This window comes from Suncus etruscus, chromosome 14 (assembly GCF_024139225.1).
Source record: "Suncus etruscus isolate mSunEtr1 chromosome 14, mSunEtr1.pri.cur, whole genome shotgun sequence".
Classification (NCBI taxonomy): domain Eukaryota; kingdom Metazoa; phylum Chordata; class Mammalia; order Eulipotyphla; family Soricidae; genus Suncus; species Suncus etruscus.
The window spans coordinates 72,761,943-73,915,375 of record NC_064861.1 but is presented as its reverse complement, the minus strand read 5'-3'; the positions used below and the strand labels follow the sequence as shown (position 1 = coordinate 73,915,375).

Genomic DNA, 1,153,433 nt, shown 5'->3' with positions numbered 1-1,153,433 from the left:
CCTCTGCTTTCCCATCCTATGGAAACTAAATTAGCAATGAACCCCCAAATCCCCACTGCCTGTCTGCACGCAGAGACCCTTGAAGAGGCGCTGTCCCCTTCATTTGCACAGGGCAGCCTGAGAGGTGCTCCTAGCTCAGGGGACTGTTAGGTGCTGGTAGGTGGCTTGTCCTGCTCCAAGGGAGACACATCTTCTGGAACACCAATGCATAAGGGCAACACATGGCCAGAGAGTGAAGGCCAGTCACACCCAGGGAAAGGAAGTGCCAAGTGCCTCAGCCCCTGGATTCTCCCCAGCATCCTGTTGAGTGCAACTGACCAGCTCAACCATCCAGGGAAGGTGATAAGAACGTTTGCTGGGCCTTCAACAACTTGCCCAAGATTGTACCACTGGCAAAGGCAGAAGCTAAATCAGAGACAAGCCCAGACACCCCTGTGCTAACCAGGGATACAGAGCCAGAGAGAGTGAGTCCAGAAAGACCGGGAAAACAGCTACAGGGATTGTAGGGAGCTTAAGGTATCTCCGGAGGACAGGCAGCAAAGCATGGGGGGAGAGTTCTGACCAAGGGGTCCTAAAGGGCACTATAGTCCCCACAAAAGGCCGACAGCCTGGCACCTTCCTCTGTCCCCTGTACCTCCCCCACCCAGTCATCTCCATGGCACTGGGCTCCTGGCCCGATTCCAGACTCTAACCCCAGTACTAAAGTTGCCCGTCTTCCTGCCTGGAGGGGCACCGGGAGGAAGGACGCCAGCCTAGCCCCCAAGTCCGCACAAGAGCTTCTCTCCCCATGAGGCACCCAGGGCTTCAGTAGTCTTCCTGCACCCCTGTTTCGATTCCTCCCTTCTGCTGGCCCTGCCTTGGTATACCCACCCACTTGTAGGCTGCCAGCTCTGCTGGAGCCCCAGAGACTGCCAAGAAGACCCCTGGGGAAAACTGGGAACAACAGGCCCAGAGCAGGGCGAGGCGTGCCTTGCCCGGGGCTGGATCTCGGTGCGCAGGGTTTCCCGACACAAACTTCCCGCTCCCCGAGGCGCAGGGGTGGCCAACGTGAGACCAAGGGTGCCTTCGCCCTCCCTCATCCTCCTCAGCGCTCTGAGGGTTAATGGGCAGCTGCAGCGGATGGGCAAGGCTGGAACTTTTCTCTGCGCTCTGCGCCCGCCCGCCCGGGCAAACCGTGGCGGCAGTAGCCAGGGCTCAGGAGCTGGAGCTCCAGCTGGCTGGACAAAAGGGGGGCGCGGGGGCCGGGGCCTGCTTGCAGACTGGAGAGTGCGCTCTCCAGTCCTTCAGGGTCGAGAAGAGAAGGGACCCCGATGCGGGTGCCCCCGGCGCCGGCGCCTTTGAGCGACAGCGACTGCCGGGCTGCTGCGGGGGGCTGCGGCGCTCGGCGCCTTCCAAGCTACTAGGGGCGCCGCCGCCGGGCTGGGCGCGGGAGCCTCTCTCGAGCCCCGCAGCCCGCAATGTGGAGCGGAGCTGCGGTACCCCGGCTGGGCGAAAACGGCCACGCGCTCGAGTCGACCCCCCACCCCAAAAATAACCGAACCTTTTCTCCCAGGCAGGAGCCTAGGAAGAATGTGAATCAAAGTTCCCCCCACTTGATGTAGGCGAGAATGTCTCTCCAGCTTGCCCCCCCCCAAAAATAAATAAAAATTAAAAAAAAAAAATAAAGACTCAGGAGCCCTGGAGCTCTCCGTCTGCTCCTCCATGGAGCCGTGCACACGCACACACACACACGCACACACACACACACACACACACACACACACACACACACACACACACGCCCCCCACCCCTTGCGCCCCGCCCCAGGGTCTCCAGGGCTGCCACTGACCTCTCCTTCAAGCCCCCGGCTGTTTTCGCAGCCGCGCCCCGTAATCCCCAGACCCCTGCCAGCCCCCCCACCCCACCCCCTTGTCCGCAGCCGGCGCTCAGAATGCAGAATTGGGGGCGCGGGGGGCGCCCGGCAGCCCCGCTTCCCTACCTGGGACAGGAGGACGCACAGGACGAGCGGAGTTGGCGGCTGCATGGTGCCCGACTAGACGCGCCCCGCGGCGTTCGCCTTCATGCACGCGGCGGCACTGAGCATATTTTCCGGGGGAGCCCGGCTTTGAGCGGAGGCTCGGCCGCGCCAGGCAGCCAACTTCCCAAATAGATCAGCAGCAGCATCACCAGAGCATTGGGTAGCGCCTGATGACCAGGACCAATGGCTTTACAAGACGGATTCCTTCAGAAAGGCGCCCTCGCTCTGCCTGGCAGACGCGGCCAGCACCCCGCGCCCACCAGCCCCTCCGACCAGGCAGCTCTGGGCTTTTTTTTTTTTTTTTTGATTTGGGGGTGGGTGGGGGGAATGGTTGGTTACGCCGGGCGACGCCAGCCAGCCCTTGCCACTTTGCCCGGGAATGGAATGGCACAAGCAACACAGGGCCACGTTCAGCCCCGTGCCAACGAAGGTTCTCTGTACGAAAAGGTTGCTTAGGTCCCACTTTCTGGCCAATAAATCAAATCGAATGAGCCCAGTAGTGAGTGCCAGCCCTGTAGTGCCTCGGTGGACCTGCGTGCTAGTGCTTTTTCTTTAGTCTTTCTTTCTTTCTTTCTTTCTTTTCTTTCTTTCTTTCTTTCTTTCTTTCTTTCTTTCTTTCTTTCTTTCTTTCTTTCTTTCTTTCTTTCTTTCTTTCTTTCTTTCTTTCTTTCTTTCTTTCTTTCTTTCTTTCTTTCTTTCTTTCTTTCTTTCTTTCTTTCTTTCTTTCTTTCTTTTCTTTCTTTCTTTCTTTCTTTCTTTTTCTTTCTTTCTTTCTTTCTTTCTTTCCTTTCTTTCTTTCTTTCTTTCTTTCTTTCTTTCTTTCTCTCTCTCTCTTCTCTTTCTTTCTTTCTTTCTTTCTTTCTTTCTTTCTTTCTTTCTTTCTTTCTTTCTTTCTTTCTTTCTTTCTTTCTTTCTTTCTTTCTTTCTTTCTTTCTTTCTTCCTTCCTTCCTTCCTTCCTTCCTTCCTTCCTTCCTTCCTTTCTTTCTTTTTCTTTCTTCCACTGTGATCCAAACAAATCATGATGGTGCCCATCTTCCCCTGCTATGTCACATATCATAAAGACAACAGTTTTGCAGGAATTCTAGTTTGCAGGAAAAGACAAAAATCACCCAGGGTGGGCAACAGATTTTTATTAGATGAATTGGGGGGGAGGGAACCACAATGCAACAACTGCTGCAGAAGTCAGCAGAAGGGTCAGGATTTGAAGAAACATTTTTTTTTTCCCTAGATGAATGGAATCTGGCAGAAACTCAGCCCGACTACCTGGGGACTTGGAACAGTAGTGGTCACTGTTCAAGGTATTTTAAAAGTGGAGTACAAAAAAAAAAATGTGGAGTACAATGGGAAACAAGGTAACACAGAAAGCTAAACTTGTGAAGTCAACTCTGTTTTGTCGTTTCCATGCGATCCTCCCTCTATAAAGACCTTAAGGTGTTTTACAAGAATAAAGGGTGTTTGTAGCAGAAGATTTATTTCACTAAAACGGAGATGCTGAACCAGGAGGAAAAATCCAGAAAACTGACCTGCTTAAAACCAAACTTGGCAAAATCTTGCTCTGATTTGGACTTGAGCTTCCAAAGCAATAAGAGAAACAAGCTTTATATTCTCGGAGCATGTCTACAATTGTCTTCTGACAAAGTTTCTGCCAGAATAAATACATAAATACTAGCCTACATGCTTGATATTGAAAAGGCAGAGCTCTGAACAATGGAGAGGACCTGGACCTGAAGTCAGGCAGAGTGTGTGGTAAGGGCATGGTGGGGCTCAATCATGGAACAGCAGTCAGAAGCCAGGGAAAAGTCTGGAACCCAGTTGCCTAAGCTTAACTCCCTACTATGTGATTGGCTGGTAAATTAATCCAACTCTTCGCCTCTGTGAAATGAGGCCAAATAAAATACAACTTGTATTTTAACCATAAACGTGTGGCAGGGATTAATTGGCAAGATAAACTCTCAATGTGACTTAAACTGGAGAATTTTTAGAAACAATGTCAGCTATTTGGCCCAAGGGTCATTGATGAAGCTACAGGGTGTAGAGAGCAAAGGTTGACTTGAGTTTCTTTAGCTTCCCATTGCCTCTTCCCTAAGCACATCTCACTCCACAAGCATCTCTCAGAAGTACAGACCTGGGGTGAGACAGATATGGGAACCCGCTTAAATCAGTGAGTATAAAGATACCAATCCATGTTGTCCATCAACCTGACTAAAACAGTACATTCAGAGTAGCCATACAGCCCAGCATTTTTAAATAGCCAATTTCTCTCCAATCCTGGTCAGGAGCCATCTTAGAAGCCAAGGCAAGCGGAAATGAGCTCAGGGACTAAGCAGACAAAGCAAGAGAGAGCAAGGGGAGCTTTGGCCACAGGAAGACTATGAGGGAAATGGTTGGAAAGAAGATAATATTCTAGTTGTTTCCACAAGCAACCACTCAGGTTGGGCACATTTAAGGCTGTATTTTCCTCATCACAGGGCTTTGTGATAGCTTTCTACTTCATCATTCTAGCACTCACTGCTCCTCAGAAAGTTCCAGATTTCTCCTCTTCTTGGAACCTGGCAGGATTACATTTACTGTTCCCATAGCTACCAGGAACTATGACTAAATTTGACCATTGGTGCTGTGATGCCCAGGATGGTGCCAGGGCACAAAGGTGTAGATCTGGTGGTTAAAATCTTGTGACTCTAGCCCTTCCAGGGTCCAAGCCAACTCAAGGTCATGGATATTTTATCTTCAGTTGGTCTCTGACAGCAGAATAACCAAATTCTCCTGACTCTATGTAGGCACTTCTCTTCCTACATCATGCCCCACAACTTAGGTCTGAAGAACCAGAAACTCTGGCCTTTAAGGATCTTCTTAAGCCTTGCTAGGAAAAGTGGCAAAAATTTGTCAGCAAAATGAGAGGTGGATTGGGATGTTCAGATTTCACTTATATTGGATAAGTACTTTTAATCCCCCTAGCCTAAATTTCTTCTATAATAAAATGGGAATAGTAACATATTTTTTTTATCTTTATTTAAACACCGTGATTACAAACATGATTATAGTTGTATGATTACAGTCATGTAAAGAGCACCCCCCTTCACCGGTGCAACATTCCCACCACCAATTTCCCAGATCTCCCTCCTCCCCACCCCCCTACACCTGTACTCGAGACAGGCTTTCTACTTCCCTCATTCATTCACATTTTATGATAGTTTTCAGTGTAGTCATCTCTGCAACTGCACTCATCACTCTATGTGATGAGCTGCATGTCCTGAGCTGCACCTACCAGCCCTCATCTCTCTTGTCTCTGAGATATTGTTAAAAATGTCCTTCATTTTTCTTAAAGCCCATAGATGAGTGAAACCATTCTGCGTCTTTCTCTCTCCCTCTGACTTACTTCACTCAGCATAATAGATTCCATGTACATCCATGTATTGGAAAATTTCATGACTTCATCTCTCCTGATGGCTGCATAGTATTCCATTGTGTATATGTACCACAGTTTCTTCAGCCACTCATCTGTTGAAGGGCATCTTGGTTGTTTCCAGAGTCTGGCTATTGTAAATAGCGCTGCAATGAATATAGGAGTAAGGAAGGGTTTTTTGTATTGTATATTTGTGTTTCTTGGGTATATTCCTAGGAGTGGTATAGCTGGATCGTATGGAAGCTCAATTTCCAGTTTGTGAAGGAATCTCCATATCGCTTTCCATAAAGGTTGTACTAGACGGCATTCCCACCAGCAGTGAAAAAGAGTTCCTTTCTCTCCACATCCCCGCCAGCACTGCTTGTTTTCCTTTCTTGTGATGTGTGCCAATCTCAGTGGCGTGAGGTGGTACCTCATAGTAGTTTTGATTTGCATCTCCCTGACGATTAGTGATGTTGAACATCTTTTCATGTGCCTTTTGGCCATTTGCCTTTCTTCTTTTTCAAAGTGTCTGTTCATTTCTTCTCCCCATTTTTTGATGGGGTTAGTTGTTTTTTTCTTGTATAGTTCTGTCAGTACCTTGTAAATTTTGGATATTAGCCCTTTATCTGATGTGTATTGGGTGAATAATTTCTCCCACTCAGTGGGTGGCCTTTGTATTCTGGGCACTATTTCCTTTGAGATGCAGAAGCTTTTCAGCTTAATATAGTCCCATCTGTTTATCTCTGCTTCCACTTGCTTGGAAAGTGCTGTCTCCTCCTTAAAGATGCCTTTAGTCTCAATGTCCTGGAGTGTTTCACCTACATGTTGTTCTATATACCTTATAGTTTCAGTTCTGATATCAAGGTCTTTAATCCATTTGGATTTTACCTTTGTATATGGTGTTAGCTGGGGGTCTGAGTTCGCTTTTTTGCAAGTGGTTAACCAGTTGTGCCAACACCACTTGTTGAATAGGCTTTCCCTGCTCCATTTAGGATTTTTTGCTCCTTTATCAAAAACAAGGTGGTTATATGTCTGAGGAACCTTCTCTGAGTACTCAAGCCTATTCCACTGATCTGAGGGTCTGTTTTTATTCCAATACCATGCTGTTTTTATAACTATTGCTTTGTAATACAACTTAAAATTGGGGAAAGTAATGCCTCCCATATTCCTTTTCCCAAGGAGTGCTTTAGCTATTCGAGGTTGTTTGTTGTTCCAGATGAATTTCAGAAGTATTTGATCCACTTCTTTGAAAAATGTCATGGGTATCTTTAGAGGAATCGCGTTAAATCTGTACAATGCTTTTGGAAGTATTGCCATTTTAATGATGTTGATCCTGCCAATCCATGAGCATGGTATGTGTTTCCATTTCCGCGTGTCCTCTCTTATTTCTTGGAGCAGTGTTTTGTAGTTTTCTTTGTATAGATCCTTCACATCTTTAGTCAGGTTGACTCCAAGATATTTGAGTTTGTGTGGAACTAATGTGAATGGGATTGTTCTCTTGATGTCCATTTCTTCCCTATCATTATTAGTGTATAAAAAGGCCATTGATTTTTGTGTGTTAATTTTGTATCCTGCCACTTTGCTATACAAATCTATTATTTCTAGAAGCTTTTTGGTAGAGTCTTTAGGGTTTTCTAAGTAGAGTATCATGTCATCTGCAAACAGTGAGAGCTTGACTTCTTCCTTTCCTATCTGGATTCCCTTGATATCTTTTTCTTGCCTAATCGCTATAGCAAGTGCTTCCAGTGCTATGTTGAATAGGAGTGGTGAGAGAGGACAGCCTTGTCTTGTACCAGAATTTAGAGGAAAGGATTTTAGTTTTTCTCCATTGAGGATAATATTTGCCACTGGCTTCTGGTAGATGGCTTTGACTATATTGAGAAAGGTTCCTTTTATTCCTATCTTGCTGAGAGTTTTCATCAAGAATGGGTGTTGAACCTTATCAAATACTTTTTCTGCATCTATTGATATGACCATGTGATTTTTATTTTTGTTGTTGTTTATGTTGTGTATTATATTGATAGATTTACGGATGTTAAACCATCCTTGCATTCCTGGGATGAAACCTACTTGATCAAAGTGAATGATCTTCTTGATGAGGCACTGGATCCTGCTCGCCAATAACCCAAAGATTGTTGCAAAAAATGTTACTTTGCTTTCAACTCCACATACACCACTACTCTTGGTGAACTTCCATTTGCCAGACATTATATCTAATTTTGTTCAATAAAATGAAAAGAAAAAAAGATTCCACTACAATGATAAAAGGCCTTTGAAGAAGAAATACATTATTGTTTCTTTTGCCTTATTTTCCTTTCAGCTCCCAAAAGAGGATCTTTGACTGATGGATTGATTGATGGCAAGTAAATACAAAAGCAAAACCCAAGCCCAGCCTATTCCTCATTTCTTCTCTACTCCTCAACCTTAACCAGGCCTCTACAGCTGTGGGCTGAACCCGCCTTCTCAGAAAGCTTTTTTCTCAGTTACCCTATTTCTTCTCTAGGAACAGCACTTTGACTTGGGAGTACATGGCCTCAGTCACAGTAAGCCAGGTGCTAATTCCTGGAGTTCAGGGGTTGAGTTTGCTCTCTTTACCTGATAGGCATGGCAACTTCACTTATGAGTATGTGGAGGTAGATGTGTGGTGTGTGTAATGCATATGTGTTGTATATGTATGCACATGGTGGACACTTGTGGACAGAAAAGAGGTAACTGGAATTCAAATTGGTGGCAGTAATTGATCCCATAATTATGGCCTTTGAGTATGTTGCTGATATGAGGCTTGGAATGGAATAGTCACAGGTCAGAGGGATGCTTCCATGAGCCTGAACCCTTAGCCCAAACACAAGGCAGGAGCTTTCGGTTACTAGTGTAGACTTGAAGAAAGGATGCACACATCCTAGCAGCACAGTAGGACACAATGCAGAACTACATCCCAATACACCCATCTTATGCATGATGACAAAAATACATCATCTCACAAAGTCTGATCCCCTGAAAGATGAAAATAATACACCATCTCACAAGGCCCAATCCCCCAAAAGAAGCCCCCAATCGTTCTTAAGCCATGAGACTGCTTTAAGTTTCTTCATGTCCTCTTATTTATCTTGGCCTATTTTGTCATCAAACATGATATAGCCGGGCTGGAGAGAAAGCATGGAGGTAAGGCATTTGCCTTTCATGTAGAAGGTTCAAATCCGGGATCCTATATGGTCCCCCGAGCCTGCCAGAAGCAATTTCTGAGCGTGGAGCCAGGAGTAACCCCTGAGCGCTGCTGGGTGTGACCCAAAAACCAAACAAATAAAAACACCAAAACAAAGAAACAAACAAAAACATGATATAGCACTACCATGTCCATTTTTTTTCCCATTGCAGATACCTTCACCCTAGGGTTTTGATTGGGCCCCATGAACTGTGGGTGGCCAACAGAAAAAGAGAGGGGTAATAAAGTGCTAGCTATACGAGGCTCCAACAGACTCCCTGGAAAGTTTATCAATAGTTTCAAAAGAGATTTTTGTGCACTAGCTGGTTGTTACTATAAGGATAAGCAGTTTTGTCGCCCCAGAGATGTTTGAGCAAAGCCCAGAAAGGTTCTACTCAGCTCATTTGACCCGCAGATGAGCTAAAAATAAGTGCTTCTCTAAATCAGGGAGTGAGGAAGGGTTATATTAATATATACCAATGGCTAACTAATAATTGGATTTTTTTGTTGTTGTTATCTTTACCTATTTAATAAGAAAGCCACATCTTTCAATTTGATATTGTGTGATGAGCTTCTAGAACAGTGTCTGATATGAGGCAGGCATCTCAGTGATTTTTTAGGAAGATAAACTAAATAGCTTTTGTGATTTAAAAATAAAAAGTGAAATGCTGATAGAAAGCCCTACATCTACCACACCTCCCAGTGGCTCAGTTCTCCCACAGGACAGGCTCTCTCTCTATGCAAAGATCCTCTGATTCAAGCCACAACAAAGCTGGGTCTTAGGAGGAAGTTCCTAATTGAAACTGTGTCCAGGATTGGACACAGTAAGGTATGCCCCAGAGGCCAGTGTGAACTGTGAGGTGCTTTGAGATCTTTGGTCAAGGGCACATAGGGTGTGACTTCTGAATTTCCTCAGGGGGCAGAATGAAGACATCTAAAGTTAAAAGAGAAAATATTATTTGACTGCTGAGAAAAATATTTCCTTGGCATGAACAACCCGTTGTAATAAAGTTATAACTTTCATGAGATAGAATTGGGAGGGACTTTAGACCTTCTTAGTTCCAAAGGCCTCTCTTTAGACTTCCATCCCTCCTTAAAAGTAATATTAGGCATTAGATACCACTTTTACCCTGTGAAATAGAAGCAGTAAAAACCCCCCTCTAGGTGTCTCCCTTACCCAAAATTAGTGGCTGGGGCTATTTATACACAAGAATATTCCCAGCATCACTTTGGAAGAGCAGGACGTTTTCCAAGTACAGTGTCTGGAGCAGTGACAGCAATGTCACCAAGGAACTTGTTAGAAGCGAAAATTCTCAGGTCTCACCCCAGATGTGATTCAGAGACTCAGGCATCAGGCCTGACAGTCATTGCTTTATGAGCTGTTGACATATAGAGCTTGAGAACTACTGCTCCAAACATTCACTTACGATGGAGCATACTCCCACATTCATTTGTTCATCTAGTTATTCATTCAAGAAACATTCATAAAATGCTTACTGCATGGTAACCACCAACCAGAAGAGAAATGACAAGGCACATCTTCTGGGAATGGCTCAGAAATGGAACTTGTTGAGAGAAACCCTTGATCTATAACCAAGTGTCCCTAGGGTACTGAAAGAATCAAAGTGGCCAGAGCAAAGGAGATGGGTATAAGGATGTGTGAGAAAGAGGCAAAAGGTCCAATATGATTGTTTTCTATGTGCATTCCCCAATAATGCTTTTAGCTCATTGATGGTGGACATGATGGTCATAATGAGCCAAGATCTTTAGAGATTCCTTGTGCTGCTGTGTGTTCACTGACTCCTCAGACTTCTCCATGAAATGAACACTCCCTGGCTCTCCACTAGTCCAAGGATGATGAGAAGCATGAGACTAAGGCACCCACTGCCTCCACAGATCTACATTGATAATCAAAATCTTGCTGCCTGATCAGCCAAACAGACCCCAGGAATCCTATGTACCTGTGGGGATGATGGTGCCACAAAGCACAGAGATAGTTGTGGGTAACTGTTCTCCAGCAAAGGTCACTAATACATAAATGAACTCCCTCCTTAGAACTATATATACAACTCAGGGAGGTGTTGAAAGGTGAATACTTAAATCTAGACTAGACATTTATATGGGCCCAACTAATATTTAATGTTGACCACAAATTCAAGCTTAAATGATTTCTCCCCAAATATTTCTTTCCTTCTAGCAACCTCCTCCAAGCTAGCTGTCTCCTGTTATAATCCTAGGTTCTTTTTTGAATATTTATTGTGAAGCTACTGAATCTCTTTCTCTCTCAGGTTGTTTTTCTTATGCCAGCATAATTGTAAGGCCATCACTTAACAATTACTTGGGGAAATTTATTTACAATGCAATGCAGATCCATGTATATTTGTCAGGGATAAATTTATTTACACTGTAATCCAAATCTGCCAATGCTTCTTTAGAGTAGATAAAATTGTGCTATTCCCAGTTAATGGTTTCTGTGGTCTTTTATGAATAAACCAAGGTCAGGGCCACCATAACGAGTTAGGGAAAGTTAATCTGTAGAAGCAAGTAAAGCACAGAAAAACATATTTTAATGATTTTGCATGTGTGACAGCTGCCTGCATGTAACCAAATGAGAGCCAGAAAAGAAAAATTCAAGACTCTTTTGTTTCTGAAACTGTGCTTTGGTGAGTGAAAATGGCTGCCAGGCAGTTTCTGGATGGTAGGAGATGACATTTGTCTTCCCTACTTTGGACAGCCCTGAGCACTCACCCAATCCTGTGGGGGGGGGGGGGGATCATGCAAGTATTCAGGAAGGGTCCTGGTAAGTCCTCATGTGTACTCCCAGATTATTTCCATGTACTGCAGCAAAGTGGCAAACAACAAACCTCTAGAAGCTCTGCATCATCTTCAGTAGGGTTTCAAAGTATGGTCTTCTCCTTTGGCCCAGTGAAGTTCCAACTTGCCATTTAGAAATTTCCATTGTCCCTACTACTCCTGTCCCTCTTGAATGCAAGTTAAAAGCAACTATGTCTTTTGACTTGTAATCATAAAAAAGTGGCTCCCAGCACATGAGAGAAAAGGGAAGCTTTCCACACCCATCAGACCTTAGGAAGATCCTCCCCTTTCCACTCCATATTTTCCCCACAGGCTCACAATACAGGCTCATCTCAATATGCCAAGTTCTCTTCTACCCATCTGCACATTGCAGCTATTTGTCTGGAATGTTCTTCTTTCACCTCTAGTTATTCCCATCCTTCCAGAATTGTTTATATGTTATGCTTTTTAGAAGGGAGGGGTTATTGTCCCTTATCAGTTTTTTTTTGTATTTATTTACTTCCTGGTGCTTTATTCTTTCACTCTTTTCTTTATTTTCTTGTTTCCATGTTTGTCTGCCTCATAATGGCAATCAAATATCTGCTCTTTGTCTTTCAGGACCTAGACCATGTTTAGCCTATGATAATTTTAAAAAAATGAATTTATAAGATAGATTTCCAGATGATCAGAGCAGATATCCCAAGGGTCTTCTGGATACATGCATTTCTTTAGCAATATTAAGGAGCAGACAGATAATTAATGACTCAAAGACACTGCCAGGAGGAGTGAGTGTGCAAAAATTAGGCCTGGATGAAGTGGGAACACTTTAAAGCCTGTGTTGCAGAAAACATAAGACCAAAAGGGGTCCAAGAGCTAAGCAAACCAGAATCAATTCTCTATGCTCAGACCAAGCTCTTATAAGCCAGTTGGCATACTCACGTGAACTGAAGACCCACTATTCCCACTGAGAATCAGAGAGATCCATGCAGGCCAGGGTACACCTCAACAAAACATGGCGGAGATCTCTCAGAGCTGTTTCCTCTCACATGACAGGTCAGGAATACACTGCAAACTATTACCAATGGCCAGGTTCTCGTTCATGTAATGAATCTATTGATTTACTTTCTGTCCCCAGGAAACTCTAAAGAACACAGAGTGTCAAGCTGGAAGACAGAGAATTCTCCTCACCTGACTTGGAGACTTCTGGGGGAAGAGACAAGGCTCAGTATAATCCCAGGAGATACTCCTGACCCAGTTATTATTCCTGGTGGGTTTTCTATGTAAGGATTCACCTGCCTTCTTGCTTTCAAGAGAATAAGCCTAGCAGATCCCCAAATCATCTCTCTTAACAAAGAAAGTAGAATTGTGCAACTACCAACTCATTCTTTTTTCATTCATTGTTTCCCTCAGCAATTGTTTTGAAAAACAAGCTCCAAAATAGGGTAAAAAAAAAAACTACAATAAAAAGTGCTTTGATGGAATCAAGGTAATCTCTAGATTGCCACTTTTCTTCAATTCCCGATTCTAACTTCTCTATTATTGCCAAAGCAATTTTTCTTAATGCAAGCAATATCAAGTATCTACTATAATCCAGGCATCATTTTATTCAGGAATAAATAATAGCAACTATGTTACTCTACCAGTTCCTGGTAACACAAAACCTTCAATGACTCACCAATGCCTTTAAATCAAAGCTCCTAACCCATGCATCAAGATCTGACACAGGGATCTTGCTTCTCTCTCTCTCTCTCTCTCTCTCTCTCTCTCTCTCTCTCTCTCTCTCTCTCTCTCTCTCTCTCTCCCTCCCTCCTCTTTCTGTCTATCTCTGTCTCTGTCTCTGTCTTTCACCACTGAAGCCATCCAGAACATTCAGCCCCCAATTCATGTCACATGACGCAACTTCATTCCACCATACCTCTGCACAGATCATCTTCAATGGTCCTTCCTAGAGGAATTCAACCCCAACCTACCCATGCTAAATTCATTACACTTGGAGTCTGTCATTTTTCATTTTACCCATTTGTCAGCTGCTTGAGTGAGGTACCATATCTTTATCTCATCTATATCTTTAATAAGCCCAGAGCCAGGCATACATAAGAGCCTCCAAATAACATCACTGCACTAATACACCAACGCGTGCGGCACTTCCTGAGAGCTGTATAGTTTATGAAGGGCCAGCCACTTCTCTGAATGTTTTGTCACTGACTCCTACAAGCTCCATCAGAGATCATATTATCCTGCTTTACTGGTGGCCAATAAGAACCAAATATGCCCTGGAGTGAAGCAAGAGAAACATTTACTCTGGAGCCTGAGCACATGGGCCCTCAGCCGGTCTCCACAGCCTGTTTGTGCAATAATGGAGAACAGATTGGTCTTCTGTTCATGCCCCAGATGCCTTTCTTTTAATAAGCTCGGCCCTTGGAGTCAGATAACCTAGGTTTATATTCCACACTGTCACTTACTAGAGCAATACTTGGATAAGTTACTTAACTCATCATCACTGAAGACTTATCTCTCTCCCAAGGACTGGGCTCCAAAAAGAATCACCAACGTGAATGGAGAAGTGTTTCATTTCTTACGTTGTGCTATTTTATCATTATTTATTATTTTATTTTTATTTTTCATTGAGTAGTTATAATTATAATTAGCTGCAATCAACTTTCAAATGATAATAGCCGTCGTTTGAAGCACTCAGCACTTTTGATGTGATAGATTGTTTAATACAATAATCTTGTTTTATGGGCTCTATTACTAACCCCACTTCATAACGGGTGAACGAAGCTGAGTCATTTAGTGAGTCGAGAAGAGGCTTGAAATCAGACCCTTGGCTCTAAAGCATAAACTCATTGATCAGGATGCCGGGCCTCTTTTATTCCTCTTTATTTTCATGGGATTACAAAGACAGACCCACTCTGCCCTTCCACTCTGAGACTCAGATGCCCCTACACAAAAGATTTGATGATGGAGTCTACATCATGGACTGTTATATGAATCAGTTACTTGATTCATGCAGAGTGCAAGGGAGACCTTCTTATGAGTAGGCTAGTTTCATTATTTTGAGCTTTCTTCCATCATCCTGTTCTCTGACCTTAAAAACCCTACATGCACCCTCAGCCCCAGCACCTTTAGAAGGAGCTGTGAATGAAGTGTTTCTTCTTAGGAGCGAGCAAGAAGCCTCTGTGGAGTAGATGGTCACCAAAGGTTTCAAATCAGCCCCCAGGTGGCAGAATTGAGCATCTACATAATCTATCGGACTGTGCACTGAAGTTTCGACATCTTTCATTCTCAGTCAACTCTGTCATGACAAAAGTGAATGTATATGAACAATGGCAACCTGTCATAAGAGGGTGCCTGTTTATTTCAGGGCATCCCCACCATGGAGCTATGGCCCTATGACTTGGTACATGGTTTCACCATCCTCATAATGGAAAGAATCAGATAATCAGATTCTAGAATCTTGATTGGCTTCCCACCTCTCAGTGCCATCACTTCCAAATACATTTCAAAGGTTGGGAACTAGATGTCTCTGAGGAGAGAGTACTCCATGCAAATGATGTCACTGACAGGTAGGACTGAGAAATTTACAGATATTATGATCTTTAATCTTTTGAATGCAGGTTTCAGTTTTAAAAATGATCATAAAACACTATTGCTGACAGTGCCTGGAAGTTTTAGTAATATGGCTCATTATCAGAGTTGATCAAGAATACAACTGGAGTCCACAGGGTAATGGTCCAGCCATTAGTTTGCTCATCCATTGGTTCACTCCATTATTGAGAAGTATCAACCCCCTTTTTTTAATCAGGCACTATTGCAAAAAATCTATATCTGGAAATACAGTAATGGTAAATAAAGCACAAAAGTTCTGGACTTCAAGAAATGATTTCTAGTGCTGGGGAAGCAATAAACAACACTTAAAAATGGGATAAGATAAAATGGTGGCAAGTATTTTCACTAGAAAATGAGAGGACATATGGGGAGAACTTTAGGATCCTTTCAATGATGCCATTTATTTCCTAGCTTCTCTGTGTATTCTGCATGCATGCATGCAGCCAGCCACTGTGAAGCTAAATCCTATTATAAGATGTTGTTCTAGATGCAGCGAGGCACACAGCTAGATGTCTTGCCAAAGGCTTTATAGCTAACAAGGAGCAAAGCCATTACTGACCCCGAACAGAAGCTTCTCTACTACTATAGCTGGAGATAACCAAGCTATGTGGTAACTTTTGGCCAGGATGGCACTAATGCCTTTAGATGCCTCTCAGTTGATGCCCTTGAATGTCTTATCTTTTGTTTGGACTCTTCTTTTCTGGGGCTTGCCACCTCTTCCTCCCAGGCTTTGAGCTTGAGGCCCAAAGTCCTGTCTATCATTTCTTGGACCCTAGTCATAACCCACAGAGAGGCTCTGTTGGGTCTTTACAACCAGATTGTAAGATGTTTCAACCAACCAATGTCCTCTCTCAGATGTTAAACCCATTGCATTCTAACCAGGTAGCATGTGAGGGGAAAGGTTTACTCTGTACCCAGGCTGAGAAAAAAGCCTCATTCTCAGGGCCACTGAGGGATAAAAGATGAAGAAAGTGATGGAACCCATCCTGACTGCCATCATCCTGATCTTCCCAATGAAGGAAGATGACTTCAAAGGTCATGAAAACCTGGGCCTGGAGTGGAATAATAGTACTGTGGGTATGCTTGACAAGCAGCCAACCTGTGTTCCATCCCTGGAATACCATATGGTCCCCCTGAGCATCACCAGGAGTGATTCCTAAGTGTTGAGCCATGAACAACTGCTGAGCAATGCCAGGTGTGGCCCCCAAAACCAAAAATATATAGCGCTGAAAAATGAAAACCTTTTCTATTATTTGAATGCAGAACCACTTCACCCTGAGGCTCTTAACCACCAAAGTTCATTTTCTAGAGCAACAATATGCCAGGTGGAAAATTGGTGCTTAATTCAATACCAACTTAAAAAATGAAGCAGCAGATGGACCCGTGACTGAAAGACCCACAGAAATGAACAGATGTGCAGAGCACAGGGGTCAAATAAAGAACTAAAGGCAGCATGTATGTATGACACCAAACACAGCCAGTTGACAGGCTACAATTTGGATGCCCAGAACCCAATTGTGGTCACTGCCAATGCTGAAAATCTAAGTCTGCATTCTCGTACTTGGGCAGAGTGTGCCTGGCTTACCCAAGTGCAGTTCTCTGAGGCTTCCTTGCTGGCCTTTTCCCTGTTATAAACAAGGATAAGTGCAATGGGAGGACATAATTTGAGGGACCGCCTGGTCAAGCTGGGACCAACCTCTGGGAAGAGAAGAATGTGCCCTTGCAAGGAGCAGAAATGCAGAGACGACAGGAGAGAGAACAAGGCAGCTAATCCCTTCCACGTGATTTTACCAGCTTCTAATCGCCTAATAGTAGGGCACATAATTGGCAGAAAAGATTGCCCTGCCCTTTCCACATGTGTCTGCAATTACTCTCCAAACTGGGGAGATAAGTGGCATGATTGGTTTCCTTGTGCGGTTGCCTCGGCTCCTTGGAGATGGGGGGGCCCTGTGGGTCATGAGCAGTGCAGCCCCTGCAAATGTGCATCTTCCATCATTGAGGGGAAAAAAAATCCCTAATTCTGTGCCTGGTGCAGCCTTCTCATCTGCCTCTTCTGTGTGCCCATCTATCCCTGCTTACCAGAGCCACTGGTTCTTTTGGAACTCTCTGCGGGTTTGAGTTCACACTTCACCCCTTATGAAGGAAGCCTGCCATTTGCACCCCATTTCAGGATAGTCTCTTCCCCTCCGTAGATCACTGCCTGCTTATTTCTTCTCCATCTTCCTTACATACCATGTACATAGTCTGATGCCATGTCTGAACTGTTTCTTTATCTTTTAACTTTTTGGAGCTGCGAACTCTCAAAGCAAGGAGCCTTCTGTATTCATGACTGTATCCTCATGGAGAACTCATTGAGAGAAATGAGTGGCTTATCTCCTCAGCTATCCAGAAATTGGGTGGGGGGAATTCAACACCGTGCACTCCAGTGAGGTCAGGGGAGTTTTCAGTGAAAATGGAACCACGTTCTTCACTTATTGTTGTACTCTGCTTTGCTCTGTGTCCTTCAACCACTCTTGTGCCCATCTGAACCTGTTTCATCATCAGTAAACTGAGGACAAACAGAAGCCACCTCCCTAGACTGCTGCTTGAATTAAATGACACCAGGATTTTATATTGTATGCTATCCATTAGAGAGTAAAAATTTTTCAGAGTAGAATTGAAAAATGCATGACAACAGCTACTCAATAAGGACAAAAGGCACTGATGTTTCTGTTCCTATGGTAAGAAGGGAGAGAGAGGGTGGCAAAAATACTAGTTCAGAGTTTGTTCTTCTTCCCTAAGAGAACTTGACCTAATCGATTTAACCCAGGATACTAGATCTGGAAGCAGTAGCATCTGGAAATCCAACAGTTGGCCACATATCATGCTGCAGCAGACATATCCAGATCTCCAACACCAGCACTCATCAGGTTTGCTTCCTTGAATGTGAACACGGATCACACAAAACAAATAGGATACACTACAAGAAGCCAGAGGCTCTGGGATATTTAGTTTGAGGCTCAGTTTAAAGTCTCCTGAATTTGAAGGGAATTGAAGGCCTTGGATGAGGGAGTTGCTTCCCATGACTTTCCTTCCCTGAAGCCTGAAATCTGCTGCTTCAATGTGGACACAGGATAACTTCAGCTATTGTATTGGCTTGAGCTGCCAGGTAAAAATATAGGAAGCCCAGTCAAGTTTGTAACTCAAAAGAATATCAAGAATTTTAACATAAGTATGTCACAACTGCATGTCATATATGATAATTCCTCCCCTTTTGGAGGGGGCTAATTCTTACTGGCCTTTTGTTTATTACAGTTCCTCACTGTGTGCGTGCTTTTGAGAAAACCAGCACTGATGTTTGTAGAAGGCATTTGGTGCATCGGTACAATTAATAGACCTTCAAACTTGATTGGCCTCAACCACAGGGGTAGTGCCTACCAGCACTATCCTGCATTCATGGCAAGAATCAAGGCCCACCTCTGAAAATCTACTTCTCTCTGTTGAGGATGTGATTAAAGAGACATGAGAGCAGCAGAAAGGAGCTAAGTTACTATGGTTTAGCTCTGTTTAATAAATTCCTCATTTTTTTATTTTTGGTTTGATTTGATTTCTATTTTGGTTTTGCTTAGGGTTTGAACTTTTGCAACCCAATCGCTCTGAATTAGCCCAGACTGCTCTTGTGGTCATTTTTCTTGCCAATACAAGTTGTAAACAGGTCCCACATTTTATGGGTGCTAAATGAAGGCATGTCTGCCTGTTAAAAATTCCCTGTTAGTTTGTTTGTTTTTAATTTCTCAGATAGTTTTCATTTTATTTTTAACAGGAAAAAAAATACTCTGTCAAGAGGCCAGTCTTTGAGAAAGGCAACGTAATGGCTTAAAAAAGAAGAAAAACTCAGTGTCATTAGCCTTGATGGACAGCCTGCATCTGGCCCTTTCGTCTGGAAGGCTGAAGCACATAGCGGGAGGGGAAAAAATCCACCTTCTCTGAAGAAAAATTTGCCTAGGCATGAGGAAACTACTGCCTCTCTCCTTCCTGTTTGCTATGTCCAGGCCCAGCCTTCCTGCCCAGGGAGTCCTCACAGACCACTGGAGTAGGGAAGCTCTATTTGAGCTGTGTTCTGCTCTGAAGATGTCTGCCCTGAGCAGCCCTGGCAGAAGCAGCAAACAGCTTAGCCCTTGTCAAATGCTTCTCAGTCTCTCTAAAAATATCTGAGCAACCCTGTTTGTAGCAATGCTCAAGTCCTCTGCATTTGACCTCCTGCTCTGGCCTTGCCACCCTAGCTCTGCCCAGTTCCCACTCTTCCTGGCCTGGCTTTTTAGTTTTGCCCTTGTGCTGATGACCAGCTGCAGGCCACAGGAGTTCAGGTCATGTGAAACAAAACTGAACCCTTCAACTAGCAAGAGAGCAGTGTGTTGTGCCACTCAATCCACACTATGACTCCCTGAAAGATTTTCAAAGGTTTCCCACTGCTGCAGAAATGCCAGCACCCATTTAGACACCCTGTCAGAGTGTTTTCCTCTGGACAGATATAGTGACCTCTTACAAAGACATGGCTTCTTTATAGATTTCCAAAGTCCTTGTGAACTTTCCTAACTTACAGCCAGGCTCCCCAACCCTACTCTCCTCTGCTGAGCATCATGAGGCTTCACTTCCACACTAAAGGCCTCTGGTCCCCTCCTCTGACCAGTATAAGGCCCTTCAGGAACTCCTCACCTCTCACTGGTGTCTGGCAGTTGTTCACTGAATGGTTGTCCCTAAACTCAGGGACTTAAAATAATAGCAAACAATGTTTACTACTCCCCTTTCTTCTCACCACAATAACTTGAGGATTGTTGTTGGGGTAGGGGGAAGATTGACCAAGACCAAGAGATAGGGTTGAAACATCTTCTGTCAAAGCAGCTGCCTCCAGTTGTTAGAGACATGACCTGGTGCTGGCTCCCGTTCTCACCTGAACCTTTGCTTAGGGCTCTGTGGGCCTCCTTGGGATATGGCAACAATTTTCCACCAGAGAGATCTAAGAGGCCAGAGTTGTGATTTCTTTAATACTGAGACATGTAAGTCACAGGGCCAGAACCAGCCTCTAAGCCATGATTGAATATCACTACATAAAACTGTATGTATCTTTCAGGGAAGTCATGGAGGACTTGAGCTTGCCAGTCAACATACGATCCTTCCCTTCTTTCTCTGCTTTGGGTGATACTGTGCCAATCACATAGAAAGTCCTGTCTACCCACTTAAGGCTCTGTCTACCTCACTGGTCTCCTATTCAGAAATGTCTGTTTATGCTGCCAACATTTTACTTTACTAAATGAAACAGTATCTATTTTAATTGGAAATCAGTGAGAGCCATATTGTTGTCAGTTGATGAGAAAAAAGATGGGTCTGCATTGGTTGACCATAAGTTGAGTCTCAAGTGAGCCGTGACTGTCAAAAAAAAGCAGAGAGAAAAAGTGGTGATTACAATTCTAGGCCCTATTAATAAAAGAGTATGTTTTTTTTAAAAGAGATGATAATTTTTACAAGGCAGTCTAGATTTTTGAGTTTGAGCCTTATACCATACCCTGAAAGTCTCTGACAAACCAGAGTCGGTTAAGACATCAGAGAAGATGTTCAAACTGAAAGCACAATATGGATTCCAAATAGCTCAAAATCATGCTCTGTTCAGAATACTTGGCACCTCCAGTTTATTGATCAAAACTTTGCAAGGAGATGGAGATGCAGAGCTTCAAAATGGTGCTCAGGGTCCCCGGGGTCACTCCTGGGAATTCTCAGTCAATACACCTTGACATTTCAATGCCAAGGCCTCAGGTTGCTGTAATGTTGCCTGGGCCCTGCAGTTCCAGAGACCACCCAGGCTACTGGAAACACTCAAGAGCCCCAGGATCATATCCAGCAATGTTTGGGCAGGGGGTGCTCTGTGGTACTTATGGGTACCTAAATCTCTGTACTATCTTCCCAGACCCTTAGTTTATGTCTCAGTATTTCAAGTGATGATCACTAGGTGGGTGTTTAGCAGAGCCACTCCAGATGGTATCATTGCTTTCCTGACAGGTTCCTCTCCATGCATGAGCTACAAGAAAACTGTGCCTTGAGGACTGAGCAGCTTCTTCACCCTGATCCAGCTGATACCTCAGACTTGCAGCCTCCAGAAGTATGAAGGTTTACTTCTCCAACTGACATAGCAATCTGTGTGTGGTACTTGGTTACCAAAGCTCAAGGACAAGATGATCATCCTCTTCATGCCATTGTCTGGCATGTTCTCTTACCATCTATTACTTCCCTTAGTCTTCCCCTCCCAGCTTCTAGCCCATTTCATGCTCTTCCTTCAATGGCCTCTCAACAGAGCTTCTCTTCCTTCTCCCCTCAACAGCCACCATGATCCCACTGCTGACTTAGGAGCCATGTTGCATCCAGGTACCTTTCAGTCTTCTGTTTCCCTAGTTACATGATGGTGCTTTTTTCTCTAGTCAAGTCAGGTGAATCTGTTCTCAGGAGTCCTTTGGGTTACTAATCAATGGCAGGCACTTTGGGGATAAAAGAGGAGTGCCATCTATTTCCTTTTTACCCCTAAGAAGAATGTCTTAGATGATGAAAGGAGTTTACAGGTTCACTTTAGATAGAAGCAGTCCAGAAAGTGACTTTCCTGGGCTGCACTCACAGATGCAGACCCCAGTCCAGAGGCTCCCTGGGCTTCCTCCCCCTATGCCATGGCAGAAAGTTCCTTTAGGGAGAGGTAGAAGACTGGGTAGGGCAGCTTGTCAGTGTTTCCTGTTGCTGTGGGCTGGAGTGTGGATGGTGGTCCCCCTCTGTGCCAGTGTGGAGGAGCTAAAGGCATTAATGGTTTGCACTTATCAGTCCTCATTCATCTCCCCATCCCTCTGTGACATTCATTATCGGAAACACAGGCACCAGGGAAGGGCAGGAGCTGGGATCAGAAGAAAGCGCAGGCGCCCTTTGCTGCTCTTAGCAGCTTCCTTTCCTTTCCTAATACACTCTGCTAAAAGCCTGTGCTGGGGAGGGGGGGAAAATGGAGCAGGAGGAACAAAGGCAAACATCTATTTTATTTGTGTGACAAAGGCTCATGGGAGAAGCCGGCTTTGGCATAACAACACAGCTCTTCTCCTGGATGCTACAGGAGCAAGAGAAATCAAAAGAGCTTATGGGGAAACACAGGGGATTAGCTGGAGGCCTGGATGGTTTAGGGAACAAAATCTGACAGACAGGATGGCTGGCCCTGAGACAGACAAAGGGGGCATCAAGTTTGAGCAAAGCAAATCACAGCCCCAGGTCCCCTGGGAACACGGGACAGAAGGGGGAAAGGCCAGAGGATGTTACCAGAAGAAGCAATTGGCTGAACATGAGGTGAAACTCTCAGTCTCTCAGGAAAAAAAAAATGTGGAGTGGCTTTGTCTTCTGCAACCCAACCACACCAAGTGGCACCTTAATGCATTGTAACACAATTGCAGAGCAATCATGACAGGGTCACGATGAAAAGAGTCTCTTCTGCCAAAGTGGATGAAGCAGAAAGTGGGTGCTGGGGAGATCATGTGGATTGGCAGCTAGATGACCTGAATGATCCACATTCAGTTGCTTCTCCCAGAAGAGGCCTTCAAGAATAAGGGTGTCTGGTTCATCTTGGTTCCACAAATAACACCCCAGATCAGGCAACTGCTCAGCTGAGGATGTGAAAATTACTCAATGTTCCATGAGCTGCTTGGGCGCATGAACCAAAATGCAGGTTCAGTAGAACAAGATGAAGAGTTTAGATGCCACGTTTCTGAAAGCTCCCATGTGATACAGAAGTTGTGGGCCCATAGATCATACTAGGGGGAACAAGACTAGGAACCTCACCTTTGTCTCCTGGGAAATGGATGGGTTAGTGGTTGGTGGCAGAAAGTGTTTAAAAGTGATCTAGTGACTAGCAACACTCCATTTGGCTAGAGTTCTGTCATATTCAGAAGCAACAAATCATCAAATCATCAGAAAACAAGTTCAAACACTAAGGTGTCACTCAGAAAGTGGCTCTATATAAACCTTCAATTCTCAGCAATCACTGCAATGAGTATGTGAGCAGCAAACTAGGTACTGGCCTTAGCCAGGGCAACAAAGAGGATGAGAAAAGAAAAAACTAATCAAGCATTTGTTTCAAAAACACCCTAAAAATGGCAAGTTGAAACATGTCAAGCACCTTCATAAGTAGATAACATTCCTGGATGTGCTTAGGACATCACTCAAATACATCTGAAATCCAAAAAATGTGTTCAAGAAAAGCAAAGGCAGGGAGACATTGTGTCCCAGATGTTGTCATTTGGGGGGACAGGAAGAAAATTCATTTCTACAATCTTGTTTCCCAATTCATTTCTGATTTTTCTTCTTAACCATAATGGAGATGGGAGCAAATTGATTCCCTGTAGAAACTCACCAACATTCTCTTCCCTGAACGTTAAGGTGTGTGGAGGGGTATTGTGGGCATCTCAGTCTAAGAGCACAGGAGCATTTCTGGGATCCAGATTCCTGGAGAGAAATGGGAGTCAGAAGAACCATAGCTGGCCCGGTTGATGTCCAGAGACAGGGCCCACAGTAACAGACTCTCCTCTCCACACTCTTTTGCACTTGTTAGAACATTCTAATAAGGAAAATCCACAAAGGCTCCTCTGCCTGTCTCTGCAGCAACAGCTCTTTCCTGCGGTGCACAGGGTGGGCTGGCAGTGCCAGACTTGAAGCCTCCAAGGGTAGCTATAGAGCACTGATTGATTTATTTGGCAAAGAATAAATATCTTTGGTTCTTGCAGGTTGAGACAGCAGGGAGGCATGTTCAAGGGGCTTCCCATAGCCCAAGGTCCCAACAGGAGGAGCTCATCAGTGTCATCCGCCTGCTCCAAGTAGCAAAATACTGCTCTGCACTCCAGGTTCCAGGCCTTTCTGACACCTTCTGAGCAAACCATCATAAATTGAGTGTGGGCAACAACTATCCCTCTAAAAACCACAGTTGGGAGAATCAGTTTACCCTGGTAAAACAATAAGGAACTTAAAACACAAAGGGTTGACAAACATGCACCAGGAACAGGATAACAGCAAGCAAAACTGTGCCCAGAAAAGAAGAGGATTAAAAGTTAGGGTCTTTTAGCTGCCCTCTGATTGGCTCTGTGAAATAGCCCTGCTTCTGCCCCATCCAGATTGTATGTTGATGTACTTACTAGCTGTTCTTAAGTGTTGAGGGCATGACTGAAGGAATAATATTGGATTGAATAAATGGCCTGACTTGTATTTGGTTGCTTAGGTGACTCTAAAGCTTGGACAGTCGGTGTGTGTGTGTGTGTGTGTGTGTGTGTGTGTGTGTGTGTGTGCGTGCGCGCGCGTGCGCGTTAGACATTTGGGAGCTAAACACAACAGAGGCTTAATTTCTCCTGGTCTGAAGGCCCAAAGCTGTCAGTGCCACTCTCCCTCTGCACACTCTTAAGAGTCATCAAGATCGTTGATGGGTTATTGGTATCGCTGCAGTCTCTGCCTCCACAGTCACATGCTTTTCCCCATGTGTCAAATCCAATCCCTAGGGCCTCTTTCTTCTAGGGAGGCATTTCTTGTATTAAGGGCCCACCCAGATAATCACCTCTGTGCACAATCACCTTAATACCCACAGGTTCTGGGAAGTGGGGTGTGGCAATCTCTTGGGTGCTGCATTTCAGCACCCCTCTCCTATGTCACTTTCTGACCCTTTCTGTGAATGCTGGGAACCATTGCCCAAATAAATTTTCCTGCACTCAAATATGACACTTGGGGCTTAGCCCTGGGGAAAATTTTCCTGAACTGTTGGAAAACATGGGGAAAGAGTTGTACCCTCTTTGAGTTACATATTTTTTTGTTTGTTTTTTTGAGCCACACCCATTTGATGCTCAGGGGTTCCTCCTGGCTAAGCGCTCAGATATTGCCCCTGGTTTGGGGGGACTATATGGGATACCGGGGGATCGAACCCCTGTCCTTCCTTGGCTAGCGCTTGCAAGGCAGACACCTTATCTCTAGCGCCACCTCTCCGGCCCCTGAGTTACATAGTTAAAATGCAAACTCACTGTGGCACCAGAGATTTCAGTGTCCCAGCAAGGAAAAGGGAATCTGCCTCAAAGCAAAGTTTTATTCTGCTTTTATTAGTAGTATTATTTATTAATTTATTTTGTTTATCTGGAAAATTGTGGTGTCTTTCTCTTCTCTGGATTTGAGCTCTATTGGTACTTCCCCACTGCCCTGGCTGTCAGTGCTCCTGTCTTCTGAATCATAAGAAAATTCCCTAGCCTTCCCCAGATTTGGAAGAAGCACATGCTGGAGGATGAAGAGGCTGGTGAAAGGTGACAGCTCACATCACTTTGCTTTCTTCTCTAGCTCTAGATTTTTGTTTGTTTGGTTCTGGTTTTGGAGTTACATCCACAAGTGCTTAGGAGTTATTCTTGGCTTTGCACTTTGGAATCACTTTTGTTGGCTTTAGGGGACTTTATTGGGTGCTAGAGTTCAAATTTGGGTCAGCCATGTTCAAAGATAATGCCCACCTCACTGTGCTATTGCTCTGGCCCCCCAAAACTTACTCTTGTCTCTTCCCTTAGATCCCAAGTTTATGAGAAGTGCCAAATAAGGACAAGGAAACACAAGTGGACTTCTCCATCACTCCAATAGGGCCCTTAATGTTTTTTTGAAAAACTATTGTAGAGCAAACAAATTGTACTTAGGAGAAGGTGGCATAGATGACATCATACATGCTGATACTCTGCTAAGCACTTTCTCTGCCAACTGGACTAAGTAAATCCTCACCTTTAGGACTTGTATTCTAATTTCTAAAATCTCCATTACACAATTCCATAAAATGAGTCTTGCAGAGATGAAGAAATTAATTTAGGGGATAAATTAAGTGAGTAGGACATTTTCCTTGTACACCTGTGACCCAGAATTGATGCCCAGCACCCTATATAGTCCCCTAAACACTGCCAAGAGTGATTCCTGAGTTGCAGAGTCAGGAGTAACCCCTGAAATCACTAGGTGGGGCCCATACACCCTCCCCCAAACAATCTAATTAGGCCACCCAACTAAAAAATGGTGTAGCAAACACTTCTAGTAAGGCCACTGGACTTCTGACCACTACTAGCACATGATGGGCTCAGCTCTATGCTTCAATTGTGGCCAGATTGGGTAATGTGGAAGAGTGCAGGTTCAACTCATGGAGCTATGATTAATGATCAGTGCCATGGTCTCATCTTCCCACTAGTTACCTCCCAGGCTCCTCTTGTTTCCTGGAAACACTCATCAAGGTTGAGTGACATTGAGTTTTACCACCAGAAAGAGGATAAAGGAGGCCTGAGTCCAGCAAAGGAGTGTCTACGCCCCTCTTGGCACACTCAGCAAGCCAGCACCTTATTATGCTGTGTGAGTACTCACAGGCCTCTTAGGCCCATTCATCATTGTTCTAGAAAGTCCATACTTTGATGCAGCAGTCTTGAAAGCACCCCCCAACACATAGAGACACACAGATACACACACAGACACACACGCAGAACTCCCAGCCTTGGCAATATAGAAAGTAAGGCAATTGGGAATAGGTCTCTTGGTCCTTATAAAGGTTGAGAGAGATTCCCCCTTGGACCAATTGGCCTTTGATGTATATGTGTGAAATGGCAATCTGGGCTTTAATCAAATTTGACACCCAGGAGGCCTGTCTCCTACATAGGCTCTATGACGATGAAGGTCTTGAAGCCTGGAAGCCCAGTAAGATCCTTCTGCTTAGATCTAGAGAGACTGGGAAGTGTATGATGGTTCATGCACAGAGAACTTAGTCACTTGATTTGGGAATGACAAAAAAACATTCACTGGATTCCAGAAATGACCACGAGAAAGCCAGAGAGATAATCCAGTAGGTAAGATACTGGCTTTACATGTAGCTGACCTTGGCACCTCATACGACTGAGCCTTCTAGGAGTGATCCCTGAGTTTAGACCCAGTAGTAAGCCCCAAGTACCATCAGTATGGCCCCCAAACTACAACAAAACCAAGAGATGACCTTTGGGGGGGTTTGATGGCACCTGGAGATTAAGCTAATGATGTGCTCAGATACAAACTCACAGAAGCATTGGAGTTCATCCCTTAATGTGGCCTCCACTATGACTTCCCCACATGTCTAGATGAGCAATGTTGAGCATTTTACTTACATATGCTGACCTCAGATTTCCTAAACAGAGAAACAGTCATGCTAGGCATCATTGATTTAGACTAAAATGAGATACATTGTTCAATGAATGATAGCTGACATCAGTCTCATGAACCTGTGAGCCTCAACAATCAGAGCAGTCTTTTGTGCCATAGAGGTAGGAAGGACATGTCAGAACCTCAGATGGTCCACAAGATCAAGGCAAGTTTTGGATGCAACAAAAAGCAAGTGAGTTTTATTGTAAGAATAAGCCTTATTAATATAAAACTAACTACTTTAAAAATCAATCTGAGTAATGGAAGTTTCTTTCTGACAGACCACAATTGGGGTTCCTTGTTAGAACCCCTAAGACAAAACCTCATTATGAAAACCAATCGTACTACTACCTTTAACTTTTGACCCAACATTTGAATCAAGAAGGCCTGAGAATGCAGCCTGTCCTATCCACACATATTCCATTGGCTAAAACTGAGTCACATGATGTCACTGAGTGGCTAGAAAGGATAGGATCTAATCTGTCCATGTGCTCTAGGGAAAGAGGAAATCAGTTTTGAACAAAAATGGACAATTGGAATAAGTCCATTCCTGAAGTTTTGTCTTCAGGACCTTGGAAAGAGTCAATGTGAAAAGGCACTTCTGTGCCTGAATCTCTATTATAGTCCTGTGCCTTCCAGCCACGCTCTTCCTTCCTTTTGCTGCCTTTAGATCTCAAGACTATTCACATAGCAGGAAAAACTATCCTGAAAGTGTGATACAGCCAAGACACGACAGGAAAAGCTGACCTGAGTTTTTTATAAAGATGGAGAAAGATAGTGTCAGAAACTGAGAGGGGAGACAACTAGGCAGCAATCCTCAGTCTTCCCTGGGAAGCCACAAGGAGATATGTGCCCCCATTATCTCAGTAGGCTGACAGAACCAGACTGGTTTTGAAACCAAACTGCTGCCAGACTCTTAGTCATCTTGGCACATAGGATAATGGGAATAGATTCTTGAACAAGTGTGTGAAATAGTGTCATAATTTAAGCTTGACACATAGCATACTTGAAGGCATAAGATGGCCATGCTTGGATCTGGGAACAAGACTTGGCTTTAACTAGGCTTTCACTGATTTTGAAAAGACGAAACCTCATCATGGAAACCAATCATAAGTCACCATCTAAATAACCTGAGTCATTCTGGTTAAACTTCAACTGCCCCACTAGGTCACTATATGATCAGTTCCATAATTATTTTCTGCATAGCAAGAGAATCACTTTAGTCCTTTCTATAAAGAAGTGTATCCGGGGACCCAGCATATAGGGATACAAAATAATAGCCTAGTGTATATAACAATTTTGATAATCAATACAAAATGCTTTCTCTAAATTTCAACTGAAAAAAGCTGCACTGAGATGGTATTGATCTCTGGGCATGTCCATTTCGCCATCTGAAAATAATATTCCCTATATAGATTAACTTATTGTCTGATAAATACCCTTTCTCCTCAACTTTCATGGGAGAACTGTTCTTCCCTTCCTCCTTAACTAATTATAGGACTTTGGCAAACGAAATGTAGATGGAAATGACAGAGCAAGTCTTCTGAGGTTAGACCTTAAGAAATGTACCATCATTCTGCTTATTTCTAAGTTTCTAACCTTCACCCAGGGAAGACCTTCCCCATAAATAACTGCTACCTCTTCATTCCAGGCTTAAGAGTGGAATTATGTGGAGCAGAGTCGTTTTGCCAACCCCAGTTGCCACGCAAATATAGAGGCAAGAAAGAAATACTATGATTATTTGTCTCTAAGCTTGGGGCTGGCTTGGTACAGAGCAGTGTAGTGGTAACAGTCAGTGATAACAGTCAACTGATACAATGACAAGAAGACAGCAGCATAAAGTGTGTAACAAGAAACAATTTAGGCAGAACATAGCCAAATTATTATCATTAATTTCTTCAAAGACCCCACAGTTGGCCCAGATCTTTGAACAGTACTCTAGGGGAGCACATCCTGTGTGTGCTCAGATCCTGGGAGCTTGCTTTCCCTCCTGCAGAGTTTTGTGGTTCTATCCTCACTCCCCCCTCCCCCCAAATCAGTGGAACTTGAGCTCCTCTTGTTTATAGTTTGGAATTTTGTTTTATCACTTAATATCTTTTAAGGAAGGTTGGCCACATACATCCCTTTGCTGATTGTACAAATTTCCTGCCTTCCAAGGAAGGCAGAAATAAGGACTTGGGCACAGATGGAGGATATTTCTTGAGGGAAGGAAAACAGCATTTAGGTTGGTTAATGCCTTCCCTGGTGAGCCATTGTACTCTTGTTTGGGGTTTCTGGTCCCTCATTTTCCATACAGCAAGACTCCTCAACTGCGATTTATGACATCCAAACAGTCAACAAGAGCAAATGAATCAATCTGGGAAGCCATCTTGCCCTCCACATAGTGCACTTTCTTTGGCTTCCCCCAAGTATTTACCCTTTTTGCACAATCATTATTTATCCTGTGGATGTGCAATAAAGCTGTTTCCTGAGTATACTCAGGCATAGGGTGTCATAGTACACATGTCATTAGGACCACTGCCTTCACTTACATATGTCTTTATCTCTTTAAAAAAGCATCACGTCTTTCAATATGAACATCAGTTAGGGTACAGCCACATTCCTCACTGTGGAAAACAATAGATAGCTAAGAAACCTCCTTTGTTGTTAAGTACTCACAGACACACACACACACACACACACACACACACACACACACAATTTAGTGGCACTCGTTTCCTGCCTGAGTTCCAGAAAAGAAGGATTAGTGCTAATATTGGCAATTGTACATGGAATCCTGCCACTCTCCCACCCCAATCTGTGCTTCCCTTACTCTGCTGCTTCTCGAGGCTGCCTCATGGTTCTAAGTACCATCTTTTCACTGACAACTCTTATATTTAGACCATAAACCCTAAATACTTCCTAGAGCCCCAGATTCATAAGGAAAACAACTATTTGACACCTCTACTCTGGTGGTGTATAGACATTTTAAATATAGTATATCCAAATGGATCCATTCTCTCCTGCTCCATATAGACATCAAAGCTCCAAAACTGGTTCTTCTCTAACTTTTCCATTCTCAAATAATACTATTTCATCCTTTGCAGTGGGTCCTCAAACTTTTTAAACAGGGAACCAGTTCACTGTTCCTCAGATCGTTGGAGGGCCAGACTAAAGTAAAAACAAAAACTATGAACAAATTCCTATGTACACTGCATATATCTTATTTTGAAGTGAAGAAACAAAACAGGGGCTGGAGAGATAGCATGTAGGTATGGCATTTGTCTTGCATGCAGAAGAATGGTGGTTCAAATCCCAGCATCCCATATGGTCCCCCTAGCCTGCTGGGGGCGATTTCTAAGCGTAGACCCAGTAGTAGCCCAAGCACTGCCAGGGGTGACCCAAAAACTGAAAAAAAAAGAAACAAAATGGGAACAAATTTAATATGTGGCCCACAGGCTGTAGTTTGAGGACGTTTGAGGACGACTGTATCAGGGGATTAATAAGCATTATGTATGCCCCCCTGACTTCCTTAACCCTAACAATTTCTTTCACACTAAGTCTGAGATTGTTTTCAAAGCTCATGCAGAATCCATCACTGCTCTCCACCATTTCTAGCTTATACCAGAGACTACAATGTTTTCAATCTTTTTTCTTGGTCTTTTCCACTCCATTCTCTACCTGTTAACTTCAGGATGTTTTAAAACCTATGTTGACATTTACTAATTCCTTTTCCAATTTTTGCCACTAATAAAAGTTAGTGGCAATTTTCATCAAAATTCATCAAGCTAATTGAAAATTACAATTTGATCATCTTGTCATTTCAAGGCATCAGTTTGGCTTACTGGTTCCTCTTGGAGGTTCCTATGGTAGGGGTTGGGATATCTTCCTTGCCTCTTATAACTTCTAGAGCCCACTTGAGGTTTTACTTGTTTGGGGGCACACCTGGTGTTTTACAGGGTTTACTACTAGCTCTACATTTAGGGCTCACTCCTGGCCCAGGGAACCATATGAAGTGCCAGTGACTGAACATGGGTCAGTTTGTGCAAGGCAAGTGCCCTACCTGCTATAACTATAGTTCTGATCCCCAGGCACCTACATTCTTGATTCATGGTCACCAACACCCCAGCCTCTGCATCTGTCATCTGACATCACAATGCCTTCTCCAATGCTTATCTCACTCTTATAAGAACCTTGTGGATTACATTGGCTACATTCTAATAACTCTTCGCTTTATCACATCTTCAAAGTCATTTTGCCATTTCAGGTGAGTCTGAGCATTAGAACATGGCCATCTTTGGGAGTTATGATTCTGTCTTCCACACCTATTCTTCCACTCTGCACAAGATTACAAAATTGTTTCTCTAGACTATAAGACCAGATATAATCAGGAATCTTGAAATGTCTCACCTCACTCACACTTTAGCACTAGCTTTCTTTCTGCTTAATCAACTCCAGTAGCTTCTTTGTTATTTCCAAACAATATATACTTTCTCCCTAGAAAAAATTCCCCCAACACATATTTAATACATTTCTTCAGTCAGGTTTCAACCCAAATGAACCTTCACTGATCAATAATTTAACATAGGCCAGACACCACCCCAGCTCTCCCCCTGTACCCCTTGCTCATACACCAGTAACATTAGTTCCTTAGCCAGTTTTATTTTTATTTGTCTCCTAAGCATCTGTTAGAGTTTGCATTTATTTGTTTATTTCTTCCTTATTAACCCTCTCTTCTAAATAAGAGTTCTAGTAGATTGAAGACTTTGCTTGTATTCATAAATTCCTTACTTAGTGTTCAAACAGAAAAGTGCCTGGTACATAAGGAAGTACTAAGTATTTTTTTTTAGTGAATAAGTGAATGATAGAATTAAAAAGGCTATTATATAAATGCAATGAGTCATACACAAAGGGGTTGACTATCATGAGACTAGAACGAGGCAGGCAAATTTTTGAGGGTCAAATAAACATTAAGCTGGTAGACACATTTGAATCCTTCCAAATCTCATAATCCCGGGTGCAATGGAATGAAATAAACTGTAGAACAGGAAGTCTACAGGCTCACTTTGAGGATGTAAACAGGACTACTTATCTTAGATTATGTCTACTGCATCGATATATTTTAGCTGATAGTTTAGTTTTCTTCACTTCTCCTAGGGTTGTTTGTCATTGCCAAACAAGGCAGTAGAAAAAATTAAGTGTGACCTAGGACAATGCATGCTGCATGAAGAGAGGGGTCTTTCTGTGAGACATTGATAAAAATTAATTTAGAGATTCCTTAGAACTAGAGAATCTGTTTTATGTCACTCTGCCACCAAGTCTGCACCAGGTTCCAGATATGGATGATGCAATTTCAATTTGTTCTGTACTGTCCATGGAATAGTGACACTATTCATAATAGTGTCTCAGTAGACAGTGAGGGTCATAGAGGATAAGATCTCGTCTTAGCAGAGGCAAGTAGAGATGGTTTAATTACTCTGTCTCAGACTGCTGGACCCCAGTTACCTCAGGCAGCTGAAGATAATAATAAATGGACAGTTTGTAGAATTAGAAATTGATTAAACCAAGACACTAAGTTTACATCTCTCCTTAATCTAAGTTGTTATTCAAATCTCTCACTCTGTTATGACTTGCTTTGAATGAAGGGTCTAGATTAACTAGTTTGAAACTAGATTGAAGATTACCCTAGATTAACTAGTTTCAAACAGACCTGCCCTTCAACCAAAATATATTAGTGAGATTAGTCCAGATCAGCCAGGATGACTAGGTCAGCAGAACCTCTGAGTTATCATTTAGTTATAGGAAAAAATGGAGAATTGTTGTGTAAGCCACTAAGTTTTGGTCCTATTTGTCATAAAAGTAGCTAAGTCATAGTGGGTAAAGACAGAAGACTTGTCTTCTGAAAGCCATCCACACAGAAACGTAGGCAATGAATTGCTCCAATGACCCATAATTATGTTGGCCACTACCAAGCCCACCATACACTGGATAAAATTACCAGAGGCCCACACCTAAGAACTTCTGGAGAAGTGAGGCACTGCCTGCTAACATACTGAACTAGCAACACTTTCAGTATTTTAACAGCTCAGTAATTTAATTTTAACCATCTGGAAAAAGAAGTCTGTGCTGATGTTGAGTGTGGAACAAGTTCTCCCTCCACACATAAAAGCACCAATGAGTATTCTGGGAAATCCAAGAGTTTGCCTTTTCCTATAAATTCGACAGCCACTGGAGACCTTTAAGAAGCCTCCTTGACAGAAAGCAAAGCAGGGCATGTTTTCAAATTGTTCCCCCTAAAGTTTTAGCAGGGTTTGAGGGACAAGAGAGTCATTCTTTAGATGGCGCTGATTGTTCTCTCAGATTCATCCTCTTGGAATACAATCAATTGGACAGAAAGACTTTTTCTTTCCCCATGTAAAACACTGTTTCCAAACAAAGAGAGTGAGATGTTTTCTACAGCTGCTCCACATCTATTATGCCTTGCGAAAGCATTATTCATGGGTTTTTATGATGCAAAAAAAAATAATTAAGATGAGAGGCACTTCTTGTCTGGGAATCTTTTTTGTTTAAACATGTTTTGCAAATGGCCAATATTTCCTTTTACTTAGGTTAGCATCCGGAAAATGTAAGCACTTGATTAAAAAATCAACAGCTAATATGCTTAATGACTTTTCATTATACCTAACAATAGTCACAGTGTACTTGAAAAATGAATTTGTATTCACAGTCCTTTGGTCTCTCTCTTAGAACCTGAGGCAACCATACACTAAATAATGACTAGTAGTTGTTCTGGTTAATCTGAGGGCATTGATTTGTGGTGGGGTACCCAGAGAGAGAAGGAAATGCCTTTTGGAAGGAAGAACAATTTCTTGGGCTTACAATTCACTTTGTATCCCTGCAATATGAGTGGCCATCTTTTAACTCATGAGTAGTTCCTAGACTTAATGGTGCACAAGTCTCCATGGGGAGGGTGGAATGAGAAAAGGTTCAACTTGTTGATCATGACAATGTCCAAGTGGGTAGGAATAAGGAATAATAAGGACTATTGAGGTGTGTCTGGGGAAAGAGGGTGGAATCCACTGAACCCACCTTCTCTCATAGTTCAAATATTAATGTACTGAGAATCTGAGGTACTCCAACCTCAGACTAAAACTATATTTGGAGATAGGATTTGTAAAGAATTATATGAAAATGAGTTCATTAGGGTACACCTTAATTCAATAGGTCTGGCATAGTCCTGGATGAAGAAATCTGAAAAAGACACAGAGAAAATTCAAAAGACACAGAGATGACCATTTATAAGTCAAGGGGTGAGGTCTTTCAATCAACCGTATTTTCAGTGTGCCTTCAAAATGGGAAGGAAATGTGTTCCTGATCTTTAAACCACTACTCTGTGGTGCTTTGATCTGAAGCCCAAATGAACATCTGTAGACTGCATTAGTCTCTACACTGCCAAAACAGCAGATACACCACCAGCACAGTGACCTCGTCAGATGTGTCATTGTGGTTCCTCTAGATGCCCATTCCAGTCCCTAGAGATTTACATGCAAGAAAGGCCCAAGCTGCCTGAGATCTTAGGTCTGCATAAACTGAGTGGTTACTGGCTCCAATCCCTTCACACTCCTTATTTCCTCCCATCCGTGCCCCCATTTATCTTCCCATCCATCTCCTCATCCGTTCCCCCATTCATCCCCTTGTTCATCATCCTGACATCTCTTTCTCCATTTTCCCTCTTACCTTCTAGCTCAGCTCTTGGCTAGTCTGCAGTTCTATGTCTTTCTTTTTTTTAAATTTTTTTTGTCACACCCGGCAATGCTCAGGGGTTACTCCTTGCTCTATGTTCAGAAATTGCTCCTGGCAGGCTTGTGGGACCATATAGGATTCGAAACACCATCCTTCTGCATGCGAGGCAAACACCCTACCTCCATGCTATCTCTCCAGCCCTAGTTCTGTGTCTTTCTTTTCTCTCTCCCCTGCTCATTCCCTTCATCACTATTCAGTCCCTTATGATCCCCTTGGTTGGATTCAAACTTGGAGTCTCCTGGTCCCATAGGCAGTTCTCTGAGACAGTGTGGTGGAAATCTATGATAACTGGGGTGGAAGAGGCAAGCACTCACTTCATACATCAGAAGTGTAAACTGTATTGTAACCATATTACTTAAACTCTTAAAGTCAAGCCACAAAATTTCTAAAAATTAAGTAAATGTCTAAAAATAAGTCAAGTTAATTTATATAATTACTAAAAACACTATAGGAAAAATAGATTTTTCTCTAATCTGCCCTTCCGAAACCTCAAGCCCTTGTGAAAAGAGGAAATGTGATCAAGACCGCCTGGTGTGCCCTGACTGTCTATATTTCCAGCAAGCTCCCTAGCCTCCCTGAGGTTGCTGGGAAGAGGTAGAATGTTTGACTCCAGGCCAGACTTTCCCAATTTAGCTTTGTTGACTTGAGGACCAAAAAGTTCTTTATAGTCAGGGATCCATGGACATTATAGAGTTTAGCAGCATCTCTAACACAACAGGTCTCAACACAACAGTTGCCAACAGCAATTAACAGTTGTGATGAGCAAAATTATCTCTCAACATTGACTCTCTAGGGGTGACAGAAAGGTTCCTAGTGAGAATCCCACCTCCAGTCTAATTTAGAGCTTAGCTGAGAGCACTGTGGCCATAGGCTTTTTCAGATGGCAGCTCGTGTTGACAAGGAAAGCAAACTAACAGCCCAGCTGTGCTGCATGATGGAAGAGGCGAGCAGCCCTTTAATGACATTCACTGCCAGGATTACCCATAGTCTACCAAGACACATTCAGGAAGTGATATCAGCCAACCCCGAAAATTCTTATGGAAGGAATGTTTGCTGTGTTGGAAGATTGACCCTAAGGGCTCTGCTATCTCCACCAATAAAGTCAGGATAACCAACAAACCAGAGAAAATTGGATGAGCAGATCATTGAAAGAACAATGTCCTGTTTTGTTCAATTTGTTGCTTAATATTTTTCTCAACAAGCAAGTGTAGGCCTTGATTCCTTTTTGAAAGTACCCAACTGATAACAATAAAGGCTCTCTACAGGTGCCAAAGAAGTTTGCTCTTAGTAAAGTCATTTGGAACAATGAAAAAGAGGCCATTTTGTGTGTAGTGAAAATTGAATTAGTGATAAAAAGTTTCCCCCAGGAAATTCCTCCTGAGTAGGAGAAACAGATTTTGATGGGGTTGGGCTAATGCACAAATAGAGATCCTCAATCTTTTCTTAATTTTTCTGTACCAAGATGGATGAAGAGTTGGAGGTGGGAGTTGGACTAAAGGGGAACCCAAGTGATGAGGCACAGAAGCCTTCCTTGAGAGTTCAAGAGGGTTGACATAAGCATCATTCTCCAAAGGTCCACCTGCCGGCTGGAAGAAACTACAGCAAGTCAGAACATTCCCCATGGCTAGAATTTTTCTGGTGATCAATGAATACAAGTTGCATTTAACAAGGCCTTTCCAATGTTTCCTGTGGATGTGAGTAGAAGGGGGTTGGCCAGGTACTCTGAGAAATGTTTTTCTATGATTGGTGTGGGTAGAGAAATCCCTGCTTACGGCCACTAAATTGAAAGGAAAAGCCGCAGGATGTGGGAGAACCAACAAAGCTTCCAAGTCAGGCTGCCCTGGTATTAGAATTCTGGGTCTGCCAACTGGTTATTAAGTGACCCAGCAGCAGAATAATTTGACCTCGACTCTAAAATCAGAGACAAAGACAAATACTTCAGAGAATCAGAGTAGGAATTCAAAGACATGTCAAGGAGCAAGTGTCCAGCTAGACCTGGTCCCAGAGTGGAATGTGACTGTGTGGATGCTGAGCCTTGCCATGTGACCACCTCCTGAGAGGGGGTCATGTCTTTCTTGGCCTTTCATAAGTAAGAAACTCTAATTGGCATTGACAAAGGGCAGCAGAGAGTATCAGACATGACATATTGGCCTTTGAACTTTTGGGGCCCTTGTGTCCCTTGACCTGGGACAGGATTGGGTACAAATTCTTTCCAAGCCTCTATAGTAAACAAACATCAACTCACATCTTTCATTTTATTTTTTGTTTTGTTTTTGGGCCACACCTGGTGATGCTCAATGGTTACTCCTGGCTATGTGCTCAGAATTGCCTCTGGCTTGGGGGACCATATGGGACACCGGGGATCGAACTGAGGTCTGTCCTGGATTAGCTGCGTGAAAGGCAATTGTCCTACCACTGTGCTATCACTCTGGTACCAACATCTTTCATCTTTTAAGGCTTCTGTGTTAGTGCAATTGCCTCAAAACCTACTTAAGCATGATTCTTTATTAAAGAATGAAAGTTTGCTCCCTTTTCTGTTCTGTTTTGAACCCAAGCCAATGGCACTGAAAGAAGTTTCAAGAATTCCTTAAAAGAAAATGCTGGGCCAGAGCAATAGCACAGCGGTAGAGCATTTGCCTTGCACGCAGCTGACCCAGGACAGACCTGTGTTCAATCCCTGGCGTCCCATATGGTCTCCCGAGACAGGAGCGATTTCTGAGCACAAAGCCAGGAGTAACCCCTGAGCATCACTGGGTGTGGCCCAAAAAATGAAGAAAAAAAGAAGAAGAAGAGGAGGAGGAGGAGGAGGAGGAGGATGCCCTTCCCTTTCTACTGTCCTCTGACTGGTTTCATCTTCCAATCCTCTTTTAACAGGTCCCATCTTCTCTCTTTCTGTTTCCTATCTTCAGCCAACTGGTCATACTTTCCTTACTAATCACAGTTCTGAATGCTAGGGACAGTGCTTCACATTTCCTGGGGTGAATCAGATGCTAAAAATAGTGTGCATCCACCCTTCTCGTAAAACCTAATCCTCTATCCACCCTCTTGTCTCTATGGCACACTTCCCATGTGCTGTTGCTCTCTGCCAGCAGCCTTTGCCACCCCATATTGTGTTCCTAATCCACAGACCACAGGAAAAGGGCCATAAAGTGGAACTGAACATTTCAGTGCCTTGAGGCCTTTGCTATACTTATTCTAGCACAATCCAGAGACTGGAAAAGCAGGTAAGCAGTGGGCAGGCTGTGGAGCTTGTTGTTCAATTATATAAGGTGCCTACAATACCCGAGATAGCACCTGGCACTTTAGGGTGGTGGAGGTGGTAACCTCCCCCACTTCCCTCCTCTCCTCCCTGCTTCCTTTCTCAATTAACTCCCTCCCTCTTACATCCTTCACTCGATTCTGTCCATTTTTTTCTTCTTCTATTTAACAGTAAAGCCACAATCACTTCTAGTGCTCAGGCCCTAATCTTAGCACTTGCTTATAGCATGATACAATCTCTAAAATGCCTGTAAGAGAGGCATTACTGGGCACTCTGACGGAACCAAAGGCAATAATTAATTGGTAAAACATTGGGCCCATGAGTCGAAAAACCTAGGTTCAAATTACCACCTGCCACGCATTAATTGCTGGTCCCTAAGAAAAATCATTTCTCTTCTGGGAGACTCCTCTGAGAAAAAATGCAAAATAAACACAATAGCCAGAGCATCGGGCTGCTACAAGGTTTGAGTTCTCACATCTGACAAACAGGGTTTCTTCTCCAGCTGTCCTCTCCCACCTAGTTCAGATGGTGCTCACATTCAGAAACCAGTCAGCTGATCAAATAGTAGACACTCATGCTTTAAATGCAAGCTATATTTAGTGCTAAATTTTCTAAGTGGTCACAGTTAAGGTGTGGGTATGGGGATAGATATATACTTGCAGGGCTCAGGAACTAGTCCTGGTTCCATGTTTAGAGGATGCTCAGGAAGCTATATGGAGACTGAGATTTGAACTGGAGGTGGCTGTTCACTGAGGAAACTTAATCCCTGTAACTCTGGCTCCAGTGGTCACTTTTTTTTTTTTTGAGCAGAGGAAGAACACAGCCATGATCAGGGGTTACTCCTGGCTTTGTACTCAGGAATTACTCCTACAGGCTTGGAGGACCATGTGGGATGCAGGAATCAAACCCAGGTTGACTATGTGCTGTGCTATTGCTCCATCCACAGTGATCACACTGTTCTTTCCACTTAAAGCCACACCTTGGCCAGTCTGGGTGTCTGCAAAGAGTTGAATGACTAATTGGTGCTGATCTCTGGGGAGAGTATTCCACTTGCTTATTCATCACAATGAAGAACACATAAGCCTCACTAATCTCTTCAAATCACTTTGAAATCCTTAGCTCTATTCCCAGCATCTTTATTCCAAGACTCAAATTTTTGATCCAGGGCCATTTTGGAAAGCATGTCAGTCTGAAGTGATTTGGAGAAGACAATGGGCCTCTCTTCACCCTACTGGTACACTCTTTCAGAGAAGGTTTAGAGGAGGAGAAAATTATTACCAAAGGTAACCAACCATTTCTAAGATCTCCAGACCACTATTCATTCCCAAGAACTTTTTGAAAGTCTGATTTCTGTTTTTTCTCAACAAATGGACAGCATATAAAATGGTCATTCTTAGTGTTCTGGTAACAAATTTTCTATCAACATTGTGACCAGTATCTATTAGGGTTGGTGCCCTGAATGGTTTAGCCTATTTCGGTGAAAACTTTAATTCTACTGAATCTGAACTAGGGAAACCAGATGCATACATTATAAACACCTGAACTAACCAACCATAAAAATGAATGGAAAAAAAAAAAAGGAAATTTACCACTCTGTATATGGTTTTCATTTTCTCTGTGAAATGGTGATGGCTATTTGTCTTCGAAATAACTTACTTGACATGATATGAAAATGACAATCTCATTTAAATTCCTCAGAGTCAGATATTTGTGTAAGTGCTTGCAACCAATATTGCATTTAATAGTTAAAATTACTTTGCAATATAGATATTGCTTGGATATATACATTTCCATGTCTGGGAACTACTGATATAATACTTTCATATTAGCTTGGGCTATGGAAACCCTTCTTCACAGAAAATGTCCAGAGGAACCACTTGTTGGAGTGGCAGCAAAAGATGATTGGAACAGCCCTTCTCCACCACTTCCAGAGGCTCACTACTTAGTCTCTTCTTCGACACAGGTGGACCCACCACTTTTCACTGCAACATCTAACAGTGTGTTGAGCACCTTGTAGATCGACTGTGTGCCTTGCTAGCTGCCAAAATAATTTCATTATATAGAAATGTTTTTCAAAAGAAGATAAAAAATTCAAGGGGCAATTTATCCAAATTTGTACAGCTAGTAACTGGCAAGGCTCCAATTAAAACCCAGGTAAGTCTTATTTAAAAACCTGTGTTTATAAGCATTATACTATAGTAAAATATACTGTGTGTAGAGCTATTTGGGAGCAAATTACACATTTGCAACATGAAATTCATATAGAGTATTGCGGGTTTTCCCCTTTTTTGTGGATAGTTGGTGTCAGTGTTTGAAATATATGCTTTGGAGATGCCAAAAACTCTGATTTCAATGTGTTAGAAGTTACTTATACTTTCCTGTACCACATTGGGCACCCAGGTTGAGTGACACTGAACCACAAGGAACAGAAATAAGGGGTGATAGGTGGCCAGGCAAGTATCTCAACTCCTGCCACAGTGCTCAAAGCACATACCCTACTGCAGAATGCTATTAATTAACTCATCTTTCTCTAGTCAACAATCTTACTAGGTGCAATACACAGCGTTTTTTGTGTACTGATTATTTTGTCACCACATAACCTCCAATTCTCATGACAGGAATTGTTATAATTACATTGGAAGTATGAGTTCTAACGGAGATGGAGTTAAAATGGAGCCTACATTTGTTATATATCCTTACTCTTGCGTTCATTGGTGATTCTTCGCATACTTGTACCAGCCCAAAGAAGAAAGTGAGCAGATTTAGACCATCCTACGGTGGATTTGACAGCACTTGGCTTTGAAGGGGGATTAAAAGGAACTCAATTGATGAACATGGAGAATCCCATTGAACACAGTTCTGACTTAGATAATTGTTCAGTCGGCTCTGGGCACGATTTGAGCCTCGTGTTATAACACCAGAAAATAGACTTGGTTTCTGCCTCGCTGGAACCAATCTTGGCCGCTGAGGATCAAAAGTGAGAGAACCATGTATTTTCATCTACACGACCTTTATTCATATCTATCTAGGGCTTGGTACAGGTCCAGGCACAAACTTGAATTAAAGGTTGAAACTGATGACTCAGAACTTAGCAAGAAATGCAGGGTGGTTGTGGGGAGGGGGGAGAAACTGGAAACGGAGAGTAAAATGTGTCTCAGGATGAGAGTGAGAGATAATGTCCAGACCCACATCCCACCACCAAGCCCTGAAGTTCCCATTAAGCTACCCAGCAGATGGGCAGCAGAGGGCACTATTAACACATTCAGAAGTAAACAGCGCACTTGAAAAAAAAACAGCAGGGTTAGAGAAAGGTTGAGTGGGGCATTAGGGCAATGGAGGCTATAAAATTATACCTACCACCTTTGCTGCTTCCTGTTCTTAAACTTGGAGATTGTAGGACTCAAAAATGAAGACTGGAGTGCAAATCACTTCCGCAATGGACTACAAGTTACTAAGCTCTAACATTAAAACTAAACCAAACCACATCATGTTAGAGTGACTACTACAGTCCAATAACATGGTGTGAACTATGTCACACTCAGTGCTTTCATAATCTGCAGATTTTAGGAGGTAGGTCCATTACCCCATCCTACAGAAGAGGATCAGAAAAATCAGATAATTTGATCTGAGTTTTCTACTAGCCAGTGACAGAGTCAAATTCCACTTCCAAAGTCTACTTTTGTAACCCACGCACTATATTCCTTAACTGATATCACTTATAAAACATGAGGGAAAACAGTCTCCAAACACTAATAGGATTTGAAGGTGTCATGAATTAAAAGCTGCTTTATCCATGTTTGAGAAGTATAAACTGGAAAGGCACCTCTATATATCCTTCTGTGACCTCTCTTCTTCCTCTAATCAGTTCCTGACTTTGTTTCAATAAAAGTCCTGAGTTAAGAAGCAGATGGCTCTGTGGGACAGTTCATCCTGAAAATTGACATATAGCAGGAGAGTTTACTTTTAACACCAACCCTCACAGCAGCCTGATTTCTCAGGAATCTATAAAGTTAGACATTGTTTGGCCTTTACTATAAGATATAGCACATAGCATGGCATGCAGTAATGTTCAATAAGTGGAATATATACACATTAATCAACCAAAAAACCAATGATTCAAACAAATGTAATCAAGGAAACCATGGGTGCTTCACTTTATAGAGATAACACAAAGAGAAATAATAATCCTATCAACTCTGAAACAGATCACTTTCAAACTCATATATTACCTAGCTTCTAATCTTTCCAAATTCTCTCCTCTGGTGAAAATTTCTAAATGTTTTCCCATAAATTAATCAGGTTCTATTGAAATTAGGCAAAACAAACAAACAAACAACAAAAAAACCCAACCAGATATCAAGGCATCCAGATAGGAAAGAAGTCAAGCTCTCACTGTTTGCAGATGACATGATACTATATTTAGAAAACCTAAAGACTCTACCAAAAAGCTTCTAGAAACAATAGATTTGAATAGCAATGTATCAGGCTACAAAATTAACACAAAAATCAATGGACTTCTTATACACAAATGACAGACAAGAAATAGACATAAAAAACAATCCCATTCACAATGTGCCACAGTTTCAGTGCCACAGAAACTCAAATACCTTGATGGCAACTTAACTAAAGAGGTGAAGGACTTATACAAGAAAATTACAGAACACTGCTTCAAAAATAGAGGACAAAAGGAAATGGAGACACATACCATGTACATGGATTGGGAGAATTAACATCATTAAAATAGCAAAACTCCCCAAACCATTGTACTGATTTAAAGCAATTTCTCTATGGATACCAATGACATTCTTCAAAGAAGTGGATCAAACACTCCTGAAATTCATTTGGAACAACAGATAACCATGATTAGTTAAAACAACCCTCAGGAAAAAGAATATGGGAGGCATCACTTTCCCCAACTTTATTTTATTTCATTTTATTATTATTATTATTATTATTATTATTATTAGTTTTTGGGTCACACCCGGCAGCACTCAGGGGTTATTCCTGGCTCTATGCTCAGAAATCGCTCCTGGCAGGCTCTGGGGACCATATGGGATGCCAGGATTTGAACCACCGTCCTTCTGCATGAAAGGCAAATGCCTTACCTCCATGCTATCTCTCCAGCCCCTTTCCCAACTTTAAATTGTGTTACAAAGCAATAGTCATTAAAATAGCATCGTATTGGAATAAAGACAGACCTTCAGATCAGTGGAATAGACTTGAGTATTCAGAGAATTGTCCCCAGACATTCAATCAATTTATCTTTGATAAAGGAGCAAAAAACACAAAATGGAGCAAGGAAAGCCTCTTCAACAAGTGGTGTTGGGACAACTGGTCAAGCACATGCTAAATGCGAACTTAGACATCCATCTAAACACCATACCTAAAGAACAAATCAAAATTGATTAAAGACTTTGATATCAGACCCCAAACCATAAGGTATATAAAAAAAAGTGTAGGCAAAACACTACATGACATTGAGATTAAAGGTATCTTCAAGAAAGAAACACCACTGTCCAAACAAATGGAAGCAGAGACAAACAAATGGAACTACATTAAATGAAGAAGCTTCTATACTTCAAAGGGAACAGTGATTAGGATACAAAAGCCACCCACAGAATGGGAGAAACTATTCACCGAATACCCCCATCAGATAAGAGCCTAATATCTAAGATATACAAGGTACTGCAGAACTTAACTAACTTCATCAAAGAATGGGGAGAAGAAATGAACAAACATTTCCTTTAAGAAGAAATACAGATTGCCAAAAGGCACATGAAAAATGCTCCACACATCAAAGATATGCAAATCCAAATGATGATGAGGTATCATCTCACATCACAGAGACTGACACTCATCACAAACAACAAAACTATCAGTTCTGGTGGTGATGTGGGGAGAAAGGAACTCTCATTCACTGCTGGTGGGAATGCCATCTAGTCTAGCCTTAATGGAAAACAATCAGGATATTCTGTAAAACTGGAAACTGAGCTTCCATATGTATGACCCAGCAATACCACTCCTAGGGATATACCCTACGAACACAAAAACACAATACAAAATGCCCTGTACATGCATATGTTGCAGCTCTATTTACAATAGCCAAAATCTGGAAACAATCCAGATGCTCAACAACAGGTGAGTGGCTAAATAAACTGTGGTATATATGCACAATGGAATAACCTGAAGCTGTCAGGAAAAATGAAGTCATCAAATTTGTCTATGCATGGATGGCCATGGAAACTATTATGCTGAGTGAAATAAGTCAGAGGGAGAAAAATAGACATAGAACAGTTTCACTCATCTGTGGGATTTTTAAAAAATAAAAGACAGTATGGTATTAATATCCAGAGACAATAGCGATGAGGACCAACATGACCAGCCCATGATATGAAGTTTCCCACAAAGAGTGGTGAGCACAGTTAGAGAAATAACTACACTACGACTATCATAACAATCATAGTGAGTGAAAGAAATAGAATGTCTGTCTCAAAGACAGGCGGGAGGTTGGTAGGGAAATGGGGGATATTGGTGTCAGGTAGATTGCACTGGTGAATAGATGTGTGTGTGTGTGTGTGTGTGTGTGTGTGTGTGTGTACATTTATAACAGAAATCCAACTATAAACACATTTGTAACCATGATGCTTAAATAAAGATATTATTAAAAAATAACCCAACAGTCACAAAGAATATCATAAAAAATTAATCTGATTAGGATACAGAGGTTTCTCCTCTTGGAATTTTTCATGTGTAAAGTCTACTATGATCTTCTAATCCAATTCCTTTCCCAAGGGTAGCAAATGCATTGAAGTCTCTCATACTTCTCCTAGTCCCAGCAGTCAGGACAGAGCTTTATAATGCAATATGTCATTAATTCCTTGCATAGTGCCCTTGTTGCCATTCACTATTGTTCAGACATGTTCGACAAAGTCAACTTCATTAATTTTCCTGAGTTAAGCCACTTAGAAACAATCACTACTCATCCTGGTCAAGTGAGGACCCAGCTCATTCCCAATTACCGCTGTAGATCAGAAGAACATATTCCATCTACAGAATTCTATTAGAAGAAAATTCTTGGGGACCTATTTAGGTGAGCACAGAGACCAAACATATGTGCCTGCTATGCCTACCTCTTTCTAATTTTTTATTAAAATATGCTTGAAAATGAACAGCAGAGTGCAGCTGGACCTTGTAGGTGGAAAAATATGACAAAAAATCTAAGGGGAATTTTTCTCTAACTGAACTGATGATAGGATTGATGAAAAGATACAATTTTTAAATTCATACCATATGTCTTATACTTTCATTCAAAAACAGCATAAATGACCCCAAATAAAGTAGAGAACATTAAAGTCCCTATAGAATAGATTTCCCATCATGCCCTTATATAGTGTCCAGAAAACAAATGGAGGGTAATCCTAGAAACATTTCTTCTGAGCTCCCCAGAAGAAACCCTTTCTCCATGGATCCATGGAAACCCCTTCTCTTCCCATGAATTTATCTGAATTTATTCTAAGACAACAGCATTGGAATTTGCTGGAGTAAGTGTTACTTTTGATTCTAAGACCTTCAGATAATAAGACAAAATCCAGTTACTAGCAATGGCTTCCCATGCACGCAGTAGAGAATTAGGAACTGCATGTGGCAATGAGAACCGTAGTGAGGCACGAAAAACTCCTTTCTCATTCCCTCAGTCACTCATTTGCACTCAAGATTTCTCAGTCCACTGAGCATTAAAGGTGAGCTTGTTCAGTACACAGCTCTGAGAACAGACCTGAGAAGGAATGTCAACTCCCAGATGAACCTTCAGAGGCTTCAAAGAGCTAATTAGTTTACTAGACACCTTTTACCCTCTAAGAAAGTGTTAATAGCATTGTAACAATAGTGTACCTGGAGCAAAGAGGTCACAAATGAAATAAAGTGTTGGGAAATAAATTAAATAATGAGTAAATGAATTAAAAAAAACTAATGAGAAATGGGCATTGGGGAAAAGAACATGCCCATTGAATAAGTCCTAGGTGAAATAATTAGATAAATCTAGAAGATAATCTTCTAAAGATTATTGCTTTTTAAAAAATACTTAGTAAAGTTTATGTTTTAGATCACCCTGGAGGTACTCAGGTTTTACTCTTGGCTCTCTACTGAGGTATCACTCTGCCACAGTGCTCGGGACCATATGGGGCACTAGGGTTTTGAACCTAGGTTGGTCAATGCAAAGCAAATGTGCACAATTTCAATACAAGTTTTAAAAGTATAAAAACAACAATGTATTTAAATATTGAGTACCTTTAAATCTCTGAAACTTAAGCTAAATTTTTCTTTTTCTTTCTTTTTTTGATTTTTGGGTCACACCCGGCCGTGCTCAGGGGTTACTCCTGGCTGTCTGCTCAGAAATAGCTCCTGGCAGGCACGGGGGACCATATGGGACACCGGGATTCGAACCAACCACCTTTGGTCCTGGATCGGCTGTTTGCAAGGCAAACGCCGCTGTGCTATCTCTCTGGGCCCCTAAGCTAAATTTTTCAAAGTTCAAGTCACAGAAGTCAATTACAAAAGAAATTAAAATATTGAAAATTTTCTTTATATATTTCATAAAACTTGCAAATAATACAATAAAACAGAAGTGTATTTCATAATGTTTCTTTATACTAATCATGTTCTAGGCTTTTGGGGCCAAGAGAAGGAGGCTCTCTTATATCCTGGGAGGCCGAGAGTTACTTTTGAAAACCAGATGTGCAACTCTACTCTTTTTTTTCACTTCTAATCTATTTTATAAACCACTGTCAGAGTAATCTTCTCAAAGGGCAAATCCTCCCAGTCCATTTCCTTACCTAAAACCCCGCAAGGGCTTCCTTCTGCTACTAGTCTAAAGATCTAAATCCAAGCACAGCCTGGATAATCTCAGTGCTCTGGTCTAGTCTTCCCCTAAACCTTATAGTTAAAGATCCAGCCTCCACCAATAATATGTGGCTCCCTCTTTGTACTCTATGTCCCCTATTCCTTCTGATCTCACACTTGAAAGTTGTTGTTGTTGTTATTTTGCCTGTTATACTCATTTCCATCTCCCAACACATCTTTTTTTACCCTCCTCTCCCCATGTCTTAGTTCAATCTTCTTTTCCAGAGAAAATTTCTTTTATTTTCTCCAAAGAAGAGAGTTCTTTCCCAAAGCACTCTTTGCATACCAAAGACTTCTCCTTCCCGGCACATATTATAGGCTTAATTGTGTGTTGATTTTGCTTGATTACTTAATAGCTCTCTCCTTTCTAGACTTTCTGGGCCTCAGAGAGCAATGGCTAATCTCTTTGTGTTTGCTATTGTAGCCTGAGTACCTGGACCAGAGGAGATACTCCACAAATATTGACTGTGAGAAGCAAACTGCTCCAGTTCATCTGTTTTCTCCCCAAATAGCAAAACTTAGTATCTCACCTGCACATGCTTTGCAACAGCAGATAAATGCATAACATAAACCTCCTAACTAACTAAACAGAGACAGATAAAGAGTGGGACACTAGTGAAAATGTTACAGGTCAATGGCTCCAGTAGCCCATGGGTTCTCCTATTTTCCCATCATGGGTTTGCATTCTGGGACACTAAGGTAAGCTGTTACATTTATTCCTACTAAATTTTTTCTTGTTAAACTAAGCCCATCGTTTCAACCTTTTTAAGATTCTCTTGAATTCTGATTTTGCTCAATTCCACGTTTCCTCCTATTCCATGCCACCTATGATTAGTTTTCTTCTAAATAACTGATGAAGATTGTATAATTATAATGATGTCGACTGGAAATACTTATCATTTTCTGAGTCTTTGCTTGAAAGCACCCGATTCTGTGAGCTCTAGTTTTCACACTGATTCGTCCCTTCATAACAACAATTTGAGATGAATATGTTCATCTCCGTCTTCAGAGATATTAACTCTGGCTCTGAGGATCAGTTCACTTGAGACCTCAGAGAACATTATTTGGGGTGGGGGACAAGGATTTGAATACATGTATTTTTATCTCTGTCCCTTAAGCCTTTTTATAAGACTAGTATTTTCAAACATCTCCTATTCATGAAGTCTATTGTTTTATTTAATCTTACATGGAAGCTTGTCAAGTTAAAATAAAAAAGGAATCTCTGCTTACCAGCTTCATTATCACTACAGCACAATGGGCTAATTTTCAAGTCAGAGGCCAGTGGAATCCCTAGAAACCTATTGAAGATTCACATACAGTAATTAGTTACTTGTTGGAAAATATACTCCAATGTTCTAGAACATTCTAGAATGGTTTAAGAAAGACGATAATAACAAAAATGCTCTATTGTGTTTGTATAATACAATAGTCTCTGACTAATGTACTACTTGAACATTAGAAATGTAGCTAGCATTATTAAAAAACTAAGTAATTTAATTTGAATTAATTTACATATAAGTAGTCATAAAATTATGAATTAGCTTATTACATCAGCTTCTTGTATACCAATTTATACTTTTCAAAACCTGAAGAGTCATATAAAGACATGAAATAAATTTAAATGTATATCAGTAAATGAAAAAAGCCAGTCTAAAAACTAATCCCAAAGCTGTGACATTTTAGAAATAGAAAATATGGAGACATTAAAAGGAATAGTGAATTTCAAAAGCAAACCATAATGTAAACTATGGGACTTATGAACATTTTGATATGTCGATGTAGGCTTAGCAATGATGACCACTATACCACACTAGTGAAAGATATGGGTCTGGGAGAAGCTATCTCTGTATGGGGCACATATGGAAAATCTCTGTAAATTGCTCTTAATTTTGTTGTGAATCGAAAACTGTTATAAAATCCAAATATTAAACCACACATTAGAAGGAAAAGTATGATCTCAGGGCATTCAAAACAGTCTGGCGAAGAATGTTCATCAAAGGCCCATATGCTTCCCCTCCATTTCCAAGTTTCAGCTAGGCTGAAGCCACATCACTAGCTCTGTCTGAAAAGAGCTGAGTAAAAAAGACATGAAATTCCCAGGCTAAGGAATATATATTCTTGGAGTCTTCACATTTCAGGTGACTAGAAATAAGTGAGAAGTTATGATCATTGGAGAGAAAATAGTCTTTATTGTCTAAAGTCTATGGAATTTCAGGGTTAATTGTTATCACAGACTCGGGCTGCCTTGGCTATCTAATAACTAATAACAAAGAGAACATTTAGAATTTTTGGCAATAAAGAGCAGAAACTAAACAAACAAATAAACAAAAAACACCAGAAATTCAGCAAAAGCAGGAGTCAGAGAAAGAATTCCTAAGTAAATTATATTAGCAGTAGCGCTGATTTTGTGCCTTACTCAGGTGGATGAAAGGGGACTTTGATGACGATTGTCCACTCAGTTCTCTGTATCAGGTAATTAGGGCTAGTAACTCCATCCTGCTATCCTAGAGTTTGGTTTTACAGACAAGTTCTTCCCCACTAAGCACAATCTTGCTTCTTCCTTGGCAAACACATATAAGCCAATTATATAATGAAAGTAGAGATGATAAAACTGCATTAGCAATGATTCCACTGGCAGTCTCCTGTCCCTGGAGCTGTCACGTGGCAATTGTTTAATGGGACAGATGTCGACCTTTGGTATTAGGGGTAATATGGGAGATAGATATTTATGACTACAATTTCTGAGACAGTATTCCTTTGCCTGGAGGGAGTTCCTTTCTATGGTGCCTACTAAACTGGGCCAGTTTTCAGCTCTTTCTAACTTTTAATCTGTGGCCAGTTGAACACTAGTAGAGAAGACTCACCACATTCTTTATTTAGAAGGTGTGTGTATTCATTAAATGCCTACAAAACGCCTTTTCTCCCTACAGGCAAACCTTTCCAAAATGTTTCTTGCAGGATGCATCAGAATTTTCTTTCTAGGATAGAGTTCCAAGTGCTTCTTGCTATTTCCCTGCCTCCTTGAGGATTTAAGAAAAGGTGAAATCACTTTCTGAATTGTAAAATGACACCCAGATATTAAACACAAAACAAAGGCATTCTTCCATTTTACTATTTCCTGTAAATATCTCTTTTTTGATATGTAAAAACCCACATGGATTACTCGACCTTCCCTCACCTGGTATATGGGAATTGGTTGAATAAAAAAAAGAGGAGTTCTGGCTTTTGGCTCTGGGAGACACCTTGAGGAAGAAGCCACAAGAAACCACTGACTCCATTACTCTCTCCTGACTGGCTTGGCTTATTATTTCTTCACTGCTTCCCTGCTTCTTCAGACTTCTCTATGGGGGTTAGAAATATGGTGTGTAGAGTGATCTCACAGATTGTGGTTTTTGTTTTTGTTTTGTTTTGTTTGTTTGTTTTGGGGTCACACCTGGCGGCGCTCAGGGTTACTCCTGGCTCTATGCTCAGTAGTCGCTCCTGGCAGGCTCCAGGGACGCAATGGGATGCTGGGATTCCTGTGTTGGCTTTGTGCAAGGCAAATGCCTTACTGCTGTGCTATCGCTCCTGCCCTGTTTTTTTTTTTTGTTTGTTTGTTTGTTTGTTTTGTTTTGTTGTTTTTTTCTTTAAACAACTTCAAATGTCCTGATGAAAGTTCCCAAGTTCAGGTTAGCATGCCACATCTGAGATCAGAGTGTGCCTCAGCATTTGACAGTCTTGGCATGAATCCTGCTGATGTTGAGCGGCACAGTAACCATAGGAAGGTCTAAGTCCCTGTGTCTCTCTCTGTTCAGGGGACACCGAAATGGGACAGTGGAAAGCTGTTTAGATTTAGAGTGTCCTGCTGTTCCCTTTGACAGACTTTTTCCCTTCCCTCCAAGTTCTTAGAATTACCATCCCTCCCCAGGTGGCCAGACAAGGTGGGTGTCGGGTGGTCCCTCCTGGATGGGATCCCAAGCTTTCCCCGCCCTTCCCCCAGCACTAGGGTGGGAAGGGCACAGGGTGGAGGGCGGGCAGACCCTTACTTCCGGCTCTCTACCGAATTCTTTCTTGATGGAGGCTAGCTCTAGCCGGCATGGGGTTTGGGGAGACCCCATGTCGAAGACCTTCTCCCTAACTTGTTCTCCCATCCTCTTTTCTGCCCCCGGCCTCCAGGCCCTCCCTGGGTGCCAGCCCAGGCAGCCAGAAATGGTAGGTCCTATCTTGGGGTGTGCTGAGATTTGCTCTGTTGCACTAAGGTTGTCACTGGCAATTTCTTACCAGTCTACATGTTCACAATATATATTAAGAATATTTCCTATCCTTAAGTTATGTTTTGCATATGCAGAATGTCCATTTTGTATTCTGCCCTTTCACACACCCCAAAAAGCTCATTTTTACTCCTTAACTCTCTCTCCCCCGCAACCATCAGTAACCCACATTACTCTTTTTAACTTCAGTACTGAACAATCCTAATCACAGACCAAAACCGTGCATTGGATATAACAAACCCCAACTATTTCAAAAGATATAAAATGGACACGTATGTCTTTTGAATATTTTATGTGTTTTTTCTCTGACAGCTATATGTCTTACTATATATTTTCTTATGCAGTGACAATTCTAACCACTTTTTATCTTTTCTTCTCTTTGTGAGCTGTTCTATAAGGAATTTTGGTGAAAGAGTCCCCCAGTTTAATGCTTATGATTGTACCATGTCATGGGGATTGTTGGTCTTGTTTTTATGGCCCCCATATGTGCTGATAACACCACGTGGCATTGTTCCTTGTTTGCATAGGCACATTAAAATGGGAAAATACTATACATACAAATAAGATTTTATCTAATAGAGATTGGAACACACAAATCTTGTAGTGCAACAGGACCTTACACCCTGAACATTGACATAATGACCTGGCACAGGCCTCAGAAGAATGGGTATTCCCCATTCACCCCTTAACCAGGGAAGCCATCCACGAAACATCCAAGTTTGTCTATAACATCACCTGGAAGCAATCCTCTACCAAGGAAGACCCTACCACTGCTCTGACATCGACCTGCTCAAAAGAGACTTCCCTTAACACTGAGAAGACTTAACAACAACAACAACGACCTGCTTACAGAACAGGGCTCTCTGCATTGCCCTTTAATGGTGAGGTGAAACTAGAGGACGCTCCACATCCTGAATTCAATGTAGGATATGCAGGTTCCAGGATCTTTAATACAGAAACATGATACCAACAACAGAGACTGTGCAAAAAATAAAAGTGTGTTGGCACTAAAGACAATGTCTTGGATTGAACAAACTAGCTTGCCTGGAGCCTAGAGTTGGTCTTATGCCAGGAAACTTCAGGGATAGGGTCTCCTTATATTTAGGCCAATGTATTTCCTTTCCATGTCCCTCATATTTTGGTGGGCCTATGCAAACAATAATTGCCACTCTAACACCGTTTTTACTGTGCTCCTTTGACTCTAATCCTTAAAAAAAAATCCCACTTAAACTTTTGAGGTTAACTTAAACTAACATGCATGTGCATGGAAATGTAAAAAAAAATTATGTCTTTAATGTTTAAGGAGTTACATAAGTTTTATGGCTTTAGATTGCTTTGTGTGCTGCTAAGAAATATTATAATGTACTACAATCTGGGGACTTGAGGGACAAAGTAATTGTACATGGGTTCTGTTTTATTTAACTTAATATTCTTTGGCTGAAGGTTCAAAGTTAAGATATCAGCAAGGGGACTTCTGAGAATTCTGTTTATGGGTGATTGTCCTTCCACTGTAACTTTACCTTGTCCTCTTTCTTTGCATCTTTGTTCTCATAATTAAAAAAAAAAGAATTACCATCCCTCGACTTCTTGAGCTGCTTCCCTCAAACAGAAAGTCAAAGGTGCCTGAGAGTTTTCAACACCATGGGCAGCCATACTCAATAACTGAAGGTGGAGTATTAAAGTCCAGTGACCTCTACCCTTCGCAAGACAAATTTTTCTGTTCATTACACCACTGAGCTCCTGAACCAGCTCGGGCTGAAGCCGAAACTTAATCCTTGGGGGCCTATTTTCCTGCTCTCTACTGATCTTCTCTGTATATCAGTTTCCCAAAGGAGCACTTGGTTTCAATAAACTTTTAATTTTAGAGCATTTTGCTATCTACAGAAAATTTGCACTGATAATACAATCTATGTTTAACCATATGTGGAATTCCCGTATGCAGTTAACATCTCCCATTAGAATGATAGATACTAGTCCCGACCACTGAGTGAACACTGATAGCAGTTATTAAGCAAGCACCAGATTTGATTCAGATTTGCTGATTTTTTTAAAACAATTTTCTTTTTTCCTCCCCAAATTCCACTTTACATTTAGTCATTATGTCTCATCAACTCTGGGCCATGACTGTTTCTTAGATTTTCCTTGATTTTTGGATGACTGTCACTCTTTTGATATATGTATTGCTTATATATATACAAATTAAATATAGTTATATATGCCATTTATATGTGGGAGAGAGAGAGCCATTTTGGGAAGGGTTCAGCAATCATTTGCCAAGCCCAGGAATACCTACTCAATTTGCTACACTCACTCATGTTCATGGACCCTGTGTTTACCCACTCTCATACCTCCTTATCACCCCCCAAAAAGGATATATTAGCAGGTATGTTGCAGGCAGTCTTTCATTGGGTCCTGATTACACTGGGTTATGGTTGAGTGTAAGGTAATACTCAGCTATCAACTTCAAACAAAAGTGTTCCTGCCCCACTTCCTCTTTCTGGTAACCTTTTGATATGTAAAAGTATACCTGGATTATTAGACCTATCAGGGCTTGAGGAATTGGTTTGAATAAAGGAGTCTGGCTTTGGGGTGGGGAGAGAGGTCAAGAGGAGAGAGAGAGAAAGAGGAGATGAGAGAGAGGTCATGAGAGAGAGAGAAAGAGAGAGAAAGAGGACATGAGAGAGAGAGAAAGAGGCCATGAGAGAGGGGCCATGTGAGAGAGAGATAGAGAAAGAGGCCATGAAAGAGGGGCCATGAGAGAGAGAGAGAGAGAGAGAGAGAGAGAGAGAGAGCGAGAGAGAGAGAGAGGAGAGATAGGCCATGAGACAGAAAGGTAAAAACAGACTGACTGGCTAGTCTTTTGACTGTCTTGGTATTATTTCTCCACTGCTACCTGCTTCATCCACCTAAGGGATTAGAAACACGGTGCCTGGTGCAGTTTAGAATAGCCTTTCCAGTCACATCATGTGCAGGTTGCATGTTGCATGTATGGCTTATAGCATTGTGGTTTGACTCCTGCCTAGGGTGATGTTTACTGGGACCACCCTTCATGACAGAACCTTGGGGGTTGAGGTGACTGTATGTGGGTCATGGCTCTGAAGTAGGAAGCTCACACCCCCTCTTGGTAGAGGAGTATTTCTATCAAATTGATTTTAACATCCCCAGCTGCTCACTGTTGCACCCCCTTTTTCAGAAGAGCCCCTGGACTAGACCTGTCTGAGCCAGAGGGTTCACATTCTTCAGGAGGCTGGTCTGTGACAGCACCACTGCCTTAAACCAGCATGAGCCTGAGAGGAGATTTTCTATTCAAGATCGTGCTATGGCTGAGACTTATCTGAGGCCGTAATTTTGCTCCGTTTTTCCCCTTCTCTCTCCTCCAGTCCTATTCCTTCCAGGGTTTCTCTTCAGAGCAATCCCACAGTAAATTACATGTACCTGAATTCCTGATCAAATTTGACCTCCAGGAATTCAAGCCTAAGGCAGCTAGCAAACAAAAGTGATGGGGATAGAGAGGAGGGCATGAGTGATGCCAGCATATACTGGCTGATAGACAATTAAAGATTCAAGTTTTGCATTGGTCTGATGTGTGGTCGCAATGCAGACATAATGACTTGTACCTGGGATGAAATGGGACTAGCTATAGGGGATGGGGATACAGTAACCCATGGTTGTTCTGCATCTGAGATGTCTGAGGGTGGTAGAAATGCAGGGACCAGAGAATTGAATGGTTATTGCTCAAAACAACCTTGATTGATGCTTGGAGAAGAGAAAATGACAGAGAGAAGACGTATTTCCAAATTTCAGGAAAATAAAATTACCTGGAATGTGACAGCAGACATTCCTGGGTTTCGCATTCTATCCCTGAAGTTTCCCCAGTATGTCCCTCTGGCATAAATACTGATTTTATATGTGTATATATGTATATAAGTATATATAAAACACATCAAATACATAAGAATATGACAACAGTTTTTTTTAGCTTCTGGGAAATACATTAAAACATAAAATCAATCACATTGGTTGTTATATTCAATCCTACAGATGAGCACAAAAGAGAGTTGAAAATCCAAGTCTTTACAGGGAGTGGGTTTTTAGCAGAGAGAGTTCTTTCTTCTGTCATGGGGTTTATGGCCTCTCCCAATTCAATTAACTGGAATCTCACAGAAAAGCAAATGCTGTAAAATAAAAGACTTGAACATCTGGGGCCTCCAACACAATCAGTAGAAAGCACTAATATGATGCAGCCACAGCCTGTGGATGGGAATTTTAAGAGCCTCTATTTCTAAGAACCCCTTCTCAGAGAAAGGGGGGGTTTCCTTCTCCAGTGAGTCCACAAGGCAGGTTTGGACACATTTTTTTTTCTCAGAACACAATTTAGTAGCCCAGCTCCAATGCAGCTCATTCTGTGAAAGTAGATTAAATAAGTGTCTCTTGTGGCCAGTTCTAAGGTTAGAGTAGAAGAATGAGCACAGAGATACAGGCCATGATCGTGTCTGTCCTCACTGGGTTCAGAGTCTGACTATTTCAAAAACCACAGATCCAGTGGGAGACAGTCATGGCGAGAAGGTGATAATGAGGGGGCACATGACCTTTGGTGCAGGCACACAGCTGATCTAAGGCACTTTTCTACTCTTTGCTCATGCTGAGGAATCTCCACTGGCCAACCCAGCCAAAAGTCAAAGGGCAAGAAGCCCACAGAAGGAGTCGAGAGAGTTGAGCTTAAGGGCACTGAGCAGGACTCAAATTTGAATCATGTGGAAGGATTGGAAGACCCTGCTCTGAGCTCTCAGTGTGAGTAGTTACGGACTCATCAACTCCCCCTCTGAAAAGTTCTAAGAAAGCCATGAGGACACACTTCTGGTACCATTAAGGACTCTCTTCTGTAAAACAGAGCCTATCTTCTCTTATTTATAGTACCACATTTTGTCTTCTTACGTAGAAAGTTCTCTGGCTACAGAAGTTTCTTGGCAGATAAGGCTCACTTGCCCTCTCTATGAGTCCTATCTTTGGGGGAAACAATATCAGCACCTTGAAAAATTCATAAGAATCCCTAAAAGAGCATATCTAACCAAAATATTGGTGAAGATAAAACCTATAAAATACTAATGTGCCTGCCAAAATGTATGCTCAGAGTCACTTTCAAAGGAGATTGTTGAAGAAAAGGAAATTTGGAAATGAAAAATATATGCTTAAAGAATAACGATGCAGGGTCATAATTGCTAGTATTAAATGTTCACCAAGGAGCATAACCAAGGAGAGGTTTTCAACAAAGGACAACCTTGAAGCAATGTATTTTAACTCTGAGAAGGGTGTTGACTATAAAATGATAACAAAGATATTAGAAAAAAAAAAGGATCAGGCCTATGTATCATCTTTCAAGTACCTACTTAAGTGGCTGATCCTATTCTCAGCCCTTTGTCTATATATTAATCTCATTTAATATCCTATTAATATGCTTAGCATTAATTTATACACACCATTTAATACTAAAATTGATATTATTACAGGATTTTATTGTATGCATATTTATCTCACTAAGTAATTCAATTAGTTTTATTATTGCAGCATGCATACATATTATTATAGACACTGTGTGCATTTAATCTCATAGACGAATATTTTTTTTCAGAATTCTGGAAACACAAATTGGAATATCATTTGTCTCCCTTAATACTGAAATTAGTATTGTCATTCCAACTTTACAACTTAGAGTTGTAATGATGTACAGGGAGTGGGAATTACCCCTCAGCGTTCAAGTGTAAAAGCTGGTTATCCTGAAAGTTGCTGAAATGTTGGCCTGTCTGGGCTCCATATTCTTTTCCTCTAAAGATGCAGCTTCTTCCCAACTGCCAGTACTAATGTGCCGGGTCCTGGCTGCGGGCCAGGCACTGTGCTAACTATTTCTGTGTGAACTTTTTGCATTTTATCTTCACAACAACCCTCTGGGTGGGTTCTATTTTCAATCTCTGCCTTGCAAAGCTCAAAAAAAAATGGCATCCAGACAACTGATAGTAATTAGGGGAGACTTGTACTACCCAGACATCTGCTAGGAATCTAATTTGGCTAAAGAAACCAGGTCCAGTGAGTAAATTGCTGTGTTGGGAACTGGTTCAGCCTTTCGGTGTCCATGAGGCAGTGAGTGACCTGTGACCAAAGATGTAGACTGAAGTAAGGAAGAAAGATGAGAGGGACACTGGGATGGCAGAAGGCCACCACAAGAGTGACTCTGATTTTCTGCTTTTCTCTTAATCATACCAAGAGAGAAAGCAGCACTGGCAGGTACAAAACCGGCTTTCTCAGAAAGAAGATTTCTTTTTTTATTTTTATCTTAGTGTATCAAAGTTCATGGTTATATGTGATAGAAAGGAACTGTGGTTACTGCATAAACATAAACAACTCCTACCAAGATAAAAGTAGAGCCGACCGTTTTATGCAGAGAAAACATTGACTGCAATTTTACAGGCAAAATAGCAATAGAGGACTGAAAACTTAAGAGAAGATTCTCAGGAAAGGTTGTAAGACAAAACCCTAAACAACACCTGAAAGAAAATGGGTACAGGCAGAGCACAGCTGCCTGGGTGCTTGCTCAGACTTTGAGTGTTCAAAGATAAAGGCCCAGGAGCAGGAGCAGAACATGTGACCAGAGACCAGCATGAAAGGTCTCTGAATGAATGGAAGGGAATGCCTGGAGTTCTTATAGTCAACAGTCCAGGAAAGATAACTGAGACACACAGCACTGTTTCTGAACAGGGTTGAGGTGAAAACTAGCCTTCACTGTCCTTAGGGTATGACCTGCTTGTGTTCTAGAGTCTAGAGCTGGAAGCCAGATGCATAAGAAACTAACCTAGAGGTCTGATCTAGATGCTTCTGAGAGATGTTCATGGGCCTAAAAGTCTTGTTCCTTAAAAGTCTAGTTCACCTTCTCAATTAGATGACCTTCTCTCTCTTTATCTCTCTCTCTCTGTTCTATACATTGTTTTTTCTATAGAACTTATCTGATATATATATTTTTGGGACCACACCGGTTGCTAATCAGGGATTACTCCTGACTGTGCTCAAGGATCACTCACAGTGGCACTCAGGAGTGATAGTGACTGAATTTCGGCAGGCTAGGTGCAAAGTAAATACTATCTGCTCTCCTATTGCTTCAGCCCTGGGATTTCTCTAATACTCTAATATCTTACACAAGATTGCTATTATTAGGTGTCGGGTGTTATTATAAATACCAAATATATATTGAGGTCAAATATATAATGCCAATGTTATTTGTTATAAATGCCAAATGTGAAAGGGTAGAGGTTTTGCTCATTGTGTCCCTAGATATAACCCAAGTGCCTGGAATGGTACATAGCCCATGCTAGTTCTTTTTAAATACTTAATGATTGAATGGATGAAGTTCCTTAATCCTTCTGTCTCATCTATAAAGTAGAAACAATGTTCACTGGATTTTATAAGGATTAAATGAGATGATGCATGCAAAATGCACTTAACACAGATCCAGGCAAAACATGTTCAAGACATGAAGGTAATTATTGTGCTTCTTCTATGCAGTTTGACATAAAAATTTCTCATTTGATCCTTAGATTAACTCTGAAAAATAGCATTCTGCACAGGAGGATAACGTGATACATTATCAGATAAAGAGATAAAACCAGTTGTTAGTTTGATCTGAAATCACAGAGGTGTCATTTGTGAGAATGATTTAAAGAGAAAAAAAAAATTGCCTGGAATCACCAGGAAGCAATTCCCTGATTTTGCTCAAGCTTATGCTAGCAAAGCATAGTTAACTCAGGACCATGATTTAAGGCACAGAACCCCGAAACAGTGGTCATATATATAATCAATAAAATAGGTGACTATAAATTTTCTTTCCGTATCTGGAAATTATTCTGGGTTTGTTAGAAAGTTTTTGTACCAGATAATTACATTTCCTTCCTTGAGAATGTTGATGTGGCAACAGAAGACAACTTTGCAGGCAAAATATTAGCTTATTGTTCTTTTTATTTTCTGTCTCTCTGTCTTTTTTTTAATAGTTAAGATTACATTTTTAAGATAGAATTAACATTATGGCCTTAATAGTTACCATGCCTTATCACCAACACCCTTTACCAATGTCCTTTTGCTACTTTGGTCACTCTCCACATAGGTTTTAAGATTGGATCAATAAATCCACCAAGAGTAAAAAGGCAAGGTTAACTCTGAAGGGACAGGCAAAACACAATTAATATAATGAGGAACTAGAGGGTCCAAGGACCTACTGAGATGTGTTATCAGGAAAGTTTGCATTAAGAACTAAGAGTGAAGACCCTGGATCAAGTGAGAGATCCTGGTCACCATTTTAGGTCCTCAGGGTAGTAAAAACTATGCTGGTCTAGAATAGTTAGCGTATAAGCTCTACTAGAAAAATGCTTCTTTCAGGAAAAAATTTTTTGTTTTTGTTTGTTTATTTTGGGTTTAGCAGCCATATCCAGCACTGCTCTGGTTTTTCCTGGTTCTGAGATAAGAAATCACTGCTGGTGGGATTGGGAGACAATATGAAATGCTAGGGATAAAACACAGGTTGGCCATATGCAAGTCAAATGACATCAATACTATGCTATCACTCTGGCCTCAATTGGGAGGGTATTTTTATCTGTACCCACCTGCTACTGAATCATGTAGTAGATTACTCAATGACGATTTTCTGAATAAGTGGATGAAGAAATGAATTCAGGGATGTTTGAGCTAAAGGCTGAGAGATGTGAGGTGGATGAAGGGAGAATTGGGAAGACCCCAAAGACCCAAACCCAGCAGTATCTGATTTTATTTTGCCTTTCCAGTGCCCAGAAAGCCTGCCACCATATAATAATACTCCACAAATCACTGTGGACCAAATTATTATTTCTGTTAGAGGCTACACAGTACAGAGCCTGAGCTGAATTAAGATTCTCAACATTATCTATGTCCTCAGTAAAAGTCTATATTAGTTCAATCTCTGTGGTTTTTTTAGACCTGTTTTTAAAAGTGTTGAATTCATTCCAACTTATCAATCAAGGTCGAATTTGTCATTGGAGCATCTGTCTGCTTCCAAGGCCATGCCTGCATTTTGTTGAGGTTTCTATTTTTACCGGTCTGACATGTTTAGTAGATTTCCCTCAAACTCCAGGTTACTCTACTGTCCAACTTCACCCCTGCTTCCCAATGCAGAGGAAAATAGGACAGAGAAAAATATCATCTGGAGGGTTCTTTGGACACATGTGCCAGGCAGCCGCATGAAGAGAGAGACACAAAATGGGAACAGTAAATCCAGCCGCTCAACTGCATCCTAAAATAAGGTTTGATGCTGGAGGTTGATGACCTGGACACCATGTCCAATAGGACCCACTGAATTACAATCTAGAGCTGAGATTCCTGGGAAGCAATTGTTCTATACCTCGTTTATATCTTTGCCTCCCCAGGGATGGGGCCAAATGGTCCATTCAGGAAGGTGGTGAAGTAGATCACTCGTGTTAGCTTTTCTCCCCATCACATCCCTCCCATCGCTGAGCTCCTAGAGGCATCAGGCATTTAATTGTGCATGCCACTATTCATCGTGCCCAGGGCTTAAGCAGGGCTGCCAGCTTGAGCTTTTTTTTCCCACTGCAAGCTGATTGCCTACTAACTCCTGTCCTGTCTGCTCCATGAATCAGACTGCAGCATGTTCTCATAAATAGTCCATGCGTCCAGGCTTAAGCAGGCAACCCAAGGGTTGGGAAAGTGGCTTGGGGTCAAGCACATTCCTGGTAGATGCAAGACCCTGAGTTGGACCCATTACACCACTCAGACACAAACTCTCTCTGTCTCTCTCTGTCTCTCTCTCTGTCTCTCTCTCTGTCTCTCTCTGTCTCTCTCTCACACACATACACACACACAACACACACACACACACACACAGAAATCCTAGCTAGCTAAAGAAGAAAGCAACAGATTTATACCAGACGTAGAATCCAAGTCTTGTACAGACCCTTTGTTTATCAATCAGCAGCATATGGTCAGAGGCAAACACACTAATAAAGTTATAGGAAAAGAGAAGGGCCAGGAAAACGGCTGCTTCCTCAGAGACACAGGCAGGAGTATGTGTGGCTAATCTGTTTCCAGGACAGATTGTCTGAACACCTGCAGACATTTGAGGACCCTCCTCCTCTCTAGTGTCTCTGTCAACAAGCTTGTCTTCATTCAGAGGGAGAAATAGGGTTTAGGCTGATGAGGCCACGTGAAGAAAAGCTCAGCACACACACCATCCACCCGGGGAGGCTGCCAGCAGCTCTCTACAGAGAAATCTAGATGGGGGGCCATGCTCTTCTGACAGGGCAGGGTACTGGACCAGGAAGCTGTCTGTGCACATGCCCAACACCCTTTCCTGCCCAAGAAAGCTGCAGGCCTTGTGGTCTGTGGTCTGGGCTGATTCTCTGTCCTTACTATCTGGAATCTGATCTAACAATCAGATGGTGACATTGGTCTGGGGTTGATTCTCTGTTCTTACTCCCTAGACCCCGCTGTCTAAAACTGAGAGGGTGACGCTTCCCTTTTAGGCACATGGCGAAAGTCAGATGCTGTAGCATGGACAAAACTTCTTTAGGAGCTGAAAACATTATACATTCGGATCATAAGACTGTTCAAATATCCACAAAAAGAGTCTTGTGGGATCTCCATTACTATGGAAAAAGGTACACATCCCAGCAGCACTTCCAGTTCTCCCACTAACATGCAGGGACTTATGCAGCACGTTTAGTCTCTGCAGACAAGATATTTCCTATTGCCAAACTGTCAAAATGCCCAGCAAAAATGTTCAGGACATTGTCAACTGTCTGCTGGTGGCAAAGCTGGGACCATAGTCTGGGTCAGGAGCTTCTTGCGTCTGGCTGCCCATTAGATTCATCTGAGGAGCTTTTAAAGCTGAAACTGACACTGACACAGACAGGTTCCATACTTCGGCCAAGAAATATCTGTACGGGGCTGGAACAATAGCAAATGGGAAAGACATTTCTATCCCCTGCATCTTATATGGTTCCCACCATATATACACCACCAGGTATAATTCCTGAGTGCAGAGCCAGGAGTAATCCCTGAGCACTGCCCGAAAACAAAAAAGAAAAATAATTTCTGTTTGACTGCTCAGAAGTGAGTAGTCATTACAGAATCTGTGCCCAAGTGATTTCAATGTACATTCCAGAGCTGAGTATCACTGGTTTTTGCTTTTCAGTTTTGAGGCCACACCTGGCAGTGCTCAGAGCCTGAACTTAATCCAGGCTCTGCACCCAAGGGTCACTCCTGAGGAGTTCAGGGAACCATAAGAGGTGCCAGGGATCAAACTTGGGCTTGCTATTATGCATGATAAACATTTATCCATCCCCCAACTCTCTTCCCTTCTCCACCCCCCAGAGCTGAGGGTCTTTCATAACTCCTGTAGTATCCCTCCCAAGAGAGCACAGGTTTCCACCCCTGAAAATTACAGAGCACTCAGGACATTAGCCACGGGGGAAAGACCGAGAGTTCTCCCTGGGAGGAAGAAGCTGGCAGCAGCCCTCAGCCCCAGTCCAGTACATAATTTCCTCCTTCCATTCAACTCCACAAAATACCTTTTGGTGGAGGCCTTACTTAGCAATGTCTAGGACTTACTCCTGATTCTGTGCCCATGGATCACTTCTGGCAGGGACTAGGTAAAATAGGCAATGCTGGAAATAGAACTAGACCAGCCTCATGTAAGGCAACATTTTAACCCCTGCGCTCTCTCCAGTCTCTGGACTCTCCAGAATTCCGTATTTTGTTTTGTTTTGGGTCACACCAGTGGGATCACTCCTGGCTCAGCACTCTGATATCATTCTTGGAAGGCTTGGGGGACCTTATAGGATACCGGGGTTGAACCAGGGTCAGCCGAGTGCAAGGCAAACACCCTCCCCACTGTGCTATCACTCACAGCCCAAGAATTCCATTTTTTTTAAATGAGTACGTGAACAATATTTAGTCTGTTTTTGTAGGGCACACCTGGCAGTGCTCAGTTCTTACTCCTGACTCTATGCTCAGGGATTACTCATGGCAGGCCTTGTGAATCTTCTGGGGTGCCTGGAATTGAATCCAGGCAAGTTCCCTAGCAATTATGGCCCCTGAACAATATTCTTTAAAGGCAACTGAGGGCACTGAGTGTAGCCCTGAAGGACCGGGCACCTCAGGGCCTGAGAAACAGACCTCAGATACTAGCACACACTGAGTGGACTGTAACCTTAAAAGTCCCAGGAGTAACCCCCAGGTCCCCTTGGAAGTCGTGTCCAAGACAAATGGCTAAGAGAAGTGATGAAGAAGATAATTAAACATGGGATATGTCCATGCATGCTCATCTTCAAGCAGCTTTTCAGAGACCATGAAAGCCCTGATGAAACAGAGCCAGAGAGAAATACAGCAAGTAACATATGACTAGATACAAATGGTAAAATTAAAGGCAAACATTGTTGATGAGCTCACTAGAGCCTGAAGTATTGAAGCACAATATTAGCCTTGGTGGAAAATAACTTCATTGAAATATGTCCTTCCTGCTTCCCAGCTTTCCTAAGGCTCTGAACGCATGCCGTCTCTCTAGCGCCTCACTCTCTGTCACTGGGCATTTTCCAGAGAATACACAGAGACGAGTGTTTGGGAACGAACGTGGAGGATAATTGAAGCCTTGCCTTGATCTATTATTGCTGCCGAACAGGCAAAGACAAATCCTTGGTCCCATGGAGGCCCTCACTGGACCCCTCAGCTCCTGAGGCTGGTACAGCAGCCATTCAATCAGCATATACTTACTGCACTCGGGCCATAAATAAGTCCCACGCTATGCTCTCTTGGGCAAGCCAAGATGGAGAAGCCCACGGATCCTGCCCTCTAGCTGTGTGCAGTCTAGTTAGGGACCTACAAAAACAATCCATAATGCTGCCTGGCTAAGTCTAATAACTGGTCTGAAGAATAATTCAGAAATGCTGAACTGGGGATTTCCAGTGAAACCCAGTGGAACTGGACTAAGGGAGGGATCAGACAATGCAATACAGACAGGCCTGAAAGAGGTGACTGGTCCTCTGGGAGAGGGTGGCTGGGATGCTGGGAGAGGGTCAGGTGACTGACAGCCTCCCATCTCCTGGGTTTTACCTGCAATGCATGGCCCACGAGAGACAGGGTTATAGAAAGAAGTGAGGAGACTGGAGGAGTGGAGGGAAGGGCCATGCACCAACCCTGAGAATTGTGAATAGCCCAGCAGAGGAAGATGAATGGGCACCTCTGAACCAGAGCACTGTTTTCCAACAGAAGAATAAAGGTGTCAACATGGGGTGAGGATGTGACCAGGAAGCAGGTTCCAAGTGCAGAAGGGTAAGATTCTGGGGAGCAAGGGGTACTCATGCTGGACTCCAGGATCAGTGGAGCATCTGTTAAGAATTCTCAGCAGATATCTTCATTTAGAACTAAGGGGGGGGGGGAATTCTGTGTCAGCTTAGGAGAGCAGATAAAATAAAAACAAATTAGGAAACAAACAGACTGGAGCCTAAGAACCAAAGCCGCTTAGGAACAGGCCTAATTGTCAAACTAAGCATGAGGAAGTTGGGGCTACTATATTCCACAGTTAGGCTGGTGAAATGTGCAGGGGTTAAGGCATCAACCTTGCATGTAGCAGGCCTCTGCTTGAATTCCAGCACTACAAGGACCCAGGCACTGCCCGAAGCAGCCCTAGAAGGTCCACAAGTACCTGCATGGTGGCTTGGGTGAACCTTGAGTAGCAGCACATACCCTGGCCCTTGCACTAAACCACCAATAGAATCCCTAAGCTTTTTGAGCATGAATTGAAAGGCCCAACAAGAAAGAAAAGAATGAACAAATAACTGGCAGTACTTCAACTGAGACTGACCAGTCACTGTGGCCAAGAGCCACAGAAGGTCACACTTCGGCCACAGATTTCCCAGGGAGGCCTCTCCAGAGCCAGGAAGGCATTTGGGCTGGACTTAGTTCCTCTCTGACCCCATTACACCACCTATCACCCACTCTACCTGTTCCCCTAACCCTCAGCTGACACTTTATTTGGTGAGAATTAACTGCTAACACAAATACTGTTCAGATGAGACAAATACCCTGACTTGTTCGGTCATTGCTGTACAGCCCTAAGACTGGACAACTGTTCAGAGAACATGTGTTGTAGACCCACCGGATCAGCTAGGATTCTCTTGCCCCTATTTTTTGTCAGCTAATCTTTTGCAACCAGAGGCCAAATCTTACCTGTACTGAGTCTAATAAGCATTGCTAATTCAGCTCCAGAGGGTGCCAGGACCCTGACTCTGTCATTTGGTGTATAACGATTTTTCTGTCACAAAAACCTTGTCCAAAGCAGACACAGTGATGATGGCCATGTAGGCAAAGCCTCTCCCTCCTCCTCTTGCCTCCTGGGACTTGGGTCAAGTTTGGACAGTCAAGACAGAGTCTCAGTCTTCTCTAGCCCCACTCCAACAGGATACTCACAACTCTCTAGGGACTGGGGCTGGTGGAGAGGCTAGCCACAGTCTGAAGCCCACTTTGCCCACTTACTTGCTTGGTAAACCTTGCAATTCCTTTTACCTCTCAGCACCCGAGTTTATTTTATCTGATCCACAAAAGCCACAATTCCTACTTTTGGAATTGTGAGGACCGAACAATTACAATAGTTACAATGATCCCTAGACCATCACTCTGTCTCTGGCATTTAATTAATATATCATTTGTATACACTTAAAATCAACTGCTCTAACAAGCCTAATTTGGAAATGAGAGAAGAGAATAAAACCCAGAGATTGTATGAAGGCTGTTCTTGAAGTCAAGTAAAAGAGAATCAGTAGATGTATGAATTAGTGTCTCACCACAAATCACCTGGACAGTGGTGGCCACTGGTTTGATGCTGCCAGGAGAGTCCCCAGGCAGACCAGGAGTTGCAGAAGTGTTAGGGGATTGACACAGGAAGTGAGGACAGACGGTGTGGAAGCCTCCTGAGAGGCAGGCTGCAGACCCCCGCACTCTCACTCTCACTCCCTCATTTACTCTTTACAGCACCCAGACAGAGAAGGCTTACCCAGCTGTCATTTTTGCATTTACCTTTTGCTCATTTAAATAATAGGGCAAAGCAAAGATGAGGAGATGATCATGAAAAGTTCAGGGAAACTATGCAAATATAGAACCTACAAATTCAGAAGAGGCTGGGGAAAAAAGTAAAGATAATCAAGAGCATTATCAACCTTCCCCAGGTGTGCAGGCAGATCTGGGGGATTGAGGCAGAGAAGGACAACCAGGAGGGGGCAGGTCAACACCCACGAAAAAAGTCTGTTTCCCATCTTTTTACCTTTAGATCTTTCTCTCTTTCTCCTTTTCTCCCTCCACCTTCTCTCTTTTACTCTCTTTCAGTATGTAATACATTTGAGAGTGGAGGAAAGAAGAAATCAGGTGTATGTTGAAAGAATAAATATATGAATGAGTTTCCTAGGTTTCTTGAGATCCTATCACTGTATAGTCATTATTCTTCTTTTCCTACTCCCCTTCTGGGTAGAAAGCATCTTTGTCAAGCATTTACTCAGCATCTATGTTTGCTGTGTTATGTCCTGCCTGGGTTCCAGAAATACACATTCCACATCCTTGATCCTAACTGTCTAAGACGCCCCATTTGCTCCCTTGTCAAGAGAGACCCTGTCCTTTGGCACCTGGAGAGTTTTATCACATGCTGGCTTTCACTTTGAGTCCCGTTTCTTGTTTTCCCCTTTGTCTGAATGCTCTTTCCTCTTTCCTCGGGAACGCTTCTCCATCCTAAAGGAGAAATGGTATAGGAAAGTTGATTTCTATAATCAATCTTGAAAAAAACAAAGGCAGATCATATTAATATAGGCTTTAAAGAGACATTGGGTAAACATTTACAACCATTCCTAATATATATTCTAAGTAAAATTGTAATCAAAAGGAAATGCTTACATCTTAAATTTGACAAATATTTTAATAACAATAACAAAAAGTTATAGGGTTTTCAGAATAATACTGAGAGAGGGTAGGGTGTTAGCCTTGAGCTGCAGCTGACCCAGTTTTGATTCACGACATCCCACATAGTCCCCTATGCCTAAGCATAGCCAGGAGTAAGTCCTGAGCATTGCTGACTATGGCCCCCAAACAAAACAATACAGCAAAAATATATAAATTTTTAAATAAGAAAAAATTATTATAATCAGAAAATATTAAGAGACATGTCTACGATTGCTAATATATTAGAATTTTCTAAGTGGTTCTATTCTATGTAAGAAAATAATTGTATTAAGTAAAGCACCTAGAAAAATGAAAATTATTTTTCTACATGAGAAATTCCATATTGAGTATTTCCACACAAGATTAATTTAAATTCTTTATTATACTTGATAAGATTTAAGAAAATTAAAAAATAAGTGACAATTCCCTACATATTTAGAATAAGCACCTGAAATTGGAAATATTTTTCAAATTATAATGTTGAATTAAATATTAATTATAGAGTTCCTAATTTTCAAAAGGCATTATGTAAGGAAAAAAAAGGTGCAAATATAAATGTGTGTTTGTAAATGAGTGTTGGAGTGATGGATAAATAAATATTAGAATAAAAGCAACAACAAAAAAATTATAAAGAGTTCTAGTGGTGTGGCTGGATGGTGAGACCTTTTTCAGTCCTGCCCAGCTCCTGCAGCCCCTTCAGTCCATGGGTCTGTAGGTATCAGGGTAATGGCAAAGAAATGATCCACTGGCAGTCAGTTGAAGTTTCAGGAGAAATCCAGCTTTATTACAAGGCTCTAACTGCATTGTGCATATTATTCACATGGCCCCTAAGCTAAGCAGCCTCTCTGCATCCCTCCTGTGTCTCTGATCTCCTTCCTATTGTGTCTCCAGTTCCCCTCTCCCCAGGCCACTCTTACTTACCAATCACAGACCCCTCCCAGCTGTGGGAGTGTCTCACAATCCAGGTGAGGTAGGAAGGAAGTTGGGGGAAGGGTAACATTATAATAGTAAAATAAATCATGACAAGAAAGTCATAGAACCTATACAAAGAAAACAATAAAATCTTACTGAATGATATAAAACAGACTTTTAACAAATGCGAAGAAAATTAGATTCCTCATTAGGGAACTCTACCATTATAAAGGTGTCAAATTATTCAGGTACATATATAAAATTTAATGATGGTACCATTAAAATATGAATAGCATTTTTCTTTCTTTTTTCCTTGCAGGTAAAATAGTCTACTACTCATATAGATTTAAAATGCTCAAGAGTACTAAAATTTACACACACATATGTCAAAGACTGAAAATAGGGTTGTATTAAGAGATACCAAATTGATTACAAATCGATGTGTTATTAGTGCAAGAACAAAACAATTAGCCAGAGGGAGAAGTAGAGAGTCTATAGATAGAGTATAATAAGTAGAAAATTTTAAAATATGCCAGTATGCCAGAAAAGGACCTCCATTAAAAAAAGAAAGACTCATTTAGTGGATGGAAATACACAAGGGTGTTGCATTTAAAAATATGGAGTTAGGAACTGGAGTGATATTCCTATCAATACGAGGGCATTTGCCTCGTATGCTACCCACATGGGCTCAATCCCTGCATTCCATATAGTCCGCTGAACCCACCATGAGTGATTCTTGAGTACAGAGTCAGTAGTAAGCCCTAAGTTGTGTTGGCTGCAGCCCCCAAACAAACAAACAAAACAATATAGAGTTGTACTACTATTATCTTGTATGACATAAAAAATTAATATGAATGGTTGAGGTCTATACAAAAAGTCAAACAAAGAATATGTCTAAGGAGTATATTTATATATAATATATACTATATTATAGTCATATCCCTAAGGGAAAACATTAGTCTTTGAAAAATTATTTTATTGAGATACCATGACTTACAAATCATTCATGATTTTGATTCAGAGATAACAATGTTCTAACACTAGTCCATGCACCAGTGCCCATTTACCTCCACCAATTTCCCTCCCACAAGGACAAGTATCTCTGGGAATTTTCTCAGGGCCCCAAGCCCCACTAGGAAGATGCTTATATAAAAAATAAACTGACAATGCCAAGAACAATCCAATGAATATAATATGGTTCCATTTTCACAATATATATACTAGAAAGTGAAAACATAGTGCCTGACCTAATTTACCTCTTTCAGTTCCATCTCTGACAGAAATATTCACAGTAGATATTTGTTCAGTTGGTGTAGATTCTAGCTACTCCTATATAGTCTCCATGTGATACCTGTGTTAACATTTGCTTGTTAGTGTAAAGAGAAGAGTGTGGAAACATGAAAGAAATCAAATAGGATAGGATAGAGGATATAGGGAAAGACAATTCAAAACCCAGGAAATTTTTATGTTGGTTGTTAAATATATCTATAATTACAAATTTAATTATATGAATTTATAGCTGGTACAGTTAAAAATAAATTGGCAATATTTAGAAGTACTTAATTATTTTTATATTTTACCTTTTATCTATGATATTGGGGCTTCTTAACATCTAGTGTCTGTATGGTAAAAATACTGCATAATTGGTTGGTTTTATACATCTTTTTCCAGCTCCATGTTTGAAATCAGCCTTGTTGGAAGTAGTTACCCTACAGCAATCCACAAACAACATAAGTCAAGGTTTAAATTATGATTTGAGACTGTCTATAATTAAGAAAGTTCTTAAGAAAATATTTAAAATTCAGGTTAAACATAAAAAAGGGATTGCTGGTAACTATTTTATTATGAGTGGCACAAAACATTGACAAAGTATTTTTCAACTTAGCAAAAATTACTACCTAGTTCAGGAAACATATGCCTCACGTTGATGAGTGAAGTTTTCACATATGCTTTCATTATTTCACTTTGTTCTATATAAAATCATAATATTGCCTTAAATACTGCATTTCTTAGTATAAATGAAAACTTGAATATATTTAGCCAGCAGTTAAGTCATACATAAGATTTCATTAACTATACCTATAGGTTGGCTAAGGATACAAGAATTGGCAGAACTAAGGAAAAGCATTCCTTGAAACTTCAATCTACCATTAACATACAATTTTATGGTAAATAATATTCTATTATATATGTATATATGGTGGGGGGGGGGCTGTCTGTTTGATCCACTGTCCCCAAAGGGGAGGATAGAAATCCCATATCCCCTGGAAAGGATAGGAGATGCTGTTCTGGTTGTAATAGTCCTCAATAATAAGCAGATATGAAGGTTATAAGAGGTCAGAAACTCACTACAAGCTGTTCACCCACAAGCCAACAGCTTCACATGTGGACTGCAAGCCTAGAAGAAAAGCCCTCTCTCTAGCAATTCTGCCTCCCATTTATTTAGCACCAAACAAAACCCCTCCCTCCAAGGGGAGGGGAAAAGTCAGGCAGAGAGAACACAGATACAAATGGGAAATATATCAAAAGTCTCCAATTACCTCACATACATAAGATTTTCACTAGTACAAACGGGTTGTAATCAATTATAGCAGTGGTTCTCAAATAGTGGGGCACCCCCCAGAGGGGGCGCGAGGCTCCGTAAAGTGGGGCACCTTTGACCTCGGCAAACACTGTCAAAACAAGCTAAGCCCCGTGTTTATGACTCTATATGTCTCTGGAGTTGAGAGTTGCTGTTGTGCTGCTTCAAACTCCGCTTCGAAATGCTATGCATGCAAAACGTGCTCATTGTAGCCATTCATCCAGACATCATCTCTGATTAAAAAATCTCTGATTAAAAAAGCTCAAATTATTTTATATATTTTTGTTTTGCATATATATATATATATATATATATATATATAGTTTTTTTAAATAAAGATACTATTTACAGTAGCGCGGGCGCACGAAAAATGTTTTCTTCTTCCTGGGGGGGGCGTGACAGAAAATAATTGAGAAGCACTGAATTATAGGAATGCACATTTGAAAAACCATAAACAAAAGTTTAAATAAATACATGGCATTTCCATTGGGAAGCTTTCTCTTGCTCCCTCATACTCCCTCATACTCTAAATGTTCCCTTATACTCTAAATGTTCCAAGTATCATTTCAGTGTCTTTCTCAATGCTCCTCATACTCTAGAGTCTAAATGGTCCCAGTACCATTTCAGTATCCTTCTGTCAGTAGCAACTGTCCAATGCCCTGCAAAGGTTCTGTTTCCTGAGGTCAGAGAGATAGTATAGAGCACTAGCCTTACACTTAGCTGACCTAAGTTCAATCCCCATCCCAGATGGTCCCCAAGTACTGAGAGCAGAGCTAGGTATAAACCATGAGCACTGCCAGGTGTGACTCAAAGCAAGCAAACAAACAAAAAATAAGGTTTTTGTTCCTGTTGATCTTATAAGTTCCTTTGAGCAGAGAACGTGCACAACCCCATCTCTCACACTATCACATCACAGCAATGAAGGAACCAATCAGTTGGAGAATGAAAATGAGAGCAAAGCACAGAAAAGATATTGGGCCAGATTTCTGAAAGAAAGCATTTTCACAGGGCTTCCATGGAACTTAAAGAAAGTTCAGCAGCAACTGAGCATCCTCATTTGGCAGCTGAGTTCTTTTCATGATAAATTTCACAAACATGATCTGGGATCTTGCATTGTGCAAAGACACAACAATATTTATGGTCTCTTTGTCTCTTCCACTACTTTCTTTTTTATAACTGGAGTTTTAGGGTCTAGAAACTACTCCTTGCATGAAGATATAATCTCATGTTCTTGACAGGAAAAGTCCTGGTCCCTGGTAGGATTTTGTTATCTCTTGTTGATGGATAAACTAAAAAATTCAGGAAGAATGCTCATCTTGCCCTCGGAGAGTCTGGGAGCAGTGGCCAATCTGGATAAGTGTGACAGGGAGCAGAGATAGGCTGAGAAATGCATCCTTCGAGGGAAAAAGGAAACATCTTTATTTTCCTCCAGAAAGGCATTCTTCTCAGCATGGTAGGCGGGACTGTATGGGGACTCTACAGGGCTGTCAGATCAGCACATGACATTGTACGTTGCAATGTCAGGTAGTTGGTAAGCCTTGGTGGACCTCAACTTACTCCTTTGTTGAATGGAGATTATAATAGCATGGAGATTATAATAGCATGATGCCACCAATTTGTTGTGAAAATTCACATGGGCTATGAAATGAAAATATGCAAACACTATCACTTGTATGCAGATGTTCATTACAGATTGTATGTGTATTATATACATATTGGAAACAATCCAAACCTCTACCAACATGTGAATCGATCAAATTGGGGTATACTTTATATAATGGAAGAGTAATCAGCAAGAGGTAGAAGTAAATAGTTCTAGAGTGCAACATGGATGAATATCAATATGTTAGGTCAAACTAGGTCAAACCCAAAAGTTATAAACCCCCCAAAATTGTATTATTTCATTGGAATGCATTCTAGAAAATGCAGCTTGAATGACCGGAAGCACATTAGTGGGGGGAGGATGACCTTATTCTAATCTTCAGAGCACAGAGAAACAAAGCAAAGAGTTAGTTAATGACCCTGGAAAGAATTTGGAGAAACTGAAACAGTAATTTGATGGGAGGATCCAGGGGGTGGAGGAGGGAGAGTAAACTTGGGGATAATGGTTGAGGGATCAGTATTCTTCTGGTGGTGGGAGTGGGAGAGCAAGCCTACAAGTATAAAATAATACTGTACTATTGCAAGAAAATAAAATGAAAATGAATTAGCATGGGGTCAAGAAAATTTGGGGGGTAATTATTTTATTATCATGATCATGGTCTTTATTTTATTGGTATAGTCATATGTCAAAATGTAGCAGTTGTACACTTTAAATATGTAGAGTTTACTGAATGTCAATTATATCCCAGTGCATTTATTAAAAACCTAATAAAAAAAAAAAGGTAATAGGTGTAGAGCAGTCTCTGGTAGAGAATAAAAAGTAGTTCTGATGAGGAGAATGAGGACAAAGTTGATGAGAGTGATGATGACTATGCACTGTCAGGGTCACATCCAGGAGGGAGTGTTCATTTTCCTTTTGCTTCCCCACAAGCTATTTGGACTGTCAAAGTCCGGCATAGTTTCCACCTCTTCATTGCCCTTCATGGCCCTTACCTGATCTACCAATATCCATTGTATTTAAAGCCTTCTTCTTCACTCTATACAAATTCAAAGTCTTGACTGAAGAAGACATGCACTGAAATTGTGTTTGTTATTCCTAACATGACCCAGCCTCAGTTTCTCTCTCGTGTGTAAACCAGCAGTAACAAAGACTTTTTTTATTGCACTACACTCAGAGGAGACAGTGGTGCGAATAAAACGCAAAGACTCAAAGATTTGAGCACATACTTAGCTCATGGCACCTCCATGTTTTTTTATTCCATTTCATCTTTTTTTTTAAATTCCATTTCATATTCCTTTCATACCCTCTTCGCAGTAGTACCATCTTTTTTCAGCCTTTTGTTATTGATTGAAGTGCTGTGATTTAAAGTAAGTGTTCCCATGTACATAATTCTATGTTCATCACTCATGATTAGGGAAAGACCAATCAAGACTACATTGAGATATCACCACAGGCCACTAGAAATAGGACATGTCAGAAAAATCTGGAAGCAGCCAGTGTTGCCTGGATGGGGAAGAGAAAGGAATCCGCATCCACTGTTGTTGGGAATGTTGTCTGGTTCTGTCTCTATGGAACGAATGCATTAAGGAGGTCTCTTCAAAAAAATAAAAATAGAATTTCTCTACCACTCAGAAATGCCACTTCTTAAGACCCTCTTTTCCCCGAGTTTTGAAGACATTGAGACATAGATTGAGAGAGTGTCAGATGAAACACCAGAGCCCCGCCCCCACTTCCAAACAAGGCACTACTAGGGGATATCACATAAGGTGAAAGAAAACTCGATTCTTGACACCAAACTCCACCATGTGACAGATTGATCCACAAAGTGACAGTAACACTAATCTATAACAGCCTCCCCAAATTAGGGGAGGGGCAGGGGAGTATTAGTTACCGAGAAAATAGAGGAAGTAGAGGCAAAGGGTGTGACCTAATATTACAGCACATGGGTAAGACCCTGGTTTGAGCGCATAGTACGCGCGCGCGCGCGCGCGCGCACGCACACACACACACACACACACACACACACACACACACACACACACACACACTCCAGAAGGAATTAGGGACTAGGAAAGTGGCAAATATCAAATGTTGTTTTTTAAGACTAAAGGTTTATGGTTGTTTGTTACTTATCATTCATTATTGGGCAATAGATAACAAAAGTACTCCCAGATGAACCTACAAAAATTGTTTGTGGAATACTCAGGAATGAAAGATAGAAAGGCCTCCATCTAACCATTTCTCCTTATTGAACCTTGGGTGGTAGAGAAAGCTTGGTGAGTGACACAAAGATTCCCTTAAGTGGCTGACATGCTGGTCTAAAGACCCATACCTCAATATAGGAAAAGTAGGTCCTTGATGATTCCCTTGAATATAAAAAATTACCCTTTTCCATCAACAGACACAGAAGTCAAAACTCAGTTTGACACTAATTCACTCAAAATGGATGACAATGTCTATTCTCTTTCACTCAGAACAATTTTTACCATTTCAAGCTTGCTTTTGAAATATTAAATCTTGGGAGAGTTACAACTTTCTCTGCAGCTTGTATTTTTTTCTGTTGCGGAGAGCTATTTTAGATAGCCCCCCAACTTGTGTGGGAGTGCCAATTGGCCACATTTAATTGACCAGACTGTGAGGCGCTGTGCTGCAACAGTCTTCATAAAATTAAACAGAGACATGACTGTTACTTTGCTCTGTTATTGTGTCTAGAGAATGGCAAACTGATCTGTTGAAACTGGAAAATCACGCAGCTCAATTATCTGTCAGGCTTACACAGCTAAACTCCCATTAAATTTGTTTTCCTTGCTAGCTGAGCTAGAGACTGATTGAATCTAGTCACTTAATCAGAATTGTGGATGACCAACACTCACAGTTCCCCCCATACCTGTCAGTATCTTTTTTGTTATTATTTTTTAGAGAATAGGAATGGACTATTATGCAAATTAGAAATGTAAAAATAGTCAGCAGGTAAATTATATAATGACTGCTAGGAAATGGGACAATGTCAAAAGTCAACCAGCACGGAAGAGGCCATCAAACGACAGATTTTAGAATCTCAAGAACACTGTGAAAAAAAATGACAGTGCAGAGCAATGGCATTAACATAGGAAAATGCATCAGGTAAGAACAAGTGTTTGAGCCAAGGCTGAGACCCAACAATCTTTGGGAGATGCTAGGCTACAATTTCCTCTTCACATCCTTGTGACGGGAATGAATCTCTTCTCTCTCTCTCTCTCTCTCTCTCTCTCTCTCTCTCTCTCTCTCTCTTTCTCTCTCTCTCTCTCTCTCTCTCTCTCTCTCTCTCTCTCTCTTTCTCTCTCTCTCTCTCTCTCACACACACACACATTCTCTTCCCATGTTCTTTATATTCATAAAGCTTCTCTGTGAATTTTGAGGTGCACAGTGCAATATGACTCTGGTAACAGCTTTTCTACATTTTTGTATTTACAAAAGCATAGAAATTATTTTTGGGGGAGGTTCACACCCAGCTGCAATCAGGGGCTACTCCTAGCTCTACTCTCAGAAATTGCTCCTGGTAGGCTTAGGGGATCATATTCACTTCTTTAATCATCAAACTTTCATCCCACAACTACTCTACACAGAATTAGTGGGTGCTAGAATAAAGAAAAGTCAGGTAACAATGAATTAAATAAAGACTTAAAAATACAATAAAACAGTCCTATGTTCTAGGCTTATGGCTCTGAAGCAGTGCTTCTCAACCAGGGATAACTTGGTTTTTCTAATCATAGATATTTGCCAATAACTGGAAACTTTTTAGCGATTAAGACTCAAAAATGTTATTGAATTTTAGAAGAGACCAGACTTTCTGCTGAGCATCTTATAAGATGTACAACAGCCCTCATAACAACAGCAACAAGAAGATATTCATTCCAGAGTATTTAAAGTATAGAGATGAGCAATTCTCCTCCCAAACTACATTGGATTAATTTATTTAATTAAATACATTACATTGGATTAATTTTTTTAAGACAAAAATTTTTGCCTGACCTACTTGTCTCAGCACAGAACTAAGTGCATTCAGCAAGCTCTGACTGGTTGGCCTGAGAAGTGGCTGGATTTCATATTGTGAGGTGACATCAATATATGTATATAATTGTATTTACTTAGATATTTGGTCATTATAAAATTACTAGGTGGTTTAATTTTCACCCTAGCACTATGTTGCTCCAAGAAGAAAGATTATCTGAAAACTTAGCCGTTAGTTACAAAGAATGTGGTAGCCTGTTCTTTGTGATGACTCTGATCTTCCTTGACAACATGTCTAAAGCCTCTCTGCTGAATCTTCCCTTAACTCAGATATGATGTGCTGGGTTGTTCCCTCAAACCTCCTTGGCCTGAAGTGAAGATAATCTGTCTTCTTTTATTCTTTAACCACTGGAAATGAGAGTGAATTTGTCACATCCAACATTCTGTAGATTCATTTTGGCCAATTATTCTACTTCGGGTCTGAACTCATCCCTAGTAATGTACAATCTGTTTTAGATGTTAATTTTTAATGGTGTGATTTTGGCTTGTCCTTCAAACGAGTTGAGTAGAAACACTGATTTATTTTTATCCTTTTCATCAATGCCAGGGAACAGAATAAATTACTCGAGAACATGTTCTCTTGCCTTTGCTTCTCCCCTATAAGAAATTATGAAGATAAATGGCCAAGGGTTGGTCTCTCCTCTGACAGACTTGCTTTGCAACTTGACGATGGATGAGAGACTGGGTTGGTGCTGTGAAAGGAGATGTTCCAAAGCCACCAGGTTGTTGTACCTGCCTTTAGGAGGTCACAAAAATAAGAGACTCTGTGGTAAGGGATAAGTACTGGTAGCTGCATGAAGTGTCCAGGAAAGAAGTCCCAGTAGAACTCTGAAAATGTGTCAGCTTGTCTGGCAATGAATCCTCCAATCCTTAGGATAGAATCCAGGACTTTCATGAGTGCACTTCCCTACCCACCTTAAACTTGGCTTCTCATTCTAAATTTGTCCAGGAGACTCACATAATTGTAAAATGTCTCTAAAAACCTTTTCTCTTAAAGATTCCAATAAAATATGTGAGTTTTGCTAACACAGATCTGACCTACCAGTTACACTTGCCCAAAATGCCTCTCGGTACCTTAAGGAATGTCTGTTGTATTTAAGTCAGTGTTTGGAAACATAGCAGACAGCTGTCATCATACCTGTTGGGATGAGCCAGGCAGACGAGGCCCAAGTTAGAAAAGGTAAAAAGAAAGATTCCTTTGTTTGTTCAACAAACACCTTCTCTGCCAGGCACAATGCCAGCAACAGCAGACACAAAGAAGTAGGCATATATATTCACTGCTTTCAATTCCATCACTGCTTCCAATCCACCACTGGAATAGGCAGTAGGTTTGTGGTGTTTTTAGACACCACCACCACCCCCACTTCCTGAAAGCTATTATTTATCATTCCAACAAAAAATACGTTTTTTTTTTGTTTGTTTCTTCTTTCTGAAAACTTTTACTTTTCTAGTCCTTTCCCCCAAATTTTTGGTATCATCTTTGATAAAAACAACAACAAATAAAAACAACAAATTGAAAGCCTGGCTGTGGGAGGTTACCAAGATAAGTCCCTGGGTCACTACCATTCAAGACCAGAATTATCTGAGATTCTCTTATCCTTTTATCTTAAATCATTGCCTTCTATTACAAGATGGCTATAAGATCTCCAAATATTACACCTACAGGACACAAGAAGGAAAAAGAGAAGGAAAAACTAATGGTCTCTTGCATCTAAATATGACTAGCAATAAAGACTGAAAAATCATTCTAGAAAGTTCTTCCCTACAGGTTTTGGCTTATATTTTAGTTGCCTCAGCCTGGTCATAGAAATTGGTTCAGGGAAGTAGAATGCTTGTCTCAAATACAGGCAGGGAATGAGGGAGGAAGGAGATGGGAAACATTGGTGGTGGAAATGTTGCACTGGTGAGGGGGAGGGTGCCCTTTTTATGACTAAAACCCAACTATACTCATGTTTGCAATGATGGTGCTTAAGTAAAAATATTATTAAAAAAAGAATAAAATAAATCTTAACAATTAAAAAAATTGGTTCAGGGTGGTGGTTTCCACAATCTAAGCCATTTTACAAGTATCAGTTCTGAAACATATTAATGCAATTATAAATATTCTCTCTCTTTTTTTTTTTTTTTTTTTTTTTTTTTTTTTGGTTTTTGGGTCACACCCAGCAGCGCTCAGGGGTTACCCCTGGCTCTATACTCAGAAATTGCTCCTGGCAGGCTCAGGGGACTATATGGAATGCCGGGATTCGAACCACCGTCTTTCTTCATGCAAGGCAAATGCTTCACCTCCGTGCTATCTCTCTGGCCCCTGGTTTTTAACCCTATTGGTTGTAATGAGAAAAAAATGCCAGCCTGGAATTTCCCAGGGTAACCAAGTAATGAAGTTTGATGGATATAAAACCAGCATGATAGTAAAGAATGGAAATTCTTAGAATACCAGTTGACCACACCTATATTCGAGAGAATGTAACGTGTGTGGTCCAATCCATTCTCCCTTTCAACTTAAATTTTTTAAAACAGTCAATCCAATTCTCACTCAAGATATGACTCTCACTTGCTACCAAGAGAGAACCCTCTGGTGGATTTAGATTATTCCAGAAAGTAGAGTAGTTAATGTTTGTTAAAATCAGAGGCAGGTGAGAAAGAAAAACAGCAGCCAGAATTTATGGCAGACTTTGAACACCTAAAAACAAATCATATTTGACCTTGGCACAAAATGCACCATATCTGGGCCCTTCCCTAATGCCTGTCACAATGCCCTGCCATGCCTATTTTGCTAAGTACCCTTAAAAAGTTGTTCTTTGTTCAGCAGTCATCTTTTTACTGACTAGGAAAGTTGCCATTCTTGGGGTACGCATATCTCAACTGTAGATTGGAAGGATATCTAGCCTTTTTTGCAATGTATCTTTCCTGACACAATGATCTAGTGCTTAGGTCTTACTAGTTGACATAATGTAGGAAAATGCAGCAACTCTCAGCATTAACTCTGGTCCAGGCTAAACCCAGCCCAACTACCATCACAAGCATGAAAGCCCCATGATCGTTTCAATAGCATATCCACCAAAGTTTGAAGATCCTGAGTAGATCTTTCTAAGGGACCCTCTTCCAAAAATAGAACACACATCTCAGGAATGAAAGAAAGGCCATTTTCAAGGCAGAAATTGCATAATCTATGGACTGTAGCCAAAGGGGGACCCTCAAGCTCCATTACTTTGAAGGGCCTGTCAGTGTTTTCATTATAGTCCATTTTCCACCGTGATTTATCTTCACCCATGAAGCTGGGCCCACAGCTGGGGGCTTGGTGCCCACAGGCCCAGCCCAGGAGAACTGTGTGGAGTTTAATTTAGTTGGAATTGTCTGGCCAGTTCCACGCTGAGAACTTTCAAACTATGAATTAAGCCCAAGTTTAAGTCCTCTGGCATTACCAGAGCCTCCCCCAGTTACCGCCTATAAAGTGTACCTTCTGCTAGGCTGACATCTCTGAGGCCAGGGACAGAAGTGAGAAACTTAGCCTTTTATTCTCTGCAAGGGGTATTTTTGGTAGGGGGTAGAGAAGATGAGATTTAAAGCTGCAATCCATTAATATAGTTATATTGCTTTTCAAGTAAAAAAAAAAAAGGCAAGAAACAGCAGCATTGAAACTCAGACAAGCACTTCTAAGTTTCCTTCTATCCATGCTCTCATAATGACCCCCCTCACCCCACTCCTGCCTCTGGTTCTTTAATCTATTTGGGGAGGAGACATAACATGACGTGCAGCACCCCAGCCTCACACTGGTCATCACCTTCTTAGAAGGAGACTATGAGGGCCTGGTCCCCTAACAGAAATGCCCAATTTCAGAAAGCAAGAACAGCTCAGCATGATTCTGGACCAATTTCCTGTCAGCCAAAGTCTGGTCTGGAATCTGATGTTCAGTGTACATCTGCATCATTTCAGCCTTAACTAAAGAATTTAGCCAACAACTGCACAATCTCTCCACAGTTAGGCTAGGTGCAAAAGAAGTTGAAAATCAACCTTAAAATGGTGTTTCTTCTGCTCTTTTCTCCTGGGCCTTTCTGTCTGTGAATAGCTGAAAGCAAGCTCTGGTCTTTCTCCACAGATTGTCTTCCATAAGCCATGGTGTGTCCCCAACATGTCATTATATGGGGTCTTTGCACACATTGTGTACCATCCAAGACATTCCTTCCCCACTGTGATTGCTAACAACATCACTCTCATCAGGAAATGCTCTTGAGAACTTGTTTCCAGGCAGTCCTAGGTGACCTGCCTTTCAGGGGTGACCTTAGGCAATCCCCACTCTAAGACTATGTCAATATTTATATCACTATTTTATACGCCAGGACACTGAGGTTGGAAAAAGTGATTCCACATAACCAGGGCTACAGAGTTGAAAAAACAGTGGAGTGGTCCCATGTGATGTTTTGGAATCACTATGGAACAGAACATATCATCACAGAGCTGGCTCTCTCAGGCACAAGCCACCTCAAAGAAAGCATCTGGATGTCAACAAATTAATTCAAAGAGGGTTTGGTTGTCAGTGTGTAATTCATGGTATCCCTGGTATCATACCTGTGAGGCTAGTTTGAAAGCAGCAGCGGACAGAGAAGTCTGACACTGATACTAAGATCACTGTCTTTCTGAGCAATACCTCTGATCCATTCTGGATCTAGACTGATCTGCCTGTCAGATTAACCTGGTTTGTGCTAGGGTACCAAGTTTGTATACCTTATATCCTTTCCTATAGCAGGAAGATATTACAATAAACTTAGCGGCTTAAAATAACAGAAATTTATCATGAAACCATATCAAAGACCAAAATCTGAAATCAGTTTCACTGGATAGAATCAGGCATTGGCAGGAACACATCCATTATGGATTCTATAGAGCAGAATTTGTTTTCTTACTATTTCCTACCATGAGAGGTGGCCACATTTCTTGACCCTTAACCCCTCTCCACTGTCAAGTGCATCATGCCAACCTCTTCTGTCATCACATCTCTCTCTCTCTCTCTGACCACTCTCTCTTGCCTCCCTCTCACAGTTAGGGTTCACCTGGACAAACCAATAGTAGCTCCCCCACTCCCCACCCCTGCCTCAAGGTCTTTAACTAAATCAAACTACAAAGTTCCCTTTGCCATGTCAGGTAACAGACCCACAGGTTCTTTGGATTGGCTGCTCTGTTTACTCAGGGTCCCCCACAGTTACTCATTGGTTCCCCCCCCCCACAGAGGTGATCCCTTAGATGACTAAGAGCTGAAGCCACGAGTCCTTTCAGAAGGGGTCCTAGGAGAAGGGAATTTCCATGTATATCTCACGAACACATGAGCTCAACTCATTCTAGACCATCCCTCCCTCTGCTTTCAAGATCTACATTTATGGAAGAACTCTGAATCCTCAGTTTAAGCACAGTCTCAGACTCTAACACTACTAGATCTGCTTTTATCTCCCCTCTTGTGAATCATAATACTATGATTTTATATTTATGACCAACTGTTTAAAGTACCTCTTGAGCATCTGACCACAGCTCAATTGTCCATTACTGCAATAATCATCTGTCTCTTTGTATTCAGAAAGCAACGCGGATTAGGAAATGCAAAGACTGATTTTGGCATTGAGCAGTTGTGTTTTGAGGGGTGTTTCTCCCCCATTCTTCTCCTCAGCTGTAAATGTGCTATACTGAAGCATATTTCTATCCATCTGCAACCCTGCCATATTGCAGGTAACTGTGAATAAAATAAGCAATAAAACTGCAAAGGGGCTGTTGCCTTTTCTTCCATCTTGACTCACAGTTACCTGTACTAATGACAAGAATTCTTCCTCCTCAGTGCCTTTCTAATGCCCCCAACAAATGATAAAAAGAAAAGGCAAAATCATGCAATTTGCTGCTACAATGATGATGTGGTCAGTATCATGCTGAGGGAAGTTAACCAGAAGGAGACAGATACAGAATGATCTCCCTCCTGTCTAAGATCTACAGAAATAAAATACAAAGAAAGCAAATGCTCAAAGGTAACAGGAACTGAGACGTGATCTTTATTAAGGAAAAATGGCGCTGCCAGAGGGATGCGACAAGTTAAGGGGAACCTTGAACAATGGTAGGGGGAAGCTGACATTTGAATGGAGGTTGTGATGTTGCGAATGATTTATGCAAGAAACCCTGCAATTATCAAGCAAATAAATCATGGAAATCATGGTGTCAAAAATTAAAAAATAAGAGCAAGCTACAAGTAAGAATGGACACTGACGTGCCAACTCGTCACTCTAAGAGAGCTTGGAGGGGCCTCAGTACAGGATCCCTGACTTTGATACTGGTTGCTAAATGCCTAGAGACTAGGAGCTATTGGTGCAGTCACCAAGTATAACTTTCTCTCTTCCATTCCCACTCCTAGTCAACCAAGATGAATCTGGAGTTCCTGATGGCCATGACAGTTGACTATTCAGGACATATAAAGTCTGAAAGTCCTGATATCATCTTTGAACTTCTGAATTCCCATCATATCTAATCAGCTATCTGGACCAATATAGACTCCCTTGTTTATAATAAAAAATAATATAAGTTATTCTTAAAGGATTTCTACCATATAATAATGGGAAATTACCTTTTTAGAATATCCCTATAGATATTCCTTAGTAGCATCTAAGTAAACATGCTCCAAAATAAACTCACCATCTACGCACACTATCTCCAAACTTTCCTGGCTTTTCCCCCAAATTCTTCCATTTTCTGTGACATATTGCCCCTAGGCCTCCCATATTCTTGAAACTTCTGTATTTGAATCTTCCACTGTTCTCTCAGGTACAGTATTAGTCTCTTCTATCCATCCCTGTTCTTTAGTGGCCCTTTTCCAAATGCTTGTTTCATCAGGCCCTTCTCCATGCAAAAGCTCACTGTGGAATACAAGATCAATTCATAATAGGTGTTTGATCCCCAAAAGTAAAGTAAACATGCTAGTTTAGATCAGTGCCATACCAAGATTCCAAGATGAGCTCTGTCACTCATTAGATAGGTTCACTAGATCAAATTAAGTATCTTCCAAGGCGAACCAAGAGAATAGTGCTCACTGGGTATGGTTACCATGTGAATGAAATGAGTAAAGTACATGTTCAGTACTTAGCTTAGTACAAATATGAAAACAGCAATAGCACCAACACTTGAGCCAACAAGTCTTCATTGAGTGCATACAATATGTTCAGGAATGCAAAGACAGGTATTGTAAAAGCAAGACCAGACACAATCACAAATAGGAGTGTATGTGAACAGAGTTTTGACCTCTCCTTCATCTAATCAATGCCTTTATTTATTAATACGTTAAGCCTGGACAAAAGCTCCTGGTAATTCTGGACACCAATGATAAGAAAGTCAATGAGATATGATCCCAGTCAACAAGAAATGTGCATTCAATAGGGGAGACAGAAGATCAATCACTGGTTCATAATTGGAGCATCTAAGAACTACTGTTTCTAAGTTATTTTGTAAAAGATACTTCTAAAAATTGAAACAATAAACCCTGTGGAATAGGGACAAAACTAAAGGCTCCCTCAATTACATTTGTCCCACTTTCAACAATATCTTTAAGCAGTCTGGAAGAATTAATCTTTAGACCTAATCCTTGGGGGTTGATGGGTATGTTCACCATGATAAAGACTCCACAGAAAGAATAAGACTATGCAAAACAACTTTTGGAAAGTACCTTGTTCTCCTCATTATCTCACTGGCCCCTGTGTTGTGATCTGTTTGTTCTTATCGGAGAGAAGATTACCAGTCACTGCAGCCCAGATTTCACCTGTCTAGTCCAGTGTGGACTAGACACACTCTTTCCATGAAAGAGAAAGTCTAATTCTTCCATAGGAATTGGCCCTGTGACAGGAAGAAGAAAGAAAAAATAAGTAAATCCCAAGAAGCTTCTAGAAGACTGGGCAGCAGAGAGGACAACTCCTTCATTTTTGGCAACTGACATTTGATTGAGGCCAGATAATTCTTTGTTCTGTACTGCAGGGGGTTTAACAGGATGCCTGGCCTGTAGCCAGGAGATAGCATAGTCCTTCCAGTTTGGGGACAACCAAAAATGTGTTAATTACTGCCTGGGGGACAAACCTTCCCAGGATGTCAAATTATCCCAGACTGAAAATCCCTGGTCTGAAGCCAAGATCTCCTGGAGGGGAAAGAATAATGTAAGCTACAGAAAAGGCTCAGTGCAGACAGACTTGGGAACAAAGAAAAACATCCTAACAAAATAACCAGCTGTGAGGAAGAAGAAAGGCAGGTGGGTAACTCCAGCCCTAGGTCAAAGAAACTCCAGCCCTAGGTCAAAGACCTTGGAAACATAAGTGTCTCTGAATGAGTGACATGCTCCCTTCAGTCACCGCCCTGGGCAGTTTCCTGCAGCCAGGAGTAGCTTGAACATCACCCAACCCATCTGGTTTCAGAGACAGTGTTTGGTTTTTAATCAGGTTCTATAAACTACAAACTTTATTCATTGCAAAATGGAAAACCTGCATATTAATCCCCTCTCAACTACCATGCTTGTGACAGACATCACTAATCAATCAGTGCGCACTTTCCTCCTGAGCCTGAGCAAAAATCCTGAACTCTCTATACAGTGCTTTTGGAAGCTGCTACAGCTCCGCTAACTGACTATTACTACGATGTTTACTATTTTAATGCTGTTAGTGATGTTCAGATTGATTCCTTGGGGCCTCTAGAAAGCTTCCTCAGAGCGACTTTGAAGAAAAGGTTAGTAGGTATATAGGTAAGTCTCCAGGTTCCCAACCATACTTTGCCTAGAGCTTTTGTCTTGCTTAACATAATGGACTGCTTATTAAATTTCATTTAAACAAAGTAATCCCTCAGCTAACATGGCCACATTTGTATTCGTTTGTCACAGGCTGTCATAACAGAGAACTATAAAACGAATGGATTTACCAACATAAATCTATGGCTTCAAAGGGTGTAGGAGCTATAAGTCTAACACGGAGATGCAAATGTACCTCTCATGTACAGCCAGGCTATAATCCTGGCACGTGCCTCTTTCAAGGCTTCCTGTGAACAGCTCTATAATAGCTCCCATCCCTCTGGCCTGGTTACCATCAGACACCAGACATCATTCCTCCAAGAAATTCAAGTTCTTAGGTCTGTTTGTTAAGGCCCATGTCAGAATGTTAGAGATAGAATCTTCCCTAATCAAATGCATAGCTGATGTTGATGAAGGCACAGAGCATGTCTTTCAGTACTCTCTTAAGTGGTTCATTCCCTACCTCACTTTTAATCCTCAGCCTTGAGGGAATGGGTGAGAACAGGAGGAGGAAGGAGCAAGAAAGACATTTTTTTTACTTAAACACCATGGTTACAAAGTTGTTCATGACTGAATTTCAGTCTTCTCATCCTTTTTTATCCTAGACACTGTGTTTTGCACTATTGTTAATGAACAGTACCATGCATATCACTTTATCTCCATTCGACATCCCAGTCATTGTCCAGAGTGATGAGCTTTGTCTATCACTATCACAGTAGTCCTTTCTCTTCCCTAACTGCACTTTTCCACTATTTGTGGCAAGTTTCCTACCATGGCCTGATCCTCCTGGCTTTCATCTCTACTGTCTCTGGATACAAAGACCTTTTATTTTTTTCAAAATAACATTTTTCTTCCTTGCTAGTTTATGAGGATTAAATGTATGATGCCAGGTTCCCATTTTATGTGAATTCGGTGGAAATAGGCCAATGAGTCTTTCTGTTCATTCTAGACCATCCATGGAGAGCTGTGGGATTCACTGTCTTCAAGTACTGCATAAGGACAAGTCCTTAAAGCTGAATGACATTCAGTCATCAGAGTCTCTGGGGCCTTTTGCTCCAGTTGGAAAATGCACATAGGATTTTAATTAACCTTAATGTATGGGCTTTATACATTATTCAAGACATCTTAGAATCTCCCATGGAGCCTCTTGTTGACCAACACACTGTTGAAAACCCAGGTCATCTCAGCACAGTTCCAGGCCCTTGTTGGTATGCAGGGCAGGGGCTTCCAGGACAGAAGTCAATTGTGATTTGCACTCAAGCTGGATCTTTGAAAATTGGGCATTTTCTGTTCTACAGAAGCTCCCACAGCGGTTCTCTCTGTGCTTCAGCATTAATATCCGTTTCCAGGTAAACAATGACTTTTACAGTGATCGGAAAGGACATTTATGAGTAAATAACTCTGGGCAGGTGTGAGGAAATGCCCCAGAGACAAACTGCTCATCCCACTGCTCTGAAATGAGGACTGAGTCAGAAACCCAGACAGGGACTTCTTTTAAATTACTTTATTTAAACACTGTGGATGTACATGCAAAAGGCTGTGGTTTTTTTCAACTATTTTATTTAAACACCATACATTACACAGAGCTTTGCCTTTTTGAAATTACTTTATTTAAACACTATAGTTGTACATTGTACAGGGCCTGTCTTTTTTTTTTTTTTTTTTTGGTTTTTGGGCCACACCCATTTGACGCTCAGGGGTTACTCCTGGCTATGCGCTCAGAAATCGCCCCTGGCTTGGGGGGACCATATGGGACGCCGGGGGATCGAACCGCCGTCCTTCCTTGGCTAGCGCTTGCAAGGCAGACACCTTACCTCCAGCGCCACCTACCCGGGCCCCAGGGCCTGTCTTTTTTTAATTACTTGATTTAAACGGTTTTTGTAATTACTCTATTTGTATGTAAAATGGGAACTGCAACTGTCCCGCACACCTGACTTCAGTTTATGAACCACACATGGTAATATATTGACGCCAGATATTTTTTCCCATGCATGCTGCAGAGGACAAGCCAAACCAATGTAGATTTGCCTCGGCCTGTGCATTCTTCAGGGCTTGCTCCTAGCCTGGAGTAACAAAAAGAACAATTTCACTTGTTTTTATTAAGGCAACTTCCCACAAGTGTGGAAAACACACCTTTGGAAATAATGATTACTTAGTGATTGCAATAATTATGATGAAAGAGCTAACATGTGCCAGATCTTGTACCACATGTTTTGCAAGTTTCACAAGTCTTATCTCATTTAATCTTCATGACCTTGAAAGGGGGACTTGGAGATGGACAAATGAAGGCTCAAAAAAATGAAAAGAATGTGCAGCCTCACAGAGCAGCAGGTATATATCTGGATCCAGGCTCACCCGACACCAGCAATATTAGAGTCTCACTGGCATCACATTATACCAGAGAGAAGCAGTACATTATTGAACTTCTCAAGCCCAGCTTTAATGAAGGTGATTATTTTGGTTTTTGAGATAACTGTGGAACACAGGCTAAGTGTTGCATTTAAAGAACAGACTTTAAACCAAGAAGAGATGTGGCTAGGAATTTTGTGTATTTTTGCCAAACCCACTCCTATAAGCCCTCTAGGTTCTCATTGAAGATAAGGGGATCCTGCATTCAAGAAATTCACAGCGGCTGTCAGGAATTCTGAAAGTGAGGAGAAGTAGAGAATTTATATTCAAAACAGGCAAATAGGTGGAGAGAGTTCTCACCAACCCAAGAAGTTGGTCTGTGGGTCCAGGTTCTACCCAAAAGATGTTCAGGTCCATCTTTGCTCCTTATAATTCTTATAACTCTATGGTTATATTCTTAGACATGGCAAAGGGCCTATCCAGAGATAATTACATTAAGGTATTGGGAGATTAACCTGGATTATCCAGACCCAGTGTCATCACAAGTTTCTTTAAAAGGGGAAGCATAAAGCAAGACTGAAGATAAAAAGATACATGATAACTAAAATCAAAGTGAATATACTGGTATGTGCGAGAGATAGAGAGAAAGATAGAGGGAGAAAAGACCACTCAAAGAAGGCGCAGTGCTGCTGGCTTTGAAGATAATGGAAGAAGCCATAAATCAAGGAATGCAGGAGGCCTTTAGAAGCCAAAGATGAAGCGAATGGCGTTCCTTTAGAATCTCCAGAAGGAACAAAGTACTGCCATTTCAGACTTTAACCTCCAGAACGGCCAGAGAATAAATGAATAAATGGGGTTTGTCCATTTGGAGAAGGTTGAGTCACACCCAGTGGTGCTCAAGGGAGGCTTCCAGCCAGTTCTGTATTTGGGTTCACACCCAGTAGTGCTCAGGGGACCATTCAGTGCCAGTGACTGAACCCAGGCAAACCTCCCACAATGAAAACATGCACAATTCATTAAATGATCTTCTCTGACCCCAAATAGCATTTTAAAACCCCCGCCCCATTCACTTGTTACAGTGGCCATAGGTACCAAATACACTCTATCTCCAACAGAGCTAAACAGACATCAAAGTTCCAACCAGCACCAAGAGAAAGAGGACAAATCCCCTCTACACGGTGCCATTGTAGGAAATCATTGTACAGCTGGGCTTTCAAACATTCTGTTTTGTTCCAATCTTGTTGTTACATATTCAGAAGGAAAAAGAGACATGGCTCCATTAAAGAAAAGAATGTCAGCATTTTGCATTTGCAGAGAGCCTGACTGTAAAACAGGACGACGATATAACATCTCTTTGTAGTATTTGAAGTGATAGGCACATGTACTGGATTATTATCAAGATGAATCTTGAAGAGGCAGGAAGCAAGCTCCTGAAGTGGCCTTCTTCCTGATGTACCACCACCCACCCATCTCTGGGAGCAGAGAAAGCAAGGGGAAGCTGGCTGATAGGGCAAAGAAAACCCCCTTTTTGGGAAATGGGGGTCTTGTTGGGATTGTTTCCAAACCCGTCACATGAGATGAGGAAGTGTGAATCACTGAACAAATGTGCACTAGAGAAAAACCACAAGATAAGCTTAGACAGAATGCTAATAGTCAGACAAATAAGGGGAGACAAGTATTTGAATATTCATGAGTCTCTAATCAGGAGCACTGGATGAATACAGAGCTGTTCCACTGGGGAGAACGTGCTCTCTGGGAAGAAGAATTGGGCCTAGAAAAAAGCAGGAAGTGCATGAGCATCGGACTTGCCCCTTAGTTTGAGACAGGTACCACTGACACCCTCTGGACCATGATGCCACAATCACATTTTTTTCCTCACATGGCAATGCCATTTGCTTTTTCTTGCAATGTTTCTACCTTGAGAGCTGGAAAGTGAAAGATGGGGGGGGGGGGGAATACCAATATGCCAGGAGCATTACCCAAGTTCCAGGTCTGAACTGTGTCCTCTCTATATGTTCCCTTTCATGGGATGTAATTATCCCATTTTACAGAAACATTTCCTAACTGAGACTCTGGGAAAAAATATCACTGACTGATAATTTCATGAAGCTATTAAAGAGCACGGCTTAGACTTGAACAGCTTGTCTGGAGGACAATCAAATTTGTTTTTATTCATTTCCCATCACACAGGGTCCCCAGGATTCACTCTAGACATGAATCCTCATGAAATATACATTGAAACTGACTAGTTAGGTGCAAATGTGGTCTCTAGGGAGAGGAGCAGCAAGTGCAGGGAGCAGCTATGCAGTGAGAAGAGTGGCTTGGAGTAGTATTTAGAAGAACGACCTCTGAACCGGAAGTGAAAGGGGATAGTTTTTGAAAATAGGGGTCAGACAACAAGAAGGTTCCCCAGAGTCAGCCAGTGTGTTCAGAGCAGCAAGGAGGCTAGTACAGGCCAGACCAGAAAAAAAAATGAGAGAGAGAGACAGAGAGAGACAGAGAGAGAAGAGAGGAGAGAGAAGAGAGAGAAGAGAGGAGAGAGAAGAGAGGAGAAAGAGGAGAGAGAGAGAGAGAGAGAGAGAGAGAGAGAGAGAGAGAGAGAGAGAGAGAGTATAAGCACTCAATCGGATCATGGCCAGGCAGGATCCTCATTCTCAAGTCTTCTGAAACCCAGACTTAAGTTTTTTTGGAGGGTTGGACATTATTATCTCCATTTTCACTTTTAAAATTCTGTTTCTGTTTTCTTTCTCTCTTTTTTTTTATTTAAACACCTTGATTACATACATGATTGTGTTTGGGTTTCAGTCATGTAAAGAACACCACCCATTACCAGTGCAACTAAACTTGTCAGTTGATTCTGTCATAAAGCTGGAATCAACCACTTTATGTTCTGTCCCCCCTTAGGTTAACAAAGCTGAGAATATACATGTTTGTTTGCAGGCAGTTATATCACAATTTAACATTGACTAATAAGTAGGCTGCTTCATAAAAGCACAATACAAAAAAATAAAAGCACAATACAGTTTTATTTCTCATTAAATAAATGCAAATCAAAACAACAGTGAGATCCCATATTTTAACTGCTTAACTAATGGATATAATTTTTTTTCTTATACAAAAGGAGAAAGAAAAGAGGTAGAGGTGGAGCCTTTTCATCCTCTTGGTTCAGAGTATGACGGGCACAAGACCCTCTCTGTCAGATTGTACTTCTAAGATTTGGTTCTACAAATGCACTCTCCACTGAAGTCCATGTCACTTATTTAAACATTCTCATTATGATATTTTTCTAATAGCAAAACTTGAGTTGGGATAGATGTTATTCAGTGATAAAATTATATATAAATAATAATGAGGTCAGGAAATAGAATATTATACAGCTGTGAAAAAGAGAGCCTAAGACAATAATCAGATCCAATGGACATATAAAAGACAATAGTGTGTACACCTATATATAGAGAGTAAAAACAAACTTGTATTCATAAAATATGAGCATACAAATATTTGCAAGTAGATAAAAAAATATAAGAAACATCAGAACAGTAATATGGTTTTTCCATATTTTCCCCGGGAAACTGAGAATCTAAATTATTATCTACATTCCCTTTTGACTTTGTACTCTCTTATTGTACTTGATTTTTGTCTACTGCATGTGGGATTTTCTTATATTAATTAAAAATATGATTTATAGGGGCTGGAGAGATAGCATGGAAGTAAGACATTTGCCTTGCATGCAGAAGGACGGTGGTTCAAATCCCAGCATCCCATATGGTCCCTCGAGCCTGCCAGGAGCTATTTCTGAGCATAGAGCCAGGAGTGATCCCTGAGCGCTGCCGGGTGTGACCCAAAAACCAATATATATATATAAATATATATATATGACTTATAAAATCAAAGTGTCACTTTATGTCTGACAATGCTATTGCCCAAAACACTGGTCCTAGGGTGGGGGGGTCTCACTGTTGGTATGAAAAGCTTCCTTCCCCCCATCCATGGCATTAATGACAGCTCCCAAGAGCACTCTGGCAGGTTGTATCTAACTCTCTCACTTATAAGCGCTCAGGGCACTGTGAGTGAGAAGCCAGTGTTATTAAAAGAGAAGAGAAATCAATAATCCATCAAGGAGAGGGCCTTGGAGTCAGGTGAGAAGGCTCTGGAGCCTGGTGTCCCTCCAGCAGTGGGGAGACCTGGAAAGAAGCCCTGGAAGAAGGGCCATTGTGCTGAGCGGTCCTTGCATTATACACCAGATAGCCACTCCTGCAGCACCACAGTAGTGGTGGAACTTGCCTGCAAGAAAGACACCACATCCAGTCCTTTCTGGGAGGATTTGCTACTTCTGGTTTCTCCTGAAAGAGCTCAGCTGTCAGTTCCTCCTCATTGCCTCTCTACTCAGGGAGACTTGAGGCTTCTTCCAGAATCACCCTAGAGAGTCCAGCTAATGTCCTGGGACACATCCTCAAACTTCATGCCTCCTTTCTTCACCTCTAGCCCGGCCTTCAGCATGTCTCATAAATTGATGCTGTCAGCTGCATTCAGCATCTGTTGTTTGCTCTGCCCTTGATGCTCCTAGATACCACTGTTCCTGAAGCAGTCTCCACATGCTCTGCCAAGCACCAATGGTGCTGGCCCTCAGGCCTCAGCTACTAGGCCTGAGTGACTAGCTGCTTGTGGGGGCACTTCGGCACATCCCCACCTGCTCACTTAGCCTTAAGCTGACTGCTCCAGTGAGAAGAAACTTAAGCTCAATACACTTAACATTTTTTCCTAATATCACAGTCATTTCATTAAAAAAACGTTTTTAGTAATCTCTACAGTTCTCACTACTAGACATTTAGCAGAAATAATACCCTCAAGGCTCTCTGAGACTAGATCAAGTGCCATCTTATCCCAAGGGAAAGAAACTTTTATTGCAGCTTCCAGTAATTGTTTGTTTTTAAAGGGAATTCAGGGACCAGAAGGGTCAGGGTTTATGATAGGAACCCCAAATCTATTGTGCTTACTTAAAGAAAAAGTTGTAGGGTTTGAGAGAGGGATGTTTGACTCATACAATGAAGATGATGCGTCAGGTATGGTTGGATCCAGAAAATCAAATACTTAATAAGTATTCACATAAGCTTTCCTAAGTTAACTTTATTCCTGGAGAAGCAGATCACAACTTAGATAGACTTTACGAATAGTTGTACTCAAGGTTAGAATTAAGTATCCTTGAGTGAAACAGGGTTATTGTGGCTGGAGGATGGAATATACTGACTATATTCACTGAATATACTGCTGGGTGAAAGAGCTGCTGCTAGGAAAAGCCAATAGAAGTTTTAGCTGGATAAAAAGAAGAAATCTCTAGAGGCAAAGTTTCAGACTGCCCTTCATTCACGTTTTCACTTACGTGCTTGTTTAACTTAACTTCTGTGGGAGGTGCTGAAGCTGGCATCAGCTCTTCTGAAGCCTGGGTTAAGTTGAGGAGATGAAGAAAAAGAGAATAAAGATAGAAATGATGGTCATGGGCCCAGAGAGATAACACAGCAGCGTTTGCCTTGCAAGCAGCCAATCCAGGACCAAAGGTGGTTGGTTCGAATTCCGGTGTCCCATATGGTCCCCCTTGCCTGCCAGGAGCTATTTCTAAGCAGACAGCCAGGAGTAATCCCTGAGCACCGCCGGGTGTGACCCAAAAACAAACAAAAAAAAAAAAGAAAAGAAATTATGGTCATGAAGAGTGAAACTGGGGAGAAGGAAAAGAACAGGGAATAATGGAGCCAAGCCAAGGGGTCATATGTGTGCCCACATGCAATAAGGAAGCAGAAAAGAAAAAAGCCCAATGTGGAAAATTTGAAAATTCTGAAGGTTAGGCAGACATGCAGAGCAAGAGGGAAGAAGGAAAGAAATGAACAGAGGGAATATAAAGAATTTATAAGAAGTTTCATTTTAGTCTCAGGTGATATTCCAAATTTGTTATCGTGACTCCCTTATAGTAAAGTCTTAACTTAAAAAAAAATGCGCAAGAAACCCAATCTTGTTAGTTGCTTCCAATGCACCATTTTATGAATAGATCTATTTTTAAATAATGGAAAATACCACAACTTTTGAGGGAGTTCTTTAGGCCACTCCTGACTCTGCTCAGGGATCACTCTTGACGGGGCATGGGAAATTAGGCTATGCCTTGAATCAAACCTGAGTTGGCAGCATGCAAAGCAAGCGCCTTTCCTGCTCTTCTATCTTTCCCATTTCTCTCTCTCTCCCTCTCTTTCTATCTTTCTTTCTCTCTCTCTCTTTCTCCAGATACTCAAAACTTTACTAGGATATAGCTAAACAGTATTTATACTTAAAAAATGCTAGATGGGTAAACACATAGACATACAGATAAAGACAGAGAGAATATTTTAAGATTCAAGTAGATATGCGAACTGAAGCAATTGGTTCAGTGATTCACTTAATACCCCAAAATCACCAGGTTCGCTGCTTCTCTTTTTGTTTTTGTTTTTGTTTGTTTGTTTGTTTGTTTTGGGCCCACACCAGGTGACATTCATGGTTTGCTTCTGTCTCTGAGCTCGGGAATTGCTGCTGGTGGACTTGGAGATGATTAGGGGTTCTGGGGATCAAGCACAGATCAGCTTCATGCAAGGCAAGATCCAACTTGCTGTACCATCTCTCCAGCCTCAACAGGTCATTCCTTTGAATTGTCCTCACTAGAGCTTTAGACTTATAAGTCTACAAATAACTCATTATTAGTCCCAGAAGCACCTCATTCCTCTAAGGTCCACAAGCCAACAGCATACCTGGAGAACATATATGTCCTCTGGTACACACATATGCATGGGCATATATATACAAAATGCAAATATGTGCATGTAGCAAATATGCAGACATAAATCTACCCATGCACACATACAAACATGCGAAGAAAGCAGAGCACTGTGTTCATACAACAGCACAGCATTAATACAACAGGCACACTGTACAAGGTATATATGTGTAAAACTGCTGCACACAATTGGACATACTATGTGCACAGATAGTATACACATAGACATCATGTATAAATATGCATATATCACATACTCATATAAATATATGCAATGCACACAACACAAATATATAAAATATACAAAGAAAACATACAGTGTACAAGTAGACATGAATGTCAATGCCAAGCACTGTGGTTAGAGGCATTTTTCAGCCCAGCCATAAAAGCTAATCATCGAGTGGGTGCTTGTCAATCTTACTAGCACTTTCCAGGCTTCGTATTGTCAGTACCTACTGAAGAATTTCCTTCTGCAATGTAGACCCAATGGTATGCCCACCTCTGATACTTTCTTTTCCCTTGGCAGGCTATTTTAGGTGTCTGAAACTCCATGTTAACATCTATGTAAAATCACAGAGGAGAAGGAGGAAGGAGAAGGAAGAAGTGAAAGAAAGATGAGGAAGGAAGGAGGGAGAGAGGAGAAAAGGGAAGGAAGGAGGGAGGGAGAAAAGAAAGGAGGAAGTGAAGGAAGGAGGGAAGGAAGGAAAGAGGGAAGGAAGGAGGGAAAGAGAGAGGGAGGGAAGGAAGGAGGGAGGGAAAAGAGAAGGAGGGATAGAGGGAGGGAAAATGGGAAGGAGGGAGGAAAGGAGGAAAGAAGGAGGAAGGGAAAGAGGATAGAGGGAGGGAAGACAGAAAGGAGGGAGGAAGGAAGGAAGGGAAGGAGGGAAAGAAGAGGAAGGAAGGAAGGAAGGAAAGAAGAAAAGGAGGGAGGGAGGAGGGAAGAAGGGAGGGAGAAGGAAGGGATGGAGGGAAGGAAAGAAGGGAAGGAGGGAGGGAAGGAGAGAGGGAAAGCAGGAAGGAAAGAGGGAAGGAAGGAGGGAGGAACAGAGGGAGGGAAGGAGGGAGAGAAGGATGGAAGGAAAGAAGGAAGAAAGGAGGGAGGGAGGGAGGAAAGAAGGAAAGAGGGAGGGAAGAAGGAAGAAAAGAAAAAAGGAAGGAAGGAAGGAGGGAAGAAGGAAGGAAAGAAAAAAGGAAGGAAGGAAGGGAAGGAGGGAAGAAGGAAGGAAAGAAAAAAGGAAGGAAGGAAGGAAGGAAGGAAGGAAGGAAGGAAGGAAGGAAGGAAGGAAGGAAGGAAGGAAGGAAGGAAGGAAGGAAGGAAGGAAGGAAGGAAGGAAGGAAGGAAGGAATCGGTTGCCTGGTCATGCTTCTATAATATATTAGCGCCAAACACAGCCTGTCAGCCGTTCTCCTCACAGGACCGCTCAGGGCTGCTCTGCAGCATGTGCCCCGCCCTGCCACACCATGACAGCAACAGCTCAGAGTTGCCCCGTGATGTTGGCCTCGGCACATGTCTCAGCTCGGGGTATAAAACGGTGCTCACTGTGTTCTCGCCTGCTGACGCCATTCCAGATTTATTGCATTTATTTTAAAACAACAAACATTCTCAATTATTTCCACACTGCTCCGGCCCATAATTTACTCAGAGGTATGAGCTATCAAGTTTCTCAGGGATTGCTTCAAAATGTCAGATCTAAAAGATGACTCCCACGTTAGTGAATATAAAACACCCATTTATATTTTTCATTTTTACTTTGATTTAATTTTCAGACAATTCAACTTTCTCCCCATGCCTGAGTGCCTAAATTCATTCCACTTGTCAAAAGAGACAAATTTTCATAATTACAAAATAAAACATGGTGGCCCTTCTTTGGTGACCGCATATTTCACTTTTTTTTTTTTTTTTAGATGAAAATGTCTTTCCGAGTCAAGTTGGTTTACATCTGACATATTTTTATTCAGTCTCTGCTTAGAACAGACAGGGGGAGAGACTAAGCATTCGCCAGTGTTTTGTTATGTTAATGAACAGCTGTAAAGAGGGAGATGAAATTGCCCAGCTTGGCCTGTGATACCCACATCTCTCCTTTTCTATGATTTGCATGGGGGAGAAAAATAAAAGCCCCAATTCTGAGATTTCAAGCTCTCACATGAAATACATCTGACCCTCTAGTGGTTCCTTCTTTGACCAAAAAAGCCTTTGGGTCCCACCACCATCCCCAGTCAGGAAGCCATTTCAGAAAAGCCAAAAGTATTTAGGCTTTTCTTAACTGGAGCTCATGAAGGGACATCACAAAATGTGACAAGGGTATTTCTTCATAACTTTATTTTACAAAAAAATAATGCATATTTTTCATTTCAAAAGCTGGGAAATAAACATAAACAGGACAAGAAAAGTGAAACCATTAATAGCAAAAGGTGGATTCTTGGATAATTGAAAATTGATTATCTAATCAGAAGACATCTATTTGATTGTCTGAAAAGGCCAACTACTTAAAATATAGAGCTAAGAGCATATTTAGAGCAATATTAAAAAATAATAATTCTTTGAAACTGCTCACCTGAATTACAAAAATGTTTAGCTCGAAGACAGGTGAACTGATGACATCACCTGAACACAGCTTAATTCCCTAAGGAAGGTGCTTGGGTTTGAAATTCAGTGATTAACAAATGCTTCAAGGTGCAGAGTCGTGAGAAACTGTGGGATGAATGAGATGTATAAGGAAAGATGAGATATCACAAGGGTTGCCTTCTTTGGCGGCAGATTTAGAGGGCTAGAGAAACAGTACCGTGAAGTAAGGCTTTTTCTTTGCATACACCTTACCCTAGTTATATGCAGGGGACCCTGCATATGGTCCCCTGAGAACCTCTAGAAGTGATCCCTGAGCACAGAACCAGGAGTAAACCCTGAACACAATTATAAACAACTTTGTAATTACAGTGTTTAAAAAAAAAGAATAAATAAAAAATTAGTACTTTGAAAAGATAAATGCACTACTATATTTATGCTAATATTATTCTTAATACCTGAAATATGGATGTCTTTCAATAGATGAATGACTTTAAAAATGTATTTTTAGCTTTATTAAATTTTAAGATTATATTTAGTTGTTATTCAATTATATATATGATGAAATGTACAAAATATAAAAAAAATTTTGCCTGTATGACTCTAGATAAAACGAAATAATTATTTTTATTTTTTGCATGTGATTTTTATTTATAATACATTTAATTTTCTGTCTTAAAAAATAAATGAGGAGCCTGAGCAGTGGCATAAACGGTAAGGCGTCTGCCTTGCCCGCACTAGCCTAGGACAAACCACAGTTCGATTCCCCGGTGTCCCAATGGTGCCCCAAGCCAGGAGCGATTTCTAGCGGTTTCTAGCCAGGAGTAACACCTGATCATCACCAGGTTATGGCCCAAAAACCAAAATGTATGTGTGTGTATGTGTGTGTGTTTGTGGCCAGAGCAATAGCATAGCATAGTTGAGTGTTTGTCTTGCATGTGGCTGACCTAGGACGCACCTCAGTTCGATCCCCAGCATCCCATATGGTCCCCCAAGCCAGAAGCTATTTCTGAGCACATAGCCAGAAGTAACACCTGATCATCACTGGGTGTGGCTCCAAAAATCATAAATAAATAAATAAATAAATAAATAAATAAATAAATAAATAAATAAATAAAAGAACAGCAAACCCAGAAGCCTACTTAGAGCCTGAAAATACTGATATCTAAAATTTGATATCTAAAAAAAACATCTAAAGACACACACTTTAGACTGATTCTTGCCATTAGTTGGGGGATTCAAGAGAAGCAAACTTGAGGGTGAAGAGACACATATCGAATGTCATACCACTGAAGTCCTTATAGAATTGCCACTGCACTGTGTGAGGTAAAGCACAGGAGCAAAATTGGGTACAGAGCACTGGCTGGACATGGTCAGCAAGACCTCTGCAGCCCCTGGGAGCTCTGCAGCTAGGATAGCTCCTTAAACTCATGGGAGACAGTGCAGTAGAGTGGGCCTTAGCCACTTCCGTCAACTAGACAAGCCTGGGCTTTGTGCTCCCTAGCACAGGCGACACTCTTCAGGGGAGTCAACCTACAGCAGGTTGAAATCTGGATCTGTGTGTCAGGCCTTCAGGGAGGTTAGGAGGTAAGGAAAAATCCTTCCCTGTAGAGAGACCCCAGTCCCAGCCCAAATGAACAAGACACAGAGTGATCTGGTCACTGGGTCTACCCAGACTTCTAGAGAGTAGCCAGCTGGGAGTCAGAGTAATACAGAAACCCTAACTACAATTCCACCCCATCACAAACAAGAGGCAGGAAAGCAAAGGGTATGGCGACTATGGAACAAGACCTCTGAGCATTGCCAGTACCGGAGAGGCAGGGCAGAACAGGCCACAACACAGCCGCCCCAAAGCTATAAAGCTACATTTTCCTCCAAGCCCCATTTCTATTCCCTCCAGAGCTACACACGCTGAGTTAGTGCCAGCAAATAACAGTATTTCTTATTTTAAAAATGAATCAGCAAACCTTCATTTTGTCCCCATTATTCCAGCAGATATGCCAGTGCCTTGAACGGAGCTACTGCCTCACCCTGGACTTACTGCTCTGCTCCTGGGGGTTCAGAAACATGAGTCTCGGCAAGACCTTTGCACAGCAGACACGGGAGGAATTCACAGAGCAGCTCCTGAATTGCAGTTCCCTCAATCTGCACCTGTCTGCCTGGCAGGAGAGCACTACATTGTGAGTAAACTTTTCATTCACTGTCAGGAAAAGCTGTGCCCTCACCTCACTGAGACAACATAGCGAGGATTAAGTGTTGGATCCTACCCTCGCAGAGGGCCCTGTGCTGGCCTTATTCCAGTATGCATGGCTGCGGCTGGCTCCACTATTCATTATTCATATTTATGTTCACTGCCAATAGAGATCCTTTTCTGCCATCTGAGAGACAGCATTATTTTATGACCATCATTACTGCCTATTACAGAGGGTGTGGCCCCTGAGACAGAGGGATGGAGGGGTACCCATTAGCAGAAGAAAGTGCAGGGAAACACGCATTTTCCTCCTGCTTCACCAAGACAAAGCTGCACCTCTTCTGTTCTGAACCTCATCAGCTTGGCTTCTGACTATTGGGGAGAAGATGGGCCCTCTTTTGCTTTTGTCAAGCAGAATGTGTTCTATCTAACTTGAAGAATTGGGTTTTTCAAAGGATGATGCAAGAAAAGATTAAAAAAATAACTTTAGGGCCCGGAGAGATAGCACAGCGGCGTTTGCCTTGCAAGCAGCAGATCCAGGACCAAAGGTGGCTGGTTCGAATCCCGGTGTCCCATATGGTCCCCCGTGCCTGCCAGGAGCTATTTCTGAGCAGACAGCCAGGAGTAACTCCTGAGCACCGCTGGGTGTGCCCCCCCAAAAAAAATAAATAAATAACTTTAAGAATAAATAAGAGCGGCTGAAGAGATTGATAGCACAATGGAGAAGGTGTTTGCCTTGCACACAGCCAACCCAGGTTTGATCCCTGGTGTCCCTAGGATATCCAGAGCAGAGCCAGGAATGAGCCCTGAGTGCAAAGCAAGGAGTAACCCCTGAATACAGCTGAGTGTGGCCTCAAAACAACAAACTGGGGCTGGAGCAATAGCATAGCGGTAGGGTATTTTGCCTTGCACCTGGCCTACCCAGAACTGACCCCAGTTCGATTCACGGCATCCCATATGGTCCCCCAAGCCTGCCAGGAGTAATTTCTGAGTGCAGAGCCAGGAATAATCCCTGAGCACTGCCAGGTGTGGCCCCAAAACAAAACAAAAAATCCTGACAAAAAGAATAAACAACAACAATTTTAAATCAAGTTGTATTAGAAATACATTAACTTGCATGCCACTCGCATTCTGTAGCAGGACAGAGACCAGAGAAAGGTAGAATGAGTCCCTATTTTAATAATATCAGAAGGACACCAATTACTTTGCTTGTCAATTACTTTGCCAGGATAAACCTTGGTTTCTTTCTATAGAAAATATAAGGCTTAGACAAGGACATCAAAGATCTCCTTAGACTTATATAGGACTTCACCACCAGCATCCAAAGACCTCTATCTTGTTCTACATGCCACAGGGAGAAAATGTGAGAAAATATAAAGCATTAACACACCATTCCTTGCCAAAAATCAACAAGCTATCTTCCCTGCAATGTTGGGTATCTCCTAAGAGGACGAAGTGAAAAAATGCTTAAGTCAGAAGGTTGTTCTGTAGTTGTCTTGTTTTACTACGGATGCAGTAATAGACACATTATCAGACAAAAAACCAGAGCTGAAATACCCCCTAAAGCTCATTTAAATGTTTAGGCTATAAATTGAAATTAAAATTACAAAAATGACACTCCAGAAATTATTTTTAACACTAAAAACATCTAAAAAAAATTGAAATGGCATCCGACTCAGCGGTTCTGCAGACACCCCCGAGTTAGAGCGTCTCAATTATGGCAATGTGGCTGTTACCCTCTCGACTGGAATTGTATGTGAGAGCTGTGTGATTTACATTTGCAGCTTAGAAGACAAATTACACAGCAAAGAATCTCACAGTCTCGCGCACACGTAATCTCATTTGCTAGTTTACAGAAAGGTAATTTGACAAAGCATGTGGTCCCCACCGCAGTAAACAATGATACTAATGATCATCAGGTATGTTTATTAGAAGAAATCTGATGAACACATAGGTATTTCCTTCCAGATAACTCTTAGGAAATGGATGAGCAACTCAGACACACTCCCTCCTGAAATCAGAATCCTTGAAATCAAAATTGAAGGAATGCTCAGGGAAAGGCATACAAGTTGAGTGGTTGAGGTTCTGGATTGCCAGCCCTTGATAATACACTACCCTTTGGATTTTTTTTTGAAAGTCAATGCATTATGTTTAAGACTACACAGAATAAGACTATAGGGACCACTTTTTTTAACTGTCTAGCAGCCCCCATATTTTTATTACTGGTTCCCCATGGTTTCCCATACAGTAGTTGGCAAGATGCCTTTAAACTCTAGGTCAGTTTGTGTTACTCCTTATTTCAGTTTTATATATTCAGTGCGACAAATTTCTCAGGTCCTACATGACAGGGGCCCCAGGTATCTTCCTGATGTTATTTTCTACATCCTCCAATACTCCTTCTGCTTTAGCTATCTATCTCTTTGCTATTACTTAACATTTCTTAATGCTAAATGCTAATTTACTTAATCTCTAAATGCTAGTTAATTTACTTATTTAATACCTTTTGTTTAATATCTTTTGAGGGGTCAAGTTATTTATTTTGTGATGTATTGTTGAGGCCTACAAAGAGTAGCTGAAAAATAAATATGGGGAATGAGAGAACAAAGGAAGAAAAGGAGAAGAAATAGAAGGAAAGAGGTAGGGCAGAATAGAAAGAAGGAGAAAAGGAAATATGTATTCATAAAGAATTATCATATTTGGATAGTAAATATTCCTTTTTCTCATCACTAGTATTCTTTGCTGTTGTTATTGTTATTATTAAATCATATTCCAATATAATTACAAAACATGTATACAGCAACTTACTGGCATTTAGATATGTCTTGGAAGTGCTTTTTGGTTTTCAAATCAGTGGCTCAATTTGAGCGTGTCATTGAGAATGGTAAATAAAGAGCCTAAATTATAGTAAACTCTTGTAATATTAAGTTTTAGAAAAATATAAATCAGGAAATCCTGCGAGTATTCAATTCCAGGAACAAAGGCAGAGTTCTGGGAAAGAGTGTCATGCCCACATGAACCTTGGTTTCCCCTTTTTCTCCTCATCTTTGCTTGTAAGATGACATCCAGCTTTTAACCCAAAACAAAGGCATCCCCTCATCTTCCTCTTTTCTGTAAACCTCTTCCTTTGATATATAAAAAAGTCTACCTGGATAGGTACCTCTCTCTTCTACCTCTCTCTTCTACCTCTCTCTCTCTCTCTCTCTCTCTCTCTCTCTCTCTCTCTCTCTTTCTCTCTCTCTTACCCTCCTAATGAATTTTGTACTGGGTTTAATAAAGAAAGAGTAGCTCTAGCTTTTGTTCTAGCTTTTGGCTCTGCCAGATACAACTAAAATGAAGGAAAAGCCACAAAAAAACCACTGACTGACTCTATGATGCTTTTCTGATTGGCTTGGTTTATTAACCCTTCACTGCTACCCTGCTACCCTACTTCTTCAGATCCATCTACCTGGGGTTGGAGATACAGTGCCTCAGGTGATCTCACAACTCAGGAATTTTATTTTATACTTGCTCCAGAAAAGGTATTCCTGTGCAGGACCTGCCAGATTAAAAAAGGGCCTCTTGCCCCTGTCACCTGCCTGCTTCTGCCAAATCAGAACGCAAACCACAATCCTTGTCCCATATTGCAGGCAACTTGATCATGAGCTGCTTCTTAAGCTTTGCCAACTATTTCTGAGCCTCACCATAAAGTCCCTTAAGCCTCACTTCCTTGAATAATTTTGTACAATGTAAATACATATATTTGACCACGGAGGAGGTTAGGAAAAAAAAAGCAGAGAGGAGAAGGATGAGGAGGCAGAGAAAGTGTGATGTTTGTGAGGAAGGGAGATTCTTGTGTCTTGTTGGGGAATATTGAGTTTGTTTCCAATGTGCTTAATGGAGATGACAGATATAGAACTTGCTGAGTAATTCAAAATGATTTCCAACACTGAACATAACATGCGTGTGTGTGTGTGTGTGTGTGTGTGTGTGTGTGTGTGTGTGTGTGTGTGTGCATAAGCACAGACTCTGGTTTTAGGTCTACATTTGAAATGGGGCATATATTCCTGGGTTAATTTCCAAGGCCATTTTTCCTTGGCTCAGATTTTCTTTTCTTTTCTTTCCTTTTTTTTTTTTTTTTTTTTGGTTTTGGGGTCACACCCGGCAGCATTCAGAGGTTACTCCTGGCTCTATGCTCAGAAATCGATCCTGACAGGCTCAGGGGACCATCTGGGACGCCAGGATTCAAACCACTGTCCTTCTGCATGCAAGGCAAACGCCTTATCTCTATGCTATCTCTCCGGCCCCAGATTTTCAATTTTCACGTTTGCATAAAACTACAACTTGACGTCAATGTCATACTCCAGGCATTATTGCTCGGAAAAGGGTCCTTTCTATCCACAGATACAGCTGCTCAGCAAGTAATGGGTACAAATGTCATGTCCACGGTGGGTAACAGAGAACCAAGAAGTTGTGAACATCTGGGGAGGTGCTTGCTGTCAGGAACACTTAGAAAACTTTCAGGAATAGACTAAGAAGGAGTTATAGAAGGAAAAAAATGTATCCAATGAACAGACTGAAGCCAAACAGATTAAGTGCCAAAGTAGTGGGAAGTGTTATATCAATAAAAGAAAGTTAAACAAGTGGTTAATCAGCAAATACTGATGAGATGCTGTTGGAAAAGATGAGCTAGCTCTACAACTTTCAAACTAGTTATACTTTAATCAAATAAATCTAGCAACGTCCACAAACTATAGTGACTTTGGAGATTCAACAGCTTCTTGGCAAACTTTTCAAGTCAGTCTCTGTTCCCCTCACCGAAAATACTAGAAGAATAGCTCATATGTCCTCTGATCTGTTTATTCAAAAAATGTATTTTATGCAGCACAAAACTATAATTTAAATCCAATGCATTCAAAATTATTGTGATAAGCTTATTTATTCAACAAATACCAAGAGAGCAGCAATTTTACATCAAGACCACATGCCAGAACTTCTATTCAGAAACCCAGGCAGTTTTCTTCTACAGATATCACCAGCCTGCTGATGGGCACATTAAAAGAGACAAAAATCTATCTAAATTCCAATCCATGTGTTTTAACGTTTACACTAATTCCACTTTGTCCTAGAAATGTGGGAGGTACAATCTTTAAAACAAAGGCATCAAGGGCTCACTTCTCCCCAAATATATTAATCCCATTGCTCCACTATTTTCTCCCTTTGTCACCATACATCTTGAAGTCTCTTTATAAAGTCCCAAATTAAAATGTCAAAGTCAAAATAATATCAGATAGGGATGTGAACATTCTTAACTGGTTCTGTGAAGAAAAAGGGAATGCTGTATTTTTTACCTTGCTCTCAATACTTACAAATACAAATGTGAGAACTGACGCAGAGGATAAAGACAAGTTTTATATATATATATATATATATATATATATATATATACACACACACACACACACACACATATATATATATATATATATATATGTGTGTGTGTGTGTGTGTGTGTGTAACTGTTGGTTAGGTTTTTTTGGTTTTCTTCTAACTAGATAAAAGATGCTTCCCTCCCTTTTGTGAGTAATGAGTGACTCAGGTACTCTTGGGAAATCTTAAGTGGTCAATGATTTAACTGCATTTTTCTTTTGCTGTAAATACATCTAGAAATTAGAGCATAAAAGATAAACACTAAAAGGCTGTGAAATTCCAATGATTTTATTTACTTCTTTCCCAAATAAAACTACCAGGAGAAGATTTTTAATGCAAAATGTTCTCTCTTTTGTGTTGACAATTTTAAGTATGGCCCTAAAACTAACTGATTTTAGATGATATAGTGAATGTGGGGGTGGGGAACATCTTCTTTAGTAAGATTTGCTATAATCTGGATTCAATTAATTTATTTTATAAATGAAAATGAGTGGCTGGTTTTAACTTTTATACTTTGTCAATAAGATACCATTTTATCTTTATTCTGTTCCTTTTTCTCTATTAGATTCTGTTTAATAACTTATAAGTCCAAGACAGGTTCACTTTTGAGGAAAATGTACCAGAGAACTCTTTGAAATTCATTGTATCTCAAAGGCTGACAGCAAGAATATACTTTCTGGTACATAAGAAAGAAAGATGTATGTGGTGTGACTGGTGGTTAATATGTCATCAGGATAAATCATAAGTCTTATTCTTAAGAATCTTAATAAAAGTCACTTGAGACATGGAAAGTATAAAAATAATCATAGATACCCTCTATCTTTGACTGTAACCTGGGGAAATTTTGAAAGTGTTCACTCATAGGGACACTATAAAAGGCACTGCACAAATTTATCCTTGTCATAAATTCTTGCTGACTAAAAAGTTTCCGTGGAGTAATTTACAAAGCCCATCATAAAATACTTCATCAAAAGAAAACACTTAGATTTAACACAAAATCATAAACTCCCAAGGACTTGAGGACAATGATGTCTCCAGTCTACAGGGAAGATGTCTCCTGTCTGTGAGATTTCGTCTCACTTTTATTTTCTTCTCTTTTACCATGTCTTAAAAGATTACAATATTACCTATAATTAAATTTCATTGGAATATTAATATTTCAATACCAATCCCTCTCCACCAATGTTCTCTGTTTCCCTTCCACTTCCAGTTTTCCTGTTCTTTATATCTTAGTTTTCCCCATAATATGCTTCCTTATACCCCACATAAGTGAGATCATTCTGTGTCAGTCCTTCTCCTCTGACTCATTTCACTCAGCATGATCCTCTCCAGATCCATCCAGGTAACAGCAAATTGCATGACTTGATCTTTCCTTACGGCTGAGCAGTATTCCATTGTGTATATGTATCCGAGCTTCTACCATTCATCTGTTTGGGAAGCACTTAGGTTGTGACTAGATTTTGGCCATTGGGAATAGTGTCTCAATATACATAGGAGCAGAGAAACTTTTATACATATCCAATGTTCCTAACATTCAGTCGCCACACAACTTTGGTGGCATACATACCTACCTGTGATATTCCAGAATTCTTTTCTTTAAAATAACACTCTGGTTCTTCACTGTTCATCTTGGGAGAGAAGGCAGGAAACTGTGATCTGCATAGTATGATTAGATGGGCACAACGAGAAATCTGTGATAAAAAAGAAAACACCCTGAATCCATACTGAATATGAATAGCTGAGAAACTATTCCACACTACCTGTTTCTGGGCACCTTGATCATTCTATCAAGGCAACTGGCATCACTCTGTCTTCAGGAGAGGACAGCTGTTAGTTAGCTAATGTGCTTCTTAGAAGATCAAAGATGTCTACTGACTAAGGAAGGGAACCAACAGCTTTCCATCTTTCTGTTCTTTCTTACAAGCTTTTAAACAAATAATGAAACCTCTAGCACCAAATCTCTGATAATGCCCCACAATTTCCCCTGCAGCTAGAGTCCTCCATCTATATATTTCTGCTGACTTTTCAAATTCCTTTTCCTAAAAGAAAAGCCTTAACTGGCTATTCTGTCAGGGTCTTACTACCTCCCCATTTATCAGCATTAAAAATTCTTCCTTGGGGCTGGAGAGATAGTACAAGGTGGATAGTGTGTGCCTTGAAGGTGACCAATCTGGATTCAATGCCTAGCATTGCTTATGGTCCTCTGAGCACTGACAGGTTTTGTACAAACACCTAAATTAATTAAGTCAAATAGAACCTATTATGATAATCAGCTCCTTGGTCTCATTCCCCACTTCTTCCTGCAAACTACATGCAGCTGCACAAAACATCCCAACATTACACACTAGTTCCATTTCTCCTTCTCTAGAAGGAATAATCTTCACTCTTACCTGTAAAAATCATGCCATCCCTACCAGATCAATCCAAAGTATCATAGTGTCTAAAAATTTCTTTCCAAGTGACCCTATCAAAAAGAGCTGTTTTGTTTACCCATAAAACATGGATATGATACTGATTGAATTTTGCCTTACTCTATAATTTTCATGAATTTTTTTCAACTCCTATATTGGCTGTGAGCTCATTGAAAGCAAAGATTCACCTTTGCACTGCATCAGGTTTGTATTTTTCAATTAACATTTTATTGCTGGCTGAGTGGCTGACTAGAATTCATTACAGATAGAGAACTGAGACACAAAACCACAGAACACTGTGGTCTCTGTAATGAAACCTCCAACCCTGAGTAAACTGGCATCCATTTCCTCTGAATATCATGAGCAACAGATTTTTTCTAACAAAAATGTTGGTAGCTAAAGGAGTTGCTAAATCCATAGAAGCACCAAGAATATAGAGGACCTATTTGGAACTTGATGAGGTGTGACTATTTTTTCTAGAAATCTAAAGACCTTGCAAATTGGGAGGAGTATTAAGCAGACTAAGGCCTTATCTTTGTGTTGAATACAGAAAACTGAAAGAAAGAGATGTGTAGACAGGGTGGAGTGCAGACACAAAAACTGATTTGGTGCATGGCACATACAGGAAAATACAATAACTGGTGCGTGCATTTCCAAGAACTTGGTAATAAAAAATAAAGCAAAAGATATAGAGAAGACTATTGGAGGCCCTCTGTGATGCTGTTTCAGAACTGTCTGGCAGATGGAACCCCTGTAGATCTATTTGTTCCAGGGGACCCGTAGAGCAATTTTTGCAGGGATTCTCCTGGAGGCTGAAAGCTTAGAAAACACCACTGCACCAGAGATGGGGAGGAAGAACACAAAGAGGGGCACCATTCCCCATAATTAGTGATTCCTAATCAGGCTTACCCTCTGGTCTGTTTCTCCTTCCTCACAGAGAGCTCCAAGGGCATTCCTAGGACCCACTGTTCATGCTTATTTTCTCCCCAGCACCTCATTAACCACCACCCCCCGTCCCGTTTTTACCCTTTAGATATTCTAGTTCCTTTTTGGTCCTATATAAGCATTGTTAGAAGGGAATAAGCTCTCTATTGAGTTATCAGCTTTGGACCAGTTCCTGGTCATCAACTGGGAAACATCCTTCGTCCCTGAATGCACTGGGGGAACAGAAGTTGACCCTTGGTGACTAACAGGGTCGGCACAGAAGAACATTAAATATTGGCAACTTTACTGAAACTACCGTATTTCCGGCGTATAAGACGACCTCCTAATTTTGCAGTTAAAACATAGGTTTAGGCCTATATTCAGTATCAGACAGAACTTTCCTGTTCTGCATGTGCTGCATGTGTTCCTGTGCTCATGTACCACAGTGAGCCAATCACAACAAGCAAAGGTTCAAAGGTTATACTGTAATAGACTTCCTCTCTGACTCTGGCCAATCTGAGCAGGCTTTTTACAGTGTCCAGAACATTGTCTAATTTGCATGCATAAAAAGCCTGCTTGGATTGGCTGAGTTAGAGAGGCAATCCGAGCAGCCTTGCAGTGATTGGTGCAGGATCGAGTTGGAAAATTCGTTTTGTGGCAATATTCAGGCAATTTTCGTTTAGTGGCATACTGAAACATTTTTCGGGATATACTCGGCATATAAGACGACCTCCGATTTTCGGTTCACTTTTTCTTGTTTCAAAAGTCATCTTATACGCCGGCAAATATGGTACTTCCATGTACAATTTACCTATTTTTGTCTGAGCCTGGATTGCTTTCCTTAAAGATCAGTGCTAATGTCACTCAAGTGACTCTCTCCAAAGGACCAGTCAGTCAGGAGTCAGACAACTCTCTTTCTTGGTTGTCATTGAACCAAGAATGCAGTGAGCTCACTGAAGTGTTACATTTGGTGTGAAATTAGAATGGTTGCAATCTTTTGCCATACTATCACAACTAGTGGTGACAAGACTGAAGTGCTAAAAGAAAATTGGCATGCAGAGCCAATCACAATAACTAATTTAAAACTGTAGTTCATATTTTACAGATGAGGAAACTATCTAGGGATGAGGAAGTTACCTGGTGTTCGTATAGGAAATTCACTTCTGGGCTGGGATTCAAACCAAAGCAAAATTTATGCCTCAAAGTCCTAGAGCAGTTTGATTCCTTATTCCTTCTGCAATTTATAATTCAACTACTAAATTTACATAAAGCTGGTCTGGGTCATCTTGAGAACTGAAAAACAGGACTCACTGGACAAAGAGCAATTAAAAGACTATTGTTTTCCAGGCACTAATGATCTACAATCAGGTAAAAGAATCAGCTCAGAAGACCAGCAAGTTATCAACAGCTCTAAGTGTCTTCTGAGACCCACAATCTCGAAGACAAAGCTATAAATGAGTCTTGAAATGACTCCAGCAATTATCCATTTTTTAATACTAAAGAGAAATCAACAAATTATGGCAAGCCTGGTAACACATTTCTCTGTCACTTGCAACCCAGTTGTAGGCCTGCAACTCCCTTGCAGCGTTGGGGGAGAAGAATGAGAGAAAGTGATGAGGTGATAGTGAAATGTTGGAACCCCTTGGGAGTAATTTTTCATGTCCCTCTTCAAAGAAGTGGCACATGTCTCTAGAGTAATGTTGAGCACAGAAATTCTAGAGAGCTCTGAGTTGGAGCCTGAGCCCACTTCTCCAGCATTCACAGACCCTTTTCATATTTGAACACAAACCCAGGTTTCCCTGAAAGGCAGAAAGAATTTTTTGTTCTAGTTCCAGGGACAGCTTCCAGCACAGGAAACCAGGAACTGCCTCCTGCTAGGTCACAAATCAGAGTCAAATTGAAGCAGAGTGATGAAGACAGAGTCATTGAACCCAACCTGATGGGTCAAATAGACTCTAAAGCTACTAGGTTACAGAACAGCTCTCTGTCTCTTCCTCTCTCTCTCTCTTTCTCTCTCTCTCTCTCCTCTCTTATACTCTCATTTTTTCTCCCATTTTCTTTTCCTACTCCTTCCTTTTCTCCTTCTTCCTCTCTCTTTTATCCCCTCCCTCCCTCTCTCCCTCTCTCTCTTTCGCTCTCCCTCTTTGTACCTTCCTCTTCCTTCCCCCTTCCCTCACCCAACTTCCAAGTTGATCCCAGGAGTGTACTCTTATAAACATTCTGCATGCCAATTCTGTACCAGAGACCACTTCCCAAGGGCAGCCAGTCTGCCATGAGCACATTACTGTGATTGAACTTTACCCCTGGATTCCTCCTATATCCTTGGCTTGGTTTTATGTATATGCCACACATCCCTCTTTATTAGGCAACCAGAGTGAAAGATCTTCTGTGATATAAAAGAGAACCTAATGGGACAATAGGAGGGGGAACAAGAGATGAGCTTAATGCCCTTTATTATTATAAATGGAAGAAATGGGGATGAACACAAACAAATCCTGATATACCGGGAGTGGAGAAAAGGTTTCAAAGGTTGATTGATAGACAATAGCTGAGAGAAAGAGATTGTACTGGTATGATGATAAAATGGGTTTAGAGTCCCTCAAATTACAAATTGTATCCCATTAGAATTTTTTAAGAAAGGAATGTTAGAATCATTTTTAATTACTTTAGAGAACTAAACTTCACACAGAATTTGAGGATTTTACTTTGAGTGTATTAGTCAGGGTAATGAACAACAGCTGCTTTAACAAATAACCTCAAATCTCAGGGGCTTAGTAAAATAAAGACAAATATTTCTCCCTTGCATCAAAGTCTGGTTAGGCAGGTAGGTTCTTTAGACATTCTGCCTCCAAGTAGCACATCTTGTGATGTTGCCATTTCACACATCTCTGAGATTATCACCAAATCTCTGGATTCCTCTGGCACCACCCCACCACAAAGAAATACCTAGTCCTGATCTAAATTTCTCCCTCTTGCTTTTTCCCTCAAGACTTACTTATATGGCTAACAGATCACACGGAGTGCTGGCTAGTAGCTTCAGCTGAATGTGACCAATAGCATCCAAGGAGCTCAACGGAGAAAAGGGGAAGGGCTATTTGTTTCCTTAACTTCCTCACAACTGGATTATCTTGAGAAGGAAGAGTCTCTTGACAAAAGGCCACATTTCTTCCTAGTGATTCTTTCTATTATTTCCCTCATTATCTCAGGGAGCTTTACCCTTACTGTGTTGAGTCTCAGTAGTGTTCCTCCTTATATTTCATTCCCTGCTATATTTCATTTCCTGCTACAGTCGTGTCCAGGAAGGAAAGCTAGGAGAAAGAAAGTTCTGTTTGCCCAGAAAAGAGAGTCATGATTCAACACATTTTTTGCCTTCGATTTTTGTCTTTAGAGAAAATACTACTTACAACATAGTTCCTCAGTCTTTTTTCTGTTTTATGCTATAATTAGACATGTGTTTTGTTGTTGTTGTTGATGATGATGATGTTGTTGTTTTTTGCTTGTTTGCTTTTAGGTACATCCAGCAGAACTCAGGGGTTACTTCTGGCTCTGCACTCAGGAACTATTCCTGGCAGGGTCAGGGACCCTCTAGGATGCTGGGGATGGAACCCAGGTTGGCCACTTCAAGGAAAACACCCTACCCACTGTGCTATTGCTCTGACCCCTAGACATGAAATTTTTATCATGCATTATTTACTTTTTCTTAGAACCTTAAAATTTTGTCTTTGACCCATAGATGACTTAGAACTCCATTACTTAGAGTTTCCATGAAGTTTCCGCCATTATTTCTGCTATTTATTCTTAATTTGAGTCCATGTGATAAGGTGCCTGCCATATGATTTCAGTGCTTTCAAATTGTGTAAGGCTTTTTTTTTTTATGGCCCTATGGTCAATCTTGATTGATGTCCTGTAGGTACTTAAAAGTGTACTTTGCTGGTGCTGAGTAGAGTGTCAATAGACTGCAATGTTCTGTTGAATCAATGCTAAGTTCTTCTATATCCTTGCCAATTTTCTAGTTGTTCTGTCACTTGTTAAAAAGAAAGCTACTGAAGTCTCTAACTCTAATTGCAGACCTATTTTGTCTAGTATCAATTTCTGTTATGTATGTTTTATATCTCTGTTGATAGCTGTATTTATTTTTAGGATTTATATACCTTCTTGGTGCTTGAACCCTTTTATTATGCACATAATTGTAGGGGTCTCTCCTTGTCCTTGGTAATTTTCTCTGTACTGATATCTCTTTCATTTGGCATTTATATAGCTACTTCTAGTATGCTTAACTTTGATTCATGAAATACCATTTTCTGTCATTTTTCTTTCAACTTATAGACATAAATTTAAAATAAGTTCTTATGAATACATGCAGTTGTTTCAGTTTCCTTTTAATCTATACTCAATCTCTGCATTTTAATTATTGAACTTAGATGATTAAATATTTCATTATTGATACATAGGATGTAAGCCCACCATTTTTAATCTCATGGTTTCATTTGTTTTCTTTTTTCTGACTTTGTTCCATGAATATTTTATTTATTTATTTATTTTTTGATCATAGTGGCTTACATATTGTTGACAATGATATTTTAGGTACATATTTACATAAAATCAGGGGGGATTCCCATCACCAAATTGTCCTCCCTACACCTCCGTTTTTGTCCTACCACCCATATCCTCTTCCCTCACCCCCAGGGTAGCTAGGATGTGTGGTCTCCTCTGTATCTAGCCTACTGCATAGTAGTCTTGCACCTATTTGGTCCTGGTGTCTCCCTTGTTTCCCCCTCTAATTGGGGGGGGGGGGCAGGACTAGCTAGTTCAAGTTACGTGGTTTTGTTTAAAGGAGAGAAAGGTAATAAACTGGGGTAAAAGTCTAATACGCCGAAAATAAGTGGAATTCTTCCAGAGGCTCTCAACATCGGTTTGAGAAATGAAGGAGAGAAAAAAGGTGAAACATTCCACCAGTACAAAAAGAAGTGTCAAATATCCCGTGAGGACTCCAACAATAAGCACAAGCACCAAAAAAAAAAAAAAAAAAACAAACAACAAAAAAATAAAAACCCACAAAAACAAAACAAAACAAACAAACAAACAAACAAAAAAATGTCATGGTCTTGATATAGGAAACATGGCATAGCATACAAAGGAAGAACAGAAAGGAAGAGAAAGAATAAGTATAACTGGGGACAACTTCAATTATCCCACCCAAACAGAGAAATTGACCAAAAATAGATAGGTAAATAAAAATAATAATAATAAATGAAAATAAAATAATATGTTCCATGAATATTTTTCAACAATTTTCCCATAATACCTTTAACCTCCCTCCATTTATAATTGTTTTTATATATACAGTGAAAACCACAAGTTTATGCTTTAGTTTTTCTTCAAACATCAGATATAATCTAAAAAACTCAATAATAGAAGAAATTCCATTACATTCACTCATACTTTTACTCTCTTCATTTATCTTTCTTCCTAATGTTCTACAGTTACTTTTATTATTTCTTCACTTTTCAGGGAAAATACTTAAACCATTCTCATAAAATGGGTCTCCTATTACAAAGTCTTTTAATTTTTCTTCTTTGTAGATTGTCTTGATTAATTCTTCATCCCTGAAATATATTTTCACTGAAATATATTTCCTAAAAGGTTGTACCTTTTTTGAATTTGACTAATCTTTTTTTTTCAGCCATTGAAAAATTTCTGCCATTTTCTTTTGACCTCCATAGCCCTGATAGAAATATGCCATCATCCAAAATTATTTTCCTTTGAGATGAGATGGGTTCTCTCTGTTTATGAGAATACTTATCTTACATTTTCAGAACTTTGATTATGGTGTATCTTGGCATGCATTTCTTGAGATTATATTTCTTAAAAATTGGTCAGCTTCTAGAATGTAAGCTTTATGCCATTATTGCATCAAATACTTTTTACTCCTCCTTTCCTTTTGTGACTATAACATGGTTTTTTATTATAGTCTCTTTGGTCTATTTTCTATATTTATAGTCTAATTTTTATCTCTGTTGTTCAAACTGAGTCATTTTTAGTGTTCTATTTATAGAAAAATATTGTTCTAAGTATTTCCTTTGTTTCTTACATTTATTTTTCTGTTGAGGCTATCCATTGAGGATTTCTGAAGTTTCTATTACTATATATTTCAATTTGGAAATGTCCATTATTTGGTTCTTTTCTTTAGCATCTTTGTTTCTGGAATATTCTATTTCTTCACTGAAGTTTTTTATGTTTTCAATTTTATTCAAGCATTTTATAATATTTTATTGAAAAATATTCATGTTGAATATATATTGAAACATATATGTTGGGGCCGGAGAGATAGCATGGAGGTAAAGCGTTTGCCTTTCATGCAGGAGGTCATCGGTTCGAATCCCGGCGTCCCATATGGTCCCCCGTGCCTGCCAGGACCAATTTCTGAGCCTGGAGCCAGGAATAACCCCTGAGCACTGCCGGGTGTGACCCAAAAACCAAAAAAAAAAAAAAAAAAAAAAAAAAAAAAAAACCATATATGTTTAAATAAATAAATATATATTGAAACATTCACACTGGTACAGGTAAGTTCAGCAGCTGAGTAATGGTAGTGCTAACATCTATCAACTTTCTTCTCTTGTTCATGTTGAGATTTTTCAATTTTGGGTATCAGAGGTTTTCACTAATATGATAAATATTTTTCTATTATATTGTGATTCTCTAAATCTTAGTCTTATCACCATGCCTTCACCAACAGTCCAATCTATTTTGTTATTTTGTGGGAATGACAGAAATTCAAGTTCCCTACTGAGTCTCCAGAGGGGCAGAGATATAGTATGTGGTTAAGGCTCTTGTATACATCTACACTGGTTTCATCTCTGGTACTTCATATGGTCCCTTGAACACAGCCAAGAGTGAACACTAAACACAGAGCCAGCAGTCAACTCTGAGCTCCGAAGGATGTGATCCCAAAACAAAGATAAGTTTATAGCCTATTCAGCCTCCACTTAAGTACCCTTATTATTGCTAGAAGGTTTGACTCCTAGCCCCCAAACAGGAAAGGTGTCTAATAACAAAACCCTGGTAGAAGGGAGGACTACTTTATATTCTATCCATACCATATTGAGTATAGACACTTAGTATCTCTTTTTTAATTTATAAGTTTTGTGATACTTGGTAGTTTATGGTAGTTTACCTTCCTACCATACTCCTTTTTTTCTTGACCACTTTATTGTATAGAACAGTCTTTTCTTGGGAATTTTGGTCACCAACTCACTTTTCTAGATATGCTGATTTCTCCAGAAACCAAATCAATATATTTAAAAAGAAAACCCAGGGGCCAAAGCGATAGCACAAAGGGAGGGCATTTTGCCTGGCACGTGGCCGATCCATGATGGACTTCAGTTCCATCCCCGGCATCCCATATGGTCCCCCAAGCCAGGAGTGATTTCTGAGTGCATAGCCAGGAGGAATCCCTAAACATCACAGGGTGTGATCCAAAAATCATAAATAAATAAATAAATAAACAAACAAGCAAATAAAAGAAAACCCAAAAACCCATTATCTGTTCCAGGCCTCAAGATCAACTGATCTGCTTTCTCATTTCCATTGTTCAGAGTAACTTTAGGTTTTGCCGTGCCCTACTTATGCCCTAACATCCATGCTGTACTCAGCAAAAGTCATAAGTGGAAATGAGCTTTGTATTTCATAAAACATCCACATGACATAAAAAGACTGAAAGTTTGAAGCATAATTATAATAAATTATATGCAGCCCCCATATACAGTATTGGAAATCACTGCTTGAACACCAACTGAAGAGCAGAGAAGGGTCTTCATTATGCTGCCACTCCTTGGGTCTGGTGTCTATAGAATACAAAAAGACACCCCTTGGGAACCTGCTTTCCTTTTGCTCCAACGTGTGCCTTACACATGGCTACTGCACAGATTATGAAGAGAAGCTGCAGGTGTGACTCTCTCCCCTGCAGAGCACCTAGGAGGGAGGAATAGACTGGTTCTATCTGGTTTTAATATACCTTATAGGAATCAAGCCAATGATGTTGATAAACAGTATTCCAAAAAAGACCTAAATCAATCACAAAAAACTTTATGCAGTGCCTCTTTCTTCATAAGGTACAAAGGAGACTGCTGTTCAAAGCACTCAAAAATATCCAAAAATCCATTCCTAAACTAGATTCCTACTGAGTCTCTGAGGACTCCTGGAGACTTGGCCTTGTTCTTCAAAGAGGTGCAGGTGGCAGCTGCAACATTTTGTGTCTTTAAAAGACCTTTGGTGCAGGTAGTACCACCTCTAAGGAAGATCAATTTGGAAGGCCTTGGAGTTTCCAGTGGCTGCCCTGACTGTGCATTATAGATGTGATAAAACTGTCCTCTTTCCCTCCCTTCCCTTTTTATGTTCCTTAGGACATAAATGTTCGCCTGCATCTAGCAACTTTACCTTCTCTCTAAAAAGCTGAGCGTGCCACTAGCAGGCTCACCAAATTAGACTATAATCCCTCTTTGGTCCAGCAAAGAAGAATTTTTCTTCTTCAGCTCTATTGCTTAACTCCCTCAATGCACACAGGAGACACTACTAATCAATCATTCCAGGAAGCCCCATTAAACCTGGATTTGGCTTCAGGGTTCTTCTCAAGGTACCTTTACCTGTCATCACTCCCAACCAATAAGAGAGTTGGCCCTCAGCTCTCTTGTAGTCTCCAGTGCTTCTTCCCCAGTGCTATCTATTCTCAATTAGATCCTTTTGATAGTTTATGTAGAAGATTAAAAAAAGTCCACCAACAATCTTCTTGCCGTGTGATGCTGATTATCTGGAAATGTTCTAATTGGGGAAGACATGGTTTGCAGTTGATTAAGACTTAATGTGAATTATCCTGTGGAATTGTTTTTTAAATCATGGAAAAAGACATCTGTAATGCAGTGCTATCCTTTTTTCCTCCAAGGCAATATTATAAATTGAAACTACAAATATGAGATTGTTGACATTTAATGGATTGTTTTCTACCCACATATACATTTGTAGGCTTCCTTGGGAGAGCCCTACTTTATCCCATGGTCCTAGTGCTAAAGGGGGTTGAAACAATGGATAAAAAGCGACCATATATTCTCCTCTTGCATTTTTCTGGGCTAGTTTTCTATGCTGGATCATCAAGCTAGAGAAAGATGTCAGTCTTTGTAAATATAGTTCCATTCACTCATTCTCTGGAGAAGTATGTCTAATAACATATTAGTAACATTTTATACTAATAACAGCCTATGAATATTGACCAAAATGACAAGAAACATACATTTGAAGCCAAAACTGTTTTTCTTTAGCTCTTCTTACGATACCAGTTGATTCTCATTATTCATGGCACTTACATTCTGAAATGTCAACATGAACATTTAATAAGTGAATTTGATCCTAGAGGAAATACAAAATTGTGTTGTTGGAAGTTTCTGGTTACAGCCATCCGTTGAGCAATGTACAACCTTGTTTTATGTGTTTCTACTTAACGGCAGCATATTCCATATATTCTGTTGATCTCTGCTAACACTGAATTTATGCCCAACAGCTCTACAACTCAAGCTGAAAGAAATCTTATCTGACACACATGTTTTCTTTATAAAATAAATTACAGCCTTTTTTGTGCTTAGGAACCAAAGTTCTACATTTTTGGGGGGTGCTATTTTAAAAACCAAAATCACCAACAGAAAGGGACAAAGGGCCCTGAATTAATTGCTCCAAAGACACATTTGCAGAATGAGAGCGAACAGAAAACTGCCTGCAACCTCAGCTGTGTTAAATGATTTTAATTTTCTACAAATTTGTCTTTGAACATAAATAAATGTCCATAAATGTGCTGCAAGTATTTTAATTTGAATATTAAAATTATATTTGAGCAAGAAGGCATATTCAGGGCTGGAACGAGAGCAGAGTGGGCAGGGCATTTGCCTTGCATGCAGGTGACCTGGCTTCTTCAATCCTTGGCATCCCATATGGTCGCCCCCAAGCCTGCCAGGAGTGATTTCTAAGCATAGAGCCAGAAGTAATACCTGAGCGCCAGCAAACAAACAAACATAAACAAACAAAAAAGAAGGCATATTCCCAAGTGTCTGTCCATTTCTCTCTGCCAATATCTATAGCCTGGCAGGCACTCTAAAAGAAATTTTTAGTACTGAGGTTTCTAGGACTATTACTGGTGCAGCTTCATACTTAACACATCTTCACCTTTTAGTATCCCCTTCCTGAGTGACCACTTCGCTTCACCATTGTTGGGATCTCCCGCCATGGTTTAGATAACAATTCTATTCAGGACTTCATTGCCTAGACCCATTTAGGTTGTAAGGTTGACCTTTTAGTGAGAGAATCTGGGGTTCATCTATTGAGGTGAATATTACCATACTAATAACAGTTTTGATAGCTACACTGTTTAAAAATGTAAACCATATATACACATATATGTATACTTATGTATATGTGTAGATAGATGATGATGATGATGATGATAGATAGATGGATGGATGGATAGATAGATAGATGATAGATAGATAGATAGATAGATAGATAGATAGATAGATAGATAGATAGATAGATAGATAGATAGCTTTTGGGGCCACATTCAGCAGTGATAAGGGCTTACTCCTGGCTCTGCACTCAAGGATCAATCCAGAGTGGGGCTTGGAATTCGAACCTGGGTCATCTACATGCGAGGCAAGTGCCCTCTCCAGTATACTACCATTCCAACCCCAAGTAAAATAAAAATTTTAAAGAGCTTGCAAGAAGTTTAGGCTTATTCTAGATGGAAGTTAGGGAAAAATGAGACGAAGCTGTCTTGCTCTCACACCGGAGAAAGGCATTCAGGGAAGAGTCTCCAGAGAAAGTAAAGTCACAGTTTGGAATAGAAGCTGGGGTGGAAGTTGAGCTGAGGGAGAAGTGAATACTACGGGGCAAAGTGGGAGATACATGTAATCAGGACCCAGAGCCAGAGAGCCTACCTAAAATGAAAAGGTGTCTTGTCCTTCTGGCAGCCTGGGGGGGGGGGGGCTGTGTGTGTGTTAGAATAAGATTCCCCAGCTCACCAACACGCGGCCTGGTGCTGGGATAATATGAGGGGCTTACAGGTGGGCTACCAGTAAATTTCTTGCATCTCCAGAGGTGGCTGAGCTTAGAAGAGTGGGGATGCTTATGTGAAGGAGCAAGTGGTTTCCAAAGAGTCAAGCTGCCCTAAAATACCTGGTACAAAGCAAAAAGCTTTCTACTGGGAGAGCAGCGCTGCAGGAATGCTCCCGAGGAAAGAAACAATCGCTTTGAATGCCACTTCCTCCCACCTGATCCTGGGCGGCCACGCGGTGCCCAGGAGCCGCATTATAGGAGTGGGCTCCTGCTGCACACAGCAGCCTCTAATCATGGGCCTGAGGGCTTCCAGGAGGGCCGCCTCTCTGCTTTTCCCAGCTGGGAATTCTGCTCTAGCTGCACGTGCCCGGGCCCCAAATGGGTTTTTGGTGTGGAATTGTAGGTTCAGGCAGGTGAGCTGGCCCAGCCTGGCAGAAGCATCCTGGGATGCCCTGTGACCAACGCCAGCAGCCTTCGGAGGGGAGCAAGTAGTGGGGGCTGAAAAGAAGGGGCCATCGCTGGTCTAAATACAAAGCGCGCTGGTGGGAGCAGATCCCCTACTTATTGATTTCGTGTATGGATGCATGCATTGCCTGTTTCAGCATCACAAAGGGCAGAACTTCAGAGTGTGTGGAGAAGGCAAAAAGAAAAGCTAACACTCAGCGGAAAGTTAGTATGGATTCTGATCACCACAGGGCATCTCTCTGGGGGAAACAGCTGTGCATATTCTGGTCCCCACCTCTGCCTGTGCAGGCAACCATGATCATAGCCTACAGTGTTCTTTCTGGTTCCACTGCATCTCTGAAGTTTCTACTTCCAATGCTTTCTGCTTCCCAAGCTTCTCACCCCTGCCCCCAAGTGGGTCTCTTCAATCCAGAAAGGCCATTTACTGTGACAGCCACTTTGAGCCCATGCTTAGCAGCAACATTGCACGAGTGCTTGTTGGTGAAGCAGAGTGGCCTGGCATTTGGGTTCCCAGAGCATGTTTGCAAAACCAAAAGTAAACATATAGTCTGGCTTATCTAGTTAAAGTGACTTAGAGTCCGGCTTATCCATTTAAGGTGACTTAATAGAAGGATTCATGTAGGATGTCACTGATGCCCTAGTGAGTTCCCAGTGGTCACTCAGTTGTCATATGAACTAGTGTTATGAACACAGTGTTCCCATCCCTCCCTTTTCCACATTTCTTCTTAAACATGTAGCATTGTTTACAACACATTTTGTGGATTCTCAGCTGAAGGAGTTGGACAAAGCTCAAATCTTTCCCCCTCCCACCTCACATGAAGCTCCAGGATTGCCCTCCGAAGAGGATTTACCAGCTTTAGTGTCCAAAATCTGAAGTTTTCAGGCAACAGCATCCTGGGACGAGTGAGAGCAGAAAGAAAAATAGGGTGAACAGGATTCTCAGTGACTGTCCACAGCATCCTGAACTTCCTGAGAGGCAGGCAACTGGGACAAGGAAAAAAAATGTCAGCTTTGTTTCATTTATTCATTCATTCATTCATTCATATATTCATCATCTACAATGAAGAACTATTGCTCTCTCTTATTTTTTTTTCTTCTCATTTTCTTTTTTGAAGAACTGTTGTTTTCAATGCGCTTCCTTTTTGGTGTGATAAGACAGGCAGTGTTGCCATTTAAAAAAAATGAAAAACATGCAACAGAGTAGATTTTTTCCTTGCACATAATTTAAAGAGGGTAGTGTAACTGGTTACAGAATTGTGTCTCAATTGCACACCGGAATTCTATCTGTTAGTCTGTAAAACCCAGCTTCCCAGACTGATTTCCAACACAAGTCAATCAGAATCTGTAGTAGGTGAGAAGAAAACTTCAGGCTCCAAAATTAGGACCTGGAGAGAGACACAGGTCTAGAAGCAAATGTCAAAGCAGGAATTAATCCACACAGTAAAAGTGGGTAAAAACAGATTCAGGAATTCTAAAACACTAGCCTTATGCTCTTAAGAGGCAGGTAGCTTAGTGGAGAAAGACCAAAGAATACCTTCAGCTTTCCTGACACCAGGCTTTTTATTAGGAAGAACCAGACCACACCCTATGATGGAGATCGAATACTGAGTAAGGTTGAACTCAGTAATTCAACACCAGATTACACGTTGGGGTGGAGAATGAATGCTGAGTTGGGCAGGACCCAGTTGATCCAACAGTAGGTAGGTAGAATACAGTGTTAGCATTCTTAGAGCTCCTTCCAGTTATACCAGCATAGAGCTAAACTTGTAGGTCTCCCTGACAGAGAAGTACAGGCGCCTATCTTGGACTGACGTCTTCAAGTTTGACTCAGGGTAGCAGCATTCCACAGCAACTTCAATGTCCACAATGAGTAAGACATGAAAAGACCTGGAGTTAGCTCCTTGCTGGCCAGGGGAAATTCCTTGCATTCTAATGCCAAAAATCTAGCACATTTCTAGTAGATAGCTTCTAAGCTATTTTCTCCTAGCTAATACAGAGTTTTCACTGCCAGGATTTTGAGTTGCAGGCCACAGAAGCCAGATTTTGTGTTTTTAAGCAGGAAAGTAATTTAAAAAATAAAATTGGTTTCCCCCTCTAATTGGAGGGGCAGGACTAGCTAGTTCAAGTTACGTGGTTTTGTTTGAAGGAGAGAAAAGTAATAAACTGGGGTAAAAGTCTAATACGCCGAAAATAAGCGGAATTCTTCCAGAGGCTCTCAACATCGGTTTGAGAAATGAAGGAGAGAAAAAAGGTGAAACATTCCACCAGTACAAAAAGAAGTGTCAAATATCCCGTGAGGACTCCAACAATAAACACAAGCACCAAAAAAAAAAAAAAAACCCACAAAAACAAACACAAAACAAAACAAGCAAACAAACAAACAAAAAAATGCCATGGTCTTGATATAGGAAACATGGCATAGCATACAAAGGAAGAACAGAAAGGAAGAGAAAGAATAAGTATAACTGGGGACAACTTCAATTATCCCACCCAAACAGAGAAATTGACCAAAAATAGATAGGTAAATAAAAATAATAATAATAAATGAAAATAAAATAATATATATAAAAAAATAAATAATGTTTTGTGCTTTTTGTTTTTTTCCCTCCTGCCCAGGCACAGTAAATATTGGGGTCATTCGAAAAGGAATTCACTTGGCCTAAGAGATATGGGGTTTCTCCGCCCTTGGAGTGTATTGTCATGGGATCAACTATAGACTCTGTTCAGGATCATTTACTCTCCCGGTGGTGCTTTTGTGGTGTTTGTAAGACCTCTGCTCTGTCCTGGGTGATACTATCAGGCCTCTGTGTCTAGGGATCTCAGTATCTGCACAGATCTTGCGGTGGGAGTTATGATGAAGTCAGTCTTTGTGGTTCTAGAAGTTCTGTTCCATCAGTGTCATTTTAATTCATCTTCTGTGGTTGGTGATCTTGGTCTTTGCACTGAAGCTAGGATGGCACCTAGGACAGTGTCTTTCTTTGTGCTTCCAGAAGCCCCATTCCGTTACAATGGTCTCTGCCAGACCTTTGAAACTGGGGATCATGTTCATTGTGCAGATCGTAGTTCAAACCCTAGGTTAGGGCTTTTTTATTGGTCCCAGGCTGTATACAGTCTGGTCATGGTTCTAGCAGCAGTCATCTGTAACTCGAAATCTTGGCTTTTGGGCCTTCCAAAGGGTGACAAGTCTTCTGATTTTGTCTTGTCGTTAGCTAGAAAGGTAGGATAACCTTCACTTAGGTCAAGTTGTTCCCATTTTCTTCGTTGTCAGGATGTCATATTAGAGCTGGCATTTGTTGGTGACCTCGCAGTATTGCAGCTGTCCCGGATGGGATTTGTTTCCTGTAACAGTTGTGAAGAACTGTGCCGTTCCTGTGTCTGGGATCCAGGGTTCAAGGCTGGATTGATGGTATCTAAACACCTGAGGTCTAAGTTAATTCCACATGACATATTTTCACGGTAGGAGATATCCCTCTATTGTAAACAACTATGAGTTCCTATCTCTAATAGATAAGAGCTCTCTTTTCTTTTAATATATATATATATATATATATGTAAGAATTCCCCTTTATTTTAGTGTGCCTTTGCAGGGGGAAATGGTGCTAAACAGGCGCAAGACTACTATGCAGTAGGCTAGATACAGAGGAGACCACATATCCTAGCTACCCTGGGGGTGAGGGAAGAGGATATGGGTGGTAGGAAAAAAACGGAGGTGTAGGGAGGACAATTTGGTGATGGGAATCCCCCCTGATTTTATGTAAATATGTACCTAAAATATCATTGTCAACAATATGTAAGCCACTATGTTCAAAATAAAAAAAATATATAACTTTAAAAAAAAAAAGAAAATTGGCATTCACATGAAGTGAATGGATGAAAGAGCCATCTTAGAAATAGTCATGAACTAAATCTGTTTTAGTGGACTTGGAGGCAACTCTTTTGATGTTGAAAATGACGTGACAATCATGGTATAAGATTCTATAGCAACCACCATCAAATCATTCAAATTGTCCTTTTGCTGGCCCCTGCTAAACAACTGGCCAAACCAAACAAGCAAGAGTCCACTTGGCTTCCAGAGAGTTCCCTTGATCTAGCTCTAGGAGAAGGAGATATGGCACAGTCTGGACAAGGAGCTAAGTATGGGACATCTAAGAAAAGATAACTGTCTATCCAACCATTAGAATGTTCTTGCTTGAGTTATACAGAGGACTGATAATTCAGTAACAAAAAAGGAAAGTAATAGCATAGCCCTTTATCTCCTTGTCTTCTCATCAACTAGTTTGGCATGTAATGTGTAGTATTTTATTTGAAAACGGAATTTACCAAGTCAAGATTTGTTGATTGAATATTTTTCTATCTGTCATATTGCAAATGTGTTCAAATAAAAATTCAAAGGGAAAACCTAAGTTGCTTTGTCCCATTCTGTCAGTTCTCCTGTCAGTCTTCCACTCATCCTGTAAGTGGATCTTGCTCAAAGTTTAGGCCAATCTTGGCCATGATGCCTTTTCCCCAAGCATCACCCATCAGCCTTGCATCTGAGGTTGAAGTGAGGGTAGAAAACTGAAGGGTAGTGCCAGGCGCCTCTGAGCCCCAGCCCCTCTGTTTTCAATACCTCCCTGATGCGACTGCACCACCCAGTAATTTATTTTCCTTGTGTACTGAATAACTTGCCTTTTGAATGGTCCTGATTAAAAGACGAAAGAATTGCCTTCCAAATTTTGCAAGTGCATAATATTCTAGAAGAAATAAACCTGGAAGAATTAAAGTGTCATTTAAAAATAGAGTCTGAGAGACCTCAAGGTCGATTTTGACAGACACTTTTGACATTTAAGTAATGACCCCAGAACTGCCACTGACCCACCAGCACACTTCATAAAGTGACACTCTTCTTGATTTCTTCGTCTATTAAAATGGGAGTGACAAAGGGGGTGAGGGAGGAGAGATGGGAAGGAGAAATGTGGAGGGGGGTTGATCAAGATGTGGTTGACAAAATTCAAAAGTCCAGAACCCATGTAATATATTATGTGGCAATGAAAAAATTAGGCTTTGGCTAGAATGTATGCGTAAATTTGTGACATGTGAATTATATCTTAATAAAGTTGTTACCAAAAAGAATTATTTTTCAAGCAGAAAAGAAACCAGCACAAACCTGCCAAAGAGGACTGATTCCACTGATCTGAGGTGAGCACAGGCTGATGGTTGAAGTGAGGCTGTTAAGTTTAGTTTGAGACAATTCTGCTTTCAAAGATTGCTAATTGTGAAGACTCTTCTATCTATATAGCCAAAGCCCAGTAAGTAGACCTATCTCCCCTAAACAGATGCCTCCAACATAACTGAAGTCTATGATTCAAAATTGCTCAATCACATGGTCTTCTTTGGGACTCAGAGTTTTGTCAGTTCTGAGATGGTAAAGCTCAGACTAATAAATGGCTCTGCGTGCAGTGAGAGTACTAAATTCACTGACAAATGACCATGAAAATGAAATTGAGAGAGAGAGCAGTAGAATGCCTGTCCCAAAGACAGGCAGGAGGTGGGAGAGGAGGAAAATGGGGATCATTGGTAGCAGGAAAGTTACACTGGTGAAAGGTGGTATACATTCGATGACTAAAACTAACTATGAACATTTTTGTAATCACAGTGTTTAAATAAAGAAATTATTTAAAAAAAAAATAAAAACTGGCTCCAAATGAAACTACCCCAATGCCCCTTTTCACTTCATCACTTACTGTGATTCACAAAGTTCAATTTTTCTGCAGCCTAGAAATTAGGGGTGTGAGGATGATGCTAAAATGGGCTAGCCTTAGAGAGCAAAGAGAAATGTGGGGATTCTCCTTATCCCTTTTCTAGCTACTTTTGGAAGTCCAAATGCTCTTGGATCCCAACAGATAAAGAAAGGAGTGGGATGAGAATGGGATGAGAATAGGAGGAGTGTACATGCCTACAAGTGATCTTAAGAATTGCAAAGCCGGGCCCGGAGAGATAGCACAGTGACATTTGTCTTGCAAGCAGCCAATCCAGTACCTAAGGTGGTTGGTTCGAATCCCGGTGTCCCATATGGTCCCCTGTGCCTGCCAGGAGCTATTTCTGAGCAGATAGCCAGGAGTAACCCCTGAGCACCACCGGGTGTGGCCCAAAAACCAAAAAAAAAAAAAGAAAAGAAAAAGAGAAAGAGAAAGAAAGAAAGAAAAGAAAGAAAAGAAAGAAAAGAAAGGAAGGAAGGAAGGGGGGAGGGAGGGAGGGAGGGAAGGAAGGAGGGAGGGAGGGAGGGAGGGAGGGAGGGAAGGAAGGAAGGAAGGAAGGAAGGAAGGAAGGAAGGAAGGAAGGAAGGAAGGAAGGAAGAAAGAAAGAAAGAAAGAAAGAAAGAAAGAAAGAAAGAAAGAAAGAAAAGAAAGAAAGAAAGAAGAGAAAGAAAGAAAGAAAAGAAAGAAGAAAGAAAGAAGAAAGAAAGAAAGAGAAGAAAGAAAGAAAGAGTGAGAAAGAAAGAAAGAGAGAACGAAAGAAAGAGAGAGAGAGAGAGAGAAAGAGAGAGAGAGAAGAGAAGAAAGAAAGAGAGAGAGAAAGAAAGGAGAGAGAAAAGAAAGAGAGCGAAAGAAAGAGAGAAAAGAAAGAGAGAAAGAAAGAGAGAAAGAAAGAAAGAAAGAAAGAAAGAAAAGAAAGAAAGAAAGAAAGAAAGAAAGAAAGAAGCAAGAAAGAAAGACAGAAAGAAGAAAGAACAGAAAGAAAGGAAAGAAAGAAAGAAAGAAATGAAGAGAAAGAAAGAAAGAAAGAAAGAAAGAAAGAAAGAAAGAAAGAAAGAAAGAAAGAAAGAAAGATAAGTAAGAAAGAAAGAAAGAAAGAAAGAAAGAAAGAAAGAAAGAAAGAAAGAAAGAAAGAAAGAAGAAGAAAGAAAAAAGAAAGAAAAAAAGAAGAAAGAGAAAAGAAAGAAAGAAAGAAAGAAAAAAGAGAAAGAGAAAGAAAGAAAGAAAGAAAAGAAAGAAAGAAAAAAGAAAGAAGAAAGAAAGAGAAGAAAGAAAAGAAAGAAAGAAAGAAAGAAAGAAAGAAGAAAGAAGAGAAAGAAAGAAAGAAAGAAAGAAAGAAAGAAAGAAAGAAAGAAAGAAAGAAAGAAAGAAAGAAAGAAAGAAAGAAAGAAAAGAATTGCAATGCCCACAAGCAGACTCTGGTTCATCACTGTCTTGGCTCCTGGTACATAATTGTGGGGGATGTCGAACCCCTTGCTGGTGGTGTTAAATTCCTCTGTCCTCCTCTTAGAGGAGACCCCAGCAACAAATCCCCCACAAATAAACCACTCCAGTTAGAGAATTTAAGGGACCAAAGGTTCGGCAACAAAAGCTTTTTTCAGTCTCCGGACCATTCAATCCGCCTCCTACTCCAGCCGAGAGTTCTCAAAAAGCCCGTCTTGCCTCCCCCTCAAGCTTTTTAGTCTTTCTTAATCGCCCCCACCTGGAAGATCCAGGTGGGGCGACAGGCACAAATTACACAACACATGATACTTTTTGTTGTTGTTGTTGTTGTTTTGGGGGGCCACACCCGGTGATGCTCAGAGATTACTCCTGGCTATGTGCTCGGAAATTGCTCCTGGCTTGGGGGACCATATGAAACTCTAGGAGATTGCTATGGTTTGTCCTAGGTTAGCGTGTGTAAGGCAAATGCCCTACCGCTTGTGCCACCACTCTGACTCCCATGATACATTTTAAAAAATCCATATTGATTAATTAAATTAAAAGAGTGGCAGATAGTATATGATTTTACTCCTTTTCCATCTGCTGCCACTAGTCTCTGTATAGAATGTTATTTTCTAGCCATATGAATTATTACCATCGCCATTCCACCAATCCCCAAACTCAAAAGGCAGGAGACTTTTGCTGCAGTTTTCCATTACATTCTTGCACTTTGGTTTCCTTGTTAATCCCAGGAGAGATCAAGAGAGATAAAGCCCAGAGAGAGCACAGGAAAATCAGTGTAGCTGCCAAGTTTGGGAAGGTGGAGGGGGAAAGAACCTGAAATTATGTTCTTAAACCTGAAACCAAGAGTTCTGGGTTGGGGTAATTCTATTTAGTAGTTTAGACTATGTCTACACTTCTTGAAAAAGAAAGGCCAAGTTTCTCTCCTTTAAAGGTGTCCTGGAGCTAGTGTTTCTTTCACACAGTAGGACCTAGAAAAGCAAAGTGAAGAAAAAAGAGACTCCCTACAGACCCTTGAGGAGTCCACATCCCTAATTACCCTTTATTTTTAACCCACTGAGATCAGGACATCTACTGACAAAATTATAACAGATTAAATTGTTATTTTGGCTACTTGCTACAGAAGCAAGAAGAAAGGCATAAATCATAGTAGACCTTGCTTTTTCCATGTTTGCTTGACTCATCTGAACAGCATTGTAAAGATACTCAATAATTAAGAAAATGTACAAACCAGCTACCACAGCAGGGTATTAAAGCTAGTCCCACAGGGACCTCTATCAATCAGCAAGATATATGGACCTAAGTACTTTTACCCCTCCAGAGGGCCAGTGGAGTCGAGATGGGGTAAAGGGCAGAGCATTAATCAGCTTCCATCTATCACTAGTCAAAGAGTGCGTTTGGTATGAGGGTGGTGAAGGCATTTCCAGTGGACAAAGAAGCCCAGAAGAAATCCAGGTTACGGCTCTTGGAAATCAAAAGGACTCTAAGGTTCTGGCCACATCAAATGATTAAGAGCAAGTAAAGCAGAAGAAGAGTCAAAGCTGTCTACAGAATGATTAGCAAGAGTTCTCCATCATCATTCTTATATTCCTTACATATCCCAGGATATGCAGAATTCTCTCGAAAGAGAGCTATGGGGCTAGAGATGGGGTTTACATCACTCCCAATTTGAAGATACTGAGGTTCAATGAGCTTTACCCTGTCCTCCATTACCCTGGGTGCTGAGTACCCTAAGTGGCTCATCTCCAGGCACCCTCCCTGATGCTTCTGCATCCATAAGGGCACTGTCTTTAGTGCAGTAAGTTATGGCACTGGTCTGTCTCCAGAGAGCCAGTGCCCTTTTGGACTTCAACCCCCAATGCATGGAAGTGCCATGCTACATTAGCTCCAAAGGTCACCCGAAAGTCCACCTGCCTCTCATCAAGTGTTCACACCTCTGGGTGTGCAAATAAGCTCACAGTAGCCCACAGTGTTATCGACCTCAAAGAGGCGACCTTCCACACAGCAGGCCACGCACATGGGGCTCGTCTTCAGGAGTTTTACCAGCTGCCACCCCAGCAAATATTTGAAGTTTACCAAACATAAACCAAGTAAAACCTAAGTCAATCAAAAATGACTAAACACTGCTTTAGTCCAAATACATGTTTCGGAAAGGTCACAGCTGGTGTAATTATCCATGCTAGACTTAGCACGCATTCAGCTGTGTGCTTAAGCCCGCCAGGAATTGGAATACATTCAGAATTCTTAAATACAAGTCACCTTGTTTTCAGAAAATGCTTGGTTAAGTCAGGCTGGAGGGGAGGGTGAGGCTGGGGGCGAAGTCTATTAAAGTTTAATGACACTGAGAAAATGTACAGGAAAACTCCTTTGGAAAAGGAATAGAAATAGTTGTCAGAGCCAATTTCTCATAATATGTGGGTTGAAATACTTTTGCCTCAAAGAAAACAAGTTCTGACAAGTACAACAACAACACCCCCCCCCCAAATAAAGCATCACAGTGACAAAAGAGCAGCTTATAAAATCCTCTCCCTCAGCAGAGGGTAAAACAAGTAAGCAGGCTCAGATGGGGAGTTGGGTGGGGGAGAGAAAGTAGCAGCCCCTAGCCAATTGCCTTCCATCCTTGAGTACTTCATTAGGCAGAATCCCAGCCTCAAACATCTGTTTCAGTGCGTATGCAAACACTGACTATTAAACTGGGTTCCCAGGTACCCTAAAGTGCCTACACCAGAACCTCCAGGTTCACCATCGAAAATTATGAATTGGGGCCGGGGAGACAACACAGCGTTTGCCTTGCAAGCGCCGACCCAGGACCTACAGTGGTTCGAATCCCGGCATCTCCTATAGTCCCCCAGGCCTGCCAGGAGCAATTTCTGAGCTCAGAGCCAGGAGTAACCCCTGAGCACTACAGTGATAGTATAGTATGTAGAATGCTTGTCTTGTACACAGCTGGCCTGGCTGGGTTCAATTCCCAGTGTCCCAAATGCTGTACAGGCTTTTTGGAGATGATGTGAAACCCTCAAGTCTGTGCCATGTCTGAACCTCATGTGCGCCCTCATGCCCAGAGAAGATAGATACATTTTCTTAATGTCTCTCTGCAGAGGCATGGGTAAAAGATAAGAGAATCAAGACTGAGCAAAGGGTGCCCACAGTCTGCTGTTTAGTTTGCAGAAAATAGAACTTCAGATCATCTAAAAAAGAGGAGTGGGGAGATGTGAACTGAGAAGAGTAGGCATGTAACCACTCCTGTTTTGGGGAGGGGGGTAGATGTCAAGAAATGGAACCTGCAGATCAGATGGAAGTTGTATTCTTTTTTTTTTTTAAATATCTCTAAACTATTTTCCACAAAAGACATTCCCATCAAGAATAGATGAGGGAACCTTTCACAGCACCCTGCTAATGGTGTTCCTTCCCAGTCTTTTTTACATGTGCCATTTTCACTAGTGGGAGATGGTATCTCTCTTCCATTTTGATTTGCATTTTCCTAATAATCTGTGACAGTAAATACTTACTATGCCTATTGGCTATCTGGATGTCCTTTTGGAGGGGAAGTGTCTGTTCATCTCCTCTCTCCATTTTTTACATAGTTTTGCTTTGTTTCAGTTGGGGATGGAATATATATGTCTATGCTTAGAGTTTACTCCCAACTCTGTGCTCAGAGACACTCTTCGATGTGCTTAAGAGGACCATGTGAGGTGCAAGAGATGAAAAAAGTCGCATGCAAGGTAAATGCCATATCCACTATACTGTTGTTATATATACATATTGTTGTTGGGTTTTTTTGACCAAGTTATTAATTTTGTTGATGTGAGCTTTGTCACTGCTTTACGTATCTGATGTGTTGTGTGCTAATTTTTTTCTTCCATTCAGTTTTTATGTTAGCCCAGGTTGTTGGATATTTTGTTTGTTTGTTTGTTTGTTTGGGGGTATTGAGTGTGTGTGCTTACCATAAAAGGTCTTTTTAATTTGATGTAGTCCTGTTTGTTATATTTTGATTTGTTCTTTGCCAATGACATGAAATTGAAAACACCTTTAGGTTCTAATCTGGAGAAGTCTGTGTAAATTTTCCTCAATTTTATAAATTCTGGCTTACTCTCAAGGTCTTTAATGTCTTTTGAGTTAACTTTGGTGACTGGTTCAAGAAGCAGATTCAGTTTCAGTTGTTTTATTTGTTTGTTTTTGCATATGTCTATATGTCCAGGTTCCCAGCACCATTTATTGAAGATGGTTTCCTTGCTCCCTGTATGGTACCAGTTACTTTGCCATAAATTAACTGTCCAAAAGTCTGAGGATTTGTGTTTGGGCTTTCAATTCTATCACATTGTCTATCTTTATTCATCATAATTTTTATTAGTATAGCCTTATAGTACAATTTAAAGTCAAGAAATACAAAACTTCTCATCTTGCTTTTTCTCAGAATAGCTTTGGCAATTCTGGGAACTTTAAGATTGCATATACATTTTAGTGCCAGAGACACAGTACAGCAGGTAAGAAGCTTGCCAACCCAGGTTCAATCCTGACATTCCATATGGCCCCAAACATTGCCAGCAGTGATTCCTGAGTGCAGAGCCAGGAGTAACCCCTGAACATTGCCAGGTGTGACCCATAAACAAAGACAGGATAAAAGAGTTCATATAAATTTTATTAGAGCTTGTTCTAACTCTTAAAAAAAGACATCAAAAAAAATTTTTTCTTTTGGTTTTTGGGCTCAAAATTTTAATGGAAATTGCATTGACTTATTCTTCTAATTCATGAACATGACTATTTTCCCATTTCCTGGTATTCTCCTCTATTTCTTTCAAGAGTAAAACAGATTTTCAATGTGTAAGTCTTTTAGGGGGAAAATTCTAAAAATCATGAAATAGTGGAAATTACTGGAATTTTGAAAAGTATAGATTTCTTGTAGTAAGTCTCCCTGGGCTCAAAACTGAAATCTTGCTTCTAGTCATATATATTTGGGATAGTGTTTACTTCTTCCTGGGTTCCAGTTTTCTTTGTAAAATGGGGCCCATAGGAAAAAAGAGCATCCCCCAAACTGTTGTTAGAAGTAAGTTATACCACAGCAGTCACCTAGATGATCAATAGATATTGTTGAGTATGGCAAACTGCCAATATTTCTTTTTTTTAATTGTTTTTATTTAAACAACTTTATTACATACATGATTGTGTTTGGGTTTCAGTCATATAAAGAACACCACCCATCACCAGTGCAACATTCCCATCACCAATGTCCCAAATCTCCCTCCTCCCCACCCAATCCCCGCCTGTACTCTAAACAGGCTTTCTATTTCCCTCGTACATTCTCATTATTAGGATAGTTCAAAACGTAGTTATTTCTCTAACTAAACTCATCCCTGTTTGTGGTGAGCTTCATGAGGTGAGCTGTAACTTCAAACTCTTTTCTCTTTTGTGTCTGAAAGTTTTATTGCAAGAACGTCTTTCATTTTTCTTAAAACCCATAGATGAGTGAGACCATTCTGCATCTTTCTCTCACTCTCTGACTTATTTCACTCAGCATAATAGATTCCATGTACATCCATATATAGGAAAATTTCATGACTTCATCTCTCCTGACAGCTGCATAATATTCCATTGTTTATATGTACCACAGTTTCTTTAGCCATTCATCTGTTGAAGGGTAACTTGGCTGTTTCTAGGGTCTTGCTATGGTAAATAGTGCTGCAATGAATGTAGGTGTAAGGAAGGGATTTTTCTATTGTATTTTTGTGTTCCCAGGGTATATTCCTAGGAGTGGTATAGCTGAGTCGTATGGGAGCTCGATTTCCAGTTTTTGGAGGAATATCCATATTGCTTTCCATAAAGGTTGAACTAGACAGCATTCCCACCAGCAGTGGATAAGAGTTCCTTTCTCTCCACATCACCGCCAACACTGCTTGTTCTCATTCTTTGTGATGTGTGCCAATCTCTGTGGTGTGAGGTGGTACCTCATAGTTGTTTTGATTTGCATCTCCCTGATAATTAGTGATGTGGAGCATTTTTCCATGTGTCTTTTGGCCATTTGTATTACTTCTTTGTCAAAGCGTCTGTCCATTTCTTCTCCCCATTTTTTGATGGGATTAGATGTTTTTTTCTTGTAAATTTCTGTCAGTGCCTTGTATATTTTGGAGATTAACCCCTTGTCTGATGGGTATTGGGTGAATAGTTTCTCCCACTCAGTGGGTGGCTCTTGTATACGGGGCGCTATTTCTTTTGATGCAGAAGCCTCTCAGTTTAATATATTCCCATGTGTTAATTTCTGCTTTCACTTGCTTGGAGAGTGCAGTTTCTTCTTTGAAGATGCCTTTAGTCTCAATGTTCTGGAGTGTTTTGCCTATGTGCTGTTCTATATATCTTATGGTTTCGGCTCTGATATCGAGGTCTTTCATCCATTTGGATTTAACCTTTGTACATGATGTTAACTGGAGGTCGAAGTTCAATTTTTTGCAAGTGGCTAGCCAGTTGTGCCAACACCACTTGTTGAAGAGGCTTTCTTTGCTCCATTTAGGATTCTTGCTCCTTTATCAAAAATTAGGTGATTGTATGTCTGGGGAACATTCTCTGAGTATTCAAGCCTATTCCACTGATCTGCAGGCCTGTTCTTATTCCAATACCATGCTGTTTTGATAACTATTGCTTTGTAGTACAGTTTAAAGTTGGGGAAAGTAATTCCTCCCATATTCTTCTTCCCAATGATTGCTTTAGCCATTCTAGGGTGTTTATTGTTCCAAACAAATTTCAAAAATGCCTGATCCACTTCTTTGAAGAATGTCATGGGTATCTTTAGAGGGATCTCATTATATCTGTATAATGCCTTGGGGAGTATTGCCATTTTTATGATGTTAATCCTGCCAATCCATGAGCAGGGTATGTGTTTCCATTATTTCTTGGAGCAGAGTTTTATAGTTTTCTTTGTATAGGTCCTTCATATTTTTAGTCAAGTTGATTTCAAGATATTTGAGTTTGTGTGGCACTATTGTGAATGGGGTTGTTTTCTTAATGTCCATTTCTTCCTTATTACTATTGATGTATATAAAAGCCATTGATTTTTGTGTATTAATTTTGTAGCCTGCCACCTTGCTATATGAGTCTATTGTTTCTAGAAGCTTTTTTGTTGAGACTTTAGGGTTTTCTAGGTAGAGTAACATGTCATCTGCAAACAGCGAGAACTTGACTTCTTCCTTTCCTATCTGGATTCCCTTGATATCTTTTTCTTGCCTAATCGCTATAGCGAGTACTTCCAGTGCTATGTTGAATAGGAGTGGTGAGAGAGGACAGCCTTATCTTGTGCCAGAATTTAGAGGAAAGGCTTTCTGTTTTTCTCCATTGAGGACAATATTTGCCTCTGGCTTGTGGTAGATGGCCTTAACTATATTGAGAAAGGTTCCTTCCATTCCCATCTTGCTGAGAGTTTTGATCAAGAATGGGTGTTGGACCTTATCAAATGCTTTCTCTGTGTCTATTGATATGATCATGTGATTTCTATTTTTCTTGTTGTTGATGTTGTGTATTATGTTGATAGATTTATGGATGTTAAACCAGCCTTGCATTCCTGGGATGAAACCTACTTGATTGTAGTGGATGATCTTCTTAATAAGGCATTGACTCCTATTTGCCAGGATTTTGTTGAGGATCTTTGCATCTGTATTTATCAGCGATATTGATCTGTAATTTTCTTTTTTGGTAGCATCTTTGTCTGGTTTAGGTATCAAGGTGATGTTGGCTTCATAAAAGCTATTTGGAAGTGTTCCTGTTTTTTTGATTTCATGAAAGAGTCTTGCCAGGATTGGTAGAAGTTCCTCTTGAAAGGTTTGAAAGAATTCATTAGTAAATCCATCTGGGCCTGGACTTTTGTTTTTGGGCAGACATTTGATTACTCTCTTAATTTCCTCAATAGTGATGGGTGTGTTTAGATATGCTACATCCTCTTCATTCAACCATGGAAGAATATAAGAGTCCAAAAATTTATCCATTTCTTCCAGGTTTTCATTTTTAGTGGCATAGAGTTTCTCAAAGTAGTTTCTGATTACCCTTTGGATCTCTACCATATCAGTAGTGATCTCTTCTTTTTCATTCCTAATACGAGTTACAAGTTTCTTTCTCTCTCTCTTTCTTTGTTAGTTTTGCCAGTGGTCTATCAATCTTGTTTATTTTTTCAAAGAACCAACTTCTGCTTTCGTTGATCTTTTGGATTGTTTTTTGGGTTTTCACTTCATTGACTTCTGCTCTCAGCTTTGTTATTTCCTTCTGTGTTCCTATTTTTGTGTCTTTTTGTTGAGTACTTTCTAATTCTATGAGCTGCGTCATTAAACTATTCAGGTATGCCCCTTCTTCTTTCCTGATGTGTGCTTGCAAACCTATAAATTTTCCTCTCAGTACCGCTTTGGCTGTGTCCCATAGGTTCTGATAGTTTGTGTCTCCATTGTCATTTGTTTCTAGGAAGGTTTTGATTTCCTCTTTGATTTCATCTCGGACCCACTGGTTATTCAGTATTAGGCTGTTTAACTTCCAGGTATTAAAGTTTTTCTTCTGTGTCCCTTTGTAGTTCACATATAATTTCAGGGCCTGTGGTCAGTGAAGGTAGCCTGCAAAAATTTTATCCCCTTGATATTATGGAGGTATGTTTTATGTGCTAGCATGTAGTCTATCCTGGAGAATGTCCCATGTACATTAGAAAAGAATGTGTATCTAGGCTTCTGGGGGTGGAGTGTCCTGTATATATCTACTAGGCCTCTTTCTTCCATTTCTTTTCAGGTCTAGTATATTCTTTTTGGGTTTCAGTCTGGTTGACCTGTCCAGTGTTGACAATGCCGTGTTGAGGTCTCCCACAATTATTGTGCTGTTATTGATATTATTTTTCAGATTTGTCAACAATTGTATTAAATATTTTGCTGGCCCCTCATTTGGTGCATATATGTTTAGGAGAGTGATTTCTTCCTGCTGTACGTATCCCTTGATTAATATAAAATGTCCATCTTTGTCCCTTACAACTTTCCTAAGTATAAAGTTAGCATCATCTGATATTAGTATGGCCACTCCAGCTTTTTAATGGGTGTTTTTGCTTGGATGATTTTCCTCCATCCTTTTATTTTGAGTCTATGTTTGCTCTGACTATTCAGGTGCATTTTTTTGTAGGCAGCAGAAGGTTGTATTGAGTTTTTTGATCCATTTAGCCACTTTGTGTCTCTTAACTGGTGCATTTAGTCCATTGACATTGAGAAAAAGAGTTGTTCTGGGAGTTAGTGCCATCTTTATATCGAAGTTTATATGGTGTGTCTGTTGGTCAGTCTTGTCTTAAAGTAGGACGTTCAGTTTTTCTTTTAAGACTTGTTTTGAGTCTGTAAAGTTTCTGAGCTGTTGTTTGTCTGTGAAATTATGTATTGTTCCTTCAAACCTGAAAGTGAGTTTTGCTGGGTGCAGTATTTTAGGTGAAGCATTTATTTCATTTATTTCATTGAGTTTTGTCACTATGTTCCACGACTGCCTTCTGGCCTTGAGTGTTTCCAGTGACAGGTCTGCAGTAAATCTCAAGGATGTTCCCTGAATGTAACTTCTCTTTTCGATCTTGCTGTTTTCAGAATTCTGTCTCTATCTGTGGGATTCGTCATTGTGACTAGGATGTGTCTTAGGTGTTTTTTCTGGGGTCTCTTTTAGTTGGTACTCTTCAGGCATGCATGGTAGTTTCTCTTTAATGATGTTCTTGACCGTTGATTCTTCCTGGAGATTTTCTTCCTGGGTCTCTGGGACTCCAATGATTCTTAAGTTGTTTCTATTGAGCTTATCATAGACTTCTATTTTCATCTGTTCCCATTCTTTGAGTAAATTTTTCATTGTTTGATCATTTGCTTTAAGGCTTTTATTTTTCAATTTCTTCTGCTGCATGGAATTGTTATTCATCTCATCTTCCCGTGTACTAATTCTATCCTCAGCTGCTGTTAACCCGTTGGAAAGCTTAACCATGTTTTTCTTCAATTCATCTACTGAGTTTTTCAGACCTGTTATTTGACCTGAAATTTCAGTTTGGAGTTTTCTGATTTCTATCTTCATATTCTCTTGATTCTTATTAGTGTTCTCTTCTATACTTTCTTTGAGTTCTTTGAACATCTTCCATATTGTGACTCTAATCTTCTTATCTGAGAGACTGACTAGTTGGTTGGTCATGTTCAAGTCATCAGAGTTGCCATCATCATTCTCTATGTCTGGTGCTGGCCTGCGTTGTTTCCCCATTGTCACACTTGTATTGTGGGTTTTTCTACGTGTTGTGGTTGTATTCATTGGCTAAATGATGTGCACGGCTGGGAAGTGAAGCGGAGCCATGCTTCTCTGGCTCCATCCTTTCTGGGCTTGTAAACTCACCTCCAGGGAAGGCTCCAGGGAAGGTGAGCCGTCTGCAGATGAGCCACACAGATGGAAGAAATCATGCCGAAAAAGGAGCACAGCACAGAAGACAGGCAGATAGGGGTGCTGGCATCTGAGTTCCAGCAGAGTTCAGAGGCTTCCCCTTTCTGGGCTTGTAAAGTCAGCCATTTCTTACTCACTCGCTCGCTGGGTAGCTTCAGAATGCAGTTTTTGGGGGGTTGCTTCCCAGGGCTCTGAGGAGAGCTTCAAGGATTCAGAAAAGACAGAGAAGCACTGGGCAGGGCTCCCTTCAGGTCCTCTGTTTCCTCAGAAGAAGCACAGCAGGGTGGAGACTGAGCAGGTAGAGCAATCAGCACTCCACCTGGCAATCCCCACAGTCAGCCATTTCTTACACACTCACTTACTCGATGGGTAGCTTCAGAATGCAGTTGGGGGGGGGTTGCTTCCCAGGGCTCTGAGGAGAGCTTCAAGGATTCAGAAAAGACAGAGAAGTACAGGATAGGGCTCCCTTCAGGTCCTCTGTTTCCTCAGAAGAAGCACAGCAGTGCAGAGACTGAGCAGGTAGAGCAATCAGCACTTCACCTGGCAATCCCCACAGTCAGCCATTTGTTACTCACTCTCTGGGTAGCTTTAGAATGCAGTTGGGGGGGGGGTTTGCTTTCCAGGGCTCTGAGGAGAGCTTCAAGGATTCAGAAAAGACAGAGAAGCACAGGACAGGGCTCCCTTCAGGTCCTCTGTTTCCTCAGAAGAAGCACAGCAGGGCAGAGACCTTGGGAGGATGACTCAGCCAAGGTGCATTTCCTCTCTGCCCTGCAGCACCTGAAGATCTATTTTATTTCTCTGTAATAACAACAGCTTTGGGGTCTGGGGGTGCAGGTAGGCTGTAGAGCACATGCCTTGCCAAGGTGAGGCCCTGATTCAGGCCCTGGCATGAAGGGAAAAGGGAACCCGGATAGTGGGTCCCCGTGGCTTGGGAGAGGCTCTGGTTCTGTATTTTTTAGTTCTGCTTGGGCGCTCTGGTCTTCCCTCTGCCGCCGCACCTTCGATCTGGCCGTGGTGGGGACTGCTGAGGCGATCTCTCTCCATTATTTCTTTAAAATGGCAATCAGATAAAGGGTTGATATGCAGAATATATAAAGTACTTTCAACGATCAACCAAATAATCCAAAACCTATCCCAAAAATGGGGAGTGAAAATGAGCAGGGAATTCTATGAGGAAGACTAATGAACAGTCAATCGGCACATAACAAATAATCATTATTATTGATTATTTGAGAAATACAAATCAAGGTGGCAATGAAAAACCATCTCGCACTCTAGAATTAATCCTCATCAACTCCAAACAAAGGTGTTCCCCCAACTTTCTCCTTCCCTAACCTTCTTCTTTTGGTATGTAAAAGCCTACCTGGATTACTTGACCTTCCCACTCCTGGTATTGAGAATAGCTTTGAATAAAGAAAGGGAAGTTCTGGCTTGGGACTGAGGAAGAGAAAAAGCATGAAGCAAAATGCCAGATATATCATGATTATCCTTTCCTGACTGGTTTGGTATTATTTCTTTATAGCTAACCTGCTTCTTCCAACCCGTCTGCCTGAGGGGTTAGAAATACAGCATGTGGGATGATCTCACAACTTGTGGGGTTTTATTTTACATCCCACCAGTGAGAATATAAAAAATACTGGAACAATTGGGTGGGAGGTGTTACAAAAGGAAATCTCATCAACAGCTAGTGGAAATGTTGTCTGGATCAACCTTAAGGACAAACAATATGGAGGGTTCTCATTAAACTAAGAATTGAATTTCCATCTGATATAGCAATTCCACTTCTGAGTAGCTACTCCGAGGACACAAAAAAATTCACTGAACAGCATATATGCACATTATCATTAACTGCATCACTTAATACAATAGCTAAGTTATGGAATCAACCTCGGTATCTGAAAATAAATAGGTGAGCCATGAAGGTGTGGTATATATACACAATGAATACTACACAGCTATAAGGAAACATGAAATCATGCAATTTGCTGCAACATGGATGACACTGTAAGATACTATGTTAAATTAAATAAGCCAGAAGAAAGACAAATACAGGATGATCTCACTTATATGTGGTATATAGAATAACTAAATGAGGAAATTATGTGCTTGAAAAGAGGAATGCCTAGTATCACCTTGGCCCCAGAGTTTAGGGAAGAAAAGGATAGAACATGAAAGAAATCAATATGGGAAAGAGATAGATGGAAAGCAATGGGGACCAGGGGTCAAGGGGATACAAGTATAATGTTAGTGTAACTGCATGGGATAGTTAAGTATTTAAACCATAGAGTCAGCTGTTGAAGTAATTGGTTCTCACTCTAATTAGGATATTTTATTCTTTGCATGTGCTTATCTCTCCTGGACAGAAAATACCTCTGGAGTGGCATCCTACCCCTACCTGTTCTCTACCCATGGAAGTGGTCCTACTCTTCCCAATAAAAATCTCAGGTCAGAGAGACTTCAGCCGCTTTTGGTTTCACATCTTGTCTGAATGCCCGCTGGTGCTCTTTTGCCTGTTTGCAGCTAGCTTGTGGTGGAAGTTCCTGAATTTATCTCCCTAATCTGGTGTGGATCACTTCCTGTGTCAGCGTTGCTTCCAGATCCTCATTCCCCAATCCCAGGGGGATTGGCTTCCTCTACAGTCAGCAACCCTGACAATCAAGAGATCCAAATCTCAACAACCAAACTTAAAAATGTGTCTGTCAAGGGGCTAATATCTAAGATATACAAGTTACTGACAAAACTTAACAAGAAAAAAATCTAACCCTATCAAAATATAGGGAAAAGAAATGAACAGACAATTTCTCAAAGAAGAAATACAAATGGCCAAAAGGCACATGAAAAAATGTTCCACACCACTAATTATCAGGGAGATGCAAAACAAAACAACAATAAGATACCATCTCATGTCACAGATACTGTCACACATCACAAAGAACAAGAACAATAAGAGCTGGTGGAGATGTGGGGAGAAAGGAACTCTCATTCATGGGATGGGAATGCTGTCTAGTCCAGCCCTTATGGAAAACAATATGGAGATTCCTCAAAAAGCTGGAAATTAAGCTCCCATATGATCCACTATACCACTCATAGGGATATACCCTAGGAATACAAAAATGCAATACAAAAATGCCTTCCTCACACCTATATTCATTGCAGCAATATTTACAATAGCCAGACCCTGGAAACAACCAAGTGCCCTTCAACAGGTGAATTGCTAAAGAAACGGTGGTACATATACACAATGGAATATTGTGCAGCTGTCAGGAAAGATGAACTCATGAAATTTTCTTATACATGGCTGCACATGGAAACTATTATGCTGAGTGAAATAAGTCAGACACACACACACACACACAGAATAGTATTGCTTATCTATGGGTTTTAAGAAAAATCAAAGACTATTGTGATCATGCCCAGAGTTGAGGGCCGGAAGGATGGGCTCACAATATGAAACTCACCTCAAAGAAGGGTGAGTGCAGTTAGAGAAATAATACACTAACAACTACCATGACAATGTTAATGAATGAGAATAGAATGCCTGTTTCAAATACTGGCAGGGGGCATGGGAGGAGGGAGATGGGGGGGCATCGGTGGTGGGAATATTGCATTGGTGAAGGAGGGTGTTCTTTTGGTGACTGAAGCCCAACTACAATCCTGTTTGTAATCACAATGTTTAAATAGAATTAAAAATAAAATAAAATTTTATTTAAGAGAAAGCTAAAATTATGTGCCTGTCAATGTGGCTGTTTGAAGTGATGGGGCTTGGGGGAGGAGTGGAGGGAGCCTAGGAACCCTGGTAGGGGAAGAAGACACAAGTGGTGGAGTTGTGGAGTTGGTACTAGAACATTGTATGTCTAAAACTCAACTATAAATCATGGTGCTTTTACAAAATAAAATAATTAAAATGGGAATAAGCACAGCAGTGTGGATTGTAATTTTATGTTGGAAATAAGTATATTCAAATAAAAGAACTTTCCCCATTAGAAGCATATTTTTCTGGTTACACCCCAACTCAAAAGTGCATTCACCTCCTGAAACCTCCAGAGAAACACAGAAAAGAGAACAACATAGGGATCAGAGAGAGTGTACAGTGGGCAAGGTACTTGCCTTGCATATAGCAGGCCTAGGTTTAATCCCTGGCACCTTATATGGTTTCCTGAGTCCCACCAAGAGTAATGTTTGAGCACAAAGCCAGGAGTAAGTCCTGAGCACAGAAGGAAGAGACTGCCTGTGTTTTGAAGGGCCTCCAGGGGTCTGATGCATGCTTGGGCATCTTTCCCTGTTCCCACCATCCATCTCTGCCCTGAAATGGGAGATGTGTTCATCTCCTCTCCTGCAAAGGTGGGCATTTTTAGACATCAGTCTCAGCCTTCCCAGTGACTACAATGATTTTTAGACAGGGTACTACCCCCACCCCACATACACACCCAAATTATGTCAAGCTAGAAGAGCTAATTTCCAGAAGAAGCAGGGTGGGGGTGGGGTGGGAGAGAAGAGCAAAAAATAAAAAAATGCTCATGAAGCAGTGGTGAAACAGGATTTTCTCCTAATAAAATTAATGATAGTAAATTTCTGATCTAGAGAACCAGGTTGTGATTGCCCAAGGAAAGGACTCGAGGGGGGAAATTTCAAATGTCAGCAAAGTTAACTGCAAAGAAAGACCTTAAGTGGATCAAATTAGGGTTGAACTCCTAGATAGAAGGATTAAGTGGCTAATAAAAGGGAAGTTCTACTGACCTCTAACACTAGAGAGAGGAGATAATGAGATAAGTAAAGCTAGTGAGGATAATAAGACTGTAATTATGGCCAAGTTCAAACTCCTGACTGTATATTAGAGAACCTTCTGGATAGCATGGAAAGAGGGGAAATACTGGAAGTCAATGCTGCCTCCAATGCAAGAGAAGTTCCCTGGAGCATTTCCCTCTGATCAATATAAAAATCAAACAATCACAATTGAAGTGGTGTTTGGGTTTTCAAATGCTGAAAGATCAAAAGTTGGGACACCGGACAGCCAGGAGGGGTCTGTTGTGCTCAGAGAGTTCCAGAGCCATACTTGCCACAAAACTGTTGGGGGGGGGAGATGGGGGGCTCATCCATAGGTATTTGGTCAGCCTCTGCTATATGGAGGGTGGAAAAGTTGGCTCTGCACGTCTGGAAATGTTGGAGAAACAGGAGCTCATACAAAGAGTTCCCTGGACAGAGTTCAAATACAGCAAAGTTCCCCATGGATACTTTCTAAATTCGGGGTTCACTGATACTAAGAAATTAAATATATGAAGGGGAAAGAGCTTGATTGGGGACTAGCTATCTCCCTTTGCATCTGGAGTACTCAGTTTTATTTTTTTCCCCCAGAATGCTTGATATAATTGTTCACTTAATCTCCTGGGTGAGATAAACGTATGGCCGTTTTACTCCACTATTGATTCAAATTATTACTCTAATGACAGAGTTATCTGGGGAGTTAGCACTGAGTTTCCTGGAATGCTGCAGCAGCTGCCATGTATATTATTAAGGAAGATTCTGGAAAGGAGGCTCCTCTCTGCACCTCCTCAGCTAGCATCACAGGCAACTTAATGCTCATAAACCTAGTCTCAGGCTAGTATCTCAGGACCCAAAAGGGGTGCATTCAGGGAACTGCAGCTCTATGTTCAAACCCAGTGGGGTAATTGTTCTTTAGGGACTTGGCAGTCTTGTTTTAAGGATGCAGACCTGAGACATGATTGGATGGTCACAAAGATTGGTGGGAGAACTCTTTATGGGATAAGGAACCTAAAGTATGAGAGGAGATCCAGAATAATGAAAGGAAAACAGGGCCTATTTACAAGTTGGGGAGGAGACTGGCCAGGTATGATGGAAACAAAAAGGTCTCAATGATATGAAGGACACTGGGAGAAAACAGATCTCCCAGAGTGTGGGCACCTGAAATCCATAGCACAGGAGAAATACCTGGCCCTGTCAGCTCCTGCCTGTACCCCTCGTGTGCCCCCAGTCACTGAACCCTGATACATTCCAGAGGAGGCCCGTGAGGCTACACTCTGGGACAGGGAACCAGCTAGAAGAGAGCATAGAGAAATAGTGTACCCAACCTTTACATTCCAGGGCTCCGTGTACAAGAATGGGAGAGAGAAAGCCTAAAGGACATAAGGCAGACTTAAATGCTACCAGGTCACCCAGAGAGTCATGTTAATGCCACTGGGGCCCTGAACCAGCCTAAATGACTGAAAGGATCTTTGTCATGGGGAGCTGAGAGTTTACAGTCATGCAGACCAGCCTTGGATCCAGACTCAGCCATGTTCCACTGTGTGGCCCTGAGCAGACTATGACTGAGCAAAGCTCTGTCTGCACTTCTGGGACCAGGATAACTCAAAGGATTATATGATGCTGAATCGTGCTCAGGAAAAATCCAGCCTCTTCCTGGCTCACAGTCAAGAGAGCTCATTTGGAGTAAGTGAGGCCTTAGGCAGGGGCCTGGCTTCTCTCTCCTGTGGCATCTGTTCTCCTCTTGTCATTCTTCTTCCTGCACATGTTCATGCTCCTTCCTTCTCTGAGTTCGCATATGTCTTTGCTGTCCTTCTGGTATATTGTGACCACCCTCTATATGGTTCCTAAAGATGTTACAGTCAGAATCATTTCCATCAGCCAAAAATGCTCTCTGGTTACTTTCTCATTTTGACTCTAAATTCCCAGGAAAGTCATTTGTTTTAATTCTCTTTAAACCACCCAGTCCCAGTCAACCTAGGCATCAGCCCATCCATCTGGCCCTGGCACTAATGTCCTTCCTGCACTTGGGTTTCTGCTGGAGATGGTCAGTAGCAATGGGTAAGGCTGAGGTTCCTCCCTGCATGGTCAGGTCAGACTAACCAGGTTCTCTCCTTCCACCAAATGCAACAGGTTCACTCAGGGAGACTCCTATGACAGAAGGTCAGTCCCAGTTCCCTGGTCTGCTTCTCCTTATCACTTTGGGATTTCAGTCTTCTGACCTTGAACAAGGACATAACCCCTCCTAATCTCCCCATTCTCTACCTACATCTGGAAGGGCCCCCCTTTCAGTAGCCATGTTTGTGAATTTGAGATTAATTGTTCCTCCTTTGTTAAACTCATCTCAAGTTTATCTGAATATGCACCCATTTGGCCTTACTCTCACTAGAAATCAATGCACAAGGCATTGACCGAGGAATGCCTCATCCAATAAGACTTGAATATTGTGCTTCTCCCATCACAATATTCAAGTTCTTCACCTGGATTCTTTGCTTTTATTTTTTTTTATTTTGATGGTTCTTCATATACATATATATTTAGGAGTGTGGGTTCGAGATATTTTGATTTCTTCTTTGATAATTGAGATATGAACATCTGACCCTTACAGCCTTTTATAATTTGAAGTCTATGTTGTCATAATGTGAATATGGCATCTCCGCCTTTCTAAGAGAACTGTTTGCCTGTGATTGTTTTCTAGCCTTTTATTTTGAACCTGTGGATTCTTTGCTTTTGAAAAAAAAAATACAAAAGAGTGTTCTGAAAAGTCTTCATGAGACACAGCATCTTGTGTCAAGTGATGACATTGGCAGAACTTGGGGGACAGAAATAACCCAGCTTCCCAAAAACACAGGTTTTACATGCAAGGGGTCTGACCACTGGCAAGGGAGAGTAATGCCTTTGGGATCCATGTCATGCCACTTACATGCATCATCTTCTGCAGCTGGAGTTTCCCAAAGCCTCGGTCCTAGTCCTCTGCCTCTCCAGCTGATCGAAGACCCCTCTGCTCTTCTTCCTACCTGGAAAATATACTCTGTCGGCAGTGATTCAATAGACCATGAACCTGCTTCCACAATTAAGGAGAGGTTACTCCTATTTAACTGTTTACAATGTGCAGCAATCGCTAAGGGCACAGATACAAAATACAATCCTGGTTCCCCATTATCTCCTTCCACTCAGATAACACGTCTGCCATAAGAAATAGCAGGACCTCCCAGTATTGGGGTTAAATATGCACATTCTTGATGACAAAATATATCCTTCTACCCAGCAGAGGTCAGTTTTGTGAAATTAAAAGCAAGCATCAAGTGGGATCATTTTCCTGACCACAAAGAGACTTACAGGATGAAAATAAAAAGTGGAGAAATAGGGATTAATTTACTAAGGCGGTTATTGTTTAATGTTTCCCCTAATTTGTTTAGATATTTCTTATTCCGGCATGGTTTCTACTCTCCAAAGCTCAATGTTTCTATCCACTTGATCCTGCAACTCTGAGTGACAGAACTCGTAGCCATGGAAACAATGGAGCAGCTATAGGCCCAACACAGTGACTTTCCACGACTCTAGGAGAATTAGATCTAATGGAAAAATAGAATTTGTCACTAAATAGCGATGTGACCTTGGCAAATGATTGTACCTCTCTGATCTTCAGTTTCCTCATCTGAAATTATTGTTATACTAACTCCTTTTCAAGAATGATTTTTTAAAAATTAAATGAGACAATTGTTGAAATGTTTGGTCTGATCTCTGAGATTACAGGTGTCCAGTAAATTTTCAATACTTCTTCAAGTATGATAAGATATTATGCAGTCATTCATACAATCTTTCATTTGTTTCACAATGTATGTTACAGACATTGGTCTTGATGCCAAAGATGAAATAGCAAACAAACCTGACAAAAATTTCCCCTTCCTGGAGCATACATTCTATTGAGAGAGTTAGACAATTAACCTGCATGTCTGTGAAATGTATTTTTGATAAATGCTATTAAGGTATTTACATCAAGCCAGAAATGGCATGTGGTTGGGGTGAAGCAAGCTGTTTTAAAAAGCACCCCACAGGAGGAGGAGACATTTGAGAAGAGACTAAAAAGGTATGAGACTCAAGTCTTGTGACTTGTGAAGAAGAGCAAGGGCAGAAGGTGAGCAGAATAGCAAGTAGGCTAGCAAGAGAGGCCAAAGAGAATGAGTGAAAACACTCATAGGTCTTATCAGAAGGAATCAAGGGAGCCCATTGCATCCTGACCCTGTGGAATGGTGGAAAAAAGAAGGTCTTTTGAGCTGTCTCTGAAAACAGAAAAGTCTTTCCATGAAGGGAGGAAGCCCAGGAATCTTGACCCCTGTAGGAGAATCTCAGCTCTGCTCTACTCCAGCTCTATGACCCCAGCCCAAAGCCAATGAAATTCCCCAACCATGAGCAGCAGCCACATCTTAGACATGTGGGATCTCAGTTTCTACCTGGTCCTATAAAAATAGGACTTCTCATTTCAAATATAACCCCCAATAATTCATAAATTCATTAAAGCTCGAAAGCTACACTAGTTTAGGACTATTAATTCATTACTCTGGGTCTTGGAAACCCAACCTGTAAAATGTTTATAATAAATCTAGCTCCCTCATAAGTTTATCTGAATTTTAAATAAACGTTTATAATGAAGTGCTTAGCCTAGTTCTGGAGAATACACTGTGTTTACTCAGTAAGTCTTAGCTTTGGCATCTAAAATCTGGTGGGTAAACAAATTGGGTTGGGTAGAAGTGCAGGAGAGAGATCTTGAAGGTCTGAGTTAGAGTAAAATCCACAGGATGCTCAGAGAATGTTCCTTCTGGACTCCTGGGAACCATCCCTGTTGCTTGTCATTGCCCTGAATCCCACTTGAACCTGTACAAGAGGGATGATGCTCATAGAAGTTGCACCTGCTCCTGAGTCTGCTGACAGACCTAGCACTTCATATAAATTATAAAGGCACCTTCACAGATATAGAGAGAGCATGGACAGCCCTGAGGAATCTGCTGTATAATAATAAGGGTAGGAGGCAGGGCCCCACCCACCTACTTGATCCAATCCTCTGATGAATCATAGCTTTCATTAGTGGTTTTCCTAGATGAATGACTAGCTAATTCTGGAGAGGCTCCATGCTATGTACTGATCTGGACATCATTGTTTTTTCGTGGGCAAGATAGTGTTTCTCATCCAAGATGGTAACTACTAAGTCCATTTCTGCATCACTCTAAATCTCTAACCCACAAACTCTGTAGAAACACAAAATTTATTTGTTTAGTATGATCTTGTAATGTTCAGTGAAGCACTGTTGGCAACTACTATTGGAGTGGACTCTGACACACTGATTTCCAGCCTCAGTTCAGTCCCATTCATCCTCACTCCCTTAACATTCTGAGATAAAGTGGGTATCAGAGGATCCACTTCACAGGGACATTAAGAATGAAGTAAAGTAAGACTGTGATATAAAGAACTTTTAAAGATTTAATAGTAAGACTGGAAGCTACAAAACCTCAGGAGGACGCATAGAAGAAGTCATCCGGGACACAGATCCTAGAAGAGTTTGGGATGAAACACCTAACTCAGATGCAACAAATTATAAAACAAAAGAGTAGGACTACACCAAACTGAAAAGTTGCTATACTAAGCAAAAGTCTTGTTCAGCGAAATGAAAAAGGCAACCAGATTCATGGGGAAAAGCATGGGGGGATTAATATAGGGAAATGTCAAAGGACTTCTACAAATCAATTAAGATGTGTGAAACAAATATATATTTATTGATTGATTGATTTTTTGACTTCTTTATTTTGGTGTAGATATTGAAGTTGATGTCTCCAATTTTATTTTATTTTATTTTATCTTTCTCTTTCTTTTTACACTCTGAGATGATTTGATTTCAGGACCAAGACTATTGTGTGGTGCTTGTCTCTATTGCTGTAGTGCTCACTGGATATTTAATTTGATATTTCTTTCTGTATTGTGGTGGTGCTTCAATTACCTTTTTTATGTCCTCTCTCAAACTGAGGTTGAAAGCCTCTAGAAGGCCTCCGCCCATTTTTAGCTTATTTGATTTTTCTTTTTCTTTCTTTCTTTCTTTCTTTCTTTCTTTCTTTCTTTCTTTCTTTCTTTCTTTTCTTTCTTTCTTTCTTTCTTTCCTTCTTTCTTTCTTCTTTTTTTCTTTCTTTCCTTCTTTCCTTTTTTCTTTCTTTCTTTCTTTCTTTCTTTCTTTCTTTCTTTCTTCTTTCTTTCTTTCTTTCTTTCTTTCTTTCTTTTCCTTCCTTCCTTTCTTTCCCTTCCTTCCTTCCTTCCTTTCTTCCTTCCTTCTTCCTTCCTTCCTTCCTTCCTTCCTTCCTTCCTTCCTTCCTTCCTTCCTTCCTTCCTTCCTTCCTTCCTTCCTTTTTACCCCATTCTATTGTGTTTCTTTCCTTCAAACAAAACCACATAAGTTGAATTATCTAGCTCTACCTCTCAAATAAAGGGGGAAACAAGGGAGGGTACCAGGATCAAACATATATATGATCACTAACAGTAAGCTAGACAAAAAGGGGACCACCTATTCTAGCAGCCTGGGGTGATGGGTTGCAGGAAGGGAACGGGGATGGAGGGAGGACAAATTTGGTGATGGATATTCCCCTGATTCAATATTAATATGTACCTAAAATACTACTGTGAAAGATATATAAGCCAATATGATAAAAAAATTAAAAAATGATGTGTGAAACAGAGCTCTCTTCCAAAGAAGATGCACATGTGGACAAGAGATACATGTAAAGTATTACTTCCTTCCTTTTTTACTTCTAAATAAATTATAGAATCAATCTATATGATTCTACCAAAGTAAAACAAGATAATACACAACTGCTTAGTGTCATTTTAATAATATTAGCAGTTATACAAATGTCATTATTGTCTGAATTTCTAATTGTGCTGTGTGCTCAGAGAGGGTTGATGGTGTGTGTGTGTGTGTGTTAAGGGAATATGAAAAGGGCTATTCTTTCTGCTAGAAAGGTCACAGAATAATAAAATGGAACTGTAGCTAATCATGACGAAAATAAAAGGAAGCAAGCAATTCAGGAGATATTTCTGAAATAGGATTTTGTAAACTCTTATGTACAAGCATGAAAGGACAAAGACAGTCAGGAATTTTGACGTACTTTCATAAAATGGGTAGTGATGACATTGCATTAAGTGGGGGATGTATAGAAAGGCTAAGAAAACTTTTAAACTTTGGGGTGTACATCCCCTGAATGAGACATGTGTACTTGCTTAGAATTTATAAATGTTCTAAAATTAGCATACTTCCAGGCAATGCAAAGTGCAATAGAAAATGAAATACCAGCATAACTTGAATTCAAAAGGCCAGAAATATCAAATGCTGGTGAAGAACGGAGGAACTGGAACTCTCTTTCATTCACTGTGAACAGGGATCTAAATCAATATGACAACTTTGGGAAAATGCTTGCAAGTATTTACTGGAGCTAAAATGTTTAGTTAATTCCACTCCTGGGTACATTCCCAATTTAAATGATAACTCACAAAGTCTCCTCTATGAAAAAATATTCCTGGGGATATTATTTACAGTCAGAAAACTGAAAAAATAACCCTCGATATCCTAATAAAATATATAATATGTTCCTACTATGCAGTAGTGTATAACAATGAAAAGTAGAACAATACTTACTATCATAATGAAAAATACCAAAAGGAAATACTGAATTAATGCATTTATATGACATACAAGAACAGGGAAAACTAATTTAGAGGTTATGAGAGTCATGATGGTGATTAAATTTGGGGGAAATGATATGTGAGAGCATACAAGCCTCTTGGCGGGCTTGTTGGCAAGAATGTTCTACATCTTAATCAGAGAGGTGGTTATCTAGAGCTATACCTATGCAAAACAAAAAGCAAAAAATATTGAGCCATATATTTTATTTTTTGTTATTTTCTTTGGGGTCCACACCCAGTGGTGCTCGGGGGTTATTCCTGGCTCTGTGCTCAGTGGATTATAAGGAATGCTAAAGATCAAACCTGGGTCAGCCACATACAAGGCAAACTCCCTATCTGCTGTGCCATTGCTTCATCGCCTAGGTTACATATCTTCAGTGCATACCACTTGTTTTGTGAAGGCTGTACTCAATAAAAATTCATTTTATCAATAACACAGGTGAAATATTTTGGCAACTCCTGAATACAACATACCTGAGCAGAGTAAACAAGTCCTGAATGCACTGAAACTACATAGGTTAAAGTGATTATTTACTATTCAAGTAAGTTGTTGGCTCTAACAGGACTATCAAATATTGTTAAGGTCATTCTCTGAATTAATTGTGGATTTTGTATTTACTGTAGTCCCAGAGGAATCGGTAATAGGCTTCAGGAGGAGCTAAAAAGAAGCCTTAGGAGAAGGGTGTGCCTCATAAACTCTCATTATGAACCCCTGGGGAGCTTGAAAGAGCTTATTGGATAACACACGACTGCTATTACAGAGAACCAGTGAAGCTTTTTGCCAGGCCCAGTTCAGGATGTATGGCTCCTAATGTGTCCCAAAAGATAAAGACCCTCTTTGCTATCCACCTCAATAGTGACCCACAAGCTTAGAATTCCCAATAAGGATAGCAGATGAGATGTCACCCCAAGATGAAAGAGAAGTGGATTCTTCAGAGCTGTGTTTGGTTAAGCTGCTATTTAATCTGGACTCACCTTTAGCAGAGGCAAGTAAAAAAGTAGCTTAACCCAAGATAGACATCTTGGTCATAGAATATTGATTGCCTCCTCTGTACCTACAGATTCAATGATTTTATAGTGCATGTTTCTCTATCATAGGTTTATCTGACATTGTTAGCTCAAACAATAGGTATCAAGTGCACTGCAACCAGCGAGACAGAAATTGGCCCTGTCCATATAGAATGGTCCTTCCGAACAGACAGGAAACAGGATGTGTTCTGATTGAGTTTAGTGTTAATTAGGACAATTCAGAAGGTGGCCATTTGAGATTGGTTGATCACACACTGAGTCTCTGAGGAGGTGACATTTAAATAGAGGCTTGAATAATGGGAAGAAAGTAACCACCCCAACAGCCAAGGAGAAAGTCAGGAAGTACAAGTGCCTAGAAGAGAAGGAGGTTTGTTGGTTCTTCCTCTGCAAGGGCAAACGCCTCCCTATTACTTTGTACTGTTTACTGGTAAAAGCAGGAGACATTTTTCCCTGATTTTTCATCATTTCTCAGAAACAGAAAAAAAGAGTTTTGCCACCCCTAAACACTAGCATTTAGGAACTAAACAATTTAAGGGTGAAAACTCAACATGGGAACATAGAAACCTTGAGTTTGGAATGCATTTTCTCAAAAAGGTGATGCATAGACCTAGAGACAGCTCCAAGGGGAAATAACCCATGAATATCAATTCTACATGGGTCCCTAGGTGAGAAGATGTGCACAGAAATAGCAAGGGTTCTCAATCCTGGGGCTTCCCCTCCTCCCATACTCCCTCCATATCCAGGGATTATACCACCTCTTGGTAAATCTCACACTGGGTTGCTCTTATTAGTTTGCATGCCACTCTCTGTTCACTAGGATACTGTTATATTATACCTTCTTTTACCCCAAACAAAGTCAACCCCTGGTTGTTTTGTATCTATTTGTTAGCAACTTGGTTTCACCCAAAATAAAAATTGTTTTATACGTAAACCTGAGTGGGACAGGTTTAGGATAGCTTGAGCTATCTGCACTTAGTCTGTTTTCACTCCTCTGCCTGGGAATGGTCTCTATACTCAATAAAAACAGTTCTGGAAGGAAGCTTGCTCTCCATATAAGATAGAAGATTATCAAACTACATGTGTTTTATCCTCAGCCTGGTCTGGATTATTTCATGCAGGGACTCTGCTTTAAACTCATTCACTTGGGGTTGAAGATACGGTGCATGGGGTCACTTTACAGATATGAGTTGTTGAGAACAGAGAACATGTTGATCTTTTTGTTTATGTTTTCAGGGGTTCATTTTTGGGGGTGGGCCACACCTGGTGGTACTCAGAACTTGTTTCGGCTTATTCAAGACAAGAACTCTACCCGCTATATTATTGCTCTGGTTCCATACTATGGTGCCTAGTGCATTGGTTGGTGCTCTGTGAATGTTAGAGAAACAAATGCCTGCACACGTGTGCGAGTTCAGGCATCAATTTAATGCAACCAATTTATTCAATGCAAATAGATAATTCTTATATGTGCTGATATTCCTCCAGATACAGAGGAACCACAGTAAACAGAAAAGGGAAGAAATGCCTGACCTTATCAAACTTGCATGTACTCGAGACAGGGTTAAACACAATAAAATCAGTAAAGGTGTTATGCAGTGGGGGTTACTGTGGAATGAAGGAGAATGAGAGTAGAAATTTAAATGGTGAGGGGGAAGACAGTGTAAGCCTCTTACGGATGTAGACATAGTCAGTCTTGTTAGGATTTAGTCTTGACTCAGGTAGCTCTGAACAAGGGACAACATAATCTGACATTCTTTTAATGGATTAGAAAATCTCAATTTGGTTTTAGAACCAAGGGCAAAAACATCTATCCTTATAGTATTATAAGCACAAAAAAGAAAATCCTACTTAGGTAAGAATAAAAGAACCAGATGTCCAGGCTCTCTCTGAATTCTGTGGAGAAAATTTAGCAGTCCAAAGAGTAGTACAACAGGACTGGTAATAAGTTTACCTGTTTCCATCCCTCATCATTCATTTTCCCCAAGTTTGATTGGGTAAAATTGACATGTAACATTGAATTAGCTTTAGGCATTCAACATAATGATTATTCAGTTGAACAATAAATATGTGTGTATATATGTAAATATATATATATCGCAAATGAAAAACAGTTTAATTAACATGCATCACCTCACAGTGTTACAAAAGATTTTCTTGTGAAGAGAACTGTGGGGCTAATTCTCTTAGAAATTGTAAAATATAAAAAAATAAAATTGTAAAATATACAACCAGTATTAACTCTAGTCACATTCATTTATGAAATCAGATATCCAAGAGAGAGTGACTACTGTCCAACTCTTGTTTCCTCACCACCACCACACATACACACCACTACCAATCTAAGGTTATTTCACAGGCTAGAGTTCTCTGTCAAGGGTTGAGCATGGAGACAAAGGAGAAAAAAATGGACCTGTCTAGATGTGAAAATTGCCCCATAGAATTGTTTTTGAGTGGTGGTCCCACCCAAGAAGGAGCTGGGAAAGTTCACATGTATTCAGAGAAATTTCACTCATGACCATTTCTTTCTCCTTTCCAGAAGCAAGCAGTCTTTTTTCTTTAGAGCCAATGTTGAAATAAAATCATATAAAACCCACACACCTTCTATCTATTGTCTCTTGACTTCCTCTTATAGTCATGGTTCCCATTCACTGGCTCTCTTCTAGTCTCCAGGTTCACAATAACCATCAAAAATCAATTTCTTTGAGAGGTTTTGTGTTTTATTTTCCAGCTGTCTTTGCTGCTCACAGAGAAAGCTCCATTTAGTATTTTATTTTATTTTTTTATTGAGACCACTGTGTATCACGAGTCCTTCATAGTAGGATTTTAGACATACAGTGACAGTGAATTAGGGCCATTCCCACCACCAGTGTTGACCTCCATCCACCAAAGTTCCCAGCATCCATCCTATACCTCAACATTTAGCCCCCTGGCCTACCAGTGCAACAGATCCATTTTAAGTTTAGATTAAAAACCTCCATTTTTGTTTCTCAGTTCTTTCTTCTAAGCAGCCTGAGCCATGTCTAACGTTATTACGTCATGTTCCACCATGGACATGTTTTTACCTGACTGTTGAACTTTCTTTTGAGTTACTGAGGTTTAGGAACAAACTGTTCTGCAGAACAAGCTCTTCTCTTCCCGGCTTCCCATGAGATATGGCTGAAGACCCATCATTTCCATCATAACCATGATGGTGGGCTCATGGCTTGTACATTCATGTTTCTCTTAAGACATCTGCAGGCATTTTGTGGGTAAAAAGTGCTCTCTTGCTCTATCAGGTTTTCTGAAGTGCAAAAGTCATCATTTCCATCTTTTCATTATCAGGATCTTTGTGTTCATATCAGATACATCCAGAAAACTGAGGATAATCTCCTCTTCTCAGAATCCATAAATTAACCTCAGTTCCAAAGTCTCTGTAGATATGTAAGGTAAGGTGTGTATGACTTTGAAAGCAATGTTCAGCTTTCCAAAGAAACCAGTGTATTTTCTCTTGAGTTTGAGCCAGTTTAGGCTACAAATCTATCACTTAATGTGGAAAGAGTCCATAGAACATATTCTTAAATCCACATCTTACTTCTGAAGAACACACAAGCCCTAGCTTTCTACTTACCTAATTAGCAGTTATTTCTTTCTAATTCTTTAGCATTTTTAAATTTGGATGACAGTACAGAGTGGAGGTTAGGATCACAGATTTTGGATTCAGACAGTTTGGGTCTTGCAGGCTGACCTTTCCACTTACTAATCAAACCCTATAGTTCACTTGATTTGTCAAAAGCAGATAAGACAAGCACCTGTTTCAGACACGACTGTAAAAATTAAAGGAGATAATGAATGCATCATGCTTTCAGTGCAAGGTCAATGCATGATAAACAATGCTCTCCCCATTAGGATTGCAGACGAGTTCCTTACATCTGGCACAACACCCATTTTACCTACGTGCCTCAATTAACTGCTACATTTTTATTTGGTTCCTTTCAAAGTAGCTGCAGACGTGGAGAAAGAAACTCAGTGGATCTTCACACCCAACTCTTCATTTTAAAAGTGTTTTTGTCAAATCATTCCACAGATCAGACACCTAAATCATTTTTTTTTGCAAGTTGTCCATGCCTTCCTTCTTTATTTTTTTCCCCTTTTGGTTAACATCACTCTGCCTCCAGAGTAATTATAGCCTATGTGTTCGGTGTGTATTTTTCAGTTCTCTAAGAGGTCCACTTCATGCCTATGTACTTTGGGTCTTCTCCCTAGGTTAGCAAAGAACTGTGATATTTGCAGGTTCTTATGGAAAATATGAAATTGTTCTTCCTGTTAATCTCTATGATGTCTCCAGTGTCATTCTGCAGAAAACACCTCAATCCTGCACTCCCTGGACATTGCATTTGTGAATGGGCTACCACCTCAATGAAGTCATGGAGTGTTCTGGAAGTTGGCAGTCCATGCCTGAACAATATAACAGAAAACACAATAGGCAGTGACCTTACTGAGTTACTCAAGTTTGGATGAATCACCATGGACCTGCAAGGAGCAGTCATCCGTGACAAGTGCCAGTTATACTATGTAGAGGCCAATGCTTCAGTGTATTTTATAGCACTGCTCAAGACTAACTAGAGGAAACATGACAAGTCTCTTCTAACAGAGATCAGTTTATGCTGAACTTTAACCTCGACCATCCCAGCATGTCCAGCCTCACACCCAGTCCTCCCACTTTCTCCACTCTATCACCATTCCAACACTTACACTATAAAGAATGTCTTTGACATTAATTTTCTACAAATTTAGAAATATTTCTTAAAATATTTCATACCATTAATTTTCATATATTTAAAGAGATATGTCATTTATGCCTATCCAGATAATAAACCCCACATTATAGAAGTAGAGGACAAAAATCTCTTTATCTCATGGAAGGCAGAGTCCCTTCTCAGCTTCAAGGTGGTTTGTATTTTTATTAGTAACCCCTTCCTCTATGCCAGAAACTTGCCTAAAGTAGGCATATAATAAAGCTCTGTCCAAGGAGATCTGAGGGAAAATCTGCTAAAAAGATTTCACTTTGCTCACAAAACAACAGAAGCTCTCGAGAAGAAAGTCTTTGTTTCCTCACTTTTGTTTCTGCCTGGGGTATTGAGTTTAATGCTTGGAGCAGAGACCACTTTTCCCCATCAAGTAAATCCAAAATCATTCTAGAGACACTGAACCCCACTATGACATCAATAAGCTGCTAAATAAGCATCTTATTATGTGCTATATTTAAATACTCATACTACTAAAGGTACAATTTTTAGGCACTTCGTTACTTGTCACTAAATGCATTCTAAATGATACTTCCTTTTCGAGATAACATATGAAATAAAAAAAATACAACTCCTTTTTTAAAATTTCTTTATTTAAGCACCATGGTTACAAATACTGGTATGTTTGTAGTTGGGTTTTAGTCATAAAAAGTACACCTCCCTTTCACCAGTGCAACCTTCCTGCCACCAATACCCCCTTCTCTTTCCTCCCCAACCCTCTGTCTTCGAGACAGGCATTCTATTTCTCTCACTCACTACCATTGTCATAATAGTTATTTCTCTAATTGCACTCACCACTTTTGTGTTAAGTGTCATATCATGGGCTGGTGGTCCATTCAAACCTCATCTCTATTGTCTCTGGTTATTATTACCATACTATCTTTTATTTTTCTTAAATACCACTGATGAGTGAGACTATTCTGTATCTATCTCTCTCCCTCATTTCACTCAGCTTAATAGTTTCCATGTGCATCCATGATCGAAAGATTTCATACTTCATTTTTCTGACAGCTGCATAGTACTCCATTGTGTATATGTATAACAGTTTTTTAGCCACTCATCTGTTATTGGTTATCTAGGTTGTTTCCAGATTCTGGCTATTGTAAATTGAGCTGCAATGAACACAGGCATGCGAAGGGCATTTTTGTATTGTGTTTTTGTGTTCCTAGGTTATATCCCTAAGAGTGGTATTGCTGGGTCATATGAGAGCTCAATTTCCAATCTTTTGAGGAATATCAATATTGTTTTTCAGGCTGGACTAGATGGCATTTCCACCAGCAGTGAATGAGAGTTCCTTTCTCTCCACATCCTTAGCAGCACATGTTGTTCTTGTTCTTTGTGATGTGTGATAGAAGCGCCGATGAACCTAAAAGAGCCAACCACTTATTTAGCCTTTCAAATACAACTCCTCTTAACTCTTCTGATACCGGCTTTAAAACCTGAGCTTGTGAATAAGGTGACACCATCAGGTTTCTTACTGAACAACTTTTAAAAGTACATCAAGTGTTGAGAAGCACCCAAATGATAGTTATATGTCTTTGAAGGCTCAGTTTTCCCACTAAATTGGTTGAGCAATGCTTTTCCCTTTCTGAGCCATCTATTGAATATTTTGCTAGGTTTTATTAACAAACTAATTATAGCACTATGGGGTATATGACAATAATGTTACATTATTAGTGATCTTATCCCCTCTCTTATTTTCTAATTTTGACCATGAAGCAAAGCATTTTAAAATATATAGAAATTACAGAGAAAATCCTAACATTTCCACCTGCAAAAAAATAATAAGCATGGGGTTGATTTGAAGAGAGAGTGAGAGGAATAAGAATCAGGAGTTACATTTCCTGTGGATATTGCTAATTAAAATGACAGAACTAAAATGATGACAACTTTAACTGTGGCTTTGCATCTAATAGGGAAATAAATATCAGAATATAGAGTTATTACAGGACAAATATAAGATATTACATGGAAGGAGGGAATCACTGGATTGAACAGTTGACCTGAACTCCTAGTATCGTAACTAAAACATCATATCTCTAAGAGATAGATAGGACTATGTTAAGCACTTACCTTCCAATCCCTGGATTCACATGGTCCTCTGAGCCTTGCCAAGATCAGCCCTGGAGGCACCAGAGAATTACCAGGGAACCCTAATAATCCTACTCTTATCAGGCCTGAACTGTACTGCACCCTTGGGCTCTCACTTTGAACCACTGACTTGGTTGGCCCAAAATTGCTGGAAGGTGCACCGAGGATTCCTGAGCACTACTTGGGGGACACTCCCCTGTCCTTAAACACATACACACACACACACACACACACACACACACACACACACACACACAATTATGTCTATCTACAAAGTGTTCTGTATCTGGTGATACCTAAAAATATGAGCTTTGAAATAAGCATTATCTCCCAAGCATGGGAGTGTGGTGGGGCTGCAGTTGGAAATCAAATGTTCCCCACAGAGGGAAACTTTCCGTGATCCGCTCCTATCTGAGAACCTTGCAAGCATCACCTCATTAGTTTGGAAGATGGTCCTATTACCCAGGAAATTCCAAAGGATTTTAAGAGCTCTGTACTAGGAGTTAAGATCAAATATTAAAATGTTGGGAACTGACTTGTTTGAGGACATTTTGCTGTTCTCTCTGCCATAGCCCAGCTTTTCACCTAAAAGCTATATGCAGTCTTGCTGTAAAATTTTGAGCTAAGAGAAAAGAATGTGTAGCTGCAGGACATAATTTAGCTCTAAGCCCGGAGGAGAGTAAAAACTGCCTGGTCCAGTTATCAGAAACTAGGCCCCATTCCTTAAGACCACATTCCGGAGTAATTTAGGCTGTTATCAATAAGTATATGCTATATTGTCTGTTCAAGATCACTAGGCAAGCACATATTGCACCATTTCCTGATAGTCAAGCAATTAGGAATGCAGCTAGAAGGACACTAGAAGTTTCCATTGAAACAGCACGTTCAGTATAGCTTAAAGGTCATCCAGCCCTAGCCCACTGCCCACTTCCTTATGAGCCTTCGCGCCAAAAGTATGATTGACAACACCTTGTACTGCCCCCTTCTCCTTCACTATAAAAGAAGGGGTTACACCTCAATAAATGTCTTTGAGCAGTGAGACGCTGCCTTGGATCTTTTATTATTAACCTCTCTCAGATTTTTTACAGGTGTGGTTGTTCTTCTACTCAGCAAAATAGGAGTGCAGTCGTCTGAGAAGCCTTCCCAGCTAATTCCTGCTGGCCGGGTCCCCCCTGGGGGGTTTCTGGACCCTGCATTTTGGCGCCCAACGCTGGGCTCGAAGATCACCGCCACACTCCGAACGACTACAGGTCGGCGAGTCTAGAGCTCCTTCGTAAATCGCGGAAATTACCTCATCAGGGTAAGCGTTGAAACGAGTTAGCCTTAATCAAATATTTAAACTGCAGTTTTTCCAGTCGTTCCGATCGCCGCCCCTGATTGGCTTTTGGGGCTTAACCCATAGGATACGCTACCATGGGTAATTCTTTGAGTACTGAACTTAAATTCATTAAATATATACAGTCTGAGTTGAAAGCCAGACATATAGAGGTTACCAAAAAAGATATTTGTAATTTTTTAATATTTGTTCATGATGTTTGCCAAAAATCTAGTGTTCCTGGGCTCCCTCTCGCTCTAACTCTGTCTCTCAGTTTCCTTCCTCTTCTGACCCTTCATCTTTACTTCTGCCGCTGCACCCTCTGTGCAAAATCCTAAACAGCCCTTCACTTCCCTAGCTTCAGCTCCGTCCCTGTTCCACCAACTCCCCTCCTTAACCAGCAATTGCAACAATACAAAGCCTTTAATTGGAAAAGCCTCACAGCTGTTTCAAGCCGTGTGACCCCAGCCCCTTACACGCTCTCCTGATTGAAATCTATTGGGGGCGGCGCTGTCTCCCCCGCTGAAAAGCTGAACTCTTGCAAAGTTAACTTTTTCTCCGCAGTAAAATCTTTCCTTCCAGCAAGCAAGCACAGATTCTAATCTCTGAGCTCATCGCTGGCTTCACCTTAAAGGGACAGCGCCCATTTTCCAAATCCCAGCTTAAACCCGGTTCCACACGCGGCAACAAACTTTTGCTAACCCCCCCCCCCCCCCCGCCATCCTGGCCATGCGGCCGCTTCAGCAATTTTAGCAAGCAGGGCGAAAACCTCCCTTACAATACAAATGCCTATCTTCCCTCAGGCTTTTATAATTGTCTCTCTGGTGCTACAACTGTTCCTTTTTCCTGAGTTGGGATGCCTAAGTTGAAATGTTTTTCTAAGTATAAAGGCCACAGTTGGTAAAATTAAAAAGTCTTCAATGTGTTACAAAATGTCATAATAAGTTTAACCTACGCAAAGGTGACGTACCTGTTTTTAAAACTAAGTTTCTATGTAGCTAAAATGCAAAAAAAAAAAAAAAAAAAAAAAAAAGCCCGCCGTTTTTTTTTTTTTTTCTCTCTTCCCTGCGCTGTAAGCTCGGCCTCTAAGCTTTTAAAGGCGCAGTGTACATTTTCCAAACCCTAGCTTGTCAGCAGCTCTGTGCCTGAGTCACTCTCCAAAGTCTGTGTCACAGCAACAGGAAAATAACAGCAATAAACACCCTTGTTCATGCCTCTCAAAAATTTTAAAGTAAGGTCATAATTCTGTTACTTGTAATAACAAATTATCAGTAAACAAAAAACCTTTTCGTGCTTTAAAACTTAAACAAACACACAAATATTAAAATTTAAGTCTTTTTTAAAATTATTTTTAATCTTAAAAGTATATGAAGTTTGTAAAATAGTTCATGTCATGGGCATTTTTTAGTAGCTTAGGCTCCTTAATCTGCATTTAAATATTTCTTATATTTTGTCTTTTTAATTGCTCTTTCCTTCCCATGTTTGCCATTCAAATCTAATAGTTAAATAACATTTTGTAACATTTTTAACTTTGTTTTTAAGAACCTCTGCATTGGGAAAAAAAGCAAAACTCCTTTGTTAAAATTACTGCACATGTTTAGAAAGTTAATTTTTTAAGAACTAAAATAATACAAGTGAGCAAAATAAGTTGGTCAGCTTTCCTTAACAATAATGTATAAACATTCCAAAACTCTAAGCTAAGCCTAAGCTCTTTTGAATGCATATAAATATAGCAAAATAGCATTGCCATTTGAAAAACTTAAACCAAATAATCTAAACCTTAAAAGTGGTTAGGCAGTTCAAATAGTGGCATAAAAGCCATTTCAATAACAAAAACAATATGATAACTAGTTAAATAAATTTGTTCATAAATTATTGTTCATAAACTTAAACCTTAAGTAGCTTTATTTCTTTTCTTAATTTCAAGCTTAATTTTAAACTCAAAGGTAAGTACAAATAATTTTGCATTTTCCAAGTTTAATCTTAAGTTGTCTCTGTTCATGTTGTGGTTAGCCCTTTTTAAAATAATATTGTTAATTAGTATCATAAAAGTAACTAAATTTTATAAGCAAATTCACAAGTATTAAAAATAATTTTGGTCTTAAGCTCTAGGTGTGTAAATGCATCAAATGCCTTTAACTATATTTTATAATGTCTAAACATCTTGTTAATTTGGTATCTAATATTTTTTACAAATTATTCACTTTAAGTCTTCATAGTAAAAACAGTTGTTTGTTTTTTAAGTCAGTTTTTTATACCTTTAATAATCATAGTTCATACTCTTGTGTTTAATCATAAAATTTTAACACTTTATTACAGCTGTCTTACTGTTCTACTGTAAAACCAATTTATAACAAACCTGTTCATTTTCAGCACATACTATCATACTTCAGAGTGAAAACTTCTTCTACAGTGCTCCCCTAACCATTTCACTTAACAAAATTTTTTAACTGCTTACATTTTACTTCATGTTTTAAACTTCAAATTAAAATTGTTTTAAAAATGTTTTGTGTTAAAGCTAAACCTTAAAATTTATTTTCAGCAGTTCCACTCCAGCTACGTTAACAATTTTTTTACAAACATGCCGGCTAAATATTTAAAAGCGCTTGTTAATTTTTCCAATGCAAATTTTGAATAAGTCCTCTTGTCTGTTCATGTGTGTGTGTTATGCGTGAAAGTGGCCACAATGTTGTGTTTCGTGTTTGTTCTGTCTGTCTATTTGTTATTTTTGCATTTCATATAAATACAATTTTTAAAGCCTTATCCATTTTTAAAATTTCAATTAATTTTTTTTACCTGGCTTAGTCTCGTCATCTAACAAACTGTGAAATCCTGCCAAAAATCCTGTGCTAAGCTAGCTTTGTTCTATCAGCATGGCAAAAAAGGTAGGGGATGGTAAACCCCAAAAATTTCTCAAATGGCCATCAGGAATAACTTTTTCCTGGAGAATTTTTGGACTTTGCAATCCCCAGTTTTTCTGCTATGTGTAGTTAAGGCCAATAGAATAAGGCCAGATTTGGCTAGAAAAAGAAGCATCTAGCTTTAATATAATAACTAAGAAGTTTAAAGGAAATCATTTAAGTTCAGTTTAAAGGTTTTTGAACAATTGGCTATCATTAATTATAAGATTTTTTAAAAGTGCTAAAGTCTGGCAAAAGTCAGAAGGCATTCCTGTGGCATTCACAAATAATCATTTTACCTCCTGCCAAGTTGTTTTCTTATAGACCTCCTACAGCTTCCTGCAGTCCTATCTTCACCCACTGCTAGCCCACCATTCCTACCGGACCTGTTTCTAACTGACTCTGCCTAAAGGAAATGCTGAATGGTACTCTGCCTGGCTGCCACCAACCACCCCCTTCGAACCAAGGCTTCATTAATTTGTTTGCTCCACTTCACTCCCTTGCAAGACGATGGCAACACCTCTGGTTCCTTCCCTTCCCCTTTTATGGTGCCGCATACATAGCCAAACCCCTCCCACGCATCCCCTAACCCATCCTGGAAGTAGCCCTTTGTGCCCTCACCATGGGTGCTAAGGAAGAGTGAGCCACCCCCAATCAATTTTGCCACAACCTGGCCCATTCACCCATTCCCCAGGACACACTGGCTATGTCAGCTCAACCTCTCCCATGCCCTGAGCTCTTCAGGACTCTGCCAGCTTCCCCACCCTTCCAGCCCATGCTGTCCTCGGGACCCCCCCTCCTCTTCTCAGCTCATCCTTGTCATGATCAACGCTTCCGCCCTCCGCCCAGATGCAAACGCCTTCGGTACCTGCTATTCACCCACCTCAAACCTCATCCTACAGCTGGTCAACGCCTCCACCATCACCGACCCTGCCTGCTTTGGCAACCTCCTGCCTGTCTCTGACCCCTTCGCTCTGCAATCCAGCCCCAAGCCTCACTTCAGCATCACCTTCAAACAGGTGGTGAAACTTGAACTTTGCCTTTTGGTACCCAATATAATTCCCCCTATTGAAAATTGTAATCAAATTCTTGTCATTAATTCCTCCTTTCAGTTCATAATTGCCCCCAATTTAACGTTTCTTGCCTGTTTTACTGGTTTATCTCCCCACATTGTTTCACATTTGTTTTTTTCAGTCCTAAAACTACTGTGTTTTCATTGTTTTAATGCCTAACTTACCTGTCAAACCTGCTCTCACCCTAGCCTTAATCATAGGCCTGGGTGCTACCGCTGTAAGCACAATAATTTATTCATTGGTTCATACTCTAAAATCTGTCAATGCCTTAAGTATAACTGTTGTTAATAATGTTTACAAACTTAAACTAAGTTTACAACACTTAAAGCACATTGTTAAATCCCTAGCAAAGATAGTGCAGCAAAACCACCATGCCTTAATTTGGTTTCCTTTTTTTTTGAAGAAAGGGGGAGTCTGTGTAGCCCTTAAGGAACAATGTTGTATTTTTTTTTTTTTTTTTTTTTTTTTTTTTTTTTTTTTTTTTTTTTTTGGGCCACACCCGGTGACGCTCAGGGGTTACTCCTGGCTATGCGCTCAGAAGTCGCTCCTGGCTTGGGGGACCATATGGGACGCCGGGGGATCGAACCGCGGTCCGTCTCCTAGGCTAGCGCAGGTAAGGCAGGCACCTTACCTCGAGCGCCACCGCCCGGCCCCACAATGTTGTATTTTTAAAGACAAAACAGGTTTAGTTAGAGATAGCGTTCAACATATTGGTGATGGTATAAAAGATTTTGAAAAACATTTCGATGAAGAACAAGGTTGGTACCAGGATTGGTTTTTCTCTTCCCCTTGGCTCCACACAATCTTGTCCACCGTTGTGGGCCCTCTTATTAGCCTCATGCTGCTCTTTTCTCTTGGCCCATGGATTTTCCGCAAAATTACTGCCTTTATTAAAAACCAGGTAGATGAAAAGGCAAAAACCTCTATTCAGGTTAACTACCAGCGTCTAACCCCGCGTGACTCCTGTGAAAACTTGGCTTTAGTCACCAAGCCGCCTTTCCAGCCACTAAGTTTCCAGGAGATAGAGCGCATAGCTAACAGACGGAGCTCGCTCCGGCACTTGTGCTCTCGGCTGTGGAGACACCTACGACGGGATTAGCAAGGTCCCAGTTAGGGCACGGCCCAAAAAGGCTACAACGCATAATTCGGATCTCTGCGCGCACCCACGGCGCTTGTAGCCACCTTTTAAATGCGGCTTTGGCCGTGTCCGACCTGGTCAAACCTTGTATGCCTAAGACACGGTTCTTCCACCCGCTCACGACTTTCCTTCTTTTATTAGAAGAGAAAGGGGGAGATGTTGGGAACTGACTTGTTTGAGGACATTTTGCTGTTCTCTCTGCCATAGCCCAGCTTTTCACCTAAAAGCTATATGCAGTCTTGCTGTAAAATTTTGAGCTAAGAGAAAAGAATGTGTAGCTGCAGGACATAATTTAGCTCTAAGCGCCCGGAGGAGAGTAAAAACTGCCTGGTCCAGTTATCAGAAACTAGGCCCCATTCCTTAAGACCACATTCCGGAGTAATTTAGGCTGTTATCAATAAGTATATGCTATATTGTCTGTTCAAGATCACTAGGCAAGCACATATTGCACCATTTCCTGATAGTCAAGCAATTAGGAATGCAGCTAGAAGGACACTAGAAGTTTCCATTGAAACAGCACGTTCAGTATAGCTTAAAGGTCATCCAGCCCTAGCCCACTGCCCACTTCCTTATGAGCCTTCGCGCCAAAAGTATGATTGACAACACCTTGTACTGCCCCCTTCTCCTTCACTATAAAAGAAGGGGTTACACCTCAATAAATGTCTTTGAGCAGTGAGACGCTGCCTTGGATCTTTTATTATTAACCTCTCTCAGATTTTTTACAGGTGTGGTTGTTCTTCTACTCAGCAAAATAGGAGTGCAGTCGTCTGAGAAGCCTTCCCAGCTAATTCCTGCTGGCCGGGTCCCCCCTGGGGGGTTTCTGGACCCTGCATTAAAACAAGAAATATACTGAACACTGATCAGGTTCCTATTTCTTCTTTTTTTTTTTTTTTTTTTTTTTTTTTTTTTTTTTTTTTTTTTTTGGTTTTTGGGCCACACCCGTTTGAAATCGCCTCTGGCTTGGGGGGACCATATGGGACGCCGGGGGATCGAACCGCGGTCCGTCCTACGTTAGCGCTTGCAAGGCAGGCACCTTACCTCTAGCGCCACCTTCCCGGCCCCCCTATTTCTTCTTTATGAGTAATGCTTATATAGTGTGTTTTTTAGTTTAGGACAATCCATCAAAGCTATCTATTTATCAACTACATTAAGTGTCATTAATAAAGTTAGCTAAGAATACTGATTCACAACTTATTTGGTATTATTTATAACTTGACATAAATGGGATTATTATAGTGTATTCATTTAACAGACCATATTGAGTATCTGCTATATGCCAGGCACCATGAAGATAAAAGAGTTAATGAGCAGTGCACAATGGCCCTCCCATAGAGAATCTTTCCTTTCCAGTCAAATGGAAGATAGAACACAAAAATAAATGTGTAGTGATAAAGCAGAAAAGGAAAAGGGAAAAGAGAAATAATAGGAAGTCTTAGAGGCAGTGGTAAAATTCTGTGAGTTCATGTATATTGCATAGAAAAGAAAATATTAAATTATACATTTGACTATCACAAACATATGCTGAAACACATTGCATTGATGGCTAATAAATTTCAATGTGCTTCATAAAATGTTGATGTGGTTATATGTAATATATTGTCATTTCAAAATTTATTACTAAATTATTTAACAATTTAGAACTGTGGGATAGATCTCAATTTTTTTACAAAGTTGCGAAATATGTTTCTATTCCTAAAATTATTTTTCTTTTGACATTTTCTTGGTCTTTTCCATATAGAATATGTAAGGCAAAGACCTAGATGTAAAGAGTGGTAGATAGGTGATTATTACCTATTTTAACCATGTCACTTGTCCATTTAAAAACCTTCATCTACTAGTCTTCAATATATTTACTGAAATACAGTCAACCTAGCCTCATATCACAACTACTATAGTTTAATTAGGCATAAATTCAGGAAAGAAAAATCCCAATACAATTTAGTTCAACTGTCAATGACTCAAACCAGTTTCTGTTTTTAAACTTCAACATTGCCACCTATCATGTGATCTCAGGAAGTCATGACCTGTTTATGTTCTAGTTTTCTACTATGTAAAGTGAAGGCAATAAAGATATCATTGTCCTCACAATGTTATAGGATTGAATGACAAAAAAGAAGACACCTGAAAAGTGGGTCACAGTGTTTGGTATATCCTGAGTTCTTTGTCCCTTCTCCATATGACCCGCTGTTATCTGATATCAAACATTTTTCCCCACTCCCAAGCTTCAGTCCTTGGCTAAAAAAGTCTTTTATCCACCCAACCCTGAGTACATTCATCATTGATCACTTACTTGTAACTAGCAGATTCTTAATTCAATATATTTAAGCAGAAAGGCTGTTTAGTGGCTCTAATATGAATAGTTTAGGGATAGAACTAGATTGAGAAGGTCAACATGCCTGACAGATGTTCTCTTTTTTATGTGTGTTTTTGTCTGTGTCTCCCTGAATTTCTCTGTATTTCTGTTCACCTCATTTTTCTGCATGTATTCTATATGTTATGCCAAAGGTGGTCATCATCCATCCTAGGCTTACTCTTTGCCAATGGCAGAGCAGAGTGAAAGAGACCCCTTTCCAACAATTCCATCAGCAATCCCAGAACTCTGCATCTCACTGCACCCTACTGGGTCACACATTTAGACTTAACTCAATCATCATGAAAAAGATGTGAACTAACCCTCTAAGCAGAAATGGTAAGTGAACCTCACCTTATAATTAAAAAAAAGACCACAATACACAATTCATTCCCCCAAGGAGACTAAAATTACCATGTGCCTATACCAGATGCATTTCCCAAGAAATAGTTCACAGTCCCTGGCTCGTTCCCTCAAGTTATTTCTGTAATCAGAAGGTTTCAAAGAATAGTTCACAGTGATTACATTAGTTGAGTGTAATCAGAGGATATTGGAAAGTAGAGCTGGAACGTTGTCATGCCTTTATTCTACAGATGAGAAAACTGAAACTCCAAGAAGAGACTTAGTGTCAATAGCTGGTCACTGTCGGCGGCTAAAGTGCAAAATCTGTGGCATGCCCAAGTTGACATGAAGCCCTGGGACTCTGACTTTAAGTGAACATTAGGGTTGGGACAATGAACCTTTATATAATAATTTATTTTGGCCAAGAAACAAGTGAACTTTTTGGTGAAAATGCTGCCCAGCAATGGTACCCTGAGTTTTTGCAAGATCCTACCTTTAGGGCTGGGAGTAGAAAAATATCAGGTAAACAAAGAATAATTTCCTATTATTTTAGATGAAACTTAATGTGGAGAATGAAAAGAATATGACATTTTCTACCCAGTGGTATTGTGGAATAAAATGCAGCCTTGCTGCACAGATAAGAAGTAAATTCCTGAAGGGGGAAACTGGAGAGGGAGGACCTTGGGAAGAAAGCCGTGAAGTGAAGGTCCTAGGGAGAGGCAGGAGGTGATGAATCAAATTAGGCCTCTACACAGATAACATTCCTGAACAAGGCAAGATAAGAGAACAAAGGCATATCCTTGGCTGACTGGAGATAGGGGAACAAAGAAGAGACCATCCTGGGTGGCCTCCAGAGATGTTGACAGGCAGGAAGGGAGAAGGGGAGCTGCATGGGAAAGGAGAGGAAAAACTGGGAGAGAAGGTGATTACACCTGAATAATCAAGGCACCTTTTTAAATGAGCTTATTTGGCATCACTTTTCCCCCCACCCCTGGTGAGCTAAGAGAAAAGATAGGACTAATTGCAGATAGGGGGTGGGGGTGGGGGCTTGGTTCCATGAACCTATTCAATACCAGAATAGCCTCATTTTTCTAGCGATTAATATCAATGTCAAGACCGACAAAGTCAAAACCTACTATGATATGTCATCAGTGTCATTAAATCTAGAATGAATATAACAGAAATCAAAGAGCTGAATAGCCAAGGAGCTGGTAGTCACAGGGATCTCAAGAACAGATCCAGGCCCCAGTTTGGTACAGCAGAGCCTACTCCCATTGTTATGAGAGAGGCCAGTTTTGAGATTAGAGGAATGTGGAGACTCACTACTGAATTCCACTTCCATGATGAACAGATTGGGAGAAATGGGCTCATGGCAGGGATGGCAAGGAGGTGAAGAAATCAGAGGCTAGGCTCCCATAAACTCGATGGAGAGTTAATAAGGAAGTGAGCTGGCTCCAGGGGTATCCCAGTGCCCAGGGTTAGTACATGATCTATTAGAAAGGATCTGGTAAATGACATCTCTAGTCTTTTTATAAAGGGGGACTTGAGAGGGTCGCAAGTGGAACTTGAGGGGCTTGGGTCCCTTCCTGCAATTCTCAGCCAGCCAGATCTGCAGCTCAATACAAAAATGTGATGCTTGGGAATGACTTGAATCCTCCTCATTGCTGGACAGCACACTTGGACACCACTGTGGTATCAGTGATCAGACTGTGGTCAGTCACATACAAGGTATATGCTTTAACCTTTATACTATTTCACTGTCCCCTAATTTTACTGCTTCTAAATACCCAAACACAAATTATGTATTGTGTTCATAGGAAGGAGATGTGTGTGTGTGGGACCAGAGCAATAGCACAGTGGGTAGAATTTTTGTCATGAAGGTGGCTAACCTGGATTCCATCTCTGGCACCCCATATGATCCCCAGAGCCTTGCCAGGAGTGACTCCTGAGCTGCAACCAGGAGTAAGCCCTGAGCACAACTGGGTAGGCCACCCTCCTACACACACACACACACACACACACACACACACACACACACACATACACACACACACACACACACACTAAAAGTGTGAAAACACCTTCATTCTTTCAATAAAGAATCTAGCTAAATGTTACCATTCCTAGGTGAGTCGCTAACAGCACTATTCCTCTGGCCACAGCATGAACTTCTCAGCACTGCCACAAACACACAGAAAAACAACATTGGTCTCTCTCGAGGACACACTGTCCTTGGAGAGTGGCACTTTCTGGAGTAAAAGGTTGATTTGTAACCAAGGACAGCCATGATCACAGCACAAAGGAAACTGCTAATTAAAGACTTTTAAGAATGTGATTTCAATACTTTCCCCCCAAATAATCTAATACACCACCTCATTATATGCCATTTATTATAAAGAGTAATTTTCCAAAACAGAACAAGCTTTTAGGAAGAAGATGAGAAAATGAGGGAAAGAGAATAAAAGAGAAGATGAAGTAAAGAAAAATGTATGTGCATGCTATGGTAAATACCAAGGAATCAAAGGCATGCCAATGATGTTTATCAGGTAAATGTGGGTCCAGTTAAAATGACAACTATTTGGTACAAATATAAATGAATACTTTACATAATGACATGTAAACTGATCTAGATGACTTTCTATCTAAAGAATAAGTCAAACAAAATGGTTACTTTTAAGAACAAAAAATATTAAGAATGCAATAACATTCTATTCCTTTTTACAGAAATATATTTTATTGATAGAGCATTTACAAGGCTATATATTGTTTTAAACCATTTCATAAAGGTATGAGAATTAATAACACTGTTCCTCACACTTTTCGTGCATCATCGTTCCACACCAAGACCCATCTGTCACCAGAAAGCCCGCTTCCTTCCACCAGGGTCCCAAGGAGCCTCCCAACCCCCTCTCACATGTCAGCTGAGTTCAAAATCTTCAGTCCCAGTTACTTTAACCATTTGTTGTTCTCTTACTATATTTCTTTAGATCCCTAGTACAGAAGAAATCTGTGTGCGTGTGTGTAGGTGGTGACACACTTATAGATGAATAGAGCTAATCTAAAATTTCACAAATCTGTCAATAAAAATATTTTTTCCCTCCCTTATTTTCTTTAGATGACATTCTTGCTCTACTCCTGGCTTCAAGTATCACAATATGTCACTGCTCTAAGAAGAGAAAGATCATGGATATCAACCTAACATCTCTTCCAACCCAGTTGTATCTGTTTGGCCTCATACACTCTGCTCCTGAGAGAAAATTTGTTTCATTAAAATCAAAACACCTAACCAATGTCAGCTGAAGAGTGTGGGAGAGTAAGATTCAAAGGAAAGTTCTTGGGGCTAAAGAGCTAGTCCAGAGGTTATGGTATTTGCCTTGCACATTACCGTCCCTGATTCTGTTCCCAGTACCTTATATGGACCCCTAAGCATTGCTAGGAGTGTTAGCAGTGAGCACAGTGTTCTGAGCATAGAACCAGGAGGAGGCCCTGAGTACCTCCAGTTAAAGTCCCAAAAGACTAAGAAAGAAAAGTATGGAGGGGAGGTTTAAGAAAAGGTAGAATGTTCAAAAATGCTTTGTTTTCTTAAAACAGAAATGTTAATAAAGTTTAAATAATGATTATATGAAGAGTTTTTTTTGGGGGGGTGGTCAGGGAAATCTCAGTGGTCGGGAATGTCTGCTTGACATGTACAGGGACCACAGTCAGACCTTGGCATACTATGCCCCTCCTTCAGCCACCTCCACCAATAGCCTTGCTGGGTATAGTCCTGGTGGCTCTTTTTGGGTCACCAAGTAAAGCAACATAACATTGCTAGGACCAAGTATTAAACTGGGTGGCCCAATAGACAGAGTATTGCCAAGACTTGGCTCCAGGCCCCTTGAGCACTTCTATGAACTTTCCACTTCACCAAATCAGAGTTATCTTTTTTCAAAACAACAAAATATAAGATGACATACCACCCCCCAAGATATGTATTTCATACATCTGTTTAACAGCATGAATTACCTATAAATTTTGATACCTCTATCAGTTTTGGTATGAGCAGCACAGGGTAGGACAGAATAAACAAAATAGGTATAGAGTAGATAAAAATTCAGAGGGGAGACATATACTAGGTTCTATTATCTTAGCTACATTTATAGGGAGACTTAAAATACATAAATAAAGATCTGAGAGATGAATGGACCGAGTTAACCACTTCCACAATTAAAGGGTGTTTAGACAACTTATATTTTAAAAAGCACTGGTTGATGTATTTTTGTTTCTATATTAATGCATTTGAAACAAGTCTTGACAACGCAATGGAAAAATGCCCTAAGGAATAATTCCACAATGGAAATGTATGACCAAAGAGGTCTTTTTTAAAAACTGACATTACTTTTTCAAGAAATTAATTGCAAATTTTAAGAATTATGATCTTTCCTAAGTTATTTATATTAGGAAATGGACAGGAAAATGTAATTATTTTTCCCCTCAAATAATATTTGAGGTATGAAAAGAAGCTATGAGCTATGTCATATTTCTTGTATCTTTCTGACAGTTTGTAATTACTTTTAATGCCGCTGCTCTCTAAATTATTAATGCTAATCTGTCATGACAGGGGCTGAAGAGAACCAGTGATTATATACCTTGTTACTAGCAAGGCTGGTTTTAAATAAATGTCTTAATCACAAGAAATAGAAGAGTAGTGACTTTCAAGGAAATAGACATGTCCCTTCTTTGGGGTCCCTCCCATCCGTTAAAATCAAATAAATGCACATTGACAATAGTTCAGGTAGGATGACAATCTATGCAATAATTCCTGAAAAAGACTTCTTGAAGTGACTCCCATGATTCACAGACTCAGAGATGTAAGGTGTCTTAAAAGCTCATTGACTAGAGAACCTGTCTCCTGGTGCCTGAGCCATCACTATCAATCTGGCTGCCTCTCTCTGCTTGACTACCTTAGAAATGACAGAACTCACTACCACCAAAGACATTCCTTTCTTCCTTGTTTTGAACCCAGATATTAATTACTTCCTATAAATTCCATCTCCAAGATATACAGGTCAGACTCCTGTTCCAATACGTGCCTTCCTACCCTTCAAGTATTTGGTTATAGCCTTGGAATTCTATCTTGTCACTTCCAGGTTCAACTGCCAACTTAATTTAATAAGATTCAGGTAAACAAAACCCTCTTTTATTACTCATATATCTCCACTATTCTTTGTACTATGGACAATAAATAATCGTTTAAAAATAAAAATAAGACTATTCATCAGCTGTATTTTTTTCTACGTTTTTTTTTCATTTCCAAAGACAAATTTGGTAAGTTTTTTTTAATCATTGGTCAAGCACACCAAGATTCCCCATTAGATGATCTCACATCTGCAGCCAAAAAAAAAAAGGTGACCAATTACCCAGTTTTCTCCTACTGCTTTTTTTTTTCTTATGTTTCAAAGAAAAATAACTAAATTTCTCTGCAAATCTAATGCCACCATCTTGACACTTCTCCTGCCTATGCCTCCATTAGTTATATTTTTAATCTACCTTGAATATTTTTAAAAACACTTCCTCAGAGAGCCAAGAGAAAGCTCACAGGGCTTGAGCACATAGTTTGTATGCAGAGGCTCTGCCTGTGTTTAGAAACTACAACTCAGGGGCAGGTGAGAAAAATGGGTCAAGAGGATGAGTCCTCAATTCTTCATTGGCTTAGTTCCTTCAGTTATGCTGCCACAATGTGACTGCACATTTAAGAAGCAGAAAAGAACTAAATAAATACCTCTGTTCCTTCAGCATTTTTCTCCTATTACTTGAACAGCAATCTATATCCTTAAACACACACACACACACACACACACACACACACAAACCATGACAAACAGAGCAGAAGACACTCTTGATAACAGAGAGGAGTTATTTAGGTAGGCTCTAGCTTGTAAAACACTGAATCCTTTCCTTCCCTAAAGAGGCAAAAAAAATTAAATGACAACATACAAGGCTCTTACCACCACAAAAGTCACAGAGAACTTTTGCTGAGTTGTACAAGCAAAACATTTTTGCAGAACGCATTTGCATTTGAAAGTACCGCACATTCTAAATGTGCAGCGTTTGCACAGATCTGTGCAGTAGCAATTAGGAGCAGAAATAACTAGTGCAACTGAATTAGAGTTGATGAGGTTTGGGTGTTTAAGGCAGCAACATCCTTTATATGACTAATTCCTCCATGTTCTTGGGATTATAGGTTATTTTTTCCATGAAGTTTTTTCAGACCCAAAGTCGCCAGTGTTTTCCAGAATTAGTGATATCATATTTGGAAGGTGCTAGATCCATGCAGGAACACATTAATAGCCTTGGTTACAATTATGAGGTGCTTTCTTTTTATTTACACTAATAAAAGGGTAGATTTCCAAGGGAGCACTGAGTGACTTACTTTCTGAGAGCCAAAGAAGTAGAAGTATTCTGGTTACATGATCATATAAGGAACATTTCTCCTCATAGCAGCATCATATTGATTGGTACAAACTATTTGTTCATATATGTTTCCAAGCAGATGGTGAATAGAGATTGAGTATGGTACAATTACTTATAAAGCCTAAAACAATCTACCTAAGCAATTGTATACTGTTAGAAGACCAGAACATAACCAGGTTAGTTCTGGGCATAAAACTGAATAGGAAATGCAGAACCATAAAATGAATAAACAATAGATCCAACCCAGGGTGGTATAGCCACACTCACTCCTAGATCAGAAATCCTTCCTGGAAGCTTTATAATTACATAATAAAAAAATTAATTGGTTGTTCAAGGGAAAGGAGTAATGGAATGATGCTGAGAGATTAGTTACCAGAAATCACTTAAGCCAGCTACAAGGTTGTGTTACAAATGGAACAGGCAGCTCACTATGTTTACTCACTTCTGTTAAGACGTTAGAAAAGTAAAAGACCTAGCTAGAAATCTGAAATAAAAATATAAACCTAGGTGTGTGTGCCTAACTTATCAAAGTCAACTAGCAATCATCCATGACCCATCTATCTGACCACTTATTTACTACCTGTAACATTCTGCCTCCCTATTTCTGCATCTCGCTATCTACCAGTGATAGACAAAATGCTAAAGATATTACCCAAGATAACTGTACCCTGGTTAGTCAAAGAATCTAAGTACTGTCATAAAATTGTTTCAAGTATAATTAAAGTTCTAATAAATTTCCACATTTCCCTATTCTAAGGGAAATTTATTCTGTATTATCCTGGTGGGTCCAATGTAATTACATGAGCCCTTAATCAAAGAAGAAGTAGAAGTGAGGCATAAGGGGAAGAAGGAGATACAGCAGGAATAAGAGATATTTGGCCTTCCCTGGTGTGGGGTGGGGCATCAGGGAGGGCCATCTCAAAGAGCAAAGAGCAGACCCCAGAAAGAAAAAGGGAATCTCAGTGTTAAATCCATGATGAACAAAACTCAGTCAACAGCTTGAATGAGCATGGAAAGGAATTTATTTTCAGACAGTCTTGTTGACATCTTAACTTTGACCTCATAGTACCAACAGCAGAAAAGCTAATCTAACTGAACAAACTTGTAACTGATATAACTATGAGATAAAAATTCTGTTTTATTTGTGCTAAGTTTATGATAACTTGTTAAAGTACTCATTGAAAACTATTGCACCACTCATCAATCTATTAACTATTTGTTACGTGTATTACTTTTATTTGTATTTCTTTCACTCACCTATGATAAGCACTTACATAGTATCTATTTTCTTCCAGCTACTATCTATCTATCTATCTCTACCTATCTATCTATCTATCTATCTATCGATCTATCTATCTATCTATCTTTTAACTTTGTTACTTGAACTGGCTCAATTTCTTCAGCAACAGCCTTTCTACCCAACCTAGCACAGCTTTCCCCAAAAACACATACTTTCCTTCTAGGGAAGGTCACTAAGAATAACCAGAAAGTTTGGCTGGTGAGCCCATTGGTGATGAACTTTGTTTTATTTGGGGGACCACACGTGGTGATGCTCAAAGGTTACTCCTGAATTTCCATTCAGGAATCTCTCCTGGCAGTGCTCAGGAGATCAAATGGGTTCCAGGGATCAAATCTGGGTCAGCCACATGCAAGCCACATGCCTTGCTGTGCCATTCCTCCATCTATATCCCAGGTATCAGACACATATTTTTTCCTAAAGTATATGAAACATATATATATATATATATATATATATATATGGAATATAGATGGGATGTTAAAACAGTTCCTCAAGGTCACATAACTAGAACATAAAGGAATTGGGATATAAACCCAAAGCCTGTTCTCTCAACTACTGCAATACATTCTGCTAATATCAGCTAATATCATAGTGAAAGTCACAGGGCATGATAGAAGGAACATACTTGTTCCTTGGATGAATCTTTTCACATGTCTGCTTCCCATTTGCAATTTGAGGGAGATGGGCCATGAGATCCCTTGGGCTGCATCACCATGTAATGGTCTGCAGTTTCCAGGAGTGGCCTGTCATATTGGTTCCTCTCTAGCCACTGCATCAAAATGGATACTGGTTAATCTGTATCATAATAATCTTTTTCCACTCTACGTTAATCTCTTGATAAGATGCATACCATCATCCTTCCCTTTCTCCAATGACTGTTTAACACCTCCATTTAGTCACCTTGATAATTCTCTTCTTTCCAAAAAAAAAAAATCCTTGAAGGTGATTTCTCAGCAATAAGAGCACTTCATATTCTGGAGAGTAACCAGGTGTCATTCTTGGTCTGGAGCAAGTAGGTGCAAGGAAACAATATCAAATGTGGAGATAATTCAGTTCAATATAAGAGATATAAAGACAAGCACAACTTTATCAAAGAAGACAAAAGCTGGGTGACAAAACCTGATTCTAACATCATGTTGTTGGTACTGTCCCTACCAACCCCAAAACTACAGGGGAAGTAGTACAGTGTGATGTGAGGAGAGTAAAGAAAATTAACAGTAAGTCACTAACCTCATCTATTATAAGTGGACCTCTGGGGTGCTGGAGTGAAGCAGACTTCAAGACAGATTTCAGTTCAGTGAGAAAGAACATGGATTGGACTGAAGAGACAGCACAGCAGTAGGACGTTTGCCTTGCACACAGTTAATCCAGGGCAGATGGTGGTTCAAATCCCAGCATCCCATATGGTTGCCAGTGCCTGCCAGGAGCGATTTCTAAGCGCAGAGCCAGAAGTAACTGATGAGTGTCGCCGGGTATGACAACCCCCAAAAGAAAAGAAAGAAAGAAAGAAAAAGAAAGAAAGAAAGAAAGAAAGAAAGAAAGAAAGAAAGAAAGAAAGAAAAGAAAGAAAGAAAGAAAGAAAGAAAAGAAAGAAAGAAAAGAAAGAAAGAAAGAAAGAAAGAAAGAAAGAAAGAAAGAAAGAAAGAAAGAAAGAAAGAAAGAAAGAAAGAAAGAAAGAAAGAGAAAGAAAGAGAGAGAGAGAAAGAAAGACAGACAGAAAGAAAGAAAGAAAGAAAGAAAGAAAGAAAGAAAGAAAGAAAGAAAGAAAGAAAGAAAGAAAGAGAGAGAGAGAGAGAGAGAGAAAGAAAGAAAGAAAGAAAGAAAGAAAGAAAGAAAGAAAGAAAGAAAGAAAGAAAGAAAGAAAGAAAGAAAGAAAGAAAGAAAGAAAGAAAGAAAGAAAGAAAGAAAGAGAAAGAAAGAAAGAAAGAAAGAAAGAAAAAGAAAGAAAGAAAGAAAGAAAGAAAGAAAGAACATGAATCAAGAAGGTTGGAGGTTTGACAAAAAGCACCAGGATTACTGTCTATTCATAGGCCTCTACAAAATCAGCGAACAAACATCACAGAAAATATGCCTGTGTTCAACTCTTAGTTCCCCAAATTATTAATGGTTTAATAATCTGGGGATGTTTCTTAAAATTCTGAGTGACAGCTAAAATGGAATAGTTGGAAAAATACAGACATAAATGTTTGGGAGGCATTTGGAAAGGACATACTACCTCATTCACAATTCTCATTAGGTTTCTCAGATAAAGGCAGTGCCAAGAACACAGGCTAAATTTAGTAGAGTGATCTCTCCAAACTGGATTGGGTCAGAAGTCTCTAGTAGGTACAGGCCCAAAGTTGCCTTTAGATCTATTTTATTTGTTCCCTCTTGCTGTGCTTGCACAGTGTCTAAATAATTTTAGAATCAGTTACAAGGCTATTTCACTTTTTTTAAATCCATATTACATCTTATTTCTTTGAAGAGCTTGATACGACAACCTTGGCCCCATTCCCATTCATCAACATCTACTGGAGCTAATTAGTGACTGCTCCCTTTGAATGAGCTCTGGACCCTTTTCCCCATATGTCATAGAGTCAGACAGGTGGGTAATACAAGCATAGTTTAAAGAGCAATTAGTTTTAAAAAAAAGTTTAAAGATAACAACTATATAACCAAGGTCAAGAAATGGAACATACCAGCACCAGCATACCCTTCCCATGATAATCTCTATCTTCCATAAGGGTCACCATCATGCTGACATTTGTCATCATCATTTTCTTAATTTTTATCCTATTTTATATGAAAGCATATTTCCCCCAAGCAATATATTCAGCCTATTTGGAGAACTGAATCCCTTTGTTGGAGGGCCAAGATACTTTTTCTCCTCATGGTTGGAAGACTCGCTCAGGTTAATAGATTCTACTTATTTTCATTGCTATGTGAGTCAAACACTGTGCAGCTTCATCATCTGGTTATATTGTAATTTAAGTATTTGAATTCATAGTGATTCATCTGGCCATTGGGGCCAGAGTGGTAGCACAAGCAGTAAAGTGTTGACTTGCATGGGCTAACCTAGGACAAACTGTGGTTCGATCCCCCAAAATCCCCCAAGCCAGGAGCAATTTCTGAATGTGTAGCCAGGAGTAACCCTTGAGCATCACAGGGTGTGGCCCAAAAACAAACAAAAAACAAACAAAAGAACAACAAAAAAAAGAACACCTCCCTTCACCAGTACAATATTCCCACCACCAATGCCTCCCATCTTTCTACTTTCCTATTTCCTGCTTGTATTCAAGACAGGCATTCTATTTTTCTCACTCACTACTATTGTCATAATGGTTGTTAGTATAGTTATTTTTCTAACTGCACTCACCAATATTTGTGGTAAGCTTCATATCGTGAGATAATCCAAAAAGTTTCCAGATATGCAATCCAGAGTATCAGAATTACCCAAACTGGGAACTATGATGTCTGCTATATATGCATGATTTTATAACATAGAAAGGTGAATAATAATAACAAAATCATTTCTGAGAACTTCATCTTTTACAACAGATTCAGAGGATATAAATATTAGAGAAACTACAGGATTTATGTGAGCACAAGATAGAATGTTTAGGAGAAAAAAGTGAGAAAAAGAGAGAGAATTGTCTTAAATATCTTATCATAAGGCAATGAAACTTCTATTAGGAATAAAAATCTATAAAGATCTAAAAGAATGTGGATCCATGACCCATAAACCTGACTTATAAAGAAAAACTTGCCAAGAAAACTTGATTGCTTTTATTGATGGAATGGTTGAACTATAAGATGAAAGGATCATAGTATAAGTCATAGATGTTATTTTAGTGATGCAGCTGATATATTCTCTCACAAAATTTTTCTTGACAAATTAATTCAAATCGGTTTAAGAAACTGCCAGCCAGATTGAGGGCTGGATCAAGACTTCTATAGCCAAGATAATGACAAACAGTCATAGACGGAAGGCATACAAGCTACCTGAGATGTGACAACCTGTCTCAGGGATAATATGGCTTTAGATTCACTGAACCTTCAAGGTCTTTGTTGAGGGTATCTAACACATATAAGGTGATCAGCCTTAATGGCCAGACTGATATCAATGTAAATTGAGGAAGTTAGAAAGAGGAATTAGGTAGGTTGAACCTCTTTAGATGGATTCCTAATAGGGAACTGAGCAATACTGGAGTTGCAGAATAAACTGGGAGTGTTGGCCAGAGTTGGTAAAATTAAAGAATGTTCATAATAGTCATTATTTCTCAGTATCAAGGGAGTTGCATGTTCTACTGTATATTCATAAAAACATGAATTCACATAGGTAAAACACTCTGTGACATTGAGACTAAAGGCAACTTCAAGAAGGAAACATCATGTCCAAATAAGTGGAAGCAGAGATAAACAGAAGGAACTATATTAAGCTGAGAAGCTTCTGCACCTCTAAGGAAATAGTGATGAGGATACAAAGGTCACCCACAGAATGAGAGAAACTATTCATCCAATACCCATCAGATGAGGGGCTAATATCTAAGATATACAAGGTACTGACAGAACTTAACAAGAAAAATATATCTAACCTTATCAAAAAATGGGGAGAAGAAATGAATAGACAATTCCTCAAAGAAGAAATACAAATGGCCAAAAGGCACATGATAAAATGCTCCACATCACTAATTATCAAGGAGATGCAAATAAAAACAATCTCATGCCAGAGACTGGCACTCATCACAAAGAACAAGAACAATCAGTGTTGAAAAGAATGTGGAGACAAAGGAACTCTCAGTCACTGCTGGTGGAAATGCCATCTAGTCCAGCCTTTATGGAAAACAATATGGAGATTCCTCAAAAAATTGGAAGTTGAGCTCCCATATGATCCAGCTATAATGCTCATAAGGATATATCCTAGGAACACAAAAACACAGCACATAAATGCCTTTCTCACACTTATATTCATTGCAGTGCTATTTACAGTAGCCAAAATCTGGAAACAACCCAGATGCCCAACAATAGATGAGCTTCTAAAAAAACTGTGGTACATATACACAATGGAATACTTTGCAGTCATCAGGAAAAATGAAGTCATGAAATTTTCCTATACATGGATGCACATGGAAAATATTATGCTGAGTGAAATAAGTCAGAGGGAGTAAGATAGACACAGAATAATCTCACTCATCATTGGGATTTAAGAAAAATAAAAGATATTATTGTAGTAATACCCAGAGACAATAGAGATGAGGGCTGGAAGGACCGGCCCATGATATGAAGCTTACCACAAGATTGGTGAGTGCAGTTAGAGAAATAACTATGCTGACAACTATCATGATAATGGTAGTGAGTGAGAGAAATAGAATGCCTGTCTGAAATATAGGCAAGGGGTGGTTGAGGAGAGAGATGAAGGGCACTGGTGGTGGAATGTTGCTCTGGTGAAGGAGGAGTATTCTTTTTTATAACTAAAACCCAACTACAAACATGTTTGTAATCATGGTGATTAAATAAAGATCTTTAAAAAAAAAGGAATCTCTGCCTAGGTTTATATTTTTATTTCAGATTTCTAGCTAGGTCTTGTACTTTTCTAATGTCTTAACAGAAGTGAGTGAACATAGTGAGCTGCCTGTTCCATTTGTAAGACAACCTTGTAGCTGGCTTAAGTGATTTCTGGTAACTAATCTCTCAGCATCGTTCCATTACTCCTTTCCCTTGAACAACTGCACCAATATTGATGGTCTCCAAAAGGCAGTGCCTGTGGCTGTGGGGTGAGGATCTTGATAAATGCCCTGTGTGAGGCTGAATAGTACCATCCTATCTCTTGGTACACATGTCTGTATAATCTTTGGTGCTGTGAGTATGTTAAGATACTATTTTTATGCATACATTTGGGGGGGGGGGTTGGGTCACACCCAAAAAGGGGTTACTCCTTTCTCTGTGCTCAGAAATCACTCCTGGCAGGCATGGGGGAACCATATGGGATGCCAGGATTTGAACCACCATCCGTCCTGGATCAGCTGTGTGCAAGGCAAATGCTCTACCGCTGTGCTATCTCTCTGGCCTACCATGCTTACATTTTTATAATGAAAATGTATGGATGTGACTAGGTCCCAAATCATGGTCAGACCCATGAGAAGGAGTTAATCTGGGTAATCCTAACCTTATTACATTAAATTTAGGCCTGGTGGCAGCAACAGAAGATGTGCAGAGAAGCATCTTGACCAGAGTGAGTAGTGGATGGAATATGCCAATTATTACTCTATATCAGGACAGCTATATGTCTTGATATAAAAAAAACAAATTCAAATGTCTAAAATATGACATATAGAGGGAATTGGGTAACCAGGGACCCTCTTATAGACAAGGGGGCATGACCATAAATGTGGGTAGCCTCAGAGTACCCCGAATGACAGTTATCAAGACAGAAAATGGAAACTCAGCAACAGGGACTAAATTCTTCCCAAAAGAAGACCGGAAGTAGAGGAGAGCTCTATCCAACCAACAAGACTTTACCCTTTGTGGCAGGGAAATAAGGATGGAGTTTTACTGCACCAGACTTCTGGTCTACCAAAATGTAAGCTAACAAAGGTTATTTAAGACTCATTAAACAATAAGCTAAATCTGTGACCATGCAGTCAGAGAAAACAAATACAATCATGAACTGGCTCTAACCACATTAAACATCTCAGAACCTCTGCTAACCTCTGGATACTTTGATTCCAAGTATCTCCACTTTCCACACCTTTGTGACTATAGATGACACACTTCAAGCCTTGCAAGCTGGATCATCCCTGAATAATAGTTTTCAGACTTAAACTAAAGAAAAGTACTTCCTCCCACCAAGAGATTAACACATGTTCTTTAAAACTCTATTAACACTTAAGGCTACAGCTGACTTTAATCACCCAGTGATGTTTACTTTAAGAGCTTAATGTACACTAGTTCTGAAATAAGATGCAAATTCTGAATTTAAAAAAAATAAACAAGCAGTCACCCTTATGCGGAGCTTTACCTGGGTGCTCCAGTATTTCATGGCAAGCCTTTTCAATTATTTAAGATTCCTTTTGTCTCCAATGGAGGCTCTGAGGCTGAATGGAGATGACGCCTCAAAATTGTTAAACACGACTCTGGAATACACGTCTGAGACACATTCTGTCTGCCAGAAGATGTATGAGAGAGAGAGAGAGAGAGAGGCAGGGTTGCTCTATGATGATGTAACTCTGCTACTGAATCTCCAGCCTTAGTCACAGTAAAATTTAAAATCTCTGGGCCAAATGTTCATCTACTTATAAGGGATATTTTAAAAATTATCCACCAGGTCCCATTATAATTAGAGATACATATTGGAATAAAGTACTGGGACTTGAGAAGATGTTCTGATCATGAATTAAAATTTCATAACACTACTACAGCATTTCTGATGGAACTTTTGTCTGCCTGCGAAGCATTTCCCTTGAGTTCAGTTCTGCCACTTGCATATTAATATTCTGTTGTTCCTAACACATACACAGGCTTTGGGACCATGTTTAAAGTAGAACATTAAAATAAAGTATTGGTTGAACCTAGAGTGAAAATACAGTGAATAGAGCATTTGCCTTGCACGAAGCCAATCTGAGTTTGATCCCTGGCATTCCATATAGTCTCCTAAGTACCACCAGGGGTGATCTGAGAGCATAGAGGCAAGAGTAAACACTAAGCACTTCAGGGTGTGGCCCCCTATTAAAAAAAAAACTAGAAAAAAGTGACGTTCCATTAAAGCACAATTATCTAGAAAATGTGTGTTTTACTAGTGTTTCCAAAAGTGGATAATACTACCCCCCAGGAGGAGCTAGAATGATCCATGGGCCATAGTAGCCTTGAATGAAATTGGTATGGAGAAGGGAGTGATGGTGACTGGGCAGGCAGTTTCCTTCCTGTTTATTCACTTAAGAAAGATTTCCAGGGGAGCACTGAATGATTTTTTTTGGTTTTGGTTTTGGTTTTTGGAAAAGGGGGAATTAGGCCAATTAAGTCTGAAATCCTCTGGTTTACTGACAAAAAATTTAGTAAAGCTCTGGTAAAGCTATAACATCATATCTCCATCCTCAAGAGTCCAAGAAGAGGGTGTAGCTTCTAATTGGAAGTAGAAACACAACTTAACTGAACATATTCAATTGCCACAGGAACCCAAGGATTAGTCAGTTGACTCTCCAATGGTTACTAAAGATTGCCACAATGTGGGCTGTTAAACACCACTTAACAGACATTGGTCACTTAACAAACATTACTATTTCAAACATATTGACAATTATATTAATGTTCTTTAGTGAAAAAAGAAAAAATAAGATATAGAAATATAATGGGAAAAGTGGACAGAGAGATATGAAATTAAGCACAGCCACTGACTCACATAGTACTGAAGGTCCAGATGTTCCATAATCTGCCATATTCAAATTGGAAAGTCATAAAAACCAGCAGTGCAGTTGAATCTGAGTCCTGAGCCTTGGAAGCCACGGCAAGTGCTGAGTGGAAGCAGATTCCAAAGGCCCAAGAATTAGGAGAACCATTGTCTAGAGCAGAAAAGATTAATTTCTCAGCTAGATAGAGCTAGTAGAGGGAATTCACCTTTTCTACACCTCTCATTCCATTCAAGCCCTCAACAAATTGTACCAAGTCTACCACATTCATAAGAGTAGAGGCTTTTTTAGTCTACTGATCGAAATGTCAACCTTACCCAGAAAGACCCTCATGGAGTCACTCAGAAATAATGGTTTACCAGATATGGGTTCAGAGAGATAGTATAGGGGTAAAACACTTGACTTTCACACAGCCAATGCTGCTTCAAATCCCAGCATATGGTCTCTTGAGCATCACTAAGGAGTAATCTCTTACCCATAAGAACCCTATTAGAAAAAGGCATTTAAAGTTACTCTGTGTGGTATTCAGAGACCAAAGGTGTCCCAATGAGAAACCATTTATGTTTTTTTTCTAAGCAGTAAAAGAATCCATATGAGTAAATTTATCCTCCATTCTCTGCCTGGTATTCGCTGGAGAAAAAAAATCTTCACATCTGATTCTGATGGGGACCTTGATCTGAGGCGTTGCAGATGTTAACTCTTCCCTCATGACCCTTCTCAAGCATCCCAGCTGTGGTGATAGTGTGTCTAGTCTCACAAAGGACCAGAGTCCCTTTCAGCTGGGCAAACCCACAGAACAGTAAAGCAACCCAACATCCCCACTTCAGGCCTAGAAAACTGAGCTCATTATACACACTATTAGCCATTAAGACTTCAGGGAGTATTAGAAAGAAACAAAAGTTCCCTTAGTGGTTTCCATGGATGGTCAGAAATGTTTATGTGCTCCAATAACAGTATGTCACAAAGAATGTGATTTAGCAGAGTCTGAGCAGACCCCTGGCTCCTCGCTGGCTAATTTATGACATTTGTTTGGGAGCTTTTAAAGAACTGTTTTTCCAATCAGTCAAATACGCTGACAGAAGCGCATCATCAGCCTTCAAAAGCCAAAATCACTCATCTAATAAGTAACTTTTTGCTCTTTTATGGAGTTTTTTTTTTAAATGGTGTTCCATTGAAGAGAGAGAAATGATATGTGTGTGAGCATGAATCAAAATGCCTCCACATTTGAAGGAGTCATATGGGGTTCTGGTATCTATCAACAGAATGTGGTGGTTTATTTATGGAAATCCCATCATAGCTAATTGGAGTTAACCATTTAAAAAGATAAGGATGCCTAACAATTTCAAGATTATTCTGTAAAATGAGTCATACTAAAAATGGAATGAATTTTGCAAAGAGCATCACAAATCTACTCATCCCAATTCAACTCACATAAAACAATTAAAACTAAATAAATCTGATATCAGTGCAAAATGCATTTTATAATCTCTCTTTAAATACATCAAGCTTAGAAATCCTCACTACAAGGAAAACATATGCTGCACACTTATATATCAATGGCTATTCTCAAGCAATCTTCTTTAAGCTAGATAATTGGATGAAAATTTAAATGAACAGAAGGGCCGATAGTGCTATCATTTATAGAAATGGAAATTCCAAACATAGAGAACTTGAAAACTGGAGTAAAGAGTATCTTTGAACCTGTTTTTGTTCTACGTATTTAGTATCATCTCCAAGATCTCAGAAAGTTCTTCCAATTTACAGGGGGATCACAGCAATAAAATAGCTACTCTAAGATAGAATCAAATGAAAGTGATTCACAATGATTTTGGTAGCCTTAAAATTTTTTGCTAAAGCAATCTTATTTTGTCTCTGAAAGCTGATTATAGGAAAGTACAAATGTTAGAAGAGGAAATCGAAAAGAAAAATACATGCCAAAAGATGTTCAGCACAGTCTTGTTTATCATCATGGTGACGGTAGCATATAAATACTGGTAATGGGTGAGAGCATCAATGAGCTACAATACAATGAATTGGGATACTGTTTATGGGGAGTTCATACAATAACACAAAGGAGTACTTATTTTGTTAAGATTAAAATCAGGATATACAATGTAGGACTAGACTTTTCTTTAATCTGATAGCAGAAGACAGCTAGGCTGTAACAAAGCAACAGCAACTTATCCTTTTTTTCTATGGTCATAATGAAGTTTTGGAAAGAAATGACATCTTGCAAATCATTTTGTAGATGGAACTAGAGGATATCATTCCAACTGGATTCAGTTAGAGGGAGATATACAAATACAGAATCAGCTCCCTTGTGTGTGAAAGATAAAGAAACACAACAAGGGAATAACAAATGGCCAATGGAAACAGACCTAGAGAACCGGATTTGCCAAGGGTTTCAAGTGTGGGAGGAGACCTTGAGGCATTGGTGAAGGGATGCTGATCATTCAGTGGTGGGGGTGGTATTGGAACATTCCATGCCTGAAACTAGCAGTATGATAAAGCACTGTGCCTAAACAAGATCGTGAAGGTAAAGTATTTATGCATGAAGCTGTAGTTTCCTTGAGAGGGGCAATTATTCTAAGTTTCCTCACATGCTGAGCTTCTATAGACTAATGAAAATGCTTCTTTTTCTTTTTTCTTTAAAAACTAAACAAGCAGTTGCTTACATCCCAGTTACAAGTCCCCCAGTTTCCATGAACTCTCTGCTCATTTTGATTCTCATTCCTAATAAATGCTGTTTCACGACTGAGTTTTGGACTCACAAAGGAAGTCCCGTGAAGATTTTATGAGTTAACTGCACTTCTGCTTTCAGTTTGCTCTACAAATAAGCCTTATGCGCTGGTGAAGGGGTGTGTGTGCTCTTTTTATGACTGAAACTCAACTACAAACATGTTTGTAATCACGGTGCTTAAATAAAGATATTTAGAAAAAAATCAAATAAGTCCTGCATCCTCAAATCTATAATCTCTCAGGATCATAGTTGGTGATAACAATATGTAATACCATGTGCTAAAGGATAGAATTTAGAACGCAGCTTCCAAAATGCGAAGCACTCTAGGTCATCTAGGTCCAATTTTCATAGATATTAGTTCCCTAAAACTTTCTCGATCCAGGCCCCAGGGCAATGGTGCATGCTGTTCTCTCTTGCAGAATCTCTCTCCTCCTAAAGCCCACCTGATGCATTTAATCACTTGACTCCTTTTTGGTTCATATTTCCCCTCGTCAGAAGGACCTTTGCAAAAAGTTATCACCACTCAGATTCCAACACTCCTACATCTGCACCTGCCTCTCTTCTCACCATTTCAGACCATCATATTTACTGTTTTTTCTCCCACCTCCATCCTCTGATACTATGAGTTCCATGAAGGAAATAATACTGTGACTTCATTTTATGCAGCTAAAACTCTAGCTCCGAGATCAGCGCCTTGCACTTAACATAGAGGTACTAAATAATGTGGAATGAATAATGGATGAACGTTGGGATCCAAGGGAAAACTATAAATTATAGCAAGCATGTGTTCTTGTCATTTGCCGAGAACATTCACACACACACACACACACACACACACACTAGTTCAGTCTTCTCCCAAACTCTGTGTGATAACTAGCAATCGATTCATTTTACAAATGGAGAATGTGAGGCCCAGGAGTCAAATGCCTTGTCCAAGGTCATTTAAGTAGTGTATTGATTTGTGATGAGTACCATTTTAAAAAGTGCTAGAGACTGGAGGACTTGAACAACAGGAATTTATTTTATCATAGTTCTGGGACCTAAAAATGCAAGGGCTAAGATTCTGGTAGTACTGGGTCCTTCTATGGGAATTAGCAGAATTGCACCAGGCTTCGCTCCTTGAATGGCTAGGTAGCCACTGCTTCACCTGGTCTCTCTCTCCATGTGTGGCTCTGTCCCAAATTACTCTTCTTATAAGAGCTCCATAGACTAGTAAGTGTCACCTATATGACTTTGTTTACCAGACTATCTCTGTAAAGATCCCAGATCCAAATATCATAACTTTCGGAGGTACTGGGAGCCTTCACCATATACATTTTTAGCCCACAACTGAAGCAAAGCAGGTGCTAGTGTAAAAATATCACCATGAGTCTCCTGACACACACTACCAGAAGTGACAACCACCTCCCATGTGGATACTCCCCACTATTCTGCTTCCTTCTCCATATCCCACTATTGGTTTCCCCTTCTCTCTCTGCTCCACACCTGTATCTTGCCAGAGCCAGACAGCACAATTGCCCACTTCGTGGAACGGCACGCGACCCATTTCTCTCCAGCCTCCAATCTTATTACTCCAATTCTAGGGCTTTCGATTCCATTGTGAGTCGCGTGGGGACCATCCTCCGCGATGTGTCATGCGCACCAAGCATCCTTCTTCCTGAGGGCTCCCTAGGCGGCAGCAGCCCACGGCCCGAATGATTCCCTGGAGAACCGCAGAAGACACGTTGGAAGAGCCATTGAGAATTTTCTAGAATTACAGCCTGAGCTGACTGAGGCTCGTCATGCCACCAGGCTCTTCTAGCAAGCTGACTCCCCAAGGTCATCTTACTTCCTCTCGCAAATCTGTTTTATCTGTTTTCTGGTACTTTCTCGTTATGAATTTGTTCAGTTCTCTATAGTGTTTATCCTGTTTTGAGAATTAGATAGTCCACCCAGCAATCAAATACAACCATCAGGGTCCTTAGATCTTTGCTAAACTGTGAAACCTTTGCTGTTTCATTGCCAGTTGGCCCAGAGTTGAGGTCACTTTTTCAAACATCTAATTACTTAACCAAAAAACAGTATCTTTCTACCGTCTAGGTTTACAACTTAATCACACTGATTAGGCAAATTGATAAGATTAACTGACTAGTGATTAAGCATTAAGGAGGGTGTTTTTTGTTTTTAGTTTTTGTTTTGTTTTTGAGCAAGTACAACTTGCTATTCTCAGGAATCACTTACCTGAGGAGTTAGGTAATTGGGTGTGCTTACATAAAGTGTGTGCTTTTATTTTTTTTCTTTCAACCTCACACTCAATCCCAAACTAAAGTGGACCCCAAGGATGGTAGAAATACTAAAATAGAATGAGTCCAATATACGAGAATGGTTCTAGAAGCAAATCTGATTTCTGCTGGACTCTTTCTATCCAAATTTCAGTCCGTTCCCCACACAGATCCCAGATAGGCTCTATGAAATGGAGTCACAGAGTCTTCTGCCAGTTCCAACCCTTCCAAGTGCTTGGGTCTTATTCAAGACTTGGTGCCTCACAGATGCCTTCAGATTTGCCTCTGTTACCTCCTCTACCTGTCCTCTTACTGTGTGGTTTGGTCCTCCCTCTTCAAATGCTCCAAGTACTCCCCAACTCCTGGCCACTCTACTTGCTGTCCCTATGGAGCAGAACTGTCTTTACCCAGAGATCAGACGTTAGCTCTCCAATGAGGCCTTTTGGGGTTGCCCTCCTGCCAATGATGCTGCTGCTTCTCTACTTCCCTGGTTTTCTCAAGTCAGAGCTTTTAGGTCAGCTAATGTCTAGCATTCTTTTCTCCTCTACCAACTAGAGATAAGATAGCTGCTTTGGTCTATTTGAGCCACAGCTGTTTCTCCAACACCTTAGGAGGAGCTGTGAGAGAGAAACCCCACAAATAAAGGGCCAGAGGATTGGTTTGGCTTTAAATTGAACCAGGAGAAGGTACAGTATAGGACAGTGGTCTCCATACTGTGAGGTTCCAAACAAGTTCCTCAGAAACATCAGGGTAAGTGAAGAAAGAGGGAATGAGTGTGCAGGGTACTGGGGCCCCTTCTTTATCTAGGGCAGCAATATCACACGCATTTTTTGTTAAACCCAGAATTAAATCCAGAGTCTAAAACAAAAGGTAGGTACATATCCAGTCCCTGAATGTGTTTAGCTGCTTCAACTAGCACATGAGATTGCATCTAAAGAAATGTTTTCATTGCTTTAAACAAAAGTTTTCAAATCACTAAGGAGAGATGATAAAGATAAAGAGAGGGACAGAAATCGAGCCCACTTCCTCTAACAGTAAACATCCACGCTCCCTGTTTCATGAGCATCTGTTTATATTTGCGAACTTTGAGGCTGATGACTACTTCCAGGGATGATATTTTTGCTAGTTTTTTCTTGGGGGCCACAACCAGCAGTGCTCAAGGATTACTCCTAGCTTTGCACAAGGAATCATTCCTGACACACTTAGGGGACCCCATGGGATACCAAAGAGCGAACCCAGGTCAACTCTATGCAAGGAAAGCACCCTCCCTGTTGACAATCACCAGAGGATGCCGATGCTTGGGGCTGGTAAAGGGACAAACAGCCATGAAAAAGAAATGATGGTCTTCAAAACAAGTTAGGGTGAGGCTGGAGCATTAACACAGCGGTGGGCATTTGCCTTGCACGCAGCCAACCTGGGACAGACCTGGATTTGATCCCTGGCAACCCATATGGTACCCCAAGCCTGCCAGGAGGCCAGGAGTATCCCCTGAATACCACAGGGTGTAGTGCCCAAAACAAAACAAAACAACAACAACAAAAGTCAAGGCCTTCCCAGAAAATGTGAATGTCTCAGTGGTCCCTCAATGGAAAGGCCAAACTAACTTGGGTGAGCATCCAAAATGTTTGTAGGGCCTGGGATATACACAGTAGAGTACATGCCTCCTATGTGAGACTGATGGTTTATCTTCAGAACTGCAAATAAATCCCTACTTGTAACCACCTTTTGAATGCAGACCTCACGCGCTCCAGGAAAGAAAATTCAAAACAAGATTTTATCCACCTTTTTCCCTAGAAACCCTTGCCAGAGATTATACAGCATATCCCAAAGCCACAGACAAGTCATAATCTGCCCATATTTTATCTGGGCAGCATAATTAATGCTTAAATGGCATTTCTGCAATGAAACGTTTCTCTGCTAACCTGCACGAATCACAAAGAAGCAGTGGCTGTGTTTAATTTGATTGCAAAAGAGATTTCTAGTTAGTGAAGCGTGGCCGCCAATGGCCCCTTGCTGGACATAGCTAAACACAGCCAGTGACTGCATTTCCAATCAGAGTCAGAGCCTGCCTGGGACCAACAAGTCCCCCCTGCACACACTTCCTGGTTGCAAAAAACCCTTTGTTCCCTGCCTACTTCTGTGGGTGTGCTTCCTCCAAAGTCCCTGACTACTGGGCCATTTACCAGCCTCTCCAAGGAGCATCACGTGGTCGCCATGAAAGGCTTCTCAGCTGAGACTGCCTGATACTATACCTCGACTGAGTCATTCTTGCAATCTGGGGAGCTGATGAAATGCATCGATTATTTCAAAGCACTAATGTTTGACAGTTTCTTCATGAAATGAATATTTCAGTTTCTGCATAATAATAGAGGTGAATGAATTGGGATGAGTGGAAAATTTGGCAGGCCAGGTTTTTGGAGAAGGGTTTCTGTAATTCCTTCTGGGCACAACAGAGTTTCTCTAACCATTCCTTCCCTCTTCCTGTTTCCCGCTTCTCTGTGAGTCTGTAGTGAGAGTGACGGGGGTAGCTGGTTGGTCTCACCTAAGAACTGGCTGAACTTGATTCCTGAACTAGAAAATATGACCCACAAAATCCACGGGAGACACTTTCGGCCCCAGAATTGGCGACAAACCAGCTCATACTCTAGTACAGCTTTAGAGGTGTTGCTTCATTGCCTCTCTGCCCGCCGCTTCAGACTTAATTTGTAACTAATGAGAACTTAACCTGCTACTAAAAATTCCCTATCAGAAGTCATATATCATTTACTCATCTGTAAAAGTATAAGTTGGACTGAGTTAATAGCTACGCTATAATCATGTCTTTTATATTCGCATTCCAACATGCTTACTGAATAGGCCGTTGCTTCGTGGTTAAAATCTTGGGGCTCTGGGTGCTGGAAATGTGGTGCAGGGATAAAATACATGCATTGCCTACATGTGTCCTGGGTTTGATCTGAAGAAGAGGTTAAGAACCTGAGCTCTGTAATCAGAATTACTGGATTCAATTATAGCTTTTGATATTTCCTCTATGTCTGTGAAGTTGACTGTGTCAAGTAATAGGCATTGTACTCAAATTTCTATTCAAACCTTTGAATGCCAAAGAGCATTTATAGCACTTAATACTCAAAAACAAAATAAGTGACCTTGAGGAAATCCCCCAGCTCCCTTCTGAAGGGGGGAGATACTCTCCGATTCCTCAGATAGTCACAATAGCAATTTTTTGTCTTGGAATGTTTGACATTACCTCTCAGACTTCAGCTTGGATGACTTTCCCTCCAGGATAATCTGCCCTGAGCCCTCGTCTGTTCCTAGAAGTGATTATGCATTTCTGCCCTCTGTTTGCTGTGCTGTCGCTGCCACAGAGCTTTGCTGTATTGTTATTTGCACTTTGACTTCTGCCAGAAGGTTAGGGTTAGAGTGAGCACTGAGAAGCTCTAATAAGACAGGGAGTATGTACCCTGCTGACTACTATGAAGTTAAGTGGTTGAAAAGTGGGTATATCAAGTGGGTAGAGATAAAAAAAAAAAGTTTAAACTTAGATCCAGGTCCAGGGTCTAAGCACAAGCATTTTCCCTGCCTCATTTCAGGAGTATTGCAAACCATGCATGTGTCCTTATATCAGAGTGGTGTAAACTATGAGTTGGTCTATGTAACAGAATGTTGCAAACCTTGTGTGTGTGCCTCAGTGTTGCAAATGATGCTGTGTCTATATATCAGAATGTTAAAATGAAGTTTGCTATGTGTCTGTTTATAGGTCCTTCTGTTCTCCATCCTGGCAGAGTCCTAACCCTCCCAGAGTTGAAGCCAGCATATGAGGACAACTCACACTTAACAGCTACTTCTATTCATTCTCACTTTAAACCATCAGCTCTTGGAAATAGTGTTTTTTCCCACGAGGTAGGTGGTGTGTGGATGGGCTTGGGCAAGGCGCTAGCCTGTACTTAACCTTTGCATCACCTGTAAAATGAAAGAACTACTGACCCAGCAAAGCTAGGAAAGGATGATACATTGAAGAACTTCTTAGATTTTCTAAGGAGGAAAAACAACCTTCTGAAATGGAAAATTGCATGAAGGAAACTTATTGGGGGGCATCCTCAAAAACAATTCGTCTGAGGAATTGGGTGATATGAAATTAAGAGACTTTTAAGAGTGACTGAGTAGCAAAACAACCTCAGACAACCACACAGGAACTGTGAGACTGACAGGACTTGAGAATGTTGCCATCTACTGAGGAACAGGGCCAAACCTTGACATATCTCACACGTCAACCCAATCTCAACCCAACCTATGATTACTAGACATTGGCTGATCACAAAGAAGCATAATCTCTTGACAAGGCAATTCCCTATAGCCTGGGCAATGCTTGGGGAAGAACTCAGATGTGAACCATCAGCAGGCAACATATGTAGTAACGGGAAAACAAACAGCAGTTTCTCAAGGGGGAAGTGGAACAGCATTTACCATGATAGTGAATGAGATGAACAAGAGCTCTGCCATCATGGAGCTGATGTTACCCAGTGCAGAAGAAAAAATAAAAAGAAGAGTAAACAATTGATCAAGACTTTGCAGGACAGCTGCACCTTTAGATATGTCTACCTGATAGAGGCTCACCTTCTGGAAGTGGGAGTGGTCACTACCTCAGCCCCTTGTTTCAATCTAATCTCACAGTTTGCTTGGAATTGTGTCCTGTCTTCATTTAGTACAGGTGGGCTGCAAACACCTTCCATGAGAGCTTGACATTCACTAATAATTTCTTCTAGAGATTGATTGCACCTATTATTAATCAATCCCCCTAACTTCTAGAGCAGTGGCATGTTTCAGAGACTTTCCAGTTATACCTCCAACACCTGCTCTTCCTTGTTCTTCTTTTCTCTGACCAGGAGCCATTGTTAAACTATGTATCTGAGCATGTGGAAGAGGAAGCTTCAGTTTAGTCTTTCTTCAGGTTCTCTGAGGCAGCCCCAATATTAGCACCTGCATGCCAACCTCAGATATTATTCAGCACAAAGTAGACAATCCAAAACATATTGGTGGACACAGTCCCTTTAGGTTTGTGTTATAGGTGCTTAAAGAAAAACACCCTCAAGATAGTCAACCTCATCCCTGATGCTCTGTTACAGAATGACCTGCTCATGCAAGGCATGATGAAGAAGAGAAATGCACACACAGAGCAGGGAATTGAAGTTTCCTATAGAAAAATTTATCATTTCCATATGACTTAAGATTCAGAGATAAATGGCACTTATCAGTTCTGTATTTACACAAAATCTACAGAGATTCATGAACAACCTACAAAATGGCTCAGGTATGAGCAATAAGGAGCATTTGCTGGTGTAGCTGAGATCTAAAGGGGGAGTGATATTTAGGGGTTCATGGATGAGGGGACAGATTTCAGGACGTAGCAGCAACAGATGCCCAGCCTGAGGATGAGACAGAGTGTTTAGCACATGTGCAGAAAAAAACTTGTGAATGAGACACAGAAGGGGAGCAGGAAAGTGAAGAGAGAAGGAGTGGGGGTTAGACAGAGTTAGGTGCCTTACAATGAAGAGTAAGGAAAACTACAGAGGGCATTAAATAGGAGCAGGGAGGGCCAGGGTGATAGCACAGCAGCTAAAGTGCTTACTTTACACAAAGCCAACCCAGGTTCTATCTGCAGCATCCCATATGATCCCCTGAGCACACCAGGAGTGACTATTGGGGATCACTGAATGTGGAACTAAAGCCAAAACAAAAAATTAATACACACACACACACACACACACACACACACACACACAGGAGTGGAGAAAACACAAGACTAAGAGTTTTTGAATAAGGGTCTTTGAAAACAGCCAGGCTTTTCTTTATTTCTCTTTCTCTCTCTAAACCAACTCTCCTGAAACCACTTTTTCAGAGACAAAGATGTTTCTCCATCTACTCTAAAACCTGTGAAAATCAAATAATGGTTCCCTAGAAATTACAGCCCTATATAGTTGCAGTCTTTTATTATTTCACATATGTTATAATTTCATATGCATCAGATCCAGATATATTTTCCATATATTTTACAGAAAAAAATCTTGTTAGGTGGGCAGAAAAAAAGTATGAGTGATGAACTTTTAGATGTTATAGAGAGCAAACAGGTTTGGGGAAGATACAAACTGTCATTTTACATCTCAGGAATCAATCAGGATACAAAGCCAGTTCTCCAAGATCATTTATGGTATTTGCCAATAGGAAAGCCTTTTTTCAGGCACAAATATTATTTTTCCACCCTTTTTCTGTCATTGAAAGTACTTTTTCTGGAGCATGTTGAACTGATGATATACAAATACAGAAAAGAAAGTTCATATTATGGGGGCCGGAGAGATAGCACAACGGTGAGGCATTTGCTTTGCAGGCAGAAGGTTCGAATCTCAGGTTCCCTTTAGTCCCCGGAGTCTGCCGGGGGTGATTTCTGAGCATAGAGCCAGGAGTAGCACTGCTGGGTGTGACCCCAAAAAACCAAAACAAACAAACAAACAAACCAACAAAAAAGTTCATATTATGGCAGTGACCTATTTTCTAGCTGTAGAAAAATAGACTACTATGAATCACTATTTCCAGTCATTTATTCCATAAAAAAATGAATTAAACATCTAAAATGAGGCAGAATCTACAGAGAGGTAACCCAACCCTTCCCTCACTGGAAGAACACTAGTTTCTCTACTGCATGTTCTTTGACTGTTTCCTCATTTAAGAGATATAATGACTGAATTATTGTTTTTGTGTTATTTGTAGGGGTGAGGTGCACACCTGGTAGTGCTCAGGGGTTATTCCTGGCTCTGTGCTCAGGAATCACTTCTGATGGGCTCAGAGATGCCAAGATTCAAACCTTGTAGGCCACATGCAAGGCAAATGCCCTCCCCCAATGCACTATTGGTCCAACCTCAGAGACTGAATTAATCTCAGTTTGTTGTTATCCTGGAGCAGTGCTTCTCAATTATTTCTGTCATGCCCCCCTAGGAAGAAGAAAACATTTTTCACACCTGCTACACGACTGTAAATAGTATCTTTATTTAAAAAAACTTTAATCTGCAAAACAAAAATATATAAAATAATTTGAGCTGATTTTTTTATTGTAAGAATTTATTCAAGAGACAAAATTGATTAACATGATGAGGTAAACTAAAATAACATAATATAGTGACATAACATAACATAATATAATTGATATAATAATAATACATGTAAGTCAAAGAAAGTTTCTGATTAAAAACATATTTTTTCCATAATGGCTTACATATCTTTCACAGTAGTATTTTAGATATGAATTAACATTGAGTCAGGGAATACCCATCACCAACTATGTCCTCCCCCCATTCCAGTTCCCTTTCTACAACCCATATACCCCACCATCAACCCCCGGGCTGCTAGAGTAGGTGGACCCCTCTTTGTCTGGCTTACTACTAGTGATCACATGCCTGTTTGGTTCTGGAACCCTCGTTTCCCCTTCTATTTAAGAGGCAGAGCTAGAAAAATTGAGGTATGTGGTGTTGTTTGAAGGCAAGAAAAGCAATAAAATGGGGTACAAAATAGAGGGAAAAAAAAGAAAACAGAAGAAGTCAAAAGTCAAATATGCTGAAAATGGGCTGAGTCTCTCTAGAGGCTTCCAACCTCACTTTGAGAGAGGATGTAAAAAAGGTAATTGAAATACCACAACAATACAGAAAAAATTATCGAATTAAATAACCGGTGAGCACTACAGCAATAAAGATAGGCACCACACAATAGTCTCGATTCTGAAATCAACTCATTGAGCTGATTTTTTAATCAGAGGTGATGTCTGAATGAATGGCTACAATGAGCACGTTTTGCAATGTATAGCTTTTCGAAGCGGGATTTGAAGCAGGACACAGCATCTCTCAGCTCCAGAGACATACAGAAACATAAACACGGGGGTTAGCTTGTTATGACAGTGTTTGTCGAGGTCAAATGTGCCCCCCTTCATGGAGCCTTGCGCCACCCCTGGGAGGCGCACCCCACTATTTGAGAACCACTGCCCTGGAGTAACAACCACCTATATGTAACCCTGGCAGTGGGACCCAAATATTTCCTTCCTGTTGCCCCAGAGTTAATTCAGGTCACTTGATTTGGTTAATTAGATGTTAAACAGCATAATATCAACAGATTCTGAAGAGGCTTCACAATTACACCTTCATCTCCATAGGTGAGAAATCTGCCTTTGGTGGGCACAATCCAAGGAGAATAAGAAATATGTGCAATGACTCTGAACCATCCACAGCCAGATGCTCTGTCCAGCTAAGGAAGCTAAGCTGCAGCTTACATCCAATAAGATGGCCAACAGAAAGCAGCATTGCTATGCTTTTAGTTGCTGGAGGGGCTCCACCTGTGCAGAACATGCTTCAAAACGCACAGGGCTAACTCTGGAGTGTAGATGTGGCTATACAAGACTCAAATTAAGACCACTGAAGTGGTTGAGGGGCTCAGACTCTGCTACAACCACATAGTGCAAAAGCAGCCATAAATAATATATAAATCAACAGGAGAGACTTCTCATAAAACCCTATGAAAACAGGTAGATGAGTAGATTTAGCCAATAGGTCATAATGTTCCAACCCTGTAGAAACTTTTCATTATGGTCATTGTGGAAGTATAGACATATAATTTCTGTATAAATGAAATTGAACATAATTCCCAGAAAAGATTCAAATATATATAGTCTACTACTGTTTTTACAGTGGCAAGACTCTTAATCTATACCTATTTTTAAGAATAAGTGGTAGCTCTAAATGTAAATGCATCATAGACCTAAATTTAAAACCAAAGTTCAAACTTTTATGAGAAAAACTCCTGATTATGGATTAAGCAAATAATTCTATAAAACACAAACATTAAAATATAGAAAAGTTGCAAATGTTATGAGCTATGAAAATATTGATTTATTTGACTTTATAAAATGTAAAGCTTTTTAAATCAGTATTAAGAAAATAAAGACTTATTAAGACTTTATTTGAGAAAATAAAATGTGTGAGGCCCTGAATTGGATCCTATCACAACAATACAAAAAATATTAATGTCATAGAGTTAGAGAAGATATTTGCGAGGTATTTTTATACTAGTTAAAAATTTTATATGTATAACTAATAGAGGACTTATAGATGCCATAAAGAACTCTCAAAAATAAGAAACAATATAACGAACAATATTTTTCCAGCCCATGATGATGAACACATTTTATTTTTTCCAATAAATTATAATAATATTCATTGTTAATTATCTTTTCAGTTCTTAACACGTCATTTTTACATTATATCTATATTAATACCTTTATTTAAATACTTTCATTATAAATATAATTGTAGTTGAGTTTCAGTCATGTAAAGAACACCCCCTTCACTGGGGCAACATTCCCATCACCAATGTCCCAAATCTTCCTTCTTTCCCCCCACCCCCGCCTGTACTCTAGAAAGGCTTTCCACTTCCCTCATTTATTCACATTGTTATGATAGTTCTCAGTGTAGTTATTTCTCTAACTGCACTCACCACTCTTTGTGGTGAGCTTCATGTCGTGAGCTGGACCTCCCAGCCCTCCTCTCTTTGTCTCTGAGGATTATTGCAAAAATTTATTTTATTTTTCTTAAAACCCATAGATGAGTGAGACTATTCTGTGTCTATCTCTCTCTGATTTATTTCACTCAGCATAATAGATTCCATGTACATCCATGTATAGGAAAACTTCATGACTTCATCTCTCCTGACAGCTGCAAAATATTCCATTGTGTATATGTACCACAGTTTCTTTAGCCATTCATTTGTTGAAGGGCATCTTGGTTGTTTTCAGAGTCTGGCTATTGTAAATAGCACAGCAATGGATATAGGTGTGAGGAAGGGATTTTTGTATTGTATTTTTGTGTTCCTAGGAGTGGTATAGCTGGATCATATGGGAGCTCAATTTCCAGGTTTTGAAGGAATCTCCGTATAGCTTTTCATAAAGGTTGAACTAGACAGCATTCCCACCAGCAGTGAATAAGAGTTCCTTTCTCTCCACATCCCCATCAGCCCTGCTTGTTCTCATTCTTTGTGATGTGCACCAATCTCTGTGGTGTGAGATGGTACCTCATAGTTGTTTTGATTTGCATCTCCCTGATGATTAGTGATGTGGAGCATTTTTTTTCATGTGCCTTTGGCCATTTGTATTTCTTCTTTATCAAAGTGTCTATTCATTTCTTCTCCCCATCTTTTGATGGGATTAGTTTTTTTTCCTTGTAAAGTTCTGTCAGTACCTTGTATATTTTGGATATTAGCCCCTTATCTGATGGGTATTGGGTGAATAGTTTCTCTCACTCAGTGTGTGGCTCTTGTATCCTGGGCACTATTTCCTCAGCTTAACATATTCCCATATGTTTATCTCTGCTTTCACTTGTTTGGAGAGTGCTGTACAAACAATATTTTTAATGATAAAATATTCATGTAGACAATTTCACCAAAGAAATCTGGATTCCAGGAAGTCACATGAAAAGGTGTTCAACATCACTGAAAACTGTATAGCCAAGCCATCATAAATGTCTAAAATTTTTGAGCTGACAATACTAAGTTCTAGTGTAAAAAAAAAAAAAGAATCAATAGCATCTATTCATTGCTGGTCAGCACGCAAAATGGTACAGTCAAATTAGAAAGCAGTTTGACAGTTTCTTAAAAATTAATCATGCACTTTATATATCATGCAACAACTTCACTTAAGTATTTATGTAAAAGAAATTAAAACATCCACAAAAAACCTGTATGTTTATAGCAGATTTATTTACAATCTTCAAATACTGGAAAGAATTAGAATTGTAAACAGAGCTATACCCATCCAATTTAATATTACTGATAAACAAAAAGGAAAAAACTACTGACACATGTAATATCATGGGTTGATTGCAGAACCATTATCTGTACAACAGAAAGCAGGCATAGAAAATGGCAAAGACCAGTGTGAAAGATGCAGGTAAGTGGCTGCTATGAGTTTGGGTGTGGAACAAAGATATGACTAGAAAAAAGAATAAAAGAAGTTCTCGGGCTGATAGTAATAATTTCTATCATGACTGTAAAAATCTGGTGGTTGTGTAACTGTCTGCTTTGTTAAAACTCATAGGGCCTAAAATGCAGTTTTAACTATATCTAAAATGAATAGTGTATAAATCACTCTGAGAGATCAAAGCTTGGTCCCTTCATTCTCTCAGGATGACAACAAAAACACATATCAGCATTGTTGTCTATAAGTCCTCTCTGTCAATGTTCCAAAGACCTTGGCAAAATATAAATTACTCCAAGTTTACTTTGGAGGTAGCTCCAAGCATAAACATTACTAAGCAGCCCCTTGAAGCAATTCTGAAACTCTTCAAGTATGAAAACTCCTAAGTAAGAATGTCTGTTTCTGATACCCTCTTCACCTTACCAGTTTCATGCTTTCTTCCATGCACTCTGCTGTATGGACTTAGTTACACGACCTGACTCCACCCTCTTGTTACTGTCTCTAAGCCTCCTACGAACATCTTCCTGACAGTCCCAAAGTAGGCCAGATGCACTGAACTTATTACCAGGCTCCCTGCAGTTAGAAAGGGTTACCTATTATACGTTGGACTGACAGGAAGTAGTGGACAGCCCAATTCACCATTCCCAACATGTCTCTTGCAAAATATTAGTTCAATGGCAAAAACTTGTGCCTACTGATGCCAGAAGTGACTCTCAAGAAAGATGTGAAAATATTAGTTTATTTGATCCCCATAGCACCACTATGAAATGGATCCTCTTATATCCTTATTTTATAAATGAGAAAACTAGAGTGTAGGGGTGTGACATGGCTTGTTGAAGGCTTCCCAGCTGTCCAGTGACAAGCCAGAGAACACACTGAGAACCACTATGCTGGAGTAAATGTCTTTGCCAGGCATGTAAATGCTGAATGAAAAAGGAAAAGTGTTGATAGGTTCACAACCGTTAGTCATGAAGCAATACTAAAGGATAGTTTTGCTGAACCCCAACCCCAACTATTCCATACCCTTTCATGGATTTTCAAGCACCTCATAAAAAGGGAAGAAGAGAAATGTGTCCCACTTTTTCTCAAACAGATGAATGGACGTTTCCTATCTCTTAAAAATGTGTCATGGGGCTGGGGAAAAGAACAGTAAAGAGAAGGATTCGCTGACAATTGGCGACTTCCTGACAACCTACAAACTCATCCCCTCCACCTCATGTTTGTATGAGGAAGATAATCAAGTTTATCTACTAGGTACCTTAAAGAGCAGAGATGCTTTTAGTAGACATAGAAGCAAAGTCTAAACTAATTTGTTTTCCTTTATTAATACTTGGTAATTCTCTAACTGAATCCATTGGCAAATTTGCTGGAGGCTTTTGGGGTATGAGACAAATAATGATTATAACTGGCTGACTGGCAGCCACTGGGACCACAGACCTATAGAGAAGGGGAAGACCTATAGAAAAGGTCAGGTCAAAGGCACCAAATGGGTAATGGGTCTGCAGAGGCCAATTCAGCCTCTAAGTGGATAAGTCCAAAACTCAGAGGTAACCACTGTCTTTAAAGAATAATACAAGGTGAAGACCTTACTGGGTCCTAGACAGGCAGAGAGACAGAAAATAGCACTGTATCTTTCCCCTGGACTGCAATCCTAGGACAGGACAGTGATTCCAGTAATTCCAGGTGATGTAGTCCTGAACTAGATAGAGAAACTGCTGGTTTAACAAGCTCCCAGTTGTCACCAATTTTGCCAATATGGAACCACATTTGGATCACAAAGGGGCTAGAGGTCTATTGACTTTTCAAAAGAGTCAACTTCACTGATATATGTGCAAGGGCCAAAAAAAAATCCCTTTTCTAGGCAGTTAAAGATATAAAATCAAGACCAAAAACACAGCATACTCTTTCCTCATGCTTTCCAGACACATGAATTTCTCTAACTGGGCAATCAGTCAATGAAAGCTTATTGAATGTTTTCTGGGTGTTGGGAGATCCCAGGTTTACACTCAATCATCTGCTTCGATTATAATGACCCAATGTGGTGTGTAAGACTACAGCCAAAGAGAATCAGGATCCAGTCCAATAATATAAGTGTTGGGGTGCAATTCTTATCCCAGTGCAGACTCTCTGCAGAGAATTAGCTATTCTCTAGGATTTCCTCTGTGGTTCTTGAGATAGAAGCTAATAAGAGCGCAAGTGGGTGTAGCAGAAAAACTTTTTTCAAAATTTTCTGTTTAAAAAAATGTTTTAAGTAGCACTGCCAGAAAGAGAAACATCGTATCCTCATACCCTACTATTAAATTTCCAGACTAACCTTGTAATTCAATGAGACCCCGGAGTTCCTGGGCACTGCACAGAAGGGTCTACCTCCTCCAAAAATAATCTCCTGTACACTTACCAGTGACTGAAATGTTAAAAATTGTCCTTGAGTGAATAATATACATCTTACTTAAGCCTCAATACCAGGGAACAGGTCACTAGCATGACTAGTTCTGTGGTCTCATGGAAAAACAAAGGTTTTTTAGAACCATGTAAACTGTCTAAAATCACATGATTAGAACAAGCTAGGTAAAAGATTCAAATCCAGGCCCTGGAAGTCAACACTGAAAAACAAAACAAGAAAAAAAAAAACTGATTCTAACCCACTACATTCAGTGTGAATCAAGGAGAAGTTTAGGGATTAACCCAAAACTTTTCTCAGACATTTTGTTATTTAGCAACTACCTTGACCCCACACAGATTTTCTGAATTAGGTCCTAGGTGTTGAGGTTCATCAAAGGTGGCCTAAGGGCCTGGTCTTAGCCACAGTTCCACAGTGGACAGAACAAAACACAGCAGCTGTATCTCAAGAGAAATTTAGCAGACTCTGGGATTCTGTCTTCATTACCCCCAAGATTCTCTCCCTTTTTTGGGACTTTGCTACTCAGGACTCCTTCACTTCCTCAGACACAAGCATATGCTGTTCTCTGTTCTCTTGAACCAAAATCCCAAATACCTGCTGAGGTGATTGGCCGGAGCATAAAGCTCCTCTCATCAGTGTGTGGACAATCTGAGTTTCTACAGTTTAATTTCCAGCTGGTGCAACGTCCATCTCCAGAGGAAAACTCCAGGCTGAAAGAAAAAATAAATAGCTCAACCAAAACTGTAGGTAGGAGATGTAGTTAGGCGCAGGGTTTGATTCTTAGTAGAAAGAAAGACAGAGAGAAAGAGAGAAGAGATGTGTGGAAGGGAGGAAGGAAGAATCACAGATAGAGGGAGAGGGAGATACGTTAATGATGCTCTTTTCCATAACTGGCCCAGTTATTGGGTGAAAAGGCTCCCTGTCTTGACGTCAGGATATTTCTCACCCCCAATCAAAACCGAGTCAAAAGCTGCCACACACACACACACACACACACACACACACACACACACACACACACACACATCCTTTCCTGCTCCAGAGAAATCCAGGAGCAAAGAAAAGAGACTAAGGGTCTTTGAAATAGAAAACCAAGGAAGAAATAGGGTCATATAGGCATTACAGACTGGGTTTTGATCCTCAAGCTCAAGCCTCCAGTGGAGAGGGAGGAGGTATGAGATTGGGGGTGTGGAAGTAGAGGCAGATCTATGTTTGGAGCAGGAAAGGAGGCAAAATCCATGCTAATTTAGGAGAAGAAAGAAGCAACAAGGTGTGAGTATGGTAACTTGGTTGTCTGCCTAATCAATGCAAATCACATTTTCTCATGTTATTCTTAATTACCACTCACTATAACAACGATAAAGCATATCACTAAATAAAAATCTCAAAATAACTTTGTAGTTAGTTCCACTTGATTACAGCGACAAACTCTACATATGTCCAAGGAGCGATCACAAAATCCCGAAGGGGTTCCAAATTAATTCCTAAAAAGCTTGCCCTTTGTGACAGCCTAGACCTCAAACAAATCCACTCTTAGCACTCACTCTCCCAGTTGGGGTCACAGATCTTGAATTTTCTCAAGAGGTTCTTATTTATTTGGAAATGTCCCAACCCAGAGACCTCATCAACACTAAAAGACATTCCAGAATATAATTCTCACTTTCAGTTTGAAGGTCTGATCACTAGATTCAGGTAATGAGGATGGACCCATAAACGTTAGTAAGTCCGAGAACTGACCAACCGAGGCAGTCTGTGTGTCTTTGTCTTCCCCTAGCCTTGCCAGGGCAGCTTCCTGGCATGGCATTAGAGATAGGTGCTTAATTCATATTCACTTAACTAATGAGGGAAAATAAAATCAACCCCCTCGTTGTGAGATTATCTCACACCTGCGAGAACATGCATATTAACAAAATGAGAAAGAATAAGTGTTGGTGAGCATAGGTCATGGAGGGGGGATCTTTGGCTTCTGTCAGTAGGAACATATATGAACTAGTCCTGTCATTAGAGAAAATTTTATGGAGATACTTTGAAAAGTTAAATACAGAAATACAGTATGACTCATCTATTCCACTTCTTGGTATTTAGCCAAAGAATACAAAACCACTAATTTGAAAAGAAATGTGCATCTCTATACTCATTGCCGCCAATTAAATTTAAAAGCCAAGATGTGGTCACAACCTGAGTGCCCTTCAATAGATGAATAGATGGATAAAATGTGGTATATATACAACGAAAATACTTAGCTATTCAGCTATTTAAAAAAATAAGAAAAAAAACATTTTCCCATTTGTGGCAATCTAGATGGATCGAAAGGGTTTTAGCGAGTTGAAATAAGTCATATGGAGAAAAACAAATACAATAAAAAGTCATTCATAAATAAAGCAAACCAATCCAAACTCAACTCACGTTTAGAACAAAATGATCATTTTCAGTGGTAAATAGGAAGGTAGCTTGGTGCATTGAGGAAAGGTAGTTGGGTACATTGAGTACAGAGATGAATAAATGTAAGAGTTTGGGTGGTGATAAAAATGTACCATACAGAAGTCAAGTTATACTGATTTGTGAGCTATGCAATGCTGTCATTAAGCTATTTCAAAAAAATTTCTTTGAACCAAATGCTTTTACTAGGTTACCAGAGGCTGATGATTCCTACCTAGACTTTTGTATTTTGTAGACTTTGTACATTTGTAGATTTGAACATTCCATTCCTGCAAAATATAAGGATATTTTTGTTCTCCCCAATAAGGCATGAAAGCACTCACAGATGGGCCAAGTATGAGATTACTCATTGAGTAAAAAGAAAATTGTTTTGATGGGGACCATTTCCTGCCGTACTCTGAGAGATGCCTTGCTCCTTTGGCACTCTCTGAGGGTCTCAGTCTAATCCCATTCAGCCGGGGGCATTTTTGTAGCCACAGGCATTTCTGTACCCTATCCCATCACTCCTCCAAAGTACAAACTGAATCCAGTCAGTGGGTCCACATGAATCATTCAATTACAAAAAATTTTCAGATAGAGGAACCATTTAGACCACATAAACTCACTGCAGCTCTCAAGAGCTGGAGCAATTCCTTTCCTAGTCACCTCCCTTACAAATCATTGGTTCATCAGAAGTTATTTGTTTTGGAAGCCAGAAATATAGTACAAAGGGTAGAGCTTTCTTGCCTTGCACAACATCAGCCTAGCTACTACTATCTCTGGCAACATATATCGCTCCCTATACATATATGGTGATCCGAGAGTGCAGAGCTAGGAATAAGACCTGAACACCACTGGGCATACCCCACCCCAAAAGAAAGTTTTTATTTTGCTTTGTTATGAAGTACACCCAATGATGCTGAAGTTTACTGTTTGGAAAGGACTGTTTTTCCTGCAGTGCTAAGGCAATCACAGGTGCTGGGCACCAAGCCTGAGTCTCCCAAGGGTGAAGCACACTTAGTTCACTGAGCTCTCTCTGACCCACAAAATATCTTCATGAGGGTCAGACTTGACTGATTACAGTCAGGTGGAGACATAAAACAGAAATACTGCTTATAGCATAAAGGCTGAATACAATGCTTTTACATTCTGCTATAATTACTGTCACTGATTATAGGCTTATGTAGGACCCAGAATAGGCAATGAGGTAGGTATAGGGCCCAGGCTTCAGTTCTTTAAGAGCTGTGTGGACTTAGATTTTTGACATCATTCCTGAATGGGGTTATTTACTCAATACTTAAAAATTCTCCTATGTTTGTTAAAGCATTCATCTGAAAGCAGACATTTCAAAGGGTTTTTGTTTTTTGTTTTTTTTTTTGCAACAATTTTGGATTTCTTTATTTTTTAAATATACCCGGAGGCTAAACACATGTGAATTTGCTCAGGCAATAGAAACCTAAGAGTTCCTGTGCAGATTATGCATAAATTCACTACTTACCATTCTTTCTAATTCTCCTAACAAAATTTCAAATGAGGTGCTATTTGTATTATATAGCTGATATTAAAAAGTGGGAATGATGATTGCTGTTAAACATATAAGATTATTTGGGGCTGGCAAGGTGGCGCTAGAGGTAAAGTGTCTGCCTTGCAAGCGCTAGCCAAGGAAGGACCATGGTTCAATCCCCCAGTGTCCCATATGGTCCCCCCAAGCCAGGGGCAATTTCTGAGCACTTAGCCAGGAGTAACCCCTGAGCATCAAATGGGTGTGGCCTGAAAAAAAATAATTTAAGATTATAAACTAGGTTATATGATTTCTATTATACATACCAAATTGGGAGATAGAGATAATTTCCTTACAGGGATGGAAAGATTGGAAGAAGTTTATCAAAGAGTTTGTACAAGGGGCAGGAAAGATAGCATGGAGGTAAGGCATTTGCCTTGCATGCAGGAGGATGGTGGTTTGAATCCCAGCATCCCATATGATCCCTGAGCCTGACAGGAGTGGTTTCTGAGCATGGAGCCAGGAGTAAGCCCTGAGCACTGCTGGGTGTGACCGCCCCCCCCCCCAAAAAAAAAGAGTTTGTACAGGATTGGGCAGGTGAAATGACTGAATCTCAAGAAGCTGGTTCTGATGTAATTGTATGGGCTCCATTGCCCATAAACTGCTTTTGCAAGAACGTGTCATGAAAGCCCTGGCCTTTGCTGAGAAAGAGGAATCCACCTGTGAACCTCATGGAGGCATTGACCCCACTACTCTGTGCCCTTTTACCCATTTCTCCTGAGTTAACAGTGCCCAGAGACTTCTCCACCACCTTCATCAACCTGAGACCTGCCACAAAAGACCTTCACTAATGGATGGGGCAGGCCCTGATCTTTCAAAGTAATTTTGAAAAATAAATCTGAAATGATGCATGTCAAGGTTGCACACAGTGACGCGTCAATGACAAGCATCATAATAACCTGACGATCCAGTGGCCAAGCTAAGCAGAGAGACCTTCCTGTGACTGCAGGGTATTCATGGGTGAGTGCTGGTCAAGTTCCCAGCTCGGGGTCTATATACCATAGCCTCACCTTATACCACCAGTTTAGGAAAAACCAGCGCTTGCTTCCAAGTGACTGCAATATGACTGCTTCACCATGCTCAGCACCACCAGAGGGCACATATCCAGGAGCAGAGGCACAACTCCAAGTCTCCCCCCAGTTACAAACAACAAAGACTCTGTACACTTGCAGAATGATGCAGATATTTTCTGCTATTTGGTGTGCCTCTGAGAGTCTAGGGATGGGAAAACATGGATTAGAAAATGTAGATTTGTGCTTTGTACATTTGCAACTATCATAAGTTCCAAAGGTGAGGGACTAACAGAATCCTTTCTTTTGTATTTACTTTTTTTTTTTTTTTTTTTTTTTTTGCTTTTTCAGCTACACCCAGTGACACTCAGTGGTTACTCCTGGCTATGCACTCAGAAATCGTTCCTGAGTTGAGGGAGCATATGAGATGCTGGGGGATCAAACCGCAGTCTGTCCTAGGTTAGCACTTACAAGGCTTACTGCTTACACGACTGCTCCGGCCCCTGTATTTACTTTTTGTAAACTATATTTGCAAAGTTTGTCCAAGTTTTAGGCATACAGTGCTAGTCCCATTAGCAGTGTCAACTTCCCTCCACCAGCAGCTCAGGTTCCCTCTCAGCCTGACCTCTTGACAGAAGCACGTAAAGTCTGGCTGCTATAATTCGTACCTTGTGCTTTCAGTGTTATTGACTCTGTGGTTTGGTTAGAGGACTATTACCATTCTCCCGATACCACTCACCGTTGTACCAGAGCTCCTTGAATCCCTGTTCCTAGTTATTTCCCACACACCTTGATTTTTCCATCCTTCTCCTTCCTATGCTCTGGAGTCAAAAATGAGTTACCCTGTTTCTTCAACTGTAGCCTCTTAACCAACACTCTAAGCAGTAACTCAATTCTTGATCGACTAGAGATAGATTGGAGAGGAAAATGAGAAAAACAGAGCCAACATTGTAGGGTGGACACTGAATTCAATCTGAACCAACTCACTAACAGCTGGATCTTACACTGAACATATAATGTTTATATAATAACAGTGTCATTGCTATTTTTTCAAATATGGAAAGAAGTAGGAAGTATAAAGAATGCCTTTTTTAAAGGTTATACAGCTTTTAATTCTTTCATGAATGAATGACAGGTTCTTCCTTGGGGGGGTGTATAAATATCCTTCTCAATTAGGTGCCACTGCTTTGATTAGAAGCAATCTCCTCTGAAAAATATAAGGACGTCTGATCGCTCACACTCTATTATATGACTTCTGACTGCAGGACACTTCCATGAACTCTCAAACTTGTGCACTATAGAAGCCAGGTGGAAGGAGAGTAGAGAGAAGGGGTTGGGGGGGGGGACACTCAGTATTTTACATGTGAAGGCTGCTCACAACATCCCTGCAGGGTGCCTTAAGGCCAGTGCTGCCAGAATGTGTGATTTTGTGAAAGACATCAGAGTTCCAAAATAGTATGTGACTTTTCAAAGGATTAAATCATGATAACTCTTTAAAATAAATTTCAAAACTCTGGGCCAAACTGTAAGTTTGTGGCCCTGGCTGCCAAATCAGAGAACTGAAGCAGACAGATGGGTTTAAGGGGCCCATGGGGCTGGAAAGTGTCAACCCCATCACCACAGTTGATGGTCAGGGTCAGCAGTGCTGCAAGTTTCACCCTTAGTACAGTACACAGAATCCTGCTCACTTCCCTCCTCTTCACACCATCGATTTTTTTTTCAGCTTTCAGCTCTCAATTCAAATGTCCCATCTTAGAAGAAATCCTTCCTATAAACTAAGAGCCCCTCTTCCTGCTGGCATCCCAGTGCTATTCCCTGTGCTGTACTTTCTCATGAACCTATACAATTTGTTTTCCTATCCTTGATTAATTTTTTTTTATGAACAACTGTTGGAACAGTAAGTTGTTGCTACAAAAGAAGGTAATCCACTGTAAATTCCTCTTACTTTAATTCAGTATCTGTAGGGACTTGGAATTACCCTAAAATCCCAAAAATATAATGCAGAAAATCCCTCTGCCTTCCTATGTTCATACAGCACTATTCACAATAGCCAGAATCTGGAAACAAGGCATATACCCAAGAACAGATAAGTGGATAAAGAAAATATGGTACATCTATTCAATGGAACACTATGCACCTGTTCAGAAAAATGAAGTCATAAAATTGGCTTATACATGGATGGACTTGGAATGAATCCACAACATCTTGACACCTTGTTTTCACCCTACACGTTAGTTGGATACACACAGATCCCTGTCTGAAGCAGAAGCATCATGTCCCAATCCCAAGGGATTGGGGAGCACAGGCCTGGAAGCAAAATACCAACACAGGAAATAATCCTTGCAGATTAAAGGGAATAAAACAGGTTCAGGAAAATTCCACCACAAGCCTTCCACTCACTAGTAAGAGATGCCAGCAGGCAGGCAGATTAGCTCTGGAAATCAAAACTGCAATCAGTTTCTTCCAATAAAGACTGCTTTTATGGGGAAGAGAAAGACCACCCACGAGGATGGAGAACAGGTAGGGGTATGGGACCAATCCTGAGGTACTTTCAGTGACAAACACCAGCAAAGAATAATTAACCTAAATAAAATGAAAAACGGTTACTCCAACACCTTTCTAACTTCATTCTGCCTGTGGTTTTGCCTGGCTGAATCTCTTACTGCTTGTTGCTGGTTTCAGATCTGATCCCAGACCTTCTCTAACTTTTTATATATTAACTTTGGACTCTGTAGTAGCTTCATTTCATTGAGAGAGACAGAGACAGACCATCAACTCCATTTTACAAATAAGAACACAAAGCTTCTAGAAAGTTTGTGTTGGTTCAGTATTTATATTTGGGGCTCTTTGAGTCTAATACTAGTGTATTTTCTACTAGGTCCAATATTGGGGAAAATGACTAAGAAAATGTCCACAAATTCTTCATGATGTATGTGTGTGTGTTTACAAATGAACACTAATTGGCTATAAGAAAAGATAAAATCATGTCATTTGGAACAACATGAATAGAACTGGACTGGTCCATGCTTAGTGAATAAAACAGAAAAAAAAGAACACTAAATAATTTCACTTTATGTAAAGAAATAAAGCAAAAAACCAACAAAACCAAATGAAAACAAACCCTTTGATTCCCAACATGGAATTTATCACTGTGATGTGGTCTGCTTATATTTAATACGTTTTGACCCCTGCTTCCTACTTAATTCTTGTTTATTCATAAACATGCAGTCATATACAGCTCAGGTAAGCCTGAGCAACTAGGATATGGAATGCCCATTGCCATAACAAGAGAAGAAGTAACAGTAGGAAGCACAGGCTATCATTTAGCTAGAGATTTCTATGTGCCCAGAGACACATAAAAATTCCAATCTTATACATGCTGCTGTGGGTTGAAAAGTGTCTTTTAAATATCTGTGTCCACCTAGAAAATCAGAAGAACCTTGGGAAATAAGGTCTTTGCAGATGTAATTTACAATATTTATGAAGGAGAAGACCAGAGAGAGCAGTCATATGGAGGTAGAGGTCGGTGTGATATACAGACATCCAAGAGACAAGTGTTGTGGGGACACCCAGAAACTAGGAATAAGCAAGTTAAGACCCTCCTAAAGCTATCAGGAGGAAACTCAGTCCTGCTTATGGCTTGATTTCAGACTTCTGATCTCCAAACTGTCAGAAAATTCACTGCTGTTGTTTTAAGCCATCAAATGTGTTGCAGTATGCCTATAATATCTATGCATCAATTAATTTCTTTTCAGCCCTATATGACTTTGCAAGCAAAGAATCTACAGCTCAGAATTACAGAATCACCTCGATCCAGGTCACTCCTAACCCACTACTCTCTTCCTGGGACTTCCCCTGACTGAGCTGAGAGTCCCCAGTAAACATCCATGCTCCTTGCTGTGCTGTGATTCACAATGCTTACAAAATGAGACTTTTTTCAGAAAAAAAAAGAAATCTTATCTCTGGGCTTCTCTCTCTCCTCAATGCTCCAACTTATGCCATGGAGATTTAGCACACTGAGCTATGAGCTGGCTGACTTTTACTCCTCACTCTCCAAACAGAATATTTCAATAATTCCATCACAGCCTACCTCGATGGGGTTTTAAAACACCGCATGTGTTGCTCATAATCAAGCTTCTTCCTTCCAGTACTTTCCCTCCTCCTGCCACAAAAAATCTCTTCTAGTGGGGCCAGAGAACAGTGGGATATCAGATAACAGAAAACTCTACCACATCCCCACTTCGGTTTCAGCTCAGAACACCATCCACCTGAAACATGCTTTCCTCCAGCTTCTAATCCAGAGGTCAGGAGGGGTAAAGTGAACATGGTAATTTTTCTAAGTGTCTTATTAAATCTCTGTCAAGTAGCTGAACATCTGTTCTCTCTTCTGCTTGTGTTTTGAGGAGCAGTTCTTGCCCTGAATCACAGGCTTTGAGGGACCCCAGTTCATGGATAATCATACCAAAGTTTCCTCTCAGGCCTTGCCAAACCAATTAGCAAAGCTGCTTTTAACCAATTAGGCCCATCATTTCAGCCCCTGAGGCCCAGACTACATTCTCACTCCCCACCACTTGGCCTCTGTGGAAATAGTTTCAAAAGGCACAATTTGAACCAATTATGCCTGTCTTGTTATTATAATCATTAATCATCATCATTCTAATGGCAACTAATAGGCTACTTCAAATCCCTTTCTGGAACATGATGGGGGCCTATGTAAATAACAACAAATATTTTTTTGAGTGCTTCCAAGTTTCTCATAGACCCTTCACATACATGTTCCTGTTGGGTCTCTGTTAGGTTACACCTTATTTTATCTAAAACTAAGATCATCCCTGATATCTTTGTATGTTTGTTTACAACTTGGATTTACCCCAAAACAGAGATTGTCTTACTTGTAAACCTGGTTGGGACTGGCTCAGAATAGCCTGAGGTAGCTGCTCTTACTGTCCTACCTAGGGGTGGTCTCTGTACTCAATAAAAATGGTAGTTCTGGCAGGCGGATGGCTCTCCATATAAGGTAAAAGACTGTCAGATTACACATGTTTCACCCTCAGTCTGGTTTGGATTATTTCATGTGTGACCCTGATTCAGACTTGTTAACTCAGGGTTGGAGATACGGTATGTAAGATGATTTTACAGGTCCCTTCTGTTAGAAGGTGGATTACTAGTAAGCAAATATAAAAGCAGGCAGTCTGGCTCTTAGTCACCAGGTGGGGCCACCGACCATTATTAAACCACAAACAACACTAGCTAATAAAAAAAATAAGAGGGAGCCAACTGAGAGGAGTCTTGGACAGAGATAAGAAGATGCTCATAAGGCCTGCATTAGCATCATGACTCTCTGCTTCTACTTTCTTACTCCCCTCTTCTCATCTGTGAAATGGGCATCATGCTGCCTATTCCTCTCTAAATCATTGTGAAGGATCAACAACTTGGCTCTTAAAACAAAGCTAAACCAATGATATCCATCAAATACAGAAAACTTGGCACTTATAAGCAAAGATAAGCCAATGAGACTCATCAAATACACTATAAAAGAAATAGCAAGTAAATAGAATAAAAAGACACACCATGGGCTAGGAAAAAATATTTGCCCATCACTCACCTGATAAAGGTTAATACCCAATATATATAAAACACTGACAAAATTTTAAAAGAAAAAGACAACGAATCTCATTTCAAAAATACAGGAGGAAGACATAAATAGAAACTTCCTCAGAGAAGATAGACGCATGCTCTGAGGGGCCCAACAGATAGTAGAACAGGCAAAGTGATTGACTGCCTTACATCCACTGACCCAGGTTCAATCTTCAATATCCCATTTGGTCCTCTGAATCTGACTAGAAATGATCTCTGAGTGAAAAGCTTGTAATAATCCCTGAGCACCACTAGGTGTAACCCAAAATATAATCCCCCAAAAATGTTCTGTGTAACTTCTTATTCAGGAAATGCAAACAGAACAATAAGATATAATCTCACACCAGTGATACTGGCACACATCACAAAGAACTAAACTAAACAGAGCTGACATGCAGGTGGGAATGATGACTGGTATAGCCCTTCTAGAAAAAACTATGAACACTTCTTAAAAAACTGAAATTGAGCTTCCATATGACCCAGCAATTCCATTTCTTGCCATGAACCTAGATCCCACACCCAAAGCCCTAAAAATTCTAGTAAAAGACATGTGTGTCCCAGGATTATTAAAGCATTATTTGCAATAGTCACATTTTGGAGTCAATCTAGGTATTCAAGAGATGACTAGATTAGGAAATTATGGTACATATACACAATGGAGTACTATTTAACATCAACAAAAGATGAAATAGGGGGCCGGAGAGATAGCACAGTGGTGTTTGCCTTGCAAGCAGCTGATCCTGGACCTAAGGTGGTTGGTTCAAATCCCAGCATCCCATATGGTCCCCCGTGCCTGCCAGGAGCTATTTCTGAACAGATAGCCAGGGGTAAACCCTGAGCCCTGCTGGGTGGGCCCAAAAACCAAAAAAAAAAAAAAAAGATGAAATAGAAGACTGGCAGAAACCCTGAAAGACAAAGGTGTGAGTGTCCCCTCCTCAAAAGGACAAATTTAATCTGAGAGGAGATGCCCCTCCTCCACTAAAGGAACAAGGGCTTCTCCTGCTCAGAGACACAAAAGCTCTGATTTGCTCTGCAGCTGTGCTTATCCCCTAATCAATGTACACATGCACAACACGTAGGGAAAAAAACCACACTGAAAAGGACACTATGGGAAAGTATCACAGAACACCACCATATTTATAGAATAAAGATGATGAATCTGAAGACCCAACAAGTACCAGCCACCTAATTTGCCTCTCTGAGAAAGACTTTAGGGAGGAAATTTGGATGATGTTCAATGAATTCAAAGAATACATGATACAAACTGAATGAATAACAAATAAGAATCAAGGAGGGCATGAAAGTAGAAATAAGAAAGCTCAAAATTGAAATACTAGGGCTAGAAAACTTGATGGCCGAAATGAAAACTTCACTGGAATGTTTCACTAACAGAGTAACAGCTGCTGAAGACAGAATCAGTGAGCTGGAAGATGAGATGCATAACAACTTCATATAACAGAAGAGGCTGGAAAAGAGCCTTAAAACACATGATCAGACAATAGAAAATATACTCAAAGAATGTGAACATATAAAAATAGAGGTTTGCAATAAACTCAATAGAAACAACATATGAATCATTGGAGTCCTAAAGGCCCTGGAAGAAAATCTACATGAAAAACAGTCAAGGACATCATTGGAGAAAAACTCCCAGAGCTAAAAAATGCAACCAAATACTACATGCCCAAAGAGTACTGGCTTAAAGAGACCCGAAGAAAAACATCCAAGGCACATTCTATTCACAATGATGAATCCCACAGATATGGAGGAAATATTAAAGGCAACAAGATCAAAAGGGGAAATTATGTACAAAGGAGCATCCTTAGGTTTACAGCAGATTTGTCAAAAGTAACCCTTAAGGCCTGAAGGCAGTGGTGGGATATAGTGCCAAAACGCAATGCAATGAATACTTTGCCAAGAACATTTCACCCAGCCAGACTTACATTTAGATTTGAAGGAGATATACACAACTTTACAGATAGACAACATCTGAGGAACTTCACAGACTCAAAACCAACCTTAAAAGCAGAACTGAAAGGTCTATTTTAAGGCAAGATAGACCTAATAAACTTCTGGAAACAATAAATTTGTATAGCAAAGTGGCAGGCTACAAAATTAACACACTAAGATCAATGGCCTTCATATATACAAATAACGATAAAGAAAAATATACATTAAAAAACAATCCCATTCACAATAATATCACAGAAACTCAAATACCTTGGAGTTAGCTTAACTAAAGAGGTAAAGGACCTATACAAAGAAAATTACAAAACACTGCTTCAAGAAATAAAAGAGGACACAAGGAAATGAAAACATATTTCTTGCTCATGGATTGGGAGAAACATTAATAAAATGGCAATACTCCCCAAAGCACGGTACAAGTTTAATGCAATCCCTCTAAGGATACCCATGGTATTCTTCAAAGAAGTGGATTAAACACTTTTGAAATTCATTTGAAACAATAAATACCCACAAATAGTTAAAGCAACTCTTAGGAAAGAAGATGGGAGGCATTACTCTTCCCAACTTTAAATTGTATTACAAAGCAATAGTCATTAAAACAGCATGGTATTGGAATAAAGACTAACCCTCAGATCAATGGAAGAGACTTGGGTATTCAGGAAGTGAACTTCAGACATAAAACAGAGATGAAGGCAGGAGGTAGGAATCCATGGTAGGAATCTTTCCACAAAGAGCACGAGTGTCATTAGGATAGAGAAGGGTTCATATAATAATGATAGTTGAAACTGATCACTCTGGACAAGAACTGGATGTTGAAAGTTGCTTAAATTATATGCATGGTACTCCTTCATTAACAATACTGCAAATCACAGTTCCAAAAGGGAAAAAGATAAAGGGAGTGTTGAGGGAGTGGGAAGGAAATTAGGAACATTGGTGGTGGGAAAAGTGCACTGGTGAAAGGTGGTGTCCAGTATATGGTAGAAACTAAAATTCAATCATGAACAATTTTGTAACCATGATGCTTTAAGTAATTACACATTTAAAAATTAATTAGAAAAAAATTCTCCCTAATCCAGAGTTCTAGGTCTTGGCTCACCCTGGCTGGATTCATTATGACCTACCTCTATGGATTAACATTTGGTAATAAGTATATTAATGGGAAGGATTTTCTGGGAACATTTTTCATATTGAAAAGAAACACAGAATATAGTGAGTTTAAGAGATATGGAGATTTGGGACATTGTTTGTAGGAATGTTGCACTGGTGAAGGGGGGTGTTCTTTACATGACGGAAACCTAATCATAATCATGTTTGTAATTATGGTGTTTAAATAAAGATATTATTAAAAAAAAAGAAAGGATATGACCAATCTAACTGTTCTACTCAAGAACCTTCCTCATGGTTCCCAGGAGTTTGTGCCAATATTTCTCCAACATTTTAATATACAGGCTCTTTTGCGATTATAAAATGTATAAGAGACCCCAAAGAATTTTTATTTTTAAGGGTTCTGTCAACCAACATGTGGCATTTTAGAAATTAAAACTGTGGAAATGTAAATATTAATTGTTTTTAAAGGCCTAACAATAATTCGAGTGAAATGAAACTTTACTGATGAATAAATGTGTCATATCACTTACTGGTCCTTTGAAAAGTACTGGCTCAATGAATTATGTAACTTTTTTTAGTGTTGATATACTCCAAAATCTAATATAATATATTAAATAATCCACTTTAATTTTACATAATAGGAAAGAAATAAATTACTTGTAGTATCATTGGGTAATAGTGCTTTGATTACTCCTAAGGTAATAGCAATTTCAAATATTACTACTTTTACACTCCAGTATAAAAATTAACACAGTGGAAAAGGGAAATATTGCTTTATTGCATTTCTTCATCCTCAATCTCTTTCAAGACTTTGAAGGAGAGAAAAGGGTCAAGTACTATGCTGGATTATAAGCATTACTAGGGTAAAAATATTCCTTATTTATCCCACAGAGCTTAATACCCGTATATATAGTTAATGCTCCTTATCAGATCACAAAAAAGGCAGTAGCTTAGCTGAAACATTCATTTTCATTTAGTTGTGGATCTTTTAAAGCCTTTCTGTCTCTTGTTACAGTAACTATGCATTCATTACACCTAACTGACACTAATATTACTGTCACATGCTGAGGGGAGACTTCAAATTTAAACTTCTTAGAAGTCTCCTTTGCTATAAATAATAATGCACCTTATTCTTTTAGAAGTCAGATCAAAGACTGCACCTTTCCTCTAAAAATCAGCAGCAACTTTTTTTAGAAAGACTATCATGTCATCTCTGCACAGTTGAAAAGCAACCTAACAGTGTGTCTGGTTTAATACAGGACAAGGGAGAGTTATATGCCTGCCTGGATACTGAAATATGGAAGTGTTGCTTCTGAATGCTTCTACAGGGGTACCTGGTTAACCCCGTCCGGTTAATCCAGATTGCTGAGCCTCCCACACCCAACCTGCTGTTTACCTTACCCTGGCCCCATGACTCCCTATGGTCACTGCTATAGCTTCAGGCTTCCGACTTCCCAAATGGGCTGAAAGATGCTTTATTTGCCTCTTCAATCATCCAGCAAGCCCCATGATAAAGGCAAGCCTGTACCTTACAGATGAGTTGTGAGAGTCGGCACACAGAGCCTAAGAAGGAATTACTTCTGGAAAATGCTTCAGCCTCAACCTGACCCAGACAGAGATGCCTCACATGGGACTATCACTAGAAAAGACTGCAGTAGCACTGCTCTCATAAAGAACTAAAAAAAATTTTAAGTAATAAAAGTGAAATGTTTGGACAGGGACAAAAGAGTCACTTTATCTCATTTCACCAACCCACAGGCAGATGTCTGTCAGAGTATAAAGCTCAGGTCTACTAGAGCTTCAAGTAGCTCATACAAACTTGCAAAGACACAGATTCTTTGGCCCCAAACATCTTGTGATGCTGATGGAGAGCCCGAAATACCCCTGAAAAGTATTCCCTGTCAGCTTCAAGTTCCAAGCTAGAGAACATTTAGTCAACCCTGATTTCCTGCCTTTGGCAGCATCTAATTTACCCTTTCACTTAGAGCACATTTATCTAAAGTACCTACCAAATGACAAAGGATCATATATATTATGTATAACATAATATATAATGTTATTTGTGGTATATAATAAATGCTGCTTTCATTATGGAATTCTAATGAGATAAGTAAATAACATGTGGGACAAGAGCAATAGTACAGTGTTTAGTATGCAGCCAACTCAAGTTCTACCTCCGGGACCCTATGTGGTTTTCTGATCCTATCAAGAGTGATTCCAGGGGCTGGCGAGGTGGCGCTAGAGGTAAGGTGTCTGCCTTGCAAGCGCTAGCCAAGGATCAGGACCACGGTTCGATCCCCCAGCGTCCCATATGGTCCCCCCAAGCCAGGGGCAATTTCTGAGTGCTTAGCCAGGAGTAACCCCTGAGCATCAAATGGGTGTGGCCAAAAAACCAAAAAAAAAAAAAAAAAAAAAAAAAGAGTGATTCCAATTACAGAGCCAGGGGTAAGCCCTTAGCACAGTCACATATGGTCCAGATACCATATAAACAAATAGCATATAATGGATGTAAATAATCATTGCATAGTAATAGTAGGCAAGACACAAGAATAATCCAAGTGTTCATCAATAGGAGATAGATAAATAAAATGTGGTATATGTTCATAACATGGAATATTTTTCAGTGATAAAATAAAGCATGGAATAGTGGGAGTGTCTCTACAGTTGGGCAGCCTAACATGCTTCAACATTGCCTATGGGGAAGTTCATACAGATGCTACTGGTTCATCAGCCTAGAAGAAGCACCATCCGGGAAGATACTTTAATATCAATAGTGAAAATTCCTCCAACCCTTCTAGAAAAAGAAAGAAATGAAAGTGCCTCCGCCCACCTCCCCCATTGGTTTGCAGCAGCTTGTAAAATGGGTGAGGAATGGACTGGGCTAACAAGTCCCTGAATCCCCCACATGGACCTAATGGTGCATTTCCTTCATGTGACCCCACAGGCCACACCATGGGAAGTCCAGATGCCATCCAGGTCCTGGGAGTCCCACAGGAAAAACAGTTCAGGAGGGCCTTTTGGCATTGGATGAGTTGATGAGTAAATTATGGGAACTACAGGGTGGGAACAACCTGCTATTGTGGTGGGACTGACAGGAAGGGATAGAATTGGTATCATCCAGAGCCTTTGCTCTCCAACAGGTCTGCCAGGGAGCTGCAGCTGGCATAGGCATATGGGAACAAATACAGTTAGCCTTTCAGAAGGTCCATGCCTGTCCCACTGTTGGCAGAGATTCCAAGGATTAAAATTCACCTACTTCTTCCCTGACTTCCAGATTTATTGTTCTGTGGTGGAGAGGAAGGGTGCTCTCACCCATGCCCACCTTGTCTGCCTTCCCTACCATGTATCGTCATAGCCTCTGCCCCACTGGCCATACAGCCACGCCAGCTTTACGATCGTTCGCTCCCACTCTCCTCAGCCCGGGCATCATCCTGTCCCACATAAATCAATGTTACTATTCCTCCTGTTCCTCCTCACTCTCAGCAGGCATCTGCTCAGGCCATTTCTTTCAGATAATGAGCCAAGTGCGCTCTCGAGCTGGGCCTGTGCCGAGAGGAAAGGACTGCCACAACCACCTCCTTCCACATGGCCGCTGAGGAGCATGAGGAAGGCTGGAGAGAACATGAGGAAGTGAAAGAGCTTCCTCAGTAGGTCTCTAAAAAGACCCTGATGAGCTCCTAATAGGTCCTGGGTGTCCAGGCCAGTGGGTGTTACCAATACCATCCCCATATCAGGACTCAAGAAATCATTTGGTTAGATATTTCCAAAGCAGTGACTTTAAAGACATCCTCCTACAGTGAGTCCCAATATATAAAACATACATGTATAACATTTCACCAACCAACACAGGGAAGCTCTAAGAGTCTCCCTTTCTCTCCCATCAGCCCCAGAGTTATCCTCATTAGCCTGCTAAGGCTCAGAGAGAATCCAGAACTGTGGCCAACCTTCTCTTGGGGGCTTAAAGGCTTCTACTTCTGACCTTGGTCTTTTGTAGTCTCCACATACATATCTTTCTGTGAGTCCATCCTACCTGGTGTTTACTGCTGTTCTTGTGGCTAATGCCATCCTAGCCCACCGGTTTTGCTCCCTTCTGCTTCACTGCCACTTTTCACTCCACTGGCAGAACAGGTGGGCACTGAAATGAGGACACAGCACCTGCATGATGGCACCTTCTTTGCTGGGTATGTGATTTCCCAAAGCCTCAGACAGAACCACTCCATGGAGCCTGATGGTTAGGACAGGGGCTCTCTAATCAGGCTACATGGGTTCAAACTCTTATGCCACCCTTTTAAAGCTAGAGGACCCATTAACAAGTTTACTTTGCAGTGTGAGTCAATTCTGGCCTGAAAAATGGTTCTTCAACCAGCATCTCACGGCTTGAAGGAAGAATTAGCTGCATAAATATGTAAATTTATCATTGGCTCTTTACATAAACCTGGCACCTGGTGAACGTCAGTAATTATTACTCTAGGACCCTTCAACCCTGTTATGTTACACACCCCAAAGTAGCTCTACTGCTGGAGCTGGCCAAGAGGCAGGTTGCAGCCTTCCTGCTGCTGTGACACTCCTCACACTACACTGCCACCTGCTGGTGTCCTGCTCAAACTCCAGGGGCAACTAGTAATTGGTCCTTTTGAAACTCAGTCAATTAGTATTTATTGAGCATCCACTCAATGTCAGAAACTGCAGACAAGAAAAGATGATGCAGACAAGCAAAGAGACAAGAATTGTGCTCTTTGACATTTACACCATAATGACAAGTTCACATGTTTACCCCACAGGAACTCAACAGCCAGGCTAAACATGAAGACATGAGAGCTCACCAAAAGACTCAAGAAAATGCAAATCCAAATTCTGTGAGTACTTCGAGGAAGCCTTTCAGCAAAGAACAGAATAGTAGAAGAATTTATCTCGAGGGTGTTGGGCAAATCCTGGATGTTATTGACTGGAGTCTAGTCACAGAACAGGAAACTTCCTTTTTGGGATTCCCACAGGCCTCCATCTCTTTCTGGCAGTTTTCAGAGAAGACACTTGGCAGTGGTCCAGTGACTCAGTCATGAGGAATCACAAGAGAGTTGAGCCCCTGGAACCCCACATAGAAGAAATGCTGCTCAACCAGGAAACCTGCATTGGCATTTGAAAGGAAAACTAAACTTGAAGGAGAAAAGAGAAATAAGCTCACGCTTGTCATGTCTTGCTGAGCCTGAAATAATGTTGGTAGTCTGAAGTAGTGAGGGATTCAGTCTAGCCACCGAGATGGTAAATAAAAATAAGAGATAAATAAGGAATAACACATCTCAGTCATATGTTGTTGCTTTTGCGGAGGTTTCTGCTCTTTAACATTTAAAAAGTCGATGCAGTTTATTTTTCCACAGAGTTCAGTCATAAAGCATGAGTTACAAACTCATGGAATTAGTCTATTCCCACTGTGATGAAAAATAAAACCATAACTTTATTGTGACATGATTTCTTTCACAGATAAAAAAGAAGAGAAAAAAGGGGGAAAACACAAAGGAACTTTTCAAATTGGCTAAAGAATTTAGAGCTGAAGTCTTGGGCAACTTGGTCACTGTCCGCTTTTGTGTGCCCGCTATGTTTTTCTTATCCCTGTCAGATCATGGACTGCATCAGATGGCAATTATCTGGCGTCACTGCCATCTTCACTCACTTGGAAACTAAGCTAACACCATTGTTTATCACTCATGCTATCCTGTCCTCTCGCCACAGGACTGGGCAGAGAACAGCTCCTCAGTATTCATTTAAGTGAATGACTGAGTAAACGCGTTAATGAATAAACTCATTCTGGAAGCCTTAGCCTTGCGTTCAGGGAAATAAAAATCTGACAATAAAGACAAGTTTTTCCCCCTGTATCATATGGCTCATCTATTTTTGTTCATTTGCTCTGTAAGTGACATTGGGAATGTTTCCTTAATGTGTTTGTTAAGAACTATATTTGCCAACTTAATAAACAGACTTTTATAAACCTAAGCTGGCTGGACTGGCAATGTTGCTGCTGGGAACATGGCAGGAAGGCAGGCAAGGTTGACTCATCCCAGACTCACCATCCTGCCCCAAAGCCCAGAGAGCATGGTACTCTGCAACCATCAGAAAACCCGGAATGCCAACGAGCATTTTATTGTTCTATCCTCAGCTTGTTCTCATCACCACAACATGGAAAGCATATTGGGAGCACTTTGAAAACCTCTCTATTATGGGAAGAAACTGAGACTCAAATGCATTCAGATGTGCTGAGAGTACCAGGAGCAAAACATGAAGCAGTTACCACCAGGGAAATCTCTCCCATGTGCAATGGCTTTATGAAACTCAGACACTCATTCTCTGTGTCCTTGGGCTTCATTCTGATTAAGAATCGGAGAGCAGAGGCCTCTAACTTCATTCGGTGGATAAACAAGGACCCAAATCTGATTTTCCTAGGATACGAGTAAAGATTCTGTCGAGTATAAAGAAAATCTAGATTTTTAAGACTTTTTAACATGTGACAAGAATTATGAGTCCTCTTGCCAGGAAAGCAAAGTCATTTTTAACGGGTTTTTTTTTTTTTTTTTTTTTTTTTTTCAGAAAACCCAGGCTCTAGAAGGGTCTAGGAAACATTCAGGGCTCCCACCATTACATGAGTCATAATAACTCCTGGACTAGCTGGACTTAGAATCCTTCCAAATCTTGGCATTTCCATATTTATCTTTTATCATTTTATCTTTTTCTTTAAAGAGCAATGCTTATTATAGCTTATGACATAGGTATAACTGCTTAATGAATAAAATTAATTACTTATAATGATGGGATAATAAAGTTGAAACAGTTTCTTTTTATTGCAGTGGCAGGAATGCAGCTGAAATTGGCTCATACAAAATAAGGATTATCGGCTGTATCAAGGCCCAGCTAGGTCCAGCTGCTCATAGGAATCCTTCTAGAATCTGAATCTTTATTTCTTAGATCTCAGTTCTATTCTCAGCCAGACTCTGCCCACCAGCTTCTCCAAATTCACACCTAGTCTTTTAGGAACTCCTGCAGAAACCAAATTCTTTTCCAGTGCGCCAGTGAGCACTTAGGGGAGGGTTCTATCAGGTTTGCCTCCATGCACTCACTAGGCTTTGAACAGATCTCTCAACTTGGTTGGGAGCAGATCCTAACAAACAAAACGTGGCCTCAATATTGGACTCACATAAGATCTAGAAATGATAAGGAGACTATCCAAACTACCTGTAATGGGAATAGGCAGTAGGTGGCAACACAAGAAAAAGCAGTATGTTCAAATCCAAGAAAAGAGCCTTGTGATCCTGAGGGGCAGAGTCAATCCAGGGTCATGACAATAGCAAAAGAAAGCAAATATCCAGTAGACAACCCACCTCAAGGGTGACTCCAGCCTGCTTAGACTTGTCTTTATGTGACTTTTTACATACTCATGATTGTCCAAGGCAAAATAGGACAGTATATTTCAAAACTTGAATAGGCCATTGACTACCTCATCCCAGTAACTGGCTTGTTCATTTCCGGTCTTATCTCCTTTTGAGAGAGCAGCTCGGGTCATGAAGCCCTCCCATATTCTGCAGTCCAGTGTCAGGCAGCTGGCAACCAATGTTACAGGGAAAAGAGAAAAATCTCCAATTACCTTGACAGGCCTCCTGCAGGTGTATTTTGGCTCCATTACCTACCCCTGAAGGCTATCGTTATTTTCTTTCCTGCTGAGTGGTATGGCGACTATCTGCTTTAATCATTATAGAGATTGAGAAATTTGCTAGGGGGGAAACTCCAATCCTTACAGAACAGGGATACCTGAAGTGTTTCTTTTTTTTTTTTTTTTCCTATTAATGACCTCAGCTCTGAAAAGAAAGTGATTGATGGCCACCCTCTAGGCCCTAAGAAGGGGAACTTCGCTGCTTTGCCCCCATGTCCTCAATTAGCAACTGGCCCCGAGACATTGTTGGTCTGGATTAGGTAAAGAGCTTTCAACTCTATTTCCTCTTTCTAGCCCTCTTTGGTCAGAGTCCAGATCAAATAACATGTCTCCTCTTACTATAATCCAAACAGCCACCCTAGATCCCAGAAAGAAATGATCTGACTGTAGTTTGGAAGATATGAGTGTGTATATAGTTTTGTCTGAGGGGAGAGAGAGAGAGATCAGTTATATTTTAGGATAGGTTTGGATGGGGGGAAATATTTAATGCAATGAGAATTAAAAAGTAGATAAGTGACAAGCTGTCTTTTAGGCATCTGTCTTGGGTTTTCACTCAACTTAGAAGAGACTTCTGGAGCCTACAGAAGGAAAAAAGTCCAGTACTGATCCCCTCAGCACTAATGTCCCCTGATCAAAAGCCTTCTCTGGCTCCTCATTGTCTTCCATAGAATGCCAACCTCCTTAGTAGACCTTATAGACCCTATTTAATTTCCTATCTCAGTGCTCTTCACTTATCCTCTGCTTTGCTTAAGTCTTAAATAACAGATTTTGTTCCCTTGCCAGGAAGCTTACAAGATTGTTCTCTTTATAATGTCTTTTTCTACTTGGCTTCTAAATTAACTTCTTTTTTCCACTCTTACAAATTACCACAAACTCGGTGTCTTAAAACAACATAAATACACTTCATGCGATTGCAATTCTGGAGGCCAGAAGCCCATGTTGGGCTGAAACCAAGGTGTTGGCAGGGCTGTGCTACCTCCAAAAGCTCTGGATGGGGGGACTCACATCCTTGTCTTTTCCAGCTTCTAGACTAAATTTCTTGTTGCCCAAAGCTGCTCAGCAATTTTGCTTAGTTTTTCTCATAGCTTCTCTCTGCTTCAAATCTCCCTCTGTGTCTTTTTCTAAGCTGTGTGGTTATGTGAACATTCATCTGCCTACTCTTCCCTTTCAGTATTTTCAACTTAGCTATTTCAGAGAAACCCTTTGGCCATCATGTAAGGGAACACTCACCATTTCCAGGGGGCTAGGACCTGGCTGTCATTTAGGAGCTCATTACATCCTGCCACAACTACTTTCTCAGCATCTCTCTCGAGTCATTTTGGGTACCAACTGCTAAGGGAGGCCTTTGCCGTTCTGCATCTCACTCAACAGCTCCTCCTGCTTCCAGTATTGCGTCACTGTTGACTAAGTTCTGCCAGCATAAAGTGATATGCATGAAGTTTTATCAGTAACAATACTGTAAATCACAGTGCAAAAAGTTACCCAGCATAGAACAAGCTAGTTGGTGGGAGGATAACTGGAGGAGGGGAATTGAGAAAGAGAAGAAGGCACTGGGGAATTAGCGTTAAAACATCTTGTGTCTGAAACCCAATTAGGAATAACTTTGTAATCGACGGTCACTAAAATTATAATTCCTTAAAGAAGTATAAAGAAATTTCTTCCTGAAGGTCAGAGACTGATTCATAGAAATGTATGTCCTTTGTGGAAACACATGTAAAAACAAAAGCAGGATTAAATGAAGTTACAGAACAATTGGGTAGCTTGTGTGCTGGCTCCAGAGCCAATATGTCTGGAGAGATGCCCAAACTTGGATCTGCAGTTATCTCTAACAAGGAAAATTGATAAGGCAAACAAGAAAGACATGTATTCACCTCCTATGTGGTTTGTGCTTTTATAACTAGAATGTGCTATGAATTCCTTGACAAAATGAACAGTGCACATTTGAGATGCTGTGTTGTTTTCCTTTTTCCTATTCAAATGAACAAATTGTGTATGTGTCTATGTGTATATGTGCTTGTACTCACACACACTGCCCATGAGCCCTAATTTGAAAATATTTGCAAGAATCCTAACTAGTTTTCAATCTCCACTATTCAGAATCTTCATCAAAAATCAAAATGGATACCCCAAAGTTCCAAATATGGCCACTTACTGTTTTCTAAAGGGATCCATTTTGGGGTAGGATAGGCTAACAACACTCAAATCTCTAGATGGCCATATAATCTAGAATTGTAAGCTGTGAGGTCTGAGAATGCCACATAGAACTGGGACAACTTTTCCTCTTCCCAGAGCAAGGCAGAAGATATACAACCATCTCTTCATAGAAGGAGTATCCAGCTCACCAGCAATCAGTAGGCATCACCAAGCTTGAGTCAAGACAAATATTCTAATTAGGATATTCCTACAAAACACTGCCTCCACTCAGCTACCATTTGTCACTAACACATGGTTCAAAGAAATATGGGAAACCAGGAAGTCAGAGAAGGAGAAAAGAGACATCTGTGAGCAATCATGGGGAAAAAAAAAAGAAAAGAAAGCTGAAAATCAGAGGAGAATAAAGGCCTCCTTCACAATACATTTCTTATATACAAGTTAAGATGAGTAAGCAGGAAGAAATATTATTTGCCACTCACTTAAAAAAAGTAATTAATGAAAATAAATATATCTGGGCCCAGAGAGATAGCACAGTGGCGTTTGCCTTGCAAGCAACCAATCCAGGACCAAAGGTGGTTGGTTCGAATCCTGGTGTCCCATATGATCCCCTGTGCCTTCCAGGAGCTATTTCTGAGCAGACATCCAGGAGTAACCCCTGAGCACTACCGGGTGTGGCCCAAAAACCAAAAAAAAAAAAAAGAAAAAAGAAAAAGAAAATGAATATATCTTAGATTTTTCCCCAACTAAGAAAATGTAAGTGGGTCAACAATAAAATGAGTAAAAAATATGAAGAAGTGACACTGGAGAGATAGATATACAGTGGGTAGGGCACTTGCACATAGCCAACCCAAATTTCATCTCCAGCACCCCCTATAGGTCCCTGAGCTCCACCAGGAATAATTCCTGAGTACAGAGCCAGGAGTAAACCTTGAGCATTTTTGAGTGTGCCCCACCACCACCAAAACTTTAAGAAATAATTCACAGAGGACAGCCAAATAAACTTTAAGGACATAGAGGCAGAGGGATGTCCAAATTCATTAAATAATCAAGAAAATATAGATGTTGTGCTCATAGTCCATTTGCAGTAGAGAAAATTGTTACAGTTATTTTGTTAAAAATATGGCTATGTGTAAGAATTTTTAAAACGAATATATCCTTCCACCTTGCTAAGTATCAACTCTAGGGAAAAACTCACATATCCGTGAATAGAAGTAGAAAATAGAATTTCATTGCAACATTGCTTATTATTGTAAAAAAACTAAAATTCACCTAAAGGTGCACTAACAGATGAATTGCTAAGTATAAAACATCCATACTGGGAAATACCATGCAGCAGTTTTTAAAAATGAGAACTATCTTTTATATGATATAAAAAGATACCTCAGACATTATATAAAATTCTAAAAGGATATTGAGGAATTATATTTATACTTCCTTTCCAGACATCTATATTTAAGTATATAGACAGTAGTCAGAAAAAAAACTATAGACCAAACTGCTAATAGTAAAGACAAAATTCTCACCAAACTGTTTTCCCAATATAATCAATACACTTGTGGTTTAACAGCACCTAGGAAGAGAAATTGGAAGCATTAGTTGATTATATAAATTTAAAATCAATACCTGACTATCACAAACATTGGAGGGAGGTAATCCACATTAACAAAATAGAAAAATTAAAAAGAGGACTGGTTGGGAACTTTTGAAATTATACTAATTTTCAAAATCCATCTCTGCTCACATATTTCTATTATAGCACTTGATAAGTCAAATAAATTTTTCTCAATTTTTCTTTTGTCTTGTATTGTTTTGAGTTTGTCAGTTGTTGATTTGAGGGTGCCCCATGCAATGCTCAGGAGGCCCAGCGCCCCTCCTAGCAATTTTCTAAGAACTGAACCAGCGATTCACTACAAGGCTGGACCATTTAATGCTGTTCACAGCCTGGCAGGGCTCAGGGTCCTCCAGGGCTGAACCCAGCAATGCTCAGGGGACCACATGGTGTCAGGAATGAAACTGGGGTCAGCTACATGCACCTAAATCATTGACCTATCTCTTGGCCCCTTATTTTTCTATCAACTACTGAGATAATAATGATAAATATTCTAGAACTATATGAATATTTCCACTTACCACTTTAGTTATGTCATCTTTTTTATCATATAATTTAAAGCCATATTAATAAGTATTTACACCTTGTGGACTGATGACTCTACCTGAAATACTAATCTAATTCATACTAAAAGTTCTTATTTATTTCTGTAGTACTACTCTATCTTAAATGTTCTTATTTACCCGAGGGACACAAAAATGCCCTCTGCACTCCTATGTTCATCACAACACTATTTACAATAGACAGACTCTGGAAAATTCACAGGTGCTCAACAACAAATGAGTGGTTAAAGAAATGGTGATATATCTATTCAATGGAATACTATGCACTCATTATGAAAATGAAGTAATGAGATTTTCCTATACATTGAGAATATTATGATGAGTGAAATGAGTCAGAGGGAGAGATAAACATAGAATAATCTCACTCATCTGGAGAATATAAGGATAATAAAAGACAGTGTGGGGGTGATATCCAGAAACAATAGAGATGAGGATTAGAAGACCATTCCATGGCTGGCAGGAAGCATGCCACAAAGAGCAGAGAGTGCAATGAAAGTAGAGAAGGGTCTAATATAAAAGCAACATTCATGGCCACCTTTATTAGCAGTACTGCAAACCACAATGTCAAAAAAGGAAAGAGATAAAAAAAAAAAAAAAAAAAAAAAAAAAAAAAAAAAAAGGGGCCGGCGAGGTGGCGCTAGAGGTAAGGTGTATGCCTTACAAGCGCTAGCCAAGGAAAGGACCACGGTTCGATCCCCCGGTGTCCCATATGGTCCCCCACAAGCCAGGGGCAATTTCTGAGCGTGTAGCTAGGAGTAACCCCTGAGCATCTAACGGTTGTGGCCTAAAAAAAAAAAAAAAACAAAAAAAAACAAAAAAAAAAAAAAAAAAAGGAAAGAGAAAAAGAGAGAGAGCGAGAGGGAGAGGGGGAGGGAGAGAGAGAGAGAGAGAGAGAGAGAGAGAGAATGTGTGTGTGAAGTAAAAATGCCTGCCTTGGAGGCAGATGGGAGGGTGTGGGTAGGAGAAAAGGGGGCATCAGGGAGGGTGAGAGGAAAATTGTTGACATTGATGGCAGAAAATGTGCATTGGTGTAGGTACATTATATGACTGCAACTCAATCATGAACAGCTTTATCTGTAAAAAAAGAAAACTGTAGTATGAACAACCTTATAACCATGGTGTTTAAATAAATAATATTTTTTAAAAGTTCTTATTTACTTTGTAGTACTACTCTAACTGCATTGTACAGAATTTCTAAAACTAAATCTATTTTCTTTTTCAAAAGAAACTTAAAAGAAAAAACTTTTAATTTGGGGCAATACCTAGAGATGCTCGGGGGTTATTCCTGGCTCTACACTCAGGAATTACTTCTGGTGGTGCTTGAGAAACCATATGAGATACTGGGGATTGACTCTGAGTCAGCGGCATGCAAGACAAGCACCCTCCCTGCTGTACTTTCATCCCTCCAGCCTTTAAGTTACTTAAGTTTACTGTTATTCTCATACAACTTTAATTCTTTGTACTTTCAACCCTTTTTTTCATAAACTCTCTCAGAAATGACAAATAGTTATCTTTTCCTTTTTATATGATAACTTTTAGACTTTAACGTTTTTTCTTTAGATATATTTCATATTTTTCATGGGTTATGTTTTGGTATCCCATTTTAATAGTTGTTTATCCACTTTTTTCATTTGTTCCATCTGTTATATTTATTTTTTCCTTTGTTCCTTCATTGTTTTTTTAGTAAATTTACTATTTTGGAGTATTCAAATTTCTTCCCTTATATTTTAATTTTTCCCTTGTGTTTTATTTTAGTGGTTTCTCTAGTAGTTACTCTGCTAAAGCCTAGAAAATAGTGGCTCTAGAGATGGATAAATTGGACTTATCTCTCTAATATTCCGACAATAGAATATTTCTCATAGTACACTGAAATTTATCCCTTCCCATCCTTTGTGCTACCACTGCATTGCCAACTATCTTTTAAAACTTTATATTTCAGGGACTGGAGCGATAGCACATCAGGTAGGGCATTTTTTTAAATTTAGGCATGCAGTTGATTTGGGTTAGATCCCCAGTATCCCATATGGTCCCCTGAGCCTGCCAGCAGTGATTTCTGAGCACAGAGCCAGAAATGACCTTTGAGCACCACTGGGTATGGCCCAAAGCAAACAAACAAAAAAAAACTATATGGTTAATATATAGATAATGTAATTTATTTAAAAATTTGCTTTAGCTATGTCTGCAATTTTACTTTCATATTTTTTTGTCTTAAGACTTTATATAGATCTGAGTTGAATCATTTGAATGATTCCCATCTTGGATCATTTGCCTCTAACGTAAGGAACTTTCATTTAACATTTCTTAGAGTACAGATCTGCTGACATGCTCACACAGCATTTCTTTATTTATACATAACTTTATTTTTGTCTTCATTTCTTAAAATATTTCTCTTGATATAGAACTATACATTGAGAGTTTCTGCTTCTATTCCAGTCTTTAAAGATACCATTCTATTGTTTCCTAGTCCCTACTATTTCTGATGAGAAGTCTTTTTTTTATTCTTAAATTGTTCCCTTGTAATATTGTGCATGAGAACAAATTTGAATATTTTCTCTTTGACTTTAATTTTGTGAGTTTAGCTATAAGCTCTTAGAAGGACTTTTAAAAAATGTATCCTATATGGAGTACTCTTATTTTATGGTGATGGGCTGCTATTTTTTTGGATCCAATTTTAGAAGTGTCAGCCTATATTTTTTCATATATTTATCTTCCACCCTTTACTTCTAACTAACAATATTTTTTAAATGCGTGTTAGAAGGACGAGGGTGATAGTTCAAAGGACTACTAGCATTCATGCTTTGCATGCAGGACCTCTGATTCAACTCTTATCACAACCTGATCTTCTGAGCACCACTGGAGGTGACTCTGCTTCCCCCAAAACTATGTTTTGAACCCTATTGCCTATTCTGTTCAACTTTAAGTCTTTTTGTTTTGTTTTGTTTTGGTTTTGGGTCACACCTGCCAGTACTCAGGGGTTACTCCTGCTCCATGCTCAGCAATCATTCTGGCAAGCTTGGGGGACCATATGGGATACCGATGCATGCAAGGCAAACACCCTACCTCCATGCTATCTCTCCGGCTCCAACTTCAAGGATTTTTTAACATTCTCTTTTTGCATCAGTTTACATGAACTTTTTGTCACAAATGCTACATTTTTAGGATTTCCAACTGACTTTTTTAATCTATAGATTTCTCTTTTTTTAAATACACAAGCTATATTTTTTTCAAGTCTTTTAAATTTTTACTGTATAATATAGTCCTTTGTCTAGGACTCATTTTCCTCCTTGAAGTTAGATCCTTTCATATTTCAGTGTATCCACAGACCTTGAATGGCTTTATTTTTTTTAAGTCAAGATGTATTTTAAATAAAATAATATGCATCTATTTTTGTTCATTCAATTCAGGAACTGAGTTTTTCATTTTTCTTATAGTTTCAATAACATGCTTACAATACTATTAACCTTTATGGCTTTGAGGTACTATATTTGCTGGCGTATAAGACGACCGGGCGTATAAAGTGACCCCCTAATTTTGCAGTTAAAACATAGGTTTAGGCCTATATTAGCTGTATCAGACAGAACGTTCTTGTGCTGCAACTGTATGTACCACAGTAAGCCAATCACAACAAGCAAAGGTTCAGAGGTTATACTGTAATAGACTTCCTCTCTGACTCTGGCCAATCTGAGCAGGCTTTTTACAGTGTAGATTCTGGTCCAGAACATTGTCTAATTTGTATGCATAAAAAGCCTGCTTGGGTTGGTTAAGTTAGAGAGGTGGTCCGAGCAGCCTTGCAGTGATGTGTGCAGGATCGAGTTGGAAAATTTGTTTTGTGGCAATATTCAGACAATTTTCATTTAGCGGCATATTGAAACATTTTCCGGGATATACTCGGCATATAAGACAACCCCCGATTTTCAATTAACTTTTTTTTGTTTCAAAAGTCATCTTATATGCCGGGAAATACGGTATACATTTACTGCACCTTCACCAACAACGTCCCCAAGACTTTCCACTGCCCTTTCTTTTATTACTTGGAATGCTGCTACACCAAGCCTGCCACCAGAGTCCCAGGATCCCTGCACCATTATCTCACAGTTTCATCCCTCCATCCCTGGCTTCCCAAAAACCTCTCAGATTTGGATGGCTTTATAGAGAAATAGAATTTGGATGTTTTCCTTGTGATTTGTGGTTGTGTTATTTAGGATGAAAAGTCTTTCACATATTCCTTAACAAAAACAGAGTTAAGGAGCGTCATTTAGTTTTTGTTGCCTAATAAACTTTTTCAAAATCTAGTGGCATAACAATAAGCATAGTTTATCTCAAGTGTCTGTGGGTTAGTAAATCAGCCTAGATTAAGCTGGATGATTTTTTCCATTTGAGGTCTCCTTGTAGCTATGAGAAACTACTAGTAAGTTTGGAGGCTTCTTCACTTTTGAGCCTCCGGCTGGGAGGCTTATTAAATTGCCTATCAGTTGGTATACAGTGAGCAAATAAGTGACCTGTATCTCATCAACTAAGTGACCTGTATTTCCAGCAGGCAAGTTTGGGTTTGCTCCCATAAAATGTAGGCAACAAAATGAACCAGAGCACATGGTCTTTTATAAGGCCTAAAACCATGGCCTACAGTTACATGTGTGACCATATCTTAGCTCATTAAGACATAATAAAACCCAGATTCAAAAGAGGTGTGTATAAATTTTACTGTTTGGTGGGAGGAGTTGAAAAATCATAGCAATGACATGTATTATAGAAGAGTTGAAAACAGTAACATTTTTGTTATCAACAAAAGGTACAATGCTTCATTCTCTTTTGTGTTCTCTCAAATTTTTCTCTTTAATTAAGCACTCAACCTACCTTTTTTCAAAAGAACAACAAAATGTACTTTTTTTGCGTTTCTCAGAAAAATAATAAATCATGAATTACAATCAATCAAATGTGAAAATGCTCACTCCGTGAATACTAACAATGTAGGTAATTACATAATAACTTCAAGATCTTATAATGACTCCGGGAGGCAGAGGTAGGCTTTGTTCTACTCTGAATATATATTTGGTACAGTTTTGCTTTGGGGAGGGATAATAGAGGAACTTAGGACATAAGAAGATAAATGAATCAGTTTGGACCAGAACCCTAAAGGAATTAGAGATATTGGGTTTGGGGGAATTTTTTTAAACAGAGAATCATTAATAATGACAAACCAGGTAGTTCCAAATATATATAGAGAGAGATAGGCTTGGTTGAATATTTCACTTTAAAAATAAAGTATGATGCTGAGTGAAGTTAGTCAGAAGGAAAGGGATAGACATAGAATAATCTCTCTCATCTGTTGAATTTAAGGCTGGAGATATATAGTCTAGCAGAGAAGCTGTTTGCCTTGCGCATAGCTGACCCAGGTTCTATTCACTTACCATAATGTGTTCAATACTCACCCAACTGTAGCATGTTTCTATCAGTGTATACACATACCATTGTATAGACAGATCAGTTTTCAACTATTTATCAGTCAACAAGCACATATGTTGTTGACACTTGAGGACTATTGTGAATAATGACACAATGAAGCAACAAAAACTTTAAGTACTTTTCTTTTTGGGCCAATATATAGCTAGGTTGTTTTGGTCACTTTTGGTTTGATAAGATGGTACTAAGGGAAAGAGTTTTCTACCAAAGAAAATTATGTTTACAATAGAATGAGCTTTATTATAAGATAACAATCTACCTTCCCTTAGAATAGTAGAAAGATAGGAGGACTATTAAACTTGCTGGAGGTAGAAGTATGGAGTGTAGTTTAACTGTCCTACTTAAAATTTTATTTCTGGGGCTCGGAGAGATAGCACAGCGGTGTTTGCCTTGCAAGCAGCTGATCCAGGACCTAAGGTGGTTGCTTCAAATCCCGGTGTCCCATATGGTCCCCCATTCCTGCCAGGAGCTATTTCTGAGCAGCCAGCCAGGAGTAACCCCTGAGACCGCCGGGTGTGGCCCAAAAACCAAAAAAAAAAAAAATTTCATTTCTGGGGGTTAGAGTGATAGCACAGAGCTGACCTGGGTTTAATTCTTAATATCCCATATCGTTCCCTGAGCACCACCAGGTTTGATTCCTGAACGTAGAGCCAGGAGTAAGCCCTAAGCATTGTGTGTGGCCCAAAAACAAACAAGCAAAACACTTGTTTCTGATTCTTGTCATCTTATGACTTAGAAATCTATCTAATCTAGTTTCGTTTCTGAATTTCCTTCTATAAAATAAAGGCATATACCTCCTTGGGATTAAATGACTTGGTCTATGTAAAGCTTCTAACACAAGACTAGAATAAAGTAAGTAAACAATAGCAGTGACTTGTATTACTGCAGATCATCATGAAACTCGAGCTTAAGAAAACCTTTTAAAAATTAAAACAAGGAATGTCCCTTTATCACTTATTCTTCTACTCAGACACAATCTTGTCTCAGTTGCCTGATGATTTTTGCCTCGATGATATTTTGTTGGACAAAAATAGATTAAAAATCACCGGGAAACTAACCCAAATGCTACACCAATCATTCCACAGAGTACTACTTTACTGCCAATTAAAAGGAGGAAATTAAAAACTCTTGGGGAGGAATCCAGCAGTTGTTGGGCCAGATGTACTCACAAGAGTCCTTTCCAGTCCAGGAGCACATCTACAGCCCTAGACCCAAGGACCCTCCTTCTTTCACCCTGCAGGTAATTCTGATTCATCTTTATAAGTCACTCACACTGTCTCTGAAAATTAACACAGACCTATAAGACAGAGCTAATGGTTTTGGCCACTAATTGAAAAGCTTACAAAGCAAGCCTCTCAATTCTGACTGCTTCAAGATACCATAAGTAACTACCAAGACTTTTGAAGGGGTCTTAAAGAGAGGGATGGGGCACCATGGGATAGGGCCTCATCTACACTCTAAGTTAACTTGATGTTTATTCTTCCACCAGCCACAGGTTACCAGGCTCTAGGTCCCTCAGGCTAATTCAGTCTCCCTCCTTGATGTTCGGTCTCCCTCCTTGGTAAACTGTGACCAGAACTACAGCTTTCTGTCCCTTTTCATGCTGGATGATGCATGGCCCTTTGGGATGACCTCTGTTCAATCATGCAGCAAGTCAGGTCTTCCTTCAGCAGCAGGCTCTGGAAGCCTCTCTGAAAAGCGTTTGCTCCTCAGCATAACATAATTCAATTAGGCTCTGTCCTCCACAGCAATACTCGGAAGCTATCGTCTTAAATGAACCAAATGGCATCTTTGATGAAAGCATTTGAAAGCGCCTGCATTCAGAATCACTGGGTTAGTTCTAAACATTTTCAAAGCTGTGTTTGCATTTGAAATACATTTTACTTTTATATGACTGAGTTGGCTCATGCTGCAACCCCATTTTGTGGTTAAAGAGAATGAAGCTAAGAGGTTTTAAATTATTTACTTTATACTGGTGATTCTCAAATGTTAGTGTATGTAAGATTCATATTAGGAGAGCAACAAAAACAAATTAGTTTAGGGTTTTTTTTTTAATCTTAATTTTCAAAAAGGAATATTAACTCACTCCCTCTCTCTACATATTATTAATGCATGTCTATTCTTATCTAAGTAAGGTGGTCCACTGCCTTGAGAGATATTGAAACATAGTAAGAGAGTGTATGGATAGAATTTGGAGTGTAAGAAATAGAAAAAGTATTGAATATACCTATTTTCAGTATATTCTAATAAAATATGTGTGAGGTTAAAGAAATAGCTCAGAAATTGAGCATTTACCTGCACAGATGGTTCAGACCTTGGCTCAGTCCCCCAAATTGGAAAATAAAATTTTGTGCTTTCTTCAATAATAAATGAATGAAACAGACTGAGACTTGTGTAAGAAATGCCCATGAGTCTATAATTCATATAAATCACAGGTGTTTCTGTAATCACCCTTGTTTTGGTAGGTATCTCAATATATTTTATAAGGAACAAGGAGATAGTCCAGGCTCTTACATATAGTCAACACCAGGTCCCTGCTGCCACATGGTTTCCTGATCATGGCTCTGTGTAGTCCTAGAGGTTCCCAAATATCATCAACTATAGCCAAAGAGACCCACAAGTACTGCAAGTTCTACCCAAGTGGTCTGAGTAATCCTTTGAACAACCAAGGCTGAAGAGCCACATCCTCTGGCTCTTGCATTCAACTGTTGGCCCAACAGCCTAAGAATCACCCGGAGGAGACTTTGGATCTCCTATGTACAACTTGGGATATGTTCTGCCCAAAATACATACATAGCAACCTGCTGAGTTTAAAAAGCACATCACAAGAGATAGCAGAATAGCCTTGCTTACAGCTGACCTGGGTTCAATCCCCAGCACTCTATATGGTTCCCCAAGTTTGCAAGGAATGATCTCTGAGTGCAGAGCCAGGAGTAAGTCCAGATGTAGCCCAAAGACAAATAAAAAAGCACATCATAATTTTAATTTAATAATGTAATTGTAATTTAATAGAGTTGACTACCTTTGCAATCCAACACATAACTGTCTACATTTAAAAACATTATTCTGGGACAGGGTGGGGTGGCATTGATGGTGGGAATGTTGCACTGGTGAAGGGGGGGGGTATTCTGTTTATGACTGAAACCCAACTACAAACATGCTTGTAATCATGGTGCTTAAATAAAAATTAAAAAAATAAACAAAATAAAAACATTATTCTGAGGCAAGAGTAACTTTACAGTGAATAGGGCATTTGCCTTGCATGTGGCTGACCTGGGTTTGATTCCTTAACACCCCTTATGGTCAACTGAGAACCACCAGGAGGGAATCTCTGAGTGAAGAGCAGAAAAAAGCTTTGTGGCCCCCCAAATAAAAATAAATAGATAAATAAATAAAAAACATTTTCTGAGAAAAGATCCAAGGATTGGCCCAGACTACTAGGTCTTTTGCTGCATTTTCTTTTACATTTGGGAGCCAGGATGTAGAGCTCATGTTTTACATATATGAAACCCTACTTCTATTTCTAGCACACATACACACAAAATATCAGTAACTTCTATTCCTTGCCACCTCTAACTGCTGATTACAGTAATTAAATAAAATGATCATGACAGTATACCCAATTCATGGAAGCCAATTAGTTGGTCCAATTAGTTGTGTGTAGACAAAGTTTGTGAAATTCCCTTTCCCTTATGATACCTAATTGTGATAACATTGAAAAATATTAAAAAGAGAAAAATAATATTTAATAAGAATAAGTATTTATCATATTATAGCCAAGTGCCAGATACTTTGCTAACTAATACTCTCCTAAGATTCTCAAAACTGGGTTTAACCTCAGATTTTCCCTCTGGAGTTAGAGAACAGATCATGACCAGTCTGGGGGGACTAAGATGAATCTTGAGTAAGGGTTAAAATGTAGTCCACTGCAAACTACATCACACACCAGACAATGGTGCAGGGAGTCGGTATCAAAGGACTAATATCCCAAAGAGAAATTCCAGTAGGCTCAAAGGAGGAAGCAGAAACCATCTCCATAGCTCCAACTATGACACGGAGAAAGAACAGTCTAGTTGTTGCTGGCTTTATTTATACTCTTGCAATGGAATGAACAGCAGGAGATTTATCTCTCTATATATAATTTATTTCTCTTCCTTTCCCTGGTGTATCTCTGATGCTCATAAACAAGACTTGACTGCAAGTACCCATGTGCATCTAATTACCTGTGTCAATGTCTGTCTGTATTTGTCCCCATGATCATTCAGCTGCACTGTGGGGAAGTTGAGGTATTGAGTCAGGTTTCCTGAGTCGATTCCTTCGCCACGTTATGGTTATATAAACATAGACAAGTGGCCTGGATCTTTCTGTACCTCGGTGATTTTTTTTTAATTAGAATACTATGAGCATTCACCTAAAATGAGCATTCAATAAATGAATACATGTAAAACATGTATTAACACCTGGTTCAGAGCAAGTACTTGGCAATTGCCTACAATTATGATGCCCATTGCCCCCAAGTCATAGACCTTGGGCTCTGTCTGACTGTACCAACTCACCTCATTTTTCAGCACAACACTAATTGGAGCAAACAGTGATAGACAAGTATAGCTTGGTTCTCAGCATCTCCACAAATTGGAATTCTCCATCAGCAATCTGAGACTAACCCTCTGTAAGACATTTCCTTCATAGAGCTGTGATATTCTCTTTTAGAGCCCTGCTCAATTTTTAGAATGGATTTGCTTATTTATGAGGTAATTGTTTCTTTAGCACAGAGGTTTCCCCTCTTGTCTGGGCTGAAATGCATTATGTCCGCACTCTCAGATGTGATGTATCTCTGTTTTCAATGACTTGAATCCATGCTAATTCTGGGACAGACTGGAGTTGAAGACACATAAAGAGCTATACACCCCCACCAAGCAGTTATAAAAGTTTCCCTTATCTGAATGCAGCCACTCCAAGACAGGATGACTACCTCTCCATCTACTCTCCTATCGACACACATCTCTATGCACTTACTTCTTCTCTAATATGGCTCTGGGTGCTTCCTGTCCTATCCACAAACACCAGATTCAGATAACAAATAGATGGCAGCAGTTGGTGATTATTGGATATCCCTCTACTCTGTAGAGTGCAAAGAAGCAGCTGTTGAGACACCTTATGCCAAGAGTCCCATTTCAGATGGCAAATATATCTAGCCTAACCTCTGGGGCTTCATCACTGATGGAAGTCACCTGAAGGAAAGTCACCTGGAAGCTGGTGTGATATGCTGGAAGGACTAGTCTTAAATGTTTTTCCTAAACATCCAGCTGCTTCATTGTTGCTTCAGGGCTTAGTCGTTTGTTATGTTGTTTGAGTGATTAATGAAGGAGAAATGTTCTAAAGTTCAATTAGACCAAAACCCTATAACCAAAGGAGAATAATATAATCACCCAACATAGATGTTGGCCCAATTCTTAAAGCTGACTTCAAAGATTTTGAACCTCCCCATTTTCTTATTATACCTTTAAGTCATGCTAACATTGGAAACAGTATTAGTATAACAACAATAATAATATTAGAAATGAGGACTTAACAAATATAGCTCTGTACAATGCAATTTCCTACATTTGTGACATGTATTATATAGTTCATGTGACTTTCACCAAAAAAAGGAAAAAAAGTATTCTGATTTTACAAGCACCTTTCCCAGGAATTTCCTGAGAGTCCTGGAAGATCCAGGATTCAAGTTCAGGTTACTGGCTCCTGGACCATTGCCTGACTACAAGCTGATTCCATCTGCTCTGCATCCCTCCTGCTAGAAATTGAACCCATTTTCTCTTAAGTGTCTATGAAAGGCAGAAAAAAATGATAAAAAAAATAGATCTCTGACCTCAGAGAAGACAGCAGAGAAGCTCATTGACCTTTGATCAAATTTCTCATTAGAGTCTTGTCACTTCAGGGCAAGGTAGAGTCCTGCACAAGGCAGCCACACTCTTTTCTACACTTAAGTCTTTCCTATCAAAACAGGGTATGGGACCAGATATGGCACCATTCTTTCTTGGCCTTGACTTTTCAGAGAGAAGAAACACCTCAACCAAAGCACAAATGAGAAGCACTATGTAGTGATCATCCAATACCAGTAGAGCTCAAAAAAGAATGATCTCACAGTTAACAACCAGAGAAAAATGTGTGGTCCACCTCTACCCAGCTATCTGCGAAGCAGATGAGCAGGGACAGCCATTTCTTAGATTCCATCCCTCGGGGTCTCTCCGTAGCTCTCATCAGTGTTTGCAGAGTGTGACCTGCCTGCAACCTGAAGTCAACAGTCCAAATATCAGTGTCCTACCAAAAGTAATACCACTCTAATGCCCAATTGAGCTTATATTTGAAGATGGGGTTGACTGAGTCATGAAGTTAAGTCAGTGAGACCTAACTATTACTGCAACAGAATGTAGTCTCCCCTGACTGATGGACAGGTACACAATGGACCATCTGGAGAGCTTTAAAATGGTGCTACCTGCACCCAGCCCAGAGCCAAATAGTAATACTTAACCACTCTTTTAGGGAATGAGATGACCTCACTATAAATATATGAACTGAGTTATGGTGAGAAATTTTCCAACAGGCTTAGAAGGAGAAAGAAACAGTGAATTGGTGAGTTTAGATAACAATATGCTTACTAATGACCTAGGAAAACAAACCACAATTTATGGATATCTCTAAGTGCAAAAATGGTATGTTTATTAAACAACAAGGAGCACTGAGCTGTCTAAGTTGATTATGATTATTCTGAGAAATGTGACAGTTTTCCTGATCAACCAGCAGATACTTCTATTCCAGTCAGTTTAATTAACTTTTGTCATGTGGTTCACTGAATCTAAAAATTCAAAATTATCTGACTGTGTCCAGAGATTTGTCAAACATAACCTGGGGAGAAAAAATACATTTCATTTACTGTAAGGGTGAAAAGGAAGAAGAAATTCAAAAACACAACGTAAATATATCACTGCAGTTCCATTTTTCTAGAACCACCTTTTGTTTCAAAAACAAAGAGAAATTAGTTGGGCATGTGACAAATAGACAAAAACCCAAAATAATGAAAACCTGCTCTGGGGAAAAGAAAATCCCCATTATTAGTATGCCTGGGGAAATTGCATCTAGAAAGCAGCTGGGCTCAGCTCATCTCCGAAGATAAGCGAAGACAGAAGAAAGGCTGTTACCGAGATGCTGCTGAGACCCAGAAGAAAGCGACCCTCTTGATAACTGGCTAAGGTTTTAAAATTAAAACACTGCTCATTTGGTTGACCTAGAATTGCAGAATTACAAGTACATGGAAATTTTCCTTTTGTAGGAAAAAGTCTCTGAGCAGGAAAGATAGACTGATGCCTCTTGAAATTGAATAAAAATGCTAACTGCAATGTTCTTCGTGCATTTCCCTCATGCACCACCAGGCCACCAGATTCCCATGGATTGCACAATTGGTAGAGTGCAATTTCTTTGCAGTATCATTTTGCCACTTGCCGAATACGGACTCCCTGCAAGAAAGAGGAAGCCAGAAATGTGTGACCTTTTCTCAAAGGGCTCTGCAAAAGGCTAACAGGAGTCATAGAGATAAGGTGTCTATTTATAAATGGCCCACTAATTTTTTTAAGACTCCAAAATCTCTATTCAAATTTGAAAATTAAAAAAGCAACTGAAACCAAGAGCCAGAGAGATAGCTATGATTTGGGTGCTTGCCTTTGAAAGTGAGTAACCTTAGTTTGATTACTGGCACCATCTATGGCCCTATAAGCTGCCATGAATGATCTATAAGCACAGATCTAGGAGTAAGTTTCTGAGCATTGGTCATGGGAAAAAAAAACTGAAAGAAAAAAAAAGTGTTGGCACAAGATGTATAAATACTAGGCTTAATATTAAACTAATTATAAAAATATGTACACGTATTACAAAAACATAACCTAAAAAGCATGATAAAAAGAATTAGTCTGTGTAGTAAACATAATTAATTCTATAGTACTCAATTTCTTGATGTTAAAAATTGAGACTTTGGAGAATTTCCTTAAAAGGGAATCAAGGAGTTTGCTTTCTAATCAATAGTAATTGTGGTTTTTTTCCCCTATTTAATAGCATATTCAATGTTTTTGTTTGTTGTTGTTGTTGTTGTTTTGGTTTTTGGGTCACACCTGGCAGTGCTCAGGGGTTACTCATAGCTCTATGCTCAGAAATTGCCCCTGGCAGGCACAGGGGACCATATAGGATGCAGAGATTTGAACCACCATCTTTCTGCATGAAATGCAAACGCCTAACCTCCATGCTCTCTCTCTAGCCCAGCATATTCAATGTTAATTCAAGTGAGTTACATATATTTGTAGTTATAATTAGTTTATGTACTATATGTCTTTGGAGCAATTAACATTTGTTAGATTTTGATTTTTGTTTAAAAAAGTGAGTTTGCATGGAAGGAACCACTTATACTAGCAGCCTAAGAGGTAAGAGAGGGGGATAGGGGATACATGCTGGGAACTGGGGTTGGAGGAAGGACAATGCTAGTGGTGGGAATTCCCCTGATTCAATGTCAATATGTACCTAAAATATTACTCTGCAAGATTTGTAATCCACTTTGGTCAAAATAAAAATTATTATTAAAAAAGTGAGTTTACTCTCTCAATATACCAATTTATTTTCTTAACTGTTCTGCTACATGATGATTTGAATTTTGAAATTATGTTCATTTTGGGCTGGAGCAGTGGCTCAAGCAGTTAGGCGAATGGCCCACTAATTTTTAACAGCACATATGTCTACTTAAAAGAATGTGCCATAAGTAAAATCACAAGGCCTGAGAAATACAACAGTAAGAAAGGCACTTGCTTTGCATTCTGCCAACCTGGGTTAGATCTCCAGGATCAAATACGGTTTCCTGAGTCCCACCAAGAATGATTTCCCAAGCATAGAGCCAGGAAGGAGTAAGCCCTGAGAACAGCTAGGTGTGATCCAAACAAACAAAGCAAAACAAAATATTACACACAAAAAAATCAAAACAAAAACTAGAGTTATAAGCCGTCCTTCGAAGCAGAAAAATCTAGAAAGACCAAGTCAAAACTATTTATAACTGAAACCCAACTATAATCATGCTTGTAATCATGATGCTTAAAGATTTTATATATTTAAAAAAATTAAGGAAGATATTTTACCTCCTAAGTTCTCATTTCAGCATATGCATTCATCAGTCATCATCTGAGCTCCCTCACTACTGAGTCCAGATGGGACCAGTCTCCCCAATTTCTCCCAGGTCGTCACTGGCAACCATTCAGGTCAACATGCTTAATGAGCTCTAGTCTCCCTGCCTCCGGCTCTAGATTCCCATCAGTCAGAACTTCCCACATTGACATCCAAACATGTCAAGAGTGGCTCGGGGCGATGCTGTGGGCTACCTGCCAGACGAGACTCACCCTCCTGAGAAAGCTCCAGCTTTGCTGAGGCCCGTACTCCCTCTTCACTCAGCCTTGTGCCTGAAAGGAGATGGGCCTCAGTTTCCCACCCAGGAAAAGAAATTTCTGTGTGGTCTGAGTCCAGCAAGGTACTCTATCTCTTCTGCCAGTGAAACTTGAAGGAAGCCTTGGAGGGAAGTTTTGTTTTCCCTAGGAAGGAAAGAAGAAAGAAAGAGCAGGAAGGAGAGGGAAAAAGAACTAAAGAGAGGAAGAAACTCTCTTCTGCAACTGGACTCTCATCTTTGGATGGGGAACTTAAAGATTCTTGGAATAAAATAATTTTGTTAAATACCTGGATTTTCCCCCCACTTCAGGACTTCCAATTATAGGAGATAAGAAATCCTACTTACTGTTTAAACCAGCTGAGTTCAAGCTTTTCCTTCCTCTTGCTGAAAATAAACCAATTAATACATAGGAAAGCCTGAAGGCAGATGGGTAAAGCAGAATGTCAGTGGGGAGAGCAGCAGATGCTAAAGTTCAAGGAAACACTGCCACACAGTGCTGAAGGCTGCTAGCAAGCAAGACGACCTGCATTACCTAACCCTGACTCCCAGGCTGAGCAAGCTGTGGGGAAAAAAGGAACAAAGCCAGAACTGGGGTCTGTAGTTTGAAGTCAAGTTCTGGATTTCATAATTGAGGTCTGAGTAAATGAAGAGGACTAAGAAGGGTCAATTATATGCCCAGCCAGCTCTGGGCCAGGCACCTGTCTAGCTTAATGTTCTTCCAATCTTATGAGGAAAGTTAGTTGTCCTCATCTTGCATCGTGGAGACACAGAACCTGAATCACTTCCCACTGAGCTGCAGGTGACCAAGGAGTGAACAGAAGTTAGACCCTCATTTGGTCTTAGGTCTATTTCTGATGCTTGGAATCCTTCTATCCTATCACATTGTCTTCCAAAAACAAGCAAGTATTCAGGATCAATGCTGTAAATCTTCTGTTTCTAAGTTCAAAAGCAGAATTTCCTTCAATACCCTAATTTGGTGATAGTACTGGCCTGTCTTAACATGGAGGCTACTGCTGAGACAGTGACTGCCTAAGGAGAAAGAAGAAGATTCTGGAGCCAGCAACCCTACAACCCTGCTCCATTAGTGGGTGGTTAGCACAAGGTCAGACCACTTTGTGGATTTGCCACCCAGTGACCAGAAATCTACCCATCTGTTGTGTGAGGTGATTCTGAAGTACCAGGTCCCTGGCAACAATGTGTATTCTAGTGGCCCATTTGGATCAGTCACTAATGCTCACACCTCATAGTGATGGGTTTGCTGAGGAAAGGACAGAGCTACAAAAGTCAACAAATGGACCTGGAGTTCCATAATGTATTAGTTCCCTCTTATCACTGTTACAAATTATTAAAAACTGGGGAGGGATCTCAAAATAGTAGAAATATGTTCACACCTAGTTCTAGGGGCCAGAAATCTAAACTCTACATGTCAATAGAGCTATGATCCTTTTGGGGGGCTTGTCTGGCTTCTGGTATTTCTGGCAGTCTCTGTGCTACCTGGCTTAAACAGCTATCACTCTAATCTCGGCCTGCATGAGCTCACAAAGTGACTATTGTGGCTGAAGGAAACAAGTTCCTTCTTTTCCTGCCTCCTAGCAACTCCAGATGCAAGGGAGAGAGGGAAACAGCATAGTCAAGGGAGACGACGGGGTGGGGGTGGTGGTTGTGGTGGTGGAAGGGAGGCTGGAGCAAACAACTCTGGGAATAGGTCCCAGCCAAGAGAACAGGCTTTGAGAGCCGTTTCACTCAAAACTGATTTTACTTCCAACTAAGGCTGCGTCCCATTATCATTCCTTAATGTCAGTGGAACAGGGGAGTGATACTAGAGCTTTTACACAATCTATCATCCCTACAGACTCGGATGCTTGCAGGACACAGCAGAAATGCAGCATCCCAACTTCCAATGTGCCCATGGCCATCAATATTGATGGCACATCATCAATCAAGCCTGGCAGGCTTTTACGTGCTCTCGTTTTTAACCAAGCCTTACCGTGCATCATGATGGAATCTTTCAAGCCATGCACACATTTTATCAAGCTTCCATGACCACAAAATGCTCCCTGGTTTGCAACTCTAAATATTTTCATTCTAGGGAGGTGGGGTGCAGAAGAGAAATCCCACGGGAAATTAGTGTGATTAAGGGCAGGGATAGAAAAAGACACCCCAAGAATCGATTGCCTGATCTCCCTCAGACCACAACGAGCTCAAATTCATGCTCCTTTACCAACTTCGTGCTAAGCCTTAACTTAGCTTGGATCCAATAAAGAAAAAGTGGCTCAAATTCCAACCCTCCTCCAGCCTCATCTCCAAGGTGAGGATATGTGTATTCACTTGGGCATATTAAAGCAAATGTCGAGTTGGTGCAAGTCTTGGTTCCAGCATCCATATGCAGTGACATCTCCTTTGACACTCCCATTTTTATACTTAATTACTGCAACTTCATTGCCAAAGGCATGGCCAGTCCCAATGGCAATGATTTTCTGCCACCTGCCACTACCTCCTGGATGACTTCCTTGTTCTGCTTAGAACCCCAATTTTAGTCTCAGTTTCCAGAACAGTGCCTGGCACTTGGTAGCTCTGCTAATAAATGTCTGCTGGGTAAGTGAAAGCAAATAGAAGCCCTTAACAATGGTTCACATTTACAGGGCATTGGTCTACCAAAGTTCATGAACCAACGCATCAGCAATGACACATAGAGAGCCTGAGTCTGTTTCATATTGACTATGAGGTACATTGCAATGAGCTGTGTAAGCTTTTCTCACCCCACACAGAAGGATATTGACGTTTCCCACATTCCAGAGGAAGACTGTTGGCATTGTGTTCCAAGACTGCTGCATAGTCATGGTGAGATCTTGAGCAGCACTGACTTCTGACACATGTTTACACTGTGGCCTTTTAGATTACACCATATTTTACTTAAAACAAAGATCATATCTTGTTCCTTTGTATCTGTTTGTCTACAACTTGGTTTTACCCCAAAACAAAGATTGTCTCACAGGTAAACCTGGGTGGGACTGGCTCAGGATAGCCTGGGCTATCTCTCCTTACTCCCCCACCCGGGGTCATCTCTGTACTCAATAAAAACGACAGTTATGGCAGGAAACTCACTCTCCATATGAGGTAGGAGACTGCCAGACTATACATGTTTCACCCTCAGCCTGATCTAGATTATTTCGTGCAGTGACTCTGCTTCATATTTGTTCACCTGAGTTTGGAAATAAGGCTTTGGGGATAAATTTACAGTGACCCATTCTTGTGCTTCCCCCAAAAAACTCTGATCCTGTTTCTCTGCCAGATATACCACATTCTATCAACAATTCTACCCTCCTAATGGCTCAGAATCCACACAGTAGAACCCCTAGTTACCCATATCTCTATGTCCTTTATACATGTTAAGTTATTCCAAAATTATGTAATGAATAATTATTAAGGGCAAAGGAAGAACATAAAATAGAATAATCAGGGACAGCACTCATGATCTGTGTGTTGAACTCCTCTTCCCTCAACCTGGTACTCAACTGTAAGAAGCACTCACAGCCTTTCTTTCAAAGCACAGACTCAGCTTTGGAATCTCTATTCTTAACTCACTTCAAAAAGTGGTTCCCTTTGCACTGGAACTATAGTACAGCAGGCAAGGTGTTTGCCTTGCATATGGCCAACCTAGATTCAATCCTTGGCACCCGAGATAGCCAGGAGTAATCACTGAGTGCAGAGCCAAGATTAACCCCCCCCCCCCGAGCATTGTTGGGTATGACCCAGAGAGCCACAATGAAATTAAACAAAAGAGCTGTTACCAACATACTAGCTGTTTACAAAACAAATTAACCATGCCTAACATGGAAATCATCATACTTCCTCTTCTGCAGATCCACCCTTCTTTTTGAAGACCATGTCATGTGGCAAAAATTTGGCCACAAAATGTGTGACAGAATAATGTGCATTATCAGGGACTGGCCTGATCACACCTCCCACACAGGAGTCTGCTTGCTCCATCTGTGGGTGGATGCAACAAACACCATGAACTTAAAGGTCTCATCTGGAGGAGAGTGAACACACAATATATCAGAAGATGGAAGCCAAAAATTACCTCTCAGAGGAGAGCCAGGAGGATTTGTTGAAAGAGCGAAAAATAAATAGCACAAGAATCTTTGGTACCATGCAATTTGGGGTGTGTTATAGAAACGGGCTTTACCTTAATGAATACACCTGGGCTATTTTTTTTTCCTTCTTCTCTCCTCTAATTTCACATTTCTATAATTAAAACTTCATTCATTATCTAAGTGTCTAAAAGGCATTTGCTAGGAGCTAAATGAGCATGTACACTTTGGGCATATTTCTATCGCATGAGAAAGCAACCAGTGGTTTAAAGAAACACAGGAATCACTACAAAATACAACACCTGCCTGAAAAAAAAAATCACAGATAATCATCATCATCTTCTTCAAAATAACACACATCAATGAGACATGGCTATCAATGCCAAAACACTATCTGAAAAAATAGCAATAAATAAGAACCCATGACTTTGTCAAGTCTCTCGCCTTCACACATCTTAATTCCGCAGACCTCCATTCCCTCTTTCTAGCATAATCATGATTCTTTTGCAGACCTGAGTGGATAAAGACAGTCTGTAAATATAAGCAAGATATCAGGAAGTGGCACAAAGTAAGATGATGACCATGTTTAAAGGAAAACCAATCTACTCTGGAGTAAGAGGCTAAATGGAAAAGAAAACTGTGAAGACGACTTTGAAAAAAATGTGGTGGGGAAAGGTAGACAGAGCAGGAATGTAAATGTTTTGCTCAGAAAATGAAAGTATCAGTCTAGGTAGTTCAGAGATTAGGAGGCAAGGGATAATTCCTACCACAAATAGACTCTAAATTATTGAATAAGGAATTGTTACTTTACCTTGTTTTAGAAATGTGCAGAGTGAAAGAAGAAATAATAGATGTGGCTAAATAGAGGAAAGGGTGAAAAGAAGAAAGAAGAGAAATGTCAGGAGGAAAGAAAGGAGGATAAAGGAAAGAAGGAAGGACAAAAATTCATCTAGTATTTGACAATATGGATTTTACTTTTTTTTTTTTTTTTTTTTTTTTTTGGTTTTTGGGCCACACCTGGTGGTTCTCAGGGGTTACTCCTGGCAGGCAGGCACGGTGGACCATATGGGACACCGGGATTCGAACCAACCACCTTTGGTCCTGGATCGGCTGCTTGCAAGGCAAACGCCACTGTGCTATCTCTCCGGGCCCAATATGGATTTTACTTTAAAAAAAGAAACAGGGGCCGAGAGAGATAGCATAGAGGTAGGGCGTTTGCCTTTCATGCAGAAGGTCGTTGATTCTAATCCCGGCATCCCATATGGTCCCCTGCGCCTGCCAGGAGCGATTTCTGAGCATAGAGCCCAGAGTAACCCCTGAGCACTGCCGGGTGTGCCCCCACCCCCCAAAAAAACACATTAAGAGAAAGAAAATCTACCCCTGTGCCACAGGATGTAACCCTGGGAGTTCTGAACACCACTGGCTTCCTGGCCCAAATAACCCTGCCTCCCCAGGCCCTAATGTTGATTTGTCTGATCAAGTTGAACAAGTGTTACTGGAGGGGCCCTTGACCCATTAAGCACTGCTTGGGAGGCCTCTTACCAACCAAATAAATAAATAGAAGACCTGAGGGAAAATCCCAACTGTATTTTCTATTTCCATGAGATTTTGAGTTGACTGCTATATCCCCATTAGCCTCAGTTTCCTACTATCAAGCAGGAACCCTGAGCTCTGTATCATAGTTTCTTGGTGATGATTAAATGAAGTAAACACTATAGGATTTGGCACCATTTCTGCTAGCTGGGCCAGCTCCATCATTCATTCATTTATTCATTCATCACTTCTGTGGCACCACAAAGCCTTACAGATGGGATAAACTTAGGTCCTACCAATAATGACCTTCCCATTCCCTTGCTTGGTACTAGAAGAGCCTTGAAGGCCTGATGCCCCATCAGGTTTGAGCCATGACCCAAAGTGACTGCCAACTGGAGCCCAGAAAATTATGTCATTTCACCATGATCTGAATAGTGTTTACCAGGAGGACTTCATACATCATTACTAGGGTGAAGACCTGTAAGAGTGCCAAGGAACAGTGACCAATGTCTCATTCTTACAGAAAAAGACATGTTCCAGAACCTTTTCTCAAGTTACTCTACTGTACCTACCTCTCTTCCTGTGATCTGCCATCAAAAAAGAAGCACCTATTTGTCTTGATGTTTGAGGTAAGCTGCAATTCTAGATTAGAGTGATAGTTAAAGAAATGGGTTCTCACCTAACACCAGTGGGCCATGCCTAATATTTGTATAAAGAGTTGTCTAAGCTAAAGAAACCATTCTCTTTCCAGAAAGCCGGGATGAGCTAGTCTTGACATCCAGTGACTCCCTGACATCCAGTGACACCATGCAAGGCCACTTCCCTTGACACCTCCTGAGAAGTTTTCCTCTTGAGGGGTAGCAGCCCCAGTCTGGACTCTGCAGTGGGAACTCTTAGCCTTCACATCAGACACCAAGGCCAGTGTTTGAAGATTCTGGACACGTCTGTCTGTATTGTTGAAATGCCAGAAATGTGGGGGAAATAGTGGTGGGAGGGAAAGCGATAGAACTGGAGGAAGAACAGAATTTTCTTTAAAAATCGTCAGAGAAACAGTGACCTGAGTGGGAAATAAAACATAAAGCAAATGCTGCTTCCCACGGAAGTAAAGCTAGAGATGAGAAAATTGTCACAGGCTGGCAGAGAAAGGGCACTGGAGGTGACATAATTCTGAGGCCTGTGTGGCTCTCGGTAATGGTCACCTTTGCAGATCCAGCCACATAATTTTCAGGACTTGGGAAAAATAAAATGAAAGGTAGGGTTCCCTTCTCATAAAAGCAGAGAAAAATCCAGAGATCAGGACAGTGAAATGTAAAGTTTCTTTTTTCTTTCCAGTCTTAACTTACCATTGTGCTTCTTAGATACTATTTGAAGTTATTCCAAGTGAAGAGAAATTAAAATTGTTCATCATTAGCATGACATTTTTTTACCATCAATCTTTGTATTTTGCAGTTTGGGTTTGAAATGAAAATCTAAATGAAAATTAAAATCCAAAAGCATTAAATTCAGAAGTAGAATGAGAAAAAGTAGACAATACCTATTCTATAACTTGAACATGCTTATGGATTTCAGTCTCACTGAAACCATGGAAATACTGTTCCCATTCATGTGTCTATTAATCCTTCACATTTTGAACTGACTCCCTCCAGATCCCTGAAGAAAGAAAAAGAACAGAAAGAAAAGAGAACTTCAGGCTGTCTACATTTCCTTTTCTTCAGCCTGGATTCTAGCATCCATTGCTACCTTATACCATGACCTTGATAAGAAGGATTAATGGCAAGTGCCTGGGTCCCTGGAATTTCTGCAGATACCATCGCCTATTCCTTGTGTCTTTTATATGCTCTGGTTTGGTTGAAAACAGGATCTGCCATTCTATGGCTCCCCTCCTGAGTCAGATATAGATATGATATGCTTACCTGGCTTGTCCTATTGGGCCTCCTATGAGCCATCGCCTACTCAAGTCTAAGCTGATCTATGTAACAATTCAGCAGTAGACTTTTCCTAGAGTTTCATGCAAGAATAATCGAGTAAGAGCACAAGTGTGGAGCCCCTTCCAGAGCAGTGTGAGTTGCCTGGAAGTTGATTGCTCCCCAGGGCGCAATGCTGCAAACATTCATTCATTTCTCCTAGTTGTCTGGTTTCAGTACACCAATGAACCCCTTTTCCCAAATGAGGAAATCCAAACTCAGTAGAATAAGGTACTTTTCTGAAAGTCACATACCCAATGAGTGGCAGAGCCAGATGCTTCAATCAGGCAGATGCTGTATCAGACCCCTATGAAGCTTCATTTGCCTGGTTCTGATTCCTTCCATTCTTAACTACCATGTATGCACGCGTGCGCGCGCGCACGCACACACACACACACACACACACACACACACACACACGACAGCAACTACAATACTGAAGCTGCATATCCGTGAGTCCTGAAGGGGAGACCTGTGAGTGTTCATGTTTACATCTGCTCAGTACAAAAAAGTGTTCTGGGATATTGAAGTAAATGGGTCTTTTTCTTTATTTGTGAACAGCCCTACTGAACCTGCTAGCAAACTCATAGAGTTCATTCTTAGGATCACTATAATTCAACTAGGAAAAAACCCTCAGAATCAGGAAATTATGGAAGAATCTGAATATCTGGCAAGTGCCTGCATTCTTATATTTATTGTCATTTTCAAAAACTTTTCCTATTCCCCAGACATACTATTTTTACTGAACAGAGTAAGGGACTCAGCACTTAAGTTTAAAAATAAGAACCCTATGGAAATATGATGACAACAAATAAATATATGCCACTGCTAACTCACCACTTTTCAATAAATGGGCCAACAGGTGGCTCAGAGATGGAGGCAATGCCAGGAAATAAACTGATGGCCAGATATGCGAGCCATACAACTTGAACAATATCTCTGAACCCACAGGTCTTCTTGTTTTAAAATATGAGAATTCTTATAAAGTGCCTGTGTCCTCAGTCTAGGACATGAGCCAGAGAAAAATGTTAAAACCCTATCTATGCTATTGTCTTTAGGTATTCCTGGTTCAGGAACATAATAGAATATCCAGGCTCCCCCCCAAAACCTGCAATATCACACTCCCATAAATCTTTAAGTATACTTTGGGAATAAATTGGAAGACTTTTTAAATATATTTTTTATTTAAGTAACATGATTATAGTTGGGTTACAGTCACAAACAGAACACCCCCTTCACCAGTGTAACATTCCCCCCTCAATTGGGAGATATTTTTAATGTGAAAAATTAAAATTTCAAAAGCCACAATGAAGGGCCTCGTACATACCTTTCTGTTCTGCTTGTATTCAAATGGGTTCATCTATTCTGCTGTGTTCTGCTCTATTTATATAGCAATTTGTTTCTCCAGTTTTAAATGTGAGTTCTTTGAGGTTTGGGCAGCGTCCATTCTCACCACTACATCCTCGGAGTCTGGCACTGATATGCTCTCATGTACTCAATGACTGGCAGTCTTCAGTGTGATGCCAAGAGGGCTGAATGATGGCTGCTAAATCTGAAGCAATATCCATTAGCTACTGCTGCATTACTATCCATTCCCCAAACTAATGGCTTTAATTTACAAGCATTTATCATTCTCTGCAGGCCAGACAGCTGGGCCTGATGATCCAGGTAAGGCTTACCAAAACTCTCCCAGGCTGGCTCATGTGTCTATGGAGAGTTGGCGGGTTTTCTGATGGTCAAATGGTCTCAGATGGCCTCAGTCATATCTGTGGCAATTTAAGGATCATGGAAGTTCCAGGTCTACTATATTAACATACTGACCATTCTTCTTGCTATGTTGTAGTGACAAACTTGCCAAAATCTAAGACTTCACTTGAAACTAGATCACCATCACCACAACTATGCTGTTTAGGCCAAAGTAAGTCATGGGCCAGCCTAGATTCCCATAATTCCCAGAGACAGGAAAGTGAATAGTCCTTCCTAATGGGAGAAATTGCAAAGTCACTTTATAAGAAGCATATTACGGCCATATTTTACAGTATATGTTATTGGTAGATTTCAAAATCTATAGCTAAAAATATATTATTATGTGGCATTGCGGCTTTCTGGGGACCCCGGCCAGCAGGGTGAAGGGGATGAATGCCGCAACTTATTCGTGGGTTCACTGAAGCCGACCCGATCCGAAATATCTATGGGAAAAATCTGTAGAGGTTAGAAAGAAGGCCTAAGTCTTTTATCTGATCAAAGGCAATTTATTAAGCAGGCAAGCACTTATATATATTTTTTACACAAGGGGAAGTATGTCTTAAAAACTATTGGTCATTTCAAACCATCTCTTATCCAATTATATTCCAAGCATAGGCACATAACCAAAAATGAATAAAGGTACTAATCATTAAACTTATAGGGCATACAAGCATTGGTCAATTCAAACAAGCTTTTTACCAATTATATGCTTACTACAGGTATTTGGCCAAAAAGGGAAAAAGGATAGAGTGTGTCTTGTTAAGCACAGCCCATAGGAGGTGGGAAAGGGTAAAGGGGGAGGCATGACTCAATGACTGATCCTAGCAATCTTTAGCTCAACCGGAATCAGAGACATATAAGGAAATATTATCTTGTCCCTGGCCTCATGGCCCTGTGGTTAGTACAAGGGGCTATGTTGTTGCAAGATTTCCTATTTGCTCATGGGCTAGGAACCTGCCAACAGTCACGTATGCAGCTCAGTGGAACTATCCACAGAGATAGAGGCTAAGGTTGATAGCATCCATTTTGTGCAGGCTACAGCAGTCTCCCACATGGCATGAAGATAATACATGTGTTATATACATATTTATATGTATATATATAATATATATATAGTTAACTGTGTTAACTGGCGATTCAATGAAGGTCTTTATTTGTCATCAGCCTGCCTACGAGGCTTCAAGAGCATCAGTGACAAGGATTCAATTATCTGTACTTCTCATAGTCAGAGGAGAACATAAAAATAATTAGAATTACGATCATCACTATTTCTTTTATATCACTTGTTTAAAATGTTCTATAATAGTGTTACTGTTTATGCTTTTTGCATACAAAGTTGCTGCCAAATTATCAAAATCTCTTTCCCTCAGACCCTAGGTCCTTTCTAATGCAACCCCTTCCTCATCCACTTTCCCCTCTACCTACCCACTATTGGTAACCTCAGTTCTGCTATCACAGTCCAAAGGTTTTATTTTTCCTGTTGGACACTGTCCATTCCCTTATTCTATTTCTATGTCTTAATATTCTGCATGCAAGTAAGATCATCTGATCTTGGTCCTTCTTATCCCTCTGGTTTATTTCACTTACTATGACACGCTCTAGTTCCATATAAGTTATATAAAAAGGCAAGATTTTATAGTTTCTTATAGTTGAGAAGCATTCCTATGTATATACATTTTAACTGCTACAATACTGGCTAGTATATATAACACTGTAATGAATATATATAAGCATATATCTCTTTTAATTAGAGCAAATTTCTTTATTTTCCAAATCCAACAAATTAAATAAGACAAAGGTAAGGAGTAAAAGATATAATGACTTCTATTTTGGCTAAGATAAAGAAACTTTCCAATTGGAGAAATGATTCTGTGGGTTTGAAGAAACATGGAGATAGCAAGGATATATTTAAGAATCATTCATACATGTGGAATAGATCCTGGGAGCATTGTGAAGGGAAATCTGCACTAAGAGATGAAATAGGGGCCGGAGCAATAGCACAGTGGTAGGGTGTTTGCCTTGCATGCAGCCGATCTAGGACAGACTTTGGTTCCATCTCCAGCATCCCATATGGTCCCCCAAGCCAGGAGCAATTTCTGAGTGCATAGCCAGGAATAACCCCTGAGTGTCACAGGGTTTGGCCCCAAAAGCAATATATATATATATATATATGAAAGAAAAAAATATATATATATATTTATATAGCAATATATATAGCAATATATATAGCAATATATAGCAATATATATATATATGAAAGAGAAAATATATATGAAAGAGAAAAAATTAAGGGAAAATTTAGAAACTGGTTCATCATCTAATTTAAATGTGTTGTTCTAGACAAATCATGAGAATATACAGTACTGAACAATAACACAATGACCAACTCAGGTTTTTTGGTATTTTTGGTGGAAGGGGAGGGCATACCTGACAGTAATCAGGACTTATTCCTGGCTCTGCACACAGAGATCATTCCTGGTAGGACTCAAGTGACCATATGAGATGTCATATGGAATTTAAACCAGATTGGCTACATGCAAGGCAAGCACCCTGCCCACTATACTAACACTCCAAATGCCACAATGTCAAACTCTTGGCATTATAATACAAAACCTATTACCATGAAGCAAGGTGAGGAAGTGGAAAGAAGACCAGACTAGAGGCAACATGTGGACAATGGTAGAGGGTCATGGGAACTTTAGTACTATGGGTGCAATAATTTTGTCTTGATATCGTGTTAACACTATTGTAATTACCTAAGCTATAATTTATTAACTAAAATAAAGTGAGGTATTATTCAGGTAAGATTATTTGTTAGTGACAAATAAGACTCATTTTATCTTGTCTGGAAATATTATTAACAAATGTTTGCACAAATAAACATTTTCAAGATTAAAAGAAAAGATGAGCCAAGCTGTTAGGGTGTATGCCTAGCATGCACCAGACTTAGTTTTGATTCCAGCACCACATGGTTCCCTGAACATTGCAAGGTGCATTTTGGGTGGTCCCCAAGCACCACAGGGCCCAAGCACTATGCATCTTTGGATTGTACACTGAACCTCCCAAATCACAGGTGAGGCTCCAGATGCCTTTAACATGGGTTGGGAGCCCCCAAAATAGATAACTCACCCATATCCAAGTGCTTATTCCTCATAATCCACATTAATTATAATTTGTATACTTTGAATACCCATTTATTTTCCAGTGAAGGTAGAAGCATATTGTTATGAGTCAGAATATGGGATTTATTAGACACCCAATTAATTCATGGGCTACTTATGGAAAGGCATATCCTTATACCTAAACAATCCTTGCACTTGTTCCTGCTTCACCTGTACATATGACATGACCACTAGTCATACCAAACCTACCCTTCGACTCCATACATCACATTTCTTAATCTACACTACCTGATATTTCTCTTTGCCACCAATGAAAGTTAGTTCAGTTGGATTCTCAGGAGTAACCTGATGAATGTGGCAAAAATCAGCATTAAAGCCTGTTTGATAGTCCTAAATAAGTTCTAAATAGAATTAGTTGGGTCATTATAAATAATTTGGGAGGGTACAAAATGTTTTTATTCATATTACTATTATTTACTGACCTCCCACTAGGACCTACTCACAATTAGAGCACTGAAGTTAGAATGATATATAGTATTAGTTTACATGAAACTTAAAAGTCCAAAGTAAACTCAAATGTTAAAGTTCAAATTATTAAGTGCTAGGAGTGAGGATGATATCAATGATTCTTCATCCTTGAGAAACAAGATATTCTGACCCAGGCAGAAATAGCAAGGAAGGCTGCCTAGAAGAAAGAATCTCAGAACTGAAATCCAAAATCTCGGTAAGAATTAACCAGGTGAGTTTCTTAAATCTGGAAACACATTATAATCACCTGCAAAGTACTTAAAACACTGATTCCTGAACCATTTACATTCAGATATTCAGTAATGGGTCCTAGCACGCATATTTTTAGAACTACTCTCTCTGCACCCCATAAGATTCTTGAGAATAAAGAACAAGACAGAGCTCAAACGTGAATGAAGCTGTAAATGAAAGTGAACCATGCAGCCTGCACATGGAGTGTTTTGGTTTTATATTTTGGTATCAATAGGTATCAAGTGATTATATCATCATTATTGGTTATGATTAGATTTGCATTCTAGAAAGATTAATCTTACTTCCTGATAGAGACTGCATCAAAGAGAGTAGGACAGATGAGTTGTCCTGTGCTGTGTTAATGAGGAGGATAGGGGGTACCTCCCTGACCTAGACATGAGAGGATAAACCTTTCCCCAACCAATGGTTTGGGGGTGGGGGTGAGGTCCAGCCACAAGCCAGCAGCGCTTGATGGCAGCCTCCAAGAGCACTAATAAAGAAGTTTGGCTGAAACTTCTCTTTTGGGGAGCACTGAGCAACTCACTTCAATAGTCTCATTTGGCATGAAGAGAGGAGACACTGCGTGCTCCCCCCTTCCAGAAACCACATGGACTGCTTTATTTCTCCACAAACCTACTGCTGGCTTCCAGGAGACAGATGCAGCCTTAATCTGGTCACAACGCCTTAAAGTCCTGAAGAAGACGGCAGAGGGTGTTCCTGCCTGAGCTCGGTGATGGAAAGGAACATTGTCAGGAGTGATTCTTGGCTGAGATGGGCAACATACACTGTCACTTGAGCCTATCAATAGACCGCGATGATGATGTTTTTCACTTAACACCTAACGATGAGCCTGTCAGAAACTGGCAGGAGAGCCTGGCGTACCCTGCCAAGAGAGAGGCACATGGAAATCTGCTGAAATTCGTGCTTGCTAATAAATATACCCCTAGAATTCTTGGTTAAGGAACTCGGGATTTTTCGAGAGCTCAGCAACATTTGCCAAGAATTCTAAAAGTCTCCTCAGGCCCAGGAGTTTTCTTTCCTGCACCAGTTTTCACGTGACTTTGCCTGGCTGATAGACATAAGAAGGGGTGACACAGAGACAGAGACTACTGAAGGGGTGTCCACCAGAATACTATTGCTGTCAACATCAACAGAGTCTGCAGGCTGTGGGGAAACTGAGAAGACAGATGGCACTGCCCCTACACAGCAGGTTCCAACATCAGAAGTGGCCTACTGACCAGCATAGGATTCAGAGGAAGGTACAAGAACCAGAAGCCATCTGATTCTGTTCAGTGAAAATTCCCAGCAACGTCACACCTGCCTCTCTTCCTTTCCTCCAGGAAATGTGGTGAGGGCATGTGGCTTGCTTCAGTCAATGGAAACAGCACTTTACTTGAAGGTGGGAAGTTTGAGTCAATACACAATTTGTATGTATACTTTCCTCTTCTCTCTTTCTCCAGGAAATGTGGTGAGGCAGGTGGTGTGTTTTGGCCAATAACTAACACCACACTTCCTGTTAGGTTAGACTGTGAGTGGCAGCAGCTGGGTCCCAGATGAGAACAGTGAGCACGGCACCCTTGCTGACCTGCCATAAGTCTAGAGCTTGAGTGGAAAGTTAATGGCCACTTTAAGGTACTGAGCTATGGAAAATTCTACCACAGAAACTAAGTCCACATACTGTCTATTAGAGCCACTTAAATAACTCCTTTCTCCCCTCATGGTCCTCTTTGTAATGGGTATGTCATATTGCCTAGTGGTTTCCATCCAACATGCCTAAGCATTGATATACCAGTGAAGATTTTAGATGCTTTAACTCTTTAAGCCTTCATTTCTTCATATCTAAATAATGAATAGCAAGACCACCTATTAAAGCCCTCTAACAGTTAATATGATAATGCCCTATGATAATTAATATTAATCACATGCTTTCCAGAAAATAATAAGATGGAGAGATTGACACTGAATTCCATAGAAAGATCTACTTGCAAGATTGACCTAGGAAATTGGGTTTCAGGAGAGGTCTCACCACTCCAAAACTGATATAGGTGAATACTAAACATAAATTGTACAAACAATGTAGTTTAAGCATTAACATCAACCTTTCTTCTGGGAGGATGTACTTTCATATGAGCTTGGCAGAAGACAGCTGTATTCATCCCTTCTCCATAGGCTCTGTAGACTCTAAGTCTCCAATAGTTTCCTGTAGACTATCCTTTATACACATGTTGTCACAGTTGGCCATTGGGGGCATTACACATCCCCTCTGTGACTCCTTCTGAGGGAGAGGTCCCTCAGAAGCTTCTGCTTTCCTCTGGTCTTTGTCCCCATGTACTCTTTGCCTTGGCTGATTTCTCTTTTTTAACTTTATTTAAATACCAGGGTTTACACAGTTGTTCATAATACTGTTGTTTTCAGAATTCTATGTTCCAACACCAATCCCATCCCTAGTGTCATCTTCCCTCTATCATTGCCCCCAGTTTCCCACCCCACCCTCCAAGCCTACCCCCTTAACAGGCACAAAATAATTTATGCTATATTGTTTGTTCCAACAAAATGGCTAAAGGAATTATCAAAAAAACACTTCAATGAAAGAAAATTTGCAAAAATTGTTGTATCTCACAATGGGGTCGTTCAAGTCATTGTCTGAGGATTTACTAAACTGTTTGTTGCTATTTGAGCCTTCTGTGTTATTGTTTTCATTTATTGAGTTTACTCGGCTTTTAAGTCACTTCCACATTTCATTTGGTGTACTCATTCTAGGGTGTCAGTATTATGGAATTTGGAGGTGTCACACAGCCACACGCTCCAGGAACTCCAGGATCTGTAAAACTGGGCTGATGAATTTTAACGGTTTGGCTTGGCTTGCAACTTTCCCAGATTAGTCAGGAAACTGTGAAGATGGGCTGTTGTTTACATGATGCTAGCTGTGGGATGTGTGTGTGGCTGCTGTGGCTTCAAGCAGTACAGGGATGGGGTGGTGAGAGTTGAGGGTGGCTTTTTGCCCCACTCCATAATCCCAGAGTTGCTTGAAAACCAATACACCTAAAATTTTCATCAGCTATTGGCATCTGCAAAGCTCAGTCATGAAACAGTGAACTGGGGACATTTGTCTGGTTACAGCTGTTGGGTGTGAGTGCGACTGGCAGGGCTTCAGCAGTGTGGGGACTCGGCCCATCACCCTCCAAAGGGCACCCCTGAGTTTTCAGCCCCTAGACCTGTGTACCTGTAATTTTTAGCAGGTTGGCTTGCATCTCTTCTGACATTAAGTCATGAAACTGGGCTGCTGTTTACATGGCAGCAGCTGTGGGATATCCCCTTGGCTGATTTTTCTTTGTATTCTTTTGCTATAATAAATATGAGCCATAAATACAACTATATATTGAGTGTGTGAATCTTGTATATGATTCGCCACGCCTGGGACTGATCTTAGAAACTGAAAACTATGGTATATTCTAAATATTAGAATAAGTATTAAAATGCTAATGCTGAGTATAAGTAATGTCAAACTTAAAATTAAAATGAGATACTTTATCTTTCCTTTAGCTTACAGCTGACTTTATACTCTGGCACATAAATACTTCAGTTGAACTAGATTTTATCCCCTTTTCCTTTAAAGAAATAAAAATTCTTTATAGCTAACTACAAAACAAAACGTCAAGGACAGATTCATGTCCCTAAGACACTTATTTAATTATCAACTACCAAGTATAGTAACTTATCTAGTCTCAAATTTTCCCAAAGCACCCTCTTTATGGGAGTAGCATTAGCTATGGGCACTGAATATGTACCTGCCTGAGGTCTGTACATTAGTAACTCTTCCTTCAGAAGAACATGGGAGTAAACACTACATACAACAAAGCACTATATAGTAAACATGGATACACTCCTTCCACGCACATAATCTCACTCCATCCTCAGCACTCAGTTGTGTAGGCACAATTGTTCTTCTAGACTACAGGCAAGGAAAGAAACATAGAAAGGTTTAAACACTGAACTGTTTCACAGTTGTGACATCAGACTTAGAAGCCAGACGACCTAGGTTCCTTTATCCACCCAATTTATTTCCTGTGACTGCAAAAACAATTTGTCACAAACTGGTTGGCTTACAACAACAGAGATTTATTTTCTCACTGTTCTGGAGACAAGAAGTTCAAAATCAAGGTGTCACCAAGACAGTGCTTTTTCTTGAGACCGTAAAGGGGCTCCTTCTCATAACTCTACCAGCCTCTGGGGACTTCGGGGATTCCAGACTTGTGGCTGCATCACTCTAATCTCTACCCCCATCTTCACACTACCATCTTCTTTTATGTTCTTGTGATGAAATTTAGGGACCCCCACCCTCAGATCTTTCAGGAAGATCTCATTTCAAGATCTTAAACTTGCAGATAAAGTGCTTACTCATCTTAGACACAACTGATCCTGGCTTGATAACTGGAATCCCTTATCTTCCCCTAAATACTTTTTTAAGAGTCAGTCCTTGAGCACAGAGTCAAGATTAAGCCCTGAACACTGCCAGGTGTGGCCCAAAACAAAACAAAACAAAAAAATCTTAGATTTAAGTACCTTTGCAAAGACTCTCTTTACAAATACAGTCAGATTCACATATTCTGAGGATGAGAGCATGAGTATAACATTCTGAGACACCATCCAGACCACTACATGCATCAATAGTTAGTCCTATGCCATGATGGATCAATCACTTAACCTTTCAGCTTGTCATAGAATTGCTTTGAAGGCCAACAGAGTTAGTGCAAGAAAACATTCAATCTGTGATTGGACATACAGAAAGATTTCAATTATCACCAATTACTGTTATCATCTGTTATCATACAACTGGTGGAAGGACAAACTAGAATTTAAACTGGACACACATAACTGCTATCTAGTCTTACTACTCTCTTAGAATAGTTTGAAAGGGAAGCTCTGAGAAATATTTGTAAACCTAATGGACTCCCACTCATTACCATACAGACATTCTTGTGAGGACCTTTTGGCCCAGAGTTTGTAATGAACTTGAACTCCTTCATAGACCCCTTCCTGAGGTCCTCAAAGGAGAAATCTGGAGAAATCTTGGCTCCTCTGTTTTACCATCTCAAACACCCCGACAGTAATTACAGCTGCCACACTAGAGTGCATTGAGGGTTATTGAGTTAATGACTATAAAGTCTGTGGAGCTCTTCAGAGAAAAGAAGCTATAAAAATCAGATAAATAAAACAGTCAATCAGCACGTGTTTATTGTATCCATGGGGTGCATAGCACTGTACTTAGAAATAAAGATGAAAGTGGAGTAAGAAAAGGAAAAGGAGGAAAGTTAGTTCAACCAAAGTCTTTCTAGGCCATATTACAAGGCTAGCTATACACTGAAGAACTAGTGTCTTCTAAGACTTTAAAATACCAGAAATCCATACCAAAAAAGATAAATAACACAATAGGAGAAATGGACAATGAATCCAACTAGCCAATTCATGGGAAAAAAAAGCCAGCTGGTAAGCAATAAAAAGATGCTTCCCTGTCTTCACAATCAAAATAATGAGATCTATCATTTTCAGTCAACAAGCAGGCCTTCCACTGTTGGGGGGAGGGTTTCCCTGGGGCAACTCAGGGAGCCCCAGGGTCACTCCTGGTGAAATCAAATCCATTGGCCAGCAGCTCATGCTAGAGCCCAAGGATGTGTTGCTGTTCTGGTCCAATGAGGTCAGTGATCACCCAATGGTCCTCAGGGAATCTCTGGGGCCACACAGCATTTTCTGTGTGGTAAGAAGCCCTATGGTAGAATCATGGAAGGCAGGTACCCTAACCACTATATTATCTCCCAGCCCTGACAAGTATGTGATTCTTTAGTTTTCTAATACTCAGTATAGCAAGAATTGTGAAGAAAAGGGTACTCACCATTCAGTTCAAGGATGCCCTGAATTGTAGCAACACCCCTGAAGATCATAGCAATATCCCTGGAGAGCAATGAGGCAAGAACAATTACAATTACAGTTATGTGTCCCCTTTACCCCACTGCTAGGACCTCTTCTCAGGAATGAATTCACAAAAATGCACCTAGCAACTTGCTGTTGAACAAGAAAAGTGTAAAAGAACTCGGAGTACTTCATCTCCTGGATCCCAATGTGACCCCTCCACGCCCCAGCATTAGTGTCCAAAGTGTCCAATGTGACGCTCTCTGTGTCTCACCACCCAAAAGGACATGAAAAAATAAAAAAGAAACAGAAGAAAAGAAGAAAAAAGAGAGAGAAAGGAAAGAAAGAAAGGAAGGAAGGAAGGAAGGAAGGAAGGAAGGAAGGAAGGAAGGAAGGAAGGAAGGAAGGAAGGAAGGAAGGAAGGAAGGAAGGAAGGAAGGAAGGAAGGGAGGAGGGAGGAAGGAAGGAAAGAAGGAAGGAAGGAAAGGGAGGGAGGGAGGAAGGAAGGAAAGAAGGAAGGAAGGAAGGAAGGAAGGAAGGAAGGAAGGAAGGAAGGAAGGAAGGAAGGAAGGAAGGAAGGTAGGAAGGAAGGAAGGAAGGTAGGAAGGAAGGAAGGTAGGAAGGAAGGTAGGAAGGAAGGTAGGAAGAAAGAAAAAAGAAAGGAAGGAAGGAAGGTAGGAAGGAAGGAAGAACAAAAGAAAGGAAGAAAGGAAGGAAGAAGAAAGAGAGAGAGAGAGAAAGAAAGAAAGAAAGAAAGAAAGAAAGAAAGAAAGAAAGAAAGAAAGAAAGAAAGAAAGAAAGAAAGAAAGAAAGAAAGAAAGAAAGAAAGAAAGAAAGAAAGAGAGAGAGAGAGAGAGAGAGAGAAAGAAAGAAAGAAAGAAAGAAAGAAAGAAAGAAAGAAAGAAAGAAAGAAAGAAAGAAAGAAAGAAAGAAAGAAAGAAAGAAAGAAAGAAAGAAAGAAAGAAAGAAAGAGAGAGAGAGAGAAGAGAAAGAAAGAAGAGAGAGAGAGAGAAGAAAGAAAGAAAGAAAGAAAGAAAGAAAGAAAGAAAGAAAGAAAGAAAGAAAGAAAGAAAGAAAGAAAGAAAGAAAGAAAGAAAGAAAGAAAGAAAGAAAGAAAGAAAGAAAGAAAGAAAGAAAGAAAGAAAGAAAGAAAGAAAAAGGAAGGAAGGAAGGAAGGAAGGAAGGAAGGAAGGAAGGAAGGAAGGAAGGAAGGAAGGAAGGAAGGAAGGAAGGAAGGAAGGAAGGAAGGAAGGAAGGAAGGAAGGAGAGAGGGAGGGAGGGAGGGAGGAAGAAAGTTGTCTGTATATTCCATGAGCCACTCTACAGGATAAAGCCATTTTCTAAAGGATAATCAGACCTCCAATTGGTTTTCATTTTATTTAATTTTTTGCCTGCAGTTAACAAGCAAGGAGATTGTGTTACTTCCACAGCTACCAGCAGCAGAGCTTCCCAGTTTCCCCATTTCTATAGAAATCTAGAGAAAAGGAGAAGCCGGCTGGTGCTCACTGTTTTGATAGGAGGAAGCATCTCAAACACATTTTAATTTCAATTTATGTGAAGCTTTTGTATCAAATTATGAATCTGGGGCATGTTGCAGCTCAGTGAAGAATCCCATTTTCCATCAGTTTGGATGTGTGCATTGTGCTGTCAAGGGGTGAAATAATTAAAGCTGAAATCCTATCTCCACTGGAGACTGTCTGCTGGGGTCTCACTTCCTGTGCTGATGGAGTCAGGCAACAAACCAAGGAACAGCATTCAAGGGCCAGTGCTACCACCTTGAGGGTTACATATGAGTGGAAAATCTCCAGGCAAATCTACCAGACCAAGGGGAGTTTTCCTCATATTTGATCATGCCAGTGTTCTGCTACTAATTGCAAGACTTCCAATCACCTAGCACCAGCCAGGGCTGCTTGAATTAATAAAAGCAGAAGGTACACAAATTCAGTAAAGTGGCAGCATTCTGCAAAATCGCCAAGTAAGTGGTTACTAGGCAGCTGAATTCACTCTGCTACCGGACCACTCAGCATGAGTCTGCATTGGGGCCCAAAGCAATCAGGCTAGAAAGATCCATGCCATTACTTAAATATTTTTATTTTTCAAATTAGACATGTCAGAGGGGTCCCATTAGAGTGCCCCCATTAGGCCCTATCCTAAAGTGCTCTTTGCTAGAACTGGACACCCATCTCCAATTGCTAATTGCTCTCATGTGCCTTTCTTCTTAGAGAACTGCCCTGGAGGGTATCTACTGCTCACATGATCCCACATTAACAACTCAGGAGACCTCAATGACTGCCTGGAACAAGAATCAAAAAGCAGCCTCTTTGCTTCAAGAAAGAATAACTGCAATGTGACTCACATTCAGAGAGGCATTTACCATGAATCAGGATGAGGTGAGACGTTAACCAGGGCCGCAGGCTCCTTATGAATTCCCTTTAATCTTGTCTTCTTCATTCTCTTCCAGGGCTCTCCTGAGAACATTCTCTCCAACAAATCATGGACATGCAAAGCTCTGTCTCAACTACTAGAAACCATTTGTTCATGGCCCTGAAGCATTTTGATCTTTGCTTCCAACCTGTGTCACCTTCTCGGACTATGGCCAGTCCTTCTCTGACTGTGCATTGCCCTTATAATGACGCATACAACTGGATCTACTTGGATAGTCCAGAGTAACTGCTCCATATCAAGACACTTGACTTAATCACATCTTCCAAGACATCTTAACAGGTAACATTTTAGTATTTTGAGGGATAAGCTATGTGCAGATGTCTCTGGGACAAATGTCTCTTTATTCTATTTTCCACACTGACCTATGAGAATTGGTCTGAGAGGCAATCTTAAGAATCATACTCCAGGGCCCGGAGAGATAGCACAGCGGCATTTGCCTTGCAAGCAGCCGATCCAGGACCAAAGGTGGTTGGTTCAAATCCTGGTGTCCCATATGGTCCCCCGTGCCTGCCAGGAGCTATTTCTGAGCAGACAGCCAGGAGTAACCCCTGAGCACCGCCGGGTGTGGCCCAAAAAAAAAAAAAAGAATCATACTCCAGAAGAAATATAAATGGCCAAAAGGCACATGAAAAAATGTTCCACATCACTAATCATCAGGGAGATGCAAATCAAAACAACTATGAGGTACCACTTCACACCACAGAAAATTGGCACACATCACAAAGAATGAGAACAAGCAGTGTTGGCGGGGATGCAGTGAGAAAGGAACTCTTATCCACTGCTGGTGAGAATGCCGACTAGTTCAACCTTTCTGGAGAGCGATACGAAGATTCCTCCAAAAACTGGAAATTGAGCTCCCATAGGATCCAGATATACCACTCCTCTGAATAAACCCTAGGAACACAAAAATACAATACAAAAACCCCTTCCTTACACCTATATTTATTGCAGCACTATTTACCATAGCAAGACTCTGGAAACAACCAAGATGCCCTTCAACAGATGAATGGCAAAAGAAACTGTGGTACATATACACAATGTAAAATTATGCAGCCGTCAGGAGAGATGAAGTCATGAAATTTTCCTATACATGGATGTACATGGAATCTAATATGCTGAGTGAAATAAGTCAGAGAGAGAGAGAGAAAGATGGAGAATGGTCTCACTCATCTATGGGTTTTAAGAAAAATGAAAGACATTTCTCAACAGTTTTCAGAGGCAAAAGAGAGGAGGGCTGGATGTTACGGCCCACCTCATGAACCTCACCACAAAGAGTGATGAGTTTAGTTAGAGAAATAACTACATTGCGAACTATCCTAACAATGAGAATATAGGAAGTAAATAGAAAGCCTGTCTAGAGTACAGGTAGGGGTGGGGAGGGGAGGAGGGATATTTGGGTCATTGGTGATGGGAATGCTACACTGGTGATGGGGGGGTGGTGTCATCTTATATGACTGAAACCCAACCACAATCATGTTTGTAACCAAGGTGTTTAAATAAAAAATATTAAAAAAAAAAGAATTATACTCCAGGGCCGGAGAGATAGCATGGAGGTAAGGCATTTGCCTTGCATGCAGAAGGTCGGTGGTTCGAATTCCGGCATCCCATATGGTCCCCTGAGCCTACCAGGAGCGATTTCTAAGCATAGAGCCAGTAGTAACCCCTGAGTGCTGTTGGATATGACTCCCCAAAAACAAACAAACAAAAAAAAGGATCATATTCCAAAAAATGAGGATTTCAGAATTGGATCACTGATTAGTTATTAGAAGTGAGGATCCCCACGGAAGACCCTACACTGCTCAGACATAGACCTGCTCAAAAGAGACTTCCCTTAACACTGAGAAGACTTAACAACAACAACAACAACGACCTGCTTACAGGACAGGGCTCCCTGCATTGCTCTTTGATTGTGAGGTGAAACTAGAGGACGCTCCACATCCTGACTTCAATGTAGGATATGCAGATTCCAGGATCTTTAATACAGAAACATGATACCAACAACAGAGACTGTGTGAAAAATAAATGTGTGTTAGCACTACAGACAATGTCTTGGATTGGACGATCTAGCTTGCCTGGAGCCTAGAGTTGGTCTTGTGCCAGGAAACTTCAGGGGTCGGGTCTTTTTGTATTTAGGCCAAGGTTATTCCTTTCCATGTCCCTCATATTTTGGTGGGCCTATGCAAACAACAATTGCCACTCTAACACCATTTTTACTGTGCTCCTTTGACTCTAATCCTTAAAAAGAACCCACTTAAAATTTGAGGTTAACTTAAGCTAATATGCATGTACATGGAAATGTAAAAAAATACTATGCCTGTAATGTTTAAGGAGTTACGTAAGTTTTATGGCTTTAGATTGCCTTGTGTGCTGTTAAGAAATATTATAATGTGTTACAATCTGGGGACCTGAGGGACAAAGTAATTGTACATGGATTCTGTCTTATTTATCTTAATGTTCTTTGGCTGAAATTTCAAAGTTAAGACGTCAACAAGGGGACTTCTGAGAATTATGTTATGGGTGATTGTCCTTCCACTGTAACTTTACCTTGTCCTCTTTCTTCGCATCTTTGTTCTCATAATTAAAAACTAAAAATTAAAAAAAAAAGAAGTGAGGATCCCATTACTCATTAAAGATAGAGCACTATCCATCCTTGGTATCTAGGCACAGTGAAATTGCTAAGATCTTCACCTGTGGATAGCTGGGGCAGGATATGGACAAACTGGGCAGCCTCTCTGGTGCTGGAGAGAAATAGAATACATTATAATAATCAAAACAATGAAAATGGGGAGTTGTTGCTGAATAATCTAAATGCATTGAAGAGAAAAATGATAGCCTCGAGGAAATTACCCAACAATTTAGAGAAAATTGTGACAGAAGAGCCTCCTATGGTAGTATTTATTTTTCTCTTTTTGTTGCTGCTGTCGCATTGACCAAGGATTATACAAGCTTAGTTGTGGTACTTGCACCTTGTGGTGCTCAAAAGAGGTGACACATTTTAATTGTACTATTTATACACACCTGGTTGTGTGCCTGAGTTCCAGACAGCATGACTGCCTGAACTACGTTCAATATGTGAGGGTTGCAGAGGCAATCAAACTCATGGCCTCATGCTTGAAAGGCTGCTGCTTCTTGCCACTGAAGCATTCCCTTGACTGTATAAAAAGAACGTTTGCTTTCTTAACAATGAGAAAGAACTGGAGTAATCAGAGTGACACTATGAGAAAAAGAACAAATAGCCGGATTGAAGAATAGTATCCTTCTTTCAAAGCTGAACCTTCCTTGAGAGGGATCTAGAAACTTAGAATTAGGTAGGGCTTCTACAATTCCCAAATTTATTAAAAGGCTTCATTGTGAAAAGATATATGATTTATATTGAGCTCTGATTTCTTTCTGGAAAGAAATGTATATGCCAGGCAGAGAGTGCCAATATGACAACTCCCAGAGTAAACCTAGGCACTGAATTTCTCTGATAGACAATTTTCACATGGGTCACAACTAATTGCTGGGGGAAATAATTCCATTGTATGTGTGACTGTGCTGGAAAAGAACTCTTGGAATCATACACATGGTTACCTCCTGTCTTTCCCTCATGCATCATTTCCTGTGATGATTTTGCTTTAATTTTCTATAATAAATCACAACCATTAGTAACTTTATGCTTAGTCCATAAATCCTCCTAGCAAATCACCAAAATGGTCTGAAGCTCACTGACACACAGCATGATGGGAAGACATACTTCTTCTTCATGCATATTTATCTGGGTCCTCCTCAGGATAAGATACTTAGTGGACCATGGATAAAATGTCCCTTTGCCCTAAGAATTGTTCCTTTTCCTTCTACCACAGAAAGTTTGCTGCTCTTTGTTAATATGTTTCCTCTTGTACAGGATATAAAGATTTTGGCTTTATGCACAGAGATTTATATCTTTACCTTAATAAAAAGCTTTTTTCAGAACTTCTTGTAGGGGTTCCTTTCCCATTCTCCAAGTACATCTAGTAAATTATCTCACTGCCCCCAGACATGTCTGAAATATATAAAATTTTAATACTCTTTCTCCCAACCACAATTTATAAGCATATGTCCACAAATAAGAGGGACAAAAATACCTCTGAATAAATTCCATATTCCATAAATGAAGGAAGGAGAGAGAAAACTAGGATTCTGCCATGGGAGCCCAGAAAAACATCCCTATCAGATCAGCAAGTTATTTTTGAGCCTGTCCACTGAAGACAAAGCCCAAAAATTATCATGGTTGACCAAGTCTCATGGTAGAGAACATTGGCAAGGAGACCATTTGAGAAAGAACCAAAGGTATAGATGCCTTGAATCATTCCAAGAACATGCAAGGAATGCAAGGATTCTGGAATGAAAGGGCAGGAGATCACCTAGTAAGGTGCTTCCTCTCAGGGTATAAAAAAATAAAAATTATTTATCAATAACGATGCATATGAAAGTGAGCTTGAACTTTGCTCATATAACTTTGTTCATATAACTGAAACCCAGATCACTTGCACCCAGAGTAACAACTCTAATTTGAATTTATTTTTCTCTTCTACATTCAAGATGCCCCCCTCAAAAAAAAAAAAAAGACCCAACTAACTTTTCTTCATTTTTCCTCTGTTGTCTCAATTCCAGACCAAATACCTTAGCTCTCAGTTTTGCCTGCTCTCAGCTTGTCTCTGCTTCAGTCTCACTAGGTCAAGACAACAGTTTGAAGCTTCGTTGATTTACTTTCTATTCCACCCTTCAAACTTTAATATAACTGAATAGTATGGCTAATATATTCAGCACCTTATCAGGAAACATATGAAATGTTAAAGAGATATAAGAGAGTTTGCAAAAACTCTTCATAAAGATGTTAGTGAGCTGAGGGAAACAAAGACACACACCCCCAACCTCTCATTCCTATAAAACTGATAACATTCACTAGGGGACAAATGGAAGGAATTTTACCATAACTCAAAAAGAAACTTTGGAAGAGGATAACCTGATAGGAAATGTGCTCCACCACAGAGAAACAAAATCGCTACTATAGGAATGAATCAGGAATTCAAATATGCTTAACTTGGTTCCATCTTCTCTCAAACCCAGTGAGAAGTAGGAGGACAAGAGAACTCACCTATGGCTCTGGAGGAGCAAATGAAAATTTCCAACTTCATGACTGGGTATCAATCAAGTCAACTGCATTGTGAACAAGCACTGTACCGCTGCCCTTTCTTCATTCTCACCCAAAGATGTCTGTCTCTAAAACTCAGTGAATTCAAAACATATCTGTTGTAACTATCCTAGTCTCCAAAGCCTCTCCCTCCACAATAATTCTTCCAGAAGTTCATCTGGATCAGCACCCATGTGACCACTGACAGCGTATACTGGCCATGGGACACCACAGTTGGCCCAGATTATACAGAACCACCAAATTATGGAATGAAACAATGATACTTTTTCAAAGTAGTATCACTGTAATTTCCAAAGTTACAGGCCTTATTTCACATCATCTGAAGCTATGGGCCAGCTGCAAAGCTAGGGGGTAGCTCAAACTTGGCCCTGAGGTGACCCACAAGTGGTGCAACTGCTAGAAATTTATAAACTTGAAGGTTTTGTCATTTCTTAAAGGCCAATGGTTATTGGATCTGCACTTCTTTTTCCCAAAAAAGGATCAAAAATCTGGACACATATTTAAGGCATTTATATTTTCAAAATGAGAAAACACCTCCCTAATAAAGTACATAGGTAAGAGGATACATTTTACTAAATAAATGGCTGGTATGGACCAGACAAAAGCGATGATCAAAATAACCACCTTGAGGAGGACCATCTTAGTCTTATCAGTAGGATACAAGTATAAATAAATTCTAAGGTGTCTGAAGATTGTCAACCTCAAGTTCTAAGACAACCATCAATTAGCAAACATGATTGAGGCCTGGAGCTTTTAGCGATTTATTTTTATTTTAACAATAGAATGTATGTTTTCTATGTGATTTCTGAGTCTCTATCCCCACTATTGAAGGTGTTAAGCCACACCCACCATCAGAGTGCCCCTTTATCCCAAGATCCCCTGTTCTGCCTCCACCTCCAGTACCCTTGGGTCAAAGTTCTGTTGACTATATCTCAGGATTGTTCCACTGACAATTGATTGAGGTATGGTTTTTATATAAAAGGTTTAATATTTTTATGCAAGGCTCAGTTCTAGGAATATTTCAGACTATGTCTTTGAAAGCTAAAGCAAGGTCATACATAGGTCAGAGATTATGATGACTTGGCTCATTTTAAAGAATATTTGCTTAATAATTTCATGATTTATTCTGTTGGACACAAGCATTATAGTAAGGGACCAGAGATACTGTTCTTTGTCCTTAGGAGTATCAGAATAAATACAAGAGAATGTTGATAAGGAGAAATTGAAATAGGGCATACCCAAAAGAGAAAATACAAAGAAAAGAGCCATCAGATAGAGAGAAAGATGCTTAGCAGCAGCAGTGTTCATAAACATGCGAACTTAAAAGTATTTCATATGGACAAACATTAAGACATTCACATTTGTCAGTGGTGTGGGGAAATGACTAGTCGCAACACCCTGAAAGGATGCAGAATTTAGGACAGGCCTTGCAAGGGCAATTTACTAGTATTTATTAATATTTAAATGTACAAATCTCATTCTACTTATTCATAGCCATCATGAAGAAATACTCAGAGACCACAACATAACACATTCAAAGATGTTCACTGTCGTATTATTAGCAATAGCAATATATATATATATATATATATATATATATGTGTGTGTGTGTGTGTGTGTGTGTGTATATATATAAATGTAAACAATTTAGATGATGCTTAGAGCATTGTTAAGGCAAACTGTTATATGTGGTCAAATAATCTAGAACTGTGTGGCGCATAAACTATGTGGTTAATATGTGTGTCCCAACATAGAAAAGTCTCTAAATATAAGGCTGAAAGAAATGCTACACTCACACACCTATAATATTCTAACATACAAATCTATAGGTGAAAATACATCAAAGTGGACTTCATATATGAAGCAATTCTCTAGAGATTGATGATGAGGTGGCAAGACAGCTTAAGACTTATTTGTAATCTTTAAACTTTTATTGTAACTTGGTGATTTACCAAGTTGTTCATAATGCAGTCATTTCAGCCATTAAATATTCAAATACCACCACCCCCACCAATGCTACTGTCCCTTCATCAGTATCCCCAATTTCCCACCTATCACCTTAGCCTGCTCCCTTACAGGCACAAAAAATTTACTTCATAATGGTTTTTATAACACAAAGGCAAGTGAAATGATCAAAACTTCTATCAACAAAGTCAGTTTGAAATAATTGCAATATTTCTATGGTATTAAAACAGTCAGTGTCAAAGGGTTCACTGGGCTGTGGTTGGTGCTAATTGAGCCTTCCATGTTACTATGTAGGCTCGCTGAGGTTGGCAGATTTCTATATAACTTTCCCATCATATTTCCTGGGATACTGCTGGGCTGACACTACTATGAAATTGTGAGGTGTCTAGGATCTACAGATCTGACACAAACTGGGTGGCTTGTCAGTTTGATGAGGTTAAGTTGTGAAGCTGGGCTGTGTCTGTTGGCAGGTGTTGGAAGGCGTGGTGGTGGGCTTCTGTGGCCAAAAGGAGGATCTGCCCCCATTCATTCTGAGAATGCCCCAGAGTTTAAACATTTTTAAATGTTTATGTGTGGCTAAGACCAATAAAAATGTTCAACTGTTTGAGTCTATTACCAGCAGATATTCTTTACTATTCCACTGTGTGTCACAACCTCAAACTTCCATTGTTCTCTCCAACTCTTTACACCAACTGTAACAATTCACTACCATGTAACCCTATGCTTTCCTCAAAATTTCTGAACTAGTTTTGAGACCCACTTCTAGCAATGCCCACTTCTAGCAATGGAAGCAGGTCTTCCTGAGAGGCTGTTATGTCCCAGACTTTCAGGCAAGTTTTTGGGGTTGTACCTAAAATATCCCAAGTTGAGTCTTAGGCAATGTTATTCCTGGTGGTGTGGCCTCTACACCAATATCCCCATTACTCCATGAAATACTATGAACTTTCCAATATGATTTTGACCAATTTATTTTCTGCTGAAATTTATCAGGGTTGGTTCCTATTATTTGAAATCCAGAAATATGACTTACCAGGTGATCTTGGCAAATAACCTATTTTTTCTTTTCTTTATATATATTAAATTGTCTTCATAGTTCTTGAGAAAGAAAAGTACATGCAAATAATCATAAGTATATGCCATATAGATTAAATATATTCTAAATCATAAACATATTTTTTGAATATGTTATGTACATATATGATTGCATGAATACCATGTACCTACACATAGAAGCTATATCAAATGTCTGAACTTTCTTCTCTCTTTCTTCTTTCTTCTTTCTGCCTTTCTTCTCAGTATCTGGGGCAATGAGGCATGATGGAGTTATAGAATTTATAGGAAATCAAAGTGGATTTTGGATTTCCACTCAATATCTCACCAATACCTAGAAAACTATATAATATATAGCTTTTGAAGAAGGCAGAAAAAATAAACAAAATCAGTCATTTCAGACTTAAGTTGCATACAAATAACCACTTCAAACCACCTGTGGTTCATTTATTTTGCGTCTAATCTGAGCTGACCTTTTCATTGAAGGCCAATTTTCTGATATCAAATAACTCCTGACCACAGGATAGCTGCCCTGGTGGCATTCACAGAACTCACCCATTATAATATCAGTCACAATAAACGTCATTACGATGGAATATTTTCTGCAAAACAACTCTTAAGTCTTGGCATGAAGTCCACAGCTAAAATAGGTGTCACCAAGATTAATGACTCTGGTAGGTACCCACAACAACATTCATTTTCAGAAAGAGACAAAAGATGTGCTGGTTTGGAAGAACCTCAAAGATGCTGGTACAAAATTAGTCTGAGAACTAGATTTTCTGGAGCCTGAAATTCATCCTACTGGCTCATTCACAGCTAGTACCTAACACCCTCAACAGGTCCTTTTGCTCCTACATCAGCCAAAGAGTGAGATTGGGGGGGGGGTCCCCTCTTCCCCACTCTCTGGTAACTTCTAAATGATCATTTGACAGAAAACTAATAGACTTTCCTATCTCTCTCAGGGCCAGCTACAGAAGGAATAAAGAACTTTCTCAAAAACTACCTGAGCGCTGTCACTCACCTTATTAAAATTTTCCACCTGAGGAGTCAGGCTTCTCTAGAACATTCCATGCAAACAGCAGAAAACAAGAAACGGGAAGTATAAACCCAAATTGAAAAAGATAAAAGGCTGCGATCAGGTTTGGGCTGAATTCCAAGTGCCCTCTCTTATAATCTTAAAGTAATATTGATCAAAAAGAATTGCAACCATACTTCCTTCTTAACTCAGGAATTGGTTAATACATTGAAAGATCAAGGGGCTCCCTCGGGCATCTTTCTTTCCCCACCTGCTTTCCCGCACTCAACTAATTTCTTCAGGGAAAGGTGAGTTTTCAGATACATTTGTCTCCTTAACTAACTTTCCTTAACTTTTGTGTATAGAACCCCCATTCTTTCCTATGGGAGATACATTTCATGTGATTTATTTGTATCCATACCTGTTACTCACAGATATGCTCACACATCTACACAAGCACACTTTTACCACCACGATAAAAATTAATGTAATTTCTTAGAAGCTACTGAGGTTAAAGAGTAGCCAGATGACCTAATTCAGGCCAATCAAATAAACCTCGAATATAGGAACACTAGAAGAAGGCTTATCTAAGAAAATCTGTGATAATCCAGAGGCATATTTAATCTTTGGCTTCATATAAGCATTTCATACCAAAAAAAAAAAAAAAAACAATGGGAGAAGTTCTCTGTGGTAAGAGAGAATGACACTGATGTACAAAGATAAAAAGAAATAAATGAATGATCAGCAATATAAATAGAGTCTGACACTATCAAATGAGCCTTAAAGGAATCAAAATCAAATTTTGATTGTTAATCAAAACTAACAAAATTGGGGTCAAGCCATAGCACAGTGATAGGGTGTTTGCCTTATATGAGGCTGACTCAGGCTGGGCCCGGGTTCAACCCCCATATGATTCCTTGAGCCTGCCAGGAGCAATTTCTGAGCACAGAGCCAGGAGTGATCCCTGAGCACTGCCAGGTGTGGCCCAAAAATACATAAATAATCCATATCCATTCACCAGTAATAAGAAGTTTGGAGAATTAAAGGGTAAAAGAGTATAAAAAAGCAACTTTACCCCACAAGTAAAAAGAATTCGACCCATAGTGTGAATTCTGTAATTTATAAAGCTGTGAACTCTCAGGTACCTTTTGGTAGCATCAGGAGTTAGAGTATTCTTTATGATTCACACCAATTTATTTAAGAGTGTCTAAGATTACAATGGAGAGAAGAACTCAACAGTTGTGGGTTGGTAAATCTGAGAGACAGAAAGACTATAATCTCCCATAAGCTTAACATTGTGCTTCAATTCAGTTTAGAGCTTTTTATTTGTCATGTCACAAAATTGGCTCTAATTGACAATGAACTTTTAGGATGGAGCTCTGCTATCCTACAGCCCTCCAAATTATTTCCAAGGTCTGTTCACAACTGTAAATTTATTCCTATTTGAAATCATCCTTTACTTTTAACCTATCATCTCAGTCCATCAACATGATGTGGAATCCTGACTCCATTATACAACATATAATCACCATCCTTCTAGCTTTGAGTCATTTAGAAATATAATACTTTGACTACTACAACCATATCCCAGTCATTGAGAGACTCAAACAAGATAAAAATAGTCCCTCTGTGGCTGGTTAAGAAATCTCCCTTCTCTGCTCAAAAACCAAAGTGACTTTAGTAGCTATTCATATATAGTTATATATTCAGTTATAAATCAGTCTGTTAACTCATCCAACCCATGTTTCACCCTATTGATCATCGGAGTTTTATAAAATATTTGCCAGATGCCTTGCTGGGCATCATATACTTCATGCCTCTGGGCTGTTACAATAGTACAATAGTGTCATCATAATAACAATTAGAGTTGGTTCAACATGGCCAGTTCTTGGTGAACCCGTTCTGGCTTCTAGCAATCCCGGCTTCCTTTTCAACCACCTCACAAACCATCTGTTTAATAATAATTCAGTCTGAGAAAGCATCATTTACTAGTGTCAAATTCACTGGCTGGTAGCATCTAAAACAATCTTTCTTCTTCTTTCAAAACATCAAAATCTGTCTATAGGCAGTTTTCAGTCACCAATCCTTTTTATATTCTACAAATAAATATTGAAGGATGCTTACCATGTGGCTCCAGAAGGCATTTGGCATATCAAGAGAAGTAAGCAGACGGGACGCTATTCTTGGGGAGTTTAAATGAAGATAGCTGACAATTGTTTCAGTCAAGCACGCATAACACAGAAGAATCATCAGACCTATCTTTGGGGGGAAATAGATGTGAGTTACTGACTTTGGTCATATTTTCCCACTATTCACCACGTCTCACTTCACATGATCACCTCCTCCACTCCACACATACATACCAAGGAAATCTCTTCCTTTTCTCTGACAGTTCTACATAAAATCATGGGAAAACAGGGACTGGAGAGATAGCATGGAGGCAGAGCATTTGCCTTGCATGCTGAAGGATGGTGGTTTGAATCCCAGCATCCCATATGGTCCCCGAGCCTGCCAGGAGCGTAGAGCCAGGAATAACCCCTGAACACTGCCGGGTGTGACCCAAAAAAAAAAAAAAACATGGGAAAACAGCCAGTTAGCTGAATTGTAATGTTCACTGGAACAATTCTCAGAGGATGTTTGTTTCTACTCTGGAATAATACTTGCTACATTTATTCACAGTCTCACACCACCAAGGGGCAAAGGGATAGTACAGCAGCTAAAGTGCTTGTCTTGCATGTGGCTGACGCAGGTTCAACCCCTGGAACCTTATATGGTCTCCTAGAACATCTCCAGGAGTGATTTCGGGGTGCAGACCAAGACTAAGCTCTGAGCATTGCCAAGTATGGCACCCCAAAACAAAACAAAACAAAAACAAAAAAGTCTCACCATATAAAAGATGTGTTCACAGGTTACTTTGTTTTATCTCATATTTCTAATTTTCTATAAAACTAAGAAGAAAAAATGGATGGGTGCCAGGAGCCAAGTGGTCTCAGATGCATTGGTGGAGAAAAAAAGACAGAACTAAATATCCAAGCCAGTCAATGACAATAAAATCAAGTTACCTAAACTTTAACAATCTAAACTTAAATGAACCTGTTATACTTGCAGACCGAGGTATAAAAGGTGGTGGTGTAGGATACATTCTGGGTTCCTTGGTGGAGAGAGTTTGACACTGGTGGAGGGAGTGGCCCTGTTTCACTGTATATCTGAAATTCAGCTATGAAGGACTTTGGAGATCACAATGGTTTTAATAAAATAAAAAAAATTTTAAATGTGTCCAGCATGTTAGACAAACATTAGTCGTATATCAGCCAAATTTCACCTCAAGTTCAGTGGAGAGCACTGACCTCACTAAACTAGAAATCTGGAGTTCAAAGATATGCATATTTCCTACTCCAGAGCAATGCAATGCTTGGCAGGTACTTGTAAGAGATCAAATGAACTCCCTAGACCCCTTGCCATGTGACTTTTGATCTTTTTTTTTTTTTTTTTTTTTTTTTTTGGTTTTTGGGCCACACCCGGCGTTGCTCAGGGTTTACTCCTGGCTGTCTGCTCAGAAATAGCTCCAGGCAGGGGGGACCATATGGGACACCGGGATTCGAACCAACCACCTTTGATCCTGGATCAGCTGCTTGCAAGGCAAGCACCACTGTGCTATCTCTCCAGGCCTGACCTTTGATCTTTTTATGATAGAAAAAGAATCTATGAACATCTTGAGAATGAACTGGTGATTCAATTTTGCCAACAGAAAACAACAGCATTGTGTGTTTGTTCTGAGTAAAGAACCCAGTATCATTCATCCTTAAGCTCTTAAAGCTCTGGAGAACATATTGTGAGTAGTATATTCCAGGGTAGAAAACCAGTGAAGAGGAACCATGTTGCTTTTGTTTCCTATCAAGGTCATACCACACCATCTGCCCCTCTTAGTGAACCCCAAATATGTGAGAAGAACTATCAGGCCTGCACCAGCCTGAGTTGGGATACATGAGCAATCAAAAATTGTTGTTGCTTATTACAGAGCATTATTTTGGGTAGATAGCATACTTTTAGTGGCAGTGTTCAAATATAATAGTAATAATGAAGAGGGGGGATGTTTTAATACATAACTAGTTAATAAATTTTCCAATATGTGAAATATGACTTCCATGTTGTACAGATGTTTCTTGTGCTAAAGGACTCTCAGGGAATAAATTTATCCCTAGATATCATCAATATCATTAGAAGTATCATATCACACTAAGGAATATTCAGAAGTATAATATTTATATCCTCTGTAGCAACCAGCATTTTCTATTTTTCTGTTCAAAAGTACCAACAAGCCTGCACAATGAATTTCATCTAAGTGTGGAAACCTAAGTTCATACCTATGAACGCTGCTGGGTCCTACCTTCATAGCTAAAGAGTCCTGATTCTCTTCTCTTTATTCCACCTATTTCTATAGCAAGATCATTCTCCCTTATAGACAAGGCATAATTCAAACCTCAATCAAGTAAGTAGTTCTGCATCTTCTCTCATCTGTTAAGCACTCCCCATACGAAGCAGTAATTTCTTTGTTTGTTCTATTTTATTACCCAAATGGAAGGAAAAGCTCTTCTCAATTTGGATATATGTCTTTAGCATATTCTTTAAGTTTCAGCTTTTCTGGGTTTTAGATGAATTGAGATAGGAACAGTTTCTATAGGCATAACATGAACTTGTATCACAGATCAGCCACATAATAATCAAATGACCTTGGGCATGTTTCAGAACTTCAATTTCCTTTCTATAAATAGGATAATTTCATCATCCATGCATCAGAGGGTTGTTTGGATTATGAAATGAAAAAATACAAGCAAACTGTTTAGCAGGGTTCCTAGAATAGAGCAGGTACCAAAGACTGGAAGTTATCATGTTTCTGTAAGCCATTCTCAGGGCCATTCTTTTATATTAGAAAATAAATGGTTTGGTTTTGTTTGATCCTCTGTCACTTTTTCTGTTGATTATATGCCCTTTTGACATCTGGATTATTTTAGAGTTCTACATACAAATACAAGGTTACCTATAAACATTCTTCCTTTTAACAATAATTAGAATCACTCTATACTCTATATAATCAAGACTGAACTTTCTATACCTGGACCACAAAAAGCCAGATCAACCTTTCTTTACCTGGCCTCACAACTCAATGAATGAGGATAATGTTTTCACGATTGCCAATGCCCAACTTCTTCCCAACCTGGGCTGCTAGCCCCATTATCTAACTTGCTACTTCTGCTTCCTCCAAGTTTGGCCTATCCTTTCCCTAAACACTAATCTCACCCCAAAACCTAGGTCTCATTATCATCTCTCTTGTGATGATTTGTTATACATTGACATGGTGCAGTGCCCAGTGGTTCCATTAAGTATGAATGTTGCTGTGAAGGTTCTTTATACGTGTGCTTAATATCTGTAATCAGTTTGACTTTAAATAAGAGATATTATCTTTGGTAACTTGGGTGTACCTCATCCAAATGTTGAAAGGCCTTACATGCAAAACTTGGGTTTTCTCATTAAAAAATAAATAAAGTAGGGTCAGAGCATGTGAGTAGGGCATTTGTCTTGCACACAGAAAATGTGGGAGGAGGAGAAGAAGGAGGAGGAAGAGAGAAGGAAAAGGAGGAGAAAGGAGGATAAGAAGGAGGAGGGGGAAGAGGAGAAGGAGGAGGAGGAAAAAGAGGAAAAAGAGGAGGAGAAGGAAGAGGAGGAGAGGGGAAGAAGAAGAAGAAGAAGAAGAAGAAGAAGAAGAAGAAGAAGAAGAAGAAGAAGAAGAAGAAGAAGAAGAAGAAAAGAAGAAGAAGAGGAAGAAGAAGAAGAAGAAGAAGAAGAAGAAGAAGAAGAAAGGAGGAGAAAGAGAAGGAGAAGGAGGAGGAAGAGGAGGAGGAAGAGAAAGAGGAGAAGGAGGAGGAGAAAGAGAAGGAGGAATAGGAGGAGAAAGAAGTGAAGAAGAAAAAGAAGAGGAAGAAGAAGAAGGAGAAGAAGAAGAAGAAGAAGAAGAAGAAGAAGAAGAAGAAGAAGAAGAAGAAGAAGAAGAAGAAGAAGAAGAAGAAGAAGAAGAAGAAGAAGAAGAAGAAGAAGAAGAAATCCCAATTGCAAAGGCGGCCAACACACAACATGGACTCCAGTTTGAATCCTATGGTCCGCCAGAAGTGACTTCTGAGCATGGAGCCAGGAGTAACCCCTGACCGCTGCCTGATGAGACCCCCCCCCCAAAATTCAAAATCTACCAATTCCACATCTTTACCTACACCTATACCTTTATATGTTTTATGTAAATATATGTTTCTGGTCCCTGTACTTTGAAAGTACCTTCCCTGATCCATTACTTCTTTCCCAGGAATCCTGCCACCACTACTAGCACAGAAGCCATATCCAAAACAACCACACTGAAATGAATGTTCTTCACATCCATGACAAGACCAGCTAGCCCCTAATCACAATGCAACTGAGATAGATCAGATGCTTTGCTTGGGGAAACTCTAGTCTAAATTCCTATTCACTGCCTGGTGTCTTGAGCACTGTGCCAGGATGTCTCCAAGCACCACCAGTGTGACCCAAAACCAATAATAAAAAAAAAGTACCACTGAACGTTGAATGGACTCAACTATTCTGAGTGAAAGTAAACAATAAGACCCTTCATGTTACAGGTTTGCTGAAGTCAATACTGGAATTATTCCTGGTGGGGCTCAGGGGGTGCCTAGGATCAAACCCAGGTCAGCTGCATGCAATGTAAAAACAAACAAACAAACAAAAAAAAAAACCCTACCTGCTGTCCTTTCTCTCTAGCCCCTGAAGTTAGGGCTGAGAATAGCCCTTTCAGCTCAGTGTCCTAAACCTGGATGCAGTGCCAGGCAGACACATCAGATCTCACCATGATGCAGAACAAGTCTCATAATCAAAGACCTAAGGACACCAAAGCCCCCCTGCAGTTTCTGAGGACTAGAGCTGCCCTTGAAGTTTGCCGGATAAAAAGAAACTAACAAGTCCAGTCAGAAGGCTCACCAGAGGCACCTGGTAAAGTCATAGGCTTCCTGGTGTTCTGGTCCAAACTTAATAAGAACCTCTGCAGAGTAACAAATCTGTTTATAAAACCTCCGAATACTTCTTAGAATAAGCATGTAGGAAGAGAGTGTCAGGAAGGTTCAGTCTTGATTCACAAACTTTCCTATTCTAGAATCCCATTGAGTCTATTGATTTTCTAAGCATTAACAACTAGGAACAAGAGAACTTTTTGTTCAGTTTGTTTGGTTTGGTTTGGTTTGGTTTGGTGGTCATACTCAGTGATACTCAGGGCTTACTCTTGGCCTTGTACTCGGAGAACACTCCTCCAGGAGCTCAGGGGACCAAATGCAATGCTGGGAATTAAACCTAGGTCACCTGCATGGCAAGACAAGCAACCTACCCACTCTGTCATCTCTCTAGACCCAAAGGATATGGTTTTGCTGAGTTCAAGTAAAGAGTCAAGGTTAGGATAAAGTCTCAGAATTGTAAAGAAAGTTAAATTGTATATTTATGAAAAGCTTTGTTCAACAATACCATAAATTAAAACTATTATAACATGTTACCTAAAGTACAATAATTAATTTAAAAGACAGTAATGACAAAGTTTGAACACTGGTAGAGGGATATGTGGTGTTGAAACACCATATGCCTAAAGGCTCGTTATTAACAGTATTATAAATCATCGTGCCTAAATAAAAGTTAAGAAAAAATTCAAATGCCATTCTGAACAGAGATTATAAAAAGACCCTGTAACCCAGCCCTTTCATTGCCCCTCCAACCCATTTCCCAAAGTAAAGACAAAATCTATTGCTTGTTTTTAAGTCATGCCCAGTAATACTCAGGGATTATTCCTGTTTCTGTGCTCATGAATCACTTCTGGAGGGGTTTAGAGTACCACATGCAGTGCCAGGGACTAAACCCAAGTCTGCCACATGCAAGTCAAGTGAACAAGTCAAGTGAACAACTCCCACTGAACAACTACCTGGCCTTATCTTTCTTCTTAAAAGTTATATTTGAACATGTCTTTTCCCTGCCTGGAATCTATCAATAATGAATTCACTGGTCTAAGGAAACAACTCAAAATGATTTATCTGTAAGAACTGGAATATGAGGCCACCTTGATCTCATCTCATTGGCTTATATAGTCTCTGATTCTCAGTCTGCTCCATCCAGAATTATCTTACTGGTTTCTCTAAAGAATTGTATTCTATTTTCCATCAAGTCCTGTTCCTAGTCTGAGATGCCCTTTCCCAGATTAATTCTAAATTGTACTTTTTATTCAGACTATCACTTCCCTGACCTCTCTCCCTCCCAAGAACTAGCTCAGAATTCATCAGCTTCCCTACTTGATCCTTTGGTACATTTATCAAAAGCGTAGTGAACTAATTATCTGCATAATTATGTGTTCATTATCTGTCTCTCCCAAAAGGCTTGAACAGTACCACCAGCACAATGCCAGGTCCTATTCACCATTATATCCCTCACGATTGGCCTGAAGTCTACCAGGCTTCTGGTAATAAGTGATTCATATTTGTTGAACAAGTAAGCAAACAAAAGGATATCAACGAATTAATAAAAAGTTTTAGTAAGACCTCTTTCCCACCCCAAATATGTTCAGGGACTTCTGGGTAATTAAATCCTAGTCCAATATGCCCTAATACAACAAACTTCTTGATCTGCCTTTGAACACTCCACAAGTTCAAAAGGGCAACAATTCCAAATGGTTGTGATGTATGAATTTTTTTTCTTGCTTAACAAAGGAATTCTTAACTTTAGTAAGAAAAAAAATACCCTGAAAGGCATCTTTAAATAGTGCATTCCCTCCGGTGCCCATAAGCCGTATTAAGAGCTCATTAATTATCTGCCAGGGAGGCTAGAACTAAGAGGCAAGTCGTAAGGATGGTTGCCAGGGGGAGAAATGATGATAAATCAGCACTTAACTAAAAGTGTAAATCATGGGGGAAGTAGGACTCGATTTACAGAAGTGTGATTTGTGCACATCAGGAACTTTATTACCATGAAGCACACTGGGAGGGACACTGATTGGGAACCAGGTTTCTGCCTTGAAAGGCACCCCTTCTTTTAAGTCTGATGTTCTGAGAATCTGGACATATGACTAAAGGGAGTTGCTGTCCCACCAAACTCCAGCCCCTCAGAGCTCTGCTATTCTTTCCTAGCATCACTGTGGCAGCGTTGATAAATACCCAAACACCATCAGCCTAGGTCATGGTAAGAAAAAAGCAGGCCTGAGTTCCAGCACTCTATTCTGAAGGCACCATGTTGGCATTCAGGGATACTCTATAAGGAAATAACATGTGTTCAGTGATTAAAGGGGGTTTGAACTCACTTGTGTGACTCACTAGATAGCTTGGATATTCTTCCTATAAATTGCAATACACATACATACTTTCCATATATTTTAAAATAAAAATCCACAAATTGTGAGATCACCTCACGTACTGTATCTCTAACCTCCATGCAGATGGATCTGAAGAATCAGGGTAGCGTCAAGGAAATAATAAGCCAAGCCAGTCAGGAAAGGATGATCATGGTGTCCGAGGCCTTTTGCCTCTTGCTCTCTGCCTGAGCCAAAAGTCAGAACTGCCATTTTTTTATTAAACCAATATCCTTACATCCGGAGTGGGGGAAGGTTAAGTAATCCAGAGAGGCTTTTCATATCAAAGGAAGGTTAAGAAAAGAGAAACTAAATACCCCGTTATTTTAGTTTAATAGCTGGGTGTCATCTTAAACATACTCCCCACATCTTCCCTATATTTCCTATATATTACAATATGAAGGATGTGATGTGATCTCAAAAATGCACCAATAAGGGCCTGAGTGGTGGCGAAAGCAGTAGGGCGTTTGCCTTGCAAGCACTAACCTAGGACAAATGGTGGTTCAATCCTCCCACCTCCACATCCCAGATGGTTCCCCAAGCCAGGAACAATGTCTTAGTGCATAGCCAGGAGTAACCCCTGAGCGTAACTGGGTGTGGCTTCCCAAAATTTTCCAACAGTGGTAGTGGGAGGGGAAGGGTATTTCAAATAATAGTGGCTTAAATTGGAAATGCTTGGGAGAACAAGAAATACGCCCACATGAGACTGTGGGAAATCTATTCTTCCCTCCACAATGTAAATAACTAAAACAGTGATTCAAACATAATCATTATGGCCTAAAAGACTTTATCCATGTGCTGATACACAGTTACCACGAGGCTTTTGTTTGGAACATGGTAAGATGTTGCTAAGCAAAGCTCTATTCACCCATAGCACAGTCTATGTCTTTATTGTTGAGGTCATCTGACTAGGTCGAGTAAGAGTCCCTGAGCTGATCTATCTCCAGCAAGTCGCTGAAGGAAAATGAAAGCTTTGCACCCCCCCCCCAAATTGTCAGTGCTCCAATGTTTGACCATTTGTAAACTCAGCACCAGAGGGCATCTTCCTAAATAAACAGAGAGGAGGTGCCCCTCCAGTGCATTTCCCCTCCCATGCATTTCCCCTCCCCTGTGTGGTAACAGCAGTTGTTGCGTAGACTGGGCGATGATAATCACGACCCCGAGGCCTTACAAGATTGGGAAATGTCATCTAAAGCATCAAACAGAGATTAAATTGTCTGCCTGTAGTTGCAGCATTAATTTAAATTACAATTTTCTGAAAGCTGGTATTGGATCGTCAGTTCTCAAATGACAGGAAAAAAATTTATCTAAGGGCAACTCTACATGAAGTAGAATGTGATGAACACAAACGTCTTTTTACTCGGTCTTTCTGCATCTGGGAGATTCTTTTATTTTGTTGTTGTTGTTGTTAATTGGTAGAATATTAAAAAACTATCATTTACTTTGGAATAAAACATTACAGTTTTTAGTATTTCCACATGCTTACTCATTTGATGCCTATGTATGAGAAATGAAGGTCCCCTACTCCTATACACAATATCTCAACTCTGTTTTGGAGGACATCCTAGGGCTATTAGTTTTATCTTTTCCCGAAAGAGGCAGCCAACTCCAGTTTTCTTTCACCCTTTCATCCAGGCTCTAGTTGGTGATCGAAGTACAAGAGCATGAGGTCCCAGATCCTCTGGAAATCTTGGTCCACACTCAGAGTTACTCAGAAGGACCAGGCCCGAGCTTTCATCTGCAGAACTGGGCCTGTGGCCACATCCTGGCTCTTCTTCCTCCCTTTCCCCTTTTGATATTGTGCTCCTCTTCTCCCAGCTCCCATATGCATTTCATTAATATGTCACTAGAATAGGATTCCTTGTCAGTCTAACTCAGAGATATTTCCTAATCTTAATTTTAATGAACTGGAGGAATTAAATGTGTTGTCCAAGATCACATAAGACTATCCCCAAATCCAGGTCTTTTCATTAGTCATTCAATCAATATAATTAAGCAAAGACATTAAAACAAAGACACATACCAAAGGTATTCACCTCCATTTGAAAGTACAGGCTAGTAAAAAAGACAGACAAATCCAATCTGTTGTTTTGAACTGACTATTTTCCAACATAAAGAAGCTTGGAATAAAAGGGCATTCTATACATGTTTTTGCATTGATTTTGTCATGACTCCTCTTGAAGGCAGATCAAAAGAAGCAAGTACTTTCACTGAGTACAATATAACAAGCAAGGTATCTAGAGTCTAACCAGATGTTTTCACTGTCTGTGGGGATCTCAAGTTCAAGTAACTGCTAACAAGAGAGCTAATGGAAAGGGGGTAAATAGGCATTTAATGGACCCATTGAAATACGTCACAGAGGAATTAAATGGCTGAGTAGTATTCCTATTCCTTGATACCATCACTTCCCATGCAATTCAGGAAACTCTCCTTAGATGCCAGCTTCCTACGGTTGATACAAGGAGGATATAAGTGAGACTCTCCTTGTATAACTTATAATAGGACCTTTAAGCAACTCTGAAGCATCTCCACAACCTGAAAACCAGTGGTCTGAATATTTTATGTACTTAAGCCTGGTAAGACTCAGAATTTAAGTTATTCGTCCATGTTCATGAACTCCATGAATGCCCATGGTTTTTGTTTTGGCTTTAATTTTTTTAGCCACACCTGGCAGTGCTCAGGGGTTACTCTTGGCTCTGCACTCAGAAATTACTCTTGAAAGACTCAGGGGAGCATATGGAATGCCAGGAATTGAACCCAGGTTGGCCATGTATAAGATAAATGCCTTCCCTGCTGTGCTATCATATCACTCTGGCCGTGAACACCCATATTTTGAAGTTGGGCGCTCGTGATTGACTGACATAACCCATGCTTAAAAATTAGCCAACAAATAAAAGAAGGGGAAAGTGTTTTCATGCAGTTTTCCCTGCAGAATAAACCACACTGCTGAGTTAGACTGAGTGACTCCCTAAACATAAAGGAACATTTTTAAGTTCTCATTCAAAAACAAAAATAAATAATTAAGAAATAAAGTCTCCCAAAGGGGGTAAAAAGCAAAATATTAAGATGAAGCATATGACAATATAATGTTCTAAAATGTTAAAAAAAATTTCTGGTCTGTTATGTAGAAAAAGTTATATAGAAAAAAGTTAATGACAGACAATGCTGGAAATCATTAGGATGTGCTCACTGTTAGCTTAAGAGCAACCCCTTTGTAGTACCTGCTATAAAATAAAATAGAATTTTCTTGCTCAAAGGCAAGAAAGTGGTTATTAGTATTTTCCAATGTTTAATGAAAATAAGTTTAATGAGGATAGGTGAGGAGGGAAGAGGAAAGAGATAACAAAAAGTCAAAGGTCTTTGACTAAAATGGGTACCTAGGATGAATCCTAGAAAAACTGCACCGAGTTCCTGGAAGAAATGGTTAGTGGAAATGGTCAGTGCCAGAGAAATGGTTAGTGGAAAGCCCCCATTGTTTTTCATCTAACACAACAGTGATTTAGGTTTAAAGACACCAGTGAGATGAGGACAAGCTCCAAGAAGACATTTAAAATTGAAGGAAAAGTCGAGATCTTAGAGAGAACTTTGTAGAACAAAAAATAGAAACAAAATCCCTCCTACTTCTATTAATAGTAGATCTTAGACTTTAATCAAAGAAGATTCCTTGGCCAACCCTGGTTCAGTACCTGGTATTACATATGACTTGTCACCCCCAAGCACTTACAGGAATAATCCCTGAGTACAGAGCCAGGCGTGAGCTCTGAGTATGTGGTTTAAAAAAAAAAAAAAAAAAAAAGAATCCTAATTCTCTGGAGGACTTGTTAAAGTCTATATTATTGATGAGCCCCAACCCAGCCCCTCTGATTCAGGTGAAATCCAAGAATTTGTCTTTCTAACAAAAAACAGTTTTCCTCATTGAAAGCACTGCTGCTGGTCCTGGGATGACACTTGGAGGATCACTGACCTCTATCTTCATTTAATAACCCTAGAAGAAATTCCCAGCCTACAGCCAAATGTGACTGGGTGATTCATTGCTCTCTTGATACCCAAGCTCTGAGCTGAACACTGTGCTGGATGACCTCTACAACCCTTCCTACACCGACATTCTCTGACTTTGCCAGTCCAACCATTTCTGTGCATTTACTTCCTGGTTCTGGGCCAGAAGTATGAGGCATTATTAAAAGACAGAGAGAGATTCTCCAGAATAGGGAAGGAGCAAATACCACCTTGCTCTAATTTTCTTCCTTATTCTAAAGTGCTCTCCTGACTTCAATTAAAGTTGCCTTGGGCTTCTGAGCTTGGCAGGTATTTAAAGTAGAGTTATTTGGCCAAGCCAGGTAGTTTTCCTAAGAGTCCTCACCTGAAGGATTCTCGGGTCCTTCAGTTGTGCGTCTATAACTCAAGAGTGACATCTGGTGGCTATCAAGGTGGGTCTGAGTCCCTATTAATACACACACCCTTTTAAAGACTGGTACATAAGGGGGGTGTCTGGTTCCTATAAATAAATCTGTTCCTCAAAGAGCAATAGTTTACTTATACTACCTGTGAGAAAATTATTCTCCTGTTTAAATGCCCCAAATATGAAAACTTCTGACGCTACTTTTAAATCTCTACTCATTGACCCACTTAAAAGGATGCCATCCTTAGGAGGCTGACAGCACAACTGTGGTTCATGCATCTTAGCTAATATTCATATTTGAGCTTTTGGGTTCAAGGAATGCATCAAAGCATTTGGCAGGGAAAAAATACAGCCTAACATTGCTTCCAACAATTTGATCTAAGCAAATAAATAAGTCATTTTCATTTTCAGTTTAACATAACAAGAATATTTTTACATGATAATTTGCTTTTAAAAATTCTAGCTGTGAAGTTTAATAACAGCACATGAAGCTGCCTGTCATTTCATATTTATACTCCAATCCCAGCTTTGACAGTTCCCATGGGCTCTAGACCACTCGGCTAGAGTTATTCCAAACCATGTCTTCATAATAATGGATAGAAAACTCAGCCTCAGAGACAGGAAGGAATCTAAACCTTTTATAGGGCTTTAGAAATGAGATTAGCTCCTTTCTTCCCACTTGCTACAAGGCAAGCTTACAACTTAAAGAAATAGTCAACCAAACCCTTCATTCCAGTCCTCTTATAATATGGTCCTAGGCACTTTTTCAAAGCACATAATGTTAGAAAAGGTCGTTCCCTAACAAGGACTGCCTAATGGCAACAGCAGTTGATTTGGAGTGAGTGTTTACTCCTTGCTGGGCACTGTGCCCAGAGTATTACATGCATATAATCCAAATCTCCATGGCATCACCAGAGAGGCAGAGTTGTTCATATCTCCTCTTGCTCAATCAGGTAAGAAAAGACAGAGAACCCTTTTACTCGTGGTTGGCATGATTTACCAGTAAAAGTCTGAACCCAGATAATCTGATTCTAGACCAGGAATGATCTGAGTGGGCATCAACCTTACCCCCCTGGTCAAACTCATCCTGGCTCAAATTTAATATTTTTCCTGTCTTTTCCCAATATGACCATAGTCATCCAGCTCCTTCCCTGCAAATATGTTGCCCTGTCTTATCACTACCTTTCACAGACCAACTTTGATTTAAGCATTGACATGTACAAAAAGGTATCTTAAAGTCAGAATTAAAGTCATTTGTACCCATAGTACCCCTACTCGCTGGCCCAAGACATAGCAAGCTTCAAAGGCTAGTATATTTTTGCTTAAAGAATCATGAAGTTTGAGAAATGCACTTTCCTTCTAAAGAGACACCTGGGGTTGGCAAAGAGTAGTCCTCATGGAGGTGTCGGACAGTAAGAAAAGAACAAAGGAAGAGAATATATATAGCAAAGATACCTGTACTACTTGTAGAGTACTTTAAGTTAGTAAACAGTAGTGCATTCCCTCCACTAAAGACTATCCCAAATTTGAGTCAGGTATTATTGTAAGAAGCTAAAATAAGATCCTAAAATTTTTCCACTTTTTTGCAGCTACTGTGAGACATGTAGATAATATTCAGAACCTCTACTTTCCCCTAGAACAAAATAACCACCAACCATTACCATATCATGGCCCACTTGCCATTCTTCTCTAGACTATAAGCTCTCAGAAAGCATAGACTATAAGCTCTCAGAAAGCATAGACTCTTCCTTCTTGGGATGGGGGCAGGCCAAGTTCCTGTCCTGTTGGAAAGTTCAGCTCTCCACCCACACTCAACTTCTGCCATTGTCATACAAATGGCCCGGCATCAAGACTACTCTCAGAGAGATGCCCCAACAGAGCTGATCAGACAGGCCTGGTCTCCAGGACAGATCTCTGGAGCCTTCTCAGTATGCAGATGAGCTGAGTCTCCAAACCAAGGGCAGGTTCAGAGCTCCCACACACCCTACATCTCCTGGTGTATAAATGGCCCAGATGAGATGCCTTGTTGAGGAATCATCCCAGTTCCACAGATCTAGGAATGTACAGCTGCATATGTAGCCACATCTTCTCCAAATTTTACAGTACTGACATCCCAGTAGGAACACAGAAAATTAGATGAGACAATTGAGTAGAAGCCTGCTAAGCTCGATAAGCAAAACAACAAAACAACACAGAAGACTCAACTAGAAGTCAATATCTCAGTAAATATTCAGACAATGACTTTAGTTACATCAACATGAGACATATATTATAATAAGCAATATAAAGTAAATTTATTTTGTGTCTGCAAAAGGGTCATGCTGATAGAAGGGGGTTAACTGGGGAGATATTGGTGGAGAGAAGGTCACACTGATGATAGGACTGGTATTAGAACCTGAAACAACAGTATTATGAACAACTTTGTAAATCACAGTGTTTAAATAAAATTGAAACATTAAAAATAGGTGCCAAAGTGATAGCACAGCAGTAGGGTGTTTGCCTTGCATGTGACAGACCCAGGATAGACCTGGATTCGATCCCCCAGTATCTCACATGCCCCCCCCAAGCCAGAAGCAATTTCTGAGCGCATAGCACTGAATGTCACCAGGTGTGCCCCCCCAAAAAAGAAAAACATTAAAAATTAAAACATGGGCTCTTTATTAAGTTCCTTATTAAATCTTGGACATTTCATACAGTGTATGGTACTTAGAAGGGACTCAAAATTATTAAAACTTGAATTTTAACACACCTACAGCAGTGGCAATTAAAAAAAAAAACGTTGATATCAAATCTAAGGTGCAGGCCAGAATTTCACAGTCTTTTATCTAGTATGTTCATATTTCGTAGATGCTAATTGTTGACAATATTATTTGGTGACTGAACAAATTGGAACTGACACCATCAAACTGCTTGATCCATCTACACTTTCTCATCATCAATGCAAGGGACTAAGCCAGCAACCGATGTTTCCAATTAGTGATGAGAATTACAAATAAATGGATTGGCTTAGAGCAGCAGTGATAGTACAGCAGATGAGGTATTTGCCCTGCACACAGCTGATCCAGGATCTACCCCTAGCACCCTATATGATTCCCTTTGAATTGAAGGTATTGCTAGGCACCTGAACACTTGGAGAGTTGTCTTCTTGTGTTTCTAGATACTGGACAAACAGAAGCAGGAAAAGTGAAGTCCTCTATGGAACCCTCAGGGATATTTTCTATTAGAACATCAGAGACTTAGCAAACAATATGAGCTAATTAATGTAGATCTGTGTGTGCCCAGGAACATTTTGGAAAAAGGTCCACAACTGTTTTAGGTCTAGAACGAATATGATGGGACTGAAAGGTCAGCCTTAAACACACTCTTTCTATTAGATACAATAGAAATGTCTAGATTGTGATGTCTCAATTTGTGTTCCATAGTACACTGGTTCTGCCTGGTGCTAAGAAATTGGGCAGAGATGAGTGAATTTCACGGTTAAGTAAACTCAGCAAATAATATGACAGCATTAAAATTGTTTTGTGTGTTTGTTTCTGTTATTTTTTACCGAGGATTTCTCAGGGCCTCATTGAATTTGAGAGTGTACATTTTACTCCATAGCTATGAATAAGAACCTCAAGGAGTGTATTGCATAATTTCTTTCTTTTTGGATCACACCCAGCATTGCTTAGGGGTTACTCCTAGCTCTGCACTTAGAAATAACTTCTGGCAGTACACAGAGGATCGTGTGGGATGCTGGGGATCAAAGCCAGGTTGTCCACATGCAAAGCAAGCTTCCTACTCTTTGCATTACCGCTCCAACCTCTACATACTTTTCTGGTGCAGAGAGAAAAGGTATTCTAGTATCCTCTGTGATATAAAATGCTCAGCATAATACTACCAGACACTTTTCAAATCTAAGCAATTCTTTGCTAGAAGACACATTGGAAAAATAAATTCTTGAACTAAGAGAACAAAATAAATTCCTGAACTAATATTAGTGAACAAGGAGAATAATCCAGTCAATTAGAACAAGACATTCACATCAGCTCTGAGGCCTTACCCAACAAAACATATCTAACACTTGCATTTCCGGATGCATGCATCATTTTTATCAGTCTCATAACTCTTTCTCTCAGTGAAGTAGTTTTTATTTTATTTTATTTTGGTCTTGCAAAAACACCATGACCACTGTAAAGGGAACAGATATCTTCTGACCATAAAAGATGTTGCTTCTCATATATTATCACACCTTCTCCATTGCAACAAGCATAAAACAGAGACACAAACTCCTTTCCTGCAACCCTTTCTCCCTGTTCTAACAAACTCTAAGAGAACTTATCAGGTATGCACAATGGCTCGTTACTCAGATACAAAGGTAATAAGAGGCCTCATTCCTTCAATTCCCTGAAATACAGAAGATATAACAGAGATGCTTTTGCTTCTATTTACTCCTCTTAACTGGGGATAGCTAAATTTGATGTGAAAGTAGTGCAATCATCCTTAGCCTAAAATTCTGGTACTATGATTCTGCCTGACTCCAAAACAAAACTCTTTAGGTTTTAGTCTTATTTCTTATAAATCCTCTTATTGTCACACATCTGATATTATTTTTTAAATAAGAGTATAAGGAGCAAAATGAGTGTTTTATGCACATATGTAATCTATAATTGTATACAATAAAGAATACTATAAATAATAATTACAATTTATACTTGCATGAACAGGCCCTTTTGCTAGGTGCTTTCTACAAAGGCTCTCATTTCATCCTCTTGCAGTTCTGTTCCTATTTTCAAGAGATAGGATGACTCACTATAAGAGTCTAGTTGCAAGTCCAACTCAAAATTTCCAAGTCTGTAGAAGGAAACTGGTTTCAGGATGAAAACACTGAGCCCAAGAGCTCTTGTCAATTCATTATATCACAGAAAAAACAGATGCTGAAGCAAGGTAGCATGCTCCAGACACTGCATGGCAAGGAAGTCACAACATGCAGAGACATTGATTCACTCAGCAAACAGTCATGGAACATCTCCCAGCTCAAGGAGTATATGATCTTGTCAAGAATATAATGGCTCCTTAGGACCAGAGTGATAGCACAGAGGTAGGACATTGCCTTGTACAAGGCCAACCCAGGATGACCCGGGTTCAATTCCCAGCATCCTCTATAGTCCCTCGAGCCTGCCAAGAGTGATTTCTTTTTTTTCACCATTATTTTTTTCTTTATTTAAACATCTTGATTACAAATATGATTGTGATTTGGTTTCAGTCAGGTAAAGAACACCCCCCTTCACCAGTGCAACATTCCCACAACCAATGTCCCAAATCTCCCTCCATTCCACCCCACCTCCACCTGTACTCCAGACAGGCTTTCCAGTTCCCTCATTCATTCACATAATTATGGTAGTTCTCTGTGTAGTTATTTCTATAACTGCACTCACCACTCTTTGTGGTGAGCTTCATGAAGTGAGCTGGAAGTTCCAGACCTCTTCTCGTTGTCTCTGAGGATTGTTGCAAAGATGACTTTTATTTTTCTTAAAATCCATAGATGAGTGAGACTATTCTGTGTCTATCTCTCCCTCTGACTTATTTCACTCAGCATGATAGATTCCATGTACATCCATGTATAGGAAAATTTCATGACTTCATCTCTCCTGACAGCTGCATAATATCCCATTGTGTATATGTACCACAGTTTCTTTAGCCATTCGTCTGTTGAAGGGCATCTTGGTTGTTTCTAGAGCCTGGCTATTGTGAATAGTGCTGCAATACATATAGGTGTGAAGAAGGGGTTTTTGTGTTGTATTCTTGTGTTCTTAGGGTATATCCCTTGGAGTGGAATAGCTGGGTCAAATGGGAGCTCAATTTCCAGATTTTGGAGGAATCTCCATATCGCTTTCCATAGAGGTTGGACTAGACGGCATTCCCACCAGCAGTGGATAAGAGTTCCTTTCTCTCCACATCCCTGCCAGCACTGACTGTTCTCATTCTTTGTGATGTATACCAATGTCTGTGGTGTGAGATGGTATCTCATCATTGTTTTGATTTGCATCTCCCTGATGATTAGTGATGAGGAGCATTTTTTCATGAGCCTTTTGGCCATTTGTATTTCTTTTTTACCAAAACGTCTGTTCATTTCTTCTCCCCATTTTTTGATGGGATTAGATGATTTTTTCTTGTAAAGTTTTGTCAGTGCCCTGTATATTTTGGATATTAGCCCCTTATCTGACGGGTGTTGGGTGAATAGTTTCTCCCACATGATGGATGGCTCTTGAATCCTGTGCACTATTTCTTTTGAGGTGCAGAAGCTTCTCAGCTTAATGTATTCCCATCTGTTGATCTCTGCTTCTACTTGTTTGGAGAGTGCAGTTTCCTCCTTGAGGATGCCTTTAGTCTCAATGTCATGGAGTGTTTTACCAACGTGTTGTTCTATATACCTTATGGTATCAGGTCTGATATCAAGGTCTTTAATCCATTTGGATTTTACCTTCATACATGATGTTAACTGGGGGTCTATGTTCGCTTTTTTGCAAGTGGCTAACCAGTTCTGCTAGCACCACTTGTTGAAGAGGTTTTCCCTGCTCCACTTAGGATTTCTTGCTCCTTTGTCAAAAATTAGGTGATTGTATGTCTGGGGAACATTGTCTTAGAAATCAAGCCTATTCCACTGATCTGAGGGTCTGTCTTTATTCCAGTACCATGCTGTTTTGATAACTATTGCTTTGTAGTATAGTTTAAAGTTGTGGAAAGTAATGCCTCCCATTTTCCTTTTCACTAGTAGTGCTTTAGCTATTCGAGGGTGTTTATTGTTCCACATGAACTTCATAAGTGTTTGAGCTACTTCTTTGAAGAATGTCATGGGTATTTTTAGGGGATTGCATTAAATCTGTATAATGCTTTGGGGAGTATTGCCATTTTAATGATGTTAATCCTGCCAATCCATGAGCAGGGTGTTTCCATTTCTGTGTGTCCTCTTTTATTTCTTGGAACGGGGCTTTATAGTTTTCTTTGTATAGATCCTTCACATCTTTGGTCAAGTTGATTCCAAGGTATTTGAGTTTGTGTGGCACTAATGTGAATGGGATTGCCTTCTTGACGTCCATCTCTTCCCTATCATTATTGGTGTATAAAAAGGCCATTGATTTCTGTGTGTTAATTTTGTAGCCTGCCACTTTGCTATATGAGTCTATTGTTTCTAGAAGTGTATTGGTAGAGTCTTTAGGGTTTTCTAAGTAGAGTATCATGTCATCTGCAAACAATGAGAGCTTGACTTCTTCCTTTCCTATCTGGATTTTCTTGATATCTTTTTCTTGCCTGATCACTATAGCAAGAACTTCCAGTACTATGTTGAAGAGGAGTGGTGAGAGCGGACAGCCTTGTCTTGTACCAGAATTTAGAGGAAAGGCTTTTAGTTTTTCTCCATTGAGGATAATATTTGCCATTGGCTTGTGGTAGATGGCTTTAACTAGATTGAGAAAGGTTCCTTTCATTCCCATCTTGCTGAGAGTTTTATCAAGAATGGGTGTTGGAGCTTATCAAATGCTTTCTCTGCATTTATTGATATGATCATGTTATTTTTATTTTTCTTCTTGTTGATGTTGTGTATGATGTTGATAGATTTATGGATGTTAAACCATCCTTGCATTCCTGGGATGAAACCTACTTGGTCATAGTGTATGATCTTCTTGATGATGCATTGGATCCTATTTGCCAGGATTTTGTTGAAGATCTTTGCATCTGCATTCATCAGGGATATTGGTCTGTAATTTTCTTTTTTTGGCAGCATCTCTGTCTGGTTTTGGTATCAAGGTGATGTTGCTTCATAAAAGCTGTTTGGGAGTGTTTCCGTTTTTTCAATTTCATGGAAGAGCCTGGTTAGGATTGGTAGTAGCTCCTCTTGAAAGGTTTGAAAGAATTCATTAGGAAATCCATCTGGGCCTGGGCTTTTCTTTTTGGACAGATGTTTGATTACAGTTTCAATTTCCTCAATAGTGATGGGGGTGTTTAGATATGCTACATCCTCCTTACTTAACTGTGGAAGGTTATAAGTGTCCAAGAATTTATCCATTTCTTCTAGGTTCTCATGTTTAGTAGCATAAAGTTTCTCAAAGTAGTCTCTGATTACCCTTTGGATCTCTGCAAGATCTGTCGTGATCTCCCCCCTTTTCATTTCTAATACAGGTTATCAGGTATCTCTCTTTTTTTTTTTTTTTGTGAGTTTTGCCAATGGTCTATCAATCTTGTTTTAAAAAAGAAAGAAAGAACCAATTTCTGCTTTTGTTGATCTTTCGGATTGTTTTTGCATTTCCACTTCGTTAATTTCTGCTCTCAGCTTTCTTATTTCCTTCTGTCTCCCTATTTTTGGGTCCTTTTGTTGAGCACTTTCTAATTCTATGAGCTGCGTCATTAAGCGATTCAGGTAGGCCCCTTCTTCCTTCCTGATGTGTGCTTGCAAAGCTATAAATTTTCCTCTCAGTACCGCTTTTGCTGTGTTCCATAGATTCTGGCAGTTTGTGTCTTCATTATCATTTGTTTCCAGGAAAGTTTTGATTTCCTCTTTGATTTCATCTCAGACCCACTAGTTGTTCAGTAGCAGGGTGTTTAATTTCCAGTTGTTAAAGTTTTTCTTTTGTGTGCCTTTGTAGTTCACATCTAATTTCAGAGCCTTGTGGTCAGCAAAGGTAGCCTGCAAGATTTCTATTCTCTTGATTTTATGGAGGTATGTTTTATGTGTCAGCATGTAGTCTATCCTGGAGAATGATCCATGTACATTGGAGAAGAATGTGTATCCAGGTTTTTTGGGATGGAGTATCCTATATATATATACTAGTCCTCTTTCTTCCATTACTCTTTTTAGGGCTAGTATGTTTTTGTTGGGTTTCAGTATGGTTGACCTATCAAGTGTTGATAGGGCCGTGTTGAAGTCTCCAACAATTATTGTGTTATTATTAATGTCTTCTTTCAGATTTGTCAGTAATTGTATTAGATAATTTGCTGGTCTCTCATTGGGTGATATATGTTTAATAGTCTGATTTCTTCCTGTTGCACATATCCCTTGATTAGTACATAGTGCCCATCTTTGTCCCTTACCACTTTTCTGAGTATAAATATGGCCACCCCAGCTTTTTTTGAGGGTGTTGTTTGCTTGGATGATTTTTCTCCAGCTTTTGATTTTGAGACTATGTTTATTCTGACTATTCAGGTGTGTTTCTTGTAGGCAGAAGAAGGTTGGATTCATCTTTTTGACCCAATTTTGCCACTCTGTGTCTTTTAATTGGAGAATTTAGTCCATTGACATTGAGGGAGATGATTGTCATAGGATTTAATGTTATCTTTGTAGATAAGTTTGCTGTGTTTGTTGGTCTCTCTTGTCTTAAAGTAGACCTGTCAGTTTTTCCTTTCAGGCTGGTTTTTCATCTGTGAAGTTTCTGAGCTGTTGTTTATCCTATGTATCCTTCCTTTAAACCTGAACGTGAGTCGGGCTGGGTGCAGTATTCTCGGTGAGGCATTCATTTCATTCAGTCTTGTCACAATATCCCATCACTTCTTCTTGAGAGTTTCTTGTAACATATCTGCTGTAAGTCTTAGGGATGCTCCTTTGAATGTAATTTCCCTTTTGGATCTTGCTGCTTTCAGTATTCTATCTCTATCTGTGGGATTTGTCATCATAACAAGGATGTGTCTTGGGGTGTTTTTCTTTGGGTCTCTTTTAACTGGTACTCTTCGGGCATGCAGGATTTGATTGCATGTAGTCTTTAACTCTGGGAGTATCTCTTTGATGATGTCTTTGACAGTTGATTTAGAGAGGCAGAAAATAGAATGAAGGGAGCCAGATGCTGGCGAAAAGAAAAAGTGAAGAATATTGTTCAATGAGTCGAGTTTTAATTCTTCAAGATAAAAAGAATTTGATGGACAGATGATGGTGACAGTTGCATGATAAGATGAACATACTTAGTGCTACTGAACTGGGTCCTAAAAATGGGTAATATGGGTCCAGAGTAGTAGTGCAGGGCTGAGAATGCCTCCCTTGCAGAAGGATAATCGGGATTCAAATCCTCATGTTCCCCAAATTTGATACTGAAACTGCTATTTGAACCTGGCATCCCTTTGTCTGCAACCCTAGTGTCACAAGCAATATCATGCTGTAGCACAGTCAGAAGTGTATAGGCATCACAATAAAGAGCGTAACCCCTGGAAAGAAACAAAGGATACAAAAGGACATGTGAACTCATCAGCCAGGAAGTTTGACTTCTAGAAAGCACTGTGAGAGCACCACAGTGATCTCTGAAAAGCACCGCAACCCTAACTTGTGAGCATCACCCTAAGAGCAAGTATGCAAGCACCTCATCTGAAGGCATAGAAACCCCAGTGCACCCTGGGACCACATATGCAAGCATCACAACTTAATTTTTTTGCCTCCATCCCGCCTCCATTCCTCCCACAAACATCACAGCTGTGATCATGTGAGCTCCACAGCTAGGCAGTGAGCAATACCCAGTCATCAGAGCAGAGCCAATGCACGAGAGGGAAGGAAATAAAAAAATAAAATGTTAATATGAAATAAATTTGTTATATGCCTACCATACAGGAGCAAGCTAAAAAGGGACTATGAGGAAACCTGGGGACATTAATGGAAGAAAACGACATCAGGGGTTGGACTGGTGTTGGAACATTCTATGCCTGTAGTAATTCTATTATTAAAAAAAAACTTTGTAAATCACAATATCTCAATATAACTAAAATGTAAATTTAAAAATTTTATAAATAAATTTTCAGGTCAGAGAGATAGTACAGCAGGTATTTGCCTTCCATGTGGACTATGAAGGTTCAATTTCTGGCATCCCACATGCTCTGAGTCTGCCAGGAATGATTTCTGAGCGCAAAGTGAGGAGTGAGCCCTGAGCACTGCAAGGTATGGCCCAAAACCCAAAAATAAATAACTTTTCTTTAAATTTAAGGTAGTAAACTTTTGATACATATATGACAACTTTTTAACTTAAAAAATGTTATGGACTGTAACCAAAATTTAAAAAAGGAGGCTGGAGAGATAGCACAGCAGTAGGGCATTTGCCTTGCAGGCAGCCAACACAGGACAGATCCCGGTTTGATTCCCAGTATCCCATATGATCACCTGAGCCTGCCAGGAGCAATTTCTGAGCACAGAGCCAAGAGTAATCCCTGAGCACTGCTAGCTGCAGCCCAAAACAAAAACAAAAACAAAAGAACAAAAAAAAAAACTGGAAAAAAAAAACTGGACTGGAAGATAGCTGAAAGGATAGAGAGCATGCAAGGGACCCTAACTTTGATCCTCAGCCCCAATTACATAGTCCTTGAAGTACTGCTAGGTATAGCTCTGATGGTCCCCAGCACCCACTGGATCCAAGCAACACCTCATCCCAGGCTCAAGTACTTGATCATCTGTCTGGCCTACCCAGCTGTGCCAAAGATAACAGGTGGGCCTCTGCAACTTTGTACTGCTTGGATGGCCAAAACAACATATTTAAAAGTACATTTTAGTATTCAAGTCATTTTTGAATTTGGTGAAGACAGAACCAAGGAAACATGAAAAAAGTCCAAATTAAGAATGATTACAAATGTAGGTCAAGAGCCAAGAAGCAAGAAATCCAAAAGTACCTGACAACTGTACTGAACAGTCCAACCTTGATGTCTAGAGTAGTTTGTAGATCAAACTCTGAGTTTTATGTGGAATCTACTTGTAGTAAATGTTTTTAAGTTGACCTTGCTAACTAAAAGCTAAGTGAAGAGAATATTAGTTTAGCTACAGGGAAGAACAGTACCTAGGTGATCTCATATATGGTGGTGAACTATGAATTAGAGATTCTTGCCCAAATATCCCTTTGGCCTTTTGTACCAGATATCCTAAAATTAGATGTTTCGAAATGCCATGATCAGCCATATCATTTAACAACAGTGTGAAGAGAGCAACAGCAGACAGAAATTCCTACCTCTCACTGAGTGCTCATGGAAAAGTCAAATTTATTAGTTATTAATACATTAAAAACAAATCAAGGTTTTGTGCCTTGTGACCCTATTCAGGCTTCCCTGAAAGCAGAGTCTGGGACAGGATGCATACAGATAGGTTTTTTTAGAGTGATTCAGAAAAGTGAGGAAATAGGCAAAGTAAGATAGTTAGGGAATGAGAACCTAAATAATTGGGGGTTCCAACTACTGATGAAAGGGCTTGATTTCGGAGCACTCAGTTATGACTGTACAAAACAAGGGGACTAGAGTCTACCAATTTCTGTCCTATAATATATTCTTTATCTTTTTTTTTTTTTTTTTTTTTTTTGGTTTTTGGGTTGCACCCGGCAGTGCTCAGGGGTTACTCCTGGCTCTACACTCAGAAATCGCTCTTGGCAGGCTCAGGGGACCATATGGGATGCCGGGATTTGAACCATTGACCTTCTGCTTGAGTAGCAAACGTCTTACCTCCATGCTATATCTCTGGCCCCACCTATGCTATATTCTAATTGGCAACCTCTGCTCTGGGATTCCTCCACCTTCCAACCCTATTCTCATTTAACCCCCTCTATGGGTGTCATAACCTCAATGTGGATGGATGCCTTCAAGTTGCAAAACTGATGCCAAGAAGTAGAGTGTACCCTGCTCCATCTCTCATAAGACAACCAGTAGAGTTGGAAACGGGAAGCACCTGTTTCCAAGGCCCTTCTGCAGTGTCCCTTTTTGCTACACAAAGGAACACTGCATTCAGGTAGACCCAGCAATTGTCTGGTTAAAAGTTCAGACAGCCAACTAGATGTCTTTACCTCTCTGTTTTCTATATTCTAACATCAGGAAGATGCTTGTTTCACACAACTCCCAGGAACTAGAGAAGAACAAAGTGCTTTCTGCAGCTGGAAAGAAATGGCATATATAAGGACAGTCAGCCTTCACTTACTGGGACAAATGAATTGGAGGACTGGCACAGATACACGGCCTAGGGCTTATGTGACTGCCAGAGCATCCAGACATTGAAAATGGAGAGAAGGGAGTTGTACGAGCTGAGAGAGAGCCTCAGATAAGCCCTAGGGAGAGAGACTCTGCTGAGCAGGGCCAATCTGGGCCAAACTATTAATACTTACTTTTATGAATGGAAAAAAGCATGTGCAAGCTGTCCACAGACAAAGAGTTTTTAAACATATAAAGAGTTTCAAGCACACAAAATTACAGGAAAACAAAATTAGACTTACAAAGAACTAACATCATAAATTCAAATCAGTAGAAGTCAATATACCATCCTGGCAGGATGTGTAGAAAAACACTATTAGTGTAAATATAAATTATTGATATTTGCCTGAAAGAAAGTCTGACCATTTCTACTAAATTTTAAAGTGTCCATTTGCTTGAACTTATACAGTTTTCTTCTAAGATTTCAGGACACAGATCTATCTGCATAGATGCACAAATGCAAAGGTTATATATTACAGCATAACTTGCAATAACCAGTTAATGAAACTAAAATATCTCCATCATTCGAAGAGAGATTTCATAAATTATTGCTAGCATGCAATGATATACAGTGGAACATCATGACTATGATAGAATCTAATATTGGTGATATGGAATAATCACTAAATAATAGTTAAAAGAGAAAGAAGGAAAAGTAGTCTATAATGTGTTTAAAAATAAGTAATACGAAATTACACATATAAATATATTCATATATGCTGATGTTTGCAGAGAATATTTTTGGAAGAAAGTAAGAAGCTGGGTAAAATACTATTTTGAGAAGGAAATGATGATGGGAAAAAGTTTTTCCCCTATATTCTTTATAACATATATATTTTTAACAATCTTCACCTTACTCCACTTAAAGTAAAAATGTTAAAATATATTATTTTTGGGGGCTGGAGAGATAGCCCAGCCCCCAGTATAGGGCATTTGCCTTGCACGAGGCTGACCGAGGACCAACAGTGATTTGATTCCTGGCATCCCATATGGTCCCCCAAACCTGCCAGGGGCAATTTCTGAGTGCTGTCAGGAGTAACCCCTGAACATCACCAGGTGTGGCCAAAACAAAACAAAACAAAACAAAATAATGTATATTTTCTCTTATAAAGCAACAGAAAGCAGAAAAAGTTAAATATTAATAACAACTAATGTGTGATTTGTGGTTTATACTCCATATATCACTTTCCCAACCATTTCTAAACTGTGGGCAAGAAGAAAAAAATAAATGTCTTTATTTTTGGAACCAAGATCTTTAATGCAGAGGTCTGACTTTGACAACCATGACTGAGAAGAACTTCTGGAACCATAAGGAAAGACTCTATCCTAGGCTTTGTCATAGGATCTGTGCAAAAAAACAATATCAATAACTACAAAAGACTATAACTACAATACAATACAATAACTACAACAACCGTAACAAAGCAGAACTTCTGGAACCATAAAGAAAGACTCGGGGCCGGGCGGTGGCGCTGGAGGTAAGGTGCCTGCCTTGCCTGCGCTAGCCTAGGACGGACCGCGGTTCGATCCCCCGGCGTCCCATATGGTCCCCCAAGAAGCCAGGAGCAACTTCTGAGCGCATAGCCAGGAGTAACCCCTGAGCGTCACAGGGTGTGGCCCAAAAACCCAAAAAAAAAAAAAAAAAAAAAAAAAAAAAAAAAAAAAAAGAAAGACTCTATCCTAGACATTGTCCTAGGATCTATGCAAAAACCAAGATCTCTAATGACTTTGACAACCACTACTGAGCAGAACATTTCCTGGCACCATAAAAAGACCTTGGGATTTGACAATGGACATGTCTGGAGCCTGTAGTTCCCATGACAATATGCTTCAAGGGTGGAGAAACCCTGTATCTCTTAGGCCAAGCGAATTTCCTTTCTAATTTCCCTAAAACTTACTGTGCCTGTGGAAAAAAAAAAAGGCAAAAAAAAAGCTTGCCACACCAGCCCCTCCCTCCTTTTGTTTTTTGTTGTTATCATTGTTTGTTATTGTTGTGTCTCTGTTGTTGTTTGGTTTGGTTTTTCCTTTTTCTTTTTCTTTCTTTCTTTCTTTATATTTATAGCTTCCTGACAGGGGCTTTTCCCAGCTTTTTTTTTTCCCTAGCTGAACCATAGAACATGAATCATCTTGTTCTGCCTCAGAAACTAAGAGGGGGGAAAAGTGAATGGTATCAGGGGCAAGCAGTTTCACAAACATTGAGTGGAAATAAAAAATGATCAAACCTAAATACCCAACCCAAAGTTAATGATAATAGAATCAAGAGACCCAATCAACAACAAGCTATACACAAAAGGGACCTGTTACACTAGCAGTCAAAGGGTGGAGGTATGGGATGCAAACTGGGATCAGAGGCGAAGGGGGGTCAACACTGATGATGGAAATGGCCCTAATTCACTGTCACTATGTACCTTAAATATAACTGTATATAACTGTGAAAGACTTGTAATTCACATTAATCACAATAAAAATTATTTTTAAAAGGCCAGAGCGATATAGGGTCGGAGAGATAGCATGGAGGTAGGGCATTTGCCTTGCATGCAGAAGGATGGTGGTTCAAATTCCGGCATCCCATATGGTCCTCCGAGCTTGCCAGGAGTGATTTCTAAGTGCAAAGCCAGGAGTAACCCCTGAGTGCTGCTGGGTGTGACCCAAAAGCTAAAAAAAAAAAAAAAAAAAAAAAGGCTGGAGCGATAGTGTAGTGGTAGGGCATTTGCCTTGCACGCAGCTGACCCAGGATGGACCTGGTGATCCCCGGGGTCCCATATAGTCCCCTGAGTCAGGAGCAATTTCTGAACACATAGCCAGGAGTAACCCCTGAGCGTCACTGGGTGTGGCCCAAAAACCAAAACCAAAAAGAAAATTTTTTTATAAAAAAATTTTTGGAATAGTGAAGCTGGAATCAAAGGTAGTGTGCATAATGGGCCTGGAGTGATCACTTAGAAGAGACCTTTCACACTTTTACACTGCTCATGTCCAGTGGAAAGAAGTAGTAGTACAAGGAAAGTTCTAGTTTCTTGGCTCTAAATTCTTAAGTCTTTTCCCTCTGTCTTAAAAGAAAGAAAATCAGGAGCTTCCATTATATATAAAGCAACTACAGCATTTCAAGTAAGGAAAAGTAACTAAATACAGCAAACAAGAATCACAGTGACAATTTTGGTTTTAGGCAGTGGTCCAAAGGGGAGAAAGGTGAGATAGCTTAGGAGGAAGATTATCATAGATGCTGGGACAAAAAGTCTCCCAGAACTACTAAAACTTTACTAAACAGTAAAATGAACCTCTGTCCCTATTTCTTTGTCAACATTACCCTAACCCTCTTACTTTGGAGACTATCTTTCCTCCAGAGATAACCTGACTAGACTCTATGGAAAATAAGGAGAAAATTTCACAATGCTGTTTGCCCACTAGAGATAGGATGAAGGAGATATTACCCAGGAAACTTCACAAAAGTGTTTTTTAAAAACAAAAACAAAAAACCCTCTGTCTTTATACTCTCAAAGAAACATTATGGGTAAGCCCTAGACATGAGACAGCCTTAACATGAGATAAGCTCAGCTCCACATGACTCTGATGGTAGGGAGAGAATACTCATATTTGCTCACAATTTGATCATGTACTATGAAACAAAAGGTGAGGACATTTTAACAAGAATTCTATTCAGTCAATTTATCAAGAATCCCCTAAATGCCCAATAAAATTTTTCACCTATCCACCCCTGAAACCTAATCAAATTTTTCTCAGTAACTTTCTCTTCTCTCCTTCTTCTTGCCTATAGGCTATAAATACTTAGCTGCCCCTGCTAGATACAAAGGTGAATGAAACCTCTCACACCTGTTGTACTAGAACTGAAGATAGAATTCTTTCCATTTTTAACTAGTATCTGGTGTGACTTATCTTTTACACAACTAAATGCAGACCATGTTCCAGAAGCATCACTTGGGAGTTTATCAAACATGCAGAATCTTGGGGTCCATCACAGACTTACTGAATGAGACTCTCCATTTTAACAAGATCCCAGGTAACTGCATGTACAGGAAGGTTCAGAAAGCACTGTTTTTGTCTATATAGCACTACATTCTTTAGTACATCTAGGCCTTTTATGCTAGAAGTCCAGGTCACCCCATAGAGCCAACCACTCACAAACAATTGAAGAGATCTATTGTGCTGTGCTGTGATTCATTTTAACTCATCCTTTCAACCTCTTTTCTCACTCTCCCCTGGGTTCCATTTCCCAGGACTCTGCTTCCAGCAGGAGCTCACTGAATCTTTGCTCTCTCTAGTTGCACAGGTGTCAGGTAGGGATAATTCTCTAAATCCAGAGAAGGGTGGAGGAGAGGAGGTTAAATGTCCATGACCAAACTCTAAAACTAGGATGGAGTTTTAAAAGGCAAGAGGACCTTTAATGCTCCCAAAATCAATTTCTCATTAGTATATACAGTATCTTCAGCCCTCATCTTTCCTCTTTTTTTGGCCTTGAGTCTACAGCAGGGATGAGATAATAGGGCTTGTTTTACTAGTCATGTGAAATTAATAACAATATGATCTAACAAAGCTTGATATGGGAGGGTGTTATACCTTTAATGTTAAGATGTTAAAATAGCTGGGATTAAAAGGGTCAAGATATTCCTTTACAAATCATTTACTGTTCATTTATTTATTTGAAATTCAAATGAACTGTTGCCTAGTATTTTATCTAGGCTGGATATATGTAGAAACTTGTCGGTCTTGGTGGGTTTTATATTCCCAGGAGGCAATATTACTGGCAGGGATCTAGTATCAGATTAGCATCAGGTCCCCTCTATTACCATCCCTCCCATTACATTTCTTAAACAAATGAGACTTAGAGAAAATTAAAACTTGAGATTCAGAGAGTAATATGAAATATATCTATTTTAATTTGTGTATAGCTATTTTAGAAATCACTTAAATCAATTGTGATCTGTTTCACTGTCTGTTCAGGAGATACCATAAAAAAACTAAAATAGGGGCCAGAGTGATGGCAGTGGTAGGGCATTTGCCATGCACACTGCTGACCCAGGACAGACCACAATTCGATCCCCCGGTGTTCCATATGATCCCCCAAGCCAAGGGAGATTTCTGAGTGCACAGCCAGGAGTAACCCTTGAGCGTCACCGGGTATGGCCCAAAAAACAAAACAAAACAGAAACCTAAAATAAAGTTCACCAAATGAGACTTCTGATACGTATTGGTAACATTTCTCTTTAAACTCCAAAGAAGACATAAATATGCCTCATAACAAAATTATTATTTATTTTTTTCTTTTTTCCTACTTCACCAACCACACCCACACCCACCCACACACTCCCTGCCCTATGCTTATCTAGACAAAGAAAATGTCTCTACTACCACTCAGTGAATTGGCCTTCTGTTCCTTCTGGACTTATACTAAAGTTGTGTATTATCGACATGTATCTACCATAGACTGTGAGCTCCCTGAGGGAAAAGAAATACAGTCCACAGTGCTCTGATCTTCATATACATGAAAAGTCCTACACCCATGTTCACAGAGCAATTCCTATGTAGCTTTCTCCTGAGCCTGAAAAGAGGCCTCAACTGGACTAACTTGACTCTACTCAGCTATGATTAGAGTGAAAAATGAAAGGACATCAGTTTGCTCCAGAATCCCTATTGGGCTTGCAGCGACAAAAACTCCCAATAACACTCTTTACAGTGCACTCTCAAAAGATTTTCTTTGGCCTCTGAATGTACTGGTGCTTTTGAAATGTATGCAAGCCCTTCCATACCTGCTGGATTCTATTTTATAATCCACAGCAACCATTAATAAGAGAGAAAAGACTCTCAATATACTACCACTTTACCCACTTTCTTATTTAGAACTCAAAATGGCCCTCAGTAGGCAGGGCCTCCAACCTCTCAGGCAGGAGAATAAAGACCTTTTCAAACCCTTTTTTCAGACTTGCAGAAGCCTAGGGTGAGAGCACTACCATCCCCGGCCAGCAGCTGCATCCCAGACCAGTTCATAATGAGAAAGTTATTGGACAAAGGCTCTAATAAAGCAAGAGCACACCGCAGACAGCAGACTCAGGCCTGCCTGGGATCCAAATCCAATGGAGACACCAAACCCCAGTGAGCATTTCTGATCGTACCTGGAGGTGTTTCAAGTCCTTATGCTCTTGAAATCATAGCATTTATCACACTTAGGTAGGTCACCATCTCCCCCTTCTGAGAACAAGGTCCCAGTGAAGTAATACAGAGGCTAGAAGACTTCTACAAAGGTCACTCTAGGAGCCAGAGAGATGGCACAGTGGTAAGATGCTTGCCTTGCACGAAGCTGATTCAAACAGATGGTGGTTCAAATCCTGGCATCCCATATAGTGCCCCGTGCCTGCCAGGAGCAATTTCTAAGCAGAGAGCCAGGGGTAACCCCTGAGCACCATCAGGTATGAACCCCCCCCCCAAATAAACAAGGAAAAAAACTCACTCTATTCCCAGTGTTCTTCCAGAAATCCAGTTACACTCGTTATTCAGCATAAAAATGCAGAATCCTTTCTAATTGTGAATACTGATTTGTATGCTCTATGTCCACTCTCTTTTCATTCTGATATTAATAGTCATAGTATCCCAAACCTAAACTACTTCATGAAGGAATGGCAAGGGGCCTAGACCAATATTAGTGCCAGGTTCTTGGCAATAAGGACTAGTCTGAGATCCTCTAACCCCAGGTAGTTCTTCTCTAACCCCAGAGTTCTTCTCTGGCACTGATACACAGACATTATACTAAAACAATCTCTCCTCCCACTGACACGGCCTCATTAGGAGGATGGGGATCTAGGGTTGTAAGAACAGGCAGCCTGCAGAAAGAAGTCAAACAAAAGAAGATGAAAATGGAAAATAAATAAATCTTATTGCCAAGGTGCTCTAAATCCTTTAGCTCTTTCCTTGATCTTTCAGACCACTCCAGAAACTCCATCTATTTCGTAAGCAATTACGTTTTTAATAGCTTGTGACAGTGTCGTGAATAGTACACTCCCTATCCCTTGAAGAAAAAATGGTTCTCTCAAATCCTTTCAGGATAAAGGGGAATAGAACAAGGATCTACAAAATATAGATGTTTATATAATCACTGAAGAGGATAACTAACGAGGGACAAATAACTCCAACAACAGTAACAACTAACGTTTGTTTTAGCACCATTGGTCTTGGCCATGGCTAAATTGAACCCAATCTCTCTGGTTAAAGCTGAATGATGGGGGCCGGGTAGGTGGCGCTGGAGGTAAGGTGTCTGCCTTGCAAGCGCTAGCCAAGGAAGGACCGCGGTTCGATCCCCCGGCGTCCCATATGGTCCCCCCAAGCCAGGGGCGATTTCTGAGCACATAGCCAGGAGTAACCCCTGAGCATCAAAGGGGTGTGGCCCAAAAACCAAAAAAAAAAAAAAAAAAAAGCTGAATGATGACACATGAGCAGAAGTTTGACTAATTCATTCCAATAGTAAGGAAGAGTGGTCTGAAACATGGGCAAACTAAGCAGCTATTTAGGGAGCTGTAATGGGCCAAATAAAAGTAAACTATCCGTATTTGTTTAAGAACTATGAGACTAGAAGAAGAAACTAGACACTGCCAACATTTTCTTGTTCCCTTAAATACTTTGTTCTTCCTGGGCCTTGGAAAGCTTTTCTCCTCCTGGGCCTAATGCTATCTAAAAAATCATCTCCTCTATTTGATTTCTCTTTCAGACTGACAACTCTGAAATCCAATAAACCATTGTCTGCGCCACATTAACACTAAATTACCATAAGATTTCACATCGTTACACAAGCAGGATATGTGTCCTTTTGCCAACATGAAGAAATTACAGAAGATGACCTTCACCTATGTAACCTATAAGGGATTTAAGGGTTTGCAATCCTTGGAGAGATGGAAATGATGCAGGTAGATGGGGGGTCACTGTTAATTAGTTTGGGGGAAATAATAAAAGCTAAGGAGAAATTATCTAACTCTGAAGTAGCCCGAAGGCATGAGGAATACATTCCTTTGAGATGTGAATCAATCTCTCTCACACACACACATACATTTATCTAAATGTCTTTCAATAATAATCATTTTTGCTTCATTAAAAATTTAATTAAATTTTTTTCAAAATTTGATGTTTCCTTCCCTCATTGAGCATTTGTATGTTTAAGTACAAGGCAGCAGGACTATTGAAAAATCCAGTGCTTAAGATTCAAAATCAAGGTTGTATAAATTTAAATGATCTATGACATTCTAACATGTCCTCGATGTCTATGTCTATGATCTATGTCCTCTAACATTCTAATGATTTGTTTTTACATTTGAACTGTACTTTAAGTTCTAATACTTTTCTTAACCTTCATAGATTTCTATATCAATCTAAAACTAAATTTATTAAGACCTGCCTACTCTTGACCATCTCTTTTTGACTCAGTTGTAATATCAGTAACTCAGTAAAGCCTGACCTACATCAACTAGCAGCACCAGCATTAGTTCTCTGCTAGCAACTGACAACTAACAAGTCCAACTACCATCTTCCTTACCAGCATCTCATCCATCTCTTTCATCTTCCTTACTGGCATCTGGGCTCTTTAGGACAGTTATGTTCAAAGAGATGAAAACCCAAGTTTTTTCATCTATATACTCTGTAACTATACAGAGAACGTTCCCAACAAGTAGCTGCTAAATGAGAAAAGGAGAGAATGAATGAGTGATGAACTTGCCATCTTTATGGGTATTTAGTATCAAGACCAAAAGAATTTCAATGTAGGATGAAAGTTTCTAGAAACAAACCAAATTGTAGAAGGCTAAGGAACAGAAACTTTTAAGGGGAAAAAATGTCCTGATATCACCAAAGGGAAAGGCCACTAAACAGGACACCACCAGTGACTACTTACATAACTCAGAGGCACATTATTGTCATATGCCCTGGGATACACAGCTATGACATTGGGCCTGAAAGAAAAAGTATGAGGAGGGGGACAGAGAGATAGCCTGGAGGTAGAAGTTTGCCTTGCATGCAGAAGGATCGTAGTTTGAATCCCAGCATCCCATATGGTCCCCTGAGCCTACCAGGAGCGATTTCTGAGCGTACAGCCAGGAGTAACCCCTGAGTGCTGCCAGATGTGACCCAAAAACAAAAAACAAAAACAAAAAAAAGAAAATAAAAAAGAAAAACAAGAAAAGAAAAGAAAAAATATGAGGAATGAGAAAACATAAGAGACTCCCAGAATAACTCCAAAAATAATTTGAATGGATTGAAGGCCCATAGTCTTGGTCCTACTAGAGAATATCCCTCAGCTAATCTCAAGGTCTTTGTTAGTCAGAAGGAAGATAACAGTTAAAGAGCTAATTCAAATATCTGCACCCTCTGGATCACTAATGTGGGAAAGAGCTAAAAATTGAATAACCGTGGGGCCAGAATGATAGCACAGTGGGTAGGGTGTTTGCCTTGCATGCAGCCGACCTGAGTTCAATCCTTGGCATCCCATATGGTTCCCTAGCTTGCCAGGAGTGATTTCTGAGTGCAGAGCCAGGAGTAACCCCTAAACTAAATATATATATATTAAATTTATTTTATATATAAATATAAATTTATATAAATATATATATTGGATAGCCCAGTGGCCATGAAGGCAAGATCTGAGTAGGGAGAGAAACTTGGAAGAAAAGACATTAATAAAAAGAACTGGAAGAAAAGACATTAATAAAGAGAAGGTTCTGCTGATCGTCTTAGAAATCACAGAAGCCTGAGACCTACTGGAAGAGGTCTTCCATATGAAACACATAGCTGTGTTTCAAAGTGCACAGATTTCTCACTTGAGGCCCAGAAAAGCCACAACTACCCATACTCTTTGTCAAATGAGCCCTAAACACATATTACCCTTAAAATTAATATAAAAAAACACATTTTTCTCCTTGACCACTGTATCAAATCAAAACTCTCCCTCAGAAATGAGATGAAAATAGCACAAGGACTTCCTGCCAGCATCTGGTCACTATTTTAATTCTCCAGAGTCCTCTGTGTGTTGAACTCAATTCCAGCAGCTCTACTATTTAAGCCTGGCAGCTCTACAGGCCATAGCTCCCAGTGCCACAAGCAATTTCCAAATGCACCTCAGAGAGATGTGCAGATTCACTACAAAGGTGAATGTGACACACAGCAAGCATCCCAACTAAGAAGCAAGCCCATAGCCACAAAATTTGACAAGCAAGTGTGTAAGCAAGCCAATGAGCATCAGAACCATAATCCGTGCACCTCTACTAAACTTTGCAAGAACCATGAAAGAGTGAAAACTTCAGTGAACATCATGAAGGAGTGTGAAAATATCAGAACCTGATGTGTGACCCAGTCGACCACCACAACTAAATGGACAGGCTCTACAACCAGGTGTGGGTAACTGAGTAATCCCTAACCAACAACACAACAACAACAACAACAACAACAACAACAATGACATCAAAATGGAGGGAAGGGGGAAGAACAGGGAAAGAATTAATATTGAATAAAAGTAAATAAAGAAAAATAATTTTGAGATCCCCTTTCATTGAATGATAGGGAAGCTCAATCAGCCAGGAGCAAGGACATAAAAACGGAATTAGCAATGAGCTTTGATACGACCTTACATTTATGATTACAAAACCCTAAACTCATGCCACACTTAGGTTATTACAAGCGTGCTTCATGAACCAGCATCAGCTTTACCAAGATGGTTATAAAACTGCAAAATCTTGTGATCAAGATAATAATGCAGCAGGCTGAGCACATGCTTTGCATGAAGGAGACCTGGGTTCAATATCTAGCACTATGTGGTCCCTCAAGCCAGGTGGAATCCTCAAACACAGCTAAGTGTGGCCCCAAAATTAAAAATTAGATAATTTAATCAAATGTAAAACCCCCAACCCAGACCTACTGGATATTTATTTTTCATCAAATACCCAGGTGATTATTGAATATTCATGAAAATTGAGAAACCCTGCCCATCTCCTGGCCCTACATGTCTGCCCATGTTAGTAACTTCTCAAGCCCAATGTCACTATGTTCCAGTCAAATCACATAATCCACATTCACTCCCAACATAGGGTTTCTCTCCTAGCTCTTCCCTCTCCCAAGAGCTATGAATGGGCCTTCTGGACATCCCCATCTTAATTAAATGTCCTCTTTTTCAGAGAAGTCTTCTTTTAGCACCCAATCCATATGAAATGCCTGAGCTCTCTCAGCCACATTATATATAATCATGTACCCACTGCTACATCATCTGCATAATACCCTACAGAAGTTTCAAGGTAATATTGATGCTGGTAACCTGTACCACCCTCTGAAAACTTGTCTTTTTCTTGTACCTTATTTGTCTTTTTTTGTTTGTTTTGTTTTTGGGTCACACCCGGCAGTACTCAGGGGTTACTCAGAAATAGCTTCTGGCAGGCTTGGGGGACCATATGGGATGCCAGGATTCGAACCACTGTCCAGAATTCTGCATGCAAGGCAAATGCCCTGCTTCCATGCTATCTCTCTGGACCCATTATCTGTTATTTTCTTAACACCTTTGTGTAGTCATCTCCACTGCATTGGCATATCCAGTCTTCTGAACAAGTCTAAAGTCTGTATGTGGTATCCACCATATATCCCCGGTATATGGTACATAATAGTCATTCTAGTTTGTTGAATAAAGAATCAATTCATTATCAATCAATTATTTTCATTACATATTTAGCTCTTTGTGTGTGTGTTTATTTAACTTGGCAATAAATTTTTACTCCACCTTGAAATTTTTCTATATTTGTACTCCAGAACCACAGTTACACTCACAAAATTGCAAGACTACATAGACAAAATGAGCACAATGGTATTATCTATAGAACGTAACGTTCTTCTATATACCATGAAAAAGTCAGCAATTAAAAAAGGAAAAGCAAGTAATTTGACATATTCATATTACCATTCTTCCATGTCCTGTAAAGTAATTTCTCAAATTTCAGAATTAGGTACATCATCATAAGTGTAACTGATCATTATGAATATATCTTGGTAACTGCCAGAATCCCATATTGCTCGTAAGGTTTTATTGCATCTATCAATCCATTTGAGCTTGCCTCTAAGGAGTCTTATGAAGTCACTAAAATTACTATTGGAAGGAGTACACTGTCCAGTTCTTCAGGGGCCCCTACATTTGGAGATCACAAGTCCTGCAACAAAAATAGTCACACTTAGGCATCAACAGAGAATTACTTGTATCTACTTTTCCTGCCATGTCACGACCTTTGCCTCCACTTCCTCAACATTCTGCTCAACTTATAATGTTCTATAGCTTTCCCTGTGCCCACTGGACTCTTGATGCCATCTCTCCTAAGAGCCAGACATGTTTTAATCTCTTAATGCTTAGGCCAAAGGGCCAGAATATAAACATACTTGCTATTATCTAACACTAACCTTCTTCTAGAGTTCTTCATTAGAGAAGTTCTTAAGAGGGTTAGGAAGTGGCTCTGCTAATATGACTGAATTCCAAGAGGCTGAATACCAAAATCACAGAGCCAACCGTACAATTGTCAGTATGCTATCAAGATGTGACTGTGTTATGACCATGCTTCTCAAGTACCTGATATAAGTTTTATATGCATAACATATATGATCTTGCTTTTTAATACTCACAGCCATTCTGTCTGTGTCTGACTCAGCAGTTGCTGTCCAACTATTGACTTTTAGGGTGATTATTTAATATTTATTTATTTTATTTATATTTATTAAAATTTATTTATTTAATATTTAATTACTTCCATTCTATATTTTGTTTTCTGGTTGGTTTGCATTTGAAGTATTTCTTTTCCCAAGACTTTCTAGTTGTCTTTTGTACTAAGGGGTTTTCTTTTGGGGGGGTTGGGGGGGCCACACCCATTTGATGCTCAGGGGTTACTCCTGGTTAAGCACTCAGAAATTGCCCTTGGCTTGGGGGACCATATGGGAGGCCGGGGGATCAAACCGCGGTCCTTCCATGGCTAGAGCTTGCAAGGCAGACACCTTACCTCTAGCGCCACCTCACCGGCCCCTGTACTAAGGGGTTTTCTGTGGTTGTTATTTTAGTTTCATCTATTTTTTGTTTAAGCATCTCTGCACTAGATTTTTGTTTTATGGTTACCATGAAGTCTAAATACCTGACATCTACTCACTTAGTTAGGCTATATACATTCTGATTTATTCTTCCTTGTCTTTGTATACGCTTTTGATTCTGCCTTACCACTTATAATATTTGAAGTTTTGTGTACCTTGTATTTTATTTTCCTGTAAATAAATGTCTTTTTTATATATAAAATCTTTATTTAAGCAACATGATTACAAGCATGACTGTACTTGGGTTTGAATCATAAACAGAATGTCTTTTAGCATCTTTTCCTTTCTCTTGTCTTTCTGCAGTGCCAGTTCTCTTGTATGTATGCCATGTTTAGCATTTCTTAGAATAGGCCTGTGGTGGTAAACTCCATCAGCTTTTGTTTACTGGGGAAAATTATTGTTTTTGTATTACATTCGAATGATGTCACTAGGTAAGAGTATTCTTGGATAAAGTTTTTATCCTTTGGAATTGTAAATGCCATTCCACTCTCTCCTAGTTTATAGAGTTTCTGCTGAGAAGTCTGATGATTTTACTGGGTAGCTTTTTATGTTACATATTTTCCCTAAAAAATAAAACCTTTTTATTGTTTACTTTTTTATTGTGGGCAAAGTGAATTACAAATCTTTCACAGTAATATTTAAGGTACATAGTAATAATGAATGAGGAGCATTCCCACCACCAGTGTTGTCCTTCCTCCACCCCTGTTCACAGCATGCATCCCACTTCCTGCTCCTCTACCCCCCATAATGCTTTTATTGTATTTTTTTGTTTTTGTTTTGGTCTTGGTTTTTTGGTTTTTGGGCCACATCCATTTGACGCTCAGGGGTTATTCCTGGCTATGCGCTCAGAAATCACTCTTGGCTTGGGGGAACCATATGGGATGCCAGGGGATCAAACTACAGTCCATCCTCTGCTAGCACTTGCAAGGCAGACACCTTACCTCTAGCGCCACCTCTCCGGCCCCTGCTTTTATTGTTTACTTTTAATATTTTAGCAATTTAGTATCTTGCTAGATGTCTAGTTACATATAGAAATGTTTTTGCCATGTCAGATTCCTAGATATCATGTCTTCAGCTTTGGGAAGTTCTATGTCTTTATTTCTTTGAATAATCAATGTTTCCCTTCATCCTTCATCTTCTGGTCTACCTACTCTCCAAAAGTTAATTTGATATTTCTCAAAGGATTTATTTCTTCTTTTTCCTCTATCTATTTCTCTTTCTCCATTTGAGTAACTACTAGAATTTTATCTTCAAATTCACTTATTTCCTCTGCAAGGTTGAATTTCTTTGTTATGCTCCCCACAGAATTTTTTTGTTACATTATTTGTTTTCATACCCAACATCTCTATTTGGAATTTTTTTAAGTTTCAATGTTCCTTATGAACCACTACCTCTGCTATTGAATATCCTTTCATATTTCATTAATGTTTCATTCTTTTAGTGTGCATTTGGTGCACCTCATTGATTTTCCTCATAACAGTTATCTTAAATTCATTGACTGTTAGATTCCTTATTTCCATTTCATTAAGATTAATTTCTGAGGATTCTTTTTTTTTTCTTGTTCATTCTGTCTCATTATTTACCCTTTAATGGTATTTTCTTTGTTTTCCAATAGAAGGCACTGTGAGTCCTAACATGTAATTCTGCTTTGATTCAGGACCCTGAATGTAAGGAAGGAGATAAGTACAGTCACTTAAAGGCATTCTTCTATTGCTAAATGAGGATAGACAACCCAATTCTATCCCCATTCAAGATAGTATGAAATAGCTCTCTATTCCTTCTTTTCTTGTAATCAAGACCCCCCCCCATCTCTCCTCAGTAACTGTGGTATCAGAGGTGTCACTCAAGAGATAGAGTACGTGCCTGACATATGCAAAGTTCAAAAATTGAACTCCCAACACTGCATGCCCCCTACTCAGCACTAATATGTATAGCCCCAACCATGATTTTAGAATAAGAACTGTAATTTCATTCCTTCCCCTATGCCTAGTTATGAGACTCTACTATCCTTTGAAGTTTACCCTGAAGACTTTCTTGTCTAGGTTTTATTGTTTGGTTTGGTTTGGTTTTTGGATCACACCCAGCTGCGCTCAGGGATTACTCCTGGCTCCACACTCAGAAATTGCTCCTGGTAGTCTCGGGAGACCATCTGGGATGTCAGGATTTGAACCACCATCCTTTTGCATGCAAGGCAAATGCACTACCTCCGTGCTATTTCTCCGGCCCTTCTTGTCTAGGTTTTAATGATGAGAGTCTCAGTCTGTTCTCCCTCTGCTAGACCAACTACTGGAGAAGTTTTTGTATCCCAAGACTCTGGAAACTGAAGTATACTAGCTCCTGGTGGTGGGAGGGCTGTTAGACACTACTGACCTTAATTATCTAAAAATCACTGGCACTTTTCTTCATCCCAGCTCCCTACATTGAGTAGACCTGAGTATCTCCCTCTCCTCTAGAAAAAAAGGAGCTTACTTATGATCTGGAAACTTCTAAAATCTCAAAATTCAATCACTCTATCTACTTAGATCACAGTGATTCCTCCTTAAGAGCTGCTGACCTTTATTTGTAACCTATAGCACTAGCAGTTATGGAAATTTCAAACTGATAGCATAGAGCAGCGTTTTTCAACCACTGTGCTGTGGCACACTAGTGTACCGTGAGATGTTGTCTGGTGTGCCGTGGGAAAAATTTCAATTTCATCTGTAACATGTAGCTTCGGCTCACAAATAGACCATTAGATTATTTCATAATAAATAAATAATTTATGAATTTCATCGTTTATTCATTTATTTTATTTAGTTATTTATGTATTTATTCATAATTTATTTCATAATAAATAAAGTAATTATAAAATAATTTATTTGTGTTTATTTGGTTCCTATACAAGAGAATTACTTTATATATAGTCAATATAGGCACAGAGTTAAATTTTTTTAACATTTTCTTTTTTTTAATTTTTTTATTTTGAATTATGAGAACAAAAGATGCAAAGAAAGTGGACATGGTAAAGTTACAGTGGAAGGACAATCACCCATAACATAATTCTCAGAAGAAGTCCCCTTGCTGATATCTTAACTTTGAACTTTCAGCCAAAGAAAGTTAAGATAAATAAAACAGAATCCATGTACAATTACTTTGTCCCTCAAGTCCCCAGATTGTAGCACATTATAATATTTCTTAACAGCACACAAGGCAATCTAAAGCCATAAAACTTATGTAACTCCTTAAACATTAGAGGCATAGGATTTTTTACATTTCCATGTACATGCATATTAGTTTAAGTTAACCTCAAATTTTAAGTGGGTACATTTTAAGGATTAGAGTCAAAGGAGCACAGTAAAAACGGTGTTAGAGTGGCAATTGTTGTTTTCATAGGCCCACCAAAATATGAGAGGCATGGAAAGGAATAACCTTGGCCTAAATACAAAGAGATCCTACCCCTGAAGTTTCCTGGCATAAGACCAACTCTATGCTTCAGGCAAGTTATTATCCGATCCAAGACATTGTCCGTAGTGCCAACACACTTTTCACACAGTCTCTGTTGTGGGTATCATGTTTCTGTATTAAAGATTCTGGAATCTGCATATCCTACATTGAAGTCATGATGTGGAGTGTCTTCTCGTTTCACCTCACCATGAAAGGGCGATGCAGGAAGCCCTGTCCAGTAAGCAGGTCATTGTTCTTGTTAAGTCTTCTCAGTGTTAAGGTAAGTCTCTTTTGAGTAGATCGATGTCAGAGCAGCTGTAGGGTCTTCCCTGGTAGAGGAATGCCTCCAGGTGATGTTATATACAACCTTGGATGTTTTGTAGATGTCTTCTCTAGATCAGGGGTGAATGGAGAATGCCCATTCTTCTGAGGCCTGTGCCAGGTCTTTATGTCAATGTTCAGGGTGTAAGGTCTCATTGCACTACAAGATTTGTGTGTTCCCATCTCTATTAGATAAGAACTTATTGGTATGTGTAGTATTTTCCCATTTTAGTGTGCCTAAGCAAACAAGAAATAAAGCCACGTGGTGCTATCAGATATATGGGGGCATAATAACATTTTCAACAATACCCATGACTTGGTTCAAACATAAGCATTAAACTGAGGGAGTCTTTCACACCAAATTCCATATTGAGCAGTTCACAAAGAGAAGATAAAAAACATGGGGGGGGGATCATCACTGTATAAGAAAATATTCAGCAAAAGTTATAGCCGTCAAAGAAAACACCCATAAAATGTTGAAAAGACGTAAGTGTCCTTTATATGCCTTTTAAAATAGTTGGTTGGGTGTTAACTCCAGGGCACCACTTTGGTCTGTGACTTAGGACTCTACAATACTTAAGTTAGAAAGGGTAAATGAGGGGCTGGAGAGATAGCATGGAGGTAAGGCATTTGCCTTTCATGCAGGAGGTCATCGGTTCGAATCCCAGCATCCCATATGGTCCCCCGTGCCTGCCAGGAGCAATTTCTGAGCATGAAGCCAGAAGTAACCCCTGAGCACTGCTGGGTGTGACCCAAAAACTGCAAAAAAAAAAAAAAAGGGTAAATGAGGAGTAATGATGATGAAGTTAAAGAGAAATATGATCTTATGAAGGGGTATGCAAAAAGGCAGAGTACAAAATGGATATTCTGCATACATAAAAATATAATTCAATGATATTGACTACTATTAATGTTTCTAGTGCGCGCGAGGTTGATCACCCCCCCACGCGACTTTGAAAATATAGACTGGGCAGAGATTATCAGTGACTTCAAGAAGCTGGGAGGCCAGAAGTTCAGAGCCCCACCCAGAACCTCCCTAAGGAGCTGAATGGATAATGGGGAAAGTCTAGGGTACCTTCAAGCTCCACCAAGGGGCCCAACTCACCGGCTTGCCCAGGCATGTGGTCCAGGGAAGCCCTGGAGATCTGGAGCAAGGTGGTAGAGGGGTGCTGGGGTTACCCAAGTCCCGCACCCCCCCCAGGCCTGGTTATGAAGGCCTCCGGCATGGCGGGGGCCTTCTCTTTTAACATTTTCTAATGGTGGTGTGCCTCGTGATTTTTTTTTCATGAAAAGAAGGGTGCCTTTGCACAAAAAAGTTGAAAAACACTGGCATCGAGAGGGCTTCATTAAAGATTGCTAGGATTGAATGCAGCCAGCATAACTTTTTCTAGACAGATGTGGATCTTGCTCCAAACTCAAAGATCTGCTCTGGTATTAATTTACTTAGTGTTAGGGCCCAGAGTCAAAGGATGAGACCACACAACTGAAATAAAGCAAAGCAAAGTCAACCAACAAGCTACAAACTGACCAATCAGAGCCACTTCCTGCAGGAGGTGACCTCCCCCCTCACCCGATGCTGGTCACAAGCCAGGCTATATAGGACTAGAAGCAGGAAGTCTTGACCTTTAAGTTGATTGGCTGTTGTCTGGGTGTTTCTGGGGTGTTTCATCATGTCCTTTAATGGCTAGATGTGTAGGGTACTATATTGTGGTTTATAGGGTCGTGGGGTCTGCATCATTATTGTTGGGATAGAAACTTAGCCTTAAATGGAAACTTAGCCTTGTTAGTCTTAAATGGACACTTAACATTGGTTCAACAAACTGGAGTCCCTTCTGTTATAGGTAGGCTTCACACTTAGCAGCAATTTTCTTTGCCTTAAATAGTAGTATCTACAGCTCTAGTCTGCTTCTCCCTCTTCCACCATTACTAGAAACTTTGAATACTGACCTTCAATAATGCCTGTGCTTAGCCCTAGCAGATATCCTTCAGAGATAAACTGAAGAATATTTTATGAGCTACACTGTTTGGTTTCTGGCTGCGATTTTGGGGGATCATTTCTTAAGATAATTTGCTTCCTTCATGTTTTATGGCCACTTTTATTAATTTCAGAAAGCTCCCCTTTGTTTCTAGCTTCGGAATTTTTAATCAAGAATTTATTAAAATTTGCCAAAAGTGCTTTCTGCTCTCTCTCTCTCTCTCTCTCTCTCTCTCTCTCTCTCTCTCTCTCTCTCTCTCTCTCTCATACACACACACACACACACACACACACACACACACACACTCTTAGATGGTTCTTCTCTTCTACCATTGATTTTTCAAATGCTCAACCAGGTTTATACCCTGAAATAAATTCCATTTGGTCATACTTATAATTTTTTATCCTAAGATTCTCTAATATTTTGTTGTAAATTTTTATCTCTATATCTATAGATATAATAGCCCATAGTTTTCTTTTCTTATCATGGGTAATGATGTAGCTAACTACCTTAAGCACACAGCCTGTTTTAATGCCCAGAGCACACACCCTGCTTTCCCTAATCCTCCTCACCCTATCTTCCCTAAATACAGAAGCACACACCCTATTTTAATTCTCCTATCACATCCTAACTGACTGGCTGACACAGAGTCCACACCCTACTCTTCCCTAATATAAATATCCATTTCCCATCTATAATAAACTGAGCTACTCTTCCAAAGTGTTGGTGGATGCTTCTTTGTGAGTACTCACCTAGGATCCGACCTCGACAGTGACTTCTGTATCTTGGGATCTGACTTCACCAGTCATAAAGGATAGTCTAAAAGAAACATGTGGGGGGGGCGGCTGGAGTGATAGCATAGTGGATAGGGCATGTGCCTGGCACAAGGCTGACCCTGGTTCAACCCCAGGCATCCCATATAGTCCGCCATCCACCCACCCCCCTCAACCTGCCAGGAGTGTTTTTGATCACAGAGCCAGGAGTAACCACTGAGCTCTGTTGGATTTCCCTCCCAAAATAATGTTAGGAAGTATTTCTTCTATTTCTTTTTTTTTTGGGGGGGGCACACCCGGTGGTGCTCAGGGGTTACTCCTGGCTGTCTGCTCAGAAATAGCTCCTGGCAAGCACGGGGGACCATATGGGACACCGGGATTCAAACCAACCACCTTTGGTCCTGGATCGGCTGCTTGCAAGGCAAACGCCACTGTACTATCTCTCCGGGCCCCGTATTTCTTCTATTTCTATATTCTAAAAAAGATTGCAAAGAATTGTTTAAAATTCTTCTTTTGGGGTGGGAACGATAGTATGGCAGGATATTATCACATGCTTTGCATGTGGCCAACCCCATTTAAATCGCAGCATCCTTGATGGTCCCTCAAATATCTCCAGGAGTGATATCTGAGAAAGAGTCAGGAGTAAGCCCTGAGCAAAGCCAGATTGGTCCCCAAAAAAATTCTTTGTTAGATATTTGGTAGATTTTTGTGTTTATCCCTAAATATCAGAAATATTTTCTTTATATTGGCAATGGAATTCTTTTTTCATTACATTTTATATGTGACCATTACTAGCTTATAGGGAAATAATTGATTTTGAATGTGAAAACAGGCACTTTATGAAACTCTTTACAGTTAACTTGGCTGTTAGTATTTTCCTTAAATTTTTCTATACCATTCTCAAGCTCCCTATAAAAATATCTATAAAGATCATTGAGTTTCCTTCAATCTTTCAAATAAGAGAACAAAAGACTAACTGGTTTTGTCTGTTTACAGAAGCTTTCCTTTTTTAAAAAAATATAATTTTTATTTTGATTATAGTGGCTTAATATTGTTGAAATAATATTTTAGGTACATATTAACATAATATCAGGGGGATTTCCATCACCAAATTATCCTCCCTACACCTCTGTTCCCATCCTACCTCCCATATCCTCCTCCCTCACACCCGGGGCTGCTAGAATACATGGTCCCCTCTGAGCCTAGCTTACTACTTAGTGATCCTACACCTGTTTTGGTCTTGGTACCTCCCTTGTTTCCTCCTCTAACTGGGAGGCAATACTAGATAGTTCCAGTTATGTGGTTTTGTTTGAAGAAGAGAAAAGTGATAAACTGGGGTAAAAATCAAATACGCCAAAAATGGGCGGAGTCCTTCTAGAGGCTCTCATCATCGGTTTGAGAGATGAAGGTGAAAAAGAAGGTGAAACACCTCAACAGTATACAAAAAGAAGTGTCAAATAAAATATCCAGTGAGCACTCCAATAATAAAGATAAGCACCACATAAAAGCCATGATCTTGAGATAAAAAAAAAACATGGCAGAGCACCTAAAGAAAAAGAAGAAAATAAATAAATATGAATAGAGACAACAATTTCAATAACCATACCAAAATGAAGAAATCGACAAAACCTAGATAGATATAAGAAAAATTTGTTTTGTACCTTTTTTTTCCCTCCTGCACAGGCACAGTAAATATTGGGGTCATTCGAAAAGGAATTCCCTTGGCCTAAGAAATACAGGGTTTCTCTATCCTTGAAGTATATTGTCATGGGATTAACTATAGACTCCGTTCAGGTTCATTTACTCTCCCCTTGGTGCTTTCGTGGTGTTTGGAAGACTTCAGCCAGAAGCTTTCCTTTTAGGTAAGCGTATTCCCATCACCATCCTGACTTCCAATGCTCTGGCTACTATATTCACAGTTTCTCTTTGGCCCTTTGCTCTAGTTCATTATTTGTTTCATCTCAGAAAGAGTTCCTTTGCAGACACAGATGGTTATTGGCTCTCCCAAAGTATGCCCAATGTATCTCTTCAGTCAAACTATCCAACTTGTTAATCTTTTGCAATAAACTAAATTTTAGTTACTGAGCCAAAAGAGGAGTTATAGAATTCCCTAATTTATAGCCAGTTTGTCAGAAGTACAAGAGGCCCAGACTTTCTATTGCTATCTGAGCTACTAACCTGTAATATATGTGGTAACTCTGAGAGGTTAATGTCAAAATTGGATTGTACGACACAAGCTCCACAGAGAATTGAAGAACTGCACCCACATATTTGGTATCAAAAGTCTAAGTGTGTATACAGAAAAAATTCACTCTCACTTAAGTTGCATAATCTCCCTCTCCAAATATCCTCACCTGTACACATTTTGCTGTTTTCTTCCAACGATCTGAATGCATCTGTATTTTTTTCAGGCATCCCTGGTTGTAATTATTCATAGTTTCCAGGATGATTATAAATTAAAATTCTTTTCCACAATTTCTCATATATCATGAGATTCTGAGGCTGAAGAAATAGGTACAATATATTTCAATGCTTCTATCTTGATCCTGTCTCTTGGAATTTGTAAGAAAACCCTTTCACCTTTAATATGATTACTTTTAATTTTGTGTACTCCCCTTTGGTCTTTGATCACACACATAATTTCATATTGTTGTAATCAAAATGTACTAAAATGTTTGCATTATTCTTTCCTATTTAATAGGCCTAAAACATTTTCCATGCAATCTTCAAAATTACCACTTTAATGGCTGCATAATTGTACATTAAGGTGATCTAGTATCATTTGTTTAACTACTCCCCAATTTTTCACTATTACAGACAAGTAGGAATGAATATTTACTTTCCTTATGATGAATTATCTTTTAGGACAGCTGTACTCAAGAATGAAATAACCAATTAAAGAATTTCAAACAGTTCTACCAAATGTACTATTTACCATGATTTTATCAAAACTAGGCACTAGCATTTTTGTTTCATAAATGTACAAAGTTATATTGGCCTAATGATAGTTTAGTTTTTATTTGGGGTGGGGGGGTTGGATCACACCCAGCAGCGCTCAGGGGTTACTCCTGGCTCTGTGCTCAGAAATCACCCCTGGTAGGCATGAGGGACCATATGGGATGCCAGGATTCGAACCACCGTCCCTCTGCATGCAAGGCAAACACCCTACCACCATACTATCTCTCTGGCCCTAGTTTTCATTTTTATAAGGAATAAACAAAATTATTTTCTTCAATGGTTAGTATTTCCCTCTTCTATAAATAATTAAACATTCACAAATCAATGGTGGTATTAATTTTATTCCTTATGTTGAGAAAGGAGCTTTTTGGATGTTTTTTTGGTTTTGGTTTGAGTTTTTGATTTTAGGCTACACCCATCTATTCTCAGGATTTATTTTTGAGCCTGCGCTCATGAATTGCAGTAGTAGGGTTTGGGGGACCATTTGGGGGAATGAAGTTCCAACCTGGTCAGCCTCATTCAAGGCAAGTGCCCTACCCACCGTAATATTTTTCTAGCCTCTTAAGAGTTTTTTTAATGTAGTATAAATATTCATTAAAATATTTCACATAATGAATGCAAATGCCCTCCATCTGTTGGGTCCTATTTTAATTACTATTTTGACTTTTCATTATCTAAAAGTTTTACATTTTACTTGTTTTTTAAAGGGACTATATCCAGTGGTACACATAGCTAGACATCAAGGTAAGGACCTTGCACCTGGGCCTGGAGAGATAGCACAATGGCCTTTGCCTTGCAAGCAGCCAATCCAGGATCAAAGGTGGTTGGTTCGAATCCCGGTGTCCCATATGGTCCCCCGTGCCTGCCAGGAGCTATTTCTGAGCAGACAGCCAGGAGTAACCCCTGAGCACTGCCGGGTGTGGCTAAAAACCAAAAAAAAAAAAAGTTTTACATTTTATAATGGGAAATTTATCAAGCTTTTCATTTGTGTTTTTTTTTTCCTACTTTAAAATTAAAAAGACTATCATTATGGCATCCTTTTCTGGTAAATAGCTTTTAGATCTTGTGGAACTGATTTTTGATGGGTCATTAAATATGAACAGATGGGCCCCATCTCCATCTCACCCAAATACTTTGGAAATAAATCCTCTCAAACACAAACATCAAATCGGGCATTTCTACTCTTCAAGTGGAAGAGAATCTTCTGTAATCTTAAATATAAAATCGATCAGAAATACATGGCTGAATTATTGTAATTAATACAATCCAAATTTGAATGTGCTTCAAAAATAAGATATATATCATAGTTTGAAGATTGGGCATTAAAAGTATGTAAAATATCTTGCTAATAATGCAGAATAATAATTCAGTACACATACTAGGTTCAAAATTTACACAGTAGGCCAGGAAATTGGTTCAAATGGGAGAGCACATGACTGGCATGGCAAGATCCTGAGTTCAATACTTGTCCGGCATGGCCCCCTGAGTATTGCCAGGTGTAGCCCTGGTGGACCCCAAGAACTGCCAGGAGTGCTGTCTATTTAAAAAATGAAATATAGGAACTGGAGCAATGGTGCAGCAGTAGGCCGTTTGTCCCAGGACGGACCGCGGTTCGATCCCCCAGCGTCCCATATGGTCCCCCAAGCCAGGAGCGATTTCTGAGCACATAGCCAGGAGTTAACGTGACCGTCATTGGGTGTGGCCCAAAATTAAAAAAAAAAAGAAATATACATATATATTTTCATATATCAATAGTGACAGCAGATATTTTCTTTATTTTTAAGTAACTATACAATTTTTAAGGGGCAAGTTTGTTTGTTTTATGTTTTTGGCTTGCCCTCATAGATTATATTACATTTCCACCAGACAGTGCTACTCTAACAGATACCTTTTCGGTCATAGTTGTCATAAGATCCAGAGCTGAGCCTGGAGGATAAAGGCAAAGATTAAAGTGACTTAAAGAGGGAAAACTTGCTTTGTAGCTGAATGAGACTTAGAAAGACAAGTTTCATTATCCACACTGAAGCCTTCTGTGTCCAAACTACACTTGAGCTCATATTTGGATAAGGCCTCCAAACTGATTCATTATTGAAAGCTCCTTGGGGGCCCAGCAGATTGCCACTCAACACTACAAGGCAAGTTTTTACAATTATATATTCTCAGCTGTCCTTAACTAGTTTCTCTTACACAAATAGAATCCAATTTCCCAAGTTCCTCCTATTCTTCAACTTCCTGTAGTTCCTGCTAACTACTTCATTCCTCAGAGCCTGTACCCACAGCCCTAAGATTCTGTGCGCTTGGTATCTGTTATGTGATTTGACAATTGTACTTCATGAAAATTATTTTGCATCACCCCAGCAACCGAATAGGACATTTTGATGCCTGAAATAACTCCAGGATTAGTTTTTCTGTTAAAAAAAATGCTTTCAACATATTTGATTGATATTCCCTGGCTATTTTTAAGCCTACATTAACTAAAAATTGAAACTAACAATAACTTTGTATCCCACAAATATTCTTCCATAGTTTTACTCAAGTTTCAGGTAATCACAAACAGAATCGGGTCTCACTTGCCAATTGTATGCCTCTTTGTTCCACAATATATTAATCAAATCACTGCCCTTTACATTGTACATACCACAAGGGGTCTTAGCTCCATCATGAAACTGTCCAGAATGAAGCTCTTCCTTTACAGTATTTTCTAGGGCTTTATTACAAATTGCATTTTATTTTATTACTAACTTTTCACTACTATGATGAGAATATGTTTGTATGACAAAAAAAAGTGATGACATAAGTAAGTAGACCTTGTAGTAAATGAGTTATTTCTTTGCTGCCATTATATCTAATTTGCCATACATTATGCAATATGAAGGCTTTTTAGGATCATAAGTAGCCAAGATCATTTTTTAACCTCATCATCTCATTATCCATAATGAGAAAATATTCCTAAATGTGAGGATTACTCTTTCTAAAGATCCCTGGTGAACACTTCTCTAGACATTAGTAAAATCTATTAACTGTATCTTTTTCACAGCAAAAATAAAATGCTAAGGGATGCATATATAGTCTTTCTGGAAACTCCCAAGAGTAAGATTTCTTGCAGACTATGAACAGCCCCTAGGGATGAGCTTACTATGGCAGTCAATACCATCTCACCGCATCTCTTTTTTTTTTATTTTTAATTATGAGAACAAGGGTGCAAAGTAAGAGGACAAGGTAAAGTTACAGTGGAAGGACAATCACCCATAACATAATTCTCAGAAGTCCCCTTGCTGATATATTAACTTTGAAATTTCAGCCAAAGAACATTAAGATAAATAACACAGAATCCATGTACAATTACTTTGTCCCTCAAGTCCCCAGATTGTAATACATTATAATATTTCTTAACAGTACACAAGGCAATCTAAAGCCATAAAACTTACGTAACTCCTTAAACATTACAGGCATAGTATTTTCTTACATTTCCATATACATGCATATTAGCTTAAGTTAACCTCAAATTTTAAGTGAGTTCTTTTTAAGGATTAGAGTTAAAGGAGCACAGTAAGAATGGTGTTAGAGTGGCAATTGTTGTTTGCATAGGCTCACCAAAATATGAGGAACATGGAAAGAAATAACCTTGGCCTAAGTACAAAGAGACCAGACCCCTGAAGTTTCCTGGCACAAGACCAAGTCTAGGCTCCAAGCAAGCTAGATCGTCCAATCCAATACATTGTCTGTAGTGCCAACACACTTTTATTTTTCACACAGTCTCTGTTGTTGGTATCATGTTTCTGTATTAAAGATCCTGGAATCTGCATATCTTACATTGAAGTCAGGACGTGGAGCATCCTCTCCTTTCACCTCACAATCAAAGGGCAATGCAGGGAGCCCTGTCCTGTAAGCCGGTCGTTGTTGTTGTTAAGTCTTCTCAGTGTTAAGGGAAGTCTCTTTTGAGCAGGTCGAAGTCTGAGCAGTGTAGGTCTTCCATGGTAGAGGATTGCTTCCAAGTGATGTTATAGACCAGCCTGGATGTTTCGTGGATGGCTTTCCTGGTTCAGGGGAGAATGGAATATGCCCTTTCTTCTGACGTCTGTGCCAGGTCGTTATGTCAATGTTCAGGGTGTGAGGTCCCTTTGCACTACAAGGTTTGTGTGTTCTAATCTCTATTAGATAGGATCTTATTTGTATTTATACTATTTTCCCATTTTAATGTGCCTATGCAAATAAGAAGCAATGCCACATGGTGTTATTGGCGCGTATGGGGGCCATAAGAACAATTACAATGATTCCATTGACATGATTCAATCATAAGCATTAAACTGGGGGACTCTTCCACCAAAATTCCTTGTTAAACAGCTCAAAAAGAGAACATAAAAAGTGGTTAGAATCATCACTATATAAGACAACATTTAGTAAGAATTATAGCTGTCAGAGAAAAAACACAAAATATTCTAAAGAAATACGTGTCCATTTTATGTATCTTGAAACAGTTTGGGGTTGTCATACACAATGCACAGCTTTGGACTGTGATTACGATTCTACACTACTGAAGTTAAAAAGAGAAAACTAGATTAGTGATGTTTGAGAAGGGGTTAGAGAGTTAAGGAGTGAAAAAGAGCTTTGTAGGGGTGTGGGAAAGGGGAGAATACAAAATAAACATTCTGTGTACGGAAAACATAACATAAGAATAAGGGATATTCTGAATACATGAAATACATGAAGTACGCGCGGGGGCGTAAGCCCCCGCGCGGTTCTGTAGTTTTTGGATGCCTAGGGAGGAATTTCTCACCCCCTCCCCCCAAGGCCCGATTAACCAGGCGTGGCCCTGAAGACCCGCCTGGTGTAGGGGGAATCATGCTCTCCTGGACAAAGTGGTCAGCCCAGGGTCCTATGGCTAGCTGTCCTGCCCAGAGCCCCCATCATACCAGTCAAAAGCCCACGAAATCCTGGCATGTGGAGTGTTCTGGTCCCAGCCGAGCCTCTGTGGTTTTTGGATGCCTAGGAAGGATTTCTCACCCCCTCCCCCCAGGGCCCGATTAACCAGGCGTGGCCCTGAAGACCCGCCTGGTGTGGGGGAATCTTGTTCCCCTGGACTAAGTGGTCAGCCCAGGGGTCCTATGGCTAGCTGTCCTGCCCAGAGCCCCCAACATACCAGGCAAACACACCAAGAAATCCTGGCATTCGGAGTGTTCTGGGCCCAGCCAAGGCTCTGCAGTTTTTGGATGCCTAGGGAGGAATTTCTCACCCCCTCCCCCCAAGGCCCGATTAACCAGGCGTGGCCCTGAAGACCCGCCTGGTGTGGGGGGAATCATGCTCTCCTGGACAAAGTGGTCAGCCCAGGGTCCTATGGCTAGCTGTCCTGCCCAGAGCCCCCATCATACCAGTCAAAAGCCCACGAAATCCTGGCATGTGGAGTGTTCTGGTCCCAGCCGAGCCTCTGTGGTTTTTGGATGCCTAGGAAGGATTTCTCACCCCCTCCCCCCAGGGCCCGATTAACCAGGCGTGGCCCTGAAGACCCGCCTGGTGTGGGGGAATCTTGTTCCCCTGGACTAAGTGGTCAGCCCAGGGGTCCTATGGCTAGCTGTCCTGCCCAGAGCCCCCAACATACCAGGCAAACACACCAAGAAATCCTGGCATTCGGAGTGTTCTGGGCCCAGCCAAGGCTCTGCAGTTTTTGGATGCCTAGGGAGGAATTTCTCACCCCCTCCCCCCAAGGCCCGATTAACCAGGCGTGGCCCTGAAGACCCGCCTGGTGTAGGGGGAATCATGCTCTCCTGGACAAAGTGGTCAGCCCAGGGTCCTATGGCTAGCTGTCCTGCCCAGAGCCCCCATCATACCAGTCAAAAGCCCACGAAATCCTGGCATGTGGAGTGTTCTGGTCCCAGCCGAGCCTCTGTGGTTTTTGGATGCCTAGGAAGGATTTCTCACCCCCTCCCCCCAGGGCCCGATTAACCAGGCGTGGCCCTGAAGACCCGCCTGGTGTGGGGGAATCTTGTTCCCCTGGACTAAGTGGTCAGCCCAGGGGTCCTATGGCTAGCTGTCCTGCCCAGAGCCCCCAACATACCAGGCAAACACACCAAGAAATCCTGGCATTCGGAGTGTTCTGGGCCCAGCCAAGGCTCTGCAGTTTTTGGATGCCTAGGGAGGAATTTCTCACCCCCTCCCCCCAAGGCCCGATTAACCAGGCGTGGCCCTGAAGACCCGCCTGGTGTGGGGGGAATCATGCTCTCCTGGACAAAGTGGTCAGCCCAGGGTCCTATGGCTAGCTGTCCTGCCCAGAGCCCCCATCATACCAGTCAAAAGCCCACGAAATCCTGGCATGTGGAGTGTTCTGGTCCCAGCCGAGCCTCTGTGGTTTTTGGATGCCTAGGAAGGATTTCTCACCCCCTCCCCCCAGGGCCCGATTAACCAGGCGTGGCCCTGAAGACCCGCCTGGTGTGGGGGAATCTTGTTCCCCTGGACTAAGTGGTCAGCCCAGGGGTCCTATGGCTAGCTGTCCTGCCCAGAGCCCCCAACATACCAGGCAAACACACCAAGAAATCCTGGCATTCGGAGTGTTCTGGGCCCAGCCAAGGCTCTGCAGTTTTTGGATGCCTAGGGAGGAATTTCTCACCCCCTCCCCCCAAGGCCCGATTAACCAGGCGTGGCCCTGAAGACCCGCCTGGTGTAGGGGGAATCATGCTCTCCTGGACAAAGTGGTCAGCCCAGGGTCCTATGGCTAGCTGTCCTGCCCAGAGCCCCCATCATACCAGTCAAAAGCCCACGAAATCCTGGCATGTGGAGTGTTCTGGTCCCAGCCGAGCCTCTGTGGTTTTTGGATGCCTAGGAAGGATTTCTCACCCCCTCCCCCCAGGGCCCGATTAACCAGGCGTGGCCCTGAAGACCCGCCTGGTGTGGGGGAATCTTGTTCCCCTGGACTAAGTGGTCAGCCCAGGGGTCCTATGGCTAGCTGTCCTGTCCAGAGCCCCCAACATACCAGGCAAACACACCAAGAAATCCTGGCATTCGGAGTGTTCTGGGCCCAGCCAAGGCTCTGCAGTTTTTGGATGCCTAGGGAGGAATTTCTCACCCCCTCCCCCCAAGGCCCGATTAACCAGGCGTGGCCCTGAAGACCCGCCTGGTGTGGGGGGAATCATGCTCTCCTGGACAAAGTGGTCAGCCCAGGGTCCTATGGCTAGCTGTCCTGCCCAGAGCCCCCATCATACCAGTCAAAAGCCCACGAAATCCTGGCATGTGGAGTGTTCTGGTCCCAGCCGAGCCTCTGTGGTTTTTGGATGCCTAGGAAGGATTTCTCACCCCCTCCCCCCAGGGCCCGATTAACCAGGCGTGGCCCTGAAGACCCGCCTGGTGTGGGGGAATCTTGTTCCCCTGGACTAAGTGGTCAGCCCAGGGGTCCTATGGCTAGCTGTCCTGCCCAGAGCCCCCAACATACCAGGCAAACACACCAAGAAATCCTGGCATTCGGAGTGTTCTGGGCCCAGCCAAGGCTCTGCAGTTTTTGGATGCCTAGGGAGGAATTTCTCACCCCCTCCCCCCAAGGCCCGATTAACCAGGCGTGGCCCTGAAGACCCGCCTGGTGTGGGGGGAATCATGCTCTCCTGGACAAAGTGGTCAGCCCAGGGTCCTATGGCTAGCTGTCCTGCCCAGAGCCCCCATCATACCAGTCAAAAGCCCACGAAATCCTGGCATGTGGAGTGTTCTGGTCCCAGCCGAGCCTCTGTGGTTTTTGGATGCCTAGGAAGGATTTCTCACCCCCTCCCCCCAGGGCCCGATTAACCAGGCGTGGCCCTGAAGACCCGCCTGGTGTGGGGGAATCTTGTTCCCCTGGACTAAGTGGTCAGCCCAGGGGTCCTATGGCTAGCTGTCCTGCCCAGAGCCCCCAACATACCAGGCAAACACACCAAGAAATCCTGGCATTCGGAGTGTTCTGGGCCCAGCCAAGGCTCTGCAGTTTTTGGATGCCTAGGGAGGAATTTCTCACCCCCTCCCCCCAAGGCCCGATTAACCAGGCGTGGCCCTGAAGACCCGCCTGGTGTGGGGGGAATCATGCTCTCCTGGACAAAGTGGTCAGCCCAGGGTCCTATGGCTAGCTGTCCTGCCCAGAGCCCCCATCATACCAGTCAAAAGCCCACGAAATCCTGGCATGTGGAGTGTTCTGGTCCCAGCCGAGCCTCTGTGGTTTTTGGATGCCTAGGAAGGATTTCTCACCCCCTCCCCCCAGGGCCCGATTAACCAGGCGTGGCCCTGAAGACCCGCCTGGTGTGGGGGAATCTTGTTCCCCTGGACTAAGTGGTCAGCCCAGGGGTCCTATGGCTAGCTGTCCTGCCCAGAGCCCCCAACATACCAGGCAAACACACCAAGAAATCCTGGCATTCGGAGTGTTCTGGGCCCAGCCAAGGCTCTGCAGTTTTTGGATGCCTAGGGAGGAATTTCTCACCCCCTCCCCCCAAGGCCCGATTAACCAGGCGTGGCCCTGAAGACCCGCCTGGTGTGGGGGGAATCATGCTCTCCTGGACAAAGTGGTCAGCCCAGGGTCCTATGGCTAGCTGTCCTGCCCAGAGCCCCCATCATACCAGTCAAAAGCCCACGAAATCCTGGCATGTGGAGTGTTCTGGTCCCAGCCGAGCCTCTGTGGTTTTTGGATGCCTAGGAAGGATTTCTCACCCCCTCCCCCCAGGGCCCGATTAACCAGGCGTGGCCCTGAAGACCCGCCTGGTGTGGGGGAATCTTGTTCCCCTGGACTAAGTGGTCAGCCCAGGGGTCCTATGGCTAGCTGTCCTGCCCAGAGCCCCCAACATACCAGGCAAACACACCAAGAAATCCTGGCATTCGGAGTGTTCTGGGCCCAGCCAAGGCTCTGCAGTTTTTGGATGCCTAGGGAGGAATTTCTCACCCCCTCCCCCCAAGGCCCGATTAACCAGGCGTGGCCCTGAAGACCCGCCTGGTGTAGGGGGAATCATGCTCTCCTGGACAAAGTGGTCAGCCCAGGGTCCTATGGCTAGCTGTCCTGCCCAGAGCCCCCATCATACCAGTCAAAAGCCCACGAAATCCTGGCATGTGGAGTGTTCTGGTCCCAGCCGAGCCTCTGTGGTTTTTGGATGCCTAGGAAGGATTTCTCACCCCCTCCCCCCAGGGCCCGATTAACCAGGCGTGGCCCTGAAGACCCGCCTGGTGTGGGGGAATCTTGTTCCCCTGGACTAAGTGGTCAGCCCAGGGGTCCTATGGCTAGCTGTCCTGCCCAGAGCCCCCAACATACCAGGCAAACACACCAAGAAATCCTGGCATTCGGAGTGTTCTGGGCCCAGCCAAGGCTCTGCAGTTTTTGGATGCCTAGGGAGGAATTTCTCACCCCCTCCCCCCAAGGCCCGATTAACCAGGCGTGGCCCTGAAGACCCGCCTGGTGTGGGGGGAATCATGCTCTCCTGGACAAAGTGGTCAGCCCAGGGTCCTATGGCTAGCTGTCCTGCCCAGAGCCCCCATCATACCAGTCAAAAGCCCACGAAATCCTGGCATGTGGAGTGTTCTGGTCCCAGCCGAGCCTCTGTGGTTTTTGGATGCCTAGGAAGGATTTCTCACCCCCTCCCCCCAGGGCCCGATTAACCAGGCGTGGCCCTGAAGACCCGCCTGGTGTGGGGGAATCTTGTTCCCCTGGACTAAGTGGTCAGCCCAGGGGTCCTATGGCTAGCTGTCCTGCCCAGAGCCCCCAACATACCAGGCAAACACACCAAGAAATCCTGGCATTCGGAGTGTTCTGGGCCCAGCCAAGGCTCTGCAGTTTTTGGATGCCTAGGGAGGAATTTCTCACCCCCTCCCCCCAAGGCCCGATTAACCAGGCGTGGCCCTGAAGACCCGCCTGGTGTGGGGGGAATCATGCTCTCCTGGACAAAGTGGTCAGCCCAGGGTCCTATGGCTAGCTGTCCTGCCCAGAGCCCCCATCATACCAGTCAAAAGCCCACGAAATCCTGGCATGTGGAGTGTTCTGGTCCCAGCCGAGCCTCTGTGGTTTTTGGATGCCTAGGAAGGATTTCTCACCCCCTCCCCCCAGGGCCCGATTAACCAGGCGTGGCCCTGAAGACCCGCCTGGTGTGGGGGAATCTTGTTCCCCTGGACTAAGTGGTCAGCCCAGGGGTCCTATGGCTAGCTGTCCTGCCCAGAGCCCCCAACATACCAGGCAAACACACCAAGAAATCCTGGCATTCGGAGTGTTCTGGGCCCAGCCAAGGCTCTGCAGTTTTTGGATGCCTAGGGAGGAATTTCTCACCCCCTCCCCCCAAGGCCCGATTAACCAGGCGTGGCCCTGAAGACCCGCCTGGTGTGGGGGGAATCATGCTCTCCTGGACAAAGTGGTCAGCCCAGGGTCCTATGGCTAGCTGTCCTGCCCAGAGCCCCCATCATACCAGTCAAAAGCCCACGAAATCCTGGCATGTGGAGTGTTCTGGTCCCAGCCGAGCCTCTGTGGTTTTTGGATGCCTAGGAAGGATTTCTCACCCCCTCCCCCCAGGGCCCGATTAACCAGGCGTGGCCCTGAAGACCCGCCTGGTGTGGGGGAATCTTGTTCCCCTGGACTAAGTGGTCAGCCCAGGGGTCCTATGGCTAGCTGTCCTGCCCAGAGCCCCCAACATACCAGGCAAACACACCAAGAAATCCTGGCATTCGGAGTGTTCTGGGCCCAGCCAAGGCTCTGCAGTTTTTGGATGCCTAGGGAGGAATTTCTCACCCCCTCCCCCCAAGGCCCGATTAACCAGGCGTGGCCCTGAAGACCCGCCTGGTGTGGGGGGAATCATGCTCTCCTGGACAAAGTGGTCAGCCCAGGGTCCTATGGCTAGCTGTCCTGCCCAGAGCCCCCATCATACCAGTCAAAAGCCCACGAAATCCTGGCATGTGGAGTGTTCTGGTCCCAGCCGAGCCTCTGTGGTTTTTGGATGCCTAGGAAGGATTTCTCACCCCCTCCCCCCAGGGCCCGATTAACCAGGCGTGGCCCTGAAGACCCGCCTGGTGTGGGGGAATCTTGTTCCCCTGGACTAAGTGGTCAGCCCAGGGGTCCTATGGCTAGCTGTCCTGCCCAGAGCCCCCAACATACCAGGCAAACACACCAAGAAATCCTGGCATTCGGAGTGTTCTGGGCCCAGCCAAGGCTCTGCAGTTTTTGGATGCCTAGGGAGGAATTTCTCACCCCCTCCCCCCAAGGCCCGATTAACCAGGCGTGGCCCTGAAGACCCGCCTGGTGTGGGGGGAATCATGCTCTCCTGGACAAAGTGGTCAGCCCAGGGTCCTATGGCTAGCTGTCCTGCCCAGAGCCCCCATCATACCAGTCAAAAGCCCACGAAATCCTGGCATGTGGAGTGTTCTGGTCCCAGCCGAGCCTCTGTGGTTTTTGGATGCCTAGGAAGGATTTCTCACCCCCTCCCCCCAGGGCCCGATTAACCAGGCGTGGCCCTGAAGACCCGCCTGGTGTGGGGGAATCTTGTTCCCCTGGACTAAGTGGTCAGCCCAGGGGTCCTATGGCTAGCTGTCCTGCCCAGAGCCCCCAACATACCAGGCAAACACACCAAGAAATCCTGGCATTCGGAGTGTTCTGGGCCCAGCCAAGGCTCTGCAGTTTTTGGATGCCTAGGGAGGAATTTCTCACCCCCTCCCCCCAAGGCCCGATTAACCAGGCGTGGCCCTGAAGACCCGCCTGGTGTGGGGGGAATCATGCTCTCCTGGACAAAGTGGTCAGCCCAGGGTCCTATGGCTAGCTGTCCTGCCCAGAGCCCCCATCATACCAGTCAAAAGCCCACGAAATCCTGGCATGTGGAGTGTTCTGGTCCCAGCCGAGCCTCTGTGGTTTTTGGATGCCTAGGAAGGATTTCTCACCCCCTCCCCCCAGGGCCCGATTAACCAGGCGTGGCCCTGAAGACCCGCCTGGTGTGGGGGAATCTTGTTCCCCTGGACTAAGTGGTCAGCCCAGGGGTCCTATGGCTAGCTGTCCTGCCCAGAGCCCCCAACATACCAGGCAAACACACCAAGAAATCCTGGCATTCGGAGTGTTCTGGGCCCAGCCAAGGCTCTGCAGTTTTTGGATGCCTAGGGAGGAATTTCTCACCCCCTCCCCCCAAGGCCCGATTAACCAGGCGTGGCCCTGAAGACCCGCCTGGTGTAGGGGGAATCATGCTCTCCTGGACAAAGTGGTCAGCCCAGGGTCCTATGGCTAGCTGTCCTGCCCAGAGCCCCCATCATACCAGTCAAAAGCCCACGAAATCCTGGCATGTGGAGTGTTCTGGTCCCAGCCGAGCCTCTGTGGTTTTTGGATGCCTAGGAAGGATTTCTCACCCCCTCCCCCCAGGGCCCGATTAACCAGGCGTGGCCCTGAAGACCCGCCTGGTGTGGGGGAATCTTGTTCCCCTGGACTAAGTGGTCAGCCCAGGGGTCCTATGGCTAGCTGTCCTGCCCAGAGCCCCCAACATACCAGGCAAACACACCAAGAAATCCTGGCATTCGGAGTGTTCTGGGCCCAGCCAAGGCTCTGCAGTTTTTGGATGCCTAGGGAGGAATTTCTCACCCCCTCCCCCCAAGGCCCGATTAACCAGGCGTGGCCCTGAAGACCCGCCTGGTGTGGGGGGAATCATGCTCTCCTGGACAAAGTGGTCAGCCCAGGGTCCTATGGCTAGCTGTCCTGCCCAGAGCCCCCATCATACCAGTCAAAAGCCCACGAAATCCTGGCATGTGGAGTGTTCTGGTCCCAGCCGAGCCTCTGTGGTTTTTGGATGCCTAGGAAGGATTTCTCACCCCCTCCCCCCAGGGCCCGATTAACCAGGCGTGGCCCTGAAGACCCGCCTGGTGTGGGGGAATCTTGTTCCCCTGGACTAAGTGGTCAGCCCAGGGGTCCTATGGCTAGCTGTCCTGCCCAGAGCCCCCAACATACCAGGCAAACACACCAAGAAATCCTGGCATTCGGAGTGTTCTGGGCCCAGCCAAGGCTCTGCAGTTTTTGGATGCCTAGGGAGGAATTTCTCACCCCCTCCCCCCAAGGCCCGATTAACCAGGCGTGGCCCTGAAGACCCGCCTGGTGTAGGGGGGAATCATGCTCTCCTGGACAAAGTGGTCAGCCCAGGGTCCTATGGCTAGCTGTCCTGCCCAGAGCCCCCATCATACCAGTCAAAAGCCCACGAAATCCTGGCATGTGGAGTGTTCTGGTCCCAGCCGAGCCTCTGTGGTTTTTGGATGCCTAGGAAGGATTTCTCACCCCCTCCCCCCAGGGCCCGATTAACCAGGCGTGGCCCTGAAGACCCGCCTGGTGTGGGGGAATCTTGTTCCCCTGGACTAAGTGGTCAGCCCAGGGGTCCTATGGCTAGCTGTCCTGCCCAGAGCCCCCAACATACCAGGCAAACACACCAAGAAATCCTGGCATTCGGAGTGTTCTGGGCCCAGCCAAGGCTCTGCAGTTTTTGGATGCCTAGGGAGGAATTTCTCACCCCCTCCCCCCAAGGCCCGATTAACCAGGCGTGGCCCTGAAGACCCGCCTGGTGTGGGGGGAATCATGCTCTCCTGGACAAAGTGGTCAGCCCAGGGTCCTATGGCTAGCTGTCCTGCCCAGAGCCCCCATCATACCAGTCAAAAGCCCACGAAATCCTGGCATGTGGAGTGTTCTGGTCCCAGCCGAGCCTCTGTGGTTTTTGGATGCCTAGGAAGGATTTCTCACCCCCTCCCCCCAGGGCCCGATTAACCAGGCGTGGCCCTGAAGACCCGCCTGGTGTGGGGGAATCTTGTTCCCCTGGACTAAGTGGTCAGCCCAGGGGTCCTATGGCTAGCTGTCCTGCCCAGAGCCCCCAACATACCAGGCAAACACACCAAGAAATCCTGGCATTCGGAGTGTTCTGGGCCCAGCCAAGGCTCTGCAGTTTTTGGATGCCTAGGGAGGAATTTCTCACCCCCTCCCCCCAAGGCCCGATTAACCAGGCGTGGCCCTGAAGACCCGCCTGGTGTGGGGGGAATCATGCTCTCCTGGACAAAGTGGTCAGCCCAGGGTCCTATGGCTAGCTGTCCTGCCCAGAGCCCCCATCATACCAGTCAAAAGCCCACGAAATCCTGGCATGTGGAGTGTTCTGGTCCCAGCCGAGCCTCTGTGGTTTTTGGATGCCTAGGAAGGATTTCTCACCCCCTCCCCCCAGGGCCCGATTAACCAGGCGTGGCCCTGAAGACCCGCCTGGTGTGGGGGAATCTTGTTCCCCTGGACTAAGTGGTCAGCCCAGGGGTCCTATGGCTAGCTGTCCTGCCCAGAGCCCCCAACATACCAGGCAAACACACCAAGAAATCCTGGCATTCGGAGTGTTCTGGGCCCAGCCAAGGCTCTGCAGTTTTTGGATGCCTAGGGAGGAATTTCTCACCCCCTCCCCCCAAGGCCCGATTAACCAGGCGTGGCCCTGAAGACCCGCCTGGTGTGGGGGGAATCATGCTCTCCTGGACAAAGTGGTCAGCCCAGGGTCCTATGGCTAGCTGTCCTGCCCAGAGCCCCCATCATACCAGTCAAAAGCCCACGAAATCCTGGCATGTGGAGTGTTCTGGTCCCAGCCGAGCCTCTGTGGTTTTTGGATGCCTAGGAAGGATTTCTCACCCCCTCCCCCCAGGGCCCGATTAACCAGGCGTGGCCCTGAAGACCCGCCTGGTGTGGGGGAATCTTGTTCCCCTGGACTAAGTGGTCAGCCCAGGGGTCCTATGGCTAGCTGTCCTGCCCAGAGCCCCCAACATACCAGGCAAACACACCAAGAAATCCTGGCATTCGGAGTGTTCTGGGCCCAGCCAAGGCTCTGCAGTTTTTGGATGCCTAGGGAGGAATTTCTCACCCCCTCCCCCCAAGGCCCGATTAACCAGGCGTGGCCCTGAAGACCCGCCTGGTGTGGGGGGAATCATGCTCTCCTGGACAAAGTGGTCAGCCCAGGGTCCTATGGCTAGCTGTCCTGCCCAGAGCCCCCATCATACCAGTCAAAAGCCCACGAAATCCTGGCATGTGGAGTGTTCTGGTCCCAGCCGAGCCTCTGTGGTTTTTGGATGCCTAGGAAGGATTTCTCACCCCCTCCCCCCAGGGCCCGATTAACCAGGCGTGGCCCTGAAGACCCGCCTGGTGTGGGGGAATCTTGTTCCCCTGGACTAAGTGGTCAGCCCAGGGGTCCTATGGCTAGCTGTCCTGCCCAGAGCCCCCAACATACCAGGCAAACACACCAAGAAATCCTGGCATTCGGAGTGTTCTGGGCCCAGCCAAGGCTCTGCAGTTTTTGGATGCCTAGGGAGGAATTTCTCACCCCCTCCCCCCAAGGCCCGATTAACCAGGCGTGGCCCTGAAGACCCGCCTGGTGTGGGGGGAATCATGCTCTCCTGGACAAAGTGGTCAGCCCAGGGTCCTATGGCTAGCTGTCCTGCCCAGAGCCCCCATCATACCAGTCAAAAGCCCACGAAATCCTGGCATGTGGAGTGTTCTGGTCCCAGCCGAGCCTCTGTGGTTTTTGGATGCCTAGGAAGGATTTCTCACCCCCTCCCCCCAGGGCCCGATTAACCAGGCGTGGCCCTGAAGACCCGCCTGGTGTGGGGGAATCTTGTTCCCCTGGACTAAGTGGTCAGCCCAGGGGTCCTATGGCTAGCTGTCCTGCCCAGAGCCCCCAACATACCAGGCAAACACACCAAGAAATCCTGGCATTCGGAGTGTTCTGGGCCCAGCCAAGGCTCTGCAGTTTTTGGATGCCTAGGGAGGAATTTCTCACCCCCTCCCCCCAAGGCCCGATTAACCAGGCGTGGCCCTGAAGACCCGCCTGGTGTGGGGGGAATCATGCTCTCCTGGACAAAGTGGTCAGCCCAGGGTCCTATGGCTAGCTGTCCTGCCCAGAGCCCCCATCATACCAGTCAAAAGCCCACGAAATCCTGGCATGTGGAGTGTTCTGGTCCCAGCCGAGCCTCTGTGGTTTTTGGATGCCTAGGAAGGATTTCTCACCCCCTCCCCCCAGGGCCCGATTAACCAGGCGTGGCCCTGAAGACCCGCCTGGTGTGGGGGAATCTTGTTCCCCTGGACTAAGTGGTCAGCCCAGGGGTCCTATGGCTAGCTGTCCTGCCCAGAGCCCCCAACATACCAGGCAAACACACCAAGAAATCCTGGCATTCGGAGTGTTCTGGGCCCAGCCAAGGCTCTGTAGTTTTTGGATGCCTAGGGAGGAATTTCTCACCCCCTCCCCCCAAGGCCCGATTAACCAGGCGTGGCCCTGAAGACCCGCCTGGTGTGGGGGGAATCATGCTCTCCTGGACAAAGTGGTCAGCCCAGGGTCCTATGGCTAGCTGTCCTGCCCAGAGCCCCCATCATACCAGTCAAAAGCCCACGAAATCCTGGCATGTGGAGTGTTCTGGTCCCAGCCGAGCCTCTCTCACCGCATCTCTTATTGCACGAGTTATTAACAGGCTTCAGAATCAGACATAAGGCTGTCAAGAAGAAGGCAACTCTAAATAGAGGTGGGGAAGTGAAAAGATCTAATGACTGTCAAAGTATCTAACCAGACTTTCCACAACTCAAACTATTTTTCTGTGTGCTTTATAGCTTACAGAGAGGTTCTATACACCTTATCCCATTTAACCTACTACAATCTAAAAGATATTATTGTCCACATTTTTCAGATAAGAAAAAATTATTTAGGACAACAATTAATGACTTGGCCAAGATCACAGGTATAGTGAACAACAGATCCATATCCAACCCTGGGTTTCGAATTCAAATGTAGAAGGTAAGAAAAATTCTGGAAAAAACTCAAGAGGCCAAAATTGCAAAATTTGCTTGGCTGGTAATCTCATAAAAAATGAGTTGGACTAGAAAATTACTATTATACTATTATAATATTACAATGTTCCAGTTGCCTAAATGTAATTTCATCCTATCTTATATTTTTCAACTCTGGTTATCATGCTGGATCCTTGACCCTATTTCCAAAATAGGTAGGTTCTTCCAGTTTCTACTCAATTTCTCCAACATCTAACATTACCACAATAAAATCATTTGTCCCAATCCAGATAAGAGAAGATTTATCTTGATCAAAAAAATTTCATGTTAAGAGGGGTTTTTTTGTTTGTTTTTTGTTTGTTTGTTTGGTTGGTTTGGTTTGGCTTTTGGGTCACACCTGGCAGCATTCAGAGGTTACTCCTGGCTCAGAAATCGCTCCTGGCAGGTTCGGGGGACCATAAAGGATGCCGGAATTCAAACCACCATCCTTCTGCATTCAAGGCAAATGCCTACCTCCATGATATCTCTTTGGCCCTGTTCAGAGTTTCTTAATTATGAAAAGAAGTAGGTCAGTCAAAACCTCCCTTAGTTTAGGAATTCATAGAAATGTATAGCTAAGAAGTACAGACAAGTTCATCCTCCCTTGTTGCATAAAATGAATTTAAAATAGATGGGAAGTTATTCTATTAGTTTTATTATTAAATATTTAATAAATTTCAGAGATCTAAGGATATACTTGTGGAGTGGAAAGCTTACAGACTCTTGAAAAACAAGTTCAGGAACATCACAGTCACGGATCAGATGACACAAGATTATCATATGAGTGCATCTGCTTATGTTGATGAGTGAAAGCTTAGGAGTTAGATGTCTGTCCTTAGCTAATATTAACATAAATTTTTTATTTTTATAGCGATAAAAATGTCTTTTTCTTCAGTTGTGCTACCAATAATTCATAGGCTCACTTGCCCCCTAAGAGAAATACTATATCACCTTAGATATAAACTCATAAAAAATTTAGATGGTAGATAAAAACCAATTGCAAATTTTCCCTCTCTCTATTTCCTCTGTCCCTTTCTCTATTTCCCAGCTGAAAAGAAATTTTAGTAGCAAGTCTTGAATGTAATATAAAACAGAATCAAATTGCTTTGTAGTACTATATTCTACAGATGTTGGTTTTGTTGTCTTTTCTTCTGTAGCATTAGAGAACAAGTAGAAACCTCAAAGTGCTCAAGATGCTCAGTTTTAATACTATGCAGAAAAATATTTTAATTATATCCAGGGGACAGAGTGAGAGTCTAGTGGGAGGGACATCTGCTTTGTTCATGGCTAACCCAGGTTTGATCCCCAACATACCACATGGTCCCCTGAGCCTGTCAGGAGTGATTCCTATGCACACAGCCAGAACTAGATCCTGAACACTGCTGGGTATGAACCACCCAACCCCCTTCAAAAAAAAAAAAAAAAGAAAATGAAGAAAAATGATAAGTCCTCTCTGGAGCCTCATTTGTTCATCATCATTACAGAATTTTCACTATATATTTTATTATAATAGTCACTTAGTAACATAAAGGCATAAAAATTCTTAAGAACTTAACATATCTATGTGTTGAGCATGAGAGGCTAATAACATCATGGACAGATTTTTTTTAAAAGAAAGTCCAGATTATAAATAATAAAAGAAAATAACATTGATTCAAAAAAGAACCCAACCTCAAGATTTAGCTAACAATTTGTAATTGTCTTATGCCAATTTGTTACAGTGTGATGAAATTAGTTAAAAGGAGATGCACACATCTGTATTGCCAGCCCATGCACATGGCACCTGCATACACATGTTGCCTATATGCCTATACCTCCCCTCTTGGATGTGTCCTTTCATCCTTTAATTCTGGGGTGTGTACTGGAGCTCTCGCTGCATTTAGAGAAGCCTGAACACACACTCTCTCTATCTATCTCTCCCTCTCTCTCTCTCTATCTCTCTCTCTCAGCTACCCCTACCCACCCTTCCTAAGAATTTCTAAATAAAATCTGATTTCAGTTCATTGCTCATCTCTTCCTGAAACTCTTTTCTGAAAAAAAAAAAAGAGACATACCTGAAAGGCCTGGTAATGTCTAGGGATGGCTTTCCTTTCCTGTGAAGAGCAAGATTCACAGTCCTATATCTCCCCAGCTATTCACAGAAAGACAGAGGAAGATAACTAGGAAGTGGCAGCTCCCTTCTTGAGGCTGTTACCTTTGTCTCTTCCACTTCACATAAGTCACCTGGGGATCCCAACCACCATCAAATGCAACCTCAGTTTTGAATCGTCGATCAAATGAGTTAGAAGCCCATGAAACATCGTGATCCTGAAGCCTGTCATGATGAAATAAACTTGTCTTACTTCCCTTTTGTATCTTGACTATCTCACTGATTTATGATGAACTTGGGCATAACATGATAAACACAGGGGACAAAGATCCCTATTAAACCACTCCACAAATATGCATTCAAACTCTAGGAAGCTCTGAAGAATGAACATAAAATGTGGGACTCCATCCCTCTAACAAAAAAAAAAATCCCAAGATATTTCGAGGTAAACTAGTTTAGGTCTTAGAATACTAAGGGTTTGCAAACAAAGGAAAGAATTGAATAGGTAAAAGGGCAAGCAAAAATGCACCCAGGAAAGAACAATATAACCAGTTATGGATCCTTTAAATGCCTGCTGATTAGCTCTGTGTAATACCCCAGTCTTCTCTTCATGTGCGTATTGTTTATTGATGTACTTACTGTCTTTAATGTTTCCATCAACTGAATCGAAAGACCAAGAGTGAAACTGATTATGTATTGAATAAATGGTCTGACTATGAGACCTCTGATTCTTTCCAGGTGACTCTAAAGTTTGGACAGTCTATGAGTGTTTATTTTTCTCTCTGTGTATTAATTTATCTCATTCTCTGCAACCAACTCCCACTGGTCAGAGGCTGAAAGTACCAATCTGACTGGCATTAGACAATAAAAGATAAGTTGCTTCCCTTGCACCTGGCTGACCTTAGTTTCCTCCCCAGAACCCGAACACCACTAGGTGCGGCTCAGGTCAGGAGTAAGCCTTGAGCACCACCAAGTGTAGCTCAAAAATAAACAAACAAACAAAAACAGTAACAATGGAAAACAAAAAGATGGAAGAAGAGGGAAAGTATATACTAAAGAAACTTAAGGAATATATCAACATTAATCCAATTTGGATTTTTGCCATTATGGGGGCACAGTGGAATTTCTAGTGTTTCATTCGGTATTTAGAAATTTGAACAAAGGGTTACTCAAACCGGTCCAAGAATAATCAAGCTAGATAACTGAAAATTATCTCGTTTCTCAGCATATATTTCTCTCCCTAGTTATTTTCAAATTTTCTGAGTTTCAATGACTAATTCTATGCAAATGACTCCCAAAGTGTATCCAATCAGAAAAATCTGAGTTAAAAACCAAACATCTGCCTATTAAGTATCTAAAAGCCACTGAAAACACATGTTCAAAACAAGCCTCAGAAATCTTTTTCCTGATAACAAGAACTTGGAGTTACCTTCTGTATCCATTTTGCCCTTCTAAAAGAAAGGCAATATCCTAACTTCCTAGAAGACTTTTTCCACTTCTAAGCCAACAGGTGTTCCTGAAGTTGACCCCAACCTCATCCACAGTCAAGAGATGGGCAATAACTAACCTTACCCACTGTGTATTTCCCACTGTATTTCCTACCTCTCTGACTAGGATAATTTTTGGGTTAATGGACATAAAATGCAATCTAGGGGCTGAAGTGGTAGCACAGCAGAAGAGTGTTTGCCTTGCACATGGTTGACCCAGGACAAACACAATTTTGATCTCCAGCATTCCATATGCTCCCCTGAGCCAAGAGTAATTTCTGAGGCTGGAGCCTCCACACAAAAGACAAAATGATCTCTGTAAAGTGCTCAAGTTCTGATTTTACTATTCTGTTTGTTTACTATTCTCATTTGTCATTGCTTTTATGGCAATGACAGGACCTGATAATGTAGTGTCTCTGTTTGACTTCCCCCAAACAACATTACACAGATGCTTGTGTACATATAATTTCATTTTAAAAGCAATCCCAGAGAGCAGAAGTTATTCATTAAGGAAAGTGAATGAAACAAAATAATAAATAAACAAAGCAGTTAACCACCCTAGTGAAGAACTATGATCAAACCCAGAAACTTCTGGGAAACCATGGGACTGAACTGCTTCTCTGAATATTCCACCAGAGAAAAACAGGAAGAATAATTTTCCTCTGTCCCAACCTATTTCCTTAACCCATTAGTGGTGGAGCACCACCTTGTATGATAACTTCATTTTACTTTGGAGCTACGGACAGTGACTTTTAGGGTTCTTCTGCCAAGGCTCCAGGTTTGGAGACCAAAGATATTACTGGCATTTTGGGATGATATCACTGCAGAATCAAGATAAGTTTGTGTAGCATTCACCAACAACACGTTGGCTAGAATCAGACCAAGGCTACCAAGGTGATATAGTAAAGGTGTCTAATCTCATGCAATGTCTAACCTATCCTTATTGCCCCAACTTCCTCTCATCTTCTGACTTAATTGAAACCACATTAGTGATTTAGACCTTGGACTCCACATATTCCTACCTGTTATTGTAATCAGCTCAACTTTCATCACTGTGGTACATTTTTTGAGAGAACCTACTGTGTTCCAAGAGTTTTAGGGGATAGAGGCAGGATGATAAAGAGTAGACAAGGACCCCCTCCTAACACTTGTATTAAAGAGAAGGAGGAAATGCAAAAAGTAGTGAGAATACAGAGTCAAGTGGGGAAGTAATTTAACTCATGCCTTAGTACAAACCTTGGCACCTCATGCCCTTCTCTCCCCCACCACAGAGAGTAGTAGCCTTGCTGTCCCCAGCACCTTAGATCCTAGCATTAAACATTTAGACTCATCTGGCTGCTATTGTCAGTTGTCCCCTGAGCCCCTGAGCACTGCTGGAGAACCCCATTACTGTTAGGTCCTAGGTCCGGACCAGTAGGAGAGGTTCAGCAAAAGGCAGTAGGATCTGGGAGTCTGGTAAACAATTTCTCCAACAATTCAGCAGCAATCATCCAGCAGGAGAATCAGGCAAGGGCAGTAGCAACAGAGTCTGCTAGCCCTCCTCAGTCTTCAGTGGGGGAGGGGGCTTTATATACTCATCAGCCAACTTTCCCAAAAGGTTAATATTTTCACCTTTAAAGGATCAGTACCTGCTATAGTTGACCCAAGGCCATAAGAGTATCTGTTTTCTTATGCTACCCATCATGGGCCTTTGAATATTGTTTCCTCTACCTAAAACACTTTCTTTTCTTCATCTTTCTTCACTCATTAGAACTCAACACAGGTATCACTTCCTCTGAGAAGCCTTCCCTGACTGTGTCAAAGTCACCATAACAGGCACTCTCAGGTCCATGTACTTCTCCAGTGAGGAACATCTGAAAGTAGCAATTACTCATTTGTGTAATTATTTCACATCATTATACTCCCCAGGACTATAAGCAGCATGTTGGAAAAAAAAAAAAACACATAAATCCCAACAACAGCATTTTCTGAGCAGCTGTTAAAGCATAATAGAAAGAAAAAGAAATTTCTCTTGTATTCCAATTAATACCTTCAGTATAGGTACTCAAATAGATTTAACATGATTAATCAACTATTTAATGGAACTAATACTTTAAGAAACAGAGATGTGGGGGTGGAATGTAGCTTAGTGGTAAAGCTCTGCATTGTGAAAAGTCCTGAGCAAGTTCCCCAGCACCACACAAGTGCAAAAATTAGGGCTGTTATTTTCTGTAGGCATTTATTTAGCTTTCTGTGACTCTCTCTTTCTTAAAATTGCCTAAATGAAACTTTCCTCTTGAAAGCCTTGGGGTAGACTCTGTGTGTTGTTTAATATGTAATACCTGTAAATAACAACTGGATTTCCCTTGAAAGAGTAGTTGATAAAAAGAAAAACTATCAATGTAAGTTTAAAAAAAAAAAAAAAAAGAGCTTCATTGTAGTTAAAACAGGTATAGTCTATTGACCACAGGGAGAATAAAATTCATTGGTATGTGAAAACAAACACACCCAAATGACTCTGTGTGCTCTTTTAGCCAGCACCATTAATTATGATTATTAAGAGCCCACCTGTCTGCTGTGCAATGGATGAGGCAGGAGCTTTTGTAACTAGGCAACTGCCTGAAAACTCAAAGGGTAGGAGTTGTGATTCTGGCTCCACCAGAAACGTGTTAAGTGGCCTTGGGTTAACTCCCCTGCCTTTTTTTTTTTTTTTTTCTTTTTAAATCTGAAATCACCAGCCTACCTTTATGCTTTGAGGGAAGAAAAACAGAGTGAATAGTAAACTGCAATTGTAGAAAAGTGAGCTTATGGGGCCTGGAGTAAAGAACTCATAAGGAGCTTGATCTTTCAAGGGGAAAAAAAAATCACAGCTTTATGAGTGGTTGGAGCATGATTAATAAATGCCTCTATTTATCCATCTAGAATAGTTCACTTTGAATTGGAAGCTCTAACTTAACATTTTGTTTGAATGTGTGTTCTTATATGATCAATAGAGCCTGAACTGGGGGTGGGGAGAGGAGGAAGGGAAAGTAGAATGATAGAGGAATGTAGAATCACTGGTGGAGAGACTGGTGTAGTGGTCTGCAACTACAAAATAACTCTAATGGAAGGGAGGGAGGGAGGAAGGGAGAGAGGAAGGAAGGAAGGGAGAGAAGAAGGAAGGAAGAAGGAAGGAAGGAAGGAAGGAAGGAAGGAAGGAAGGAAGGAAGGAAGGAAGGAAGGAAGGAAGGAAGGAAGGAAAGGAGGGACGGAGGAAGGGAGGGAGGAAAGGAGGGAGGAAGGGAGAATGGGAGGGAGGACATTTGAAGGGAGGAAGGATGGTGGGAGGGAGGAAGGAAAGGAGGAGGAAAGAAGGAGAGAGGATGGGAGGGAGAATAGAAGCAAGTAGGGGAGAGGGAGGGTGGGAGGGAGGATGAAAGGAATGAGGGGAGAGGGAGGGAGGGAGGGAGGGAGGGAAGGAGGGAAAGGAAATAAGGAAGGGAGGGAGGGAAGGAAGGAGGGGGAGGGAGGAAAGAAAAGAGAATAAAAAGGAGGAAAGAGGGGGCTTTTTTGCTGGAACTGAGGCTGAGTCTTTGGACTTCAGTCTTGTCCACCGAATAAAGCTAATATTTCCACAAAAAAAAAAAAAAGGAGGAAAGAAAGGTATAAAAAACAAAGTGATGGGGCCGGAGAGATAACATGGAGGTAGTGTGTTTGCCTTGCATGCAGAAGGGTGGTGGTTTGAATCCTGGCGTCCCATATGGTCCTCAGAGCCTGCCAGGAGTGATTTCTGAGCATAGAGCCATGATTAACCTCTGAGCACTACAGGGTGTGACCCAAAAACAAAAACAAAACGAACAGATAAAAGAACAAAGTGGAAAAGAGAGAAGAAAGAAAAAAAAGAGAAGACAGTAAGGAAGATAGAAAAGGAAGGAAGGAGAGGAAAAGGAAGGGAAGGGAATGAAAGAAGGGAGGGAGGGAAGGAAGGAAGAAAGGAAGGAAGGAAGGAAGGAAGGAAGGAAGGAAGGAAGGAAGGAAGGAAGGAAGGAAGGAAGGAAGGAAGGGAGGGAGGGAGGGAGGGAGGGAGGGAGGGAGGGAGAGAGGGTGGGAGGGAGGGAGAGAGGGTGGGAGGGAGGGAGGGAGACTCAGAAGAAGGAAACTTTAGTGCAAGAACCTTGTCCCTAAGGTAGCCTCAGAATTTCACAAGTATCTAGCCTCCAGCTATTCTGTTCAGGCTTCCTCTACTCTTTGTTCATATCCTCATTAAGAATTCAGGGCCCTTTTCTCTTTTGTGTCTGAAAATTATTATTGCAAGAATGTCTTTCATTTTTCTTAAAACCCATAGATGAGTGAGACCATTCTGCATTTCTCTCTCTCTCTCTCTCTCTCTCTCTCTCTCTCTCTCTCTGACTTATTTCACTCAGCATAATAGATTCCATGTACATCCATGTATAGGAAAATTTCATGACTTCATCTCTCCTGACAGCTGCATAATATTCCATTGTGTATATGTACCACAGTTTATTTAGCCATTCGTCTGTTGAAGGGCATCTGGGTTGTTTCCAGAGTCTTGCTATGGTAAATAGTGCTGCAATGAATATAGGTGTAAGGAAGGGGTTTTTGTATTGTATTTTCCAGCTCACCTCAGGAAGCTCACCACAAAGAGTGATGAGTTTAGTTAGAGAAAAAACTACATTTTGAACTGTCCTAATATTGAGAATGTATGAGGAAAATGGAGAGCCTGTTTAGAGTACAGGCGGGGGTCGGGTGGGGAGGAGGGAGATTTGGGACATTGGTGATGGGAATGTTGCTCTGGTGATGGGTGGTGTTCTTTACATGACTGAAACCCAAACACAATCATGTATGTAATCAAGGTGTTCAAATAAAAAAAAATAGAGGTTGGAGTGTGCAGTGGGTTGTACACTAAGCAAAGAAAAAAAAAAAAAAAGAATTCAGGGCCCAGAGAGATAGCACAGTGGTGTTTGCCTTGCAAGCAGCCGATCCAGGACCAAAGGTGGTTGGTTCAAATCCCGGTGTCCCATATGGTCCCCCGTGCCTGCCAGGAGCTATTTCTGAGCAGACAGCCAGGAGTAACCCCTGAGCACCGCTGGGTGTGGCCCAAAAACCAAAAAAAAAAAAAAAAAAGAATTCAGGCTGTCCTACTCCTTATCCATTTATATATCTGGTTCACTTCTGAGTTCCAAATGTGCCAGACTAATTTACCAATGTCTGAATATCAGTGTTTATTATGGATTAGGGCCAATACCTTGCAGTTCTCAGGGACTACTGACTCAGTTCTCAATGGTCATTCCTGATGATCAGAGAATGTCAAGGATCAAACCAGACCCCAACATGTAGAATTTATAATAATTTTTAAATATATAATGGATTTCAGTAAATGCTTGTGGAAGAATGAATGAATGAATGAATGAATGAATGAATGAAAAAGCAGAAAGAATGAACCTACAATCCAACAAACCTATAACCTAGCCTAATAAATTTCAGGAGGGCATTTAGGGCTAGGATCTGTCTTGCTCACAGCTGTTGCCAGCATATTCCCGACCTTTTACTCTTACCCACTCTTTCCACCTTTCCAAATGATACAGTATTTACTTTGAAGGAAGCCAATTTCAAGTGAAGGAGTAGAGGAATTCAATAAATGAGAGGTTTCTAAGTGTTAGTGATGGAAAAGACAAGACGGGATAAAATTAGAGCCACGTAATTTGTGGGGGGTTTTTGTGGGGTGGGTACGCCTGTTAGTTTATATTGTGGGCTTTTCTGGTTGTATGCTCAAGAATCACTCCTGATGGAGATCAGGGAAATATATAGGGTCTCAGGAGTCAAACTTGAGTCAGGCAGGTGCAAGGTAAGCACCTTACTTGCTGCTCTATCTCAATAACCTGTAGAGGTATGGGATTACTTTAGAGGTCATGATAATGCTATTAAGAGAAGTGCTAGAATGGAGGAAATAGATGAGGTAGGCAATAGAAGAACCATTAAACCCTTCGTGGGTTAAAGCAGTAGCAAAATTCACTTTGGGGCCATCTTGTTCTACATCACAGTACTGTATTACCACAGCAGCAGTCCAGCACCAGCCATAAAAGGGATCTACCCCTTTAAGAAAGACCTTAATCAACTATCATTGGTTGGCTGGGGCAAAAGTCCCTCCATTTTCACCCCCCCCCTATAAGGCTCCGGTGGAGAGCCGGTGTGGAAGGTCATGGGCAGTTTGAAGACGCAGTTGGGGAAGCAATCTGATCGAATTGCTTTTCTCTCCTGACTACAGCTCTTCTCCCTGGTTTCGACAGACATTCGGCTGTATCTTTTTAGACTGTTTATTCTTTTCCATGTATACCTGCTCCTTTTACCTGGCCCTCAATATGACCTTATCCTGGTCTCAACCCAACTCTCTCGTCTTTCTCATCCCAGACTAAGGGTTTATCATAAGGCTCCTGTTTCTCTATTAAAAAAAAAAAAAAAAAAAGACTTGAAGTATCTTGTCAGAGTCCTGCCTGCTTGGTCTCTAACAAACTGAAGGGCCCCACGGATTCTGGCAAGGCAGGATGCAAAGGAGGACTCATACACAGCTGAATGACAGCTGAATGAGGACAGCAGAACCCAACTTTTTTTCCTCCACTATTTTTATGCCCCTCCCATTGCAAAGAGTAAGAAAACTTACTTTAGACAAAAAACAAGTTGACATCAGCATCAATCACAGTAGTTAAGAAGTAGAAATAGACCAAAATTTTCTCAACAATTGAACAGATAAACAACATATGGTCTATTCAAACGATATAAAATCAGTCATACAATTGAAAGAAATACAGGAACATGTTACAACATGGATATACTTCAAAACCACTAAACTAAGTGAAAGACATTTGTCATAAAATGTTGCATACTGTACAAGTTCATTTATATGAAACATCCAGAACAGATAAATTCAGAGATACGTGACTGAGTCTGGGATTTTCTTTTGGGGGTGATGAAATGTATTGTAACTATATAGATGTGGGACTTACAAAACAAGGTGAAAAACAGTATGAATCACTATGTACCTTAAATATTACTGTGAAGGATTTGTAATTCACTTCAGCCACAATAAAAATTAAAAAAAGAAAAGAAAAACACTATGAAACCAGCTGGTGAATGTGGTAAACACCACTGAATCAGACATCTAAAATTTCAATTTTGTGTTGTATAAATTTTACCATGATTTTTTAAGTGGGACACTATCTTGAATATTTCATTGTTAAAGGATTCTTTCATGAAGGAAAACAAACTTTCCGTTAGAGTAAACTAGGGGCTCTTCCCTGCTTGCAGCCAGAATACCAGGGATCATTCCTGTATAGTTCTGAATAGAATTACCATTCCTTATAACTCTGGGATCGTCTTTATCCTCCTATTGCCCGCCCACAGAATACAAATTCAGAAGAATAGAGAATCTCTCTTGTTCAATACTGTTTACCAATACCTAGCTAGTGTGTGACATGGTGTAATTATGATTGTACCTTTCAATGTGTTCTCTAGATTGTGGCAATTGTTTTAACAAGAAAAAAAATTTTAAACCGCCTACTCTTCTCTGTCTTTCCTGAACTCTGGAAGCTCTCCTCAGAGCCCTGGGAAGCAAACCCCAAAGAAACTACATTCGGGAGCTACCCGGCGAGCCAGTGAGTGAGTGAGAAATGGCTGCATGTGGGGGTTTTCAGGCAGAGTGCTGATTGCTCTACCTGCAGAGTCTCCACCGGGCTGTGCTTCTTCTGAGGAACTGAGCACCGGAAGGGAGCCCTGTCCTACCCTTCTCTGTCTTTCCTGAACTCTGGAAGCTCTCCTCAGAGCCCTGGGAAGCGAACCCCAAAGAAACTACATTTGGAAGCTACCCAGCGAACCAGAAACTGAGCACCTGAAGGGAGCCCTGTCCTACTCTTCTCTGTCTTTCCTGAACTCTGGAAGCTCTCCTCAGAGCCCTGGAAAGCGAACCCCAAAGAAACTACATTCGGGAGCTACCCAGCGAGCCAGTGAGTGAGTAAGAAATGGCTGGATGGGGGGTTTCCAGGCAGAGTGCTGATTGCTCTACCTGCAGAGTCTCCACCCGGCTGTGCTTCTTCTGAGGAAACTGAGCACCTGAAGGGAGCCCTGTCCTACCCTTCTCTGTCTTTCCTGAACTCTGGAAGATCTCCTCAGAGCCCTGGGAAGCGAACCCCAAAGAAACTACATTCGGAAGCTACCCAGCGAGCCAGTGACTCTCCTCAGAGTCCTGGGAAGTGAACCCCAAAAATACAGCATTCTGAAGCTGCCCAGCGAGCGAGTGAAAACTACGCCTGACCAGTGGGGCCCGACCGTGAAAAACTGTGAGTGCTGCCTGTGTGTGTCTCTCTGCTATCCTGTTGCGTGAACCTCCTGAGAGTGGGCTGAAAAGAGGCTCCAGACAGCACTTAGCTCCACTTCGCTACGCAGCCGTGCGCTCTTTCTAAAAAAAGAACACCATCACAAGAAGAAAAAAACCACACTAAGAACTGTGCTGGATCACAGAAGTAAGAATTTCTCTCCAGACTGTCTTCTCTGCTGCGTGCTTGGGCCTAAGATTTGATCCTGTGTGAGGCTTCATCCACGGAGGACTCCCCTACCTTGGAGGCAAGTCGGCCCATCCAGAAAGGGCAGAGCCAGAGAAGTGTGTTGCCTGCATCATATAACCAATGAATACCACCACAACACGTAGAAAAACCCACAATACAAGTGTGACAATGGGGAAACAACGCAGGCCAGCATCAGACATAGAGAATGAAGATGACAATTCTGATGACCAGTTAACGACCAACCAACTAATCAATCTCTCAGATAAGGACTTTAGAGTAGCAATATGGAATATACTCAAAGAACTCAAAGAAACCATGAATAGAATAGAACAGAACACTAATAAGAATCAAGAAAATATGAAGACAGAAATCACAAAACTCCAAACTGAAATAACATGTCAAATAACAGGCCTGAAAAAATCAGTAAACGAAGTGAATGACAAAATGGATAAGCTCTGGGACAGGGTATCAGAAGCTGAGAATAGACTTGGTGCTGTGGAAGATGAGATACATAACAATTCCATACAACAGGAGAGATTGAAAAAAAAACTTAAAACAAATGAACAGACAATGGAAAAATTAGTCAAAGAATGGGAACAGATGAAAATAGAGGTCTATGATAAGATCAACAGAAACAACTTAAGAATCATTGGAGTCCCAGAGACCCAGGAAGAAAATTTCCAGGAAGAATCAACGGTCAAGAACATCATTAAAGAGAAACTCCCAGAGCTAAAGAATATATGTGATCAAATCCTGCATGCTCGAAGAGTACCAACCAAAAGAGACCCAAGAAAAACCACCCCAAGACACATCCTAGTCACAATGACAAATCCCACAGATAGAGACAGAATTCTGAAAACAGCAAGATCAAAAGGGGAAATTACATTCAAGCAAGCATCTTTGAGATTTACAGCAGACCTGTCACCAGAAACACTCAATGCCAGAAAGCAGTGGTGGGATATTGTGACAAGACTGAATGAAATGAATGCTTCACCTAGAATACTGTACCCAGCAAAACTCACTTTCCGGTTTGACGGAAGAATACATGGTTTCACAGACAAAAAACAGCTCAGAAACTTTACAGACTCAAAACCAGTCTTAAGAGAAAAACTGAAAGACCTAATCTAAGACAAGACTGACCAAAAGACACACCAAATTTCGATATAAAGATGGCATTAAATCCCAGGACAATTCTTTCTCTCAACGTCAATGGACTAAATGCACCAGTTAAGAGACACAGAGTAGCTAAATGGATCAAAAAACTCAATCCAACCTCCTGCTGCCTACAAGAAACGCACCTGAATAGTCAGAACAAACATAGACTCAAAATAAAAGGCTGGAGAAAAGTTATCCAAGCAAACAACACCCATAAAAAAGCTGGAGTGGCCATACTAATATCAGATAATGCAAACTTTATACTCAGGAAGGTTGTAAGGGACAAAGATGGATATTTTATATTAATCAAGGGGTATGTAGAGCAGGAAGAATTAACTCTCCTAAACATATATGCACCAAATGAGGGGCCAGCAAAATATTTAAAACAACTGTTGACAAATCTGAAAAACAATATCAATAACAACACAATAATTGTGGGGGACCTCAACACTGCTTTGTCAACACTGGATAGGTCAACCAGACTGAAACCCAACAAGAATATACTAGACCTGAGGAGAGAAATGGAAGAAAGAGGCCTAGTGGATATATATAGGACACTCCATCCCCAGAAACCTGGATACACATTCTTCTCCAATGTACATGGGACATTTTCCAGGATAGACTACATGCTGGCACATAAAACATACCTCCATAATATCAAGAGGATAGAAATTTTGCAGACTACCTTCGCTGACCACAAGGCTCTGAAATTATTTGTGAATTCCAAAGGGACTCAGAAGAAAAACTTTAACACCTGGAAGTTAAACAGCCTCATACTCAATAACCAGTGGGTCCGAGATGAAATCAAGAAGGAAATCAAAAGGTTCCTGGAAACAAATGACAATAAAGACACAAACTATCAGAACTTATGGGACACAGCAAAAGCAGTACTGAGAGGAAAATTTATAGCTTTGCAAGCACACATCAGGAAGGAAGAAGGAGCTTACCTGAGTAGCTTAATGACACAGCTAATAGAACTAGAAAGTACTCAACAAAAGAACCCAAAAATAGGAAGACAGAAGGAAATAACAAAGCTGAGAGCAGAAATCAACGAAGTGGAAACCCAAAAAACAATCCGAAAGATCAACGAAAGCAGAAGTTGGTTCTTCGAAAAAATAAACAAGATTGATAGACCACTGGCAAACCTAACAAAGAAAGAGAGAGAGAGAAACTTGAAACCTCGTATTAGGAATGAAAAAGGAGAGATCACTACTGATATGACAGAGATTCAAAAGGTAATCAGAAACTACTTTGAAAAACTCTATGCCACTAAAAATGAGAACCTGGAAGAAATGGATAAATTCTTGGACTCTTATAATCTTCCACGGTTGAAAGAAGAGGATGTAGCATATCTAAACACCCCCATCACCATTGATGAAATAAAAATGGTAATCAAAAGTCTGCCCAAAAACAAAAGCCCAGGCCCAGATGGATTCACTAATGAATTCTATCAAACTTTCCAAGATGAACTACTACCAATCCTGGCAAGACTCTTTCATGAAATTGAACAAGTGGAAACACTTCCAAATAGCTTTTATGAAGCCAACATCACCTTGATACCTAAACCAGACAGAGATGCTACGAAAAAAGAAAATTACAGACCAATATCGCTGATGAATGCAGATGCAAAGATCCTCAACAAAATCCTGGCAAATAGGATTCAATACCTCATTAAGAAGATCATCCACTACGATCAGGTAGGTTTCATCCCTGGAATGCAAGGATGGTTTAACATCCGTAAGTCTATCAACATAATACACAACATCAACAACAAGAAAAATAAAAACCACATGATTATATCAATAGATGCAGAGAAAGCATTTGACAAGGTCCAACACCCATTCTTGATCAAAACTCTCAGCAAGATGGGAATGGAAGGAACCTTTCTCAATATAGTTAAGGCCATCTACCACAAGCCAGTGGCAAATATTATCCTCAATGGAGAAAAACTAAAAGCCTTCCCTCTAAATTCTGGCACAAGACAAGGCTGTCCTCTCTCACCACTCCTATTCAACATAGCACTGGAAGTACTTGCTATAGCAATTAGGCAAGAAAAAGATATCAAGGGAATCCAGATAGGAAAGGAAGAAGTCAAGCTCTCACTGTTTGCAGATGACATGATGCTCTACTTAGAAAACCCTAAAGACTCTACCAAAAAGCTTCTAGAAACAAAAGACTCATATAGCAAGGTGGCAGGCTACAAAATTAACACACAAAAATCAATGGCCTTTCTATACACCAATAGTAATAAGGAAGAAATAGACATTAAGAAAACAACCCCATTCACAATAGTGCCACACAAACTCAAATATCTTGGAATCAACTTGACTAAAAATGTGAAAGACCTATACAAAGAAAACTATAAAACTCTGCTCCAAGAAATAAGAGAGGACACGCGGAAATGGAAACACATACCCTGCTCATGGATTGGCAGGATTAACATCATCAAAATGGCAATACTCCCCAAGGCGTTATACAGATTCAACGCTATCCCTCTAAAGATACCTATGACATTCTTCAAAGAGGTAGATCAGGCACTTTTGAAATTTGTTTGGAACAATAAACACCCTAGAATAGCTAAAGCAATCATTGGGAAAAAGAATATGGGAGGAATTACTTTCCCCAACTTTAAACTTTACTACAAAGCAATAGTTATCAAAACAGCATGGTATTGGAATAAGGACAGACCCTCAGATCAGTGGAATAGGCTTGAATACTCAGAAAATGTTCCCCAGACATACAATCACCTAATTTTTGATAAAGGAGCAGGAAATCCTAAATGGAGCAAGGAAAGCCTCTTCAACAAGTGGTGTTGGCACAACTGGCTAGCCACTTGCAAAAAATTGAACTTAGACCACCAGCTAACATCATGTACGAAGGTAAAATCCAAATGGATTAAAGACCTCGATATCCGACCCCAAACCATAAGATATATAGAACAACACATAGGCAAAACTCTCCAGGACATTGAGACTTCAGGCATCTTCAAGGAGGAAACTGCACTCTCCAAGCAAGTGAAAACAGAGATTAACAGATGGGAATATATTAAGTTGAGAAGCTTCTGCACCTCAAAGGAAATAGTGCCCAGGATACAAGAGCCACCCACTGAATGGGAGAATCTATTCACCCAATACCCATCAGACAAAGGGCTAATCTCCAAAATATACAAGGCACTGACAGAAATTTACAAGAAAAAAACATCTAATCCCATCAAAAAATGGGGAGAAGAAATGAACAGACACTTTGACAAAGAAGAAATACAAATGGCCAAAAGACACATGAAGAAATGCTCCACATCACTAATCATCAGAGAGATGCAAATCAAAACAACAATGAGATACCACCTCACACCACAGAGAATGGCACACATCACAAAGAATGAGAACAAACAGTGCTGGCGGGGATGTGGAGAGAAAGGAACCCTTATCCACTGCTGGTGGGAATGCCGTCTAGTTCAACCTTTATGGAAAGCAATATGTAGATTCCTCCAAAAACTGGAAATCGAGCTCCCATATGATCCAGCTATACCACTCCTAGGAATATACCCTAAGACCACAAAAATACAATACAAAAATCCCTTCCTTACACCTATATTCATTGCAGCACTATTTACCATAGCAAGACTCTGGAAACAACCAAGATGCCCTTCAACAGACGAATGGCTAAAGAAACTTTGGTACATATACACAATGGAATATTATGCAGCTGTCAGGAGGGATGAAGTCATGAAATTTTCCTATACATGGATGTACACAGAATCTATTATGCTGAGTGAAATAAGTCAGAGAGAGAGAGAGAAAAACGCAGAATGGTCTCACTCATCTATGGGTTTTAAGAAAAATGAAAGACATTCTTGCAATAATAAATTTCAGACACAAAAGAGAAAAGAGTTGGAAGTTCCAGCTCACCTCAGGAAGCTCACCACAAAGAGTGATGAGTTTAGTTAGAGAAATAACTACATTTTGAACTGCCCTAATATTGAGAATGTATGAGGGAAATGTAGAGCCTGTTTAGGGTACAGGCGGGGGTTGGGTGGGGAGGAGGGAGATTTGGGACTTGGGTGATGGGAATGTTGCACTGGTGATGGGTGGTGTTCCTTTTATGACTGAAACCCAAACACAATCATGTATGTAATCAAGGTGTTTAAATAAAAAAATAAAAAAAATTTTAAACCCTCTTTCTGATTTAAGCCTCTGATCATTTCACTTTGCTCTTATAATAAGACCGAACTTCTTTCCCTGCTTGGTTAAGATTCTGCATAATCTAGTTCCTGCTCAGCTCACCTTGGGCCATCCACTTCCGTGTGGTCTAGATTTAGCAAAGAAAACCATACCCTCTCCTTACTAGTGTTACTCCTCTGCCTGCTTCATATTCCCTAAATTCAACCTTACTAACTCTTACTTATTCTCCATTTCTGTGCCAACATTCATAACCTGTTCCTAGCATCGATTATCTCTCTTTCCTTTCACCAGCAGAACTCCATTCATGGAGCCAGCTAAAGGCAGTATCTCCAAACCTCCCTATGCTAAGGTATTGCCATGACTGTACTCCAACCAACTGATTATGAGGAAACAAAGCTGTTTCAGCTAATGAGCTGGAAATGATTACCCTGGACAAGAACTGGATGCTTAAAGGGGAAAAAGTGATATGCATGATATACCTTCAGTAACAATATTGCATACCACACTACTGAGAGAGAGAGAGAGAGAGAGAGGGAGGGAGGGAGGGAGAGAAGAAAAATATCTGTCCCAAAGGCAGGCAAGGGGGAGGGCAGGTAGGAAATAGGGGACATTGGTGGCAGGAAATGTACACTGGAGAAATGGGCGATATATGACTGAAACTTTTTGTTTCTGTTTTGTTTTGGGACCACACTGGTGATGCTCAGGGGTTACTCCTGGCTATGTGCTCAGAAATCGCCCCTGGCTTGAGGGACTATTTGGGACACCAGGGGGTCCAACCATGACCCGTCCGAGGTTATCGCATGCAAGGTAAACGCCCTACCACTTGTGCCACTGCTCCAGCCCTGCATTTTTTTTTTGGCCACACCTGTCGGTGCTTTGGTGTGACTCCTGGCTCTATTCTCAGAAATCACTCCTGGCTCAGGGGAGCATATGGAATGCCGGGATTGAACCTGTGTCCATCTTGCATCAGTCATGTGCAAGGCAAATGCTCTATCATTGTGTTACCACTCCAGCCTCTAGATTGCTCAGAAATCGCTCCTGGCTTGGGGGACCATATGGGATGCTGAGGGATCGAACCGCTGTCTGTCCTAGGTTAGTGCATGCAAGGCAGACACCCTTCTGCTTGTGCCACCGCTCTGGCCCCATGACTGAAACTTTTAAGATGACACCCAGCTATTAACTGAAATCAAAGGCATTCTCCCGTCTTCCTCTTCTCATTAAATCTCTCCTTTGATATGTAAAAGCCCACCTGGATGTGTACCTTTTTCTCTCTCAACCTTCCCCCTCCTATGAATTGAGAATAGGTTAATAGAGAGTTCTGGCTTGGCACTCAGAGAGATACCAAGAGGCAAGTGAAGCAAACTGACTCCTTGACTCTCTCCTAACTGGCTTGGTTTATTTATCCTTCACCATTCCCCTACTTCTTCAGACCTGTCTGCCAGGGGTTAGAGATATGGTGTGTGGGGTGGTCTCACAATTTGTACATTCATTTTACAGAAAATCAGTAATGAACAAGTTTGTAACTGCGGGAGGGTGAACAACTGTAGTATGAAAAACCTTGTAACCATCATGTTTAAATAAAAAAAATTTAAAGAATCAATGGGGAGGTAATGTGTCAGCTTCCTTTTTCCCTTCTTCTTGCTGGAAATGGAAATCTATTAGAATAGCTCTGCAAATTGGGTGGTAAAGATCACAGAGAATTCCAATAACTGAACCACTTATCTCAATACTATCATATAAACGTGAATGGCTACATATTATTGAAGCCATGGTAATTCAGCATCTTTGTTACAGCATTTTAGCTTGCATCCCAACTAATCTATACTTTATCTTAAGTGATGTTTATTAAAGCCTTTAATATCCAAGCAACCAGTTCAAATTTTCAAAAATCTTCTTAAATAACCTCTTATTTATATTGCAATGTGTGCTGAATATATGGTTATGCGTGTATAGATGAGGTAGGGGAATCTTCAGGAGAAAAAGAGAGAAATGAAAGATAAATATTCTAAATAATGCCTTCATCTTTTCTAATTATGAGTATATCAAAAGTAAAATTTATACCTTCCTGGATTTACCATCCAAGCAGCAGCACTTGGCCCAGTATCTGGCACACAGCTGGCATCCAATTATGTTTGCAGAAGTAGCACATTAATAATTTTTTAACTTTACATTTTCAAATGAAAACAACTTTATATAAATACATAACTTTATATGAAAGATAAGTACTCATAAAGAAAAAAAGGGCCCATTGAATAATTTTGAATAAAGTGGCCTTATCTAAAGCAGAGTTCTTCCTCTTCCTTTTCAGAAAAAAAGGTCACTCAGGGGGCCAGAGAGATAGCATGGAGGTAAGGCATTTGCCTTGCATGCAGGGGGACAGTGGTTCAAATCCCAGTATACCATATGGTCCCCCGAGCCTGCCAGGAGCAATTTCTGAGCTTAGAGCCAGAGAGTAACCTCTGAGCGCTGCCAGGTGTGACCCAAAAACCAACAAACAAACAAACAAAAAATAGGTTACTCATTACCTCTCTGAAAAATATAACTTCTACAAGAAGTGCCCCCAAATTTCACCCAATGCTACCCCTGTGGAGCATTTCAATGCCCCCCTTGTGTGCAATATTGACTGCTTTGGGAAACACTGTGCTAGAGAGAAGAGAAGTCCATTCCAGGTCATGGATGGCCATGAATAAGATTACATTTTGACTGATACTCTTTTATTACTTTTGCTATTATTTGGAATCGTTCCAAATATTATAGCTATAACCCACAGCATTCTTCACTCCAAATATAACTGTCATTGGTATAGACTGAGATTCAGAAATGTTTATATATTATCAAAATTAAGCTTCAGAATGAGTTACAGTATCTGGGAACAGGGGGCAATAATATTTCATAGAAACTAATTGGATACTTGTTTTGAAATAAAGTAGTGATTATTTTCATCAAGAAGAGATTAAAGTACAGCGATTTCTCTTTATCTCACCCAGCCTCATATCTTACATTATTTATTCAAACTAAAATTAAAACCTGGACAAATCCTAGTGAGGCATTGTATATCAGTTAGAGATTATTCTTCTGGAAATGAACTTTTTTTTCCACAAGTTTCATTATGCTGTTACAAATGACTATTATTAAAATGTAACATATAAAACTGAATTGTCTTTTGGGAGAGCTATGCATAAGATCCACTTTCGTACATGGTAGCAGTCTTTTCACCTGGAATTAGAAACATGCTGTTCCGATTTCCATTGACTCAGAGAATCATCACACTCCCTCTAATCACCAAGGAACTCCTCAATGTCACTTTCTATTGTTCCACCCTTTGTACTGCAAGAAACTCTCCACCCAGGAAGCACTGCGACCCAAATGTGCACAATCACTGCAACTAAAGTGTGCAACCCTAGTCATCACAGAAACAACCATAGCAAGGAAAAAGGGGGAAAGGTAAGTGGTATGAGATAAACGTTCATTAGTTCTATTGTTCAGACAAGGCAGCATATATATATAGTTTCAGAGAGCTGAAACTCTGGCCATTGTTGCACTACTAGAAAAATATAATAACCAGAATTTGCTCTGAAACAGTGTGGTTTCAGAGACTTCCAAAAATGTACACCAGAAGAGAAAATTGTTGAGTGTTGGAATATTAGACATAGGAGTAGAGAACTGAAAGAATGTGGAACAAAAATTAATCCCTGAAAGTTTTAATTAATGTTTCTTTTAACTATACTTAAGACTTTTAGCCCCAAACCTAGAAACATGTGTGTGCATGCACATGCACACTCACACTCACACACACACACACACATACACACACACCTCTATCATTACCATCAAAGTAAAAACACCCTAAAAATTCATTCACTCTTTGAGACATATGTCATAACATTAAACAAATAACAGAAAGAAAGTCATATATCTCAACTTCTGTTGTATTTCCATCATTCGTATCAGGAGACTGATCTTTTAACTCAGGAGGGTTAAATAAATGTAGCTTAGAAGGAACTGAAGCGTGTGATAAGTAAGGTGATAGCAGGAAAGTACCTCACTGTTTAAAATGAGTTCAAGTCTCCAGGCCTAGAAAAGATTGCATCTCAAAGTATGGAGAGACTTTGCAGATGTAATCTAGGAGTCACTGTCAGTAATCGTTAAGAGTTCATAAAGACAGAATAGGTACTGGAACTGGAAACAGTATTCCAATTTTTTTAACATGAGAGAAAAATCATACATATCCCATAATCTATAGATCTAAAACTTGATTCCCAAATGCAGTAATATTCTATAAATAATTACTTAGATGATCTGTGAGCCCTTAGAAAAGGAAGTGATGATAATTAGGAATCAGGATGGATTCACTGAGGGAAAAAAGAACTGCATGCCTTTTGTTATAGGACTGATAAAAGTTGAAATGCAAGCACATTTAGAATTGCTAACTATTCTTAAGGACTTGCTAGATAAGTAAAATAACTATATTTTTCATATATAAGTGCCCTCTTGGCTTTGTTGGATACAGTGTGGGCACCTTCCCCAATATCTCCCTTCTTCTGGCAAAGTCTGGCAACTGTAACCACACCCACAAATGCAGTCACCATGTTCAGACAGGCCAGCTCCATAGACTCATTCTTCTCAAACGAGATTTAAACCAAGCTGTGAAAGATTATGGCTACACTGGTTCATGCAACACAAAGCTGGTCATCTCAGGAAGAGAGGGTGGGCCAAGACTCCACCCTGCTGAAGCCAACCTTGCTGCGTCCATCACTCAGAATCACTATTTCCCCATGGTCTGCCTAATTACTAACTCTACAAACCCCTGTGGAGATGCCAATCTGACCACACTTCAGTTACACCAGTTATTGGGCTGATATCACCAGGGCTTGTTTTGGAGTGAGTGTGGGCACCCTGCCCTGCATCCTCCTTTTTCTGAAAAAGCTGAGCAGCTGTAACCCCAACAAAAACACAATCACCATATTTGAACTGGACCTTCTTCCTGGAGGCCTGGTAGCTGAATATATGCCCCTAAAATACATAGTATTGTTACTTTAAATTGCTGTACAACTTCATTTGTTTGATACTGACATCCCTAGAGGAACACCCCAATTTAACAGGCTGCACATATAACAAGAGCTTACTAAACTTTCAGCCATTGTATTAATGACTTCATTAGTGATATAATAATTTTCACATATGAGCTTGCTACTGTACTTTTCTTTTATTCCCCTCTTATTTTCCATTTTATTTTTTTCTTCCTTTTTTTTTAATAATGTTGCTTTAAAAAGACAAAAAAATCCCTGTTGTCCGTTCAATCAAAATCCCTTTCTAATCAGAAAAAGTCTCTTCAGAGGGTGGCAGTGTCTGTCCTTCCTCCTTCAGGACTCTCACTGTTTGTCTCCTTAACTTAGACCATATCTCTGTAACCAGATAAAAGAGAATTTGTGGGCCCCAATACACTCTGAATATGTTCTAATCTGACCACTCCGTTATTGTATTTATATGTAATAGGTAGGATTTGAGGTTATATTTATATGTTTATTGTTTGGTTTAGGGGCTATCCCAGACAATGCTCATAGCTTACTCCTGTTTCTGCACTCAGTGACCATTCTTGGTGGGCTCAGGAACTATATGGGGTGCCTGAGACTGAACTTGGATCAACTGTGTGCAAGACAAGTGCCCTACCCCCTTTACTATCACTTTGGACTGGTAGAATGTTTTAAAAATAAAAACTTTTGGGGGGAAAGAGGCAATGCAAAAATCACTCTAGCTCAGGCATTTTTCCCCCAGTAGTCATGTTTCAGCCAAACAGGTAGAAACTTCCTAAATTCATTCCTCTTTTTTCCAAACACAGCAAGTATTCTTGAACTATATATAACTTTTCTCCAAAACTGCCACATTATAACTACCTGTTTCAGCTCATTCGGACTTAGAAAATAAAGAAAAGCTTTTCGGAGCATTGTGAACATTTTAGGCCCTCCTCCAGTAGCTATGCAAGCATTCCCTGATAACATCACTTTGTAAAGATGATCCAGTCTGCTTCACTTATCAGGGTCCCAAATTATTCTAGTTCTTCTGGTATGGATCAAAGTATCTCCTCTCTCCTTTCTGTTGTGGGGTTCATACACAAAGAGAAACATAGAGAAAAAGAGATATGTACCTCCCAAATCTGGATTCGCTCCTTTGTTCAGAGGAACCAATCAGACTAATTAAGATATTGTATTTCCAGATATCATTCAGCTGATTTGAGCTTTTCCCTATTAAACACAATGTTCTTTTCAATCAACTACTTTGTTTTACTCTGACAGTCATTTTTCACCCTGCATGGCAGAATTTCAAAGCCAAGAACCTTGTTTTACACAATAAACAAACTAAGTTAGACTCAAGATTGCCTTTTTTTTTTAATTTTTGATATATTAATCAACTTTTCAGGAAAGCTTCTAAACATTTTCAATTACATCAAAAAACAGGCTGGCAACATTCTCCAACTTCAAAAAATCAGGCTTAGTTAAAGGTTTGTTTTCTATTCCACTGATACTCTATATTACATATTTGCAACCGTTTCTGTTTTAGGACAGATTGATTAATAGCATCAGTTCTAAAATCTCAGCATGTCCACAGGGGGAAAAAAGCTATTTCCATCTGTGATCTTCATTAAGGAAGGCAGAGCTATCTATTCTGGTGTTTTTGCTTCTTCCATAAGCTGCAACCTTGGGTTCCAGCATCTCCCTGTGACTACTGGCTCATCATTGCCATTAAATGCTAATTGTCGTTCAGGTGTGCACCCTCAAAATATAAGGCAAATAACAGATCAAAGGATTCAATGGGAAAAATAATTCTTGACACCCCCAAAGACATGGCCTCCCTCCTACACTCCACATCTTACTTATGTGAATAAGAAAACTGGTACTTGAACTGACAATGAAAAGATGCTGAAAACAAAACAAGAAGCAAAGTCTGGCTCACAGGAATGTATAAAATGTATAATAGACAATTTTGTGCTTAATAGGATAAATGATAACAGTAGATAAAGTGCTTAAATTGTATCTATTATTACCTTCCATAAGAAGTGAAAATCATAGGAAGAATGCTACCAAGACAACTGAAATGTTTACGGATCTTTCCCTAAACGTGTTTCTTAAGGAAAGTGCTTAAAAGTGCTCCTGCTGATAATTACCGAAGGTTTTTTTTGGTAACCTTTAAAGAACTATCTTATCTGCCTGTTAAAACTGGCAAGTGATCAGGATTTACCGAATCCCTGCAGTTTTCAGTGTAGATTATGTAGAAGAATATAAAAAAAAATGAGAATACAGAATAAACATTCATGCAAAAGAATTACATGGAAGAAGGAAGAAAAAATACTTTAAAATAAAGTTTCCACATCTTAAATGTGGAAATAATTGTGACCTATTAAATACTAATATCTAAGACGATATTGTAACTGAGAGTCCTGAAAGGGGTTTGACTTGTCTTTGGGCAGAAGTAGAAAAACCCAGAGTGACATCCGGTCACACCATTGTTTTAGTTTTTGTGATACTATTAGAACAAATTTCATCCCAATCTCTCCAGTGTTTTACCTACTAAAAAGGGTTAGCAGGAAGGTGTTACAAACACACAGATATTAAGTAGGGATTTTTTTAAAGCTTTATACAGATTAAGAACAATAATCAGTCTAATTATTACCAAGAAAAGAAGAAATCACTCCATGACAATGCAAAACCAATGGCTTCAGCTCTACCTAGGGACTTACTAACCATTTTTCTGAACAGATTCCATTTGGCCATCTCTTTGCCCAGATGACTAATGAAACACTTGACTGTATAGTGTCACCTTTAACTGAAACTAGATCTTCTACATTCATGGGTTGAGTCCATTATTGAGCCTAATGGGATTAACAACAACTTTCTTGGTAAAAAAAACAACATTCACAGAAAAGTTTTGCACATTGTAAAAGATAATAGTCTTCTATCAGAAACGTTATATAAGTAAAGACATATAAAGGTATGGTAGGCAAAATATTTATTCAATAATAACATTAATAGAATATTTTTAAAGGTGGTAAGATAACTTGATATTATCAAATTGAATTTTATTTTTAAAAGCTCATATAAACTGTAATCTTGGTGATTTTACATGAGTCAATTAACACCAATATGTCATAGTCATCCAGTAGAAAAGTTAAATATATCAGAAATATATGTCAAATAAATTTTGTGTCACTTATCACAACATTAATCCCAATTCACATATGTTCACTCAATCTACAGCTGCTACTGCATGGGTCTATGCTCATAACTTTTTTAATTAAAAATATTTTTACTTTGGGATCACAAACAGCGGCGGTTAGAACTTACTCCTGGCTCTGCACTCAGGGATCACCTCTGGTGGGCTCAGGGGACCAGGAATTGAACCCTACTCAGCCCAGTGTAAGGCAAATGCCCTACACACTGTACTATCCCTCCAGCCAAATGCTCATGATTTTAAAATTGAAAAAGTTCATTTTAAGGCATATAAATTAAGAAGTTATTATTATTATTATTGTTGTTGTTTAACAAAACAGATGCCAGCTGAAAATATGGTGGTGCTAACCAAAGGTCATAGCTTGTCTTGAACAATATACTCTTCCCATTCACATTGGCCTACTTATCTGTATTTTTTGTCCTGCACTCATGATTACAAAGAGCTGAAAGGGAAAAATCAATGAAAACAGGGCCCTGTGATATTTTATAATTTAATATTTACATGATCATATCCAACACACTAACTGAAGTCATAAAGGAACATCATTAGTTAACATGCATTTAAATATAATAAAAACAGATGTAACTGGCAAGTGAAACCCTGAGAGGAGGTATTCATGGAATCTACTGAGTCTCAGACTTCAGTTCATTTGGGAAACTAGATAAGATAAAGAAAATAGAATTATAACTACATTATTTTACATTGTACCAATTAGTATGACTTTTAGTTAAAACTGGGGAATGCATAGTAAAGTGAACTCCAATAGTTACTTTTTTCAAAGCACAAAACTAGATATCCATAGATAGAACAATTGCGGGTGAGTTCCTTATTTTGCTAACAAGAAGGGCCAAGGGTTTTGCCTGTCCACTTTAAGAATATAAATAAGTTCCTTCGTGCTAGTCCTCCACAGGATCCTAAGATGGCTTCTGCTCTTCCAGGTATGAAAACAATCCAGATGAAATCAATCAAAGGGAAAAGTACTGCCTTCTATATGTAAAGTTTACTAATAAGAAAACCCTCCTGAAAGACTCAATCTCACTTCTCACTAGCCAAAATTGTGTCACACCTTCATGTCTACATAAGTTGCTAAAAATAATCATTGGAAATAGAACATCTGGGGCCGGAGAGATAGCACAGCGGTGTTTGCCTTGCAAGCAGCCGATCCAGGACCTAAGGTTGTTGGTTCGAATTCCAGCATTCTATATGGTCGCCCATGCCTGCCAGGAGCTATTTCTGAGCAGAAAACCAGGAGTAACCCCTGAGCATCGCCGGGTGTGGGCCAAAACCAAAAGAAATAGAACATCTGGTTTAGAGTTTTCAAGATTTACCTCTTCAACGTTAAGGAAAGTCCTAGTACCCCATAAAGCACATGTAATACCCAATACTGGAAAAAGACTAGTTCTACAAGCAAGAAACAAGGCTAATAAATGGCCCAGGTGTCTGTCACACCCACCTAATAAGAATAGAAGAGTTTAACTCTATTAACTACATATGGTTCAATGTACAGAGCAGACATGAACAGTTTAACTAGTGGATAAAATCAAATTAACCATTGTTGCTAGCACTATATCCTTTTTTGGAGTTCAGGAAAGACATACATCTCTCTTTAAAAGGCAGTAAGTAATTATAATTGAAGAACAAATCATTGCTAAATCCATATCATCTACATGGTTTCAGAATAGTTATTTCCTCTTTTACTGAAAAATCAAGGATTTCCTTTACTGGAAACTTCAGTTTCAATGAGATTCCAGTAACAGTTTTATATTGAAGATGTGCATTTTTAATAAGTTTGTATTGGTTAGTTGGGCTCAATTTATCTAATGAGCCATTAAAGTGGTCAATTGTTTATGCAAATTAGGGATTGTGACTGTATTAAAAGCCCATTCATTAGTTAATGAACATACTACCTGAATATATTCAGACATACATCATTTAATTTTTTATTTCATTCCAAATTCATCTTGCATTACATGTCCATCTCTCACATGGGAAAAATGAGGAAAGATACTTGTAAAATATGTTCAATTATTTTCTAAAATAGTTCATTTTAATTAGAAATGGTACTGGAGAAGCTGGAGAGATAGAATGGAGGTAAAGCGTTTGCCTTGCATGCAAAAGAAAGATGGTTCGAATCCTGGCATCCCATATGGTCTTTGAGCCTGCCAGGAGCAATTTCTGAGCATAGAGCCAGGAGTAACCCCTGAACGCTACCGGTTGTGACCCCAAAAAAAAAAAAAAAAAGAAAAAGAAAAAAATGGTACTGTAGTCATTTGCTATGTTTAAGCAATGTCAGGAGAAGCAATGTGCTACAACTTGTAGCAGGACAGCCCCTGAAGAGGTTGACTGATGGAGGGATGGAGAATGAGGCCCTTTTCTTCCAGCTCGGAGCACGTGTCTGCAACCCTGTCTAGCCCACGGTTCTGAGGTGAAACGGCGGGTAAACAGCTCGCAGTCAGGCTTGTGGAAATATTTGCTTTATTCGGATGGACAAAACTGAAGTCCAAAGACTCAGCTTCAGTTCCAGCCAGCAAAAAAGCCCCCGCCTTCCACAGACCCTTGCTCTTATAGTCCAGAGTCAGGTCCCACCCAATGGTGGGATCAGATACCAACCAATGGTGGAAGCAGAATCAGGTCCTACCCTAGGGTGGGGGCAGAATGCCAGGTCACACCCTAGGGTAGGGCACAGATTAGGGTGAGCAACATAGTAATCCCCCAAAATATTTACATACACAACACAACTACAAAGATATAAAATAAGAAATGAGGCATAAATTCTTTTTTGTTTGTTTTTTAAGCTTTCTCTATTCTTTTTTTATTAAATATATTTTTATTTAAGTAACATGATCATATTTGGGTTACAGTCATAACCAGAACACCCCCCTTCACCAGTGCAACATTACCCCCTGTCCCCTTCCCATGCCCTAACTGTATTCGAGACAGGCATTCTACTACAATAATTTGTTTTTAAGTTCAGTAAGTTGTATTTTTTTCCTTAAAGGATAAGAGTAAAAAATATATAGTAAAGGTGTGATAGTGGCAATCGCCAATGTTTGCATAGGTCCAGAAAAATGGAGAAAATGGAAAAAAAGTCCTTGACCTGATTACTAAAAGGCCTCACCCCAGAAATTTATTGGCATAAGACAGACTCTGGGTTCCAGGCATACAGTCTATCCAAAACCGCCCGCGCATTTTTGAAAAATAGTATTACTAGCAAACAAAACAGGGGGTCGAATATACATAGGGGAGGGGTTTCCCTCCTCCGCCTGCCCCCCAGGGCCCGAATTGCCAGGGCCGGCCATGAAGACCCTACTGGCGTGGGGGGGGGGGTCCCAGTCTCCTGGACCAAGTGTTCAGCCCAGGAGATCTGTGGCCCACTGTCCGACCAGCGACCCTAACACACCAGAAAAACAGAGGGACGGAGGCATAAATTCTAATAACATGTTTTAAATACCTACTATGCACTGCATTGTTTAGCTCATATTCTTATATTTAATCCTCAGGAAAAAAAAACTCCTGACATTGCTTAAACATAGCAAATGACTACAGTATGCAACAATTATCCCATTTTCAAGTGCCTTAATTGAAAAACAGAGAGGTTGCATAACATATATATAGAATCAGTCATGACAGGGGTAGGATTCAAACCCAGATTTTACAGCCAAAGCAGAGCCATGGTACCATAACATGTCTCCAGCCTGACATTATTACTCAATGCTTAACCTTTCTGGGTCCACAGATGCCTAGACGTTAAAATAAAGAGTTGAATAAAGATCTTTTTAAAAATTTCTACCAAGCCTGCTTATAATTTATGAAAGCCATAATTTAACAGATATCCTTCTCTGCCAAGTGATTTTTTTATATTAAGGTTACATGTATCACACAGCTGAGCATCCATGTCTGGTTACTTAGTTCCCAGTTCAACTGCAAAAAGACCTAGAAGAATATGTAACTTAAAAACTCACCATGGTATATACATCACAAGAAAAATGCACCTTCTGAATGAATAATATTTATTACCTGAATTCATGAACTGCTTCAGACACTGGTGTGAGACTTACATAAAAGGCAAGTCAGAGAATTGAATTTCCAATAATAAGGTCCCTGAATTAATTGAACATCTCCCAGGGCATGCTTCAACATATCACACAGAGGACAGTAAAATTTTATCCCCCTTCAGAATAAAAAGATCCTCCTATGCCTGGACTTCCTGAAGAAATTAGAATTAAATTACTTTCAACCATCTCACAAAAAGTAATTATGATATTTATAAAATTTCTCTAAATATCCTCTTTGGGATATCTATACACAGAGACACAAAATAAAGCCATATATTCGCAGAAGAATTACTATGAACTTTTTCTCTCCAAATCCTGGTCAGCTACCCACTTAGAATGGCCTACCATTCCACTTTTGAAGGGCAAATTTAGAATCTGAATGGTGAAAGTTTCAAATATTAACAATATTAGCAGGATTAAATAATAGAGTATCGTCTTGAAGTCTGAAGCAGCTTGGACTTGCTGTACTTTTTCACTGTGTGTAAAGAGGGACATCAAGTGGTATAAGTTCTGGAAGTCTTTGTCTCATCAAGCTATTTTCTCAGCCAACTCTGGATTCTATGTGATCTCTGGTGGGATAGCTAGAGACAGAGGGTACAAAGGGAAGGAAATTTCCAACCACTCATCTTCAATAAGCCACTTGAATTATTCCCTCAAATTTTCTAAGAATCCGTTTTCTTTGGATTAGGCACTTTTTTCTTTTGGGTGCACGGTAATATCTCAGTTATTTACAACAGATGAGAGGCATTGTGAATATAAAGATAATACATTTATTTTATTACATATACTTGTGTATGTTAAGGATATGGAGGCTTTCATAATATTTCTCTTCAGTATTCCTTTCCCTGCCTACTTTTCCCCCCTTCCAGGTGGGGAGCACTGTTCAGATCCTAATAAACAGGTGATTAGCTGGGAAATCAGGGTCTTTTGGAGCAGTCACCTGGCGGGCTCTCGTTTTTGTGGAGCTACTTGCAGGCTGACAAAGTATTCTGCGTCCGATCTTCTCACCTTTTTTTACCTACCTGTCTGTGTGGATTATTTGCTGCTGATAGATATTACCAGGATCGCTTCCCTGCCCTGGGGAACAGGGGAATGGGAATCGCTTTTCTGCTCTGGGAGCTCTTTGGGAACCAGGCTTCAACCAATCTTTGAGAAAGAGTAATTCTTCAGTGTGTATGAGGGTAGATTGTTATAAACTTTAATTGCTCACCTAATTGCATGCTATATTAAATTATAACATTAATTTATTATTCCTGTACCCATAAAAAATCTCAAAGCATAGTGGATGCTAAGGTTAAGTTTTGAAAAATAAAATTACTTTGATATGCAGTGGCTAATCTCCAATAACTTTTTTCAAATGATACTTAGAGTTTATTGACATATATGATCTGTAATATATTCCAGGCACTTCTCCCTCTCTCCTTATTTCTTTGCCCTATATTTGTGGAATGGAAAAATTAAGAAGAGTCTATGATATTTTCACACAGTGTAAAAAAAGGTTAGACAGCTGGATAGCTGTACAGAAAGCAACTAATGACAAGAACCATCTGCCTGGTGCTTAAAATTTCTCAAATCATAAAGGCATGAAGTTCCATTTAGGTTGTTTTTCACTTAGGTCTTTCAGGCCAATCAAATTATATGAACAAAGGGGAATATAACTATGTACTGCCTAAGTCATTGAATGTATAGTAAAATTAAGTAAAGACAATATGAATCTTAAGAAACAGAATCAAATAAACATAAACAGAAATAACGAAGTTTGTTTTCTGATAGTAAAACTTTCAGAATAGTAGAAAATGGAATGATCTGTGAAGTGACTAAAATTTCTGGGACTGGAGCTTAATAAGCACAGCGGTAGGGCGTTTGCCTTGCATGTGGCCAACTGGGTTTGACCTCTGGTATCCCATATGGTCCCCCAAGCCTGCTAGGAATAACTTCTGAGCACAGAGCCAGGAGTTACCCCTGAGTGCTTCCAGCTGTGGCCCCAAAACAAAAAACAAAACAAAACAAATTTCTGAGTAAGGACAGCCTTCCTCCCCCCCTCCTTTGACCTCTCTTCCGGAAGCCCCAGCAGGCACCCCTAGATCCCACAACCACCTCCATTTAAACTCAACACTACAGCTCAGAATATCCTGGAGTTCCTAAAACCAGCAAGCTGCATACATCTGACACCCCAGAAGGAGCACACCAAATTAAATGGGAAAGTAGCGTAGAAGCCACATAAGCTCAACAAATAAAAATAACAGAACACTGAACTAGCCCCAAATAGCTTAGTGACTTAAGACCTCATGTGAGTTATAAGAATTTTCAAAAAAAATTTTACTGAAATGTTTTTCCATAATTCTGTTACCATTTATTTGTAACAAGTAATATAAAATAAGTTATTTTGTGCTAGAAAAGGCGATTTGTGTAAGGTGAGTGAAAAACTGGGGACAAAGGTGGAGGAAATGATGGTATTGGTATTGAAACACTGAATGACAGACACAACTGTATTATAAACAACTTCTTAAACCACAGTATTTTAAAAAACTTAAAAAAAAAACTTTAGGGGCCAGAGAGATAGCATGGAGGTAGGGCATTGGCCTTGCATGCAGAAGGACGGTGATTTGAACCCCAGCAACCCATGTAGTCCCCTCTCCCCCGAGCCTGCCAGGAGTAATTTCTGAGTGTAGAGCCAGAAGTAACCCGAGTGCTGTCAGTTGTGACCTAACAAAAATAAACAAACAAACAAAAAAAACACTTTAGCATGAGTCATCTGAAGAGATTGTATAGTGACTAAGGTACTTGCTTGCTTGCATGCAGCCTGAGTTTGGTCCCAAATACCTGAGTCCTAGCAGAAGTTATTCCTGAATGCAGAGCCAGGGGTAAACTTTGAGTGCCAATGGGTGTGACCCCAAAACAAAAACAAACAAAAAAACTTGAGCAGGGGATCCCCAGAACCTCTGGCTTTTTTAAACTTCTGGCAAATTAACAGTTCTATGCTCTGTTTTTTTTTTATCTGTGATATGGTGGATATAATAACAATACCCACCTCAAAATTTTAGGTGAGAAATAATCAAATTGAAAACATTTATCAAAGTGCCTGGCACATAGCCAGCACACCATGCATGCTATTACTCTTGCTAACCCAGAAGTAAGACCATCCAACCGAGAGACGATATTTAAACAGGACATCCTGACCGGAATGAAATGAGTGTCTTTCATTTCACATATTGACATTTCTTATTTAAGTTCTGTCAAGATGTATTATTTGGAAATTTAATTCTAAAAGTATACACATTTGTCTTTGGAAAAAAATATACTGAAGAATAGAAGTTAAAGTCCTTTCCCCACCTCCAAAAAAATAAAAGTCTATTAATTTTTACCTTAAAAACAAAAACTATTAAGACCTCAGAGAGAGTTCAGAAGTCAGACCACATGCATTGCAAGTGCAAGGCCCCAAATTCATGTTCCCCTTTCCCAAGATCAAGCAATTACAGTTCTAGAGGTCCCCAGCTCTTCTGGGACTGAGTACTGAAGCTTCCAGCCTGGCTGATTAAGTTTTACTGAAAGTAGCCCCAGGACCACTAAGGACTACATGAGAGGCCCTAGATAAATAAATTAATAAATAATAGACAAATTACAAAATAATTTGTAAATGTTCTTGATTTCAGGTAAATGTTCTCATTTCTAATTCTGTGTAAACAAAAGTGGGTGCAATTATTTATAATTTTCATAACAGAAGTTGAGCCCTGTAATAAAAATTATTTTATTAAATATGTGTTCACTTAACCACATATTCTGGCTATCACAATGTCAGTATGTATAGATTTATGCTGTTGACATAATTTTTTTTGTTTTTTGGGTCACACCCAGCAGTGCTCAGGGGTTACTCCTGGCTCCATGTTCAGAAATCACTCCTGGCAGGCTCAGGGGACCATATGGGATGCCGGGATTCAAACCAATGACTTTCTGCATGTAAGGCAAACATCTTACTTCCATGCTATCTCTCTGGCCCCAAAATTGTTGACATAAATTTAGCCTAAAATAAAGAGGTCAGAGAGATAGTTCAAAAAGCAAGAGTATACACTTTGCATATACTCATCCCCCAAGACCATGATAGAAGTGGTTCCCATACATCAGTAATTATATCCTTATAAGTGACGAAAGACATAGGTGTTATTTATCATATTTAATTTTAAGTATGATATCAACACTATGATTATGTTACTGTTTATAAGTTCTTAACATTTAGAAATATATTGTGCTCGCTTCGGCAGCACATATAGTAAAATTGGAACGATACAGAGAAAATTAGCATGGCCCCTGCGCAAGGATGACACGTAAATTCGTGAAACATTTAGAAATATATTTTCACAGTTTTAGATAAAAGTTATACTATTCCGGGCCGGGTAGGTGGCGCTGGAGGTAAGGTGTCTGCCTTGCAAGCGCTAGCCAAGGAAGGACCGCGGTTCGATCCCCCGGCGTCCCATATGGTCCCCCCAAGCCAGGGGCGATTTCTGAGCACATAGCCAGGAGTAACCCCTGAGCGTCAAACGGGTGTGGCCCAAAAACCCAAAAAAAAAAAAAAAAAAGTTATACTATTCCTAGGATGCCTAGGGTTAGCTTTAAAATAATAAAAGAAGATAAAATAATAAATTTGTGGAAACAAAATAAGATTGGCCATAAGTTGATAACTAAATTGAATGGTAAGTATTTGGTGCTTAAATAATTGTCTCTTCTATACTTTTGAATTTTTGTATTGACATTAAAATATTAAGTTTTGGAGGGAACCCCGGCGTCCATGGTGAGTGCACTGTTTTAGGGCGCTCACACGTGGACGACCCGCGGCCGCCAGCCACCCTGCGCGCGACCCCCCCCTCATAGACTGCAGAGGCCAGCCGCGCCAACGAGGAATAGGGAACCCCGGCGTCCATGGTGAGTGCACTGTTTTAGGGCGCTCACACGTGGACGACCCGCAGCCGCCAGCCACCCTGCGCGCGACCCCCCCCCCCCATAGACTGCAGAGGCCAGCTTGTTGGCACAGAGACCACACCACCCGTTGCCTCAACTTCCAGGCCCCAGAGTTCATCCCACCTGACCCGAGCGTGGACAGGGGGGGACATTCCCTAGTACCTAGTGGGCCGGAGTCACCTGCCCAGCTGGGACAGGTGGGACGAATAGACTAGGTGAGCTTGGGCCTGCCCCCTGGACCTTTAGGTAACCTAGAGCAACCTAGCCCCGAGCCCCAGAGTGGACCTGAGACCCCCCCTAGGGCTGAGAGCAGCTACCGGGAGGGCTTGACTGGGGGAATTTCTTCCGGGGTAACTCGGAGGAGCAGAGCTTCATTGACCCCCAGAAAAGGGAGGGAACAGAGAGTCAGGCTCAACAGCGCCCGCAACCAGTGTGGCCAGAAGCGGAACTACACCTGCTGACAGGAATAAAGAGGAAGACTGACTTCCAACTAGTAGAGGAGAGGAGAAAAAGGAGAGGAGAAACAGTGCCCCCCACCACTGTGGTCAGGAAAGGGCCAGTACTAGCTGCCAACAAAAGAGGAAAACAACTAACCAGGCCACATAAAGAGTACAGGAGGATCAAAACCTCAGCGAGTTCACCCAAAAGTCCCTCTAGAACCACCCTCAGGGAGGGAACCAACTCCCACACCACAGGGGATCAAAACAGGTGAAAATTAGAAGCACAGCACTCTAAAACACACCATTAAATACAAAGAAATATGCGTAAATCAAGGAAATCACTAATATCTGGAGATATGGTGACAAACTCTTGCAAGCTTCCAAGTCCACCAAAATACACAGATACACGCGATGAAGACCTAAAAGCAGCCATGAGGAAGGAAATGCAAGAATTAATAAAAGGAATTAGAGAAACCCTAGCTATCGAGTATAAGAAATCTATGGATGAACAAATCAGCCAAATTAAAGAAGAAATGTTAAAGAACATGAGAGATTCCATACAAAAAGAAATGAAGGAATTAACAGACAAAGTAACAAGCCTTACAAGCAGAAACACAGAATTGGAGAAACACATTGAAGAACTCGAAGGAAAACTGCAAACAAAAAATGATCAAGAAACCAACAAAGAAATAAAAGGCAAAGCACTGGAAGGAAAGGTCCAGTATCTAATGAAAAAGGACAAAAGAAACAACCTAAGAATTGTGGGTATACCAGAAGGGGAGGAAGTAGGGAAAGGGGAAGAACAAGTAGTCAGAGAGATAATAGCGGAGAACTTCCCCACCCTCTGGAAGGATACTGCAATGCCAATACAGGAAATAAAAAGAGTTCCCAATAAGATAGACCCCAATAAACAAACACCAAGACACATGGTAATCCAATTGGCAAAAAACAAAGAGAAAGAAGAACTCCTTAAAGCAATAAGGAAGAAAAGAAACCTCAAGTACCAAGGTAGGGACATAAGAATCAAACCAGATCTCCCATTTGAAATAATTCAAGCAAGAAGACAATGGAATGACATATTTAAACGACTGAATGAAAGAAATTTCCAACCTAGGGTCCAATACCCAGCAAAACTTACATTCATATGGGAGGATAGACTAAAAACATTCTCAAACAAGAACGAATTTGAACTATTTGTGCAAACAAAACCGATCCTAAACGACTTACTCAAAGACGAATTACACAATCCAAACCCCGGATTGTAACAAAAACCACCCTACACAACACAACTACACAACAATCCTCTCTCTCAATAATCTCCCTAAATGTTAACGGACTAAACTCTCCAATTAAAAGACACATAGTAGAGAACTGGATTAGGAAAAATAAACCGGACTTCTGCTGTCTGCAAGAAACACACCTACAGATGCAGGATAAGCACAGGCTTAGAATAAAAGGATGGAAAGTGATTATTCAGGCCAATGGAAAACAAAAAAGAGCAGGGACAGCAATTCTTATATCAGACCAAATTGCATTCAACCTCAAGAAAGTGATCAGAGACAAAGAGGGTCACTACTTACTGATCAGGGGAACATTAGATCAAGAAACACTAACCCTGGTCAATATCTATGCACCTAATGTAGAGCCAGCAAAATATGTGAGGCAACTACTGGCAAACCTGGAGAAACACATGAAGGGAAATGTGATAATAGCAGGGGACCTCAATACTCCACTATCACCACTGGACAGATCCACCAAACAGAAAAATAGCAAAGAAATAAGAGCTCTGAATGAAAAATTAGAAGATTTAGGGCTAATAGACTTATATAGAGCCCTCCACCCCCAGAAAGCAGAATACACATTCTTCTCAAGCCCACATGGAACCTTCTCCAGAATAGACCATATATTAGGATACAAAGCCAACCTATATAAGACCACAAAGGTAAGGATCATTAGAAGTACCCTCTCAGATCACTATGCCACAGAGCTCAAAATTGAGGTCAAGAAGAAGCAATGGAGAAAAACTAATACCTGGAGATTAAACAACATGCTGCTCAACAACAGCTGGATCAAAGAACAACTCAAGGAAGAAATAAAAAGATTCCTTGAGACAAATGACAATGAAGAGACAACATGTCAAAATTTATGGGACACAGCAAAAGCAGTAATTAGGGGGAAACTCATAGCAATTCAGGCCTATGTCAAGAATCAGGAAAATAACAAAACCAACAGTTTAAAAGATCACCTCAAAGAATTGGAACATCAGCAACAGAGAAGTCCAACCACATCCAGAAGGCAAGAAATAATAAAAACCAGAGCAGAAATAAACAACATAGAAACCAAGAAAACAATACAAAAAATCAATGAGACCAGGAGTTGGTTTTTCGAAAAAATAAACAAGATAGACAAACCACTGGCAAAACTCACCAAAAAAAAGAGAGAAAACACCCAAATCAATAGGATCACAAATGAAAGGGGAGAGATTACAACAGAACCCCAAGAAATACAACATATCATGAGATCATATTATGAACAACTATACTCAACTAGGCTAGAGAACCCAGTAGAAATCAATAGATTCTTGGAAAAACACCCTCTTCCAAGACTGGAAAAGGAAGATCTAGAAATCCTAAACAGACCAATCACCTCAGAGGAAATTGAAGATGTAATTAAAAAACTCCCTAAGAACAAAAGCCCAGGCCCAGATGGATTTACAGGTGAATTCTATCAAACATTTCAAGAAGAGTTACTACCACTTTTCCATAGGCTCTTCCAAACCATAGAAAAAACAGGAATCCTCCCCAACTCCTTTTATGAGGCTAATATCACACTCATTCCCAAAGAAGGCAAAGACACTACCAAAAAAGAAAACTACAGACCAATCTCACTAATGAACATAGATGCAAAGATACTCAATAAAATATTAGCAAACCGAATCCAGCACTTCATCAAAAAGATCATACATCACGATCAAGTGGGATTCATCCCAGGAATGCAAGGTTGGTTCAACATACGCAAATCAATCAACATTATACACCACATCAACAACATGAAAGACAAAAACCACATGATCATATCAATCGATGCAGAGAAGGCATTTGACAAAATCCAACATCCTTTCATGTTAAAGACACTCAGCAAAATAGGGTTAGAAGGAACCTTCCTCAAGATAGTTACAGCTATCTATGAAAAGCCTACAGCCAACATTATACTCAATGGTGAGAAACTAGAAGCATTCCCACTAAGATCAGGAACTAGGCAAGGCTGTCCACTCTCTCCACTCTTATTCAATATAACCTTAGAAGTCCTAGCAATAGCAATCCGACAAGAGAAGGAAATCAAAGGAATTCAAATTGGGAAAGAGGAACACAAGCTATCTCTCTTTGCCGACGATATGATGATATACATCGAAAAACCTAAAGAGTCCACAGTAAAACTCCTAGAAACAATTAACCAATACAGCAAAGTGGCTGGTTACAAAGTCAATACACAAAAGACAGTAGCGTTTCTATATACAAACAATGAAGTTGAGGAGAGAGAGATTAAAAATACAATTCCATTTAAGATAGTATCAAAAAATATCAAGTATCTAGGAATCAACCTTACAAGAGATGTGAAAGACCTATACCAGGGAAACATCAAAACACTCCAGAAAGAAATTGAAGATGATCTAAAGAAATGGAAGAACATCCCATGCTCATGGATAGGTAGAATTAACATAATCAAAATGACTATCCTACCCAAACTCCTATATAGATTTAATGCAATCCCTATCCAAATCCAGACACAATTCTTTAAAGAATTAGAACAAGCATTCACAAAATTCATCTGGAACCACAAAAGACCCAGGATAGCCAAACAAATACTGAAAAACAAGAAGCTGGGAGGCATCTCCTTACCTAACTTGAAACTATACTATAAAGCCATAGTAATCAAAACAGCATGGTACTGGAACAGAGACAGGACATCAGACCAGTGGGTCAGAACAGAATTCCCAGACATAAACCCCCAGGTATATAGCCAACTAATATTTGATAAAAGAGGCAAGAATCTGAAATGGAACAAAGAAAGCCTATTCAACAAATGGTGTTGGTACAACTGGAAAACCACATGTACGAAAGTGAAAATCAACCCATACCTTACTCCTTATACAAAAATCAACTCAAAGTGGATCAAAGACCTTGAAATCAGACCCGAATCCATAAAGTTTATTGAGAATAAAATAGGCAGAACACTCAAAGACCTATATATCAAAAAGGTCTTTGAGAATGGAGCACCAATGGCAAGAACGTTAGCATCAAATATAAACAAATGGGACTACATCAAACTAAAAAGCTTCTGCATGGCAAAAGAAACCCTGCTTAACGCAAGAAGACAGCTAACAGAATGGGAAAAAATCTTTTCACTCGACATATCAGATAAAGGGCTGATATCTAGAACATACAAAGCACTCAGAAAGCTGAGCCCCCCAAAAGCAAACAAAGCTATAAAAAAATGGGGAGATGAAATGAATAGACACTTCTCTGAGGAAGACAGAAGGATGGCCAACAAACACATGAAAACATGCTCACCTTCACTCATCATCAGGGAGATCCAAATCAAGACAACAATGAGATACCACCTTACACCAGTGAGGATGGCCCACATCAAAAATAATGGAAACAACCTTTGTTGGCGGGGATGCGGTATGAAAGGAACTCTCATCCACTGCTGGTGGGAATGTCCCCTAGTCCAACACCTATGGAGGAAAGTCTGGAGAGTGCTCAAAGAACTCAGAATTGAGCTGCCATTTGACCCAGCAATTGCCCTCCTAGGCATATACCCACAAGATGGAAGGACATTCATTCCAAAATACATATGCACCCCACTATTTATCGCAGCACTCAGTATAATAGCCAAATCTTGGAACCAACCTAGGTGTCCAACAACGGATGAATGGATCATTAAGATGTGGTACATATACACAATGGAATATTACATGGCAGTTAGAAATGATACAATCACAGACTTTGCAGCAACGTGGATGGACCTAGATCATGTTATGTTAAACGAAGTAAGCCAGAAGACAAAAGATAAACACAGAATGGTAGCACTATTCTGAAACACCTAGAACATATATTTTATACACAACTAATACCTAACAATCATATAACAGGGTTTAACAGGGTAGAAACTCCGATCACTGTAATAGTCAACATATACATGGGAGCAGTGTCCAAAATACATGAAAAAGGAACAATGCAAACTCTTGACTGCACATTATACCACAAAGAAAACAGCAACAACAGAAACAGCAACATGGAGAGAACAGGTATGTAACCAGACTCCTACAACAAAGGCCCACAATAATCCCTTAGAGATCGTAAACAGGAACACAAGTATAGAACACCGCGGGAAATCACGTAATGCAATGGCAACATACCATAACACTACGTTTTAATCCCTTTACCTTACTATATTTTAAAAATAACCTCTCAGCTTTTCTTTCCACAGGCGCCCTTAGATACAAAGGGCGGACAAACTAAGATGGCAACTCGGGATACCACACGAGATACCATACCTTGCTTGCACTATGAGACGGCCACGAGAAAACTCTTTAACATTCACTTTATCTCTAGGTTAAACCTTCTTTTAGGAATCGAAGCACGTGACCAGTCAGACCACCAAAGCAGTACCTGCGATGTACAGACCTAAACTACAGGCTCTAGTCATCGAACACATTCAACCAAACCAGCATTCCCTTGCTATTCTCTCCTTTCTTCTCTCTATTTTTTTTCTCTTTTCTTTTTCTCTTCTACTCTTCTCTTTACTTTTTTCCCTTTCTCTTCTCCCTTTCTACGGTATTTTCTCTTTTCTCTTCCTTCATACCCCTCCCATATATCTTCCCCTTTCTCCCCCCCGGAAATCCAACTATCCCTTCACCCCTCAATCCCATCCAGATCTCCCACCATATTAAAACTCTCCACCCTCAGTCCTTAATCTTTTAGGCATCAAGATCGACCTCCTACCCAATGAACCAGTACCCAGCACCCAGGCGAGGGGACACCCAACCGAACCCACACATCATCTCCTGCAAGAAAAGACAGCCAACTCCCCTGTGGACACATGCTGCGAGACCCTCCCTACCAACTCCCCCTAACATGGACTGTTTCTTGAAACCGGACTTAGGTCCAATAGTATCCCCAATGCAAGAACTCTTCCAAGACCTCCCAGCTGCAAATATTTACCAATCTGAAGGGGGGCAGGGGGTGTGATTGGAAGATGCCTGGGAACCCACACACCACAAGAAAAATCCAAAAGACAATGGGAAAACTGTACTTCCAACATAGGCATAAGACCTGTAATACACCAACTCTTTACCTGTTCTCTCCCAAATGCAAAGTAGTCTTTTGCACCACATTGGTCCTTTAAAAACTTCGCTAACTCATTTTAATTTTTTTATATTTTTTTAATTAACTTATTTATTTAAATGTTTGCCTTACATATACATTTGTGGGCACATACACTTTTATTTCCTTTTTTTTTTTTTTAATCGTCTTTGGGTATGTGACCTATCTCTGTTACTCACTCTGTCCACCCCAAATACTCCGACATATAATGGAGCACCACTTCCCCCTGCAAAGGCACACTAAATAAAGGGGAAATCTTACATAGTAAAAAAAAAAAAAAAAAGAGCTCTTATCTACTAGAGATAGGAACTCATAGTTGTTTACAATACAGGGTTATCTCCTACCTTGAAAATATGTCATGTGGAATCAACTTAGACCTCAGGTGATTAGATACCATTCAACCAGCCTTGAACCCTGGATCCCAGACATAGAAACGGCACAGCTCCTCACAACAGCTGTAAGAAACAATCTCCATCTGGGACAGCCTTATTACTGCAGGGTCAACAACAAGGGCCAGCTCTAACATGATATCTCGACAATGAGGAAAATGTGAACAACTTGACCTTAGAGCAGTTTAGCCTACCTCACCAGCGAACGACAAGACAAAACCAGAAGACGTGGCACCCTTTGGTAGGTCCAAAAGCCAAGATCGTGATTTACAGATGACTGGATACTAGAACCACGACCAGACTGTATACATCTTGGGACCAATAAAAAAGCCCTAGTCTAGGGTTTGAACTAAGACCTGCACAATAAGCATGATCCCCAGTCCCAAAGGTCCGGCAGAGACAATTGTAACGGAAAGGGGCTTCTGGAAGAACAAAGAAAGACGCTATCCTAGATGCCTTCCTAGGTTCAGCGCAAAGACCAAGATCACCAACCACAGAAGATGGATTAAAATGGCACTGAGGTAACAGAACCTCCAGATTCACAAAGACTGACTTCACCATAAGTCCCACCTCAGGATATGTACAGATACTGGGACTGCTAAACACAGAGCTCTGACGGTATCACACTGGACAGAGCAGAAGCTTTCCACACACCAAAAAAAAAAAAAAAAAAAAAAAACCACAACCTGGAGAGTAATGATCCTGAGCAAAGACTAGAGCTGATTCCATGACAGTATACTCCAAGGACGGAGAAACCCCATATCTTATAGGGCAAGTGAATTCCTTTTCGAATGACCCCAATATTTACTGTGCCAGGGCAGGAGGGAAAAAAAAAATACAAAAAACACAAAACCGGGGCCGGGAAGGTGGCGCTAGAGGTAAGGTGTCTGCCTTACAAGCGCTAGCCAAGGAACGGACCGCGGTTCGATCCCCCGGCATCCCATATGGTCCCCCCAAGCCAGGGGCGATTTCTGAGCACATAGCCAGGAGTAACCCCTGAGCATCAAACGGGTGTGGCCCAAAAACCAAAAAAAAAAAAAAAAAACACAAAACCTTGGTTATGTATATATATATATATATATATATATATATATATATATCTTACCTTCATTTATTATTGTTATTATTATTTTTATTTACCTAGCTATTTTGGTCGATTCCTCAGTTTGGATGTGATTATTGAAATTGTTGGCCCCAATTATTCTTTTTTTTTTTTTCTTTCTTTTCTTTCTCTTCCTTTCTTTTCTTTCGTTATGTGCTACGCCATGTTTCTTATTTCAAGACCACGGCGTGTTTTTTGTTTGTTTGTGTTTGTTTTTAGCTTGTTTTGGTTTATTTTTTATCTGTTTTTTTGTGGTGCTTATCGTTATAGCTGGAGTCCTCACTGGATATTTGACACTTCTTTTGGTACTGGTGGAGTGTTTCAACTTCTTTTTCTCCTTCATTTCCCAAATCGATGATGAGAACCTCTAGAAGGATTCTGCCCATTTTCGGGGTATTAAACTCTTACCCCGGTTTATTTATTTTCTCTTTTTCAGGCAAAACCACGCAACTTGAACTAGCTACCCCTGCCCCTACTTAGAGGGGAAAATAAGGGAGGCATCAAGACCAAACTGATGCAAGACTACTAAGTAGTTGGTTAGAGACAGGGGGGACCACATATTCTAGCCGCCCTGGGGGTGAGGGAAGAGGAAATGGGAGGTAAGACAGAAACGGGGGAGTAGGGAGGACAATTTGGGGATGGGAATCCCCCCTGATTTTATGTAAATATGTACCTAAAATATTATTGTCAACAATATGTAAGCCACTATGATCAAAATAAAAATTATATTAAAAAAAAAAAAAGAAATAATACACTTTTAAGAATGACAGTAAGATTAAAATATTGTCAAAATGTATAACATAAAAAGTCACACATTTTAGTGTTATGGTTTCTTATAGTTATTGTCATGTTATGGCGTAATAGTGAATCCTTTATTGAATAAAATAACTTTTATCCTGAGTTTCAAAAAAAAAAATATTAAGTTTTGGGGCAGCGCGATAATGTAGGGTGTTTGCCTTGCAGGAGGCTGACCCAGGATGGATCTGGGTTCAATCTCCGTAATCCCATATGGTTCCCTAAGCCAGAAGCGATTTCTGAGAGCTAGCCAGGAATAACCCCTGAGCATCACTGGGTGTGACCCCCAAAAAAAAGCAAATGTTAAGTATTTTTCTTTCAAAATAATTATCTACTAAATGCAAAACACCTATACCTTTAAAATATAGCAATTAATTCCTGAGTAGATATTTTAATCAACAAAATTAATCATTCTTAACAATTATTCCCTAAGCAACACAAAAAATCAACTATACACTTCCTTATAGTTTAAACCTTGCTATAAAAATACAAATACAGGAGCCAAAATGATAATACAGTGGATAGAGCATTTGACTTGCATGTGGCCAACCTGGTTTCAATCCTTAGCATCCTAAATGGTCCCCCAAGCCCACCAGGAGTAATTCCTGACTGAGTACCACTGAATGTAGCACAAAAACAAAACAAAATAAAAAATCCATATACAATAATCAGTACAAAGAAGCCATACTGATTAATACTATAAGAGCATATAAAAGATGTAAATTATAAAAACTGTAATTGGTGCATTTTAGTGTTAGAGAATTTTTTTAATATATTGGAATTGCTGCAACTGGGTGAAAAAGAGTAAACTTCTCTTGAATTTTTACACAGTCAAGAAATCAAGAAGAAAATGTGTGGCCTATTTGCCCAAATAATAATCTAGCACAATCTAGAATGTAACCACAAAAAAACTGCCATGCTAAAGTCAGGCACGGCCTTTGCTATATCACTGAGACAGAATGATTTTTGTCTTTTTTTTTTTTTTTTTGAATTTTGGGCCACACCTGGCGGTGCTCAGGGGTTACTCCTGGCTGTCTGCTCAGAAATAGCTCCTGGCAGGCACGGGGGACCATATGGGACACCGGGATTCGAACCAACCACCTTTGGTCCTGGATCGGCTGCTTGCAAGGCAAACACCACTGTGCTATCTCTCCGGGCCCGATTTTTAAGTCTTTAGTTTGGCCTTATGCATAGTATACAATAACCCTAAGAAGAGAGTCAAGTGCTTACTTGACTTGTAAAAAGTTTTACAAGGAACAAAGTGGAAACTATTACATACACAGCTATTCCTGTCTCATATGCATTTGAAAATTACACATAGCTACTCCTGATTCTCAACAAAGTCTAACCTCATTGAAGAGGAACATCCATGTGGATTGGAGTCAGAAAGAAGAACAGTATCCTAGAAGGATAGCAAAAGTGAGGTTTTCTTTTCTTCTTTTTTTCTTCTTTTTTTGGTTTTTGGGCCACACCGGGCTGCGCTCAGGTGTTATTCCTGGCTATTTGCTCAAAAATAGCTCTTGGCAGGCACAGGAGACCATGTGGGATGAAAGGATTCGAACCAGCATGGGTCCTGGGTCGGCGCTTGCAAGACAAACGCCCTACGGCTGTGCTATCTCTCTGGCCCTTAAAAGTGAAGTTTTCTTATTAGAAAACGAGTTATCAGAATTTAGGCCTGGCAAAAAAAAAATCTGGCAAAATCTGGCAAAAACACAATCTGGCAAAACAAAGGAGTGCCTTCTTGATGCACCAAGAGAAGTTGGATGCTTTCACCCCAGTTATTGCAAGCATTCATAAAACATCAAGTATAGGGCCCGGAGAGATAGCACAGTGGTGTTTGCCTTGCAAGCAGCCGATCCAGGACCAAAGGTGGTTGGTTCGATCCCGGTGTCCCATATGGTCCCCCGTGCCTGCCAGGAGCTATTTCTGAGCAGACAGCCAGGAGTAACCCCTGAGCACCGCCGGGTGTGGCCCAAAAACAAAACAAAACAAAAAAATCAAGTATGAACTAGAAGCAGTGAGAACTCTGATGGCTGGACAAACTCTGAATTAACCATTGAGAACCAATGACCAGATCAGTCCCAATCTATGACCAGTCAACTGTTCATTGACCAGAAGGTTATTCATCTATATGTTGGCACTATTTAAGATGCTGAATCTTTGTATCGTGTTTAGAACAAAAGAACACCAAATACCTGTCAGCCAAAAAGATATTTTAGATTTGGGCTTAAATTAATTTAAAGAAAATAAATATGTGGAATTTTTTTACATGCCTGGTTTTGTGTTAACTCACCCAGAATATTCCATTTAAAAAGCAATCTAATAAACATGATAAAAGCAAATATAAATAAATAGTTGATAATAAAAGTGGCTTTAAAGCAACCTGCATCAGTGTTATAACAACCTTCCTTCACAGCTACACAGCTTTGTACATTTAGGTAAGTGTTTTCACATACGTTTTTCCATTATATCTTCACAGAGTTAAGAAGGCTTAGTGGCTTTCCTCTGTTGTAAGGAGATGGTAGGAGCAAATCGAGGCAAGGATTTTCTCCCAGCATCTGATTACTAGATATCCTATTGATTGGATGAATTCTCTTTTGCATCCTCTCATTCTTGCTTGTTAGGAACAAGAGGATGAAAAAATTATTCAACACTTCATTTAAAAAAGATTTGGACAAAGTAGCCATCTGCAAGATGAATTTCACAAAACATAATGCTAAGAATGAATTCACTTAATAAGGGATACAATTTAGACTGCCACCCAATGGTGGTAATAAGTCCTGGCCAAACCTCCTAAGAAAAGATAAAAACAAAAATATGCAAACAATGTAGGTACATTTGAGAAATAGAGATTATAACAACTTGCAATGCCATCCTACTTATGAAAAACAGCTGCATTTCTTCATCTTTGGGATGAGGGCACACCTGGCGGTACTTTAGAGCTTCTCCAGGAATGTAGTGTTTTTGGTGTAGTCTAGGAGGTCACTCCCTCCGAGTGATGCTCAGAGAACCCTGGGGTGATCACAGCTAGGGAACACAAAACACGTGCACCAGTCCATTAAGCCATGCCCATTCCCCCAAACAACTATGTACTTCTATTAAAAAAAAAAAAAAAAAAAAAAAACCAGCTCAGTTAAGTGTAGTCTACTTAAGGAGAATCCACCTAGTGCAAAATTTTGAAGCTATTATTTAGCCAAGATTACCTCCAAGTGTCCAATTAATGGTAAGACTTTTATTTTTAGTGTCTTCTCTGCAAAAATTACTACAAATAATAAATTAAAAAACATAGAATTGTCCTTGATAGAAAATGTTTTTTTTTAATTTTTCATAAATGTAAGACTCATTCTTAAGAGTAGTAGAGAGGTATAAAAAGATAAGAGACTTCAGCCAATAAGATAGTTCAGCAGGTAATGCACTTGCCTTGCACAGGGCATCCCAAATGGAGTGGTGACCCTCAAAGAGTGATCCAAGAGCACAGAGCCCCTCAGTATCGGGTGTGGCTCAAAAACAAAATAAAACCAAAAGACAAACTTGACTCGAGTCCCAGCATTTTCCTTCCAATTGCTGGCTTTGACTTCTATAACCTGTTCTCTCCTTTTCTATGAGTAAAAACTGCCCATTAGTAACTAGAAAACTATTTGTTCTCCACCCCTGTAATTTAAGATGATTCTTGTTGGGGGAGACACATGTCCATTTTAGTTGTGATTTGCTTTCCAAAATCATAGTAGACTTTATAGCTACTTTCTCTTTCTGAAAACCTCCTCAATCCCTCACAGATGTCTTCCAGGTTTAGACATGGGTTCATTTGCATAAGTTGGTCATACTTTTTTTTCTTTTCATAGTCCCCATAGCAACTGGCTTCTTTAGAAAGTTCCTCAGATGTATCCCTTTTAACTGAACAGAACATTTTGAATAGAATTAGTACAGGAAAATAAGCTGGTTTCATTATCACATCCTTGGCCTTTCATTTATTTTTTCTTTCATAAAATGAAAATAAAATTAAATGTCAACTCAGCTAAGATAGAATTGGTAGGGTCTTCTGAGGCTTATAACTTATTAAAGGAAATGTATAACTTTAAAAGATGCTGTCTCGCCCATTTTAAAGAGCAGTTTTTCATTTATTCATAAGTATTTATTGAGTATATTAAGTACTACTTGAAGTTGTGAAAGATGCAGGTAGCTATAAATGTAAATATGCCCTTCCCGCATCTGAAGTCACGTTAGGTAACAATGAACAGTATTATTTTTAAACAATTAAACATTGCAACTATAAAGTGGCCTATTAGCACCGAGGAACGAGGAGGAAATCTTCATTTTTATTTTATGTAACAGGAAAATGAAATTTAAACTAAATCCTGAGAGATAGGCACAATTTTAAAGTTGAAAGAAACAAAAACATTATTCTAGGCATAGTTCCAGAAATAGAAGGCAGTATGAATATTTACATCGAGAGTAAATCTGGAATGTTTGGATAGTGAATAGTGCAGTTTAGTTACAGGAGATTAAATTGAGACATATAAGACAAGGCTGAAAATCTAAAGAATAAATCTCAGAGTCACATGGAAAAAGGTTAACTGTCAGCCTGGATTTTATCTTAAAGGTGATGGAACTAAGTAATTAAAATAAGAACATTAGGAGTAATATAAAATAATAGTAGATGACTTGAATAAAACTTCGTATCTTGCTTATTATCTTAACTTCCTCCATTATTTTTACTCCCCTTTAATTTTACAATATGTGATTGTGTAATTTTCTTGTTAAATTTTTACAAATAAGATCCACCAAATATTTTACACACACACACACAAACACACACACACACACATACACACACACACACACACAGCGTCTCACCCTACTCCCTTTCCCCTCAAGTAACCTTAGTTCTGTTGTCAATGTTCAGGTTTTTTAAATGAGTCTGTTCATTAATTTTATAGCCTTAATATTGTACACAAAGATGAACTTAGCTGATACTTGTCTTTTCCCTTTTTCTTTTGTATATAACCCACTAGAGCTCCTTTCATTTTGCTGTGAATGACAAAATTTACTCTGTTTATAGCTGAATAATAAGTATTCCATTGTATAAATGTAGCACATCTTTATCCAGTTATCCATCTGTAGGCACTTGGATTGAGCCCATATTTTTGCTATTGTAAAAAATGCAGCATTAAACATTGGGGTGAATAGAACTGGGATCGTTGGATCATCTGGCAGCTCTATCTTTAGCTTCTTGGGGAAACACAATACCATTTTCCAAATGATTGCATCCATTTACATTCCCACCAACAATGCAGGAAGGTTCCCTTTTCTTCACACCCTCTCCTATATTAGTGTCCCTTTTGAAAATAATCATTCTCACAGATGAGGAGGTTATTTCATTGTGCTTTTAATCTGCAACTCCCTGATAATGTGTGATAATGAGAATATTTTCATAAGCCTGTTGGCCATCTGTATGCCCTCTTTGGAGAAGTATTTTTGGATGGGATTATTTGCTTTATGTTGTTAAAATAAATACATTACCCAAATTAATGCTGGGCATTAATCCTTTATTGAATATATGATGTGAAAATATTTTCTCCCATTTAATGCACCAAATTTCATTCTATTTTCTTTGGCAAGTTTTCTGATTTAATGTAGACTCACTTGTTTTTCTTTTTTTGTGTGTGTGTGGTTTTTGGGTCACACCCGGCAGTGCTCGGGGGGTTTTCCTGGCTCCAGGCTCAGAAATTGCTCCTGGCAGGCACGGGGGACCATATGGGACCCCAGGATTTGAACCGATGACCTCCTACATGAAAGGCAAATGCCTTATCTCCATGCTATCTCTCTGGGGCCCACTTGTTTTTCTTTACTTTCATTTCCCTTGCTCTTGGAGTCAAGTCCCCCCAAAACATCTCTGGTACAGATGTTATGAAGTATTTCACCTGTTATTTTCTATGAAGTTTATTATTTGCCATCTTAAATCCATGTCTTTAATCCACTTTGAATTTATTTTTATAAATAGGGCTAGGGAGCTTGACTCTTTTGCATGTCACTTTCTCCACACCATCTGTTGAAGAGACTCTTTCCAATTTGTGCTCTTGGATTCTTTGCCAAAAATTGACAAATTTGTGGATTTCATTCTATACTTTCAGTTATAGTCTACTGACCTTTGTATCTATGTTTTCATTCCCATAGTTCTAATTCATACTATTTTGTATGATCATCTAAAGTTGGGTAACATGATGTCTACATACTGTTTTTCCTCCTTAGAACTATCCTACCTATTCAAGGTCTTTTATGGTTATAGGTAAGTTTTATTCTTTCTTTAAAATAAATTTCAAATTGTACTTCTAGTAAATGAATATCTTAACTATATCAAATTTCCCCATCCATGTGCAAAAGATATCTATATATATAATATATCTTAATGCTTTATGACCACACCTAGTGGTTTATAGTTTATACTTTATAGTGGATTTCAGGGATTACTCCTTAATGTGTGCTTAGGGGTCACTCTAGTGTTCAGGTGACCATATGTAGCAATCAAACCTAAATGGGCCACATGCAAGGCAAACACCTTACTCTGGTGTTTTTTGTTTTTATTGAATCCTCTAAGAGTAATTCAAAGTTGTTGATAGTTGAATTTTAATGTTCCAAACCCATCCTTTCACCAATACTCATTTCCCACCATCAATTTCTCCAGTTACTTTCCTTTGCCCCTCCACTCCTAGTCTACCTCTGTGGCAATTTTCTCTTTTAATCCTTTTTTTTTTTCTTTTAGGCACTGTGGTTTGTAATACTGTTACTGAAAGATTATCACTTTATTTCTTTTTAATTCAGTTCTTGTCCATAGTGATCATTTACAACTATTATTGTCATAAGGGCCCCTTTATCATAACTGCACTTCCCACCCATCGTTTCTATTGTCTTTGGGTATCAGTCTCATACTATGGGGTTGTTGTTTTGTTTTTTTAATATCCCCCAGATGAGTGAATGTTGTGTTGGATTTATTTTACTCAGCATGATACTCTTCATGTCTATCCATGTATAAGGAAATTCCATGACTGAATTTTTCCTAACAGCTGTGTAGTATTCCATTGTGTAGATGTAACATGGTTTTTTTTCTACTATACATTCATCTGTTCTCGGCACTTGAGTTGTTTCCAGATTCTGGCTATTGTGCTGCAATAAACATAGGAATGCAGATGGCTTTTCTGCATTGTTTTTGGGTCCCTGGAGCAGTAAAACTGGTCTTAGGAGTAGTTTTTCTGGGTCATATGAGAGCTCAAGTTCAAGCTTTTTGAGGAATATTCATATTGTTTCTGAAGTCTGGACCCAACTACATTCAGACCAACAGTAAACAGGAGTTCTTTTCTCAACATTTCCATGCCAGCACTGGTGGTCTTGTTCTTCTTGATGTATGTCAGTCTCTGTGGTGTGAGGTAATGAAGTGTGTTTTGATTTGTAACTCCCTGATTAATGATGTGGAACATTGTTTCTTGTAGTTTTTATGTCTTTTACCTTTGTTAAATTCAACCCTTAGTAATTATTTTGGATTCTATTGTAAACCAACTTACTTTCAATTCTGTTCTTCCATTATTCTCAAAGTACTACTGTAATATATTTTTGTATAAATAACCAGCTACATTGTTATATATCTTCTTAATGCTGTCACTAGGTTTTTCCATATATTTTAAAGCAAATGATAGTTTCTATTTTAATATGAATTTTTTATTATTGACTTATTGCACTGGTTAAGATCTCTAATATTTTTATAATAATCCATATTATCTTATAATTCTTTGCATCCTATAGCAAGTATTGTGATCTCTCCACTTTAACTTTCGATTTTTTTTTTTCTAGTCTATTTTAACTTTGGGTGAGAAAAATAGCTTTATTTCATCGAGCATGTGTATGTTTCTATGTCATTATCTTCCACTTTTATTTCCCTACTACTGACTTTTGGTAGCATTTCTTGCTCTTTGCAGATAATTTAACTGTAATGAAAATTGTTTATCATTTCTCTTGTTCTGTATTACTATTAACTTCCCTCTTAGTACTGCTTCTGCCATAGGTTCTAATAAAGTGTTTTTCCTTTTTTTGTCAGGTTCTTTGGTTTATTTTTGATTCTGGGGCCACACCAGGTAGTGCTCAGAGTTTACTCCTGGTTCTGCACACAGGAATTATTCCAGACAGTGCTCTAAGAACCATATATGCATTCCTGTCTTTATGGTTTTTTTAGGGGCTTTATAGTATTCCCTTATGGAAAAAAAAAGTCTCCAAGCTTTGGGAAATATTTTGGTTTGGCTTGGAGACCACACCAGGCTATGCTCAGGGATTATTATTTTATTTGGGGGGGGGGGTCACACCCGGCGGCGCTCAGGGGTTACTCCAGGCTCTGTGATCGGAAATTGCTCCTGTCGTGCACGAAGGGACCATATAGGATGTCGGGATTTGAACAACCATCCGTCCTGGATCGGTTGCGTGCTTGGCAAATGCCCTACCTCTGTGCTATCTCTCGGGTCCCTAGGATGATCATTCTTAACTGTCATCTGGAATCACTCCTGGAGGCGCTCAGAGGACCACACGGGGGTGGCAAGAATCAAACCCAGGTCGACCCCATGCAAGGCAAACGCCTTTATCTGCTATACGCTGTGGAACCCCTCCTAGATTTAACCTTGGCTGTGCCAACCTACCGGTGGTCCCCTCAATCTACGACAACCCGAAAACAAAAGTATTTCCCCAGCTCTAGCTAGCTAGAGTTAAACAAAGCAATGGGCATTAGACCCCTCCCGCGAGGACAAATTGGGGCAGGCGGTACCCAAAAAAGCGGTGTCTGTGAATCGTAGGAACAGTATTGGGGGGCGAGGTATGACGCCTTTGGGGGGCGCAAGGTACCCCAAAGCGACTCCTTTCCAAAATTTCCTCCAAAGCCCCCGAAGCACGAGGCCGTCTCTTCCCCGGTTCCCCCAGCACCTGACTGACAGTGGGGCGGGGTTGGGGTGGGCGGCGTCCTTCCCGCACACCTGTACCCCAATTTCTCCACTGCGTCGCGGGGACAGGATGGTGTGGGAGACTCTCCATGGCCGCCTCTCCAGTCAAAAACCTGTAAGTGTGCGGAGATGCTGGAGCGGGACGGTCTCACCAGAAACACTTCGTCGCCCGCATGCTCCAAGGGGCAGACGGCCACGGCCCAACCTGCGACCCTAGAGTTCGGACAAGCGCCATTCTCTGAGCCCAGAACGGCGTGAAGCGAGCGCTCCCGGCGGCGAGACTAAGACCAAGAAAGAACCTCCCGCGGGCGGACCGGCGCGCGCGTGACGTCAAAGACGACGCGACGCCCAGCGCAGCGCGCATGCGCCTTGCTGGGTGTAACAGCGCGCATGCGCCGTGATTAGTGTGTCAGTACAGCGCGCATGCGCCCGGCAGGTGCCAGCATGGCGGCCGAGCGCAAAACCAAGTTGTCCAAGAACCTGCTGCGCATGAAGGTAGGGGATGCCAGGGTGCGGCGGCGGGAGGTAGTTGGGCGGAGAGCAAGAACACTGCATCTCCCCGGCCTGGTCGGGGTGCGGCGTAGTGGCTGGAGATGGGGGGTCGGGTACCCGCGAGGGCCCGGAACCGCCTCCTCCTCCCCAGTTCTCGGCCTCCATTCATTTACTTAAGCGCCCTGCTCCGCGTCTCTGACCTGGCTGCCCAGTTGCAAATCCCGCGAATCTGCCCCAATTGCGTCACCCACGTAAGCAGCAAGTTAGGTCCGCCGGGGAACCGCTGGACAGTTTAGGGGGACTTCTGCTGGAAGTGGCATCGGGCAAAGGTGAGAGGAGAGCACGTGGAGGTTGGGGTTGAGGGGAGTCGAGACATGAAATGGAGGGGTGGAAACGAGTTCAGAAGGAAGACAAGAAAGGAAACGACGACAACAAAAGTGCAGTTTCTGAGAGTTAATGATAGTCCAGTAACGCCTGGGAAGCAAGTACCACTACTGCCACTGCATATGTTCCCCTGAGCTAGGCCCTGAGCAACCTATATATATATATATATATATATATATATATATATAGTGATCTCAGAGTGGAGCCAGGAATAAGCCCAGAACACAGCCTGGTGTGATTCACCCCTCCACCCGAAAAGTAGTAAACAGTGATGGCAGACATTTACAGCCCAAAGGATGGGTCAGAAACTGATCAGCCACTCAAACACTGGAACTTGCGCTATGTGAACAGCACAGCGAATAGCCTGTATGGGTGGAACTTGAGCTCTGAACTCGGGTAGTCTTATTTATCTCTGCTGTTGGTCACAGAACACTACTTATAAAGGGAAGCAAAGCAATAGACAGCTCCTTGCCAGGGTCCAGAATTCTTAGAGGAAAGAATCATGTTGGGGGCTTGGTGCCTGAACATTGCACGTGAGAGGTCAGACTAGGCCTCAGCCTTAACTGTGACTAAGGATGAATGAAATGTTAGCATCGTTTACAGTTTCTATGTCATTTTTACGCGTCTTAGCAAAATTTGAAGACCTACTGAACAGAGTTTGGGGTGGAAGGTCTGCTAGTATGAAGAAATCATAATTTGTGATTTTTTTAAAGTTCTTTTGCACTGTTCCTTCGGAAGCCGGTGTACTTTTAAGGTCTTGTTTAAGGGCCTTGTAACATTTTCTGTTGCTGCCTTAATAGTGTAGAACTGAGAAAATTTGATTTACAATGATAGACGTGTGGTCTCAGAGCCATAATTGATGATACCTTCTTTTTTAGTCCCTTTGTCTTTGTCAAGTTAAATCACTGCTTTTTTTTTTTTTTTTTTTTTTTTTTTGCATTCTTTGGTATTCTAGAATCAGGACCATTCAACCCTGCACCTAGAGTTGCAAACATGAGTGATAAAATGAGATGTTTGGATTCAATGAGAACTATGCAAAGAGAAGAGAGTGGGAAAATAAGACCGTTCTAAGTCATACCTAGAGAATCACTGGGTAATTACTTCAAGGACAGCCTGACTACCAGTAGTACAAAATAGCAAGGGGCACAGTCTGCTCTTGAGAATTTCACCCTGGCCACAGAATTGGAGAGGCAGTAGGTACTTGCCTTGCATGAGATCACCAGCGTTCAATCCAGCCACTACATACGATCCCGAGTACTGCCAGATGTGATCCCAAAAATAAATAATTTCAGCCTATTGGGAAGCACATAGAAGAAGCATAATAAGCAGTAAACTGTGTTTTAATGCTCTCTTTGAAGTGGTGAAAGATATTTTTTGTGGACTATATATGGCAAGAGTCAGGTGACAGAATAGTTGGGAAAGGTCCGACAGACAAGTAATGCTTGCTCTGGGTCTTCACAAGTAACTACTCTGCCAGGCAGAAAATGCCTAAGTAACAAATGCTGAAAGAGTCTAAACTACTGATGTGTATTCCAGAAATTCTAGAAATTGCTGATTCTTTCCTAAGATAAAACTGGAGACACAGAATGAAAAGGATGAAGGCTAAGGAAAACTGACACTTGTGCTTTTGTTTTCACAGTTCATGCAAAGGGGATTGGACTTGGAAACCAAGAAACAACTAGAAGAAGAAGAAAAGAAAATCATTAGTGAAGAGCACTGGTACCTGGATTTGCCAGAGCTGAAAGAGAAAGAGTAGGTGTCTAGAGGTGATGTTGGTGGCCCCCAAGGCATTGGAAGGGCAATCTCTGTAAAAGTTACTCATTTCAGCAACAGAAAGGCAGACCAAATGGTTACTTGTTTTTTTGTTTTGTTTTGTTTTGTTTTTTAGGTAGCCTGGCAAAGTTTTCTGAAATTATTAACCTGTAAAGGTTATATTTGGAGGTTTTATTTTTTTCCCTGGCCCTCCCTTGGCATTTGTAACTGTTCCTTTTGAACATTGAATGAAGGAATCTAGTCCACAGTTCTGATAATAACAGGGGTTCTTCTATAAGAATCTGCAAGGTGTTTTTCGTCTTATTCTGCCCTGAAGATCAGATGTGTTTTCTGTACCTCTAATATTCCCAGAACAATTCTAAACTGGGCTGAACTTCTCAAAGACTGGGCAGGAGTCATGTTTCTTGACCTTAGTACTAAAAGTTGTGCTACTTATACTACCAGTTATTTTAGCTGATGCTTCCTGAGTCTATAGCAGGGCCGCATAAGGGATTTCACTTACCGAATATTTGCAATAAAAAATCGCATTAGTGGGCCCGGAGAGATAGCACAGCGGTGTTTGCCTTGCAAGCAGCCGATCCAGGACCTAAGGTGGTTGATTTGAATCCCGGTGTCCCATTTGGTCCCCCGTGCCTGCCAGGAGCTATTTCTGAGCAGACAGCCAGGAGTAACCTCTGAGCACCACCAGGTGCGGCCCAAAAAAAAACAAAAAAAATCACATTAGCAAGAAAAAAATCGCATTAAACATTTGCATACCCCGAACGGAACTGCTCGGGGTATGCGAATGTTTAATGCGATTTTTTTTCTTACTAATGCGATTTTTATTGTGATTATTCGGTAAGCGAATAATTGCGAATACTGCGATATTTGAAGGCTGGCACGGGCCACAAAACGTTGTGCGGAGGCCCGTAAACGGCCCGTGGGCCACGAGTTTGAGACCCCTGGTCTACAGTGTGTGCAGGAACCAAGCTGACATCTCTTAATTGAGTAATCCTTGTAGTAAATGTATGTGCTGGCTGTGGTCAGATTCCACCCATTTTATACTTGAGGATACAACCCAAGGAGGATACTGGCTAGAGTTCTCAGCAACTCACTCTAGGAACCAGGGTTACTGACTAGGCTTTTCTCATTTAGTATTTGATGTTTTATGAAGAAATTTAATTCAGGGGCCAGAGCAATCGCACAGCAAGTAGGGCATTTGCCTTGCATGCAGTTGATTCTAGTTTGATCCCCAGCATTCCATATGGTCCCCCAAGCTTGCCAGGAGTAATTTCTGAGCACATAGCCAGAAGTAACCCTTGAGTGCTACCAAGATGTGACCCAAAAACAAACAAAAAGAATTGGAATTGGATTAATGCTTGATTAAGAAAGTTGGGAGATTTCTGAAATTTTTCTGAAAGGGCTTTATCACTTCTTGATGCTTTTCCTAGTAAGCTCTGTCTTATTGTATTATTGTTTGTCTTAAAGTATCAGACTAAAGGTGCTGTGTATTGTTTTCAGGCACTTGTGTGTTTTTCCTTTCTCTGCTTTATAGAATTTTTTATTTGTTTTTAACCAGTCACGGTCCATAGTTCCTTTCACTGATCATCTCTGGGTCTTTTCCGGGAAGTCAGATAATCCTCTAAATATAGGCCACATTCCTCCCCGATGGAAGGAATGCATGGAAAGTGTTTTGCTCGATTTTCTCTATTGCTCAGAGGAAACGAGATATTCATGAGGAAGGAGAAGATAATTCCAGCTGTCATAAGTATTTGGAAGGGGGTGTTATAGGAAGGAGCTTAAATTTTTGCACCAAGTATTCGGCATGTGGTGTTACTTTTTTTTGGGGGGGGGGGGGCTCGGTGTCACACCCGGCAGCGCTCAGGGGTTACTCTGCACTCAGAAATTGCTCCTGGCAGGCTTGGGGGACCACGTGGGATGCCGGGATTCGAACCACTGTCCTGCATGCAAGACAAACACCAGCCCCTGTGGTGTTACTTTTATTTAAAAGCAGGGAAAATGCAGTTTATCTCTGTTCAGTATTTGTCGCTCTTCCTCACTATATATAGCATAGTTTTCCTAAAGTTACCTTTTCCATTCCCTTCCCTAGAGCTGATGAGTTCTCCCTTCTGGCTGCCACAGCTTGGGAAAAGGTTAGAAGCAGTGGATTTATCCCAGATAAGGAGACTGTCTGGGAGTCTTAAGACCACTAAGCAGTGGCAAGTTTATGTTTTCCTGGTCCTTCCTTTCTTGTTCTTGGGAAGTGTCAGTCTTGTACCCTTGAACCCTTACTTGGTAGGAGTGACTGGTGGCTTCTGGGCTTTTTTTTTTATTATTTAAGGTTCTAATACTTTCAGATCCTACCCTCATGATCTAAACACCTTCCAAAGACATCTTTAAGGATTAAGATATCATATGTGGGGGGCCGGAGCGGTGGCACAAGTGGTATGGCATCTGCCTTGCCGGCACTAGCCTAGGACAGACTGCGGTTCGATCCCCCACGTCCCATATGATTCCCCAAACCAGGAGCAATTTCTGAGCACATAGCCAGGAGTAAACCCTGAGTGTCACCAGATGTGCCCCCCCCCCAAAAAAAAAAGATAAAACATGGGGGCAGTAAATGACTGCCTTTCAGGTCACTCAGCAGCTAGCATCTTGGTTTTGTGATGGTGTTTCTATACTGCTTCTGACTTGGCAGAAAAAGTCTGTCTCCCTGAGTGGTTTGGGGAGAGGAACAAGGAGTGTGGAAGTTCAGGCAGGACCTCCAGAAGCCACCAGGGGACAGTGTAGTATCTTCCCGTTTATGCAGTGGATAATTCCACTTCAGGCCAGGAGGGGAAGGACTAATTCCAAATAGGAAATAGATTAGAGGGTTTTTGTAATAAGGTGGGCAGAGCTGGAGGAGGTGGGAACTTCATCTCTAGAAGTTCAGGGTGAGGGGTGTTCCCTGGGTTTTCTTTAGAGCTGCTGGAGTAGTAAATGGATCTAACCTTGAGATGTACGTAAATGGGAAAGGAGAAAGTAGTGTTGATGGATGATTGCCATGGCCACAAAGTTGCTGCCTCTTGAGGCCTTGGACAAACTGTCTGGGTTATTTGTGTTCTGGGCATGATTCAGTGCTTTTCGCACAGTTCCAGAGGTCAATGAGATCATGTATATCAAGTAATCACTTGCTGACTATGTCCATTTCCTTATCTTTGAATATTTCCAAATTTCTCCCTTCTGTCTTGCTCATTTGTCTGTCTTTGCTTGGTGATGTCATCTGGATTATTGAGGGGGGGGGGGGTCCACTCTCTGGGGACTGACATGTATCTTCCAAGCCTGCACATTAATTATCAGGTGTCACTTTCCCATTACATCACGACTTTGCCGGTCCTGAGGTGGGTTTGTGTTATTGTGAGAACAGTTGGCTAGAATCATTGTGTACTGAGATGGGAAGGAGGGCAGCCATGTCCTGCCCTGCCCTACTCTTCCTGGGTCCCAGGATTCCCACCCTCTGTGCTTAGATTGGCACAGCCTTAGAGCAAGCTACTTGCTTGCATCCTGGAGTAAGAACTGAGTCTCCTGGGTGGGTCCAAGACCTATAGACTGGGCTGGCTGCAGCGTTTGTATTGTTTACATCTTTCCCATTTAACCCTCTCCTCAGGGGAAGGACACTTCAAGACCCATGGAAACATGTTTGCTTCCAGGAAACCTTCCACATTGCCCTTGGCTCCAAGGGTAACTGTATCTTCCTGGTGCTGGACTTGAAGCTTGCGAGCTCCCTCTGCCCCAGGGAAGCCCTGCCCCAGGGGTTTTGCCCTGCTGAGCTCCCCAAGCACCCCTGCAGCCCTAGACTAGAACAAAGGGGCAATTAGTGCCGACTTGGCTGGAGGAGAGGAAATTGAGCCGCCTTGGAGATTTCCCCTAGGAGAGACTGTCCTCTTTTGTTGTGAGGCTCTGGGCAATTTTTTTTCCTACCCAGAATGTTCTCTTCTGCAAGATGGATGAAAAAAGACCCTTTTCTTGATGTGGGTTCGGTCGAAAATGATGGATGCTCATCATTGAAAATAGGGGCATTAAAATACTGGCAGGTCTGCAGTTAGAGTTTGAAATACATCACCTGTTCTCTGACTCTACTTTTCCTAATGAGGACTCTGAATTACAAAGCACCTCTGCTCCCTTTGCCATTAGTGGTCCGGCCTGTACTAGTGAGAAGCCGAAGGTGAGCCACTGAAGGACTGGGATGGGGCCTGAGATTTGCCTCTTCCTGGATTCATTTAGCCTCTCAAGAGAATGCGAGCATGCCTGTCTGGGGTGGCCCTTTTCCTGAGAGATGATTCACTCAGGATATTGGTGAAGGGTATTGTGGGTTTGGGATTTTGTTTTTAGTCTCCTGCACTCTGCCAAGGAACAAGATTGAACAGTTAAAAGGAATTGTCACAGCTTGCAAAATTTGAGTTTGATCCCTGGGACCACTGCAGATCTAGCACCAATAAAGGAAATCTCGACTACTAGTAAAGGCTAGGCAAAAACTCAAAGAGCGCATGAGCCCGAATCCATGCTCTGTGTGTACAGACAGGTCAGAAGGAAGTATTGGCAGCACTAGCTAGAGGGCCTTTGAAAGGGAGGGTTAAATTTTAAGCTTTAAGCTTAAGGACCATTTTATATTGTTCAAAAATTACCCAGACCACGTTTAAAGCCTTTCTTTGTGTGGTTTATATCATACGGCTGTTTACTAGATAGGGACTTAAAACCTCCAGAGAGATAGGACCAGGAGTAAAGCCACTTGCCTTGCTGGCTGCCTACCTGGTTGAATATCTAGTGTCACGTCTAGTCACCACATATAGGCTTTAAGGACAATCCCTTTTGGGGACTGAACATCCTTGCCTATGTTCTATTTCTGGGGCAACTGGCCCACTTCAGCCACAGTTTTGCTATTCCTAGAGGAAGAAGCTTAGCATGATTTTAATTTGGGCTTAACCACCAACCCGTCCTGCCTTTTTTCCAATGATCTCTGACATCCCCAGTCCCCTGGTCTAAAAGTCTTCATTGTTAATCACAAATACACTCATTGTTCTCGAGTAACTAGTTGGCCACACCGGAGGTATGGTTCCAGGGATTTAGCCCAGGTCTGAGGAAGTTGGTGAGCACTTTAGATGACAAGGGAATTTTGTTTAAAACCTAGAAAGTTCTGGTTCTTCATACATTCCTGTCTACATTCTGTGGACAGCTGTGTAAGGTTAAAAATCTTTATCTGGGGCAGGTGAGGTGGCGCTCGAGGTAAGGTGTCTGCCTTGCAAGCGCTAGCCAAGGAAGGACTGCGGTTCGTTCCCCCGGCCTCCCATATGGTCCCCCCAAGCCAGGGGCAATTTTTGAGCACTTAGGTCAGGAGTAACCCCTAAGCATCAAATGGGTGTGGCCCGAAAAAAAAAAAAAAGAGAGAGAAAAAGAGAAAAAAATCTGTATCTGAGAAACAGAAGATCAGTGTTTCATTTGGGACCTTGACTTGGATTCACTGTTTTATTGTAAATAGACTTGATCTTAATACCAGTTTATTTCCTCTAGGAGTTGCATAATTGAAGAGCAGAGTTTCTTGTTCTGTGAGGATCTTCTCTATGGAAGAATGTCATTCAGAGGATTTAATCCCGAGGTTGAGGTATTAAATATAATTGCTCTAAATTGTAAAATTTTCCATTTGAATTTTTTCTGCTAATAATTGGCTTTAGGTTTCCCCACCACTACCACCAGGTACTATTTCCCCTCATTATATAGAAAATAACAAGCCTTGAAATACTGCCATAGCTATTTAAAGAAATTGCAGGCATAGCAGTCTAGTTTTATGGTGAATTGAGTAGGTAATTTAATAGAGCAATATACATTCACCGATGGAGCCGCAGTAACTATTAGAATTTTCAACTCTTGTCTCTTATAAGAATGTCGAGATTTTATTCACATAATGCCATCCTGAAAAATAAGTTTCTGGCCTCTAAACGTACCTTTGCTAAAAGAGAAAGGTTGCTTAGAAATTGAGTAATTCGACTTTCTCTTGGACAGGTTTTAACCCAATCTTGTAAATAGACTTAAATGAATCCTTTCAGAAGATGAAGAAATAACTGTTCGCCTCATAAGTGAGCTGTTGGTGGAAATTAACATATTTTTCGCTCTATAAGACACACCTGACCATAAGACGCATAGTTTTTAAACGAGGAAAACGACAAAAATAAAAGTCACAGCATCGATCAAATAGTCTTAAATGAAAGCTCTATATGTGATGGTGAAAGTGTGTTAACCTGATTGCTCATACTATGTGGTATGTCTGCGCAATAAAGGGGGCGTAACACATTTCCCCCATCATTTGGGGGGTGCAACTTACGGTACAAAAAGTACAATAGCTGGCCACTCTGTAGAGTAATTTGGGGGTCCTCATGGACCTTATATCAAACACTGCTCCGTAGACTCAGTGGTGCTCTCCTTGGCCAGCCCTGGAGCAGCAAACTCAAGCATGTGATGCCAAGTTTAGTTCTGGTTGTCTCAATGCCTATGATGGGGACTGGCTTCTTAGGACCTCCAACCATCTCCCCGGACCTTTCCTTTACAACTTACCTAGTTGTAGTGTAGACACTAGGACACATGCACCCCCACATCTTTAAGTGCCCCACCCACTGGCCCCCAAAAAGTCCCTGAGAATGGCATCTTGGCTGATTGAAACTGCTGCTCCAGGAATGCCTGGAGAACAGTGAGCCGAGCCGAATATCTGGGTTGATGCTGAGATTATGGGGTGCTTTTCCCTTTCTCTCTTCTATTAACAGGGTACTATGATTAAGATGGTATTTGTTTTTGACACCATTTCAGTATAATAAATGGTGGTGGTGGTGGTGGTGGTGGTGATTTCAGGCCATCGCACACAGTTCTCGCCCCAGGGGTACTCACTGGGGTGCTGGTGGTTTGGTACAAAGCCTGAGGATGCAGTGCTGGCCAGAGACCTGCTGGGCCACACCTGTGTGCTTGGGACTGTGCCATGTTGGGGAGTTCAGTAGGGCTTGGCCACATCTAAGGCACTGGCCCTAGCACTCGTTTGCATAGACATGTACCTGACATTGATATACTTCAAGCTTTTGGTTGGGAAGAGAAAAGCCAGTGGGGTTTGAAGGCAGGTGAGGAGAGAAGCAGAGAGGGTGAGTGTGGGACACCCAACCCCTAGACTCGGGTGTAGGCAAGCGCCCCAGTACAGGTCTCACACATGGGAAGCAGGGACTGTCAAGCTCTCAGCATCAGCTGGGAATGTATTAGAAGTTTTCATCACTCACACACACACATACCCCAGGGATAGGTCGTGCTCTTATGCTGTTCTGTGACTTCTGGATCTGACAGGCTGAAAATGTGAGAACAGTTTGTTCTACCAGCCTGCTCTGAACAGGCCAGAGAGCACTGAAGAGAGCTCTTGATTATAAGCAGGATGTTATTGGAATGCAGTTTTCATATTCCTTTTTTCCGGTGGCCTCGAGACTGGGTTTGTTTCTCAGGAAATGTTTCTGTGCTGAGAGACATTGGCTCTGCCACACCCGGAAGAAGGCAAAGAGTAGACTTTGTCAGGAATAATTTTGCCCTTGGTCTGCGATGCTGGTAAAACAGTGCTTGCCCCACTATTTCCCTTTATTACTCCATCCTCATCAAATAAAGAAGGTACTGGGGAGTAGGGTGTATCCCTGGACCTATTCCTGGCACCTCGTAATCTCCCAAGCATCGTGTAGCCTGGGATGCCCAGGTCTGCGGGCCCCAGAGCACATCCTTAGGCCCAAGCAGTCAACCCATAGACTCCATGAGCACCACTTTGGGAGTCCCCTGCCCTGCCCTTCCCTCGCCACAAAAAAAAAAAAAAAAAAAAAAAAATGACCAAATGGCAACTGTCAAGAAAAGAGATGCAGGAATGAGCCCCCACTGGGAGCATTTGGGGTGTGAAGGTCGCCCCATGTGTTACTGACCTTTCTGGTTTGGCCGTCCCACCCCTCCACTGAAAAAAAGTCATTCTGGACTGTACCATGTTACAAAAGAGAGTGGGAGACTTTCAGTTCAAGCATGGCCTACGTTAGCACCTGTAGACTAGAATATTGGGACAATCCCTTATACATGTTGTCTAGATCTGGAGCTTGTCTGGCCTCTATCTTTCTGCCACTGAGTATGTTTGGAAGTTCTCTCCACATCTCCACATGCCTTTGCCAGCCCTGTCAGTCAGCATTGATAGGTTTGGGTTGTTTTTTTTTTCCCCCAGAAACTAATGCGTCAAATGAACTCTAAGAACAAAGAAGAGGTCGAAGAAGAAACCATAGAACTTGATGTGTCTGATGAAGAAATGGCTAGAAGGTAACTGACTCCAAGCACCAGCTCTGAGACCTGAGCCTAGTATCCGCAGGCTTCTTGCCAGCACAACATTGTCTGGAATTTCAGACAAGGGTGGGCAGAGTCAGGCTGCCAGTCATTTTGACTTTGCTTATTTGGTGTTACTGGGTTTAATATTTCAGGTAGGGAGGTCTGTGCACTAAGGTCACTCCTGGAAGGCTTGGGTTGTGGGCCCATCAGGGATACCAGAACCTCAGTTAACCACATGCAGGGCAAGCACCCTCCCCTCTCTGCTCTCTCCAGAACCTCCTTTTATATTCGTGGCAGACCTTGGTTTTTCCTTGATACTTAAAACTATTTCTTATATCATTTTAACAGATATGAGACCTTGGTGGGGACCATTGGGAAAAAATTTGCCAAAAAGAGAGACCGCGCCAATTATGAGGAAGATGAAAATGGAGACATAAAACCAGTAAAAACCAAGAAAATGTTCTTAAAACCTCAAGACTGAAGCAGTGCCTTAAGATATGGCTCGGGATGTCTTGTCTTATGAAAATGAGGTGCCCTTTGGAGAGAACTTACTCCCTTAGTTTCTCTTAAAGTTAATAATGCTATGTTTATTTGTAAAGAAATGGGTAATTTTTTTTCACGTCTGTTTCTGAAACAGTCGTGAGATGGATGTCATACATCCTTGGTCTAACAGTTTCTATGGAGGAAGGACTTTTCTGGAAGCTTCCATGTTCTGAGGTACGTGGTTGCTTCCTCAAGATTTGTGACTTTGATGCCGGATACTTAGCATGGAGGTAAGGTGTTTGCCTCGCATGCAGAAGGACGGTGGTTCGAATCCCGGCATTCCATGTGGTACCCCGAGCCTGCCAGTTGCGATTTCTGAGTGGAGAGCCAGGAGTAACCCCTGAGTGTTGCCGGGTGTGATCCAAAAAAAGATTTGTTACTTTGGATTACTTTTTGTTAATACAGCACTCCTTTCTCTGGCCTGGAATGAAGGACTCATCACACCAGGGTTTAATTTGCCCTCACCCCTACCCCAATTAAATTTCACCTTATGGATTTTGTGAGGCCAATTTATGCCTGTCCTTGGAAATCAGTCATGAGAATTTATCCTATGGAAACTCACCCAGGCATAAGCCTGAAAGGTTTGAGTGTTCCTAAGTCACAGTCACTGTCAGTTCATGCCACTGGGCTTTGTATTTTACCATTAAGAACATCAAAAATCTATTTAATAAAAAACTTTTCATAAACTTTCTGTTCGCTTATACTTGGTAATGATAATTTTACCCTAATTCCATACTGGAATTTTACATTGGAACTCAAAACTATTTTGTGTCAGAGTAAACCATAAGAAATGACTATATAAAAATCAAAAGGAATTACTAATTTCTTCGAGCACAGCCCAGAAGTCTCTTACTCTGAATCGTACAACTAAGTATATAAACTCAGGGAGGTGGAAGAGAGTAAGCGAATGAATGTGTGTGGTGTGTGGGTGAGTGAGTTGATATGTTCCTAAATAATGTTCTAATAAATACTGGCTATTTAAACTTATTTTAAATGAGCAGAGTTTTCTTCAGATTTTGCTGCCTTTATGGCCTCATCTCCCTAATTAGCCTGGAAACTGTGAACTTGACCTTCCTCTATCAATTCTCCCAGGGCTTGACTTTGTAGAAAGCCGTGTTCAATCTCAGTACCTTTGGGCAGGATGGAGCATGGGCAGGAGTCACACCCAGCACTGCTGGGGGGCCATGTAGTACTAGACTTGTGTTCTGCCACTGAGCTGTATCCCCAACCTTCCCTCCCATGCCCCCTGTTACTCCTTTTTTTTTGGGGGGGGGGTTGGGTTTTGGGCCACACCCGGTGATGCTCAGGGGTTACTCCTGGCTGTCTGCTCAGAAATAGCTCCTGGCAGGCACGGGGGACCATATGGAACACCGGGATTCGAACCAACCACCTTTGGTCCTGGATTGGCTGCTTGCAAGGCAAACACCACTGTACTATCTCTCCGGGCCCCTGTTACTCCTTTATTTTCATCACATCTAGGTAGTCAAGGGAATCTTGAATTTGGCTGGACTTTGACTGATGCAGACCCATCCTAAAGCAGCTGTATCTATGAAGTTATGTAGCTGGGAGGCCCGAAGCTTCTTTAAGATCCACTCAAATTGCTGTTCAAGTAAAAATGCTTAGGGGCCCAAGCAATAACACAGTAGGTAGGGTATTTGATCCCTGGCCCTCCCAAAGAATCATGAGGCACCAAAACAAAGTCAAATTGCTTAGCCATCTGCAACCTCCTGGAACTTAGTTCATTTGGTGGGATCTGGACTCAGAATCTGAGGAATCTCTGCCCCTACACATTGATTTGGTTACTGAGTTATTCATTTTCCTCTCCTGAGCCCTCAAACTCCAAGTACTACCAGGGGTCATTTCACAGCAGAATCCAAATTAGCACTGGGTGTGTGAGGCCTCAAAGAATTAGGGGACCAGTCAAACCCTGACTCTTTGGACCAGTTGTTAGAGAAATTTCTGTCTCACTTTCTTGATGGTCACAGAAGATAACAGCTGCCTGTCAGACTGTCTGACTCAGTATGCAGCTTTATGAGTTGTTGCTTGTATGTGATTGCCTTCTTGGTCTGGATGCTGTGGATTCTGGGTCAAAGTTGTTTGGCCACTTGTCCAGAGATGTTTTCAGTTTTCACCATCCTTGGGCTTATTACTCATCAGACTAGAGGATAGAATCATTCAATCACTTCTGGAGAAATATGCACCCAGTTTAAGGAAATGCTACAGAAAGGGGTCAGGGATTCTTATGGTCCAGCTAACTGCAGTGAAGCTGCCTGATTATGGACAGACACTTCATGTCACAGAGACAAAATCCCCTGAAGGGAAATGGAATGCCATTGGCTAATGGATATCAAATTTAATTTGGCAGATAATCATCATTTTGTTCCTGAATATTCAACCACCTCATTTCCTGCCCTTTGTGTCAGTTGATGAACTTTTGATCAAAGTGGGCTATTTGTGGAGGGAGATGTGGCAGCTCTAATGGTAGATTCAAGAAACTCCTGAGAACAGCTGCTTCTTAATGGCGTTTTAGGAAGATGTTCATTTTCCTCTTCACCTGACAAGACCTATTTTCATTTTCTCATCCTGACTTCAAGCAGGGATCTTCTCATGCAAGTACAAGGCACAACAGCAGCTCCTCAAACTGGCTGCCATCGCCCTGCCCTTGCTCTGGGACAAGGTCTAGGTGATCTGGGTGGTATATGTCTCTCCTTATCTCATGTCAGTTTGGATGGAGATGTGCTTGCCTTCCCTGTGAGTCGCAGTAGTAAGTCGTATTGCAAAATAAGATGCAACAACACTCACACATGGAGATGCCACTCTCATATCTCCAACTGCAAGGCTGTTTGTGATCTGTTGACTTCTGTTGATGCTCTTCGGCTCACTGCTGGCTACACACACTTACACACACACACAAACTGAGCTCTTCGGCTCACTGCTGGCTACACACACTTACACACACACACAAACACACAAACAGCTCTTCGGCTCACTGCTGGCTCTACACACACACACACACACACACAAACTGATCACCCAAGTCTGCCCTGTTCCAAGTGGGGGTTCTCAGGCACAGTGCCCATCACTGAGCCTCACCACGACTGCAGGTTGGAAATGGAAAATAAAAGAGATGTTCAGAGGGAGAGATCTCACAAGACTGCAGTGCAGTAGCGTGTCAGGCATGGTCCTCCAAGCACTTCTGGAAATAAACGCAGAGAACTTTGTCAGGAGTAGTCCTCTGCTTCTCTGAGTGTAGCTCAATTAGGAGCCAGAGTAAACCCAGAAGCACAGATACCCCAGCCAGAACTCCTGACCCGCAAATTCAAGTGAAGCAGCCCAGCTGAACTCACCCTTTGCATCAGACCCCCGTTGACAGGCTAGATGAGTGATACTGGCTTTGGTTGTCATGGCATTTGGAGGCTATTTGTTACATAGCACTGTGGAGGTCATAGGTAAATGAGACACCACCGTGGCAGGGCAGAGCCCCTGCGGTTCTCAGCTTTCATGTTTATTTCCTTTCTGTCTCTTTAAACAAGAGGCAATTTATTACACTTGCGTAAGTTCTAGATGATTCCTTCATGTACATTTATGTGGCCATACACTCCAAATGGCCTGGTCATTCTGTTTCCTGTTCTCATTCCCATGAGTCATAGGTTCTTATACATAATAGATTCTGTGGATATTTGTTGAACTGCATTGGACATTGTGGAGACTAACTCATGAATACCTTACATGGTGCTGGGGATCTAACCTGGGTTAATGGGATGCATGACAAGCATCTTAATCTCTCAATTAGCTCCTTGGGCCTGGTAGACTAATTTTAATACTTTTTTATTTCTCTAGATAGGGACAAAATGGTACCATTCTAACAAGCCACCAGGATTAAAAATTATGCTTGAGGAGCTCACACTCTTCTTGTACTAGGTCAACCAATTTTTCTGTGTGTGTGTGTGTGTGTGTGTGTGTGTTGAACTTCAGTCTGTCTCGTTGCAACTTTGTGGAGCACCTTTCCAGGGCTCCATAGGCCCAGTGTGAGATCAACTTATCTGTCTCTACTTCACAATCTGAGGGAGGCACTTCTTACTCATCATTAAAACTTCTCTTCCAGGGCCAGAGAGATAGCATGGAGGTAAGGCGTTTTGCCTTGCATGCAGAAGGTTGGTGGTTTGAATCCTGACATCCCATATGGTCCCCTGAGCCTGCCAGGAGCGATTTCTGAGCATAGAGCCAGGAGTAGCCCCTGAGCGCTGACGAGTGTGACCAAAAAAAAAAAAAAAAAAAAAAAACCTTCTCTTCCCAGCCAACTCACAAACTAGAGGCTAAATACATGCAGCCACTAAGAACATGTATGAGTTGCAGCCTAAGGAGTAAGTTCATACCTGCAAAGCCCTTCAATTAGAACAAGTGTTCACTCATGTCTGTGATTATTAGTTATTAGTCAGTACTGGTTCTCTTTCAAGGAATAAATTCTTTGGCCTCGTGCTTTAAAGTCCTCTTGTCTGTGCTTTCTTTTACTTCGGTTTTTGAATTATGGGCCACACCCCGTGGTGATCCAGGATCACTCTTGAGTAAGAACTTGGGACTCCTGCCTGTTCCCTAGCCCTAGATGCTGTCTCTCAGCATGTGACTTCTTCCTCCCAGCCACAAAGTCTGAGCAAGCAGCCATCCAGATCCATCCTAATCTTCGTGTGCAGCCTAGGTCTGAGTTTTGCCACACCTAGATATCTCCTGGGATGCCCAGGAGGTGAGAAATTTGGTCGAATGATTGATTCTGGTTTCTACCACCCAAGGCACAGTGGTGGAAATCAGAGCATGCTCATTTTCTTCCTTAGTGAGGAATGTTAGTTCTGTAGTTTCCCTCTCTTGGGAGGCTGAGTGGATTATGGAACTGAGTTTGGTCCATTGCACATGCTCTATACATGGGTATTTACAGCTCTAAGTAGCATTTAAACACATTGGTACTTTGAGGCATTCTCTATTTGCCTTTTATCACTTTTTTACCCTTCTCTCTACCTCATCCCAGCCTCAGTCTCCTAAGACAAATGTGTGCTGTAGAACTTAGAAAAATCATTCTCGGAGATGCTTCCATTATGTCGCTGTAGAGTGGCAATTTCCATCTACAGAGTTCTAGCTATGACTAGTGGCTAGCCACTTTTCTTTGCAAAATTTTTAGTAGAATACAGCCATAGAAAATACTCTATGTTTTCACAAAGCAAGCAACAACCATATCTATATCTAAAACAATATTACCTCTCAGATACCCCATTCCAGTGTCAATTCCCCTAACTCAAGGTAACCACAGTCTGTTAGGCCTGGTAATGACTTAACTTAGTGGTGTTTGTTTTTAGAGTTTATTTACATGGAATAAATATATTTAATTGTTAGACTGATGATAATGATGATGATGTGTGGGTGTGGGTCATTACTTGCAAAGTATCACTCTTTCGGAGAGGAGACCTCACCAAACAGGGTTCAGGGGACCCGGAAATGCTAGGGTTCAAACCTAGTGCTAAGGCTCCTGTATGCTAAGATGTTTTTCCCACTCTTGGAACCATTTCCCTGACCCCAAGAAGCACCCACTACCAAGCTCCAGGCCTGATGTCTGTACAAACTTGCTAGAATTCATCTATTGGAAGCCCAAGAGTCTTCAGGTCACGTTCACCTTGGCTGTCTTCCCAGTAATGCTACAATGAACAGCCTAGAACTTGCCTATTTGTGCTTTTGAACCAACAGAAATGCAACTCTCCTTTGTTAAACACATAGTCAGAAAAATATTGGACTTTAAGACGAGATATTTCAGCATTAGCAAATAAGATCAAATAATTGCCCAAAATGATGGCTATCGTTTGGGTTGCATTTGCCACCTGAAAAGTCAAATGTTGAGGTCCTAAACCTCCACCCTTCAATCTTTGAACTAGGGTATACAATCACTAAGGAGATTATTTAGGTAAACAATATCATTTTGTTAAGTACTAATCCAGTTGAACTGGGGTCCCTATAAGAAGAAGAGCCATGAAGTCCAATGCACAGACATTTACAACCAAGAAGGAAAGACATGTGGAAGAATCTGAGCCTATTGGCACCTTGGTTCCAAGCCTCCAGAAACATGAGGGGTCCTGGGGATCCAACCTGGGTCGGCCTCATGCAAGGCAACTGCCCTCCCTGCTGTGCTATTGCTCTCGTCCCCAAGAGAGATGATTTTTCTTTAGATCTTTCCCTATGGCTCAGTTTTCCCTAGTCACCCAGATGGTTCCAGACTGTGTGGGAAATACATTCAGAACTTGGAAACCAAACCAGAGTCATCCTTGAGGCCTTTGCAGCCAAATTTCTTTCTCTGACCAACTGCTAGTTGGTGGGAAAAATACAGGGCTGGAAAATCATCTTAGGGTTTCTCAAGCCCTGGAAGAAAAATATGTCTGCTTGTTTAACAATCTCCACTTTGGTCCTTATCCTGTATCCTGAAAAAGAGAATCCCCCAGAACTACAAAATATGGCCCAAAGGTACTTCTGGAGTTTTCAGTAGCCAGGCAGAGTTGTCTAGAAGCTCTCCAGGAAATAGCTGAAGAAATGTGCCTGCTTGGCTTCCAAACCCAAGAGATTCTGAGAAAGGAAATATTTATTCAGGGAGTGTCTGCTGGTGCAAAGTCTGTTTATCAGCCAGAGTCACAAATGTTAGATCCTACTTCATCTAGAGCAGAGTTGAGGTCTGAACCCAAGACGAATTCCCTCTCACACCTTAGCTCCTTTCTGAAGCCAGAAGCTGAATTTAAACTCAGCCTGAAAGTTTCAACCCAAGGGGTGGTGAGAAGTTGCAGGAAATGAGTGTGGGCAGTGAGTGACACAATCCAGTGAGAGCGCTTAAGACTCCTGAATTCTCCATACTCAACACAGTCAATAACTGAGCACAATTACTACAAAATAAAATCTACCCATTATTGAATGTGTTCCTTTGGGAGGTTCATTTTCTAAGGCTGGCCTCTTATCTAACCAGAGAGATAACGGTACCTAGATCAAAGTGTTATCAGAATTGAGCTGATAACCCAAGTAAATGATTTAGCAGTGTTCCTGGTTCTTTGGGAGCAATACTTGATTATTATTAGCTTGAAGAAAAGGGGAGTGGGGTGGAGGACTGATTTTTATCAGAAAGAATCAGAGATAGGAATGTCATTATCTGAGATAAAGACTCATTCCTAGCCAGAGGTCAAGACTCTCAATCACTTTCAATGTTGTCCTGAATGCTGCATTTCTTGAACCGCACTGTCCTGAGCACTATCCAGCTTCCAGCCAGAAAGAGTTCATTCAGGCCTCGGCTTCTCATACACTAAGACAGTTGTTCCTGGGTTTGGGGTGGGGATGGGGTTGATTAAATGTCAGGCTCACGGACCAGTGAGATAGGACAGGAGGTAAGTCACTTGTTCTGCATGCCGCTGAGCCTGGTTTGATAACTTGCCACTGCATAGGATTGAGCCCTGCCAAGGGGCCCCTCCCAGACACCACCAGGAATAGCCCTTGTATGCCACCAGGTATGGATCAAGTCACAACCCCACATTCCTTTGAAAAAATAAATGTCAGGCTGTGGTTGAATCAGAACATTATTATCATACTTTATGTCCACTTCAAGTTTATTATATTAATATGTATATTGTACCTTTTTGGCATAATACTAATAAAATAATGAAAGAAATAATATTCAGAGAAATAAGTTCAACAACCTGCAAGAAAATCCCAGCCATGGAACATCAGATCAAATTTTGAACGAAGGATTGTGCATTTTAGTTCAGGCTCCATAACAAAAATCCCCACAGCCTGGTGACTTCAAGGACAAACATTAACTTCTAATAATAAATGAAAATGAAAAAGGAGCAGAGCAATAGCACTGTGGTGGAGTGTTTGCCTTGCATGTAACCAATCCAGATGGACCTGAGTTTGATTCCCAGAATCCCATATGGTCCCTTGAGCCTGCCAGGAGCAACTTCTGAGCATAGAGCCAGGAGTAACCCCTGAGCGCCACTGGGTGTGGCCAAAAACAAACAATAAGTAAATAAATGAAAAATAAATAAAACAATGGTACTCCCTGGTCCAGGTATGAGGTGAGTTCTGGGGCCATCTGCATTGAATCATGGGGGTTGTGCCAACCCATGCAAGGAGAAAACTTCTTTCTATTTCTCCCAGGGCTAATCCTACCCCCAAAGCACCTCCCCAGGACCCCACCTCCTAGTACCTCCATGTTGGGGACTAGGATTTCAGCATAGGATGCTTAGGGAGGTACACTCTGCCCATAAACTAAAGCAACTCTGAAATGTCCCGCTTTACCTCTCGCTCTGACACCAAGAATGTGCTGTGGGCCAGAGCGATAACACAGCAGGTAGATTGACCCAGGTTCAATCTTCAGAATTCCATAGGAACCCCTGAGCCTGCCAAAGGCAATTTATGAGCTCAAAACCAGGAGTAAACCCTGAGTGCCACTAGTGCCCCCCCCCCCAAAAAAAAACAAAAGAACTAAAAACTAAAGCTATACAGGTGTTTGGGGCTCAAGTAATCAGAATCCAAAACAACAAATCAAACTGCAGTCCTGATCTTGAGGCAGGGAGAGACCCCCAAAGTGGCCCCCATTTCATCTAAGTTTCTCTCCAAAAGTGCTCACTCTACCCTGCACCCTTAGTACTTCCCATCTGCTTGGCTCAAATCTTTTTTGTTTTGTTTTGGTTTTGGTTTTGGACCACACCCAGTGACACTCAGGGATTACTCCTGGCTATGCGCTCAGAAATCGCTCCTGGCTTGGGGGACCTTATGGGATGCCAGGGGATCGAACTGCAGTCCATCCTAAGTTAGCACATACACTGCAGATGCCCTACCGCTTGCACCACCACTCTGGCCCCTGCTTGGCTCAAATCTTCCTTAGTCTTCCTTCTTCCATTCGAGTCTACAGTCTTCTCTCTGGGGTAGTACTAGAAGAAGGAGTTTCTCAAAGAAGCTAAAAGGAAGATACAAAACTCTAGGATCTGGCTGGAACAACTGTCAGTGGGGCAGATTCCTGAGCAGTCCTAAAGGAGGAGAGAGACCTTGGGGAGCAGCCTTGTGGCTTTACAACACCAGGCACATGTTCATCCCCATTACCACCTCCTACATCAAAAACTATTTTGGTGACTCTGCTGTCTGTAATCCAGGGAGTCACAAGCAATTTCTGGCTATACTGCAGCCAAGTGTGTATGATCCCTAGCCCCAACTTCCCCTCAAAATGTGGGGAATACGACCCCCTGTGAGCTCAGAAATTAAAAGATTTGTGGAACCAGGGTCAGATGTGCACCCCCTAGTGGACACCTGTGTGCACTTAAGAACACCCCAGTTTCTTCCAATTATGTGAAAAGCACAGCTAGGATTGGGGATGCCCTAAGTCTCCCCTACAGAAACAGCAGCAACAATGAAGGGAAGGGGTGAAATAAGACAAAAAACATGGACCATGAAATAAAACAGGATGGATCTTTGGGGGTACTCAGGATAAGTACAATTGCACCAGATCCCCTTAGGAACCCTTGCAGGGGACACATTCCCCCTGAATCCTTCAGCCCTGAGGATGCATGAAGATTCCGGACTGTGATTTGGGGGGGGGGGGGCCTTGAAGGTGATAGCAAAGAGGTGGAGGGGGGAGGGAGAGGAGAAGGAGGAGGGGGAAAAAGAGGAGAAGTGGGGGGAAGATAAGTATTACTTGTGACTACACATAGGCGAATTCTAGAAGCAACTTTCTCTCTAGAGAATGTCTATTGTAGTGTCTGTACGGAAATAGTACAAGTCACATTAGCAAGGCACGAAGCAGAAGGATCAGGCTTACAAAATAAATTTATTTCATGGGACCATGTATCTCCAAGGGAAACAAGAAGAGCAGCAGGAAGTGTTTGTGGGAGACTGTCACTTTTCCTGTCCCCACCCCTCAAAAATATTACCTGTCCTTGGATAGGCTCCCTTGTTGCTCATGATAATTCAGGGCATACTTTTAGCTTGCGATACTCGTGTCCTGGAAAAGAGGCGAAATTGAGACTTTTAGCTCCTAGGATTCATGAAAAAGATTCACTCCTCAATAATCTCACAACAGGGAGCTTTGTCTAAATAAAAAGCACCCCCTCACTGCCCTCCTGCACTCCCAAATACATCATGTCAATGGCAATGACATGCATGCACTGGTCTGGTTGGTTTCTCTGATGGTTTCTCAGCCTCTGCTTTGTTCCTTGAACAAGGGGGAGGGCTGCCTTGAGCGGTAGCACAGCGGAGAAGGCATTTGCCTTGCATGCAGCTGACCTGGGTTCAATCCCCAGCATCCCATATGGTCCCCTGAGCCTGCCAGGAGTAATTCCTGAGCACAGAGTCAGAAGTAACCTGAGCACCTCCAGGTGTGGTCCAAAAGTCATAAACAAACAAACTAAAAAAAAAAAAAAAAAAAAAGTTAAAAAAAAAAGAAAAAGAAAGTAATAGTTCTCTGTTTAGTGCTGAGAATTTCTTGAGTAAACAGCACTTACATAAAACTCATACGGAGACCAGAGAATAGCATGTTTGAATTTTGGTTCTTCTCTGGGGTATTGGTTCATTTTCCATAGTCAGGAGAGAGGGACCAGGGGCCACCAGAGAGAGGTCATATTGCATCCAGCTGTGACTCACATCTATTAAGAAAACTGGAGGAAGGCCAGAAAGTGGAATGAAACAAAATCACCTTTGTGGGTAAAATCTCCTGGGGGCAGCATCTTGCTAGCTGGATCATGAAAGGAGAAGAACAAATCAATGAGGACAAAAGCCTGGAGTTTGCTTGTTGATCTTCCTGTTTCCCAGGGGAGCCTGGGGCACTCTCATTTCAGTCATTTCCATATTTTGCAACATGATAGATAAATAAAGTGGTGCAAGAGTCCATACCAGACTCTTTTCTCCAACAGAATGTCTAAGCATGTGAAACAAGAACCAGTGGGTTGGCTCCACTGTGGTCCCAGCCAAACACCATCCTGACCGTTGGTTTCCAGTTACCAATCATAAGCTTAAGTCTTGGGTTTTTGCCTCAGGATTTGGCAGCAGCTTTGTTTTTACATTGATCCACAGGGATCACCCTCATAAAGTTTGGGGGGAAGAACAAAAATAAAAGAAATTTTAATTACCCACCACCACCACCACCTAGTTGCTTTTCTGTGGGAGAGACTGCCTTGTGCTGCTATCACATACTCCAAACTCATCGCTTTCCTTTGATTTCATCCTTCCACCTCTACAGCAATGCAGCCTGGTAGATTTCCCTCCATCAAGCATTAAGCTATTTCGTTCCTTCGTCAGACCCTTCTCTAGAATGGGCATCTGCCCAGAGTTACTTCTGTTGCATCAGATAAAAACCCTATGTGAAATGGTTTCCCAAAAGGCCCATGTTGACTCCCACAACTTGGCAATTAAACAATGGAAACCTTGGCTGTTGCTTTATCAAGGTTTTCTGAAGGTTCCTCAGATCTTCACTTCACTGATTTGCACCATTTTTCTCTGCCCATGATTCAATTTCTTTGTTTGTTTGTTTTGTCTTGTTTTGTTTTGTTTTGTTTTGGAGCCACAGCCAGTGGTGCTTAGGTCTTACTCTTAACTCTGCATTCAGGAATATCTCCTGTGAGGACTCAGATGACCAGATGGGATACTGGGCATTGAACTCAGGTTGATTGCATGCAAGGCAGGAACCCTGCCTGCTGTTCTATATCACTCTGGCCCTTCCTTGATTCCATTTCTATTGCTCTGTGTCCTTGGAGGGCCAGAAGAGCTTCTGTTTGCAGTGGAAAAGAACATCATCTTCTTCCGCCCATTAGCAAGCTCCTGCCCTGGGTACCGTTGATGGATCCCTCCGTGGGCTCTCATCACTGGCTGCCTGCCTGCGCCGACAGCAGCTGGGGGAGAAGACTTCTCCAAATTCACCTCCTTAAAATAGTCCCAAAAGGATTTCTGTAAGCAAATGAGTAAGCAATTCCCACCAGTAAGCAAATGAGTAAGGACTTCCACCAGGGTCTGAGAAAGGCAGGGGAGAAGAGCAGAGGGGAAGAGAAAGTGACTTCGCACACACAAACACACACACACACACACAAACACACACCATACCACACAACATCATACACTGCAACTTCGTTCAGCCTCTGCATGCCCTTGACTGCTCGATGTGGAATTGTGCTGAGACTCAGAGGTCACCCTCTTAATTCTGCCTTAGCCAACCCCAAAGCTGAAGTCCTGGTGGAAATGTAGTTGCTGGCTTCCCTGTGCTATTTTATTTTATTTTATTTTATTTTATATTTTATTTTATTTTATTTTATATTTAGAGCCACTTCAGAGCAGGGATCCCAGGGCCTGAAGCCCCCTCACTACCCACTTCCACAATTTCCCGAGTAGTGTTTGAGCCAAATCAAGGACTTTCACAGGACAAGGCAGCCTCACCCAGTCATCAGTACTATGTGCATCACTTTTCCGAGCTTGACTTGTTACTAGAATCATGAGGTTAGTGTAATGCAATGGTCCATTCCAATCTTACAGTAAAGTGTTTTGTCAGCCTATTGGTTCCCTACAGTGAGAGAAACCAATGAGTGGCTTTTCCTGACCCAGAGTCTGTAGTGAGGCCTGTTAATGTCACAGAGAAAAGGCAGAAATGCTGAGGGTTAGGATTTTCTCTGTAACCTGCAGGAGATGCTATGGACCCAATTGGCATCCTGCCCAGGAGCCAAACAGCCCTGGGCAGACAAGAAACTCTGTTAGCCTATCACTGAATGTCCCGTTCCCCTGTTCTCCCACCCCATCCCCTGAGAAACCAGAAACTAGGAACATGGTGCTTCCCTCTGCCACCAACTTTTCCTGGTCTCCTGTAACCCAGGGGCATGGCTGGCCTTGCAGCCTTGGGCAGGCGCAATGTTTTGGCACATGTTTGATTCTTTTGTTTTTGGTGGATTTGTTGTTGTTGTTGTTTGTTTGGTTTGGTTTGGTTTGGTTTTTGGTTTGGGGGCCACACCCGGTGACGCTCAGGGATTACTCCTGGCTATGCACTCAGAAATTGCACCTGGCTTGGGGGACCATATGAGACGCCGGGGGATCGAACCACGGTCTCTCCTAGGCACCCTACTGCTTGCACCACCGCTCTAACCTGTTTGTCTCTTTTGTCTCCTGAAAAATCATGGTACAAGGCCCCCAAAACTAGAATTTTGGTTTGGGGCCACACCCAGCTGTACTCAGGGTGTGCAGAACTTACTTCTGACTCTGTTCTCAGGGCCAACTCTGATTCTGAGGGAACCATATGCAGTTCAGGGTCTAAATTAAGCTTGGCTGTGCCCAAGTCAAGTGCCCTCATCTCTCTGCTCTCTCTGTGTCTCTCTTTCTCTCCCTGTCTCTATATCTCTGTCTCTGTCTCTCTGTCTCTCCCTTTCCTGTCCATCCCCCTGGCAGCCCTGAGGAGGCCCTAAGAAGCTATCAGGATATCTATGCTGCAGAGACCCCCACCAATGCCCACTGATAATGTGAAGCATCTAGGCCTTGGGACTGACTCCCTGTGCCTTCCTCCCATGCTGCATAGACTCCAGCAGCTGGACTCTCCCCCAGCACACACACCCAGGGTCTCCAGCTGTACCCCCTGCTTCTGAGACCCAGCCACACCACCTATACTTCTCAAATTCCTAAGAGGTATGAAACAGGTTCTTCTGAATCCCCACCCAGGAGCTATGTTGCTGGGTAGAGACACGGTTCCAAGACTGTTTATGTGCATGGTGAGTACCTCTGTGAAGGCTCTAGAGAGGAGGAGATGATCCTAGAGGGTATGGGCAGGCACAGTGTCATCACAGGGGTCATGTGTCTTTGAGGGAACACAGGAAGGTCATAGGAATCGATGGAGGGGACAATGGAAGAAGGTAGTGGTGGGGCAGCCACAACAGAGAGATTCAGAGGGGTCTTTAGTTTAGGGATTTTTCCCCCAAATTTTGGGGCCATACCCAGTGATTCTCAAGGCTTACTCCTGGTTCTGCACTCACTGACAATGGAGGGCCATATGAGATGCTGGGGATCAAAACCAGATCGGCCTCATGCAAAGCAAGCACCCTCTCTGCTGTACCATGGCTATGGCTATGGCTCTTTCATGGGGCCTTTAGAAGCTAGATAGATCCAAGGAACTCTAGACACAAGTATTGCAGGAAAACAAAAAAAATTTTGATTTTTATTTTAGCCTTTATGCACCCACTTCCTAATTCTTACCTCTGGAGCTGGGGGGAGGGGCAATATATAGATATGTGTTGTTTAAAGCAACGGTTTGGGGTCAGTCAGTACAGAGTTAAATTCCTGGGAACCCACTTTTCCAATGAGCTGTAAGCAGCACTTCCCCTGAGAAAGAGGCTTAGTTGAAACAGGCCATTCTTGGTTGCCTCCAAACTCTGAATTGCGGGTTATACAAACTGCTGGCTCAGCAACATTGGAATCTTTGGATGGGAGCTTTGACCTAGAAAAGTCATCCTCAGAAAAGGGTCGATTGAGAAAAATCAACTTTTCAACTTCAATGTTTTATTCTTTTCCTTGCAATTCTGCCCTGAAGCAATGATTGCAACCACGAGCAGCCAAATGACCAGCTGTTAAAAATGGATCCTCTTAATATTTCATAACTAGTTCACTAAGTTGCAGTTGATCGTTTTCTTAGGGAGGGAAATTATGGAGCTTTGTCCTTATGGCCACTCTCCAGGAGGTGGAGAAATGGATGAAGCACCTGCACATTAGAAAGAACAATGGACAAAGAGAAGTTTTCAGTAAGCTAGGTACCAGGACTTCCTTTGACTCCTGGAAAATTGGTCATTTTTCTGCTCTTTTTATGCCCTTCTGGTACTATCTCCTTCTGCTTCCATCTTAAGGGTCCAAGTCACATATGTCAATGACAGACCTTTTGCCTCTAGCTGGTGTTCTATAAGTAATAAAGCTGTTGGTTTTCCTGTCCTGAATGCTCAGAGGGAGGTTTAGGGTTGGACACCAAACCAGCTGACCACATGCCCAGGGTCTGCCAAGACCTCTGGGGACTTGCTTGAGCAGAAAGAGTTCAAGCTATTACCTCCAGGGCTCCTGGAAGTGGAAAAGAGAGGAGATACACCTTGAGAAGGTTTGTCACCCATAGTGAAACCAGTTCTTTGGATGTAGTAGTCATCAGCAAAGACCAGCGCCCAGCCACCAAGAGTCCTTTTGACTGAGTTCCTTCCCATTTCCCCACTACTTTTGGGGGGACTATATGGGATGCCAGGGATCAAACCCAGATTAGCCTCATGTAAGGCAAGCACCCTCTCTGCTGTTGAACCCTCTTCATCTCTTTCTCTTCCTCCCCTCTTGGCAAAAAATGGTGGAGTGCAAGCTAGGTTTTCAAGCCAGTTTCTGCCTTTTGCCTGCTGTTTGACACACTAGAAGGGAATTAAGAATCAGAAAGGTTACTTCCCAGTGTGTCAAACAGCAGGCAAAAGAACCCAGAGGGTTAAGGGACCACCAGTTTCCCCCTCTGCCCCTCCACACCCTCTAGAGGGTGAGGATATACCTACTTAAGTGCTCCGATGAAAACTAGAGGAGAGCAGAACTGAAATGTCCCAGGGACAGAAATATCCTCCGCCATTCAGATTTTTTTTCCAGGAAAGAAAAGGTTGGAAACCACTGAAGGGAGTGGAGGGGCAGAGGGGGAAACTGGTGGTCCCTTAACCCTCTGGGTTCTGTGGCCCAACACTCAAAGTCGCATCACCCAGTAGTAAGAGCAAAGAACAACTTTAATTCCATACACACGGAGAACCCATGTTAAGATCAAGTCTCAGGTCATCTGTCTAAGGTGATCTGCCAACCAGGCATCCAATAAAGACGTGGTGGGGGGAGTGTTCCAGGGAGCATCAATACTCTGTCTTTCAGTGGTGGCCCTCCCGTCGACATTTCTCTGCAGCAAAAGTTGTCTGCAGGGACAGCCCCAAATCTGGATCAGTCTCCCACCATTCTCATGCTTCCAGGCGGCGGCTTAAAAAGAAACATAAAAGTTTCCTCTGAGTTTGAGGGTGTCTGATTCCTCCCAGGGCTGGGAATAATCCACATAGACTCAGAACCGGAACAGCTGTTCTGGATACCCAGGTGGGGCAGGACTCTCCTTTCAGGACTAGTTTCCACGTCTACATGGCGCTGTTCTTCCAGCTGGGCGCAAGCAGTGCCTTGGGCGTGATCTTGATAGACCGGGACAATTTTTTGATACAATAATCAAAGAGACCTGTGGGGCTCACGGAGGCAAAGCAGAGGAACAGAAAAGACCCTCTGCCTGGCGAGTAGAAGGCAGCGGGCGCCTGGGCCAAGATGGCGTGCTGCACGTCCAGGAGGACCGGGGAGAAGTCAGGGCTGCTTCGCAGTTGGATGAAGCGCAAGTAGTTGCGCAGCTTCCCGATGTACTCAGGGCCGTAGTCCTCCTGCACCTCGGGGGATACGTGCTCCAGGATGTTTCTCTCCAGCTTGTCCCACATGTCACTGGTGCCCGAGATATCTGGACCGACAAAAGAAAGTGGCTTTAAAGACTTTCTGAGTCCCCACAAGGATTCGAGAGAAGACCCTGTGGCATTCCTTCTGAGGGTAAAAGACATGGATCCCAAACCCTCTTTGAAAGGAGGTACTGCCTGATGGTATTGGTGTGATGTTTTGTTTTGAGGTGGCCACAGCCTCTGGTGCTCAGGGATTACTCCTGGCTCTGCACTCGGGGGTCACTCCTAGTGGAGGTATCCATGAGATGCTGGAAATTAAACCTGGGTTGACCACATGCAAAGTGAGCCCCTTCCCTTCCCACTGTATTATTTCTTTCGCCCTATTGGCTTTTACTTTTTTTTCCACATGGTTTATTGTATTTTGGAGGGGGGAGTCATACCCAGCGGTGTTCATGGGTTACTCCTCACTCTGCGCTCAGAAACTGCTCCTGGCAGGGTTAGGGGGACCATTTGGGATGCTAGGGATCAAATCTGGGTTGGTCCCGGTTCGGCCGTTTGCAAGGCAAATGCCCTACCACTCTGCCCTTCACACACACACACACACACACACACACACACACACACACACACACACACTTACACACATGCACTGATCTTTTCTAATTCAAGTCTTAGTAAATCTCAATGACAGCACCATCCAGTCTGAGCTGGAGCCTGGGTCCTGGCAGCTGCTTCTTTTTGTTTATTTGGTTTGGTTTGACTTGGTGCCATACCCAGCAGCCATGCTCAGAGCTTATTCCTGACTCTGGACTCAGAGATCACTCCAGGCAGGCTCAGGGGACTATATGGAATGCCGGGAACTGAGTCCTGATAGGCCACAGTTAAGGCTATTGCCTTTCCTGCCATATTATTGCTGCAGTCCTTTTTCTTATTTTCATTTGCCATGGGGCAGTTACTGTAGATTAAAGCCAGAGCAGCAGAATTCACCATGGGACAGTCCTCTCTAAACTGGGTCAGTTTACTTTCCAAATGTCTCTGAGTCCCCTGGGTCCAGCTGCTATACTGGCTGGTCCCTTTTGTGTGTCCCCCTCATCTTTTGTCTGCAGGCCACAGTCCCCAAAGTGTGGCTGCCCTGTGGGTGAAGAGACATGTGTACTTTGAATTTTAATAACTCCTGCCAGATTCTTTCCAGAAAGGAGGTAGCCAACCTCACTCCCTCCCTCTTGCAAAGTGCTTGATTGCTCTGGGAGGGCCCTGGCTGGCTCCAGGTTAGGTGAGCCTGGATATCAGGGCTGCAGATGGGGTGACTAGCTGGCTAAAAAATGGAATCTGGTGAAATAAATTATACACAAGGAAACATGGGCAGGGTCCCAGTGCTCATTGCTCTGCACCAAACTCAACATTGTCCTTGAAGAAATGACCGTTACTCTGGAGGTTGCTGGGTCATGTTACCCTGTTTGCAAACTACTGACACTTTAGTACCCTCTCCCCCACTCTCTGCTTTCCCTGAGCTTGGGGGGGGGGGGGTCCTTTTCCGTTTCTTCTTATAAACACTGCATGGAATTTCTAACTACTCCTGTGGTACCTTATACTGAGTTCCCAAAACTATAAATCACACACATACACACAACACACATACAACACACACACACACACACACACACACACACACACACACACACACCTTTTTCTGCTTTGGTTCTGCAAACAAAAATTCTTAACTTTAGTCCACATCCCATCTGTCCCATCTCTAAAAATTCTAAGGCTCCCAAGTTCTGTAAAAAAAAAAGCCTCACTTTTTTTTCCATACAAGATGGGACTATCATGGTGCCTATTTCATAGATGGAAACAGAATGGCATTGTCTGTAGAGAGCTTAGACTCTGCTCAGCAGGGCTGGAAAGGTATTGCATAAACCCCTTATCTACCTACCTACCTATCTGCCTTACTGCCTACCTATCTACCTACCTACCTACATACATATATACATACATAGATACCTATCTGTCTGTCTATCTTTCTGTCTACCTACCTGTTTATCTATCATAGGGGTTTAAGATGCTTGCCTTGCAGGAAGCCAACCGTGACTCTATCCCAGGCAGAACAAGGTCCCTAAGCACTTTCAGGAACCTCTGAGAACTACCAGGTGTGACCCAATCCGTCCCATCCACCAATAAAAAAAATGAAAATCTGCTAAGCATGCAATGTTCCTGGGTTTTTTTTTTTTATTGCCGTGCACACAGGGACATCTGGTATATCTCTTTGAATGTTTTCAGAAGCTCTTTGCATCTCTGGAGATTCTTTTTTTTTTTTTCTGTTTGTTTTGTTTTTTTGGGTCACACCCGGCAGCCCTCAGGGATTACTCCTGGCTTCATGCTCAGAAATCGCTCCTGGAAGGCTTGGGAGACCATATGGGATGCCGGATTCAAACCGATGACCTTCTGTATGAAAGGCAAACGCCTTACCTCCATGCTATCTCTCCAGCCCCTGGAGATTCATTTTTTTATCCCCTCCCAAGTCTTTAACCTTTGCAAACTAGCCCTTTGCCTTTAGAGAGCTCGTTAAATACTAGCTTGGAACTTGAAACAGAGGGTACAGTCTGGCAGAGAAAAGGGGAACTGGATTGTGAACCTAGGGATCTGGTTTCAAATACCCCTCTCAATCAGGGTGTGCCAAACACCCCATTAAGACAATATAGCTTTTACCCAGTTTTCTGTCTTTGCCTGGCTAATAATACCAATTAAACGTACCCTCAAGGTATGGGTTAAGGCATGGAAAAGATGGGGGAATACACTGGAATAATATTGGAAAAAACAGATCAGTCTTACCTAATGAAGCTAAAAGCAAGGACACTTTGTGATCCACTCTTGAGTGAGAGTATAAGAATTCACCTACACTGTGTTAGGTTATGGCCAGAAGAATCAGAATGGTGCCAAACTGGAAAGGACCCAGAAACCCTGTCAACAGTGAGAAAATTGTGATGCAGTCCCAGACTAATCTAGGGCAATAAAAATGAATGAAATGTGCAACTATGCACAGCACAGAGGAATTATAACAATGAGAATGTTGAGTAACAGGAGAATGTTGAGTGAGGCTGTCAGACTAAAAGGAAGCATATGTGTTGACTCTATCCAATATTTAACAGCCAATAAAGTCAGTTACTATTTGGGAAGGGGGTGTTGCATGTATGAAAAGAACAGGACAAGGAAGGCCAATAAATGGTGGGGACAAAATGGAGGAGGTGAGAAGCTATAATTTAGCAGGGTCATAACAGGTTTTTGGGGTGCTGGCCATGTTCATTTCTGTGGTTGCTCTGGATGCTGAGTGCAGATAAGTTTAACATTTAACTATGCATTTCTCAGTTGTAAAAAAAAAAATTAGATCCACATGAGGAAAGAATGTGGAAAGAGGGGCCTGGAGAGATAGCACAGCAGCGTTTGCCTTGCAAGCAGCCGATCCAGAACCTAAGGTGGTTGGTTCAAATCCCAGTGTCCCATATGGTCCCCTGTGCCTGCCAGGAGCTATTTCTGAGCAGACAGCCAGGAGTAACCCCTGAGCACCGCCGGGTGTGGCCCAAAAAAACAAAAACAAAAAAAAAAAGAATGTGGAAAGAATGAAAAGAATAATCCCACCTAATATTAGCTCTAACATTTGAGGTGAGCCCTTTCAACCCTGCCATTTCTATCTTGTTTGAGGAAAACACCCTGCAGTACTCAGGGGCTGCTTTCAATTGAATGCTCAGGGGTCCCTCCTGGAGGTGCCGGGGTCAAACCTCAGCCTCCCCCTTGAGAGCATCTGCTTCAGACTCTCTAGGCCTTCTGCCAGTGCTGGTGCCTGACAGTTGCATGTTGGCCGTTTGCTTGGATGGAGTCTCTTCACTCTCATCTTCATACTGAGCTTAAAACTCAAACCCTAGAGCCAGAGAGATAGTACAGTGGGGAGGGCACTTGCTTGCAAGTGGCTGCCCATGGGCACCCCAGAGGATCTCTTAAACTCTCCAGGATGATGCCTGAGTGCAGAACCAGTAGGAACCCTTGAGCACAGCAGGGTGTGGCCCCAAAACAAACCAAACCAAACCTGAAATCCTTTATCTCTGACATTTGGAGGCTTGGCTCTGTCAAAGAAGTGATAAATTGATGAATCCCTGTCACTTCTTTGCCTCCTTCCCCACCCCGCACACACATCGGTTTTCCTCTATTCTTTTCTTCTGGTGGCCACCCCTCTGGAAACTTCTTCCCTCTATAGTAGTCCAGTTGCCCCCACTCCAAGAATAGCCCTTCCCCCAGCTGCACACCTTCTGGACAGATCTCTGGCATACCAGCAACCAGCACCATTACAGTCCAGTCATGCTTTTCAGCTGTATGCTGTGGCTCTGGGTGAACATTCAGACTAGCAGTTGCTCTTTAGCAATTCTTCTGTCTATGAGACGTGCTCTTATAAAATATGCTCTGCTACATCTGTACTTAAATCGTCAATTAAATATGTCTAGACTGAAGTCTGGGCCCCCCATAGTAGTCTGCTCATGAGCTTACGGGGAACAGAATGGAGGGAAGTGGGTCTTGTGAGTCTGTAAAGCAGGGATGTCAGCAGAGTGCACAGCCACACAAACCAAGTCCTCCTGGAAGGAATCAGCGGAAGGCTGCCACGCTAAAGCAGGGTGTACTGGCTCCCCCATATTCTCATGCATCCCCCATACTCCCCTCTTTTTTGGGGCTCATTGTGGGGTTCCATTTCATGCTGTCAGAACAAGGCTCAGGCTCAGGCACCTACTCGTTTTGAAGCCTCCAGGTTGAACGATAGAAACTTTGACGCCCCACATGGAAAGTTCTTGTCTCATGACTGCTGAGAACATGGTCAGAGCTGCCTTGGATGAGGCATAGGCTGCCAGCCTCTCCATTGGGACCCCACCTAGAGGAACAGAGGAGAACAAAAGCAGGGTGAACATTTTTGCCATTTTTCGTCCAGCAGTGCCTACTGCATACCAGGAACAGGTATCAGTGGTAACAAAGGCAAACACAGACAAGGAAGCTGTCTGCCAGGAAAGTCAATCCCAGGATTACAGTGCTAGAACTTTTCAGCCACCACCATTTGATCTCCGAGAGAAGGGAAGGATTGACCAATAGCAGAGCTTAACTCTATCCTGCCTATAAAAAATCACCTCCCCAGTATACCCAAAGGACTGGGGACCCAGAATTCCTAGGATAGAGAGCATGAAGAGCTGCTGGGTCAGGGAGAATAGAGAGCTTCTGAGTTAGGGAGCATGCAGATGCAAGGGAGAGGTTATCCTGGAGAGGACATAGATGCTACCCCTCCTCTTTCCAGACCCCCTTTGGGTAAGTCCATCTCTGTGGTCCCCGGTTACTTCTGTTTCTACCTGCTGTTAACTCAGTGAGTTTGTTCTCTGGATTCTCTGACCTGACCAGCGAATTAACTAAAGGACGAAGGGATCAAAAGAGTCTCTCTGAGGCATTGCTACCCACTCAGAAGCCTGGTTTGCAACCAGCTCCTGAAGTGGATGTGAGAAGGAGAGAGGAATTAAGGGTGACCCTCTGAAAGGCTGGACCCTTATATGATGCTCCTAGAATGAAAGTAAATTATAGGAAACAGTTGGTGTCCTGCGTACTGCTGGCTGGTTTGTGAAAACCCCACCCTTACTCATTTTCACATTAGAACCTTGCACCTTCATTCAAAAATTGACCAATTTATTGTACAACTGACCCCTGGAAATGGAAACAGCCAGGACACGCACCTTCATGGACCCAGAGCCCTGACACAGAGTGGAAGGAGGAAGGTTATTGCTTATCCCTGACCACTGACATCCATCCTTACAGAGGAACACTGAAGCTCCACGAAGACAGGCTTGCTGTTACATGTAGAGAGTAAGCACAGAAAAATGAAATTAGAGGAGACAATTGAGGAGGCAGAAAGGGGTGTGGAAGTGAGGGATGGTCAGCATTATGATCCCAGCTTAGAACATGTTTCGACCAGGAGGTAAGCAAAAAAATTCTAGTTTAAGCCCCGCTGTAATCCCAGAAACATGTTTGGCTGAGGTTTGGCTTGTCTTATGAAGATTCCTGAGGCTTTACCTCTGCAATTTTCATACAAATTCCGGCATCCAAACATTGAATTCCCCTCCCTGCCTTCCCTCAGATAAACCCACAAACTGATTTTGATTGTGTCCATTTTAGCTTCTCAAATTTCAAATCAAATCTTTAAACTATTTCATGTGTTTTTAGTTTAGGGACCACACCAACAGTGCTCAAGCTTTATAGTCTTGGTTCTGTTGCAAATGGATCGCGCCTGCTCGGGGAACCATATAGGGAGCCAGGGATCCAACCCAGGTAGGATATATGCAAAATAAGTGCCTTACCCACTGTATATGTCTCCCGACTCTGATATATATTGATTTGTTTAAAGCTGGTGAGAAAGGCCAAAGAAGTTTAAGCAATTTGATCACAATTGCAGTCCAGTTTGCTATGTAAGTCATTCTCCCTTTGTGGTTTTTACACATAGTTTGGCCAGCTAGAAGGCAGGTTTGCCAAGAGCTGGGGTGTGGAGCCAGTTACTCACTCCCAAGCCTGGTGAGAAAAACCAATTAAAAGGACAAAAAAAAAAAAAAAAACCCCACTCAGTCTGTGTTTATGGGCTCTGTCTTCAGATTCATAAATAAAGAAGAGTCTAGTTCATGCATCCTAGGGCTCTGAAAGTAATGAATAATATGAATTATTTTAGGATAAATGAATGTGGGGCCGGAGCGATAGAGTGTTTGTCTTGCATGCAGCAGATCTGAAATGAACCCAGGTTCTATTCTTGGTATCCCATATGGTCCCCAGAGCCTGCCAGGAGTGATTGATTTCTGAGCAAAGAGCCAGGAGTAATCCTTGAGCACCACGAGTTGTGGCCAAAAAAAAAAAAAAAAAAAAGAATAAATGAATGTATTGAAATAGCCCCATCATAAGTAAACTCTCTCCCCCTAAGAGAGCCCTGAGGTTTCCTTAAACTCAAGTCTTTAGCAATAAAAATATCTTCACAGCCTCCAAGATTCTATGCTTTGTTTATTAGAGGCAAGAACTTCAGACTCGACCACAAAACTTGCTTTCTTTGTGAACTCCTGAATCAGAATCTGCCTTTAAAACCAAGCCAAGGAAGTCTTTCGTGATGAGAATTTTATTTGGGAGCTGGCGGGGATAGGAAATAGATAGTGCTACACTTAACAACAGAACTGGCCCTGGGAGAGTCTTTTGGGTACCAAGTATAGGTCCTTGGCCAAGGGCTCGGGGCACAGAGCCCTAAAAATGTGCTTCTGTGCTGCTGGGCCACGTGCTAGATAATACAAATATTACTAAGGGTCAAAGTCACCTTATCAAACATTCCTGACCAGAAACATGGTCAAGATGGAACATTTAAGCTGCAACTGTCTTTCATGTTCTGTTGGATCTTGGGAACTAGCTGACATCAGGCCTTTTTTTTTTTTTTTTTTTTTTTTTTTTTGCTTGTTTGTTTTGGTTTTAAGCCACACCCAGTGGTGTTCAGAGGTTATTATTGAGGCTCTGCACTCAAAAATTATAGCGATGGGGCTAGAGTGTTAGTACAGCTGTAGGGCATTTGCCTTGCACATGGCTAACCCAGGATGGACCTGGGTTCGATCCCTAACATCCCATATGATCCTCCCCTAAGCCTGTCAGCAGCAATTTCTGAGTACAGGGCCACGAGGAAGCCCTGAGCGCTGCCAGGTGTGGCCCAAAAGTGAAAACAAAAAACAAAGAATTATAGTACTGAGGGACCCTATGGGATACCTCGGATCAAAGCTGGGCCAGCAATATACAAGACAAATGCTCTTCCCACTGTGCTATTGCTTCTGCCCCATCAAACGTCTTTAATTTTTATTTTTATTTATTTATTTTTGTTTTTGGGCCACACCCAGCGTTGCTCAGGGGTTACTCCTGGCTATCTGCTCAGAAATAGCTCCTGGCAGGCACGGGGGACTATTTGGGGCACCGGGATTCGAACCAACAACCTTTGGTCTTGGATCGGCTGCTTGCAAGGCAAACGCAGCTGTGCTATCTCTCCGGCCCCATATTTTTTATTATTTTTTAAAAATAATAATATCTTTATTTAAGCACCATGGTTACAAATATGTAGTTAGGTTTCAGTCATAAAAAGTACACACACCCCTTCACTAGTACCCTTTTTATTTTTCACAAAAATTAAAGTTTATTTTATCAGCTACATTAGTTTTGTTTTTTGGGGTTTTGGGGGGGGTACACTCAGTGATGCTCAGGGGTTACTCCTGCCTGTACACTCAAAAATCGCCCCTGGCAGGTCCGGAGAGATAGCACAGCGGCGTTTGCCTTGCAAGCAGCCGATCCAGGACCAAAGGTGGTTGGTTCGAATCCCGGTGTCCCATATGGTCCCCAGTGCCTGCCAGGAACTATTTTTGAGCAGACAACCAGGAGTAACCCCTGAGCACCGCCAGGTGTGGCCCAAAAACCAAAAAAAAAAAAAAAAAAAAATCACCCCTGGCTTGGGGGACCATATGGGACGCCGAGGGATTGAACTGCGCAAGGTTAGTGTGCTCAAGGCAGACACTTTACACCCTGTTCCACCGCTCTTGCCCCTACATTATTTTTTAAGACCTATTTCAAATATCTCAATTCTTTCACATCTTTCCAATATGATATTTTAATCCCTTTACCTATTTTTATTGTTCTCCCCTAAAAATAAGGAGTAGCGTACAGAATTAACTGTAAAACTTTCTTTAAAGAATAATAATAGTTGATTAACTGTAGAAACATGTTTCACAGAATGAAGTGAACAGATTTCTTTCCTCAGTCTAAAGGTAAGTTTCCTACAAACCCCATTAGACCATTTTTGACCTATAAAGCAGGCTGTGGGGTCCAGTCTCAGAGCCTTGCTATCTGGTGGTGAGAAGACTCATGCTGGTGACCTAAGAGCAACTGTCCTGGGATTAATGACACAAGTGCTTCAGGACAATCTCTGGGCCTGGTCACAAGCACTTCTTTTTTATTTATTTATTTATTTATTTATTTATTTATTTATTTATTTATTTATTTTTGGTTTTGAGACCACACCTGGTGACACTCAGGGGTACTCCTGGTTATGTGCTCAGAAATCGCTCCTGGCTTGACAGATCATATGGGACGCCAGGGATTGAACCAAGTCCGTCCTAAGCTAGCATGCTCAAGACAGAAGACTTGTGGCTCGTGCCACCACTCTGGCCCCAATCACAAGCACTTCTATGTGCCCAGTTAGATTCTCAACTTTTTAGATACTCAAGTTAAAATCCTTTTGTAGGGGTAGGAGTGATAGTAGAGGGACTAAGGCACCTGCCTTGCATTCTGTTTACCCTGAGTTAATCCCTGGCACCACATAGTCATTCAAGGCACCACCAGATGCAACCTTGAAGGCTCCATGAACTAAAATGGGGTGGCCTGGAGAATCCCTTGACACTGCAGGGCTCAAGTAGCCAGTCATCCTCAAGCCCTTGCATGGACCCCCCCCCCCATGGCCTGGTGAGCCAAATATCACCAGAAGGGGGCATCAGAGTCTCCAGAGTATCTGGGAGCATCCCCTGTACGCTCCCACTCCACATCCTATAGCCAAAAGCAACAAAGCAAAAAGTTGCCAGAATTTTCGTAAGTCTGTTTTTATTTCAGCAGGGAAAACTTGGCTCCCAAAAGTGAGGGTTGAATTATTGGGGCCCTGGGGAGCTGGTAAGGATATGACCTCAGTAACTACACTGTAAGCTGACATCAGCCTAAGGAGAAAATTGCTTGGAAATGTATAGACTCAGCAACAATCTAGCCGAAAAGGAGTGAGGTCAGAGGAGCTTGAACGTACAAACAGATGAGTGGACACACTGAGCTTGTGTCTCGATCTCACTTTTTTTTTTTTTTTTTTTTTTTTGGTTTTGGGTCACACCCCGCAGTGCTCAGGGGTTACTCCTGGCTCTACGCTCAGAAATCGTTCCTGGCAGACTCGGGGGACCATATGAGCTGCCGGGATTCGAACCACCAACCTTCTGCAGGCAAGGCAAATGTCTACCTACATGCCATCTCTCCAGCCCTTCGATCTCACTTTTTAACTCAAACTAGTGATGCATAACTCAATAGGGAATTGCCTGAGGAATTTTAATATGAATTCCAAATTCATATAATATTATAATATATTAAATATATAATATTTTAAAATATATTAGCACAGATGTTCACAGTGGTACAGTTTATGCCCAGGTTATGTAAAACACTGAATTTCATTCCTCTATATACCCTGGCCCTCAGCCCCACTGATGTGGCCATTATAAATGTGTGTGTGTGTGTGTGTGTGTGTGTGTGTGTGTGTATGTCCATCCCTACTATTGACAGATGCAATGAAAACTCTCTGACAGTGGGTCCTGAACACAATAATGCAACAAAAGTCTGCAGGTGACACCATATGAACAGTGTTATTGAGGAGGAGCAGAATCGTCTAGGCCAAAAATAAAGTACACAGAGGCCTGGGGGCCCCCAGAGGGACAGATTCAGACCGACTGTAGTGTGAGTCAGTTCCCAGTGTAGCTGGTTCCCTTGCCCCAAGAGTGGCTGTCCTGTAATCATAGTTCTTGAGCTTACTGGAATTTGCCTGGTTAGCTGGGGAAAGAAGTTCCCAGGTCAGGCAGATAATTCAGTGGGCACTACAGAAACAAAATCAAGAGGAGAAATGATTTCGCAAGTGAACACCGTGTTCACAGAGTGAAAACTCTGCACCTCTGAACCTGCAGGCTGTATCCAGAAGTTCCCAGGGCCCCCTGGCCCACAGTGTCCTTCTCAGAAACTAGCCCTTTCCCCAAGTTGGAACTCGCAGTATCTTGCCTCAGGAAAAGGCAACAAGAGCTCACAACTGCTTTTGGCCTCCTCCAAAGTCAACTGAAATGAGCTCAAGTGACAAAGGTCACTGTTTTCTTGAACACTCCAACACACACCACCGTATGGCCCCAGGACAAACAAGCTGGCTAATCTCCATTAGGTGTGGTTGGCAGGTCTTGGAGACTAATCACCTCTGATTGTTTCCTTGGAAGATGAACGAGTCTGTGGGGGTGCAGTGCACCCACAAAGCCTGTCAGTGTGGTGGGGAGCCTGAGGGGCTGATAACCTGCCCAAATGTAAATCCTCAAGAACCTCCCTACAGCTGCCCAGACAGACCTTGGTGGCCTGGTGCGCAGCTGGTGTCTCCATCTGCCCAAAATATGAGCCACTACATTGCTTTAATGTGTCCAAGTCAGAGCACTTGGAGAGTCAGTGTTATGGAAACACGGCTAGTTCCGTTACATTTTTGTGGCCCTCAACCTGAGCATCCGGCCCACTAAGCTGTCATCTCTAATGGCCTCTCCCCAGCTGTGATAGCCACACATACAATTTCTGTCTCCATGGCTTTGCCCATTTTAGATAATCCCTATAAATTGGATTATCCAAGGGTTGGAGCAATAGTAAGGCAGGCAATTTGCATTGTATGTGGATTTAGGCTTAATCCTGGTATCTCATGTGGGTCCCCAAGACTTCCAGGAGTGATCCTTGAATGCAGAGCCAGGATTAAGTCCTGAATGAGGCAAAACAAACAAATTTGATGTGGCCTTTTCTGTTTGTTTGTTTGTTTGTTTTTGCCCCATCAGGGTTCAAGGGATCTGGGAATCACTACTGCTGGCAATGCTCAGCCAACAGGGCTGGATGATTCAGTGCTTGGACTCACCAGTTCTGAGGGTCCCAAGGGCGCTGGCTGAGAGAGGCACAGTATGTAATGCAGTACTAGGGATGAATCTTAGAACTCACTCATGCCTAACCACTTGAGCTATTTCCCAGCCTTGCTGGGGTACATCTTAGAACCTTAATCACTGTACTCTCTCTCCAGCCCCAGAATCTATGTCTATCCCTCTACTTACCTGACCTAGTAAATTCTTTTGGTTTGTTTGGGGGGGGGAGTCCCCACACCCCACAATGCTCAAGACTTACTTACTCCTGGCTCTGCACTCAAAAATTACTCCTGGTGAACTCAGGGGACCCTATGGGATGCCAGGGATCGAACCTGGGTTGGCTGTGTAAAAGGCAAGCATCCTTCCCATTGTACTATCACTCTCCAGTTCCTTGCCTAGTAAATTCTTAACCATCATACTGGAAAAGTGAAAGGTACATGGAAGGGAGAGCAAACCTGAGGTTGGTTTTCCTCTCTCTGAGACTGGGAGATTCCAGGGGTGTGGGGGGGCTCTCTAGCAAAGGAAGAAGTTTTTGCACTCTACAAAGTCATAATTACATGGCTTTAGGAAAATCAGACCCACCACCATGCTGCAGAGAGGGTCTGTCTTCCTCTCACCCTGTCTCCCAGTCTCCTCACCCATCTACTCACTGCATGGAGGAAGCAGCTCTCAGTCTAGGGCTCTTTGCTTGCATTGCAGGTGCCTGAGGAATAGGCTGAATGATTTGCCAAGTAATAATTCCCTTAAGGCTGCCAGCTCAGCAAGAAAAATGATGGCCTGGCAACTTCAAGGGAAGCCAAGGCTGGGAGCCACCGATTTCACCAAGTACCTCTAATTTGTAGAACTGGAGTAACCTCAATCTGTCATTTTGGTGGAAGGTAATTTTAGCATAGTCAGCATGGAGGTCAACATTATGACTACCTCAGTTGAGCATTTCCTTCACCTCAAGGGTCTGCATTTCCTTCCTTCTCTGTCAGGCACTTTAAATTTAAAACATATTGAATTCTATACTGATGCTTCGTGGAAGGTGATTTGGTGGCCCCAGTCCCACAGGGTGCCTGGATACTGTAGGAAGGTTCCTTGGCACTGCAGAAGGCCACAAATGCAGTTGTTATCCACTTAGTTGTTGAAAGCACATATGCTGTGAAACACCTACTAGGCACAGGCTGGTCTTCCCTGTAGGGAAAACAGTGCTTCCTGTTGTCTCATACCAATTGTGAAACAGAACAATTGATTCCATTTAAATTCCTACTGCCTCATATCAAATTCCACGGATTAGCTGCACCTCTGAAATCCTTTTCAGGCAGAGAAAGAACTAGAGACCAGGCTTAAGACAACTCGCATGTGGGGCCAGAGTGATAACACAGCAGGAAAGGCATTTGCAGACAACCCAGGTTCAATCCCAGGCATCCCAGAGGATCCCCCAAAGCCTGCCAGGAGTGATTTCTCAGTGCAGAGCCAAGAGTAACCCCTGAGCACTGCCAGCTGTGGCTCAAACACAAGAATATAAACAAGCAAGAAAAAGACAATTTGCTTGAACAGAAAAGGTTTCACTTGAATAATCATGAAGGTCCATACTCTATGCTCCAGACCCACATCCAGTATGTACTAAAAGTATAATAAACAGAGAAATGTATGAGTGGAAATTACTGGGAATGGAGAAAGAGAAAGGGAAGCTTCCCAATGTGGGGGATATGGCTTCTCCAGCAATGATATAGCCCTGAAAGTTTGGCCCCAACCAGGCCTTGAAACTCTCCTCTCCTACTTTCATAAACTTTGAGTATAGGTCAGGGCAGACTTGGGGTAGGAACTCAAGTATGGGGCATCACTCATAGGCTTTACTGCTGAGGAAGGGCAGGCTGGGGTGGAGGACAGGTATGATGTCACTCACATGCTTCATTCCTGTTCTCATTGCAGGTCAGGCAAAGGCTTTACAGCCAAGCTCATTCTTTCCATTCCTTCTTCTATCCACCACCAAAGCCTGGAGTGTATTTCTTGTGCCTTCCTCACCCTTCTCCCACCCCACTCAGTTACCACTCTGGTTAGCACCTCAAAATCTATGTTCAGAGCAGCTCCCAAAACAAGTTGGTTTGCAGAGCTTGGAAACCACCCAAAGTACTTTTGTGAAGTTATAATGCAGCAGCAAGAAAACAGAGCCAATGAGGCAGGTGAGCATAAGAAAGCAAGAGTGAAGGCCGGAGAGATAGCATGAAGGTAGGGTGTTTGCCTTGCTTTCAGAAGGACGGTGATTTGAATCCTGGCATCCCATATGGTCCCCTGAGCCTGCAAGGAGCGATTTCTGAGTGTAGAGCCAGGAATAACCCTTGAGTGCTGCCGGGTGTGACCCAAAAACCAGAAGAAGAAAAAAAAAGCAAGAGTAAAGCTCTTCATGGTGATCTTTTCTCTCATGGCTAAAGAGCGGGTGAATTGAGTAAACGTCTTGTGAAATTATGTATAACTCATAATTGAGAAAAAAAAAAACAGAAGAAAATTTCCTTGTCAGTTTATCAAGGACAAGGTCATGGTCAGTTATTTTAGTAAATATTTGTTAAATGAAGATGTGAGACTTTTCCAGAAGCACCAGAGGACAGAAATGTGAAGGCTAAGTTTACTTTGACAAAGCTAAAAGTGAAATATTATAGACACCTTTTCTAAGGATGTTTGCAAGAGAGAAAGAAACTAAAAACATTTCATGGTTTTAAAATATTCACTGCTCTTGACCATTCTCGACTTTTTGCTTTTCTCCCCCTTCCTTTCTTCCTTCCTTTTTCCTTCTTTCCTCCCTTCCTTCCTTCTTTTCTCCCTCCCTTCCTCCTTTCTTCATTTTTCCTTCCTTTTTTCCTTTCCTCCTTCCTTTCTCCCTTCTTCCTTTTCTTTTTCCTTTCATCCTTCTTCCCTCCCTTCCTCCCTCTTTTTCTTCCTCTTTTCTTCCTCCCTTCCTTCCTTCCTTTCTTCCTTCCTTCCCTCTCTCCCTTCTTTTTTCTTTCTTCCTTCCCTTTCTCCCTCTCTCTTTTCCTTCCTTTCCCCTTCCTTTCCCCTTCCTTTCTTCCCTCTTTCCTTCCTTTCTCTGCCATAGAACAAAAACTCTACAGTCACACATTCAATTAACAGTTACTGAGTTAAAACCAGAAAAAAAAAAAGGATATTGATTACCAATAATAATCATCTGGTAATCATAAAGAATCCTTCTACATTATTCTGGAACTATTGTTTGACATTGAAAAAAAATAAAAAAGGGAGAAGAGAAAAAGAAAGACAAAGGGAAGGAAGGAAGGAAGGAAGGAAGGAAGGAAGGAAGGAAGGAAGGAAGGAAGGAAGGAAGGAAGGAAGGAAGGAAGGAAGGAAGGAAGGAAGGAAAGGAAGAAGGGAAGACGGAAAGAAAGAAAGAAAGAAAGAAAGAAAGAAAGAAAGAAAGAAAGAAAGAAAGAAAGAAAGAAAGAAAGAAAGAAAGAAAGAAAGAAAGAAAGAAAGAAAGAAAGAAAGAAAGAAAGAAAGAAAGAAAGAAAGAAAGAAAGAAAGAAAGAAGGAAGGAAGGAAGGAAGGAAGGAAGGAGGAAAGAAAGAAAGAAAGAAACAAAGAAAGAAAACAAAGAAACAAAGAAAGAAACAAAGAAACAAAGAAAGAGAGAAAGAAAGAAAGAAAGAAAGAAAGAAAGAAAGAAAGAAAGAAAGAAAGAAAGAAAGAAAGAAAGAAAGAAAGAAAGAAAGAAAGAAGGAAGGAAGGAAGGAAGGAAGGAAGGAAGGAAGGAAGGAAGGAAGAGAGAGAAAGAAAGAAAGAAAGAAAGAAAGAAAGAAAGAAAGAAAGAAAGAAAGAAAGAAAGAAAGAAAGAAAGAAAGAAAGAAAGGAAGGAAGGAAGGAAGGAAGGAAGGAAGGAAGGAAGGAAGGAAGGAAGGAAGGAAGGAAGGAAGGAAGGAAGGAAGGAAGGAAGGAAGGAAGGAAGGAAGGAAGGAAGGAAGAAGGAAGGAAGGAAGGAAAGAAAGAAGGAAGGAAGGAAAGAAAGAAGGAAGGAAGAAAAGAAAGAAGGAAAGAAAGAAGGAAAGAAGATGAGGGAGAAACAGAAGGAAAGAGAAAGAGGGAAGGAAGAAGGAAGGAGGGATGGAGAATGAAGGAAAGAGAAAGGATAGAGTGAAAAAAGAAAAAACCTAATCAAGGTCCACTGATTTGTGAAGAATGTGTTTCTTAATTTGGAAGCTGGATCCTAGAGCTCAGAGGCCACCCTCAGAGTTGCTCATTCACACAGTGTCCCCAAAGACGATCCCAGGATGTTCCTGGGATGTACACTGAGTAAGGCTCAGAGGCAGCTCAGATGACAATATCTGTTCCAGAAGAAAGGAAGTGCTCACTGATGCATGGGCATTAGTATAGAAAATGGGATCGTTAAGTCCTTAAGCAAAGATGCTGTCTCTCCTTCAAGCAGAAAGAAATGTATGATGGGTGGCCATGCCCTGACCTAGCTGCCTGAAACTGCGAAGGGCTGAGGTCACAGAAATCTCTAGCCCACGGTGCATTCTGACAGAGGGAAGACGTGTGTCCTCTTCTCTCAGCAGAAGCTTGCAGGCTAGGTTGAGCCTAGGTGGCCCCAGAAGCTAATGTCCATGTAGATTGGATTTTCTGACCCAAGCAGGAGTATCTGGGTGTGGGAGGCCATTGAGAAGCTACGAGAACCATAAATGCCCTCAATGAATAGAGGAGTTAGGCGGTTGCTGAGAGTTCATACATGACTGAATTTCAAAGGGAACAAAGGTTTGATTATAGGAAGGAGATCAACAGCAAACATGAAATTTGACTAGTTTTCATCCAGCTCTGCAAGAGCATGTCCTGCCTGCCTTGGTGCTCAAAGAATTCGACGAGTTCCAGCTCACCACTGACCTCATGGCGAGGTGGGCTAGGGGCACTCATCTGCCACCTGAGCTCAAAGCAGGCTGGGTTGGGGGTTTGGGGGGCACTTACCTGCCATGCTGCTGATGTTCACCAGCCTGCCCTTGGATTTCCTGAGAAGCGGCAGAAATGCCTTGGTGACTTCCACTGCCCCAAAGAAGTTCACGGCCATGCAGCGCTTATATTCGGTCATGGGAATGAGCTCACCATCGGCGGGAAAACCAATGATCCCTGCATTGTTGACCAGGGCCCACAGACCTGAGGAGGGGAAGGAGCCACTCTGAGCACCAGGTGGAGAGGGAGAGGTGTTGGGCCCTTGTGTCCTGGACTTAAAGCACCCCTATGAAGTTTAGGGTCTGAGCCAACCTACAAAACTCTTCTGCCACCCCCTCTTCCGCCACCTTGGAGGTCATGCAAAGTCAGTTTTGAAAGATTAAGCTGTTAGTTTGGAGGGTGGGGAGACAGTTTCTCTTTAGAGGGGATGGGAGAACTCTGAGATTACTCACTCCTGACTCATTCCTGGCATGCTCAGAAATTACTCTTGACTCCATACTCGCGAATCATGCTCGGCAGTCCTCAGGGGAACATATGCAATGTCATGGATGGACTATAAAGTTAGTGCTCCCCACCCCTGCACTGTCTCTTTTGTCAGGGAGGAGATACCTTCTTTGGCCTAGAGTCCTTCCTCCATAGAGGCTAAATCTTTTCTCTATCTGGGGAGGGGGAGACACAACAGAAGAGGGAAATACAAGAACAAAAGAACTGATGGGATTGGCCCTACAAAGAAGGTGCGTGTAGAATTTTGTAGAATTTTTGTTGCAGTGCAGTTACTGCGGTAAGCTGTAGAGTTACTTGGCAGGTTACTTGCAAGTCTGCCTGCTGCTCAGCTGTAAGGACCCAAGGCTGCCAGGGCTACAGGCTATAAGGCTCGCAGGGGCCTACAGGGCCTAGTTGTTGGGTGGGACCAGAGCCAACCCAGGATCTCCAATTTATAGCGACAGTCTGCCTGTGACTGAGAGGGGGTTGGGGGGAGAAAAACCAAGAATCTTTTTTATTTTTCCTGGAGTCTGAGACCTGCTGCTGCCACCCCCTGGGGGTTTCAGAGAGAGGGAGAGAGAAAAATTCACCATCCAGTGGTGGCTGGGGGAGGCCCAGGTTCAGGAAAGAAAGAGATAGATAGCTACAAAGCAGGCAGTATCTCTCCCATGCTTTATCTCTGGGCCTCGAAAAGCCTGCAGGCACTGCTCTGGTCACTATCCTGCCCCACCCCCAAAGGTCCAAGTTTTCCCTTTTATACTGGGCATGAAAGGGGAGTATGTTCAAGGGACATGTCCAGGTTCAATAGTGGGATATTCAAGGGGTGTGTCAAGTCCAACTGACATCCAGCAACAGGTGCCAGTGGGATTGTGGATATTCAGGTCTTGCACACCTGATTTGAGTGAGGATCGGCATTTACACAGGTGCCAAACAGGCATGTCTTTTGTCCCATGATCAGATCAAGGGAAGCTGCTGCTGCTGCTGCTGCATAAACGCACCCTAGTATTCTAAAGAAGGTGTAGACAGAACAAGTGTTTCCATTAAAGATCTGCCTGTGATCATTCTTTCACGATCAACTTGAGAGACCCTAAAACAGAAGTCCACTGAGCTATTTTTCTAGCTTTAAACATTTTTTTAAATCATTTATTTTTACGTATTTTGGGTTTTAGGAGATGCTCAGGGCTCATGCTGGCACTCAAAAATTACTCCTGTGGTGCTCAGGGAATCTGAGATGCTAGGGACCGAACCCAGGTCAGTAGAGTGCAAGGCAAGCACTCTTCCAATCCATGTTTTTTCTAAGAAGGTCAGAGGCTCATGGGTCACTCTGGGTCCACTTCATTTGTCCTGACACTGCCTTGCAAGTGCAGCCAGAAGCTTCCATGCAATGAATGCAAGTAGCTAGCTTGGAATCTTGTCTTCAGCAGCCACTTTTGAATCCCACACACTTTTGGTATGGCAGGAAAATATACTATTTATTTTTATTTCATTTTGTTTGGCAGGTCACTCCTGTTCCTGTTCAAGGGACCAGAGTCTATAGTGCAAAAGATCAAAGTTTAACTTTTTCTTCTTTTTTTTTTTTGGGGGGGTGCAATACACAACAGTGCTCTGGGGTTACTCCTGGCTTGTCGCTTAGAAACCACTCCTGGCAGGTTCAGGGAACCATATGGGATGCCGGAAATTGAACCCAGATTGGCCATGTGCAAGACAAACACCCTCCCTGTTGGACTATCATTCCTGCCCCAAAATTGGACTCCTTAAATGAGAAGTCTGGACTCAGGCCCCTCAGAAAATTCTTCTTCTAGAAGCTGAGGAGAAAATGCATGACCAGCAGGTACAAGGCCCCGTGTTGACCCCCCAGCACTGAGAAGTCCCCTGAGCACCACATGGAGTAGCAGTGGTGGCCGCAAAGCTTTGCGCTGTCTCTAGGACCCACAACACAGTTCCAAGAATCCCATAAAAGGGCATCTTCTCCAGCACAAGTGGGGTGCTATTTAAAAAGAATTCTAAAAAAAAAAAATTAAAAAGAAATTAAAAATTATTCTGATTTCTTTAAACTACATAAAAACCATCCTTAGGAGCCAGAGAGTTGGGACAAGTGGGTCAGGCTTGCCTTGAATGCAGTGAACCTGTACTCTGTATGGTCCCCCCTGAACACCTCCAGGAGTGACCCCTGAGTGCAGTTAAAAGTGAGTCCTGAGCACAGCTGGGTGTGGGTCCCACAACTTATAATAATAATAATAATAATAATAATAATAATAATAATAATAAGAAGAAGAAGAAGAAGAAGAAGAAGAAGAAGAAGAAAACCAATAACATCCTTAGCTCCTATGCTATAGAAAATGAGCAGCAGCTCTGCAAAACCTCTGGAACAAAATACAAGGTAAACGATGCATAGGCAAGTGCCAGGGGGAAGGCAGGAGATTGTGGGCACCATCAGGGCCTGCAGGTGATGGAGCAGTGCCACATCTTGATTTTACCCTGTGGCACATGTTATAGAATCTCTCACTCCCTCCCTCCCTCCCTCCCTCCCTCTCTCTCTCTCTCTCTCTCTCTCTCTCTCTCTCTCTCTCTCTCTCTCTCTCTCTCTCTCTCTCTCTCACTCTCACACACACACATAGTGAAGCTGTCCCAATGCAGCTGCATAGTTTTGATATGGTTGTGCAAGATATGAACAATGGGGGCACTGGGAAAGATCCAACTTCTTTGCAAATACTTCATTGTTTTGTTTTGTTTATTGGTATGGCTTGGCTTTGGGCCACACCCAGCAATGCTCAGAGCTGAGTCCTGGCTCTGCACTCAAGAATCATTCCTAGGGCTGGCAAGGTGGCGCTAGAGATAAGGTGTCTGCCTTGCAAGCGGTAGCCAAAGAAGGACCACAGTTCGATCCCCTGGCGTCCCATATGGTCCCCCCAAGCCAGGGGCAATTTCTGAGTGCTTAGCCAGGAGTAACCCCTGAGCATCAAACGGGTGTGGCCCGAAAAACCAAAAAAAAAAAAAATGGAAGAATCATTGCTGGTGGGCTCAGGGGATCTAGCAAGATGCTGGGGATCGAACTTGGGCCAGCTACATGCAAGGAAAGCAGCTCTGCCCACTGTGCTATCTCTCCAGCTCCTGCAACTGCCTATGAAACCACAATTATTTCAAAAAGAAGACGGAGAGATGTAAAACTCAACCAGGGGGATAACTTGTCAGCTCACACCATGGAATTCAGAGCTGACTTCAATAATAAGCTCGTTTTAACTCTAGGACTTAACAAGATTGACCAAGTAATCATGAATAATTAATGTTGTGCTGGGGCTAATGTCTAAAATGAAGTTAGGCACCCCACACAGTTGCTGGGCCTCTTACAGGGACTGAGGCTTCCTGGTTTCCTGAGCTGGCCCCAAAAGACTTGTTAGCAAATACCCTTCCTGACTAGTTAAGCTGAGTGCTTCCTCTGCCTGGCTTTCCTGCTGGGTGTAGAGAGATACTGAGCGAACAGACAGAAGGTAAACTGGCCTCTTCCCTGCAGCAGGCTGTGGACATAAAGACAAGCTCCCAGAACCCACCACTTCCTCATTTGCTTCGTTTCATCTTGGAGAGGGGATCACACCCAGCTGTTTGGAGGGGCTAACCAGGCAGAAAGTAGTGGGGCAACAGTACAAGGGGAAGGCACTTGGCCTTGTACATGGCCAACTTGTGTTGACGCCCTCCCCCAGTACAACTTAGGGCCCCTCAATTTGTCTACTCTGAATCGGGAGTAGCTCCTAAGCATGTCAGGAATGGTCTCAATGTGAAAAAAAGAATGGAAAAATAAATAACTGAGGCAGGGATGAGGAAGGTAGCTCATATCAGGTCTTATGTGCAAGTGTCCCAGTACAAAGTGGGGACCCTGTCAGGGGCGGTGTGTAGATAGCAGTGGTGGTAATAGCTGGAGGAACCTGATAGGAGTATGTAAGGGAAGTGAAGGGGAGGTGGCAAAAACCAGCATACCCCTGTTCTGCACTTTGGACACAACTTTGCTGTAAGCATCCCTGATCTGCTCCGGGATGGTGATGTCAAGCTGCAGCACACAGAGGCGGGATGAGCACGTCCTCCGTAGCTCCTCTGCCCCTGACCCTCTTTCGTCCAGGACCCCAGCGAACACCTCGAAACCCAGCTGGTCCAAGTACTTGCACAGAGCATGGCCAATGCCAGTATCACCACCTGCAGAGAGACCAGAGCAACAGGAGTCACCTCGAGGAGTGCACAAGACAAAATGACCGTCTGCCAGGTATCTGTTTTCCTGTAGTGTGGGAGGACAGAGCAGGCTGGTGACTCTTTCTCAATCTAAAGGAGGTGGAGGATAGGGAGAATTTGAGGTAGAGACATGATTGGAAGGCAAAAGGCCCTGAAGAAGCCAAGGGCCAAAAGAGTGGGGAGGGAAACATAGGCAGGATCCTCCCAACACTACTTAGGGTTACTTGGTTTGTATACTCTGAGCAGGAGTATTTCCTGTCAAGAATGGCCCCATAGTTTAAAAAAAAAAAAAGAAAGAAAGAAAGCAAAAACAGCCAGAGCAATAGCACAGTAGCACAGTGGGGAGGGCATTGAGGGCATTTGCCTTGTACACAGCCTACCCAGGTTTGATGCTGAGCATAGAACCAGGTGTGGCCAAAAGCGAAAGAAAGAAAGAAAAGAAAGAAAGAAGAAAGAAAGAAAGAAGGAAGGAAGGAAGGAAGGAAGGAAGGAAGGAAGGAAGGAAGGAAGGAAGGAAGGAAGGAAGGAAGGAAGGAAGGAAGGAAGGAAGGAAGGAAGGAAGGAAGGAAGGAAGGAAGGAAGGAAGGAAGGAAGGAAGGAAGGAAGGAAGGAAGGAAGGAAGGAAGGAAGGAAGGAAGGAAGGAAGGAAGGAAGGAAGGAAGGAAGGAAGGAAGGAAGGAAGGAAGGAAGGAAGGAAGGAAGGAAGAAAGAAAGAAAGAAAGAAAGAAAGAAAGAAAGAAAGAAAGAAAGAAAGAAAGAAAGAAAGAAAGAAAGAAAGAAAGAAAGAAAGAAAGAAAGAAAGAAGCCCAGAGCCAGGAATAACCCCTGAGTGATGCCAGGTGTGGCCCAAAAACAAAACAAACAGGCTGAAGTAATAACACTGACGGGAGGGCATTTACATTGCATGCAGTCAACCTAGGTTTAATCCTGAACATCTCAGAGGGTTACCTGAGTCTGCCAGAAGTAATTTTTTTATTTTTGTTTTTTGGGGGGGGCCACACTGAGTGATGCTCAGTGATACTCCTGGCTATGAGCTCAGAAATTGCTCCTGGCTCAGGGGACCATATGGGACACCTGGGATTGAACTCAGGTCCGTCCTGGGTCAGCCACGTGCAAGGCAAATACCCTACCGCTGTGTTAATATTCTGGCCCAGCCAGAAGTAATTTTTTTTTTTTTTTTTTTTTTTTGGTTTTTGGGTCACACCCGGCAGAGCTCGGGGGTTATTCCTGGCTGTACACTCAGAAATTACCCCTGGCAGGCACAGGGGACCATATGGGATACTGGGATTTGAACCACTATCTTTCTGCATGCAAGGCAAACACCCTACCTCCATGCTATCTCTCTAGCCCCCAGAAGTAATTTCTAAGAGTAAAGCCAGGAGTAATCGCTGAACACCACTGGGTGTGGCCCAAAAACCAAAAAAAAGAAAAATTTTGTATATCTTGACTGACATCTTCTACATCCTAAAATAAATCCTAAATAAAAGACCAAAGATATTTGGAAGAAATTATTGAAAATATTATATACGGTATGATCTTTAACTTAATGTTTAATAATAGAAACATAAATAATTAAGCATGCTAAAATACCATGCTATGATTATTTATTTTTCAACAAATTTAGATGCAAGTGGGGACCACCTGTCAGGGTTGGTGGTGGGCAGCCGACAAAGCAGGGGGGGTGGGCCATCTCTGCTGTGTGCAGGAGATAGCTGCCCCCGCTGGGAGGGAAGGAACCCAGAGCCTGTGGTCAGCAGCTGGTTGTAGCCGTCATATAAATGGGGAAACAGGGCAAATTCTAGAACAATGAGGAAGCAAAACCGTGGGCGACAGTGGGTCTCCAGATCCCCCACACCCAACCTGACTAGTTGGGATCCTCCTGGCATTTAGAATCATCGCCTTCATAGGAGCACTTCAGTCTTGGGGTCCCAGAGACACTCCTAGTGTTACTCAGCTCACGGTGTCAGATGGTTCAAGTTCAACTGCTGGGGGGAGGAGGGGAGGAGCCTGCCATGCTGGGGACCCATAAGTCGGGTCTCACGCATAAGGAGAACATCTATTCTGCAGCCCTGGGCTCCATCTTCCCGGCCTTCACATGACTTACCTGAGACCCACCACATCCTCACCACAAACCCCCTTCTTTCCCAAGTCAACCTGAGTCATTTGCCTAGCTCCATCTTTCTTCACTCCTTTCTTTTCCATGGAAAATGATTTGCTACAGCTTGGGAAAACAATCTGATGATTGCTCCAAAAGTTCAATGCCAGATGACCCAGAAATCCTGCTCCTGGGCATACACACCCACGAGAAACAAAGCCCATGTCTGCACAGAGATGCGGGTACAGAAACGGCCACGGGCACACTATGCATCGATGTTCCCAAGAATGTGAGACAGTTGCTGCACTGCACACAAGGTCCCTGGATTGGAGCTACAGGGGCAGGCAGCCAGAAGGATCTGGAAAAGCTCCTGCTGGGTGGAAGGGCAGAGAATGAGGAGGGGCCTCTCTAATCCAAGGCCCCTTTTTCTCAGCACAGAGAACAATCCCACAGATATCTTCAAAGGGAGTGGCCCAGGCCTCCCGGAAAGGCAAAATCTGTTCAGGCCACAGACATGCAAATGGCCATGCCACTTGTATCTGTCCCTGAGAGACATTTGACGTCAAGAAATGCCCCCACCCCCACACCACTTTGTTCCAGTAAATGGTTTTGTGCAAAGAAACCAACTCATGAACACTCACAGATGCACACACAACCTCGGTTTGCCAGGACACGCCTTCCCTGGTCACCAATTTCCATCTTGCTTCATAAATTGTTGGCTAAGCCGCTGGATGCCTATGAGTTGCTAGAACAAAAATCCTTATTTCCCAAACTCTGATGTCGGGTACTTTCCTTCGCCCACTCCCAGCCTGTGCTCAGACAGTCCTACTACAAACAGACTATAGCCTTGGGTGGGGCTCAGCTGAAATCTCCATATTCTTTTGTTGTTGTTGTTTTATGGGCCACACCCAGTGGCACTCAGGATTTAAATTACACACAAAAATCACTCCTGGCACTTTCGGGGGACCACATGGGATGCAGGGGATTGAATCTGGGTTGGTCATGTGCAAGGCTGTGCTGTTGCTGTGACCACCCCTTGTCCTCATGTGCCCTTGCCTTCTTCTTTACAGCCTGCCTAGCTCCTCTCTACCTTAGAACCTCTGACATTCTTCTGCCTTCTGCCCTAATGTACCCCTTCAGCCACACCAGCACCTGGCACTAGATCTTGTTTCTCGTAAATCTGGAAGCAGTTAGGTTTTGCTGGGGATAAATCCATTCATGGTTATTCCTTCAGGCTGAGAAGGCCTGGCCCGGAGGTCTTTCGGGAGCCTGAATATTCTACTTGGAGAATAGATCAGGTGATTTGGCATCTTTGGGCCTCAGTTTTTTCATCCATAAAGTGGACATAATGTTGGCAGCTTATATGACTTAGTATTTATGGTGTGCTCCACACTGCCCATGACGGGCCCTCTTAGAACAGACAGAAAACTTAGCTAAAAAGCAGGGCCTTGTGACAAACACATAGCTAAAAAGCAGGGCCTTGTGATAAACACAGAACTATGATAAAAGCAGGCAGCCTTGAGAATTGAATGTAAACATTTAAGATTTAAGGCTTAAAGGGCAACAAACACAGAGCTATAATAAAAGTAGGCAGACTTGAGAATTAAATGTAAACATTTAAGATCTAAGGCTTCTTCAGAAACAAAGAAGGCACAGGACTTTGGTCCTGGGAAACTAAGTCTAATCTATAAGGTCCCCTTATCTGTACATCCCACCTGCCAGAGATAGGTTCCATTATCAGTACATCCCTGATGGAGACAGATCTCATTATCTGCACATTCCATCTCACCTGCTAATGGGTCCTGTTATTTGTCCTGTTCAATATGTTTGTCCCCTATTGATATATTTCCCAGCAGAACTGTGCCCACAAAAAGTATATAAGCCGGGCCTTGAGTTTCAATAAATGGAATTGGATTCGGATTTGGCTGGAATCCTTTTCCCACTTTTGTCTGTCTCCATGTCTGTCTTTGTGTCTTAGTGTATGCGCCATCTCCCTCCAAGAAAGAATAACCACATCTTTTTTTTCTTTTTTTTTCTTTTTTTTTTTTGGGGGGGGGGGTCACACCCAGCAGCGCTCAGGGGTTACTCCTGGCTTTATGCTCAGAAATCGCTCCTGGCAGGCTCAGGGGACCATATGGGATGCCGGGATTCGAACCACCGACCTTCTGCACGCAAGGCAAACGCCCCACCTCCATGCTCTCTCTCCGGCCCCAACCACATCTTAATTGGTATTCCTGCAGGCAGGGGCACCCACAGCCCATACCAGGTAATTTCTTTTTTTTTTTTTTTTTTTTTTGGTTTTTGGGCCACACCTGGCAGAGCTCAGGGGTTACTCCTGGCTGTCTGCCCAGAAATAGCTCCTGGCAGGCACGGGGGACAATATGGGACACCGGGATTCGAACCAACCACCTTAGGTCCTGGATCGGCTGCTTGCAAGGCAAACGCCGCTGTGCTATCTCTCTGGGCCCATTTCTATAGAGGGCTTTTTGTTTTGTTTTGGGGCCATTCCTGGTGGCACTCAGTGGTTACTCCTAGTTCTGCACTCAGAAATCACTTCTGGTAGACTTGAGGGACCATATGGGTTGCCAGGAATCAAACCCAGGTTCATTCTGAGTCGACTGCTTACAAAGCAAATGCCCTGCCTCTCTGCTATTGCTCTGGCCCCCTATAGAGGCCTTTTATTATTATTTGGGGATGGGGTTTGGGGCAATATGTAGTGATGCTCAGGACTTACTCCTGGCTTTACACTCAGGGATCACTACTGGTGATACTTGGGGAGAACCCTATATATTATCAAGAATCAAATTCTGGTCAATTGCATGCAAGGCAAGACCTTACTCACTGTTCTTCTTCCATCTTCTCATCACTTCTACCCCAGCCCTCAAGGTGAAAGAGTATAACAAAACATATTATGTATGTTTATATATTTTGTATGAAATGATTGGCCAGGTCAAATACTAGTCTGCCAAAGGCCTCACTGAGGGCCTCCCAGGTTCTGCTCCTAACCCAAGAAAAACTTGGACTGTCCCAGAAACACCCCCAACTCCCTTCCTGCTGCACTCTGAAAGAAAGGGGGTGGGGAGTTGGTCAGAGAGATAGCATAGGGTGAAGGCCCTTCCCTGCATGTGGTCAGTCGAGGTCCAATTCTTCAATTCCCTGCATCACATGTGGTGCATTGCTTGCTGTCAGGAGTGATCCCTGAAGACAAGATCCAGGAGCAAGCCCTGAGCACTACCAAATGTGACCCAATTAAAATAAAAAAAAAAATTGTGGGCCGGGAAGGTGGCGCTAGAGGTAAGGTGTCTGCCTTACAAGCGCTAGCCAAGGAACGGATCCCCCGGCGTCCCATATGGTCGCCCCCAAGCCAGGGGCGATTTCTGAGCACATAGCCAGGAGTAACCCCTGAGCGTCAAACGGGTGTGGCCCAAAAAAAAAAAAATTGTGATGGTTGGACAGGGAAACCCTGGGGAAGAGCCAGATTGTTCCTGTCAGGTTTCTGTGTGGAAATAAATTGATTGTTTCTGGAGCACAACCTTGATGAATAATTTCCCCACACTATTGTTGTTCTTTTGTTCCATTAGGCTACTGAGATGCCAAGAAATGAAATAACTTGTTCAAGGTTACCGGCTGACACCAACGTGAGTTTTCAGATCCAAGTAGGCTCTTGAGCTACAAGTCCTCATACTGCTTGGATTTATTGTCTCCCTGAAACTCTCAAAGCAGCAAGTGGAGGTGCACAAAGTGGGCATCAACTGTGGAAGTAGGTACCCAGAATATTTCTCTTCAATATTTGCAACTATTGTATATCTATAATTATTTAGAATAAATATTAATTTATATATAAAATTATGTGTGTGTGTGTGTGTGTGTGTGTGTGTGTTTTGCAGCCACACCATGAAGAGCTCAGGGGTTACTCCTGGCTCTGAGCTCAGAAATCACTCCTGGCAGGCTCAGGGGATCATATGGGATGCCAGAGATTGAACCCAGTCTGTCCTGGTTGGCCACATGCAAAGCTAACACCCTACTGCTGTGCTATCGCTCCAGCCCTGAAAATATATTTTAAAAAAAAAACTTTCAGATGGCTGTCACAAACTGAAATACATAGAAAACCCATGAATTCCTAATAGGGACAGATGGATGCATTGTACTACTGAAGCTTGTTACATACAGACTTGCTATATATTCCTCCGAAAACTGCTAAGAGGAAAGGAAAATAAAACCAGGAAGCTAATCTTGTCTTTCTTGTTGAAATCATATTCAGGGCAGCCAGACAGTTCATGAAAAGTTCTATTTTCATTTAAATTGCTCTCCCTTTCAAGTCCTACTTCCTCCATAAACTCCTTCCTCTCTGCTCCTGTACTTCTGCCTTCATTCAGACATTTCTAATTCATTCCTTCCAAGAGTAATGATCTGTCAGCACTCTTTAAAATGCTGGAATGTTGGGCCGGAGAGATAGCACAGCAGGAGGGCATTTGTTTTGCACGCAGCCAACACAGGATGGATGGTAGTTCGAATCCTAGCATCCCATATGGTCCCCTGTGCCAGGAGCAATTTCTAAGTGCAGAGCCAGGAGTAACCCCTGAGTATCACCGGTGTGAGCCCCCCCAAAAAAAAAATAATTTAAAATTAAAAGCTGTAATACAGCAGAGATCAAATCAGGCATCCCCTAAGGCTGGAGAGATAGCACGGCCATAGGGTGTTTGCCTTGCATGTAGCTAATTCAGAAAGGATGATGATTCAAATCCTGGCATCCCATATTGTCCCCTGTGTCTGCCAGGAGCAATTCCTGAGCCAGAAGTAACCCCTGAGAACCTCCTGGTGTGACCAAACAAACAAAACATAAACAAACAAACAAAAATCTAAAGCATCCCAGATCTTCCTTAGCTCCTCAAGAGGGAACCCAAAACAGTGATCAAAAACACAACAGAAAAGTGTGTAAATGCCTAAGAAGATGGCAGCAGATTTTTATGGAGGAAGATGAGGTGAGAGAGGGGCCCTCCTTCCTCTCTCTTCTTAGCCACTGGGCTTCATTTACGAGCTACTCATTATGGCTTAGACATGGTGAGGGGCCCAGGAAGTCATAGAGGAGACCAAAGGCTACAAAAGAGGTCAATGTGCAGTATAGCTATGCACACCCACTACCTTTTGGCAGCAAAGTGTTTTGATCCAATTAGCATCAAAATATTCTTTTAGAGACAGGAAAGAGTTTGATTCTGCCTGACTGAAAGGAGGAAGATTTCCAAGGGAAGTTGACCTTGATGCTGGTTCTGAAAAGTTCCATGGGTAGATGAGAATTTTCCCAGGGACCAATAGCATGGCTAAACTGGCCAAGTAAACTGGATGTGCAAACTTGGGGTTCCCTGTTAAACTGGCTCCTCAGAGAAGATGTCTCTCACTTGTAGCTTTAGCCATCTTCTGTGAGTTTAACATTTCCAGCTTTTGCAAATCCTGAATGCATTCTCCCCAAATTCTCTTGTTAAAACCCAAAATCCCATTGTGCTGAAGCCTTTGGAGAGGTTCTGTCACAAGCAGGGAGTGTTTAGACAGGGTTTGGGGCTCCTAAGAGAAGAGATATCTGAGGGGCCAGAGAGATAGCATGGAAGTAAGGCATTTGCCTTGCATGCAGAAGGTCGGTGGCTTGAATTCCAGCATCCCATATGGTCCCCCGAACCTGCAGGAGTGACCCCTGAGTGTGCTGGGTGTGACCCAAAAACCAAAAGAGAGAGAGAGAGAGAGAGAGAGAGAGAGAGAGAAGAGATATCTGAAAGAACCAGATAGCTAGCTCTCTTAGTCAAGAGATCCATCAGCTACTTCTGAGAGGAGTCTAGCCCAGCTATATCTTACAGACTCAACACAAAACTGTTTTCAACTTTCTCTCCTTTGCCCTTCATGTCCCTTTCCTGTTCTGGAATCCCATCCATGCTCATGCTACATTGAGCCTTTACATCCTTTTTTTTTTTTTTTTTTTTGAGTCTTTACATCTTTGTAACATTCTTCCTCTTTGCTTTGTCTGGGTCTCAGACTTCATTTCTATTTTTTTAAATCTAAATATATATATAAGTGCCCAAAGGCAAAATGTATACCTTGATGGATTTTCAGAGTAAATTTATTCATTCAATCAGCTCTCTGGTTGCCTCACTACCCAGAAATGTCCCTGACCACTCCTTCCTGTTGACCCACCCCATGTCACTTGCCTGACTTCAACCAGTGCTTTCTTTGCTTGAACAGGTTGATGCCAGCATCTACCACCACTGCCTCACATTTGAATGTGGCTGAACACAGATTGCAACACTGGGGTGTCAACATGTTAAATCAACAGCATCACACGTGAGTTTGCTTTGAGACTGGAGCCTCTTCTCCAGTTTCCAGGCAATGTAGTGTAGAGAATTTCCTTTTCACAAGCTTCCAACTATAGATTTCACAAGATAGGGTACAAGCAAAGTATCACTTGTAAAAACATGTTAAGCAGCTACATTAAAAAGACACACACAGTGCACTCATAATAAAAAGTAAATTTACCTGAGATTAACCTAACAAAAAAGAAGGAAAAACTACCCAGAGTTGTAACTAAATGCCCCATTATTTGGGCAGCTTAGTTTCTCCTCCTTATCGTTTTCTAGATTTCCACTTAGAAAGGATTGCCTGAATAATGTTTCCAGGAACATTTTTCACAGGAAAAGTGTTTCCTGATGGACAGGATCTTGCTCCCTCTCCCTCTCTCTCTCCCTCTCTCTTCCTCTCTCTCTTTCTTCCTCTCTCTCTCTCCCTATCCTCTCTTCCCCTCTCTTTCTCTCTCTCCTCTTCCTCTCTCCCTCTCTCTCCCTCTCTCTCCTCTCTTCCTCTCTCTTTCTTCCCCTCTCTCTCCCTCTCTCCCCGTCTCTCATTTTCCCTCTCTCTCCTTTTCCGTCTCCCTCTCTCTTTCTCTCTCTCTCCCTCCCCCCTCTCTCTGGCTATCTTTTAATCACCATGGGCCCAAAACCCTCTTGGTAATTCTAACCTAATGAAATGGAATGCTCTCAATCAAATTTGGTTCCACTGATGGCTAGAAAACCCAGAGATACCTGATTTCTTGAGTTCTCTGTTTTGTTTCATTAGCAATTGCTACCACCTCATTCCTTCCACTACTGATGGCAGCCCTGGAATCCTTTTTTTTTTTTTTTTAGCCCTGAAATCCTTATCATCACATCCAGCTGATGCCAACATGGACATTGGTCGGTTTGAACACACCCTTTGAAAGATACACTCCCTGAGAGCTTACCATGCAGCAGGAATGGGTGTAAATTCAACAAACCAACCAGCCAAAGCAAACAGTACCAAATGGTCATCAGTACCATGAAATGGTCAGTGATTACGAAAGACCTTACCAGCTTCTGCAGAATGCAGATCAATAGATATTTTGGGAAAGGCTAAACCAGGCCATCGAGAATAGGTGCAAAGACTTTTGGACTTTTGCTAACAATGTTGGATTCTTGGCAGAAGAACAGGCTAGTAGACAAGGAAAATAATAAGAAGTGTTGTTGGGGCTTTGTCCTCAGGATGTGTGTAAGCCTACCTGAGGTGATAGTGTCTCCTCTAGAGCACATCTCACGATACCTAGAAATATTTTGGATTAGCACAAGTGGAGTGTTGCTGCCAGCATCACTGCGTCAAAATTAAGGATTTGGTTTGGTTCCTCCAATGTCCCACAACACACAAATGTCTGATCCTGATACCAACAGAGGTAGGGAAGAGGAACAGGGCTCTGAACACATGAAGGGAAGTCTAGGGGATTTACTTTAGGGGTAATTAGAGATCATTAGGAGAATTTTGAACCAAGCAAGTGACATGAAGTGATTGAGGTCTTAAAAGACTCTCTTGAAGATTCAGTGAATCATTGCTTGAATATAAGTTACAGTGTGTTTGAAAACCTTCATTGAGCACCTCTTTGGCTGGAAATGCAGAACTGAACACATCACCTAAGAGGTCATGCTACAAGTTTCTTATTGTTCCTACTACTTCCTGCATTATATCTGGATCCGTTAGTTTCTAAATTCAAGGCTCACTTGATGGAGCAAAACTTTTGACTCTCCAGCACCGAGGACAGTACCTGGTGGGCAACCAGTTTTTTGTTTCTGTTGAGTGGAGAAATGAGACTGCTCTGTTCATTCTCTTTCCGTAGATAAGTGAGCAAATTTTTTTTTTTTGGTTTTTGGGCCACACCCAGCGATGCTCAGGGGTTACTCCTGGCTATCTGCTCAAAAATAGCTCCTGGCAGGCACGGGGGACCATATGGGACACCGGGATTCGAACCAACCACCTTTGGTCCTGGATCGGCTGCTTGCAAGGCAAACACCGCTGTGCTATCTCTCCGGGCCCAAGTGAGCAAATTTTTAGCTTTTCTTGTTCTACACACTGATAGAGCAAAATCTGTGTGATATTTTCCAGAAAGAAAAGTTTCTCATTGGGTTGTCTTGATAGTTACTATTAGACCTTGCTCATGTGGGGCATCTTATCCATTCATTCTTCACTGAATTTTCATTTAGCTCATGCACTGTCAAGCATTGAGTTCAGCACTTGGGATAAGGCAGGAAGGAATATAGATACGATTCTTATCTGTACTACGCAGCCCAGGCTTATAGAAAATATCAGAAACCAGTGATGCCATGATCAAAACCAATTCTTCACAGATCTAGAAGCCAGAAGTAGAAAAAAATAAACAAAACAGTGTATAAGCTTGGTGGGATTCTGATAAGAATTCACTCATTGTCCTGGTTAGGACCTCATCTACACCTAATCATTTCCCAACATCTTTCTCCCTAAATGTCACTACACTGCAAAGATGAAGGTTCCTTGAGAGAGGAATTAAGGTGGACACATTCAATCTATTGCACCAGTCTCACAAAGTTTGCAATCCACTACAGAATACAGAGGACTTGAGTACTAGAGACAATGAAAGTATATATTGTGGCAAGGGCTCTAAAGAAACAAAAATTAAAAACCAGAATAAAGAATTGGGATGCATGGGAAGGACAACTCCGAATAAGGTACACTGTGTTGGTCTTCTCAGTGTTGTCTTCTCAAACAAATCAATAAAATTTTAGTACTGGGAAAGTCCTCACTAAGATTTTTTTAGATGGATTGTATGCTTAAATGCTAATATCTTGGATATGTTTTTATTATACTACTAACATTAAGCTTACAGGGTTTATTTTTCTTACTTTTGTAAATGTAACTACCCCTCTTCCCCAATCTTTAACTACTTGAGTGGCCTATATTATATTCACATTGGACAACAGTGCCATATACTACTGTCTTCCCACTAAAGATATCACTGGGACATAAAGCAAGAGAATGATAGCCCAATGAGATAAAGCAGGAAGTGGAATGGCAAAACATGGAAAGTTTAGAAGTTGAAAGGGCAGAATGATTCCAGGCATTTAGAATAAGGCAGCCTGCTAAAATTACAAGTCTTTCGGGAGGTGGTGGGAATATGCAATCGGTGATGATGTCTAGGCAATCTTCAAAATATGCCATTTTATGAGGAGGGGCACACCCAGTATACTCAATGCTCACTCCTGGCTCTGTGCTCAGGGGTCACACCTGGTGGAGCTTGCAGGGCCATATATAGTGCCAGGGATTGAGCCCAGGTCAGCTGCATGTAAATCAAGTGCCTTAACCCTTTTAACTATATCTTGGGCCTTAGATAATATATTTCTGAGATTTATTTCATAGTATATTAGTCACAGATCAATGGGAAGATTAACAGAAATAAACCCAAGGGTTAGAGCAATGGCACAGTGGGAAGGGCTTTTGCTTTGCATATGGCCAACTCAAAATTCACCCTCCCACCTCTCATAGAGTCACCTGGACACTACTAGGAATGACCCCTGAGCTCAGAGCCAGGAGAAAATCTGAGTACCATGAGGTGTGGCAAAAATAAATTAAATAAATAAATAAAAACAAAAACAAAGCAAAAACCAAGAAAACAAATCCAAAATAACAAGGCAAATTCTGCCATGGCGCCAGATCCTGTGTTTTCTGAGAAGATTTCTACTTTCAGGTAGTCTGTATGTGTGGGAGCAGGGAAGGTAGTAATTGAGGAAACAGAGTTCTACGTCTTTTGACTGCAAGTTGAGTAGAAGACAAGCATCTATCTTTACTAGAAATCAGAGCTAGCAGTGGGAGGTGACTCAGGGAGAGATAAAATTCGGAATTTGCCAACATGTTTTTAAGACCCGAACAACCTCTCAGAGTCAGCAGGTGTCATCTTGACCCATTAGGGGCAGAGCAACCCTCTCTAATATCGAAGGTACTTTGATGATCAGAAACAATTGATATCCAAATCCAAATATGAACTGCTGTGTAGAAAATGTTCTCAGCTGGAAGTGCCCTTGTGTTCTTTGCCTGGCCTATTTGGTCTGCTTTATACCAGCTCTGATCCACCTATAAAATGGGAGATGATGCTCTCTGGCCAGGAGCAACAGCACATAAGATCAAGTGTCCTCTGAGCAGATTCCCAGTTAATTTGGAACATCCCTCAAGTCTGGCATAACCAGAATCTCACTCTTTAATCTCCTAATGGATTCAATTCTCTCAGCTCTACCCCACCTACCTGCCCACAAGATCTGGGGGAACTCAGAGTTGGTGGCAGCATCATGGACAAGGCCCAATCTTGCTTCACATATCAACTCAACTGAACTCTTCATCTCTGTGAGCATTTTCTTTCTCGATTCACACTCAGTAATGCTCGGGGATCACTTCTAGGGGCACTTGGGAGAAAAATGTGGTGCGAATCAGGGATTGAATCTGGACTCTCACATACTAAACACCTGCGCCAGACCTTAGAACCTTTCCCAAGCCCTCGCTGATTAATTTATTTTTAGGATCAGGATAATAATACGTGGTGCAGGGTCAATGATCTTGTCTCTCCTTTATGGACTCTGTACAGGCAGACATTATTTTTAGGCTACCTAGAATGCTTGGCTCGTCCAGGTTTCCCTTGTTCGTAACGATTGTTGGCTGAGCTCAGTGGCTCGCTGTCCAGGACTCCCTCAATCCAACTTCCTGCCTGTGCAAACTCGACGGTACAGCATTGGCTAATGTCTGCACAGACACATACCAAAGGCTGTGCTTTCAAGAAAACAAATTCTTAGAAAGACTTCTTTTGTTTCCTTGAGGGACCACTCTCAGTGATGCTTGGCTTACTCCAGGCTCTGTGCTCAGGGGTCCATGTGGAGTCAGGAAAGCAAGCCTCAATTTCTCTCTCCTGCTATCCAGCTCCCTGCGCCAATTGCCCAAACCTTACAAAGCTCCTTTGAAATTGTGGCTCCAGGGTTACAATAGTATTAACACGGATGGTGTAGCTCTCCAGAGCTAGCATTCCTACCTCACATTTTAGCGAACAGCCTGCGGGAAAAGTGAGAAGCCAGAGATGAGATCCCTCCCTTGGCCAAGTATTGACTTCATCAGCACAGAACCTAGAATGCATTTTCCTTAGAAGTATAGTAAAACTCTGTAGTTTTTCCAGATTGTTTGTTCATTTGTTTTTACTACGAAAGTAAGAGTCCCTAGAATAAAGAAATGAAACCTTGTAAAATTGTAAAAACAATTCATCAGAGGGTCTGAGAAGAACCAAAGGGCAGTTAAGAAACCCAGAACCCCCAAAAAATCTGATTCTACTTCCTTAGGCCTAAAGGGTCATGGGTAGGGTTTAGTGACTAGAATCTAGAGACAGTGAAAGGGCAGGAGAATTAGGTAGCCCCCAAGGATCCTGCAGGGAGGGAAAGAGTGAAGATTAGTCTTTTCTGCATCAGATCTTTTGAGGGCTAACGTTAGCCCAGACACCAGGTTTTAAGAACTCCTCACATAGAAATTGAGCTCCCATACGATCCAGCTATGCCACTCCTAGGAATATACCCTATGAACACAAGAATACAATACAAAAACCCCTTCCTCACACCTATGTTTATTGCAGCACTATTCACAATAGCCAGGCTCTGGAAACAACCAAGATGCCCTTCACCAGACGAATGACTGAAGAAACTGTGGTACAGATACACAATGGAATATTATGCAGCCATCAGGAGAGATGAAGTCATGAATTTTTCCTATACATGGATGTGCATGGAGTCTATAATGCTGAGTGAAATAAGTCAGAGGGAGAGAGAGAGAGAGAGAGAGACGCAGAATAGTCTCACTCATCTATGGGTTTTAAGAAAAATAAAAGTCATCTTTGCAACAATCCTCAGAGACAATGAGAGGAGGGCTGGAACTTCCAGCTCACTTCATGAAGCTCACCACAAAGAGTGGTGAGTGCAGTTATAGAAATAACTACACTGAGAACTGCCATAATCATGTGAATGAATGAGGGAACTGGAAAGCCTGTCTAGAGTACAGGTGGGGGTGGGATGGGATGGAGGGAGATTTGGGACATTGGTGGTGGGAATGTTGCACTAGTGAAGGGGGGGGTGTTCTTTACATGACTAAAACCTAATCACAATCATATTTGTAATCAAGATGTTTAAATAAATAAAAATATACTAAAAAAAAAAAGAACTCCTCACATAGTGGCTGTCATCCAGCTGTCTGAGGGATAGACCTATGGGCAGACCTACTCATATGCATGGCGGCCTTTGTGCATCACACTAGGGACTGTGATGTGTCTCCTTAAAACTCTCTCATGCTGGTCTACTGCTTCTACATTCTACTGGTCTACATTCACTGAGTCATTAAAACAATGAGCTACTTGTCCTTTGGGATGAGTTTGTATTTCCTGCAGTCTCACATCTTCTCTTCTGCCTTTATTAAATTACAGTATTGGTTTATTGTTGTCCCCCTTTTTTTTTTAATGTAGTCACCATGAAATTACAAAATTACTCCTAAATGGTTTTCAAGCATAGGATCTTGCACCAGTGCCCACTTCTCTCCACCAATGCTCCCCTCTCCTCAGTTGGTTTCTCACCCACCAGTCTGCAGCTACAAGAGCTGCTTTGAAAAAATAAGAGTTTGCAAAGAATAGATAATTCAATAAAGAAACTATAATACATGGGACATGTATTATACATGAATACATTGAACATGAGTTCAATCCTCAGCATCCCATATGGTCCCTCGAGCATCACCAGATGTGTGTGATTCCTGAGCTCAGACCCAAGAGTAACCAACCCCTCAAAAAAAAATCTCTGGAACTTCTACACAGTGGAATATTACTTTGCCATAAGAAAAGATTAAAAAAATCAAGCGTTTTTCTGCAACTTTCTGCTTTATCACAATGTCGGTCCCTGCAAAGTCCACTCCCATCTCCATTCTACATGCCTCATCACTTCATCTCTTCCCCCACCCTTGGGGAGAGAGAATTCATCATCTCCTTTGTGAACTTGCACACACCTCACATCACCCTCCCACCTTTGGAATTCCAAGGAGAAGAAAACACCTACCTATCCAGCCCAATTTTTCTTCAAAGTCCATTTGCTTTTTATCAGATGGACTGGGCCTCCCATAAAAGGACATATTCTTTACTTGGTTCTGGGGAATAGCAAGCTGTAGGGAAATGATCAGGTTCCTGATCTGGGAGCACCCATGCTAGGACAGAGCATCCCAACCTTAGCACTAACAGCATTAGCCATCGACTCATGTTTCCTGTTGGAGGATGGCCTGGACTTGGTGTTAACAATACTTTGACCTGTGCCTCTAAGATGGCCACAGCATAATTTTTTGCCCCACATTCAATTATAGCTATTGTTTCTTGAAGCATTTTCTTCTACTCGTGTTCTCAGAAGATCTGAATTGCAGATTCAAGAGATAGCCAGAGGTTAAAGGACTGTCCTTGCAGGCAGTGGACCCTTATTTGATCCTCAGTACCACCCAGTCACTCAGGAGTGTCTTCTGAGCAGTCAGCCAGGAGTAGTCATTGAGTACCCTGGGTGTGTCCCCCAAATCAACAAACAAAAACGTTCAGAGTTGTCCACTAATGCTTTCTCTTCATTATCTTCGCTTTCTACCAGCAGGGGAGTCCCAGGGCCCCACTATTCTGATGTCCACATTTCCTTGCCTTTCCCTGCAGACTCTCTCACTTAGCTCCCGTAGACACTAAGTGACTATCACATGCGCTCTGTTACTGGGTTCCGGGGTCTGGCACACAGGTGCTCCATAATTACTGCTGAAACAATGAATAAATAGATTTTAATCCCATCTGCACACGACCAAAAATTTCATTAAACTCGATGGAACACAAGGGAGGTCTGGAAGTAATAACCAGAAGGCGGCCCAGAGCACAACTGGGAATATTCGGGGAAGGGTCTAGTACCAGCTGAAGGAGTGGGACTCTCACACACACACACACACACACACACACACACACACACACATTGCTCTCCTGTCACCCCTCCAAGCCATTTTCCCAGATCCTCTGGTAGGGAGGATGCTTGAGGCAGCTCCCCTCTCTGAGACTCCTGGCACCCACTTTTCTCAGAGCAGATGCCTACCACTTTAAAGGAGAGAAAGCAGCCTGCTCTGGCCTCTACCCCTGCTTCTTCATATGAGTGGTGTGTTTTGTGATGGGAGTTCTGTCACACACAAGCTCTTGACGACCTTAAGTTCTTTGATTTTTTTTTTTCTTTTCTTTCTTTTTGCTTTTTAGGTCACACCCAGTTGTGCTCAGGGGTTACTCCTGGCTCTTTGTGTGTGTGTGTGTGTGTGTGTGTGTGTGTGTGTGTGTGTGTGTGTGTGTGTGTGTGTGTGTGTGTATGTGTGTTTTGGGTCACACCCGCCAGTGTTCAGGGGAAATTCCTGGCTCCATGATCAGAAATTGCTCCTGGCAGGCACGGGGGACCATATGGGAAGCTGAATTAGAACTGATGACCTTCTGCATGAAAGGCAAACGCCTTACCTCCATGCTATCTCTCTGGCCCCTACTCCTGGCTCTACGCTCAGAAATGGCTCCTGGAAGGCTCGAGGGATTATATAGGATGCCAGGATTTGAACGTGCAAGGCTGCATGCTATCTCTCCGGGCCCAAGTTCTTTATCTTCTACTAACAAAATTTTCACTGATATATACAGAGTTTGTGGGGGCCCTTCTGAGGTGCTGGGGATTGACCCAGGCCTGCTGCATGCCAGGCAAGTGCCTAACCTCCTGTGCTATCCTGCTCTCTTGAGGACGAATATTCTAGAATATGGTTATTGAGTGTGTTGTATGGGATTTACGCTGATTCCTTTACTTTGATCAGACGTGAGTCTGAAGAGAAGGTGTGTTGCTCACCCACCCTTTGAAAATTCTCTTGGGGACTTCAAATTTGCAGCCTGACCTCCCTGCACTCATGAAACAGATTGTTTTGGATCCTGTCTCTCCCAACCAGAGAGCTAGGTCTCTGAGTTTGATGGGGTGGAGGGGCACACATCAAAGGCACCTGCTATGCTTTCTTCAGTCAGAAGCACATCTGCCTTATGGAACACCTGGTTCTTTCTGGTCCCTCCCCCAGAGGCAAAGCAGCGCATCTGATTGGTGCATAGGACAGAGAGAACCTGGCCAGATCTTTTCCTGCATTTTAAGAATCTCTTCTCTCCAAAGCCAAAGAGCCAGACAGTTGAAAGCAAATGCTGAGGATGAATAGAAGAGCACAGGGAAATCAGAGGCTGCAGCATATCAGGCTCTGAGTTCTTGGGGTTCTCCAGGCCACCTGGATGCCCTAACACCTAACACCGGCTCCCCTCCTGGGCTTCCACACATCAAAGACACTCTCCCAGAACAAAGCTGTCATTGTGACTTTCCTGCCTTTGCACTTCTCCAGTTCAATTAGTTCTGAACTCCGTTGAAGGGTGAGGAGGGGGTGGGGAGGGACAGATGGAGGCACTGACTGCCCCCAAACAAAGCAGCAACTTACCTCAAAGAATCTTGCCTTTATTTTGACTTCATTTCACTTCTTTCATTCCAATCTGGTCTGTATTGTTCCTAACCAGAGGCACATAAGGCTAAATCTGAGTCTACAACTGAATGGCACATCAAGAAGCTGGCTAGGGTCCAAGAGAGACTGAGGAGACAGTGGGGGTTCTGGAGAAGATTTGGAGGGGAAAGGGCACCATGAGGGGGAAGATTTAGTACAGAGAAGACTTGGCTAGGATGGATGCAGCCTTCACATTTTTTTCCAAGGGCTATCATGCAAATGAGTATTTTAATTAGATTATGTGACTTCCAAGAGCAGAAGTAAGCGCTCTGATGGATGGTCCAGAGAGGCCCGGCTCTCCGCCTCATTATAAGGAAGCTCTTCACAGCGATTAACATTGTATGAAAGTAGAATTATTTCCCTGAAGAGGCAGTAAATTTTCCATCATGGGGGTGGAGTGGGGGGGGTCTTTTAAACAATCCCAGGGATGAAATGAATGAGGCTGGAAAGGGCTTCAGTGAGGCTTGATAGGAATTTAGTTCATTTGTGTCTGTGTGAACTCCAGAATGGCCAGAAGGAGGGAGTTCCCCACCCCAACACCACTGACCTATAGTTAGTGGAGTGAGCAGGGGCTATCTGCCCTGTGGCCAGGCCCTGCCCCAGAAACAGGAGCTCAGCTCCTGTCTCATTTCCTACACTCATGTTTCTCACTTATCATTGTTCCACAATCATGTTCCCCCAAACTGACTTGCAGATCACCATCACATACTCTCTGTGGCAGATTGTAGACATGGCTCTCAGCTGGTCAGTGGGAAACAGGAGATGTTAGGCCAGATAATGCTGAGGAACCAAGTTTCTCATCTCATATTCCAGGGCTTCTTTCCCTTGGGCGACTCTTCATGCTTCTTGGAAGCATTCTGGAAGGTTCTTGGAACATTGTCATCTTGGGTCCTGCAGTCACTCTTCTCAGGTTGCTCTGTCTGACTAAGAATGAGAGCTACTATCTGTAGCAGTGATTTCAGTTCTTCCTGACAAAATTTCCCCCAGGAGATATGAAATATGATGATTTCCATGTTACAGGAAAAGAAAATGAGGTTCGAACAGATTAGTTCTTTTGAGACATAGGAAGGGGGCAAGATGGGAGCTGTTGGCTGACACTTAGCCCTTACAATGATCACAGCCTTATAGATATCTCACATACATGAATATCATGGCTTGGTTTTCAGGTAGGAGCATAGTTTTGACTATTTTCAATTCCCTTTTGGGGGGTTCACATCCAGCAGTGCTCAGGGATTACTCCTGGCTCTGCATTCAAGAATCACTCCTGGTTGGCTTGAGGGACCATATGGACTGTTGGGGATTGAACCCAGATCAGTTTCTGCAAGGCATCTGCAAGGTAAATGACCTCCCCACTGGACTCCCCATTCCAGTCCCTGATTCCCTTCTTCACAAGGTGCACAAACCCTCAGGATGAGTCTTTTAAAACACAGATCTTCAAGGAGGAAACTGTACTCTCCAAACAAGTGAAAGCAGAGGTTAACAGATGGGAATATATTAAGCTGAGAAGCTTCTGCACCTCAAAGGAAATAGTGCCCAGGATACAAGAGCCACCCACTGAGTGGGAGAAACTATTCACCCAATACCCATCAGATAAGGGGCTAATCTCCAAAATATACAAGGCACTGACAGAACTTTACAAGAAAAAAACATCTAATCCCATCAAAAATGGGGAGAAGAAATGGACAGACACTTCGATTAAGAATACAAATGGCCAAAACGCACGTGAAAAAATGTTCCACATCACTAATCATCAGGGAGATGCAAATCAAAACAACTATGAGGTACCACCTCACACCACAGAGATTGGCACACATCACAAAGAATGAGAACAAGCAGTGTTGCTGGGGATGTGGAGAGAAAGGAACTTTTTTTTTTGGTTTTTGGTTTTTGGGCCACACCTGGCAGTGCTCAGGGGTCACTCCTGGCTGTCTGCTCAGAAATAGCTCCTGGCAGGCACAGGGGACTATATGGGACACCGAGATTCAAACCAACCACCTTTGGTCTTGGATCGGCTTCTTGCAAGGCAAACGCCACTGTGCTATCTCTCCGGGCCCAGAGAGAAAGGAACTCTTATCCACTGCTGGTGGGAATGCTGTCTAGTTCAACCTTTCTGGAAAGCAATATGGAGATTCCTCCAAAAACTGGAAATTTAGCTTCCATACAATCCAGCTATACCACTCCTAGGAATATACCCTAGGAACAATAAAATACAATACAAAAATCCCTTCCTTACACCTATATTTATTGCAGCACTATTTACCATAGCAAGACTCTAGAAACAACCAAGATGCCCTTCAACAGATAAATGGCTAAAGAAATTGTGGTACATATACACAATGGAATATTTTGCAGCCATCAGGAGAGATGAAGTCATGAAATTTTCCTAGACATAGATGTACATGGAATCTATTATGCTGAGTGAAATAAGTCAGAGAGAGAGAGAGAGAGATGCAGAATGGTCTCACCCATCAATGGGTTTTAAGAAAAATGAAAGACATTCTTGCAATAATTTTCAGAGACAAAAGAGAGCCCACTTCCAGCCCACTTTGTGAACCTCACCACAAAGAGTGATGAGTTTAGTTAGAGAAGTAACTACATTAAGAATGTATGAGGGGGGCCGGGTGGTGGTGCTAGAGGTAAGGTGGTGCTAGAGGTAAGGTGGTGCCTTCGCAAGCCTTAGAAAGACCGCGGTTCGATCCCCCGGTGTCCCATATGGGCCCCCCAAGCCAGGAGCAACTTCTGAGCGCATAGCCAGGAGTAACCCCTGAGTGTTACCGGGTGTGGCCCAAAAACCAAAAAAAAAAAAAAAAAAAAGAATGTATGAGGGAAAAAGAAAGCCTGTCTAGAGTACAGGTGGGGGCAGGGTGGGGAGGAGGGATATTTGAGACAGTGGTGGTGGGAATGTTGCACTGGTGATGGGGGGTGTCCTCTTATATGACTGAAACCCAACCACAATCATGTTTGTAACCAAGGTGTTTAAATAAAAAATATTTAAAAAAAAAAACACAGAATTCTGGGACTAGGAAAGTAGTTCTAAAGCCAAGGAAATGATTTGTAATGTGGGGCTTCTGGGTTAATCTCCAGCCTCTGCAGGGTTCCCTTAAGCACTTCACCCTAAGACCAACAAGGTGTGGCATCCAACCTAGACAAAAAAAGAAAAAAAAAAAGAGTCCAACGAGCTTAGATTCCTTTCCAGGATTTCAACAGCCTTATCAGACCTTCTGACATATACAGGTGTAGCTGGGGTTTTTTCATGCCAAGGCCAAGTTAGATACCAATTCAAAGGAAAAGGCATCCAACTCTTTCCTAGCATTTTAGTCCTGTATACCCTGGGCACCCAGCCAGGGTACCACATGGCTTCTGTTTTAGAGTTAGGGAATTGCTGGTGCTGAGGACATTCCTTGTCCTGGTGGGGGTAAGGATCCATAGGACTGAACAGAAGAAGGGTCTTGTGATGCAAGTAGAGGCTGGGCAGATGGCAGCAGCTGGAGTATAGCAGAGCCCAAGAGACATCACTTTATGACAAGGTGGAGAGATGGGCTGGAAGGTCCAGAGTTCCCTTTGTCACCCACATTTCCCCACTCCCCACTTTTCCAGCATGAGACCCCTATGCACCTGCTCACCCTCTGTGTGTCCTCATTCTCTCTGACACCTGAACACACTGTTTCTTTGCATTCTCTGTTTGTTTGGTACAGTGTAATGGAGATTCCTGAATGTAGCTGGACACGAAGATGTACCCAGGATGGTTCCCCCCAAAAAGAAAAGGAATTAGGAGAGATGATTGTTTTAGAAGATGCACAGTTTGACTGTTAATCACAGCCACGGGAATGAGATGTTCCAGAGCATCAGGAGTACAAACTTCTAGTGGCTGCAGCTTCAGGCACTGCTGAGTCTTGGGATCAGACAGTGGAGAGGATATAATGAGACTGGATAGAATCAGGTCAGGAGAAGCAGCTAAGAAGGGCTCCATGAGTGGGGGCAGAAGGAAGAGCTGAGGGGTGTGCCAAGGGGCAAGGATGTGAGCTGGAGAGTGGGTAATCCAGACCAGAAAGCCCAGGGGGCTGTGCCCAGGAGAAGAATATGATGCCAGGCCAGTGTGGATTCTCAGGCATCATTGTCCCTCTGGAGAGCACTTTTGACGGGTCCAGGATGTTCTGGTGCCTGGTGCTGCGTAAGAATTGAATCATCGCGCCCTGTCCAGAGCCAGCAACAATGAAGGGGCAGCAAAACAATAGGCCAGCAAGGCCCAGCTGTGTCATGCTGCCCTTTCCATCCAGGTGGCCACAGTTAAAGAAACCCACAGAGCTGAGTTTCAAAGCCCAGTGTCCTGCGGGGGCTGATTCATTGTCTCCTGCTCAGGAACACACACAGGCAGAGAAGGGTGTTTCTCCTTGTGTGCTGGGCTCACTACCCAGCTCAGTTGCTCCCCCAAAGGCTAGAGAAGCCAATGGTGGTACAAGCAGATTCACCCTCAGTAGGGTGAAGAAGGAAGGGGCTTCATTCCCAAACACCCTAAGGTGGTATGTCCACTAAAACCTTTTGTCACCTCCTTTGGTTGCTCACCATTTCCCCCAACCTCCTTCTTAAAACCCATCCAAGGTCTAGTTCTAGATTGCAGCTGCCTTTGACTCCCCCCCCCAAAAATTACCCCCTCCCCATTATCAAACACACACCCTCCCTTATGTCCCTATCTCCAACCATCATCCTCATCAAATCTTCTCATTCCACTCCATGGTGTTCTCATTTCCTCTTTTACCTCACCTGCATCTAAACAAATGCCACATTCTGATCAAGGCAATGTCATAATCATGTCTGCCATTTACTTCCGGGTTATATAGGCACAGTTTGAATCCTGGGGCAGCCTACAAATCCTGAGGAAGGACTATTAGTAATCAGGGGCTGTAGCAGTGGCAATGACAGTGCTCAGCATGTGACTTTGGGAGGTAGTTGTGACTGGGTTCTAACATTTAAATGACTCCAGGACTTTGGACACACACAGTTTCTCTTCATTTTCAAGATAAAATGGATGTGAACATCGCAACATGAAATGGGGAAAACTTTGAGCTCATATATCTCATTCCCCTTAGTCCTGAGTCTACGGCCTTGGTTGATCTAGCTCAATAAACCTCAAGTAAAATTCAAGATGTTCAAGCCCCAAGAGGACACCCATAGTTTTCAACTTTTCAAACCTTAATTGGACTCTTTAATAAGACTCCATTGGGCTTATTTAACACATCCCAGAAGAGGCTATTGGGCATCTCAGACTCCTTGTTTGAAGATAAATACCTCCACAGCAAAAGAAATCCCTTTCTCTCTAATCCAACATTCACTGCCTCCAGGTTTGAAAATTCCCATTAAAAAGTAAGCGACTTGACAAATGTTAATGAGTGCTGACTATGTGTACAGAACTTCAATTGATCAGCCAAGAAAACCTCTCTATTTCTCCACTAGAAGCCTCCTTTTTACTGATCTATTATGTATTTGGATGTTGCTAGGGAGGTTTAAACCCAGAGCCTCACACATGCAAGGCACATACTCCATCCACTATTGAAACCCTCCTTCCCCACCCTACAAAACACCTTTTTAATTCCTTTTTTTTTTTTTTTTTTTTGGTTTTTGGTTTTTGGTTTTTGGGCCACACCCAGCGGTGCTCAGGGATTTCTCCTGGCTGTCTGCTCAGAAATAGCTCCTGGCAGGCACGGGGTACTATATGGGACACTGGGATTCGAACCAACCACCTTTGGTCCTGGATCGGCTGCTTGCAAGGCAACCTTTTTAATTCCTAAGGAAGCTCTTCTTCTGTCAAACTTCCCACACAAGCACTGTCTGCACCCACCTGGCCCCTGAGCATGTGGGTATGATCCAGTTGTGCCCTCTTAGCCCCGTGATTGACTGTGTCTCACACACTGGGCAGTGAGACTCTGCAAGTTTTTGCTCTGCACCAGAGAAAATACAATTCAGGAGGTTAACCACCAGAGTCAGGTGAAAAAAGATTCAGAGGAACCCCATGAATGAGGGTCTTGACATGAAACCCTAAATTACCTTCAATTTCTTCTAACTAAAGATTGGGCAATACTAACAGAGAATTGGGCAAGGCACCAGGCTCTGAGGAGGATGGTGTATCCCCAAAGAATGAGAGCCCTAGATTGGTAAAAGTTTGGGAGCTCTTTTTTTTTTTGTTTTGTTTTGTTTTGTTTGGTTTTGGTTTTTGGATCACACCCAGCATCGCTCAGGGTTATTCCTTGCTCTATGCTCAGAAATCGCTCCTGGCAGGCTCAGGGGACCATATGTGATGCAACAAAAGTTCTAGTCCAAATCCAAGTACCAAAAGCACTGTTGTTGTTAACTGTGTCCTACTGCCTTGATAACTGGTCATGTTAGAGACTAGAAGCCCCCGGCCACATCACATCACTCCCAGCTACAAGCCCCTGTGTCAGGGCAGCTCCCCATGAAGGTCCTAACTTTTATTGCTTCTTGGCTCTGCACTTTGCATCTCACTCATGTTTAAGTAGCAGAAGACAGGTCCAGGTGCCAGGTGCCTTGAAGTCAGAAATTGCTGTTCAAAAACTCTCTGCCTTCCTGGTTCTGCTTCTTATATAAAACCCCAGAGGCAAATAGGAAATCAAGGACTCAAGAACAAAGTGACTTTTTATTTTTTTGCACTTGTCCTTGTCTGAGATCTGGGTCCACTGTCCCAGCATGAAGCAAGCACCAGGACAGATTTCATGGTTGAGGCTGTCTCCTTTTTATTGCTTTTTCATTGACTTTGTCTCTTTGTAAACTTTTTTGTAAATGGAAGCCATACTTCTCCATGACAGAAATTCTCAGAGACAGACACATCTTGGTGGAAAATAAAAAAAAAAACACCCAAGCACTTGGATCCAGCCCTTTAAAACATGATTTCCAACTCATGTTTTTGTAATTTTTAGTATGACTTTCCTGGACATCATGCCTTTGCCTGAGTCCTGACTCAGTTGTCATTTTTCAAGGTCACCCACTATTGCTTACAGACATGAGTATACTCTAATTTTATTACTGTTTGGATTATTTTTGACCTTTCATTGTTTTAAATAACAAGGTGCTATTTTGTTGTGTGTTTTCCCCCATCTTTCAGTCTATCTTTTCTTTTTTCTTTTTTCCCTTTTTTTTCCAGGATGGAGGGGCTCTTCCAGGGGTGTGGAGACTTTTAGGCATGGTCAAAGATAAAACCAGGGCTCAAAGCTTGAGCACCAACCCTTTGAGCCACCTCCCTCAGGGTTTCACTGGGAGTGGGGGGGAAATGATCAGATAAAGCAATCTTTATGGTTCTGCAAAGACTCTTTCCCCAGAGATAAAATTCTAAACATAAATCACCTCCAACCTGGGTTATTTCACACTCACGGCAGCTGCTGCCACTTTTGAAAAAAAATTAAAATAAACAATACTAAACACATTTATCTCTGATCTCTCATATGGTACAAAGATCTGGAAACTTTTTTTCAAATGACATGGCAACCAAAGGCATCCCGTAAACATGGCAAAGAACCTGAAAGAACACGTACATGCATATCATTCCCCTCTTCGTTCTGAGCTTTCAAGCTGCTCAGCACCTCATTCCGAACTTAGTCACCAGGGCAGAATTGCCTAATTGAACCAGTCATTGGAAAGGTCACACAAAAAATAAGGTTCTTAGAGCGGAGTGACTGGGACCAGCTCACTGGCCGGGAGGGGAGCATGTGAGAGCCTCCTTCAGTCTTCCAGCAGAGGCTGCAGAACAGAAGAGACTAGAGAGGTCCTATGCCTGGTCTTTTCACTAACCTGCAGGCTCACCTGCATAGATCCTAATATCTGGGATAATTTTTTAACCTCGGAAGTGAAACTCCCTGAAACGGATTTCCCAGGAATACGGGACTTTAGGGACATCCCTTTGGGTCAGTCATGACATTGTTATAAATATATACATGCATATTATATATTCATAATATTGGGGCATGCTTAGTTCTTCTGCTTTCCCACATGCAAAGGGGTACGTGCAGCTCAGCTCCATTCAAGCTGGAAGGGTAAAGAGTTGGTGATAGCTTTTGATCCTAAGGCCGTGTGGTCATCAGAGAATTCGTCCCTAGTGAAAAATCGTAAACCCCAGGCAGTCCCTTTGATCAGCTGGCAGCCAACGACCAGCCCTGCCAGGGATTAGAAACAGCCGTATAGATAAAGGTAACGGCCACCCAGTCCACTCCCCACCCAGCTTTCCAGCCTGCTCCCTGTGACTTTTCTACCAGGAAAATGCTTTCAGTGTGTTTGGTTTGTTTTTTTTTTTCTTTCTTTCTTTTACTTTTTGCATTGAAGATTCTAAGAGCTGTCTTACATTCACTGTAAGAAAGAATTTTCACAATTGGGTCCAGTAAAACTGGACTTTAGGGTGTCTTTCTTTGGAGCATTGAGAAAATCCTTGATTTGCTTCCATCCGCACCCCGATTTTACTAAAGGTTCAGCGGGACAGTGGGAGTGGGCGGGGAGGGTGGAGTGTCTCCTCCAGGCAAATGATCCTATAGCTGATGGATGCCCTTCTTTGGCAGAAATTTCTGGGGTCAGGATCTCTCTCAATGGGCAATCCTAATTAAAGACTTAGCCAAGCTCTCACTTCACAAGCAAACCAACCAGTTTTACGACCCTGGAGGATTTTAATTTGGCTTCACACTTGCGGCAGAAAAAAGGCAGCACAAAAGGAGAGCTGGCAGCTCCGCTAACAAGCCCGAGCCTCTGGCCACGCTGCCAGCTTGATCTAATTAAGTACCTTATCGGGCTAAAGACTTACCGAAGGACAAAGGTTTAAGCCAAAACACACGCACTTCACATGCGCTCTCATGGTTACACACGCGCGAGCGCGCACACACACAAACACACACACACACAGACATGCACATGCATATGACAGCAGAAGGGCAAACACTCATCTCAGAACGAAATTCCGTGCAAAGGCAAAAGATTCCTGGTGGGACATTCCTGGCTCAGCAGTAAACCCCCATAAAATGCTGCCTCCTTCTCTCTCTGCTATTCCGCCTGGGAAACGAGATCACGCACTATGGGTCCCCTCCAGCCACGCCGGCCAACCCTTTCTCCCCTCCCAGTGCAAAGCAAAACAACGTAGTAAAAAACCATTTGGTGATGAGCTTTCATTTACTCCATGCCAAGGATTTTCTTTTTTTCCTTTTCTTTTTTTTAAGCCCCAAACGTGGCCAAAATTCTAAGCAGACACCGCCAAGTGGCGGCTATGAATCGCCCGTTGCCAGTCCACTTACCTGTGACCAGGACAGCCTTCTGCTCCACAGGTAACAGCGCTTGGCTAGAGAAGTAATTGTAGGTGAGGAGACACGATAAGGAGCAGAGGACGAAACCCCAAAAGAGGGAGAGGCTGAGCAGGCAAGCACCTCCCCAGAGACCGGCCAGGCAGACCACCTTTCTCCCCTGCTGCCCCGGGCGACTCTGGACTTTGCAAAGAATTGTCCCTCCCACCACTGCCGTGACAGCCAGGCAGAGCCCCATGGCTGCTGTCTCAGAGAAGAAAGTGCTCATTTTTGAGAGCCTGCCGGCACTTTGGCACGCTCCGGACCAGCCAGTCCAGTGGGCAAAGGCTGGCTGGAGCAGCCTAGGTTATATGACTGGAGAGGCGCAAGGAGGGAGGGAGAGATGAGAGTCCCAGCACACTTTGCATGAGCCGGATTAAGCAAACGCGTGCAGGAAAATCTCTCCGGGTGGGTAACTGAAACCCGGGTGCCGTGGACCATAAATCACAGCGTCCTTGCCTTATGCCTCTCCCCTTCCTCACCCGATGCCCCTTGTGCGCACGGCAGATACACGTACACGCTATCCATCTTTTTGCTTTTTTATTTCTTTTTATTGATTTATTGACTTATTGATTTATTTTGGGGGGGGGGCGGGGTAAACTGTTCCACCTCTGAGGAGATACGGTGGAAATAATTGACTAGGGTTGAGTTTGTGTGCAGTGAATATCCCAACTCCCAGCTCATCATGGGTGTGAGTGAATGCGTGTGTGTGTGTGTGTGTGTGTGTGTGTGTGTACCGAGTGGCACACTGTTCAATGCGCGTGTATATATACCCAGGCAAGCAGCGTGCTTTGGAGATGGCTTTGGAGACATGTTCTCCATGACAGGACTCTGCCCTCCCCTGCCTAAGTCTTTTGCACAGAGAAAGAACAGGAAATTAGAGAACTGTGCAGAGACAAGTGTTTCAGATGTATGATGGAGCTGGAGAGGGATATGCCAGGGAGGTGGCAATCATCACTCACACTTGCCTCTGCTGGGGCTGTGTGGACCAGGGGGCACTCATTCATTCATTTATTCATTCATTCATATGCTTTGTGGAATGCTTCAAGCTTTGAATGCCACTCATCACCTTCTGAAGGAGTTTCTGTTAGGACCGGAGCAGTTTCACAAGGAAGAACTCAAGAGTCAAGCGCCTTGGGCCATATCACACAGCACCAGGGCTGAAGCTGTCAGAGAGCCTTGACACTTCTTAAATATCTCCTGTTTGAAGGGCAAATAAAAGACTGCAAATGTGCATGGACCAGCCCATTCTTCCTCCAGTCTCACTGGGACTATATTCAAATAGCTCCAGGTTATGTTATTACATTCATTTTGCAGAGAGGAAACAGAGACGAAAAAAGTTGGGGAAAGGTCTTAGAAAAAAGACCCCTAACAAGGCTGGAGAGATAGTATAGGGGCTAAGGCACTTGCCTTGCACAAGGCAGACCCAGGTTCAATCCCTGGCACTGCATAGAGTCCCTTGAACACCACTAAGGGTGATTTCTGAGCATAGGAATAAGAATCAGCCCAGAGTACTACCAGGAGTGATTTCTGAGAGACAGGAGTAAGCTCTGAGTATTGTTTGGTTCCATTCTCCTCCTTCCAAAATAAAGAGAAAGAATGAAAGAAAAATGATGATGGGCAAAAGGGAGGACATGAGCCCAGGTCCAGGTTGGACCTCAGTGACCATGTCTGCCTTCCAAGCTGCTGGCCTGTGTCCCATGCTCCTCAACACCCCCTCACTGAGGAGGTACAGTGAAGAAGTTGGTGCTTGTCTCCATCTGTTTCCCTCAGTGGCAAAGCAATGATGGTGTCAAAAAGAACATTTTCATCGGTCCCAGCCCAAGGAGAGAAGCCACCAGCTTGTCAAGCATCCAGACACTTGGATGCAGCCCTGAGCCCTGACAGGCGGTGCTGGGCTCTCTCCAGACCCCAAGATCCAGGAAAGTATGACTGAGCTTGGAGGCTGCAGCGGGGGGCTGCAAATGAGCCCACATGGGGCTTTCAGCTGCCAGAGAGGCGGGCCAGGTGGGTGGTTCCAGACTGAGCAGATGGGTGGGGGGTGGGAGTGCAGCCTGAATCCTCCTTCCCCCACACCCCAAATTCTGCTGCCAGCATCAACCCCCCCATCCCATACTCAAATTAGATTCAGGCTTTGATCAGAGGTTTTTTGGGGTGCAGAGGCAGTAGAGTTCCCTACTTTGTGTGTTCCCTCCATACTGGGACCCAGAAGAAAGGGAATGTGTTACTTGTGGTGGCCATCCAGGCATGTCCAGATGAGGTTGATGGCCACAGGTGGGGTGTTCACTCTGCTGAAACATGGGGCAAGGCCTGTGCACGGACCCTCCCAATGCTTCCTCTGAAGAAACAGGCTCAGCCATAAGGCCCCCCAGAGCTTGTAAGCATAGGGTGGGGTCTCCGTCCTTTCCCTTCTGGTGCTTCTTTGTTCAGCTCATCACAAGAATCAAGGCTCCCTCCTCCTCTACTTCCTCATCCTCCTCCTCCTCTCCTTACCCCATGTCCTATTCACACCCTCCACAGCCCAATCCAGTTCCGCTACTTCTGGACCCCATTATAAGCTTGTTCCATCTCCGCTGCTGTGCACTGAAATTTCAAGGACAAGAGGACTTTTTGTTTCTTGTTTTTATTTGGTTTTGAAAGTTTCTTGGTCCACACCCAGTTATGCCGAGGGCTGACTCCTGGCTCTGTGCTCAGTTGCTTAGTGGTGCCAGGGATCAAGCCAGGATCGACTACATGCAAGGCCCAGTGCTCTGACCACTCCACCCTCTCTCTAACCATCTTTTCTGTTTGTCAGTTTGCTTTTTGTTTTTATTTATCATGCACCAAGGGCCCAGCACGTAACATGGACTTAGTATTTGTGGAATAAAATTCAGCAGGAAGGATAGCGGTTACTCCCCGCTTTCCTTTTGTGGCTATTGATGATATAAGTGGGGAAGGCGGGTTCCACACTTTCCTGTTCGTGGTGTTTTCCAAGGTTCACATTCCAGCTGGGGGAGGAGGGATCACTGTGGTGCTCACACAGTGCTCCTTAGAGGTCACTCTGCTGGCTGTAGTGCTCATCCATCACTCAAGGTGGCACTCACACTGGCTGTGGCACACTAGGATGGAGCATGGGTCCCAGGAAGTATGTGAGCAGTGCCAGGATCCAACTCTCCACCTCACACACCTACAAGGCGGGTGCTTTTACACTGAGTCATACCCCAGGGTGCCTCAGGGAACAGCATTGAGTAAGTCCTTTCCAGCTGTGGTAAGAAACCAGGCTCTTCCTGACCTGGGTGAGCCTGAAGGAGCAACAGTGAAGAAGGATGGGCGCAGACATGGCATCATCATTTATGGCATCATTCGGAAGAACCAGCCCAGTTCTGAGCCGCCCTTAGCGGCTCAGCTCTGAGTGAACTGCTCCCTTGACCTGGCCTGACCCATGACACCTTTAGATTCTATCATGTTGCCCTAGAGCACCTCAGGTGCCACCCCCATTTGGCTATAACCCTCCCCCCTTGCCCAGCAGTTGCTCTTCACTTCTCAAGGGCAAAAGGAGTGGTTTGGTCTCAAGGGACCCATGGGATGCCACACGAAATCTCTTAATACCAGAAGAGGCACTTCTGACCTGGATAGGAAAAGGTGTGGGGTTCAGGAAAGAACCCCGACTTCCAAGGTTGAGCTGAGAGTGGGGTTCAGAGAAAGCAGCTTCCTGGAATTTCGGATTCTCTCTGTAACGTTTCCACCAAGTAGTCACCTCCTCTATTGCCAGCACAGCCAGAAGTAGGAGCTCAGAAGCCTGGAAAAGTTCAGCTCAGGTGGGGTACTAGAACATCCTCTTCCTCTTGATAACTCTTTATTTGGGGGAGAGGCACACTTGGCAGTGCTCAGGGCTCACTCCTGGCTCTATGCTCAGGGTTCATTCCTGGTGGTGCTCAGAGGACCCAATGCAGTGCAGAAACCTAACTAGAGTCAGCCAGGTACAAAGTCAGCAAATACCTTAATCCATCTCTCTGGTCCTTCTAAAGCTACTTTTTTTTTCTTTTGAGGGAGTCTTGCCTAGTCATACTCAGGAGTTACCCCTAGATCTGTGCTCAGAGATCATTCTTGGCAGGCTCAGAAGGACCGTGGGGGGATGCTGGGGATTGAACCCAGGTCAGCCTCATGCCAGGCTTTTGCTGCTGTTATTACTCTCTGAGCCCATAAGGTGACTCTTGATGTTGATCTTCATCCTTCCTTTGGTGCTTGGGCTTGCACAAAGCGCATCCAGTTTCCAATTCCTTTAGCAGCAACAAAATAAAGTGAAGCTTAACTGAGCTACCTTGACTTGGACAAGGGAGGGGAACCCACCAGTGAACTGGATTTGTGCCACTCCCAAGGCAGCTTCAAGGCACTGTCCCTAGCTATAGGAATCTAAACAGAGAAGACTCTACAGACCAGCTGGAAGACGCAGAGACACAGTTGTGGAAAGGAGTGTTAGAATCTAACCTAAGCACTGAGCTCTTGCTGTGTGTGTGTGTGTGTGTGTGTGTGTGTGTGCATGTGTGTGCGTGTGATGTGGTGTGCATATGGGTTATTGGAGAGCAAATGCCTCTCTCTCTCCCGTCATGTCCTTAGGCTGGGAAATAATATAACTGACATATTAGCCAAAGGAAGTAAAACAAGTTTATGCACAGTCACCCAGGGTGGAACCTTTCATCTAGTGGGTCCATTGGGATTTAGATGATACACTCTAGAAAGGGAGTCAAAGATTTTAGTGAGAAAAACAAAGAGCTTTGCAATGTAAAGGAATGAGGAAAGTGTGGGCAGATTCTAGTCTACAGAGCATCTGGAAAAGACCTGAAGCTGAGGAAGACTGTCTCCCACCTGCCATTGAAATTTCTTCTACGGGCTGGTAGTTTGTTTGTTTGCTTTGGGGTGCCAGGGGTGAGCAGCAAAGCTTCACACATGCAAGGCTGCTATCTATCACAGAGCCACATTCCTGGCTCCCTAGACATAGCCTGTTTTGTTTTGTTGTTGTTGTTGTTGTTGGTTTGTTGTTTGTTTGTTTTTTTGCCACACCCAGGGGTTACTCCTAGCTATGCTCTCAGAAATTGCTCTTGGCTTGGGGGACTATATGAGACGCTGGGGGATTGAACCGTGATCCGTCCTAGGTTAGTGCATGCAAGGCAGATGCCCTACCGCTTGCGCCACCACCCCAGCCCCGAAATAGCCTGTTTTTAAGGTGATGGGTAAGAAAGGAAATCATGGGGCCGGGCGGTGGCGCTCGAGGTAAGGTGCCTGCCTTACCTGCGCTAGCCTAGGAGACGGACCGCGGTTCGATCCCCCGGCGTCCCATATGGTCCCCCAAGCTAGGAGCGACTTCTGAGCGCATAGCCAGGAGTAACCCCTGAGCGTCACCGGGTGTGGCCCAAAAACCAAAAAAAAAAAAAAAAAGAAAGGAAATCATTATGTCTGGCTCTTTCTGCCTTCCAACTTCTCCTACTTCCCATAATCAGCATGTTCCGAGGGACATCCCAGGAACCTATCTGTGCTCCTAACACTGAGCTAGTGAACCATTCGCCTCTAGACCACTCTGCTTCATGAGGTGAGTGTGCGAGATTACAAGGTGCACTTCTGTCTGGGTGTGGGGTTGTCTACCCAATGAGTCAGGCAGGTCCAGGGTCTGTGTATGCTCAGGAACACCTGTTAGTGCTCACATTGTCTATACTGCACATCAGTTCTTTACCTCCACCTGGATACCTTCTCTGAGAGCTAGACCAGAGACAAACTGATAGAGGCAGTCAAAAGCCCCCCATCCTTGCTTCTTTTACTGCTCTATACCCAGCCCTGTGTTAGCTCTATACCTAACCCTTCTTGGGTTCGGTGTCTTTGAAATGAATCCTCTCCCTGAATGTCATCAGACATGGATTCTGAGCCATTTAAAGGATGTTTTCTGCTTTCAGTCAAGATTTACTACAGGGACTTCAGCCTGGTCAGACAGGAGGCAGGTGACATTCTTGACATGTGTTTTCTTTACCTTTTCTCTGATTTTTTTCTCTCCCCTGGAGATCAAACACAGGCTGCCTGGACCTTCGTAAGCCCTTCATGACAATCAGTCCCAGAGTGAAGCAATACAGTGGACAAGAAATCTGCTGGAACAAATACCAGAGCAGGGTCAACTCGTAGAAGGAGACTAGCCCATTTGCTGCTTTTTGTTACCATTGTGTTCTAACTGTCCATTCATCCCAAGAATTGGAGCTAAAAAGAAAAGTAACCCCACTTGCCTTTGAGAGACTCAAATGTAAGGAGGCAGTAAGATGCACCCATAAATCTGGCATAGTAAAAGGATTCCAGCAAAGAACCAACATGAAGATTCCCAGGGCTTTACTTAGTGTAATGTGGGTTCCCCATCTCTGTAGTTCTTTTTTCTCACCAATATATAAGGAATCAGTCTGTATAAAAATATTTCTGCCATGCATCCAACTATGTTTCTCTCCATTCTTTTATTTTCTTTTGGTTTTTGGGCCATACCCAGTGGCACTCAAGGGTTGCATAAGGGTTGCGCAGGGCACCACATGGGATGCTGGAGTGAAGTTAGAAATTGACATGCCTGGTCAGGTCCTGGAAGTCTGGTGTATTATCAGTATCTTATCAGTCAAAAGCCAGATAGGACAGTCCGGAGGGCACTTGTCTTGGTTCAATCCCCAACATATCACTTAATCCCCTGAGCTGTGTTCTGACTAATTCCTGAAGGCAGAGCCAGGAGTAACCCCTGAGCATTGCTGGGTATTCCCCACTCACCCAAAAAGAATAAAACATAAAATGGCAAAAGTCAAAAGCCTAGGAGTCCTATGTTCTTCAGCATGTGGAATGTGACTTAAACAGAGCTAAATCCAGACCATGGCTGTACTACTTTCTTCAAGTTGTTCCATTCCCTGCCCCAGGTGCTGGCCATCAACTAGAGATAATGTACGGCCTGTCAGGGTCCTGGACATGGACCAGAGGAAGTGACCTGGCATAGCCCAGGGTCAAAGGCAGCCATTAAAACAAGGATTTCTTGGGTCTCCACACAAACTTCTGGAATGTAATGACTCCATTGCTGTCTCTTCCTCTCGGGCAAATAACTTACAAATCACGATATCAGAGCCAAAGGCAACTCACTCATTTGAACACGTCTGTCCTCCATTGTCCTGTGCACCGGAGCAAATTCACAGACAAACGCCTGCTGCACTTGCATCTCCAGAAGAAAAATTAAATTGACGATGACAACAAGCCAATTAGAAATATAAGACAATTCACCATTTGGGAGCACAGCTGAATACCAAAAGTAAATTATTCCATAAGCCAGATGTTTCATGAACTTCTTTTTTCCAAAAAAATTTTTTTTGTTTTTGCCTAAAGGAATAAGTTTCCTTCATAAGAAAACAATGAGCAGAAATTGCCATCGCAAAACTGTTTGGTGTTATTTACAATGAGCCCATCTGAAAATAATCAGAGATGTGCATAATGATTTACAGAGAAAGTTGTTCATTTCCGTGTTATTTATCATGTGTAAAATGTAGAAACGTCTTCAATGGCTTACCAGAAAGGATTTGTCATATAAATGAGAGCCTGTTTCACTGATGGATGGTCATATGGCCATAAAAACTCATGTTGCTGAGGAATATTTAAAACTTGAGGAAAGGATTGCAATATTTTACATGCAGGAGATCAAGTTCGAAAGAAGGAAGCAGAGCAAGGTCATAGGCTACAACATTATAATCTACTTATTAGCTGAACCCTCTGTAATTCTAGGACCCAGATAAGACTGACTTAAATTTCCAAGACTGGAACAATAATACACACAGCTGGGAGGGAGTTTGCCTTGCACGTGGCTGACTTGGGTTTGATCTATGACATCCCATATGGTTCCCTAAATCCTGCTAGGCGTGATCTCTGTGCACAGAGCCAGTACTAATTCCTGAGTATTGTTGGGTGTAAGCCCCCAACACTATAGTCTGCCAAGATTCTTTTCTTATCAGTTTCTTCCAAGCCACGTCCATCACTATCTCTCCCTCAATATGAAACCCAACCTCCCCGCTTATCCTTTGACAAACAAGGTTCTTGCTATTTTTCCACCTTTAACAACTGGAAGACTGGGGGTCGGAGTGATGAGAAGCTGGAGAAGTATTCATATTCTGAAATGGGTTAAAAATGTACCCCAAAAGCTATATCCATGCCCTGACTTTACAGACTTGAGTCTGCAACTGTATTTGACACAAAGGTCTTAGCAGAGGTAATGAAGTCCAAGCTCCATTGAGACTAACAATGCTGGTCTCCTTTTCAAAGCCAGGAGAGAGGGAGGCCCAGGATCCAAGCCAGTGAGGATGGAGTCCCCAGACCTCTGACCAGGACATGTCTGCATTGCTGCCAAGTTGGAAAGGACCAGGAAGGCTTCTTTCCTAGAAATTGCAGAGGGAGGGCTGCTAGGAGACACCTTCATTTGGAACATTTGGTCTCAAAAGTGTGCTGGGATTCATTCCAGTTGCCCATGTGTGATTTCATCTCCCAGAACCTCAGAGTTTTGCTTCCCCAGGGCTCTCGCTCAGCTCCATCTCCTCTCATGGGACTTTGTGGTCTAGCACAGGGACCCTATAGTGGAAAAATAAGAAAACAGGCAACCCGGGGGCCCAGCCTCAGTCTGGCCTCAGATATGGTAGACTGTGCAGGCAGCCAAGGTTCACTTGCTAGCCTGTGGAAGTGGAAGTGTGAAAATGACATGGCAGTACTAGGCATTTCCAGGTATGGAACTAATTTTTTTTTCTTTTTGGGCCACACCCGGTGACGCTCAAAGGTTACTCCTGGCTCTGCAATTAGAAATCACTCCTGTCTTGGAGAACCATATGGGATGCCGAAGGATCGAACCATGGTCCATCCTAGGTTAGGTGCATGCAACGCAAATGCCCTACCACTTGTGCCACTGCTCTGGCCCCAAGCATGAAACTTATTTCTGAACATGAGACTCAGACAAACAGACTCTCCCCATAAACATAAATACTGGGTTCTCCCCGTGACTGGTGCTTATCCATTTGGGGTTATCTACTCAGGGTTCATAGTGGAAACTACAGAACAGAAGTTGAGAGTAGACGGTCTGTAGACGCAGAAGAAGAGAAGTTGAAGGTGGACTCTTGGGTTTTAGCCAGGTAAAAGGAACGACAAAGGAGGCAAAAGGAGAGGAAGAGAGGAGGAGGGGCAGGTGGCAGGAAGAGAGGAAGATGAGAGAGGGGAGGTGGGGAAAACAGAAGGGAGGGAGAGAGGAGGAGCTGCAGAAAGGGGGAACGGGAAGTAAGAAGACAGAAAAGAGCCCAAACAAGGCTGTGCTAGTTGAAGGAGAGGGAAGGGGTCGGGAAATGATGCAGTCAGAGACCCACCGAGCTATTCCCATAAATGAAGAGCAAAGTTTAAGCAAAGACAGCTGCTCTATTGTCTAGGGAACTGAATTTTTTTTTTTTTTTTTTTTTTTTTTTAGTTTTTGGGTCACACCCGGCAGTGCTCAGGAGTTACTCCTGGCTTCATGCTCAGAAATTGCTCCTGGCAGGCACGGGGGAACATATGGGATGCTGGGATTCGAACCGATGACCTCCTGCATGAAAGGCAACCGCCTTACCTCCATGCTATCTCTCCAGCCCCCGGGAACTGAATTCTTAGGACATATCTTTGCACCATGGAACAGATTCTGCCCTCAAAGGGCTGCCTCTGTCTGAACCCTGTAGTCTTGCTTTTCCAGAAGGCCCCATCCCAGTGCTCCTGAAAAATGGAGCAAGCAAAAGCCGCCCTCTCTCCTCTGCTCCACCTTGGTACATGTAGAGAGAGCACAGAGCCTCTGAGGAAGGAAAATATTGAAAAGGGGGCTTTGCAGGCTAGGGAGAGCCCCACTGCATATTGATGCCTGCATCATTAGGACTGGAATTACTGTGGCATCCAAGGCCCTTCACATCGAGAGGAGAAACAAAATGAAGTCACTGGACAGTGACAATTAAGACACGTCGACTCTCAGTTTTTAGAGCAGATCGTTGCAAACCACTTATTATTCAAGCCTCATTTTCCTTTTCGCTTTGTCCTTTTTTCACCTTCTTGACTGAAAGAAAAAGCTTGAGGGGCAAGTCCCATAACAGAGTAGAGGGACAGAGGACCAGGCTGGTTTTACTAGGACAATGACAAACTTCTCCCATTTTTGGCATATGATCTGGCCACTCCTAGGGGCCGATTATTGGGGAAAGGTGTCACACCCTTGACCTCATGGATCCCAATGTCCACTGATATTTCAGGAAGTTTGACATTATTTTTTTGGTGGGGGGGAGGCCACACCCTGTGGTGCTCAGGGGTTACTCCTGGCTGTCTGCTCAGAAATAGCTCCTGGCAGGCACGGGGGACCATATGGGACACCGGGATCGAACCAACCACCTTTGGTCCTGGATCGGCTGCTTGCAAGGCAAACACTGCTGTGCTATCTCTCCGGGCCCTTGACATTATTGTCATGGGTCATGCTTCCTGTAGCTCCTTTTGTGAGATACAATTCAGAGGGCTTTCGACTCACCCATTTCAAGGACACAGATCAGTGAGCTCAGGTATTGAAAGTGGATGCAGAGCCATCACATTTGACCACCCCCAAAGAAGTTCTATAGACATAAGCAGCCACACCCTAAGTTACCCCCAGGTCATCCAGGAACTAGTCCACTTCAATGTGCTACCTGCCCCATGATTTGTGAAGTGAAACATTCACTGAATGTAGGGTTAAGGTTTGGTTATTCCACCGTTCCCAAAAGGGAAAGGGAAACCCCATGTCCCCTACCCAGGAAGGATAGGAGGAAACTGTTCCGGTTATATTAGCCTGCAGTAAATAATCCACACAGGTATGAGGGTAAAAAGAGGCAAGAAACTTGAACACAAGCAGTTTACTAGCAAGCCAGCTGCTCCAATTCTGGAGCTCTCGCCTAAGGGGGTAAGGGAAAAGGCAGGCAGAGAGAACAAATACAAAAGTGAAATATTATAAAAACCTCTATTTGGGGCCTGAGAGATAGCACAGCAGTAGGGCATTTGCCTTGCATGCGGTTGACCTGGGAGGGACCCAGTTTGATTCCCGGAATCCCATATGGTCCCCTAGCTTGCCAGGGGTGATTTCTGAATGCAGAACCAAGAGTAATCCCTGATCACTGCTGGGTGTGGCCCAACAACCAATCAATCAATAAATAATTAAAGTTTAAAGAATGAAAATAGTTGTTTTTTAAATAAGACCTATGTTTATCTCACAGATTTGTTCCCTGTGTCAAGAACCACATGCAATGAACATGCTTTTATGAGTGGCAACTGAAACTGCAAGTCACATGAGTGTAGGGGGCTGAGGAGACAGCATAGGAGTGAAGGTGTTTACCTTGCATGTAGTTCAATCTGGCTCCACCAGGGGCAACTCCTGAGCTACTCTCAGATGTGACCCCCAAACCCACCAAACCAAAAACAAATGAAAAGCATGAGGGCAATAGTTTTCAGGGTATCCCCCAAGGTAGACTATTCTCTAATGATGCACCCTTCAATGAAGAAAGCAACTGCTTTTATTTCTCCATTCACACATTGGTTCATGGATGTGGGGCTCTTTTCTGCTTTGGAGGCATTACAAGTCCTACCACTGTGATATTCCTGTGTAAGTTTTGCAGGGGTGGTTTTGAACAAGAGCCCAAGGGGGTATAAAGGGGTGAATACAGAGAAGTATAGACATTATCTCATTCCATCAGTCTAGATTCCTCTGTGCAGAGCCAGCGATCAAATCTTGTTTGCTCAAACACCAAATCTTTCTTCTTATCTTTTTTGCCTCATTTCCTCTAAATTTAAAGAGATGAGGGGCCCAAGTGATGGGACAGCTAGATCAGTGAGCAGCTGGCCCAGGTTTGATCCCTACCATCCCGTAGGGTCCCCTGAGCACAGCCACGAGTGTTTCCTGAGGGCAGAGCCAGGAGTAATCCCCTGAGCTTTGCTGGGTATGCCGCCCCGACCACCACCACCACCACCACCCCCAAAAAAAAGAGTTGAAAAGTTTCCCACTGGCACCAGAGAAGGCATGTCGGTCATCACATTGATTACAGCCTAGTTGAAATTGTGTCTCCCTGGGGGAAATGACGGGGTTTGAGCAGGGCAGGAAGAAGCTCCATGAAGTGCCCCCAAACAATGCTTCAGACGTCAAGGTTTTCCAATCACAGCACAGCTCTAATGAAATGCCAGAAACCATCAATGTGTTTCTGCTGAGAATGAGAATGAGGGAAAGGTTGGGACCAGGTTCCTTCTTTGGGGTTCCTTCTCTGCTCTCTGGGGGAGCTCCAAATGCTAGCTCCTTGAACAGAGAGCCTTTTGCCAGGAGACTCTAAATAATATGCTGTTTTAATTAGCACTGTTTCAACATTTATTATATTTTTGCTCTATAAGACACTTCTAACAATAAACCGCATGTAGTTTATATATGCTCTCCTCCCCTGCACTCCAGGCAGACGGCATTCACTCTGTAAGATGCACTTTTGGGGAGGGGGGATAGTACATATGGTACAAAATATATGGTGATTTAATTAAGTACTTATAGAGGCTTGGGTCATAATCATGAGAATCTTTGACATATTCCTTTTTTCAAAGAAAGAAAATAAACTAAAACAACCATTGACCCACATAGAATGCTTGATGATTCTGGATAAATGCTTTTGAAGGTTCAGATGCTAATAGCTGGCTGAGTGAAAGATAAACATTTGTTTCTGTTACTTGAAGAGTCTTGAATATGTAATAGAGAAACATTTTCTCAGTGGTAAGCAATAAATGCTTGTTTCCTTCCCCAGAACAAAGCAATGCTAAAAAGCCGTTAACCACTATGATGCTATTTTTCTCTTTATTCCTGCCTTCTCATTTTTTCTTCTGGGAAAGAGAATGGGTAAATAGGAAAGAGCTGCTTAGTGAAATGAGTAGGGAGGAACCTGGGGGAGACTTGAACCCCAGCCCTGTCACCTCCTGTTCTGTGAGGCTGGTAAGGAGAGTTAAGCTCTTTTAAACTGGAAGATTAAAGACAAGTGTGGGGGCCGGAGAGATAGCATGGAGGTAAGACATTTGCCTTGCATGCAGGAGGAAGGTGGTTCGAATCCCAGCATCCCATATAATCCCCCGAGCCTGCCAGGAGCGATTTCTGAGTGTGGAGCTAGGAGTAACCCTTGAGCGCTGCTGGGTGTGACCCAAAAACAAAAACAAATAAACAAACAAACAAAAAAGACAAGTATGAATGTACCTACCACAGTCTCCCTGTCTGAAGCACAGCCTTCCCCTCCCTGCCCTTCACTGAAGTAGGCTGTTCTGACAACATCAGAGAACTTTTTTTGGTAGGAAACCTCCAAGTTTCCTGTATTGAAGTTGGCCCCTATAGATTATCCCAGTCTCTGAGATTCTGAAGATGCTATTTTCCTCCCACTTCAATTAACTAGAGTTGGTACTTGAAATTCAAAGAACTTTAATGGATACAATTTCTGTGCTGAGCAAATAGATGCAAACCGTGCTCTGTCGAGTGCTGTATACCTGTTGGGAGTTACTACAGCAATTTGATTTGTGGGAAATGCACAGGCTGCCTGGTTACGTTACCTTGGGCATATACACTTACACCGAGGTCCCTTTTTCCCTCTGATCTTTCGACCTTAGATGTATTATTTGGAGCTTCATGAAATCAACTTCATTAACTTCATTACTGTAGATGCGAAGGCAGCACTTGTAAAACTTTTTATTTTCCTTTAAAACCCAAGTGCTTTGATGTTCCGAGTCCTCAGAGGCACACAAATATTAACATTTCAATTTGCTACACATGACTACTATCGTGTGGAAAAATCTGGATGCCTCCCCTGACAATCTGGCACCCATGTGTCCAATCTGGCATCCATGTGTTTACTCACACTTCCTGGGCTGTTCATAAACTCAGAGTTCATCACCTCATTTCCTCACTTGTCTCTAGGTTCCCTCTTCTGGATTTTTGTGCAATCCGAGTTGCTCAGATAGAGCCAAACTATTCCTTAAGATGACTTGACATGAGGGGCTGTAGCAGTGGCACAGGTGGTAGGGCATTTGTCTTACATGCGCCAACCTAGGACGAACTGCAGTTCGTTCCCCTGGCGTCCCATATGGTCCCCCAAGCCAGGAGCAATTTCTGAATGCATAGCCAGGAGTATCCACTGAATGTCACTGGGTGTGACCCAAAATCCAAATAAAATAAAATAAAAAGATGATTTGACATGAGCTTTTCCAATTCTATTAAAACTTAAAAGACTTAGTGCCTGACAATTCAGCTTCAACAAGGATCTGTGCAAAAACCAAAGTCTCTAATTATAGAAAACTGACTTCGACAACTGTGATTGAGAAGACTTTTTACTGGGACCACAATAAAAGACTTTGGGGTTAGACAATCAGTATACCCGAAGCCTGTAGTTGGTCTTATGGCAGGTTGCTTCATGGGTAGGGTCTCCCTATTTTTTAGGCTAAAGGAGGTTATTCCTTTCTATTTTCCCCAACTTTTGTTGCACCTATGCAAAAACAAAAACAAAAAACAAAAAACCTAATAGAACCTTAGGACATGGATTACTGTTTTATCTCATCTATCTGCATTTTTTAAATAAAATTAAAAAGAAAGGGAAAAAAGAAAGAATGGAAGACCAGGGGCTAAGTGGTCTCTGGTGCATTGGTGGAGATAAAAAGACAGAACTAAATATCTAAACCAAAGTCAACAACAATATCTAAGCCAAAGTCAAAAACAATAGAACCAAGACACCTAAACTTTAACAATCTAAACTAAAATGGGCTTGTAATACTGGCAGGCCAGGGGGCAAAGGGTAGTGGTATAGAGAACATTGATGGAGGGAGGTCAACACTAGTGGTAGATCACAATAGTTTCAATAAAATAAAATTTAGAAAAAAAGACTTAAGTTTTTTTTTTTTTTTTTGGTTTTTGGGTCACACCAGGCAGTGCTCAGGGGTTATTCCTGGCTCCAGGCTCAGAAATTGCTCCTGGCAGGCACGGGGGACCATATGGGACGCCGGGATTCGAACCGATGACCTCCTGCATGAAAGGCAAACGCTTTACCTCCATGCTATCTCTCCGGCCCCAGACTTAAGATTTATATTTGCCTTTTGTTAGTTTTGGTACCACATTTTGCATTTTGTTTATTTGGGGGCCACACCGAGCAGTTTTCAGGGAATACTCTTGGCTCTGTTTAAAAATTACTCCTGGTAGGACATAGGAACCAGATAAGGTACTGGAGATCAAACTTGAGTTGACCATGTTCAAGGTTAACTCCTCAGGGCTGTGCTATCGCTTTGGGAATGATCACAATTTGGACCAGTCTGAGAGACAAGACCTGAGGTTAATGAGGAGGACTTTGATCACTTGCTCTGGCCTTCTGAGTGTTTTTTTAAGATTCCAAAGCTTTTGTTTGTCTTTGTAAAGTTGTGTTGAACGTGGTGAAACCTGAGCAGCAAAGGACGCCCTTTAGATGAACTTCTTTGAATGTGACTAGAGCGAGACAGCATATGTTGTCAAAAACATCTATCCTTTTACACCAAAATAAAATTTTTCCCTGACAGTACATTTCCTGTAATTTTTTAAAAATTATTGTTAATGGGTCTTTTGTGAACTTCCTTTCTGAGTGACTTTAAGTCTTTAAGACTTTAAGTCTCCTTCATAATAAATGTTAGCCTTGGTGTGCTGGTAGCTCTGTGGCCAGTGCAGGGAAAGCAAGAAAAGTCGGGGGACACAGGACAGTGTGTCAAACACACAATCTAAGAACAGAAATAAGGAAAGACTCAGCAAATGTGTTGGAGAAGAATATTCCATAGACTCATGGAATTTCACTCCTTACACCCTTCTACATCATTCATGCATGCATCTGTCCATCTGTCTGTCCAGGATCCATCTTTGCATGGTGTGTCCAACCATCACCATGCAAACATCCATCCATCCATCCATCCATCCATATGCCCATGCATGCATCAACTACTTATTATCCATCATTTATCCATCAATCCATCCATCATTCATTCGCCCTTCCATCCATCCATTATCCATTCTTTCTTCCACCATCCATGTGTGCTTGCATCCTTGCATCATCCATCTATCCTTCAATCCATCCATCCATCATTCATATTCATCTTTCCATATATATATATACATCCTTCCATCCATCCATCCATCACTTTTCATTCATCACCCACTGGGTACAAGCAATCTTTGGCTTTGTGCTCATATGAAGGTTCACAAAGACAGAAGAAGTCAAAAGGTTGAGTAGTAGTAGCCTTGAAAAGGCTCCTGTGAATAGGGCACACCTGGTATGAGCAGGTGGGGTCATTTCAGGAGTGAGCCCACTGCACAAGCACAGGTTGAGTGGGGTGGAGAAACTTTTATACCATTGATCTGTGAGACCTCCCAGCTTCCTAGAAAGGTCTGGAAGTGGAGTCATGTACCATGGAATGGATGCACAGTGTCCAGTGAGTGTGGGTTCTGGCACTGCCTACTTTTTACTAGCTAGGATGACTTGGGGTGGGTCACTTCTCTCTAAGCCTGTTTCCCCATCTGAAAATGGGATTCATAAGCATTACTGATTTTTGTTGTTCAGAACATGGTTGACAAGGCCTGGTGCAGAGCAAGTGCTCTCAGGCAGTGAAAAGGGATGCAGCATTCATTCCTTTATCCATTCATTCCCTGAAATGAACTAGATCTGAGAGCTGCTGGGTATGCCTTGTTTTGAGTGGATTCTGGGAAGCAGATGGGAAACACCAGTTATAAGTGACTTAATTCCATGTGTTATATGGATCTTGAATAATTGCCAGGATATTTTGTTTGCTTGCTTGCTTGTTTTGATGCCACACCCAGTGTTCAAGGCTGACTCCCGGCTCTGCACTCAAGGTTCACTACTGGTGGACTCAGGCAACCCCATGAAGTATTAGGGATAGAAGCCAGGTCTGCTGTGTGCAAGATAAGTGCCTTATCTGTTGTCCTATAGTTGCCAGGATATTTTGTGCAACAAATATCTGGGTAAAAGGAATTTTAGTAGGAATCAGGGTAAGAAAAGGGTGTACATTTACCTAGTGAGATGGTCCCAGGGAGGACCCTTTGCTGTGTGCAGAGACAAAATCAGTCACAATGTCTTCGTGTTCAGTTTAGTGCTCTGCCCCCTTTTCAGTGTGCATTTACCTTGGGGAGGGGCTCTACCTCCCTCCCATTCATTTCAGCTTGAGCCTCATGGCTGTTATCTGTGGATTCCCTTGCTTCTACTCCAATACGATTGCTAAGACTTCTTCAGATTAAGCACAAGTAAGGTTTCCATCATGTGAATAATTTGAACTGCATCATTTCATAAGGCCTCTGGCTCCAGTGAAATTTTCTGATCTCATCTAAGAATGCACTTCATTTCTTTGTTTGTCTTGGTTTTTGGGTCACACCCAGTAATGTTCAGGGGTTATTCCTGACTCTATACTCAGATATCAACTTCTGGCAGTCTGAGAGAATCAGATGAGTGCCTGGGATTGAACCTAGGTCAAGCACATGCAAGGCAAGCACCCTACCCACAGTATTATCTCTCTAGCCCCCACAATGAGTTTTTATGTTCAGTGTGTCCCTGAGAAAAACTTTAAAACATATCACCATAGTGTTAAACTACCTAGAAATATATTTGTATATCTATATATAATATATTTTTATATTTATCTTCTTTAAGAAAACTATAGGACATTTTAATTTATCTATTATTGTTTTGTTTGTTTGTGGCCACTCCTGACTCTGCACTCAGGGATCACTCCTGGCTGGCTCAAGGTCATATGAAATGCCAGAGTTAGACCCTGGTTAGCTTCAGTTAAGGTAAGGTCCCTAATGATTGTACTCTGGCCTTAGGACACTTTTATTGTAGGGTATGGAATATTGCATATTGTGTAATATGTAAAGGTAATATGTAATATGTAAAGGTAGTGGATGCGACCTCTTGAACTCAGAGCAAACACATTGTACATTGATCTAAGGTTTTTATTCCTGATCTGAAGCATTTAATTAGATATCTGGTAATCTAAAGCATGTGGAGGTATTTTTATGGGTTTTCTCCTCATAAATTCCCACAAAACGCCAATTTGCTTACCTTCCATTTATTGTCATATTATCAAGAGGTCAGACAGATTTGAAATTTTACTCTTCCTGGATTCAATTAAAAATGCCTTTTTTCTCTCTCCTGGACTTGACCTTTAAAATTGAGGGCCATAGTCATGTGTGTCCTTCTGCCCCAGAGCAAAGCAATTAGGGAACAAAGCTGTGTTTTGGAAGAGCCTCAAAGCAATTGCGATTTTAAGCGCTGGAGTCCTAGAAAGAATCAGATGGAAACTAATTAATAAAGTATAAACCCTAGAATATATAAAGATGGAGCAGCTGGTAGGAGAAAAACCTTTATCTGTCTTTTTTCCCTGTAGCTTAGAGTGTTCGTGGGAGTTTTCTGTGCTTTTCTGCACCCTGTTTTCTTGTACTTACTGGTGGAGGAACTGGGCAAAGAATATGGTGCTCCCAGGAGTATCTTTGCTGCTTTCTGGACACCCCTGAAGGTTTGACCCACCTGCTGGACGGGCTTTTCATGGCTGTTTGCTTTGCTCAAATACTAGTTTCCTTCCTCCTTAGCACCTTTCTTTTTCCTTCCTTCCCTCCTTCCTTCCCTCCTTCCCTCCTTTCCTCCTACCCTCCTTTCTTCCTTCCTTCCTTCCCTCCTTCCCTCCTTTCTTTCTTTCTTCCTTTCTTCCTTCCTTCTTTTCTTGGGCCAACGGTGCTCAAGAGTTACTCCTGACCTTGCAGTAAGGAATCACTCCTGGTGGTGCTTGGGGGGTGGGGGCTCCGGAATACTGGGGATCAAACCTGGATCTGCTGCGTGCAAGGCAATCAAACGCCCTCCTCACTGTGCTGTCGCTCTAGCTCCTCCTTAGCACCTTTCTGACTGAACTTCCCTAAGATCTTTCTGTAATTTGCTGCAAGGAGTAGCCAGAATAGGCATTCAAGCTTCCAGAAGTACTAATGGTTTTGATGTATATGTTCAGCATCTCACTGACATACATAACTTCTGCTGCATTAGAATGGGCAGTTTTAAGAAAATTTTATTTCAAGAACCATGATTGACAAAGTATTGATAGTTGAATTTTAGGCATGTTAAGATTTCCACATCAATTCCACCACCAGTGTCAAATTCCCTCCACCAGTGTTCCCCTCTTGGCCCCTCTAATTCCACTCCACCTGCTACCTTGGCAAGCATGTTACAAAGTTTGGGGGTTGCAGCTTAGAACTCCTGTTTTCAGTGCTTTCTGTGTATATGCTTTAGATGTATCCATAAACTACTCTCTCACATAATCAATATAACCAAAACCAACTCCTGTTCCCCATTACTTTTCTTTTCTTTTTTTTTTTGTTTTTGTTTTTGGGCCACACCCGGTGACGCTCAGGGGTTACTCCTGGCTATGCGCTCAGAAGTCGCTCCTGGCTTGGGGGACCATATGGGACGCCGGAGGATCGAACCTCGGTCCGTCCTAGGCTAGCGCTAGCAAGGCAGACACCTTACCTCTAGCGCCCCGGCCCCACCCCATTACTTTTCTTTCTCAGCTTCTTCCTTCCTCAACTTATTTCTTTTTGTTTGTTTGTTTGTTTTTTGTTTTGTTTTGTTTTGTTTTGGGGCCACACCCGGTGGTGCTCAGGGGTCACTCCTGGCTGTCTGCTCAGAAATAGCTCCTGGCAGGCACGGGGGATCATATGGGACACCGGGATTTGAACCAACCACTTTTGGTCCTAGATCGGCTGCTTGCAAGGCAAACGCCACTGTGCTATCTCTCCGGGCCCCTCAACTTATTTCTTCCCTTCTCTAGTCTTCTCCTCACTAAACTCCAGGGTTCAGTGGGCTCTAGCTTCTCCTCTTTATTGCATTGTATTTCTTAATATAATGATTTTATTTTTGTACCACAGAGACTGGATCCCCCTGTGCTTGTCTTTTCTTCTTCTTCTGGCTTCTTTTACTCAACATGGAATCTTCCAGTTCCAGCCGGGTTGTAGCAAAATTGTATGATTTCATCATTCCTGGCAGCTGCCGCTTGACTGCAATTTTGAGAGCAGACTAATGCAAGAGGAGAGAGTTGCTGTTGGGGCTTAGCCTCCAACTCTCGGGGGGTCTCTGCCATTTTCTGCTCTTCCTTAGGTGGGTTTGTGCTGGTGCCATGAGGCATCTATTAAACTTGGTCCTCTGGCCTCTTCCTCACAGCACAAATCTGTGTGTGCCAAGTGCAAGCAGAACCACACACACACACACACACACACACACACACACACACACACCTCCATCCACTCACCTGCTACCCCTCAGAGCTCAGTCTACTGCATGGGCCTTTTCCAAGTACCAAGTGCCAAGGTGGGAGCAGCAACATCCGGACCTTGTTTCTCCCCACCAGAGTCACCAGCTTTGTCTGGAGTTGACAATCTGGCCACAGTGAGTTGGCCAGCCAGAGCCTTCCTGTTACTGTTGCTTTTTCATTGGTCTGGTCAGCTCCAACCCTCCTGCACCCCCTGCCTGATGGGGCACCAAGTTAACTCTGGCCATGCTGCCCAGGGGCTGCTCTGCCTGCAGAATCTGCTTCTCCTACCATCCCCCTATACTCCTCTCTTCCTGCTCTCACAAACTCTTCCCCCTTTGGCATGACCTCAGGAATCTGGCTCTCTTCTCTGGGCTTTACTGACAAACAGGAGCATGCACCTTTCCTTCCAGCTCCAGGCAGCAGGAGCCCATCTCACCAAGTGGCGGGTTGAATATTTTTTCTAGAACTTTCTAAGAGCAGAGTTTAAATGGCGAGAATCCAATAGCAGGCAACACAGGGATTTCAGAACAGAGTAGCCACCCACTGTAACATTCGTACCCACCATGACTTGACCAGATTGGATAGATATTGGTGCCCAAAATTATGTGTGTATTCTGTGGTGTGTCAGCTATGTTCCAGGGATTGAGGTAAGGACACCTGAGTGATAGAAACCCAAGAGCTCTATTCTCATCCTATCACAGGAACAGTGAGAGCCAGAAGTTAAATGACAACCAGACGCCATTCAGAGTGGAGAGCTGAGTCCAGGGCATACACAGTTTTGTGGACAGAGAAGGGCTGGTCAGAGAAGACCCACACCACACAGAGTGAGTGACTTTGAAGCTGTTCATAGCTCTTGGCCAGGAAGAGTGGTCCAGGTTGGGAATCAGGGCTAGCCAAAGTGGGTTCACACTGCTGGGGTCAGAGTGCACAGAGACCCAGAAGTCTGAGCCAGGCCGGCCTCTAAGGAAAGAAAGGGCAGTCCTGGGGTTCAGCGGGGAGGTGACTGGTGAAACAGTGAGGTGGAATTGTGTGTTCAGTGCTAAGGACTCAGGTGGAAAAACTCGCTGGCCCACCTTAGACTCTTTTCACCTTTTGGGGGGAAAGAAAAGGGGTCTTACAGCCTTGATAAAGTAACAACAGAATTATTATTAACTAGGAACCGAAAAGGAGGGAAAAGCAAGAAGCTTCTAATTATGAAGCAAACACAGTCTTTGGCAGATTTCAGGGGTTTGCGACATAAAGGAAGTGTTGGCCCTCTCTCAGTTCTAACATATGGGATTAATAAACTTCAGTCTAAAATGTGCTGCAGTGCAATATTAAAACAAAAGATGGTGATTATTTTCTTTAGAATCTGCCTGGATTTCCCCCCTGGTGCATGGGAAGAAAGTCTTGTTCTATCAGACTGGGATAATTATTTTTTAAAGATTCCTTTCTGCCCCAATGATTAAGAAGATGCTTTAGTTGTTATGAGGTTCTTTTGAGTTGTGTCACTTCTAACAACTGTTGGACTTGGAAGAGAATTCTAGAGAGTCATTATAAAAGGGGTGGGGTGGGGGGAATGAGAGACAGAGAAAGAGAAAGAAAAAAGAACGAGACAAAGAAAAAGACATAGAGAAAAAGAGAAATAAAGAGAGAAAGAACGGAAAGAAAGAAAGAAAGAAAGAAAGAAAGAAAGAAAGAAAGAAAGAAAGAAAAAGGAAGAAGAAGAAAGAAGAAGAAGAAAGAAGGAAGGAAGGAAGGAAGGAAGGAAGGAAGGAAGGAAGGAAAGGAAGGAAGGAAGGAAGGAAGGAAGGAAGGAAGGAAGGAAGGAAGGAGGAAGGAAGGAAGGAAGGGAAGGAAGGAAGGAAGGAAGGAAGGAAGGAAGGAAGGAAGGAAGGAAGGAAGGGAAAGAAAGAGAGAAAAAGAAAGGAAGGGAGGAAGGAAGAAAGGGAGAAAGGAAGAAAAGAAGGAAGGAAGGAAGAAAGAAAGATAGAGAAAGAAAGAGAAAGATAAAGAAAGAGAAAGAAAGAAAGAAAGAAAGAAAGAAAGAAAGAAAGAAAGAAAGAAAGAAAGAAAGAAAGAAAGAAAGAAAGAAAGAAAGAAAGAATGAAGGAAAGAAGAAAGAAAAAAGAAAGAAGAAAGAAAGAAGAAAGAAAGAAAGAAAGAAAGAAAGAAAGAGAAAAAAAAAGAAAAAAGAAAGAAGAAAAAGAAAGAAGAAAGAAAAGAAAGAAAGAAAAGAAAGGAAGGAGGAAGGAAGGAAGGAAGGAAAGAAGGAGGGAAGAAAAGAAAGAAGAGAAAGAAAAGAAGAAAGAAAAGAAGAAAGAAAGAAAGAAAAAGAAAGAAAAGAAAGAAAGAAAGAAAGAAAGAAGAAAGAAAGAAAGAAAGAAAGAAAGAAAGAAAGAAAGAAAAAGAAAGAAAGAAAGAAAGAAAGAAAGAAAGAAAGAAAGAAAGAAGAAAGAAAAGAAAGAAAGAAAGAAAGAAAGAAGAAAGAAAAGAAAGAAGAGAAAGAAAAGAAAGAAAGACAAAGAAAGGAAGGGAGGAAGGAAGGAAGAAATGGAAAGAGAAAGAGAAAGGAAGGAAGGAGAGAGGGAGGGGGAAAGGAGGGAGGGAGGGAGAGAGAGGAAGAGAGGGAGGGAGGAAGAGCTCTCTCACTTTCTCACTTTTGCTTGCTGTAACTTGGGTTCCTATGTTCATCTTATTTCTGCCCCTTCCGTTTACTGTTGCCTCTGTCCCTTTCCCACTCACTCAGCTCTGGTGCCACCAGGAACACTTGCTTCAGCCATGGTGCCCACACACTCTTCGTTGCAGGGCACTGACAACTGCATCCTGACTGTGGTACTGGAGTCCCAGCCAAAGAACCACTGGCATCAAATCAGGATCCTGGGACCGGAGAGATAGCATGGAGGTAAGGCATTTGCCTTTCATGCAGAAGGACCATGGTTCAAATCCCGGCATCCCATATGGTCCCCTGTGCCTGCCAAGGGCGATTTCTGAGCATAGAGTCAGGAGTAACCCCTGAGCGCTGCCGGGTGTGACCCAAAAACCAAAAAAAAAAAAAAAAATCAGGATCCTGGTATGGGATGAGATTGAACCAATGGCCTCAGCTTCATACTTGGGGTGGGAGGATTGATTTTTTGTTTTGTTTTGTTTTTTTTATTCTTGGTGGACTTTCTAGGGAGTTGGGAGAGCTGGCAGTGCTCAGGACTTACTTTTGGCACTTCACTCAGGAATCATTCCTACAGTGTTTGGGGGATGATATGAGGTACTACTGGGGGCTGAACTCAGGACAACTACCAGCAAGGCAAATGCCTTCTCTGCTGTTCTATATAAGGCAAGCACCCTCCCCACTATATTCTCTCTCTCTCTCTCTCTCTCTCTCTCTCTCTCTCTCTCTCTCTCTCTCTCTCTCACACACACACACACACACACACACACACACACACACACACACTCTGAAAGGTGTACTCTAGCAGCGCTCTCGGGTTTTCAAAATGCTCCTAGCTACATTCTTCTGAAGTTCCCCATTGACCTTCTATTTAGGGCAGATTTACTGCCCTACATGGTAGAGGAGATATTCGAAGTCCAAGAAATCAAGGAACAGGAAACTGAATAGATACATCCCAGCACCAAGGAGAGACCCCTGGGTCTCTTTTTTTCTTTTTCAGTTTTGAGCTCTTTTTTTCAGTTTCAGTTCTGAGCTCTTTTTCTTTTTCAGTTCTGCCAACATCTTTTAGTGTCTGTGTCTGCTACTTCTTCCTCATAGGTCCAGTACCTAACCCAGTAGCCCCAGTACCCAGGACTTTCTGAAGGAAACAGTTCTGCATCACAGGAGGAGGAGGCTATTTTGGCTTCCAGTCAGTGGATCTATAAACTATGTCCATGGAACTATGTCCACTGGAAACTGGTCAAACTAAAAACTGGTCTTAGAAACTGGTCATTTCTGGGACCAAAGAGATAGCACAGAGGTAGGGCATTTGCCTTGCATGTGGCCAACCCGGAATAGACTGGGGTGAAATTCCAGCATACCATATGGTCCCCCGAGCCTGCCAGGAACAATTTCTGAGCACAAAGCCAGGAGTAACCACTGAACGCCGCCGAGTGTGGACCAAAAACCAAAAAAAATAAAGAATCTGGTCATTTGAACTCTGACCTTGATCCAGTGTTGACTTTATACTTGTTTGTGTAATATTAGATCTGGAATCATTGTTCAGATATCTTCAAACATCCAGTCTTTCAGCTTGAGATATATTTTTCAATATAGATAGATAAATTTCCTATTTCATTTGAATATATAGAAATATATATAAGGGCCAAAGTGATATATAATATATTATGATCTTTATAAGTGATATATATAAGGGCCAGAGGGAGGGCATTTGCATGTACATGGCCGACCCAAGATAGTCCTGGGTTTGATACCCGGCATCCAATATGGCTCCCTGAGCCTGCCAGGAGTAATTTCTGAGCACAAAGCCAGGAGAAATACCTGAGCGCTGCCCCCAAACCAATATACCAATATATATATTTCAATACATATTTTGATATGCATTTTATATTTAATATATATCTAGATACATAGAGATATATTTCAATATAGATGGAATACAGATCTATTTGACTTTAAGAGAAACTCTTTACAAACCATTCCATTCAGGAGGGGAATTAAATGACCAGAAAGTACTGGTCACCCATCCTTCTTAGTTATTGCCTACAGACACTCAGAGAATCCATTGGTGGACATTGGAGATGGAGGGTGCAGTATTGTTCTTAGATACCTTTTGTCTTAGAGGGTAAAATCTCTCCCATGGTAATCTGAGTATATGTTAAGAATTCTCACATTTGAAATAGAATGCCTGCCTTGAATACAGGCAGCGGGTAGAGGAAGAGGGAGATGGAGGCATTGGTGTGCTGAGAATGTTGCACTAGAGAAGAGAGATGTTCTTTTTTATTATTATTATTATTATTACTATTATCATATAACTGAAATCCAACTACAGACATGCTTGTAATCATGGTGCTTAAATAAAGATATTTATAAAAAAAAAAGAATTCTCACTTTTGGTTTGGGATATTTTTGGAGGGGTGGGGACACACCCAGCTGTGTTCAAGGTTCTGTCCTGGCTCTGCATTCAAGGCTCACTCCTAGAGATACTCTGGGACCCTCTGAAATAAGAGATAGAACCTGAGTTGGCCACATGCAAGCCCAACAACCTTCCTACTTGTACTATCACTCCAGCACCCACAAACAAAGGATTCTCACTTTTGAGCACTTTGCACAAGTCAGATGGTCAACAATAGAGGTGGAAAGTCAGGGGCTTGGAACATATTAAGTCAGACTCCAGGGTCTGACCTAACCCAGCCTCTTCTCACTCCAGCATGGGATGTGCTCTGAGAAGAAGGGTGCATGTATGTGATTCTTTTAACTTCCACAGCCCATACTCCCCATCCCTGAAGGAATTGGGTTCATCTAGCAGGGGTCCTCAAACTTTTTAAACAGGGGGCCAGTTCACTGTCCCTCAGACCATTGTAGGGTCTGACTATAGTAAAAACAAAACTTATGAACGAATTCTTATGCATACTGCATATATCTTATTTTGCAATGAAGAAACAAAACATATACAAATACAATATGTAGCCCGTGGGCCATAGTTTGAGGACCACTGATAGGGGGACATTAGCCAACAGTCAGACATGGAGGAAGGCCTGAGAGATCAGGAAGTCACTTGCTCTTCCACATCGCCTCCTACAACACGTCGGGCCAGGAGCAGCTCAACCGGGAGCAGATTGAGGACCTGAATGTGGGTGGCACCAATGTCATCCTGAGGGTCTCCCAGAGCTGGTCTACACCAGTCCAGTCAACATGGGGTTCGGAGGCCAAGTGATCTGATGAAAACCAGTCACTGCTTTACCTCCCCTTCCACCTCCATTCCAACCACTACTCTCAGACCAAGTAAGTTGCAGAGAAGAAGGTTCTGGAAGCCAATGGACCCATGCTGGAAGGAAGTCAAGAAATGTTGAGGACCTGTACATTGAGTTTGGTTGGGATCTATTGGCCTGAGGAGCAACAGCACCTCCCCAGGATTGAGAGTATGTCAAGCAAGGCCTATTAAAATTTGTATACAAGGATCTGGAATTCCTGGTGAAGATTGTCCATGTGGCTAACTTGGTACAGGCTCATATTATGGCCTTGAAGGTCCTGACTGCCCATAAGGCCACATCACCAGAGGCCAGGCCTACTTTATCTCAATGGCCGCCCAGTGAACAAGTTTGAATTCTTCCAGCCTCTGGTGGAGGGTCTAGGCTACATGTTCCCCTCACTGTGATTACCACTGTCCCTCATCTCAGACCTGAAGGACTCAATGAGGATACCCATGGTGTCCTGAGCAGGTTCTGCAACTTCAAGCCCTATCTCACCCACAATGAGATGTACAAAACTGATGTCACACATTACATCAATCTGGACAAAGCCAGGAAGGAGTTGGGCTATGAGCCACAGCCCCATGACCTTCAGAAATTTGTGACTGGGTTTTGAGTCCAGGGTCACTGTTGAAACCCAGTGCATGAGTGCAGGGGCCATGTGGGTTAGGATGGGCTGGTCTTCATCTTGTTGGTGGTTGCTCTTGCCTGGCTCCTTCTATGATTCTGTCACTGTGATGGAAGGGCAAGAGAGTCTATTGCTGATCCCTTACTGAGATAATTTTTGGTTGGTTGGTTGGTTGAGGGGCCACACCAGGTGGCACTCAGGGGATAATCCAGGCTCTGTGCTCAGGAATCACTCCTGGCAGGCTCAGCGGACCATATGGGATGCTGGGTATTGAACCTGGGGGTGGGGGTCCACATGCAAGCAAATTCCTTCCCCACTATGCTATAGCTCCAGCTCCAATGTTGAGGTAATTTTGTTTTGGTTTTGGTTTTGGTTTTGGTTTTTGGGTCACACCCAGCCACACTCAGGCTCTATATTCAGAAGTCACTCCTGGCAGGCTCAGGGGACCATATGGGATGCTGGTATTTGAACCACTGACCTTGTGCATGCAAGGCAAATGCTTTACCTCCATGCTATCTCTCCAGCCCCTATGTTGAGGTAATTTTAAGAAAAAGTTTTAAGACTTTTCTTTTTAATGCTAAAACATTGTATTGCGGGGCCCGGAGAGATAGCACAGCGGCGTTTGCCTTGCAAGCAGCCGATCCAGGACCAAAGGTGGTTGATTCGAATCCCGGTCCCATATGGTCCCCCGTGCCTGCCAGGAGCTATTTCTGAGCAGACAGCGAGGAGTGACCCCTGAGCAGTGCCGGGTGTGGCCCAAAAACAAAAAAAAAGAAAACAAAAACATTGTATTAATAGATAAATACCAATAACTGGTATCCAATTTTGACTTTTCAAACTGCTTCTTCAGAAATAAGGTGATCAATGTCAGCATCCTTATAAACCTATTACCTTAACTCTAATAACCTTTTTTAAAGAATAAAAAAAATTTAAAGAGAAATAATCTGTTCTTGGACTAAATCCATATTCTTAGTTTCTAGCACTTATTGCAGAAAAATCAAAAGAAGCAGGGAAATTTAAAACTTGGTTCCTGGAGCCCTACATTCAAGGAATATAATAGAAGCTATGTTCAAATTACAACATTTAGATTAGAGGGGGGTTATCTCACTTAAATTTCCAGGAAGTCAAGCATAGACACCTCTTTCCATTCTACTAAATCGCTTACTGACATTCAGGCCAAGGGCATACACATATCTTCTATCTGTGGCTTTGGAAGGCCATAGACTAATTCTGAGTGTATGGGGGCATGAAGCTCTGGCATCTGGTCTATGTGATTCACTTCATGTTTGCACATGAGTAAATCACCTGAGAACATGATTCTCAAAAGGGATCCCCATGACTAGGTGACCTATGATTCTCTGTCTCCTGTAAATGCATTTTTTTTTCTTTTTGGGCTACATCAATGATGCTCAGGAGTTATTCTTGGCTATGCACTTACAAATCGTACCTGGCTTGGGGACCATATGGCACGCTGCAGGATTGAACCGCCATCCTTCCTAGGTAGTTCAGGCAAAGATGCCTTACCGCTTGCTCCAACGTTCTGCCCTATTGTAAATGCATTAAGGCACATCTCAATGCACAAAGAAAGGCTCTAGCCATGAAACATGTGGAAAAAAGAAACAACCAAACTTGGCCAGATTCCTGAAGAGGGAAGGTGTGAGAAAATACAGCCTAATGGGCCAGAGTGATAGCATAGTGTTAGAATGTTTGCCTTGCACCTAGCAGACCCAGGATGGACCCAGGTTCGATCCCATATCGTCCCCAGAGCCTTCCAGGAGCAATTTCTGAGCACAGAACCAGGAGTACCCACTGAGCACTGCTGGGTGTGGCCCCCCAAACAAAAAAAATATATATTTCAATACATATTTTGATATCCATTTATATTTTATATATCCAGATACATAGAGATATATTTCAATATAGATGAAATACAGATCTATTTGACCTTAATAGACTTTTTACAAATCATTCCATTTAGAAGGGGAATTAAATAACCAGAAAGTACTGGTCACCCATCCTTCCCAGTTATTGCCTACAGACACCAGAGAGTCCATTAGTGGACATTGGATAGGGAGGGTGGAGTATTTTTCATAGACACCTTTTGTCTTAGAGGATAAAATCTCTCCCATGATAATCTGAGTAGATGTTAAGAATTCTCACATTTGAAATAGAATGCCGACCTTGAATACAGGTAGGGGGTGGAAGAGGAGGTAGATGGAGGCATTGGTGCTGAGAATGTTGCACTGGTGAATGGGGATGTTCTTTATTATTATTATTATTATTATTATTATTATATAACTAAAACCCAACTACAGAAATGCTTGTAATCATGGTGCTTAAATAAAGATATTTATATTTTAAAAAATTCTCACTTTTAGTATTGGTTATTTTGGAGGAATGGGGACACACCCAGCTGTGTTCAGGGTTTTGTCCTGGCTCTGCACTCAGGGCTCACTTCTAGTGATACTTGGGGGACCCTCTAAGATAAGAGATAGAACCTGGGTTGGCCTCATGCAAGGCCAACAACCTTCCCACTGTACTATCACTCCAGCCCCTCCCCAAACTATTCTCACTTTTAGGGGCCAGAGTGGTGGCGCTGGAGGTAAGATGTCTGCCTTGCAAGCACTAACCTAGCACGGACTGTGGTTCAATCCCTGAAGTCCCATATGCCCCCCCCCCCATCAAGGAGCTATTTCTTTTTTTTTTTAACTTTTTTTTTATTTTTAATTATGAGAACAATGATGCAAAGGAAGAGGACAAGGTAAAGTTACTGTGGAAGGACAATCACCAATAAACAGAGTTCTCAGAAGAAATCCCATTGCTGACACCTTAATTTTGAACATACAGTCAAGGAACATTAAGAAGAAATAAAACAGAATGCATGTACAATTACTTCATCCCTCAAGTCTCCAGATGTACATTATAACATTTCTCAGTGGTACATAAAGCAATTTAAAGCCATGATATTTGTGTAACTCCTTTAACATTTAAGGCATAGTATTTTTTACATTTCCATGCATATGCATATTAGTTTATGTTAACCTCAAAAGTTTAAGTAGTTTTTTTAAAGGTATAGAGTCAAAGGAGCAAAGTAAAAACAGTGTTAGAGTGGCAATTATTGTTTGCATAGGCCCACCAAAATATGGGTGACATGGAAAGGAAAAGCCTTGGACTAAATACAAGGAGGCCTTACCCCTGAAGTTTCCTGGCATAAGACCAGTTCTAGGCTCCGGCAAAATAGTTTGTCTAATCCAAGTGCAAGGAACTATTTCTAAGCACATAGCCAGAAGTATCCTCTGACCGTCAAATGGTGTGGCCCAAAAAACAGACAAACAAAAACCAAAACAAACAAACAAAAAAAAAAGAATTCTCACTTTTGAGCTCTTTGAACAAGTCAGATTGTCAACAATGGATGTGGGGCCCGGAGAGATAGAACAGCGGTGTTTGCCTTGCAAGCAGCCGATCCAGGACCAAAGGTGTTTGGTTCGAATCCCTGTGTCCCATATGGTCCCCCGTGCCTGCCAGGAGCTATTTCTGAGCAGAAAGCCAGGAGTAACCCCTGAGCACCGCCGGGTGTGGCCCAAAAACCAAAAAAAACAAAAAACAAAAAACAAAACAATGGATGTGGAAAGTCAGGGGTCTAGAACGTGTTAAACCAAGACTCCAGTGTCTGACCTAATCTAGCCTCTTCTCATTCCAGCATGGCTGTGCTCTGAGCCAGAAGAGTTGTGTGTGTGTGTGTGTGTGTGTGTGTGTGTGTGTGTGTGTGTGTGTGTGTGTGTGTGTGTGTGTGTGTGTGTGAGATTCTTTTAACATCTGGAGCCACAAACGCCCCATCCCTGAAGGGATCAGGTTCATCCAGGGGAACATTAGCCGCCAGTCAGAGATGGAGAAAGGCCTGAGGGACCAGGAAGTCACCTGCTTTTCCACATCGCCTCCTACAGCATGTCAGGAGCAGCTGGACTGGGAGCAGTTTGAGGAAGTGAATGTGAGTGACACCAATGTCATCCTGAGGGTCTCCCAGGGCTGGTCTACACCAGCATAGTCAACATGGTTTTTATAGGCCAAGTGATCTGAAATGGAAACAAGTCACTGCTTTACCTCCCCTTCCACCTCCACCCAACCACTACTCTTTTTTTTATTATTAATTTTATTTTTTTTCTGCTTAGGTATATTTTTTCCTTTTTTAATTTTAATATCTTTATTTAAACACCTTGATTACAAACATGATTGTGGTTGGATTTCAGTCATGTAGAGAACACCCCCCCTTCACCAATGCAACATTCCCATCACCAATGTCCCAATCTCCCTCCTCCACTCCCCACCCCCGCCTATGCACTAGACAGGTTTTCTGCTTCCCTCATTCATTCACATTGTTATGACAGTTCTCAATGTAATTATTTCTGTAAATGCACTCACCATTCTTTGTGGTGAGCTTTATGTAGTGGGCTGGAACTTCTAGCCCTCCTCTCTTTTGTCTCTGAAAATTACTACAAGAATGTCTTTTATTTTTCTTAAAAACCCATAGATGAGTGATAGTATTCTGAGTCTATCTCTCTCTCTCTCTCTCTGACTTATTTCACTCAGCATAATAGATTCCATGTACATCCATGTATAGGAAAATTTTATGACTTCATCTCCTGACAACTGCATAATATTCCATTGTGTATATGTACCACAATTTCTTTAGCCATTCATCTGTTGAAGGGCATCTTGGTTGTTTCCAGAGTCTGGCTATTGTAAATAGTACTGCAATGAATATAGGTGTGAGGAAGAGATTTTTGCATTGTATTTTTGTGTTCCTAGGTTATATTCCTAGGAGTGGTATAGCTGTATCATGTGGTAGCTCAATTTCCAGTTTTTGGAGGACTCTCCACATCGCTTTCCATAAAGGTTGGAATAGATGGCAATCCAACCAGCAGTGGATAAGTGTTCTTTTCTCTCCACATCCCCACCAGCACTGCTTGTGTGCTGTGCACCAATCTCTGTGATGTGAGATGGTACCTCATAGTTATTTTGATTTGCATCTCCCTGATGATTAGTGATGTGGAGCATTTTTTTTTCATGTGCCTTTTGACCATTTGTGTTTCTTCTTTGAGAAATTGTTCATTTCTTCTCCCCATTTTTTGATGGGATTACATTTTTTTTCTTATAAAGTTCCATCAGTGCCTTGTATATTTTGGATATAGCCCCTTATTTAATGGGTATTGGGTGAATGATTTCTCCCACTTAGTGAGTGGCTTTTGTATCCTGGGCACTGTTTCCTTTGAGGTGCAGAAGCTTCTGAGCTTGATATATTCCCATCTGTTTATCTCTGCTTCCACTTGTTTCCAACCACTACTCCCAGACCAAGTTGATTGCAAAGAAGGTTCTGGAAGACAATAGGCTCATGCTGAAAGGAAGTCAAGAGTTGTGGACCTGTTCACTGAGTTCGGTTGGCATCTATGGGCCTGAAAAGCAACAGCACCTCCCCAGGATTATGAGTTATGTCAAGGAAGGCATATTAAAGTTTGTATACAAGGAGTGCCTGGGGGAGTTTGACTGTGTAGATAACTTGGTACAGGTTCATATTCTGGTCTCAGAGGTTCTGATTGCCCACAACGCACAACTCCACAGGCCAAGTTATTTTATCTCAGTGGCCACCCAGTGAACAAGTTTGAATTCTGCCAGAATCTGGTGGAGGGTCTGGGCATGAGGCTCTGGCATCTGGTCTATGTGATTCACTTCATGTTTGCAAATGAGGAAATCACCTGAAAACATGATTCTCAAAAGGAATCCCCATGACCAGGTGACTCATGATTCTCTGTCTCCTGTAAATACATTAAGGTACATCCTGATGCTCAATGATAGGCTCTAGCCATGGATCATGTAGAAAAACCCACACTCAGACTCAGCCAGATTCCTCAAAAGGGTAAGTATTAAAAAATACAGCATAATGGGCCAGAGTGATAGCATAGTGCTAAGATGTCTGCCTTGCACCCAGCTGACCTGGGACAGACCTGGGTTCAATTCCTGGCATTCCCATATGGTCCCCAGAGCCTGGCAGGAGCAATTTCTGAGCACAGAGCCAGGAATAACCCCTGAGCACTGCTGGGTTTGGCCCCCAAACCAAAATAGAATATATATTTTAATACATATTTTAGGGGCCGGGCGGTGGCGCTGGAGGTAAGGTGCCTGCCTTACCTGCGCTAGCCTAGGACGGACCGCGGTTCGATCCCCCGGCGTCCCATATGGTCCCCCAAGCCAGGAGCGACTTCTGAGCGCATAGCCAGGAGTAACCCCTGAGCGTCACCGGGTGTGGCCCAAAAAACCAAAAAAAAAAAATACATATTTTATATACATTTTATATTTCCTATATCTAGATACATAGAGATATATTTCAATATAGATGAAATACAGATCTAGTCAACCTTAAGAGAAACTCTTTACAAAGCCATTTTATCCAGGAGGGGAATTAAATGACCAGAAAGTACTGGTCACCCATCCTTCCCAGTTATTGCCTACAGACACCCAGAGAGTCCATTAGTGGACATCGGAGGGGGAGAGTGCAGTATTGTTCACAGACACCTTTTGTCTTAAAGGATAAAATCTCTCCTATGGTAATCTGAGTAGATGTTAAGAATTCTCACATTTTAAATAGAATGCCTACCTTAAATATAGGCGGGGGGGGGGGGTTGGGGGAGAGTTAGATGGAGGCATCAGTGATGAGAATGTTGCACTGGTCAAGGAGGTTTTTTTTTTAAATTATTATATAACTAAAACCCAACTACAGAAATGTTTATAATCATGGTGCTTAAATAAAGATTTTATATTTAAAAAATTCTCACTTTTAGTTTTGGGTATTTTGAAGGGATGGGGACATCCAGCTGTGTTCAGGGCTTTATCCTGGCTCTGCACTCAGGGCTCACTCCTAGTGATACTTAGGGGACGCTCTAAGATAAGAGATAGAACCTGGGTTGGCCTCATGCAAGGCCAACAACCTTCCCACTGTACTATCACACCAGCTCCCCAAAGAATACTCACTTTTGAGCTCTTTGCACAAGATCATCAACGATGGATGTGGAAAGTCAGGTTCCTGGAATGTGTCAAGCCAAGATTCAGGGGCCTAACCTAACCCAGCCTCTTCTCACTCTAGCATAGGCTGTGCTCTGAGACAGAAGGGTATGTGTGTATGATTCTTTTAACATCCACACACACCCATCCCTGAAGGAATTAGGTTCATCCATGGGGACATTAGCCACCAGTCAAATATCGCAAAAGACCAGAGGGACCAAGAAGTCACCTGCTCTTCCACATTGCCTCCACAAAGCACATCACTGCAGGCCAGGCCTACTTTATCTCAATGGCCGCCCCATGAACAAGTTTGAATTTTTCAGCCTCTGGTGGAGGGTCTGGCCTACATGTTCCCCTCACTGTGCCTGCCACTGTCCCTCATTTCCAGCCTGGCTGGGCTCAACGAGGGCACCCATAGTGTCCTGAGTGGGCTCTGCAACTTCCAGCCCTTTTCATCCACACTGAGATGTACAAAACTGGTGTCATATATTACTTCAGTCTGAACAAACCCAGGAAGGAGCTGGGCTATGTGGCACAGCCCTTTCACCTTCGGTAAGTTGTGGCTGGGTTTCGAGTCCAAGATCACTGTGTTCGAGCCCAGTGCATAAATGCTGGAGCCATGTGGGCTGGTACAGGCTGGTCTTCCTCGTACTGGTGGTAGCTCTTGCCTGGCTCCTTCTATGATTCTTTCACTGCTAGGGAAGGACAAAAGAATCCATTGCTCATCCATTGCTAAGATAATTTTTGTTTGTTTGGTGACACTCGGGATAGTCCAAGCTCTGTGCTCAGGAATCACTGCTAGCAGGCTCAGGGGACCCTACCGGATGCTGGGGCTTGAACCTAGGTGAGCCTCATATAAGCAAACTCCCTCCCCACTGCACTATGGCTCCAGCTCCATTGCTGAGATAATTTTAAGGTGGGCCCGGAGAGATAGCACAGCAGCGTTTGCCTTGCAAGCAGCCGATCCAGGACCAAAGGTGTTTGGTTCGAATCCCTGTGTCCCATATGGTCCCCCGTGCCTGCCAGGAGCTATTTCTGAGCACAGCCAGGAGTAACCCCTGAGCAACACCAGGTGTGGCTCAAAAAAAAAAACAAAAAAGGAGATAATTTTAAGGAAAAGTTTTAAGACTGTTTTTAATGTTAAAACATAGCATTGGGGGGGCCGGGCGGTGGCGCTGGAGGTAAGGTGCCTGCCTTGCCTGCGCTAGCCTAGGACGGACCGCGGTTCGATCCCCCGGTGTCCCATATGGTCCCCTAAGAAGCCAGGAGCAACTTCTTTTTTTTTTTTTTTTTTTTTTTTTGTGGTTTTTGGGCCACACCCGGCAGTGCTCAGGGGTTACTCCTGGCTCCATGCTCAGAAATTGCTCCTGGCAGGCACGGGGGACCATATGGGATGCCGGGATTCGAACCGATGACCTCCTGCATGAAAGGCAAACATTTACCTCCATGCTATCTCTCCGGCCCCAGGAGCAACTTCTGAGCGCATAGCCAGGAGTAACCCCTGAGCGTCACAGGGTGTGGCCCAAAAACAAAAAAAAACAAAAAAAAACATAGCATTGTTAGATAAATACAGATAATTGGTACCCAATTTTGACTTTTCAAACTGCTTCTTCAGAAATAAGGTCATCAATGTCAGCACCCTTATAAACATATTACCTTAACTCTAATAACCATTTATTATTATTATTATTATTATTATTATTATTATTTTGGTTTTGGGGCCACACCCAGCGTTGCTCAGGGGTTACTCCTGGCTGTCTGCTCAGAAATATCTCCCGGCAGGCACGGGGGACCTTATGGGACAGCGGGATTCGAACCAACCACCTTTGGTCCTAGATTGGCTGCTTGCAAGGCAAATGCCACTGTGCTATCTCTCCGGGTCCTCTAATAACCATTTTTAATATATAATTTTTATTTTGACCATATTGGCTTACATATATTTCACAGTAGAATTTTAGGTACATATTAACATTGAATCAGGGGAATTCTCATCACCAAATTTGTCCTCCCTTCACCCCCCGTTCCCATCTTACATCCCATATCCCCCACCTTCACACCCTGGGCTGCTAGAATAGGTGGTCCCCTCTGTGTCTAGCTTACTATTTAGTGATCATATATCTGTTTGGTCCTGGTACCACCCCTCCCTATTTTCCCCTCTATTTGAGAGGCAGAACTAGATAGTTCAAGTTATGTGGTTTTATTTGAAGGAAAGAAAAGTAATAAAATGGGGTAAAAATCGGGGCCGGAGAGATAGCATGGAGGCAAGGTGTTTGCCTTTCATGCAGGAGGTCATCGGTTCGAATCCCGGCGTCCCATATGGTCCCCGGTGCCTGCCAGGAGCAATTTCTGAGCACGGAGCCAGGAATAACCCCTGAGCACTGCCGGTGTGACCCAAAAAAAAAAAAAAAATGGGGTAAAAATCAAATAAGCCAAAAATGGGCGGAGTCCTTCTAGAGCAGGGGTCTCAAACTCAATTTACCTGGGGGCCGCATGAGGTAAAGTCAGGGTGAGGCAGGGCCACATAAGGGATTTCACAAAAAAAAAAGCCCTCAAATGTCATTATTAATAGTTTTAATTATTTCTTCTGAACATGAATAGAACATTGAGTGAAGATCATAAACAGTTCTTCTGAACATGGCATCTTTTGCCTATTCCTTTCTGCCAGAGATTGACAGCACTTCTTCTCACAAATCTGAACCACATTTGGCTTTAGAGAGGAAGCATTTGAGACCCTCAGTATGGCTTGAAGATGATCATCATTAAGTCTAGACCTATACTTTGACTTATTGAAGTTCAATGTGGAGAATAACTTTTCACATAAATATGTGCTCCCAAAAAGGCACATGGTACACTTGAACATTCGGGAAAGCTCAGAGAAGCTGGGGGGCAATTCTCTCAAAAATTGCCCATGCATGTCTGCTTTTCCACTAATCTCCCTGAACTTGGCTTTGAGATCAGAGTTGCATTGCAGGTCAATGAGCTCCATTTGAAGCACAGGAGGGGCATCTTGCACATCAAAGAAAAAGGGGTCCACAAAAATTTGGAAAGTGGCTCTGTGCTTTCTGAAGTCTGCAAATCTGTGATCAAATTCCCTATCTAGCTTAAAAATAGCATCAACATATTTCTCACCACTGAATGGTATGCCTGCATCCACAAGTTCCTTGCATGCTGGGAAATGGCAAAAGTTTGTCTGAGAGAGCTGAGATTTCCATAACACAAGTGTTGTGGAGAATGCTCTCACGTTGTCATAGGCAGTACTGATAAGCTGCCCAGGGCCTTGTAACATCTTGTTTAGTACATTCAGCTTATGTGTGATGTCAACAAGAAAAGCTAAGTCCATGAGCCATTTGTGATCACTCAACTCAGAAACAGCATTCCCATCCTTCTCCATGAAGGCTTTCACTTCTTCTCTCAATTCAAAAAATCTTTTCAGGACATTTCCCCTGCTGAGCCAACGTACCTCAGTGAAATAGAGCACAACTCCATATTCTGACTTCATTTCCTCTAAAAACCAAAGCACGGAACCTCCTGTGCCTTAAGCCCCTGGATCTGATTTGGTTGATGCATTTCACAACAGCAGACATCACATTGTCACATGGCAGGCATTTACTGCAAAGGGCCTGCTGATGGATAATGCAGTGAAGAGCAATGGCCTTCTCTAGACCCTCCTCTTCAAGTTTTTTTTTTTTGAACAAGTGCCACTAGTCCATTTTTTGTCCCTGTCATCGATGGCACTCCATCAGTTATTATTCCAACAAACCTCTTCCATGGCAAACCTGCATTCTCAATGGCATCACACAGATGCCAAAATATCTCATTAGCGGTGGTCTGGCCATGCATTGGAATTATTGTGAGCAGCTCCTCTGTCAATTCAAAATTGCAATCAACACCACGGACATAATTTGGGAGCTGCGCAGTGTCTGTTATATCTGTGCCCTTATCAAGAGCAACTGAGTATGCATCAAAACATTTGGCTTTCTCACACAGTTGATGATAAATGTCACTTGACATGTCAGAAATGCGCTTTGCCACAGTGTTGGCAGAAAGGCTGATTTTGCTAAACTGACCCTTTTTGTCTGGACAAATAATACTTGCAGTCTGTAACATGCATTTTTTAACAAACTTTCCTTCTGTGAATGGTTTCCCTGCCTTAGCAATCATCTCACTAACCACATAACTAGCTTGAACTGATGCAACATTCTCTTTAGTTGCTTTCTTGAAGAAATCTTGTTGCCTCATTAGACATGCTTTAAGACTGGCAACCCGCTTGGCTCTCTCATTTCCTTGATATTTTGCACATTCCTCAGCATGTTTAGTTGAATAATGGCGTTTCAAGTTGTATTCCTTGTGCACTGCAACTTTCTCTGAGCGAACAAAACATGTGGAGATGCCCCTGTGCTCAACAAAAAAATACTGCGTCTCCCACTTTTCCTGAAATTGTCTGTGCTCGTCATCAATCTTTCTCTTCACTGCAGGCTTTGATGAAGTCATGATGAAAGTATGACAAAATCTAATTCTGTAATAAACTTCTCTCCCTTCTCTTCCTTCTCTTTCTTAGGCCTCTGATAATGCAAGAGACAGCGGGCAGGAGCAAGCGGAAATGACGTCTGCGTTAGGTACAAAGTATTCGCGATTATTCGCTTACCGAATATTCACAATAAAAAATCTCATTAGTAAGAAAAAAAATCGCAAAAAATCGCATTAAATATTTGCATACTCCGAACGGAACTGCTCGGGGTATGCAAATGTTTAATGCAATTTTTCTTACTAATGCGATTTTTATTGCGATTATTCAGTAAGTGAATAATCGTGAATACTGAGATATTTGAAGGCCAGCCGCGGGCCACAAAATGTTGTATGGAGGGCCGCAAACGGCCTGCGGGCCGCAAGTTTGAGACCCCTGTTCTAGAAGCTTTCAACCTCAGTTTGAAAGAGGACAGAAAAAAGGAAACTGAAACACCACAACAATACAAAAAGAAATATCAAATAAAATATCCAGTGAGCACTACAGCAATAAAAGCAAGCACCACTCAATAACCATTTTTAAAGAATAAAAAAATCTAAAAGGAGAAATAATCTGTTCTTGGACTAAATTTGCATTCTTAGCTTCTGGCACTTATTGCAGAAAAATAATGAAGCAAGAAAATTTAAAACTTGGTTCCTGGAGCTCTACTTTCAAGAGATATAATAGAAGCTATGTTGAAATCACAGCATTTTGATTAGATGTTGGGTATCTTACTTGAATTTCCGGGAAGTCGGCATAGACACCTGTTTCCATTCTACTGCATCGCTTACTGACATTCAGGCCAAGGGAGACCCATATCTTCTATCTGTGGCTCTGGAAGGCCATAGACCAATTGCTGAGTGTGTGGGGGCATGAGGCTCTGGCATCTGGTCTATTTGTTTCACCTCATGTTTACATATGAGGAAACCACCTGAGAACATGATTCTCAAAAGTGATCTGCTTGACTATATGACCCATGATTCTCTGTCTCCTGTAAATGCATTAAGGCACATCTCGATGCACAATGATAGGCCATGAAACATGAAACACGTAGAAAAATAAACACCCAAACACAGCCAGATTTCTGAAAAGGGGAGGTGTTAGAAAATACAGCCTAAAAAGATTTTTTTAAAAATAAAGAAAGAAAAAAGAAAGAAAGAAAATACAGCCTAATGGACCAGTATGATAGCATAGTGGTAGGATGTTTACCTTGCACCCAGCTGAATCAGGATGGATCCAGGTTTGATCCCTGGCATCCCATATGGTCTCCAGAGCCTGCCAGGAGTGATTTCTGAGCACAGAGCCAGGAGTAACCCCTGAGCGCTACCATGTGTGGCCCAAACACTTAAAAATAAAATTAAATTAAAATACACAGCCTGTTCTAAAGATTAATTTTTGTCCTCTGTGACATAAGGTCATTGCATCAGCTTGTCCCTGTTACCTGCACGGCAAAGTTTACTGTTTAAACAAACAGACCTTTCTTTTCTTATAGAATTCTTTAAGGGCTTATGTTAGATCAAGAGGATAAAGTGTCACTCAACACCCATAAGCCATTATATTTATTAATCCCATTATTAGATTTCCTTGTGAGAACGTTCTTCCCATAGAATAAAATGTTCTATTTTAAAGGTGCCATTGCTGCCAACCTTTCTGGGATGCCTTTGTGACCTCAGAGAAAATCATAATTGCTGGAATGTACTTAGTCTTGGTCAACTTTCAGCCTCAGAGGAGAGCGTGAAGTTCAAGAAAATATCTAAAAAGTCTAATAGTGGAAAAGGATGGTCAAGCTAATGAGGCCATTCACAATTAGAAAAAATAAAACCTCACTGTAGGTGAGTTTTAATTTCAGGAAGATTCTTGATTCTCTGAAGGCAGAGTCCCATAGAAATGCTCTAGACAATGGTAGCATTGTCTAGCCATCAGGACGACAGCTGTGACCAACAGGTGTACCGTGACATAGGAACACTTGAGGAAGGGAGACAGAGGGCCTGGCCAGACTTCCAGCCTCTGAAGGGGGGCATCTCAGGTATGGAAGAAGTCTGGCTGGTCATGGAAAGTTCTCTTATTGCTGTTCCAAGAACACTGGTAGGTGGAAGAGGTGTCTTGACTGGCTTATGGTGACTGGCTTTCTGAATGCTTCTGGAAAATGACCGTAGGTTGCTGCCACCATGACTTGACTAACACATTTTCAGGCCTCACTTGCCTCATTTTTAGAAGTTGAAGTTACTTATTTGTCCTTTCTTTGAATGTATGTGAGGGCAGGGAGTGTTTTTATTTTGGGGCCACACTAAGTGGCTCTGCACTCAGGGAACACTTCTTATGGGCTTGGGAGGCCTTACTGGGGTGCTGCGGACTGAATTTAGTTGGCCACTTGGGAGGCAAATGCCCTCCCCACTGTGCTTTTTGTTCCAGTCTGTGTCCTGTCAACCTTCAACCCAGCTCAGTTTTTTGGGGTTTTTTTTTTTTTTTTTGGTTTTTTGTTTTATTTTTGGGGGCCACACTCAGGGACGCTCAGGGGTTACTCCTGGCTGGCTATGCGCTCAGAAATCACTGCTGGCTCAGGGGGACCATATGAGAGGCTGGGGAATCAAACCGTGGTCTGTCCTAGGTTAGAGCGTGCAAGGCAAATTCCCTACCGCTTGCACCACAGCTCCAGTTCCACAGTTTTTTGAGCATAAAATAATTTGTACTGAGGGGTCAGAGAGATAGCATAGAGGTAAGGCATTTGCCTATAAGGCAGAAGGTCATTGGTTCAAATCCCAGCATCCCATATGGTCCCCTGAGCCTGCCAGGAGTAATTTCTGAGCACTGGGTGGAGTGTTTCAGGTAAATTATCCAGGTGTCTTTTATATTAGCAGAAGCTGTGGTTCTGGTTCAAGATTAACTTGGAGACTGGTGAGATAACATAACAGGTGGGGCACTAAACATGTGGCCAACCAGGATTTGATCTTGGACACCACAGTTGGTTAACTAAGCTTCACAGGGAGTGAACCCGGAGCACAGAGCAGGAAAAGCCTCGAGCACAGAGCCAGGAGTGAGCCCTGTGCACTGCCGGGTATGGCCCCCAAAATAAACAAAAACAAAAATCTCAGAACAGATGAGTTCTTGTGGGTATCCTGCATGTATAGGCACTGCAGTGTGGATCTCAAACCGTCAAACATGGGACACACTCAGGCAGTTCCTGAGCAGAGATGGCACAGAGAAGCACAGGGTCTTCTCCAGGGCTTTTTTGTGTCAAAACAGCCATGTGAACCCCCAGCTCCAGGAGTTCAGCAAAGGCTGGAAACCATGTATACCCTTCGTCCAACAAAGCCTCAAGAGTTACTCCAGGTGGCTGACAATCTGATTTCTCTCCACTCTGTGCTCTGTGAGGGGCTCCTGGGTTCTTTGCAAAGTGAAGGGTGGGGTGGGAACTCAGAACCGCACCTAAGATCCAGGGAGCTCCTGCCACTGCCTCTGCCTCTGCCTAGGCAGGCAATGCCTTTTGCTGGCTAACAGTTGTGCTGAGTCCCAGAACTGATCCTCTGCAGCTTGCCAGAGGGCCCCCAATCCCTCTGTGGCCATCTGCTCAGACCCAATCATCATCTTTTTTTTGTGGGGGGGGGGGGCTCACACCTGTTTGACACTCAGGGGTTACTCCTGGCTACGCACTCAGAAATCGCCCCTGGCTTGGGGGGGACCATATGGGATGCTGGGGGAATCGAACCGCGGTCCATCCTACACTAGCGCTTGCAAGGCAGACACCTTACCTCTAGACCTCTAGCGCCACCTTCCCGGCCCAACCTGGTCATCTTCTAATGCATAATAGCTAGTTGCTTCTGAAAAGCCAGCACACAATAGTTGTGTATCACAGAACTTGAGATACTGGGAAAGATACTTTTAGATTTTTGTTTGTTTGTTTTGTTTTGGGGCCACACTCAGTGGCACTCAGGGGTTACTCTTGGTTCTGCTCAGAAATTATTCCTGGCAGGCTCGGGAGATCATATAGGATGCCAGGGATCTAACCTAAGGAGGCCTCATACAAGACAAACACCCTCCCTGATGTGCTATCTCTCTAGCCCCATTATACACACACACACACACACACACACACACACACACACACACACACACACGCACTTTTTTTTTAATGGTTGCTCTTTGGTTCCAAGCCAAACCTGGCAGTGCTCAGGTCCCTCACCTGGCTCTACAGCCCATTGAGAAAGGTGGTGAGTGACAGTGGTCCTGGCAGAGCTTAAGCAGCTACCCACGTGCCTAGACCCAGTCCCATTTCTTTTTATGGGGGTGTGGGGAGTTGGGCCACATGTTGCAGTGGTGCTCATGGGGACTAAGCCTGGCTGTGCTCAGGAGAAACCCCTGGTGGTGCTGGGGTCTGTGGAATTGAAACAGGGGAGGGATGCACATGCAGGACTTTAAGCCTGGCACTGTCACAGAAGGTGGACAGGTGACCTGGCACCAAGGCCTGGGGGAAGCAGCAAAACCCCTTACATTCCATAGCACTTCTGCCAATAGGTGTGAGGGCTAGAGATGGAGTAGGTGAGGTTTAGGAAGAGGCACGGAGTCAGTTGTTGAATTTGAGACATTTCCATGCATGATTATAAACTGAGCAGAACTGGGGTTTGAATGGAAATGAATGAATGAATGAATTAATTAAATTGAAATGTTTTACTTATCCAGTGCTCAAACACAGGTGTAGGTCTGTTCTCTATGCCTTTGCTACTTTATTTTGTGTGTTGCTGGGGATCTAACCCAGAGCCTCAGGCCTGTAAAGCAGCTACTTTAACTGCAAGCTATTATCCCTCACCCCTGTCTACTGTGGCCTTAGAGACCTCCATGCAATGGAACAGTGAAAATGGGGCAACTTTTAATGACAAGTTGCATGAAGAGGAAAAAATGGACCTCTCTGCCTCTCTTTGCCTTTTGAGCTCTGTGAACTCTTCTAACCGTGTGTCTAAATGTTAAACCTCACTGGGATAAAAGACCAAAACAGAATGAAGGTGCATTGGGTCAAGGTGCTCAGAGAAGACTTCTCATTGTTTTCTCATTTGGTTTCCCATTGTTAACATACTTCATGATCTAAATGATGCATGAAGATCTTTCTTCTGTAAGCAAGTTAAACCCTACAGATAAGATCAAAGAACCTTTCTCCCTGGAGCCCCAGTTTCTTACCCGAGTGTGTTCAGTTTGTGGACCATAATGACCACTATTTTCTCCTTGTACTACTATACTGCTCAGAATTTCCTCTGTCTTTGAGTCTTTCAGTGAACTCTGCTTTGTCTCGGCCACCAATATTAGTGTGGAGAAAACACAGCTACAAGTGTAGGGGGTGTGTGTGAGAGAGAGAGAGAGGTGGAAACTCAACATGTAGAGTCACCCCGACTCTGTGAAGAAACCCCCTTTTCACTTGCAAAGGTGTCCCAGTGTGTATGATCAATGGAGCAGTCACCAGTATCTATACAATGTTCCACTTACTTAAAGGGTGACATCTTTCTCCATAATATTCATAATTTCAGACTCCTTTGGAGATGGATTTGAGGGGACATAATACTTTTGGAGCTATAGAGGAGAAGCCAAACAGAGCCCCTCAACTCTGAGTGGGCAGCAATATAGTCCCAGTCCTAAAATATCAACATGACAAAGTGATCGTGGCAAAGTAGATCTCGTGTGTGTGTGTGTGTGTGTGTGTGTGTGTGTGTGTGTGTGTGTGTGTGTGTTTAGGAATTAGACTGAGCAAGCAGACGCTGCCCTGCATTTACCCAATGCTGGATGATCAGAAAATAAGACACCTTCACATTTATCCAAAGCAATCCTTGGCCCTTGCAGGCAGAAAAAGCAAATATCAGGGCTACCATAACAGCAGGTAGAATGTTTGCCTTGCACGCAGTCAACCTGGGTTCAATCCTCAGCATCCCATAAGGTCCCTCAAGCACTGCCAGGAATGATCCCTGAGCACTGCCAGTTGTGGCCTCAAAAAAAAATCCAATAAAGCAAATATCATTAAAAACTAGCAAAGCCTTATAGCGAATGAATGTCTGAATTAAATGCCTCTGTCAGCAGCCACCGAGCCTGTGGAAAGATAAATATTGCTGTAAATATTGGTACCAATTATGCGGCACATTAATGCCCTTGAAAGAATTCCAAGATCAACCTTACAAGCACAGTAAAAATCAACTTTTATTTCATAGGCCAATACCAGCATGTGCAAGCAACCAGAAAACTTCTTGGTGAATTCAAACAGAACCTGATGAGTCTCTAAACAGAGCAATCCACATCCAAAAATATTAGTAAATTACAGCATAAATTTTTTTCCTCAGCATTTTATAAGCCATCTGCCTGAGCATAAGTGATTCTTCTATCATAAATCGACTTTCAAACACTGAGTTGTGTTTGACCATAGTGGTAGGATGTTTGCCTTGCACCCAGCCGACCCGGGATGGACCCAGGTTCATTTCCCTGGCATCCCATATGGTTCCCAGAGCCTGCCAGGAGCAATTTCTAAGCACAGACCCGGGAGTAGCCCCTGAGTGCCACAGGGTGTGACCCAAAAACTTTAAAAAATTAAAAATAAAAATACAGCCTAAGTTCTAAAGATTAATTTTTTGTTTGTTTTTGGATCACACCCAGCAGCATTCAGGGGTTACTCCTGGCTCTGTGTGCAGGTCGCTTCTAGCAGGTTCAGGCGATCATATGTGATGCCAGGATTCGAACCAGGGTTCATCCTATGTTGGCTGTGTGCAAGGCAAATGCCTTACCACTGTGTTATTGCTCCAACCCCTAAAGATTAATTTTTGTCCTCTGTGACATAAAGACATTGCACCAACCTGTCCCTGTGACCTGTATGGCAAAGTTTACTGTTTAAACAAACAGACCTTTCTTTTCTTATGGAATTCTTTAAGGGCTTATGTTAGACCAAAAGGATAAAGTGTCACTTAACATCCATAAGCCGTTATTTTTTTATTAATCCCATTATTAGATTTTCTTGTGAGAACTTTCTTCCCATAGGAAAAAAAATGTTCTATTTTAAAGGTGAGTTCAATTACCCCAAAATTCATTTATTCCATGGTCTGAACACGATCAGAGACATCCCACAGCTAGCTTGCTGGGGTTTGGCTTTGTCCTCAGCGTAGGCTGTTCTGCGAGTTTCTGGCTCTCTTGGAACAAGAGAAGCAGTTGTCCAAATGCCCCATTAGATGCCCCATCCCTGGCAGGCATCTCCTGTGGTTGTGCACCCTTCCTTACCATGCCCCTCTGATCTACCTGTTTTTCAGGGCCCTTGCAGTATCCAGATTCTTCCCAGAGTAAACTCGGGAGCTGCTGCAATTCCTCAGCCACCTTTCTGCTCTGCACTCAGGACACACATGTGGGGCTGTAACCCAGCGTTCAGGCGGGCCTCTAACTTTAGATCTTGCCTTGGAAATCCAGGACCACAGGGCATGAGCTGCTTTTCCATGTGCTGGTAGTGAGAAAAGTGTCCCGTTTGTGACCATCAGATATGATAAATCTACTGAAGCCCCTTTGAACAGCTGCATAGTATTCCATAGGGTAACTGTGCCACTATGGATCAAGTTTTGTTCTTACTGTTGATTTTGGTGTTGATTTTTTTTATTCTTTTTTTTACTTTTATTTCTCCTACTTCACTGACTAACACAGCAAAGTCTGTTTGTGGAAATAGGCAAAAGTATTTCAAAGGTTGAGGCCCAGAATTAGGATTAGAAGGTATACCTGAGCACAGTGGGGAGGGTATTAATATATATATATATATATATATATATGTATATATATATATATATTAATTCTGCCTTGTATGCAGCTGACCTGAGTTCAGTCCTCTACATCCTATAAGGTCTTCTAAGCACTGCTAGGAGTTATTCCTGAGTAAGTGATTCCAGAAGTAATTCCTGAGCATTGCCAGGTGTGGCTCTCTCTACCCCAAAAAAATGAATGTTAATAGAAGTTGGAGAGAGTACAGTACTTTGCATGTGGCTGACCCAGGTTTGATCCCTGGCACCACATAAAGTTTCCTGAGCCCTGCCAGGGGTGATCCCTGAACACAGAATTATCCCTCAGCACCAGCAAGTGTGGCCCAAAATCAAAACCAAAACAAACAAAAAACATGGTTACTAAAAAAGACCATGTCAGACATGCTGCCAGGGATCAAACCTGGGTTGGGTACATTCAAGGAAAATAGCCTCCCCATTGTACTATTGCTCTGGCCCTATATCTAGTGTTTATAGTAAAATATGTGAAGCAAGTTTTCTACTCGAGGCTTTCTGCATTTAGTCTCATTTTCACTACAGTTGAATCATCCACCCCTCTACTAAATTCAAGTCCCTGTACTCGCTCCCTTCATCCCTCTCCCTGCCTCTCAGGTCCCCACTCCCTCCCCTACATCTGCTTCCCCATCTCTGTTTCTCCTATCATTATTCTCTTAGGTTGAGCTATTTATATCCTTCACTGTGAATATAAGATAGTTTCCACTATCAATAATTTATAAGATCCTTTTATTTGCTAGGCCCATATTTCTTTTCTAGTTTTTCAAAAATTGCCAGGCTGTTTATTATCTGTATAACATCTGTATAAACATTAGCTTATTAAGTTCTATAAAAATGTTGAGGTGTGTTTTTATTACTAATTTGTTTTAATATTATAGAGAGAATTGAGGGCCGGGCAGTGGCGCTAAAGGTAAGGTGCCTGCCTTGCCTGCGCTAGCCTTGGACGGACCTCGGTTCGATCCCCCGGTGTCCCATATGGTCCCCCAAGCCAGGAGCAACTTCTGAGTGCATAGCCAGGAGTAACCCCTGAGCGTTACTGGGTGTGGCCCAAAAACCAAAAAAAAAAAAAAAAAAAAAAGAGAATTGATAATGGAAGGAAGATGCTTCCTTCAAAACACACTATGATCCCATCTATTCCTTCTGTCTTTTTTGCAAAATATCAAAATATAGTTTTCAGTATTAAGATCTTAAACTTTGGGGGGTGTGAGTTCTTGTTTATGCTGACAATTAGAAAAACTTCCTTATCATGTATGTAATCAAGGTGTTTAAATAAATAAAAAAAAAAGAAAAACTTCCTTAGTGGGCCAGAGCAATAGCACAGCAGGTAGGGCATTTGCCTTGCACGCAACTGATCAGGGTTCAATCCCTGGCATCCCAGAGTGTCCCCTAAGCCTACCAGGAATGATTTCTGAATGCAGAGTCAGGAGTAACCCCTGAGCACTGCTGGGTGTGGCCCAAAACCAAAAAATAAAACAAAACAAAAAAATTTCTTAAAATTTTTGTGGACCCACCTAGTAGCTAAAATAATTTTTAAAAAAGAGAAAAACAAAACTGGAAGCTTCTCACTTCCTGATTTCTCAACTTATTCAAATGCTCTGGCAATGAATGGATCATGATATTTGTTGGCACAAAGAGGGACAGAGCGAATCGCAGAAATAACTCATATGAACACTCACCTGAATTTATGCTACTAGTGTGGAGGAGCCTATTCAGCAAAATGTTTGGGGGAAAACAAGGTATCCATATGCAAAAGAAGGAAACCAGATCTCTTTCTTCCCCCATACATGGAATCAACTCATAGTGGACCTGAAATTTCAAAACTCCTGTTAAAATAACACAGACAGAAAAGCTTCCTGGCAATGATCTTTGAGATGATTCCAAGGATAGAATCCCAACCACAAAGACAACAAAAGCAAGACTAGGAACTCACCAAAGTCAACAAGTTCTGTGTGTCAAACTGAACTGTCAAGGGACATGGCCAGCCCACCTAAGGCATGGAAGAAAATATAGATAAACCAGCTCTGAAGATCGAGATGGAAACTCTGGAAGGAATTCCTGAAACTCGGCAGCAAAACAGTGAACTAACAAGCAAGTAAACATATTTTATTTTTCATACTTTTCAATGTTTTGATTTTTTACAATTTTTACAATAATGACCGAATTGGTGGATATAACCTAGTACCTTTATGTGCATATTGGATTCACCCCACCCAGCAGCAAAGATCCAGGGTCACCCATCAAATCCCATCCACTGACTTCACAGGACAGGATCTACAACTGGGACAAAAGTCATATGATTTTGTTGTTGTTGCTGTTGGTTTGGCTGCTTGGTGTTTTGGACTAACACACAGCGCTGCTCAGGGGTTACTCCTGGCTCTGCACTTAGGGATCATTACTGGCAGTTTTCTGGAAGACCATATGGGATGCTGGGAATTGAACCCGGGTCAGCCACATGCAAGGCAAGTGCCATCCCTGCTATTCTATGGCTGGCTTCTTCTCCTCTGGCTCCAATAAGAACTAACTGAATCACAGGATGAATGATGGAGAAGTCAACAGTCGGGATGGCAGCTACATGCCTCCCTTTGGACTGTTCCTTGAATTCCCTCCTGAAGTGGTTATGACACTTTCTGGGCTCCATCCTTCACCAGTTGAATGAATTTTTATTCCAAAAAACCTGACTTGATGCATCTTATTTATTTGGGTTTTTGTTTGTTTGCTTTTTGGTTTTTGGGCCACACCCGGCAGTGCTCAGGGGTTACTCCTGGCTGTCTGCTCAGAAATAGCTCCTGGCAGGCACAGGGGACCATCTGGGACACCGGGATTCGAACCAATCACCTTTGGTCCTGGATCGGCTGCTTGCAAAGGCAAACACCGCTGTGCTATCTCTCCGGGCCCTATTTGGGTTTTTGTTTTGTTGTTATTATGTTTGTTTGTTTGTTTGTTTTTAAGCCACTCCCTGTGGCACCCAGGAGTTACTCCTGGCTCTGTGCTCAGAAATCACTCCTGGGCCCGGATGCTTGAAGGCAGCGCTGTGTGTTAGTCCAAAACACCAAGCAGCCAAACCAACAGCAACAACAACAAAATCATATGACTTTTGTCCCAGTTGTAGATCCTGTCCTGTGTGCTGGGAAGTTGTCTTAGGGACCATTTCCCACCCAGCAGTCCAACCCTCCCCATAGTGCCTATAAATCTGTCCCCCACTCCAGTGGCCCTGGGCGAGCCTGCTGACCAAGCCAGGAACTCCTAACTAGAAGCTGTTGTGTTTTTCTAACACACTCCTGGGCCCGGATGCTTGAAGGCCTGTTGGCAAGTTCTCTCACCTCCCAGGTCTAATGTGGGAGCATTGAAGATTCCCACTTGTACATAAGCAGGATGTGAAGAGGCTGACTATCTTCTACAGGATTCTCCCAACTCCTCCTGAATGATAAAAATGGCTCAGAATTGGGGCCTGAAGGAGCTGGAACCCACTGGAATTGCAGAGGAGTAGGTAGGGCATAGTTGATATGTTCACTTTCCCACACAGCTGCACTGAATGATGCCCACTGCTCTCCTGGAAGATGAACTATGGGCATCAACCACCCTCTCTCAGCAATAGTCTTTTTTTGTTTGTTTGTTTTTGTTTTTGTTTTTTTGTTTTTGGGCCACACCCGGTAACGCTCAGGGGTTACTCCTGGCTATGTGCTCAGAAGTTGCTCCTGGCTTGGGGGACCATATGGGACACCGGGGGATCGAACCGCGGTCCGTCCAAGGCTAGCGCAGGCAAGGCAGGCACCTTACCTTTAGCGCCACCGCCCGGCCCCTCAGCAATAGTCTTAAGAGAGAAAATAGGGAGCTGGGGAAGGATCTGGAATATCAGCCCTAAATAGCAGAAGCCTTGCATGTCCTTGGCGTGCCCTGATAAACTGAGACAGGAGGCTAGTGGCAGAAGTTCAATTGCACTACACGAGGAAAGTTCCTAAAGATTCATTACTCAGATCCCCGAACTGCAGGGCCCCTGGTGGCTCCATTCAGTCCTTAAAATTGTCCTTGGCAAAGGAACTCTGAGATCCCATTTGTCAAAGGTGTTTTTGACATCCCTCCTAATACTCCATGTTAGAATCCACCCACATTTCCCAACTCCTAAATCCTTGAACTTTAGGATTATACTCAATTCCTCCCTCCCCTTTCCTGTAGCCTCATCAGTCAGTGCCCTGAACTCTTCACCAATGGCTGATACTTGAAAAAACAGACTTGGGCATGGGGGAAAGGAGGGGCATGAATCTGAACCAGCCAAGGTAGACCAAACTGTCCCACAGACACAGTGGCACAGCCCCACCTGTCTGTGGCGCTGCTCACAAGTACATACAGCTGCGTAGCTGGATTCATGACATTTCTTTTTCTAAGCCACACACCCATCTGGGCAGTTTTCACTAATATGAGGGGCTTCGGGGCTCTCTGGGAGAGCAGCAACAGCACCCTGTGCCTCGCTATCCCTGTCATCCTGCAAGCATGGCAACTTGCTCTGTGGAGCCAGAGCAGTAACACAGCAGGGAGGACATGTGCCTTGTACACAGTTGACCTGAATTCGAACCTCAGCCTCCCATATGGTCTCCTAAGCAACACCAGGAATGATTTCTGAGCACAGAGTTATAAGTAACCCTTGAATACAGCTGGTGTGCCCCCCCCCAAAAAAAAGCAAAATATTGCTGTTAAGGGGCAACTAGGAAAGGTCAATCTTGTCTGGTGGAGTGGGAGCTCTAGCGCCTGGGAAGGGAGACAGTGGTAGAAGGGAGGTCTTCCTGGCTCCATTCAGAGTCTGACCCCCAGCCCTGCCTCCCAGCACACACACAGACATGCCTGTTCTTGCTCTGTATTGGGGTGGGGAACAGGCATGGGTTCAAACTTGGCAGCAGCCGAAAAGCCAGTACCCGCATTTCTGTTTCTCTGACACCAACAGAAACAAACTGAAAAGGGGCTCAGCCAGGCCACACGTTTTTGGTGTGAAAGTGAAGGGACCGCTGGCTCGGAGAACAGGACACACACATCAGATGCACAAGTCCTGGCTTCCTTCCACATGGCCTCTGAGCACCAAGCCAGGAGAAGCAGCTGAGTACCACGGAACATGCCCCTCAAAAATATAAAGGGGCTGAAGTGATAACACAGTGGGTATTTTGTCTTATGTGGCAGACCCAGATTCGATCTCCAGCATCCCATATGGTCCCTGAGGGCAGAGCCAAATTTAAGCCCTGAGCACCACTGGGTATGGCCCCCAAACCAATAAAATAGAATATTATAAAATAAAATAAAGGGGCCAGAGCTATAGTACAGCAGGTAAGGATCACATTGCATGTGATCAATCCAGGTTCTATCTCTGGCACTCCATAGGGTCCTAAGTCCACAAGGAGTAATTCCTAGCCCAGAGCCAGGAGTGAACCCTGACCCCCGAACAAGTGTGGTTCCCCAATCAAGAAGGTGAAGCTGCTGTTGAGAGTCCTGGACTCCTGCAAATGGAGGACAAAGGTTATAATAACCTTAGCTGGACTGTGCAGACATGACACAAGGACCAAGGCAGGAGGCGGGATGGATTTGGGCTTCTCAGGTGCTGCCAAGGCCTGCGGGCGGCTTTGAATCTTATTCCTGCTCTCAGGACGCATCGCTGCTACTGCCAGCTAATGTATACGAGTCACAGGCCGGAGGGGGGCGGTGCCTGTACCCCCAATCAGTCCCCAACTCTCCTGACCAGCTTCCCCAACCGTCTCCAAGTCACCCCTGCAGTATCACACTGGGGGATTACTGGAGCCCCAAAGGAGGAAGTTCTTGTGCCCATCTGTGATCTCCCTGCTTGGAAAAGGGGATGATGCTGGGAAATCCCCTGTTCCCAACAGCACCTTCATCTCATCCAGGACAGGTTCATCTGGGATCCTGGGGCTTCCCCGCTCCCCTCCCCAGAAACCCCAGTGATGAAGTGTGCTGGGAAGTTGTCTTAGGGACCATTTCCCACCCAGCAGTCCAACCCTCCCCATAGTGCCTATAGATCTGTCCCCCACTCCAGTGGCCCTGGGCGGAGCCTGCTGACCAAGCCAGGAACTCCTAACTAGAAGCTGTTGGGGATAAGGAACCCTGGGAGGACTTTGGTCCCTCGGCTAAAATCCAGCTAGGGTTTCTCTGTCCTTACAGCCCAGTTCTATGTCCTCAGGTGACACTGCTCAGAAGCCTAAGTCGGTCATTTCACGGATTTTTATTCGATGCGGTTTGAACAGGAGAGGCCAAAAACAGGGTCCATGTTTGCAGTTTCCTTCATGGATGTATAAGTTAAGGGATTGTCCGAGAGAAAAGGCAGAGCAAGAAGTTGCCTCCAAAACGGGGTCTTGGGGCCAGTGAGATAGAATGGAGGTTAAGGCATTTGCCTTGCATGCAGAAGGACGATGGTTTGAATCCCGGCATCCTATATGGTCCCCCGAGCCTGCTAGGATCGATTTCTGAGCATAGAGCCAGGAGTTAACCCTGAGCACTGCCGGGTGTGACCCAAAAAACAAAAACAAAAGAACAAACAACAAAAAAAATGGGGTCTTGTCTGAAGCGTCCCCACGACAGCAGGCTTAGGGAGGACGAGTCACATGGGTGATACGGGCACCCAGGGTCCAACCAGGGCATCCCCCATGGTCTCCCCACAATCAACTCCAGCTCCTAGGAGTAAAACTTGCTGTTGCTGATTCTCTTCTCCCGTAACCTGAAACAAAGCAGAAGATTCCATCGTGACCCAGCTGCATGGGGGGCACAGGGTAAAGTGGGGTGGGGGTATTATCTATATCTGCTCCTGGCCCGGCCTCCCAACTCCTCACTGAGATTGAGTTTCCCTAAGTGGGGCTGGAGGCACCACGAGTGGAGTGAGGGCAAAGGAAAAGAGGAGAAATGCAGGGAATGTAATATAGTCAAGGGGCCTGGACCGGCTTCTTAGTAGGGGCTTCTGCTACCTTGAATTCTATAGTTCTTCACTGCACAAAGTTAGGCATTGCAGGGCACTGGCACCCCAGGAACGCCTTTGTGGGCCCCAAAAGGAAGGGCCCACGCTGAGCTGACTGTAGGGAGCGGTTTGGAGCTCAGGCACAACCTGGAAGGGTGTAGGGTGCAGAGGGGCGCGAGCTGGGCGCACCTGCGATTGCATTTCTCCTGGCACTGCTGCAGCTGGCTCTCAGTCACCGTGAACTCCCGCACCAGGGCATCGCGGCTGGCCCCACGCAGGTTCTGCTGCGAGTCGTATAGGAACAGCTGGTTGTTGAGCTCCTCCTGGCGCCTCCGCAGCTGCCGGCAAGATGCATACAGCTCCTCCTCGCTTTCCTACAGGGGGGCGGTCAGGGGTGCGGGTCAGGGGTACAGGGGATGGTCAGAGCTGCAGGGGGGGGGATGATCAGGGGTGCAGGGCGACGGGTCAGAGAGGTGCGGGGCCAAGATAACCCCGACTGAGCGAAGAGAAGGCCACACACCATGTTCCTCCCACACCATGTTTCTCCCTGCATACAGTGTTAGTCTGCACCACATCCCTCCCTGCACTCACAGTGTTAGCCTACACAGCGTCGACCCGGCATACAGGGCTGGTTTACATATTGCATCCTTCCCTGCACATGGCGCTGGTCTATACCGCATCCTTCCCTGCACACAGCTGGCTTCCTGGTTGCTCATGTTGTTGCTCATGTTCCTCCCTGCCTGGCTGAGGCCTGGTAGGTCTGGCAACGCTTGCTGACACTAGTTCTGGGCGCCAAATCCAAACCCACCCACTCTGTTCTCCCTGCCCACTTAGAAGATGGGTCTCGAGTGTCTCAGCCTTTTCCTGATGGTGGTCCTTCAAACAGTGCTTATTTGGGGACCCCCTGGTCTCTTGCCGGGCTTCCCACTGAGGCATTCCTCACCCAGGGGCCCTGTGGTCCCATACGGGTTCTCAGGATATCCCAAGGGGGAAAATGAGTCAATGGAGGGCCCACAGGAGGAGACTAGGGCTCAGCCAGTAGGACGGGGTAAGGTTAGCCAGTTGGGAAAAGGAGGTGAGATGCGTGGTCCAGAGAGGCCACGGGGGTCTGCAACATTTAGGGGAGTCCCTTAGTCCTCAGGCTGCACTTGCTGTTAGATTGGGGGGATGACTTCATTTTTAACACTTGTCAACTCCTTTTGTTTCGTTTTTCACATCTACTTTTTCATTTTCAGTTTTGTGTTTGTGTGTGTGGCCAAACCCAGCATTGCTCAGGGCTTACTCCTGGCTCAGAGATCACTCCTGGCAAGCTCAGGGACCCTAAAGGCTGCCAGGGATCGAACCCAGATCTGCCACGTGCAAGACCAGCACCCTCCCCATTGTACTATCTCTCTGACTCGCTTTCCACACTTTTCTCTTCATCCTGGTATCCTGCCCATTTCATAGTGTTTCTCTGCCTCTCTCCTGTCTGCACTGCTGATTTATAGTCAAAAGATTTCTTCTCTTCAATGCTGAAAAAATTCTCAGCCATCAAATGTTTAAAAAAAAAAGAACCTTTCATATAATTGTCCTGCTGTGTTCAAAGCAAATTCTTCAACATTTTTAATTTAAAATTCTTTGCTCCCTCTGGCTAGTTTGACTCAGAGAGCCCAAACGTGTAATTAATAACAAATTTTCCTAAACTCTGTCCTTGAGTTTCCACTTATATTTTCACTTTTTAAAAGACTGCAATACTTTTCTAATGATATTCCCAGAATTTTGACTTACTTCTTTCATTCTTATACACTCTTGTTTCAGAGAAGTCTCATTTTCCTTAAAATGCATGCTCTCCTTTTGTAAAAACTATACAAAAAATATACATTCTAAGCTGGTGATATGGTTTGTGGAAGGCCAGTTACATGTGTGAGGCCCGGAGTTCCATCCTAGCAATCCCAAAAAATAGTTTTCCAAGTTGTTTTTAGATTCGCTGGAGTAAATTATCTTGCTTACACATTTATTGGTTATATTAACATTATTTTCCTTCCATGCTTGAAAAATCCTGATTTGCTGACATGTGAAATCACCTGAAAAGGAAAGTCTTTCTCCCCTCTAAATCTAGATGTGGTGATTTGGCCTCAGGAATGTTCTAAAGGGGTTCTCTGGGCAGGTCCAGTAAAGTATCAAGGTGATTAAAGGCAGACAACAAGTTCCGGTTCCTGAGGATATTACCTACCTTGCCTGGTTTCAGATTAAAAAAAAAAGATAAAAAGCTTTTAAAGGGGCCGGAAAGATAGCACAGCTGCGATAGCACAGCTGCGTTTGCCTTGCAAGCAGCTGACCCAGGAGCAAAGGTGGTTGGTTCGAATCCCGGTGTCCCATATGGTCCCCCGTGCCTGCCAGGAGCTATTTCTGAGCAGACAGCCAGGAGTAACCCCTGAGCACCGCTGGGTGTCGTCCAAAAACCAAAAAAAAAAAAAAAAAAAGCTTTTAAAGCAAAAATACACATTGATTTCACATGAGAAAACAAACCATTTCTAATTTTTGTTTTGTTTTGTTTTGTTTTTGGATCACACCCGGTGCTCAGGGGTTACTTCAGGCTCTATGCTCAAAAATCGCCCCTGGCAGGCACAGGGGACCATATGGGATACCGGGATTCAAACCATCGTCCTTCTGCATGAAAGGCAAACGCCCTACTTCCATGCTATCTCTCCGGCCCCTAATTTCATTTCTTAATTAAAGCACTGAGCCTTAATAAGGTGCTTGTATGGTCTGTGGCCAATCCCAGTTCAATCCCTGGTGCCACATCTGGTGTCCTGAGTATTGTCAGAGTGATCCCTGAGCACAGAGCCTGGACTGGCCCCTAAGCACAGCTGGATGTCGCCCAATCCCAATAAATAAATAAATAAATAAATACATAAATACATAAATACATAAATAAATAAATGTAATTTCATAAAAATTATCACTCACACACACAGTTGGGAGCAATCTCAAAGATCCAGGTTGAAAATACATCTATAAAGATATCATCTGAAAATGTTTTAGCATCTAAGTTTGGGGGGATTTGTTTCTGGTTTGGGATGGATCACACCCTGCAATGCTCAGGGCTTACTCCTGGCATGGATCCCTCCTCATGTGGCTCAGAGAACCATCTGCAGAGACCAGGTTCTTCTTAGCCACTTGCAAGGCCTGCAGAGTCTTACCCACTGAGCTGTCCCTCTGGCCCCTCATCCCTTAAGTTCATTTTAACACCCCAGCATCCATGTCGGGTTTCTGCTGAGGCTCATTTCTGGTACTGCCTACCTGGTATGCTGGTTTCCTGCTTGAAAAATGTATGTTTCTGCTGTTGTTCCCATATGAATCATCTCTGGGTTTCTGGATCTACTATGACCCAAGGCTTTCACCAAGTAGTTGAACAGTGCCTGAGCTGAAGCGTTTGCTCAGTTTGCTTTCCTCTGAAGGCTGTTTCTGAGGATCAAAGCCACCATAATATGTTGCTGTGTCTCAGTCCTCACTACCTTAACCCAGGAAAATGAAAATGAGCAGTGCTCGTTCACCAGACACAGGCAGTCATGACAAGGGCCAAAGTTTATGGGGAGGCAGATGGAATCAGTAAAGACAGGAAGAGAAATGGTTAACTTAAAAACCGAAAAGTGGACAGATATGCAAATAAAGTGCAAGAGCCCCCTGTTGTTTTGTAGTGACAAAGAAACCCAAATGCCACCCCCATCACCACCCCCAGAGAAGCTGTGAAAAAATAAGAACACATGAGAGCCAAGAACCTGGGCTAGTTACCCAACCATCAAGGACAAAATACAAACCCAGATGATCCTGGGAGGAAAGAATGCAGATCCTCATTATTAGATGGTGCTGTGTCTCCGATCCCCAATAGAAGCCATATGCTGCCTATTATGGGACATTTTCCCTGAAGAGAAAACTACAAGAATCATTTTTTGGTCCCACGGTGAAATGTGAGCATTCTGCATTCATTCCCAGGAAGCTGCATGTATCGTCTCTTCCACAGGTTTGGGGAGGGAGAAAAATCTCCTCTTAATGTCTAATGAGTGCAGCCCCACAGATGCCTGCAAACACCAATGTGGAAATAGAGTGACACAGCAGTGGCCTATCCATCGGCCCCATTCTCTACCTCACTCAAAAAAGCATACCGAGGGGCTGGAGAGATAGCATGGAAGTAGAGCATTTACCTTGCATGCAGAAGGATGGTGGTTCAAATCCTGACATCCCATATGGTCCCCCGAGCTTGCCAGGAGCAATTTCTGAGCATAGAGTCAGGAGTAACCCCTGAGCGCTGCTGGGTATGACCCCCCCCCAAGAAAAAGGCTAAAAAGCACCCCGAGGCCAGAAAGATAACATCGCAGAGAGGAAGTGTTTGCCTCTCACGCTGCCAGCCCAAGTTTGATCCCAGCATCCCATAGGGTCTCCCAAGCCTGCCAGGAGTAAAGTCTGAACTCAGAGCCAGGAGGAACCCTGAGCACCATGAGGTGTAACCCAAACACCCAAAATAAAAGAAAAAGAACAAAAAGAAAAGAGAAAAGAAAAGGGACCAGAGAGATAGCACAGCTGAGGGCATTTGCCTTGCACGCAGCTGACACAGGATGGACCTGGGTTCAATTCTCAGCATCCCATATGGTCCCAGAGCCTACCAGGAGTGAAATCTGAGCCCAGAGCCAGGAGTAACACCTGAGCACCACCAGTTGTGGCCCCAACCCCCCTTTCCAAAGAAAGAAAAGTATCCCCATCCTTAAAACACCATCTGCTCCTCTCTCCTCCAACCCCACTATTCCGAGATGATCAAAGCCCTTGCTTCTGAGAGCTTCTGAGAGCTACCAGCTTCAGAGAGCTGGTAGGTCTTCACTGAGGAGAAGGAGCCCCCTCATGCCATCTCCTGCACCCCCATGCCATCTCCTCTCTAACTCTGGTTCTCCCACCAAGGATACAGCCCTTCTCTGCTCTTCTGGTTCTGAAAACCAACTCAAGACTGATTATAGGTGTGAGCATCTGCCTCAAAATGCATCTCTAGGAGCTGGGAGATAGGACAATGGTACTCTAGGCTGTAGCCCAGATACCTTGAGCATCGAAGGGGCAGCCCTGGAGTCATTGGCATGGCCAGCCTGGTTGTGGGTAATCCTCAGTTCCACTGGGCCAATGCAGCATTGTACCCTCAGGCCCCAAGGCAAACCTGTGAATCTCCAGCCCACCTGGCTGAAAATCAGGGAATCTGGGGCTCCCTGAGCACTGCTTAGGAGCTGCCCTGCTGCAGCAATTTCTTTCCCTGGCCCTGTCTGCTTAGGCCCCATCAAATACCCTGACCTGCTCATGACACTCTCAGTTTTACTGCAAGCTTGGGGCATGCCAGCTAGGGGGTAAGATAGAAGGATTTGTCTGACTGCCTCCGTCTCTTACCTCCACCCCTGTACCCCAATGAAAGACAGAACCTCTTTAGTTCTATCAAACCTTTTACATTGTGAGCTTATGATTTCTTATGTGACCTTATGATTTATGAACCACTTTATCTTCTGTTTAATATACAAGCACATATGTAAGAAATATGTATTGTCAAACACACTGTTGTGTTTTTGGTTGGTATTTTTGGAGGAGGAAAGTCACACCCAGTGGTGCTCAGGGACTATTCCTGGCTCTGTGCTCAGGAGTAAGTCCTGGCAGTGCTCGGTGGACCATAAGCCATGCCAAAGATCACACAAGGACAGGCAGCCTACAAGGCCAAGCGTAAAGCCAATGCCTGTCCCTGTGCGTCTCCACAAGCCCTGCTATTCTCTGTACTGATGTTTTCAGCTTCCAGAAAAGCTGTGGAAATAATCCAAGCTCTCAGGGCCTCTAACCCTCACACCCTGGTTTCCCAGGCAAACCTCCTGCAAAATCCAACAATGTTGACAGGACCCCATTTTTTCCTTGGGTTTCATGGCCCTTGCCTTCCATGTCCTGGATCCTGATTGCAGGCCAGGCCCCCACTCTGTCTTCACATTCCCTGCACCCTCCAGGACACACCTCTGGGGGCCACTGGTGGGTCCAATGCCCTGTCTAATGCCCACTCTGTGTCTATCAGGTGCACCCTCTCTGTCTTTTCATGTGGGGGGGGCAGGTTAATGGCATCAGCAGGCCCAGCCTTGCTCATGGCTCTCTTCTCTCCCAACCTACATGTTTCTGGGCGAAAGAAGCCGTGAGACTGTGCCAACATCTTGTTTCTCCTTGAACTAGCTGGGGCCTGGCATCTGTCCACAGATCTCGCCTATGACAATGCCCACCATCGGGTCTGACATGCTTTCCTCGCCCTCACTGCCTCTATGGCAGCCGGCAAATGCTCCCTGGTTTCCCCAAAGTACCACAACCACGCTCCCCCCCCACACACACATACACACATAGGAGTTTCCTTTCTGCAGGCTAGAATACAGCCATGGTGCAATGTTCCAGCATTGTCCTCGGGAGCCAGAAACAACCGCTGGTCTAAGGAGCTCTGGGCTCTCTTGCTGGAGAATGGTACTCAGAAATATGATACCCAGATACTTGCTGGCAAATTGCTGCTAGCAGGGGTCACTGGTCTGAGGCCCTCTTGGTGGACAAGACTGACAAGACTAAGGTGTGTGCAGAGACTGACACAGAGACACTCCAGAAACTTCCACCCTGTATGAGTGGTGAGGACTGAAACCAGAGAAAAGCACAACACTATCCCTGGGCTCATGCTCTTCTTTTGATCCTTTAGTTTTGGAGTTGTTGGGTTTTTATTTGTTTGTTTGTTTGTTTGTTTGTCTTGTGATGGTTGGACCACATCCAGCAATGCACAGGGCTAACTCCTGGCTCTGCACTCAGGGATCACTCCTGGTGGTGCTCACAAGACCATAAGAGGTATCAGGGATCAAACCCAGGTCGGGAGAATGCAAGGGAAGTTCACTCTCGCTCTGCTCTCTTTGGCACCCCCTTTTCTTCCTCTTGTCTTTTTTTGGGTGCCCCTGGCAGTACTGAGGCCTATTTGCAGCCAGAAAAGCGACCCCTCCCTCTGTGCTGTCTCTCCAGTCCTGAATCCAGCCCTTGAAGCATCTGTTTCAGCATCTGATTTCTCCACATTCCATTAGCTTTTCCATTTCTGCTGTTCGGAGTTTATCGGTGTCAACGTTTTGCAAAGATGAAAATACTTCCTGCGTTCTCGATCTTCTGCAATTTTGAGGTAAAAGCACTTTTCTCTTCTATGTATAGTTACAGCAAATGCATTCGACTACTGTCTGGGGAATTTGTTTTGATTTTTTTGATGCTTTATCTAGAAATCTATTCTTTCCAAGGAATAAACACTTTGTCCATCTTGTATTATCTTTTGAATTTTATCAGGTAACAGGCAAATGATGACTTGTGAAACAAATCACGGTTCCTTTTAATGTTTTATGGTTTTCTTTATGACTAAATAGGCAATCAACTTTATAACATTCCTGAGAAATACACCAGTTGGTTGTTTTACTTATTGAACACCAAATTGCAGACTTTTTTTAAATCAAGCTAAAACTAGTTGGATCATGAAAATTTTGCTGATTTTTTTTTTGGTATGTCGGACTCTATGTTTTTTTGTTTTGTTTTGTTTTGTTTCGTTTTGTTTGGGGCCACACCCAACCATGCTCATAGCTAACTCCTGGCTCTGTACTCAAGAATCACTCCGGAGGGTGCTTGGAGGACCATAGAAGATGCCAGAGTGTACCTGGATTGGCCATGTGCAAGGCCAACCAATGTCCTACCAGCTGCAATGTCATTTCAGCCCCGCCAGACTCTACTTGGTTAAACCAATCTTCAGCATTTACAGTAATGTAAATTACATTCAGCATTTGCATTAAATGTAGCCTTTACATTTGTAGGAGCTTTTGGCTTGTTCTATTTATTGTGTGCTTCCTTATTAAGTGCCGAGAGCTCCCCTATGCCTCATGATTTTTTTTGGAGGATGCAATGCAGCCTCCCCAAACGTTCACATGTGCAGAGCACATGCTCCAGTTCTCAGAGAATTTTCCTTCACGGCCCAGATGCCTTTAATAAACAAAATTTGTACATCACTGACTGTTCTTCCCCATGCTTTTTTTTTTTTCCTCCTTTTCGTATTAAATTCTATTTTGGTGTTAATGTTTCCATCCCCATTTTTGTAAGTCTTCAATTATCTTTTCCGATAAATCTTTGATTTCTGTGTGCTTTTATTTCCCCCTCATACGAGAACCCAGCTCACGGAAAAGCTGTCTGGCTTTGTTATTCCATTTTAATTATTGTTTTGATTCCATCATTGGTGAATGTCTTTCTTTATCTCTTTCCCTGAGTCTTACGCTCTCATTTTTTTTTTTTGAATCTTACTCTCTTGATAAAGTTTTTCCTCTTTCTTCTCCTTCCTTACTCTCCTTTGCTTTTCCATGAATGGTTACTCTTTCTCTTTTTGTTTGTTTTTGTTTTGTTTTTTGGGGAGCACACCCAGTGGCACTCAGGGGTTACTCCTGGCTTTGTGCTCAGAAATCACTCCTGGCTCGGGGGACCACATGGGCTTCCAGGGATCGAACCCGTGTCCGTCCTGGGTCAGTCACATGTAAGGTAGACCCCCTACCGATGTGCTGCCACTCCGGTCCCTTTCTTATTTTTATTTAACACGATCCTAACCAGCATTTTCTTTTTACATCAAAATAGCAAAATGAGCCTTCCTTGCAAAAGACGCTTTGGCTAATTCACCCTCTTTTCCTTCCTGTTTCTCCCACCCCACCCCTGCCATCCTAATCAAAGTTGAAATGTTAAAGACACCTTTGTTTTTACCTCTTGATTCTTGATTTTACTGATACTAGTCATTTTCAGTTCCACACTATTATGGAACTGTGTATTTTGTTTCAAGAGCCCTTATTAGGTGCTTGACACGACCAATGTTAATCCAAGTGTCTCTGTACTGTAGGTTTTACCAAGTATGGTATTTTTTGCTCCTGCCTCTTCATCTCCCTTTGGGGAAACTTCTCTCCAGCGGGATCGTGGTGTACAGGGAATTTCCTTACCTGCTATATATCCTTGCTGCCTTGTCCACATATCACTGGGCACTGCACAGTCTAATTGATCTGGGGGTTGTTTTGCTTTCAATTTGGGGGCTTCACCTGGCAGTTCGCAGGGCTTACTCTGTGCTCTGTGCTCTATGCTCAGGAATCGCACCTACAGTGCCAGGGATTTAACTCAGGCTGGGAGCATGCAAGGCAAGTGTCCTCCCCTCTGTCCTATGGCTCCGCCCAGGTCTTACTGGTCTAATTGTGGCATTCTCAGCAGAAGAGGGCGACTTTGATAGTAGAGTTCTAGATTTTTTTTGAGGATGACAGCATGCTGGGAAATTTGGGTGTTTTCTTTATCCTCAAACTTTTTTTTTTTTGTTTGTTTTTGTTTTTGGGCCACACCCAGTGACACTCAGAGGTTTCTCCTGGCTATGTGCTCAGAAATTGCTCCTGGCTTGCCGAACCATCTGGGATGCTGGGGATCGAACTGAGGTCCATCCTGGGTCATCTGCATGCAAGGCAAATACCCTACCACTGCTCTATCGCTCTGGCCATATCCTCAGAACTTTCAAACATTCACTGACATAACCTGGCTGGGGATTGTGCATGTTAAACTCTTTATCCCTCTGAAACCAAGCAAGCCTTCTCAGGCCATTAATCCCAGAAAAGACTTTGGCGTTTAGTGTCTCCTTACTAGCAGCCATCAGCCAGGCCCTAGAGCAGGGGTGGCGACAGGATTTTTACCCTCATTCAAAATGGCAAAATGCAATATGTGTTTAATAGATTATTGTTAAAATTATATGCTTCTGTGTGAGTGTTTGTCTGTTTTGGCAGGTCAATGCGTGGTGTGGCTCTCTGACTCTCACAGTTTAAAATTTTGGCTCTTTGTGTCAAACTTGTTCAGCACCCCTGCCTTAGAGAAATAAAGGGCATCCCATGGAATGTGGGATCTCTCGCACACCCTTGTCTCTGAGGGACCCTGCATTCTATGACACCCCTTTCATGCCTGCGGGTCCCTAACACGGGTCCCCTGAGGAACAAGCCACATCTTCCATCCTGTTCCTTGTTCAGATTCTCATAGGTACATTGCCCAGTCTGGAGATGCAGATGTGGAGGCTCCTGGCTGCTGTTTCTAACGACTTTTCCATCCACTGCTGGCCCCCAGGGTCCTGACTAGCCTGGCTGGGAGGGTGTACTAGTTCCCAACTTTTTCCTTCCAACTATAAGCACTGGAGTTAGGAAACTCTGTTGGGTCTCAGGGTGTGGTCACACCCATATCTGCTCTCTTCGGCAGACCTTGTGAAAACTATTTATGGAGGCACTGGGAGGCCTGGCTCTGTGTCACCCACTATGCAGAAGTCTCCAGACCAGCACCAGCTCAACTCCAGAGGGCAGCTGCCTTCTGGGCTTCCAGAAATCTGAACTATGGGAGAGATAGCACAGCAGGTAGGGCATTTGCCTTCCATGCAACCAACCTGGATTCGATCCCCAGCATCCCAAATGTCCCCCTGAGCCTGCCAAGAATAATTTCTAAACTCAGATCCAAGAGTAACCCCTGAGTGCTGCCGAGTGTGTCCCCCCCCCAAAAAAAAAAAAACAGAAATCTAAAATGTGAATCTGAGCTCTTCCTGCTGGACCCTGCTAGAGCCCCAACACCCAAACTTATTTCTCCAGCACCTAGGCAAGTCACACTGGCCCCCTCAGATGATGAGGACAAACATTCAACACCCCCTACCCCCACAAGTAGGTGAAAGAAACCATTTGTGCCAAAGCTGTTTTCAAGGCGAGGACACAGAAGGCGTGGACATGAGCTAATGCTTTTGGGGGAACAAGTCGTATCTTCTCGGGTACTGGTTGCTCTCTCTTCTCTCTTTTTGATGTATTATTCCATTACTAAACACGCAGCCCCAGGAAACAGCCCTTAATTAAAAATGTTCCATGAAAACCATTATTTATAAGGGGAGAGAGTCTGCAAACAACCAATCTCTCGGTGAGACGGTGGCAAGTGAACCGGGAGCTGAGAAGCTTGGAAACCCATGTGAGAACACAAGACAAAGTCTTGAGTCAGCGGGCAGAGAACCAGAGAACTCTGCCCATCCGTGCAACACAGGAAGGTAGAGTGAAGAGCCCTTAGGCAGAGATTTTCCAGGCAGGCCTGAGCCCCAGGTGCAGCATTTCTAACTAATCCTCAAATTTCAGAGTTCCAGAAAGGTCCCCCGGTTCTTTGGTCTGTGCCCAATTCCTTTGGGATCCTCAAAGGATCTTGTCTCCTTGAGGCCTGCGCAAGTTAAAAGGACAAGAAAACTCCATTTCCCGAAGCAAAGGAAGCCAAGGCCCAAACACTTGAGAAGTCGAGTCCCAGCACGTCCTTCCAAAAATGGCCACCAGAGGGCGACACTCAAAGTCCCCCAGAAGGGGCTGCCAAAGGCAGGGATGAGAGAAAGTCAGCAGGGGGAAACGCTGGGACTTGGGACTCAGACTACTGGAATTAACCTTTGGTTTTGCATTTAGAAACCACCTGCTATTCCCAAATCCCCCTGTGGCTGTTCCCACCACACCCCTCAGAATGCCCATTCATTCATGCTCAGGGAGACGATCCCCCAGAGAAGGTGGGGCCTAGACCAGCATTATATGGCTTCTAGAAACTTCCAGAGGTTTCATTCTGCGAACACTCAATCCCAACTCAGCACAACTGCGAATTCTGCAAGTGGGACGGGAGGGCAAACAGAGGCAAACTGGGGCTGAAAGCAATGCTGTTCTGGATAGGACAGTGCATGGGAATGCAATAGCTCATTCTCAGAACTCCAGCCCTCAGGGCTACACACACACACACACACACACACACACACACACACACACACACACACACTCACTCACTCACTCACTCACCAGCACGGGCCGCATCTCACAGAACACCAGCAGAGAGGCCAGTTCGATGTCCTCGCTGTAGCCATTCTTCAGTGGCACGGCCCGAAACCCTGCAGCAAAGGGCAAGTCAGAGATCAGGTCTCAGCTTCTTGCACACACACCCCCCCCCCAGTAGTCTTAGTAAGTGCTGACCCTCCCCAGTGTCATCAGAATTAGAACCACAGTTAGTGATGTCCCAGGGACGGAGTGGGGTGGGCAAGGTACTGCAGAGCAGGAGAACCTGGGTGTGAAGTCAGGAAACGAGACTTGGGGTGTGACCTTGGGAGTGTGATTGAGAGTGTGAAAGAGCATCCCCAGCCCCAGGGTGCAAGACCCAACAGCACAGGGGCCAAACCTGCCGGGAGTGCTGGAGGTTTAAGACCTAGTGCTGAGGTTCAAACACAATCCACTATCCAGGCTCCCTCTACTCTTCAGCGGCTTAAAGGCTTAAACCAAGCCCAGTAACAGGAGACAAAATTTATCCTTGGTCTCAGCCGCCCCACGTCTTATGCATAAAGGGATTGTTCCTTCTATTTCATTTTTTCCAGAGATGTGTGGTCAGCACTTTGGAGGATTTCTTCTTTGCATTTGAAATCTCTGGTTTAAGTTTATAAGCACAGACACAGCTTGTGTCTGGTAATCAATTTGGGGCCCCATGGCACTGGAAAGCAAGCCTCACCCCCATCCCCAGGAAGACAGAACAGCTGAGGCTCTGGGTGGGTGTAAGAGATTAACAGAAGGTGGGAGCCATGTTGTGAACTCTCAGTCTGGGTCTGAGAGAGCATAGTGGGGAGGCTGCTTGCCCAGGTGTGATCCCTGGTACCCCATATAGGTCCCCCACTAGGAGTGATCCCTGCCTGAGCACAGAGCCAGAAGTCAGCCCTAAGCACTGAGCACACACACACACACACACACACACACACACACACACATATCTAAAGAGCTTCTCATAAGAATAAATAAATAGCTTCTCGACCACAGCAAGAGAAAAGACTTTCCCTGTGTAGAAATCAATAAAACTTAACAAAATTCCCTTTCGCTTAAAACATGATTTTGAGCAAACAGGGGAGCTGTGACCTCAGGGGTGTCCAGGAAACTGTGGGGCCCGTGACTCATACATCCTTGAAACATTGAGACAGTAAAAAAGAAATGAAGGATGTCATGCAGGGGCTGGTGAGTCAAGTGTCCAAAGAGAGAAGAGTGAGGAGGAGAGAGAGAGACAGTGGTGAGTGTTGATGTAATGTCCGTTGGACATGGACAAGCCCCTTGGACACGCTGCCTCTCCAAGAAAACTTGAGACAGTTGGAGGGAGGCCCAGAATAATGATCAGAGCAGTGCCAGCCCATCCACCTCTCTCTCTCCCTCCCTCCCTCCCTCCTTCTCTCCCTCCCTCCCTCCTTCTCTCTCTCTCTCTCTCTCTCTCTCTCTCTCTCTCTCTCTCTCTCTCTCTCTCTCTCTCTCTCTCTCTCAATTCCAGGATGTAGCTGAGAAGGAAAGAAAGGAAGGTTGTAATAGCAGATACAGGGCAAAGAGAGGAGAGGAGGGTCCAGAGAGCAGAGAGACGGGGGTATGGAGGGGTGAGGAGGGGAGAGAGGAGGGTCCTGAAATCAGAGAGACAGGGGTGAGGAGGAGAGAGAATTGGAGCCTGACAGTGAAGCAAAGCTCGAGGCACAGCCCTGGCTCAGGGTGCTTGCGCCTGTCTTAGAAAGTATCTAGGTACTCTGGGCTTCTCAGATCACCCAGGCCTCATGGGGTTCTACACACTGCTCGGTTGGGACCCCCATCTCACTGTCCCCGAGGGAACAGTTCCGGGTTGGCTTTCTAAGATACAGAGCAAACCCACGGCAGGATGGCAGCCAGGCATGTCAGGACACCTCACCTGACTTGATGCCCTTGATGGGGTAGGTAGCATGTGCCAGGAAGTTGGGGTCACTGAACATGTCCTCCTCATATACCACAAAGCGCAGGAAAGCCAGGTTGGGGTCGTAGATCTCAAAGGTCACTTTCTCCTGAGCCGGGGCCCACACAGGACTAAGGCCATTGTCATCTGGAAGGATGGGGACACCGTCAGGTACACAGGGTGATGGTGGGGGGAGACACTACTCTCAGATGGGACAGGGGCTGCTGGACTGAGACAGGCCCAGGGTGTTGTGACCCTGTCCCAAAGGGCAGTGGGTCAGGTTTAGAACCTGTCCTGGGGAAGAAGTAGGAGGGCCTGAACACAGATAGCCGCCCACTACCCCTAATGTCAGGGCTTAGAAGATGCTGTTGCTTCTCACAAGGAGGAGGAGAAGGACAAGGAAGGAGGCCAGAAAAATGGCCTTCAGGGCCCCAGGACTCACTCACGACCGTCGTCTTGAACTTGTTGTTGTCATACTCAGCCCCACAGATCTCCACCTCCACAAAGGGGCAGGCGATGCTCCGACCAAGTTTGGGGAGATGCCGAGCCCCCAGGACCTAGACCAAAGGGAAAATCAGTGCACCCACTAGGATCCTGCCAGGAAAGCCTGAGGCCCTACAAAGGGGAGACACAAAGTGTCCACTGTGCACCACAGGGAACCCCAGAACCTCGCTCACAAATCCAGGGGGCCTAGAGGTCAAGCTCTATCACAACAAAATATGGAGAGAATATGGAAGCCTTAGACTTTCTTTTGGGCAGGAGGGTAGAATTGGACCATATCTGGATGTTCTCAGGGGTTATGCCTGGGTCTGAGGAGGCCATATGGGATGCCGGAGATCAAACCCAGGTTGGCTGCATGCAAAGTAAATGGGCTCCCCATTGTACTATCACTCCAGTCCTATAAAATTATTCTCCTAATGACCCTTTTCCCCAAGACCATTGGTGACACAGCTTCCTCTTTTTATTTTCCCTCTTTTTAAAAATAAATTTTGAAATGGGGGGTCACACTTAGCAGTGCCAGGGATTAGACCAGGCTTGATTACAAAGTTTTATTTTTTCTTTCTTTATTTATTTTTTTATTTTTTGGTTTTTCGGGCCACACCCATTAGATGCTCAGGGGTTACTCCTGGCTATGCGCTCAGAAATTGCCCCTGGCTTGGGGGGACCATATGGGACGCCGGGGGATCGAACCGTGGTCCTTTCCTTGGCTAGCGCTTGCAAGGCAGACACCTTACCTGTAGCGCCACCTCACCGGCCCCTCAAAGTTTTATTTTTTCTTAACCTAAAATAATTCTTCTCCACCTTCCAGACTCTCCCAAGTCACCCAGAGGTACAAGATCAAAACACTGCTTACAAAGCAATGGTATATTCTTTGGGGAGCTGGATGGAAGTGCCCCAACTGACAAGTAGGGAACCCAACTCTGTTCCCCAAGGGATTGTTTCCTCCCAGGGTTTGCTGGGCTAGTGGTGAACCTACCATGTGCCCAGCCAGATGAAGCATAAGCTGGACTAATCCACTACCCCTAGGGATGCACAGAGAGATGGGGATACCTTTGCTTTCCCTTGGAATGACCAGGGGTACAGATAGCTAACGACAGGGTGAACCCAGAGTGCTGGGGGTTGCACAGGCCAGATAGAGGCAAACCCACCTTATTTTTTATTTTTTTATTTTTTGGGTTTTGGGCCACACCCGGCAGTGCTCAGGGGTTACTCCTGGCTGTCTGCTCAGAAATAGCTCCTGGCAGGCACGGGGGACCATATGGGACACTGGGATTCGAACCAACCACCTTTGGTCCTGGATCAGCTGCTTGCAAGGCAAACGCCGCTGTGCTATCTCTCCAGGCCCGCAAACCCACCTTGACTGTGAGTGTCATCTGTATCTTCCTCTGGCTCTCAGACACCATGGGCTCGTACTTCTCTGCACGCATGCTCTCAGGCTGCAGCACATAGCCCGTTCGCCCATTGAGGGAAAACAAGGCGTGGTTCATCTGCATGTACTTATCTGGGAAGGCAAATGGGGTCAGGGACCAGGAATGGCCAGCAGGGCCGAAAGGTGTCTGTTTGGGGGTAGAAGGGTGGTATCCCCCATTCAGGGGTGAGCAGAGGAATCCAGGACAGAGTCTCAGTACATGGCGAGGGTGTTTGACTTGTACAGGGACAGCATGGATTCTATTCCAGCACCACATAGGGTCCCTTCAGTCTTCCAGTCTTCAGTCTTCCCTGAGCACAAGGCCAGTAGTTAGCCCTGAGCACAGCTGTGTGTGGCCCCAAAATTTTGTATAAAAAAAAAGAAAAAAGAGGGGCCGGCAAGGTGGCGCTAGAAGTGTCTGCCTTGCAAGCACTAGCCAAGGAAGGACTGCAGTTCGTTCCCCCGGCGTCCCATATGGTCCCCCCAAGCCAGGGGCAATTTCTGAGTGCTTAGCCAGGAGTAACCCCTGAGCATCAAATGGGTGTGCCCCCCCCAAAAAAAAACAAAAGAAAAGAAAAGAAAAGAAGGAAGGTAAAAGGAAAGAAGAAAAAAAGTAAAGAGAAAGGGAAAGACGGAAGGAAGAAGGGAGGGAAGGAAAGGGGAGGAGAAGGGGAAGAGGGAAGGAGAAAAGTAAAGGAAAAAATAAAAGGAAGGGAGGGAGGAGAAAGAAAGAAAAAAGAAAGAAAGGAAAGAAAGAAAGAAAGAAAGAAAGAAAGAAAGAAAGAAAGAAAGAAAGAAAGAAAGAAAGAAAGAAAGAAAGAAAGAAAGAAAGAAAGAAAGAAAGAAAGAAAGAAAGAGAGAGAGAGAGAGAGAGAGAGAGAGAAGGAAGGAAGGAAGGAAGGAAGGAAGGAAGGAAGGAAGGAAGGAAGGAAGGAAGGAAGGAAGGAAGGAAGGAAGGAAGGAAGGAAGGAAGGAAGGAAGGAAGGAAGGAAGGAAGGAAGGAAGGAAGGGAACAAAGAAGGGAACAAAGAAGGGAACAAAGGAAGAAAGAAAGGAAGGGGAAAGAAACCCCCTAGAAACCTTTATTACAGGAGAAAATATGGCCTTTTACCTACATACTTGGTTTGGGAGCCCTGTTCAGTTGTGCTCATGAGCTAGTCCTGGTTCTGTGCTCAGGGGCTCAGGGCTCACTCCTGGCATGCTCATATGCCAGAGACAGGTGCCAGAAACAGAACGTGAGCCTCCCACGTACAAAATATGTGCCCAGCCCTTTGAGCTCTCTCCAGCCCCCTTTATCTATTAATTTATTTTTATGATTGAAGGCCACACCCAGTGGTGCTGGAGAGGGGGGATACATGGTGCACAGTATCGAACTGGGGCCAGTGGGCGAAAGCATCGCCACTGTGCTGTGGGACTGTTAAAAATACAACACAACACAAAAACCAGGAAACACGAGTCAGGCAGGACCACAAAATCCGGCACCAAGAAAAGGGGGAATGAAAAAGGTGAAAACTGACAACAAAGGGCTGGAGAGCTAGCACAGCAGTAGGGCGTTAGCCTTGCAAGTGGTCAACACAGTACAGATGGTGGTTCGAATCCCGACATCCCATATGGTCCCCGGTGCCTGCCAGGTGCAATTTCTGAGCACAAGAACCAGGAGTAAGCCCGAAGCGCTGCCGGATGTGAACCCCCCCCAATAAAAAAACTGACAGCAAGACTGAGTTTCTGGGGTTGGGGTCAGGCCCCTAAGCTGGGCATTTACCTGACAGGTGGGCCCTGAGGCCATGAAACCCACAGGTGCCCCTCAGAGGTCACTAGCCCGGAGGAAGAGAGTGAACATCTGAGACGGGCAGGAGGACGGGAGCCAAGGGGAATCCCAGCCCAGGCACTGAGCCCCACCTGCCGTCTGAAAGTTGAGTGCCACCATCTGCGCGCCACAGAGCCAGAGGCGGAAAGGGTCGTAGTTGGAGGAGTCGACACGCTGGCCCTTGGGGTAGACTCGTGTCAGGCCCCTCTGGTTGTACTTGAGCAGCTCCACGGGCTTCTGCCGGGTCACGCTGTCCGCCTTGGTCTCCACGAAGGAGCGGATCTCTCGGAAGTCGGGGTTCTCTGTACATGGGGATGGGAGATGAGGGCCCTTACTGTACTGGCTTCCTGTCCTTGGGGAGCCCAGAAACTAAAGGAAGGGGGTGCCTCTGAGCCTTGCACTGCTGCAATGAGTGGTCTGAAACTGTCACCCTCACAGTGAAAGGGCAATCTCGGTAAGGAAAAAAAAAAAATGGAGGGGCCCAGACAGATAGCACTGCGGGGAGGGTGTTTGCCTCAACCCAGGTTCAATCCCTGGCATTCCATATGGTCCCCTGAGCACTGCCAGGTGTGTCCCCCCAAAAAAATATAATAATAATAATAATAATAATAATAAAAGAAGTAATGTAATAGGCTTTCTCCTCCAGGGAGACATGAACTGCTTCAGCCTGTTGGGGGGGACAACCAGGGACTGCGGGGCGAACAGGTGCAGAGAAGACAGGAAGTCCAGATGTAGGGATGAGGCGCAGCCCTCTGTCCCTCAGTCCTGTGCAGGGTTTCCCTCGACGCACAGTGGGCCCTAAGCTCAGGATCTTCCTTGTAGGCATGTGCAGGGCCCAGGAGTAGCGATTCCTGCCAGGAACCTCAAAGAGCACAGTGGAGCCATGCAGCTCGGTCTCACTTCTCTGAGCCACACAGGGAGTGGGGAGACAGCTCAGAATTAGATTCTTCTGGAAAGTATGGTTTAAGCCAACTGGCACCTCTGTGTGCGCTTGGGTGGGCCCCACACATGTCCTGAGGACCAAGACACTATTAACCCGGGACAAGACACAGGTCCTGACCAGTCATTGGGCTGTCTAAATGGTGGAGTGTGTCTGGCCCTAATGACACTCACAGCCTCCCAGAGACAAGAAGGGCCAAGCCACTTCAAGAAGCTGAGGTGTAGGACGGACACACACACCCTGGAGTCTGTGGGAGACACAGGACTTTTAAATCTTGGGCTGTGAGAGGCACAGATCCTGCCTGCCTGAAGTCCCAGCTCTGAGCACTCCGCCACCCCAGGATGCTCCGGGAAGTACCGAGGTTGTCCTTGGTCTTGCTCGTGGGTCTGCAGTAGACTACCAGGTCTGACAGCTCAATGGCGATGGACTGGTTCTTCTCCCAGTACTTCATGCTATTTTCCTGTGGAAGCCTTGCCTCAGTCGCAGCTGTGCACCCCCACCCGTTCAGGCCCTCCCAGGCTCCCCCTGAGACCCGTGTCCATGGGGATTACAAACTCTCCAGGGAGGAAATACAGTTGGAGCCAGGGGAGCCCAAGATGACTACAAAGGCAGGGTGGGGGGCGGGGGCAGCTCCCTGCTCTCTGCGTTTGCAGACTTTAGTGAGGTGTGACTTCCTAGACATCCCTCCCCTGTCCCACCCCACCTCACATGCCCCAACTCTGTGCCCATTACCCGAAATCTGTGGCTGGGACCCACCTTGGCATCCATCTTCCAGGTGATCTCACGGATGCTCTGGAACCACTCGAACAGTTCCTCCACACGGTCCGCAGCGAACTCCACCGGAGGGTCCCCCTGCTTCTTAGGTTCCAGAATGAAGACGAACTGCTTCTGGTTCCTGCCCTGGGGGGCTTTCACTGTGGGACGGGGACACGGAAATGAGAATCTCTGAAGACATCCAGAAGCAACCTGCACCATGAACTTCAATACTGTACCTTGCACCCCAATACTGCACCCTGAAGCCTAATATAGCACCCTGAACCCCACCCCAAGGCCATGAGACCCCCCCTCAGCTCTCCCTAGCACCAGGCTGGAGCCCAGCCAGTGGTCACTAAGGAGAGAGGTTTTCTCACCGGTCCATGTGCACAGAAATCCCACTCGGCTCCCACCTCACACATCCCAGCATGACTAGGAAGTGGTGGTAAGCCCTGTTGGATGGGGCCCAGCTGGATGGTGCCCTGTAGTGCCTGGCAAGAGGGTAATCTGGGGAGCAGGCCAAGCTAGTCCTTGAGGCAGGGCTCCAAAGAAAAAATTGCCTGTGGCACCCTCTGGGCCACCAGCCCCTTGGAAGAAAGCCAAAAGGCCCTGCTGAGAAGCCGCCAAGGGCCCCAAGTTCCCAGCCCACTCCTTCACCAAGGACACCTAGGCACCCCGTTGCCCACCCAGCCGAGTGGAACAGGGGCTTGCAGAGATGATGGTGAGGTGAGAGGAGAAACAACCGACCATCTCCCACAGCCCTGCCAGGGGCTCAGGCCCTCTGGGGTGTGGAGAAACAAGTCAGCGAGCTGGGGAGGGTGGGCAGTCAAGGCCAGAAGTTATTTCCCCTGGGCACACGCACCTACGTTATAGCTGTTGAGGTCCAGGATCCCCTTGCAGAGACACCCTAGTGGGTTGTCTTCGATGATCTGCAGAGAAACAAGCTGGAATTCATTAGTCCGAAGGAGACCAGGAGAGACTTCCCTGCACAGACGCTGCTTCTGGGACTTGAACATCTACATTTTTGTTTTTAACTTCATCTACAGGCTAAGAACTAAGTAAAGTAACAATGCAATGCGGGAGGTCCTGGAGGACTGTAGTGATAGTGCTGTAGAAATGTGCCAGAGGGGCCTGAGAGATAGCATGGAGGTAAGGCGTTTGCCTTGCATGCAGAAGGTCGTGGTTCAAATCCCGGCATCCCACATGGTCCCCCGAGCCTGCCAGGAGCAATTTCTGAGCATAGAGCCAGGAGTAACCCCTGAGCACTGCTGGGTGTGACCCAAACCGCCCCCCCCCAAAAAGAAATGTGCCGATATTTTTATTCCTATTTTTATCTTTTTTGGGTGTGTGACCTGTTTCTGTTTTCTTCTCTGTCCACCCCCAAATGCACCGACAATATAATGTAGCACCATTTCTCCCTGCAAAGGCACACTAAAAAAAGGGGGAAATCTTACATATAAAAAAGAATTGTTATCTACTAGGGATAAGAACTCATACTTGTTTACAATACAGGGACATCTCCCACTCGGACCCAACTTAGACACCATCCGTCCAGCCTTGAACCCTGGATCCCAGATATAGAATCGACACAGTTCTTCACAACAGCTACAGGAAACAAATCCCATCTGGGACATCCTTAATACTGCTGGGCTACCAAGTGCCAGCTCTAATATGATATCTTGACAACGAGGAAAATAGGAGCAACTTGACCTAAGAGCAGGTTATCCTACCTCACCAGCTAAAGATAAGACAAAATCAGAAGACTTGTCACCCTTTGGTCGGTCCAAAAGCCAAGATTGTGATTTACAGATGACTGGCTGCTAGAACCATGACCGGACTGTATATATCTTGGGACCAATAAAAAAAACCCTAGTCTAGGGTTTGAACTACAACCTGCACAACAACCATGATCCCCAGTTCCAAAGGTCTGGCAGAGACAATTGCAACGGAATGGGGCTTCTGGAAACACAATGAAAGACGCTATCCTAGGTTCCATACTAGGATCAGTGCAAAGACCAAGACCACCAACCACAGATGGATTAAAATGATACTGAGGGAACAGAACTTTTCGAACCACAAAGAAAGACTTCATCATAAGTCCCACTCCTGAACCTATGCAGATACTGAGATCTCTAGATACAGAGGTCTGATTTTATCACCCAGGACGAAGCAAAAGTCTTCCAAGCACCACAAAAGAACCACCGGGAGAGTAAATGAACTTGAGCAGAGTCTATAGTTAATCCCATGACAATATACTCCAAGGGTGGAGAAACCCCATATCTCTTAGGCCAAGTGAATTCCTTTAAGAATGACCCCAATATTTGGGCCCGGAGAGATAGCACAGCGGCGTTTGCCTTGCAAGCAGCCGATCCAGGACCTAAGGTGGTTGGTTCGAATCCCGGTGTCCCATATGGTCCCCTGTGCCTGCCAGGAGCTATTTCTGAGCAGACAGCCAGGAGTAACCCCTGAGCACCGCCAGGTGTGGCCCAAAAAACAAACAAAAAAAAAAAGAATGACCCCAATATTTACTGTGCCAGTGCAGGAGGGGAAAAAAAGGCAAAAAGCACAAAACATCTTTTATTTTTTATATATTATTTTTTAATCTTCATTTTTTATTATTTTTTTTATTTTTATTTACCTATCTACTTTTTATCGATTTCTTTGTTTTGGTGTGGTTATTGAAGTTGTTGTCCCCATTTATTTTTTTTTCTTCTTTTCTTTCTTTATGTGCTCTGCCATGTTTTTTATCTCAAGACTATGGCTTTTTTTGTGGTGCTTATCGTTATTGTTGGAGTGCTCACTGGATATTTGACACTTCTTTATGCACTGTTGGGGTGTTTCACCTTTTTCTCCTTCGTCTCTCAAACCGATGATGAGAGCCTCTAGAAGGATTCCGCCCATTTTCGGCATGTTAGACTTTTACCCCAGTTTATTACTTTTCTCTTCTTCAAAAAAACCACATAACTTGAGGTTTTTTTTTTTTTTTTGGACCACACCCATTTGATGCTCAGGGGTTACTCCTGGCTAAGCACTCAGAAATTGCCCCTGGTTTGGGGGGGACCATATGGGATGCCGGGGAATCAAACCACGGTCCTTCCTTGGCTAGTGCTTGCAAGGCAGACACCTTACCTCTAGTGCCATCTCGCCGGCCCCAAAACCACATAACTTGAACTATCCCCAGTTAGAGGGGGAAATAAGGGAGGCACCAAGACCAAGACTACTAAGTAGTAAGCTAGGTACAGAGGGGACCACATATTCTAGCAGCCCCAAGGGTGAGGGAGGAGGATATGGAAGGTAGGACAAAAACAGAGGTGTAGGGAGGACAAATCGGTGATGGGAATCCCCCTGATTTTATGTAAATATGTACCTAAAATATTATTGTCAACAATATGTAAGCCACTATGATCAAAATAAAAATTATATTAAAAAAAAAAAGAAATGTGCCAGAGACTTCAACAGCCCCGAGTTTCAAATACCACCCAGGGCTGAAGAGGGCTTGACAGAGTGAGCAAGTGCAGGTTGGAACATGTTTGCCCCAAGGACCGCATATGGTCCCTGAGCACTGAGCCAAGAGTAGCTCCTGAGCATCCCAGGTATGGCAGAAATACTAACAAATGGGACAATGAGTTTACTCCTAACACACACCACAGGCAGGGCTGCTTTCAAAGGGCAAAGGCCTATCTCACTTACAGGCCCCAAATGTGCCTCCAGCAGCCACCAGTTCTCCTGAGCATCACCAAGGCCCTGGTGACCCCCAGAACAGAGCACAGAAAAACACAGAAAAACAGCTGTTTTTTTTGCTGCGCAGCTAGCAAGTATCAATAAGAGGGGTCCCCAGGACTCTGAACACTGAGAGTTCCCTTAAAGCATCTTCCCACACCCCAGAGTAGCCATGTCATTCCACAGTCTGGTTTAACACAATCTAGACTGACGCCAGCCCCCTCTTGCTCAAGAGACCAGGACTGTACCTGTACACACACACACACACACACACACACACACACACACACACACACACACACACACACACACACCTGCCCACAGGGTCAGATCACAGTATAGACAGAGTAGTCAGACATATGGACACCCTCCCCTTGAGCCACTAACGTTGATTCTGCTGGGGGTTGTTCTCAAGCAGTGCGCAGGAGGGCACTGCAATTCTCAGCCAACTGGGCCACAGGTTCAACTCAAGGACTCAGGATCTGGAGGCCCATGGTTTGGGGCCTCCAAGGATGACCCCACTGATGCTTGGGGGACTGCATGGATCCAGGAGCCGAACCTGCATCAGGAGCCTGCATAGGACGCTTCCTATGCCAGGCCCTCTCCTCCAGGCAGTCACTACACTGTCCTCCTTTGTTTTCCTTTGGTTTTTGGGTCACACCCAGTAAATTACTCTGGCTCCGTGCTCAGAAATCACTCCTGGCAGGCTTGGGGGAACCCTATGGGATGCCAGGGATCAAAGCCAGGCCAGCCCACATACAAGGCAAATGCCCACGCACTGTACTATCACTCCAGCCCAACCCACACTGCCCCTTCTGTCCTTAGAAAACTCCTCGGGTGGGGCCGGCATTGTGGCACTAGAGGTAAGGTGTCTGCCTTGCAAGCGCTAGCCAAGGAAGGACTGGTTCGATCCCCTGGCGTCCCATATGGTCCCCCCAAGCAAGGGGCGATTTCTGAGCACTTAGCCAGGAATAACCCCTGAGCATCAAATGGGTGTGGCCCTAAAAAAAAACAAAACAAGAAAAAAAGAAAACTCCTCGGGTTTAAACAAGGCCTAAGTGTGCTCAAGGTAGGGCTGTATGGGGGAGCAGTGACACCTGCCGGGATGCAGGGAAACGGGGTGATTCTGGGGGAGGCAGCACCCACCTGCTTCTCCATCTCCTCCACATCGGCCGTTGAAATGTCCTCGACGTAGTTAGAGGGGAAGTACTGCTGAATACGGGCACCATAGTCTCCTTTCCACCTGGGGCATGAAAGGGGGGTGTCAGCAAAGCCTGGCAGCCACTGTACATGGCTCTCTGAGGCAGGCAGAAAGGCAGAGGGTAAGGCAGGCAGAAAGGCAGAGGGTTCTTGGCATGAGCCTGGTGCATGGGAGGGACCCACCAGTCACTTATGCATATCAGCAATGGCACCTGGGCATGGAGACATCCACACCACCACCTTCCAGGACCCCAGAGACAGACCAGTATCTCCGTGGTGCCACAATAGCCAGTACCCCAACCATGGCTGGGGAAAGGGGCCTGAGAGCGTGACACCCACCCAGCCCCCCGATGGGCTGTAAGAACCGAACCCAGGTCAGGAAGCAATGTTGCATATAGCCTAACCACTCGTTTGATTTCTAAGATGCCAGGCCCCTTCCTCCAGACAGTCTTCCCATACAGCCCCTCTACCCTCACTCCACTGTCAGCGTTGGACAAGTCACAAGGCAGCTACGAACTTCTCTGGCTTGAGGTCCCAGCGCTGAGTCCACAACCCAGGAGCGGCCATGGGGCTGGAGAACCCCAACCTCTCCCCCTTTTCCCACCAGTCATAGCCGAGTAGCAAACCCGCCCACTCTGACCTCTTCTCTACCAAACCATGCCATCACCAGAATTTTTCAAGTCCAGGCTCCTCAGCAAAGGCGGTTCTGCCTGGACATGCCTGGGACTGACCAGGAAATATTTCCACAGCCCCGAGACCCTCAACAACAAGTCCAGACCCTTCCTGCTGTCAATGTAAGCAAATCACAGAAGACTCAGCCCTGCCTCCCGCAGCAACTCTGATCATAGACCAGTAGTCTCCAGGCACCTCTGCTGCTCACCTCCCTGCCCAGCCCTGCAGTTCCCAAGCTCTTCAGACCCAGTTAAGCATTCCTCCTCCAAGCTGTCTCCCCTGGCTGCCACTGATGAAGGCAGAGCTCTACCCCCTGGCTATCCACATCTTGCATGGCACCTGGATAGGAACCGTGTAAAGCATAAATCTGCAGTGTGTTGTAAGGGATGCACACGTCACAGTGCTGGGCTGAACATGCCTGAAGACCCTCTGCCCAGAAACCCATAAACATGGGATTCCCAGCTCCAAGTCCATGGCATGCCAGACTCTGGGATCAGGAGTGAGTGGGTTCAGCCCAAGCCCAGAGCCAATGCAGGTTCAAATCCTTGACCCTACAAAGGATCCCCGAGCAAAGAGCTCTGAGAACCACTGGGTGTGACCCCAAAACAAAAATCAAGAGGGGGCCAGAGCAATAGCATATAGCACGTAGTGCTTGTGCCTTGTATATGGCCAACCCAAGTTCAATACCCAGCATCCTATGGTCCATCAAGCCTGCTAGGAGTGATTCATGACTGCTGAGCCAGGAGTAACCTCTGAGTATCACTGGGTGTGATCCAAAAACAAAAGCAAAAGAGAAAACACAAACTTAGGCCCCATGACTCTTGAGAGCTGCCTACATTGGTCTGTGCTGAGGTGAGCTAAGTTCCCTGGTGGTGACATATGGATGCAGGAAAATGGGGAGCACAGTGCTTGGCCAACAGTGAGTGTGCCCCACCTGGCCTAAACTGTTAAGTGGCAATGACATGCAGGTGGCATATGCTGGTAGTAGGAATCATGTGTGACTGTCAGAGAGCGTGTACACGTGGCTACCTCTTCTTTCCAGGGTATGACAAGGTCCAAGGCAGAAAGATAGACAAAGTGGCTGCCTTCCAGGCCTTACCAGCCCCCAGGCTCCTTGGAGACGTTGTGGATCAGGGCCCCACGACAGAAGCTCAGCTCATCGCTTCGCTTGGCTTTGTAGTCGTAGAGTGCTTTCACGGTCCTCTGGGGCTTTTCGGGGGAGACAGAAAGGCAATGGTCACCAAGGAGACCCCATCCCAGCCTGTAATGCATCAAGGAGCCAGAGGAGACAGGCTCGGGTTACAGCGGCATCTACTGGCTACAGCATGGCACTGCTAAGGAGCTGAAGCTTCCAACTCATGGGAACGGGAGGCTTCCAACCGCGCCACCTGCTGGCTAAGAGATGGCACTGCCATTGAGTTGCTGCCCACTACCCCAGTCATAGACAGGCAACCTTCAACCTCGCCATCTGCTGGCCAGAATGTGGTATTGCTATGAACTGCAGCCCCCAGGTCCTGGGGCAGGCGGTTCCCAACCACGCCACCTGCTGGCCAGGGTGTGGCATTGCTATCAAACTGCAGCCCCCCCCCCCCTCCAAGTCATGGGGCAGGCAGTTCCCAACCATGCCACCTGTTAGCCTGGACATGGCACTGCCGAAGAGCTACAAGTCATGGGGAAAGGCAGTTCCCAACTATGCCACCTCCTGGCCGGGGATGGCAGCTCCAACTTAGCACTGATGACCCTGAGGACAGATAGTTTCCCTAACCTCCTGCCTTTGAACCACCCCCAGGTAAACATAGCCAAAAAGATACCCACAGGAGTTCCCACAGCAGCAAGAACAAACCAGGGGAATAGGCTCAGGACATATCTCCAGCAGGGTGGCTCTGCCACCCAACACACATCTGGGCACAGGGCCCTCTGGGGAAAACTCTCACCTCAGAAAAGGAGAACCAGGCCCTTCCCAGGAAGCAGAGCATCTGCCCCTTAGGACACCAGGAAGCTGGGTCAAGTGTCTTCCCTGCTCCTTCCTGCTCAGCTTCAGTTTCCCCATGAGTGACATGGAAATCATAATGATGATGGAAGGAATTGCTACTCAGTTAAGCCCCAACACATCCTGCACACAGCTCTGCCCAGCCATGCTCGAGGACTTCCAGTCCTTGCAAAAGGGGTGCATGCTGGCCAGAGACAGAGAAGTATAGAAAGAAACTTGTCTCTGAATCTCTGTAGGGCCACAGGCAAAGAACGCTGCCCCCCCCCTGCCCAGTTCTTCCTCTGAGGTGCCAGTGGAATGTTCAATGGACACAGCAGGATAGAGAGGAGGAATAAAGTCATCCCAAGCTGCAGGCAGGGGAGGGCATGGCAGAGCGTTGGCACTGCTTGGAGCTCTGAACAAAGGGAGTCTAAGAATCAGGGGTATCTGAGCCCCGCCAGTGAGCAAGAAAGGCCTGGAAGATTTGGCATGAGAAGCCGTGCGGCCCATAGGCAAACGCCCCCTCTTGAGATCCTGGCAGAAGGGTGGGATTCTAGTGACCTTTTCTCTGGAGCCAGAGGTCAGGTTCACTTGTTTCTACTCAAAAAAATAAAACTAAAATCAGATAGATTTCTGCAAGAGATAGCTCAGGGCTCAGAGGCTCAGACTTTGTAAGTGAGAGGCCCAAAGTTTGATCCTGGCACTTCATGTATACCCACCCACCCCACACCTGGCTGGTTGTGGCCCTGGAGCCCTCCAGCACCACTGTGCCTGTCCGTTAAAGAGGGTTTTTTTGTTTGTTTGTTTGGTTGGTTGGTTGATTAATTGATTGATTTTTGGGCCAGACCCATCTGCACTCAGGGATTTCTCCTGGCTCTATGCTCAGAAATCGCTCCTAGCAGGCAAGGACCATATGGGATGCTGAGAATTGAACCCAGGTCCATGCAAGGCAAACCCTACTGCTGTGCTATCTCTCCAGCCACTGTGTGTTAAAGTGGACAGAGCGGCTGGTCCAAGATCACTGGGAGCCTCAAGCACTGATCAGGGGTCCAGAGCAGGATGGCCTGGTAAAAGTTTTCTCCGTGTTCCCTGTCTGTATTTAGGGGGCAGGGCCTGGTGTCAGGGGTGAGGCTGGGGTATACAGGTCATACCATGGATGGGTTGATCTCGCTGGGGTCCACATACATTCTACTGACATCATAAAGGGAGTTGATGTCTCTTTCCTGAAAAAGAACCAAGAATTCTGGTGAAAACACAAACCTCAGTTTTCTATTTTTTAATACAAAATTATATTTTTTATAACTTTGTGGTTACAAAATCGTTCACGGTTGAGTTTCAGTCATAGAATGTACAACACCCTTCACCAGTGCACTTTTCCTGTCACCAATGTCCTTAGTTTCCCTCCCCCTCCCTCCCCTAACTGCCTCTGAGGCAAACATTCTCTCTCTTCTCTTTCTGTCCCTCTCGCTCTCCTTTTTTGTGGTTGGCACTCTTGCTAATGAAGGGGTACCATGCAGATCACTTTATCCCCTTTCAGCACCCAGTTCTTGTCCAGAGTGATCGGTCCCAACTCTCATTGTCACAGTGGACTGTTCACTACCCTCACGGCACTCCCCCCTCTTTGTGGCAAGCTTCCTACCATGGATGGATCCTCCTGGCCCTCATTTCTATTGTCTCTGGATATCATTACCATACTACTATCTTTTGTTTTTCTTATATCCCACAAATGAGTGATATTATTCTAAGACAGATCCTAGTTTTCAAGTGGACAGCATGCACCTCACTTGCCTGAAGCCCCAAGTTCAACCCCCAACTCTGTGCACAGGCCCTGTCCAGCCCCCACTGCAAGATGGAGTCTGCACCAGACCGAGCAGCACTTACAGTGGCCCTACACATTCCTGGTGCCCCCCCCAAGCACCCCTAAAAGCTGAAGTGCTGAGCCCAGCCACACCTAGGCCTCCCTGACCACACTTGAGAAAGCTGCACAGGAAATTGCAGCCCGGACACCAGCACCCACACACCAGGCTCGAGCCACACCACCTTGGGCTCCCCTGCCTGGAACCCACCTCTGACTCAGTTCCCACGTTCTGCCTTCTTGGGACCAGGGGCATCTTTTCTGTCCTCTCCTGGCCCCAAGAGACCCAGCCCTGACACCAGCCCATTAGAGTCTCTTCCCTCTAATGATGCCCACTGAAGTTGTTGCCCGGAATTCATAGTTCGCTAGGGCTGCTTGTCCCTGCCATGTGGCTGGAATGTGATAAAGCTCATTCCAGTGATTCATGGATCCTCAGGATCAGAATAGGAAATACAGAAATCAGATCAAGTTTGAAGCTATCAATTCAGAGAAACCGTTTTTGAGTCTCCATCCTTGGTTTTTACTCCACGCAGACATATACATGCACTCACATGCCTCAACTCAGCTCCTATGTTCCCCCAGATTTGGTCTGTTTGGTCTCACCCCCAAGACCTTTGCACATGCAGCCCTTTTCCATCCACAACCACATGTGATGGCTCCTTCAGCTCACCCCATCCTTCCCCTCAGCCCCCGCCTGCCTTAAAGCCCCCAATGCACAAAGACTCTCTCTCTCTCCGACCCGCTGTGTTTCCCCTGCCACACCCTGAGCAGAATTTGATGCTGCAAGCCCAGAAACAGTGCTAGACATAGGGAAGGTTGGGCTGGGCCACCTACCATGTTGTAGCGCTCCAGCAACTCGGGGGTGACGGGGTAGCGCAGCTTCATCTTGCGATACAGCGCGTGCTTCTCGTAGTAGCTCACTAGCTCCACCAGGCTCTCGAAGTAGGCTGAGGTGCCAAGCACAAAGTGGCGGCCATCCCGGTTGATGCGGCAGTGCTTCACCTTGCCCTTAGCCCTGCAGGGACAGGGACAAGGAGTCAGTCAGCACAGCCACACAAGTCCAGGGGTCCAGGACCCCCAAGGGGCCCAGTGAAGGGGGCAGGAGGCCCCCAGGACCTCAGTAACGAGAGCCTTTCTTCTGCAGACAGAAGCTGCTTCCTTCTCAGCATGACTCTTCAACATCATGTTAGACCCTGGGCAGGAGAAATGAATGAACAAAGCCAAGAACCATGGACCCTGGGCAAGGGCCTGGACTGGTGGAACCTGAACCTCCCTGTGTGTCCATGTGGGTCTAACCCTGGAACCTGTTTCCTCCACCACCAGAGATTTGCAAGTGGCAACGTCCCATTGACATATTTGTGAGTGTGTATGTTTGTGTACATGTGTGTATGTGTGTGCATGTGTGTATATATGCAAATTTGTGTGAAAGATGCCCCTATGATGGAACTGAATGGAGCAAAATAAGTGGTTAAGAAGATTAGAATTGGGCCAGAGAGATAGCACAACGGTGTTTAGATTTTTTGTTTGTTTATTTTGGGGCCACACCCAGCGGCGCTCAGGGGTTACTCCTGGCTCTATATTCAGAAATTGCTCCTGGATCGGGCCGGGCAGTGGCGCTAGAGGTAAGGTGCCTGCCTTGCCTGCGCTAGCCTTGGATGAACCGCAGTTCGATCCCCCGGTGTCCCATATGGTCCCCCAAGCCAGGAGCGACTTCTGAGTGCATAGCCAGGAGTAACCCCTGAGCATCACCAGGTGTGGCCCAAAAACCAAAAAAAAAAAAAAAAAAAAAAAAAAGAAATTGCTCCTGGCAGACTCAGAGACCATATGTGATGCCGGGATTTCAACCACCATCCTTCTGTATGCAAGGCAAATGCCCTACCTCCATGCTATCTCTCCAGACCATGAAGATTAGAATTTAAAGAATGAATCCAAATGGCTGTTTTAGATTAGCTGGTTTCCTCTTTATTTAGATGTTCAGTGATGTTGTGACCAGCAATGTGCTCTACAACCTTAATTCTTGTATATCAACACGTTTATGACCAAACTGGTTCTGTTACAAAACATTCTGCTAAAATCTGCTGTTTGGTGCCAGAGTGATAGCACAGCAGGGAGAGTATTTGCCTTGCATGCTGCTGACCCAGATTTTAATTCCCAGCATCCCATGAGGCTGCCGGGGTGATTTCTGAGAGCAGAGCCAGGAGTAACCCCTGAGCACCAATGGGTGTGGTCCAAAACAAATAAAATAAAATAAAACCTGAAGTTTCCCCAGACCCTGCAAAGGGGTAAGTGAGGCCTTCATACTCAGAGGAGCCTAGATCTCCACAGAAATGCAGCTGAGAGCATCCATGGGCAGCCCCTCTAACCCTTTTTCTCATCTCCAACTATAGCACTAATTCTGGGAAAGTCAGCCATGTCTTATCTACCACTTGCTTTTTTTAAATAAAGTTTTATTAAAACACAGTAATACTCAATCCCATAGGTATCACCTATGACTGCTTTTGCTAAGGTGGCATTGCCAGGGAGATGCCACAGACTGCTGAGCCTCACAGGTAGAAAAATCCTCACCCTCTGGCCCTTGGCAGAAAACACCTCTGCTTTAATATTATCATCTGGTGCCCAGATCACTAATAATCTTCAATGGTCCCACCATGACAAAAGATATTTTTTCCCTTCAAAATGAGAGTAGGTCTTTTATTTCCTCATCTTCTTGAAACAAAAGGCAGAACAATCCAAACAAGAACAGATTTCTCTGTCTTATGGGCTTTCATCAGTAAAAACAAGAAGCATTTGGGATAAGTAAGTGTGTTAACCTAAACTTTACCACCAAGAGCTATAGAAAGGCATCATGAGGGGCAAGGCTGGCCAGCTACAAAAATGTTTGTTCTCTAAGGGCTAGAGAGATAGTTTAGCAAGCTGAGCCTATGCTTGGCCTGCAGAAGGCCAAGGTTCAATCCCCAGCACTGCCAGGTATGGCCCCAGAGCAAACAAAAACACAAGCTGTACATCAGATTGTCACTGTTTTTAAAAACTTCCCTCCTGATCAGCCATGTTCTCCACAGTCCTGTTAAAAAAAAAAAAAAAAAAAAAAAAAAAACAGATGCCAGAAAAGTCTGCGTGGTTGCTTCTCTACAGTAACATTTTATTACCTTCAATATTGACTTTCTAAAAAATACTGCTAAGTAGAAACACAAGTTGCAGCACAAAACTGGAGCGTGGTCCCATCTGTGTTTCCAACAAATGGGGCAGAAAAGGCCCGAGGCGTCTGCCTGCATCTCTCAGAGTCTAGAAGCAGGTGTCAGGGAGTGTCCTGTCCACACCAGGTAAGGGCAGAGATGGAAGGAGCCAAGTGGCTGGGCCTTTGTTGCGGAGTCTTAATTTTATATACAGAGAATATTCTGGGGAGGGGTGTCTGGGGGGAGGTGCTGGGACTCAGAGCACGTCAGCCTCCGGTTCTTTCTGGGGCCATCAGGGGTCACTCCTGAGCACAGAGTCAAGTATAGTCCCTGAGAACCACCTGGTGTGACCCAACCTCAACTCCCTAAACCCCAGGAAAATAATATGAAATCATGTCATTCAGCAACACTTGGGTGAGACTAGAGGACCATGAGAACACAGAGGGAGAAGTACCAGGTGACCTATGGTATCTGTAGCTCATCTGTGGTCAAGAGAGACACGGTCAGGGGAATGGAGGTAACTGATGAGGCCAACTTTGGGGCAGGAACAAAAGCACAAGGGGTAGGGCACTTTCCTTGCACAAGGCCAACCCAGGTTTGATCCCCATTATCCCAGATGGTCCCCCAAGCAATGCCAAGAGTGATTCCTGAATGCAGAGTCAGGAGTAAACTCTGAGCACCACCAGGTGTGTGTGGCCCAAAAAAAACCAAACAAAAAAATTTTAATGGAAAAAATAAAGGTTGGGCACCTATGTAAGTGGGGATAAGACCAAACCAGACTTGTACTGCTCGGGTTCAAATCCTACCTTGACCACTCACTGGCTACACACTGAGCAGGTGACTGAACCCCTCTCTGCCTCAGTTTCCTCCTAGAGAAATCAGGAGGCAGTCTCCCAATGTGGGTGGAAGAAGAAGACATGAAAGCACACGAGTGCCCCTGGGGAGCAGAGATGGGCACGGGAGGGTGCTTACCTGAAGGTGATGGCGTAGGAGTTGGTGCCTTCCCGTTTCCGGATGAGGAAGGCGCCATCCCGAGGAACACGCATCAGCATGTCCTCCGCTTCCCCACGGCTCAGCCCGTCGTAGTACCACCTGCAGCAGAGGACAGCAATACCGGGGTGTGACGTGGGGTGACCAGACAGAGTTCGGGTACTCACTGGACATGGCCACAAACCCCCCAAGATGCTCAGGGCACCTCTCTGTGGGTGCTGGTGATGTTCATCTCCAGGCAGACATGCAAGGAATCGGGGCTAAGAGTGGTTTTCTGTTTATCTCATGGCTATTTTGGGGGTTCTTTTTTTTTTTTTTTGCCTTTTTTGGGCCACACTCAGTGATGCTCTGAGGTTACTCCTAGCTATGCACTCAGAAATTGCTCCTGGCTTGGGGGACCATATGGAATGCCGGGGGATCGAACCACGGTCCATCCTAGGTTAGCACATACAAGGTAAATGCCCTATTGCTTGCGCTACTGCTCTGGTAACAAGGGGGTTCATTTTTTAGTTCTTTGATTGTGCTGTTGCTCAAACCCAAGGCTCAACACATGCAGGACAAACTGTCTACCACTGACCTTCTGTTTCCCTGGAGATGTGAACTGCAGTGTTTTAAAGGCAAGCCAGGTAGGTGGGGTCAGGAAGGGAACCCACATTGCTGACAGTTACAGGGCTTCCCTGGTAAGACTCATTTTAGTGGCCTCAGCTTGAAAAAAAAAATTTTCCCCTATTTCCAGAACTAGTCCACTGGAATTAAGTGATCCTAATGATATTCGTTTTACTCTACTTTTCTTCTTCTTTATTTTCTTCCTGCTTTCAGAACTAACAGAAATGGATTTTGGTGGGCAGAAAGGTATTACTAGGGACCAGAATTTGCTGCTGAAAAATCAAAGCCGAGGGGCTGGAGAGATAGCATTGAGGTAGGGCATTTGCCTTGCATGCAGAAGGATGGTGGTTCAAATTCCAGCATCCTTTATGGTCCCCCGAGTCTGCCAGGAGCAATTTCTGAGAGTAGAGCCAGGAGTAACCCCTGAGCGCTGCTGGGTGTGACCCCCCCCCCCCCAAAATCAAAGCCAAGAACCTGAAAGCTCCAGCAGGAAAGGAACAGAATGACAGACACAAGATGTTAGTACAGGGAGCTGGTGTCAGGAGGCATTTCAAAAGGCCTCTCAGGACCATGGGGGCATTAGCTTGGGTCCAGGGCTGGCTGCAAGGATGAGAGAGATATTGCCCGGTGTCTGCCCCAGCCCCCACGTACGGCTTGGACTCGTGGGGGTTGGGATTGGGCACGGGGTCAGTGAGCCGCAGCTCGAACTCGGCGCAGCGCAGGTGGGCCTCGCGGTAGTGCTGGATGAGGGCGTAGATGCTGGTGAAAGTGAGGTTGTCGGTCAGGTAGTACTTCATGATCCCACCGTCCATGGTGGAGCGGATGCGGCAGTGCTGGACGCGGCCCGACCGCCTGCAGGAAGAAGACAGAGCAGTGGTGGCCGGGCTGGCCCTGGCACCCACTCACGCCACCCTCTGCTCTCAGAACAGGCCCAGAGTTTGAGTGCCAGCTGAATTCCAGAATATTCAAACCCCATTTCCCCACAAAATTCCCTCTTTGGGGCCGGAGAGATAGCACAATGGTAGGGTGTTTGCCTTGCAAGCAGCTGACTCAGAACCAACAGTGGCTCGAATCCTGTCATTCCATATGGTCCCCGTGCCTGCCAGGAGCAATTTCTGAGCACAGACCCAGGAGTAACCCCTGAGCACCGCCGGGTATGGCCCAAAAACTCAAACAAACAAAAAAAAATTCCCCTTCTGGGCCACTGGGTTGGGTTCCTGGTTTGTCCACTTCTAAGTGTCCTTAAGGAAATGACCTGTGTACTCTGGGACACTGAGTTTCCATCAAGGTCGAACAGAGTAGTCTGGACCCCAGCATGGAGCTGCTACCTGATACAGAGTAAGCCTGAGCTTGTCTGTCACTATAAGTCATCTCCCTCGGGTCCACAAAAGCACCATTTCCAGGAAGTCTTCCCAGATCATCCCAGCATTCTGGCAACTCTCTACAGACTTCCACCACCCATGAGTTCTCATCACTGTCACCCATCTCCACTGTGCACAAGCTCGGTAGAGTCATTCTCATCATCCGCCTCCCCTGCAGACTGTCACTGCTATAGGACAAGGGTCCAACCTGTCTGTCCAAAGCTGTCAGGAGCCCCACAGAGCCAGCACTCAGTGAGTATCTCTTACTGTGTGAGCAAAGGGCTGAGCGAGTAGATGAGTAAGTAGGTGAGGGAGGGAGGGAGAGAAAGTGGGAGAGAGGGAGACTATGTGAATGAGTGAATGGAGTGAGTGACTGACTGACTGAAAGGGTGAGTGAGAGAGTGACTGAGTAATGAATGAGAAGGTGGCTGAGTGTGGGAGTGAATGAGTGAGTTAATGAGGGAGGGAGGGAGGAAGGAAGGGAAGGAGTGGCTGAGTGAGAGGTGAATAAGTGACTAGTAAGTGCTCCTACTCCCAGCACCCCCCAGACCACTTGTGGGGCTCCTGAGGGCTACAGGTGGCTGAGTGGACTGTTGAGTGGACTGTCAAGGTCTCAAGTCACACCACTTGCCCAGACTGGGGCTGACAGGGAGATAAGCCCACCATGCCCCCCTAAATGCAACACCAGATCCCATCAGCATATAAATGTTGCCTTTCTGCTCATCATTTTTGCGCGCTTTTCAGTATTACACTGGAATTTCATGATCCTGATGACAAAGTGATTTGGGTCTTGCCCCAATGATACTTAGTGGCATGTGTCCTGCCTGTCCTTGATGTGGCCGGCTGTGGCGATGACACATACCAGAAGGACAGGGTGTAGTCATTGGGGAAAGTCTCGCTCTCGCGGACCAGGAAGGTGCCATCCTTGCCCCCAGCCTCAGCGCAGTACTCTTGCAGCAGCTTCTCTGCACTCGTCCGCTTCTCCACCTTCTTGTGAAACCACTTCTCCCCAAAGTGCAATTCTGTGGGGGGCGTGTCCTGGGGCACACAGAGAAAGCAGGTCGCTGGGAGCCAAGGTAGAGCATCCTGTGACCCGAGAGCAAGGAAGAAACCTAAACCTCATTGGCTTCATCAATGGCCAATCAGGGCAGAGCAGTACCTGGCCAGGTTCCTCTTCAGCTGCCTGCTCCAGGTCATCACTGAAGGACAGTTTGGCATCGGCGATAGCGCAATAGTGCCGGGTCCATTTCTAAGGAACAAAATGGCATTTGCTTTGCCCCAATGTTGCTGCCCATTCAGCCCCAGAATCCCCCAGTTGTGGGTATTACTGGAGCTGTCTCAAAAATGCACATTATGGGACCAAAGCAATAGCACAACGGAAGGGTATTTGTCCTGCATGCAACTGACCCAAGATAGATCCTGGGCATCCACATAGGATTTCTGAGCCTGCCAGGAGTGATTTCTGAGTGCAGAGCCAGGAATAACTCTTAAGTGCCATTGGGTGTGGCCCAAAAATACCCTAGGAAAATACACATTATCCCCTGCCGCCCATGGGCACAGATAGACTCACACACACACACACACACACACACACACACACACACACACACACACACAGAGTGATGTGTTTCCATGTAACCATGTGAGTCTCTGCCGTCTTTGGGCCTCTTAACTGGTGGCTGCAGTGCAGTGTCTGTGGCCTGTTTCCATACGGTGCGGTCTTTGTGACCCAACAGGATTCATGTGTGACTTCTGTTTCTGTTTGATTTTTCCAGGACTCTCAAGATTTTGGGATATCATCATCTATTCACCCTTAAATAGGTGCTGGCCAACGATCGTCAGTGCAGGGAATGGGTGTAAAATATGATCTAAAATACCTTTAATGCAGGGCTCTGAGAAGTGGCTCTGAAGCCTGACTGCCTGACTCTCACCACCAAGGAAGAGCCAGTGAAGTGTCCTGAATGGAGGATTTCTTGGAATAGCTAAATGCAGGGATGTGTGTATGTGTCTACAGTAAAGGAAAGGCTTCGAATATGTATGTGTGTGCATCTGCTGCATCTGTGTGTGGATAGCTCTGAACCTGTATGTGTGTCCAGTGGGGAAGGTTTTGAACCTGTGTATATGTGTGTGTCCAGTGGGAAAGGCTCTGAACATGGATGTGTGACTGTGTGTGTATGTATGTATGTTGGAAAAGGCTCTGAGCATGTATGTATGAGTGAGGGAAAGGCTCTGAACCTGTGTGTGTGGGTGTGTGGGTGTCCAGTGCAGAAGGCCAGGGAAGTGATCACAGGTCCTCACAGGAACTGCCGCCCAGCCAAGCCGAATTCAGGGCACACCTGGTCGATGGGGTCCCACATGGACAGCTCGCCCTGCTGCTTGTGCTCCTCTTTTTTGTCTTCCATGTTGACGTCCACGTCACCCCGGGGGCCCAGCTTCTTATGCTGAGGGAGACAAGACACCAGGGCTCAGCATCTCCGTGCCAGAGCCAAGCCTACCCGCTCTACCTGTGACCCCAAGTGAGAACGCCTGGCCCTGCTGCTCTGTGGGTCCCCACAGGAGGGCACCTGGCCCTACTTCTCTATGGGTTCCCAGGGGAGGGCTCCCCACAGTCAGGGTGCCCAAATATAGCTGGCACTCAGCTCACCCCAAGTTCCAAATATGCCACCCCTAGTCCCTAACAGTGCACACAGCTCTGGGGACAGCTGCCCACCCACAGTCTATTTCCCACATGAGACATAGTTCCCCAGGGTCATATTGGAGCCTGGGTGCCTGGCACAGCCCCAACCAACAGCCGAACTCAGAGGGGCCAGAGAAGGGAGCAACAGATGTGGAGTTGCTCCATTGAGCCACTGAGGTCTGTCTGGTGGGGACTGGCCAGGATGCAGTGGCTTGGTGAGGCCCTGCAGAACCCACAAGAAGCGCCTGTCTCGCCCACCCTGGGCTCAGCCACACCTTGATGATGATCTTCTCCCGCAGCTGGCGGGGTGAGGGCAGCTGGTCGGCACTGGCCTCCGTTGGCTTGGTGAGCAGCATGTCACCCAGCACCTCCCTGAACACCCGAGCCATGTGCCTCTGTTGCTCCAGGCTGCAGTGCTCCTCAATGGACAGGATCACGGGGAAGCTGCGGGGTAAGGCAGCTCAGAGGGACGCTGCCGAAGGCTGGCCACCCAACCTGTGCGCACCTGCCCGGCAGAGGGAGCAGAGAGAGGCCCTGGGACTGACTGACTTTCTCGCCTGCAGGGGGCGCCAGCGATGAGCTGATGAGATGGCAGTGACAGGCTGAGGACCAAGGGTGGGAGGGAGGGGAATGAGAGGAGGGGTGGAGAATGTGTGTACGTATGTGCTTGTGTGGGAATGTTCATATACAAGGGATACCAACACTCAATTAAAGACAAAGCAGTGATAGACTTTGGGTACAGATTAGGGAAGAGTATGTGGGTTTGGGCATATGAGTGTGGGTGAAGGGGGTGGTTGGGGTGTGGGTATATGTGAGTGTATGAAGATATAGGTATGTCGGGAATGTGGGTGTATGGGTGTATGTGACTATTTAGGTATATGGGTGCATGAATGTGTGGTTGTATGGATGTGTAGATGTGTGTGTGTGTGTGTGTGTGTGTGTGTGTGTGTGTGTGTGTGTGTGTGTGTGTGTGTGTGTGTGTTTGGGAAGGTGCATGCACTCCCCTGCCTCCTTGCACGGTCTGTGGGACATGTGCCCCTCAAGCCCCCTCTGTCCCTCCCTCCCTCAGGGGACCCTCCTCCACAGACCTGGAGGTGACGAATGCATGTTCCTTGATGGCTTGCACCACATCATCAAACTTGATCTTGGTGGTGCGTGTCCAGCCGTGGTAGATGATGGGCTTCCCGTCAGGGCCATCCCAGCAGTCCACTGTGGCACAGAGCGGCGCCTCAAGCTAGGCCCACAGAGTCAAGCCCCACACCCAGGAAACCAGCCAACTGCCCCCACCCCAGCTGCTGACCAGGAGGTGGTTACAGTTCAGCTAAAGGCAATCACTCATTTGCCCAGCTTCCAAGTCTTTCTCTTATTTCAGGGATAGAAGATCAGGGGTTACCCAGCAGTTCCCCTGGGCAGGGGGCTCAATTCAGGACCGAGCATGAGGTGCTGGAGCTTTTCTGGGCCATACTAAGCAGTGTGGGGATCCCAAGCTGCACCTCACGAAGCTCAGGAGACATGCGGTGTCGGGGTCAACCAAGCCACACACAAGGACAGCACCTTAGGCCCTTGTTCCCCACACCATGGGACCCCGCACACAGCTGGGAGAGATCCCCAAGCCAGGGGGGAGCCCCAACCATAGCAGAGGGGGTCCCCCAAAACCTAAGAGGATAAATGGATTGTGGATGGGGAAGGGAATGACAAGTAAGAGGAGCTCAGTCACAGCTTCTGGTTCTTGGGGAGACATGAGAGGTAGGCAAGGTTGGGGAGCCCCACTGAGAGAGGGAGCTGAGGGGCCACTCACGCTCGATGCAGCGGCAGCCAAGGCGCAGACAGCGGACATAAGCCTCTGTAGATGACTCACTCCGCAGCTGGTCCCCTGTGAGGTACCTAAGAAAGAGGGGGCAGGCTGACACCTCAGAGTCACCCAGGGCTTCACCTCAGCCACACCCCAGGCCTGAGACCTCCCTTCTCCAACACCTGTGATCCAAACAGGGGACCCACAAGTGTCGGGGGTAGGAGTCTCACGTGTTGTGTGATGAGGAGATCCAGTAGTGAGACAGGGGGTTGTTCATGTTCTGCATGTCCACCACGTTGTACTTCTCATCCCAGATGCTGTTCTCCCGTGAGAACAAGTAGGTGAGGAACTGGGAAGGGCCAGACAGAGACAGACAGCTCAGCTCGGGGCCAGAGACAGACAGACAGATGGCTCAGCTCAGGACTGGAGGCAAGGACATGCCTCTACCCGGATCATAAGGGCCCCCCCCAGTACCCGTTCATCATGAGAAGTTCAGGTCTTTAAAGGCAACTTTGCTCCCCAAAGCTCTCCCAGACTGAACTGAGGGGTGACTTCTGGCTCTGTTTTCAGGAATCACTTCGGTTGGGGCTCAGGAGACCAGATGGGGTGTCGCATGAAAATGGGATGTCATGAGGATGGAGAGATAGCATGGAGGTAGGGAGTTTGCCTTACATCCAGAAGGATGGTGGTTCAAATCCTGGCACCCCATATGGTTCCCCGTGCCTGCCAGGGGCCATTTCTGAGCGCAGAGCCAGGAGTAACCCCTGAGCACTGCCGGGTCTGACCCAAAAAAAAAAAAAAAAGAAAGAAAGAAAAAGAAAAAAGAAAAGAAAGAAAATGGGATGCCATATGCAAGGCAAGTGCCTGAACCCTTTATTCTATTCTTTGGTGGGGGTTCACAGCAGGCAGTGCTCAGGGGTTACACCTGGCTCTTCACTCAGAAATTGCTCCTGGCAGGCTCGGGGAACCATATGGGGTGCCGGGATTTGAACCACCATCCTTCTGGATGTAAGGCAAACTCCCTACCTCCATGCTATCTCTCCGGCCTCATGAGGTGCTGGGAATTAAACTACCATCATCCTGGGTTGGTTGCATGCAAGGCAAACACCTTCCCACTGTGCTATCTCTCCGGCCCCTGTCCTTCTATTCTTAACAAGTACCCTAATATAGTTGCCATTACACAACACAGTGCTTCCAGTTTCTGAGCTGGAAGCAAGCATCCTCAAATTTTTTTAACAGGGAGCCAGTTCATTGTCTCTTAGACCATTGAAGGGCAGGAATATAGTTTTTTAAAAAATACCAACAATAGTGATCCATGGGCCATAGCTTGAAGACCCTTGCCCAAGATTGAGAGGATGAGGTAAAAGACGGAGAAGAGGCGAGTCAACTAGTGTGACTCCACCCTGGATTTAGGTGTATCTATGAGACCCGCCCATTCCTGGGAGAGGTCTTGGGAAGGTTAAATAAGGCCTTTGACCCAGGGGATTAGGCCTTTTGGCTTTTGGTCTTTTGCCAGGATGGAGGTTGGAGGTGATATGGATGAAAGAAGTAAGATGCAGGGGTAGCTAAGAATGGCTAATGCCATAAACCTAATAAATAGGTTTATGATATAGGCCACACCGATGTTGGCCAGGACAATAAAGATGTTATCTCTCTGGAAGCCTGCCTGTGAGTGAGTTCAATACCGCTTTCCTGGACCCAGACCCGCCGGTTAACGGGGGATGGAGCCACATGGCCGGGGCCTAAGAACAAAGGCCTCCATCCACCATCCAAGCCCATCTTAAGGGCTGTAACATGCAGTACACATTCTACACTTGTGCACTATGGTCCTGGGACAAGTCAGCTGCAAAGCAGGACAGGCTGTGGCAGCCAAAACACCCAGTGGGCCAGATAAATGTCCTCAGCATGCCACATGTGGCCCGTGGGCTGTAGTTTAAGGAGCCCTAGCTTAAAGCATAGATTCCATGCTCCCTTCTGTCTCTTTCACACAGAGCAGGCCCCCCATTCCCCTTGTCCTAAAATTGAACAGGACCCCCCATTTCCTTGTCCCCCCATTTAGGAAAGGACCCCCGCCTCCCTATATCCCACCTCACTACCTTACCCAGCACCAAATAGGATCAGTCTAAGGCCAGACTGTGTCTTCTAAGAGTAAGAGGTTCCCAGGGACCAGAGCCCAGCCCCACCCAGGGCCAAGTGGTCCCCAGAGAAGGATGTGGGGGGGAGGATTCAAGAGAATGGTTAAGACTGGAGTTGCTTACCTCATCGACGAATAGGAAGGGCTCAGCTGTCTCCCTCATGGTGTCATCGATAAATTTGGTCATGCGTTCCCGGACCTTGTTCAGATCCTGAGCCCAGTGTTCCTGAGAACAAAGATGAGAACAGAAGTCATGCATAGGCAGACAAGCTCCTTCTCACCCCCAGAGCCTAGTCCCATGAGGGATCCAGAGTCCAGTCCATGCTGGGCTTTTGCCAGGATGTGACCAGAAGCCATTCCTGGTACCAAATGTTTGAGGTTGTGAGAGCAAATGCCACTGGCCGCCTCTGCTCCATTCAGACTGTTGTCCCAAAGGAGACACAGATAAAACCTTGATCAGCAGGTACCAATAAAGATTTATTCACAAGAGCAAGTCAGAGTGTGCCAATAAAGCTTTATTCACAAGAACAAGTCAGGGGTCAGATATGCAGCTGTTTTATCCCTAAGCTCTTAACTGTCATGACCACTTCCTGAGGTAGTGGAAATATTGTCAAATCAGGCACAAGGTTATTCACCTGCCTGACCTCAGACCAGTTCTGCTATCTCCACCCCAGGAGCAGTCCTGTCATGGGTTATACCAGGAAAGATCCTGGAACTTAACACAGCACCTGTCCCACAGGAAGTGCTCAAAGCCCAATAGCTTGATCTGGGATGAGACAAGAAGGTGTCCCCTCCGTAGTCCCAAGGCACCCTCAGCATTTTTTTTTTTTGGTTTTTGGGACACACTCAGCGGTGCTCAGGGGTTACTCCTGGCTGTCTACTCAGAAATAGCTCCTGGCAGGCACGAGGGACCATATGGGACACCGGGATTCGAACCAAATTGCAAGGCAAACACTGCTGTGCTATCTCTCCGGGCCCCCCCTCAGCATTTTCAACAAGAGAACAATGAGACTGTCCCAGAACTGGCCCCCAAGAACTGGCCAACCAGCATCTAGGGAGTGAAGGTACTTGCCTTGCTCCTGGCTTACCCAGGTTCCATCCCCAGTGCAGGCATTACTGCAGCCTGGAAAGCTCCCAAATGCTCTTGAGGCTACCCTCAAGGTAAGGTGTGGGGTGGGTTGAAAGGATCAGAGTGGGCCAGATACAAACAAGGTACTGGGCAGACACCACCCTGGCCGCCCCTTCTTGCAAATCTCTCAGATAAGGGACACAAAGCAGCCAGACAGAGGGGACTTCCGGTTCATTTGACTATGGAAGCAGCTGGGAGCAGGCACCTTAATGCAAACTCACTGTGGGACTGGATACATTCCCACCCACTCCATGGGGGCCCCAAGGCAAGCCACTTCCTCCTTCCTTCTTGAATCCCCTGAACAAGAATAAAGAAACTGCCTGTCTGAAGCATTTAAAATAGGGACAATCTGAGGACCAGCAAAAACTCTGCCACTGGGTCTGGATTCTGGGACCCAAAAGGACAGTGAAGAAAAAGAGATAGTGACTATGGGGTTCACTATAAATTCACGCTAGGAGGTTCACCTTAGTCCCTTGTAAGAGGGGTGTGTGTGTGTGTGGAAACTGAGACCAAACAGCTCCACTCACTGCTGAGCCTAAGACCAGAGCCTGGAATTCAGCCATGGCTCTTCCATGTAATGCCCTCCCTTCCTCCTCACTGTCTCCTGGGGGTCATCAACCTGACCACGGACCCTGTGGTGGCTCGGGAGAAAAATGGAGGCACCTCTTCGATCCTCTCAGAAGCCGCTAAGACTCTAGGCTACGCTCCAGATGGCAGTGCAGATTCTTCTAGAAGTTTCCATGCTCACTGCACTCATCTAGAAAATGTGTGCTCACCCACTTGCCAGGTGCTACAGTGGTCACTCCACTTACAGGAACCATCACCCCAAACCTATATCCAGGGCCCAGCCTCCCCTGAACTCCAGGTACCCCAAATGTGCAGGGTGGAAGCCCAGGAATCCTGCTTACACGTGCTTCCAGGTGCTGATGCCACTCTGGGTGTTAGCATGGGCTGTAGGCAGCTTTCCTAATTCAGGCTCTGACCCCACAGGTGGGGAAGCCTGGGGCACCCCCTGAAGGAAGCATATCCAGCAGGAACAGGAGAGCCTCAAGTTCTTGGGGAGGTCCTTCCCCAGGAGCGGAGGCATCCGACTTCCTCTGCTCCTCGGAGCCTGAATGCATCAGAGCCAGGCAGTGACCAAAAAAAAACCAAAAAACAAAAAAAAAAACACTGTGTGGCTCTTGCCCCCCAAATAATAAACAACACTTAAGGAGACAAAAAGAGGACACCCACATCCCCATCCCAATGCAGATTTTGAGTCACAATGAGGATATTTACCCAAATACAAAAGAAATGTTTCTCCACCCCACCAAAACCCCGAGGTTCTCATAAAAGTGTAGGGGACACCAGCACTGCAGAAGCTCTACCAAGAGTGATCCAAAGCACTGAGCCAGAAGGCACCCCTGAGTCTAATAGCTGTGGCCCCCAAATCAAAGACCATGAAAAAATAACCAATAAGGGTTCACAACGATAGCACAGCGGAAAGGGCATTTGCCTTGCATACAGCCAACCTGAGTTCGATCCCTGGCATCCCATACAGTCATCTGAGCACCACCAGGACTGAATCCTCAGCACTGCCAGGTGTGGTTCAAAAACCAAAAAATAAAATAAAATAACCAGTGGAAGTTGGGGGAAATGGCATGCAGGAGAGGTAGGGCACGGGTTGTGCTGGGGCTCCAGGCAGGCCCATCTCCAGCCAGGAGGGTCTGCAGAGATCCCCAGAGCCTGTAGCGTCAGATGCCCCCAGAGCTCCCAAAACCCTGTCACCCACACTCAGTCAGGGAGCTACAGGGGACCCCATGTGCCTGCATACTCCTCTCCTGGCTTGCCCCCACCCCTCACACCCCCTGACCTGCTGCTCGTGGATCAGGAAGCGCTGGAAGTCGTGAAGATGCACGGCGGATGCGTCTGGCCGGTCAGTGTTTCTGCATCATGGAGGGGACCCAGTAAGTAGAGAGGATGGGCGCAGAGGGACACTTGGCCCTGACCATGTCCTCTGTCCTGCCACACCCCTCTCCTTAGGGGCAGAAGGGACAGAGCATGGGAGGATGCCCTGACAAGGACCAACCAGCACGTGGCCCTATTGCCATCCACACTGGCCACCCATGTGTCCCCAGGCACCAGGGTCCAAGTAAGCTGCACATCCAGAGTGTGAGAGAAACCAGGGAACCAGGAAAACATGGACCCACAAGCTCAGCGTCTGAGGTTGGGAGGTGCCTAGGCACAGCAAGTAGATGCTTCCAGATATTTCTGCAGAGAATTGTAAGAAGCAGAAAGGGGCGAGAGCCCAGACCAAGCTGTGGGGATAGCTGCAAAAGGGACCCCAGGACCCCGGCAGGTGGGGAAAAGGGCCTTGGCCTGTGCAAGTGGAGAGGACAGTGGAGAGGAAACCTGCACCCCGAAAGCTGCAACCCTGTAGACAGAGTGGGGGTGCCAAGTACCCCAGCTGCCAGAACTCCCAGGTGAGGTGCCCCTTCTCCCCTATGATGATGATGTCCAAAAATGTGTCCCCCACACGGAGTGTGTCCCGACTTGGAGCATGTTCATACATAGAGCATGTTCCCACATGGAGCCTGTCCATATATAGAGCATGTCAGTATATGGAGTGTGTCCCCCAAATGGTGCGTGTCCCCACATGAAATATGTTCCCACATGAAGCATGTCCCTACATGGAACATGTTCATATATGGAGCATAGAAGTATATGGAGCATGTCCCTACATGGAGTGTGTTCCCACATGAAGCATGTCCCCACATGGAGCGTATCCCTCTCACAGTGTCCCCTTCCTACATCAGCCTCTTCCTGCCTTCTCCCCTCACCAGCTCTGGGCCTAGCCCTCCCGTCTCTTGGACCCCCAAGCAAACAGACACATTTTCTGGGCTTGGTGCGGGGCCAGCTCAGAGGTGGCTCCTGGAAGCCGGCTTTGCAGAGTTTGCACTAAGTGTGGTTAGGGGGTGGTTAAAATGCCCCATGCACCCTCCCACAGGGCCCTGCAGTGCAGGTACCAGTCTTGACCCCATGCCCTGGACCCCTGGGAAAATGCTCTCCTGTACCACAGGGTCTGAATGTTCTTTGACCCTTGTCAGGATAGAATAATAAGCTTCCTGACAGAACCTTCTTGGCCCCACAATACTCCAAGACCCCACTCTATGCTGTCTCCCCCAGGCCCTGGACTGGCCTCCTAGGGTACCCTCATGCCACCCTGTGAGTACTCCCAGAAGTCAAAAGAACCTCTGAAAGGACTAGCAGAGAAAAGGGACCTCACCCCAAGATGAACACAGAGGAGTCTTTTTTGAATTCATCCAGGATCTGAAAGAGGAAACCGGAAAACAAAATGTGAGCACAGGAGATGCCGCACCTTTACATGAGCAGCTTGTCTTGCTTCAAGAAGTGGGATTTACGAGGATCCTACCAAGGACCCAACAGACATGCACCATGTCGGCTCACCCTCTCCCGAGAGGCGGCTTCCTGAGGTGCCTTTCACGGGTCATCGAAACATCACACCCCCACATAGGATCTGCCTCCCCACTTCCTGCGGCTGTTTCTCACTGTGGGCCCATGGGACCCCAAAAGCCTGGCCTCCAGGGACATGTGTTCCACCCTGTGATCCTGAGCCACTGGCAAAGCCCTGCTGTGAAGTCCCTCTCCCCTGGGTGGGGACTCCAAGTCATTAGCCCAGAAGCACTCAGTTGTCCAGGCAGGCAGTAGAAATGAGCAGAGATCTACACAGGCAAGGTGGGGCCAAACTGGAAACTGCTCATCCCCTCAGCTTCTCATGTGTGACCTGAGCAGCCCAGATGATCCATGAGTAGCCATGAATTGCGATCAAAAGGTGAAAGCCCCTTCAGTTCTGGGTGTCAGCAATGGACTTTCACAACCCTAAATCCTTCAAGAGCAGCTGCACCCACAGGCTGCAATCCAGGATGCAGCCCTGATGACACCAGGGACCCAGCGGCCCAATTGGTTGAGAAGCACCAGGAGTGCTCCCTGAGTACTGCTGGGGAGGATCCCCCAAACTGAAGCTATTGCCCAGACCAAGTGCAATCTGCTGCAGATGGGGTGTGACATCTGCTAACCAGGGAATGCCAGGTTGTTCCCAAATTGCTTCCCAGAGGGCAGTCTAGGTGTTATACCCGTACCCCAACACAGTGCAGGAGTTCAAAGATTCTGCAGAAATCACATGTTTCTCTTACACACACACACACACACACACACACACACACACACACACACACACACACACACACACCAGAGAGAGCTCAAGGATTCTGCAGAAATCACATGCAAAGGCCTGACCCTTGCACGCGCTAGCCTAGGACAGACCGAGGTTTGATCCCCCAGCGTCCCATATGGTCCCCCAAGCCAGGAGCGATTTCTGAGCTCATAGCCAGGAGTAACCCCTGAGCGTCACTGGGTGTGGCCGAAAAACCAAAAAAAAAATAATAATAATAATAATAAAGAAATCACATGCAAATAAATGTCTTTCTCTCCTCTCTCTATATCTCTCTCCCTCCTGTCTCTGTCTCAAACATGCACACACACACACACCACCACCACCACCAGCACCACCAGAGAATTCAAAGATTCTGCAAAAATCACATGCAAATGTCTCTCCTACACACACACACACACACACACACACACACACACACACACACACACACACACACACACGTGCATGCGTCAGAGAGACCTCAAGGATTCTGCTGAAATTACACAGAAATCTGTGTCTACCTGGGGGTTCGGGAGGACCATATGAGATGCCAGTAATCAAGTCGGGGTTGCTAAGTGAGTCAGCTCTTCTCTCTAGCCCTGATAAATGCATCTTTTCTTCTTTTTTGGTTTTGGGGTCAGTCACAGCCAGTGGTGCTCAGGGGTTATTCCTAGCAGGTTTGGGGGAACTACAAGGGATGCCGGAGATGGAACCCAGGTTAGCCTCAAGCAAGGCAAATGTTCTCCCACTATGCTATGATTCTGGCCCCAGAATATGCAGTTTTTTACAGCCACAGATTCAGAATAATTGCCCAACTTGGGCACTGCACATGCCCACTGAGGGAGACTGAATGTGGACTTCATTCTCCTGGGCTTCCCAGCTCTCAAACACTTTATGCCCAGCCTCATCCTTGTCCTCTCCTTTGCTTCTTCCTGCCAAACACATGCCTGCTCCCACTGCCTAGCTGGCCCCCAGCCCCCAGCTTCCTCGTCTTGGGTTTAGGAACCAAAAACCTTGACTGAGTCCAGACCCCCTGGGCTGCCTCACCGACTTCTGCTGCTCGAACATGAGCTTCTTGTAGAAGAGGTGGAGCTGCTCGAAGCAGAGCTCGTCCCTGAGGGCACCTATTTCCTGTGGAGATGGAAACAAAGATGAAGGGCCTCAATGATGGCCCAGACTAGGCCAAAATTGAAGCTGCTTATCTACCCAGTCGGGTTCAGCACATACATGCTCCCTTCCAGGGCTCCAGGAGATGTTAGCAGGGAATCCCTACACCCCAGATTAGAGCCTCGAGCCCCTCAAAACAAGAGTGGAGGGTCCAACTCCCAGAATAGGAAGTGAGCACAGTTGACACCATATTCCAGCACCAGCTCATGGAGACAATCAGGCTCATCTGTATGTGGGGAACAGAAGAGGGCTCCTCCTGTCAGTGCTCTAGCCCAGTGGGGCTGTGAGCACCAGACACACACCCAAGGATGCTGAGGTGATGAATGGCGGCATGGAGATTGTGCCCCCAGTAACACCCCCCAAACTCCAAGAGTGTTGGCATTGGCTGGGCTTATGTCCTTTGAGGCCTATCCCCTAAACTCGGATCACATCCTGGGCAATCTCAAACCTTCAGTGTCCTTATTTGTGGACGGGGACCCCGGCACTGCCCTTGGAATTACTCTGAAGCCAGACTAGAGACAGCAAGACACAAAAGACCCAGAAAATCGTTATCATGCTAATGTGGAACCTGCAAACCGCAAACAATGTCTCCTGTGCTGACCCCCCAAGTTAATGACACCATGGGTACAGGTCAGCAGATGGCTTGACTTGAGGTGTGCTCACTTTCTCAGGGAAGGGATTAGGCAGGAGGTACCTGAGACGAGGCCACCTGCATCCCCAACAAGATATTCTTGGATTCTGAGGGCATTGCCAGTCCCACATCTTCTGGATGAGCCCCGCCCCCAACCCAGCCCCTCCTACCACCTATCAAGAGCAAGTGACTAGAATGGGGAGTTGGTTCGAGAAGCAGCTGGGCACAGGGAGGATGGGGAAGTGGGCACCCACACCCCCATCTCACACCCTGGTACTTATATCCAGAAATGTCCATTGTGTTTGCCCATGAGAAAGCACTCAATAGTGTTTCTAAAGGGAAATTGGACTGGGCAGGTGGGTGCAGGAAGGATGGAGTCTGGGGGACCCTGGCTTACCTCTATCCTGACAGGGACTCCCCTACCATACCCCACAGCCGGTGGCAGCTCACCATGAACTTGTCCTTAAGGTTCTTGACACTGTTCACTTTGTAGTTGACCAGAGGCAAGATGGTCTTCATCTCCCGAAGGCTGATGCTGGATAGCAGAGCCTAGTCAGTCTGGGGTCTCAGAGAGCTGCCCACCACTGCTCCCCACAGAGACCCTCCTTGGGATACCCTGACCATGGGGTTTCAAAAGCATGTGGGGGATGGAGAAGCTGTGGCATTTCCCCATGGACAAGTTCCCCCAGCAGATGAGATGGTACCCACAACCAAGAGAACCCCTGGGATACTACCATAGCCGCTGATGGCCAGAGAGAGCAAGGGGACAGGAAGGTCACCCTTAGCTGGACCTTCACAGATGAACCTAACCAGGGTGCACACCAGCCTCCAATGGAAATTACAGACAGAAATACAGATAGACAGACAGACAGATAGAATGTGGCTCAGAATCGGTGGTGACATTCTCCTGCCCACGGGGCTGCCACACCCCTAGGAGCTCCCATCCCATGTGGGGTGAAGGTCAACTGTACAAGCCAAGAGAGCAAACTAGAGGTGGAAGGCAAGAAAGCTGCCTCCTGAGGGTGTCCATGGGGCAATTTCTACTGATGCTCAATCGAACAGGGATCCCCTGGTGGCTCTGGAGCCTTTCGTGGCCTCATGTAAAGATGGCAGTTTCAGGGCACAGCACCCTGACTTCTCCCCCACCTGGGGGGGGGGGATCGATTAAATACTCAGCATAGAGACCACGGTCCCAATCTGCCCACAGGCACACAAGGTCTGGGCAGGTTCCAGCCCAGGAAGACGGGAATTTGGGCCAGCTGGCAGCGCCTAGGAACCCTGGTCTCTGCGGCTATTCTGTGTCCGGCAGGAAGCGAGGGCGGCAGGAAAGGGAGGGATGCTGGCAGGACCAGCTGTGCCAACACCTGGGTCAACAGTTCCATCTAAAGGCCCTTCACCCCATCCCACTGAGGATGGGGCAAAAGGGGGCAGAAGAACAGCAGGAGCGGGTGGGCCCAAAAAAGGAAGCCCAGGGGTGCTGTGCTCCCCAGAAAGCCGGCAAGATGGACCCTACATTCTGGCCATGAAAGGTGGTGAGGCTGACGTGGACTTCAGAGGGGCCCAGGCAAGCCATGGTCCAGCCCATGACACCATGCCAAATAAGAAGAGGGGACTCTGGGTACAGATCAGAAATGCGCTCAGTGGGCACCACTCAAGGGTGTACAGCGCTGAGCCGAGTGCCAGGCACCTCACTCAGAAACCAGTGGGGAGGTCAATGCAGGCAGCCAGCCCTGGACACCACCAAGCTGGCTTCCTCTGAGATGAAGGAAACATTGTCTCAGGAAGGTCTGGCAGAGCTCAGAGGAAAAGGATGGACCAGGACTTCACACACAGACCAATGAGAGAAACAGAGAAACAGAGACACAGAGTTCAACTTCTCTCACACAAAATAGATTTTTGTGAGGCCACACCCAGTAGCACTTAGAGGTTACTCCTGGCTCTGCTCTCACTCCTGGCAAACTCAAAGGACCCGATGGGATGCTGGGAATCAAACCCAGGTCAGCCACATGCAAAGCAAATGCCTTCCCTGTTGTTCTCTTGTTTGCCCCTAAGAAATGCAAATTTAAGCAAAAGCCAGCAGTGGCCTTTACCCCTGTCAACAGCTGCGATCAAGGGACATGAATGTGGCTTAAGAAACATGTGGCAGCCCCAGTTTTGTCCCCAGCACCACACGGTCCCCTGTGCACTGCCAGAAGTGACCCCTACAGGGAGCAGCCCTGAGACCCTGAGTGAGGGTCACACACCAAACAAAAGATTCTGATGTGGAGACACCCAGGTGCCACCTCTTGCCCTCCAAGCTGGAACTGACAGGTGTCCCAGCCACATGCACAGGATGAAGGGCCAGGAAAGTAAGGACAGTTCCAGGGCAACTGCTCAAATGCTTCCCCTCATAGGCCATGGCTCAACCCAGACACCACTGTCTGCCCGCCACTCAGCACCTCACAGACATCCAGGCAGACACACACACATACCACACATTTGTGCACACACACCACACATATGAACTTACCACACATATCATCCACATAATACACACATGAACACACCACAGGACATATACTACATACCACACATGTACACATATCGCATGGGAATGCATACATGCCAGATATGCATCACATGCACCACATAGATACTGTTGGATTAACTGGGTCCTACCCTACTTAGTATACTTCTCCAACCCAGGGTGTTGGAATACCGGGTTCTACCTTATTCAATATTCTATTCGTTCCCCACCCTAGGGTGTGGTCTGGTTCTTGCTAATAAAAAGCCTGGGTCTCAGGAAAGCTCTTGCATTCTCCAGTCTTCCTCTCCTCTTAGGAGCAGAAGGCTTGCAATGTGAGAGTTCCTGAACCAGTTTTTACCCTCCTGTCATTGTGTGGATTATTTCCTGTGTCAGGGTGTTTGCCTCCAGACCTGCATCTCTCCAAGTCCTGGTTTTAGAGCCTGAGGTTTTCGTCACAACATACCACAAGCATGTACTCACATGCACACACTATACATATGGACACACCATACAGTGCACACACACACACAATGTCTGAGTCAGTAAACACGTAAACCCTGTCCAGCTGTTTTGGGTTCCTCATTCCTGGCAGGGGTCCACAGGACACTGTGGGGGATGCAGGAGAACCACGGTCTGTGATGTCAGGGAAACGAGTGAAACCAAGAATGACAGGACTCGAGATCTCACACATGCACAGCATTTCAATCAACAACAACAACCAAAAAAATGAAAATTGGGGTCTGAGGGGCCAGAGAAATAGCACAGCAGCGTTTGCCTTGCAAGCAGCCGATCCAGGACCTAAGGTGGTTGGTTTGAATCCCAGCTGCCAGGAGCTATTTCTGAGCAGATAGCCAGGAGTAAACCCTCAGCACAGCTGGGTGTGGCCCCCCCCCAAAAAAAAAAAAAAAAAAAAAAAAAGGAAAAGAAAATTGGGGTCTGAGAGGATCCGAGGATGAATCTTACCTGTTTCTTCTGGTTTGATCCACAGAATATAACTGTTTTCTCAGCCAACTGGAGAGAGAGAGAAGGAGGGAGGGAGGGAGGGAGGGAGGGAGAGAGAGAGAGAGAGAGAGAGAGAGAGAGAGAGAGAGAAGGAGGGAGGGAGAGAGAGAGAAGGAGGGAGGGAGGGAGAGGAGAGTAACAGAGACAGGAAAAGACAAAGAGAAGAAAGAGAGGAGAAAGAGAAAAGAGAGAAAGGAAAGAAAAGAGAAAGAAAAAGAGTGTGAGAAACTTCATAATTTACAGGGGCTGGGAGATACTTTTTCCAACTTCTCAGCTCACTCTGTGCCCTTCCTATATGACTCCTGGAAACTGGGGGTCCCTTGAATAAACTGCAACTGCCCCCAAAGGGTGCCCTTGAGTATGGAGCCCAGAAGGAGATGCTTAACACACCACACCACTTGGTGCCTTCTCCTTTGGGGGCTGCAAGGCGGGCAGGACTGTGCCAAACTCTGGGCAGCTTCCTGTGCACTGAGTGAACACCAGTCCTACTTGAGGGCACAGCTGGAAGATGCCCAAGTGCCCAGGTACCTCTCAATGATAGTAGGGGTGGATGCAGCCATCGCCTCCTGCAGCAGGATCTTCAGTCCTGAGAGCCATTTGGCAGCATCATCCTTGGTGTCGGCTGAGGGGAGGCAAGAGCAGGGTCACTGCCACAGGGACCCTCTGTGCACCCAGAAGACACCACCCTGACACATCCTGCCTCTAGCTTCCCTCCAGGATCCTGTCCACACCAGAACTTCCTCTCCTAGGGCTGGAGACTAGGTCTGTCTGTCCATCAGCACCATCAACTCATCAGAGGCTCCAGGGATCCCTGATCATCCATGCTACATGGCCCCTTATCACTGCAGCCACTGTCACACTTACTTGGGGTTCTCTCCTTCTAGTGCTCCCCCCCCCCACAGCTGGCAGCATACCAAGATTAGTCCATCCATGTCCATCCAGCAAGGACTGACACTGCTCTATAGCTCCTGAGTCCTCCCTCTCAGCTGGTGTGTATGTGTGAGCATCTCTGTGTGTGCATATGTGTGAGCACGCATACACCCATGTGTGTATACTCCCAGACTTCAGGTCGTTGCAGTTGGATGACGACTACAACCTGTCTCGGCACTCAGCTCAGGCCACAACATCCACCTCCTCCTTTTCTTCCTCTCCTTCTTTCTCTTCTTCTTCCCCTCCTTCTCTTCCTCGTCCTCTTCCTCCTTTTTCTCCCCTTCTACAAAGTCCCAGCAGCCCCACATCTTTTATCTCATTCCCAAAAAAGCCGATGGAGGTCCCAAGTGATCAGAAAGCTGTTCCTCAGGACACAGCAAGCACGAGGCAGGGAGTCAGCCCTGAGCCCCCGTGGAGGAAGCGTTTGCTCACCAGCCAGACTGAGGGTGCTGAGCACAAAATTAGAGCCATAGAGGACGGTGAAGCAGCAGTCCTCCTTCTGCCGCACTGCCTTGGCACGCTCGAAGTCCTTGGAGTTCTTCCCAGGCCGGACCTCCTTGATCTCCATGATGTCCACTGTGGAGAGAGGAGAGAAGCTGACTGCAAGTGGTGCCACATAAAAGCCCCCAAGTGACCTCCCACGCCCTAAGGTGGCCTCCCAGGGCCAACCACCACGCCAAAATGGCTAATGAACCATGAGGTGGCATAGAGGGACAAGTTGGGCTGGCTTCCCACCCGCCCTTTTGCAACCTGAAAATCACCTTTTGTGAGGGCCAGAACATAGTATGTTCACTTGCCTTGCATGTGGCCAACCTGGGTTCCATCCCTGGCATCGTATAGGGTCCCCTGAGCACTTCCAGGAGTGATTCCCGAGCACAGAGCTAGGAGTCAGCCCTGAGCACTGATGAGTGTGGCTCAAAAGTAGTTAATTAATCCAAAGAAGTTACGTCTGGCAGAGTCCCTCCCTGCCCCCAGACCCCCACTCATACCCAATCTCACCCCCATCTTACTACCACCTGCTTCTGAGACAATCGGGGTCTGACTGGCTCATGGGGGAACACAAAGTAGTTGAAGCAAATCACACACACATACACACACACACACACACACACACACACACACACACACACATCTGTGATTCTCCAAGCATTCTCTTGTCCACTCAACATCTCTAAGAGAATCTATAAAGTCACTCAATGTAAGCTTTTCCCTTCCAGTAAAAATCTAAGTGTGACACATGTACTGGAAAAAAAAATGTTTTCTGATCGTTTAACTGGCATAGGCATATAAATCAGAGTAACTGTATGGTCTGGGGCTAGGAAGAAGAGGCACATTCCATCTTTTCGTTCATGAATGTTGGTAGTGGAACCCTCCTGAATTCAAGCATCTGCCAGGCATCCTATTGGATGTCCTGGGAACTGGGCCCCTTCCAGGACATACCTGTCTCCTTATGACAAAGAAATCCAGACTCTGATGCTCCTGAAAAGTCCACAGCAGCCAGCACCAATGGAATAGCCCCAGAAGAACACAGCCACATATTGGTCAACAACCTACTCCGGGACACATTTCAGCGGCCTTGACAACAGCCAGAGTGGTATGACCCACCAAAAAGCCAGGCAAAACCTTTTCCCACACCCAGAGAGAAGAAAAACCCATGAACTATGGCAGTTGAGGATGCTGATGGGCAGAGCCATGTGGAACACTGTGGGGAGAGGGCACAGCTCCCCTCACTAGGAGATGAGGTGAGTGATGAGTGTATAAGGGACCAGGTGACCACAGGATCAAGCATGCTGTTCCTGTCTGTCCATGTCCCTATTCAGACACTCACAGTTCACAGCTCCTGTGGAACATATAAAGATTTGTAGCTCAGGGCAGGAGAGAGAGAGAGAGAGAGAGAGAGAGAGAGAGAGAGAGAGAGAGAGAGAGAGAGAGAGAGAGAGAGAGAGAGCACATCAGTACCAACCACCCAACCACCCTCTAGTCTTGCCCATCCATGGCTCTGTGAGTCCCCAGCACTGCAAGAACTGGAGCTCAGACAACAGCCTCAGTATTGCTCTCAGATGATCATGCTGTCCTCAACGTCTCACTACAAAGAAAGCTCTTGGGAGCACTTTCCCAGCCTCTATCCCATCATGGCCCCTTCACACCTTGTTTCCTTCCCATGCCTGCCCTGCATCAACATCCAGCCAGTTGGTCTCCCCATTTCATGTCTTGTCCCCACCTTTACACAATCTTCCCCCATTGCCCCTGAAAGTATCTTGGAGGCCCAGAGAAGTACTGGGTGAGAAAATAGAAAGGATGGGGCTGGTGAGATAGCACAGCAGTAGGGCATTTGCCTTGCATTCAGCCATCCCAGGACAGACCTGGGTTTGATTCCTGGCAACCAGTATGGTCCCCTGAACCAGAAACAATTTCTGAGTGCAGAGCCAGGAGTAACCCCTGAGTGTTGCTGGGTGTGGCCGAAAAACCAAAAACCAGAAGAAAAAAAAAGAAAATAGAAACAAGGGCTCTATTGACAGCACAGTGGGAAGGGTGTTTGCAAGTGGGCAGCCATTGAACCACGTTCTATCTTTGGCATCCCATAGGGTCCCCCAGGCATCGCAGGAATAACCTCTCCGTGCAGAGCCAGGAGTAACTCCTGAGCGAAGCCACTGGGTGTGGCCCCAAACCAAATAAACAGAAAATAAAAATAAATCCAGAGCAAAAAGCAAGGAAATGCCTCCAGCTGGGCAAAGCCTTGCCCATGCTAAGCCCTGGGTTCTGCCCACAATGCCCCAGAGCCCCACAGAATTCAGAGGCAGTGCCACACAGCAACCTTTGTGGCTCCCACAAATGCTCCTGGAGCGAGTGCTCAAAAGCACCCCACAAGCATGTCTTTGCTGCAGCCACAGGGAGAAAGTTCTTCTGGGTAGTTAGGGGGAGTGAGCTATAGCTCCCCCAGTTGACTATTTTCAGGGGTGGGACATGGGAAGGTGCATGAAACAGTCTGTAGCCAGAGGGTCTCTCCAAGGTGCACCCCCATGTCCCCATCTCCCTGTTGCAAGGCCCAATTTGCACTGTATGCACACATGTGCAAAGAGGAAAAGCGATTCCCACCAACTGGCTGACCAAACGATTACTGGCAGGGTGGATGAGGGGCATTTGGCCCTGGAGGCACTCTCCAAGTGTCATTGGCCTTTCACGGGGGCCCAGGCATCTAGACACAGGCTCTGGCTCGTCTCAGCAGCTCAGAGAACCCAGCTCAGCCTGTGCAGGCTCTGAAGTGCTCAGCTTCTCAGCTGCAAGCTTCCTGCCAGAGGTGAGAAACCAGTGTCTCTGCGTGACAGCCCGGCCCTTTCTCGCACCCCCAGCCCCCATTTCCCACCCAGCCCCCTGAAACTGGCACTTACTTGCACACCTGACATTTCAAAGACGTCAGCCCCCTTAGCCCCTGAAACTGATCCTCCTCCTCCATCTCCTCCTTTCCACATGTGGCTCTGGGAAGTTCTGCTACACCCCAATGCCTGAAATACCCTGATCCACAGACCAGGCAGGTGGCCCCTTTTCCAGCCTCTCACACACTGAGCTCCAGGGGCCAATCTGCCACCCAACTTCACAGCATCTTCCAGGAAACTCCTGAGGGGGTTCCTGGGGCACCCCAAGCTCACGCATACCCTCCATCGTTCTCCAGCACAGACCCCAATCTGGAACCTGAGAGGACAACACAGTTATTGATAAGGTTATTGACATGGTTATTGACCCCCGAAGTCTACACTGGGGCTTTCCAGGCATGTGTGAGCAGAACAGTGTGGCTTCCCTTGCCTGGGCTCTGTGGCACATATGCCAGGCCCTTTGTGGCAGTATTGCCACCAGAAAATACCAGCCAGCTATGCTGGCTCCAGGAGCTTCAGCTGGGGTTGGCCCAGTTACCGGGGTGAATGTCCCCATGAACCTCCTTTTCTTTTTTTCTTTTTTTTTTTTTTCAGTTTTTGTTCTTTTAATGTGTAACACACAAGGTCCGGGGTGATGGGCTCTAACATGGTTATAAATAAAGGTAATTGGGCTCAGTCATTAAGGGCTCCTGAGTGGACAGCATCTTCGTAAGCTCCGTGCTTATCCCCTTTGCTCTTTGGGTGAAATGTAATCAGGTCACCAATTCAAAGAATGGTAATGGCGGCTTCAGTTGCAAACTTCAAACTCTTTATCTTAACTATGGTAGGTTCAAACACACCTGCTTGCTTGTTGTCACGAGGCTTACCATTGACCAAATCAACACCAATCCATTTCAGATTTTTGCGCTCTGGGTTGACCTGGGTCTCATTATGGAAAGCTCTCAGCTTTGCAACTAGGTCTGTGGAATGTTGAGCTGCAATGACCGCTAAAGTGTTTGGAATAACCAGAAGAGATCTGGCAAATTCTGCAATAGCTAGTTGTTCCCGAGAGCCCATGCTTGTGGCATAGTTCTCCAGGTAGATGGAAAGGGCTGCCTCCACTGCTTCCCCACCAGGAACCACAAATTTGGACTCCAGCACTCTCCTCACCACACATAGGTCATCATGTAAAGAGCGCTCCATTTCATCACACATGAACCTCCTTTTCTAACCCTATGTCTGCCCAGTTTCAGTCTGTCAAAAAAACAGCAACAGCCATGGCTGTCCTGTTCTTTTTTGTTGGGGGGGGGGGGGCGGTCACACTCGGCGGTGCTCAGGGGTTACTCCTGGCTCTGCACTCAGAAATCACTTATGGCAGGTTTAGGAGACCATATGGGATTCAGGGATTCGAACCACTGTCCATCCTGGGTTGGCTGTGTGCAAGGCAAATGCTTTACCACTGTGTTATCTCTCCAGCCCCTGTTCTTTTTTCTTTCTTTCTTTTTTTCTTTTTTGGCCACACCCGGTGACTCTTAGTTGTTACTCCTCGCTATGTGCTCAGAAATCGTTCCTGGCTTGGGGAACCCTATGGGACATCAGGGAATTGAACCGAGGTTTGTCCTGGGTCAGTCGCATGCAAGGCAAACGCCCTACCACTGTGCCACCACTCCAGCCCCGTGTTCTTGTCTCATTCTAGCAGAGTCAACCATGGAGCCCCAGCCATGCTTTCAGGTGAGATGCAGGGGCAGTTGTAATTACAATGCAGAGCTGGAACACAGGTGAGGTGGAGGGCTGAGCTCATGTAGTGTTCACAGAGCTACCAATGGAATGACCCCTGCATCCTTGAGCAATGTTTGAGGACACACCCCCATACATACACAAAGGATGTGCTTTGCTTTCCATAAATATGACCCATTTGGGGGCCACACTCAGCAGTGCACAGGGGTTACTCCTAGTTCTGTATCAGAGATCATTTCTAATAGGCTCAAGGGACTATATGGGATGGCAGGAATTGAGCTCAGCTCGGCAAATGCCCTATCCATTGTACTATTGTTCTGACCCCTGATCGCCTTTGCTTTAAACCAGGAGTACCTACCAAAATCCTAGGGCAGGCCCTCAGTGCAGAGAAACTTTATCAAGACCTCTTTACAGGGGCCGGAGTGATAACATAGTGATGGGGCTTTTGCCTTGCACGCTGCCAATCTGGAGGAACTTGAGTTCAATCCCCAGCAACCAATATGGTCCCCTGAGCCTGCCAGGAGCGATTTCTGAGTGCAAAGCCAGGAGTAACCCCTGAGCACAGCCAGGTGTGGCCCAAAAACCAAGAAAAAAAATCTCTTGGGCCCAGAGAGATAGCACAGCAGCATTTGCCTTGCAAGCAGCCGATCCAGGACCAAAGGTGGTTGGTTCGAATCCCGGTGTCCCATATGGTCCCCTGCGCCTGCCAGGAGCTATTTCTGAGCAGACAGCCAGGAGTAACCCCTGAGCACCGCTGGGTGTGGCCCAAAAACCAAAAAAAAAATCTCTTTCCCCATGGGATGGGAATGGAGTAGTGTGGGGCCTGGGGGAGTCCTATCCCCCTAACACCAACTCAGATGCCTCAGAGATGTAATTTGGATGCAGGCCCTATCCAGCTGGGTCTGTCTAGGAAGGAGCCAGAAGCCACCCAGAAAGAGGATCCTTTAGGAACATCCATGAAGAAACACTGTAACCACACAACCCAGCACTGGAAGCAAGTTGTGGAAACAGGAGACACACATCAAACCCTGCCAGGAGAAGCCGGCAACATGGTCCTCTGAGCTTGGAAGGAAATAACAGTGGAGTCAGCAGGGCCGAGTGAGCTGTGTCAGACATACAGAGCAACAGGAGTTAGGGATGGGGGTCCTAGAAAGCAGTGTGTGGGCCTGGGGGGGGAGGGCTAGATCTGAAGCAGAGGTGGGGGCAGCAGCAGAGGGTGCCCCCAAGGGTCAATGTGTGCCTTTGCTTTTTGATTTATATAATTGGGGGGGCATACCTAGAAGGGTTCAGGAGGTCTAGGGGGTCACCCACCCACCGACCCACAGCCCACCGTTGGTTCAACACCAAGACCAGAAGTGACTGGGCCTGATTCTGTGTTTGTAAAACTACATATTACAGGCTGGAGCAATAGCACAACTGGTGGGCATCTGTCTTGCACGCAGCCAACCTAGGTTCAATCCCCGGCATCCCATAGGCTCCCCCAGTCTGCCAGGAGTGATTCTTGAGCACAGAGCCAGTAGTAACCCCAGAGTACCACCAGGTGTGGCCCAAAAACAAACAAAAACCACACGTGTTATACCTTCCCCAAAAAATTGCATGTAAAGAGACATGTTCAGGTGCTGGAAAGATGGCATGGAGGTAAGGTGTTTGCCTTGCATGTGAAAGGACATTGGTTCGAATCCTGGCATCCCATATGGTCTCCCAAGCCTGCCAGGAGCGATTTCTGAGCATAGAGCCAGGAGTAACCCCTGAGCACTGCTGGGTGTGGACTCCCCCCCCTCCCCCAAAAAAGAAACATGTTCACATTCCGAACAAGTAGGTGGGAGAGCGTCTGAACTCAGAACCCAGAACCCTTGAGATAGAGTCACTCAGGTTTCAAAGTTTTGGTGAGAGATGCCAACCAGTGTGATCACATCACACCTCAGCAAACACACAAACCCTTCAGAGACACTGGACAGGAGAGGCAGGAACTTCGAGCAGACTGGATGATGACAGGTGGACTTCAGGTCAGCACCCTACTCTGCTCCTTGGTCACACGAGAAAAATACCATTGACGCTGAGGGAGACACACGAAGAGGCCCACACACTCCCTGGCATCCCATAGGGTCCCCCGAGCCTGCCACCCTGATCGACGCCAGGTGTGACCCAAAAACCAAACCAAAACAAAAAAACATCAGGGCTGAAGATACGGACAGTAGGAAGGGTGCTAGCTTTGCAAGTAGCTGACCCAGGTTCAATCCTCAGCATCCCAGATAGTCCCCCGAGCACCACCAGAATTGATTCTAGAGTGCAAAGTCAGGAAAAAGTCCTGAGCCAGGTGTGACCCCAAAACAAACAAACCAAAAAATAGGAAACCAGAAAATCACAAAGCCAGTGACACAAGGATCTTTGTCCCTGAAGGCGATCAGGAAGGTTAGCAATGAGGGAGCACATGCCCCACCACAGACACATGGTTCCTCTCAATGGAAACCAGGTTCAGGCCCAGCCCCTGGCCCCTTCGGGGTCCCCCAGAGACCCTGAGTATCCTTGCCCCTCCCCCAGCACTGACTTCTCAGCTCCACCTCCCACCAGCATCCCCCATATTTTCCAGTTGGGCCAGAAATAGATGCTCTTGCAGACGCCCGATAAGCCTCACTGATCCCCGCAGGAAGTGCCTGCAGGGGGCCCAGTAATGGGCTAGCTAGGCACCCCCAAGTCCACGAATCTCCTAAGGGCAGAGACAAGCAGTTGCTCCAACCAGCCATGCAGAGGCTGAGGGCTGTGGGCCCCAGCAGGGAGCCAGAAAAGACCCCCATCTTCTACAGCCCTACATGCTCAAAAAACATAAAGAAGGGCTAGAGCAATAGCACAGCAGGGAAGGCGTTTGCCTTGCATGAAGTCTACCCAAGTTTGATCCTCAGCATCCCATAGGGTTCCCCAAGCCTGCCAGGAATAATTTCTGAATGTAGAGCTAGGAGTAACACCTAAGCACTGCCACATGTAGCCCAAAAATAAATAAAACAACCTTGATAACACTCATTCCTGGATCAATGGAGAATTGGGGGTTTGAACTGAATCAGATCCCTTTTATGGGGGGGAATGAGGGTGGTAATTTGTTGATGTTGCTTTGCAGGTCAAGGACAAATAATGCCTGAGAAAATAGATGATAAACTCAACAACATCCAGACAATTCTAGGTTGACTCATGTGAGTCTAGAAAAAGGGGATTCCCGTCCTTGGTATCTGTCACTCTCTGGCCTTCAAAGGACCAAGCAGGCCAGGCCAGGACCCTGAGTGTGTTTGTGCTCACATGGGGAACAGTACCTCTGTCCCCAGGTATAAGGTGACACTCAGCTATTAACCCAAAACAAATGCATTCCCCCCATCCTCCTCTTTTTGTTAAATCTCCTTTGATATATAAAAGCCCACCTGGATCACTCTGCCTTGCCCTACCCTGGTGGAGTTTGCTCTGGGATAATAAAGAAAAGGCAATTTTGGCTTAGCTCTCAGGCATGAGGGAGAAGCCACTGACCCCATGACTCTCCTGACTAGCTTGATTTATTAATCCTTCACTGCTACCCTGCTTCTTCAGACCTATTTGCCTGTGGTTGGAGATACAGTGTGTGGGGTGATCCAAGCACAAACTCTCACCCACAATTGAGAGAGATGAAAGATGCTGGGAGGCCCCAGAGCACCCGGCCTGCCCTTCAGCACACTAGAGGCAGCAAGAAAAGAGCCTTGAACACATTAAGGGCTCAGAGCAGGCTCTGGGCTGGAGGATCCCCCTCCACCACCTCCCAGGACCTCAGTTTCCCTCTTTGAAATGCAGGGAGTAGGTGCTGGTATTCTAAGGTCCACTCTGGGTCTCCATCAGATGTGACCTAAGGTTGTGCCTTCCATGGCCCTGGAGGGGAAGTCAATAGCAGGTGCTAAAAGTTAATTGTGTCCCCGTACCTCCAGGAGAAAGTGGAAGGCCAAAGAGATAACAGAGGAATGATGGTGTTGGCCTTGCAAGCAGCAGACCCCAGTTTGATTCCCAAAACTACACTGGGTCCCCATTGAGCCTGAAATCAGTCCTGAGTAGTGCCAGCTGTGACCGCAAACCCAAAAAGTAAAACAGAAATCACATGAAATGGGAAAGGAGCGGGTTCAAGGGTGAGTTTGAAAGCTTTGCATGTGGGAGACACTTACTTGATCACTAGCACTGTGTAGCCCCCACTCCCAAGAACTACAGGAAGTAGTCTCTGAGCACAGCTGGATATGGCCTTAAAACAAGCCCCATAATCCTATGTAGCAACAGCTGTGAGCTCCACACAGAGAAACACATGGCCTTGAATGGCCATTGCCGTGTTCAAGGGAAAAGTCTGGTGCCTGAGGTGAGGTGTCAGGCCTTCACCTCCGGACATACCCAGTGCTGACCACCATCTGGCCTAGACAGTCCTGCTAGACTCTGCCTGTAAGGCTCCTAACACCTCCCAGTTTGGGGGAAGTTCTGGGAGCTAACGATCTGTCCTCCTCTCAGAGGCTTTTCCTGAAGGTGAGAGGGACAGGTGCCCTGGGGGAGCTCGAATCTACTACCTGACCGACCTGCTGAGTCCCAAGACAGACCAACCTCCTACAGAGCAGGAATATCTCCAGGATGCCAACTGGGGAACAAAAGGCCCATTTTCTAGCCACAGGAAGGAGAAGTCATTGGTTGGATCACCTGAAGGCCAAGATCCCCAGATGTGCAGTGGTGCTCACCCAAGACCTTCGTTCCTTCCCTCTCTGCCTCCTGCTTCCACAGAGACCCCACAGGAGACCAGGGTGGAAGGGTGTGAGTCTGGCTGAAGGTAACCCCAGCTCCAAAGTGGGAGAGACCTGGCCCCTGGGAAGGCCAGTTACTAGAGACGGGAAATGCTCTCGTCCCTGCTACCTCCAAGAACGAGGCCGGGACTAGGACTCGGGGTCACAGTCTAACTCCAGACATGATGGAAGGGCAGAGTGGTGAGGGTCAGAGAAAGTCCAAAGTCTTCTAAGCTGGAGCCCCACTTCCAGAAAGATCTTCTCAGGGGCTTTAGTCTTGGTGGTTCACTCGACTCTGTGCTCAGGACTCACTCCTGGCTCTGTGCTCAGGCTCACTCTTGGAAGAGCCTGAGGGACCCTATTTGGTGAGATTCAAGATGGAGTTGGTCATGTGCAATGCAGGGGTCCACATTCCTGTACTATCCCAAAGGCTCAAGTAGTCTACTCAGTTTTTTGTTTTGCAGACCATACCTGGCAGTGTTTAGGGGTTACTCCTGGCTCATGCTCATGGATCACTCCTAGTGGGGCTCAGAGGAACTAGATAGGGTACTAGAGATTGAACCCAGGCCAATGCTATGCAAGACAAATACACTTCCTGCTGTCCCAGACCCAGGCCCGGCCCTCCTATGAAAGAATGACTTCTCTATGGTCTGAGGAGTTTGGTGGAGGGGCTGACCTCCACATAGCTCCCCTCTCTGCAGCGAGGACAGTCAGGACCGGAAGAAACTGTGAATGCTCAGCCAGCCCAACACCCCTCCCTGGGAGGACACCCCCTTCCTCTTCTGCATTTCCCCTTTCTTCACGTATGGCCAAGGCCTGCTGCAGACCTCTAAGCCACACACCAAAGAGGCCAACAGGGGTTTGGATGTAGGGTTCTGGAGTCCCTCTTGCCTCGTCTGTGTGGATGCAGACCCTGAACAAGCAGGACTCAGGTCCATCAGCAGTGTCCAGGCCTTGGCCCTTCCAAATGATGCTCTTCATCCACATTGGCAAAAATGGCCCATGAAACACAGAGCGGGATGTAGGGACCAGAGGGGGACGCTGTTCCTTACCCCAGCTGCTGGGCTCCAGTTCCCTTGCTTCTCAAAGAAGTGATTACAGAGCTGTGCAGAGGTGGGGGTGGGGGTAACCCAGTGCACACCCACCCCACCTCCAACCTCATAACATTGAGTCCCTGCCCCTTGTATTTATGGGGAGCCAGGCACAGTGCATGAACAGCATTCATGCAGGGTGTCATCAGCCCAGTGTAGCTTCCCTCTCCCTCCCGTGTCACAGAAAAGACCAGGAAGGCCCCATCGGTCACTGTGCCCAGGCTGGCCCCTCCCTGTCTACCCAGGGCCACCCCTTCTGCTCTGCTGGACCAAGTCCCGCCCATTCTTCCCTGGCACACAGGCTTCCCCGTGGTTAGCGAGCCTGGCCCCCATTTCCCCACCAGGCTCTGGGGTTTGCAAATCCAGTGCAGGCTGGGGAGTGGGGCAGTTCCTGTGACCAAGACACAGAAAGTGACAGAAGTTTTTCTGTCCCTGAGAAACAGGGATCTGAGGAACCCGGATCCCCACACACCCTGGGACTAGCTACAGGGCGTCATCACAGCAATCCGCCCACACCCAGCCCAGCTCAGCCCACACTCCCCAGCACTAGGCATTCTGGCCTCCCTGAGCCCCTTGCCCAGCCACCCACATGGAGGTCTGCACTGAATCAGGGTCTATGCTCAGCCCCATCTTCATAGCGCCCAATCCCTACCCCCCCCCTTCCAGCCTCCCCGTATCCTAGGGGAACTGTGAGGTTCAGGGAAGCTCATCCAGTCTAGGACATAGCAGGCACTAAATGTCTGCAGCCACTGAACACAGAACCCTAGGCCCGGTCAGGGGGTCTGTGTGAAACCAAAATCCCAGCCCTAGAGGAGCTACACTGGAGTGGGAGAGGCAGGAGAGCCAGATCAACAAGCGTCACATCTGGAACTGTATGTGCTAGAAGGAAGCAGCCAATCAGAACGTGTAGGGATCACAGAGGCAGCCAAGCCGCAGGTTTCCCTAGAGGAAGAAACCTCTTGGGCTCATAGCATGGCAGAGCCATGCAGAGGTCTCGGGCTAGAGCATTCCCAGCAGAACAAAGAAGTACAAAGGTCCGAGAGGGGAAAGTCCATACAGTGTTCTAGCATCAGCAGGAGGGAATGCAGGCTGTGGGGTCTAGTTCCTCCTGCCACAGCCGGAACCTGTTCAGTGCTCCCTGCGCTCCTCCCCATCCTCCCCCTACTACTCCTCACTCACCACTGCAGCCCTGCCCTGAGCAGGTGGAGCAGCCCAGCTGCTCAGTCCTTCCCTTTCCTGCAGCACAGACTAGGCCCAGGAGACACCTACTTCCGCCCACTGGGAACACTGCATCCCCTCTGGGCAGTGCCATCCCAGACTGGCTCCAGACAGCTCATGAGTGTAGAGGAGAAAAGGCTCAAGGAACAGCAAAGGGAGGAGATCAGTGCTCACCCTCCAGCAGTTATAAAGACAGGTCTGGGGCCCAAAAGAGGGAGCAGAGGAAAGGACTGGCATAAACATGAAGCAGGCTCTGGTTCAATTCCCCAACACTAAGCACACACTACACATGTTCTACATATACACAGATCACCTATTCCATGTACTCTGTCTGCATACTATATACACATCACATACACTAACATGCACTCTAGACACAGTCCTTCCTGGAGATCCTTGAGTAGTCAAAAGTAAGCCCTGAGCACAGCTGAATGAGAAATGGAAGAAAGGAAAGAGAAGGAAGGAAGGAAGGAAGGAAGGAAGGAAGGAAGGAAGGAAGGAAGGAAGGAAGGAAGGAAGGAAGGAAGGAAGGAAGGAAGGAAGGAAGGAAGGAAGGAAGGAAGGAAAGAAGGAAGGAAGGAAGGAAGGAAGGAAGGAAGGAAGGAAGGAAGGAAGGAAGGAAGGAAGGAAGGAAGGAAGGAAGGAAGGATGAAAGGAAGGAAGGAAGGATGAAAGGAAGGAAGGATGAAAGGAAGGATGAAAGAAAGAAAGAAAGAAAGAAAGAAAGAAAGAAAGAAAGAAAGAAAGAAAGAAAGAAAGAAAGAAAGAAAGAAAGAAAGAAAGAAAGAAAGAAAGAAAGAAAGAAAGAAAGAAAGAAAGAAAGAAAGAAAGAAGAAAGAGGGAGGGAGGGAGGGAGGGAGGGAGGGAGGGAGGGAGAGAGAGAGAGAGAAGGAAGGAAGGAAGGAAGGAAGGAAGGAAGGAAGGAAGGAAGGAAGAAAGAAAGAAAGAAAGAAAGAAAGAAAGAAAGAAAGAAAGAAAGAAAGAAAGAAAGAAAGAAAGAAAGAAAGAAAGAAAGAAAGAAAGAAAGAAAGAAAGAAAGAAAGAAAGAAAGAAAGAAAGAAAGAAAGAAAGAAAGAAAGAAAGAAAGAAAGAAAGAAAGAAAAGGGCAGGAGAGAGGAAGGAGGAAGGAAGGGTGGGAGAGAGGGAGGGAGAGAAAGAAGAGGGGAAGCAATCTGTGTATTGATATGGATCAATCATCACAAGAAAATATGACCTGCTGGCTGAATCCTGAAAGAGGAAAAGCACATTAATGGAAAACTCAGCAAACTCTAGTGTGTGGAGCCCAGTTCATACCCATAGACCAGAGGCCAGAGAGATCATACAGGTGTCAAGGCACATGTTTTGCAGGCGGTCAAATCTAGTTCAATTTTTGGCACTGCATGGTCCTTTGATTCCAAGCAGAAAGCCAGAGTAGTGCCAGAACGTGGACAAGCATGGTATGTAACCCCCCAAAAAACAAGCAAAATATCTGTCATCGGCCAATGGGAATCTCCTGGCTTGGGACCATCTGCCTTGCAAGGGCTAGCCAAGGAAGGACCGCAGTTCAATCCCCCGGCATCCCATATGGTCCCCACAAGCCAGGGGTAATTTCTGAGCTCTTATCCAGGAGTAACCCCTGAGCATCAAACGGGTGTGGCCCGAGGAACCAAAAAAAAAAAAAAAAAGAAGTTTCCTGGAGATGTGTGAGAGACATCGATAGCCCAGCCTGTGCCATAGGCTGAACAAACTCGAGCAAAAATAAGGAAGAGTTTGTCAGAAATATTGCACAGGGCTGAGTCCCTTTGGAAACACACGGGATCTAGGATTGGGAGGGCCTAGGGGAGTCTTTTATTCCAACAAACCCAGGAGTCATCTCTCAACAAAAGGAGCTATTGGCAGGGAAGGGAGGGCAGGCAGAAGGGACACCCAGAGACATTTCAGCCTGGGTCATTGTTTTATTTCGCAGCCTTGTATTGTCCCAAAAGACAGTAAATTATAGGATTTAAATGATCAAACCCTATCACAGGTGGATGTTGGAGAAATAAAGTGAGAAGGCCCAAGACACAGGACAGAGAACTAATCCAGCAAGTAGGGTGCTGGCCTTGTACGTGGGTTCCGTTCCAAATCTGGTACCCCATAAGGTCCCCTGAGCTTGCCAGGAGTGACCTTTGAGTGCAGAGTGAGCCGTGAGCATCACCAACTGTGACCCTCAAACCAAAAACCAAACAAAACACAAAAGCTGCAAACAAGGACCCAGAGAGTGCTGTGGTTTCTCATGGCTGGGTGCTCCCCGAGAACACAGGACCAGCAGAACTGAGCCAGGACTGCCTGCAACCCTGGGCCTGGGTCCCAGGGCACACAGGAAGCCCAGCCCCACTGCCTGCCACCCGCGGCTTTTCCTGCCCTGAGCGGAAGAGAGAAACCACGTCCTTGCTGCAGGGTGGACAGTGACCACAGACATCGGACCCCAGGATGGGCCCATGAGAGCCGCAGGGTGACCTGGCCATGTCAGAAGACAGTGACCTACAAAGGGACATAGGAGATATAATGGGCAGCACTACCCAGAAACCAGGGAAACCCCAGTCCTGACTGAACATGTGCCCGAAGGTTGTTGGCAGGAGCCAATGTGAGGACTATGACTGCATGGGACAGAGATGCCTTCAGTGGGTGCCAAGGTCAAGATGCAGATGGACAGGTTAGAGTCACAGCGCAAAGGGCACTTGCCTTGCACGCAACCAACCCAGGTTCAATCCCCAACATCCCATAGGGTCCCCCAAGCCCGCCAGGGGTGATTCTTGAGTGCAAAGTCAGGAGTTACCTCTAAATGCTGCCGAATTTGTTCAAAAAACCAAAATAAAAAATACCTCAGAAGGATTGAAATAAAACAAATAAAAATTTAATAAAAATATAAAAATAATATTTTAAGAATACTTTTGAGACATTTTCATTTTTTTTCCCCCAAAGCTGTTCAGTCAGAAACGTCTGGTTGGGGTAGGAAATTATGCAAAGCATCCGCCACTGCCCTCCTCGCCTGGCCGCTGAGCAGAGCTCGCTCTATTTTGGGGTTTTGCGCTCAAGTGATTCGCTTGCCCCTGGCCTGAGGCTCCCCCCTCCCCCCCTGCACATTGTTTTCTGCAGAGGCCATTTCCTGTGGCTCCAAGAGGCAAGTGCAAGGCCTGCCCACTCGGCCAGGCCAAAGCAGGGCCCAGGGCAGGGCAGGGCAGCATCCGTGGGCCAGAGCCCCAGAACCCAAACAAATGGGAGATCTCAGAGCAGGGTCAGCCTGGCTCAGGATAGACACAACACAGGGTGCAGGACCCAGGCAAGACTTATCCCCAATGAGCCCTTTGTCTTCATTTATTGGGCCTGAGAGGAAAGACAGAGATGGCCAATGTGATTAGGCCCTGGACAACCCCAGGAGTGATCCCTGAGCTTAGATGGGGGCTGGGAGAAACCTCCCGCGCTGGTAGCCAAGAGGCAGCAAGAAGGGAAGATTCGGATGCTGGGGAGGCCCATGGGCTGCCCTATCCCTAACCTCACCCCCAGCTGGGACACCTGAGACCCACTCAGACACTGAGGGTCCCCAAGTTAGAAGGACACTGAAGGAGACCAATGGCCTGGAGACACCTCCCAGAACTAGGGTTCAGAGACACCTCCCAGAATCGGGGTCCAGGCGGCAGAAGCTGGGTGGTCAGTAGCAAGAACAGAAAAGCAGGTGGCACACTCACACAGACACACACACACATCCATACACAACCACACACACATAGATATAAGTGCATCCACAGATACAAATATATCCATACATACAAAGATATCAACACATACTTCACACATACAATCATGTATTCACATACACAGTCACAAGACACATCATGTACTCACATACCACACAGTCACATCACATACGTATACATCACTCAGACAAATCAGACTTGCACAAACACACGTACTCACATAAGCGCACACTCACACTCACATTAACACACACAGTGTAGACCCACTGAGTCCAGTTCCCCCCACTCTGACCTGAGTCTGGGATAAGGTCAACGGGTAGAGCCAGGAGGGAGCCCCAGATTCAGGGGTAGGGGCCGGAGGAGGTGAGGAGGCTGAAGGCCATCACCAGATCAGTCACCAGAGAAGCCCCATAGATGCCCCATTTCCTGCCTGAGGCTGTCCCTGCATCAAGGCCAAGCCCCAGGCCAGTGCTGTGGGCTGGGAAAGATGTGCACAGAGGCGACCAAGAACCAAGGCCAGGTAGTGACCATCACTGTCCAGTCCCTACAGCTGCGCACACCAGACCCAGGCCTGCCCAGGCTCTCCCAGCTCAGGCCCTCTCCACGCCTGACTTGGCATAAGTGTCCTTTCTCAGACACCCACTTACCCCCTGCCACCCCGAATCCTCTCCCTGAACCCCACACCTGGGCTCAGTCCACAACTGAAACATAAATTCCAAGACCGTAGCACAGCCCCCCCCCCCCCCGCACAGAGACACCTCTAATCCCCATCTGCATGGGAGAGGGGGGTCCTGGGTACAGGTTGTCCAGGAGACTCCCTCAATTACAGGAGCATAGAGGGACCAGATGAACGGGGACACATGGAAACCCCTAACAGAGACCCAGGCAGCCGGTTCGGGGTCCATAGACCCATAGGTAAATACCACACATCTGTTCAGGTACTTGGAGAAAGGGGGCTATAGGGCAGGGGGGGGCACCCAGAGCAACCCAAGTGACCATTGGAGTGGCTGCACAGGAGTAAACATCCACTCTAGGAAAGCAGCAGAATGGGGGGGGGGGGGTACACAGGAAATGGGCCCCACAGAAGGAGGAAGGAGACGAATTCAGGAACCACCGTCCCACACAGCTCTGGGGCGAAGAGCTGAAAGAATAAACTGGCCCAAACTGACAAGTCGAAAGTCCCGCAATGGTTCTAAGAGATAGTACTGGATGGGAAGGAGAAGGCACTTGCCTCATATGCTACTGACCTGCATTTGATCCCCTGGCACTATGCGTGGTCCCCTGAGTACCATCAGGAGTGACCCCTGAGCACAGAGCCAGGAGTTGTAGTCCCTGAGCACCGCTGATTTGTGACCTCTAAAGATAGAAAAAAAAAACTGAATAAAAGGATTTTGAAAACTCAACTCATCAATCAAGAAGGGAAGATTTGTGAATAACTATAAGCATGTGCAAATCACTTTGGCTATTCAGAGTTAGTTTTCCCCTGTCTTTCCCCTGCCTTACCGTGAACTTCCAAACTATGCATACAGGGGCAGTGAAGGGCTATAAGCAAGTTCTGCATAGAGTGGGAGGATCACATTTGACCCCCAGCACTGCCAGGAGCAACTCCCTAGCACCAAGCCAGGTGTGTCCCCAAAACCAATACTGATAGACCCCCTCCAAGTCCACCTCTGGCTATATTGTTGGTCAGGCAGGGCTCCTTTCGAACCATCTAGTCTACAAGAAGTTGGTTCAATTGCAGCAGAATGGAGGAGGGAGATGGGTGGAGCTGGGGGAAAGGTAGGGTGGGAGTGGGGGGCGCTGGGCACCTGGAAGACTCCTGCCTAGGGTTTCTCAGTGGGCTGCCCTCCCTTACTGCAGAGCTAGGGACACTCTGTATGTTTTGGATACAAGTCCTTTCTCTGCCTTGTGTTTTGCAAACATGTCCTTCCGGTTGGAGACTTTTTAGTCACTTCACCCCAAGCTTTTATATCATGTGGGGACTGGACAAAACTGGCCAGATCAAAGCGCTTCTAAAACTACTTGCACGGGGGCCAGAAAGAGAGTTCTGTGGTCAAGGGCACCTGCCTGACAGGAACAAAAACTCAAGTTCAATCCCCAGCACTGCACATCGAGACCCAGTACTGTAGGACCCAAGCACTGTACAGGAGGACCCCCAGGCATGACCACCCCCCACTAAGCACTGCTTGGGAAGCCCCAAAAACTCAGCAGCCCCCTCAACTCTCCTAAGTGGCAAGCAGAAGACAGAATTTAGAGGTTCCTGCAGAAAAGAGGACTCAGGGCATGCCACCTAATGAGGCTGCCCCTGTTTCCTGTTTGCTCACACCCACAGTAAGCAAGGGTACCTCCCAGAGGTGCTCCAGCATGGGAGTTGATGGGGCATCTCTCCAGCCCAGAGGAGGACCCCAACATTGGGGGGCAGTCCTGGTAGTGCTTAGGGGTTACTTTCCTGGCTCAGGAATTACAGTGGTGCTCAGGGGACCCTATGGGATGCTGGAGGTCTAACCTGGGTCAGCCGAGTCCTACTGCCTCAGCCCCATGACCTTCTTCCATCCTAGCTCTCTGCAGGGGGAACATAGAAGGTGAGGCAGCATTTCCAGGAGTTCTGGAAAGATCCTTCGAACACTGGACATACCACACACACACACACACACACACACACACACACACACACACACACACACACACACACACTATGACCCAGGCATTATTCTCAGAAATGACAAAAAAAAGTCGTGCTGCACCCACCCAGCCCCTGTGGGAACCCAACCATTTACTCAGGCACTCGCCACTGGCCATCACCTTTGAGAAATGGACCTTTGCCTCCCCCCCAAATGCAGAAGCAGTGATTATGATATATGGTTCCAGCTGTGGCCTGTGTCACAGCCAAAGGGTCAGAGTCCAAGGCTGCTCATGGCGTGGCATATGCTGTGAATGTCAGGTCCCAAAAGAGAGAGCAGAGAGAAATCTAGCCACTGGAGAGTTCCAGGGCAGGAACATCACATGGGGCAGCAGGTCAGGGGACCTGAGTTCAATCCCCAGTCCCATATGGACCCTGAGCACCACTGTCAAGAGCAGGCCCCAAGAGAAGGCTGGCGAATTTCTGGCTTCCAGCTCAATACCAAACCCTTTTCTGGTTTGTGATCTGTACAATAAGGAATTCTGGTGGAAGAGTCCCTTGGTTTAGAGCTCATGTTAGAACAAGTTATGGAGATTGTTGGACTTGTTATCTCGATCCCCATATGCACCAAGAATATCTTGTGGTATTGTTACTTTTTTGCATAGGCACATTAAAATGAGAAAATATTATACATACAAATAAGTTCTTATCTAATAGAGATAGGAACACACAAATCTTGTAATGCAGTGGGGCCTTACACCCTGAACATTGTCATAATGACCTGGCTCAGGTCTCAGAAGAACCGGCATTGTCCATTCACCCCTGAAACAGGGATACCATCTACGGAACAACCACTGTTGTCTATAATATCACCTGGAAGCAAACCTCTACCAGGGAAGACCCTACCTCTGCCGTCATCAACTTATTCCAAAGAGGGTTCCCTTAACACCCAGACGACTTAACAACAACAATAACAATCTGCTTTCAGGGCAGGGCTCTCCACATTACCCTCCAATTGTGATGTGAAACTAGAGGGACACTCCACATCATCCTGACTTCAATGTAGGAAATGCAGAGAATCCAGGATCTTTTTTTTTTTTTTTTTTTTTTTTTTGTGGTTTTTGGGTCACACCCGGCAGTGCTCAGGGGTTATTCCTGGCTCCAGGCTCAGAAATTGCTCCTGGCAGGCACGGGGGACCATATGGGGCTCCGGGATTTGAACCGATGACCTCCTGCATGAAAGGCAAACGCCTTAGCTCCATGCTATCTCTCCGGCCCCGAATCCAGGATCTTTTAACTACAGAAACCTTACACCAACTACAGCGATTGTGCAAAAATAATTGTACTGGGACCACAGAGAATGACTCAGGGGTTTGACAACCTAGTATGCCTGGAGCCCAGAGTTGGTCTTATGCCAGAAAACTTCAGGGGTATGGTCTCCTTGTATTTAGGCCAAGGCTTTTCCTTTCTCATTTCCCCCATATTTTTCTGGGCCTATTCAAACAATTGCCACTCTCACACCATTTTTACTGTATTTCTTTAACTCTTGTCCTTTAAAAAAAAAAAAAAAGAGCTTACTAAACCTTCTTCTAAGGCTTTAATGAGTTCATTGATGATTCAATAATTTTCAAAACTATACTTGCTAATGAACTTTTTTTCTTTCCTTTCTCTTCCATCTCTTTAGTTTATCTTTCTATTTTCTATTTTTTTTAATAACTTTGCCTTTGGTCTTCCTGAAACAAATGTATTATTATCAATTATGTCAACTATATGATGTATTTTCTTTAAATAAATTTTTAAAAAAGGAAAAAAAAAGAATCATTTTAGATCTCATACATGCATCCAAAAAAATAGAGCAGGCCCCAAGTACTGCAGTGTAGTTCCCACCTAGCCCAGAGCCCTCCAAAATGAAAACCACCCATGAGGGCAACAAATGAAGAAACAGATCAGCGATATCTATTGGGAGGGGGTGGGTCCACACCAGAGGAAAAAGGGGTCCACTGGCTAAAATATTTCAGACTTTGAGATGAGGAACAAAAGCAAATTAGATGGGTCTGTGATGGGGCAATATGAAATTCTCATCCCTTCTCTAACCTGCTGGTAGTTAAAAATAAGAAGAGAGAGAGAGAGAGAGAGAGAGAGAGAGAGAGAGAGAGAGAGAGAGAGAGAAGAGAGCGAGCAACAAACTGGCACCACATAGGGTCTCCCAAGCCTACCAAGAGTGATCCCTGAGCACATAGCCAAAAGTAAACCCTGAGCACTGCCCAAAAGTCAAAAATAAATTAATTTTTAAAACAAAGTTCAGAAGGGCCACAGTGATGGTACAGTGAGTGAGGAGGGCATTTGCCTTTTACGTAGTCAACCAAGTTCGAGCCCCAACATTCTATATGGTCCCCTAGCACCACCAGGAGTGATTCCTGAGTTCAGAGCCATGAGTAATCCCTGAGCACCTCTGGATGTGGCCCCCATGAAAAATGTAAATGATATTGAGGAAAACACAGGCTGAGCCCTCCTCAACACTCAATCTAGAGGCATCGTCAATGCTTCTGTGCTGTGCACCAAGCAAATGGAAGCAAAGATTAAAAAAAAATGATTAGAAAAAGTGAAACAGCAAAAGAAACCATGACGAATAAACACACATACACACATAGATATGGAAAAAATATTTGCCCACCACTCATCTAATAAAGGGTTCATAGCCAAGATAGACACAGCACTAATAGAACTTTACAAGGAAAAAAAATCAGTCAATCCCATCAAACATGGGGGCAAGAGATGAACAGAAGAAACTTTCTTCAAGAAGAGACTCAGATGGTCAAAAGGTCAATGGAAAGTTCTCGGCATCTCTCATCATCAGGGAAACACAAATCTGAACAAGAATGAGCTCTCAGCTCACACACTGAGACTGACACCCACCACAAAGATTAAAAACAACCAATGCAGGGGCCGGAGAGATAGCATGGAGATAGGGTGTTTGCCTTGCATGCAGAAAGACAGTGGTTCAAATCCTGGCATCCCATATGGTCCCCCGAGCCTTCCAGAAGCGATTTCTGAGCACAAAGCCAGGAGTAACCCCTGAGCACTGCCGGGTGTGACCAAAAAAAAACAACAACAACCAAAAAAAATGCAGGCAGGGATGTAGAGGACAAAAACTGAGACCATGAATTGCAACTGGTTCAGTCTGATTGAAAACACAATACAGACACTTTTCTTCTTCCTTTTTTTTTGTTTTTGTTTTTGGGTCACACCTGACAGTGCTCATGCAAGGCAAACACTCTACCTCCATGCTATCTCTCTGGCCCCAGTACAGACACTTTTCAAAGAAACGAGGAATTGATCTCTCTACATATGATCCAACAATACCACTTAGACTCAACCCCAAAAACCCAAAACCTCTCTTCAGAAAAGCCATCCACACTCCTCTGATCCTGGCAGCACTACCGTTCACAATAGCCAGGATCTGGAAACAACTCAAGTGTCCAAGAATGGATAAGTGGATAAAAAACTGTACATCTACAAAATGGAATATTACTAGGCTGTAAGATGAAATCATGTCATTTGCTCTGGCTGCCTGCTATTTGGATGGATCTAGAGTGGATTGTGCTGAGTGAAGTTCTGAAGTTCATTATGAGAGGAACAGTCACAGAACAATCTCCCTCATGTGTAGGATATAAAGGAGCAGGAAACACTCCAAAGCAACAGAAACTGAGAACTCATCTTCGTAAGTAGAGATGGAACAGGGTTGGGGAGAGGACACGTGGCTCATACATGGTGGCAGGAAAGTGACATTGATGGAGGGTGTAATGTTGAGATGCTTTTTGCATGAAAACCTGTCATTGATGTTGTAAATCATGATGCCAAAAATAAAATTGGGGGGGGACCCTGCAGCACTGGGGCCAGAGCAATAGTACAACAGGGAAGGTACTTGCTTTGCATGCAGCAACCTAGGCTGGATCCCTGGCACCCCATTTGGTCTCCCACACACTTTCAGGAGTGATCCTTAATCAAAGGGACAGGAGAAAACCCTGCACACAAAAACAAACAAAATATTTTCCACCATTGTTTTCCCGGTCTATGCCCATCTTGGAATATATTTATCTGCTATCATCCCCAAGTCCCAGGCCAGGGTGGAGACCAGGAAAAGCCCCTTTCTCCTGAGAAGAGAGTTAAACCTCAAAGACCATATAAAACACCCATATAACAGTCACACAGCAGTGACAACCAAGTAAGGCTCCAAGTCGAGCCCCACAATGCCAATATTGAGGGGCTAGATCCAGTTTACTCACTGTGGAATCTCCACCTTGATGAAAAGGTGGTGCACAGAGCAGGAATTCAAATATGGAAGGAGAATGTGACAGGTGAGGAAAAGCAAGTAGATGGAAGGGTGGATGGAAGGAAGGAAGGAAGGAAGGAAGGAAGGAAGGAAGGAAGGAAGGAAGGAAGGAAGGAAGGAAGGAAGGAAGGAAGGAAGGAAGGAAGGAAGAAGGAAGGAAGGAAGGAAGGAAGGAAGGAAGGAAGGAAGGAAGGAAGGAAGGAAGGAAGGAAGGAAGGACGAATGAATGGACGGATGGACAGACGGATGGACAAAGGGATGGACAGACAGATAGATGGAGAGATGGATGGACAGGTGAACAGATGAATGGATGGATTATGGATGGCTGGATAAATGAACAGACAAACAGAAGAATGGATGGATGGAAGAATGTATGACTAGATGACTCATGGATAGATGGGAGATGGTTGGATGGACAGATGGATGGAAGAATGAATAGATAGCTGAATTGGTGGATGATGCATGAATGGATGTATGGACAGGTGAATGGGACTAGTCACCACGATAACCTGGTGTGGATCCATGATAACCTGGTGTGGATCTTAAGTGACTCAGCTATAAAATCAGTTTAGACCCACCATCTAGGGCAGGGGTCTCAAACTCAATTTACCTGGGGGCCGCAGGAGACAAAGTCGGGGTGATCCTTGAGTGCAAAGTCAGTAGTAAGCCTTGAACATTGGGGGGGTGTGACCCAAACAACTAAAACAAAACAAAACAAAAAAAAGATTCCTCTAGGGCAGGGCCACAAAATGTTGTACGGAGGGCTGCAAATGGCCCACGGGCCTCGAGTTTGAGACCCCTGGTCTAGGGGGAAGTAAGGGAGGAAAGCTAGTTTGTCAGATTACCAGTATGGAGGAGGCATCAGGGATTTAGAGCCCTACCTCATGCTCCTCAGAATGAGCTTCAGAAAAGGTTCCAGAAGCCTGAGTTCAGGTAATCCCCTCCAACATCACTGATAGGCAGCCAGAACCGAGCAGATGGTCAGGCAGAAGATGAACTCCAGGCAGCAGGCACCTGTATTTACACTGGGGCTGGCCCACCCCCTGTCAAAAGTTTCCGGGCACCTGGGCCCAGTGTTGCCAACAAAAACACAAGCCCTAGAGGGCTGGTACTGCACAAAGAGGCTCTGTCTCTAAGATGCTGTTTCTGGGACACCCCTAAAATGGTCACGTCTGGCACACTCCCTGCAGCTCCTGCCTCAACACTAAACTAGGGGGAGTGGTCCACCCATACAAGCAGTGACAGGTGAAGGAGTCATCCACAAGAGCTCAGCCAAGAGCAAAGGGGCCAGGCAGTTGATAGACAAGTATGCTGGTCCCCAGAGCCACAATCAATTCCAGACAAAAAAGTAAGCCAGGGCTGGTGCAGGAGACCCCAGAAAACCTGGGAAGCACCACAGGACATGAAGAAGCAAAGAGCCAGAGTCCTCACTTTGAGGGAAATGCAGAAAGCTCTCAGGAGACAGGAAGTAGATAAACAGGGACCAGGGTGGAGCTAAAGATCAGAGAAGGATTGGCTGAAGGTGGGTCTCCTGAACACCTTCTAAAATCCCCAGAGGGCTGGAGAGATAGCACAGCAGTAGGGTGTTTGCCTTGCAAGCAGGCAACCCAGGACAGACCCTGGTCCGATTCCTGGCATCCCATTATGGTCCCCAGGAGCAACTTTTGAGCACAGAGCCAGGAGTCACCAATCCCTGAGTGGCACTGGGTATGACATCAAAACCAAAATAAGTTAATAAAAAAATAATAAACCAGAAATGCTGTGGGTTTCACCAGGCCAAATTCAGGACTTCTGGGATGTGCCCTACTATTTGAGCCACATCCCCAGCCCTCAAGACCATTAGGTTGAAGAAAAAACAAGAGGGATCAAAATGATTGTACAATTGTGGAGGGCCTGCCTTCCTTGCAGCCAATCTGAGTTCAATTCCCAGCATCCCATATGGTCCCCCAACCACCACTCAGCAGTGATTCCTGAGCACAGAGCCAGGAGTGACCCCTGAGCACCACCAGGTGTGACCCAAACCAAAAAAGAAGAGAGTGGTACCTGTCACAGCCCCATCATGCTCATCACCAAGCATACATATTCCCAGAGAACAAAATGTATTGCACTCACTACATGCTTCAGTCAACCTAGAATCGATCCCAAGCACCTCATAGGGTCCCCCAAGCCAAGCCATGAGTGATCCCTGAACAGAGAGCCAGAAGTAAGCTCTGAGCACTGCCAGGTATGCCCCGGAAACAAAAAGACAATGGACTCATCTCTGAGACTTGCAGATAGGGCAGGAGCTGGGAGAGCATCACATTCATTTATCAACTGCTCTTCCTCCAAGAACAACTTGTCATTTTTTCAGTTAAAAATGAAAAAACATGGGACCGGAGAGATAGCATGGAGGTAAGGCATTTGCCTTGCATGCAGCAGGGCAGTGGTTCGAATCCCAGCATCCCATATGGTCCCCTGAGCCTTCTAGGAGCGATTTCTGAGCTTAGAGCCAGAAGTAACCCCTGAGCGCTGCAGGGTGTGACCCAAAAACCAAAAACCAAACAAAAAAACAAAAAAACATAGGGCCTGAGAGATAGCACAGCAGTAGGGTGTATGTCTTGCATGAAGCCAATCCAGGACAGATGTGGTTCAAATCCTGGCATCCCATATGATCCCCTGTGCCTGCCAGGAGCGATTTCTAAGTGCAGAGCCAGGAGTAATCCCTGAACACTGCCAGGTAGGACCCAAGAGAGAGAGAGAGAGAGAGAGAGAGAGAGAGAGAGAGAGAGAGAGAGAGAGAGAGAGAGAGAGAGAGAAAGAGAGAGGAGGGTCGGAGTGGCGGTGCAAGTAGTAGGCATTTGCCTTGCACATGCTAACCCTAGAATGGACCGCAGTTCAATCCCCTGGTGTCCCATATGGTCCCCAAGCCAGGAGCAATTTCTGAGTGCATAGCCAGGAGTAACCCCTGAGCATCACTGGGTGGGGCCCAAAAACCAAATTAAAAAGAAAGAAAGAAGGGCAGGGCGAGGTGGCACTAGAGGTAAGGTGTCTGCCTTGCAAGCGCTAGCCAAGGAAGGACCGTGGTTTGATCCTCCAGCGTTCCATATGGTCCCCCCAAGCCAGGGGCAATTTCTTAGCACTTAGCCAAGAATAACCCCTGAGCATCAAATGGGTGTGGCCCAAAAAACCAAAAGAAGGAAGGAAGGAAGGAAGGAAGGAAGGAAGGAAGGAAGGAAGGAAGGAAGGAAGGAAGGAAGGAAGGAAGGAAGGAAGGAAGGAAGGAAGGAAGGGAGGGAGGGAGGGAGGGAGGGAGGGAGGGAGGGAGGGAGGGAGGGAGGGAGAGAGAGAGAGAGAGAAAGAGAGAAAGAAAGAAAGAAAGAAAGAAAGAAAGAAAGAAAGAAAGAAAGAAAGAAAGAAAGAAAGAAAGAAAGAAAGAAAGAAAGAAAGAAAGAAAGAAAGAAAGAGAGAGAGAGAGAGAGAGAGAGAGAGAAAGAAAGAAAGAAAGAAAGAAAGAAAGAAAGAAAGAAAGAAAGAAAGAAAGAAAGAAAGAAAGAAAGAAAGAAAGAAAGAAAGAAAGAAAGAAAGAAAGAAAGAAAGGGGGGCTGGAGAGATAGCATGGAGGTAAGGCGTTTGCCTTTCATGCAGGAGGTCATCGGTTCGAATCCCGGCGCCCCATATGGTCCCCTGTGCCTGCCAGGAGCAATTTCTGAGCCTGGAGCCAGGAATAACCCCTGAGCACTGCCAGGTGTGACCCAAAAACCAAAAAAAAAAAAAAGAAAGAAAGAAAGAAAGAAAGAAAGAAAGAAAGAAAGAAAGAAAGAAAGAAAGAAAGAAAGAAAGAAAGAAAGAAAGAAAGAAAGAAAGAAAGAAAGAAAGAAAGAAAGAAAGAAAGAAAGAAAGAAAGAAAGAAAGAAAGAAAGAAAGAAAGAAAGAAGGAAGAAGGAAGGAGGGAGGGAGGGAGGGAGGGAGGGAGGGAGGGAGGGAGGGAGGGAGGGAGGGAGGGAGGGAGGGAGGGAGGGGGGGGGGGGAGGAAGGAAGGAAGGAAGGAAGGAAGGAAGGAAGGAAGGAAGGAAGGAAGGAAGGAAGGAAGGAAGGAAGGAAGGAAGGAAGGAAGGAAGGAAGGAAGGAAGGAAGGAAGGAAGGAAGGAAGGAAGGAAGGGAGGGAGGAAAAAGAAAAGACAGGAGCCAGAGTGATAGCAGAGCAGTAAGCCATTTGCCTTGCACACAGAAGACCTAGGACGAACTTGTGTTCAATCACTGGCATCCCATATGATCCCCTGAGCCTATCAGGAGCAATTTCTGAGTGTAGAGCCAGAAGCAACCTCTGAGCGTCACAGGGTGTGGCCCAAAAACAGGGGAAAAAAAAGAAAAGAAAAGACAGGGCCGGAGTGATAACACAGAGGAGAGGGCATTTGCCTTGCATGTGGCTGACCTGGGCTCAATCCCCGGCATTCCATAGGGTCTCTGAGCCTGCCAGGAGTGATTCCTGAGCTCAGAGCCAGGAATAACCCCTGAGCACTGCAGAGTGTGGTCTAAAAAACAAAAAAAGAAAAGAAAAAGGAAAGGAAAGGAAAGGAAAGGAAAGGAAAGGAAAGGAACGGAAAGGAAAGGAAAGGAAAGGACAGGAAAGGAAAGGAAAGGAAAGTAAAGTAAAGTAAAGTAAAGGAAAGGAAAGGAAAGGAAAGGAAAGGAAAGGAAAGGAAAGGAAAGGAAAGGAAAGGAAAGGAAAGGAAAGGAAAGGAAAGGAAAGGAAAGGAAAGGAAAGGAAAGGAAAGGAAAGGAAAGGAAAGGAAAGGAAAGGAAAGGAAAGGAAAGGAAAGGAAAGGAAAGGAAAAGAAAGTTCATCCTGAGCCTGTGCCCTGCAAAAACATTTCTTATGCTCTGAACAAAGCCCCAGGCACACAGGACTGGGCAAGCTCATAGGTCTATGTGACAGGTGGTGAGATCGGATCCCCCAGCCCCACCCGCTCCCAAGGACCCAAAGTCTCTGTAAGCAACTGAACATTCTACATTCTCTGGCTCTGTGGTTTGCAATGAAAGAAAACAGTCTATGGGGTTGCAGATCTTGACTTTCTGCTAATTCTGGCCATCCAGTCTTCAAGAGGACAGACAAACAGGTCGCGGGCTAAAGCCCAGCCCAGCTGAGCCCTTGAAAGGCCAGTGGTAGACAGGTGCAAACCCCTTCTTCCTGCACCCCAGTCTACCTGACTAAACTTCCCCCCACTTGCTGTCAGTTCCCTTTGAACCCAGAGAGCCGAGCCCACTTTCAGTTTTAGAGACAAGCAGTAAGAGAGAAGGTTGAGGTCCCGGCCACTCACAGAAGCCCTCGATCTTATCCGCCGTCTTGCTCCAGGCCACCTGCCGCGTCTCCATGATCACCTGGACCGTCCTCCTCTCGGGCGTGGAACGGCGGGCACTGTAGACGGTCATCACGGTGCCCAGTTCCAGTGCCCGCTTAATTTGACTCTTTTCGTACTCCGGGAGGGCATCCACGTCGACGGTGGCCGCCATGGCTGCTCACAGCACTCGGGGTAGGACCAGGAGGCTGGACAGACAGAGAGGAAACACAGGGTGATTTCAGACAGCTACTATGAAACCCCAGGTCCCGTTCTAGGGCCCCTAGGAGGAATTCTGGAAGGTTCTAGGAGCAAGGCTGCATTGGCCACTAGAGAGCTCAGGAAGAATGTACACAACGGTTTAAATGGAAGTAGGGGTGTGGGAGGAGCCCTCACCCCCGTTATCCCACCTTTGAATAAGCAAATCTTCCCAGCTTGGCAAGGACCCCTCCCTCCACACCCACTTTTATGCTGCAGAATATTTGAATAGTCAAAGCAGGCAACGCCTATGCTCCTGTTCCAATCCCCCTAGCTCACCCCTTTCCCATCCTGCCTGGACATTCCTTACCAGCCCTGAGCTTCTGAACAGAGCAAAGGTACTAACAAGACTGACTTCAAAGCCTGCACAGAGGCCCACATGCTGAGGATATGTGGTGCCCTGGGTGCCCCCACCAGCCTCAATTCACCAACTCTTAGGGTGCTCGAGTACTACCAGCAGAGCCCTCATGCACCGCTGAATAGCCAGACACCCCAGACTCCCATGCAAACACACATCAGCCTTTGGTTCCCAAGATCTGCCAAGCACCAACTCCTGCAGCTTCCTTGTGTGGTGGCCTCGCTCATGACCACACCGGATCTCTCAGCCAGCCAGAGGCACATTCCATTCCCCTCTCTCTTGGGTCCTCGTCCAAGAACATGGCACTAGATGGTTCTGGTCCCCTCTAACTGGTCTCAGCCAACTCAGCCTGAAGTCAGATGGGGCTTGGAAACCAGGAGCACTGGTCTTGTCTCTGCCAAAAAATATCCCATAATGGGGCCAGACAGATGGTTCAATGGGCTGAGAAGACTCTGCGTGCTGTGGGCCAGGAGCTAATCACTAGCATGGTCCTTTTTTGTTTGTTTGTTTTGTTTTTTTGTTTTTCTTTTTTGGTTTTTGGGCCACACCCATTTGACGCTCAGGGGTTACTCCTGGCTATGAGCTCAGAAATCGCCCCTGGCTTGGGGGGACCATATGGGACACCGGGATCGAACCATGGTCCGTCCTACTCTAGCGCTTGCAAGGCAGACACCTTACCTCTAAAGCCTCCTTCCCGGCCCCACTAGCATGGTCCTTGAGTATACTGGAAACAACCCTCAAAACAACTGGGTATAGACCCCCTTCCTTTAAAAATACAACAGCTTGGAGGAGGGCAGAGACATAGCATGGAGGTGGGGTGTTTGCCTTGCATGCAGAAGGATGGTGGTTCGAATCCCAGCATCCCATATGGTCCCCCGAGCCTGCCAGGAGCGATTTCTGAACATAGAGCCAAGAGTAACTCCTGAGTGCTGCCAGGTGTGACCCCCAAAAAAATAAATAAATACAACAGCCAGGGCCTGGAGAGATAACATGGAGGTAGGGCATTTGCCTTGCATGCAGAAGGATGGTGGTTCGAATTCCAGCATCCCATATGGTCCCCCGAGCCTTCCAGGAACTATTTCTGAGCGTAAAGCCAGAAGTAACCCCTGAGCGCTGCCAGGTATGACCCAAAAAACAAACAAACAAACAACAGCCAAGGACTAGAGTGATATAGCACAGTGGGGTAGGTGTTTGCCCTGCATGCAGCCAACCAGGCATCTCCACCATCCCATATGGTCCCCCAAGCACCACCAAGAATTACCTGTGAGCTCAGAGCTAGGAGTAACCCCTGTGTACTGCTGGGTGTGGACCATAAAACAAGCAAACAAAAAATAACCAGGGCAGAGAGTTCAGTGGGCTGAGCACAGGTCTGCAGGAAGGAGGCCCGTGTTCACTGGCCCCTGTCCTCCTGGGCACTGTGAGAACCAATCCCTGGGCATTGAACTAGGAGCAGTCTCAGAGCACCTCTGAGTGTGGCCCTTAAAAGCAAAACCAAGGGGCCGGAGTGGTAGAGCAAGCAGTAGGGTGTCAGCCTTGTATGTGCTAGCCTAGGACAGACCACAGTTCGATCCCCTCGCATCCCATATTGTCCCCCAAGCCAGGAGCAATTTCTGAGAGCATAGCCAGAAGTAACCCCTGAGCATCACTGGATGTGGCCCCAAAACAAAACAAAACAGAAAAGCAAAACCAAAATGAAAATAAGGGCCTGAGTGATTGTACAGCGGAATGGGCACCTGCCTTGCTGCCTCTGCTGAGGGTCAGATCCCCGGCACCTCACCTGGTCCTGAAATCAGCAGGGAGTGGCCCAAAACAAATAAAACAAAAATGAAAACAAAACCCTACAACCAGGGACAAGCAAAAACGCAGCAAGGGAGGCTCTGATCTTGCATGTGGCGGATCCAGGTTCAATCTCCATCATCCCATATGGTCCCCTGAGCACTGCCAGGAGTGATTCCTGAGTGCAGAGCCAAGAGTGAGCCCTGAGCATCGCTGGATGTAGAGCCGCCAAAACAACAAATCCCTTAGAGCCATTCTCTTCACTCTTCTGCCTCTGAATGTCCCAGGGGTGCTACCTATTTCTGGGGGGTGTCTGGAAGGCCAGCAGAGCTGCAAATCCCCCCCAAAGGTTCTGCATACTCCCAAAGGTTCCCCTCCAGTCATATGAGCTGCCCAAGTGTGGCCTCTCCTAGGGACAGTGCAGTCCCAGAGGATAAGCTGCACCATTAGGGCCCCCAGCTCCTCTCCTGTTCACCTCCCCTGGCAAGAAGCAAGAGGCAGGGGATGCCAGGTCTGAGCCAGCTGTCCAGGGCTCCGTTGTACAAGGGACTCTGAGTTCCAATTGAGGGGTACTCACAGCCCCCTGCCTGGATACTGAGGTTCTGGGCTAAGCATGAAGCTTGGGGCTGGCATGCAAAAAAGGGGCTTGGGGAGGGCCCATACTGGCCTTGGGCCTCCATCTACCCCACCTGGTATGCCGAGTCCAGGACCAATCGAATAAGGCACAGATGCTGGGGCCAGAGAGAAAATAGGGCCCACCAGGCTCTCCTCCCAGACAGAGGGGGTCAGCCAGGAACATGGGGTGCTGTCCACAAGAATAGTAGGTACAAGCAGAGATGGGGGCAGGGAGCAGAGGGAAGGGGTCCAAATCACTGAGGTAAGAGTGGATGCTGGGAAGGATAGGGAGTCTTTGGAAAAGTCACTTCTGAACCAACCATAAGGAGAAGGGGAAAGGAGAGGGAGGAAAAGAGGCAGGGGATGGAGGGAGAGAGAGGAATAGAGGGAGGAGGAAGAGAAGAAAGGGGAGGGAAGTAGGGAGAGGAAAAGAAGGAGGGAAGGAGAGAGGGAGCAGAGGAAGGGATCACAGCTTTTCCAAAACAAGGCCTCCTGGGCACCCAGGAGATCAAGGGGAGGACCAGGTGCCCCCCCCCACTGTGGGTCACATAGCCATGTCCAGACCACCCACCCTACACCTGGCTCTTCTCACCTGTCACCCAGAAAAATCATGGCAATGAAAGCCCAGGCATAGAATCCCACTATCTGGGCTCATAAGCACCCACCGATGCAGCCCCAAGCCCTAGGCCCAGTGGCGCCAGACTGCAGCCCCTTCCAGAGACAGCAGAACCTGAAGGGCCTGTGCCCAGCACACTTAGGACCCAGGGCCAGGGCAGTGACAGGCAGAGCAGGGAAGCACACCCATTCTGCGCTCCTGCACTAGGTACCCCCATCTGTTCATCCACTTTGGCCATGAGATCCTGGACCTGACCTTTGGATTCTAGCTACCCCAGAGGAATCAGAGATGGTCATCCCAGCAGTGAGGTCCCCAGAGCCTCCTAGGCCAGCTGCCAGTGGGCATGAGGTCCCCAGGCTATGACCCTACAGAGCTCAGGAGGCTTCATGTGGCTTCTGCTTTCATTAAAATTAAAAAAAAAAAAGAAAAGAAAAGAAAAGCAATTAAAATTGTCTTTTTGTTCCTGTTTCTCTGGCCCTAATCATGCAATAAAATGATGGCTGAACACAAGAGACACTGCCGAGATTTAACATTCAACTTTCTACACCCTTTTTAGCCGAGGACACTGGCTCTCCTGGAAATCAGACACCAGGAAGTTTTTGCTCGGTGCTGCCAGTTCATCCAAATTTTTTTGGTTTTCGGGTCACACCTGGCAATGCTCAGGAGTTACTCCTGGCTCTATGCTCAGAAATCACTCCTGGCAGGCTCGGGGGACCATATGGGATGCCGGGATTTGAACCACCATCTTTCTGCATGCAAGGCAAACACCCTACCTCTATGCTATCTCGCCAGCCCCGTGTGGCACAGAATTTTATGCAAAAGCCCAACAAACAGTGAAAAATAGCTCAGTGCAATACACAGTCCGAGAACCACCCAATGCCTCTAACCCAACACCTGCATCCAGGATAGAGGATACACTCATAGGAAGGATCCAGAACTGTTCAGGTGTTTTCAGGAAGGGGTCGGGGCCCAGGTGACCACACCTTGTCAATGTCTAGTAAAATGTTGACTGTGTGGGGCCGGAGAGATAGCATGGAGGTAAGGCGTTTGCCTTTTATGCAGGAGGTCATCTGTTCAAATCCCGGAGTCCCATATGGTCCCCCGTGCCTGCCAGGAGCAATTTCTGAGCCTGGAGCCAGGAATAACCCCTGAGCACTGCCAGGTGTGACCCAAAAACCACACACAAAAAAAATGTTGACTGTGAATGCTTCATACCTGCAGTTATAGATGTGCAGTAAGAGACACAACACATACGTACCAGGGGATGGGGAAAGAAATGTTTGTATGGGGCGTGGGGGGGGGGGGAGTTAAATGCAGGTAGACCTCTTAGTAACTGTGAATTCAGGGGTCAGAGCCATAACACAGCAGGGAGAATTTTGCCTTACACACAGCCAACCCGGGTTCAATCACAGCACCCATAGCCTGCCAGGAGTGAGTTCTGAGTGCAGAGCCAGGAGACTTCTGAGTGTAGTCAGGTGTGGCAAAAATAAAACGAAAACAAAAAAGGGCTGGAGAGATAGCATGGTGGGAGGGTGTTTGCTTTGCATGCAGAAGGACGGTGATTCGAATCCCGGCAACCCATATGGTCCCCCGAACCTGCCAGGAGTGATTTCTGAGTGTAGAGCCAGGAGTAAGCCCTGAGTGCTTCCGGGTGTGACACAAAAACAAAAACAAAATTAAAAAAACAAAAACAGGGCCCGGAGAGATAGCACAGCGGTATTTGCCTCACAAGCAGCCAAAACCAGGACCAAAGGTGGTTGGTTCGAATCCCGGTGTCCCATATGGTCCCCTGTGCCTGCCAGGAGCTATTTCTGAGCAGACAGCCAGGAGTAACCCCTGAGCACCACCGGGTGTGACCCAAAAAACAAAAACAAAAACAAAAAAAATATGTGGATCTTCCACATCAAAGACCACTCCTGAAGGGTCACAGAAAGAGCTCAGTGGGCTGAGCAGGCCATTGGGGCAGGAGGCCAAGGTCCCACAAAATAGCTCCACACTTAACACAGCAGACCCTCCTCCCAGCTCAGCTTGTGGAAGGAACAAGAGAGACGGGCAAGGCTTGGGTGTGGACAGCTCAAGGAAGCTCTGAAAAACTGAGGCCTCCACCAAAAACGCACAAGAGAACTGCACAAAAGGGACCCACTGGCTGGGCGGCCACCAAGGGGAGGATGGCCCTGCTTGGGACCACAGCTGAGGGCACCACTTAAGCTTTTCCTTTGGGTTCTTACTGTTTCCTTACTGATGACTCATTTTCCAGCAACCCCACCCAGAAAAAGGGGGACTCCTGGGGGTGCCCCTGTTCGCAGCGTCCAGCAGCTGCAGAGAATGGCAGGGCAGACCAGGTGATGCATTGGGCAATGAGGGATGGGGGCAGCAGGGAGCTGGTCTCCAGCTGTCATGCATCACACACCTGTGTAAAGGGAAATGCCTGGGCGCGAAACTCTCTTCGGACCACAAGTGCTGAGCACATGCCCAGCTTCCGTCTGCCATACTGGGAGTACTAGGCCAGGAGCGGCCCCAACCCCCCCCCCCAAAAATACGTAGGATGATGGTCAGAGCCTCAAGAGAGCCTCTGGCCCCTGCTATAGAAGACCCTATGCTCAGCACAGCCCTGGAATGCAGGTGCCCAGGGTCTGAGCGAAGAAGGAACCTTGCTCAGAGAGGGTCATGGGGGAGCTCAGGTCACTCTGGGGGGTAACACTCCGATGGACAAGATGGCATCTGCTTCCCGAGGCTCAATCCCCCAACTCCACCCCACAAACCACAACCTCTCCCCCTATCGAGATCAGAGATTAGAGACCCCCTCCTCCACTCCCTCCAGGGCAAACGGGACCCCTACCCTGCTGCTGGCTCTCATTCTATTCTATTCCTCCCTCTCTCTCTCTCTCTCTCTCTCTCTCTCTCTCTCTCTCTCTCTCTCTCTCTCTCTCTCTCTCTCTCTCTTCTGTATCTCTTCTCAGACTGTCTGTCTTAGTCTCTCTCTCTCTATTCTGTATCTCTTCTCAGACTGTCTCTGTCTGTCTTAGTCTCTCTCTCTCTCTCTCTCTCTCTCTTCCTATTCTGTATCTCTTTCTCAGACTGTCTCTGTCTTAGTCTCTCTCTCTCTTCTCTCTCTCTCTCTCTCTCTCTTCCTATTCTGTATCTCTTTCTCAGACTGTCTCTGTCTTAGTCTCTCTCTCTCTTCTCTCTCTCTCTCTCTCTCTCTCTCTCTCTCTCTCTCTCTCTCTCTCTCTCTCTCTCCCTCCCCCCATCTCTGTCTTTCTCCGACAGACACCCCCCATCCCAAAGCATCAGGTGGAAGCACGTCAGCCCCCCCCCACAGTTATGCTCACAAGTGCAAAGTGGGGTGCAGGCAGAGCCTCTAATCCTGTCCTTTGCATAATACCCCAAACTCCTAGAACAGGCTGCGCGCTCCGTGGGTATCTCCGGCCCATCCATTCCCTCGCCTGCAACCACCTGTGTCCCTTGGGCGGCGGGGCCGGCTCCCCAGACTCTGCCCGGGGAACCGCGGGGAGCCGGAAAATGCGGGGCGCGCGCCTCTCTGGACACCCCCAAACCGGAGGCGCGCGGAGGGGGGAGGACTCCTGGGCTTCCCAGTTCCCGATCTCGAACGCGCGGGGCCACATCCCTGCCCGAACCCCCGAGTCCCCGCGCCCCGACCCCGGCCTGGCACAGTCCGCGCGCGCCCCAGTCTGCCGTCCCAGCCCCGACGCGCCCGTCTCGGGCGATCACTCACCGCGCGCGGCCCGGCCGCGGGTCCCGGCCCGGGGTCCCAGAGGCGCCGCCCCGCCGCCCGCCGGGCACTCCCAGCGCGCACGCCCTGGCCCGGCTACTTCTGCTTCGGCCGGGCCACGTGACTCTTTGGGGGGCCGCCCCGGCCCGGCCCGCCCGGCCCGCCCGCGTGGGGGCGCGCCAGGCCCGGGGCCCCGCCGCCTGCACCTTCCCCCGGGGCCGCCGCCCGCTGCAAAGCTCTTCCCGGTGGCACCCCGTGGCGGAGCACTTCATGGAGCGCCTGCTGCTGACAGGTGCTTCTCTTCCCGCGCCTTCCAGTTCCAGTGATCCCCGGAATTTGATCCCAAATTTGAGCCTGTCACGGAGGCTGCTGCGTTCCTGGCAGACCCGTCTTATCTCGGGGGATGCGCCCTGGACCTCAGTTTCCTCCCCACACACCTGCCTGTCACCATGGCGCTGGACCCCAAAGTAGCAAGAATAATGAGCACCGGGAGGACCGGGAAGCCCCGTTTTGCTAGCCCCGCTGTGGCATTTAAACATCCGAGCACACAGATGCCAACTGACCCCTTCCTTTCCTGGCACTTGCCCACGTTTCTCAGCACACAGATGCCCACTAAACCCTTCCTTTCCTGGCATTCTTTAGGCGCTGCCCAATCCAGATCTGTCTCATCCTTTCATCCATCTCTTGAGAGTCGAGTACTTCTGGACTTACAATGGTCATGCTGACTGAACTCCTCACTTCCAAAAATGAGAGAGAGAGAGAGAGAGAGAGATTGAGAGAGAGAGAGAGAGAGAGAGAGAGAGAGAGAGAGAAGAGGGAGAGAAAGAGGAGAGAGAGAGAGAGAGAGAGAGAGAGAGAGAGAGAGAGAGAGAGAGGAGAGGGAGAGAGAGGGAGAGAAAGAGGGAGAGAGAGAGAGGAAAGAGGGGAGAGAGAAAGAGAGAGAGAGCTTCTACATCCACTTTTTCAAAAGTCACAATACCATGTGAAGGATGTTTGCCCTACACATTTGTCCTGCACATGATCCCCACATGCCATATGACCCCTCAAGTACCACCAGGAGTAACCTCTGAGCATATCTGGACATGGCCCCCTCACCCCACCCCACCCCACCCCAAAAAACACTTGTGAGAAAGTGGCCCAACTGGGTGCCTGTTGCTACTTTTCCAAATCAGCTATATCTTATTTAGGGGGAGGGGGAGGAAACTAGCCATGCTCAGGAGTGACCCCCTCCCCTGTTCCCCCACATATGGTACCATATGTGGTTCTGGGATGCAAGGAGGGTAGGCCACATAAAAGGCAAACACCAAAACCCCCAAACTATCTCTAGTCCTCCCCAGAATCCATCAGAGGCCTCTTGTGGAGAAGTGAAGGGAGCCTCTAGAGAGACTCACAAATGCCAGGAAGTGCCTGGGTAAAAAGAAAAGGCTTTCTTCGCCTTTTCCTATAAAAAGGAAAGGGGGGGGGGTCAGAGGGAATGCACTGAAATAAATTTCCCCAGGGCGTCTTTTCCTTTGGTGTCCTGCCCAGGGGTGCCAGGCAGGCGGGTGACTCAGCACTGCTGAGGGACCCTGTGGTGCCAGAGACTCATGTGTTTGTGTGTCTGCGTGTGCATCCATGAATGTGTCATGTCTCTGCATGTGCATGTATGTATTGCAATTTTATGCATGTGTTATATTGTGTGCACGAGTTTGTGTGCATGTGTGCACATTTGTTTTTTTGTTTGTTTGTTTTTGTTTTTGGGCCACACCCGGCGGTGCTCAGGGGTTACTCCTGGCTGTCTGCTCAGAAACAGCTCCTGGCAGGCACGGGGGACCATATGGGACACCGGGATTCGAACCAACCACCTTTGGTCCTGGATCGGCTGCTTGCAAGGCAAACAAACACCTCTGTGCTATCTCCCCGGGCCCTGCACATTTGTTTTGTGTGCATGCTGGGCACCCTTCTCGCACCTGAGTGTGCTCCATAGCATTGCTGCCACAGAGTCTGTCCTTCACATTTTTAGATAATGTTTGTCCTACGAACAGACCCTGCACCCTTGCACATCCTCTCACACTCTCACCCCACAGACGCTCTAACTCTGACCAGCACCCATCTTTCTTACTTCTGCTCCTGGGGTGGAAGGCATGTGATTGTCTCAGGCGGGACTGCTTCTGCCGGCCTCTCACGGAGCACCCCTCCTCAAGCTCCATGCAGCTCCCAGTGGCAGGCCGTATCCTAGACCAGGGCAGTAAAACATCCCATTTTCCTCAGGTATTAAAACCTTGAGGGAGTTCAGGGGTCTGTCTGCACCTTAAAAATTATGTGTAGGGAGCCCGGAGAGATAGCACAGCGGCGTTTGCCTTGCAAGCAGCCGACCCAGGGTCAAAGGTGGTTGGTTCGAATCCCAGTGTCCCATATGGTCCCCCGTGCCTGCCAGGAGCTGTTTCTGAGCATAGAGCCAGGAGTAACCCCTGAGCGTTGCCAGGTGTGACCCAAAAACCAAAAAAAATTATGTGTAGGGGCCGGAGAGATAGCATGGAGATAGCATGAGTCAGTATGTCTCAGCCAGGAGTAACCCCTGAGCACCGCCGGGTGTGACCCAAAAACAAACAAACAAATAATTATGTGTAGGGGCCGGAGAGATAGCATGGAGATAAAGTGTTTGCCTTTCATACAGAAGGATGGTGGTTCGAATCCCAGCATCCCATATGATCCCCTCTGCCTGCCAGGAACAATTTCTGAGCATAGAGCCAGGAGTAACCCCTGAGCGTTGCCGGGTGTGACCCAAAAACCAAAAAAAAAAAAAAAAATGTGTAGGGCTGGAGAGCCAGTCGGAGAGATAAAGCCTTATTTGCCACAGATCCAGGTTTGAATCCTCTGCACACATACCCCATGTACCACTAGACATCATTCCTACACAGAGTCAGGAACAGCCTCTGAGCATTGTCAAGTGTACTCCCAAAAATAATATTAAAAACTGGGCAGGAGCAATAGTACAGCAGGTAGGGCATTTGCCTTGCACGAGTCTGGACCAGGGTTCAATCCCTGGCATCCTATATGGTGGCACGAACCAACCAGGAGTGATTCCTGAGCTCAGAACCAGAAGTAACCCCAGAGCACTGCCAGGTGTAGTCCCCCCGAGAAAGGAAAGAATAGGAAAACTGGGGGCCAGAGAGATAGCACAGCAGTTGTGTGTTTGCCTTGCACACGGCCAACCCAGGATGGACCCAGGTCCGATTCCTGGCATCCCATATGGTCCCCTGAGCCTGCCAGGAGTGATATCTGAGTGCAGAGCCAGGAATTACTCTGGCACACCACCGGGTTTGGCCCAACCCCACAAAAACAAAGAAAAGGAAAATTGTGTCAGATTCTGATGAGCTAAATGTGAAGTTCATCCAGTTCACTGAGGACCCGTCAGAAGTGGGTATTAGGTAATTCGGTCTTTCCTTCATCTTTCTTCCTAGACAGTCAGGTTCCACAAGCAGGAGGCCTGAATCCAATCCCCCACACTACACTGTCCCCAGTCTCCACACTACCAAGGGTGTTTCCAAGACCAAGCCAGAAGCAACACCAACCGGCAATATAGCTCATTTCAAAACCATCTCTCCGGGGTTCGAAGCAGCTATGGCTCTGATTTTGGGAAGCCTGAGTCCCATCCCTAGCACCACAAGCAGGGAGGGAAAAAAGCCACCCAGAGACAAAGTGGGGGTGGAGAGGCAAACCAGGGCATCAGCAATTCTGGTCTGTGGACGGGACAAGGATCTTCCTGTGTCCATGGCTCCTGGCCACTGGACCTGAAAGGGGAAACACCCATGAAGAGAGCCTTTTTCCCAGCACCCTAGATACTTCCCCTGGGCTCACTAGCCTGCCTGCTTGGGTCACTCCGCCAGGAAGTGGGTTCCACACTGGCTCCTTGGGTCACATGAGGGAGTCTGTGGGTATGTGACAGGGTGACTCTGAGCAGGGCTAGGGGAAAGAAACGGGGTCACAGGGGCAGTCCATGGGATGCTGAGCTTGTCATGAAGCCACAGTATGTGGCCAGCCCAGAGGAGAGAACCACTAAGCACCTCCCTTTGGCTCCCACATCCAGTTCAATACCCCACACACACACACACACCCACACTGTCGGCCTGGAGCTCCGTTTGCCCTGGTGTCCCATGCACTCAGGGACCTGGCCAATCTCACAAAACTGGGCATTTCTTGCTTGGGCCTGCAAGCCATAGACCATACTCTTGTCAGTAAGTGTGTGTAATATCTACACTGTCCATCATGGATCCATCTATGCTGCCCCTCTGGACACTTCATCCACAGTGTCCCCTCCAACAACCCCAAAATCACCCAGTCAGATAAATGCCTACAGCACTGACAGGTGTGACCTCAAACCAAAATAATTAAAAAGTAAAGAGTCTGTCCAGGGTGTCCTCTCCAGAAAGACAGCACAACAGATCCCTTTGGAGAAAGGAGATAAAGCAGGAGAGGAAACACTTTGCATTTTCTCCCAGGAGGCCAAGCTACAGTAAAGATGGGTAAAACACAGCAAAAACAAAGATCTGAGAAAAATGCTTGACTGAAAGCCAAGGAGATATGCTGCAGCTGGATCAGGGGACACTGGCATCAGGGGACACAGGCAGGCTCTGAGCACTAGTTCTGCACTTAGGGATCACTTAGGGATCACTCCTGGTAGTGCTAGGGACTCTCAGTGGTGTCAGGGAGTAAACAGGAATTGGCTGTGAGCAAGACAAGCACCTTCCCTGTTATACTAACCCTGATACAAAAAGTTCATTATTTTTATATTGGACTGAGGGTTTGCAGGGTCCTTAGACACCTACAGCTGCTCACTTACTCAGACCACAGTAGAGTGTACAAATGTGACTTGTCACTTCCGTGGGCTCTGGGGAGCCATCACCCTGACTCGTGGTTCTCACTGTTGCAGGATTTCCTGGCTGCAATGCCTAGGAAGCACCTAGGACCACCATACTCCATCCCTCAGTGCTCATATCCCCTCTTCCTGCCTGGAGCTGGGTTGGTGTCTAGAAGCTTGTTGATCTCTCCCTAGCAAAAGGTGCTGGAAGACTTTCAGTTTTCAGGGATGACAGGAAAAGCTACCCTGAGCAGCAGCACACAGATGTTCGTCTGGGCACGTTGGTATCTCACGTTGAGCAATCCTGGGTGTGGAATCGCTGGGCTGTCGGGTGAGTGTGGAACTTTGGAAGAAAGCTGGGGAACTAGAACAGGAGCTAAGAAACTCACCTTACGTGCGGCCAACTCCAGTTCCATCCTGGACACCACATATAGTCTCCCCAGCACTGCCAGGAGTAAGCCCCAATCTCAAACCAAAAAGTCTTTAGAATACAGGCCTGAGGGGTTTGAGGCAGAGAAAATCACTAGTGCAGATTCAGCAGACAGCCAGGAAGGTGGTGTTGGAAGAGGTGTCTCTGGGAACCCAGGAAAAGGCAGGAAAGGCGTGATGCCAGGCTGTGGCAGAGCAGGAATGACACAAGCCCTGGGTGCAGCTTGGTCCTGTTGGGAAGAGCTGGCGTGACCAGGTAGGTGGGCAGGCAGATGAACAGAGCTTCCTCTATAGTGCCCGCTTGATCCTGCAAAGGCACTGGCATTTCTTAAAACCGTGGAGTTGGGGCACTGCCTGGACAGATTTTTGTGCTGAAAAGCCCACTCTGTGGGCACAAGGATAGCAGAGGTGATGGTGAGTGAGTACCAGGGAGGGCCACATTCTCCCCCAGCGTCCAGACACTCAGAAGACAGCAGGAAGCCAGAGACACCAGAATGATTCACACACACACTGCTGCTTGCCCTATAAAAGCTCATCAATAGCTACAACTCCCATTCACATGGGGGAGTCAAGGAGTCGAGTGGACACAGCCTAACCAGAAAGAGGTATTGATGGGGTCACCAAGGCATGTGGGGGTGACCCTGAGGTGTAGGAGGAGCAATGTGCTGAGAAGAGGCTGAGTGGAGCAGGGTTTTTTGGGTTGGCTGGTCAAGGACAAAGGCTTGGAGATACCCCAAGAGCAATTGGATGGGTGCAAAATCGGGAACCACTAGTAGCTCTGATGGGGGCAGTGGCAGCCCCTCCTGGGGTCTCCCCAACAGGGGCAGAGTCTTCTCTGAGACTGGCACATTCCCATCTCAGGCTCTTGTTTCAGTCACGTACTTCCTGCTTTGGTATCTTGAGTTTCTAGGTGCAGCACCCCAGGCCCTCAGGGCCCCTTCTTGCTGGGAAAGCAAATCTGGAGCTTCTTTCTCTTTCCTTTCTTTCTTTTTTTCTTTTTTGGCCACACCTGATGGCTGTCTGGGATGCTGGGTCATACCCAGTTCCCATGCTCTGGTATCTCCCTGCCCCAACCTGTATTTTCTATGTTAAATACAGAAAATCTGGGTCTGAGCAATAGCATACCAGATAGGGTATTTACCTTGCACACAACTGACCTGGATTTGATTTCTGGCATCCCATAGAGTCCCGCAAGCCTGCCAGGAGTGGTTCCTAAATGCAGAGCCTGGAGTAAATCCTGAGCACTGCCAAGTATTACCCCAAAACCAAAAATAAATAAAATACAGTAAGTCTGAAGCCCTAAAGCCTGGGCTCCCACAATGTTGGAGGACTGTCTGTTGTATAGATTTTGTTGCTCGGTTCCATCTTTTTTTTTTTTTTTTTTTTTGAGTTGTGGGGTCATGCTTGGCAGTGCTCATTGGCTATTCCCTGTCAAATGGTGGGTTGTGCGTTCCACAATCCCCAGAGAAGGAGAGATTCCCATGGCCCCTTTCTGGGTAGAACAAGAGGCACAGGTCTGGCAGCAACTCCGATGCAAGAAATAATCCACACACTGTTGGGAAGGTATAGCAGGCCAGAAAACTAACTGCAAGCTGTTCACCCACAAGCCAGTCACTCCAACTCGTGGAACCACTAGCAAAAATGTCAGCCACCCCTCCAGGCTGTTGCCTTTATTGGGAAAAGCAAAGCCCACCCCCAAGGGGAGGGAGAAAAGCCAGATAAGGAGGCAATGGGGAAACATCTTTTTCAGAGGAAATCCAAAGGAACCAATTGAAAGACATCTAATTAGAAGGCAATATGAAGACCAATCCAAAGGCCTCTACCAACAACGCCCAACTTAGGGTTTGGGTTTGCTCTCAGCAATGTGGAGGAGGCGGCATAGTGCCAGGCGCACTGAGTCACTTCTTCTGCACATGTGCCCAGTGCCTGGCGGGTCCTGAGTCCTCCCAGGGCATGAAACCAGAACATACAACTCTCCTGGGAACCCCCACAGCCCCCCACAGAGTACTGGTGCCCTGGAACCTTCTTTCTAAGGTTGTGCCTTTGCACCAGCCCCACTGCAGAGGGACAAGGAAGAGCCCAGAAAGCTGCTGAGAGGGCGGGGCCAGACCCTCAGTACAGCCACAGCAGCGCCTCCACCCCTCTGCCCAGGCGTGGCCAGAAACACAAACAAAAGAACAACCAATACTACTATTATTAAGCCCTTGCCTGGTGCCAGGCAGGCACTGAGTGGGGCGTGTACTGCCGCTGTTTCTTTTCTGCTTTTGTTTTTGTTTTGGGGCCACACCCATCGATGATTATGGGTGACTCCTGGCTCTGCAGTCAGGGATCACTCCTAGTGTTGCATGCGATGCTGGGGATCTAACCCAAATCAGATGTGTGCAATGCAAGAGTCCTCCTTGCTGTACTCTCTCTCTCTCTCTCTCTCTCTCTCTCTCTCTCTCTCTCTCTCTCTCTCTCTCTCTCTCTCTCTCTCTATTTTTTTGTTTTGGGGGCCACATCTGGAGATGCTCAAGAGTGACTCTCCTAGGTCTGCTTCAAGGAATCACTCCTGTCAGAATTTGGGGGACCCATAGGATGCTGTGGATTGAACCCGGTCAGATGCCTGCAAGACAAGCACCCTCCCACCTGTACTACTGCTCCAGCCCCAGCCTCTTCCTGAAACTCATCTCCAGTGCTCGAATGAGGAAACCGAGGCCCCAGGCAGCAGAGTTGCACCCAGACAAGACTCCCTCACCCGATTCACAGAAGGCATTTTTCACCCCACTAGGGACAAGGATCTGGACTTGAGCTTTTTCTTCCATAGAAGTTTCTGAAAGTAGAGTCAGCCCTGGTGGCATCTGAAGGGAGGTGACCAGCCCCAGGGTCAACATAGTTCTTGGCCTAGGAGGGTGCTCTGGGAGCCCATGGAACCCCATTGCTCTCTGCAGGTGTCCAGGAGGCCAGGAGGAGATTCAAGAAGCTTCTTGGCCTCTGCTGGTTAGCTGCCCCAGCAAGAGGAAGTGGTTGCAGGGGAGAGGTTCAGAGAGGACATGTTTCAACACGCACTGGCCTGGGGGAGCCCCACCTCAGCACCTGACCCCCATCCCGATATGCAGAACGGATATCCCCAGAACACTCTAGAATGTGGAGGTCCCACAGTGGGTCAGTGAGAGTCTCCAATACCTAGTCTTCGGTGGTCATGGAGAATGGACAAAGGGTGCCACCAGGATGGGAAACTCCTCTAAAGTTGGAGCTCAGTTTCTTCCCTGCCCTATTAGGTATCTGTGATCCAGGGTCAGCGGGGAACTCTGCCTCACCTCACAGCTGCAGCGTTTGCGGGGAGGGGATTGCTAAATATCATTGGTGGGGGTCACTGTGAGTGGGCAGGGGGGTGTGAGCCAGATTCAGCACATTTGGGACCCCAAAGTTCCCTCCTGCTATATTCTAGCCCTCTCCAGATAGTTTCCAGACAGGCCACACCCCACAGAACTCAGCCTGGCTCATCAACCCAGGAGGTGGTACTTGGAAGTGCCCAGAGTTTGTGGGGTAGTTGTCATGGCACCACCAGAATGTTGCTGGAACCAATTCAAAGCACCCAGTCCGATGACACGGGCCCTGCCGATGGTCCTTGGCACCTCCCAACAGTCACCAAAGATGTCTACTTACTACACCTTGCATGCGGCTGACACAGATTCGATCCCCAGCAGGATAGAGACTCCCCTGAGCCCCAGGCAAAGTGATCCCTGAGCAGAGAGCTAGGAATAAGCCCCAGGCATCATTAAATGTGACGAAAAGAAAAGAAAAGAAAAGAAAAGAAAAGAAAAGAAAAGAAAAAGGAAAAAAAAAAGAAAGAAAAGGGGCTTAGGGGCCAGAAAGGTGGTACTAGAGGTAAGGCGTCTGCCTTGCAAGTGCTAACCTAGGACGCACTAGTTCGATCCCCGGTGTCCCATATGGTTCCCCCAAGCCAGGGGCGATTTCTGAGTGCATAGCCAAGAGTAAGCCCGAGCGTCAAATGGGTGTGCCCCCCAAAAAGGAGGGGGGGCTTAGAGACTGGAACAATAGTTCAATGAGGAGGGCTCGATCCCTGACATCCCCTGAGCCTGCCAGAAGTGATACCTGAATGCAGTGCCAGGAGTAACCCCTGAGCACCACCAGGTCTCCCCCCCCCAACAAAAGCAGATCACATCCTCCTCCCTAGATGCCCCCTCTAAGTCCCAAGCACCCCCTAAACAGCCCCAAGCATCCAGTCACCTCTGAGGTCAGTCTCAGACCTCATATTCCAGTGACCTAAGGCCAAGAAACCCTCTCTGGGGGCACCCCTGCCTCCTGTAGGGCATGTCTCTTCTGTTCCAAACCTCAGCCCCCCACATTAGAACTCACAGAAGAGGGCCGGTGAGGTGGCGCTAGAGGTAAGGTGTCTGCCTTGCAAGCGCTAGCCAAGGAAAGACCACGGTTCTATCCCCCAGCGTCCCATATGGTCCCCCCAAGCCAGGGGCAATTTCTGAGTGCTTAGCCAGGAGTAACCCCTGAGCATCAAATGGGTATGGCCTGAAAAAAAAAATCACAGAGGAAGAACTTTCATGAAGAATTCAGACAGAGTTGAAAGACTCAGGTTTGAGCAGGAAGCTTCCTCTCCAAGGTAAGGTCCCAGCATGGTGGCAGAAACACCTCTTTCAAAACAGCCCCCTGACAGCAGAGCTGAGAACTGCAGACAGACTCTCAGCAAGGCTCTGTGCCCAGGCTTCCGCTCCAGGGTGTCCAAAGACCCAGGCAAGGCACAACCCAATTTCAGCAACTCACTCAAGAGGAAATGCAATAATCATGGGCCAACTGGAAGCAGAGGAAAGGGAGCGGGTTAAGCTGGCACCTCAGAGATGGATTTGGGGGGAGGGGGACCCAGGGCTTTGAATGTGCCTTAGACACAGTCCCAAGGTGGGTGGGTGTTGACTTTGTTTTCAACATTTCTCTCTCTCTCTCTCTCTCTCTCTCTCTCTCTCTCTCTCTCTCTCTCTCTCTCTCTCTTTCTCTCTCTCTCTCTTTCTCTCTCCCTCCCTTCACATTCTCTTGCAGAGCTAGAGCCCAAATGGGATAAATAATTCACATTTTAAAAAATTTTGCATTATAAATATAAGATCACACACCCAAACGTATATGTATACATGTATGTAAATAGATATATATGTATATTAAAGTTTGGAAAATGACAAATTACTCCCTCAATACTTGCAGTTTGATTTGGTAAAAAAAAAAAACAAATAAAAACCTATGATTTTTAAGTTTTCAATTGAAAAGACCACGTTAACCTATTTGGTTAATCAGACACAGACGCTTAAGAAGCAGCAATGGCGGGCAGTCCCATTGGGCTCTCTGGGGAGTCAGTCCTGGTGTCCCAGGTAAACCCCCAAAGCAGTGGTGCATGAACATGCAAATCAGATTCATGCAAGGAGTTCACATCCTTTTGGTTCCTGTCCTGTAGAAACAGAGGAGCCTGGGGAATAAACCTTGCCCAGAACCACCCTTCTTCAGGCCTTTTTCCTGATAACCCAGGGCTCTCCCTCACCCCTAACACACACACACACACACACACACACACACACACACACACACACACCCCAAATGTTCACCAGTATACAGAAGGGAAGGAGCCAGGTAGAGCGCTAGCAGACTCAATTTCTCCCCCAGTTGTCAGTGGCTCATGATAGGTCAGGCAGAGGTCAGGCTTGCAATCCTCGATCTTCCCAGTCTGTGAAATGGGCCCCGGGAAAGCTGCCATGACAGGCCCAGGTGTGGGGACAGATATGAAAGTGGGTGCATTTCCTTTCTCCTATTTCGGGTTCCAGGTCTGCAGCTGGGGACCAGGGATCCGGTGTGTGTGGGGGTGTCTCTGACCACAAGTGCTTTTCCAGCAGTGGCTACTTTGCAGGCTTTTAGAAACCCAACATGTGCAGGACACACCTCCCAAAGGTGCCCAGGATTCGTGGGTGAGACAGGGCCTCCTCTGCAGGTCCCCACCTGGGGTTGTCCCCAACTGTTATCTTGCAGCTGATGCCCGGTGGGTCTCTGTGATTTGCACCAACACGGCACTCTGCACACAGTGCTATATCCAAGCTAGGTGTTGGAGGCCCATTATCTTAATGTAAGGGTATGAGGCTGGGAGCTGGGTCCCCAGCACTGCCCTTAGATCCAGAGGGAGCCAGAAGGCACTGCCAATTGGATCTCCATGACCCACACACAGCCAGTAATCCCTGCACCACAACCAGATGTGAAAACCCCCATGTGGTCACGACCAAGAGCGCCAGCCAGCCTGGGCCACACACATCGCCACAGCAGCAGCAGCAACCACAGGAAGGGAGGGAGGAAAAGAAGAAAATGTTCCATGGACTCCTGAAGCTTCACACTCCCCTCCGACCTCTTCCACCTCCCCCCCCCCCCCACACACACACACATTCTACTCCTGCCATGCTTAGCAGTGCTCAAAACTCACCCCTGGCTCTGCACTCAAGGATCAGTCCTGTGCTCAGGGATCACTCCTGGCCAAACTCAGTGATCCTTACATGATTCTTAGTATTGAACCTTGGTCCGCTGCATGCAAAGCAAACACACACCGGGCTGTGCTATCTCTACAGCCGGTCCTTATCCTCTGAACATTCTTTGGTGTCCTGGTTGTTAAGAATGCACATTTTTCCTAAGGGACAAGATCCCTTACATGTTCCCCTAGGAGTTTTGGTGGGAATTTAGATAAAATTCAACTTTCACTGTGCTCTCCTGCAGTAAAGCACCGCGTCCAGGAGAAGATGGACTAAAGGAAGGAGTAGCTGGGCACTGCCAACTGCTTGGTGTGGGAGACAACAAGACCACCCACACGCTTAGTGTGGATAACTCCTCCTCCTCGAGGGTTTCGGGTAGAGAAAAACCTCCAAATGCTACGCAAAATGGGTTTCACTGCCCCTTGTAACTTCAGCTGAGGAGTGCCCAGAAAAACTTGGCCAAGTAGTCCCCAGACTCCTTGGAAACTACCTCCCCCAGCATGCACCGCTTCTGAGAGTTTCCGGTCCCCTAGAACTACAGTTCCCAGAAGGCAGTGTGCCCACATTGGGGCGTGTTTATAATAGGGGTTCTTATGTTGGGGCCGCTGGGGTGGGTGCGGGCTGCGCTCCTAGGTTACTGGAAGGCTTGTGGTGGGACCTAATGGGGCGTTTCGTGGCTGGGAGATACCTACTGGCCTGGAAAGCCCCGTCCTCGACCCGAACCTGCAGGCGGCTCCAATGTGACTCGCAAAGTCCACTGGAGAGGGGTCTGGGCCCGAGTCTTGGGGTGAGGGTCAGGCAGCTGGAAAGGGTCCGGCCTTTGTCAGGGCCCAACACACCCCCTTAAAAGAAAGGAAGAGACTTTCAGTGGCTACACACACACACACACACACACACACACACACCTCCTTAAGACATGACCCAAGAGAAAGGAAGAGATTTTCAGTGGCTACACACACACTCACACACACACACACACACACACACACACACACACACACACACACACACACACACACACACACACACACCTCCTTAAGACATGACCCAAAAGAAAGGAAGAGATTTTCAGTGGCTACACACACACACACACACACACACACACACACACACACACCACGCACACACATCAGAGTCCAGAGCTTTCTCTACAGGTGGCTTCGGGGGTGCCACATGTCCTTGTCACCCCAGATCTGAGGTATCATAGTCTAGGCAAAGCTCCCCATGTTAGTCTAACCTACAGTCTGGGGTCTCAGGAAAAAGGAAAATGTTTGTATTCTAGATCCCATCCCCCAACCTTGAGACTCACCCTGGCTTTACTCTGCACCCTCGGAACCGCTGTCCTGGGGATCGGGTGCTGGTTCCAGCCAGCTCCAGGGGCACTGGACAGTTTAATGTTGTATTGATTTACTTGGGAATCACATCCAGTGGTGCTCAGGGCTGACTCCTGGCTCCATGCTCAGAGATCACTCCTATTGGGACTCAAAGGACCAGATGGGATGCCGGGGCTCAAACTTTGGTTGGACGCATGGAAAACAAATACCCTGGGCCCGGAGAGATAGCACAGCGGCTCTTGCCTTGCAAGCAGCCGATCCAGGACCAAAGGTGGTTGGTTCGAATCCCGGTGTCCCATATGGTCCCCCGTGCCTGCCAGGAGCTATTTCTGAGCAGACAGCCAGGAGTAACCCCTGACCACCGCTGGGTGTGGCCCAAAAAACAAAAACAAAAACAAAACAAAACAAAAAAAAGAAAACAAATACCCTGTCCATTATACTATCTCTCTGGCTCCTCTAGCTACTCTTTGAACAGACCACTCAGGCCTGCAGGCTCCTGATCCCTCTCCTCAGATCCCACCCCTGATTCGGCTTCCTCTTCCTGATCCCTGGAATCAAGCATCATTTCTCAGTGACTAGTCTGAACACACCCCCGAAGTCCCCAGCATTACTCTCTCTGCTGTGAAGTTCAGCCTTTTACTGTCAGAGAAACAGGAACTCAGCTGTGTGTGTGTGTGTGTGTGTGTGTGACCCAGAGCCAGGCTCCCCTCAGCACCCACCCCTTCCCAAGACCCTTCCTTCTCACTGTCCCAGCCCATGTGAATGAGCCTCACACATAGGGGCTAGTGAGCACTGTGGAGCTGGGAGGGGGCACCCATAAATCATGGACATCTTGTGGGCAGACACTGGCTAACCAGAACACAGGAGGCTGGCAGAGAAGGCCTAGGTTGTGTGCGACACCAAGAACACATAGAAGGAAGCCCACGGGCCGGAGAGATAGCACAGCGGCGTTTGCCTTGCAAGCAGCCGATCCTGGACCTAAGGTGGTCGGTTTGAATCCCGGCGTCCCATATGGTTCCCCCATGCCTGCCAGGAGCGATTTCTTGGGGCCGGCAAGGTGGCGCTAGAGGTAAGGTGTCTGCCTTACAAGCGCTAGTCAAGGATCAGGACCACGGTTCAATCCCTGGTGTCCCATATGGTCCCCCCAAGCCAGGGGCAATTTCTGAGTGCTTAGCCAGGAGTAACCCCTGAGCATCAAACGGATGTGGCCCGAAAAACCAAAAAAAAAAAAAAAAAAGAAAGAAAGAAAGAAAGAAAGAAAGAAAGAAAGAAAGAAAGAAAGAATGAAAGAAAGAAAGAACGAAAGAAAGAAAGAAAGAAAGAAAGAAAGAAAGAAAGAAAGAAAGAAAGAAAGAAAGAAAGAAAGAAAGAAAGAAAGAAAGAAAGAAAGAAAGAAAGAAGCAAGCCCACGTTTCCCCACACCCTCCTCTGCCATCAACCTCCCCACAAGGATTAAGGGTAGACTGACGCTAAGGTAGAAGGAGGGCTCACACCAGAACAAAGACCTCCCAGTGCTCAGAACAGTACCAGTACCAGGCACTGTCCCTCCCCTAAGGAAGGTGATGACTGGCAGTCCAATGTTCTAGGCTTCTAGAACATTCCATAGCTGCTGTGAAGGAGGCAGGAGCCTCTTGATCTGGGCCAACGGTGGACGAGGGCCCAAGTTCTGAGTGGGTTCACAGTGACAACAGCAGCCACAGGAAAAAGCATCCACTAGATAAACACAGTCAAGGGACCAGAGCTGTGACACAAGCTGTAAGGCATATGCCTTGCCTGCGCTAGCCTAGGGCGGACAGTGGTTCAATCCTTCGGTGTCCCATATGGTCCCCCAAGCCAGGAGCGAATTCTGAGCACATAGCCAGGAGTAACCCTGAGCATCACTGGGTGTGGCCAAAAACAAAAAAAAAGAAAAAAGAAAAGAAAAACACAGTCAAGAAGGAGGAAATTCTTTAGGCAATTTAGCAGGAGAGGGCTGGGAAGGACCCCTGGGAGCACCTGTGCCACCTTTCACAGATCTGTCCCTCCCTCACAGGCTCTGTCCCTCTTGATCCCACAACCCATTCGAGGCACCAGTGCCCACTCAGAGTCTATTGACAGAATTACATTTTTTGGTGGGGGGCACACCCAGCAGTGCTCAGAGATTACTCTTGGTTCTGCACTCAGAAATCACTCCTGGCAGGCTCGGGGGACCATATGGGATGCTGAGGATTGGTCTAGTGCAGTGGTCGGCAACCTGCGGCTCACAAGCCACATATGGCTCTTTACAATTTTAATTTGGCTCTTCTGTGTGCTGGGCAGCCAATCCAGGAGTCAGGACTCTGCTCCTAGCCTCTGTCAGTGTGTACCCTGTGTGCAGCCCTGGCAGCTGGCTCCAAGAGTGTAAGATGATACCCAGTATCAACCCTAATCAAAGGTGTTCCCCCAACGTCATCCTTTCTTAAACCTCTTCCTTTGATATGTAAAAGTTCACTGAATATGTACTTTTGTCTCTCTCTCTCTCGTGACCTGAAGCCTCCTGGTATTGGGAATTGGTTTTAATAAAGAGGTGTTCTAGCTTTTTGGGCTCAAGGCATAGAGTACACGGTAAAAGGTCATGCACTCCGTGATCATCCTTTCCTGGCTAACTTGGTTTATTAATTCTTTCCTGCTACCCTGCTTCTTCAGACCAGGTAGGGTGGGGTTTAAAAATACAGTGCCTGGGGGCCCAGAGATATAGCACAGGACCTAAGGTGGTTGGTTCGAGAATCCCGGTGTCCCATATGGTTTCCCGTGCCTGCCAGGAGCTATTGCTGAGCAGACAGCCAGGAGTAACCCCTGAGCACCGCTGGGTATGGCCCAAAAACAAAACAAAACAAAACAAAAATACAGTGCCTGGAGTGATCTTAAAACACATGTTTTGGGGGGCCGGCGAGGTTGCACTAGAGGTAAGGTGTCTGCCTTGCAAGCGCTAGCCAAGGAAGGACCTCGGTTCAATCCCCCAGCGTCCCATATGGTCCCGCCAAGTCAGGGGCAATTTCTGAGCTCTTAGCCAGAAGTAACCCCTGAGCATCAAACGGGTGTGGCCCGAGAAACCAAAAAAAAAAAAAATAATAATAATAATTTTAAAAAACACATATTTTGGGCTGGCGAGGTGGCGCTAGAAGTAAGGTGTCTGCCTTGCAAGCGCTAGCCAAGGAAGGACCGCGGTTCAATTCCCCGGTGTCCCATATGGTCCCCACAAGCCAGGGGCAATTTCTGAGTGCTTAGCCAGGAGTAACCCCTGAGCATCAAATGGGTGTGGCCCAAAAAACAAAAAAAAACCCATATTTTATTTTGCACAAGAGTGGGCATCTTTTATGAAGGGACTCTCAACCCAAACCCAGAGTTTTCTTTTCCGTGGATTCTCATATTCAGAGTACTCATGATCAAAGTTGTGAGCTAATGCCCTTAAATGCTGTTTTCATATTGATTATGACTTTCTGCATAGTACAAGTGCCAATCAGAAATTTTTTGCGGGCCCGGAGAGATAGCACGGGGGCGTTTGCCTTGCAAGCAGCCGATCCAGGAGCAAACATGGTTGGTTTGAATCCCGGTGTCCCATATGGTCCCCCGTGCCTGCCAGGAGCTATTTCTGAGCAGACAGCCAGGAGTAACCCCTGAGCACTGCCGGGTGTGGCCCAAAAACCAAAAAAAAAAAAAGAAAAAAAGAAAAAAGAAAAATTTTTTGCAAGAGTGGAAACATTTCAAGATCTCCTTCTCAGACACAGCTATCCCAAAATCAGATTCTTTTTTGAATACATCCATCTTATGTCTCACTGTAAAATCTACCTGTGAAACTCCCCTACAGAGAAATATTAAATTCATAGAGAAAATGAACAATGTCTGCCAAATACACAAGCTTAGCTACCCATTCCTTGTCCAACTGGGCTTTACAAAGTCAGAGTTCTGCTCTCACAGGAACTGCACTACTTCTTCCCTCTTGCCAACAAGGAGACAGGGCACCCTCCCTTCCCCTGAACAGCCACTTCATTCTTCATGGAGAAGATGCTAGTAGTGGGCATCCATACTCTCACCCAGGGTGCTGAATAGCCTGGATTTGATCACAATTGTGAATTTCACAAATTATCTTTACTGTGTCATCTGTCACAGAGTTTAGTTCAGCAGGGAGTTTTTTTGAATCCAGTTTATCATACAATGAGTGGATACAATGTACAGGTGTGCAACTTTTTTTTCTTATGACTACACAAAAACATTGAGCCATGCACAGTGCATCATCTGTACATACATCAACACATCAGATTATTATTCTGAGTGAAATGAGTCAGAAGGAGAGGTGTAGACACAAAATAATCATTTGTGGCATATGAGAATAATAAATGGCAATATGGTAATAATATCTAGAGAAAATAGGGATGAGGGACAGGAGGACTAGTCCATGATAGGAAGCTTGCCATAAAAGTGGTGAGTTCGGGCCCGGAGAGATAGCACAGCAGCGTTTGCCTTGCAAGCAGCCGATCCTGGACCAAAGGTGGTTGGTTGGAATCCCGGTGTCCCATACGGTCCCCCGTGCCTGCCGGGAGCTATTTCTGAGCATAGAGCCAGGAGTAACCCCTGAGCACCGCCGGGTGTGGCCCAAAAAACAAAAATAACAAAAACAAAAACAAAAAAGTGGTGAGTTCAGTTAGAATAGAGAAAGGTACATTATGACATTGATAGTTGGAACATATCACTCTGGACAAGAACTGGATGCTGAAAATGGATAAGTGACATGCATGGTACCCTTTAACAATATTGCAAACCACGGTGTCATAAAGGAAATTTTGCAAACCTCAGTGTCATAAAGAAAAAGAGAGATAGAGAGAAAAAAGCAAAATGCCTGCCCCTGACATAGGCAGAGGAGAGTGAAGGGGAAGAAAACAAGGGACATTGGTGGTAGAGAAAGTGTTCTGGTGAAGAGCGGTGTATATTCTATGATTGAAACTCAAGAATGAATAATTTTGTAACCAATATGCTTAAATAAAAATTATTTTTAAAATGTTTCAGGCACTCTATCATAATTCCTTTATGATATGATAACATATGCCTTTAACAAAGTGCCGTTTTTGTTTTTGTGTGTATTTTAGTTTCTTGCAGAACACACTAAAGTGTCAATAGATATTTTTCCTTTCAGTGAAATCACTACTTTTCTTTGGAACACTGTCCTTGCTTTTAAAGATTGTTTAAAGGTTTTTCTCTTTTACCAGTTTCATCTCCATATTGAAGGATTTCAAATTTTCGGCGCATTTTGGTTATCAAGAGGAAACGTTTTGAAATGTTTTGCTTCCTTATTATCAGAAATCAAAGCATTTTTCCTCGAGATGGGTGTTCACTATCCAGAATTAACAAACGATCAGTGGATTCAAAAACTGTATTTCATGGTGGATGTTACTTTACATCTAAATCAGCTTAATCATAAACTACAGGGGAAAGGAAACACAATTTTTTCAATGTTAGAAGTTATTTCGTTTGAAAACAAATTATCTGTTTTTGCTCAAGATTTTGACAGAGAAACTTTGATTCACCTTTCAAACCTGTTGAAACATTGCCAAGAAAATAATTCTGATATTGACATTACCTATTTTAAAACAGCACTTTTAAATATGAGGGAAGCTTTTTTCAAGAGGTTTCAGGATTTAAGAAACAGCAAAGTGACATTGGCCTTCGTTAAAAAACCTCTGGATGCCACTGTAACGGAATTAAATTTTTCTCCCTTTAATATTGACATTGGCAACTTTGAAATGCAATTTCTGGATTTAAAAAACAAAGAACTGGGGCTGGAGAGATAGCATGGAGGTAAGGCGTTTGCCTTTCATGCAGGAGGTCATCGGTTCGAATCCCGGAGTCCCATATGGTCCCCCGTGCCTGCCAGGAACAATTTCTGAGCCTGGAGCCAGGAATAATCCCTGAGCACTGCCGGGTGTGACCCAAAAACCACAAAAACAAAAACAAAAACAAAACAAAAACAAAAAACAAAGAACTGTGGAGCCCGACATTTGAATGTCTTTGTGCTAATTTAGAAAGATAGGAGAAACACAAATGTGAACTTAGTTCACAGCACAAGTGGTCTGCTTTGAAAGACCTGGAGAAGGAAGATATGTTGATTTTTAACACCTGAAATAGTATTCCTGACTCATAATTAACTAAAAAAAGCTAGCGTTTGCTGCTCTTTCCTTGTTCGGGTCTACATATTTATGCGAACAATCATTTTCAATCATGAATCTTATCAAGAGTAAATTGAGAAATCGTCTCATCGATGAGAACCCAAAATCGTGCCTAAAATTAAAAACAACAAATACAAACCTGACTCAAACTATCCAAGGAAATGCAAGGCCAATGTTCACATTAGTGTTTGTGACTTTGTCAGTCATTGTCAGGATGTAATTTTCTCTACATTGTAAGGCAAATTTTATGGAATTTAACGTTATCGATAAATAATATCATTCTAAAGTTTTTGTTTTCTTGTGTAATTTGTATCCTCCCGACCTATGTGGATACTTGCATACAGAATATTCTCAATAAAAACTTATTGAAACTAAAAACAGTGTACCATCCTATGTATTTTTGGTTTTAAAAATGTGGCTCTCGGGGCCGGAGCGATAGCATGGAGGTAAGGCGTTTGCCTCTCATGCAGAAGGTCGATGGTTTGAACCCCGGCATCTCCTATGGTCCCCTGAGCCTGCCAGGATCGATTTCTGAGCGTAGAGCCAAGAGTAACCTCTGAGTGCTGCCAAAAAAAAACCAACCAAAAATATGTGGCTCTCAAAATAAATTTCAATCGTGGTTTTGGCGAGATTTGGCTCAGTTGATAAAAAAAAAAAAAAAATAGGTTGCCGACCACTGGTCTAGTACAAGGCAAACACCCCACCACTGTGCTAATTTCTGGCCCCAACAGAATTATTTCTGAGGGACCAGGCCTGTGAGTCGGACCTCCCTAGGTCCCCCAGGTCCCCCAAGTTCAATGAACTTTCCTTTCAGGGCCTGCCACTTCCCAGACTAATGAGTAGGCCCTGAATCCTCACCAAGAGCTCACTGAAGGGAGAAGGGTGGCAACTCTGGCTGCAGCTCGAGGTTGGCCACAAACTGTTATGGCCCCAAGAGCCCCCAACTGGTGCTAGGAAAACATGGGATCCAGGTGGCAGCCCCAGGGAAAAGGGCCAACTGAGAGCCCCATGTCTTGGCCTGATGGCTGGGCAGCTTCCCTGGAGGACACCTGTCAGGAAGGGCCCTGGACAAACTTCCTCCTTGAGGTTCCAGGGAGCAGAGGCCAGCTGGGCGCCAGGGGGCAGCAGAGACCGGGAAAGGCCTCACTCCTGCCAGAAGCGCTGCACCTCACGGGAACACTGGGCAAGGGGTCCCAGGATGCTGTTTTCTATGGGGCACATTGGGCAGGGGCTCCTGGAGATGCTGCTGAGCAGCCATCCTTTGCCCCGGTTTTCATCTCTGACTATACCCGGGAATCACAGAGGGGCACTAGAATGGACATTAGTGAGCTGTGCGCAGGTACCCTAGCAGGTCCTGCAGTGGTTCCAGCCCTCGGCAGGCTGGGAACCTGCTGGCATGAACCAAGCGTGCAAGAAGCCAGGCATAGGCCTTGAAGTCCCTGGGGACCCCAGACAAAACAAAGGCTGTGGGGGGCTGTGGGTGCGCTTGTTGAGTGGGATCCAGGGCTGGCAGTCATGGGGCACCTACACAGACCTAGTCAGGGACAAGGGTCTGATCCTCTAAAATGGTCTAAAAGAAAGCTTTTTTTTTAGTTTGTTTTTTTTTTGGGGGGGGGCACACCCACCAACACTAAGTGGTGACTCCTGGCTCTGCATTCAGAAATCACTCCTGGCACACTTAGGAAATCATATGGATTCCGGGGATCAAACTGAATTCTGTCCCAGGTTGACTGTGTGCAAGGCAAATGCCCTACCGCTGAGCTATCGCTCTGGCCCCAGAAAGGGAGTTTTTTTACACTCTACCACCACTGGAAATGAACATGGAAGGCTCTTGTCCTGTACACAGCTGACCCAGGTTCCATTCATGATATTTCATATGGCCTCCTGAGCACTGCCAGGAGTGGTTCCAGAGGACAGAGCCAGAAGTAATCCTTGAATGTCGCTGAATGTGGCCCCCTGTAGAATAAAAGCCCTTGAATGAAGCTGGATGGTGGTGGATGGTGAGATGGAGAGATGAGAGGTCTTTCTCCTCCGGCCCGGGGCCACGTGTGTCTCCATTCCCCTCCAGCCATAGGGTCTGAGGTTTCAGGGTAGCAGCAAGGAAAATCCACAGACAGGTTTCAGGAGATATCATCTTTATTCAGCCCTGCACTGTAGCTTGTCTCTCAGCCATCTCTCCTCCTCATGCTTCTTTCTCAATCCATCCTCCAAATCCTCTCTCAAATCCTCTCCTGCCCTTCAGGCCAAACCTTTTGTTACCTACCAAAGACCCCTCCCAGAAATGGGCCGGTCTTATTAGCAGGTAAGGTTACAGGAAGAATGGGGGATGGGGTAACATCCCCCCCAAATAAACTTAATAATATTAATGGTGGGCCGGAGAGATAGCATGGAGGTAGTGCGTTTGTCTTGCATGCAGAAGGACAGTGGTTTGATGTGGGTATCCCCTCCCCCTCCTGAATTTATCCCACCTGAATGATCAGAATTGCCCACACCTGGGGTGGGTGGGTAGAGGAGTTTGCATGGGGGTGGGGGAGAGAGGGGATAAGAAGGAGAGCTAGAGAGAGAAGGAGAGGCATCATCAAGAGAGGCATCATCATCAGAGATTCAGCATCAGACTCAGTATGACCAATTCAGTATCAGATTCAGCATTAGCAATTGAGCATCATCAAAGAAGCAGCAATAGTGGCATCACTAAAGGGAGTTAGTCAGCCTGGAAGCCAGTTAGGAAGCCTGGAAAAAGCAGATGAAAGAGAGACAGAAGTCGAGAAAGCCCAGTAGGAGTAGAGAAGTAGCTGCTAGGAAAAGGCTTAGTCTAGAGGCCATGAGAAGGTGTGCATGGCAGAAGGGACTGTGAAATAAAACTGGCTGACCCCTGAAACTTCATCTGACTGCTTTGTGAATCTCTCCACCTTCACACTGCAGCCTTCAGACCTGCTGGACCGGACCGTAGGGGCTTCGGGAGCCGGGTCAAGCTCAGAAAGGCCTCATCATCCCCACACCAACATTAGAACTAATTAATTTATAATAAAATAATAGTTCAAATCCTGACATCCTGTATGGTCCCCTGAGCCTGCCAGGAGGGATTTCTGAGCATAGAGCAAGGAGTAACCCCTGAGCGCCGCTGGGTGTGACCCAAAAAAAAAAAAGTAATAACAATAGTAATAATAATAATGGAAACCAATACCAGCGTCCATGACTTGCTCAGTAGTCACTCCATAAAGCCAAAGACCCAAGTCATGGTACTATAGCCAAACCCATGAACAAAATGGACCTATCTGGGGGTGGTACCCTGGGGGCACTGATGTTTTTGAAAAGTGACCCAGATGAGTGGGATCTAAGTGATGTCCAGGCTCCTGACCTCCAGAGGAGGAAAGGCTTGTTCTGAACCCTGGTGGGGAGAGTTCCACCAGGGACTCAGGGTATGAGGCCCATTCAGGATGTAGCACCAAAGCAAAGGAATAGGTGCTAAAGGGCTGGGTGACTTGTCACACACATCCAGCCTCCTCAAATCCTCCAAAACTACCTCTTCCTTCCCCTTCCATATCCCCGCAAGACACAGCTCCAGTTTTACTACCCACTCCCCAAATCAGGCCTGCAGGCCCCTTGTACCCACAGCTTAGCCAACACAAGTCCAGCTTCCCTCTGTTTTGTGAGCCCTGTTTTGAGCTCCTGGTCACCCTGGGCTTACCTGGCTTATCCAGCTTCAGTGTCCTCTGTGTCCAGGGAAGAAGTTGGCTGCCCAGAGATGAGGGGAACTGATGGGCTGCATGAGATCCCACTGCAAAGGGTCTGAGTGAGAGCCCTTGAACCCTCTGGGTGAGCAGTGACAGAGCCCAGAGCTACAGAGTGCCAGGAGTGGGGTGTCCTACAGTGGCCCACCAGACTGGGCCCTGGGGCCACAACTGCTTCCTTCGCTCTCACCTCCTTCCTCCCCCCTCCCCTGCAGTGTCTTTCCCAAACATGCCTCTGCCTCCTCCATCTGGTCCAGGTGACTTTCTGGTTGCAGTGAGGTGGGCTCAGGGGTCCGGGCTAGGCGGCTCAGGTACTCCTGGACTTAGTGACAGGAGTAGAGGTGAGGGGAAGTGAGGGATAAAGGAATGTGGGGAGCAGAGGGGGGAAAGTAATGGGGGAAAGGGATGGGGGGATGAAGAGGGGAAGGGGATCAGTGTTGGGGACAGAGTGTTTGGGAGGGGAAGTGGGAATTGTAGGAGAGAAAGTGGGGGACTCTTACAAACAGGCAGAATCATGGGCGGGTCTAAGCCCTGAATTTAAGACTGGGAGGTTAGTGGAGCAACACCAGTGCTGGAGTGAGTCCCCCATATACACCATAGGGTCTCCTCACCTCCAGCACCCCCAGAAACTACCCTGAATCCTAACTATTTCCACAACGCTGTGTATGGCCCGTAACCTCAAAAGAGCCCGAGTCTGCGCCTCCCCAGCTTGCACCTTGCAAAGCTGTGACCAAAGCTTCCCGCCTCCCTTCTCCCGGACCTTGCAAGTGCGCAAACCCGAGCAGTCTCCATGGTAACGTGATGTCATGAGCCTCATGGTCCCGCCCTCTGGTCTGGGGGTGTGGTCGGGCTCGTCCTGCCCCACCCCGCCCCACCCTTGTCCCAGGGTCAGGGTCATACTGGGGGTTAGCGAGCAGAGATGGTGATGACCCCCGGAGTCTGCCTCCCTCCAGTCCACCCCAGCATGAGTCTGGGGTGCTGGGCACTAAGCCGACTTGCGGGGTTCTGATAGGCAGATGCTCAGAGGTCCCGGGAGCTGTGGGGGAGCTATGGACAGAGAGGTCAGAGGATTTTGTTGACTTGGGTTTTAAGTGGGGTGGATGCGCCAAGAGTCAACTTTGAAACACCTTCTTGGGGCAAAAAGAACTTGGAGGCCACTGCCTGTTAACTTACCATCTGCAGGCACTCCATCCTAGATAACAAGATGTTCCAATGCTGGACCCTCACATGAAGGCCACTGAATATGGGGTAAATGGGCTTGCACCAAGGGGTTTCTCAGACAGGAAGTGTTGTGACTGCATGAATGTATGGCAGTAAATGAAGGGGGAACAAAAGGAGGTGCTCAAGGGCCTCACAATGGAATCCATGTTTACTAAGGCACAAACCTCTGTTCTTCGTGTGTGTGTGTGTGTGTGTGTGTGTGTGTGTGTGTGTGTGTGTGTGTGTGTGTGTTTTGTTCCTTGTTTTGTTTTTGGGCCACACTGGGGCGACGCTCAGGGGTTACTCCTGGTTCTGCTCTCAGAAATCGCCCCTGGCAAGCACGATGGACCATATCAGATGCCTAGGATCAAACCCTGTTCTGTCCCAGGTCGGCAACATGCCAGGCAAATGCCTTATCGAAGTGCTATCACTTCAAGCCCATGGATTTGTTTGTTTGTTTTTATTTTTGTTTTGTTATCACCAGGCCTCACCTGGTGATACTTTGAGGTTACTCCTGGCCCTGCACTCAGGAATTACTCCTGACAGGTTTAGGAGATCATCTGGAATGCTGGAGATCAAACCTGGATTGACTGCATACAAGGCAAATAAGCCCTACATGCTGTGCTATCATTCTGGTCCTTTTTTGTTTTGTTTTGATTTTTATTTTTGGGCCATACCCAGAGGTGTTCAAGGATGCTCCTACCTCTGCACTCTGAATCACTTCTGGCAGGCTCAGGAACCATATGGGATGCCAGGGATTGAATCCAGGTCTGTCCTGGGTGGGCCGCTTGCAAGGCAAACGCCTTACCACTGTGCAATCACTCGGGGCCCCCATTTTGTTTTTTTTGTGAGGGGTCAAACCTAGTGGTGCTCAGGGCTTACTCTTGGCTCTGTGCTCAGGGATCACACCTGATAGGGCTTGGGGGGATCATATGGGATGCTGGAGATTGATCCAAGTTGGTTATGGGCAAGGCACACGCCTTACTTGCTGTGTGTGCTATCTCTCAAGCCCCATAAAAACATATTAAAATTAATTTTTTGAGCTTTGGGGTCACACCTGGCAGTACTCTAGGGCTACTCCCAATTGTGCTGAGGACCATATGTAGTGCTGGCAGTTGAAGCCTGATCGGTGCCCCCACAGTTGCACGAAAGGTTAGTGCCTTCCCCTCCTGAACCATGTCTCTGGCCCTGGAACAGAAACATTGGAGGAACTTTAACGCAAGGCTCCCAAACTGGCATCAAATGCTCTGGGAAGTGCCGCATGAGACTAAGGCCAAAAACATAAACAAAACAATACAGAAAAGAATGTTCCTGCTCTTTCCCTACGTGGAGCCATGTGGAGCCCACATGGCTGGCTTGGCTTCTAGAGGACCGTAGCCCTCCTCTTGATCCTCTTGTGCATGGTGGCTGCTGTAAACTATGGGTGAATTCCCTGTGCTTCTGATCCATCGTCTCTCCTGGCCTCTGCAAACCCCTGTGGTGTGATGGTGGGGTGTGGAGAAGAGGAGCTGGTCTTTGGGGTCTCCAGTGTCAGAATTTTTGTTTTTGTTTTTGAGTCACAGCCAGTGGCACTCAGGGGTTATTCCTGACTCTGTGCTCAGAAATTGCTCCTGGCTGGCTTGAGGGACCATATAGGGTGCTGGGATTTGAACCACCATTCATCCTGGGTTGGCTGCCTGCAAGGCAAACGCCTTACTGCTGTGCTATCTCTCCGGTCCCCTGTCAGAATCTTACACACCATTCCCCAAGCCTTCTTCCTGTGCCATCAGAGAACTGCTTTTTCAGGGTAAATCAAAGGTGATACAAGACTGGGGGAACAAAGAGTCCATTCACAGCTTCTTCCCTTCAATTAAAAGGAAGAACATGGGGCCAGCGAGATAGCATGGAGGTAAGGCATTTGCCTTACATGCAGAAGGACAGTGGTTCAAATCCTGGCATCCCATATGCTCCCCCGAGCCTGCCAGGAGCTATTTCTGAGCATAGAGCCAGGAGTAACCCCTGAGCACTGCCAGGTGTGACCCAAAAACAACAACAATAAAAAGGAAGAACAAATGGGTTGGAGCAATAGGACAACAGGGAGGACATTGTCTTGCATATGACCAATCTGGGTTCCATATCTGGGACCCTCTATGGTCTCCTGAGTCGGCCAGGAGTGGTCCCTGAATGCAGAGCTAGGATAAGCCCTGCTTATAAGCACTGCTGGGTCTGGGCCAGAAACAAAAAGCAAAAAAAACAAAAAAAAAAAAAAAAAAAAAGGAAGAAAAAGAAACACCAAGCTTGACTCAAACACAGTGATGCGTGGACAGGAAACATGTGGATTCCATCTCCCTGACAAGTCTGGAAGGCCAAATCCTACCAGGCTTTCCCAACTTCCCAACCACTAGACCGAGAAGAGAGGGCAAGGACAGGATTCTGGTTTCCCTGGTCCTGTAGACTGAGCAAAGAAAAAGTCAGACAAGTTGGAGAGCGTGCTTCATGCCAAGAGTGAACCAGCTTCAGTAGTTGGTCAGTTTGTATAGTTGTGACGCCGTCCAGCAGATGGCAGCAGAGCACTGCTGCAGGAAGCACCCCGCAACCATTCACTAATACTTCGGTAGAGCGGTGTGGGCGCCATTCATGCTCCTGAGTCCAGACACAGCAGAGACAGCTGACGCCATCTTTTCATTAAAAATTTTTTTTTTAATTTTAATTTTTTTTTTGTAGGGGGCTATACCCAGCTGTGCTCGGGGCTCAGTGGACTGAACCCAGGTCATCACTTGCTGCAAGGCAAGTGCCTTATCCCCTGTACTATTTCAACAATCCAGCCTTCAACCCCTTTTAAGATCTTTTTTCTGGTTTGGTTTTGGGCCACACCTGGTGATGCTCAGGGGTTACTCCTGGCTCTGAGTTCAGGAATCATTCCTGGTGCTGCTCGGGAAACCAGATGAGATGCCAGGGATCAAACCCGGGTCAGTTGTGTACAAGGCAAATGCCCTCCTAGCTGTGCTATAGTTCCAGCCTCTGTCACTATTTTAAATTGAGGGAAAATTCATGTCCCATAAAAGAAACCACTCTGTGGTATTCAGAACATTCCCAATAAACCATCACCACTAATTCCACGTGTGTGTGTGTGTTTATCACTACAACGATAAGCCCCATGAAGCAGTGTGTCTGTGGCCCTGGTGATCATATATTTGTTTTCTCTACATCTGTTCAGCAGAGTTCGTGGAAATGAAACCATCCAAGCAGTCTCTTGCATATATCACTTTCGTCTCAGTTTTCTAGCCTTCTATGCATGAGAACCCGTTCCTTCTTAGGAACAGTATATAGTCACTTATTCCTCTCTTCATCCATTGTGGGACATTTGTATAATTTCCAAGTGACACAAAACAGTGGTTTAGAAAACACTGGTGTGTAACAACATGTACAGATATGGTGCAGCAGATATATGCAGAAATAAGGGATCCAGGAGATCATACAATACAGGAATTGAGGCTCTTTCCCAAGGGCCGAAGCAATAGAATAGCAGTAGGGCATTTGCCTTGCACACGGCTGACTCAGAATGGACCTGGGTTTGATCCCATGTTCCATATGGTCCCCCAAGCCAGGAGCAATTTCTGAGCGCATAGCCAGGAGTAGCCTCTGAGTGTCACTGGGTGTGGCCCCCAAACAAAACAAAACAAAAGGCTCTTTTCTAAACCTGCAGACCCAGTACGAATCCCCAGTACCACGTATGATCAGTCCTGAGCATAGAGCCCAGAATAGGCCCTGAATACTACAGGGTGTGGCCCACCTCCTCCCCCCAAGAAAGGGGAAATGATGAACCTCTCTAGTGAGACGTCCTCAGAGCACAAACATCTGTGTCACCCAGGCTGAGGGCAGGAACATTTCCTTTTCTAGAACCTCCTCTCCCCACCTTCTCATCATGGCCCCCGGTAAGGGCCCTATCCTCGAATGTCTGACCCTTCCTGGGTTTTGTTCTGTAGGTGCCCCCAGCCAGTCCCTCCAGCTAGGGCCTTTACTTCCTCCCACTGCAGAACTCGCCCACCTGTTTACTCATCTGGGGCTTATCTGGTGCCTCCATTTGGGAGCAAGCGCCAATGATGCTGTAAACATTCTGTTCATGGTCTTGGATCTGGCCAACTCAGTGGGGTGCTCAGTGCCCCTGGTATGCGCCCAGAAATGGGACTGTGGCCTCTGAAGTCTCCTGGGGCCCCGGCATGCACCCAAGCAGGACCTTTGTTTGCAGGTGTGAGTTCTCCAGGGGAGGGTGCCCTACCCACTCCTGTCCCCAGCATGCCAGACTCCAGACCGCATTTGAGGCTACACCTGGTGGTGGTCAGGGCTTTTCTTTTTTATTTGGGGTGGGGGGGAGTCACACCTGGTGGTGGCCAAGGTTCCTCCTGGCTCTGCTCTCCAGAAATCATTACTGGAAGGCTTGGGGGACCATGTGCTGTCGGGGATTGAACCCCACCCAGTCAGCTGCATGCAAGGAAAACGTCCTACCTGCTGTGCTGCTGCTCCAGCCTCTCCAGGGCTTTTCTTGTGGGCTCCTGACTCTGGGCTCATGAATGACCCCTATGTTGCTCAAGAGATCACGAGGAGCTGGGACTGAGTTGGGATCAGCTACATTTCTCTCTCGGAAGCTTCCCAGAGTCATGGCCAGGATGGGGTATACATAGCGCAGACAGCTCTTTTTGGAATGGTCCCAGGAAGTGAGGAGAGGGAGCCCGGAGCAGCCTCAGGAACTGTCTGTCTCCCACAAGGAGATGACTACAGGTCCCCCCAAGTGCTGAGTGGAGACAGAGTGAAACTGCCAGGCATTACGGGGAGCACAGCAGTACCTCCCAGGCTGAGGGATGGACAATAGAGCCAGGAACCTGGGAAGCAGGTGAGGGGCACCCTGCTCTATTCCTCTACCTCCCCTCTGCCTTGGTGACTGGCAGCCTGCAGGTCCAGACTCCACAGGAAGTCAGCAAAGAAGTGTGGTCTGCAGGGTGAGACACAGGCACGATGTTCCCTGGTGGGACCCTGAAAAGGCTGGCCTGCCACGTTGGACCCCATTCTCTTCACAGGGACCCTGGGACGCTCCCCAGCACTGGGAGGAGGGCAGTCCAGTTATCTCTGGAGGGTTTTTTTGGGGTGGTCCCAGTCTTTAGGCTCAGGAAATCTCTGACCAAATGTAGCTTGGGGTGGGGACCCTGGTGAGGCCCAAAGGTGTGTCCATCTGGGCACCACCCCACCCCATGTGGTAACTTGGCCACATGGCCATTTATGGTGGCCATTTATGGTGGTTACAACCTGTTGGGGGGCAGTGGTGACAGTGGGATGAAGTGAGGCGTGGCGCTGTCAGCACTCTGTGATGGAGCAAGGCCTAGTGCCCTGTGTCAACGTGAGCCAGTCCGAGAGCAGGGGGTGCCCAGGCACTGGCCCCCACCCTCCACTTTCCCGAGGGGGCCCCCACAGAGAGAGAGCCAGAGGCCGGCTGTTGATGAGTCACTTACAGTTTATTTTTGCCTGACAGTTTTTCACATCTCTGAACACAGCTACGTGACAGTAATATCACCATCAGGAGAAGCGACAGGGCTAAGGGGGGGTGGGGGGGGGGCGTCGTCTCCGTTTCCTGCTCCTGCTGCTTCCAGCCCCACGGTGCGGCCGAGCTCGGGACCAAGGGGAGAGACAGGAACCCAACCACAGGGAGGGATGACGCCGAGGAAGAGGAGGAGGAGGAAGAAGAGGAAAAGGAGGTGGGAGTGGGGGGGACAGCGAGACGAGAACGGGACACGGAGCAGGTCACGCACACGCACGCACGGGCCAGGGTAGGGGCTGACGGTCACGGAAGAAGGGATTAAGACGGAATCCTGGTTTCTTGGTTTGGTTTTTTTTTTTCTCCTTTTTTAAAAAATGAGGGCATCGTTGTGGGGTGGTAATAAAGTCTAACTTGCTAAGTATAAAACAACTAAAGCACAGTATTCATTGAATAAGATTTAATAGATATAAAACAATTACATTGATGGGGGGAGGTCTGGAGTTGCTACAATAGGGATAGAGTGGGTTATTCTGTGTGTGTGTCGTAAGATCAACAAAATAACGGGCCTTGGGGGTGCGGCGGGCAGGACAAGCCATGAAGGGCTGTTCTGTAGAGGGGAAGGAACTCTTGAGAAGCAAACCTGTTTAGGAAAGAAACGGATCTTCGTCCATCTGTAGGGGTGAGCGGGCGTCTGTATGGACTGTGGTGGTCAAAGTCATGGGGGCTGAGGGGAGCAGTCAGGCTGCTGGAGGCTGCGTCTCTCTCCTCCCAGGAGACCATGCAGAGAGGCGGGCGTGGACATGCACGGGGCCGCTTGGGACGGAGGAGTAAGGGGTGAACTCTTAGGGTGCGGAGTGTCAAGTCGGGGGGCCATGGAGAGAGCAGCAGTCGGGGAGAGGGGCTGGGAGGACAGTTAGCACCCCCCCTTCCAAATGTCTAATAAAAGGGGGCCAAGGAATTGCTGAGCCTCAGAGCACAAGATGGGACCCCACTTCCTGCTATCTCCACGCCACCACCACCTGCCCGACCCCCACACCATAAATGGAAGTTGAAAACATCGGGCCATTCCAAAAAATTAAAAATAAAAAAAAAAAACCTGGCTGGGCAGGCAGGCAGACAGACGAAAGGACAAGAGAGCATTAGCATACAGAATTCAAAGCAATTAATTTTCCGAGGTTTCTTTTTTTGTCTTTTTTTTTTTTTTTTTTGTCTATTTGTTCTGGTTCCTTTTTAAAAAAAAAATAACAGTAACACTACCACTACCCCAACAAACAGACAGACAGACAGACACTGGCCAGTTCTGACAGTGCTACAGGCCTGGGGTGGGGTTGGGGGGGGCGGGCGAAGGTCGAGACATCATAAATAAGAGGCAGGTCCCAGACCCCCAATCTGGTCAACATTTCTTAAATAGGCGCATTATTTAAATCTTATGTACAACCAAGAATCACATTGCATAGCGACAAGGACACAGGACTGGGCTTGGGGGTGGAGAGGTGGGGCAGGCCATCGGCTGGGTCTTCTGGTCCCAATGGGGAGGGGGGAGCATGGAGGGGTCGCATTGCAGGTGCTGAAGTGAGCACCCCGAGGGCGCTACCTCCCCCGCCAAATCCCATGGGTCACGCGAGATGGTTGTGTTGGAGGTTGTGCGGCCGCACGGCAGCGATAAACACGAAGGCAAAGAAAATCCACGCAGGGGGGGGTCCCCCTCCCGCCCCCCTCCCCGCCCCCCGCAACTCCTCCGAGGACTGCTGCTACCAAGGTCCACTGAATTGGTTGAATCGGGTCAAAGGTTCCAATTACGAAGCTAAAAGAACTAGTTTGGGGGCTGGGCGTGCTGACGGACCCCTCCCCACCCCTCCCCCCTCCGCCCTCTGCCCCCCTGAAAGACTCCCCCCCCCTCTATCTCACAGCCAGGACGCTGGGGCAGGATGCCCCCAGGCCTGGCCGCGCTATGTCTAGAGTGAGCTTCGTGGCCGCTTCACCAGGCTTCTGTGTAGCGCACGTCCACCTCCTTCAGGTTGGGGAGCTTGGCCTGCGGGGAGCAAGGGTGGACACTGTGGAGGCTGTCGGGTCCAAGGGCTCATCCCTATCCCAGCCCCAGAACAAGCCTAGTCCACACACAGCCTTGCATTGCAGCCCTGGCTCTTCTCGTCCACCCTGGCCCTGCTCTATTCTCATTCCTCCTCACCTTAGTCATAGCCCTTTCTCGCCACCCTGCGTGCCCCAGGCCCTTATTTTATTATTTTTGGATTTTTGGGCCACACTGGGTGATGCTCAGGCTTTGTACTCAGAAATCGCTCCCGGCTTGGGGGACCATATGGGATGCCGGGGAATCGAATCATGGTCCGTCCTAGGTCAGACGAGTGCAAGGCAAACGCTTTACAGCTGTGCCACCTGTGCCAAGGCTCTGGCCCCGCCCCACGCCCTTTGTACAGTGCTATCTGTCTGACCACCCATCCGCAACTCTCCACTCCTTTCTCCATTCCAGGTGTTCATGTTACCTTCAGATCCTCATAGGTGTCGGCCGAGAGCTTGGTGCTGTTCATGTTTAAACTGCAGAGACTTTTCATGGCTGTGTGGACAGACAGACAGACATGTGAGAAATCATCCATCAGGGAGACCCCACAATGCAGACAATGGTCTCTTGGGCCCAGGCTAGGCCTCAAGCCTTGTTCTGCACCTATCTGGGAAGCCCACAGCCATAGTGCCAGATGCCACTGCAGACCCATGTTGGATGAGCCCTGACCCCATCCTCTTGTCTCCTGGGGTCCAGCCCAGCAAGGTCCTTGAGCCCCTGATTCTACTGATTCCAGAAGCTTCCTGGGATCCTTCCAGCCCTGGGTCAGTGATGCCACAAAAGGGAAAAGCAAACCCCAGACTGAGTAGGGCTCCCCCAAGTTTTAGCACAGAGCTTAAGATGGAAGGACTGGACCCTGCCACCGCCGCCAGAGCCTCTCACCAAGACAACTAGCCTACAGTTCTGGGTCACAGGTCAGGCTGGCCAGCTGAATAAGGAAGCACAGCACTCAGCTAACTGCGACCCCTCAGGGGTTGTGATCTTTCTCTCTGAGCCCTAGTCTTGCCCACTTAGCACCTAGTATGGAGCCCAACATAGTAGGTGCTCAAAAAATGCTTGTTGGCTTGGGGAGTGGACAAGAGGACAAGCCCTGCCCCACACTCACAGCTGAGGGCCAGCAGGCCGGCGTCGGTGACGGGCGTCTCACACAGGTTGAGCACCTGGAGCATGGTGAGGTGTTCCGACAAGAGCCGCAGGCCGGCGTCCCCGAACTGTGGGGCACAGATGCGCTCAGCCCTGGGTTTCCAGGAGCCCCAGCAGCCCCCCAGCCCCACCCCAGTCAGGTCTCCAGAGCCTCAAATGCCTCCAGGGATCTGGGTTCAAACCCAGTTTTTGCTGGTGGGTGAGGTTGAGCCCAAACCCCTCCCCCCCCCCCCCCCCCCCCGCCAAGGGATAATTCTGACATCGATCAAGGGGGGCTCTAGACAGTGAGGTCCAGAGCAAGTGTGGGGCCATGTGCAGGGTCATATCATGCCCCAACCACTGCCCTCTTGGGACTGGGGCTTCAACCTGGGGCACTGGGCTAACCAGAGGGGACGTAGGGAGGAGGGGCAAGGAGGACAAGGAGGAGGCATAGGGAGGAGGAACAGCAAAGAGGATGTAGGGAGGACAGGGAGATGGGTTCAGGGAAGAGAACAGGGAGGAGGACTCAGGGAGGAGGCTCAGAGAGGGCAGGGAGGACAGCGGGGCAGGCACCTGAGTGGACCACAGGTTGAGCTGCTTGAGAGAAGGCAGTTTGATGAGGTGCTCGGCGCAGGCACTGGTTACATTGGTGAAGGCCAAACTGAGGTTCTCCAGGTTTCCGAAGGAGCCAGAGCTCAGCAGACGAGCCAAGTCTGCATCCTGCAGAGGCAGGAATGGAGATGGGGATCGGGTAAGAGATGGGAGGGCAGGTCTCAGGTCCCTGGGTATCCTTGGGCCCACTGAGCCCCGCCACCTTTCTCACCATCTCTCTATCCCACTGCTCCCTGACCTGAACTGTGGGGTAGGGGACCAGTAGTCCCCAGGAATTGGAGTGATGAAACAGCTAGCTAAGGGGACTGAGCTAGGAGAGGTGTCAGGGCGGCAGCTCCCTCCTGGTGGATGGAGTCTCCAGCACATTGACTCAAGCCTGAGTCACCACCCGGGATGTTCTGAGGCCAGTGTTCTCCCCTCGGGCCTATGCGCGTGCGTTAATGAGCACATGTGCCTGGCACCTTCTTGGCTACCCTCCTCCATGCCAACACCAAGGTCCCCCCCCAACTTGAGGTGTCATGGGGACTGACTAGTGCCTGAGTGCCAAACTGAGACTAGATCCCAGAGTCTTAGTGATATTGTTCGGCATGAAGGCTGATCCCCTCACTAAGTGGGGGTCCTTGGGCTAAGTCTGAATCCCAAGAAGGGGACAGAAGTGGGGTGTCTGGTGGACTTCCAAAAAGCGGCACGTTCATCTTTGAACCTTCCTCCTTCCCACAGGCTGCAATGAAGATAAAAGATAAAAGGGCTGGAGCTTGGGCCCAGAGAGATAGCACAGCAGCGTTTGCCTTGCAAGCAGCCGATCCAGGACCTAAGATGGTTGGTTCGAATCCCGGTGTCCCATATGGTCCCCTGCGCCTGCCAGGAGCTATTTCTGAGCAGACAGCCAGGAGTAACCCCTGAGCACCGCTGGGTGTGGCCCAAAAACCAAAAAAAAAAAAAAAAAAAAAAAAAGGGCTGGAGCTCAAGCAGTCTTTTTGGACTACAAGGTGGCAGCCACTGATGAAGAATATTGGGGAGAGCCAATAAGGAGACGCTAGGATCAGTGAAAACCCTATAAAAGGGGTTTACTAAGAGGCACAATCTTGTGTTGTGTGGACAAGATGAAGGATCAGCCACGTGTCTGGTAGGATAGGCAGAAAGAAGGTCAAAGCCATCAGATTTACAACCCTTTTGAGATTAGTCGGTTTGGGCGCCACGCCCAGCAGTGCTCAGGGCTGACTCTTGTCTCTGTGCTCAGGAATCTTCCTGGCAGGCTTGGGGACCATATGGGAAGTTGCTGATCAAATACAAATCAGCCCTGTGCAAAACAAAAGCCCTCACAGCCTTCCTATTGCTCTGGCCCCTTCCCAGGCCTTAGGAAGGAATAGCACAGCATTGAGCTGTTCCTTCTGGGAAAGCAGCCTGTCGGCTGTTCCAGGCCCTTGTGCTCTTGCCCAGCCCTCACTTGCTGCCCCATACCACCCCAGCCCAGGAACTCACTGTGGACTTGGAGGGCAGTGTTAGCCTGGTGGGCCCGCCTTTCCTTTGCTGTAAAGGGAACAAAGAGGTGATCACAACCCAGCCCATTCCCCATGGCTCCCCACTCACAGCCCACCCCCACTCCAGCTCTCCCCACACATTTTGTGGGCCTGGGGCCTTGCTTGATGGTGCTCAGGACTCACTCCTGGCAGCATTTTGGAGTGTGTGTGTGGATCATAGACAGCAGCAGGGAGGGAACTGGGGTGGGTCCCAGGCAAGATAAACACCTGAGCCCCTATATTAACTCTCTGGCCTCCATGGCCCTGTTTTTGGCTTCTGAAGGCCACAGTGCATCCAGGGTCTCTCAGGGGCAGATGGAGATGGAGCTGGAATCAAGTGCTTAGAGGGGCCCTAGGTATTAAGAGGCTGATCCTCAAAAATGTCAGCAGGAGAAGTAGGGGGAGGAATACTTGGGCAGCGGTGGTGGTGGGGCCGGCCCAGCTGCACCCCAAGACTCACCAGCTCCTTCAGCTCCCTCTGCCGGTCGCAGAGCTGCTCATACATGCGCTTGCCCGTGCCGGTGCTCTCCAGCGTGGAGATGATCTGCAGCTGCGTGTCGTTGTTGTCGATGATGTTGTACTCCAGCATGAGGCACAGGATCTGGGGGCGCACAGCAGCGGCTCAGCCCTGCGCCCCGGGAATGGGGCCCTCCCTGTGTGCCCCCCCCCCCCCCCGGGGCTGGCTCTCTGGACCCTAGCACAGCAGGCTGAGCCCAAGCGGGCAGAGTCCCCTACATCCCATGTGCCCCGATCACAACATCACTGAGACAGGCTCAGTGGCTTGGGGACCCTGTCGCCTAGAATGGGCCTGGGCTGCCACGCCCTCCCCCCCCCCAGGTCTCCCCTTCTCCAGGCCATCAATACTGGCACAGGACCAGTTGCAAGCCCCTTGCTGGGATGTTCAGGCCATGAGCAGGTTTGTGCTGTCCCAGCCTCATCTCTACTGTCACCCCATGCAGGCCTTGGGCTCATACAGTCTGCTGGCTAGAAGCAGTAACTCCTGGGGCAAGCCAGCCCAGAAAGAGATCCACCACCATCCATCCCTTGGTGCTTAGGGACAGGCTGGCCCAGCACCCCCACTTCTAGGCCGGTGCCTGATAACTAAGCCTGAACAGAAAGGACCTGGGGCAGGAGCGATAGCACAGAGGGTAGGGCGTTTGCCTTCAATTATTTGGTCGATACAGGTCTCCTGAATTTGCCAGGATTGTGTCCTGAGAGCAAAGCCAGGAGGAACCCGAGTGCTGCTAAGGGTGACCCAAAAACCAAAAAAAATAGAAGGACGTGCAAACAGAAAGAACTGCTGAGTCCTCAGGCCAGGCTCAGGGAAGGAAGATGAGGCTGCAAAGGGCTGCTGGGGTGGGGGTGAGCCTCGTCTGGCCCAGTCCACAGCACCTGGTACCCTGCGCTCCAGCCCCGGTCCTGCTCAACCATCACCCCAAGTTCTACGCTGAGTGCCTTCTGCTCAGCTGAGCCCTGTGCCCCCCACAGAACTGAGCCAAAGAAGCACCTGTAACTATTTCAACTTTCACTGGTGGGTTGATGGTTACAGAGGAAGAAAAAAATCTCCCAATTGGGGTTCACCTCCAGCATGTATGTCCCGCACCCCATTCTCGGAGGAGACTTTCACCTCCTTGTCTGTGCCTACCCTGCGCTTACCTCTGCCTGCACCCTAAATCCACTTCCACATTGTCTGCCTATACTTCCCTACCCACCTCCACCATGGTCTGGTTGCCCCTCAGGGCCAGGAGCATGCAGGGTCCCAGCTTGTTTTCCGCCAGGGAGAGCAGGAATTTTTTGGTCTTGTAACAGGAGCCCATGAGGATGTGCACCTGGAAGGGGGATATCCAGGTGAGGGGTGACCATAGGGGTGGGGCCACCGCACCCCAGCCATACTGAAGGATGCCAAGCAGGATCCACTGAGTCCACACCCATGTCAGGTCACCCCCCCCCCCAAGGACAGAGGCCAGTCAGTCGAAGTGGGACAAGAGGGGAGAGACACCCTGCCATCTTGTTAAAACAGAAACAGAGCAGGCTGGGGAGTCTCGGGGGCAGACAGGCAGGGCAGATGGATTGATGGACAGATAAATGGACCTCACTGGGAAGCTAGGCATGCCTGCATGGGAATGGTGGAGACCTGGGAGGTCTCCCAACCCCTGATTTCTGGGGCTGGGGCAGGCGGGAAAGCCCACCCTCCAGGGGTGTCTTGTCCTCAGTGCTGACAGCCAAGAGTGAAGGCGTCAGGGTCAGAGCACCCGGCAAACTGACCAGGGCCCTCTGCTCACCATGGGGACTGGCCCCAGGGCTGAGAATGCCCCTTTACTCATTCCTGCTCCCCATCACACTGAATTTCTGCCTGAGAGGTGGGGGAACCCATAGGCATTATTATGGGATGCTATGGTGATGGCCCCTAACCAGCCATTCCTGGGCCCAGTGGGCAGCAGCAGGTGCAAGAAGGGAAGGACTGAAAAGCCCTGCCCAAGGATGGCTGCCACACTTCTCCGCGTGCCCTATTGTGGGGGGGGGTCTAGCTGGACACCCCTCCATAAGAGATGTATGCTGTGGCCATGTGGACCAGAGAAGCCCAAGGGTGCCCAGTCTCCACATTTTACAGCAGAGAAAACAGAAGCTATGAGAGACACATGCCATGGCCCAGGGTCACTGAGGGCAGCAGAAGTGTGGTAGTGGCTATCATTGATCAGGGCACCGAGGCCAGCAGGGGAATCACACACCCTGTGGTCAAGGGGGCAGGAGAGGCGATGGGTACAGTCTGGGGATAGGAGTGGAGGGACAGAGGGTAGCCCAAGCCCTCCCTGGTAGAAATGTCAGTCCAGGCCTTGCACGCACCATACTGGCGAACAGCTCCCCATCGTCATCACAGGCCACCCCTCCAGGGCTGTAGAGCTGGAACCAACCGTCCTTGCCAGCCCGCACACTCAGCAGGCACGAATGCACCTGGGGGACACAGAAGTCAGTACTCTTGGGGGTCCCACAGGAGCAAAGGTGGCCGACTGCCCGCACATCCTTTGAGCCTGTCCCACATCTGTGGCCACAGCGGAAGATCACGGGCCTGTCTCTGGCCTTCCTTGGTCAGCCCAGACCAGGCCCTTATGCCCACAAGCCCCGCACATGGGGTGAGGGGCTCAGCCAGGGCAGAGCCACTTATGGCACCCTGGGTTCAAATCCAGGTGCCCATGTGGAATGCCCTCATCAAAGCCCTCATCAAAGCCTCATCAAAGTCTGAGGCTATGCCCACATGAGCCCAGGAAACAGTAAGCCAAACTGGGTAAACACCAGGGCAACATTCACAGAGCAGGGGTCCAGTTATGAGGGGCTGTGTGGACACTGCAGCAACCCAGGAGGGGTCAGGAGGCTCTATAAGCCCATGGAGAGAGGGAGGGCCTCACCTCTTGTCGGGGGTCTTCGGCGAACCTCTGAATCACGTACTTCAGTTCCCTGAAAGAAACGAGCCTTGTTTGGGGTTTTGCCTTGGGTGGGCTTAAAAGGGGTTAGCAGTGAGGGGCAGGACAGGAGAGGAAGGGTCAGTCCAGAAGATGATCCTGAACCTCCCGGAAAGAAAAGAGACAGACAGGGACAAGTGTGGCAGTGGAAGTTCAAGGGAGGTCCTGCCTCCCTCCCTCACTGCCCCCAAATGTACAGGACAGGGGGCGGGGGTTGGCAGGAAGGGGTAGGGATGTGATATAAAGCAGGGTCCTCCCAATACTCACTTGGTGAACTTCTCATGTGCAAGGGCTCTGAAAGACAGAGAGGGGCTGTTAGCAGGGGTTGCACGATGGGGGACCAGATGGGGCCTTCCCAGAAAGATCCCCCCAGTGCCAGAGTGATAACACAGCTAGGAGGCTTGCCTGCCCTGAAAAGAGCTGACCTGGGTTCAATCCAAAAAATTTTAGAGTCCCCCAAGCCTGCCAGAAGTGAGTCCTGAGTGCAGAGCCAGGAGTAACCCCTGAGTACTGACCCCCAAATCAAAAGAAAATAAAGAAATAAGAAAGGACCCCCTTAGGCATCAATCAGGCCCCTGCAGCCAGCAGCGGGGAGGAGCTCCTAGGGCCTCAGGTGTGTGTGAGGCTGGTTCCCCAATTAAGGGGCATCGGAGCTCATTAGCAGCACTGGCACGGGGGGCCTCCGGGGACACCCCGGGCTCGGTTGCATCACGGGGCCCTGGTGCGCGTGTCCCCGTGGCCAGGGGTAGAGCCGCTCCTGAGAGTCAATCTCTGCTGTCTCAGCCCCACAGGGATCCCTAGGGACCAGCCGGACCAGCAAATGGGGCCATTACCGAGAGTAATGCCCCCCACCGAGAGCCACATTTCATAAACAGCGGCTCACTAATGGGCCCCTGAGAGAGCACCCGACAGCCCCCTGAGATCCTGCTCCCTCAAATCTATCAAAACAGACACCCGAGGCATTTCAGGGCCTTTGGTTCGGAGCCGTGGCTGCTACAGGCTACTCGCCGCCTGCTGGTTCACTCCCCTACTTCCCTGGGTCAGTTTAGAGGGTGTAAAAGGAGGGGCCCCAATATGCCAGTAATCGGGGGCTGACCCAGACCAGCCCACCAGGGACCAGAGGGATGGGGGTTCAGAGAACCCTCACAGCCTCAGACTTTGGCTCACCATCTTTCAGGGGTAGGTTTGGAGCCTTGCCCAGCTTTATGTTGACTCCTGGTCATACCCAGGGGGCTATATGGAGATCCAGAGACCAAGACTGCCTGCATAGTGGGTTTCCAACTCCCCATTTCTAATTTTTTTACTGAAGAAAAGGTGGGGAGCAATAGCACAGCAGGGAGGACATTTGTCTTGCACCTGGCATCCTATATGGTCCCCTGAGCCTGTCAGGAGTAATTTCTGAGTGCAGTAACCAGTTACTAGTAGTCACTTCTAATGCTGTCAGTTGTGGTCCCCCCAAACAATTGGGGGTGACATTCAGCAGTGCTGGGGACAATGTGATGGAAGCCAGACTGTTGTGATCTGGGTTTGTCCCCCTCTAAGGCCCTGATGGAGACATGTGGTCTTTTTTCAGGTCCCTGGATAAGGCAGAGAGGACATGACTTACTCTTTGGGGAACGGAATGGGTTGAAGCAAGCTGGCGAGAGATGGTCTCCAGTCATCATAGTCTGACCTGAAAAGAGAAGTGGGAATCAGCATGGCAATGCATGCATGTACCCCATAAGGGTCAGCCACTGAAGGGCCCTAGCATCAGGGACCCCTGGGGTGTATGTTTGTCTTAAGTGCTTGGAGAGTGTTTCAGGCCTTACTGCGCCCTCCCCACAGGGTCTACCCCGAGCTTTTTTCAGCTTTCCTGACTGTTCCCTGGTCCACTGCAAATGTGGACCATGCTCTGTCTGAGCCCAGGGAGCTTGCTTCACACTAGAACAGGGGTGTAATATGATGTTCTTTGGGTATTGGGTTGAGGTTTGGTTAGCCCACAGTTCCCAGAAAGGAAAGGATAAATATCTCAGACCCCCTATCCAGGGAGGGCAGGAGAAGCTGGTTCGGTAACAATTCTTTGTAATAAGTAATCCACATAGATATGGAGGATATAGCAGGCAAGAAAACTCACACTGCAAGCTGTTCATCCACAAGCCAACACATGGAACCACAGCCTAGATGACAGCTAAGATCTCCTGCCTTCCATTTATTAAAATCCAATGAGAAAACAAGACCAACAGAAAATAATTAAGATACAAATGAGAAATATTTGATACAAATGGGAACTATTTCAAAGGCCTCAATTTACCTTTTATTTCCCCCTTTCAAATTCTCTAAAAATTAAAACAAAATAGGAAATATGTAACAGACTCCGAAAAGACAAGGAAAAAACTAAACTAAACAAAATAGCAATAATTTGCATAGGTGCATCGAAAAGAAAAATAAAACAAAAAATGATAAACAAACTTTAGGCCTAATAACAGAGTGTTTTCACCCATAAACATGAGTCAAGGCAAAGGGCCTCTCTCTTCACCCCAAGAACCAACATCTACCTCCACCCCCAGACATACAGTCTGATTCTTTATCCTCCCTCACAGCACCCTTGAAGTCCAGCTCAACCCCGTGCAGAGAGAGATGTTCAGGGAAGAAACCCAGGAATTTACAAAACCATGTGGTGGACTCTTGTGAGGCCCCAGACACTCAAGTAGCCCCTACTCAGCCACGCAGGCTTGGCTGAGGCTCCAGGCAAGAGGCGCAATCAGTCAGATTGTACTTTGGGAGACTTCAGGCCCTCTAGAGCTTGGGTTGGTGCCTAGTGCCAGAGACCCAAACAGGGCCTGGGGATGTTGGCTGCTTGACCACCTCTCGTTCTGTGTAGGCCCCCTGGGGCTCCATCAGGACTGTACCCTCCCACCCAACTCCAGGGTGGCGGATCCTGCTGCATGGCCCATGATAGTTAATTTGGCCATGGGGACGAGTCCGTGCTCTTCAGACAGGACCCTCACTTGGGGAGTGCCTGAGAGTTCAGGAAGGTTTGACAATGCTCGGAGCCCAGAAGGGCTCAGCAGGGAGGGGAGGGCACCTCCCCAACTCAGAGTTGATGCCCCAGGTATGAGGCTGCAAAAGTTAAAGGACTCGAGGGTAATGGACCAAGATCCTTCTCCAGCTACAGTACAGAAGGGCCAGCGCAGGCTAGAGGCCCTCAGCAGGGAATGGTGGCCCCAGAGCTGACCCGCCTCAGGACCCCTTCTCAGAGTTGCCCCATCTGCAGGGCTTCTTCCATGCTCCGCCCAGCTACCCTGTCTGCACGGTCTCCATAGAGGGCTGTTCTCTGAGGTAAATCCCAGGTACAGTCGACGCCCCCTGATACACTCATACACACACCCCGGAATGAAATGCGATCAGCGACACAGACACCCACACAAACGCAGGCGGAGCACACGCTCCTCTGAGCAATGCCAGTGTGAGACTCAGAGAATCAAAACCACCTGCAGCACCCAAACCTGCATCTGCATGCCAGGCTATACAATGCACCCACAAACCTCCAGGGACAACAAGGGGAAAACTCAATGCCAGGTCCAAGTGCACATATACGTTCACCCAGGCACACAGACCTGCCCATACACACTGTCACACACAGACACACACGTTCATACAGCCACCTACTGACAAGCACACCCATATGCTCAGACACACATTCAAGTCACACAGCACACGGACCTACCATACACTCACACATACAACACAGATGTGCACACACATTCACACAGCCACACACTGACAAACACACCATATATTTATTCCCACACTCAGTCACATACACCCACAGCACATGGACAAACCCAGGCACGCACAGTCACATATAGAACACATACATACATACATACTTTCATCCAGCCACACACTGACAAATACACCCATATACTCCTAGTCACATACTCTTCTCACTCACATACCCACACCCAAACAGTCACACACATACATAAACAGCCACACACACACACACACACACCCCTCTGCAATCATCCATTCACACTCATGGCCACACACTGAACATTAGACACCTGGACCCAACATGCCTAGGCCCCATGATCTCACGCATGCCCTAGCATGCGCACACTCACACATGCCCTTGAAGGACACACACGATGGAAACACTACCTAGATGGGAACACCGGGCGTGCTGGCCCTGAAACCAGAAGCTCCTCGCCCACCCCACCCTGGCCTGCCACACCAAGGCACCACTCACAGCAGCTTGAGGATCTCCACGTAGCAGCCGAGCGTGCGGTCGGCCTGGGGTCCCAGCTCGATGCTCAGGGTGCTGCAGGCGGGGCTGACCATGAGGCAGTCTATGAGGTTGGGCTCGCTGTCGCTCGTGCTGGCCGTGAGCGCCGGCTTGGCAGTGCTGCTGTGCTCCACCTCCACGTGGATCTCGCTGGAGGCCACAACCACCGACGTGAGCCGCGCCTCGGACAGCGTGGCTTCCTGAGACACCAGGTCCGGGCTGGGGTGCAGAAGGCGCAGGGGCAGGGTGGGCTTCCGGTCACAGGGCTGCTGGCAGCCGTTCCGGATCTCCTTCAGGCTCGGGGAGTTGTCTCGGCTGGAGGGTGGAAGAGAAAGGGAAAAGGGGCCACGTGAGGCCAGACCTGGCCATGGGATAAGGAAAGTCTGGGCTTGCTCAGGGTCAACCCATAGTGGGCATCTCTGGGTTGGGGTGTGGACATGCCAGTGATCTTTAGGAAATCCGTGTGCACCACAGAGAACCGACAGAGGTGCTTCCAGTTCTGCCCACCATGGCAGCCAAGGCTCCAGAACTGCATTCGGGGCGTCTAACCTGCATATCCGCCTTGAGCACAAAGAGGCAATGGCCCCACGAGTCTCAATCTGAGGGTACTTTGGGCACTTTTATTTGGAGGCAGTGCAGGGACATTCAGACATGTGTCCGAGTGGGGAGTGCACTTCTTGGCTTCCTGGCAGCCCTGGCTCCAGATACAGGGATTTTCCAGGGAGTTAAGTTTACCCGGATCAAGCTGTCTGTTCTGGGTGCAGCAGGTTGTCATGGGCCCAGCAGGAGCCTGGGCATGGACCATGGGAGGGATCAGGAGGGTGTCTGAGGGCAAAGAGCTCCCTGGGCGCCCCACGACTGGACTTAAGAGAGGAGGTGGACCAAAAGATGTCTTGGTCGCCCTGTGCTCCCACCAGGCCCACCTAGCCCACATTGTGCTTATGCAAACTCCTTCCCACGGTCTGATCCCAGTCATGCGTCCCCAGCAGTATTTTCTAGATACCACAACTGTCACTGGGGGAACCTGGACTCAACATCTTGTCCCTTCCCAAGGACAAATGGCAGGCAGCCTAACGGGCTCTAAAACCAGACGAAATGTGGAACCGCTATCTTGGCCCATCCTTCCTTTCTTCTCCTGGACACTGGGCATCCTGCCTCTCTTGGGTCAGTCAGCAGCCTAGAAGGCAGATCCCAGGGAACCAGGGTAGAGGTGACAAAGGCTGTGTCCCAGGGCCAGAGTGAAAGCACAGCAAGGAGGGTGTTTTTCTTGCATGTGGTTGAGCCAATTTTGATCCCAGGCATACTATATGGTCCCCTGAGCCTGCCAGAATGTTCCTGATTGCAGACAGGAGTAATCCCTGAACATTGCCAGGTGTGGCCCCTCCAAAACATAACCAAACAAACCCAAAACAAAACAAAAAATAGCTGTCTTCTTTAGGACGAGCACCCTGTGAACAGAACTCCAGTCTTTTTTTTCCCCTCCCTGGGACAGGTGCTCTCCGCTCTGGTCACTTGGCTTGGGAGTTAAAAAAGCAGCCCCCAACTCAGCCCCTGGGTCAGATCCTGGTGCCTCCCTCTCTCCCTCCTACCTGCTCAGTAACCAATGTTCCAAATAAGAACCCACTGCCAACTGTGGCCCTGGCATCACTCAGACAATGGGGTCAGGAGCCCATCTGAGGGGCAGAGCTGTGGGTACTTTTATTTGAGGGCAGTGCAGGGACACTCAGATACTGTTTAGCCTGCCAGTTCTGGGGGTTCACCAACCCAGGGCCTTGCACACCAGTCCCTCAGGGGTGGGCCCTGTCATGACTGACGCTCATGGGGGGATGGGGTTGTCCACAGTAACACCTTCTTCCAGATTTCTCCTCGCTAGGGGCCAGCAGCCCTTCCCCCAGCTTGTGACAACCCAGAAAATTCCAGAATTGCTAAAATCTTCCCCTGTCCCCCACATCCCTGCTTTCAGGGGAAGGGTGCAAATCCCAGATGTTAACCCGAGAAACAAGGTATTTCAGGGACCCCAGAGCTTCTTCATTCCCCTCAAAGGCACCAGGTTCTGTCTCCACCTCCAGGGACCCCCGTCTGTGTGGAATTTGCTGGAGAGATTCGCCAGGCTGAGCTGCCAGGCTTGCTTCTTCCACTTGGGTCCCCTTTGAGGGCTAGTTCTTGGCTTGTCCTCCCAACAGTACCTCTCCTGGCTGCTCTGGGGGGGCGGGGGGAGGGATTTCTTTATGATGATAGACCCCAACTCACTGACTGACCATTTGCCCCTTCCAGGATGCAGTGGGTCCTGACTGAGGCTGATTTTAGTGGGGGCTGTGCTGGATTCTGGGGTTACTGTGTAGGACTTGACCTCCAAAGCTGGTGGCCCTTTTTCTCAAAAATGGTCTAAAATAAACCGGGCTGCAGCTCTGGTGGTAATCAAGACACGTTTTGGAGCCATCAGAATTGGACAGTGTGCGACCCGGACCATTTGGCAGGGTGGCCATCATTGAGAGCTGGTATTTCCACACCACACACCCTTCCCCACAGCCTCAGAGGTCTCCGGAGAAAGTTCTTCACCCACTAATGTACTCTGCAAGCCAGGAGAGACAGCAGGGACTGATGAGTAACCAACCAGCGGGCGTCACTGTCCCCAGGGGCCAGCTCCAAGTCTTGTTCCAAGGCCTCCCAAGAGGGCCTGGTGGAGGGGCTCTTGGGAGACGTCGAGGTCACCTGCTGGTTGGTTAGCACAGGCGCTCCTGGCCAGCCTCCCTGACTGGGCTCCCTGCCAGGGCTTCCCGGGATCACTTTCCTTCCTTTTCCAACGAGCCCCGGGGGATGGAGGCCACGTTCCCGTCATGCCCATTCCACACACACTCGTTACACGGCTGTCTGCACGCGTTTCTCACGCATACGCCTGCTCCCACTAGGGCCCAGAGAGAGCCCAGCATGAACTCGGCTCAGACACCTGGGCTGTGAGCAAGACAGTTGCCCTGCCCAGCCCCACCCTAGGGGCCTGTGTCTCCCCACCCCACTGGGTGGGTTCGAGGCCCACTGACCTGTTGATGAACTCTTCGTAGCAAGAGTAGATGGCGGCCAGGCACACAGCGACCAGGTTGGGCAGGACCCGGGGGTGAGGGCAGTGCCCAGTGGGACCGTGCATGCTGAAAGACAGAGAGGGCTGGTGAGTGGGTGGCAGGCAGCTGGGGCTGGGTGGATGAGGGGAAGGCAGGGAGTGGGGTGCAACAGGTGGCAGGACAGAAGGTCCCAAATGCACGTCCCAGATCTGAAGAATGCAGGTCCTGGGGCTCCAGATCCAGTGCCCAGGCTCGAGTCCAGACAAATGGCCTTGGCAAGTGGCCCAAAGTCTCCACTTAGCTCTTGGGCGAGTATGGGGCTAACATCAAACTGTGCCCATGTTAGAATCAAGGCAGTTTTCTAACAGACAGAATCTGCCCACTGTAGTGCTATTGGGGAATAGCCATGCCTAGAGGTTCTGGATGATTATCACCGACACTTTGTTTTCCTCCTTGGAATAGACATCCCTCAGCCTGGCCCTGGGATGCTGCTTATGGTGATGTCTGTAGCTACTCTCTACCTCAGTCTCCTTGCCCATGAAACAGGACCATGCCCAACCCTCCAGGACGACTTCCCAGAAAAATCCCACAGCCCTGGGACTCAGAGAGGCTCCAGAAGAAAAGGCCGGCACCTGGGAGTGCTCAGCAATTACTCCCAGATCTGAGCTCAGAAAATCACTCCTGGCAAGGCTCAGGGGGGTCATATGTGGGGCTTCAGGTCGAAGCCAGATTGGCTGTGGAGAGGGCAAGAGCCTTCTTGGCTGTACCATGCTCAGGCCTAGGAGATAACATTGAATAAAGGAAAAATGTTCAGACTCAACACTAGAGGGGAGTCAGAAGAACCTTGGTTTCTCTCTCCAGTTGTAGCAGGGCAGCATTTCCAGACCCTAAAGACGACTGTCTGGGGCCCATCCCCTATACAACCAATCCTGCAGCCCATAGATGTGTAGGAACATACATTATGTGGGACCCAGCATTTCAAACTGAGCAGCAGACACTGTGTGTGTTGTGTGTGTGTGTGTGTGTGTGTGTGTGTGTGTGTGTGAGAGAGAGAGAGAGAGAGAGAGAGAGAGAGAAAGAGAGAGAGAGAAAGAGAGAGAGAGAGAGAGAGAGAGAGAGAGAGAGAGAGAGAGAGAGAGAGAGAGAGAGAGAGAGAGAGAGAGAGAGAGAGAGAACTAGGGGGATAAGAATGTGTAAGGGGGTTGTCCTCATATATCATCATGCTTAATAGACAACCACCCTGAGCAGGACCAGAGAGGTGTAATAGACCCTGCACGGCTAAAGGCATAGCCCCTGCTTTTTGGGTGCCGTGGAGGGGGAGCCCCACCTCTGGATAAACTTCTTCACCACTTCCATGCCTGCATTGAGCTCGTTGAGTGCCAGGATGTACTCCTGAGTGAAGAGCCGCAGGCGCGGGCATTTCCCAAAGTCCTGCAGAGAAGGGGGAGGTCAGTGGGGACATGCAGAGAGGGGCCAGGGGACCCCAGGTGCCGAGACTACTGGGTACCGCAACTTAGCCCCCCCCACTTCTTGCTGGGCACTTGCACCCTCAGAATGGGGCCACCTAGGCCAACTGCTGCCACCCACTCTGGTCTCCGTTCAGCAGAACGGTGGAATGGTGGCCCCACGAGCAGTCAATTCTGAGCACTTCAGCGCAGCTGCCCAGCTCCTCCTGGGTCCATGGGCCTAGATACGTGTCAGGTCACTGGATGATCCCTTCACTCAAGAGGGCAGCTGAGCCCCCATAGGAAAGCTCAAAAGGAACACTCAAGCCTGCATACACACATGAACACACCCACCAGCACGCAACATACACATCCCTGGCACATGCATAACCCTCAAATTTTTGCAAACACATAGACATGAACTCTGCACGTGGGGAAGGTTGCATCTGGTGGTTTTCCAAACTGAGGACAATGGACATGCTAGTGGTAACAGGAAAGTGATCTGTACCCCTGGGGCCTCATGAGGGAAGAGAATGGGTGGGTGGGTGCCCACTCCTCAGTTCTGTAAGCTGTACCCCCGCAAAGAGGTCCTCACGGGGGCAAGACCTGTGCCCTGGGAAGGGAGGTGAGGTTAAGGCAGGTCCGTGCCCCACCCTACTTCTCTCAAAGTATGTGTGTGTATGTCCGTGTGTGTGTTGGGGGGTTCTCTTGTTAGTCCTTAAGAATAGGGGCCTCCTCCTGTATGCAAAAAACAAGCACATGGTCTTTCTTCCATCTTGGACTCCCGTGGAGGTCTAGTCTAATTAAAAGACAGAAACCGAGGGCTGGTGAGGTGGCGCTAGAGGTAAGGTGTCTGCCTTGCAAGCGCTAGCCAAGGATCAGGACCATGGTTCGATCCCCTGGCATCCCATATGGTCTCCCCCAAGCCAGGGGCAATTTCTGAGTGCTTAGCCAGGAGTAACCCCTGAGCAAACAGGTGTGGCCCGAAAAACCAAAAAAAAAAAAAAAAAAAAAAAGACAGAAACAGCTGGAAGGCTGTGGTCTAAAGCCATTTCTGATGGTCTCTGGAACAAGCGGGAGCATACATTTCTTCTTAAAATTGAAGGTGCTTATACTCGGGATGAAACTGAATTCTATCTGGGCAAGAGATGTGCTTATGTCTACAAAGGAAAGGACAACACTGTGAATCCTGGTGGCAAACCTAACAAAACCAGAGTGATCTGAAGAAAGGTAACCCATGCTCATGAAAACAGTGACATGGTTCGAGCCAAATTTCAAAGCAACCTTCCTACTAAGGCAATCAGTCACAGAATTCGTGTGATGCTGTATACCTCAAGGATGTAAGCTTACTGAAAAGTAAATAAATAAAATGTAGATACTTAAAAAATCAAAAACAAAAACAAACAAAAAAAAAAAAGCACATCTTCCTAGGTCCAGATGGGGATGAGAACGAGGCAGGGGAAGACAGGATCTGACAATCCACAGGGCCCCGAGGGCAGTGGCCTCTAGCAACATAGCTGAGATACAGGGGCCCCAGAATTGCAGCTAGAAGGGTGCCTGCCTTGGAGATGGGGTTCAGGGTTAGGGCCCATGGCTTGTACTTTTGTGGGGGCTGCCCACGGACTCTGTCTCTCTGCTGGCTGGATTGGAAGGTCCAGTATCTTTTTCCTGACCAAGAAGGCCCAGAGCCCCCACCTAAAGCTCCTGTTGCACTTTCTAGTCTTCAAGCTGAGCTCGATGCTCCATACCCTTCCCCCAAATCTCTCTCAATAAGAGAGAAAGAAGCAGAAAAGGTCCCTATGCAGCCAGAGTCAGGACAACTCACCATGTTATGCTTAAGGATTCTCTGGACCACGGGGGTGAACACTTCGATGACAACCATAGACCGGGGCCGCTCCCTGCAGTGCTGTGGACAGAGGAGGGAAACGGTGACCATGGGTTGGGGGTGGAAGCCCCATGCAGTCCCAGGTATTTCCCACAGTTTGGCAGAAAGTAGCAGAGGGATGGATGCCCACTGGTCCTCGTTTCGCTTTCATAACTGCAGTTTCATAGCCCTGACAGGGAAAGCCCTTCCCAACCACGAGGCAGCTCTAGGGCCCTGGGCACGGGGTGCAGTGTTTGGACATGAGGGTCTCAGAGGCCTGGAACGTTCCACTGGCAAAGGCTGAAGGGCAGCAAACATGGCCTGGCCAGGAGACCTATGTGAGAGCCGGGGGGGCTGGGACACAAGCAGTGGGGATTAAATCAACTTGCTTCTCCCATGTGTTCTGACCCCAGCAGCTGGTGGTGAGGCTGCCTTGCAAGAAAGAACCCAGAGTGTGTGTGGAGGAAATTCACACACACCCCAGAACCCATCTCTGGTTAGGGTACACCCCAAGCATCCCTCTTCAGGGAAGCCAGCATAAGGTCTTTGCCTCCTGGCGGGAAACCTCTGCATGAATGCAGGGTACTTTCAGGGTATACCATGCGGATCACCATGCCCCTATTTCCTTGCTTATCAGATTATATTATCTGAACCCTCAGGTGTGACCAGCTGTGAATAAAAAGATCAGGCGTAGTCACCCATCTCTAGGAAGGCTTCATACTGGGGGGTCAGCACCATTCTGCACAAGGGGCCCCTTGTACACCTACGCAATGGGCTTACCTTCCACCTCAGGCACCTCCGGCCTTGTGCACCTCGGGCACAAGCCAGATACGCCAACAGGCAGGACAGAGATGGGGGTGTTGGGTCTGGGCACCCACCCAGAAGTTTTCCAACAAAACTTGTCAGAGAGGACAACCCAGACAACAATCAGAGGATGCCCTCATAGGCAGGGGGTCAAGAGGCTCCATATTTGTATGCGTCCAAAGCCCAATTTCCCAGGACACTGCAGATCTCCCTCACGGGTCAGAGTGTGGACACGGGGGGCGGGGGAGGGCATTCCTGGGACCCGGAGCAGGGAGAATTGCCAGAGCCCTGGGAGCTGGGAACCACAATAGCCATGTGCTGAACAAAGGGACAACCTTGGAGGAAGCGAATTTCTTCAGACCTTGGGGTCTGAAGGGGGTCCTGAACCCCAAAGATGCCTCCATGAAGCTGGCTCCGTATGCCGGGATTCCTGCCTGCTCACCTGGCAGCCCCTGACTGCTGCCCTGCCGGGGAAAGCCCCACGGCCATGCCCCCACTGTGCACCAGCCGCAGCGCCGAGGAGCCTCGGCTAAGAATAGCCCAGCTCTGACGTCAGGGCCCAGAAAGCTGCAGCCTGCGCCTCCCCAGATGGCCACGGCAAGTTTCCTCGGAGAAGCCACTGGCTCCGCCTGGCCTGCTGCTCTATGGTCTGTGCCCGAGGACACCCGGCTGGTGGGGACAGGGGGATGGGCAGTGCTGGGGCTCTCCCAAGGCCCCCAATCCTAGTGCCCATACAGGAGGCAGGCCAGTGGGCCCAGCTGTGCCCCCACCCAGCAGTGCCCTCTGTGGCCCACTCCATACCTTGCAGAAGAATTCACAGAGATCTGGGGGCGGGTGGTTATTTTCCAGCAAAGGAGCGATGGCCTGTGAGACATGGAACAGGGTCAGGATGCCTCTGGGGGGCAAAAGGGCTGTGCGTCTACAGGGACATGAACATGCGTCCCCCATTTCCCGTCTTTTCTGGGCAGAAATAGCCACTTGCCCCTACTGGTGGCTAACAGGGTCACCCACATGGATATGTGTCCCCCATTTCCCGTCTTTTCTGGGCAGAAATAGCCACTTGCCCCTACTGGTGGCTAACAGGTCACCCACAGTGACAACAAGGAAATGGGAAAAGCTCAGCGCTGCTCCCCAGAAACAGAAGTACAGACAGTGTTGAGTGCAACTTTTGGGGTTCCCTGATGCCCTAGTGCTCCATGCACACTAATTAATGGTGGACATAAAGTACAGGAACCAGGAGTCCCAGCATGGGGAACAAAGCCTGGTTTGGGGGTTTCCTCTCTAGAGACACTTCAAGAGAAGTCTTCTCCTAGCCTAAGGCAGCAGGGTCCTTGACTTCGCCTGCAAACGTCTAATGGTTTTGCAAATCTCAGTTCACAGACCACTGCCTCCAGAAAGTCCCCTGGCCCTTCCAAACTCCATTCCCCCAGGTGAGGGCCTCTCTCCTCTCCGTACTCCTGCCTGTCACTCTCTGGCCAACCACATACTCCTTAAACATTTCTCACATGCTCCTCGGGCATATATACACTCCTCCTTTGTTGCCTTTCCCTTCCCCTTCGAGACTCTTGAGGGTCTCATTTCAGAGCTCAACTCACTCAGGAAGAGACCTGAAGTTCTGAAATGCATCCCTCCCAATCCTGCTTTGGGCACTTGGGGAGGCACTAAACCCAGCTTCTATTTGAGGATTAATTAGAAGGTATGTCCTAGGGCCCCGGGTGGGGACCATCTACCTTTCAGCTAGGCGGGTTCTGCCTTTGAATAAATTACACGTCTCCCCCACCTCCTGCTTTCCCAGCTCCTGACACAGGCAGGCGGGAGGAGGCGATGAAGAGACATTTGTCACACACCTCAAAGGCAGATTCTAGCTGCCTGCCTGCCAGCCTCCCTCCCAATCCCTCCCAATCAGTCGGGGCTCTAAGAGGTGCACAGGCAGGAGGGAGGCCTGTCTGCCTTGGCAGGGAAGATGAAAGAGAGCAGGCTGGGCTGCACTGCTGGGGATAGCCTGGCGCCTCCTGAAACGGGCTGGGTTCGGGAAGCTGCAGGGATCCTGGGAGTGGGGAGGCTTACCACGATGATGTTCTCATGCTCTTGGGTAGTCAAGTTTGTGTTCTGTAGGAGTGAAGAGAGAAAGTGGAAGAGTCAAAATGGGACCTGAGCAAGAGTACTAGTGGCCTTGCATGGGGCCCGACTGGGTCCCTCATCCCCAGCATCCCATATGGCTCCCTGAGCGCTTTATGCTTTGTATGCGGGAAGCCTGGGTTTGATCTGGCACAGGGTTGTCCCCTAAGCCAAGCTGGAAATAGTCCAGGAGAATAGAGCTGTTTAAAAAAGGAGCTCCAGAGCAGAAACAGGTGTGACTCCAAACCCTCCCAACCCCTGCCCCCCCCCCCCCATTTACTATTCAAGGTTTCCCTACCTCTACCACCCAAATCTGGATTTTTTTCTTATATATCTGGGACCTCTTATCATTCTCCAAGAACATGTAAAACAACAATAAAAGATGAATGTGTGATCAACAAGTCACCAATGGTAAAGTGAAACGAAGCCACTACTGTCTTATTGTTTTTTTTTTTTTTTTTTTTTGAGGGAGGCCACACAGTGGGCCTCACAGGTTACTCCTGGTTCTGCACTCAGGAATCACTCCTGGTAGGACCCATAGGATATTGGGAATTGAACCCAGGTTGGCCACATGCAAGACATGTGCCCTCCCCATTGTGATATCACTACCAGTGTCCCCCCACCTTTTTTTTTTTTATTTTGGAGCTCAGAGGTTGCTCTGAATTCAGGAATCACTCCTGGCAGGGTCAGGAGACCATATGAAATGATGGGGATCAAACCTGGAGTGGCCACATGCAAGAAAAATCCCAACCCGCTGTGCTGTCACTCTAGCTCCCACAACTGTCATCTTTGCTAAGCTCCAGGCCTGTTTCTAGCCACTCGTGGTCCCCTGTTCTCAGTTACAGCCCTATCAGTTGCCAGGAAGCCCTGGATCATGACCCAGCAGGACGGTGCCACTCCAGGTTGGAAGATGGAGTGAGGGCATCAGGGCAGCTGCCTGTTCATACCCACCAAAGAGCAAGGCAACTGGGGCAGAGATTCTGCCTCTGTCCAGTAAGTGGAGGGAGCCTTGGGGTGATGGGCAGGCACCAAATAAGCCCCCTGGATCTCAGGGACTCTCAGGACAGACCATCAGGTTCAAAATTCCAAAAGCAAAGAACATCAGGGATGCAAGTCCTTTTCTTTTTTAGATAGAACTGGAGTCTGAGCACCCAGCCTTAGTCCTTACTACAAATAGGTCAACTCGATCCTGGTGTAGAGAGCCTGGCAAAGGGCTCCCTGGCTACATGGGACAGTGCTATGGCAAGTTCTGGTCGCACCGTGGCACCTGCAGGCACCACCAATGAGAACCACCGCTTCTTTCTTTTTTTTTTTTTTGTTTTGTTTTTGTTATTGGGTCACACTCGGCAGTGCTCAGGGGTTCCTCCTGGCTCTAGGCTCAGAAATCACCCCTGGCAGGCACGAGGGACCATATGGGATGCCGGGATTCGAACCACTGTACTTCTGCATGGAAGGCAAACGCCTTACCTCCATGCTATCTCGCCGGCCCCATAGCCACCGTTTCTTATGACATTTATTTATTTTTTTTTTGGTTTTTGGGTCACACTCGACAGTCCTCAGATATGGACCAAAAAAGCTACTCCTGGTTCTTTGCTTAGAAGTCACTCCTGGCAGGCTCAGGGGACCTATGGGATGTAGGGGATAAAACTTGAGTTGGCGGTGTGCCAGGCAATTGCCCTACCTGCTGTGCTGCCATTTTAGCCCCACAATTAAATCTTGTTTGTTTGTTTTGTTTTTTGGGTCACACCCGGCAGCACTCAGGGATATTATTTCTGGTTCTTCACTCAGAAATCACTCCTGGCAGGGGCCAGAGAGATAGCATGGAGGTAGGGTGTTTGCCTTGAGTGCAGAAGAACGGTGGTTCAAATTCCAGCACCCTGTATGATCCCCAGAGCCTACCAGGAGCGATTTCTGAGCATAGAGCCAGGAATAATCCCTGAATACTGCCGGGTGTGACCCAAAAACCAAAACCAAAAACCAAAAAAAAAAAAAAAAAACCCACTCCTGGCAGGCACAGGGGACCACATGGAATGCCGGGATTCAAACCAATGTCTGTCCTGGGTTGGCTGAGTGCAAGGCACACGTCCTACCACTGAGCTATCTCTCTGGCCCCTTCTTATGACATTTCTACTAGCCCCAGGACAATTGCTGCAGGGCACTGAGGTGCAGTGGCCCAACTGGGAGCACAGGTAATACAGATGCATGAGTAATTAGTGCACAGGTAAGCAGTACAATAACCCAAGCACAGATAATGCATATGCAGAAAAGAATACAGGAAAGAGGTGCAAAGGTGAAAGTCACAGAGGAAACAGGAGGACAGGACACAGGAAAGAACAGAAGATATGGACAAAAAAAAAAAAAAAAAAAACACGGGCCGGAGAGATAGCACAGCGGTGTTTGCCTTGCAAGCAGCCGATCCAGGACCAAAGGTGGTTGGTTTGAATCCCGGTGTCCCATATGGTCCCCTGTGCCTGCCAGGAGCTATTTCTGAGCAGACAGCCAGGAGTAACCCCTGAGCACCACCGGGTGTGGCCCCAAAAAACAAAAACAAAAACAAAAACAAAACAGGAAACATGGGCAGAGGAACAGAGGAAATGGGCATGGGCAAAGAAAACAGGGACATGGGGCCGGGCGGTGGTGCTAGAGGTAAGGTGCCTGCCTTGCCTGCGCTAGCCTAGGACGGACCGTGGTTCGATCCCCCGTGTCCCATATGGTCCCCCAAGCCAGGAGCAACTTCTGAGCGCATAGCCAGGAGTAACCCCTGAGCATTACTAGGTGTGGCCCAAAAACCAAAAAACAAAACAAAAACAAACAAACAAACAAAAAAAAGAAAACAGGGACAGGTCAAAGAAACAGAATAAATGAGTGCAGGGTGGAGGAACGGAGGAAAAAAGGAAACGGGCAGAAGAACAGAGGAAATGGGTACAGGTGGAAGAAACAGGTAAGAGGAACAGAGGAAACAGGTGCAGGCAGAGGAACAGAGGGAATAAGGGCATGGGCAGAGAAACAGAGAAAGAGAAACAGGAAAAGGGGGTAGAGGAGCAGAAAACAAGGGCAGAGGAAACAGGAAATGGGTATGGGCAGAGGAAACAGTGGGACTGGTCGGAGGAACAGAGGAAACGGGCGCGGGCAGAGGAACAAGGGAAAAAGGCAGAAGAACAGAGGAAATAGGCACACAGGGCAGAGGAAGTGGGCGCAAGTAGAAGAACAAACAGAGTCGCGGTCAGAGGAACACAGGAAACGGGCACGGGGCAGTATCCTAGCCGCACAGTACCCTAAACCACGGATATGGGTCTGCAGAGAATACAGAAAACAGGGGCAAAGGTCTGAGGTCACATGGTAAAAGGCAGGGAACAAAAACATAGGTCACAGGTATAAGTAGCAGGAGCAACAGGAAGGAAGTAGGTGTGATCATTGGATCTCAGGCAATAGGTAAAGAGTACTCAGGTGGTGGGAAATGGCAAAGGGTCTGATCCATCTGTCCAAATTTTGAAGATTTCCAGTGCACCCAATACTCCAGCTGTTCACGTGGGCTACAGCCCGCGCCCCACACTACCTGTCACTTTCCCTATTGTGCCCTCTATGACCTGCACTGGGCGTGCTGTCCCTGTCACTAGGCCACCGCACCAATCTGCAGGTGACTTCCTCTTCCAGCTGGAGTGTGCCCTCGCCACTGCCCTGAAGAGACCCTGAACTGTGCCCAGCGGTCATGCCACACCCTCAGCAAAGGCATGGGGGACAAGAGGGCACAGGCTCGATCAGTCAGTGGCAGAAAGTGACTCTCCTAGTGCCCTCGGCCCCTCAAAGAGCCTCCTCTCAGCCCTGCCCGCTGTTCTGGCAGCCCAGTCTGCTCTGAACAAAGTGGCAAGGCTGCAGCCATCACCCAAGATGATAAAGAGGCTGGTGTTTGCCTGTCCCCTGGTACAGACACTGAGCACTGGGCTAGGGGCAAAAAGTCCATCTCCAGCCAGGAGGTGATGTGAGACCCAATAGGTCAGGATTACGGCTCATAGAAACATGCCCTTCATCTTGAGCCTCTTATACGCTTCTTTTTTTTTTTTTTTTTTTTTTTTTTGGTTTTTGGGCCACACCCGGCGGTGCTCAGGGGTTACTCCTAGCTGTCTGCTCAGAAATAGCTCCTGGCAGGCACGGGGGACCATATGGGACACCGGGATTCGAACCAACCACCTTTGGTCCTGGATCGGCTGCTTGCAAGGCAAACGCCGCTGTGCTATCTCTCCGGGCCCTCTTATACGCTTCTTAAACATGAGATAGAGAGAAAGAAAGATGGAGAGTGGGTCTACATGCCAGCCCGTGGATGGCCCAGGGACTGTACCCAGTGTGCCCAGATAGAGCCAGGCTGCCTGAAGTAAACGTCCAAGTCTTTCGCTTGTCTCGTGTGCAAGGACCCTCTTAACAGGGCTTTCGGCCTCAGCTCCCCACCTCTTCTGATGCGCGCATGGAAGGCCCAGGCCCATTTCCTACAACCAGGGCCTGTGAGGAGGAGAGAAAGATGGTCTAGATGGGGAGGACAGAGGTGTCTTGGGCAGGGCTCTGAATAGAAAAGGGGTGCAAAGACAGGAAAAAGGGGACAGAGCATGTCTGTCTGGGATCACCACCAACAGGGCCCCCAGGCAGCCAAGTTAAAGGTGGTGAGCGTTGATGTACCCTTCAGCCCATAACTGCATCAACAGAAGGCAGGAGGTTGGGCTGGAGTGACAACACAGCGAGGAGGGTATTTGCCTTGCATGTGAATGACCCAGATTTGATCCCTAGCATCCCATAGGGTTCCCCGACCCCATCAGGAGTAACCCCTGAGCACTGCCATATGTAGCCCTAAAACTTCAAAAAACAAAATAAAACACGGGGTTGGAGTGGGAGCACAGTAATAGGGCATTTGCCTTGCAAGCGGCTGACCCAAGACAAACTCGGGTTTGATCGCTGGCATCCCGTATGGTGCCTAGAGCCTGCCAAGAGTGATTTCTGAGTGCAGAGCCAGGAGTAACCTGAGCGCTGCTGCCAGGTGTGACCCAAAAAACAAACAAAAGAAAATAAAAAATAGGGCCAGGGGGTTCCCACCCTCCCTCTGCCCTGACTCCAGGTACATATCCTTGTTCTCTCTGTGGCCCTGCCATGGGGCATGCATCCCTCCCAGCCCAGCGCCAGCTCCAGCCAACAGTGCTAACAGTGCGCCACAGACACTCCATTCGCATTCAGCTGGGCAGCAGGACTGGGCGAGCTTGAGCCCAGTAGTGCCAGGGGCTGCCAGGGCTAGACCTGTGCTGGGGGTGGAGAGCAAGAGTGGCCTACACCCCAGACTTCCTGGCTCTTTCCCAGCCTTTTTTGAGTGTTTTTCTAAGGCAACCAGAAACCTCCCTCATGCTGTGATATCTCCTTACTATCCAAGTCCCTCAAAACACAGTGGCCTCGAATCATCTGTTCCCAGGGTTCTCCCTAGAAAATGCAAACTTGGTAAGGAGCCAACGTGGGGACAGCATGCGCGTCCCCTCCCCAGAATTTCCCTGGCAGGCACCTGCGTAAAGCCATTTTCTTTTTCTTTCTTTTCTTCTTTTTTTTTTTTTTTGGTTTTTTGTTTTTGGGTCTCACCTGGCAGCGCTCAGGGGTTACTCCTGGCTCTATGCTCAGAAATCGCCTCTGGCAGGCATGGGGGACCATATGGGATGCCGGGATTTGAACCACTGTCCTTTTGCATGAAAGGCAAATGCCTTACCTCCATGCTCTCTCTGGCCCCTACCTAAAGCCATTTTCACAGGGATGAAACCCTGCAGGTAACACCGAACACTAAGGCCACGAGCCTTCACGCCACTGGCAAGCCCAAGGCCCTGTGTGCGGGCAGCTGAATCAGAGCAGTGAAGAGGCACCTGCAGTTGGAGGAATCCTGACTGTGGAAATATTGAATGTCTCAGCCCCTCACACTTCTCAGCTTTGAGCTGGGGGGGGGTATTCAGGCAGGCAGCTTGGGGTACCCCCGGTGAGGAACTAGAGGGCTCTGACCTCTGCTGCAGCCACTGCCCATGTCTATCCCAGGCTGGGGGTCTGTCAGGGTGGCCCCCACGGCTGCAGAGCTCAGCAGGAAACACAGGAGGCGGTCACCTTCTCCAGCCAACCCCTAAACTGCTGGGCTAGGGACATCGGCTCACCCCCACAGCAAGGGCTTGAGGATCCCAGCAGGGCAGAAGGTGACCCTGCTGCAGAAGTGGGTGCATGTGCTTTTTCATGTGCGTGTGCATGTGAGCCCGAGTTGGGGAGTGCCTGACCTCAGAGAGCAGTTTGGAGACGATTTCCAGGGGTGCCTGGTTGATGGAGTCATCCTGTAGCGGGGAAGTGAGCGCCATGTCCACCAGCGTGCGGATCTCCTTCAGAACCACCTCCCAGCGGCTCGGGTTACTCAGGACTTTCTTGTACTTGTAAATCTTTTTCTGGGGGCAGACAGGGAGAGAAAGAGAGAGATGCATGTTACTGTGAGGCAGAGGACGGCAGAGGGTCAGAGGACTGGGGAGCGAAGAGCGTGTGTGCTGGCCACACTGAGGGATCAGGAACCAGTCCCTAGCCCTCAATGCCTCAGCATCTGCTGGGATATGGGGGTCACATCAAGGAAGGGGTGACCCTTGGACTGGATGGTGACTGCAATACTCACTTGGTGTCAGGCACGGAGTGCGGAGCTTGGGAACAGGGGAGTGTGCGTGGGGCTGCAACTGCCTTTGAGGCTGCCCTGGTTCCACCCCTCTGACGTCATGGAAAAGAAACCCTCAGAAAGCCGAGGTCCTTGCCAAGAGCCCCCCCACTGCGCCCCACCCCAACCCGCCCCAACTAGCCCAACCCAGCCCAGCCCATTGCCGTGGGCCGGCCAGGGAGACTCTAGGCCCGAACACGCCATCATTAATCGCTCTGCTCCTGGGGGAAAACCTAATTTTAGGGTCACCATGCCAGCAGCCAGCTGGGGTGACATGCCACAGACTCAGAGCCGAGGTTGGAAAGAGGGAAGGGGGGAGTGGGGGACGGGGCGGTCCCAACTGGCCCTCCGAGGGATGGAAAGCAGGGTGCGACAGCACAGGGGAGCAGGAGGGCGAAGATCAAGGCACTGCAAAGGGCAAGTGGGGGGGGGGGCGTGGGAATGACCCACTACAGCAAGCAGCATACTCAGAGCCTCAGTTTCCCCTTCTGCCAATCAGGCCCCACCCCTATTCCCCATCACCGCAGAACCTCCCACGCCAGGACTCCCTGGGATCTTGCACTTGTTGATTTTTCCCTCTACACCCCTCACCCACCCACCGTGGCTCCCCCTCAAGATAATCAGCATGCCCCCCCCCCCGCAATCTTCTGCTGTATCCCCTCTCTATCAGCCTTGCTCCCCTCATTGCACCACCTGGCTCTGCCCGAGCCCCTAATGGGCATCAGGAACGAGGCTTTTAGAGTGCTGAGTGCCCAGCAGTGTTGAGGCAGAGACCTCACTTTTATAAGAAGGGGGAGAGGGCCAGAGAGATAGCATGGGAGTAGGGCATTTGCCTTGCATGCAGAAGGACGGTGGTTTGAATCCCGGCATCCCGTATGGTCCCCGGAGCCTGCCAGGAGTGATTTCTGATTGTAGAGCCAGGAATAACCCCCTGAGTGCTGCCAGGTGTGGCCCAAAATCCAAAAACAAACAAACAAACAAACAAACAAACAAACAAGGGGGGGGCGCCGGAGAGATAGCATGGAAGTAAGGCGTTTGCCTTGCATGCAAAAGGCATCCCATGTGGTTCGCTGAGCCTGCCAGGAGCAATTTCTGAGCATAGAGCCAGGAATATCCCCTGAGTGCTGCTGGGTGTGACCCCTCAAAAAAACAAAAACAAAACAAAACAAAAAGAATGTGGGGGGGGCTGGGCGGTGGCGCAAGAGGTAAGGTGCCTGCCTTGCCTGCGCTAGCCTTGGACGGACCGCGGTTCGATCCCCCGGCGTCCCATATGGTCCCCCAAGCCAGGAGCGACTTCTGAGCGCATAGCCACGAGTAACCCCTGAGCGTTACCGGGTGTGGCCCAAAAAAAAAATAAAAATAAAAAAAAAAATAAAAAAGAATGTGGGGGAGCTATCACTGGTGTGCAGTGAACCATCAAGTGCCTGAGGGTAGTTCAGAAAAGCTGCCTGGGCGAGAAGTCAGCCCACCGGTGGCAGCCGCTCCTCAGGCTTCTGACACCTCAAGATCACACTGTAAGCAGAGATTTTTATTTTCTTCTTTTGTTTTTCCTTTTTGGTCCATACCTGGCGATGCTCAGGACTTACTCTTTCCTGGCAAGACCAAGTGCAAGGTAAGTGCTCTGACCACTGTGATCTCTATCTGGCCCCCACACAAGCAGTCGTGGATCATACACTTGCTGTTATCCTCCTGAACCCCCAAGAACATGATGAGGGCCCACAGTATTCGCAGAGTGGGGAATGAGGGAAGGCACCTCTGGCCAGCTACAGACTGTGCCCTCTCAAGTCAAGAAAGAGCAATGGCGTTGGTCTGCTCCTGAGAAAGTGCTCACTGAGTCAGGCACAGGGGCATGACCAGGAAGATTATGGGAAAGGACAGAGCCTAAGATAGGCAGCTGAGGGGCTGCCACACATACTGCAGGAAACTGAGACCAGGGACGGGATGTGCATGGGGTTTGCTGAGTGACTCTACCCTAATGTGGCCCCTGGCCTTCCCTCCATTGGAAGGATCTGTGTCTGCCAGGACACACCCTGGCTCAGAGAAGGACAGTGGTCTGGACAGTGCAAGAACTGGGGGCTGACAAGGTCAAGTGTTGACCAGCCTGAGGGGCGCCATGCACTGAGCTAACTGCTCGCAGCCATGTCCTTCAACCGTGGGGTATCCCTGGGAGCTGGTGAGGGGAGATACAGGAGTCATGAGAGGTCCAGGAACAGACAGGGAGGTGGGACCCAAGACGGGACAGCCTGGAGATGCCCCAGGCCCTGGTGACTATAGGGGTTCAGAGAGATGGTGCAGGCCACCGAGCAGAACAGCTGTCCCTAGCAGAACAGAGCAAGTGAACTGGGCTGACGAGGTCCCCCACATCCAATGTCTGTACTCCAAAACCCATCACAAGCAGAAACCCTGAGTTCTCAGGGAGCAAATCTGGGGGGGGGGGCTGGCAGGCAAACTTGGGGAGAGCCACCCTCCTACTGCAGGGTCCTGTCGGTCACGCAGCTAGTAAAGGGTATCCTCTTCCTGATCAGACTCGGGGGAGGGTGTAGTGGGTAGGGGTGTTTGGGAGGGGAGACGGAGGCCCAGAGACTCTTGGAGTTGAAAGTCAGATAGAAAGGCAGAAGCTGTGGACAGTGGGGACCTGGCCACTTGACTTTGGGTACAAATCGGCGGGATCAATCCAGGAACAAGATGGCTAACAGTGGGGCAAGCCAGGGTGGTCCCTAGAACCGGCCCGGTCTTGTAGTAAACACCACCACTCCCATGGCTCCTTCCCAGAGAAGGGTATCTTCCTGGGAAGTCTGTCTGCTGGGAGGGACTCTCCATCCCGGGTTGCTAGTTAGACAAGCCACAGCAATCATTGGGGAGCAGAAGAGAGGTGACAGCTCCCAGAACTTCAGGCACAGAGCCATCAAACCTCCTGTCCACTCCCCTCCAGAAACCCACACCAGGAAACAAGAACCAGCCTCCATGAAGGCTGGTTGCCTTCACTGCTACATCCTGAGTTGTTTCCACCTACACAAGGATAAACAGGGCTGGGGGGAGCCAGGCAGGTTTTGCGGGGAAGGAGGCGTTTGCCATGAAGAGAAGAGAAGCGCTGGCTCGGGCCACAGCACGGTCAGACCTCACTGACACGGAGAAAAGTTTCTGCAAGCGAGTCCTGGTGTGCTCAGTTCAGTCAGTCACGTGAGGCCAGCGGAGCCCTGAGCCGCCATCGCCGGGTGTCACGGAGGGACTGGGCCACAAATGGAACCAAGGGTGCCTTCTGGGCCAAAGGAAATGCTTCAGCACCTCACAGTGACATGGGTCTCACAGTGTCATGGGCGCCTGGATCCTGATCGGATACTTGCCGCAGGCGCTTTTGTGGGGCGTGTGACCAGATTGGGACAAATAAAAATAAAATCAAACACCCAATCCCACGCGCAGCATGTGCCTTGCAGGTAGGAGGCCCCTCAGTTCAAACCATGATCCCACAAAACCAAAAGGAAGACAAGATAAATCCCACCCTGGCCAGGCCAAAGAGGCAAAGGAGAGGCTCCAAGCTCACCTGAGTCCACGCTGATGAAAACTCCCTATGCTGGGCCCATCTGTATCCGGATCAACCCATCCACCTACATCTGTGCCCACCACTTGCCCAGCTGCCTGCCTGTCCTTCCAGACATCAGCTATGACAGGGACTATCTCCTGCCAAGCCCAGCTCTGGGCCACCAGGGGCCTGGGTGGCAAGCGCAGCAGATGGGCCCTTCCCAGACACATCTCACAATTCCTCATCTGTAATGAGGGACTCAAGCGCGGTGTGTGTGGGGGGTTCCAGAGACTGAGTCCCAGAGATCCCCAGGAATATGCCCACTCTTGCCAGCTCCGCTCTGCTCCACTCCTCACCTGCCAGGTCCTGGGAGCGAGCGAGTGAGGGGCCAGGAGGGCTCCCGACTGGCCCCTGTGCCAGAGTCTCCAGCAGCTGCCGACAGAACAGAGCCTTCGGGACCGTGGGACGCAGTGCCTGCTTCCTCCCGTGCCCAGGAGCCAAGCCAGTCACTCCATCCCGTCTGTGCCCTCCGCCAGGCAGGGAGGGGGGGGGCGTTACCTGGGTGACATCGGCCATCACTCTGGTAACCGCTCCCGGCAGCTGTGTGCCCGCCCGCTGCCGGGTCCTGGTTCTCTGGCCCCCGGGAAAGCGGAGCCAAGGGCCCCTCCTGGGGGGCGTACTGTCACGGGGAAACAAGCCCGGCCTAGGAAAGGCGTGACTCAGAATGTGCTGGAAGCGCACTGCCTCCCGAGCAGCAGCAGCAGAAGAAGAAGGAGGAGAAGGAGGAGGCTGAGGCTGCCGCAGCCCCCGGGGCCGGCTGGGCCCAGCACGCATGCTCCCCACCACCTGTCAGGGCCGCACTTTTACAACTCCCTGCCAGCGCTAGCTATCGCGTGCACAAAAGCCTGCGCCACTGCCTCCCTCTTCCTCTCTTTCTCCCCCCTCCCTCTCTTTCTACCACTCACTGCCCATCATGTGCCACAGAAACACAGCACAGCCCCACCAATGCTAGGGAGTCACGGGGTGCCAACAGGGGTCCCAATTCTGGGGTCTCACCAGGACCTGTAGAGCTCATTGTCTTTCCCCCTCACCCAGCTGGTCTGAGGCTATGCCAGGGCAGTAGGTGAGGAGCACCTTGTCCACCTGTCGCATGCTGAAATTCCCTCCCCAGGACTATGGGGGAAGGGCCGAGTGATGGCACAGTGGGGAGGGCATATGCCTTGTATGCGGCAGATCTAGGTTCGATTCCCAGCATCCCATGGTCCCCAGAGCCTGCCAGGAGTAACCCTGAGCACTGCGGGGTGTGGCTCAAAAATCAATCAATCAATAAATAAAAAAACTTAAGGTCTATGTAGCACTGTCCCCACAAAGTCCCTGGACATCTATCTGGGCAGCACCTTTCTCAGGTGCCCCTGAGCCCTACGCACAGTCCTTGACCTATTCAAGCTCTGTTTTGGTTTATTATTTTCTTTTTTGTTTGTTTGTTTTTGAGTTACACCTTGTGGTGCTCAGGGGTTACTCTTGGCTCTGCGCTCATATGGCAGGCTCAGTGAACCATATAGGATGCTGGGAATCGAACCAGGGTCCATCCTAGGTTGGCTGTGTGCAAGGCAAACGCCCTCTCGCTGTGCTTTCGCTCTCGCTCCTCCTTGAGCTCTCTGGGTGCACCGGGGTTGTGGGTGCGATTCAAGAAAACCTGCTACCTCTGCTAAGCCTGTCCTCTGGGGGTCCCTGATGTGGGCAGTAGGGATTGGGGGACATCTCTGTCTTCACCCCCAGCACGGTTTCACACAGGCCCTCACAGCACAACGCAAGGCACCAGCCTTGCTGATGGCCATTCCAGTGCAGTGTCTCCCAAACTGACCATCAAACACGAGCAGCTGAAAAGCCCCCACATACTCTTTGACAGATATCAACAAGGCCAGAAACACGCCCTGCTCTGGGAGCTGAAGGTGTAGATACGTAGGGGCTGGAGGAGTCCAAGAAAAGAATCCCAGGGCTGGGGGGTTCTAATATCACGACTTAAGATCTACAGAGAGTCTGAGGCTGGGCTGAGTGGAGGGATTGAAAACATAAGCCAGGGCACCCCCACCCCAGAGTAACCATGCCCATCAGCCCTGCCATGGCCAGGGCATTCTTTCTGGGAGGATCAGGCCCATCTGTAGGGCACAGTCAGGCTTGGCCAAGGTGGGCGGGTGAGATGCAGCCTCCAGCCTGGCGCCAAGGCCACCTGGGCTGCTCAACAGGCAGGTGAGTGGTTACCCTGGCAACCAACGAGGCCAAGCAAGCCAAACAGCATACTGCGCCCCACTCCTGACAGCAAGTGAGAGGAAGCTGTCCTTGAGGCCATCGGAGGGGCCCTCCGTACCACAGCCCCAGAACCGGCTCTCCATTCTGGTTCCATGCGGGGAAGGGGGCCGCTAGGATATTTGGGCAGGATCTCCCCCAGGGCATCCTGAGCTTCCAAAACAAGACTGGGGACTGTCTCATCACACATCCCAGCCAGGCTGAGGACTACCTGGAAGGGTCCCCAGGTCAGACTGAAGGGTTGTTACTGAACCCTCACTTGAACCTGCAGGCCTTGCTCATCCAAGCACTCATATCAGAGGCTGGGCCACCCCATGACAGAGCCTCAAGCCTTAAATCCTGTCATACTAGAATGTGGCTTGATTTGAAAACAGGGTATCTGCGTGTAAGCTGGAGGTTTGGGGCATTGTATGCCAGGCAAGGAGCCAGTCCATGCAGACCTCGGACCCTCGAACTTCTACAGTGATGGGTGAAGGACCCCAGGGGTCCCTCTAAGTACAACCCCTTGCCTGCTGAATGCTCCAGGCTTTCTTCCTGGGGAGATGTGACCTTTCCCTTCCTCTCCAGGGACATGAGGTTGGCACCCACTTTCCAGGTTGGCCCAGCCTGTGACGTGTGGCATCGACACCTCAGTGACGTCTAGGGTCACCTGGGAAGATGGGTGCACAGGGGAAAATCCAGGAGGGCTCAGCAGGACGTCAGCAAGGCTGGCACTGGGTCCGGGCAGGGGTATCTTGCCTTCCTTCTCTGTTCCACTCTTTCACATGTTTTATCTCCTGCTTTGCTTTTTGTTTGCGGGGAGGTCATCGAGTGCTCAAGGATCACTTTTGGCGGGGCTCGGGTGACCATATGAGATCCTGAGGATCGAGCCCAGATCACCCAGGTGCAAGGCAAAAGCCCTCCCTGATGTGCTATCATCTCTCCAGCCTGGCTTCCCTCTCTGAGGGACACATGGGGGAGGGGGACTGCGGGTCAATCCCATCACACTGGCTGACAAATTAGGGCTCCTGACCACTACCTTGGGGTTTTCCATGGTGGCCAGGCAGGTGCCTCAATCACTGGAGGGACCCAGCAAATTTCAGAGATGGAGTCTGAATCCACATTGGTCTTTTTTTTTTTTGTTTTGTTTTTTCGGGCCACATCCGTTTGATGCTCAGGGGTTACTCCTGGCTAAGCGCTCAGAAATTGCCCCTGCCTTGGGGAGACCATATGGGACACCGGGGGATCGAACCGTGGTCCTTCCTTGGCTAGCGCTTGTAAGGCAGACACCTTACCTCTAGCGCCACCTCGCCGACACCTCCACATTGGTCTTATCAGATAGTGCCGGACAGGGCAGAAGGGGGATCTAAGCCAGTGTTGGGGAGACAGGTTGGTCTTCACCCCAGAAGCCTCACTCAGTCACAAAAGCCCAGATCTGGCAGCCCCAGCTGATAAGTAGCACACACATGTACAAGGGAGCATACACACACTCTAGGAACACAGACATGCACATGGAAGGGAACATATGCGCACACACACGATCAGAGTACACACAAGGGGGCACACACAAGAACATATGCATACATATATACAATAATACCAGAGCACACACATGCTCACAGGGCACAGAGAAAGCATGCTCGCCACCTAGCTCCCATCTGGATGTTGGGTGGGGGATAGGCCCTCACAGGCTGACAAGTGCCTCATAGGCCCACACCATAAGGTCTTGCAGTTAGAGAACAGGGTGCCAGGGTGTGGGGTGGCCATGTCCCAGTGTCCCTGTGCAGCGCTGCACAGAACCAGCTCAGAGATAGTGAAAAAGCCCATCCTGCGTCCACTTCCTGGCCGGGGCAGGGCAAGGGCATGGTAGTGAGCTGCATGGCAGGAAAGGCATGGGGAGGAAAGGGGTCTGTTAGGGACCACTGCACAGGGAGTAACATGCGCCCTCCAGTTCCCCATCCGAAGTCACACTTGGAGATGCTTTAGGCATTATTTACTTCTGGAGGTACTCAGTGGATTAAATGGAGTATCATGAATCAAACCCGGTTCTGGTGCATAAGGCAAGTGCCCAATCTGCTGTACTACCTACCTCTCCGGCCCATATTTTAATCCCTGACATCCATTTGGTATCCTGAGCCTGCTAGGAGTGATCCATGAGCATAAAATAAGAAGTAAATTCTGGGGCCGGAGAGATAGCATGGAGGTAAGGCATTTGCCTTTCATGCAGGAGGTCATCGGTTCGAATCCCGGCACCCCATATGGTCCCCCGTGCCTGCCAGGAGCAATTTCTGAGCCTGGAGCCAGGAATAACCCCTGAGCACTGCCGGGTGTGACCCAAAAACCACAAAAAAAAAAAAAAAAAAAAAAAAAAAAAAAAAAAAAAAAGAAGTAAATTATGAGAATCACCAGGTATGGCCCAGAAACAAAGAAAGAAAAAAAAAAAAAAGAAAAATATATTTTTGGGGGGGCCGGGTGGTGGCGCTAAAGGTAAGGTGTCTGCCTTGCCTGCGCTAGCCTTGGACGGACCACGGTTCGATCCCCCGGTGCCCCATATGGTCCCCAAGCCAGGAGCAACTTCTGAGCACATAGCCAGGAGTAACCCCTGAGCGTTACCGGGTGTGGCCCAAAAACCAAAAAAAAAAAAAAATATTTTGGGGGAAATTTTGGGCTACAACTGGCAACACACAGGGGCTTTCCCTTCTCTTTCTCAGAGACCCTGTGTCTCTGAGGAATCTGCCCCAGACTATGTTTCTGTCAAGTTTTCCCAGGGGCATGTGCTACCATGTCACCCCCAAAACCAAAAAGATGCCCAGCTCAGCTCTGCAGTCTTGGGGGATGAGGAGCCACTTGGGCCCAGCATCATCAAGGGGCACTTTCTGGGAAGCCCTCCCCATCCTCTGCAGAGCTGAGTGGTCCCCAGGAACAATGCCCAGAAAGTCTTTATTATGAACATGCTCTACCCCAGCAACCTATGCCAGAAACCCCACTGCTACAGCAACAGTGTGGGGCCGGAGCGATAGCACAGCGGTAGGGTGTTTGCCTTGCATGTGGCCCATCCAGGACGGACCTGGGTTCAATCTCCGGCATCCCATATGGTCTCCTGAGCCAGAAGCGATTTCTGACCACAATGCCAGAAGTAATCCCTGAGCGTCACCGTCACTGGGTGGGGCCCAAAAACAAAAAATAAAAAACTACAGTAACAGTGTTACTATAGTACCACTGCTGAAGGGATAGCGGTACCCCAGCTACAGTAATGCAAGTACTACAGCAACTTCACTGCCACCACGTTGCCACAGGAACAGTTTCGCCACAGTGACATCTGCTACACTGTCAAAAGCACAATCGCACTATGCTACAGTTAACAGTGTTACACGTTTATCATTGCTGCAGTAACAGGTCACTACAGCAACAGAATTACTACAGTATCACCACTACAAGAACAATGCTGCTATAGTATCATAGTAACATCACAGTATCAGTACTACAGTAACTTATTACAGTATCATTGCTGCAGTAATAGTAACAGAATCACTACAGTATCATCACTGTAGTAAGAATGTTTTTCTGGGCCCGGAGAGATAGCACAGCGGCGTTTGCCTTGCAAGCAGCCAATCCAGGACCAAAGGTGGTTGGTTCAAATCCCAGTGTCCCATATGGTCCCCCATGCCTGCCAGGAGCTATTTCTGAGCAGACAGCTAGGAGTAACCCCTGAGCAACACCGGGTGTGGCCCAAAAACCAAAAAAAAAAAAAAAAAAAAAGAATGTTTTTCTGTGACACTGCTACACAGATGGTCAGCCCTGGCCTATTTCAGTGACATGTGCCTCCCACCAGGGTCTGACACCCCAGGAAATGGCCTATGTCTGGGCTAGCAACAAGAGGAAATGTGTGAGTATAGGGTAGGGTCCCCTGGCCTTTCAAGTTGGGGTTCTTGGGGAGAAGCAGCAATTACAGGGAGGGGAAATGCCCTGGCTGAGGGCTTGTGGGGGTAACTGGAAACACCCTGACAGAGGCAGGAGGCCCTGGCCCAGCCACCAACAGGCCCCCAGCCAACTATTTACATTCATCTCAGTCTAAGAGGGACACCAAAGGCGGGGGGACAGACCAACACCAGACCCTAAGTCCTATGTGGGAACAGACCCACCAACTCCTGGGGATCTAAGCACTTGACTTGGGAGCCTTGTTTGCTGCTCCCCTACCCCTTCCTCAGAGTCCTGCACATTGATTCTTGAGCTCAGGAGGAGAGAATACTGAGATACAGGTTGGCTGTGGAGGTTGGGGGGGGGGGGGTGCGCCATGGCCCGCAAGGCACGTTCCCGGGACAAAGATCCCGTGGCCTTATGCAACTCTGCGTGTAACTTCTTCAGTCCTTCCTGTCATATGGGCTCTAGCGGGTCCAGGGCTCCTAAGGCCCCATCGGCAGGATTCGTCTGGTCCTCAGCAGAACGGGATGTGGGGTGGAGGGGGCAATCAGACACTTCTGAGTTAATTAGTCTCAACCCAACCTGTTTCCCCCAGAGAGTGGATCTGGCTGCCCCCCCTGGGGGTTCCAGGTGAGGTGAGGGCCACATTCCTCTGGGGGCCCCACACGTTGCTCTTTTCCAGACTGGCCTCAGCTCAGCTCTGAGTCAATAGGTAGGCAGTGGGGCACGGGCTATTGGTTCTCACACAGCTGCCACCTGGGCTTGCTGATCACCAAACTGTCTGCCATTTGTGTTCTTTTTAGTTTTTGTTTTTGGGTCATAGCCGGCATCGCTCAGGGGTTCCTCCTGGCTCTACGCTCAAAAATCGCTCCTGGCGGGCTCGGGGGACCCTATGGGATGCTGGGATTTGAATCACCGTCCTTCAGCATGCAAGGCTACCCTACCTCCATGCTATCTCTCCGGCCCTTTTGTGTTCTTAACCAAAACAAGAGAATCAGACAAGAGAGAGAAAGAGAGAAAGCACAAGAGTGTGAGAATTCTGCCTTAAAGGACAGAAAACGAGTTCTCCTCAAACTCCATGCGTGAAAAGTTCCTTGCGCGGCTGAGTCACCGGCCCCATCACAGCGTGCGTGGGCCCCACGGAGACTCGGCGCCCCCCTCCCGGTCTGGGGAAAAAAAACAACCACCCACAGATGCACCCGGTACTTAGTCCTTCTGGGAGGTGGCTGCATGCGCTCTGCCTGGGCTTGGGAAAGCCCTTGGCAGGAGGGTTGAAGGCAGGGAGGGCTCCCCAAAGCCATGGCTGGCCTTTGGCTGAGCTGACAGTGGGGAAAGAATATGTGGTGTGGTGCTCTGGATATCTGGATATGTGGTGCTCACAGACCCTTCACCCACTGTTCTCCATGCCTGCCCTGGGGGATGGAGTTGGGGAGTGTTGTAGAATCCCACTTGCAGATGCATGCACTCCATCTACTCTCTTGAGGCAAAATCCCATCCAACTTGATGTGTGTGAACGGAAAACCCCTAAACCAGAAAAGGCAGGGAGATGACGGCAGGAAGTACCATGAAGGGATCTAAATCAGATGTGACTTTCACTGTTTTCATGAGGGGTTATGAGAGGGGCTCTGAGGCAGTGTTCAGGGAATCCTGGGGCCACTCTTAGGAGATACTAGGCCAACTGAATAAGGAGGCACAAGTGGTCAGGTCTGTAGTGCTCCAAGAGGTTCCCCAAAGAGCCAGAGATCAGACTTGGACTCTGGGCCTCAAAGCTATCTCCCCGCAGAAGAATAAAAAAAAAATCCTGACAGGGCCTCCAAGTTCTGGACAGTAAATCACTGGTTTTTGAGCCATACCCAGTAATGCTCAGGCTCTGCGCTCAGAAATCACTCCTGGATCGGAGGCTCATATGGGGTGCCAGGGATCGAACCCAGGTCTATCCTGGCTCAGCCATGTGCAAGGCAAATGCCCTACCATTGTACTATTACTCCAGTCTCAACTCTCTACAGTTATGAATCTTCACTCAAGTGCACAAGTGACAATTCCCTGATGTGTAACTGGGGAGTTAGGATGATGGGCCTAGAGAGGCTGTGAAGAATGTCCTGGAGTGATGAAATATATCAGTCAGAGGCTATTTGGGGTGAATACTATCAGTCAGTGCACCAGGAAGCAAAGATGTGAGCAAGTGGGCCTCTTCAAACAAGTGTCCAGGGCCTCAAGAGAAACGACTGATTCCCCGAACTCAAAGCCAGGAGTAAGCTGTGAGCACTGCCAGGGGTGGTTCCAAACATGAATAAACAAGCAAAAAACAAAAAGCATAAAGCAGGGCTGGAGAGATAGCATGGAGGCAAGGTATTTTCCTTGCATACAGAAGGACCATGGTTCAAATCCCAGCATCCCATATGGTCCCCCGAGCCTGCCAGGGGTGATTTCTGAGCATAGAGCTAAGAGTAACCCCTGAGCGATGCTGGGTGTGACCCCAAAACAAAAACAAACAAACAAACAAAAAAATTTTGATACACACAAAACTCTGTTCTCTGTGGTTACCTTTGAGGCCCATCATTACAGGACATGGCCAGAGGCCCCTCCCCCCAAGGACAGGCTGACAGAGGTGCGATTAGTCATTAGTGGCCCCAGTCCTGGACAGAATGAGATGAGAGGGAGTGGCTACTCTCCGAGTCCTCCTGCCAAGCTAGATCCGTGCCTAAGGGGGTCATATCTGACCACAGGGCTAAGCTGCTAGGAGGCATGGGGAAGAGGGTGCCATGTGATCGGACAAAAGGCACGGTCTGGCCCTGGTTTAGGTGCTGGACCCATCCGTTCGTTCATTCTGCATATGTTTGCCCCAAAGAGGACAAACTCTGATGTATTGGGGAGACAGACCTGACATGCCCCATCTGCCCTAGCCCTGCCTAGCCACTGTGGGCACCACCCCCACTGTCCCCCACATCAGCCAATTCCCCAGGAAGGCACCAAAGGCCCAGCTAGCCTGGCCCGCTGACTCTGGGCTCTTCTGGCAGGAGATGGGAACAGGAAACAAGAATCATTCCAGCACTCACTCGATCCCGCTTCTCCTAATTGCTTACTCCCTCTCGGGGCACCACCTTCTCCCTAAGGCTGCCCAGCTCTCTGCCATTTGTTAGTTTCAATCCCTGGAGCTCCCCTTGTTATTAGTTACAGGGTCCCTGATGACCCACCCAGAGGCCATAGCTTAGGCTGGAGACTGTGTCAAGCCCTGGGGGATCGTAGCCTGGGGCCCCATGGCCTTGTGGCCTCCACTGAATGCTAAACGCTTACTGGGACCCACCTCAAGGCCTTGTGCTTCAGGGATCAGCTCAGCTCTTCCCTGTACCTGGCCTCCAACCCGCCTTAGCAAGTCTTGGACCAAGACAGGCCCCCTGCCTTGCAGGAAAAGCTCCCCTTTCATGGTTCCCTGCGGGGTCCCCCTTATCCCCGCTTAAGAGGTCACTAAGACCTCTCTGACCAAGTGCCAGCAACTAATCCAGCCTGATCCCTTCCGCCAGCATCGCACCTGGAGACACAGAGGGCCCAGAGAAGGTGAGGCTGGTTCCCACCCTAGGTCCCACTCCCAAGGGGGGCGAGCAGCTAACACAGGATGGAGGGCTTATAGAGGCTTCAAGCCCCTAAAAAGAAGCACAGGTCAGAACTCTAGTTACGACACAAGGTCAGGCTTTGCCTCAGGACTCAATCATGAGGGATCAATGGTGCCCAACATCTCACTGGTTAATTGCCTTCCATGACTTCAAGTTGTTTTCTAGAACATTTTGCACACAGGAATTTGGGCCCCTGGTTATTACAGAGGAATGAATTCTGGGTTGTTTTTAGAGGACTACCACACCTATCTGCACTCTGGGCTCACTCCTGGCAGGTTCAGAGGACCATGTAGGCTGTTGGGGATCGAGCCCAGATCAGCCACATGCAAGGCAAAGTGCCCTCCATGCTGTGCTACAGCTCCATTGCCCTCTTGAGCCCCAAGAAACTCATGACTATGGGCTCATGGATGATGAGTGGCAGAGAATCAGGAGGCCCAGAGAGGAGGGGACCAGTGCAGGGCACACTCAACTGGTAGGGGGAAAGCCAGGAATCAATCCTGGGCTCAGGCAGTACAGGCAATATGGGGGAGGGAGTCATGAAAACTCCCCTACAGTGGCCTTGTGGAAAGTACCTGCCCTGCCCTGCACTGCAGGGCCTGGGTTTGTTCCCAGCACAACAACAAATATCTCAAGTCAAGACTGTGCTCATGGCCACAGCTCTGGAATTGACCCTGAGAATGGGGGTGGGGGGTGGCAGGTCTTTCCAGGTGAGGTTCCTCAGCCTTCTGCCCCCAGTTCTGCAGTCTCACTGTCAGGCCACACAGGCACAAGCCTTGATGTGGCTGCAAAGTTGCTCTCAGAAAACTGGGGGGTGTGAGGGGGAGGGGAGTAGGGAAAAGGCTGAGGAAGTGGTCACGGGTGACGCAGGGGTCACTGTTTTCTCACCAGACACTTTGGGATCGTAAGAGGGCTTGCTAGGAGCTAGGAGCTCACAGTGCCCAGTGAAAAGGGCCAGGGTGCATGCGTGGAGTGGGCGGTGTGGGGATGCAACCTGTGAGGGCAGGTCATGAGGCTAAACCCTGGGTGCTGGGCACTCCTCGGTCTCTGGGCTCAGGAGGCAGGTTAGGAGTAACAGCTCTTTAGGAGAGGCCACCAGCTCCGTGTGTCACTATGTGGAAACAGTGATGATCCCCTCAACTTGTACTAGGGTTTCTGACTATTCCCGAGAGTGGAGAGCTTGTGGGGAATGGGGAATGGGGGTGAAAGGGCAGCTTTGTTCAAACATCCCCAGCCTAAAGCAGACACTGAATGTGGGAGGTAACCCAAAGGAATCTGAGCCGCAGGCCTGTTATGACACTCCCTCTGCCAGTATCCTCATCCCTGGACTACAACAAGCCCCCCTTCTCACCTTTTTCGGGGGAGGTTTGGGTCACACCCGGCGGTGTTCAGGGGTTCTCCTGGCTCTGTACTCAGAAATTGATCCTGGCAGGCTTGGGGGACCATATGAGATTCCAGGGGAATCAAAGCGGGGTCTGTCCTGGATTGGCCACGTGCAAGGCAAATGCCCTTGGGACCCGAGTGATAGCAGAGCAGGGAGGGCATCTGCCTTGTGTGAGGTAGACTGGGTACAATCCCCAGCATCCCATATGGTTTTCAAATACCACCAGCAGTGATTTCTGAGCGTAAAGTCGAAATAACCCCTGAGCATCTCCAGATGTGGCCCAAAACAAAATAAACACACAAGCCCTCCCCCACACCCCATCTTGCCATGTCATAAAGCAGAGAGCACCCATTCCTTCACAGCCCTCTTGGGACAGAGGCCCAATAGGCACCAACCGGGCCAGACTATTTCCAAAGCTGAAGACATGGGAGTTGAGGGAGCATGGCTTAGGAGAGAAGATGGCGGCTCTAGGAAGTTTCTACTCTCCACCCACAAGTCATCCTGAGGGTGGGCAAGGAGTGACAGGTCGCATCCTGGGCCACCTCACGGGCAGGCTATGACATGAGAGTTCTGCTTCCCCCAAGGGTTGGCATGTGGCTCCCCCCAAGAGTACACAGGACCTGGTTCAAATGACAGGCCTGAGCCCTCCAGGCTGGCGCACATGATAGAGAAAAGCCTGACCTCGCAGGGGCACACAGCCTCAGAGGTGAGCTGCTCAGAGGTGTTGCTGAGTCAGAGTGAGGCCTCATTAACTCTGCACCAGTGTTTATGCTACTGCCCTCAGGGGAGCAGCTGGGGGGGGGGTGGGGACAGCCCTGAGCAAACAGTGCAGGCCCTGGGGAACCTCAAGCTTCCAAAGATCTGGGGGCGCTTCTGTGACTGGCACAGTGGGGGTCACAGCCCACTGTGTGAGACTGGGCCGAGGGCCTGGGACAGCCCGTCCCTTCCTGGCCAAAGTGATCCGACCACCAACCCAAATGCCTCAGTTGATGTTCATCCCCACCATGGAGCCTTTGTGTGTGTGCATGAATGCACGCACATGGGCACACATACAGCTTAGAACTCAGCTCTTGGAAACCAACAGTCTACAGAGGAAGTTTGGGGTGCTGGAGAAAGGACTCAGGCCCTCCAGGAGCTACAGGTTAGTGGAGAAGGCTGGAAGGGCAATGGACAGAGCCAGCCCCTAGAGGACAACTTCCCTGCATGGCAAGGATAACACTCTGAGAAAAAACAGGAGCAGTGGCAAGGGACTTCTAAATGTCTTGATTTGGATGTTGCTGATTTTTGGTTTTTGGTTAAAGATGGAGGGGAAAAAAGCAAGGAAAACAACAACAACAACAGGGACCAGAGAGGTGGTGCTAGAGGTAAGGCGTCTCTGCCTTGCAAGCGCTAGCCTAGGACAGACTGAGGTTCGATCCCCTGGCATCCCATATGGTCCCCCCAAGCCAGGAGAGATTTCTGAGTGCATAGCCAGGAGTAACCCCTGAGCGTCAAAAGGGTGTGGCCCAAAAAACCAACAACAGCAACAGTAACTCTCAAAGTGGCTGGTGGTGAATTTGGAGGGCACAGTGCAGGGAGAACGGAGTTGACACCCTTAGTGGGTAGAGTGTCCAGGCTCAGCCTCGGCCTCTGTTGGGCTGGGCAAGGTGGCAGGCAGGGCTACCATGGTACATCCACATCAGTTCTCCAGACCCCAGAGTGATGGAGTCATTGGTTCCTCCCCTGCCCACAGCGGGCACCCTGCAACAGCCAATGACTGGCTGAACCAGAACTCGAATCCCCTTGGCAGAGCCTCTGAAGCACTTGTTTTCGCTGGAGGATCTAAAAGGAGGTGAGCTTGGCTCCCAGTCTCCCAAGCCATGGCACTGGCCACAGGAGCCAAGTGACATGGTGACACTGAGAAGCCACTGCCACCTGGTGGCCATGATCTTTGGGGATTGGGAGAAGCAGGCGCAGGGCCCACCACCGGCTTGGAAACTGAACCCAGCACAGCTGACAACGAAGCCTAGGCAGATGCCATGGTCCTCTGTGCTGGCGCAGCCCCTGGAACCCTCTCTCTGGCTGGGGAGCTACATTTTCCCCGCTGACCGTCTATGATCTGTGGCAGAGGCCAGAAGGGACCCTCCCTTTCCAACCACGGCCCTCTCCACCTTCTGGGGGTGGGGGGGGGAGGAGTTAAAGATGAACATGCACAGCCAAGAGCAAAGCTGCTTGGAATGCTGACTGCTTGGGAACACCGCATCCAGCCAAACCAGCCAGGCAACTGTGAAATGGCCTCTTCCTCCAGGCAGCGACCCCTGCTATCTTCTCTGGCCCTCCACCCTGCCTCATGAATGTTCTGGCATCTTACTCCAAGCTGGCCCCAGCAGGGATGACGTCTGCCCTGCTGGTGTGGGACTCGCCTGGCCACGGAGAGCTGGACACGGGGGACAGTCTCCCTGAGGAGATGGAGCTCCGGCAGCACCTGCCGATTCCGAGGGTAGACAAGCAGCTCCCGCCTCCACAGCGGCCACCTAGGCCCTTCTGCCTACAGGTATTGGTGAGACCAAGGTGTGACACCCCCCTCCCAGACCCTCCATAGGGACCCTGGGAACAATGACCACCCTTACCAGCAGGCAGCGCGTGTCCCACTGATGCCCTCCCCTTCCTGCACACAGCAGATGCTCAATAAATGCTCTGCTTCACACCTGCAACTCCAACACCCTGGGGGGGGGGGGAGTTCTGGGGCAGTATTCACACACACTTTATTTCCAGGGAGGAAGTCCGTGTGTCCCCTGGGTTCTGTGAGACTAACTGGTGCGTCCTGGCCAGGTATGAGCAGATAGGCCTGAGGCGGGCTCTTAGGTAGGCTGGATGGGCCCTTGTGAGTGTGGTCAACTGGGCCCCAGGCTGTGAAAGCACCCAGAAAATGGAGACCCAGCAGCAGGGCACAGGCAGTAGGGAAGGTGGAGGTCCCCGTAACTGACATTGCACTGAGAGCTGTCACGATGCTCCCACAGAGCCTGAGGGAGAAATAGAGACAGACACAGGGACTCACCTTCCACTGCAGAGAATGGAACCACTGGTCACGCAGGTAGCTGTTGGCAGCCTGCAAGGACAAGGAAAGGGCAGTCAGAGGCCAAACACCAGAGGCAACTGTGTAGTCCTGCTCAATGCCCTGCTGATCTTTGGGGCTCCACACCAGAGTCTTTAGACACGGGATCATATGAACAGTCATATGCCATGTGGGAGGCCCCTGCTCTGAGCACTGAGAGGCTGCTCCAGGCTCCTAGGCTCATTCTCCAGGAACTGAGAGAGGGGTTACTTCACCCCCAGGGCAAGAGCCAAAGATGGCATGAGGAGGAAGTGGGTACACCCAACTGACTTGGGACGGAACCAGAACCTGCCTCTGCCCGTAGAGCAGCACCTGGATGTGGGACAGCCATATGCAGACACAAGCCCCTTTGCGGAGGTGGGGACCACGCCACACACACATTCCCCTCAGTCACCACTGTGGACAGAGCACTGCCCAGAGCAGGTGGGTTGTGGGTGCCAGAGCAATTCCTGGGGAGTAGGCAGAGCCCCCCTGTGCCTCTGGAGGGCAGATTGATGGTGGTACATCACCATCAAGATGGGGGACCCCTGGTTCAAGGGCCCATCCAGGGCCAATTGACCCAATGCTGATCCAATGTGATGGAGCTCCAAGGTCTCACACAAGTTCCCCTCAGCACAGGGTCCCCTGTGGGATGGTCAGGAAATAGCTTGAACCCAGGACCTGGTACTTATGGCACAATCAGCCAGGCACAAACTGACAGATGAGGATCCATGGAGCCAGACCCCAGCCCTGTGCCTGGTGGCCGAGGGCAGTCCTCTCACCAGGGCCAGTCTCCAAGCATAAGGTCACCTATGCTGTCAACCCACAGAGTCCAGGGCTCAGGGTTCTGTTGGGGTGTGAGGGTTCCAGTTTTGAGAGCTCAAAACTAGCTAAGGACTGATGCCCAAGGCCCAAAGGCTGCACTCACAACACATACATACACACACACATCCTCACTACACACCACACACATCTCCCACACTCAATAGTGAGGTTTCAGACTCTGTCCCCATCCGCCCTCCTGCAATGCTGCTAATGAGAATACAGAGGCCCAACCTTGCTGTGGGCTAGGCAAGGTCAGGGGCGACATCTACCTTACTCACCACAAGTGTCCACAAAAGCTTGTTTATTTGTTAAATGAAACACTGGCTGACAAGGACAGTTTATTAGATGGAATGTGGACAGACAGATGAATAAATGGGTACATGGGGGGTGGATGGGAATTAAAGATGGGCTCACTTACAGAATGAATGATCTACTGCATACTGCATAGATACATGGACAGAAGGACGGATGGATGGATGGATGGATGGATGGATGGATGGATGGATGGATGTACGTACAAATGACTGGATATCTGGATGTATAAATGGATGAATATATGGTTGGTTGGATAGATGAATGGATGGATAGATGTATGTATGGATGGATAAATGGTGAGATAGATGTTTGTATACATACATACATAGGTATAGATGGATGGATGGATGGATGGATGAAAGGATACATGAATGGGTGGGTGGAGTATTAATAAATGGAAGTATGGACCAATGGAAGGAAGGATTAGTATGTATGCATAAATATATGGGTAGATACAGGGAAGAAAGCAAGTGAGTATAGGTGGATGGTTGGAAGGACTATAGGAGAACTAGGTGGATAAATGCATAGACAGATGGACAAATAAATTGGTGGATAGAAAAATGGAAGGCAAAAATGATGGACAAATAGATAAAAGCATCTATCTACCTATTCTATTCTGCTCTCTGGAAAAGACCTCACAATTAGACAACTCTTATCTTGAATACTCTCTCTCTCTGCCTAGCTGTGCATGATCAAGGCATCCTTTTTTCTTTCTTTTTTTTTTTTCTTTTGGTTTTTGGGTCACACCCGGCAGCGTTCAGGGGTTACTCCTGGCTCCACACTCAGAAATCACCCCTGGCAGGCACAGGAGACCATATGGGATACTGGGACTCGAACCACTGTCCTCTTGCATGAAAGGCAAATGCCTTACCTCCATGCTATCTCTCCACCACCCCCCCCTTTTTTGGTTTTTGGTTTTTGGCTATCACCCAGCAGCACTCAGGGTTACTCCTGGCTCCAGGCTCCAGGCTCAGAAATCGCTGCTGGCAGGCACAGGGGACCACATGGAATGCCGGGATTCGAACGAATGATCTTCTGCATGAAAGGCAAACGCCTTACCTCCATGCTATCTATCCGGCACCGACATGTGGCATCCTTGATCCCCATAGACAAGGAAGCAGGGGTACTGGGATCAGCTCAGAGATGAAGAGGCCAATTCTTCTGCCCAGGGCTGGGTTAAAGGCTGAACAAGTGTGTCAGAGGTAATACAGCTGTGCCAGAGATTGTACAGGTGCATCAGAATTATGTGGGTGCGTTGGAATTTGCACAGGTGTCAGAGGCTGCACAGGTGAGTCAGAGGGGCTCAACCCTAACTTACAAACAAGAGCAGGACCTGAGGCCAGAGTGATAGCACAATGGTAGGGCATTTGCATTATATGTGGCCAACCCAAGACAGACCTAGGTTCGATTCCCGGCATCCCATATGGTCCCTTGAGCCTGCTAGGAGTAACCCTTGAGCACCACGGGGTGTAGTCCAAAAACAAAAAAGAGCAGGACCTGACCTTCCTGGGGGCAGGGTGCAGAGCATCCCAGCTCACTGGGGACACTGGGGAAGGTGTGACAAGGGCAGACAGTTCTGCTCCTTCCTGCTTGCCTTGCACTGAAGGATGGAGATAGGGAGACTGCAGGGACACCTGGGGCCCTGGGCTGCTCCAGCCTCTGGGGCAGTGATGGGGAGACAGGCAAGTTCTGTGGAGAACCCTCCAAGTCTGGTGGGCCACACAGGCACTGAGAGTTCTCGGGAGACAGGCTAGTGCCTGAGATAGTGCTCCCTTGGAAGACAGAAAGGGCTCTATTTAGCCTCCCAGAAGCTGCCCAGTGTCTCCAGGTTGGATGAGCAGTCTGGGATGCACAGCAGCTGCAAGGGAGCTTTCCTGCTTCTAGTAAGAAATTCTCCTCTCCCTGTCCATGTCCAGCTGCCAATAGTGGGGACTCACTGCTGTTCGGCCCCTGGAGCATTTGTGAGATGTTCAGAGGGCCAGTCAGGTTGCGACACCATCCCAAAGAGATGCAGATGTTCCTGAAGGAAAGATCAGCCTGAGCAGCAGGTGCTGCGGTCCTGGCTGGATAGAGGCCTGGGGAGGAGTGAAAGGTCCAAAACACTCCCAGCCCTGCCTGCACCCAGCAAGGAGCCTCAGACTTAAACTGGGGATCCAGCTGCCTCTCTGTGAGCAGAGAGGGAATTAAAGGGGAAAGTGGATAAACTTTTTTTTTTTTTTTTTGGTTTTTGGGCCACACCCGGCGGTGCTCAGGGGTTACTCCTGGCTGTCTGCTCAGAAATAGCTCCTGGCAGGCACAGAGGACCATATGGGACACTGGGATTCAAACCAACCACCTTTGGTCCTGGATCGGCTGCTTGCAAGGTAAATGCTTCTGTGCTATCTCTCTGGGCCCGGATAAACATTCTTTTTTTTTTTTTTTTTTTTTTTATTTTTCGGGCCACACCCGTTTGATGCTCAGGGGTTACTCCTGGCTAAGTGCTCAGAAATTGCCCCTGGCTTGCGGGGACCATATGGGATGCCGGGGATCGAACTGCAGTCCTGATCCTTGGCTAGGGCTTGCAAGGCAGACACCTTACCTCTAGCGCCACCTCGCTAGCCCCATGGATAAACATTCTTAATGCAAGCCAGGATTCTAATAGCAGGTATTAGGAGTCCCCAGAATCTCAACCTGCTGGTACCTACGACTGCTCCAAGATCTCACAGCCTCCCTGAGATGGACTTGGGTTGGGCTTGCCCTAGCAAATTCTGGGAGGACAAGGGAGGGAGGGAGAGAGAAATGACAGGTCAGAGGGCAGAGACCCCAGCTCGCCCCTCAGGTCCCCTAAATGGGGAGCAGCCACAACCCATACCTCACGTCCCCTTAGTCCCACAACCCACACAGCAGGATCAAGAGGCCCTAAATGGGGAGATAGGAATGAGCCAGATGTCCTGAGCTCAAAGAAGGGGAGTATCTGAGCCTGGGGACCGGTCCCTTCTGTATGCCCTCAGCATGGCTACAAGGGGCTGCTGGCAGGCCTCCCACCTCAGGTGGGTTTAGATGCAAAGGTCCAGAGCAAAGGTTCGGCCTCCTGTGCCCCCCATCTCGGGGTGGAAGCATCAGGGCCTCGTATGGCGGTTCCCTACATTCCTTTTATGAATCACAGCAACAGGAAGAGCGAAATGGAGAGAATAGGAAGGGGGAGACTGATGGCCGCAGGCCAGACCCACCTGTGTTCCCTGGGATGCTGAGGGGATGGGGCATAGGATGGGCCTGCTTCTGCTCGCCCGGGCCGAGCCCAACTGGGGTGCCAGGGGCTGCCAAGTCTCCCACTCCTGTTCTAGCTCTGGCTCCAGCTCCGGCTCTGGTTCGAGGCTGCTCAGACCACACCATCCCCAGAGCAGGGGGCAGTGAGCAAGCGAGAAGTGTCTGCAGGAGCTGCTGTGGACCTGGCTGGCCATTCGTCATCCTCATTCATGACGTCTAGTGAGTCATCATAGCTAGGCTTATGGCCACGGCCCTGTTAAAGGGACATTCCACAGGGCCAGTGAAAGCACAGTGAGGAGGATGTTTGCCTTTGCACAAATGACCCGGGTTCAGTCCCTGGCATCCTCCTAGAGTCCCCTGAGCAATGCCAGGAGTGATTCCTAAGCACAGAATCAGAAAAGAAAAAAAAGCCCTGAGCACAGCCAGGTATGTCCCTAAAAAATATAAGGAACGTTCCAGTCATTGCCCCACCACCCCAGTTTTCCTGCCTGTCCACCCCCACAGGAACAGCACTCAGGCCTTCCCTGGGGTGTGTTGCCCTAGGAGCTGGCTCCGGCCACAGGGTTCAGTCAGACTCCTTCCTCCTTCCTCCAGCTTAGAGTTCCTGAAACCCAACTTAGCCTGTTTCCGCCTTTAAAAAAAAAAGGGGGGGGGTGCAGGGGTGTGTGGAGCGATAACACAGTAGGTAGGGTGTTTGCCCTGCAGAGGGCTGACCCAGGTTTGATCCCTGGAATTCCATGATGCTCTGAGCACCTCCAGGAGTGATCTCTGAGCATATAGTCAGGAATAACCCCTAAACGCCACTGAGTGTGGCCCCCAAAAAAGACCACGGAGCATCCCCGAATCTACCTTTTTTTAGCAAATTAAAATTGCCCCAACTCACACACACACACACCCAAAATGTCCCAGTGCCCCGGAGAGTTTCAACACACACACACACACACACACACACACACACACACACACACACACACACACACACACACACACACACACACCATCATCACCTCACTGCCAGGGCCTCCAGACACCCCCCTGCCCCTGGCAGCAGTCAGACCACACCCCCCTCCAGCACCCAGTATTACATCCACTGTGCTCCCTCTACCAAGAGCCAGAGCTCTCAGCCCGGCACTCTCCTACTCATCCTGCAACACCCAGCTTGAATGTCACCACCCCAGGGAGCTCTCCTGGTGAGTACCTGAGTGGAATGCGTCGTGCCTCAAGGACAGGCTCTAGTACAGCCACATCTCCCAGGTCCTTTATGCCTATCCCCAGAAGGCCCAGGGATGCCCAGCAAGGCCAGCTTCAGAAATGCTCCTGGAGTACCTCTCTACCTCCTCCAGTCCCAGAATAAGGGCTTTGCTGGCTGAGGGTGAGGGACAGAAGGAAGGAGTTCTCCTAAAGGGTGCAGGGGGGTCCTCCCCACCTTCCCAGGTGGTCTAGTCTCTGAAGTAGATGGGGACAGCATTGGGTCATACTGGGAGGGGGGTCCACAGGGGCATTTCTGGGCAGGTCTCCAGGAAGGGTGAGGACAAGAAAGGCTTGGGCTACTTCCTGGGTGACACTGGGATGTGGCTTTGAAGTTCCCTAGAGGAGGCGGGGGTCCCGTACTGCTCCTCCAAATGCCACGTGTCCCATGTGGGTGGCTCCAATTTCATGCCCTGAGTCCCTCCTTGAGTCCTGACCAGGGGTGACCAGCAGATCAGAGGCTCCAAGGAGCAAGGTGGGGAACACCAGGACAGTACAATCTCCTCCCTCCCCTGAACTTCCCTTTTAACAGAAACACCAGAAGGAAAAGGGGCCAAGTGAGGGGAGAACCTTTTTTCTCACTGCAGGTGTTTGGGAGCCTGACAGGGCAATGTCAGACATCCATTGCTCCCACCCTGAGACCAATATCCACCAGGGGACCTGCCTATCCTGGGAATACAGATGTGGGGGACAAAGTCCTTGGACATAAGTAAACAACAGCCACCATCTGCAAAAGCCCTTCTCCTGGATAAAACTGTGCTTGAAATCCTCTTAGATATCCCATCTCTTTTCAGATGAGTCCTGGTGTCCCAATGCTCTGAACACCTGTGCTATCTCTGGTCAACAGTCCCAGCACTCTTGTGAGGGGACATAGGCCAGGAGGACTCAGGTGTGTCCTTGTTCTGTGCAGAGCTGAAATGGACTATTGTGTCCATTGGTCCCCCGCCCCTACCTATACTTTTACAGCCTTTCCCAGATTCTACAATGTCCCCTTCCTGCATATCCCCCCTCGGTTTCCTCGCTGGAAAGCAGCTCCTACCTGCAGCAGGACAGTCCCCCCAGGAATCGTGAGCTGTAAACAGTACTTCGGGGCATTCTCCCACGATAGCAGCTGCACATCCTCGATGGCGCTGTAGGACACCGAGTTCTCCATGTAGCCGGTGGGCTGCAGGGGCAGAAAAGGAACAGAGTCAGTGACAGGTTGAAGGGAGATCAGTGGGGACAATGCAGGGACAGCTGATGACAATTCCCCGGGGGGCAAAGGGTCTTCCTGGAGACACCCTCCCCCCAACACCATCACAGGTCCCCAGTTCAAGAAGTCCCAAGATGGTGCAGTGCATCCAGCTCCTACCTCAGCCTCCTGCCCAGGCTTTTGGGGATCCCATGGTGAAGAGCCATAAGGGACCTCAGGGTCCCCATCTGTGCATGTTCAGGGGGAACCAAAGGTGTAAGGAAGGGAGGGTGAGATGTCTGGGTGAGGCCAGAAGGATGTAGGAAGACAGGACACAAGCCAGCTCTCGCTCTCTCTGTCTCTATCTCTCTCTCTGTCTCTCTCTCTCTCTCTCTGTCTCTCTCTCTCTCTCTCTCTCACACACACACACACACACGCACACACACACACACACACACACACACACACACACACACACACACACACACGCCAACAAGCTTCACTCTGTGTCAGTGTCTGCCCAGGTTACACATGTGGCTCTTGGCACTCCCTGGTCCACTCCAGCCTCTCTGCCCCATTAAATTCACCATTTCCTGCAAGCACCTGCCAGGTATCTGGATCAGATCCGCCAAGTTTGCAGCTGGCAGTGATGCTGGACCCTAAGCTTGCTAATGCCCCTGCCTGGGTACCAGGCTGAGAGCAGGACTTCTCATCCGTTCCGTGCCGCAGACCACATGGGTATAGACAGTTCTCTTAATATTCTCCTAACCAGAAATAAGCTCAACTGTATGTCATCTCTATCCTACCCAGGAAATGCTTAGCTAAGAAGTCAGTTTGGTTGCCTGTCAAAATTTAAGTTCTGGGGCCAGAGAGATAGCATGGAGAAGGACAGTGGTTCAAATCCCGGCATCCCATATGGTCCCTGAGCCTGCCAGGAACGATTTCTGAGCATAGAGTCAGGAATAACTGAGCGCCACCGGGTGTGACCCAAAAAACAAAAACCAAAAAAAAAAAAAAAAAAAAAAAGAAAAGAAAATTAAGTTCCAAGAATCTAATACAGGAGCTCAGATGGACAAGCATGTGCTTTGCATGTGGGAAAGAAACCTGGGCTGGATCCTGGTACCACAAGGCACCACACAGGATCTGAGAACTGTAGGGAGTGATCCCCGAGCACAGAGCAGGAGCAGCACCTGAGCACCATTGGCTATTGCCAAGAACTAATGATAATAACAACAATACCAGGGAAGAAAAAAATCCTGTTTCCATTTGGGGTCCCTTAGAGGCCCAGTTTGAAGTTGCTAAGACCAAAGAGAACACAGCAGAGATGGCGTTTGCCTTGCACGCATCTGACCCGGGTTAAATCCCTGCATTTAGTCCCCAGAGCCCATTCAGGAATGACCCGGAGCCAGGAATAACCTCTGAGCACCACTGGGTGTGGCCCAAAACCAAAACAAATGGACCATGGCTGCCACAGGTAGCAGTCAGGGACATGGGGCGGGTAAGCAGGCGAGAGAGGAAGCTCTCTGGGTGCCATCTGTCTGCATCCAGGGACCCCCCCCCCCAAACCCTGGCCCTAATGCTCCCTCAAGGCTGGGAGGACAGATGAGGGGTAATTAATTGGTGATTCCTGGTCATATAGATGGGGAAGTGTCCTGGGGCAGAGAACCCTGGTAGGTCAGATCTGGGGAACAGAGGAGATGATGTGAGTTCAGCCAAAGGGGGCCTATTGCAGGGACCAATTCCCGGCGCACAACAAGAATGGCGAAGAGCTGGAAGAAGGAAATCACCACAAAGGTAGGTGTTTAGTGCATTCCCTTCCGAAGCACCATCTTTCCACGGAGAAGCTTTCATGGGCAACCCCAGCCTCGCACGCCCCCCAAGAGTCCCCTAGTTGTACAGAGACCAGAGGCCAGGCCACCCCCCAGCCGCTGTCGACAATTCCACAATAGACATCCTCGGGAAGCGTGTTCCTCCCTATATTTAGGGTTATTTCCTTAGGCCACATTCCCAGAAACGGGATTACTGGGCCAGAGGGGAAGAGCAGACTCTAGCATTGGTGCCAAACTAGTCTCAATGAAGACACACCAAGGAGAATTAGGGAGCCCCAGTAGAGACTGGGGGGCTCTTTCCCAGCCTACCCGAGTCTTTGCCAGAAGTCAGAGAGGGTCAGGAAAGTGTCCAGCTGCCTCCTGGGCACCGGAATCACAGGTATATGGGGCAGCTAGGGCATAAGAGTTCAATGTGGGGTTGTTCTGGGGTCCCCCCCATATGGCCAATCCCTAAAGACCACAGAGCTGACATCCCACACACACCAGGCATTCCTGGTCTTCCCAAGTGCTAGAGGTCAGGATGAGGGGTGATCAGTCCCCCAGGCAGCTCCTGCCCCCATCCAAATGCTGCCCCCCCCATTAACCCCCCCTCACCGCCCCAGTCTGCCTGCTCGTTGCCATGGGGATGCCTCTAAAAGTAGCTGTGAATCATGACTTGCGCTGGGAGCCCAGGATGAGGCTACTGAGTCAAGGCCACTAAGAAGGAAGCCGGGTCCGGGCCATTCCCAGGAAAGGGGGTCTGGACTCTAGGCAGGAGACACTGTCCCTGGAGCAGGCACACAACACAGGAAGGAGGCAATCCCCCACCACCACCACATACATCAGGCTTAATGCCAAACCATCAAGGCAGAGATGGCTACCACCAACAATGCCATTGGCTCCCAGGCCCCGACTCAGAGAGGCCCCATGGAACATTTCAATACCAGGGTAATGTGCTCCCCTGCACCATGCAGGACTGAGGCCACCTCTGGGCCACCAGGAGCCATGAATGTGGCAGCTTCCCAGAGGGCTGAGAGAGGCTGGGCAGACAGAGACCTTCCTGGGTCAAAGCTGTGGGTGCAGGTAGAGAGGGGAGAGGACTGATAACCCAGGAAAACGGGGTCAGATGGGCAGAAACCACTCCAGGGCCTCAGAGCACTTCTCATAGTGCTTCTGGGCACCTCTGAACATAAACGAAACCTGGAACAAGACTGGTGCCTACACTCAGGCTGCCCCTCTCCACTCAAGAGTGCCGCCTATTGGCTTATCCTGCCCCTCACATCTGCATGGTCCCCAAACTCCCTTCAGAAGTCGGGTGTCGCCAGGCCAGAAACAGGAGGCGCCAGTTTGGTTGGCCATGAAGCCAGAAAGAAGAGCAGATGCTGGATGTGGAGGAGCCTGGTGAAACAGAAATGGGGGTCTCGTGGGCTTGTTGACCCCCCTACATTTCCACGCTCTACCCACTCTCAGAATCAGCTGCAATTCTTGAGAACACTTGCTGACTGGTGGCTGGAAATGAGCCCGTGTTGGCTTCAGCTCTTGAGACTTTTGATGAAGGGCTAAGTTCGCAAAGGTGCCCCGTGCTCAAAGGCTAAGCACCCATCCGCCCCCCCCCCATTTCCATGCATCTTCCCATGCCCCGCGGCAGGGTCCCGAGGTGAAGGGTCTGAATGTGGAACAGAGTCCTTGGCTCTATTATTAAACCTGTGGAGACTTTGGCCATAAAAGGGGCAGCTGCCATGACTAGGCTTGTGATTAACGAGCCCAAATCCACCTCCTCCACAGGGAGTAGCCATCCAACCCAGCAGGCCTAGCTCTGCCCAGGGATTTCCTAGTATAATCCCCAGAGTCCATCATGGCCCCAGGGAAGGCCAGGTTCGAGGGAATTCTGGGCTGAGATGGGGCAAGAAAAGGAGAGCTGGGGGCCAGAGAAATAGCACAGTAGGGGGGTGTTGGTTTGCCTTGAACATAACTGATCTAGGTTCGATCCCCAGCCTCCCATGTTTCTCAGAACCCACCAGGAGTGAGTGATTCCTGAGTGTAGAGTCAGGAATAACACGGGAGCGCCGCTGGTTGTGGCCCAAAAACAGCAAAATAAGCTGCTCCTAGGGGGCAGAGGAAGCATTGAAAGTTCGTGGACAGGCCCGAAAGATAGCATAGAGGTAAGGTGTTTGCCTTTCATGTAGAAGGACAGTGGTTCAAATCCCAGCATCCCATATGGTTCCCCAAGCCTGCCAGGAGTGATTTCTGAGCACAGAGCCAGGAGTAACCCCTGAGTGCTGCCGGGTGTGACCCAAAAACCAAAAAAATAAAAATAAATTAAAAAAAAAAAGTTTGAGGATGAGGGCCGGAGAGATAGCATAGAGGTAGGGCCTTTCCCTGGCATGCAGAAGGACAGTGGTTTGAATCCCGGCATCCCATATGGTTCCCCGAGCCTGCCAAGAATGATTTCTGAGCCTAGAGCCAGGAGTAACCCCTGAGAACTGCCAAGTGTGACCCAAAAGCCAAAAAGAAAAAAAAAAAAAGAAAAGAAAATTCATGGGTCCAGTCAGTGTTGGCTAAGGCAGAAATGACTGGGCAGCTCTAATAGCTACCACACAAGTACTTTCCAGGTGGTTCTGCATGCGCAGATAGGGGTGGGAGGTGAACCACAGGCCAAGGACCCCGTAAGCATGTGGCCCCCAAGTCAATAGGGCCACTCTGAATTTCTAAGGTTTATGTAGCAGAATCGTGGTTCAAACACTTCCTTGGCTTCAGCGCGCCCATGACCTAACAAATGGGCCTCCACTCTTAAGCAGGAAGTTGGACGGGGTGAAGGACCATCCATTCCCAAGCACACCCCAAAGCCCTCTAGGAAAAGAGGAGCTGCGGGTGAACGACCCTATGGCCCGCCCCAGGAGCCAACCAGAGGAAGCAAGCGAGTAGGAGGGCGCCCGCCTGTCTGTCTGCCTGCTTGCTGCCTGCCTTTTTCGGTTGGACAGGCTGGACAGACGGGTAAAGGCAGTGTCCGTGTTCCACCCTCAGGGGTACTGTGTGAATTAGGGTCAACGTGCTGGCTCACTGGAGGGAAGCAGATTGCCTGACAAGCTTGTTTGGAACAGAAATCGGCAGGTTTTCTGCCAGGCCCAGGAGAGGAGCAGAAGAAAAAATACATGCGGGGTGCAGTGGGAAGTGGGGTGTGGCTGCAAGGCACAAAGGCCAAGCTGCAGGTGTGGGTATTGTTCTGTAGTTGGGCTGGGTTATGGTGGGTGAGCCTTGCCCACTTGGCAGGATGGGGTGGAGAGGGGGAGATCTCCTCCAGCCAGGCACTCATCTGCGGTCAACACAAACTTTTTGCCCTGAACTTCTCTCAGAACAGAAACACACTATAAAGTGGCTATACCCGGAAATGGGTCCTGAAGTGTTTCTGTGCCCTCCAAAACATCCAGAAATGGTGCGCCAAGAGCCAAAGAAGTTCAAGGCAGTTGGTGAGGGGGAGGTGCTTGCTCAGGAGCCTGGTGTGGGGCTGGGGATGTTGGAAACCCGTGGGAAGTACTAGGGTTACTCAATCCACACTTGAACTCTTAAATGCCAAGCAAGTTTCTTTATTTTTTTTTTTTTTTTTGGTTTTTGAGTCACACCCGGCAGCACTCAGGGGTTACTCCTGACTCTATGCTCAGAAATTGCTCCTGGCAGGTTCGGGGGACCATATGGGATGCCGGGATTCAAACCATTGACCTTCCGCATGCAAGGCAAACGCCTTACTTCCCTGCTATCTCTCCAGTCCCGCCAAGCAAATTTCACTCCCATTTGCAAAAGAGAAATACATGAAGAGAGAAAACAAGGATTTTCCTTCACCCCAGATCGGGAAAAGACCCTGAAGTCTCAGGAGACCACTGGAGTGCCTTTGGGAAGTGGGCCAGGTGTGTGAGCCCCTCTGGTGGCACCCCAGCTGACCAACCACTGAGAGAGGAAGTGGGGTCTTGGGTAACTGCTTCGGGGCAGAAGTCACTTCCTGGCATTAACTCCTGTGCTAAAGATTCCCATAACAAACGGTGCTGGGCAGGGCAGCCCAAGATTGAAAGGGTTCAAACTTTAGTGGCCTGGGATGAGCCCAGCCTACCTCCCTCACTGTCCACATACAGGGAGCAATATCCACAGCCTCGCCAACGCTCCTAGCCTCGAAACAAGACAAGTGTACTACCAAACCAGTCATTCTAGGTCTCACAGAAACATGAACATATCCACGCACACACATAGCAAAATCAGTCATTCATTCTTCTAAAGAAGAACAATTACACACACAGACACACAACACACACAGACACACAACACACACAAACTCTCACATCCACTGCCAGCAACACCATTCATTCTACAGAAGGATAATTATTTACTCTCTCTCTGCTCTCTCTCTCCCAGCAAAACCAGTCATTTTGAGATTTGAGCGATAGCATAGCGGATAGGGCATTTGCCCTGCAAGCGGCTGACCAAGAGGTTCAAATCCCTGGCATCCCGTATGGTCCTTGAAGCCTGCCAGGAGTGATTTCTGAGTGCAGAGCCAGGAGTAATCCCTGATCGCCACTGGGTGTGGCCCAAACACAAAACAAACAACAAGAAAAAAAAAACCCAGTCATTCTACAGAAAGATGATGACACACACATTTGTTCTCAAATGCACACTCGCATACTGCCAGAAAAACAAGTCTTCCTCTACAGGAACAGTGGTGCATGCTCATCCGTACATACATGTACTTTTTGCATAAAGTCAATTCTACAGAAAGTGTGCCATGCGCTCACACACACGGCCACTTCCTGCACACACCCGACTTCCCATGTGCCTACAAACAAGTCTCTCAGCCTCTGTCCCCAGAGCAACAGATTCAGTCTGTTCACTCACTAAATGTTTACCTCAACGTTCCTGCACCCCACCATAGGACATCAATAGGTTTTGGGGGAACCAGTGATCCATCTCAAAGCCCATTAGGGGCTGGAGAGAAAGCATGGAGGTAGGGCGTTTGCCTTGCATGCAGGACAATGGTTCGAATCCCGATATCCTATATGATCCCCTGAGCCCGCTAAGAGCGATTTCTGAGCTTAGAACCAGGAGTGCTGCCGGGTGTGACACCCCCCCCCCCCAAAAAAAAAAAAGCCCATCACAAGCTTAATCCTCCAGCTGCCACCACAGGGATGCCCTCTGGGCTCCTCCAGGAGATGGAGCCCACAGGTAGTTCCCCACTGCCCTCACCTGCCCAACTGACAGCATCTCAATGGCTCGGTGGTAGCTGGCAATGAAGCCAGCTGCCTCAGGCTCCGGGTTCTAGTCCAGCCACATGCCACTCCCATGATCACACTTTTCCGTGTCCTCTGTCCAGTCTCTGCCTCCTCTCATTTTCCATCTAGAAGGCCATGAAGACTTCCTGTTTTTCTGGGACCCCCTGGAAATGTCCAAGAGGGTTTTCGGGCCTGCCCATAAGTCTGCCTCCAATGTCTACGGCCTCTCAAGGCACTGCTCTTGTAGCACCCACAGGAGCTAAAGCAAAGACAGGTAGGAGGTGCTAGGGTCAAAAGTAAGAAAGGGGAGCCCACAAAATCCCAACAAGTACCCAGGGCCATCAGACAAGAGACTTGGAGTGAGATGCCCTTTGTTGTGGGTAGGGTCTGCTCAGGAGCTGCTCTTGGCTCTGTGCTTATAGTGACCCAGGGGAGTGTCAGGAAATCAGTGCAGGATGGCCACAGGCTGGGCAAGGGCTTGAACCCCTGCAATGTCTCCAACCAAGGCCACTGTCACTGACATGACTGGGAGCTGTGGAGCCTGAGAATTTGTTTTTATTTATTTTTGGTTTTGGTTTTGGGCCATGCCTGGTGGTGTTAAGGGGTTACTCCTGAGTCTGCACTCAGGAATCACTCCTAGCAGTGCTCAGGAGACTATATGGAATGTCAAGAGATCAAACCCAGGTCAACCGCATGCAAGACAAGCACCCTCCCTTTTGTACCACTGATCTGGCTCTGTCGGGCTTTTGTTTTTGTGTTTTGTTTTTGGGCCACATAGGTGGTGCTCAGAGATTACTCCTGGCTCTGCATTCAGGAATCACTCCTGTTGTGCTTGGGAGACAATATAAGATGTCAAGAGCCTGAACCCAGGTCAACCGCGTCCAAGACAAGAGCCCTCCCCTCTGCATGCTTGCCCTGGCCTTGTTGTTTGTTTCTAGAAAGCACACCCGGTGCTTATGGAGAAAGAATCCCCCCAGCCAGGGAGTGGCTTCCTCGGCTCCCTCACAGGAACACACTGGTCAGCACTGGTGTTCAGGGACAACACACACGTCCTGGGGGTGCAGCAGACTGGGGACATGGCGCGTTTACCAAGACGCCCGTCCTGGACTGGCCCCGAGGCTGGCAGGAGCCCATCTGTAGCCCCAAGAACAATCCTGCCTTTCAGTGGCCACTCAGCAGCCATGCAAGCCCAAACTGCCCCTCTGAGCGCCAAAGCCCTTTAGAAAATTGTTCCTAATTCTGCTGGGAATGTCTCCCCTGCTGGCCCTGCCCTCTGGTAGATGACAGGAGATTGGGGAGATGCCACCATGGGGAGCACAGCCCTGTGCCCTATGTGAGGCCTCCCATCCTCTGGGAACTTTCTCCTCTTCTCCTACTGCCTCCCACTGGTCCCTACTCTCAGGGTGCAACCCCCACTTGTGGAGGGCCACACTGGTGATGCTCAAGTTTAATCCTGGCTCTGCACTCAGGAATTACTCCTGGTGGTGCTCAGGGGACCATACAGGATGCCGGAGATCCTTGTGCAATGCAAGCGCCCTCCCCACTGTCCTTTCGCTCTGCCAAAGCCCCCCTTTCTAACTCCCCGGCCTTGGCACCCCAAATGGGGACCAGGTCAGAGCTGTGCCAGGGCTGCCAGTGAATCAACCTGCAATGCCAGTGGGGGTTGGGGGGGGCGCCTCCTGGGGCAGGGGGAGGGGTTCCTGTGCCTGGTTGCCGGGAAGTGACCTCGGCGTAAGTGGGGTGTTCCTCTGTTTACCGGCAACGAGGAGGTCCTGGCTGACTCAAAGAGCTGCGTTCTCTGCGACTGGAAAACATTCCCACTGACCACCAGGAGCAATTAAAGGCCACTTACTGCCTTTTAGGGCGGCTTTTGATTCCGGCAGGGCAGAGCGTGGCCGCCCCCGCCCAGCCAGAGGGGCTGGGAAGCAGCAGCTTTGCCTGTATCAAGCTCTAGCAGGGCCCAGCCCAGGGTATCAATCAGCAAAGCAACATCCCAGGAGGGGCTCTCAGGGAGCCCCACCTGGAGGGGGTGGGGGAGGATACGGGAATCCTGACCCCCAAAGTCAAATATACACACACACATATACACACAATATGCAGAGTCCATAGTTGTCTGTCTAAAAGAAGGCTGATCACAAATACTCAAATAGCTAAAGGTTTCACACACACACACACACACACACACACACAATATGCAGAGCCATGAGTTGATTTCTGTGCCTTGGGATATTGTATATTCACAGAGGCTAACCCAGACCTCACTGAGGAGTCTCAGTCTCAGCCCAGTGCCTAGCATGTGGCCCACTGAAAAGGCTCACCCCCATCTTTGCTGGATCTCTTCTTCCAGTCACACGGGTCACTGAGGGGACACCATGAGTTGGGGAAGCAAGTGCTTGGAACAGGGCCACAAACACGCAGCTGGGACCAGGGCCCCCCTGGGAAAATGGAGGGAGGGTGTAGTGGCTGTCAAGGTCGGGGGAAGCTGACACTACAGTGCGCGCGCGCGCGTGTGTGTGTGTGTGTGTGTGTGTGTGTGTGTCATGGCTCCATCTCTGAGTTTGCTTCAAAGACTCCTAAGAGCAAAGGGGGGCTCTGAGGAACCTGAAGTCAAGTCTAAACCCCAACTGGGAGCAGTGAAGGGGGAGGGTGGTACCCAGTTTTCAGAAGGACCCTCCCAGAACACTACAGCAAGTAGCCAGAGGATCTGTCTGGGGTGAGATAGAGGGCAAAACAACCCACAGTACAATAGCAGGCACTCTCAACAACACCCCTGTCCGCCACACATCTCAACAGCACCTTTCACATCACCCCTCTTAAGAAACCCCCTTAAAACAACCCATCATAGCACCCCACATACACACATCACAGGCACTGGTGATGATGGCAGTGTGTGGTGGTTGTGACACTGACGAGAACAGCCTGTACTGGGACCAGACACTCTTGAGTTTGGCCAAACTTACCCAGTTAAAGAGATTTTGGGTTTTTAGCAGAGAAACCACAGTAAATAACAAGGGGGGAAGAGCCCACAGCTGGCCCTAAGGCTAGACGCCCAACTTGCACCCACTCTTCTATCACCGAGCCCACAGAGTCCCCCAACAGGGAGCCGAGGTGATGACATGGGCTTCAAGTAACAGGCTGCCTGGGAGCAAATCCTCACAGCAGAAATTGCAGGCACAGATCAGGCCTCTGCCTCAACTTCCCCTTGAGATTGGATTTGATACGCCCAGAGCTGGTCAATACAGAGATGCAAGGCTGAATCGCCCTTAAATCTGATGTGGTGCTGGGACCAGAGCAATAGCACAGTGGGGAGGGCGTTTGCCTTGCACACCACCAACATTGATTCAATCCCCAGCATCCTCTTGAGTACCATCAGGAGTAATCCCTGAGCGCAGAGCCAGGAGAAAATCCTAAAAACTACAAGGAGTGGCCCAACATCAAACCAACACAAAGCTAACAGGGTGAGGTGCTGAGTTTTTGCTTCCCTCTTGGCAGGGGACAAAAGGGCAAGTCACATATTGTTTTGTGTGCCCACCCCAAAGTTCTTCATCTCGTAAGGCATGGCAAGCGCAGAGCACAAAGCAAACTGGTGGGGAGCCAGTCTACAGAAGGATGAGCCTTCACAGGGGTTGAGAGATCAGAGCCCAATCCCACCATTACAGATTCCTGGGCGGTCCCCACACCCTGGCTCAGACTTCACTTCTGTCACCTTGGCAGTGATTCAAGCATCTCCTGGGGGGCTGGGGAAGTCAAGGAGGGGGGCGGCGGCAGGTCCCCAGGGTCTGTGGTGGCCTCCACGGTCTGTCCTGTGTTTACACCACACTAATGAATGAGGTCATGGACTCAGGGGACCTCCCTTCCCTGTCACCCCTCAGGAGGCCTGCACTTCTAACGTGGGAGAACGCAAACGGTGCCTGAGGGTGGGGGGTGGGGGGAGCTACCCTTGCTCTGGACTGCCCATGGTTTTGGAGCTGTCTCAGTGAGTAGTGGGGAAGGTGAGGGCAGGGTGATTCAGGCCCATTGACTACACTGGGATTTCCCATTGGCTCATCTCGGTGCCACCAAGGCCTGGCTCACCTGGGTTTGGGTTCTTGCCTGTCAGGAATGAGGTGCCTGTATGGGTCTGGCAGGAAACCCAAGGGCTGCTGGTCTGAGTTGCTACTGTGAAAGGAGGTACCTTCCCCCTGAGGAGGGTCTTGACTCTTCATCTGGGAGGACACAGGGATGCACAGGGCCAAGGCTGGGCCTTGCACACAGACCCTCCTGCAGCCTAGCCCCACCCAGAGGAGCTGCCTTGGGCATTTGGACTGTGGACCAAGTTGAGTGAAACTGCCCGGTCTCTGAGTCTGTCCACAGAACCAACTGCATAAACACCGAGGGGGGGGTGTCTTCTGGTTAACGTCACCCCCCTTTATCAGGGAATCCTGTCCATCTTTCTCACCCTCTCAGATCTATTGACTGGAGGGCATCTCAAATGTCTCCATGGGGCAGTTTCCTCAGGATGCTCACATCAGGCAGAGGAGCTTCTGTTCCTCAGTGGGGCCCGCAGAGGGCGCGCAGCTGCCTCGCCTCCCTCCAACCAAGCTTCTCCTTGGGGAGATGGAACGTCACTCAGATGGCAGCGCTGCACCTGGGCCAAGGACTCCACCACTAAAACTGGGTGAAGTGACCAGGCAAACCAGGGGAGGTGGCCCTGACCTTGGGGGACCGACTCTCCAGCAGTCTTCACTTTCCCCACCTTCTCTGGGAACCTTAGGTCCATCCAATGAGTGAGCTGTTGCCACCAGTAGAGTGGAATTGAGGAAAAGAACCTTAAAAAGGTTAGCAATCAGACCACAGGGGACTGAGAAGATCTGCCCCTCCGTGGGAGCCGTACTCTGAGCCAGGAACTTCCTGGAGCCCAATCTTCCATCTGTGAAAGAAAAGAGATTACCTTTCCTTCCAGGGGTGTTGAGAAGGACAAAGAACAGGGCTTTCACATTATAGGTGCTCAGAGAGACCAGGACCTGCATACAGTAGATGCTCACAGGGCCACACACAGTAGTTGCTCACAAAGGACAAGGCCTGCACACAGTAGGTGTTCACAAAGAACAGGGCTTGCACAGTGTTGCTCATAGAAGACAAGGCCTCTGGGGCCGGAGAGATAGCATGGAGGTAAGGCGTTTGCCTTTCATGCAGGAGGTCATCGGTTCGAATCCTTGTGTCCCATATGGTCCCCTGTGACTGCCAGGAGCAATTTCTGAGCCTGGAACCAGGAATAACCCCTGAGCACTGCCGGGTGTGACCCAAAAACCACACACACACACACAAAAAAAAAAGAAAGAAAAAAAAGAAAAAAGAAAACAAGGCCTAGGGGCCGGGCGGTGGCGCTAGAGGTTAGGTGCCTGCCTTGCCTGCGCTAGCCTTGGACGGACCATGGTTCGATCCCGCGTTGTCCCATATGGTTCCCCAAGCCAGGAGCAACTTCTGAGCGCATAGCCAGGAGTAACCCCTGAGCGTTACCGGGTGTGGCCCAAAAACCAAAAACCAAAAAAAAAAAGAAAACAAGGCCTGGACACAGTAGGCACTCTCAAAGGACCTGCACACAATAGGTGCTTTCAAAGGATAGGACCCACACACAATAGGTGGTCTCAAAGATCAGATCAGACACTGCACACAGTAGGTGCTCATAAATGTCAGAACCTGTACACAGTAGGTGCTCACAAAGCCAGCATCCTAGGCCTAGCAGGAGCTGGAAGAGTTCTTTGCCTCCCCACTTCATATTACTCTTAAAGAAACAAAAGAATGAGGAAGTGACTCGTGAACTACAAGAGCTAGCATTAGCTCATCCGATCCACAGCCCACACTTCGGGGTGGGGGAAGTGGAAGCGGGGGGGTGGGGGTGGGAGGGGGGGGGGCTCTCCAAGGCTGAGCCTCAGAATCCTGCCTTGAAATGGGAGAGTACTCTAGGGTGTTCCATCACATTTCTATGTTCTATCACAGAAAGAATGGACAGGGAGCACGGCTCCAAGCGGAACAGGGAGAGAAAAAGCTAAGTCTGAGGCAGTGCTGGAAAGGAGCCCTGGAGAAGAAAAGCAACATGGGGCGGGGCTCAAGGACTAGGGAGCCTTGACTGAATTGGCCAGAAGGGCCTGGAGGAGTAGGGAAGTGGCAAGGAGTCCAGGGGTCTCAAACTCGCAGCCCGCGGGCCACAAACGGCCTTCTGTACAACATTTTGTGGTCTTGCCCTAGAGGAATCTTTTTTTGTTTTGTTTTCTTTTAGTTGTTTGGGTCACAACCCCCAATGTTCAAGGCTTACTACTGACTTTGCACTCAAGGATCACCCCGACTTTGCCTCCTGCGGCCCACAGGTAAATTGAGTTTAAGACCCCTGATAGATACTCCATCTAAGACCCTGATTCAAGTCCATGGTCGGGACTGAGGGCTGCTGGTACATGAGCTTACCAATGGGGACAGGCCACGTCTGCCAATGCATCACCATACAGGTCAGCATGAGGGGGGCATACAAGAGGTCCCCCCAACACGGGTCCATTGGCCCATGCAGGAAGACTCAAAGGCCTGTCCCCTGGACTCTGCGCAGGGCTCTGCTTTTCCGGATGAATAGGAAAGCAGATTCTAGCTGAGGCTCCCATGCCTAGCACTGGGTACCCTATTCACAGTAGTTGGGGCATGAGAAACGATTCATCTGGCCATCCAGTCCAGTATGGGACACTGCATGCTCTCCCCCAGCTTTCCTGGATGTCCTTGATCCCTTTCTGCCAGGTCACCCAGGTCAGTCTGTCATCCTGGCTCCCAGGAATCATTTTGGAAGCTTCCCTTGCAGCACCGTGATCTACTGGAGGGATACTTGCCAGGTGCTGTCGAATGTCCCCCTTGTCATTCTTATGATGAGATGAGTGCAGGCTGAGGGGTGATACCAGCGGGCCCACAAATGCTGCTGAGTCTCCCCACTGGCGATGACTCCACTCTAAACACTTGGTTAGCACTAGCCTCTGTTGATGTATTTTAGGGAATTAGTCAATGTAACTTTAAGGGGTGATGATGCCCCCCCTATAAATGGCAATTAGATTGAGACATGCTCCCTATAACTAAAAACTGCCCTAAGAATAAAAAGGTAATACCCTGGCAGTTGGGGGGTGGGGGCACCAGGCTAATAGCAGAGCAGAGCAGAGCAGAGCCTGCCAGCCAGCAAACTGGGATCCAGTCCAGGCCCATCCCACCAGCCAGGCCGTGCCTGATATATAGCATCAACAAGATGCAATTTGCTCATCTCTTTCTCTCTCAAACCCCAGAGCTACAGTACTCTGCAGATTGGTCCCAGAGCTACAGGTCTCCTTGATGTCTCTTCTCCCACTCTTCTCTCTCTCTCTCTCTCTCTCTCTCTTTCTCTCTGCCCCCCTTGACCTCTCTTCTCCCACTCTTCTCTCTTTCTCTCTCTCCCCCTTTGATCTCTCTTCTTCCACTCTTCTTTCTCTCTCCTCTTTCTCCTTGATCTCCTCTCTCTCTGTCTCTCTCTCCCCCCCACCCCCCAATGACTGTTTTGGCTAAATTGTGGGTCACTACATTTGGCCCTAGGTAGGCCCTAATAAGCCTCACTCCTCCACATCCTCTGAGACCAATGTACCCACCAAGATGTGGGAGCAGGGACGCTGCAGGAATCCCAAGTCACACCTGGTAAGCACTTGACATGAGGGGGAAGCTGATAAACACAGTCCTGGTGACAGGTGGTCCCCAGCTAGGGTAGAAAGTGACTTGAAATTGGTGTCCTCTTCAAACTGGGGTATCCTTAATCACAGTTAAAGCCTAGGAGCCTAAAAGGGAGCAGACAGACAGACAGACAGACACATACACATATACATACACACACACACACACACACACACACACACACACACACACACACACAACTGATCTGTCTTGAGGACAGAGCACGAACTCCATCTGGGCATCTGCACAGGAAACCCCAAGGGAGGGCAAGAGACAACCAGAGAAAGAAAAGGGGGTACCAGGCCAGGAGCCCCCTGAAAGGGGCTTTATTATATGTCTAAGCCTGGGAATGCTTTCTGGCATCGTTTCCCTGCCCGGCTCTCTGACGCCGAATGATGGGCACATGGTTCTGGCCAGATACCTCTGCGCTTTGTGCTCTCTGCCTGGATGGGACAGAGACCCTGTTTCCCACGGATTCGGGTGCACTCCACACAATCAAGTCACTAAACTCCATAGTCATCACCCAATACACTGACTGCGTGAGCATTTTTTCTAGTGCACCCAGAGTGTTCCTGCTTGCTGGGCCCAAAGGACTGCAGAGAAGAGGAAACAGAGCAGTTGAGCAACATGCCCAGGGTCACACAGCAAGAGGGGAACAAAACGGAGCTCAAAGTGTCCAGCTCCAAACCTCCTGTCCCAGGCGCTTAAGGAGCAGGGGTGGGTGGAGTGGTACTCTGAGCAGGGTCAGCGCAGGCCCCTGCCCTCCCTGGAAGAACAGCAAGGCTGCCCCACGTCCCCAGGAGAAGGCAGACCAGGTCTGGGGCTGTGCAAACAGAGACCCATGAATAAGGCCTAAGTCCACCCAAACCCCAAGCACATAATTTCCTCTGGAAGCAAACAAGCTCAGTCGCCCCAGCATGACCTTCGAGGGGAGAGGGCGACCGCCACTCTGAAGCGCCTTTGTGTCCCCCCAGAACGGTCAAAGCCCCCCGTGACTCAAAGGACTGAGTCTCTGGGTCCATCAGCAGTGAGTTCTCTGGTGCTCAGAGGGGCAGGCGGTGCCAACACAGAGGGGCGGCAGGGCACAGGGACAGGGCATAGGGTGGGCAGTCTCTGGAACCTGGATAGTCATTCTTCCCTTGAGGAGAGCACCCCTCTGATCACTCACCCCATTAGCCCAGGCCCTGCTCTGCCGGGTAGCCAGGAAAGTTGTTCTAGTGGCTGGTGCCAGCCCAAAGCCAGCCAGATGGGGGTCTCTTGTGGGGTACTTGGAGACAGGTGTGGGGAAACAGGGCTGCGGGAGCTCTCAGGAGCTTCCATCATAATCAGATCCATCCCTCCACAAGCAGGAGACAGTAACACTCAAGAGCACCTTTTCCCTAGAGCTTATTCTCGGGGCGTATCAGGGCACTGGCCCCACCCTGCACCCACGCAGGACTCCTGTGCCCTGCCGGCGCCCCGGAACCCAGGCGCGTGCATATGCAGCCTCTACGAGCACCTCCCTTTGCCCCAGGACGAGATGTTTTATTCATCCCTCCGCCTGCGCTGCTGCTCATCAAACATTTATCCTGCACTTATCAGGCGCCCGGCTCACTGATTTCTGTCTCCCAGCGCCCCGTTTCTAAAAGCGTATCTGGCAGAGGCAAAAGCCAGTGGTGGTGCAGCGTGTTTCTCACAGACCCTGGAGGGCACCCAGGAGGAGGCCGGCACCACTTTGCCTAGAGATTGGATTCCCCTCAGCAGCCTGGTGGGAAAGGACCTGCCAGCCAGGGGGTGCACAACAGGTCCCAGTAAAGCCTCGCAGAGAAGCTTCTAGGCCAGAAAAAGAGGTCAAGGAGAGGGGTGTGAATAGGCCTCCCTGGGACTTCTTTGCCTGATTTTTATTTATTTTTGTTATTGTTGGCTTTGGGCCACACCTGGTATTGTTCAGGAATTACTCAGTGCTCAGAAATCACTCCTGGAAGGCTCAAGGGACTGTATGGGATGTCAGGGATCAAACCCAGGTCAGCCACGTGCAAGGCAAGTGCCCTCCCTGCTGTGCTACAACTCCAGCCCCTGTTCTGTTTTGTTTGAAGGCCACGCCCTGGCAGTGCTCAGGGTTTTCTCCTTCCTGGATCTACACTTAGGAAATCACTCATGGCAGTGCTCAGGAAATCCTATGAGATACCAGGGATCAAACCCGGATCAGCTGCATATAAGGCAAATGCCCTCCCCACTGTACTATGGCTCTGGTTCCCTAGGGTGTGGACTTCTTGCACCTGCTGAGTGCTGCATTTTTTGGCTAAAGAAGAGACCCAACACATGTTCCTGTAAATGTTCCTAAAATGGCCCATGTTCCCCTAGAACTGAGTAGAAAGGGAGCTGGCTTTCCTGGGCACTGTTTTTAGGGATCAGTCTGTTTACTGCTCCCACAGGCTGAAAGCCCCTAGTCAGGGGAGGACTAAGTCAGAAGGAGTGAGCTACCTAGGCATAGAGACTCCCAGTCCTTTATCCTGCCCATTTGTGCAGGACACAGAGGGTACCCGGAAGCATGGTGATGGCGAAGCAGACCATCACCAACAGGGGCCATGTCTGAGCTTTCTCACTTCTGGAAGCTTCCGGAGACCAATATCCATCCTGCACCACACCATGATTACACAAGGGCTGGCCAGGAACTGGGACTCAGACTGTCATTCCCCCACCAACAGTGAAAGGCCCCACAATGAGAGGTACAGAGTCTCAGAGAATGCAGAGCCAGAACACGAACTCAGGGCTCCATGATGACAGCTCTGCCCAGGCTTAAACCTCACTTGCCTCGGTGCTGTATGATGTCCAGCCAGTGGCAGCACCCCCCAGGACCTCATTTCCACACTGTGTTGTCTCCCCCAGCACCCCTGGCCCACGCCCACTGTGAAGCAGCCAAAGCAGGCTCAGGAGAAAAGAGTGAGCAGTTGGGGGAAAGGGGCAGCCTGGTGCTCGTGGGACCCCGAGGTTCCCCCAGGCACCCATCACTTATCTTCCCCTTGGGCCCAGGAATGCTCTAGCCACCAACCACTGGCCAGCTGCAGTCCCACTCCAAATTACAACTACTCAGCCCCCAAATCCTTCCCCTCTCTCTGGTTCCTCCAGGACCCCAAAATACATGGCCTCTCCCCTGCCATAATGTGGCCAAGTACAGCCTCTCCCACTGCCCTGTACCCCATGATCAAAGCCCAGCAGCACAGGGCTCTGGGGTCCATGCAGGCCCCTCAGATGGCACCATCCATGAGAATATCCGGCCAGTGCTGGATATTCCAGCTCTACTCAAGCTCGGGTACTCCTGAGGATAGTTGGGAATAGAATGGAAGTTCAGATAGTCCCAAATGGAAGCTAAGATACTCCTTCAGAGTAGCTGGAGATGGAACAGAAGCTAAAATACCCCATGGTAGCTCAGATACCCCTGTGGGGTGGCTAGACCCTGAACGAAAGCTCAGATACTCCCAAATGGAAACTCTGATACCTCCGGGGGTGGCCAGAGACAGAAGAAGTTCTGACTTGTCTCTCTGGCTCCCTGTAGTATAAGCAGCACCTGGGCTGCAGGCCCCTCCCAGTGCCTGATCCTCCAGTGGAAATCTGGGGTCCACATCACCCCTGACCCGGGAGAAAGTCCCCCTGGATGTGCGCCCACTTCAACTCCTCCACCAGCCTCTGCACTCATGCGGGTCTAACTTCTCGCTCCCACTGGCTCCCCTCTGGCCTCAGGGCCTGTAGACATGCTGGGCTCCCCCGAAACATGCTCTTCCCACCTCAGAATCTTCAGAGACGATTTCTGGGATACCCGAAGCCTAAATCTCGCCTGCCTCTGCTCTGCCTGCTCAGGGGTCCCCAACTACTGAGCTGCCAGAAGCTGTTCTCTGCCATGCAGAGGCTGGACCTGATGTGTTTAAGACAATGCAGACAGACTGGGAACACCTCGAGCTCGGACCAGGCACTGCTCACAGGGCCACCATCTGGCTGCAATTTCGTCACCCCAGCCAGCCAAAAGGGTTCAAGTGCGGTCAGAGGTGGCCATGAAGTCAGAGAACCTGGTGAACCCCCTGTGATGGCGCTCACCCCGTCCGTGCCTGTGCCTGCAGCTGCCAAGCGCTTGGGAGCACCATGCACGAGGCGGAAATGCAGGGAGCAGCGGCAGGCCTGGTTGCCAGGCAACCTCCTCCCAACCCCCCAAACACAGGCTCCACTGGGCAGGACTGCATGTTTACACGCCTGGGCCGCTTATCAGTCCACTGTTTGCACCTGGCTTTCCAAGGACAAAGGACCAGAGATGGGAGGGCAGGTGTTGAGGGCACCAGGGATGCGACCACCAGCCAATGGCTGCAAGGAAGACAGCAGGCTCCTGAGGGTCTGTCCTCTGAGCAGCCATCTGAGTGGGGTCCAGGGAGATGGAGTGAGTCCCACTTGGATATGCTGGGGCAACCCCCTTCACCAGAAAGTGACAGTGATGTGAGCGGGTCTCCGGAGACACCTGACACAGTGGTGGGTAACTGTTTCTGTGTTTCCCCTTTGGGGATGCTGCTCAGTTCTCCGAGGAGACACCCGGAAGGAGACACATTTCCACCCAAGCCTGGAAAGGAAACAAAGAGAGGCAGGGGGACCCCCCTGATTTCCCCAGAGCCAGGGCAAAGCCTCCAGGGAGTGGGGATCTAGGGCTGGATTTTCCAAGCAGCGCCGGAACTGTGGCGACTCCCTGCAGGACACTGCTGCTCATTATACCCACAACAGCCTCAGCATCACACCCTGTGGGGCCCCCAGAAGAGAGGCCTCCGGACCATCCCCCACCGCTGGCTCTCAAGCTGGGCGGGGCTCCCTGGTGCTGAGAAGCAAGCGTGGGTGTAAGGGTGAGGCGCCAGGGTGCCATGCCCCCCCCTACATCCTGTGCAGGTGTGTCCTGATGAGGCCTGGCCACAGACCTGGGGCTAGAACCCTCCAATGGGATGGGCTGAGCATCCTGGGTGCTCTCCTGTGCTGAGCACTGGCGCAGAGTAGGGATGCAGGGGCCTCAAACTCGAGGCCCATAGGCCACAAACGGCCCTCCGTACAACATTTTGTGGCCCTGCCCTAGAGGAATCTTTGTTTTGTTTTGTTTTAGTTGTTTGGGTCACACCCCCCAATGTTCAAGGCTTACTACTGACTTTGCCTCCTGCGGCCCGCAGGTCAATTGAGTTTGAGACCCCTGGAGGGTGTTATGAGGGGACACAGTACAAGACTCTGCTGTCCTTTCTGGGCACCAGCTAGGTGCTGCTGAGGGTCAGGGGCTGAAGGACTTAGCCACGTGGTCCCCCCCACTCTCTATTTCATGGACAAGAAATCAAATCAAGTCCAGAGAAGCACAAGGGGGTCGGGCTGGCTCTCACAGTTGGCAGAGCAACTGTAGAAGAGAAAGTTGCCTGCATCCCAGGATGGCGAGAAACACCCTAGAGCTATGAGGGCCTGGGACTGAGGATGGACATTAAGGCAGGGTACAAGGTGATGCAAGCAAGCAGAGACGGCTGCCCACCAGGAGCCTGACAAAGGTCTCCAGCAGCTGGAGAGGCTTCCGGGGATGGTGGTGAGGATGCATGATTGCTGCTGTCTGGTTGGAGAGACAGACCCTCTGCATCTTAGCCCTGCAAGGACAGAACTCTGGGGGCACAGGGTTGGCTCAGAGAGAGAATCACAGGAAGATATCGTGGTACAATGCCCAATACTGCTGCAGGGCCCAGCCATGAGGAACCAGATGGCCAACCCTTCCCACCCTTTCTCCACTCCACCTGGCAATGGTCTGGAGACCAGGGACCAGAAAGCACCCGCTACAACACATGTGGCATCGGTTGGCTCTGTTGTAAAACACAGTTCACCTGGGAAAAGCAGGCTCCAGTCAGCGTGCACTATTAGACATCAAGTGTACGCTCGGTCTCTGCCTCCACCAGGCTCAGGAGGGAGGCCCATTAGCGCTAAAGAATGGAAGAGGCGCCACGCTCTGCCTCCATTAGGAAAGAAGCAGAGGCCCAGGCCAATGTTGCAGCGGACCCCAAATCTCTGTGCAGAGCGCCCGTGGAAAAGGCACTCCTGACCACAGCCACCTGACTGTGAATACCAGGCACCCAGGCACTCTCAGCTAATTAGACACACTTGCCCCTTTGATCTGGGGGCTCCTGGGGCTGAGAGGGAGGAGACTGCAGCCAGCCCATCCTGTACACCCACTATCACTATGGGAGAGTCATCGTTAGAGCGCTCACACTCTCACTCGCTCGCTTGCTTGCTCTAGCTCTCTCAGATCTATGGCACATGTAAGAACACGATATGTGTAAAAACAGAGTCAGATCAATGTAGATACATGTGAATGGCAGACATGGCAAGCATATGTGTGAGTGTACATGCAGAAACACAAAGACTATTACACATGTCACACACATATGAACATGCACTCAGATCTATGATGCACAGATGTGGGAATACAGCAAGACACTGTCCGTGACACACATAGGTATATGTGTGTAAATATGTACCTAGGTCAGGTGCACATGTATGAATATATGCATAGACAACCACCATGGCACATGTAGGACACACATCAATGGTGCACACACAAGTACATATAAAACTATGATGCACGCATACATATCTGATGCACGCATATGCAACACAGGTCTATGATACACACACACAGTTTTTCAAGGCAGAGGGGGGACAAAGCAGTGGCCCCCTGACCTTCAGGCCATGCTCAGGCTCAGGTGGTCCAGTCCACGGAGTTAGCAAAGGCTAGTCCCAGTGTTGGGGGCTTCCAAAGGGACCAAACCTACCTCTCACACTCCCAGTACACATGCACCCCCTAGTCCCCACCCTTTGGAGGACCTATTTCTGGAGACAAAGCAGGCATGGCAGCAGAAAATGGGGGTCAGCGGTGTCCCCTCTTCTGCAGGGCTCCCATCCCCTCTTCTGCAGGGCTCCCAACCATGAGGATCAGCAAGAATGAGAAAAGAATAGAGATGGGGTGAGTCATGGTGTAGCCACCAAGGCCTGGCATCCAGGGCCAAGTCCTGCCTGGCACACATGGCTCCTGGAGGACTTGGCCCTGCAGCAAGTGGGGACCCTCCCCCATGACTTAGTACTGAGGGTCTGAATTACAAGTTGACCTGTCACCCAAAAATTATTTCCACTGACACCCCGCTATGTGTTTCCTAGAAAATGGTAGATGGCTGAATACCCAGGACTTGCAGACAGCCCTGGGTCTCAGGGAGAAGGGGCTAGTGGGAACCAGGAAAGCCGGTCAGGCGCCTGTGGCTGCCACCTCTGCTCCAGGCTTCGTGTCCTTGGTGTCAGCAGTGATGGGTGCAATTCCTAGCTCAGGGTCAGATGCCGTCACATCCACTCAGAATGGTCTCAACTGTCCCCAGAAGGAGGAGGAGAAAGTTGGCACCAGAGACTGTACCCTGAGCACAGTCAAAAGACTGCAGAGGTGCTGGGGTCCCCACTCCACCTCCCTTTCTTCCCAAGATCTGGGATGTAGTGGTGGCACAGACTGGTTCAGATGCAGGGTCCCTCTGTCTGGAGCCACAGGCAGCCTCACTCTGTCCTTCCCAGACTTCTGCAGCAGCCAAGGGGCAACTTCCTGAATTGTTTCCTCAGGGGCTGGCCATACAAGACACTGCAGACACCCAAGCAGACACTTCCTGCCCCTCCTCGTCCATCCCATCACCACAGAAAGCAGCCAGTGCCAGAGGCCTAGCTTGTCCCTCCATATCCTCCATGTGGCTGCCTCTGGCTGCAGGACCCTCATCCACATGCCCAATCAACGGGTACAAGGGGTTCCCTGAAGAGCTCGTATGACCTTTCTGCCATGCTGCATGCAGCCACACAGACACACAAGCAAATGCCTCTCCTCCCCCTCACCTCTCTAGCATATGTGCCTAACTTCCTGAGGGACATGGTCTCTCCACCGTGGCCCTAAGCCTCTTCAAAGATTTTGGGCCTCGCCCCAACATCCCTGCCTTGAGAAGCCAGGTTGGCATGGGCTAGACTGCTAAGTGCATCTAAGACTTGAATATTTCAATGTTATGCTTGGATATGGCTCCCACTGGACAACTCAGGTCTCAGATGCCTGGATCATAGTTAAGTTCAATGCACTTAAGTTCAATGTACCCTGAATGAATGGGCTTTGGATGGAAGGTGGTGGATTAATGAGCGGTGAGTATGGGGTGGGGGGGATAGATGAATGGAGAGATGGGTAGTGGGTGGATAGACTAATGGGTGAATGGCTATGTAAAAGGATGAATGGACAGGATGGATGGATGGATGGATGGATGGATGGATGGATGGATGGATGGATGGATGGATGGATGGATGGATGGATGGATGGATGGATGGATGGATGGATGGATGGATGGATGGATATATGACTAACAGATGGATAAATGGATGGATGGGTGGGTGAATGGATAGGATGAATGGACAGATGGACGGACGGATGGATAGATCAACGGGCGAATGGATGGATGGATGGATGGATGGATGGATGGATGGATGGATGGATGGATGGATGGATGGACAGATGGGACGAACGGACAGATGGATAAAAGGATGGACTGACGGGCAGATGGATGGATGAGTGGGTGGGTGGATGGATGGATGCATGGGTGGATGGATGGTTAGTGGGTGGGTGGATGGGTAGGTTGATGAATAGACGGATGGATAAATGGATAAAAGAGAGGGGAGATGGGTGGATGAGTGGATAGTGGGTCAGAAGAAGGACAAGCAATGTGAATGTGTGGGTTTTATGATGAGTACACAGTAAAAGGTGGTAGATGTTTAATAACCCAGACTAAATGTCCTGTGAATGTGCTCTGGTGGACAAGAGATGCACCAAGACAAGCTACCTAGGCCATCACCCTATCCCCATGTTTTATGCAGCTCCTGGGACATAAAACATCACTGATTGAAGGAACAGTCTGTAACTCCAACCAGGCTAGGTGAGGAACTGGAGCAAAAAGAGAAGACCCACCAATCTGGCTTTGAAGCAGAAGCTCCATCTCCCTCATGCCCACATGATGGTGTTGACAGAGCTCTCACCACCATCCTTCCGAGATCTGTCCTCTCTGTGCCACCAAGAAGCAAAGGGCTGAGCCTACTCTTCACCTTTCTCCATCAGAGGTCTCCCAAAGGTATCAGAATGCTCTGATGTAGTGAATGTGAATGAGAGACTTGATTAAGCATCAACTGCCTTTCAGTCAGTTGTGGTGATGAGCCCCAGAGCAGCTCTCCCCAGTGAGCACCGCCCCATTTCCTCCTGAAGTAGGTCATGGGGCACATTGGGTCTCTGCGTGTTCCCCAGACACGCCTCCAGGGAGCGGCATGGCTTGGTGCATCACAGCTCGGAGCAAACTTAGGAATTCTTCAGAGGTGTGTAGGCAGAGGGACCCTGTTCGCTCTCATTTGACTACGACCTGGCTTTCATGCTCAGGTGCAGAGCCTATGCAAGAGTCCTGGGGCACCGGGGCAGATGGGCAGGCTGGTATTTCCTGTGCCCAAGCAAGAGATCAGAGCCACAGCCAGGTGAGCCTGATGTCCACAATTGAGGCCTATCTGCCAGGTGGTATATTGGCACTAATTTGGGGGAAGCATACCAGCCCCATCACACAAGACCTTTCCCTCCCTGGGCCCCACTTGGCCATCTGTGTACGCAGGGCTGCCGGTCCCCACCCTAGTAGTGCAGACTGGAGGCGTCCTCGGAGTTTCCAATGCTTGGCACAGGGCCAGGGTAGAGTAAGGGTTCAATAAACAGATCGGACAGATGCTGTGGTTCCAACTACGGATGGGAGCAGGGCCCAAAACCCAAGCTCCTTCCTAAGCCCTTGCCCGCAGGCTAGGTCCAGGCAGCCTGGGAAAGATTCACATCTGTGAGCCGGGTGGGGAAGGGACCAAGCAGAGCCTGGCTGTGGGGTTGGGCATTGGGGGCCCCAGAGGCACCGGCAAAAGGCCATGTGTGTGGCAAGGCATAGAGGGGGTGCTTGGCGAGGAACTGGCAGCTGATGAAAGCAGGAAAGAGGGAGCTGGGACCAGATTCCTCTTTCTCTGTCAGGAAATGAGTGAACTTTGTCCTGCACACATCAGAAGTGTTTTAAGGACCACTTAGAAAGTTACTCAATTCTGCCAGTGGGGAGTACCGCGCCCACCATCTCTCTCTCCCTCTCCCTCTTCCTCTTTCTCCCTCTCTCTTTCTCCCTCTCTCCCTCCATCTCTTTCTCTGTCTCTCTGTCTCTGTCTTTCTCTCTCTCTGTCTCTCTCTCACACACACAGACACACAGAGGCTCAAATGCCAAGAGAATATGCTCCCCACACGGAAACCCCAGATACAGCCTCAAGAAGGGGTTCAAGTAAGGTGTCAGAAGCCAGTTTCAAGCCTTTGGGGCAAGACATGGCCACGCAAAGAGCTTTTCTTGAGCACATGCATATGCAAACACACACAGGCATGCAAGGAAGTGCTCTCCAGCAGGAATGGGACACCTCCCAGGGTGCTCCACACGGGTCCTCTGCAAGTTAGGAGGCACCAAAGATGGACCCAAAGATGATTTGCAGTAAAAATCCAGCATCTGGAGCCAGAGCCAGATCACAATGGGGAGGGCATTTGCCTTGCACAGTGCTGACCTGGGTTCAATCCCCGACATCAGAGTGATTCCTGAGCAAAGAGCTGGAAGTAACCCTTAAGCACTGCTGGGTGTGGCCCCCCAAAACAAACCAACAGCAACAACAACAAAAATACAGCATCTTCAACTTGGCCCTCCTTTGAAAATGCAGCCCCGCTTCAGCACCTACACCTGAAGAAAGCTGAGTGTCTCCTGAGGGTAGAAAGTGAAAATAATGGGGGTTAAGTACCCCCAGCCCCATTAGGGTCCTCCCCGTCTCCTGTCCTCAGCTGCTAGCAGGTCTTAGGGGGACATGGAGTACATGCACAGAGCAGGGGAGCTAAGGGCAAAGGTCTGGGTGCCTTCTGTAGAGAACTTTCCCTGTAATCTGCTTCCCAGCAGCCTGGCAGATACTTTTCTTCAGAGAGAAAGTGGAATTTGCAATGAAAGAACTCAAAGGTCATCTCCCCACCCCCAAATAAGGAATTCAAACTCAGCTCTTTCCCCAGAAGAAGAAACTGCCGGGGCCAACCGGGACAATTCTGGTCTCAGAAAATTAAGCTCCATCTTTGTGGGACCAGATACAGAAACTGGGCACTGGTCTAAGAAAATGGCTTGTTGGAGTCACTTCCTAACTCTAGATGGGAAACTGAGGCACAGAGATAGCGGTGGACTGGCTCAAGTAGGATTTTGAACACGGGTTCTCCGGCTCTGAAGCAGCCCTGAACTTGACCCTTGGGTCACCGTCAAATCCATATCTTAGCAACCAGGCCAGGTGGGCAACAAAGATGGCCGGGGGAGCACTCCAACTCTGCACAGGGGCAAATTTTGACCACGAGGCTTGTTGTCAGATCCCTCCAGACCTGACTCAGGTCTTCTTACACAGCACACTAAGGCCCAGAGAGGTGAAGCAAGCAATCTGTTCAACGTCACACAGTAAGCAACAGGCAGAGACCCAAGTGACCCCTCACAGATTCTGGGGTCAGAGGGGATCAGGCAGGACATGGCTGTCTGATATGTTCTGAGAACAAAAGCCAATAAGGGGGGTGGAGGTGGGTGGGAGGGAGGGCCCCTCTGGGCAGGGGCTTCCCAAGGCTCTGTCATGATAAGAATGGGGGAGGGGGAAAGCACTACCAAGGAGTGATCCCTGAACACAGAGCCAGGGGTAACCCTTGAGCTCCAAAACAAAACAAAAAGACAGGAATGGGGAAGTGTCAGCTGCCAAGGACTAGAAACTGACCTGAAAAACACAGTTTGGTGCCCAGATTATGAGGGGTGCTCTTATTACGCATGTGGCAAACCTCTTTCTCAGTCACATGGAGTTCACAGACCGGCTTGGCACATGGTATGTGTAAGTGAGCCTGGAGAGCCGGATGAGCCCCCCTTCAGAAAGCAGAACCCAACAGAGAACGAGAAGCCTCGGGCTGGCCTGGAGAGTGTGGACAGAGCTCCAAGATGGGCAGGGGCAGCAGAGCGGGTAGCAGACTGTCACACGCCCCCAACCCCATTTGGATGGCAAGTGGGGACATGGGAAAACATGGTTGCCCACAGCCCCTCCTGGCCTGAGCATGCAAGGCCCACGGCCACTTGGGACACCACCAAACACAAGCCAGACACAAGCATAGGTGTGGAAAAACAGGGTCCGAGGAAGGAACGCAGCTAGGTCGGGTCTTAGCAGCAGTAGATCTGAGACAGATGGAGCACAAAGTGGGGTGACCAGTGCCATGAGCCTCAGGCCCAGCAATGGGAACTGCCCCCAAGGGCTAATCAAAGGCACTTTTGCTCAGGCCAAATTGGAAACACTGACTTAGCCACAGACAGCTCCAGAAAAACTCAGGTGGATGTCCACCTGTCCTGGTGGGGTGTCCTCATCTCCACACCTAGAAAAGGCCTAGCTGGCTGCAGCTGCCCTCCTGCTACAATCCAGCAGCCCACAGGCCGCTTTCTAGACCCAATGGTCTTGTGCATGCACTCCCCCCCCCCCACATGCACACCAGCATCTGTGGGGCTTGGGGAGACCTCCATGCATGGAAACCGCCTGTTTGGAAACTCCTGCCACAAGCATTTCCCTTGCCCAGGCAGCGACATCCAATAGTTTCTGCAAAACTCTGCGTCACCAAAGGGATCTCCCTGCTAATGCACATGCGGAAAAAGCAGGGAACCGAGACGCAGAGTCCCCAGGGAGCAGGCCCTGTCCACACACCTATCCTATCAAATGGAGTTTCTGGGGCAGCTGAGCAGGAAAGGGGATTGAAGGGGAGCATGAAGACAACAGTGAAAAGACACACAAATACACACTGGTCTGACCTTCCATGGCCCCATAAACAGTTGAGTCTATCAGCTTCACTAGATTTCCCTTCCCCGGTCAGATGGCAGCACTGTGTTTCCTCATTTAAAGTGAGCATCATTTCCACTGGTCAGGAATAAATATAATGACTTTAGGAGCAATAAATTGGGGAAAGGGAGTGCCAGGGTTACTGGGACACAGTAATCTCATTTGAGACTCACATAATCTCAGCCTGAGACGCCAACTGTCTTTTTTTTTTCCTTTAGATAATTTTTGGGGCCACATGCAGTGGTATTCAGAGATTACTCCTGTCTCTGGGCTCAAAGATCACCCACTCCCGGTGATGCTTGGGGAATCACCTATGGTGTGGGGATCCAAATCAGGTTAAGTGGGATGCAAGGAAAGTATTTTTGTTTTATTTTGCTTTTGTTTTGGGGTCACACCCGGCAGCGCACAGGGGTTACTCCTGACTCTACGCTCAGAAATCACTCCTGGCAGGCTCAGGGACCATATAGGATTCAAACCACCGACCTTCTGCATGCAAGGCAAGCACCCTACCTCCATGCTATCTCTCCAGCCCCCTACAAGGCAAGTATCTTAATCAATCTCTCTTCTTTTCTCTCTCCCTTCCTCCTTCCCTCCCTCCCTCCTTCTCTCTCTCCCCCCACCCCACCCCAAGAAGTCTTTGTTAAAAAAAAAATAAAGCCCCCCTGGGGCCGGAGAGATAGCATGGAGGTAAAGCGGTTGCCTTGCATGCAGAAGGACGGTGGTTCAAATCCTGGCATCCCATATAGTCCCCTGTGCCTGTCAGGGGCAATTTCTGAGCGTAGAGCCAGGAGTAACTTCTGAGCCCTGCCAGGTATGACCCCAAAAAATAAATAAAGCCCCACAAACAAACAAGACCAAGCACCTTTGTTCTATGGAACAAGGCTACGCCAACACTGAATGCAGATGCACCCTGACTCAAGTGGCAAGTGACGGAACAGAGCACCCTGTAGGATTCAAGATCAGCCCAATGGGGGCCAGTGCAGGTTGGTGCACAGTGGGGAGTTTGCTCTGCACGAGGCTAACCTGGGTTTGATACCCAGCATCCTATAAAGTCTCACTAAGTCTGCCAAGAATGATTCCTGAGCATTGCTGGGTGTGGCCCCAAAACAAAAACAAAATAACCAAGATCAGGCCAAGAAAAATATTACAAAGCAGTAAAAACAACTCAACTTCCGGCCCCAAGACAGCTCCCCTGAATTCACAGAAATCAACTTAGTCTGCTCAGGAAGGAGCAGGTGAAAACCCAGGCAGGCCATGTGTAAATCCACCAAGAAAACCAGCCAACCCCACCACACATTCAGGATTCTGGCTGCGGACTACTCGGGTCCTGAACCTTGGGGTTCAGATCACTTTCTCCCTGCATGTGAACTTGTATGTCCTTAGTGAGTTGTGGAAGGAGATCTTGCCCATTATTGACTTCCCAGCTTCCGAACCAGCCGGGCCCCACATCAACCCTGACCTGTTCCAGGGGTCCCTTAACTGCCTGAGTTCAGCTCTCCAGCCTAGAAAAGGGCATGAAGTGAGCCTCCCTCACAGGATTGTGACAGGGATGCTACAGGCCCTGGCAGATGTCCACTGTGACAGTTGTGACAGTGCATCCCCCACCCGTCACCCCACACATGGGCTCCTCTGCCCATGCGCCTTCTCCCTCTGGAAATCCCCTATCCCTGTTTGGAGAGCAGCCTCCAAACACAATGACCAGGAGCTTCCTCCTGTGTCCCCCATGATCATGTGGCCGTTTCTGTTCCCCTTGATCCTTAGCCACCTCTGGGGTAGGAAGTTAGGGCCCCAGAACAAACAGGCCTGGTGTACCTGCAAGAGTGGGGTCGGTCATAACCATTTTGTCAATGAGTGCTGGCTGCTTATGTTTTGGGAAGGGACTGCCATTAACAGCAAACTAAGAGATGGAAAATAGACACCAACCAGCCAAAGAGTCTCCAGAATGTGGCGACACTGAGCTCAGGTATGTATGACAATGAATGGCTGCTCCTGTCTTAGTATCCCCAGCAGGCATTCAGGGTGGGCATTGCTGTGATGAAAGAGACATGAGGGGGCTGGAGAGAGAGCATGGAGGTAAGGCATTTCCCTTTCATGCAGAAGGATGGTGGTTTGAATCCCGGCATCCCATATGGTCCCCTGTGCCTGCCAGGGGCAATTTCTGAGCATAGAGCCAGGAGTAACCCCTGAGCACTGCCAGGTGTGACCCAAAAACAAAAAAACAAAAAAAAAAAAAAGGAAGAAACATGAGATTCTGAAGACAAACTGCCCAGCAGGTTGGATAGGCAGAAGCAGGGGTCTTCAAACTATGGCCCACCAGCCATGTGTGGTTGGCCCATCAGATGTTTTTTTTTGCCATATTCCTGGGCTCGAAGTGTGCATGTTTGGGATGTACACTGCACTTTCCCACTCCCCCCACCACCACCATGTCTTTCGACTCCTCTTAGTCTTGGGCAGGAGTCCTCGAACTACAGCCATCATAGTTTTCTTTTTGTTTTTTTGTTTTTTGTTTTTTTTTTTAAACTATAGCCCGGCCCTCCAATGGTCTTAGGGACAGTGTTTAAACAGTTTTGAGAATCCACATACTTGAAAGTGATGCCAGTTTAGGAGCCAGAGCAATGGCACTGCAGGGAGGGCACTAGCCTTGCACAGAATTGACTCAGGTTCAATCTCGGCCCCCCATGTGGTCCCCTGAGCACAGAACTAGGAGTAAGCCCTGGTGTGACCCAAAATCAAGCCAGAGGTAAATTTCAGGCTGTCTGTTTTCTTTTGATTGTTTGTCTTTGGTTTTGGGTTTTTGGGGGCCACACCCGGTGATGCTCAGGGGTTATTCCTCGTATTGCACTCAAGGGACCATATGGGATGCTGAGGATCAAACCCAGGTGCGTCACATGCAAGGCAAACACTTTTGTAAACGCCCTCCCCACTGTACTTTCTCTCTGGATTGTTTTCTTAAAGCTCCAATTCTACAGATGCCTCCTAATCCCAAGGATGCACACATAATGTCCCAGAGCTAATGAGGGATGAGAAAAGGCTCTGCTCTCAGAACTGCTGCCCTAAGGCCTGGACAGACAAGTAACTTGTCAAGCTTTGGATAGAGAAAACGGAAACAAACTCCATGCACTTGAGAAAATACTTAAAAACATGCCGAGCTTTACAAAGATATGGGAAAAGAGCCATAAATCACAGCATCTATCATCTGGGGGCAGAGGAATCCCTGAGTTTCCTTTCCCATGGGTCTCCGCTTTGACTACTTGGTGCTTATTTCATGGTAAGAACAAATGACACACATGAAAGGGAAATGAAAACACATGCCCTAAGCTTGTACTTCCTGGCCTAGCACCTCCTTTCCATACAAGACTGTTTCACCCCCACTTTAACCTGCATCCCCGCAGACAGCCCCTACTCCTGGTGAAAAAACATGGCAGATTCTCTTCCCAAAGAGCTTGGATCCATCCCCACTGCACCCCATGAAATGCACCTACCATGCTCCATTATATTGGTCCCTGCTCCTCTGCTGTTCTGCATCTCTATAGTCCCCTCGAATCCCCCAGGCCAGTCACACGGTTCTGGGGTAGGAGAGACAAGTGTGATCATTGCACCTCCACTCAGCCACACCAGTTCATGGCAGCACATGGTCCCATTCGAACAACCAGCACCCCGCTCTTCACTGGCCAGCTTGGGTCTGGTGGCTTCCGGATCAAGACCACCTCCATTTTCCAGTCAAAGAAAGCCCACACAGAGGCCTCCAGGGTATATAGCAAGAGGGCTGAAGATGAACAAGTGAGTGAGCAACGCAGGTGTGTGTATGTTGTGTGTGTGTGATAGATGTGCGTGTTATATAGGTCTGTGTATATGTGTGTGATGTGAATTTGTGTGGTGGAGATGTATGTGAATATATCTGCGCATGCGTGCATGATATAGATTGAGCCCCTCCAGAGAGTCCAGGTTCCTAAAGAGGGGCATTCCCCCAAAGGAGTGATTCTGTGCCTCCACAACCAGGATGCAAAGCCCCCACATGCCTCTAATTTCCACCCTACAACAGGTTCAAGAACCCACTTCTAAGCTTTGAGGGCCCACACATCTCTCCTCGTGTTCCTGTGGAATTGTTAGAACAACCAAGTTCCGGGTTGTTATAGGGACCCAAATCTTGGCATCGGCTGGTTATGATGCTTGGTGGCGCCTGGGACCAAGGGGTCTGAGTCTTTCTGCTCACGAGCTCACACTGCAGACAGCAGTCACCAGCCCACGTTCTGACCTGGGGCATAATAGAATGTGGGGAAGACACATTCATGAACAAGACTGCGACAGCTCGTTTGCCCTTTCAAAGTCCAGAAGGGGGACAACAATGCCAAAAATTTGTCACTGGGAACAGCCCAAACATTCAAGGACAAAGGCCAGCAGTCTTGACCGTGAAGGCGGCTCAGAGTTGAAAGGGAAGAGTGGAGCCAGGAATCCATGCAGCACTAACTCACTGAACGCAGGTTCTATCTCAGTTCTCTGAGCACTGCTGGGGCAGCCCTTAACCTCTGGGATGCTAACCCAGGAGGCTCCGGAGCACCGTTTCCAAGTCCCCTTCCACCCAGATCCGAAAAGGTGAGGAGCAAGGACACACCGAAGGCAGTAGTAAGAAAAGACACAAGGAGAATAATCACAATCTTTCAGGGGTCTATCTGGGCCAGGAGGACAGAGCTCACCCATATTTTCACACCTCCTGGCTTCAGTGGTGGACACTGATGACTTCTTCCCTAGAGAGGGTAGAACTTCCTAAAGCCGTATAAAATAAAGCAAATCCTGAATGAACTGAAGAACAGCTCGACAATTTGCTGCAAACACTTAAGGGACCAGAATGTGAGAAGTGCCAGGGAGATGAAGACTCGGGGTCCTCCTTTTTCACAACCCAGGAGCCCAACTCTGTAGCACTCTCAATCTTGCACCACAAAGCAGCAGGCTAAGGAGGCAAGGCTGGCAAACCAGTGGCAATGCACACACAGAAAACCCAAGAGTGACCTGCCTGCAGGCTCCTCTAGGCCCAGGGAAGGGAAATGTTCCTAAGCCGTGAGGGAAGGCAGCAGGTTCAAGGAACGCTACTAGACAGCAAGAGATTCGGAGGGAAGGAACAAAAGATTCTGGCCCGAGCACTCCTCTCTCCAAGAATGAACTCTGGAGTAATTTTAATTTTACGACTGTGTGTTTTAAACACAGGGAATGTCGTCTAGCTGCTTGATCTTGAGATCCAGGAAACTTTTTTTAAGCACTGAGACACTTAGCTCAGAAGCCAATAGTGAAGATGCTCAGATTTGACTGCAGAAAAACATGAAACTTCTGTATTTTAAGCTCAAAAGATAGAACAGGAGATATGGTGCTTGCTCTGTATGCCGCTGGGTCAGGTTCCATTCCTAACACCATGTAAGCCAGCAAGACCAAGAATGAACTCTGAACACAGAACCAAGAACAGCCCCATAGCACCTCCAGGTGTGACCGTTCCAACCCCCAATCTTCCCAAAGACTATCAGTAGCACTAACATAATTAAGGAAAAGAAAGATGTAGGGGGAAATGGCAGTTGTATGATTTAGAAAACGATTTATTCTTATTTCTATATTAACAAGAAAGTTTCAGGACTGGAAAGAGAGAACAGCCAGTGGAGTACTGGCCTTGCATGCAGCCTACCCACGTTTGATCTCCAGCACCCCATATGGTACCTAGACCCACCAGGAATGATCCCCGAGCACAAAGCCAGGAAAGTTCTGAGTGCAGTCAGATATGGCCCTAAAGCCAAAAAGGAAAAAAGAACAAAGAACAAAGAAACCTTCGCAGCTCCTCATTTTGAAAGGCACAAACCAGGACTAGTAGAGAGAGAGTACAGTAGGCAGGACACTGGCCTTTGGTAAGAACAAAGTGAATGAGAGGCCAGAGCCATAGCACAGTGATAGGGTATTTGCCTTGCACGCGGCCAACCCAGGATGGACGGACCCCGGTTCAATTCCTGACATCCTATATGATCCCCTGAGCCTGCCAGGAGCAATTTCTGAGCGCAGAGCCAGGAGTAATCCCTGAACACCACTGAACAAGGTGAATGAGACTTAAGGGAAGGACTCCTACAGGTTTACATATTCTAGAGGGGTTCAGATATTTCACATGCTTTCCAGAAGAGAAAGAGACAGAGACAGAGAGAGTTAGTTCATCTGTCATAAGCAGCTATGCAGCACAGATTTAGAGGTCCTTCATCCAGTGGGTAGACTGAGTATGTGGGGCAACACTCATAAATACAAATAATGGAACATGGCAGAAGCAAGAAAACAGCAGCCCCAGGAACCACAGCGATAACACAGTGGGAAGGGTGTGTGCCTTAAATGTGGTCAACCTGGGTTCAATCCCCAGCATCCCATAGAGTTCCGTCAAGCCTGCCAGGAGTGATTCCTGAGCAAAGAGCCAGTAGTAATCTCTAAGCATTACCAGGTACAACCCTACAAAAATAATGGCCCCAGCAGCTCAAAAACAGGAAGGAAGTGACAAATAAACCATCAAGTGAGCCACAGTCATGCTAAGGAGAATCAGTAAGGAGAAAGCAATGAGAAAATCTATTTCCATTGAGGAGGGGGAACATTCAGATGAAGGGCTGAGGAGAGAGAGCCTTTTGGTTTGCATCATCTAGATGGCCGAGGAGCGGCAGGGGTGAATATTGAATGAAGGCACACTGGCAGGGGTTTCTACAGGCAAACACCTCCTCCCAAGACAGGGCCTGTGTGTGGTGGAAGGAAGCCCGGGCCAACACTAGGTGTCAGGGCCAAGGCGAGCCCTCATCTGGCCACTGTGCGGGGCAGCCTGGCTGGAGCCCACATGGTGTGTCCAAGGTCACCAGTTAATCATTGAGAGACCAGCTGGGCACCAATCAATGGCATGGGAAAGGGCAGAGGTGACAGCCACCCTGAGAAGAGGAGATGCCTTAGTGCCAGCCCTGCTCTCCTGGAGGAAGAAGGTGGGTGGGTCCTGCTAACCCTGCTCAGTTGGGGTCCCCAGCTGCATCCCTAACTCCCCTGTCTCAAACACTGAATGGGCTGAGGGGCGGGAGAGGGCAGTGTACAGCTTCCAAGATGGAGCTGAGCATGGCCACCAGGTCCCTAGAGGTATTTGGGGAGTTGCAAAGGTTCTGAAGATACTGCTGGGCTCTATCATGGCCGTCAGGAAGCACTTCCTGGGAGCAAATGCTCCCAGATGGTATCTCACCCCCATGTACCTTATCTCACCCCCATGTACCCTCTGGAACCAGAGCCCCTAAATCCGGATCCCTCTGTAGCAGCAGATCAGGTAACACTGGTGCCAAAAATCTATGCTGGGGATCTCGGGCACACACATTCCTTGAGCTGCCCTCAGCCACAGTTTCTCCATCTGTAAAATGGGGCATCCAGACAAGGATGAGGGCTACTGACAAAGGGCCAGGGAAACTCCCCCCCCCCCCCCCCCCGGCACGTGGCTTTCTCTCCCTCACCCGTGGCTTCAAGACTCATCGCTTCATTTCAGAGGACAAACCAGACCCACGTAAGCAAATTTATGAGCCATTTCTAAACACAAATGCCAGCCGAAGTGAGATAATGAACAACTAGCCCAACTAGTAATTTGCAACAGAAGTGAGTGTTTCTTAAGTCAATAATCTGTATTCCCAACCCCCTTTCCTGGGGGTGATGGCACGGTTTGCATCAGCAGCGGTGGGGTAGGGGGAGTTGTGGGAAAGCCAAGGCGCATGGCTTGACCTCTGGAATCAGCTCCCTTGGAAGGAAGGAGAAGGGAAACGGGAACCCAACAAACCCAACACGCCAAGTCATGGGCAGAAGGCGGGCAGAGCTGGACTTGGACACATCTATCTGCAAATGCCCCATTTCCAAGGAAGACTAGGTTCACTGACTCTAGGAGTCAGGATTTGAATGCCCCTTTGATGTGGGAGGGGGTACACACAAATTAACCCACAATAGTGGCCATCACTGAGAAAGGTCAAGAATGAAGGGCAGGGCCCGGAGAGATATCACAGCGGTGCTTGCCTTGCAAGCAGCCGATCCAGGACCAAAGGTGGTTGGTTTGAATCCCGGTGTTCCATATGGTCCCTAGTGCCTGCCAGGAGCTATTTCTGAGCAGACAGCCAGGAGTAACCCCTGAGCACCGCCGGGTGTGGCGCAAAAACTAAAAAAAAAAAAAAAGAAGGGCCCGGAGAGATAGCACAGCGGTGTTTGCCTTGCAAGGAGCTGATCCAGAACCAAAGGTGGTTGGTTCGAATCCCGGTGTCCCATATGGTCCCCCATGCCTGCCAGGAGCTATTTCTGAGCAGACAGCCAGGAGTAACCCCTGAGCATCGCCGGGTGTGGCCCAAAAACCAAAAAAAAAAAAAAAAAAAAAAAAAAAAGAAGAATGAGGGGCAGCAGAGGCCATAGTGATAACACAATGGTAGGGTGTTTGCCTTGCATGCAGCCAATGTGGGACCAACCCCAGTTCAATTCCTGGCAACCCATATGGTCCTCCTGCCAGGAGCACAGAAATTCTGAGCACAGAGCCAGGAGTAATCCCTGAGCGCTGCTGGGTATGTCCACCCCCCCCCCAAAAAAAAGTGAGAGGCAGGCCAGGGAACAAGCGAGGGTTGATGTCCATTTCTGGTGGAGGAAAGTGGGCAGCAGATGGACATTACAGGTTGGCTGCCAGGTTTGGCCTTTCCAATGACGCAGGATGGCCCTAAAAATTATTTGGGGGGTTAAAACAGGAGGCGGGTAGAGAGGGGACCAGGGCAACAGTGTTGGGGACCATGCAGTGCTGGGGAGTGACCATGGGCTACCATATGCAGGGCCTGTGCTCGATCCTTCTGAGCCAAAAGGTAGGGCAAGGCAGGGGCAATTTCTGTCCTATCCATGAAGATGGTGGAGGTGTCAGAGGGGTGGGAACAATCCCTTGTCAGGTGAGACTCCTCCATCCCAGGGAAACCATCACCCTACTCAGAGAGAGAGACGCAGAGACGCAGGAGGGGGTGGGTTGCGTCCCGCCAAGGCCAGGGGAGTGAAATGATCTGTCAGGCCCATCAGCTGCAGGGGTGCTGAGTCAGACAGGCACACGCCCACCCAGCGATCTGTGTGACTCGGCGCCGAGTGCAGGTTCCCGGGAGATGCTCTGAGCACCCCACGCGACGTGAGTAACGGGGACTCCAGCGTGGGACTCGGTGCACGGCAGGCCTCCCCCTGAATGGCAGAGCCTGGGCCACCCACCATCCACCCACCAAGCCATTGGGAGCCCCCATCCCTAGGGAAGGAAATTCCAACTGCCAGGCACGTGGGGGGGGCAGTGAGGTGAGTGTAGCTCAGAAGCTGAGGGGTGACCCCTGAACCCTGACCTGAACCACAATAATATGGGAGAGAAGGACAAGTTCCCCATGAGGAGATTGGAGGGTCTCCCTCCTCAAATTGGAGGAATCTCTCGGGGAATGGAGATGACCAGACCTCCCCAAACTAACAGTACCAGCCACCCCACATTTAGCCAAACAAGTAGCTTATTCCAATTGCTCTGGATCTAGATTGCAGAGGACCACAGGGGTCCCTAAGTTCCCCGCTTGGGCACTGGTAAGGTCGCAGCCCTGCTAGGGGACATCCCAAGCTAGGGCCCAATCCTCCTCTGCCTTGTAAGCCCGTGGGCACCTTCCTCCTATGGCTCTCACCCCCTCTTCTGTTGGCATCTGAGCCCTGGGTTGCTTTGGGTCCCCACCACCCAGCCCTGTCTCCCCACGGCTGGCTCCATAACTCAGAAGCACCTGCCCAGTCTCTCTGCCCACTTCAGGCCACAGAGCCACGGGTTCTGGCCCCCTTGAGGCTACGCAGCTGGGAAAAGTCAAGAGCCCGACTCCTTGGGAGGGCATTGCTCACCTGCCACTGACCTCCTGGCCTGTGCCCCGACTCACCCCTCCCACATCCGGTCAGCGGGGTTTGGTAATCCGCAGAGCCCAGTGCCCAAAGCCATCAGACTGACATCAACATGCCTGGTGAGAACAGGAGTGCTAGCAGGGTGGGGCCTAAGGCCAGGAGTGGAGGGGTTTGGGAAATGGGTTGTTCCCAAACAAAAGTACACGCTTCTGGCCCAGGCAGCCTTCTGCTCCACACAACCCCTGCCCTCAGTAGACAGGACTAGTGGTGACCTTAGTAGAAATCCCACCCAGGGTAGGCAGATGGGGTTGGTCAGAGGCTTGGTGCCCAGCCCAGCTGGAGGTGCGCAAGGGAAGCCCTGCAATGGGGCGGGGACACACACACACACACACACACACACACACACACACACACACACACACACACGCGCGCGCGCGGTCCACTTTGCAGTGTGAGACCCAGTGTGTCAACAGAGAGGAAGCCGCAATGATAAGACCTGTTGGGATTGGGAGATGGGACAGCAGGGGAGGGCCAACCCCGCCAGGAGTGAGCAGGGTGAGGCAAAAACAAACAAAAAACTAGATGAACCTGAGTCCCAAAGCCCTAAGGCGAGTCACCAGCCCAGCCTGGACACCCCCAAACCAAAGCGACGCCCCCTGGAGTTTCCAAGAGCCTGCAATCAAGGGGAAGGAGTCAACCAGAGAGGGGTCGGGCAGAGATACAGCCCACGGCAGTCAGGACTTGGCCAAAGGTGTTTTCTTTTTTCCTGGCACAAAGAAGGGCAAATCGGTGGTGACAGAGCACCAGGCGGGCCTGGGTGTGGCCTCTGGGTTCCTGAAAGCCACTGTGGTAGTGGCAGCTGTCCTCCTGGCCATGGTGCGTCCACGAAGAGCCAGGTCACAAGGCTCGGGGCGGGTGCAACCACTCTAGGCCAGGCTAGCTTGCTCTGTTTTTGGTTTTGTTTTGTTTTAATTCACAAAATTCATCCAGGAGAGAAGTGGCTTGGGGCACATCACGGGGTTCCGGCCTAACTACATTCCTATCAAGAGTCCCACTGGGCACACCTGTGACCTCAGCGCATTGCAGGCAATAGGAGAAAGAGCAGCTCCCCTGCCTTGGAGCCAACCACTAGTCCTCCTTCCCCAGGGGCAGGCACCTGGCAGCCCCATGGGAGGTGGTGGTGGTGGTAGTGGGGTTTTCTTTGGTGGAAACACCAACACAAGAGCCTCTCCACCCCCGGCTTCCACCCAGGTAGGGCCACCTGGCTCGGGCTCTGCTGGCAGGTCTCAGCCACCAATCCTGCTGCAGGACACCCAGTGACATCACTGATCACCAATCGCAGCCTCAGATGGGCCTGAGCACATCTTGTTGCCACACCTAGGACAGGATTTCTGCCTGAGGCAGACATTGGACATTTTTTTACCCCTCTCTACGCACACAGAGTGGAAAACCTTGGCTGCAATCACTCTGCACCAAAAAATCCCAGACCCTGCTCACACAGAACCCTCCTCGCTTCCCTAAGGGGGAAAAAAGTGAGAACACACCAAGTCAGCTCCCCATCACTAACTGGGACCTTTGCCCATTCACAGGAGAGGCGCCGTGTCACGTGTCATGTTTTTGGATGCCAAAAAAAGAAAAAAAAGAGAATATACAGGATACCTTTTTGTCCCCTCCCCAATCTCGGCCAATCCTAAACAAAGAATTTAAAAACAAAAATAAAACAACCTCATGCTTAAAACAAACCGCAGCACACCCCTTCCCCAAACTGTGGCCATTTTGGAATCTGGCTGTGTGCTTGAAAAACCATTTGGTCGCCTGTCTCACACCTGCCAACAAATAAATAAAGATTTGGAGAAAAAAAATTTTCTTTTCACTGCAGGGAGCTAGCTGAAGGAGGGGAGCTCATTGAACAGCTAGCTGGAGGGGGGGCTCTCTTCCCCCTCTCCATTCCCTGCCTCCGGAATTCTGGGGCTATGCAAACCCCCCCCCCCGGGGGGTGTAGCTGCAGGGGCCCTAGATTGCGCAGAGCCCCTCCTCTCCAGGAAGCAGCAGCTTGGGTACAGCTCGGTCCTTCCAAGAAGCAGCAAAGACACTTCACGGAGGTGGTGACCTCAGCACTCAGCAGCTCAGAGCCCAGTGTCACTGGTGGGGGGCAGGGGCGCCAGGGAAGGTGGCCGCCAGAGAGCTCCAACCTCTGCTGTCTTCCTGCTGCTGCTGCTGCCGACCATCACCATAGGAACCACATCCTGCCGCTGCCATGGCAACCACGAGTCCCATCCACTCGGCAAGCAAGGATGCAGAGAGCGGCCACTCAGGAAGGCAGGCGGCTCTGGTCTTGCGGTCCAGTCACGAGGGCAAGGAAGATACAGGAGCGTGTTGAAGATACTTTTTCTGGGGGGATGGGGATTGGTTTCCATGTCCTCTTCTCGAGCCTCAAAATTTAATGTACACGTCCCTCCAATTAAGTCCTTTCTAAATCACATAACTGTGAGCTACGAAAGTCTCCAGGGGCAAAACACACTGGTAGGCACGTGTGGCCAGGGAAAGGGCAGGCATGACACTTAGGAGAGGCAGAGAGCAGGTGCCCAGCTCAGTCACCTGCTTTCCCTATCATACTCCCACTCTCAGATCCTATCAGAAGAGTGAGGGTTCAAGAGGAGGAAGGACAGGCCTGAGGTCACCAGACATGCTGGATGGGGCTATGTGGGTCTGATTTCCCCACCTGAGAAATTGTCCCAGGAGACTCCTCTTCATGCCAGTTGGAGTCCATGTATGTGGTGGAGATAGGATCATGGGGTGAGGAAGGCACTGGCTGGGATCCCTAGCTTATCACTTAGAGGAACAGCTAGCTGAGACAAGCCTGCAAGGAGCCCCTCTTTGGTCACACGGAGCACGTGTGCAGGCACAGGGCCACATCCCCACCACAAACCCGGATAATGATCAGTGGGCCAGCCACTCCATTTCCAGGATCCTTCTTCCCTAGGCAGTGATTTCAGAACCCACTTCCCATCCACCACTGTCCCCTGCTACCAAAGGCTGTCAGGAGGCCCAGGTCCCTGATACTGCTACCATGCAGGCAAAAAGGGGTTCAGACCCTCTGACTGTCCAGGTTCCAGAGACAGGTGGAGGCTAGAACTCGAACCTTCTGTCTCAAAGGCAAAACCCTTCCCCCAGCATCCTAGTCCTGGAAATGTCCCTTTAGTCCTCACCCTGCCATGGGCCCGGAGGGGTATCAGGGAAGAGAAACTGCTCCCAGTGGCAGAAAGGGCCCAGGCCTGTTTTCAGCCCAATGAGCACAGCCATGGTTATGGATACCCCAAGGCACCGAGCAAGGGAAGTGAGGATCAAGTTGGTGGGTGTTGGTGTACCTAGGGTGGGCACAGGCCCAAAGGGATGCCCCTGGGACTGTGGGAGCAGCTCTTGTTTCCAGGCCTCTGCCCCACCTCTCCTGGCAACCTGGCATTTCCTGGACCTGCCCGTTATACCAGGCAGCATATTCCTTCTGGCCCCTTGAGCCAAGGGCAGGCACTTTCCAGACTCAGGGGGAAATTCTATGCTTGGCCCTTTTTCATTTGGTTGGTTTTGGTTTTGGTTTAGAACCACACCTAGCCACACAGAGGGCTCACTCCTTACTCTGCACTCAGGGATCACTTCTACTAGGACTTGGAGAGCCATGTGGGGAGCTAGAAAATCAAACCCAGGTCAGTCATGTGCAAGGCAAGCGCCTTCCCTGCTGTCCTGTGTCTCTGGCCCCACTGCTCTCTTGTTTCTTGTTTTTATGGGGGGGGGCCACACCCAGAGACACTCAGGGGTTACTCCTAGCTATGCGCTCAGAAATCGCTCCCGGCTCAGGGGACCATATGGGATGCTGGGGATCAAACCCAGGTCTGTCCTGGGTCAGCTGCATGCAAGGCAAACACCCTACCGCTGTGTTAACTTTGGGCCCACTCTGCTCTCTTTTGAACCCAGAGTCCAGTGAAACATGTAGCGGGAGGTAGCATCAGACCTCAGCCAGAAGGATCACTCGCCTCAGGGAAAGAAGGACTGATCCAAAGACTGTCTCTTCATAACTGCTCTACTGCTATCTCCACTCCCAACACACACGCACACATAAACACACATTCATATTCATACCATATACATGCACATCCACACACAATAGTCATACATTCGCACATGCTCACATATGCACACACACACAAACACATACATTCCCTACAACTGTAGTGGAGAGAGGACAGGGCTGGCTCTCTAAGGGACCCCAGGCCCCTTTTGTTTGATTTTTTGCCAGTGCAAAATTTCCACAAATCCCCAGTGCCTCATTTTCCTAGAAAACCTGACAATTCTCAAAGATTCCCGAAGATACGGGGGCGAGGAGGTCAATTCTGCAAATAGATTCTGTCCCTGGCCGCTGCCAAGTTGGTGCCATGGCTCTGGGGCTCCCTTGAGTCTAGGAAGAACGTCTCACTTCCACAACAGCCTTTCCCTGAGATGCAATCATTCTGGCACATTCCAGGGAGAACCGTCCCCAAGGTGCAGAGAGGTGACCCCCGGACACAGGAGCAGTGCGGGCGCAGGATTCACGGCAGCCCAACATTCCTCAGGCAGACAAGCAGCTGCCCCAGGAGCAGTTGGGACATGCAGTGCTGGAAGGAGGACAGCAAGCAGGAGGGGCCCTTCCCCTGTATTCCATCACAGACACTGCCTCAGGGGTGGCAGGGGGTAGGGGGAGAGAACGGACTGGATCACTGTTCTATGCTTTTATTTATTTATTTATTTATTTATTTATTTATTTATTTATTTATTTTGGTTTGGGGGCCATACCCAGCAGTGCTCAGGGGGTTTTACTCCTGGCTCAGCCCTCAGAAATAATTTCTAGAAGGTTTGGGGACCCTATGGGATGACAGGGATGGAACCTGGGTTGACTGTGTGCAAGACAAATGCCTTCCCTCTGTGCTATAGCTTCAGACCATTTATGATTTATTATATATATATATATATTTTTTTTGGGGGGGGTTACTCCTGGCTCTGTGCTCAGAAATTACGGAGGACCATGTGGGATGCTGGGATTCAAACCACCATCTGCCCTGGATTGACTGAGTGCAAAGCAAATGCCCTACTGCTGTGCTATCTCTCTGCCCCCTCTTTTTTTCCTTTATGATTTTTAAAAAGGGAGGGAAGGGGAGGGGAGGGAGGGAAGGAGGGAAGGAAGGAAGGAAGGAAGGAAGGAAGGAAGGAAGGAAGGAAGGAAGGAAGGAAGGAAGGAAGGAAGGAAGGAAGGAAGGAAGGAAGGAAGGAAGGAAGGAAGGAAGGAAGGAAGGAAGGAAGGAAGGAAGGAAGGAAGTAAAACACTTTAATTTTATGCTCTGGGGTGATGATGGGTCTGGGGGAGGCACTTTTCAAAATCCCTTGAGGTTAATTTCTTCCCTTGTTGCATTTAAGTTCATGCTTTCACTCTGCCCCCTCCCCCCAACCTTCATGTTTCCAGGCAACCAGGAACTGTTGCTTTAGGGCTGACAGACCCATAAGCAAGTCAGCATAGGTCACCAGGTCCCAGACTCGGGGTACAATCTACCTCAGGTACCCTGCCTCAGGGCTAGAATTAAGATAGGTGCCTGGCCCTCATGGAGTCGTCCAGGCCAGGGAGGAGAGGAGACAGGGTTGGGTTCTCCGAATTGGTCAGCTGGCGAGGAGACAGGGACAAAGGAAGGAGGAAGGAGAGGAAGGCAGTAAGTGTAGGAAAACACTCGTGTGGATGCCAACAGCCAGGGTGGGCCAGGACAAGGCACCTCAGGAGAAGAAAGCCAGGCTGTGAGAGGGACAGGACTAGGGTGGACCCTGAACCCAGGAGCCTCGTGAGACCCCACACAATGTGAGGGCAGGGAGCATGTCCCACATCTGAGGGAACAGCCCAGCCTACACCACCCTCAGGCCTCCTTACAACTTCCTCCAAGAAAAGAGGGAAGCCATTTAGTGTGGAGGAGTTGCACTCCAGCCTCGTACATCCTGGAGAGAGAGAATGGAGGAATGGGCTTAGAGGGACCAGCCACCTGACCAGGGTCCCTATAACAAGGAGTCCCCTCTGGCTGAAACAAGGTGGCAAGGTGGTTCTTGTGGCAGAACCGAGCTGCGAAGGTTCCAGCACCCAGTTCCAGCTGCCTATCTAGGGTCAACTGGGAGAGCCCCAGACCTGCTTCTTTGCACCAGATCTGGAAACTTCTCTCACATGAGAGAACTCTAAGAGAGTTAAACATCCCCCATTAGCAGTCTCGACCACACCCCTTCTCTCAGCTACACCACACACACACACACACACACACACACACACACACACACACACACACACATACAGAGCTGAACAGGCTGAGCACCTGTCTTCCTGCAATAAATCCAAACTCAAATCTGACCCTCAAATAGCCTGGGAGTATCACGGCCCCAGGCCTCTTGGGCAGGAAATACATGAAGTCACTCTCCATAAACATACACATGTTATTTGGGGACCGAGTTTCTCTGGCCATCAACAAAGTCAGAGGTTGTTTTGTTTTGCTTTTTCTTGTTTTCTGCAAAGAAACCAGAACAGAAGCCCCCTGAACTGAGTCCTTGAGGACCCATCCTTGGGAGTCCCCCTGTGGTGTGAGGCAATGGGTGGAGGATATCAAAGAAAAAGATATGCCTGGGTAGGGGAGAGGAGGCAGAGCAGCAAAGAGTGTTCGAGCCTGTTGCCAGGCAGAGGCATTGAGGCCAACTGAAGCTTCTGGGCAGATCAGAAATTCACGTGAAGTCCGTGGGTGGCACAGCTGGGCTCCACTCTGGGGGACTCTTGGGGCCCAAGAACAGCGGCTAGGACAGAGGACCAACCACACCAAGGATTTCACCCTGAAAGTTTCCTTCATTCCTGGCCTGCCCAAATAGCGAAGGTATTCCGGCCACAGCCACCTGGACATCTCCCCAGGGTTTCCAACACAGCCAGGGGCAGTGACAGATCAGCTTTCGGGGCCCTCATGCAGGCGACAGATGCTTCTGGAATACCTCCTATGTGTGGGGCCCGTGCCAGCCTTGGCAAGGAAACCTGAGAGAAAGGTGGCACCTACAAATCAGGCACTGGCAGAAAGTTCCCTGGACCTCTGGGCCAGACGAGCAGCGAGCCACATGGAATCACTCTGCTCCCCTCCAGGAAGTGAGGACTGTCACCTGCCAGCCACCCAGATGACCGACAGGGGTGAGGAATCATGGACAGGGTCAGAGACAGTGCCACCGGAAAACACACTGGTTTCGGTTACAGCGGGTATTCCCATGAGTTCATGACTTGATGTCACCACCAAGAAGAGCCCTTGGGAGAACATCATCCAGTTAGCTCCATGAGCTTGGTCTGTGGCTTGAGGAAAGCCCTTTAACAGCCTATTGAAGGACCAATCCAGAGAGCCAGGCCCACAGTCACAGTGCTGTGGGGTTGAAGGGTCCTGGCGCTGCACTGGGGGAGAACGAGTGGCTAAGACATTCTCAGAGGCCAGGAGGGACAGGCCAAGCTGTCTACACCTAATGTGCACCTGGGCAGCGGGCACCATCAGAGTCCCAGCATGGATGGCCCTGTCACTAGAAAGTGGGAAGTGCCTGGAAGGCCAAGCTTCCTCAACAGACATGGCATCACTCCACCAGGGAGACACGGCACTGTTTTTTCACATTCGGCCTTCCAAACCCACCTTCCACACACTTCATCTCCCTCACCAGGCTCCCTGTCCTTTCTCCACATCCCGGAGTCAGAGCCCGTGGTGACAGTAACAGCACCAAGCATGGTGGGAAAGGCAGAGGAAGACAGAAATTCCCGGAACAGGCCACCTGGTTTAGCCAAGAGTTGTAAGGAGTGAGCAGAATAGTTGCTCTGCTTGGAGCAAATCAACAATACATGACAGAAGGTCAGAGCAGGCACCCCATTCTAGAACACAGTGGGCACCCTGAAAGTCATGAGTGGTCACTCCTGGGACAACCAATGCCCCAACCAGGACCACAATGAACTGTGATGGCCTATGAATTCAGGCCATGGCTCCTGAATTCTACTGCCAACCTGAGGTACACACAGCACAGGAGGGTTGGGGGGTAGTAATTGTTCCCCTCTGGGAAGATTGTCGGCCATATCCAGACCCCCCCATCCCCACCCACTGCTTCATTTGGGGGAATCATTCCATGGGGGCCATGTAGTTTACGAATGTCCAACAAAGGGGGCCAGAGCAATAGTACAGTGGGTAGAGCGTTTGCCTTGCAAGCACCGACCTGAGTACAATTCCCAAACATCTCATATGATCCCCTAAGCAGCAACTGGAGACTCCTAAGGGCAGACCCTAAGCACTGCCAGGTGTGGCCTAAAAAACAAAAAGAAAAAAAAATATTTCTAGAAGGGCTGAAGAAAATAGTATAGAGCATAAGCTGTTTGGCCAACCCAGATTTTGTCCCCAGCATCCCATGAGGTTCCTTGAGCGCCACCAGGAGTGACTCCGGAGCGCAGAGCCAGAGTAAGCCCTAAACATCACCAGGTGTGGCCCCAAAGCAAAACAAAAATAGTCTAATAATATCCCAGTAACTCGTGACTTGTCCCTGTGCACAGCTCAAAGACAGCCAGACGTCTGAGCCTGCTGACCACCACTGGGCATGAAGGAGCCAAGGGGGCCAAGGAAAAGCTGGCGGGGAGGAAGGGGGTACTCAGATAGGGAACAATCCCCGCGCGCCCCCCCCCCTCACTGCGCAGAATCAATAGAGTGTGGTGGATTCTGCCGTTGGTGTAAGCAAACAAAGGAGGGAGTCCCCATGTGCTGAGACCGGCTGGGGGGAAAGGCGTGACCAAGAACAGGTGTTTCTAGTTCCCTGTGGGCTGGACTGGGGCTGAGCCGGCTGCATTTCTCACTCCACTTCCTCAAGTGCCTCCCAAGACAGGCACCTCCGGTCAAGTAATACCAGTTGGAGTGAAAGGCATTTCCGGCTGAGAGATCTTCCCTAAAGGCTGCCCCTTGTCCTGCTCCGCTCAGAAGGGATGTGGGGGAGCCCTTGCTCTGCAATGCAAGAGGCCCTTGTGTGGGCCTCCCAGCACCAACAGGACCAAGTCCCCTAATACAGGTTTCACAGAGCTTTCTGGAGGGCTGGCCCCTTCTCCCAGGACCCTAAATCCCTCATCATAAATGTCTTAGGCTCTAACTCAAGTGCTGCCAGTGCGCTCCAAGGACCAGCTCAGAGGCATGGGAACCTGGGTTCCATGCCTGACTCGGCCACTCTTTGGGGCCTGGTGTCCGTGGACACACAGCAGCCAAGAATGGTGGCCCTGACCAAGCAGGAGGACAAAGGGAGAGGATGGAGGATAGGATCACAGCAAAGTATGACACAAGAACCCCAGGAGAGAAGAGGGTGAAGCGGCCATCCCTTAGCCTAGGGGAGCTCCAAGTCCATGTGGGGAAGAGACACTGGTCCAAGTTCAGGTGAGACTTCCCATTTCCCTCTTCACCAGAGACAGAAAAGAAACCCAGAAGACAGAGGGATGGGTGAGGGTACACCAGGGAGGCACAGTGAAGGGGAGCCCCTTCATCCCATACCCACTCCAGACATGGCCCTGTGACCTGCTCTGGCAAGACAAAGGCCACGGGGAAAGGTGGCAGCTACAGGCCCTGTGACACCCTCTCAGCTGATGATCACACTGTGGCCTTGCCTGGCCAGGCAGTCCCAGGAACACACTCCAGGGAGACCTCAGGGACTCTGGGTGAAGGAAATTCATCTGGGGTCTCACTCACAAAGCCTGTGCTCAGCCCACTGACTCAGGCCTGGCTCCATCAAACCAATACTCTGGTGGGAGGGGGACCAGGACAGGGAAGTTTGCAACACTGCAGCACTCTGCACCCCATTCTGGGCCCCGAGATGGGGGAGAGCCCCGGCCCCTCAGATCTACCATGGGGACTAAGGTCACTGTCCTCACCTCAGAACCCTCAGTGGGTGAAAGGGTGAAGGCAGGAGGTAATATATAAAAGGTACCTGCTAGCATAAAGGCCAGCTTGCCCTGTCCTGAGGCCCATGAGGCCTGCCCTCATGGCTGTGGATAGTGGGCATAAACGCCACACAGTCCCCCATCCAGCCAGTTAGGGGCCAGGAATCCTGCCAACTGGTGTCCACTGAGTCCCAAGGGTCCCAATAACAGCCGGAAACTGGGGAGCCTCATTCTCAGAAGCAGCTCCTCCACGACAGACACTGCACCAACCAAGTGCCAGGGCGCCTGGAAGGGACTGATCGATGCCCTGCAACGTGCTTCAGCCAAGCATGCAGAGCCCAGGTTTCCGGCCCCAGGAGAACCCACCCAACTTTCCACTTGAAACCGGGAGGTAGGAGGAGGCATGTGTTCTTTGGCTGTGGCAAAAGCAGCAGGTCCAGCCTATGGCCTGGCTGGGAGAGCCCAGAGGTTGCGGACATCCCGAGAGCCAGCAACAGCTCAGCTGGGCCTGTCGGGCTCAAGAAAGGAAACTCCTAAATACCAGCCCAGCAGCCAGAGAGACAGGGGGACCAGTCCGCCCGGCCTCTCCTCTCTTTCCCCTCTCCGGCCCAGTTCAGATTGTGCTCCCTAGTGACCCGCAGGGCAGAATTTGCCAAACAAAGCAACAGGAATCCGATCCTAACGGTAATACTTTGCATTTCTTAGAAGGGCGGGTCTCACTCTGCTACACTTCCCTGAGCAGCGGCCCAGGGCCCTGGCAGTGGCCTCTGTCTCTGCCCACCTTGGGCTCTGCATCTCGACCCACAGAGGAAGGAGATCGTGCCAGTGGGTGGTAGTTCAGGGACCCTAACCTCCCCACATTCGTGAAGAGGTCCTGGGCCCACAATGTCCCCCCACCCTGTCTAAAACACCCCCACAGAGCAGTGCTGTTTCTCCTCCCTCCACATTGGGGTGCCCTGGAGAAAGCCTGTAAAGGGGCACAGCAGAAGGAGGACAAGCCATCAGTCCTCTCCATTCAGTCACAAGGCAGCGAAGATATCACTAAACAATGAAGGAAACTGAGGTACTGAGGGAGACTCAGCTAGCTAGCTGGCAGCAGAACTGAAGGGACTGGAGGCCTTACCTCCACCCACTTACCCTGCCCTCTGATCTAACTATATGTGCTGCCTGTCCTCTAGGGACTCAGGGCTGGGGTGGCACTACTAGGACTCCTAGTGTGATACCAAAGGAAGGCGGCCTCACAGGAAGGGATGCTGGCATTTGATCAATGAATGAAAGTCTGTACCTCCCAGAGAGCCAGATGCACTGGGAAGGGCACCCCCCCCCCTTTTTTTTTGCCTTTCTCTAGGCTGAGCTCTAGAGACAAGGTGTAGCCTCACGGCTCAGGATCTCATAGGTCCTCAAGAGCCCGGGAGGCAGCAGGAAGTGGTTTTGCCTTTGCTTATTTTCCCAGGGATAACCACTAGATTTGCTCGTGAAAACTTTTCAGCTGGTTGGCAGCAGGCACCTGCAAGATCAAGGAATCTCTCCCTTCCCTGGGGGTTTGTCCTCTGTTCTGTTCCCTCTGTGGGGACCTCAAAGTAAAGGGGATGAGACCATGGAAGGTGAAGAAGGAAAATTTGCCAAGAGCAAGCAGTGACCAAAATCACCACCCACAACCACATAGTGGCACTGGGCAGCCATGACTCAGAGCAGAGGTGAGTGCAGGCGCTAGAACACATGGCAGGGAGAGACAAGGAGGCCTGGATGCTGAAGGAGGGAGGGAGGCAAGAAGGGATCCACCTACAAGGCAGAGAGACAGGGACAGGCTGGGAGGGGCTGGGGAGCCAGAGGACATGTGGGAGTAGGGTGTGTAAGGCGGAAGACACGAGACAGAAGTCTGGATGCTTCTGATGAGACAAAAAGAGGAGCGAGAGTGCCCTGCCCAGCTTACAAGTCCAGGCTTGCACCCGGAAGTGAAGGGCGCCAGGCGGGCGGGCAAGGGAGGCAACATGTGAGATTCGGGTCCTGCCTCAGAGGACAGGGGACAGGGGACTGGGTCAGAGGAGGCAGCTGAGAGGCGATAGGTGAGATGAACAGGTTAGGTAGTGGAGGCCCAGTCCAGTGGGAACAGTCCCTAAGTCTTGGGGGCCAGGGGCCAAGAAGAAGAGTGGGAAGGAAGCCAAAAGGAGGCACTGATAGCAGAAGGGTCTATCACAGACCACAGACCAGAAGGGTCCCGGCTATGAATCACTCCCCTGGCCCATGAAGAAACAGAAGGACCTGGAAGGGCCACAGACACCACTGTAAGAAAGCACATACCATGAACCATGACCGTCCCCATGTGACAGGCATGTGCAGTGGGGGGAATCTCAGCTTGGGCATGCAGTTGGGCCACACCCACAGAGCCAACATCCTGCTGGGGGTTTAGGACTTGCCTGACTGTACCATGCCTCAGTTTCTTCATCTGGGAAGTAGCCAAGTGCAGCCTGGAGGGGTAGAGGGTGAAGGAGACAGAGTGAAATGAACTCAAACTGCAAAGTTCTTGGGGGGGGGGGATGTCCCCGGCCCAGGCAGCAGCATGTGTGTTAGAATGACAGAGACACACACGTATAGGCAGGTAAACCACATGTGCAGCACGTATGCACGTGAATGGAACCTGGAGAGAGGCTCCTGAGGGAGGGACCCCTGGAGATGCACAAAGCAGAGCCCAGGACACATGTCCTCCAGCCACTGCCTCAATGAGTTCCATACACACAAAGGAAGGAAGGAGAACAGAGCGGATGGGTCACTCAGCACACAGACCAGCCACCCACTGACATGCCTGAGGCAGGGGCCCCCTAATGTGACTTTACTGACACTTCAGTCCCAGGAGGAAAGCCCTGTTTGTTTTGTTTTGTTTTGTTTTTCTGACTGAGAGCCTGAGGTTAGGCCCTCAGCCCCACATTCCGCCAGTATGTGGGGCATTGGCAGCCAGCTAGACCTGGCCTGGCTATTTGGCGTACAAGCCTGCATAAAAGAACAGAGACCCACAATGGACAGGAGAGAACGGGAAGAAGGATCCAGTGCCAGTAAAGGGGTGGTGAGGACCACATCAGGAAGGTTCCTGGGGGAGCAGCAAATACAGAGCCAGAACACAGACCCAATTTAGGGCCCTTACATGCAAGTCCTGAGCTCAGCACATGATTCAGGAGCTGGGATCCAGCCACCCAGAGTAGCCCTAGAGAGGCTGGACACCGACAAGACCCACAATGACCACTTAAGGGGAGAAGAGGTCTGCAGGCCCCAGAGACTTCTGAATATAGCCAGCCCAGTTCCAATGGTCTTCACAAACAGCCTCTAGAGCCCTGGCACTGAGACCTTAGTACCAGCAGGACCGGACACCATCACCCCAGGATGCTGGGTCAAGAGCACGGAACCCCAAGCTACTAGAGCTCCATGGTTTCCTGGTGTTTCAGCTGCACTGGGGTGACCCAGAGTTCCAACTTCCTCAACTCTGGGACTTTCCCAGGGTTCCCAGCATCCAGCTGTGTGGCAGTGTCAGGTCGGCCTCCCAGTGACAAGCCCAACCCCCACCCCATCACACCACCCACAATTTCGCAGACTCATCATTTTAACTAAGAAGTGGCCCCAGAGATGAAGGAGTGCTTCTCAAAAACTGCTACAGGGGTCATGAAGCAATAGCACAGTGGGGAAGGCACTTGCCTTACAGGAGGCTGACCTGAGTTTGATCCTTGGCATCCTACAGGGTCCCCTAAGCCTGATAGGAGTGGTTTCTAAGTACCGCTGGGTGTGGCCCAAAAACAAAACTAAACTAAAATCAAAAACTGCTGCCTAGAAAAAAAAAAGACTGCTGCCTGGGGTCCCCAGATAGGGTTTAGGATCCTCTCAGAGGCTGGCCCCCACTTTGACAGTCCAGCACACCATTGTGAACTTTCTTTTTTTAATACACACACACACACACACACACACACACACACACACACACACACACATATTTTTTTTTTGTTTTGTTTTGTTTTTTGGGCCACACCTGTTTGATACTCAGGGGTTACTCCTGGCTAAGGGCGCAGAAATCGCCCCTGGCTTGGGGGAACCATATGGGACATGGGATGCCGGGGGGATCAAACCGCAGTCCTTCCTTGGCTAGCGCTTGCAAGGCAGGCACCTTACCTCTAGTACCACCACTCCGGCCCCAATTTTTTTTTTTTTTGGGTCTCACCCGGCAGCGCTTAGGGGTTACTCCTGGCTCTACACCCAAAAATCGCTCCTAGCAGGCTCGGGGGACCATATGGGATGCCAGGATTCAAACCACCATCCTTCAGCATGCAAGGCAAACACCCTACCTCCATGCTCTCTCTTTCTGGCCCCCATTGTGAACCTTCTTGTAGTGTCTGACAAGAGCTGAGTGTCCCAGCCCTTCAGAAAGTAAAACTATCCTTCCCCAGAGCCCCTTCAATGTACTCCACACCCCTGGATACACACACACACACACACACACACACACACACACACACACACACACGTGCATGCATAAACGCATGTACATATATCCCCACACATACCCATCCTGACTTCACTCAGCCCCTTCCTGGCACCCCCCTGCCAAAAGTGGGATGCAGGGTGGCTGATTTGTCCAAGCTATATACCTTAGACAACCAATATGGCTCCAGCATGTGTATTTGGTGAATTCATTGCATTAAACACGGGGGCCAGGGCTGGGCTTGGTTTATTGGCATGACTGTATCCCACATCCACACTTCTGTTTGTCCCAGGACCATCCACTCTTTCCAAAGGAGAAATGGGGTACAAGTGAGCCAACTTCCCGGTCTCGAGTGCCTGAAAAAGCCAGAGCCCCAATCACTACACACCTGCTCTCCATGCCTGGGGTAGGATGCCCCTCCCTTCTTCCCCCCATGTTGTTACCCTCAATTTTTTCCTGAGCATCTCAGGCCAGGGACTTCCACAAGCATCATCTAGAACTAGCAGCTGCCACTCAGGTCTGCAGACAGAGATAGTACAGAAGTCACTAGCTTTGTATGCACCAGGGTTGGTCTCTGGCACCACATGGGATCCCTGGAGCCCCACCAGTAGGTCTCCCCACAATTAAAGAAGTTCTGACTGTCTCCTATGCTCCTATGCTCAGCCTCATGCCGGTGGAGCTCTGTGGCTTCTCCCAGCTTATGAGCAGCAACTGCAGGGAAAGTTCAGGAAGGGACCCCAAGTGGGCAGAGTCCCAGGTGGTGCACAGAACTACCCGCTTCCGGACCTCCCACACCCTCAGGGCAGCATCCCAAGGGCTGCCCTGCCCTGGACACTGGGGCGGAAATCTGTAACTTCCCACTTCACTGGAAACAGAGCCAGACCAGCCCCTTGTTCTCCCACGGGTCCCCAAGGCCACGCCTCACCTCTATGGAGCCCTATCCATGCTCTCGCCTCCCCCATGAGGTGCACCCTGCCCCCAGTCTGGCCAGGAAGGTCCCCTCATAGCAAAGGGTTTCGGCCTCAAACGTGATGCTCATAGTGGCAGACAAGGTGGTGCTAGGCAGTTGGCAGTCACTGACTCAGGCGAAGGAAAAACCACTGGTGAAGGGAGATGGCCAGGCATAGCTGGCACCTTCAAGTGCCAGTCAGGGCAGATACAAGGCCTCAGTCACCAGAACTGGGTGAAATGTCCCCTGAGCCAGCGACTGTGATGGGGACCTTGACTTTACAAGGCCATGGGGCCTGTTTCCTGCCTGTAGAAGTGACTAGGAGTAGGTGATTCCCAGGACAGAAACTGCTCCACAAGGCTGGAGCCATAGCACAGCGGGGAGGGCATTTGCCTTGCACACGGCTGCCCAGGGTTCGATCCCTAGCATCACATAGGGTCCCTGGAGAACCACCAAGAGTAATCTCTGAGTGCAGAGCAAGGAGTGACCCCTGAGCACCACCAGGTGTGACCCAAAAAGGAAAAAAAAAGATTGCTTGGGTTCCCAGGGGTGTTTGGTGTGTAGACTCTGAGGAGGTGGATCCTGGGGCACCCCTTGGTGTTACCAAAGGCAAAAGTTCCCCTGCCTGCTTGTTCCCTCTCGACAGCTACTTCCCCTGGGCAATGGGGCCCACTCTGCTTCCTCCCCAGGGGAAGCTCTGGACAGGGCCCAGGGGCAGCCATATGGCAACTTTCTCACCCTCTCCAGCGTCCGCCAAGTCTGAGGAGCGGTGCCCGCATCTGCCACCTTCTCAACACCCTCTGGGGCAGCTGGATGGAGGGGGTGAGACATGCTCTGAGTGGCTCATAGGAAACGGGGCCTGCCCCAGGCCAGACAGCCCTGAGGCCAAGTTTATCTGCCCCAGCTGCTGCCCCAGGTTGACTGCCAGCTCGAAACACCTGGAGACTGGCATCCAGAACATTCCTCACCCCTCTGGCCAGCAGCTGGCCCTGCACCAACCCTTCATGTGGCTGCAGAACCCTAGTCCACCCCCAGCTCAAGGGGGGGGGGATTTTGTTTTTTAACTAAAAGGTGGAAACCAGTGAACAAATCCATCATCGCTCCTTCCCGACAAGCTTAAGCGCACAGGCTGGGCCTGAAACAGGAAAACAAAGGCAACGCAGGCCAGTGGGCCATTTCCCGCCCAGGCTCCCCGCCAGCACAAGACTGACTGTTATAAGACAGACAGACAGACAGACAGACAGACAGACAGACAGACAGACAGACAGACAGACAGACACACACACACACACACACACACACACACACACCAAAACAGGTTGCTGCCATTTCTCTTCCTACACACACTGCCTTGGTTTCCTCACGTGTCAAGTGGGAACAACCTGGAGCCGGAGGGATAGCGCAGCGGTAGGGCATTTGCCTTGAACGAAGCTGACCCAGGACAGATGGTGGTTTGAATCCCGGCATCCCATATGGTCCCCCGTGCCCCCCAGGAGCAATTTCTGAGCACAGAGCCAGGAGTAACCCCTGAGTGCCGCCAGGTTTGACCCACCCCCAAAGAAGTGGGAACAGGCAGTCCTAAGTAGCCCTCCCACCACCACCGTTTGAAGGGGATACACGTACGGCCACAGTGGAAGTTTGTGGGGGGCAAGAGGAAGCAGGGGAGTAACTGGTAGAAGGCAGTTGAGGCCACAGCTTCAGGGGGCCAGGGGACCTTCCACAGCCCGGAAGGGCAGTATAGGCCCAGGCTGGGTACGTGCGCCCTCCCAGCTACCGGACCCACTTCCCAGGGGCCCACAGGCTAACATGGAGACCGCCCTGGCCAGCTGCGTGGCCACAGTAGAAGTGATGGCTCTTGGGAGTACTGACCAAGTCCAAGCCTGAATACTGGGTGTCAGGATCTCCGTGCCACCCCCACCCCACCATGCTTCTCCTTCAGAAGAACCCCAACAGGACAGACTGAGGCTCCAGGAAGGAGACAGATTAATGTGGAAGCTGCACTGTACTCCTTTGACAGACGATAGGTGATGCCCTGTCACAGGAGAGCAGTCAGCCCAAGGGCTACAGAAGGGACCAAGTGGCAGCCACCGGCATCGATCAGGGTGTGTGTGTGTGGGGGGGGGGGGGTTTGTCCAGGTCCCTGCTCATCCCCAAGGCCTTCCACACCTCTGGGGCACTCTGAGAACTGGGGGTCCCCAACCCACACAGCAACTCCATTCCAGGGCAAAGGTAACCTCAGGACCCCTGGACTCCATTGTACCCCACCAGCAACAGCCAGGGCCTCCTCTAGGGAGTTCCCCAACCTTCCAGAGGACTTCTTTCTCTGTCTCTGTCTCTCTCTCTCTCTCTCTCTCCTCCCCCTTCCTCTTTCTCCCTCCCTCCCCCCCTTCCTCATTCACACAGACCATGCTGGGGTCCAGATGACAGAGTAGGATAGAGGCCTGCATGTATTCCGGCAAGGGGGAGGGGGTCTGGAGGATACAGCCCACCTCCTAAGAGACCCAGGTGCATCCTGGGACACCCTGCAACACACCAGGCCTTACCACCCTCGTCTGTGCAGACTCCAGGAGGAAGTGAAGGAGCTCGCCCAGCACTCCAGGGAGGAAGTAAAGGTGTGGGGACGGACGGAGACATTCTGCTGTGTGAGCGGAAGGAAACGGATTCAGTACCTAAGACCTGCTGCTCACTGTCTGGGTTCAGGGTACACCCAGTGAGAACCTGATTCCACACATCCTCCTGTTCTCTCTGCAAAGGTCAGATGAGCAGTAAGAGAAGTCTGGGCTCATGGCCCCTGGACCCGAAAACAGTGCAGGGGCTTCCAGAGATGTAGGGATGACCCCTCTTCCTCATCTATATTCTTTTTGTTTTGTTTAATACCGATGGTGTTCAGGTGTTACTCCTGGCTTTGCACTCAGGGGTCATTCCTGGTAGGCGCAGAAACTACCAATGATGCCAGGAATCATTGGCCCTGTCCAAAGCAAATGCTCTCCCCACTGTGCTATCTCTCTGTCCCTGTCCTCATCTATATTCTAAGCCAGTAAGGGTTGTTGGGGATTGAAAAGATGCTGCACCCGAGAGACCCCCACTCCTATGCTGCTGTATGGTCTAGTGTAGGGTCTCGCCCAGGCAGAAAGTGGGGTGGCAGATCTCAATGGCCCATAGCAACATAAAGATCCAGTGAGCAGAGGTTCAAAGTGGGCAAGTGACTGGCCCAGGACCACAGAGAAAAGGCATCTGGACCCACCCCCAGACCCCTGCCCTCTGCCTCTGGTTTTCCCCACCCCGATGGAGGAGCTGCCAGGAAGCCAAGGGGGACAGAGCCTGCCCAGCCTGCCCATTCCCGCCAGCCAGAGCAGCTCCCTGGCCACCACAGGCCTGGAACCCCCTCACTTCAAAGTGATTCACCCTCAAGGGTCTGCGGTTTGGTCTAGGGCCTGGGAGCATGGAGCAATCAGCGCCTTGCTCACCCCTGACCACCCAGGTTTGAACCAGGGGTCTCCAAGCCCAGCCTCAGGAATCCAGGTGCCAGCTCAAAAGGGGCCCGCCCTGCTGGACAGTGAAGCAAACTACCTATGCTTGAGGGATGCAGTTGGGACATGGGTCGGGGGCCACTGGGTAGAGGAGAGATGCTGGGGGAGCGGGGCACAGAAGGGTAGGATAGTCCAGGTCCATTATACCCCCAGTAGCTCAACCAGACCTTCCACCATTCCCCCTTGGACCCCCCACCAACTAACTGGAGGCCAGCCTTGGCCAGCCCCAGCCAACGGGCATCCATCTGCTGTCTCTCCAGGGACCCCAGTGCCCGCAGGAACGCAGCTGCTTGGGCACATAGCCCCAAGTCCCACGCTCTCTCCAGAATGCGGCCCTTGTCCCCACTCAGCAGCCCCCAAGGTGGTCACCTCCTGGAAGCCCTTTGGGAGCAGGGGACAGGAATGTGCTGGGGCTGAGGTCGGAGCCTGGTCGGGTTGAGCTGGGCCGAGAGGAGGGGAAAGGAGCCAAGAACAACTCCCTCATTTACTGCATTTCCAGACTTGGCGGCTGCCACCCTCCTTCCAAACCGAGCTGGCTTTGGCCATGATCATGGCAGCAGCGCTGGTCCCGGCACATCTGGATCTGCTTAGGGGGCTGAGGGCCCTGAGGCATGCGGAAGAAACCAGTTCCCAGGAATCCAGCCTGGAGGGTCCTGGCATGTTGCGAGGGGCAGCAGGCAGCCCTGGCCCTGGGACTCCGTCCACCTCTCAGGGCTGCAGGAGAAATGGTTTCGCCCTTCCTGGAGATGCATGAGCTCAGGAAGGCCCCAACTGAATCATTTCCCCCCTAGACACGGGGCCTGAGGCCCAGCACCCACTTGGCAGGCTGAAATGAACAGTGGCAGGGACCCCAAATTCAGTGGCTGGTTGGATACCCCTGTATCCTCCTGATCCCTTTGACAGTTCTATTTCCTCTGCTCCCTGGGCTCTGAAGACCACTTGGTAAGACCCTGCCTGACAGAAGCTATCCTAGGGCCTCTGCACTCCCCCAGCTCTCAGGGCTCAGGACTCAGGGTGCAGGTGCATGGGAGAGACTGAGCCTACAGCACACAAGCCCTTCCACAAGCCCAACTGCAATCCCATAAACAGAGACCTATATGTAGAGCCACACACTGCAGACTCACATGCAGTCTCCCACACACAGCCCCACTAACCCAGCAGGCATGTGCCACCAGCATGCAGAGAACTCAAAGCTGCAGCCTGCATGGGGTCCCATCAACTCTTTACCCCTCAGCAGATCCCAGGGGTGCCCCCCAGATCTACCTAAGACTGGCTGAGTGACTCATTTCAACATCCCACTCCACTGTGTCCCCACCTTGCTCAAGCGGCATTAGCACCTTGACCTCACTGTCTATACTGAGGTCACTTGTCACCTGAGTTAAGTGGGCCCCACTCTCTGAGGAGTCCCCAACTCCTGCAAGTGTGTCAGGCAAGCTCTGAGGGTGTGTGCAAGGATCCTGTACTGGCTGCCTCTCTGCAGCTGGACAAACAAGCTGCTTTCCCCAGGGAGCCCAGGGGTGTCAGACAGAGGGGTCAGAAGTCCCCCTGGATATTCCAAGCAAGGAAGCCAGGGGGGCCCCTTAGCTGCTGAAGGCACAGTGAGATGAAGGAGCATCTGCTTCTGCCTGACCACACTCAGGGCTCAGGGGCTGCCTTGCCCCCTGCCCACAAGGTTCCTACAGCTTCGGTGCTCTGGGGGGAAGACAGGGAGAACGAAGAGAAGAGGGGTCACCAGCACCAAACACTGGACAAAGAGACAGCATCCATGACAGTCATGACTCCCACTCTCTGGGAGTGGAATCCAGGTGTAAGGATGCTCTTAAACCCTCCTGCCTACAGGGTCTGGGCAGCACAGGGGTCTTAAGGGCTTCCTGGGGGGCAGGAGGGGGTGGGCAGGGGCAAACCTCATCTGAACATGTCTCCACAGGACCGGATCAGAGAGATGAGGAGTCAGCCTAGCACATACACGCCAACCTGAGGGGTGAGAATACAGTCCACACGTGTTCTAGAAGCTTCCTGGCATCTGCTAGCCATGCCCAGGGTCTCCAGCTCCCTGAAGAATCTGCTCCATCGCTCCATCACTGAGAAGCGCCTCACAGTCCTTTCAGTCAATGATGCTGCCTGAGCCAGACCTGGCTTTTACTGAGGGGCTTTCTCAACCAACTGTCCCACCATGCCCTGGAGGGGGAAACAGCAGCAGTAACCCCTAACATCCTACCCATCACCCCTCCTGGAACTTTCCCTGCTGGGAAGAGGACCCTAAGCCATGTGTGGGAAAGAACCAGGGAAGTGAACACCCGAAATTGCTTTCTGGAAGCCTCAGAGAGGGGTAGACGAGCACCCTCACACGCTCCTCTAGCACCTCTGAACCTCATAGGTTATAAAGAAACAACCTACCCACACAGGGTTACATCCTCAAACGCTAAGGTGATGTAGGACAGAAAGGAGCCAAGTTGGGTTTCGGGGGAAGTTGATGTGTTTCAAAGGGTCCTGGGAGATGGCCCAAAGGTTGGCACATAAGTCCCCCCTCCCAGTGCATTTCTCAGCACCATATGAACACACATACACACACACACACACACACACATAAGGACACCCCTTTGCACCAGAGCTTCTATTCTATCCTGCTGTGGCCCCCACGCCCAGCTTCCAGGCAGCACTTCCTAGCAGCTGACAGGATTTCCTCTCTCCAGGAGAGCCGAACCTTGGACTATGGCTGGGTGGGGCCAGGACTGATGCTAGAGCCCTGGCCATGCACACTCCTGCTCCCACTGCCCCCAGGCACCTCAGGGGTGTCAAGTCTGGCATGCCAGTCTAAACATGGCAGTTTTGTGTGAGGGTGGTGGAGATGGAAGTGGGATTATAAGGCAGCTCTCAGGCCTCAATAGCCCAAGAATGAGAAGGTAATACAGGATCTGTGCCCTGACCCCAGAAGATTCAAACTTTCACCTCAAACCATCTCCCAACCCCAAGCCACTGCAGGGAAGCTGTGTATGTCTGGAAGGCTATGGGGGTTCCTGCCATAGGGCTGGAAGAAGCTCCTCCGAGAAATCACCCAGAGTGCATCCCAACAACCCAGTAGCCCTTGGATATTCTCCCCATTGGCACCGACATCCTGCACATAACATGGGTCTCTGCAGCAGATCTGAAGATGAAGGAGACTGTAGCGGTCGCTCTGGGACTCTTATAATGGAGAAGAAGCAGGAGCTCAGAGTTGGGTAGAAGGTGCAGGTGGAAGGTAAAAGGGATCCAAGGAGTATGACAGCAAAGGTGACAATGGCAGGAACTGGAAAGACCAAGACAGTGGCTCCCTGGGTCTGGGGGCAGGGAGAGAGGAGGTGGGGGGCACTGGAAAGTGTGGGTTCACCACAACCGCCCTATCACCAACACAGGGCTTCTTACTGACACTCTTGGGACTTCCCCTTTCTCGGTAGGCCAGTGGATGGCACTCAGGACCTGTGCTGGTCCGCCTACCTCCCTCTGCTCTGGCTGGGCCTGCTCCACACACCAGATCTCCCCCTGACGAACACCATCTCTAGATGGAACCTGTGGTGTTGCCCAGTGAAGCCAAAACACAGAAGCTCAGAAAACTCAAGCATCCCTCAGAGTGTGTTCTCTAGCTGTCAGGGACATAGCTTGCCCTGCCCCAGTCCTCCTGGAGGTGACCATCCTGTACTGCAGAGTCAGGGGAGGCAGTCACTTCTTCATGGGGGGGAGGGAATGCTTTGGGAGCTGATCAGAGGCACAATGACACATGAAAGCTGGCTCTGAAAGGGGGTCTGGTGCTGTGTTATACCTGCCCCAACTTTAAAAGGGACCACAGGGTCCTCAGGGCACAGGGACTCTGTGTAGTGAAAGGCACAGATACCAGCAAGTAGGGGTTGCAGGCTGGGCTGAGGAATATGTGCATGGGTTTATTAAAGGGTCCAAAGTATCTGTAAAGGTTTGTAAGGGGTACAGAGATTCTCAGGGTGACTAAGTGGTGCAGAAATATGGGGTCATTAAGAGGTACAGAATATCTGAGGGTAAGGGTTACTAAGTATCTCTAGGGGTAAGGGGTACAGAGTATCTGGGGGTAATTAAGGGGCACTGAGTAACTGTGGGAGTAAGGGTACTGAGTATCTGTGGGGGGTTGTATGAGGCGCAGAGTATCTGGGGTGATTAAGGGATACAGAATTATGCGTGGGGTTAGTAAGAGGCACAGGATATCTGTGGAGATGAATAAGGGGCACAGAGTATCTGCAGGGGCGAGTAATTGGTGCCAAATGTCAGGTGAAAGTTGAGAAGGTTCTGGAGCTGAAGAGAAGGTTTCTGGCACCCAATGCCAAAAACCAAGAGACGTGAGTTTCCGGCCTCCTGCCCACAACCGGGAGCCACCAGGGACACACCCCACTCGGCAGCAGGACAGCACCCAGTTTTTCCAGGCGGGCAGCTAGAGGCCTGAACGCCACTTTCCAAACAGGACAAAGCTGATGTTTTCTCCGTGGGACAAGGCCAGACTGAGTCAAGAAAGCAGCATGCCCTCCCCAACCTCCCCAGGAAAGCTGCCCAGCTCCGGACACAGCCCACAGGTCTGGTTGCCACTTTCACTTCCCCAATCCTCCCAGGCATCCAGCACAACCCCGGCTTGGGGTGGCAGGTGTTGCCCACCCGCCTGCATTGTGTGGGACAGCTAGGGCCCCCTCGGTTCAGGCACAAATGTCACATATAATGCCACAAGCTCTGGAAAGTGAAGGGCTCACAGCAGGGGCCTCGGGAACCTGAGTCTCGATAACAGCACCTTTGCAGTCCCCACTGTACCCCACTGCCACAGCATGTCTCCACCAGGTGACACAAGGGAGCTGGATATCCCCATGGGGGGCATACAGGGACCCCTCTAGGGGCACCCAGATAAGCAGGAAGATGAAGACTCCTGGAGCATGCACTGGACCTGGCTGGCACATGCCAACTGAGATTCTCCTTCAGTGGGGGGCACTCACGACCTTCTCTAGGACACATTTTCTCCACTTCTAGAAAGTAAGGGCATGTCTACCCTATGACTCTTTCCCAGGGACCCCACTTCCAATGCCCACCCCTAGATGCCTTGCACTGGTTTCCTGTTCCATTCAACCCTCTTGAAAAAGAAAACATGGAAAAGACTTGGCACCTTCCACTCTGCCCACTTTGTGTGTGAGCCAGGACTGCCCAGGAAGTGCCTGTTTGACACATAAAGCAGATGCCCTGCTCAGAGCTCCACACACTGCTCCAGCAACACCCAGTGCAGGGAGCTGCCATGTGACCCAGCATGGCCAATGGACAGAAGCAGAAGTGGCTTTGAAGAGCAGAAGTTCTTCTCCACTCTCTCCCTTCCCCCCTCCACTCCAGCTTCCTGCTAACTAGAGTAGGTGTAAGGCCAAGATCCCCAAGTCCCACTAAGCCATGGCATGAAACTGGGCCATGCTTCTTGTGCCATGAGGCAAGAAGACAAGACCAGTGGAGCACCAAGAGAAAAGAAAGACAATGCGGTCTTTTTGTTTTGTTTTTTGTTTTTGGGTCACACCCGGCAGTGCTCAGGGGTTACTCCTGGCTCTATTTTCAGAAATCGCTCCTGGCAGGTTCAGGGGACCATATGGGATGCCAGGATTTGAACCACCGACCTTCTGCATGCAAGGCAAACGCCTTACCTCCATGCTATCTCTCCAGCCCCATGACAATGGGGTCTTTTAAAGACAGCTGTAACCATCTAATGCAATGGCCTATATCCCATAACTTTTGCTTGGGGAAGAAAGAAAAAACAATTTTCTGGGGGCTGAGCAATAGCAGAGCAGGGAGGGGCGTTTGCAGTGCATGTTTTGCATGTAGTCGACTAGGTTCAATCCCTGGCATCCCATGTGGTGTCCAGAGCCTGCCAGGAGCAATTTCTGAGCACAGAGCCAGGAGTAACCCAGAACGCCGCTGGGTGTGGCCAAAAAGAAAAGAAATTTTTTTTCTATTGTGCCTAAGCTGCTGAGTCAGGTTTTTTAATACTCTAAAAACCTGGGACTTGCAGGCAGGATGAATCAAGTCTTGATTACAGGTGATGAGAGGGGCGGAGCACGGCTGTCTTTTGACAGTGCAGAGCAAGGAATGAGCCCCAGTCGTGGGCCTCGATTCGGGCATCACTCAGCCCTAATATCTGCCCCCTTCTGAATCCAGGCCCAATAGGGCCGATGTTCTCAAGGTTGCTGTGTTTCTGCAAAGCCAGTGGGTGGACTGGTTTGACCAGTGCAGGGTGACACCAGTCATAGCTGTTTTATCAAGCACCTATTATAGGCCCCACGTGCTCTCCGCTCAATTCTGCATGAGTTCCCTTAGCTCTGAGGGAACCGAGAAGGTAGGGAGCAAGCCCAATGGCTTGTGTGCCATTCTGGGCTGCCTCTGAGATATCATGTGACAAACCCCTTTACACCTACCACCACCCTATTCTGCTTTGGGGCCTCCTCAGGGGTGGACACCTGAATGGGGTTGGTGGTGGGAGGGAAAGAAAAGGAAGAGGGGGGGAGCACTCGAGAAAAGGATAGAGAAAAAGGAAGGGAAAGCAAGCTGGAGCTAAAGGACAGCAGTTGGCAGGTAAGCAGGGCTGGAAGCAGAGATGGGTACCAGGAGTGATGCACACTGCGGCTGACATGTGGATTTGGGGATGGGGGGAAGAGTGTAGAGGGGTCTGACTGACCACATGATATCTCAGAGGCAGCCCAGGATGGCACATAGACCCCAGGGCTTAAAGGGCAAGGCAAGGAGCCAGCTAACGCGCTCCTGGGCCTGCTGCAGCCAGCAAGCAGAGAAGGTTTTGCTGCTGTTACCAGCGATGGGGGGGGGGGGGGAAGGGCAGAAAAGAAAAAGGCTCCAGCAGCTTCTCCTGCCGCCCACGCTGCTCCTCCTCCGCCACAGGGAAGGCGGCCGCTGCCGCCGACCACAGCATCTCGGCGGCGGCAGAAAGGGCCACCTCACCTCCAGTGAGGAATGACGCCTCTCGCGGCTGCCACGGTGAGTCACACCGCAGCCCGACCACCTCCACAGCCGCGTCCCGCCCACCAGCACCTCGACAAAGACAAGCAGAGGCCGCACACACCCCGGATCCCCCTCTCTCCCCAGCTATGAAACTGGTCCCCTCCACCATCCCTAAGAGCAGCAGCAGCAGCAACACTAGGGTTAGGGCCAGAGAGGGGCGTGCTTAAAGAAGGGCGTGGTTATGAAAAGGCGTGGTCAGAGAAGGGCGGGGCCTTTGAAGGGTGTGGTCGTGTCGGAAGAGGGCGTGGCCATGGTTGTGTGTTCCGGCGAGGGCGTGGTCATGAGGCGGGGCACAGGTGGGCGTGGTCAGAAAGGCCCGGTCTGGGATGATGCTTACCAAAGAAAGGAAGGATTTGGGGGGGCCCAGAGAAGGGGCGACACTCAAAGAAGAGGGAGGAGTCATGGAGGGGGCCCAACAAACCCACTAGCTGCAGCTCCTTCAAGAGTAGACCAGGGTTTCTCTGCCTCCCCCACTGTTCTCCCTCCCTAGAAAAGTGGCTGTCCCAGGTTAGGAAGCCAGGGCCTGCTCCAGTGCCCCTGAAGGGATGGGGGGAAACTCATCACAGCACCCCCTCCTGAAGGCAGAAGTTTGCACCAATCCTCCCCAGGTGGGGCACTGAGGGTTGAGGTGAGGTTGGGGGAGGACACCTTTCTAGGACCACCCCTATGACCACTCTAGTCTGGCCCAAGATCCAATATCCCTGATCTCTGATGGTGATAAGCAAGAACGGTGACTCCCCCCTGTCCCCACACTGCCTCCCCAGAGAACAGAGAACAGGCCGGGCATGTAGTAAGTGACACACAGGCTCTGCTTTTGTGGTTATTAATAGAAAATGGAAATCCATGTTTTTTTTAAGGGGAACTTCGCTGATTTTTCAAATGCAGACAACTCACTGAAACTGTTTTTTTTTTTTTTTTCCTCTGTATTATTTTTTTTCCTCCAAAACACTGTGTGGGCCAAGGAAAATATATCGTCCAACTGGATTTGGCCCGCGGGCCACTGGCTCTCAGCCTTGCTCAGCATGTTTCCTGCTCCCCTCTCAGGCAGGCCAGGCCCTGGCCCTGGAGCATCACAGCTTACCAACAGGGACTTGAGATCACCCCACTCCGTGTGCCAGCTCTCAAGCCCATGAATCCCTTAATGGGAAATAAATGTTTAAGTCAACCCCCACCGACTCCCACACCAACCACAGTAGAGGGACAGGAACTACTAATTTTTATCCACCACATCCAAGTCATAGGAAAAGGGGAAGGGGGAGTAAAGAAGTCCTTTTTTTTTTCTTAAATAAAACAGAAGAAAGGAAAGAGACCTACAAAGAACAGCTCGAACAGCAAGGTTGTTGATGCGGGCAACAACCATTGCGGGTCAAAGAGGAAAACAGCTCAGCTCAGCTCCCATCCCAGACAGGAAAATTATAGAGCAGCGACCGGACAAGCCCGGCCCTCCCTGTGTCATTCGCGGGCGGAATGCAATTACATACCCTCCCCAATGGCAAACAAGAAGGGAAATGTCAGCGGCGGGCGTCTTAGGAGCCCAAAGGAACTGACCTCGGGCAAGGACGCAGCAGGCAGGGCCAGCAGCAGGCGGCCAGCCGGCATCCCCCGTCCATCCATCCCAAGTACAAACGGGGATGCCAAGGGTGCGCCGGCAGAGAAGGCACAGCCCGGTCACAGCTCCCCTAATCAGGCCTCGGCCATGCAGGGGGACCCAAGGGGACAAAAGAAGGAAAGGAAGTACTGGCCATGCCTGAGGCCCTTCTCACCCACACTCAACTCTGTCCAGACCCTACTTCGCCTAGTAGTATCCCCCTTGCTAGAATCCCCATCACACCAACCCACTCTCTGTCCCAGGTTTTTGCACTTTGCACTGACTAGACCCACTTAGGAATCCATTTGGGGGGAATGCCGTATTCTTTCTGTCTCCTGGCTGCTCACCCCCCATTCACTCCACTATTGTCCTGAAAGAAGGCCATGGTGATTGCTGGTTCATTAGCTTGTTAGCTTGTTGTCAACCCAGCCTCCCCTAAATTCTAAGCTTCCTGGCCAAGCGGAATGTTCTTGAACCAGATGGCCCAAAGCTAGCCCTTGTTCAATGGTGGCAGCATGTACTACTTGCTCCTAGCCAGGAAAAGGGGGCTGTGAGGAATAAATCCTCTGCACTGAGGGTTAGGGAGACCCCAAAAGGGGCCTCCATGAGATTCTCTCTGAAGAGCACAAAGAAAGACCTAGATTTCGGCCAATCTGGGAGCGTGTGTTCGCTCGTGCCTCTAGCCATGATCTCAGGGCATAACTCCTGACCTCATCTTACAGAGGGGGAAACCAAGGCACAGCACTGCCACACACACCCCTTGGATAGCTGAATGGGAAAAGACAGATGATAAAGACAGCCTCTGAGGCTGCAGATACATGCCTGTGTGCACCTACGTGGCCTGTCTATCCTGTGTCTGTCTTCTCAAATGTGTGTGCTCTCAAGTATGCACTAATGTGTGGTCATGTCTGCCTGGTGTGTACGTCCCACATGAACATGTGTTCTATGTGTAAGTCATGTGCCTACCTATGGGCATGCACATCTGCGTACTGCTACACACTTGTATTTCCTGTGTTCTCAGGCATGTAAATGTGTACATGTATGTGTGTGCTACATGTGCTTTCTGAGGATAAGCAGGCACTTCTACAGGCTGTGTGTGCACATACATGCAGTGTCCTCAGGTGTGTACATGTGTCATTATGTAATCTACCTGTCTGTTATGTTAAGCACGTATGTTTGCAAGCTGTTTGCACACATATGCATCCTGTATGTTCTCAGGTAAGCATATATGTTCACATGTGAGTACTCATGTTTTCAGGCTCTGTGGACCAGTGCACATCCTGCATTGTGTTTCCAGATGTGTTAATGTGTAGCATGCAAGCAAATCAGCAAGCTTCACACATGATGCATCCTGTACGTTCTATAAGTGTGCTGTATATGTGTGTGGTGTGTACATAGCCTATGTACATACACATGTGTACTGTGTGTTCCCAGGTTTACATGTGTGCAGTGTGTAAGCAGACAGGTTCACAGACTGCATGCACACAGATGCATCATGTATGTGTTCCCAGAAGTATACATGTAAAGTGTGAGAGCAGGCAGCTCTACAGGCACTGTGTGCATAAGCCTGCATCCCGTGTGTCTGAGCAACTCCAGCCACACACAAATCCTATGCTCCCTTCCCTTCCTTCAAGAAAGGGTTACCCCTGGGCACTAGTCTGAGGCTCAGAATCACAGTACAAAGTGCAGCAGGGAGTCAGGAACTACTTATTGGAAAACAGCAGGTGGAACTGCAACCACTGCTGAATCTCTCTCTCTCTCTCTCTTACAAACACAACACACACACACACACACACACACACACACCCGTCCCAATGGTTCCCTAATCTATGTTGAGGCCCAGAGAGTTGTCGTTTAAGTAGGCTGGGGCTGGGGAAGGTGGCCCTACAACCAGGATCTAGAATTGACTGGGGTCACCGTCAGTTCAGATCCTTCTTATCTGAGCACTTTCTCCAAATACGCAAAAGGGAAGAAAGCCACTTGGAGGTCAAACTACAACATCTGTCCCACAGCCTGGTCTCAGAGAGATCATAACACACAGCACAGGAAACACCCTGGGGCCACAGCCAGTACATGCAAAAGCAGCTCCATCTTTCAATTGCAGACCAACTGGGCCCGCCCTAACATCCCAGAAACACACACACACACACACCACGCCCTAACATCCCAGAAACACACACACACACACACACACACACTCATACTATCCCAAGGAGGGGTGGGGTGAGGCGCTGTAATTATCTAATGCGCTGTATTTAGCAAACAGCTTTCTTTGTGTTTTCAATTCTCTTCAAACTGAAACCATCCAAAAAAACTGTGTCTGATAAATCTGAAGGCTGGAGAGGAAGTGGTTTGTCCTTCCTCCAGCCCAGGGCTTTTGCTAGAGAAAACACGCAGCTCTGGCTGAATGTGCATAACTGAGAAGAACCTTCCAGCAGAGCTTGAGGAACAAAGCTCTTACCTGGAGTTGAGGTCCACCCAGTCTGTGAGTTCCCTTCCCCTGCCCTCATCTACTAGGTCTTCCCAAGACATGGGGAGCTCAAAGAGGCCCTCTGTAACCTTCACACACACCCCATACACCCCAAAGATTTTCAGGGCATTTGATCCAAATAGGCCTGGAAGAACCAAGGAACCAGCTTATTGGTAAAGCACTTGTCTTGCGTGTCTGACCCCTTGGGTTCCAACCCCAGCACTGGCAAAAAAGAAAACAGAAAAGGGGGTGGGGAAGAGCATTGACTTGTAGCTTCTGCAATGGCCCCACCCCCACCCCAACACACAGACATACAGCAGCCAGGGGAAGTGGGTGCTATTATCCCATTTTCCAGGACAGACAACTGTGGCTGCCAGAATGTAAACAGTGCGCTCAATTAATCTCAATTACTTTCCCAGGGCCACATGGCCAGGCCCTGGCGGAGCCTGAACCAGACGTGTCTGACTCCAAAACTCAGAGTCACCTGCCCTGGAAGATGCCTCGGCTGCAGGCCCACTCTGCAGCCGGGCATTTTGGCTTGCCCGGCATCCCCCATCCCTCTGCATCCCGGCTCAACCCAGCTCCCTCTAGCAGCATAGCCAGGTCCCTCCTCTGTCACCGTGGTAACAGGAGCCCAGTGGTGAGAGCTTTTCTCGCTCCCCCTCAAGTAAGAACAAGTGTGTTTGCTTGTTCCATGTTGGGAGCAGCACTGAGGCAGGTCATCCTGATCTGACCGGAGCCCAGAGAACTGACGCCACTCGCCCACCCACTGTGCCCACATGAAACGAAAGCTCAGAGAGGTTAAGCCATTGGCCCAGGCTCAGTGAGCTGCAAGCAGCTGTGCTCAGGGTGGCACTCTGATCACTGGCCCAGGGATTCCCATTGTCCTCCGGCAAGACCTCAGGGGGTCAGCCCCTCAGCTTCCCCACCTCACATGTAGATATGACAAAAAGGAGCAGATTCCTAGAAGGCCCTGAGCAGAATCTCCCCACCCCCCTGCCCCTTTCTGGCCAGAGATAGGCATGTCCCTTCTGGCATGTTGGGCCCCCACACCTGCCCCTGTCCCTATTAATGTGCTCCCAGCCCTACCCTGCAGCCTCCACCTGACAGCAGACCCCCAAAGCTTCCCTACAACTCCTCCCCAGGCTCAGTCACCTCATGCCCTCTGTTCCTGGCCTGTGGCATATGATGCCTCATATTCAGCAGGTGCTACATGAATGTAGACCAAGTCACGAAACCTGGGCCAGCAGGTACTCATGAGTACAGGCTCAGACGCCGTGATGCCCAGGACCAGCAGGTGCTGTACCAGGGTAGACTCAGGACTGTGATTATCGGGACCACTCAGTAACCTTCCTCCTAAGCCAGCCCCACCTGGCAAGCAGGGCAACAAGCTGAAGTCTGGGTCTCAAGGGTGTCATGAATACTCACTTTCTAGCTAGTCTCCAAAACAGGAACTGAGAGGGGCCAAGCCTCTCTCCCCAACCCCAAAGACCTCCCCTTGTGTTTTCAGACTTAGGGAGAGCAAAAAGGTCCCCCTGAGTGGCTGCTCAACACCCAGAGGCCCCACTGGAGCCTCAAATGAGGATGAAAAAGAACAAGGCCTGGAGAGCAACACTAACCGCCTCCTTTCCAAACCTGAACTCTGGGTCTTTTTTTTTTTTTGTTTTGGTTTTTGGGCCACATCCGGTGACGTTCAGGGGTTACTCCTGGCAGGCATGGGGGACCACATGGGTTGCTGGGATTCGAACCATTATTGGTCCTGGGTCGGCCGCTTGCAAGGCAAATGCCCTACCACTGTGCTATCTCTCCAACTCCCCTAATAGCATTTCTGCGGATACAAATCTTCCCCTTCCACAGGCCAGGTCCTGGAGGGAAGAACCATGGGGATGTCATCGTCCCTCTCTCCCCTAATAAGCCAGGTTCTAGGTACATGCGTTGGCACACAAGGCCCAAGCACCCTCCTGACCTCATCAGGCTCCACAGCTGGAGGCCATACAGGGGTGTCCACAGGTTCACCTCACTTCCTGCCTGCCCAGTCTGCCCCATCACCTCACTAGGAGTCACTGGTCCCACCCGCGCCAAGCCGAGGGCAGTGGACATCCGGCTGGCACAGCCCCTGGACCAGGCTGGCGACAGCACCCGCTCTGGCAGGGGGCGGAACAAGGGTTTCTTTCAGGGCTGCTGCTTTGGTTCCCATTCCCAGGCAGGAGAGCATCTGACTTGGCCCCAGAGTCTGAGGGAAGAGATGGTCTGGTATGCTGGGCTGCAACGGCCCCCAAAAAACCCTTCAGGCTTCCCAAAGATCATTGATGGCATGTGGCAGAACTGGGGTTCAGCCCAGTGACCACTCACATCCCAAGAGGGCAAGAACAGGCCCTGGTTCGCTTCACTCTCAATGGATTTTTTTTCTTTTTTTGCTTTTTTTTGGGGGGGTCACACCCGGCAGCGCTCAGGGGCTACTCCTGGATCTGCACTCAGAAATCGCACCTGGCAGGCACAGGAAACCATATGGGATGCCGGGATTTGAACCACCATCCATCCTGGTTTGGCTGCATGCAAAGCAAATTCCCTACCTCTGTGCTTTCTCTCTGGCCCCTCAATGGATTGAAATAAGAAAAAATGAGAGGGGACAAGATAAGATTTTCTTTTATTTTTTGGAGGGGAACAGGGAAGGGCATACCCAGCAGTGCTTACGCCTGGTTCTGAGCTCAGAGATGACCCCAGCTGGTACTTGGGAGATCCTAAGTGGTGCCAGGATGGAATCATGGTCAGAGGCAGGCAAAGCAAGCGTGTTAAATCCTGTCCTCAGGCGCTAAGGTGCACTTTCATGCCATCCCCCACGTTTCTCTAAAATCACCATGTTCTGCTGGGTAAGGGAAGCAAGGAGGCAAGAAGCCTGTATGCAACTCCAGAATCCAGGCTCTTGCCAGGCCCTACACTGCACAGATCTTTAACAGAAGAGTCCTAGAAAGGTGCAAGCAGGCATGTCTCCAGGTCATGACTGAGTCCTCCATACAACTCAGTGACACCTATGAGAACCGATCAGCTCAGTTTTCCTAAGTAAGCCTGACTGGGTCCTGAATCCTCACAGCACCCTCATCTCCACAGCCATCTAGGCTGGGGACAGGGCTAGGGCCATCTGGCAAGCCTAGGGGGGAACAGAACCCTCCAAGCCCTTTGATCACTTGTCCTTTTATTGGAAGGCTAGAGCAGGGCTTAGGCCACACCCAGAGGTGCTCGGGACTTATCCCTCCTGGCAGTGCTCAATGGAGCCTATGTGGTGCCAGGTCAGCACCCTGACCCCCACATCATCTCCCCAACCTCTTCAGCTGACTCTTGCATGGGAGGGGACCAACAAAACAGAACACCCTGAAAAAGTCCTGTAGACACCATCAGGATAAACCAGGAGGCTTAGGGGAAAAAATCATGTGTCATCAGACCAGCAGGTGACTAGAAGCTCTGGCAAGCTGTCCAGTCCCTGGTGACACATGGGGGTGGTTGCCAGGATGCGATGTGGTCACAGGCACAGGTATGAGCAGGTGCCCCAGAACTGGTAGATCCCGTTATCACATCCCGCCTGGCCATTCATTCCCAGCTGGAAACACAACTGACTCAGTGTCCCCCAACGTGTCGTTGAGAGTCGAGTCATGGGAGACACCACGCATGTGTGCTCGCACACACACGTATTCAATAGTCCAGAAATATCATGTCAGCAAGATTCAGGGTCTGAATCTGAACTAAAGATCTGGGGCTGGGGGAGCAACCTTGTTTGCATCTACAAGGCCCTGAATTTGACCCTCAGCACCACAAGAGAAAAAAGGAGATGGAAGCACACCTCTGGGGTGGGGGCATTAGTTAGGGAAGAAAACATGGTGGAGGAGGAAAGTGTCTGCCACAGAGGCAGTGGGAAGAAGTTCTTGGGGAGAGGGGGAAACTGGAGAAAATGGTGGAGGGTAAGGGACACCAGTGAAAGGACTGGTGTTGGGCACCTTGTATGCCTGAAATTTATGAGTATCTTATGAGTACCTTATGAGTATCAAATTATGAGTATCTTTCTAACTTTGTAACTCATGGTGATTCAATTAAAAAAAAAAGATTTTCGAAGACAAAAAAAGACAGTAAATAAACATATAAATAGCTGGACAGCTACACAAACAAAAAGATATAAGACAGGCAGCTAGATGGATCTGAAACGGGCCATGAAAACCTTTCTCCCCTGTTACTGAAATGATGCTTCACAGTGAGGCTCAAAAAGATGCACTTGGTTAAGAGTCCAAGATGCAGAGGGAAACTCAAGTACTGAGGCCCTTTCCCAGGGGTCCAAAGCCAACTCAACCATGAAAGGGGGTCTGGTGCGGAAGGGAAGTCACTGGCTGAAGTCTCCCTGAAGCCCTGATGTCTCCCCATCCTCAGGTCCCTGCCCTTAGATGCTGGTCTGTTCCTGAAGGCTGCCTCTTCCCTTACCCCGTTCCATGCACCAGGCTCTTGAGGAGTTTGGGATCCACCAAGGACCACTGGGATACTATAGGAGACTGACTTTATCCTTGACTACCAGGGACCACCAGTGGTCATACTATCCCCCCCAACTCTCCAGCCCAGAGAAGCTGAGGGGGCCCCAGATGACACTGTGAGCCAGGCAGGGGTCCCCCAACAGGCCACCCTATGCCTTATGGACCCAGGCAGTGTCCCACACGTTTCAGCTGGGTGATACACTCTGCCTTATCACAGGGAACAGGACTGTTCTCCAGCTTCCAATAGTGGAGGGACAGGAGGGGGCCAGCCTTGAAACTCCAGACTGGGGGCAAGTAAACGGCTTTCCCACAGCCAAGACTAAACACGGCCCCAGCAAGGAGAAAAGGTTGCATGATAAAGTCCAGTGCCCGTCCGACAAGCCTCTCTGGCCAGAAACCTTGATCTTTCAGGCACAATGTGACTTTTTTTTTTTTTAAATCATTTACATGTTTATTTCCGGACCAAAGTTCCATTTCTGCTGGCGAATATCACAGGCACCTGGACTGTATCATAAGGTGGAAGGAGCCAATCTCCACAAATGCAGATGCTAAAATGTACGAAGGGTGGGGGAAGGGGAGATCAATGCTAGGGATCAAACACAGGGCCTCACATGTGCAGAGCTACTGTGCGTCACATCCCCAGGCCCCAGACACCAAATGTCATGAGGTAGTCTTGTTGCCCTTCTGCCAAAGGAAGGGTGCCTGAGTGAAATTTTTCCTTTCTTTAAAACAAATTGAGGGACCAGAGTGATAGCACAGCAGAGAGGGCAGGGCATTTGCCTAGCATGCAGCCAACCTGAGTTCAATCACCAACATAGGATCCCCCAAACCTGCCAGAAGTGACTTTTGAGTGCAGAGCCAGAAGTAATCCCTGAGGGCCACCAGATGTGACCAAAACTAAAAAATGAAAAACAGGGGCTGGAGCGATAGCTCAGTGGTAAGGCTTTGCCTTGCACACGGCTGACCCAGGACTGACCCTGGTTCGATCCCTCATATCCCATATGGTCCCCGGAGCCTGCCAGGAATGATTTCTTTTGTTTGTTTGTTTGTTTGTTTGTTTGTTTTGGGCCACACACAGCAGCGCTCAGGGGTTACTCTTGGCTCTACACTCAGAAATCGCTCCTGGCAGGCTCAGGGGATCATATGGAATGCCAGGATTCAAACTACCATCTTTCTGCATGCAAGGCAAATGCCCTACCTGGTACCATGCAATCTCTCCAGCCCCCAGGAGTGATTTCTAAGTACAAACCCAGAAGTAACTTCTTAGTGCTGCCGGGTGTGGCCCAAAAACACCAAAAAAAAAAAAAAAAAAAAAAAAATTAAAAACAGGAAGCGGGTCTTTGGGCCAAATATGGCAGTGCTCAGGGCTTAGTCCTGGCTCTGTGTTCAAAGATTGCTCCTGACAGCTGTGGTCAGAGTATATATGGTGCCAGGGATCCAGTCTGGGTCAATCAGATGTAAGGAAAGCACACTACGCACTGGACCATAGCTCCAATTCCCTGGTAGGATTTTCAACACTTTATTTATTGGGGAGGGGGGTTGGGCCACACCTGGCAGCAATCAGGGGTTATTCCTTGCTCTGCACTCAGAAATCACTCCTGGCAGGCTCAGGAGACTATATGGAATGCCGAAGATCAAACCCAAGTCCATGACAGGTCGGCCATGTGCAAGGGAAATGCTCTACCACTGTGCTATCACTCTGGCCCCAGCTGGTAGAATTTTCAAGAGGCTAGTCTAAGACCCAGAAGACTACAGCTTTGATCAATGGGCGCGTTCCAACCTGCCGACTTTGTAGAGACTGGCTAACAGGCTCACTGGCCATCAAACCCAACAGCAGAATCAGAGGGAGCCCAAGGAAGGAAAAAAAGCTAAAGAGTGCCCCAAAACCAGCAGGACTTCCCCTGGTCCTTCCTCCCCAAGATGGGGACAGAGGCCTCATGAACTGCACATTGCTGTGCCCAAAGATGCCTCTCTCATATACCACACAGACACAGACACACAGACACAGACAGACACACAGACACAGACACACACACAGACACAGACACACACACACACACACACACACACACACACACACACACACACACCATCCACTTCCGCTGGCTGCCAAGCTAACTTCTGGGGTTCCTCTATCCTCCAACCCCAGCTGACTATCCTTTCTGGTTTCATAGGTCAGGCTCAAAAATAAATAAATAAGTAAACAAACAAACCAACAAGCATGGCCCCAGGAACAGAGAAGATGTTTTGCCCAAAGTTGCCATGGGTGAGAGGCAGAACTGAAATTCCAATTCAGTGGAAAACAAAACAAAACAACAAACCAGGTCCACTCCCCAGTACCAACCATTATGTTCCCATATCAAATTTTAGCCCAAGTTATCTGGAACAGCTTCTCCCCTGGTATGGGCAAGGTCCCCACCACCCCAATGCCACCCAGGGTTACCTAAAGAATGCCCTGGGCCCCAGGATCCCTGTGGCATACCAGCCACAGCTGACTAACAGGAGCTGTCTGGGGCCAGGAAGGGCCTATGCGTGCAGTGGTGGATTGGTAATGCCTGCCAGGGGCCAGGCAGAGAGGGCGGTAGCACGTGCGTCAGTTACTTCCCTCCCAGGACCCAAGACCTGCAGGGTCTCTTCCAAGCTGGGGCACCTCTGATTCTAATTATACAGTTGTTGTGTTCTGTGTTTTGGTTTGATTTTTAAGGGGGATGGGGAGAATGAAAAAGGGGAAAACAGAGTAACATTTTCCAACAGCAGCCCAGCTGAGCTGAGCCTGGCCTGGCCTGCAGGCTTGGTGCACGCAGCCCTGCCACATGGGAGGAAGTGGAAAGCGGCCCAGCCGCTGCTGCAAGCCTGGCCAGACGCCCCATAGCACCAGGCAGAGTAGTGAGTGCTGGTCAGTCAGCAACATGGCGCTTCAGGGGGGCTCAGACCACCTTTTTCAGCCTCAGTTTCCTCGCTCGAACAAAGCCAGCACTGGCACCGTGTCCTGTTTGGTCCCTTGGCCCTAGGCCCCCTCTGCATGGCAGATGTTCAGAAGGCAGCCCTCAGCCTCTCTGGCCCTGGAGGACTTCCTGGGGGAAGAGGCTCTGAGGCGAGTCCCAAACCGGCAGTAGCAACAACAGGTGGCAGGCACAGAGCTTGGAGAAAATGGAAGCGGCCACAAAGGGGCCCTGAAAAGCACCCTGCATTCTACCCTGCTGAGTATTTGGAGGGTATCTGGGAGGGGACAACTGTCCTGGGTACAGACATGGCTATTCCCTCCCCCCTGGAGCGCAGGTTGCTGTCACAAAAGTCTGGGGTAGGGGTCCCAGTAGGAAGAGCCCAGGACTGTCTCAGAACACCCTGACCAAATCCACCGAATGCCTGAGGCCACAGAAGCCAGTGGGTGGAGAACCTGTGGCTCAGAGGAGGGGGTTCAGAGCCTGTGGAGGAAGGGTGGGAAGACAACTCTTGGAGAATATGGCCCTCCCAGGTGGGGCCCCACAAACCTCCAGCCCTGAGAGGATCCTGCTCTACAGAAGGCTGGGTGCCCAGTTCTACAGGGACAGCAGCCAGGCTGGGACAGGGTGCTGGATCACAAGAACGGGGAGGATGGGGGGCTTTCCATCTCAGCGGGACACTGAGGTCACAGCAGACTGAAGGCAGAGATTGGAGAGAAAAGAGAGCTGTACCTAGAGGCTGCCATGGACATCCTGGGCCTGTGTCAGGGGCAATATCATTGAGAAAATAAAAATACCTTTCAATTTTGTTTTTAAAATCCTATTTTCTGAGATCCGAATCTTATTTCCCAAGCACAGCTGCTGAAAGCTAAAGGGAAAACCACCAATAACATCCAAATCCTCCAGAGTGTGGCTGGTTTTTTTGATGCTCTTCCTCCACAGAGGTGACATGAGGGGGTATCTTGAGGGAGGCATGGGAATGAAGTACAATCCAGGCCCAAGGTTGAGGCACCTCCCATAGACACATCCCAGGTCCTCCAGACTACCAGAAAAAATGGGGCACAGTCGGGGGGTGCTGTTCTATATAGTCCTACCCTGCTGTGATGCCTGCAGGGCTCCTCAAGTGGCCTTATTCAACTCTGTCCTGACCTGGGGATCCCAGGGAAAGTGAGCCTGTCTTCAGGAAGTTTCTGTTGGAAGATGGACTACATACAGATGTCGGTCTCAGCCTATGAGGGTGAAGTGCCCCTTCTGGCACCCCAGCGGCCAGGTGGGGACTGAGGTGCCTCAAGGACCTTTACCAACCCTTTGGGGAACTAACACCCACCCCCAAACCTTCCCAAAGACTTCCAGACTTCTCCAGAAGCTACTCTGCTGCAGATGTGATGCAACCAGTTTCTAAACACAGAACAGGAACACCAGGGCAGTGAGGGGGAAAGCAGAGGCCCCCAGGACAACCCGCCCCTCTGCTTTATACACTACCCCCCCCAAAATAAAAATAAGGTGAAAGATTAAAAAAAAGTTTTGTGTACACACACACACACACACACACACACACACACACACACACACACACACACACGCTTTAGTGCTAACTTTGGAGCCACACTGACAGCCTTGGGAGTTATTCCCAGGGAATCGTCCCTGACAGAGTTCAGCGGTACCAGAACAGACCCAGCCTCTGGCTTGTGTAGCGTCTCCAACCCCAGGAACCAGGCCATCTCCCAGTGCCCAGCGTTCACTTCATGCTTCCCTACTGGCTTCCATCAGCTGAGTCATGAGAGGTCCAACAAGGCTGCCCAAGAGGAATTAAAGTCCTAAGGGGACTTCCCTCCCAGATGCCCCACACAGAGATCTGGGCCCCTCCAGCACCCACACCGCCAAGTTCTGTAGAAGTCACGCACCCTGCCCTTTACTGTGATTAGTAGTTACTGTTACTACTGGTCAGCCAGCAGCCCCCAGTCAGGTACACAACACTGACTTTACAGGGAGCTTCAATGTGGGGGATTGTGGGGACAGAGTGGTGGCGCACGTGGGGCATTTTGCCTTGCACACGCTAACGTAGGACAGAGAGTAGTTGGATCCCCCCACCCCGAGTTCCATACAGTCCCCCAAGCCAGGAGCGATTTCTGAGCAAATAGCCAGGAGTAACCCCTGAGCGTCACCGGATGAAGCCCAAAAAGCAAAAACAAAAAAAAAAATGTGGGGGATTGTGTTTGCTGCTGTGGGAACCAGCAGTGAAGACTGGGGTATTCGATGTGGACATAAAGGGGCCTTCACCCCGCCCAAGCAAAAAGTCTCAGGAGAGTCCCCACCTCAGGATGAGGCCAGGAAACACAAGAGTCAAAATGTTCCTGGGGGCGGTTTCTGGGAGGAGGGATTTGGAGACCTATCTTCCTCCTCATGAGTCCCTCCCTAGTCCTGGGGTAGTCTGTAAAGGAGATGGTGGAGGGCACAGGCTGAGGGTAGGGCAGGGAGCAAGGCCCCCAAGGCCACCGGGAGGAGCAGATGGAAGCAAAACCTCCAACCAGCCCTTCCAGACCCACCCGCTGGGACCCGGGTTCCAATCCTTCTCTAAGCAGCCTCACAGCATCAGACCCAAGAATTCCATCCTGAGCCATGGGAGGGCGGGGTGGTGAGGGAGGACGACCCTGCATGAGCTTCAGTTGCCCAATCAGTCAAGGGCACCCATAAAGACTGGTGTGAGATTTGGGGGCAACAAATGAGCATGGAAGCCATTTGATGGGCCTGAGCTGCACCCCCCCCCCCACACACACACACACAGTCACACACACATACACACACCGGGTCTGGCCCAGCTGCTGGCGGGCCTCGCCTCGGCCTGCTGGGATGATTCAAGAGCTTTCGTTTTTTCCCACCCCCAAAAGCCAAGCAAGCCCCAGTCACGGGGTCGTGAAACATGAACCCAGCGGAGCAACAGTCCCGACGTCAACAAGCCATTGTTCCCCTTTCCTACTGCGGGGAGCCCTGCCCCCACTGCCCTGGGGCAGAGGCCCGGCTGCACACACAAAGCAACACTCCACCCTCCCTCCGAGTCTGCGGGTGCCCAGCGGCCAGGGGTGCCACCTTCCCAGGAGCACCCGGGCTAGGCAGGGCCTGCCACCAGTCCTGCAAGAAGAGGATTTCAGGCGAGGGAATCCCAGGCCAGGTAGCCCCAACTTCAGTAGAGCTGGGCCCCCTCCCGGCTGCAGGCACACACCTCCAGGCCTGGTTCTGAGCTGAGGTTAGAGACAGGCCAGGCACCGGGTGGGGTGGGCCCATCCAGCCCTGTGCAAACTGAAGAGAGGCTCTGCGCTCCTGGGCAGGGCCTGAATCTCACTAGCGTAGCCTATTCAACCAAGCAGTGGCAGCTTCACCCATCCCTCTGTTGAAGGCCCTGCCTGACTATCCCCAATAGGACAAGGTGGGCACTCAGCGAGCAGCCAACTGTGGCTCAGATGACTTGGACACCTGCCCCCAAGAAGCTTCCATTTCAGGGCAGCCCGCCTGCCTGAACAACTATGAGGTAACCTCCAGCTCAAATGGAGTCTGGGGAATCTAGCAACCTGGGGGCCCAGCTCCAGGGAGTGAGTCTGCCCCATCTTGACTTCCTGGGGTGCTGCCACTTGCCACTCTGGCCCAACTCACCTGCCCAACCACTCTCTTTTCACCCACTGTCCCCCAGTTTCATTCCAGATGTGTCTCTTCTAAGTCTTTCTTCCTCCCTACAAAAGACAGGGGCATCAAGGCTGTACTGTATCCCAACTTAGCTGAGGGCCCTTTGACAGCAAAGAGTAGGTTTGGCTTTGCCAACACAATCCCTTAGAGCACTCACCTTGCAAGGAGCTACCTGGGAGCACTCACTTTAAGAGCAAAATTTCGGGGAGGAAGGTGGCCAGAGATATAGCACAGCGGTAGAGCATTTGCCTTGGAAGCAGCCAACCCAGAACAGACAGTGATTCAATTCCTGGTTTCCCATATAGTCCCCCAAGCCTGCCAGGAACAACTTCTGAGTGCAGAGCCAGGAGTAACCCCTGAACACCACTGGGCTGGGTGTAACCCAAAAACAAACAAACAAACAAAAAAAAAAAAGAGCACAGTACCTGGGAGTGCTCACTCTATGAGCACTAAACATAGTATCTGGAGCACTAACTCTATAATGACAATACCTGGGAGTACTCACTCTGCAAGCACAGTACCTGGAAGCACTCACTCTGTAAACACAGCACCCACAAGCACTCACTGTTCAAGCATAGAATCTAGGAGGACTCTCTTTGCAAGTGAGGCATCTAGGAATGTGCACAGTACAAGCCCTGTCCCTAACCAAGGGCCTCATTGCCTCAGAGCAGTGACTAAGAACACTTGCTCTGCAAAGGTCCGAACCTCAGGAACCCCCTTCACATATCTTCACATATCTGTATGGTCCCCTGAGCCTGCCAGGGGTGATTTCTGAGCGCAGAGCCAGGAGAAACCCCTGAGCGCTGCTGGGTGTGACCCAAAAACCAAAGAGAGAGAGAGAGAGAGAGAGAGAGAGAGAGAGAGAGAGAGAGAGAGAGAGATGAAGTGTCCACCCTCCAGAAGTACCAAGAACCTCCAATAACCCAGGACAGGGTCATACAGGTCTTGCCTGTATAAGCTCAGGACAGGGTCATACAGGTCTTGCCTCTCCATGGCTTCCAGGCTGAGTCCTCACAGAAAAATACCCAACCACTCACCAGGCCACTGCTCCTCTCCAAACTATGCTCCAGGGGGTCCTGGTGTGGGGTTGTGGAAAGCCCTAATAGCAGGGGCTAATCTAGGGCCAGAGGGCCAAGAGCAGCATAGTTTGGGCCAAGAGCACACAGTTGAGGAGGCCTCTGAGACCCACCATGGCCAGAGTCCACCATCAGTTTCGTGGTGGAGGGGCAAGGAGCCAGAAGGGGAAGTGGGGAGGCAGGACAGGAGAGGAGCTCTCCAGACCTTGTACATAAGTTCTAGAGCTTTGAGGAGTCCAAGGGACCTAGAGACTGACCCAAACATTCCACACTATCTCTCCTCTCCTTGGGATCCCACCTCAGCTGGGCTCCACCACCTGCCCTAGGAAGCCTCCTTCACCCTGTCCCAAGTCCTATGAGCCCCATACGCCCCTCTCTGGGGCTCCAGACCCTACTGAGCACAAGCTTCCTCGACCTGCCCTGTGTGGGAGTCTCCCTCACCCCCCTTTTTTTGTTTGTTTGTTTGTTTGTTTTAGTGTCACACCTGACGATGCTCAGAGATTACTCCTGGCTCTAAACTAAAAAAATCACTCCTGGCAGACTCAGGAGACCATAGGGATGCCGGAGATTGAACCTAAGTCAACACTGTGCAAAGAGGGGCTGGAGCGATGGTACAGTGGTAGGGCATTTGCCTTGCATGCATAAGGACGTTGGTTTGAATCCTGGCATCCCATATGATCCCCTTAGCCTGCCGGGGGCAATTTCTGAGCATAGAGCCAGGAGTAGCCCCTGAGCGCTGCCAGGTGTGACCCCAAAACCAAAAAATAAAAAAAAAAAAAAAACTGTGCAAAGCAAATGCCCTCCCAGCTGTGGAATTGCTCTCTGTCATGTCTGAGCAGCTGGGAGCAAGGAAAGCCAGGAAGCTCAGGAGGCACTGGGTGGCAGATATTGCTAGCTCAAATCCCCACCCTGTCATGGTCTTTGGGCAATAAACCACTCGCCATTACCCCCAATCACACATACATACGTGTAATTCTAATGACTTCTAAGTTCAAAATTCTAGAACCAGATAACACAAAGGATATAACTAGAAAACCTGTGTACAAGTCTACAGGCTAAATCACACACACACACACACACACACACACACACACAGCCCAAAGATGCCAGAGCAGAAACTCCACAGCCCCTGCATCAGCTCCCAGGAGTGTGGGGGGCTTGGGAATATTTTCTAATGGCTTTTGTTTTTATTTTTGTTTTTTGGGTCACACCCGGCATCGCTCAGGGGTTACTCCTGGCTCTATGCTCAGAAATCGCTTTTGGCAGGCTCGGGGGACCATATTGAATGCTGAAGTTAAAACCACTGTCCTTCTGCATGCAAGGCAAACACCCTACCTCCATGCTATCTCTCCAGCCCTGAGCTAATGGCTTTGAGGGAGCATTTTCTAGATGCTAGCCTTCTTGGGGGATCAGCATCTAGACTCTGCACCTGCCACCCTCTTCCCTGATCCATGGGTACAGAGCAGGAATCCTGGCCCCACCTAGAGGGTTTCTACTTCTCCTGGGATTCCAGCTGACACAACTGAGGATCACACCCCAGCATACCCCAGCAATCAGGGCTCCAGAGCCAGGGATGCATTTCTGCAAAGAGCCACAAGGCTGGTCTGATTTGGTGAAGGGTCACCCCCTCATCCCCACCCCTGACACCCATGCTCAAATCACATCCCCAGAACCCCGGATGTCACAGAGAAGAATGGTGGGCAAGTGACTCGTTAAAGGCCACCTATCGGGAACAGGATAGATAGCACTTCAAGAAGAGTGTTTGCCTGGCAGGTAGCCAACCCAAGTTTAATCCCTGCATCCCATAGATTCCCCTGAGCACCTCCAGGAGTGATTCCTGAACACAAAGCCAGGAGTAATCCCTGGTGTGGCCCCAAAACAAAACAAGACCAAAAAATGTCCCAGAGCTAAGAAGCTGCTAGGAACCACCTGGAGGCAGAATGGAAAAGATAGTCTGATGGCCAAACCCATAGCCCATCACAACTACCCTGACACTACCCTGACATGAAACTCTTGCTTTGATTGTAGATTGTTCTGGAAACAGAACATGAGGACGAAGGGGGCCTCTGTAATCCCCTTTGCCCCACTGCCTAGGATTCTGGGTATAAGGATGCTCCCTTTTAAAGATGCATCCCTGGGCCCGGAGAAATAGCACAGTGGCGTTTGCCTTGCAAGCAACTGATCCAGGACCAAAGGTGGTTGGTTCAAATCCCGGTGTCCCATATGGTCCCCCGTGCCTGCCAGGAGCTATTTCTGAGCAGACAGCCAGGAGTAACCCCTGAGCACCGCCGGGTGTGACCCAAAAACCAAAAAAAAAAAAAAAAAAAAAAGATGCATCCCTGGGGCCGGGAAGGTGGCGCTAGAGGTAAGGTGTCTGCCTTGCAAGCGCTAAGCGTAGGACGGACCGCAGTTCGATCCCCCGGTGTCCCATATGATTCCCCCAAGCCAGGGGCGATTTCTGAGCGCATAGCCAGGAGTAACCCCTGAGCGTCAAATGGGTGTGGCCCAAACCCCCCCCCCCAAAAAAAAAAAAGATGCATCCCTGGGGCCAGAGAGGTAGCATAGTGGTAGGGTGTTTGCCTTGAAAGCCAATCCAGGATGAACAATGGTTCAGAATCCAGCATCCCATATGGTCCCCCAAGCCTGCCAGGAGCAATTTCTGAACACAGAGCTAGGAGTAACACGTGAGTGCTGCCAGGTGTGATCCATAAACAAAAATAAAAATAAAATATAATAAAATAAAGGTGCATCCCTCCCTTTGCTCTGCTGCAAGTCTGGGGTGGTGAGCCAGCTGCTGGGAAGAGACTTGGCTTCCTCTTCGGCCTCAGGGCAGGGCGCCCCTCTCTTCCATCCTGGGGAAGCAGGAAGTCAGAGACAAACTGCTGTTCTCTGCAGGGGCAGGAAACAGACTCTGGGCCTGGGGGACCCTCCTTTGGCCTGGGAGGGTCTGGGGGCAGAGGGCAGTCTGACTCCTGAGCTCAGCACTTAGTGGGGCACCTGCTGCAGGAACCCAGGCTGTACCACCTCCCCCACCTGGGGAGGGGCCATCTATTTTCTTTGCAAAGTACTCTGGGACTAAACAGTTGAAAACCCACCCAAAGTCAGCAGAACACAGGGTCTAAAGAGAAACAATTTAAGGCAGTGGGGAGAGAGCATAAGGTTGGGGTGCACAACTCAACTCTGCAATCCCCAGCACCACCGAGCACCTCAGGACCTAAGCAGCACTTGGCCCTCCACAGTCTCTCTAGATCAGGGGTCTCAAACTCAATTCACCTGGGGGCCGCAGGAGGCAAAGTAGGAGTGATCCTTGAATGCAAAGTCAGTAGTAAACCTTAACATTGGGGGGTGTGACCCAAACAACTAAAACAAAACACCCAGGAGTAGCTTTGAGGCCCAGCGGAGCTCCCCTCAGGAGGCTTCCCCTAAAAAAGAAAAATGACAATCACTCCCCAAAAGAAACAACACTGAATAAAACTGGAAGTAGCCTATGAACTCAAATGGGACCAATCTACACGGCCCAGTGATGGGAAAAGTTGACCCATGTGAACATCACTGGGAACATATCTGGGCTAGGGGAAAGCACACTCGGGCCACAGACACACGGGGCAATGTGTCAACTTTGCAACTCAGGGGGCAACCCCAGGACACGAACACGGAGCCTTTGTGCAAGGAGGTGTGGCTCTGTGGACATGCCCAGGTGCTCAGCCAGGATTCAGAACAACAGGGGGTAGGTACAGGGCCAGCTAGAACTGGAGCACAGCATGAAGAGATGCCTCACCTTTCTTCCTAGTCTATGTATGCTGTGTGAGTGCACAGGTTTCCAGTGCACATCACTGTTGCAATTAGAAACATACGTGCGTTTGTGTGTACCTTTGTGTGTGTCTAGAGAAACAGACTGTTGCCCGCTGAGGAATTATTTTTCTTACCTGCTTTCAATAATTCCTCGGCCATTCTTCAGACCACATCTCAATACTCTATTGCCCCAAATGCAGGCTCATTATGGAGGGTTTTTTTCCCCTCTGGAGACTTCCCAGTCTTAAACAGTAACAACAGGGATAGATCCCTGAGAAATGCTCAACACACACACAGGAAAACGCCTGTATTCATACCCCAACTCTATGCTGGTCACTTAACTAGGCACCACCCGAACACTCCCCCTCCTCCATATGCAGCAGGGTGACCCCATTCCATGGAGAAACAAACAGCCAGGGATAGATTTTCCATCAAGGTATGGTCATAGCTTCACTGTGAGGAAGATGGGGCGCCCAGTCCAGGCCCAGAGGCACAGACGAATTAGTTGTACCCCCACAGTGAGAACTACTGGCTGCCCTATAGAAATCCACTAACTCTCTAGGGCCCGGAGAGATAGCACAGCGGTGTTTGCCTTGCAAGCAGCCGATCCAGGACCAAAGGTGGTTGGTTCGAACCCCAGTGTCCCATATGGTCCCCCGTGCCTGCCAGGAGCTATTTCTGAGCAGACAGCCAGGAGTAACCCCTGAGCACCGCTGGGTCTGACCCAAAAAAAAAAAAAGAAATCCACTAACTCTCACTCAAAGGTATAACCCTATCATCTTATCTGCCCAAATCCCAACAGGGCACCCATCCGCTCCATGAGGGGCCCTGCTGGCTACTAGACATGAGACACCCTCTGGCTTCCATACCAGGGTCTCCCTCAGGCTTGTTAGAGACAGAGCATAGAATATGCCCTCCCTCTCCTTCCCACTGCCAGCTTTGTCGGTGGATATTATCACTGGCTGAGAGTCAAAAGTCACCATGAACATACCCTCTGTGGGCTGGGGGGGGGAAGGTCTTCAAGCGCCCCAGCTCCAAGGAGGCAGAATTGAAACTCTTCCACTGGCACAATGGGACCTAGCCAGTAAGAGCATCTCAGAGGGCAGCAGGTGAGGGAAATGCCCCACTGAAGCACTTCAGACTGAGTGAGGCTCCCAGAAAACTTGGGTGTCTCTTCCGCTCTGCCCCCTCCTCACCCCAGCCCACCCCTGCCTCCAGTCTGACAACTTATCTGGGAAACACATTTGATAGACTCTGAAGCCTTCTTGTGACAAATGTCACTGGAAGCAGAGCAGCTCCCATGTTTGCCAACTGCCACGGAAAACATCAAACACACGGAAGACGGGAAGGAAGGCGCTTGGCCGTGCCGCCTGGGGCACAGAGGAGATAACACACACACACACACACACACACACACACACACACACACGGGTCTGCAACCCCATTCTGGGGTGGGACGCCTGTCCCACCACACCACACAAGCCCCTCACCCCCGCCATCGTCAGCACTTCCAACACCTCGGGCCAAATTCCAAAGAAGGCTGCCCCTACCACAAGCCCAAGAGAGCACCAAACCAGAGACAAAACCCCCCCAAAAAGGTGGCTTCTTTCCTCCCGGTGACAGAGAGCCCAGCTACATTTCAAGCAGCCAAGTGGGGCGAACTGATAAATTTGGACCCAAGAACCCAGAAGGTACCTGTCACCTGCACAAGCCTGTCCCCGTCAATGAATAAAAAAAAAAACAAACACAAAAAACGACAGGGCCGGCAGCCACCCTTCGAGGACATGAAAAGGTGGCTGCGATCTGCAGCGGAAGAGGACAAAGCCTGCAGGCAAAGCCCACTGCCAGGGGACACACATGTCCAGCAGGTGATCGGATTCAACCCAGACACCAGGACAGCGACATGGATTCCAGCTTCTAAATGGCTGGGGACAGCCTGAGGGTGGATAGCAGGAGACAGGAAGCCTGGGTGCACAACAGTGGGGGAGGTCCAGGGTCAGGGCCCCGACAGAGCAGGTGGCAAGAAGGTGTGGTCATATGTGTCCTCTTCCCAGCCCCAGCACTGAGAGGGGGGCCCCAGTTTGCCAGGTTGCCAGGTTGCCAGCTTGGTGTTCACGTCTTTGTTTCTACGTGTTCGGGCCGTGCTGTCGTGGCCACGTCAGGCACTGCCGGCTGCGTAAGGACTTAATCAGTAACCGGCCAGAGAACAGTCCAGGGGCAAGCTCCAACCTGACCCAAACAAGACAAAGTTTCCTGTGGGAAGGGTGGGGGCGCACATGGCTGCAGAGCCCATCTCCCCAGTAGGACCACCCAGGCGAGGCAGCAAGGGGGTGTACCTGGATGGAGCCACAAGGAAGTCCTGGACACATGGACCCGAGTCGTGCTCCTGAAGGAAACACAACCAGATTCTTCCCAGGCAGTCCTGAGCTGGGCTGTGCCTGAGCACTGGCTGAGGGTACAGAGAGATGCCCCACATTTCCCGACAGGCCCGAGGCCCGTGGGAGACCTACCAGGCAACAGACTGGGCAGGTGGAGGCTGGGCCGGGACCACGTCCATCCACCTATCTCAGGGCGGCCAGGCACGGCAGACACATTACATAATGCCCAGCCGCACGGAAACCCCGGGGCTTCTGCCTCCCCAAGGCTGGACACCAACCAGGTGCTGCACTCTGGGACCAGGTCCTGGGTGGCTGTCCCAGCCCCACCTGTGCCCTAGAGGCCACCTCCAGGCCAGGCCTGCCCTCAGCAGTCCCTGCCAGGCTCAGAGCAGAGCTGTCACCTCAAAATCACCCCCAAAAGCCCCCTCAGCAAGATCTAAGGACATAGACTGGGCTGGCCCTGGACCATGACAACAGGCACTCTAAGGTGTTCTGGTGGCCCACTCTTCAGGGCTGGGGGTTCCTCTTGCCAGAGATCCCTAAGATTGCATCCTGCTGGGAGGTGGGTTCAGTGGGCACGGCCTCTCTGCAGAGGCCCAGTCACAAAGGTGTCCCCCAATACAGCCGCCCAAAGGCCTCTGCTAAGGGAAGCAGCCGACAACATCACGCTCTTCCCTTTCTCTCTCTGCACCACTTGAGCAATGGGGGGAAGTGAGGGGCCCCACCCCCAAAGCAAGCTTCCCCTCACACCTCTGTTACTTGCTGCCTTCCCCCTCAGGTCAGTCTGAGCCACTCAACCATTTTCAACCCCCCCTCTAAGCTCCCTCATCTGTGAAGAGTCCGAGAACCAGATGACAGAGAAGGCCAACAAGCCCAGGGACTTCGTGGGATCTGGGTAATTGGGGAGCTCTGGACAGCCCCCCACCAGAGGAAGAGCTAAGGCCTTAGGCCGAGGCCCAGGCGGTGGAACATGCAGCAGCCTGAAGTCGGGCCCGGCCCCCTGCGAGTCCGGGTGGGGGAGCCGTGTGCAGACACTGCACCAACATGCCCAAAGCAGAGAAAATAAGGGTGCTGCTGGGCCCCAGATTCGCAAATCGAACCCTCACCCTGGGCACAGGGGCCCATGCTCTGTGGAGGGGGGCACCCAAGCCCGGGGTTGGGCTTTGCCAACTCTTCCCCTTCCCCATTCCCCGAGCGTGTGTCACAGCCTGGGACCTACTGCCAAGGGAACATGGGCGCCGGGCAATGTCCGCACACGCCACGCCACGGCTGTGACACACACGAGCGAGCGCGACACCCTCTCCCAGGCAGGCCACCCCGGCTCAGGTGTGGAAAAGCAGGCGCGTGCACGCACAGGCACGCACACACACACATCAGACACAACCCACACCAAAGCACACACCACCCGCATGTCACATGAACCACACACCACACACACACCTATCCAACACACACATCTCACGCATGAACCACACCACCCACGGCCCTACACATCAGCAGACACAATAGACACACTACAAACACACACCATCCCACAACCATACACACACACAAGCCAACACACATCCCTCGCACACCAGGCACAACATCCACTCACGGTTCACTCACTCTCCTGCACTCACACTCGCATCACATCACTCACACCTCCTGGGCGGGCGGGCGGGTGCACAGTAAACAAGCCGGGTGGGGTGCGCGCTGGGGGAGCCCCGAATGCCCACCGGCACCCTGCGTCCGTCCGTCCGTCGCAGGCTCGGGGCGCCCTTGTTTCTAAACAAAAAGCTTCCTGTGGGGGCGCCCGGCTCGCGGCCCGGGCAGAGACAAGACGCCCGGGGGGTCCTGGAAGCCAGGCCCAGCGCCCGGGACGAGGCTCGCAGAGCAGAGGCCGGGCAGGCGGGCGATCGCGGGGATCGCGGATCGAGGGGATCGGTGGGGGCGATCGGGGGTCCAGGCTCCGACGGACTCACCGTGGCGGAGGCCAGGCTGCTGTCGGCCAGCGTGAGGTGGTGCGGCTCCCAGCGCCGGAGGAACTTGGAGGTGAGGATCTTGCTGAGGAAGGTGCGCGGGTGGCGGATGACACAGACCTGGATGTCGCCCTCCTGCAGCAGCTTGTAGCGCATGCCGTTGCACAGCAGCAGCGCCCGGCGGCACGGCCCGGCGCCCATCTTCGCGCTGGGGGCGTCGGGGCCCGGCGCGTCGCCCGCCAGCAGCGGCTTGGTCTCGTCCAGCTGCCGCGGGTCGCCGCCGCCCAAGGAGCCGCCCAAGGAGCCGCCGCCCGGGCCGCCGCCGCCGCCGCTCAGCTCCATGGCCGGGGCGGGCAGCCGCAGGCAGTCGGGGGAGCCCCCCGGCCGGGCGGCCCAAGCCCCCCCACCCCCCGGGCAGGCGGGGGGCGGGCGCGGGCCCGGGGCCGGCGCGGGCGGGCGCGGGTGCGGGTGCGGGGCGGCGCGGGGCGCGGGGCTGGGCGGCCTCGTCCTAGCGGCGGCGCGACATGCCGGCGGCGGCGGCGGCGGCGGGTGCGTGTGTCGGGGCCCCGCCGCCCGCTCGCTCGCGGGTCCGCGGGTGCGTGGGCGGGTGGGTGCAAGGCGCGGCGAGCGTGGGAGACGATGCGAGGCGAGGCGAGGCGAGGCGAGGCGAGGCGAGGCGATGAGAGGCGCTGCGATGCCAGGCGAGCGTGTGTGTGTGTCTGTGTCTGTGTGCGTGTGTGCGCGCGTGTGTGTGTGTGTGTGTGTGTGCGCGCGCGAGTGCGAGTGCGAGCGCGGCCGCCCCACTCCGGAGATTGCGGGAGCCGCGGGGCGCGCGCGCGATTGGTCCCCGCGGGGTCATGTGCCCGCCCCTCTGACGTCAATGGCGGCAGCGGCGGCGGGGCGGGGCCGCCGAGGGGGCCCCCCAGGCGCGGCCCAGCAGCAGCGGCGGCGGCGGCCGCGGCGGCAACGGGGGCGGGGCCGTGACGTCACGCCCAGCCGCGCCCCCCCACCCCATCCCCGCTCTCCGGAGCCCGGGACTGCCCGACCGAGACCACGACCCGGGTGCGTGCAGGTCGAGGTGCAGCAGCACAGCTCAAGGAGCCTGAGCAGGCGAGGCGGGCAGAGGAGGGGGAATTTGGGGGATACCCCGGGGGGACCCCCCTCACCTGCCCCAGCGCCCACCCACTCACCCAGCCACACCCCGCTCATCTTCTAGCTGTGGAACCAAAGATTCATTCAGAGGGCGCCCTCCCAAAGGAAAATGGCCTGTTGGTGGAGGTGGAGTAGGAGAGATACATAGGACAGTGCTGGGCAGGCGGGCAGGGAGATTTGGGGGGGGGGGGGGTGGAGGGTGTAATTGTGTGTGTATATGTGTGTGTAAGATTGAGATTGTGTGTGTGACTGTGTGATTGTGTGTGTGCCAAGCTAGCTGGGTTTGTTTGGTTCCCCCCCCCCACTCCCCGCATTTTTCAGAGCATCAAGAGAGAAGATGGGGGGGGGGACCTAGGGAGACTGTCTGTATGTACAACGAACTGAGCGCTTGACTTGTGTGTGCGCTAAAGGCTGAGCTTGATTCTGTCCCCCTCGCATCCTTCAAAGCATCAGGAGAAAAGATCTGGGGGGTCCTGGAGAGACAATGCAGCAACGGGCAGAGTTCTTGCTTTGCACAATCCAGTTTGGAGGGAGGGTTCCCAGCATCACAATATGGTCATGTCTTCCCCCCACCTCTTGTCAGGCGTGATCACCCTGAGCAAAGAGCCTGGAGGAAGGCCTGAGCGCAGCTGGGTGTGGCCCAAAACAAAAACGAAAGGAAAAGGGACTGGGGAATTGTCAGTGGTACACAGGATGTCCTGGTTTTGGTCCCGAGTATCCACCCTTCCCCAGAAGGGGCCATCAGTGCCTCTACCTTATCACATATATGGGAAGTGGGCATGTAGGCTGCGATGAAAATCAGTCATTTTTCAGACATTGCATCCTATGTGCTTCCTCTAGTCCTACTCAGATACAAACCCTCTGCCCAAAGCTCAGCGCTCTCCACTTGAGGGTACAGAAGGAGTGACTGACTGTATTAGGCAATCCCTGGATTGTCAGGACTAGGCCCTAGTGTGAATTCAAACATCTAAGAGCAGGGACCAGAATATTAGCATAGCAGGGAGGACGCTTACCTTGCATGTAACTGACCCAGTTGCATCCCTGCGCCCCATATGGTCCCCTGAGCCTCACCAAGGGTGACACCTGAGCACAGGACCAAGAGTCAACTCTGAGCATAAGTAGGTGTGACTCAAAAATAAAAAATATTTTGAAAGGAGTCTAGACACAGAATAGTCTCATTCATTTATGGATTTTAAGAAAAATAAAAGACATTATTATAATAATACCCAGAGACAATAGAGATGAGAATTGAAAGGACCAACTCATGATATGAAGCTTACAACAAATTGTGGTGAGTGCAGTCAGAGAAATAACTACACAAAAAACTATCATAGGGGCCGGAGAGATAGCATGGAGGTAGTGTTTGCCTTGCAAAAGTCGATTGTTTGAATCTCGGCATCCCATATGGTCCCCTGAGCCTGCCAGGAGCAATTTCTAAGCATAGAGCCAGGAGTAAACCCTGAGCGCCACCAGGTGTGACCCCCCCCAAAAAAAAATACCCTATCATAACAATGGTAATGAGTGAGAGAAGTACAATACCTATCTCAAATACAGTTGGAGTGGGGGAGGAAGGAGATGGGGGACATTGGTGGTAGGAATATTACACAGGTGAAGGGGGCTCTTCTTTTTATGACTGAGGCCGAACTTCAAATATGTTTGTAATTTTGAAGAATGAAGTGGTTTTAGAAAAAAAAAAAAAAAAGGACTCTAGAACAATCAACACTGGCTGTGCTGTGGATAGGTTACCCACTCAGACTGAACAAGTAGCTCACTGGGACTCTGGGCTGGGGACATATTCTGACTCCAAGAGGCCTTGAGGAATCAAGTGAAGAAGGGAGCAAGGAGAGTGGCAAGAAGGGTAGCAACTATGGGGCTGGGGGGGCACAGGGATGAGTGGAAGGTCTGTCCAGGCAGAGAGCAAGGAGTGCTAGAGAGACTAGGCAGAGGCCTAAGAGGTGAAAGAGGATGGGCAGTGGTGCCCAAAAGTGCTGACCTGGCCTTCTCTTGAGAGAAGTGCTACTCACAGTGTGGACTATAGACCTTGTGGGTAAGCGGGTTGTAGATGCCCGTTTGGGGAGTTCCCAGCCCCAAGTGGACAAGATGGCAGAAGAGGCAGGGATGCCGGTGAGAAGGCTGTGGCTGGCACAAAGTCACTGTCAGCAACAAGCTTGTACTTTCTTCTCCCCATTGAAAGGGCAAAACTCCACAAAACAGGCCTACAGAGATAGTAGAGCAGGAAGGGCACTTGCCTTGCACATGTCCAATTTGGATTTAACCCTTGATGATGCACATCGAAGTTCAGCCAGGAATGACTCCTGAGCATAGAACCAGGAGTAAACTCTCTGCACCACCGGGTGTGTCCGAAAAACCAACTTAATAAACCACAGAACCCGGGGCCAGAGCTTCGGCGCAAGTGGTAGGGTGTCTGCCTTGCACGCGCTCACCTAGAGTGGACGGACAGCTATTCAATCTCCTGGCATCCCATATGGTCCCCCAAGCCGGGAGCAATTTCTGAGCGCATAGCCAGGATGACCAAAAATAAATAAATAAGCAATAAAAATAAACAACAGAACCCTCCCACTCCTGCAGAACAAGATTCAAAGGGTGCAAAACAATGAGCAGCCCACATGTTGGGAGTTCTTCTTGGTCTATAAGTGTCCTGGTTAAGATCTTCTGCCACTGAGATAAGGCATATCCTCATCCCCACTCAAAAGTGAAAAGGGAGGGGCCAGAGAGATAGCATGGGGATAGGGTGTTTGCCTTGCATGCAGAAGTACAGTGGTTCGAATCCCGGCATCCCATATAGTCCCCCAAGCCTGTCAGGAGCGATTTCTGAGCGTAGAGCCAAGAGGAACCCCTGAGCACTGCCGGGTGTGACCCAAAAACAAAAACAAAAACGAAACAAAAAATAAAAGTGAGAAGGGAAAGGTGCAGAGGATACTGAGACTGGACCCCACTTCCAACCCGCCTCATATTCCGCATTGTCCCCACCCTTCCGAAACTATCCGGAGTAGACCCTCCCCTAGAACCATACCTTTACCCACAATCATGGCCTGGTCTGTTTGCTTGTTGTTTGTTTGTTTGTTTGTGGGCTACACCTGCCAGTTCTCAGGGCTTACTCCTGGCTATGCACTCAGGAATCAGTCCTGGAGGGCTTAAAGGACTGTATGGGATGTTGGGAATGGAATCTGGGTCGGCCCCATACAAGGCAAGAGAACACCGACCTATCTCTCTGTCCCCACAATAGTTTGGTCTTAATTGGAACCAAGGGCACAGAACCCCAGGATGTGTGAGGAGCATTTCTGGAGGGCAGGAGCTAGAATGTTCACAGTGATGGGCCTCATCTGCATAGTGACATCATGGTAATGTCACTCATGCCCTAGGAAGGATACTGAGATGCCAGAGCCTAGCTGGGCTTGCTTGTGGTCCACTACACTCAGGTCCTGATCCACATCAGTTGTGAATCCATCAAAAGGCCCTGCCCCGCCTCTGTAGAACCTGAGCCATGCAGTTTCTATAGATGGGCCCCAAGTTGTCCCCCTGCAGAGAAGGCCCAGATCTCCTAGGGTTCATGCTCCCAGAGTCAATCTTGCAGAGTTCATGGCACTGAATTTGTGAAGCTCTCGGCACCAAATCCCATCACTTCTGCCTTCTCTGCTGGTGACACCCCCCATCTGTTCCTGTCCTAGAGCACTACTCTCAGTGCTCCCTACACAGTTGCATACTTAGCCCTAAGCCTCAAGCTCAAGCCAGGAGCAGGGAAGGCAGCAAGCAGGTTGGCTGGGCCCCTAGGAGCTCACACCTTAGATCCCAGGGCCCATTTGTTTCTCCTGTGCTAACTCAAAAGGGAAATCAGCCTTGATGAGCTGGCACCCCCAAAGGGACTGAAGGAAGCTGCAGAAAGGAAGAGAGCTTCAATGCTAATGTGTGTGCTCCTGAGGCCCTCAGCCCCCTCCCCTAGCAGCCCTATCCCTTCTTCAGGTGCACTCAGAGTTGGGGATTCTCCTCCAAGTGCTCTTCTGTTTTCAGAAGAGTCTTTATAGCTTTGCTCATAGACTTCTACATAAAATAGTGCATGCACCCAAAACATCTTGCACCCCCCTGCATCATTCATAGGGCAAGATCCTAACCAGTGCTACCAGTCACTGCATAAGAGGGGGTCCAGAAAATATTGAACAATCAGTTTGATTTAAAAATAAATTATCCCGGGCCCGGAGAGATAGCACAGCGGTGTTTGCCTTGCAAGCAGCCGATCCAGGACCAAAGGTGCTTGGTTCGAATCCCGGTGTCCCATATGGTCCCCTGAGCCTGCCAGGAGCTATTTCTGAGCAGACAGCCAGGAGTAACCCCTGAGCACCGCCGGGTGTGACCCAAAAAACCAAAAAAAAAAAAAAAAAAAATTATCCCTCCTAAAAAAAAAAAAAAAAACACACACACACAAGAAAAAAAATAATAAATTACCCAGGGGCCAGAGTGGTGGCACAGTAGTAAGGCGTTTGCCTTGCAAGCTGCTGACCTAGGACAGACTTTGGTTCGATTCCCCCGCATCCCATATGGTCCTCCAAGCCAGGAGCTATTTCTTTTTTTTTTTTTCTTTTCTTTTTTTTGGTTTTTGGGTCACACCCGGTGGTGCTCAGGGGTTACTCCTGGCTGTCTGCTCAGAAATAGCTCCTGGCAGGCACGGGGGACCACATGGGATGCGGGGGAATCGAACCAACCACCTTTGGTCCTGGATCGGCTGCTTGCAAGGCAAAGGCCACTGTGCTATCTCTCCGGGCCCTTTTTGTTTTTTTTTTTTTTTTGGTTGTTGTTGTTTGTTTGTTTTTTGGGCCACACCTGTTTGACGCTCAGAGTTTACTCCTGGCTATGCGCTCAGAAATTGCCCCTGACTTGGGGGACCATATGGGACACCGGGGGATCTAACTGCAGTCCGTCCTACGCTAGCGCTTGCAAGGCAGACACCTTACCTCTAGCGCCACCTTCCCGGCCCTGCCAGGAGCTATTTCTGAACACATAGCCAGGAGTAATCCCCTAAGCTCACTGAGAAGAGTCAGATACTAAGCAGGACAGGCAGCAGCAGCAGCAAAAACACCCTGGGCCGGATAAATGTCCTAAGAGCACAGGCCCTCATTAGAGAACCCCCACTTGCATCTAGATCCTATTTTCATGCTAGAGACACAATAGACCGGGAATCAAGCAAGTCTTGACCCCAAGGCCACATTCAGCAGCTGGTTTGCTAAGTCTGAGCTATTCACTCTCTGGCCCTCAGGCAGAAAATGTTTGGCATTTCTGCAAGAGACGGTAAGGGCCGAATCACAGAGACACTTGGGCAACAGTTGTGGCATAACGAAAACCAAAAGGGGTGGTCTTTATTCATCTTTATTTTTAAAGGATAACACAGTCCATTGCAGTTCTGTGGTCTCTCCTTAAGGACAGGACAGACAAATGTACAAACTTTCTATCAAGTTTCCAATCGTCCTAGTGAACCTGGTCTGGCTCAGTCTTGGAGCTGGGTCGTCTGTGGATCACGTCTCACCCCAAGGCACCTCCCGGCAGATGAAGCTCACAGCCTGGTTAGAGCACAAGGGTAGGGAAGGAGGGACCTGAAACCCCTGCTTCTCACAAGTCACCACCCCTTCCCACAATTTATGGCAAAAAGAACAGACACTTTGTTATTCCTCCCCTGCATCTCTTCCATGCTTCAGTCATACCTGGGCTGTTAGCAAAACTCAGGCCAGTTGCTGTAGGATATCCATGCACCACCAGGCCTGACTCAGGTTGCATGGAGCCAGGCACTTCCCATGAGCCCACCTCCACCAACCGCCCTTCAGCTGTGCAGTGGGTGCAAAAAGCTTTTCTGGGAAACCCTGCATTGTTGCTGACATCTGAGAGCTGGACACTTCGTATTGGAGGCGGGGGGGGGGGGGGGTCGGGGGGCTCTGATCTAGGTACAGAATCCTGGGCTCTGCCAGAGAAGCTAGGAAAACGGGGAGGGTATTTGACTCAAATGTGGCCAATCCTAGGGGCCGGAGAGATAGCACAGCAGTGTTTGCCTTACAAGCAACCAATCCGGGGCCGGGCGGTGGCGCTGGAGGTAAGGTGCCTGCCTTGCCTGCGCTAGCCTAGGACGGACCGCGGTTCTATCCCCCGGCATCCCATATGGTCCCCATATGTTGCCAGGAGCAACTTCTGAGCGCATAGCCAGGAGTAACCCCTGAGCGTCACAGGGTGTGGCCCAAAAACCAAAAAAAAACAAAAACAAAAAAAAAAAAAACAAGCAACCAATCCAGTAGCTATTTCTGAGCAGATAGCCAGGAGTAACCCCTGAGCACCTCCAGGTGTGGCCAATATATATATATATATATATATATATATATATATATATATATATATATATATAGCCAATCCAAGTATGATCTCCTACATCCCACAAGGTCCCTTGAACTGTGTCAGGAATGAGTTTTTTTAAATACTTTTTGGGCCACACCAGGGGTTATTCCTGGTGACTCTCTGCTCAGACACTCCTGGCAGGCTCAGAGGACCCTTATGAGATGCTGAACATCAAACCTGGGTGAGCCACTGGCAAGGCAAATGCCTCCCCACTGTGCTATCACTGGGGCGTTGGGGACAGGAATGATACTTGAGTGCAGAGCCACACACAAGTAACTCCTAAGCATCATTGGATATGAACCACTAAAAAAAAAAAAAGAAAAAGAAAGATGCTAATTATACCCCCAATTCCTGACAGCCAGAGTGTCCCTAAGAGACAGCTGTGTGCTTAATGGGGGCACAAACCCTTTGAGGGAAATCCCTAGGTCCTAGGGAGGCATTTTCCTACCACCCTCCATTAGGATCAATTGTGAGGTTGCAGCCAGGAGTGTTCAATCTCCCTTGGACACCCCTTGCCCCCAGCATGGGAGCTGGAGAAAAACCTACCCTCTTTATCAGGCCAAGCAGGGTTTGGAGCAGCCTATCTCTGGGGTGCCCCCAGGGTGCCAAGCCCCCACTGCGAGCAGGCAGCAAATCCCTGCTAGAGGCTCTTCAGGGCACCACCACTGCTCGCTAGAACCCTCCAGAAGCCTCGTGTGAGCACGCTGTGGAAATGACATCAGCCCACAGAGCTTCCCCAGCCCAGTTTCCAGCAGGCATGAGGCACCAGCCTGGCAGGACACACGCTCTGAGCCGCTGACATTGAATGCGCTGATGGAATGAACACAGAGCCAGGCTTGGGAGTCCTGGTTGCTTGCCCTCCCTCCCAACGGTAGGGGAGGAGCACTGCCTCCCCCCACCACCCAGTGAAAAACAGTCCCTATGGGCAGATGTACTTCGTACTGGGAGTGGGGAAAGGGACCTGGCTTCAGCCGCCTGCAGCTCCCCTTCCCCCCACCTGCTCCGGTTTCAAGGGACCGCGTTAGCCATGGAAGGAACACGCAGTACCATCCTCCCCCCTGCCCTTCTTGGTTGCATCAAATAATTAAGTCTGAGGTTAGTAATAAAAAAAAAAAATTAGCATGGCAGAGAATGGCTCGTGCCTTCTAGTTGATCGATGAACTTTCACCAACACCAGAATCTTCACAGCTGTTATTTCTGGGTGCTGGATTGCCCATTTCCCCCTCACTGCTCTCCCCCCTTCACAATCAATGTTATTGAAGCGGGTTTCACACGTCATGAAATGTGCCGGTTTGAAAGGCACAGGTAGGGGGCTGCAGAGAAATGTGTGCCTGAATGAGCTCAGACTTTCCAGGCAGGAAGCTCCGGTTCTGTTCTCAATGCTGCATAGACATACCTCCCCAGAATATCTCCTAAACACAGATAGGGGTGACCCCAAACTGGCCCACCCCCACAGAAGAACAGGTGGGTGTAGTTCTAGGACACCCTGGCAACTCTCAAACTCCTGACACCCCAGAGAAGTCTACTGCTCAGCCATTACACCCCAGCTCCTCTGCTTCTGCCCACCAATTCTGGAGAGCTAAGACACAAACAGGGGTGTGTCCTGGGGGGATGTCGACTTTCCTTTGTGTCATCACTGCTAGGTCAACACCCATAGGTGCTTGAGTGGGGTGGGGGCCTGGGATGTCCATGATGACAACACAAGAATTTTTTGAGTTTTCTTGGGGGAAACAAACCATGCCCTGCAGTACTCACCAACTATTTGGGCTCTGTGCACAAGAGTGACCCCTGGAGGAGCTCTAGGGACTGTATGTGGTGCCAGAGATTTGAATCAGGGTCTGCAGAATACCTGGCAAGTGCCTTAAGCCCTGTACTGTCTCCTTCACCCACCAGACAAGCAAAAACAGAAATTTTGTTTGTTTGTTTTGGGGCCACATCCAGAGGTACTCAAGGATTATTCCTGGCACTCAGGACTTACTCCTGATGGTGCTCAGGGGACCATCTAGAGTGCCGGGGATCGAACCCAGGTCGGCCACATGCGAGACAAGTACCCTACCTGCTATGTTATCTCTCCAGCCCCACTTCACCAGTTTTGGAGGTTCCTCAGGGTTTCTGTGTATCTCCTATTCTGCCTCTTTTGTTTCTAACCAATCTAGCTCTGACTTGAAAAAAAAAGAAAACATTTACCAGGAATTTCGGTCTACTTCTCTCTACCTCTCTTTCCTCCCTGCCCCTAGTTTTCTGGGGTTTTATTTTAGGGGTGATATTTGGGAGGTGTGAACCTCTCCTGGAAGATCTTGGGAGTGATTTCTGATTCTCCATATAAGAGTGACCCCTGGCAGAGCTCAGAGATTGAACCAGGGTCAGTCGCATGTAAACCAAACAGCGTCACCTCTGTTCCTATTTCTCTGCTCCCTTCCAAACTGCCCACACTGAGTGCGCCTTGATTTGTTTTCTGATTTGAAATGGAGAGCAATGTCATCCTCTTTTTTTTTTTTTTTAAAGAATTTTCCAGGACTTCACAAAGATCCCAAACACCAGGCAGCTGCCGAATTGAAGGAACAGGACCGAGGGCCGCGGGTCATGGTTTTTAAAGTAAAAACCATCGTGTTTTGCAGACTAATTGCATTTCTCTCCCCTCCCAGTCTTTGCAGGGAGCAGCACATTGGCCGATTTGAATGTGACCTCCTTTCTGTCCCTCCATCCGCTGAGTCAGTTGCTATGGAGCAATGAAAGGAAGCTTCCGGAAGGAAATGGATTTCAGGCATGAAGAGTAGGGCATTTTGCCCCAATCCTGCCCACATTCTCCTCTGCCCTGACCATGCGACCAACCTTTGGGTGCTTCTCCCTTTGTGCAGATGAGCAAAGGGGGTACCATTAGGAGGGGTTGTTTGAGATCCTACAGCAGGAGAATATGGGGGGCTTTAGAAAGCACAGTGCAACTCAGCTGTGCCCCTTTTCCTCAGTTCAGTCACGTGCACCAAATTTCTTCCTCTGAGTCTGTCTTTTCATCAGTGAAAATGAGATGCAGTGACTCACCCCAGCTAGTGAGAGGCCATAGGTAACCGTGAGAACCAACCTCAGAAGAAGTGGGCCCAGTGGGTGGTGGAGGATGAGGTTCCTCAGCTTTGTTCTCTTTACCCAAGCACAGAGTCAAAATGGGGCCCTGAACCGTGGGGTGCAGGGAAAGGATAGAGGTTCCCTGATGGCTCCAGGGAGCAGTATCTGGGACCCAGATAGATGTAAGGGTGACTGTGCACAGCATCAGGGGCCACCCCGGACATCCACTGGCCACACTCACAGAATGATGAGTGGGAATGAATCCTTATTTTGTTCGGGCCACATTCAGGAGCACTCAAGTCTGACTTCTGATTGTGCTCAGGGATCACTCCTAGCAGTGTTGTGTTGATTGGGATGACGGGGATTGAACCCTGGTTGGCTGTGTGCAAAGGCAACAATAAATATGCAGCAGCTATCCAGACCAGTAGATATTCAATTTTCTAAGAAGAAAAAGAAAAGAAAAGAAAAAAGGGGCTTGGGGCTGGAGAAATAGCAAAGCGGTCAGGCAATTTGCCTTGCAAGCGGCCAACCCAGGACCAAAGATGGTTCGAATCCCGGCATCCCATAAGGTCCCCCATGCCTGCCAGGAGTGATTTCTGAGCAGATAGCCAGGAGTAACCCCTGAGCGCCACCGGGTGTGGCCCCCCCAAAAAAAGGGGGGGGACTGAAATGATAGAATAGCAGGTAAGGAACTCGCCTTGCTTGTGGCCAACCCAGATTTGAACCCCAGCATCCCATAGGGTCTCTTGAGCACTATCAGGAGTAATTCCTGTGTCCAGAGCCAGGAGTAATCATTGAGCATTGCTGGGTGTGGCCAAAAAAAAAAAAGTCAGAGAAAAAACATGTTGGGAGTTTGCAGAGTTGGTGGATTTTGAGGGCTGAGGAAAAACATAAGCCAAGTGATCAGGCTCCTTTGGAATTTCTTGGCCACACACACACACATTCTCATAGAGTCACACAGAGATACACTCATTCACATGCACTCATGTACATATATACACTTGCATAGTCACAGAACCTCAACATTCACGTACATACCTATATACCCAGACACATATATACAAATGGTTACACAGATCAACACACACATATGCATTCACATCCACACACATATCCAGATACTTATATAATCACATAGATACAGATATACATCCACACCCATATATACTCATACCCATATCCACTCACGTGTATACATAAACACACACGTATGCTCACGCTCACATAAAGAGATGCATATGCTTCTATAAGTATGCAGGCATGCTTACCCACATAGTCACACAGTTATACACCAAGCTCACAAACATGCAGATACCCTCACATACACAGCTAGACACGTACACACACACACACACACACACACACACACACACACACACACACCATCGTGTGAGAGTGAGCCTTATCCAAACATAGTCAGACTGACCATGGGGCCCACCCTCTCCAGCATGACCTCACCCTCACTCATGACATCTGTGACAACCCCACTGGGAGGTGGCAGATAAGGTCACCCCCAAGTCATAGGGCAGCCAGGACTTTGGCATCATCTGAGAGGACTGTCCAGGCCTCTGATAGAGCCCATCACTCTTTCCTGCACCCTGTCTTGTACCTGTACTGTGCTTGGGCAACTCCATATACAACCCCTCACTCCCAGGCTGGAAGTCACTCAATTTATTTCCTATGCTAACATAGGAAATTATGCTAACATAACAGTGTGGGCCTGCCACACTGTCCCCAGGGACATGGGAGGGGCCTTTGGGGGTGCCCTGGGCAGGCTATGAGTCAAGGACTAGAGATGAGAGTCCATGGTCTGCTCTTTTCCCCATCTCAGTTTCACAAGGCACCCTAGGAGCATTAAAGTTCAAAAATGTAGCTAGGATCATTCAGCGACAGACAGTGACCCACAGAGCCTGGATGGCAGGTGTGACCTCGAACCAAGTTCTGTCACCGAGCTTGGAGAGGGGACTTCGTGGTAGCAGTTGCCAGGTAGTTGAGAGCTAGCACTGGGACAGGGAGCAGCTGAGTTGGTCCTTTCTGAAAATTCAAGAAAAATTCAAGAGCTGCTATGGAGTCCACCCACGGACACCTTTCCCCAGCCCCTGGGGCTGCTCTCAAGGTGGGAAAGGCAGACTCGGCTTCAGCCTCCCGCCCTGACAGAAGCCACCGAAGAGGCTGGGCCAGGAAGTGGCAGGGTGGGGACTGGAATCCCGCACAGGGCACACTGGAGTCTGTGTTCCTTTTGGACTTTGCTTCGGTGACTCACAGTTTGGAGCACAGTTTGGTGTTCGTCTCCTTGACAGGCCACAGATTAAAGGGGCCATCGACACATCCCACCCCAAGTGCAGCTGCGCCTGGTACCTGGCAAGACCTAAAAGCAGGGACGTGGGGCTGACTGGCCCCTTCTGTTCTTCTGTTCTGCAGGTGGAGGAACTGGGTGTCCATGAGGAAGGGTTGTCTATACCTGAGGCACCCGGGCAGGGGGCAGGAGGTAAAGCCAGGCCCTGGACTTCTGCCAGCACCCCTAGTTCACACTATCCCTACCCCCAACCCCTGGGGCTTAATCCTTGGAGGGAAGACAGATAAAGCTCATTCCTTTCTCATCTGTCACTTTGTTTTGTTTTTCAAAACAAGCAAAAAACTTATTTTCCTAAAATGTGATGTTTGTTTTTTGTTTGTTTGTTGGCAACATCAAGTGATGCTCAAGGGTTTCTCCTGGCTCTGTGCTCAGAAATTATTCCTGGCAGGGGGGCTGGAGCAATAGCACAGAGGGTAGGGAGTTTGCCTTACATGTGGCCGACCTGAGTTTGATCCCTGGCATCCTATATGGTCCCCCTGAACCTTCCATGAATGATTCCTGAGGGCAGAGCCTGGAGTAACCCCTGAGCACTGCCAAATGTGGCCCAAACAAAACAAAACAAAATTCCTGGCAGGCACAGGGGACCCAATGGAATGCTGGGGATGGAACTTGGGTCATTGTATGCAAGGCAAACGATCTCCTCACTGTGCTATTATTGCTCTAGCTCCAAAAACATGATCTTTTTCCCTTGGAACAAATGAAAACACTGCCAATAAACAGGAAGTGAGTGATAAGCACTCACCTGTACACTCGTTCCCATTCGACAGAACACAGCAGGGCCTGAGCATCAGCACGTGGGTGCGGCTCAAAACCCAATAAATAAATAAACCAAAGGCCTGTATGTACGAAGGTCACTGCAGCAACAGGCCTGTGACTAGACGCACTCCTCACTGTAGGCCACTGAAAGTTCAAGGGGTTACCTTGGAACGGCCAGGATCCAGAGGCCCCAGCCAAAGAGAGCTGAGAGAGTTGGAGCCCTGTTTGGCATGCAGGAAGTTCTAGTTGGATCCCTAGCTCTGCAGATGATCCTCTGAGCACCACCACAAGCAACCTCCTGAGCACAGAGTCCAGAGGAACCTCTGAACACTGCCGAGCAACGCCCCCAAACGAAGTGGCTAGAGCCATAGTACAATGGGGAGGACACTCACTCCGCACATGACTGACCTGGGTTCAATCTCAGGCACTCCAGTTGGTCTCCCAAGTATCACCAGGAGTACAGAGCCAGTAGTAAGCATTGAACACAGGTGTGGCCCCAAAACAAAGTTAAAAATAAAAGAAAGAAAAGATGGGGCTAGAGAGATAGCCTGGAGGTAAGGCATTTGCCTTGCATGTAGAAGGTCGGTGGTTTGAATCCTGGCATCCCATATGGTCCCCTGAGCCTGCCAGAAGCGATTTCTGAGCATAGAGCCAGAAGTAACCCCTGAGCGCTGCCGGTGTGACCCAAAAACCAAAAAAATAAAATAAAAAAGGAAGGAAGGAAGGAAGGAAGGAAGGAAGGAAGGAAGGAAGGAAGGAAGGAAGGAAGGAAGGAAGGAAGGAAGGAAGGAAGGAAGGAAGGAAGGGAAAGAAAGAAAGAAAGAGAGAGAGAGAGAGAGAGAGGGAGGGAGGGAGGGAGGGAGGGAGGGAGGGAGGGAGGGAGGGAAGGAAGGAAGGAAGGAAGGAAGGAAGGAAGGAAGGAAGGAAGGAAGGAAGGAAGGAAGGAAGGAAGGAAGGAAGGAAGGAAGGAAGGGGGGCCAGGAAGGTGGCGCTAGAGGTAAGGTGTCTGCCTTGCAAGTGCTACCCAAGGAAGGAGCGCGGTTCGATCCCCCGGTGTCCCATATGGTCCCCCCAAGCCAGGGGCGATTTCTGAGCGCTTAGCCAGGAGTAACCCCTGAGCGTCAAATGGGTGTGGCCCAAAAACAAAAAAAAAAAAAAAAAAAAAAGAAAGAAAAGAAATGACATTTTCAAAAAATGTGTGGACTTCTCTTTTTTTTTTTTCGGTTTTTGGTTTTTGGGTCACACTCGGCAGCGCTCAGGACCTACTCCTGGCTCCAGGCTTAGAAATCGCGCCTGGCACGCTCCGGGGACCATATGGGATGCAGGGATTCGAACCAATGACCTTTTGCATGAAAGGCAAACGCTCTACCTCCATGCTATCTCTCCGGCCCCGGACTTCTCTTTTTTAAATTAAACTAAATTTTATTTTATTTTTGGATTTGGGGTGGGTCACACTAGACTGTGCCCAGGGGTTGCTCATGTTTCACACAAGGATCAAGCCTGGGGCCCGGAGAGATAGCACAGCGGTGTTTGCCTTGCAAGCAGCCGATCCAGGACCAAAGGTGGTTGGTTCGAATCCCGGTGTCCCATAGGGTCCCCCGTGCCTGCCAGGAGCTATTTCTGAGCAGACAGCCAGGAGTAGCCCCTGAGCACCACCGGGTGTGGCCCCCCCAAAAAAAACAAAACAAAACAAAAAAAAAAAGGATCAAGCCTGGTAGGTTCAGGGCACTCACTATAAGGGATACTGCACATGAAACCCAGACTGGTCACATGAAAGACACATGCCTTACCAGATGTACCATCTCTCTGGCCCTTTCCCTATTTTTAAAAAAAAAATTTTAATTATATTATTATATTGTAAATTTTTTTTGTTTTTTTTTTTTTTTTTGAGCCACACCCGGCGGTGCTCAGGGGTTACTCCTGGCTGTCTGCTCAGAAATAGTTCCTGGCAGGCAGGGGGGACCATACGGGACACCGGGATTCGAACCAACCACCTTTGGTCCTGGATCGGCTGCTTGCAAGGCAAACACCGATGTGCTATCTCTCCGGGCCCATATTGTAATTTTTTTTGGGGGGGGCCATACCCAGTGATGCTCAGGGGTTATTCCTGGCTACGCGCTCAGAAATCGCTCCTGGTTTGGGGGACCATATGGGACGAATATAGGATTGAACCGCAGTTCGTCCTAGGCTAGCCGCAGGTAAGGCAGATGCCTTACCACTTGCACCACCACTCTGAGCCCTATATTATAATATTTTTTGTTTTTTTTGGGGGGGGGGTCACACCTGGCAGCGCTCAGGGGTTACTCCTGGTTCTTTTTTTTTTTTTTTTTTTTTTTTTTTGGTTTTTGGGCCACACCCGGTGACGCTCAGGGGTTACTCCTGGCTATGCGCTCAGAAGTCGCTCCTGGCGAGGGGGACCATATGGGACACCGGGGGATCGAACCGCGGTCTATCCAAGGCTAGCGCAGGCAAGTCAGGCACCTTACCTCTAGTGCCACCGCCCGGCCCCTTACTCCTGGTTCTATGCTCAGAAATCACTCCTGGCAGGCACAGGAGACCATTTGGGATGCCAGGATTTGAACCACTGACCTTCTGCATGAAGGCAAATGCTCTACCTCCATGCTATCTCTCCAGCCCTTCTATTCTATATTATAATTTTTTTTTTGGTTTTTGGCCACACCCAGCGGTGCTCAGGGGTTACTCCTGGCTGTCTGCTCAGAAATAGCTCCTGGCAGGCACGGGGGACCATATGGGACACCGGGATTCGAACCAACCACCTTTGGTCCTGGATGGGCTGCTTGCAAGGCAAACACCGCTGTGCTATCTCTCCGGGCCCTCTATATTCTAATTTAAAAAAATTTTTGTTTGTTTGTTTTTGGGCCACACCCGGCGGCGCTCAAGGGTTACTCCTGGCTATCTACTCAGAAATAGCTCCTGGCAGGCATGGGGAATCATATGGGATGCTGGGATTCGAACCAATCACCTTTGGTCCTGCTTGCAAGGCAAACGCCACTGTGGTATCTCTCTGGCCCCTTTTAAAGTTATTTTAATGGGTGTATACGTTGAAGACGGATATGGAAATTCTCTTTTATTTATTAATAGTGTGGGGAACACACCTGGTGGTACTCAGGGGTCACTCCTAGGCAGGATTTAGAGGACCATACGTGTTGCCAGATTTTGAATCCAATCAGCTGCGTGCCAAGGAAGCACGACACCCACTGGCCTATCTCTCTGGCTCCGATAGGCATCTGAAATCTGTGACTGTGTATGTATGGATCTGTATATGTGTGTGTCATTAATTATGTGTATGTATGCATGTGAATGTGGATACATGTGTATATGTATAAATGTGAGAGTATATATGTGAGGTTGCATGTTATATGTATATGTGTGTGAACGTGTATGCATGGATGTGTGCATAAGGGTGCAATGTGAGAATGTGTGTCTATGTGTGGGAGTGTGTGAATGTGCATGAATGTGTGCACATTCATGTCCCGGTCTCTGTGTGCCCCTCTGAGGGCTCCAAGGCACCCTGCCTCTTGCGTGAAAGAACGGGATTGAAGTGATTAAGTAATTACCTCCTCTCCTGGGGGTTCTTTCCAACTTTCCAGTCTTGTTAACAAGCAACAACAAAAAGAAGAGCTTTCTTCTTCATGCTGCTGGAATCTTCCCTCAGATGCAGAAAGGGAGGGAGGCAAAGGGTGCCCAGGGCTAGGGAGGGGGAAACGGGCCATCTGGGGCTACTCTCAAAGCACTTCGGTGGGGGGGGGGGGGCTAGTGAAGGTGAGTCAAAGGGGTTGAGGTCTTTCTTTTCTCACCCTCATGGGTAGAAACTTCTCTCCCCATTTTATGAGGAGCCCCAATAACAGTGATAAGTGGGCCCCCCAATGCCAACCAGCTCAAACTCTTTGTTGTTGTTGTTTTGTTTTGAGGCATGAGCCACACCCAACAGTGTTCCAGGCTGACTCCAGGATTTGTGCTCAGGGATCACTACTGGCCGGGCTCTGGGGACCATATGTGTTCAGGGCTTACTCCTGGCTCTCCACCCAGGTCAGTCATATGCAAGGTAAGTGCCCTCTCTAACCGCTGTACTATTTTTTTCCAGCCCCTGCACCAGAGATTCTTTATCCTGTCATCTGTTTTAAGACATGCTCTGTTTCCAGATTTGGCTATTGTAAATAGCTGAGGGCAGGGGTCAGGCAGAGGCAAAGGCCCCAAGTGCCAACCCTGGATGGACATTCAACCATGGTTTGTGGCTAGGAGATTGAGTATCTTAAGACTGGCCCCCTGCTGGAGAGATAGCATGGAGGTAAGGCATTTGCCTTGCATGCAGCAGGATGGTGGTTTGAATCCCGGCATCCCATATGGTCCCCCGAGCCTGCCAGGAGTGATTTCTGAGCGTAGAGCCAGGAGTGACCCCTGAGTGCTGCCGGGTGTAGCCCAAAAACCAAAAAAAAAAAAAAAAAAAAAAAAAAGACCGGCCCCTGGGTATTGTTGGAAAGCCCCTACAAAAATAGAAAGGGGCTGGAGAGATAGCACAGAGGGTAGGCTGCTTTCCATATGGTTCCTGGAGCACCACCAAGAGTGATTCTTTTTTTTTTTTTTTTTGGTTTTTGAGTCACACCCGGCAGTGTCAGGGGTTACTCCTGGCTCTACACTCAGAAATCGCTCCTGGCAGGCTCGGGGGACTATATGGAATTCGAACCACTGTCCTTCTGCATGCGAGGCAAACACCTTACCTCCATGCTATCTCTCTGGCCCCCAGAAGTGATTCTTTTTTTTTTTTTTTTTTTGGTTTTTGGGCCACACCCGTTTGACGCTCAGGGGTTACTCCTGGCTATGTGCTCAGAAATGGCCCCTGGCTTGGGGGGACCATATGGGACGCCGGGGGATCGAACCGCGGTCCTTCCTTGGCTAGCGCTTGCAAGGCAGACACCTTACCTCCAGTGCCACCTACCTGGCCCCCAGAAGTGATTCTTGAGCCCAGAGCCAGGAGTAACCTCTGAGCAGCAATGGGTGTGGCCCCCAAACCAAACCAAACAATAAAACACCCAAACTGCCAAGAGAGGCAAAGTGGCCTGGACCGTGTTGTCCTCACATAGAGAGGGTCACTGACCAGCAGCCAGGAAGGCTCTACAAGAAGGGGTTCTCCATGGTCCCAGGTGGCACTCCCCAGTGATGCAACGCCCCAAATCTGAGACCGGAGTGTGGCTCTCAGACTGTGGTTGCATTGACACCCCCACCTTCCCCTGACTAACTCCAGTGGACCACCGAAGTCTGTATTTCTAGCAAGTTCTCCTATGCCCCCGACCCATGCAGAGAAACAGTCTCCTGCCTGTGCATGCAGGGACAGCAAAGAGTGCTTTTGGATGCTTCCTACTGACACATCCCCACTGCCTTGTTCAGCTCAGTCCACACCCAGCCACCCCCCACCCCAACCCCAGATGTTGAAATCTTAACCCCAGGACTGTGAACGCGACCTTATTTGGAAATAGGGTCTTTGCAGAAGATCAAGTCCGATGAGGTCATCAGGGTGGAACCAATTCCAATACAGCTGGGGTCTTGATGGAAAGAAAGCACTTGAGCATGGAGCGGGAAAGGCTGAGCTAGGAACTGATACTGGGGCTTTGGAAGATCACATTTGTAAACCCAGACACCCCCAAGATGCCCCAGAGGCTGGCAGGGAGCAAAGAGGCAGGAAGTTATGGTGCTGGTGGGGGGGTACAGAAGGATTCACAGATGCATTTTGGTTAGCACTGGCAGCCTGCAGTGCCAGTCCAGGCGGAAACCTTGAGTACGAGCCACAGCCCCCCCACCCGAGGGCTGCTGAAGCTGTGGTGCTAGGAACTGACCCCTGATCCTCCAAGCATGCGCAGTGGCTCTTAATGTGAGAGGAAACTTGCCCAGTTCAGGGCACTGCAGGGGACTCAGACACATCTGCAAAAAGTTTGATGACATCAAACAGCCCCATTCCAGATTTTCAAACATAAGCCACAGTAAATCTTAGAAAACCTGCACAAGAAGTTGAGGGTTTCAGATGTACAGAGAATGTTATGACTGCTGTTTGCTGCTGCTGCGTGTGTGTGTGTGTGTGTGTGTGTGTGTGTGTGTGTAATTGGGGGCCACATCGGTGCTTTTAAGTGGCCATTCCCAGCAATCCCTCTTGCAGGGGTCTCAAATTCGCGGCCCACAGGCCACAAAAGGCCCTCCATACAACATTTTGTGGCCCTGCCCTAGAGGAATCTTCTTTTTTTGTTTTGTTTTGTTTTAGTTGTTTGGGTCACACCCACCAATGTTCAAGGCTTACTACTGACTATGCACTCAAGGATCACCCCGACTTTGCCTCCTGCGGCCCGCAGGTAAATTGAGTTTGAGACCCCTGCTTGAGGGACCAAACAGTGTCCCCAAGAGGGATGGAACCCAGGCCCCTCCTGCATGCAAAGCCACATTCTGCCTCTTTAAAAATGATGGCAAGGGAGCTGGAGGGATAGCACAGCGGTAGGGTGTTTGCCTTGCACGTAGCCAACTCAGGATGGAAGGTGGTTCGAATCCTGGCATCCCATATGGTCTCCTGAGCATGCCAGGAGCAATTTCTGAGCACAGAGCCAGGAGTAACCTCATAGCACCGCCAGGTATGATCAAAAAGTAAAAATAAAAAATCCAAAATAAAAAATGATGGCAGGTTTGTGTAGTAACAAGCAGTTTATGAAGTCAATTTGTTTGTGCCTACAAGGAGGCAGGCTAGGGTGGTGGGTGGGGATAGTTGTGAAGGGAAAGTCACACTAGTGAGGGAATTAGTGTTTGAATAATGACTATTATGAATAACTTGGTAAATTAGTCATTAGGAAATAAAAAATAATGATAGGTATTTCAAAACCATTAACACCATGTGCACTGGAGTGAAAGCACAGCAGGGAGGGCATTTGCCTTCCATGCAGCCGACCCCAGGTTTGATCCTGGGCCTGCCAGGAATAATTTCTGAGCACAGAGCCAGGAGTAACCCTTGAGCACTGCCAGGTGTGGTCCCAAAATAAAAAAAAATCACCAATAACAACTAAAAATCCATTAGCACCAGTCCATCTTTAAGTGTGTGACTCAAACTAATTCTTTTTTTTTTTTTTTTTTTTTTGGTTTTTGGGCCACACCCGGCAGTGCTCAGGGGTTACTCCTGGCTGTCTGCTCAGAAATAGCTCCTGGCAGGCACGGGGGACCCTATGGGACACCGGGATTCGAACCAACCACCTTTGGTCCTGGATCGGCTGCTTGCAAGGCAAACGCCACTGTGCTATCTCCAGGCCCTCAAACTAATTCTTAGGTTTAAGAATTAAACCTGGGCTCGGAGAGAAAGCACAGCGGCGTTTGCCTTGCAAGCAGCCGATTCAGGACCAAAGGTGGTTGGTTGGAATCCCGGTGTCCCATAGGGTCCTCAGTGCCTGCCAGGAGCTATTTCTACTAGCGTAGGACGGACTGCAGTTCGATCCCCCAGCGTCCCATATGGTCCCCCCAAGCCAGGGGCGATTTCTGAGTGCATAGCCAGGAGTAACCCCTGAGCATCAAACGGGTGTGGCCCAAAAAATTATTAAACCTAGGGCCAGAGAGATAGCATAGTAGTAGGGCATTTGCCTTGCATGCAGCCAATTCAGGACAGACAATGGTTCGAATCCTGGCATCCCATATGGTCCCCCAGGCCTTCCAGGAGTGATTTCTGAGTGTAGAGCCAGGAGTAACACCTGAGCGACACTGGGTGTGACCCAAAAACTAAAAACAAAAACAAAAAACCCCTAAGAACATGTCTGTTAAGTTGGGAGGCAGGGCAGGGGCCAGCATCCTAGGGATACTGACACTGGTGGTGGGATTTGGGATTTGAGTTGGAACATTGTATGTCCAAAACTGTTATGATAGCTTTGTGAATCCTGGAGCCTAAACATACACCAAGGAAGTACAATTCCTGCATTCAACAAATGCTGAGTGCCACTAGGTGAGGGCTAGGAATAGATTTCACACACTGCAGCACCAGGGTCTGGCTAAATGTGTCTTTTGGGGGAGAGATGCAGAGGTCAATCTCAGAACCTCCACATGCTCCCCTTAGAGCTCATTGCTGTTGTTGCTGTGCTCCCCCCAATATATATACCCCTTTCCCCTCCAGACATAACAGCATTGCAACATGTATGAGGTACCTTCCAGAAAGCAGCTCTTTGGGTCTACTTGAGAATGTGCCTGCACACATACACATGCACACAGAGGCACACACATACACACACACACACACACACACACACATACGCAGACCCAGGGATTTCAATAAGAAACACATGACAGAGCCATTTTGTCCTCCCTATTTCTTTTCCATAAGGAAATGGTTCAGAGGGAAAAAAGAGAACAAAGATGCCAAGAAAGAAACTACCAGAGGTGCCAGAGTGATAGCATAATGGGGAGGGTATTTGCTTTGCCCGTATGATCCCCAGACCAGAGCCTGCTAGAAGCGATTTTTGAGTGCAGAGCCAGGAGTGACTCCTGAGCACTGCAATGTGTGGCCAAAAAACGAAGAAGGAAGGAAGGAAGGAAGGAAGGAAGGAAGGAAGGAAGGAAGGAAGGAAGGAAGGAAGGAAGGGAGGGAGGGAGGGAGGAAGGGAGGGAGGGAGGGAGGAAGAAAAGGAGGAAGGGAGGGAGGGAGGGAAGGAGGGAGGGAGAAAGGAAGGGAGGGAAGGAGGGAGGAAGGAAGGAAGGGAGGGAGGGAGGGAGAAAAGAAGGAAGGGAGGGAGGGTGGGAGAAAAGAAGGGAGGGAGGAAGGAAGGGAGGGAGGGTGGGAGAGAAGGAGGGAGGGAGGGAGGAAGAAAAGGAGGAAGGGAGGGAAGGAGGGAGGGAGAGAGGAAGGGAGGGAAGGAGGGAGGGATGAAGGAAGGAAGGAAGGAAGGAAGGAAGGAAGGAAGGAAGGAAGGAAGGAAGGAAGGAAGGAAGGAAGGAAGGAAGGAAGGAAAGTAGCTACCAGAAAGACACCACCAGTCCCAGGTGCCAAGAAGGAGGTAAGCAAATCCTCCGAGGCTCAGGAGGAAATTAAGAATATCAGGGATCCTGACATTTATGGCAACATCTTACTTCTGGGCTTCTGGGCTTCTGGGAGCTAGAGCCAGTTTTGGGAGTTCTCTTTGAACTCAGATTCGATGGGGTGGGACAAGTCCCCGGGTGTTGGGTGTCGGGAGCAGGTGACATTAGAGTGGTGGACAGATGGAGTAAGGGCTAGAAGAAGTGGGGGAGGCTACATGGGGAAACCTCCAGGGATGGTCTCAAACAGACCATCATGGGGCTAGAGAAAAAGCAGAGTGGGGAGGGCACGTGCCTTTCATGTGGCTGACCTGGGTTCCATCTTCAGCAGCCCATATGGTTCCCCAAATCCACTAGGAGTATGTCCTGAGCATCACTGGGTGCCTCCCCAAACCCAAATGCAACGTCGCCTTGGCAAGGAGGAATTAATCAGGTGGGCACCAAAGAAGTGAATTAAAATGCTACTATTAGCTCAGAATGATAGCACAGCAAGTAGGGTGCTTGCCTTGCACACAGCTGACCCAGGTTCAATTCCTGGCATCTGTCTGCTTGAGGCCCGCTGGGAGTGATCCTTTGTGTTTTGTTTGTTTGTTTGTTTTGGGTTTTTTTGTTTTGTTTTTGGGTCACACCAAGCAGCACTCAGGGGTTACTCCTGCCTCTGTGCTCAGAAATCAACCCTGGCAGGCACGGGGGACCATATTGGATGCCGGGATTAGAACCACCATCCTGGGGCCGGGAAGGTGGCGCTAGAGATAAGGTGTCTGCCTTGTAAGCGCTAGCCAAGGAACAGACCGCGGTTCGATCCCCCGGCGTCCCATATGGTCCCCCCAAGCCAGGGGCAATTTCTGAGCACTTAGCCAGGAGTAACCCCTGAGCATCAAACGGGTGTGGCCCAAAAACAAAACAAAACAAAACAAAACAAAAAAAAGAACCACCATCCTTCTGGATGTAAGGCAAATGCCCTACCTCCAGGCTTTCTCTCCGGCCCCTGGGAGTGATCCTTGAGCACAGAACCCAGAATAAGCCCTGAATACCGCTGAGTGTGACCCTAAAACTAAATAAAATGTACCATTAGGCCCAAAAACAAAAAGCAAAACAAGGGCCGGTAGGGCATTTTTCTTGCACGCGGACAACCCAGGAAGGACCCACGTTCAATCTGTGGCATCCCATATGGTCCCCCAAGCTCAACCTTCCACATGTTTACTCTCTGCAAGACAGTGGAGCCTCATGCTAAGACAGGGCCTGGGGGTTAAGCTGCCCCCCACCTCCCTGAGTACCAAGATATGTGTGTGGTGATAAAGATCCAACCCAGCACTCTACACATGCAAGGAAGCCAGCCACTCGGGGGTCCAAACACCCTCTTTGCTGTGTGTCTGCCTGTTTGGAGGTGGGGCACATGGTACTCCTGCTTTTGCCAGGTTTGCTTTGAGTCACCATTTCCCTGGCCCTGGGATCCTCTTTTTTGGAAAAGCAATTCAGCACATTGGGCTCACACTGCTGCACCGTTCACAGCCTTTGTCAGAAGAACTCTCTGCTCAGAAATCGATTCTAAGGAAATGATCCTGTTTTTATGATGATTATTAAAAAGCCATTGGCAAGAAAATGTTCCCAGCAGCATGATCTGGAAGAGAAAATAAACCCCAAGGCTCCAGACCTGGGGGCAAGAGTTCTGAACATCGTGACCTGGCGGTAAGGGGCTCTGTCAGCTACCACCGTGATGAGGGGCCACACAGAAATGCTCACGACACCAGGATATCTGTGAGATGGAGTGAGCAGAACTACACGCTTGGGCCATGCTTCACCAGCACTTTGACTCAGGGCCGAGCCAGCAGGGGGTGGGAATTGAATGTGTGTGTGTGTGTGTGTGTGTGTGTGTGTGTGTGTGTGGTTATTTTTTGATTTTTGGCCCACACCTAGCAGTGCTCCGGGCTGACTCTGCTCCTGGCAGAGCTCAGGAGACCATAGGCAGTGCCAGGGATGGAACTAGGGGCAAGTGACCTGTCCTTTGCCCATTCACTCCTTTATGAATATGCTGGAGTGATAGCACAGAGGTAGTGTTTGCCTTAAATGTAGCCTACCTTGGACTGGCCTGGGTTTGATCCCTGGCATCCAATATGGTCCCCCAAGCCTGCCAGGAACAATTTCTGAGGGCAGAGCCAGGAGTAATCCCTGAGCACCGCTGGTTTTGGTCAAAACAAACAAACAAACAAAAACCCCCAAACAAAAAACTAAAAACAACCCACATATTCTTTTTTTTTTTTTTGTGCTAAAACTGGCATTGTTTAAGGGTTACTCTAGCTCTGTATTCTAGAATTACTCCTAGCAGTGCTTGGGGGACCATATGGGATGCCGGATATCAAACCTGAGCAAGGCAAGCACTCTCCCTGTTATGTTATTGTTCCGGCTCCTCTGGGAGGATATGGGCCACATTGTGATTTATGCTTGGGAATTGCTCCCAGCAATGCTTAGGGAACTGAACTGTGCAAGGGGATCAAATGGTCAATTTGGCTGTGTGCAAGGCTAATAAGTGCCCTGGCCCTGCTCTTTCTCTCCAACCCCCAGAACACGAGTCTCTGCAGTAGTTGGTCTCTGGAAGTACTGCTGGGATCAGCTAGAGATTCTTTTTTTTTTTTTTTTTTTTGGGGGGGGGGTCACACCCGGCGGTGCTCAGGGATTACTCCTGGCTGTCTGCTCAGAAATAGCTCCTGGCAGGCACAGGGGACCATATGGGACACCGGGATTCGAACCAACCACCTTTGGTCCTGGATCAGCTGCTTGCAAAGCAAACACCACTGTGCTATCTCTCCGGGCCCTCAGCTAGAGATTCTAACCAAGTGAAAATAGGGACAGGTAGATAGTGGGTCTCCAGTCACAGCTGAAAGAGACAAGAGGAGGCACTGATCACTCTTTTTTTTTTGGGGGGGGGGTCACACCCGGCGGTGCTCAGGGGTTACTCCTGGCTGTCTGCTCAGAAATAGCTCCTGGCAGGCACGGGGGACCGTATGGGACACCGGGATTTGAACCAACCACCTTTGGTCCTGGATCAGCTGCTTGCAAAGCAAACACCACTGTGCTATCTCTCCGGGCCCGGCACTGATCACTCTTAGCTCCTGCTGTCTGCACACCCTAGCTGTGGTCACTTGTTACAGTAACTCCAGGAAACAAGTGCAGTCCCTTTGGGCTATTCTTAGTCATATGATTGCATTATCTATTCAAAACAACTTGATGGCGGGCTGGAGCAATAGTACAGCAGGGAGGGTACAATAGTACAGCTTGCTTTTGTATGCTGCCAACTTGGGTTTGGTACTCAGCACCCTATAGGATGCCCTGAGCAACCCCAGGAATAATCCCTGGGTGCTGAGCTAGGTGTCACTTAATATTGCCAGGTAAGTATTTGAAGAAAAAATAAACAAAAGTAATAAACTTGATGGATGCACAAAAACTGACCCCTAAAATCCTGTGCTTAACCAGAAAAGACAGCATTCTGGAGTTTCCAGCAATCTCCCCACAATGGCTGGGCAGGGACAGGGATATGTGTGAGTGCCTCACCCCACCCCCCAGAGGGCACTTGTTCGTGCCAACCATGGGCACCTGGCTCTGCTCCTGACCTTGGTTCCCATCCAACCTCCTGGGAGCTGATATGGCACCAACTACGACTGTCGATCGGTGGAAGCCAGGTGTGTGTCTGCCTGGTATGCAGGAACTAAAGTGGCCACCAGGTCAGAGTGGGTAGGAGTCCCAGAGACTGCAGGAGGTCAGAGTTCAAAACTCATCCAGCTGGATTTGGAAGGAAGAGTGTGTGTGTGTGTGTGTGTGTGTGTGTGTGTGTGTGTGTGTGTGTGTGTGTGTCTGCCTGGTATCGATGGGGGAGGGTTTCCCAGGCCCAGGAGCTGCAGATGTAAAGACACAGATATAAGAGAGATCAGATGGGGTGAGGTGACTTAAAAGGCTGAGCTCAGGGCCCAGAGAGATAGCACAGTGGTGTTTGTCTTGCAAGCAGCTAATCTAGGACCTAAGGTGGTTGGTTCGAATCCTGATGTCCCATATGGTCCCCCATGCCTGCCAGGAGCTATTTCTGAGCAGACAGCCAGGAGTAACCCCTGAGCACTGCCGGGTGTGGCCCAAAAACCAAAAACAAAAAAACAAACAAACAAAAAAAGGCTGAGCACAGGCTTTAATGCAGAAGAGGCTTTGGTTTCCAGCACTGCAGGGTCCCCCAAGAACCACTGAGCATGGGGCCAGAGCAATAGCAGGAGGGTGCCTGCTTTGCATCTGGCCAACCTGAGTTTCCTCCCTGGTACCCCTTAAGGCCCCCTGAGCACCGACCACAGGGAGTGAGCACCACTGGGTGTGGCTCCTCAAAACCAAAACTAAAACCAGGCTAACAAAACCAAACCCTGATAAAAAAAAAACAAAAAAAAAACAAGATGCATAACATCCGGGAGCAGCTCACTATGGCTGGTGGAGACCGGCAAGTGTACCTGATTACCACAGGGTCTTGGGCTGCTGGGGGCCACTCAGGGCTGTTGGGGGGGGTTGTGCCCCCCAGATCTGTCCATGTGCCCATGCAAGTGCTGGGTGCTCAGAAAGACAAACCACAGGAGCGTTCGTGTGAGCTGCATGTGCTCCCCAAAGAATAATGTTTGTCCAACTTGTCTGGTGATGCTCTGAGGCGAGAAGGAAACAGCTAGCTCAGAATCATTCCTGGTGGTAGTGTTCAGGGACCCTATGGGATGCCAGGGATCGAACCTGGGTCAGACATGTGCAAGGCCAGTACCCTTCCTGCTATCAAGGCATCCCCCACTAGCGACTGTTGCTTGTCCGAAGAAAGGGGACAGTAGGGAAGGCATTTGAGCCTTGCACAGGGCTGACTTGGTTTGACCCTGCGCCCTGCATATGGTCCCCCAAGCCCAGCCAAAACCGAACCCAAAACACAGAACCAGGAGTAAGCAAAAACCAAAGACACAAACCACTCATCCATTGACCCTTCTGCGAAGGCCCAGCTGGGGAGGAGAGTTGGGAAGGGCACCAGCGCCCCCCTGGGCCTACCTTCCGGCTCCCACGCCCAGTACAAGCTCCCCAGCCCAGCCTGTCAACAGTGCAGCCAAGAGGCATTATGGGTGCAAGGCGCCCTCTGCCGGCCACTGTCATCGTGAGTGAGTCTGGCACTGCAGGACTCGCCTCTACAAAGGAGGTGGTGGTGGTGGTGGGGTTGTGGCAAAGAGAGTGGGGTCCAGAACAGGAGGCAATCCTGGGGAGAAGGTGGGCAGTCAGCTCCCTATCAAGAGAAGGAAACTGTGGTCCACGGGTTTGGGATCACCAGTACCCCATGATTTGCATAGTACCAACATTAATGATTCTGACTACCACATCCATTTGCTGAATGTTATTGGTATTTGGATTCTATTTGTTGGTTATTATTGATATTAAGAGCATGAAAAGTTCATGACTAGAACTATTGCTCCTACTCACTCATTGCACACTACTTATTGAGAATTGGATTTTACTTTTGGAACATCAGATATTATAATGTAAGATTAACAGGAAGGTCATGATATTCGGTATCTTTGTTTATTTTTTTAATGGGGAGGGGCATACCTGGCAATGCTCAGGGCTTAATTCTGGCTCTGCATTCAGAAATTACTCCTAACAGTGGGGCTGGAGAGATAGTACAGCGGTAGGGCATTTGCCTCGCAAGCGGCCAACCTAGGACTAACGGTGGTTCGAATCCCAGCATCCCATATGATCCACCGTGCCTGCCAGGGGTGACTTCTGAGTGCATAGCCAGAAGTAACCCCTGAATGTCACCGGATGTGGCCCAAAAACCAAAATAAAAAAAAGAAATTACTCCTAATAGTGCTTGGGGGACCATAGGAGATATTGGAGATTAAACCCAAGTAGGCTGTACATAAGTCAAGTGCTTTCTCTATTGTACTATCTATCCAGCTCTTAGATTCAATAGCACATGCTTATCCTTAGTACTTTAGTACTTTTTTTGTTTGTTTTTGGGCCACATTTGGTGGTGCTCAGGGGTTACTCCTGACTCTTCACTCAGAAATTGCTCCTGGCAGGCTCAATGGGATGCTGGGAATTGAACCTGGGCCCATCCCAGGTCAACAGCTTGCAAGGTAAATGCCTTACCACTGTGCCATCACTCTGGCCCCTCAGAACTTTTTTAATTTGTTTTGGAACTACACCTGTCCATGCTCAGAGATTACTCCAGGCTCTATTCTCAGAGATTACTCCTGGCAGTGCTCAGAGGACCAGATGGGATGCTGGGGATCAAACTTGAGTTTGCTGCATGCAAGGCAAGTACCTTAGTTCTCTTAATAACTCCTTGTACTTTCTTTTTGGTTCCAATATCCTTAGTATTATTTTCAGGGGCCAGAGTGATTGCACAGCAAGGGAAGATGTTTGTCTTGCACATGGCTGACCTGGGGTTGATTCTTGGCACCCCATATGAGCACTGCCAGTAATTTCTCAATGCAGAGCCAGGAGTAACCCCTGAGCAGTGCTGAGAGTGTCCCAAAACAAAACAAAAAAGTTATTTTCAACTGGAACTTCTCTGGCTGTGTTTGAAATCATTTGCATGGCCCAATGACTTCCAGGCTTCATGACCAGAATATCAAGTTCTAGGGCTGAAGAGAGAACACAGAGGGTTGGGCACTTGCTTTGCACATGAAATATCCAGTTGTTCAGTCCATATAGGTCCCTGAGCACTTGCCAGGAGTGATTCCTGAGTGCAGAGCCAGGAGCTAGCCTTGGGCATCATCGGGTATGGCACCCAAAACAAAAAGAATATCAAATACCTTCTTCAGATGCGATAACCTGGTCCCCAGGGATGGATGTTCTGGCTTGACAAACTGGCTGGCCCTCATCAACTCTGGGCTGGACTCGAGACTGTCCAGCACACAGACTCCCCAGAAAGATGTGGTACCCCCCCTGAATACCCTCTGCAAGTAGGGGGGAGCAGCTTACTGTGGGGTACCAATGTGGTAACTCCTTGTCTGAGAAGCAACAGGGTGACACAAAAGTCAGGCCCAAATCCTTGCAGAGCCCTCAGCACTGGGAGGAAAAGCAGTTTTGGAGACTCCAGAACTGTGGTAACAGAGTAACTGAGGTGTAATGACTGTGGGTGCAGCCGTCTGACTCAGAAAATTGAATAAATGCAAATCCTTTCAATTTGGGGGCCAAGTCCAGAGATGCACAGAATCTTAGTTTTTGCTCGGCTCAGAGAAATCACTCCTGGGAGGTGTTCGGGAGCTGAATGTGGAGCCAGAGGTGTGTGTGTGCAGGGTATCACCAGCAGGCCGCAGGCAAGGCCTGAACCCCAGCATTCTCTTCTGCCTCATCCTTTCCAGACACATCACTTTGGGGGCTTTGGGAGTAGAGGAATCCTGAGAAGCCTTAAGACCTGCCAGACTCGCTCTGCTGGGTTGAGTCTGAGGTGGAGGCCCCCAAAGCTGCCTCTCCTTTGTCAGGGGTTTGACTTCTGTCTCCCCACTCCCCACTAGGACTGGAGCCTGAAACAGAGAAATGCTAAATAATTTGCTTGTCCAGAGGCTCTGAGCTGGGGTGTGACTCACCCAGGATCTGAGAGCCAAGCTCAGAATGTTCCAACTTCAAAACAGTACTTAATGGGCAAGAGTGATAGAACAGCAGGGAGGTAGTTTGTCTTGCACACAGCTGACCCAGGTTCTATCCCTGGTATCCCATATGGTCTCCTGAGTCTGCCAGGAGTGATCCTTGAGTGTAGAGTCAGGAGTCAGCCCTAAGCTGACTCCAAAACAAAAACCAGACAAACAAAAAAGGCCACTTGTCCCAACCAACCCTATCCAATCCAATCAGCATTTGTTTGTTTGTTTTGGCGCCATACCCAGCAGTGCTCTGGCAGGCTGGGATGGGTAGCTGGAGATTAAACCTGGGTTGGCCACATGCAAGGCAAATGCCCTCCCTGCTGTGCTATCACTCTGGCCAGCCCTAGCATTTATCTTTGGGATCTGACCCACTTTGACCTCCAGATCTTTTTTCTCTAAGTTCTCCAAGGTTGCAGTTTGGGGCAATTAAATGCACAGACTCTGGAATCCTTCTGATGACTGATTTGGGCCTAGGTTTCTGCACCAGTAAAATGGGGATAATACACTGGGCCTTACCTCTGCAGGGCCCTGTGAGAAGTAAACAAACAACAAATTCTTCAAGCTGGGCCTCAGACAGGGCCTTTCCTCTGGGGTAAGGTGGCTCTGGGCTCAGAGCTTTTGGAGTCTGCATGCCCCTTCCCACAGGAGCTGCAGTAATTGGTCTCAGGTGCAGGTAGGTTCATGTTTGTTGGAGGCCCCAGGTGAGCTGCACTGGGCCAGATTCCTGTGCAGGGCTGGGGCCCAGGGTCCCTACAAGGTGGGCAACAGCAGCAGGTCTCAGGATGTGGCCTGGAACCTCCAGTCCTGGTCCCTAGAGCAGCAGGGGCTGAGATAAAGAGAAGCTTTTTCGATCCCTTCTGCCTCCCTCTGTCCCTCTGCCCAGCATTAGGTCATGGCCATACCATGCATGGGGCTGGGGAGGAGCAAGCAGTTCCAGGTCCTGGGAAACTGCAACAGTGACTCTGGGGACTCAGGAGAGTTTCTTTTCTGTTCCATGTGCCTTGGCCACCTGCAGAGGCTGCAAGGCTGTTTAAGGTCTGAGTTGGCCCCATCCTGGCCTCTTTCCTCAGCCACCACAGGAGTTGGGTATTGAGGGTGCAGTCCCCAGAGTAGAGTCCCTCCTCCCATTTCCTGGCCTATATTTTCCATCCAGAAATGGCTCCTGGATGTATCTAACCAGTGTCCTTCATTGTGTCCCTCATTCTCGCCAACACCCAGGCTTCTCTAGGGCACAGAACTAAAGCTATGGAGATGCCTGCATCCATACTCCTTCCAGCTGTGCATCAGCAAGAGTGGAGCTCTTGGGGACTGTGTACCCCCCAAACTGCCATGTGTGAGGGCACAATGGGAGGGCTTCTAAGATCCAGTTACTAGGGCCCCCTGATCACCCCTATGTACTTATGTAAATACATCTTTTTTTGTTTGTTTGTTTTTGGGCCACACCCGGTGACACTCAGGGGTTCCTCCTGGCTATGCGCTCAGAAGCCGCTCCTGGCTAGCTCTGGCAAGGCAGGCACCTAACCTCTAGCGCCACCTCACTGGCCCCATGTAAATACATCTTTATTCATTCTTTTTTGTGAGGGTTGGATTTGAAGGGCTATACTTGGCAATACTCAAGGCTGCTCTTGGTTCTGTGCTCAGGGATCACTATATCAGCGGTGCTCGGGGGACCATATGTGGTACCTTAAGCCTGCACTGTTTTGCTGGCCCTTTTCTCCGTGTGTGTGTGTGTGTGTGTGTGTGTCTGTGTTTTCTTTTTTTTGTTTTGTTTTTTCTTTGTGTCTGTGTTTTCTCTCTTTTTTTTTTTTTTTTGGTTTTTGGGTCACACCCGGCGGTGCTCAGGGGTGACTCCTGGCTGTCTGCTCAGAAATAGCTCCTGGCAGGCATGGGGGGACCATATGGGACACCGGGATTCGAACCAACCACCTTTGGTCCTGGATCGGCTGCTTGCAAGGCAAACGCTGCTGTGCTATCTCTCCGGGCCCGTGTCTGTGTTTTCTTATGCAGCCCATGATGCGATGATGTCCCAGCATCACTGACCTCAAGATAATGGATTGTTTTCGAAAGAACTAATTGTAGGGGCCAGAGAAATAGTATAGCAAATACAATGTGTGCCTAGCATGCAGCCAACCTGGATTCAATCCCTGGCATTCCAAATAGTCCCCAAGCCTGCCATGTTTGGAGAGAGAATCCAATTTTAGCCCAGAGTGTCAGTCACCCTTACTGCTAGAGCAGAGTTCCAGCACCCCTGAACTTTGTAGGGGACAGCCTTAGGAATTTTTACTGGGGAGGGGGGCACACCTGTTGATGCTCAGGAGTTACTCCTGGCTAAGTGCTCAGAAATTGCTTCTGGCTCGGGGGACCATATTGGACGCTGGAGATAGAACCCAGGTTCGTCCTGGGTCAGCCACATGCAAAGCAAACACCCTTCTGCTGTGCTATAGCTCCAGCCCAACAGGGGAATTTTCATCTGCATAATGGATCATCCCTTAGTATTCAAGGCCTTCACATGAAGCCTTGACCCTATTCTCATGCCCATTGCAGTTCCCTTGTCCGAGGAACTGAAATTTGATGTTAGGTTGAGGCACAGTCTTTATGGGGCCGAGGACCCCAAAGACAAGGACATCAGAGCACAGCAGTCTGAGCCCAGGATTGATGTTCTGGGGCAGAGAAAAGGACAATCTTCCCTTCACAGGCCACAGCAGATTGTACAGGATCAGGAAGCACCAGAGAAATGAGGACCCATTAGAATGTTTTTCCCCAGCCAAAATGTTTTATTGTCAAACAGCTGACAGATGCTTCATTTTGATCCACCTTCCTAAAAAAATGCTTAAAGTTTGAAATGAACTTTCTAGTACAGAAAACAGGTTACTGCACCACACACACATTTCAGATCCGAATACAACAGTGTCAGTTATTTTTACAGTTACAAACAAAATCCAGTTGGGACAAATGACATAGAAAAGAGAAAACGAATTCTTCCACAGGCTGCCCAGGACCTGATCTCTTGCCATGGTGAGTGGCGAGTGTAGACACGGCATGGTGGTGAGTGTAGAGATGACATGTGATACCAGAAAGGGCGCTGGGCCCCAGGGAGCCCCAAGGTCACCTGGGAGAAAGGCTGCTATAAGCTAGTGAGTTTGATGTTGCTGCTACTGCTAAGTGTCCTGCCCTGGGGATGCAAGTCTTTGCATCTTAAACTGTGCCTTTTATTCAAACTTCTGTGAGGCATAACTGGGCTCCACCCAGGAAAGGTCTGTGTGTGTTTCTGGCTTTGGGGTTACAACTACAGGTGCTCAGGGGCCAGTTACTGGTGATGCTTGAGGTTAAATCTATGCCTCCTGCAGACCTGAGTGGGCACTTAGCTCACTGAGCCCTCTCATTGTCCCCTAGTGGTATTTAATGTTTTTGCAGGGGTTAGGCCACACCCAGCAGTGCTCAGGGGCTACTCCTGGCTCTGCTCAGGAGTGGTCCCTGGCAGCGCTCCAAGGAGTAGATGTGGTGCAGGGTTTCCTTGCAGGATACAAGGTCACTGCCTTCACTCCTGTGCTGTCTCCTCCTCAGAGGGCTCAGGCCTGTCTCCAGCTCCCTCACTCCCTTCACCAGCTTCTGTTTAGACAAGTCGCCAATAAAAATGTTAACGAGGCCAAATGGATGAGTCTGGGCTCCACTCTCCACCCCACTTTGTGCCTTTGCAGCTCCCATCTCCTCCTCTAGGTCCACACAGACCAAGTGCCTCCCATATTTCCTAGGGTGCAAGAACCATGTCCCAGGCCTGGCCTGGCCCCACAGTGGCTTTTCCATATCTTTCAGTCAGATGCCCCTGCTTTACATGACAGCATGAGTTCCTCACATCACATGTGTGCACACACGTGCATGCATGTACACACACACACACACACACACACACACACACGAGAAACACAGGCTTTACTTTTATCTTTCCCTCCCTCCAGTATCACATAATGTCCCAGTTCAAAAGACAGAGCTGGGATTGAGAAACAGTTTTGGGGACCAAGAGAGACACGCTTTGAGGATGTCAGGGGATGTCATAGAAGTGGCCCAGGAAAGGTCTGAGCTTCATACAGGTTCCTCATGGGAGGCTGCTTAAAACTATTTGGGACACTTGGTAGCTCCTGTCCTGCTGCCCTAGCTATGGGGACTCGCGTTAGTCCCAGGGTGGGGAACCTGAAGACTTTGGGCAGAGACACACACATGTGAGAGGGGGGACCAAGTGGGGCATTTATTCCCAGGAGAGGATGCGATTGGCAGAAGCTGAGGGCAGCCAGGCGATCACCAGCTCAGCCTTCATACTTTTTTTTTTTTTTTTTTTGGTTTTTGGGCCACACCCGGCGATGCTCAGGGGTTACTTCTGGCTGTCTGCTCAGAAATAGCTCCTGGCAGGCATGGGGGACCATATGGGACACCGGGATTCGGACCAACCACCTTTGGTCCCAGATCGGCTGCTTGCAAGGCAAACGCCACAGTGCTATCTCTCCAGGCCCAGCCTTAGTACTTCTAACTTAAACCTTTTACGGCTCCTCCCTGGAATTCCTCGACAATCCTCAGCACCCACCCAATATGTACTCAGGTGATTCAGACCCACAGCAGGTGCTGCCCAAAAGCACCCTAGGGACATTTGGAGGCTTTATGGGGGTGCAGCCCACTGTTCCCCAAAGCACTCCAGGATGGCAAACCCCATAGTTGAGGCCGTGACACCTCAACTAAGCAGCTGCAAGCACCCAAGTGTTGGAGGAACAATGCAGGGCGCCTTGATGGGCAGTTCCCCAGCTCGCCCTACAGTCCATTAGCTGGGGAAAACAGAACCTTCCAGAAACTCCCAGAACACTTTAGCTGGGGTTCAAGTAACCACTTTATAGCAGCTCGTAGGAGAATCATTGTTCCCCCTGGCTCAAAGTACCTATTTAAAACACACACCCAGAGTGAGGATGGGAAATGGAAACTGGGCCACAGAGGACCAGGTTCCTCAAGGCCCTCACTCGCTCGCTCGCTTGCTGCTTCAGGGCTTCTGTTACAGGCCCGAATGTGCTGGATTCTTCTAAACTGGCAGGGGACCAGGCACAACACTACATAATGAGGTAGCTGAGAATGGTTTTTCCTATAAACACAGAGAACAAGGGAATTAAGTGCGCGTAATTCTCATCCAATTAAACAGGAAACACTGTGAAGCAAGAGACCAAGAGGCATATATACATATATATATATACATATATACACATATGTACATTTCTATGTATACCATATGCACACACACACACACACACACAAACACACACACAAAAGCCCAGCTCTCTAGTCTAACCTGAAAAAAATTAACCCTAGGTTCTTACATTCCCTGTGATAAAGAGAAGAGTCATTACAAAGTCCGGTAACCATTAACTGGATTCCTCAATCACAGAAATGGACAGGCCCTGCAGAAGACAACAGGCCCAAGGAGAGAGACAGTTTGTCTCTCGCTGCAGCCTGGGGCTGAGCATCAGAACTCTGCGTGCACCTACATGCGACCAGCCCGGGTTTGAACCTCAACACCCCATATGGTTCCCCTGAGCACCTGAGTGCAGAACCAGGAGTAACCCTGAGCACTGTCGGGCGAGGGCCCCCAAAAGCAAACAAACAAAATAATGAGCCCCATTTCAGCTGCGGAGCAATGGTTGAAGGATTTCAGGGTTGTTGTTTTTTTCTCATCACAAAATAAACCAGAGAAGGATACTGTCATTTCTGTGGGCAAATAAAGCAACGCTCTTTATTGATCGGATGTTCCATTAGATGCAGGAGAGAGGAAAAGTGCTTTGGAGGGGGGCAGGGAAGCTACTTCCCTCTAGTGCTGTGTGTGAGTGTGGGGGGGCCTTTCCTGTGCTTGAAAGTGGGTTAAACCTCCCATCAGGTAGAGAGCACCGGAGAGGACATGCAGACGTTGGGAGCCCTCCCAGGCTGTCTGCACAAACAGTGGAAGATGCCCCACCCACTACTGGGCAGCTGAGGAACAAAGGAAGGCATAAGTAAAAATCTTTTCTTCTTTTTATGGGCCACACCCAGTGGTGTTCAGGGACCACATGGGATGCCGAAGAGCAAACCTAAGTGAGCCACGAGCAAGGCAAGTGCCCTAACAACTGTACTCTCTGACCCTCCAAAAGCAGATCTCATAAAAAAAAAGACAGAGCTGATAGATGCCTGAAGAATGACAGAATTCCCCAGGGGAAATATCCCAAAGACAGCTTCCACAAGTGGCACAAAGCTGTCCAAGGCATGAGTGCATCAGCCAGGACTTCAAGGTGAAGGGAGGACCCAAGAGACCCCTCTCAGACCTCTCCCCATCCGTCCCATCAGCAGAATTTGAAAAGGGTCTACAGCCTATGTAGAAACCAGGGTAGTGTGGGCTCAGACACTGCACACAGGTCACCTAGCATCAGGGCAACACCCATGGGCAAAGCTCTCCCTGGAGGCCATGCAGAATTCTCCAGCAAGCCAGTGCCTTTCCAGTGAGACAATGTTTTCTGTGGCTACCCACTGACTGTTCTCTAGCCCCCAAGGCTGCTAAGCTGCAGTTCTGGGGTACCCTCACAGCTCTGAGGAAGAAGCTGCTTTGCTCTCTCTTCAGATGATGCCAGGACCTGCACGGTGCTTGGGAGAACCCACAAGGGTGCTCTGCATGCTTCGCAAACTTCTTGGGAACTTAGGGGTCCCTACTTTGACTCGCTGAAGCGGAATCACACATAATCATAGAGGACCCCCCCCTTATGGTCCAGAACCACAAATTCACAAAGGTCTTTGAAGAACCGTATATAAATAATTTGGGTTGCAGTAAAGAGAGCTCCTTGGTTTACTGTGACAACACAAAGAATGTACTTCCTCAGCCCAAACCCATGCCACCTTCAAACCAGCATGATGAAAACACATCATCAAAGTGGCAGTGTAAAAAGGACCTTCTCTGAATCCACAGAAGACCATTTATTTTCTAAAAAAAAAAAAGTTTCCGATTGTTGCCAAGTTTGATGGGGAAACTACTAGCAATTCCTCAGAGCAACTGGGAATTAATAAAATAAAAGATTAATTCTTTTTTTGTTTTGTTTTGTTTTTTTTGGGTCACACTTGGCAATGCTCAGGGATTACTCCTGGCTCTATGCTCAGAAATCGCTCCTGGCAGGCTCAGGAGACCATATGGAATGCCGGGATTTGAACCTCCATCCTTCTGCATGCAAGGCAAACACCTTACCTCCATGCTATGTCTCCGGCTCCAAATAATGCATTCTTTAGAAAGTTATTGCACACCCACAACTAGTGAAGTAAACCCTTATGTATTAATCCACTCTGTTGATATATATAATGTTAACCTTTTTTCTTTTTCGGATCATACCCAGCAGTGCTCAGGGGATATTCCTAGCTCTGCGCTCAGAAATTGCTCCTAGTAAGCACTGGGGACCATATGGGATGCTGGGATTCAAACCACCACCTGTTCTGAATCAGCTGCATGCAAGGCAAATGCTCTACTGCTGTGCTCTTTCTCCGACCCCTAAAGTTAACCTCTTGTAATGATAATTAGACCTGGACATGCCCTCGGAATTGGACGAGGATATGCCCCCCTGTAATGGACAACAGTCCAGCAGGTGCCAGGCCTGGTCAGAGATAAAGTATTTGTGAGATGCTGCCTGCTCTGCCTCTATTGTTTTCTATTCTCTCTCTCTTTCAAAGGTTGAACCTACAAGCCTTCCCAGTTCTCTGCAGTGGTAAATTAGCTCTTTTATTTCAGAACCACCCCCCTTTCCCAGGCTGCTTGGGCAAATGGTCCTGGGTCCCTACACAATGAAGCAGAGAAATGCAAACACTGAATCAAATTTAGGGCAAATGGTAACTAGTTCAGCATTTGTCCTCGATTAGAGCTTTATTCGGTAATATAAACAGGATTTGTGGAGAGCACCAGGAGATGGCCAATGGCACAGGTTAGAATGACAATTCAACATGGGTCAGTACCACCCAGTCACCATCTCTCTCTCTCTCTCTCTCTCTCTCTCTCTCTCTCTCTCTCTCTCTCTCTCTCTCTCTCTGTCTCTCTCTCTCTCTCTCTCTCTCACACACACACACACACCTCACACTTTGCCCTCTCACAAGGTAGAAGTACTCACACAAACAAAAACTAACATCACTGTAAATGAAACACTTAAATCTTTGAAAAAAATATCTATATTTGGATGTGTTAAATGAAGAAACAGACAAGCCGACTTCAGATGAGAGCTTAGGAGAGATTTTTTTTTTTTAAATATTCACCTTCTCTAACCTGAGACCATTTCCTTCTGTTGGTGGGATAATGAAAACAAATTGCACTTCTCCCAAAGATAGGTGGACTTAAATAAATTGAAGATAGAGCCTCAGCCACTGATTCTAGCTACACCTGATAGAAAGTGCCAAAAAGGAGAAAGAAGGACTGAAGAAACTGGGCATTAAAAGATGTTCCAAGGCATACATGGAATGTTAAAATACAGACCTGCTATGAAAGGACTTGAGTAGTCTCACAACACTGAAATAACTGTCAGTGAACCAAGAGTCACGGTTTATTTCAGACATTAAAATTGAATCATTCCCTCTATGGCGACTCAATAACTTTGTATTTCAAATTGAGTAAAATAACAGTTTGGCACTTAAGCAGATTTTGTTGCTTATTGCATCCCATTTGATCTGGCGAATTTATCTGAATAATAATAAAAAAAGATCTAATTTCTGCAAGTACAGTGTCAATGAATTGAATTTAAAAAAAAGAGACAATCTTATTTTTACAAAATGATCCACCAGGTCACGCAGGCACTGAGAACATTGCAAGAGGGACCTGTTTGCTCCTGAACAAAGAAGGGGCTCTTTGGAGAGGCCCAGCAGAGGTGAGAGGCAAGCCTGCAACTCTGGGAAGGAAGGAAGATGGATTTGCCATCAGTGGGAGGCCTGGAGTGGGTACCCACCAAAGAAGACCTGTGCTCCCTGCAGGCTACTGCCTCGGAGACTAATAAAGCGCTTTCTCCGATGTAGCCCCACAGTCCCATTCCGGGTGACAGGACTGCAGGGATGCACAGCTGGCCAGGAGCCTCTGGGCCTCCTGACCTGCCTATCCAGCACCTCATCCTCCAGCACCCCCTAGGGTGCCACCCTCCCACCCACGATAATAGCACACGGTCATTCCGAACAGGACAGGAAAGGATAGGAAGCTTTTAGGAGCGATTCCCGCCCTTGGATTCAGGACCCAAGGACACATGACACATTGACTCATCATCAAGATAAAAATGCTGCTTCTTAGAGTCATTTCCTCAAGTGGGAAAAAAAATCTCTAGAAAATAATTTACAAAACAAAGAACTTTCAAATTGATTAGAAATCTGATATTGCATAAACTTCAAATGAGGAAGTAATCAAGTATTTTGATTTCCCATTAGCAACTTGCCTGGAAATCGAAGTACTTTCTCTGATAAGTGCTACCAGTGACTGTCCTTCACCCCCATGGGAAGTGGGGGGTGGGAGGGCTAGGAGGGGCAACAGGGGAACCAGAGGAAAGGAAGGGAAGGAGAAAGGGTGGAGAGGGAAGGAAAAGGGTCCGTTCGCTCTACTAGGAACAGAAGGAAATTAAGTTGAGGTAGTTGATTCTACCAGCCAAACTTGACACAGAACGTAATTTGTCTAAAACTCTTAATATTCAAACAACACTGAGAAAAAAATTCTACAAAAGACTAGATAGATTCTTAACGTAGGCTTGCCTCGAAGACCAGGTTTCAGAGCCTTAGCGGTAGTAAACAAGACTGGGTGTGCTTTCGGACAGAGGACAGGCCACCCTGGCCCAAGAGGGGGTACAGACCCCCCCAGCGCCGTTGTACCCAGCGGGCAGAATGAGCACGGGGCACAGGGAAACCAAAAGGTCCTTTTTTTGATCCCTCTACAATTTGTCTGGACAGTTGTTTTGGTTTGGTTGGTTGGTTGATTGTTTCTCAGTCTCAGCAGATCTTAATGATTCTCTTCCTCACCAACGACCTCCTCTTTAGAAAAACGGGTTTGGGCAATTGGAAAGGAAGAATGGTACTTGCATGGGCCTTCCCAGAGCCAGAAAGTGCCACCCCGGGAGTATGGCCCATAGCAGTCTACACTCAGGAAGGGCCTTCCAGCACTGCTGATCATGTTAACAGAGAAACGGGATCTTAGTTCCGACTCTCCGTGAGGGTTTCCAAAAAGCCGGAGGCCAGAGCACTGGTAGGAGATGGGAATTAGCTGCCAGGGAGCCCAAACTAACCCCTCAGGCTCAGACCTTCACTGGCAGGGCAGGGCAGGTAGGCCGAGCGAGTTCTTCCGTGAGCAGGAGAAAAGCGATCCTGGCAGGTTGGTATAGGCTGCCTTGCATGTGCGGATCTCTGGGGCTCTGCGGACCGGGCACGTGCCTCTCCAACGCCCACCTTTTCGTGTGGCCTGAACCCCCGCTTCCCTTCACTGCTGGACATTTATTTCCCAGCCCACGTGGTGGGGTCTGCAGAACCGGCCAACACAGGGACTCGGCCCTGGTGGTCTCCCGGCCATCCGTGCTCTCTCTCCCCGACAGGCGCGGGAGGGAGCCCAAGCTTGCAAGCCAGCGTGGAGAACCCCTGGAGGTACCGTGCAGAGGCGGGCTGTCGGGTGCGGGGCTCGGTCAAGGCGCGGCCTCAGCCCGGATCCCGGTCACGGCGAGTGCACCCGGATGCGGAAGAGGCCCTGCTGCAGCTGCAGGCGGAAAAGCTTGCAGTTGGCAATGCGCAGGGCCGCGCAGCCCGTGCGGCGAAGGTCGGATGGTAGGAGCGGCTTGGTGTGGTGCCAGGTGCCCGTGCTGCGCTTGAACTCCCGCACATAGTCATAACTGGTACCTGAACACGAGGAGGAACCCAGGTGAGACAGCAGCAGGGCTGCAAGAGGCTCCCCCGAACACCAAGACCATGTGCTTACCGGTATCGAGGTCTCCGATGACATAGATGCTGGCTCCGATGGCCACAGCTCCATAGACAAAGGAGGAACTGGCGGGGATGCAGAGATTCTGGTCATTCAGATAGATCCACCTGGAAGCAGACGGATAGACAGAACACTAGGACACTGCTCCTCTGAGGATCTGGCCTGGAGTCACCACTGTTTTGTTTTGTTTTTCCTCTCGTCACTTCTAGTCCAGCAGTCAGTCACTGCCTGCTCTAGATGGTGCTTGGAGTGCGGAGAGCAAGGGTTTGCCCAAGGGAAAGAAGCATTCATGGAGGAGATGAGGCCTCTCATGGTCACACAGTGCGTGAAAACACCCTGCCTGAGAGGTGTCTGTGAGTAAGGATGACACAGGGTGAAAAAACACGAAAGGAGGGACCTGAACTATAACTCAGCGAGGAGGGTATTTGCCTTGCACATGACTGACTTGAGTTAGACCCCCAGTATCCCATAGGTTTCCCGAGCCTGCCAGGAATATTTTTTTTAATGATATCTTTATTTAAGCACCACGATTACTAACATGTTTGTAGTTGGGTTTCAGTTATAAAAGAAAAACAAAAAACACAAAAAAACAAACCCTTTTACCAGTGCAACCTTCCCATGACCAATGTCTCCCATCTCCCTCCTCTCTCATCCCCAGGAGTAATTTCTCAGCAAAGAGCCAGGAGGAATCACTGTGTGGCCCAAACACCAAAGCCAAAACAAATGGAGCCCAGATATGAATCCACCTCCACAGCATGGAGGCCTTCAGGGCTCAGAATCCACTGCTCCATTTGACTACCTACAGGAGACGCCACTAGATGCATTTCCTGTATTTGCCAATACCATTAGACTTGCTCTTTTTTTTGTTTGTTTGTTTGCTTTGTATTGTCAGACCTGTAAATGCTCAGAAATTACTCTTGGTGGACTCGGGGGACCAAACCCAGGTTGGCCATATTTCAGGCAAACGACTTCCCCACTGTACTATCGCTCCTAATTTTTGCCTTGGTTACTGTCACTTTATTACTGTGCAGTGACCCATCTGACTACTTGATCACTGGTCTGCACAGACCCCACCCTGAGCACAGCCCAGGAGCAGGGCATCCACTGGGGATCTTGGCACAGAGCCCCCAGAGGATTCTTTGTGGGCATCTGGTGCTATCCAGCTTCCAAGCTCAGCTTGACTGAGACACATGTCTGTCTGCAGTCTTTGTCCAGCAGGGACTGAGTTGATTTCTCTCCAATCTAAGGATCAGGGCAGCTCCTTGCTTGTGTTTGTTTCCTGTTTTTATCTGCTGATAACAGGCATTTAAAAATGATCCACCTTGGCAGCTAACCCCCTAGGGTTTTTTTCTGGGTCCTGAAACCAGTGTAGAATATTGTGGGATGGGGCCGGCAAGGTGGTGCTAGAGGTAAGGTGTCTGCCTTGCAAGCGCTAGCCAAGGAAGGACCACGGTTCAATCCCCCGGCATCCCATATGGTCCCCAGTGCCTGCCAGGAGCTATTTATGAGCAGACAGCCAGGAGTGACCCCTGAGCACTACCGGGTGTGGCCCAAAAAATAAAACCAAAAAAACAAACAAACAAAAAAAAGAATATTGTGGGACAACCAGAAATGTCTGTGGGTCTCAAAAAGGTGAGTGGTTGGTGGACCGGAGAGCCAACACAGTGGGGAGGGCACTTGCCTTGCATATGGCTGACCCACGTCTGACCCCCAGTTTTCTATTTGGCCTTCCAAGTATGCCAAGAGTGAATCTCTGAACACAGAGACAGGGGTCAGCCCTGAGCACTGCCAGGTGTGGGCACCCCACAGAAAGACAAGAGGTAGGGAAGAACTCTAAGGTTCAACTCACTCATCTCAAATCTGCAGACCAAGAACCAGAGTGCTCCTGTTAAGACTCCTGACCTTAGACCAACAAGGGTCTAAGTGGCCCCCAGCTGGGGGCAGCCAGCCTCTCATTCAGAGCAGTGCCACGAAGTCCACAGACTTCCACAAAGCACCAGCCCAGCCCAGTGTTCGGGATGCCCCAGAATGACTCCACTAAAGCAGGGCTGGGGAGTGAACATGCTCCCTTAAGGGAATAAATGATCAACAGACGCCAACTCGGGATGACTCAGAGGCTTGGTCATCCATCAGGCAGGGACTTGAATGCAGTTACCATAACTAAGGTAGGAAGGAAGAAAAGGAAAAGGAATAAAGGCTTATTATGGGGGAGGAAAAAAAAAACCAGAATTCAACATAGAACTAGAAAGATTTAACAGTCTACCTGAAGAAGCCAGAAAAGGAAGAGCAAAATAAACCCAAAGTAAGGACAAGGATGAAAATGACAGATCATAGCAGACATGCATGAGATGCGGAGGATCCAGCAAAGGTCTGGCTGGGTTTGGTTTCTTTGACGAGATGATCAGTCTCAGGCTTTGTCAACAGGGGGCGCCAGAGAGTGATCTTCCAGAGCCACATTTAGCCAGAGCTGCTAGGCCAAGGGAGCCAGAGGTAACCCACCCTGCAGCGAGCCAGAGGTAATCCACCCTGCCATGTGGCAGGCAGATTCTGGTACCTCTTTGGCCCTGGCACTCAGAATGGGCCATGCACACCTGCCAAGGAGGTGATTTCCGGCCTTATGACTGTCCTACCCTTCTTTGAGGTGAAATAACTAAGTAGGAGAGCAACTTGTCCATCTTTCCCCTCTGTTTCCCCGCAATATTCCATGTTGAACAACTTAAAATGGATACAAGATACAGGAGGAAGTTCCAGGTACAGGTGGGAAAGTGCCAGCTTTACTTGTAGCTGACCCAGGTTTGCACTCCTGCACCACATATGGGCCCCCAAGTCCCACCAGGAGTGATCCCTGATGAGAGCTAGAAGTGAGCTCTGAGAATTATAGTGTGTGGCCCCAAAATACCTCCCACCTCCAAATAGGAAGTTCCAACCCTTTACGTAATGCCAAAGGCAGACGTAGAAACTTTAAAGCCAGACTTGGGTCCTTAATGATGAAAACAGGGACAGAAAATGGCAAAGGCATATGCTGATTCCTCCAGGGGCTAGTTATGACTCTCTGAAGTTCGCCCTTTACAGAAGAATTGAGTTGTGAAGAAGAAGACTTCTCCCAGTCCTTTACAAGAAAACAAAGTCTCCCCTGCTTGTTGGGCAGATTGTCAGGAAATTATATTCGACCTTGACCTTGTACATTTAGTTGTCATGGTGACATAGTAAGAGAAATATAGAAAAGCCTTTGATTCGCCCCTTCTTCCCATCACAGCAAATACTCTCTAAATTAGCACTCATACTAATAACTAATAACTATCCTAATATCCTAATAACTTTAGTGAATAGAATTAAAAGCCAAAATATCCTCGATTGGCAGCATGTTAAATAAAAGCTGGTTGCACTTGGACATTTCCAAAAGCTTTGTCACCGCTTATTGCTGGCTCTAATTAAATAAATAAATAAATAAATAAATAAAAAAAAATCTATGAATTAAAACATTATAGTATGGCTCCCCCTTCTGGTAATGTGACTGCAACACTGCCACTAAACTCAATTTGGCATTACAGTTTCTTGTAAGACTGCAATAAAAACACTGTTTGTAGTTCATAAGTTAAACTTATGAAAAGAGGGGCCAGAGCGATAGCACAGTGAGGAGAGAACTTCATGCAGTGGATGCGGGTTCAGCATCTGTCAGAAGTGATCCCTCAAACATTGTCAGAAGTGATCCCTGGGGCCGGAGAGATAGCATGGAGGTAAGGTGTTTGCCTTTCATGAAGAAGGTCAGAGGTTTAAATCCTGGCATCCCATATGGTCCCCCGAGCCTGCCAGGAGCAATTTCTAAGCATAGAGCCAGGAGTAACCCCTGAAAGCTGCCAAGTGTGATCCCCCCCCCAAAAAAAAGAAGAAGAAGAAGTGATCCCTGAGAGCAGAGCCAGGAGTCGGCCTTGCTCACTACCAGAACCAAAAAAAAAAAAAAAATCACACCACACCAAACCAAAACTAAACACCTTGTGAGAGGAGGGAAGAGAGGGTGGCTTCTGGCTTCCTACTATGCAGCCAGGTGGGCGTTTCCTGAATCCTGAACAAAGCATCCTATCCATTTAATTAGCATTTACTGAAAGTCTAATGTGAGCCTGCTCTCTGAATAGAAGGCTGAGAGCCAAAGGGGATGGGGGGGGGGGGGAAAGAGAGAGGGAGGAGGAAAAGGAGAGACACACACACACACACACACACAGAGACACACACAGAGAGAGAGAGACAGAGACAGAGAGGGAGAGAGAGAGAGAGTAAGAGAGAGAGAGAGAGAAAGAGAGAGAGAGAGTTAAGGTGGTGACAGTGAGAAAGGGTTTTCAAAGAAGTCAAATTAACAGGATCAACTCTGGAACAGAGACTTCAGTCAAAAAAACACCACCAAGTCAGGACAGCTGTGATGCTTTCTGGGCTTAGGGGCCCCATTCTTAGTCTTGCTCAGGGTTTCCTCTTGGCTCTGTGCCCAGAGAGCACTTCCGGAAGGGTTCAGGGGACTCTATGCTGGGCTGGGGAATGGAAGACAAGTACCTCCCTCACTGCACAGTCTCTCCATTCCGACAGATGAAACTGTGTGTGGGAGGGATGCCATGAGTGCATCTCAAGAGAAGCACCTGGGTGGAACAGGAGCAGCCAGTGTAGACTTGTGTCCCAAAGTTTTGATACCACACTTGAGCTCACTGGCATGACGTGGGGGTGGGTGGGAGGAGCAGCTAGTGATTGTGGCCTTAGGCTTTATTAGGGACACTGTTTATTCCCATAAAGGAGATAGATTAGTGCAGAGGGGGTTGTCTGAATGAAGGACAGCAGGCCACATCCATCTCTGGTAAAGCAGGGATGTGACTGTCCCTGAAGTTCTCAGGGGACCATGAGTAACCCGAAGCAACCCAAATGTCAGGGTTGGGCTCCATTTCCCAAACAACCTGAGAGCATTCCCTTTTGCCCCCAAGTCCCCACAAAAACAGCCGGGGGAAGGGGTAGGGGAGGGGTAAACAGAGCCCCTCAGCCCAATTATAGAGACTGGAACCACACAGAGAGTGATAGCACCAGGGCCCACCCACCTTACCTCTTAAACTCATCGTGGTAGAATTCGGACTTGCATGTCACCATCTCACCGCCCTGGATGTCCTCACGGCTCCGCACGCCACCGAACACATACAGCTCCATGGCCACCCCACAGGCCACGGCTCCAAATCTGGGGGACAGAGGGTGGGTCAGCGTGGCACTGCCGGGTGAGCCAGTGCCTTCTCTGCCTTCCCCCCCCAACCCCCTCCCATCCCCCATCCTTCCATGCCCCCACTCCCCCACCCCCCACCTCCAACCCCCCACCTCTGGCAAAAGCCAACAGATCCCAAGTGTCCTGGGGACGGGATCGGACAGGCTAACTACATTCACAGGAGCTGACGTGGCACGAAATGTGGGGCACGAGGCCTACCACCTCACCTCCTCTCCTTCAGTGGGCAGATGGCTGTCCACTGCTGGGTGCGTGGGTCATAGCACTCCACAGACTCGAAGAGTTTCCCGAAGGACCCACCGCCCATGGCGTAGATTTTCTTCTTCATGGCCGCGTAACAACCAATCTGGAGGAGAGAGCAGTGGGGTTGTTGGGGAAGCTCATCAGGGAAATGGGGTCTGGGCACCTCTAGGTAATGAGACATGACTGCAAGTAGAAACATTGAGATGCCCCCTGATGCTGCAACCTGGCTTTGGAAAAAATGAGCGAAGCCTGATAATCCACACATGGACGCAGTTTCACAAGAGAGTAGGTGTAGCTAGGCCGGAGGGAGTACAGTGGGGAGGGTGTTTGCCTTGCACAAAGCCAGCCAGGATTCCACCCCCAGCATCCTGTATGGTCCCACAAGCCTGACAGGAGTGATTTCTGAGCACAGAGCTAGGGTAAGCCCTGAGCACCACCGGGTGTGGCCCAAAACCCAACAATAAAAGAACTAGTAGCCTCTAAGACTATACCACCACTTCTGGTAGATAATCCTCATTGTAAAGGAAGAGAAGTTTTCCTGGACTGTGCTCAGGGGTGCTCAGGTGGCAGAGCTGCAGGAGGCACTCTACTGGGGAATGTGGGCCTGGCAGTGTCTGAGGCCAGGGGATACAGCCTGTGGGATTTAGGGCATCCATGAGGTGCCAGGACTCGATCTCAGGACCTCACACTCACCCAGGCTGCATCCCTGGCCTAATACAGCCCTTAGCCTCTGCTTTCTCAATACGTCAGGAGTCTGATACTAAAAGCCTGCCCAAAATGGCTACACTGGCTGGTGGAGGTAGGGATTGAGGTGCTAGAGGGGCCTGAACTTGGCGCTGGTTTAGTTCCAGAGACAACCTCACAGCTCTAGCTGCTGTTTTCAATATTTTTTTTTTTTTTGCTGTTGTAGTTTTGTTAGTTTTGGGGCCATACCTGGCAGTACTCAGGGCATTACTTCCAGCTCTGCCCACAGGAGTCCCCTAGCGTGCTCAGGGGACTCTATGGGATACCGGGGATCGAACCTGGGTTGCAATAACAACGCCCTCCTTACTGTGCTATCACAGTGGCCTCAGCTGCTGTCATTCTTCGGGCCATTCCTACCATGTCCAGAGGTTGCTCCTGGCTTAGTGCTGGGGAGCCAGGGGTGCTGAGACATGCGCCACACAGCTTGTGAGCCATCTCCACAGCCCCTTAAGTTAACTCTATTTATTGACTTTTTTTTTTAGTGCAGGAGGTCATACATGCAAAGGCAGGTGTTTCCCCATGGAGCAGCTCCCGGCCCCAGACAAGCCTCTGCAAACACAGGGGCTCTTTTCCACACACTGTGGGTTCCCTATACAAGGTCTACACTGCCATGTTGTTTCTTTCCTCCATTAGGGTGTTCAATGCTCTGTGAACCACGATCTGGGCAAATGCAGGTTCCTCACTTCCTCTCAAGTATAGTGGATTAGGGGTGCTGCAGAGAAGACCGGGGACCCACAGAGGGAAGATGTTCATGTGAGTTCTCAGAAAACCCTCATTTCTCCTCACAGGCATGTGTTAGGAAAGAAACAAAACATAAAAAAATCCCGATGGGTCGTCGACGAGGTTCTGACCTTCCTGACCATGGTCAGGTCAGGCTGCTTGGCCCAGGTCTTGGAGTAGATGTCATAGCGCTCCATGGAGATGAGCTCCTTGTCGCCATCCTCACCGCCCAGGATGTACAGCATCCCGTCTATCTCCACTATTCCGAAGTTGTGCCTCGCCTGCAAAGACAGACACCCACGGCTGGGTTCACAGGAGGCCCCAGCTTTACTGAGAGCACCGACACACAGCTATGTCCCTCTATTTTGATTTGCTAAGTGCCACATTCCCACCAGCGTGAGTGAACATCAGGCCTAATGTTCAAGATCCATCACGACCAAAAACCATTTGGGCCCCACGATATTCTCTGTGGCAGCCATGGACAGGAATTGTCCCCAGGCCTAAGCACAATTGAAGTCTGGCTGGTGGCCGGGGGAGGCAGTTCTCTGCAGATGCAGCTGGGCTGGATGGGTTCAAGGAACATCATATCATTTATCAGCAAATGCTGCCCGGGGGGCCCCAAGGTGCCCAGTGAGTGCCCTGCCTATGAACCGCTGGTCTGAAGGACTTCAGAATACTGGGGCCAGAGAGATAGCATAGAGGTAAGACTTTTGTCTTGCATGCAGGTCAGTGGTTCGAATCCTGGCATCCTGTGTGGTCCCCTGCACCTGCCAGGAGTGATTTCTGAGTGTAGAGTCAGGAGCACTGCCGGGTATGACCCCTCCAAAAAATAAAAAATAAATATAAAAAGGACTTCAGAATACTGAGTGTGCATGTACAAAGGAGGCATGGGGTCTCCCAAGGAAGCAAACTGGGACTCGGCGTGATTACAGAGAAGGTGCCATGGAGACTGAGAGGTGCCCCGGAGTGGCAGTAGAGTGGCTAGTCTTGGGGGGTGGAAATGGGGACAGGATTTCTTTCCTTTTAGTCCAAGTAAGACAAAGGGAAATGTAGAAGGAAAGAAAGAAACAGCAATGGGGCAACAAGCAGCAGCAACTGACCTCGTTCATTGGGGGCAGTGGTGTCCAGGTGTTCGCATCTGGGTCATACTTTTCTCCCGAGCTCAGTGTCTGCTTGTTTTCATCTTGGCCTCCAAATACAAATAAGAATCCTTCTGCAAATATCAAAGGAGATACACACACAGCTAAGACTTCAGTCTTCAACAGCAACTCCTGTTGGTTCGAGGAGATGTCTCTATGGGGCCAATGAGGTGGCATTAGAGGTAAGGTGTCTGTCTTGCAAGCACTAGCCAAGGAAGGAGCACGGTTCGATCCCTCGGCGTCCCATATGGTCCCCCCAAGCCAGGGGCAATTTCTGAGCACTTAGCCAGGAGTAACTCCTGAGCATTAAATGGGTGTGGCCCAAAAAACAAACAAACAAACAAGAAAAAAGATGTCTCCAGGAGTCAAGGGTCCAAGATGACGGCACGTGCCAGTCACTTCCAGGACAGGGACAGCTCTGGGAGTCCTGAGGCCTAATCATTGCCCTCTCCAACAGCTTCCAACAGAGTACTCGGCCAACAGTCCACCCCTGCCTGCCTCTGCTCATCTGTCCTCCCCAGCCACAGACACACTAGCAAGTTCTCAACCATGACCTGCATCCCATCATTCTGGCCCTCTGGGATCTTCATCTTCAAACCTGGGTACTCAGTGGACCTTATTGTTCCAGGCTATTCCTGCTACCTCTGGGCAGAACATGGTCAGATGGCTGAGTCAAACACTTAAAAGATCATAGAAATAGTTTTCTTCTTCTTCTTCTTCTTCCTTTTTTTTGGGGGGGGGGGTCACATCTGGCAGCACTCAGGGGTTACTCCTGGCTCTACACTCAGAAATCACTACTGGCAGTCTCTGAGGACCATACAGGATACTGGGATTCGAACCACCATCCTTTTGCATGCAAGGAGAACCCCTAACTTCATGCTATATCTCTAGCCCCCAGAAATAGTTTTCTAAAGTAATCCTCTGAAAAGATCAAAGAGTGGATATGCCACTAAGATAACTTGGGGGGATTTAAAATTTTCCTTTAGTGGCTTTGGAGGGGCAATAAATGGAAACCCCCAACATTCCTGGGAAAGTTTACCCTGATGGAGGCCCAGCACTCTGATGGCACTGAGGCAGGGAACATGCCTCAGCATACATCTGACACAAGTCTCCACCCTCTGCCTCACGGATGGTCCATCACTTCTCTCCCCATCCAGAGGGTCACAGGCCCAGATGTCTGTGGGTTCAGTACAGGGCAGACACATCTGGGCATGACTACCTTCTGCCCCTTCCTGGCTCCCTGCAACTCTGTTTTGGATTGTTCTTTCTTCTGAACTGTGAAGAGATTCTGTTTTAGATCCAGTCCCAGCAAACTGTGGCACAGCCTCTGAGTTTTGCTGTGCTCTCTCTCAGATCTTTTTGTTTGTTTTGTTTTTGGGTCACACAGGGCAATGCTCAGGTGTTACTCCAGAGTTCTTCCTGAAGGTGCTAGGGGGACCATATGAGATGCCAGGGATTAGACTTAAGATTGGCAGTGTGAAAGGCAAATACCATACCCACTGTGCTATGGCTCCAGCCTCTTCTCTCAAATAATGAAAGAATGATGTAGGAAAGACCTGGGAGGCCAGAGGACCCCCAGGAGCCACTGTGCTGACAGCTAGAGCCACAGAACAAAAGCAGACCAGTAACATACCTGCTGAGAGGACTCCGTGGTTCATTCTGGGAATGGTGAGTGGAGCCAGTTCGATCCACAACTGCCTGTTGGGGTCGTAGAGGGGGCACATACACCGCATGGCTGCCGTTGGCTTCCGTGAACTGAGGAAATCAAGAATGGAGTCCAGTCAATGCGCTTGACAGAACTTTGCTAATCGCACAGACCTAAGAATGGTTTGAGTACACTTGTTTGTGTTTGGTGCTCAGGGACTACTCTGGGTAGGGAATGAACTGCCATTGGCCTCATGCAAATGCCATGTTGTATTTTCTTTCTTTAGGGCACAATGGCTTATAATACTGTCCATGACAAGCTTTCAGAGTGCTACAGCCCAGCACTAACCCCTGCACTCAAGTACTTAAAACCAAACCAGCCTAGACCCCAAAAGGCTCCTCACTGTCTTGTTTTCTGGTGGTTGGTACCCCTTCCTGCTTCCGCCTGCCCTCACTCATGCTCATTCTTTCCTGTCCAACCATGGTCATTTCCATCATGGTTGGTCACTCCCTCTGTCCTCTCCACCCACAGTCACTCCAATTGTCTTTTCTGCCCATAGTCACTCCCAGCCTCTCCTCACAGTGGGTCACTAACACTCTTTCTTCTCTGCCCACGGTCAGTCACTCACACTCTTTCCTCTCCGCCCACAGTCACGATGCATTCTGAGTAGCCACGGGGCTTGAAGTTGGCCAGCATGGCCTCGCCCTGCTGTGGCTGGCTCAGGGGGATGTTGCTGCATTCCTTGACGATTTCGCGCACCAGGGGCTCGTTCAGCATTTGTTCCCGTAAGTAGCTGGAATCCAGCCCTGAAACCCACAGCGCCGACATGACATCCTTCATGTGTACCTACAGGAAAGCAGAGGGATCAAAGCACATGCCACCATGCAGGGAGCCTATGGCAGGGCCAGCACTATTGGATACTGCCTTAATGGCCTCTTTTTGCCGTTGTCCCCGGGGCTGATAAATTCTTGGTTCAGATTTCAGATGTGTATCTGATGAACAGATGGACTGTAGAGCCACAAGTAGCACAGCATTCTTGAAATCTCAGGAATGCCCAGAAGATCTGTTATCATATGTTTTATTATTTTTGTTTTTATTTTATTTTTTATTTATATTTTGGTTTTTGGGTCACACCCGGCTTCGCTCAGGGATTACTCCTGGCTCCACGCTCAGAAATCACTCCTGGCAGGCTCAGGGAACCATATGGGATGCGGGATTCGAACCACCGTCCTTCTGCATACAGGGCAAATGCCCTACCTCTATGCTATCTCTCCAGCCCTTTAAATTATGTTTGTTTTTGTTTTGAGGCCATACCTGTGCAGTGCTCAGAGGTTACTCCTGACTCAGCTCAGAAATCACTCCTGGCAGGCTCGGGGGACCACATGGGGATGCCGGTAATCAAACCTGGGTTGTCCACATGCAAGGCAAAACACCCTACCTGCAGTGTTATTGCTCTGGTCCCTATGTCTTTTATTTTTATTGTACATACGTGATACGTTGTGCAGTAAAGCACATTTACATAGTAGGAGCTTGGTAAGCTAGATAATAAAAATGGTTTGACATTAATATTATTTGACAAGTATATAAAAAAACAAAGTTCAAAGCAATCCTGAGACTAATAATTTCTTTAGTAAATGCCATTAAAAACTGAGTATAATAAGAATTGTGCTTTGAGGTGGCTGGAGAGATAGCATGGAGGTAAGGTGTTTGCCTTTCATGCAGAAGGTCATTGGTTTGAATCCCGACATCCCATATGGTCCCCTGAGCCTGCCAGAAGCGATTTCTGAGCATGGAGCCAGGAGTTACCCCTGAGCGCTGCTGGGTGTCACCCCCCCCCCAAAAAAAAAGAATTGTGCTTTGCTTATTACTAATTAAATTTAAATAAAATATGTCATTTTACCTATTCCATAAGGTGAAAATGCTTTGTTGCAATAAAAATTTTTGGAGGGGTTTGGGTCACACCCAGGGTTACATAGCAGGAGATTATGCCTGGCTCTGCACTCAGAAATCGCTCCTGGCAGGCTCTGGGGACCATATGGGATGCCAGGATTCAATCCACCATCTGTCCTGGATCGGCTGCGTGCAAGGCAAACAACCCAATGCTATGCTATCTCTCCAGCCCCTATAAATTTTTTTGTTTTGTTTTGTTTCTGGGCCACACCCGGTGGTGCTCAGGGGTTACTTTTGGCTGTCTGCTCAGAAATAGCTCCTGGCAGGCACAGGGGACCATATGGGACACCGGGATTTGAACCAACCACCTTAGGTCCTGGATCAGCTGCTTGCAAGGCAAATACCGCTGTGCTATCTTTCCGGGCCCTGCTATAAATTTTTGTTTTGGGGTCATACCCAGAAGTGCTCAGAGTTTGCTCCTGGCTCTGTGCTCAGGAATTATTCCTGGTAATGCTTGAGGTTACATGGGATGTTGGGAATTGAACCCAAGACAAGCACGCTTTCTGCTATACCACTGCTCCAGCCCCAGAACACCTTATATATATTTAAAATAAATAGGTTTCTCTTTTTGCTAGACCATCATGCCTGTGCCTGGCCCCTGGCCCACTCTGCACTGCCAGCCTGCACATCTCAAAGATGCTCCCTTCCCAGGCTGTCACCTCCAAATCTGTCCTTGGGGGACTGCACTGTCACACACTCAAGGCCTGCCCCAGCTCCTTCACCCCAGCCCTGGTGAATGAGCCAAGATGGCTTGCGGCTTTTCTAGTCTCCCTCAGAAATACAAAAGGTAACTTTCCTACTCCAAAAAAAAAAAAAATAGTGCTCATGGGCTGGAGTGGTAGTGCATCGGTAGTGTGTTTGCCTTGCACGCGGCTGACCCAGGACAGACCTCGGTTCGATCCTCGGTGTCCCATATGGTCACCCAAGCCAGGAGCAATTTCTGAGCGTAAAGCCAGGAGTATCCTCTGAGCATCACCAGGCGTGCCCCCCCTCAAAAAAAAAAGTGCTTAAAGAACTCTGCTTCTGAGCAGAATTCTTTGCACTGAGACTTTCCGAATCACTCTGGCTCCTATAGACCGGCCTACAGGAGAAATCAATCATGTGAATGAGCCCAGGGAACAGATGCTCTGTGGGAAGCCTTTCTGGGCCTTCTGAGTACTTGGAGGGACAGGAGAAAGACAGGGGGAAGCCAGAACTGGTCACCCTATACACTGGCCAATACCTTCCTAATCTCCATGTCATGTGCTATCCATCGGATCACTGCCTCGAACACGTATTTCTCATTGCCCACATTTAGTTTCTCAAGGGAAATAACTTCCTTGAGCTTCTGGGGATTCAGCTCGAGGAACTCCTCGGTGCTGCTGACGTCCCGGAAGTGGGTCTCTAGGTACTCAGTGGCCAGGTAGTGGATATGGTGCAGGCAATAGTGTAGGGCAAAGTCTCTGATCCCAATGCAGTTCTCGGCGGCAATGCAGCCTTCCAGGAACTCGCAGCACAGGGCTTTGAGGTCGGTGAGCAGAAGCAGGTCGGCAGCCTGGACCACGTCTTGGATCGTGTCTTCGTTCAGCCGAATCTGTGGGCAAGCAGGACACAAAAACTCATGATCCAGCTATCTCAAACCCCCAGACTGACACAGTAGTACTCCGAGCCATATCAATGCTCTCCACATTTGGCAGGAAGAATGAAAGTACATATATGCTTTGGGGCCACACCCAGCAGTGTTTAGGGGTTCCTCCTGGCTCTGTGCCCAGAAATCACTCCTGGTGATGCTTGGGGAGACCAGCTAGGATGCCGAAGATCAAACCTAAGTCGACTGCATGTGAAGAAAACTCCTTCCCTGTTATCGTTCTGGCCCACTATTATTATTATTATTATTATTATTATTATTATTTTGGTTTTTGGACCACACCCAGTGATGCTCAGGGGCTACTCCTGGCTATGAGCTCAGAAATCGCTTCTGGCTTGGGGGAGCATATGGGATACGGGGTGGGGGGGGTGTTTGCGCAGGCAAGGCAGATGTCTTATCCCTTACGCCACCGCTCCAGTACCCTCCTCTTTTTTGAGACAAGTCTGAGGGCACCAAGAAACCCTGGAGGGCATCAGCAGTGCCTGGCTGAGGTCCTTCCCCATCTCTCCCCTCACTCTCCATTTCTTAATGCCATCATCCACCCTTATGGGCTGACTCCCTCTGTGCCTCACATCAGCTCATCTAGAGACTTTGGAGCCAGGAGGTCTCACACTCAGGGTAGACAAATGGGGGTGTCACCTGGACTGTAAAAATGCGCCTCTCCCACCACACTGGGCCATTCTCAGGTCAAATGACCAAAGCTCTGCACAGAGACGAAATCAAGTTACATTGCTGCAGGAGCTAATATCACAGGTATTGCCCTGGCAGTAGACACCTAGTAGCTCAGAATGGCTTTAGGGAATAAACTCCAGCTATTTGGAAGCTGATGGAGCCTAGAAGTGATTATAGCTGGGCCAGATGGTGCAAATTCCTGGCAGTGCTGGGCCCCAGCAGAAACACTCTGTCAGTGCTCAGCGCTAAGGTAAGACCCTTTAAAGGTCACGATAAACATCAACTTTTCCTTGATTTTCTTTGGAATTCTATTTTTGCTTTTTGGGCCACACCCAGCGTTCCTCAGGGGTTATTTCTGGCTATGTGCTCAGAAATCCCTTCTGGCTCGGAGGGACCATATGGGATGCTGGGGGATATCAAACTGAGGTCCATCCTAGGTTTGCACAGGCAAGACAAACACCCTACAGCTGTGCCACCACTCCAGCCCCAATTTTCTTTGGATTTCTGGTGAGAACTTGTTCCTCTACCCATTTCATGGTATTCCCAGGAGTTGTGGTGGCAATGGAAATAGGCCTCCGTGACCTGTCAGGGAAGGTCATGGGAAGGGGCCCATCCAGAGAATGCATGTTCTGCCCCCAGCACAGTGAAGAGGAGATTTCCAACAGGACACAGGAAGGCATTTTCACCACCTCTTACCCCACACACACGAGAAACATAGGTGATTGCCCTAGGAATGGAACGAGACAGAGAGAAGAAGAGCAAGGGAGGAAATAATTCTCACAGACATCAAACCTCAGATTCAGCAGGTAGCTAAAGGAGAATCAAATGCAGTTATCTGGTGGGAAGAGATCCCCACAAAATCCCATCTCAATCAAACAAGGCTGCCAGTTTTAGGAGTCGGTTGCATGCATGGGCTTTTTCTTTCTTTTCTCTTTTTGGTTTTTGGGCCACACCCGGGGGCACTCAGAGGTTACTCCTGGCTCTGTGCTCAAAAATCGCTCCTGGCAGGCTCGGGGGACCATATGGGATGCCAGGAATCGAACCTGGGTCCATCCCGGTTGGCCATATACAAGGCAAATGCCCTACCTCTGTGCTATTACTCCAGCCTTACACGCATGAGCTTTTAATTAATTATGGCCAAAAGCCACCACCACAAGTCGAGTGTAAGTGTGAGTGAAGCTTCAGGCTCCAGATACCAGCCTGCATGTGATCCTGCAGTTACAGGGTCGGGGGTGATGCCCAAGTGACAGCTAGAGGGGCAGCTGCTCCCCAACCTGGCCATGAGATGTAAGAATGTCTCCAGTATTTGAGAGCTATTCCTACAGGAACTCCATTCAATGTGCCAATCACTCTCTCACTCTCTCTCTCTTACACACACACACACACACACACACACACACACACACACACACACACACACACACACAACACACACACAGTTAAGAAACAGAGGGGGTTTGAATGATACACCAACACCCCGAAAGGCTGATTATCACCACGCCTAGCTTTGGACAGGATGAAGCAGCCAGGAAAGCCAGTTTCATGTACTTGACCCCCCACCAAGCAAGGACAATGAGGAAACGAGAGAAGAGATAACAGAGATGCATCAAGAGCATAGGTACATAGTTTCTCACAGTCACAACTCGGGCAGAACCAGGTGGGGTTGCTATACCCCATGTCCCACTGCCCTGAAGTTTTGTCTGAATATCCAGACACTTGAAATGGCATGACCCAGGTAGGTGTGGAAGGAGGGAAGGACAGATGTATGGCTATTCATAAAATGCTGCTGTCCCTGATTTGTTTGTTTGTTTGTTTGTTTGTTTATTTCTGAGCCACACTTGGTGGTGCTCAGGGGTAAATTCCTGGCTCTGCATTCAGGGGTCATTCCTGGAGGTGCTATGGGGACTGTATGGGATGCCAAGGATGCCAACTTGGGTTGGCCCTGTGCAAGGTAAGTGCCCTCACTGTTGTGCAAGGTAAGTGCCCTCACTGTTGTGCTATCACTCTGGCCTGTTTTTTATGTTCCTTGTTTTGTCTTGGGGCCACACCAGTGATGCTCAGGGGTGCGTCACTCCTGACTCTGTACTTAGAATTTACTCCTGGTGGGTGGCTGGGGAAGCCTATGAAATACTGAGGATTGAATCTGGGTTGGCCTTGTACCCTCTGTGCTATAGCTCCAGACTCCTGGTTGCCCCGTTTTTCAAGACCCACACCCACTACGAGGGGGGATCAAGTTTTGAAAGCAGAAACCAAGCAAGCAGTGAGCTGGGTCCCCCCCATCTCCAGTGAATGGCAGAAGCCAGGCAGTTTCTCTTGAGAGCCTAGCCTGGAAGCAAAGCTGGGACCCCGTTTTAGGCTGAGATGCTATTTGTGGGGTGGTAGTGGTGGTGGTGGTGCAGAGAGGGTGGTCAAAGGGGCAGCATCCTGGGACTTGCACTCCATGGCCCCAACTGCTGCTGCTCCCTTGGCCTTGGCTGTGCTCGTACCTGCCCACTGAAGATGTAATCCAGGATCTCTCTCATAACCATTACCGATATCCCTTCAAGTTCGATCTTATAGGTGGAGCCATCATCTTTTGGAGGGTTATAGTTTAACTTTGTCCTAAGAAAGGGGAAAAAAATGCAGAATTTCTATGAAAGATCAGAAGTAGCTCCAAATAGATCTATCAATATTTTTCTAAAGAACATGACACTCAGGGGGCTGCAGAGATAGTACAGTGGTAGGGCGTTTGCCTTGCACAAGGCCAACCCAGGACAACTGGTGGTTTGATTCCCAGCATCCTATACAAGGCCAACCCAGGACAACTGGTGGTTTGATTCCCAGCATCCTATATGGTCCCGAGAGCCTGCCAGGGGCAATTTCTGAGTACAGAGCCAGGAGTAACCCCAGAGAGCCACCAGGTGTGACCCCAAAACAAAACAAAACAGTCGGAGAGATAGTGCAGCGGTAGGGCATTTGCCTTGCAAGTGGCCAACCCAGGACCAACAGTGGTTCAAATCCCGGCATCCCATATGGTCCTCAGTGCCTGCCAGGAGCAATTTCTGAACACAGAGCCAGGAGTAACCCCTGACACCACCAAGTGTGACCCAAAAAAACCAAACCAAATCAAACCAAACAAACAAAAAAACCATGACACTCAGGAGCCCAGGGAAAACTGGAAAACTGGATTTCTTGACTCTAGATCAGCATATAATTTTTTGTTTGTTTTTGAGCTACACCTGGCAGTGCTAAGAGATTGTTCCTGGCTCTTGCACTTATAAATTACTCCTGGCAGGCTCATGGGACCCTATGGGATGCCAGGGATCGAACCTGAGTTGGTTGCGTGCAAGGCAAACAAACACCCTTCCTGCTGTTCTATCTATCAATCACTATGCCCCCTCCCCCAGGTTAACATACATTCTTATAGCTTTCTGTGACCAAAACTTTGTCCCAGACTGCAGAAGCTGGTTTCTTTTAAAAACAAACAAATGACAAAGGGCAGAAATCCCCAAGAATGGGACCCTTGGAGCAAGAATTGTGGGAATCCCAGTGGGAATCCCAGTCTCATTAGGCTGATTATTTTTTAAGTATTCAGTGAGGGTCTTTCTGTTTTTGTTTTGCTACAGCAGCTGTACTCAGGGATCACCCCTGGTGGGCTCAGAGAACCATGTGTGATGCTGGGATCTAACTCGGGTTAGCTGCATGCAAGGCAAGCACCCTGTGATCTCTGCTATCGTGTTGGCTCCAAAGATTTTATTATTTTCAAAGATATAACAATGTCTGTACACACTTCCTAAATTTTGATTTTTGTGATTCCCTTTTAAGTCAGGGAGCTGGTTCAAAGGCCCAGAATACATGCCCGGTGCAGAGGACCCCAGTTCTAATTCCAGGCCCTGCATGCCCCTCAAATACCACCAGGTTTAGCCCTGTTAGCTCCTAAATGCTACAGGGGCTGGAGTGGCACCGCATCTCTGGGTCAAGCATTCCATGGGAGTGGCCCTGGGGTTCCACAGAGCACTGCTTGGGAGTACCCTATACTAATGTTCATATAAGAGCTGGCTCTCCTGTTCTGTTGGCTCTGAAGGAGGCCTGGAGAGGCTGGAAGATGGGGGAAAGTTTCTGGTTTCTCTTTAGTTCTGAACTGTGAAATGGAGCCAGCTGGTGTGTGTGTGGTGGTGGTAGGGTCAGGAGATGATCCAGAACCTCTGATTAGAGGCCTGTGCCAGGTCTCACAGCCTCTGCTGCTGGCTGTTATGTTGGTTTTTTTTTTTTTTTTATAATGACATTGTCAGAAACTTCTGCAATAAAAAAGGATCTCCTGGGGGCTGGAGTGAGAGTACAGAGGGGGAGGGTTTTAGCCTTGCACATGGCTGATCCGGGTTTGATCCCCGGCATACCATAAAGTACCCCAGGAATGACCCGAGTGCAGATCCAAAAGTAACCCCTGAACCCTACTAGATGTGTGGCCTAGAAATCAAAATAAAATAAAATAAAACCAACCAGAAAGAGATTCCCTTTTAGTGGGCATAGCTTTCTCTGCAAGTGACAATGTGCAGATAATGGCCAAATAGGCAGAGAACAAAGACCATGAAAATGTGGGGACACAGGCTACTTTTTTTTAAAATTTTTTTTGGGGTCACACCCAGCAGTGCTCAGGGGTTACTTCTGGTTCTATGCTCAGAAATAGCTTCTGGCAGGCTCAGGGGACCATATGGGATGCTGGGATTCGAACCACTGTCCTTCTGCATGCAAGACAAACACACTACCTCTATGCTATCTTTCCAGCCCCGACACAGGGTACTTTTATGCTCTTCAATGTCTAGGAAATAACCACCATCCACCCATTCAATTATATTATTAAATTCAGATACTTGGGTATTTATGTCAATGTACAAATGCTTCTCGAGATAGTACAGAGGAGGGCATTTGCCTCGTACACCCCCCACTTGAAGATGATCCTTGTCACTGCATATAGTTCCCCATTTCAAAAATCACTAGGAATGAGATGAGGCACCTCTGAGTATGACCCCCACACTAACACAAAACAAAAACAAGTTCTCCTAGAAAATTTAAGTTTTTTTTTTTTTTTTTTTTTGGTTTTTTTTTTTTTTTGGTTTTTGGGCCACACCCGTTTGACGCTCAGGGGTTACTCCTGGCTATGTGCTCAGAAATCGCCCCTGGCTTGGGGGGACCATATGGGACGCCGGGGGATCGAACCTCGGTCCTTCCTTGGCTAGCGCTTGCAAGGCAGACACCTTACCTCCAGCGCCACCTACCCGGCCCCGAAAATTTAAGTTTTGAGAGTTCATTTTTGTTTGTTTGTTTGTTGTTGTTTTTGGACCACATTTGGGGACACTTCAGTGTTACTTTTGGCTCTGCTCTCAGAAATCGCTTCTGGCAGGGGACCATCTGGGATACTGGGAATCGAACCTGAATTCGTCTGGAGTCGTCCTCGTGCAAGGCAAAACCCTTATAGCTGTGCTATGTCTCCAGCCCCCAGGGAGTTCATTTTTAAACTAATAGTTCAGGTCAACAATCAACAAACTACATTCACAGTCTGGGTTTGGGGTTTTATTTTTGGGGGGAGTATATGCAGTGTTCAGTGCTTACACCTTGATCTTGAGCTTCATGATCCCTTTTGGAGGTGCTTAAGGGATCCTATATGGTCCTTTTGAGGTCCAGGCTCATGCAAGGCCGACTCCACTGTGCCACCTCCAGCCCCTCAAAGGCTGTTGTGTTTTTTTTTTAACATGGCCTTTGAGCAAAAATAAGACTTAAGAATTTACAAAAGAGCAAATCAAAAGTATAAACAAAGAATATGTGACAGAGACATGTGACCTGAACCTTCCTGACCCTTCACAGAAAATGGCAGTCAAAGCTTTCAATAACCCACAAGCCAGGCTAGGTTGGGCACGTAGCTCCATGGCACGGAACAGCTTTGTGTGTCTGAGGCCCCTGGCTTGATCCCTGGCCAGTTAATAATGATGATTAACAATAATATCTACTTTGACAAATGCAAATTAGTAACAACTTTGAGAAACCGCTTGTAAAAGTGCCGGTGGATCCTGGCTGGTTCTGGGAATCCAGGCTTCAGACAGTGCCAGGTTTAGAGTGAGAATGGAACTTTGTGCCAGGAGAAGCCAATACTCCTGGGCTATTAACCAACAAGAGGGTTAGCTACACTCACAGAAGTCTATAGAAGGAAGAAGAACCTAGAACCACCTCCTAACCTGTGGAAAGTGTCACTGTGCCCAAGAAGAAGGGGAAGTGAAGGGTCCCGTGAGGGACCCAGGTTCTAGTCCACAGCTACAGAAGCAAGAAGTAGAAAAAGAGGGGCCAGAGCAGTGGCACAGTGGTAGGTCATTTGCCTTGCAAGCAGCTGGCCTAGGATGGACCATGGTTTGATCCCCCAGCATCCCATATAGTCCCCCAAGCCAGGAGTGAATTATGAGCGCATAGCCAGGAGTAGCCCCTGAGCATCACTGGGTGTGGCCCAAAACACCCCCCCCAAAGGAAGAAAGATAGAAGAAAAAACTTTAACCTGCAAAACAAAAATATATAAAATAATTTGAGCTGATTTTTTAATCAGAGGTGGTCTGGATTAATGGCTATAAAGAGCACGTTTTGCAATGCATAGCTTTTTGAAGCAGGGTTTGAAGCAAGACAGCATCTCTCAGCTCCAGAGACATACAGAGACATAAACACGGGGCTTAGCTAGTTGTGACAGTGTTTGCCGAGGTCACTATTTGAGAAGCTCTGGGCTAGAACAATAGCACAGCGGGGAGGACGTTTGTCTTGGACATGGCTGACTTGGGTTTGATCCCCAAGTGGTCAGGAGTGATTCCTGAGTGCAGAGCCAGGAGTAACCCCTGAGGGTTTCCCCTGAGGCAGGAAATGATGATTCTGGTGAAGAGAGGAGCCTTACAGGAAGTGCAGAGGCTACCACACAGGTGCGAATTAAGGTAGCACGGGGCTTAGGCCAGACCTTAGTTTGGTTGTCCCACAGAAGGAGCATCTCCCAACTCCTCCACACTGCTCCGTGGAAAGCCCAGCTCTTTAAGCCTCCCTCTCGTCCTTTTGAAAGCAGCATGACTGGGGAACCTCGCCCCTTGAAAGACAGGCTTGAAAACCTGTGTTAACATTTTAAGACGGGTTCAAAGTCATGATGCAGCAGCTTGGGAAGCCGAAAATTCTTCTAGAATGAAACAAGCCGGGTTCCTTGTTCTGGTCACACCCTGGGCCTTCTGGACAGACACATAAAAGAGCCAGAGCGAGTGAGGTTCATGTCACAGCCTGTCTGACAGCCCCAGAGCTCCTCCTTAGGTGCTACGTTGGAGACAGAGGCTTCTTCTAGCACTTTAAGACCATGTGGCTGTGAGCACTCAAGGGCGAGCCCTTTGATTTCTGGGAAGACTTCTTTGGGGTGAGTGATCTTCACTGACTGAGGGTTTTTCTGGGGCATCATCACACAGGGAATACTGCCCGTGCCCAGCACACCTGCGTCAGGGAAGGCGCCATGCTCTGCTCTAAGATCAGAGGGATGCTGCTGACAGGTGCCTTTCCAAGGGCAGTGGAAATGGGTCTCAGCAGCCCATGTGGAGGAACTGAGGGGTCCACACAGTATCTCTGTGGCTGTTCTCCTGCCAAAGCAGTTCCCACTGGAGCCAAGTGATGGCTAAGAAACTTCTTTTGAGGGTGGGGGTTGGGCCATACCCAGCGGCACTCAGGGGTTATAACTGACTTGCTCAGGGGACCCTATGGGATGCCAGGGATGAATGTGGGTAGACTGCATGCAAGGCAAAAGCCTTCCTTGCTGTACTATTGCTCCTGCCCCAAGAATAAGAAACTTTTTAAGGGACTGGAGCGATGGCATAGCGGTAGGGTGTTTGCCTTGCACACAGACCACCTGGATGAACCTCGGCTCAATTCTTAGCAACCCATATGGTCCTCGAGCCTGCCAGAAGTGATTTCAGAGTGCAGAGCCAGGAGTGACCCAAAAACAAAACAAAATAAAACACAGACTTGGCAGGTCTGGAAGAGATAATAGAACAGTTACAGTCTCTTGGGGCTGAAGAGATAGCATGGAGGTAAGGCGTTTGCCTCTCATGCAGAAGGACGGAGGTTCAAATCCCGGCATCCCATATGGTCCCCCGTGACTGCCAGGGGCAATTTTTGAGCATAGAGCCAGGAGTAACCCCTGAGCGCTGCCGGGTGTGACCCAAAAACAAAAAAGCAAAAAACAAACAAAAGAACAGTTACAGTCTCAAATAAGATCCCCTGCCACCCCCAGTTCCCTTCAGTAACCCAAAGAAGAGGTAAGCTTCAATATAAGCTGCAGTTTGCTTCTTTAAAATCAAACTTTTGGCTTCTGGCCCCTTAATTTTGAGTCTGCCATGATGAACTGACACCAGACAACTGGGAGCTGTAGGCACCTCCAAAATGTTGGGGGAACAAATGCTTCCCTGTGGTCTCTTTAATCCTTTCTCCCAGAGCAAATTTGGAACAAAGGGCTTGTTCGGCCCTTCTCCCAGCCTTCTTGGCAGTGGATGCGGACTAGGTCGAGTCATGTGTTCTGTCCAGAGCAGGGCAAGACCAAAGATTCCCCTTTAGGACAAAGGCTGTCAGATGGTGACTGTCCCAATGCACTACAGGTGAGACAAGAAGCCTCATCTTGGGAAGCTGTGCAACCAGCTTCTGGGCACCCAGAATTCCACTGCAACTTCTCTCTCCAAGCTTGGGCTACACTCAGCTCTCCTCTGCGAGGGGGGGGGGGGGCGCTCACCCAGATGGCACCATGGGGTCCAGTGTACAAGGATAAGGCCTTAGAACACTCCCAGCCAACTCCCATACCCACCCCTACCCCTGCATAGGATGTGCACACAGTGAAGTGGTCAGCACAGGATGATTATTGGGGAAAATGGGAGAATGGGGAAAACACTCCATAAAGAGGGGACTGGAACCAGCTCTATGAGAAATAAGGATTTACCTGCCACAAAGTGGAAATGTCCAGAAAGGCAGAGACAGAGACTATGCCCAAAGGACCGGAGCATGTGCTTTGAGTGGGGGGGGGGCAACACCCAGTGCTACTGAGGGGTCATTTCTGGCTGTGTGCTCAGGGGTCGCTCCTAGCTCTATGCTGAGATCGCTCTTGATTGTATACTCAGGGCTCACTCCTAGTTGGTGCTTGGGACAGAGCTGGGTTGACTGTGTGTAAGACCAGTGCCTTACCTGCTGTATCGTCTCCAGCCCTGAGGTTTGGTATACCTTGAGCACCACCAAGCATCCCCACACTCCACATGCCCACCATAGGAAGTTTAAGTCCCACCTGCTTCTTAAAATCCATCAGTGCCGAGCCCTAACTCTGCAAACAAAACCAATCTCTCTCAGACCCAGCAGGAAGATTTGGAGGGGCTGATTCCCATACCCCAGCACCTCACAGCCATCTCCCAGCACAGCCCCAGCAATTCAGAGGAAGGTCAGAAGCAATGTGAGTTTTACTCGGGAACAAGGTAAGACTGCTGGCACCCCAGATCCCACACCCTTTCTTCCACTGTCCTGAGCCTCACACTGCAAGTTCACACCCAGTGCCACCGGGCTCTTGGTTCTGGCCACAGGAACCCTGTTGCCTACAGATCCCCAAACTCTGCCCAGATCAGACTCTCGTCCTGCTCCCAAGCTTGGCAGGAGGCACCCCTGAGCCCAGTGTCCATCAGTCTGCCTGCATCCACTACAACAGTACTTCTAGACTGTGCCCATCTACATATGGCTACAGGTGGGACGTGGCCCGGGCTGGGACTGGCACCAAGAACATGCTTCCTATAGGCACACAGTTCTCTGAGTCAGTGTGATTCTCCGGGGTGACTAATGGGTCGAAGAAAGACCACACAAGTCCATGAAACTACTTCAGAACAGACCTTCAGAAGGGTCAGCTCCAATCAGAAGATAAGCCTGTTCATTTCCTGTTCTTCCCATTTTTAATTTTGGGGGGGGGGGGGTCACACCTGGCGGCGCTCAGGAGTTACTCCTGGCTCTATGCTCAGAAATTGTTCCTGGGCAGAAGGACAGTGGTTCGAATCCCAGCATCCCATATGGTTCTCCTGTGCCTGCCAGGGGCGATTTCTGAGCATAGAGCCAGGAGTAACCCCTGAGCGCTGCTGGGTGTGACCCAAGTACCAAAAAAAAAAAAAAAATCTACAGGGTGACAGCAGTTGTTCAGTGCCCTCTCCATAGAAATTGCTCCTGGCAGGCTCAAGGGACCATATGGGATGCCAGGATTTGAACCACTTCCTTCTGCATGCAAGGCAATGCTTTACCTCCATGCTATCTCTCTGGCCCCCTGTTTTTCCCATTTTTACATGACCATAAACCCCTAGAATGCAGGGTTGTAAAATTAAGTGAAGTTCAAATGTAACCTCTAAATTGGGAGCTGAACAGATAGTTCAGTGGTTAGGGCACTTGCCCTGCACCTGGCCAATGTGGGTTATATCCCCAGTACCCCATAAACTCCCTTCAGCCCTGCAGGGCAAATGTTTTACCTACTGTACTATTGTTCTGACTCCACCCATCCAAATTTATTCCTTTTTTTTTTTTTTTGGTTTTTCGGGCCACACCCATTTGATGCCCAGGAGTTACTCCTGGCTAAGTGCTCAAAAATTGCCCCTGGCTTGGGGGGACCATATGGGACACCAGGGGATCGAACCTCGGTCCTTCCTTGAGTAGCGCTTGCAAGGCAGACACCTTACCTCTAGCGCCACCTCGCCGGCCCCCCAAATTTATTCTTAAAGAGTTGAGACCATGTTGGAGAGTTAGAACAACAGGTTTGATACAGTTCCCCAGAGGACCCCCTCACAAGTCCTACTAGGAATGATTCTGAGCATCATTGGGTGTGGCCCCCATAAACAAATAAACAACAACCAAACGTAGAGGCATACTAGTATGGAAGACTCATAAAATATCTATGAGCAAAAGAAAGAGACATTTAAGATTCTAGACCCATTAATTAGCACAGTCACTCCAAAATGGAAAAGGAAAGACATTTTATTGGTCTGTATTTCATTATTCAACAATTCATGTTTGTAACCATTTTTCTCATCCTCCATTTAAGTGCATATCATCCCTCAAACTTCCAGTGAAGGCAAACTGAGTTTTATCTAACAAAATGTTTCACCTGAATTTCCCCTAAGTATCCTTTTCCTGCTGTTTCTCAACTGAGGAAATATTGAAACAAACAGGCACATCCAGAGATCTGTGGCTAAGTGCCTCTAATTTTTTCTCCCCCTGCTTCTCTCTCTGTGTGTGTATGTATCTATATACCCAGATCTTCAGAATAATGCTGTTGCAGCTCCTCAGAGACGGCCCCCCAGAGTATCCCAAAGCCAAACAGCTTCTGCTTTGCCTGTTATGTTTTCTTTATAGATTAACTTTCTTTACAGATAACTCCCTTCTCTGATTTAGGACCCATTCACCTTCTGGGGCTGCTGAGTGCACACTGCCTATGGGATCTGGGCTCCATCCTTAGTAGCACGAGGAGTGACACCCCCCCCCCCCCAACACAGAGGCAACAAGGAGTGTTGCCGTTTGCACCACCAAACAAAAACGAACAAAAAAACAATTACTTCAAGAGGCTGGAACATTAACAGCTGGGAGGGTGCTTGCTTGGCATGTGGCTGACCTACACACCACATATGGTCCCGTGAGCCTATCAGGAGTGAATCCCTAAAGCACAACCGGTGCAGACGTGTAACAAAAACTACCTTAGGTACACTGAAGAAAACTTACTGAGGAAAATACAAAGTATCAAAGGAGGCAGAAGAAAAGGAAAATTCAAAGTACCAAAAGAGGCAGAAGAAATGGAGAAAAATACAAAATATCAAGAGGCACCAAATAAAGGGGAAATACAAAGTATCTAAAGAGATAACAGTCAAAGAATGAGTCTAGGGATTTCCCCATTCTGTTCAACACCTTCCACAGGCCGTTACCCTCCTCCACTCCCCACACTCCCCAGAAAGAAGGAGCCTGAGGCTGACTAATGAGCTGGATCCATCAGGGCTCGGGCTTGTTTTTAAAAACACTATTATGCAAAGAAACACTAAACATCAGACTAAACATTGGATACTTAAGTAAACCCACCAGGAGTCAGACTAGTAAACTTGCTCTTGCTAGCCTAGTAGACATGTTCAGTTCCCTGATCTAACAGGGACTTTGTTGGTTTCTTTCACTGCCTGAAACCTCTGAAGAATGTCGGGAGCACTGCTTCTTCTGGGGGCAGCCATGAAGGAGAGAAGTGGGTACCATATGTAAGCTTGAACCAGCCATGCCAATCAGGGCCCCAGACCAAGAGGGCTACCCCCTTGACCCTCTGGCCCTGGGGTGTTATATGTATACAACCTCACTTCTCACTTTTGGGAACGTCCAAATCACTTTTGAAAACCCTCAGAACAGATATTTGTGAAACACAGATGCAGCTGCTAAAGAGGAAAAAGTCGATTGAAAAGCACTCAGCTGAGTACTCCCTTGTAAAAGTGTCTGAGACTGCCTTACAACTTGACGCAAAGCGTCTGGAACTCAGAAAGGGGATCCAGGGCAGACCCCTCCCATCCTCACAGGGGTGTGACAGGAGGCAGGCAGAAAAGCTGGGAGCTTTCGAGAAAGACCAGGACTGGATGGACCCGGCCTCTCAGAACCTAGAGCTTACGGCTGAGTCTCTGAGCACTTCAGGACTTAGCTTCAAAATCCCTAGAACAATCCTTCTGCAGCAGCACCAATGTGGACCATCCCCCAGAACACCCGAGAAGCGTCTCAGGCCTGTGTGCAGTCAGTACAGTGCAGGCAGCCTGCTCTCTCCCTGGACTTCTGGCCCACCGACAAAGACCACATTAGCCTCCCTAAGTGCCTCCACAACATCCTCTCCGAGCCAAACTTTAGACTTAACTGGCACCACAGGCTCATCAATAAGAGGCCTCGGAACACTTCCAACTCAACAGCATGAAATAAATGCTCATGACAGAGCAATGCTGAGGTGATATCCAAGCTTCCCAGCAGAATGGACACCCCCCCCCCCCCAACTATCCATGAGAGGGCAAAGGAGATGCATCAGCGTCAAGCACAAGTCAATTTCCAAGGTGACAAACTGCAGGCACAGAAACAGGCTTGTCCTCACGACATGCACACATGAAGCCATGTACCAGGCTGACTGGCAGAAGTGCTCTCCAGGTACAAGGAGGTTCTGAAGGCAGAGTGTGCAGCCCGGTTAACCACCCTCCAAAGGAGAGGAAACTGAGCCCCAGAAAAGTAAGCTGATACACAGGATGGAGTCTAGGCTCAATCTCTACTCTCCTCACAGGACCACCTTTCTTTCCCTTAAAAAGAAAAAAAAGGGGGGCCAGCGTGGTGGTGCTAGAGGTAAGGTATCTGCCTTGCCAGCGCTAGCCTAGGACGGACCGCTGTTTGATCCCCCGGCGTCCCATATGGTCCCCCAAGCCAGAAGCGACTTCTGAGCGCATAGCCAGGAGTAACCCCTGAGCGTCACCGGGTGTGGCCCAAAAAGGAAAAAAAAAAAAGAGTGGAGGCTGAGTGATAGTACAGCAGGGAGGGCATTTGCCTTTCATGTAGCCAACCCAAGTTTGATCCCTGGCATACCAAATGGTCCCCCAAGCATATCAAAGTGATCCCTGAGCCCAGAGCCAGGAGTAGCCTCTGAGCACGGGGGGATATGGCTCCAAAACAGAAACCAACAAAAAGAAAAGAAAAAGTAACTATTTTATTTTTATTATTGGCCTCCTCTTGGGAGGACCCCAAAAAATTTTAGGTTTCCACTTCTACCCAGGTCCAAATAATGCATGACCCAACTGATCCCCCATAAAACTCCAAATTCTCAAGAGTAAATCTAGGGCTAGAACACTATCCTGAAGCCTATAAGGTCTCTGTGGCCACATGGCAGTGGTTCACTTCTAACTCCTTTACAGACAAGCCGGACTCCCCAAGAATCAAGCTCATGAGTATGAATCCTGATTGTGGGGTGTGGGGACGTGAGGGGCAGCACCTGCAGCCAAGCAAACCCTGGGAATTCAGAAAGGGAAACATCCCGTTTACCTGAGAGAGCCTTTCCCCAGAGAAAGAAGCTGTTTTGTGGGTTGTTAGGATTGATGAATCCTATTTGCCACTTTTCCAGCCCAGAAGCCGAGCTTAGATTTCATTTCCCAGGCAAGCCTAGAAACAAAATGGAGGAGAAGAAGGACCTACAACAGAGGCCTTTGCTGGGCACAGCAACTGTCCTAATGCCTTCCTGGCATACCTGCACCCAAGGGGGTACAACACTGGGGGACTCTATTCCCTTTCTTCTGCCTGCCTCTTGTCAGGGTTTGCTACTCTGGATGAGTTTCCCACCTTTCCATTTGAGAAAGAAAGTCGAACATAGCAAGACTGTCAAGACCATCAAGAGGGCTCAAAGGGGACTGGAACCATAGCACAGTGGGGAAGACATTTACCTTGTAAGCGGCTGACTCAGGTCTGATCCCTAACACCATATATGGTCCCCCCAAGTACCACCAGGTTTTGATCCTTGAATGTAGAGCCAGGAGTAACCCTTGAGTCCTGCTGGAATAGGGTCCTACCAAACAAAAACATAATGACCATTGAGAGGGGAAAACACAAATACCAAACCAAAGGAAACCCATGGGAAAGAATTCAACCAGTTGAGCTTTCATACTTCGCTGTGCTAAGCAGTAGGCACAGTCAGTGAGTAGCTTTCATTGCTGGGGTGGTGAGTCTGAAGGAGTCTCCTATGCTGAGCATGTAGAACAATATCTAACACTTCTTCTAAGTCACAAAACTTGGGGCTGGAGTGATAGCACAGGGTAGGCTATTTGCTTTGCACATGACCGACCTGGGACGGAGCCAGGTTCAATCCCCAACATCCCATGTGGTCCCCTGAATCTTCCAGGAGTGATTTCTGAGTGCAGAGCCAGGAGTAAACCCTGAGCGCTGGCGGGTGTGGCCCCAAAACCAAAACCAACCAAACAAACAAAACCCCACACAACTTGAGGGTCTGGAGCAATAGCACAGCAGGGAGGGCACTTGCTTTGCATGTAGCCAATCTGGGTTCTACTCCTGGCATCCGAAAGGGTTCTCTGAGCACCACCAGGAGTGCAGAGCCAGGAATCGGCCCTGAGCATCATTGGGTGTGGCCAAAAAACAAACAAAAAGTAAAAATTACATACTTGCCACTGCTCACATAGTTAACATGCCGACATTACCTAAAGGTACTTAGGAATCTCCAAAGTTTGAACATCAAATCCATGTATGAGCGACATCATAGGTCTAAATATGGTTCAAAATGGAAAGATGAACAACCGTCAAACAGTAGAACAGAAGTTCCCCTACTGCCTTGGCCTGCCACATACTTTGGGGGTGTGAGTATGTGAGGGGGAAATTACACACCCCCAACTAGAAATCTACTTCTTTAACTGAACAGACAAAAAAGCGCCCTCTAGAGGGTGGTGTCTCCTACTCTGGGAGTAGCAAGTTCCTTTTGTTACCAAGTAATTCTCCAAATTCAAGCTGACAAAAAGAAACACTGTACAAACCAGTTACACTAGGTCTCAAAGCTGAAACAGTTTGTTTCCAAGGATAACAAATTAGTCCAGTTACTCTTAAGTGGTTTTGGAGATCAATAGTTATAAAAGCAACAGAAGGCTATTCTACCACTTCAATCATAAAATTAACTCGAAGCAATTAAAGGACTGAAGCCCAGAGCGACGGGACTTGTGTTTTGTGCAACGTGTAAAAAACAACGTGCACCCGCCACTGCATGAGATACTGCCAAAAAGGATATCGAAATGAGATTATGCAAATGGTCCTGCCTAGCTAAGCGTGATGGGGGATTTTAGTGGGTGCAGAGGGATAGGCACTCAAGCAGGACCCATAGCTGGAATACTGGGGTTTGATCTTTCCCAGAGCACATGAAAAATCCATGGTGGCTGCTGTTGGGAAGTTGGCAAGGGCAGTAAGCAGGGATGCACAGATCACAAAAAGGCAGCAAATAACACTCCGAGACTCTCCCACTTGCATCCAGGAGTAAAGAAACCATACGAGCCACTCAACATGGTCCAGGCTTGGTGCCATAGACAGCACAGTCGGTATGATGCTTGCCTTGCACATGGCCAACCCAGGTTGGGTCTTCTGAGCCCATCAGAAGAGATCCCTGAGCACCACTCACAGGACACCGGTGGTTGTGGCCTCCAAACGAAAATTTTAAAACAATTTATTTTTAGGTGATTCTGTCTAACCATAGGCTGAATATGCCAAGCTGCAACTCAAATACCATTAGGGTATGTGATCATTAGGATGTGCTGATCAGAAGTGAATCCACTGAATATTAAGATATGTTAAGTTTCAACTGCAGCAGTCTCTAAGTGGCTCCATGGCAAAGCACCTGCCTTGCTCTGCTTTCCATGGGTGGAGCCCTGATTCTATCCTCAAAACACCCTCCCCTAGAGATTAGGAGTTCATTAACTTGTCCAAGTTCAATCACAATTGCTTAGCTAATACAGACCCACTGCTCTACACTGCTATTTCCTTTTTTTTTTTTTTTTAATTCAAAAGTCTCAGGATTGGACTAGCAATGGTCCTCAAACTATGGCCTGTGGACCACATATTGTATTTGTATCTGTTTTGTTTCTTCATTGCAAAATAAGATATATGCAGTGTGCATAAGAATTCGTTCATAAGTTTTGTTTTTACTATAGTCAGACCCTCTAATGGTCTGAGGGACAGTGAACTGGCCCCCTGTTTAAAAAGTTTGAGGACCCCTGGACTAGAGGATAAAAAACAGCTCCCTGGGTTCTGCTACTCCAAGTCCATTTCACAATGACATGAGTGCTGTTATAAATAAGTGACATCACATATTAGCATGAACAATAACTACCCCACCTTTCCTGACTAAGCAGCTGTGAGCACTGTTAACTTGGAGCCCTGTGCAGATATAGGAAGCTTTCAGAGTCTCTGTCTCAGTCTCTTCCCCCTACAGTAGCTTTCATTTATCAGATGGGTGGGCAGGAGCTGGGTTTAAATGATCAACACCCAGCTAAGATGAGCAGAAGCCGGATGAATAACTAAGTGGCTGACATGAAACAGCCAGAGCCCAAGCTCTGTGATCCATCCCATCTGCTGTGGTAGAAAAGAAGCAGCCACCTAGGCAACACATGCATTAAATCACTCGCAATAGGGAAAACTCCATGGCTTCACTAAGGTATTGGGGTATGTCATAGGGAGGGCAGATTCCCAAAGATTCCCAACGTGTCAGATTCACAGATGCACAGGGCGTGTGTGAGGGTACAGCGCTAAGTGACCAGGAGAAGGAGGAAGCAAGGTAGGGGTGGGTTGGGGATCTGAAGTCACCTTCAGTTTCTGAAAGCTACTTGGAAGAAGCCCACAAGGCTGCCTCCAGACCATTTTCCCAAGCCAGTTCCTCAAACAGGGATCCAGGGAAAAGGCTGGTCTGCAAGTTCTGATTTGCTATTTATTGATTCCCTCAGCCAGACACTGTCAAACACAGATTCAGAACCCCACGGACACTCCCAGCACCCTACCTCTAACCCTGGAGGGGAGAAAAGGGGTCAAGTCAGAAGTTAGCTCTTGAGCCGCTTACCAGGGCACCAACATCCCGAGTGCCCAGTCAGTGTGCTGGGTCCTGCTAGACAGCACTGAGCACTGGGCTCTCCCTGGCACTGTGGCTCCCAATGCCACCCTCCGCTATTAGTCTATATTTAACTTGCTTACTGAGCGATTGCTTCAGCTTTCAGTGTAGATGATTGTTTCATAAAAAGGGCAAATCACGTTATGCCGAGAGAGAGAGAGAGAGAGAGAGAGAGAGAGAGAGAGAGAGAGAGAGAGAGAGAGAGAGAGAGAGAGCAGTAAGCCTGCAAGAAGAGCGGATCCACTCGCCTAAGTAAGCCCTTTGTCGTCTCAAACTCAGATTAGTCTGATGAGGGGAGAGCTGGAACGTCAGGTTAAGCTTCCAAATTGGAAAACGCCTTTTTAAAAGGCTCTGGCTTGGAAAGAATCTCCTCCCGGGAAGGGCCGGGCTCTAGAAGAACCCGCTTGGGGCTTTTTTTTTCTTCTTCACTTTATCCTATGTTAGGTCTAACCAGACACTGAGTGGGCCGTCGTCCATCCGACTTGGGAAAAGTAGGGGCTGCGGGGCCTGGCTCAGTGTCTGACGGCTGGAGGGGTCGGCCCAGCTCCTCTGCAAGTTCATCTTGGGAGGCCAAACTTGGGCCGGGCTCGGCGAGCCGGGCCCGAGCATGTCCAGGGCGGCGTTCCGGGGTGGGGTGGGGGAAGACTTCGAGGTTCAGCCCCGCGGGATCGGATCAGGCTCAGGGTTGGGGGGGCGCGGGCTGGGTCACGCGGGGACTCAGCACATCAGTCGGGGTCTGGGGGTGTTGGGGAAGCTGCGACTGGGCAGACCACGCCCGGCTGTCAGTCAGCAGCTGTCAACGGCGGTGCCCTAGGGACCCGCCCGGCTCTTGCTCACCTGATGTAAGGGCTGGCGGCCGCGAGGATGTTCTTCTGGACCGGGATCTCCTCGCCGTCCAGCACCAGGTGCGCGTCGCAGAAGCGGGACTCCTCGCGGAACGAGCTGAGCGCCCGCAGCAGCCGCGCGGCGTGCTGAGGGTCCGACACGGCGCTGCCCTCGGCCATCGCGGCGCACGCACCCCCAGACGGGTGGCCCGAGACCCTTGTGCCGCGGCCCGCGCCTGGCCCGGGACTAGACAGACACGGCACCAGCGAGCTCTGGAACGCGCCTGCGCCCTGTGCGGCTCCCCCCGGACAGCGCCTTTAAGGCGCTTCGTCATGACGTCATTTCCCCGCGACAGCCTTGATCCCACCCCCTGCCACCCGAGGCGACCAATCAGAAGCCTCATCCTGCCGCCGCTGCCGCCGCCGTAGCCAGAGGGTCTTCCCCGCCCGAGCGGTCCCTGTACCGTCCCCGGCGTGGGGAAGTTAACTTGCAGCGGGGCCCAGGGCTGGGCAGGGGCAAGCTCGGACTCGCGGGGTACGCCCTCGGCTGTTGGAACCCCGAGTCTCGGGCTTGCCACACGTTTAGCTGGGCGGCTCTGGATCTGGGCTTACCTTCTCCCTCTGGTGCATGGAGACAGGCGGTGGCTGCGTAGTGTTGGGGACTCTGGTGTGTAAGCCCGGGTGCGGCAGGGGTGGCTTGGATGGAAGGTGAGGGGAAAGGAGCTTCTTCCCTACCCTCCCCCATTCCAAAAGATTGCAACGATCCAGGCATGCATGTGGGCCTGGGAAAGAAAGTTTGAGGGTGCGGGGCCAAGGAGCAGTTGAAGTCGGGCGAATAAGCTGAGCATCTGGGGTTTATTTGGCCAGGTGCCCTGAGCCCATGGAAAGGAGATCGGGGTGTTTGTTGAGCCTGTGTTGAGTTAGTTAGTTACGTACCACTACGGAGGTTTGTTTATGCAGGAGTTTTTCTGGGGGGACGGCACACCTGGAGGCACTCAGGGGTTACTCCTGGCTCTACGTTCAGAAATCTCTCCTGGCAGGCTCAGGGGACCATATGGGATGCTGGGATTCGAACCACCGTTCTTCTGCATGTGAGGCAAACGCCCTACCCCGATGCTATCTCTCCAGCCCAATATATGCAGGAGTTTTTGTTTTTGTTTTTGTTTTTATAGTGAGCGACCACCGAACAGTCGCGTAGAGAATGGGGGAGGAAGAGTGTGCTGCAGTGTCCTAGACTAGAGAAGGGTGCGATTGGGAGGGCTGCTTGGCTGGAGGAAGGGAGGTCGTAGAGGTGGGTAGTGATAGATGGCTTTTAAAAATATATTCTGGAGGCCTGAACATTATTACAGAGAGGGCGTACCCAGATTGGATCCCCAGCATCCTGTATGCACGTCCCCCCACCCCCAGCACCACTAGGAGTGATTCCTGCGTGCAGAACCAGGAGTAACTCCTGAGCCCCGAGAGGTGTGTTTCCCCTAAAAAAGAGAAATTATAAAGTAATGAGGTAGGCTGGAGTGCATGCTTTGCATGTGTGTGGCTTGGGTTTCATCTCCAGTGACATGACACCCCTCCCCCCCCAAATCCCTGAGCACCGCCAGGTTTGGCCCCAAATGACTTAAGTAAATTAAAGAGTTGACAGAGTTGTGAGACAGAGAAGCCCCAGGAGAACTTTCTGGACTGAGCAACTGAATATTGGTTTCTCTCAAAAAGAAACCTTTGTAGGGGTGGAGGGTGGAGAGGCCAGGTGCTGTGCTGCAGCGAGGCTCCCAGTGCAGGGAGGATCCATTTGACAGGGTGCCAGCATAGGTCAGCTCCACTCAGCTTTCAGAACAAGCCCCCTAGGGCTTTGGGCACCCTGGCAGGTTGCTGAGGGCACAGGAAGAAAAATGCAGAACCTAGCGACTATTTTACACAGATGGGCACCTAGTAAGCTTCCAAATGAGTGCTTTTATGAGGGCCAAGAACTAGAAGAATATGGTCAGAGTTCCAGATAAATGGAATACGAGTTTGTCTGGGGCAGCGTAGACATCTTCAGCCAACTCAAAGATTTTAGTAAGTAAAGTCTTGGGTCTTGACCCTGAGTCAGCCAGACTTTGAAGCCACTGGCAGTGATCAGAGGACAATCATTCGGGCAAAGTCACTGGAAGAAGAATCGGTGGGGACAAAGTTGTGGCTAGGAGAAGGTTGGCCAGTTCTATTTCCTTCTGTAAATGTTGCTGATAAATGCAGCTATTTACAGGTGAAATGCCAGAATTGGCTTCAAAGCAAAACAAAGGAATGCGGGGAGTGGTGTGAGAGGTATAGTGAATAGAAGTGGCCATGAGGTTCTAACTGTCAAAGCAGGTTTTAGGGGTGTGGAGGTTGTTGTACTGATTTCCGTGTTTTCATGTGTGTTGTAAAATGTCATGATATAATGTGAAAAACAAGCAGCATGAGCTTATCTTGTCCCTGATTTGTTCCCAAGGGAGCCACACCCACCCCTTTCTCCTAGTTGTGGCTGAACTTGGAACATTAGTCCTGTAGATAACTGGTTGCAATGGCTTTATTTCTCCACGCTTGTATGTTATATCATGTCTTAAGTTTTAGGGCCTGGAGAAGTGGTTCAAGTGGCAGAGCTCATGCCTCTTATGCCCACTGCTCTAGGTTGGCTCCCCCAGAACCTCTTGGCTCTCCAATACAATAGTCAAATTTCCTTTTGGGGACCAGATGCCTTGCAAGTACTGTGCCTCACCCATGGAATGATCTGTTTACTGGACGGAGGGCAGGTTTACACCCTGTGAGTACCAGGCACTTAATAAATATTTGAACAGTATTTTTTATGTGTCTTGTCTTCTTAACTGGGTTGTTGTTGGGGTCAAGAAAAGGCATCGTTGACAGGTCTAGTGCTCTTCACAAGCAAGATGTTTAATAGACACTGATTAATTGCTCGGAATGCTGATCTAGCTTGCCAACATCAGAAGTTCCAAAACAAAATCAGTGCTCAGGTACCCTGGAATGGGGATGTTGCTGGATTCAAGTAACCGGTGAGGCCAGTAAGCAGGCAGGCAACTTCCTGGTTGAAGTGAACCTTCTCCTTTGTTTTGACACAAAGAAGGGACCAAGGACAGGGCCATTGGGTTCTAAATGGGTTGGCAGCCAGCAGGCCAAAAGGTGTTTGCTGTCCATCAGGGAGGTTTGCAAAGGCAAGCTCACCTGCAGGTGTGATAGAAGCTTCCAGACCACCCTCATTGTCTGCAATATTCCCTGCTAGCCTATCTGCCTGAAAAGACCCATGGGCCTCCAGAGATACTACCGTGGGCGGGCGAATGTGGGGGTGCAAAGCTTCCCTCCCATCGTTGGCGGACCTGCCCCAGACAGCCTCGTTTCTGTGGCCTGCCTCGATATTGCTCAAACCAGGCCACCCTGCACTTGTTCATGGCCATTACAAGACAGGTTGTTGTTATTGTTTCCCTGCATTCCAGAGCTATCGAACATGGCAGTTAGGAAACAAGACTCAGATCCCACCTCACTCCAGAAGTTTCTGTCTCTGGATGTAACTGGTCACTCTGGTTTAGAAGCTCAGCCACCCCCCTGAGAGGATCTTGAGAGTGGGGAGACCAGATACTAAATGGGTTCTTTCTTAAGACTTCTTTTTTTTTTTTTTTTTTTTTTTTGGTTTTTGGGCCACACCCCTGTGACGCTCAGGGGTTACTCCTGGCTATGCACTCAGAAGTTGCTCCTGGCTTCTTGGGGGACCATATGGGACGCCGGGGGATCGAACCGCGGTCCGTCCTAGGCTAGCGCAGGCAAGGCAGGCACCTTACCTCCAGCACCACCGCCCGGCCCCTTTCTTAAGACTTCTAATAGCCATTGCTTCAAGCTTCTGTGTTGGGTACCTGCTCTCTGGATCTGCTTCCAGATGTGACATTGGGGAGATCAGACACAGTGGCCATGGTCTCAGTTACATGGTCTCAGTTTCCTTCCTATTTTCTGGTCCTCTCTGGTTGGCTAGGATTTTTACAATACAAGTAAAAGCAAGAAGGCCCTTTCTTTGACTGTACAAAATGAACCCTTGGTGCAGAATCCATGTGTGTGTGTGTGTGTGTGTAGTAAGTTTTATTTATGTTTTTATTGTAAGAATTTATTCAAGAGACAAAATTGATTAACATAATGAGGTAAACTAACATAACAAAGTTTTATGTAGAAAAATATACGGAAAAGGAGAAGATGGAAGTACTCATTGCAGATTATTGCAGATTAATATGGACAACTATGTGCCTAGGTTTGGATTATTTTGACATTTTGGGCCACCCTTGGCAATATTCAGAATTTACTCCTGGTTATGTACTCAAGAATTACTCCTGATGGTGCTCAGGGAACCATATGGGATGTCAGAAGTTGAATCTAGGTTGACTGCATGGCCCTGTATTATTGCTCCATCCCCTTGTGTTTTATTTTTATGAAGTTCTAGAAAGAAGAATGGAGAAATAGTACAGTGGATAGAACACTTGCCTTGAATGCAGCCAACCTGGGATTCAATTTCCAGTGTCCCATATAATCTTCTGATTACTGCCGTGAGTAACCCCTGTGTGCAGAACCAGAAGCAATCCCTGAGCATCACCAGTTATGAACAACAACAACAACAACAACAACAAAAATGCTACAAAAGGAGCTAAAGTCTGGTCAAAGAGGGGCCGGGAAGGTGGCGCTAGAGGTAAGGTGTCTGCCTTGCAAGTGCTAGCGTAGGACGGATCGATGGTTCGATCCCCCGGCGTCCCATATGGTCCCCCCCAAGCCAGGAGCGATTTCTGAGCTCATAGCCAGGAGTAACCCCTGAGCGTCACAGGGTTGTGGCCCAAAAACAAAAACAAAACAAAACAAAAAGTCTGGTCAAAGAAATAATCCAGGTGAAAAAATAATTGGGTCATTTGGAAGCTCCTGAGAAGACATGCCAGCCTACAGATGCATATACTTGAGAAAATTAGCTGAATGAAGGTTATGGTCAAAGTCACACATGTGACCTTCTCAGGGCAGAGCAGACAGGCCTAAGCTTCTGCCTTCCAGCTCTGTGAGCTTTTTCCATTATACCAAGTTGATTCTGGTTGAGACAGTCGGCTGTGATTCACTGGAAGGCGGTCTTCAAATACTTTATTGGGTAAATCTGTCATTTGTCCAAACCTATATATAACTCCTTTCTTTTCGAAAATCTAAGCTCTTCCAAATTGCTGAGTCAGTTAACATCCATATTTATGACTCCCAAGAGTTGATTCTGTATATTTACACAATATTCAGAGAAATATCTCTAGACTTGGGCCCGGAGAGATAGCACAGTGGTGTTTGCCTTGCAAGCAGCCGATCCAGGACCAAAGGTGGTTGGTTCGAATCCCGGTGTCCCATATGGTCTCCAGTGCCTGCCAGGAGCTATTTCTGAGCAGACAGCCAGGAGTAACCCCTGAGCATCGCCGGGTGTGGCCCAAAAACCAAAAAGAGAAAAAAAAAAAAAAAAAGAAATATCTCTAGACCCATATATTTTTTTTTCTGTCCATAAGGGATCACTTCAGGGGTATCTTTCCCTAACTATTTATGAACTTCGAACTGGTACCTCCAACCACCTTTCCAGAATTTACCAGGCAACCCAGTCTTCCCTCCAGCAAGTGGGGGAATTTACCCATTTACTCATTTACCCAAGGGCAGAAATTTGAGATCACTCTAGATCATTCTTGTGCCCTGCACCCAAGGAAACTCTGCAGATAGTCCCGCCAATTCAGCTCCACTTCTCAGTCATCACCAGGACTCACTTGGACCAGCAGGCAACTCTCCAGGGCCTGATACTCTGATGTCCCCATTCCTCTTCCTGCCTTTCCTCTTGTCCCTTTCAGAGGACTTTTCTCCTCTGAGTTAATCAAACCAAGTCCTTCCCCATGCAAAACCCTCCTGTGCTTCTCATCAAACTTGGGGGGTTGTGGGGAGAACCTACATTTTTTTTTGGATTTTTGGGCCACACCCGGTGACGCTCAGGGGTTACTCCTGGCTATGCACTCAGAAATTGCTTTTGGCTTGGGGGAGCATAAGGGATGCTGGGGGATCAAACTGAGGTCTGTCCTAGGTCAGACACATGCAAGGCAAATGCCTTATCACTGAGCCATTGCTCTGGCCCCCAAGAACCTACATTTTTTAACCACTGTTCTCCATGTGATCTGGGTTGTATTTTCTCCGTGACCCCATTTTCTACCACTCCCCCCTCCCTCCTCATGCCATAACCAGATGACTTCCCTGCTCTTCCTCAAACTGGCCTTTCAAGTACACCCACTCAGGGCCTTTTCCCAGGCTGACACCCCTGTCCCCAAATCTGGAAGTCTCCTTCCTTCTCTTCAGACTCAGCTCCCCAAGAAAACCTCCATTCCTCCCCCCACCCCCAGTAGAACAGTCCCCTTTTATCTGCTTCCTTTTTCCCTGAGTTGAATCACCAGCTACCGCTACCTCTGTTAGTGTATGTTTTCTCTGACTAGGTTTTCAGGAATCTAGCAGCTACCTTCCCCAATTTTATTTATCACTGCATTCCCAGCCTCTAAAGCAACACATGAAAAACTACGTGATTAATAAATACAGATTTACTGGGCTGGACAGATAGTCCAGTGGATAAGGAGCTCGCTTTGCATGCAGCTGACCCAGTTTCTATCCCTGGCATTTCATATGGTCTCCCAAACCCATCAGGAGTGACTTCTGAGAGCAGAGGCAGGAGCAAGCTTTGAGCACAGCCAGGTGTGCCCTTCAAACACACACATAAAAAGAGTAAATAAATATTTACTAAAAGTACTTTGAAGGGTGGGGGAGAAGGGGAAGGAGAGAGAGAGAGAAAGAGAGAGAGAGAGAGAGAGAGAGAGAGAGTCAACTTTCTCTGGATCTTTTTATTCATTGCTTGAAAGAAGAAAAGTTATCCAGAGTGAGTTGTAGGACAGGAAATGAACTTGCAAAGAGAAGCCCTGAGCAGGATAGGAAGAATGATGGATGATTAAGAGACCAGCCAGGCTGGGATGGCATCTTCTGTAACTACCATATTTTCTGGCGTATAAGACGACCCCCTAATTTTGCAGTTAAAACATAGGTTTAGGCCTATATTCGCTGTATCAGACAGAACGTTCCTGTGTTGCAACTGTATGTACCACAGTGAGCCAATCACAACAAGCAAAGGTTCAAAGGTTATATACTGTAATAGACTTCCTCTCTGACTCTGGCCAATCTGAGCAGGCTTTTTACAGTGTAGATTCGGTCCAGAACATTGTCTAATTTGCATGCATAAAAAACTTGCTTGGATTGGCTGAGTTAGAGAGGCGGTCCGAGCAGTCTTGCAGTGATTGGTGCAGGATCGAGTTGGAAAATTTGTTTTGTGGCAATATTCAGACAATTTTCGTTTAGCGGCATATTGAAACATTTTTCGGGATATACTCGGCGTATAAGACGACCCCCGATTTTCGGTTGACTTTTTTTGTTTCAAAAGACGTCTTATACGCCGGAAAATACGGTATTCCTTTCATTAAGCCCCCCAGAACCCCTGAAGAGACCAAAGCAGTGAACACTAAGCACAGTGTGGATACCACTGTGGACCTGGTCACCATTGTCCGCACCCAACTTGTCATCCAACTTCACTAAAGACTCTGCAGCCGGGGCCGGCGAAGTGGCGCTAGAGGTAAGGTGTCTGCCTTGCAAGCGCGAGCCAAGGAAGGACCGCGGTTCGATCCCCAGGCATCCCATATGGTCCCCCCAAGCCAGGGGCAATTTCTGAGCACTTAGCCAGGAGTACCCCCTGAGCATCAAATGGGTGTGGCCCGAAAAACCAAAAAAAAAAAAATCTGCAGCCATCAAAGGGACCAGCAGCGTAGGGTTGGGGTGCCTACTCAGAACACTTGCAGGGCTCTGTGTAGGGGTGGAACACCAAAGAGATAAGAACTACCAAGATAAGGTTCCAGAAACTAGCAGAAAACTGCAGTGTGCTGACCACTCCTCTACATCCAGACCTCTACGTGAGGAGTGCAAGGTGTGGGGGGGGGGGCAATGTCTGAAAGCAGAGATTGTTGCCTGCCTCAATTTTGGGGGTCTATACTTGGCTGTGTTCAGGGATCACCCCTGTAAAGGGCTCAGAGAACCCTGTGAGGTTACAGGATGGAATCTAAGTTTACCATGTCCAAGGCAAATACCCTAACAATCACTGTACTATCTCTGGCCCCATTCTATTCTTTTCTTTTTCTTTTTCTTTCTTTTTTTTGGGGGGGGGGTCACACCCAGCAGTGCTCAGGGGTTTCTCTTGGCTCTACGCTCAGAAATCGACCCTGGCAGGCACAGGGGACCATATGGGATGCCGGGATTCGAACCACCGTCCTTCTGCATGCAAGGCAAACAACCTACCTTCATGCTATATCTCCAGCTATTCTTTTCTTTTCTTTTTTTTTTTTGTGTTTGTTTTTGTTTTTGTGTCACACCTGGCAGTGCTCAGGGGTTACTCCTGGCTCTGCACTCAGGAATCATTTCTGGCAGGCACAGGGAAACATATGGGATACTGGGATTCAAACCACTCTGTGCAAGGCAAACACCCTACTGCTGTGCTATCTCTCTGGCCCCTGGCCCCATTATTTTCTTACTTTCTTTAATTTTCTGCTGTGCCACTTCTGTTCCTTACTCAGGGCACAATGCTTTCTGCTTTCTGTCCCAGACCCTAGTGAATCTTCACATCAGCCACCTAGATCTCCCCATTAGGGATTAGGGGACCCACGATTATGAGCAGTGGGACCTTGTCACACACCGTCAGTTAATGCAGGGAAGAGACACACACAGGAGTTTCATAACAAAACTAGCATGTTCTGAGCCTTACACAGCCTACTCGGTAAATATAAGATAAATGGGCTCAACCCAAGTTTATTGGAAAGGAACCCAGTTTGTATGGGACCCTCAAGAGTCAAACTATCGGTGGTCAGTCTGCACGAAGAGCTGGTGCTCACTTTCCATTTCTGCCTCTTGGGAAATGCAAGGTTTCAACATCAATAATTTGTAGTTTGTGACTTTAAGGTGTGCTCTGTAATCAGCATATGCTGCCTTTCCAGAGAAACAGGTTGCCATTTTTCCACAAAATATGGAAACCCTATTTATCAAAACCTCAGATTTGGTAGTTACCAAATCTACCACATTAACCACCACATCTGCTATTGCTCTCTGAACTCCTGAGTTCTTAATGCTTAACCTGAGGTGCCAAGAGTCGAGGGCAAAACTCATTTTTAGGCAGGCTCTGGAAGTTGGCTTTCTGCAGCTCAACCGCTAGCGACCACAGCCCACATTGTCTGATCTGAATCTTCCATGGATGGCAAGGCACTGGGTAAGGTTGGAGTCAGTATGTGCTTATCAAGTTCATTATCTGTGTGCTTGCTTCATGCTGGGCACTGGGTGAGGCCCAGGGAGGGAGGAATCTGATTCCAATCATAGTTCTTCCCATGCCCCCACAGGAAACAAGACACACACCACACACAAGACCCTGAAAAGTGGGGGTGGAGTGGAGGAGTGTAGCAGAGAGCTTTTGGGGTAATCCCCTTCCCAAAGCCATTACACAAGAAGATTGGTGAAAAATTGAGATGAAGGCAAACTTAGGCTTTGGCTGAAGGGCAGAGTGCCATGTGCCATGTCTGATGGTGGAACAGAATCCAGGCCCTCTCCTTCATCTTCCCTTATCCCTAGGCACCCTGGTTCTCCTCTCTGTTGCCTCTGGGAATTCTTTGGCTGCTGGTGATGGTCAACATCGTAGTGGGCACCTGACTGAGAGGCTTCTATTTCCAAATATATCTGCTTTGTCAATTTGCTGTGATTCTGGTCAATACTCTGGACTTATTGTGTCTGTTTATTTACATTTTTGGAGTGGGGGACATGTAGAAATACCAGGGATTGAGTTACATCCAGTGGTTCTTAGGGACCATATGTGATGTTGGGGCTTAAAATAGGATTGGCTGCATGTCACACAAATCCTTTATCTCTTGTACTCTTCTTGGTCCCAGTTCATGCTTTTATCTTTTAAAAAAATGCATTTTATGTCAAGCTTTTTGCCATATATATGGTCATTTGTTTATATTTTCCCCTTATACCCAGCTACTCTGTGTATTTTTTATTTTGATTTTTTTTTTGGCCACACCCGGTGACGCTCAGGGGTTACTCCTTGCTATGTGCTCAGAAATTGCTCCTGGTATGGGAGATCATATGGGATACTGGGGGATCAAACCGTGGTCTGTTCTAGGCTAGCACCAGAAAGGCAGATATCTTGCCACTCTGAACCACTGCTCCAGCCCCTGAGAGCCCATTTCTGGTTCTGTGCTCAGGGGTCACTCCTGGCAGTGCTCTGGCAACCATGGGTTGTGCCAGGGACTGAACTAAAGATAGACTTATGCAAGATGATCAGTAAGACAAGTGCTTTGCCTAGCATATTATTTTTTCTGGTCAACATGGTAGCTTTTATACAAGTTGTGAGAAAATGGATGTTTAAGAGATAAACAGCTGGAGGATAGATGGGTTGGTGGATAAGTGGATAAATGGGTAGGTGTGTGAGTGGTGGTGAATGGGTGGGTAGATGGATCGACAGACTGATAGATGGGAAGACAGATGGGCAGAAGGAGAGATGGATGGATGGATGGATGGGCATTCATCATCTATAGATGATGAATGGAAGGACAGATGGGTGGATGGGGAGGTAGAAGAAGAGATGAATGGATGGACAGAGACAGAAGGAAACTGATGAATGAGTGAATGGATAGATGGATAAAAAGACAGATAGATGGACAAATGGATAGATGAATGAATGGATGGACAGAAGGATAGATGGATTGATAGTTAAAGCTGGGAACAAGCTAGTCTGCTGCCCTATGATAAGAAGTTCCTTTTGTCACAGATATTTTGCCAGTCTACAATATTTTGCACCCTTGAGTCACTTTTATGTCCATACAAAAACCAAAGTAAGGAGACACACTGCAATTAAACCTATGAAAAGGGCCCGGAGAGATAGCATGGAGGTAAGGTGTTTGCCTTTCATGCAGGAGGTCATCAGTTCGAATCCCGGTGTCCCATATGGTCCCCCGTGCCTGCCAGGAGCAATTTCTGAGCATGGAGCCAGGAATAACCCCTGAGCGCTGCCGGGTGTGACCCAAAAACCACAAAAAAAAAAAAAAAAAAAAAAAAAAAAAACTATGAAAAAAAGTAGCATTCCCTAGAAATGCTTGGGGTCTTTTGGAAATGGAGGATGGCCAACTGAGTTAGCCAGTGCCAGATTAACATCTCTGATCTGAGTTTGTTATTGCTGTTTTGTGGAGGGCATCAGGAATGGGGAACATGAATTTGCCTTCCAAATTACCTCTTCCCCCTTCTGCTAGCCTGCTGGTAAGAGGTCTGGGGCATGCTGCTCAATTCAGAGTCTGCAGGTATCTCTGAGCTTCTGTGCCAAGAAACTGATCTGAGCAAAGGCTCTGTGGACCTGAGGATTGACTTAGATTTAGAGTCACTGTGGTTCCAGGAAGCCTCTGATGTGGTCCCTCCAAGGGCTGAATCCACAGATGCATTTTGCCCACAGGAGCCCTTGGGACCCCTCCAGCAACATCACCCATACCCAATTTCCATTCCCAACTCGGCCATCTCCAGAATCCAGAAACTTTTACCCCCTGCTCACCCTTCAAGGTGGAAACACTTCCTTCCCACCTGGGCTTTCGTAAGTATGGGTGCAGATGAGAATCGAGACTCTCCCCGATGTAGAGATCGAAACCACCTGGGTGTTCATGGGGCAGGGCAGGGATGTGAACAGGAAAATCCTCACATTACTGAGACTCAGCCCACAGGGGCCCTAAGAGGCAATGAGCCAAACCCTCAACAGACAGGAACTTGGTGAGTCCCTTCAAGTGCTCGGTTCATTCGGCACCTGAATATCCAGACACTGTTCTAGACTCCAGGGGATGTTGAATATGAATAATTATGAGAGAGCCTTCCTTTTTGAGGGGAAGGGACCTCCCAACAGTGAACAGTTCAGGGATTCTCAGCCTCCTGGGCCCTGGGTTCTATGCGAGACTCATAGAATGTATTGCTGCTCAGATTCTGGGGCAAATCAACAGTGCTTGAGGCCTCCAGGGATTGATCAGGTGGGCCACATGATACTGGAAATAAAGCCCAGGTCAAGTGCATGCTGGGCATGCACCCTAAGGACTGTATTGGTGCAGGATCCCCAGGGGAAAATTCCTATCCTGAATGTCACTTACAGACTCCCACTCTGGCATGGAAGGACACATGACAGTACTTGGAATCAATAACTTGATTTACACAAGGTCAGGGGAGCAAAGAAAGGTGTGGGCAGTGGTTAGGAAGACCAGAAGTGTGTGAGATGGAGGAGAGATTAGGGTCTGTTCAGAGAAGGGAAGGCTGGGGTGAGCCCAGAGGTGAGGAGAACCCCATATTGCTAATACCCCCCATGATGGTTTGACTATAGATGGGATGACAGTGATGTGAGCCTAGAAATGGTGAGGCTATGCTGGGGTTAGGGTGGAATATTGTGAAGACAGTTTAAGCAGGAGATGCTACCAGCAAACCCAGGATGGTCCTCATTCTTGAGGTGCTCAAGGGAAAGATGAATTGCCTAGGTGCCCAGAAGTATCCAATCCCCCTGCAGGAACTTCAGCCCCTGAGATGCCCTAACAGACTGGTAGCACAGCCCAAATCCCCACCATAAGGTGGCTCTTGTGTGAATGAGAGCAGAGATGCACAAAGATCAGAGTCCTGGGGAAGAGTGATAGAATAGAGTTTGCCTTGCACAGAGTTGACCCAGGTTTGATCCCCAGCATCCCATATGGTCCCCTGAGCCGACCAAGAGTGATTCCTGGGGCCGGAGTGATAGCACAGCTGTAAGGAGTTTGCCTTGCAAACAGCTGAACCAGAATGGATGGTGGTTCGAATGTCAGCATCCATATGGTTCCCTGAGCCTGCTAGGAGTGGTTTCTGAGCATAGAGCCAGAAGTAATCCCAGAGTGCTGCCTGGTGTGACCCTCCAAAAAAAGTGATTTCTGAGTGCAGAGCCAGAAGTGACCCCTGAGCATCACTAGGTGTGCCCCCCCCCCAAATGATCTGGATCTCTGCATGGCACAGTGACAACCTCCAGGATGAATGTGAGGGACTGGCACCAAGCCATCAGGATGGAACTACACAGCAGAGATTGCTAGTTATGTTATCTGAGCTTCCTAAGGTTGCTGTCACCCCAAGTCTGGAGGCACAGAATCACCAGTCTTGGTCTCTGCTTGTCCTACAGCACAGAGTCCACAGAGTTCTTGGGGGAGTTGAATCAAGTTCATAGGATGTCTCTGCCTTCCTCCCTCCAGAGCCCCAGCCCTCTCACCCTGTGCCCAGCACATCTCCATCATTCCCATGCTCATATCACTGGGGCTATCTCAGTCACACCTTAGGGAGAGGCTCCCATCTCACAGAAATAAAAACAGATCCAACCACTTGTCAGGGGGTGCAGGACCAGGGAGGGGCTGGGAGCCAAGATATTGCTTCTTTGCTCTTTGAAGGATCGTGAGCAAAGTAGTTAAAAATTGATTAAACAGCTGGGGCCAGAGCAATATCATAGTGAGGAGGGCATTTGCCTTGCATGCAGCTGACCCAGGCTTGATCAACCTCAGCATTTCATAGAGTCCTTCAAGCCTGTCAGGAATAATTTCTGAGCACAGATCCAGGAGAAAATCAATTGCCACAAGGTATGGCCCTTAAACAAAAAACAAAAAGTGATCAAATATCTGGAATTGGAGTGGTAGAACAGTGAGTAGGTTGCTTGCCTTGCACATGGCCAACAAAGGTTAAACCCCCAGCACCCTGCATGGTGCCTGACTTCCAAAAGGAGTGATCCCTGAGCCAGGAGTCAGCCCTGAGCATTTAATAGGTAATGAAAGTATTGATGTTAGACCAGCAACTTTCCTAGTAGGTCAGCTTGGTGTTGGCTTTGTCTGTGAAGTAGTATTAAGTCCATGTATGGAGGACCAGTGCCCACTAATAACAAGAGGCAGCTCTGAGTTCTTGTAAGTCAATTTGTCCGGAATCAGGCCCCAGTCAGAGAGACCTGGCATGGGCCACCCTAGTGGATCCACTGACAGGTGCCACCTATGAACTTTTGGAGCAAGGTGTTTTGTAATTGACTGTGGCTTTTGTTCAGACACCAAGAAGCCCACAATGATTTTTCCTGCTTGAAAATCCTGCCCCATGGGAAACATGGGGTGGGGTGAAGGAGCAGGACCCTGGGCTTCTTTCTGAGAGCCTGGGTGTTGATGGGGCTGATCACGGGCCCATGTATGTATCTAACTAGGCCCTTGGGTGTCTCTGAGATTGCAACCATGAGAGCCAATGTGTGAGGCAGCCATTGATCTGGTATCTCTCCTGTCATCTCCAACAAGGTAAACAAGCCTCAGCCATGTTCATGCCACCCACAGGCCTGCGCTCTACCCTGTGACCAGGTCGAGGGCCTTGTTTGCCAGCTGGGCTGAGCCCAGTGGAGGTGGGGGAGCGTTTTGGGTTCCGCCCTCTTCTCAAATACCTCAATTGGCCCGATGAGTAGGTGAGGGCCTCCTGCTCACTTCCGGTCTCAATCCCTGCTTGGTACCTCCTCAACTCACCTGGACAAAAGTCATAGGAGCCTAGTGAGCACCCAGGAGTCCAGAAGGGAAGGCAGGCAGGCTGGGGGCCCGGGTGAATGGAGCTGTGGGTCCAGGAGAAATGACTGTGGGAGCAGTGAAGGTGGCAAGCAGAGGGTGGGGGCATGGATGGATGTGGGACAGTTTCTGGTCTGGTGCTGGGCCCCAGGGGAACTGTCAGATGGTCATAAAAGAAATAATTCTTTTTTTGGGGGTGGGGGTGGGGGCCACACCTGGAAGTGCTCAAGGGTTACTACTGGCGTTGCACTCAGGAATTAATCCTGGCAGGCTCAGAGAACTATATGGGATGCTGGGGATCAAACCTGTTTGGCTGTATGCAAGGCAGATTCCCTTCCCACTGTGCTATCACTCTGGTCCCATCATATTTTTGTTTTGGTTGGTTTTTTTTTTTTTTTTTTTGTCACACCCAGCAGCGCTCATGGGGTTATTCCTGGCTCTATGCTCAGAAATTGCTCCTGGCAGGCTCACGGAACCATATGGGATGCCGGGATTCGAACCATCATTCTTCTCCATGCAAGGCAAATGCTTTACCTCCATGCCATCTCTCCGGCCCCTCTGGTCCCATCTTTTCTTTTTTCTTGTCTTCCCAGAATCCAACCCGAGGCTCCACACATGCCAGGCAGGAGCCCTAGCACTGAGCCTCATCCTGGCCCCTGTGTAGGGAATGTGATCTCTCTTTAGGATAAGCCACACAGGTGCTCATTCATTTATTATTCATTCATTCAACCCCTGTTCATGGTGAGTAGACACAGAACTGTATATTAATCTAGTTAGCACCAGCCAGTGTGGACAAATCTCTCAGAAAGCTACAGTGAGGTCACAGTGCATCCCCCAGGATCAGGACTGCTTATAACAAGCTTTCTCTTCTTTTTTCTCCTTCCTTCCTTCCTTCCTTCCTTCCTTCCTTCCTTCCTTCCTTCCTTCCTTCCTTCCTTCCTTCCTTCCTTCCTTCCTTCCTTCCTTCCTTTTTCTTTCTTTCTTTTTTCTTCCTTCCCTCCCTTCTTCCTTCCTTCCTTTTTCCTTCCTTCCCTTTCTTCCTTCCTTCCCTCCCTCCTTCCTTCCTTCCTTCTTTCTTTTCTTCCTTCCCTCCTTCCCTCCCTCCCTCCCTCCCTCCCTCCCTCCTTCTCCCTCCCTCCCTCCTTCCTTCCTTCCTTCCTTCCTTCCTTCCTTCCTTCCTTCCTTCCTTCCTTACTTCCTTCCTTCATTCCTTCTTTCTTTCTTTCCTTCTTTCTTTCTCTCTCTTTTTTGTTTTTGGTTTTTGGGCCAGACCCAGCGATGCTCAGGGGTCACTCCTGGCTGTCTGCTCAGAAATAGCTCCTGGCAGGCACGGGGGACCATATGGGACACCGGGATTTGAACCAACTACCTTTGGTCCTGGATCGGCTGCTTGCAAGGCAAACGCCGCTGTGCTATCTCTCCGGGCCCTCTTTCTCTCTCTCTTTCTCTCTTTCTCTCTCTCTCTCTTTTTCTCTCTCCTCTTTCTCTCATCTCTCTTTCTCTCTCTCTTTCTCTCTCTCTTTCTCTTTCTTTCTTCTATCTTTCTTTCTTTCTTATCTTTCTTTCTTTCTTTCTTTCTTTCTTTCTTCTTTCTCTTTCTTTCTTTCTTTCTTTCTTTCTTTCTTTCTTTCTTTTCTTCTTTTCTTTCTTTTTTACTTTCAGAGGCCACACCTGCAAGTGCTCAGCACTCAGCAAGCACTTCTGGTGGGGTTTAGGGGACCCTGTGGATGCCAGGCTCAAATTTGCATCAGCCACATACAAGGCAAGCACTCTCTCGGCTGTGCTAACACTCAGGTCCCAGGGAAGTGCTTTGTGAGATGCCAAAATGTGAGAGGCAGTGGCTGCCAGGAATCAGGGTCGTGGGTGGGGAGTGGGAGGAAGGGATGGGCTGTGCCAGTCCTGGTGACAATTTATTGTGACTGATCTCTTGACTGTGATGGTGGCAACAGGAAGTCCCAGGGTAGTATCATTAGAGAGAAACACAGGTGGGACAGGAGCTCCAAATGGGGCACAGAAACACCCCCATATAAAAGCAGAGGCCTGAGTATGATCTAGTTCACTTCCAGTCCATCTGGGCCACCCCATCATGTCTCATTTTTCAGAGTGTAACCACAGGGGAGATGGGCAGTGCCTTCCTGGGCCACTCTGTGCTCCCTCTTAGCCTGCTCAGGAACCTGTGGTTCTTCCCTGTACTCTTAGTCAAATGCTGGCTCAGGGAGGAAACTGGGTCTGACTTCTGGTTACTGCTGGAAGAGCCAAGCCTGGACTCCCCTGCTTGTCTGGGGTCCCAGGCTCCCTCCGGTCCTCCAGACACATCCTGAACCAGGATTCAGGGTTTACAGGGAGCTGAGTGGAAGCCAGAGCAAGAGCAGAGAGGTTGGACACATGTAGTCCATGCCCTGCCTTTCCTTCTCTTTCCCAGAACCTGGGCACTGGAGGAGACCACTGAGGGGGAAACCAGTGGCTAGGAGGCACTCAAATGGCTTCCTGCCCTCCCAGTCTCACAGTCTACCCAAGCACTCCATTACTCCTGGAATCCCTTCTGCAGATGCATGCTGCCACAGACCATATGGTTCTCGGTATCTTGTTGCAGTCCTGGCTGGAACCTTCATTCCTGTCCCAGCCAGCTAAACCTCTTCCTGAACTCACAATGAGCCCCATATCTTTGGGCATTGGTCCACCAACCTGCCAGCTCACTTCCCCATTCTCCCACTCTCTACCTCAGAGGAACTTCAGCAGGAAGAAGCACTTACAAGGAACTGACTGGGTCTGCAGACTTCTTGAGCATGTTGGCTTTGATTTGTCTGCACCACACCAAAAGGGACTTACTCTGTGCTCAAGGATCTGTGCTCAGGGATCACTCCAGGTGAGGTTCAGGAACCATTAAGGGTTCGAGGGCTTGGTTCTAGATCAGCGGCATGTATGCTGGTGCCTCCCCTGCTGTGCCATCTCCCCAACCCTGACTTCTGAGTTCTCCAAGACATGCCAGTATGTTGTACCTTGATGGGCCAACTGAGAAGCCTCATGCCTTACTGTGAGACATGAGAAAGGAAGACTTCCAGCTCTATGTTGTGCCTATCTTTAGCTGCACATCTCAAGAACAACAAGGGACTTTGGGAACCTCTGATGTTCTTTATCATTGAGAAAAAGTACAGATACTATGCATGACTTATAAAGCAAAGGAGAGTTGCTGCAGAGTGCTGGAACCTCCTCCATGGGCCCCAGAGGACCCATCCTCCTCCTCCTGCTCCTCTTGAGGGGGAGTGACCTGATCCCCAGCAGTGCTGTCTGTGTGTGGGACAAATAGCCCATGGAGGTCCAGGTGCATATCCACATCTACAGAGGCGCGAGCTAGTTCCGTAAAACTCTGAGCGTCCAGGATCAGTAGAAATGGTGACTTTTGGGGGTCAGTGGAGATAACAGTGGAGAGGATGACTCCTGGGGGAAGAGGAAAAAAAGAACTGGGAAGGTTTGAGAGCCCTGGGGAGGTTTGAGGACCTTCCTGCCTTTCCAGCCTAATGTGTTGGCCAATGCTATTAGAAATGCATCATCTGGGTCCAGAAGGGCAAGGATTTGCACTCCTGGGGGCTCAGAGGGAAGACTGGGAAAGTGGGGATCAGGGGGCCTTCCTCAGTACCATAGCGTATAGGGGACAGTGACTCAAGATCCAGGATGACACTTGGCGATTGACACAATCACTGAAAAATGGTTTTCTATTCTGTTTTCGGGGGCCACACCTGGAAGTTCTCGGAGCTTATTCTTGGCTCTGAGCTCAGGAACCATATGTGGCAAACTTGGGGGACCCCATGGAATGCCAGAGATCAACCCAGTGGGCTGGGGAGGATGGGGGGCCCAGGCAATGCCTCGGGGGACTGGTCATGAGTGGGGGCACACTGAAGACTCTTACCGTCATCCTCAGCCTGAGCCCCGGGTGCTGCCACAAACAGTGGCTCTGCTGGCCAGCAGTGCTCCTCGCCCCATTTCAATGCCGTCCTTGTGAGAAGGTCATATTTGACAATCTGTGTCCAGAGAGGAGAGATGTAAGAATAGATGGTCGGGGCTGGAGAGATAGCATGGAGTAAGGCGTTTGCCTTTCATGCAGAACGGTGGTTCAAATCCTGGCACCCTATATGGTCCCCTGTGCCTGCCAGGGACAATTTCTGAGCATTGAGCCAGGAATAACCCCTGAGCACTGCAGGGTGTAACCCAAAAAACAAACAAAAACAAAAAAAAAAAGAATAGATGGTCTCAGCCATGGAGGACAAACAGTCCTGGGCATGCCAGAGAGAGAGAGAGAGAGAGAGAGAGAGAGAGAGAGAGAGAGAGAGAGTAGGGTCTGCGGGAGAGGGCTCCAAGAAACATCACTGTTGTTGGGGTAACAGTAGAAATGAGGAACTCTCCCCATGCCCAAACACAAGCCATTCCTGAGATGGGGAAACTCATGCCTGAGTTGAGTCCCCCTCAAACACCCCCCCCCAAATAGGATCCCAGAACACTGCCCAGAGATGCTAGAGCACCAAGTTATGAGCCTCCTGCCTTTCTCCTCAAAACTGCTGGGTGTGACCTCCAAACTAAAAAAGCATCATGGAGCCAGAGTGATAGTACAGTGGTAGAGCATTTGCTTTGCATGTGGCTGACCCAGGATGGACCTTGATTTGATCCCCGGTGCCCCATATGGTCCCCCAAGCCAGAAGCAATGATTTCTGAGTGCATAGCCAGGAGTAACCCCTGAGTGTCATTGGGTGTGGCCCCAAAACAAAAACAAAAAAAAATACTATAAAAAGCATCAATTCTGGGGCCGGGAAGGTGGCGCTAGAGGTAAGGTGTCTGCCTTGCAAGCGCTAGCATAGGACGGACCGCAGTTCGATCCCCCGGCGTCCCATATGGTCACCCCAAGCCAGGGGCGATTTCTGAGCGCATAGCCAGAAGTAACCCCTGAGCGTCAAACAGGTGTGGCCCAAAAACCAAAAAAAAAAAAAAAAAAAAAAAAGAAAGCATCAATTCTGTGAACCAGAGTGATAGAACAGTGGGGAGAATGTTTGTCTTGCATGCAGCTGACCTGGGTTTGATCTCCAGCATCCCATTGGGTCCCCTGAGCATAGCCAGGCAGAGTGCAGAACCAGTGCAAAGCCAGAGTAACCCCTGAGTGCTGCCGGTTGTAAGCCAAAAAATAACAACAAAAAAGCACGAGTCCCCCTGACAATGCCACACTGAATTCTACAAAAGGAAGCCCTGAGTTGCCTTGGACACACCCCACTTTTCTCAGGGTTACATGAATGTGGACCATGCTCCCTACAGAGCAGAAGTTTGTTGGCAATTCCTTCCCTATCATCAAAGTAAGTCCCTGGACCGCTCCTAAATCTCTCTGCAGACCTGTTTCCCTTCAGGCTGTGGGATTAGCGGGGCGTCACTTAGGGTGTGGGCCTCTGTGGGAACCTTGGCTTTATGACCTTGTACATTTGTGCACTGTTTGCAAGAAAATGGGCTTCTTCTTTTTAGCCTTTCAGAGAAGGGAAGACTCCAAGGAAATGAGGCCATGTGGTGCTCAGCTGGGGAATGGAGCTTTGCACATAGACAGGGGGCTCCCCCACATACCTGATTGGGAATAGGGTTCCACTGAACTTCAGCTGCATATACATATCGATAAGGTTTCCCGTTGTGAGCATAATTGATGCGAGGCAGCTCCAAGCCTAGAGGGAAAGAAGGGCATAGCTGAGGAAATTCCCCACTGCTGAGAGCTGTAGGGGGCATCCATACATTGGTGGCAATGATTTCTCCTCACCCCCAGAGCTAGCATCAGGCCAGGAACCCTAAACTTGGCCTCAGCATTGGACTGTACTCTAAGGGGTCACAAAGCAGGAGGGAAAGTCTTCAGGGAATGGCCCTGACTCAGGAGCCAGGAAGATGGGCCTTGGGTGGTTAGTGTTTAAACATTTTTAATTACCCAAGATAGAAATCAAAGAAAAGTACATGATTAAAATCAGAGGAGAGTGCAGTTTTATTCTTTTTAAGTCCACTTATGTGCATGCATGTTTTAGGTGTGTGGGTGTGAAAAGAAAGTTCTGCAGCAGCGGAAAGGAGTGTCAGTGGAAAATAGAGAGAAAACCTGGAAATAGAGAATTCAAATGATAATGCGACACAAAAATAGCAAGTTTCCTAAAAGGCTCATACTATGGGAGAGCATTCAAATCATAAGATAAATTGTGAGATGTGAGGCCCGGAGAGATAGCACAGCGGCGTTTGCCTTGCAAGCAGCTGATCCAGGACCAAACGTTGTTAGTTCGAATCCTGGTGTCCCATATGGTCCCCCGTGCCTGCCAGCAGCTATTTCTGAGCAGACAGCCAGGAGTAACCCCTGAGCACCGCTGGGTGTGGCCCAAAAACCAAAAAAAAAAAAAAAAAAAAAAAGTGTGAGATGTGGATTCTTGCATGCAGATGACTCAGGATGGACCTGGGTTCGGTCCCCAGCATCCCTTATGGTCTCCTGAGCCTGCCAGGAGCAAATTCTGAGCACAAAGCCAGGAGTAACCCCTGAGCGCCACTGGGTGTGGCTCCCCCCAAAATAAAAACGATTAAAGAAAAGAATGAAGAGTCTAATCCCCCCCCCCTTTTTTTTTTTGGCTTTCTGGGCCATACCCAATGACACTCCTGGCTCTGCTCTCAGAAATTACACTTGGCAGGGGGCCGGAGAGATAGCATGGAAAAGGATGGTGGTTCGAACCCCAGCATCCCATATGGTCCCCCGAGCCTGCCGGGAGTGATTTTTGAGCATAGAGCCAGGAGTAACCTCTGGGGGCTGCTAGGTGTGACCCAAAGGCCCCCCCCCAATAAAAAAAATCACACTTGGCAGTGCTCTGGATGCCTGGAATCATACCTGAGTTAGCCACATACAAGGCAAATGCCCTCCCCACCAGAGGATCATAATCTTTAGAGTTTATATTTTATTGTACATTCTGATTTAATGGGACATTTCCATTCCTCTTGTGTAATCCTAAATGTTTTTTAATTTTGCATATGAATGTACATAAGCCAATTAAAAGTCTAAATTTCACTATGAAATGTGAATGGCCCCTTGTGAAACATTCCAGATAGTTGGATTCGAAGACTGGAGAAAATATCACATCTAGAAGGAAAAGGGGAAGCCGGGATGGGCCCCAGGAAAGGGCTTCAGGCTCAAGTGGGTGTTAGGCTAGTGCCAGGGAAGGGGTGCACCACTGAGAACTTAGAGACGACAAGGGGTCACTGGGAAATTTTCAAGAAATAGTTTGTGGTGAGAGCCTGAGCAATAGCACAGCAAAGAGGGCACTTGTCTTGCATAGGCTGACCCGGGTTTGATCCCCAGCATCCCATTTGGTCTCCCAAGCCCTGCCAGGAATGAGCCCTGAGTGCAGAGTCAGGAGTAACCCCTGACTCCAAAACAAATAAAAAATCCACAATGAACCTGAAAAGGAGGTACCTCTCAGACACTTAGCATCAAAAAAGATCCTCTGGCACCCCTCAAATCTATTCCAGGGTCTCCCTCACACATTTCTACCTATAAATGGTCAACTGTCAGCACTTGGTTCAGCAAAATATGAGCCATGCCCAGGAATTTTGCAGAGTTAATAAGATCCTTCAAGCTCCTGAAGAGAATCTAGGGTGAGAGAAATAGGTAACATTCATCAAGCAGGAGAGGCCATTTCAGAACATTCTAGATAGGGTATGGTCTGTGTGGCAAAATTGCAATGACGGGGGCCTGAGTGATAGCACAGTAGGAAAGGCATTTACCTCCTATGCAGCTAACCCAGGTTCAATTTCTGGCATCTCATTTGGTCCCTCAAGCCTGGCAGGAATGATTCCTGAGCAAAGAGCCTGGAGAAACCCCTGAGCACCGATGGGTGGGACCCAAAATCCAAACCCCCCCAAAAAAAAGATTATGGGTGTTATATATATATATATATATATATATATATATTTTACTTAAGTAACATGATCATAGTTGGGTTACAGTCATAAACAGAACACCCTCCTTCACCAGTGTAACATTCCCCCCCACCCCCCTTCTTATCCCCTGCCTGCATTCTACTACAGTTATTTGTCAGACCCTCTCACTCATGCAAAATGCCATCCAGGCTGTTTAGGCCCATTCAGTGTGGCTCTGCCAGCTCCAAAAACACACCCTGGTAGCTGCTGCCTCTTGGAACATTCTTGAAACACTCTGACCTGCTGGAGTGTCAGGGCAGCTCAAGCCAGAACAGGTCCCAGGACCAAGTCTCAGTGTGGGGACTCACCTAGCTGGATGCTCACAGATCAGGGATGCGGGAGAAGGGCCTGGGGGACTGTAGAAACGAGCCTGGCTGGTACCAAGCTTGCCAAAGCTGAAAAGTTGGATGACAGTTTGCAGAGGATGACAGGGCAGAGTGGGACAGATTGAGGAATCATCCCTTGCTGCACCTTTAGCTTTGTTCCAGAGCGTGGCAGAAAACCTGGGTTCTCTCCCTGGGTAGTCCCAGACCCCTATATCCCACAGCACTAGCAGGTAGTTGCCATGGCAACAGGAAGCCATGTTCAGAGTCGCCAAGAAGCCGAAGTGGACACAGACCCCACTATGGAATTTGTGGAGAGCCATCTATACAACTGCTCTCAGTGGGTACCTCTCCAAGGCCTCAGGTTCCTGAAACTCTGGCCTTAGAAGCCAGAGACTTGGGCCCGGAGAGATAGCACAGCGGCATTTGCCTTGCAAGCTGCTGATCCAGGACCAAAGGTGGTTGGTTCGAATCCCGGTGTCCCATATGGTCCCCCGTGCCTGCCAGGAGCTATTTCTGAGCAGACAGCCAGGAGTAACCCCTGAGCACCGCCGAATGTGACCCAAAAACCAAAAAAAAAAAAAAAAAAAAAAAAGAAGCCAGAGACTTCTAAGTCTGGGACTGGAGTGAAAGCACAGTGGTAAGGCATTTGTGTTGCACATGGCTGACCCAGGACGAACCTGGGTTTGATTCCCAGCATCCCATATGGTCCCCCAAACCTGCCAGGGGTGATTTTTGAGTGCAGAACCAGTAGTAATCCCTGAGCACTGCCAGGTGTGACCCAACCCCCTCCCCCCAAAAATATATTCAGAACCTGGTGGGTTCTGTGGGAAACAAGGCTCAATCAGAGCCTCTTGCTGCCCACAGCCTGTGTCTGTTATGCCACAGCATCAGTGAATATGGGCCTGGGCACTAGGCCCTGGCCATTAGCTCAGACATGTGGTCCAGCTGCCTGGACTACTGTTCTCACGGGGATGGTGGGGCTCTAGGTTGGGGGTGCAGCTGCTGCTCCAGGCATGTAGCTTAGCCTTTCCACGACTCTGTATTTTCTCTGCAAGCTAGGACCTATGTCCTCTGCTCTGTAGAGTTAAGGACACAGGCAAGAATCTGACCTCCTGTGTGCCTGTGATAAGTCATATATGGGCAGGGGAAGTCCAGGCACTGCGTGGGCCTTCCCAGGAAGCATCTGAAGGTACCAGAGACAATGGTCAGGGCCCAGAACAGCTCATAGTCAGAGTGCCAGCCCAGGCCATTAAGAAGCTCCCAGACTGAGCACACAGTTTGCATCCTGACTCCTTCCTACTCACACCACCCCGAGCACTGTCAGGTGTGGCTGTCTTGCAAGCCCAAAGGTGGCAAGGCCCCAGATTTGACCCTTGAATCCTTCCCACATGCCAGAAGATTTGCTGTGAGGATCCTCAGCATCATCAGTAGGAGCTGCCATGGGCAGGATAAGCCAAGTATGAGTGACATAAGCAAATGGATATGACTTCCAGACACAAAGGGAAGGGGACAGAATACAGGACGGTGTGCCCAGAACTCTGGCTAAGAGTTCCTGAGCCTTCCTCTTAATCTCTGTGGGCAGCAAGGCCTGTGATGCCTATGAGGGGTCTGGACAGCACTCTTGGGGGCTTCCTCAGCCAGGACCCAACCCCCAACCCCCAGTCTTTACCTTCACACAGCACCTCTGGCTTGCAGTAGACAAGGTCACCTTTCTCCTTCACTGCTGTGGCTGTGGTTGATGTCAGGGTGATGAGATTGGAGCCCACTGCTGCACTCTGGACCTGTTTCCACAGAGATAAAGAGGATGTGTCCCCAGGGATCACCTCTGTGTAATTGAGCCAAGAGCCCCACTGCTCATCAGCTGGTTCTTGCCTTGCTTGGACCCTAGGAAATAGCTCCTCTTCATTGGCTTTCTTCTTGGTTCAAAGTGTGACATGGTTTACCAAGGTGTCAGAATAAAAATTTAAAATATATACATATAAATATATATTTCAGGGCCCAAGCAATAATACGGTAGTAGGGCATTTGCCTTGCATGTGGCCAACCCGGGACAGACCCAAGTTTGATCCCTGGCATCCCATATGGTGCCCCAAGCCTTCCAGGAGTGATTTCTGAGTGCAGAGCTGGGAGTAACCCCTAAGCACTGCTGGGAGTGGCTCCAGAACAAACATATATATATATATGAAGTGAAGTGAAGCTTGACAATCAGAAGCAATTCCCAGAGATAGCACAACTGGGGAAGGTAAGACAATGACCCCCAGATTCTCATTTTTAGGGTTTTCTTGGAAGGGGTGTTTGAGGGTTACATCTAGTGGGTCTTAAAGTTTACTCCTGGTCCTGTGCTCAAGGAGTACTCCTGGCAGTGCTCAGGGACCATACATGGTGTGAGGTACTGAAGTGGGGTTGACTATTTTGCAGCCCTGTACTGTACTATCTATAATATCCTATAGATCTATACTGTACTCTATCCTATAGCCTTATACTGTACTATCTATACTATAGCCCCATACTGTACTATCACTCTACTGTACAGTAGCCCTATATCATATCTCTGGCACTCCTTTCTTTCCTGTCTCTGAACCACCTTCCCTCTCTGAGGTGAAATGAGCACATAAAGACCTTCTCACTTTCAGGCTCTGCTGACTCACCTGGAAGAGGCTTCATCGCTCATTAAAAGGATGCTCATGAAGAGCTCATAATAACATGGAAATGTTCATGATGGGATGCCCAGGGCAAAGACAGGCCAGCAAATAGCATACGCCACCCTCCGCCCATGATCCCCCAGGTGAAAGACAACTTCCATGAGAACACAGGATAGAAAGGAGACCAGGGCAGGATAGGGGGGATATACATGGACTTTAATTTTCTGACCCATGCTCAGTATATTCTTCTCATAAAAATTCATCATGATTGGAAGGAAATACAATTTAAAAATAAATTGTTCCGGGGGCCGGAGAGATAACATGGAGGGAGAGCATTAGCTTTGCATGCAGGAGGACGGTGGTTTGAATCCCGGCATCCCATATGGTTCCCCGAGCCTGCCAGGAACAATTTTTGAGCATAGAGCCAGGAGTAATCCCTGAGTGCTGCCAGGTGTGACCAAAAACAAAAACAAAACAAAAAAACATTGCTCGGGATGGAGGGACTATCTATGGGGGACAGTCCCTGATTTCTGGTTACAAGGTCACTCTGGTTACTCTGTCACCTGCATGACCCAGAGAGGGGCTTGACACAACTGCTTATACACATAAGAAACAGCTGTTATTTCCCTCCCTCCACAACTCCAAGTTCTGGTGACAAGCTCTGGTGACCTGAGTCTGGCCAGTGCAGAGGCAGGTGTGAAGTCAATGCCTAAGCTTTATTGCCATTGGCCCCACTGCGATGATCATGTTATTGTAACTCCCATAGGGGCTGAAGTGGGTGAGGAACAGCAAGATTCTTAGTCTTAAGTCTCGGGCTTCCCCAAATTCCCAGATACCTCCCTGTAGTCTCCTCAGTGAAAGAGTGAAAGGCTCCTTGGCCTTACCTGAGCCCCCCCCTTTTTTTTGGTTTTTGGGCCACACCCAGCGTTGCTCAGTGTTTACTCCTGGCTGTCTGCTCAGAAATAGCTCCTGGCAGGCATGGGGGACTATATGGGACACCGGGATTTGAACCAACCACCTTTGGTCCTGGATCGGCTGCTTGCAAGGCAAACACCGCTGTGCTATCTCTCTGGGCCCACCTGAGCCCTTTCTAATGAAAACAAACCTTTTAGGATGGGCTTTGGCTCTTGGCTGGAGTGTGTGTGTGTGTGTGTGTGTGTGTGTGTGTGTGTGTGTGTGTGTGTGTGAGAGAGAGAGAGAGAGAAAGAGAGAGAGACAGACAGACAGACAGACAGACAGTGTGTGTGTGGTTTAGCTGCAGGGACCCAAGTCAAGCGCTTTGTTTGACCCATCTCCAAGGACCGAAGAAGGAAAATCTCCAAGATAAGCCATGCAGAGAGAAATATAGCTGGGTCCAGCTGTTGGCACCAGCTGTATGCTCAGAAGCCAGAACACAATGCTGAGGAGGCAGGTGCCAAGGCCCTGAGGCCACTGCCTCCCATCCCTCCCACAGTCCCTCAGGCCCAGTAATGCCAGGCATCTGGCCCCAGCTGAAATAATTTCCTTCCTGAAACTGCCTCCCTCCTTCCTGAAGTTTTAGTTTGGAGACTTTGTCTTGCTTCTCAAGACCAGGCCCAGACCTTTAGGGCCCGAGTCAGCACTCAGAATGGCCTTGCAGGAGGTACAAGCAAATGTGTAGCTCAAAGAACTTTTTCCCTGTCAGTTGGAGGTGGAGGGGGCTGAGGCTAGGCTCTGCAGGGCGGTCGTGCAACCAGAAGTGGACAGAGGGCAGCCTGCAGCTGGCCTGAGGCCATCGAGAATCTGGGGTGCCCACCCTCCCCTGGCTTCTCCTGTAGGCAGGCCTGGGAACATGCACACACAGACTCACAGACATAAAAACACACACACACACACACACACACACACACACACACACATACACACACACAGTGCCTGGCAGCTTCTTCTACATGTCTGGGGCTTGATTCTCAGGGATCTGCAAACCCAGCTTCTCTCCCCAGGTTGAAACTGGTCTGACTGGTTGAAGGATAAGCTGTGAATTTTTCCACATGCAAGCAACAGCAAGGAAACATGACGCAGCCCCTTCCGTGGGCTAACATGTGTGGCTCTTGGAAGACAGGGAAGCTCAGAGTCCAGGGTCTTTCGGTCTTGCCTGCGATTCCATCAACTGGAGAGGGTAGCATGTGGGCATGTGAGAGGGGGTGTCACCCGCCACCTCCCAACATGGGCTTTGGGGTCAGGTGTGGCCGCTGACTTAGCACGTGAATTTGATCCAGCCCCTGATAGCCCCAAGCTTGCTTTTGGATTGTCAAACAGGTTGGGGGGGTTCACTTTTGGATGGGTGGGGAGCAGGAGTGACTTTGCTCTGACCTATGCCTGAGGGTTACTCAGGGACTGGGCAAAACCCTAGCTGTAAGAACATACCTGGTGCAGGGCCAGCCCAAATGTACCACAGGGCAGCCAGGCCTGTATGCTCAGATTATACAGATGATTTGATAGTGTTCATTGGTTTATCTTCTCCCTCATCTACAGTCACTGGGATAAGAAAGAACTTAGAGATGCCAGAGAGATACTATAGCAGGTGAAGTGTTTGCCTCGCACGCATTCACCTGTGTTTGTGTCACCAGCACCCCCATATGACTCCTTGAGCCCTGACAGAAGTGAATCCTTAGCACAGACCCAGGAGTAAGCTCTGAACACTGCTGGGTCTGGTCCAAAAATAGAAATTTCAACAAAAAAAAAGAAAGAGAGAAAGAAAGAAAGAAAGAAAGAAAGAAAGAAAGAAAGAAAGAAAGAAAGGAAGGAAGGAAGGAAGGAAGGAAGGAAGGAAGGAAGGAAGGAAGGAAGGAAGGAAGGAAGGAAGGAAGGAAGGAAGGAAGGAAGGAAAGAAAGAAAGAAGAGAGAGAAAGAGAGAAAGAGAGAAAGAAGGAAAGAAAGAAAGAAGGAAGGAAGAAAAGAAGGAAAGAAAGAAGAAAAGGGAAAGGAAAGGAGAGAAAAGAAAAAAGAAAGAAAAAGACTCAGAAGAAGGAAAGAAGGAAGAAAGGAAGGAAGGAAGGAAAGAAGGAAAGAAGGAAGGAAGGAAGGAAGGAAGGAAGGAAGGAAGGAAGGAAGGAAGGAAGGAAGGAAGGAAGGAAGGATAAAAGAAGGGTTGGCGTAATAGTACATTGGGTAGGGTGTTTGCTTTGCACATGGCTGACCTTGGTTAGAGCCATTATAATCCCTGAGCCCGCTAGGAGTGATTTCAGAGTGCAGAACCATGTGTAACACCTGAGCATTGCCAGGTATGACCCCCCAAACCAAAAATAAACAAATAAACAATAATTTAAAAAGAACAACGAAAAAAGAAGTATAAAGAAAGAAAAGAAGAAAGAAGGGAAAAACTAAGTGGGAATGAGGGCCAGAGAGACGGCATAGTGGGTAGGACACTTGCCCTGCATGCCATCTCCCTGGGCTTGATCCCTAGCAATCTCACATGGCTGGAGATGTCCTGTCCTTGGTGGCATCTCTAACTCTTGGTGGCTCTTTCTGTCACAAGGCTGAGGGGCTGCAGAACATGACTGTAGCTCCATGATCCCATGCAGGTGTGGAAGGCCCAGAAGGATGGAAGATACAGGAAACCCTGAGACATGGGTCCCTCAGCCCATGTTTGATCCTGGTCTCCCTGTCTCTGTTCTCCTTTCCACCCCAGGCACTGGGGCCATACCAAGCTCAGAGCAGTCTGGGCACTTTGTGGGCCTAAAATGGGCACACCTGGGCCCTACCCACCCCAAGGAGCTAGGAGCAGGTGCTAGCAGCAGGTACAGGCCCGGTGGGAACTCAGGGCACACAAACTTATAGATAAGGTGGGACAGGCGCCCCTTTGGTGTCACCCCCAGCTTGTGAACTCCCTTTTCTGTGGGGAAGGGACGCGGTAAGGCCACCATACAGGCTCTTCAAAGTGCCACAGCCCAGGGCAGGGCCTGACCTGGGTGGCCAAGCAGGAAAAGCTGCTTCACACTGTGGTAGGGAAGACGAGGCACAAACCCACACACGCCAAGAGCCCCTTCTCCACGCCATGGGCCTCCCCACACGCCCCCTTCTACTAGACACAAGTGTTTTCTGACCCATCTGGAGGCGTGTGAGTGGAAGGAAGTGCCCCAACCACTCCTGCCCTGCCTGGCCCCACCTTGCACAAACAGGCTCTGTCTTCTCTTGACCCCAGCTGGCCCTAGTGCCAGCCACTGTAGGGGCACTTGGAGCCCCAGATTGTCACCCCCTTTACTGCTCCCAGGCTCTGTGGAAAGCATGTTCGACCCAGGAACTGCTCTAAATGCTTTAGGAGACAGGACAACGGCAGCAGGCAGGGTCTGGGCCTTGTATGTAACCAACCACTTCAATTCCTGGCACCCCAGAGGATCCCTTAAGTCCCACCAAGAGAGATCACTGGGCACAGTCAGGAGAGACCCTGAGCAGAGCTGGGTGTGATGCCAACACCTCTGTGAAAACCCTGGAAACTTGCCCTTTCCACCCTCTGTCTTGCCCCTCATTTCTCTCTTCATTCATTGAAAACCAAGAGAAAGAGAACCAAATTTAGTGAGAACCAAATTTGGTGGGTCCAGAGGGTCCAGAGAGCAAAGAGCTGAGTGCCATGTCCTGGTTCTGTCCCTGCCACCTGGTGATATCTGTTCACCCTCACAAGTGCCACACCAGGTACAGTGGTGGGAAAGCGAAGCCAGAAGAGGGTCTTGAAGGGACAATAGACTGCAGTTACAAAGCATGGCTGAGCCCCTCCCTCTGACCAAGTTTCTAAGTTGTCCTTGGCTTCCACAGCAGATGCTAAGCTTTTTTTGTTTTTGTTTTTGTTTTGTTTTGTTTTTCGGGTCACACCCATTTGATGCTAAGCGCTCAGAAATTGCCTCTGGCTTGGGGGGGGACCATATGGGATGCCGGGGGATCGATGCCGGGGGATCGAACCGCGGTCCTTTCCTTGGCTAGCACTTGCAAGGCAGACACCTTACCTCTAGCGCCACCTTGCCAGCCCCAGATGCTAAACTTTTACATGTGCCACCTCTGAGCTCAGTTCCAAGGCTCCAAATCACTTCTTGCATATGATCCAAGTCTGCAAAGCCCTTCGGTGTGTGACAGAGGGTTGGGGGTACAGGCTGCATATATGTAGCTAACTGGTGCATGTGTCACCATGACCACTCCTAAGAAAGTGCATCTCCAGCCAAAGCACTGCAGAAAACCTACAGAGGCCAGAGAAGTGGGGATCCTGGGGGGGGGGGGGGAAGACATTCACTGGATTATGTAATTTATGCTCTTAATCTAGATTTTTGGAGAGGGTTTGGGTAACACCCAGCAGTGTTCAGTGACTGCTCCCAGCTTAGGGTGGGGTGCCCAGATACTAAGAGGTGCCAGGGATAGATAGAACCCGCCCCCTGCATGCAAAGCTCCTGCCTCTGAGTCCCAGTTCTCTCTGGGCCACCCTTCTCCCTTCCCATATTTTTCATTGCAGTTGGGAGAGAGTTTGAGATGCTCCCTATGCCTTTGATACCTAATACCTTTAACAACTAGTACCTTTAACACCTTCTTTTCAACAACCACAACAAAAGCATTAACAAGAGATTGGGCCATGGCCAGACATTGCATCTGGCTGGGACTAAGTTTCCACGGTTCTGTGCTGGAGATGCTCTTCTCTGAGCAGACTGCACCTGATTCCTCGGGGGCAAGGACAGGCTCCTTCCTAAGGACATGTAGGGCCAGTGACACAGCTGAATGTGTGAGGCTGGGGCTCCATCCCAGGTACAACAGGGTTCATGGAGCACCACTGAGCACCACCAAGTGTGGTCCCAACACTCCCCATCCCAAATGACAAGCAGGTCAGGGCCGGAGCAATAGCACAGCGATAGGGCATTTGCCTTGCATGTGGCCAACCCCAAACAGTCCCTGGCTCGATTCTGGCATCCCATATGGTCCCCCAAGCCTGCCAGGAGTGATTTCTGAGTGCAGAGTCAGAAGTAACCCTGAGCACCACTGGATGTGACCCATAACCAAAACAAACAAACAAACAAAAAAAGACAAGCAGAGGCCAGAGCACAGTGAAAAGGGCATTTGCCTAGCACTCAGCTGCCCTGGGTTCTATCCTTGGCATCCCATAGGGTCTCCCAAGCACCACCAGGAATGATTCCTGAGCCAGGATAACCCCTGAGCACCACTGCGTATGCACCCCCATTTTTTTAAATGACAGGAGAAAAAGAGATGTAAAGTGAATATAAGCTAGGCAAGACTTGGAGTTCATGGGAGGAGAACTGGATCAAACCACACAGGATACACAGGACAGGGCTGGAAACGAATACTTGGGGCTCAAATTCCCCCCAGTCCTCAGCACTAGGGAGCATCAGGGGGCCAGGGGATGATGTCAGGAAGTCCAGAGTGACCCCTGGAGCTTTCCAGGAAAGACACCTGTGGTGGAGAAGGGGTGAGTTCGATTTTGTTTCTGGAAGGAGGGATGGGCGTCCTTTAGTTCTGCCCCTCAGGTCTGTACCCCTAACCTTGTTGACCCTCACTTTTCTCATCTACCAAACGGGAGGCAGCAGAAGGCTCCATCTCATAGGTGCTCTCTGCCATTAAGTGACAACTTAAGGAAAACCAGCAGCTCATCCAAGGAACTGGAAGCCAGAGAGCATTTAGCAAAGAGGAGCCATCAAAATGTAATTGAGCTCAATTTGGGCTCATTGAAGCTTATTAGGGCATGAAGTCAGGAAGTTCTGGAGTCTGGAGCCTCTGGAGTGGCCGAAACCAAGGCCAGAGCCCAGCAGCAGAACCCTGACAAAGCAGTGAGAGGATGAGGGTCACCTCTCGTGCAAGAATGGGCTGCTGGGGTCAGAGTGATTACAACAGCAGGGAGGGCATTTGCCTTGCACATGGCCAACCCAGGTTCTATGCCCGCACCTCATCTGGTCCCCTGAACACCCCCATGAGTAATTCCTGAGTACAGAGCCCAAATAACCCCTGAGTACCACAGGGTGTGGGCCCCAAACAGAAAGGAAATAGAATAAAAAGAATAGGCCAAGTCACATGACTTTCCTCTCTGGAAGAAAGAGACATTGAATATAAATACACTCAGATATGTAAAGACAACCAATTCCTTAAGTTTTGAAAAGAGATCACAGTGCACATTTTCTTTTTTTTTTTTTTTGGTTTTTGGTTTTTGGGCCACACCCGGCGGTGCTCAGGGGTTACTCCTGGCTGTCTGCTCAGAAATAGCTCCTGGCAGGCACGGGGGACCATATGGGACACCGGGATTCGAACCAACCACCTTTGGTCCTGGATGGGCTGCTTGCAAGGCAAACGCCGCTGTGCTATCTCTCCGGGCCCACAGTGCACATTTTCATCCCTCCACACATGTGGTGCATACATGCAGACACGTCTAGTAACACATGTATAGAGAGAAAGGAAAGAAGAAGCCTGGTGCAGTGGAACAATATCAAGTTGGCTGATGGCACTGTCAGGGAGTTCCTCAAGTCGTTACTCTGCAACTCTGACTCTTTTGGGAAAATGACCAACACACCTTTGTCTTCCTTTAAGAATCCCTCCTTAGGGCTGAAGCAATAGCACAGCAGGGAGGGGATTTGCCTTGCACACAGCTGACCTAGCTTCGATCCCCAGTATCCCAGAGGGTCCTCAAGCACTACCAGGAATGATTCCTGAATGCAGAGCCAGGAGTAAACCCTGAGCACTGCCAGGTGTGGCCCAAAAAACAAACAAACAAACAAAAAATCACTCCTTATGGGGGAGTCAGGATTGGGGGGTTCAAGTGTCTGAGCAAGTGCCTGGCATATGCAAGGCCTGGGATTTGCTCTCCCAGTGCCATGTCAACCCCCAGCACTGCTGAGTAAGGTCCTGGTGGCCCTGAAGCACACTGGGGAGTGACCCTCCCCAAAAATAACTAGCTGATTTTGCAAGCTGGGGGTCCCTTTCCCTGGAAATCCCAGCACTCACCTGCTCAGCACATAAGGGCACAGCAAACCTTTTGAGGGTGGGCATGGCCGTGAGCTTGGCATTCTCTGCAAAGTCCTGGTTGAGGTTGGCCAGGTAGAAGAGGTCAAACAGGCTGCTGTCAGAGTAGGCGATGACATCCACCAGCAGGCAGCCATCCTGCTCATAGGCATTAACATGATGGTACACGACCATGGCATCTGTGTACAGCTGGATGGGCAGCGACCGGCCTGTGTTCCGCTCTATCACATGGATGTGGGTCTAAAACAGAAGCACATTGGTGTGTGGGAGTACAGGGTGAGGGCACATGTGAGAGAGGCACATACCACACGTGTGTGGGAAGATGGACATACATACATACACACAAACATGTGCTTGTTAGTTTTTAGGTCACTCTTGGTCCTGCACTTAGGGATCACTCCTGGCAGGCTCAGGGTACCCTTTAGAATGCTGGGGATCAAACATGGGTTGGCTGCATGCAAGGCAAACACCCTCCCTGCTGTGTTCTTGCTCCAATCTTCTGCATGCATACATGTGTATGTATACAAGCACACATAAACACACACGTACACACATAAACAGATACACATGCACACACGCACATCTGCAACAAATATTCCTGTGCTATCCCATCTGACATTCTGATGAGTCTGCCCCATCAGTAGCAGGCCTGGAGTGCAGTGGGCAATAGGTTCAGACATGTGGGGTGCCCCTGGGTGCTGGTGTGTGGGGATATCTGGGTTACCCTTGACGCTTTGCCTGAGACTACTCCCTCCTGAGCACAGCCTGCCCTATTAGGCCACCCACCCTACAGGGTTGCCCCACCCTCAGAACTCTCTTAGAAGGCTGCAGCACCCTTCATAGTCTGAGCAGATTCATGGGCCATCCTTAGGACATCTCCACAAGCTGTGATCCTGCAGGAGTCCAGGCTAGACTTGGGGGCACAGTACCTTGTCATCCTTGTGGAAGGTGAGGCAGGATGCCCAGTTCTTCCCCCGGAAGTAGGCCGTGGCCAGCCCAATTATGTCCATCTTAAAAGGTTGTTCCAGGAACACGGTGTAGTGAGGGGTGAGCCCAAAGCTGTGGAAGTAGCTGGGAGAGAGGTGGGAGCGAGAGGGGATGGAGCAGAGCACCTCGATGTGCTTCCAGGGGTCCTTCTTCTTCTTGGATTCTGGAGGCAAGCAGGGGGTCAGCAGAGCTGGGCCACACCTCCCACCCACCTGCCCAGATGATGCTTGGGTAAAAGTCTGACCTTGCAGCCACACCAGGGAAGGCAGGGCAGGGCCCAGCTATGTTTCCAGCTTTGGGCATGTCCCCAGCACCCCTCTGCTGCCCACACCCCCACAGCATATCCCAGAAACCAGCTTGACTCTTTTTCAAGCACTGGACAGCAAAGATTATCTAGGGTCCCTGTGCCATGGGAGTGACTCTTCTCAAATGGGGCCGGAGGCTAGCGAGAAAGGGCCGGCGGGGGAGGTTAGAACTGGATGGATGTAAGACGGGGTGGGGGGGGGGACAATGTACCCGCCAGTGTCTCCTGGCTGACCCTGACCCATACTGTGACAAGCCTGTCTTCGTGCCAGTGATCATTCTTGACTCTGGAATGCCTGGGTTGGGATTAGATACTGCCTTTGAGAACTCAGACAGGGGTTCAAGTTGGCTTTGTGCAAAGCTCAATGAATGGGGCAGACATTGAGGCTCTGTGGCCCTGTCTGCTACTACACTCCAAGCCAGCAAAGACATTAGAGTTCAGCCAAGAAGGGACCATCCTGGGAGCTTGGCTGCTTAAGAGCTGAAGGCCTCATCAGTGAAGGGAGAGAAGGAACTGATGGAGGCGTTCAGACCTCGCCCAGACCCAAACACCAAGAGACTCAGCACACAGGGGGTTTTCTCCTTCCTCTGCTGGGTGAGTCACAGGCCACTGACTGCCCGCCCTGCCCTGGGGCTGCTCTGTAATGAGCCCAGTGAGGTGAGCATCGCCTTTCTTGTGGCCAGCTGGGCTGCTGTAAACAGCCGGCTGGTGGGAGGCCTGTGAAGTGTGGAAAGGTGGGTCCTTCTTTTCTTCGTCAAACAAATAGGGCACAAAGTCAACCACACTGAAACACAACCTGGTCTGCCTGGGAATGAGGAGGCTGTAGAGAACATAGGGAGCTGCTGACAGGTACTAAGAAGGGGGTGTCTGTCTCTGTGATCACAGACATGCTACTGATGCCCAGGACTGTAGTACTTATATGTAATGTCCAGTGACAAATTCAAACAACGGCATTTCTTTTTATTTCTTTGTGGGGTCCTCCATAAAGAGTACCCTGGTGGTACTCAGGGACTACTTCTGGCAGGCTAGGGGGACCATATGGGATGCCAGAGATCAAACTTATATCAGCCATGTGTAAGGTAAATGTCCTCCCAGCTGTGTTATCATTCTGGTCCCAATCACCAGCATTTCTTAATCTGGAGCTATATGGACCTCCCCACTCCCCGTAGATCTCCAACCTATTCCAAGAGGGCAACAAGTGAAACCTGTAAATGGGTCTGGTGGAGACACAGGAAGAAAATAAGGTTAGAAGGAGGAGGAGTTCAGTTAGGAAAAATTTGAGGGACTGATGCAATAGCACAGTGGGTAGGGCACCTATCTTGCACGTGTCAGGCACAGGTTTAATCCCCAGAATTCCATAGGGTCCCCCAAACACAACCAGGAGCACTACTGAGAGTGGCTCCCCAAACAAACAAACACTATCGAGAGCCACTGAGTCAGACCACCCTGTTGGATGTTGAGGGATGCCAAGCTAGTTGAAGCCCTTTATTCAGGTCTTCAGTGAGGATTCTATTTAACATGAACATGTGTTGCTCTTTCTGACCTTCAACACTCCAGAAAGTTCTATCTTCTTGGAGGAGGGGCAGATCAGTACCAAAAAAAAAAAAAAAAGAGGGACGAAGAGATAGCATAGCAATAGTAGGGACTTGCATGTGGCCGACCTGGGACAGACACAGGTTTGATCCTCGGCATCCCATATGGTCCCCCAAGCCTGCCAGGAGAAATTTCTGAGCATAGAGCAAGGAGTAACTCATGAGCACCAATGGGTGTGGCCCCAAACTAAAATAAATTAAAAAAAAAAAAAAAAGAAAGAAACCAGGTCTCTGGGATGCAGCTTCTAAAAGGGTCCTGGATGTAAGGGCTGGTAGCCTCGCCCTCTTTCTTCTCAGAAACACATAATTACAGTCAGCCTGGGCTTCCCTCCAGGATCCTGGGCCTAAATGGAAATGTTACAGAAGGCCCAAAGAACAGGGTAGGGAGCTGGAGTGTATCTTAGCAGAGCTAAGCTCCCTGAGCAAACCAGCTTAAGAAGCAGGGATGAAAGGGCCAGTATGACCTGGCATATAAGAATCTCTAAAAAAAAAAAAAAAAAGGGGGCCGGGTAGGTGGCGCTGGAGGTAAGGTGTCTGCCTTGCAAGCGCTAGCCAAGGAAGGACCGCGGTTCAATCCCCCAGCGTCCCATATGGTCCCCCCAAGCCAGGGGCGATTTCTGAGCACATAGCCAGGAGTAACCCCTGAGCGTCAAACGGGTGTGGCCCAAAAACCAAAAAAAAAAAAAAAAAAAAAAAAAGAATCTCTTAGGGCAGGGGAAAAATGGATGGATATGAAGTAGATGAGTAAAATGGGTGGGTGGTGGTAGGTAGATGATGATGGGTAAATGGTGGAAGATGGTAAAGGTGTATGAAAGGTTGGGTAGATGAATGGTGGATGGATGAATGATAGATAGACAGTAGATGGATGGTGGAGTTACATGAATGATGAATGAATGGTCATGTGGATGGATAGATGGTGGGTGAATGGTGCAAGATGGTGAATGGATGGTGGATGAATGGTAGATGGATGGCTAAGTTAAATGAATGGTGAATGGATGGTTGGGTGGATGGAAGGTGGATGGATATTTGTGGCTGGATGATGGATGAATGGTGGATGGATGTAGAATGGGTAAATAGTGGATAGATGAGTAAATGAATGGATATACAGCTGGAAGGATGATGGGTGGATAAAAGGGTGCATTGGTAACAGTAGATTAATGAATAGATGCATGGGTGACATATTGGATGATGGGGTAGGTTGATAAAATATGGGTGATAGAAGGATGGATGATGCGATGAGTGATAGATTAATAATAGATGGATTAGTGGGTCAATGAATCAATGAATGAATAGAAGGTTGAATGATAGATTAGTGAATGAATGGACTGCAGGTCAATGAACAGATGAGTGGATACATGAATGGTTGGCTGGCTGGCTGGTGGATAAATAATGGTGGTTGGATAGTGAGTAGTTGGATGGATGATGGGTGAAAGGTGGATAGTGCAGACTTGTTGGGGGGAAAGATAGATGGAATATGGATAAATTAATGAGTGCTTCAATGAACTAGAACCTAAAGAGAATGTGATTAAAGTGAAAAGGGATTTGTTTATTTCAAAAAGTAGCCTGGTGTGTCCTCTTTCTCCTCAGTGAGAAAAGTGACCTCATGGTCTTCTGAGTCCCCAGTGACGGGGCATATCAGACAGACCCATGTTATCAGCAGAAGTCTAGATTCTGAAGGTGTCCTGTGCTGCCCCAAATCACCTACCTGGCACTGTGGCAGGAATCTTGAACATCACATATTTTGTCTTCCCCTTGTCCATAATCGAGGTGCCCATGTTGAAAACATTTCCAGCCTCATCATAATGTGGATGGGATGTGGCCAGATTCACAGCCACATACTTCCGATAGTCAACCTCCAAAAGACAACCACCACCAGGTTTTGAAAGGGGAAACAGCATATGGGGAAGATCTGAAGTGATAAGACAGCAGGCAGGGTGCTTGCCTTGCACAAGGCCAACCCAGGTTCCCCCTTTGGCACCCCTGAGCCCCCCCAGGAATAATCCCTCGGCACAGAGCCAGGAGTAAGCCCTGAGTGAGTATTGCCAGGTATAGCCCTCCAAAACCTAAATAAATAAATAATAATAACAATAATAATAAAAAGGGAATGGGTAACCTTATAGAAAGCCACTGGTTTGGGGGTCAGAGTGATGCTGTGTTTGTGTCTCTTTTGGATAGCAAAATGGCCAGAACCCCCTTAGAAGACACTTCTTCTCAAGCCTAAAAGGGCCTCAAAGGCCTCCTCCAGTTCCTCTGCATAGGGACAGTGAACGGCCTGCACTTTCCATGGCAGTGGTTCTCATCTTGCCAGGTACCCTTGACCTTTGAGCAATGACTGGATCAGTGCTATCCTCATCCTGACTATGGAATAACTCAAGTTTCCTATTTCCCATTTTTGCCTTTGACAGAGGTGATAACCCTTCAGGACTATCCCAAAAGGCTGTTCTGGGGGTGAAGAAATGGCCAAAGACTCTACTCGCAGTGAGACTTGGCTGACTGGTCCCACAATGCCTCATGGCAAATAAGGGGGTACAGGAAAAGCAGGGGGTCACCTCTGTCCCTACAACTTTCAGCTCTAACTTGGAGCTTTGCTTTCTCCAATATCCCCCCTATTGTAGCCCTGTTTGGAGTACATGTTAGCTTCTTGAAAGAATGTTTAAGGAGCTGGAGTGATAGCACAGAGGGGAGGGCATTTGCCTTGCACACAGCCAATGTGGGTTTCATCCCCGGCATCCTATATGGTTCCCTGAGCCTGAAAGAGTGATTTTTTTCCTTTGGGGGTGGTTTCAGGTCACATCTGCCAGTCCTCAGGGGTTATTCCTGGCTCTGTGCTAAGAAATTGCTCCTGGCAGGCTCGGGGACCATATGGGATGCCGGGGATTAAACCCAGGTCTGTTCCAGGTAGGCCACATGCAAGGCAAATGCCCTACCACTGTGCTATTACTCTGGCCCCCTGCAAGAGTGATTTCTGAGTGCAGATTCAGGAATAATCCCTGATCACTGCTGGGTGAGCTCCCCTCCCCCCCCCAAAAAAAGAACAAAAAAATAATGTTAAAGGGACCAGAGAGCAAGAACAAGAGTTAAGAGGTTTGCCTGCCTTAAACATGGCTCTGTGTTCTAATTCCAGGCACCCCATATGGTTTCCCCCCAACTCCTAGAGCACTTCCAGAAGTGATCCCTAAATGCAGAGCCAGGAGCAAGCCCTGAGCAGGTAAGGCCCATCCCATCCCATTTCCCAAAAATAAAGAATCTTAAAAGCTTGCAGCTGTGTTTCACAGGAGCCAAGTGGCTTCCGCAGTTACTCAGTAAGGGCTGTCTCGAACAGAAGGGCCTGTGCATGGCGAAGACCATGAGTAAGGCTTTCCACAGACAGCTGCAAGGCACCTGTTGGTTCTTGGAAATGCTGCCTTGGATCTGCTTGGCATTCCCTTCTCATGGCCTTGCTCCTGCTAATGCCTCCCTCTTCAGGACAAGACAGGTAGGACTTCGGGGAACCTGGAATATTTTAGCAAAGTCATCACCACAATCCAGGGACCAGGGTTAGAGCCAGGGTGAGGTGCTGTGTCATCTCCTTGTGGCCCCTCCAAAAGACAAAGCCTCATGTCCTGCATAGATATCATAGAGTAAATATGCAGTGAGCAGATCAAGGCCACCGTCATCTATTCTGGAGAGAGGCTGGAGGAATTCACGTCAGGAAAAACCCAACATTGCCACATGATTAGGTTCCAGCAAACCATCTTCCCTAAGAGGCCCCCAGAGACCAGGAAAAAACCAGTCAGTGCTCAGAGCCACAGAGAACAGATCAGTGTGTTAGTTGTGTTGTTCTCTCTCTTCTCTCTCTCTCTCTCTCTCTCTCTCTCTCTCTCTCTCTCTTGAGCCACACCCAGTGGTTCTCAGGGACTCCTCTAAGCTGGTGCTCAGGGGTCACTCTAGATGAAGCTGGGGATAGAATCTGGGCTTCACACCATCAAGACATAAACTCCAGCCCACTGACCTCTCTCTGGGCCTCAAATTTCTGTCCTTCTTCCTTCCTTCCTTCCTTCCTTCCTTCCTTCCTTCCTTCCTTCCTTCCTTCCTTCCTTCCTTCCTTCCTTCCTTCCTTCCTTCCTTCCTTCCTTCCTTCCTTCCTTCCTTCCTTCCTTCCTTTTTTTTGATGGGATGCCGGGACTCAAACCACCTACCTTCTGCATGAAAGGCAAATGCCTTACCTACATGCTATCTTTCTGCCCTTTCTTTCTTTCTTCTCTCTCTCTCTCTCTCTCTTTCTTTCTTTCTTTCTTTCTTTCTTTCTTTCTTTCTTTCTTTCTTTCTTTCTTTCTTTCTTTCTTCCTTCCTTCCTTCCTTCCTTCCTTCCTTCCTTCCTCCCCTCCCTCCCTCCCTCCCTCTTTCTTTCTTTCTTTCTTTCTTTCTTTCTTTCTTTCTTTCTTTCTTTCTTTCTTTCTTTCTTTCTTTCTTTCTTTCTTTCTTTCTTTCTTTCTTTCTTTCTTTCTTTCTTTCTTTCTTTCTTTCTTTCTTTCTCTATAGCTAATCCTGTACTTCTACATTTGTCCTAAGACCTAAACTATTACCCTTATACTAAGAGAAGTACACTTTAAATTAATGAGAATAAAATTTCAAAGTAAGGTAAATAAAAGCTTAACTCTATACAAAATAAATGTATGTTTTAGCTTTAGAATAAAACATAGGAAAATGTATTTGTAACTTTGGAGCTATGAAGCAATACTTTCCTATAACTCACTACCTCTAACTTGGTGACTCTCAGTTCTTTAGGTGGCTCTAGGGACTGAGAGGAGGACTCCCCAAGTTGGACTCCTACACTGTTCTGAGGCCCAAAATTCCCAAGGGAATCCAAGGGCATCAAACATGGGTGATGCAGGGGGGTGGGACAAATGCTGGTGTCACCCTGTACCTTATCCAGTGTGTCGAGTGTCTTCGGGTCGATTTTGCGGATGTAGTTTGTCTCCGTGGTGGCATAAAAGTCATCCCCACATTGCATAATGTTGATGAGGCAGTTATCGGTGAAGTCAGGCAAGATGTGGGACAGGTAGGAGAAGGCTCTAGGGAGGAAGTGGGCTGGTAGTGAGCAAGAAACTTGGCCCCCCTCCACTAATGCTAAGTTACACCAAGGGAGGTTCCCCAAAGAACATAGATGAAGCTGCCTCAAGATATCCCTAGATTATTCCTTCCCCCAATCCCATTCAGAACTTTTTCTATCCTTTTACCTCCTCAATCCTGATTCATTATCTCTCCCTCTTTAACCCTCTTCACCCTCAGTTCTTAACTCCTTAGGAACTGAGACTGTTCACCTGTCCCAGCAAGCTGCCACCTGGCTCCCAAAGCGAAAGGACACCCTCTCAGCCCTTCATCTCCGGCCCCAGCAGGAAGCTGCAACCACCACTCCTGCTGACACATTTCATACGACCCTCTTTTTTCCCACCCCTCCCCAATCTGGATTATTGCTTGCTACTGAACTTAGGTCTAGAGAGATCCCCAGCTCAAGGACACTGCCTGATCCCTTATGGGTGCAACCATTTTTCAGATTTAATAAAAACATAGTGTGGGACAAAACAGTGCCGAGGATCTCATCCCACCAAGACTATCTCAAAAGACTTAGTGGAGATATCTATATATTTTTTCATGTTTATTTTATTTTATTTTGGTTTTTGGGCCACATCCATTGATGCTCAGGGATTACTCCTGGCTATGTGCTCAGAATTCGCTCCTGGGTTGGGGGACCACATGGGATGCCAAAGGATCAAACCATGGTCTATCCTAGGCTAGCGCTTGTAAGCAGAAGCCTTACCTCTAGTGCCACTGCTCCGGCCCCTTCATGTTTAATTCTTAATAGTATACCTCTTAGTGTGTTTGTTTTCAAAAGTAAAGGTAGTCTCCTCCATCCTTTTTATAAATTTTATTTTTTGCTTGTTTTATTTATTTATTTATTTTGGTTTTTGGGCCACACACGGTGATGCTGAGAGGTTACTCCTGGCTATGCACTCAGAAATTGCTCCTGGTTTGAGGGACCATATGGGATGTCGGGGATCAAACTCAGGTCAGACGTATGCAAGACAAAAGCCCTACCACTGTGCTATCACTCCAGCCCCGATTTTTGTTTGTTTGGTTCTGCTTATTACAAAATTCTAGTAGAATAGTCTTGCTTGGGATAAATGCTCAGGTCAAAACCAGGGGAAAGGGATTGTATAGCATGTCATTTTTACCCCAAAGTGCACCAACAATATAATATGGCACCATTCCTTTTTGCATAGGCACACTATGGGGAGACCTTATGTATAGAAACAAGTTCTTTATTTTTATTTCTTTATTTCTTTTTGGTTTTTGGGTGACACCTGCATCACTCAGGGTTATTCCTGGCTCTATGCTCAGAAATCACTCCTGGCAGGCTCAGGGGAATCATATGGGATGCAGAGATTTGAACCATCAACTTAGATTTTATCCGATCGAACTTCAACTGTCCAACCCTGAACCCTGGATCCCAACCTTAGAACTGGCACAGTTCCCTGCAGCAGCACCAGAATTAAACTCCCCCTCAGAGAGTCCCTAATACTGCTTTGGCACCAACTTGCCCAGGGTAGGTTCATATGACATCGTGTCAACGGACAAGGAAACAGCATCAACTTGATTGAAGGGCAGGTTGCCCTATCTCATTATTTAATGGTGAGATGAAATCAGAAGACACTTCGTCCTTTGATCTGTGCCAAAACCAAGATCACTAAATACAGAAGACTGATTACAACAACTATGACTGAGCAGAACATCTGGAACCAGAAAGAAAGACTATCATAGACTTTGTCCTAGGATTTGTGCAAAAACCAAGATCTTCAATTAGAGGACTAAATTTGACAACTACAACTGAGCAGAACATTTCCTGGCACCATAAAGAAGACTTTGGGGTTTGATAATGAACAGGTCCAGAGCCTGTAGTCGGGTTCATAACAGTATGCTTCAAAGATGGGGACATCCTGTATCTCTTAGGTCAAGGGAATTTCTTTTCTAATTTCCCCAACACTTATGTATAAAGTCATGCTCTCTGGGTAATTGATCGAGGACAGAGGAAGTAGTTCCAGTTGTATAGATCCTCAGTAAATAATCAACACAGACAAGGGGGTAAAAAGAGACAAGAAGGTCGGACACAAAACCCTTTACCAACAAGCTAGCTGCTCCAAAATCCAGAGCTCGCTCGCCAGTTGCCAAAAGGTCTCTCCTGCTTGCCTTTCCTATATAATATTACCCAAACAGCGCCCCCTACCTAAGGAGGGAGAGTAGAAAAGCAGGCAGTGGAATAGATAAAAAAAAAAAAAAAAAGAGAGAGAGAGAAATATATAAAAGTCTCTAATTACCTCACACTTATGCAAAAAACAAACAAACAACCTCGTCATACCATTCCCCCCTTTTATTTTTTAAATTCATATTTATAGCTTCTAGACAGGGGCTTCTGCTCGCTTTCCTTTTTTTTTTTTTTAAATCAGAACCATAGAACATGAATCATCTTGTTCTGCCTCATATTTCTGTCTTCCTACAAACTGAGGGGAAAAAGTGGATGGTACCAGGAGCAAAGCAGTCTCATGAGCATTGAGTGGAAATAAAAAATGATCAGACCTAAATACCCAACCCAAAGTTAATGGCAATGGAATCAAGAGACCCAAACTACAACAAGCTATCCACAAAAGGGGCCTATTACACTAGCAGTCCATGGGTCTAAGGGTGGACGTATGGGATGCATGCTGGTGGTGGAGGGAGGTTGACACTGGTGGTGGGAATGGCCCTAATTCAATCTCACTATACCTTAAATATAACCGTGAAAGACTTGTAATTCACATTGGTCTCAATTAAAAAAAAAAAGATATCCATGGGGCCGGAGCAATAGCACAAAGTAGATTGTTTGCCTTACATGTAGCTGACCCAGGACAGACCTGGGTTCAATCTCCAGCATCCCATATGGTCCCCCAAGCACAGAGCCAGGTGTAATGCCTGAGCATCATTGGGTATGGCCCAAAAACAAAACAAAACAAAAAACAAGGGGCCGGAGAGATAGCATGGAAGTAAGGTGTTTGCCTCGCATGCAGAAGGATGGTAATTCGAATCCCAATATCCCATATGGTCCCCCAAGCTTGCCAGGAGAGATTTCTGAGTGTAGAGCCAGGAGTAACCCCTGAGCATTGCTGGGTGTGATTCAACCCCCCCAAAACAACAAACAAACAAACAAAAAAGATATCCTTAGAGGGGCTGGAGCCATAGTACAGGAGGGAGGTGCTGGCCTTGCATGTGGCCAACCCAGGTATCCCATAGGGTCTCCCAAACACCACCATGAGGGAGCCCTGAGTGCAGAGTCAAGAGAAAGTTCCGATCATTGCTAGGTGTGGCCCCAAAACAAAAACAAACAGAGGATACCTTTATGTGAAAAGAGCTAAAAAGTGAGACAACAAAGTTTCAGCCCTCCAGGGCTCCCTAGCATTTGAACAAATTCTACCAGAGCAGCAAGAGCTCATGAGTTGTGCCAAAGTGCTTTAAGAAGTTGTACAATTGGGGCTGGCGAGGTGGGGCTAGAGGTAAGGACCTTGGTTTGATCCCTGGCGTCCCATATGTTCCCCCCAAGCCAGGGGCAATTTTTGAGCGCTTAGCCAGGAGTAACCTCTGAGCATCAAACGAGTGTGGCCCGAAAAACCAAAAATGAAAGAAAGAAAGAAAGAAAGAAAGAAAGAAAGAAAGAAAGAAAGAAAGAAAGAAAGAAAGAAAGAAAGAAAGAAAGAAAGAAAGAAAGAAAGAAAGAAAGAAAGAAAGAAAGAAAGAAAGGGGCCGGGCGGTGGCGCTGGAGGTAAGGTGCCTGCCTTGCCTGCGCTAGCCTAGGACGGACCGCGGTTCGATCCCCCGGCGTCCCATATGGTCCCCCAAGAAGCCAGGAGCAACTTCTGAGTGCATAGCCAGGAGTAACCCCTGAGCGTCACAGGGTGTGGCCCAAAAACCAAAAAAAAAAAAAAAAGAAAGAAAGAAAGAAAGAAAGAGATAGAGAGAGAGAGAAAGAAAGAAAGAAAGAGAAAGAAAAAATAAAAAATAAAAAAAGAAAGAAAGAAAGAGAAGAAAGAAGAAAGAAAGAAAGAAAGAAAGAAAGAGAAAGAAAAAAATAAAAAAGAAAGAAAGAGAAGAAAGAAGAAAGAAAGAAAGAAAGAAAGAGAGAGAGAGGAAGAAAGAAAGAAAGAAAGAAAGAAAGAAAGAAAGAAAGAAAGAAAGAAAGAAAGAAAGAAAGAAAGAAAGAAAGAAGTTGTACAATGGACAGTAGGGAGGTTGTTGGCCTTCCACAAAGCCAACCTGGGTTCGATTCTTGCCATCCCATATGGTCCCCTGAGCCTGCCAGGAGCATCTGAGCACAGAGCCAAGAGTAAGTAAGCTCTGGGCACTGCCAAGTTTGGACCAAAAACCAAAACCAAAACCAAACCAAACCAAAAAAAAAACTAACAAAACCAACCAACCAACAAAGCACCCAACAACATATAGTCTCTGCTGGCAGGACCTGTAGAGTTACCAGATTTTCTGTTGGGTGAATCCTTATATGTTCTAAATAAATTTCAAAAAGCTTTCTTTCTTTTTTTTTTTTTTTTTTGGTTTTTGGGCCACACCCGTTTGATGCTCAGGGGTTACTCCTGGCTATGTGCTCAGAAATCGCCCCTGGCTTGGGGGGACCATATGGGGATCGAACCGCGGTCCTTCCTTGGCTAGCGCTTGCAAGGCAGACACCTTACCTCCAGCGCCACCTACCCGGCCCCTCAAAAAGCTTTCTTAAGGGGTCAGAATGATATCACAATGAGTAGGGCATTTGCCTTGCACATGGCTAACCCGGATTAGATCCCTGGCATCCCATTGGACCCCCCAAACCTGCCAGGAGTAATTTCTCAGCGAAGAGCCAGGAGTAACCCCTGATAACCACCAGGTGTGGCCCCTAAAAAAAAAAAAAAAAAAAAAAAACAAGGAAAAAATAAAAACCTTTGTTATACAAAAAAGAAGACCCTTAAGGGTCCCCAGCGAAGGGCCAAACTTCTCTCCATTTTTGGTAGGAATGAAAGTGTCCGTGGTTCACCCCAAATCTATCTTGTTTTTAAAGGAAACAATCTCATGTTGAGTTGAGATCTGTCCAAGATTTGATTTACAGACAAAGCGAAGGAGGGAGGTCCTGGATCCCCTGTATTGGTCAGCACTCCCCCTCCTGGCCAACTGGTGTAACTACAGGTATGCTCCCAGTTGGTGAGTGCCCATCCTACCCCTTCCCTGTCCTCATACTCTGCAGAGGTGAGAGTAACGCCCTTGGGTGTGGGTGCAACCATCTGAGCACAGGGTCTGGGAATTGGAGGGGTGGGTGTCAGTTCTGGGAAAGCAGAAGTAGCCACTGTCTCCGGGCAAGTCTGGGCCTAGCACCTTGTATGGCCCCTTGATGGGGAAAGGCATCAGGAAGGAAAGGAGGGAACAGCCCAATTTTCCAGTCAATGGTTTAATTGCTGAATATTAAATAAGTTCATTTTTTGTAAAAAAATAAGTTCATTTTTTGCATCATAACTCAGATTTCTCTCTCTCTTTCCCTCCCCTCCCCTCCCCCTCTCCCTCTCTCTCCCCCCCCCCTCTCTCTCTCACACACACACACACACACACACACACACACACACACACACACAGAGCTGAGGCTTAGACCCAGGAGTCCATGATCCATATTTTAAACATCTACAACTGTACAATATTTTTAGGGACACACCTGGTGGTGCTCAGGGGTTACTCCTGGCTCTGTGCTCAGAAATTACATCTGGCAGGCTCAGAGGACCATATAGGATGTCAGGAATGAAACCCAGGTTGGTTCATGCAAGTGTGCTATGTTTTTGTTCTGAAAATTTCTCTTACTTTTTTTTTTTTTTGCTTTTGGGCCACAACAGGTGACGCTCAGGGGTTACTCCTGGCTATGTGCTCAGAAATAGCTCTTGGCTTAGGGGACCATATGGAACGCCAGGGGATTGAACCGAGGTCCATCCTAGGTCAGCCGCGTACAAGGCAAACACCCTACCTGCTGCACCACTACTCCGGCCCCTTTTCTCTCACTTTATTTATTTATTTATTTTTGTTTTTGAGCCACACCCAGCGGCGCTCAGGGGTTACTCCTGGCTATCTGCTCGGGAATAGCTCCTGGCAGGCGCGGGGGACCATATGGGACGCTGGGAGTCACCAGGATTTGAACCAACCACCTTTGGTCCTGGGACGGCTGCCTGCAAGGTAAACGCCACTGTGCTATCTCTCCGGGCCCTATCTCTCACTTTTTTTTTTTTTTTTTGGTTTTTGGGCCACACCCGGCGATGCTCAGGGGTTACTCCTGGCTGTCTGCTCAGAAATAGCTCGAACCAACCACCTTTGGTCCTGGATCGGCTGCTTGCAAGGCAAACGCCGCTGTGCTATCTCTCCGGGCCCAATCTCTCACTTTTTTTTTTTTTTGGTTTTTGGGCCACACCCGGTGACGCTCAGGGGTTACTCCTGGCTATGCGCTCAGAAGTCGCTCCTGGCTTGGGGGACCATATGGGACGCCGGGGGATCGAACCGCGGTCCGTCTCCTAGGCTAGCGCAGGTAAGGCAGGCACCTTACCTCGAGCGCCACCGCCCGGCCCCAATCTCTCACTTTTTAATAGAAAAAATAACAGCATCTTTCATGCTCATTCTATCACGTGCCCAAACACCCCTTGGAAATCTTGCCATGCAGCATCATAAAACAGCTCCCCCATTTCTTTCCCAATCTGCCTGCTGTTTTCTTGTATCTTTTTTACTGATGTTTATCTAACTGCTCCTGTTAATGACCATTCAGGTTATTTTCAGTTCCTTGTCATAACAAATGACGAAGCTGTGAATTGACTCATATGTGTGTCATTTCAGATGCTGTGTAGCTGATCTGTAAGCTAAAGGGAAAACACATTGGTGATTTTGATCAATAATTCCAATTGCTCTCTCCCAGCGGAGCAGGAGAGCAGCTAATAACCTTCCTGCCAGTGGCACTGGCCCAGCCTGGTTGACGGGAATGCCTGATGCATTTGGACAGACACTGAGCAACACAACAGAGCACCAAAGAGCAAACCCAGATTGTCAAAACAAACAGACAAACAAACAAAGAACAGATTGTCCACCTTCCTCCAAGAAAGGGGAAACACACACACACACACACACACACACACACACACACCAAAAATAAAACAAACAAACAAAAAAAACAAACAAAAACATAACCATGCTCAAAACAGACAGTTACAGGGCTGGAGCAATAGCACAGCTGCACACGGTCAACCTCAGTTCAATCCCTGGCATCCCATATGGTCCCTTGTGCACCACCAGGAATCCTAAGTGCAGAGCCAGGAGTAACTCCTGAACATGGCTGGTTTAGCTTCCAAACCAAACCAACCAAATCAATCAAACAAACAAAAAACAACCAACCAACCAATCAATCAAACAAACAAAAAACCAACTACAAAGCAAAAAGTGGACAGTTACTTGGAAAAGATGTTTTTGCAGGGGTCTGGATAGGCCATCGTCCCGAACTCCGACACCACGATTCTGTTGGCCTCGATATTGGCCTTGTAAGTGTCACTCCGCAGGTATTTGCTCCGGTAGTGAACCTCACCTGCAAGAGAAGCAGGTAGGGGCCATAGTTGTAGAGAAGTGGGGGGGGCGGCTCCCTCTTGGCCCTCCCCAGTAGGGCAAGCTTCTCTTTCTGGTTTTACAGAGAAGGGAGCTCAAGTTTGCAAATACCCCCAGCATATTGCATGGCACCCACCAATCCCAACTGAGCGGTGCCATCTCGGGCCAGGGACAGTTCCTTTCACCAGATTAGCCTCTGGCCCATAAAGTTCAGATATGCGGAACCAATCTAGAGGATCCCCTGGGCTGGTTCCCCAGAGCCTGAGTCCCCCCACCCTGAGTCCTCACTGGCCATTGGAGACTCTGGAGTAACGCTGGTTCTCTGCGCCCACTAGGGGGCGTAATTATGTGTCAGTTCACACTGAGGGTTGGCTCAGGATATGGTGGGTGGGGTGGAGGTGGGGCTACAAGGAGCTGTAGAATGATCTGGACTCCACCGACCACAGAGCTTTTGACTGCTTAGAAGCTGGGATTCCAAGCTGTCCATTAGAACCCAGCTAGTCAGACATCTAGAGAGTTCTAGAATAGCCCACATGTCTCAGTGCTGCTGGAATAAATCACCAACTTAGTTAACTTAAAACAAGGTAGATTTGGGATCTTACTATTCTAGAAAACTTGGTTGGATATGGGGCTCCTGGGGCTGAAGTCAAAGATCATATTGAGGACTCTCCCGAGTATGCTTTCTGTCCTTCCCCTCTTTGACTCCCCCCCCCCACTATGATCTTTTTGAAGTACTTGTCATAGGACATTTATTTCAAGACCTGGCATTGGAGAATGATGTATGTGGTCCTCAATAATCTGTAGGGGATATGGCTGTCCCACAAATGAGGTTCATAGTATTTAGTTATTGTTTATTTTGTTTCAGGGTCATACCAGGTATGTGATCTGTGCTCAGGGATCCCTTCTGGTGGGACTCAGGGAGCCATATATGATCCTGTGGGTGGAACTGGGGTCAGCTTTGTGCAAGAAAAGGGCCCTAACCACTGAACTATCTCGCCTCAAGTTTCTCCAGGAAACTTGGGGGGGGGGGAGCCACATCTGGGGATGCTTGGGAACTGAACTGGGCTCAGACTCACACAGAATAATTGCCTATACCCCTATCCTCTCTGGGTCCCAGATGGACTTTTTAGGGGAAATCAACAAGATTTTGAGAAGAATTAGACTGGATGATCAGACAGTACAGTCATCTTTTTCTTTTGGAGGGGAAGAGTCACACCTGGCGGTACTTGGGGCTTATTACTGGCTCTGCACTCAGGAGTCACTCCTGGCAGTGCTTAAGGGGAACATATGGGACATTGGGGATTGAACCTGGGTTGGCTGTGTGCAAGGCAAGCACCCTCCCTACCACTACAATTTCCCTGGCCTCATCACCAGTGTCTAGGTCTGAAGAAATCCAGAGTTAGAGAAGCAGAAAGGCGGCAGGGGGAGATTAGGGATAAGGCCACAAGCCAAGGAATGCAGGGGGTGGGTAAAGAAATTGATGGCATCCTTGCTCACACCTCCCTGTCTGCCTAGCACCCCTCCAGCTTACCCACTCCATGGAATTGAAAGCATCACTCCAGTGTTGATTTGGGCAATGGAGCAGGTGCACTTACCCTTCTGTATGGTAAAGCTGTGGATCAGCGCCATGCCATCAAACCAGTGGTTGTAGCGGCTCTCGCCCACAGTGTGCATCCCCGGCCCATTGCGGAGCAGCGTCCCCTGCAGCCAAGCTGGGATCTGGCCTGTCAGAGAAAGAACAGTGACAGCTGGCCCAGTGCTGGGTGGATAGTGTCCTGCTGCCCCATGGACTCAAAGTTCAAACATGAAGTCTCCCATAGTAACATTTAGGAGAGATTCAGCTAGAGATTTCTGCGACCACAGTATCCTCCATGAAATAGGGAAACTGCTTTTTGAGGGCAGAACCTGCTGAGTCTTGAGGGAGACAAGTTTCTGCCAGTCAGAGGTATAAAGAAAGAACATTCTAGTACTGAGCTGTCTTAGGCAGTCGCAACCAGTAGCTGAAGTGGGGCTGCATGGGTGCTGAGCGTATCTGGTCCTGTGTTCAATTCCTGGGGTCACTGAATATGGAAAGGCGCAATCAGCAGCTCTGCTGTCTGTGATCCCCACTCACCCCTACTAGATCCACACAAACCCAGCAACAGAAACCTGCAGCCCGGCAAAGCACCATGGCCAAGAGTTCAACTGCTAGGGAGCACCTATATGAATATTGCAGCTGACCTAGGGAGCACTACTGTGAGAACCAAAGCCCCCTGGGCCTAGGGTCAAGGTCCCAACCCCCCAGTAAAACCACAGTAAAATATTTTTCTACTCTATAACTTTTTTTTTTTTTGGTTGGTTTTTGGGTCACACCCGGCGGTGCTCAGGGGTTACTCCTGGCTGTCTGCTCAGAAATAGCTCCTGGCAGGCACGGGGGACCATATGGGACACCGGGATTCGAACCAGCCACCTTTGGTCCTGGATCGGCTGCTTGCAAGGCAAACGCCGCTGTGCTATCTCTCCGGGCCCATACTCTATAACTTTCTCATGGGCAGAGGGTGTTAGCCCAAAGATAAAACTGCAAAAATGTACCCACCCGGGGCCGGAGAGATAGCATGGAGGTAAGGCGTTTGCCTTTCATGCAGGAGGTCATCGGTTCGAATCCCGGCGTCCCATATGGTCCCCTGTGCCTGCCAGGAGCAATTTCTGAGCCTGGAGCCAGGAATAACCCCTGAGCACTGCCGGGTGTGACCCAAAAACCACAAAAAAAAAAAAAATGTACCCACCCTTTAAAGGGCAGGACCCTGTCTGTTCAGCTCAGCTGAAATAGAGGAGCTAGGTAAGATCCAAATGTTCCACCAGATAAGGATCCCCTGACACAAAGTTGAGTCAGAAATAAATTGAGACATCAACCCCAAGTATGATATGATTTCTGATGTGATTTCTGTTCAAGTAGATAAAATGCTTGCACCGTTGTATTAACCAAGGAAATGCTTGAGTTATTGAAGCCTGTAAAGCTCTATTAAACTACTTGAAGATTTGACTTGGGGCCCTTGTCACCTCCATTGGTTGGATGGTACTTGGACCTCGGCTAGTCGAATAAACACCCTTTTGCACCTTGCATTATCAGAGGTGGTCTTTGACTCTCAGCACCAACTTGGGTGTCAACTCGAACCCTAACACCACCCATGAGTAGGGGACCACAACCTCAACCTGAAGGGTGACTCCTCCACAGTTATACATGCAGGCACTTGGCCAGGGAGAAGGCACAGTTGTGGGGTGGGCACTTGCCTTGCACACAACTGACTCAGGTTCAATCCACAGTATTCCCCATGGTCCCTGGAGTGATGCCTATCTATCTATCTATCTATCTATCTATCTATCTATCCATCTATCTATCCATCTACCTATCATCTATCTATCTATCTATCTATCTATCTATCTATCCATCCATCCATCTATCCATCTATCTATCATCTATCTATCTATCTATCTATCCATCCATCCATCTATCCATCTATCTATCATCTATCTATCTATCTATCTATCTATCTATCTATCTATCCATCCATCCATCCATCTATCCATCTATCTATCATCTATCTATCTATCATAGAGGTATATCTATATAGATATCTCTGTTATCTTTCTCTATGTCTATATAGATATATATCTACATATATATCTTTATATATATATATATATAGAGAGGGGTACATGTTCTGTCTCTTGTAGGTTTTTTGGGGGGCATACTCAGTGTTGCTCAGGGGTTACTCCTGGCTCTGCTCAGAAATCACTGCTGGCAGGCTCAGGGGACCATATAGGATGCCAGGAATTGAACCTGGGTCCGTCCCAGATTGGCCATAAGCAAGGCAAACACCCTACTGCTGTGCTATTACTCCAGCCCTTCTTGTAGGTTTTATCTTCTGAAAACAAAGACAATGGATGCAACTCTTAATAGTGTGTGAGAAAAGCTGGAGTCATAGCACAACAGGAAGGGCATTTGCCTTGCAAGTGGTGACCTGGGTTTAATCCTCAGCATTCTATATGGTTCCCTGAGTCTGCTAGGAGTGATTTCTGAGTGAAGAGCCAGAAGTAAAGCTTGAGCACCTTTGGGCATGGCCTGACCTCCCCCATAGAGAGTGTGATAGACAGTAATAAAGTAGGCCTCTGTTTATAGTAGAGCAAATACTATTACTTTCTACTTGCATGACTACAGCACCAGGCAGGTCCATTTGGGCACAGTGTGTGTCCTCCACTATTATCCTGGGCTCTCACTCATTTGCAGAGAATGAAGAAACAAAGCAAGGGGTCGGATAATTCCAGGAGAGCACAATCTGCTTTCTCTCTCTGCTTCCATTTACATTTTTGTTTGTTTGTTGTTTTTGGTGGCACTCAGGGGTTACTCCTGGTTCTGTGCTCAGGAATCGCTCCTGGAAGGCTCGGGGATCATATGGGATGCTGGGAATCAAACCACCATCTGTTGTTGGTTGGCCATGTGCAAGGCAAATGCCCTACCGCTGTACCGGCCCCTGCACCTTTTTTTGGATGGAAGGGGTTGAGCCACCCCAACAGTGCTCAGTGCTCAGGGATTACTCCAGGCTCTGCATTCAGAAATCATTCCTGGCATCCATGGGATGCCAGGGATCAAACCTGAGCTAGCTGTATGCAAGGCAAATGTCTTCCTCACTATGCTATCACTCCAGCCCCAGATAAAAACACTCTTTTAAATATAGCAAAAGCCTCTGTCCACTTCGCTGAGGCTGTAACGGGCCTAGGGCTCTTCTCAGGTCAGGCTCTTCTCAGGGCAGATGCTGAGATCTCAGAGCTGGTTCCTGCCCCCTAGAATCAAGAAAACAGGCATGAGGAGAGAGGGGGCAAATGAGAGGAAAGCTGGGGCAGCCTGCAAAGGGCCCTTGGGCCAAGGGGAGGGGCTCTGCAAGTACCTGTGTGAGCAAAATCACAGCTGTGGGTTCCCAAGAAGCTCATACTAGCCACTCTACCCAGAGTGCACATGAAGGAGGGGAAGCCACAAGCACCCCTCATCACTCCAGAGCTAATTTAGGGTGCAAGCGTTCGCACCCACTTCTCATGATCACTGCAGAGCAAACAGCTAACCACAGCCTTTTGGAAAGTACCAGAACAGCTCCCCCTGGGAACAGAGGTTAAGATGCAGGAAAGGATCAGATTGTTCCCAATATTGAATTTGGGGTCATCACCTGCTCTGGCTTCCGGATGCTGTTTCCAGATTTATGAAAATAATTTACCACAAACACACAAACAAGCCAAAAAAAATAATAAAAAAGGTTTGGCTCTTCAAGTCCGTGTTCTCCCTTGAATAGACATCTCGCTTGCTTGTCTGTCTTTGTTTCTTTGCTTATTTTCCACTGCATTGAAGCCTGTGTTCTCTCTGAAGCACACATTTCTCCCTTCCCCTTTCTTCACATCTTTTTAAATAAGCTTCAGTAAAAACTGTCTTTCAGTCCTGAGTGATAGCACAGCAAGGAATTCATTTGTATTAGCACACATCCAACCCAGGTTCGATCCCTGACATCCCATAGGATCCTCCCCACAACCTGCCAGGAGTGATTTCTGTGTACAGAGGCAGGAGCACAGAGCCCCTGATCATCCCCTGGTGTGGCCCCAAACCTACCCAAAACAAAACAAAACAAAAACCAACGATCTTGTAAATCGGAGTGATAGTACAGCAGGGAAGGCATTTTCCTTGCATGCATCCGCCCCAGTTCAATCCCTGGCATCCCATAAGGTCCCCCGAGCTCACTGGGAGTGATCCCTGGGCACAGAGCCAAGAGTCAGTCTTGAGCAACTCTGAGTGTGGCCCCCAAACCAAACCAAAACTAAAGACCTGAGTCATTTGGACAAACACTCACCCATCACCTGGGCTCTCAGGGGCTGCGCCTGCTCCTTCTTGTTTCTACCGAAGATGACATCCATACCCAGGCAGGTTCTCAGGATAGAGTCCGTGTCCCAGCAGTGCTCCTAAGGCTGTCTTTCTTTCTGGCTCCTTCGCACTGGGCTTCTGCCTCTCGGAGCCTGTTGTCTCTTAGGTGTGGTCAAAGGCCAGGTCACTGGCTCTTGGCTAATCTTTAACCCTCTTACCGTCCCCTGAGTTCTCTCATTCTGGTTTCACTTTTAGCTCAGTCCTTTAGCTGGGTGCTCACTGCAGACATCATACTGTATCTTTGCTGCATCCAGACAACTATCTGTCACCAAGAATTCAGTCACAGAGTTGAAAAGGGTTTAGGTCAGAAAGAAAGGAAAGGGGCCAAAACGAAAGCACAATGGGGATGACATTTGCCTTGCATATGGCTGACCTGGGTTAGATTCCTGGCATCCCATATCGTTCCCTGAGCCTGCCAGGAGTAGTAACCCCTGAGAGCCACCAGGTGTGCCCCCCCCCCCAAAAAAAAAGGGAAGCTGCCTCTTTCATAGAGGGCACCTAGAATTGGGGGCTGTGGGGAGGCACCCAGCAGAAATGGCCTAGTTTCTCTTCCACTGAACTGACTCAAATCTCAGAGCCTGCACAAATTCACTGGGGAGGGAGAGACCAGCCCTGGAGACTAGTTATCTCAGCTGATCCATCGGCAACTGAGTCTCAGTTTCTACTTTCCATTGTGGTGTCTGAGGACTTGCTTCAGTCCCTTCAGTCCCTTGTCTCCTGACATTTTCGCTAACATCCTAGTGCCTGCCACTCCAGGTGGTTACAAAGTGAGAAGCAAACCTGGGAACTGATTGTGTCTCCTGGGAAGTTTAGAATATGCGAGGACATAGGGTTCTACTATGGTTTTTTGTTGTTTTTGATGTTGTTGTTGTTTTTGCTTTGGGACCACACCCAGCATGTTCAGGGCTTACTCCTTGCTCTGGACTCAGGAATTATTCCTGTTGGGGTTTCAGGGCATCCTATGGGGTGCTGGGGATGGAACCCAAATTGGTTGCATGTAAGGCAAATACCCTATCCGATGCACTATCACTCCGGACAGGGTCCTACTCTGGGTGGGGAACTGTAACTCAGTGGGAGGGTACTTGCCTGCATGTGTGACACTCTGGGTTCAAGTTCAGCACTGCCTGCCCCCCTTGATAGCCCTGAAGGGGGGCATCTGTTAGCATCCTTGGAAGAGACATCATGGGGTCCTGACTGGGTAGGCTGAGCACTGCCTGCAACACTAAATAAAAAATCACCAACCAGCTGGAAAGATAGCACAGTGGATAAGGGGCATGTCTTGCATGCAGCCAAACCAGGTTTGACCTGGCATCCTATATCATTCCTTGTCTGAGTACTGCCAGGAATGACCCCTGAGTGCAGTCAGGAATAACCTCCGAGCCTCACCTGGTGTGGCCCCAAAATGAAGACAAACTAACAAAATTACCACCAACCCTAGTAAATCCCAATTACTTCAGTCACATCATTGTGAGATGCAACAATGACCATAAATAGATTTTGTTTTGTTTTGTTTTTGGGCCACACCCAGTGAAGCTCAGAGGTTACTCCTGGCTGTGCACTCAAATCACCAGCGATCTGTCCTAGGCTAGCACATGCAATGCAGACGCCCTCTCGCCTGCGCCACTGCTCTGGCCCCATATATGGATTTTTTTTTGTTTTGTTTGTTTTTGTTTTTGTTTTTGGGCCACACCCGGCGGTGCTCAGGGGTTACTCCTGGCTGTCTGCTCAGAAATAGCTCCTGGCAGGCACGGGGGATCATATGGGACACTGGGATTCGAACTAACCACCTTTGGTCCTGGATCGACTGCTTGCAAGGCAAACGCCGCCGTGCTATCTCTCAGGGCCCCCATATATGGATTTTTATTGATCTCAGTTCAGACCATTCCATTTGCTTTAGTGTTGTAACAAATAATATGAAGTAAATTTTGTGTGTGCCTGCTAAGGGGCTGGGGTGGGGGGTGGAAAACTTGGTGGAGGGAAGGTCACACTGGTGGTGGCATTGATGTTAGGACATTTAATGCCCGAGACGACTATTATGAACAACTTCATGCTATAATGAAAAATTCAAAGATAAAATTAAATTTGTATTTGGTTTTTGGACTCATCTGCTAGTGCTCTGGGTTACTCCTGGCTTAGAGATCACTCCTGGTAGGGTTTAGGGACCATTTGGGATATTGGGAATCAAACCCAGGTCAGCTGTGTACAAAGTGAGCAATACTTACCTCTGTACTATAACTCTGGCCCCAGAAATAAATAGAAATTTAAAACCAAATCATATAGCTGGACCTTGGAGCCTCCTCATTTTGTGAAAGAGAAAAAATTAGAAATGTTAGCCAATATGATCATGTGAAACATTGTTTTGTTTTTGTTTTTTGTTTTGGCTTGGGGGCCACACCCAATGACGCTTGGGTTACTTCTGGCTATGTGCTCAGAAATTGCTCCTAGCTTGGGGGACCATATGGGACACCGGGGATCGAACCTCAGTCAGTCCTAGGCTAGCGCGGGCAAGGCAAACGCCTTACTGCTTGTGCCACCACCCCGCCCCTCTTTTTTTTTATAATAATTTTTATTGTGACCAATGTGAATTATAAGTCTTTCACAGTTATATATATATATATTAGTTTTTGGGTCACACCAGCAGCGCTCAGGGGTTACTCCTGGCTCTATGCTCAGAAACTACCCCTGGCAGGCACAAGGGACCATATGGGATGCCGGGATTCGAACCACGGTCCTTCTGCATGGAAGGCAAATGCCTTACCTCCTTGCTATCTCACCGGCCCCTCACAGTTATATTTAAGGTACATAGTGACAGTGAATTTGGGCCATTCCCACCACCAGTGTTGTCTTCCCTCCAACCCTGTTCCCAGCAAGCATGACATACCACCCCCACCCCCTTGCTCCCTGGACTGTTAGTGTAACAGGTCCCCTCTGTGTATAGCTTGTTGTAGACTGGGTTATCTTGATTCTGCTGTCTTTGACTTTGGGTTTGGTGTTTAGGTTTGATTGTTTTTTATTTCCACTCAATGTTCATGCAATTGTTTGCTCCTGGTACTATCCACTTTTTATTTCCCTCAAATTTTGGGGGGAATCACACCCGGCGGTACTTAGGGGTTACTTACTCCTGGCTCTGTGCTCAGAAAACGCTCCTGGTGTTTTATTATATGGTTTTATTATATGGTCCTGGGGACCATATAATGCCAGGATTTGTACCACAGTCTGTCCTGGATTGGTTACGTGCAAGGCAAATGCCCTACTGCTGTGCTATCTCTCTGGCCCCTTTCTTTAATTTTTGAGGCAGAACAAGATGATTCAAGTTCTATGGTTCTAGGGCCGAAGAGATAGCATGGAGGTAGGGCATTTGCTTTGCATGCAGAAAGATGGTGGTTTGAATCTTGGCATCCCATATGGTCCCCTGTGCCTGCCAGGGGTGATTTCTGAGCATAGAACCAGGAGTAACCCCTGAGCGCTGCTGGGTGTGACCCAAAACTAAACAAAAAAAAAAAAAAAAGAGGAGAAAAAAAGATATTAAAAAAAAAAGAAAAAGAAAAAGAAGAAAGAAATAAAAGAAGAAAGAAAAAGAAAAAACTAAACAAAACAAAGAACAACAAAAACACAATAACAGCTAAAAAAACTCAACAAAACACCACCACCAAGAGGAAAGAGAAAAAATATTGTTTTTTCATTCAAAGCACATAGCTCAGACTGGCCACAAGAAGGCAGTTACCAATGGCCTCATCTAGGATTTTCTGCATTTCTTCCCTTGTCAGGGAGAGAAGATCCATCTCAGTAATGATGTGTGAGAGCTGCTCAACAAGAGCAATCATGGAAAGTTCCGGTGACAACTCTGAGGGAACAGAGAAGCAGCTCTGTGTGACACTCTCAGATGATTAAGACAGACATAGACCAATGAGATGCCCAAGCAGTCAGTGCCCAGATCACAAACATTAGCTGTGCCAAGGGCCAGAGGAGGTAGAAATGGGAACTGGAGTGATAGTGCTGTGATAGGGCGTTTGCCTTGCACACAGCCAACCTGGGTCGGACCTGGGTTCAATTTCTGACATCCCAGAAGTGATTTCTGAGTGTAGAGCCAGGAGTAATCCCTGAACATCACTAGGTGTGGCCCCCAAACAAGACAAAACAAAAGAAATGGGAACCCACTTCATCACACATGCATAAATGCATCTACTCAAGACTTCTGTGCCCTAGACGTGGGTCTCATTAAATCCCATCCTCCACCAGGCTGGGGCAGCTCCATGATTGCAGGCAGCAGCCATGAGGAACACAGGAGCCCCGACGCTAGTCGGGATTTCTGGGAGAGGCTTGTGGGCATCTCCTGTGGCCTCCTTCCCACCATACAGGTAGGCACTGTTGGCACAACAATGCCTCTAGCTGTGATCAGAGGCTGAAAGATGCAGCACAGAGGTGAACTTGCACTGTCCACGGAGAGTCCCAGAGGTCCACAGCTGAGCTGTACCATACTGTCTGCTCCCAGTGTGAGGGAGAAGGCAGGAAAGGGGATTCACAGTGGGGAGGTAAGCCCCCATTCCCTTTTGGAAGCTTCTTGCACGCACCTTCTTTTCCAACCTAATGCAAGACCTGGAAGATCCAATCCTTGTTTTGCTTTGCTTTAAGGCAATGCCCAGAAGTGCTCAGGGCTTACTTCTGACTCTGTGCTCAGGAGTCACTCCCAACTGGACTCAGGGGACCACATAGGGTGCGAAGGATTGAACCCTGTGCAAGACAAACACCCTACCCATTGTGCTATCACTCTAGCCCTGAGGTATAATTCTCTCTTGTGGGTGTACCTATTTAAGACCCTAGACCCACCCATTTCTGGGAGGGGTCTTGGGAACCGGATAGTAGGTGTAACTTTACCTGCGAGCCCCTCCCATTCCTGGGAGGGGTCTGGGAAAAGGTAGATAAGGTTTGGACCAAGGGAATTCGGGCCTTTTTGGCTCTTTGCCCTTTTTGCGCTGCTGTGCGCTCTGGCTTCTGGGTTTCTGTGTTCTGGTCTTTGACCAGCATGGAGCCCAAAGGGAAGATGGCTAACAGGAAATAAGATGCAGGGCTAGCAAAATATGGCTGTGCTTGAAAGGTTATGAATAGGCCACACACATGTGGTGGCTAGGGCTTGAATAAAGTTGCTTCCTAACGCCTGACTGTGAGTGAGTGATTTCACCTGGGCCTGGGACTCGCCGACTGCATAAAGGTTGCAGAGCCACGTGGACTGGAATGGCATGGAGAGAAATCCACCGCCATCCAGCACCATCGTTAACTATTTAATGCAACACTCTCTCTTTTTTTTTTTTGGTGGGGGGGGGTCACACCCGGCAGCTCTTAGGGGTTACTCCTGACTCTGCGCTCAGAAATAGCTCCTGGCGGGCTCAGGAGACCATATGGGGTGCCAGGGCTCGAACCACTATCCTTCTGAATGAAGGCAAATGCCTTACCTCCAAGCTATCTCTCCGGTCCCTGAGATATAATTCTTTTTTCTTTCCTTTTTTGTTTTTTGGGCTACACCCAGTGATGCTCAGGGGTTACTCCTGGTTCTGCACTCAGAAATTGCTCCTGGCTTGGGGCACCATATGAGAAGCCGGGATTCAAACCACCGTATGCCCTGGATAGGCTGCGTACAAGGCAAACGCTCTACTGCTGTGCTATCATTCTGGCCCCATGAGATATAATTCTTATCCCCCTTTTATCACAAAGCAACCAACGGTCAATGCAGTTATGGCCCTCAACCAGAGAACATAGAGCATGTAGCAGGGATTTGAGTGTGGGGCCCTCCTATCCCACATTGGGGGGCACAGATGTGGGCAGTGCAGGTGGCTTTTCTCACAGCATGTATCACATCTCTCAGACCTGCCACCCTGTGACAGAGATAAACCTGCAAGCTCAAAACAAAGCAAATGTGTTCCAAGCAGCAGCAGCCCCATCTCCAGGTGCCTAAGACCTCTACATGCCTGAAATGGGTTAATATTTCCCTCAGGGAGATAAGCTTATCCTATCTAAATTAGTTTGCAGTTTTCCAATTAAGTTAACTTCTAAATGGTGCCTCTAATTAGCTGGGGTGACATGAGGACCAGATAAATGGCAATCACAGATAGCAGGGTTCAAGGTGACAGGCAAAGTCCCCTCTGAGGTGGCTGTGTATTTTGTCATCAAATAGGAAAGCTGATGAGGGCGGCTCCACTTCGATGGCAGGAAGCAGGGGAGAGGTGACAGGAACAGCACTGGGAACCCCCCCAAAGAACCATCTTTGATGGTCAAGGTGGGGGACAGTTGGGGCTGGAGTAATGGCACAAGCAGTAAGGCGTCTGCCTTGCCTGAGCTAGCCTAGGATGGACAGAGGTTCGATTCCCTAGCATCCCGTATGGTCCCCCAAGCCAGGAGTAATTTCTGAGCGCATAGCCAGGAGTAACCCTTGAGAGTCACCAGGTGTGCCCCCCCAAAAAAACCCAACAAAACAGGGCCCGGAGAGATAGCACAGCGGCGTTTGCCTTGCAAGCAGCCGATCCAGGACCAAAGGTGGTTGGTTCGAATCCCGGTGTCCCATATGGTCCCCTGTGCCTGCCAGGAGCTATTTCTGAGCAGACAGCCAGGAGTAACGCCTGAGCATCACCGGGTGTGGCCCAAAAACAAAAACAAAAATATACAAAAACCCAACAAAACAAAACAAAAGATAGGGGACCGAAACCGAGGAAAGTGGTGCTGGGTTAGCACCATTAGCCAGAGCTTCCACCTTCCATGAACTCCCAGTCCAGCAGGAAGGAAGGAGGCAAGTGATGATGAGTGCTGCCTTGCTCCTGGGACAGAGAATGAACGAGAATGAGGTGGTGGCTGGGAGAGATAAACAACTGCTGCTAGGGGGAAACGGAAGGACAGTACAGCTGGCCCATGTGCAATCACTGGCATACTATGAATGCACCATGAATAATTCCTAAGTGCAGACCCAGGAGTAAGCCCTGAACACTGTTCAGACCAAACCAAACCCAAACCAAAACAAAACAGAAAAAAACAACAACAAACACCAAACCAAACAAAAACAGAAAAACAAACAAACAAACAAACAAACCAAAATCCAGCAGTTGCCAGGACCCAGGCTGGGACCCTAGAGTGTTCCAGTTCAGACTTCAGGGTGCTGTCAAAGATTTCATGAGATTTGGATTAGAGTAAGTCAGTAGGGCCTGAAAGATAGCACAGCAAAAGGGTGCTTGCCTTGCATGCAGCCGACCCAGGTTCAATCCTCGGCATTCCATGAGGTCCTTGAGCACTACCAGCAGTGAGCCCTTAGTGCAGAGTCAGGAATCATGTCTTAGGACTGCTGGGTTTGCCTTCCTAACAAAACAAAAGTGGCCAATAGTGTGTCTCATTTCTAGGGTCTCTTTCCAGGCATCCCAGAGAAAAATAACCAGGAATGATTAACAAGAGCACAGGCTACAAAAATGCTCGAAGTCTCTTCCCTTGTTTTTCTGCCTCCAGCCCCAGACACGTGCCCATTTCCAACCCTGGGGTGCAGCCTATCACAGGCTCTCCCTAGCTCCAACTGTCCCCCATTCTCCTCCTCTGTGGCCCCATGGAGTCCCCTAACTGAAATACAAACCTAGCATGTTTGCCTGCTGGATAGGATGCAGAGTTGAGCCCAGCTCGGACAACAGTGAATTGAGTGGATGGATGGAAGAATGTGGTGGCCTAGGACCTGGGACCTCCCTGCCACACAATTCCATGAAATAGTGATCTTGGCTTCACAGAGGAGCCCTTGGCGATCTCAGGCAACCCCTAGAAGCAGGGGTCCTCCTCCAGTAAGTACTTAGCTGCACTGCTCAGTGTTCTCTCTGTGTCTGTGTCCCTGCATGTCTTGTCATCCTCATCTCCTGTACTTGTCCCTCTCAGTGGCATTTAAGCACATCTACAAAGGTCCCTGTTCCCAATGGGGTAATCCAAGGGTTAGGCCCAAAGGGTTTAAGCCCAGGCACCCCATATGTTCCCTCAAGCCTACCAGGAGTGATTCTTGAATGCAGAGTACTGTGTACTCCCAGGTGTGGCCCCAAAACCAACCTATGTCAATAATTTGGGGGGCTTAAGTCACCTTCACAGTCATCGAACAAAGGACTGGAGACAGCAGAGGGAACTTGCTTTACATATGGCCAACTTGGATTCAATTCCTGCCATCCATAAGGTCCTTTGAACACCACAAGGAGGAGTGATACCTAAGCACATAGCCAAGAGGAACCCCTGAGTACCAGAAGATGTGGTCCTCAAACCAAAAGTAAATATATAAATACATAAATAAATTATGTGTGTCTGACACAAGACCTGGAATGTCTGGATGCCAGTGTGTGGGCCTCTTTCTAGTTCATTCCATGGACTCCAATACTCCATGTAAGCCAGAGCACTCTCAGATTCTCAAAACCAGAATTTAGAGACTCAGAGGACCAACACAGGCCATTGACAGTATGTTCCCAATGGGGGAAGGGGCATATTCTGCTCTTTGTCTTCAAGTCCCCAGAAATTAGTAAATAGTATCCATGGGGAGCTTATACCCCCAGGCGGAAGTCAGCTCCAGGAAGGCTGCCCAGATCAGAAGGTCCAGAAAGGACAGGTGGAATTTATTTTTTTATTTTATTTTTCTGTTTTTGGGTCACACCCGGCAGTGCTCAGGGGTTATTCCTGGCTCCAGGCTCAGAAATTGCTCCTGGCAGGCACGGGGGACCATATGGGACGCCGGGATTCCCCCGATGACCTCCTGAATGAAAGGCAAACGCCTTACCTCCCTGCTATCTCTCTGGCCCTGACAGGTGGAATTTAGCCCAGACATTTGCCCTGTCATCAAATATCTTCTGGAAGTTTCCAGAAGGAACATTTCTGTGCTTTGGCTCAGGAGATACCATGGTCTTGTCTGGTCTGGCTGGAGCCTTCCCCTTTGGTTTCTAATGGAAGCTAGTAGAAGGTTGGTGCACAGAGATAAGAGCAAGCTGTGCTAGGCTGAGTTCCCATCTGAGTCAGCCATGACTTCATCCTGCCCTGCCAACCCCCCACCTGGGAAAGGAAGGGCAGGTTCAGAGTCAGCTCGGCAGGGCTAGCAAACCTTAGGACATATGGAATGAGATTCTTTCCCTTCAAGACATTCACAACAGGAGACCAGGAGGTGATACAGTGGTTAAGGTGCTTGTCTGTATCCACCTGACATCATGTCCCTAGACCACATGGCCCAGAGCATCAGTGGGTGGGGCCCCAGCAATGCTGCAGTTACACATATGTGTGTGATAGCACAGAGATTCCCAACCCAATATATATACCTCTGATCACCACAACAATGCCCTACAGAAATAAGGGGGTGTTTTTTTTTATGAATAGGTAATACAGCTGATCAGTGCAAAACAGAGAAATTTGGTCTTTTGTTTTTAGTGTGATTTGGGGGCCACACCCAGCAGTGTTCAGAGCTTACTCCAAGCTCTATGCTCACAATCTTTCCTAGCAGTGTTCAAGGGATCTTTTTTTTTTTTTTTTCTTTTTTGGGTCACACCAGCAGCGCTCAGGGATTACTCCTGGCTCCACGCTCAGAAATCGCTCCTGGCAGGCTCAGGGGACCATATGGGATGCCGGGATTCGAACCAATGACCTTCTGCATAAAAGGCAAATGCCTTACCCCCATTTTATCTCTCCAGTCCCCTGTTCAAGGAATCTTAAAGGGTAAGGATTGAACCGGGGATGACTGGTTTGCAAAGCAAGCACCCTACCTACCTACCCTGTGCAGTCCTCAAATAGATAAATTTTACATCTGTGGTTCATGAGACATCCATCTCCCAGACTTCTTCTGTCTCTGACTTACTAAAGTTCCCTCCTATCACAAGTGTCCCATTTCTATGTCCTGGACACAAGCACCTATGGATAAATCTTTTTTTTTTTTTTGGTTTTTGGGCCACACCTGGCGATGCTCAGGGGTTACTCCTGGCTGTCTGCTCAGAAATAGCTCCTGGCAGGCACGGGGGACCATATGGGACACCGGGATTCGAACCAACCACCTTTGGTCCTGTATTGGCTGCTTGCAAGGCAAACGTCTCTGTGCTATCTCTCCGGGCCCAGATAAATCTTTTTTGTTGTTGTTGTTTTTTTGGTCCACACCTGGCAGTGTTCAGGGGTTACTCCTGGCTGTCTGCTCAGAAATAGCTCCTGGCAGGTACGGGGGACCATATGGGACACTGGGATTCGAACCAACCACCTTTGGTCCTGGATTGGCTGCTTGCAAGGCAAACACCGCTGTGCTATCTCTCTGGGCCCAGATAAATCTTTATATATTATTTGTCTATGGAATTGGTCATCCTTCATGTTCCATGCCCTAGAGAGAAAGTACATATGGTGAGTAGTACCCTTGACTTATAAGAGGCAATCAGGTTTGGTCCCTAGCATTCATATAGTTCCCCAAACCTTCCAGGAATGACCCCTGGATGCAGAGCCAGAAGTAAATCCTGAGCACTGATGGGTGTGACCCAAAAATAGAAGGAAAAAAGTCTCATACTTTGCTTTTGATATTAACAAAATAATTTAGGACATCTCCCAAATGTGACTGTAAAGCATTTTCTGGGATCAGGGACTGGCTCAAATGTACATTTCTCGCAGGTGCAAGGTCCTGGCTTTGCCGCCTGGCCCCTTGGGAGCTGAAGCTGAGGAACTTCTTTGGAGGGTGCAGGACTGTCTTTCTTTCCCTTGACCTGCACTCTGGGAAGGTGTTGAGGCCGCCATCTCCCACTGTCTCTATAGGAGGGAGGTTTACATGGGATAGTGGTGTGCCAGTTTTTGTGCAGCTACCAATGGGGATTCCAGCTTGCCTACTGACTTTCACCAGTCACCCCAGATCTCACCTAACCCCCACTTCTGTGAAACTTTGCCTGGGGGAAGGTCCAGGGTGGGGTGCTGACTTACAGTTGGCCCGATGACAAGCAGACAGGTGATAGGGCCACACCTGCTATGCTTTCTCCTGGCTCTGTACTTAGGAATCATGCCTGACAGTGTTTGGGAGAACCTATGGATTGCTGAAGATGGAACCCAGGCTGGCTGCGTGTAAGGCAAATGCCCTCCCTGCTGCAAACACCCTCCCTCTGCCCCCCCCCATGGAAGAACTTTCTTTTTCTCTTCAAAACACTTTGGCAAATTGAATTTGGAAGGGGAAACCACAGAGGGGGGGTATAAAAGCACAAATGCATCTGGGTCTTCTGTTTCTCCAACAAGAGAAGGTTGAGGTCTAGACATTTTCTGGAGGGGGGGCTACACCTGGCAGTGCACAGGGATTACTACTGGCTCTGAACTCTGGGGTCATTCCTGACCATGCTCAAGGGGCCCTATGGGATGCCAAGAATCAAACCTGGGTCAGGTGCATGCAAGGCAAATGACCTGCCTGTGCTATTCCTCTGGTCCCCACCTTAATCACTCTTTCCTTCCTTCCTTCCTCCCTCCCTCCCTCCCTCCCTCCTTCCCTCCCTCCCTCCCTTCCTTTTTTCCTCCCTCCCTCCCTCCCTCCCTCCCTCCCTCCCTCCCTTCCTTCCTTCCTCCCTCCCTCTCTCCCTCTCTCCCTCCCTCCCTCCTTTCCTTCCTTCCTTCCTTCCTTCCTTCCTTCCTTCCTTCCTTCCTTCCTTCCTTCCTTCCTTCCTTCCTTCCTCCTTCCCTCCCTCCCTTCCTCCTTCCCTCCCTCCCTCTCACTCCTTCCCTCCCTCCCTTCCTCCCTTCCTTCCTTCCTTTGGTTTTTGGGTCACACCCAGCAACACTCAGGAGTTACTCCTGGCTCTGTGCTCAGACGTCACTCCTGGCAGATTCAGGGGACTATATGGGATGCTGGGATTTGAACTGAGGTCCGTCCAGTGTTGGCTGCATGCAAGGCAAACGCCTGATGGCTGTGCTATCACTTTAGCCCCATTTGTTTGTTTATTTATTTATTTATTTATTTATTTTGGTTTTTGTGCTACACCTGGCAATGCTCAGGGGTTACTATGGCTTTGTGCTCAGAAATTGCTCCTGGTAGGGGGCTGAAGAGGTAGCACAGTGGTAGGGCCCTTTCCTTGCATGTGGCTGACCCAGGACAGACCTCAGTTCGAACCTCGGCATCCCATATGGTCCCCCAAGCCAGAAGCAATTTTTGTGTGTATAGCACAAGAGTAACCCCTGAGTATCACTGGGTGTGCCCCCCCCAAATGAAATCACTCCTGGCAGGCTCAGGGACCACATGGGTTCCCCGGGATTGAACCTCGGTTCTTCCCGGGTTAGCAGTGTGCAAGGCAAATGCTTTACTTGCTGTGCTATCACTCTGGCTCCCACCTTAATGTTTTTTTGTTTTGTTTTGTTTTGGGGCCACACCTGGTGACGCTCAGGGGTTACTCCTGGCTATGCACTCAGAAATCGCCCCTGGTGGGGTTCGGAGCAGTGTCATGGAGCGGTAAGGTCAGGAGTGATTTCTGAGAGCATAGTCAGAAATAACCCGAGTGTTACCAGGTGGGGCCCCCCAGAAAAAAACAAACAAACAAAAAACAAGCAAAAAAGATATCGCCCCTGGCAAAGCAGACACCTTATGCCCTGCACCACCACTCCGGCCCACCTTAATGTTTCTTAATAGAGCTGTCAGTCTTTTATTTATTTAAACATTATAGAGTATGTTTGGGCCATCCGTAGTTTTCTGGTTCGAGAAGGCAGTGCGTCCCGAAGCTCTAATTGAATTCACAGAGAACAAGCTCCAAGGTACACCGAGAAAAACAGAAAGTGCCAAAGAATAGATGTAAACATGCCAGGAATAGAAAAAGAAATGCACGTCTGTGCTTGCGAAGGTGTGCGTGTGTGCAAAGTGACTCGGGGTTAAGGGACAATGCTTGCTTCTGGGGACACAGGTAGGGCCAGTGAGGGAGCCTATGTATGCTGTTTTCTCACCCCATACCTTCTCATCCATTGCATAGTCAGTAGGTGGGGCATATATTATTACCTCTAACAAATTAAGATAATTTAGAACTTCAAAAATACAACAACAGGGCCCGGAGAGATAGCACAGCGGTGTTTTCCTTGCAAGCAGCCGATCCAGGACCAAAGGTGGTTGGTTCGAATCCCGGTGTCCCATATGGTCCCCTGAGTCTGCCAGGAGCTATTTCTGAGCAGACAGCCAGGAGTAACCCCTGAGCACCGCCGGGTGTGACCCCCCCCAAAAAAAAAATACAACAAGTAAAAAACCTGAAAAGCAGGGGTTAGAGCCATAGTCCACCTACAGTGGTCCTCAAACTATGGCCCCGCAGGCCACATATTGTATTTGTATCTGTTTTGTTTCTTCGTTGCAAAATAAGATATATGCAGTGTACATAAGAATTCATTCATGGGGGGCCGGAGAGATAGCATGGAGGTAAGGCGTTTGCCTTTCATGCAGAAGGTCATCGGTTCGAATCCCGGCGTCCCATATGGTCCCCCGTGCCTGCCAGGAGCAATTTCTGAGCACAGAGCCAGGAATAACCCCTGAGCACTGCCGGGTGTGACCCAAAAACCACAAAAAAAAAAAAAAAAAAAAAAAAAAAAAAAGAATTCATTCATGGGCCCGGAGAGATAGCACAGTGGCGAGATGCGGTGTTTGCCTTGTAAGCAACTAATTCAGGACCAAAGGTGGTTGGTTCGAATACCGGTGTCCCATATGGTCCCCCATGCCTGCCAGGAGCTATTTCTGAGCAGACAGCCAGGAGTAACCCCTGAGCACCGCTGGGTGTGACCCAAAAACAAACAAACAAAAAAAACAAAACAAAGAATTCATTCATAAGTTTTGTTTTTACTATAGTCAGACCCTCCAATGGTCTGAGGGACAGTGAACTGGCCCCCTGTTTAAAAAGTTTAAGGACCCCTGGTTAAGAAACTTCTCTTGGGGCCGGCGAGGTGGCGCTAGAGGTAAGGTGTCTGCCTTGATCAGGACCGAGGTTCGATCCCCGGCGTCCCATATGGTCCCCCCAAGCCAGGGGCAATTTCTGAGCACTTAGCCAGGAGTAACCCCTGAGCATCAAATGGGTGTGGCCCGAAAAACCAAAAAAAAAAAAAAAAAAAAAAGAAACTTCTCTTGCACATGGATGATCAGGTTCCATCCCCAGCATCTCATATGGTCTCCTGAGCACTGCCTGGAGTCATTCCTAAGTACAGAGACAGGAGTAAGCCCAAAGCACAGCTGGGTGTACTCCCCCCAAAGAAACAAACAAAACCCTCAAAACCCTTCAAAGCTATATGTCAAAGAAAGGAGGGTGATGAGGAGAGAGTTTGTTATACACACTTCCTCTGTTTCTAGTTACCCACACAGAAGGCTATAGTTAAACAGGGCACAGCTCAGATGCACAACCCAATGGTGAGAGTGGGGGTACCCATCTGCTAGGCAGGCAGATGGCCTTGGACACTCACAGGATTAAGGCACATCCTCTTCCTGGAGAGAGAACTCGGGTCCTGAACTGTTTTGTTGTTGTTGTTGTTGTTGTTGTTTGTTTGGTTTTGGGCCACACCCAACAGTGCTCAGGTTTTACTTCTGGCTCTTTGCTGAAAAATCACTCCTGGCAGACTCAGGGGACCATATGGGAGACTGGGAATAGAACTCCCTCCCCACTGTGCTATCTCTCTGGCCCCCTGAACTAGTGTTGTTCTGGTTGATGTGCCACATTTAGGGTTCCTATAATTCATTGCTCAGGGATTACAGGTTCCCATCAAGGATTGGAGGCTCATGTGGGGTGAGGGATTGAGCCAAGCCTCCTGCATTCAAAATCAATGCTCAACCTTTTGAACTAAGCTCTCAGCCCAAGGGAATAGTGTAGGTTCTGAATGAGAACATGGTTCTAGAATGTGTGTGCTCACAAGCTCTGTATTAGAATTTTCCAGCTCTCAAACTGGTCTCAACCCAGAGCTGTCCTCTAACAAAACATTAGTTCTGGGCCAGAGCGTAGCACAGCAGAAGGTGTTTGCCTTGTACATGGCTAACCTAGGATGGATCGCGGTTCGATCCCCCAGCATCCCATATGATCCCCCAAGCCAAAAGCGAATAACTCCTTCGGTTACTCCTGGCTATTTGAAGAACCATATGGGACACAATGGATTGAACCGTAGTCCGTCCTAAGTTAGCCACATGCAAGGCAAACACCATATCGCTATGCTATTGCTCTGGCCCCATAAAATTAGCTCTTAAATGAATAGTAATTATCATCATTCTGTTAAGTTATGGCAAAACTACAGCGAGGTGGTGCTAGAGGTAAGGTGTGTGCCTTGCAAGCGCTAGCCAAGGAAGGACCGCGGTTTGATCCCCCGGTGTCCCATATGGTCCCCCAAGCCAGGGGCAATTTCTGAGAGCTTAGCCAGGAGTAACCCCTGAGCATCAAATGGGTATGGCCTGAAAAAACAAACAAACAAACAAACAAAAGTTATGACAAAACTAATAATACATTATTCAAAAGATCACAGAAACAATAATTGCTAACACTCACCTAGATGCCAACTGGAATTAACTACCACTTTTGATCCTTTCACAATATGGTGAGGTAGGTTGGATAATTAGCCCCGGTTTACAAATGGGTAAACTGAGGGAGTCAGGGTGATAGTACATTGGGTAGAGCACTTGCCTTGCATAATGCCAACCAGGGTCTGACCTCTGGCATCTCGTAGGGTCCCTAGGACTGACCAAGGGTGATCCCAGAGGAGCCAGAGTGATAGCAAAGCAGGGAGGGTGTTTGCTTTGCATGTGGCCTACCAGAGTTCTATCCCTGGCATCCCATGTAGTCCTCTGAGCATTACCAGGAGTGATTCCTGAGTATGAAACCAAGAGTAATCCCTGAGCACCACTTGGTGTATTTTAAAAACAAAAACAAAAACAGTGATCCCTAAGAGTAAAGCTAAGAGTTAGCCCTAAGTACCATTAGGTGTGGTTTCCCACAAACCAAAAACCAAAAGGAATGTAGCATGAAGTAATCTACTTGAGGTTCCATGGCAGTTGGAGGACTAGGATTCCAAGCCAGCTCTGTCCATCGTCCCCCTTACAAATTCTTTTGGGTGACACTGTCATGCTCTGGAGCTATTCCTGGCTCTGTGCTCAGGAGTGATCCCTCGTGATGCTCAGGGTAATCCTTTGCATTTCTGGGGCTAGAAATGGGGTTGGCAGCATGCAAGGCAAAGTGAGCACCTCTCTCCTTTCTTAGTCCAGAATCTAAGCCCTGCCACTGAGATCTATGTGTCCTCTGCAAAGGCAGAACCAAATCCTTTGTTGTTGTTGTTGTTTATTCTGTTTTGGGGCCACACGTGGTGGCACTCAGAGGTTTCTCCTAGTTCTGGGCTTAGAAATTGCTCCTGGTGGGGCCGGAGAGATAGCATGGAGGTAAGGCGTTTGCCTTTCATGCAGGAGGTCATCGGTTCGAATCCCGGCGCCCCATATGGTCCCCTGTGCCTGCCAGGAGCAATTTCTGAGCCTGGAGCCAGGAATAACCCCTGAGCACTGCCAGGTGTGACCCAAAAACCAAAAAAAAAAAAAAAAAAAAAAAAAGAAATTGCTCCTGGCAGGCTCAGGGAACCATGGAAAATGCTGGAAATCGAATCCAGAACTGTCCCTGGTCCACTGCATGCAAGGTAAATGCCCTACCACTCTGCTATCTTTCTGGCCCAAGAAGCAAAATTTCTTTTTGTTTGTTTGGTTTTGGGTCACACCCGGAAATGCTCAGGGGTTACTCCTGGCTCTGTGCTCAGAAGTCGCTCCTGGCAGGCTTGGGGGACCATATGGGATGCAGGGATTCGAACCATTAACATTCTGCATGCAAGGCAAACGCTTTACCTCCATGCTATCTCTCCGGCCCCAAGAACCAAATCTTTTTGTTTGTTTAGTTTGTGTTTTGGGGTCATACCCGGTGGTGCTCAGGGCTTACTCCTGGCTCTACACTCAGAAATCGCTCCTGGCAGGCACAGGGGACTGTATGGGATGCCAGGATTCGAACCACCATCCATCCTGAATCAGCTGTGTGCAAGGCAAATGCCCTACTGCTGTGCTCTCTCTCCAGCCCAAGAACCAAATCTCCTAAATGTATTTCCTTCGCTCATCCCTGCATTGCTCCAGAACCTGTCTGTCCTGGGGTCATGTCCCCTCTCCCCTTGGCCATCCACAGCCCATCTGTGCATGTGCTTCCATACTGGACACAGTCTGTACTGGGTCTCCTGCCACCACATGGGGCATCCTGCTGGCTCCTCTGTTGTGCTCACTGCATCAGCCTGCAGGGTGGTCCCCAGGATCCCACTGATTGAGAGATGAACTGGGTTCATTCCCAGTGTTGGTGACCAGGGCAGGTGGCGATGGGCACGCACTGGCACCACCAGCATTTCCACATCATCGGTTAGACAATGGACAGAACTTCCAGGAAGCCTCCTGTTCCAACTCAGGCCAGAGCAGAGACCAGATCCCTCTCAGGAAACTAAAGAGATGGGGAGCGCCTTTGGAGATCAGGGCGCTTGCCTCTTGCTGTCCCCAACCCACTAAAGCCAGGCAGCGCCCCCTGGTGGCCAGAATGACTGCACAGCTGGGCACTGCTAGCAGGGATGCTCACCTGAGTTCTTGGGGGCCAGTGTTTGGTTATTTGGGGGAGATCCTACTCTAGTGATGCTCAGGCTCATTCCTGGCTCTGGATTCAGGGATTGTTCCTGGGTGTGCTTGGGGATCAAAAAAGGGCAGTGCCATGCAAGGAACATTAACCCCGTCCTATCTCTATGCAGTGTTTATTGGAGTTTCCTCACACAGACAAGGTTCCCCGATAAGCCACACTAACTGGGCCAGGTAAGCCAGGCCACTGTCCCTTGTATAGAGCCCATGCTTCATGGAAGACACTGACTCATTCGTGACCTCTCCAAAACTCTAAAAGGAGGTGCTGCTGTCCTCTGTCAGAGACCAATATGGAATTCAGCAGGACAAACCAGTCTGTGTGGCAAGAGTACATAACCTAAGCCATTGGCTAGCCCCAGAGCCCTAAGAAATATCACAGTTTCCTATCAGGCATACATTCCAGGAAGCTCGTGACGTCCTCAAAACCTCACTAGCCTTGAGATGTTCCTGTGCCCCTTATGTAAAGATGGTATGTAAAGATTAGCTGTCAGGTGACCTCTGTAATGTGGGCTGTTTATCCTGCCTTCTCTCTACCCCCTGTAAAAATTGTCCTTAAAAGAAGCCTGTACCGATCAATAAATGGAGCCTTGACAAGCCTCATGTTGCTTGGCCTCCTTCTGTCTCTCCATTCTATTTTCAGGCTGGAACCCCCTCTATACCCACGAATAACGAGTCTTGCAGGATGGGACAGTCCTCTGTCTCAGCTTGGGCCTCAGTGAGCCCCTTAAGTGTTAACTGGTGGCTATGCCTAGGAGAACTGGGTGCTGGGTGTCCCGTAATCAGAGGAAGCAGCTTCTGTCCCTGTTGCTGTCTCCCAGCATAGACGGCTCCATCTTGGCATGTGGATGTTGAGAGGGGCCAGGAAGAGGTCAGGTGGGGTCAGCTCCAGGGCCAAGACCATCTTCTGGGGGTTCTGGAAGCCCACCCCACTCTCTTAACCCCTTGGGGTTAAGACACACACCCCAGCACACCCCATTATAATGGGCCCAGCACACCCCCTTGTAGCTAAGTTCCACCCCCGAGCCAGCCCTTTCCCCAGAATCTGCCTGCTTCCTCTCTCTTGGGTGGTTCCTCCTGGGATTAGTCTCTGCTGAGATGTCCTTTCCTCGAGGTGCCCATTCTAGCCCCTTGCTTTTTTTCCTTGTTGCAAGATCAAAAATGGGGGGAGCTGGTTACAGGTGGTTGCCATCGGTGCATGTCTAGCTGGGGTTTGAACCCGTCATGCATCGCAGAGCACAACCCTGCAGGCCCCAGCACCAAGGGGTGACCTGGTGATCCTAGCACCACAGACCCATCCTTAGGCCCCAGCATTGTCAACCTAGCCAGGTTGATTGAGAATCACCAGTGGGGTCCCCCAAATAAAATAGAACAATCCTAGGGTTGATAGCACAGCAGAGAGGGCAAGCACCTTTCATGTGACTGACCTGAGTTCAATCCCAAGCATCCCAGATGGTTCCCCAGCATCACCGGCTAGGAGTGATTTCTGAGCACAGGTACCAGGAATAACCTCTGAGCATGGATATGGCCCCAAAACACCAACCAACCAACCAACCAACCAACCAACCAACCAACCAACCAACCAACCAACCCAACCAACCAACCAACCAACCAACCAACCAACCAACCAACCAACCAACCAACCAACCAACCAACCAAACAACCAACAATACTAAATAAAGTTGTTCGGCACTCTGAAAAGCTGAGCTCTGTGAGGGCGGGAGCGAGCAAAGGATCCTCTCCATTCCGGGCATCCTCAGTCCTGAGTGAAAACATGGTGCTCCTCCGCACAGAGGCCTCTAGGGGGCGCACAAAACGGCTTTCCTTTAGGTACCTTAGAGGTGGAAGCAACAGCGGTTGTGCACCTTTGCTGCCTCTGGCCCTGTACTGGCATGTGCTTTGACTCACTAAGTCATCTCCCTGGTCCCCATGACTTCACTTTTCAAGCTGTGCAGTGGGGCAGAGAGAATGCACCTTGAAAGCACCTGATCCTTGCCCCTGATAGGTCACTTTCATTAGCTACACATGGGTTTCTCCTATAGCGTGTCTTCTGAGCCCTGCCTGAATCGATTTCTGAAAGCAGAGCCAAGAGTAAAAACTTGAGCACGGCCAGGGACCCCCTCTCCAAGACAAAAACAAAACCCATACATCTCAGCCTGCATTTACATATATTTTCAGGTGCTTTCAAGGTGCTTTTCAGTTTCTTGTTTTGTTGATCTCTGCATAGTAGCGAGCCACCCAGTACTCACAGAGTCGGTGATGGAACCAGGGGCTCTGTGCCTGACTGGCATGTGCTTTGACTCACTAAGTCATCTCCCTGGTCCCCATGACTTCACTTTTCAAGCTGTGCAAGAATGTCCATTGTGTGATCTCAGTGGACTAGGGTGCAAATTTCCCCTTGGCCCTTTCCTCTCTGTCTTCCACTCGACCAGTGCTGTTGATGAGGGAATGGGCTGTTCACCAGAGCTTCCCACCCTCTTGGCCAGTTTCTGAGCTGGCTCCATCCAGTGGGCTGGTCAGGGTCAGGTACAGAATTCTTAAAATGTGACCATAGCTGAATTTTCATTTTAGTTGTAATTAAATTTCAATAGTTACACGTGGCCGATGAAGTGTGTAGGTTAAAGATCGGAGAGATACTCCTTGCTGGGAGCCGGGAGTCTAGCAGGAGGAGGTTTGGTAGGCCCATGCCATGCCGGAGGCCTGCTTGGCCAGGCCTAGGGGGGGTGCGGGATTTGGGTAACCCCAGCACCCCTCGGGGACCTTGCTCCAGATCTCCAGGGCTTCCCCAGGCCACACGCCTGGGCAAGCCGGTGAGTTGGGTCCCTTGGTGGAGCTTGAAGGTACCCTAGGCCTTCCCCCACTATCCATGCGGCTCCTTAGGGAGGGTCTGGGTGGGGCTCTGAACTTCTGTTCTCCCAGCTTCTTGAAGGATCTCTCCTTCCTAGGAGCCGGGAGTCTAGCAGGAGGAGGTTTGGCTGGCACTGGTAATCTCTGTCCAGTCTACATTTTCAAGAAACATTAATAGTACTCTCACAAGAAACATTAATAGTACTCACTATCATTGAATTATGTTTTTATGTATGCAGAATATCCATTTTGTACTCTGCCCTTTTGCATACCCCTTCATAAGTTCATACTTCTCTTTAACTTCTTTAACTCCTATCATCATTACTCCTTTTTTACCCTTTCTAACTTAAGTACTGTTGAGTCCTAATTCACAGACCAAAGTGATGCCCTAGAGTTAACACCCACCCAACTATTTTAAAAGGCATAAAAAGGACACATATCTTTTCAACATTTTATGGGTGTTTTCTTTGACGGCTATAACTTTTGCTAAATACTTTCTTATACAGTGATGATCCCCCCCCCATGTTTTTTATCTTCTCTTTGTGAACTGCTCAATATGGAATTTGGTGTGAAAGAATCCCTCAGTTTAATACTTATGTTTGAACCAAGTCATGGGTCTTGTTGGAAATGTTCTTATGCCCCCATATATCTGATAGCACCACGTGGCTTTATATCTTGTTTGCGTAGGCACACTAACATGAGAAAATACGATACATACCAATAAGTTCTTATCTAATAGAAATGGGAACACACAAATCTTGTAGTGCAATGAGACCTTACACCCTGAACATTGACATAAAGACCTGGCACAGGCCTCAGAAGAATGGGCATTCTCCATTTACCCCTTGATCTACAGAAGACATTTACAAAACATCCAAGGTTGTATATAACATCACCCGGAGGCATTCCTGTACCAGGGACGATCCTACAGCTGCTCTGACATCGATCTACTCAAAAGAGACATCCCTTAACACTGAGAAGACAACAAGAACAATGACCTGCTTACTGGACAGGGCTTGCTGTATTGCCCCTTTATGGTGCGGTTTGTCTATAACATCACCTGGAAGCAATCCTCTACCACGGAAGACCCTACCACTGCTCAGACATCGTCCTGCTCAAAAGAGACTTCCCTTAACACTGAGAGGACTTAACAACAACAACCTGCTTACAGGACAGGGCCTCCTGCATTCCCCTTTCATGGTGAGGTGAAATGAGAAGGCACTCCACATCATGACTTCAATGTAGGACATGCACATTCCAGAATCTTTAATACAGAAACATGAGGCCAACAACAGAGACTGTGTGATAAGTGTGTTGGCACTACGGACAATGTCTTGGAGCGAACGATAACTTTCCTGAGGCCTAGAGCTGGTCTTATGCCAGGAAACTTCAGGGGTAAGGATCTCTTTGTATTTAGGTCAAGGCTATTCCTTTCCATGCCTCTCATATTTTGGTGGGCCTATGCAAACAACAATTGCCACTCTAACACCGTTTTTACTGTGCTCCTTTGACTCTAATCCTTAAAACACACCCACTTAAAATTTGAGGTTAACTTAAGCTAATATGCATGTACATGGAAATGTAAAAAATACTATGCCTCTAATGTTTAAGGAGTTACGTAAGTTTGATGGCTTTAGATTGCCTTGTGTGCTGTTAAGAAATATTATAATGTGCTACAATCTGGGGACTTGAGGGAAAAAGTAATTGCACATGGATTCTGTTTTATTTATCTTAACTTTCTTTGGTGAAAGTTCAAAGTTAAGATATCAGCAAGGGGACTTCTTCAGATAATTATGTTATGGGTGATTGTCCTTCCACTGTAACTTTACCTTATCCTCTTTCTTTGCATCTTTTGTTCTCATAATTCATAATAAAAAAAAAGTGAAAAAAAAAAAGATCGGAGAGATAGGACAGGAGTTAAGGGGCCTGCCAACTGGGAGTGACCCCCAAGTACAGTCAGGAGTAGTCCCTAATCACCTCTAGGTCCAAATCCTCAATCTTCCACATCAGAGAGTTCTGCTATACCTTTCCTTCTCTTCATAGACATTATATTATACAAAGTGTCTCCTAATAGAGTGTATCTATGGACTGGAGATAGAGAGCAATGATTAAGGCCCTTTTAAGCTGTATGCTTTAAATATGGCTGACTCTGATTCGATCCTGGCACCACATAGTCCCTGAGCACCACCAGGAGTGATCCCTGAGCACAGAGTCCCTGAGTTCGGCCCAAGTGTGGCCCAAACAATTCTCTCATCCCCCTATAAAGGACAAAGTTCATCTACTTCCAGCTCCATATTTTCCACTTGGTGTCCATTTTTGCTACTGCTGCTTCTGAGTTAAGCCTTTCTTTCTTGCTTTCTTTTTTTTTGTTTGTTTTTTTTTTTGGGGGGGGGGCACACTCGGCAGTGCTCAGGGGTTACTCCTGGCTGTCTGCTCAGAAATAGCTCCTGGCGGGCACGGGGACCATATGGGACACTGGGATTCGAACCAACCACCTTTGGTCCTGGATCGGCTGCTAGCAAGGCAAACGCCGCTGTGCTATCTCTCCGGGCCCAGTCAAGCCTTTCTTTCTCTTCAACAGGCACTGCCCTGGTCTGCACTATCTCCCACATGCCGTAACTTTCCCGAAATGCTGGCTCTGACTGTCAGCAAAATTCCACTCTCCTGATGGCCATCCCCCAGTAAGCTGCTGCAATGAAAAGGAATATTTTTCAAAAGACAGCACACTGGAATAAAATGTACTTATTCAGTTGTGCTTGATAAATAACTATAGCTACTTAAAATTAAGCCTGTGTTTTTTTGAGTGTCACACCCAGCAGATCTCAGGGGTTACTCCTGGCTCTGTGATGAGGAATCACTCCTGGCAGGCTTGGGGAACCATATGGGATCTATCACGGCAATGTTAATGAGTGATAGAAGTTGAATGCCTGTCTCAACTACAGCCAAGGAGAGTATGGGGAAGGGGGTTAATGGGGGGTACTGGTGGTGGGAAGGTTGCTCTGGTGAAGGGGGCTGTTCTTTTTATGAATGAAACCCAACTATAATCATGTATGTAATCATGGTACTTAAATAAAGAAAAAAAAACAATAGTAATGGGAAATGTTCAGAATGTTCAATCCTGGGGTCGAAGCAATGCTGCAAGCAGTGGGGCATTTGTCTTGCACATGCTGACCTAGGATACACCATGGTTTGATCCCCGGCATCCCATATGATCCTCCAAACCAAGAGTGATTTCTGTGCACGTAGCCAGGAGTAACCCTGAGTGTCACCAGGTGTGCCCCCCCCCCAAAAAAAAGTTTAATCCTAGTGACATCAAGTGTGGTTAACATATTCCTTTCTACTCATTTTTTTTTTTTTTTTGGTTTTGGGGCCATACCCAGCCACACTCAGAGGTTACTCCTGACTCTGCATTCAGAAATCACTCCTGGCAGGTTCAGAGGACTATATAGAATGCTAGGAATGCTAGGCCCGTCCTGGTTCGGCTGCATGCAAGGCAAATACCCTGCTGCTGTGTTATCTCTCTGGCCTCTCCTTTCTACTCTTTTTTTTTCTTCTTTTCTTTTTCCTTTTTCTTCTTTCCCTTTCTACTCTTGACTCTGCCTTTCAGCATTAATTTACACTCTTTTTAGTTTTGCTTTTAGATTTGGACCACACCTGGTAACACTCAGAATTACTTCTGGCTCTAAAACCAGGAATCACTCCTGGTGGCCTCAGGGGACCAAAGATTGAATCAGGGTCGGCCACGTGCAAGGCAAATGCACACCCCACTGTGTTATTGCTCCAGCCCTGTTACAACTTATACTCTTTCCTCTCATCTTGCAGGAGAAATGCATCCCTTGTGCCAAGAAAGATGTGGAACCTGTTTAAATCTCAGGCAATGTCACCCCTGTAGAGCTAGGGAGCTTGGAAATTGCAAGAGATTCCCACCAAATTCCTATTTAGAACTGCTCCATCACCCCACAGAAACATCCATCTGCTTACCAATCCCAGCTCTCACCCAGCCCTGGACACCCAACTCTGACTGACTGGCTGTCACAGGTCACTGGCCCTGGGATGAGCAGCTGTTTGCAGACACATTAAACAAGCAATTGCACAAGAGAAGTGTGAGCATGAAGGGTGGGGAGAATATGCCTCCTGAGAAGGGAACCCACCCTTTGCCCCCTCCCCGGATGGCACTCAGAAGCCCTGAATGAGGGAATAGCTGGCCCTTATTGCTGCTGCATGTGTGTGTGTGTGTGGGGGGGGTGTTTGCGAGCATGTGTGTATGGAGGTATTGGCAGTGCTTAGAGGCTGTTCCCAGCTCGACGCTTGGAGACCACTTCCAGCAGTGCTCAGGGGACCATGTAATCACATGGTGACCAACCCCAGGGCTCCTTCATGCCAAATCATGTCCTCTAGTCCCTTGATCCATTTCTCCGATAGTGTTGTCTCTTGTGTCTTTGTTTGTTTATTTTTGGGCCATACCCCTCTTGAGTTCAGGGTTTACTCCTGGTTCTTGGCTTAGGGATCTCTCCTGGTGGGAGTTGAGGGTCCTCTGGGTGATGGAGATTGAGCCCTGGGTGGCCATATGCAAGTCAAGGACCCTACCCACTGTATTATCTTTTCTACCTAAGAGTGTCTATTTTTTTTTAAAGGAGGGGAAGCCACACCTCAAGAAGCTCAGGGTTTACGCCTGCCTCTGCACTTAGGAATTACTCCTGGCAGTGCTCAGGGGATCGTAAGGCTTGAACTAGAGTTGACTTCATGGAAAACCAATGTCTTGCCTGCTGTACTATCGCTCCAGCCTTGAAGCATGTCATTTTTATAACAATCAGCAAACTCATAGCTGAAATGGGAGGGGGTCTCCTCCATGACTCAACTGCAGGGGAGTTGGAGGAGAGTGAGCAAGGTAGGTATTGGGTGAGCCTACATTGAGGGGGCCTGTTCACCCCAAGAGCAGTCTGCTGTTCTAGGGAGATCACTGTAACTGCACCACAGTCCAGAAGTGTCAGTCCAAAGTGGAACTGAGAGCCAGCTTAATCGAGAGGCCACACAGGCTGACCGTGGACAGTGAGTGGGGGTCAAAAGGCACTTGGATCAACACACCCCACTCTAAAGAGCTACCATGGAAAACAGTACAATGGAAAACCACGCAGAATGCTGCAGAGATCAAACTCAGAACTAGAAGCTCAGGGCCAGAGAGATAGCATGGAGGTAAGGCATTTGCCTCGCAATCAGAAGGTTGGTGTTTCGAATCCCGGCATCCCATATGGTTCTCTGAGCCTGCCAGAAATCTGAGTGATTTTTGAGCATAGAGCCAGGAGTAACCCCTGAGCACTGCCAGGTGTGACCCAAAAACAAACAAACAAAAAAACAAAACAAAACAAAAAAAGAACTAGAAGCTCAGCTAGGGCTGGAAGAGTGAAAAAAAGTCCCTATAGTCTAAGAATGATTTGGTTCTGACCTTCAAACCAGGAATCAGGCCTGAGAGACAGGGCTCACTCATCATGCAGAAGCAGGGTTCAAGCCCAGAACACAGAGCCAGGAAGAGCCCCTGGAGAGCCAACACTGCCCACCCTAATAAAATATAACAGCTGAAAGGTATTGTTTGTCTACTTCTAGGAACCTATGCAGATAAGGGGTTGGAGAGACAGGAAGGACAGTGGGCAAGGTACATGCCCTCCCTAGGACACACCACCAGGAGTCATACCTGGGTAGTTAGGACCCAGGGGGTTGCAAGTGGATGTCTGGGCCTTGAGGGTGCCCTTCCCCAGGGCAGTTCAACAGGACAGGACACAGCCTGGGACCTGCTAGGTATCTACTTCAGAACTACCTATGTTCAAGTCCACCAGTCCACGAGTTCAGGAAGAACTAATGTGACTTAGACTTGAGCTGAGTTGAGGTCTCAGGGAGTTAGTCAAATGATTTGCACACTGGAGCCTCAGTTCGATTCCTGGCACCCTTTCTGAACACAGAACCAGGAATAGCACAGCTCTGTGTGGCCCTCAAAGCAAATAAACCCCAAAAAAGACTTGGTCACTCTTTTTCAGCTGGTCTTTCCTCCCCAGGCTTTCTCCCCAGTGGGATTTGCCCTGTTAAGGTCCAGCCCTCCTGCCCTTTAGCTCTGGTCTCTCTGGGCAAGGGTGCTATGGACTCTGTTCCCCAAAGAAGAAGGTGTATCTGGCTAGGTAGGGGGCTGGGATGCCTCTGGCCAGGGATTCACCATAGCTTGCCAAGGGTATCCCATCTGGGGCCAGCTGGCTCTGTATTGGGTCGAAGAGTATTTGGGGATTGATCTCCAAATCACACCCAGGGAAGGCCAACATGATGTAGAGGCAAGTGAAAAAAAGCAGAGCTAAGCTGGGCCCTTCCCTAGAATTTCATCAGCTGGTCTCTGCCAAGTGTTTGGATGACTGTTCAAAGTATGAAGACCTTTTAATTATTATTTTTTCATTTAAGGGTCACATTTCAGGCTTATTCTTGGTTCTGTGCTCAAGGATCACAGTGACCATGGTATTAACTTTACGCCCTTCCCTGGGGTCTTCACAGGCCATGTTGAGAGGTTAGTTTCAAACTATGGAGGAATATAAGGGGACACAAACACACTTCCCAGAGCACTTCAGGAAGGAGACGGTCTCCTTCTGAGAACTGCCCAGCAGAAAGCAGGAAGCTTGCAAAGAAAGAGACTAGAAAACAAGGAAGAGGAATACATCAAGGCCTGGTTGCCTGGGCCACTGCAGGAGAAGGAAGGGAAAGAGGAGCTATTCCCAGCTGGTAAGGCTCTGGGGCATAGAACAGGAACCCCTGCAGGTGTTTTGTCCACTGACAAGGTACCAAGGCAAGGGGTGCCCATCTTGTGTCTTGGAATTGATTTTAGCAGATCATATGATAATTTCAGATCCAAAGTAAACCACAGTCCTGTTCCAAAGCAGTTTTCCTAGTTATTTTCATTTCATTTCATTTCATTTCATTTCTTTTCTTTAGTCTTTTGGTCACACCAAGCATTGTTCAGAATTAATCCTGATTCTGTGATCAGGGATTACTACTCATCTGATCATATGGGATGCTGGGTTGGCAGTGTGCCAGGCAAATACCCTACCCTCTGGGCTCTCTGTTTCTGAATTGTTCTCGTTCTTGAGAGGCTAGCTGTGTGATTTCTACCATCTTATGTTGGGGGTGAGGAGGACACTTTGTTGTTGTGACAAGAGGTAAAAAAAAAGTGGTGTTCATTGGGCATAAAGGAGTGCTTGCTGGTTTGGGATTCCCAGGGAGAGGTGAACCCCCAACACCAAAGTGACCTTGAATGCTTGTGGGTGGGTGGGGGGCTTGGGAAAGACTATACTGGCCCGAGAAGGAAAGTTTCTAAGTTGGAGCAATAGCATAGGTAGGGTGCTTATGTTGCCTGCAGCTGACCCTAGTCAGGGCTCAGAGTCTCTGCAGAATGCAATCTTCAGTGAGTAAGTGATGGCTGAATCTGAATCCTTCCAATTCCTCCCACTGTCCAAACCTAGGATGATATCTGGGCTTGAATGTAGCTCAGCAGAAGAGCATGTGCCTTGTATATATGAAGCCCTATGTTTAATTCCCAGCATCACAAATTTAGAATTGAATTTTGTCTTTCAAGAGAGGAAATGGATATGGGAATAAATTCATATTTCTAGTCCCAGTTTGCGAGATTCTGCATTGCTACCACCACAACAGTAAAGAATATTGCTGGAGAGATAGCACAGCAGGTTGGGTTTTTGCTTCACATGGAGCTGATCCGGATTCGATCCCCAGCATCCCAAATGGTTTCCCTGAGCCTGTCAGGAGTGATTTCTGAGCACAGAGTCAAGAGTAACCCCTGAGCTCCAATGGGTATGGCCTCCCACTCCTACCAAAAAAGACTATTGCTATGGTGGAACCCAGCCAATTGCTGTGGTGTAAAGGAAGGAAGCAGAGTCAGTCAGCACCTTAAGCGAAGGTCAACAGAGCAGTGTGGACGGGCTGACTGACTGATTTAGGCTGGATTTAAGCCTCCTGGGCGGATCCTAAACCTTCCTGAGACTTTGAAAGACTTTAAAAGAGATTAGCCTCCCCCAGGAAGGAGATAGGGAGATAATGGGTAAGAGGGTGTTTGGACTTTGCACACAGCCAGGGCACAAGAACATAACTATGACCTCGTTGGAGCCAAAGCAAGCAGGATCATCCTTATAAGTTTGTAAGTGGGACATATGCTCAGCCCAGCAACACAAGCCTCAAACACACACACACACACACACACACACACACACACACACACACACACACACACACGTACTCCAAGGTGGCAATCCCCTGGAAATACATATGATGTGGTGGGGTCTCACCTCAGACCCAGCAACTGACCAGAAAGGCCTTTCCCAGAACTTACTCATTTTCCATCTCCTCGGGTGGAGAAAGTCATTGCTTTACCAGGAAGGGCCACAGGACTGACCATATTAGGCCATTCGCTGATGCCCTGGACCAGCTTCCCCCAAGAGGCCACCTTGGCTTTGGGGCAAGTCCTTGCCCCTCTGAGATTGATGTTTCGGTCCAGAACTGGGACCCCAGGCCTTCTGGGCTCTATGAAGCAGTTCTCTGTGGGTCTAGGGCTGTGTTCAAAATTTCAAAAAGTCACAGAGAGAAGCTACCCATCTCTCAACTCTCAAAGCAGTCTGGGCCACCCACTTCAGCATGAAAGAGTTTCAAGTTTAAGTTGAGTTTCAAGTTCAAGTTTCACCTTCAAAGAACCAGACTTTGGGCCTCTCAGATCCTCGAGAGAGAGTTAAGACCACGACTTTTTTTGGGGGGGGGGAAGGTGGGTGGGCGGGGCACACCAAGAGATGCTCAGGGATCACTCTGGGGGAGGGGGCATATGGGGTGTGGGGTTGGCTGCAAGTGCTGCAAGGCTGCAAGGCAAGCACCCTGCCTGCTATTATTGTGCTATTGCACCGGCCCCAGGGGAACCAAGACTTTGCCGTGCCAGCAGCTGTTCTAACCAGTGACAAGTGCAAGTGCCCCAATAGAGCTTTCATTCGCCCGGAAGCGACGCCAACGGGACGAATCCCCAGCAAGTCCCGCCCGCCTCCCGCGGGAGGGCAGAGGCCGGCCTGGGACACCTCGGTGCGCCCGTGGCTCCGCCCATAACCACGCCCCTTTCCATGCACTGCCCTATCCGGAGCCGTTTCCGGCGCTGAGTCCCCGCCCTTTTATCGCGCATAAGCCTATCAGAGCAGACACCGCCTCTTCCCTGCCCCGCCCCCTCGGCGGCCAGCCCAGCCCGGGAGTCGGGGCCGCCGTGCCGCGAGTCCCCGCATCCCGCGAACATGGCGCTGCGAGCGGCATGGAGTGCCCGGGCCGCCGTCTGCAGCCTGCACGCCGCCCACACGTTGCCGCGGCCCTGGGCACTGCGGGCGGGCGCTGTCCGGGCACTGAGTACGGGCTCAGCCCGGCTCTCGGGTAAGCGTGGGCCCAGGGCACGTGGGGGGCGAAGCGGGCCGCCCCCTCCGGGCTGCAGCCCCCTGGGGCGCCGCCGGCGCTCTTACCTGGACCTCTGGCCACACTTGCTATATAAACGCACGCCTTGCGGGCTGCTCGGCTGCCTAAGTTGGTGCATTGATCACCCCGCACGCAGCTTTTGTCTTCCTCCCTGGGAAGAGGCCTCCCACTACCCTGGGGCGCGGTCCTTGGGGACCCGGGCACGGTGTCGCCCAGCCCATGGTGACCCTAATCCCCGGCGTGCATGCTAGGAATAAACAGGCTCGGCTTTGCGGATCGCCCAGCGCGAGATTGGAGAGTTTGGGAGGTTCCAGAAATGAAAAAATCACCAGCTCCGGGTTCTGATCAGCGAGCTGGTTGATTTCCCCCCAAATTCTGGCCCCATAGAGGTGGTGCTGGTAAAAGCTTGGGGCTGTGTTTTTCTTAGGGCTGAAGTGAGGCCTAATTTCCACGCACTTGCAATGCCCGGGATGTCCCCGACTATGACTTGGCTCTACTAGTGCGTTATCACAGCGGGGAAACCTTTTTTCTTATTTGATTCGCAAATGCACCAGCGTTCAGACTTCCTGGGGGGTAGTTAGTGGATTGGCCCCTTCTTGTTTGGGACCCCGGACTTGGTCGATTGATTCCCAAGCTCAGAACAAAGGCTGCATGTTCCCCCACTGTGCTCGGCGCTGCTGGGGACGTAGATGACATTCTCATGATCTCCCGATTGCATTAGGAAACGTTGCTTGGTTATGCAGTGCGATACGATTGCTAACTTTTTGCACTTTGCAGTTTTGCTAGTTAAATATTATTCAGGATATCAGTATCTCGGAACTAGCTGAACAACGGAGGAGTCACAGTGGGGGCTCCGATTCTCGTTGAATTGGGCCCCTTGAGTTGTTGGAGGGTGGCATGAAACCGTGTAATTGCCGAAGAGAGCCTGACATTAATCCAAAAGTACTTTAGTCTTTTTATTAGAGGTGCCTAGTGTTAGATAGTTAAAACAATAATTTTAATTTATGTTCTGTGGCTTACAATACTATTAATGATGGTTTCTCATGCACGTAATTCCAAGAGTAATTTTTTTAAGGTAGCCATATAATTTGCATTATATCTAGCAAGTAAATTTTGAAAGGCTAGTGTGAATTTTTTTTCTGAATTAAACAACCTAATTTTCTGAGGCCCCAAGCCTTGATTTTTAGTGCTCAGTAAGAATAATTATTTACCAACTCTCCCGTGCACATTGTTTTTTTTCTTTTGGGCCAAGGGTTAAAGGAGAATCCTAGTAATCATTGTCGTTAGCTGTAACAGCATGGCCTAGTTCTAGTATTATAAAACAAAACAAAACAAAAAGCAACATGGGGACTTCGAAGGATTTTGCCCTAGGTGTTTAGCTTAGTCGTCTGTCTCTTCCCCTCTAACCCAGTCACTGGCCTGTTAAGTATGAGAGGAACCTAGCCTCAGAGAACCTGTGCCTAAGTGGTTAAGGTAAATAATTCATTTCTGTGTTGTAACTGAATGGAGCGATTGAGTAATATAGCAGCTATATGCTAGATTTTTGCTGAAGAATCCTTTTGTGAGGGTCAGGGGGAGGGTTGGTTTGGGCCACTGCAGTGGTACCTGTGCCAGGGGAGAATGGTTGTTCCTGGCATTGCTCAGAGTCCAGGGGGCCTGTTCTGCAAGGCAGTTCCTTAGTTCTGGTACTATTCTGCTCCTGGAAGACCTTTTCATTTCCACCCCCTACTCCTTGCTCAGAATCTCTTAGTTAATAAACTTAAAAGAATTTGTTCACCCTCTGGTGGTTGTGGCCAAGAACTGGAATTTTAGTGGAAAAGAGATAAACCAGAATTGCAGAACTAGTAGAGCAGGTAAGGAGGCTTTTTGCCTTGCATGTGGCTAACCTGGGTCCAATCCCTGCTTGCCACCCCATAGAGTTTCCCCAAGCCCTGCCTGGAGTGATCCCTGAACAGGAGGTAAACTGTGTGCCTGCTGGCTTTAGACTTAGTCTATTTAGGGGCTGAAGAGATAGGGCAGCAAGCAGGCTGCTTGCTTTGCTATATGTGATTCGTTCCCTGAGTCCACTAGTGATCCCTGAGCACAGAGCCAATGAGGTGTAACCCCCAAATCCTGGGCCCCAAATCCAAACCAAACCAAACCAAAATCAGACTGAGACCATTTTAGGTACACAACAGGCATGCCTGAGATGTTGTGAATGTGTGGGAGGGGATGGGGGGGCTGAAGAGAGCTGCTTGGGTGGGCTGGAGGGCAGGCCTCAGGCCCACATAGCTCCAAGCAGCTCATTTCTGAGCTGAGACCTGGAGAAGTCAAGCAGGGCAGCTGGAGAGCAGAGCCAGATACCAAGTACTGAAGGTTCACTTGCTTGGGGAAAGCACAGGCCACCTAAGCACGTGGCTTTTCCAAGTGCTGTGAACCAAAGTGGGCTTGGGACAGCTCTGCAGTGTGTTCCACTGCAGTAGGAAAAAGGAGAGTTTCTTTAGTGATTGGAGAAGAAAGGGCCTACTCCTTATTATCCCCATTGTGTGTATCAGGACAATTTAAGCTGGGCTGGGGTGATCATATAGTGGGAATGGCACCTGTTTTTCATGTGTGTGACCCAGGTTTAATACTGTCATTCCATATGGACACCAGGAGGAGTGATTCCTGAGTGCAGAGTCAGGAATAACCCTTGCACACTGCTGGGTGTGACTCTCCCCCAAATACAGTTGTCTTGGGAAAGAGTGAACCAGGAAGGCTTTGCCTTTTTTTTTTTTTTTTTTTATGTGTTTGAACTAACATTTTGCTATTAACTTATGATGCATTACTTGGGAAAAAATTTATTCACAATGATATATATATATATCTAATATTATATATGCTCTAAAAAATATTAGGGGCTGAGGTCAAACCCATGGCCTTCCACATGTCAGGCAAGTACTATAGCACTGAACCACATCCCTGTCCTACAAGCATGTGCTTGGATTGATTAGTCAGTTAATTTCTTGTTTCTGGGCCACACCTGGCAGTACTGGGCAGCCCTCTCCTTGCTCTGTGCTTGAGGGCTGTTTCTGGCACATGAGCTCTGCCTGTTGATTGCTCTTTGCCCCTAAAATGGGATTTTACAATTTATTTAGTTAATTTTGGTTTTTTTGGACCAACCTGGCTGAGCTCAGGGCTTACTCCTGGTTCTGTGCTCAGGAATCACTCCTGGCAGGGCTCAAGGGGCCATATAGGGTGTTGGGGATTGAATCTGAATCAACCACAGACAAAGCAAATGCCTTTTCTGCCCCACTGTCTCCAGCCCCATCAAGAGTAGGATATTTTAAGAACCTGAAGTTCTGTTGTGGGTCAGTCTCATTGTCAAGTTGCAGCAAAGCCCTTCTCGTTGCTCTGCCCCTAAAGAGACATTTCTCTTTTTGGGTGGGGGATAGGGACACCCAGTGATAATCAGGGCTAACTCCTGGCTGGATTTATGCTCAGGGATCACTTCTGGTGGTGCTGAGGATGGAACCTGGGTGGGCTGTGTGCAAGGCAAACACTCTCACTGGACTATTGTTCCAGTCCCTAGACTAGTGTTAAAGCCAATAACTAGTTCTCAAGAGAAGCCTACGGTAATCTCAGTCGTGTCTACATAATGAGACCACTATTGAGACATTGGGAAAGACCTTCTGACAGATGCGATGCGAAAGAAGCGATGTGGGTGCTTTTCTGAACTATTGGTCTTCTGTTTTAGTGCGTAAATTCACAGACAAACATGAATGGATAACAACAGAAAATGGTATTGGAACAGTGGGAATCAGCAATTTTGCACAGGTATTGGACTATCTTGAAATACTTAAAATCGTCTGCTTTCATTGAAATTGGAGTACCTGCCTTTTCTGTCCGTTGTTTAGTCTGTCCCTTAGTATTTTCAAGCCCCCTAGAAGCCCAAAGGATGTCAACCACAGGGGATCAGATAAAACAGTTTAGCACAAATGGTGCATAGTCTTCAAAATCCTGCAAAGCACTTAAATGTAGGATCCATACATTCTTCCAGAGAGACACTTCTTCATAGGTAAAAAGAAAAAGATGAAGGGCAGGGCCTAGTGGTGACTGGTAGAGATGGTGACAGTCACATTGTCATGGGGACTGAAGAAGAGGGATGCCTAGATCAGTATGGATTCCTAAGGGCTTCCAGCAAGCACCTTTATTCCTAGTTCCCTGCTCCTTGGATTCTGTTGAGATATTAGGAGAAACCAATGGAAAACTAAAGCTTGTGATTTCTGTGGGCTGAGTGAGAGGTGGGCCCCCAGAATGGCCCGATATGCAGATTCATCAGCACTGCTGCCTCCTGTCACCAAGGCAGGACACTTGTATGAGCACTGTGAGTCACAGAAGTGGGGTAGGGTTTGGGAGGACCTAAGTCACACTTGGTGGCTCTCAGAAGTGCTGCTTATCTGGGGGGCGGGGGTATGTGGATTGTGACACACTCCTGCCCTTGACATTTTTACAAGCCGTAGAAAAAACAATGATTTTCAAAGGGTAATTATGTTTACTGCACTGGGATACAGTTAATGTACTATATTAAAGGGCAGAGGAAACAGTGTTTGCATCTGTGACTTTCAGCTCCAGCTCAGTGAGATTTTGCCTTTTTTTCCTTAGGAAGCTTTGGGAGACGTTGTTTACTGTAGTCTACCTGAAGTTGGGACAAAACTGAACAAACAAGGTGAGTGTTCTCTCAACTGGACCACCTGCTTCGTGCCTGCATTTGTCTGGCCTGGTTTTTTGTTGTTTTTTTTTTGGGCCACACCCGGTGATGCTCAGGGTTACTCCTGCCTATACGCTCAGAAATCGCTCTTGGCTTGGGGGACCATATGGGATACTGGGGGATCCTGACCCTGGCCTAGTCTTTACTATGAGAAATGTCTTGTTTGTACCTAGCATCAATGAGAATGTTTTTTTTTTCACTCAAGTAAACAGGCTTACCTAGCCCCATAGAAATTGCTCTGAAGGGGCCAGAGCGATGGCGCAAGTGGTAGGGCGTCTGTCTTGCATGCGCTAACCTAGGATGAACCATGGTTTGATCTCCCAATGTCTCATATGGTCCCCCAAGCAAGGAGTGATTCCTTTTTCTTTTTTTTTTTTTTTTTTTTTTTGGTTTTAGGGTCACACCCGGCATCGCTCAGGGGTTACTCCTGACTCTATGCTCAAAAATCACTCCTGGCAGGCTCGGGGGACCATATTGGATGCCGGAATTCAAACCGATGACCTTCTGCATGAAAGGCAAACACCTTACCCTCCATGCTATCTCTCCGGCCCCAGGAGTGATTTCTGAGCACATAGCCAGGAGTAACCCCTGAGTGTCATTGGGTGTGGCCCAAAAATCAAAAAAAAAAAAAAAAAAAGAAAAAAAAAAAGAAATTGCTCTGAAATAGGCAGATGCAGAGTTGGTTTGGTGAAGGTCATCTAAGATAGGATTTCCTTTTACAGACATTTTTTAAAATTTAGTCACCGTGAAACGCCAAAGTTATTCATAACTGGGTTTCAAGCCTACGTTGTTGGCATACCGTAAGATCCTTTCATCAGTGCCCACCCTACCCCCAACTGCTTCCCACTCACCACTATGCACTGGTTTGCAGTCTGTTGCTGATGAGGCTTCACACTGGATACTCCCTTCCCCCCTTTTAGCACCTCCTAACCCCTCCCCAGCACTTCCCTCTCCAAAAGTCATTGACTCTTCTTTTTTTGGTACCCCTGCCCCCTTGTGTGGCATGCTTCCAGCTGAAGCCCAGTTCTCATGCCCTTTATTTCCATTCTTTGGGCATTTGTTATTCCATGTTATGTTGCTTCAAATCTCACTTATGAGTGAGATCAATGTATCTTTCTCTGATTAGCTTCACTTAGCATGATCATCTCCAGGTCCCTCCTCATAGCTCTCCATACATCTCATGACTTGATCTTTTCTTCTGGCCGAGTAATCTTCCATTGTACTTATGTCCCATAGTTTTATTCACTCATCTCTTCATGGACATGGACTATTTCCAGATTTGGGCTCTTGTGGATGGTGCTGCAAGGAACTCTGGGGTGCATATGTCTTTTATATTTTGTATCTGGTCTCTCAAGGTATATTCAGTAAATAGAGTTGCTGGGTCAAATGGAAGCTCAATTCCTAGACTGTTGTTTATTTAGTTTTGGGGCCTCTCCCGGCAGTGCTCAGGGCCTACTCCTGGCTCTGCACTCTGGACTCACATCTGGTGATGTCCTTGAGCACTGTCAATCTTGCCCACGGGGCTTCCAGCACTGCCAGGACACATCACTTGGCCTGATCTTTGAGCATCAGTCCTGGTCCATGAGGACAGATCCAACTCGGGAGAATAGCCTGTCCTTTGCACAATTGTTTTTGGGGATCATTCAGAGCCTTGGGCAGAGATTAACACACAGTCAGGCTTCCCTTTCAGTTCTCCTTTCTGGATTTTTCTGTCTCATGTCACAATAGCTAAGATGCTCCCATTATGTTTTCTGGTTCTTTAAGTCAAGACTGAAGCTTTCCTTCAGCTTCTGACTTTCCCACATTCAATATTGGTGCCCCATGTCTGACAAAGTGCCCCTAGAAAGCATCATTGTTGGATGGAGCAGTAATATAGCAGCTAAGGCTGGCTCGGGTTTGTCCCCATGCTACACAGTTCCCTGAGCGCTGCCAGATGAGGTTCTCCCCAACACCCCCTCCAAACCAACCAAAAAACCCTGAAAATTAAAATTTCCTTTAAGAACTATGGTTTTCCTGCTAGTGATGAGTATGATCAAACCTATGACTTTATTTATTTTGTGATGCTGGGAATCGAAACCAGGACCTCACACATGCAAGGCAAATGTGCTGAGCCCCTTCCTAATCTAGTGGTTTTAAAAGTTAGATATAAGAATTTTCACAGGACTGTAGACATGCCCACTTCTCACCCTATTTTGTATTTTCAGGTCACTGACTTTCACCATTAATTACACAATTTATTTTCCCAATTTAGATGAGTTTGGTGCTTTGGAAAGTGTGAAAGCTGCTAGCGAACTCTATTCCCCTCTCTCAGGACAAGTGACTGAGATCAATGAAGCTCTTGCCGAAAATCCAGGACTTGTCAACAAATCTTGTTATGAAGATGGTACGTTGCTGCTAAGACATTTTCCAAAGATTTTTTTTTTTTTGGTTTTTGGGCCACACCCAGCGTTGCTCAGGGGTTACTCCTGGCTGTCTGCTCAGAAACAGCTCCTGGCAGGCACGGGGGACCATATGGGACACCGGGATTCGAACCAACCACCTTTGGTCCTGGATCGGCTGCTTGCAAAGCAAATGCCACTGTGCTATCTCTCCGGGCCCATTTTCCAAAGATTTATTGCTGCTATGACACTTAAGCTGCTCCTGTCTTGTTTATCTGTTTGGAGTGCTCACTTCCATTGGTGGGCAGGTGTGGGAGGCACTGTGTGGAGCTGTGAAAATGGTACTCAGCCTCTTGAGTCTCTCTAACCCTGAGCATTAAGTTTTGACCATGCCCAGCAGTGCTCAGGATTTACTTCTGGCACTATTGTTGAAGGATCGTTCCTGGTGGTGCTTGGAGGAGCACATGGGACCTGGGGATAGAACCTGAGTTTGCCACGTGCAAGGCCAACACCCTACCTGCTGTCCTATCTCTTTCTAGACTTTTTTGTTTGTTTGTTTGTTTGTTTTTGGGCCATACCTGGTGACATTGAGGGGTTACTCCTGGCTATGTGCTCAGAAATTGCTCCTGGCTTGGGGGATCATATGGGCGCTGGGGGGTCGAACCGCAGTCTGTCCTAGGTCAGCAGCGTGCAAGGCAAACACCCTACCATTGCACCACCGCTGTGGCCCCTTTCTAGACTTCTTTATATTAAATATATAAGGCTTATAACAAGCATAGATGTTGTAGTATATGAAAAAGTTTCCATATTTGTAATGTATCTGTGCTGTTAAATCCTTTGCTTGGTGTTTGTGAATCCACGAACAGTCCCCAGAATGAGAAATTACTTCCCATCCCCTTATCCTCTTTCGTGGGGAGACCTTAGTAATATTTCTCCGCAGCAAATAATAATCCACACAGACAAGAAGGTTAGGATGTGAGAGAGAGAGAGAGAGAGAGAGAGAGAGAGAGAGAGAGAGAGAGAGAGAGAGAGAGAGAGAGAGAGAGGGAGAGAGAGAGAGAGAGAGAGAGAGAGGGAGAGAGAGGGAGGAGGGAGGGAGGGAGGGAGGGAGGGAGGGAGGGAGGAGGGAAGGAGGGGGAGGGGAGGGAGAGAGAGAGAGAGAGGAGGGAGGGAGGGAGGGAGGGAGGGAAAGAGAGAGACTGCAACCAACTCTCGCAAAAGGACCCCTCTCCCCTGTCCATCAAGCTATTTATCGCCAACTCCACAGCGCCCCCACCTGGAAGGTCTAGGTGGGGCAATAGTCACAGAACAATCCTAAGGAAATATTTTTATATACAATTCCAAGACTAATGCTATGGAAACTTTTTCATATACTACAGATGTGATGTTAGAGTAATGGATTAATACATACTGCATTTTTAGTTTTCTCCCATTTTCTTTTTTTTAGTTCTCCCAATCTTAATTTCATAATGACCCAGTAAGGTAGGCTTGCAAGTGATTATCTCTGTTTTGTAGATGTACTGAAGACCTAACAAATTTATTTGTTAAAGTTAGACAGCCACTAAGTACAAAATTAGGATTTGGTTGTAGCTGGAGATTTCTTTGTTTTTGCTTTAATTTTGGTTTTTGTACCATACCTGGCATTTCTTGGCCTACTCCCAGCTCAGTGTTTGGGGCATCTGTGAAGGGTCTATGGACCTTCTCTGTTTTGGGGCCAGATACACTTGATGGTACCTAGAGATCCATGTGATGCCAAAGATCAAGCCTAAATCTCTTGTATACAGAATATCTACTTTGAGTGCACTTCTAGAACTGTTAGTCCATTATGGCTGGATATATTACTTTGGGTAAGTTTCCTTGGATTGGCCCACTCAGGTGCAACCTTGGTACCACATGTGGTTCCCTGAGTACCATACTAAGTGTGGCCCCAAAACAAAAATCTATTGACTATAATTTTTAAGATTCTGTTATAATTAGACATTTACCTTTTTTTTTTTTTTTTTTTTTGAGCCACACCTAGTGGCGCTCAGGGGTAACTGCTGGCTCTGCGCTCAGGAATTACTCCTGGCAGGCTCAGGGACCAAACCTGGGTTGGCCTCATGAAGGCAGATGCCCTACTCGATGTGCTATCCCTTTAGTCCTGGATAAGTGTTTTATACAAAGAACACTAAATTAGTTTTGAGGCATTCAAAACTTAATTTCTGCTTTTTGTCTTTTTTTTTTTCCCATACACAGTGGCAGTGCATAGCACTTCTAGCTGGACTTAGGGGAACATATGGGTTGTCAGGGATTGAGGCAAGTGCTTTACCCACTGTACTGTATTCTCCAGAGCCCTGATTTTTACTCTGAGAATAACTGAGAATAATTTGAGACTATAATAACTGGAATATAAAATACTTTTTTGGTTGCAGGTTGGCTGATCAAGATGACACTGAGTAACCCTTCAGAACTAGATGAACTGATGAGTGAAGAAGCATATGAGAAATACATAAAATCTATTGAGGAGTGAAAGTGGAATCCCTTAATAAATGGAAACAACTTAATCTAGCATAGTTGTCTTAAATTACTGGTGGATAGAAGGTTTAACATAGCAGTTTTTAGCAGCAGCAATGGAAAAACTACTTGCAACAACGTTACAGGAAAGAAAAGTGCCTTAACTTTCTCATGATTACAGATGAACATTATATGTATCTTTTCCACAACACCAATATAATTTGCCAACATTTGGATTTAGGTCCAAAATGGTCTGGCAGTGAAGCAAAGTTGTAGGTATGCAGTGTCAGATGAAGTTAATTTTGCAATATTTTATATTTGCTGGTGCTATTTTTATACAATGAAGCAACAGCCTCACAGGAAAATAAGGATGTGTTAATAATAAAGCATTCAACTTCATTAATGATTATTTTTCCTGTTATTTAGTGATTCTGGTCACTCTTGCTGAATTGCAACTTAACATCTTGGGATTGGCAAAGGAAAAGAGGAAAGACAAGGTGGGAATGGATCATCACATGTCCTTCTCCATAATGTCAAATTACATTTAGGCTCCTACTGAAGTCATAGAAACTGAAATGAACAAAGCTGGAGCTCAGATCCTGATTAGTGAGTCTTGCAGCTTAAGCATTTTTAAAGTGCCAAGTAGTATTCTTAGTGGCTAAAAAGCAGCCTCTAATTGGGACTGGAGAGCTTTCCAGGGGCCAAGCAGATCAGACCTTGGCTCAGTCCCATGCCTAGGCATGGTTTCCACCCCACCCCCAGGGTAAAACCCTTATTCCCCAGCACAAACTGGTATGGAAAAAAAAACAGAAAACAAAAAAGCCCAAGAGGTGGGGAGAAACATCCTTGAATTAGAGCAAGCCACAATTTGTTATTGTGAATTTATATATGTAAGCATAAATATATATTAATATATCAAAAGCAAACTCCTGATTATTAACGAGGAAAAGAGAAGTATACATCTGCTAAACAGGAATCTGGACACCTACTGGAAAAGAAGTAGGTATAAACTATTACTACTTAAAAAATAAAGATTCTTGGGGCAGGGGCGATAGATAGCACAGCAGGTAGGGGTTTAGATAGCACAGCAGGTAGGGGTTTGCCTTGCACGTTAGTGACCCCAGGTTTGATCCCTGAGCCTACCAGGAGTAATTTTTGAGTGCAGACTCAGGAGTAACCGCCGGTTGTGCCTAGAAAACAAGGATGTTTGCATCAACGATTTTCTACAATGGAACAAGCCAGGAGGCACCCAAATTTGGAGGAGGGTCCAAGTTAAGCTGCACCTCTTGCAAGGTGCACCGAGTTCACCAGCATCTGGTTGGGGAGCAGATTTGAGGCGTCCTGGCCCTGAGAGCCACAGACTTTCCATAACCACCTTCTATGCCACGGAGGCCCTAGGAAGTAGCGGTTCAACAGGCAGAGCACCAAATGTGAGTGGTGCCAAAGTCCAGATCTTTTAGGGGGCTCGGCAGCCCCAGCACTGTGTGCATCACCTGGCAACGACAAATGCGGCTGTCATTTTTCTTTTATATATATATCTTATATATAATATAGTTCTTATATATTTATATATGATATATTTCTCATATATATAATATGTATTATATATATTTCTTTTATATATATCTATATACTTTTTATTATTTTTTTTGGTTTTTGGATCACACCCGGCAGCGCTCAGGGGTTACTCTACGCTCAGAAATCGCTCCTGGCAGGCTCAGGGGACCCTATGGGATGCCGGGATTCAAACCACCGACCTTCTGTATGCAAGGCAAACACCTTACTATCTCTCCGGGCCCTCTATATACGTTTTTTTTTTTTTTTTTTTTTTAACTATTTAAGCACCTTGATTATAGTCGTGATTGTAGTTGGGTATCAGGTATATAAAGAGCACCCCTTTCACCAGTGCAACATTGCCACCACCAATGCCCCCCATCTCCCTCCTCCCCTCCCCAGCTTGTACTTGAGTTAGGCTTCTACTTCTCTCCCACACTGACATTGTTTTGATAGTTGTCAGTGTAGTTATGGCTGTCAGTCTTCTGGGTGGGGAGTAGTGGGCTGGCTCAGAACCTGCACGGAACACCCCCCCCCCACAACCATCTGGCCCAAGGCCAAGGACAGAGGATCCTCAGATCCTCACTTCCTACTGCCTGGGGTACGCGGGGCCGCACATCAATCCTCCACGCACCCACGCACCCCGCAGAATCCGCGGACGCGCACAGCCTGGCGGAACCAGCGCCGCCGGCAACAGCGCCGCCGCGCGTTCACGCACGCGCTCACTTTTGTAGCGCGAGGGGATGACGTCACTTCCGCGCGCCGCCTCCCTCCCACCGCGTCCGTAACCCGGGGCAACTGCCTCCTCTCCCGCGGGCGAGATTCAAGTTTACCCGGGAACTTTTCCACTCCTTGTGCCTCACACCGGGTGAACGGACCGCTGGCCCTGACCGAGACAAATCCTCCTGGAACTTTCCACAGGCGGAGCTAAGGGAGCCGCGGTTTGAGGGGATAAGGGAAGCCCTGGTAAGAGGTAGGTAAATGTGGGCGTGGCTGGGAGGAGAGTGGGCGGGGCCTGGAGACGAGAGGGCGCGGATTGGGCGGGCCATAAAAAGGGGGCGGGGCCTGGGGCTCAGAAGTGGGAGACAATGGCGGCGGTTCGGGACCTCGTCGCTTTGGCAGCAGGTGCGGGGAATTTGCTGGCGGAGATAACTCGAGGACAGGTAAGGCTGCTTGGAGCGCTGGAGGCGCTGCTGGAGAGACGGAGAAAGAGTTCTTCCGTTTCCTTAAAGTCACGATGCGTAAAGCCGACTGATCCCACTTTCTGGCTCTTGGACCACTCAGTTTTGACCATGACTTCAGAAAGTTCATTTTTTATTACGGATATTTTTCACATTGACAATAGAACAGGGAGCCTTTATGTCCTCACACTCACCTGTGTGATCATTCCTCTTCATTCCATCTCCCACCAGCTGGATTGTTCTGAAGCATATCTTAATGGCTCGTATTTAATTGGTAAAATTAATTAAAAAGTGAAATTCATTCTTTTTTTGGTGTGGGGCCCACCTTTGGCTCAGGGATTATTTCTCACAGGGCTGGGGGAACTATACGTGGTGCCTAGGATCTACCCTGGGTAGGTAGCGATAGCGAATAGCCAGGAGTAACCCCTGAGTGTCACCAGGTGTGGCCCAAAAACCAAAAAAAAAAAAACCCATTAGGCTTACATTTTTCTATCTTCCCGCTTTGTATTTTTCCAACACACCCATATATGCATTGTCTTGCTTGAGGATCCATTTTTGTCTTTATTTCTTTTTCTTCTTGTTACTGCTTTGTTTTTGTTTGCTTTGTTTTTGTTTGTTTTTATTGTAAGTATGAATTTTGATGTTTATTATATACAGGAGTAACTACTGAGGACAGAGCCAGAAATAACCCCTGAGCATCACTAATTGTGTCCCCAAAACCCAATCAATAAATGCCTATTTTTAGGTTTAAGAGTAAAATTATACATTTCGTTTTTTGGAAGAATTATCAAACATTTTCATTGTAGTTGCATTCTTTTTGATTCCCACAAGTTATATTTGAGGGTTCTCATTTCCCCATGTTCTTGTTTTTCTTTTTTGGGGGGCGGGGAGATAGGGCCCTAAACCATACACAGTGCTATGGATTGAACCTGGATTGGCAAAGTTCAAGGAAGCACCTTACCCATTTACTGTCTGGCTCTTGCATTTTGTTTTGGTTTTAATTTTTGGGTCATGCCTGGCAGTGCTGAAGGGTTACTCCTGGTTTTGCACTCAGAAATCACTCCTCCAGGCTTGGGGAATGAAAAGGGATGTGAGAGATCAAACCCAGGTTGGCCATGTACAATGTAAATGCCCTCCTCACTGCACTATTGCTTTGGTCCAACCTCCATTTCATTCTGTAGTTTTTTTAGGTAGCATTGTGGGTACTAAGGGATGGAAGCATGGGAAAGAAAATAGCCTTGACCACCTGCTCTACAAGTAATCTCAGAAGCTCATGGATCCCCAACCTGACAGAAAGGCCCTTGGGAAGTAAAATAGGGGCTAAGGATGCTGATGCCTAATGCCTGTGGGCCCCTGTAACTACTCTTGCTGTTAGCACAGGAACACTGGGGTGTCTTTGTAACTGATCGCACACTCAGACCACCTGTCACAGGAAGGGAACGTGTGGTAGCCACTTTCCCTCTCATGCCAGTTCTGGTTTAACCTCAGTTCCCTTTAACTTTATCTGCATGTCAGTATTTGCCAGTAGATGGGTTTGTAGTTTTTCTACTTCTGAGTGTCTGGGTGTTTGTGCCCCCCCTTTTAATTTAATTTAATTTTTTTTATTTTTGAGCTACACCCAGCTGTTCAGGATTGATTCCTGGTTCTATGCTCAAGAGCCATATTTGAACGGATGGTGCTCAGAGAACTGGATTAGTGTTTGTTCACCTCACCCTGATAATATCTGGGGGTGAGCCATGAAATCTCTCTGGCTCCTGAATGTGTCTTAAAGACATTGCTCCTGAATTCCTGAGTTGCTTTACAAAAACCAATCTTACAAATGAAGTTAAGGACCAGAGAGGTGTTAAGGCCCTTGCCTTGCATGCTGTCAACCCTGGTTTGATCCCTGGCATTGCAGGTGGTTTTCTGAGCTCCCCCAGGAGTGATTTACTGAGTACTGCGGCACTGTGTGGCTCCTAACTTCCTCCCTTACCCACTAAATAAACAAATCAATTATATTGATTGCTAAAAACACCCTACAGCTCCTGTAGTCATGGATATCTGTCAGACACCCGAGTTCGAGTTTGAAAATAGTGAAAGTAATGAAAATCAAAGCACAGAAGAAAGCAAATTAAGTTCTACTTGTCCGGATGGAAGAAATGAAAGGAATCATGTTTGCAGTCTTCTCAATATCAGTGCCCTCACCTTGGAAGAAGACCAGAAGGCCCAAGTTACTGCTATTGGCACAGGATGGGAGGAGGCCGTGAGTATCTTCTTTAGTCAGCCTAGGCCTCATGTGGGTATGGGCATTTCCTCCTAGAGACACTAGGAATTTAGGTAAAATCTCAGCGATAACAGCACTGTCTCTTTGTATTTTTTGTTTTTGTTTATTTTTTTGGTTTTTGGGCCACACCCGGCGATGCTCAGGGGTTACTCCTGGCTGTCTGCTCAGAAATAGCTCCTGGCAGGCACGGGGCACGGTATGGGACACCGGGATTCGAACCAACCACCTTTGGTCCTGGATCGGCTGCTTGCAAGGCAAACACCGCTGTGCTATCTCTCCAGGCCCAGTCTCTTTGTTTTGTTTTGGGGCTATACCCAGCAATGCTCAGGGCTGACTCCTGGCTCTATGCTCAGGAATCACTCCTGGTGGTGCTTGGGAGACCCTCTGGGATGCCAGGGTCTTGAGAGCTTGTTTGGGGGTTCTAGAAGGGAAGCACAGCTACTCTGAAACCCTTGACCAAAGAATGGTTTGTCTCTTTTTGGGGAAGGCAATCCTCTGACTAAGCATGCAGCTTTGGGAGGGACGCACATGAAGCTGGAGGGGAGAAGGGAACACCGCCTAGTTAGCCAGATCAGCCAAATCAACCCTGGTGATCAATGGGGTGAAATGTCGCAGCAGATTGCCCTCACATCCTTATGGGATGTCAGGGATCGAACCCTGTTAGGTTCATGCAAGGCAGGCATACTTAACTGCTGTACTATCACTCCAGCCCACCTAACAGTTTTTAACTGTGGTCTTCAGACACTTGCCTGGCCTGACTTTGGGCTCTGGCATGAACAGGTTAGCCTGATGGACTGAGAATCATGGCGAGGGCCCTTTACACTGCCTGGGAGACCCCCCACACACCAAAAAACTTATTTCAATTCATCATTTTGGGGTGGTGAATTTATGAGGTGATAAGGAGGCCAGAGGGAAAGAAAGGATGGGTGTGGGGTCACTAATCAGGCCTGAGACAATAGAGCTGCTGCCTGCCATATCCTGAGTGCGCCAGAACCTGCTCCTCAGATTCTTCACTCAGATCCCCCAGATCCTGGCACTGCCTCACAGGATAAAATTCAGGGGTCCTCAAACTTTTTAAACAGGGGGCCAATTCACTGTCCCTCAGACCATTGGAGGGTCTGACTATAGTAAAAACAAAACTTATGAATGAATTCTTATGCACACTGCATATATCTTATTTTGCAATGAAGAAACAAAACAGATACAAATACAATATGTGGCCCGAGGGAATAAATGATCAAATACTAGTGGCTCCACAGCCCTGCTGGCAGCAAGTCTGAGCATAGGAGCTATTTTCACACAGCTATTTTCTCTGTTCCTTCTGTGCTAATACCCAACATGTCTTGAATTTTGGGGCCTTTTAGTTGGGGTTGGTTAGGGGCTGGGCAGTGGACAAGGTTACTGGGTTGAAGACCTGGTTGGGTGTGGGTGCTAACAACCATGACTCTGTTCAGTATTCCACATTTGTTTTGAGTTTTGTATTTTGCCTTTTTTTTTTTTTTGGAGGGGGAAGGCTCAGGCAGCACCCATGTCTGTATCAAAATTTACTTCTGGCTTGACTGGCTGAGTTCAGGCGCCTGTGATGCAGAGATCAACACAGTGCCACCCACAAGCAACACATGTGCTCATTCATAGCTGCCTTCTCCTCCCAAGTTTATCCTAACACACATCTGAAAACATGGAATCAACATGTAAGAGTGATCACTGACTGCAGAATATGGACTTTTACAATTAAATATTGTTACTTTACAGGTTTGACAAATACTATCATGTATACTTTTGCTTAGTATAAAGCTGATGTAGGTATGACAAAACTTGGAGCTGGAGTGATAGCACAGTGGGGAAGGTATTTGCTTTGCATGAGGCTGACCCAGGTTCAATCCCCAGCATTCCATATATCTGTCAAGGGGGCCGGAGAGATAGCACAGCAGTAGGGTGTTTGCCTTGCATGCGGCCAACCCAGGATGGACCTAGGTTTGATTCCTGGCATTCCATATGGCCCCCTGAGCCTGTCAGGAGCAATTTCTGAGCATGGACCCAGGAGTAACCTCTGAGCGCTGCCGGGCATGACCCAAAAACAAAAAATCAAAAATAAAAACAAAAAAACAAACCCTGTATGTCCCTCAAACATTGTCAGGAATAATGCCTGGCACAGAGCCGGGAGTTTTTGTTGTTGTTTTTGTTTGCTTTTTGGGCCACACCCGGCAGCGCTCAGGGGTTACTCCTGGCTCTGCACTCAGAAATCGCTCCTGGTAGGCTCAGGGGACCATATGGGATACTGAGAATTGAATTCAGATCTGTCCTGGGTTGGCTGCATGCAAGACAAACATCCTACTGCTGTGCTATCTCTCTGGCAACCCCCCCTTTATTTTGCAGAGCTGGAAGTAAGCCCTGAGCACAGCTGGGTGTGGCCCAAAAACCAAAAATAAATTTTGTTTTGAGAGGTCACACCCAGAAGTGCTTCCTCGTGCAGTGCTCTGTAGCCACTCTTGGCATCTCCTAAGGCTAGGAGTGCAACATCGATGGTACAGCATGTGCCGAGCATGTGTCAAATCCCTGAGCTGGATTTCAGGTTGCCCAGGTTGACCCTGAGCACTGAATGGCCAGGCCTGGACTCAATTACAGACTGGGACCATTGTGCTGAATGATCATCACTGGTGGGGTAGAGGATGTCTCGCTAAAAATAAATAAATCACTTCCAAAGGTGAGTTGCGTTTTCAAGTGTCAGCTGAGAGAAACCCAGCAGCATGGGGGGCAGCTGAGAAAGGGGGATAGCAAGACCAGAGGGACACCTGACCCCTTTCTTGAACTCCCTTCGCAGGTCCAAGGCTGGGGCAGGACAGCACCCAACGCCTGCATCTGGCCCAGGAAGAAACTGAAAAAGGCTAAGGGGGGAGAAAGTTCCAGCAACTGCTTACTCTGTCTCAGTCTCTCCCAAGGCAGCACGGAGGTGAAGCCCCCATTGTCGGGGAAGCAGGAGCCAGGGGCCTGCAGTGACACGGGCCCCATCAGCTCTGGGAAGGAGAAGAAAGAGAAGGATCCCAACACCATCTCCCAGCCTCATCTTCCAGGACACCCTCCACCCCCCAGCTCTGTCTCCAGGGAGCTCACCAAGCTCTGCTTTCCTACCTACAACCAGGCCAAAAAGAAATCTCTACAGATAAAGGAGTTTATTTGGTGCCTGGAGGACTGGGCCAACCCTGAGGCTGTGAGGCCCAAGGAGTCCAAGTATCCCCGTAGTGCTGAACGGCCTGCAGCCTTCATAGAACCCCTGCCATCCAAGGCATTCTTAGTGCTGCCTCCCCTCAAGGCCGCATCCCCCAAAGGCTTGGATGTGCTGGCCAAGAAGAGTGGCAACCCCGGCCTCTACTTTCAGCCCGAGGAAAAGGTGGCGAAGGAGTGCGTGGCTTGCGCATTGGGGCTGAAAACGGGGCACAGGAAAGGTGAGAAGTGGCCCCAGGAGCTGGCCATGCACCTCAAGGTCAACAACCTGCTGCCTTTTCCTCCCCTGGGGTCCCGGCCACCCCTTCTGGCTGACCCTGAGCACTGCTGTCTGCACTGGTCCCTCCTGGCGGAGAAGAACCCGTTGTGTGCCCCACAGTCCAGGAACCTGCGTTACCTTGCCTACCTGCGCCTCCTGAAAACTCAGGGCCTGCAGGGCTACAGGGCCAAGTTGAAAGGCAAGGAGGCCCGGCACATGGCCAGCACCCAGAAGCATGCCCTGACTGACTTGGCCTTGGAGAGCGGACCTCAGAGCCTGGAGGCCAGACTCCTGCCACGACCTCTCCTGCCAGCCCTCACGGTGAGCAGAGTGGTCATTCCCGTCTCCTCACACAGATTCCTCTGAGTCACCGCATAATAAGGCCCCCTGGGAGTGAGCACCCACTCCCCCTTCCTCTTCCTTTCTCCCCTGCTCTGTTCCCTTCCTCCATCTCCTGCTCTGTTTTTGGAGAACTAGAGCAACTTAAAGGCCACCATTTGGATTTTGATTGGGTCTGGAACTCTTCGTGTTCATTTGTGTGTTGCTATTTTCACACGAAGCTGAGCAGCCAGTGATCCCCCAATACAAAGAGCATCTGTGACTCTCCTGCACTGCAACTGCTGGGGATTTGATTGCTGAGGGCACAGGTTTGCCCTGTCCCACCCCAGTGCCTTCACTGGAGCCCACTAGCTCCAGCTTTCATGGTGACTCATCTCTTGAACCAGGCAGTTTGGTCAGGTGGTTCCTTTTGCTTTCCACCAGCATCAGAAACCCTGCGTTCACTTTGGCCTTGATTTAGATCAGTGTTTTTGCATCCAAGGTGAAATAGCCTCATGTCCAGAGATACATCCATTCTAGTGTTATGTCAAAAGTTGTCTGATCTTATGTCAATGGATGTTGTCTGTTCACAGTATTCGGAGTGTCCAAAATGATCCATCTGTTGTGTCTCCACAGACATACAACACAACACACCCTTTGTTTCCTGTATCCAAAGTGACATGTGTTTTGAATCCACAGATATGCTGTGCCTGAGGTTGCATGTGCTAGAAATGTAACCTCATGCTAGTTTGTGTCTGGGACGTTTTAGCCACAAGTCAACGAAGTCTGCTTGGGAAGCAGGTTAAGAATTGAATTCTCAGGCCAGAATGAAAGCACAACAGGGTGTTCCACACAGTTGGCCTGAGTTCCATCCTCAGCACCCTGTTAGGAGTGATCCCTGAGTGCAGAGCCAGGAGGAAGCCCTGAGCACAGTTGAATGTGGGCACCCCACTTCCACATACAGGAAATAATTACTTTTTTTTGGATTTTAGGCCACACCTGGTGTTGCTCAGGGGTTACTCCTGTTTCTGCTCTCAGAAATCGCTCCTGGTAGGCTCGGGTACCATATGGGGTGTCGGGGATCAAACCTAGGTCCTTCCCTGGTCAGCCATGTGCAAGATTGCCCTACCACTGTGCTATATCTCTGAACCAATGAATTGTTTTTAAAAACTGTCACTGATGCCCTCCCTTACCTTACCAGCCTTACCTTTCCTCTGTATTAGGGAGCATAACCCCTCAGACTTGTAGGGAGTAAGGCTCTTACCTCTCTACCTTCCTCACCCCTTGTTTTACCCAGCTTAAGTACATAAATTAACATATATGTCATTTAGGGGGCACATCAAGTAGTACTCAGGGCCTGCTTACTCCTGACTTTGCTCACGAAGTACACACATGGCTGAGTTGGGGGTCCCTCATGTGGTGTTGGGTTGAATCCGGTTGGCCACATGCAAAGCAAATGCCTTAAACTTCTGTATTATCACCCAGGCCACTGAGTTATATTTTAATTTTTTGGTTTTTGGGCCACACCCAGTAATGTTTGGGGGTTATGCCTGGCTTTGCTCTCAGTAATTGTGCCTGGCTTGGGGGACCATATGGGATACTGGGGATCGAATCCAGGTCTGTCCTGGGTCAGCTGTGTGCAAGGCAATGCCTTATCACTGTGCTATTGCTCTGGCCTGAGTTATATTTTAAATGTGAAATGATAATTCTGTGGAAATGCTGAAAAGCCACTTTGTAATAAGAACTAACAGTTTAGCTACTTTTTAAATTTTTGGGCCACACCCAGCGATGTTCAGTATGACTCCTGACTGCACTCAGGGATCACCACCCCTGACTAGGTTGGGGGGCAATATGGGGAACTAGGGACTGAAATGGGATCAACTGTGCAAGGCGAACTACCTCTGTTCTATTGCTCTGACCCCTTAGCTACTCTAACTATATAATTTGCATTTACTAGTGGTAGTTTATACTTGAATTTGGGTTTTCTGCTCCTTAAATGAGTAGACAGAATGTTTGACTTTACATGTTTGTTTTCCACAACTTGGTTTGTGTAATGTTAAGTTTTGGGTGCTTGTTTTATTGGTTGGGTTTTACAAAGCCCTGGTATGTTCTGATTGTAGTCAAACGGTCATTAAAAGGTATATTTGCCTAATGAGGTTGGGTACTTTTTTATTGTATAGAAACAGATTTTAGGCTCCACCCTAAAAATCTTTGCTAAGTGAAGAAACCATCTGGATTCTCTCCTCCAATTGCCCTGTGTGTAGATTGGGTTTGTTGGAAACCTAATTTTGAAGAACTTAAGCTCTGCCTACTAAGCAGTCAGGACTTCTTTAAGTCCCTTTCTCTAAGTAGCAGAATACTGGAATAGCTTGATAGGTAAAGGATTTGTATTATTTGATTCAGGGTCCAAAAGGGCTCACGAGGGCTAATGTGCATACACACTGTGGAGATCAGGGTCAGTAAATTGACACACTGTCCACCTGCCAGAAAGGTGGCCTTCTGAAGGTCAGAAGGGGTGCAAAGTGGGGGTCAAACTTGGGGCTTTTGCCCTCTGAGCCACCATCCTGGCTCAGAAAAATCTTCAGAACCGTGAGATATGCAGTTAGGGGCTGAGACGATTAAGTAGGAACACACATGCCTAGGAAGACTTGACACCAATAAAACAAAACAGTAAGATTTTTGTGCTCGAGGCCATCCCTAATACTTTTTAAAATTCAAATAAATTTTTTTTGGGGGGTGACTCCTGTCTCTGCTTAGCTCTCTGCTAGCCACAGGCCAGAAGGAGATCCTCGGAGTCAGTACTGGATGGGTTTAGATGAACAGGTTTGGACCGGAAGTGAGATCAATAGTAAAAATGAAGCTATGAAGGATTATGTAGAGATGCTTCACACTGTAACTTGCCACCATCATGAAAACAACTCAGATTGACTCATATCAAAGCGTCTTCCAATCAGCAGGCAATTCATACCCTTTACAAGCATCTTTCAGGCAAGGCTACAAAAAATTCCCACTTTTTATCTCAAAGGAATCGGGAATGTAGATGGACTTTCCTGCACAGAGCTCTTCAGCTGTTCTCTCTTGTAGCCTCAAAGCCCCAAACCTGGTGTTAAATAGTCACACTTAGTAAGGCCACGGAGGAACGGTCTTTGAAAAGGTTCTCTAAAGAAAAAAAAAAAAGGTTCTCTAAAACTTCAATTTCTAAATGTGCTTTTTCTCAAATTAAAACTCAAAAAAGGACATTTTGATGCTATTAAGCCTGCGTGCTGCTCCTCAGCATTATGAGCTTATCTCCCAGCCTTGTTAACTGTTTTTATTTGTGGGGGTGGGGGGAGGTGTGTGTGTGCTATGTGGGCTTGCGCCATACCCAGTTACTTCTGGTGGGGACTTGGGACCATATGGGATGCTGGGGACTGAACCGTGGTTGGTTGCGTGCAAGGCAAGTACCCTCCCCACTGTGCTATCACTCTGGTCCCTTGTGAGCTTTTTAACTTTTTTTTTTATACAGGTAAAAGCAAAATAAAAAATTAACACAAGCATTTCATCACAGAAGTTTGTGAAGGTTGCAAAGTTAAAAAAAAGTGCCATTATGAAAATTGTGAAAAAGGAAACAAAGAATTCTTTTTTTCTCTTTAATCACTAACTTTCAGATTTTACAAATAAGCTTTGAACAATTCAAGTAGCCAATGTTTGGTGGAGAAACAGTTTTAACATGAAGAACTATAACATGCTCAATTTTCTTCTGTAAATAACTATTGGCCTGATTCACCAACATCACAAAAACAAAACAAATAACTTTAAAGCCATAGAATCCTGCATTTCTATTTACAAAAAGCCATAACAAACATGCATTTTTCCTTCACTGGGAGGACTTAAATATGGTAACATTAAGGCAGTGACAAGTCTAAAACAATAAAAATCCTAAGTTAAGGCTTTAATGTTTGTTTTGAAACCCAAATTCGTGAGCAACTGCCGCCAAAGCAAACAAGTGAAATTTGTCTACCAGGTAGTGTTTCTCTGCCCAGGATCTGTCACATTCCCTGCCGACAGGTCAGCTGGGAATGGAGGAGCAGCACCAGTCTTGAATCGAATGCTTGAGGAGGTCTGCTCTAGGTCCCATTTCCAGCATTCAGCCTCCAGCAGCATAAGTGAATGCCACAGAAGGACCTTTTCTGGGTCAACTTTGATGACTTTTCAGGCTGGACTCTATTCTTACTTGCCTGAAAGCTGGCCCCTCATCAATTCAGAATCTGCTCCACAGGAGACCCTGGGGTCTACTTGGCCACGTTCCTGTCTCCAAACAGAGCCGCCCACTATAGGTTTCTTTGAAGATGGCAGTTTGCAATCATACTCTGGAAACAAAGTGAAGCAAATGCAGACTGCCTGGTGTTGGAGGGAGCTATTCTGTCATCCTCAAGGCACAAAAATCCTTGCTAGACCAACATCTTTACTCAAGGAAAGGAGTCACTCTGAAACAACCACATAGACTAAAGAACAAGATTCTACTATACTTTTGCCCTGTCAAGCTTATTCAAAGTGTCAAGTAGTGAAATTTCGAGGGGGGGGTGTCCTTTTTTCTTTTTAAAGAAAAAGAACTATTTAGAGTAACTATTGTTGCTCTAAAAAAATATGGCCTATGGGGACACTTTAGTGTTCAACTTGAGGCATGAACCAACAATTTACTAGGCTCTGGGGATCACTCTACACCAAGTGTTTGCTGCTACTGATTTAAGCAGGACAATTCCAGTGACACAGCTCCTGGGAAGTATGATGTGTACACAGCTGTACCAGTATTGGTCTGTGGAGCAGGGATGGCACTGGCTGCATGAGTGCCGTCTCCAGAGATCAAGAGAGCTGCAGTCTTTCCTGTGTTTTCACATCAAAACAATGAGGGCAGAGTAGATGGAGAAGCTGGCGAGCTTGAGCCTTAGACCTAGCTGAGCGCTGTGTGGAGCCTGGTAGGAAGGAGCAGCTTCTAATAGGAACAACACACAGTGCTGGTGCTCCGATGGAAGGGAAACACAACACATTGCAAGTGGCTGGAAATATCTGGAAGAGCCGAGAGAGATGAACCTCAGTGGCTAGGCCAGCTGGGTCATTTCAGATGAAAAATAATGTATTTTTGAAGATGGGAAGATTAGCTGTGAAAGGGCAAAATCAGGCAACACTTTTCCCCCAAAGAAACCCCCCCCCAAAATCAAAACAAAACCACATTTTAGATGAACATAGTATACTTTATAATACACTTACATTTACTTACACACAGAATTCAGGTCACAAATACAAAAAGGCAACCGTCACAAGTGCTTAAGTCACGCTGTTAAACCGGGGTCCCCGTTTCCTGAGGGAATCCGTGGAGCTATCTTGTGGGAGGACACTCCTCAGAAGTTGGGGACAGAGTGCAATTCTGCACATGTCTGGGTCTCCACAGAGCTGAACTGTGACTCCATGGTGTTCCAGGCCAAATCAGCTAAGAGGAAGTCATCCATGGCTGTCTGTGTCTCGTTGCTGGTGAAGAACAAGCTGCCCAGGGCTTCAAAGCCTGACCTCATGGTCTGAGTCTCGGCACTGCTCAGCTGCACTTTGCTTTCGAGTGTGGGGAGGCTCTTGGCGGCGGCGGTGGCCGGCCCTTCTGTCTGTGTCTCTGTGTCTGAGGAGTCGGTGCTCACAGAGAAGCTGGAGTGCTTGAGGAGGCTGCCCAGTGGTAGGTGAGGGCTGCTGTCTAGGAAGAAGTTGAGGTCCGTCTGTGTCTGGGTGTCGAACATCTCCAGGCCAAGGAAGTTGGAATGAGGCCGGCAGCCATAGGACGGGGCGGATGGGTCGGCCAGGAGGAAATCCGTCTGGGTCTCAATATCCAGAGACTCCAGGACAGGCTCGGGGGCTATGGTGCCGAGGCCCCGCTCCTCGGTCTGGGTCTGGATGTTAGAGGCAGAGAAGAACTCTTCGATGTCGAAGTCGATGGTGGGGTTCTGGGCTGGCCCTGTGGGGAGCTGGCTGTTGGGCCCAGTGTTTGCTTCTGACAAAAGACTCCGATTGTCGAGGGGCTGAGCAGGGAGGTTGCTTGACAAGATGTTTTCCAAATCACTGAGTAAATCCATGGTTTGGGTCTGATTATCTGTCATGTTCTGGGAAGGAAGGATACTGTTGGGGGAACTGAAGTTCAGAAGGGGTGTGGGTTTCCCCACCTCTTGGTCTAAAGCCTTGGACTGGTTCTGAGGTAACAAGTCATGAGCAACCAAGCTACTACTGCTGATGATGGCTGGAGAGACATCATAGGGTGATGCAAACAGGTCGTCACACATCACAGCCTGGTCCATGTGGACGCGCCCATCTGTTGTCATCGTTGTCGTCGTTGGATTCCGTAGTGTCTGAGTTTCTCGGGAGATTCCTGCAGCTGGGAAAGAAACATCAAGAAATGCGTCTGTCTGAGCAGCAATGGTGGCTGTTGCCTTAGTGCTGGGCACCAGAGTCTGAGTTTGGACACTAATGGGGAGGGAGACTTGGGAGGCGAAGGTCAGATCGGTCTGAGAGCAGGAGGACACGGAGGTGTCAGGGCTGGCCCATGAAGTGGAAGGGAGCAGGTGCCGGGCAGCAGGCAACAGGTCTGTCTGGACGTTGGCTGAGGAAGAAACGCTGCTCTTCGGACACATGGGACCCAGGTCCTGGGCTGGAGCAGATGCCACTTTGCCCAAGTTAACCTGAACGCCCGTACTGATGGATTCAACTGGCACGGGAGCCCCAACTTTGGAAAGCAGGGGACTATCCTTGAGGGTGCAGGCCTCGGAGTCCAGGCCGAGAATCAATGTTCCTATGGACAAGGGCAGAAAGTGCAGGGCCCCAGAGGCCGAGGCCTGGGGCTCCACACCCAGCACCACAGGTGGGGCTGAGGAGTCGGTCGTGGGCACCAACACAGGCACTGAGGAGAACTGCATCACCGGGAGCTTCACCAAGGCCACCCGGGGCTTTGGCAGGAGCAACTTCGGAGGGTAGCGTGGGGCTGTAGGAAGAGGCGGCTTTCCCGAGGCTGGGGCTTCCAATGGAGCAACCAACTTTACATCCGCAGCTTCGAGTTCCTGAGGGTCTGCTTGGGGGCCTGGCTGGATGGTCAAGGACTCCCCAGTTTGACTGGCCAGCTTCTGGTTGTGCAGACAACTTTCCATTTTCCTTCTCTTGCTGGGCGGGTCCCTGAGAAATGACGGCAGTAAAATGAGAACCAGAGCTTTAAACAGCAGCTTTCTCTAACCCTGCTCTTACCAACATCTAGGACAGATGGCAGAGTCTACCTGGGGAAGAAAAATTCCTTTTTGGGGGCACTCTGAGAATTGGGCCCTATTATAGTCAGAAACAAATGAACATGGAAGAAGGCAGAACTAGTTTTTTAAACTTTTTTTTTGGTTTGTTTTTTGGGTCATACCTGGCAGTGCTCAGGGGTTACTCCTGTGGGTAGCCACTCCCCCAACTTATTTATCCCTGAATGATCAGAACCATCCACACCTGGAATGGGCGGGAAGAGGAGCTGCTTGAGGGGAAAGGGGATAAGGAGGAGAGTTAGAGAGAGAAGAATTGAATCAGCAGAGAGAATCAACAAAGAGAACCAGCAAAGGGAAGTCAGTCAGCAATGAAGCCTGAAGGGTAGCTGGAAGGTAGAGAGAGCCAGAAGAAGCAGAGAAGTGGCTGCTAGGAAAAGGCTTAGCATAGAAGCCATGTGAGGTAATGCAAAGCTGGCTGACTCCTGGAACTTCATCTGACTGCTTTGTGAATTTCTCTGTCACCCTGCAGCCTTCAGACCCACCAGGCAGGGACCGAGCCGAGCCAAGAAAGGCCTCACCATCCCCACATCAACTCTAAAACAACTGGTTTTGCCCTCAGAAATTTAGAAATTACTCCTGGCAGACTTGGGGGACCATATGGGATGCTGGCAATAAAATCTCAGGTCAGATACATACAAGGCAAATGTCCTGCTTCCTGTTCTATCACCCCAGACCCATATTTTTCTAGACTCAAGTATTAGGACTTGGATCTGGAAGCAGAACGAAGCCAAAAGTTTATGTAACACAACTTGTATGGTTTCTACAGTGGGAAGCTATGACACCCAATATAAACGTGATCTTTAAAATGAAGTAGTTTCCCTCTAAAACCTAGTCCTTGGTCAGCTGCCATCCTTTTTTTTTTGTTCTTTTTGGTTTTTGGGCCACACTTGGAGGTGCTCAGGGGTTACTCCTGGCTATCTGCTCAGAAAGAGCTCTGGCAGGCACGAGGAACCATATGGGATGCTGGGATCTGAACCAACCACCTTAGGTCCTAGATTGGCTGCTTGCAAGGCAAACGCCACTGTGCTATCTCTCCGGCCCCACAGCCATCCTTCTAAAAGACGTCAGATGTTATGACTTTCAAATGGGAAAATAAAAGGTCTCCAAGGGAAAAAAGTAGAAAGAACCTGGAAAAGTGACTAGGGTAAGCAGGTGTGGAAGCTGTGAGAAATGCCGCCTTTCTGGAATGTTCCCTACTTGTTTGCTTCATTGTCTCTGGCAGTTTCCTCGGGCGCTCAGGCCTTGGGGACTGCTCTGCCCCCTTTACCTGTGTTCTGCAGGGATCTCATGGCCGGTGCGGTAGATGTGGGACTGGAGGGCAGTTCTGCTAGCATAGGGGCAGCCACAGGTGCACTGGAAGGTCTTCCCACAGTCCTCAGTGTGGCGCTTCAGGTCCCACTCGGTGCCATAGGAGTTGCCACACTTAGTACATTTGTGCTTCTTCTCTGCGTGCATTTTCATAAAGTGCTAGGAAGGACACGGAGCTTGGATGAGAAGCGGCCGTTGCTCACAGCATTTCAAGAACACCTTCCCTCTCTCTCTCCACCACCACCACCACCACAAGCACTGGGGCATGCACAATCAGACCCACAAACCGAGAGCACGTCAAGCCCACAGCTAGTCTAACAGCAACTCTGTGACAAGCAAGAGACGATCCTAACTAAGGATGACATGACCCTCGGCCTACCCACACTTATAAAGAGTTGAATAGAGAAATGTGCTGGCACAAAGCCCCAGGGAAACAGCTGGCAATCTCTTGCAGGACTGAGTCATCAGCTTCCCACTGGGTGTTGTTTCCCCCTCCTCTGAGCCCCCAATAGCTGCTTCAGAAATTTCTTTCCTGGCAGTTTTTGCTCCCCAGTGCCTTGGCTGTCTTCTTCTGGAGGCTTCCAAGCCCACAGGAGAAGCTGGAAGCGCACATATGCTCATCTGTGCTGACTCCTGTCTTCTCGCTGCAAGTGAGGCCAGAAGCAAGAGGGCTTGGACTCTTGCATGTACCTTCATCTGCACTATTCCCCTCACGTAGGGATAGGGGGTGCTGCCCCAGCTTTCTGCATAGAGCTCATCTGTGATCATTCTCAGGGAACCCAACAAAGGAGAAGCCAAGTACCTGCTTTACGAGAGAAAACTGAGAGAAGGGTCTGTCTGGCCCCCGAGGGCACCCTTCAATTGGGCAGCAGTAGAATTTTGGGGCCGTTTTCAAATCTTTTCTGACTGTCGGATTTACAATGCCATCCTGTAAAAGAAAAAAAAAATCACTATTTCCAAAACAACAACTTAACAGGTTGAGGGGGGAAAACAAGGAAGGTTGTCGTTGATGCCAGGTGATGAAAATGTTCTCAAGCTGGATTGTGGAAAGGTTATCCAACAATGTAAATTTACTAAAAAGCCTAATTACTTAAAATGGATCAACTTTGTGGTGTGTAAATTATAACTCAACAATCCATCTTTTTTGTTTGTTTTTGTTTTTGGGTCACACTCGGCGGCGCTCAGGGGTTACTCCTGGCTCTCTGCTTAGAAATAGCTCCTGGCAGACATGGGGGACCATATGGGATGCCAGGATTCGAACCACCATTGGTCCTGGGCCAGCGCTTGCAAGGCAAACAAACGTCCTATCACTGTGCTATCTCTCCAGCCCCTCAACAATCCATCTTTAAAAAAATCTTGCATCTGGGGCAGGAGCCATAGTATAGTGGGTAGGATACTTGCCTACCATGGGGCTTGCCCAGGTTTGAGCCCCAGTACCCCATACCCTAGTACCCTGAGCTCCACCAGGAGTGATCCTTGAGTGCAGAGCCAAGAGTAAGATCTGAGCACAGCCGGATGTGGCCCACAAATAAAAACCAAACCAAACTTTGCATCCACTTTGTCAAAAGTCCTTCTAAATATATTTATGAATTATTTATGGTTTTTGAGCCACACCCCATGGTTCTACTTTCTATGTCCCAGCCAAAGTAAGCCTACTAATCCTTCGTTGAAAAGTACTGGTGGACATTCTGGCTGAAGTGTCAAGATAATGAGGGATCAGTTAATTAAACCCATGGTTCTGTCTTGTGGCCTCAATGAGTCCACATATCTCAGGCCAGAGACCCCAGTAACCTTCAGTGAGATTCTGGCCTGGCCCTTGCTCCTGACCCAAAGGAAGTTGGGTATGGATATCGCCACAGATCACTGACAGGTACTATGAGAACGGCTTCCTGACTTCTGGAACATTCCTATCCATCCAATCAAGCATCAGTGAGTGTCAAGGGGAGCAATGCTGGCCTTGGGGCAGCCTGTGCACACATTCAGAGGGAAAGGAAGCTTTTTGTAGTATATGAAAAAGTTTCCATAAGATTATTCTTGGGATTGTTGTATATAAAAGTGTTTCCTTAGGATTGTTCTGTGACTATTGCCCCACCTAGCCCTTTCAGGTGGGGCGCTGTGGAGTTGGCAATAAATAGCTTGATGGACAGGGGAGAGGGGGCCTTTTGCGAAAGCTGCAGGCTGCAGGAGGATTCTCTCGCTCTCTTTGCCCAATCTTTTACACCCTATCCTTCTTGTCTGTGTGGATTATTATTTGCTGCAGATAAATATTACCAAGGTCTTCCCCCGAAAAGGGACAAGGGGATGGGAAGTAATTTCTCATTCTGGGGACTGTTCTTGGATTCACAAATACCCAACAAAGTTAGCAGCGAAGATATATTGCACTTTTCTCACTCTATGCAATAATTTCCCTCATTGATCTCAATCTCAGTAATTCCACAATGCACACAATACATTTATTCTTTCCTAATTTTCTACATTCTACAACCTATTCATAATCATTCAATATTAGATAGCTGGTTGCCTGAATAGTTTCCTTTTTCATTATAAAGTATAAAATATTTATCCAGTTCCTCTTTATTTTTATTTATTTTTTTTTTGTGGTTTTTGGGTCATACCCAGCAGTGCTCAGGGGTTACTCCTGGCTCCATGCTCAGAAATTGCTCCTGGCAGGCACGGGGGACCATATGAGACACCAGGATTTGAACCGATGACCTTCTGCATGAAAGGCAAATGCCTTACCCCCATGCTATCTCTCTGGCCTCCCAGTTCCTCTTTAAGGGGTCAAACTAAATCTCTCCTCACCTTCCTCACTGTGCCCATCAACAGTTCAAGTCTTTTCTTTTTTTGTTTGTTTTTGGGTCACACCTGGAAGTGCTCAAGGGTTACTCCCGGCTCTATGCTCAGAATTCACTCCATTTTTTTTTTTTTTGGTTTTTCGGGCCACACCCACTCAGAAATTGCCTCTGGCTTGGGGGGACCATATGGGACACGGGGGATCGAACCGCAGTCCTTTCCTTAGCTAGAACTTGCAAGGCAGACACCTTACCTCTAGTGCCACTCCGCCGAACCCCAGAATTCACTCCTGGCAGCTCAGGGGACCATATGGGATGCCGGGATTGGAACCACACCAACCCTTCTGCATGCAAGGCAAACGCCTTACCCTCTGTGCTATCTCTCCAGCCCCAAGCCCAACAGTTCAAGTCTTGACCCGCATGCTAGACTTTGTCGATTATCTTCAACTAATTTTGGGACCTTATAAAGTCATTTGTATTATTCAACTTCTGAAAAGCATAGTTGTGCTCCGATCACCATCTCAAACACTTTCTTTTTTTTTTTTTTTTTTGGTTTTTGGGCCACACCCGGTGACGCTCAGGGGTTACTCCTGGGCTATGTGCTCAGAAGATGCTCCTGTTTGGGGGACCATATGGGACGCCGGGGGATCGAACCGTGGTCCATCTAGTGGCTAGCGCAGGCAAGGCAGGCACCTTACCCTCTAGCGGCCATCCGCCCGGTCCCTCAAACACTTTCAACGTTCTGGTGGCCATCAAAACCAAAACTCTGTCATGCCCCAGGATGAGACACTGGATATGGACCAGTTCTGCGGTGGCCCCCCTCCTGGCCTCATTCATGCTTCTAGCTTTCTCAGAGCCAAGTGCTCAACCCCCTGGTTGGTACCCCCATCAGCATGTCTATCCTGTCCTGAAGAGGACATGTGCTAAGGGTAGGCTGGGCTCCAGTGAGAAGAGGGGAGATAAGTAGCGGTGATGATAGGGCCAGAAGGCGACAAAGCGGTCTGCATGCAGGCCTGCAGGTGACCTGGTCTGACCTCTGGCAACTGCAGCTGCCAGTCCCCGAACCCCACCAGGAGTAATCCCGAACAGCCAGGAGCAGTCCCCTGCACACCGCAGAGTGTGGCTAGAACTCACGGAGCTAAGGGAATACTGTTGCCAACAGCTGCAGGGATGGCTCAAAATGCCAGTTTACCAGCCCCTTTGTATGTCTTTGTGCACACTTCTGGAAAAAAAAAAAAGGCACAAGGTTTTGTGTCTTTTGGGGATATCTATTTACAAACACTTGAACAAACAATCTCTAAAAAGATCCGACAGAGGAGACAGAATAGTAAATGTGCAGGAGGAAGGGAGGAAAAAGAATGTGGACATGGCAAAAAAGACCTTGGAGGGCCAGAGGCGAACAGGACAACGGTGAGGGCACATTCTTTGCACTGCAGATGTATCCTGAGGCACCACTGGGAGTGAGCCCTGCAGTGCAGAGGAATAACCCCCAGAGATCACTGGGTGTGCCTCCAAAAGGCTTTCTAGACCTTTTTGAAGGCAAAGAAGGCATCTTTCATTGAAGAAAACCAGCTAGTTTTGTCATCTTTATTCTAATTTAGAAGTAGAATTGAGCTACTATGCTCTGTGAAACCACTTTTCTTCTGGGAGAAAAACTTCCTGAGTGATCATTATAAGCAAATCTTTGGGATATATATAATACATAATCCTCAGTGTGCATTTTCTCAACTGTGGCCATCTGGTCCCTCAGGGTGCACTGAAAATAGTCCATGGGGGACCACAGATGAAAGGTCATATAACTAGGGCCCGGGAAGATAGAGCACAGCGGCGTTTGCCTTGCAAGCAGCCTATCCAGGACCAAAGGTGGTTGGTTTCGAATTCCGGTGTCCCATATGGTCCCCGTCGCCTTGCCAGGAGCTATTTCTGAGCAGAACAGCCAGAGTAACCCCTGAGCAACACGCCGCGGTGTGGCCCAAAAAACCAAAAAAAAAAAAAAAACAAAAACACCAGAAAGTCATATAACTGGGGAAGGAAGGAGATAAAAAGGGGAATGAGGGAGGGGTGAGGGAGAGAGAGACAGAGAGAGACAGGGAGGGGGGGAGAGAGAATGAGAAAGAGAGAGTGAGAGAGTGAGTGAGTGAGAGAGAGAGAGAGAGAGAGAGAGAGAGGAGAGGAGAGAGAGAGAGAGAGAGAGAGAGAGGAGAGAGAGAGAGAGAGAGAGAGAGAGATGCTGCTTTAAGCTGTTTCTAAAAAACACATTCTGGACAGCTTCAAGGTCTTACTGTCCCCAGTCTCTATTCTCAAACATTCTGACAATCACCGAAATGTCCTTTTCTTCCTGTCTTCATGGAACTCCCCCGCAAAGGCAGCGAGCCTGTGTCCAGATTTCTTATAAGACCCTGAGTAGAATTATCTAAGGTACCAGTTAAGAGGCACCAGAAACATCACAGCTCAGAACTCAGAACTCCCCACTTATACCCACCACTCTCAGAAGGGTTCCACTAATCCATCATTCATGTTAAGAGGGAAGCCTGACCGGTCAGGGGTAGGGCACTGTTTAAAGAATAATTAGAATGAGAACCACTCAGTATATGCAGGTGACAGGCTTCTGTGTGCCACACATCATATGGCTGTTTTTGTTTTGTTTTGTTTTGTTTTTGGGGTCACACCCGGCAAGTTGCTCAGAGGTTACTCCTGGCTCTATGCACAGAAATTGCTCCTGGCCAGGCTCAGGGGACCATATGGGTTGCCGGGATTCGAACCACCGTCCTTCTGCATGAAAGGCAAAAACGCTCTACCTCCATGCTATCTCTCCAGCCCCTCCATGGCTGTTTTTGTAAACAGATGATGGTAACCTACACACACAAGCTACATACAGGACCTAAACCAGAAATATGACTTTCTTCACATTTTGTCCTCAAGCTTCCCTGAGTGTAGAATATAGCCTCTGCCACATAAAGCACAGAATGTCTAGGTTCTGATGACTGGCATTCAGGAAGCCTTCCTGAGATTGATTGAGGGGAATTAAGTTCATATGGGTTATTTAGGGATATGGTAGATTCTCGTCCCCAAGCCAAATTCCAAGGCAGATACATCTGTGGGGTCTTGAGGTCTGAACACAGGGGCTTGAGAACACCAGAGAACTCCCAGTCCTGCCCTGGTGTCAGCTCATCTTCCAATTCCCTAAGAACTAAAGTGTTGGGGCGGAAGAGATAGCATGGAGGTAAGGCGTTCGCCTTTCATGCAGAATGTCAGTGGTTCGAATCCCGGCATCCCATATGGTCCCCCTGAGCCTGGCCAAGAGCGATTTTTGAGCACAGAGCCCAGGAGTAACCCCTGAGCGCTGCCGGGTGTGACCCAAAAATACAGAAACAAAAATAAGAACATAAAAGTGTTAAGGAAAACAGCTGAGTTCAAGAGTTTCACTGTGACTGCAGACGGGGAAAACAGTCTCACAAATACCCAAAGCCAGGGAAGATTCCCTGAAACTCTGAAAAGCTTAACTCCCAGTAATGATTTTGCCATCCTAATGGGACTCGCTGCATAAAACATGTTTCGGTTTCTGCACTGGGATCTTGGATAAACATGAGTCTCTGTCTGATTGTGCATCCTGCAACTTAGTCCTAGAGAATCTTGTCTTCCTGCTCCATGGGTGTCCAAAAAGTAAGTAGTGGCCAGGGGGCCAGCGAGAGAAGGGGCTTAAGACATAAGCACCCCTTTAATCCTTGGCCCTTATATGGCTCCAACCAAGCAATAGCCAGCTGCAGTCCTGGGGGGTCCAGGGGTCACAGCCAGGGTGGCCCACAAGAATACAGGGCACTGCAAGAACCAGCAGCACCTCATCCATAGGCCCTTGCTTTAATTTAGTCAGGAATGGTAGGTGCAGCCCCGGGCTCTCTGACACACTCAGGAAGCACCTTCCTTCCCCCCACTATAAAAAAAAAAAACCCACCAGAAGTAGCTTAGTAGGACAATGGTCATTCCCAACATTAGGGGAAGCCGAAGGGAGAGATGTCAACTACCCTCTGTGGTCTCAGAGTGGGGGGTGGTGATGAAGACAGGGGAGGGCAATTATGTATATGTGCTAGAACCAAGCATGGAATTAGGGTGCCGCAGTCTACTCCCCCAGGGGGGAAAAAAAAGAGTCTATCACTCAAGTTAAAATATAGGTAAAGCAAAGACATAATTGGTGAAAATCCAGCCTGAAAGCAAAAGTACGAGTCAATTCTCACAACCTGCTGCACTGCACCTGTCTTCAGAGGCCGCTCAAAGACTGAGGGGGGTGGGGGTTTAGAGTGGGTGGGAGCCTGCAGGGCCCCCTCAGCACACCAACGTCAGGTCTTCACCTGGGAACTTGGGCAGTGCATCTTTAGCGGTTGTTGCTAAGCAAGGCCCTGGTGGAGGGAGGGGATCCCCTCGAACTCTGCTGTTGTTACCTTGGCATCAGAAGCCAGGTGGGAAGCAATGATGGATGGACCCCGCTGCTGCTGGTGTGGTGTGTGTTGTGTGTGTGTTTGTGTGTGTGACAGGGGTGTGTGTGTGACAGGCATGGACCCGCTGCTGCTGCTCGGTGTGTGTGTGTGTGTGTGTGTGTGTTGTATTGTGTGTGTGTGATGGCCATGGACTCGTTGCTGCTGCTGGGTGTGTTGTGTGTGTGATAGCCATGCCTGGGTGTGTGTGTGTGTGTGTGTGACAGGCCATGGACACGCTGCTGCTGATGCTGGTGTGTGTGTGTGTGTGTGTGTGTGTGTGTGATAGGCAATGCCTGGCCCTGGGGGTGGGGGGCAAACTTCAATTCCCGAATCCTATTCGGACCACCCCAAAGCGCCATCACCCCCACTCAAAGCGCTTTTGGGGGTGTGTGTGTGTGACCTGCTCTGCAAAGGCGGAGGCTCCTCGGATGACAGGTCAGGCTCCCTCCCCGGGCGTTGGCACCTGGCGTGGCAGCGGGGACGTGCGTGCGCACAGGGGTCCCAGTCAGCCATCGGGGCGAGCCCGGGGCTGGGGTGCGCGGTGGGTGGGGGGCTCAGCTCACCTGCAGCCGGTGGCTCTTGACCAGGTGCATGTTGAGCGCGGGCCCGTTGGGCAGGATCTTGCCGCAGCCGCGCACGGTGCACAGGATGTTGGTGCGCACGGCCCGCGACAGCTCGCTCACCGACGGCTGCACCAGCTCCCCGCGCGGCCGGCGGCGGACCCGAGGCGGCTGGCGGGCGGGCGCGGGCCGCGGCCGGCTGCCCCCTCCAGGGCGTCCCGGGGGGCCCCAGGGGTCCGAGGCGGCGGCGGGGGCGGGCGGCGGCTCCCCCCCGCGCGGCCGCCGGCAAACGGCCGGGGGCGCACCGAAGCCAGAGCCGCGGGCCCCGCCGCCGCCTCAAGCCAGCCCGCCATCGCTCCCGCACGGCGCAGGCCGCGCAGTCGCACGACCCGCCTCCCCCCCGCGCCGCCACTTCCGGGAGGGGCGGGGGTTCGCCCCGGCTCATTAGCATCCGGCGGCCTTTTTGGCGCGCCGTGCGCCCCCTGCCTGGCTGGTTGGCCGGCCGGCCGGCCGACCGACCGTGGAGGGCGCGTCTGCAGGCAGGCGTTGGCTGGCCGCCTGGCCGGGAAAGGGGCCCAACTTGATTGTTGTCAAAGTTTGTTTGTTGTTGTTGTCAAGGTCGGGGTCGGGTTGATCCCTTTTAGGTCACTCTGCATCTCGAAGATCTCATCTCCAAGATGAGACACTGTCCAACTTTTTCTCTGCAGGAGAAGCATAAATTGTATTTATGGGGTATTGGGATTCAAAGCACCCTGGGCAAAAATGATGCATTTTTTTGGTTGGTTTTGGGCCACAGCTGGTGGCGTTCAGAGGTTACTTCTGGCTCTGCGCGCAGAAGAATCACTTGTGCTCAGGAGACCATATGGGATACCGAAAATCCGAGTGTGTCAGCCAAGTGTAAGGCAAACTAAACTCCCTTCCTGCTGTGCTATCTTGCTCAGGTCCCAAGATGATAATGCACTTTTCATCCAGGACGCTCATTTGCCCTCATACAAAACCGCAGTTAGGGACGGGGAGATGGCTTAAGAATTGGTAGCACATGTTTTGCTTAGTTGGATCCCCAAGCACCATGAGGGTCCTCAGTACTACATCAAGCCTCCAGCACAACTGGGGATGGCCTCTGAACATAGTGAGAATACCTTCTCTCCACAAAACGTCAACCCCCAAATCAAAAATGATACAGCAAGTGGTTGGCAATCCTCCCATTTTGCATAGCACGATTATGCTGAGGGACACAGTACAATTAAGTGGTTGTTGGCATCAACCACTATGGGGTTAAATGACTACTGGTTAGACACTGCTTTCCAGCTGCTACTACCCCAAATTTAGTGGGCTAAACCCCCCCCCCCCAACCACCCATTCATTAGTTTACAAATGTAAGCAACACCCAGTAATACCCTAGTTACTCCCTGTGATGCACTGGGACCACATAGGATGCAGGGGATGGAACCCAGGTTGACTGCATGCAAGGCAAGCACTCTCCTCACTGTGCTATCTCTCCAGCTTCTAGCTTACAAATTGGGGGGAGTACACATCTGACATGAGAATTCTGACCCCAACAACCAAGTCTGCAAGGACTTCATTTAATGTTCCCCCTGCTTTCTAAAAGAAATAACACAAGTTTTTATAACACCAAATCATTGGGGGAACAAGATAGGATAGACTTTTGTTTTGCTGTAGTGTTAGACCCCAGCAGGTCTAACACATTGCTCCAGGGTAATCCCTGGCAGTGCTATAAAACCAGGTGGCACCTGGTGTCCAACTCAGGCCCTTTCAACTATCTCCAACTAGATTTCAAAAATCTTATAAACAGTCATTTAATTTAGTCATGATCACTGAAATATATATATATATTTTAATAAAACTTGATCATTTTATTTATTTTTGATTTGGGGATCACACCGGGTAGCACTCAGGGGTTACTCCTAGCTCTGTGCTCAGAATCGCTACTGGCAGGATCGGATGAGCCGACCATATGGGATGTTGGGATTCGAACCACCATCCATCCTGGATTGGTAGCTTTGCAAGGCAAATGCCCTACTGCTGTGCTATCTCTCTGGCCCATGATCACTGAAATATTAACTGATATACTAGTTCTAAAATCTTTATTCATAAATATGTATACAGTAGTGGGAAGTTTGTTATATAAGTTCATATAAGATTGTGCCAAGTACCATATTTATAACACCATTGAACGAGCCAATGTTATGATCCTCTGGGGAAGTTTGTGGTTGAGCTTAGTTTCTTGGTGCTTCTTTCTGTGACCCTCTAAGGCTTGAGGGAAAATTCCTGGAAGGCTGCAGAACTGCATCAGACTTTTCCAGAGAAGATAGGAGCAGGATCAAGGGACACCTGGCCTCCATGGCTGGGGCTACCTTCCTGTCTCTGCTCCTTCACATACTTAAGATCCCGTCTAGAATCTTCTCTCTTCTGGCTGGTAAGAGGCCCCAATATGGGGGAGGGCAGAACCAGTCCCGAGAGTTATTTGAACGTTTCTAAATTGTGAATGTGAGGAGCTCCCAAAACACAGGTTTGCAGATGAAGCGTCCCAGCTGGTCTTTGAAAGTGCATGCAATAAATATAGCCAAGAGACTGTGGGCTGATCAGATACTACGCAGCTTATTTATCTTTAATTTTAAAATAATTCCTTCCTTTACTGGATATGCAAGTGAGCAATGGTGAAAGTGGGGCATCTGCAATACCTGAAATTGAAAGAAAAAGAAAGAAGAAAATGCAAATTACCAAAGAGCATAGACATGAGTCACTTTATAAATGTCAAGGAGGGCAGGAAGAGAGAGAGCAGACCACCTGAGAAAGGTCCTTAGCAAAGAGAACATGATGTGCTGTTAAATTCTTCAGTCTTAGATGACACGCTTACCTGCAGGTGCTAAGGATTTCAATGCTTCTAGAAGATTCGGGCTAGAGAACTTGACTAGGCATCGGAGGGGTTCTTCTCTCTCAGCTAAGATGCTTCCACTTAACTGGCTTTTGAACTTGGTTTCAAGCTGTAATAGATTTGTAAATTGTGAGTGAAGAAATTATTCGAAATGGCAAAATACAAAGGGAATCAGGCAACAATGCATTCTGTGAGTTCTTTTATTTGGTCTATTATTAGGGCCACACACATACTCAGGGATGCTGGGGTTCAAACCTGGGTTGGCCACGTGCAGCTGCTGTGCTATGACTCTGACTCAGAACCTTGAATTTTTTTTTTCTGGTTTTTGGGTTACACTCAAGCGATGCTCAGGGGTTACTCCTGGCTCTGCACTCAGAAATCGCTCCTGGCAGGCTTGGGAGACCATATGGGATTCAAACATTTGCATGCAAAGCAAATTTCCTACTGCTGTGCTATCTCTCCGGCCCCCAGACAGACCTTGAATTCTTATCAGAAATAGAGGAAATACTGTGGGGGTGGGAACCATTTACTTTGCTAAGGGAGGGGGGCACCCAGTGTCTTTTAAAGAAACCCCACAGAGGGGTCGGGGCGGTGGCGCTAGAGGTAAGGTGCCTGCCTTACCTGCGCTAGCCTAGGACGGACCACGGTTCGATCCCCCGGCGTCCCATATGGTCCCCCAAGCCAGGAGCGACTTCTGAGCGCATAGCCAGGAGTAACCCCTGAGCGTCACCAGTGTGTGACCCAAAAAAAAAAGAAACCCCACAGGGGCCTGGAGAGATAGCACATCGGCGTTTGCCTTGCAAGCAGCCGATCCAGGACCAAAGGTGGTTGGGGTTCGAATCCTGGTGTCCCATATGGTCCCCCCGTGCCTGCCAGGAGCTATTTCTGAGCAGACAGCCAGGAGTAACCCCTGAGCAAACGCTGGGTGTGACCCAAAAACTAAAACCAAAGCGAAAAAACAAAAACAAAAACAAAAAAACAAAAACAAAAAAGAAACCCCACAGGAGGGGCCGGGAAGGTGGCGCTAGAGGTAAGGTGTCTGCCTTGCAAGGGCTAGCGTAGGACGGACCGCAGTTCCATCCCCCGGCATCCCATATGGTCCCCCCAAGCCAGGGGCGATTTCTGAGCGCATAGCCAGGAGTAACCCCGCTGAGCATCAAACGGGTGTGGCCCCAAAACCAAAAAAAAAAAAAAAAAAAAAAAAAGAAACCCCACAGGAAACACCAAGCTTGTGATTGTCTTACGTACTTCCAGACACCTTTACTTGGTATTCACCTTGCATCTGAACCAAAAGGAGCCTCCTTTTGTAATGTCATTTCAATGTAAAAATGTCATTGCCTTGGGCTGGAGCCGTGGTAGCACAGCAAGGCGTTTGCCTTGCATGTGGCTGACCCCAGGACAGACTGGGGTGAGTGATTTCCTGAGCCTATAGCCAGGAGTAACCCCTGAGCATCACTGGGTGTGGTCCAAATAGCCATACACACACACACAAAAAAGTCTTGCCTTCAGAGTCACTAGCAAGCTAACTTTGTCATGTAGGAGGAAAGATTATAGCCCCCCCCCTCCCCAAACAAAACTAAACAAAAAACCCTAGAAGAACCAAAAGTCCCCAAATATCTATCCTTCCTAAAAATAAAACTTCGGTTGCTGAAGCGATATCACAGTAGTTGGTATTTGCCTTGTACGAGGTTGACCTGGGTTCATCTCTGGCCCATCCTGAGTGCTGCTGAGTGTGGCCCCAAAAACCAAAACCAAACACACAATACATAAACAACACAAAAGATTGGAGTGATAGCACAGCGGTAGGACATTTGCCTTGCATGTGGCCGACCAGGGACAGGACTGGGTTTGATTCCCGGCATCCCATATGGTCCCCCAAGCCTGCCTAGAGCGATTTCTGAGCAAAGAGTCAGGAGCAACCCCTGAGCACTACCGGGTGTGGCCCCCAAACAAACAAACAAACAAAAAAAAAAAACAAAGAAAAAAAGAAATATTATGACAAAGTTCATCTATTTTCATAAACTTATTCTACAAAATTCAAGTGATACATAGAAAAGAAACGATTTGTTAGGACTGTTCCCTATTTAAAAAATGTTGATATAGGGGCCGGAGCAATAGCACAGTGGTAAGGCCTTGCACACTGCCAACACAGGATGGTCCCTGGTTTGGAATCATGGCATCCCATATGGTTCCTCGAGTCTGCCAGGAATGACTTCTGAGCTCAGAGCCACGAGTAACCCCTGAGCGCCACTGGGTGCGACCTCAAAACAAAACAAAAAAAAACAAAAATTGATGTCAGGGGTCAAAATGATAGCACATTGGGTAGGGCATTTTTGCCTTGCATGTGGCTGACTTGGATTTGATCCTGGTATCCCATATGGTCCCCTTGACCTGCCAGAAATAACCCAAGTACAGCTAGGTATAGCCCCAAAACTGAAAATAAGATGCTAAATACTTACAGTAGTGTTTCTAGCAGAGACTTACCTTATACTGGGCAAATTTCCAGTCTGGTTGAGGATAATTCCCAAAAGTTTCTTCAGTTACTCTTTGGACTCTCTCTTTTTCAATTATGTTTTCATGAGTGATCTTGAATCCACTATAAATCAAAGATTTAGCAGGGGTCTCAAAACTCGGCCCTTCGTACAACATTTTGTGGCACTGCCCTAGAGGAATCTTTTTTTCGTTTTGTTTTGTTTTAGTTGTTTGGGGTCACACCCCCCCAATGTTCAAGGCTTACTACTGACTTTGCACTCAAGGATCACCCCGACTTTGCCTCTTCGGCCCCCAGGTAATGGAGTTTGAGACCCCTGATTTAAAGGAAACAAATTTTAGAGATGTATTTCATTCCTTTTTTGGGTGGGGGCCATACCCAGCAGTGCTCAGGGGTTGCTCCTGGCATGCTCTAGGGCACCATATGAGATGCTAGGGATAGAACCTAGGTCCACCCATGGGTCATTTGTGTGCAAGGCAAACACCCCTATTGCTGTTGCCATCACTCCAGCACCCTATATTTCATTCTTAGTCACTTTATCTCATTCCTAATCTTTTAACGGGTTTTTTTTCTTCTCTTGATTTCGGTCACTTAGGCAGAGAGTTTTAATGGATATTATGGTCTCTGAGTGCTCCTGAGTACAGGGCCAGAAACAGCCTCTAAGTACTGGTGTAGCACCAAATCCAACCCATATTTACCCAAAAGAAAGTTACAAAGTATGAACTAACTGGAAAAAACCCCCCAAAAACCAAACCAACCAACCAAACAAACAAAAAAACCAGGAAACTATGGGTGCTACCAAGAGAGAAAGGCTCAATTTGTGTGGAAGAGGAATGGGAAACATCCCTGGACCTGCCTGATTCTGAGCACTACTAAGAGTGAGCTCTAAGCACAGAGCCAAGAGTAACCCCAACACTGCTAGGTGTGGCCCCCAAAACCCAACTTCCTTAAAAAAAATAGAAGCTAAATATCACTCACAATTCAAAACTCATAGAGATAAGTGTTATTAACGTCAATGTTTTTCTGCTAGGTCTAGAGCGAATAGCAGTGTGGGCAGGGTGTTTGCCCTGTACACGGCCAACCCAGGCTTGAATCCCAGCATCCCATATGGTCCCTGAACCCGCCAGGAGTAATTCCTGACCACAGATCTAGGAGTAAGCCCTAAGTACCACCAGGTGTGACCTAAAAACAAAATCAAAAAAATTTTTTCTGTCTTGCTTTTCAGTGAATTAGAAAAGCATGTATTTAAAAAACTGAAATAAAAAAATAAGATATAACTTTGGGGCCAGAGAGATAATACAGATGAAGAATGTTGGTTTACATGTGGCCAACCCAGGTTTGATCCCTGGCACCCCATTAGGTCCCCTGAAGCCCTGCCAGGAGTGATATCTGAGTGCAAAGTCAAGAGTAAGTACCAAATGGAGCAAATATATCCAGGTCTTAACTGGAACTCAGTGGCAGAGGGCAAGCTTTGCCCATGTTGTGGCCCCCAGTCCTGGGTCAATTCCTAGAACCAAGAGAACTAAGACCCCAAACAAGCTGGGAACATGCTTTGCAGTCAGAAGACGCAATTCAACCCCCAACACTACTGGGAGTGAACTGAGCACCGAAGGGTTTGGGGGACACAAACAAAAACTTCCCCCCTAAAACTAAAAACCAAGGAATGCCCTTCTGAATTTCAGTTTTTAGCTCAAAAAAAAACACATACTCATTATATTTAGGCTTCTTTCTTGTTGAGCCTGACGGTGAGTCGTGAGTTTCAAAGGTCTAAGAGAAAGAAAAAAAAAAAGTAAAAGTGAGAAATAGTAGGAAAAAGGAGCAGCGTGCAGAATAGGTGTGAAGTGTGAAGCTTACACGCAGGCCAGGAGCTTTGCTCCAGGTAAGTAGTGACAATGTGCCTTTTTTCTTTTTTTGCTTTTTGGACCACACCCAGCAGTGCTCAGGGATTACTCCTGGCAGGCTCAGGATACCAGATGCTAGGGATTGAACACTGGATTGGCCACCATGCGAGGCAAACCTCCTTCCCACTATGCTATCACTCTGGCCCCACAATGTGCGTTTTTCTGTCTGGGCTGCTCCATGCTCCTGCTGATACGGGAATGGGTCTATAGGTGAGAGGGAACATAGGGTCGCTGGCGGGGGGCCTCAGGGCAACAATTGCACTGAGATCCTGCAACCTCATTTAGAGATTTTGGATCACACCCAGCAATGCTCAGGGGCTCACTTTTTCTCTTGATTGTCTCAGGGCACTATATGGGGTATAGAAGGATGTGTGTGAATCCACGCTGACTGCATACAAGGCAGCACCTCAGATCCCTAGAAAAGTAACTTTTAGTCTACTGACGGCACTGCTCCAAACCCTTCCCCCTGAACTATTATTTTGTGTTGGTTTGTTTTTGAGCCACACTCGGGTGGTGCTCAGGGGTTACTCCTGGCTCTGCATTCAGAAGTTACTTCTGGCAGGCTCAGGAAACCATATAGGATGCCAGGTCATCGCATGCAAGGCAAACACCCATACCCACTGTGCTATTGCTCCGGCTCTGTGAACTATTATTTAATAATAAAATATCCAAAGCTAGATTGGCCTAGGAATACAACAGAATAGTTGGTAGCTACTTGCTGTGTATGTGCCTGAACCGGGGTACAATCTCCAGCATCTCCTATGCCCCCTCTGAGCACTGCCAGAGGGTATTCCTGAGTGATTCTTACTACTGAGAGCCAGGAGTAAGCTCTGTGAACTGCTAGAGTGTGGGCCCCCAAACAAACCAAAAGACTCACATATAGTTTGGTGGGCCTTGTTCTCCATTACTGTATTACCCCAGCAGCAGCCATAAAAGGCTTTAAGAAAGACCTTAATCAACTATTATGGCTGGCTGGAGCTATAAAAGAAAAGCTACAGCTTTTCTCCCCTGATTTCAACAGACCTACAGTTGTATCCTTTTGGACTATTTATCTTTTAACTTATAGACCTGTTCCTTTTACCTGGCCCTCAATCTGACCGTACCTTGCTCCCAAACCCAGCTCTCTGTCTTTCTCCCTCTCCTGGCCTAGGTTTTTGTCATAGGCCCTGTGTGGCACTATTATTTTTTTTCCCCTCCCCCACCCCACCAGCTCCATTATTAAAAAGACTTTAAGTATCTTGTCAGAGTTTTTGCCTGCAAGGCCCTGGCAGTGCAGGGCCCCTTCTGTTGGCTCTGGCAGGGTGGTGAGGGAGAGACTTGCTATGGGAGGAAGTCATCATGGCAATTTCTGAATGTCTGAGTCCCTCCGAGAGTGGTCGGCAGAGAGCCATCACTTTTGTTCTATGGAGAAGTGATGGAAAGACATAAACACAATCTCTCTCAGGACTGAAGGGACAACATGGAGCCTTTCCAATCCAGCTTCGTGAGTCTTGGCCCATGAGAAGTTCACCACCCAGAACCTGGGAGGATGGTCAGAGCCACCTAAGTTATTAGACGGACACAAGGCAGTTCAGTAATTTCCACCCACTTATCCACTGTGGCTCCACAGGAAGGCTTCCTCTTTTGTGTCTCCTTTCCAGCCCTCCAAACCCTCCACTGTCACCAGCCTGGCTGGTGGAATGAACCATGAGTCCACTTCTCTCTGCAAAGCAATCTGATTAGCTTCAAAAGACGGCATCAACTTACTCTGGGGACAAGCATTCTTAGGGACTGGCTGAAGTGGTATCGGAGGCTCTATCATACAGATTCCAGTGACTACTGAGTAGAAAAAGGCAGTTACAGGGAATAAAAAGCTGCTTTGCTTCCTTTCACAGTAACTGACTGACTGGAGTCTCCACAAGCCACAACAATGGGAGGGAACAGTGCCTGCCCATCGTGCCACAGTGCGAAGTGGGACGTACCTGATTGTATTTCTTAAAAACGATGGACTTGAGTGAGTCCAGGTATCTGCTCCGAAGGTCCAATCTTTACAATCTCATGGTGTTTGGTAGCAACAAGCAGGGCCTTGAAATAAAAAAGCAGTGAGGTGAAGGCCACTGTCTCCGGTTTAGGATCACGGACAAAGCAAAGTCAGGAACTGAGGACCCCAGTTCCCACTTAACCAGGGGAAGGTGATTCAGGAAAAATCCAACCTCAGTGTCCAAAATAAATACACTGCACACAAGACATTGTCTCATAAATGACAGGATGAAAGGTCTTCATATTCATGACTACTCTTGGAAAAGTGATTCCATTTAAAGCTGGGAATTCTAGGGGGCTGAAGAGATAGAATGGTGGGTAATGCACCTGCCTTGCACAGACTGACCCAAGTGTATGGTTCTCCCAATGCAGCTTGGGGTGATCCCCTGGCTGGACAGAGTCACCATCTACTGCCACAGTGATTCCATCATGCACAGCAGAAACTGTGCAGGGAAAATGTAACTGAATGTAACTGAGGAGAGGAGTAATATCCTCTGAACTAGAAAGGTAAGACACAGACCAAAACTAGGGAGTAGAGGAAGTTTGTCTTTAGACATACAACTAAAATGGATGTTATTTTAGTGAGTCATGTTGACCTGAATCATGGCAGGGTGGGCCCATCTGGCTATAGGAAGAAGGTCCTTCTGTAATAGGGAGGAAGAGCCCAAGAAGGTAGAGAGGGCAGACTGGGCACGGGTGGGAGAAGTGGAAACCAGAAGCAGGAGAAATCTTGGCTAAGTAAATAGCCAAGAACACCAATGGCAACAGAGCCACATATGACTTGGGAGCAGGCACTGAGTGTCAGGAGCCCATGCCTGCACCTTTGTACCTCTGTATATAGAAAGGGGCACAGCCACAGGCCAATCTAGCTCTGACTCATGGGCTTGGAGCCTGTTGCTTAAAAGTCAGAAGCAGCCAGAGGAAAACTCTGAATGGAGGCTTGATCTTATGTTCAAGGATGCTCAGTGAAGCTCTCTAGGGCCAGAAAGCAGAGCAGAAAAGGTGCTTGTCTTGCATGCTGTCCAACTTGGATTCAATTCCCCAAATCCTGCCTGAAGTAATCCCTGATAACTGCAAGGTATAATCAAACCCTTAAATGCTTTCCTTCTACCCAAGGAATATTTATTTATTTATTTACTTACTTATTTTTTGGGGGGCCATACCCATTGACGCTCAGGGGTTACTCTTGGCTATGGTGCTCAAGAAATTGCTCCTGGCTTGGGGGACCATATGAGACACCGAGGGATGGAACCTTGGTCCGTCCTAGGCTAAACTTGCAAGGCAGACGCCTTACCTCTAGCGCTACTGCTCCAGCCTCTCTTCCCAAGAAATATTAAAAGCTGTCATGATACAAGAGGGCTCTAAGGTTCCATTAAAATAGTAAAGTAAGTTACAGACACAACATACTACGCCGCTGCTGTATATATGTATATGTTGTCATAGGCAAATGGACTAGTTCAAAAAACAGGGTATTGGAAAAAGGCTTTAGGGACTTTTAGAAATTTTGAAACATGTGTGTGTGTGTGCACGCGCGCGCATTTTTGGGCCATACCTGGCAGTGTTCAAGGATTATTTCTTGGCTCTGTACTCGGGATCACTCTTGGTAGGTAGGGGATCATACGGATGCTGGGGATTGAACTCGGTTCAGCTGTGTGTAAGGCAAATGCCCCTTCCTATTAAACTATCACTCTGGCCCTAGGTTGGTTTTGAATTTTATACAGGTGGTGCACACTGCTTCTAGCTAAAAAGCAAATAGCAGAGAGTTCCCAATGAATCCGAAACACCTGTATCCCATTAAATAAAGAGACCTGCATCATGTGCACAGCCCTAATGGCTCAGTGGTAGAGCTTTGGTTCTGACCCCCACACCAGCCTGCAGGCGGCTGACCTCTACAGCCATAAACAAACAGGTTTGAGCACCATAAGTAGAGAGTGTGGGGCTTGATCACTCCAGCAAAGGAGAGGTGGTGAGAGGAATGACAGGAGATGCTTTAGGTCACATGCTTGTGAGGCAGTTTAAACTGAGGCCTTTCCGACAGGACAACTTGTCAAGCTTCCAGGAACAGGCTCCTTACCTGGCCAGTAGAGGACTGTTGCTCTTGAGTCGGGAGAAAGAAACGAAGGCGTAGCATGTCTGCGGGTGGTAAGACCACAAAAGTTGGCTTGTACTGGTTTGGCCTCCGGTACTGTGTTCCCCAGGCAATTCGAATCCACACCGCATTCTCCTTGTCGTCCTGAAGCTGACAGTCACCTTAAGAAGATTGGGGCCCGGAGAGATAGCACAGCAGTGTTTGCCTTGCAAGCAGCCGATCCAGAACCAAAGGTGGTTGGTTCGAATCCCGGTGTCCCATATGGTCCCCCCGTGCCTGCCAGGAGCTATTTCTGAGCAGACAGCCAGGAGTAACCCCTGAGCAACGCCAGGTGTGGCCCAAACCCCCCCCCCCCAAAAAAAAAAGAAAGAATATTGATGTTCCAGAGGGGAGGATGTAGGCTTTGCATGTAACCCACCTATGTTAGATCTCTTGCACCCCCATATGGTTCAATAGCCCACCAGGAGTGTTCCCAAGACATAGAGTCAGGGATAAGCCATAAACACTGCCAGGTGTGGCTCCAAATATCCCACTGCAGCACAGGCTGAATAGGTACCTTTGAGGGAGACTATCGTGGGGGGTCTTGCTCAGACAGAGCTGGTGGGCTTCTACTACTTTGCATTTCAGTGCTGTGGGGGGAATAATGGGGAAATATTTATGTGCTCTGGGAAAATCAAAGAGGTCCTTAGAAATTATTTCAGATTAAAAATAAAAGGCAAAAATCTACAGTCAATTGAGTGACAGCAAAATTTCCTAGTGACTGATTTCCTGCGTGTGTGAGAAACAGATCAAAGGAAAGTTCTGGCCGATTCCATCTGGTCCCTGGTGGTCAGAGAATAATGTGGACTATGGAGACGTGCAGCTCAAGGCCTGTCAAGGGAGATGTAGTCCTCTCAGGTGCCACAGGCAGGGACCCTAATTACAGGAAATTCAGGTCCATATCATGCTCACGTTTCTTAACGCTCTCTGGAGAATTTTCTTAAATGATCGTTTGAATTGTTCCACATCAAAGAGGTCATCAGCATCTTCACCTGGTAAAATGAAGTGAAAAGGAAAACCTGGAGAGGCCAAGGGTGCCTCCATGTCTTCATTAAGTGCATCCACAGGGACCCAGAGAAGCGATTGTGTGTGTGCGGCTCCAAACACACAACTCATGTCCTGCCCAGATCCCGACTGGCCCAACCAGGCCCTTTCCTGAATTTGCAGGCAGCTGCAGACACAGTCCCACAGTCAGAGCCCCCAGATCTGTTCCTCTTTTCCCATCAATGAGGCAATGGTTCCCCTGTAGGAAGAGATTTAAGAAGAACATGCTGGGGCCAGAGAGGTGGCGCCAGAGGTAAGGTGTCTGCCCTTGCAAGCACTAGCATAGGAGGGACCTCGGTTAGATCTCCCGGCGTCCCATATGGGCCCCCCAAGCCAGGAGTAACTCCTGAGCATCAAACGGGTGTGGCCCAAAAAAAGCAAAAAAAAAAAAGAACATGCTGCTGTTCTTCATGTCACATGGAGAAAAATTATGATAAACACTCTGCTGCTCATTTTCAAACTGAAAAATATAGGAATAGGAGGGATAGTAGAGTGGATAGGGCCTTGCATATAGCTGACTCAGGTTCAATCTCAGGCACCCCAGAGGGTCGCCAAAGTCCTCTAGAATGACCCTAAGCATTGCTTGCTGGCTGGAGCCCCAAAACACATAAATAAGTAAATAAATAAAATTTAGAAAATATCAAATATACGAGTTTTCATTAAGAACAGAAAGCATGCAAGGCCGGAGCAATAGCACAATGGGGAGGGCATTTGCCTTGCATGCTGCTGACCCGGGTTCAATCCCTGGCATCTCATTCAGTCCTGAGCCTGTCAGTAGTGATTCCTGATGCAGAGCCAGGAAGTACCCTTTGACGTTGCAGGGTATGGCCCCCAAACAAAACAAGCAAACAAAGGAAAACATGGGACTGGAGAGATAGTAGGGCACTTACCATGATGTTGTTCAACCTGAGTTTGAACCCTAGCACACTATTTGGTCCTCCAAGCAATGCAATTACTTGTGCAGAGCCATGAGTAAGCCTTAAACATCGACAGATAAACCCTCCCCCCACCCCCATCCCCCAAAAAAACACAGGGATATAAAGAAAAGAGGAGAAACATTACCTGGTAATCTACTCATCTGTAAAACATCCCAGAATTTCTGATGTTGATGAAATTGAGTATCTAAAAAAAGGAGAAGGAGCTTATCACTATTTCATTGCAGAACACTCAAGTACTATTATTTTAAATAGGTGTTTTCAACAACCAAGTAGGAAAAAAATCACAGTAATTCACAAATCAGACACTAGATTTAGAAATCAGCACATACTTCTGACATGAATTAAACTGACTACAGATAATATAAACTAAACCAAAAGGAGTGACTCATATAAGTTTCCTAAGGCTTCTGGTTTTTTTGTTTTATTTTGTTTTTGGGGTCCCCCTCCCGGTGGTGCTGAGGAGTTACTCCTGGCTCTGTGCTCAGGCATCACTCTTGGCAGGCTCAGCAGACTATATGGAGATGCTGGAGATCAAACCCAGGTTGGCTGCATGCATGGTAAATGCTCTCCCTGTTGAGCCATCGTTCTAGTCCCTCCTAAGGCTTCTGATCACTCATGGAAACCCCTCAACTGCCAGGTACTGTGTGTCCTGGGGGTCTCCCTCCTCTTTCTAGTGGTTGTGGACCCCCATTCTGGTTCCTTCTAAATCAGGGGTCTCAAGCTCACGGCCCTCTGTACAACATTTTTGTGGTCCTGCCCTAGAGGAATCTTTTTTTGTTTTTTGTTTTGTTTTAGTTGTTTGGGTCACACCCCCCAATGTTCAAGGCTTACTATGACTTTGCACTCAAGGATCCACCCCGACTTTCCCTCCTGCGGCCCTCAGGTAAATGGAGTTTGAGACCCCTGTTAAACCATCACTTCTGAAAGGTGGCGCAGCCCAGGGTGCAAGCTCCCCAGGCACCTGCCCTCATTCCTACCCATCCCTAAAGATCTGACCTGTCCTCACAGTAGACCCTAATCTTGGCTCATCTCCCCAGCTGCTAGAACCTTGGGCTAGAATTTATAGCTCTGCCTGCTGGTGAACGGGCCAGATTAAGCAGCATCTCTGCAGTCTAACAGCTCTGGGATAATGTGGTGAGGTTTTTAAAGCTGTTGTAATTCAGGCCAGAAGGGACTTGGTCAAGAAATGGCATCCAAAGCATTTTAGCTTCTTTTTAGTTCGTTGTTGGTTCTAAGTGTCCAAACTGACATGGCCTTCAAGTTGATCTCTCCCTCTCAGGTGGTCGTGGCAGTAGTAACTAAAATGTGCTTATTTGAATGACTCCAATAAATATCATAAAAAAGTTCCTGATGAAGTGACATATTAGATAGCTGGTGAGCTGGCTCTAATGCAGATGTGCAGGCTTTGAATGGGAAAGCCCTGGGTTCAATCCCTGCACTGCATGGTCCCAACATATTGCTGGTTGTGACCCAAAAGAAAAAAAAAAATAAAGCAAAGATAGAGGAAAACAACAGGTAGGGAAACAGATGACAACTGTCCTCTGATGAATGTCACAATGAAATGTCACAATCGCTGGCTAGCCTGGGCTTAGGGCCTGGCCCTAGCCAGTGCTGCCTTCTTGGAGAAAAGTAGACACCCCAGGAAAGAGAAGGATGCCAGAACAGCAAGGAAGAAAAAGACAAAAGAGGGGAAGGAACAAATTCGTGAGAAAAGAACGAAGTGTAGAATTAGAGAGCACCCCCCTTTCACAGGAACTGGTGGGATCACATCAAGGTGGGACCCACAAATGAGAGGAGTGGGTGGAGTCTGAACCTGTGCCAGGCACATTGCACAGGCAGCCCTGTGGCTCCACTGGAGTGCTTCTAGAGGGAAACTGAGTCGCCAGGACTTACAAGTCAGGTCTAGAAGGGCGGCATCTTGGAGCTTTGCCCGATTCTCCTGAAAGAAAAGAGTGATTCGTAAGCAAATGGGAGCTCAGGGATTCGGGTCTGCCCTCTAGCCCATTTACTGCACATTCTTGGTTCTTTTTCTTTAATCACTCCAGCCCCACATTCTTGGTTTGTTTGGATGGACTAAAGACCCACACAAAGCTTTGCTGGAGACTCTTCCAGTCCATGAAACACTGAATCCGGGCTCCAGCACTCATAACTGCTCTCCCCCAAACCCACCATATTTGCTTGTCACTTTTTACTTTGTTAAAAAATTTTTTTGAGGGGCCAGAGTGATAGCACAGGGGATTGCCGACTCGGGTTCAATCCCTGGCATCTCATATTATCTCCTGAGCTTGCTAGGAGTAATGTCTTTTCTTTTTTCTTTTTTTTTTTTTTGGGGGGGGGTGACACACCTGGTGTCGCTCAGGGGTTACTCCTGGCTTTGTACTCAGAAATCGCTCCTAGCAGGCTTGAGGGACCGTTTGGATGCTGGGTCAGCACATGTAAGGCAAACGCCCTGCTGCTGTGCTATCTCTCTGGTCCCTATTTGTTGGATTCTATTTATTAAAAAATTTTTTTTTAATTTGTTGGATTTTAGGTCACATCCTGTGATGCTCAGGAATCACTCTGGAGTCAGGGGACCATATGGAAAACATGTTGGGGATTTCTCTGGCCCTAACACACCTGGTAGCACTTAATGACTATTCCCAGCTTAAAGATCTGGGGCTGTATTTGGTTGTGCCAGTGACTTATGCTTTTCCTCTGGACTCCTTTTTAAGTTTTTTTTGAGGGGGGCACACCCAGCAGCACTCAGGAGTTACTCCTGGCTCTGTGCTCAGAAATTATTTGTGGTAGGGTTGGGGACCCTATGGGATGCCAGGGATCAAACTTGGGTCAGCTGCATGCAAGGCAAACATCCTCTCTGCTGTGCTATCATTCCGGCCCCTCCCTCAGGCCTTGTTTTGTCTTCAATCAGCTTTACTGAGTTCAGACTACATATATGAAACTGCTTATTCCAAAGAACAGTGGGAGTCTGCATAGAGATCACATGGTGAAGCATGTGCCTTGCCGATGTGAGTCATGGGTTCCATCCCAGTGATATGCGGGAGTGGTTTCCACAACAGTCACTTTAAAACTAATGTGCCATTTAAGGGGTCTTTGCTTTGGGGCTACAGCAGAAGCTTTCAGGGTTTATTTCTGGCTCTGTGCTCCAGGATTACTCCTGATGGAGCCTAGGGAATCAAACCTGGGTTACACATATACAAAGTAAATACCTTACCCTCTGTATGTTTCTTTTTTGTTTTTGGTCACACCCAAGCGCTCAGGGGTTACTTATGACTCTATGCTCAGAAATTGTTCCTGACAGGAGGGGAACATATAGGATGCCGGGATTCGAACCACCGACCTTTTGCACGCAAGGCAAATGCCTTACCTTCATGCTATCTCTCCAGCCCCTACCCTTTGTGTTATAGCTCTGGCCCCATGATTTTATTTTCTTATTTAGTTTTTTGGACCATACCTGGTTGTGCTTAGGATTTACTCCTGGCTCTGTGCTCAGGGTTTGATCCTGGTGGAGCTCAAGAGACCATATGGGGTTCCCAGAATCGAAACTAGGTCGGCCATGTAGAAGGCAAGTGCCCTGCCCACTGCACTGATTCTCCAGCCCCTAAATTATTCTTTTGTATGATTTTGTTAAAAATCAATAAAGTAAAAAATGGAAAAGGAATAAGGAATAAACAAAAAGCAGCTCATTTATCTTGTATTGATTATTTTTTTTTCCTTTTTTCCTCCCCTGGTATTATTTCCTTTTCCTCTTACTGACTTGTAAGCATGCTCTGTAAACTGAAAAAGTCAATTAAAGATTGGTTTCTTCTCCAATGATGCTGGCTGTCATTGTCACACAGGCTTGCAGCTGCCTCACATAGCAGGAAATCGGACCAGGAAAAGGACAAAGAAAAGCTTAGTGGTTCTAGGGGAGTTTTGCCAAAACTAGCATTACCTCACAAAGCAGAACCAAGTCTTGAACAAGCAATTCCTTCCTCTGCTTGAAGTTTACCGACTGTAGTTCATTTTCAGGTAAAAAATCCCAGGCTCTTAGGACAGGCATCATTTCAATAATGGGGCTTTTCAAGAGGGTCCTCTTGATAAATTCGGCAACAGTTTCATCCATCTTTTTGGCACTAAGAAGGAAAAGATAAAACAGCACTATCAAATTATTAGGCAAATATAAAAGTTTATCTTACTGGTGAGTTTTTCAGCAACAGATTTTAGCCAGGATATTGATTTGTAAGTCAAATATTAATTTTCTTTCTGTAGGCATTCTGCAAATAATGTTCTATTTTCTTCCTCCGCAGTATATTCAGAGACCTTCAAACTTAGTGTTCTTTCCTCCTTCTTTTTTATTTTTATTTTTTTGCTCTTTGAGCCACACCCTGTAATGCTTAGGGGTTACTCCTCCTGGCTATGCGCTCAGAAATTGCTTGTTGTTCCGTGGATCATATGGGATGCAAGGGGGATTGAACCAAGGTCCTTTCTAGATTGGATGCGTGCAAGGCAAACGCCCTACTGCTGTGCTATCACTCTGGCTCCGCATTCTTTCCTTTTATTGGCTAAGGTAGTACTCTTAATCTTTGAATGGCAAGGATACATGAATAATGCAATTTTTTTTTTTTTACTGATTCATGAGACAAATCATTCAATTCAGAAGCCTGCCTTGTACATTTTTAGGCAGGGGGAATAGACACCTTTTTTGGTTTGTTTTGGGTCCACATCTGGCCTTGCTCAGGCGTTACTCCTGGTGCTGCACTCAGGAATTACTTCTGGTGTTTGTTGCTCCTTACTCTGAGGACGAACAATATGGGATGCCAGAGATCGAAGCTGGTCGGCCGCATGCAAGGCCAAGTACTTGTTGTACTGTCGCTCCGGCCTCAAGACCCAACTGTGACTTGTAGACATCACAGCAACGCCGGCAAAAAGAACTTGAAGAAGGGCCAGAGTCATAGTACAACGGTAGGGCGTTTGCCTTGCACGCAGACAACCTGGGACGAACCCGGGTTTGATCCCCAGCATCCCATATAGTTTTCCCAAGCCTTCCAGGTAAGATTTCTGAGCTCAGAGACAGGAATAGTCCCTGAGTACTGCCAGGTGTGGCCCAAAAAACCCAAAAACAATCAAACTAACTTGGAAGTAACTTTCCCTTTGCTCAACGCTGCTCCGGAGGTGCAGCAAGACACGATCTACTGCGTGAAAGAACTACAGCACCACGCAAGTCGCAATTACAAAGGTAAAACCCCAAATTCTGGGTTCAGAGAGATAGCATGGAGGTAGGGCGTTTGTCTTGCATACAGGAGGTGGTTCGAATCCTGGCATCCTATATGAGCGCTGCCGGTGTGACCCAACACCCCCAATGAAAAGAAAAACCGAATTCTAACGACCAATCCAAACACTCAAAGTTGGGGCTGGAGTGAGGGAAAGGCGTGGCCGACCGGGGTTCGATCCCCGACATCTCCTAAGAGCCCCCCTAGAGCATCGCCAGGAGTGATGCCTGAGGGCAGAGCCAGGAGTAATTGGGGAGCATCGCCAGGTGCCCCAAAACACCCAAAGCATTGTAGTTCAGCACCCGGAAGCCCGAACCTGGGAGGGAGCGGGACACGCCCACTACCATGACGTCACAATAACCACGCCCCGACCGAAACACTCAAAACAGTTCAGCACCTGGAAGGGGGCGTGGCATAAGCTGCCAGCGGGACACGCCCACAACTATGACATCACAACGACCACGCCCTGACCCAAACATCCAAAGCATAGCAGCTCAGCATCGGAAAGGGGGGCGTGGCACAAGGCCCAGCGGGACACGCCCACCACTAGGACGTCACAACAGCCACGCCCTGACCCAAACACCCAAAGCATTGCAGTTCTGCAGCTGGAAGCCCGAACCTGGGAGGGGAGGGGCGTAAGATGCCAGCGGGACACACCCACCACTATGACGTCACAGCAAACCACGCCCCCGTCCGCAATCCCCGCCGCTCCCACAACGCACCTCAGGCCCGGGTGGGTGCGAATCCCGCACCTCGGGATGAGCGACTGCGGGGGTCGCGACTAAGTCACCCCCAAAGGCGTGGACTCCTCCAGGCTTCCACCCCACTCTGGGATCTGGTTCCCGGCCGCCTAGATGACCGATCCCTCGCATTACCTGCTCTCCGCACCCGCCGCGTCCTTCCACTGCCGGCTCTTCCCGCCTCGACGTCTTTAAAGCCACCAATGGCCGTCGCCACTGCCCCGAGCCCCGCCCACGGTGGACTGTTCCAAAAGCGTGGGGGGGACAGCATCATCAGGGCGGTCTTGGGAGCGCCTCCACTCTATGCGTTGCTGGTCTTTGCGAGCCCAGAACCCGCCGAAAAGCATGGATTCAGGGGTTCCCGAGAGGGCTAGGCCCGGTTTTGATTCTTGGCGACCTCCGCTAACTAGGCCGCTTCCACCGTTATGTCCCCTACGCGACTACCGTACTTGGACTCATCCGGGCCTGCGCGCATGCGCATGCGTCTGCGCTTGCGCAGACTTGCACGCCAGGCCCGGTGGGGTCAGCGCTTTGAGGGCGCCGAGCCTTCACCCTCCGCCGCCGGTGCCCAAGCCACCGGCTTCGAGGGTAGAAGCTGGCTGCGGGAAGCCCGCCGCCACCTTTCTCAGAGGCCCGTTTCGGGTGAGTTTGGGGGTGTAGGTTCGTGTCTGCTTCCCTCTCGAGTCCCGCGAAGCAGAGTCCCTACCAGGTTCGCCTTCCCTGGAACTAGGGGACTCTGCGGGCGTGGGGACTCGGAACCAGGGAAGTTGGGATCTTGCGTTCCTGGGGGTCTCCGGAGGAAGATCACTCTGCACCCCTGGTGCACCAATGGTCTGTCTCCCCTGGACCCGTCTATCCCTTTGGTGAATTGCTTGGCAGGTTGTTTGATCGGTACTTTTGGAGTTTGCATGGAGAAGACAGAGGGGAGTGCTTCTGGCTTGCATCTCTGCATTGTGGAGAGTGGCTGTCAATTCCCACCCCGAGCCCTTATTCTCTGCAAGGGGACGGACAATTCTTTTCAGTCCCTGCGATGGGGACTGTGAAGGTAGTTGTAGCTGTACTTGTCATCGCACAGGAAGTGCTTGATGAAGTAGCACCCCATTAAAAGTATGAGAGCTTGGGGAACTTAACATCGGAAACTTGAGGTTCATGAAAAGAACCTTATCCCCCCGCCCCGAAGTTGGATCGAAGATGATTCTGGTGGCTGAACACTGGGATGGCTGCCTGGGCATGCCTTGCCCGGGGAGTTGATTTGAAATTATTGCCCGTTGGGGAGATCCAGAACTGGGGCAGCCAGGTTGAGCCAGGTAGACTCCGTGGAAGCGTTGAGAGAAAGAATCAAAGCAAGGGGCCGGGCGGTGGCGCTGGAGGTAAGGTGCCTTCGCTAGCCTAGGACGGACCACGGTTCGATCCCCCGGCGTCCCATATGGTCCCCCAAGAAGCCAGGAGCAACTTCTGAGCGCATAGCCAGGAGTAACCCCTGAGCGTCACAGGGTGTGGCCCCCCCCAAAAAAAAAAAGAATCAAAGCAAGGGGCCAGAGAGATGGCATGCAAGGGCGTTTGCCTTGCATGCAGAAGGACAGTGGTTCGAATCCCGGTGTCCCTTGAGCCTTCCGGGGGCGATTTTTGAGCTTAGAGCCAGGAGTAACCCCTGAGCGATACCGCGTGTGACCCCAAAACAAAACAAAACAATAACAACAAAAAGAATCAAAACAAGAAGTTAACGGTCCCCAGTCCCAAAGCATGAAACGCCTTTTGGGGATGAAGTTGGGGTCTGATGAGACTGAGGGACGCCAGCCCCAGCCCTGACCAGGTTTCCCCAACAGGTGGGAGAAACCTTTGTTGGGACAAAGGTCCTGATACTGAATGTGAAGGACCATTCATAGGTCTGAGTTCTTCCTCCTGACTACACCAGCAGCGAACTGCTTCGAAAAAGCCCTATAAAACCAGTCTGGTCTAATGAAAACCCCAGTGTGTTCCTGCCCTAGGTTGTCCACTTTCCACCTTGGGATGGCTCATTGCAACCTCTTGCACTCCCCATTTTGAAGTTGCTCACATTCCAATTTGGGGTGGTCATTCTTTTCCTCCCTACCCCCAATTCTTTTTGGACTTTCCATCTTCCCCCATCCCTCGGTGATTTGTTGGCATTACTTCTGGTTCTGTGTTCACGGGATTTTACTCTTGGAAGCGCTTGGGGAATCATATGGGATGATGAGGATCAGATACCCAGATTGGGGATTGTTTGCCTGCCTGCAAAGCAAATGCCTTAGGCATGCTTTTTCCCTCTGTTCTCAATTGTCACCACCCTTCCTGGACTGATTTACTTTTACTCGCAAAATTTAATCCCTTGCCCTGCCTTGGGCCATGGTTCTGAAATTTCCTTTGAGACCAATTCCTACACCTGTTGTCGTTTGAGTGCTACCTTGGTGAGACAAGGCTTCCCCTCTCATCCTCAGGGGAGATTGGGCTGGTTTTAGTTCACTGGCACCTTGTTGAGGTTCCCCACACCCCCTCCCAACTGCCAGTCACAGAAGCTCCTCCCCATTGTGGGTATTATCCCCTCCTCATGAAGGCTGGTCAAGGGTCCAGCTACACCTTGATCTCTGGAGCATGATCCCTAACAACAGCATTTGCCAGTAGCCCTTGCCCCAGGCTGAGGTTAAATTAGCATTTTTCAGAGGGAAGAAACTTAGCCCAGGTTCCTCTTGTACCTCATAGAGAAGAATCTCAGAGGAGCGAAATGGTTTTTATTAAGGGGTGAGAAGAGAGGCAAGCCCAGAAAGCAAAGAGGAGAAATTTTCCTGCTCTTCATAAAGGGCCAGGCCAGCTCCCTGGAGCACCTTGTCAATTGAGGGCTCCTGGATGAAGTTTCTATAAGTGCTGTGGAAGCACATCAGGGTCGTTCAAGGACTTTGACCCCTGGCGGTCCGTATCTTTTATCCTTTGTTCCTGGAGGCTGGTCTCCTGCTGGTTTCTGGCTTGGGGCTTGGAGCTGGCCTGGACCAGCTGCAGGGTTACTCCCCAAACTGTGGTTTATAGCTCCAAAAGTCATTGCCAAATATCCCCAATGTCTGACTGCCTGCTTCCACAGTGAACCTTACTCTTCTCCATGTAGCTTTTATTTTTATTTATTTTTTATTTTTTGGTTTTTGGGTCACACCCAGCAGCGCTCAGGGGTTATTCCTACGTTAAGAAATCGCTCCTAGCACGCTCAGGGGATGCCAGGCTTCGAATCACTGATCTTCTGCATGCAAGTCAAACACTTTATCTCCATGCTGTCTCTCCAGCCCCATCCATGTAGCTTTTATAACGTTAGGTATGAACCAGGTTTAAACTGAGCATCAGACAGTTATTTGGGGTTGAGGGGTACACTTATTATGGGCATTGCCGAGTATATTATTTGTTCCCGAACCTCTGCCTTTTCCAAGTGTGTGGGCTAGGTGTTCACGCCCCTGTGAAATTCAAGACTTTAGGCAGAGTGCTGAACTCCTAGGTTTGCTGATGAGTGGGGACTCCTATGGTTGAATTAGGTCCGCAAGCCCTTCCTGGTTGCCCTGGGGCTTCTCTCTGAGGCACGGTAGTCACACACTGCTTGGCATAGAATTATTTGGTTTCCTCTGTGGTTCTCATTTGTGGCATGCACATGGAACGAGTAGCTACTTCTTCATTAGTAGTTTCCCTGTTCTCAGCCAGCAGGTACTTCTTTGTTGCTTCAGCTGAGTCAGGTTTATTAAAGAGTTAGAAAGTTTGGGGCCGGAGCGGTGGCACTAGATGCAAGGCATCTGCCTTGCAAGTGCTAGCCTAGGACAGACAGCAGTTTCAGTCCCCCAAGCAGGAGCGATTTCTGAGCGCATAGCCAGGAGTAACCCCTGAGCATCAATGGGTGTGGCCTCAAAACAAAAACAAAACCAAAAGAAAGCATCAGTTTCCTAATACCAGTTTTTTTCTTAGAAATCTTTGAGAATTAATCTCCATTTTTTTTCCTGTAGAAAGATCCATCAGGGGCTGGAGAGATAGTATGGAGGTAAGGCGTTTGCCTTGCAATGCAGCAGGGACAGTGGTTCGAATTCTGACGTCCCATATGGTCTCCTGAGGCCTGCTTTGGGGGCAAGTTCTGAGCATAGAGCCAGGAGTAGCCCCTGAGTGCTGCCCGGTGTGACACAAAAAACCAAAAAAAAAAAAAAAAAAGAAAAGAATTGCTGCTGTGGGTTGTAATTTTTTATATTTTTTTCTGATGCAGCCCACCACAATAGCAAAATCTTTTCAAAGAAACTCATTTGTGGCATTAAAAATGCAGGGTTTCCCCCTTGTAATTATAGGTATTTAAGTTATCTGAAGAGTATTTTAGATTGTTTAACTTTTTTTTCCTTTCACTAGACTAGTGGGCTTACTCTTGGCTGATTTATTTTTCTGTGTTTCTGCACCTAGTGGTGGCTGTCTGCTCATTAAGAAAAATTTTGCTGTTGCTTGGATGTTGTTCAGATGTGCAGATGTGAAGCCTGGATTCCAATCCCTACACCTCCCCCCCAAAGAAAAAGTGCCTTAGAGAGATAACTTTTTTTTTTTTTTATTTGGTTTTTGGGCCACACCCGGTGACGCTCAGGGGTTACTCCTGGCTATGCGCTCAGAAGTCGCTCCTGGCTTGGGGGGACCATATGGGAAACCAGGGGATCGAACTTGCGGTCCATCCAAGGCTAGCCGCAGGCAAGGCAGGCACCCTTACCATCTAGTGCCACCTCCCCGGCCCCTAGAGAGATACATTAATGGACACTTGCTTTACCAAGCAATTCGATTCAGCTGGTCCCTGAGCGACATCTGGTATGGCCCCCCATACAAACCAAACCAAAAAGTAAAATTTTCCCCGAGTCCTTGGAAAGAAAAGGTGAGGAACAGAGTAGTTAAATTTACAGTTTTTAGACCGCTAGAGGGTAACTCCATCTACCCTTCCCACCTATGCCTAAGAGAAAGTTAAATTGGTTTTGCTAGTGCCTTATCCGAACTATCAGAACCTCAATAATGTTGCAGCTGAACATTTTTATAAATTTCACACGACTATTTTTTTTATATCGAATTGGTCATAGTAGGGATGGGGTTTGGATGGAGGAAAGGCTGTCACTTGTGACAATTATATGATGGCCTTGTAATTTATGTAATGCCATTGGAAAGGTGAGGAAGGCTACCATTTTTGGATTTCACAGTACAATTTGTTGAACCCCTTGGTAGGAAAGGTCACAGATAATTTCTCTTTACCTTGTTGCAGTGATTGCAGGTGTGTCTGATAATTGAGGAGGACTGGACTATGTGTGTGTGTGTGTATATATATGTGTGTGTGGTGTGTGTTGTGTGTGTGTTTTCATTGTAGTAGCAGTCGTTTTTCCTTTTTGGTTTTTGGGTTACATGTGGCAGCTGGTGGACACCTGAGTACTGGCCCTAGTGAAGCTGACACTGCTGCTCTTTGGGTCATTCACTGCGTGGAAATGTTTATCTTTTGAGTGTGAATCTCCTTTTTGGAAATGGGCTTTCCATGACTTAATCTGAGCCTGGATTTGAGGAGAAACTCTACTTGGTGGAAATGTGGTACTCGGGATGATTCCCATAAGCCCTGGTGGATGACAAGCCACAGACACACCGTTGCATTTTCACTGAGGGTCAGTTTTACATCTGCTGCCCCAACCTTGGAAACTCCTCAGGAAATTTCATTCAGCATTTTCCAGCTTTTGACATCCTCACTGATATACAACATACTTCATGAAACAATCACATTGTATTTGCTCACTTTTTCGTGCATTCATGGGGTTTAGAGGTCATAAACTGATTTCATTTTAGGGAGGGGAGACTTAGGTCTTAGATGAGTAATTGAAGCAAGAGAGCTAGTGAGTAGATGAGGCTCTAACTTTTGCCCTTTAAAGACTCATCTTTGACAGATCCTGGCTTCCAGCTCTCTCTCGATCCTCTCGAGCTGGAGGCTAGCTCTAGCCGGGCAATTGGGTTGGGAGAGACCCCATGTGGAAGCCTTCTCCCTAAACTTCCTGACCCCCCGGCCTCCAGGCCTTCTGGGTGGTTGGCAGCCCAGGCGGCCAGATATGGTTGGTCCTAACCTTGGGGTGGTGCTGAGATTTGCTAGGTTACGCTGTTTGTCACTGGCAAATTTCTGACCATTCTGCAATATGGAAAACCGCCCCGGGGGCTAGCGCTCCCACCCCACCCCCCCCCCCCCCCCCACCACCCCCCCGGCACTGCATGTATTAAGAGTATTCCTTATCTTTATGTTATGTTTTGCGTATCCAGAATGTCCATTTTGTATTCGGCCCCTTTCCCACCACCACCCCTACAAAGCTCATTTTACTCCTTAACTCTCTCACCTCCCCAAACATCACTAACCCACATTACTCTTTTTAACTTCAGTATTGCACAATCCTAATCATAGACCAAAACCCTTGCATTGTGTGTAACAACCCCCAAATCTGTTTCAAAAGACATAAAATGGACACGTATTTCTTTAGAATATTTTGTGTTTTTCTCTGACAACTATAAGTCTTACTAAATATTCTCTTATACAGTGACGATTCTAACCACTTTTTTTTTTTTTTTTTTTTTTTTTTGTGGTTTTTTTTGGGTCACACCCGGCAGTGCTCAGGGGTTATTTCCTGGCTCCAGGCTCAGAAATTGCTCCTGGCAGGCACGGGAGGACCATATATGGGACGCCGGGATTCGAACCGATGACCTCCTGCATGAGAGGCAAACGCCTTACCTCCATGCTATCTCTCCGGCCCGATTCTAACCACTTTTTATCTTCTCTTTATGAGCTGTTCAACAAGGAATTTGGTGAAAGAGTCCCCCAGTTTAATGCTTATGATTGAACCATGTCATTGGGGATTGTTGGACATGTTCTTATGGCCACCATATGCACCAATAACGCCATGTGGCATTGCTCCTTTTTGCATAGGCACATTAAAATGGGAAAATACTATACATACAAATAAGATCCTATCTAATAGAGATTGGAATACACAAATCTTGTCGTGCAAGGGACCTTACACCTGAACATTGACATAATGACCTGGCACAGACCTCAGAAGAAAGGGCATTTTCCATTCACCCCCTGAACCAGGGAAGCCATCCACAAAAACATCCAGGTTTGTCTATAACATCACCTGGAAGCAATCCTCTACCATGGAAGACCCTACCACTGCTCAAAAGAGACTTCCCTTAACACTGAGAAGACAACAACAACGACCTGCTTACAGGACAGGGCTTCCTGCATTGCCCTTTAATGGTGAGGTGATACGAGAGGACGCTCCACATCATGACTTCAATGTAGGATATGCAAATTCCAGGATCTTTAGTACAGAAACATGATACCAACAACAGAGACTGTGTGAAAAGTGTGTTGGCACTATGGACAATGTCTTGGATTGGACGATCTAGCTTGCCTGGAGCCTAGAGTTGGTCTTATGCCAGGAAACTTCAGGGGTAGGATCTCTTTGTATTTAGGCCAAGGTTATTCCTTTCCATGCCCCTCATATTTTGGTGGGCCTATGCAAACAACAATTGCCACTCTAACACCGTTTTTACTGTGCTCCTTTGACTCTAATCCTTATAAAAAAAAACCCACTTAAAATTTGAGTTTAACTTAAACTAATATGCATGTACATGGAAATGTAAAAAATACTATGCCTCTAATGTTTAAGGAGTTACGTAAGTTTTATGGCTTTAGATTGCTTTGTGTGCTGTTAAGAAATATTAATAGTGGGCCTGGAGAGATAGCACAGGCGTTTGCCTTGCAAGCAGCCGATCCAGGATCAAAGGTGGTTGGTTCGAATCCCGGTGTCCCATGTTGTCCCCTGTGCCTGCCAGGAGCTATTTCTGAGCAGACAGCCAGGAGTAACCCCTGAGCACCACTGGGTGTGGCCCCCCCCCCAAAAAAAAAGAAATATTATAATGTGTTACAATCTGGGGACTTGAGGGACACAAAGTAATTGTACATGGATTCTGTTTTATTATCTTAATGTTCTTTGGCTGAAAGTTCAAAGTTAAGGTATCAGCAAGGGGACTTCTTCTGAGAATTATGTTATGGGTGATTGTCCTTCCACTGTAACTTTACCTTGTCCTCTTTCTTTGCATCTTTGTTCTCATAATTAAAAATAAAAAAATAAAAAAAAAAGACTCATCTTCTCCCTTTGCGTCCTTTACTTGTTCAGTTTAACCAGTTTCTTTTATGTTTTTTCTACTTTAAGGCTATCTTGGCAGATTTTCCAAGATCCATCTTTTCCTTCCTTCCTTCCTTCCTTCCTTCCTTCCTTCCTTCCTTCCTTCCTTCCTTCCTTCCTTCCTTCCTTCCTTCCTTCCTTCCTTCCTTCCTTCCTTCCTTCCTTCCTTCCGTCCTCCTTCCTTCCTTCCTTCCTTCCTTCCTTCCTTCCTTCCTTCCTTCCTTCCTTTTTTTGTGGTTTTTGGGTCACACCTGGCAGTGCTCAGGGGTTATTCCTGGCTCCAGGCCCAGAAATTGCTCCTGGCAAGCACGGGGGACCTTATGGGACACCGGGATTTTGAACTGATGACCTCCTGCATGAAAGGCAAACGCCTTACCTCCATGCTATCTCTCTGGCCCCGTCTGTCCTTCCTTCCTTCCTTCCTTCCTTCCTTCCTTCCTTCCTTCCTTCCTTCCTTCCTGCCTTCCTTCCTTCCTTCCTTCCTTCCCTTCCTTCCTTCCTTCCTTCCTTCCTTCCTTCCTTCCTCCTCCCTCCCTCCCCTCCCTCCCTCCCTCCCTCCCTCCCTCCCTCCCTCCCTCCCTCCCTCCCTCCCTTCCTCCCTTCTTTCTTTCTTTCTTTCTTTCTTTCTTTCTTTCTTTCTTTCTTTCTTTCTTTCTTTCTTTCTTTCTTTCTTCTCTTTCTTCTCTCTCTTTCTTTCTCTCTTTCTTTCTCTCTGTTCTTCCTTTTCTCCCCTCCCCATCCCTCCCCTCCTCTCCTCTTCCTCTCCTTACCATTTCCTTTCCCTTCCCCCCTCCTTTTTCCTCTTTCCCCTTCTTTCCCCTCCTCTCCCTCCTCTCCTCTCCTCTCCCCTCCCCTCCTTTCCCCTCCTCTCCCCTTCCTTTTTCTTTCCTTTTCCCTTTATTTTTCCTTTCCTTCAGTGCCTTCTCTGACCTCAGCACTCCCTGCCAGATTTCCCATAGCCTTCTAATATGGGTGAGCACAGCAGGGCAAGTGATACTACTTTTTTTCTTCACCTAGGCAGAGACAGGCTCTCTGTCTCTAACAATACAGTAGCATATTGATTTCTTTGGAACGTAGGCCATGTCTTACTGACCTGGTAGCCTACAAGAGACCGTGGGAAAGTAGTTCTTGTCTGTCTGAATTCATTTCTCAGATTGCTCTGAGCATATCCCATTTTGAACGTGGGTACATTTGTCATGGTAAGAGATTACATTAGGTAGTTACACTGCCACTTAGGTAGTTTTGCTGTGAAAATGCAAGTAATGCTTACTTTGACTTACATATAATCAATTTCTATGGATTCAACTATATTTTGAAAATGTATAGTTTTACTCTGCTGTTTGGGAGAATACAACTTTTGCCTCACTCATGTTGAAAGTATTTTGTATTTCCTCTGCTTAGAGTATGAATATGTTCTTGTGCTCTGAAGGGTTTTAAAATATAAGCATATGAAATGTAGGCTAGGGCGATAGCTCAAAGGGCTAGGAGCATGGGCTTTGCATGTGGGTGACCCTGGTTTCACCTCCAGCACTGTCTTGCCCTCCCACCCCTACTGCTTGACACTTCTGGAAGGGCCCAAGAAAAAACACACCAAATGTGTATTTAACTTTTCTTCAGTCAAAGTCACTGTGAGTGATGCTATTGTTATTAAGTGTAGGTGTTTGCAACATGACCACTCTCCCTTTGAACTGTCCCCAACCTCCTTAAATAGGCTTATACATGTGGCTTCTCATCTTACCGTGTTTCGGAAACAGTGCTTACCTTCAGCATCATGCTCTCAGTCATGTATTTTTTTTTTTTTTGGTTTTTGGGCCACACCTGTTTTGGCGCTCAGGGGTTACTCCTGGCTATGTGCTCAGAAATTGCTCCTGGCTTGGGGGGACCATATGGGACACCGGGGGATCGAACCGCGATCCGTCCTACGCTAGCGCTTGCAAGGCAGACACCTTACCTCTAGCGCCACCTCTCTGGCCCCTCTCAGTCATATTTTAATTTAGTTTTCCAGTACTGTGGACCCAGCCAAGGGTCTAGACTTGTGTAGCACACTCTGCCACAGAGTCTCATCCCTGCCCCTTACCCTCTTTACCCTGGCAGTCTGAAACTAGATATAGTGGGGCAAGCCAGTGGGGCCCTGCCATGTTGAAGGCAGGTCTTCCTTGAAGGTCTTTCCCTTCAACTCTCATAGTCTTATTTTTTTTTTCCCTCCCTCCCTCAACTCTCATAGTCAGTCTTCTTTAAGAACACATTCACTCCAGAAGATTTTTTGTGTTCAGTTACAAGTCAATCCCCAATCACACCTTCAGGTTTTATTTTTTCTTTATTTAATTTAGGCCACACCCAGAGGTGCTCAGGGATTACTCCTGGTGGGGTTCAGACCAGATGAGATCAGGACCAAAGGCTGGGATCCCGGAGTTTGAACCCAGGTCAACCACTTTGCAAGGCAAAAATTCTCCTACTGTACTATTGTTCTGGCCCCTCAATTTCAGGTTTTAGATTCTTGGTGGTCTGCTTTTTTCTTTAAATTTGTCTTTTCTACACACTATAAATGGAATCTTAACAGCCTTTTGAATCTGACCTTTTTAACGTAGTGTTGTGGAGGTGCATCCCATGTATTTAGGATTCAATGCAGTCCTCAGTTGTTGAATATTCCACTGTGTATCTCTGCTGTTTGTTAAGCACGATACAAGGTTCTTTGGTTGTTTCTAGTATCGTTCATTGAGTAATACTGCTATGAAAAATTAAAATACTGGGCCGGGAAGGTGGCGCTAGAGGTAAGGTGTCTGCCTTGCAGGCGCTAGTATAGGACGGACTGCGGTTCGATCCCCCAGCATCCCATATGGTCCCCCCAAGCCAGGGGCAATTTCTGAGCACATAGCCAGGAATAACCCTGAGCATCAAATGGGTGTGGCTCAAAAACCAAAACCAAAACCAAAAACAAAACAAAAAAAAATTAAAATACATGTCTTTGTGAAAACTATGTATTTTAATTCTCTTGGAAGTGAGTCCTTTTGATCAAAACTGTTCTAGTAAATATATAGTAATATCTCATTGGGGTTTTAATTTGCATTTCCCTAATGACTAATAATATTTTAGTTTTTTTTTTTTTGTTTGTTTGTTTTTTGTTTTTTTTTGGTCTACGCTCTGTTCAGTGTTTCTTCCTGATTCTGCCCCGGGATCACTCCTGGCAAGTTGGTACCATATGGGGTGCTGGGTCAGCCTCATGCAAGGCAAACGCCTTACCCACTTATTATCTCTCCAGCCTTCCGTTTGGCATCTTTTCATGTGTTTAATTAACCATTCGTAGATATTTGGTAAAATCTGAATTCAAGTATTACGCCTATTTTTGGTGCCCATTTCAAACATTTAATTATTTATTAATATTGTTCGTGTTTTAGATATATTCTTTATCATAAGTAATTTAAAAATACTTTTATAGCTTCTTGCTTATCTCATTGGTAGGTTTGATTTGATTTTTCCTGATAGAATATCTTCTGTGACTTTTTAGGCATGATTTACAGTACTGTTGTAATAGGGTTTTCTGCATACAATGTTCCAACTCCACACATTCCACTAATGTCCCTTTTGATTTTAGTTTTTAGAGTAGTTTGTTATTATTGTTATTATTTTGGGGGGTACGCCAACAATTGTGTAGGTTCCCACGCTTGCTGGGACCAGATGTAGTGGGGTTGAGCATGTATAAGATAAGTGCTATACCAGTGGTCCTCAAAATTTCTTTTTGTTATTTTTTTTTTGTTAGTTTTTTTTTGGGGGGGAGGGGGAGGGGGAGGTCACACCCAGCAGCACTCAGGGGTTACTCCTGGCTTTATGCTCAGAAATATATTGCTCCTTGCAGGCTCAGGAGTTCATACGGGATGCCGGGATTCAAATCTCTGTCCTTCTGCATGCAAGGCAAACACCTTATCTCCATGCTATCTCTCTGGCCCCGTCCTCAAAATTTTTTAAACGGGGTTAGTTCACTGTCCCCAAGACCGTTGGAGGGCCAGACTATAGTAAAAAGAAAAATTATGAACAAATTCTTATGCATACTGCATATATCTTATTTTGAAGTGAAGGAACAAAGCAGGAAAAAATACAGGGCCTTAGTTTGAGAATCACTGCACTAAAAAGATCTCACTCCATTTGAATGATTTTAGATTTACAATAAAATGGGCATTTGCCTCTGCCTGTTCCTTCCTCCACTCTCAGCATTCTTTGCTAGCAATAACCCCCCACCAAAGTAGACATACTTATTATGTAATGACCAGATTACATTGGCACATCATCACCCCAAGTGTGGCATGCCCTTTAATTTTCTGTTTTTTTCTATGAGGACTGTGGGAGGATGCTTGGAGCCACATTTAGCAGTGCTCAGGGTTACTCCTTACCTAGTGCTCTGGGGTAATTGCTGATTGTCATTGGGGCTCAGACCTGGGTCTTGTGCATGTAAAATGTGTTGCACTATAGCGCCAGTTCTCTGATCATCTTTACTTTTCTTCTTTGGTTAAACATGTTTTTGGTTTTGGGATCATACCTAATGGTGGTCAGAGGCTACATATTCCAGGCTCTGTCTATACTCAGGAGTTTTTTATATATATATATATTTTTTTTTTTGTTTGTTTGTTTGTTTTGTTTTGTTTTTTTTGGTTTTTGGTTTTTGGGTCACACCCGGCAGCGCTCAGGAGTTACTCATGGCTCTACACTCAGGAATTGCTCTTGGCAGGCTCGTCATTTTGATGATCTTTAAAACTGAAACATTTTTTTGTTACGGATTGCTTTTTTGGGGGGTGGGGGTTTGGGCCACACCCAGTGATGCTCAGGGGTTACTCCTGGCTATGCGCTCAGAAGTCGCTCTTGGCTTGGGGGACCATATGGGACATGGGGGGATCGAACCACCGGCTATCCTAGGCTAGCACGTGCAATGCCCTGCACCATATGGGTGCCGGGATTCGAACCACTGACCTTCTGGAGGCAAGCCTTAGCTCCATGCTATCTCTCTGGCCCCAATTTTTTTTTAGTAATATCTTTATGTAAATACTGTGATTAGTTTGGTTTCTGTCATAAAAAGAACACCCCCCCCCCTTCACCAGTGCACCTTACCATCACCAATGCTCCCATAGGAATTATTGTTGACCTTGTGCTGCCTCCCACAGGCTGAGCAGCTGGGCTAGGGGTGTGGCCCAACTCCTTTAATTTTTTTAGTATTTTTTTTTTTTTTTTGGTATTGTTTTTGTGTTAGTGAAACTGGAAATTGGGCTCAGGACCTCAGGCTTGCTAGGAAAGTGATCTACCCATTGAACTAAATCCCTGGCCCCTAAGGGGTTTTGTTTTGTTTTGTTTCTGGGCCACACCCAGCATTGCTCTGGGCTTACTCCTGACTGGGTGCTCTGGAATCACTCCTAGGTTCAGAGGACCATATGATATTGAGTACAAGGCAAGTGCCCTTCCTGCTGTACTCTCCGGCTGACTCTCTATATGTTTGTTTATTAGTATAAAAGTATAAAATTTTTGAATTTGTGGTCCAGAGAGATAGTATTGGGGTTAAGGCATTGAATCCTGGTGCCAATGTTGTCCTGAGTCCTGCCGAGTTCACACCTGAGCAACGAACCTGGAAGATCACCTGGGCATTCATTGCAAGGAGTGGCCAAATGCCATCTTCCTACCCCACCCCCAGGTTTGTCATTTTGATGATCTTTAAAACTGAAAATTTGTTTTGTTACGGATTGTGCTTTTTTGGAGGGTGGGGGTTTGGGTCACACCCAGTGATGCTCAGGGGTTACTCCTGGCTATGCGCTCAGAAGTCGCTCTTGGCTTGGGGGACCATATGGGACATGGGGGGATCGAACCACCAGCTATCCTAGGTTAGCACGTGCAATGCCCTGCACCACTGCTCTGGCCCTTGGATTGTGCTTTTAATTTATCTAAAATTCTCTGTCTAAACCAAGACCTTACTTTTTTCTCTGTGTCATCTTTATTGAAACTTAAAATAGAAAAGCAAATTAATTTTTTCTTCTGGTAATATTTTTTGAGTTAAAAAAAAAGATGAGTAGTGTTGCAGTTATTGCAAGTACCTCAAAATAATGTTGAGGTGATGTTGACTGCTAATTCATTACTTGGCTAGTAATGGCTAACTTCCTGTTTTCAGTGTAATGTTTTTATTATATAGACGTATCTATATCTGAAGGATTTTTTTTATGTGTATGTTGCTCTTTATATTTTCTTATCCAGGTGTTAGAAAGAAAACATTCACCGTTAATTCACACTAATGTAAGACTAACTAATGGTTCTTTAACTCAATCAGAGGAATCTGCATCGCAAAAGGATAAATAAGTCAATTCTCTTAATTGATAATTTTATCTGAACAAAACACGTAGTATTCATTCAATTTCAGAAAGGTGGATAGAATAACTGAAGTCAGACTTATTAATATAGGCAGACTTCCTGTTGGAGTATATTTTTCTAGAATTGAGTCCCTTGAGGAATCTTCTCTCCTTAACCCTCAACAGCTATTTCAAATACTCCCAAGTATTTCTGATCACTTGCTTGCCCAACGTGAAATCATTGGCTACAACAGCCAAGGCTCAAATTTAATGATTTGCCCCGGGTCAACAATCTTTTGCTGATAAAGCTGTGCCAGAGTCTTGCTGAGAGATAGTTGTAGGTTGAGGTAGTATTTCAATTCATACATATTCAAGACACTCTTGTATTCACAGGTTGCTCTGCTGTGTTCCATCGCCTCCTCCTAAAGATGCATCCTGACTTATCTCCACACTTGCACACTGAAGAGTGCAACATCTTGATAAACTTGCTTAAGGAATGTCACAAAAATGTAAGAGTCCAGAAAAATGCCTGTACAGCAGAATGCAACTTAGGTCTAGCACATTGATGTGGATGGAATGCTGTCTTCATTTCATGCCACGGGCGTGAAAACTTCTTAGCAGTGGATCTTAGTCAAAAATGGAAGTCCACTTTTTTGTGCAGTAAAATGTGTCAAGTTTTGAGTTTTTTTTTTGGTGGAAGTCTCTGTGCTGCAGTGCTCAGGGGTGCTCCTTTATCCTTTCTGGGGGTAATGCCTGTCAGTGCTGCTGGTGGTACCATGTGGTACCAAGAATTGAATCTCACTCCAACCCTGTAAATTTCATCAGCAGCCCTCTTTGAGTTCTGATCCTGTATACACCTAGACAGTCCTTAGGAACAGTGAGTCCTAAAACATTCCCTCACAACAAGAAATGCCTTGGGACCCTCTGCTATTTAGCTTTCTAACCCTACTCCTGACTGAGGTCACCCTGAACTGTTTTGTGTTGCTGTAGGTCTGTTACCCTCCTTTTCAGAAAAAATGAAAAAAAGTCAGCTCAGTATCCTCTCTACTTGCCCCTTATCAAGTGATTGTTGTGTGTGTGTGTGTGTGTGTGTGTGTGTGTGTGTGTGTGTGTGTGTCCCCGTCCGTGTGTATCTATGGGTCTTTATTTCCTGGTCCCCAAGATTTTTTTGGCCACACCGGTTGCCGCTCAGAGGTTACTCCTGACTATGTATTCAGAAATCACTCCTGGCTCGGGGGACCATTGGGCTGCCGGGATCAAATCCAGGACCGTCTGGGTCAGCCATGTACAAGGCAAACACCCTACCGCTGCGCTTTCACTCAATTTTTAATGGAAGTTTTAGGGGGAATTACTGTTTTGTCTTGGTGACAGGAATAAAAACGAGAAAAATGCTATACAACTAGCTTGCATCCTAGCTCCCTTTTTTATTTAAATTTTTATTTTCATGAAATTGTTTCCCTTCACCTGAGGCGGAGAGCATGTGGAACACAGAACCTCACACACAAGCTCATGCTCTGCCCTTAATACCTATGGTGGTAGGTTTTTTTTTAGACTTTTTTCATTTTAAGGTAATTTTGGTATATGATGTGAGGTGTGAGTCAATAGTTACTTCATGGCTACTTAGTTATTGCAGTAACATTTGCTAAAGAGATTATTCTTTTCCCCCACTAAATTATCATGTTGCCTTTGTTAAAAATTAATTGACCTTACCTGAGTGGGTCTATTTCTGGGTTTTCTATTCCAATGATTTACGTACTGTTCTTAACACAAGCACCTCATTTCTGTGATTTGTTATAAGTCTCAAAATCACATAATGTAAATCCTGTACATCTTTTTCCAAAGTTGTTCCTTCTGCCCAAGATCCTCTTGTGTATGTGGGAGGTATCATTCTCCACCTGGGCATAGGAATACTTCTTGGTGGGTCAGGGAAGGCTCAGGCCCATTTCTGGAGTTCCTTTGCTTGGTGGTTTATGATACCTAGTACTTCTACTGCTAGGCCACTACGTCAGCCTTCAGTCCTGATGTGTGCCTTGAATACATCACAGAAAGTTCCCCCGTTTCTTCTGGGTTCTCTTTCCCTGCTCAGGCATGGTTTGGAAATTTCCTCTAGGTAGAGAGAACACCGTGGTGAACCAATCCCTGTGAAGTGTTGGCTCAGTATCTAAAAATAGCCGCTTTTTGTTTTTTTTTTCCCCCTCATTTGTCCTTATTTACAGTGAGCGGGTTAGATCTTAACTCCTTACTTTGTGACCAGAAGCAGAAGTTTATTTAGAAGATGGAGCTTTAAGTAAATGGCTCAGGGAAAATTGATAAAAAAAAAAAGCCACTTGAGAAACAAAGTAAAATTAATGCTATGCTTTCTATCACAGGAAAGAATCAACTTCATATGGCTTTGATAGCAAAATATCAAAAATAAAACCATGCCAAATCTGAGCAAACGTAGTTTCTTTAGTGCTTAAATGCCAAGAAAGGCTGCTGACCAGCTTGCAGAGCCCGCCTTTTATCCTGTGGGCCTTCAGCTCTTGGGCTACTCAATCCTGCTCCCTCCCTGCGCCTTCCTCTGTGTTCTCTTCTATTTTCTCTTCCTGGCCTTTGTGCTGGATCTTTCTTTGGCTTCCCTGAGAGTCCTGCTTGCTCGCTCCCCTGTTTGCCTCCGAAGGTCTCCTTCTGCTTACTCTTTCATTTCCTCCTCCTCTCCTTCCCTGCCCCAGATTCCCTGGGTCCAGCTCTGGCCCATCTGGAACCTCTATGCAGCTCCTGCGTCATTGCAGGCTCTTCACAGTGGCAGCAGTGAAACACTTACATGCTGAGGAGTTACTGAGCACCCCAAAGGACCTCACCAACTGATCTGTCTGAATTTATTTTAGAACCCATTGGAATGTATTAATTTAGTTCTAATATATGTATTCTTACTTGCTTTCTTGTTGAGTTATTTTTTTTTTTTAATAAAACGTTTCTAAAATAAACCAAGGCAGAAAAGAGCCTTATGGCCTTGACCTATTTTTTGATTCTCTGGTCTAATGGAGTCCAGATGGATTCTCCTGTCACTCTATTTGTTCTGTGGTGACAATACTCCTCAGGTCTTATCTGGAAAATGTCACTGTCCCCTTGTGGGAGGAGGTAAATGATCCAACCAAATGAGGCCTTTGTTCTGCCGAACAATTCTACTGTGTGCACCATTTGTGGGAAGGGTCTTGAAGATTGTCTGCTACTGCATCGCCGGATTGTTATTAGATGCTTGACATGGTCCTTACCAGTTGATCTTCCTTTGCAGTCCCTGGGCTCAGTGATGTTTATATACCATCACAAGAAAAATCTTATGTCAAACCAAGATGTTCAGTTGCACCAATAACCATCTACACCATGGAAGATTTTTACATCTAGAAAGAATATTCTTCCTTTGCAGTTCTCTTTATCCTTTGGAATTACTGTTGTGATGCAAATTCAAAGTTTAATTTCAGTGAACTTTATTAAAGAGGTTATTTTTTTTTAAAAAAGGACTAATTTTCATTTGGATTTAGTGATGATTTAATGTAAAATGTATATGATGATATGAAAAATGTAAAAACTGTGCTGTGAAATGTTATCTTAGCATCCATAAAGTCTAGCTCTTTTTGTTATATTTGCTTCACTAGAAGGTGTATGTATGAAATTGTACTGTTCCTGCTAATTTGTTGTCAAGGAAATAGTTTAGGAACAACATACAGGAAACATTCTTCAGAGGTCATTGAGTAACTGGGAGGTCGTAGTCTGTCTTCAGTGTCTGCCAGAAAAACTGACCATATTTTTCAGTATGGAATAGAAAAGGACACTTAAAAGTAGTGATGAAGCAGGAAATAAAAAGAAATAGCATGCGGCATGGCTTGCTAATTATGTGTTGTCTGGCTTTTATGAAAGCCTTAATTAGAAAGAAAAGGGAACGATGTACCCATTACAACTACAAGTTCAGCATTTGCAACATGTCATTATAGCAAATCTTTGTGCTCTTGGCATACCCGAAGAGCAGGACGGGCTTACACTCTCATATGGGCCCACAGCTGTTCAGGGTCTGGGCTGGAGTCTCACCTGAACCTACTCTGGAGCACTCAAGACTTTTGCCTTCATAGTCCTGGGACTAGAAGCCACTAAGAGCTCTTTACTTTTATTTTTAAACAAGGCAGACTTTGAACCCTAGACAAATTTCCTTTTGTAGTGAATTATGGACTTATTTTTATAGGCTATTTACTAGTATAGTTAATGTGTTTCTGGTATAGTTTTGCTGACATTTTGAATGGAGGGGAATGAGAAGTGGAGGAGACACCAACACTGTGTAAGTATGACTCTTAAAGAGTGTTGGCTGGTCAAGTCACCCTTACCTATCAGCATGGTCATACTGCATTGGATTTCGCTCCCTTTCATGGAGGGTAGATTGTGCTTTAACACAGCTCTGATGTTTACATTCTGCTGTCATTGTGAGGTCATAGTGAGGCAGGTTAGGCGTCTGTTCTTTCTATAGGAGTATGAGGAGTATATGCCTGTTCATATATTGTACTTACAGTTATTTGCTTATTAACAAGTTGGCACACGAAACATTTTTGTTATGACTAAGTTTTAGTTCTGTGCTAGAGACAGAATATTATGGCATGAAACATTTTACCACTTGTTCTTCCTTTTAGCACAACTTTCTGAAATTTTTTGGTCATTGCAATGATCTTGATCGAGAGATGAGAAAATGCTTGAAGAAAGAGGTAAGAAAGGTGTCAGAATGAATAAGATCAAACAAATACAACATTTTAGAATAAATTATCATTCTTAAAATCCCCCTCACCCCAAATAATGGATTATAACCTAGAAATTGACTGTGTATTTAACCTTCCCTAAAACCAAGTGGAGAGGGGCCAGAGTGATAGCATGATAGAGTGCTTGCCCCCCCCACCCCCCCCACCCCCCCCCCCCCCCCCGCAGCTGACCCAGATTCTATCCCTGGCATTCCATGTGGTCCTTTGAGCTCCCCAGGAGTGATTTCTGAGCCCAGAGCTAGGAGTAACACTTGAACTTCCGTGTACGACCCAAAAACCAAAACAAAAAGTGACCTCCCCCCCAAAAGAAAAACATCCCAACAGCCACAAAGTGGAGAAATGAAAGTGTATTCTGGGGATGGTTTTAAGAGCATTATTGTTTTATTTTTTTCCTTGTATGCACATAAATTAAAACAAATTGCTCACTCTAAGCCATTTGGATGAAGTATAAGGTTTGGGGAATTGAGTCACCTTTCAGCAGAATGGCTTAGGCCAATTAAATGTAGCAGTGCTTAGTAATTAAAATGCTAGACCTCCACTCTTTCCAGCATTACATTTTGAGTTCGGCTATTACAGCATGGACACGCTGCAGGGTTCTGTTTGGAAAACCCCATTTCCTCAGCCAGAGTTTCAGTTATGACATGGTCTTGGGCAAATAGTCTAAGTATCTAGTTCATTATCTTTTTTTATGGGTATTTCTAACAAAGTAAAGATTTTTTTTTTTTTTTTTTTTTTTTGGTTTTTGGGCCACACCCAGTAACGCTCAGGGGTTACTCCTGGCTATGCGCTCAGAAGTCGCTCCTGGCTTGGGGGACCATATGGGACGCCGGGGGATCAAACCGCGGTCCGTCCTAGGCTAGCGCAGGCAAGGCAGGCACCTTACCTCTAGCACCACCGCCCGGCCCCAAAGAATATTTCTTAAGGGACCAGAGTCTAGTGTGCTGGAGCACAGGCTTTGCATGGTGGGAGCCTGCATTCAACCCAGCATTGCAGAGTTCCCTGAGCCCTGCAGGAGTAAACCATGAAAACCACTGGATGTGGCCCAGTCACTCCCCTTTCAGTTTTGCATCTTTTGAAAAAGACATTTGTACACTTGAAATTTTTATGCCAGAACCTTTACAAATATTAACAACTGACAAATATTAACAAAGCCGACTTCCTGATTTTCATTGGTGGTATCTTTGGGGGAGGAGGCTCCCAAGCAGTCCTCCTATGCAGTGGCATCTGGAACCAGTTCTGGTGTCTGGAAGCAACTGGACTATACACTGCTTGAGGTTGGACATGTGGCACTGTCTCAGTTTGGCCGACTTTGGGAGGAACCTTTAGGACCACATCTTCATCATTAGAGTATCTTGTGTGAACTTTATCTTGCCTGAACTGGGATTCACTATTTAGTAGGAGGTTGTGGACATTATTATTTTATTTTATTTTCATATTTTCTCTTTTATTTAGTTTCATTTTTTTCTCTATATTCCCCTACCCCAAACCCCCCTCACCCCCCCCCCCCACACACACACACCTGGCAATGCTCAGGGCTTACTCCTGCCTCTGCACTCAGGGGTCACTCTTGATGGGCTTGGGGGACTGTACAGAACCAAGCTCAGTTCAGCCATGTGTAAAGCCTAGCCACTGCAGCCCTGCTTCATTCCTGAGAGACAGACACAAGTTTGTTCAGGGGCCGACAACCTTGATAAGGTGGTGGATTCATGTCCCTAAAATAACCGTCTTTCTGGGTGTACTTTATATGTGGTTTCATTACCTGATTTTTACATTTTTCTTCTTTTATCCTTCAATTCTCTGAACCTATGCTTATTTATTTTCTCTGCTTTCTTATTTACAGTTGATTGCTTCCAGTGCTTTCCCTTAATCATTTCCTTCATGTGTCACTTGAGTATTTAATTTCTTGAAGCATTTACTTAGGACAAGGCTCAGATTAGGTCACTCAGTAGTATAAAGTATATGCTGGTTTTGTTTTTGTTTTTGGGCCACACCCAATGGTGATCAGGGGTTACTTCTGGCTTTGCACTCAGAAATAGGCTCCCTTGGGAGTGCGGGAGAGCATATAGGATGCTGAGAATCAAACCTGGGTCTGTCCTGGGTCAGCCGCCTGCAAGGCAAACACCCTTTTGCTGTGCTATCTCTCTGGCCCCCGAGTATATGTTTTATATATGTAAAACCTTGTATTTAATCTTTGCAAATATTTTTTTGAAGAGCAAAGAAAAAGGGCCTAGTCAGTTATCTCTGAGTTTCTTTTTGCTGCTGTGTTGCTACTTTTTCTCTTTTTATCTGTAGAATCATTAATGCTTTGTTTTGGGGCCACACCACAGGTGCCAGGGATACTCCCAGCATTCTCCTGGTTTGAAGGGGACCACATAATGCCAGAGATTGAATTTGAGCCTCTGGCATGCAGAAGCATGTGCTCCATCCAGCCCTTTGTGCTTTCTCCCCCCCCCAAATAGTGTTCTATTATGCAGACTCTCCCATTGTCCTTCCTAATTATTATTATTTTATTTTTGTTACTTGACCTTCCATTTTATCTATGTTGTTTGGTGGAAGGTACTTTTTGTTTTTGAACCTCTTCCCATGCTGTTTCCCAGCTTACTAACTAGGGACCATGACATGCCAGGGATCGATCTCTGGTCTCTAGCCTTCTGGCTATCTTCTTGGACCCAGTGGAGGGTTTGATTGCATACGTGCACGGTGGGGCAGGGGACGCCCGGCAGTGGTCAGTTGTTACTCCTGGCTCTCCCCAGGGATCTTTCCTAGTGACCTCCGGCGACCAAGTGGAGTGCTAAGGATCAAACCCATTTTGATTGTGTGCTCTGACCCCAGTAGAATTTTTAAAGGTCATCTTGATTTCCTTGGATACATCTTTTACTTATTTTTATTTTTTGAGCCACACCTGACTGGTGCTCAGGGGTTACTTCTGGTTCCGCACTCAGGAATCACTCATAGTGGAGCTCCAGGGACCATATGTGGTGCCAGGATTGAACTCACGTCAACCAGTGCAAGGCAAGCACCCTACCCGCTGTACTTGCCCCATCCATGGCCACATCTTATCATATATTCTACTCATGCATCCACTATTTAAATTAGCTCCTTGACTTATTTTACTTTTTCACTTAGTGTTATTTTTCTGAAATTTAACCGTAAGACTCATTCTCCCAACCTGATTGCAATGTCAGAGCAATATATGCGAAGAAGATAGGTATCAAATATTTTTCTCAGAGTAGATATCCCTGTATTTTTTTAGGTTTATTAAAATTTTAAAGCAATGCAATGCCCTTTTCCTTAATACTCTTATGAAGGATATTAATAAATGCCACACAAAAGGGATGATTTTGATTAACGGGTCTTGCTGCTTCAGCTGTAATTTGAAGCAGCCCTTTGATGAGGAAAAAAACTGGTTTGGAAAATAGAATACCGGGAGAACTCTTCATTTAGTTCTAACCTAGAAGCATCCAAAAGGTTATCTTGTCCACCGGCTTAGGTTCCGGGTTACTGTTTCAAGGTGAAATAGTTCAGTGCAAGGTATCTTGTTTTCTTTGGGCTTTTTTTTTGGTTTTTGGGCCACACCTGGCTGTCTGCTCAGAAATAGCTCCTTGCAGGCACGGGGAACCATATGGGACACCGGGATTTGAACCAACCACCTTAGGTCCTAGATCGACTGCTTGCAAGGCAAACGCCGCTGTGCTATCTCTCCGGGCCCTCTTTGGTTTTGTTTTCTTTTTTTTTTTTTTTTTTTTGAGAAACCCTGTGCTGCTCAGTGGCTATTCCTGTCCCTGTGCTCTGGAGATGTTTGGTGGGGCAGAGCCATATGTAGTGCTGGGGATCTACAGTGATCTGCAAGCAAAGCAAGCATATCAACCCTGGACCACCCTCTGTCCCTCAGAGGAGCCTGAGTGAAGGGCTCCTGTTGGCAAAAGGGATCTACACTTCCTATGACGATTAACTTGGATCACTTGGTTTATGTTTCTGAGGCTATTTTTGTATTACCCTGGCTCCTGGAGTACAACCAGGATGGCCAGCTGATCACAAATGCTCAGTTTTTCTCAAGTTATTTTAATTTTTTTCCTTACACCTATGGGCCATTCTTTTACCCTTAACACATTTCTGTATTTGTATGTTAAACAGTGCTGATACACTTAAATATATTTAAAAATACATTCATTTAAAACACTCAAATTTTTCTGTTCAAAACACTTTTGGGGCTCGAGCAGTAGTATAGCCGATAATGTGTTTGCCTTGCACTTGGCCAACCCAGGTTTGACACCCCCCAACTCCCAAATCCCATATGGTCTCTTGAACACTGCAAGGAGTAATTCCTGAGTAATATAGAGCCAGGAATAATCCTTGAGCACAGTGGACTATGGACCAAAAAATTAAAACAAAACAGAACACTTTTTCTAAGTGGTAGACTCTGCATCTAGCCTACGGGACAGATTAAGATTCTGTTTATAACTGAAACCCAGTACGAACATGCTTATAATCATGGTGCTTAAATAAATATTTATTTAAAAAAAAACAACAAAGATATCATCAGGTAGAGAGGCTGGAGCAGTGGCTGAAGCGGTAGAGCATTTGCGTTGCACACACTGACTAGGACTGACCGCGGTTTGATTCCCCGGCATCCCAGATGGTCCCCCAAGCCAGGAATGATTTCTGAGTGCATAGTAAGGAGTAACCCCTGAGCGTTACTAGGTTTGGCCCAAAAAACAAACAAACAAAAATATGTTAGGTAGAAAACCTTCAAAGTGAAAGTGAGAGTGTAAGCGATGGTGGAGAATGCTCATAGTGGAAGGCATCTGGAAAGCATCTTAGGAAGTATTCTGCCTTAAGCAGCAGTAGAATAATGTAGTTGCTCAGAGCTCTTTTGATAAAATTTGTAAAAATGCCATATCTAGAATGCCATGAACTAGAAGCCCCAGCACCACTGTAGTCTGCGTCTGCCACACTGTGTCTGGTGTTTAGTGAACATACCGCATTCAGTTCTGGGTGTGGCTTTTTAAAAAATTTAAATTTTCTTTTTTGAGAAACAAGGTAGTTTTTATTGAATTATTCAGAAAGATGTGAAGAGAGAGAAAGGAAAAAGAGAGAACCCAGGATTCCTTAGAGTGGACTTAGGCAAAGAAAGTGAGCCCAGCACCAAGACACATGTTTCAGGGAGAACACGGGCTGGAAGAGACAGTCTGGTTGTGCTTTTTAAAAAAAAAAAAAAAAATTCTTATTGCTTTTAACAAGGCATATCAAAATACTTCCTGAAAGGTGCTTTTGATCTAGGTAGAGGTTAATGAGTAGCTAGCACAGAGCTACCTAGAGTTAGAGAACAATCCCCCCACAGACCCTGCACCCACACCATGGAAGACAGCAGCCACTAGAAATCGGTGATGTTCAGCCTGAAAAGAGAGAGCAGGTTACCTTCAGTGTGAAGTTTTGAGACTAAAGCAGGCAGAGAACTAGGAGGACAGTAGGGGGATTCCTCGGGAAACTTGTTCCAACTTAAGAACCTGTGGAAGAGACAATGTTGCTGATGAGACCACTCAAGGTGCCCTTACTTGAGTTTCTCTGGGTGTCTCCTAACTTAGTACTCAGAGATTACGTGACTTGCTCTACTAATACTCCTTACTGATTCCACATGTTGGGGGGGGGTTACTTATCACATACTTGTATATCTACTGGGGTTTAGGTGCTGTGCTGTATTGAATGAAATCATATTAGGTAGCCATTGAGATCAGTTTTCCAGTTCCGATTTAGTGGTATAAAAGGCAAAAGAATGTTGTCAGTAAAAACATTGTGTAAATACCCATTTCCCACCTATCGATGGTAACATAATCGGCTTTCTCTTTTCTTCCCTTCCTTTTATTTTCCAGTACATGGAAAAGAGGATCAAGAGCAGGGAGCACGGTAATACAATGCGAAAGAGACTATCTAATCCAGAGGAAGCTGAGAAATAAAGTATACTTTCACTGGCTGCCTTGGCTGAGAGAAGACCTAAAGAGACTGGGTTGACCGCTGGAAGAATCCTCACTCATTCGGTCTCCAGCGTCCTTTGAGTGGGAAGGGACCCATAAAACCAGCCACAGAAAGACCCAGAGAAACCTGCATTCTGAAAGTATTGGCAGAGCCTTTAGCCTCTCCTCTAGCAGCTTTCTCCCTTCTCACGGGCCTCCCTCCCCGCCTCACCTTATGCTCCCTCAATAAAACAATCAATTTTAATCCCTTTCCCTCTGTACTCTTAGACTTTCCTGGCACTAGGGCAAAACAGTCCTATGAAAGTTCCCTTTTTGATGGTGTGATAATTGCAGTTTTATTCTGATCTTAAGGCTACACTGGGCCAGTACCAGGGCAACATGTGGTGTCTGGGATTGAACCCAGGCCACCCTCCCACACACTCCAGATCTTGGAGCTGCTTCTCCAGCTCTGCCTGCTGCTTAACTTTTGAAAACCTAAGACAAGTTACTCTGGCTTTTCGCTCAGAAAAAAAAAAGCAGTGGTAGGGCGCTTGCCTTGCTTTAGGCTGACCCAGGACAGACCCCAGTTCGATCCCCGGCATCCCATATGGTCCCCCAAGCCAGGAGCAATTTCAGAGTTCATAGCCAGGAGTAATCCCTGAGCATCACCAGATGTGGCCCAATAAAACCAAACCCAAAAGTAAATAAATTACTCCTGGCAGGCTTGGGCTATATGGGATGCCAGGGATCCAATCTGGGTTGGTTATGTGTAAACAAATACCCTACCTTCGATGTGTCACTCCAGCCTGGGATTTAATTATTTTTAAGAAAGCTGTGTTCAAAGGGTAAATGTTATGAATAGGTACAGTGTGTGTGTGTGTGTGGGGGGGGGGGGTTGCTTGCCTTGCATGTGGTCAGACTAGGTTCTATCCAGGAGTGATCCCCAAGGCTATCAGATGTGACCCCAAACACCTGCTACTCCCCTTCCAAAATGTTTAACCTTGGTAAAATTGCATCTGGTTAGGATTTATGTTTTAGCAATCTTTGCCTGCCTGTTGGCTCATTGTATCCACCCTAGGGGGTTACAGTGCCCTGAGCTATCTTCTGGACCTTGCCTGTCTCCTAATGCAGGACTCTGCCTCACAGTTCATGTCTATTAGTCATCTGCCAGTGTTCCTCCTGCTGCCAGGTGTCTTAGACTTGTGACAGTCTAAGTCAGCAGCTTCCAGCCTGGCCACACCGGGCCTTGATCCTGTCAGATAAGGTGTCAACAGACCGAGCTGTGGGCAGCCTAGGAACTGCTTCTAGCAAAAATCGCTGCATATGTCCAGCTTGAGGCCTTGTTTGTGTCATATTTAATAAGTGGTTTTCCTGTCGAAAGAGTTCAGGTGGGTGGTTATTTATTTAGCCAGATGGTTGCACAGGATAGCAGATTTGATCAAGGGCTACAAGAAGACAGACTGAATCCTGGGGTCCCTTTCAAGACACCAGTCTCCTCCTTTCTAGTGTCAGGCAGTATGGATGCAGAAATAAGCATTTTGTGTTTTATAACTAGTCATTTGGGACTGGAGTGACTGCAGTGGGGAGGGCACTTGCCTTGCACACTGCCCATCTGAGCTCGATTATTGGCACCCCATAGGACCCCCTTTTAGAAGTGGTCCCCAAATGCAAAAGAGTAAGCCCCAAAAGCAAAACGAAATGTAGGGAGCTGTTAGAACTGTTACTGTAGTGTAGTGAGTTCTGTGACAGTGTCTGTCCTAGAATCCAGACATGGCCCAGCAATGCCACGAAAGTTTCTCTTTACAGTGTGCTAATTGTCAGTGTGAAACAAAGTGCTTGTCTGTCCAGCCTTCAGTGAAGAGGAACCATCCCAAGGAAAAGCTACTGGGGCTGGAGTGATAGCACAGTGGGGGTGGCACTTGCTTTGCACGGGTTTGATTCCCTCCATCTTATAAAGCCTGCCAGGAGTAAGCCTGAGCACTGATGGGTGTGTCCTAAAACCTAAAACAAACAAAAACCCAAAGCTGACCTTGGACTCAGGGCAAGTGGAATCATTTGGGAAACCAGAAGAGGTTCTGAAATGGGTTTTAATTCTGGAATTTCAGTGCCTGTGACTGCTATAGCAGCCTTTCCTACTGCAATTAGGAATACATAAAGGAAGCTTAGTTGGAAGTGTGATTCCTTTTAAAAATTTTTTAGTAAGATTTTATTGGAGGAAGGTAAATTAGAGGGAAAGAGAAGATTATGCCCAAGGAGACCAATTAGGTTTTCATCCTAAATTAGGTGGCAGACGAGGGCCTCAATTCAAGTGGTGACTTGGGAATCTCTCGGTTTGAAAGAAGCCAAACTCATTTTGGAGGTAACCTGGTTATAATAGTGTTCTTGTTTCTGGGGTTTTGTTATAGTCACTGCCTCAGTGCCTGTAAGACACACCACCATGTCCTCATCTTCCAAGTCCAGCTCTTCCTTCCAACCTTGTGTTATCAAGAGCTAGGGGTTGGTGATTCTCTGATAGAGCACTGTAGTCCTGCGCTGCAGGGCGGTCAGAGTGGAGAAGAGATGACCGAGTGCCTAGCAGATGGAGGAAGAAACAGGCCTGTCATCCACTAAGATTTGTGCCTAGGACACCTCCTTTGTGGGCAGTTGGGGCCCATGAAGTGGGCACTGGCTGGTAGTGATTGGCTCCAACTAGACCCTGGCTGGGTGCTCAATTTCTGCATGTTTCTGCCCTGGTGGAGGTGGCAGGACAGTGGCAACTGTCCATTGCTCCCTGAGCAGCTCTTGGTGGGGAAACCCTTGAGCCAGAAGGCAAGTGTGGTCTTGGTTTGGTCATTCTCTCGTCTTTGTCTCTCTTGTTCGAGGAGGCCAGTGTGACCTGGGTTTGGTCAAAATACGTGTTTCTCATTTCCTGTCTCCAGTGTATGATAGATACCACCTTTCCCAGTGGAATAGGGGTTATCCCTGTGGTGTGAGGGTCCAGTTGAGTGTCCCAAAGTCTGCCCAGTACTGCTCTCCAGGTAATGGCCCCCTGCCATGCTGTCAGGGAAGCAACACTGCTGTGAGAGTCTTGGGGATCAGCCCCCTGTTCCCACTCCCAGTTCCGAAATGTGCTGCCCTGTGCACTTGATCCAGCCTCTTTTGCTTCTCATGTTCTCTCTGTCAGCGAAAACCGTCATGCAGGCCAGGGAGCCACAGACCAGTTCTTGACTTTTATTGGGGATGGGGCAATTGCACCGTGGTTAGGGCATCTTGCCTTGCATGCGACCAACCTCGGACCGACCTTAGTTCGATACCCGGCACCTATATGGTCCCTGGCCTGCCAGGAGTGATTTCTGAGCTCAGAGCCAGGAGTAACCCTAGTGCCGCATTGTGGCCCCCAAATAACAACAACAACAACAAATGTTGGCTTTTTATCAAGCTCTCTGCTGCTTAGGGCTCAGTTGATTTTGCTCCTGTCTAAATGCTTTAAGCCTTGCAAAACCGAAAGGAAGGAAAATTCAGGACTTGGGGGTCCTTGAGAGTCCTACAGGGTCCCTAAGGATTTATTGAGGTGATGTACAAAAATCTCATAATGAGTTACCTGTGAACCAAGCAAAGGCCCACTTGGCCTTGCTGTTATTTCTAAGTGTATAAACCTGGGTATTGGAAACAAGGAAGCACCAGGTTACTTCAGGTGTTCTGGGTTGGCAGGACTCCTGCAGAACCATAGGGAGACCAGCCGGGGTTGGGTTTGATTTGGGGCAGGTAAAGGCAGGCTGTGCTGGGCCTCTAGAATAGAACAGAACCAGAGTATTGGTTCTGTTCACAGTTCCTTGCACATTGACCATTTCATGGAGGAAATGTGGCTGGGACTTGGCAGTCTGCAATTCATCACACCTTGGGGTTCAGGTCTCACCTGCTTCACCGAGAGTGAAATTGGATCGTGTTCTCCCCTCTAGAGCAGACACCCTTTATTCCTGAGGGTCTGGTTTTCATTAGAATTTCTCTTATTGCCTCTCGTAATGGAGGAAGCCCAAGAGGCTGGAAGGAGATGGGGCCTGTGTGCTATGCTTGCCTGCCAGGTGGGCTGAGAGATCCTTAGTACTGATCAAGGAACATGGCTGTGTGTGTGTGTGTGTGTGTGTGTGTGTGTGTGTGTGTGTGTGTGTGTGTGTGCGCGCGCGCGCCCTAGAAGATGGCTGTGTGTGTGTGCGCCCTAGAAGATGGCTGTGGCTGTGTGTGTGTGTGTGTGTGTGTGTGTGTGTGTGTGTGTGTGTGCGCGCGCGCGCCCTAGAAGATGGCTGTGTGTGTGTGCGCCCTAGAAGATGGCTCTGTGTGTGTGTGTGTGTGTGTGTGTGTGTGTGTGTGTGTGTGTGTGTGCGCGCGCGCGCGTGCGCGTGCGCCCTAGTAATAGTTTGGGGAATAGGGCACAGGCAAAGGGTGTGGGAGGTTCTATTCCTTACTGGTGGCACCACGTACCTTTGGTTCACACAGGGCTGCCTGTTGACGAGCTCAGGCCAGGCCTTTCTGGAGAAATCTAATTTAGTGAAGTGCTACGAGCACAGTTTTACTCACGAGTGAGAATAGAAAGTTGAGCTTTTTCTGACCCTTCATAAATGGAGTTGGAAATCGGGTTAATCTCCATGGAGTTTTTAGCTCAAAGCACACACAGTTCCAGAGAAGGAAAGTGTGCAGGAGCAAATAAATTCTGTCCCTAGCCTGCCAGGTGGGCTGAGAGATCCTCAGTACTGAGCAAGGAACATGGCCCAGGGCCCAAGCAATTTGAGATAAAAATCAGCACCTTTTAAAATTTTTTGTCTGTGTTGGGGTGGGTAGGGCACACCTGGTGATGCTCAGGGGTTAATCCTGGCTCTGTGCCCAGGAATCAACTTCCTGGCGGGTGCTCAGGGGACCATATGGGATGCCAGGAATTGAACTCTGGGCAGCTAGTATGCAAGGCAAGCTCCCTACCTGATATCTTATTTCCCCAGCCTTTTAAATTAGTTCTGACGGTTCAGCTTTGCCCAAATCCTTCCTTGATCCAGTGAAGAGGGGAAAGAAAGGATCCTTGTCACTGAGCCTGGCCTACCTGGCTTGCTTGGCGATGACTGGTCAGGAGAGAGTCCATTGGCCAGGCTGCTTTGAGCCAAGGAACTAGCAGCAAATCTTAGAACTGACCATTGTAGGTAATGATTCTATGAGGGCGCCTCACAAATTCCTAGGAAAACTTGACTCCACATAACCAACCTGCTCATTAGAGTGCTTGGTTTTGATATTTTGATTATGAATCATTTGCAGGTGTGTCATAAACCTCTGTATTTTTGCTCAGTGCCATTCCCCTTCTTGGCCAGCAGTGGCTACTACTGTGACCTTGATATATCTCATCCCCATGAAGAATTTTGTGTTCAGGTAGACCTAAGCCTAAGCTTATTTTTTCTAAATATTTTACTTAAATATTGTTGTGTGGGGTGTCAGAGGGATAATGTTTGCCTTATACATGGCCAACCTGCTTTTGATCCCTGGCATCCCATATGGTTCTCGAGCCTGCTACGTGTGATCTCTGAGTGCAGAACCAGGAGTAACTTCTGAGTTCCACCAGGTGTGGTCCCAAAATAACAAAAAAAAAATAAATAAACAAAAGTTGTGTATAGCCATCTGTAGCTTGCTATCTTCACAAATTATTATGATTGATGAAGTGCTCATTTTTAACTAATATTCCAAAGCATGACTGTATCATCTTTTATGCATTTTCTCATGGTCATTTAGATTTTTTTTTTTAATGGGGGCTTGGGCTGTAATGGTCCACTTGCCGTAATCCATCCCCAGGAGAAAAGGTCTGGAACAAGGTCGTCACAGGAAAATAATAAACCGAGACACTCATTTTCGTTTTTTTTTTTCCCCCAAGATACTCATTTTCTGGATGGCATGGAATGGGTTGCTTCAGCCTTATGGTTGGGAGCCCGCCAAAAGGACCTCCCTTTATTTAATCTCAATCCACAGCTGGGCTAGGATAAGGGTAAAGAGTGACAGACAAAAGACCATTCTTGAGTTAATCCCATCTGCAAGTAAAAGGTAGGCCTTTTACAAGTAAAAAGCCACTACTGTATAAAAAAAAGCAGGCAACATCTCTCTGATGCTTTATCTCTGGGCCCCCTCGGATCTGCAGACCTGCTCTGGTCATTATCCTAGACATCCCAACAGTCCAAATTTTTTCTTTTATACCCAGCATGATGGAGGTGTGTCTAGGGGCCATATCTAGGTTTAACAGTCATTACAAGGAGTCTGTCCAACTGCCATACAGTTTTGGATAAAACACGTTGTAGTCTAACATGAGCCACATCTGCAGTATTCAGAGGTGGGCTCAGGGACCATATGTCATACCAAGGATCAAACCAGGGTCAGCTGTGTGCAAGGCAAGCACCTTATATTACCCACTGTACTATTGCTCTACTCCTAATAATGCACTTATACTACTATATGTAGTGCATTATCATTGTGGCCTTGGGATTTTAATTATAGGACTCTAAGGCCTCAATCTCTAACTTTATGAAGGGTTATAGAACCCTCAAGGGATTAGAGGCATTTTATCTTTTTTTTTTTTTTTTTTTGGTTTTTGGGCCACACCCGGTAACGCTCAGGGGTTACTCCTGGCTATGCGCTCAGAAGTCGCTCCTGGCTTGGGGGACCATATGGGACACCGGGGGATCGAACCGCGGTCCGTCTCCTAGGCTAGCGCAGGTAAGGCAGGCACCTTACCTCCAGCGCCACCGCCCGGCCCCGGCATTTTATCTTTTAATGCTTTTCTATGAACAGGAAAATACTCATTCAGATTTTTTATATTTTTAAAATAGAATTTAGGACTGGAGCCCAGAATTCACATGTGGAAACCTCAGGTTCAATCCCGGTCACCACTCTTCTCCCAGAACTGGTTGGCGTGGATTCAGCAACTCAATGCTGTCTATGCACTTGGCTTGCAGACATGGATCCTGGGCCCAATGATTACTGCTGGGGATGGTCCCCCCCCCCATATTGAAAAAGTGATGCTATTTGGGGGACCACACCTGTGGTGTTCAGACACCAGGCTCTGTGTTTGGGGGTTTGCTCCTGGTGGTGTGCAGCGGCCCAAGGCTGCAAGGGCCTCATGCTGCAAGGCTCAAAAGGGTAAGTGGGGCTCAACTTCTGGACCTCTTGTTCACCCAGGGATCCCAATATGTAGCAACTGCCCACCTGGGACAGAGAGAAGAGAAGAGTCTAAGTATACTTTTTATTTCACCTGGATTCTGAGGTCTACTGCTGGGGGGGGAGGAGGAGGGAGGGGGAGAGAGAGAGAAAGAGAGAGGTTGAGAGAGGTTGAGAGAGAAGAGAATTCAGTTGTGTGTGTGTGTGTGTGTGTGTGTGTGTGTGTGTGTGTGTGTGTGTGTGTGTGTGTGTATTCACCAGCCAGAGGTGGCCGGGATGCTTTATCTTTGCCAAGCCCCCACCCTCCACCCCCTGTGGACCAGCAGGCACTGCTCTAGTCACTATTCTAGGACCCCCACAACAGTCCAGGCTTTTCCTTTTATACCTGGCATGTCAAGGGGGCTTGTTGATGTGCATGTCCAGGGACGTGTCCAAATTCAACAGTCATTACAGTGGGAGTATCCAACAGGCGTCTCCAAGTTCAACTGCCAAGTGGGGGTATCCAAGGGGCGTGTCCAACTAGTGTTGGGGGAATCCTAAGGCTAGACATGAAGATTAGATTTGCTGGCTATTTTTATCTTCCTTCTGAGTAGAATGTACTTTATTTCTATATAATTGTTACTTTCTATTTTGGAGAATACTTTTGTTTAAAAATAAATGATGTTATTTTTGGGGCCACACCCAGCTGTGCACAGGGTTTACCCTTGAGTGTACTCAGAGTACACTCCTAAGGAAGTGCCTTAGGGACCATATGGGATGCCCGGGATTGACCATGTATAAGTATCCTACCTGTTGTACTATCTTCTCCAACCTATTTAGTAAGTTTTACAAAAACGTTTTCATTCACTTGTGTTGGGTTTTGGGCCACATTTATTGGTAATAAGGGCCTAGTTGTAGGGTACTTGGGAGTTGCTTTTGGTGGTTCTTTGGGGGACTTTGAAGGTTCTAGCTGATCCAGGGCTCTTGCATGCAAAGCACATGCTTCAGCACCTTGAATAGTCACAACTCCAGCCCTTGATTATTTCGTTTTTATAAATTCTCTATGTGTTTAGATTTGCCATAGGTGGATTGCCTTTTCATCTTGTATTTTCATCTTGCAGGTTTCATGGCTTTGCTTTTTTTGGGTAGAGCCTCACACCCAGTGGTGCTCAGGGCTTACTCCTGACCCTGAGCTTAGGCATCACTTCTGATAGTGTTCAGGGGACCATATGTGGTACTGGGGGCTGAACTGGGTTGTCTACATGCAAAGCAAGCACCTTCACCTCTGTATCATCTCTCCAGCTCAAATTACTCTGCTTTTTACTCTGCTTTTGATAAACAAATACTAGAATTTCTTCTAGTCAAGCTCCACTCATTGTAAAACTCTTTTAGGGTTTGTCTGAGAGTTTCAGATTTCTTCTGACCTTCTGTAGTATTTTGGACAGCTATAGCATCCTAGGTTATAATTTTTTTCCTTGCTATTTGAGATTGCTCCCAGTTCTGTGTTGGGCAAGGGGTCAGCCCTTTGATTTATCTCTGCAATCCCTATTTTCTCTTATTTTTTTTTAATTTCTGTAAATCTGTTTTATTATTCATTGTAATTAAAATATCATCAGTGTAATGATAAATTATGGCTTCATGAAATCTTTCACGAGCAGGGCTCAAAACTTTGTCCACAAAAATTGACACATAGTTGGTGAATTTAGCATGCCCTGGGGGAGAATAGTTCATTGAAAACACCTGCAAGGGTGGGTATTATTTTTTTTTTATAATTTTTTATTATGAATTATGAGAACAAAAGATGCAAAGAAAGAGGATAAGGTAAAGTTACAGTGGAAGGACAATCACCCATAACATAATTATCAGAAGAAGTCCCCTTGCTGTTATCTTAACTTTGAACTTTCACCAAAGAAAGTTAAGATAAATAAAACAGAATCCATGTGCAATTACTTTGTCCCTCAAGTCCCCAGATTGTAGCACATTATAATATTTCTTAACAGCACACAAGGCAATCTAAAGCCATCAAACTTACATAACTCCTTAAACATTAGAGGCATAGTATTTTTTACATTTCCATGTACATGCATATTAGCTTAAGTTAACCTCAAATTTTAAGTGGGTGTGTTTTAAGGATTAGAGTCAAAGGAGCACAGTAAAAACGGTGTTAGAGTGGCAATTGTTGTTTGCATAGGCCCACCAAAATATGAGAGGCATGGAAAGGAATAGCCTTGGCCTAAATACAAAGAGATCCTACCCCTGAAGTTTCCTGGCATAAGACCAGCTCTAGGCCTCAGGAAAGTTATCGTTCGCTCCAAGACATTGTCCTTAGCGCCAACACACTTATCACACAGTCTCTGTTGTTGGTCTCATGTTTCTGTATTAAAGATTCTGGAATCTGCATGTCCTACATTGAAGTCATGATGTGGAGTGCCTTCTCGTTTCACCTCACCATGAAAGGGGAATGCAGGAAGCCCTGTCCTGTAAGCAGGTTGTTGTTGTTAAGTCTTCTCAGTGTTAAGGGAAGTCTCTTTTGAGCAGGACGATGTCTGAGCAGTGGTAGGGTCTTCCGTGGTAGAGGATTGCTTCCAGGTGATGTTATAGACAAACCTCACCATAAAGGGGCAATACAGCAAGCCCTGTCCAGTAAGCAGGTCATTGTTCTTGTTGTCTTCTCAGTGTTAAGGGATGTCTCTTTTGAGTAGATCGATGTCAGAGCAGCTGTAGGGTCGTCCCTGGTACAGGAATGCCTCCGGGTGATGTTATATACAACCTTGGATGTTTTGTAAATGTCTTCTGTAGATCAAGGGGTAAATGGAGAATGCCCATTTTTCTGAGGCCTGTGCCAGGTCTTTATGTCAATGTTCAGGGTGTAAGGTCTCATTGCACTACAAGATTTGTGTGTTCCCATTTCTATTAGATAAGAACTTATTGGTATGTATAGTATTTTCCCATGTTAGTGTGCCTACGCAAACAAGATATAAAGCCACGTGGTGCTATCAGATATATGGGGGCATAAGAACATTTCCAACAAGACCCATGACTTGGTTCAAACATAAGTATTAAACTGAGGGATTCTTTCACACCAAATTCCATATTGAGCAGTTCACAAAGAGAAGATAAAAAACATGGGGGGGGGGATCATCACTGTATAAGAAAGTATTTAGCAAAAGTTATAGCCATCAAAGAAAACACCCATAAAATGTTGAAAAGATATGTGTCCTTTTTATGCCTTTTAAAATAGTTGGGTGGGTGTTAACTCTAGGGCACCACTTTGGTCTGTGAATTAGGACTCAACAGTACTTAAGTTAGAAAGGGTAAAAAAGGAGTAATGATGATAGGAGTTAAAGAAGTTAAAGAGAAATATGAACTTATGAAGGGGTATGCAAAAGGGCAGAGTACAAAATGGACATTCTGCATACATAAAAACATAATTCAATGATAGTGAGTACTATTAATGTTTCTTGTGAGAGTACTATTAATGTTTCTTGTGAGAGTACTATTAATGTTTCTTGTGAGAGTACTATTAATGTTTCTTGTGAGAGTGCTATTAATGTTTCTTGTGAGAGTACTATTAATGTTTCTTGTGAGAGTACTATTAATGTTTCTTGTGAGAGTACTATTAATGTTTCTTGTGAGAGTGCTATTAATGTTTCTTGTGCGCGCGGGGGCTATTGCCCCCGCGCGATTTTGAAAATGTATACTGGACAGAGATTACCAGTGCCAGCCAAACCTCCTCCTGCTAGACTCCTGGCTCCCAGGAAGGAGAGATCCTTCAAGAAGCTGGGAGACCAGAAGTTCAGAGCCCCACCCAGACCCTCCCTAAGGAGCCGCATGGATAGTGGGGGAAGGCCTAGGGTACCTTCAAGCTCCACCAAGGGACCCAACTCACCGGCTTGCCCAGGCGTGTGGCCCAGGGAAGCCCTGGAGATCTGGAGCAAGGCGGCAGAGGGGTGCTGGGGTTACCCAAGTCCCGCACCCTCCCTAGGCCTGGCCAAGCAGGCCTCCGGCATGGCGTGGGCCTGCCAAACCTCCTCCTGCTAGACTCCCCCTATTTTCTCTTATTTTGATGAAATTTTCTAATTTTTTGGGGGGTGGTGACACACCCCATGGTCCACAGGGTTTACTCCTTCCTGATTCTGCAATTAGGGATCACTCCTGGTGGGGCTCACGGAACCATCTGTGGTGGTGGGGATTGAACTCAGCTGTATACAAGGTGTGATCTGAACCCAACCCTCCCCACCAAAAAGCAGTTTTTCTTGTTTCCTAAATTATAAAGATTCAGTCGGGCCTTTGAAAAATTCTCAGCCTTCATCGCTGTTTCCTCCACTCACTATTCTCTATCCTTTTACATATATTGGACCATCTTGATGTCTTCTCTGAATCTGTTCAACTTCTTTCAATTTTCTATCACTTCTTTGTACTTCCTTGGAAATTTTCTCAGATCTGTTTTTCTAGTTTTTCATCTGTTTTTTGTTTGTTTGTTTGTTTTGGGGCCACACCCAGGGGTTACTCCTGGCTATGCACTCAGAATTCGCTCCTGGTTGGGGGACCATATGGGACACCAAGGGATTGAACCGCAGTCCATCCTAGGCTAGCGCAGGCCTGGCAAGGCAGACATCTTACCGCTCTGTGCCACCACTCCAGCCCTTATATCTCTTCTTTTGTGGCCTCTACTATTTAAATAATCTGTTGAGTTTTAAACGTCAGTGATTAATTTGTGTATTTAAGTTTTATTCAGTGTATTTACATTTTTTATTTTTATTTTTTAAGTTTCCATGGACAGTTTTTTTATTTGTTTAGTTTTGGGGCCATACTCAGCAGTGCTCAGGGATTACTCCTGGCAAGGGTGGGCCTTCCAGTATAGTTGGCACCTTGCAGAGTTTTTCTCTGCTCAAAGTTTAAAGCCTCACCCAGTGATGTATGCACCGGGGGGGGGGGGGGGGAAGAGAAGCCCTGGCTTGGACTATTGTTGATAGAACTGTTTTTGCCAAAAAGACTCTTTCTTTGAGAGTGTTTCAGACCTTTCCCTACTTTTGTCAGCCATGTGTCTAGCTTTGTCCTTTTTCTCTAGTTAATTTTCAAGCACTGCCCTGAAATGCTTTTGTGCTAACATTGTGGCGAGCACATCCTATCGGTAATGTATATTGAAAAACTCTTCCTATGACAGTGTCATATTGGATATGACAGCAGACTTTTATTTAACTTGAGAACAGAGTCATTATGAAATTCTCAGGGCCTTTGCTTTCTCCTCAGCTCTAGAGGGGAGATAAAAGAAAAGAACGTATTCTGCAGAGAGCTTTGCACCTGGGCCCCTTTTCACTGAAGTCTTGCTTTGCTCACAGCCTCCATCTTTCCCATTTTCTCTTGATGGTTGGTGGAGCTGAGTGGGCTTCCTAGAAATATTCCAAAAGGCAAAGGTGATCTTTTCAGGGCAGAGAAGAGAAATTCAAGCTGAGTGGGAAAGGAGGCTGTAGAAATTAAGGCTGCAGTAAAGGGCTCCCCCAGCTGTGCTCACAGGTCAGAGAGCAAATAATTCTGCTGGTCTGTGGGTGTAATTTGGGGGACTGTCACTGCATTGGAAACTCTCCCATGTCTTCCTTGCTCACTTCTCTACAGCTCTTAGAATAGTGGCAGAGCTTAGCACAGAGTGAGTGTCCAAAAAATATTTTGAACCGGATGAATTCTTTTTAGTAGATAAATAAATAATAAATTGTGCTCAGCTTTGGGTTGTTAACGTGAGGACTTGAAAATTTATTCTTTCTCTCATAGATAACGTGGTAGGTACATTGTTGTATATTTGCTGTGAAAATAAGGAAGAGGCTCTTATGTTTACTATTAGGGGACTAGTTATTTACACAGAGATGTGCTCTGCAGTGTTGAAAAAAGAATGAATGAAACTGTGTGTGTGTGTGTGTGTATGTGTGTAGAAGAGAGTGATAGATCATATATATGAAAACATGGGGCCATAGGTACTTATATCTAGGGAAGGGTAAATGATAATGAAAAATATAGGGCACTATACTTTTATATATTTATATATTTTATATTATATATTTATAATATTATATGTTATATCTATTTTATATAGTTATAGTATACTACTGTTTGTGTAAGAGAAGCCACACAACCTATTTATGTTTTAGTTTCAAAGAAAGTTTGTAGTTCTTAAAAAAGTAAAAACACATTCTTTTTTGCAGAAAACTAAAGGTTATTTGTGGAACAAATAGAGATGAGAAGGCACAGTTGAAATTAGGATCACTTCAATATGCCCACGTGGTGATTTTAGCTTTGGAATCAGGACAATATATTTGTTAAATGAAAAAATTGAGACAGGGCCAGACAGGTGTACAGTGGTTAAGATGCATGCATCTCATGCCCTTGGTTCAATTTCTGACACCACATGGTCCCTCCCAGGCTTTCCTGGGTATAGCCTTGGGGGCTCTCCAAACACAAGTAGGGTAATTCAGGTCATCTCTAACATTGGGGCCTGAGAAGCTTCACATTTTCAGGCGTTTGCATTGATTCATCCACCAGCTTGGTTGGCCAGTAGTCACCAAAAAAGGCCTTTGGACTTCCAGAGCACTATTTGGGAAGATGAACAATTGCCATTAAACCAGAAATATTATTAGTATTATTGTTATTGGGTTTGGGGCCCACACCTGATGGTGCCAGGGGTTATTCCTGGCTCAGTACTCAGAAATCACTCCTAGCAGGCTCAGAGGACCATATAGGATGCCGAGTATCAAACCCGGTTCAGCAACATACAAGGCAAACATCCTCCCCACTGTGCTTTTACTCCAGCCCCAAGACAAGAAATATTCTTAAAACTTGGAAATAGTCAAGTTGGTTGTGTGCCACCTTGTAAAGGTTACTCAAACCCACATTTTGATGTTAATACTGCTAGAAGGAGATAGTGTTGTGCAGAGAAAAACAACTGCAAAGTAACAGAAGGCTTTTTATGTGAGCAATCAAAACAGTATTGTTATTGCAAAGTTGTTATTAGAAAATACATGTTAAGTAATTGTACTAATGTCAATACTAACCAAAACTTTCAACTTCAGGGTAGAACAACTTACAGGAGAAAAAGAAATCACTGTCAAAACACTTGTAGTATTAAACTCGAATTGGAAAGCATTCCTTTGAATTGTTTTTTTTTTTTTTTCTTTTGGAGCCCTACCCACTATACTATCTCTTTGGCCCCCCCATCACATCTGTGACAATATCAGTGCACTGGCTAAGAAAATTGCTCTTACAGTTCTAGGAGGCCAAAGGCATGGTGCTGGGCATTGCTACCCCTGTTGGAGACAGTGTCCTGTCAAAGGATCAATTTTTCTGTCTTCTGTCTTTTATGCAGCCTTTACCTAAGGCTGCCCATCTGCTGATTTTGCTGTAAGCTTTTGTGCTAACAGGAAAGGTATTTCACAGCTGAAGGAGATTTTTCTTTGAAGCCAAAGGAAAAGTGAACACCCCCAATGCTAGCTCCAGATCTAGACCACTCCCTTTAGCTTCTTTCCGGAGTTAATAGCTACCTTCAAAAACCTGCCCCCTTCACAAACTGATGTTAGCCCAGATAAGCGGCTGCAGATCCCACTTTGGAGACATAAGGTCTCCATCCCTTCTGAATATTTTACTGCCCTTTGTTCTAAAAACCTTCGCGCCAAAAAGTATGATTGACATGTCCTCTTTTCCTGCCCATTTCTCCTCCTCTATATAAGAGATGCTGAATCAATAAATTTTGCCTCTGATCGGAACTTCGCCTGGGGTCTTCTTTACTAACCTCTCTCAGATTTTTTACAGGTGTGGTTGTTCTTTTAACTCAGCAAAATAAGAGTGCGGAAGTCCAAGAGCCTCCAAGCCGTTTCCCCGCTGGCCGGGCCCCTCCGGGGGACTCTAGGACCCCGCATACCCCGAAGGCCTGAGGGGGAAAAAAACACTGGGATGCTTCAGTGGCCACTGATGTTCCTTGACCATGGATGTATCTCTCCACTCAGCAGCACTACCTCTTCTGTTGGACCTTCCTTCCTTCCTTCCTTCCTTCCTTCCTTCCTTCCTTCCTTCCTTCCTTCCTTCCTTCCTTCCTTCCTTCCTTCCTTCCTTCCTTCCTTCCTTCCTTCCTTCCTTCCTTCCTTCCTTCCTTCCTTCCTTCCTTCTTCTTTCCTTCCTCCCTCTCTCCCTCCCTCCCTCCTCCTCCTTCTCATATAGACCATAATGTTTAGGGTCTAAAGAAGAATGCAGGATATTCTTCCTAATTTACAACCCTTTCTTTAAGCATCTCTTCAAAATGCTTTTTACCCAATAAAGGAACATTTATGGGATCCAGGTTTGAAGATATTACATATTTTGGGAAGGGCGGGGGTGTCATTACTCAGTGTCTGGTACCTTGCCAAGATTTACTATATTCAGGCCTTTACCTTTATATCAAGGCCCATGGGCTAGGTGGAGATTACTTGCATGCTGCGGGAGATGGCTCAGGCTTAACTGCTGAATGAGGCCTTGAGGTTGATGGAAGCAAAAGACTCTTCCCTGCTCCTACTTGTTTGTATTCATTAGTGTCCAATGCCCTTTCCTGCAAGATCAACTTATAGACTACCAGCTTTGAAGAGCTGCTCACATCTCTCCATCCCACTTTCCAGAATGTGTGAAGGGGCCTTTGGCTGGGATTCCAGACATGGAGCTGCTTGTAAGTGAGAGGGAGAAGGAGAGGGAGAGAGAGAGGGAGAGAGAGAGAGAGACAGACAGACAGACAGACAGACAGACAGGCAGACAGGCAGACAGGCAGGCAGGCAGGCAGGCAGGCAGACAGACAGAGACAAAGAGAGATACAGAGACAGACAGAGAGACAGAGACAGACAGAGAGACAGAGACAGACAAAGAGACTGGCAGAAAGAGACAGAGAGAAGAGGGAGAGAGAGAGCATTTGTTGGATCGACTACAGAAGTGATGTTGCTCTAGCAGCATGCCATCAATTTGTAAATATAAAGAATTGGCCCTGACCCAGTCCCAGAACAGCTTGTGACTCTGATTTGGAATGTCATGTTTTACTGTGACTTAATCAAATCTGAGAGCAGTGGTTGGGGAAGTGGGTTTGGTAAATATTGCTCCGAAGCTTTCCCATTTCAACAGAAAACAGATGCCAAGTGTTTTCATTATTATCGATGTTCAGAGTGATTGGAATAAAACACAAATCTCCCTGGTACAGAAAATGCCAGCAAAGGCCTGGGGTGGGCTGGGTGGAGGAGGAAGAAAGATGAATTGATAAAGTTTGAATGAGGAATAAGTTGGCTGGTAGACTTTCATTTTGTGCAAAGGAGGCCTGAAAGGGAAATATTTATCACCAGGAGGATATAGAAACGCAATTATAATTTAATGTGAGTCACAACACTAGTGTGGAAGCAGGGAACAAAATGACTTAGAGTCAGAAAGAACACAGGCACTTCTTCACTCGTATCTCTGAAGAACAGAACATTCTGTGTGTTAGCTGGTATCCTTGGTTAAATGACCCAGTGTCTGTCCTGTACCCGAGATGGTCAATGGCTTTATTTCTGGTCATTTGGGGGTGTTATTCCAAAGAATTAAGTGTTTGCTGAGTGTTAGATGCCTAATGTGCTTTACTTGCATTATCTATGGATGAGAAAACTCAGTTGTGGAGAGGTTTGACTTTTTTATTTTGACCACTCAGGGGTTATTTCTGGTTTTGTACTCAGAAAGTTACAGGCTAGGGGGACCATATGGGAGGCCGGGCTTTGAACCCAGGTAGCTGCATGCAAGGCAAATGCCCTCCTTGCTATGCTATTGCTCTGGCCCAGATTGGTAGACTTTTATCCCTTGCCTCCCAACTAGTAGACATGACAGTTGATGATGGAGCTGCTGCCCTGTACCCTCAGTCTAACCCCTTATGGGCCCCTCGCCTCCTTACTTCCTCTCTGAGAAAGGGACAGGAACCATATATCATTTCATTTTGGGTGGGTTACACCCAGATGTGCTCAGGGGTTACTTCTGGCTCTACACTCAGAAATTGCTCCTGGCAGGCTCAGGGGACCATATGGGATGCTGGGATTTGAACCAACGACCTTCTGCATGCAAGACAAATGCCATACCTCCATGCTATCTCTCCAGCCCCACATTTTATTTTGAAAGCACTTCCTGCTGCTCTGGCCGTATGGACATTCATGATTATAATCATTAGGGGCCATTGAATGTACAGTGCTTTTGGCTGATTTACAATCCTTGGTCATCCCCACTCTTCCCCTGCCTTTCCTTTTACGTTGATTCAACCCACTCTTCCAACCTATCTGTGGGCAAGAAGTCAGGATTTGATCCCTTCCAAGGGCAGGCTACAAAGCATTTTCTGGACTTGTTTTTCTTTTTTCTTTTTCTTTTCTTTCTTTTTGGTTTTGGGGTCACACCCAGCAGCGCTCTGGGGTTCCTCCTGGCTCTACGCTCAGAAATCACTCCTGGGAGGTTTGTAGGACCATATGGGATGCCGGGATTTGAACCACTGTCTTTCTGCATGCCAGACAAACACCCCTACCTCCATGCTATCTCTCTGGCCCTGGGCTTGTTTTTCATTTTTTATTTGTTTGTTTTTGGGCCATGCCTGGCAATGTTCAGGGGTTACTCCCAGCTCTGCTCAGGAATTATTCCTAGTGGGTACAGGGGCCATATGGGATGCTGGGGATCAAACCCTGGTCAGCCATGTACAAGTCATACACCCTTCCTGCTCTGCTATTGCTTTGGCCCCTTTTCATTATTATTGGAACTTTTTATAAAAGAAACTTATTATAAAGGGAACTTTCACCACCGACCAGAAAGGGAGTCGTTCCATCTTCACCTCCCTGCTGAGTGTCTAATTGCTTTTCCAGTGTGCACCTCACTGGCACATGTGTGAACTGGTACCCCAGAATTCTACTCTCCTTGGGGGCTGGAGAGATAGCATGGAGGTAGGGTGTTTGCTTCGCATGCAGAAAGATGGTGGTTCGAATCCCGGCATCCCATATGGTCCTCCGAGCCTGCCAGGAGTGATTTCTGAGTGTAGAGCCAGGAAGAACCCCTGAACGCTGCCGGGTGTGAGGTTCCCCCCCCCCCCCAAATAAAAGAATTCTACTCTCCCTGGCCCAGCAGGTGAGTGCCCTGGAAGCCAGGATCTGAGGGAGGTAGGTGGCCTCACTCCTGACATCCCAGAGCCCGGAGAATCTTCAGGGCTCCATTGGCTTTTCAAACCACTCCTATTTGTGGAGGCTTGCCCTGCTCCAGACAGACTGCAGCGTGCACCTGACCTGTCAAGTTCGCGTCAGAGGCAACAAGCAAGTCCCACCATCTCCCCTCGGCTGCCTCCAGAGGGCGCTGCAGCCCCTGGTTGAGAAACTCAGCCTGCCCTTAAAGACCCGTTGGGAACCCAGGAAGATTTGGTCGCAGTCCCCAGATGTGCAGTTTGGGCATAACACACAGTTGTCTTTAACTTCAGAAATCTAGCCCAAAGGGCAGTGAAGAAGATCCTTGGAAGCGCAGAGGGAGAATCATATCTCTTTATCAGTGCCCTGTGCTGGGAAGTTAGTGGGTTAGCTGCTTTCCATTGGGGCTGGACCACCACGTCTGTTTTCCTCTTCTCTCCAGTCACCCCTTCTTATTTTATCATGGGGTGACTGGAGCCGAGGAGGCCTGCCACTCCAGGAGTTTCTGAGAGAGAGAGGGCTGGAAGGAACAGGAAAGAGCTATCGAAAGTTTCTCTCTGTGCTGACTGTCTCAGACTCTCTTCCAGTCCCTCAGTGGGAGAGATGATGAAATCTTTTTATGTTGGTTTGCTTATTTTAGGGTCACACCCACTGGTGGTGCTCAGGGGTTAATCCCTGCAGGCTCAGAGGAACATATGGAATGCTGGGGTTCAAACCTGAGTCAGCTGTATACAAGGCACACACCCTCCCCGATGAGCTTTTGCTCCCAAGATGATGAAATTTTATTTTATTTTTTTGGGGGGTCACACCAGGCAGTGCTCAGGGGTTACTCATGGCTCTATGCTCAGAAATCACTCCTGGCAGGCTTGGGGGACCCTATAGGATGCCAGGATTCGAACCAATGACCTTCTGCATGAAAGGCAAACGCCCTACCTCCATGCTATCTCTCCGGCCCCCAAGACGATGAAATTTTTTTTTTTTTTTTTTTTGGTTTTTGGTTTTTGAGTCACACCTGGCGGTGCTCAGGGGTTACTCCTGGCTGTCTGCTCAGAAATAGTTCCTGGCAGGCATGGGGGACCATGTGGGACACCGGGATTCAAACCAATCACCTTTGGTCCTAGATCGGCTGCTTGCAAGGCAAACACCCTACCTCCATGCTATCTCTCCGGCCCCCAAGACGATGAATCTTTTTTTTTTTTTTTTTTTTTTTGGTTTTTGGGCCACACCAGGCGGTGCTCAGGGGTTATTCCTGGCTGTCTGCTCAGAAATAGCTCCTGGCAGGCACGGGGGACCATATGGGACACCGGGATTCGAACCAACCACCTTTGGTCCTGGATCAGCTGCTTGCAAGGCAAACGCCGCTATGCTATCTCTCCGGCCCCCAAGACCATGAATCTTAACACATTCTTGCCTCCATCCTGAATCCCATCTCACCATCGCCCTTGAAGAGAGCAGGCTGGTAATTCCCCTCACAGTTGAAGTGACTTGGGTCTGGCCTTCCCATTGCTGTGCTGAAAATGCTGAAAGCATTTCACTAGATTTCACAGGTTGCTATGGGAGCATCCTCCCCAAATGACTGGAACAGTCAAACAGAAAAGAAGCCCTGGGTTGGCCAGGAAACTCCTCACCAGTTGGGTAGTGAATCTGGCCAGCAGACTGTTGAGGGCCAAGGGTGGTCTGCCTGCTGCTAGCTTGAATGAGGGTGATGTAATAGTCTATACATAGTTGGAGTTTTCCAGGAAAGACTATGTGTGTTTATGAGCTGAAGTCATGAGCATGTGTCCTTAGGAACATTCACTAGCACACATCATATGCCTGGAGAATGGTAGAAATGTGGTATGTTAGCATGGGTGTTTTCCTGTCAGAGGACAGAGGTTGAGGAGAGCTCTGAGGAGTGGTCCTCATACATTTCTCTCCAGCCTGGGCTCTGGGCTCATTGTCTGCACAAAGATATTGGTGAGGCTCTGCCTAGTAAGAGTCAAAGATTTTAGGACTTCCTTTCTGGAAGACACGCGTATGTGGGGGACCCACACGAGAAGTGAGTCTCCCAGCCACAGCCATATGAGCCCTCTGTCTTGAACATGGATTTCCAGTCTAACTTGCCTCAGATGCCTTTAGCTCTGGAGGGCTATTCTGTGCAGGGGTTGAACCCTATCCTCGCACACAGGCTCTGCGCTGAGAGATGCCTCCTTGGCTTCCTCACTGCCATTCATATCAACCTTACTCGAGATTTTGAGCCCGAATTACCTGGCCAAATCTCTCTTAATCCCAGAAGGAGGGATGGAAGAAGTTGTTGCTTTGAAGCTGCTTTGAGGATAATTTTACGACGCATCAAGCATATTGCAAATACAACTCCTTTTCTTGGTTCATGTCAGTGACTGCCTGCTGATGTATGGCAGTTGGACTTGGACAGGCCCCTTGGATATAACCTCAAAGTAAGGACAGTTGAACCTAGACATGCTCCCCGAACACACCCCTTGGACACGGTCCCTTGTCATGCCAGGTTTAAAAGGAAAAACTTAGACTTGGGGGCGTGTAGGATAGTGACCAGGGTAGTGCCTGCAGGTTTATGGAGGACAGAGATAAAGCATCAGAGAGATGCTGCCTGCTTTGTATCTATTCCTTTTCCTTTCTTTTTGAACCTGGGCCTCTCCCAGCCACCTTTGGCTGGTGAATTTCTCTCTCCCTCTCTCTCAGAAACTCCTGGAGTGGCAGGCCTCAGACTCCAGGAGGAATAAAAATGATACTTGGTGAAACAAATGTATTATGACCATTTATGTCAAATATGTGATGCATTTTTTAAATAATTTTATTAAAAGAATAATAAAAGATACTTGGTTTCTCTCTCTCTCTCTCTCTCTCTCATTCTCTCCCTCCTTCCTCCTCTCATGTCCTGTTTCCTTGTTCTGTTTAATCTTTTCTGTTACAAATCCCATCCCTGTTTCTCTAGTTCTCCAGAAGTTTGGCCAGATTTCCCCCAGCAATGTGCCAAAATGGGACCAAGAAACAGTTCAAATAATAAAGTACAGGGCCCTAGTGAGGCCCATGCAAATCATGTGCAAGACCACCAAGTGTGGCCTGGGGATTCCTGAGCACCAAACTGCTAGATTAGACCTTCACCACTGACAGCTTTGCAGGGAGTGGGCCAACCCCAAAATAAATACATTAAATAAATAAATAAATAAATAAGGACCCAACCAGGGATAGAGCCCAGCTATAGAACAATTGCCCTGCCTGTATGGGGCCTTGGAACCTACCCTTCAGTCTTCAACGCTACCTGCAGAAGATCCTCAAAATAAGGCTATCAGGCAGAATAGGCAGAAGAAAGCAGAAACACATCATTAGATTCATGAGATATACTTGTATGTGTGTCTAGACTTATAAGCAAAATTTGTTCCTTGCTTATTGTATATTCGGTCTAGGTGCTAGGTATGTCTTTAAATCTAAAGGTTCAGTCCAATGAGAAGTTGCTGAGAAATTCAAGTCCTTGCCTACAGTCAGTCCCAGAGCTTCCAAGCTGGGCCAATACTGAGGATTAAAAGTCTTCTTAAACTCTGAAGCCATCACTGGATCTCCAAGCATATCCATCCAATTGGTCTCTTGTTGGTGTTGCTTCATTTTGTTTGTTGACTTTTGGCTGGTGAATTTTTGTTGAAACTTTGATTTTTGTTGTTGCCTCTTAGGGAGCACTCCTGGTGATGGTCAGGGCAGAACCATATGTGATACCAGGTCTATTGCATGCAAGGCAAATGCCCTAACAGCTGTACTATTGCTCAGATCCAAGGAGGTGAGGATTTTTATGACTTGCTCATCAAACATCCTTTATGGCCACAAGACGCTGATCTTCTGCCAAGTTCCCATTTGGGTTCTTATGTTGAAAAATTTTTTGAAAATTTTCTGGTTTTGCCACTGCAATTGGTGTCTTTGCTTAGTCTCTGGAAGCATCTGGAAACTTCCTGTTACCTCCCAGTAGACAGCTCTGCCAGAGATTTCCCGGGGATGAGAGCTGCATTTGTCATAGTTCCCATTGTTCCAGCACTCTCCTGTTTCTAGGTGTGATGGATTGTGCTATTGTTTGCAATCATCTTCTTCCTCTGGGTGTTGTACATCTACGTCCTCCACTTCATGACTTCTAGGCGTGATTCCAGTAAGTGCCACTTCTTTCCCCCAACAGTTATTCCAGTAGGTAGGACATGTTGGCACAGGGCTTGCCTGGCCTGGTGGCAGGTGAGCAGATGAAATTTATGCCCCAATCTAATCCAGACAGAAGCCTTCAGTGAGGTCAAATAGTTTGGCTTGGCCTCTGGTTCTCTTGCCTCCTGCAGGTAGAGCCTAGAGCCTGGCTTCTCCTTCAGCCTGAGTCCTGGAGAGAGGAGGAGCCCAGAGGAGGGCAGGGCAGAGATGGGCTGAGATGCACTCACCATCACCTGACTATGGGAAAGAGACTGTAAGGCACAGAGATTACCTGGGGATGCTTGTGAAGCAAAGCAATGACTAATACACTGGTTCTCTAGGTGGGCCAGGTGGAGTCATAAAGAAAGCATTTTATTTTGGAGGTACTTACACCAGCGCTCTTTAGTGTTTTCATACCTGTGAATGGTACCCAAGGATCAGCCATTGGCCAATGATTTTAATCTATCTCCAGCTACCACTAACACTAGTTTTGGGTTGATAATTTTGAAGAGGATCTGCCCAGCAGTGTTGGGGGCCACCAGGGTTATACCTGGAGGTGCTGAGAGATCTTAGGGGTTCTGGGGAGTAACTCATCTCCCTGCAGGCCAGACCCACTTACCAGCCATTTGGCAGATACCCTGTCCCTTGTCAAGGCTGTACCTTGACTTCCCAATGTGGAAACAAAGCAGCAGGGGGAACATGAGGTTTATCACCTTCTCTAGGCTTATTTCCCACATATTAGTGGTTTCTGTGATCTTGAAATATATGAAATGTTTTTGTTTATGGAGAGTAATGTTGAGTTCTTGCTCCCGGTAGAAAAACAACAAAGATATGCTGTTGTGTCTTGGGATTTTGTTTTGTTTGAGGCTCTCTGCATTATTAGCATTTAAAAATCTGACTGCCTGTTCCTGATGCCCATTTTCAATGGCTGTCATAATTTACAGTGTGATCCCCCTGGTGCTGGACTTGGGATAATTTCAGGCTGTTATTTTCTTGTAAAAGCAGAGATATCATAAATATGTTTGTGACATCAAGCATTTTCCCTTTGTGGAATTGCTTCCTTAGGAAAAGCTTCCAGGAATGAAGCAATGGGGAATGTTTTCTAACGCTGCCTTCCAGAGAGGTCTTCAAAACGGCCCCATGATGAATGAGGTTTTCCTTTCATTTCAACTTGGCCCATGTGATCCGCTATTTATTTTGTGAAATTTTGCCAAATTGGGCAGGTTTAAAATGATATGTGGACCTTGCTTTCGCCTGCATTGAGATTTAACGAAGTGGAATTCCCCCACCCCTCACTTCTTTTTATTTTTAAAAACTCTCTGTATTGGCCTATATAAATGATATATTTACACTCTTTACCTAGCTATCTGTCAGGGCTGGGACAGATAAATCTGAATTTTCTCAGTGTTTGACATATTTAATCTAAATATTTTCCCCCATTCATTTTCTTCACTCTGAAATGAAAAAACTAGGGGGAAAAACAACAACAACGAGGTACTGGCAAGAATTGGTTCTCCCCATAGAAACACACTGGTGCTCCACTGCTGGTAAAAGAGACAGGATTGTGGAGAGGGCACTTGTTTTGCCCACAACAGACTCAGGTTTGATCCCCAGCACTTCATAGGGGTCCCTGAGTTTTGTCACGAGTGATCTCTGAGCACAGATCTCTAAGCACTACTGGGTGTCTCCAGCCCCGCCAAAGCTCAGCTTCATGACCCCCAGCTACCAGTTCCCTGAGTAGCGACCCATCCCTCACATACTTCACTCTCAGTGACATCCCCTGCCCTTCCCTCCTGGACTATTTTGGTGAGACTCAGGACTTATTCCTAGCTCTGCACTTGGGGATCCCTCTTGATTGTGCTCAGGGCACTAAAGGGGGGGGGTGCACATAATTGAATCTGTCTCAGTCTCATGCAAGGCAACTGCCCTACCCACTGTACTCTTTCTCTTTTTCCCACTTAGGCCTTTTTCAGACATTGGAGCATTGTTTTCATGGGGCCCCATGAGGGTGTCCTGGCACATGCCATCTGACCCTCCCCTGGGTGAGCTGTGCTGAGGCTGATTGCTCTCTGTCCTCCTGTGATGGCTTTGTGATGTTTCTTTCCCCTTCATCAATGCCTGGCCCAGCCCCTTCTGTCATCACATTTTGGTGATCTTTTCCATGGAGATTTTTCTTAAGCGACTTATTTAGCAAATAGGCGAAACTCTTTGGGGGCCTTTCCTCCAGTGCTGCCACACAGGTATCAGCTGACAACAATCTCCTACTCTCTGCACCCTACTCTGGTGAGGCCTTGACTCTTTCAATGTGTGTGGGCTCTTCAGGTGTTTAACCCACATTCAGCAGTGCTCAGAGATGACTCCTGGCTCTGTGCTCAGAGATTCCTCCTGCAGGTGCTCAGGGAACCCTGTTTGTTGCTGAGGATCAAACCCAAGTTGGCTGTGTGCAAGGTCAGCACCTTCCCACTGTCTGATTCCTGCAGAATCTGTGGATAGATTTTGATCGGTGGTGGAAGGAAGTAGCTGGAAGGAAGCCCATTTTCCTGGAAGGAAGCCCATTCTCCTACCCAAAGGAAGCAGGAATGAAAGGCCCAGTTATTATAGGGTACCCCCATAAGGTAATAGACAGCAGGGGAACTGGAGCTCATTCGTTTTTTTTTTATTTTTGGTTTTTGGGTCACACCCGGCAGTGCTCAGGGGTTACTCTTGGCTGTCTGCTCAGAAATAGCTCCTGGCAGGCACGGGGGACCATATGGGACACCGGGATTCGAATCAACCACCTTTGGTCCTGGATTGACTGCTTGCAAAGCAAATGCCGCTGTGCTATCTCTCCGGGCTCGTGGAGCTCATTTTTGAGCAGCTAGAATTCTGGTTGTCCTGTTGCCTTATCACTTAGCCCTACCCTTCATAACAGCTAAACCCCTGAGAAAGGCAGATCCAAGATAGCCCTTTGAGCCCATGTGATAAAGGGAGAGTTCTTGGGTTTACAGATGCTGAGATGCTATGGGAAGGGATGGTGATGCCCCTAAACCTCTTCTGTGGTTCAATAAATTACTGGTTTCTTTTGATTTACAATGTCACTTCTGTGCAGACCAAACAAGCTGTTGGTGTTGGCTTCCACTGCCTTATTATCCCAAACACAGTGTTCCAGGAAAGAAATAACTCCTTGTCAACTTGACCAGGTTTGACCGAGGCAGCAGGCAAGCAGGGGAAGCCCTGAAAAGCAGGACATAAATTGCATACCCTCATCCCCCTGCTTCCTGTTGTGCCCTCATATCCTCCATTTGTCCAAAATGAGCCAATGTTCCTCTCCTGTGACTAACTGCTAGGAACTTGCCCCTGCCTCCTTGGGGAGCCTGTGAATCACCTTCAGTCTTCCCACACTCCCACAATGAGTCCATCCCCATGTCTTGCTAACTCTCCCAATATGCCCCTTCTCTATGCCCTCCTCTGTCTCTTTACTGTCTCTTCCCAGCACCCATCATGCCTGTGCTCTTGGGTGCAAGATCTCTTGATGCCCTGGGTGGGTCTGCCCAGTGGGATGTTCTACTAGCAGGGGTCTCAAACTCAATTTACCTGTGGGCCACAGGAGGCAAAATTGGGGTGATCCTTGAGTGCAAAGTCAGTAGTAAGCCTTGAACATTGGGCGGTGTGACCCAAACAACTAAAACAAAACAAAACGAAAAAAAGATTCCTCTAGGGAAGGGCCACAAAATGTTGTATGGAGGGCCATTTGTGGCCCGCGGACCGCGAGTTTGAGACATCTGTAACTGCTCCTTCTTTGGTGGTCTAGGTTCCAGACAATGTGAATCCCCAAGGATGGATGCATGCTTTTATGCATGACTGGCCCAGTGCAACCCCTGCCCCTTTTCCCATTCACCCGGCTTCCTTAGGCATCTCTCCTTGGCCCCCTAATTTGGCAGGTTCGGGCCCGTGCTTATGTGTGTCCCTATAGTGGACACCTTCCTGGCTATGTAGCAGTCAGGCTGTGCCATCATCACGTCCCATTCTCGGGTGTAGCTTCATTGCCTTGTAAAGAGCCTGGTGCTTAAAGAGCCTGTAAAATGAACAAAATCAAGAGAGGTTCAAATGAGATAGGAGCACCCAATAGGTTAACCATTAGTGAGAAATCAGGTCCTTTGTGGGTATTGATAATGGTCAGTTGTTCTGATTCCCTTCCTCCCCCTGTCCTCCTTTACATCCTTGATGCTATAATTTTGACTGTGGTATTCTAAAAATTTTATCACTGGCCTGGTTTTATTATGTGATAATAGCAGAAAAATGATTGTTCGTAGCATCGTCGCCAAATGTAAATTTTTCATTATGGACTTGGATTTTTTTGTAGCGATGATGTGGGCTAACACCCTTGGGTTCTACTCCTGGAAGGCCAGCAGTTGCATTTTTTTTGTTTGTTTATTTTTGGGTCACACCCGGCAGTGCTCAGGGGTTTTTCCTGACTCCGAGCTCAGAAATCGCTCCTGGCAGGCACGGGGGACCATATGGGACGCTGGGATTCGAACTGATGACCTTCTGCATGAAAGGTAAACGCCTTACCTCCATGCTATCTCTCCAGCCCCAGCAGTTGCATTTTTCTTAGTGTGCTGCAGTTTGGCATTGCTAGGAGTTCCAGCTAGTGAAGAGAAAATGTGCTTGTTCAAATGGCAGGAAAAAAATTTGTCTTCAAGATATTAAAGATGGACAAAATAGCAAATGACATTTAAAAGGAAGCAAAGGCATTTGGAGGGGCAAAATACTGCATATCGGGGGGAATGAATTGGCTCTGACAGATACTTGTTGCGGGTGTGGAATGGAGGTGGACGTGTCCTTGGAACGAAACAGTGGAACTTGTCCAAGATGAAAGTAGGAAGTGAGTCGTGTGTATGCTGGCCAAGCCATCCAGGCCATCGTGCAGTTTTGTTGGCTCCAGAGAGTCCTGAAATGGAGGTGGCATGCTCCCCACTTTGTATCAGCAAATGCTGCCAGGTCAGCCACTTGGGCAAGAGGAGGGCCCTAAGGTAGTCAGAAGCACTGGGAGGGCACAGTAGCTTCCAGTCTGCCTCTGCCTCCTGGTGTTTGGATCTGGTCTCAAGCCAGCAACCATCTGGCAGGGAGCTCCTCTCTGGCTGTTTGTCCTCATCACCAGGCACTGTGTGGAATACATCCCCCCAAACGTGGTGACTTTATTTGAGCTGTAGTTGAACCTGGTGAGTGGTACCAGGAAGGACCCCAAACAGGACACAAATGTGTCATCTTGTCCTTGGTCCTCCAGGATGGTATTGGTGGGCTCTTTTCTCTTGCATGAAAATTAGGAGAAGTTACTTCTTTGGGGCTTCCCATCTTGGAGCTCCTAGTAACCCCTCCACTAGGGGGAGCTGTCCCAGAACCTCTCCTGAGCTCTCAGCGGGGTCGTGTATAGATTCTTCCACTAGGGGGAGCTGTTCCAGCATCTGCTCTGAGCTCTCAGCAGGGGTGTGTACTGTAGGTCCTTCCTCTAGGGAGCTCTGCCTGCTTTTGTCTTACTAATTTCTCCACGACTAGTTGTCACCCCTTCAATGAAATCCCCAGGCCACCCTAAATCAGCTCAGTTATTCTCCATTCCCATTCCCTTAATGGTCTGTTCAACTTTGGGGCGCATAATCCTTTCTCTCAATGCAATCACACTGGTGCACACCGCCAGTTGCTCACAACTTGAATGTTGGCTGAATCAACAAAATTGCAGCGCAGTTTTTGTTAGATGTGTTCAAATGGTTCAAATGCCTGGCACCTGGATCCATCCCATGCACCAAATGGAGAAGCCGGTGCTGCAGGGCGTGGCTGAGGGGCAGCTGAGAGCTGAGCTCCAGGGTTGGCCCAGAGCCCTGAGTTTCCCCAAGGCTCAAGTACTCTGTTCACCCCTGAGTTCTCAGAGACTTTGCTGGGGCCAAAGAGGGGGCAGTGAAGTCACGTCCTTCATTAAGGGTTATGGGCCTGTTAAGTGAAAAGCATCATCTCCTGGTGGCCAGCGTGCTGATGGCCTGGCCACACCTCAAAGGCAGCCAGGGAACCAGTGTTTAGGTGTCTGACTCATTAGGGTCATTGAGACGCCTTGCCCCACACTGTCCTTGGGGAATATGGGTGTTATTGGATGTTGTGAAAGGTTGTTTTGGATTGTGGCGGGACCTATTCCTCACATCACTCACAAATGGCTATTGTTTCTCTTGAGTATCTGGTAGGAAAGGACAGTGTCACTGTAGGTAGGTCACTTGTTTCCAACCCTTTTATGATCCATGAATGCTCCTCTCCCTTCAGGATCCACACTCAGTTCTGGGGCCTCTGGTAGCCTGCAGAAACCTCCCGCTCTCGGTTTCAGGCTTTTGTGCTGTGGTTTTCACTACCCCCCACTGCTGCCTGCAGTCTCTCTTCCTCATCTCATCTGCTCAGAGGTCATGTAAAAATTGCTACTTCTTGGGGGGTGGAGAGAGAGAGAGAGAGAGAGAGAGAGAGAGAGAGAGAGAGAGAGAGAGAGAGAGAGAGAGAGAGAGACAGAGACAGAGAGACAGAGACAGAGAGACAGAGACAGAGACAGAGAGAGAGAGAGAGAGAACAATAGTAGATAGGGTGCTTGTCTTGCACTTGGTCAACCTGGGCTCAATTTCCAGCACCATATAAATAGTCCTCCCAAGTCCGCCCTGCCAGGAATAAACCCTAAGTATAATTTCCAAATCCCCACACCACAGAAAACAAAACCAAACCTCCCCAACCAAAAACTCCCCAACCAAAAATCAGCTCCACATTTCTTCCCCAAAGTCCCTTTTCCTCAACTGATATAGTGTGAAGAGCAGAGACATGAGCGCGTGAGGAAGAAAGATATTTCAACATGTATAAGGGAGGATCTCTTGTATCAATGATTATTCTTCAGATGTGGTTGGTTATAAACACGGGCAAGGTGGGGCCCATGTTTATAGGACAGGGATGAATCCAGCTGGAGGGGACAGAACTCCCTTGTGCCTATTCATAGGGGAACCATCTATGTGAGTTTTATGGGCTTTCTCTCAGGTCAGGAACAGGGTGGGGAAGGGATTCACCCTATCTCCCCCTCTCAAATGATGGGCATAAGGTTTAGGCTTAACCAGGGGTTTCATCCTCATAATTGGTATAAGGATTAGGATCTGACAAGTCAGTCCAATCAGAATGAAGCACACGACCACCATGTGACATCATTGGTCCAATTAGGATGAAGCACGAGCCACTGGAAGAGCATGTGACAAAATCGGTCCAATCAAAACGAAACACAAGGCCCGAGGGCTGACCATGTGGCATCATTGATCCAATTAGGGGAGCATGAGGCCAGTGGGAAGACGAGCATGTGACACAATTTGTCCAATCAGAGTGAAGCCCAAAACACCCCAGTCATTGGGCAGAATACTCTGCCTTTTCTATAGTGTTTGCTTGCACTTGGGAAGGTTACCTGGGCACCATCTCATTTTTTATTTTTTTTATATCTTGGGGGGGGGGTCACACCCAGCAGCGATCAGGGGGTTACTCCTGGCTCTGAGCTCAGAATTCGCTCCTGGCAGACACGGGGGACCATATGGGATGCAGGGAATCTAACCGGGGTCCGTCCTGTGTAGGCGGCGTGCAAGGCAAACTCCTTACCAGTGCTATCGCTCCGGCCCTGGGCACCATCTCTGCTGTCACTCCAGCAGAAAGGGATAGAGAGAGGCTGACAGTCCCGTAGAAGTGCCAAGTTCAGCCATGCCTGCATCTTCCTTGCCCAGGATTTTTCTGGCGCCTGTCTGCGGGTGTTCTTTTGTGGGGGCTTCTCACACTGCGGCAGTGCCCTCCTGTCTCTGGGGTTGGTGTGGGAGAGACCAGCTTTGTTCTTCTGTGGGATCTCGCTTGGTCCCAATTGTGCCTTGAACATTCCCTCCCCATAGCGCTGGCACCTGTGCCATTCATCAAAGGGACCTGCAGACAAGAGGACAGGGCACGGAGGGCAGGTTTTCTGAGTGGCAAAAAAAACAAAAAAACAAAAAAAACAACCTCCCCCAAATAGGATTTTTTTGTGTTCTCCCATATGAAATGGATTCACCGGCAAGTCACAAAGAAAGGTCTTGTCCCTTCCATCAGAGGGACAGTAATATCTCAACAAAAGCTCCAGAAGCAATTTCCCTTTTTTTTTTTTTTTTTGGTAGTGGTTGTGATGGGGTGATGAGTAAATATAGAACTAAACGTGGCCAGAGACCACTATGCGATGTCAATGCACTCACCGGAGAATGGTCTCCTTGTAAGGGCACTAAATGTACTAGCACCGTGTGGTCCCTTGCCCTGGAAATAGAAATAGGTCTCCCCAAGTTCTCCAGCTAGAAAAGGGTTCAAGTCTGATTCCAGTTCTTCCCACCTACCATTGGTCACCCTCCCAGCATTTAGGGGGACAGTTTTCACTGCCAAACTTTCTCCACCAGCTCCTGGGCCCTCTGAGTCAGGCCCAGGAAAAAGGCAGAAGGGCTGAACAAGAAAGCATGTCAAGAATCAGGTCAGACAGCTGGGCCGTCCTCATCGTGCACCAGCTGCCTGTGTAGCTGCCTGCATAGCCCTTGGGCCTTTCTCTCCCGCCTCTCCGGCATCATTATCCTTTGCTGGACGGTGGCTGTCCCCTCCTCGGAAATCTCTCTGTTCATCTTGGCAGCCTCAGCCCCTTTTTGGAAAGGCAAGGGAGTGTGAAAATGCAGTTAGACCACAAGATAGAGAGAGAGGGGAGGGGGAGAGAAACAGAGAGAGACAGAGAGACAGACACAGAGACACAAAGAGACAGACAGAGAGCACAGCAGATAAGGCTCTTAGTTGCATGCAGCTGACCCATGTCTAAATTCCTCAGCACCGGATATGGCCCCTTGAGCACAGGCAGGAACCACTTCCTGGGCACACAGGGCTGAATAAAGGTTGGGCCTTCTGCTCCTCACCTCTCCCCTGATTGCAAGTGCTGAGAGGGTTAACTCCTGAGTGCCTAGAGGGGTCAGGCACTTGGGGTGGAACCTGCCTGATGCTCAGAGGGCTGTTTCCAAGGGCTCCCAGATGCCAGGACACGCAAGACAGAGTGCACTTGGCAGAACACTGGAATCTCATTGATTGGATCCATTATCTGAATTAGGAACAATTTGAAATTATGACCATGAGATAGAAATAAAAGATAAGAGCGTTGGCAATCCTCACCCCTGCCTGTCTGTGGGCACCGTGAAGCCTCGTCTACCTCTCCTCATCTTTCAGAATCATTTTATTACATTTAATTAGTTCTCCTGGACCCCAGAGAAGGAAGAAGGGAGCCAGAATTTTCTTAGCATGAGGCATTGCATCAAGCGTTTGGATCCTGGAAGCCACACAACATTTCGGTTTCTTGTTTAATCTTTGAAGTATCCATGGCTAGGAGGAATCTATGGTTCACATGTTCTGGATGAGTGGGGAAGGACTGACCTTTTGGAAGATGGACATCCTCATTGTGACCAGACTGATGCACTCATCTCTTCATCCACCTGTTCATAGAACCACCTCTCCATCCCCAGTACTTCTGTCCATGCAGTCTTCCTTCCATCCATGCATCCATTTATTGATCCTTTCATCCATCCACAAATCCTTTCTTATATCCATGCATCTTTCTATTCCATTTATGCATTATTCTTTCCATCTGTGCATCCTTCCACCCATCAATACATCCTTTAATCCATCCATGCACCCTTCCTTCCATTCATGATCCATTCATGAATCTTTCCTTCCATCCATGCGACCCTTTATCCATTATCAGTCCACCCTTTATTTATTTATTTATTTATTTATTTATTTATTTATTTATTTGGTTTTTGGGCCACACCCGGCGATGCTCAGAGGTTACTCCTGGCTGTCTGCTCAGAAATAGCTCCTGGCAGGCACAAGGGACCATATGGGACACCGGGATTCGAACCAACCACCTTTGGTCCTGGATCGGCTGCTTGCAAGGCAAACGCCGCTGTTCTATCTCTCCGGGCCCAATCCACCCTTACACTCATCCTTCCATTCATCCATTCTTTACCCACCTGTCCCTCCATCTCTTATTTATGCACCCACCATTTGCTAACCAATACTTCCTGTTTATATATTCTCTTACTGGACTCCAGAATGCCTGGTCTTCTGCCCTCACTTACATCATAGTCTAGTTTGTCCCAACCTTGTTCATATCCTGGTGATTCTACAAAGAACCATAAAGCTGCTTACAAATAGCCTCTCTTGGAGTAAAATGAGGAAATGTAATTGAGGAATGTGTGTGTATTGGTATGTGCCATACCTGGTACTACTCCAGCTCCGTGATGCTCAGGGTCACCTCCACCCATGGTATTGGGGGAACCACACAGTGCTGGGAATTGAGCCTGGGTTTCTGCTTGCAAAGGTTTGCCTTCTGAATCATCTCCAGGATTCGGTAGAATGTTTTTAAACAATAATACTCTGAGGAAAGATACACTTGATTGGGGAAATTATCCTCAAGTATAAGTTTTCTTTCACCCCAAGCATAAAGGGAAGACAATTATGCATTTTTGGTAAGAGTTTTTTTTTTATAATTTAATTGGGGACCATATGGGATGCTGGGATTCAAACCACCATTGTTCTGCATGGAAGGCAAATGCCTTACCTCCATGCTATTTTGCCACCTCCTTTCCCTTTTTGTTTAATGGACACTTTGGATCAGAGAGATAGCTTAAAGGGCTGGAGCTCTTGCCTGTCATGCAGAGACCCTTAGTTCAACCTCTGGCACAATGGGGGTGCTCTGAGCCTTGGTGACCCCCAAACTGCTGGACCCATGTATTACTGGATTGGAACACTTCTAGCTTTCACATATGGGCCACATTTCAGTGGCAATGACTCCACAGTCTCCATAACACTATTAGGGAGCTCCCCCAAATGCTCATTTCTGTAAGGAAATCTGTTAGAAAATTGTTGTTGGTGTTTCTTTTTTTTGGTGGGGGTGGGGACTCCCAAGCAGTGCTCAGGACACCCTACTCAGTGCAGGGGCCCCTAGGATGCCACTGCTGCACAGGCCTGGTTATGAAGGGGGACACCCTGATTCCCCCTGGTGGTATTTGAGAGTGTCCAGGACTATGCTGGGTGGTGACTAACCTGAAGTCACCCTATGTCAGATACACCTCAACTCTTGCACCGTCTTTCTATCCTCAGCCCTTCTTCCTTCATGTAGTCTTCCTTCCTTTTTCTCATGGAAATGGGAAAATTCCTCCCATTAAGCCTTGATTTAAGGGCAGGTTGTCCATGGTAGCTCCCTCATTGCTGTTCCAAACTTTCATACAGTCCCAGGGAAAGAAAGTCAAGAGGCGAGTCAAAAGTCAAGAGTATCAGGCAGCAGCTCATATGGGGAAGGACTTCAAAGTGGATGTTGGTTTTCAGGAAGGACCTCCCTTTGCAGGCAGATGACTCAGTAATTCTGCTGCGAGGAATCTCTCTGGAGGAAATACTTGTGGGCAGGATTCGTGAGTCCAGACATTTGCTTCCGCCTTAATTCATTCTTTAGACTCTCACTGTGCCTTTCTACGGTGACAGTCTCTCTGGGCACATGAGGCTGTGCCCGTATAATCTCATGGCACCAAAGCTGGGCTGAGAATGTGCCTGCCATGCATCTCACCAGCACAGCAAAGAAAAAAAATTAGGAAAAAATTGCAACTAAGGCCGAAGCACAGTGGGGAGGGTGTTTGCCTTGCACATAGCTGACCATGGTTCAATCCCTAGCATATGGTCCCTCAAGCCTGCCAGGAGTAATTTCTGAGTGCAGTGCCCCCAACACACACACAAAAAAAAAAACAACAATAAAAACAAATACCCCCCACCCCCCCCAAACCAAACCAATTTCAACCAAAGGCCCTGGAGCTTTTCCAGCCCTGTCCATCCTAAGGCATTGGCAGGGACATGGATGTCCTTATGCATGTATGCATGTGGCAAGGAACCTGGCTCCTGAACCACACCAGGACAGTCAGCTCTCGTGTGACTCAGTCCTGGCTGGCCAAGAGGTGTCTCCAGCTGCAGTGAGGCTGATGGTTCAGGGTCAGAATAGCATCAGAAAAAAAGGAGCAAATTGATGAGTCATGAGTGTGATGGGTGAAGGTGGGTTAAAAATTTGATGGCGGATTGGAGCCATGGCACAGCGGGGGTGGTGGTGGTGGTGGTGGTGCTTGCCTGGTACATGGCCAATCTGGGTTTATCTCCAGCATATTCTATAGGGTCCCCAGAGCACTGTCAGAAGTAAATCCTTGAGTACAGAGCCAGAAGTCTCCCTGGGCACCGCTGGTATGGCCCCAAAAATGAAAAATAAAATAAAATAAATCTGTGTGTGGAGGGCCTGACTCCAGAATACGGCCCCATTCCTGCCACAAAAACAAAATGACAGGGCTGTTAGAAGTAGCCTTCCTCCATCTGACTCCTTCCTCTATGATGTAGACATTGCCATGATGCTGAGCAAGGGGGATGCAGCCCATCTGGATCTGTACTTGGCCCCACCCAGTTTACCAACCCAGGTAATCTCTGGGTCTGACCATGGCTGTGAATGGTGGCCAGGCACTGTTCTCATGCTGCACTCCCCTCCCCCACTTTGTTCCCATGTTCTGGCGCCATGTAGATGCTTCTCTCCTGATGCATAGCAAGGCCTCTCATATTCCCTGATTCTTGGAGATGCCAGTGTGGGTTTTACAAGCCCATCATTCTTTCCAGGGTGGGTGCTCCCCTCTCTCATCCATGTACTCTACTAGCTGGACTATCCATCTGAGCCTCCGTATTCTGTCTCCTCATCTGCCTCATAGCACCCACTTTTGTGCTTGGCCAGGAAACATTCTAGAGGAGTGTGTGCGTGTGGTTGGGGGGTTTAAAGACCACTCAGAGGCTCTCAAGGTTTAGTCCTGGCTCTGTGCTCAGCAGTCTCTCCTGGTAGGCTGAGGAGACCATTTGGGTACTGGAGATCAAACCTGGGTAAATCACATGCAATCACATGCAATCACATGCAATCACTTTCCCTGTTGGCTACCAGTAGAGCCTCCCAGAGGATTTTTCAAATTGAGTCCACATCCAGTGGTGCTCAAGGTTTACTTCTGGCTCTGTGCTGTGGGATTATTCCTAATGGTGTTGGGGGACACCATATGGAGTGTTGGGGATCAAACCTAGGTTGGCTGCATGCAAGGCAAACAGCCCATTTGCTGTGCCATTTCTCTGGCTTTAAGGAGTTTTTAAAAAATGATTTTAGTATTTTTTACAGTATAGTCAATGCGGTTCCCCATTCCTCCCTGAAACCTTTTCCCTAGTTCTCACTGCCCCAGAGGCAGAACTTAATGTTTTGATGCATTTGCAAAGTTGCATTTTCCAACATTTGGTGAATTTACAAACAGTTGCACACGGAGAGAGTACTGGGAGATGCTGTTGGCACAGTGGCCTAGACAGAGGATGGAGGAGGGTGAGGTTGGGAAAACATGAGCTTTGATCTTTTAATGGTTGAGATTGTGAGTTGATAAAGGGTATATATTTAGGGATGCTGTATGGAGGGGGAAAGCTGGGGTGAGGGTAGGGCTCAGCAGATGGGAAAAAGGTCATGATTGATCCAGGCTGATAGGTGAACCTATCTTCAGCATTTGAAGGATCATGACCAATGGCAGCTTCAACTGAGCATCATTTTCTTCACCCGACCATACCCAGCAGCACTCAAGGTTTACTCCTGGCTCTGCACTAAGGAATCACTCCTGGCAGGTTCAGGGGACCCTATGGGAAGCTGGGGATTGAACCTGGGTTAGCAACATGCAAGTCAAAAGTCTTCTTCTCTGTGCTATTGCTCCAGACCCTCATGGGCTTATTCAGGCTTCACTACAGGCAGAGCTTTGGGAACTCTGTGCAAATACTGTGGGTTTTGCCACAGGCCAGGCCAAAAAAAAAAAAAAAAGTGCCTTAGGGGCCTGAGCAATAGCTCAGCGGTAGGGCATTGCCTTGCATGCTGCTGACTCAGGACGGACCTGGGTTTGACCCCCTGTGTCCCATATGGTCCCCCAAAGCCAGGAGGCGATTTCTGAGCACATAGCCAGGAGTAACTCCTGATTGTCACCGATGTGGCCCCAAAACCAAAAACTAAAAAGTGCCTTAACTTTCAGTCCACATTACCCACCCCATCCTTCTAAGGAGTGAATGGCAGCTGGGGGTGAGATAAGTTTACCTTGAGAGGAACGGTGTTATTAATCCCCAGGTTAGATCGAGAAAAGGAGGAGGAGAGAAAGACAGGAGGAGGAAGAAGGAAGAAAATGGAGAGTTCAAATACTGCTGTGGGGGGGGGTGCTGGGTAATAGTGGAGTAGTAAAGGCATTCTCAAGAGACACCACATTAGACTGAGCTTTTCTGCTTCCCTCCACATAACTTGCAAACACACTTCTCAGACGAGTTCACTTGGGTTTTGTCTGCAAAGGAAAAAAAACCAGCGGGGATGCCAGAGTGACCGTTCCACCAGGGTGGAAACTGAAGAAGGACCCTGGTGTGCAACCTGGGACTTTCATGGGAACAGAGGGGTTCGAGTCTACTTCAAGTCTAGACCCAGTGGCCAGGTGCGAAATCTCTTCCACTTGCTGCTCTTCACCTCCTGTGTAGGGGTACCCTGCACAATTTGATAGATGCCTCAGGGACATGTACCCACAAATCCCCTGCAGTGCCCTATCTTCCAACTCCGAGCAGTGGCCTGCCTCAGAATACTGCTCCTTGGCCCCATGGCGACCCCCAGAAAGGGAACTGAGCTTAACAGAGCTTCAGAAGGGCAGTTTCTTGCTCCAGCCAAGTTTCTGTTCAGACAGTCCTTGCCTGACCTAGAAGCCGCCAGAGCCCTTGGGACCAGTGCTGCCTAAACTTCCTCCCGTTTCCTCCCCACCCCATCCCAGCAGCCCTGTACCATGCCCTGCCCAAGCGCTCACCCTATCCAAAGAGGGCACGCAGGCTGGAGGGCACTCAGGCCCTGGCCAGGGATGCTGCACTGGGCTTAAATCCACACCGGTCTCATCTCGTGCAGTCCAGCTCAGCTTCCTGTTCTAGCTTCTCTCTGCCTTGGCCGAGATGCATGTGTCGGGGGGTCCAGGTCCAAAACCTACACACACAGCTGGTTTCTGGGCTAGAGTACTGCCTTCCAAGCCCTGAATTGGTTCTTGGGGAAGCATCTCTGTCCAGGGTTTCTTTTGCACATCGTTTGTGCTTGTTTTGATCCAGGGACTTAGGTAGATTCCTTGCTTCAAGAGATCCCGGAGCCCTCTTCCCTTTGAATGAGAGGAATTCCTTGTCTGGTTGGGCTGTTCTGGAGGGAATAGGGCCAAGAGCCCCCTACACTCCTACCACCTATAGTCTAGCAAAATGCTCTCCCCAATGCGGAATCATCTCTGGGACCATCATTCAATCATGGACAATAGTTTCAAAGCCAGCTTGTGCAGGGGCACTATGTGAGATATTCTGGGCCACAGTGCGGAGGAATACACTCAGCCAATGACCCTGCCCTCCTGGGGACCACAAGGCAAAAAGATATGAGTTTAAGTAGAAAAGGGCACCCGCCAGGGAATCCAGGCAAGCTCCCAGATAATGTTCAGGGGTGTGGCCCTGATGGATGACATAGCCTGGGGTGCTGTTGGATGAATATTGGCATGAACCATGAACTTGAGCTTTGCTCATAGGTCCTACAGGAATAAGAAACACAGACAGAAGAAGAAAACAAGAGAAAACATGGCCCTGTTTTTTATTTTTCTCTATCATTTGGTTCAAAATCTGTTCTCTGAAGCCTTTATAAAAATGGAAGTGGGGACAGAGATATGGCACAACAGCGATAAGGTGTTTGCCTTGCACGCAGCTAACCTAGGGATGGACCTGGTTTGATCCCCACTGTCCCATATGGTCCCCCAAGCCAGGAGCAATTTCTGAGCACATAGCCAGGAGTAACTCCTACGTCACTGGGTGTGGCCCCCAAACAAACAAACAACAACAACAACAAAATGGAAGCACAGGGGCCAGAGTGATAGCACAGCAAGGAGGGCATTTGCCTTGCACATGGCCGACCACAGTTCGATCCTCAGCATCCTAATGGTCCCTTTGAGGCCTGCCAGGAATAATTTCTGCTTAGAGCCAGAATAATTCCTGAGTGCTTGCCTATAGAAGCAACTAGAAGCTTTGTTGGCTGATCTTTCCATAGCATCCCCATGGACCAACTTCTCCCTTGCTAATAAAGGCAGTTCCAACCCACCTGGGTCCCAGTTTCCTTTCAGACCCCTCTTTCTGAACACGTGATCAGAAAATGATAAATCCCTTCAATGTGTGTGTTGAGAGTCAAAGGGATACAGGGGTTAAGTTATTTACCTTGCATGCGGGAGATATGTTCCAATTTTCGGGCAATACAGGATTGTCTAAAACACTGCAGTGAACAGCACTACCCAAACACAGAGTTGGAAGTAGCTCTCTAACACTGGCCAGGTGGGTCCCCCAACCACCCATGTACAGTTGGACAAGCAGGGAAAGAGCAGCAACTGTTTTATTCACAAGCAGTGCTTTGAATAACTTCACCCAGCCACCAGTTTTAGGGTAACTCAGTGAAATAAAAGCAGCTGAGTTCTTGCTGGATCCACTTTTCCTTGGCATGTTCTTTGCAAGTCTGTAGGGGGTTCCTCCCACATCTCAAAGGCTTGTGTGTGGTTGCCATTGTCTCAGGCTGAGAGTGAGCGAAGAGAGTGTTTATATGTGTTTTGCCTATATTTTTGTAGTGTCCTGTGTGTATATGTGTGTGTTGTGCCTCTGTGTTTCTGTACAGTGCCTGTATGGTTTCTCTGTGTGTGCATCTGTGTGTATGCCCTTGTATGTTTGTGTGTATATTACTTTATTGTGTTCATGCAAGCATGTCCTTCCATGGTGGGATGGGGACAATGAACAAATGAATGAATGAATGAACAAGCCCTTTTGGAAACTGTTTTCTGGAGTTGCCTGGCTGGGGTCAGGGGTGTGGCAGACTCTCTCTGTGTCCATGGTTCTCTCATGATGGGGCATCTGGGCCCCTTAGCCTCTTCCTAAGAATCCAGACTGTCTAGAGTAACAGGATTGCAGACTTGGTTTCAAGGCAGTTGGAAAATGCCCATTTGAGGCCAGTCTAGAGAAGTACCTGCTTGGGGAGTCTTGTTCTCTATTCCCCAACAGTGGGGGGGGTCCTCATTGTCTGTACAGGAGACAGAGTGGGTGCACAGGAACTTGGGGGGGACACAGTTCAGGTCATCCCGGAAACATCTTCAATTGCTTTCAGGACCAGAGAATGTCCAGAAGCCCTCTTGCTTTTTGAATGCTAGGGATTCCTTGTCTGGTAGGCCTAATCTGGAGAGGATCAGGGCCAAGGGGCTCCCCATATCCCTACCACCTGCAGCCTAGAAAAATGCTGGGTCCTCCAAGTCCTGAGAATCCTGGGGTCTGACCCTGGTCTGTGACAGGACAGATATGATGCTCCTAGTTGGCTGTCTGTGGCCCTTTGTCTATGTTACCGGGCCCATGATAGATACTCTAAATATCCACCCACCCCTGCTTTGCAGTATGCACTGCAGGGGTCAATGAATATGTGGAAGGGCATGAAAGGGTCTTTTTCCTTGGTTAAACGTGGTCCAGGGGCTTGATTGAGCTGAGTTCACCTGCACCAGGCACTCCCGGGAACGCTGAGATGCCCTGTAAAGGAATCTCTCCAAGGGGAGCCTAGGCAGAGTCTGAGGTATGTGAGGGAGGCGCCTGTAGGGGGCGCTCGCCACCCACTCCCATAAGGAGCACTGGCAGCCAGATACGGAAAAGGAAGGGTTTGTCTGTGAAGGGGCAGCAGCCAACCTCCTGAATGCCTGTGGAGTGTTTCTCACAGGAGCAGGGGGAAGTGTTGGGTTCCAGGATGATTCTCACAAGGTGTGATTCCTGCCAAGAAAGGAGACACTTACAAGAGAAGAGAATGTCAGGGTGCCAAGTTCTCCCTGCCTCTCCTTGAGCCCCCTGGATTTCCACCTGTGTGTCAGCTGGGGGGCAGGACATAGTAGAGAGGGAAAGTCTATCAGCATGACTTGGTGGTGGGGACCCCCAGGCTCTGCTGACTTAAGGTGATCGGGTGTTTTAGAGGGGTCTGTGACCTTGCCTGTGACTGGTGGGTTCAGGAACAGGGGTGACCTTCCAACACAGCCCCTGCGACTATATTTGATGTGCACATGGTAGTTTCAGCTGGAAAAGTATCCCACAAAGCCCCTTCTTAAGCTCACCCCCCAAGATTCGGTGAGGGAAAACATTCCCAGGCCAGAGAGATGACACAATGGTACGGGTCTTGTCTGGCTTGCATCCAACTTTACTTTGATTCCCAGCACCGCCTATTGGTCTCCAGAGCACTGCCAGGAGTGATCCCTGAGCACAGGGCCAGAAGTAAGCTTTGATCGAAATTGAGTGGACTCAACTTCCCATCTCCCATGCAAAGAAAAGAAAATAACTCAAACCTTGAGAGCGCAGACCCTCAAACCTCCACATCTCATAGACAGGCAAGATCTATTGCATAGCCATGTGGAACTGGGTTTCTTGGGGGGTAGGAAACAAGTCAGTTTGATTTTCCCTTTGCACTCTGTTCCCACGTGCCCAGCCCTCATCTGTAATGAGTCCTCTATTGTGATGGGATCCACCCTCGTGGGGCCGTTGCTTTTTCCAGCAACTCTCAGCTCAATAGAGCTGGTCCCTGCATGTTCCCATGACTTCTCATTCCAGCCATCTGTCTGTTCCAGCTTTGGTGATGGGTCCAAACTTTGGCCTGGTCAAAGGGGCAATATGCCCCACTCTGCCACCCATCCTGGGGTCTGCTGATAGCTGGATGGTGTACTTGTCCCCTGCCCTCTGTCTCTCCAGCCTGCTGAGCTATTTCAGATCCTCTACAGTGACTAAAGAGGGATAAGAGCCAGGAAAATTTCCTTGAATGCCAGGTCTGTCTTAAACTGGTCTCTACCTGCAAGTAGAAGGGAGAGACTGTAACTCTAGCTCAAAAAATGGGGATGAGATTTATTGTAAATAAAAGGAAAATGGACCCTTTGGATTGGAGAACATATATATTACTATAGGTGGTCTATATACACTTTGCTTTGCCCATTTTATTGTTGGGAGAACTCAAGTACTGGGAGATGAGCTGTTAGTTAAGGGCAGGTGCATTGGGTGGGAAACTTTTTTTTTTTTGGGTCACACCCAGTGGCATTCAGGGGTTACTCCTGGTTCTGTGCTCAGAAATCTCCCCTGGCAAGTTCTAGGGACCACATGGTATGCTGGAGATTGAACCTGGATCAGCTGCATGGAAGGGCAAATACCCTGTTTCTATGTGCTATATTGCTCCATCCCTTATATGGGGAACTTCTGGCCTTGCTGCTAGGGAAGTTGAGGGTCTAACACAAGAGGAATTTATTATTCTTTTTTTTTTTTTTTTTTTTTTTTTAGGTTTTTTGGGCCACACCCGTTTGATGCTCAGAGATTACTCCTGGCTATGCGCTCAGAAATCGCCCCTGGCTTGGGGGGACCATATGGGACACCGGGGGGATTGAACCGCGGTCCGTCCTAGGCTAGCGCTTGCAAGGCAGATACCTTACCTTTAGCGCCACCTTCCCGGGCCCCAGGAATTTATTATTCTATCATCAACATGACCATCCCACCTTCTTCTCAGTCTAGGAAATATTGCCAGGCCAGATAGCATTTCCGTTTAATAGCTGGCATCAAGGTAAATCTAATGAAAATGTGTAATTAGGAAAAAAAAATGCAACTAACAAACCAGCAAACAACCTAAACCACCTCACTCTCTGAAATGGAGCTAATTTATGATCATAAAAGGATTTCTTATGTTTGAAAATAACCAACCACCCAATTTTGGCTGGTATGTAAAGAATTAGGAAAACAAAACAAATCTCAAGGGAACTAATTGGATAACTAGAAACCATCTCAGAAGAATTCTTGCTGGCATCCTATGATTCCTGGGGAGTAGATTTCAGAGGGTGGAAATTTGCACCCGGAAATAATTTGTTGTGGGAAATGAGACACCCTCCCTGCCACAATTGGCCAGTGGGGAGGGAAGAAGCAGATATCACAATGTTTTCCTCATGTAATGCTGTTTCAATTGCTGCAATTTGTCCTTTTCCCTGTGCTATTTGCCCAGTGCACCATAGGAGCTTTGAAACCTATTACATATCACAGTACTCCAAAGCATTTTTTTCTTCAAGATTGGAATAATTGGGCTTGGAAGTAGACATTTTGAACTGAGTGCCTTGCACACGCTGGTCTTCACTGCTCCATGAGAACCATGCCCTCAGTTGTGTTTCTCTTTGCTGTCTCTGCTTTGTAACTCTTATGTATCCTGCAAGACCCACATAGGTTGTCACCTCTGCAGGGAAGCCTTCCGGGTGGTTACCACCAGGTGGTCTGTCTGCCTCCCAGTTATTCCTTAGATCAGGGGTTCTCAAACTTTTTAAACAGGGGGCCAGTTCACTGGCTCGCACACCATTGGAGGGCTGGACTATAGATTAATAAAAGCTATGAACAAATTTCTATGCACACTGCACATATCTTATTTTGAAGTAAATAAAACAAAACGGGAATAAGTTTGATATTTAAAATGAAGAACAAGTATAGTTAAGAGGAGGAGTCAAGAGACAGAGAGAAAGAAGGGAGTCGGAGAGTGCAGAGCACATTCCACACATACATACTGTGGGCGAGTCTTCCTTAGCAGGACGAGTCAGCTGCTAAGCAGGACAGGCAACTGTGGCATAAAAAAACTGGCAGGCCAGATAAATGTCCTCAGTGGGCCTCATATGGTCTGGTGGGCTGTAGTTTGAGGATCCCTGCCTTAGATGGAAGACATTTACATTTTTGCCTTTGTGGCATCAGACCTGTACAGAATTGCCTTTTGCCCCATTGACCTAAGCACAGAGTTGTCCCAGACTCAGGAGCGTGGTCTGGATGGAGAGCAGGAATCACAGAACCCACATAGGCCAATCAAACCCACCATTTGTTTTTCGAACATTTGTTTTTTTGGGAAGAATCGTGATGTTTACATCATAAAGTGGTTAGTGGAAAAGGTAAAAAGAAAAAATTATATCTTGATGTTGTGTGTGAAAAAGCCTCCAAGGTTTTCATTCTGTTGTCTTTCACTAAAGTGCGGACACAACACATGCCTGATGGTTAGTGGGCACTTTTCCTCATGCATGGAGTCATTATGACTCAGACCACGCACACTCTAGTGCTAGAGAGAAGACAGACATAGAATCATAGACAATTGGGGCCTCTCAGCTTGGGTATGCTGACTCCAGAGCTCCAAGGTGGTGCCCAGAGCCTTGAACTTCTAACCAGTCTCCAGCAGCTGCTGTTGAGGTCCTCAATCTTGAAATATGACCAGAGGTCAGGAAAGGACTTTGAGGTCACAGATATATCAGATAAGACCTAATCTGATTTACCAAGCAATGATGTTTTTTTGTTTTGTTTTGGTTTTGTTTTTGGGCCACACCCGGCCAGTTACTCCTGGCTGTCTGCTCAGAAATAGCTCCTGGCAGGCACAGGGGACCATATGGACACCAGGATTCGAACCAACCACCTTTGGTCCTGGATCAGCTGCTTGCAAGGCAAACACCGCTGTGCTATCTCTCCGGGCCCACCAAGCAATGATTTTTTTTTGTTTGTTTTCTTGTTTTTTGGGCTATACCTGCTGGTACTCAGGGCTTACTTGTGGCTCTGCACTCAGGGATCATCCCTAATGGGGCTCAAGAAACTCTATGGGGTACCAGGGAAGGAATTTGGTGGGCCTTGTGCAAAGCAAGTGCCCTGCCCACTTTCTGGCCCCCAGCACTAGACCCATTTGGACCCTTTTCTTTGTCTATAGACAAGCCATTTGGATGTTCAGAAAGGGGCTTCTGTATTTTTCCCTCTTGTTCCTCTTCCTTCAAAGAAGGGACTACACAGACTAATCTACCCTAGATTTCTCTCAAGTGCTTTTCTTCACAAGGCTGCTTGGAAGTTGGCAAAACTCCTCAAGTAGTGTTCAAGTAGTACTAACTGAGCACTACTACTGAGAAGGGGGGTTCCTTCTCCATGATGTTCAGCCCACCCTGGGCAGATGGGTTCAGGACTCAGTTGGTGGTGCTGAGTGGTGCTGACACTCACGTATGTGCAGTGTCAGGGGTCAAACTCGGGTCCCTCTGCATCCAAGACATGAGCCCCGAGGCATCTCTCTGGCCCATTCTGGGGAGTTTTAGCAGGGGTCATGAATGTCTCCCTCCTTGATGGTGCTTGTCATGTGACTCAAGCTGGGCAGCCTGGGTAAGTCATTCTTACCCTTCACCAGAGCCACCCTATGTACCAGTTTCTCTGCTAAAGAAGAGAAATAAACTTAAGGATGCAACTATGGAGTCTCTAGTTTATCTCTCAGACTTTTTCAGATGAAAACAGAGGCCAGGATTTTAAAAAGGAATGGTTGTCAGGGTCCAGAGCCATAGTAGAGTGGTGAGGGTGCTTGATTTGCACGACTGACCTGGGTTCTATCCCCAGCATCCCATATAGTCCCCCAAGTACCACTAAGAGTAATTCCTGAGTAGAGTGCCAGGAGTATCCCCTGAACATCATCAGGTGACCCAAACCCAAACCAAACAAACAAAATTAATGGTTGACCTTTAGATATTATAAGTCGCTGCTTTGTCTTTCCCTCCCAGAAAGAATTAGACAAAGGGCAAGTGTGTTAGAATCCAAACCACATCCAGATCTTTTCTGGAACCAGCCATGAGTAGTCTTCCCAGAAAATACCAGTAAAACAGAGGAAGCTCTTTGCCTTGAATCTGGGTTTAGAACCCTGTTTAGATCCAGTGCACACGCATAGAACAAATTTTCACTAGGATTTTTTTTTTCTTTCTTGAAAATGTAGCCATTCTTGCTTCAGAAAACTGTTAGGAAGAATCAAGTAGGATAATGAATATAATTGTATTTGAAAATTATAAAGTACTATTTAAATGCAGGGAATTCGGGTTTACCACATCGAGTTACAATCTAATTGGGGCGAATGAGTGTAATTTTTGGATGAATAGCAGAGGGTTCAGAGAATCAAGTGGATGCTGGGAGAGCCCCCTTTCTTTCCATGATCGCCCCTGGGAATCTATGCACCTTAATTTACCTGTTAAACTAATTATAGAGAAGGAAGGCCTTTTAACCCTCCTGCTCTCACTGTTCCTTCCTTCTGTGACTGAACCTGAACGATGGAGAATTCACCCCAGGCAGTTGCCCTTACACAGGCGCAAGGAAGCAGTTTCTCTTTGTGGTCCTATTTAGGAAAAGGAGCTTTTGTGCTTCTCCTCACTTTTTTTTTTTGCCTGAGTCCTCTCCCCACTCCCAAAGCTCTGACTTCAGCCTTGACTACATTTGAAAATCATGTCTCTCTTATGAACCTTCTTTGCCTGAGAAAGAAAAGTGGTCCCATAGGCCATTCTGGTTTACATGCAGCTCTCTGAGGAGATGTAAGCACGGACATGTATGTGAGCTCCTGATCTCTGCTTCATGGACACCCACTTACAAACAGGGTCAGAGATGTACTTCCGGGTCAGTTCCACAGAGCACTGGATTCTCCCAGGATGCTTTACTGCTCTCTGCCGAATTTTGGTACCAATACCCATATTGTGATGGCAGCATACTCACAAATGGGGTTCAGCAGCTGGTGGGAGGGTATCTTTTTTTTTGGATTGATGAAGGGGATGCAAATGAGAGCCTTAAGAGAACTGAATAAGATAAGGGGTTAGGGCCGGGCGGTGGCGCTAAAGGTAAGGTGCCTGCCTTGCCTGCGCTAGCCTTGGACGGACCGCGGTTCGATTCCCCTGGTGTCCCATATGGTCCCCCAAGCCAGGAGCAACTTCTGAGCACATAGCCAGGAGTAACCCCTGAGCGTTACTGGGTGTGGCCCAAAAAAAAAAAAGATAAGGGGTTAAATCTTGAAGTATTTTCTTTTCCTTCCTTCCTTCCTTCCTTCCTTCCTTCCTTCCTTCCTTCCTTCCTTCCTTCCTTCCTTCCTTCCTTCCTTCCTTCCTTCCTTCCTTTTTCTTTCTTTATCTTTTCTTTTTCTTTTTTAATTTTATTGAAGACAAAGATGCAAAGAGAGGACAAGGTGAAGTTACAGTGGGAAGGCAATCTTTCTTTCTTTCTTTCTTTCTTTCTTTCTTTCTTTCTTTCTTTTTCTTTTTCTTTCTTTTCTTTCTTTCTTTCTTTCTTTCTTTCTTTCTTCTTTCTTTCTTTCTTTCTTTCTTTCTTTCTTTCTTTCTTTCTTTCTTTCTTTCTTCTTTCTTTCTTTCTTTCTTTCTTTCTTTCTTTCTTTCCTTTCTTTCTTTTTTTCTTTCTCTCTTTCTTCCTTCCTTCCTTCCTTTCTTTTCTTTCTCTCTTCCTTCCTTCCTTCCTTCCTTCCTTTTCTTTCTTTCTCTCTTCCTTCCTTTCTTCCTTCCTTCCTTCGTTCCTTCCTTCCTTCCTTCCTTCCTTTGTTTCTTTCTTTCTTTCTTTCTTTCTTTCTTTCTTCTTTCTTTCTTCTTTCTTTCTTTCTTCTTTCTTTTTTCTTTCTTTCTTTCTTTTTTTTTTTTTCTTTCTTTCTTTCTTTTTTTCTTTCTTTTTCTTTCTTTCTCTTTCTTTCTTTTCTTTCTTTCTTTCTTTCTTTCTTTCTTTCTTCTTCTCTTCTCTCTTTCTTTTTCTCTTTCTCTTCCTTCCTTCCTTTCTCTCTTCCTTCCTTCCTTTCTTTCTTCTCTTCCTTCCTTCCTTCCTCCTTCCTCCTCCTTCCTTCCTTCCTTCCTTCCTTCCTTCCTTCCTTCCTTCCTTCCTTCCTTCCTCCTTCCTTCCTTCCTTCCTTCCTTCCTCCTTCCTTCCTTCCTTCCTTCCTTCCTTCCTTCCTTCCTTCCTTCCTTCCTTCCTCCTTCCTTCTTCTTCCTTATCTCTTTCTCTCTTTCTTTTCTTCTGTCTTTCATTCTTGGTGCACAACACATTCTTCTATCTGCATGATGAACCACACTTTGGCCAGTACTTTCTTGTACCTAGAAGAGCAACTGGACAATAATTCAAGCTCGATTAGCGTTTTCTAATTTCTGATGTTAAATATCTCAAGGACCAATGTTAAGTCACCAGAGTTTACAAGCACGACATTGGGATGAAATGTGAATTGCAACCCAGTTATGCAGCATTCAAGTATCATGCCTGACACAGAGCTCAAAGTACTGTAGAGCATAGATTATAAGAAAATATAATTAAGTGTTGGGTTTTGAGTGTTTATTACCTTTGTTTATATGTAGTATTTTAAATTATATTTAATCACACTTCATGCATGTTTTGATTTTATATTTACGTAGAGATTATTCATAGATAAAGATTTGTTTGGAGGTAGGAAAAAAAGCACCTTTTGGGGCTGGAGTGATAGCACAGCATGCTTTGCATGTGGCTGGCCCTGGTCAGACCCGGGTTTGATTTCAGCATCACATATGGTCCCCTGAGTCTGCTTGGAGCAATTTCTGAGCACAGAGCCAGGAGTAACCCCTGAGCACCACTGGGTGTGGCCCCAAAACAAAACAAAACAAAACAAAACAAAACAAAAAGCACCTCTTTGCTTCCATTCAGTGGAATGGACATAAATTCTTTGGACATTGATCAGTTGATTTTTTTTTTTATTTAAACACCTTGATTACATACATGATTGTGTTTGGGTTTCAGTCATGTAAAGAACGCCACCCATCACCAGTGCAACATTCCCACCACCAATGTCCCAAGTCTCCCTCCTCCCCACCTAACCCCTGCCTGTACTCTAAACAGGCTCTCCATTTCCCTCGTACATTCTCATTATTAGGAAAGTTCAGAATGTAGTTATTTCTCTAGTTAAACTCATCACTCTTTGTGGTGAGCTTCCTGTGGTGAGCTGGAACTTCCAGCTCTTTTCTCTTTTGTGTCTAAAAATTATTATTGCAAGAATGTCTTTCATTGATCAGTTGATTAATCCATACTTTATTGATTAAAATTTGCTTTTAAATTCTCATGCATGCAGCTTGTTTTTGAGCACTTAACTTGGGTATACCTCTTGGTTTACACCAATTTATTTATTATAATTTTAAAATTCATTTTATAACCTGGTGGACTGTCTCTTCCTATTAATCTACCTCTTTATAATTCTTGCAGATGTTAACACATTTTCATTCTTCTAGGAAAACTTTGGTCATTGAAAACAGTTGAGCCTCAGGGAAATGCTAAGTCGGATTACCTTGATTTATTAAAGGATGATTAAAATCATTACCAGAACACTTTTTTTTTTGTTATTTTTATGGTTTTAGGGCCACTACCAGTAGTGCTCAGGGCTTATTTTTAGCTTTGTGCTCAGGAATAATTTCTGGCAGGTTTAGGGGGAACTAGATTGGGTGCTGGGGAGACAGATTGCATACAGGGCCAGTGTCCTAGCCATTGTCTTCTCTCCAGCCCTGTGAAAACCTTTTATTGAAAAGAAAATCCTGGACTTTTTTTTCTTGTTAAAATTTGTTTTCTGTTCTTATTATAATATGAAATATGGAGGATGATTTATTTCCACTTATTTTCTTCCTGGTTATGCTTATATTTTTACATATCCAGGACATTAATGTTTTTGTATATTTATTCTATAATCGGCAGTTAAAATGTTTTGGTTTTGTTTTGGGGCCACACCTGGCAGCACTCAGGGGTTACTTCTGGCTCTGTGCTTAGAAATCACTCCTGGCAGGCTGAGGGGACCATATGGGTTGCCGGGATGGAACGTGGGTCTGTCTAGGGTTGTCAGCATGCAAAGCAAACATCCTACCGCTGTGCTATCACTCCGGCCCTAGCCAAGTTAAATTTTTGTTTGTTTGTTTTTTGGGTCACACCTGGCAGTGTTCTGGGGTTATTCCTGGCTCTCTGCTCAGAAATCGCTCCTGGCAGGCTCGGGGACCATATGGGATGCTGGGATTTGAACCACCATCCTTCTGCATGCAAGGCAAACGCCTTACTTCCATGCTACCTCTCTGGCCCCACATGTTAATTTTTATAATTATAAATGTTTCTTTGTGGGATTTGTTGTTGTTTAGTTTTCTTTTTGAGACACACCCAGCAGTACTTGGAAGTTATACCTGGTTCTTTGCTTAGGAATTATTCTTGGCAATACTCTAGGGACCTTGTGGAATGCCAGGGATAGAATTCATGTTGGCCATATGCAAGACAAGTGCTCTATCTCTCCAGTCCCATAAAATTTAAAATAATTTGTATAAAATCATAAAATTTAAACATAATTAAAACGATTACATAATTTAAACAATTATAAGACCTATAAATGATAATTTTTCTTTAAAACATATCTTTTTACTATAGATCATCTTTTATTAATAGCATTTACTATATTTTCTTTCTTTCTTTTTTTTTTGGCCACACCTGTTTGATGCTCAGGGGTTACTCCAGGCTAAGCACTCAGAAATTGCCCCTGGCATGTGGGGACCATATGGAATGCCGGGGGATCGAACCTCGGTCCTTCGTTGGCTAGCGCTTGCAAGGCAGATACCTTACCTCTAGCGCCACCTCTCTGGCTCCGCATTGACTATATTTTCCAGAAAAATTGATATAAAAGCAGTTATGGAATTTCCCCCAATTTTATTGTATTATCATTATTAATTTTATTGAACCCATTGTGATTTACAAAGTCCTTCAGATATACAATGAATCAGGGCCAATCCCACCACCAGTCTCAACCTCCTTCCACCATGATCCCAAAGTGTAACTCAAACCCCACATTTTGCCCCCCAGCCTACCAGTATAACCAGGCTTATTGTAAAGTTGATGTTGTTAGGGTCTGAAGTTAGAGTTTAGGTCTCTTGATTCCACTGTTGTTGACTTTGGCTTGTATATTTAGTGTTGTTCTTTTTTTTATTATTATTTTCATCAATGCATCTGAGACCACTTGGTCCCTGGCCCTCATTCTTTCTTTTTCCCCCTCCTTTTTAATTATATAGAAAAATTCAGTAATATAAGGTAAAACAAGGTGTTCCAAGATTCTATGAAAAGGTAGAAGACCCTATCTAAAAGATAAAAAAGAGGTGGAAGTTTTTTTTGCATAGGCACAGCAAAGTTGGGAAATAGAAAAAAATTTTTGGCCTAAAATGCAGGGTGTCTCTACTCATGAAACATCTTGTCATAAGACCAATTACAGGCTTGGAGTATAGTAAATTGTCATACCCCAAAATCTTCCTTCATGGTAAAATTAGGAAAAGTTCTCAATCACAGTTGTCACAGTCAGGCTTCAGTAATTAGAGATCTAGGTTTTTGCACAGATCCTACATTGAAGTCAGAGAGTCATGGTGTGTCTTTTGGTTTTATCTCACTGTTGGGTGGCAAGGCAGGGAAACGCATCCTGAAAGCAAATTGTTGCTGTTTCCAAGTCATCAGGGTGTCCTATGAACCCAGTCTGGAACAAGTCGATGCCAGGGCAGCATTAGCGCCTTCCTTGGTAGAAGTTCGATTCCTGGTGCTGGTGCAGAAAATTGTGCCAGTTCCAAAGATGGGATCTAAGGTTCAGGGATGAATGGTTGAATTGACTGAAGCCCAAGTCAAGTCACTATGACAAATGTTCAGGGTGAAAGCTCCTTCTGAAAAAAAAAAATTTAGGAGTTCCCACCCCTATTAGATAAGAACTTTTTTGTTTTGTTTTGTTTTGTTTTTGGGCCACACCCTGTGATGCTGAGGGGTTACTCCTGGCTATGTGTTCAGAAATTGCTTCTGGCTTGGGGGACCATATGGGATGTCAGGGGATTGAACCTTGTCCTAGGTCACATGTGTGCAAGGCAAATGCCTTACCACTGCGCCACTGCTCCGGTCCCTAGTTAAGAACTTCTTTCTATACCTAAGATCCCCCCATTTTAATGTGCCTTTGCTAAAAGAAACAATGCCACAGGATACTACTGGTGTATATGGGGAAAAAATAGCAAGCTAATAGCAGTCCCTATAACCTGTTTGTAACATGAGCTCGGAACCTAAAAGAAACTTATCTATTAGAATTTCTTACTAAATAAATAAAAAAAAAGGGGGTAGGTTCATCTACTTAAGGAAATACACAATAAAATTATATCTGTTAAGGAAATACACCTAAAGAAATATACAAAGGAAATATACATACCCCCTTTAAGTCTTTTGAAATAGTATGGAGGAAGGATAAAATTTGTAGTAAATTTTCAGCTTGCGATGTGGTCTTGTAGGGTCTCAAAGATGTCTTGCAGCAGTCAGGGATCAGGATCCTCAAGCTGAGGGTCTTTCAAAAACCAATATGGTAGTGACTAATGGTCCACAAGGAAGATTTTAATGGGTTTATTTCTAGTGTCACATGAATAATCATAGTAAAAATCGTTAACTTTATATTTAATTAAAATGAAAATGTTAATTATTCTACCACTTAATAATTAGAAAAACAAAATTATATAATTAGTAAAATCATTATAAAATTATTAGAAAAATAGTTAAGTTTTATATAAGTCATTCTTATCGTAAACATTTTCTTTGGCTAACCAGGATTATTTGTTATCTTCCCAAATATCCTAATATTGAGCTATTTTTTTTATTTTTGGAATAAATCCCAATGAGCCATATGTTGCTACATTACTTTTGTGAACCTTATTTAAAATTTTAAGTATGATCATAAATGAGATTTACCTCTATGTTTTAATATCTTGTAGTTTTGATGTCATAATGGCATAAAACTATTTGGGGGGGTGTTGGAGTGATAATACAATAGAATGCTGGCCTTGCATGCAGCCAACCTGGGTTTGATCCCTAGTATCCCAATGGTCCCCCAAGCACTGCCAGGAATGATTCCTGAGTGCAGAGGCAGGAGTAGCCCCTGAGCATCACCAGCTGTGGCTCCAAAACAACCCCCTCAGCCTAACATTTGGGAATATTTCATTTTCTCACAAGGTTTGCATGACACCAGAGTTGTCTGTATTTTAGATCTTGAAAGAATTTGTCTGGAAACTCATTTAGCCCCAGCATTTTTCTGAGATTGAGCCCTTTCTCAACTTCCTAAATTTCTTCATCTTTTAGTGACTTAGTTGGGGCTCAATCTGTACTCAAATTAGGTTTTCTTTTTGTTTGTTTGTTTGTTTGTTTGTTTGTTTTTGGGTCACACCAAGCAGCGCTCAGGGGTCATTCCTGGCTCTATGCTCAGAAATTGCTCCTGGCAGGCTCAGGGGACCATGTGGGATGCTGGGATTTGAACCACTAACCTTCTGCATGCAAGACAAACGCCTTACCTCCATGCTATCTCTCTGGCCCTCTACTCAAATTAGTTTTATTAATTTCTATGTTACGGAAAAAATAGCATCTCTTACCCTCATCAACAATTATAAATACTTCTCTGTATCTTGATATATGTCTAGATCTGTATCTAGATCTATGCGGTTTTTAGAAGAATCATTTCATAACTATTAGATTTTTTTTTCTTATTTCCAGTTCATTTATCCACAGGATTTTGATTTGTTTATTCTTTTCAGGAGAACCCAAGACTTTTCCCAAGGATACTTCCTCTAGCCTTTGACTTGAGATTTCTGTCCCCCCCCCCCGCAATTTTAGCACCTCATACATGCAAGGCATGTACTTGCCCATCCCTTTGCCCATTGAAGCTTTTCTGTCTCAGTGTTATTTCTCTCTCTTTTTTTTCTGTCTCTACTTCCCTCACCTCCCCTCTCACCCCCCCATGCAAACATGCATTCATTTCCAGGGGGTGTGAAGTTTCTCTTCAACTCCACACTTGCCCAACACTTCCCTAAGGGCCTGTGTCCTAGTAAGGTACTCTCTGTGCCTCTTCTGCTCACCCTCACTTGACACTGCACTTATATTTGAATCTTTGGTTCAAACTTAACATTACCTAGGAAACATTTTTATGTTGTCCATTTTTTGCTCTGTTATTATTATTATTAGTATGCAAGGCAATTGCTCTACTGTATATTTTATTATTATTACTATTATTATGATAACAAACAGTGTTGGTATGTAGTGCACAGTGCACAGACTTTCTACAACTGGCCAGAAAGCAACTGTTTTCAACTTTTCAAGCCACAAACACTGTCACAGTCGTCACTTGTCATTCCTGCCATTGCCGCACAAAGGAGCCTTAGGTAACATTCGAATGAGTAAATGTGGCTGACTGTCCCAATAAAACTTAATTTATAAAAAACAGGTTGGGGGGCAGACTTCACCCTTGGGCTGTTAATTGCCAGCTTCTAGTATTTATTCAATTTCCTAATTGTATTGCTTTGGAAACATGTTTTCACTCGCAAAGAAACTGCTTAACTTACCCACAAACATTATCCATCTGTTGCATATCCGCTCTGTGGTTGTTTCACTGATCTAGTTCTTCATGGATCTCATATTCTAGCCTTGATACACTAATAATCACCCTGATAAGAATGTAAACAGCAAACAACAACAGTAACAACAAGATAGAAATAATTCAACCAGAATTTGATATGGAAAACTGATTAAATAGAGCTGTTAGGCTTAGAAATATTAAAGTCTCTATTGCTATGGTGTTTTTAGGGTTTTTTGTTTGATTTCTTTTGTATTGTTATGTTTTTCTTCCTTTTTTTTCCCCTTTATTCTCTTAAATTGATATTTATAGCCTGGAAGGACTACTCCTGTTCTTTGTTTGTTTGATTTCCCCCCCCCCCTTTCTTTCTTTCCTTCAAACAGAACCACATAACTTGAATCATCTTGTTCTGCCTCACAAGTTGAAGGGAAAATAATGGAAGATACCAAGACCAAATAGTCGTATGAACATTGAGTAGAAAGAAAAACTGATCAGACTTAGGTACCAAATCCAAAGCCAACGACAACAGAATCAATACCCAATCTACAATAAGCTAGACACAGAGGAGACCTCTTATATTAGCAGCCCAGGGGGCAAAGGAGGGAGATATGGGATGCATGCTGGGAACAGAGGTGGAGGGAGGACAACATTGCTGGTGGGAATGCCCCTGATTCAATGTCACTATGTACCTAAAATATTACTGTGAAAGATTTATAATCCACTTTGCTCAAAATAAAAATTATGTTTTTTAAAAAAATATCAAAGTCACAATCTTCAGTGATTCTGATAATTCTGGTTCCTGCTCTGTTTAAATATAGAACTTAAAAATTAGAACTCAAAAGTGTTAAGATGTGGCAGGTTTAGAGTATAATACCAGGTCCTTGAATTTTCTAATATACATTTCTTTGATCATATTAATTTCTTCTCTTCTTGTTTTGGGCTACACCCATGGTGCACAGAGTTTACTTCTAGTTTTGCACTCAGGGAGCACTCCTGGTGATGTTCAGGCCCATATGTGGTGCTAGGGATTGAATCCAGATAGACCACATGCAAGGCAAGTGCCTTACTGTCTGCATTATCTCTTGGCTTAGGTTATATTATTTTTCCACAGAGGATTAATTTTTTAATAACTTAAGCACCATGATTACAAACATGCTTGTAGTTGGTTTTGTTAAAAAAAGAACACCCCCCTTCATCAGTGCAACCTTCCCACCACCAATGCCCTCATCTTTCTCCTACCCACCCTCGCTTGTATTCGAGACAGGTATACTACTTCTCTCACTACCATTGCCATGATAGTTGTTAGTGTAGTTCTTTTTCCAACTGCATTCACCACTGTCTGTGGTAGGGAAGCTTCATATCAGGGCTGGTCCTTCCAGCCCTCTCTACCATAAAATATGAGAACCTGCAAGAAATGGGTAAATTCTTGAACTCTTATAGTTTTTCATGGTTGAATAAGGATGATATAGCATATCTAAACAGATCAATCACTATTGAGGAAATTAAAATGGTAATCAAAAGACTTACCAAAAACAAAAGCCCAGGCCCAGATGGATTCACTAATGAATTCTTTCAAACCTTACAAGAGAAACTACTACCAATACTTTTCTGGCTCTTTCAGGAAATTGAAGAAACAGAAACACTTACAAATAGTTTTTATGAAGCTAACATCACCCGGGTACTATAACCAGACAGAGATGCTGCAAAAAAGAAAACTACAGACTAATATCCTGATGAACACAGATGCAAAGATCCTCATCAAGAATATCATACACCATGACCAAGTAGGATTTATTCCAGGAATGCAAGGATGGTTTAGCATACATAAAATCAATCAACATAATGGACCATATCAACAAAAGGAAAAATAAAAACCATATGATCATATTAATAGATGCAGAGAAAGCATTCAACAAGCTCCAATATCCCTTCATGAACATAAGAATTCTGAACATAAGAGTGCAGAGAACATTTTTGTACTGTGTTTTTGTGTACTTGGGGTATATCTCTAGGAGTGGTAATGCTGGGTCATATAGAAGCTCAATTTCTAGATTTTTGGAATGATACAGAGAAGATTAGTATGGCCGCTGCAGACACAGCTCTTCTTTTTTTTTTTTTTTTGGTTTTTGGGCCACACCCGGCAGTGCTCAGGGGTTACTCCTGGCTGTCTGCTCAGAAATAGCTCCTGGCAGGCACGGGGGACCATAAGGGACACCGAGATTCGAACCAACCACCTTAGGTCCTGGATCGGCTGCTTGCAAGGCAAACACCACTGTGCTATCTCTCCGGGCCCGATACAGCTCTTCTTAATTTGATAAAATAATGTTATATTTCAAATGTTTTAAGAGCATTTTGAAATTTATGGACAAAACTTTAAGTGGGGATGCTTGAGTGATAGCACAGCAGGTAAGGCATTTGCCTTGAGTGCAACCAACTTGGGTTTGATCTCCAGCATCACATATGGTCTCCTGAGCACCACCAGGGAGTGATTCCTGAGTTCAGAGCCAGGAGTAATCTCTGAGCATTGCTGGGTGTAGCCCAACCGCCCAAAAGTTCAAGGAGAGAACGAACATGGTGTTCAAAGAGTCAAACAAGAATAGTTGAAGGACCAAGCAATAGCACAGCTGATAAGGCATTTGCCTTTCATGCAGCCAATTTGGGTTCCATCTTTAAGTGCCTGTCTATGAACCCTCCAGATAGACCACGAATAAGTTCAAATGCAGACTCAGGCCCTCACTCTCTCTTTGCCATATGGCTGCTAAACTTGACTCAAATGCATCATCCTTCTTGTCGGTCCACCCAGAAACCTTCCCTCTGCCACCTTCACTTCATCCCAGCGATTAGCACTTAAGTCCTTATAAGCACTTAAGACCCGCTGGACAGTTCTCCGCCTCTGCACACACCACTCCTGCCCTCAGCCCATTATGGCTTCATGTCTGCCTTCTCCAGGCTCCTACATCTGGTTTCCTGCCTTTGCCTCTAGCCTGTCAACTCAATTGCCAGCAGGAGGCTTTCAAATCGGCATCTGGTCATATCACCCACTTGCTGCAAAGTCTGTCCAGGTGCTTGACATGGTTCCAAGAAGAAAGAAAATTTGGTCTCTGGGGCTCCTCATGGTTGCTCTCCATTCTCCTTTCCACCCTGGCCCTAGTTTCCTGAACCCTAATACTACTGCCAACTTCCTCTTCCTTATGCCACAGGCCCATGCCAGCCTGCATGCACCTGGGTTTACATGCTTCACTTCAGAGTCTCCAATATCCTCAGGAGAACCTCCCTGACCCCTCTGGTGAGGTCAAAGCCCCCATTCTGTGAACCCCAAGCTCCTCTGGCATCACCACAAAGGTAATTAAATAGGCAGGGGGTGCAACCCAGCCTTTGATGTCTGGGTTCTGCCTGCCATGACAATTATGGCTCAGACATCGGAGGGGATGGGAAGCAGGGTTCCTGGCTGGAGGCCACACCACACACCATGTTCGCTAGTTAGATAATTTCCCTCTATGTCTGTGTATGTGTGTGTAGATAGAGATATTAGTAGGGGGAAAAGACAGAGACAGAAAAACAGAAGAGATATAGAGAGGAGAGGAAGGGTGCAGAATGAGAGAGAGAGAAAGAGGGCAGAGGTGTGAGAAGAGAAGTGAGAGGCAGAAAGCACAGGGAGAGAGAATTTTTTATTCTAACTTAGCAGCTTTTATTTATCTTTCTTTCTTTTTTTATAACTTTATGTAAACACCTTGATTACAAACATGATTGTGATGAGGTTTCAGTCATGAAAAGAACACCCCGGTTCACCAGTGCAATATTCCCACCATCAAAGTCCCAAATCTCCCTCCATCCCACCCCACCCCCCCCCATACTCTAGACAGGCTTTCCAGTTCCCTCATTCATTCACATAGTTATGGTAGATCTCAGTGTAGTTATTTCTATAACTGCACTCACCACTTTTTGTGGTGAGCTTCATGAAATGAGCTGAAAGTTTCAGCCCTCCAGAGAGAATTTTTGGTTCATTTTCTAGACAGTGTTTTTGGGTCCAACTCCTCTGTCATTGATTCCTACCAGTACTGAGGGGAACCTGAAGCTGTCTGGGTGTTGCTTCTCGATTTGGTGTTCTGGGACACCCTCTCCAATTTCTGGAGGCTTCTGGCTCCATTTTTAGTTTTGCCCCAAATAAATTGTTATGCTGGGCTTTTAGGACCCCACGTTTGATTCCTTCCCTACCCACAGTAAAGACTCACCAGGACCCCCCACAAAGTTGAGCATCACAAGGGAAAGGTCTGAAGTCCAAGGGGGTAGACTGAGCCCCATTCTGACTCGTGCCTGCTCCCCAATATCTCTGGGAGCTCTCAGCACCTGCTCTTGGAGCCATGCTAGACTTCAGCCCGAGATGTGGGGGTCCCAGGGGCCTTGTTCATGGTTCTGTTCCAGCAATCTAGCTCTTGTCCTTGTTCTCAGTAAATATTTGTTAAATGGCAGCGGAATTAGACTCTCGAATCCATTTAGAACTCACTTTAGTGTGGACTGTGATTTACAGAACTAGTTTTATTTCACCCCATGGATGATCTGGCAGTCGCTGCAATGCCGTGGAATAGTTGATTAATTTCCTGCTGACGGAAATACCCCACACTTACTCCATACTAATGTCCTTTGTAGATTGAGGGCCATGTAGGGAGGCTCGATAGAGACACTATATTGATAATTCTATTATAGCAAACTATTTTAATTTTGTCTATTTAGTACCGTTTAGGTTTTTGCTGCTGCTGTTGTTCCCTGAGTATGAAACAGGAGTAATCCCAAATCCCACATCCATAGCTGGACATGGTCCAAAATAAAATAATAATGCATTGGGCTGGAGTGATAGCACAGCAGTAGGGCATTTACTTTGCACCTGGCCAACCCAGGAAGGACATGGGTTTAATCCCCTGAATCCTAAAAGGTCCCGTGAGCCTGCAAGGAGTGATTTCTGAGTGCAGAGCCAGGAGTAACCCATGAGCACCGCCAGGTGTGGCCCCAAAACAAAGACAAACAAACAAACAAGCAGTGTATTTGGGATGTACTTAGGTAAAACACTTGTGTTGTATGTGTGAGGCCCTGGATTTAATTTCCAGCACTGAAAAAAAAAAGAGAAGAAAGAATAAAGTTGGTGGCTGGAGTGATAGCACAGCAGGTAGGGCATTTGCCTTGCATGTGGCCAAGCTGGGTTCAATCTCCTATGGGATCAGCATCCCATATGGTCCTCCGACTTCCTGTATCCTGGAGGAAGTAAGAGAAATTGTGCAACACACTAGACTTTCCTGGAATGGCCCTTCCTGCCTCATTACTAATTTTCAAACTCTCCTTGGCTACTCTACCTCATTTATTATGCCAGCTAAGCCTTACAATTATTGTGTCAAATTCTGAACAAGAAATTCTGCTGTTTTGACTAGGAGTGAATTATGTTTAAAGGTTAATTTGGGGAATTTTTAGATCTCTGCCATCTTGCATGTTTTCACTCAGGAGCATGATATGCCTTAAAAAAATCCCTCTGTTTCTTTGATCTTCTTGAATAAACATGTTTTGTTTTCCATGAACTCTGCCTCTTCTTCGTTCTCTTCTTTTGCTCCCTCTCTCCTCTTCTCACCCCATCTCTCTCTATCTACCACCTCTATAGTGAATAGATTTATTTTCCTTACTAACTTTTTTTTTTTTTTCGGTTTTTGGGTCACACCCGGTAGCGCTCAGGGGTTCCTCCTGGCTCTACGCTCAGAAATCACTCCTGGCAGGCTGGGGGACCATATGGGATGCCGAAATTCGAACCACCAACCTTCTGCATGCAAGGCAAACACTTTACCTCCATACTATCTCTCCCGGCCCCTCCTTACTAACTTTTTATAAAAATGGTTAAAAAATAATTATTGAATGCTTGGCAATTGCCAGGGTTTTTTTTTTTTTTTTTTTGATTATTTTGAGCCATACCTGGCAGTGTTGTTACTGGAATGAGATACTCAGGATCAAACCCAGGATTTCTATGTGCAAATATGACTTGTAGCTCATCAGGCTACAGCTGATCAGTTCTCTAGCTTCTGTAGTATCATTTTTAATTTAAGGTAATGCAGGCCAGGGACATTTACTGTGATAAAATATATGTAATAATTAAAGACATTCACGTCCTCACACAATCATTTAACCTACTCCAAACTGATTAGCACCCCATGAAAAAACTGACAAAAATAAACTAATGTACTTGATTTTTTAAAATATAAAAATAAGTGACCAATTTTTGTAATTTTAAATTGGAACTTTATACCAAACTTTGTATCAAGCTATTGATTTTAGCATAACCAGTGTCATCAGGCATTTTGGAAAACTCATTGCAATCATTTTGCAGTTGCCTGCTTTTCTTTCCAGAAAAATGCTGTCACTGAATGCAAATAGGAATGAGTCTCTCTCTGTGGCTAGAGATGCTTCATTTAATTTTCTTGAATTATTGTAATGATTCTAGAACTTCCACTGTCATCTTAAAAGGTCCTCATAACCATACCCCTCTTGTCTGTTATGAGAATTTGGTCCATTTTGAATGTAAACTATATATTTGCTGGCTCACCATTTGATAATAGTAGAATTTTCTAAATTAAAGGAATATCTATTTCTTTTTTTGGGGGGAGTGGATGGGAACTCCTACTGGTGTCCAGAAACCCAGGGACCACTCTCAGTGATTCATGTCCCCTCTGTACAATCCTGAGATATCTATGCTCAGACCTAGAAAGATGATATTGCTTGGGCCTGGGAAATTATGAAGAGCAATCAGGTAACACTCATGGATGCTAAGAACATGCAGTGTTGAGAGATTAAACCTGGGACATTGGGCATGCCAGGTATCCTCCCTTTAGAACTCTGGCCCCCAAGAAGTGAACATGTAGAAAAATTATTTTTGGGCTACCTCCGATGATGCTCAGGAGTTACTCCTCTATGCGCTCAAAAATTGCTCCTGGCTAGGGGGACCATATGGGGCGCCAGAGATTGAACCAGGTCCATCCTGGGTCAACCACATGCAAGGCAAACACCCTACCACTGTACTATTACTCTGGGATATTTTAAAATATAATAACAATGAGTAAGTGTCCTCGTTTTTGATATTTTGTTTTTTTTTTCATCAAATCATTTATACCTTTCTGCTTTCATTGAAATGAACACTCATTTCCCATCCATGGCTGTTAAGATGGAGCTATTTTTGCATTCTTTACCTTTGTTTTGTTATAAGGATGTCTCTGTCTTTTTTTTCAATTTGAAGCATTCTGATGTGTATTACTGTTAAGAAAAGAGTTTTATACATACAATAAGGAATATGTCTTTTAATAGAAAACTTTGTTATGGGTATTTAAATGTTCTTTGGATTTTTGTAGCCCTATCTAGATACCTGGAAGTGATTTTTGCATTGTCATTTTCATCCTCAAAGTTTTACAAATATGATTCCAAATTTATCACTATTATTATTTATTTATTTTGGATTTGGAGGCCCACACATGTGAGTGCTCAGGGACTATTGGTGGTGCTTGAGGAATCCAATTCATAAGTGCTACCAGGGATCAAATTCAGGCCTCTGGCATGGAAATTATGTGCTCAGCCCTAACCTTCATTTTTTTAGTTAATAATTTTTAAGATTGAATCACCATGAGATACAGTTGCAAAGTTGTTCATGATTGAATTTCAGTCATCTAATGTTCCAACATTCATTCCTTCACCAGTGCACATTTTCTACCACCAATGTCCCACACCTCCACCCCACCTCTACCTACCTCTATGACATATATATTTTTTTTCTTTCGCTCCTTCTTTTTTTGTTTTAGGCACTCTCGTTTGCAATAATGTTACTTAATGGTATCATTAATATTACCTTACCTCCTTTTAGCACACAGTTCTTGTTCAAAGTGATCATTTCCAGCTATCAGTGACATAGTAGTCCCTTCTCTGCCCTCACTGTACTCCCCCACTTTTCCTGGCAAGCTTTCTACCATTCTGGCCCTAATTCTTTTTTTTTTTTTTAATTTTTTTATTTAAACACCTTGATTACATACATGATTGTTTTTGGGTTTCAGTCATGTAAAGAACACCACCCATCACCAGTGCAACATTCCCATCACCAATGTCCAAGTCTCCCTCCTACCCACCCAACCCCCGCCTGTACTCTAAACAGGCTCTCCATTTCCCTCATACATTCTCATTATAAGGAAAATTCAAAATGTAGTTATTTCTCTAACTAAACTCATCACTCTTTGTGGTGAGCTTCCTATGGTGAGCTGGAACATCCAGCTCTTTTCACTTTTGTGTCTGGAAATTATTATTGCAAGAATGTCTTTCATTTCTCTTAAAACCCATAGATGAGTGAGACCATTCTGCGTTTTTCTCTCTCTCTCTGACTTATTTCACTCAGCATAATAGATTCCGTATACATCCATGTATAGGAAAATTTCATGACTTCATCTCTCCTGACAGCTGCATAATATTCCATTGTGTATATGTACCACAGTTTCTTTAGCCATTCATCTGTTGAAGGGCATCTTGGTTGTTTCATTCTGGCCCTAATTCTTAAAGTTTTTTTTTATATGTTTTGTCTCTCTTTTCTTTTTTTTGAGATATAAAAGAATATTTTCTTTTTTAAGAGTTTAATAATATTTTTAGTTAAGCATCATGATTACAAACATGATTGTAGTTGGGTTTCAGTCATAAAAGAACACCCCCCTTCACCCATGCAACATTCCCACCACCAATGCCCCCCAACTCCCTTACCCTGAACCCCTGCCTGTATTCCAGACAGGTATTCTACTTCTCTCACTCATTAATACTGTCATGATAGCTGTTAGTAAAGTTATTTTTTAACTGCACTCACTACTCTTTGTGGTGAGCTTCATATTGTGAGCCAGTCTTTCCAGCCCTCATCTCTATTGTTTCTGTGCATTATTACAATAATGTCTTTCATTTTTCTTAAAAACTATAGATGGATTAGACTATTCTGCATCTGTCTCTCTCCCTCTGACTTATTTTAATCAACATAATAGTTTCAATGTCCATTCATGTATAGGAAAATTTTATGACTTCATCTCTCCTGATGGCTGCATAATATTTTATTGTGAATATATGCCACAGTTTCTCTAGCTATTCATCTGATGAAGGGCATCTTAGTTGTTTCCAGTTTCTGAATATAGGTGTGAGGAAGGCATTTGTGTTTTGTATTTTTATGTTCCTAAGGCTTATCTGTAGGAGTGCTATAGCTGGGTCATATGGGAGGTCAAATTTCAGGTTTTTGAGGAATCTCCATATTGTTTTCCATAAGGGCTGGACTAGATGACATTCCTACCAGCAGTGAATGAGAGTTCCTTTCTACCCACATCCTTGCCAGCACTGATTGTTCTTGTTCTTTGTGATGTGTGTCTGTCTCTGTGGTGTGAGATGGTACCTTATTGTTGTTTTGATTAGAGATGTGGAGCATTTTTTATGTGTCTTTTGGTCATTTGTATTTCTTTTTTATCTTTATCTTTTTTATTAATATCTTTATTTAAACACCTTGATTACAAATATGATTATTTTTGTTTTTTTGGGACACACCCATTTGATGCTCAGGGGTTACTTCTGGCTAAGCACACAGAAATTGCCCCTGACTTGGGGGGACCATATGAGACGCCAGGGGATCCAACCGCGGTCCTTCCTTGGCTAGCGCTTGCAAGGCTTACCTTACCTCTAGCGCCACCTCGCCAGTCCCTACAAATATGATTGTAGTTTGATTTCAGTCATGTAAAGAACACCCTCCTTTACTAGTGCAACATTCCCATCACCAATGTCCCAAATCTCTCTCCTCCCCACCCTACCCCCACCTGTACTCTAGACAGGTTTTCTATTTCCCTCATTCAATTCACAATGTTATGATAGTTCTCAATGTAGTTATTTCTCTAACTGCACTCATCACTCTTTGTGGTGAGCTTCATGTTGTGAGCTGGACCTTCCAGTCCTCCTCTCTTGGTATCTGAGAATTCTTACAAAAATGTCTTTCATTTTTCTTAAAAACCCCTAGATGAGTGAGACTATTCTGCATCCATCTATCTCCATCTGGCTTATTTCACTCAGCATAATAGATTCCATGTACATCCATGCATAGGAAAATTTCATGACTTCATCTCTCCTGATGGCTGCATAATATTCCATTGTGTATATGTACCACATTTCTTTAGCCATTCATCTGTTGAAGGGCATGTTGGTTGTTTTCAGAGTCTGGTTATTGTAAATAGCACTGCAATGAATATAGGTGTGAGGAAGGGAATTTTGTATTGTATTTTTGTGTTCCTAGGGTATATCCCTAGGAATGGTATAGCTGGATCATATGGGAGCTCAAATTCTAGGTTTCAGAGGAATCTCCATATCACTTTCCATAAAGGTTGGACTAGACAGCATTCCCACTAGCAGTGAATAAGAGTTCCTTTCTTTCCACATCCCCACCTGCACTGCTCGTTCTCATTCTTTGTGATGTATGCCAGTCTCTGTGGCATGAAAGGGTACCTCATGGTTATTTTGATTTGCATCTTCCTGATGATTAGTGATGTGGAGCATTTTTTTCATGTGTCTTTTGGCCATTCATATTTCTTCTTTGACAAAGTGTCTGTTCATTTTTTTTCTCCCCATTTTTTTTATGGGATTAGATTTTTTTTCTCATAAAATTCCATCAGTGCCTTGTATATTTTGGATATTAGCCCCTTATTTGATGGGTATTGGGTGAATAGTTTCTCCCAATTAGTGGGTGGCACTTGTATCCTGGGCACTATTTCCTTTGAGGTGCAGAAGCTTCTCAGCTTAGTATAGTCCCATTTGTTTATCTGTGCTTCCACTTGTTTGGAGAGTGCTGTTTCCTCCATAAAGATGCCTTTAGTCTCAATGTCATAAAGTGTTTTTACCTACGTGCTCTTCTATATACCTTATGGTTTCAGGTCTGATATCAAAGTCTTTAATCCATTTGGATTTTACCTTCATACATGGTGTTAGCTGGGGGTCTGAGTTCACTTTTTTGCAAGTGTCTAACCAGTTGTGACAACACCACTTGTTGAAGATGCTTTTCTTACTCCATTTAGGATTTCTTGCTCCTTTATCAAATTTAGGTGATTGTATGTCTGGGGAACATTCTCTGAGTACTCAAGCCTATTCCATTGTTATGAGGATCTGTCTTTATTTCAATATCATGCTATTTTGATAACTATTGCTTTGTAATACAGTTTAAAGTTGGGGAAAGTAATGCCTCCCATATTTCTTTTCCCAAAGATTGCTTTAGCTATTCAAGGGTGTTTATTGTTCCAAATGAATTTTAGAAATGATCCACTTTTTTGAAGAATGTCATGGATATCCTTAGAGGAATTACATTAAATCTGTACAATGCTTTGGGGAGTATTGACATTTTAATGATGTTAATCCTGCCAATCCATGAGTAGAGTATGTGTTTCCATTTCTGCATGTCCTCTCTTATTTCCTGGAGCAGGGCTTTATAGTTTTCTTTGTATCGGCCCTTCATGTCTTTACTGAAGTTGACTCCAAGATATTTGAGTTTGTGTAGCACTAATGTGAATGGGGCTGTGTTCTTTTTTTTTTTTTTTGTTTTTGGGCCACACCCGGCAGTGCTCAGGGGTTACTCCTGGCTGTCTGCTCAGAAATAGCTCCTGGCGGGCACAGGGGACCATATGGGACACCGGGATTCGAACCAACCACCTTTGGTCCTGGATCGGCTGCTTGCAAGGCAACGCCGCTGTGCTATCTCTCTGGGAGATAATGTGTCCATTTTTCCCTATTTATTGGTGTATTAAAAGACCATTGATTTCAATGTGTTAATTTTGTAGCCTGCCACATTGCTATATGAGTCTACTGTTTCTAGAAGCTTTTTAGTAGAGTCTTTAGGGTTTTCTAAGTAGAGTATTATGTCATCTGCAAACAATGAGAGCTTGACTTCTTCTTTTCCTATCTGGATTTCCTTGATAACTTTTTCTTGCCTAATTGCTATAGCAAGTATTTCAAGTACAATGTTGAATGGGAGTGGTAAGAGAGGACAGCCTTGTCTTGTACCAGAATTTAGAGGCAAGGCTTTTAGTTTTCCTTCATTGAGGAAATATTTGCCATTAGCTTATGGTAGATGGCCTTAACTATATTAAGAAGGGTTCCTTTCATTCCCATCTTTCTCAGAATTATTTTTTTTTTTATCAAGAATGAGTGTTGGACCTTATCAAATGCTTTCTCCGTGTCTATTGATATGGTCATGCAATTTTTATTTTTCTTGTTATTGATGTTTTGTATTATGCTGATAGATTTATGGATGTTAAACCATCCTTGCATTCCTGGGATGAACCTACTTGATCATAGTGAATGGTCTTCTTGATGAGGCATTGGATCCTATTTGCCAGGATTTTGTTGAGGATCTTTGCATCTGTGTCATCAGGGATATTGGTCTGTAATTTTCTTTTTTGGCAGCATCTCTGTCTGGTTTTGGTATTAAGGTGATGTTGGCTTCATAAAAGCTATTTGGAAGTGTTCCCGTTTTTTCGATTTTATGAAAGAGCCTGGCCAGGATTGGTAGTGGTTCCTCTTGAAAGGTTTGAAAGAATTAATTAGTGAATCCATCTGGGCCTGGACTTTTGTTTTGAGGCAGCATTTGATTACCGTTTTAATTTCCTCAATAGTGATGGGGTGTTTAGATAGTTTACAGCCTCTTTATTCATTCTTGGAAGGTTAAAGGAGTCCCAGAATTTATCCATTTCTTCCAGTTTATCATGTTTAGTGGCATAGATTTTCTCAAAGTAGTCTCTGATTACCCTTTGAATCTCTGTAATATCTGTCTCCCTCTTTTCATTTCTAATATGGGTTATCAAGTTTCTCTCTTTCTTTTTGAGTTTTACTAATGGTCTATCAATCTTGTTTATTTTTTTAAAGAACAAACTTCCGCTTTTGTTGATCTTTCGGATTGCTTTTTGGGTTTGCACTTCATTGATTTCTGCTCTAAGCTTTGCTATTTCCTTCTGGCTACCTATCTTTGGTTTCTTTTGATGATCATGTTCTAATTTTATAAGCTGCATCGTTAAGTTAATCAGTTATGCTTCTTCTTCCTTTCTGATGTGTGCTTGCAAAACTATAAAATTTCCTCTCAGTACTGCTTTTGTTGTGTTCCATAGATTCTGATAGTTTGTGTCTTCATTGTTATTTGTTTACAGGAAAGTTTTGATTTTCTTCTTTTTGTTTTTGTTTTTGGGTCACACCTGGCAGCGCTCAGGTGTTACTCCTGGCTCTATGAAATTGCTCCTGGCAGGCTCAGAGGACCATATGGGATGCCTGGATTCAAACCACCGTCCTTCTGCAAACAAGGCAAACGCCTTACCTCCATGCTATCTCTCCAGCCCTGAAAGTTTTGATTTTCTCTTTGATTTCATCTCAGACCCACTGGTTGTTCAGTAGCAGGCTGTTTAATTTCCAGGTGTTAAAGTTTTTCCCCTGTGTCCTTTTGTAGTTCACATCTAATTTCAGAGCCTTGTGGTCAGCGAAGGTAGCCTGCAAAATTTCTATCCTCTTGTTTTCATGGAGATATGTTTTATGTGACAGCATGTGGTCTATCTTGGAGAATGACCCATATACATTGGAAAAGAATGTGTATCCAGGATTCTGGGGATGAACTGTCCTATATATATCTACTAGGCCTCTTTCTTCCATTTCTCTTTTCAGTGCTAGTATATTTTTGTTGGGTTTCAATCTGGTTGGCCTATCAAATGTTGAAAGGGCCATGTTGAGGTCTCCCACAATTATTGTGTTATTTTTGATATCCTTTTTCAGATTTACTGACAATTGTATTAAATACTTTGCTGGTCTCTCATTGAGTTCATATATGTTTAAAAGAGTGATTTCTTCCTTCTGTACATATCCCTTGATTAGTACAAAATGTCCATCTTTGTCCCTTATAACTTTTCTGAGTATAAAGTTTGTGTCAACTGATATTAGTATGGCCACTTCAGATTTTTTTTTTTTTGGTTTTTGGGCCTCACCCTGCGTTGCTCAGGGGTTACTCCTGGCTGTCTGCTCAGAAATAGCTCCTGGCAGGCACAGTGGACCATATGGGACACCGGGATTCAAACCAACCACCTTCGGTGCTGGATCGGCTGCTTGCAAGGCAAACGCCACTGTGCTATCTCTCCGGGCCTGCCATTTCAGATTTTTAATGGTGTTGTTTGCTTGGATGATTTTCCTCCAGCCTTTGATTTTGAGTCTATGTTTGTTCTAACTACTCAGGTGTGTTTCTTGTAGGGAGCAGAAGTTTGGATTAAGTTTTTGATCCATTTAGTCACTCTGTGTCTCTTAACGAGTGCATTTAGTACATTGGCATTGAGAGAGATAATTGTCACAGGATTTAGTGCCATCTTTGTGTAGAAGTTTTTTGTGTTTGGTAAGTCATGTCTTAAAGTAGACTTAAAGCAGACTTACCATGTCATGGTAAGTTTATCTTAAAGTAGACCTTTCAGTTTTTCTTTTAAGACTGGTTTTGAGTCTGTAAAGTTTCTAGCTGTTGTTTATCTGTGATGCTGTGTAAACTTCCTTCAAACCTGAAAATGAGTTTTGCTGGGTGTAGTATTCTAGCTGAAGCATTTATTTCATTGAGTTCTGTCACTATGTCCCACCCTGCCTTCTGGCCTTGAGTGTTTCTTGTGACAGATCTGCTGTAAATTTCAAGGATGCTCCCTTGAATGTAATTTCCCTTTTTGATCTTGCTGTTTTTAGTATTCTGTCTCTATATGTGGGATTCATCATTGTGACTAGGATTGTCTGGGGGTGTTTTTCCTGTGGTCTCTTTTAGCTGGTATTCTTATGACATGCAGGATTTGGTCACATATATTTTTTCAGCTCTGGTAGTTTCTCTGTGATGATGTTATTGACTGTTGTTTCTTCCTGGAGATTTTCTTTTGGGTCTCTGGGACTCCAGTGATTCTTAAGTTGTTTCTGTTGAGCTTATCAAAGACTTCTATTTTCATCTGTTCACATTCTTTGAGTACTTTTTCCATTATCTGATCATTTGCTTTAAGGCTTTTTTCCAATCTCTTCTGCTGTATGGAGTTGTTATGCACCTCATCTTTCAGCTCACTAATTCTATCCTCAGCAGCTGTTACCCTGTTGGAGAGGTTTTCCATTGAGTTTTTTAATTCGTCTACTGAGTATTTCCGACCTGTTATTTGACCTAATATTTAAATTTGGAGTTTTTGATTTCTATCTTCATATTCTCTTGATTCTTATTAGTGTTCTGTTCAACTCGATCTATGCTTTCTTTGAGTTCTGTGAACATCCTCCATATTTCTTCTCTAAACTCCATATCTGAGAGAGAAACTAGGTGGTTGGCCATTGTTGGGTCATCAGAGTTGCCATCTTCATTCTCTATGCCTGATGTTGGTCTGCGTTTTTCCCCATTGTCATGCTTGTATTGTGGATTTTTCTTTTTTTTTTTAATTTTTTATTTTTAATTATGAGAACAAAGATGCAAAGAAAGAGGACAAGGTAAAGTTACAGTGGAAGGACAATCACCCATAACATAATTCTCAGAAGTCCCCTTGCTGATATATTTTTTTTTTTTTTTTTTTTGGTTTTTGGGCCACACCCGGCATTGCTCAGGGGTTACTCCTGGCTGTCTGCTCAGAAATAGCTCATGGCAGGCACGGGGGACCATATGGGACACCGGGATTCGAACCAACCACCTTTGGTCCTGGATTGGCTGTTTGCAAGGCAAACGCCGCTGTGCTATCTCTCCGGCCCCCCTTGCTGATATCTTAACTTTGAAATTTCAGCCAAAGAACATTAAGATAAATAAGACAGAATCCACTTACAATTACTTTGTCCCTCAAGTCCCCAGATTGTAACACATTATAATATTTCTTAACAGCACACAAGGCAATCTAAAGCCATAAAACTTACGTAACTCCTTAAACATTACAGGCATAGTATTTTTTTACATTTCCATGTACGTGCATATTAGCTTAAGTTAACCTCAAATTTTAAGTGGGTTCTTTTTAAGGATTAGAGTCAAAGGAGCACAGTAAAAATGGTGTTAGAGTGGCAATTGTTGTTTGCATAGGCCCACCAAAATATGAGGGACATGGAAAGGAATAGTCTTGGCCTAAATACAAAGAGACCTGACCCCTGAAGTTTCCTGGCACAAGACCAACTCTAGGCTCCAGGCAAGCTAGATAGAACAATCCAAGACATTGTCTGTAGTGCCAACACACATTTATTTTTCACACAGTCTCTGTTGTTGGTATCATGTTTCTGTATTAAAGATCCTGGAATCTGCATATCCTACATTGAAGTCAGGATGTGGAGCGTCCTCTCGTTTTACCTCACAATGAAAGGGCAATGCAGGGAGCCCTGTCCTGTAAGCAGGTCGTTGTTGTTGTTGTTGTTAAGTCTTCTCAGTGTTAAGGGAAGTCTCTTTTGAGCAGGTCGATGTCTGAGCAGTGTAGGGTCTTCTGTGGTAGAGGATTGCTTCCAGGTGATGTTATAGACAAGCCTGGATATTTCGTAGATGGCTTCCCTGGTTCAGGGGTGAATGGAAAATGCCCTTTCTTCTGAGGTCTGTGCCAGGTTGTTATGTCAATGTTCAGGGTGTAAGGTCCCTTTGCACTACAAGATTTGTGTGTTCCAATCTCTATTATATAGGATCTTATTTGTTTGTATAGTATTTTCCCATTTTAATGTGCCTATGCAAAAAAGGAGCAATGCCACGTGGTGTTATTGGCGCATTTGGGGGCCATAAGAACAAGTCCAACGATTCCCATGATATGGTTCAATCATAAACATTAAACTGGGGGACTCTTTCACCAAAATTCCTTGTTAAACAGCTCATGAAGAGAAGATAAAAAGTAGTTAGAATTGTCACTGTATAAGACAACATTTAGTAGAGAATTATAGCTGTCAGAGAAAAAAACAAAATATTCTAAAGAAATACGTGCCCATTTTATGTATCTTGAAACAGTTTGGGGTTGTTACACACAATGCACAGCTTTGGTCTGTGATAGGATTGTACAGTACTGAAGTTAAAAAGAGTAATGTAGGTTAGTGACGTTTGGGGGGGTTAGAGAGTTAAGGAGTAAAAAAGAGCTTGGTAGGGGTGTGGGAAAGGGCAGAATACAAAATGAACTTCTGGATATGCAAAACAACATAAGAATAAGGAATACTCTTAATACATAAAGTGCGCCCCCACACGGTTCTGTAGTTTTTGGATGCATAGGGAGGAATTTCTCACCCCTCTCCCCCCAGGGCCCGATTAACCAGGCGTGGCCCTGAAGACCCGCCTGGTGTGGGGGGATCTTGGTCCCCTGGACTAAGTGGTCAGCCCAGGGGGCCTATGGCTAGCTGTCCTGCCCAGAGCCCCCAACATACCAGTCAAAGACACCCAGAAGTCCTGGCATGTGGAGTGTTCTGAGCCCAGCCCTCCCTCTGTCGTTTTTGGATGCATAGGGAGTATATTGTGGATTTTTCTATGTTTTGTGATGGTATTCATTGGCTAGGTGGTGTGCGTGGCCACAAAGTGAAGTGGAGTGACTGTGCTCCTCTGTCTCTATCCCTTGTGGTGGGAAGACTCACCTTAGGAGAAGCGAGCCCTCAGTGGACAGATGCCAGAAAGAATCAAAGTTTCCAGGCTGAAGCAAGCAGAGCGAAACCTCAAGATGTCTGCTGTGCTTAAGAGGTCAAGCAGAGTCAGCTATATCCACAGTCTCTGGGCAGGGAAGACTCACCTCAGGAGAAGCGAGCCCTTAGGGGAAAGATGCCAGAGAGGATCAAAGTTTCCAGGCTGAAGCAAGCAGAGCGAAGCTTTACAATGTCTGCTGTGTTTAAAAGGCCCAGTAGAGTCAGCTATATCCACAGTCTCCCTTTTTTTCTTGTTAAGTTCTGTCTGTACCTTGTATATCTTAAATATTAGCCCATTATCTGATGGGCATTGGGTGAATAGTTTCTCCCATTCTGTGGGTGTCCTTGTATTCTAGTCACTATTTTCTTTGAGGTGTAGAAGCTTCTCAGCTTAATATAGTCCCATCTGTTTATCTCCACATCCACTTGTTTGGACAGTGCTGTTTCCTCCTTGAAAATTCCTTTAGTTTCAATGTCATTGAGTGCTTTACCTATGTGTTCTTCTTTATACTTTATGGTTTTGAGTCTGATATTTAGGTCTTTAATTCATTTGGATTTGACCCTTGTGCATGGTGTTAGTTGTTGGTCTGAGTTTACTTTTTAGTATGTGGCTGATCAGTTGTCCCAACACCACTTGTTGAAGAGGCTTTCCTTGCTCCATTTTACATTAATTGTCTCTATCAAAGATTAGTTTATTGTATATCTGAGGAACATTCTCTGCATACTCAAGTCTATTCCACTGATCTGAGAGTCTGTCTTTATTCCAATATCATGCTACTTTAATGACTATTGCTTGTATTACAATTTAAAGTTGAGGAAAGTGATGCCTCCCATATTCCTTTTTCTAAGGGTTGCTCTAGCTATTCATAGGTGTTTATTGTTCCAAATGAATTTTAAGAGTGTTTGATCCACTTCTTTGAAGAATGTCTTGTGTATCCTTAGAAGGATCTTTTTATTTTTTTTTATTTTATTTTTTTGGTTTTTGGGCCACACCCGGTGATGCTCAGGGGTTACTCCTGGCTATGCGCTCAGAAGTCGCTCCTGGCTTGGGGGACCATATGGGACGCCGGGGGATCGAACCGCGGTCCGTCCTCGGCTAGCGCAGGCAAGGCAGGCACCTTATCTCTAGCGCCACCGCCCGGCCCCGGATCTTTTTATTTTTTTTTTTTTTATTTTTTTTTTTTAATTTTTTTTTTATTTAAACACCTTGATTACATACATGATTGTGTTTGGGTTTCAGTCATAAAAGGAACACCACCCATCACCAGTGCAACATTCCCATCACCCAAGTCCCAAATCACCCTCCTCCCCACCCAACCCCCGCCTGTACCCTAAACAGGCTCTACATTTCCCTCATACATTCTCAATATTAGGACAGTTCAAAATGTAGTTATTTCTCTAACTAAACTCATCACTCTTTGTGGTGAGCTTCCTGAGGTGAGCTGGAACTTCCAGCTCTTTTCTCTTTTGTGTCTGAAAATTATTATTACAAGGGTGTCTTTCATTTTTCTTAAAACCCATAGATGAGTGAGACCATTCTGCGTTTTTCTCTCTCTCTCTGACTTATTTCACTCAGCATAATAGATTCCATGTACATCCATGTATAGGAAAATTTCATGACTTCATCTCTCCTGACAGCTGCATAATATTCCATTGTGTATATGTACCACAGTTTCTTTAGCCATTCATCTGTTGAAGGGCATCTTGGTTGTTTCCAGAGTCTTGCTATGGTAAATAGAGCTGCAATGAATATAGGTGTAAGGAAGGGGTTTTTGTATTGTATTTTTGTGTTCCTAGGGTATATTCCTAGGAGTGGTATAGCTGGATCGTATGGGAGCTCGATTTCCAGTTTTTGGAGGAATCTCCATATCGCTTTCCATAAAGGTTGAACTAGACAGCATTCCCACCAGCAGTGGATAAGAGTTCCTTTCTCTCCACATCCCCGCCAACACTGTTTATTCTCATTCTTTGTGATGTGTGCCATTCTCTGGGGTGTGAGGTGGTATCTCATCGTTGTTTTGATTTGCATCTCCCTGATGATTAGTGATGTGGAACATTTTTTCATGTGTCTTTTGGCCATGCGTATTTCTTCTTTGTCAAAGTGTCTGTTCATTTCTTCTCCCCATTTTTTGATGGGGTTAGATGTTTTTTTCTTGTAAAGTTCTGTCAGTGCCTTGTATATTTTGGAGATTAGCCCCTTATCTGATGGGTATTGGGTGAATAGTTTCTCCCACTCAGTGGGTGGCTCTTGTATCCTGGGCACTATTTCCTTTGAGGTGCAGAAGCTTCTCAGCTTAATATATTCCCATCTGTTAATCTCTGCTTTCACTTGCTTGGAGAGTGCAGTTTCCTCCTTGAAGATGCCTGTAATGTCCTGTAGTGTTTTGCCTATGTGCTGTTCTATATATCTTATGGTTTTGGGGCTGATATCGAGGTCTTTAATCCATTTGGATTTTACCTTTGTACATGATGTTAGCTGGGGGTCTAAGTTTAATTTTTTGCAAGTGGCTATCCAATTGTGCCAACACCACTTGTTGAAGAGGCTTTCCCTGCTCCATTTAGGATTTCCTGCTCCTTTATCAAAAATTAGATGGTTGTATCTCTGGGGAACATTTTCTGAGTATTCAAGCCTATTCCACTGATCTGAGGACCTATCCTTATTCCAATACCATGCTGTTTTGATAACTGTTGCTTTGTAGTACAGTTTAAAGTTGGGAAAAGTAATTCCTCCCATATTCTTTTTCCCAATGATTGCTTTAGCTATTCGAGGGTGTTTATTGTTCCAAATGAATTTCAAAAGTGTCTGATCCACTTCTTTGAAGAATGTCATGGGTATCTTTAGAGGGATGGCATTAAATCTGTATAATGCCTTGGGGAGTATTGACATTTTGATGATGTTAATCCTGCCAATCCATGAGCAGGGTATGTGTTTCCATTTCCGTGTGTCCTCTCTTATTTCTTGGAGCAGAGTTTTATAGTTTTCTTTGTATAGGTCCTTCACATATTTAGTCAAGTTGATTCCAAGATATTTGAGTTTGTGTGGTACTATTGTGAATGGGGTTGTTTTCTTAATGTCCATTTCTTCTTTATTACTGTTGGTGTATAGAAAGGCCATTGATTTTTGTGTGTTAATTTTGTAGCCTGCCACCTTGCTATATGAGTCTATTGTTTCTAGAAGCTTTTTGATAGAGTCTTTAGGGTTTTCTAAGTAGAGTATCATGTCATCTGCAAACAGTGAGAGCTTGACTTCTTCCTTTCCTATCTGGATTCCCTTGATATCCTTTTCTTGCCTAATCGCTATAGCAAGTACTTCCAGTGCTATGTTGAATAGGAGTGGTGAGAGAGGACAGCCTTGTCTTTGTGCCAGAATTTAGAGGGAAGGCTTTCAGTTTTTCTCCATTGAGGATAATATTTGCCACTGGCTTGTGGTAGATGGCCTTCACTATATTGAGAAAGGTTCCCTCCATTCCCATCTTGCTGAGAGTTTTGATCAAGAATGGGTGTTGGACCTTATCAAATGCTTTCTCTGCATCTATTGATATGATCATGTGGTTTTTATTTTTCTTGTTATTGATGTTGTGTATTATGTTGATAGATTTACGGATGTTAAACCAGCCTTGCATTCCTGGGATGAAACCTACTTGATCGTAGTGGATGATCTTCTTAATGAGGCATTGAATCCTATTTGCCAGGATTTTGTTGAGGATCTTTGCATCTGCATTCATCAGTGATATTGGTCTGTAATTTTCTTTTTTGGTAGCGTCTCTGTCTGGTTTAGGTATCAAGGTGATGTTGGCTTCATAAAAGCTATTTGGAAGTGTTTCTGTTTGTTCAATTTCATGAAAGAGTCTTGCCAAGATTGGCAGTAGTTCCTCTTGGAAAGTTTGATAGAATTCATTAGTGAATCCATCTGGACCTGGGCTTTTGTTTTTCGGCAGACATTTGATTACAGTTTTAATTTCATCAATGGTGATGGGGGTGTTTAGATATGCACATCCTCTTCCTTCAACCGTGGAAGATTATAAGAGTCCAAGAATTTATCCATTTCTTCCAGGTTCTCATTTTTAGTGGCGTAGAGTTTTTCAAAGTAGTTTCTGATTACCCTTTGAATCTCTGTCATATCAGTAGTGATCTCTCCTTTTTCATTCCTGATACGAGTTATCAAGTTTCTCTCTCTCTCTTTCTTTGTTAGGTTTGCCAGTTGTCTATCAATCTTGTTTATTTTTTCAAAGAACCAACTTCTGCTTTCGTTGATCTTTCGGATTGTTTTTTGAGTTTCCACTTCGTTGATTTCTGCTCTCAGCTTTGTTATTTCCTTCTGTCTTTCTGTTCTTGGGTCCTTTTGTTGAGCATTTTCTAGTTCTATTAGCTGTGTCATTAAGCTACTCAGGTAAGCTCCTTCTTCCTTCCTGATGTGTGCTTGCAAAGCTATAAATTTTCCTCTCAGTACTGCTTTTGCTGTGTCCCATAAGTTCTGAGAGTTTGTGTCTTTATTGTCATTTGTTTCCAGGAACCTTTTTATTTCCTCCTTGATTTCATCTCGGACCCACTGGTTATTGAGCATGAGGCTGTTTAACTTCCAGGTGTTAAAGTGTTTCTTCTGAGTCCCTTTGGAGTTCACAAATAATTTCAGAGCCTTGTGGTCAGCGCAGGTAGTCTGCAAAATTTCTATACTCTTGATCTTATGGAGGTATGTTTTATGTGCCAGCATGTAGTCTATCCTGGAGAATGTCCAATGTACATTGGAGAAGAATGTGTATCCGGTTTCTGGGGATGGAGTGTCCTATATATATCCACTAGGCCTCTTTCTTCCATTTCTCTCCTCAGGTCTAGTATATTCTTGTTGGGTTTCAGTCTGGTTGACCTGTCCAGTGTTGACAAAGCCGTGTAAGGTCCCCCACAATTATTGTGTTGTTGTTGATATTATTTTTCAGATTTGTCAACAGTTGTATTAAATATTTTGCTGGCCCCTCATTCGGTGCATATATGTTTAGGAGAGTGAATTCTTCCTGCCTACGTACCCCTTGATTAATATAAAATGTCCGTCTTTGTCCCTTACAACCTTCCTGAGTATAAAGTTTGCATTATCTGATATTAGTATGGCCACTCCAGCTTTTTTTATGGGTGTTGTTTGCTTGGATAACTTTTCTCCAGCCTTTATTTTGAGTCTATGTTTGTTCTGACTATTCAGGTGCGTTTCTTGTAGGCAGCAGAGGTTGGATTGAGTTTTTTGATCCATTTAGCCACTCTGTGTCTCTTAACTGGTGCATTTAGTCCATTGTCGTTGAGAGAAAGAATTGTCCTTGGATTTAACGCCATCTTTATTTCAAAATTTGGTGTGTCTTTTGGGTAGTCTTGTCTTAGATTAGGTCTTTCAGTTTTTCTCTTAAGACTGGTTTTGTGTCTGTGAAGTTTCTGAGCTGTTTTTTTGTCTGTGAAACCATGTATTCTTCCATCAAACCGGAAAGTGAGTTTTTGCTGGGTATAGTATTCTGGGTGAAGCATTCATTTCATTCAGTCTTGTCACAATATCCCACCACTGCTTTCTGGCATTGAGCGTTTCTGGTGACAGGTCTGCTGTAAATCTCAGGGAAGCTTGCTTGAACATGATTTCCCCTTTTGATCTTGCTGTTTTCAGAATTCTGTCTCTATCTGTGGGATTTGTCATTGTGACTAGGATGTGTCTTGGGGTGGTTTTTCTGGGGTCTCTTTTGGTTGGTACTCTTCGGGCATGCAGGATTTGATCACATATATTCTTTAGCTCTGGAAGTTTCTCTTTAATGATGTTCTTGACCATTGATTCTTCCTGGAAATTTTCTTCCTGGGTCTCTGGGACTCCAATGATTCTTAAGTTGTTTCTGTTGATCTTATCATAGACTTCTATTTTCGTCTGTTCCCATTCTTTGACTAATTTTTCCATTGTCTGCTCATTTGCTTTAAGTTTTTTGTCCAATCTCTCCTGCTGTATGGAATTGTTATGTATCTCATCTTCCACAGCACCAAGTCTATTCTCAGCTTCTGATACCCTGTCCCAGAGCTTATCCATTTTGTCATTCACTTCGTTTACTGAGTTTTTCAGGCCTGTTAGTTGACATGTTATTTCAGTTTGGAGTTTTGTCATTTCTGCCTTCATATTTTCTTGGTTCTTATTAGTGTTCTGTTCAACTCGATCCATGGTTTCTTGGAGTCTGTTGAGCACCTTCCATATTGCTAGTCTAAAGTCCTTATCTGAGAGGTTGATTAGTTGTTCAGTCATTATCTGGTCCTCAGAATTGTCATCTTCATTCTCTATGTCTGATGCTGGCCTGCGCTGTTTCCCCATTGTCACATTTGTATTGTGGGTTTTTCTACGTGTTGTAGTGGTATTCATTGTCTATATGATGTAGGCAGCACACTCCTCTGGCTCCTCCCTTTCTGGATGGGCTGACTTGCCTCTAAGGGAGGGGAGTCCTCCGTGGATGAAGCCTCACACTGGGTCAAATCTTAGGCCCGAGCATGTAACAGAGAAGACAGTCCAGAGAGAAATGTTTGCTTCTGTGATATAGCGCCGTTCTTAGTGTGATTTTTCCTTCTTGTTGCAATGGAGTTCTTTCCTTAGAAAGAGTGCACGGCCGCGTAGCAAAGCGGAGCGGCCGTGCTCCTCTGAGCCTCTTTTTGCCCCACTCACAAGAGTTTCACGCAAGGGACAGTAGACAGACATAGACAGGTCACACTCACAGTCTTTCACAGCTGAGCCCCACTGGGCCGGTGTACTTTCGCGGATTTTCCCCGCCTGGTGTCACACACAGGGAGCCAGCTTTTGCAAAGGATAGCCGGTTTTTATGCTCTGAAGTCCCTCCCTGAAAATGGCGTCTGGGCGAGCGAGGTTTCTGGAGGCTCTTTTTTGCCCCACTCGCAAGAGTTTCACGCAAGAGGACAGTAGACAGACATAGACAGGTCACACTCACAGTCTTTCACAGCTGAGCCCCACTGGGCCGGTGTACTTTCGCGGATTTTCCCCGCCTGGTGTCACACACAGGGAGCCAGCTTTTGCAAAGGATAGCCGGCTTTTATGCTCTGAAGTCCCTCCCTGAAAATGGCGTCTGGGCAAGCGAGGTTTCTGGAGGCTCTTTTTGCCCCACTCGCAAGAGTTTCACGCTAGAGGACAGTAGACAGACATAGACAGGTCACACTCACAGTCTTTCACAGCTGAGCCCCCCTGGGCCGGTGTACTTTCGCGGATTTTCCCCGCCTGGTGTCACACACAGGGAGCCAGCTTTTGCAAAGGATAGCCGGTTTTTATGCTCTGAAGTCCCTCCCCTGAAAATGGCGTCTGGGCGAGCGAGGTTTCTGGAGGCTCTTTTTGCCCCACTCGCAAGAGTTTCACGCAAGAGGACAGTAGACAGACATAGACAGGTCACACTCACAGTCTTTCACAGCTGAGCCCCACTGGGCCGGTGTACTTCGCGGATTTTCCCCGCCTGGTGTCACACACAGGGAGCCAGCTTTTGCAAAGGATAGCCGGCTTTTATGCTCTGAAGTCCCTCCCTGAAAATGGCGTCTCGATCTTTTTATTTTTAATAAACTTTTTCGAGTTTATCCTTAATTATGTCAAAAAATAGTTCTCTTATATATTAACTCTATTATATTTTCTAGTTGTTGAATTTCTGTATAGTAATTATTATCTTTCTTTTCTGTGCGTTTATAACTTCTCGTGTTGAACATTTTTATACTTCTTAAGAGTAAAATAGTAAAGTCTTTGAATGATTATGTGAGAACGGCTTTGACTGCATTCTATGAAATGTGTTTTTCTTATTTATCTCAATATAAAAATATAGTTTTAATCTGACTTGCTTTGTAAGGTGCTTAAAATTGCTGATGATAAAATGTTGAGAGCAGACAGACTCCATAAGCTCCAGTAAAACAATTTGCGTGTGAGGGTAGAAATACAAGGTAAGATGGTAAGGTGTTTTCCTTGCAAGTAATTGACTAGGATTTGATCCCCAACACCTATAAAGTCACCTAGAACTTCTGGATACTATCACTGAGCACAGAGCCAGGAGTCAGCCCTGAGCACTGCTGGATGTGGCCTCCAAACAAAAAATTAAGCAAAATTTTCATTTTATTCTACCAACTAATAACAGCATGTCTACACATCATGGTTCCACCCCAGCTAGTCCATATGTTTGACATATGAAACATAATAGGTTTGGCTATGGACCTCCCAGCAGGGAGTTAAATGTTGCAAGAATACCGTGGAGTGGATAGAGTTTGAGAAAACCATAAATTGAAACAGGAAAATTTCAAGCAGTGCTATTTCTAGAGCTCAGCCTGGTACTAGTGCTGGGAGTGCAATTGAGGCATTGATAGCTAGCCTCAAGAATCTTCTGATGATCATAACAAAATTATATTAGTTCTTTACAAGATTGCTTTCATGAACTCAAATCTTATGTTTCTGTATCAAGGAGGCATCAGTGATCAAGAGAGAAGGGACCATGGTAAATCATGAAAAAAGAATCAGTGTCAAAGATCCTGTAGTAGAGATGGCCATGGTGTTCATGACAGAGAGAGAAACTGGAGAATATGGGAAGCATCAGAATGGAGATGGGGACAAAGACCAAGAACTTGAGTATTGTCATTATAAAAGTATATAAGACATGGAGCTGGAGCGATAGTACAGTGGTAGGGCATTTGGCTTGCATGTGGCTGACCTGGGAGGGACCTGGTTCAATTTCCAGCAACTCATATGGTCCCCCGTGTCTGACAGGGGAGATTTCTGAGTGCAGAGCCAGGAGTAACCCCTGAGCACTGCTAGATGTGGCCCCAAAACCAACCAATGAATCAATCAATAAAATAAAATAAAGTAAAAATAAAAAAAAGAAGTACCGTATTTTCTGGTGTACGAGATGACTGGCCATATAAGACAACCCCCTACTTTTCTTGTTAAAATATAGGGTTTGGGCTATATTTGCCATATAAAACTACCTCTCTTTTAACGTACACCAAATGGAAATTAAAAAACATAAGATTTGATTTAAATATAAAAATTTTAATTCAAATTCTTATATCATGCATGTACTTAGCTGGAAAACTGTCACTTATAAACATAAGACTATTTGCCATCAAACATGTAAACATAAAACAGTGAAAATTGGATTCCAACTTTTCCTAAATCACTCTAAAGCTAAAAGGATAGGATAAAGGATAAAACAATAAAGCCATGTGAACTGCCATGCTATTTTCTAAGCTGTCAACCAAACTGCAACTGATGATGATAGGAGGAAGAACAAGCAATAAAGCTGGGGAGCAAGTTTCTGTTTTTTTTCACCACAGATAAAGATGCACGCCAAAGTTCCCTCAGACTTGACAATCCTACCCAGTATACAACAACCAGCTACTCATGGCAAGTGATGTAACAATGCATACTCTGATTGGGTGGGTCAGCTATCTCTGCTTCCAAGGCCATCTGAGTACGGCTAGCATAGAAAAAGTGTAGAACCCTCAAAGGTTAAGAATATATATTTAATAAAGCTAGACTTTGGAGTGCTAGCAATTATTTTCCATTTGTATTTTGTAGTGAGTGACTGTGATTTTTTTTTTTTGTCATTGGCTTTTGGGTCACACCCGGCAGCGCTCAGGGGTTACTCCTGGCTCTATGCTCAGAAATCACACCTGGCAGGCACAGGGGACCATATCAGATGCTGGGATTCGAACCACCGTCCTTCTGCATGAAAGGCAAACGCCTTACCTCCATGCTATCTCTCCGGCCCCTGACTGTGATTTTCTTATTGTGACCTACAATGAGAGTGTTAAGAGGGGGCAGATCACTTGTCCCTGAAGCTGGAGTAAGTTTCAGCATGCCGTATACCGGTGTATAAGACGACCCGCAACTTTTTTTTAAAGATACCTTATTTTTTATTGAGGTAGCATACATCTACTGCATACAGTGCTAACTCCTTTATTTTTTTATTTTATTAATTTGGTTTTTTAATTAATATTTTTTATTTAAACACCTTGGTTACAAACATGATTGTGGTTGGGTTTCAGTCATATCAGATGACACCCCACCCCATCACCAGTGCAACATTCCCATCATCAATGATCCAAATATCCCTCCTCCCTTCCCCGCCCCTACCTGTACTCTAGACAGGCTTTCCACTTACCCCGTATATCTCATTGTTGGAATAGTTTGCAATGTGGTTATTTCTCTAAACTCATCACTCTTTGTGGTGATATTCATGAGGTCGGCTGTATTGTCGAGCCCTCCCCTCTTTTGTCTCTGAAAATTGTTGAGAAATGTCTTTCATTTTTCTTAAAACCCATAGATGAGTGAGACCATTCTCCAACTTTCTCTTTCTCCCTGATTTATTTCACTCAGCATAATAGATTCCATGTACATCCATGTATAAGAAAATTTTATGACTTCATATCTCCTGATGGCTGCATAATATTCCATTGTGTATATGTACCACAGTTTCTTTAGCCTTTCATCTGTTGAAGGGCATCTTGGTTGTTTCCAGAGTCTTGTTATGGTAAATAGTGCTGCAATAAATATAGGTGTAAGGAAGGGGTTTTGTATTGTATTTTTGTATTCCTAGGGTATACTCCTAGGAGTGGTATAGCTGGATCTTAGGAACTCAATTTCCAGTTTTTGAAGGAATCTCCATATCGCTCTCCAGAAAGGTTGAACTAGTCGGCATTCCCACCAGCAGTGGATAGGACTTCCTGTCTCACTGCATCCCTGCCAGCACTGCTTGTTCTCATTCTTTGTGATGTGTGCCAGTCTCTGTGGTGTGAGGTGGTACCTCATAGTTGTTTTGATTTGCATCTCCCTGATGATTATGATGTGAAACATTTTTTCATGTGCCTTTTGGCCATTTATATTTCTTCTTTATTAAAGTGTCTATTTCTTATCTGCATTTTTTGATGGGATTAGATGTTTTTTTCTTGTAGAGTTCTGTCAGTGTCCTGTATATTTTGGAGATTAGCCCCTTATCTGATGGGTATTGGGTGAATAGTTTCTTCCAATCAGTGGGTGGCCCTTGTATCCTGAGCACTATTTCCTTCGAGGTGCAGAAGCTTCTCAGCTTAATATATTCCCATCTGTTAATCTCTGCTTTCACTTGCTTGGACAGTGCAGTTTCCTCCTTGAAGATGCCTTTAGTCTCAATGTCATGGAGTGTTATACCCACGTGTTGTTCTATATACCTTATGGTTTCAGGCCTGATATCAAGTTCTTTAATCCATTTGGCTTTTACCTTCGTACATGATGTTAGCTGGGGGTCTAAGTTCGCTTTTCTGCAAGTGGCTAGCCAGTTGTGCCAACACCACTTGTTGAAGAGGCTTTCTTTGCTCCATTTAGGACTTCTTGCTCCTCTATCAAAGATTAGATGATTGTATGTCTAGGGAGCATTCTCTGAGTACTCAAGTCTATTCCACTGATCTGAGGGTCTGTCTTTATTCTAATACCAAGCTGTTTTGATAACTATTGCTTTGTAATACAGTTTAAAGTTGGGGAACATAATGCCTCCCATATTCTTTTTCCTAATAATTGCTTTGGCTATTCGAGGGTGTTTATTGTTCCAAATGAATTTCAAAAGTGCCTTATCCACTTTGAAGAATGTCATGGGTATCTTTAGAGGGATCACATTAAATCTGTACTATGCTTTGGGGAGTATTGCTATTTTAATGATGTTAATCCTGCCAATCCATGAGCAGGGTATGTGTTTCCATTTCCTTGTGTCCTCTCTTATTTATTAGAGTGGAGTTTTAAAGTTTTCTTTGTATAGGTCCTTCACATTTTTAGTCAAGTTGACTCCAAGATACTAGTTTGTGTGATACTAATGTGAATAGGGTTGTTTTCTTAATGTCCATTTCTTCCCTATTATTATTGGTGTATAGAAAGGCCATTGATTTTTGTGTGTTAATTTTGTAGCCTGCCACATTGCTATATGAGTCTATTGTTTCTAGAAGCTTTTTGGTAGAGTCTTTAGGGTTTTCTAAGTAGAGTATCATGTCATCTGCAAACAGTGAGAGCTTGACTTCTTCCTTTCCTATCTGGATTCCCTTGATATCTTTTGCTTGCCTGATCGCTATAGCAAGGACTTCCAGTGCTATGTTGAATAGAGTTGAGAGAGAGGACAGCCTTGTCTTGTGCCAGAATTTAGAGGGAAGACTTTTAGTTTTTCTCCATTGAGGACAATATTTGCCACTGGCTTGTGGTAGATGGCCTTAACTATATTGAGAAAGGTTCCTTTCATTCCCATCTTGCTGAGAGTTTTGATCAAGAATGGATGTTGTTCCTTATCAAATGCTTTCTCTGCGTCTATTGATATGATCATGTGATTTTTATTTTTCTTGTTGTTGATGCTGTGTATTATGTTGATATAATCCTTGCATTCCTGGGATGAAACCTACTTGATTGTAGTGGATGATCTTCTTAATAACATTGAATTCTATTTGCCAGGATTTTTTTGAGGATCTTTGCATCTGCATTAATCAGCAATATTGGTCTGTAATTTTCTTTTTTTGTAGCATCTCTGTCTGGTTTAGGTATCAAGGTGATGTTGGCTTCATAAAAGCTATTTGGAAGTGTTCCCGTTTTTTCAATTTCATGAAAGAGTCTTGCCAGGAGTTTCTCTTGGAAAGTTTGAAAGAATTCATTAGTGAATCCATCTGGGCCTGGGCTTTTGTTTTTGGTAGACATTTGATTACCATTTTAATTTCATCAATAGTGATGGGGTTGTTTAGATATGCTACATCCTCTTTATTCAACCGTGGGAGGTTATGAGTCCAATAATTTATCCATTTCTTCTAGGTTCTCATTTTTAGTAGCATAGAGTTTCACAAAGTAGTTTCTGATTACCCTTTGAGTCTCTGCAATATTGGTAGTGATCTCTCCTTTTTCATTCCTAATACGAGTTATCAAGTTTCTCTCTCTCTTTCTTTGTTAGTTTTGCCAGTGGTCTATCAATCTATTTATTTTTTCAAAGAACCAACTTCTGCTTTTTCTGATCTTTCAGATTTTTTTGGTTTCCACTTCGTTGATTTCTGCTCTCAGCTTTGTTATTTCCTTCTGTCTCTCTATTTTTGGGTCCTTTTGTTGAGTACTTTCTACTTCTATGAGCTGCATCATTAAGCTATTCAGGTAGGCCCTTTCTTCCTTCCTGATGTGTGCTTGAAAAGCTATAAATTTTTCTCTCAGTACCGCTTTTGCTGTGTCCCATAAGTTCTGATAGTTTGTGTCTTTATTATCATTTGTTTCCAGGAAAGTTTTGATTTCCTCTTTGATTTCATCTCGGACTCACTGGTTATTCAGTATGAGGCTGTTTAACTTCCAGGTGTTAAAGTTTTTCTTCTGTGTCCCTTTGGAATTCACATATAATTTCAGAGCCTTGTGGTCAGCGAAGGTAGTCCACAAAATTTCTATCCTCTTGATATTATGGAGGTATGTTTTATGTGCCAGCATGTAGTCTATCCTGGAGAATGTCCCATGTACATTGGAGAAAAATGTGTATCCAGGTTTCTGGGGATAGAGTGTCCTATATATATCTACTAGGCCTCTTTCTTCCATTTTTCTTCCCAAGTCTAGTATATTCTTGTTGGATTTCAGTCTGGTTGACTTATCCTTTGTTGACAAAGCTGTGCTGAGGTCCCCCACAATAATTGTGTTGTTATTGATATTATTTTTCAGATTTGTCAACAATTGTATTAAATATTTTGCTTGCCCCTCATTTGGTGCATATGTGTTTATGAGAGTGATTTTTTCCTGCTGTGCATACCCCTTGATTAATACAAAATGTCCATCTTTGTCCCTTACAACTTTTCTTAGTATAAAGTTTTCATCATCTGATATTAGTATGGCCACTTCAGCTTTTTTTATGGGTGTTCTTTGCTTGAATAATTTTCCTCCAGTCTTTTATTTTGAGTCTATGTTTGTTCTAACTATTCAGGTGCGTTTCTTATAGGAAGCAGAAGGTTGGATTGAGTTTTTTGATCCATTTCGCCACTCTGTGTCTATTAACTGGTGCATTTAGTGCATTGACATTGAGAAAAAGAATTGTCCTGGGATTTATTGCCATCTTTATATCGAAATTTGGTGTGTCTTTTGGTCATTCTTGTCTTAAAGTAGATCTTTCAGTTTTTCTCTTAAGACTGGTTTTGAGTCTGTAAATTTTCTGAGCCGTTGTTTGTCTGTGAAACTATGTATTCTTCCGTCAAACCAGAAAGTGAGTTTTTCTGGGTACAGTATTCTAGGCGAAGCATTTATTTCATTGAGTTTTGTCACTATATCCTACCACTGTTTTCTGGCCTTGAGTGTTTCTTGTGATAGGTCTGCTGTAAATCTCAAGGATGTTCCCTTGAATGTAATTTCCCTTTCTGATCTTGCTGTTTTCAGAATTCTGTCTCTATCTGTGGGATTTGTCATTGTGATTAGGATGTGTCTTGGGGTATTTTTTCTGGGGTCTCTTTTGGTTGGTACTCTTTGGGCATGCAGGATTTGATTGCATACATTCTTTAGCTCTGGAAGTTTCTCTTTAATGATGTTCTTGACCATTGGGTCTTCCTGGAAATATTCTTCCTGGGTCTCTGTCACTCCAATGATTCTTAAGTTGTTTCTGTTGAGCTTATAATAGACTTCTATTTTCATTTGTTCATTTTCTTTGACTAATTTTTCTATTGTCTGTTCATTTGCTTTAAGTTTTTTTTCCAATCTCTCTGCTGTATGGAGTTGTTATTTATCTCATCTTCCACAGCACTAATTCTATTCTCAGCTTCTGTTACCATGTTGGAGAGCTTATCCATTTTGTCATTCAATTCGTTTTTCAGGCCTGTTATTTGACCTGTTATTTCAGTTTGGAGTTTTTCCATTGTCACACTTGTATTGTGGGTTTTTCTACATGTTGTGGTGGTATTCATTGGTTAAATTATGTGTGCAGCCATGCTCCTCTGGCTTCGTTCTTTCTGGGTGGGTCAACTCACCCCTAAGGAAGGGGAGCCCTCTGTGGATGAAGATTCACACAGGATCAAATCTTAGGCCCAAGCACGAAGCAGAGAAGACAGTCCAGAGAGAAATGCTGGGCTTCAGTATTCCAGCACAGTTCCTAGTGTGATTTTTTTCTTCTTGTTGCAGTGGCATTCTTTCATTAGAAAGAGAGCATGGCCACGTAGCTCTCTGGGAGAGCGAATTTTCTGGGCCCTTTTCAGCCCACACCTGAGAGGTTCAGGAGACAGGACAGTATAAAAACACACACAGGCAGCGCTCACAGTTTCTCATAGTCAGGAACCACTGGGCAGGCATAGATTTTCCCAGCCTGACCTCACAAACAGGGGACCTGCTTGTGCGCAGTACTGCTTATAGCCGGTTTTCACGTTTGGAAGCAGTTCCTTGGTGTTCTGGCCCATGAATGAGCCTCTGGAAGAGCGAATTTTTTGGGCCCTTTTTGGCCCACTCCCGAGAGGTTCAGGAGACACGACAGTAGAAAAACACACACAGGCAGCACTCACAGTTTCTCACAGTCGGGAACCACTGGTCAGGTGTAGATTTTCGACCCGTGACAATTTTTTGTTGTTGTTGTTGTAGTTTTTGGGTCACACCCGACAGTGCTCAGGGGTTACTCCTGGCTCCATTCTCAGAAATTGCTCCAGGCAGGCATGGGGGGACTATATGGGATGCCAGGATTCAAACTGATGTCCTCGGCATGAAAGGCAAACCCCTTACCTCCATGCTATCTCTCCTGTCCCTCGACCCACGACTTTTAAGAAGTTTTTTTGGATTAAAAAGTCGTCGGAGGGAGCTCGCATTTGGACCCAGCATAGCGCACATGCCAGGAAAGCCGTCCCCCTTTTATTCTGGTATGTCAGGGTCGCTGGTCAGACAGTGGGCCACAGATCTCCTGGACTGAATACTGGGTCCAGGAGACTGGGACCCCCACACGCCAGGTGGGTCTTCATGGCCGGCCCTGGCTACTCGGGCCCTGGGGGGCGGGCAGAGGAGGGAAACCCCTCCCCTACGTATATTGGACCCCCTGTTTTGTTTGCTAGTAATACTATTTTTCAAAACCCTCTCTGCTGCCTCTCCCCTTCTTGCCTATGGGACAGGCATTTTTATTCTCCCCCCTTTTCCCCCCTTTTTCCTTTTAGACACTGGTTTGCAATACTATTCCTAAATAGGAATCATTTATATCACTTTATCTGCTCTTGATTCTTGCCCAGAACTGTCCTTGTTCTAGTAATTCCTTCTCTGCCCTCACTGAGCTCTTCTACTCTTTATGGCAAGCTTCTTACCATGGTCTAGTCCTCCTGGCTCTCATCTTTATTATCGAGAGGGTACTTTTTGGTGCACAGAAATCTTCATCCACTGGTGTGTTTTTTGTTTTAATGAATTTTATTTTCAACATTTTCTAAAATATTTTTCAAAAGATATATTGGGGCCGGAGAGATAGTACAGTAGGTAACCCAACCCAGTTTCACCCAATATGGTCCTGTAAACACTGCCAGGAGCCATCTCTGAATGAAGAGCCAGGAGTAAGCTCTGAGCACTACTGTCTGTAGTACAAAGACAAAAGTGCTATGCTTTTCATTCTTTTAAAATTTTCCTGTATGTGGGGCCGGAGTGATAGCATAGCGATAGGGTGTTTGCCTTACACATAGATGACCTGGGACGAACCCGAGTTCGATCCCTGGCATCTCGTATGGCCCCCTGATCCTTCCAGGAGCGATTTCTGAGCACAGAGCCAGGAGTAAGCCAGGAGTAATCACTGAATTCTGACAGGTGTGGCCCAAAAACCAAAAAAAGAAAAAAATTTCTTAAGGTCTTTGTATCCAATTTTAAATTTTATTTAATTCAAAATCAGACAAAACTACAGTATTTTTTGCTAAATAAAATTAAGAATGTTTGTATGAGTTTGTAGCTCTATTATGATCTCATTACCATTATTTTGTAAAAACTGAACCAAGGGGAATATAAAATGACTTTTATTTGCCTCTTTTGTTGAATTAGGTTATTTATTTACCTTTAGTATCTTTCTGTAATTTTTCTGCTGAGGTTAGTTTTTCTTTTGGGGTTTTAGTTTGATTTCTAAAAATTATATTTAAGGCTACCAAATAATCCTTCATATTAGAAACAACTCAGCGAAGTAGTGCAGTTACATGCGAAGTTTTGAATTATCTTTTGTATTATTTTTGTTTGATTTCTGTTTTCTCCTGATATTTCTCATTATTAGTTTTGTTAATAGAAAATTTACATTTTTATGTTTTCAAATCAGTAGTTTTTTCCCTTCATAATTTGACACATGGTCATTCTTTCTCCTTCAAGAGGTTGCAAAATATTTTAAAATATTTGTTCTATTCCTTATGATACAATTTTATTTAATGCTTTATTTCCATGTGGGGCTTCTGTTTGTATATGTTTTTATGCTAAAAGCAGAAATTCTTGATTGAAAGTGAATTTTTACACTCCCTTTGTAGTTGTTTGCCAGGGATGATAAATTATTTTGTAAAATATTTGCTTTTGAGACTGGACACCTTTTAGTTAAATTAATGTGTGCAAGAGGTTCAGTTTCCCAAAGTTTGGTTTTGTTCTGCCAATTCCCTTCTATCACGTTATTTATTGTACTCAGCTTTTAGGGTTGGCTTGCCTCCACTGGTGTTATTTTGTGATAGCCTTATCTATATTTTCATCCAGTTTCATTTTCAAATATGTTAACAGACTTCATTTCTGTAATGCAACTAGGAATAAAAAAGTTGAGACTTTTGGGGTTCAGATCTTGAGTTGACACCTAAAACTTGGGCAGATTGCTTAATTCTCTATGCCTCAGGGTTTTCATTTAAGAATACAGTAGCATCTTCTGTGAGAATAATAGTATCTTTTTCATGGGAACTGTGACGAGGATTTATGAATCAAAAAACATGCAGTACATAGATTAATACATTGGGATGTGCTAAGTTCTAAATGGACCACAATTTTGTTAAGTTTAAACTCACTCCTTTGGGATGTTAATTAGAATCATGTGAGATCAAACCTATATGTTGGTTTAGAAAAATGGATAGTTCCCTACTTCTGTATATGGCATATTTTTTTAATTTTTAAAAATATTTTTATTTAAGCACCATGGTTACAGACATGCTTGTATTTTAATTATAAAAAAGAACACCCCCTTTATCAATGCAACATTCCCACTACCAATACCCCCAAACTCCCTCCTAGTTCATACCTTGCCTGTATTTGATACAGGCCTTTTATTTCTCTCATTCACTACCATTTTCATGATAGTAGTTAGTGTAGTTATATCTCTAACTGGACTCACCACTCTTTGTTGTAAGTTTCATACTGTGGGCCAGTCCTTCCAGCCCTCATCTCTATTGTATCTGGGTATTATTACAGTAATGTCTTTTATTTTCTTAAAATCCATAGATGAGTAAAATTATTCTATCTCTCTCCCTCTGATTCAGCATAATATTTTCCATGTCCATATATGTATAGACAAATTTCATGACTTCATTTTTTCTGATGGCTACATAATATTCCAATATGTATATGTACCACAGTTTCTTTAGTCATTCATCTGTTGAAGGGCATCTTGATTGTTTCTAGATTCTGGTTTTGTAAATAATGCTGCAGTTTATATAGGTGTGAGGAAGGCATTTTAGTATTGTGCTTTTGTGTTGTTAGGATGTATTCCTAGAAGTGGTATAGCTGGATCATATGGGAGCTCAATTTTCAGGGTTTTTTTTTTTTTTTTAGAATCTCCATATTGTTTTCCATAAAGGCTGAACTAGACGGTATTCTCACCAGCAGTGAATAAGAGTTCCTTTCTACCCACATCCCCGCCAGCAGTGATTGTTCTTGTTCTTTGTGGTATGTGCCAATCTCTATGGCATGAGATGGTATGTCATTGTTTTGATTTTAATCTCCTTGATAATTAGAGATGTGAAGCATTTTTCATGTGTCTTTTGGTGATTTGTTGAATGGTAGGTTGAGCATTCCACAGTCCCCAGAGGGGAAAGGGGAATCCCATGCCCCCAATCTGGGTAGGATAGGAGAAGTTGGTCTGGTAGTAATTCCCCTTAATAAGTAATCCACACAGATATGAAGGTTTTAGCAGGCAAGAAACTCACAATGCAAGCTGTTAACCCACAAGCCAGTCGCTCCATCACATGGAACCACTAGTCTAGATGGCAGCTCACAGCTCAGGCCTGCTGACTAATATTTATTGAGATAAAAAATCAAGCCCCATCCCCATGGGGATGGAAAAAAGCCAGATGAAAGGCAATGGGGAAACAAAAACCAAAGGAAACCAATTGAGATACATATGAGGACTAATTCAAAGGTCTCTATTTACAGCCATTTGTATCTATTCTTTGAGAAATTGTCTGTTCATTTCTTTTTTCCCATTTTTTTGATGGGGTTAGATTTTTTTTATTGTTCAGATCTAACAGTACCTTGTATGTCTTAAATATTAGCCCCTTAACTGATGGATATTGAGTAAATAGTTTCTCCCATTCTGTGGGTAGCTTTTGTATTCTTGTCACTATTTCCTTTGAAGTTCAGAAGCTTCTCAGCTTAATATAGTCTCATCTGTTTATCTCCACTTCCACTTGTTTGGAAAGTGCTGTTTTCTCCTTGAAGATGCCTTTAGTCTTAATGTCATGGATTGTTTAGCCTACATGTTCTTCTATATACCTTATGGTTCGGGGTCTGATATCAAGGTCTTTAATCCATCTGAATTTGACCTTTGTTATGGTGTTACATGTAGGTCTGAGTTTGCTTTTTTGCATGTGGCTGACTAGTTGTCCCAACACCACTTGTTGAAGAGGCTTTCCTTTCTCCATATTGCATATCTTGTCCCTTTATCAAGGATTAATTGATTGTATGTATGGGGAACATTCTCTGCATACTCAAGTCTATTCCACTGATGTGAGGGTCTGTCTTTATTCTACTACCATGCTGTTTAATGACTATTGCTTTGTAGTACAATTTATAGTTGGGGAAGGTGATGCCTCCCATATTCCTTTACCTAAGGGTTGCTCTCTCTATTCATGGTTGTTTATTGTTCCAACTTAATTTCAGGAGTATTTAATCTACTTCTTTGAAGAATGTCATGGGTATCTTAGAGGAATTACATTAAATCTGTACAATATTTTGGGGAGTATTGTCATTTTAATGAACAGGGTATGTGTCTCCATTTTCTTGTGTCCTCTTTTATTTCTTGAAGCAGGCTTTTGTAGTTTTCTTTGTATGGGTCCTTCATCTCGTTAGTTAAGTTGACTCCAAGGTATTTGAGTTTCTGTGTCACTAATGTGAATGGGATTGTTTTTTTTAATGTCCATTTCTTCTTTATCATAATTTGTGTATATGAAGGCCATTGATTTTTGTGTGTTAATTTTGTAGCCTGCCACTTTGCTATATAAGTTTATCGTTTAAAACAGCTTTTTGGTAGAGTTTTTAGGGTTTTCTCAATATACTATCATGCCATCTGCAAACAGTGAGAGCTTGACTTCTTCCTTTCCTCTCTGGATGCCCTTGATATATATATATATATATATATATATATATATATATATATATTTTTTTTTTTTTTTTTTTTTGCTTAATTGTTATGGCAAGTACTTCTAGTGCTATGTTGAATAAGAGTGAAGATAAGGGGAAAGACTTGTCTTGTACCAGATTTTAGAGGAAAGACTTTTAGTTAGTCTCCATTGAGAATAATATTTGCCATTGGCTTGTGGTAGATGGTTTTGACTATATTGACAAAAGTTCCTTCCATTCCCATCTTGTTTTTTTTTTTTTTTGGGGGGGGGGCCACACCCGGCGGTGCTCAGGGGTTACTCCTGGCTGTCTGCTCAGAAATAGCTCCTGGCAGGCACGGGGGACCATATGGGACACCGGGATTCGAACCAACCACCTTTGGTCCTGGATCGGCTGCTTGCAAGGCAAACGCCGCTGTGCTATCTCTCCGGGCCCACCATTCCCATCTTGTTAAGAGTTTTTTTTTTTAAATCATGAATGGGTGTTAGAGCTTGTTGAATGCTTTCTCTGCATCTCTTGATACAATCATATGGTTTTACTTTTTCTTTTTTTGATATGGTATATCATGTTGATTGATTTTCATACTTTAAACCATCCTCATGTTCCTAGAGTGAAACCTCCTTGGTCATATTGTATGATCTTCTTGATGAGGCAATGGATTCTATTTGCCAGGATTTTATTGAGGATCTTGGCATCTGTGTTCATCAGGGATATTGATCTGTAGTTTTCTTTTTTTGCAGCATCTCTGTCTGGTTATAGTATCAGGGTGATGCTAGCTTCATAAAAACTATTCAGAAGTGTTTCTGTTTTTTCAATTTCCTGAAAGAGCCGGAAAAGTATTGGTAGTAGTTCCTCTTGTAAGGTTTGAATGAATTTGTTACTGAATCCATCTGGGCCTGAGCTTTTCTTTTTGGGAAGACTTTTGAGTAACATTCGAATTTCCTCAACAATGATAAATCTGTTTAGATAGGCTAGATTATCCTGATTCAACCATCCATTTCTTCCAGGTTTTTCATATTTTATGGCATAGAGTTTCTCAAGTAGTCTCCGTTTACCCTTTGAATTCCTGCAGTATCTATGGTGATCTCCCCCTTTAATTTCTAATCCAGTTCATTAAGTTTCTCTCTCTCCCCTTTCTTTGTGAGTTTTGCAAGTGATTTATTAATCTTGTTTATTTTTTCAAAGAACCAACTTTTGCTTTCATTGATCTTTTGGATTATTTTGAATTTCCTCTTTATTTATTTCTGCTCTAAGCTTTTTTGTTTCCTTCTGCCTAACTATTTTTGGTTCATTTTGTTGATCTTTTTATTTTCTTTTTGTTTTTTTGGGCCATATGCAGTGACACTCGGAGGTTACTCCTGGCTCTGCACTCAGAAATCGCTCCTGGCTTGGAGGATTATATGGTACACCAGGGGATTGAATCGCCATCCGTCCTAGGCTAGATTGGGTAAGGCCGCTTGTGCCATGGATTCGGTTCCTGTTGATCCTTTTCTAATTCATTAATATTTTTTGAGAATATTTTATTTTTATTTTTACCACAATGGATTACAAATCTTTCACAGTAATATTTTAGGTATATAGTGACCATCAATGTTGTCCTCCCTCTATCCCTGTTCCCAGCATGCATCCCATATCCCCCTTCTTTTCCCCCTGGGCTGTTAGTATAAGTGGTCCCTTCTGTGTCTAGCTTGTTGTAGATTGGGTATCAATTCTGTTGTCGTTGGCTTTGGATTTGATGTTTAAGTCTGATCATTTTTTATTTCTACTTGATGTTCATACGACAGTTTTGTCTTGGTACCCTCCATTATTTCTCCTCCAATGTGTGAGGTAGAACAAGGTGGTTCAAGTTATGTGGTTCTGTTAAAAGGAAAGAAGAAAAAAAGGGGGGGGGGGGGCAAAAATCAAACAAGCAAAATTTGGGACGATTCCTTCTAGAGGCTATAAATATCAATTTAAGAAGAAAGGGGAAAAGGAAGAAAAACATAACAAGAATACAAAAAAGAAAAAAAAACCAAAAAACCCAAAACAAAACAAAAAAACAACCTGAAAAGCACCACAGCAATAAGTACCACAGAAAAAAAAAAAAGATAACAAACAAACAATAACCATGGCCCTGAGATAAAAAACAAGACAAAGCTCAAAACAAATAATAACAACAAAAACCCAAAAATAAGCAACAAAAATAACAAAAAATGTTGTTTGTGCTTTTATTTGCATAGGCACAGTAAATATTGGGGAGATTAGAAAGGGAGTTCTCTTGGCCTAAGAGATACAGGGTTTCTACACCCTTGAAGTATACTGTAATGGGAATAACTACAGGCTCCGTACATGCTCTTATTCTCTTCCCTAGGTCCTTTTGTGATGTCTGGGAACTTTCCACTCAGTTGTGGATGATAAAATCAGGCCTCTGTAACTAGAGATCTTGGTATTTGCACAGGTCATAGGATGGAGCCTAGGATGGAGTCTTTCTTTATGGTTCTAGAAGTTCTGTTCCATCACTGTTGTTTTAATCAGTCTTCTGTAGTTGGTGGTCTTGGTTTTTGTACTAATCCTAGGGTGAAGCCTTTCATTATGTTTCAGAAGCTATGCTCAGTTGCAGTTGTCTCAGTCAGGCCTCTGGAATTAGAGATCTTGGTTGTTGTACAAGTCATAGACCAAAGGCTAGACTAGGTTTTTTTTTTTTTTTTTATTGGTCCCAGGATAGGTTCTGCCCAGTCATGGTTATCATAGTCAGTCTTCTGAAGTTAGCAATCTTGGCTTTTGCACAGATCAAAGAATGACGTGTCTTCTGGTTTCATCTTATTGTTAGGTGGTGAGATAAGACAACTTGCTATTAGACCAAGTTGTTGCCATTTATTTCCTCATTGTCAGGATGTTTTATTAAAACTGGCGCTTGTTGGTGTCAGAGCAGTGTTTAGAATGTCCCAGAGTGAGTTTGGTTCCTAGAGCTGTTGCAGAAAACTGTGTCGGTTCTATGTCTGAGATCTAGGGTTCAAGGTTGGAGGTTGCTGTCTAATCACATGGAGTCTAATTTGGAACCACATGACATATGTTCAAGGTGGGAGGTGCTCCTGTATTGTAAAATGTATGAGTTCTTATCTCTAGTAGATAAGAGCTTGTTTCTATACATAAAATTTCCCCTGTTTTAGTGTGCTTGTGCAAAAAGAAATGGTGCTATATTATATTGCTGGTGGATTTAGGGGTAAGAGTGTCAGGCTCCACCATCTCTGTGCCCTGGTTTTGACTTGAACTTTAATCCAGGGTAAGACTTTTTCTTGTAAGCTTTTGTACCAAGCAGAACCAAAACAGATGAAGTTAAGGAGGCTAAGAAAGCTAAAACAAGACAATATATATAAATAAATAAAATAATATAATATAAATAAATAAATAAATAAAAATGAGTTTAAAAAAGTAAGGGAACAAAGTGATGCAGGAGACTAGCTTACATTTGGGGATTAACAGGTTAAAAGGTAGTGTTATAGAGGTCTTAAACTTATAAAGGAAATATAGGCTTCTCAATTGTCTTTTGAGATATTCTTGTGGGGGATGGAATCCGGGGCATGTTTTCATCACACACCCTGGTCTTGTTGAGTTTCAGCAATGATTTGCAGCAGAAAGGGCTCAGGTAGAGTTCTTGCACTAGAGGTCCTTCTAGAGATGAATCTGGTATCAAGCAACAATCCACATTTGGGGGAGTGAGAAGTAGGGTCACAGAGCATGAGTCTTGGTTGTAGTTTCTTGTTGGGAGACGAGATGTGGAGCTGAGTGGGTGTTCCTTCGCTTAGGAGCTGGGTGATGATTTATTTGGGCAGGAGGGCTGTCTTGATACGTAATGGGTTAAGAACTGAGGGTAAAGATCTTTAATAAGGTGGGATATCAGTTTGGGATTGGGGGGTGAAGGGATAGTAGAACTTTTGAAGGGCAGGAGGAGGGATAAGATATAGGAGGGACAATATACATTATTGGCATGGATTGTTTACAATTTAGGTTTGGCTCCCATAGAGGAGTCCTCTCTTTATGTACACATGCCCACATAAAGACATACATTAATGATCTAGTCTTAAGATGTTGTTAGAGGTCTGGCCCTCATAGGATGGGTTCTTAAGGACTGGTCGAATTAAGAAAAATAATTATCTTAGGTACAGATTAAGAAAGAGAGGAAGGTAGAGCGGAGGATAAAAGAGAGGAGCACAGAAAAATAGGTAAATATAGTAAGCATAAATTAAATAATTGAATAAATCAAATAAAAGAGATTGGGTCAGTGCGTTGGAGTTGGGAGGTTTTCCCAGTTTCTAGGCATTTCATCAGTGATGGGGTTGGGCCTTGAAAAATAAAGATTTCACGGCTAGATAATGGCTAGAGAAGTTTAGGATACACATAGGTTTAGCATCTCGAGTACTAAACAATGTATTAATGAGGCCTACCTATGTGGGAGGCCACCCATTGTAGTATTGCTATGCTGCATCTTCTGCATCGAAGTTCCTTTCCTAAAGAGAAACTATCAATGTGGGTTTTATTTGACATAGATTAAATTGATGAGGAAGAAGAGGAAGAAGAAAGGGGATAAGGAGAAGAGAGAAAGAGAGAAATGTAATGTTAATTTTCCCAAACATGTTCGATGAGAAGGTCCTGTATTATAAGTCTGTGCTTCACAGTTGACTGTTTTAGTGGTCTGAATGATCATATGTTTCAGGTCCTAATAGAGGACATAAACCAGAGAAGAAGGTATATTGGGGTGTTTTATCAAGACATTTTTATAATGCAAACTGAATATGGTATCTAGTATAATTGAGCACCGAGGTGACAGATTAGGGTGTCCACCCTTTGTATCCAGGAATCCCTGTGTTCAGAGAAGCTGAGAGGTTATTTTATACCTAGTAAGATTAAGGCACTAAAACATATTGTTGGGAAATTCTACCGCTGGAGTCTCTGGCTTCCAATCATATTCTTCACCAGTATCTGTATATGAGCTCCCTAAGACATTATTATAGGCCTTTGTAGTAAAAGGCTGATTACATACCTGTTCACTAAACTGTTGTTTCCATTGTTGCTGGTTTCTTTATGGTATAATGGATAGTCAAGGTTTTGTGCTGTTCCTCTTCCATTTGTTTTTGAACACTTCTCCCCAGTAAATACTGGCAACTACAGTGCTTGGTGTTTCTACCCTATTAGACCATTGTATTTGTTCTTGGAGTGTTATATGTATATATGGTGTATATTTTAAGTATTCAGAAAAGTACTATCATTCTGTATTTATCCTTTATTTTCTGGCTTACTTTATTTAACATAATATGTTGTAGATCCATCCATGTTGCTGCAAAATCCGTGATTGTATCATTTCTAACTGCTATGTAGTATTCCATTGTGTATAAATACCACATCTTCATGATCCACTCATCTGTTGTTGGTTCCAGATCTTGGCTATTGTATTGAGTGCTGCAATAAATAGTGGAGTGAACACATACTTTGGGATGAATGTCTTTCCAACTTGGAGGATACCTAGGAGAGCAATTGCTGGGTTGTATGGCAGCTCAATTCTGAGTTTATTGAGCACTCTTCACACCAGGCAGCATTCCCACCAGCAGAGTTCCTTTCTTACCACATCCCCACCAACAGAGATTGGTCCTGTTATTTTTTATGTGAGCCATTTTCTTTTCTTTTTTTTTTTTTCTTCTTGTTTTCTTTTTTTGGTTTTTGGGCCACACCTGTTTGACGCTCAGGGGTTACTCCTGGCTATGTGCTCAGAAATAGCTCCTGGCTTGGGGGGACCACATGGGATTGCTGGGATTCAAACCACTGTCGGTCCTGTATTGGCTGCGTGCAAGGCAAATGTCCTACTGCTGTGTTATTTCTCTGGCCCCAACCCTTCTTCCTTTCTTTTTCTTTAAATAAATTTTTATTGTGACCAAAGTGCATTACAAATCTTTCACAGAATTATTTATGTTACATAGTGACAATGAATGAGGGACATTCCCACCACCAGTGTTGTCCTCTCTCCACCCCTGTTCCCAGCATGTATCCCATATCTCCCTCCTTTACCCCCCAGAATACTAGAGTTACTGGTCTCAACTTTACAGCTTGTTGTAGATTGGGTATCTATTCTGTTGTCGTTGGAGATAAAAAGGATAAGAAAAAGGGAAAAAAATTTGGTAGCCACTACCAAATAAAGAAGAGAAAAAAAAAAAGAAAGAGGGAAGAAAAAAATGCACCCAGCAAAGGAAAAAAATTTCCAAATAATAACAAGAGTGAAAAAGAAAGAAAAAAGTGTAAGAAAAAAAGAAAAGGAAAATAAAGTAAAAAAACTAACAAATAAAAATAAAACAAGAAAAAGAAGGGGTGCTGGAGTGGCAGGGTTTGGCGTTCCTCCCATTTATTTTATTTTATTTTTTTATTTTTTGCATAGGCACAGTAAGCATTGGGGAAGAAAGGGAATCCCGTGGCCTAAGACATTCAGGGTTTCTTCATCCTTGAAGCATACCATCATGGGATCAACCACTGGTTCCATAATACTTATTACCCCATCCCAAGGGCTTTTTTTTTAAATTAATTTTTTATTTTTAATTATGAGAACAAAGATGCAAAGAAAGAGGAAAAGGTAAAGTTACAGTGGAAGGACAATCACCCATAAACAGAATTCTCAGTAGTCCTATTGCTGATATCTTAACTTTGAACTTTCAGCCGAAGAACATTAAGAAAAATAAACAGAACCTATGTACAATTGCTTTGACCCTCAAGTCCTCAGATCGTAGTACATAATATTTCTTAGCAGCACACAAAGCAATCTAAAGACATAACACTTATGTAACTCCTTAAACATTGAAGGCAAAGTACTTTTTTACATTTCCATGCACATGCATGTTAGTTTAAGTTAACCTCAAAAGTTTAAGTGGTTTGTTTCTCTTAAGGATTAGAGTCAAAAGAGCACAGCAAAAATGGCGTTAGAGTGGCAATTATTGTTTGCATAGGCCCACCAAAATATGAGGGACATGGTATGGAAAAGCTTTGGCCTAAATACAAGGAGACCCTACCCCTGAAGTTTCCTGGCATAAGACCAACGCTAGGCTCCAGGCAAACTAGTTTGTCCAATCCAGGTCATTGTCTGTAATGCCAATACACTTTTATTTTTCACACAGTCTCTGTTGTTGGTATCATGTTTCTGTATTAAAGATCCTGGAATCTGCATATCCTATATTGCAGTCAGGATGGTGCAGAGCGCCCTCTCGTTTCACCTCACAATTAAAGGGCAATGCAGAGAACCCTGTCCTGTAAGCAGGTCGTTGTTGTTGTCAAGACTTCTTAGTGTTAAGGGAAGTCTCTTTTGAGCAGGTCGATGTCAGAGCTGTGGTAGTGTCTTCCTGGTAGAGGATTGCTTCCAGGTGTTGTTATAAAAAATCCTTGAATGTTTCATAGATACGTTCCCTGGTTCAGGGGTGAATGGAGGATGTCCATTCTTCTGAGGCCTGTGCCAGGTTATATCAATGTTCAGGGTGTAAGGCTCCATTGCACTACGAGATTTGTGTGTTCCTATCTCTAATAGATAAGAACTTATTTATATGTATAGTATTTTCCCATTTTAATGTGCCTATGCAAACAAGGAACAATGCCACGTGGCATTATCAGCACATATGGGGGCCATAAGAACAAGTCCAACAATCCCCATGACATGGTTCAATCATAAGCATTAAACTGAGGGACTCTTCTACCAAAATTCCTTATTGAACAGCTCACAAAGAGAAGACAAGATAAACAGTGGATAGAATCGTCATGGTAAAAGAATATTTAGAAAGAGTTATAGCTGTTAAAGAAAATACACAAAAAATATTCAAAAGACATATGTGTCCATTTTATATCTTTTGAAATAGTTGGGGGTTGTTAAATCCAATGCACGACTTTGGTCTGTGATTAGAACTGTGTTGTACTGAAGTTAAGAAGGGAAAATGATGGTTGGGGTGGGAGAGTTAAGGAGTAATAATGAGCTTTGTAGGGGTGTGTGAAAGGGCAGAATCTGCCAACGGCTTTTTTGTGGTGCTAGGAAACTTTCCTCTCAGTTGTGGGTGAGAAAATCAGTCCACTGTAGCTAGCGATCTTGGTATTTGCGCAGGACAGGGTCTAGGACAGGGTCTTTCCGGTTCTAGAGATTCTGTTCCATCATTGTTGTTGTGTTCAGTCTTCTGTAACAAGTGCTCCCTGTTTTCGTTCAGTCCCTAAGCCGAAGCCTAGGATTTTATGGATCCAAAGGTTCTGCTCAGTCTCTGTTGTCAAAGTTGGGTAATAATTCTTGTTTCTGTTTGTTTGTTTGTTTGTTTTGCTTTTATAAGAGTCCTGGGCTACAGCCTAGGGTAAGGTTTTTGTTATTGGTCCCAAGGTAAGTTCTGCACAGTCATGGTTGTCAAAGTCAGTTTTCTGTAGTTGGTGCTCTTATTTTTCACAGTTCAAAGGGTGATACATCTTCTGATTTCCCTTTAGTGTTAGGTGATGTGATAGAACCTGGTCTTAGGTCAAGTTGCCATTTCCTCATTGTCATATTAAAACTGGCACAAGTTGGTGCCAGAGCGGTGTTATAAACCTCCCAATGGAGCTTAGTTCCTGGTGTTGTTGCCCGGAGCTGTATCAGTTCTACGTCTGGGATCTGGGGTATGGGATCGAACTAACACTGGCCAATCTCCTGGAGACTGAGTTGTATCCACATGACACATGTCCAGAATGGGAGGCACCCTTGTGTTATAAAAAGTGTGATTTCTTACCCCTAGAAGACAAGATCTTGTTTCTGTGTTTATGGTTTCCCTATTTTTACTGTGCCCATACAAAAAATATGATGTCATATTGTATTGCTGGTGTTATTCTGGGTAAGGATGACAGGCTACACACACAGTCTCTGTGGTCTGGTTTTGATCTGAGCTTTTATCCCAGGCAAGGCTTTTTGTACCAAGCAGCACCAAAAATGGTAAGGATATATATATATCCTTACCATTTTTGGTATATATATATATATAACATATATATATATATGGTATATATATATAACAAATAAATAAAACCGAGTTTAAATAAAAAAAGGTATTTGAAGAAAACAAGTGGAGGATACTACCTGTATATTTAGGAATACACATCTTAAGATGAATTATTATACAGGTATTAAGCTTCCATAGGCAATATAGGCCTCCCAATTAGGTCTTTTGAGATATTCTTGTGGGGAGTGAAAGCCAAGGTACTTTTTTGTTATCACAGACCTTGGAATTGAGTTTGAGACATGTTTTGTGGCATTACGGAACCCTATAGTGTCCTTGAGCTGGGGGTTTTGTTGAAGCTGATTCCGGTATCATGCAACAGTCCACGATTTGATGGGGGTGAGAGGGGCCACCAAGCATGAGTCAGCAGGCGTGTTGGTTGTAGTTCTTTGCCGAAGCATGAGATCGGGGACCAAGAGGATGTCTTTCACTAAGGAGCTGGATGATGGTCTGTTGGGGCAGGAGGTCAGTCTTGGTGCCTACCGAGTTAGGAACTGAGGGTAAAGAGGGTTAAATAAGGGGAAGATAACGGATCAGAGTTGGGAGATGAGGGGGTAGAAGAGACGCAGGAATGGGGGAGAGGCAATACATGGTAGAGGCTTTATATAATATAGAGATGAATTGTTTATGGTTTAGGCTTGGAGTCAGTATGGAAAGTCATGTCCACATAAAGACTGACTTTAAAGATCTATTTGAGTGTTGTCATCCAAATCTTGGGCATTCTGTTTCCTCTCCTAGGAACAGTCTAGAATTAAGAACATTTTTAGATAATGCTCAAAAAGTATATTTGTCACGCGGGTGCATTTGTGCCTGTGCAGTTTTGAAAATGAGTATTAGTAAGGAAAGACACCTCTGCAGGGGGTCCAGTATGCATAGGGGAGGCGTTTCTCTCCTCCTCCCTTCCCCCAGGGCCCGAGTTACCAGGTCTGGCCCTGAAGGCCAGTCTGGTGTGGGGGGATCTCAGTCCCCTGGACTAAGTGGTCAGCCCAGGGGGTCTTTGGCAAGCTTTCTGCCCAGAGTCCCTGACCTACCAGTAGAAGAGGAACAGAAGAAGTCCTGGCATGTGGGGTCTTCAGAGTCCAACTGCAGCCGCCCTCTCCAGTTTGAAAATGCATAGAGGAGGCGTTTCTCTCCTCTTCCCTCCCCCCAGGGCCCGAGTTACCAGGTCTGGCCCTAAAGGCCAGTCTGGTGGGGGGGATCTCAGTCCCCTGGACTAAGTGGTCAGCCTAGGGGGTCTTTGGCCAGCTGTCTGCCCAGAGTCCCTGACATACCAGTAGAAGAGGAACAGAAGTCCTGGCATGTGTGGTCTTCTGAGTCCAACTCCCTTCCTTTCTGATGTGTGCTTGCAAAGCTATACATTTTCCTCTTAGTACTGCTTTTGCTGTGACCCACAATTTCTGATAATTTATGTCTTCATTCACATTTGTTTTCAGGAATTTTTTATTTCCTTTTTTTATTTCATCCCTGACCCTTTGGTTGTTCAGTAGTGAGCTATTTAATTTTCAGATGTTAAAGTTTTTCTTCTGTGTTCCTTTGTAGTTGACTTCTAATTTCAGTGCATTGTAATCTGAGATGGTTGCCCATACAAGTTCTATCCTCTTGATTTTATGGAGGTATGTTTTATGGGCTAGCACGTGGTCTGTCCTGGAGGATGACCCATGTGCATTGGAGAAGAATGTGTATCCAGATTTCTGAGGGTAAAATGCTTTATATCTATATCTATATCTAGTAGGCCACTTTCTTGCATCTCTCCTTTCAGAGCTAGTATATTCTTGTTGGGTTTTAGCTTGGTTGACCTATCAAGTGGTGCCAGGGAAGTATGGAGGTCTCCCACTATTATTGTGTTGCTATTGATATCTTCTTTTAGATTTATTAACAATTTTATTAAATATTTTGCTGGTTTCTCATTGGTATATATATGTTTAGGAGTGTAATTTCTTCCTGTTGTATATATCCCTTGATTATTATGAAATAATAATAATAAACGTTTATAAGTCTAAACTTTGTATCATCTGATATTAATATGGTCGCTCCAATTTTTTTACAGGCATTGTTTGCTTGGATGATTTTTATGTAACCTTTGATTTTGAGTCTATATTTGTTCTGATTATTTAGGTGTGTTTCTTGTAGGCAGCAGAAGGTTGGGTTCAGCTTTTTTTTTTGGGTCTAGGTTTGTCTTTATTTTTTTATTTAAATTATTTATTTAAAGAAAATGTATCACATTATTGACATAACTGATCATAAAGCATTTGTTTTGGGATGACAGAAAGCAAAGTTACTAATAAGTAGAAAGAGAACAGGGAATTTAAAAAAAGGAAGAAGGGGAGATAATTAATTAGCAGTTATATTTGTGAAACTTCTTGTATCAGCTATAAAGTTATTAATGCAATAGCTGAAGATTTAGTATGCTTTCACTTTCTTTTCTCCAGAGATGGGAGATACATTAAAAATAATGTGCGTGTGTGTGGCAATTGTCATTTGCACAGGTATAGAAAAACATGGAAGAAATTGGAAATGAACATTTTTGGTCTAAAAAACAGGGAGATCTTACCCCTGAAGCACCCTGACATAACACTAACTCAAGACTCCAGGCATACTTGGTTCTCCAAACCCCTAGTCCTTCTCAGTGGTCAGCTCTTCAGTCTTACAGTTGTTAGCTATCAGGTTTTTGTAGTTATAGGTCTGGTTTCTGTACAGGTCCTGTGTTGAAGACCAGGTGGTGTGTTGTGACTTCTGGTTCCATCTCTCCATCAGTTAACATTGCAGAGAAACCTGCCCTAAAATACAGACTCTTGCTGTTGTTGATTGTTAGGGTTATATAAGAACTGTTTTTGGAGTAAGTCAGTTCTGTGGTGGTAGTAAGGCCTTCCTTGGTAGAATTTATGTTCCTGGTGCTGGTGTGGGAAAACTTGTTTGTTTCCATAGGTGGAACCCTCGGTTCAGGGGGTGAATAGTCAGTGTCAAATCAACTAAAATCTAAGCCAAGTCATTATGCCAAGTGTCTAGGATGTAAGATCCTTCTGCAGTATAAAAATTTTTGTGTTCCCATCTCTATTAGATAAGAACATGTTTGCAACTGTTAACTTTTCCCATTTTGTTATGCTTATGCAAAAAGGAACAGTGTCAGAGGGAGTTACTAGTGCGTATGGAGGCTGAGGTGTCAAGACTGACATACCCCAGAGCATTTTGTTTACATGAACCCTGAATAGAGATTTGTCTACTAGTATACTGGAGTATACTACTATTTATAGTACACTAGTATATATAGTACACTAGTATATAGTATATCAGTATACTACTAGTATATTGAATGGAACCCGAGGATAGGATAAATTGCTGCTATATGAGATGTTCGATAACAGTTATGCCTATTAAAGGGGTATATCTAAACAAAATAGTCAAAGGAAATTTATATGTCCTCTTTAACTCTGTTGAAATAGGGAAGGAGTAAGATCCAGTGCACGGCTTCAAGCTGTGCAGTCTAGGGTTTTGTGCAGTCTAAGTAGGAAGCCTCCAACAGTACCATAACAGGAAATGTCCTCAAGTGGGGGATTTCTCAGGAACCGACTTTGGTAGCAAGCAAAGCTTTTTGATCCATTTTGCCACTGAGTCCCTTAACTGGTGCATTTAGTCCATTGACATTGAGAGAGATAGTTGTCATCGGATTATCTTTATGTAGGACTTTAATCTGTTTCTTGGTCTGTCCTGTTCTAAAGTAGACTTTTTAATTTTTCTTTTAAGGATAGTTTTGAGTCTGTTTATCCATGAAGCTATGTGTACAGCATATGATTTATTATTTTATTGAAGGTTCAATATATATCTTGTGCATTTGTCCTTTTCATGATAGTGCTCCAGTTGGTTTCTTTTTGTTACCTTTTTTGAGATGGGGACCACATCCAGTTGTGCCCTGGACTTACTTCTGGTTATGTGCTGAGGAATTACTCTTGGTGGGGACCCCATATAGTGCTGTGGATCAAGACAGGCTTTGCTGCATAAAAGGCAAGTAGGTTGGATTCTAACTTAACCAGCTTCTAAGAGCCAGATTAAGATACAAAATGTGGATGGTCCAAACTCGAAGGAATAGGCTCATTGTTTTCCTTCCTTCCTTCCTTCCTTCCTTCCTTCCTTCCTTCCTTCCTTCCTTCCTTCCTTCCTTCCTTCCTTCCTTCCTTCCTTCCTTCCTTCCTTCCTTCCTTCCTTCCTCCCTCCCTCCCTCCCTTCCTTCCTCCCTCCCTCCCTCCCTCTCTCCCTTCCTTCTTTCTTTCCTTCCTTCCTTCCCTCCTTCTCTCCCTCCCTTCCTCCTTCCTTCCTTTCTTTCTTTCTTTCTTTCTTTCTTTCTTTCTTTCTTTCTTTCTTTCTTTCTTTCTTTCTTTCTTTCTTTCTTTCTTTCTTTCTTTCTTTTCTTTCTCTTTCTTTCTTTCTTTCTTTCTATCTTTCTCTCTCTTTCTTCTTTCTCTCTTTCATTCTCTTCTTTCTTTCTTTCTTTCTTTCTTTCTTTCTTTCTTTCTTTCTTTCTTTCTTTCTTTCTTTCTTTCTTTCTTTCTTTCTTTCTTTCTTTCTTTCTTTCTTTCTTTCTTTCTTTCTTTCTTTCTTTCTTTCTTTCTTTCTTTTTCTTCCTTCCTTCTTTCCTTCTTTCCTTCTTTCCTTCTTTCCTTCTTTCCTTCTTTCCTTCCTTCCTTCCTTCCTTCCTTCCTTCCTTCCTTCCTACCTTCCTTCCTTCCTTCCTTCCTTCCTTCCTTCCTTCCTTCCTTCCTTCCTTCCTTCCTTCCTTCCTTCCTTCCTTTCTTTCTTTCTTTCTTTCTTTCTTCCTTTCATTCAGATTTTTTTAAAATTGTATTTAAGTACCATGATTACAAGTATGATTGTAGTTGGGTTTCAATCATAAACAGAACACCCCCATTCACCAGTGCAACATTCCCACTACAGATGCTACTCTTCTACCACCCCCACCCCTGCCTGCATTCAAGCTAGGCATTCTACTCTCATTCTCAAACTTTTTTATGCTAGTTGTTAGTGTAATTATTTTCCTAACAGCATTCACCACTCTTTGTGGTGGTGAGCTCATATTGTGAGCAGGTCCTTCAGACCCTTCCAGCCCTTAACTCTATTGTCTTTGGGCTTTATTACAATAATGTCTTTAATTTTTCTAAACCCATAGATGAGTGAGACTACTCTGTGTCTATCTCTCTCTGTCTGATTTATTTCACTCAGCATAATAGGGAATAGGCTCATTATACTGGATACTTTTCATCAGTCTTGAAAGCACCAGCCATGTTGACTCATTTGATGGATTGAGCATTGATTGTCTTTCTCCTTTTCCTGATAAGGGTGGTTTGACCCAACCCACAACTCTTCTCACCACAAGTTCTTCCTTCAGTGAGACTTAGCTGGCAGATCTCATGACACTCAGTTAAGAACCATGACCTTTGCCTATGGGTTCCACAACAGGCTTGCTTTAGAGAAAGGTAAAGGTTGAACATCTCACTTCCCAGCTCATAGCCTTAGATAGTGTTTGAGCAGTACTGAGCTGAGCTACTTGAGAAATGGATATCCTTGGTTTAACTGGTCTACCAGAAAGACCCTTTGCATTTGGCACCCAACATAGAAGTCTCCAACACTATGTTTTTCTCAGCATGTCCATTTCTGGTCAGTTTTCTCTCAGTATTCATAGCCCAGTACCACGTGCTGACTTTTGCTTTCTTATCGAGGCACCTACTGTTCACAAACCAATTTGGAACTTGCTCTCCTTCCTTTATCTTGTGAGGTTAGATAACTGAGCAGAACCTATTCAAGAACTATTTGTCATTTGCTTCATATACCACACAGAGTGATCAGTGTGATGTTTTATCGATATTGTAATTCCTTTGTCATGATTATGAACTGGATTACTTTAAGAATGTTTTCTAATTCAGCCTACCAAATGCTGAGATAATTAACTCTGAAAGACATTTGTACTGGCAAACCAGCATTTCCCTTCTTTTCTTCCTTCTTTTTTTTTTTTTTGTTTGTTTTTTTGGGTCACACCCGGCGGTGCTCAGGGGTTACTCCTGGCTGTCTGCTCAGAAATGGCTCCTGGCAGGCTCAGGGGACCATATGGGACACCGGGATTCGAACCAACCACCTTTGGTCCTGGATCGGCTGCTTGCAAGGCAAACACCGCTGTGCTATCTCTCCGGGCCCTCTTTTCTTCCTTCTATTATTTCCATTGAAGCAGCCAAATTCTCCTAACCTACACCCCCCTTCTCTCCAGATTAGAAATTTACCTTTCCTTTTACAGTGCTTTAATGTCTTTCTTCATTTTTTAGGGTGGAGAGTAATTCTGGGTAGGGACCTTTACCTAATACATTCAAAGCATGTGCTTTACTGATGAGTTACGTTCTTGGTGTCCTCTTTAATACTTTATTTTATCAGGTGGAAGGGGTTTTGAAAATGTTTTATTTTATTTTAATTAATTACTTTTGTTTTATTTTATGTTTGAGTGTTTATTTCCTGCTTGAGTGCAGGAAAGCTTGTCGGGGGTCACCAAGGTCCCCCCTGGCAGACTTTAAGAGGCAAGAAGGGCTATACCCAGTGGTGTTTTGAAGCTCCTTAGGTGCTGGGAATCAAATTTAGAGTCTCATGTCCTTTTGAGCTCTTGCCCCAGCCCAATCTTTAAATTTTTTTTTTGTTTTTGTTTTTGTTTTGTTTTTGTTTTTGGGCCACACCGGCAGTGCTCAGAGGTTATTCTTGGTTGTCTGCTCAGAAATAGCTCCTGGCAGGCACGGGGGACCATATGGGACACCGGGATTCGAACCAACCACCTTAGGTCCTGGATCGGCTGCTTGCAAGGCAAACACCACTGTGCTATCTCTCCGGGCCCCAAATTTTAAATGACTTTTCTTTCTTTTTAATTACCATACCTAATGATATTTAGGGGTTACTCCAAACTCTGTGCTTGGGGGGCCCCTCATGAATGTACTAAGCACATCACATGGTACTGTGGATCAAACTGGGGTACTTCTCATGGAAAACAAGCACCTTAATTTCTGTACTCAGGCCCTACAGACAGATTTAATTCAGATTTCACATTAGTAAATGTCATTTTTCTTATCTAACTTGTGAAGACCTTAAAATGCTTTAACTCCTATTCTCTCATACCATCTTTCGTATTCTTACTTTTTAGTAGTTTCATCTTAGTGATTTAAATAAATGCTTTCTTTGGAAATAATTCTTGATAAATAGAATATCGCAAAGACAGTATTAAGGGGTCCCTCTACCTTCCATCCAACACATTCTGAAATTTACTGTCTTAGAATATCAAAGTGAGGTTGTAGTTGTTGGTACAATGTCTGTTTCTGTGAGTAAATTTATGTGACCACAGATCAAGATCCAGCCTCACCAAGAGCTCCCTGTGCTCTTCTTTCCATGTCTGGCAGCCATGTTTTCTTTCAAGATGTATTACAAACCCACTTGGTTACATTTCCTACAAAACATCTTGCTTCTTAAAAACAGATTCATTGAGCTACCCCACATTGCCTTGTAATTGTACAATGAAATGCTTGCTTAGTCAACATAGAGTCAAAAACCCCTTTTCTACCAACCCACACATTTCCTTCCTGCCCAATGGCATTAATCCCCACTCCCACCTTCAGCCCATCAGACAATAACCAACTTACTTTCTGTCTCTTCAATTACATATCCGGGAATTTTACAATGCTCTTTTCAGTGCAGCTTCTTTCACTTAAAATGCTTCTGAGATCCATCCATGCTATTACATGGATCATTAGTCAGGCCATTTACTTTTATTGCTGAGGAGTACTCCATAGTTAGGGTGTGCACCGCTTAAAGTTTGTGTATCCTTTTTTTTTCTCATGGAAGAATATCTAGATTGTTTCCATTTGGGGGGATTCCAAATAAAGCTGCTATTGACATCCGCATCTAGAATTTTGGGTGAATGTCTCATAGCTCCAGAACAAGTATCCAAGAATGGGAATACTCTTTCTAGGTATATTTAGCTTTAAGCTTTTAGAAAAAAACTGTCACCCAGCATGGTTTTTTAATTTGACATTCCTACCAACAATACCTATCGTGTACAATTGCCCCATGTTCTTTCCAACACTTGGTATTGTCAACATTGGTTTTTGCCATTCTAAAAAGTTTGCAGTGGTATCTCATTATGATTTTAATTTGCATCTATTAATTTGCATCTATTAAAGGGCTATTAAAGTTAAGCACCTTTTAGTATGCTGCTATTTGTATCTTTTTTTTCTTTTGGGCCACACCCAGAGGCACTCAGGAATTATTCCTGGCTCTGTGTTCAGAAGTTACTCCTAGCAATTTCTTGGGACCATAAAGATGCTGGGGACCAAATCTGGGTTGGTCGTATGTGAGGCGAAAGTCCTACCTGCTGTGCTATCACTCCAGTCCCAATCTATGCATCTTTTTTTACAAGGAATATCTATCCAATTTGGGGGTCCTATTTTTTAATTGTTTTCTTTTTTTAACTGTTGAGTTTGAAGAATTTCTTGTGTATTCTAATATACATCCTTTCTAGGACTTGGGATTTTCTAATGTTTCCTTCCAACCAATAGCTTATTTTTCATTCCTTTCTTGATGTCTCTATGTATTAAAAAGTTAAAAAAATATTTTTTTCCTAATCAAATTATTCTCATTTCTCATTCTGGGTTTTGTTTTTGGTTCATACCTGGTGGTATTCAGGGGTTACTCCTGGCTGTTCTCAGGACTCATTCCTGATGGTGCTCTGAGACCATATTTGGTGCTAGAGATCTATCCAGGCTCAGCATCCTTACTGTGTGCAAGGCAAATGCCTTTAACCCTTATATTATCTGTCACTCCTGCACTTAAGTTTTTTTTGTTGTTGCCACACCCGGCAGTCTCAGGGTTTACACCTGACTATGTGCTCAGGAATTACTCCTGGCAAGCTTGGGAGACAATATGGGATGCCAGGGATGGGACCCAGGTTGGCTACGTGCAAAGGAAGCACCTTATCTGCTGTACTTTTACTCTGGCTTCCTCCAGTTATTTTTAATGTCGAAAACATCTTGGTGTTAGGTGTTATATTCAAGAATGCTGCATACATTTTTTTCTCCCCCAAATTCTATAGTTTTACATTTGTTAAATAAATGACCTCAAGATGACAGTGTATAAACCATGAGGTGGTTTATTTCTTTACCGCTGGCTGAGGCTCATTAGCTTAAAAGCTCATGGTGCCAAGTTCAAATTTTTACACATCCAGCTCTTAAAAAAAAAAAAAAAGAGAAAGAGCATATTTTTTAGTCAGTCAGAGCCTGTCTGATTTACAAACCCTGTGAAACTTCTTCCAGCATCCGCTATTAGTAAGATAGAATTTGTTGGTTGTCAGGACCATGGAATTTAGGCCTGGAGAGTCCCTGCAGTGAACCACGGGACAGCACCCAAATGCGGAAGCCCCTCTTAGATCCTTTATTTTATTCTGAAATTCTCTTTTGTGGATCTGAAGAGTCAGACCAAGGGCTAATGCATGAAAGACAATTGCTTCATCACAGAGCTTTGTCTTCTGTTCTGCTCTTTTCTCATCTCAAATATTTCTCGGGAGTTCTGGATGGTGAACCCCACACTGCAGCCTCTGAGGTGGTCTCTTCATCTATGTGCATGCTTCACCTATTATATAACACCATAGTCCTACTTAAAAACACATTGTGCTGTCCCTTTAGGAGCTTTCCAATTCCTTGAATTTCGTACACTACTTTCCATTTAGATTTAAAGCCCATATTAAATGATTATTAGTTTTTGTTTTTGTTTTTACGTTACACTTACAGATGCTTGGGGGTTACTCCTGGCTCATAAATCACTCTGGTGGGCTCAGGGGACCTTATGGGATGCTGAGGATCAAACTTGGGTCAGCTGTGTGCAGGGCAAGTACCCAACTCACTGTAATATCTCTCCTGCCTCAATATTCTGAATTATTTTTATGAAAGGTATGGTATTTTTATTGTTGTTATGCATTCAAGTGCCGTTTCTTTCTTTCTTTCTTTCTTTCTTTCTTTCTTTCTTTCTTTCTTTCTTTCTTTCTTTCTTTCTTTCTTTCTTTCTTTCTTTCTTTCTTTCTTTCTTTCTTTCTTTCTTTCTTTCTTTCTCTCTCTCTCTCTTTCTTTCTTTCTTTCTTTCTTTCTTTCTTTCTTTCTTTCTTTCTTTCTCTCTTTCTTTCTTTCTCTCTCTCTTTCTTTCTCTCTCTCTTTCTTTCTTTCTTTCTTTCTTTCTTTCTTTCTTTCTTTCTTTCTTTCTTTCTTTCTTTCTTTCTTTCTTTCTTTCTTTCTTTCTTTCTTTCTTTCTTTCTTTCTTTCTTTCTTCTTCCTTCCTTCCTTCCTTCCTTCCTTCCTCCTTCCTTCCTTCCTTCCTTCCTTCCTTCCTTCCTTCCTTCCTTCCTTCCTTCATTCCCGCCCTCCCTCCCTCCCTCCCTTATTCCTTCCCTCCTTCCCTCCCTCCCTCCTTCCTTCCTTCCTTCCTTCCTTCCTTCCTTCCTTCCTTCCTTCCTTCCTTCCTTCCTTCCTTCCTTCCTTCCTTCCTTCCTTCCTTCCTTCCTTCCTTCCTTCCTTCCTTCCTTCCTTCTTTCTCTTCCTTCCTTCCTTTTTTTTTTTTTTTTGGCCATGCTTGGAAATTCTCAGCAGTTATCCAAGCTCAGTGCTCAGGACTCACCTCCAGCAGTGCTCAGGAGACCTTGAGGGTCTGTCAGCTACTCCTCTGTCACAAACAAAACATGTGTTTTAGCCCTTTGAACTATCTCCCTGACCCCAGTTTTGTTACTTAAAAAAAAACCCAATCACCTTTGCAAGTTCTTGGTGAAAATCCTTTGGCTATCCTTGTTTAGTTTCTTTTCAGAGTTCATGTTTCTTCCATTATATTATTCTTTTTTGATGCAATTGTGAATAGAGCTATTTTCTTTCATTTTGGGAACTTGCGTTACTAGCATACTAGAAACAAATTGACATTTGTATTACCTTGATACCAGAGTAATGCTGAATTTAGATCTTGCCAACTTGCTAGATAAATTTGTGCTATTTTTATATCATGTCATTATTTATTATCTTCATTTTATAATTTCTTTTTATTTTCTATGCATCATGCCATCTGTTAATGAAAACATATTTATTTTTCAGTCATATTAATTCTTTTCCTCAATCCAGTGGATAGTACTGCGGTACTCTACCCTTTGTGTTGCTGAAACATTCATGGGTTATTGTATTCTTAGGTGCAATTAGGGGAGGTACTCTATGCTTTTAAAGAAGTTAGATTTTCAGGGGGTGCTGACTAATCTTCTGAAAAGAGGGTGGTAGACCAAATAAATTTGGGGACCCCATAGACTGGAGAGATAGTACAGCTGGTAATGTGTATGCTTTGTATGTGGTTAATTCGGGCTCAATCTCTGGCATTCCGTGTGGTCCCCCAAGCACTGCCAGGGGTGCAGAGCCAGGAATAACTCCTGAGAATGTTGAGTGTGGTCCCCCCAAACCAAAAAAAGAGTCTGGTCGCCTTTGGTCTACTATTCTGTATGCTGTTATATAGATTTACTGAAAGCAAAAATCACAACTAGTACCTGATTTTAGGGGCATTCCTTCAAGTTTTTACTGTTAAGTTCACAAATTCTCTCCAGATATGCTCTGAAATTTCTCTTGGAATACTAGTTTGCTGAGTTTTTTTTTTTTTTTTAAAGATATTGCTATTGTGGGGCTGAAGTGATAGCACAGTGGGTAGGGCATTTGCTTTGCACACATCTGACCTGGGTTTGATTTCTGGCATCATATAGCATCCCCCAAGCCCAACAGAAGTAATTCCCGAGTGAAAAGTCAGGAGTAACCCCTGCTGGAGTTAAGTACTGCTGGTTGTAGCCCCTAAACAAACAGAAAATATTGCCATTGAGTACTGGATTTTGTTAAATACATTTTATCCATTAATTAAAAATACCAGGTTACTTTTATCCTTTATTATATAATGTGGTATATTGTGTTACTTTTAATATTTTATTGTGTTATCTTATTTATTTATTTATTTATTTTTGGTTTTTGGGCCACACCCGTTTAACGCTCAGGGGTTACTTCTGGCTATGCGCTCAGAAATCGCCCCTGGCTTTGGGGGACCATATGGGATGCAGGGGGATCGAACTGTGGTCCTTCCTTGGCTAGCGCTTGCAGGACAGACACCTTGCCTCTAGCGCCACCTTTCTGGCACTTATTTGTTTGTTTGTTTATTTATTTATTTATTTATTTATTATTGTGTTATCTTAATAGATTAAACTAACCTTGCATTTCTGGGTAAATCACAGGATACATAATATTTGGTGTAGTAAGTGATTGATTTATTGGTTGGTGAAATAAGTTTGCTAGTGTTATATTTAAGATTTTTCTACCTACACTTATAAGAGATATTCAGGTGTAGGTCTGGAGAGATAGCATGAAGGTAGGGCATTTGCCTTGCATGCAGAAGGATGGTGGTTAGAATCCTGTCATCCCAAATGGCCTCGCGAGCCTGCCAGGAATGATTTCTGAGCGTAGAGCCAGGAGTAACCCCTGAGTGCTGCTGGGTGTGACCCATAAACCAAAATCCCCCCCCCCAAAGACATTCAGCTGTAGTGTTTATTTTTTTGTCTTTATAATGAGAACAGGTGGGCCCGGAGAGATAGCACAGCGGCGTTTGCCTTGCAAGCAGCCAATCCAGGACCAAAGGTGGTTGGTTCAAATCCCGGTGTCCCATATGGTCCCCCGTGCCTGCCAGGAGCTATTTCTGAGCAGACAGCCAGGAGTAACCCTGAGCATCGCCGGGTGTGGCCCAAAAACCAAATATATATATATATATATATATATATATATATATATATATAAAATGAGAACAGGAAGAATTGGAAACAACGTTCTGTTTCATTATTTTTCTGTTTCCCCACATGATTTATTTTGTTCTTTATTTTTAAATTCTTTTTTTTTTTTTTTATTTTTATTTTTGTGGTTTTTGGGTCACACCCGGCAGTGCTCAGGGGTTATTCCTGGCTCCAGGCTCAGAAATTGCTCCTGGCAGGCACGGGGGACCATATGGGACGCTGGGATTCGAACCGATGACCTCCTGCATGAAAGGCAAACGCCTTACCTCCATGCCATCTCTCCAGCCCCTATTTTTAAATTCTTAAGATCTATATTAAGTCAAATATTGGAGTCAAATTTTTCTTTTTTTCTTTTTTTTTTTATTAATATATTTATTTAAACACCTTGACTACAAATATGATTGTTGTTGGGTTTCAGTCATATAAAGAACTCTCTCCTCCCCACCTCACCCCCACCTGTACTCTAGACAGGCTTTTTACTTCCCTCATTCATTCACATTGTTATGATAGTTCTCAGTATATTTAGTTCTCTAATTGCATTCACCACTCTGTGGTGAGCTTCATGTCGTGAGCTGGACCTTCCAGCCCTCCTCTCTTTGTCTCTGAGGATTATTGCAAAAATGTCTTTTATTTTTTTTAAATAAAATTTTTTTATTCCATTGTGTATATGTACCACATTCTCTTTAGTCATTCATTAGGACATCGTGGTTGTTTCCAGAGTTTAGCTATTGTAAATAGCGTGGCAATGAATATAGGTACGAAGAAGAGATTTTTGTATTGTATTTTTGTGTTCCTAGGGTATAATTCTTTTTTATTATATATTAGGCATTTAATGCTGACTTGAACAGTATTAAAATAAATATATTTACTTTTTTTGTTCAATTAAAATTATATATAATTTCTCTGGTGACCATTTCTTGGAGAAATTAATTATGTACAAGTACTGAGGTTCCTAGATTTCTTTAATGGGTGATATACTTTCATTGTAGAACATACTTTGTATGATGTTAATCCATTTACATGTATTGGGATTGTTTTATGGCTTAATCTATTTGCCTATTCTGAAGAATGTTCCATTTGTACTTAAAGAAATGAGCATTTCAGAAATTAAATGTGTTTTAAATATATTAAATTGGCCAATAATGTTTGAATCTTTTATATGCTTGTTAAAGTTTTTGTCTAATTGTTTTTGTTTTGCTAATTGATTGGTTGTTTTGAGGCCATACCCAGTGGTGCTCAGGGCTTATTTTTGGCTCTGTGCTCAGGATTCACTCCTGGAGGGCATTGGGGAACAATATGGGGTGCCAGGGATCTATCGAACTTGGGTACATGCATCCCTATCCACTGTATTATCTCTCCAGCCCGTCTAGTTATTTTAGTAATTACTGAGAATGAGCGAATGAGATCTCCAACTTATTGTTGAATTGTTTATTTTTTCTTCAGATCAGTTTGTCATTGGATTCATATTTTTCAAGGCTTTGTTAATTGCACATATAGTTAGGATTGTCATATCTTTATGCTATATACTGTTCCTTTTTATCATTATTAGATATTTTAGTGGGAAACGTGGGCTGTACTGTGATAATGCTTTTGATCTTTAGTAATATTTCTTGTTTTACAGGTTTTTTTTTTTTTGGCGTATGTTTAATAATAGCCACTCTGGCTCACCGGTTATTACTGTTAGCATTGTAAATCTTTCTTTGTCCACTCTCTGACTGCTTGTATCACTCTGAATTCAGAGTGAGGTTTCTGTAGATAGCCTGTAGTTAGCTCTTTCTTCAAAGAAAATCCAAATATGATTATCTCTGTCTTTTGATTGAGGCATTTAAATTAGTCATGCTAATATGATTATCATCTTTGGATTAATATTGGTTATTTTTCATTGGTTTTGTTTGTATCTCCTTTTTTTTGTACTTCAGTTCCTGATTAACTGTGTTTTATTGTGCTATTAAATGTCTTGAGTATCGATTTTAATTCCTTTTATTAAAACATTTTATAATTTTGTGATTACTATATGATTCATATAAATAGCAACTGATTACAATTGACTTTAGGTAAATATACATAAATTTAGTAAAATATAAAAACCTGTTTCAATATAGCTCTATTCTGAAATGTCCTCTATACCTCCATTTTCTCTATATATTGATATACATTAAAAGTCAGCAAAGCAATGTTATTATTGTGGCTTATCCAATTAATGTCATTTCAAAACAATCAAGAAATGACCTAACATTTATAAAGTGTCCTATATAACCTACATATTTACTATTTATTGTTATATTTATCTTTTATATGCATTTAAATAACTGTTGATCTGTTCCTCTCAGTAGATAGACCTTTATTATTTTATATAATATAGGATTGGTCTGATAGTGGTAACTCCTCTCAATCATTATCTGGTTGGGAAATCCGGTTTTTACCCTAATTAGGATATTTCTTCTTTGCATGTGCTTGTCTCATCTGGGCGGGAAGAACCTCTGGATTGGCCCCTAACCCTACCTGTTCTCCACCCATGTGGGCAGTTCTACTCTTCCTAATAAAGAGCTCAAGTCAGAGAGACTTCTGGCAGTTTTTGGTTCCACAGCTGGTCCATCTGTCTGCCAGTGCCTTTTTGCCAGCTTGTAGCTAGACTTCTGGTGGAAGTTCCTGAATCTGTTTTATCTCCCTAACTTGGTGTGTATTATTTCCTGTGTCAGCATTGCTTCCAGACCCCTGTTCCTCAATCCCTCCCGGGATTAGGATATGAGGCTTCCTCTACAATCTGGTATTATTTTATAGTTACTTGTGCAGGATAGTTTGGCTGGTTAAAAGATTATTGGTTGGAATTTTTTGTTTTTCAGCCCCCTACATGCCATATACTGCCTTCTGGTATTATTATTGTTTCTGATGAGAAGGCCTATCCATCTTACATTATTCATCTTATTGTGAATGCTGTGAGGGAAACTGCCTTTGAACCAATAGGCAACTGTGGCCAGGATGAACCTATCGTCACTGCCAATCTTGTAGAATCTGCTTCAAGCACTGATTCTGTCTATGATCACAGGCTACTGGTGGCATAAACTTGGAGAAAATGATATAAAAGTGGTTTCCAAGTAAGGTTTGCATATAGGATAACTGGGACTAGGGCTGGGCTGGGGACGTGCCACCAGAGTAGTGATAGCACCATTCCCGGCCAGCTGGATGTCACCCTGGTCTCCTTGGACTTTGTGTTACATTGTTCAGCAAATTTTAATATTTTAGCTTAGTTTCTGGTTTTCTACAAGTCAATCATGATGCTTCATGCATGGCAGTATTGCTGTGCTTGGTGTTTCCCCTCATATTTCTGAGGTTCTGTTTGTTTTCCTTTCATCTTTTAACCCATTTTATTAAGGTAGGGTAATATCTATTGATCTGTCTTCAAATTCGTTTGTGTATTCTCCCACATACTATGATTTTGGACAAATATATTATATAATTACTGAAACATGAAAAGTATTTTATTTACCTTATAAATTCTCTGTGCTTTGCCTGTTCATCCTTCCCCACTCCTAACCCCTGTCTACCACTACTTGTTTGGTTTTCCTTTTTCTTTTTTTTTTGAGGGAGTATTTGGGTCTCACTAAAATGTGAGTAGGAGTCACTCTTGGTGGTTCTCAGGGGACTAGATACAGAGACAGGGATTAAATTGGGGTTGACTGATAAAATGAAAGTGCCTTAACCTCTGTACCATTTCTATAGTCCCAAGCACTGAATTTTTTATTACATACATAACTTTTCCTTTTTTGAAATATTGTGTAATTGGAATCATATAATATGTTGCCTTTTTAGATTAACTTCTTCACTCAGTCGTATCCATTAAAGGCTCCTCCATATTTCTTCATTGCTTTATGGTTCATTTATTTTTAGTGCTACATAATATTCTACTGTCTGGATGCATCACAGTTTATCCGTTCACCGGTGTACTGAAGGGTATCTTGGTTTATTCCAAGTTTTGACAATTGTGACTAAAACTGCCATAAAATACGTGTGCAGGTTTTTATGCAGATGTGTTTTTAGCTCCTTTGGGTAAATACCAAGAAGTGTGATTTTAAATCGTATGGTAACAGTATTTTTAGTTCTTATAAGGAACTGCCAAATTTTCTTTCAAGAAGGCTATACCATTTTGCATTTCTACTAGCAGTAAGAGTTTCTGTTGCTCCACATTCTCACCAGCATTTGGTATTGTTAGTTTTCCTAATTTGGGCAATTTTTTTTAGGGTTTGTGATGATATATCTTTGCTTAATTTTCACTCTCCTGATGGCATTGGATGTGAATTATTTTTTTTCTGGATTTATCTGCCATAAATATATCTTCTTTGAATATATCTATTAAGAACATTAACTTATTTTTACACTGAATTATTTGCTTTTTGGCTAGAAGAATTTTTCCCAGCTCAGGAAGAAAGAGAATCTTGTCTGAGGTACTTTTTGCTTGCAAATGAGAAACTCTAGTGATGAGTTATTGCTAGATATATTGAGAGGTACAAAGTCAAAGTGCAAGGGAAACAAAAATGTAGAGACAGTGAAAAGAGTAGATGCCAAAACTGTAACTTGCAGCGCATTTTAATTTTTATTTTATTTAATTTTTTTCTTTTTTTATTTTTTTTTTTTGGGGCCATACCCTGTGAGTCTTGGATAACTGCTGAGAATTTCCAAGCATGGCTTAAAAAAAAGAAAGGAAGAGAAAGGAAGAAAGGAAGAAAAGAAGGAAGAAAGAAAGGAGGGAAGGAAGGAAGAAAGAAAGAAAGAAAGAAAGGAGGGAAGGAAGGAAGGAAGGAAGAAAGAAAGAGAAAGAAAAAAAGAAAGAGAGAGAAAGAAAGAGAAGTGAGAGAGAGAAAGAAAGAAAAGAAGGAAGAAAGAAAGAAAAAGAAAGAGAAGAGAGAGAAAGAAAGGAAGGAAGGAAGAAAGAAAAAGAGAGAAGAGAGAAATGAAGGAAGAAAGAAAGAAGGAAAGAAAGAAAGAGAAGGAAAGAAAGAAAGAAAGAGAAGGAAAGAAGGAAAGAAAGAAAAAGAAAGAAAGAAAGAAGGAAAGAAAGAAAGAGAAGGAAAGAAGGAAAGAAAGAAAGAAAGAAAGAAAGAAAGAGAAGGAAAGAAGGAAAGAAAGAAAAAGAAAGAAAGAAAGAAGGAAAGAAAGAAAGAGAAGGAAAGAAGGAAAGAAAGAAAAAGAAAGAAAGAAAGAAAGAAAGAAAGAAAGAAAGAAAGAAAGAAAGAAAGAAAGAAAGAAAGAAAGAAAGAAAGTACTCTTATCAGTCTACTAGAACTCTTGGTCAGTTTCAGGTTGGCTGTGTGCAAGGCAAATGCCCTACTGTTGTGCCATCGCTCTGGCCCCTTCACATTTTTTAAAATACTAACAGGATAACCAGCAAAGGAAGAAACATGCCTAAAATGTATAGGAACAAGAGTTCTAGAAGACAGATAAGATTTATTTATTTATTTATTTATGTTTTGTCACCATTATTTATTTATGTCACCATACCTGGTGACGCTCAGGGGTTACTCCTGGCCATGCGCTTAGAAATTGCTCCTGGCTTGGGGGACCATATGGGATGCCGGGGAATCGAACCACAGTCAGTCCTGGGCTAGTGCGCGCAAGGCAAATGCCTTACCAATTGCACCACCGCTCCAGCCCTTATTTATTTTTATTTTATGTGAATATAAACACATTTATTACCAAAAAAAAAACAAAACAACCTCAAACAAACTAAGTTCACATTGTATTGAGCAGCAGATTAAAGAAAGTTATTTTACTATGTTTTAATAAACTAACAGAACATATTCTGGTCGCCAGACTAGACATGGGTCTGTGAACACTCAGTAGTAGTTTGTGAAGTAGGTATCACTGGGCTAGTTACCCCAGCTGACAAAGCTGCCTCACCGGGACATCACCCCCTGATACATCATGTGACATGGTCCATACGCCAGACAATGGCGTAGTGGCTGACCCAGGACAGACAGCGGTTCGATCCCCCAGCGTCCCATATGGTTCCCCAAGTCAGGAGCGATTTCTGAGTGCACAGCCAGGAGTAAACCTTGAGCGTCACTGGGTGTGCCCCCGCAAAAGACATGCTTTTTTCACCTATTAGATATATTCCTAAAAGAACAGTCAAGTGTAAAGTTTTAAGCAGCTATTTGTGATAGGGACAGAAGGCATGACACTCATCTCTCTGTTTTACAAAGTTCTCTCTGGTTGTAGAATGGTCAAAGGATTTAGGCAGAGAGCAAAATAATGGTTCCTAGGAAGTCAGATTTGAGGTTCTTTAGGGGCTTATTTTAAAGATAACTGTGACTTAGAGTAGGATGCCAGCAGTGGGGATAGAGGGATTGAAAACATGAAAAAATCCTTGATATGTAAGTCAACAGGCAAAAGGATTAGATGTCAGACACAGACAGAGGAAGAGACAGGTACAAAAAGAGAGGTTGATTTTGGTTGATCACTGGTATAGTTGAATACATTGAGAGAAATGGGATGATTTATTAAGATTGGAAATAGAAGGCAGATATAACCAAGTTAAAGAAATAATGCAAATGGATTTGGAACTTGTGGGAAAGAACTGGACTGAAGGCAAAGATTTGAGAGTTGTGGTAGACATTGCCTTGGGCATGTAAACTTGGGAGTAAGATGGAGTTTGCAAAGACAAGCTATGTAAGCAGATATGAGAAGGGGTATAGATTGTCTAATACCAAAATATTTGCTAAAGGTGAGGAGTCAAGGGAACTTTGAAACTAAGGAAATAGAAGGGGTATCTAAAAAAAAGTTAACAGCTTGGTATTTACAGGAAGGTATAGCAAGATGAAGGCTGAGAAGCATCCTTTGAATTTTGTCATGAGGGAGTCCTGGTTTTTTCAGTGGTAGAAGGTTTAATGGAAGAGGTGGATGTCAAGAACAGTTGGTGGGGGACCATGTTGGTGGGAAAGAGATGGATGTGATGAGAGCAGACTGTCTTTTGGGGACATATATCTCTTATCCTGGCTTCTGGGTTATATGAACCACAGGCCCTTTTAAATCTTTATCATTCCTTGAAAATGAACCATCTGTGCTTTGGTTGAAATTTTTGTCAATTTTGCTTGAAATTAAGTTAGGTTATTATTCTTAAGAGTTTAAAGTATTTAGTTCATACACTCTTTTCATTTACTTCCTCCCTTCCTCCCTTCCTCCCTCCCTCCCTTCCTTCCTTCCTTCCTTCCTCCCTCCCTCCCTCCCTTCCTCCTTTCCTCCTTCCTTCCTTCCTCCCTTCCTTCCTACCTTCCCTCCTTCCCTCCTTCCTTCCTTCCTTCCTTCCTTCCTTCCTTCCCTCCCTCCTTCCTTCCTTCCTTCCTTCCCTCCCTCCCTCCCTCCTTCCTTCCTTCCTTCCTTCCTTCCTTCCCTCCTTCCTTCCCTCCTTCCTTCCTTCCTTCATTCCTTCCTTCCTTCCTTCCTTCCCTCCCTCCTTCCTTCCTTCCTTCCCTCCCTCCTTCCTTCCTTCCCTCCCTCCCTCCCTCCTTCCTTCCTTCCTTCCTTCCTTCCTTCCTTCCTTCCTTCCTTCCTTCCTTCCTTCCTTCCTTCCTTCCTTCCTTCCTTCCTTCCTTCCTTCCTTCCTTCCTTCCTTCCTTCCTTTCTTCCTTCCTTCCTTCCTTGTCATACCTGGTGGTTCTCAGGGCTTACTACTGAATCTGTGCTCAAGGATCACTTCAGGTGGAACTCGGGGGACCATATGAGATGCCCAGGCTTGAACCTGATCCTTGCCCTTGTGCAAAAGAAGAGCCTTGCCTGCAATACTATCATTCCATATCCACATATACCTTTCCTTTCTTACTGCACTTTCATTACTCGAATCTGTTTCTTCTCCCACAAAAGCCTCACTCTTTAGTAAAAATCTTTATATTTTGTTCAATTTATCTTCCAAACCCTCTATTATTTTTAGTTTTAGGGACAAAGTGAAATATACAGAAGGTGGAGTGGTCATCTTGCATGAGATTAACCCGAGTTTGATCCTGGTACCCCATATAGTCCCTTGAACTTTGCTAAAAGTGATCCATGAATACAGAACTAGACCTGAATATTTCTAGGTATTATGTCAACCCCCCTATATATGGGTGTATGTATGTATATATGTATATAGTATGTACATTTTAGTTGGATTAAAGTGATAGTACAGTAGGTAGGGCATCTGCATTACATGTAATCAACCTGAGTTCAATTCCCTATATCTCATATGGTTCCCTGAGCACCACCTAGAATAATTTCTGTGTGTAGAGCCAGAAGTAATCCCTGAGCCAAGTGTGGCCCCAAACTAAACCAACCCCCCAAAAAACCAACCAAAATCTATTGTTTTCAATTTCTACTGGTGTTTTAATTCTATAGATGTTGATTTACTCCCTGAATTATTTAATCAAGTTTGGTAGCATTAAATCATTGCCATTTTTCATACAACCATTTCTTACAAGTTTTTTTTGTGTGCCTCCTGTTGACATGTCATATTGCTATTGGTTCATGGGATTTATATCTGTATATCTACCCCTTGTTTCCTATAGGATATCAGAGATGAATCTCTGATGAACTATTTTGAGGCTTAGTAGATTCTTGATCCAGAAATCTAAACACACGAGTGTGTATGATCACTTTATTATATACCTGATCTATCCTTATTTTTCTTTTCAAAAGAAAAATCATCCTATACTTTATCAAAATCATTTTTCATCATAATTGGAGGAAAGTTTCCTGAAGGTTTGTGGTAATGCTGAGCTCCGCTGAGCTGGAGCTCCGATTCTGAGCTCTGTCATGGATGGTTGAAGAACCACCTTTATCCCAGGCTTTTTTCTACCATGAAAAGCTCCTATATTTTATGGGGAAAATGTCATTTATTACTGAGCAGGAAATGGTTCAGATGTAGAGGCTGAAAGGTAAACCTGAAAAAGAAAAGCAGAGAAAGTCAAGCAGATGATAGATCTTTTTATTACCATTCCAGACCCATCTCATCCCCCAGCTACTGCTGTTCTGAGTACCATGAAATCCTATGGAGAAGGTGCTTCTGTCACAGGCCTCTCTGAGTCCCATAAGGATTTCCTGGGAAATGCAAACTTTATTGGAAATAAGTAATATATCATTTATAAATGAAACATATCATTTATATATAAATATACAAATGAGAATAAGTGAGAATGTATAAATGGGTAAATAAGAATAGATATCTATATTGTTAAATATGTGTATATATATGTCTTTCCATTTTCAACTTAATCCAGATGTTTTTCATGGGTGCAAAAATGATGAGTTATTTTAATTCATTCTTCAGTTAGTTGGTATGAATACTAATATAAAACTCATCCACAACATAATGCCCTCAACACTAAGTTTTTATTTTATTAAGCCATAGGTTCCTCATGTTACTATTTCAAGATGTCTTTAAAAATAAATCAGTGTATGGGAACAAAGAGATAGAACAGCAGCTGAGGTTCTTACCTTGCATACAGCCACCCTTGGATTTGGCATCCCTTATTTGTCTCCTCAGCCCTTCCAGGAATGAGCCCTGCACATTATCCAGGAGTAAACCCTGATTATTGCTGAGTGTGGCCCCCAAACCAAAAAATACAAATAAGTGTATGGAGTGGAGAGATGGTACATACCATCTTTCTAGGCCCCATCAGAAATAATCCCTGAACATAATCATGTGTGGTTACCTAAATCAACAACAACAACAATAACAATGCAATAATAACAATTATTGTGCCTATCTGAAAATAAGCTATATAAATATCCAAGTATTTTACAAGAGGTCAAATTTTGTACATTTTTGCTTGAGGATCTTATAGTGTTGAACTGTTTTACAGAAAATCTTTTGAACCTCTTTAGAATTTGACTCCTTTGTTTAAATTTAAGAATATTGTACAAAATAAAGAATATTGTACAAGCCATCTTTTTTTAAAAAATAGAATCACCGGCCAGAGCGGTGGCTCAAGCAGTAGGGTGCTTGCCTTGCACACAGTAACCTAGGACAGATCCCTGAGTGTCACCACATGTAGCCACCCAAAAAAGCAAAGCAAAGCAAAACAAAATTGAATCACCATGAGATACAGAGTTAAAAAGCTGTTGATGCTTGAGTTACACAGAGTATTCCAACATTCATCCCTTTCTTTACCAGTTCATTTACTGCTACCAATGTTTCCAGTTTCCCCTTTCCTCTACTCTCTATAGCAGATTTTCTTCTTCTTCTTCTTCTTCTTCTTCTTCTTCTTCTTCTTCTTCTTCTTCTTCTTCTTCTTCTTCTTCTTCTTCTTCTTCTTCTTCTTCTTCTTCTTCTTCTTCTTCTTCTCTTCTTTTTTCTTCTTTTTCTTTTCTTCTTCTTTCTTCTCCTTTTCCTTCTTCTCCGTCTTCTCCTTTTTCTCCTTCTCCTTCTTCTCTTTCTTCTTCTCCTCCTCCTCCTCCTCCTCTTCCTCCTCCTCTTCTTCTCCTTCTCTTCTTTCTTCTTCTTTTATTCTTCCTTTTCTTTCTCTTCTTCCTCTTCTTCACTCTTTTACCTTCTTCTCCTCCTCCTTCTCCTCCTCTTTTTTTTTTTGGTTTTACGGGCCACACCCGTTTGATGCTCAGGGGTTACTCCTGGCTATGCCTCAGAAATTGCCCCTGGCTTGGGGGGACCATATGGGATGCCGGGGGATCGAACCGTGGTCCTTCCTTGGCTAGCACTTGCAAGGCAAACACCTTACCTCTAGCGCCACCTCGCCGGCCCCTCTCCTCCTCTTCTTTCCTTCTTTTTCTTCTTCTCCACCCTCTTCCTCTTCCCATATTTCTTCCTCCTCCTTCTTTTCTCTCTCTCTGCAAACCCCTTTTGATCTCTGACTGTTGCCTTTCTAGATGTATCTCACCATTTTTGCTGTGATAAAGAGGAAGGTTGGTAGTTACATCACCCAAAACACACAGAAATGGTCAAGAAAGGAATACCACCACCTGATTACACAGCATTTTCTTTACACAATAGAACTGATAAGCAAGAAAGATCCTTTATATGGGTCCATGTCCACAGAATTGCAAACATAAAGATGGGAAAAGACAGTAGTATAATAGCATGATGCTCTCAGGCACTGGCACTATATTATTTTCTTTATCTATCCAGAAAGTTTATTATCTATCAGTTGTAATATAAGGGCCACATTTTCCTCCTCATCTCACTTTCATTTGAACATATACATAGGGATTCAATAGGCCCCAGTTTTTTTCTAACCAATACATAATTTTAAGAATGAAAATGCTTGCTTAATTCTGATCCAGGAATTCTTTTTCTGCCATAGCAACACTTCATTCTAAATAATCCTATACATTCATCACCAAATACAGACCCTCATGCAAGGTCCAATTCTCATGTCTAATATTTAACCAGGCAGGCATGAACTTTTTTAGCATAAACTTTTTAAGTCTTTTTCTCTTCTGATGCATCAAACTCTCCGTTGATTTTAATTTTATTGAATCTTCTTGTCCTTGAACACTTATTTTGAGACCCTCTGTTGGAGAGTGATGAGTGTAGTTCCTAGTTATCTATAAAGGATACAGATGAAATCTATTCCTTGCCCCATATCTAAGGTTCAGAGTATTTTGTTTTGCTTTTGGGGTAAATCGTGAATAAATACTTTTCCCCTTCTTTTAGATTAATTAAAAATTTAAAGTATTTTTATTAAGGTACCAGGTTTGCAATACTGTCACACTTTTTTTTAATATATATATCATCCCAATACCACACTGACCTCCAGGAGCATGGATGGAAGCTTAAAAGCATTGGTCAGTAAAGAAAGTCAGACACTAAGGCTACATCTTGTGAACCTCCCTGTCCATGAATCCCCGTTGTCCAACCTTTCTATATCTCTGAGAGAAACAGAAGGTTGTTGGTTGCCTAGACTTGGAGCAGGAAAGATGGGGAAGGAAGCTGAGAGGAGTAGGCTTCCTCTTGATGTTTGAAGGCACCTCCGCACTAATTATAAGCCACTGCACCACACACTTTAAAGAAGTGCTGTGCATGGTGTGTGGATGCTATTGCAACAAAGCTGTTAACAAATGCTCTGAGAACAAAAGCACTCATGGATCACTGCCAGCACCAGGAAAATTGAAACGAACATTTATAAAGTGTGTCATTATTTTTATTAAACTTTTTTAATTTAATTTTTAAAAATTAAATCACCATGAGATAGGGAGTTCAAGAGTTGTTAATGGCTGTGTTTCAGTCATATAATGTTCCTTCACCACTCATTCTCCTTCATAAGGTCCATACTTTCCCTCACTGTAAATTACAGGTCAGTCAGGGACTGACAAGTCAGAGAAAGACATTAGCAGGGGCCAGTAAAAGGACAGTGGGCCATACTTGCCTTGTATATGGCAAACCAAGGTTCAGTCTCCAGCACTGTATCTGATCTTCCAAGCATTTCCAGAGCACAGAGACGGGAGTAAGCCTTTAGCACTTCTTTGTGTGTGGCTGCTATCCCTGCCTAAAACAAAACAAAAAGCAAAACAAAACAAAACCCCGCAAACAATCTGATTTATATATATATATATATATATATATATATATATATATATATATATATATATATATATATATATATATATATATAAGGGCCACACATCAGAAGCTGTGAGGGCCATGCAGTGTATGTGGGGGGATCAAATTCAGGGCCTTAATATGTATTCTACCATCTGAGCTTCATCCCTGATCCTCTTAGGATAATGTTGAGTTCCCAACATCAAGGACGGGGGCTTGAAATCCCTCTTACTGGGATATTCAAGACCACAACATCAATACCATTGCTAGTCTACTACCTAAACCATAAAATAATAACAATAACAATTTTTCAGGATTTTTTCTCCTGAAAAAAATCTTTTAAGAGAGAAAATAAAGATGAGAAGAGAAAGAATGGTAAGCAAGTGGAAATTCCACTCATATTGACCCCTAGTAGCAGATGTACCAACATTAATGGTAGCAAATTAGCAAAAACCATTTTTGTTGGTTTCTTCAAAGCATGAAAAAGACAAAAAAAAATAATGACTTGGGAAGGAAACTGAGGTTTTGTTTTGCTTTTATCCTAAATTCTCTGGTTACAGAAAATGTGCGAAAACCAGAAAGATGTTGTCAGGGAAACATTAACTGGACACCAAGAAAAATGTTTTTAATTGAGGTTGGAAAATGTACTTCCCTCTGTGCTCTTCTTCCATTTTGGCAGATTGCTGTTATGTCTTTGGAGCATAGATATGTTGGAGCATAGATAGATCATATAGGGGTTGAAGTGTTTGTCTTATTTGTGGCTGGTCCCACTTCAATCCCCAACACCACATAGTTCTCCAAATGTATAGCCCGGGAGTCCCCCAAAATCACTAGTAAATCCTGGCCCCAGAGCATCTGAAATGCACCATATCATCAGAACCTACCACCAGTCCAATCTCTTGGGCCCTCTGATCCTTGCTTGGGAAACCTCCCTCCCTTCAAAACAATCAACCAACAAAAGCTCATTCTTACTATGTACCAAGGTAGATTTGATCCAGGGTCTCAGAACCAGATAAAAGAGGTTCTCAGAGACTCAGGTGTAGGACAGATACTAGTTGATTGGTTTCAACTAAGAAGCAATGGTGGTGGAGAAAATGCAGCTGCCACAGACGCATTTGCACTTTGCTTTGTGCAGAAAAGCTTCATGGGAAGCCAAATTGTATTCATAAGGTGGATTGGAATGAGAATCAAGTGGAGTTAGTGGTATGATTGGAAGTTTATTTCCAAGGCCTGCAGTGTGCAGCCCCAGAGCAGGGATGTACCTGCCAGAGGGATGAGATTTTTGTTCTGATTGAAAGGGTGACTGACCTGCTTTGGAGGTGACACTTGGCTGGGAAGAACCGATATTGCCTTGTCACTCTTTTTCCTTCAGCAATGGCTCAACAGTAATTCTTTGGGAGTGCTACAAATTGTCTCCTTTGCACACTATACTTTTCCCTGCTCTCTCCATCACCTCTGTGTGTGTGTGTGTGTGTGTGTGTGTGTGTATTCCAGCTGCATAACATATACAAGCATATATGAATTTATATGTGTAAAGGTAGCCAGCCAGGATGCTACTGTGAGGGTCTAGGAGACATCTTGGATGTCCACGATGAGTTTATAGATCTTTTTTTTCTTTTCTCTCTCTTTCTTTTTCTTTCTTTCTTTCTTTCTTTCTTTCTTTCTTTCTTTCTTTCTTTCTTTCTTTCTTTCTTTCTTTCTTTCTTTCTTTCTTTCTTTCTTTCTTTCTTTCTTTCTTTCTTTCTTTCTTTCTTTCTTTCTTTCTTTCTTTCTTCTTCTTTCTTCTTTCTTTCTTTCTTTCTTTCTTTCTTTCTTTCTTTCTTTCTTTCTTTCTTTCTTTCTTTCTTTCTTTCTTTCTTTCTTTCTTTCTTTCTTTCTTTCTTTTCTTTCTTTTCTTCTTTCTTTCTTTCTTTCTTTCTTTCTTTCTTTCTTTCTTTCTTTCTTTCTTTCTTTCTTTCTTTCTTTCTTTCTTTCTTTCTTTCTTTCTTTCTTTCTTTCTTTCTTTCTTTCTTTCTTTCTTTCTTTCTTTCTTTCTTTCTTTCTTTCTTCTTTCTTCTTTCTTCTTTTTTTTGGGGGCCATACCCGGTAATGCTCAGGGGTTACTTCTGGCTATGCACTCAGAAGTCGCTCCTGGTGACCATATGGGACACCGGGGGATCGAACCACGGTCCGTCCTAGGCTAGCGCTGGCAAGGCAGACACCTTACCTCTAGCGCCACCACGCTGACCCCAGATCTTTTCTTTGATCCATAAGTGTTTGTCTAAGTTTGACCCTCAAAAAAGAGCCTTTCCATTTTGGTGTTCTTTGAGAGAATCTCACATTTATTTATTTATTTTGGGGTTTAGAGCTATACCTGGTCAGTGATGGAACAGGGGTCAACTATATGCCACACTAGTCTTTGTCTTATCTTTCTGAGTTGGGATTCTCTCATCTTGAACACACAGACCTCAGCCTTGATGTCAGAGGACCAAGAGGACCCTCTGAGTGGGTTATGCATGTACTACCTGAAGATGAGGCAGAGGCAGAAACAATGTGAGAGTCTGAGAACCCAAGGCCTTCTGTTGGGGTCTGAGTCTGAAAGACTCTCTGAATAAAAAGAAATGGACTTTGAAGGGATTCTCCTTTGCTTTTATCTTTCTCAAATCCAAAGCCATTGTTCTATCCTGAGGATTTCTACCAATGACAATGCTAGATTGTCTAGAGGATCACCTTTCCAGGTGTCCTGAAAAATATTAGTGTGTAATGAAGTAAGGATCAGGGGTCAGAAAGCCAAGGACTGAGGAGAATCCAGCTTTCTTTCTGTTTGCCAATAAAGTTTTTTTGTTGTTGTTTGGAACAGAGTCATGTCCATCTGTACACACCTCTGAGATTGCTTTTCCTTTACCTCCAGACCTGAGTGGTTGTGATGGGGACTATAGATCCACAAAGGCAAGAATAATTTACTCACTGGCCCTTCATAAAAATGTCTTCTGAACTCTGTGATAGAGGGAGAAACACGAGCATAAGGATTAGGTTGTTGCTTAGTTGTCTGTAGCCAAGTTGTTTACTTCTGTGAGTCTTCATTTTCTTGTGCTGTGAAGTGATGGCGTATGCTTTAAAATTAGGTTAAAATGAAACCTCTTAATGAAAACATTTAGGATAGAAGATATTGAGAAAATTATTATCAATACATGGGAAGCAAGGTCACAAACTCTGGTGACAGAGTAAATATGAAGAATGCATAGGTTTAAAACAGGGCTTTGCTGGTAATTTTCAGTGTGAAAACTGTTGAACACATCTGCAGAAGATTCCAGAACAAAAGCCATGAGTGTGCACAACCACCTGAAGTGGACTTGGTTGAAACTGAGATAGTGGGATAGAGAAAGGAAACTACAAAAGATAATTAAAAAAAACAAACAAACTTAAAAGTCTATTTCATCTCAGATGATGACCAATAATGGCAATCAGAATCTTCAACACCATGAGTAAACGTTTACATTTTCATTGACAGCTTCCATGTGTTCCCTTGCTGTCAGGAAAAGGTGTTAGCATTCATTTTTCAAGGACTTGAAATAAAAAAAGGCAAATAGCAAAGCATTTTCCCAAAGCAGACAGCTTGTAACTCCTTATCCCAAGAATCTCAATGCCTTTGTGCAAGAAATATCAATAAAGAAACTTCTTCTTACATAAATAAGCAGAGGGAAATATCTTGATTTTTAGAGCTGATAGGATTTCAAAACAGGAAAGTCTTCAAAGCAGATACATTTTTTTTTAAAAAGAGAAAGAACAAAATATTTCTTCCCAAAGCAGCATTTACGCTCTAGAAACTGCTGAGCAATCTCTCTGTTGATCTTTTCTCTTGTTCGGAGCATGTTCCTGGTGATGTGAGCGCCATTTTCTTGTCGTGATCTTGGGCTAGTCCCTCAATAAAACCTGAGTTTCAGTCCCTAAATAAACCCTCAAAATTCTCTCTCTTGTCTATAGATTCTCCACTTGGAGAATTAAACATGAGTCTAAATTGCAAGGAATGGACATGTTAAATACTTATTTTTCACTTTTTGTGGAGACAAAGGAATCCTTGTGACACATGCTATAGGTTTCCTCCACAAAACTCAATTCATTCTTTAATAGATCATCCTCTTTCTAGGGTCTCACAGTGTTGAGAAGGCCTGAAAAGGCAATGTAGTTTTGATTGGAACAAGTGCAGATTTCCGGTCTCACTATTGGGCTGTGTGTGTTTGTAAATACCTCAAATTTGGTGTTGAACAGGCACCAGAGCTGTGATTCCCAGTTTAACCTCTGACTATGGTGCCTTTGAGATCTTCCATTGGTAGACTTTTCCCTAACCTTCCTGTTCTTGTCTTAAGTTACTTCCTTGGACACAGCAGATGTGGGAGGTTCTCTCTCTACCTCCCAGAGAACAGTGAGATAGAGCAGGAACTTTGGGGTCACTGTCAGTGGCCCTCTTTTTTATGTAGAATTCCTTCAAGAACTCACTTAAGGGTTAACATAGTGGAGGGGAATAATTGGAGGTAACCCTTTCATCAATACTGGCTATGGTAGCTTCCCTTCTCTTCCTCTTTGGGAGCATGCATAGCTACTCATTTCCAGGTGCTATCTCTGTCCTTCATGAGATTTCTGTCTCATACCCAGTACCCTGGGCTGTTTTATTTGCCTGTTCACCCCTGCCCTTACACATACTGGATTTTAAACTTCTTGAAAATTGTGATAATATATATTACCATCTCTATAACACTTACAACTCATGATATGTCATGATCTATGCTATATTCTTACTATCAAGAAAACATTGATAACTCATGATATGCCATGATTTGTGCTAAGTGCATCATATCTGTGTCATTTAAATTGTACGTGGATTTCAGAAGAGATGCTGTTGAGGCCGAGAAAGGGTTATGACATCCACCAAACATCAGGACTAGATAAGGTACACCTGATCTTGGGACCTTACTTCTTCATCATGACATTCTGCTTTGTCAATATGTTGCAGTCTTTGGATCACTGGTCACTAGTCAGGTGATAGCGCAAATTTCTTGGCCCACACTTGCTGAGTGGAAGATTGAATGAAGAATTGAAGGCGCAGTCCAGACAACTGAATAAACAGAAGCAGAGTCACTCTTGGCCCAGCATGAAAGGAGATCAGTGTTTTTCTTCCCTACCCCCAAAGGACACCTCCTAATACTCCACTAAGCTACTTTTAGTCTTCCCATTTTCCTTTATAGCCAAGCCTATTTTTATCAATGCCTGATTTCCATTTATTATCATAGTCAAGATGCAGAAACAGTAGCAATGTAAAGGATGTCAACATTTAAAGATTGTTTCCTGCCTCCCCAGCAAAAATAACATAAAAAAACCCAACAAACCAGTCTGACAGCCCTGTTAGTGTGAAGTTTACGGTGAGGTCCATGGGGTTTCATGACCTGCAAATACCTCAATCCAGAGGCAAGACAGACTGGTTTATTCTCATTGTGACTCTCTTGTTACTGTTGGTTCCTCCCTGGCCAGGGAGTGAGCTCCCAAATATGAGTGAATGAAGAAAGCCTCAATCTGTCACTGGAATGTGTGAGTGGACAGAAAAAAGCCTAAATTAATCTTCATCCAGATATTTGTCTTTGGCCAGCCACATGAAGCCAACTGCTATCTTTGAGTTGTGAGGGAATCTTCAGAGAGGCTCAGACAACCAAGGCCATCCTGGTAGCCCTAGTCCAGCCACCACTTCATCTGGTTCCTCAAGAAGATGAGAAGAAAACCAAACAGCATATGAAGAGCATGTCTAGTAGACCTGAAGTTATCAGCTAAGGGGTGAATGGCAATGTTGGGGGATGGTTTTGGCTGTTAACCATCAGAGTTAAAACCAGGGAGACCAGCCATATGTCACAGTGCCCAAGGCAGAGGTGGTGAAATCATACAGTGCTGATGTCACAATCAGGCAGCACAATCTGTCCATGGGTAGAGAGCTGAACTAGGAGCTTAGAGCAAGAAGTAAAGTCAGGTCTCGGAAGGGGTAGTGTGCGTACACTGTATTCTTCCAATCCGGGTTTAATCCAGCAGCACTGGATATAGTCCTGGAGTTCCCTGAGCATTATCGGGGTATCCCTGCTGGCCCCCATCTCTGATGAAGCACTGAATCATGATGAATCACACTTATCCGGTAAGTACCTCCAGGATTGAGCGCCCTGATCCCCACTTAGAAACCTTTCTTCTCCTTTCCCCCCATAAAAGAACTCAGGCAGTCAAGTCAGTACAGGTAGATTCTGGAGAATCAGAGAGAATATCAAAGGCAAAAGCCATGGGAGAGAAGCCACCAAAAGGAATATTTCTTAAAGCAAGGAAGTTGCTCTTGGGCTCAGCTTGCGGCTATCTGGTCTACTTACCCTTTTGTTGTTTGTTTTGTTTTGTTTTGGGGCCATACCCGGTGATGCTCAGTGGCCACTCCTGGCTATGTGCTCAGAAATCACTCCTGGCTTGGGGGACCATATGGGATGCCAGGATCAAACCGAGGTTCGTCCTAGCTTAGACAAATGCATTACCTCTGCGCTACTGCTCTGGCCCTACTTATCCTTTTTAGGAACTCATACTGGCAAATGAATCAATGCTGCTGACCACTGGGGGTGGGGGTGGGGTGGGGTGCTGACAGGCCCACAGGCCTTGCCAGTTGTGCACAGGGCTGGGAGCATTCAGCCATTAATGAGCTCCAGCATCACCGTTATCTTAGCCCCACGATGTCGCCGATTCAAAACATTTAATTTCCGGGTGGTGTTTTTATATTATTATTATTTTCCCTGCAAAGCATCAGGGCAGTGTTCCGTGGAGGAAGATAAACTGTCTGCCTTGTGAGATCTTGATCAGCTCATGAGGTGGTATGGCAGAAGGGGGAAAATGCACTCTTTAATTTTTATTTTTAAAAAAGTTTAGTTTCTGCCTCTCAGGGAGCACTGCTATAAACCTTAGGCAGGATTGACCCTGGAGGAAGAGAAGAAATTGGGGGTTATGATTGGAAAAAGAGAAACCTACCTTGCTATTTTTCTTTTTTCTTTTTTGCTTCAGCTTCTCAGCCAAACCTAGGTTTGTAAGGGTGACTGAGAAAGCTCAGCTGATGCCCTGAAGAAAGGAAGGGTTTTGCAGGATGGTGGCTAGCCAGGAAAAGGGCTTGCCTGTGAAAAGAGGGGTTCAGGGTTGTGTATAGCACCTGAGGGAAAATGGTGGCAGTTAGATGACTAGTGGGGATGCTAACAGGCAAAGAATAATGAACTTTGCAATCAGATGCAGAGTTTGTTCATTTGTGCAGATGAGGTGTTAAAGAAACTGCTTCTATTTGCCCTAAAGGGTCCTCTAAAAGTGTATCCTACTCAGTGGCCTTGGGGGGCTTGCAAGGGAAAGAAGGAGAATGTTTACAACATCAGGAAAACAAACATGACTGTTTCTCCAGTGTCCTCTTGTTCAGCACCTAGGAATATCCTGGGTCTCTCTCTTCAGCTACATTATTGGAGAATAAACGGAAATGTCCCCTCAGGATGCCATCACACGCTTGGGTCTGGTAGGGAAGAATTCTTCAGCATGAGGGGCTTGTCTCAGTGCTGCACTACTGTGTCAATCATGTGGATCTTGGGAAAAAATGTTCCCTACACACCTACCTAGCAGGGGCTGCAAGCTGGCTGCCTCAGAGGGAGGTATTCAGGGCTGGAAAAGGTCTTGGGTCGGGCTGCAGGTGGGAGCAGCAAGCTTTCAGCTGGTGCGGATGATGAACGACGATGCTCACAGAAGATGCAT

General features: G+C 45.6%; 12 protein-coding genes, 1 non-coding gene and 2 pseudogenes across 15 annotated transcripts in view; 7 read left to right on the top strand and 8 right to left on the bottom strand.

The window, feature by feature from the left end:
- Positions 1-2,307, bottom strand: part of CDH13 (cadherin 13) — a 733,255-nt gene extending 730,948 nt beyond the window's left edge. Inside the window, exon 1 of the mRNA XM_049787442.1 lies at positions 1,980-2,307. Within this exon, the coding sequence (XP_049643399.1) occupies positions 1,980-2,024 (45 nt within the window). The 5' untranslated portion in view covers positions 2,025-2,307. The remainder of the gene's footprint in view (positions 1-1,979) is intronic.
- Positions 2,308-220,129: 217,822 nt separating this feature from the next.
- GCSH (glycine cleavage system protein H) lies at positions 220,130-949,791 on the top strand. Of its 2 annotated transcripts, none has more exons than XM_049786287.1 (5): positions 220,130-220,142; positions 943,407-943,580; positions 944,409-944,472; positions 946,766-946,897; positions 949,304-949,791. In XM_049786287.1, the coding sequence occupies exons 2-5, from the start codon at positions 943,443-943,445 to the stop codon at positions 949,399-949,401; spliced, it is 432 nt and encodes a 143-aa protein (XP_049642244.1). In that variant the 5' UTR covers positions 220,130-220,142; positions 943,407-943,442; the 3' UTR covers positions 949,402-949,791. The 2 variants fall into 2 exon arrangements, with proteins under 2 accessions (XP_049642244.1, XP_049642243.1); XM_049786286.1 differs by lacking the exon at positions 220,130-220,142 and adding an exon at positions 939,559-939,746 and having other exon boundaries at positions 943,501-943,580.
- LOC126029077 (U6 spliceosomal RNA) lies at positions 372,594-372,703 on the top strand. The gene has a single exon (XR_007502734.1). It is a non-coding gene; the product is annotated as a U6 spliceosomal RNA (small nuclear RNA).
- MPHOSPH6 (M-phase phosphoprotein 6) lies at positions 391,829-403,004 on the top strand. Its single transcript, XM_049786288.1, has 5 exons — positions 391,829-391,885; positions 393,906-394,018; positions 399,566-399,656; positions 402,270-402,361; positions 402,716-403,004. The coding sequence occupies exons 1-5, from the start codon at positions 391,835-391,837 to the stop codon at positions 402,846-402,848; spliced, it is 480 nt and encodes a 159-aa protein (XP_049642245.1). The 5' UTR covers positions 391,829-391,834; the 3' UTR covers positions 402,849-403,004.
- On the bottom strand, positions 419,053-468,380 carry HSD17B2 (hydroxysteroid 17-beta dehydrogenase 2). The gene is made up of 5 exons (XM_049787441.1): positions 468,018-468,380; positions 440,481-440,693; positions 436,044-436,229; positions 424,118-424,255; positions 419,053-419,414 (listed from the first exon to the last, which is right to left on the bottom strand). Exons 1-5 carry the CDS (start codon positions 468,289-468,291, stop codon positions 419,053-419,055), a joined length of 1,173 nt encoding a protein of 390 aa, XP_049643398.1. The 5' UTR covers positions 468,292-468,380.
- On the top strand, positions 491,181-494,931 carry LOC126028462 (short-chain dehydrogenase/reductase family 42E member 1-like; annotated as a pseudogene).
- On the top strand, positions 495,282-502,552 carry LOC126028461 (short-chain dehydrogenase/reductase family 42E member 1-like; annotated as a pseudogene).
- Positions 520,939-602,472, bottom strand: PLCG2 (phospholipase C gamma 2). The gene is made up of 32 exons (XM_049786270.1): positions 602,280-602,472; positions 574,587-574,730; positions 573,753-573,846; positions 573,186-573,233; positions 570,167-570,251; positions 568,966-569,049; positions 566,971-567,014; positions 565,558-565,630; positions 562,701-562,802; positions 560,673-560,791; positions 560,449-560,534; positions 559,739-559,859; positions 558,926-559,094; positions 558,310-558,414; positions 557,133-557,222; positions 556,836-557,011; positions 555,264-555,464; positions 553,989-554,108; positions 550,678-550,858; positions 549,140-549,211; positions 547,119-547,228; positions 545,294-545,390; positions 541,290-541,356; positions 540,431-540,588; positions 540,032-540,134; positions 538,827-539,036; positions 536,875-537,020; positions 535,461-535,575; positions 534,998-535,165; positions 533,101-533,189; positions 521,405-521,589; positions 520,939-520,981 (listed from the first exon to the last, which is right to left on the bottom strand). Exons 1-32 carry the CDS (start codon positions 602,470-602,472, stop codon positions 520,939-520,941), a joined length of 3,798 nt encoding a protein of 1,265 aa, XP_049642227.1.
- On the bottom strand, positions 641,282-781,209 carry CMIP (c-Maf inducing protein). Of its 2 annotated transcripts, XM_049786272.1 has the most exons (21): positions 780,955-781,209; positions 692,887-693,012; positions 686,178-686,228; positions 668,006-668,167; positions 661,677-661,718; positions 660,411-660,473; positions 658,767-658,847; positions 656,824-656,927; positions 655,479-655,583; positions 652,405-652,755; positions 649,780-649,845; positions 648,441-648,467; positions 648,120-648,168; positions 647,560-647,667; positions 646,428-646,544; positions 645,176-645,316; positions 644,678-644,725; positions 643,157-643,303; positions 642,567-642,672; positions 641,886-641,956; positions 641,282-641,416 (listed from the first exon to the last, which is right to left on the bottom strand). In XM_049786272.1, the coding sequence occupies exons 1-21, from the start codon at positions 781,150-781,152 to the stop codon at positions 641,363-641,365; spliced, it is 2,217 nt and encodes a 738-aa protein (XP_049642229.1). In that variant the 5' UTR covers positions 781,153-781,209; the 3' UTR covers positions 641,282-641,362. The 2 variants fall into 2 exon arrangements, with proteins under 2 accessions (XP_049642229.1, XP_049642230.1); XM_049786273.1 differs by lacking the exons at positions 686,178-686,228; positions 692,887-693,012; positions 780,955-781,209 and adding an exon at positions 672,500-672,651.
- On the bottom strand, positions 821,544-855,050 carry GAN (gigaxonin). Its single transcript, XM_049786282.1, has 11 exons — positions 854,801-855,050; positions 838,776-838,890; positions 835,213-835,563; positions 832,669-832,886; positions 832,029-832,150; positions 830,357-830,469; positions 829,388-829,537; positions 827,759-827,895; positions 827,382-827,510; positions 822,302-822,411; positions 821,544-822,222 (listed from the first exon to the last, which is right to left on the bottom strand). Exons 1-11 carry the CDS (start codon positions 854,965-854,967, stop codon positions 822,041-822,043), a joined length of 1,794 nt encoding a protein of 597 aa, XP_049642239.1. The 5' UTR covers positions 854,968-855,050; the 3' UTR covers positions 821,544-822,040.
- BCO1 (beta-carotene oxygenase 1) lies at positions 872,596-909,895 on the bottom strand. The gene is made up of 11 exons (XM_049786291.1): positions 909,777-909,895; positions 905,502-905,630; positions 903,760-903,889; positions 896,147-896,294; positions 892,946-893,093; positions 889,287-889,507; positions 888,340-888,597; positions 879,426-879,537; positions 875,064-875,158; positions 873,376-873,487; positions 872,596-872,906 (listed from the first exon to the last, which is right to left on the bottom strand). The coding sequence occupies exons 1-11, from the start codon at positions 909,838-909,840 to the stop codon at positions 872,638-872,640; spliced, it is 1,686 nt and encodes a 561-aa protein (XP_049642248.1). The 5' UTR covers positions 909,841-909,895; the 3' UTR covers positions 872,596-872,637.
- A 4,337-nt stretch (positions 949,792-954,128) lies between the features above and the next one.
- C14H16orf46 (chromosome 14 C16orf46 homolog) lies at positions 954,129-958,331 on the top strand. Its single transcript, XM_049786281.1, has 2 exons — positions 954,129-954,362; positions 957,205-958,331. Exons 1-2 carry the CDS (start codon positions 954,153-954,155, stop codon positions 958,228-958,230), a joined length of 1,236 nt encoding a protein of 411 aa, XP_049642238.1. The 5' UTR covers positions 954,129-954,152; the 3' UTR covers positions 958,231-958,331.
- Positions 958,332-963,392: 5,061 nt separating this feature from the next.
- Positions 963,393-974,768, bottom strand: ATMIN (ATM interactor). Its single transcript, XM_049786274.1, has 4 exons — positions 974,625-974,768; positions 967,600-967,725; positions 966,757-966,956; positions 963,393-965,364 (listed from the first exon to the last, which is right to left on the bottom strand). The coding sequence occupies exons 1-4, from the start codon at positions 974,652-974,654 to the stop codon at positions 963,561-963,563; spliced, it is 2,160 nt and encodes a 719-aa protein (XP_049642231.1). The 5' UTR covers positions 974,655-974,768; the 3' UTR covers positions 963,393-963,560.
- A 2,453-nt stretch (positions 974,769-977,221) lies between these two features.
- Positions 977,222-992,140, bottom strand: CENPN (centromere protein N). The gene is given in 14 exon segments (XM_049787440.1): positions 977,222-977,323; positions 977,500-977,626; positions 980,002-980,146; positions 981,753-981,775; positions 983,871-983,933; positions 983,935-983,973; positions 985,928-985,955; positions 986,003-986,073; positions 986,075-986,154; positions 986,157-986,178; positions 986,969-987,048; positions 988,163-988,222; positions 989,932-989,977; positions 991,970-992,140. Coding segments are annotated over 14 exon segments (1,038 nt in total). The 3' UTR covers positions 977,222-977,240.
- Positions 992,141-994,585: 2,445 nt separating this feature from the next.
- Positions 994,586-1,019,555, top strand: CMC2 (C-X9-C motif containing 2). The gene is made up of 4 exons (XM_049786290.1): positions 994,586-994,669; positions 1,008,948-1,009,063; positions 1,013,210-1,013,281; positions 1,019,203-1,019,555. Exons 2-4 carry the CDS (start codon positions 1,008,983-1,008,985, stop codon positions 1,019,284-1,019,286), a joined length of 237 nt encoding a protein of 78 aa, XP_049642247.1. The 5' UTR covers positions 994,586-994,669; positions 1,008,948-1,008,982; the 3' UTR covers positions 1,019,287-1,019,555.
- The last annotated feature ends 133,878 nt before the right edge of the window (positions 1,019,556-1,153,433 follow it).

What these genes read in the sequence shown, in the direction of transcription:
- MPHOSPH6 (XM_049786288.1), top strand. Translation starts at nt 391,835, where the DNA reads ATGGCGGCCGAGCGCAAAACCAAGTTGTCCAAGAACCTGCTGCGCATG. An exon ending in AGAACCTGCTGCGCATGAAG is followed by an intron (nt 391,886 to 393,905) that starts GTAGGGGATGCC and finishes TTGTTTTCACAG; the next exon opens with TTCATGCAAAGGGGATTGGA. An exon ending in GATGAAGAAATGGCTAGAAG is followed by an intron (nt 402,362 to 402,715) that starts GTAACTGACTCC and finishes TCATTTTAACAG; the next exon opens with ATATGAGACCTTGGTGGGGA.
- HSD17B2 (XM_049787441.1), bottom strand. Translation starts at nt 468,291, where the DNA reads ATGAGCACTTTCTTCTCTGAGACAGCAGCCATGGGGCTCTGCCTGGCT. An exon ending in GAAGGCTGTCCTGGTCACAG is followed by an intron (nt 440,694 to 468,017) that starts GTAAGTGGACTG and finishes GTCTCTCTGCAG; the next exon opens with GTGGTGATACTGGCATTGGC. An exon ending in GTCCAAAGTGCAGAACAGGG is followed by an intron (nt 436,230 to 440,480) that starts GTATGCTGGTTT and finishes TCCCCTCCTCAG; the next exon opens with GTCTGTGGGCCCTGGTCAAC.
- PLCG2 (XM_049786270.1), bottom strand. Translation starts at nt 602,472, where the DNA reads ATGGCGGCCACCGTCGACGTGGATGCCCTCCCGGAGTACGAAAAGAGT. An exon ending in CTGAAGAGGAACCTGGCCAG is followed by an intron (nt 557,012 to 557,132) that starts GTACTGCTCTGC and finishes TGTGTGCCCCAG; the next exon opens with GACACGCCCCCCACAGAATT. An exon ending in GACTACACCCTGTCCTTCTG is followed by an intron (nt 555,465 to 556,835) that starts GTATGTGTCATC and finishes TTCTTCCTGCAG; the next exon opens with GCGGTCGGGCCGCGTCCAGC.
- CMIP (XM_049786272.1), bottom strand. Translation starts at nt 781,152, where the DNA reads ATGGGCGCCGGGCCGTGCCGCCGGGCGCTGCTGCTGTGCAACGGCATG. An exon ending in TCTCCAAACTGCTCTCTGAG is followed by an intron (nt 661,719 to 668,005) that starts GTCAGGCACTCC and finishes TCACTCCTACAG; the next exon opens with AACACAAACTTGACTACCCA. An exon ending in GCAACCAGACCATGGTGGAG is followed by an intron (nt 645,317 to 646,427) that starts GTGGGTAGGGAA and finishes GTGCGCCCCCAG; the next exon opens with ATCCTGTGCCTCATGCTGGA.
- GAN (XM_049786282.1), bottom strand. Translation starts at nt 854,967, where the DNA reads ATGGCCGAGGGCAGCGCCGTGTCGGACCCTCAGCACGCCGCGCGGCTG. An exon ending in ACCTGACCATGGTCAGGAAG is followed by an intron (nt 827,896 to 829,387) that starts GTCAGAACCTCG and finishes TCTCTCCTCCAG; the next exon opens with ATTGGTTGTTACGCGGCCAT. An exon ending in TGCCCACTGAAGGAGAGGAG is followed by an intron (nt 827,511 to 827,758) that starts GTGAGGTGGTAG and finishes TCTGTCCCCCAG; the next exon opens with ATTTGGAGCCGTGGCCTGTG.
- BCO1 (XM_049786291.1), bottom strand. Translation starts at nt 909,840, where the DNA reads ATGGATGTCATCTTCGGTAGAAACAAGAAGGAGCAGGCGCAGCCCCTG. An exon ending in GATTCCTGCCACAGTGCCAG is followed by an intron (nt 889,508 to 892,945) that starts GTAGGTGATTTG and finishes GCTTGCCTCCAG; the next exon opens with AATCCAAGAAGAAGAAGGAC. An exon ending in GGAACCCTATTCCCAATCAG is followed by an intron (nt 873,488 to 875,063) that starts GTATGTGGGGGA and finishes CTCTGGACACAG; the next exon opens with ATTGTCAAATATGACCTTCT.
- GCSH (XM_049786286.1), top strand. Translation starts at nt 939,614, where the DNA reads ATGGCGCTGCGAGCGGCATGGAGTGCCCGGGCCGCCGTCTGCAGCCTG. An exon ending in GAATCAGCAATTTTGCACAG is followed by an intron (nt 943,581 to 944,408) that starts GTATTGGACTAT and finishes TTTTTTCCTTAG; the next exon opens with GAAGCTTTGGGAGACGTTGT. An exon ending in CAAATCTTGTTATGAAGATG is followed by an intron (nt 946,898 to 949,303) that starts GTACGTTGCTGC and finishes TTTTGGTTGCAG; the next exon opens with GTTGGCTGATCAAGATGACA.
- C14H16orf46 (XM_049786281.1), top strand. Translation starts at nt 954,153, where the DNA reads ATGGATATCTGTCAGACACCCGAGTTCGAGTTTGAAAATAGTGAAAGT. An exon ending in GCACAGGATGGGAGGAGGCC is followed by an intron (nt 954,363 to 957,204) that starts GTGAGTATCTTC and finishes CTCCCTTCGCAG; the next exon opens with GTCCAAGGCTGGGGCAGGAC.
- ATMIN (XM_049786274.1), bottom strand. Translation starts at nt 974,654, where the DNA reads ATGCACCTGGTCAAGAGCCACCGGCTGCAG. An exon ending in TCAAGAGCCACCGGCTGCAG is followed by an intron (nt 967,726 to 974,624) that starts GTGAGCTGAGCC and finishes TTTCTTTTACAG; the next exon opens with GATGGCATTGTAAATCCGAC. An exon ending in GAGATCCCTGCAGAACACAG is followed by an intron (nt 965,365 to 966,756) that starts GTAAAGGGGGCA and finishes GTCATTTCTCAG; the next exon opens with GGACCCGCCCAGCAAGAGAA.
- CMC2 (XM_049786290.1), top strand. Translation starts at nt 1,008,983, where the DNA reads ATGCATCCTGACTTATCTCCACACTTGCACACTGAAGAGTGCAACATC. An exon ending in TTAAGGAATGTCACAAAAAT is followed by an intron (nt 1,009,064 to 1,013,209) that starts GTAAGAGTCCAG and finishes TCTTCCTTTTAG; the next exon opens with CACAACTTTCTGAAATTTTT. An exon ending in GAAAATGCTTGAAGAAAGAG is followed by an intron (nt 1,013,282 to 1,019,202) that starts GTAAGAAAGGTG and finishes TTTATTTTCCAG; the next exon opens with TACATGGAAAAGAGGATCAA.